Genomic DNA, 1,140,607 nt, shown 5'->3' on the forward strand with positions numbered 1-1,140,607 from the left:
CACAGTGGCCAAAGGGCAGGTTCAGGTGGCCCAGGGTTGACTAGAAGTGGAGTGTAGAACGGCCACCCCAATGTTGGTCCAGGAATGGCCCTCCCTGAGGACTGGAGAGGATGGAGGAGTCAAATGATACCGTGTAAGGTCCCCTCACTCTGTGACACCAGATAAGTGGATTTGGCCAGAAAGAAGGAAGAGAGGGATTATGAGCATGATTCTGGCACTGGGCAGAGCTAGGTCTCACTGGGTCCCTTACTAGCTGGGTCATCTAGGGCAAAATCTTTAATCTGTTTGAACCTTAGTTTTCTCTGTTAAGGGGAAGTAAGAGTGTCCATCTTCTAGGATTCCTATGAGAATTAAATGTAATAACATGGTAAAGCTTTTAGCACAGCATCTGGTATATATTGAGTGCTCAGTAAATGGTGTCTGGAAGAACATGATGAAATTATAAAATAAAAACATGAGTAAAATCAAATACTAATGTTTTCCTGATCACAGTAAATAAATTCTTATGAAAACTCAGCCTGGTAATTAAATACTTCTGAGATGGGGAGATGATAGCTCATTTCTCACCTGGAGTCAGGTCCTTCTTAGGGTATCTATCACAGTCATCAGATTGTACTCATCAGCAGGAATCTGAGGCCATATTTCTAAACAGGATCTAGTATAACGAGAAATACACCCCTGAAAGCACTGAGCTTCCTTTTTTTTCCCTTTTATCTTTATGCACACACATAAGCTGTATTTACATTTAAAAAATACATATGCAGCTTTTACAGGTCATTGCATTCTCAGGTATCCAGGACTCCTGCTCCAGGTGTGTGAATGCCCTGACAGTATTTCTGATTACAGAAATAAGTCTTTGGACCAGGTATGTTAAAGCAACGCCTCGAATCATGTGCATTTCATCACACTCACACCTAGCGCCAAAGCAGAAATTCTTTTCTGGTGTTTGCATCTTAGTTTACTTTGAAAGAAATTTCTAGCTCAATTCCAGTGGATTTTGCATCTCATTACACTCTTGATAGTTAGGTATAGCTCATTACACCCCAGCCCAGTTGGAATAGGATTAGTTGTTTTCAGGTGTAAACCTATGGTGTGCGTCTTACTACACCTCTTGAAAATTCCAGGCAGCCCTTCCACCTCAGCCAAATTAGGACAACCACTTCCAGCTGTGCACATTTCATTACCACCCCCCCCTTCCATTTCAGGGAGGGGAAAAACAACTCTGCTGTATTTCACATATGGTCATGCACTTATTAATTATGTACTTCTTATAACAACTGTGCCTAATTAGGACAAAGTTGAGATCTTTGCTGAGCCCATTCTTTATGTTTTCTTATTCTTGGTACCTCATTACCCTCCCTCCAAATTATGCTTTATAAATTATGTTTTACATCCCTGCCACATTAAGACAACTGCTCTCAGGTGTGTGTATTTCAGCACTTGCTTTGCTTTTCAAGCAAAATTTTCTTGATCAGGACTCCCCTTATTTCCATATTCGGTTGGAAGGACAGCCCCTTTGCTAGTCTTCTGATCACATTTGCCCTGAATGGAGTGATTCTAGCTTGGGCTCGCCTGGCTCAGCTTGGGCTGAATCCTGGTCGCCTCCCATTCTGTACTGTGAGTTTCTGTGCCCTGCTCCAGGGGAGGCAGCCACAGCTAAGCCTCAAAGCAAGAAACTTGAATGCAATGGCCATGGTCTGTTCACAGAGCTTGCAAGGTGGGAATCCATAGATGGTAAAGGGTGAACAGCCAGGCCAGGGCTAGCCAGTAGGGGCACAGTGAACAGCAAGATACGGTCCTGAGCCTCCAGAAGGGCAAAGCTCAGAACCGAGCAACAGAGAGTCAGGCTGAAGATTTTGGTCCTCAATCCTATGAGATGTCTTCCTAAATGAAATGGTAATCTTGGCACCTCGAGAGGGAAATATGGACTCTGGGGGTGGGGGGTGGGGCAAAATCAGAGTAGAGGTTGTATGAAACCAATGGAAATGTCAGTTCCGTATTACAAGGGACTGCCTCTCTTTTGCTTGTCATTGCATGAATCCCCACATCACGTGATCTATATAATAGGCAGTTAAATATTTCTGAATGAATGAATGAAGGCAGTAGTGACAAAAAGTTATGGCTATGACTTGACAGTAAGAACCATCAGGGTGAGGAAGAGGGGCAAGATGGTGGCAAAGAGAGGAATGGAATTTCGTTAGTCCCCTGGAGCAACTAATAAACAACCAGGAACAACTGGTAAATAATCTGGAATAACTGTGGGGGACAACCATGACTGTCCACACATCATACACCAACTTGGATTGGGTGGGATGGCTGAGATCACAGCATAAAATCTGCAAGTAAAAACTACAGAACCATGCCAAGAGCCTCTTCCCCCTACAGCAGACTGAGATACAAGACCTCAATGTAGGAGAAAGCAGCAGCCCTGGAGCAAGCAAATATAGCTCAGCCCAGCTCTAACTGGTGCTTTAATTAACAAATGTGGACTGCTGAATACAAGCTACAAACATAGACAAACTGCTAACAAGCAGAGGCTTTTAGAGATGACTGACCTTAAAGAGCCAGAAAACTCCTGTACCCCAGGGAAGGGAACCCAGAAGACCAGGTGCTCTCTCTGACCAACGGCGAAACTGGGGGGCCATGGACTGGCTCTGAAATGGGGTTTTCTTTTCCTTTTTCTCTCTCTTAACCTGAGTAGCTCAGTGGAGAGAGCCTCAGCCATTTCCAGTTCGCAGCACTCTGACCCAGAAAGGGGTGGAGATAACAGAGTCACAGAGACAAAGGAGCAATTCAAATGCAGAAGATAACTCCCTAGGGGTGTATCTTCCCTAAGAGGAAAGATGTGGGGCCCAGCTTAGTGCCGGTCTTCCCTTCAGAACTCAGACCCCAGGGCCTGGGGGAAAATAGTCAAAACAGAAACTAAAGGAGCCACACCTCCTTACACCAGTCAGGAGTGACAGGCTGACAGGTGCCACCTGCTGGGCAGGTTGGGAAAAGCATAGTGGCTAGAGACCTCACAGGAAAGTCTGTCATTCTTCTAAGATACACCCGCAGGGAAACTTGAAACTGAATATATCTCCATTCTGAGATCTGAACCCATTCTGCTCTGGGAAAATCTGACAGGGGTAAATAAGGAAACCAGATGTCTAGACAACAGAAAACTACAAAATACACTAGGAAAAATGAAGATATGGTCCAGTCAAAGAGCAAATTTACACCTCAATTAAGATACAGTTGAGATATTGTTTCACTTTAATGAAACAATCTATTAAAGATTTTCAAAGAAATATGCTAAATCAATTCAAAAACCAAATCAATGAGTTTAGGGAAGATATGGCAAAAGAGATGAAGGATATAAAGAAAAAACTGGGTAAACATAAGGTAGAAATCAAAAGTTTGAAAAAACTGGCAGAATCTATGGAAATGAAAGGCACAACACAAGAGATAAAAAATACAATGGAGACATACAACAGCAGATCTCAAGAGGCAGAAGAAAACACTCAGGAACTGGAGAACAAGACACCTGAAACCCTACACACAAAAGGACAGACAGGGAAAAGAATGGAAAAATACGAGCTACATCCCAGGGAACTGAATGACAATATTAAGTGCATGAACGTACATGTCATGGGTGTCCAAGAAGGAGAAGAGAAGGGAAAAGGGGCAGAAGCAATAATAGAGGAAATAATCAATGAAAATTTCCCATCTCTTATGAAAGACATAAAATTACAGATCCAAGAAGTACAGCATACTCAAAACAGAATAGATCAGAGTAGACCTACACCAAGACACTTAAAAATCAGATTATCAAACGTCAAAGACAAAGAGAGAATCCTGAAAGCATCAAGAGAAAAGTGATCCATCACGTACAAAGGAAGCTTGATAAGACTATGTGTGGATTTTTCAGTAGAAACCATGGAGGCAAGAAGGAAGTGGTATGATACATTTAAGATACTGAAAGAGAAAAACCTCCAACCAAGAATCCTGTATCTGGCAAAACTATCCTTCAAATATGAGGGAGAGTTTAAAATATTCTCTGACAGACAATGACAGAGTTTGTGAACAAGATACCTGCTCTACAGGAAACACTAAAGGGAGCACTACAGACAGATAGGAAAAGCCAGGAGTGAGAGGTTTGGAACACAGTTTTGGGTGATGGTAGCACAGCAATGTAAGTACACTGAACAAAGATCACTGTAAGTATGGTTGAAAGAGGAAGGTTATGAGCATGTGGGACATCAGAATGAAAGAGGACAGATAAAGACTGGGACTGTATAACTCAGTGAAACCTAGAGTGCTCAACGATTGTAATAAAATGTACAAACAAGTTTTTTACATGAGGGGGAACAAATGAATGTCAACTTTGCAAGGTGTTAAAAATTGGGTGGTATTGGGGAAAAAATACAATCGATGCAAACTAGAAACTACAGTTAACAGAAACATTATATTATGCTTCCTTTAATGTAACAAAGGCAATATACCAAAGGTAAATGCCTATAAGAGGGGGACATAAGGGTCAGGCTCTTGGCATTGGTGATACTGTCAGACTCTTTTATTGTACTTTAATTCTATCTTTCCTTTGTTGTTTTTTAGCTGTCATTTTTTTCTTTCTTTCTCTTTTGTCTCTCTACTTCTTTGACTCTTCCTCCTCCTTTGTGGAAGAAATGGAGATGTCCTTATATAGATAGTGGTGATAGTGGTGAATGCATAAATGTGTGATTATACAGGGAACCATTGATTATTTACTTAGGACGGAATGTATGGTGGGTGAACAAAATCGTCTTAAGAAGAATGGTTGAAGAAACCTTGAAGGCACTATATTGAGTGAAATAAGTCAGACACATAAGGACAAATATTGTGTAGTCTCAATGATATGAACTAATTATAATATGTTAACTCATAGACATGAAATATAAGTTACCAGGATATCAAAATGAGGCTAAAGAATGGAAAGCGGTTGCTTATAATAAACAGAATGTTTAACTAGATTGAACTTAAGTGTTTGGAAATGGACAGAGGTAAGGGTAACACGTTATTGTGAGAATAACTAACAGTGCTGAATGGGTGTGAAGGTGGTGGAAAGGGGAAGCTTAGAGTCACGTGTGTCACCAGAAGGAAAGCTGGAGGTTAAAATATGGGAATGTATAAAACAGTGAGTCTTGTGGAGGACAATGTCCGTGATTAGCTGTACAAATATTAGAAATCTCTTTCATGAACTAGAACAAATGTATGACACTATAACTAGAAGTTAGTAATAGAGGGGTATATAGGGAAAAATATACCTATTGCAAACTATGTACTACAGTTAATAGTATTTTAACATTCTTTTATCAACAGTAACAAATGTACTATACCAATATTATAAGTCAATCATGGAGGGGGGGTGGTTAGGGGTATGGAAGGATTTGAATTTTCTTTTTTGTTTTTATTTCTTTTCTGGAGTAATGAAAATGTTCTAAAAATTGAAAAAAAATTAATTGTGGTGATGGATGGACAGTTATATGATGGCACTGGGGGCAACTGATTGTGCACTTTGGATCTTTGGATGATTGTATGGTATGTGAACAATCTCAATAAAATTAAAAAAAAAAAAGGAACCATCAGGGTTCGTTTGACAATTCAACTTAGCAGTATTCTCTCCAAGCTATTTGAAACATAAAATGATGACTCTCAGACTTAGAAAACATTTAGGGAGAGTGACCTCCTAGAATGGCCCTGGGGCATCTGTGAATTTTCACTCTACAGAGATTCTAGGTGGAGGGTCTCACTGCAGAGTCTTGTGACCAACTAGCTCAACGTTATGGGCTACTACAGTATGAGTTTCTACAGAAGCTCAGGCCCATTCCTGTCACTAAATTGGAGCTGACACAGGCCTACTCAAGAATGAATTCATCTTTCAGAGCCTGGAAACAGGGTCCTCTTTGGGCAAGGGCAGCATAAGGAACATATGCTGCACCTTCTCCTTGGCAGACCCTGGCTCTCTCTAGCATTTTCCAGTCATGGCTGTAAGCAGCACAAAAAAGTCTCAAAAAATATTCCCAATGTAGGACCATAACATGTGGAAATCTTCACTGTGTCCTAAAAGAATGTAGATTTTGAGGTGGCCATTCCATCTCCATCTGCACTGTCTTCACCATCCACTGAATATGTCTTTGGCTATTCTTGACCCATTGAAAAATAAAGACTGACATATCATCTTGCAAGGAAATTTTTGCCTTTGAATGTCTTACAACAAGAAATCTAGACCCCCACTTTTTTTCTGTGCAGAATTTTTCAATTCCATCGTCACTGTAAGCAAAGTAGGGATTATACTTTCCTAAATGCTCTCCCAGAAATGGCTCACCTGCCATTTTTCTGCCTGTTCTTGTTATTGGCATTCTATTCAACCCAAACCGATGTTCCTTTCCATATCCAATAAACCTAATCTAAGCACCCCCAATTCCACTCCTGGCTCTTCTGGCATCATCACCACCACTCCAAGGTTCTGTACCTGGAGTGGATAGGATGGAAAAGAAAAGGAACAAAAGCCAAGTTGGGAGGCTATGGCCACCAATAAGGAGCTTCCAAACAAAAGTGGCTGGCTCTACTCTACCTTTGGCTCCCTCCTCCCTCTGTTGGGAGACTACTTCCAAGGATGTTGTTTAGGGGTAGTATGTTTTTCCATGGTTGTCTACTGTATAGATTCAACTTCTTTCCAATTAGGCCTCTGAAGCGACAAAGATTTAAAACATTTCTTCCTACCAGAAGCCCCTGGAAGGCCATCCTCTAGCTGCCTGCTGAGTTACCTCCCAGCCGCCCCACTGTCTGACCTGATTTCTAACAGCCCTGAATATACATCTGCTAGAATTTTGGTGGAAGTCCAGTTTCCATAATCTCTCTTAAAGGTAGAAAATAAGGGTGTCCTGCTTGTCTATGTATCTGTCCTCGTGTTTAGTGGTGGTCTGACACATGTTAGGCCCTCAGGAAATGTTTGTGGAATAAAGAATGCAAGAAAAGCAACACACAAAATTCAAGCTTCTCAACACATTTTTTAATTTTCTCTTTTTCCCACCAAGACTAAAGTTGTACAGAGGGGGATAAAATTACAGACCATAAGGGCATGAGGCATCACTGTATGCAGTTAAAGTCCTTTCTCTCTCCTTTCCATGTTTTCAAGAAGCAGCCTGGTCAGCCTATTGGTGACAAGTCAAGCATGGCAGCAAGAGCACTTGGAGATCTGGGGAGAGTGGTGAGGTACAGCATGCCGGGAGAGCAGACAGTGCCACCAACATCACTGGATAGCATTTCAGAAATGGTCCCAGATGGGGTCTGCACAGAGTGAAATGTCACAGGCCCTTCCATCACCCTTGCAGTCAGCTGAGCAAACCTGGGCTACTTTCTAAGATGAGACTCATAAGAAGAACAGGTGAGCATCTAAGAATCATTTAACTCACAGTGTTTCAAATGAGATTAAAAGTTCTTTAACAATCATTTTCTCTTGGAAAGTAGAGGGGGAAAATAAAGCAGAGGGCTGAATCACCTTTTATTTTCCTTTTTTGTTTTTTTAACTAATTTAATGGCCCTTGGTTTTGATACAGCAGAAAGAAAAGTGAAAGGCAATAAACCAACCTATTACCTATATACAAGATACAGCAGACAAAATTATCCTAGGGATTGGGATAAAAGGACTGTTTTTTCTAGCCCTGAAGAGGTCCTGTTTTCTTGGTTAGGGAAATTTGTTGAAAACTACAGCCAGCTGAGAAGGCATTTATTCAATCTTGGCAATAGAGACAAAAAGCAATGCACATACACTTATTTCATTGGACTATAAACTGATGAGGTCCAGAGAGTAAAAATCCTATTGTTTATGTAACGGAATCATATTAAGAGGTTTTAGGAAGGAATTAAAACTTGGGCAGCAGATTGGAATTTTATATATGTTAGGCAATAAACATAACATGTTAGTAATTCATTCATTCATTTTTCAGAGTCCAACAATTGGGCACAACTTTTCTTCCCATCCCACCCTAATCCCTTTGGAATTTACTGCATCAGAGTAGATGTTAAAATATTCTGTACTCCAAACTTCCCTGTAGGGTTTATATGACAAGCCAAAATGAAAAAGAAAAAAATCCTTACCCCTTCTCTATACTAAAGCACTAATGTAGAGAAAAAAACCGTCAGCTCAGAATATACCAAATAACATACCAAAGAAAGAAGCAAGTATGAATAAGGAAATGGAAATGACCATTCCCGCACACACTGCCACCGATTAAACGGTGGTTATCTTCTTGTCCTTGGTGGCTTGCTTGATGGCAGCCTGCTCGCAGATGATCTCCTTCAGCCGCTGCAGCCTCATGTTCTGGGTGGTCTGGTCTCCGACCCCCGTCTGACTGCGGTGCAGCAAGGTCAGGGCATGGATGTACTCCAGCTCCGTGTACTTCACGCCCTGGTCCACCACCAGGTTCAGGAGCTCGTCTGCTGTGTTGTACAGCATCTCGTAGTATTGCCTGAGAAAGCAAGACAGAGCACCGATCACCCTCTCCATTGTCAACACTTTAGTGTTAGTGGCAATGACGTGCTGCTCATAAATTAATTCATTTAGTCAATAAACATTTATTGATCAACAGACACTGGGCTAGGCCCTGGGAATATAATGGTGAACCAGACAGACACGGTCTTTGTTCTCTTGGAGCTCACTGGAGGTCTCTTCATGAGAAGTTTAAGTGAAGATCCAGAGAGATCTCTCATCTTTCAGGGGTTCAGTTCAATGTAGATTTTCTCCTAATTTTGCATTTACACTGGAAGATCCAAAGAAAGATAGGGAAGTAGAGGATGGAAACAGGAGGGAGAGAAATAGTCATCTGGAAGGCATTGCCATCAGTTTTTTTTTCCTTTTTTTTTTTTTTAAGAGCAGCTCAGTGATTTGGGGGTTGGTTAGTACAAAACAGAGAACCTAAGGGGGAAAGTACAAAATGGCACTTCACACCAATGACAGTATTCATTACATAAGATTACAACTAAGGATAAATTAATTTTTGTGTTACTCACTTTTCTTTAGAACATAAATCAAAGCCGTTAAGTTGCAGTTGAGGTATAGACAATCTTACGTAAAATACTTTTCATAAGTAACACTATACATTAAAATATTGGAAATTGAATATCTGTTCTGATTTCTATTTTGACTTAATAGAACAAGAAGAGAACAACATTCAACTGGGGAGGCTTATACTCATAATAAAGCTCTTAAAGTTAACAATGTCTTCCTCTCCCTTTATACTTACCACAGGCTACACAATGTCCTGAGAGGGTTCATTATGAAAAAAATGTCAGTCACAGCCTTAAGACCTTACTTTGGAAGGAACTAATGAGAAAGCAATTTGGAAGGTGACACTCCATCTTTGTTTTCAAATAAGTAGTTTTAATTTTTCTTCTTATAGAAAAAGTTTAAATCAGTTGATTACGAATATACTGAAAAGCCATTCATGTTTGCAGCTCTCAGGAAGAGTCCAGCACTTCATTTATACAAACTCTATGAGAAGAGGTCAGCAGACATCATCTAATCCTAAATTGTGACATCATCCATTCAAGTCCTTGGTACAATCCCTTGCCTGTAAGAGCATGGTATGCCTGGATATGCCACTGGTGATCTTCAAAAGAAGTTAGTCTCAAAAACTGGGAAATTTCCACTACAGTCATACATTCTTTAACATCCTGTTAATTAGCAAAAATCAGCAATCCAGCTTTTCTTAGATCCTCATGTGCTAACATTTTATACAGTTCTTCTCTAGTTACAGAAATCCTTTCTCTGTACTGGTCCACAACAACTATCACAAACTCACTGTTAGTATAATAAGTGTTCCACGAAGAACGAAGAGATTCTTGGCCACCAATATCCCACATTAGGAAATGTGTACTATTAACGACTATTTCTTCTACATTACTTTCTATTGTAGGGGATGTGTGTACAATTTCACAGAAAATTAGGAAAGGATGGTAGTTCTCCCTGCCTTATCCAGCTCAACAATGATAACTTTGTGTTCCCGGTGATTGAGTAGTCTCCATATCATGGGGGAGAGAATTCCCATTCTCGGGCAGCGGGTTCCCCCTCCAGCCACCCGGGCCCCCTGGTGTCCCCGGGCGCAGGCTGAGGGGGACGAGGAGATGAGCCAGAGCCTGCGCCTCCGCTGCTCCTGCCATTGCCGCCGCGGCACTCGCCTGGCTCGTGGACATCGCCACCGCATTGGCTGGTGCCATCAGTTTTTTTCTCATTCAATCCCTGCCTTATTCATTTATTCACCCATTCATTCACTGGAGGCTCTGTGAAATATATGGTTTTCTTCTCCATAAAATGGGATAATAATAGTACCTATCTCTTAGGGTCACTGGAAGGATTATATTAATACATATAAATAATAAACATTATTGTTAGAAATATAATAAAAATGATTAGCAGTAATAATAGTAATATACAATGATGAGCAAGACACAGTCCCCATCCTCAAATAGCTAAGTCAAGCAGGGAAGGAGAATCAAGCAATAATGACCACGTTGCTGTTGACAAAGTTCATCCCCGTGTACTGTTGTCATTTAACACCTAGTACACTCAGTGAGCTATTACTCCCTTTCCCCAGATGAGGAAACGGAAGCAGAGAGAAGTTAGAGGATTTGCCCAATGTCACAGAGATAGTGAGTGACTGTGCCAGGATGTGGACCCAGGTTTCTGACTCCAAGCTCAGTACTCTTTCTTCACTGACTCAGACAACCATTGAGAAGAATGCTCCGAGTGCCCTGAGTGAGAGATAAATGCATTTAATAAACTTTCAGAGGAAGGAGAAATCACACCATGTTGAGGGGAGGGTACGAGATTAAGGATGACTTCATATGGGATAGGATTTTGTCAGGCAGGGCTTCTAGGAAGGAAATTCTAGATTAAGAGCAGTGCATGAGCAATGACAGGGAAGGGTACTCTGGTTAGATTGGGGAAGGTAGCAGAATGGCAGGACAATTGAGGAAAAAGGCAGTTGAAATGAGAAGGTAGAGTTAGAACATCAGGCTATGACTTTAGGCCTAATTAAGTCAAAAAAGGATGCCTCCAGTACTAACCCCTAAGGGTCTGTTGAGAGCAGAGTTACTATTCAAAATTGTGCTTCTGGAAGACTAATATGACAGCGTTGTATAGAATGGTCTAGGAGGGGATCAATTATAATTGTAGCAAAAAGGAAGGTACTTGAGAGCCATCTGACTGCAAGGCCATTGTCCTGGGTGGTGGTGAGAAGTGCCTGTAACAGAAATGTGCATTACAGTGGATCTTCGGTGCAGAGAGAAGATGAAGATGGGAGTCTAGGAGTGGAGAAGGCTACTATTACCCTTTCTTAAAACCAATATTATGCCTCTGCTATCCTTCAATGAGTCCACTTGCATGGCCAGCCCAAATTACCCAGATGGGTAAAGTTCAGAACAGGCTCTGAGCCATCACAGCTTGTTAGCAAATGGGCAGAAGAGCCTTCCCAAGCACAGTTTACTTCCTTCTCTCTTCCTGACAGGAAAGGTAGCTTTTGTCAGGATTGAAGGGACAAAACAAGGCAGTGGGCCCAAGGCAACTCTTGGAGGTGAGGGGATCTTACAGATCTATCAAGATCACTTGCTCAGAAATACTGGACTACTGGATTCCAGATTTTAGATTTGTTTCTTTTTCATGAGAAACTTCTTGAAAAAAGAATATCCTATGGCAAAACTAAGCCATTCTTGGGGTAAGGAATACATTCTGGAAGCTTCATAATTTCAAGAATATTTCATAAATTGCTGCTACATTGGGAATTTGGTCAGGGAGAGTTTTCATGTGTCTTTTAGCATGGCGAGTTCCTTTTTCTATTCTAGATTTACCAAATGGAATGAGAGAGAATTTGGGGCTGATTCTTTCAAGGACAGAAGGGATGTGATAATCGTAGTTTCTAGTGTAGTGGCTCTCAAACTTTAGAGGGCCTAACTAAAAATTATCTGGGAGCTTATGAAAAGTGCAGATTCCTGGGGCCCTGTCCCCAGAATATTCTGATGGCTTAAGGTTCTGAACCAGCCAGGAGTCTGACCCAGAGGCTGTTTGGTATGGGAATAATTACAGAACCATTACCATCGTCTAGATCCCAGGCTCTAAAAGTATCACAGAAGGCTACAGGAGCCATAAGTGGTTTGTGATGCCTTTCACAGAGATTAAACGAAAAGAATTGGGTTTCTTTGTATTATGAAGTTGGTATTTTCATCATTTATCTTAAGAAGTAGCCCATCAGACCAGAGGAAATTGGATTTCTTTAGAAAAATCTGATGAATTGTTTCCAGGGACACTGGGTGGTTTTCTACAGAAACTGCTGTTCCATGCTGGGAGGAAACAACAAAACAAAGAAGTCTGGATTTCTAGCCCTGGATCTTCCAGTGTGATTAGTGATAAAGGGCATGCCACGTAAATCCTTAATCTTTCTACTTCCTCTGTGCAATGAAGACCTTTATAAATCCAAGAATGACACTCTGAAGCAGACTGAGAGACTAATAGAGTCAAGACCCTCGGAAGAACAGTGCCCCAGAATTGCAGAGCTGAGTTATTAAACAAACTTGACAGGTGTATTTTCTAATTCCCCATAACCATGATGATATATTAGATTATATAGGAACATGAATATTTAAAGAAGGAATGAAATTCATTTATTTTTTCATAATGGCACTCAGTTAGCAAAGACTATGAATTCAGCATAGCAACAGTTGTATTTGGAGGTGGGGAGAGGGTGCTGCAAGGTGCCCTAAAGAGAAAATAGGAAAATGCTCTGAACTATATATACATTAGAATGCCATGACAAATACTGACACACTGAAACGAAATCATGGAACCCGATTAGGATAAATAATTTATCAATAATTATTAAGGCCACAGGGAAACTGAAGTTTGGTCTTTATCATCAAGCAACAAAATAGCAGACACTATTGCCAGGGCACTGCATTTTACAGTAGATGGTGGTTTCCTTATAAGCTACCCCAATGAGATCATTGAACACACATTTAACTTAGACATTTTCCAGCTCATGACTTGTAGAGCAAGTCTCCTCAGAGTCCATAATATTCAGCAGCCAGTTTCTAGGATGTAGAAGCTGTGGACCAAAAATCCTGTTCTGGAGACCAAAGAGTTCCACGTCACTCAATGGACAGAACATTCTGTGGGGAGGTGTCTGCTTTCCCATGGTTCCCCCATATCCTCTACTGTTCACCCTTGGGCAGCAGTTCCCAAAGTGTCATGTGCAGAGAGGGAGATGGGGTAAAGTGAAAGAGCAACCATGGCCTGACGTCACACAGACTGGTCTCTTGTACATGGGTCTATAAAATGAAAGCTTTTTTACTTTGTTCTGGTGCAAACAGATAATTTTCTTTTATGTCCCTCACACTCTCTTTATTTAAAGACTGTTCTTCCCCATGGTTTTTTTTTCCTTCTTATTTTATTTTAATGATGTTGCACTATGACTCTTTCTCCCTCCTTGGTTTTGTCTGAAAACATTTATACCAGTAAGGATAGAAAGGCATTTGGTAGGCTGGGCATATTTTCTCTTTAAAGTTTTAAAATAAAGTTTATTTGATTGCTCTGTGACTATAAAATTAATACATGCCTTACAGAATATATGGACCATATAGAAGATTACACGGAAAGATTACCCATATAATTCTACAAAAATGACATATACATTTCGTTATCTGTCCTTACAAGTTTTTCCCTATGCATTGTTCTAGCCATTTTTTTTTTTTCCCATACAGTTTAAATATTCAGTTAGACACTTAGGCCATTTCCAATGATAAAAACCCTCTTTCCTGAGGACAGATTTCCAAAAGCGGTAGTCAAAGATAAGTATATTTTTAGGACTCTTAGCAATGCCGCCAAATAGCTTTCTAAAAAAGTATCTTCTTACCAACAGCGAATGGCACTATCTCCAAACATTCTTTTAATATGCTTTTAGGTTACATGAAATGGAACCATTTTTCATCTATTTATTGGTTTTTAACTTATGCATGTAGGTATGTATAAGTAAATTGTTTGTATCATTTTTCTTTTGAGTGTTAGTGCTTTTCTTACTTCTCTTTAAGGGCTCTTCATAAATTTTCAACTACAAGAAGGATAGCCTTAGTTTGCCATCCCTGGTTCTACCTCTGTATCTCTGAAAGTTCCTGAAAAACAGTTTCAATTCTCTTATTTGTGAATTGAGGATAGAAAGCCCCACTAAAGGCAGCTATTCCCAACTGACAACAACTTTCATTGCTGTCCCTGCAGGCATTCCATAAGGTATGTGGATGGGGTAGAATAAAGGAGCTGACCTGGGAACTCTCTTAGAGTCTCTGGGAAAATTTGGCCACCTGCCTTCCTTCATTTGGTGGAGCTCAGAGTAGAAATTCTTGAGTGGAAACTGCATTTAAAAATAAACAGCAATGTTTTGTGCTACATTTGAGAATCTGCCTTGATTGTTGCACTGTTAATGATGACTAACTTTTTAGGTGCATTGACATATTCAACCTTCATAACAACCCTCTGAAATTGGTACCACAGTTATCCACATTTTATAGATGAGCAAACTGAGCTTTAGAGAGCATGAGTGATTTGCCTCAGGTCTCAAAACTCAAGACTTTGAACCCTGTACTAACTCCAAAACCACCATAATACACAATGTCAGAAATATCTGAAACTGTAAAAAGTAAGATTACTGATTATAAAAGATACTTGTGTAAGTAATTCATTTATAGTCATGATTTAGGAAATATGAATAATTTAAAATTCACATGCTAACTCAACTGTCTGCCTTCCATTGTAATGTAACAAGCCAGTATCGCTGAAATTCTAAATTCATTTATACAAACTTTGCACTGATGTTTGAATACCACTGGTTTTGATCTGGGCATGCAGAGCTCTAAACCAAATAATGAAGTCATGTCATCAATTTAGTACTTAATTCAGGAGTTACAGGGAAAATTTTTGGCTCTTTCATTTTACCACCTCTCTTTATCCTTTTGTTTTTGCCCCTCCAAGCTGGTAATGGACAAGGTGGTCTTTCTTTCCAAAAGTTTACTGCCTTTCTCAATCATTACTTTCTTGGGGAAGAGGGATAATTAAGTACTTTCATTGCAAAGACTTTTTCTTTTAGTCCTTCCAGACACAGAGAAAGTATTAATGTCAACAACAGAATTAAGCAGCAGTCTTACTTCTAAGTTTGAAAGGAAGAAAAATTCACCTGAATATAACTTAGTATTGACAGAAGTTCCCGAATTTTCCTTTTTATCCAGTATTTGCATCATTTTGAGCACTTTAATAAAAACCCAGTGGTAGAGGGGTCATTAAATTGTCAAGTGAAACATTCAACTCCTATTTTCTCTGCCAACCCAATGCACCCAGTGGTACACATGATAATGGGCAGGGAATTGGAGAGAGAGAAAAAAAGGACCTGAATAATCCATAGACTAGATAATCATCCCATAAATAACTGAGAGGTGGTTACAGCAGAAAGACTTAGAGAAGTAAGTTCTCAAGAGATAAACTACACTCAGATTCTGGTTAAGTCTTTCATTCCCCTGTAACTAGCTGTGTGATCTTGGACAAATGATGTCAGTTCTTCGGACCTCTGTTTTCCATCTGAAAAACAAAGAGGTTGTAGCATATGCTTTTTTTTTTTTTTTCCCCTTCGGTAAAACAACTTTTTTTTTTACCATTTTTTTTTTTTCATTTTTATTGAGATTGTTCAGCTACCATACAATTATCCAAAGATCCAAAGTGTACAATCACTTGCCCCTGGGTACCCTCATACAGCTGTGCATCCATCACACTTAATTTTTGTTCAATTTTTAGAAACTTTTCATTACTCCAGACAAGAAATAAAGTGAAAGATGAAAAAAGAAAAAAAGAAAAGGAAACTCTAATCCTCCACTATCCCTAACCAACCCCCCTCAATTGTTGACTCATAGTATTGATAAAGTACATTTGTTACTGTTTATGAAAAAATGTTGAAATACTACTAACTGTAGTATATAGTTTGTAATAGGTATATAGTTCTTCCCTATATGCCCCTCTATTATTAACTTCTAATTTTATTGTCATACATTTGTTCTGGTTCATGAAGTGATTTCTAGTATTTGTACAGTTGATCATGGACATTGCCCACCACAGGATTCAGTTTTATACATTCCCATCTTTTGACCTCCAACTTTCCTTCTGGTGACATATATGACTCTGAGCTTCCCCTTTCCACCTCATTCACACACCATTCGGCGCTGTTAGTTATTCTCACATCTTGCTACCAACACCCGTGTTCATTTCCAAACATTTGAGTTCATCCTAATTCAACATTCTCCTCATATTAAGCAACCACTCCCCATTCTTAAGCCTCATCCTATATCTTGGTACCTTATATTTCATGTCTATGAGTTTACATATTATAATTAGTTCCTGTCAGTGAGACCCTGTAATAATTGTCCTAATGTGTCTGGCTTATTTCACTCAGTATTTTGCCCTCAAGGTTTTGTCATCAACCCATTTTTTTTTTTTAATATGGTTTTGTTCACTCACCATACATTCCATCCCAAGTAAATAATGGATGGTTTTCTGCATGGTCATATATTTATGTGTTCACCACCTTCACCACTATCTATATAAGAGCATCTACATTTCTTCCACAAGGCAGGAGGGAGAGTCAAAGAAGGTAGAGAGGCAAAAGAAAGAGGAAAAAAAAAACGACAGCTAGGAAGCAGCAAAAGGAAAAATAACCTTAAATCAAAGTAGAATAAAGAATCAGACAATACCACCAATGTCAAGTGTCTCACATGCCTCCCCTATCCCCCCCTCTTATCTGCATTCACCTTGGTGTATCACCTTTGTTACATTAAAGGAAGCATAATACAATGATTCTATTAGTTACAGTCTCTAGTTTATGCTGATTGCATCCCTCCCTCAATGCCTCCCCATTTTTAACACCTTGCAAGGTTGACATTTGCTTGTTCTCCCTCATAAAAGAACATATTTGTACATTTTATCACAATTGTTGAATACTCTAGATTTCACCAAGTTACACAGTCCCAGTCTTTATCTTTCCTCCTTTCTTCTGGTGTCTCACATGCTCCCCACCTTCCTCTCTCAACCGTATTCATAGTTACCTTTGTTCAGTGTACTTACATTGTTGTGCTACCATCTCCCAAAATTGTGTTCCAAACCACGCACTCCTGTCTTCTATCACCCTGTAGTGCTCCCTTTAGTATTTCCTGTAGGGCAGGTGTCTTGTTCACAAAGTCTCTCATTGTCTGTTTGTCAGAAAATATTTTGAGCTCTCCCTCATATTTGAAGGACAGCTTTGCTGGATACAGGATTCTTGGTTGGCGGTTTTTCTCTTTCAGTATCTTAAATATATCACACCACTTCCTTCTTGCCTCCATGGTTTCTGCTGAGAGATGCGCACATAGTCTTATTAAGCTTCCTTTGTATGTGATGGATCGCTTTTCTCTTGCTGCTTTCAGGATTCTCTCTTTGTCTTTGACATTTGATTATCTGATTATTAAGTGTCTTGGCGTAGGCCTATTCATATCTCTTCTGTTTGGAGTACGCTGCGCTTCTTGGATCTGTAATTTTATGTCTTTCATAAGAGATGGGAAATTTTCATTAATTATTTCCTCTATTATTGCTTCTGCCCCCTTTCCCTTCTCTTCTCCTTCTGGGACACCAATGATACGTACATTATTGTACTTTGTTTCATCCTTGAGTTCCTGGAGACGTTGCTCATATTTTTTCATTCTTTTCTCCATCTGCTCCTTGGCATGTAGGCTTTCAGGTGTTTTGTTCTCCAGTTCCTGGGTGTTTTCTTCTGCCTCTTGAGATCTGCTGTTGTATGTTTCCATCGTGTCTTTCATCTCTTGTGTTGTGCCTTTCATTTCCATAGATTCTACTAGTTGTTTTTTGAACTTTTGATTTCTGCCGTATACATGTCCAGTACTTCCTTTACAGCCTCTATCTCTTTTGCAATATCTTCTCTAAACTTTTTGAACTGATTTAGCATTAGTTGTTTAAATTCCTGTATCTCAGTTGAAGTGTACATTTGTTCCTTTGACTGGGCCATAACTGTTTTTCTTAGTGTAGGTTGTAATTTTCTGTTGTCTAGGCATGGTTTCCTTGGTTATCCAAATCAGGTTTTCCCAGACCAGAACAGGCTCAGGTCCCAGAGGGAAGAAATATTCAGTATCTGGTTTCCCTGTGGGTGTGTCTTAGAAAATTGCTCCACCCTTTGATGCCTCAGGTCACTGTGCTTTTCTGCCCAGCAGGTGATGCCTGTTAGCCTATAATTCTTGACTGGTGTGAGGAGGTATGGCTGTGTTCCCCCAGGCTCTGGGGTCTGGTTCTGAATGGAAAGGGCCCCACCCCTTTCCTCTTAGAGAAGATAGACCCCTTAGGGGGAGGTCATTAGCATTTCAATGGTCTCACTCTCTGCTTGTGCTGTCTCCGCCCTTTCCCGAGTCACAGCCCTGGAAACTGAAAATGACTGGGGCTTTCTCCACTGAGCCGAAAAAGAAACAGATAGTCCCCTTCAGACCCAGTCCAAGGTGACCCTCCGGCTCTCCCAGGTCACTCGTCACCCAAAGCCTCTGTCTGTTTTTGGGGATGCGTACCTGTAGTGAGCAGTTCACACTTGCTACTTAAAACCCCAGTTGGAGCTCAGCTGAGCTATATTCGCTTGCTGGGAGAGAGCTTCTCTCTGGCACCACGAGGCTTTGCAGCTCAGGCTATGGGGGAGGGGGTGTCATGACTTGGTTCCGCAGGTTTTACTTACAGATTTTATGCTGTGTTCTCGGGCATTCCTCCCAATTCAGGTTGGTGTATGATGAGTGGATGGTCTCGTTTGTCCCCCCGCAGTTATTCTGGATTATTTACTTGTTGTTTCTGTTTTTTTGTAGTTGTTCCAGGGGGACTACTTAGCTTCCACTCCTCTCTATGCTGCCATCTTGCCCGAGTCCTCCTAGCATATGCTTTTTAAGCACTAGCATTTTTGGACTTTAAAACCCTTACAGCACCCTTGCTTGGTCCCTTAAAATCATAGGGCCTCCATCAGAATTAGCTGATGATGGTTTCCCAAACAATGGTAGGCAAGATGCAGAAGCACTTGATTTGAAAACACCCTTAAGTAGACTCTTAGCTCAGATGTAGTTTCCAGACCAATAAAGAAATGGATGGTAATCCTTGTGTGTCAGAAAAATAAATTAGTTTATTAGAAATACAATATAATTGCTCTCATTTGTCTTACTCTTTGAAGAGCTTACAGTTTATTACAACATGCATGAAAATTCAAATTTTAAATGAGTTGAAGTTATATCCATTTCAGGAATGGGAAATCTAGGTAGAGAAAAGCTAATTTTCAGAGAATTAGTGGCAGAAGTAGATGTATATTCTATATAGGGATAGTTTCTAACACTCCTCACAACAGATTGGGCAGGGTTTGTTCTGACCAGGACGTGCTAGAAGAGTAGTAAACTATGATCTTTAGAAAAGACGTTGCCTATACATTATTCCCTCAGCTGATGGCAGCAGAAAATCATTCAAAAGGTTAAAAAAAATCACTTGGGGGTCTGTGGCTTTAGGCTAGCATAAGCTTCTTTGATCAGTGTCTACCTACATTTTCTTTACATAAAGTGACACACATGCACTACAGTCCTTCGTCAGTGGCACTTAACTATTGGCCTAGTTCTGATAACCACCATGCTTCAGCAGTACTGGGGGTGTCTCTCCCAGGGAGACTTTAGAAGTCAAACTCTGCTGTGTCCACTCCTCTCAGGAACATATCCTGACATTTTTGATAGCAGCAGCCAGAGCCTTGCTTTATTTCTCTTCAGAAAATACAACCACTCAAAACAAAAGAATTCTCCAAGACATACCCATCATTTTTGAAATAGTGACACTCTTCTAAGCTCAGTTACAATCACTGAAATGGGAAGCAAATTTCTTTTCCTCCCTTTAGCTAGCAACTCTGCACCTCGCCTTTGGAACACATTCTAAATTTATAGGGATCACGGTTGAGATTTCTTCCACACCGATTTAAGGATTCATATGTCACTTGGTGGTGGATCAGATAATTTTTAAAATTAAGTTTTCTACAACAGGACTAGAAAAAGCTCTGCATTTTGAATTCAGTACAATTAAAACTGTGTCTTTTTGGTCTGGTCTGCCTTTGGTCAAACCCCATTTGTATGAATAATTATTCAGTCCATTAAGAAGTCTGCTCAACTCCTTCTCCCATTTTGAAGGTTTTAATAAATATTGATCAGGCACATTTCTGTTTGCACTTGCCAAAGCAATTCTGATGGATTCATCTTCTGATGTTATCAAATAATGAAATATGAAAGCAAATAGAATTACTCACTTGTTCTGCGATTTTTTATTTAGATCCTTCATTTTACTTTCATAATTGTGTTTGTCTCATACTCCTGTAAATGCTCTTTTGATTATCAAAAGGTGAGTTGGGGTTAAGGAGAGGCTATGCTGTGCTGAATAGCACTTTAGAAAGTATTTTCAATTTTTAAAAATAATTTATCCAATATTACTTTAGGGAGTCTTTTCAATTAAAAAATAATTTTTCTAATACCACAGGTTGATAAAAGGACAAAGTATTATGCCCTTTGATGGTCTCAAAGTGACATATTATTTACCAGTTGGTATTAGAGCCTTATAATGTACATTATCTATATTTCCCAGTTTGGCAATCTGGGTAACAATTATTGATATATGCTGAATAAAAACAAATCAGAGGCCATATGGCTTTTTCAGTTTCAACTAACGAAATGGAAATGCTAATTTTTCCATAAATAATGCAAAAGATTTCTTCAAAGGAAAACCTAATATTATTACTAATGCTTAGGAAGCTCCGAAAATGTTGTAAATGTTAATGTAACATTAAAAAGTATAGTGTTTGTCTTCAAGAAGCTTCTTTTATTTAAAATTTTTTTATCTGATCAAGACCCAGATCAAAGGTATCCAAGGCACTAGAGAAATGTTTTAATTTAAAATAAAACCCATTTTGAGTTTGCCAGTCTGCCTACCTGCCCATTCTGTTCCCTCTCTTGGCATGAGAAAGGAGAAGAGTTGGAGGGCCCTAGACAAGGGAAAGAAACAAGAATTCTGCTCCAGGTGTCTACTCGAGTTAGTGAGGGGTTAGAGAAGTGAAGGAATGCTGGGCTCTGTTTCTTCATTTATAATATGGGGATCCTTCTCTACCAACATTTAGGGAGAAGGGTCAGTGGGGAGAGGCCTAGGCTGCATGGCCATGATGGGAAAACATGCTCATTAGAGCATTATGCCAGTGAGGCCAATGTAATGGATTGACTCCTATAGGTGCCAGTTAGTTTTGCAAAGAGAAGACATATTCTTTGGCCCTTGATCCTGCACTTAGTCAGCCACCTCACAAATCTGTTCAAAAGGGGACAAAGTGGGGTTCAATGGATAGTTCACTGCAACCCATTATCACTGCCGAGGGTCTTAAGATGCAAAGGTGGCTGAGTAACTCAAACACTGACACCAAAAGTTTTGGTCCAAGTTGGTGCCTCCAATACAGGTCTCAAAATTGCTAGGAGATTTCTCTACTTTGCTGAGACAAAGGACAATATCTTTTAGGACTGAAGGGCCAGAAAGGAAAACGGTTGTGGCAGAGGAAACAAAAATCTCACGGGATTACTGGAAAAGTGCGAGCGTATGTAAATCAGTACGTCCTAATGCCAAACACTCCAGGGTGTTTTTTAAACTCTTAGGTTATTTGCTAAAGAGAAAAACATAAATAAACCAAAGCTACAAAGTGGGCCACCTGAGAGTCAAGGACATGTGATTCAGAACGAATGTCAATTAGAAAAATAACAGACTAACTAAGAAGGAGCTAATGGAAATATGTACAATATCCAGCAGGGTTTAATTAAAGACCCAAATACTTGACAAATGTGATAGATAGCTTTGGATATCAATGTGAATTTGGTGGATGAAAGGACGACTGTGGCTGATATATATTTGGATGTCAGTAAACCATTTGATGCAGTACTTCTAAAAATATGTATAACTAGCAAAATGAATTTAATCTGAATGGCTCTCCCTGACAGGACAGGCTGAAAAACAAACAAAGGGTATTGATAAAGGCAAATCAACAAATTCAGAAGTGGGAGCCTCTAGCAAATGCTGGGGACACTGGCTTTATAACTGAACTCACTTAAGACCTTAATTAATGTGCAGGAAGGTACAAAGAGTGATGAAAAGGGCAGATGTTACTAGAGGGGATGGGCTATGAATAGCAACAAAGACAAAAATAATGTAAAGGACTCCAGAGAATTTAGAATTATGGGCAGCAAATAATGAAACGAGATTCATCTTGGAGTAATGTATATGAATTTGTCTGGAAGAAATTCTAACCTCATATATTCAGTTGTGGGAGAACCCTTAGAGCAGCATCGGTGAAATCAATAATGGGGGTGTTGGGGGTAAGGGCCATGGGACAGGAGACTTTTCTTACCGCTTGTGAAAAAAGTGATAATAATCCCTATCTTTATTGTCATTCATAGTGTTGTATTGCTTTATACCATAAGCCCATTGAAAGAAAATCAGAAAAGATCATCAAATGGGATGAAAGGGACAGAGGATTGGAGGGGAACGGAAGATTAAAAGAGATTCGCTCCAATTTTTGCCCAAATGTCAGCTTATCAGTGATTAGCTTTCACTGACCACTTTATCTAAAATAAAACCCACCCTATCCTCATCAAGCTCCATCCTCTTACTGAGCTTTAATTTTCGTTTTATCACTCATCTAATATATATACTATTTATTTTTATGTGAAATATATTTATATATTATATTATTTATATATATTATACAGAGATACAGCATAGGATAGTGGTTAAGAGCATGGAATGAGTTTGAATCCCAGTTCTGCCTCTTACTATATATATCATCTTGGACAATCTAATAATCTCTCTGTGCCTTACTTTCTTCATCTGAAAAAAAATGAAGTATAATATGGGCTTGTCACAAGGATTAAATTATTAAGAACGGGCAGCAACAGAGTAAGTGTAAAGTGTTTATTACATAAATAAATGTCTGCTTCCCTTTCTCAGAATACAGGCTCTGTGAGAGCAGTGTTGCAGTCTGTGCCATTCCTTGCTGTTACCACTGGCCTAAGAACACGGCACCTAGTGGGTGCTCAATAAATGAAAAAGAGTGAATGAATGAAAGAGACAACAATCTGGAAATTTCATTAAATGATGGTTAGAGCACAACATAAAGAGCAGTACATGATTCTCTGACACTGGAAGGGGAGGAAGTATGAACAAAATCCCTGTAAAACGTAAAGGGTTATTCTGATGTAACTCTGAGAGGGAGACGTGGGCTACCTCTGTTTGGGGCAACTGGGAGTGGTTACATCTGGACACAGAGAGGAAAGATTTATTTTTGGCTAATGATTTGCCAACCTTTTAAATGTTTCCCTCATTCTTTGGCAGAATTAAACACAAATCTCATATACTTTACCTAATGTATATGATACTGGAAGTTTCTTAGCCTATCTGAACTTCAGTTTTTTCATCTACACAATAGGATAAATAATACTGTATCACAGGTTAGGTGAGAGGATTAAATCAAATGATATTGTAGAGTACTCGCTATGTAAAAATGGTAAAAATGACAGCTTACTTATACTGAGTATCTACTATCTATTCTGTACAGTCACCATTCTGTTTCACATATACATTATCTTATTGTATCTTCAGCACAACTCTGTGAAGTCTCATATTCTCCATGGTGAAATGTTTCTTCATTAGGCCTGCCTTTTTCAATCAGAACAGAGGTTCTTCTTTTCTTTCATTTTCTAAGATTAACCCTATGCTCTTTATCCCAACCCCTTCCACCTCCTTCAGAATTTTCACCCTACTGGATTTTTTAAGAAAACTCACAACTATCCTTTTCATTGGTTCTTTCATATCTGCATTTAAACATCCTTAAGTTTCTCATATTTTGGATAAACAAAACAAAACACAACAAAACGAATAAACTTCAAACCCTTCAGGTGATCTTGTGCCCACTCCAGCTATCATCTTGTTTTTCTTCTCCCTTTCATTGTTAAATTTTTTGAACTCATGATTTGTATTCAGTGTCAGTTTTTCCAAAGCATCCATTTTATCTATGAAACTAGACTCAAAAGGTCATCCTAGTGGACAAACACAATGGTCTTTGCTTAGTTCTCTTTCCCTTTAAACTCAACTCTCTGAGCCCTATTACTATTTTCTTCTCCCAGCTCCCTCTCAGCTCCTTGTCTGATTCCTGTAATTGGCTCCTATGCTACCTGCCCATTGCCGACACTCGTCACAGTTAGGCTGTGACCCTCTGTTCTTCTCCCTCTCTCTGCCTCCAAAAGTCTTTTATCTGTGCATGTGATGCTCGATCTCTCTCTATGAAGATCTGGTCTCAATAGATCAAAGATCAAAGCTTCATTTTCAGTGGTCTCCAGATATTCTACCAGATGCCCTTATCAGTTGGCCTCCCTAACTTCCAAATTTTGCTTAACGGAACGACAGTCTGCAAAACTTCAAAACCTCAGTGTCACCTTTGACTCTTCACTCTCCTTCATTCCTTTTGCCCAGTCATCCCCAGGTCTGTCGAAGATAATTACATTTTTTTCTTTTCAACCTCATTATCACAAATCTTACTCCTTTCTCATTGAATTATTACATTTATCTCCTAACTGGCCTCTCTCACAAACACTTCTACTAGACTAATCTCCACTTCTAATTGGATCACATCACTATTCTTTGGAAAACTTTGCTTGTTCACTAGTGCTAACAGGATCAAGTACAAACTCCTAATACTGACCAATACTGATCTTTAAAGCTTTTTTAAAGATGTGGCCTCTATTCCACCTTTCCCCTAACTTCCCTCTTGTATCAATTTTCCATTCTAGCCAAACGGACCTATTCATCATCCCTTAAACATATTTAGTACTTTTTGGTTCTTGGCTTGTGTATCCAAAGCCTACTGTGATGGTTAGGTTCATGTGTCAACTTGGCCAGGTGATAGTACCCAGCTGTCTGGTCAAGCAAAGACTGGCCTAACAATTGCTGCAAGGACGTTTGTGGCTGGTGAATAAACCAACAGGCTGGTTTATTAACTCATCAGTCAGTTGACTGCATCTGTGACTGATGACTCACCAAAGGGCGTGTCTTCCACAATGAGAGAATGCAATTGGCTGGATTTAATCCAATTAATCAGTTGAAGACTTATAAGCGAGACAGTTAGAGGACCTTCACTTCTTCTTCGGCTGCCCAGCACAGTGTTTCCTGAGGAGTTCGTCGAAGTTGCCGGTTCGTTTCCTGAGGAGTTCATTGGACATCTTCTTGGAGTTGACAGTTTGCTGACTGCTCTACAGAATTTGGACTCATGCATATCCACAGTTGCGTGAGTCACTTTTACAAATTTCATAGTCAGAGACACCTCTCATTGATTCTGTTTCCCTAGAGAACCCTAATTAATACACCTACCCACCCTTCAAAGACTCTTTTCAAATTCCCTCTCCTCTTTGAAGCTATCCTGAGCAATTTCTTCCTTCTCTATCATTTACTGCATGGGTTGCCCATTTAATATGTATCATTCAGAGTAGTATCTATTTTTTAAATTATTAATATTCTTTTTGAACAGGTGAGACAATTTTTTAAAAAAGGTTACTAGGGTACTTATTTACTATCTGTGTAAATTTACTATATGTGGGAAAGTTACTTAACCTCTCCAGACCTTAGTTACCACATCTGTAAAACAGGGATATAGATTGTATGTACCTCATAGGATTTTTAGGAGTAAATGAGTTAATATTTGCAAAGTGCTTAGAATAGTGCCTAGCACATAATAATGCTATTTAAGTGTTTATTAAATAAGTAAAATAAATGGTACAAAAAAAGTATATAGTGCAAAGTTTCTTTCTCCTTTCCTGGGGACAATCACTGGTACTAGTTTCCAGGGTATCCTTTCAGATATATTTTATAGCTATACAAGCACACCTGCATGCATGTGTATATGTGTTGTGTGTGTATGCATACATATATTTAACGAGAAATGAAGGCTTTCTTCACTTAATGTATCTTGGAGATAGTTCCATTTCAATATATACTGACCCACCTCATTCTTCTTAATGACTATGGAGTATTCACTTGTATGGCTGTACCATAATATATAGTTATTATCTTCACCCAGGTTTCGGGCTCCTTGGTGACAAAGATTAAGTCTTTTGACTCTGTGTATCATCCTCAGTGCTTATGTAGTGCCTTTCAAAATTTGTGGGGCTTTTTTATTTATTCCACAGATATTTAAGCATAAGTTACACAGCGGGCAGCATATAGTAGGTACTGGGAATACAGAGATGAGTAAATCAGTCCTTGCTCTTTGGCCATGTAGAGTCTTGTGTGAGAATGGGCATGTAATTGCAGCAATGTGACAATGGCTATGAAGAGGGTATGATGAGATTCTCTAAGATAATGGATGGGAAAGGTTGTACTCTTCCTGGAGAGTTCAGGGAAGGCTTTTTGGAGAAGGAAATGAGGCAAACAAGAGGGAAAGAGAATTTCATATGCAAAGGGAGTGGAATGTGTGAACTAGGTGGGAAATGAGGAAGAAGAATATGATATTTGGGGGAACTACAAATGATTTATTCCTTACTGGAGTGCAAGGTGTGTGTGAGTATGGAGGGTGAGGAGGGAAAAGAGGTTAGCAAAGTAAGCTGGAGCCAGATCATAACAGACCTGGTGCATCATGCTTTCATGGATGGCTGGTTGGGCATGGAGGGTGAGATCAACTTACAATTGTTAATCTTTTATTTTGCCAAGAAGGATGTTAAAACAAAAACAATTACTATCTATTATTACAGAATTCAGGAAAAACAGATATTTTAATCCCTCAAATAGAAAGGAACTAATCTGAGAACAAAGAAATAAATGAAAAACTCACTACACTGTCATTATTCCAATTTTCCTATGGACCAGAGGGGAGTCCAGCTTCAGTTTACTCCCTGACATTTACACCAATGCTGTAGTGATGGGAAGGAACCTGACGGGGAGGAACTTTAGAAAGTCCACGATCACAACAACTGCATTTCAGAAAGGCCTGTCCAGGTGCAGAGTGGAAGATGGACCAATGGACAAGAGAGCTTCAGTCTGTTCAACTACCCAGCTTTCCCTCTGGTTTGCTTAAGTTCTCTTCTATCAGGCAGTATCAATCTTCTAGAAGATTTCCTCACTACTCAGCAGAGAGTAACATATAGAGACTCCCATCTCTAATCTTGTTCAGACCAATATTGGCATGGAACTATTATGACACACACAACTGGACTGAGACGAGGCAGTGAGTAGAGAGGAAACAGAAGGCTGGCAGTAAGAACATAAGCAAGACAGGTACTTCCCAACCCTACTCCTCAACTCGTCTGGTGGAAGTAAGATGGAGGGAAGATCTAAGATGCATCAAATATAAATTAGGAGTACAATCACTATCTTGTTTAATCTCCTGACAACCATATACAATAAGCTTGTTAGCCTTGATTTGGCAAATAAATAAAGAGTAGGGGGAAGAAGGTCACAAAGCCTTCAAGTGTCTGAGCTGGGATTCAAATTCTCATCCATTTGATTGAAAAACTCAAGCTCCAGGGGGAAAAAGTGGAAGTGCTGGACTTCCTCACCTGGATTGCTGCTGATGTTCTCACAAACACTGAGGACTGGCAGTTTGATGTGCTGAGCCCTCTATCTTGGGGCTTGCCCTTACGAAGCTTGTTACTGCAAAGGAGAGGCTAAACCTGCCTATAATTGTGCCTAAGAGTCTCCCCAAGTGCCTCTTTGTTGGTCAGATGTGGCCCTTTCTCTCTAGCTAAGCCAACTAAGCAGGTGAACTCACTGCCCTCCCCTCTATGTGGACTTAACTCCAAGGGGAGTAAATTTTCCTGGCAACGCAGGATATGACTCCCAGGAATGAATCTGGACCCGGCATCGTGGGATCGAGAACACCTTCTTGACCAAAAGGGGGATGCGAAATGAAATGAAGTAAAGTTTCACTGGCTGAGCAATTTCAAATGAGTCAAGAGGTCACTTGGGTAGACATTCTTATGCACTATATAGATATTTGTTTTTAGGTTTTAATGTATTGGAATAGCTAAAAGTAAATATCTGAAACTATCAAACTCCAACCCAGTAGGCTTGACTCTTGAAGATGATTGTATAACAATGTAGCTTACAAGGTGTGACAGTATGATTGTGAAAACCTTGTGGCTCACACTCCCTTTATCCAGTATATGGATGGATGAGTAGAACAATGGGGACAAAAACTAAATGAAAAATAGGGTTGGATGGGGGGGATAATTTGGATGTTCTTTTTTACTTTTTACTTTTTATTCTTATTCTTTCTGGTGTAAGGAAAATGTTCAAAAGTAGATTGGGATGATGAATGCACAACTATATGATGGTACTATTAACAGTTGACTGTATACCATGGATGATTGAATGGTATGTGAATATATCTCAACAAAAATGAATTTAATTTAAAAAAATGTTACAATTGGTGGACCTGGATATCTAGAGGTATTGGGGAACATTGGAGTGGTCTGTAAGGGGTTTGTATTATTTTTGCAACTTTCCTGTATGTTTAAACTTATTTCAAAATAAAAAGTTAAGAAAAAAAAACAAAAACAAAAAAGAAATCCTCAAGCTCCAACTCTACTACAGTTATGGGGAGTTTATGGAGGCATTTGTAACTCAGGGGGTCATTATCACATGGCAAGAAGTTGCACTAGATCCCTAGTTAAGAATCGGGAAATGAGTGGGAGAGGGTGTCTGGAGGGATATGAGATATAACAGGACAAATGAACCACAGGAAAACACATTCTGAGAGTCAGCAGAAAAATCAGTCACTGAGGGAGAGAATAGCAATTTAAAAAAACAAAAAACAAAAAACATGTTTTTTTTCCATGTACAAAGACAGTATATGAAAAGGCTCTACAATGCAACTCTCCTACGTCTATATAGAGAAAAGGGCCTTTGATGGGAAAAATATACAAAGCATTTGTGTTCTATTTTTGTAAGAAAAAGTATCTGATTTACACTGGGGCTATGAAATTGGACCCTTTTTGAAATAAGTGACTCCAAAATCATAAAAGTAGACATGGGTTTGGTCCTGGTAAGACAGTAAGCAAGCAGCTCCCTAGTTGTGAGCCCAATGGTATTGTTACATTCTCCATGGGACAAATCCAGAAGTCGAAGGTAGCTCTTCTCAAAGGGGTAAGACATAGTTATCTTAAAAGGTATCTTGAATAGCAATACTAGTGCTTTCTATTTTTTCCAGTATTTCTGCACATAGCCTCATTTGATACCGTAGCTCCACCAAAAACTCAAAATAGCTGATGATGTTCAAAGGTTCCTAATCATGTAACTGAGACATTAGGATTTAGGGGCTGATTATGATTACTGAATTAATATACAGATAATACTTTTTACTTTCTGGTATATTAGAGTAGACAGAGGGAAATACCTGAAACCTTAACTATAATCCAGCTGCTTTGATCTCTGATAATGATTGTATAGCCTTTATCTTGTGCCCTTGTGATTGTAAAAACCTTGTGACTAACCTTCACTTGTACCCATTTATCCAGTTTTTCAACTTAAAAGTCTTAGGGTCACTAAAGACAGCCCCTAATGTTTATTAATGAAGGGTCTTGGGTCAGCCCAGAACTAACCCACCCCAAGTCCAAAGTTAACCTTGATAACCGAAGCTGAATCTAACCAAAATGGGCCTGCCTGACATGTGCAGTAGCTTAGACTTTAACCTACAAGTCACCTGTACCTCATTATAATACTAAAAATCACACCCATCATATTAAGGCCGCCATTTTCTTATATACGTTCTGTGACTAAGCATGTAATCAATCTGTGCATGCTCAATAATTAGATCACTTCTAATTACATAATCTGGGGCCATTGTACTCATTATCCTAAAACCTGCCCATCTTTTGATGCTATAAAACTATCAGAATTACTGCAGTTTGGAGAGACAGATTCTGGACTGATAGGCCATCTCTTCTCCTGTTTCACGTCTAGCAATAAAACTTTCTCTTTGAAGCCTCAGTGTCTCAGGAATTGGTCATTTGGGCTCATCAGGCAAAGAATCCACTGCCTTGGTCCAGTAACAATCATATTAAGATAAACGTTCAGATACAACCTACTAACTATAAAAGTTTAGGAAAGTGCTTTAATATTTTTAAAAGATTGTCATAATTTAAAATGCATTACTCCAAAATGAGTAGTGTCATGTAGTATTCAGTTTCCCCAAAAAGCAGTTGTACCAAGCAAGCAAAGAATGAATCTGACTTAGATACATCTGTAGCTTTAAAAACTTTTTTTTTTTAATTGGAGCAGTTGTAGGTTTACAGAAAAATCATGCAGACAGTAGAGTGCCCATATACTACTTCCTCACATACACAATTTTCCCATTTATTAACATTTTGCATTAATGTAGTACCTTTGGCATACTTGAAACAATATTCTTATAACTATAGTATTAATTATAGTCCAGTTTTCATTAGGGTTCACTCTGTGTTGTGCAGTTCTACCATGGCAACTTATATGTAACCTGAGGTTGATTGTTTTGCCAACTTTCAGGTATGTGAATCAGTGGTTTTTTTTTTTTTTTTTCTAATTTAAATTAACTTTTAAAAAAGTATCTAATTTGAAAAAAAAACTCCCAAGAAGGGCTACATTATGAGAGGGGGCCTTTGTGCAAGCTTAACTCCTCTCTTTAAATGCTAATGCTCATGTATAGCTCTGGACCACACAAAAACTAAAATTTTTCAAAGACCATAAAGTGAATCTAAAATGAAACCTTAATTACTTTGAGAAAATATATATACTTTTAAGCCCCGAAGAGAAAGCTAACGTGGAATTTCCTAAAGGAATAATATTTTGATCTGGGTAAAAATGAGCTGGGACGATGCCAGCGAATGAATGGCAGAGGCCAGCCCGCGCCCAGTGAGCAGCGGTGCTTAGGGGTGCCTCAGTCACAAATGAGAGTCTCCCCTCAATAAACTTTTCCTTGGAGAGCACATTTGCTGCAAATTGTACACAATAGAGGTTGACGCTTTTTTTCTTTCCCTCTCCTGAACTGTTTCTTGTAATAATAACCTGTGCTGAGAGGGCACTGGTTGTTGGAAGGTTTAAGCTGGGGACAAAAGAAAGGAAGAAACACAAAGACCTGAGTACGCAGCCAGCATAGCGAGCAGGGCCCAGAGTGGGCTGCGAGGGGTCTCGAGTGTCACAGTGCTCCTTTATTTCCCACGGGAACCAACGTTCATGAATGCAGATAACTGAGGCCTGGAGTGCCAGGGAAAGATCTGCTCCAAATCAGAAAAAGGCAGCTGAGGCTGGGGTGACCACATTCTGCATGTGGATATACAGGGAAACAAAGTCAGAAAAACAAAAAGGAAAACAGGAAATACTGGTGGTATGGGTGATGACGAGGGAGGCTCCTGGGGGTGCTTTTAATGTTCTATATTTTTTTCTGGGGGATGGTTACATGGGTGTATTCATTTTGTACAAAGCAATCAACCTCCTTTAAGATTTGTGCTGTTTACTGTATGTATGTTATACTTCAGTAAAAACACATTTACTCCCCCTTCCACACATACACATACATACAATGTACACACAAAGAAAGAAAGAAAAGGAAAGCAGGAAATAGGCCCGGTGTTGGGGTGGGTACCTGGATATATATATACACACACATTTTTTTTTAATTCAATATTTTTATTCTTTTTAAATTCAATTTCATTGAGATATATTCATATACCATACAATCATCCATGGTGTACAATCAACTGTTCACAGTACCAATACATTTTTGAACATTTTCCTTACTCCAAAAAGAATAACAATAAGAATAAAAGTAAAAGTAGAAAAGAACACTCAAAGTATTCCATCCCCCATCCCATCCTATTTTTCATTTAGTTTTTGTCCTCATTTTTCTATTCATCTGTCCATACACTGGATAAATGGAGTGTGACCCATAAGGTTTTCACAATCACACAGTCACACCATCTAAGCTACATTGTTATGCAATTGTCTTCAGGAATCAAGGCTACTACTGGGTTGCAGTTTGCATTACCATAAAAATGAACTATTTTATTCATTGGTTTTGGAATAGTTACAGAGCTGTGCCTATATCACCACTATCTAATTTTAGAACATTTTCATCACCCCAAAAAGAAGCCCTGTATCCATTAACAGTCATTCCCCATTCTCACCTCCCTCCTGGCAGGCCACTAATCTATTTTCTGTCTCTGTGGATTTGTCTGTCTGGACCTTTCATTTCAATGGAATCGTTTTTTATTATTTCAGGTATTTTCTTCTAGCTATTCCAATACACTAAAAACTAAAAAAGGGATATCTATATAATGCATCAGATAATTCTAGGAAAACTGCCAAGATGGGCTGTGAGAAAGCAGTTTATGCCCAGAATCAAGCTAGGCGATAGACAAAAATGTTTCCTACTCATAATCAAGAGACCCCCGGCCCCCCCAAGATCACATTTGCAACAGTCCTATGTATACTGCAAATATTATTTTAGCCTGGGTATTGATTGGATGGGGGGGAAAATTAGGTAATCGAAGAAGGTGAGGTGCAGATAACTACCCTGAGTGTTAATGTTACACTAACTTATGCTCAGTTAACGTGGAAGATGAGACTTGTAATTATCTGCTCTCTAACATCTTTATTCAAGATAATGAATGAATCTTCACAATTAAGTTGAGGCTGTACTGAAGAGGAAGGTGTAGGGCAGGATGGTCTGTGATCCCAGTGGGAACAGATTTAAAAAAAAAAACCTGCTGACCCCGAGTAGGAAAAGGAGTACGTTATTCAGAAGGCAGCAAAATAGCCTGTACCCAGTTTTTCACAAATACTGCAGAGGAAAGGGTGGTAAAAAAAAAAGCAGAGAGTGCTTATTCCATTCCCTTTACATTTGTTACCTTCAGAATTAGTGTCTCATAATTTCCAGTGGTTTCAAAAACCTAGTGGCTTTCCACGTGGGCTTCACTTAATGTTCTAATGAGGATCTGATACCTACCAGGATGTGGTCTATTGACTGTGGCCCAGAGGAAATGCTGCCCCCATTACCTGCAGGTCCTTGGAGACTATGAAATGGAAGGAAGGTGGCAGGGTGGATTTCTCAAGGTAAAACATGAGTCAGAAGCAGAGTTAGAATTAAACCTACTCTGCCTTGACTTCAAATTGCTGATCTAGTCACTAGATCATGCTCCATCACTGATCAGGCTGGTGTTACTAACCAAGGTTATGCTAAATACCCTGCTCCCAAGTAGCACTACCACGGTGTTGGGGCTGCAGAGGCTATGCTGGGGAGGGTGGGAAAAATGAGGAAACAAGGAAGCTTCCAGCCTGTACTTTTCTACAATGAGACTGTTCTGGCTGGTTTCCTGCCTCCTCTCTCCACTCTTTCTTCTCAACAAAAACTCTAAATTCACAGTCTTCGGAGAGAACTCTAAACTGTAGCACTCCTCTATATCTATTATAGTTTAAAAACAATATAGAATGTCAAAGTCTAAGGTAATGCTGGAAGACATCACATGTTACTTACGGGCTAGGAAGGAACTGCTACTCCTGGAGGTCCTTGAATATCCCAAACTAGGTAGATGTGGGTGTTATACTTCTGCTGAGAATCTCCTTTACTGGCAAACATTTCTAATGTTTTCAAAGAGCAATATTTCAAGTGTGGTGGTGAAACAAACATTGGTTTGTGACCCAAATGTTTCTGCAAATGTTTTCTCAGACTGGGTGGTGGAAATGTTTACAAAGCACTTGTGCAGAAAAACTGCAGTGATGTTTCAGAAATAGTTGCTTGGGGGAAAAAAAATCCCGACATTACCAAGTGCGGCCAGGACGTCATTAAGAAAACAGCCGGGTGCCTTTAAATTCCATGTGACAGTGTAGACGTGATGTGACATCTCAGATGTATCTATACCAGTCCTTGTCTTGTTACTAGCTAGTTGCATGATCATGAGCATATCACTTAATTCCACTGTCCCTCAGTCTTCTCATCTGGAAAAATGAATGTTTGACACTAGAATAGATGACATCTAAGACCCATTCCAACCTATGAGGGAGACTGGAAGTGGGGAGAAGGGCAGCATTATTAATATTGTTTCCATTTTCCAGGAAAATAAATTTAGGCTTGGAAAGATTAGGCCCCAGGTTACACAGCTCTCAGTGGCAGAGTTTTAACTTAAGTCTCCATCCCCTGAGCCCAAAGCCAGTAACCTTTATATGATTCCCCACAGGCTCTTGACAATTTACCTGGTTCCTTTGCTTTCTCAGTGCCTTTGTACTAAACTAAGTGTACCCAGTCATAGATGGCCCATGTTTGTTACTTGTACTTTCACTTTTATTTTTTTCTATCATGCATGGTTGTCATTCAATCTGCACTGAAAAAAATGTGCTTTTGACAGGAGTGTTGAGCACACTGGCAAATGTGGTAGATGCAGCTTTATTTCAGTGCATATTCAATTGAAGGTAATAGTGGCTTCATTGTAAAAAAAAGCTTCATTGTGCTTTGTAATGAAGACACAAAGCACTTAGTTGAAATCCCAGTCTTTTAAACTTATCTGCTTTATACTCTATTGTGGAGATGCAGATACAAGGCAATTGAAAAGTGATTTCTACAAAATGATTTACTCAAAGTAGCCATACTTTGAGTTGGCAAACCTTAGCTTTGGCCAGGTACTACCTCTTGGGCTAGGGTTTCATATCTTTTCTCTTTTTCCTATTGCGTTTATAGTAAGTGTTCCCTGATCTTCCTTAATGTTTATCTCACTTGAGAGGGTTTATAGACGTCCCAGTAGCTTTCACTACATATTATATGATCTCAATCAGAGTATAAGAATCCTGTACTTACCTATACACACACACACACACACACACACACACACGCGCGTGCACGCACATACTCTTTCTCACATGTGCACGCCATTATATAAAACAGCTAGTTCAGGGGAGGAGAAGGAAACGACGATGTTAAAATCTTTAAATAAAGATTATAACTGTTGATGGACTGCACAAAGATACACAGTAATTAAAAAGCTCTTCAAAGGATGGAATAAGTCCATTAAATTCAGTTAAATATTTTTCAGAAACACTACAAGAAACACTTCTTGCTGTTTCACTCTCTCACAATGAGCTGAAGGAGGAATATCTCATTTTCCAAATGGAACTTTATGGAGTTTTAAGTAAGTCCCCACAGCACTTATCTAAATCTTTAATTAGTTCTATAATATACTGATGATATCAAGCCTAATTAAATTTATATAGATAAGGCGCAATGAAATTCTAACTAAGTGAGCTGGAAAGCATATATTAAATAATAAATTTAATGTTTCAAGCTGATAAGTTACAATTTTATTTCAAAAAATTAAATTCAATTTCCATTTTGTATTCAAATTGATTCTGAATGTCCAAATTATTGGAAAAATCTCTTAAATATATCAGTAAAATTGCTAATCCAGAAATCCAGTCTGTTTAAATATCAGTTATTAATGTCTGCATTTGCAAACAAGCGACACACATTTGCATTTTGACTGCATATAGTAAAAAATTATCTAATCCTTATGTTGTTTTATTAAGAATACTAAGTGATTTTTCTTTTGGCTTCATGCATAAATTATGGAGACAAAGAAATGACTGCTGGATTTAAAGAAGAAAGAGTCAGCAATTCAATATATAGTGAGGCAAAGATGATGTGCATATTTTGTTGACTAAAGCAGTTTACCTTACCCTTCGGGAACAGCAATTACAATGGTTAAATTCTCCCTTATTTAGAATCAACTGGAATAGAACAATACACATCTGATGCCATAATCACAGAGAAGCAGATGTATGCATAGTTGGTGGTGTTTACCATCAGTTTTGGGAGGGGAAGGGAAATGCACCGTTACATTTTATCAGAGGATAAAGACACACACCAGCAGGTCATCTTTCACAGATCAGCCAAGGAGTATGCTTGTAAACTATTAAATATTAAATATTCACGGGACTATTCAAAGAGAAGGCCCAGTCACACACATTATGGAAGTTGATCAATAATAGTACCATTCTTGGGTTTCCACAGGCCATCCCTTACAAGCATCAGCATTAAACATGCTTATATCTTTTTCTTTTTTGACATATACGAATATTGATGATATTACAAATATCATTATGTAACCTTCAGCAAACTCAGAATTAGCTATCTATTTGTAGAAATTTGTGCAGTGATTACTCTGGGCCAACCATAATTTGCTTTCCCCCAAACATATTTTTGTTGCCCTTGGATTCCTTTGGTTGGAAAATTATTTTGAAATAATCAAATATTTATTAAATATCTATCATATTATCCAGTCATGTGCTTGCATTATGGGGGATACAAGCAATATGCCAATGACCTTAGAGAACAGAAAAAAAGTGTCACATGTAGTAGTCAATCATTTCAGAGAAGGGTGGCAGTGTGATGTGTTTTGAAGAGTGGGAAGTTTTGGCCAAATCAGCAAGAGTGAAGGCAAGAAGGATGGACTGTAAGTCACACATAAGGAGGACTGTGAGGAAATCAGGGGAACAGAAGCTTCAGGAATAAATAATGAGAGAAAGGGCTAGGCATTGAAGAGAAGGAAGTTATTAGGAGAACTTGTATTCAAGCCTGAAAAGTTTGGGCTGAACACAGTACTTAAAAAGATTTATAAAGTAGTCATTCTAAAGATTGAGCAAAAAATTAATTTAAAGGAAGGAGTGTTTTTGGGCTAATTAGTGCAACCTCAACACAAAGGAGGGCTGAAGAAGAGAGTGAAGAGATGAACATTAGCTGGGGGTTTGTTGTTTTATTCCAGATACAATACAGTAGTGATGGCAGGAATAGTTAAACAGGAATTGAACTGAGAACCACTCAGAGGAAGAAAGAGTCAACAAGTCTTTGTGTTAAACCGGACATGAGGTTGATAAAATAGATGGATGAGCCACAGAGAGGTGTTAGAAATTTCTGTAATGTGAAATCTAAGATTAAGAGATGGGGACCAGAATTAAGATTCTGATTTGGCAGATCTTGAGCCTGTTTTTAGAGTGAATCCAGATCAAAGTGAATGAATCTGTTAGCCTGTTATTAATATCTGAAAATTTAGAGGAATTGCTCGGTCCAGATAAGGATGATGAAAGAGGATCAGGAGTCAATGCCTCCTCTAGAATGGCAAATACTGTCAGGGTTAAAAATGAGGACTTGCTTTGTTAAGAGAAGATGAGCTCTTTTTTAATGTAAACTCTTCAATAAAGTGAACGCCTATGCATTCTGAGACTCTACCTCCATGGCTAGCAATCTATTGGGGCAGCTAAGACCAAACAATAGGAGTAGCTGGGGAAGGATGGTCAATCCTGAATGGGGTTCTATGATGGAGGGCAGTGAAGAGGGAGACAACATTAATGGGCTTGGCAAGATTATATCATTTAAACATTAGTATGATTGCCTTTTCTGATCCTGAACTTGTTGCTTAGAATTCCAAAGAAGAAAGAGCAAATACAGAGAGCCAAAGACAATGGTTTAAGAATCTTACAACCCCTATTGAAAACGCGGTAAAGTCATGAATTCTCTTACCAGGAATATTAATTTCCACATAAACACAGATTTTGTACATAATTTTAGGGCATTTATGGACTCCCTAAAGCTCAGTCATGGAATCCAGGTTAGGATATATGGTTCAGACTCTAAACATAAGAAACTTTCTTCCACTTCACCCTAAGGCATATTTTGGCTTAAATTTTAGAATACTAATATATTGGGAGAATTAGCAATGACTTGTAGGAGATTGCCAGACTGCTTTTACTACTTAATGAATACTCTTTTTTTCCCCCCTATTCACCTCTCTTTATTCAATAAAACATTTACAGAGAGCCTGGGGTGTGTGAAACATAGAGTTGGCCACAGAGCCTGTTTGAGGGAGTCATCAGTTGGTGGATCCCTTTGTGATAGCAGCCATTGAAGCAGCATTTAAACACAGATGCAATGTGTCGAGTTCCCTGGGGGTCCTGATAAGACAGGAAACCAAACTTAAGACACTGCTGTCACCATCTTCTTGGCACTAGGATTTACATCCATTAATGAGGGTAGGCCTTCTCACTTGTAAAGTACAGAAGAAAAATTTTCTTGATCATTTTCTTCTTCCTCCTTTTCCAGTTTTACCAATGACAGAGTTCAGGAGGCTCACCACGTGGTATGTGTCTGTGTACATGCATATACCTATATACATGCATATATGTATGTACATACAGTCTCTTCTTTTCTATACAAACACACCGTATATATGTACATGCACATGTATATATTTATGTATGTATGCATGTATTTATCTATCTATGATTAAGGACTTACGTGGTCTTCTTTCATCCCCTAATATTTCTCATTAATCTGGATCTCTATTCAGACCAGAAAGAAGCAGGAGAGTAGGGCTTGAATTTTGGCAACATCAGGGTTGGTAGATCTTTCAATGTAGCCACAAAGAAAATAAAGGGAAAAACCTCAGTGTTCCAGTTTGCTAAAGCTGCCATTATGCAAAATACCAGAAATGGATGGGCTTTTGTAAAGGGAATTTATTAGATACAAATTTACAGTTCTAAGGCCATAAAAGTGTCCAAACTAAGGCATCAACAAGAGGCTACCATTGAAGAAAAGGCCGATGGTGTCCAGAACACCTGTCAGCTGGGAAGGCACGCGGCTGGCATCTGCTGGTCCTTTGCTTCCAGGTTGTGTTGCTTTCAGCTTCTCATTCCAGTGGCTTTCTCTTTAAGCATCTGTAGGTTCTCACTTAGCTTCTCCAGGGCAAACTTTGGATTTCATCTCTTAGCTTAGCATCTCCAAACATCTGTTTGCTTCTCTAAGCATCTGGGTCTGTGTTGGCTCTTAGCTCCCTTAAGGATTCCAGTAAACTAATCAAGACCCACACTGAATGGGCAGGGTCACATCTCCATGGAAATAACCTAATCAAAAGGTCCCACCCTCAATTAGGTGGGTCATACTCTCCATGGAAACAACCTAATCAAAAGATCCTACCCACAATAGGTGTGCCCCGACAAAATTGCATGAGAAGAACATGGCTTTTAATGGGGTACATAACAGATCCAAACCAGCACACCCAGTATCCCCCAAATAGGAACACAGGTTACGGGATGTACTGTATAGACTTGTATAGGTATATATTTACAAGTATACTGTTATTATGAACATTAATGATTTGAGACTGCTAGGTAAGCAAATATTCATTTATCTTGACTCCACGGTCCTTACCCAGAGCCAGTCAAGCCCTAGAAAGGTCTTGGTTCAAACTTATATCCCAGGGATCTTATAAGAGCTCCTGGGTGGTGCTAATGGTAATATATGTAGGTTGAAAGCATACTATGGTGGCATATTCTGCTTGGTACAGGTCTCATACTACTATCTAGGAAGTGAAGGTATGGGGGAATGGAGGACAGTAAGGAATATGAGGTAAGAAATAAGGAAAGAAGCAAAATAGAGATGGGAATGAGCTAGAACGCAGACATAGGGAAAGAGATGAGGAATCAGAAAGAAGTAGAGGAGAAAAAAAATTAATGTTTTACAAATGATTTCTCAAAAGAGCTAAATTAAGCTCACTGCTCTACGATAATCTAAAGGAAATGTAAGACAAACTAGAGTGGTCAGTGATCTCTGAATACCTGACAACAAGCAGTGGTTCCTGCAGTACATAAATATAAATATAGATGCCCAGAGTAGCAACACAGCAGTTGGGAAATATAGTTTTCTTTTGTAATAGTCAATATATCCTGGAGTTAATAAATGGCTAAAATCATTTTATATGCTCACTGGAGCTCCACGGGAGAAGTCTCAGGCTGCTGTATCTCAGGCTGCATGTTAAGATCCTAAATCCGATGTGTGAAAGTTCAGCAATGCCAATCCGCCTGGTGCAGACGCCTCTTAGTCAAATGAGTTCAGACAGTTCCCATCTGCCAGATATGCTAATTCTCATACAATCAATACTGCACCTCCTTAGCCCCCAGTCTCAGACCTGCTTCGGGAGATGTGTGATGTCTGTTTCACAGAACAGTCCACAGTAGGTAAATGAGGCATATGTTACAGTGGATTTTGTTCCAGTCCTTACTTTTTAAAGGTATATGGTGGAAAGACAAGTCGCCTATTTTAGTTACTTACTATTTATTGTTCTAGCATTTTGAAAAGAACTCCCTAGGCTGAGAATCAGAGAAAATCTCTGCCGGAAGTAGTAAGATGCCCAGGATTGTTATCTTACAATTAGAATACGAGAAATAAAAGTCTCTGCTTTTTCAAGAACTCCTGGGTTATAGTTGAGAAATAAGTACTTGTTAGAAGTCACAGGAAACCTTCCATTTGTTTTGCTGTGGTATTTAGTTCAATAAACTGTTTGAACCTAGAGCAAATGCTCTGAGGGTATGCAGAGAAAAGACTAGAAAGATGATGCCTCCTCAGGACCAAGAAAGCCTCTGAGAAGGGATGGGGATAATCCACTTCTAAATTGTGCCTAAAGTGTTTATGCAATGTTTTTAAAGCCACGGATGCTAAAACTACAGGGACACCATTCCTGTCTCGTTGTCTTGGTATAGGATGTCAAGAGTGGGAAGTCTAACACCAGGCCCCATTTCTAGTGAATGTCATAACTAATTGAGATAATACATTTGAACTTCTTTGAGTCTCTCCAGTAGGGAAAGATGCCAGAGAAATTCAATTACTATTGAATTAAAATCCTGTAACATATTCTACCCATCATCTCATGCTTTTTGATTATCTAAGCCTGATTTCTTTTCATAATTCAAAGTGTTTCAGTGAAGGAAAAAAGTTACCCTGGTCTCCTTCTGTGAGGAAACCATTCCGCTGAAATCCCCTTCAATCGAGCTCTGTAGGAACCAGCTCAGGGCAATGTGGAAGCAGCTTGGAGTCTTTGATTCAGAAAACTTGGTCAAAACCACTGATATCTTCTCCCTTCAGTCTTTATCCTTGTTGCTTTTCATCTTTCCTTTTTTTAGTATATTCATGTTTCAAATGAGAATTAAATACCTCTGCCTTGCCCCTTAATTTGACTTACTTTTCAATAATGTCAACCTATTATCCAAAATATGACACCTGGGCAAATAAGTGCCAGATATTCTCATACATGTTACAAGAGGAAGAAAATGATAGAATGAACAATTACAGACACCTTCCTTATATTTATATTAGACAGTTACATTTGCAATTTCATTTAGTTCTTACAACTACCCTAAAGTGCAAACAAACCATCTCCAGTTTATAACTAAGGAAACTAAAGCACTGAAAGGTTAAGAAGTTACCTGGGGTTATGCAGCTACTAATAAGTGACAGATGGGATGCCAATCCTAGTTTGTATTTTGTTTCCACTTTACCAAGGATTTGAGAAGAGAAATTGAATCCTCTCTATGTAGAATCTCCATATTATGCAAAATCTATAGATTACGTAGAGATGAAGGATCATTTAGGATCTATGAATTACCCAAAGCTGATTAATCAAGTAAGAGTCACTTAGCAGCTCTGTGGATCCTGATTTGATACATAAACCAGAAAGGAGAACCCATTTTTCTATATCTCAAAGGAGAATTACCAAACAAGGAAACTAGGAGGAAACTAGGTGGCCTCTATGGTTATCTCCCTGAAATATGACTGTAATCGAACTGAGTAAAGGGACAACACAGACATATTTTTCTCTAACAGGTCTATTGGTATGAAGAGTTATCAATTAAGGGAAACATGAGATTAACGGTTACCATGCCTAAATCTTAGGTTCATGCTTAGATACAAATTTTGGCCAATTTCCAGAGGCAGTCAACCAAACTCTGAGAAGTGGCTGCAAGTAAGCAGCTTTCCAATTCTATTGCCACTGACTGCTTTAGGGGAGGGTATGTTATAAGACATAAGAGGAAGTCTGCTGGGGGCAGCTGGAAAATGTTTCCTTGCAGACAAACATAAATCATAGGAAGAGTGTTTTTTTTCTTCCACTGGATGTTTTTGCATCTGTCTGTGACGCTTGGTGATGTAGTGGCAAGCCAACACACCCTGAGGAAGGAAGAGTAGAGAGATGGCAAGAACCTGTGTTCTGAATGATGTGAACGGGCTACTGAATTAGCCCTACCCTACCTTGGGATTTCACATGATATGAGAGAAAACATCTTTTAATCAATGTTTTAAGTCACTTAAATCAGGGTTTTCTGTTACATGCATCCAAGAGTATATTATAGATAAACTTTCTGATGTGGAAGATAAGGAGATGGCTCACCCTACAATACCTCTCTCCTCCTCCAAGTATTTTATAGGTTATATTTTATTATTTTCATGGTAAAGTGCTTTTCTTTGTGTCTTAAATAAATTCCCTAGACCACTATTTTGCTTCCACTAATCTCCTAGTTCCTACAGCTTTTTAGGATGAGCTTAATAATGACCCTTTAAAAACTTTTCTTCCTCCCTCCTCCACTGTCCACTCCCCCACCCCACCCCTGCCAATTCCATTTTCTTTCAGCAACATTTTTACTCTTATCATGTCAAGGTAAACATTCATATACTGTCCTAAAAACACAACTGAGTCTTTCCTGCTTTGTCTGCATGACGACTCATGAAAAACAATAAAAAGCATTTATGTCTTTCTGCATACTGTGTAAGGACTGTTTCCTTTTCTGTCAGTCACAACTTCTGGGCTCCTAAAGGAGGATATTTCTACAACTTTGCTTTATATTTGGACCATGGGTTTCTTGAATAGTTTTTCCTTATAATTTCCAATTGACTTTCCTTTTTCTTATATTAGTTGTCTATCATCTAAAGTTTTTTTTTTTTTTTTTTTTTTTTTTTAACTTCTCAATCATACAATTTTCTTCAGTCTTTTTTCTCCCAGAGCCCTTTTCCCAAGGGAGCTGTATCCTATTACTCTAATGTGGAGTAGCTCTTCTCTAAGACTGATTTATAGTTGTTCCTTCAGTGTTTTCTGAGTGGGACCAAGTAGTTTTTAGACATCAAATATTCTCGTGTCTTGGTTTATTCACTTGCTTTGCTGGGATACATCCTTAACTAGTTTCCTAGGAAAGAGAGCACGAGAAGAACACTTGGTGAATCTTTAAAAATCAGAAAATCTTTATCTTGTCCTCAAAATTGGCTAATGCTTTGTTTGGATTATAATTCTAGGTTTAAATCATTTTTCCTCAGAACTGAAAAGACATCATTTCATTATTCCCTAGCATTTAGTGCTATTGGTCACAAGTCTGACACCAACTGACTTTTTTTTTTCTTTCCTGGAGCCCTTAGTAACTTTACTTTTGATATCCTGAAAATTCATGAGGCTGTGTTTAGGTAAGACTATTTATGCATGCACTGCAGTGGCCACCCAATAGCCCCTCCCTCCCCCATTTTTGAGCATGCTATCTTCACCTCTTTTATTTGATGTAAAAATTTTATAATACCTTTTCATATATTCACATTTGACCTCAAAAACTCAACCTAATATTCCACTTAAAATGTTAAAATCTTTGACTATGCATTCTCCATTTATAGTAATTGATCATCTAAAAAAAGTGGGTGCTTATTGAGAACAACATTGTCTTAGTTTTTTCAAATGTTTTTTTCCATAATTCTGATAAGTATACCATTTCTTGGTTACATGTATTGTGCTGGTTTGCATATATATTATGTCTCCCAGAAAAAGCCATATTATTTAATGCAATCTTATGGGGGCAGATGTATTAGTGTTGATTAGATTGGAACCTTCTGATTAGGTTGTTTCCATGGAGATGTGACCCACCCAACTATAGGTGATGACTCTGATAAAATAATTTCCATGGAGGTGTGGCCCCACCCATTCAGCATGGGCCTTGATTAGTTCACTGGAGCCCTATAAAAGCTCAGACAGAAGGAGCTCACTGCTAGCTGCAGCTGAGAGACACATTTTGAAGATGGCTGCTGGAAGCTGACACTGACATTTGGAGAACACCATTTTGAAATGCAACCTAGGAGCAAGCAGATGCCAGCCACATGCCTTCCCAGCTAACAGAGGTTTTCGGACACCACTGACCATCCTTCAGTGAAGGTACCCTGTATTGATGCCTTTCTTTGGACACTTGATGGCCTTAAGACTGTAACTTCGTAACCAAATAAACCCCCTTTATAAAAGCCAATCCATCTCTGGTATTTCGCATTCTGGCAGCATTAGCAAACCAGAACATGTATCTTATTAACAAACACATACATAGTCTTCATTTTTATATCATTGGTTTTCCAATGCTCTTCTTTTATTTCTTCAGGGAGTCCCAACTATTCTTGGCTGTGATACTGAGTTTCTTCTCTTTTGAAATCTTTTCCTTAAACTTTAATTTTATTATCCATATATATTTTCTATTCCCCTCCAACTTCTTCTTGTACACATATACACACACATGCACAAGTGCACACACATAACATTATCACCACCATCAACAATAAAAATAAACAATGTACAGTCTGGCAATTTGGAGTTAGTAAGTGTTGGATAAAAAAAGAAAAAAAAATTGTCAGAGTTCTAATTAATCTATCACTACCCATCCAATTTAGGTTAATTAAACTTCTTACAACTCTATTTCCTTAGCTATCAAATGATAAGAATGATCATTTTTCCATTATAAATCATCATGTTGTTGTGAGGACCAAATACAATAATTAGTGAGAAAACATTTTGAAAATTGTCCAGTGTTGCATAAAACTAATTATTCTCCTTTTTCTTCTCCTCCTCCTCTGCTGCTTCCTCTTCTTCCTCCTTCTTCTTCATCTTCATCCTATCTTCTTCTCATTATTATTATTTTAGAAAAAAAATTACTTCTAGTCACTCTATGCCCATATAGACCTGTCTGGGTAGAGTTTACCTTATATTTCTTTTGAGCTCTTGGTCTTTTTGGATTTAAAAGGTAGAATGATCCATGCTTATATTTACCAAATATTACCCTTTTTTGTTGGTTTTTATTCCTTTCTCCATTTCTGTGCTTGCATTTGTGATAACTGTCCTTTCTCTTGAAAAATCCATTTTAATATTTCTTTTTATTGTTTCCTTAATGCATAACTCCTGACGCTGAATGCTCTCAAGTTATTTTGTTGGTCTAAAATGTCTTTTCTCTCCTCATTTCTACTCCAACTTTTATTTCAAAAACATACAAACAGTTTTGAGCCTGAGAAAATGTCCAAATCAAGGCAACGTCAAGGTGATGCTTTCTTCATGAAGACTGGCTGCCAGTAATCCTTGGCTCCTCTACCACACAGCAGGGCACATGGTGGTGTCTGCTGCTCTCTCCTTTCTCCTCCATGTTTGATTGATTTCTGTCTCAATAAGCCCTTTTAATATGACTACTTGTAACATTCTGAGTTTTAGAAAAGCATTTCCATTTACTTACTAATTTTCCCTCCTCTTTTGGTCTCTTTTCTTGACACTCCAATTAGTTGGATGCTGGGCTTCTATGTATAGGCCTCTCCCTTTAGTGGGAACAAGTTCTGACTGGGAGTTTTATGTGTGGTGGTACAGAAGGTACTAACAAGTAGGCTTGTCTTTACAGTGAGCAGGTGGGGTGCCAACCGTCAGGCTGGGAGCCCCTTTCTCCAACATCACAATGAGGAGGGCTTAATTCTGAGCCTTTAACATCTATAACAAAAGCCTTGGTTTTTCCTAAATATTTCCTAAGACAACTCTCCCAGGAATAAATTCTGGATGACAACATTTTGAAGAGGTGAATAAAATAGCTGATACATTTTTACATCTACAAACTTTTTATTAATCCCTCTGTTTTCAGTTTGTCTTTGCACTTCCCTATTGTTTGGAACTGATTATGAGCCTGGAATCTCGCTGAAGCTCTTGTTGCACACTCCAGACTGAGGTTTTCTCTACTGGTTTATCCATTAACTGTGCTCTGTCTTCATCCTATCTTCCAGAAATTTGTTGATATCTTTTGTTCATTGGTAAACTGTGGTAGGGGACAGTCTTAGCACAGCCTGCCACCTTTCCCTGGGACCCACAAATACATCCTTCTTGGGACCAGATGTATTGGCCTGCTGTGATAAAACACAATCCCCTAATATATCGGGGGACTGTAGGTGAATTCCTTCCCTTACTGTTTCAAGAATAAGTAAATATTCACTGGAGTCATGCCTCCTCTCATAGGGGTTACGTTTTATGGCATCTGACACATACCCCAGTGGTGTGTCTGTCCCTGGCAGGGAAGGAGCAGGGAACACAAGAGAGGGATGTTGTGCATAGCACAGTTCCCTGCCTCAGTTATGGATTGAGACCTGCTGGCTCTGGGGGAACTGACACCCACTAGTGAAGCTGACTTTGCTCTGACTCTTTTCTACATGAGTAAAACACTGTTCCATCCAGTGCTGTGTGAGTCGTGTTTCTGTTGGCAATCCTGGCAACTGTATTGGAGTGGGTTGACATCTCTTTTAAGTGTCTTTCCTTCTGACAGACACGAACCCTCTCCTATTCTTTCTCAGCTGCAATTAATCCTTTTTATTTCTCCATGAAAGTACAGTAGTAGGGTCTACCATCCCCAAATTCTACATATTACTTAAACCTCACAAACTGTGTGAAAGTAAAAATATTAGAGGTGATGCAGAACAGTTTTTAATAACTTCCAATGTTTGGCATTAATCTCCATCCAGGGGTCAGAGAAGAGCATGGATTTCCTCCTTTATGGTACCCGGGCAGGCAAATAATGAGAAGGAAACTAAGTTTCCTAACTGTTTTCATCTTCAGGCATAAATAAAGAAGAGAGATATTTGAAACTAAGACAAGAGCTGGGGCTCCACTGTGCTGACTCTGATGTGTGCAGGGTTCTTTGGGCCCACAGGCCTGTCTCACTCAGAGGCCCAGTTGATCCCACAGGTAGCGAGCTGACTGTCATGCTCCCTTCACCATGAAGCCACTCAGCTGTGAGGGTGGGATTGAGCAGTGGCAGTCAAGGGTGTCAGATGGCTCTGAGCCTGGGGTGGTGAACAGCTTCTCCACCTTCATGCAGCATGGAGAGGTGCCAAAGAGTCCCATTAGCAGCAGGAAGACAGTGGCAGGGGCAACAGCTTGTATGTGATGGCGATGACAGTAGCAGCAGTGAGAACAGGTCGGCAGCTGCCACAGAAAGCACAGAAGCAGCCACTGGACAGTGACAGCAGCTACAAATGCTGGAGAAGGTGGTGACAGACTCAGATCAACAAACTTAACACTTTAATGTAATTTACTGAAAATAGCTTTCAATATATAGAATTTTGCTTTCCAGGTGATATGGTTATAAGACTTCAGTATGTTTAAGGATGCCTATGAAAAGGGACCTGTTTTTAACACCAAGATCAGAAGATCTTTCAAAAAGCCTTTGTCACGTCTCTGATTACTGTGTCACATCACTGATTACCAGATTCAGTTTGCAAAGGGTCAATTTATTTCTAGAAAGCCTCGTATTTCCGGAAGGGCTGTATTCTTTGTTGTCAGCAGGTGGCAATAAAGAGTCATAGTTTATAATCCCAGATGAATTGGGTTACTAGGGATCAGACATTTAGTATTTTGAACAAGAATTTTATACCTAAACTCACTGTCTGCTTATTAAAACAATCATAACTGATAGATTTAGTAACAAGTGTAAACTTACCAAAGAAAAGTCTTCATAGTAAATCCAAAAGAATCCCCTTACACTTCCTAGGTTGTTCTTAATAGATCTATAATGGAGTCTTAGATTCATTTGCACAAAAGTTTCCTTCTCTTCTTTTACAGACATCCATTTTAAGTTTGAAATTGTGATTTCTTCAGCAGTTTGGTGCAGGGTGGCTCCTTTCTAGTATAGGCATGTTCTCTTCAGCTGGAAGGGGGATATGTGTCCAATTTTGCGCTAGAAATACCCCTGCCTCTTGAGTCTAAACTATACTTCTTCTTGCTGATTGTTCTTTAGTCCTAATTAGCGTCACAGTATTTATCACCAGGAGTACTAAAAGCATTCCCTTAACTCCAGAGGGAGTGTTACAAATGTTGTGTCTGTTTTTCCTTCAGCCATAGCAAGTTTCCCCCTTTTGGACAGGAAAAAAACTTGGCTGCCATTCCCTACCACTACTCTCAATTTTTGTTCTTATTAGGTTTTAACATCCTCTTTTATAATTCTTATGACACAGTGCTGCTTAATTACTGACCCCTGCCTGCTCCATTGTGTACAAGCAGGAACCATATCTTCATCTTTGCAGCTCCAGGATAGTTAGCACTTACAGATGTTCAATGACTGTTTAATATAAGAATGAATGACTGATCCCTTAGCCAATGTGTCATAACCACCTTGAGCAACTGACTTCTTTAACATATGCTCTGGATATGCAATGTTTAAACGATATGCTTTTATGCTGTTACACAGTCATAATGAAATCAGTGTAAGATGCTCCCAATGTTAGGTCCAAAGATGGTGAGAGCCTGAGAACAGGCTACTTTAAAAGGACCACCAAGGTTCAACAGGAAGGAAGAGGTTTAGTGTTCAATAATGATGGAGGCATCAAGTAACATATTTTGGACAATGAGGATATGGCATCCTTCACTATAAGAATGAGAACCAACTGGTTGAGCACTCTTAGTCTGGACGAAGTCTGCTTCCTTTATCATAGGTAGAGAAAACCATCTGGGCGAGGGGCCTATGGCTGAAAGGCCTGCTTCCCTTTGCTCCCTCAGACTGCTCAGAAAGACCACAGAAGGGATCTAACAGTCCTTCCACGGCTGCTCACCTGACAGGTCTATGTAGCTGAAGGATATTCCTTTCAGGGCCTAGATTAGATCGGATTCCTCTCAGGGAGAAAGCAAGAAGCTGAAGATTATACATAAGTGACCCCAACACCAACTCGGATCAGGGATGTACAGGTTCTCCCTCTTTAACTGGCACTGTGAGACTGCACCTCTACATCATTACATGAACTCGGGGGTTCAGGAGGAGAAACTGTATACCTCTGGAGAAACCTTCATCGGTGACAGAACACTTGTACCAGAGGCAGCACCTAACAGAGTGATGACATTCCTCTTCCAAATTTTGGCAACTGCATCGTGCCTCCTGGCAGCAACAGAGGAGTCCAGTGCTGCCCTCCACACTGAGGCTGATGTAAGAACTCGATTTTCTTCTAATGATTTGACTCTCTATAATTTAGTAGCTGGGAAAGTCTCACTCTAAAATATCTCGCTCCCACATAATCACCGTTCTTATATTTTGTTTTGACTTACGATTTAGTAGAATTTAGATAATAATTGTTATAGTTTCAACTTTAATTCCTTAAGAGAAAAAATCCAAATTGATGTGGCAGAGCAGATATTTATAACTAAGAGAGGACATGGAAATGTCAATATCAAAGGCTAATAAAGAGAACAATCACTCTGCATTTACTTAGCAACAAGGACAGGAGTATGTGTAGATAGTGAACAGAAGTCAGAATTATTATCACATAGTAATTTCTGTTTATAAAGAAGTGTCTGGCCACAGTATTATTCTAGTATAGAGAGGAAGGCAAACAATATGGGATCTGGGGTTAACATGATACCCTTAGGGTTGCATCAGAAACTGGGAGGATGAGGGAGAGTTCAAGTCACATGGCCCCCCTTCCCCAGAGGACTGTCATAACCCCTTTCTCCCAGGTTGCCTGTCACTGCCCTAAGACGTCACTCTTTCCAACAGGAATGGGAATGAGTCTGAACACCTCTGATTGAGAAGGAAAATCTCACCAGTCTGCAGGAGGCAGTTACCTCTCTAACGGGGAGTCCTGAGTGAGGAATTAGGAAATCTGAGTGCTAGGCCTATTAGGATCATTAATCTCTCTGAGATGATTTTCTACCTGTCAGAGGCACGATCCTATCTAATGAAGATTTTCTAGGTTTGGAAAAATATGATTTAAGTAATCTCAAAGCTAACCAGGACTCTTACTGAACTTCTTACTGCCCCTGACTGCTTTTTGCTTTCACCAATCCCAAGAAAACTGGAAAAGCAGTTTTGCCAGTTCAATTTTTGCTGCTTTTCTCCTCTAATTATAAGTCCTGTTTTACTGTCTTTCAGAGAAAGACAGAGACAGAGAGAGACAGAGAGATGCTTGCTTTGCTTTTCACCTTAGCACATGAAAGTGGAGCTAAATTAATTCACATTTATGGAAACCTTCAGCTCCACAGGAGGAATATAAATACAGATTACTATTATTTCTGTTAATTTCAGCATCTTTTGTTAATCAAAGTGGCAGAAGACTACAAATGAATATGTATTTTAAAAAGGATTTTCTTTTCCAATGATAGCAATCACTTTGGAAGTTTTACTTTTGTATGAGCCCTTTAAACACTTAAAACATTCACTTGTCATATCCAGGGTTAAAAAAAAAAATTCTTCTTTGGAACCAACTAAATCTGAAACTATATAGTATAACATACTATAATACCCAAGCTCTTGATTTTCTTAAAGGTCCAGTTTAAGGAGAGCAGCAGTATCCATACATACTTTGTAATCCTCTCTCTTTTTACTAGCATTTGATTCTTAAGAAGGTACATTTTCCCCTGACTCTAATGTCTGCCTCCCTTCTGAATCTCTTTCAAAGTACAGCTCAAAAACATTTCTACATTTTCTCTATTTCAACCCACTCTAAATGCCCCAGCAGCACCTTTCTTTCCATAAAAATGTCTTTCCATGAAATAACTGTTTTTAAATATCTGTTTTTGACCATAACTCAGTACCTTATTGTCTGTGTCACTCATTTATTACTTAGTTTTTATTCATTCAGCAAACTGTTACTGGTTGTAATGGTTATCTCTTGTTTTTGTTTATCCCTCTTCTTTTGGTAACAGAACTTTTCCTTTTCTCTGGAATACATTTTATAACCTTTTATAACAGGAATAGACATGTGACCTGGATTGCCCAATCAGAAGGCTCCATCATGTATCAATACTTTTTTTTTTAATTAGAGAAGTTGTGGGTTTCCTTTTTTTTTTTTTCTTTAAAAATTACTAGGATTTCTATTGATAGAAGAAAAACAAATGTCTTCTTGCTTTCCCCATCTTTTGGTATATTTTATACTCATTTGGAAAAAACAATACTAGCTTCTTAAAAACAATTTTAAGACAATTTCATCAGTCATTGTATTACCACAATGTAGAGCAGAGCTCCATGTATACTTTGGAACTGAGGTTGGTTCTTGGCAGGGACCCTGCGCTCCCTGCGCTGTGTGGCCCACCCTTCCTCCCTGACCTGGACACCTCTAAGGCTGCAGTCACTCAGGACTCTGAGGTCCTCCACCCCTTCCTGCCTCTGGCAGGCCCACCAATGGTCACGAACATTCCTAAACAGGCCTCAGATGCTCTGTCTAAAATCCTTTCTCATCATGCCTTTGCCCTCCTTTTGTTTATCCCTGCAGTCCTACAAACTAACTTTTGCTTTCAGTTTCCTTCAGGGAAGTTAAAAACTTGTCACTCTTCTTCTAAGCCCTTTCAAACAGAAACACCCTGTCACCACGGTTTAATAGAGTCAATAAAAACATTGAGGCCGTGGTAGATCTTCTTGAAATACTAATGCATAACATTGTCATAAGCAGTACAGTACAGTGGTGAAAATGCAGATAGACCTGGCTTTGGACCATGGTTCTACACTAGTTGTGTAGACCCTGGATAACTTAATCTTGCACAGACTCAATCTGCCTACCTTTAAAATGAGAATGATAATATCTAACCATACAAAGTTATTATAAGGATTAAATATATAATGTGTGTAAATTACATAGAGTGCCTTGCACAAAGTATGTACTCAATACTCAGTAGTTATTGGTAATAATATTAACAATAATAAAACAGTAATAGAAAGTAATCATTTTAAATAATTTGTTCTTACCACCTACTTTCACTTATATATGGAAAAATGAAATGCTATGACAATTATAGAGATATAAAACTCTATTATGCAGGATGAAAAGAGAATAAGGGGGTACAGTTAATCAGATATTCTGGTGTATATTGAGATATCATACTGAGTTACCAATTGTCAAAGACATAGTAAAATATATGTATATGCTATAACCATACTAAATATAGTATTATTCTTTGATGATGGACAGGATCTTCCAGAGCAATTATTGATAATCAGTTTTTACTATTCTTACATTTGGTTCTAAATATAAACAAAAGAAAGAGGTTATCCTGGAAAGGTAAAAACAAACATTCACAGAGACGTATAGCTTGATATAGGAGATTAAACAAACCTTTTAAGGCAGGACTTATAATAAATAGCTCACTGATCATGAATGGACAAGAAAGATTAGACAATAAAAAAACTTAAATATTAATACTAATTATATGAATTTTAAAAGAAATGTGCATATGTATAGTTCATATTTTTAGGGAAGAACTAACCTTAACGCAAGCAGCAGAGTACCTATGTGTGATAATGTTATACGGGTCAAAATATACTGCTCTCCATTGTGTTTGCCTGGGTGAGGATCCATTTTAAGATGGTTATGGAAAGGAAATTTCTCTCTGATTCTACAGGTGAAGTAACACAGAGGTTGTTAATCCAAGGACATTTGTACAGATTCTACTGGGAGGAAGGGATGCCAGGAAAGGAGCTGCGTGTTTTATCAGAAAACTGTTTTTTTTTTTTTTTTTTTTTAACTTTAAAAAGGGGAAATGTGCTATTGCATACTCCTGGGCTTGAGGAACCATAATTTAAACATATGCCGCTGGTGAGAAGGAGCCTCAAAATACCTGAGAGCACATTCTTCTCCTGTGCACAACAAACAATAAATATTTAAGGCTCATTAGAGGAACTAGCAAATAGCTGATAGCTAATAGCTACAAAACTTAACCAAGGCAATCAGCACCCTGGCAGACAGAGGCTTCCCTTGTTCAAATGCTAGTTATGTGTCATTATCATTTCAATACTACATCCCTAGAGAACTATGAAACCAAGAAATGAAAAGAGTAAAATTTCTGGAAACTGAAAAATAAAAATTCTCCAATGCTATGTAATTGAAGTTAACAAAAGAAACAGACAGACTGTCACATGCACGGAGCAGAGACAAGCTGACACTTCAAAGGACTGATTTACCACAGCAAGTAATTACTTCATGTTTTTCACAAACATTTGAAACCTATTATTACTTTCACAGCAGCACACATCAACAGAAGACGGTCACCTAAGGGAGAAATTGGGGAACTGGGCTGTAATTAATTTCTGGTCAAATATATCATGAGGCCTTTAATGTTGTCAATAAAATGCTCTAGCCACTAAAAATCCCCAACCTCTCCCTCCCTTCTCTGTCCCCAATACACCCCAAAGTTTAATCAGTGCCTTTGTGAAACAGATTGCCTAAAGGAGAATGAGATGCAGTGTTAATGCCTGCTGAAAAGTCGAGGCCATTGATCCACGCCTTCCCCTGACTGCCTTTATTAAGAGAGAGAAGTCAATCAAGCCAGCTTCCCCTACCCCCATTTGCTTTTTTTTTTTCTCTCTCTCATTTGACTCCATCTCCAGTTGAGAAAAATAGAAGTTTTGCACAATTCTTTGGAGGAATTTAAACATGTAGATGCTAGGTAATGGAAATCATTACAGCAGCAACAGAAGCCTATATCTTTAAAGGTTAGAACACAAAGATTAAGAGTGCCTCCAGGAAAAAGTGAAATGGCTGATTTGAATACAATCTTACCATCAATTGGAAAACCACAGCACAGCAAAGGAGATGAAGAGCTACAGCAGATGTGACATTTATGTTTTTGAGTACCTACATGTTTATTTTTTGAATTACTGTTCAGAGCCTTAGAAGACCTTTATAGGTCATGCAAAAGCAGTAGTCAGTTTCTGTCTGTCTGTCTTACTCTCTGGTATTTGTGGTGAGCAAATGCTAAAACCACTATCTTGACCATGAAAAGAAGTAGGACTATGTTACCTCCTTTCTCATTCATTGATTCATTCACATACATGTAACCAAGAAGTTAGGATTTAAGGGCTGATTATGATTACTGAATCATTATATAGATATTCCTTTTTACTTTCTGGTATGTTAGAGTAGGCAGAGGGAAATACCTGAAATCTGAACTGTAATTCAGCTGCCTTGATCTCTGATAATGATTGTACAGCCTTTATTTTGTGCCCTTGTGATTGTAAAAACCTTGTGACTAACCTCCACTTGCACCCATTTATCCAGTTTTTTGACTTTAAAGTCTTACGATCATTAAAGACAGCCCCTAATGTTTATTAATGAAGGGTCTTGGATCATCCCAGAACTAACCCACCCCAAGTCCAAAGTTATCTTGATAACTGAAACTGGATCTAACCAAAATGGGTCCACTTAACATGCACAGTAGCTTAGACTTTAACCTACGAGTCACCTATACCTGATTATAATACTAAAAATCACACCCATCTTCATACTAAGGCTGCCATTTTCTTACATACATTCTGTGACGAAGTATGTAATCAATCTCTGCATGCGCAATAATTAAATCACCACTAATTACATCATTTGGGGCCATTGTGCTTATTATCCTAAAACCTGCCCATCTTTTGATACTATAAAACTCAAAATTACTACAGTTTGGGGAGACAGATTTCAGACCAATAGGCCATTTGTTCTCCAGCTTCACACCTAGCAATAAAACTCTTTCTTTCTTTGAAACCCTGGTGTCTCAGGAATTGGTCATTTGAGTGTACCTGGCAAAGAATCCATTGCCTTGGTCCGGTAACACACATACATACATTTGTTTGTCTCTCTCGTCAACAAATATTTAAATGTCTGCTACGTACTATATATTCTCAGAAATCCTTACAGTATCTTTATGGACTTGGATTGGGGTGCATTTCCTAATTTCAAAAAACCTTTCTGTGATAAGCTCTTTTGAGAGTTAAGGGTTGAGGCAGAGCTCCAGACCTCTGAACCCCATCTCTGATTTCATATCATGGAACACTGGGTAGGTCATATCTGCAAGAGACCTGAGAGTTGATTTTCTAGTCAAACACTTTCATTTTATAGATGAGAAAACTTCAGTCAAGAGAGCTAAAGTGACTTGCTCAATTATGTAACAGTTAAGGAATGAGACTGTTTATTAGCCACCTACTAGATAAATGAAATACTACTTGGTCCACCCCCACACTTCCAAGAACACAACTTGGCTTCAATTTCTACATAGGTTAACTGGCAACAATAATAGTGACTACCCTGGAGGTAGTTTTAATGATGTATCAACCAAGTTATGTTACTTTTACTGCTTGCTGCAAGACAAAAAAAGAGTGCAAGAGGCTGGGAAAGAAATGGCCTGGATATTATATAAGTCTCAAAGAACATGAAGTTAGGCCAGTATCTCTCCCAGAATATCCAAGAACTATCAGTATCAGATCTCCTGAGTACTTGTTAAATTGCAGATAACCAGACCCCACCCTTGCCCTTCTACACCAGAATTTTTAGGAATGGGATCAAAGAGTTTCCATTTAAAACAAGGTACCCAGGTTTTTACACCCTCTAGCCTTTGAGAACTTGATTAAGTTGCTTATTTTCTCTAAAGTTCAGATGTACTTTATGTGGGATTAATGATTTTAGAATTTATCACTGATATGTGTGATTCTAGAGAATGGTCTTGGGCTTTAAGTGCTACTACTCCAGACTGTCATTTGGGAGAAGCAGAAGACCAACAGGCCAAACAGAGCTCCTGATGGCTGAGCAAAATCAGCACCACAATCATCCCAGGGTAGGAGTCTAAACAGCCTTCTACAGTGAAACTGCTAATTAAAGCTAATTAAAACTGCCAGAGATTAGAGCTCAATGGAAATCAAGGAGTAAAGCCACACAACCAGAAAAAGTAAAGGAAAAGAAAATGTTTGAGCGTCAAGAGCTTAACTGAAAAAAAAGAAATCATATTTTAATTAAACAAAGCAAAACAGAGACCCAACGTTTACCAAAACGATAGCCCTGACTTTACATGGTCAAGGGCATACATAGACTTGGAAGCTGCACTGATCTAAATTTAAATCCGGACTATTATTATGTATACTGGAAATTTACTTAGTCTCTTTAGGCTTTAGCTGTTTTTATCTATAAAATGTGGTAATAATAGCTTCATATAGAGTTTCAGGGAGGGTCCAGTGAGCCAACCTAAGTAAAGTACTTACTATAGTTCATGCCATGTAATGAGTTCAATGATATAATAATTATTATTCTCATATTATAATGGTAGTATATATCATCATCGTCCTCACTGAGAGAAAGTAACCAATTGAGGCCTTTAGAGTTATTTACACTGAAGTTATTTGTCTTCTAAGAAGTGTCCTTGTTTCTGAGATGCAGATTTGACTAAAAGATCTATAAAGCTAGGTACATGAACTACTTCTTGGTAACCTATTTGTATCTGGCTAAGGATGCTTTCTGAAACATACACAGAAATTATTATATACCAAACATGCTTTGAAACCCAAATCACATTCACAAACACTTTAGATTGCTATGTGCCTTTTACAGAGAAGGAGAAAAAACCCACAAAGAAACCAAAAACAAACAATACAACCACAGCTGCAATTATGGTTGCTAGTCATGAGAACTTATAATTAAGTGGGGAGAGATAACATATTAAATAAAATCTGTGCAATAAATTATAAACTATGGTATAGATGAAGAAGATGGCATATATAAGGTATTAATCTCAGAGTATAGAAAAATTAGGAAAAAAAAAAAGACTAAGAAAGAGAGAAATTCATATAGGCTAGACACATTAGGGAAGGCTTTAGAGAGCAAAGGGGAGTTTAGGTAGGTGGTGACCACAGAGTTCACTACGGCTATTTGGCTTCTCCTAAGCACTTGGTCCTGTTCTCTCTAGATTGGCAAAGGGTATTAAGCAAAGCAGGAGATGGGAATGGAGAGAAGGGATCTCTGTACAAGAAGGAGCAAGAAAACAGGTGAGGAAGGAACTGGGTAGAAAGTCCAGCCTTGATTTTGTCTGTAAGGAGTTGCAACTCTGCTTTAACAACTATAGCAAGTGTTCCGGTTTGCTAATGCTGCCATTTGCAAAATACCAGAAACAGATTGCCTTTTATAAAGTGGGTTTATTTCCTTACAAATTTACAGTCCTTAGGCCATGAATCTGTCCAAACTAAGGCATCAACAAGAGGATATCCTCATTGAAGGAAGGCCGATGGCATCTGGGAAGACACGTGGCTGGCATCTGCTGGCCCCTTGCTCTCGGGTTGTGTTTCAGCTCCTCTCTCTCAGCTTCTGTGCGTCCTTGCTTTTTTCTCCCACAGCGTTTCTCTCTAAGCATCTGGGGGTTCTCTCTTAGCTTCTCTGGGGCAAACTCTGGGCTTCATCTCTTGGTTTAGTATCTCCAAACATCCTTCTGTCCGCATCTCCAAGCATCTTTCAGCATCGGCTCTGGAGCTTTCTTAAGTAGCCCAGTGAACTAATCAAGACCCACCCTGAATGATGGGCAGGGTCCACACCTCAATCAGAGGTTCACCCTAATCAACAGACTAATCAGTCTGCCCACACAAGATTGCATTAAAGAATATGGCTTTTCTGGGGGACATAATATATCCAAACTGGCACAGCAAGTGTGCTGTTTTAAGTACCAAAATTTAAACACCACATCTCTATTTAGAAAATAAGAAAGGTCAGTTTTCAGCCTCAAGTTTTTCAGTAAGAATTCTAATAGAGTCAGTAAATGATCATTCTTGAGCTGTAGTCAAAGAACAAGTTTAATGTCTTTTTAGTACAACACAACCCTTCCCTGGCAGAAAAATAGCCTTACTGGATGAGTTAATTTAATTTCCTAACTATGATGACTACAGATGTAGTGCAGGATGTATAAATATCATCACAATTTGATGAGAGATTTTGGACAAGTCACTTCTCATTTCTGTTCCTTGGAATCTTTATTGGAAATAATAACACCTGCTATCTGTGCTAATCACTGAATCATTCCAATTCTAGCATATGTGCTACAAAGGGAAGACTATCACTGTCTGTCAATAAACTCGAGGAACCCTAAATTATACATTGGTTTTATACATGTACAACGTTTCATTAGTTGAGCATAATCAAAAGAAATCTTAAAGTCTTATACACGAGATATGTTTATATGTTTATGAGAAATCAGACATCAACTACTGATAGTTTTTGAAAGCCTTGTAAGTATTCATGTTCTGGGGTGCTGTAAATAGAACAGTAAAGCAAGCTCACCTGTCTTCAAGGGGTGTACATGAGATGATTAGAGATCGATTAATTGTTAAAATATATGGAATCTACCGTAAGTGCAATAAACACAGAAAAAGGAGATCAGTAGAAAGTGGTATGATCAGAACAGAGTAGCAAAGGCAAATGAAGGTTTAATTACAGAGATGTAATATTATATAAATATACTTATATAAAGATCTTTAAGAAAATTTTCTGATGGATCAGACCATAAATTTTTTTTTTTTATTATTAAATTTTATTAACTGATCTATTTCCTTCTACCAGGCAGGAAAAGCTACGTAACTTATCAATTTTCCCAATTCACCCTGTCCCCTCGGAAGGTCAGACCTAGTTTTGAATTGCTGTTAAATTCAAGAGATGATACTCACAACAGAATTTTTAGGAGCATGATTATTAAAATAATTTTTGGTATCAGCCTAATCTCTCCTATAAAATGTATCCATAAATCCACATGGTATAGTGTTCAGTCAAATATCTCAAGACCGGGGTTGTATAAAAAGAGGTTGAAAAAGGGATAGGCTATCCCAGGATAGAAGTGGTAGATAAGATCAATAGCAGCTAGGGGAAAAAGAAACAGAGAAAAGGATGTATAAAACATTGTTGTTTTCCTCAGAAACAAAACTGGATTTCTAAAAAGACAGTCAAGGAATATTTTTAGGCGGGGGCATTTCATATTTTCAGCCAAGTCACCCCCTGAAGCCTTATGTCAGGGGCAGTACCCACTTTTGATTTAGAAGAGTGCTGGGACCTTACACCTCAGCTATTCATCTGCCTGGATGTCTGTGGGTGTTTCCAGTAGATGGCAGCAAGTTATTGCTAATCCCTCCCTATCAAACTACATGCTGGTCACTCCAAAGAGGAAAGAAAACCCATAACCTTTCCTGCAGAAAACCAAAGTAATGCTCCTAGTGCAATAAGGTGGTAGGAATTAAGTGTACCTAAACAGCTCCCCTGGGAGGTATTCAATATTTTCAGTCACGTCAGTGGTCTTTCCTGACCTCAGAGTAGGTTCAGGGCCAAGGATAAAGCAGGAATCCAAATAGGTTTATTTAGTTTCTAGGCTGGTTTTGGTATTCACTCTGCCTGTCACCTCAGTTTACCTCAAAGAGGAGTTGGAGAAGGAAAAACGAAAATATGCTTTAATGTATTGGGAAGAAAGCTACTATATAAATTCAGGAGAAAAGTGCCATTTTAGTGCAGGCAGCCATGTGGCTAGGCATGCTCTTTTGCTTTCATGTGCTGTTGTCTTCTGGTTCTTGTACCTCTATGGGACCATTCCTTCTCTGACTCAGGCTCCTCTCCCTTCCCATGCCTTTTAGATGTTGGTGCTCCCCAGGGGATTGTTCTCCATCTACAGTGTTCCCCATCTACTCTATTGGTTTCAAATAACAACTATATGCTGATGATTCCCCAAACCTGTTTGTTCCATCCAGGACTCTCCCTCACCTTTCTGGTTTACATATCCTGTTGTGTGTTAGACATCTCCACTTGGAAGTCCCATACAATCTTACCGTCAACACTCCACAGATATCTTCCTTTCATCATACCTACTCCTTGCTCCTCCTGAAGGCTTATTTTACATGATGGCATTGCAACTCAGTGAGACACCTATGCTGAGTGTGGGGGGTCATCCTCTTCTTTACCCTCACTATTCAATCACTCCCCAAATCCTGCCGATTTTAGCTCCTTAATACTTTTCAAATCTGTCTCCTCTTTTCCATCCTCACCAGTACATACTTAGTTCAGGCCACCCACAGCTCTCTCCCAACAATTACTTTCCAAGTGACCTCCAAGGACTCCAAGGACTTCAATCCATTGCTTACCTAATTGCTGAAATGATCTACTTAGCATACAAATCTGACCATTTCAGTCCTCTGCTAAAACCCTTCAGTCACAGCTAAAACCCTTCAGTTACCTACAGAATGAAGTTCAAACACTTTAACTTTATTACTACATAAATATTTATTGAGTGTACTACATGCCAAGTACTGTTCTAGGCCCTGAGGCTATAGCAGAGAACAAAAAAGTCCTTGTCTCATGGAGCTTACGTTCTACTAGGGGTAAAACAGGTAAGGAGCAACTAAGCAAGTAAATACGAAATATGTCAGACGGTGATACATTCTATGAAAAAATAAATCAGGTTAAGGAGAATAGGGAATGCTGGTGGGAGAGGGAGGCAGGTAAATTTTAGGAGGCATTTATGCTGAGTTTACCATAAGCTAGCTCTGACTTTCACTCAGGTCACCTTTTACCACTCCCTTCCTTGAACCTCTCCTCTAGCCACCCTGAACTGTCCTTTCCATTTGAAATGTCTCTCTCCCCATCCTGGATAATTCCATTTCAGATTAATAGGAAGTACCACCATCTCTTTCTCTAAAAATTCTTTCTTGAACTGCTACCTCCCAGGATGAATTAGGAAAATTCAAAAAGAGTTAGACACTTCCTTTACAAAGTTCCCCCATTAATTTGAGTATAAAACCTGGGTTTCTCATTTCCTGTGACATAACATTTAGGAATTTCAAGGCTGTGAACCTCTCTCTCCTTCTCTCTCTTTTAACCTGCCTTATAATTCACACTCCATACGATTTACCTATTTAAAGTGTTCAATGTTTTTTAATATATTCATTAGTTATGCAAACATCAACAAGCACAATCTAATTTTAGAACATTTTTGGGCTCCCTGAAAGAAACTAACTGCCAATTAATTAATTAATGCGTTAGCAGTTAATTCCTATTCTCTCCCTCCTTGCCCCCAGCCCTAAGTAACTACTCATCTATTTTCTGTCCATAGAATTTGCCTATTTCAAATGAATGGACTCATATAATGGATTCATGATCTTTTGTGGCTAGCTCCTTCTATTTAACTTGTTTTCAAGGTTCATGCATGTTGTAGCATGTATTCTTTTTTTATTTCCAGATAATATCCATTGTATGGATTTACCACATTTTATTTATCCATCGGCGGATGGATATCTGAGTTATGTCCGGATTTTGGCTATTACGAATAATGCTGCTATAAATATTTCTGTACATTTTTTTGCATAGACATATGTTTCCATTTCTCTTGGGTACATACCTAGAAGTGAAATTGCTGGGGTAACTCTATATTAAACTTTTAAAGCTGTGCCAAACTGTTTAACAAAGCAGCTATACCATTTTACAATCCTACCAGCAATGTATGAGTGTTCCATTTTCTCCACATCTTCGCCAACATTTGTTTTTGTCTGGCTTTTTGATCATAGCCAGGGTGGGCATGAAGTGGTATCTTATTGTGGTTTTGATTTGCATTTCCCTAATGACCAATGATATTGAACATCATGTGTTTATTGGCCATCTGTATATCTTTTTTGGAGAAATGTCTATTAAATCCTTTGCCTATTTTCTTTTTAATAAACTTGATTTTTTTAGAAGTTTTAGATTTATTGAAAAATTAAGTAGGTAGTACAGAGAGTTCCCATATACCCTGTAGCCAGTTTCCCCTATTATTTTTTTTACATTAGTACAGTACATTTGTTATAATAAATGAACCAATATTTTTTATGGTTAACCAACATTATTATGAACTAAAATCCGTAGTTTATTCAGATTTTCTTACTTTTTTACCTCCTGTCCTTTTCCTGTTCCAGGATCCCATCTAAGATACCATTTTACAGGTAGTTGTCAGGTATCCTTAGACTCTTCTTGATTGTGACAGTTTCTTAGACTTCCCTCATTTTTGATGCCATTGACAGTTTTGAGGAGTACTGGTTAGGTGTTGGGTAGAATGTTCTTCATTATGGGTTTTTCAGTATGAGGTTTTTCTCATGATTAGACTGAGATTGTGAGTTTTGGGAGGAAGATCACAGAAGTAAAGTGCACTTTTCATCACATCTTATTAAGGGTACATACATGATTTATGTTTGTTATTGACCCTGATAACCTGGCTGAAGTACTATTTGTCAGGTTTCTCCACTGTAAAGGTACTCTTTTTCTCCCCCCTTGCCATACACTACCTCCTTGAGAGAAGAGTATCTATATAATTTATTTGAAAATCTTCTGCAAGGGAGATTTGTCTCTTCTCTCTCATTTATGAATTTATTCAATACGTATTTATTTCTGTATGGAATTTATTCAATATTTATTTATTTATGTATGGATTCATGGATATTTATATTTACACTTTGGGTTATAATCCAATGTTATCAATGTGTGCATTTATTGGGGGTGGAGGGTAGAGAGTACTTCCTTACTTTCTGGCACGACAAGATACTCATCTTGTATATTTCCTGCTCTAGTCCTAGAATTGGCCATTTCACCAAGTAGTCCTTTGATTAGAAAACTCTAGAAACCAAGATCTGGGCACTAGATGTTCTTGTTGCTACTGGGGTACCATGGCCTATTGTTAAAGCGGGTTATTTGTTTTTTTATTATTGAGTTTTAAGGGTTATTTACCTATTCTATATACAAATTCATTATTATATATAATGATTTGTAACTATTTCCTCTCATTCTATGGGTTGTCTTTTTACTTTATTATTTCAACCTCTTTTTGACTAACCAAATAAGGTGTAAACACCTAACTTGGAAGGTAATATTTCTGGCCTTGCCTGTGTCCCGAGGAGTCACTAGAAGCAAGATTTTTTATTTGGTCCCCAGGTCCCTAGATGGTTCTGTCTACCGATGGGACCTTTCTGTTGACTTCTGTGAAGCAGACATTCTTACACATGAGCACAAGAGAGACCAAAGGACTCCAATGGTTAGGTGAGTAAACATAAGATAAACAGTTCCAAAGCTAACCAAAACTTGCTGGAAGGGCTGGGGTAGGGAGGGGCAATGATCGCTTGTCATTGACAACAAAACCACCGAGTTAGACCACTCCACTGGAGTGGTCAACTCAGCTCCGCCATGGGAAACACATGATGAGGGCCTACAATTTGGCAGAGCAGGGCTTTCTTTCTCATCCAATGAGAAAAAGAGAGGCTGCCAAGTTGGTATTTTGCACATCACACTAGAAATACTCTAGTTTAACCACATTTTGGTTTGTGCTGTGTGCATCAGCCCCTACCATAGAATAGGTGTGAGAAATCTGCTCCCAAATACAAATATTTGAAGCTTGTTCCTACTATATATAACTTGTATATGGAAGATAAAGCATGCAGACCAAAGCATTTTAGGCCTCCTATCAAGCCCACCAATGGCCCATTCTTTTCCCTGAACTGATTTAACCTATCAGCAGCATTTGACATAGATGTAGACATTTTCCTCTTAAAGCATATTCTTCACTTTACTTCCAGGACATGACACTTTCCCGGTTATTTTGCTACTTTATTGACAGTTCCTACCCAGTTCCTTTGCTGGTTCTTCTTCAGCACTCCAACATCCTTGGATGCCCTAAGGCCCAATCCTTCCTTTTTCACCTTCCCTTTTTTTTCCCCCCTACTAGTACTCTTGTGGTGATCTCACCTCTAACCCCAGTTCATAGTTTTAAATGCTATTTATATGCTGAGGATTCCCGAATTCTCCAGCCCAGACGGCACTCCTAAACTTGATTTGCATACCTAGTTATCTACTCTTTATCCCTACCGGATGTCTAAAAGGCATCTCGAATTTAACATTTCCAAACCCAAACTCTTGATATCCAGTTCCCCATTCCCTACCACTTGCCTCTCCCATGGCCTGGTTAATTTTTGTTTTCAATAAAGGAAAATGCCATCTTTGGTCAGATCAAAAACCCTGGAGTGATCTTTTTTCCTTCCCCATTTAATCTCACAAACTCACTTAGAATCCCTTAACAAATCCCGTCAGATCAATTTTTAAACTATCTCCGAATCTGACCATGTCTTGTTCTGTCCACTGCTACCATCTTGGTTTGAGTCTCAACTATCTTTCACCTAGATTATTACAACAGTTTTCTAACATCACTCTGCTTCTGCTCTTGCCTGCAACCTCCCCTCCCCAGTAGTCTATTTTTAGTATAGCAGCCAGAGTGGCTCTTCTACAAAGTAAGATTATGGGCACTTCTGTTTAATACCCTCCAATAGCTTCCCACCTCACTCAAAAGCCAGTGTCATTATATGGCCCTCGAGAACTTAGCTTCTCAGATTAAACAAACCCTTGACCTCATCTCCTGTAATTCTTCCTTATTTACTCATTCTACTTTAGCCAGACTGGCCTTCTTGCTATTTTTCAAATGATAAACATACTCCTCTCTCTGTGTCTTTGCCCTCAGATTTCCTTTCCTTGAGTGATTTCACCCTAGATATCCACATGAATGGCTCTACTCTTCATTTAGGTCTTTCCTCAAGTGTTGCCATCTCGTTAAGAACATCCATAAACGTTCTAACTAAAATTGCAGATTAACACCACTATATCTTAACACACTCTATCCTTCCCATGCCTCATTTTTCTCCATAGCATATACCATCATCTGACATACTTTATATTTTACTAATTTATTAGTTTGTCTGTTTTACCCCAGAATGACGTAAGTTCCATGAGGGAAGGACCTAGAGGGAACATGTTCTCAATAAATATTTGCTGAATGAGTGAACAAAAGGGTGAGGAAGGTTTCCTCTGTGTTAGAACTTCTCTCTTTTCTACTTTCAGAATCTTGGCTTTCATTTCCTTATCATTGTCAGCTTGGAGAATGGGAGGTACTAGTTGAAAGAAAACCAAAAAGAGAAAAAAAATAAAACCAAGAAGGATGCCTGAAGGAGGAAAGCAGGAAGTAGTGTCAAGAAGAGAAATAAAGGAGAAAAGAGAGGCAACTATAACAGACAGAGATGGATATAAAAGGGAAGGGGGAAGAAAATTGTGGGATATTCTTTATGAATAATGGCTTTATCTAAACTATCAAGGTTTCCAGATAAACCCTCAGGACTTCAATGCCCATTCAGACTTCTCCCTTTATGTACCAGCTGGACTCCTAGGTTACTTCGGTGACTCACTTTTGGAAAACCACATGGCAGCTCAGGGTAAGATGATCTCTGATGCAAGAAATTAGAGAGCACATGCATGAAGCCTTTTCACTTCTAGTTAATCTGCAATGATTTTTCAGGACAAAATATCTTTTTGAGGCTAAAATCAACAGTGGGGTCTAAAGGATCAAAACCATGGCAGAGCTTAAGTGATCATTACCAAAAAGGACAGGGTCTGGTAATGTTATAGGTTGTCTTGAACCATTGTTAGCCAAAGATTTATTTTCCAGTTAGAGATTAGAGTAAAGGTGTATATAAAAAGAGATAGACAACTTAAAAATACCATGAAAAGAAGAATCAACACAAATGGAATCACTCCAGATTCCTTACTCCTTTACGTCCAGAAAGGTTGTTATAAAAGCTATGAAGGTAAAAAACTACATGAGCCCTGCAACTTCTTGTTAAATAAGCTTTCTGACACATGGCAACTAGTGATTAATTACTGTGTTAGAAGATAACATTCCTATAGAGATTTGCTGGAAATACAGATGCTGTCCATGCTTGACTAGACATTGCATAAGGAATGCTGAGGCACACTGCTGTAGTCTATTATTTCTGGCTATTTTGATATTTATTTTACATAGCTTCAAATTCAGTAGAATTGATGGAACCCATTTCACAAAACCTGTCCCCAGAAGTAAAAAAAAAAAAAAAAAAAAGGAAGAAGAATAAAACAAGGCTATATGACTGTACCTATATATGTATGAGAGAAAAAGAAAATGAGAGACTCTGAACAGTGGGGATACTTTATTCTTTTTGAAATGCTTTCTTTTCTCCCAGAACCAAGAAAGAACTGCAGTGGAGATGCTGTTTTTTACAAGCCTGTATCAAAATTGACCACATCAGCTGGTTGAAACCTTCAGGGCATTAAAGATAAACTAAACTTTGTCATTACCAAAGCCCTTCACCAATATCAAAATAACCTCGATTTGGCGCTTGTTTATTCAATCAGCACACATGCTGAGCATGTACTCTGGAGCAGGCACTCAGCTAGGCACTGAGAAACAGACCAAGTCTCGGCCTCTTGGAGCTAAAAGTCTGGTAAAGAGATATCTTCTCAACCAGGATCAGAATTACAGTGTCATCCAATACTATATGTTTATACTAACATACATCCTTTCATAATTCACTTGATATAAAGAAAGTGGCAAGGGAATGAAGGCTGCACTTTCCTCAAGTGGTCACATTTCAGCTTATACCCACTTCCTTGAACAAAATTCACAAATACAACTCCAAAAGGCACAGCTCGGATGCTATTCAATGATTTCCTGACGAAATCTGCCTTGGTACCTAGTTCACTAACGCCAGCCTCAATACTGCTCAGTCAGCATTTCATTACTCAAGTGCCAGTTCCTCTTAGTGCATGCTCAGGCTCTCTACTATCTGCCAAAAACTGTGTTAATTTGCTTATTTCTGCTAAATAAAAAAAAAAACATTTAAAAAAAGATGATTGAATTTAGGAATTACATTCCACAGAGAATTAGTAATGGTTTTCTATATCCCTCAGGCCTCCACGCTCTTAACTTCCTCTTGTCAATGCTATTATGAATAGACTAATTCAATAATGAGATCATTCCCCATAAGAGCAACCAAATAAATGCAGCATTCAGTCACACCTGGTTTCCCTAATCTGAGCAAGGAAGATTTTCTACCAAATTTAGCCTAAACCAGGGAATTTAATGAACATACATGCACTCTCACAAATAGGAAGAAAAAATAGGGAAGGAGAAAGACAGAAAAACAGGGTAGCAATGGAATAAATGGAGCAACAGATTGGGAAGAAACATTAAAAATGAAGATACATGGTTATATGATTAAAAAAAGATTCTAGCAGATATGTCTTAATAATTGTTTAAGTAATACAATATTTCATTATACACGTAAATGTCTCAAAAATTGTTTCAAATTTTCCTGAATTTCTCAAGGATTCAGAAAACCAAGTAAATAGATATGGTAGTACTGAATATTAGGCAGGAGCATTCTGGACTATTAAAAACAAATTACTTACTAGTTATAAAGGTTTTGGGAAAATGAAGGAGCTTATGGAATAAACCATCTAGGTATCAATAGCAATAGAGCACAGAAAAACCAAGATCATCGTCTGTCCTCCTCCGAATTGTCTAAGCTCTCATTAAAGCACCAAAGGTCTGATGAGCTAAGTAACGTACAGACAATGTTGAGATCACATCAAAGAACAAAATCAACTCTAAAATGTGAAAAAGTGGCTTTATAAAGAAACATTAAAATTTGAGATCAACAAACCTAGAAAGAAGATAGTAAAAGCATTATTTATAATAAGAACTTTCAATTGTATGGAGGGAAAGCTTGGAGAGTGATGAGTAACCATTTTCCTCCAGTGAAAACAAGTAAGAGGAGATAGCTTTCAGTAGCAACAAGGCAGGGGATGTGGAACTAGATTTAAGTAAAATATGCTCTACACAATGTTATTTACAATTAGGGAAAAAATTGTAAGCAATCCAAATGTTCAAATGGTTAAATAAATTATGGTTTATTTTTACCATGGAATATTTGTTCAGCTATTAAAGGTAATGTTTTCAAGGAATATTAATGGACATGGGAAAAATCATGTTTTAAAAGTATATTACTGATATGGGAAATTCAGTTAAATTTACATAAAACCATATTAATATAGTTCCAATTTTGTAAAAATAGAAATCATATGCATGTATATGTGCTAAAACTCACATATTCCCAAAGCATGTGCACAAAAGCCAGAAGAAAATATAACAAGTATCACAGTGACTAGCCTCTAGTTTAAGGGTTTATGAGTAATGTTTATAGTCTTCTTTGTATTTTATCTTACACACTTTATGTAATGAGCGCATATTACTTTTATAATTACCATTTTGTAGAAGAACTTAGATTAGACTATGGGAAAATTATTTGCCTAAGGGATATTAAACAGCCAATATAAAATTTCACAGAATTACCTTCTCTGTGACTTAAGAATAGCTATCTATTAACTAACTTTTTAAGCAAGAATTTAGATGAAATCCCTCTTGGTAAAAAGAAAGATAAATAGGCTTTTTTTTTTTTTTTTTTAAAACTAAGCCTTTAAAGTACCAAGGACCAATTTTTTAAATGACTTTACAGGCAATGAGGTTTAGACCTTGGTACAAGGAATGCAGCCCAATCTTCACTCCTACCTTGCAAAGTCCAAGTCTGCCTCCCGTGACATGGTGATGTTGGTCAAGTTCTGCTGAAGAACAAAAATGTTCCTACACATTTTCTTGATGCCAGATTCACTGATGCGCCTGAAGTATTGGGCACCATTAATGAGGATGCAGGAGATCAGGTGTCCCAGGCCTGATGGGCCAACACAAGGGCAGAGAGGAAAAAAGAGAAGATAGATTAGTTCCATCCTGCAGAAACCTGCATACAGATTTCTCTCTTCTAATCCTCCACAAACTTAAATGATCAAAGGAAACATACCTCTGATTGTGGTTGCACCAGCTGATCTCACAATAATTTCCAAGTATTTCTACATTGCCCAAGCAGTTACAAATAGGGGGACTTGACACTGACAACAAAATTTGATACCTCCACAGCTCCAGGACTGCCAAATACACCTAAAGCCATAATGCCAAGGGCTTAAAGAATCTGCTACGTTGCTAGAAATTATTGAAGTACAGAGGAATTCCTATACATATTTTGGGGGAGCAAAGAAGAATACAGGTAAATACAATGACCTGTTTGGCCTTCCACTTCCTCCCACAAGACAAATGGGGACACTCTTGGCTCAAAAGTTCATGGCAACCTAAGCAAAATAAAACAGTAAGAAATTGTGCCTTTGGTAATAATGTTAATACACCTCAACACTGGCAATGGAGTATATTTCTAAAGTAGTCATCAGAGAGAATGTAACAAGAATCCAAGGCTAAAGGAAAGATAGATTGTGCATTAACCGTTGAGGTCCCAGGAGACACCTGAGGACATTTCCTGGGTCTCATAAGTGTTTTGTTCTCAAATCCAAAGTTCTATGAAATTCAGCAAGGGGCAGTTCAGTACATCAACAAACTCACAAGTCTCATTCAGGATATCTATGTAATTAAGCTGAAGAATGCTAGTCTGAAACAATGAGGCACATGCGGGTGGACCATTTTTAAAAGTTGGATTTTTCTTGTAAATATTTGGAATTAAGGTAACTTCTCTTCCTTTTTTCCCTTTATTCTTGCAAAGTTGGACTCTAGTGGGACACTTTGCTCAGAAATGTAAAGCTAGCCTGACTAGTTCACAGGGTGTCTACTATTTTTGTTATTTTTCCTCTGCTTACATCATAGTCCCTCCATAGTGACTCCGATTCATATCAGAGCTCAGGGCACATCTTCAGGTCCCATGGCTTCCTGTCTTCAAAATGGAGTTTTCTCTTGATTCGGATGAGGGGAGAAAAAGGAGGGGAGGATGCTGTCTCTGTTGCTTCAGCTACACTCATTCAACATTGCTTCAAGACTACAAACTCATGTGCATGTTAGTAGTTGAAGGAAGAAAAGTTTTTACTCAAAGGAAAAGAAACATAGTTGGATTCTACATTTACGGCTAGACAATTTATTTTTATGAAAAATCTTGTGTCAAATTTTAGCACAATTCTTCTGGGCCCATAAATTCGGGTATAGTTTTGTTCGTTTCTTCTAATGAAATCATCAAATTTAAAGCTGATATGAAATCATGTACTTAAATACAAGAACTGAACAAGTGGTTAGATAGTGACAAGGTAGTTTTCAGAGCAAGGAGGGCAAATAAAAGAATATAGTGAATGGATTATAATCAAATCAAATTAGACTATAACACTACAAGTAACAAAGAAGAGTGGGAATCCTACAGATCATCATGAAAAATATCCATGTACATACATCTCCCCTCCCAAAAAACATTGGTGTTACATGGAGGTACAATGGGAGTGGTCTGTCCCAGGTGTAAGCAATAAAGGTGCTTCGTTTGCAGAGAATTTAAAGACAGTGATAAAACCAATTAAAAGTTGGTCTGCCTGGTGGTTTGATGGGTTGAGCCCTCTACCACAGGATTTGCCCTTGGGAAGACTGTTGTTCCAAAGGAGAGGCTAGGCCTCCCTATAATTGTGCCTAAGAGCCTCCTCCCGAGTGCCTCTTTGTTGCTCAGATGTGGCCCTCTCTCTCTAGCTAAGCCAACTTGGCAGGTGAAATCACTGCCCTCCCCTCTATGTGGGATCAGACACCTAGGGGAGTGAATCTCCCTGGCAATGTGGAATATGACTCCCGGGGAGGAATGTAAACCCCGCATCGTGGGATGGAGAACATCTTCTTGACCAAAAGAGGGATGTGAATGGAAATGAAATAGACTTCAGTGGCAGAGAGATTCCAAAAGGAGCCGAGAGGTCACTCTGGGGGGCACTCTTACGCACAATTTAGACAACCCTTTTTAGGTTCTAAAGAATTGGGGTAGCTGGTGGTGGATACCTGAAACTATCAAACTACAACCCAGAACCCATGAATCTCGAAGACAGTTGTATAAAAATGTAGCTTATGAGGGGTGACAATGGGATTGGGAAAGCCATAAGGACCACACTCCCCTTTTTCTAGTTTATGGATGGATGAGTAGAAAAATAGGGGAAGGAAACAAACAAACAAACAAACAGACAAAGGCACCCAGTGTTCTTTTTTACTTTAATTGCTCTTTTTCACTTTAATTATTATTCTTGTTATTTTTGTGTGTGTGGTAATGAAGGCATCAGGGATTGATTTAGGTGATGAATGCACAACTATGTAATGGTACTGTGAACAATCGAATGTACGATTTGTTTTGTATGACTGCGTGGTATGTGAATATATCTCAATAAAATGAAGATTAAAAAAAAAAGTCGGTCTGCATTTTATTCTTTGTATTATCACCATGCATTGGCAATTCTAAACAATCTCATTGATAAAATACTCCTTCTTGTCACCAGGGAAGACTGAGACCATGCCACTAGACTCCACTTCTCCCTAACCCCCACCCCAACTACTCCCACCCCGTCCACTGGTATGCTGCTAAGAAATCTTATTATCATGGCTTTTGAACTTAGTAAGTGATATCACAGAGAAATAATTAGTTTTTCAAAGAGGAAATCTCCAATTTACAATTTTTTAAAAATTAGAATCTATTCTATGTCAGAGGACTGTACCTATATCTCAAGATGTTGCTGCTCAGAAGGGTTAGACGTTACATGTTTGGACAAAACTAGAGGAAAACTCTGGGAACTAGGAAGTTGAAACATGGCTTGGAAGAGCCACAGTCAAAAGCAAAGAGGAACCTCTGTGTAGTAAGAAGAAAAATGAATTCTCAGATGGACACTGTAGCTCCAAGCTACAGAATACTACTGAGGTCCCAAATTCATACTGTGCCATGAGGCTTGGCTAATCTCTAATCCTTTAATCACTTAAAATTTTTTGATGAAGTCTTTTAGGGTTATCTCCCTTTGGAACACATCTCCATCTTTATGACATAATTTAAGGGAAAAACTAGGATTCTTTTTTGAGCCCAACTTTGTTGGAAAATTGTTTCATAAAGTGGGCATTGGCATTTTCCTTCCCATCTTCAGGTTGTTACAATCTTTTGGTTATGTACCTTCTTAATTCTTTTAAATAATGCTGTTTTAATTCTGTGAGAGAACACAGATACTCTTGGCACCCTAGGTCTACACACAGACAATTCAAAACAACTAAAAAGGAAGTATAATTTGAAATCTTAACAGGGATCCTATCGGCAGAATCAGCATGAAAAATTATTTGGCTGATATCTCATTTTTCAAGATCTTGAAAGTGAATGGCTTTTGACGGTGCAGTCTCTCACACCCTTGCTTCCCTGTTTGGCCCCTGAGGCCTTTGTGGGTGCAGCCCTCCTAAAATTGCTGCTAGTAAGAGGCTTCTGTTCTTTTCAGAGGATAATACATTCTCTGAGAGAAAACTTCCCCTTCCAGAGACAATTAAAGCCAATGAGGGATCTTTCAGGTTCTCTCATCATTGTGTGTGTGTGTGTGTTTTCTCCCTCTATGACCTCCTCTTGAGTTAATTCATGGCCCACTCCCCTCATTTATGCAAGTCTCACGAGTGGCATGTCAAGGAGGCAGCCAGGCTGCCATCTGCCTTATCTTGGATTAACTCTCCTTATCAACCAGAAGCAGATGGCACCTGGTTTGCTTTCTACCTAGTCATACAGAGAAAAGAAAAGAAAACAAAAAACAAAAAACAAAACACTTTTCTTTAAGTTTTGAACTTCAGTAAGACAGAAAATCAGGAAAACGTCCATCCTTCCTTCCTCCCAAACTCCCAGAGGCAGAGGGAGTGTCTGACCTTCAAAGATATACTGGAACTTGTGCTGCTGAAGGCTGGCACTCATGGCCTCTTCAATGGCACTGATGTCTTTGTTGAGTTTGACCACCAGAGGGTCATAATCCATACTTTCCACATTAGCAACAATCGCATAGTTCCCCTCCTTTGCAAGAGGGATGAGATAGTGGAAACAGTGAACTCTGTAAAAGACAGAAAGCATGGAGGGCAGTTAAATTAATAATCTTCTTGATGAAAATAATTACCCTGTGACAGAGCACCCAAATATATGAAGCAGCAGTGGCTCTGTAAGTTATTAAGTACCCTTCCACTTTATAACCAGAAAATTATCTTAGTTATTTTGTAGGACAACTGAGTGACCTTGAACAAGTCAGTTTTTGGGTTCTTTGCTTGTAGACTCCAGACAATGGGGGTGAGGAATTCATGAACTCTAAAATTCCCTTCAATGCATAATGTAAAAAGCATCATACTTTCCAACAGATATCACTGCAGGGAAAACAAAAGAGTTCACAGAGCTTAAAAGTGTAGTCTTTGGAATGAAGCTACATGGCTTTGACTTCCAGTTCCAACACTTACTTCACCAGCTGTACGACTTCAGGGAAATTCCTTTATCGCTCTATACCTCTGTTTTCTTATCTGTGAAATGGAGATGATGACACTATCTACCTCACAGGATGCTCTGAGGAGCCTCTGCATGTGGAGAGAGTTGCACAGTCCTTGGCAAGTGGCTGTCATCACCATCATCACTACATTTGATTTATTATTTTTAATTTGTTACTTAATTAAAACAATTACTGAATGTCCATGGATATGTTAGAAATTGTGCTAGGCTCTGGGAATATAAGACACAGTTTGTGCCCTTAAATAAGACTCCACAGCCTAGTGGGGCAAACCAAGAAGAACCAATCCAAAGTGGACAGTGCTCACTCAGAAGCATGCATGCATGCACAGGGTGCCTTGGAAGTTTGCTGAGGGGTGCCAGGAATGGTTTATGACAGGAGGTGATTCCTGACTTGAGTCTCATGGGGCATATAAGAATGAGCTGGAGAGAGGAGAGCATCCCTATACTGAAATGGCCCAAGTCACTCTGATCATGCACAATTCTTAGCTTCTTTTTGGCAGAGGTTGGCAAACTGCAGAAGTCTGAGGTGGGTGAGGGTTGGCTACTCCTCCTCAGCTTTTTTATTATGTTTGTAAAGAAAGCAAGTTTCAGTTCAAATTCTGCTACGCAGAGATATTTCATTAAAAACAAAACACTAACCGTTGGCAGGCACAATTCAAACAGCCAGTTTTATAAGTGCCATGAAGTACTAATTCTTTCTCCTTTTAGGTGCTATTTTCTTCCTGAAAGGTTCACTGCTGGCAGCCATGATGACATTCCAGAGGCAGGACTCTGTTACTCATATAGTTAGCATCAGGTAACAAGAAATATTTCTAATCCAAAGGCTGCAAAAGCCTTGGGCATTATCCCTAATGATGCAACTATAGGCCTCGCTATTATCTTAATTTTTTAAAATTAAGTTTATTGAATTTACATAGAGTCAAATTCACCCTTTTTAGTGTATAATTCTCTGAATTTTGCCAAATGTATACTGTCATATAATCACCACCATAATCAATTTAGAGGGCAATTCCCTAACCTTCCAAAATTCCCTCATGCCCGTTTACAGTCAATCCCTACCTGCACCCCAACCTTCTGTTAACCACTGATCTATTTCCTGTCTCTACTATCTTGCCTTTTCCAGAATGCCATGTAAATGGAATCATGCAGCATGTAGCCCTTTGAATCTAGCTTCTTTCACTTTGCTAAAGCATTTGAGATACATCCATGCTGTTGTTCATTCTTTTTTATTCCTGAGTCGTCTTCCATTGTATGAATGGATGTACCACAGTTTATTTCATCAGTCAAAATACATTGGGTTGAGCTTGGAATGGTGAAAGGGCCCAGAACACAGCACAGAATTGTAAGTAAATTCTTCCATGTTGTGGAGGCTGGTGTCCCTCCCCCACTGGCATGGCAGGCTGATTTGGAGTTTCTCCCCTATGGGAAACAGAAGCCCTCTCTACTAAAAGCAAGGGAAGGATAGCTTAATGAAGCTCCAATTGTGGATTTGATTAATAAATTCAGACTGCTGAATACAAGCTCCAAGCACAGATAAAACTACAAGGCAAACTAGAAAGAAACCAGGAGGTCTCTCTTCAGCAGCAAGGAGAGGAGGCAGGGATGACAAAACAGAGAAACAAACAAACAAAAAAACAAACAGAGGCTTTTGGAGTTGGCTGAGCTCAGGACACCGGAAAAGCTGTGCCCCCCCAAAAAGGGGTACATAGAGTCTAAAGGGCATACCTTCCCAAGAAAAGGGGTGGGGGGCAGGGCCCAGCACAAGTGATGGCTTGCATTCAGAGACTTTAGACTCCAGGGGTTGGGATATTAGCAGCAGTTTCAACCTACAAAAAGTGGAACCCAGCCTATTTCAAGCATGTTCCCAGCAGGGAGTAATGGGGGGGCTGTTGAGAGACCTATAACTTTTCTAGCCTGCAGGGAACAGGGGGATGAAGAGTGGGTCCCCCAACCCAAAAGGGGGAGGGGGCAAGGCCCAGCAGAGGTGGTGACTGCTATTTAGAGAATTCAGACCCCAGGAGCTGGAAAACAGAAACAATTTAAGCCCACCTTCAGCTTCATCCTCTGTTTCAACCATGCCTCTGGCAGGGATAGGGTCTGCTGAGAATTAAGGCACAGTATACTCTACTACAGTGGGGAGGAGCAGACTGACAAGTGCCATCTGCTGGGCCCAACAGGTAAAGCACAGAATTAAAAGGCTTCACAAGAAAGACTGGCACCCTGCTGGGTCTCATCCCCAGGAAACCTTGATACTGATTACATCCTCTTCATCCTGGGCCTGTCTTGTATGGGAATATCTGACTGGGGTCGATCGTATCTGGGGAAATCATCCTCTCAGAGCCAGATCTCCAGGTAAAAGTTCTTAGAGGTAATAAAAGGAGTGTTAAAAACATTTAGAAGCAGAAAACAAAGCAAAACAAAACAAACACTGATCAACATTCTCTGAGTGGAAAGAGGGAAGAGAGAGCTTTTTCCTGGTTGTGAAATAACTGCACATACACAAAAAGGGCAATCTCAAAAAAAAAAAAAAAAAAAAAAAAAAAAAAGTCCCATGAAGCAGGGCAAGAATCAGAAAAACAAGAGCTGAAAAATTCTGATCAGTTAAACAGAAGCTATGTTAGAGGTCTAGAATAAGTTGAACCAAATGTCAAAGAACAGAGAAAGAACAAAGCCAACCAAAAAGAAACCCTTGTAGGCAAAAGAGAGAAAACAACCTCCAGAATAAACTAATCAAGAAAACCAGATGCCAACACAAGCAAAAGATCACATGTCATACTAGGAAGCACAAAGATATGGCCCAGTCAAAGGAACAAACTAACACTTCAAATGAGATACAAGAGTTGAAACAACTAATTAAAGATGTTCAAACAAATCTTCTAAATCAATTCAAGGAACTGAAGGAAAATGTGGCAAAGAGCTGAAGAACTCACTGGGTAACCATACAGAAAAACTCGAAAACTTACAAAAACAAATGGAAGAACTTATGGGAATGAAACACACAGTAGAAGAGATGAAAAACACAATGGAGACATACAACAGCAGATTTGAAGAGGCAGAAGATAGGCTTAGTGAACTAGAGCACAGAACATCTGCACACAACACAGAATGGAAAAATATGGGCAGGGTCTCAGGGAATTTAACGATAATTTTAAGTGCACGAGTATACATGTTATGGGTGTCACAGAAGAGGAAGAGAAGGAATGGGGGCAGAAAGAATGTTGGAGGAAATAATCACTGAAAGCTTCCCACTCTTATGAAATACATAAAATTATAGGTCCATACCCCAAACAGAATATATTCAAATAGACCTACTCCAAGACACTTACTAATCAGACTGTCAAATGTCAAAGACAGAGAGAATTCTGAAAGCAGCAAGAGAAAAGTGATCCATCACATACAAAGGAAGCTCAATAAGACCAAGTGTGGATTTCTTAGCAGAAACCATGGAGGTGAGAAGGCAGTGGTATGATATATTTAAGATACCGAAAGAGAAAAACTGCCAACCAAGAATTCTATATCCATCAAAACCATCCTTCAAACATAAGAGAGCATTTAAAATATTTACAGATAAACAGACACTGAAAAAATTCATGAACAAGAGACCTGCTCTATAAGAAATACTAAAGGGGCTACAGGCAGATAGGAAAACACAGGAGAGAGGTTTGGAGAAGAGTTTAGAAATGCAGATTATCAGTACTGGTAACTAAAAGAACAAAATGAGGGAGGAAATAAAACAAGATATGACACATAAAACTAAAAGAAAAAATGGTTGAAGAAAGTACTGCCTTTACAGTAATAATATTAAATGTTAATGCATTAAACTCCCCAATAAAAAGACATAGGCTAGCTGAATGGATTAAAAAATAGGATCCATCTATATGCTATCTACAAGAGACTCACTTTAGACCTAAGAACAAAAACAGGTTGAAAGTGAAAGGGTGAAAAAAGAATACTTTTGTGCATCAAAGGACTCTTTCAGGAAAGTAAAAAGGCAGCCTATGCAATGGGAGACAATATTTGCAAACCACATGTTGGATGAACGTTTAATATCCAGAATATATAAAGAGAGCCTACAACTCAACAACAAAAACACAAACAACCCAATTATAAAATGGGTAAAAGACATGAATAGACACTTTTCCAAAGAGGAAATACAAATGGATCAAAAGCATATGAAAAGATGCTCAACTTTATGAGCTATTAGAGAAATGCAAATCAAAACCACAATGAGTTATCATCTCATACCTACTAGAAAGGCCATTATCAAAAAACCAGAAAACTACAAGAGCTGGAGAGGATATGGAAAAAGAGGTACAGTTATTCACTGCTGGTGAGAATGTAGAATGGTACAGCTGCTTTGGAAGGCAGTTTGGCAGTTCCTCAGGAAGCTAAGTATTAGAATTGGTGTATGATCCAGCAATCCCATTACTAGGTATATACTCAGAGGAACTGAAAGCAGGTACATGGATGGACATTTGTAAACTGATGTTTATAGCAACATTATTCATGATTTCCAAGAGATGGAAACAATCCATCAATGGACGAGTGGATAAACAAACTCTCCTACACAAAATAGAAGAGTATACAGCTGTAAGATGGAATAAAGTCATGAAGCATGCAACAACATGGATGAAACTTGACGACATTATGTGGAGCGAAATAAGCCAGAAACAAAAGGACAAATACAGTATGGTCTCACAAATATGAACTAACTATAATAAGCAAACTGAGAGTTAAAGTTGAGAACATAGGTTATCAGGAGATAGAAAGAGGGTGGGGATTGGGCATTTGATGCTGAAGGAGTACAGAAGGTTTGACAAGATTGACTATAAAGATTCAGAAATGAATACCACAATACTGTGTGATGGTAGCACAGTATTGTAAATATAATGAACAAAGCTGAGTGTGAGTATGGTTGAAAGCGGAGGGCTAGGGGCCTGTATAACACCAGAAGGAAAGATGGAGGGTAAAAAATGGGGCTGTATAATGTAGTGAAAACTGGAATGAACAAGGATGATGATTAAATGTACAAATATAAGAAAATTTTTACATGAGGGAAATCAAATGAATGTCACCATTGCAAGGTGTTAAAAATGGGATGGTATGTGGAAAAAATACAGCTAATGCAAACTAGGGTCTCTAGCTAACAGTAACAGTGTACTATTCTTCCATTAATTATAACAAAGGCAACCTACCAAAGCCAAATGTCAATAGGAGGGGGATATAAGGGAGAGGTATGGGATTCTTGTTGTTGTTGTTGTTTCTTCTTTTTTTATTTCCTCTTCTTTCTTTGCAGAAGAAATGGAAAGGTTTTCATATAGATTGTGGTGGTGAATTCGTATCTATGTGATTACACTAGGAGCCACTGATTGTACACTTAGGATGGATTGTATGGTGTTTGAATAAAATGGTTTAAAAAATAAACAGAGGGGGCTTGGGCAAGATGGCTTCATAGAGAGGAGTGGAAGCTAAGTAGACCCCTGGAACAACTGAAAAAAAACCAGGAACAGCTAGTAAATAATCCAGAATAACTGCGGGGGGACAAACGAGACTGTCCACTCATCATACACACACCTGAATTGGGAGGAATGCCCAAGATCACAGCATAAAATCTGAAAGTAAAACCTGCGGATCCAAGTCGCGAGACACCTCCCCCATAGCCCGAGCAGCAAAGCCTCATGGTGCCAGAGAGAAGCTCTCTCCCAGCAAGCGAATATAGCTCAGCAGAGCTCCAACTGGGGTTTTAAGTAGCAAGTGTGAACTGCTCACTACAGGTATGAATCCCCAGAAAACAGACAGAGGCTTTGGGTGATGACTGACCTTGGAGAGCCGGAGGGTTGCCTTGGACTAGGTCTGAAGGGGACTAGCTGTTTCTTTTTTTGGCTCAGTGGAGAAAGCCCCAACCATTTTCAGTTTCCAGGGCTGTGACTCAGAGAAGGGTGGAGGCAGCACAAGCAGAGAGAGAGACCACTGAAATGCTAATGACCTCCCCCTAGGGGGTCTATCTTCTCTAAGAGGAAAGGGGTGGGGCCCTTTCCATTCAGAACCAGACCCCAGAGCCTGGGGGAACACGGCCATACCTCCTCACACCAGTCAAGAATTACAGGCTAACAGGCATCACCTGCTGGGCAGAAAAGCACAGTGACCTGAGGCATTGCAGGGTGGAGAATTTTCTAAGACACACCCTCAGGGAAACCAGATACTGAATATTTCTTCCCTTTGGGACCTGAGCCTGTTCTGGTCTGGGAAAACCTGATTTGGATAACCAAGGAAACCATGCCTAGACAACAGAAAATTACAACCTACACTAAGAAAAACAAAGTTATGCCCAGTCAAAGGAACAAATGTACACTTCAACTGAGATACAGGTATTTAAACAACTAATGCTAAATCAATTCAAAAAGTTTAGAAAAGATATTGCAAAAGATATAGAGGCTGTAAAGGAAACACTGGGCATATATAAGGCAGAAATCGAAAGTTCAAAAAAAACAACTAGTAGAATCTATGGAAATGAAAGGCACAACACAAGAGATGAAAGACACAATGGAAACATACAACAGCAGATCTCAAGAGGCAGAAGAAAACACTCAGGAACTGGAGAACAAAACACCTGAAAGCCTACATGCCAAGGAGCAGATGGAGAAAAGAATGAAAAAATATGAGCAACGTCTCCAGGAACTTAAAGATGAAACAAAGTACAAGAATGTACGTATCATTGGTGTCCCAAAAGGAGAAGACAAGGGAAAAGGGGCAGAAGCAATAATAGAGGAAATAATTAATGAAAATTTCTCATCTCTTATGAAAGACATAAAATTACAGATCCAAGAAGCACAGCATACTCCAAACAGAAGAGATCTGAATAGGCTTACGCCAAGACACTTAATAATCAGATTATCAAATGTCAAAGACAAAGAGAGAATCCTGAAAGCAGCAAGAGAAAAGCGATCCATCACATACAAAGGAAGCTTAATAAGACTACGTGCGGATCTCTCAGCAGAAACCATGGAGGCAAGAAGGAAGTGGTGTGATATATTTAAGATACTGAAAGAGAAAAACCGCCAACCAAGAATCCTGTATCCAGCAAAGCTGTCCTTCAAATATGAGGGAGAGCTCAAAATATTTTCTGACAAACAGACAATAAGAGACTTTGTGAACAAGACACCCGCCCTACAGGAAACACTAAAGGGAGCACTACAGAGTGATAGAAGACAGGAGTGCGTGGTTTGGAATACAATTTTGGGAGATGGTAGCACAACAATGTAAGTACACTGAACAAAGATAACTATGAGTACGGTTGAGAGAGAAAGGTTGGGAGCATGTGAGATACCAGAAGAAAGGAGGAAAGATAAAGACTGGGACTGTGTAACTTGGTGAAATCTAGAGTGTTCAACAATTGTGATAAAATGTACAAATATGTTCTTTATGAGGGAGAACAAGCAAATGTCAACCTTGCAAGGTGTTAAAAATGGGGAGGCATTGAGGGAGGGATGCAATCAACATAAACTAGAGACTGTAACTAAAAAAAAAAAAAAGAAAAAAATAGAAAGATACAAGTGCTGGAGAAGGAAAAAAAAGATATTGGATTGTTTCCAGTTTTGGGTGCTTTTGAACAAAGCTGCTATAAACATTTAATGTAACAGGTTTTTGTGTGAATATAAGTTTTCATTATATTGTAAGTAAGTACCTAGAAATGGGATTGCTTGTTATATGGTAAATGTTTAATTTTATAAGAAACTGCCAAAATGTTTTCTGAGAAGGGCTAGACCATTTTGCTTTTCCACCAGCAGTATACAAGGGTTACAGTTGTTCTATATCCTCACCAGCACTTAATGCTATTGGTTTTTGTTTGTTTCTTAAATTTTAGCCATCCTAACAGATGTATTATACCACTGTTTCCCACTGTGGTTTTAATTTGCATTTTCCTAATGACTAATGATGTTGAGTATATTTTCATGTGCTTATCTACCATCTGTATCTCTGGTGAAATGTCTATTCACATCTTTTTTTTTTTCTGCGTTTAAATGCATTTTTATTTTTAGAGAACCTACATGACATATCTTTTTTTTTCCCTCAAAAAACAATGCCTCTGTTCCAAATAAATCAAGGTCAAAATACATGAAGAGTTCAAGATGATATTGGTCCCAATTGTCAAAGTCTTGGTGTTTTGTGGATGAAAGCAACAGGCAGTTATGACGATAGGTGATAGATCCAAACTAATTGCCAAGTTTGTTAACGTTTCTCCATTTCTAAACCATCCTTAAAGAAAAATCATATTTGAGGTTCACACTATCCTCATGGTAGTCCAGGAGAGCAACCATGCCATGTGGATTCATGTTTTCACCAATACAGAACTGGTCGTCTACCAAATTATCAAGGATGTGTTTGACTTGTTTTGTAGCCCCTGCCATAAAATATTTTACTCTTTCTGGTCTGAGTTCTTCAAGTTTGCCTTTGATTGATTTCATGTAATCTTCGATGTATTTCTTGTAGGCGTCTTTTGTGAAGCTGGTTTCCTGCAAGTGATGGTTCATGGCAATATCAACACCAGTGACGATTATTCACCCTTGGGCCTTCATGGAGGCACTTGTCCAATAAGCAAGTCAGCCATGTTACCCCCTGTCCTACTGACCATCTTCACCTCCACCTCCAGGTACTGCCAGTCCACGGTCTCCCAGATCTTGTAAATGTCAGAGAACGTATCATGGCTGATGATGCCCCGGCAGAGCATCACGATGCCAGCTGGTGGGAGATGAGCTCCGAGCAAGTGCAGGGCTGCCAGAGTGGCACTTGGGGAGAAGGAGCCAGCAGCAAAGCTGTTCGCATTGTTTGCTTAATTTTTTTTACTGAGAAGTTTGTTTTCCTATTATTGAGTTTTGAGAGGCATTTATATATTCTAGGTATTCTGAATAAAGTCCTTTATCAGATATGAGTTTTGCAAATATTTTCTCCTAGTATTTTGCTTACCTTTTCATCTTCTTAACAATGTCTTTCAAAGAATGGTTTTTAATTTTGATGAAGACCAATTAATCTTTTTCTTTTATGTGTGGTGTGCTTAGGGTTGCACTTAAGAAGTCTTTGCTAAATGAGGTCACCAAGATTTTCTCCTATATTTTCTTATAGAAGTTTTATAATTTTTAGATTTTACATTTAGTACTATGCTCCATTTTGAGCTAAGTTTTGTACAGGTGTGCTCTATTCTTATAACTTGTTCATCCAAGGTAATCAAAATATCTTGATTACTCTTTGTTTTCACTGATGGGTGCTCATCCTAACATTTATCTTGCTAAGTCACAACTAAAATCACCACTAAAAACCCATTTCTGACATTCATCTGCTAATTGGCAAAGTGTATTGTTTTGATCAAGATACCAGTAAGGCGGTAGTCTGGACTCCTGAAGACGGTTGTATGCAATGTGGCTTACAAGGAGTGACAGTGTGATTGTGAGGGCCTTGTGGATCACACTCCCTTTATCTAGTGTATGGATGGATGGGTGGAAAGATGTGGACAAGGACTGAATGAAAAGTAGGGTGGGATGGGGGGGATGATTTGGGTGTTTTTTTTTTTATTTTTGTTTTTTACTCTTATTCTGATTCTGATATGGGGAGGATGTTCAAAAATAGATTGGGGTGATGAATGCATAACTATGTGATGGTACTGTGAACAGCTGATTGTACACCATGGATGCTTGTATGCTATGTGAATATATTTCAATAAAACTGAATTTAATTAAAAAAAAAAAAAAAAGATACCAGTAAGGGAGCCCTGGTCTCATTCCCCTCTGGAATGTGACCTTCGAGATAAAATGAAAGTTGAACAACCCTGAAGTGGGGTTCACAGTCAGCACAACTGATTGCTACAGTGGTTGAAATTTAAACTAAGTAGCACACATGTAAAACCAAACCATCTGTGCTAAAGTATTTTAAAAGTAAATGATAGACATTATGACCCCAGACAATGGGAAGACCATGTGCAAAGCATGAAGGTGTGAATTGAGGATTGTTCTGACGAATTACCAGTGGTTCCTTTTGGCTGCACACAGATCACACAACAGAGGCACGAGGGGAGGCTTGGGAAATGGGCAGGGCCAGGTCACCATGGGCTTTGCAGGCCATCTAAGGAATTCGGACTTATTTTTGTAACCACTGGGGCCTTAGGAAGATTTTAAGAGGTGAAATGATATAATCAGATTTGAGTTTAGCAAGATGGCTCTGGCATAGTCTGAAGGGTAGACAGATACTAGAGAAGAGAAGCAGCTGGAAGCAGAGAGATTAGTTAGGAAATGATTAGAGATAAAGAAGAAATTACAATAGTCACCAGAGAATGTCAAATTCAAATAAAGTATTTTGGGGTTTTTTGTCTTTTATATACTAGCTTGTTGGTGCTGACCTTACGATGACTTTGGCATTAAGGTTTCCTGCAAACGTTGCTGATTACACAGCAGGATGGTTGATTTTTAGAAAGTGCACACTTAGGATCCCAACAGTGACAGGTAGTTGCTGTTGAATTCACTTAGAGCCCTCCTGATGGTGAGAGAAATCAGCAGATAAAGGTGACATTTTTGGCATCTTAGACTCAAACAACAACTTAAATTTTTTCTTCTAAAGTTCAAATAGAAAAAACAAATCCTCAACAATTTTTAATGATGCCATCATGTTGTTCATTTTGTGGGGGTGTCATCTGACTTATATGCTTCCAACTTTGTAAAGGGGCTGCTTGGTGATCAAATGTGACCTGTGGCAGTACTGGTAAAATGTCAAATGCTCTTTGGGTGGATCCTTCAATGCAGAACCTGCTGGATTTGAGAACATTTTAAAGGGAAATACGGGCTTTGGATCTCCACCGGTTCGGATGTATTATGTCCCCCACAACGCCATGTTCTTTGATGCAGTATTGTGGGGGCAGATGTATTTAGTCTTGATTAGGTTGGAACCTTTGGATTGGGTTGTATCTATGGAGATGTGACTCACCCAACTGTAGGCGATAACTCTGGATTATTTCCATGGAGTTATGGCCCCGCCCATTCAGCGTGGGTCGTACTTAAATCACTGGAGCCCTATAAGAGCTCATACAGAAGAAACTCAGTGCTGCAGCCAAGGAAGACATTTTGGAGATGGCCATTGAAAGCAGACTTTTGCTGACACTTTGCTCTGGTGAAGCTAAGCGAGGACAAAATGCCCCAAGAACAACATTTTGAAGAATGCACAGAACTGAGAGAAGAGCTGGAACACAACCTGGGATCAGCAGACACCAGCCACAGGTTTCCCAGACGCCATTAGCCTTCCTTCGATGAGGATATCCTTATGTTGATGTCTTAATTTGGACATTTTCATGGCCTTCATAGTTTGAATTTGTAACCAAATAAAACCCCCTTTATAGAAGCCAATCCATTTCTGCTGTTTTGCATAATGGCAACATTAGCAAACTGGAACAGCATCTAAAAATATTTGGAGGAGTAAGTCACATTTTCAAAATTTGAAATTGTTCTGGAGTTCTTGCTAGCGTTTTCCATTACTTTTTTGTCTGTTTAATCTGTGGTCTCTTATTACAGGGGCTTGTTGACTAAAAGTGCTGGAGACAGTGTCTTTATCAAACCAGCTTCTGGAGGGCAGAGCCTAGGTTCTAACTCTCTTTTTACACCAGGATGGGAACCAAATAAACATTAGCTGAATATGATGACAAGGATGATGTTGACCACACAGAGTCTGTAACTTTTATTCATGTGTCTATGCACTGAAAACAGACCTCCAAAGAATTCATTTTTCTTTAAAGCTCAATAGGTTTTGTTTGAGGAAATAGCATTTACTTTATCTGGGTTCAGTTTCAAACAAGCTAATACTCAAGAATCAATCAAGTTTTTAATGAGCACCTAACATGTAGCCAGACTGTTCCAGATTCTGGGGCCACAACAATGAACAAGGCACACCTGGCTCCCACCTTCCAGGTGCTAGTTTCCCACCTTCAACAATCACCCGGAGCACTTAGCAGTCTCCTCCTTTACAGCATTATTGTGCTGTATTGTAATGCATTCTGGGTGATGATATCTACTTATTCATTTATATAAGCAACTATAAACCAAAAAGCCATACTTCCCTGCTACCCCGCAATGTTTGCTAATGTGACAAAGAATAATGAGTGTCAACATTCACTATCTGAGCTACTCATGGAGTATTCTACCTAATTTTATGTACCATACATTGAAAAGAAAAAAGACAAACTAAGAGTACATTCATAAGAAAGCAACCTGAATGTTGAGGTCATATTATATAAGATGAGGAAATTTAATCTAGAAAGAATAAACATTTTTCAGTGTTTTCAGTAAAAGTCAAGGAAAGATAATACTGCATCCCAGGACTCTAAAATCCAGAGTCTTTTTTGTCATTCATCCCCCAAATTACTTTCTTCTGGTTTTAAGTGTCACTTCATCTTTCCAAAGTGATGTTGGAAGAGATATAGCAATGGGTGCTTTAGCAATGTAGAGTTTCTTGTAAAGTTAACAAATAATGACTAAAACATGTTCAGAATAATATTGCCAAGATGTACAAAAATGAAAAGTGCAGAATAGAGGTTAAGGATTTAAAAGATCGCACTCAAACGTGTTGAAAATATCCCACTTGGAATTAACTATAATACAAAAGCAGATAATTCGTGATTTAGAACACGTCTTGTTCCCACACAATCAATAGCATAAATTCTGCGATAGTAATTAACTTGGTGTTCTCTTTGTTTTTCTGTGAAAATCCAGGTAATGGGGCCTCGGAATGTTACTGGGGTTTATTTTCTTTCTTCAGTCTATTCCATTTATTTATTCATAGAAAATACCTGATCTATTTCACTGTCAGCTTGTAAATAAATAGAAAGCAAATCTAAAAATTATCGTAAAACAAATCAGAAAAAAAAACATAAAGGAAGAGCTTTTATCTGGACAGCTTAATGTAATAAATAAGAACAGAAATACTGTTAGGTAAAATAGACTCCAAATCAGCATGCTACTTCTCATGCGCCACTCACAAGGTGCTCGGAAGCAATAAATTTACTCATTGGACAAGATAATGAAGAATGAAAAAAGCAAGCAACATACAAAAGAAGTGCCATCAACAATACATTACTAATCAGGCTTTGCCTGAGTACACCTGAAAGATATCCCAGTTCTAACTGGAGGCCAAGTTCATTCCAAAAGCTTACCAATGAACCCAAGTCCTGTGAGTTTTCACATTTTGAAAATCTAAATCAAGTAAAGACCTCAAACGAAAGGAATATACACCACCAGCTTTAATAATGTCCCATGGAAGAAAATGCATTCCTATATACTTCCTGATCCTGAAGTTTCAAAGATATAACCGTCTATATGACATCACAAAACTGTAGATGGTTAATAAGCATCTCAAACTTAACACTTCCAAAACAAAACTTTTGATTACCACCCGTTCTAAAGCCAATCAGAATATTCTGCACTGCAGGAGAAGAAACAAGAGTCCAAGAATATAGCATCTCTGAAACTATTTTTTTGAATTATTATTTAACTTAATCTCTTAAATTGGATTTTAAGTTCCTTAAAGGAAGGGATCACGACTCTTGCATTGGTAGTCTTGCTTCTTGACTAGCAGAGTACCTTAAAAAAATCTATCAATCGTAATGAAGTAATCATAATTGCAAAGCTACTACATTTTGAGTACTTGCTATGTGGCCAGCATTATGCTAATTATATATTATTTCATTTATAAAAGCTCTGTAAGTTAGGAATTATTGTTTCTATTTTTAAGATGAGGAAACTTAGTGCTAGTAACATTAACTGACTTAAGATCACACAGTCAGCTTACATAGCCATTCAAATCCAAACATTTCTGATTTCATAGGCCATGTAAACTCTTATTCACCACATTTATGACATAGCATGTGCTCAAAGACTTTAAGAGTGACTGACTAACACTAAAAATTGTTTCCTGTGCAGAAAAAGGACAAGAGCAATAATAAGCAAAAAAAAATATGGTGCTACTCCTCAGAAATTAGCAAATGATTTATGAATCACAGTGCATGTAAATCACAAAATCCTGTGTGTTGCTGTGTCATACCTGACTTCCAGATGTAAGACCAGCAGGCAGCGGTCCGCCATATCCTGAAAAGATCTGGCAAGTTCACTCAGAGTCTGCATGATCTGCTCTGACACTGGTGGGAGATCCATGTTCATGTGGCTCTCTTGACCGGGAGACAGCACTGAAAAAAGGGGTGAGGACAAAACACCAATAATTTCACTAGATGCCTACAGAGTTGTTTAAAATGGCATATTATTTTGTTGCTCATCGTGTTGTTTTGCCAATTGGCTAATGCTAGTGTTGGCAGCATTAGGAGTCTAAGACATGATAAACTATTTCTGCACCTGATTAAACATGAAAGCCCAGATGACTGTCTTAAATCAATTCATAGAAGGATAGAAGCAGAACCCCAGGGTTGGACGTGACCTTAACGGTCAGGCTTGTGGCTATGCTTGTGGCTTTTTACATCTTTCAGGTGGCTGTCCAGCTTCTGGTTGCACTCTCATGCACAGGCTTGTGAAGGGAAACTCAATACCTTTTAGGGAGCCTATTCCATCTCTGAAAGGTTTTGACCATCTTACATCAAGCCAGTATCTGCCTTCCAATAACTTCTAGTTACTGGTCCTAATTCTACCTTAACTTTGCAGTCAGAGCAAAGTTAATCACTCTCATAGGTGTCAGCCCTTCAAGTATTAAAAACAGCTATTCTGTCTTCTTTGAAATCATCCCTTTGCCAGGCTAAAAGTCCTCAGTTCCTCTACCATTTTTTCAGATGATTTGACTGACTCATTTTACAGCTCTCATAATGCACTGACAAAAACATTTCTGTTTTTCTAGATCTCCCTTGAAATGTGGGAGTCAGGATCAAACATAATAAATGCTAAAGAGTGGTGTGATTTATATAGAGAGAATCGTCATCTCCCTGGTTTCAGATAGCTGTACCACTTGCCTTAAAGCATAATATCTTTGGGGGTGGAGACAGTAGAGTAGTGGGTCCTGCATTCTACTGTAACTCATATTGAGTTTACAGCCAAATAAAAGCCCCCCAAAAAGGTACTTTTGGAAAACTTGATAAATCTACCTTCCATATCTTACACAATTAAAAAGAAAATATTTAACAGTACTTGGTTTTTTTTTTAATTTTAAAACTTTTTTATTTATTGAGATTGTTCACATACCATACAATCATCCAAAGATCCAAAGTGTACAATCAATTGCTCCTGGTACTATCATACTGCTGTGCATCCATCACCACAATTATTTTTTTTTCAACTTTTAGAAGATTTTCATTACTCCAGAAAAGAAATACAGACAAAAAAAGGAAACTCAAATCCTCCCATACCCCTAACCACCCCCCTCCATTGTTGACTCATAGTATTGGTATAGTACATTTGTTACTGTTGATGAAAGAAAGTTAAAATACTGCTAACTGTAATTAGTTTGCAATAGGTATATTTTTTCCCTATATGCCCCTCTATTATTTTTTTAAAGTTTCAGAATAGTATTTAATTTTCTGATATTTATAGCCATCTTATCTGATACCACAAAATAGTGGCTGTGTTACAAATTTTACAGATGAGGATATTGTTGCACTATTCTCACCATACAAAGGTTGCAGAATAAATCTGAAAACAGATCAATACTGCCCCTTCTTCCTCCTTTGTATATTTACAAACATACCTACACATTACCCTTGCTATTCAAATTATTTTTATCTGAACCAAGGACCTAAATGCATTGAGGTAATTTTGTTTTGTTTATAGGAATTCTCACTGTAAATTATACAAGCTTAGGGATCAGAGAGTAAACAGATTTTCTTTTTTTGCCCAACCCTCTATCTAAACTCAGAAGCTAAAATGGTTCAGTATTTTCCATTAACTATGCAATAAATAGCAAATCTTGGGTCCACAATTAATGTTCTTTTGTTTCAGTATATGAAATAGAAGTTAATAACTTAAATTTAGTGGTTCAGACTACAATAACAGATGTCTCTCCATATATAAATAGACATTTTCACCAACACTGCTCCCTATATTCCTTTGCTCTATATATCTCATGCCTATCTCCAGACACTGGCATCTAATCTACACCAACCAATAAAACATAATTGAGAATACACATTTTTCAATGCTCTCAGAAAGTATAAGAGTATTCCTTTGGATTTTCAAAAGAAGTCTATATTTTCAGACATAAATTTAATAGTTTTTAATTATTCTTAGTCTAATTCCTGTTTTATCAATTAGGAAACTAAGAGTCATCTTACAAGTTAAGTGAGATGACCCCATTTACAATTAGCAAGCCAGAAAAGTAAGGTAAGTATCTTCATCTTCTGACTTCTAGTGTTTCAGGAAGAATGCCATACCACAATCCTGAGTTATTCATTTGAAATAGAGTGAAAGAAATGGTAGCATGGAATAGGATGTGGCACCAAGTTTGTTTTCTCCTTCATAATGTCGCCATACTGCAATGTCTGTTTATTCCTTTCTGAAATACGGAAATAAAAATAATTTAATATATATAGGGTTGTGTCTTATGATGACTATGATGATGATAATAAAGCCAAACTTATATTCAATGGTCCCTATATGGCTTAAAAAATGCATCTTCATCTAATATTATGGAACCTTTCTCCATCTCTCTCCTTTCTTTGTTTCTCTGTCAGTAGGGCTTCCTTTAGTATCCGAAGTAGGGCAGGTCTTTTATTAGCAAAATCTCTCAGCATTTGTTTGTCTGTGAAAAATTTAAGCTCTCCCTCAAATTTGAAGGAGAGCTTTGCTGGATAAAGAATTCTTGGTAGGCAATTTTTCTCTCAGAATTTTAAATATGTCATGCCACTGCCTTCTCGCCTCCATGGTGGCTGCTGAGTAGTCACTACTTAGTCTTATGTTGTTTCCTTTGTATGTGGTGAATTGTTTTTCTCTTGCTGCTTTCAGAACTTGCTCCTTCTCTTCAGTATCTGACAGTCTGATCAGAATATGTCTCGGAGTGGGTTTATTTGGATTTATTCTTTTTGGAGTTTGCTGGGCATTTATGCTTTGTGTATTTATGTTGTGTAGAAAGTTTGGGAAATTTTCCCCAATAATTTATTTGAATACTCTTTCTAGACCTTTACCCTTCTCTTTCCCTTCTGGGACACCAATGAGTCTTATATTTGGCCATTTTATTTTACCTATTATATCCCTGAGGTCCATTTCGATTTTTTCAATTTTTTTCCCTCTTCTTTCTTTTGTTCTTTCATTTTCCATTTTGTCGTACTCCAGGTTGCTGATTCATTGTTTAGCTTCCTCTAGTCTTGTATTATGAGTATCCAGAATCTTTTTAATTTGGTCGACAGTTTCTTTTATTTTCATAAGATCATCTTTTTTTTATTTACTCTTGCAACTTCTTCTTTATGCTCTTCTAGGCTCTTCTTCATGTCTTTTATATTCTCTGCCATGCTCTTCTTCATGTCCTTTATTTCCTGTGCCATGGTCTCACTGTTTGTCTTTAGTTCTTTGACCAATTGCTCCAAGTACTGCATCTCCTCTGATCTTTTGATTTGGGTGTTTGAGTTTGGGTTATCCATATCGTCTGGTTTTTTCATATGCTTTAAAATATTCTCTTGGCATTTGCTTAATTTGATAGGGTTCTTTTAGAATATGTATGCTAATTCAAAGACGTCTCTCTAGTTTGTCAGATCTACAGCTTGGTGGCATTCACTTTCCCTAACTAACCAGCAGGTGGCATCCGTGAGACACCTATTCCCCTCAAGCCAGTTCTACCCAACTTTGTCTTTGTGGTGTGTGGGGATCTGATTCTTGTGGGGTCCAATTGGTGCACCAAGTTTGGGTGTGTTGTTGGTGCTGTCCATCCTGAATGTGGGGTGTGTGCATAGTGGTTAGGGAGGGAGGGCAGCTTTAACAATCAAACCTCCCAGCTGTTTCTGGAGGTTTAAGGCTGTCGCAAGAGTCTAAACCTTCATTTCAGTCTCGCCACAGATTGTCTCTGCCGCTTTTGGTATTGGCGTATGGTCCCTGGGTTTCCAAGTGGGTCCCTCTTCCAAGCTGTGCCCTTCTAGGGCCTCTGCTAGGTGAAGGCTGTGCTATGTTACAAGTGCACGCCGACCCTCAAGGGAAGTTCTGGGCCACTGGGCCGTGTAGGGGCATTCACCAAGTGCTGAAAGGATGGCTGAATGGGGCATGTTAATTACCCCCTTTCCACACTGCTCTGCCTTCCTAGCTCTGGGACAATTAGTTGCGGGTGTGCAAAAGGCTATTGTCCATGCAAGATACTGTGGCATGTGTGTGCATTGCTGGAAACACTTCCCGTTGCACTGGGTTTTTTGGTGCAGCTCTGGGCTCTGGTGCTGGTGCTGGCCAGGAGTGTTCCCAGCCCGCTGGGAAGATGGCTGCAAGGGGCATGGTTTTTTTCACCTTTTGACTAACCTCTGCCTGCCTTAGTCTGAGACAGTTAGCAGCGGGTGTGCGAAAGGCTATCATCCATGCCAGATACTGACACATACTCTCAGGTTATGGAGATGCTGTTCCTGCCATACTTCCTTATGCGGTTCTCACTGCCATATCCGCAGCTGCTTTTGGGTTTTCAGAAAAGAACTAGCCTGACTCAAAATGCCAACCCACGGTTTCCGCACACTGCAGCTCGGCCATGGGACTTTCAGTCGGCTTACTCACTCATTTCAGAATGCAGACTCCTGGTTTCACCAAGTGCATGGTCCCTGTGGATTTAGCAGACCTTGTCCAGCTGGTGCATCGCTGGAACTGATGTTCTGGGTGACTTTATGGCTTTTATCTAGTATTTTTCATGGAGGTGTTTTTTGGCCCTGTCTCTCCTAACCTCCATCTTCCGGAGGTCTGGATCCACAGTTTTTACTTACAGATTTTATGCTGCAATCTTGGGCATTCCTCCCAATTCAGGGTGGTGAATGATGAGTGGATAGTCACGTTTGTCCCCCCACAGTTATTCTGGCTTATTTACTAGTTGTTTCTGTTTTTTTTTCAGTTGTTCCAGGGGGACTACTTGGCTTCCACTTCTCTCTATACCGCCATCTTAGAGCCTCCAGTACTTGGTCATTTTGTTCAAGAAAATATTAAACAGCAAAAATGTGAACTACGTGTTTATCTCTAGACTTCCATTTTATTTCCAGTTCTCCACAATTTCTCAGAGATTGTCAACAATTATTTGTCATTCTCATTAAAAAATTCTCTTCACTCTCTAGAGCCTTCAAAGCTGACTTTCAGTCTTGTCTCTACCACTTACTATCTGACCAAGAGCGGATTACTTAAATTCTCTCTGTCTTGGTTTCTTCTTCGACAAAATGAAGACATTAGTACCTACCCTCAGGGATTAGTGGGAGAATTGAATTGGTTAATGAAGGCAAAACACTTGGAACAGTAACACATAAATCTCACTCAATATTAACATAAATAATAAAAATAACCAATTATTATTATTCCTTAGATTATATTTTATCCAGGTTAAGAGTCTTAAGCTTACATATAGAAAAATGGTACTCAAAAATAATTCCATCCTTCTTGAAGTCCAAAGTCCACTTATAAGTATTTTTTGCTTTTCTGTCTGAAAATCACTCTCCCTATCAGTGTATACAGAGTTCTTTGGAAGAAGGGCTTTCTGGGCTTAGGGTACATGTGATTTGGTGAGGTACCGCTGACTAACTCAAGAGGCATCAGATGGCTGCAGCAGTGTTTACAGTTTCAGGGTTTCAGTCATCTATCTGTTCCAAGACTTTGCCAAGCCCAGAGAAGGGCCCAGATGGACAGTCCAGACTTAAACGGCATAAGTCTCCTCTGGAACCAGACTCTAATAAATTATAATAACATGACAAAAAAAAAAAAATGAATGTTGCTCAAAGGAACTGATGTATAAGGAGGCAGGGAATGTAGCTAAGTAGATTTTAAATTATACCAGCTTTGGCATCATGCAAGATGTTCACTAACTACATGCAGAAGACTGGCTTTGTGATATTGCATTCCCTCTCTAATGTTAACATTATTCATGTTGTTTGAATGCAAGGTGAGATCACTGCCTTTATAATGTTTTTGTTTGGCAGGCTGGATGAAAGCAACTATAAGTAACACTTTTATGGCATTTTGAAGGATTTTAGGGCTTCTGAGTCCTGGATTTCTCTGTTGCATGACATTAACTGGCATGGAGAGCTTTTTATGTATTAGTGAAAAGAGGTACAAGTCATATTTTGAAGCCCCTCTTGTGGTCTATGGACCAAAGCTGTACTAATCTAGGTATCCTTGACCACCAAGAAACTTGAAAATCCCCTTTTTCCATTATAGAAATAGGTAATTTTATTATGTGCAGCAATTGGCTATTGCCAAACTGCAAATTAATAAAAGAAATTCAAGTAGGGTAAGTTCAAGACTAGATTAGTTGCTGAGTTACAACCTGCAACGAGTGAGATAAAAGTAGTTTAAGATAGCAGCACATTGTACATTTCACTTGACTGTTATCTATAGCAAAATAATAACATTTTATTAAAATGACACAAAAAATTATACCCAGAGCTCTACTGAAAAGCTGGCATTTCTGAGGGCTAATGGAAATGTATGAAGTCTTCTTAACAAGGAGGAATATATTGAGCAAAGAAAGACTGAGCATGGCAAACAAAGACAACCCAAAACAATTCAATAGGTCTTAAAAGTCAAACGGAAGTCTATGAAAAAGGACTGCCAAAAAAATCTGCTTGAGAGATTACAATCAAGATATGAGGTTACTGGACTCACACATACATAGTTGTACACACCCTTTTAGGGGTTATATGGGTGTATATTTATCTCGGGAATTGCTCTTCATATTAGCAAAGCCCGCATACATCGATAACCTTTAAATGTATTAGTACTTGATCACTTTATTAAGATAAGCATTTTGAGTTGCTTTTCTAAAACTGGAGATGGGTCACATCAGACCATTCAAAAAATTTTTTTTCCTCTTGTGACCATTGAATAAAAGCATGCATCACTGAGGCTCCTAGCTTGCTGTTTGTAGCAATTCTGTAACTGTGGTTTTCTGTATTAAATTGATTGGTTAATATGAGGAACCTGAACCCCGGGGCAGACGTTGCTCATTGGGTGAACCAATGGATATTTCCAATCACCTTCTTCCTTGCTCATACCACTACAGACTAGAAACTTCAACGTTTGCATTCCCAGCCTCACTTATAGCTAGAAGGGGCTATGTGTCACAATGAACCTCTAAGCAGAGTCTTCTGTGGCTTCTGGGAAGGCTTTTGTTTTTCCTGATGAAAGGAGGGAGCCAAAGCTGTGCTACACTCTTTTCTTGATTTGAATGTGGCACATGAAGCTGCAGTGACCATCTTGCCACAGAGAGTGAAAGATTAAGATCAGAGAGATACTAGTCTAAACATGTTGACTAATACTAGCAACTGCTTGCCTTCAGACTTCTTGTTACATTAGGAGGACGAATACCTATTTTTTTTGTCACTGTAAATGTTTTTAAAATAACTTGTCATCCTGGTAGGTTTGCATAGGTTGGTGTGAAATAGCGACACACCCCAGGGTGATTTGGGCAGAGAGTGAAAATATATATGCAGGGCCTCCCTGAGGAGCTGGGGACAGGGGTGGGCTGTGGAGGTGTTGGGCTTCCTCACCTGGATTGTTGCTGATGTTCTCACAAACATTGAGGACTGATGGTTTGATGTGTGGAGCCCTCTATCACAGGACTTGCCCTTATGAAGCTTGTTGCTGTGGGGGAGAGGCTAAACCTGCTTATAATTGTACCTAAGAGTCTCCCCTTGAGTGCCTCTTTGTTACTCAGATCTGGCCCTCTCTCTCTGGCTGGGCCGGCTCGGCGGGTGGGCTCACTCCCTTCCCCCTACGTGGGATCTGACTCCCAGGGTTTAAATCTCTCTGGGATGTGACTCCCAGGGATGGGTCTGGGCCCGACATTGTGGGGTTGGGAGTGTCTTCTTGACCAAAGTGGGGAGGCGAGATGAAACGAAACAGCGGAACAGGGTTTCGGTGGCTGAGGGATTCTGGGCAGGATCGGGGGGTCACTCTGGTGGGCATTCTTAACACACTACATAGATAATCCTTCTTAGGTTTTGATGCATTGGAATGGCCAGAAATAAGTGCCTGGAACTGTTGAACTACGGCCCGGTAGCCTTGACTCTTGAAGACTATTGTATGGCAGTGCAGTTTGCAAGGGGTGACGGTGTGATTGTGAAAGCCTTGTGGATAGTAGTCCTTTTGTCTGGTGTATGGATGGGCAAGTGGAAAGATGGAGACAAAAAACTGAATGAGGAGTGGGGTGGGAGGGGGTGGGGGATGATTTGGTTGTTCTTTTTAACTTTTATATTTTGTTCTTATTTTCACTTTTTCTGGTACAACTTCTTCAGAAGATAGATTGGGGTGATGAATGTGCAGCTGTGTGATGGTGCTGTGAATAGTTGATTGTGCACTTTGTATGGTTGTATGGTATGTGAAGATATTTCAATAAAATTGAATAAAAAAACAATTTATCATGAATAATAGGGGGATCAGGGGTATGGAATGTTTTGGGTGTTCTTTTTTACTTTTAATTTTTATTCTTTCTTTTATTTTGGAGTAATGAAAATGTTCAAAAATTGATTGTGGTAATGAATGCACAACTATATGATGATAGTGAGAACAACTGATTGCACACTTTGGATGACTGTATTATGTGTGAATATATCTCAATAAAATTGCATTAAAAAATAACTTGTCATCAAATTAAAACCTAGTGTTTTTAGCCTCTGAAATTTTAAATTCTAATACCATACTCTGAGATCAAATCCTTTTCTTCTTCCAGTTCTCTCAAATACCTACTATTCAGCTTGATAATTCCTTCATTTTCTCCTGGTATATAGGTCCCTCTTGGGCCCTCAGTATGGATTGCATGCATGATCCCTGAGCTACTATTACTCTTTTCACCAAAACCCACAACTCCCTTGAATCAGGTTCTTTCACTATAACTGCCCTAAAATTTGAACTAAACCTGGGTCAATTCTACAACCCATCTTCTTTTGACAGGAAAGCAAAACAAACAAAGAAAAAAAAATCAGTGCAGATTGTGATTACTAAAAATGTCTGGATTTTTATCTCAAAAAATGCCACTTGTGAATCTTTTCACTAGTGCTTGGTTAGCTCCTTTCCCTTTCTCAGGAATGTTTCCAAATTCATTCTGCTTTCTTCAGTTCCTTTGTCCAAGCAACTTCCCCTCACTCCTCTCCTGAGGACCTCAGATTCTTATTAAGATTTAAGAAGAATTGTCAGCACTTGCTTTCTCCACAGATTCATCTTCTATTAACTCTACAATGTACCATAATCTGATTTCTGCCTTCATCTATTTACTGAAAAGTTATCCTGATAATGGTCACCGATGATGTCCTAATTGTTAAATCCACTGGTTGTTTTTTCAGTCCTAATTTAGCAAGGCTCTTGGCTACGTTTGACAGCCCTGGCCAGTTCCTTCTTGACCTTCTGTCTTCTTTTAGCTTTTATGTCATCTTTTCCTCTGGGTGTCCTTTTACCTTTCTGACCTTTCTTTCATAGTTTCCTTCACTGGATCCTTGTCCTCTGGCCCACCCATAGTCGCTGGTGTTCTCTAGGATTTCTCCTCTATGAGTCTTCTTTACTTTCCACTCTATATGTTCTCTCTGAGCAAGTGCATCCATTTTCATGGTTTTCACTATTAGCTCTGAATTGATGAATCCTAAATCCATCCACAAAGCACCATATTCATTTGACCACCTGTATGAAAAGTATCTCTACCTATATATTCAAAATTAAACTCAACTTCCTTCAGCATTTGCTCTTTATCCTGAATTCCCTTTCTATCAATGGCATATCAACCTAGGAATCTAAGCTGCAAATATGAGAGTATACTTTGAATCTTTCTTCTCCCTCACTCTTCTCTACAAAGACTAATTTCTGCCAGTTTTATTTACTCCATGTTTTCTTAATATATTTTCTCTTTTCTGTATCTACTGACATTTTCTTGGTTTATCCTTCATCTCTTCTATGGATTACTGCAATGTCTTCTAACTGATATCTTTGCCTCATGTCTGGCCCCTACCTTAATTTAGAAACTCTGAATTTATCTAATTAAATATGACTTAGATAAATCAAGTTATTTATCTAAAACACAAATTTGACCATGATAGTTTTCTGCTTAAATAACTTCAGTGTTTCCTATTGTTAAAAAGATTGAGTCCAAGCTCCTTAGCAAGGCTTTCTGTAATTTTTAGTTTCCTCCCAAGTCTCATTTCTCTCCATCTCTTGTCATTTTCTCCTTTTCCTTGCCAACTTGTCCCCTCCCCTCCCCTGGCTCTTTGAGATTTCACTCTTTTAAAGCAAATCTTCTAAATACATCATACTGTTTCATGATTCCATACCTTTGATGGCTCTTATTCCTCTTTCAAAACTATTCATGCTTTATCTGACTCAGAAAGTCTTTCCTGATCCCCCAGACAGGGTCAGGGGCTCTTCTGGCTATTCTTTTTTTTTTTTTTTTTACACAGTTCTATTATCATATTCCTTTGATATTATCTGCTTATCAATTATGTTTCCCAGCCAGATCATTAACTCCCTCAGGGCAGGGATTATACATTGTTTATCTTCCTATTTTCAAATTCAGCAGAATAACTGGTAGCATTATAGGAGTTCAATGCTTTTAGAATTAAAGTGAACAAATGATTTAATTGACTAACATACAATGAAAAAGAATTTACACAATAACAGATTGCTAAATATCAGGAAAGAGAAGAAATAACTTGCCATATACAACTATACCCTTCTCCTTGGTTTCTTAGGAATATTCTAGGGACAGAGTGGGGATGGGGAAGTAGTTCATTACAGCTGGTTTCCTGGGCTATCCAGGAACCTCGTAGAAATACAGCTGGAAGTAATTCTGGTCAATTCCTAGAGCCCAAGCACCTTTCTTGTAAGATATGGTGCCTTTAGAAGGCATTTTAATTTCATGAGAAATCAGTCCACCTTGCGGTAGCCAAGAAAGCTGGGGTCTCTCTTTCCTACTGACATAAAATCCCTGGTATATTAAATACTCAACACCTTTCAAGGAAAGCCAGCATGCTAGCTGTCATGGAGAAGCAATCAGCCTAGGACATTAGGATGTCTCAAGTGGTTCCACATCCTAATATTAACCAGACTGAAATCTGTTTAGGTCTTAAAATTAGTCAAAATTGGAGTCATTCAGAACCATAAGAGCATCTGTTTTCAAGGATGCAGCTGCTACACTTTCAATGGCAACTTACTGTGACTTCTTTAATTGATTCATATGAGGATGTCCTTGTGCATCTGCAAAATTATCTAAAATTGTGACAATATTAGCTTAGACTGGTATCAGCTGCCATGAAAGTGATAAACTGAAAACGGAAAGATGGTTCTCAAGGCAGGAAAAGGAAGGTTGACCCTGTGAATTCAAAATTTTTAGGCAATAAAAAAAAAAGACTGAAGAATGGTCCCATGAAATTTTCTCACTGGAAACATTTTAGAAGATAAAACTTTGGTACAATAGTTATTTCTGAATATTCTTCCTATCTGTACAGAGAGATGATAGACACTACATAACAATCTCTGCTCAAACCTGGGATAAAACTATTTAATATTTTCAATCTTCACTTTTCCTATCTAGAAAATTCTGCTACTAGCATCCTTCCAACTCTTAGAGCAAAGTATTATTAGGTCTTGTGAATCATTTTGAGATCCTTTGATATTGTTACCTAGTTGACACCTTTCCTAATTAAAACAGGAGTGCTGATTAGTCCTGTGACATCAAGAACTCACGAGGTTTACAAACTCAGATGGGAGCTGTGGCAGTAGCTCCTTCATCTAACTGCTTTCCTCACTTTAAATGCCTTTAGGATACTAAATTATTAAGCCTAACATTGGGATGGGATTTAAAAGAGTCACACACTATAATACCACAGTTCCAAGTTGGAACCTTAGTGCCAGCTAGCTCTAACTTCAGCTTTACTAATTTCTGTGTATCATTATCCCTATTTTTTATTCATTCCCTTGAATTATTTGCAAACATGTACACACTCACTTCCCCCAGTGCTCTGTACATAGTAGGCACGTAATAAGTGTTTGTTAAATAAATTATCTATTCATGAAGTCTAGTGGCTTCTGGAATGGATATATGATCTTCATATACTAAAGTATCTACTGGCTTATTAGGATCTAATTTGAATTTTCTTAGGATAGAGACATTCTTTCCTCTTTACCCAAGCCAATTACTCCAAACTAAAATTTCACGGTGACTTTTTGGATCACTCTTTCTTTTTCCCCAAGACATACTTTCCATTACCTAGCTATTCTTTCCAACAGCCCTCAGCTTTAGCCATTATTAACAGTTCATTTATTTAGTCACTCTTTCCCACCTATAACCTATAACCTATTTTAAGTTTTTTTGCAATGTTCCTACATAAAGATGGGCTTTATCTAAGAAAGATGTTTGGAAGGTTCTCTTCATTTTGTTTCCAGTTTGGGAAGCAACGGTTCTCCTGTTCCTAAACTCTCTCTTCCTAACCCATATTTCCCCAGAAATTTTGGGACTGAGCTAGCAAAGTCAATTGATTTTGAAAACCAAAATGCTGACTCAGATTGTTCCTTGACTAACAGGATTCTGACTGCAAGATTGGGAAATAGTACACATTATTCAGATTAGACCATGTACAGAGATACACATGTACCAGCTCTGCAAATACAGCCTCTTCTGTGAGACAAAACACCCAACCAATGAACCTGTTTATATATAAACAGCAGGACAGTAGGAATTCCAGCTTTTTCACAGCTGTCTCTGGAAGGGAGCTCTCTCTTGTCCACTCTTACAGGGGAAGTAGGGCAAATGGAAGGGAATTAAGGTGGGGAAATGTGGAAGAAATTCATTACCAGGCAGGTAAAAAGACGAAAGAATAGTGGTGGAACTGGAAGACGAAGGGGAAGGTATCTTATTTACATTTGCTTTTCTAGGGTCTAGCAGGGTACCTAACCGATAATATATGTTCAAAAATAAACAAACAAAAAACCCTTCATGAATATGGAGAGAATTTTATATGTGGGTATTGGGGGTAGAGACCTACTTTTTTTTCCGTTACTATTTGATATTTAAATGATCATGTGCTTACAACTTTGTTCACCATCAGCTGTAAGACTATGGACAACATAAAATTCTTGGTGTCCATTAGAACACCCCATACTCTTCTCTATTTTTTTCTCTCCCTCTGAAATCTCTGATATTATCTTAACTAGACAGTAACTCTTTGAGGAAGAAAAGATATACCTGCCTTATTTATTGTCCAGCCTAATGTCTCAGACGTTCAATGAAATTTGTTTGATAATGTATTATTATGAGCACCTCCCCAAAGTTTCTCTTTTTTTTATACAGTTTTATTGAGATATATTAATATACCCTACAATCATCCACAGTGTACAACTATTCACAGTACCATCATATAGTTGTGCCTTCATCACCAGAATCAACTTTTGAACATTTTCCTTACTCCAAAAAATAAAAATAAAAATAAAAAAGAACACCCAAAACATTCCATTCCCCATCCCACCTTATTTTTCATTTAGTTTTTGCCCCCATTTTTCTACTCATCTGTCCATACTCTGGACAAAAGGAGTGTGAGCCACAAGGTTTTCATAATCACACAGTCACACCATGTGAGCTACATAGTTCAGCAATCGTCTTCAAGAATCAAGGCAACTGGGTTGCGGTTCAACAGTTTCAGGTATTTCCTTCTAGCTATTCTAATACACTAAAAACTAAAAAGGGATATTTGTATAGTGCATAAGAATGCCCTCCAGAGTGACCTCTTGATTACATTTGAAATCTCTCAGCTATGGAAACTTTATTTGGTTTCATTTTGCATCCCCCTTTTGGTCAACAAGATTTTCTCAATCCCACAATGCCGGGTCCAGGCTCATCCCTGGGAGTCATGTCCCATGTTGCCAGGGAGATTTATATCCCTGCCTGGGAGATTTATACCCCTGCCCCAAGTCTCTTATAAAGAACATGAACTTAATTTAAAATATATTGCTTAAGAGTAATTTTCACCTCTATGAAACCACCCTCCTTCTCTCTGCTTTCCAGAGGAATATAATTTATTTATTTCATTTTTATTACCTCTACATTAAGCCTCATTTTTCTCATTTACACAACTTTGAGAGTTGTTGTGAGAACCAAAGGATGTCATGTGGAACTTAGCACTGTAGCTGGCACCAGGTGAACTATACTCTGAACTCTAGTGACACTTTGCAAATCTCTTACTGCCTCAGTACACTTCATCCTGCATTATACTTGCCTATAGTATCCCCTATTAGATTGTGAGATCTGTGATAATAAAAACAATAACATTCATTTTAGTATCTCTCATAGCATTTAGCTGTTCCTTATACTTAGCAAACACCCAGTAAATTTAAACTTTAAGTTAAGGAAAAATCAAAGTATTTTATTTCTATCTTCTTCATTGTATCTCTACAATGTCTTTAATGTCTTCCAAATAGTTCATTAGCCTGGAACACTATTCGACTTCAGGGTAAGAAATTAGAGCTCCAGAAAGGCTGAGTGTCTGAAACTTAAGGATTATTCTAAACATTGAGCTATATAGAAAAAACAAAGTAGATTAATGCAAGGCCCATTCTGAAGCACAGAACAAAAATAAGAACCAAGGAAAAAATGGTTGTTTTTTTACAAAAAATTGTTCCCTTAGGCTAGCATGAGATAAGAGGCCAATTCTGAGCCAGCAGAATACTCGACACACAACACAGTTCCATGGCGGGAAAATCACATACAGTTACTCACAAAATAGGGCTTGGTTTGGTGGTTTGGAGTTGTATGTACCCCAGAAAAAACTGTTCTTAACCTTAATACATTTCTGTGCATGTGAACTCATTTTAAGTAGGACTTTTTGATGAGATTATTTCAGTTAAAGTGTGGCCCACTGCAATCAGATGGGTCTTAATCCTATTACTGTAGTCCATTGTAGGCAGAATGAAATTCAGATACAGAGAGAGAAAGCCACAGAGGGAGCAGCCAGAAGCTGAACATCACAGAACCCAGAAGAGAAGGGAGAGACCAGGAGACACCACCATGAGCACTGCCTTGTGACAAGCTGAGGACCAAGGATAGCTGGAGCCAGCCCCAGAAAGCCACAGTCTTTGGGGAGAAAGCATCACCTTGATGATGCCTTGATTTGGACTTTCTATCAGCTTCAAAACTGTGAGCAAATAAATTCCTATTGTTTAAGATTACCCATTTGCATGTTATTTGCTTGAACAGCCCAGGAAACTAAAACAGATGGTAACAAGTGCTGAGCAAGCCCCGGGTTCTCCAAATCATTTAGCTTTAGGCACCTACCTACATACAGTGCAAATCAGCACAGACATATATGACTTTTACACCTGTGAGTGACAATACAGCCATCAGTATCTTTCTGTTCTGGGCAGAAATGTTAAGATTGATTTTTCCTTTATTCCAAATCATCCTCGCCAAGGCTACTACTAAAAAGATGTGTGGTGTGGCCAATTCTGCTCCTGCCCGATATGAAAGAGAAATGGAGGTGGGGGTGGGAGTGGAAGCTAATGAACAGCTTCTGTCCTTCTGTTGAAAAGCACTATTGTGAAGCTGTATTAGATTTCCATGGACTTTGTAAGCCTTTTGTATTTCTACAAAATCTGGCATCAAAGAGCGTCTTAATGTATTAACAACTACTTAATGAGATATTTCAGAGAACTAAGTGGTGCAGATTTAAATTTTAAAAGAATTTTAGATGACTATTTCATGGCAAAGAGATAACATTTATCCATGTGTTCAAATAGGATCTTTCTAGCTTTTGTATATATACATCTCCCAAACAGCTCTAAGGAATATCTTACACACTGGGTGAAATGGAAGCATTAGATCTATTTACAAATGGAGAAACTGAACCAAACAGAAACAAAGCATGTTTTTCTATACTACACAAACAAGTGCCACAAATAGGGGCAGAACTAAAGGAATTAATTTGAAAGTTCTTAATGGAGTCCCTCTTTAATTTAACTTTTTTCCAGTTGACTTTTTTTTTTTTTGAGTTACCTTTAGGGCAGCAGCATCATTCATAAATTTGGACTTGAATTGAGAAATAATCATTACCTTCTTAACTGAAAGCTGGTATAATTATGACTTTTACTTTTGTAACACCAGTCTTAGTTTTCCATTCTGCTATGACAAATACCACACAGTGGGTTTGCTTAAATAATAGGAATTTATTGGCTCATGGTTTCAGAAGCCAGAGTCCAAATTAAGGTGTTGGCTAGAAGGCTTCCTTCCTTCCTCCCAGGATCAGTAGCATTTTAGCTGGTCAGCAATCTTTGGGTTCCTTGGCTGTCCCACCACATGGCGATGTTCTCTCCTTTCTCTTCCAGGTTCCATTGACTTCTGGCTTCCAGCTCCTCCTTGCTTTCTCTAACGAAAACTGAATTTCTTCTGCTTATAAAGGGCTCTGGTAAACTGCATTAAGGCCAATGCTCACTCAGTTGGGCTGCACCTTAAAATAACATCTTTAAGAGATCCTATTTACAATGAGTTCACACTCACAGGGATATGATAGGATAAAAACATGTGCTTTTTGGGGTACATAACTCAACCTACCACATTGTGGTAGTTTGAAGCTGTATGTCCTCCAGAAAGACATGTTCTTAAATTTAATCCATTCCTGTGAGTGTAGACCCATTGTAGGTAGAATCTTTTGATGAGACTACTTCAGTTAAGGTATGACCCACCTCATTCAGGATGGGTTTTAATCCTCTTATTGGAGTCCTTTATAAATGGAATGGGGGGGGGGAGGGAGAGAGAGAGAGAGAGACAGAGAGAGACAGAGAGAGACAGAGAGAGAGAGAGAGAGAGAGAGAGAGATGCTCAAGCCCTGGAAGTAAGAAGCTGAAAGCAATGGAACACCAAAGAGAAGGGAGAGACCAGCATATACCACTGTATGCTTTGCCATGTGGCAGAGGACTGAAGGATTGCCAGCAGCTGGTCTTTGGGAAGAAAGTATCTTTGCCTTGATTTGGACATGCCCATGGCCTCAAACTGTAAGCTAATAAATTCCCATTGTTTAAAGCCAACCCATTTCTAAAACACACATCCAGTATGCAATACAGTTTCTGGAGTCAGTAGGGAAGTATCAGTAAGAAGTAGCAAATCAGAAGATGCCCTTTGGAGGAAGACAGACTGAGTTCAAATTCTGGCTTTATCATGTACTATTTGGGTGACCATGATCATGTGAATGAACTTTAAAACAGATTCCCCACCTGTAAAATGAGGATCACCATATCTACCTCACAGGGTTATTCTAAAGAGTAAATGAGAAAATTGAAGGGCTTAGAATAATGTTTGTCACACAAGTACTTAATACATGGCAATTACCATTACTAACACTACTAATACACTATTAATATTTACTCAGTAAAGATGTGTGGAATGAATAAATAACAAAAATCCAGTATCCTCTATTTACAATTTTATGTATGCATTGGAACATTTAGACAAGTTTCATGCATTCGGTGGAAACACATGATGAGCTACTGTGACTGCAGAGCCAAGCAGGCCGAATCCTAGAAGCCGTGATCACTCTGATCCTATTGCTATGCAGACAACACACAGAAAACAGATTTATCTCGAAGACAGAGATGACCCTGCTAATAAGCACACAGACAATCACTGTGACTAGCTGTGTAGTTGGCGGGGACTCCCTTTAAAGTATGATGGAAGTAAGAAATACAGAGAATTAACTTGCTAAAACATGGGGCAGGATTTATAGGTGTAAATCTTGCTAAGAGAATTTCTACTCAGTGAGGACGAGCATGGCCACTTCTCCAGTGTGTGGTAAAGATAACGGTTAAGTACCTCCCCTTTAATGTCTCGTGTCAGATATTCCCTATGCAGGCTCAATTGATGAACTGGTGCCATATACATATTGACTAATGCCTTGTGAAGGTTAATAATATATGGACATATTTCTGTCTTCATACATTAACAACACATGAATGCTGTTCTCACATCCATTCAGTCTTGTCATATAAACCCCAGAATAATTAACAGTTCATATAGATGCTTCCAGAATCCAGTTCCCCCCAAAACAAGAGATTAATAATTTGTTTTTACGCCACAAGGGTAAACTCCACAGAAAAGCAATAATTATCAGTTGATTATATAATTTCAGGATATTGTCTCAAAATGTAAATAGCTTTCTTTCCCTAATTAAAAGGATAAAATGTATTCATACTAACTATGAATCTGATTCTCCTTCCCACAGCAACATTTCTGTTGGATTGGCTACCTATGTTTAGGCCCAAAAGGGGTGGTTAAATTCTGACTTGGCCACTTACTGAATGACCTTGAGCAAATTGTTAAACCTGTGAATTGGAACAATAATAGTTGTCTCTCAGAGGGCTATTGTAAGGATTCAGTGAGTTAAAATCATAAAGTATTTAGGTCAATGCTTGGCACATAGTTATTGCTCAGTAAATCTAAGTTATTAGTGTTGGACTTCCTAGAAGGAACCCTGGATAACTGAGACTCCTAGATATATCCCCTTACTCACCTAAAACAAACAAACAAAAACTAAAACCACCACCAACCAAACAAACAAAAAAACACCTGCAAAAAATCTGAAAGCTGGGGGCTTAGTTATTCACATGACTATCTGACAGAAAGGAAATGATACATTGATATATTTAGACATTTATAATGTGTAAACTCATGACATTTTTCACTTAAAATAAGGAATCACAAAAGTATGAGAACACTACAGGATTTTGGCAATGTTCAAATCAGCAAAGACATTCAGGAGGAAAAAGGGACTAAGGGTGGCAGATTTAAATACTACCTTTTCATCTAAAAGGGAGAACCCTACTTTCTCTAGAGTTTCCAATTTAATGAAAGATGTGGCATTTCAGCTAGGCATAGGGTATGTGTATAGTTCGGTAGGAAGGCTCAGAAGCATTTTGGGAAGAGATAAAGTAGTATTTCTCACATTATTATGAAGGAAGAATCCTTCAAGGACAGGATGTCAGTGGAACATGCTTCTTTAGCAAAGTGAACTTAGGAATTATCTTAGGAATTCAAGAAAATAGTCAAACGAAGCTTTGAAATTGTTCAGGCTTGTGAGAGATCGAGTCTGCCATACTCAAACAGGGCCAGAAAGATCATGTTATATTTATATTTATATTCTAAATCAGCATTTATTTCAAGGTCACAGTTTTTTTTTTTCCCTCCTGCTAATGGCACTATGAGGAGAGAAGCGGAGGAATTTACATGGGTGTATGTTCATGTGGCATAGGAAAGGGAGTAATGCTTATGAATCTTTATAGCTATTGCTGTCACATATGAAATTTTGACTGAAAGATGATAGAAATTGTGTTATTTTCACCTGAAAAGACAGAAATTGTGTTTTACATTATTTTAATATGCACAAAAAGGCACCGACAAGTCAGGTCTTCTATTAAGGCTTAAAATAGAAAATCTGGCTTACTTTGGAAAGATGCTTTTTTATATTTACTACTGTAGGAATCTCATTATTTTATATACTTTCTTGAGAATATATTATTTTCCATATTACCCAGAATAAATTTACTGTAGAAAGTGAATGATGGGAAAATACCCTGTGCCCTTGTCTGCTTGTCAACTCAGCATCATCCCCAGCCATTTTCCCGGAAGCATGGGAACTACATTTTCTAACTCCTTGCCAACAGAATTTTGGGTTCAGATTCTGCCAGAGAGAGGCACTTCCAAAAGATGTAGAAGGGAAAAAGAAAGGGAAGGCATTATTCTCTTCTTGCAGTGGTAGAAAGATGCTTGGGCAGATGGCAAATAAGAGGTTTGTAGCAGTTTCCAAAAGACCTCCTGCAAACAGTGGCTTCCTCACTCCTGATTTCCTGAAAGCCAGCAACTAGCTTCTTTGCTCTTTGTTTCTGTCCGACTGTTTTCTGAGCCCTTCCAACAATTTTTTAAGCATCTAATTCCCTGTATTAAATTCCCTCTTGCTTGAAATACCTAAAGTGATTTCCGTTTTCCTGAGCCTTCATGAATACAATCTTCTACTCCTGAGATATTTCTGAACTACAAGTCAAATAGCAGCAAATGTTTGGAGCAGGAGTGGGATGAAGGGTTACTAAGAATTCTTGGGGTACTCTTTAATGGGATGTTATAACCCTTAAGGCAAGGGTCAAAATGTGCTCTGCCAAGTTCCTAAATATGCCCACCTCTCCCAATCTCCATTCTTTCAGCCTTGCCCTCCCCCACCTCAATGAGAGAAGCTCCACTTTTGTCATCCATTAAGTTTTGGCAGTAAAATCCTACTGGAAGAAAGGTTTCTGCTACTTAAAAAAGCTGTTTATAAACCACTGTCCTTGAAGAGGAAGGATTTGGTCATAAGCAAACTCCCACTGCCCTTCACTCTCAGTTGCTGGTTAAAATAGGACTAAAAGTCAAATATTTAAATTACAGCACAGCTCCTATAGATCAAAGATAAGCGGCAGGAAGATCTATACAAATAATTTTTACTTGGAGCCAGGTGTTACCTTCCTCTTTACTATTTTAATTACTTGAACTCTAGCATCTTCTTCGTATTTACTAAATATTGAACAAATTGTAAATTGCTCTCATTTTCAATAACACATTCCAACATTCCCTACGCTGAGCCCCAGGTTCCACCCCACTGAATACGTGACTTACCCGGAACTCACCATATTCCCTTTCACTTCATAGGCTTTTTTTCTTTTCTTTTCTTTTTTTTTGTTTCTCCTCCATAAAATGCTTTCCATTCTTTCTTTGCCTGGAAAATTACTATTTATCCTTCAAGACCCATTTTCTCAGGAGGCATTCTCTGATAGTTATATTCCCCCTAAAGATGTATACTTCATATATTCCCATAGTATGTTGTGCTTTCCCCGTAGTTGCCAAATCACATAATGGTGTAATTATTTTGAGGCCTGTCTTTTCCATGACTTATAAAACTCCTGCAGGAGGCTGGGTTTTGTTTACCTGTGTCCTGAGGGCCTAACACAGCTGGCATTATGTTATTTGTTAAACTGAATTGATCTACACTTGTTTACTGAATGAATGAATATTTTCCTGGCGGGTTTATGAGACCTTACGAAAGGTGTTCCACTGATCTAGTTTTAATTTCTACAGGATAAATTCACTAGAACAGATGATTTATGAATCCTTGTCTGTACGTGCAACCATTGCAACTATTCAGCGGATTGACTATTTATCTGTTTGTCTCCTCTGAAGGAGTGCCTACTGGGGAGGTTGGATGGAAAGCGAAACAGCTGGCAAAGCCATGGACTACAATAGGGGAGTCAGAGGTCATTTATAAGGCAAAAATAGAGGAAAGTTATATTTACTGTTCCAAGTAATACCACTTTCAGCATTTCCTCATTCTCTGCAACTTAGCTCTGCAACTCAAAGAACATTTAAAGCATAAAATTACAAAAAAAATTCTCTCAAATAGAGAGTGAAAATCCGTATGTTTTTGCATTTGCAGTTCCCCTCCACGTGGTGCTTTAAATAAAGACATGTAAGTAAGGCTCCCTCTGCATATCCTACCGCAATACATTTTTAAACATACTTTGAATTTAATGAAGCAATTCTGACATTTCAAGTTTGTTAAAAGTGTCATTACCCATGTTTTTAATAGGTAATGAAACAACATAAATGATAAGGAAGAGAATTAAAAGACTTTCTGATCCAGAAATAGAAAATATGTCCAAGAATCACCAAAACAGATTTTCTTTTTAGAACAAAACAAATCTCTGCTTTACAATTCAGATGAGGGATTGGAAAAATCTTTTTGTCACATAAGAAAACAGAAATCATAAATAGAGTGGACAGTCTAAGCATCTACAATGAGACATGCTGAAACGGAAAATACAGAATATAAAGAAAGAGGGGCGCAGGATGGAATTTTTTAAGTTTAATGAAAAGTAATGCCCCCCCACTCCACCCTACCCCAGGTTGATATCCCTGCTCTGTCACTGACTGAGCATAGTTCATAGTGTGTATGCTTCAGTTTTTCCATCTGTAAAACAGAAATAAAGATACTAGCTTTCTAATAAGCTCCTAAAATCACTGTGGGGATTAACCAATTTGTATGGTGCTAGAGAATTTTTTGCTGACGACACACCAGGAAGTCAAAAGGACAGGGAAGAAAATAAAAAAAATGGACACAATAACTTCACAGTTTCTTTGATACTTCTGGCCTGTTCATTTCAATTAAAAGAGAAGAGGAGGGATGCCCAACGAAGCTCAGAAAGTGATGTAAACTCATTTGAGATGAGTTGTGATAAGCAGGCCTGACTGCAGTCCCCATCGGCTCAGTAAACACTAATGATAAAAAGAGTGCAGACTGCCACTAGTGATAAAGAGTCAGCTAAACACTCTATTAGTTTTTCATTTTGTGAATTAATGTCCTTCATGGCGTGTGTACACTACTAACCAGTAATGAATTGTCTCCTTAGAACTGCCTGGAGTACCCCCCACTGCCTCTGTAAGAAGGCAAACATTAAAAAAGTAGAAATTAGCACTTTTAAGGGGGTAATAACTCCTTTAAAAGGGGTTGTTTTCCATTAGTTTCTGCAAACATCCTGCCGTAAGAAAAGCTGCCTCTTTTTTAAAAAAATCAATCAACTGATTTTATAAAATTAAAGAAAAAAGGAGGCAAGACAATCTCACTATGATGACCTACCTATATACAGCTGATTTGCATAAGTACCCAGATATGAGCTAGGAAAATTTAAAAACAACTCTGAAACCCTATTAGTCTTCTATAACCATAAAGAGAAATCAATCACTTACTAGTCAAGTCTTGTACATTAACCCTGATGATTAGGTTTCCTCCATTTGCCAGGGTCCTGTAAACCTTATCTACCCCTGAAGAATTAGAAAGTCAAGCCCAGGTCTCTGAAACACATAACCATATTTCAATTCTCTAGGGTTTATAACTTCCATATCCCACAAAGGACTGCATGTTACAGCTGAGGTTGTTCTCTTTTCAGTCCTTAACCAACTTCTCTGGTAAAATTTCTCCTCTGTGGGTTCTTCCATTTGGAAGACATTTCTTAAGGACCCAGAACTAATTTGGGAATCATTTTAAGGCCTGGGGAGAATTTATGATAGATAAGGAAAAGGAGGATGGGTTTGGGGAAGGCTGTTTGGAAATTGGAATCTTCTGGTGGCAGTGGTTTACTCTGTGGCTGACAATCTGGAATCAGGGAAACCATATACTGACAAGATAGAACTAAATTTAGAAGCCTGAGAGAAAAATGTGGCTGGTTCTTCAAATTAAATAGTCTTCTTTTTAAATAAAAAAGTAAATATCAGGGATCTGTATTATATTCTAACATAAAGCACTAGAGGAGGAGCCATAAGGTCTGAGCTCTTTGGTTCCTTTGCTGATTTTTCTGAGAGGGTTCTGGATTTATTTTCTTCACCAAAGATTTATATACTGCCTATTTACCTAAGAACTTGAAATGCTTTCTCATGTATTACCTCATATTAGCCTGGCAGATTTTAATTAAAAATCTTTCACAGGGACACACACATAATAAAAACATTCCAATAAAATATGACACGTCTCTCTTTCTAAGCTTAACATTTGTAACATTCATTCTTTCAAGACAAGCTACTCCTTTCTTCTTTCCTCCATAATCTTTAATATTTCCTAGGTAACTGTGTTAAAAATAAAAATTTCTGCATTAATTTAACCATGCACCTGCATTCATGCCTTAGGTAGGTAATGGCTGCAGTTACGGATCTTTTGTTCACGGTTGAATCTCCCAGGCGTAGCCCCACCCTGGGCACAGAACAGGCTGAATGACTGGAGAAACAGAAGGAACAAAGAAAAATATCTTTTCCTGCTTGGCATAAATGTCATCTTCTTCCCCGTCATGGAAGTTCTCATCTTTTCTTTTATGACACTTTAAATGATATTCAGTAGAAGATCAATCTTTTCCCCAAATCCTAGACACTGCAGTTATCCCTTTGGGGTTTGGCACCCACATTTACTATTTGTCACTTTCTTTTCATTCCTTGCCTAACTTGCCCCCAACATCCATAAGCACTGGCAATTCTTTTGCCTCTGGACAGTCTTTAGCCTAAAGAGAAGTTCCTAAGAGTTCAAAATTCCTATGTTCCACTGTGAATTTATTTTCTAATTTATTATTACATCACAATAGTACTTAAGTGAGGTTCATGGTTGGCCAATTAGCATTTATTAAACACGTAGTCTATACTCCAAAATGTATTTGAAACATAAAAACATTCAGAGATTTTAAAAAAGTTCTGAGCATTTTAAACTTCTGAGTTCTTTAAACATGGGAGCCCCCCCCCAACAAAAGAAAAAAAAAAAAAAAAAACCAAAACCAAAACCAAAAAACAAGAACAGGAGCCCCATGACAAGCTTTCCGTGATATCTGATCTAGAGGATGAGGCTGCTACATTTCTCTCCCCTTTGAATCATCTCCTTGTTTTTATAATGCCTGCCATCCTCATATCTCGAAGCCATCTCTACATGTACAGCATGCAAAGACATATTGAAATCCTCTTTGAATCACAATACATCTGTTCAAAGAGGCTGAATGAGAGATGCCAGGGGAACATTAACTCAGAATTTCCTAACTTGAGCGCAATTAAATTCTCAGCCACAGTGTGGAATTAATGTAGCCCTTTGCATTTTAAATACATATTTTAATTAAATGACACCCATCTGTAGAATATGAGACTGCATTTTTATTGAGGATTTCAAATGATATAATCTGTTCCCATGAAGTGTAAATGGCTTGGTTCATGTTTCCAGATACCTCAAAAGAATTATGTAGATCTGGCATAAGCACATGTGGTGACACCCAATTTTGCTTAAATTTAAATCTGTTTAACTTACATGATAAGTGTTGTTTGTGTGATAAGATTTAGATTGTGTATAAAGAGTGACAGAAAATAAGAGCACAGCCCTTTAAACGTCCTGGATTGTGTCTCCATAGTTTGTGAAAGAGAAGGAACAAGTCAAAGATGGCACATTTCTGCGAAGTCTAGAGCTATGCAGTCACAAGGATCATCTTTTAGCTAATTTAACCTAATGAGAATCTTTGCTTAAGGTAAATGGTATGTTAATGAGTCCAACTAATAAAATACAGACTGGACAGCTATCTGGGAGTTGCACAATTAGTTTTGACAGAAAAACTTCTGGTTAAGCATAAAATTTCTAAAGAAAAAACTATACTAATGAGAAGTAAAGAGCAAATGCTTCATTTTCTAGTTAGAGCTGTTATTTTGTTTCTCTGCTCTATGTGGTGTTTTCACATATATTTCATAATAAATATATTCTTCAAGAAGATAAAGCCCTGGACTAGGAAAGAGGTAACTTCGGTTTTAGACCTGACTGGTGCTACACTGATGTGTGACCTTGGGAAAGTAATACATTTTGAATGCTCTGTTTTCTCTTCCATAAATTGAGAGAACATAGCCAAGCATTGTTGAGATTAAGAGTGTGGGCACTGGAGGCCGACTAACAGATTTAAATTGTGCTTCTACCATGCTCTTTAGCCTCTCACAGCCTCAATTTCTTCCTCTTAGAAATGAGACTAACAATCACCTACTCTGGTAGGTTGGATTATGTACCGCAGAATAAAACATGTTCTTAATCTTAATCCCATTCCTGTGGGTGTGAATCCCTTGTAAATAGGATCTTTTGAAGATGTTATTTCTAGTTAAGGTGTGGCCAACTGAATCAAGTTGGGCTTTAATCTGGATTAATGGAGTCCTTTATAGGCAGAGTAAAAGTCAGACATAGAAAGAAAACCATGGAAAGAAGCTGGAAGTCAATGTAACTGGGGAGAGAAAGAAGAAGATGTTGCCATGTACATTGCCATGTGATGGAAAAGCCAAGGACCCAAGGACTGTCAGCAGTCAGTCCCAGAATGCCACAGTTTTCTGGGAGAAAGCATCACCGTGCTAATGCCATGATTTGGATTTCTCCTAGCCTCAAATCCATGAGGCCATATACTTCTGTTGTTTAAGTCAACCCATTGTAGGGTATTTGTTTTAGTAGCTTGGAAACTAAGACACCTACCTTATAGGGTATTAGGGCTAGATAACACATTAAATTGTTTAGACTAGACTCTACCTCATGCCTGGTTGTTGTTCAATAAATGCCAGCTATCATTGCAGTAGAAAGAAAGAGTCTAGTCTGGGAGTCACACTGTCCTAGGTTCCAATTCTGGCTTTGCCACTTACTACTTGCATGATTTTACAGAAGTTATGCAATCTTTTGAACCATATACTCATCATCTGAAAAATGGAGGCAATTACACCTACTGTATTAGTTTCCTATTGCTGCTTTTACAAATTACCACAAATGCAGTGGCTCAAAACAACACAAATTTATTACCTTACAGTTCTGTAGATCAGAAGTCTGACACTGGTCTCACTGGGCTGAAAAGGAAGTGTCAGAGGCCTTTCCAGCTTCCATAGGCCATTCACATTCCTCGGCTTGTGGCCTCCTTCCTCCATCTTCAAAGTCAGCAATGGTGGGTTGAGTATCACACATCATATCACTCTGACTCTCTGACTCACTCTTCTGCCTCACTTTAAAGATCCCTGTAGTTACACTGGGCCTACTTGGATAATCCAGAATAATCTTTCTATTTTAAGGTCAGGTGATTAGCAAAGAATTCCATCTGCAACTTTAAACCTCCTTTGCCTAACACAGTCACAGGTTCCGAGGATGAGGACATGGACATCTTGGGGGCGGGGGGGGGGGTGGTGCGGTGCATTATTCAGCTTATTACATCTACCAATCCTTCTCTCACAGGGTTTTGAATATTAGAGAAAATATTCTAAACCCCTCAATGTCTCAGTTAAGTGGCAGTGCTCATTACTGGAGCTGACTAGCGAGTGGGTAAGATCCCATCAAATTTGGAAGTTCTGTGATATTATAATCATACAGCTAAATGTTTTGTTAATACTTTTATGCTTTGGTCATAAAGAAGCAGGGTTCAAGTTCTGGCCAAATATCTGCAAATATCTGTCTATTGGTAGCTAGAGCATTACAACAATATAGTATTTGGCTTTCTGATTAATCTGTTGATAGCAACATGAGGCAAGTTAAATCACCTAATGGGATTGTTATATACTTAAAGGGATTTGTCTCAAAAATGCAATCAAATAGCATGTAGAAATATCTTAACAATGAGTTTTTATTATATCAATTATGGGAAGTATAATGTTATACCTCAAATAATAAACACTTACTTTTTTTTTTACCAATTGTGTGTATTTATTTATTTATGCACACACAAATATATACAGGTTTTAAAAATTTCATTATGCCTAATTAAAAAAAAAACGTCAAATTTTTTCAAGGTTCTCCTTTATCTCATGGAAGCATTGCTGATAAACAGAAACCAGTTCCATCTACTCTGGGCTGGGCATCACACTCTCTGGAGATTTACCCTATGGTTATAACTATCTAACAGTCTTTATGAAAGGAGAAAACATTTTGGTGAAGATAGTGGGTCTGGGAACAAAGCAGAATTTAGAAGAAGCCACCTGTGGTCTTTAAAGATACTGGATAGTAGAACTTTTATCATCTCACCCAAACATTGGACTATAAATTATTCTGGTAAGATATGGGTTTGGCCCTCAGAACAGGGAATGAGGGCAGAGTCACAATTACTCCTGTCATGAATTTCATGGGAGAGATTGTGAAAAGTCCAGATTCCAACTGACATTTGGAAGGTCCATTTTTCTCTAGTTTTTGGAGCTTAGGGAGGCCGACTGGAACTTTGTGGACAACAGGCCCTTCCTTGACTGGGTCTATGTAAGATATTTTCATATAGTTGTGCCAATTATTAAACAGAATTGGTTAAAAACTTGAAAGTAAGCACTCAGTGAGGATATCTGCTAGTTATTATTTTTAGTTTACTTTCTTTTTAATCAAACTTAGATGGGAACATAGATTAAAAAGTGAAAGAGTTTTTCACAAGCTTTCACTAGGAGCAGTAGTTTGTTCTCCTCAATCACTTTTAACTCTTTTAGTTGATTTCTTTGGTTTTTATCCCTACATAGTTGAAGAACTTGCCTATTTTGTTACTTCTTGATTTTTCAGTTTTAGGCATTTATGGGTTAATTTCCCACCATGACAGATGAAGATGTAACTTCCACATATACACACCCTCTTCCTATTAGTGTCTTGTTACTACAGTTGTCTCAAAGCTTTGGTTAGATCAGTATTTTTTGTTTATGTTATCATGACTCGATAAATGCCGCTGCCACCTCAGGTCATAGTTTATTTCCCTGCATAAAAGGTTGTTTTCTCTGGCATTAATAACAGTCTTGTTATTTGTTTGCTTAGTTTTCTATGTATTTATGGATCATTCAACCCAAGCTCTCCCTGGTTAAGCAATTCACCTCTCAATAAATTTAAACGCATTAGGTACCCTATCAACACTATCTTCCTGAACAAATCTCTCCTGAGACCTTCTGAGCTGTTCCTCTGAGTTACTCTCCAGGCCTGGTGCTGAGCTACCATCTTGGCATCTCTTGTCATTATCATTCTGCATATCTTTTTCTGTCCCCGTGTTAGAATCACTGTTTTCTGTCTTTCATGTCTTCCTCTTTAGAGATAAACTCCTTCAGTCTGGCAGGTTTCTGAAGAAGAGTGACATAAAGAAAATTTTTAGAGACCTTATATGTCTGGACATGTCTTTATTATTCTCCCCTACATGGAATTGGTAGTGTCGCTGGATATGTAATTCTAGGTTGGAAATAATTTTTCTTAAAATCTTAAAGGTATTCTTTCCATTATCCTCTCGCTTCCAGTGTCACTTGTGAGAAGTCATTGCTTTTCTTCTTCTTGGTCCTTTCTGTAAAACCTGCTTTTCTCCCTCCCTCCCTCCCTTCCTCCCTCCCCCCCCCCTTCCTTCCTTCCTTCCTTTCTTCCTTCCTTCCCTCCTCTTTCTTTTCTGGACAGTAATAGGATTTTCTTTTTATCCTGAGGATTCTGCAATTTACGATGACTGCCTTAGTGAGGATCTAGGTCTACTTTCAATCACTGTGCTGGGCTCTCTGTGCCCTTTCTATTTGAAAATTCATGTATTTTGTTCTGGGGAATTTTCTTAAATTTTTTATGTGCTGACTCTCTCCCCTCAGTTTTCTATCTTCATTCTCTCTGTGGTCCTATTATTCAGTTGTTGGATATCCTGGACTGCTCTGTAGGGCCCTTAATATCATTTCTTCTATTTTCTATTTCTTTGTCTTTTTGCTCTAAATTCTGGGATATTTCTTCAACTCTGTCTTCTAACCTTTCCTCTGAGATTTTTATTTTCACTTTCTTATTTTTAATTCCCAAGAGTTCTTTTTGGTTCTCTGAATGTTCCTTTCATATAGTATATTGTTCTTGTTTCACAGACAGACTATCTCCTTTTTTTTTCTTCTAGGGATATTAATTATAGATTCTTATTCCAAGTTTTCTTCTTTCCAGACAATCCTTCTCTCCTCTCAGTGCTTTTTCTGTTTGTTTTGGTCTCTGTATTTCATTTTATGTGGTTTCCCCAAAAGCCTGCAGTCCGTGGATGGCTGTTCATATTTAAGTTGGGCTGAATAAAGTTTTATGTTTGTAGAGATGGGGCTTTAGTGTTATTATCATTGTAAGTATTCTGACTGGTCTATTTATTTGACCACTAATGATAGTATCTTTGTCAGTATCACTGATGTCACTTACAAAGGGCAGTAGACTCAGAGGCGACAGCTTGAATAAAGGTAAGGAGGTAAGAAATAGCACAGCATTGCAGGAGACTTAAGGGCAATCCAATCAGTCAGTCAGTCCAGAGACCCAGACTGTGAAGAACCATCTATGCCATGTTAAGGATGTTGGATGCTATCTGGAGGATAATGGGAAGTAGGAATTTCCCTGATCATAGCTGCATTTAGATAGCTCACTTTGGTATGGTGATTGTGTTGTAGAAGGATAAGGAGAATGGAAGCAGGCCAATAAATTAGGAGGCTACTGAGATAATTCAAGTGAGAAACTACAAAGGTGCAAGTTAGGAAAGTGACAGGAAGGATGAAGGAAAAAGGATCAATGTAGAAATATTCATGAAGCAAAATTAGTAGAGCTTCACAGCATCTATTAGAAATAGGTATTATTAATCTCAATTTGTAGATGAGAAAATTGATAGGGAGATTAAACATCATGTTCAATGTCCCATAATCAGAAATAACAATGTTTCTATGGGGAAAATGCATTCAGAGCTTCTAGCGGCTATTTTAAAAAGAACTTCTGGAACACAACACATTCATTAGTAAGTGTGTGAGTATTTGTGCCAAAGCAGGTACTGACTGTTTAAGGAAAGGAAAGACAAGTCAAAGTAAAAGGCCAGAAAGAACATTTTCAGTAAATAAAGCCCACATATAGTAAGGGAAAAAATAGGCATATAACTAAATACATTGCTTTAAATAAAGACGTTAATGACCACAACACTGTGGGAATTCAAAGGCAATCTACTTTTTAATTCTAGGAGATATTCTTAACATAGATAAATATATGACTTGGGAAGAATCTTCCTGTGCCATAAGATAATTGTTACCCTCAGTGCTTGAAATGAGAGAGGGAAAAAAAAACGGTAATAGTAGTAACTGCAGAAATAAGTAAAAAGTGTTGGTTCATTTGTCAACACAGATTCAGCAGCCAATTCAGCAAATGGAAGCAGGGTAGCAGATTTCAGACCCTCACTGGAAGCGCTTTGCTAATTTGTTTCAACTTGCTAAAATATTTACTGAGTGCCTGTTTTGTCCATGGAACTACTCCTTGAATTGGTTTTATTAATGAAATTAACAAATGAATTTTCCTTGTCAACATTTGTATCAACATGAAGTAGTCACTAGCCCTGTGCAGCACACTCAGGGTGGCTATGATTTCTGCTCCATGCTGGTTTACTGGAACGGCCAGTATTGATGAGGGAAGGGAGACTGAATGCTAGCTGGTCTGGCAGTGGTGGCTGGGTTGTTAACTAATTCAGAGGACTAATTCAGTGTGGAAAGCAGAAAATTAACTGAATTGCAACATGAGTAATTGACGCCTAATGAATTCAAGCTAAATTACTATTTTCACTACTCTTGTTTCTCAGCCCTTCCAAGTACACTACTTGGATGCATTTCTCAACTGGTCAGATGTTTCAGATAGTTCTGCTGAAGATAATAGAAGGTCTGTGATAATGATGCCTTGTGATGCTTCACAATGTATGTGAAACCTTTAAAAATGATCCTTAGTAAAGGATTGTACACAAAGGAAATCAGGGAATAATCCATTATCCAAATAGTAAACAGAGAAAATACATTAACATTTAAAAATCCTGACTCCTTAATTTAAAGACCAGAATGGCTTGGATTCCTTAGACTCTTTATGAAGAAAATCCTAATTTAGACTAAATTATGCTCTGTCACCAGGAATTTGTTGAAGACTAAAGACTATAGTTATTCAAATTAAGTACTTTAAAGTAATGGTGAAGTTTTCGATGAATGAATATTAATTTTTATTTTTAAAATTCCACTATATATGGCATTAATGAAGTGTTAGTATTCAGTACAGCTTTTTAGGGCTATTCAGGGTCACTCAGAAATTTAAGTCTATAATTATTCTGCTCTTAAAATAAAACTATTTATAAAAGGTGTAACTAAAAAAAAATTCCCTATGAACAAGCCATTCAATAAGACATATTACAAGTTAATCTCTAAGGAAGGAAGAAAAGCTTTGACTTTGGGGAAATATGCTTGCATTGGAAGACTTAATTCAAATACTTTTAAGCCATGAACATAAAGACCCTACTTGAGTACACCATAGAGGAATATTAAAAAGAAGGCATTGTTTTAATTGTGTGTTTTAGTCTCTATACATGGTCCTCATGCTGACAAAAAAAAGTGTATTATCAATTGGAAAACACCATGTTTTTATAAGAAAATGCATAGAGAATATATTGTCTATACAGTCCAAGCTGATTAACTATGAATAAATATTATATCCTCATCTTCCCTTGTAGTCTCTTATCATCAAATCCATACCTAGAGCTTCAATTACACTCAGCAAACTGATGAGTCTCAAATTTTAACTCTGGCTCAGAGGAACCTACTCTGAACTTCGTCAATAACTCTCAGTGTGACTTTGAGGGAGTCACTGCTCTTTGGTCCTCAGTTACCTCATCTGTAAACTGTGGTACTTGAACTAAGTGATCCTTTAGGACTCCTTCAGATGGAACCAGTGACAACAGACACATTTGTGTGGGTGAAGTTGTAGGAGACCCCCTTCTGAAATGTTGATCTGGGGAGGGGGCAAGTGGGTTCATGGAATTGAGTATCTGTGCTGGCATTCTGAGCTAAACATAAGTATTACGACATTCTAGAGCCTCTAATTCCTAGATTCTTTGTTGTGGAATCCTTAGGGGTTCCCTCAGGATACCACCCACTTGACAAGTGATTGACATATGGCCCAAAGGAGGGTTCCTGTGCCATCTCTTACATTAAAGAGCAATAAAACTTAAATTGCTTTTAATTGTTTTGGTTTTAAAAAGTATGAGTACACAGTCTCGTATTTTCTTTGCTTTCCCCTCATTGAAAAGTTATCTAGAGAACAGAATAGTAAACTTGACTTCTCATTGTAAATTTTGAATTCCCTATGAGTGAAAGGGGGGCAATATCTAGGGCTCTTTTTTTCCTTTCCTGTTTCATGAGGTGGTAAATGATGCTTAATTTTAAGGCAATAGAGTGTAATGATTAAGCGCATGGATCCTGATGTCACTCAAATACGGGTTCACATACTAACTCCACAACTTACAAATGAAAAAATGAACATCATAGGTCATGAAAATTACGTGACATAATGTAAAGAGCTTGGCATATAATATTTTTATTATTATTATTATTATTATTCCATCTGAGAAAGATGCTGAACTTCTTATCAGAAGATGTCATCTGTACAAGCAATCAGGGGTTGGAAGGTGGTAAATAGAAACACATGTGAATTACCTCTGGTCTCAGCATACTAATTTCCATTCCTAGCTAACACTGTGAAAGTCCTGACAGAATTGGGACTCCCAGAACTCCCTTAAAATGTTTTATTACCCCAGAGGCAGCAGAAGGAGTAAGTAGCTAACCAGGTCATTTGTTACTTCTGTGAACTATGCCCAGCTGAAGCTTGGGTAGGTTTTAGCTACAGCTATTCCATAAACTTGGTTTAATCCTGACTGAATCCACTGGTGCAGCAGGCTGGAGAGCTCCAGAGCTACTTGGGGTTCTGGAGTTAGATGGTCTGCCATTTTCATTATAGGTTTTATTAAAGCCACAAAGCAGGAGCCTCTTAATTTTCATAACTCCTGATACACTGAAGTACAAGTATATAAACAAAGTCATTGAATGAGAATTAGAAGATTAATCTTAAATTTCACTCATTGTGGCCCTGAATAAATACTACCTTACCTTATTCATGCTTGAGTTCAAAAGCCACATGGGTTCTGGAAGGCTGTTAAACTTAAGGGCTCAAAGTCTAATTTCAAATGTAATACACTAAAGACCCCTGGACAGCGAAATTAAATTATCAGGCACAATGAATGACCCAGCTAGCAACAGGAAGAATAGGGGAAGGGGAGGGGGGTAAACAACTGGAGGAAGACTTAGACATTTCCCATTGAGTACCGCTATAGGTGAGTATCTGCAACAAAATGAGAGAGTCAGAAATAAATTATTCTCAGAATGAGGAAAAAGGTTTAAAGAGAAGGAGCAGAAGAAACAGCTACCATTTATCAAGAGAGCACAGTTTGCCAGGCCCTGTACCAGGTGTTGTGTATATATTAGTTGATTTAATCCTCAAAACAATCCCATGAAGGATTTATAATACAGAGAACACAGCTGGTAATGTTAAATACCTTGTCCAAGGTCATGCCATAATGTGGTGGGACTGGGAACTGAACTGAAGCCCATACTCCTTATTGAGTTATGCTGGTGCTGAGGAAGAGAAATAAGGCAGGGAATTGGCATTAGATGTCAGTCTTGCCCCAATGTTCCATGGGTAGAGCTGGGACAAAGGTGAGAGTGCCTGAGCACAGAGCCAAGCAAGAGCACTTGGCTTACAGGAACGGGAGGTGTGGGAGGAGTTTCCAGCCACTGGTGGCACTTGTGGCAGCCATCTGTCTGTCAATGACCCAGGCTCTGCTTCCTGGAGTGAGGCAGACACAGCAGAACGTGCAAAATTCTTTTGTGGGGGTGTTTCTTTAGCACATTTCTAAGATTTCTGTGAAAAACTTAAAGGCTCTTGGCTTGAGCAAATGCGATAATTGGGCTTGTGGTCCCTTTAAACAAATAATATGATGATGGATTTTTAATCATACTCTCTTTTAGAAGCAGACATGATAGAACTTCTGAACACCACTCTTTGGGTAAAGCTTGAGCAAATGTTTTTCTTCAGAAAGCTGATCCAAAAGGGTAGTCCTTAGCTTAGTATGTGAAGAAAGACTATGACATTATTTCTATTTTGATGCTTACAACTATTATCATTAAATCATAATATTAATTTGTGAATTTCTCAGTACACAATCTTTTTTCAGTATCCTGAAATCACTATTTTCAAACTGTCGCCATAAAAGGTCAAAATGTTGGCATCACACTTCTTGAGTGAAGTTCTATATTTCCCTAAAAATTGTTTGAGAGAGTCTCTTGGACAGGATGGACAGGTCCTTAGTAGGGCCAAGGAGAGAGTTTCCAATGAAGGAGAAGGAAATGTGACCATTTTATTCTGTATCTCTCTTCAGGCTACCTCACCCAAATCTCCAGGGATTATTCATTATATTTGAAGATAAAAGACTTGATCTTAAATAGAAAACAGCCCTACTCTATGAGAGTGCCAAGATAAAGCCTGAAACAAAGATAAACACCTACAAATATGTGTTGTAGCACAAGTCCATGCATGGATAAAGTATACAGATCTTTTTAAAATAATGCTTTCTAAACTACAGATGGTGGAATTTTTTTCAGACTTAAAATAGTTAAAATTCTCAACAATGAGCTATACGCAGAAAGAGATAATTGTTTGAACTAGCATCTCTCCCCCAAGTGTCAGGCTAATGACTTCATCATTTTCCTTTCAGGAAGCATCTCATATAAAGACAGTCTATATGTACAGAAAGACCCACTTACATAGCTTATCACCACCTTGACTGGTCTTCTATAATATAATAATTTCAATAATACTGTGACTTGTCTTCTAACTACATCAGGCTTCATAATACCTCATCTTTGCCATACACTGTGTGTTTTAGCAGAGTGGGTTTCCAAAGAGATATAGAACACATAATAAAATAATTTCCAATGAAGGAGAAGGAAATGTGACCATTTTATTCTGTATCTTTCTTCAGGCTACCTCGCCCAAATCTCCAGGGAGATTAGAGAAATAAAAAGAATGAAAAAGAAGACGAGAAAATTCCAATTGCAATTAAAATACAATAGTCTTCCACTGTATGTCCCAACACTAGTTAATACAGACATTTCCAATAACTTTAATCTTTAAGTGGTGATTGTTCAAAAAAAAGAAAGTTTGCGTTTCTTAAAAGACAAGAGGCAAGAAAATGACTTGTCATATCTGACCGGTTTGGATATATAAAATCCAATTCTGAAGAAGCAGAGATAAGAGAAGTGCTGTGGAAGTGCCATCAGCTTAGCAAACACTAAATAATGAACAATGCAGAGACTGTCCGGCATGATAAAATACTCTATTAGAGGGCCTGTTTTTAAATGAGTGATAATTGTGGCACATCCACAGTGAAAGGTTATTGAATTTTTATCTGCAGCAAGAAGCTTTTGACAGACTTGCTGAAAAGTCACCTACAAATAGTACCTTCTTTAGACGAATTTGACCAAAGGGGTTTGCCAGCACGTAACATCTTTCTGACATTTACAGGATTTTTGCTTCCTTGAAGAATCTGATCAGATATTTTCGGTTTCTATAAAGACACTTAGGTTTTTCATCAGTCTTATCAAAAAGTCCTCATTATTCTTCATTTCATAAAAATTGGATTAAGCTGTTAGTTAAGAACTCCAGGTAAATCCACTGAGGATTGAAAGACCAGAGTGCAAAGACATCAGTACACAGAATTAACTGTTCTTAATAAGCAACACTGTGCCTTGGAGACCTATATCCGATATACACTAATACCTGTACTTCACAGGAAAAAGAATGCCTTCTGGCTGTTATTGTAATTTTACTAATTGAATTTAGGATAACAAAGTGAAATAGAAACTTCCTGAACACATGACTACCAAATATGGTTCCAAAACAGATCCTTTTTTTTTAAAAAAAGGTTATTTTAAACTGTTTTATTCACATACCATACAATTCATCCTAAGTGTACAATCAATGGCTCTTGGTATAATCACATAGTTACACATCCACCATTACAGTCAATATGAGAACATTCTCATTTCTTCCAAAGAAAAAAATCCCATACCCCTTAAATCCCCCTATTTTTGACATTTAGCTTTGGTATAGCGCCTTAGTTACAATTAATGAAAGAATATTATGTTACTGTTAACTATAGACCTTAGTTTACATTAATTGTATTTTTTCCCATATAACACCCTATTATTAACACCTTGTAATAGTGATGCATGTTTGTTTTAGTTCATGTAAGAGTGCTCTTACATTTAAACAATTAGCCACCATCATTGTCCACTCTGGATTTCACTAAGTTATACAGTCCCAGTTTTTATCCTCTAGTTTTCCTTCTGGTGACATAACACGACTCTAGCCATACTCTTTCAACCAGACTCACACTCTGCTTTGTTAATTACACTTAAAGTATTGTGCTACCATCACACAGTATTGTGCTATTCATTTCCTAACCTTTATAATGAACCCTATTGAATATTCTGAACTCCTTAATCATCGGTTGCCCAATCTCTGCCCACTTTCTAGCTTCTTATAACCTGTGCTCTTGAATTTAATTCTCAGAATTTGCTCGTTATAGTTAGTTCATATTAGTGAGACCATACAACATGTGTCCTTTTGTTTCTGGCTTATTTCGCTCAGCATAATGTCCTCAAGATTTGTTCACCTCATTGTATGCCTCATGATTTCATTCCTTTCTGTAGCCACACAATATTCCATTGTATGTATACACCACAGTTCGCCCTTCCGTTCTTCAGCTGATGGACCCTTGGGCAGCCTCTATCTATTGGCAATCATGAATAATGCTGTCATAAACACCAGTGTACAAATGTCTATTCGTGTCACTGCTTTCAGTTCTTCTGAGTATATACCCCAGAGCAGGACTGCAATATGACAATCCTATACTTCGCTTCCTGGGGAACTGCCACACTGCCCTCCAGAGGGGCCGCACAAGTTTTCTTCTCTACGAACAGTGAACAGGTATATCTCTTTCTCCACATTCTCTCTAGCACTTGTAGTTTACAAAACAGATCCTTTTGAAGTCTAGAGCTTTAAAGCCTCAGCTTCTTAAAGTGGATGAAATAATGTGAAGATCATTTTCCTCCACTCCTCCTCTTAAAGCATTTTTCATCACCTTTCATATCAGGGGTGTAGCCAGGTTATATTTATCTCACTGCTGTAATTTTGTGAGGCAGTCGAAGAGAAGCATTGTCTCTATGGGGAAACGCTGGTTTGGTGTTCTGAGGCACACTAGTTAACAGATGATTATGTTGTTTTTCTGGATACTGTGGTTTGCACTCTGAGATCAGTCGGGTTTAGTTTAGATTCTGTCATTGACTGACTTTTGACCTTGAGCAAATGGCCAAAACTCCGTGCTTCATGTTCATTCTTTGTAAAACTGAGAGAATAAAGGCTGGCCTGTCAACTACAGCTTGAGGCAGGGATAAGGGATGAAGAGTTAATGATTCTGAAGGTCCTTGAAAGTATGAAATGCAATCTAAATGCTGAGTGTCATTATCATCATCATGATCCTTTGGAGTTGTTACATGCATGTGCATTCACACATACCACCTCTTCACTGTACTTTCCTTGGGCTGATGGTGTGGAAAGGCTTTAGGTACTATTGATTACTAAGGAGAAAGCATATCCAGTTGACATTTAGAACAATTTTTAAAACGCAACCCCACAAAATAATGGTGATTCTTCCAGTAAATCTAGGCCAGCCTTCCATTCTTTTCTCCTCACTAACTGCATTTTGTACCACACCTAAACTTAGTTTCAAGGATGAAGAAATTAAATGACATGCACTTTCTACAGAATGAAGTTCAGAAATGTTATGGTTTCATTCCTTTCTGTAGCCACACATTGGTTAGTACGCTTATCTCTGGTTTTAAAGCATCCAAATAGCCGAGGGCTTTCCTAGATAAGAGCTTAGATTTAATAGTACAATCAGTGCTTCAGGTACAATCTTTCACTGATTCTCATTGTAAGATGCTTTTCTGTTTGGCTGTCAAATCAGTCCCCTCGGATTTCTTGTTCAAGTCATGCTGCCAAACTGCTACTTTGGCTACTCTCCAAACTGCTGTTCAGGGTAATTCTACATTTCCACTCTGTCCTCAGTTTGGCTTTGCAAGTTCAGCGTGCCATTTTAGAGTCCTATTTTGCTTTCCAATGTCTTCTGCTCCCACCTTTACCAGAGATTTTCATTTTTTTCTTCCTGTTTCCATTTCATAGTTTTGCTTGAAGATACAATCAATTCAGCTGGAAGCTCCCAGCCACCACAATGAAGCATCCATGATATTATCATATTTTAATATAATATTTCCCTTATGGATACAAATGTTGGCATTTTCAAAGAGCAGGCCTCATAATTCTTTATGGATAGATACTTAGAAGTCCATAATTACATTGAAACACACAGCACTAGCCTTCTGTAGCTCCACAATTGATAATCACCTCCTTGTGGACAGAAGTAGGATATTGCTTTTTTAATCCCCTAGTAGTCAGCACAGGACAATGAACCTACAGATGACCAGCTGACTGACATTCGGATCTGGCATGTTTTTCAATAATAGCTGAACCCTCTTTTCAGTTTTGAAGAACAAAGAGGTGGCCCTTTTCAGATTCAACCCTGGAGTCTTAGATGGGCACTGTTAGACAGAGACAACTCTCAGATGCAAATTCATCCTTAGACATATTCCCATGCCTCGGATACATTTGGGAACTCTGGGCAAGAGCCCCACTTACTAGAAATGATTCAGGAGCATAGATATGAACACAGTTTTAAAAGCAACCACGATATTTGAGGAGATAAAAGAGAAGCCTGCCTGAAGGGCAGGAGAAAGGTGAAGACCCAGTGCTAGGGAAGCAGTGCAATGAGTGAGAATCCTGGTGATGAGATTCACTGTAGTGATTCCAGGAACCCCATAATGAGTACATACTATGTATCACCTATGGGTGAGAACTTCAATTTCATCATCTCATTTAATGGTTACAGCAATCCAATGAGTGGGTATCATTATTTTTATTTAACAGGAGAGGAGACCAAAGCTCAGAAAAGCTAAACAATTTTCCTGTGGTGATACAATAACTTGCCTGATATGTTCCCAGGTCTGCCTAACTTCAAAGTCAAACATGTGTAATATGTACCCTAGAATAAGGAAGAAGCAGGGGAAAGATTCTATCAATTAAAGGAAAAATGCAGCTGGGTGAAGAAAGGCAATGATGACCATGATTTAGGAGCCACTGGAGGGCATTCAAGGAAAGGAAATGGAGAATAGAGTAGAAATGTTTAAAAAAAGGCTATGACTCTTCTGTATCAGCATCTAAGATGTGCTCAAAGCAGAGCACATAAGAACCTGCATGGGGGTCAGCCTGAGGCTTGGATGATAGTCAACGGTAACAGTACATTAACATGGAGAAGAGACTAAAGGGATCTAGATGTTTTTCTTTATAAAATAAGAGTAACAAGCATCTCCATTGCTAATAACATGGGTTTCAAAAGAGTCCTAAAACAATCAGCTGAACGCTCTGAGAACGGATGTTCCGCACAATTCTTCCTTCATTATGATAAATTTCAATGAGTTTATAAATATCAACAGAGTACAGTTAAAGACAAAAAATTAACAAAACCAAATCATTATATATTAGCATTTCATGTTTTTATTCCTACAAAACATAAGATTAGTTGTGAAATTTGATACAGCACTGAAATATATTTGGACTTCATGAAAACTGATAAAGGCTCATATAATAGTACAAGTAGCATCGATTAAAAATTAAAACAAGTCAGAGTTGGATAGAGGGCAGGAAACTCATGAACAGAATAGAATACCAATGGTAATATAATTTTCTCAGTAAACAGAATGATCATGAAATTAAGCAATGACAATGTATTTGGAAGGTATCTTTAAAGGAAGAAGAATGATGGCTGGAACCACAGAATGAGAGTCAGCTTAAGATAATGACAATTAATAAGACCAAATATTGATTAAGATCACAGAAAGCCTAATCTAGGAAAGATGATTAGAGAAACTAAATATGTAGAACTAGGCTAAGCAATGTCTGAGGAGGAGCTGTCTGATAACAGTCTACAAATATCTGAAACTTGTAAATACCAAAGAGGGAGAGAAATTACCATGCAAGGAGTTTTAATTAAAAATAATCAGATGAAATTATGACAGGGAAAATTTGACTTAATGGTTTGACAAAAGCAACGCTGACACAGGACTGTTTCCCATGAGATCTTGGCTAGGGATATTTTAATTCTTACTTGTGTCAAGGCAGACACAGAGGGTCTGCATTTTATCTTTCATTTATCATTAAGGTACAAAGACCAGATCCGTGATAGTGAGCCCCAGCATGGAAGAATTCATAGTCACTCTTCCAGAAAATATTCAATTATAGTCAGTGCACCCCACCACCAAGTACTTGGGGAAGGGGGATGGACAGACACCTTGACTTTTTCCATTTTATTTTCAATGATATAATTGACTTGTAAACACTCCCACATTCATTCAATTGGTTTGGCATTCACAGCCCTTTGTATAAGAGATAATTGGTTCCTTGTGCCCTTCTCATTTAGCTAGCTTGAAACGAGTAAGATGAATTTTTTTATTTTTAATCAGATTTGGGGATCAATTATGCTAACAGCAACTGCTAAGCAGAAGTGGACTGCTGTCCTGCCTCTGGTGTAGACAAGAAATGCAACATCTCTGTGTCTGGCATCCTTGTCCATAAAACAGGAAATGTTAATTTCAAGCTTCTGATTAGAACTAGGAAAGTAGTTACAAAGCATCATATAAAAATACAAAACAAATATAAAGAGCTACAAAAATTAAAGAAGAAATTTTAGGGGCTCTAAATCAATGTTAACCTTTCTTAACCCTGGATGATTTTTTAAATCACCTGGCGAGATGTTAAAAAACAACAGTTGTCTGGGCATCTCCCCAGGAGTTGTGACTGAAAGCTCAACAGATAATTCTACTGTGAGCCAAGGTTGAGAACCATTCTTTAAAATAGTAGTTTTCTGTTTCTGACTTGATTTGTTTGGGGTAAGCCTGATGCCAAGACCATACCTAGGAACAATTATATCAAAATCTCTGGGGGTGGAGCCCAGCATCAGTATTTTTTACAGAGCCCCTACTGATTACAGTGTGCAGCAAAGGTTGAGAACTGCGACTCTAAAAGGACATTTCCCCAGAAGCAAGTTTTATTTGCAAACAGGTTTTAACTCAACAATCTACATTAAGGACTTAATGGAAAGGGATTTAAAATTAGAATTTATTTTTAGTAAAGAAAATTCAGATAAATTTTTAATCTCAGTATGACTTTGAAATTAATATGGTTGTGTACATTTATTAAGGATTGTTTAGCACATGTAGAACTGCAGGCCCCAATCAAGTGGCTTGGGGCAGAAAACAGCTCCTCCCACACAGAGCCTTTCAGACCCACAAGATTATAATCAATATCAATTGCATAATTGTTTAAAGAGGACAACCATTTTTTTTAAAAGCAGCTAGTCAACTTGTCCAAACATTGGGCTTATAATAGATGCATTCATCATGTTTAAAAACAGCCATTAGAAAGATAAACAGACAAAAGCAATTTGTGGTGGGTGAGTGGGAAGTCAATCTAGAATTCAGAAGGAACAGCCTAGAGAGGAAGACATGAATTGGAGGCACAAAATCAGTCCTAGGATATCATCCATGGAAAGTCATGTTGATAGCATGTACCCTTGATGTGATATGATGAAAATGACACTTCACCTCTGTGGTTTTCCTTTCCAAAACCCATAAGCCCAGTCTAATCATGAGAAAAACTTCAGACAAATTCATATTAAAATACCTGGCCAGTACTCTCAAAACTAATAGGGTCATCAAAAACAAGGAAAGTCTGAGTAACTATCAGCCAAGAGGGGCCTAAAGAGATAGCAACTAAATGTAATGTGTCGACTAAGTGTAAAGTGGGATCCTGGAACAGAGAAAAGACATTAGGTAAAAACTAAGGAAATTTGAATAAAGTATGGACTTCAGTTTATAATAATGCATCAATATTGTTTATTAGTTGTGAAAAGTATACCATACTAATGTAAGATGCTGATAACAGGGAAACTGGATGCAGGGTATATGGGTATATGGGAACTCTGTGTATTATCTTTGCAATTTTAAATCAAAAACTATTCTAAAATAGAAAAGTTTATTAAATAATCAATCCTAAAGATCCGTGATGAACACATTAGCATTCTTTGATGAATTGGGGTGTTGGATTATGAGATGAGTAGCTAGTATCTTTGAGAATTGTCAGAAAAACTCAATGACTAGAAAAGGGTTACTACAGCAGCCAAATTTGAAATGAGTAAAAAGGGAAACCACAGTCATTTGCATTGGTCTTGAACACTTCTAAAAATAAACAAATGAAATAATCAAATAACCAAATTGCAGCAGAAGTCATCTAGTGGTGTACAAATTTTCCAATAAAATGAAATTAAGTTCCTGCAATAGAATATTTGCCCTATCCTTTACCTGACTGTGATGGGAGAAATAAATATTCTAAACAAGTTATATAAATAGAGAATAGGACAGTGTTTCTCAGAAGTTTTTCATAAAAGAAAAGTCCTCTGAAATGCTCTGTGGTGGAAGATAAATAAGTTTGGGAAACAATGCACTGTTGCAGTTAACCTGTTAACATATTAAAGATTTTAGAAGTTTTATGGTATGGGATTATATTTAAACATCTTTAACTTAATATTTCCTAAGTCTTTTTGATCACTAAACTGTTTTCCCTGTAGCATCAATTAACATTGCCAGAAAAGATTTTGGATACTGCTGAGCCTTAAAGCATACTTCTCCATCAGTGCTTGGGTGGTGGTGGTGGTGGTGGTGGTGATGGTGGGGTGTTGGGGTACACCACGATTTGGAGGCTAGCCAACTAAAGGAGTTATCCATGTTTTGATATAATTAAGTGGACATTTCAACTTGCTTCACAGGCCTAAGTACATGGATTGGCATTATTTTAAACTTTTATCAGTGACCTAGGTGATGATCTAAAACTCTGTTCTACAGAACTTTCTGGGATGATGGAAATGTTCTCCTTCTGTGTTGGCCAATACAGTATTACCTATCAGGTGACATATGGTTAGCACAACTGAGAAATGGAAATTTAAATTTTATTTAATTTTAATTAATTTAAATTTAATTTAATAAACCACACCAGGCTAGAAGCTACTGTATAGGATGCTGCAGTATCTAGAGTATATTATATAATATAAGATAGGCAGAGTCTCTAACTTAGAAAATACTTGCAGAACAAAAATATAAAGTGAAAAATTAGAGAAATGGTTTATCACAACTGAGGTAAGATTCAAAATGGATGTGTATAATAACCTTATAAACTTAAGGCCTAGAAATTCTGGTTAGGCACAAGAAAACGATGATCAGCAATGATCAGAGTTAACAGTAGGCACTAAAGCGCTTCTGTTAAAAAAAAATACCACCTTCCTGGGATGGTTTCATAGGAATATGGAAAGAGAAGGACAAGCTACTGTCTCTGCAACCTTAGTACTGGGCACAATAATGATGAAGTAAAGAGCAAACTAAACTGAGAATTTGAAGACTTGCTTCCCATCCCAGTGAAGGCACAGACATGCAGTGTGACCATTCTGAGGCCTGCATATGCAAAATAATAGAGTTGGACCACAAGATCTTGAAGATCTCTAGCAATAATGCTAATTTAAGAGAGAAATAGATAACTAATTCTATAACTAATTCTGCAATTCATGAAGCCAATTCCAGGAACCAAAATCATGAGATTTATCTGCCCTGGAGGTTGGAGGGATGTTTATCCTTGTGGTTGTTCAGGCTGAGAAAGCAGAGAGCATGACTTTTTATTACTTTTTATTACATATGCATGTGGGTTCCGCAGGAATTTTAGCAATGGAAACCAAGTGGGTCAGGGGAGAATGAGCCTGGAGTCAAAGAACCTACCCCAGGGTTCACCTTCACAAAGGCTAAAAGCCAAACTCACTGTCCAAGGGAGTGTGGGCGAATTTGAGCCTGATATGGGCTCTTGAATTTGAGTGTCCCTGACTCAGATTTCAGGCCCAAAGTCTTCAGAAACCAGAGATAAGTAGGGAACCAGGGAAATATTCAGATACATGGAAGTATTTCATAGAAAAAATATTCAACATTTAATTTCTGAAGAGAATAGAACAGGAGAAAGAGGTTTAAACTGAAGCAAGGGGCTTTATTAAAAAAGATGACCTCCTAGATGGTGAGGTTGCTTAAAGAGCTGAATATATAATCAAGGGAGATGCAGAAACTCTAATCCCTGGAGAATGTTTTTTTTTTTTAATACAAAATCCAAGACAGAGAAGAAGGCCCCTGAGGAAGTAATGTAGACAAAATAAGCTTTTGAGCTCCCAGTTCTATGTAGTCTATTTTTAAAAGCAACACATCCTTAAAACAAAAGGATAAAATATATTTAAAAAATCATTAATGTTCAAATTAGAAAACATTGTAACAATTTTTATGTATGTTACATTTTGTTCTGAGAATTTGCTTAACCATAACAATTAATTTCAGAGTCTTTATTTAGGATTCTTATAAACAGCAGGTATTACCAACAGCACATAATTTTGGGCCTTTTTCACAAGGTTGGAATTATGATAAATGGGAGACAATACATATAAATTAAACCCTGACTGCCCAACACTAGATATGCTCCTGCTCAAATTCCTTACATTGAAGCATGCCTGTTAAAACAGATCCTGAACATGAAGATATTCTGGAGGTCAGGCTGGGAGACAGAGATGGAGGCAGTGATAAAGACACAAGCAAACAGAAAAAAAGAACAGAGAGACCCTTTAGAGAAGATCAAGCTAGGTCAATCTGAGTCTTCTCCGGGATTATTTCTGGAGCTCTTGGCAAAAATGCTCTTTTTATCTGGGATCAAATAATCTTCAGGCTGTTGGTGGTCAAGCTTGTTGCCATATGGAAAGCACGTACCTGAGAGTGAAAGCAATGCAGACGAAACCAAGAAAAAGGCACAGAGAGAGAGAGAGAGAGAGAGAGAGAGAGAGAGAGAGAGAGAGAGACAGACAGACAGACAGACAGACAGACAGATGGACAGAGAAATATTGTAAGCATGTCTGTGACCACCTGATGGCATCTTGTGAACCTCTGGATTCAGCCATACTTGAAGCCCTTGGACTTACCAGTTTTATGAGTCACTGCATTCTTTTTCCTTCATTGGAAAGAATCTTAACTAGAACAGGAATAGGGAAGATTGAGTGGGGAGTACCAGAAAAGACGGAGCAGGAATTATGTAGAAGGCAAAAAAGAAGAGCAGTGACTTCAGTGTTAGGATCTATACGAGGTGAGGAGAGCCCTTTAAATGTAAAGGAGATAAAGTGACATTTAGGCAAAACAGCAAAAGAGATCAAAATTACCTTTGTAAAAATGGTTAACCCTTATCTTCTGGGACAGTGTATGGTTAACCACACCCTGCACTATAATGCAATACTTTCATCAGTATGATATGAAATGTTTCTGGTGGATGAGAATCCTGCTTTGATATCTGACGAGTTTTGCTACTATGAAAATAAATTGTTTGCAAACTTTCCCCCACTCCACCACATTAATACCTTCTTAAATTTAATAAAACAGGGCCTTTACCATACCAATCAGTTAACAGGATGTGGAGTAAGCAATAAATCTAAAATTTTCTTTTCTTGATTTCTTCCCAACCTGCTATGTTCACGAGTGCCAGAAAAAAGACCATCATTTTCTTCATGCTAGCTAGTCTCCAGACTTGGAAACACTTTTGTTGAGGTAATCACTTGGTTTACTTTCAAAAGAATAATAAAGAGCGTCCCTCGTTCCCTTTCTGGAGTCACACTAACATGGATCAATCAAAGGAACCCATTATCAGAGAATCTCCTGCTTCGTTCAAATTATAAACATCATTGGGCATTTCTCTTGGCAATTCAAAGAACAGGCAAGTGTGCGTGAGCTAGGCTTGTTGTCAGCAGGGTAAACCAGATTTGCTTGATGCTTTGTTTTAGCAAAGACACCATAAGTAATGATTACAGTTCACTTGGGTTTTACACTAATCTTCAAAATGCTGACAGTCACTTAAATCACTCACTGGGTGGAATAATCACCCTGAAAGGAAGAACGGAGAGGGTATAACTTACATTATAAAATGGAATTGAGCACAGGAGACAAAATATCAACAGGCATGGTAGAAGAGATGTTTGTCAGAATAACAGAGATGATTAAAGACATGAATTAGACATCAACTGTGCTGGGTACTCTTAGTGACATGAACGCAACAAAAAAAAATTGTGCAATTACAAAGTTGAGCATAACTCAGAAAGCATCTTTCTCCTTTTGAAAACAGTTGATGCCAGCTTAGCCTGTATGAACCCTCAGTGGTTTGCTATAGAGGTTATATACTATCTTGTCCTGTGGAGCCCTTTTAGAATGAACAAAATGAAAAACTGGAATGCTGTGCCATTGTATTATTAAATATTTATTATTTAATTGTATTGTATTATTGTATTATTAAATATTAGATACTGATGGCCTACCAAACAAGAGGATACCTGCCAATCATTTCTTATAAACCTACCCAATGAATTTGCCAGAACCAAAGGAAACCAGGAAAGAAAGCATCTGGTACATTTCCAGAGCTGTTTATTTCACAATTATCAAAGGGAAAATTAGTTTCTTCTGACATTTTTTGGGGGAGTGGATATATATGGGGAGATAAAATTGACAATTTAGACTACCCTTGTGACTGAATTACAATGTTGAGGACACTTCCAAGGCTACTTACTTATGCAGAGTCTGCTTAGATGTAAAACTGTGCCCAAACTTTGCTTAACAGATGGACATTTTCTGATCTTACGGATTTTTGAGAATAAACATGGATACTTTTATCATCAGATAAAAATTAATATTATTTATAACAAAAAGTATAAAATAGAAAGTATTATTTTAAAAAGATTTCTAAAGTGGATTATTTGAGCTCCCTCAGAAGCCCCACTCCTGTGTCTCTTCTCCCCAGACCCTCATGGCCCCCAGGAGAGGAACATAATCAGCATGAGACCATGTAGAGAACGATTTCTAGATTCTGGCTATGAGGCCTGTACTTCACAGAATTATCTACCCCTGTGAATTTCACCCACAGCTCTTCCATCTCAAAGCTGGAAATCATGGTTAATCAAGTAATAACTTCTCAAAGGATGGTGATAATAAATAACTCATTCTAAAGTTCATGGTCCAAATAATGGAAGCATTTTCCTTCTAATAATTTTCTAACAGTTAACCCTAATATTATATTCAGAAGTTGTTTTGTTTCTTTCTTCCTCCCTCTGGTATTTTACTTTTTCTCTCCTGTTTTCCATCTCTCCATTCATGCATCTTAATTTGTCTTTCTTGTTTACTCCTTCATCACATCATTTTTTTCTTTGCCTCTATTTTAACTGCCTAATATATACTTCCGAACTGATGCTTTTAAAAAAGTATTTATTTTATAGTCTTGAATAAAGTTTTTGTGCCCTAAAGTTTTCAAATTACTCTTCTCTGAGTCTTTGGTCCTTGAAAGAAAAAGAGGTTATCCGTTCTTATTTAACATCCTATTCCTTAATTTCTTTGAAATCTATAATTGTTATCTCTCAGCCATCTCTTTTCCAGAATAATTGTTTCCCTCAATGGCTCTATTTTCTAGCACCTTTAATCACTTCTATTCTCTTTTCAGACACTTCTTCACTAGCTTTATATCAGTTAAAATGACAGTCTCACCATGTGCTCGGTCCTGAGCTCTCAGACAGTCCTGCCCTTGAGAGGTTGTTGTATAGGAGGACAAAAAGTTTTGCTTTCTGTTCTGAGATGCAGTACAGTAGTTGAATCTTATACAATTTATATTTCTAAGGCTTAATATCAAGCTATGTTAACACGGCCTTTCTCAGCTTCCCATGTCCCACACAGAGAGCCTGAGATTTGTTCCTTTTCCAGAATCACAGTATGACAACAGCAGCACAAGCAGAATTCTAACATGGATCTTCTGACAACTTGGACACTCTCCCATATGGTGACACATAAATGCCTCACATTTCAAATGGAAGGACTCAGTGTTGTTCCTCAGTTGTCCCCAATAGCCACTCTACTAGATACTCACTCTGGGATGTAGACAGGTTGGAGAAAGCTGACTTTGTTCGACTTGCCAACCATTCCAGGCTTTCATGCATGTTGGCCAAGGCTTTGAGGTCGCTGACATCACGTAGGATATCTTGTGGAGGGATTAATTTATCACCCAGGTTCCCAATAAGAACTTCAGACTCCTTGCCAAAGGCTGCCCTGAAAAATAAATCAGAAACATACTTTATACACAGCATAAAAAAAGGCAGGGGTGGGAAACACTTTTGAAGGCATGCCTAGCACAATGTTTGTTAAAATCACAGTTTTATAACATCCCATTTTCCCCAGGCTTAAGTGTATAAGAAAACTATTATATGCCCATTTAAAATTATTATGATAGGGAAAAAGAGTTTTTGAAGGAAGAAAGAAGTGACCCTGATGCTTGTACCCTCAACAGGAACTAGTATGGGCCTGACCTATATGGTGACAGTCCCTGGGGATGGCTTCTATGCCTGTTCTCCTAGGGGTTTTTTCCTTGCCTCTTCTGCTATGGAAGTCATTGAACAGCTTAGGGTGCTAGATATGTACATGGTTTGAAGTTTATTGTAAAAAATAAAACATACAAGTTAATCTGGTACTTAGAAAATGTTTTAAAATGTTCAAAAGAAGAAAGGGCCTAGCCTCTTAAGAGAAGAGTTTATAATTGAGACGGATGGCAGGCTTCATTCATTTATTCATTCAGTGACTTGTTCCAAAAAGGATCTGAGGCAAATAAAATATAAAGCATTAGAGCATTCATCATTTGAAAAAGGAAACCAGTAAAAACCAATGCCAGTACCATTTTACTAACTGGAAAAATATATAATCAGCAGCCAGGTTTTACACAGAACTCAGAGTCTTCATAATGTTTTGTTGGTGGCTGAAATATCAAGTTACACAGGGCTATAGAGAATGGAGTTGGAAGGGACTCTAGAGACCATATGATACAGCCAATGCACAGATAAGAAATAGAGGCTCTGAAAGGTTAACTGTTTTGCCTACATGACACATGAGTGGCAGAACTGGGATTCAAGTTGTCTAATTCCCACAGGCCTCTCCCCTTCAAAAGGAGCAGAGAGGGCTGAAATCATAAAAGATGAATGAGAGGGGGCGGGGCAAGATGGCAGATTGGTGAGCTGTATGTTTTAGTTACTCCTCCAGGAAAGTAGGTAAAAAGCCAGGAACTGCGTGGACTGGACACCACAGAGCAATCTGTCTTTGGGCATACTTCATACAACACTCATGAAAACGTGGAACTGCTGAGATCAGCGAAATCTGTAAGTTTTTGCGGCCAGGGGACCCGCGCCCCTCCCTGCCAGGCTCAGTCCCAGGGGAGGAGGGGCTGTCAGCTCCAGGAAGGAGAAGGGAGAATTGCAGTGGCTGCTCTTATCGGAAACTCATTCTACTGATTCAAACTCCAACCATAGATAGACTGAGACCAGACACCAGAGACTCTGAGAGCAGCCAGCCCAGCAGAGAGGAGACAGGCATAGAAAAAAAACAACACGAAAAACTCCAAAATAAAAGCAGAGGATTTTTGGAGTTCTGGTGAACACAGAAAGGGGAAGGGCGGAGATCAGGCCTTGAGGCGCATATGCAAATCCCCAAGCAAGGCTGATCTCTCTCCCCTGTGCACCTTTCCTTAATGGCCCTGGTTGCTTTGTCTATTAGCATTTCAATAACCCATTAGATCTCTGAGGAGGGCCGTTTTTTTTTGTTTTTTTTTTTTTTTTTTTTTTTTTTTTTTAAATCCTTTTTGCTTTTTCTAAAACAATTACTCTAAGAAGCTCAATACAGAAAGCTTCAAAGAATTGAAATTTGGGCACGTCAAGTCAAGAGCAGAACTAAGAGAGCTCTGAGACAAAAGGCAATAATCCAGTGGCTGAGAAAATTCACTAAACACCACAACTTCCCAAGAAAAGGGGGTGTCCACTCACAGCCACCATCCTGGTGGACAGGAAACACTCCTGCCCATCGCCAGCCCCATAGCCCAGAGCTGCCCCAGACAACCCAGTGTGACGGAAGTGCTTCAAATAACAGGCACACACCACAAAACTGGGCGTGGACATTAGCCTTCCCTGCAACCTCAGCTGAATGTCCCAGAGCTGGGAAGGGGGAGCAGTGTGAATTAACAGAGCCCCATTCAGCCATCATTTCAGCAGACTGGGAGCCTCCCTACACAGCCCAGCAGCCCAGAACTGCCCTGGGGGGACGGCACTCACATGTGACATAGCACAGTCATCCTTCAACAGAGGACCCGGGGTGCACAGCCTGGAAGAGGGGCCCACTTGCAAGTCTCAGGAGCCATACGCCAATACCAAAGACTTGTGGGTCAGTGGCAGAGACAAACTGTGGCAGGACTGAACTGAAGGATTAGACTATTGCAGTAGCTTTAAAACTCTAGGATCATCAGGGAGATTTGATTGTTAGGGCCACCCCCCCTCCCCGACTGCCCAGAAACACGCCCCACATACAGGGCAGGCAACACCAACTACACACGCAAGCTTGGTACACCAATTGGGCCCCACAAGACTCACTCCCCCACTCACCAAAAAGGCTAAGCAGGGGAGATCTGGCTTGTGGAGAACAGGTGGCTCGTGGACGCCACCTGCTGGTTAGTTAGAGAAAGTGTACTCCACGAAGCTGTAGATCTGATAAATTAGAGATAAGGACTTCAACTGGTCTACAAACCCTAAAAGAACCCTATCAAGTTCAGCAAATGCCACGAGGCCAAAAACAACAGAAAATTATAAAGCATATGAAAAAACCAGACGATATGGATAACCCAAGCCCAAGCACCCAAATCAAAAGACCAGAAGAGACACACCTAGAGCAGCTACTCAAAGAACTAAAGATGAACAATGAGACCCTAGTACGGGATATGAAGGAAATCAAGAAGACCCTAGAAGACCATAAAGAAGACATTGCAAGACTAAATAAAAAAATGGATGATCTTATGGAAATTAAAGAAACTGTTGACCAAATTAAAAAGATTCTGGACACTCATAGTACAAGACTAGAGGAAGTTGAACAACGAATCAGTGACCTGGAAGATGACAGAATGGAAAATGAAAGCATAAAAGAAAGAATGGGGAAAAAAAATTGAAAAACTCGAAATGGACCTCAGGGATATGATAGATAATATGAAACGTCCGAATATAAGACTCATTGGTGTCCCAGAAGGGGAAGAAAAGGGTAAAGGTCTAGGAAGAGTATTCAAAGAAATTGTTGGGGAAAACTTCCCAAATCTTCTAAACAACATAAATACACAAATCATAAATGCTCAGCGAACTCCAAATAGAATAAATCCAAAAAACCCACTCCGAGACATATACTGATCACACTGTCAAACATAGAAGAGAAGGAGCAAGTTCTGAAAGCAGCAAGAGAAAAGCAATTCACCACATACAAAGGAAACAGCAGAAGACTAAGTAGTGACTACTCAGCAGCCACCATGGAGGCGAGAAGGCAGTGGCACGATATATTTAAAATTCTGAGTGAGAGGAATTTCCAGCCAAGAATACTTTATCCAGCAAAGCTCTCCTTCAAATTTGAGGGAGAGCTTAAATTTTTCACAGACAAAGAAATGCTGAGAGAATTTGCTAACAAGAGACCTGCCCTACTGGAGATACTAAAGGGAGCCCTACAGACAGAGAAACAAAGACAGGACAGAGAGACTTGGAGAAAGGTTCAGTACTAAAGAGATTCGGTATGGGTACAATAAAGGATATTAATAGAGAGAGGGAAAAATATGGCAAACATAATCCAAAGGATAAGATGGCCGATTCAAGAAATGCCTTCACGGTTTTAACGTTGAATGTAAATGGATTAAACTCCCCAATTAAAAGATATAGATTCGCAGAATGGATCAAAAAAAATGAACCATCAATATGTTGCATACAAGAGACTCATCTTAGACACAGGGACACAAAGAAACTGAAAGTGAAAGGATGGAAAAAAATATTTCATGCAAGCTACAGCCAAAAGAAAGCAGGTGTAGCAATATTAATCTCAGATAAAATAGACTTCAAATGCAGGGATGTTTTGAGAGACAAAGAAGGCCACTACATACTAATAAAAGGGGCAATTCAGCAAGAAGAAATAACAATCGTAAATGTCTATGCACCCAATCAAGGTGCCACAAAATACATGAGAGAAACATTGGCAAAACTAAAGGAAGCAATTGATGTTTCCACAATAATTGTGGGAGACTTCAACACATCACTCTCTCCTATAGATAGATCAACCAGACAGAAGACCAATAAGGAAATTGAAAACCTAAACAATCTGATAAATGAATTAGATTTAACAGACATCTACAGGACATTACATCCCAAATCACCAGGATACACATACTTTTCTAGTGCTCACGGAACTTTCTCCAGAATAGATCATATGCTGGGACATAAAACAAGCCTCAATAAATTTAAAAAGATTGAAATTATTCAAAGCACATTCTCTGACCACAATGGAATACAATTAGAAGTCAATAACCATCAGAGACTTAGAAAATTCACAAATACCTGGAGGTTAAACAACACACTCCTAAACAATCAGTGGGTTAAAGAAGAAATAGCAAGAGAAATTGCTAAATATATAGAGACGAATGAAAATGAGAACACAACATACCAAAACCTATGGGATGCAGCAAAAGCAGTGCTAAGGGGGAAATTTATAGCACTAAACGCATATATTAAAAAGGAAGAAAGAGCCAAAATCAAAGAACTAATGGATCAACTGAAGAAGCTAGAAAATGAACAGCAAACCAATCCTAAACCAAGTAGAAGAAAAGAAATAACAAGGATTAAAGCAGAAATAAATGACATAGAGAACAAAAAAACAATAGAAAGGATAAATATCACCAAAAGTTGGTTCTTTGAGAAGATCAACAAGATTGACAAGCCCCTAGCTAGACTGACAAAATCAAAAAGAGAGAAGACCCATATAAACAAAATAATGAATGAAAAAGGTGACATAACTGCAGATCCTGAAGAAATTAAAAAAATTATAAGAGGATATTATGAACAACTGTATGGCAACAAACTGGATAATGTAGAAGAAATGGACAATTTCCTGGAAACATATGAACAACCTAGACTGACCAGAGAAGAAATAGAAGACCTCAACCAACCCATCACAAGCAAAGAGATCCAATCAGTCATCAAAAATCTTCCCACAAATAAATGCCCAGGGCCAGATGGCTTCACAGGGGAATTCTACCAAACTTTCCAGAAAGAACTGACACCAATCTTACTCAAACTCTTTCAAAACATTGAAAAAAATGGAACACTACCTAACTCATTTTATGAAGCTAACATCAATCTAATACCAAAACCAGGCAAAGATGCTACAAAAAAGGAAAACTACCGGCCAATCTCCCTAATGAATATAGATGCAAAAATCCTCAACAAAATACTTGCAAATCGAATCCAAAGACACATTAAAAAAATCATACACCATGACCAAGTGGGGTTCATTCCAGGCATGCAAGGATGGTTCAACATAAGGAAAACAATCAATGTATTACAACACATTAAAAACTCGAAAGGGAAAAATCAATTGATCATCTCAATAGATGCTGAAAAAGCATTTGACAAAATCCAACATCCCTTTTTGATAAAAACACTTCAAAAGGTAGGAATTGAAGGAAACTTCCTCAACATGATAAAGAGCATATATGAAAAACCCACAGCCAGCATAGTACTCAATGGTGAGAGACTGAAAGCCTTCCCTCTAAGATCAGGAACAAGACAAGGATGCCCGCTGTCACCGCTGTTATTCAACATTGTGCTGGAAGTGCTAGCCAGGGCAATCCGGCAAGACAAAGAAATAAAAGGCATCCAAATTGGAAAAGAAGAAGTAAAACTGTCATTGTTTGCAGATGATATGATCTTATATCTAGAAAACCCTGAGAAATCAACGATACACCTACTAGAGCTAATAAACAAATTTAGCAAAGTAGCGGGATACAAGATTAATGCACATAAGTCAGTAATGTTTCTATATGCTAGAAATGAACAAACTGAAGAGACACGCAAGAAAAAGATACCATTTTCAATAGCAACTAAAAAAATCAAGTACCTAGGAATAAACTTAACCAAAGATGTAAAAGACCTATACAAAGAAAACTACATAACTCTACTAAAAGAAATAGAAGGGGACCTTAAAAGATGGAAAAATATTCCATGTTCATGGATAGGAAGGCTAAATGTCATTAAGATGTCAATTCTACCCAAACTCATCTACAGATTCAATGCAATCCCAATCAAAATTCCAACAACCTACTTTGCAGACTTGGAAAAGCTAGTTATCAAATTTATTTGGAAAGGGAAGATGCCTCGAATTGCTAAAGACACTCTAAAAAAGAAAAACGAAGTGGGAGGACTTACACTCCCTGACTTTGAAGCTTATTATAAAGCCACAGTTGCCAAAACAGCATGGTACTGGCACAAAGATAGACATATAGATCAATGGAATCGAATTGAGAATTCAGAGATAGACCCTCAGATCTATGGCCGACTGATCTTTGATAAGGCCCCCAAAGTCACCGAATTGAGCCATAATGGTCTTTTCAACAAATGGGGCTGGGAGAGTTGGATATCCATATCCAAAAGAATGAAAGAGGACCCCTACCTCACCCCCTACACAAAAATTAACTCAAAATGGACCAAAGATCTCAATATAAAAGAAAGTACCATAAAACTCCTAGAAGATAATGTAGGAAAACATCTTCAAGACCTTGTATTAGGAGGCCACTTCCTAGACTTTACACCCAAAGCACAAGCAACAAAAGAGAAAATAGATAAATGGGAACTCCTCAAGCTTAGAAGTTTCTGCACCTCAAAGGAATTTCTCAAAAAGGTAAAGAGGCAGCCAACTCAATGGGAAAAAATTTTTGGAAACCATGTATCTGACAAAAGACTGATATCTTGCATATACAAAGAAATCCTACAACTCAATGACAATAGTACAGACAGCCCAATTATAAAATGGGCAAAAGATATGAAAAGACAGTTCTCTGAAGAGGAAATACAAATGGCCAAGAAACACATGAAAAAATGTTCAGCTTCACTAGCTATTAGAGAGATGCAAATTAAGACCACAATGAGATACCATCTAACACCGGTTAGAATGGCTGCCATTAAACAAACAGGAAACTACAAATGCTGGAGGGGATGTGGAGAAATTGGAACTCTTATTCATTGTTGGTGGGACTGTATAATGGTTCAGCCACTCTGGAAGTCAGTCTGGCAGTTCCTTAGAAAACTAGATATAGAGCTACCATTCGATCCAGCGATTGCACTTCTCGGTATATACCCGGAAGATCGGAAAGCAGTGACACGAACAGATATCTGCACGCCAATGTTCATAGCAGCATTATTCACAATTGCCAAGAGATGGAAACAACCCAAATGTCCTTCACCAGATGAGTGGATAAATAAAATGTGGTATATACACACGATGGAATACTACGCAGCAGTAAGAAGGAACGATCTGGTGAAACATATGACAACATGGATGAACCTTGAAGACATAATGCTGAGCGAAATAAGCCAGGCACAAAAAGAGAAATATTATATGCTACCACTAATGTGAACTTTGAAAAATGTAAAACAAATGGTTTATAATGTAGAATGTAGGGGAACTAGCAGTAGAGAGCAATTAAGGAAGGGGGAACAATAATCCAAGAAGAACAGATAAGCTATTTAACGTTCTGGGGATGCCCAGAAATGACTATGGTCTGTTAATTTCTGATGGATGTAGTAGGAAGAAGTTCACTGAAATGTTGCTATATTATGTAACTTTCTTGGGGTAAAGTAGGAACATGTTGGAAGTTAAGCAGTTATCTTAGGTTAGTTGTCTTTTTCTTACTCCCTTGCTATGGTCTCTTCGAAATGTTCTTTTATTGTATGTTTGTTTTCTTTTTAACTTTTTTTTTCATACAGTTGATTTGAAAAAAGAAGGGAAAGTTAAAAAAAAAAAAAAAAAAAGAAAAAAGACAAACAAGGAAAAAAAAAAAAAAAAAGATGTAATGCCCCCTTGAGGAGCCTGTGGAGAATGCAGGGGTATTCGCCTACCCCACCTCCATGGTTGCTAACATGACCACAGACATAGGGGACTGGTGGTTTGATGGGTTGAGCCCTCTACCATAAGTTTTACCCTTGGGAAGACGGTTGCTGCAAAGGAGAGGCTAGGCCTCCCTGTATTTGTGCCTAAGAGTCTCCTCCTGAATGCCTCTTTGTTGCTCAGATGTGGCCCTCTCTCTCTGGCTAAGCCAACTTGAAAGGTGAAATCACTGCCCTCCCCCCTACGTGGGATCAGACACCCAGGGAAGTGAATCTCCCTGGCAACGTGGAATATGACTCCCGGGGAGGAATGTAGACCCGGCATCGTGGGATGGAGAACATCTTCTTGACCAAAAGGGGGATGTGAAAGGAAATGAAATAAGCTTCAGTGGCAGAGAGATTCCAAAACGAGCCGAGAGATCACTCTGGTGGGCACTCTTACGCACACTTTAGACAACCTTTTTTAGGTTCTAAAGAATTGGGGTAGCTGGTGGTGGATACCTGAAACTATTAAACTACAACCCAGAACCCATGAATCTCGAAGACAGTTGTATAAAATGTAGCTTATGAGGGGTGACAGTGGGATTGGGAATGCCATAAGGACCAAACTCCACTTTGTCTAGTTTATGGATGGATGTGTAGAAAAGTAGGGGAAGCAAACAAACAGACAAAGGTACCTAGTGTTCTTTTTTACTTCAATTGCTCTTTTTCACGGTAATTATTATTCTTGTTATTTTTGTGTGTGTGCTAATGAAGGTGTCAGGGATTGATTTAGGTGATGAATGTACAACTATGTAATGGTACTGTAAACAATCGAAAGTACAATTTGTTTTGTATGACTGCGTGGTATGTGAATATATCTCAATAAAATGATGATTAAAAAAAAAAAAAAAAAAGATGAATGAGAGGGTTAGGGAGAAAAATCGTGTCCTTTCAGGAAAGTTATACACAAGTGGGTATGCAAAGCTGATGCTGAAGAAGGCTGAAACAGGCAGCTGGAGAGTTTTCTGTAAGTTCCAAGGCTTTTAAAACTCAAAACATGATAAGTGAGAAGAAGCAAGGGCTATATTTAAGAAGAAAAGACAAATTAAGTGTCAACCAGGCAGTGATTATTAACAGCTGACATACAGTCAGAACGATGCTTAAATGACACATAGGCATTTAGTGCCCAGCACCACTGAATGAAATAACTGCTGTGAATTACATGTTTCTTAAAAAAGGTTTATGCCACTTAGTAGTGGCTCATAATTATGTTTCTTATTTAAACAGAAAGTTACTTCTTAAAAAAAAAAAAGAGAAGGCACAATTGATTGGCTGATTTGGGTATGTATGGCTTACAGAGGCAATAACATGCAGTAGACTAAGTATGTTAAACTTAGGTGTGGTACAGATCTTAGCTGGGGATCTTGTAAAAGGTCTTTGCAGTAGGGCCTGGAATTATGCAGGTGATTTTTAATAGTTTCCAGGTGATATGAGTCTGCTTGTCTGAGGGCCACATTTTCTTTGAGTGGCAAGGATTAAAGCACAGCCTTCCCAGTCAGATAATCCTGGGTTTGAATTCTGAATCTGCCACTTACTCCCTATGTGAAGCTGCTTAATTTCTCTGAGCATTAGCTTGAAGTACTAGTACTGGCCCTGTACAAAGACATGAAGGATTAGATGAGGCAAGTGCTAAAATTTTGTATCGTGAAAATTGTCAATAATTACAAAAGTATACAGAAGAGTATAATAAATCTCTGTGTGTATCCCAGCTTCAACTATTAGTAACTCATGGTCTTGTTTCATCTATCTTCATCCACTCCCCCTCCTCCTTGGAATATTTTGAAGCAAATAATTCAATGATTTTTTTTAATATTCATTTTATTGAGATATATTCACATACCACGCAGTCATACAAAACAATTCGTACATTCGATTGTTCACAGTACCATTACATAGTTGTACATTCATCACCAAAATCAATCCCTGACACCTTCATTACCACACACACAAAAATAACAAGAATAATAATTAAAGTGAAAAAGAGCAATTAAAGTAAAAAAGAGCACTGGGTGCCTTTGTCTGTTTGTTTGTTTCCTTCCCTTATTTTTCTACTCATCCATCCATAAACTAGACAAAGGGGAGTGTGGTCCATATTGCTTTCCCAATCCCATTGTCACCCCTCAAAAGCTACATTATTATACAATTTCAATGATGTTTTTAAGTGCATAACACAGTACAGGCAGTTTACTAAAAGCTAACAAGTTGTAGCTGTTATTATCAGAACTGTTGAGATGGCTGGCTTACTTTGTGTGAATCCAAGGTATGAGATGATGAATTAAATTTAAATAGATAAGAATGATCTCAAGGTCTAGTATTACAAATGGAAACTTATAACACCACATTAAATATCACTATGTCTCAGAGTCCAAACTTTCATCATGATCTTCAAGAGGTAAAATGTGGTGAACAAAACTGTTAGTTGCCTAGCCAATATCCATTAGATCCCCTGCCTTTTTAGTAAAAGCACCCTAATATTGTTAGGGTCAGCAATGTGCCCAACTTCAAAACAAAACAAAAAGCACAAAATTTTTCAGTCTCCCTTGCAGATGTTGGGGCCAATGAGATGTAAACAGAAGTCACTAGATGGGGCTTCCAAGAAAGCTCTTCCTAGCAGTCTTAATTAGTTGGCAGGGACCTCTTTTTGCTTTCTCCCTTTCTGGAATGCAGCCATGTGATTGAAGCTGCAGTAACTCTTCTTCAAACATAAGGTAACCTTGCTTATGGAAACCACACTAAGAATGGTGAGTCAAAAGACAGAAGGGCACTGGCATGGTGATGACATCATGAAGCAATAAGACCCCTACAACCCCAGACATATGTTTCTGAGCTTCATCCTATATAACAGAAAATGAAACCCTATTTGCTGAAGCCACTGCTATTTCAAGTTTCTGTTCCTAGCAGCTAAATGCTATTTCTAACTGATGCAATGATCTAATTAGCATAAATGATGTCATCCTCAGAAAACTTTCTCTGAATTTAGATATTCCCAAAATCTAGTTATAGCGAAAGGCAAAATAATATCTCCTCCATGATTTGAGCCCGGCACACGGTTATAATATCTTTCCCTTGGCTGTCAGTCAAGTTGTAAACATTTAGTTTTGTTAATCTGTCCTCATATATCAATCTTTCCATCCCCTTAATCATCTTTGATAAATATAACACAAGAAGTGCCTCTGAGCCGGATGGTTAAAAAGCAACAGGGCAGGCAAACAGCTTTGAAACAGGCTCGCAGCCATTTTTATGTATGTAGCGTAACCCTGGGTGGAATGTGACAATCGAGACAAATGTATTTATGTAAAAGTCTGATCTGCTTGTGTGGGATCTTTGGGCCCTGGGCATGGCTGTGGTATGCTTCCAGTGCTATGTGCCTATCCCATTTCCCTTTGGTTTGCTGAGATGTGCTTAACTTCCTCAGACAGGAGAGCAACAGACTGAGAAAAATACAAACTGCCTCATGTTGAATACATAGTAGACATCTCATTTGACAGGAATCCATAATCACTCCCTAACAACCTGGAGAGTGCACAGGAACCACGACGTTGAGAATAACTGATTGACAGCCATAACCATGTCAGACAAAAAGCGATTCCTTTGAGGTTTTGTGTGTGTCAAAGAGCATGGTGGAGGGTTTTATGTGTTACAATATCCTTAAAGGGACTACTTCAGCTGTGTCCTACAGATTTTCTCTAAACCCTCTGGTTTATTGAGTAAATTAGGGTATATCCACACTATGGAAAAACTATGTAGTCATTAGAAATTACACAGCAGAAAATACTTCATACTATAGAAAAATGTTAAAGCTTATTTTTAACCATGATTTTTAATCAATTGTATAAAATAAGCTGTTACAAAACTGTATACATGTGATATTAAGAAAAATAATTACATGCGTAACACACACATACGTATGTGTGTGTGTGTGTTATTTATACAAATACTAAAAAAAGATTGTAACCAAAATGTTTACTGTGTGACTGGATCATGTTTTTGTTTTTCTGTACTTTACATATTTTCTTCAAACAGCGTATTTACTTTTTAATTAAAAAAAAATTGAAAACCCTAGTACAAATGAGAAAGCCTTTCAAATGGACACATCAAGAATCCCAACAAGGAAAATTGGAGGACATGGGTATTACAGTTGTTTGAGCCAAATTATGAGGTAATGGGTGGTTGGTCTAAAGGCTGATCTGGACTTGGGGCTCAAAGCTTGCTAAAGATGTGGTCCATGTCTCACTTCCAGAATGACTAGTACTCAACACCTGGACAAATATTCTTTTCTCTTTCTAGATCTGAATTTTTACTTACTCTCAATATTCTGGTTATTATTGAGGCATATTACTTAATAAAGGCAAATATTCTTGATTGAAATGGGCAGTAGAATGATCATTATCTTAAGAAGGTAAAATAACAGAATTGCAGAAGTAACAGACGCTCAGTAACTGTCTGAAGATGATCTGACATATCAGAAATCAGAATTTAAACATGTGTGTTTTAGGAACTGCACCCTAGATGAAGAGTCACCTTTATAATTGGTAGGCCTACATGCTGGTATTGTTAAATCTATTAAGTTTAATTTCACCACACAAGTATAATCTTTAAAGAGGTATATCTGGCAAGAATTCATTTAAGAAAGTTTTGCCAAAAATTCTCCAAATTGTCTCCATTTAGTCTAAACAATTCTGTTATCTACTAAAATCTTAGGAAGCTGAAAAAAAAAAAAAAATCCACATTTTTGGCAGACTAAATGCAATTGTGGAAGAAACCTCAGAAATGGTTCCAAACTGATCAATTTGCAGATCTGTGCTATACCTGATCACACATGTCCTCAGGTGCATTCCTCTCTCTCCCTGCCCAAAATCTTCCATCATTGCTTCCTATTGCTGAACCCAACTGTGACACAGCAACTCAGGACCTAGGAAACACTACCTGGGAGGCTAGTTCCCCTCTGATACAAAGCAGAGGAGGGAAAGGGCAAGGAATGACTCCAATGGCAAACCAGACTGATAGACTTCTTGCATCTTGGAGGGTCAGTGATGTATTCACACTGTAACTGACACTCAGGATATGGCATTGCCTTCCTTGTCTGAAGCGCTTCTGTCAGCACCACTATCAGGAGATTTACTCAATGTCTTATTAACAATCATGGTATCCAACATAACAATGTTTCTGACCAAGAAACTTACTTAACAGGAAAAGAAGTGAGGCAGAACCTATGCTCCTGGGATTCACCTGTCCTGCTGCACACCCATCATCCAGAAGGAGCTGGCCTGAGAGAAGGGTGAAATGGCTTATGCAGGATTTGGCTACAGTATCAGTTGGGAGGCAACACTTACAAGGCTGGCATGCCTGAGTACTTTGATTCAGAAACCAATATATGTGAAAATAAGAAAATATGAGTCTGGGAAGCAAGAATTACAACTGAGACCGGCCTCTCCTTTTATTATTAAAGTCAATCATGTTGTTTTTGCTTTTGCCCCTGCAACTTTGGACTATGTTGGTCTACAGAGACCAAAGAAGGAATGCTTCCACCGTAAGATACAATAATTACTCCATTAAAGTGGAGGGAGAGATTGCCATCTGGCTATTTTGGGCTTTTCACACTATTGAACCACCACAGAAAAAGGGATTACTTTGCTGCCTGAACTGCTAAGGGGAAAGTGAGTTGCATCTACACAATAAGGGAAGGCAGGACTACTACACAGCAGCCTAATAAAGTCAAAGAATAGGTAAAGAACCCTGACCCACTGAGGTGCTAGCTGAGAGCAAGCAACGGCAACATGAGATTGTGGTAGGAGGAGGAGGTGATAAAAATCACCTACTGCCCTGTGACCAGTTACAGATGTGAGGACTGCTGCAGCCTTGTGATTTCATGCATATATTAATCAATGGGTTCTTTTTGTTTTCCACTTCCCCTACTATTTTATTTGAGGAGCATCGGTGGTGCTTAACTTCACAATTTAGGTCAAAGGTCACCAGAAATGAGGAACGGCACCTGGACCTGAAATGGAGGACTGTGGAGATCCCAGACTTGAAATTAATACAATGACTGACAAGACTTTGAGTCTCCCTTTGTTGAGGAGATGGGGCACAAAGCCTTCATATGATGGATAGTTGCCTTGTATTAAGGGAAAGCATGAAGTTTTAAAATATGATTATAAGGCTGAGAATGGATGCAGACTAACAAAAGGGCTGGACTGTAAATGCCCTAGGCCTATTTGCCCTCAAGTCCACTCCTCTCTTGCTGCTCTGATCTGTGTGGGGCGGGGGAGTCCCCAGAAGGCCCTGTTTTCTAGGTTCCCAGCTGGGGACTGACAATGGAGGCACTGGTGGGAAACTGAAGGGGAAGGGAAAGGAGTAGCTGGCGGTATTTATCCCTCTCCCTCTTTGCCTTGGCTGGAGTCTCTTGTATCATCTACTTCTATTCTACGGATCTAGCTCTTACTGTGGCACCATCTTTTGGATGGTTTGTGCTCCAGTAACACTTTCTCCTCCCTTTGGCGCTCTAGCTAAGGGAAGTGGTTGCTTCCTGCTGTGGCTAATCTATGGGTTATTTTAAAGTTTCATTCTCAGAGCTTCATTAACCTGTGTAACCAATTCCTTGCATTAAATTCTCTCTGAAGTAAATATTTGAAGTGGTTTCTGTTTTCCATGTTAAACCTTGACTGATACAAGATGTAATAACGATGCTTGGCTATATTCAATGCTACTGGGAACTGATTAAATTCTTTGGCATGGGGATTAATTAATTCTGTTATATAGATAGTGAAACTGAGATATGCTAAGGTGACCTGTTAAAGAACACTTAGCCATTATCTGGCAGAGCTCAAACTGATGAAGGTCATAAAAAAATTAGGTCACCTAACTAGATTCCTAATAATAGTGACTGATTCTTACGAGAAGTGACAGTGACACTTCCATTTATCACTTCGGCTTTTTACAACTGCTCAATCTACAACCCTTTCAAAAACTATCTAATTTGTCCATGTCAAAAATAATGGGAGTAGTACCATTCTGGTGGGTTCTTTAATCAAGTTTTCAAAAATTATTTTTCTAAAATGATCTTAGCTAAACCCTCATAAATAGGAAGTAATAAAATAGTCCAATTATCTTGATTATGATATTTTTTCCTCTTAGACACTGCTAAAACTCATCACTAAGTCTATCCTTCAATGGTTTTCATGCGTGTGCATTTCATTACACACTATCATGTGAGTAGCTATTTTTCATATTTAATAATTGCTCCTTTCCAAAAGTTTGTCTCTTCAAAATCAAGGATTTTTCCCCCCACTCTTCTTCCACCATTTAAAAATTTGCAGTGCTCTTGTTTACTAGGGGTTGAGCAGTTCCACAACATGCACACACAGAATTGGGAGGATGGGAAGAGTCCTCAGTGTGTTCTCTGCAATTAAGGTGGATAAGTGAAAATATTAGTAACATCTCTCCTGGGTTCAGTTAGACTTGGAACAATATTCATTTATTCACTTTTTTTCCAGTTGCAGAGAAATTGAGATTTCTGGGTTTCTACTTACTCACTCAGAGATGACAGTCAGAGAAATTAACAGTGACTATCATAGAGGTATGGGGGAGTGACCACTAGCTCTTCTCTTCCTGCCTTTAAATCAGCTTGTTCACTGAGACAGGCACAAAACAGACATATGGGTTTATGGTGTTCTGGTATGGGAGGGACCTTGGCAGTTAGTTTAAACTAGTGCTTCTCACCCTTGCTATACATTCATTAAAAGCTTAATCAGGGAAGCTTAAACAAACAAAATAATGTCAAACTCCACCTGTAGAAATTCTGATTTAATTGGTCATGTAGACATTCCGATTTAACTGGTCATGGGTGGGGCTCAGTTATGGGTATTTTAAAAAAAAAGCTTTATCGAGATATAATTCACATACCTTAAAGTATACAATTAAATGGTTTTTAGTATATTCACAGAGTTGTGCAACAAAAACCATGATTAATTTTAGTACATTTTATGTCACCAAAAAAGAAACCTGTACCCATTAGACTTCCCATTTCCCCACAACCCACCAGCCCTAGGTAACCACTAATTAATTTTCTGTCTCTATAGATTTGCCTATTCTGGAACTCACATATGATTCCTATTCATATAAATGGAATCATGCAATATGTGATCTTTAGTGACTGGCTTCTTGCACAGTGTTTTCAACGTTCATCAATGTTGTAGCATATATCAGCACTTCATTTCTTTTATTGCCAAATAATATTCCTTTGTATGATATACCACATTTTATTCATTCTTCAGTTGATGGGACATTCAGGGTGCTTCCATTTCTAGGCTATTACAAAAAATACTGCTATGAACATTTGTGTGCAAGTTTTTTGTGTGGATGTACATTTCATTTTTTGGGTGGTATATACACCTAGGAGTGGAATTGCTGGGTCATAGGGTAACTACATTTAACTTTATGTTTCAGATGGCTGCACCATTTTATATTGCCACTGGTAGTGCATGAGGGTTTTGATTTCTGTACATTCTCACCAACACTTGTTATCTGTCTTTATGATTATAGCCATACTGGTGGTATGAAGTGATACCACATTGTTGTTTTGCTTTGCATTTCCCCAAAACTAATGATGTTAAGCATCTGTCCATGTGCTTATTGGCCATTTGTATATCGTCTTTGGAGAAGTGTCTATTCAGTTCCTTTGTCCATTTTTAAATTGGGCTATCTGTCTTTTTATTATTGAGTAATTTATTCTTTAACAAATACTTGCTAGGAACCCACCATTACCAGACCCTATCTTAGATCCTGTGGTGGGTTCAAAGCCCACTCAATTGATTTCATAATCCACTAATACTCCATAAACCACACTGAAAAATACTGTGTGAAAATCTGTCTGGCTCTGTGAATGGATCAACCAAAGATGGAAAATATTTATCAAGCATTTCACAGATAGAGACTGGGGCACAGAGAGAGATGATGTACTCATTTTGAACACTACAGCAAAGGCAGACACAGAGCTGGTTTCTGTTCTTAGTTTACTACACAGGGCCACAGGTTACACTGCCTCTCATCAGCTACAGTAGCTTTAGTGTTTCCCTTTGCCAGGAATTCAAATAGGCCCTCCCCAAGATATACAAAAATCACTTCTTACCATGGGATTTGGACTTTCTTGTATAATTAACTCTCAGGATGTGCCAAGGAGGGCACATATAACACAGGTCTGTCAAATTAGAATAGAGTCCCTTAATAATAACAGGCACCAGTCTACTTATAAGACCAATAAGCTTGAGTGATCATCAACTGCCCAGCAATAAAGTAAACTAACAGCTTTCAATGAGAAACACAATATTTGTTCTGGTTCCTTGATATGTTTATAATTTATATATGACACAGGGTTTATGTGGGAACAGAGGAAAGAAAGACACAAAACTCTTAAATTCCAACATGGGAGGCCTCTGAAAGAGGAATAGAAAGATGAGTGAAGGAGCAGACTCAAGGAATGGTTGGAGAGAAATGGTGAGTGAATGGATGTGTAGCTTCAGTTGGGTCACAAGCCATCCCTGAGCACTTGGTCATCTTGGGCCTGCTGATGACATTTTCCACAAGTGGCCTGATCCTGACCATTTACTTAGCTCCTTTCCAGTCTTCCTTTTAATTTAATTTTTAAAAATGGAGGGACAATGGGGATAGCTTTACTTTAAGTCTGTTCCTTTGTGGAGTCATAGGATGTGCCACATATGCTTGGCTCAGAAAAATATGCTGAGAGAGCTTTTATTAAGAGATTGGAACCATGTGAGATGTGAAAGCCCCCTAATTAAAAGGAAAAAAAAAATCACAATATCCATCCCTTCCAGTTATTCCGTTTTAAAAAATAATGTGCTAAAGTTTTTGCACAGCAGCTGAAATGTTAGTAATGTTAACAACAAATTGTTTAATACACAGTACAGAGAAAATTGAATGTGCTTAAAGCAATAACATTTTTAAAATGTTGGAATCCCTTATTGTTTCTGAGGCTTCCTAAAGAATGACAGTAGCTATTTGTTTCCCAACTCTCTCAACGGCCCTTAATGTGAACATGTAATAGAAAGGAAAGCAAGTAGATAGGCTAAAAAAGTATGTGAAATCAGTCACGATCATCTTCAAACATTTAAGATCATTTCAATGTGCCAGCAGAAGAACTGACCCACCATCAGTGTCCACATTAATATTAGAGAGCTAAGGAATAAAGTCTCCAACACAAATACTTGGCAAAACCTTTCCATTCATTTGCCACACATTCTTCCTTCTACCATAAAGCTTTCCCTTCAATTATGCTTAAGGCACTGAAGACTAAAAAGCCATCAACAGAAAGGAGGAAGTAAAATGAAGGGAAATAAGAGTATATATGTATATATACATATATATATATGTATGTGTGTGTGTGTATGTATATGTATGTGTATATGTGCATGTGTGTACATGTTTTTAATTAGGTATATATTATTGAAAAATAATACAGGAAGGATAACCTAGAAATTAGTAAACATGGTTACTCAGAGAGGTTGAGTGGGAATGAGGTGAAGGGAACAGGATGGGAGCAAGATTCTGCTGCATATACATTTTTATTTTGTATTGTGTAAATATTTCTCATAATCAAAGAATAAAATTTAATCAAATTGGATGAAAAAAAATCCCCAAATTAATTACAAACAGAAATTAACAAACCTAACTATATATGAAATTGATACTATAACCATATATAGAAAAGAATTAATTCAAATACCTTTTGAATATAAACCTCTGACTGTACATCCTTTGTCAAATATATTCTATGGATAAAACAAACTGCAAAGAAACCTTGAGCTTTATTTAGTAGGTTTGCTATTGGTAGTAGTATTGTTGGTATGATTCTGAAACAATTTTGTGTATGTTGTAGGATTGAACAAATGATTAAATACGGTGGTGTTATGGGGAACATTCCTGTAGGAAAACAGGGATACAAATATAGAAAATAGGAATGTAAGGAAGAACTCTGTTGTGTTGGATTTGAATTAGAAATACACAGATATAGATACGTAGATATAGGCATATATATACTTATATACATATATATGTAACGTGTAATATGTGTGTGTATTTATCCTGCCTCTGTCTATTAAAAGGGTATAGAAATATTGACACTTCAATAGTAAGACTAAGATATTTTCAGGGATAGAAGTATTAGATGACAGTGTATCTGTGGAGAATTAGTAAAACGGCAGTAAAACAGTAGCAGGGTTTTAGGATATCTGGGGATTTTTTTAAATAAGTAAAAATTTTTAACCAAAGCAATAGTTATCCATGGTTAAATAACCTGTAGCAATGAGCAATGACACCCTGACAGACCTCTCCCTATCCTCAGACTTGTGCCCTGGAAAGAACCACCTATAACTGTTTAAACAATTTCTCTAATTGAAGGAAAGGCAACTTGTTGATGTACTAATTTTAGGCCTTTTCTACCCACCTACTGCTTGATGGGTGAGGATTTAGGTTTCTTATGCAACCACCCTCAATTATATTCCTTTCTCAATCCCAATGTAGTCATATCAGTAGTTTTTAGTTTTTCTTCTCATCTCATTTTTTACACATATTTTTACCTTTAGCAATAGCACTTACTACACTATATATTATCTGCTTACTTGTCTTACTCTTATTTGAGCTCAGGTGAGCTCCTGACTCATCTGGGAAGCAGGGTGGAGTGTAAGGGGGAGACAGTTTGGGCAGAATGTAGTGGAGGAGTTGATATCTAAACTGACTCTTAAGACCTGAACTGGGCACACCCAGGAGGCAGAGATGGGATGAGCAGAGGACATTTCAGGAAGCGGAAACAGGCATGGTGGAGTCAAAGATCTATGAAAGAGTTTGGTGGATTGGGAATGTGCAAAAGTTCCATACGAGTAGAAAGACAGATGTGCGGAAGCAAATAGTCTTTCATCATCTGGCGGCAGAGATTAGACATCAGTCGAGACAGAACTAGTGAAAGACTACAGCAGCAGTAGCCTTCTTGGCAGGGGTTTTGTACTATCTCACTTTTTCCCTGTGTCTTAGGAACACCTCTCCCTGCTCACCCACCCAGGCTAGAAACCACCTAGGTATCCTCCCCACCAACACAACAGCACAAACGAAGGCTGCTAGCCTCACTTTCTAAAGGGCTTACTGGGACTGAAATAGGAAGACTAATTTCTTTCTTTTATTAAGAATCTAAACAAGAGGAATTAATGCATTAAATGTATACCCATGTGAAAAAAATTAATTCCATGATCTGAAATTAAACAAAAAATAAAATGTAGAAAACACTATATTAGTGACTTTTAATTATACTAACAGATAATTATAATTCTCAAATAATTGTCTAACTAGACTAACATTTATGCAATCAGTGTGTAGGGGAGATTTTAAGTTTCTCTTTATTTTTTCATTTATTGCCAATCTTATGCTAACAGGAGTCATATCATTTTGAAATAATAACAAAGTGTCTAATTCAATTGTCTTGAATAATAATGGATATGTTTGTAACTGGGTCTCCAGCTAATTACCTGTCTTTTTTGTTTAATTTTGAGATTTAAGTCTCCTCTCATCCAGTCTTGCCTGGCAGTGTCCTACATCCATCTATGACCTTCATCCCATTTAATCAAGGAAAAGAAACACATCACAATGAAGCATTTTCTTCCCTTGTACTTACTTAATATATTCATGTCTTCTGATTCATCTTTCCTCTTGTAATTATATTTTTAAAGTCATATAAAGCATCCGGAGATAGTGAAATAAATGTCTCCATTCTAATGAACATTTTGTTCAAGCTAGCTAAAGGCTTAGTTTTTCTTGCATCAGGTCTTTTACTTGCTCCTTCAAATTTATCTAAAGACTCTTCAAATGGCTGTATTTGTCTGGAACCTTTGACAGCTATTGCTTGTATTATTTGGGGACTCTTTTAAATTACCAGGTAGAACTTTACAGACTATAAATATTCTTTATTTTATTTATACTCTATTTATATCTAAATACATTTGTAGCCCCCTTAGATTTCTGCTTCTCTTGGAATTATCTAATCTGAACTAGATGAAGAAATTGAGGAGGTATAAAGACCTACCAAAGGCACAAACAAAACAGACAAGTTAATGGCAGAGCTGAGGACTAGAAGTCAGACGTTCTGAGCTCCCAAAGGGAAATGCTACTATCATTTTTGTTCAGTAACTGTTAGAGAAGCCACTGCAGGCATTTGCTTCCAATCTAAAGCATTTCATGCCCCATGTTCTATGTTTATTCTTTTCATTGAAAGAGTGGCTGACCCTTCCAATTTTAAAATTGGTTCATTCATTCAATGCATATTTATTAAGAACCTGTGATGTGCTATAAGAGTTCATCAGAGGAAGGTAAAACTTTAACCCTGCTTTCTGCTTTTATTATGACTCTTCCTTCATTAAACCTTGAATATATGCCAAATAAAAACTTAGGAAACATCATGATCAACTTTCTTGCTCTTTGGAAATAATAGCTTGTTGTGGTTCAACATGCTGACTGCATAGTTTTATAAAACAATAAAAATCTGTTTCAATAAACATATCACTAATTTGGTTATCCAGAGAAAATAAAAAAAGTTATCTTCTAAATAACTCAATAGCTACAAACTGAAAAAAATGTCCTTTAGTCTCTTACTTGTTCAGTACTGCATCACTATCTATCTAAAACTTACATTATTTGTTCTGTATCATTTTTATATTTTAATCCTCTTTGTGTTGTTTTCGCTCACTTTTCAACACAAGTTAATTTACTTTTCTTTGATTGGGCAAACATATAACTCAGAAGAAAGATAAGACAATCATATTAAAGTACTGACATTGCTGGTTTCAGTATATTCACCCCCGCCTCCCGAAATAGCTGTATAATATTTTTAACAACCTATTTTTGGAAGAGAGAAAATCCACCACAATAAAATACATGTTACATCAAAATACCAATAACAAGACAAAATGTAGAGTAAAAGCACCTATAAGATAAATGTCTGTTACATCAAAATACGATTAGACTATCAGTTAAGAGCATCATGATCAATGAAAATGAAGAAATAACTCAAATTTCCAAAAATGCATATTTGTGATCCATTCTTAGGCCTATCAATTGTAGTGTGGTGGCTCTGAAAGCCAGACTACCTGGGTTCAAATTCCAACTCTGTCACTTACTGGCTTTGTGAATGTGCAGAAGTTACTTAATTTCTCTGCACCTCAGTTTCCTCATGTGTTGCATGAAAATAATAATAGTACCTGAAATTCATAATGTTGCTCTATAGTGTTTGACACTGTCAGGAATTAATGTTGTGATTGCTGAAATAGATTGCACAGTCCATCAAGAGACTTAATTCTTTATCATTTATCTTCCTGCTTGCGAGAGTTCATGACTAATTTGTAGGTTTTATGTATTCTTTGACCTTTATCACCTGAAAACTCCAGGTACAGGTCTCACCAATCACACAACAGTTAAGGGTTTTCAAATCTGGGTCTAAAGAACTGAATAATTCTTTGAAATTCAGGGGCACTGGAAGAAATGGGGTAACTGATTTTCTTTGTACAGTTTTTCTAACACACATGGCCTTCCTAGCTCCTAGATTACTCTGTTCCCACCTGCGGTGGTTTGGTACTCTATGTACCCCAGGAAAATATGTTTTCAAATGTAATCCACTCCTATGGGTGTGAACCCATTGTAAGTACTTTTTGATGAGGCTACTTTAGTTAAGGTGTGGCCCATTTCAATCAGGAAGGGTCTTAATCCTATTACTGGAGTCCCTTATAAGCAGAATGAAACTCAGACAGATATAGAGAAAGCCACAGAGGAAGCAGCCAGAAGCTGAAATCAATGGAGCCTGGAAGAGAAGGGAGAGGCCAGGAGAGGCCCTGTGCCGGTTTGAATGTATTGTGTCCCCCAAATGCCATTATCTTTTTAGTCTTGTGTGGGGCAGAAGTTTCAGTGCTGGTTAGATTTGCTTGGAATGTGCCCCACCCAGCTGTGGGTGGTAATTCTGATGAGATGTCCCCCTGGAGGCATGGCCCCGCCCATTCGGGGTGGGCCTTGATTAGTGGAGCCATATAACTGAGCTGACTCAGAGAGAGGGAAGGGAGTGCAGCTGGGAGTGATGTTTTGAAGAGGAGCAAGCTTGCTAGAGAGGAACGTCCTGGGAGAAAGCTGTTTTGAGGCCGGAGCTTTGGAGCAGACGCCAGCTGCCTTCCTAGCTAGCAGAGGTTTTCCGGATGCCATTGGCCATCCTCCGGTGAAGGTACCCGATTGCTGGTGTGTTACCTTGGATGCTTTGTGGCCTTAAGACTGTAACTGTGTAGCGAAATAAATCCCCATTTTATAAAAGCCTATCCATCTCTGGTGTTTTGCATTCTGCAGCATTAGCAAACTAGGACAGATTTTGGTACCAGAGAAGTGGGGTGCTTTTGCTGCTGAGTTTGCAAATACCAAACATGTTGGAACGGCTTTTTAAATGGATAATGGGGAGTTTCTGGAAGAATTGTGAGGAGCTTGATAGAAAAGGCCAAAACTGCTTTAAAGATACTGTTTGTGGAAATATGGACTCTAAAGATACTTCTGATGAGGCCTTGAACAGAAATGATGAATATGTTGTTGCAAACTGGAAGAAAGGTGATCCTTGTTTTAAAGTGGCAGAGAATTTGGCAAAATTGAATCCTTGTGTCAGATGGAAGGAAGAATTTGAAAGTGACAACCTGGAATACTTAGCTGCAGAGATCTCCAGACTACATGTGGAGGAGATACCCTGGCTTCTTCTTGCAGCTTATAGTAAAATGCGAGTGGAGAGAGATAAACTTAGAACTGAACTCTTAGGTTCAAAGAAACCAGAAGCTGATGGCTTGGAAAATTATGAGCTTCCAGGGGGTGGAATCCCAGAAGCTACAGCCCAACGTGAGGATGTAACCAAACATGGAACCCAGCCACCATTTCAGTACAAGCCAGGATTGGAGATGGAATTATCGAGAAAGGATCTGTGGAAAGTCCTATTGTCTAATGGCTTTGACCCCTGTGTGCTTCATGCAAAGCCAACAGAATTTTTGCGAGATCTTTATAGACAGAGCCATTGCCGGTCTGGACTGGAGGAGACAGACAAGGAAAAAATTAAAGGAAAAATTTCTTCAAAGACAGAGCCATGGAGGTTGAGGTCTGGAGTCAAGAGGTCTCGGGCTGGGAGAGCGGAGCAGCCCACATGCATGGAAAGGGTGAGTTTGCCCTGGAGGTCGAGGGCGGGCTTTCCGCCTCGATGCTCTGGAAGAGTTTTGCCATCTGAGGTCCCAAAGAGGGCGGAGCACATTCCCAGGGAATTGGGGAGAGCCTGGTTGCCACCACACTGTTCTGAAGGGGTTGAGTGTGTGCCCCGGAGATGGAAGGGAATCCGGGAGATGCCCCGATGTTTGAGGAGGATGGGGCCGAGAAAGTGGTCTCCCCAATGTGTGGATATGTTGGAGCACTCACCCAAGCATTTGGAGAGGAAACAGCTGCCAAAAAGGCCGTTGGGAAAGGTTAGGCTCCTGCTCTCTCAAGCCCCAAGTATGCAACGTTGTTCTGTTAATGACTCTCATACTTTGAAATCTAATGGAATTTGTCCTGTGGGTTTTAGGAACTGTTTTGCTCCTGTTAACTCTGTTTTCCTTACTGTTTCTCCTTATGGCAATGGAAATGTTTATCCTATGAATGTCTCTCCTTTGTATATTGGGAGCACATAACTTGTTCTAAGTTCACAGATCCACAGCTAAAGAAAAATTATGCCTTAGGACTGGCCATGCCGGTAATTGATTTTGATGGGATTTTGTACTTAACTTTCGTTACTGAAATGATTTGAGTTTTTGTGGTATTGTGATGGAATGAATGTATTTTGTATTTGGAAAGATAATGTCATTTTGGGGTCCAGGGGGTGGAATGTGACAGTTTGAATGTATTGTGTCCCCCAAATGCCATTATCTTTGTAGTCTTGTGTGGGGCAGAAGTTTCAGTGCTGGTTAGATTTGCTTGGAATGTGCCCCACCCAGCTGTGGGTGATAATTCTGATGAGATGTTCCCCTGGAGGCATGGCCCTGCCCATTCAGGGTGGGCCTTGATTAGTGGAGCCATATAAATGAGCTGACTCAGAGAGAGGGAAGGGAGTGCAGCTGGGAGTGATGTTTTGAAGAGGAGCAAGCTTGCTAGGGAGGAACGTCCTGGGAGAAAGCCATTTTGAGGCCGGAGCTTTGGAGCAGATGCCAGCTGCCTTCCTAGCTAGCAGAGGTTTTCCGGACGCCCTTGGCCATTCTCCGGTGAAGGTACTCGATTGCTGGGGTGTTACCTTGGACGCTTTGTGGCCTTAAGACTGTAACTGTGTAGCAAAATAAACCCCCGTTTTATAAAAGCCTATCCATCTCTGGTGTTTTGCATTATGCAGCATTAGCAAACTAAGACAGGCTGCCATGTGCATTGCCATGTGACAGAAAACCTAAGGAACAAGTATCACCAGCAGCCAGCCTGAGAATGCTAGTCTTCAGGAAGAAAGCATAGCCTTGAAAATGTCTAGATTTGGACTTTCTCTTCCCTTCAAAACCGTGAGCTATTAAATTCCACTTGTTTAAACCAACCCATTGCATGGTATTTGCTTGAGCAGCCCAGGAAACTAAAACACCACCCCATTTACCCTTTAGTGTACTATTTCTGTTAATAATATCTCCAGAAAGCAGTACTGTCTTTCATCATTGGATATTCATTGATCTCAAAAGGATAAATATATACATATAAATGGCAGGTGCAAAGACAATGGCTAAAAAGCCTGCTTTCAGCCTCTTTGGGAACAAAAGGATATTGCAATTTTCTTTTTTCTATTAAAGCCCTGGCTTGACCTAATCTTTTTCACTATTCAAAGTTAAGCCTGGAAAAAATGCATTTTATTTTTTAGTTAAAAAACAAGAATAGCAAAAGGCCTCGTTTAGTAATAAGGGAACATAACCTTTATTCAACGTAAAGGGCACTGGATTCTATATTCATCTATGTGCCAAATAACCCTCTGAGCTTTGAAAATTAATTATAGGAGGAGAGTCTTGACTTTTCAATCTTTTTGGTGCATGCCATATTCTATGGTACTCTGATGTGCTAAATCAAGGCTTTCTGTCAACCCTACCACATTGGGATATCAATGAAGGGTGTTCTCTCCTAGCTACCTCTGCTTGCAACTTCAAATCAGGAGAGAGAGGTTAAGAAGACAGAATCAATCAAAAACAAAACAAAATAGACCTAAAATATTTTTCTACTGTTAAAACCAATATAATTTTATATTTATAATATATATTATAATATTTATAATAGTTCTCCACGCTATTCCTATGTGCAAAAAAATGGGTAAATCTCTCAGATGTAATTATTTTTCAGCAAGAGAAACTAGACTCTATGATTCAATTTATATGAAATTCAAGGACAGGAGAAACTAAACTATAGTAATAAAAATCAGAATTGTGGTTACCTTGGGGTAGGGCCTTTTGGGTGCTAGAAAAATTCTATATTTTTATCTGGAAAGTGGTTATATGGGTGCAATCATGCCTAATAATTCATCGGGTTGTACACCTAAGATTATATTTCTTGTATATTACATACAATTCACTAAAGAATTTTAAAAACGTGTATAATTCATTTTGCCTTCAAATTTAAGATGGGAGATGACACAACTCAGTGAGCAAAACAAGAATAAGAAATCAAGAGCTTAATTATAGCTCTTGCAAATCAGAAGTGTAAGGTGCTATACTGAGGTTCTTCTCTTTAGCTCAGCCTTCTTTTTCCTGGAATAGGTTAGAAATCCTTTGCTTTGACTCTAAGCTGTTGAGGGAAAACTAATAAAATGGATTGAATCTCTTTGAAAGCATAAAATGCAATTAAGGAGTTATATAATAATAAGCTGAGGAACTACAGGAAGACATATTCATTTAAACTAACCTTGAAAATTGAAGGAAAAAAAGGTTTATTCTTCCCAAATTGTTTCTAACATAGCTATTATAGATATGGTTAAATGAGTACACTAAAAGAAAAGAGAGGGAATATATTTACTAGACCTTTCAAAAATCTGGCAGTGGGAAAATATGATGGCAATACTCTCAAATAATACAGCCTTGTGGCCGGAATTCTGTTCTGGGTTCAGTTTGTTTATTTCTAATTGGAGCTCCCATCAATCAGTCACTCAGTCATTGTTTACCTTTCTTGAAAGAGAAAACCTCAAGTTACGCTTCACTACTATAGCCATGACAAATTCCCCATAATCTAAATTAAGGGGAAGTGTAGAGAACAGGGATAGGAAATAAAGACATAAGAACTCATAATTTATTTCAGATGCTGGGGAAAAAATATATTCAGCACAATAAAGGTTTCAGAGGAAAACATCTCTGTGACTTCAGTTCCTTTAAAGTGCTTTTTTAAACTTTTATTTTTACTATTTATACATTCACTTCGATAGGCAAAAGACAATAAACCTCATTTTAACATGACAAAATATTACCTCCGTTTTTTTTTCCTACTTTACACAGCTCTAAAATGAGAGATGTGGGAATATTTCAATGTGGCAAGACAGCCACGTGGAAATGAGTTAGCGTCATCAAATTAGGCCACATTATCCATGGCTAACTAAATAATCTAAATTGAACAAAAGGAAATGTCAAGTGATAAAATTGAAAAAGAGGCCTTACTTTGTAAAAACAAGTAGAAAATAATGAGCAATAACACAATGTACATGAGTAAACATGGAAAGCACATTTATATTTCCAGAAAATCCAACTAACGGTTCTATGAACTAAAAACAAGCCAAGAGCAATCGTAACATATTCTGTAAGGGCAGGAACCTTATCTTGTTAATAGCTGTGCTTCCAGAATAACACATATAATTGGGTGAATACAGTTTTGTTAAATGAATGAATGAATGATTTTTCTCTCTTAGGGAATGACCTGCAAATCAAATTAAAAGATATTTTAACCCAATTCAGCAATGCTCCAAATCTATTTCATATACATTCCTTCCTTGTAAAGTTCTGAGCACAAGGTATACTTGCATGGAAAATGAGGCAAGGTAGAATGAAAACAGACTTTAATACATTCACTCAATGAATTGCTTCTGGATGTTCAGAGATAGCCAAAAATCCCCATAAGAAAGAATTCTCTAAAGATATGGTTTTCCTCATTTTCATTAGAACAGTTTAGAAAATAGACCATACCTTATGAAATCTTCTTCCTCTTCTCTCTTTGGCCTCAGCTGTTTGGGTTGAGCCATATTAATCCAATTTGGTAGGGATTTCAAGAGTCTGCTGATATCATCATCCTTTGCCCAAGATGCACTGATGACAAGTTTTTCTTCTGACTGGACAATGCCCCTAAACACAATCAAGAGGAAAGAGATACATCAACACAATGCATGGAATCCAGTTAGCGGTTTTCATCTACTTTTGTTGCAGAAACAAGACACCAAATTTCTCTCTCTTACAAACATAACCATTTATCTGGGTTGGAGTTTGTAAAATCCATTATATAGGTCACAGTGCTGAAGATAATTTCTGGACTTCATTCTTAGTGTCTTAATTGTTGAGTAATTGTGAAAGCTGATAATACTAATTAGTCCCTCTTATCATAGTTAATCCTTAGGATAAATAAAAATGCATGGAAGGTTTTGGGGTAAATCTTTAAAGAAAGATGTTGAATAAATAAAAACTGGGGTAACTATATAAAAGAATGTTATTAAATGACAACATAAATGGTACCTGAAAGGTGACAGAAGTGCTATAAAAGGTTGTTCCCTGACGTCTTCGTTCAAACTACCAGTTACTTGTATGTGAAGTTATTTTTTGAACCATGGACATCCCTCTATTCAAAGCTAATCTACCATGATAAAGAAACCCTTGGCCCTGGGTATCAGGCAGAAAAACACTGATTACTGCCATCTCCAGCGGGCTTTGACTAGTGACCTAAAGTTGACAGGTTTCAGGTCCCTTAACAGGGCCCGTGGGTTAGCTATTAACATTGCTCTCACCAGAATGCACCTTAAATATTCAATTTCAACCTAATTAAAAATTATCTCTTTATATTCAACATTTCTGCCACTATAAGTAATTTCAGTGGTCTAAAAATCCTCATCAGTAATTCTAGGTGGTGGAAGTGACATTTATTTACAAAGGGAGTGCTAATTAGCTGGCTGCCCCTCTGAAACTGACCAAGACTTCCAGAGATTTCCCCCCCAACACAAGCAGGAATTTATTTTGGTATAAGGGTTATAACGGGGGGAATATGCAGAGCAGTATTTTCTCTTCTAAAGAGACAATATGTGTGTGTGCATGTGTGTGTGTGTGTTATAAAAACCTCCCTGACCCAACTGACAATGTTTGTAGACAACAGAAGTTGAAGCCAACAAAACTTGACTCATGACAGCCTAACCCAAGTAGTAGCAGGGTTTCATGTTGTAGGGATCGATATTGCTCTTGTTCCCTGGAGAAAAGCCAGAGAAAATAACAGAACTATGGTTGATTCCTGGAATTCTTCTAACTCACTTTAAGGAAAAGTTTACCAGCTGTAACTGGTCAGCAATTAAAAAAGAAGACTACAGAGCCTTCTTCCCTCCAATCTCTTGAATTACTCTCACTGGTATCTTCTGTTCCCTCTTTTCTCTCGTTATTTTCTTGCATCTTGTCTGCAATACTTAGGGATTAATCCCATGTTCTAGCTTTTACACTCTTATACCCAGGGTACTGGATGCAATCTTTACAGAATGATACCACTTCATATGATATTCCATCCTAGATGGACCCTCAATGTTCACTGGCATTCTTTTCTACCTGTCTCTGGTCAGCTATGTTGCCCATTTCTCTCGATGCCTTTTTTCCTTTTTTTTTGGAGAAGCTGTAGATTTACAGAAAAATCAAGCAGAAAATACAGAGTTCCCATATAACACCACTCACACAGTTTTCCACATTATTACCACTTTGCATTAGGGTGGCTCCTTTGTTGCAACTGATGAAACATTGTAATTATACTATTAACTATACTCCACAGTTTACATTAGGGTTCACCATTTGTGTTGTACAGTTCTATGGTATTTTAAAAAAGTTTTATTCTATTAACATATACACAACCTACAATTCCACCTTTAACGTATATAATTCAAATATATAGTTCAGTGGTATTAGTTATATTCACAATGTTGTGCTCAATTGCTATTTTTAAAACATATACCCTTTTATTTATTCCCTCATTGCTTATCCCCCACATCCTTCCAGTTTGACAGAGAAGGGAGAGGATCTAAATATACACTTTCAAACATGCCCAGCCCAAACTCCCCAAAGAAATATGTTCAAATCTGTGCCCATCCTCATTTCTTTTCCAGTAATCCCTCCACCCAGGTTCTCAGGATCCTTTCTCCCCCAATTATCCCTTCCTTTTCCTGTATTTTTAGAATTTCCCTAAAAATTATCTTCCCCAAATCTCAAACTTATTTTTTTTCAATAAATGAATGAATGAAACTCTTTATTGTTCCAGCATTCCTCTCTAGCAAAGTTCCTCTCTCTCCCTCAAAGGCACCGTCATCAAGTGAGTGGACTGCATTCAATGAATTCACTCTCTCATCTCTCATTCACTCATCCAATTCATGAACTCTCTCTCCAGGGTCTACATTATGACTTAACTCATCTAAATTGTGTGTGTTTTTTTAAAGTTTCAATAACTATACTTTTTGTTTCTAGATTTTTGATTTGGCTCTTTTATATATCTACTGGCTTTTCCCCTAAAATATCCTGCTTTCATATTATGGATCCTATTCCCTCATCTCTTTGAATGTTTTAAAAACAGCCCTTTTAAAGTTCCTTTAAATGGCTCTATATCCTATAATTCTTTGGACAGACATCCTGTTTCTTACATCTGCTTATCCCATGAGAGTAGGTTGCTGCATGTGGTCTGCTACTTTAGTCTGCAAGTTCTAACACAGTGTCCTCTTCAGGAATCCCAGATCTTTTTTTGAAATGTCACAAATGAGTGGTTTGCATTTGCCTTTTCTGGGTCCTATAGGTTTTTTTTTTTTTTTAATTCAATTTTATTGGGGTTGTTCACATACCATACAATCATCCAAAGATCCAAAGTGCACAATCAGTTGCCCATGGTACCATCATACAGCCATGCATCCATCACCACAGTAATTTTTTTTTCCAATTTTTAGGACATTTTCATTACTCCAGAAAAGAAGCAAAGACAAAAAAGAAAACTCAAATCCTCCCATACCCTTAACCATCCCCACCTCCATTATTGACTCATAGTATTTGTATAGTATATTTGTTACTGTTGATGAAAGAATGTTAAAATACTACTAACTGCAGTACATACTTTGCCACAGGTATATTTTTCCCTATATACCTCTCTTTATTAACTTCTAGTTATAGTGTCATACATTTGTTCTAGTTGATGAAAGATTTCTAATATTTGTACAGTTAATCACACTGTCCACCACAAGATTCACTGTTTTATACATTCCCATCTTTTAACCTCCAATTTACCTTCTAGTGGCACACGTGACTCTAAGTTTCCCCTTTCCACCACATTCACACATCATTCAGCACTATTAGTTATTCTCACAATAATGTGCTACCGTCACCTCTGTCCAATTCCAAATACTTAAGTTCAACCTAGTTAAACATTCTACTAATAATAAGCAACCGCTCCCCATTCTTTAGCCTCATTCTATAGCCTGGTAACTTATATTTTGTGTCTATGAGTTTACATATTATAATTAGTTCATATCAGTGAGACCATACAATATTTGTCCTTACGTGTCTGACTTATTTCACTCAATATAGTGCCCTCAAGGTTTCTTCATCAACTCGTTTTTTTTTTTAAAGACAGTTTTTTTCACCCACCATACATCCTGTCCTAAGTAAACAATCAATGGTTCCCTGTATAATCATGTATTTATGCATTCACCACCATCACCACTATCTATATAAGGACATCTCCATTTCTTCCACAAAGAAGGAGGAAGAGTCAAAGAAGGTAGAGAGGCAAAAGAAAAAGAAAGCAAAAAAATGACAGCTAAAAGGCAACAAAAGGAAAGAGAATTAAACTAAGGTAAAATAAAACAGACAACATCACCAATGCCAAGAGTCCCATACCCCTCCCTTATGTCCCCCTCTTGAAGGCATTTAGCTTTGGTATATTGACTTTGTTACATTAAAGGAGGCATAATACAATGTTTCTGTTAACTGTAGTCTCTAGTTTATATTGATTGTATTTTTCCCTGATACCACCCAATTTTTAACACCTTGCAAGGTTGACACTCATTTGTTCTCCCTCAGGTAAAAACATATTTGTACATTTTATCACAATTGTTGAGCACTCTAGGTTTCACTGAGTTATACAGTCCCAGTCTTTGTCTTTCCTCTTTCCTTCTGGTGTCCCACATGCTCCTAACCTTCCTCTTTCAACCATATTCATAGTTATCTTTGTTCGGTATACTTACATTGCTGTGCTCCCATCACCCAAAATTGTGTTCCAAACCTCTCACTCCTGTCTTTTCCTTTCTGTCTGTAGTGCTTCCTTTAGTATTTCCTGTAGAGCAGGTATCTTATTCACAAACTCTGTCATTGTCTGTTTGTCAGAGAATATTTTAAACTCTCCCTCATATTTGAAGGACAGTTTTGCTGGATATAGGATTCTTGGTTGGTGGTTTTTCTCTTTCAGTATCTTAAATATATCACATCACTTCCTTCTTGCCTCCATGGTTTCTACTGAGAAATCCACACATAGTGTTATCAAGCTTCCTTTGTATGTGATGGATCACTTTTCTCTTGCTGCTTTCAGGATTCTTTGTGTCTTTGATGTTTGATAATCTGATTATTAAGTGTCTTGGCATAGGTCTATTCTGATCTATTCTGTTTAGAGTACACTGTGCTTCTTGGATCTGTAATTTTATGTCTTTCATAAGAGACGGGAAATTTTCATTGATTATTTCCTCTATTATTGCTTCTGCCCCTTTTCCCTTCTCTTCTTCAGGGACACTCATGACACGTACATTCATGCACTTAATGTTGTCATTAAATTCCCTGAGCCATTGGTCATATTTTTCCATTCTTTTCCCTATCTGTTCTTTTGTGTGTAGGATTTCAGATGTCTTGTTCTCCAGTTCCTGAGTGTTTTCTTCTGCCTCTTTTAATCTGCTGTTGCATGTTTCCATTGTGTTTTTCATCTCTTGTGTTGTGCCTTTCATTTCCATAAATTCTGCCAGTTGTTTTTCCTAACTTAGATTTCTACTTTATGTTCACCCAGTGTTTTCTTTATATCCTTCATCTCTTTTATTGTATCTTCCATGAACTTGTTGATTTGGTTTTTGAATTGATTTAGCATGTTTTTTTGAAAATCTTTAATTGATTGTTTCATTAAACTGTCACAATATCTCAACTGTATCTTAATTGAGGTATAAGTTTGTTCCTTTGACTGGGCCATATCTTCATTTTTCCTAGTGTATTTTGTAGGTTTCTGTTGTCTAGTCATCTGGTTTCCTTGGTTACCCCAATCAGGTTTTCCCAGACCAGAACAGGTGCAGGTCTCAGAATGGGGTTATATTCAGTTTCAATTTTCCCTGAGGGCTTATCTTAAAAGACTGACAGACTTTCCTGTGAGGCCTCTAGCTGCTGTGCTTTTTCTAACCTGCCCAGCAGGTGGCACCTGTTGCTTCACATTGCTGTAAAGAGGTGTGGCCCCTTTACTTCTCTAAGTTGTTTTTGTTTTGGCTGTTTCCTCCCATGCCCTGGGTTCTGAAGGGAAGGCCAGCACTAGAGCTGGACCCTACCTCCTTCCTCTCAGGGAAGATACACCCCCTAGGGAGTTATCATCTGCATTTGAATTGCTCCTTTGTGTCTCTGACTCTGTTATCTCCACCCCTGTCTGAGTTAGAGCGCTGCAAACTGAAAATGGCTGAGGCTCTCTCCACTGAGCCACTCAAGATACGAGAGAGTAAAAGGGAGAGAAAGCCCCTTTTCAGAGCCAGTCCAGGCCCCCCAGTTTTGCCTGTGGGTCAGAGAGAGCACCTGGTCTTCTGGGCTCCCTTTCCCAGGGCACAGGTGTTTTCTGGCTCTTTAAGGTCAGTTGTCTCTAAAAGCCTCTATATTTTTCTTCTTTATTTTAATTTTTTTTTTTTCCATCAGCCCCACCTCCTCTCCACTGGGAGCAATTGTAGGGTACTTTGCTGCTTATTAGGAGTTTGTCTATGTTTGTAGCTTGTATTCAGCAGTCCACATTTGTTATTTAAAACTCCAGATGGAGCTGGGCTGAGCCATATTCGCTCACTCCAGGAATGCTGCTTTCTCCTACAGCGATGTCTTGCAGCCCAGCCTGCTGTGGTGGTGAGGGGGTTCCTGGAACAGTTCCACAGTTTTTACTTACAGATTTTATGCTGCAGTCTCAGCCATTCCACCCAACCCAGGTTGGTGTACGATGTGTGGATAGTCATGGTTGTCCCCAAGCAGTTGTTCCAGATTATTTACTAGTTGTTCCTGGTTGTTTATTAGTTGCTCCAGAGGACTAACTAAATTCCACACCTCTCTATGCCGCCATCTTGCCCCAACTCTCTGTCCTATAGGTTTTGATGGTTCCAAAAAGTTTTTAATTATACTTTTCTTTCCTGGGTTAAAGATTCCTCTCCTACACAGGCAGTGCAAACTGAGGTCTTACACATATCACAAGCATATGGTTCTGATTTCTTGTAGGGGCCACTATTTCTATTCCAGGTTTGGTGGCCCATTCCCATGGTCAAAGCTTTCTTCATTCCCCTTTATGGATGGAACAGACTCCTGCATAACTTCTGGCATTTCATTGAGTTCTGAAATAAAGGTCTCTTCCTTATAAGTGTTAAAATGTCTGCCCTATTTGGGTCCTGACTTTACAAATGACTGTGATACCTTTGTGGGCCACTCAGCTTTAACACTTGTTTGTGACAATGGCTTCTAGAACCACAATTCCAGTGAAACTGCTCCACCAATCCATGGGCATATTTTAGTTCTCACAGTTCTTTATTATTCTGAAGCATCCAATATGTTACTTGGATCAAATGTCTAGTACTCCCTTCTTGAAATATTACTCCTTTGGTTTCCACAACATCATTTTTTCAGGTTCTACTCCTGCCGTCCTGATCTGTTTCTTAGCTAAAATTGATGGCTCTTTTCTGCTGTCCATACTTTAAATGCTGGTGTTCTACAGGATTCTTCATTTCTCACTTGGGTAATCTCATCTTCATGCTGGACATGGCCCACCTATGGTACAGTGTCTCCCAAATTAATATCTCCAGGGCAGATATTTCTTCTTAGCTTCAGACCTCCATACCCATGGGAATACTGGAGAACTCTATTTGAAAGACCCACCAGCAGTTCAAATTAAAATGAGCCAAAAGGAATTCAGTGATTACCCACCTCTTTCCCCCATTAAGCACTCAGTATTTCCTATTCTGGTCAACAGTTCTACCATACCACAGCTATTCAAGTCCGATATTCAGAATCATCCCATTAATCCCACAGTCATCACATCTACCAATGCTGCCTCCTTAGTATCTAATAAAATCTCTCATTTCCTTTCCAGGTTTAATGCCATTACCCTACATTTAGACATTCATCATTTCTCACTTGGACTTTGCAGTAATCTTGTAACTGAATGTCTTACCTGGAGCCAACAAGACCATCAGTCCAACTCGCCAAGCTAGTCAGAAGAGTCATTTTTCTAAACCAAAATACAATTATGTTATTTCCCTCCTTAGAACAATTCACTGTCTCCTAATTCCATACAAGAGTAAGTTCAAATTTCTTAGCAAGGCATGAGCCTTTCAGCTTCCTCTCCTGCCACTGCATTCATCCTTTGTCTCTGTTCACTGCTCCCCATCAACCCCTGCCTGTGTTAGTTATTCATAATGAGTATCCAAAGGTTTTTTGATGGAATAGACTATGTCCTGCTTCTGTATGCTATCTCAGTCTATGAAGTTTTCCTCATCACCCATTTTTGCCTATGAAACCTCTATTTATCAACATTACTTTACTCCTACCTTAGTACAGCTGCATCTTCTTTTTGGCATTGCATCATCCTACACCAAAGGGGCTTTCAATCTTGGCTGCATGTTGGAATCATTTGGGGAGATTTATAAGGCATTAGCTGCCCAGGCAATACTCAAGATCAATTAAACAAGAATTTCTGGGGGTGGGACCAAGACATCAGTAGTTTCACAAGTTTCCCAGGTGATCTAATATGCAGTCAAAGGTGAAAACCACTTCCTGGTCCTATCATCCTTCTTTACAAGTTGGGATCCCATACTGGATGATGAATTCTTACTTCTTATTAATTTTTGTGTCCCTGGTGCCTAACAGAGTACCTGCAACTTGGAAAGTATAGATGAACTGAACTGGAAATAAGAATAAGCCCTCTTTAGTTTTAGGAGTCTGTATAACTAATTAGACGAATAGCATTTTAGTGGATTCTCTATTTTCCTTTACTTCACAAAATGACCTAGACAGTCAAGTCATTTGGCATTTGACCAATCCATGCTGATCATCTCTCTCTGAATTTAGTACAAATTAGAATTATGACTACAGATGTGTTCCCCAACATAAAAAGTCCTGACTCAACCAAATAACTAAGGAGTGATTATTGACAAGCCTTTCTCTTCTACTCCACACATTCCCAGGAGTCTGTTATTGGAAATTCCCCTCAAAATCTCACTTTCTCTGTGAAGAATTTGTTGACTATGTCAGCCTATAATAAACACTTCCTTGAATAGCAAACAAACAAGAAAACCTTCTTTTATACTTATCATCTATAACTTCACAATTAACATTGTGTCCTATACAGTGGCTACAGCAAACTAGATCTGCAGGCCAAATCTGCCCCATTGCCTGTCATTGTATGACCTGTAAGCTAAGAAAGATGTTAAAATTTTTTAAAAACTCAAAAGAAGAAGAATATCTTGTGACACGTGAAAATGATATGAAATTCAAATTTCAATGTACATATCTAGAAAGAGCTTGGTTGGCTGGTTCAGTTCCTACTAGATCCACACTATAGGTTAAATTCTGCACAGAGTAAGAAATCCAACCACAACTCAGTTTTCCAGCCACCAAATCTTTGAGTCCATCCATGCTGCCCCATATCTGCCCTTGGAGTTCAGGAAACAGTTTGAGTCTGTAGAAGTGAAATGTGTATTGTACATTTTGGGGGGGGGGAGGGGCATAATTTTTCAGTTTTGCATCAGATGAAATGAAAAAAAAAAACCCAGCTCAGTGGAATCTACATTATAGAATACTACATTAACGGTACCAACATTATTTACTTACCTATTTTTTTGAAGACTGGTTTAATTCAATAATTCAATATTATGTTACTGTCTTCACTAATATTCATAGATCCTGCCTTATCAACGAAGAGCAGTCCAAATTAACGACACACCTATATTAATTATTCTAATTTGTGTTGCATATGCTACCTACATACTATCCTTAACAATAATTATATTAATTCATATTGGAATGACCGTCAATCCCATAGCGATTCCAAATATTCTAATTTGAAATACTGGCAATGTTTAGCAACATACAATTAGCCTAAAGTGAATCTGCCATTCTAGAGGCAAAGTTTCCATTCAGACCAAATGCATTTATTAGTCGATGCTTTTGTGATAAATCAGATCATGGAGGTTACAAAATTCCAGGACATATCCAAATAGCCTCAAAAAAGAGGTAAATCTCCAACAATTATTCCACAAGAAGAGTAGAGTTAATTATCACTGCCAGAGTCATAATCTACTAATTAATTCACAGCTCAATGGGCCACAGACAGAGCCATCTGTGTAACTATTTGTACTCATTCCCAGGAGGAGGAGGAAAGAAGGGGTAACTCTTGGAACAGGTGATAAGGCTGTGATGAGAAAGGTCCACCCTCTAAACACAGCTCAGTGAATTCCATTCAGAAAACACCTGCTGGTGTTGACTGGCGCTGACATGCATTGGTTCCTCTCTGGAACAGTTGGGAAGTGGAAGTGTTGCAGGGTCCCTGGACACAGCCAGGGTACTGAGTCTTTCATTAGGTAAACAACCGGGGGCAGGTGGGGCTAATTATATTCAACTGTTTGGTGACAGCTAGGGCATGATGTTTACTTTCCCAGACTGAATCTTTCAGACACCTCAAAAACTAGGAGCCAAGCTAGACAAATGATCTCTAGACAAGGTTGGTCCAAATTAAGCTGCTGCAGTTGAATGTAGGCTCTGGAATGACTGGATCCGTAGCAGACCAAACTGCAGTGCAAAGTCCAGCAACACAAGTGATGATGATTAGGGATGCAAAAATAAGAGTATCTGTTACTGATTAAAACAAAACAAAACAACAAAAACAAAAAACAAGCACAAAAAGAATTAAAAAGTCTCTTAAGATAAAATAGAGCAGAATAAAAAGGGAAAGAGCAGATAAAAAATATCGGGTATCTTTTGTATCACACTCAGTTGGTCAGGGAGCTTTATGACGATGTGTACTTCTGCCTAGGAATCATAATTTAAGAAACATCTGAAAACTCTGAAGATGGTTTACAGGAAACAAAAAAATTAAAGAAGACACAGGGAAAGTGGATTTGGAATCTGAGAATTTACAGGAGGTAGCTCTTGGGGATAATTTAATACCAACCTTTAAATAGACATGTTCTTATATGAAGGGTCATATTATTTGGCATTTAAAAGATGAAGAAGAAAAGAATTATCTTGTAACACAAGCAGCAGACAAAAACTTAATGTAAAATTGATCTCGTCTGTCATTGTTCACATTTTCCTTATGGTATGCAAATTTAAATATATTCTGTGTTTGAATATACTTAAGATCTTTATAAAATAATATCAGACCAGGTATCTCCCTGCATAAACCCTTCATATTAATGGTCCTTAATCCTGGTCATACATTAAAATACAAGGGAAGCATTTTTAAAATATATCAATTTCACATTCTTAACTGGGGCTTACCACTGGTATTTTTAAAGCTCCTGTGTGTTTCTCATGTGCAGGCAGAAATGACCCAAATGATCCAACCCCTGATCATTTCCAACATCACTCAGTAGTCAATCACTTTGCTTATTCCATTCCAGCTAAACAAACCATAATTCAGAGTCTCAAAAGCTTTAAGCTATTTCTCTTCTTCATACCAGTTCCTTTTTCTGCCCAGAATGCTCTTTCCCTGTATCTCCACACAGCTCTTTCTCATCCTTCAGAATTTAGCACAAACATCACATACTCAGTGGGGCCTTCCTTGATGCTGTTGCTGCCCTGAATCTTTTTAAAAAACTTTTAAAATTAAATTTTAAAAAATTTAATGTTAGTCACTCTTATTATTGAGAAATTTGTTTATTTGTTACTTGATTATTATCTATCACCCTCCATTAGAGTGTAAGATCCATGAAGGCAGGGACCTTGCCTAACTAATTCAATTCTTTACCCTCAGCCCTGGAATAATGCTTTTCTTTGAAGGGTTCTATAAATATTTATTGAAAGAATAAAAAAAGGGACTAATTGAATGAATGATAATATTGAAGCAGAAAGCATCAAGGAAATAATAGATGGCATAAACACATCTTTCTTTGCCATTTTGTTAGTGAATATCAATACTTTTGCCAATGAATTAATTTAAAAATAAATAATAACAAAACATCAATATGGCTGACACTTGTACAGCATTTACCATGAACTAGACAGTCTTCCAGCACTTTATTAACTCTTACTCCTCACAATAATCCTGTGTGGGATGTGCTATTATACCTCCCGTTTTACAGGTGAAATATCAAGGCACAGAGGTCAAGGAACTTGCCCATAGTCACATGGTTGGTGAGGGTAGAGCCTGAATTGAACCCAGGACATCTCTGCAAGAACCTGTTTCTCCTACTGCTAAGTATTACAATGTCTCCAAATCATTGGTGTAATGGATTGAATCAAGTTCCCCACATGCTCAAGTCCTAAACCCAGTCTTGTGGATGTAAACTCATTTGTAATGGCATCTTTGAAGATCCTATTAAGATAATGCCAAATTGAAGCAGGGTGGGCCTTAATCCAATATGTCTGGAGTCCTTATAAGCAGAGGAAAATTTGGACAGTCAGCAGTAGGAGACAGAAAGAGAAAGACGGCCATGTGACAGAGGAGACTGAACTATGGATTGCCCGCAAGTTACCACCAGAATGCTATAGACTTTGGAGAAAGAAGGGCCTGCCGACACTTTGCCTTTGGACTTCTAGCCTCCAAATCTGAGACAATCAGTTCCTGGTATATAAGCCAGCCAGTCTGTGGTATTTGTTATAGCAGCCTTGGCAAAGTAAGACAATTTGAAACATTTTTCAGGTTTCCTATTTCCTCTTTAATTCCACTGCCTCTTCTCTGGGCTTTAGAGCCAGACTGACTTAGCTTCTAATGCACGCAGTACCACTTCCATACTCTGTGACCTAGGCCTTTCTGAACCCCTGTTTTTCTTCTGTAAAGCAGGGAGAATACAATCTAATAGAATTGTTCTGAGTGAACAGATAAGTTAATGACTATAAAGTCTTTTGCACAGTGACTATGTACTCGATTGAGTGTTTTGTTTCCATTGTAGTCCAGGTACTTATTACTTTACATCAAGGTTACTGCAATAGACTTCTACACGATCATGGCAGACTGAGTTAGGTGGGAGAAATTAAGACTGGCCGGTTGCTACAGAATTCATAGGAAACCTGGTTGTATAGGGGCAACATCTGTACTCAGCCAGGAGGGCAGCTGATGTGAGGTGGAAAAGTACAATCATTCATCTGATCAATAAACATGGGTGAAAAGCATGAAAGGCATAGAGACACCATGTTAGACACAGGAGATAATTATGTGGAAAAGGACTTGTGTAACTTGCTCCTGGAAGCTCAGAGTTCCTGTCAGTGATTTCAAACTAGTAATACACATGAGAATCCCTTTGGGACATTTTAAAACCACAATTGCCTACACCCAAATCTCAGTGGGCCTACTGTGGGGAATCCAGTGTATGCTTGGTAATCCTCCCTAAATTACTCTAATGGGAACTCGCTGTTGAAAAACAATGTGCTAGAGTATAAAAGACATGTAAATCAATAAGTGATCAAATAATATAGAATAAAATATTTAAAAATTGCAATAGGATAAATACCATAATAAAGCTATGCATAATAAATTACAGGAGCAGAGAATAAAAACTCCTTCCTGCTGAATGCCCTCTATCTGCTTCTATGAAGCAGATACTATATGTATTTGATAAATATTATCTTAATAGCTATTTGATAGTTAATGAAAACGAATACATAGCTAAGTTGACACTAGGTGAGCCAAGTGATTGGTGAAGAAAACAGTTTAAAGAGGTAGGTCAGAAGACAAGCCTGAATGGATCTTGCAGAACTTCCCGGGTGTAAGATCTTGGCTCTTCTGAGGTTCCAAGTTAGGTAGGTTGGCAAAGGCTACAAGGCAAGTCCAACTAGGCATTCATTCCTGCAGGACATGTGCCTCTGGCTACATAGGAAACCTGAAGGGCAGTATGAGCCATAACAACCCCAGGTGTCTAGTCTTTGCCATTTAGTACAATGGGGCCAGTGAGATCTTCTTAAAATACTGCTTAGATGATGTCATCTCCCCCATCTATTATAGTACTCTTTTACCTAGTATGGAAAATTTTTCAAAAATCCCTTTTATTGCCCATTCTTACCAACCAAACTGTCTACTCTAGTTATTTAGATTCTTCAACTTTTCCCCAATGCATCATGCCCATCCATGCTTCCCTACCATTTGCTCATTCTGCTCAGTCTGTCAGGAATTCACTCAGTCATTCAACAAACATACCAAGGGTCAACAAGGTGCCCAGAACTGTGTCAGACTTGGTTTCTGCCGTAAGCAGTTACAAGTTTATCCCTATCACATTGTTTCTTCATGTCCCAGCACGAGTTTTAGCTCCTCAATAAAGAAGTGGTAAAAGAAGGACTCTGAGGTTAGTTATACCTGTCCTAGAAAACAATATGATTTTGAGCTCTAATGCCTAGATGTTTTATTTGGATTTATGTTCTCTGTCAGGCTCAACACAATGCAGAGAGATGGAAAAGGTTTTTGTTTTGTTTAATGAACTGATGCTAAATTGGAGAAGACAGAAACTTCAAAAAACCGTGATTTCAAATCTTTAAATTACTATTTTGGGACACATAAGTTACTGTTTGTATCTCAGGACAAAGAGGATAAGCAAGCAGAAAGAAGCAGTAAGTTTGGATGTAGTAGACTAACAGATCAACTGCCTGATTGCTAAAGCAGTGCCGTATAGAATTAGCTGAATTTCCCTTTAATCATCAAGGTGTGTGACTAATTAAGGAAAAGTCTTCTAGTCCTCATTTCCCTTTTGGGAAAGCTCTCTTTATCCAAAGCATGAAACATGGCATCATAACACTGTTTTTCTTTCCAGAGTTGAGGTGCTTGAAGAAAGGTGAGATGTTTTGGACCTTCCCTCAGATCACTAAACTCCCAATGGATGCTAGCATTCTCACGGTAAACCTGGTAAACCTGGAAAACAAGCCGACTCTCAGCAGAGGGCATTGCAAACTTATGGATTTGATAATTTCTGTAAAGAATATTTGCTGAGAATCATGTGGGAGAATTAGATTGCAATGTTTCCCTTCTCCCTTCCTCCTTCCCCAATCTTATATCATTTTGGATCATTTGAATTGTATATAGCTTTCTATTTAAGTCAGTCATTTGCTGGCAGCAAAACTAGAACATTTCCTGTTTTTCCTCTCACTGTAATCAGGAATTGGCTGTCCAAATTAGGACTGTCCTAATTACTCCTTAGCAGGTGCCAATGGGGGAAGGGGATGGGGGAAAATAAAATGGGAAGAGAGGAAGTAAGGACACTTTGCATCTTCAGACTTATACAATAAGAAAATACTTTCTCCTTGCCTAAAAAACTTGATTAAGTAACAAGTGACATACACCATGGGGTTGTGTGTTTGTGTACATGTGTGTATGTGTTGTATAACATTCATAAAAATGATTTTCTATTTACTCCCTGTGCTGGTTTGAATTTATTATGTAATCCACAAAAGCCACGTTCTTTTAATGCAATCTTGTGGGTGCAGACTTATTATGAGATTTTTTTTATTAGGTTGTTTCCATGGAGATGTGACCCACTCAGTTGTGGGTGGGATCTTTTGATTAAATTATTTCCATGGAGATGTGACCCCACCCATTCAAGGTGATCTTAATTAGTTTACTGTAATCCTTAAGAGAACTCGGGGGGAGAGAGAGCTCAGAACAGATACAGACTGAGAAGCTTAGAGAGAAGATACCCAGGGACGTTTTGGAGGAAGCCATTTTGAAACTGGAGCCCAGGAGAGAAGGACCAGCAGGCATCACCATGTGCCTTTCCATGTGACAGAGGAATCCCAGATGCCATTGGCCTTTCTTCAGTGAAGGTATCCCCTTGTTGATGTCTTAGTTTGGATACTTTTATGGCCTTAGAACTGTAAATTTGTGAATAACCCCCCCAGTGTAAAAGCCAATCCATTTCTGGTATTTTGCATTCTGGCAGCTTTAGCAAACCACAACATTCCCTTTCAGAACTTCACAGAATTACTTTTCCCAACTGTGAGATAAATTCAAACCTAGGTTTATATTTCATCAACTGTGACAGAAGTGCTCCCAGATGTTACCTTGCGTATAGAATGATCTTATAGTGGGCACCCAATAAATGGACACCATTCCCAGAGCATGTGGCCAGGAGGGATACCAAGGCAGCCTTGTCTTTTAGGGGAAAGAATCAAGAAACTCCTGATGACCACAATATGTCAACAACCAAAAGCAATGACCATGTTCCAAGAAGAAGCAGTACATGGGAAATACAGGTTTTCTGTTTGGACAAAATGGTGAAATATAAATGACAGAGAAATAACTCAGTTCCCATGGGAATGATAGACCATGGTGAACAAAAGTATCCATGAGCTGCTGCCTACAGCCAATCACTCGATTTGTGCATAAGATCTATTCCTATTCATCTAGGCAAAAGCATAATTTCAACATTTCTTCCCCTTCTCTCCTATATCAACATACTTCCCCACTTCCAAATCATTTCCTTCAAATACTATATGCACTTCTTGCTCCATTTAAAATAATAAACAAAAAAATCTTCACGTGACCTCACTTCTCTAGCCACTGCTCTATTTCTATTGTCCACTGCAGCCAAAAAAACACACTTAAAAACGTTTTGCCTATATTTATAATTTCTTTACTCTGTTTCTTCATTAAACACACATCAGTCTGATCCACAGAAACAGCTTCACTCGTACTGATCCACAGAAACAGCTCTTGTGAAGTCTTGTGAAGGTCACCAATTACCTCCATGTTGCTAATTTATCACTGGGCTAAAGCTGACTTATAGCAACATTTGACCCATCGGATCACCCTGCTTCATTCCTTTACTTGGTTTCCAGAATAGTACATTCTCTTGGTTTCCCTCCTACTTCACTGGTTATTGTTTCTGTCTAATTTGCTGGTTTATTCTCATCTTGCAAACTTCTAGAAGTCCTTCGTCCTCTTCTCTGCTTTATCTATAAATTTCCCATGGAGCTTTCATCTAGTTCCATGGTTTTAAATACCATTTATATATAAAATTTATATGTCAATGCCTGACAAACATATATATCTCCAGTCTAGACCTCTCTCCTGGACTTTTTAAACATCTATCCAAACGCCTCCTCCATATTTCCATTTATATGTATAATATACACTCCAAATTTAAATCTTTATCTATTTGACCTGAAACATGCAATCTCCTGCATCTCAATAGCTAGTAACTCAATCTTTCCATTGCTCAAAAAATTCCTGAGTCATTTTTGACTCCTCTCTTTCTCTCACTTCCTATATCCAATCTGTCAGGGAGTACTGTTGCTGTCCCTGCGAAATATATTCAGAATTCGATCAGTTCTCACCATCTCTGCTGCTCCCAGCCAGTGTGGGTGTCTTCATTTCCTGCCTGAAATACCACAATAGCCCCTAATTGTGGCTACATCCTTGTTACTCTACAACTATTCTCAATACTTATATTTTAAAATGTAAGTAAGACCATGCCACTCCTACGCACAATTCCTGAAGTGGCTCCCTATTTCAACTCAGAGGAGAATTCAACATCCTTACATTGGCCTACAAGGCCCTACATGGTCTGGCTGTCTTTCACCTGTTGGACATCTTTCTAATACTCTCCTTGCTCACTTTACAGCAGCAACATTGGCCTCCCTGATATTCCTTGAAAAATGTCATGCATTAACAGTCCTGTCTTAAGGCCTTTGCCCTCCACCTGGGCACTCTTTTTCCCAGATATTGTTCCCATGCCTTCCACTTCTTTAAGCCTTTCCTCAAGCCTCAACTCAATAGGGCCTACCTGGAGCACCATATTTAAAATTGCAAGCTCCTTCTTCCACATTCCTGATTCTACTTATCCCATTCCATTTCTTTTTTCCACAGTATTTATTACCTTCTAACAGTTTATATATTTATTTATTATATTATTTATTGCCTATCTCCCCTTTTTCATTCCAACGGACTGTAAACCACCTGAGAGCAGATTATGTTTGATTTTCTCACTGCTATATCCATAAACCCTTGTATAGGTGGTCCATAAACATTTGTTGAATGAATTCAATTAATATCCTAGAAACCAAGTAAGTGGAATGGTCAACTACTGAATTCAATTAATGAATTCAATTAATATCCTAGAAACCAAATAAGTGGAGTGGTCAACTATGTCAACAGCTACTGAAATTTTACAATTAAAGAAATTCTGACAGCTTTAACAAATTTAGGCAAAAATCTCAGAGTACTGAAATAATTAAGGCACAAGGTCATAAGAACGACTGCTGATAACCTTGGAGGTATTCTGGCAAGCACGGAAAAATGCCTAAGAGCAAACACCCTCCTGCTGTTTATTAAAAAAAGAAAGATAAATTACAGAAATGAGGTAGGTTTGGGATTATGGGCAAAAGTCTAGAACAGATTATTCAAGGCTGTTTGTGAACAATTAGGAAGTGGCAGTCATTAGGAGACAGGAAGAACTCACAAAGAACAAGTCACATGATGTGTTTCCTTTTCTAACTGGGTAATCAGTTGAGTTAAATGAATAAATGATAAATCTGGCTCTTGGCTGTCTTAACTTGCTTTCAGGGGTAATTTGAAAACTGGCTCATATGAGAGTTCTTGCAGAAAGATTTGGCAGAGCAGGGAGAAGCGGGTCCTAAAAGTAAACGGGTGAGAAGATTTCCAAGCAAATGCCTGGTGTTGTCCATAGCTGGCTTATGTATGCCCATCTAGGGGAGATATATGGGAAGATTAACTGCATTAAAAAGCTCAGAACTGGGAGGACATGAGCAAGAAATTGGATAAAGTCTCTTACAAGGCAGATGGTGAAATGTAAGGGGGTACATCATGGGAGGTGGTATAGGTAATCATCATCATCAAAATAGGAACTAATCAATTTTGGGGGAGCTTACTGTGTGCCAAAAACAGTTCTAAATGATTGGCATGAATTTACTCATTTAATTTCCAAAACAATACTAGGAAGAAGGGTCTATTATCTCATTTTGCAGATGAGGAAAATAGGCATATAACTAGTAGGCAGACAAACTGGTATTCGAACTTGGGCTCCAGGGCCTGTACTTAAGCTAAAGCCTGGGTTCATAGAAAAACGCATGAACTCCTGAAGTACTCAGTATTACTGAGGGGTGGATGTGAAATTAAAATTAAAATAAAAAAAAAAAAAAAAAAACCACTACAAATTCAGCATAGAAAATAAGGCTTAATATCAACTAGTTTGTCTTCTTATATTTTCTTATACCCCACAGCCAACCATTGACCATTGGTCCTACAAATTTTACCTCTTTGAAGCCTCTTAAAACTGTCCTTCTCCTCCCCTAATTCAGGCACTGTCTCTCTCTGCTCCACCTCCATACTCTGGCCTTTTCAATCCATCTTACAAAAAGGTCAGATAAATCTTCCTATAGCATAGCTCTGTAACCTGGCAATCCTGCTTACACACCTTCAGTGGCCCCCTACTACCTCATTATAGAAGGTTAACTTCCTTACCCTTCCTAACTCATTCTATGAGGCTAGCATCACCCTAATATCAAAGCCATATGGAGACAGCACAAGAAAAGAAAATTATAGACCAATATCTCTTATGAATATAGATGTCAAAATCCTCAACAAATTAATAGCAAACTGATCAAACAGCACATTAAAAGGATTATACACCATAACCAAGTGGTATTTATCCCAGTAGTTAAGGGTGGTTCAACATAAGAAAGTCAATCAGTGTAATACACTACATAAATAGAATGAAAGGAAACAGTCACATGATCATCTCAATTGATGCAGAAAAGGCACTTGACAAAATCCAGCATTCTTTCTTGATAAAAACACTCAAAAACTAGGAAAAGAAGGGAACTTCCTTGACATGATAAAGAACATATATGAAAAACCTACAGCTAACACCATACTCAATGGTGAAAGACTAAAACTTTCCCCATAAGTTCAGGAACATGACAACTTTCACCACCTGCTTTCACCACTGTTAGTCAATATTGTACTGGAAGTTCTAGCCAGAAAAATTTAGGCAAGAAAAGTAAATAAAAGAAATCCAAAATGAAAATGGTGTGAAACTATCCCTATCTGCTGATGACATGATCCAGTTCCTTGAGTCTAGCATTCAAGATCTTCCAGTTTGGTCCCAATCTTCCTTTCCAAAACTCAAATGTTCATCACTCGTTTTTCCTATGCCTACTCTTTCCCAGCTCCCTGACATTACTCTGGTTCTTCCTTTCCTGACTTAAGTCTATCTGTCTAAAATCATAGTGGTTCTTCACAAGGCCTCCTTCATATCCTTCACCATGCCTTACCTGTCCCCCTTAAGTAATTTCTTCCTCCTGGAACATATCAGGTAAGGATACTCATCTTATCTTATCTTAACTTATCTTATCTTAGTGCCTATCTTACTATGTTTATTGTCATAAAATTCATGCGGTGGACACACATGTTCCAGTTTGCTAATGCTACCATTATGCAAAATATGAGAAATGGATTGGCTTTTATAAAATGGATTTATTAAGTTACAAATTTACAGTTCTAAGGCCATAAAAGTTTCCAAGCTAAGGCATCAACAAGAGGATACCTTCACTGAAGAAAGGCTGATGGCATTTGGAACTCCTCTGTCAGCTGGGAAGGCACGTGGCCAGTGTCTGCTGGTCCTTTGCTCCCAGGCTGCATTTCTCCAAAATGTCCCTGGGCTTCTGTCTCTTCTAGCTTCTCTCAGCTTTCTGCTTGGTTCTCCAGGGACATTCCTCTCTAAGCATCTGGGAGTCCTCTCTTAACTTCTCCAGGGCAAACTTTGGGCTTCCTCTCTTAGCTTAGCATCTCCAAACGTTCTTCTGTTTGTATCTCCCAGTGCATCTAAACATCTGGGTTTGTGTCGGCTCTTAGATTCTCCCAGGGGCAAACTCTGGATTACATTTCTTAGCTTCTCTCCAAAATGTCTCTCTCACCTTCTCTGAGCTCCTTGCTTCTGTGAGCTCTCTTAAAGGACTCCAATGATCTAATCAAGATCCACCCTGAATGGGTGGGGTTTACACCTCCATGGAAATGATCCAATCCAAAGGTCTCATCCACAGTTGGGTGAGACACATCTCCATGGAAACATTCAATCAAAAGGTTTCAACCAACAAGATTGGATTAAAAGATCATGGTTCTTCTGGAGTCCATAACAGTTTCAAACCAGCACACACATGTCCTATTTCTTTGTCCCATATTTCCTTTTTATTATCCAGCAAGAATGTAAGCTCCTTGAGGATAGGATCTGTGATTGGTTTCCTCCTCTATTCCCATACACTAACACAGTGTAATGAGCCAAACTACATACCTGACAAATGTAATGACAGGATGGAATAAGAAGCACTGTGCTCAGCATTGGGTTCTGCACAAGGAAAGTCATGTTTCTGCTAAAATACTCAGAGCACATAAGGAACACAGTTTAGATTGGAGTACTCCTTTTTAAAATGGTCAGTGCCAATCTAACAAGCAACAGAGAAGGCTGCCTGGGATGATCTGCAAACCCAGGGCATAAAGAAACTTGGAATGTTCAGTCTATAAGGGCAGAAAAAAAAAACACTAAATGGACCATGATGACTATTTTCACATATTTGGAGGGCTTTCATGTATAAGCAAGATTAAACTGATTAGGAATCATGTCAAAGAAAAAGAGACTATGTCCATTGGAGAGGGTAGTATCATTTCAAAATAAGAAAAAACTTTCATATGAGGACTGTTCAACAATAAATAGTCTGCTTTATGGATGTACTGAGCTTCTAATCACTGGATATGTTGAGAAGCAGGAAAGTCTCCTGTCAGAAACAATGAGGAAAAGATGGCCTACAATGACGAAGGTGTCAAGCTACATGAACGTAAAAGATTTATTTCAAAATAACAACAACAAAAAAATGTATATTTAAATGGCCATCAGGAAAGTTTAGATACTATAGTCATCTTTATCTTGGGCAGGTTACATAACAGCTCCATTATAATTAATATTCATCAGCATTATTATTTGCTAGAAGTTGCTGGGCATACATAATTAAATATAAGAAAAAAAGGGAATGCTTTGCTTTCTATAAAAACTAAAAATTCAATGCAGGTTAAACATAAGCATAAAAGGAAATTTAGAATATAATGTTATTGATTAAAATGTAATTGATATAAAATATTTTTAATTTTTAATATCTACTTTTAATATTTAAAATATGTGATTTGATTCTCATTTGGTAGATGAGACATCAGTACAACCACTTTGGAATTTGCCATTTTAAGGCTAAAAATTTAACACTGTTCTAATAATTCCACGCTTATATAACCAACCAAAACTAGTAGCTTTTAAAAAGTTTGATTTGTATGTGCCTTAAAGAAATCTTGAAAAACATTCAAAACACATTTTGAAGTTGACATTTGATTTTTTCGGCATGAGTTTAGTCTAAAAGATAGAAATTTGGCATACTATAAGTATTTATACTCACTAGTTAAATGTATTCAAAGGAATATAAATACCATAGGGATTTGATACCCACGGTTATACAATTAAAGTACAGATAAATAAGCTCTTTTTAAATAGTTACTTCTCCATTTTCTATTTGAATTATTATTTCTATTCCATTTCCTCCACAGAATTTTATATTAATAGCATATATTTTTATGCTTGAAAGTACATTATTGATCACTCTAATGTGGTTTTCTGCAACAAAAGTACTTGTATAAATTAACAATTAAAAAAAATTTTTAATTTTGCCACAATCTAAATTTTAACAATGATTTTGGTTTGAATTGCCATTATAAATCTTATTTAATACACAACTGATTATAATGTAATTATTGATTATATGTTTGATTTTAGCCTAAATATATTATAATGTTTGATGAACAATTAATGAACGAAAGTAAAATATTATTGGTAGTGCATCTCTGAATGAGATGACTAGGTTTCTTTATTAACTGGTTCATGTAACTGTCGATAAATACTATTCATTGATGGAATGAAGAAGATTAAGAATTAATCCATGTTTTATTCCTCTGCCAGATTAATCTTCCCTAAACACTGCTTCCAGGCTCACTTATAATGACTCCTTATTATCTATTATATAAAATCTAAATTTCCAGGCCTATTTTTAAGATCCTTTGTTATTTGGTCTTACTCTTCATATTCAACATTATCTTCCAGTACCTTCTACTAGGAATTCTATTCTAGTTAAACTTTCTCATTAACCTCTCTAAATATTAGGCAACTACCTTAGCGCTTCTTTTCCAACCACCCTTTGTCCTGACTCCAACCACACATTTTCACTCTGGCTCAAGTTTTACTCCTTCTGCCATTATACTCTGTAGGGTACAGGTAGCACCTGCTATATACTGTACTTTACCTATCTAGATTTAGTTACGTATCACAGGTAATTTAGTATTTTATTATACATTTTTTCTTCCCTAATTGTTTCATGTCTTGTAAATCAGACCATAATTTGTTCTTATTAGGTTTCTATAGAAGTGCTATGATCTTTTCCACAAGCCCAAAGAGATTCTGAACAAGAGAAAAGAAATCAGAGGGATAAATGAAGGTTTTCAAGTTCGTAACAATCATTTTTCATTTCTACTGACAGGTAAAACAGGAGTAACTATTCTTTCATGACAGTAAGAAGGCTATATAGATCAAACATCAGGAGTAACATTTTAAGAACTAAAAATATACCCTATTATAGATTAAGAGTTACTAAGAGTTTGCAATTGCTTTACTTTAAAGATCTTTTAGAACCACAAGATGAATCAAGATCCAGAATTTCCTTGAGGAAGACAAATGCTATGATTCTAGGCTTTCATAGAAATCAAGGCTGACACTTCATCTAAACCACCCAGTGACAGCAGTAGTGGTTCTGTCCCTTCATAAACCAGATCCCCTTTGGTCCCTCTGCCGGTTATGACTGCACGAGGGTTAGGTGACTATTTCTGTGGCACATGTTCTTGTCAGGTCCCTTACAAACTTAAGGACGGCACTTTTCTATAATGGTGAAAGTCAGGTTATGAAGGCAGTATCAACAACAACAACCATCAAGTTCTAAAGAGACTTTGCTTAGCTCCTAACAGTAGCTCTACCTGTAGGCTGCAGTGCAGGTGTCCTTGTATTCCTGGAGCTTCACACACACCATATTGAGGAACTGATCAGAATACGCACTCAAGTCGTGCATCAGGTTCATGAGGTCTTGCACTGTCTTCTCCACAATGATTGTGCTCTGGAAGAGAATAAAAAGAGAGAGCACACAGAAACTCATGAGAGTTTTTTACTCAAGTAATATGTAGGACAAGGAAGGAAGCTAAAGGGTATAATAGTTTTAAGATTTTTTGAGCTTTCCTGGAAGGACTTGGCAAATCTTCCATAATGCTGGTCTTTCAAAGACTGAGAAAGAGTTTTCTGTGGAAGGACATGGGACAGGGATTTTCAAATTGATTTCATGGAACTCTTGGCATTCACAGATAGCTCAGTGGCTTTTAAGAAAGAAAATGCATATTCACCTCTAGGACTCTACTTGGAGATTAGGGACCTATGACAGATAGCACAAAGGAAAAGTCTTCCACGATTTATTCTAGAAGTTTCAAAATCATTCATCAATGAAGAATGACAAAGACCAACATTTGTATTGTGCTTTACAGCTCATAGAATGTTTTTCACATACATATGGTATCACTCTTGAGACTCACACAATAATCATGACAATAACATTTACTGGGTTCTTACCAGTGCCAGGTACAATGCTAAACACTCTACTGTTTTATTTCATTTAATCCTCTCAACACCCCCAGCTCTGAGTAGGTCCTAGAATCATCTCCAGTTTAAAGATGAGACAACAGGCTTAGAAAGATAAAGTGACCAAAGCATGGGCTCTGGTCTTTGCTCTTTTAACTAAATCATTCTACTTCAGAGCTAGATCAGACCTCTCCTGACCACAGCCCAATCATTTTCTCATCAGATCACAAGATTTCTTATTTCTGTCACCACTGTAGACACAGGGTCTGCACAGAATCAGACACATCTTGAAACTGAATTAAATAAATATCCAAGGGAAAAAAGTTACATCTCTCTTGCAGTCAATCAATGTTATACCTGAAAAGATGCATGTTCAGTAAAATATTAATCTCTGATTAAGAAATGACTAAGTTGTTTAAACCCTTAGTTCATGCCTCTTTCCAAAGGAGCAGAATTATTCTAAAGTAAATATTAATCACATGCTTAGCAGCTTGGAACCCTTTGGTCAATAACTGGTTTGTTGATTATATATTTACAGAAAATTATGTGGGCTCTGGTAGACTAATCCATAAAAGTAAATGTTTAAAAAATATTTTCCAGTATGATAGTGATACCTGAAGGAATGAAAGGCAATTTATTACCTTAAATACAGAATAGGTTTTTTTTCTTTATACAGATAAAAGTGTACAGCTTTTCTCAACACAATGAAGGATAAGCTAGAGTTATGACTTATACTTGTGTGCTTATTAAAAATTGGTTGTAGAGGTTTCTTCCCTCTTTCTCTCTTTCCTTCCCCTATCTCCCAGTAAAATAATCAGAAGATACACAGGAAGGAGCAGTTATATTCTGTAAGGGAAACCTCATAGGAACCCAAATTACAGTCTCTACAGAACCCCGCAAATTCAGCTGCGTTTTCTGTATTGATTTTAAGATTATAGCAGTGCAGCTTCACCCTGATCCATAATCTTGTTCCTATGTATTTGTGTATGAGAGATAGGAATTGATTCTACTTGGCTACTTGTCCCCAAGCTGCTAAAAATAATCTAAAATCCTCACCTTGATTCAGAACACATGATATCCCATAACATGTGGATAAAGGACAATGGAGTTCAGCTATCCTAACAAAGCAGAGTTAAAATCTAAAACACCGCAGGAAGATGAGCATGGAGGAAATTACTCTGATTACTGGGAGAAAGGGTCTGGCCTTATGCTCAGTGATGCTATTGATAAACCATCCCTGGGTAAGGTTGGGGTAGCCCCTTCCTTTTTTTTTTTCTTTTAATTTTTAATTTTGTATTAGAGAATTTGTAGGTTTATAGAAAATCATGTAAAAAATACAGAGTAAATAAATACCACCTGTGCTGGTTTGAATGTATTATGTCCCCCAAGATTCCATTATCTTTAATGTAATCTTGTGTGGGCAGACTATCAGTGTTGATTAGATTGTAATTCTTTGAGTGTTTCTGTGGAGATGTGCCCCACCCAACTGTGGGTGATGACTCTGATTGGATAATTTCCATGGAGGTGTTACCCCACCCATTCAGGGTGGGTCTAAATTAAATCACTGGAGCCACATAAATGAGCTGACAAACAGAAGGAACTCAGTGCAGCTGAGAGTGACATTTTGAAGAGGAGCTACAGCCAAGAGGGACACTTTGAAGAATGCATAGAAGCTGCGAGAAGTAGCTGCAGATGAGAGACAGTTTGAAGATAGTCGTTGAAAGCAGACTTTTGCTCCAGAGAAGCCAAGAGAGGAAAAACGCCCCAAGAGCAACTAACAGTGACATTTTGGAGGAACTGCATGCAGCCTAGAGAGGAACGTCCTTGGAGAAAGCCATTTTGAAACCAGAACTTTGGAGCAGACACCACCCACGTGCCTTCCCAGCTAACAGAGGTTTTCCGCACACCATTGGCCATCCTCCAGTGAAGGTACCCCGTTGCTGATGTGTTACCTTGGACACTTTAGGGCCTTAAGACTGTAACTGTGTAACCAAATACACCCCCTTTTATAAAAGCCAATCCATCTCTGGTGTTTTGCGTTCTGGCAGCATTACCAAACTACAACACCATCCAATTAATACCACCTTGCATTGGTGTGGTACATTTGTTACAACTGATGAATCAACATTTTTATAATTGTGCTATTAACTGTAGTCCATGGTTTACTTTAGAATTCACTGTATGTGTTATACAGTCCTATGAATCTTTAAAAAAATTTTATTCTAATAAAATACACATAACCTAAAATTTCCCTATTTGAATACGTTCAAATATCTATTTCAGTGCTGTCAAATACGTTCAAAATGTTACGCTACCATAATGACCATCCATTACCAAATTTTTTTTCCATCGCCCTGAACAAAAATTCTGTACAAGCATTAACTTCCCTCCTATCCACAACCCAGCCCCTACTAACCCATATTCTAATTTCTAACTCTATGAATTTGCTTATTTTAATTGTTTTATATCAGTGTGATCATACAATATATATCCTTTTGTGTCTGGCTTGTTTCATTCAACGTGAGGACTTTAAGGTTCAAATATGTTGTCACATGATCAGAACTTCATTCCTTTTTAGAGATTAATAATATTCCATTGTGTTTATACACCACATTTTGTATAGCTACTCATCAGTTGATGGACACTTGGGTTGCTTCCATCTTTTCGCATTTGGGAATAATGCTTCTATGAACACAGGTATGCAAATATCTTTTCAAGGCCCTGCTTTCAATTCAGAAGTGGAACTGCTGGATCATATGGTATTTCTATACACAACTTTCTAAGGAACTGCCAAATTGTCTTCTGCAGTGGCTGCATCATTTTACATTCTGACCAACAATGAATGAGTGTTATTGCTCCTCATCCTCTCCAACACTTGTAATTTTCCATTTTCTGAAGAGTAGCCAATCTAGTGGGTGTGGAATGGTATCTCATTGTGATTCTGATTTTCATTTCCCTACTAGCTAACAATGTTGGGCATCTTTTCACGTGCTTTTTTGGTCATTTGTATATCTTCTTTGGAGAAATGTCTATTCAAGTCTTTTGTTCATTTTATAATTGGGTCTTTTGTCTTTTTGAGGTTGAGGTGGAGGATTTCTTTACATATTCTGGATCGGCAGTGTTCACAATTGCCAAGAGATGGAAACAATCCTAGTGTCCTTCAACAGATGCATAGATAAATAAAATGCGGTATATACATATGATGGAATACCATGCAGCAGTAAGAAGGAACAAAGTCCTGAAATATATGGCAATATGGATGAACCTTGAAGATATAATGTTGAGTGAAATAAGTCAGACACAAAAGGAGAGCTATTGTATCTTACCACTACTATGAACTCCCTGAACAATGTAAAATCGATGTCTTACAATGTAGAATATTGAGGACCTAGTGATAGACAGAAGCTAGTGGAGGGGAACTGATAATCTAATACATTCAGATATTTTAATGAGGGTGAATTCAAAGGTATGGGAATGGATAGGGGTGAAGATTGTTTGTTAATGGGATTATGAGTATCAGAACTCTACAGAAGGCAAATAGGATTGAAAGGGGTTATTTAAAGGTATATATCCCATTGATTAGCACTACAAATATAGATAGGTGCTTGCATGATATACTTCTAAGGTATGATACTAGTACAGAGAGTTGACAAAAGAATGGTATATGGGAAAAAGCTACCAATTACATACTAGGAACTATAATTAATAGGAATACCTTACTAGTACCACACAAATACTAGGGAGAAATAATTAAGGGCTGAAAAGAGCTTGGGGTGTTTTGGGCCTTGAGAATTGTTTAAAGTGGAGAATGATGAGGATTGTACAACTAAGTGATGATAACATGAGAAACGGATGGATTATTGAGGACAGAACATATGCTATGTGAACCTAGGAACCCCCTACTTTATAAATCAAGCCCTCGATTTTGAGTCTTGCTCTTGTGAAACTTACAGTTGTAAAACAGAGGCTAAGCCCACCTATAATTATGCCTAGGAGTCATCTCCAGAGAACCTCTTTTGTTGCTCAAATATGGACTTTTAGTCTCTAAGCCCAACTCTGCAAATAAATGCATCACCCTCCCTGTGACATGGGACAGGACCCCCCAGGTGAATGACTCTCCCTGGTGATGTGGGACATGGATTCTGGGAATGAGTCTAACCCTGGAATCCAGGGGTTGAAAATGTCTTTCTGACCAAAAGAGGGAAGAAAAGGCAACAAAATAAGGTTTTAGCAGCTAGGAGAATTCAAATACAGTCGAGAGGCTGTCATGGAGGTTACTCCTATGCAAGCTTAAGCTAGATATGCCAAATGGCCACAGTATGATAAGCCCAAGTCAATAAAACCCTAAAGAATCCCCAGATCCTTATCTGAGATTCTATAAAAGTTTCACTCACTAAGTTTATTCTCCAGAAACTTAAATCCTCCAGAGAACTCCCATGCCAGCTAAGTCCCCAAACCCGAGGCAACAGCCTCTTCAAGAACATCAACCAGATGTGTCTCCTTTACCCATAATGTCAACACCCCTTTGCAACATGAACAAGTTGGGGTGGTCACTGCCTAGACATTCCTGAAGTTTGGGAAAGTGATTAAACTAGAGGAAGGGGTAGCAACATACAAGATGGAATTTAACAAAGGACTATGAATACTGAATCTCTATATATTTTTCTTTTTCTTAGTTGTTAGGGTATTAGAATAGCTAGGAGGAAAGAACTGAAATGGTGCAACTGTAACCCATAGCATTCTTTGAAACTTGCTCTATAGCTACTTGTTAAATTGTAATTTGGACGTTATCACCTTTTTTTATATATGTTGTATTTCACAATAAGGAAATAACTGAAAATACGGTGCTGTAACCCATAACATTTTTTGGAAATTTCCTATATAACTACTTGTTAAATTGTACTTTGGAAGTTATTACCTTTTCTGCATATATGTTATATTTCACAATAAGGAAATAACTGAAACTGTGGAAGTGTAACCCATAACATTCTTTGAAATTTGCTAACTACTTGCTAAATTGTACTTGGAAAGTTATCACTTCTATGTGTATATGCTATATTCCACAACAACAAAAAAAAAACCTTATCGGATTGTGTAGGTTGTCATTTTACTTTCATGATAAAGTCTTTTGATAAACAAAAGTTTTAAATTTCGATAAGGTCCCATTTACCTATTTTTTCTTTTGTTGCTCTGTTTTGGGTACAAAGTCTAAAAACCATCAACTAACACACGGTTCTGAAGAAGGCTTCTCCTGTGTTTTCTTCTAGGAGTTTTATAGTTCTGTTTTTTATTTTTAAGTCTTTGATCCATTCTGGGTTGATTGTACACAGTGTGAGGGAAGGGTCCACCTTCCTGCTCTGCCATCTTTGCACAATCCCCCATCCTTTCTTTCTTATGACTCAGTTTAGTCGTCTAATAACCAAGAAAAACTTGATCACTCAGTTTATCAGCCTTCATCACTCATGCATTCAATTTGTACACTGGTGGTGTTACACTTGGTGAATACTGTATAACTGCTCTCAAGACATCTCAGGAGTGCTTAGTTTTCCTGATAAGATTATTAACTTCTCAAAAAGTGGTTTCTGTATTTTTCTTCGCTTTTGTCCATCTCCTATCTCCCCTCCCCCACTTTGTAATTTTTCAGGATTTTCAGAACAATACTAATAATGAAAGAAACAACACTAATAATGTGAAAATACAAAAATAAACCTCTCTGAATGTTACACATACGAGGGATATTAGACACAGATATCTTTGGGTGGATTCGGTTTGATCTTTGATCTGTATTTATTTAGTGTTTTCGTGTGACTAGAATTTTGCTGGTGGCATTTGGAGGGGAAGGGGTGACTGCAAGCACCACTGCAAATTTCCTTGAGGTAAAGATTTCAGGGGTAAACAGGGCATACTGCACGGAATAATTAGAATGTCACGGTTTAATTCCAATGATTGTGCTCAACACAGCCTGTGTGATGCAATACTATTACATACAATTTTTCAGCTATTTGGTTGGTTTACCTTGTCATGGTAGCATTCTGGATAATCAATCATTACATTCTCTTCAAGAAAACACTGTGGTTTGCCAAATGATGGGTATTTTATACAGGAAAAAATGTACTAATTTTCCAAGACTTATAACAATTTTCAAATCAGTGTCTCTGACAGATAAAAGTGGAAAATATCAAATTGCTAACAAAGACAATTATCTTTTTATTTCTTTGATCTCTTTGGCATCACAAATGACTTATAGACTCTCTGTTAATTTTAGGACTTCCAATGGCTGAATAAAGTGACTTCATAATAAGTAAAGCCCTGATTTTTATTCATTATAATTCATATTAAACACATCACTAATGATTGATATTTGCTTAGAAACAATTCACGTTTATTGCAATTTATTGCCAGGTAATGAAAATCTGGGCATGACATGAAAAATGAGAAAAATACCTAAGGAAAAAATTCCAGGACAGCAGATGCAATAAAAATTATTGCTTGAAAAATAAACAACTAAATTTCATTATGAGAATACACCAAAATCTAAAATAAGAACTGGATGTATAAGGACCAGACTTTAAAAAATTTAATGAATGAATGAATTAAGACGATTGAAAATTTGATTCCTTGTCCATTGTTTCCTAAAATGGGGCTCTGCAGCACGATATTAATATAAATGTTATAGAGACTTGGCCAAGTTAAAAAAAAATTTTGCAAAATGCTGAGTTAAAGAAAATTGAAGTGGTTTCTTAATTGGAGGACTTAAAAAACTTTTAATATGCTAATGTCATTATGAATCTCAAGGAGGTATATTCAATCTTCCCCTAAATTACTGAAGTAAAGAAAACATTTTTTTCTTAGCACATCCTTTCACATCCACTGGAACAATGTTTCCAATAGCATGGTTTGGGAGCAACTCTCTCCATTTCTCTTGTTACACAAATGAGAACACTAAGATCCAGATTAGTTAATGGCATGTTTGAGGACACATAAGGAGATTACTAGTAGGAATAGGGTGAGAATCCAGGTCTCCTAATTCTCAGTCTATGCCCTTTCCTACATGCCAAGCCTTTCAAGACCTGGCTCCTGCCTACCTCTCTAGCTTTCTCTCTAGCTCCACTGAGCTTGCCCACACTTGCTCACACCACACTAAATTCCTAGTCATTTCCTGACTGCCCCTGGAAAACTCCTGCCTCTGTGCCTTTGTGCTTTCTGTTCTCTGTGCCTGAAATGCCCTTCCTAGCCAATGCCTCTCATTCTTGAAGAATCAGTTCAAGAGTTTTCTGCCCTGATTTGTATGTCCCTCTTCTGTGTTACCAGAATACTCTATGATTTTAGCCCGAACACTATAGAGGGCATGGTAACCACTGGTTCACTTGACTGTTTCTTACATAAGACTGTAAGTTCCTTCTCATCAGTGACTATACTTTGTCTTTGTATACCTACCAACTAGCAATGTATCAGGCATGTTGCAGTTGCTCAATAAATGTTTGTTGAATGAATTAATGCACATGCATGGCAAATTCAGAACAGGGTGAAAAGACAGCATGTAATTGTAATGCAAAATAGTGACATATAAGCCTGATTTAGTATGCTGAAATCAGACAATAGTCTCTTTATTGCTATTACTTACATTATTAAATCTTAATTTACATGGTGCTAAGGACTGAATATTTATTGTGACTAAAGGTCTTAGATTTTTCTATAAAAATAATTCTATCACATTGTGCTGGTTTGGGTATATTATGTCCCCCACAAAAGTCATGAACTTTTAATCCAATCTTGTTGGGTGGAACCTCTTGATTGTTTCCATGGAGATGTGACTCACCCAACTGTGGGTGATATCTTTGATTAAATAATTTCCATGGAGGTGTGGACCCCGCCCACACATGGTGCATCTTGAATAGTTCACTGGAGTACTTAAGAGAGAAGCTAAGAGCTGACAGAGACCCAGATACTTGCTGACACTTAGAGATGCTTGGAGATGTGACCAGAAGGATATCTGGAGATGCTAAGCTAAGAGACGAAGCCCAGAGTTTGCCCTGGAGAAGGTGAGAGAGGACCCCTAGATGCTTAGAGAGAAACACCATGGGAGAAAGAAGCAAGGATGCACAGTGGCTGGGGGTGGAGCGGTGCTAAGACAGAAACCCAGAGACATTTTGGAGAAAGCCATTTTGTTTCACAACCTGGGAACAAAGGACCAGCAGATGCCAGTCACATCCTTCCCAGCTGACAGAGGTGTTCCGGGCACCATCTTCAGTGAAGGTATCCTCTTGTTGATGCCTTAGTTTGGACACTTGTATGGCCTTAGGACAGTAAATTTATAACCAAATAAATCCTCTTTATAAAAGCCAATCCATTTCTGATATTTTGCATAACGGCAGCATTAACAAACTGGAACACACATGATTGTATTATTGTCTCTAGTGGTACTTCATTATGTGTACAACTAAATGTGCTAATTTTAAGCTAAGTTTTAAGCAATATAATTAAATTTCCATTTCAGAAAAAGCAAGAACAAAACAAAATAAAACAAAAATCTTTACTTTGAAGGACATAGTCTCTGTATGTATGGTGTTTTACCCTTTGGAACAGGAATGGTTCAAAGATGCTGCAAAGAACCTAGGATTCTGGAAAACTGTTTTAGGGAGAATTAAAAGAAAAAATATAGTAAATTTGTCCTTTACCTAAGATTCACACCCTCCCCCCCAACACCCCCATCAGCAATCATGGAACAAGAGCTTCACAAATGTTTGATGATGACAATAACAGTTCAGTTCTGGGGATATATTCAACAACTCAGTAGAACTTGTCATACCATATGGTCCTTCCAATTACTATCAGATCTAAGTTGTAATTGGTGGTAAACAATGATAATAACTACAACAACAGCAATGGAAGAAGCCAAAAAGAAATCTGCTCTACATTTTAAAACCTTTGTTTTGATTTGTATGATGTTTATACTGCTCTGAATGTGTGTGTTCCTTTAATAAGCTAGCTGGTAAAAGGCCATGTACCCAGGAGTCGGTGCTTGAGGAGCTGCCAATTTATCTTCCTTCAAATCATCCTCCACCCTGCAAGCAGAGTGATCTTTTAAAAAGTTGTATCTTTCACAGAAAGGAGTGCTTATGTCTGTCAAAAGACATGAACATGAATATTCATAGTGGTTTTATTTATAATAGCCAAAAAATGAAAGCGACCCTAATGTCCATCAATATTGAATGGGTAAATAAATTGCAGTATATTCATATAATGGAACACCACAGAACAAAGAAAAAGGATGAAATGTTACATGCCCTATGGATGAACCTCACAGACATCATGCTGAGTGAAAGCAGTCAGGCACAAAGGGGTACATACTAAATGATTTCATTTACATGTAGTTCAAAAACAGGCAAAAAAAATATCTCTGGTGATGGAAGTCAGAATAGTAGTTACCCTTTGAGGGGTGGGTCCTGATGGAGGAGAGAAACTTCTGGATGCTGGAAATATCTTCATTAGGTAGCTGTTACATGAGTATATACATATGTAAAAATCCTTTGGCACTTAAGATTTATGCAGTTTACAGTTTGTAGTTATATACCAAAAGAAAAACTTTAAATAATATCAGATCATGTTTCTCCTCAGCTTAAAACTCCTTAATGGACTAGGCCTTACACACTTCAGATGACCTAAATGCCCTTCATGACATGGCTTCCATCTGCCCCTCCAGTCTTGTCTCCTGCCATTCTGCCCTCGTCTCTCTAAGACCCAGCTACAAGGGGCTTCTTTCACTTCTTCAGTCCCATTTTAGGGTGTTTGCACTTACCTACAACGCTCTGTCCCATGTCATCCTTTTCTAGTATACTTCTTTCATGTGTCTGCTGAAAAACCCTTTCTATAGGAAGACTCTTCTCAATCCCCATAACAGATTAATCTTTCCATTATAAACACTGAGACCATCTTTTATTTCTTCTTTATAACATTTAGCATACTTACAATTGCTTGTTTAGGGTCTATCTTTCCCACTAGTCTATAAGTTCCTTTATGGGAGGGACAATTATATAGGACCTAACACATAAAAGGCATTCAATAAATATTTTTTAATTGAAGGAATAAAGTATATCCTACATAAAGATCTTTTTATCATCTGTTAGAGGAAGGAGGAAAAGGACGAAAAGCTTGTCATTGAAGCTGTGTTCTGGAGTTTGGTTCTCAAACAAAACATTATGTCCCAGCCAAAAACTGAAAACAACTTAAATACCCATTTATAGTAGAAGGAATAAGTAAATTGTGATATATTCATACAGTAAAATACTACAGACCAATGAAAAATAAACAAACGAGTACATGCAAGAACATGGATGAGTACAACAGACTCATGTCTGTGTTGAATGAAATATGTCTATGTTGAATGAAAGCTGTCAGTCACAAAAGAGTATATATTGTTTGATTACATTTATGTTCAAGACCAGACAAAGTTAATCTATGGTGACAGAAGTCAGAATAGCAGCTACCTTTGTAAGGGAAGGGGCATTTGGTTGGTGGTTACAGGATGCATGCTGAACCTAAATTTAAAACAATTTAATAACAAGTCATTGCACAAGCAGACACCCCTCCAGATACTTTTCTGAGAATACCAACTATAAGTGTGTAATTACTCTATTATAATCATTTTCACTTATTACATATTTTAAAAATATAAAGATGTAGCAGGGTTTTTGTCAATTCTACAAACCATTGGGAAAAGAGCAGGAATTAATTAATTGATTGAATAGATAAATATTTATTAAGTAAATATCTTTTCTATGCCAAACATTAGGCTAAGTGTAGAAGATACAAAGACAGTAAGACAAGATTTTTGCCCTCCAAGAATCTTAAGTATGATTGGGAGATGACAGACAAGTTCACATTCACAAATGGGGACATAATATGTTAGTGGTACTATGGTGGACATCTGTATGTTATACAGTAAAGGAACAGAGGAAGAAAGAGTTAACTGGAATGGAGTAGAGAAGGGTGGTGATGAGAAAAGACTTAATAAGGGAACTTACAATTGAACTGAGACCTGAAAGGTAAAAACTGATTTGCCAGTTGAACAAAGATGGGAGGGAAAGAAAGCACTTCATGTAGATGGAGTAGCATGGAACATGAAATAGCCTGGGATTCAGGGAATTCTAAGTAGTTCTCCATGGCTGGGGTGAAGGCTGTGTATGTGTTTGGGTGTTTATGTTTGTGTTTATATGTGTACAGATCAGGATGGCAGGCTGCGGGATGCAGTCAGAAGCCAAATCATGGAGGTATTTGTATGACATATATTTGTATGCAATATGTAACTATCCCTCTCTCTGCCTTCTCCAGCAAGTAAACCTAACAAATTAATCCAATTTGATGCCACTAATTACTAAATGACCAATTAAGAGTATAGGAAGATAATTTCAAAAGAGCCTACTGTTCAGAAAAATCAAATATATTGATATAACCAATAAGGAAATACATTCTGAAGCTCTGTTTGGCAGGCTAAAGAGTCAGGCAGAATTTGCAAATTTGTTTAAAAAAAGAAAATATGAAGTCAATTTTTGGACAATAAGAAAAATAATACCCTTTTAGAATTCACATAGGTGATTAAAAATTCATTTGCCAATTAAAAAGTTGGAAACTGTATATGATGCATATTATCATCAATTATATATAGTTTTAACATTTTGGGTAGAAGATCATTTATGGTTGAATAAAATCTGTGCTTAATGTATTTCTGAAGAACAGCTGGATCTTTATGAGGTTTATTTGGGGGTTTGTAATTTCATATTCAAAACAAAACAAAAAGTATCAGGGAAAGCAACAGAAAGAAGTTAATAACCGTTATGCTTAATTAGAGTGTGAGATCCCATGGGGCATCTTTTTTTCCCTAGCTAATATTAGGCAATAAAGAAATTTTTGTTGACTTAAATACTTCAAATCAATGTAAGTCAATGGCCAAGTTATCAGTTCTCCTTGATATGTAAAGGGGCTTAGAGAGTTGGAATAGATCAGTGAATAGGTGAGCATCAACACTCGTAAGAAGTATGTATCCCCATACCCCAAATAATTGCAATGCAAAATTCCCTAGAAGGTTTCAGCAGCAGATTGGAGCTGGCAAAAGAAAGACTCAGTGAACTAGAAGACAAGACAATTGAAATGTTTCAGACTAAGGAGCTGGAAGAAAAAAGAAAGAAAAGAGTCTAAAAAACCCTTGAGATACCATCAAGTGCACCAATATACTCACTATGAGAGTCTCAGAAGAAGAAAAAGAGAGAAAGAGGTAGAAGGAATATTCAAATAAATACTGGCAGAAAACTTCCCAAGTTAAAAAAAAAAAAAAAAAAAGCATGAATATGCACATTGAGGAAACCCACCAAACCCCAAACAGGATAAACTAGAAGAGAACCATGGGCGGACACACAGAAGTCAAATTGTTGAATGCCAAAGACAAGGAGAAAGTTCTGAAAGATGCAACAGAAAAGCAATGTGGTATATACTAGGGAGTCCCAACAAGATTAAGTTAAGATTTCTCATCAGAAAGCATGGAGGTGAGAAGGAAGTGGGATGAAATAATTAAAGTGCTGAAAGAAAATAATTGCCAACTAAGAATGTTATATCCAGCAAGAGTTTCTTTAAAAAATGAAGGAGATATTAAGACACAGATAAACAAAAGCTATTTTGTTTATATTTTCCTTCCCATGTGACAGAGGAACTCCAGATGTCACTGGCCTTTCTTCAGAGAAGGTCTCGTCCTATTGATGCCTTAATTAGGACATTTTCATAGCCTTAGAACTATAAATTTGTGAACTAAAAAAAACTGTTTCAAAAGCCATTTCTGGTATTTTGCATTCCAGCAGCTTTAGTAAACTGGAACAATGTACAACGACCAAATAGAAAAATGGGTGAAGAAAGCCCTACATTATGAGTCTTTATTTGTGTGGAAATGGATTAAACTCTCTTGTCAAAAGGCAGAATTTGGTACAGTGTATAAAAAAGCATGACCCAACTATATGCTGTATACAAGAAACTTACCTTGAATCCAAAGACAAAAATATGTTGAAAGTGAGAGGATAGAAAAATTAAACCATGCAAATAGTAATCAAAAAGAGCTGGGGTAGCTATACTAATATCAGATAAAACAGACTTGAAGTCAAAAACTGTTATGAGGGATAAAGAAGTTCACTATATACTGATAAGGGATCTGTTCAACAAGAAGATAAAGTTATAAATATATATATATATACATATATATATATACATATATACACACTATGGGAAAGACCTAATATATATATGAAGCCAATATTGACGGATTTGAAGGGAGAAATAGACAGTTCTAGATTAACAGTAGGAGAATTTAATATACTACTTTCAGTAGTGGAAAGAACATCTAGATGGAAGATCAATAAAGAAACAGAAGACTTCAATGATACTCTAAACCAACTAGACCTAATACACATATATAGAAGACTTCACCCAACAGCACCGGGGTACATATTCTTCTCTAGCGCTTGTGGTCCATACTCTAGGACAGAGCATATGTTAAGTCACAAAACAAGTTTCAATAAAATAAAAAATATTGAAATTTTACAATGTATTTTCTTCAAACACAATGGAATAGAGCTGGAAATCAATAGCAGAGGGAGAACTGGAAAACTCACAAATATGTGGAAATTTAAAAATGCACTCAAAAGCAACCAATGGATCAAGAAGAAATCACAAGGAAAATTAAGAAAATATGTTGAGGCAAATAAAAATGAAAACACAACATACCAAAACTTAAAGGATGCAGCAAAGGCAGGGCTGAGAGGGAAATTTATACCTCTAAATACTTACATTAAAAAGAAGAAACATCTAACATCAAAGACCTAACTTCACAACTGGAGGATCTAGAAATAGAGGTGCGAAGGACACTCAAAGCAATCAGAAGGAAGAAAATAACAAAGACTAGAGCAGATGTCAATGTAATAGACAATAAAAAACAAACAGAGAGAATTAACAAAACTAAAACTTGGTTTTGAAAAGTTCAGTAAAATTGACAAACCATTAGCTAGGACTGACAAAGAAAAAAGAGAGAGGAGACAAATAACTAAAATCAGAAATGAAAGGGGGGACATTAGTACTGACCCCACAGTAATAAAAAGGATTATAAGAGGTTATGATGAACAACTGTATGCCAAATTAGATAACCTAGATGAAATGGAAAATTGCCTAAAAGCACACAAACTAACTACACTGACTCAAGAAGAAATAGAAATTCTCAACAGACCAGGATCAAGTAAAGAGATTGAATCAATAATTAAAAACCTCCCAACAAAGAAAAATCCAGGACCAGATGGCTTCATTGGTGAATTTTACCAAACAGTACAAGAAGAATTAATACCAACTCTGCTCAAACTCCTCCAAAAAATTGAAGAGGAGGGAACACACTCTAACTCATTCTATGAGGCCTTATAGCAAAGCCAGATAAAGATACCCCCCAAAAAGTAAATTACAAAGCAAAATCCCTTATGAATATGGTGCCAAAATCCTTAACAAAATACTAGCAAACTGAATTCAATGGCACATTAAAAGAATATATACCATGATCAGTGGGATTTTATCTGAGCTGTGCAAGCATGGTTCAACATAAGAAAATCAATTAATATAATACACCACATTAATAGAATGAAGAAAAAAACAACACATGACCATCTCAGTTGATGCAAAAAAGGGCATTTGACAAAATGCAGCACTCTTCTTGATAAAAACACTTTGACAACTAGGAACAGAAGGAAGTTTCCTCAACGTGATAAAAGGCATCTATGAAAAACCCACAGCTAATGTCATACTCAATGGTGAAAGACTGAAAACTTTCCCTCTAAGATTTGAAACAAGAGAAGGATGCCCACTGTCACCACTGTTATTCAGCATTGTACTGGATGTTCTATCAAGAGCAATTAGGCAAGAAAAAGAAATAAAAGGCATTCAAATTGTAAAGGAAGAAGTAAAACTTTCCCTATTTAGATGGCATGTTCCTATATACAGAAAATCCCCAAATACCTACAACAAAGCTACTGAAGCTAATAAATGAATTCAGCAAAATGGCACAATACAAGATCAACATGCAAACATCAGTAGCGTTCCTATACATTAGTAATGGACAAAGCAAAGAGGAGATCACGAAAACAATTCCATTTATAATAACAACTAAAATAACCACATCTCTAAGAATATATTTAACGAAGGACGTAAAGGAATTATACACAGAATGCTACAAAACTTTGCTGAAAGAAATTAAAGAAGACCTAAATATTTGGGAGGATATTCTGTGTTCATTAATTGGAATATTAAATATTGTTAAGATGTCAATGCTACTCAAAGCAATTTGCAGTTTGAATGCAATCCCAATTGAAATTCCAAAAGCCTTCTTTGCAGAAATGGAAAAACCAATCATCAAATTCACATGGGTAAGGGGCTCTGAATAGACAAAACCATCGTGAAAAGGAACTATGTTGGAGGAATCACACAGGAATCACATCTCCTGATTTTAAAGCTTATTACAAACCTACCACAATCAAAATAGTGTGTTACTGGTAAAAAAAAAACATTTATTCCAATGGAATCAAATTGAGAGTTCATAAATAAATTATTAAACCTCTGGCCAACTGATTTTTGAGAAAGGGTACAATACAAGTCCACTCAGTGGGGAAAGAATAGTCTCTTCAACAAACGGTGCTGGGAAAACTGGATATCCATATGGAAAGAATGAAAGTGGACCCCAAATTAACTCAAAATGGATCAAAGACCTAAATATAAGAACCACCAACTATAAAACTCCTTGAAGAAAACATAGAGAAGCATCTTCAGGACCTATTGTTAAGGTATGGTTTCTTAGATTTTACACCCAAAGCATGAGCCCAAAAGAAAAGATAGATCAAGGGGACTTCATTTTTGTGCTTCAAAGGACTTTATCATGAAAGTAAAAAGAATTGGAGAAAATACTTGGAAACCACATAACTGATAAGGATTTAATATAAAGAATATATGAAGAAATCCTACAACTCAATAACAAAAAGACAAACAACCTAATTCACAATGGGCAAAGACTTGAATAGATATTTCTCCAAAGAAGACATACTAATGGTCAGTAATGATTATCATGAAAAGATGATCAACATCATTAGCTGTTAGGCAACTGTATATCAAAACCAAAATGACATACCATTTCACACCCACTATAGTGGCTATTATTAAAATAAAGAAACAGAAATAAGTGTTGGAGAAGATGTGGTGATACAGAAACACTCACTCATTGTTGGTGGAAATGTAAAATGGTGCAGCCACTGCAGAAGACAGTTTGGTGGTTCCTCTGAAAGTTAAGTATAGAATGACCCAGCAATCTCACTTCTAGGCATATACCCAAAAGAATTAAAAGCAGGGACTCAAACAGATATTTGCACACTGATGTTCATAGTGGCATTAATCACAAATGCCAAAAGATGGAAGCAACCCAAGTGTCCATCAACCAATGAATGGATAAACAAAATGTGGTATATACATATAACGGACTATTATTCTGCCATTCAAAGGAATAAAGTTCTGATACATGCAACAACATGAATGAACTCTGAAGACATCAGTTGAGTGAAATAAGTCAGACACAAAAGGACAAATATTATATGATCTCACAGATATGAAATAATTAGAATAAGCAAATTCATGCAATCAGAAAGTAAAATACAGATTGTCAGGGTTTGGGGTGGGGTAGGGAAAGAAGTTAATGTTCAAATTATACAGTTTCTGATTTGGGTGACAGAAAAGTTTTGGAAATGGATGGTGGTGATGTTAGCACAGCACTGTGAATGGAATTAACACTAATGAATAATACATTTGAATGTGCTCAAAAGGGGAAATTTTAGATTGCATATATGTTACTAGCATAAAAATTATTTAAAACAAACCCACAATATAGTACGACACAAACAGGGAACCATAAAGTAAACCATAGACTATATTTAAAATTATAATAATATTCTTTCATCAATTGTAACAAATGTACCTCACCAATGCCAGATGTTAATAATAGGGTTGGAGGTATATGGGAACTATGTATTTTCTACATCATTTTTCTGCAGAAAAAAAATAAAGGAAAAAACCACCATAGGACAGTGCAACACAGTGAACCGTAAGGTAAACTATGGACTACAGATAACAGTATAATTATAAAAATATTGTTTCATCACTTGTAACAAAGGTACCACACTAACGTAAAGTGTTAATAATAGGGAAAATTGTGTGTGCGGGATGTATATTGGAACTTGTATTTTCTGGATGGTTTTTCTGCAAACCTACAACTTCTCTAATAAAAAAATTAAAAAAAAAACAAAAACCTGCAAACGAATGAAAAAAACTGACTGACATGCAACAGAGGAGGAAAATACATAAGAAAGAGGAAGACAAGTGAATAAAAACAGATGTAGAAATGACGCAGATAATGTGATTAGTGGATTAAAAGTTTAAAACAATTATTATAAATATACTCTTATATTCAAGAAGGTACAGGAAAACATTGGCATGTGAAGAAGAGAAATGGAAGGGATAGCAATAGATTCTATCCAAAAATAAGACACAGAGAGAAAAATAGATGGAAAAAATGAGACACTACATCAACAAACTCCAGGACAATTAAGGAACCTAATATATGTGTAATTGGAGTTCCCAAAGGAGATTTGCAGCAGGAGGGGTTGGCCGGGTGGGGTGGGGTGGGGAAGGTGCAGGAAAATACAAAATACAATGGCTGAAAATTTTCCAAATTTGGTGAGCACTACAAACCCACAGATCCAAGATATTCAAAAACCTCAAAGAAGATAATGAAACTACACCAAGGCTCATTATAATCAGATTAATTAGTCATCAAGAAAAAAATCTTAGAAAGATCAAGAGAAAAAAATGAGATGAAGAGATTTGAAAGGAAAAAAGAATAATAATTCAAGCCTGGATTCAGTCCTTTTACCAACTTATAATTTGCCCTTTCCAGGCGAAAATGGTGTTGGATAAAGATGAACTTGACATACACAGTGGGGGGTGGATTACAGAAATGAGAATGTGTCACAAAGAGACTAGAAGTGTCTGCAGTAGTGTAGGATGGCTTAAACAATGATGGCTGGAAGAAAATAAGAAGATACAACAAAGATAAAGAGGAGGGAAATTGATAAAACAACAGGAAAACAAATTATGATAAAAGGCAAGGGAGACGAGGGATAGTATAAAGGAATCAGACTTTCAAGAAAGAAACCAATTATTCACAAAATCCCCCAGTGGAAAGAAAAAGAATGTGGGAGGACTTACTCAACATAGTGTGCTCCCTGAAATTTTATTTCCCAGAGTAAATTTCTATTTCCTTTCTTCCTTTCCAAGGCCCAATATTATTCCATGTTCTACAGTCTAGATACACAAAAAATGCCTTTATTCTTTTCCTTAACCCAAACAACACAAGTTGTATTTTTTTTTAAAGGCAATTTTCTCAAAGAAAAAAACAAAAACAAGCAGCAACAAAAAAGTAAAAAGGCATACAAAGGAACAAACATAAATGAGTTTATAAAAAACAGATATATCTCTAAAGATAGCCAAATTCTAGCCCCAGTTGATTTTATAAATCAAGGTAAAATACCCAATACCCTTGGTATTTTATATTTTATACCCTTCTCTTATTTTGGGTATACCTATATATAAATATGAATACAATTTATATTACATAACATAAATGTGTATGTTAGAACCAGCTACGTATTAATCATTCATCTGTCAATCCACCCAGTATTTGTTGAGCACCCACTATGTGCCAGGCAGTACTGTTTCTTTAGGCTCTGGGAAGAAAACAGTTTTATTATATATATATTCCCCCACCTTGGGTTTACAGCTTAGAGGGGATGAGTAAACAAAACAGGAAATTATAATAAAGTGTTTATATACAGGTCTAAGTGATTTACATGTATTATCTCACTTAACTCCCTATAAATCTTATTTAACCACCTATAAGATGGGAACAATTATTATCCCATTTTACAGTTGAGGACACTGAAGTATCAAGAGGTCAAACAGTTGTCCAAAGTCACACAACTAGAAAGTTGTAGTGCCAGCCAGGATTTGAACCCAAGTAGCCTGAATCCTTAACCACTACTTTTTGTTGCTTATAGTAAAAACACAAAGATAGTATGTGATGAGTTATTCTCTTTAGGCAGTCTATGGCCCCAGCTGCGGCCCAGTCAAGGTGAATGAGACCTGATTATGGAAGAAGGTTACCATGACCTTTAGGCTGCGGTTTCAGGGGTGGGGTTGGTGAGACCAAAACTAGGTTTACGTGAAGCTGTGCAGGGAGTGTGTGGTGAGGGCAGCGAGGCACACTTGTGAGGCATCTGTCATTGAAAGGAAGGAGTGAAGTAGCTCCATGGAGTCAAGCCGGCAAATGAAGACTGGACCCTTTTGCAGGTCACTAGGCTGTTCCGTACGATCAATCTTCTGGAGGCATGGGCCACTCCAGTGTAAGCAGCCAAGAGACTCTTCAATGACAGTGTAAAACCAGCAAAGACTCTCCTCTCTTCCCACTTTCCTGATACTGGTCTCTTAATTCACCCAGAACTGATATCCAAGGCAAAAGGACAGAATATAAGGATTTAAGATTGCTAAACAGTCTCAAGCTAGTAGTTCAACCTGTCTTAAATCTCTTTCTGAAATTATGTTTTAGCATAATTTTCCATGGCCTGCTAAAATCACCATAGCATTTTCTAACACCCTTCTTCCTGAGAACTCAGAGTACTTGCAAATATCTCAATCAATATCCCAACAGATTGTGAGAAAGCAGAGCAGTCATTATCATCCCTATTTTATAGCATGTCTAACACTTAAAGCAGTTTCAAGGAATAAGAATAACACTTAGGAAGAAATTTTCAAAGCACTCAAGAACATCAGCTGCCACCAAAGGTGAGCTGAAATGTTTTCATTACTTTACAGTTTTCAAATTCTCAATCCACCCCAACTAGTTTCTGACATGTCACAAACCATCTGTAGCCACAGAAACCCCTCTCTTGATGTAGCAGTATTATTCAAGCATTTTATGTGATTATTTTGTTCTTTTAAAAATTACACGTCCTCAGCCAATCCTTTTGGTGCCAACAAATAAGCCTAAAAATTCACAGAATAAAATCTTTACAATTCTTTTTGCTAGTAAAGGCAGAATCTATTCAGCAGGAGGCTCCAGTGGCCTATGATGGGGAACAATTCATTAGGAAAGAACTACAAATATATAAATCGACACGCCAGAGGAGAAAGACCTGCTGGACCCAATGGGAAATGCATACTACATAAGCATTTGTTCCACTCCATGCAGGCTTACCTGTTTTTGGTGGCACATACTATATAATAATCAATTATGCTGACAAGTTTCTCTCCAAATCGTTTCAGCCTCAGTTATTCAAGCACCTCAGAGGTGAGACTGGGAGCCCTCTAAGGAGGAGAATGAGTAGGGAGTTTGGCTTCCAGTAAAACAGAACATATGGAACTGTTCAGGGGGGAGAGAGGGCAAGCAAGCGTGCAAGTGCACACAAGCAAGAGGAAATTTGTTCAAGGGTAGATACAACTCGGGTATGCCTCATACTGGGAGAGACAGTAATATTTGAAAAGAACTAATTAATTTTAAAAAGTAGTTCTTACTTTTAACAACTCCGACCGTTCCAAAACCAGCATTCTAGCTCATTCCGGGAATAAAGTGACCTACTCTATGTCGTCTTTCCATGTTGAACAAAAAGTGTGCATCATCAGGCAAAAGTCAAATGACTTGCAAACTGGAGACCTGGGCCCCAAACTTTTTTTTTTTTTTAAATACTGACTTTGGGATACTGAACAAGTAACTCTCCCTTTCTTCCTTTGCAAGGCATATGATAGTCTTCATGGCTAACGATGATGCCCCAGCATATTCATTATAAAGTAAATTGGGACTTTAGCTCATCTTCCCATTTAGAAGATGGTCATTCATGGTTATTTTTCTTAGATTTCAGTTACCACAGCACATTTGTGAAGAGAGAGGTGTATATGAGATTGGAAATAACACATTCAGATGAGCTAAACTCAACTGCATCCCAACTAAGCTTGTGTGAAAGGAAAAGTAATAGAACCACCCACATACTACCCAGGAAAACAGCTTTTCCCTGAGTCCAAGAACAGTTAAAGATTAAAAATCAGAATATTGAAGCACTGATGTTATTTCCTTCTAGGACACTCTCTTCACACAGAAAACACCTACAACACTGGAAAGTATATAGCCAATACAATTAGAATGGACAATAATTTCTAGATTTAGAATTTCACCAACCAGGAGAAAAGATTGGACCAACACAGTTCCAACTTTTTATTCTGTACAGTAAAGATGCTTAAAAACACTGAACAAAAAAGACCTTATTATCTACAATACCATTGTTTTCCTAAAAGTGTGGATATTTTAACACTAAAAAATGGGAGGAAAATATAATCAGAAAGAAAGGACAGTCCTTCCCAAAAAAGTAAAATGAAAATCTTCCCTTCCTCCCTCTCTCTTTCAATCTTTCTCCCTCTCTGTCTCTCTTACTCTGTCACACACACACACATTCACAAAGTAACACTACATTTACCTTACTTTACCCATTTTCTGTAGGCCACATCTCAGACTGGCCAGCCCAGACTGGGGGACTGCTCTTCAAGCCCTACAGCTCTAGGATGCATGTAATTGCCAGGAGGCATTAGATATCACTAACAGAGTATATGTTTTGCAGATCACTATGCCTGATGAGATATATGCCAAAGGACAATGTTCACCTATTTCACCTGTTGTGATCACTTTCAGCTTTGGGATGGGAGAGCTTTTACTTTTAATTGTCAAGTCATCATTCTACCAAACAAAAGCCTTATATTTTCTCAAGTCTTTTACTAGACTCTGGAAGACAAGACACAGGCACATAATTTTTAAAAAGTAAGAGAATTAAGTACACAAAGATTCAGCTGTCATGATTTTCTCTTTAGCTTGCTAAGTATAAAAAAATTTTTTAAATACAAAATTCAAAAGTACCAAATGAAATAATGAAATTGTCCAACAACCTCTTAGTAAGAGTAACTTGGGAGGCATTTTAAGAACATGTGGATATAATTTGGAAAGGAAATTGATTCATAAAATTACCACAGTTCCCCATAACTGGAAAACAATAGAGCCCACTGCAAAATACAGGCACAGCATTCAAATAATTTCAATGGTTTCTCAGTTTCTTTTTTCCTTAAACTCTCTGCTCCTTTTATCACTAAGATTTTTTTAAATGAAAAGTAGAATTTCTCTGTTGTCCATTTCTTCTTTTATTGTTTCTCTTTTGTTCTAAAAATGAGGGTAAAATTAAGTGCTTAGATCACTAGAGATTTCCAGATGGTCAGACAAATGAGTACTTAGGCCTCTGGGCTTGCGTTTTTTATAGATACAGGCACACATCTCTCACTGTGTCTCCATGGTTCTTGTTCAGTATAAACATGATATAGCCTAAGTACCTTAAATATGTGACAACCAAATTTCTGCCTAGAATGAGGATTATAATGGACTTAATTGCTAAAATCAAAGTGGGAATTTTCTATGAATTTATAAAAATATATCTATTTCCTGGGGTATGTCTATATATAAAATATTAATAAAATATTGAAAGTTTTTATTATATATGTTTTAGCCTTAGCAGCTCATTCTGAAATGCAACTATTGGTCTTCTTCCTTCTTCTTCCTTTAGCTTATTTCTTTGATGATTTTTTTATCACACTCCACCATCAACTCTTTGCCTAGTTCCCCAGAATGACCATTCCTTTGTTATAATTCCAGGCCATTCTTCTCTTCTTTTATTTTCATGTTTTCCTTTGCTGTTCTCCTTTCACTCTCTATCATACAAGTAAGCCTGTAGATAAGGGCTAGATAGCAACTGAAGGTATTTATTTTATTAAATAAATATGCATATACTGCTTACTATATGCCAGGCATTATTCTAAGTGCTTTTAAAAGTGTTAACTTATTTAATCCCCAAAATAAGTCTAGGAGGACATTACTATTATTATCTCCAGTTTACAAATGTTAAAACTGAGGCCCAAAAAGTTCAGTAACTAGTCCAAGGTCAAACAACTATTTAACAGTGGAGCCAGTCTGAAAGCTAGTCAGTCTGGCTCCAGAGACTTTGCTCTTAACCATTGGTTGGGGAGAAGGAGGAGAAGGAGAAAGAAGGAGAGGGAAGGGGAGGTGGAAAACAGAAGCGAGAAAGAGGGAAATAAAAGACAGATTCACTGGGGGTGAGGTGGATAGAGGGAGGGGCAGCCTAGAACTGGCCCTGGATCCATCTGATCTGGGCTTGATGTTCTCTAGGCTGTGAGGACAGAAATGTAAAGTGGAGTGCTGCACATTGGAGGAAGAGCTTTTCCATCTTGGAGATAAATGGTAATTGGTGGTGCTGAAGGACATTAGTGACTAGACTATTAGCAGGAGTAGAAGAAAAGAGTGTGACTAGTGGTGTGCTAGTGAATGCTGGACAAAGGCTCTCTGAAGGGATTGGGGAGTCTTCATTTATAGAGTTTGCTGGTTTCCATGGTGTAAATACTCCCACCAAGGCTGATTTCAAGCTATGAATGTGATGTTACTGAACATGAGTTGGGAAGTGATGTGAGTAATACATGGAATAATACAGTATTTCCAACATCAGGTACAATAGAAGCAAATAACTTCACAGGCATAGATAAAGTAAATGTAATATAATTATGAAGTGAAAAGTTTGAGCACTTTTTACCTTTATTTTTACTATTACAGAATTTAATTCATAATGATGGTTGAATTTAAATAACACACTCACAAAATTCCTGAAAATGTAACATTCAGCTCTTAAGAGCCTTTAAGAACTGCACCCACCACATCACTGAGTGTAATTACCTAAACACATCCTTCTTGAATAAATGGATGGATAATGGTTTGGGAAATCTCATTTACACAAGGTTCCCAATTCACCACAGTCCAGGAAATACATGAAGCGAGTTGCAGACAAACAAAAATAATAGCTCTTACGAAAAAGAAAATATCTACTCTAATCAGATGACTGGAAGAGGTTGGGAATGAAAAAGAGAGTATGAAAAAGAAGTTCAGAGAAGGGCTGAGCTTGTGTTCTCTAGTGTGGTATACACCAGGAGTTGCAAACACAAGAATACTGACCCTTGCCACCTGTCCTCACATTCCCCAAATAAGTCTTTCATTTTCTCTCTTAATGAATGAATATAAATTTTACATTAAGTTGGATACGGCACTGAGAAAAGTATGCATGGAAAGCTATGATACAGACAATGAAAAGTCAAATGCCAGGGAACTAGCAGTCTTTGTGGAAACTGTTTGTTTCCTTTACCAAGGATTCCCCAGAGATAAGCACAGAGTCTAGCAAAATCGGCAAATGTTTTTTAAGTTACTTGGTAAATATTTTTAAAGTTTTTTTTTAAATTTTCATTATATCTGTTCCATGAGGAAACTATCTTTGAAATAGCTGTCACTTGAGTGCAAAGGGACATGGTGGCAAAGGGAAGGGTGAGAAAAAACTATGTTTTTAAGGAAAACTTTCTCTGCCTTTATCTTAATTGCTCAAAAGTATAACAATAATTGAAAGTTCATGGATCTCAAAAAGGAAGGCATACTTAGAACTTTTTACCTCCAGCTTTTCATATAACCTCTATCAGGTATGGCACAATATGGAATTTTATGTATAAAACACCATATTAGCTTCCCAGCTCCTGAAACAAATACCATAGGTAACAATGAAAATGTATTAGCTCACTGTTTTGAGGCTAGAAGAAGTTCAAAATGAGGTAGGAGCAAGGCCTCACTTTCCCCCTGAAGACTGCAGCATTCTAGGGCTCACTTCCAGCAATCCTTGGTCCTTGGTTTTTCTGTCACATGACAAGGCACATGGCAGCATCTTCTCTCTCTTCCGATTCTGTTGACTTCCAACTTCTGGCTGCTCCCATGACTTTTCTCTTTATGTGTCCAATTTCCTTTGCTTATAAGGACTTCAGCCATATTGTGTTAAGGTCCACCCTCATTCAGTTTGAACACACCTTAAGTATAACATCTTCAAAGGTCCTACTTACAAGTGGGTTCAAACCCACAGGACCAGGGGTTGGGACCTGAACATGCCTTTTGTTGCAAAACGCCAAATAATGGCTGTTTTGCTAACTGACACCTAAACATATAATTATAACTGGCAACCCTATATAGTAAAGCACTGTAGGTAAAAATAATAATAATAATAACAATAAGCTAGCTTCCAGATCCTAAGTGGAAGGCTGTGGATTGAACTGGTATTTAACATAGTTCTCGCTTCTATAATTGGAAAGAGGAAGCAAAGCTGTTAGCTTCAGGTTGGCTTTAGTAAAGCTAATACTTAGATTGAGGCCCTTTCAGTTTTAATGAACACTGTTCCCCCCATCCCCCACTCCAGTCCCTTCTTCCTCAAGTGACAAGAAATTCTCGCCCAAAAATTCTAGTTTGGAGAAAGGATTCTACTTTTCTGATATAGTTGATGCAGCACAGTTTGGATACAGAAAAATAGAATAACTAAGTCTAATAAAGTACCCCTACTAACTTCTTTTTCTAAGTCTAATAAAGTACCCCTACTAACTTCTTTTTCAACAACAATCATTAAGTGAATATTTCTTCAACACATACTGCAAGGGATGCGCCGTGTTAAGGAGATGTGAGAATGGATGGGTCAGGAAACAAATTTTTAATAAACACCTCCTTTGTGTCAGGGATTGTGTTAAACAGGGTGTGACACTTCATCTGTTTTAGTCCTCACATACCTGCTAAGCATGGTTCAGAAATGTTAAGTTCTTTGCCAAATAACAGCTGGTAATGATGGGGCCCAGAGCTGGCCTCACACTAGTCCTACTTCAAGCCTGAACTCTTTCCATTTTACCATATTGCAACTCAAATCAAGAATTATCAAGCAAGTCTCTAGCATGAAGGAGACTTAAATCTAGTTTTAATCTTAAACCTGGAGAGGCTATAAGATATCTATATACATAAATGCAGCTAGCCATAGGAGGTAGCATATGAATGCTATTCTTTGAGGCCTGGGATGCCACAAAAACTTCTCATGAAGTTAGAATCTGAACTGGGCCTTTAGGGAGGGTAGGTAGAAAAGAAGGGGGTGGGTATTTCATAGTCCTCCAAATACCTGTAGGGAGAGGTGGAGCAGGGCCTTATGAATAAAGGGACAGTAGCAGGAATGAGAAAGATTTACCTAAGGGAGAACTTACTTTTTGATAAAGAAAGTACGTTGAACATACACATATACCCTCCCTCTCTAAACTCTACAAAATGAGTGTTAAGAGATTTTTTCCCCCTAAAGACATAATCCTAAAAGGATAAGAAGAACAAGAGGAAGACAAAAACAACAGAATTTGGGGGGTGGGGTGGGGAGATTAGTGGTAAATATCTTTATACATTCAAGAAGATGGAATCCTATGCCAGCAGTAGGGAAAGCTAAGAAACAAACCAATCTCTACTTAAAAATTCCTAACAGCCCCAGTATATATGGATGTGGGTGCAAACAGGAAGGAGAGGCTAATAACAAGGATTAATTGAAAGTCTATTTAAGAAGTAGTTAGACATCCAGATCCTTTCCCCTATTGGGCAACTGTCCCTCCACTGTTCTGGCAAAAATGGAAGGAAAAAGTAAAATAGAGGGTCTCTGGCTTGGGAGACATCATGAACAATTAAGGGTGGGAGAAAACAGGGGGATTAAGTGAGTGAATGCATATTGGATGTCAGGAATCCCCAGACTTGCACTTTCCAGACAGCAGACTGGGGAATCTTTCCCTGTGGAATTTGTCCAAGAGGAATGGCCTAAAGATACTGACATTGGAGGGTTCCCAAATAAATGACCCAGTTAAATCTTCACGGTTCTATGGCCTAAGCCCAAGGCATGAAGTATGATGAGATGACTAAATAAAGGTTAAACAACTTCTGCCCTTAACTTTTAAAAAACAGAAAGGATCTCTTTGAACCAATTCCATATAGAACCATCACTAATGTAGTTCAAAGTATATAAGAGAAAATTCTTGTTTCTTACCTTCTGTGCTCTTGGAAATTATTTGATTATCAAACTGATGAAATGGCCTCAAATTCATGCTGGTTTAAATAAGAAGGCCATAAGCACACAGGCTTTAAAGATCTCTTGGAACCATATAGTCAGATAACATGCAAGAGTGAAGGGTGAGAATTATAATCTTCCTTTAATTAAGTTAATCAATACATATTTGTTCTAGGCTCTACAGAAAAGACCTGGTCTATTTTAATATGCACACCCACCTCCAAAGCTTATAAAAATTAGGCTTGGCAGGTTTAAGCTAAGCGACTAGGATTTTCCACTGATAACCTAAAGCCATAACATGTATCACATTTAAGTGAATGTGGCAGGATTATTTTCTGAGAAACTAATTTCTGTTCTAAATGCTATAGGAACGTGGTGGCAGGGTAGGGGCAAAAATTTACTCTTATCCTTCTCTGATGCAATTGTGAAAGAACAGTAGTCTTTGGATCCCAAGGAAAGGATTAATAACTTTCTTCTGCTTCAAGAAACTATCAAAAAGAAAATATATCACACAGCTCCCTGAGAGAGGAAGCTAGGACTGTCTTAGATGGGAAAGAGAGGGAGATTTTGCATGCTTTGAAACGAATAATAATAACGGAAACAGTATTGAACATTTACTGAATGCTGACTATTGTGTTAGAACGTGTTCATATTAATATGTAAGGAGGAGAAACTAAGATGGCGGCTAGGTGAGACAGGGCAAAAAAACACCTCCGTGAAAAACACTAGATAAAAACCAGAAACTGACCCAGAATACCACTTACAGCAATGCGCCAGCTGGATGAGGTCTGCTAGTACCACAGGGGCCATATGCTTGGTGAAACCAGGAGTCTGCATTCTGAAAAAATTGAGTAAGCTGGCTGGAAGACCCACAGCCACGCGGCAGTGTGGGGAAGCAGGGGTTGGCGTTTGGAGACCGACTGATTCTTTTTAAAAAAAAAAAAAAAGGGAAAAACCCAGGAGTGGCTGCAGTTGTGACAGTGGGAACCACGCAGTGAAACACAGCAAGAGGGGGCTGGGCCGGCCTCTCGGTGTCTGGCCTGGAGGATAGTCCGCTGCAGATACCCTCAGGGCCAGGGGAACAGAAGGGAGAGCCAGAAGCTGAAAGAAACCCCGCAGCTAGCAGCTGGCTCCCCGGAGGGCTGGATAAACTCCTGCCCGGGGCCGTGCCCACAGCCCAGAGCCCCGCCAGCTGTCCCAGAGCTGGGAAGGAGGAACGGTGCAAGGAGTGGGGGTTGAGACACCCCATTTGGCCATCTTTGCATCAGGCTGAGAGTGCCCCTGCACAGCCCGGCGGCCCGGGCTTCCCTTGAGGGATGGCACGCACTGGTGACGTAGCACGGCATTCCCTCGGTAGAGCTCCTGGAGGATCGTGGCTGGGAGGGGAGGCTCGCTCGGAGAACCCAGGGATGCTACGCCAAGTCCAGTGGTTTGTGGGACAGCGAGAGAGAGGGTCTGGGGCTGAACTGAAATGAAGGCTTAGACTCTCGCGGTGGCCTTGAATCTCGGAACCAGGGGGATTTGAATATTAAAGCTGCCTTTCCTCCCTGGCCACCTGGACACATGTCCCACATTTAGGGTGAACGGCTCCAACAACACACCCAAACTGAGTTCACCAACTGAACCTCACAAGAATCAATTCCCCACACACCACAGGAACAAGGTTGAGAACTTACTTGAGGGGTATAGGTGACTCACAGACGCCATCTGCTGGTTAGTTAGAGAAAGCGTACAACACCAAACCGTGTTTCTGAAAAACTAGATTGGTATCTTTTTTTTTACAACTTGAAAGAACCCTATCAAGCAAAGCAAATGCCAAGAGGCCAAAAACAACAGAAAATCTTAATGCATATGATAAAACCAGACGATATAGAGAATCCAATTCCAAACACACAAATCAAAATATCAGAAGAGACACAGTACTTGGCACAATTAATCAACGAACTACAATCGAGGAATGAAAACATGGCAAAGGATTTAAAGGACATCAAGAAGACCATGGCCAGGATATAAGCAACATAAAGAAGACCCTAGAAGAGCATAAAGAAGACATTGCAAGAGTAAATAAAAAATAGAAGATCTTATGGAAATATAAGAAACTGTTGGCCAAATTAAAAAGACTCTGGATATTCACAATACAAGATTAGAGGAAGTTGAACAATGTCTCAGTGTCCCAGAAGTCCACAGAACAGAAAATGAAAGAACAAAAGAAAGAATGGAGAAAAAAATTGAAAAAATCGAAATGGATCTCAGGGATATGATAGATAAAATAAAACGTCCAAACTTAAGACTCATTGGTGTCCCAGAAGGGAAAGAGAAGGGTAAAGGTCTAGAAAGAGTATTGAAAGAAATTGTTGGGGAAAACTTCCCCAACCTTCTACACAATATAAATACACAAAGCATAAATGCCCAGCGAACTCCAAATAGAATAAATCCAAATAAACCCACTCCGAGACATATTCTGATCAGACTCTCAAATACTGAAGAGAAGGAGCAAGTTCTGAAAGCAGCAAGAGAAAAGCAATTCACCACATACAAAGGAAACAACATAAGACTAAGGAGTGACTACTCAGCGGAGGCGAGAAGGCAGTGGCATGACATATTTAAAATTCTGAGAGAAAAATTTCCAACCAAGAATACTTTATCCAGCAAAACTCTCCTTCAAATTTGAGGGAGAGCTTAAATTTTTCACAGACAAACAAATGCTGAGAGACTTTGCCAATAAAAGACCTGCCCTACTTCAGATTCTAAAGGGAGCCCTACCAACAGAGAAACAAGGAAAGGAGAAAGAGATATAGAGCATTTTAACAGACATATATAGAACCTTACATCCCAAATCACCAGACACTCATTTTTCTCTAGTGATCACGGATCTTTCTCCAGAAGGGACCATAAGCTGGGACATAAAACAAGCCTCAAGAAATAAAAAAAAAAAAAAAAAAAATTGACTATACTCAAAGCACATTCTCCAACCACAATGGAATACAAATAGAAGTCAATAATTTTTGAATTGTAACTCCACTATTTACTTCCTACATTATATAAAATACACAAACTCTAATGACAAATCAGTGGTTTTGAACTCAACGTAAAATACGTAATTCTAGACAACTATATAAAGGTGGGGGAATGGAGGAGTATAGGAACATAGTTGATGTGTCCTATTGAAGTGACGGTGGTATCAAAGAAAAACAAGATTGTTATGGATTTAAGAGGTTAATCTTAAGCCCCACAGTAAACACAAAGAAATTATCAGAGAATATGATCACAGAGAGGCAAAACAGAGTATGGGTTAAGAGAAATGGGGGAAGGGGCAATGGGGAGTTAAGAAATGAGTGTAGGGTTGCTGTTTGAGGTGAAGGGAAATTTCTAGTAATGGATGGTGGGAAAGAGCATTACAACATTCTAAATGTGATTAATCCCACTAATGGAAGGCTAGGAAGGGGGTGGAATTGGAAGATTTAGGCTGTATATATGTTTCCACAATTGAAAAAAAATAAAATAAAAATAAAGACAGTCTAAATAGATGACAACTGAATGCCAAGGATGAACCTGGATGGGATTGGAGGATGGAGGACAGGAGGCTCAAAGGGACATAGTTGAGACGTAAGGAAAAGGAAATATAGAATGTAAGCTTTGTATCATTATTGAATCTCTTGTACTTCTTAGCTGTGCTTAATGGGATTGCATAAAAGAATGTTCTTGTTCATGGGAATTCTATTTGTAAATTATAGTGTTTGTTCAAGGATGTGTGCAGCTAGCTCTCATATGTTCAGACGACAGAGCAATAGATGATGGATGATAGATAGGGAGGGAGGGAGGGAGGGAAAGAAATAGCGATGTGACAGCATGTTAAAGTTGGTGGATTGGGCTATCGGGGGAGGGGGTCAGGGTAGGATGGAATTCTGTGTATGGGGTTAGTATTGTTTTTGCAACTGTTCCTATAACTTTGAATTTATTTCAAAATAAAAAAAATATGTAAGGAAAATTTACAAATCAATTTACTTGTCACAACAACCCTGGAAGGAAGTTTCTATTATTATCACCATTTTACAAAGAAAATTGAAGCACAGAGAGGGTAAATAATGTGCCCAAGATCACGTAGCTATTAAGTGGCAGAGCCAGAAATTGAACCCAAGAAGTCTGGCTGCAGAGCCCACTGACTTAATTACTCAGAGTAGTAGATTCCTGGAGCCAGGAAAGTCTGAAATGAGGAGTAGTAGTTTCCACTAGTGGCAGGATCTACTGGTAGATGGTGCTCTGGTGGGTAGCAAGATCACTTATGAGATTGTGTGTGGATGTCTGGGAGCTGAACACTAAGACAAGGTCCAATGGTTGAGTTTGGTTGGCATGAATATAGAGATTGTAGGGCACGGCAGACTCAAATGTCTTCAAGTCAACCAAATAGTCTTGCAAGATGAGCCTTACAGTAAAGACTAGGATGGACAGAAGACTAGTAGAAAAATAAAGAAAGTCACATTTTTACACCCAAATGTATATTCATTACAGTGATGATTGCAGGCACATTTCTCCCTTTATTAGAGAAAGTTGCATAGACTGTCCCAAAGCTCTAAAACTCAAAGCTTCAGAGCAAACACAGGCTCTCAGATCCAGAAATGAATCAAAACGAGCTCTATGTTGGAACAGGGAAAGCAGATAATAATTAAATTGGTAGTACTTGTTGCAGTTGAGATTTAGTGAAAGAAGGAAGTAGCAATACCTGAGATTAACCAATCCACATTGCCCAGCCTGCATGACTCCATACCTCCTCACCCATAATGGTACAGCAGTCTCTTTAGTGTCCTTTCCTGGTAGCATCTCTACAGATTCCAGCTGTGCACTGAACTGCACGCCCTCACCACATCTGTGACCGAGGGCCTTCTGTTCACTGTACTTGAAATGCCTGTCTCCTTTCTTAGCTTGGTACACGGCTACTCAGCCTGCAAGATCAAATGTCAGCCTTCTCTCTGTAAAGCCTTTCCCGACTTTTTACAAATTAGTCATTCATTTCCTTTGTGCTCCTACAGTACTTTGAACAAATCAGCATTGTAGAATTATTTGTTTACCTATTTCCCCTATTCACTAGCCCCAACCATCTCATCACAACCAGACTTTGTGAATCCTGAGTGGCTGCTCAGTGTCTGGCACCTAGCAGGACAAATGCCTGAGGGAGGCAGAATGACACTGAAAAGAGGAAGAGGCTACAGAGTCAGAACAACTAGGATCTACCCAACCACCATGGACTAACTCAGTCATCTTGAGAAGCCACTTATTTCTCTCAACCACACATTTAAAGCACTTACTTTGTATGACTGCTGTAAATATTAAGTGAGATCATATCAATGAAAAGCATGTAGGTCAACAAGTAGCAGTTATTATTATTTTGCCTCCAAAAACGTTAGCTGAACAAATGCAATTTACCAGAGAAAATATTGAGAAATGAATATAATCTTTATTAAGAAAATAAGCATAGCAAAATAGATGTCTCCATGTTCACATGATTGGTCATCAGTGAGGTATCTTAACAGAGCAACTAACAACTACACAAGTATTTCTATAGAGGAATTAATAAAAATAAATATGAAAATGCAAGAGATTGGAAAATGCAAGAGACATGCAATTGTAAGTTAAGAGTATTACCATAATTTAAAAAGTGCTGTTGGCACACACTGGATTTAGGTATCATTTCTAAGTAAATTATAGGAGTGGACCACAGAAGTTTTCATCATAACTGTATGTAAGTTTTCAATGATTTGTTGCAATGTATCGTCCAAAGAATTTCTCAGTCTTCATTTCTACTGATATACGATATCCATTTTTTTAAAGGGGATGAACAGGAACTTCAGTAAAAATAAAAATCTTAGAAACCATCATAAATCTGATAAGGCAGAGGCAGGGCAAGATGGCAGACTGGTGAGCTGTATGTTTTAGTTACTCCTCCAGGAAAGTAGGTAGAAAGCCAGGAACTGCGTGGACTGGACACCACAGAGCAATCTGACTTTGGGCATATTTCATACAACACTCATGACAACGTGGAACTGCTGAGATCAGCGAAATCTGTAAGTTTTTGCGGCCAGGGGACCCGCGCCCCTCCCTGCCAGGCTCAGTCCCGGGGGAGGAGGGGCTGTCAGCTCCGGGAAGGAGAAGGGAGAACTGCAGTGGCAGCTCTTATCGGAAACTCATTCTACTGATTCAAACTCCAACCATAGATAGACTGAGACCAGACACCAGAGAATCTGAGAGCAGCCAGCCCAGCAGAGAGGAGACAGGCATAGAAAAAAAACAACACGAAAAACTCCAAAATAAAAGCGGAGGGTTTTTGGAGTTCTGGTGAGCATAGAAAGGGGAAGGGCCCTGAGGCGCATATGCAAATCCCAAAGAAAAGTTGATCTCTCTGCCCTGTGGACCTTTCCTTAATGGCCCTGGTTGCTTTGTCTCTTAGCATTTCAATAACCCATTAGATCTCTGAGGAGGGCCCGTTTTTTTTTGTTGTTGTTGTTTTTTTGTTTTTTTTTTTTTAATCCTTTTTTCTTTTTCTAAAACAATGACTCTAAGAAGCCCAATACAGAAAGCTTCAAAGACTTGCTATTTGGGCAGGTCAAGTCAAGAGCAGAACTAGGAGAGCTCTGAGACAAAACACAATAATCCAGTGGCTGAGAAAATTCACTAAACACCACAACTTCCCAAGAAAAGGGGGGTGTCCGCTCACAGCCATCATCCTGGTGGACAGGAAACACTCCTGCCCATCGCCAGCCCCATAGCCCAGAACTGCCCCAGACAACCCAGTGTGACGGAAGTGCTTCAAATAACAGGCACACACCAAAAAACTGGGCGTGGACATTAGCCTTCCCTGCAACCTCAGCTGATTGGCCCAGAGTTGGGAAGGTAGAGCAGTGTGAATTAACAAAGCGCCATTCAGCCATCATTTCAGCAGACTGGGAGCCTCCCTACACAGCCCAGCAGCCCAGAACTGCCCTGGGGGGACGGCACTCACCGGTGACATAGCACAGTCATCCCTCAACAGAGGACCCGGGGTGCACGGCCTGGAAGAGGGGCCCACTTGCAAGTCTCAGGAGCCATACGCCAATACCAAGGACTTGTGGGTCAGTGGCAGAGACAAACTGTGGCAGGACTGAACTGAAGGATTAGACTATTGCAGCAGCTTTAAAACTCTAGGATCACCAGGGAGATTTGATTGTCAGAGCCACCCCCCCCTCCCTGACTGCCCAGAAACACGCCCCATATACAGGGCAGGCAACACCAACTACACACGCAAGCTTGGTACACCAATTGGACCCCACAAGACTCACTCCCCCACTCACCAAAAAGGCTAAGCAGGGGAGAACTGGCTTGTGGAGAACAGGTGGCTCATGGATGCCACCTGCTGGTTAGTTAGAGAAAGTGTACTCCACGAAGCTGTAGATCTGATAAATTAGAGATAAGGACTTCAATTGGTCTACAAATCCTAAAAGAACCCTATCAAGTTCAGCAAATGCCACGAGGCCAAAAACAACAGAAAATTATAAAGCATATGAAAAAACCAGACGATATGGATAACCCAAGCCCAAGCACCCAAATCAAAAGACCAGAAGAGACACAGCACCTAGAGCAGCTACTCAAAGAACTAAAGATGAACAATGAGACCATAGTACGGGAGATAAAGGAAATCAAGAAGACCCTAGAAGAGCATAAAGAAGACATTGCAAGACTAAATAAAAAAATGGATGAGCTTATGGAAATTAAAGAAACTGTTGACCAAATTAAAAAGATTCTGGACACTCATAGTACAAGACTAGAGGAAGTTGAACAACGAATCAGTGACCTCGAAGATGACAGAATGGAAAATGAAAGCATAAAAGAAAGAATGGGGAAAAAAATTGAAAAAATTGAAATGGACCTCAGGGATATGATAGATAATATGAAACGTCCAAATATAAGACTCATTGGTGTCCCAGAAGGGGAAGAAAAGGGTAAAGGTCTAGGAAGAGTATTCAAAGAAATTGTTGGGGAAAACTTCCCAAATCTTCTAAACAACATAAATACACAAATCATAAATGCTCAGCAAACTCCAAATAGAATAAATCCAAATAAACCCACTCCGAGACATATACTGATCACACTGTCAAACACAGAAGAGAAGGAGCAAGTTCTGAAAGCAGCAAGAGAAAAGCAATTCACCACATACAAAGGAAACAGCAGAAGACTAAGTAGTGACTACTCAGCAGCCACCATGGAGGCGAGAAGGCAGTGGCACGATATATTTAAAATTCTGAGTGAGAAAAATTTCCAGCCAAGAATACTTTATCCAGCAAAGCTCTCCTTCAAATTTGAGGGAGAGCTTAAATTTTTCACAGACAAACAAATGCTGAGAGAATTTGCTAACAAGAGACCTGCCCTACTGGAGATACTAAAGGGAGCCCTACAGACAGAGAAACAAAGAAAGGACAGAGAGACTTGGAGAAAGGTTCAGTACTAAAGAGATTCGGTATGGGTACAATAAAGGATAATAATAGACAGAGGGGAAAAATATGACAAACATAAACCAAAGGATAAGATGGCTGATTCAAGAAATGCCTTCATGGTTATAACGTTGAATGTAAATGGATTAAACTCCCCAATTAAAAGATATAGATTCGCAGAATGGATCAAAAAAAATGAACCATCAATATGTTGCATACAAGAGACTCATCTTAGACACAGGGACACAAAGAAACTGAAAGTGAAAGGATGGAAAAAAATATTTCATGCAAGCTACAGCCAAAAGAAAGCAGGTGTAGCAATATTAATCTCAGATAAAATAGACTTCAAATGCAGGGATGTTTTGAGAGACAAACAAGGCCACTACGTACTAATAAAAGGGGCAATTCAGCAAGAAGAAATAACAATCGTAAATGTCTATGCACCCAATCAAGGTGCCACAAAATACATGAGAGAAACACTGGCAAAACTAAAGGAAGCAATTGATGTTTCCACAATAATTGTGGGAGACTTCAACACATCACTCTCTCCTATAGATAGATCAACCAGACAGAAGACCAATAAGGAAATTCAAAACCTAAACAATCTGATAAATGAATTAGATTTAACAGACATATACAGGACATTACATCCCAAATCACCAGGATACACATACTTTTCTAGTGCTCATGGAACTTTCTCCAGAATAGATCATATGCTGGGACATAAAACAAGCCTCAATAAATTTAAAAAGATTGAAATTATTCAAAGCACATTCTCTGACCACAATGGAATACAATTAGAAGTCAATAACCATCAGACACTTAGAAAATTCACAAATACCTGGAGGTTAAACAACACACTCCTAAACAATCAGTGGGTTAAAGAAGAAATAGCAAGAGAAATTGCTAAATATATAGAGACGAATGAAAATGAGAACACAACATACCAAAACCTATGGGATGCAGCAAAAGCAGTGCTAAGGGGGAAATTTATAGCACTAAACGCATATATTAAAAAGGAAGAAAGAGCCAAAATCAAAGAACTAATGGATCAACTGAAGAAGCTAGAAAATGAACAGCAAACCAATCCTAAACCAAGTACAAGAAAAGAAATAACAAGGATTAAAGCAGAAATAAATGACATAGAGAACAAAAAAAACAATAGAGAGGATAAATATCACCAAAGTTGGTTCTTTGAGAAGATCAACAAGATTGACAAGCCCCTAGCTAGTGATTTTACTGACAAAATCAAAAAGAGAGAAGACCCATATAAACAAAATAATGAATGAAAAAGGTGACATAACTGCAGATCCTGAAGAAATTAAAAAAATTATAAGAGGATACTATGAACAACTGTATGGCAACAAACTGGATAATGTAGAGGAAATGGACAATTTCCTGGAAACATATGAACAACCTAGACTGACCAGAGAAGAAATAGAAGACCTCAACCAACCCATCACAAGCAAAGAGATCCAATCAGTCATCAAAAATCTTCCCACAAATAAATGCCCAGGGCCAGATGGCTTCACAGGGGAATTCTACCAAACTTTCCAGAAAGAACTGACACCAATCTTACTCAAACTCTTTCAAAACATTGAAGAAAATGGAACACTACCTAACTCATTTTATGAAGCTAACATCAATCTAATACCAAAACCAGGCAAAGATGTTACAAAAAAGGAAAACTACCGGCCAATCTCCGTAATGAATATAGATGCAAAAATCCTCAACAAAATACTTGCAAATCGAATCCAAAGACACATTAAAAAAATCATACACCATGACCAAGTGGGGTTTATTCCAGGCATGCAAGGATGGTTCAACATAAGAAAATCAATCAATGTATTACAACACATTAACAAGTCAAAAGGGAAAAATCAATTGATCATCTCAATAGATGCTGAAAAAGCATTTGACAAAATCCAACATCCCTTTTTGATAAAAACACTTCAAAAGGTAGGAATTGAAGGAAACTTCCTCAACATGATAAAGAGCATATATGAAAAACCCATAGCCAGCATAGTACTCAATGGAGAGAGACTGAAAGCCTTCCCTCTAAGATCAGGAACAAGACAAGGATGCCCGCTGTCACCACTGTTATTCAACATTGTGCTGGAAGTGCTAGCCAGGGCAATCCGGCAAGACAAAGAAATAAAAGGCATCCAAATTGGAAAAGAAGAAGTAAAACTGTCATTGTTTGCAGATGATATGATCTTATATCTAGAAAACCCTGAGAAATCAACGATACACCTACTAGAGCTAATAAACAAATTTAGCAAAGTAGCGGGATACAAGGTTAATGCACATAAGTCAGTAACGTTTCTATATGCTAGAAATGAACAAACTGAAGAGACACTCAAGAAAAAGATACCATTTTCAATAGCAACTAAAAAAATCAAGTACCTAGGAATAAACTTAACCAAAGATGTAAAAGACCTATACAAAGAAAACTACATAACTCTACTAAAAGAAATAGAAGGGGACCTTAAAAGATGGAAAAATATTCCATGTTCATGGATAGGAAGACTAAATGTCATTAAGATGTCAATTCTACCCAAACTCATCTACAGATTCAATGCAATCCCAATCAAAATTCCAACAACCTACTTTGCAGACTTGGAAAAGCTAGTTATCAAATTTATTTGGAAAGGGAAGATGCCTCGAATTGCTAAAGACACTCTAAAAAAGAAAAACGAAGTGGGAGGACTTACACTCCCTGACTTTGAAGCTTATTATAAAGCCACAGTTGCCAAAACAGCATGGTACTGGCACAAAGATAGACATATAGATCAATGGAATCGAATTGAGAATTCGGAGATAGACCCTCAGATCTATGGCCGACTGATCTTTGATAAGGCCCCCAAAGTCACTGAACTGAGTCATAATGGTCTTTTCAACAAATGGGGCTGGGAGAGTTGGATATCCATATCCAAAAGAATGAAAGAGGACCCCTACCTCACCCCCTACACAAAAATTAACTCAAAATGGACCAAAGATCTCAATATAAAAGAAAGTACCATAAAACTCCTAGAAGATAATGTAGGAAAACATCTTCAAGACCTTGTATTAGGCGGCCACTTCCTAGACTTTACACCCAAAGCACAAGCAACAAAAGAGAAATAGATAAATGGGAACTCCTCAAGCTTAGAAGTTTCTGCACCTCAAAGGAATTTCTCAAAAAGGTAAAGAGGCAGCCAACTCAATGGGAAAAAATTTTTGGAAACCATGTATCTGACAAAAGACTGATATCTTGCATATATAAAGAAATCCTACAACTCAATGACAATAGTACAGTCGGCCCAATTATAAAATGGGCAAAAGATATGAAAAGACAGTTCTCTGAAGAGGAAATACAAATGGCCAAGAAACACATGAAAAAATGTTCAGCTTCACTAGCTATTAGAGAGATGCAAATTAAGACCACAATGAGATACCATCTAACACCGGTTAGAATGGCTGCCATTAAACAAACAGGAAACTACAAATGCTGGAGGGGATGTGGAGAAATTGGAACTCTTATTCACTGTTGGTGGGACTGTATAATGGTTCATCCACTCTGGAAGTCAATCTGGCAGTTCCTTAGAAAACTAGATATAGAGTTACCATTCGACCCAGCGATTGCACTTCTCGGTATATACCCGGAAGATCGGAAAGCAGTGACACGAACAGATATCTGCACGCCAATGTTCATAGCAGCATTATTCACAATTGCCAAGAGATGGAAACAACCCAAATGTCCTTCAACAGATGAGTGGATAAATAAAATGTGGTATATACACACGATGGAATACTATGCGGCAGTAAGAAGGAACGATCTCGTGAAACATATGACAACGTGGATGAACCTTGAAGACATAATGCTGAGCGAAATAAGCCAGGCACAAAAAGAGAAATATTATATGCTACCACTAATGTGAACTTTGAAAAATATAAAACAAATGGCTTATAATGTAGAATGTAGGGGAACTAGCAATAGAGAGCAATTAAGGAAGGGGGAACAATAATCCAAGAAGAACAGATAAGCCATTTAACGTTCTGGGGATGCCCAGGAATGACTATGGTCTGTTAATTTCTGATGGATATAGTAGGAGCAAGTTCACAGAAATGTTGCTATATTAGGTAACTTTCTTGGGGTAAAGTAGGAACATGTTGGAAGTTAAGCAGTTATCTTAGGTTAGTTGTCTTTTTCTTACTCCCTTGCTATGGTCTCTTTAAAATGTTCTTTTATTGTATGTTTGTTTTCTTTTTAACTTTTTTTTCATACAGTTGATTTAAAAAAGAAGGGAAAGTTAAAAAAAAAAAAAAAAAACAAGGAAAAAAAAAAGATGCAGTGCCCCCTTGAGGAGCCTGTGGAGAATGCAGGGGTATTCGCCTACCCCACCTCCATGGTTGCTAACATGACCACAGACATAGGGGACTGGTGGTTTGATGGGTTGAGCCCTCTACCACAGGTTTTACCCTTGGGAAGACGGTTGCTGCAAAGGAGAGGCTAGGCCTCCCTATGGTTGTGCCTAAGAGCCTCCTCCCGAATGCCTCTTTGTTGCTCAGATGTGGCCCTGTCTCTCTAGCTAAGCCAACTTGAAAGGTGAAATCACTGCCCTCCCCCCTACGTGGGATCAGACACCCAGGGGAGTGAATCTCCCTGACAACGTGGAATATGACTCCCGGGGAGGAATGTAGACCCGGCATCGTGGGACGGAGAACATCTTCTTGACCAAAAGGGGGATGTGAAAGGAAATGAAATAAGCTTCAGTGGCAGAGAGAATCCAAAAGGAGCCGAGAGGTCACTCTGGTGGGCACTCTTACGCACACTTTAGACAACCCTTTTTAGGTTCTAAAGAATTGGGGTAGCTGGTGGTGGATACCTGAAACTATCAAACTACAACCCAGAACCCATGAATCTCGAAGACAGTTGTAGAATAATGTAGCTTATGAGGGGTGACAAGGGGATTGGGAAAGCCATAAGGACCACACTCCACTTTGTCTAGTTTATGGATGGATGAGTAGAAAAATAGGGGAAGGAAACAAACAGACAAAGGTACCCAGTGTTCTTTTTTACTTCAATTGCTCTTTTTCACTCTAATTATTATTCTTGTTATTCTTGTGTGTGTGCTAATGAAGGTGTCAGGGATTTATTTGGGTGATGAATGTACAACTATGTAATGGTAGTGTGAACAATCGAAAGTACGATTTGTTTTGTATGACTGCGTGGTATATGAATATATCTCAATAAAATGAAGATTAAAAAAAAAAAAAAAGACATAATGCTGAGCAAAATAAGCCAGGCACAAAAAGAGAGATATTGTATGTTACCACTAATGTGAATTCTGTGAAAAATGTACAATGTTTTATACTGTAGAATGTAGGGGAGCTAGAGATACCAATTAGTGGAGGGGGAATGATAATCTAATAAGAACAGATAAACTATGGAGGGTAATCTCAATGTTATGGGAATGCTCAGGAATGATTATGGTTTGTAAACTTTCTTGGATATAGTAAGATCATGTTGGAAGCAATAGAGTTATTTTAGGTTTTTTTTTTCTCTTATTCCTTTGTTTTCTTAGGGGTTGTTAATTTTCTTGGGGTATGGAAGGAACATGTTGGAAGCAATGTAGTTATTTTAGATTATTTGTTTTTCTTACTCCTCTATTTGGACATGGTTTATTAATTTTCTTGGGGTATGGTAGGAACATATTGGAAGCAAAGTAGTTATTTTAGGTTATTTGTTTTCCTTAATCCATTGCTTTGTTTGAAATGTTGTGGGGTTTTTTTGGTTGTTGTTTGCCTGTTTGTTTTTAATTTTTTGATAAACAAAGTTAAAAAGTTGAAAAAAAATCAGTAGAAAAATGGGAGTAAAAACTAAATGACAAATAGGGTGGGATGGGGGGATGGTTTGGGTATTCTCTTTTCACTTTTATTTTTTATTCTTATTCTGATTCTTTCTGATGTAAGGAAAATGTTCAGAAATAGATTGTGGTGATGAACGCATAACTATATGATCATACTGTGAACAGTTGATTGTATACCATGGATGACTGTATGGTTTGTGAATATATTTCAATAAAACTGAATTTAAAAAAAAAAAAAATCTGATAGGGCCAGTGAAATTAGTCAAGATCATTACTTTGTCCTGTGAAATTTATCCAAGTAAAATTTTTAAATATTATATAATGGTAATAACCTTATAAATTAAATGCATAATAGTCCTTCTCTATTCACTTTCATTTCTTAGGAAAGAACTTCTCAAATAAACGTCCGAATCCCTAACAAGTGGTTCAACAATTTCAAAACAATATTTAATAAACCAAAATTCCCATATAACCAAATCCTATATATAATTTATACAATTTCTTATCCTATCTTTGATGATTCTTCTAAAATATGTTCATATTCCCCTGTGCAATCCATAGATCTTAACACAACCTCATGATGACTTACTATGAATTAATGCTTTGTCATTATTAACATCAACTTTTGTTCAGTAACAAAACCATGCCTTCAAAGGCTAGCGTGGCAGGTAGAGCAGTTAATACCCCACTTAAATGGCTCCAAATTGGCATGTGGTTTTATAATTTTTATATGATTTTTCTTATAGGGATTAGCAGCTATAAAACTCAATGCTTTGAATAAAAACTAGCAGTAGGCTCTTCCTATTGTCAGTTCCTTCAATGGCTAATTTGCTGTTTCTTTAAATAATGTGAACCAGAAAAATCAGATAACCAAACTTTTTTAGAATCAATAGGCTTTGATTGAGGGCCTATGGGTAAAATATATAGGCTTTGATTCCTGGGAGGTTATGTATCTTGGTTTATTTATGAAACTCAGAAGCTTTCAATTTTGTCTATACTAACTCACTTTTGGTACTTAATTTGTTAGTCAATCAAGTACTTAAAAGAAAATAAAATGCAAGAGCTATCCTCTCCAAGAATAAGAAGCCAAGCGTGCAAAAAGCACTTTGATGATTAAGATGGGATTCATGATATCGATATATTTTTCATATCCTTTGTTAAAATTTAAGTTTCTTGAGAGCAAAGCCTGGTTATGCTCATCTTTGTATATGTCAGAGCACTGCGCATTGTGCCCTGTACAAAGTAGGCAATCAATTATTATTAATTCTTGAAGTAACCACAGGAGTAAGAGAAAAAGAACCTTTGCTATTTCATCAAATATAACAACTACCTTAAGTAAAAGGATGAAAGCACTGCATCCAGACACATCTCCTTATGAGAACAAGAATGGAAAGAGGGGCATGATTAAAATGTTACTGGGTAGAGACACCAGAGAAGGAATCTGGGGGCTGACCACCCAGGAATGGAGAAAATGAGAGCTCACAGAGGACCTCTCCTTGCCACTGTCCCAGGCCATCAAGTGTTGTCATGGCTTATGGAAACTAGATGTCAGTTCATTTCATTTCTACTCTCAGGGTTCCTGCTCTGAGGAATCTGATCATATAGCCTCACTCTTTTATTTATTTTTTATCAAAATTTTTATTGTGGAATATAACATATGAAAGTAGAAGTGATAACTTTCCAAGTGCAATTTAACAGTAGTTGGAGAGCAAATTTCCAAGAATGTTATGGGTTACAGTTATTTCCTTATTGTGAAATATAACATATATGCAGAATGGTAATAACGCTCAAAGTATGATTGTTTAAAGGCATATATCCCACAGATAAGCACTACAAATATAGATAGGTGCTTGCATGATATCCTTCACTCCTTTATTTTTACTTCTCATCATGGCAGGCAGCCACAACCAGATTACCATGGTGTAAAAGTGTTTATGTTTCCATTTCTGGACATATTTACTTACAAAATCCAAAATTTTAATGACAAGAGAGCTACCTCTTGTTCCACAATTATCTTTAGTCACCATCCCTCTCTGCCTTCCCTAATTTGCATGCAGATGTCTTAAAAGACAGAAGAAAAGGATTTGACAATTTACCACTCACCAATATGGCATGGATTGATATTTGGCATGTTATTAACTCTAATATTTGTAGGAAATCTGTATTCTGTACTTATATCAGTATTTTCTTTTACAGTTGGTGCTTTTTGTGTCTTGATTAAGAAATCTTTGCCGAATTACAGGTCATGAATATATTCTCCTCATTTATCTTCCAAAAGCTTTATTATTCTTATTATTAATCATTTTGGATTTATCTGGATTTCCAATTGATCCAGCACCAATTCCATCAGAGCACTGGAATAGCCCTTAAGTCATAAGTCAGGTGTTGGTTGGTTTTTGAACTCTATACTGAACCACTGATCTCTTTTAAATATAAAAAAATTTTGCTGACCTCCCCATGATGGCATATTACTTCCAATAATCATTGTTAAAGGAAATATTTAATGACCCAAAGATTCTATGAATTCAGTAATGCATATAGATGATTTTGTAATTTGGTTATCATTATAGCATTTCCTGTGTTGACAATAGTACATTTATGTATGAGACCTAATTATTCGGATTCATGGTTCCTTTCAGTAGCTCAGAGACCCGCAGCCTTGTAACTTATGCTTTGGAAGTTAATTTATAAAGAAGCAGCTTTTACTCACACATCTTTGTACTAGTATAAGTTCTCACTATTAACATAAATCTGTCACCATCATCACATGCAAACAAACTGGAAGAAAATTAGAAATTTCCTTCCTTCCTTCCTCTGTCCCTCCCTCCCTCCCTTCCTTCCTTCCTTCCTTCCTCCCTCTCTTCCTCCCTCCTTTCCTTCTTTTCTTCATCTTTCTTTATCTTAAAGAACAGCAGAGATCTTTGGAAATCTTAGAAACAGTCATCAGCTTCACAGCTGGAAGCAATGGTGTGGCTTACCTAAAGGTCATACTTTGTACTGTTACTGGTACTTTAGTCACTCAATCACTCAATCAACCAATCAAATCAAGATACAATGCCTCAATTAATGAAGTCTTGGGAAATAAAGCTTTTTTAAAAAAATTGAAGCAGGTCAAGGTAAGAAAAAAAAGGAAAGCTGTGAACCATGTGCTGATGCATGTCTTAGGGCTTTATCAGAATGCTTCTAAAGCTGCACACACAGGTGACTGCTGATCAAGTACCTTGTTTCATGACTTTTATTTTTAATCACCAGAGGAAAATGGATTTCACCTTAGAACAGTTAAAGCATCCTTTTGACATTTCCAACCTTGATTTCTTTCACCTTCTTCACCTTGACATTCAAAGTCCCTGACCACTAAACCAGTGTTTCTCATAGTGTGGTCCAGGAACACCTTCATCAGAATCACCCCGGAGTGCTTGTTAAAAGGGTGGATTCCTAATCCCCACTTTAGACTTAGACAATCAGAGTCTGTACAGTAGGGCCTAGGAATTTCCATTTCTAAACAAGGTCCATGGGCAATTCTTGTGCACCCATATTTGAGAAGGGCTATTTCTGGTCCTATTGTTGTTTTTTCTCATTTCCTGAGAACCTTTGGGGGCAGACGGTTCTCTTCTAAGACTGAATGGCTACCCTGGCTGAGCACAGGTCTGCTTTAAAGGAATCCTCCCTTCACATGTCTCACTTTTCTTTTTGATTTGAGAACAGATGGGAAGAAATAAAGAAATTACTCCAACTAAGGAAATTATTCCAGCTCAACTGTGGCTTTGTAAAGGAGATGCCAGTTGAGCCAGTAATATTTGGCTACTTGGACATGCATGGATGGGCATTCCCAGTAGAGAGAAGGGGAGTAAAAAGATCTTAAAGGCATGAATGGTCTCAGCATGTGAGGGGAACAGGGAGCAGTTGAGTGAAGTGCCTGAATTGCTTCTAGTTAATATACAGATTAAGAAACATATACATGTTGAGATCAAACATGCTACGTATATAATGCATTTAGGTGGATCATGAGATTATGTATGTAGAGGCTTTTTTAAAAGTTTAAATGTTTTATGTAGGGTAATATTATTACTTCATAGACCAAAACTGAAAGTAAAGAGGAAAAGGAGAAATAACATCTATTAAGCACTTACTTGTGTTGGCTCTAAACTAGGAACTTTACATATTTGATCTTCAATTCACCAACATTTCTATAAAATATTATTTTCCTTAATATGAAACCAAAACTAGTAGACATTAGTATAGTAGTCTAGTATACCAGCTAAGTGGGGGAAAGACTAACTTTTAATTCATTTTGCATGGTTCCTTCTTTCTGCTCACAAACTGCCAAATAAACAGATCCCGGAAGTCACCAGAATTAAAGTTTATCATAGGAAGTGGCACTTTTTAGGAATGAGGAATTGCTGGCTCTTACTTTCTCAGAACTTTTAGTTTGATGATCATTCATGCTCTGTTAGCCTGACTGTGTAATATGTAGAAACACTGTGGAAATGAAGCTTAGAAAGGGAAAGTGAGCTGTCCAACATTAGCCAGTCTGTGTAACCAGATGTTACCCTAGCGTAGCCATTCTGACATATTTCTGACTCCACGGTTAACAGCTTCGAGTTGGGCTCCTCTCAAGGACAAATTGCTGGCCTATGGGCTTTGGAATTTTTTTCCTAAAGGAAAAACAGACTTACGCTGCTCGGTTGGCCTTCAGAATTCTATCTAAAAAGCCAGCATTGTATACATTGAATTTCATGAAATTGCTGTCGTTTGACCTTGTTTGACCTATAAAAGCAGCAATTTCAAAACCTAGCAGAAGCATTCCAGATGTGCTTTAAAGAGTTTTCTAGTTTGCCTCAGGTTTTGGTTTTGGTTTCTAGAAGAAAATACAACTATATATTACAGAACTTCCTGTACTTTAAAAAGCTTCACCATACAAAACAATGGTGGCATTGACTATTACACTTGAAAGTGCTCAGAGAAATAAATCCTCATCCATCATTTCATCTTCACAATCCTGCAAATTGAAGACACACCAAAAATTCCATTATTTCCCAATGCTAATGTCAGAGATGAACCACCTACGCTAGGCCATTTGCTCTATCTCTAGAAGAATTTTGTGAATTTGCTCTCTAAAAAAAAAACAACCAACACAAATGTCCTAACTGATTAAAGATCCATGAAAGCAGCTTCCAGTCCTTGTCTTCAATATGATTTCCATCCCGTGCTAATGACTATCAGTCATTATCCTGTGAATACACCCCTTTAGGTCTCCTAATGCCAGCCAGCTGCAAGTAGGAAATTAAAGCAAAAGGAAAGTTGGGCTTTGCAGCAGTTTCACTGTGGGTACCAGATCCAAGAGACACTCATCCATTAACCAAATAGCAGCACTTTCAAACCCAGTGGGAACCAGTGGCCCCCTGCAGAGAAACAGAAATTAGCTTTGAGAGGAGATAATTTGTCTTTAGATGGTTGTCATATTCAGAAAAGCTCTCCAGGCGAAGTGGTGGGAAGAAATGGGAGTGAAGCTTCTGACAACACAGTCACACATAAAACAAAAGCTTATCAAGGAGCCAGGTGGCACTGAAGATTGATGTTCTGTCTTGCTACCTCTGGGACATGTGCTTGAAATGTAGCAGGAGCTGTGGTGCCATTTGCCTCTAATGGCTGCTTGGAAAACTAACACTGCACAAACAATGGCTGTAGATTTAACTCAACTGAAAAGGATCAATGAGACAAATGGAATAAGGTCTTCGAAAAATAAACTGGTGCCATTGGGGGAGACTTTGCAAGGCTTGGGGGAGAAGAGTCAGTACCCAGAGGGTGCTGATGATGGAGACAAAGAAACCTACTAAAGTGGATGGCTGTCACAAAATAAATGATTGAAATTTGAAATACATCCTGGGATTGGGTAGCAAGCTGCAACAAAATGCCACTTGCTGTTCAAAGCAGAAGAAGCACAAGAAATGTTTAAGACTGTGACACTATTTTGACTAACTTGAAAATAATCTAATATTACAGAGCTCGGATTAACTGCCACTGGGTGAAAGTATAGGAAAACGCTCCGATGTCAGTGAACTGAATAGAACAACATTCATTTGCAGAACTGACATTTATTGAGCAGCAGCACAGTGCCAGGTTCCCACCTTCAAGGAGTTTCCAAGATGTGAGACTACAAAAGGCACTCAGGATGTCTTTAATTCTGGGGTATTAGAAGACAAATATCCAGGTAGATGATGTAGAGGTAGACGTATTATTTTTAAAAGTGTTTTGACAATTTTTTCATTGCATTTATGGCTTTAGGTAAGAACCTGTCAATTCATTGAGGAACTTTAATCAAGAGGAGTTAAGAAGTCGGAAGATGAAGAAAGCAAGCAACTTCATGGGTTTTATACAAGCTTTATTAACCGGCCATTGCCCTATCAATTTCAATTTATAGTTACTTTTATATATAAATTAATATCTATGAGGTACTACAGTATAAAAGCTATAGAAGATAATGAAATCATGCATTTATTCATTCAACAGGCATTTTCTGAGCACCTACTACATGTCAGACACTTCCCGAGGAGCTGGACATGCAGTGGTAAAAGAATCTCTATACTCAATGGATTCATAGACTCATGGGTGACAGATAAGTAAACAAGCAATTACAAAAAGGTAAGATCACACTGTTAGTAAATGCAAGTGCCAGGAATCAGGCCTAAGTAGTGTGCCCATCTGCTTAACCCTTAGGATACTCTCTTACAACTCTGAAGTTGATAAAGTATGTTTCTCATTTACAATTGTACCAACAACTTAAATCTGTGTAGAACTTTACAATCACAATATACAGCAGCATTCATTACTTATTTATTTCCCATAATGATAGTGGAAGAGTCAAGCTAGTACTATTTCCATTTTATAAATCAGGAAACTGAGGTTCAAGGAAGTTAGGCTTCCTGTGAAGAGCCATACAGCTAAGGAGTGGCAGGTTTGGGATCCAATCCCATATCTAGCACCAAAACCCTTGCTTTTATAACTATACAGGCCAATTTTTTTAAAATTAAAATTCAGTACGGTTTCACTTCACAAAGTGCTCTCATATGTTCCAGATCATTTAATTTTCCTGACAATACAATGAGGAAAATATCTCAGATTACAAGTCAGAGAACTGAGGCTAAGAGATAATGAGGGATATACCTAGTTTATATTGGTAAAGCTTAGTGGTGAAGCTAAGGCTTACAACCACATTGCCAGACTCTAAATCAATGTTTTTTTCCCACCACAATCTACATATGTAACAATTGTTCAACAACATTCGTGGTTGCCATTTTAAAAATGGAAACATGGGGAGGTGACTTAATGCCTACTTTCCTATCATTAATTGCTTCTACTCTCTCCCCAAAGAAAAAGGTACACACTGTGCTTTTCAGAATAAGTAGTTTATCATCATATTATTTTAAAAAGAGTACTATTACATCATTACTCAGGTATTAGGGCAGAGGAAATGAATTTGGAGATTTGAAGGTTATGGGCTAAAATATGGATCCCAGGACCCTCGAATCAGAGTCACACCTTGCCAAGTGCGGTTGTACTGGTATCTTGAGAATAAGCTAAAGAATCAATCCTGCCTGCCCAACAGGTGGAGGACATGGAAATGGGTATTCTTATGTTATTTTCATATCTTGTTAGACAGAAAAAACCTCTAAGGTCCCTGCTGTAGTGTAGAGGAGGAGTTAAAATTCACAGTTGAAACTGAGGTGATTTTCTAGTCGAGGTTATAAGAATATTCCAGGAAGCTTGGTGGTTCGGGAGGGGATTGGGAGAGGAGGAGCATAAAGTAGCAGAGATACTCTCTATTAAATGCCTGGGATAAGTCATAGGTGAGAAACAATTGTCCACTTCTCATTGCTGGTAAAAATAGTGGATTTGTCACTACCCAGGAATGGGAGGAGGACCCATTCCCAACGCCATAATCAGCCGGAGGGGAGCACTGTTATCTTCTTCAAGTAAATGCAAAAGCCATAGAGAAATTAAGGGGGTCATAATAAGAAACAGGGATTATAATACACCGTACAGTCTCTAGCTGATGGCCTAAATATAGGGCTTCTTCCTTTTAAACAATGTCGGTGGGCAAGTTTTTTTTTTTTTTTAATTGGTTTCTAGGGAGTAAAGGAAACGGATAGCGAGGAAGGACCCACCCAAACAGGAGAAATGGCTATGAGGGACTATTAGAAGGTAGGGCTCGAGTGGGAGTTACAGGAGCTCCGAAGTTTAAAGTACCACGGAGTCCCACACAGTCTCAGTTTTGCTGATGGCTGTTCTTGTATTTTAAAAATAAAATATCTGCTGAGTAGAGTAAAGGAGTGAATCAAATTCCCAAGGTTCTGATTACCTTTCTCTTTGCCAGCTTTTATCACAAAGATCAGTAAGACTGTCAGATGGGATGTAACCTTCCCTCTTGCACTCATTTTAGCTTCAGAGCATGTGAAGTACAGGATTAAAGGTTTTTTGTTTTTTTTTTTCTTTTTTAACAGGTGAGCTCAGGAGAAGAATGTTAAAGAAAAATACCTAGGTACCAGGAGACCAATAAGAAAGGGCAAGCATGTGTGAGAGAAACACCTCCCCATTGTCTGTCATTCCCAGCTCTACTGTGGCCTCACCCGGAGATATATGAAGCTGGATGACCAGATTCTGGAGGGGCAAGTGTAAAATGATGCTGTGCTCCGTCATTATGGGGCCTCTCTCTGCAGTCAAATGGTGGGGACCACACATACTCTCCCCCTCCCATTATCACAGTTTCTCACTGGAACAGCTGCATAAGGCTCCTGGTTATGGCTGTGTCCTCAGTTAAAGGTGCTACCTCAGTAAGGCAAATGTAAACACAGTAAACATCACCTGCCAGGAACTGTGAACGGCCAGAACCTGTTTTTGAGTACCATTCTGCCCAATACTACCAAAAAAACTGCCCTGGAGGCTGTGCTCTCTCCAAGGAAGGGGAGGGAGGGAGGAGCAAGGCCCTGTGTTGGAAAGAGGGAAAGAGGGAACAACATCCATGTGTGGCTGCTCAGCTAACAGGAACCAACAGGTTCTTCTGAGGTTTAACCTGACCAGAAGAGGGGGGGAAATGTTTCTAGAACAGGATCTCTGTGCTTCCAGAGATGAGTAAGAACATGAGCACATGGTGAGGCTCAATAAGCACTTGTTGAACTGTACCAAACTCAGTCAGGATGTCTGGGGAGTGGCAACACTTGTGGATGGTTTTCCGGTCCTCAGGTGTGCCTAAGGCTGATGCTGAGCAATTCAGATACTAGGGCAAGGATTTCCTTCCCCCATAAAATAGAGGTCACAGTTAGTAAAACAGTAAATAAATATTGGCAATGGCAATATTGAGAAGAGAGAAGCAGATGGCAACAGGACCCAGCTAGCTATATAAGAAGCAGGTGTTCCAGCTGGTCATCCTGAATGTCATGCTAAAGAACGGCACTGTTTCAAAGAAGCTTGATACTACCTCAATTGCCTAAAACATGGTCAAAGGCACTTTAGCTGGTATTTCTCTACCTTCTCTATCTTAGGCTGGAATCCTCTACTGGACTGTGTGTATTAGAAGAAAAAGACAGGTATTTGACTAAATCTAGCTTCCATCTCAAGTCTCCCAGCCCTTCAAGGAATACTTCAGAACAAAGGTACCTGATTATCTTTTTATTTGTTTATTTGTTGTTTTGTTTTAACAAATGTTTGGTCCCTACATTTTGTGAAGAGTGTTCAATATATATAAATTTGCTATGTGTGAATTTATGCAGGGCATAGATTTTAAGTGACAGCAGCAGATATTGTTACTCCTCTGCTCTTAGAAAGAATGCTTTTTATCAAAGAAGACTTTGTAAGAGTGTTGCTTGCTCTCAAATCTCCAGCCCAAAGATTGGAGTCCAGAAAATAGTGTGTATTTTTAAAAATGGAAAAATAATACATTTTAGGCTCTTGCTAATTAAATTTCAATAATATTTTCCATTATGAGCATTTAGAAAAGGAAATGTTATCTAAGACTCATCATGCAATGACTGAAGTTATGTTAATTTTTTTCTTTTCTTAAAGGATTAGTAGACTGATTGATCTATATATCTTGAATTATTCTGTGGGATATCCTTTTGGTAAAAATACGGGGTGGATGACAGTTCATGTGGTCAAGTATTAGCAGGTAGTTCAAAAGCTATACTGAGAAAGAGTTGCTTAATGGATTCTTTTCAACCTAAAGGGATATTCAAAACAGAATATAGTCCTTGGAAATGGCCTGTGCAACAATTTTATTGATAACTTTGGATAAAGACACACAAGATTATTTATTAAATTTAAGCAGACCAGAAAGCTGAGATTGCTGCTACTACTACTAATGACAAAGTCAGGATTCAAAATTATCCTAATTAGCAACAAACCAAAAGTATGAAATTTAAAAGCAATAAATGTCTTTCACTTAGATCCCAAATTACTAGCTTTGTCAAGTTTATTAAAAAAAAGATCTGGGGATTTTAATTGGCTAAAAATCAATATGAATTCAAAATTTCATCAGGTTCTTAGACAAATAATAACTACCACCACAAATCTTGGGCTGAATTACGAGCAAAATAATATGCTACTCACAGGAAGATCAATGCAACTGGAATTACCTTTTCAAAGTTCATGTCACTCCCCTGCTCACAATCCCCCAATGGCCACCCAATATGCTTAAAATCCATACTTCACTACCATGGCTACCAGGATGTACATAAGCTGGCTGCTGTTCTCCTTTCTGAAGTCTCATTTTACTCTCCCCTCTCTCACTTAGCCCTCCTTTGCTAGCTCTCTATCTTCTACTTCCTTTTCCTGGCCACTGCCCACAGATCTTTATGTCTTGGTTTCTTTCTATTGTTCAGGAACAGCTCAAATGTCATATTGTAAGAGGCTTTCTTTGACCATCGATCTAAAATAAGCCACCCTCCCATCCTGAAACATTTTCTATCATATTATCCTGTTTTATTTTCTTCAAAACAATTTTTGAACTGAGACCACCTTGCTTATTTATTTCTTTTATGGTTTATCTGGTCTATCCACTACAAGACTGTAAGCTCCATGAAATTTAGGACTTTGCCTGTCTCATTGCTTGCTGTTTTACCAGCATCTGGAATAGTGTTCAAAACAGAATAGGGGCCCAAAAGTATTTGTTGAATGAAAAGTTAAACCATGTGTTCATCAGACCACAGCAGACGGTGCTTAATTCTAGGTATCTCATCTTGAGAGGGATACTGGAGGTTAACCAGGGGATAGTAACCAGGATGATGAGAATCCTAGAAACCTCTTCATATGAGGAAGAATTGACTAAACAAGGACTACTCAATCTGAAGATAGATATCCTGTAGAAAAGGGAGCAAACTTGTTTTGCCAATATTCTGGATGGCAAAACTAGAAGTAATGGGTAATTTACAGAGAAACAGACTTTTGGTTCAATTTTGAAGGAAGAACTTTCTTTAAAAAAGGAAAGGAGGACAGCCATGGCATGGACTGCCTTTTGGAGTGCTAAGTGTTCCATTAATGTTTGCATTTGGCAGGGGGCTGGATGGCTATCTGTCAGGGGTGATGTTAAATAGATTCTGACATGGGGTGGGTGGTAATCTAGATGACCTTCAATCAAGGACTCTCAATTCTAAACATTATATAATAATACAAGTCTGTTTGCATACTAGTATAAGATTTCCCAAAGGATGTTCCTTGGAATATGAGGTCCTTGTGATACTCTCATGAAACAAACAAACAAAAAAAAAACAGTTGGGAAATAGTAGAGACTACACTTCCTTCTATGATGTGCCACAGTAAAGAAGAGTGAGCAAACATTTTCCCAACCCTATTTTTACCTTGGGACCAGTTCTCACACAGTACCTATTAAATCCCACAGAACTGTATCCTGTGGAACACATTTTGGGAAATGTCAGCCTACACTATGGGAACAGTATTTTTTTCTCCTTAGAATATCATAAAGTGCAAAGAGTCTAGAATTTCTACATTCTGATTTATAACAAAGATTTTGGCTTAGAACATGGAAGTTATACAGCACTCAGAGAAAATTTTAAAACTTTCTGCAATTTTATAAGGACAAGTAATCTATAGGTCACGGGAATTGGTAGTATTTTGTTGATTTAGAAGAACACAAGCAGATCAAAGAAACTGACATTCTACTGAAAAACAGTTCCTGCACATGTTTGTATTAAGAGTTTCTTTGAACACTATGCCCATGAATAACTCATATACAACTTATAGTTGCAAGATATTGAAAACATTAATATTTCATATGCTGAAGTACTTAGAGATGAACATTCATAGTGTATTTTTGAAACTGACCAAAAGCAAGAAAAATTTGATTTATAGAAAAAGAAACTCGTATCTTTTGTTTGGAGTGTATTAATTTGGTGAGAATGCAAAAGATTGGAAGGATTCAGTCAACAAATACTTAGTACTTACTATGTGCTGGGCGTTAAAGATACAGTGGTGAGCAAAACAAGATACTGTTTTCAGGATGCTCATTTCTTAGGAAGAGGCAGACAATTAAATGGGTTGTCATAATAAAGTATGATAAGAACAGTAACGAGCTGGAGCTGGCTACTATCGGCTTGTGAGAGTGGGTTGTTAAATTTTCAAATTTTTGTAAGCCAGCTGTTAAACAGGGTCATCATCAAAAACCATATTATATAAACATACAACTAAATAAATTTTATTTAAAAGTGATAATATATACTCAGAACTCATCACTTACCAATTATTTTAAATTTTACTATTACCTATGCTCTTGTGGTTATATCTATTGCATCTGCATGGTGGGAATTCTACATAATCAAGTGCTACTGTGCATCTCTTCCAAACACCACCTTTAGCACCATGTTGGTAGCTTAAAATCAGCCATGGTAGGAGTATCTGCACCATGGAAACCGGCAAATGCTACAAATGAGGGCTTGATTAATTGCTCTTTCCCTTTTCTTTCCAGAGAGCTAAACAATTACCAGCACATCTTTGGATGGGAATTCTTTTCAAGTTCCAAGGTTTCAGGTTGAAACAGATGAGACCTCCGCTAAAAGATAAAGGCTACCATAGCAGATTTTTGTATCCTGGAATTCTTGACTTCTGAAAGGCCCTCCTATATCAAATGTTTACTTTCTCTTAAATGTATTTTCACTTAATAAATACGTGTTGAACACTTACCATATGCAAACATTGCATTAGGGTCTGAGAAGTATGCAGAATTGAATTAGAAATGGTTCCTGATCTCAAAGGATGTACAATCTCATGAGAAGTTGTGCCAGTTTGAATGTATTGTGTCCCCCAGAAAAAGCCATATTCTTCGATGTAATCTTGTGTGGGCAGACCTATCAGTGTTGATTAGATTGTAATTCTTTGAGCGTTTCCATGGAGATGCACCCCATCCAGCTGTGGGTGATGACTCTGATTGGATAATTTCCATGGAGGCGTTACCCCACCCATTCAGGGTGGGTCTAAATTAAATCACTGGAGCCATATAAATGAGCTGACAAACAGAAGGAACTCAATGCAGCTGAGAGTGACATTTTGAAGAGGGGCTACAACCAAGAGGGACACTTTGAAGAATGCACAGAAGCTGAGAGAATAGCTGCAGATGAGAGACAGTTTGAAGACGGCTGTTGAAAGCAGACTCTTCCTCTGGAGAAGCTAGGAGAGGACAAACACCCCAAGAGCAACTAATCATGACATTTTGGAGGAACTGCAGCCTAGAGAGGAACATCCTGGGAGAAAGCCATTTTGAAACCAGAACTTTGGAGCAGACATCAGCCACATGCCTTCCCAGCTAACAGAAATTTTCCAGACACCATTGACCATCCTCCAGTGAAGGTATGCGATTGTTGATGTGTTACCTTGGATACTTTATGGCCTTAAGACTGCAACTTTGTAACCAAATAAACCCCCTTTATCAAAGCCAATACATTTCTGGTGTTTTATATTCTGGCAGCATTGGCAAACTAGAACAGAAGTTAAGATGTGAAAAGATAAATATTGAAGGAAAGTAAACTGTAACTTTTAAATGAGTGTTCAGATAGCCGGTTCTATTAGAATTCAGATTCCACAGAAGAGGTGAGATATATTTATGGATAAGATCTGACAGCTAAAGGAAAGTATGAAGGACATTGCAGATAGGAGGGAATAGTATGGGGAAGAGTAAGGAGTCAAGAAAAAGCCAAGGATGCTGTGATGGTTAGGTTCATGTGTCAATTGGGCCAGGTGATGGTACACAGGTGTCTGGTCAAGCAAGCACTGGCCTAACCATTACTGCAAAGACATTTGTGACTGGTTAATAAACTAAAAGCCTGGCTAATTAAATCATCAATTGGCTTTAGCTGTGACTGATTACATCAACAAAGGGCATGTCTTTCACAATGAGAAAATGCAATCAGTTGGATTTAATTCAATCAATTGAAGACTTTTAAGCGAGACTGACAGAGGACCTTCACTTCTTCTTCGGCTAAGCAGCGAAGTGTTTCCTGAGGAGTTCATTGAAGTTGCCAGTTCGTTTCCTGAAGAGTTCATCGAACACATTCATTGGAGTTGCCAGTTTGCTGCCTGTCCTACAGAATTTGGACTCATGCATACCCACAGCATGAGAGTGAGACATTTATAAAATCTTGTATTTATAGATATCTCTTGTTGATTCTGTTTCCCTAGAGAACCCTAACTAATACAGTTGTTTTTGGAAACACTGATCAGACTAATTAGAAGGTTTGGGTTATATAGAATACACCGTTAATTATCTTCCACAGTTGTCCCTTATGAGACATGCTTCCTTAGTGTTAAAGATAGGGGATCTGGTTCAACATGATGTTCCCTGAGTATATCAAATCTTTTCTGGCAAGTTTAAAATTGTCACATGAGAACACTTAAATGGAAAAGAGACCTGCCATAATACCTATCACTCCACTGACTGCCAAGGGTTGATTTAGAAGATATCGTCGACCATGAGGTCATCTTCTCTCTACTCCTATGTTTTCTTCCTGAAGCATTCAGGCAAAAAGGACCATTTCCTATTTCTTTCCTTTGCTACATGATACTTTGTTAAGGTTTCAAATTAGAATCACATGCTAAACATTCCGGGTGCCTCTCCCTTCCAGCGTGGGGCTCTCTGAGGGCCTCTAGTGGCTCTGCCCCCAATCCCATAAATTCCAAGATACTCTCATTGTATGAGAGAATATCTCTAGAATTAGAAATGAATCCTTATTGCCTAATCCTCTAAAAAAAACTGCCCTTGCTGATGCTAATAATACTTATTAGGAAAAAAGGCTATATTTACGTACCACTTCCTAGGGAATAAGTCTTATTCATCCAAATTATCCCTTTTAACTTTCTAAGGGAGGCTCCACAAATGCTTTTATATAAACTCTACAAATAAATATAAAAGTGATCAGACCCACTTAAGGTGGTATTATAATGATCTGGGTCTGAAGAACCGGCTCAAAATCCAGCAATCTTGCCACTATACCAGGGGTTGGCAAACTATGGCCTGTGGCTAAATCTGGCCTGCCACCTACTTTTGTAAGTAAAGTTTTGCTGGCAGACAGGCAGGCCCATTCATTTCCATATTATCAATGGCTACTTTCCTGCTCCAAAGGGAGAGTGGAGCAGTTGTAACAGAGACTTCATGGCCCATGAAGCCAAAAATATTTATTATCTGGCCCTTTAAAGAAAAAGTTTGCTGACCAATATACTATGTCATATTGCCTCAGTCAAGTGATCCTAAATTCCCAGGATCAAATGAATGGACTCTTTCAGTCCAACATGTGATGCAGCAATCTATATTTACTGGGTACCAGAATGGGACTCTTTAGGCCTCGAGTACCTCATGGGGATGCCTGTCATGAATACATCAACCATAACTTGGCCAAGGGTGGTAAAAGGGCTCTGGTTACAAGGTGCTCAACTACTTTCAGATTGGCCTGTGATTACTATCAACATTTTTGAGGTTTACAAGAAACCAAGGAAAAAGAACAGAATAGAAAAATAGAACTGAAAACTTAAAAGATTAAATGAAAGCCTAAGGTAATGAAGCAAGCAGCTGAGAGGAATAGAAACGGATTTTATGAAATTCCACAGTCGCAGTTTGCTTCTTGTTGTCTTTTCTCAAAATTCCTTTCACCTTATCCCCTATTTCCTTGCTTGACTAAAGACTCATATCACAGATATAAAATACAAGTGATGCTTTACTTTTTTATCACTATAAATTAAAATGTTCACCAGTGTGTATCTGTATGCGGGGGAGAGGGAGGAAGATGAAGAGTGGAGGACTAGTTCTCATAGAATTCATTGCGAAGTCTGTGGTTTACTATAGTGAACAAATGCCTGCCTTTTATGTTCTTTTAAATCCTGTAAGACTGACAAGTTTAGCCAGTCAACCAGAGACACTTCATTTCCCTCCAAAAAAGAAGAGTGCACTATCAGCACTCTGAAGCCACTGCAGCAAATAACCAGATCACTGTGACTTGTCTTCATCACAGGATTATAAACTAAACTCTTTAATCTGTTAATGTAAGCAAGGCTTCTTTTAACTTACTGCATACAACCTGAATTGTGGAGATTTATTTAAACCAAGTTCCAAACTGTTATCAAGAAAGACGCAATTCATTGGATGAGAGGCAGACAGCATGGTTGGGACATGTGGCAGGAGTTATATGCTGGAAAGTTGACGTAAGTGAAGGCTTCTCTCAGGGAAGTTTTTGATTTTCTGAGAGAACCAGATAATGGACAGTCTGGGATAAGTCTAACCGAGCCACATCTTCAGTCAACATCTTTAGTCAATTCAATGGGCAAAGGTTATACTCCTAATCTGGCTGTCTATCTGATAGTTGGCCCACACTGGGTATTGAGTACATTTTGACTGAACAGAATGTTCCCAGTGGGCCATCTGTCAACTAGGCAACAGGATGTGCAGCTCTTGCACAAGAAAAACAACACAAAGCATATGCCTACCTAGTCAGAGTAGACCTTCCACATTATCCCTCTAAACAGATAATGGTTACTTCCTCACTTTCATATAAACAGAAAACACACAAGCAATAAAAATCAAAGTTCCCATGATGGTGACTTATACATACATTTCATGTCAGGATATAGGTTTGGATGATTAGGCTTGAGTTGATAACGGCCTTTTTAAGTAAAAAATAACGATATTTGATAGAACAAAATTCTATTACAATCAAAGTAGAAAACCCAGTGTGATTTTAATGCAGACAGATATTTTCGGTTAATATTTCAGACATAGCTTAAAATGACCTCCTTTTTAGTCAGGGATTGGCTCCCAAAGGGGATTTCAAGTTTGGTTATAAAAATTGAGTCTAATATGATTAAAAGGGTGTAATAATACTATTTCACCTACAGAAGCATGGCAGGGAGGTATGGCCAAGGACATGGAGAAGCAAAGTAAAGTAAGGACTGCATATATCAAACTGTTAAGAATGGAATGCGTGGTAGTATTAAAGGATCAGAGAAATTAAATTTGTTGGATAAAAATGTAGAAAAGAATATATATATAGATCAAGGCAATCTTTGGATTTAAAAATGGGGTAAAGATAAGCAATTGAGCAGTTTCCTTGGCAGGACTGTGGTGGAAGTGGAAGTGATTTACACCTATCTGAAGAAGTAGATATGAAAAATAACCTTTGGGTAGAATAAGAATGCACCTAAAAGGAAAGAAGAGCTGCAGCAGAAAACGTCTTGCCCATCGTGGATTTTATATTCCCTATCTTAGCAAATACCATCTTTCTAGTCAACAAATTTTTAAAAACCTGAGCATTGTGGTAGATTCTGACTAGTAAATCCAGTGGCCATGTGATTCTACCTCCAAATGCATTTCATACCCATTCTTTCATCTCCTACTGTCTTATTCAGGGGATTTTTTTTTTTTTTTTAATTCTCTTCAACTGTGAAATATATACTATATGGAAATGTTCATAATATGGATATACATTTTAATGAATGATCATAAAGCAAACAACCACTGGATCCACAAACCTTGTTAAAAAAAAAAAATTCCAGTATCGTAAGTTCTCCTCCTCTATAAATCAAACCTTTTCTTTTCCTACCTGAAATAATCTTTGTAATAATCCCTTTTATTGCTATTCTTGGTGATTTTGTCATTTAGATATATATCCCTAAACTACATAGGTTAATTTTGCCTGTTATGAACATAGTCATACCTCATATATTCTTTTGTGTCTTGCTTCTTTCTTTCAACACAATGTTTGTTAGATTTATTCACACTGCTGTGTATAACATGAAGTCATTCATTTACATTGCTGTATAGTATTCTCATTACGTATTTAAGACAATTTATCCAATCTCCTAAATGTGCTATGCCATTTCATACTTCCATACCTTTGCTAATGCTTTTTTCCTTTACCTGGGACATTTTCCTACCTTGCTGGATTCAGCTTAAGTATCATCTCCTTTATGAAATCTCTCTTTAATGACCTTCAAGGTAGAATTGATCACTCCAGATATAAAAGATATAACATTGAATTGTTAATATGTCTTCCCCTGTCTACTAAACAATAAACTTGAGGGGCAAGACTCAGATCTTCATCTCAGTAGTCCCAGTGTTTTACACAGTGCTGTGTATTGTCTATGCACATGAGAAATGTTGGTTAAATAAGTTCAAGGATAGTTACACAACTTTCAAATAAGATTTTTTAAACATCAAAGAATAAAGTAACTATGATCTACATGAACAGGAGAGATTTAAAAAGGTGAGCCCAGTACATTGGCCTGAGGTTCATAGATTTGGACTTTAATCTTCCCATAAAGCATCTACCACTGTAGGATTTGGGTGTTGACACAAGTCCTCCATGGCTGATATCTCAAAGCTAAATAGCACTCTTAAATGATTGTAAACTTTAGCCTTCATTTTTTGTTGTCTACCAATTCATGTGCCCATTACCCTATTACCTGTAGGTAAATATGCAAATGCTAAACAAGCCTGCAAAGGAAAATACAATGAATGAATTTATTAAGAGCATACATTTTTCACCAGAGCACAATCTTCAAAGCAATATGCTGCACTGTCATTATCTCATTACAGTAATTTCAACACTTGCTCCTGTTAACGCATTAAAAAACATTTTAAATCATTTTCTTCATTGCAGGCACAACAAACTATCTCATTACCCAAATATGGATCAGTGCCAAATGATAAGTCAAGGGATGTTATGAAAGAAATTTATAAATGCAGGTAAGAGTCCGAGTTCAGAGAAAGGAAACCATATAACAATATATAACTGTAAACCACTGTTCGACAAAGAGGAAGTCATTTTTTAAAATTTTGTTACTGTTATGCTATAACAGAGCTCACACATTGCCTTTCACCTTATTTTGAATTTTCTAGAGGGAAAAGATGTCTTGTTATTTGACTAAACTTTTTTCTTGCATAATACCTATGTAGACATAAATTAACCTTTATACATGTACCTAACATTGTAAAACAATCCTATTTAAACATTTGGATGAAAACCTTAAATAAAAAACAAAAAACAAAAAACAAAAACCTTGTCATTTTAAACACATTGTTTAAAGTAGAGGTTGGCAAACTGTCACCCAAAACCCAAATCCAGCTGCCACATGCTTTTGTAAATAAAGTTTTATTGAAACACAGCTGCACTCATTCATTTACATATTGTCTAAGGTTGCTTTTAGGCTACAATGATGGAAATGTTGCAACGGAGAGCATATGGCCTGCATAGCTGAAAATATTTACTCTGGACCTTTCCAGAAAAAGTTTGTTGACACATTGTCTAAAGCCTTGCTACTCAATATATGAACCATGGACCAGCATCATCTGACTCCTTGTTAAAATGCAGACTCCGGCCTCAACCAGACTGCCTGAATAAAAATATGCATTTTAAAAAGATCTCCAGGGGGGATCTTCCAGAGAAGATGGTAGGGTAGGGATCACCAGAACTCAGCCCTTCTACCAAAACAACTATTTAACAGGCAGGCACTGTCTGAGAGAAGTATTTCGTAACTCCAGAGGCCAGAAGAATACTGTATAACATCCAGGAAAGAGCAAGAGGAAGAGGCTGATAAATTACTGCAAAGAACTGTAAATTGCTCTCTCTGCATGATGCCTACCAGTGCCCACCCCCAACTCTTGCTGTAGGCTGGCATGAGGTCTAGTTCCTGGCCAGCTTCTGACAGAAAGGGACATAAAAATCCTCTTCCCCAAACTGCAGCTTTTGATAAGGGTATTTGGATCTCCGGGTCCAGGTTCTAAGGGAAGCTTTTGTTTCGATTCTCCCTGAAGGTGACAGAGGTGGTAGAGATTTAAGGATGCAGTCCTTCCTTGGGGCAGTGGGGGACAGTTAGCTGAAGGGCTGCATTTACAGTGCAGGCCAGGAAAGCTCAGCTTTCAGAAGCTATCGGAGAAGCTTTTGGCACCCTTCCTGATACCCTCCCCAGGTCACTTTGGAGCTGGCCTGTAAACCCTTAGTGGGTCCTAGGCCTTATTTTGGCTGGGAAAGATTGTCCTCGCTGGGGTGATCTTCCTCCAGAATTTGCCCTCCATGCAAAAGCAGCATGAGACAATGAAAGGAGTGTAAAAAAATATAGAGGTGGACACAATCTGTGAATGTCAAGGAGAGAGTTCTGACAGCTGAAAAAGAAATGTGTTACGTACACGGGAATCCCAATTAGATTGAGTGTCATTTCTCATCAGAAAACATGGAGGCAAGAAGGGACTGGGTTGAAAAACTTAAAGTGCTGAAGAAACACAGCTGCCACCCAAGAATTTTATATCTGGTGAGACTATCTTTCAAAAATGAGGGAGAGATTAAGACATTCTCAGATAAACAAAAGCTAAGGGAATTCATCACCACTAAACCTTCCCTACAAGCAATGCTAAAGGGAATTCTTCAAACTTAAAGGAAAGAACACTAGACAGTGGTTCAAACTGACATAAAGAAATAAAGACCTCTGGTAAAGGTAGTCATTTAGGTAATAATAAATGCCAGTAGTATTGTATTGTAATGTATTCTTTGGTATGTAACTCTACTTCTTACTTCCTACAGGTGCTAAAATGCAAATGCATAAAAAGTAATGATAAATCTAGGTTTTTGGATATACAGTGTACAAAGATATAAATGGTAACAAGTACAAAAAAATGGTGGGGGGAGAGTGGAGAATAGGAAAAGTATATGTGCATGCTATTGAATTTAAGTTGGTATCAAGCCAAATAAGATTGTTATAAACTTAGTATGTTAAATTTTAACCCCATGGTAACCATAAGAAAAATAGATGACAAATATATCTAAAGAGAAATGAAAGCAACTCAATATGGCACAACACACACAAAAACAAATGAATATAAAAGTAGGCACTAACTGAAGTGAGGGACAAAAATGGCATAAGACTTACAAAGGCTAAATAGCAAAATGGCAGACAAAAATCCTGCCTTTTGTATGTAGTGACTTTAAATGTAAATGGAATAAACTCTCTAGTCAAAAGCTGGAGATTGACAGAATGGACCAAAAAAACATGACCCAACTATATGCTGTCTGCAAGAGACTCACTGTAAAGTCAGATACAGGTAGATTGAAGGTGAAAGGATGGAAAAAATATATACCATGCAAGAAGTAACTAAAAGAAAGCTGGAGTGGCTATATTAATACCAATACAATAGACTTTGGGTCAAAAACAGTTACATGGAACAAAGACGGTCATTATGTACTAACAAAGGGAACAATTCAGTAGGAAGATGTAATAATTTAAACATATATGCACCTAACAGCAGAGCCTGAAAATACATGAAGCAAATTCTGACCAATTTGAAGGGAGAAATGACAGTTCAACATTAATAGTAGAAGACTTTAACATGCCACATTCAAAAATAGATAGAAAATCTAGTCAGAAGATCAAGAAGGGAGTACAAGACTTGAATGATATACTAATCCAAAAAGACCTAAGAGACATATATAGAATACTGCACACAACAAAAACAGAATACACATACTTCTCAAGTGCACATGGATCATTCTCCAGGATAGACATGTTGGGTAATAAAACAAGTGTCAACAAATTAAAAAATACTGAAATCATACAAGGTATATTCTCTGACCACAATGGATTGAAGCTAGAAATCACTAACAGAGAGAGAAATGGAAAATTCACAAATATGTGGAAATTAAACAATATACTCTGATTAAGGAGGAAATCAGAGGTGAAATTAGGAAATATCTTGTGGCAAATGAAAATAAAATTACAAGATACCAAGACTGAGGGGATGCAGCAAGGGAAATGCTGAAAGGGAAACTTATAGCTCTAAATGCTTACATTAAAAAATAAGAAAGACTTAAAGATAGATCCCTAATCTCAAAACTGGAAGAACTAGAAAAAGAAGAGCAAACTAAACCCCAAGTGAGGAGAAGGAAGGAAATAACAAAGATTAAAGTAGAGATAAATGAAATAGAAAACAAAATAAAAAAGACCAATAGAGAAAATCAATAAAACCAAAAGTTGGTTCTTTGAAACGATCAACAAAATTGACAGTCCTTTAGCTGGACTCAAAAAGAAAAAAAGAGAGAGGATACAAAGAATGATAATCAGAAATGAAAAGGAAGACATTACTACCAACCCCACTGCCAAAAAAAGAACAAACAATCCTAAGGCAATAAATTAGATAACCTAGATGAAATGGACAAATTCCTAGAAACACATAAACTACCTACAAAGACTCAAGAAGAAATAGAAAATCTCAACAAACTAATTACTAGTAAAGAGATTGAATCAGTAACCCATAACCTACCAACAAAGAAAAGCTCAGGACCAGATGGCTTCACAGGGGTATTCTACTAAACAGTCCAAGAAGACTTAACTCCAATTTTAGTCAAACTCTTCCAAAAAATTGAAGAGGAGGGTACACTCCTTAATTTATTCCATGAGGCCAGCAATACCCTCATACCAAAGCCAGGTAAAGATACCACAAAAAAAGAGAAAACTATAGAACAATATCTCTTATGAATATAGATGCAGAAATCTTCAACAAAATACTTGCAAACCACATCTAACAGCACATTAAAATAATTATACATCATGATCAAGTAGAATTTATATGTGGTATGCAAGGTTGGTACAACATAATAAAATCAATTAATGTAAGACACGACATTAAGAGAATAAAGTATAAATACCACATGACCATCTCGATGCATAAAAGACACTTGACAAAATATAGCACACATTCCTGATAAAAATACTTAGAAACCTCCTCAACATGATAAAGGACATATATGAAAAGTCCACAGCTAACAGACTACTTAATGGTAAAAGACTGAAAGCTTTCCCTCTAAGGTCAGGAACAAGACAAGGATGATCACTTCATCACTGTTATTCAACACTGTACTGGACGTTCTTGCCAGAGCAATTTTACAGGAAAAAGAAAAAAAAAGGCATTGAAATTGGAAAGGAAGAAGTAAAACTTTCCCTATTAGCAGATGATATGATCCTATATATAGAAAACCCTGAAAAAGCCACAACAAAGCTCCTAGAGCTAATAAATGAATTCAGCAAAGTGGCACAATACAAGATCAACACCCAAAAACCAGTAGTGTTTCTACTCACAAGCAATGAACAACAGGAAGAAGAAATCAAGAAAAAAAATTCCATTCTCAATAGTAACTAAAATGATTAATTATCTAGGATAAATCTAACCAAGGATGTAAAGGACAGCAACCACAGAAAACTACAAAAAATTGTAAAAAGAAATTAAATTCTGTGTTCATAAATTGGAAGGCTGAATGTTGTCAAGATGTCAATACTACCCAAAGTAATTTTAGAATCAGTGCAAATCCAATCAAAATTCCAACAACCTTCTCTTTAGACATAGAAAAGCCAATCTCTTCAAATTTATGTGGAAAAATAAGAGGCCCCACATCTTGAAAAAGAATAATGAAGTTGAAGAACTCTTACTTCCTAATCTTATTACAAATCCACAGTAATCAAAATAGCATGGCAGTGGCACAAGGGTAGACATATAGACCAATGGAAATGATCTGAGAGCTCAAACATCAACCCTCATATTTATGGCCAACTTATTTTTGACAAGGTGGCAAAGGGGACTCAATTGGGGAAGAATAGTTTCTTCAACAAATGGTGCTGGGAAAACTGGATCCCCATCTGCAAAAAAAAAAAAAAAAAAAAGGAGGACCCATACTTCACACTATATACAAAAAATCAACTCAAAGAGGATCAAAGACCTTAGTATCTTAATATAAGAGCTAGAACCATCAAACTCCTAGAAGAAAATGTAGGGACTCATTTTCAGGAGCTAGTACTAGGCAATAGTTTCTTAGACTTTACACTCAAATCACAAGCAGTAAAAGAAAAAAAATTGATAAATGGAACCTCATCAACATTAAACACTTTTGGTCCTCGAAGAACTTCATCATGAAAGTAAAATGACAACCTAATTACACAATGGGAGAAAATATTTGGAAACCACATATCCAATAAGGGATTAATATCCAGAATATAAAAAGACATCCTTCAACTTAACAACAAAAAGACAAACAGCCCGATTAAAAAATGGTTCAAAGACTTAAACAGATACCTCTTCAAAGAAGATATACAAGTGGCGAGAAAGCACATAACAAATGCTCAACATCATTAGACATCAGGGAAATGCAAATCAAAATCACAAGGAGATACCATTTATACCCATTAGAATACTGTTATTTAAAAAATGGAAAATAAAAAGTGTAGGAGAGGATGCAGAGAAATAAGAACACTCATTCATTGCTGGTGGCAATATAAAATTGTGCAGCTGCTATGAAAGGCATTTTGGTGGTTCCTCAGAGAGCTAAGAATAGAACTATCATATAATCTGGCAATCCCACCTCTAGGTATATACCCAAAATAATTGAAAGCAAGTGCTTGAACAGATATTTGCACACTGATGTTCATAACAGTACTATTCACAACTGCCTAAAGATGGAAGAAATTCAAGTGTCAATCAACTGATGAATGGATAAATAAAATGTGATACATACATACAATGGAATATTATTCAGCCTCAGAAAGGAATGAAGTACTGATGAATGTGACAACATGGATGAACCTTGAAGACATCATGTTGAACGAAATAATCCAGAAACAAAAGGATAAATATTGTATGAGCTCACTGATTTGAAACAATCAGAATAAGCAAAGTCATAGTGTCAGAATCTAGAATACAGGTTACCAGGGGATGGAGTGGGGATAGGGAATGGGAAGTTAATGTTTAAAATGTACAGGGTTCCTATCTGGAATGACGGATTGGTAATGGATGGTGGTAACAATAGCACAGCACTGTGAATGCAATTAACAGCAGTGAGATATATATCTGAAAGGGGAAATGTTAGATTATATATATGATAACAGAATAAAAATTTTAAAAATCCATGGAAATACACTACACAAAGAGTGAATCCTAAGTTAAACTATGGATTTAATTAACAATATAATTACAAAAATGTGCTACCATCAATTGTAATAAATGTTCCATACCAATGCAAGCTGTTGGCGGTGCAGTGGTTTATGGGAATCCTGCATTTTATGCATGATTGTTCTGTAAACCCACAACTTTTCTAATAAAGAAAAAACAAACAAATAAACAAAACAAAACAGATCTCCCAGGTGATTAATATGAATATCAAATTTTAGAAAAACTGGTTCATAGAACATAATCCTAAAGATCAACAGAACTGTAAAAAAAAAAAGAAAAAAGGGGGTGGGGGGGTGGGATTATTACAAGACTCACAATAGTTTATTTCTAGAAATAGCTTACTACTAGATTATAGAGGAGAGAGCTGCTTACAAAGATTTTTTATAAAAATGAAAAAGAGAAAAAAGGGAGGTAGATTGCAAATTATGTAAAGCACTAATATTATATATGAAAGGGAAAGATTTCTAGCATCAGTTTAAATCCCTAGAGAGAATAGGGCATGTGCCAAGGTGGCTGGTTTTTTTCATAAAAGAATGACTACTGTTGAAAGCAGGTCTAGACATCATATCACTCCCTCTAGTCCAGAGACAAGTAAGAAACAAATTTGCTGATTTCAACCAAGTCCATTTGGTTGTCATGTTCATTTCCTTTTTAAATACTCCATTTTCTCTTGTGTAACAGGAAAACTGTTTTTCCAATAAGGCAAATGGGTTAAGATTTGCTCCTTGAAAACAAACATCTTAGAAAGTCCACTCTAAATCTCTATTTTTTCATGAGTTATTGCGTTCTATTTGTAACAGGCTAAATGCTGTCATTTTGGGTTTACTTTACCCAACCCTGTAAAAATCTGACAGAAATGAATACCATTTCCTCTTGAAAGCTTGATCTATCATTGTGTTTATACCTAATATCTTTAAGTTTTCTAGTTTTTGATTTGGTACATTTCAATACATCCAAATTAGACCCTCCAAAGATAATATATAATATATAAAAAGCACAAAGATCATTTTGTGATCTGCCCTTCTTATCAATGATCAGCAGAATTTAGACCTAAAAAAAAACCACATGCTAGAATTGGAATCCTCACTGGAAAAACATGTCCAGGAGCTAGCAAAAATATGTCAGGCAATAATTTGAGAGGAAAAGTTATTGCTCTTTTGCTTACAACTCAGTTGCTCAGAGATTGTTACCTTTTGCTCCCAAACTCTCTGCTTTGGGCCAGCTGGACTAGCAGGCAGAGAATCCACTCAAGGAAAAGGAATCCTTTGTTTAAGAGCTTTCAAACTGGGCTATCTTTGATTTCAGAGACGACAAACTGATTTATGTCACAGCCTATTTATACCTTTTGCCCCCTGCCTCGATTCTTACAATTAAATCTAAGGAGGAAGGTGGCTGCTATTTTATGGTCTCTTTTCAGAGCATTACTGGAACTTATAGCCAGGAAGAAATTCTGAAGATGACCAATATCCTCTGTTTAGAGATAACAAATTGAGGCCTAGAGAGGGTAAGTGTACTGCCCAAACTCACAGCACAAGTTGGTAGCAGATCACCAGGATGTGTACTTCTCAAGGACAGAGAGTTCTCATCTTTTAAATTTCTGCAATTCCTAGAGCTTTGTACAGCGTCTGGCACACAGTAGGCATTCAGTAACTGTCCAACTAATACAGATTTCTGAATTCCAGTCCAAAGTTTTTTCCATTGTACCATGCGTTTTCACATTTAACAATGGATTAATCTCTCTTTTATCTTCCAAAAGAATCAGAAGTCACATTTCAAATTATGCTTTTACACAGGTATAATTAAATCTTTAAAAGGTGGGATGGCAAAGAAATTAGTGGCTAGAGCCTAACAGAGGACGTTTTACAACCCACAGATGCCAACAGCAGGCAGTTCCACCCTACTCCACCCTCTTCCCCCACAGTATAATGGCAATTATATTCCAGGGTGAAAAATATAATTATCTAAATGAAACCAGGAAAAAAAAAAGGCATACAACACAAAAGGATTAGCTGCTCATGGACTTGAGGTTGGGGGAGGCAGAGGATGGATTCAGGCTGACAATTTTGTAAAGTAGCCATCAATTATTTAAATCATTGTGACTTTTCAGACAGCATTCTGGACAGCAAGTGAAAAAAAAAAACACTTTAAAATTTTGAAAACTGTAAATTAGGAGAGAGCTGCTTGTTATGTGGTTTTGGAGTGAAACGTGCTCTGCCTTTAGAGAAAGGAGTAGAAGGAAAGGAAAAGTCACCCTAAATGGGAGGTGGCTCTAGATGTGACTTTTCTGTAAGTTCAGCAGAACAGTATATTTTTCTTACAGTACAAGTGTTGATGCTGCTAAAATCCAATGAAAATAAATTACGCAGTACATGAAAGGTAGCAGGTTTTAGCTAAAACCACAGGTAGAAGGGAAGAGAACTAGGACAAAAGGAGAAGGGCCTGAATTCCACAACTGGATCTGCCATTTAACAAGTGGGTCACCTTAGGCAAGCCACTAAATGTGGTGACCTTGACTCTTCAGTGAGGGAGTTGGATTAATTTTTAAGGTACCATTTAGCTCTAAAATTCTTTTGAAGTCTGGTCTTTCTATGATAGATAGTACCAATACTAGCTGGGGAAAATTCACACTATAGGCTATGCATAGACAATCAGGCTTTTTATATAAAGTTATATATATAGTTATGATTTACAAAGAATATTTTTTTCCAGGTATATGAGTTTGGTTACAACATTCTATGTCTGCTATGCAATGTTTCTAATACATAAGTAAACCAGCCAGTGTCTATATGTCCAGGACCCGAAAGCAATAAAGAAGTCGAATTAAAATGAGCCTAAAATGTTTGCCATAGCTTGAAGTATTTGCATTTGGTAAGTTAGTTCTAAGGCAATTGATTATTTCTCCCTAGGCACAAGATCTGCAATTGGGTTAGCATTCAAGAATCTAGTCTATACTGTCATGAGTGAAATGCATTGGTTTTCCCCAGATATAACCAGTTAAGAAAGAATAAAAATAGCTTTAAGTCTAGTCATTTATACTTAATTCTATAAAACTACTCCATAAAAAGCAGACATTATAAATATATAACTAATGACATAAATATTCAATTAATGCATTTTAGATGAATATATGAACTATAGGAAGCTTTTTAAATTACAGTTAAATTTAATTATTAATTAAAAGCATTCACTAAACTGTAACAATATAAATAACAACTTATCTCTGATTTTTTTGTTTTTCACTTAAAGATAAACTTCCTCTTATGTCTTATGCATAAAAAAGCTTATGATTATCTGCTACTTACAAATTTCTTGTGCTTTTGTCTGTTAGTTATTTCTGCACTTATACTTTGGTCCTTCTGTTATACTCCTTCCACCCTATTAATTTCTTTCCAAAAGAGGAGGACTTGCTAATCTAATAAGCCTCTGAGTTTGTATTGCATTTTACTAATATGCACATTTGCTGTACATTCAAGGAGGTGTGCACGGTACAACTTCCTATGCTTTCCATCTCCCTGGGAGTAAACATATTTCTCTTCTCTTTCTATTCCACCTTCTTCAACTTTGACTAGGTGTGTAAATCAGGCTCCAATTAGTCCAGTTGATCCAGACATCTAACATTCAAGGGTGTGTAAGCCTTTAAGGGGACAAAGCCATTTCTTCCCGGAAGCTTAACAGAAAACCTCCTCTAGAAAGATTGCAAATTTAGCTCATAGCAAAGCAGGATTTCATTTCCCACTTGACTAGCTCCTTTGGGTTTTTAGCTCTCTTTTTAAGAAAGCCCTGGGGGAGGAATCCCAAACCCAAGAATAAATTTACTTGTTGCTAGCCCTAAATAACTTGATAAAAGAATCATAGTGGCTATTTTGTCCTATTAATTCCATATTTCCAGATACCTAAAAGTCCCTATTCTGTTTTTTCAGGTTTTTTTTTCCCCATCATGGGTAAGAGCTGTTTGTTCATCTTCACATGGATTTTTTTTTTTTTTTTCCCTACTGTTGATACTGGAAGAAGAAAAAGTCATTAAATTCTGCATAAGTCTACTGCACGTGAATTCCTATGACTGTTATTTTTCAGACAGAAGATCTTTGTGACACCTGGCTCCTGGTCTTTACCACAGCTACAACAGCATGTCTTCAGAAAAGGAATGCTAAGTATTGTTATTTATTTTGTTTTTAATATAACATAAGAGTAATTTAAGTATTTCTACATTCCCCTTTTTCTTTTTGTAGAGTCAATAGTTTATTCATGTTTCTACTTTTTATTAAAGCACTAACCACCTTGATGTACTTACTAATTTATAAGTATGTCTCACCCACTGCCATCACCCCTCCATCCCCACAACTTCTACACACAGCTAAAAACAATACCCAACTGATTTGAAAATGTATATCGACACAAAAATATACACATGAATGTTTGTAGCAGCTTCATTCATAATGGCCTGAAACTGAAAGCAACCAAGACGTCCTTCAATAGGTGAGTAGATAAACACTGTTACATCTATACAGTAGAATATTATTCAGCAATAAAAAGAAATTAACTTTCAAGCCAGAAAAAGACAAGAATGAATCTTAAATGTCTATGGCAAGTGAAAAAAAAAAATCTGAAAAGACTACATACTGTATGACTCCAACTATATGACATTCTCAAAATGTGAAACTACAGAGGTGGTGAAAAGATAAGTGATTTCCATAGGCTTAGGGAAGTGGGATTGAATAGGAGAAAGTATAGCAAATGTTTTAGGGTAGTAGAACTGGTAGATACATGACCCTATTTGTCAAAGCCGATAGAACTTTGCAGCAGGAAGAGTAAACCTTAATGTATGCAATTTTAGAAATAATCATTTAAGAGGCTGAGGGGTCCCCAGGATCAAATGAAGTATGATAAAACAATCTAACGGTATTAGAAATGTAGGAAATAACTGCCTGAAGGGGTGGGGGAAAAAGTGCTAACTCAAGTAACTTTGGAAATGAGTAGAGTAAGACTAACAGCAAAAGAAACTGTACATAATAAACATGCTACACTAGTTGATAAAGTTGTTTTTCTGGAGGGTATGGGTTACCAATTCTGGTAACCTATAATACACTTATACTTCACTACATTAAGTAAATGGATGGTAGATGGTGGGAACCAGGCTTTTCACTGTTGGAGAGAGAAGGTTACAGTTAAGCAAGAGGAGGAAGCTAGAATGATCCATGTGATAATGGATTTGTGTTGGAGACATCAGTATGAACTCAATTTTAACTTAATATAGTTACGACGGTTACACATAGAAACATTTATAATGTGAATATATAAAGTTAGTATACACACATATATTTCCTGGCTCTGTCAGCTGAGAGGGCCTAGAAGTAATGACAACCTAGTTCAATTGAGCACACCTAGTGTCTAGATCTGGGTTTCTAATACTATTCTTCAATTAAAGGAAGCAGAGCTCCTTGGAGAAACTGCTAATTCTAGGACTGGGGTGGGAATTATGCAAGATGAGCCTGGAGCATCTTGTAGTGTCAGGAAGTAAATGTGTGCTAAAAAAAATATCACAGGACAAAGGGGATACAGGAGCCAACTGAAGGAGCTTCCGATGGCCAAAGATGAAGCAATTTGAACAATAAAATAAAGTAATACTGGATTATAACACAAAATAGAAAATAAATATCCATGAGTTTATACTAATATAAAACAGGCTTGGATAAATTAATAAATGGGGGAGAATAGAATTCCATATGATTTATGTAGATACCTCATCATCAAGGAGGTACAGCCCAACTCCCAGTTTCTTCAGTGTGAAGGCTGTGCATAGTGACTTTCTTCCAAAAAGTACAAAATGGAAAGTGGGGGAGTGGGGCACAACCTTTACAGTAGAGAAACCTGACCAGCACTATCTCAGTCAACTGATCAAAGTTCACATCAACAATAAGTCATATTGACAGTATGTACCCTGGATATGATACGGTAAGAATGGAACATTACCTCTGTGGTCTTCCTCCCCAAACACATAATCCTAGTCTAGTCATGAGAAAAGGATCAAATGTACCAAACTAATGTAAGATGTTAATAACAGGGGAAACTGATTATGGGGTGTATAGGAACTGTCGCTGTATTATCTTCACATTTTTTTTTTCTGTAAATCTAAACGTGTTCCAAAATAAAATATTTATTTAAAAAAAATCCAAATATTTAATGCTGCTTTCCTTGGCAAACAACATAGGTTCACTTTTATACACCCTATCCCTAACAGTATACACCAGAGCCTATCTATAACATAACTGTTTACAATTTCCATTTTATTCGTTTAACAAATGAGTGCCTACTGTGTCAGAAATTTCTTCTGGCTCTGAAGCAAAACTCTGAAAGGATGGAAGAAAAGACCACCTCTGATCTGAGAGGCAAAAAATTAACTGACAGTCCAGCCCTCTCTCTGCTTTAACACGCTGCTCATTCTGGTCAAGTCGTGAAGCCATGAGCAGACAAGGTCACCAGAGCACTTCTGCAGGGGCCTGATAGGCAGCCGTGACCTTGGAATGACTAAGGGAACAACAAATTCAGAAAGGCTTTATGGAATAAAAAGGAAGAAGCAATTAAGTTCCTGCAGTTGAAATGGGGCAAAGAAGTAGTGTGTCGAAGAGAAGAGGTATAGAATGGCTCTCATTTAAGTGAAGTTATCTGAATTTGACTCTGTAGCTATTTGCAAGTGAATACTCAGGGTATTCTGGACTCCACAGATATGACCATCCATCATGGGAATAGCAATAAGTATGGAGGAAAAGAAAATAGATGAAAATGAGCAAACAACAGAAAGGGAAACTAGAAGCCTAGATGGGTTTTTTTCCTCCCCCCAAAACTGTATTTCTAATACGTACAATCCAAAAAGGACATAATGACATAGATAATTTGTTAATGAGTGAGCTGCATATTGCCTTTTCCCCAAAGTGTGTATCTAAAAAGGTAATAAATGAGAAATGTACAGCATAAACTTTAAATAAATATGAACATGCTACAGTCAAACAGCTGCTCCTATGGACCCAGAGGTGATGAAGAACTCCATCCAGCCATGACCTGTGAGGGCTCAGGGAGAAAAACCTAATGGAAATTTATGAGTACAATATGTATCCCAGAAAGTCAGCCTGTCTGGTTTGCCTGGTCAAATGTGACAATCACTTTTACAAAATGACTTTAAATGCTGAGCTCGGCAAAATGTTGGGGCTCACCAAACCTCAGGGAGCTGGTAATTACCCAAAGCCTCCATGTAGAGAGAAACACTCAGAGAACTTTTTGTCTTCCGATCATAAGTTCGTTAGTTTACCGGATCCCTGCCTTGGTCTATCTGACTCTAGGCTCTTTGCCCTCTAATCCTGCCTGAGAACTGCCCAAAGCCCATTCTTCCTTAAAAGCACATCCGTTTGAGTGCACTGCTCTAAAACCTTACATGACAATGTCTTTCTTTCTACTTCAAAACTACACTGTTCTGCTCAAAGTTTGAGACCTCCATGATAGAGTCACTCCCTATCTTAACCTTAATTCATTCACTCATCTAGAATAATCTGACTGTTTCAGGAACACATCACAGTCAGCTTTACCTTTTGTGTCTTTGTTTATGTTTACCCCTTGTTTGGGTTGCCGTCTCCATTTTCTATACATCCTACAATGCCACGTTCAGGACCCATCTCTTGCTTAAAGTCTTTCCTGAATCCTCTAGTGCAAATCTTCTGAAGTGTCACATTCAGTGCTCAATTACTGTCCTCTAGTCTTTTTTGACTCATAGATGTGAGGCATTCTGATTCCCTAACTAAATTAGAAGCTCCTGAGAGGTAGGAGCCATGTTTTAAATATCTTCTGTATCTCCATATCATTTTGTCCAGTGATAGAACAAAACAGGTGTTCAATAAATATGAATGATCACACTTAGTTTTAGTAGAAGTTCAACAATGGAAATTACTTGACTGTCTCATTTCACTCTTACAGCAGATTTATCAAATTTTACCAGCTCATCTTAGAGTGTCTATGCTAAGATTAAATACACCCAAGTTTTAAAGTAGGATGGGATCCTTGACAAACATGAAGAAAAACATCTGCTTTATTTGAACAGTTAATCTTAAAGGGCCATTTAACTTGCAAACTGAGAGAGTTTTGTTTCTCTCTCTTCATTTTTCTCAGTAGAACATCTCTAAGCCAGAGCTGCAACATCCAAAAATTACAGAGGAAAAAATTACTTAGGATAAGAACCTCAAAAATTCCCCCAGAACAGCAGTTCTCTGTCCACCCTCATCTGGCTCCTACTAGTAATCTTGCCAGATCAGCAATTCTGTGTTCCCAAGAATGATAACCATCATTTGCTTGAGCTGTTGAGCCAGCCTTTTCTCTCTTCCTAGTATCATTTGATGAGGTGTTCTTCCTCTTCTATAACATTTAAGGATAAAAAATATCTGAAGATGCCTTTGTCAACAAGTAAAGTCAAGTGTAGTTCAAGCAAAGGCAGCTCTCTAAAGATCTGAGTGACAGAGTGTTAATGCAGTTCAGTCCCTGTCAGCAGATCTGTCATAAGCCGTTACCTTCTCTCCTGGTTATCCACCAAAGAGTGTGCTGAGGCAGGATCAAAACAGACAGGAGCCAATCAATGTCTCAAAATGCTTAACCCAAATGAGCCCTGTTTCATAGAACAGTCTAGGCGACAAGATGGCCATAATTGGGCCTACCTTTACTCAGGATAGAAAATAGTCAGAGTCCTAGTTTAAAACTCAGGGCTTATCCCTGTATTGATGTCATTCTGAAACAGCCTAGTGTCCAGACATGTTTCTTAGCAACAAGCAAAGCTGGTAAACAAATGTCACAAACTGTAATTACTTTCTCATTCAGTAGTCCCTCATGACTCCTTACCACTGTGGATAAAGCCTTCTAGCTTTTCTTTTTAAACTGACCTCATACCCAGATATAATAGATGAATTCTTGAAAAGTTATATCTGAATGAAAATCTACTTCAAAAACAGTATGACAAATGATGGATTGTTGAAAACATTTGGAAATAGAACTGACCTCAAAGAAACAGAAATTTTGAGATTATTAATGATTCTTATAAAATGTGTAGAGCTGGTTGCAGACAATTTTCTGCAGACAAAAGGAAAAAAAGGTTTCTCCATTTCTAGTCCTTCTGGACTTTCTCAAAGGCTTAGCTGGCTATACAGTATAGAAGTCAGTTTAAATGTACATATACATTTATACATATACATACATATTACTTCTCTCCTGGTTTTGTAGAAAGCTACTTACAGTATTCTGGTTAACCATTAACCAGGAACTTCTCTAATAAACTAGCCCAGTCAGCTAAGATACTATCTCATTTTCATTCAAGACGAGACTATAAGTTCAAGATATTTGAAAAAATTCAAGTTGATCATATTATGTGCTTGTTCTACCTGTATATACAAATCATTTCTTACTGGCTCACTTCACAGACTTCTTCATCAATGCTTATGAGTACAAGTTCCCTTTTAGTATTACATCAATAAAGGCACTTTGTCTAGATTAATCACAAGCATGAACTGGTCAGGTTCCTGTTCATGACACTATTTAAAGGAAACATATGGATGAGTACTTTTAGAAATTGAACACTCTTGTAACAAAGCAACTACTCTCCCACTAAATGTCTCTCTCTCTCTGTTTGGATTTTCTAATAAGTTAGTATAAAACTAGGAACAATATCACATTAAAGTACTTAAACAATGATTGGGAATTCATGTCTGGGATGGTTAAGGATGATAAAAATTACTAGGTTGGTAATGCTATAAAACAAAGACTGAAAAATGTTAATTACAGAATTTGGGTGGGGAGTATGTAGGTGTACATTGTATTTTTTTTTTTTTTAGCTTCTTTGTATATTTAAATTTTTTTCATGATAAACTTCTGGGAAAAAATATTGCCAGGTTCTGATATTGGCTGTCTAATCAAGTATGAAATAAACTATTGGGAAAGACTAGTGACCATTAGAAACTTTTGCTAGAAAACATTTTTATTTCTGAAGGTGCTTTCCTAGCACCATTCTCTTTAACACTGATGGGATTACTATTTCTGAATGCAGTGATCATATGGGTGTGTGTGCCAATGAAACTAATTATTATGAAGCATCTCAATATGTAAAGTACTTCATAAAGCTCTGCTGAATACAGGATTCTGTTATACTTCTCACCTTAGTCTTATGAGGTAGTTTGAGCAAGTATCATTCTCATTTTACAAATGAGGGAACCGAAGCTCAAGGAAGGTAGGTGGCTTCTATGAAGGTCATAGAACTAACAAGGAGGCAAATCCAGGATTTATATGCTTTTCCTACCATGCCATGATGAAACTTACATTAATTACTTGCAAGAATTATTATAAAGAAATAAAAAAAATAAAATGTTTAAACCAGTAATAGAATTAACAATAAAAAAAAACACAACTTGATTAGACACCCTGAAGACACAGATGAATGCTGTAAGATCCTTAAAATCTCTGTTAGTAAGGAAAGACTTAATTTGCTCAGTTGTGTTGGAAGTGAACAAGTGACTGTTGAAAGCCACAGTGACGATGTAAGCAATCAAAGACAGCAGCAAATCCATCTTCTACTCCACCTGCATGGATAACGCCTGAACAAGTGGTTGGTTTCCCTACCTGTCATGAAAAGGCCATGCAGAACTACTAATGAATAAAATATTAAGAGTAAAACTCAGAGAAAATCAAAACCACTGGCAAGTGGTGTCTCTCTAGATCTAGATAAACCCAGAGGAATCAAACCCCAGTCCATCTTGGTTCTAAGACTTATTTTAGAACTGAGACCATTAGCAACACCTCTCAGAGCTCACAGGGGGAAAAAAAAAATCAATTGATTAGCTCTCTTTTCAACTTAATGATTTGCATGATGACTTCCAGCAGACTTACATGGGTCTAATCTATTTACACTAATAAAGCTAAATCTATTCTGTACCACAGAGTGGAACAACTGGCTGTGATGCAAATGCTGCTCAAATGCAACATTCTTCATATTACTATAATTTGATATGATGAAAACAATATGCTAGTGCTACTGGCACATTCCTTGGGAAACCAGCAAGAGGTTAGTGTCAGTACTTTGGCTTAGCTGGGGAGATAATAGGTTTGGGCATCAGTATAATTATCTCTAGCAAGTCATTATATTGTAAGCAGCTGTGTCCACCAACTTTCAATAAGTTTTATCTAGACTTACAGCAATCGTTCAGTCTACAGAAAACTTTCATTCTGAATCTTGTTGACATCTAGGATTTGGACCATCCTGGACCTACTGCCTTAAACAGTACTTTTACACTGCTTCCTGCCAGAGGGTCTTCAAGGAAAATATAGCAAAGTGAATATATTGCATTCCATACAGCTTGCTCCCAATTACTAGCTTTAGTGGTCATAAACAGCGCTTGCTGATTCTGTTGCTAATACATGATTAGTAGACAAATTGTAGGAAACTGAGAAAGTAGGTGAACAACATCATCTCTTTCTGTTGCACTGGGGTTAGGAAATAGAAGTTACTAGGTGGGTGCTAGAGTATGAAGAACAGGAAGTAGTGGAAAAAGCAGGTCAGCGATGAGAAGGAGCAGCAGGTTGAAAATCTAGACAAAGACATCAGGGGATGAGGTGCACAGTCAGTAGAGGTCAGAAACCCATCAAGGTAAGAGTTATGGAGCAGGCAAGTAACATGGATCAGAGCACTCAATGCTGAAATCCAAGCATATGTAACATGGGCCAGCAAGAAGAGGATATGTTTTATAATCATTATTCCATTTAATCATTGGTATTCCTATGACATAGATTTTATTATTCCTGTTTTATAGAAGAGGAAATAGGTACAAGGAGGTTAAGCAATTTGGTCATGGTCACAAAGTTATCAAATGAGATGGCTGGGATTTAAATACATTTGTATTTGAGTCCAAGACTTATGTACCTGGGTTCAAAATATCAGGTACAGCACTGTGTCATAAATTTGACTGAAATAAAGAATGCCTCAACTCTGCCTTTATATACTCCTTTTCAGGGCAATATCTGAATCTATGGAGTAGAAAGATCCAGGACAGTGGCACTAATTCCAGCTACACATTGGAATCATCTGAGGATCTAACGAAACTGATGCCCAGACCCCACCCCAGACCAATTGAACCAAATCTCTGGAGATGGGATCTGGACATCGGTATTTTTAGAAAGCTCCTGTTTGATTCTAATGGAGAGCTGGAGTTGAGAACCACTGCTCTAAGGTCACAGTTTGTAAAAGTGGAAAGTACAGCTGGGTGAAGGAGAAATGAGAGTGTGGTGATGGCAGGCAGACTGTAACCGTTTCACTTCTCAGAAGTTATTCTGACAAATAAAGGAGTAGTAAGAAAAATGAAAATTTAAACACTTAAATGTTTCAAGATTGCCTAATATTTTTACTTACACAGCTTATGTTTTTTCCTCCCTTGATAAGGGAATTTGAGCCTGAGTATTAGGAAAGCTGCCTGTCTCAAGTGCCTTACATGAGCCAGAAAATGTAAGTTTGTCTTGCATTTGAAAAGAACTTTGCAAAATTCAGCAAGGTGCTAGACTAGGGAGAGGCTTCTCCTGCTGCTGCCAATATTGCTTTTACAATTTCTGAGCCTGTGTCTAACAAAGCTAAATACAGTAATTTTTTTTTAAAGTGACTACTCTTGTTCATCACAATGCTAAGAGCCCACAACATAAAATCCCATTTCCTAACTCCCAGCTACACTTGGTGGAGTTGCAAAAGGCGATGTTTCTTAAACTTTAGTGTGCATCAAAATCACCTGGAGGAGAGGCAACAGTCTCTTCAAGGGATGCAGCGTACCGCCCCATAATGTCAACATCTCTTTACAACCTTAACAGGTTAGGGTGGTCACTGTCCAGCCATCTCTGAAGATCAAGAAGGTGATTAAAAGAGAGGAAGGGGTACCAACAGACAAGATAGAATTTAACAAAGGATTATGAATACTGAACCTTATATAAATTTTTTTTTAGATGCTAGGGTATTAGAATAGCTAGAAGGAAATAATGCAATGGTTGAACTGTAACCCATAACATTCTTTGACATTTGCTTTATAGCTACTCATTAAATTGTACTTTGAAAGTTATCACCTTTCAGCATATATGTTATATTTCACAATAAGGAAATAACTGAAACTGTGGAACTGTAATCCATAGCATTCTTTGAAAGTTGCTATATAACTACTTGTTAAATTGTACTTTGAAAGTTTTCACTTTTCCATATATATGTTATTTTTCACAATAAAAATGTTTAAAAAAAGATTAAAAAAATCACCTGGGGGGCTAGTAAAAACACAGATTCTTGGGCCCCACCCCAGAGCGGAGTAAGATTCAAGAATTTGCATTTCTCACAAGTTCCTGGGTGATACTGATGTTACCAGTCCACAGACCACACTTTGCACAGCACTGGTAGAAGGCATGTGTCTCAAGCTCTAATGTACATACAAATCACTGGAGATATTGTTCAAATGCAGATTGCGATTCAGAAATCTGATGCTCTCTTCCAGCATGGGTATGGGGCAGACTTGACTTGTGCTTTGGTTCACACAAGTAGATGTCCATTCAGCAGTTTCATAGATAAAAGGGATAAAAACCTTAAGCATATAAACCTCTCTACCCCTGTCTTAGATGGAGATACTAAAATGCAAATAAAATTATATGATATGCCATCAATGATAAACTGGAGAACTGAAGTGAATGTCTCCCCATATCTAAGCAATGTACAAGTGGAGTCTCCTGAAGACATATAAGACAGAAGATGGTATCTGCTTCTATTTGTTTCTGTGGCGCCACGTCCAGAATGCTAGAAGATCTGACTCAGGAGAAATGAGGAACTTCTCTTAGGAGAGTTCCTTAATTTGAATCAGCATGCTTTGCTTTGCATTGGCTAGAAGCCATTTTGCTGGGGAAAAAAAAATGATGGCAATAGAGGAATCTCAGATGGTAAGACTAAAGGGAGTATTCCAATCCTGCATTCATACTGATAGCATTAGAGGCATAAGAACAACATATTAATTTAAGTATTGTGGGGAATCTTAAACCAAAGACCATGAATCTTATATTCTGGATGGGAAACATGTATACACGTCTTGTATTAAGGAGGCCATCATTAATTATTTTTATTCACTGATCCATTCAGCCATTTATTATATATTTAGTGCCTCCTCTCTGCCAGGTATTTTATAAAAGTGGGGGATTTAGAAAAGAACCAACTGCAACAAATAACCAAGCTTTTCCATCTGTTGGAAAATACGTAAGGCACTGAAGCAAGAGATAGGGTTCTATGTTTTCACTTCTCTGTAAGGCACTATAAGGGAGCAAGGGATTTAAAGTAGTGTTTCTCAAACTATGGGGAGAGCTCAGTTTTTTTCCTCAATATTTTATATATTGATACTTTTCACAAAACACAAAAATGAATTACTAGAAAAAATAAATTTAAAAAATCACAAAGAGATAACAAAACACAAGTCTCGATTTTTAAATTATTAGATTCAACAACGTCAAATTGTTAAAAAAAAAAAAGTGTCTAAATGCTTACTCCCAAATTCTGCATGCTTCATAGTAGTAGATCAGTAACAAACAGCTTAGCATGTTAGACCTGGTTTAGAGCATGAACTCCAGGATTGGAGCTCTTCCTTCCTATTGACTCTCTCCCTCCCTCCCTCCCTCCCTTTCCACCTTCCTTCTTTGTCTCCTGTGACTAGAAAGTTAAATTGCTTATGTAAAAGCATGTTAGCACCCACCCACAGAAGTGTCCCTTATAACCATGTCACCATACTGCCCAGATGCCATTTTGGAGAGGGAAGGACAAAGTGTCCTCGGGTTTTCTTCAAAGGTCTCCCAAGCCAGAGCACCACTGAGACCACTGTCCTTCCAACCTTCCTGGAGAATCTGGGTTGGGCTGATGCTACACGACACTGGGTATTGTCTCAGGGAAAAGGAACAAACCTCTCTTCTAACAAACAGCAGTCTAGCAGTGGGAATAACTTTAAAGGTCATCATCACACTTCATGTATTTGAATACTTAACTCACCCGCATCTTTGACACATACATATTTCTTCAAGCTCCTACATTTGTTTTGGATTCTGAGCTAAAATTTTTGAGGACTATTTCTTACTTTTCTTTAGATTAATCACCTACAATTAGCTGTGAATAAAAATATCAAGGAATCATTGAAACCCACTTAAGAAACATTGAAACTTGTGCATAAAAAATTATGCTAGGAAATAATTTACAACCATTACTAAGCATGAGACTCTCTCAACATGGTAAAGGAAAATAACTATCACTTCATTTGCTTTTCTAGTCTCATAACTCTGAGAATATCAAACAGATTTATTGATATAGTTTAACCAACTGGCATTCTCATAAAATAAAAATTTTATGAAGAAAAATAACTAATTAACAAAGAGGTGTTTTGGCTCTGAAAACAAATTTGGAGGTTAATAGTTTGAATGGTCTTAGTTTCAAGATTTACTCACATATAATTATCAAATCTTGATGAGGTCAAAGAGAGAAGAAGTAACTTGGAGTTCTTTTAACTCCTCAGAATAGAAAAGTTGTTTTAAAGGACAAGAGACACAATAAAATGTACAAAATTGCTGGCGATGAGGTGGAATGACCGACAGGCCCAGTGGTAGACTGCTCAGAGGTGCCCTTTAGTTGGAAATGTGTGACCTGGACATAGCCAAGATTGTAGTCAACTAACTAGTTAATGAGTTTTAAGGTATCTGTTACTCAAGCTGAAAATGATCATGTTTAATAAGACACAGATTCACTCTGTAGTGCATTTTTGCCTTTTCCCCCCTTTAAATTCAGTACAACAAGCATGTTAAAGTGCCTCTATAAAGCATATAGTATGACACTTTAAGTAAATAGATATGGAAATGCTTTTTGATGGTGATGAGGCCAATAATAATGGTTACGGGAGTCCAGGTTATACAGTCCATAGGGTTGTCTCCAAGAGAACAGAAAAGCACAGAGAAGTGTAGAGACTAGATGGGGTAAGGGCAGTAAGGGAGAATCATCAGGAAAGGGGAGCTACTTAGGATAATCAGGAGAAGCTACCCTGTGGAGGGGATATTGTAACTGAGACTCAGAGAGGAGAAGGTCCCAGCTGTGCAAATATCCAGTGGAAGAGCAATCCAGCAGACGGAAGAGTGAGCACATGCTTTTGCCATTCCTCTTACTCTATATCCCATACTCAGTACAGATCCCTCATCACAAAGATATTATAAAACAGACCAAGACAATCCAATTGAACATCCTCCTAGGTGGGATGCTATGATTCAAGTTCTGGGAGAAGTGAATGCCACTCTTCTACTTTCTCAACTGTCAATAAAGAGTTTCCTCATATAAAAAGAATATTAATAAATAGGAAGCTTCACTATGAAAGGTCTGGCACTTCTGTTAATTCAAATGTACAAAGAAGGAAAAATACAAGGAGGACATACATATATAAAAGCAGGTAAGAGCAAACAAATGAAGCAAGTGCAACTCCCTTTCATTTACACAACTTCTCTTTGACGAGCTCAAGCCTTCAATATTTTAAGACATTCTCACATTGTGCAACTATGTAAAAATGTGCTATTATGTCCATCATTCTCTTAAAGAAACACTATAGATTCAATGACAGTAAATAAAAATGTATACCCATAATTTAAAGTCATGCTAATTGTCTTTTAGTTTTATATTTACCTCCAACTAACTAGACTGGAATATAGGTAAATAAGTACCTCAAATATCTCCTGTGATGTGGACTAACAAATTATTTATATCTGTTGTCCAGAAACCATTTGCTTATATAGTCAAAGTAAATATTTCAATATTAACAAGATCATCACTTGAATTAAATTATCTGACTTTTAAAACAAGGCAGTTGGCCAGTTTGCTCAAATTCACAGTGAGCTAGCTGTGTTATTTATAGTAAGTCTGCCCTCAAATGGAGCAGAGGGCTTCCTATTGGTAATTGGAGTTACGCAGAATTAACTTCCTTGCTGTTATTCCTTCCTACTGCAGGATGCATTTGAAGGACAAATTACAGGCAAATAATGAGGAACTGACTGCATGTTAATGAGAGCCACCCTCTCTCACAACCAAAGCTAACCATTATTTTCTTAAAGATCATAAGGAACTTCATTTCCCTACATTAGTCTTAAATTTCCCTAATGCCTGTTTAATTTATTTCCTCTTGTTTTGTCCCTGAAGAATATGGAAACAGATGGTAATTCTTCTTCTTCTTTTCAATTATGACTTTTCTCAAGCAAGAAAAATTGCTGATAAAAACAGTAAGTGTGAAATGTACTATTACCTGTAGGAGAGGCCGCTGCACCCCCAGCACCTTCATGGTGTCCGCATTGGCCAGGATCTTCAAAGGGTCAGATGTCTTAGTGACTCCTTCAATCTCCTTGTTGATCTCAGCCAAGACCTGATTGAGGAAGATGTTTTTGATGTACACGGTGAGAAACTCTCGAAGAGGACACTGTTTGGCTGGGCCAAGTCCTAGGGCATGCTCAATCTCCTGAATAAATCTGGAAGACAAACAGAGTAAAAAGGTTATTAAGTGCATCAGAACAATAGTTACATAAATATGACACAACACATATGGATATCTGTAGGCTTTGGCCATTTCCATGGAGATATGTGGGGAAATTCCCAGAAATCTTAACAAAAGAAGGTTATATATTTATATTCATCTAAATGGGAGCTTTTAAAAAACTACAGATTATTTCATTAATTGAAAAGAAATTGGATGTAATAGAAAACATGATGTCTAAGCAGGGGGGAAAGGAGTGAAGAAAATATTTGTATTAATCCAAAAGACATTACACTAGTAATGAACAATCTGAAGACGGAATCAAGAAAAAAATTCCATTTACAATAACAACTAAAAGAATCAAATATCTAGGAATAAATCTAACCAATGAAGTACAGGACTTATACATGGAAAACTATAAAACACTGTTGAAATAAATCAAAGAGTCAAATAAAGGGAAAGACATTGTGTGTTCACTAAATGTCAAGGTGTCAATTTTATCAAAAGTGATTTATAGATGAAATGCAATCCCAATTCAAACTCCAACAGCCTTTCTTGTAGAAATGGAAAAGCTAATCATCAAATTTACAGGGAAGGGTAAGGGCCCCAAATAGCTAAAGCCATCAGGAAAAACAAGAATGAATTTAGAGGACTTATACTTACCCATCGTAAAACTTTTTACAAAGTCACAGCAATCAAAACAGCATGGTACTGGCACAAGGACAGACATATAGACAAACTGAATAGAACTGAGAGCTCAGAAATTAGCCTTTACATTTATAGCCAACTGATTTTTGACAAGGTAGCAAAAACCATCAGTGAGAAAGAACAGCCTTTTCAACAAATGGTGCTGGGAAAACTGGATCCCCATTTGCAAAAAAAACAGAGAAGAGGGCCCATATCTCACACCATATACAAAGATCAACTCAAAATGGATCACAGACCTTAATAGAGGGGCTAAAACTATCAAACTCCTGGAAGAAAACACAGGGAAGCATCTTCAGGACCTGGTATTAGGCAACGGTTTCTTAGACTTTACATGGAAAGTACAAGCAACAAAAGAAACAGTAGATAAATGGCATCTCATCAAAATTAAAAACTTTTGTTCTTAAAAGGACTTTATCATGAAAGTAAAATGATAACCTATACAACAGGAGAAAATATTTGGAAACTACATTAAAGTATTAACATCCAGAATATATAAAGAAATCCTTCAACTTGACAAAAACAAAAAACTTAACCGAATTAAAAAATAGGCACAAGACTTGAACAGACATCTCTCTAAAGAAGACATACAAATGGCCAGAAAGTACATGAAAAACGCTCAGCATCACAGCTGTCAGGGAAATGCAAAACAACACAATGATATACCATTTCACACCAATTACAACGGCTGCTACTAAAAAAAAAGAAAAAAAGAAAATAACAAGTGTTGGAGAGGATGCGGAGAAATAAGAACACTCATTCATTGCTGATGGCAATGTAAAATGGCACAGCTGCTGTGGAAGACAGTTTGGTGGTTGCTCAGAAAGCTAAGTATAGAACTACCATATGACCTGGCAATCACACTACTAGGTATATATCCAAAAGAATTGAAAGTAGGGTCTCAAACAGATATTTGCACATTGAAGTTCACAGTGGCATTACTCATAACTGCCAAAAGATGGAAGCACCCTTCCATCAAATGATGAATGAATAAACAAAGCGTGGTATATACACACCAAGGAATATTATTCAGCTATAAAAATGGAGTCCTGATACTTTCAGAACATGGATGAACCTTGAAGTCATCATGTTGTATGAAATCTCAGACAATAAAATAAAAGGACAAATTTGTATGCTTTCACTGTTTTGAAACAATTAAAATAAGCAACCTCATAGAGTCAGAATCTGTAATACAGGTTTCTGGGAGACAGAGTGGGTATAGGGAATGGGCAGTTAAGGCTTAAAAGGTACAGCATTCCTATTTGGAATGATGGAAATGTTTTTATAACGGATGGTGGTGATGGCAGCACAACATAGTGAATGCAATTAAAGGCACTGAAATATATATCGTAATATAATTAAAAGGGAAATGTTAGATTGTATACATGGTAACAGAATAATTTTTTTTAAATCCATGGAACTATACTATACAGTGAACCCTAAGTTAAACTGTGACTTTAATTAATAGTACAAGTATAAAAATGTGCCCTCAAACTGTAACAAATTGTCCACACCAGTGTAAGGTCTTGGTGGTGGGGTGGCATGTGGGAATCCTGTATTTTATTCATGATTGTTCTGCAAACCCACAACTTCTCTAAATATATATATATATATATATATATATATATATATATATATATATATATATATATATATATATTTTAAAGACATGACTAACTGAGAAGATATATTTGCAGCTTATATCACAGATGAGGGCTAAAAATCAACTCAGTTGAAAAATGTTTAAAGGACAATAAAAGACAATTTACCGAAAAATAACAATAGCCTTTAAACATAAGAAAAAATTCTTCATTCAGAATTAGAAAAGTGCAAAGTATACTAAGCTGAGATACCATTTTTCACACCCATGTAACTGATCAAATTCCAAAAGTTTGAAAACACACTCCCTTTGTATAGGTGGGGGAGAGAGGCATTCTCAGTGAAGGAAGATGACAAATGATACAGCTCTTAGGAAGGGTGAATTGGTTCTATCATTCCAAATTACAAATGTATTTCCTTATGACCCAGAAATCCCACCTCTGGGATATGAATATGGATTAGATGATCTATATACAAAGTACACAGATCATTGCAACACTGTTTTTAAGGCTGAAGTTTGGAAACAACCCCAAAATTCATTCATTAGGGAACAGTTAAATAAACAGTGGTATAGCTACACACTGGAATATTGTGCAGGTCTCCCTTGCACCCCATAATGGAAGCTTTTGAAGCATTAATATGAAAAGATCCCCAGGACAAATTAAGTGAAAAGAGCACGGTGCAGAAAGATATATGTTTAGCAGTATTTATTACTATGTAAGAAATGCATATCCTTACATTTGCTTATTTTAGTATAAAGACACCCACGGAAAATTCACAATAAACTAATAAAAGTGAGTACCTGTGAAGGCAGAAAGAGGAGGGAGAATAAGACTTTTCAAAATCATTTAATGTTTTAAACTTGAGGATGTATTACCTACTCAAATAAAATTAAATTAGAAAATATAAAAATTACCTACACATATCAGAGATGATATTCCATAAATGCTTTCTAATTAGACCACATTTCAAGTTTGGTGTATAAAATGTTCCTTAAGTTTAGGTATTTAACCTAATAAAGAGTTTTCTTTAATTAATTAATAAATGTATTAGGTTTAATCTTACACTTCATCAGTTAAGCACTCCATTAACTTCTGGGGTGTATGTGAGTACGGGGGATACATACAAGATTATCATAATGAAAAAGTAATCCACAGTGTGTGGAAAAGAAATTGAAAATTGAGAAGCTAAGAGAAACAGAAATAAAGCTTGGAAAGGGAAATGAAAGCATTACCCCAACCAAGAAATAATAAATCTTTAAGGAGAGGTGGGTAAAAGAAGACAGAGGAAAATGAAAAAATAAAAGTAGATAGTTAACCATGGCCATAATTTTAAAACCTTCAAATCCTACACCCCACTATGTTGAGCCCTTCTGATCTCATCTAACCCACAGAGAAATCCCCATTGTCTCCTTGGTCCACCTCTGAAAGAAAAACACTTTTATTAATTTTCTAATGAGAAGATACACCAAAGGGCTTCTCATTTTATTTTTTTTAAATATCATGGGAATTTCTTGGAACATCAAGACGTTCTCCTTTCCATCTTTATTTTTCCAGCGTCTGGCTCACAATGACCCCTCATAAATGTAAGATAATGATGACAGATACCCCATGGTTTAAAACAAAGATTTCAGAATCAACAATTGTATATGGAGAGATGAGTGTATGAATATTTGTAGCTATAATATATACATACACATGTGAACATATGTGGGTATAAATCAATAAAGATATAAATTTGCATTTGTTTGATAGGAAAAAAAGTTATGGGACTCAATCACCAGAATTGGTATTTATTCTTTGCAAAGGGACTTAGAAAAAGAGTACTGTGAGCAGAAGTGCTTCTTACACTTTCAAAATAATTAGCATTTATTAGAGAGAAATTTCTACTAGTCATTCTGCTCCCAAAGAGACTGACAGAAGGCTCCCAATTATTCTCATCTGCTTTCTTTCTAGTCTCTTATTTGCCTTTGGTATCCCTAACATATGAAAGCACTCTGAGCAGCACTGATGGAGTAGCTCCCAAAACTTGCAACTGAGTGATTTCTTTCAAACACAAATCATTTCTTCCCTAAGCACACATATCAGTCTAAAATTATACATCCAGGTTGATGCTGTCATCTCTAACTCGAGGGGATCTACTCAACGTGTTTCCAAATCTGCTTTCAGAGTTGTGACGATCTCGCTGTGCAGAAAGCATGAAACATGTGAGTGAGAATGAAGGAGAAAAATTAGGGCTGCTTCACCAGCTCCGTCTTAACTCTAGTCAAAAATGAGAAGTGATGACGAAAATGGGCAAACTGCCCTTCCCTGGTAAGGAAGGACACAGAATAGGAACTTTCCTAACCATCAAGGAAGTAAACCATACTGTCACTCTGCAGAGAATGACTTAGGGAAGTAGAGGGGTCAAGAGCAGAGCATTTACAGGAGGTATTCGAGTTTGAACCTTGGATGTATTGTCTGGAGCAGCTTATTTTAACCTCTCTTAACCTTTTATATTCTGTAAAATGGATATAATACTAATACATCCCTCACAGGGTTGTTGTAATGATTAAATGGGGCAATAAAAGTTAAGCACTCAGCCCAAGGTTCGATACATGGCAACTGCTAAATAACTGGTGGCTGCTGCTATTTTTAAAAACACTTTTTAAAATTTATTTCTTATTAGAGCAGAAACATCATGCAGGAACTACGTTCCCGTATACCACCCCCCCCAAACACACAAAGTTTTCTCTGTTATTAACATTTTGCATTATGTTATACCTTTGTTATAAAATGAAACAATATTATAATTATGCTATTAACTTTAGCACACTGTTTACACTGTGCTGTACAGTTCTATGGGTTTTATGTATATGTGTGTGGGTGTGCGGCAATTTATATATAACCTAAAATTTCCTTTTTTTCCCCTTTTCAAATATACAATTTAGTGGTGTTAATTACATATGTAAAAGTTGTGCCTCCATCTCCACAATCCATTGCCAAAACTTTTCCATCACTCCAAACAGAAACTCCATAACAATTAAATAGTAACTCCCTATCCCCCTCCTACTTGGTGCCTGGTAACCTGTATTCTAGTTTCTGACTTTGTGAATATGCTTATAATGCTTATTTTATGTAAGTGAGGTCATACAGTATTTGTCCCTTTTCATCTGGTTTATTTCATTCAACATGATGTCTTCAAGGCTCATCCACATCATAGCATGCATCAGAACTTCATACCTTTTTACGGCCAAACAATAGTCCATTGTATGTATATACCATATTTTGTTTATCCATTCATCTATTGATGGACACCTGCATGGATTACTTTCATCTTTTGGCAATTGGGAATAATGCCATAATTAACATTGGTGTGTAAATGTCTGAGACCCTGCTTTCAATATTTTCGGTATATACCTAGAAGTAAGGTTGCCCGGTCAAGTGATAATTCTATACTTAGGCACAAGCGTTCCCATTTCTCCACATCCTCTCCACTTCTTTTCAGTTTTTTAAAAAATAGTCATTCTGGTGGTTGTGAGATGGTATTTCGTTGTGGTTGTGATTTGCATTTCCCTAATGGCTAATAACCCTGAGCATCTTTACATGTGCTTGCTGGCCACTTGTTTATCTTCTTTGGAGAAATGTCTAGTCACGTTGTTTGCCAATTTTTAAACTGGGTTGTTTGTCTTTTTGTTACTGAGTTGTATAAGTTCTTTATATATTCTGGATATGAAGCCCTTATCAGATATATGATTACCCAATATTTTCTCCCTTGCTGCTATTTTCATTATTACTATTATAACTATCATTATGTAAACCCTGATGAGGTTGGATATTTGAGGAAAGTATGGCATATTTTATCATTTTTTCACCTTGCACCTTTAATATCCCATTCAATCATCCATTGTCAACAAGTCAGACCAATAGATTAACACTTTGAATATTTCAGCAATGAACAGATGTAGGAAGGAACAACTTCCAACAGACAAAGCCTCATGTGGCCAGGGGTCAAGTGTATACTGCTCACTGCTATAAACTCAGTGCCCAGTACTACTGTGTGGCTGACATATATAGTAGGTTGTCAGGAAATATTTATTGAATAACTTATTAAATAAAATAATTAACAGGTCCTTTGACTTCCACTCGTATATCCTGGAACTACAGCAAGGCCACCTTGCTGACAAATAACGACAAATTCTCCCAAGAATACTAAACTAAGGTCCAAAAAGAAGATTAAAAAGAAAGAAAAAAACCCAGACCATCCCATATTTCCACTGCCCTAACATTAACAGCTACCTCTTATTAAAAGAGTGCTCGCTAATCCTTCCCCTCATTCTGTTCACATTACGTAGTATTCTGCTGTTTCACAGAGTAGCAGAACACTAGAGTCATTCCATCATGCTAGTGAACTCAACATTATTCAATCAAATACCTATTAAAGAACATTAATGCTGCCTTCAGGTTTTATTGTAGATAACCCTACAGTGTACATCTTCATTTTGCTTCCGTTGAATTATTTCCACAAGTTAAAATACTGGGAGTATCTCTTCAGCACTTTTTGTGTGATTCTATATTTTATTTCCCCCAAATACATCCCATGTAGTACACTACATGGTCCTTTCACCTAGTAAGAATTTTTAAAAATGTCTATTGAATTGGAGACAGAAGAGAGTATCAAGGGTATAGGAGAGAATCATCAAAAAGCCTAATTTTTCCAACAATGCTCCTAATTAGCTCTATGGAAGTATAAATACATTGAATTTTCAACAGTGAAAAAGAATCTCACTAGGAAAGAATATACTGCACTTCAAAGTTAAGATGGAACACAGATGGAACCCTGTGAGAAAGGTACTATCTAATCTTGCAAACTGCTTTCACACTAGGGATTTCTTATCTCTATAAGTGATGAACAGGCAAACACAAAGACCTGTGTATGTAGAAAAAGAGATAATGCAAATCAAAGAGAAAGATCTACATAATGCTATAAGTAGAGGATCTAATTACAGGATTTTGAGGTACCTTATTCAGACCAGTCTCATAAACTTAAGGTTTTAAAGTAGGATAAAACAAAAAAACAAACAACAAGAAGCAGGCAACCAATTCTCATTGCATTTGAATGTTTAAAGCATGGATCTAGTCCCTAAATTCTAATAATGCTATTTGTAAATATTTAGTCCAGAAGTTTTCTTTTCAGTTTATCACCAACCAGGTGGCCTCTAAAATCTTATACATACTCAGTACCTACATTTTTTTAATTTAATATTTCTTGCAGCAAGTATTTGTCCCTTGGAATGTACACATGAGCACCTATTACCTACATTTCACCCAGCATTTTCAAAATTTTTATCTTCATTTGATTTCTATCCAGGGAAATTATAAACTAATTAAAACTTCACTCAAGCTTCCCACACTTCTGATTTGCAAAGCTTCTTGCTTATTAACCCAGTCTCCATATCACAAATTACATTTCATTGTAAAGCTCCATTTCTTCCATTTGATCTCAAGCAATAATTGTGGCTGCTACTGGCTGGAAATATCCTTAAACACAGAGGCCCTGCATTGTATTGTAACAGTTGCAATGAGAGCAGTGATATTTATTCATTTAAATAAAAATAGTTTTCCTTACATTCACACCCTAACACATTATAAAATCCTATAGCTGGCATCGCTAGTAAAGGGAAAAATTGACATCATGTGCTTCCCGTATCTTGCAGAAAAAACATAGCATTACTTCTTTTATATTCCTGCTCAAAAGATCACAAGGAAACATCATCTTTCCATAAAGATGTACCTCTTTCAAAATGTACAAATTTCAGAAAGTTCAAATTCAGAATTCAGGCTTTTAGAGCAAAAGTAATTCATTCATGACTCTGTCAAAACAGTGTACTACTTTATTGATAGTTAAATTTTTAACTATGCACTTATATAATTTATATAGTAGTAGTATGTATTTATATAATCTATATCATACAATACACAATATTTTAATTCCTTTTGCTTTGATATTTCCTGACTTTGTTGAATATTTTCTCACATATGTTTCTGGTAGTTTAGGCTAAATAACATACAAGTAATATTTATTTGGAAGGCTTGGGGATTTTCCCCCTGCTCCCATGTATTAGAACCACAAAAACTGTGATTTATTCCTCTGACCTCTCCATTCTGCAGGTTCCCTTGGGATATCACTTGTACTAAGGTATCTTCTAATCTAGTCTTGACTCTTTGTAGAAATGTATCATGTATCCTTCCACTGAGAAGCTCTTCTACTATGTAATAGCTCTGAAGACTTTTATTTATCTGAATCATCATCTTCATTTCATTTTAGTCCGAGGTTCCTATGTGAAAAATTACATGAAATTTACAGGCCTGCAGGAGCTCTGCTTAGACAGTCAAGCACATACAAAGATATGTCCACATAGCACTTTGTCGTGCCAGTACTCTGCCATCACATTTAAAATATGTACATTTAATAATGTGTATAACAGATTATATATAAATGTATACATTAAAACTTAATTAGCAATGAAAAGTGACATGCTGTTTTTGAGAGTGACTAATTACTTGTGCTCTAAAAGCCAGAATTCTGAATTTGAATTTTCTGAAATTTGTACCTTTGATTTTGTGTTTTGATTTTATGGAAAGAATGCAAACAACAACAAGAAGAAGAACCCTGGAGCATGAATGACACATGAGTTAGACAAGGAGAAAATAAAATACAAGTTCCTTCCATCCCTAAATCAGCATGTAGATATAAGATTTGGACCCACAATGAGAATGGAACACTGTCAAATGCAGAACTTCTCTAGACAAATATGTGTCCATGTAAATGACATCAAGCAGTGCTAATAACACCGAGTCCCAGATTCTGATAACACTTTCTGTACATCACTCTAAGTGAAATAGAGGACTTTTATGAGAACATAGTATGCTAGGCAAGCTTGATTTGTGTGAAAAAAGTAACCTACCACCCATAATAAAATCCACTTCCAGACATGATCCTATTGTTGTACAAAGAACTATGACCACTTAGCTGTATCCAAGTAAATAGGCCTTTGGAATCAAACCCACATAAGGCCATGCAAAAAGCTGGAAACAACTTGGTCTGCAGAAAGAAGCCACCTCAGTAAGCTTGGCTCCTTTAAGACATATTTCCTACTTTCTCTATTGCTCTCAGATATGACATTTAATGCACAGGGAAAATTGGAAAACAACTTTGGCAAAGAAAGGAAAAAGCCTCAGAGGAATTGATTGGAGCTGTATGCAACTTACTTGGATTATCTGATTAGAAAAAAAGATCATTTAGAAATGATTTACAAGGGACACTTTCAGAAACAGCAGCAACAGGCATATTTAAGACCATAAATCAGTGGAACATGAAAAACGAGGAAAAATCCATAAAGGTTAATGCACTTTGGAGCACATTTGCCTCTTTAATTCATAGGAGTAAGTCATCAGCACATCATGAAGAGGGTTTTCCCCAACAGTCTGTAATTGTTCATGCTGAATGTAGCTGCTGTCCGTGCTTTTCGTATATAAAGATTTCCTGAGTAAAAGTGCGAAATAAGCTCATCACTACGGAGCCTGATCATGTCCACAACCTACATACCCCTAGGAGACAATTTGCAAAGAACTAATAAAATAAAAAGGGATTTGGGTGCTCTTATTTGTAGTAAGTGAAATTCATGCCTAAACTAGAGGCAAAGAGGTAAAAACCATTAAAGTAAAGGGAGAAAAGAATATTATCTACAAAGTTTGGAGTCTGCAAGCTTATAAACAAATTTAACTTTTTAAAATCTTACATTGAGTATATTGGAAGTGATTTGTGACTACACTTAAGTATTCCCTCCAGACTATAAAGCACTTTAGGTAAAATGAAGTAGCCCTCTTATAAATAACAGCTCTTTAAATTTTTTAAGCTTATAATTTGGAAATTGAAGTGACTCAAACTCTAACGCTTAATATCAAGCAATTTTTTTCTTTTAAATAAAGAAAATGCATTAAATAAATAAATAAGGGCTATTGATCTAAAACTCAGAGACAAAACAATAATCCTGCTTTTCCATTAGGTAAGGTAATCTGTTTTTATCTTTTCAATTTATCTTATTTACAGTAAAATAGCCTCTCGTTATTTTTCACAAAAGATAAAGCTGTCAGAAGATTTTCCAAGAAAAATAAAACTTACTACAAAATATTTATAATATCACCTGGAAATTTATGTGTGATGCACTAAATATACTTAATTTAAGGTCCTCCATATCAGTTTGACCTTCAGATATTCTAAAAAGAGCCACTGGGGAATGTGGCAGCCTTCTACCTGTTGCTATGTCAATAGGAGCTGTACAAGAAATAATCTTATTGATAACTGCTTACCTTTATTGAGCTCTTACCATGTCCCAATATAAGAGCTTTATATAGATTATTTTGTTTAATTCTTACAACACCTCTCTGAGGTCTGCACTTACTATCTCAATTTTACCTATGAGGAAACCGAGCAACAGAAAAAATAATAGTAACATCAATAGCACTGAGCAACAAGATAATAGAAACATTAATAGCTGACAGTTATATTGTACCTATTATACCAGCACTGTTTTAAGCAATCAGCATGTTTTCTTTCACTTATTCTTTACAATTCTATGAAGGAAAGTACTGTTATAACTATTACTTAAAGAAGAAATGAAGGCATAGAGAGGTTATGTAACTTTCCCAAGGCTATACAGCTAGTAAGGGTTGGGGCCAAAATTTGAATCCAGTGGTTTGGCCACACTAGACTTAACCACTACTCTATACTATGTACTTCTCCAATATGACCGCCTTGCAAAATTTCACCCTGAGGGTTAGGACCTTGCATATGAGCAGGTAAAAGGAGGACAATCAATAGAGGTAAGTCCACGCTTACCCTAAAGTGTATGTTGATATAGTGGAACCTTGTGTGGATTGAGATGACTATAATATTGTCAAATGCCAATATTTGAATATACTTAATTATTTGCCTTGCCCGGCCCTGACTCCTTTCCCCAAGCACCTGACCTGCATTTCCAACCGTAAGATACTTTAAAATGGATGGCATCCTGAAATTCAAACTATATCCAAAATTGAACTCTTCATTGCCTCCCTCCCACTGTTACATTGATTCTCTCCTGTGTTCTATATTCCTGTACCATCCTCATTTAGTTACCCAGGCTCAAACTTAAAAATCATCTTTAACTTCCTCCTCTTATTTGCAGCCTAGAGATGTTCTCTTCATATTATATCTTACATTCACTCCCTTGTTCATGCCTTCATTTATTTAGGCAATTGTTATGGAGTGTCTATCTCAATGCCACTCACTGTTCTAGGTGCCAGGGCATCCACAGTGAAAGAATGATGACTCAGGGACTACCACTGATATGGCATATGTTATGAATGGTACCACCTTATACGGGAAAACATTCCTGTGCCTCCATTTGTACAACCCAGCACCCTAATTCAGGTTTTTATTAAATGAGATGATGCAGATGAATGGACAGAACTCAATATATGGTAATTCCTTTACCAGGCCTCCCTAAAACAATCTCTTAACTGGTTTTTCCCATTTTAATCCCTTCTTTCTCCATTTATATAACATGCAGCCATTATATTAATCTCATTAAATGACAGAATATATAATGATTTGAAGTTTCATAAACATAGCTGACTCTCTCTTACCTCCAGGTCTTTGCACATGGTGGCTCATTTGCCTGGAATACTCTCCCTCGCCTCTTTTCCCGACTGCCACTTGCCCTTCACCCACTAGCCTAAACGGCACTTTCTCCCGAGGCCTTCTCCCTTAAGTTTGGGTGAAATGCCCTTTCACTATGCTGCCGTAGCATCCAAGGTCCACAACACACTCCTCTTGAGGTGTGTTTCCTTACTAGTTTTTAAGCATTTTGAGGAGATTGTACTTGGTGCTTAGCAGGTAATCAAGAAATAAGTCTAACATTCTTTCCACTTCTACTCATTGGCAAACTATTCTTTGCATTCTGTCCACTCCCTAAATTAAAAAAAAAAATCACGCTTTTTCTCATGATGTCCAGGTGATCTATTTCTAGTCCATCTTTGCATTTTCTAAATACTGGCACATCAGCAAGAGAAGAGGCTTGAAAAATTATCATTTTTACTGTACCCTTCCTTTAAGAACCAATTCAAAGCTAACTCACTCAAAATTTACAATGATGTCTTTAAATTATTTTGTTTATTTAGATTACTTTAAATACTTCATGACATAGCATTTGTCACTTTCTAATTATGTGTTTTCTCTTATATGAGAATTACACCATTTGACAGCAGATGTACACAACTGCTCTGTACATCTTTGAATCTGAAGTACCTAACACATTGGCTAGTAAAGTGGGAATGGTTAATAAATGTTTTAATAAATGACAACATTACATCATTACAGCTTAGCCTTGTCAATAAAGGCCAGTGCTATTTGTAGAGGTTCCAGTGCATAGATTATTTTAAGGCTAAGTTCTCGGTAATAAATATAGCTGGCTAAACAAGGTGATAAAAGTATAGAGGTGGTAAATGAAAAAAGAAGGAGACCGTAAAGTTGAATGGTGCATGCATTATGTTAAATGTATCAATATGAGGTATTTAAAGTACATTATGAACAAGTCATAACGGGGTTCTTTTCTCTAATGGGAAATGTAATGAATCTGACCTAATTTGAACACTACTGAGCATCAATGATAAAAGACAAAGATGGGAGTTACTACGTCAAATAATTGGAAGCATTTGTATTTTGTATGTTAAAAACATGACTCGTATCTGCTAGGACAAAATTACAGGAAGAATTTCTAGAAGAGACAGACTAGCCACTTGATTCCTCACTGTTCCTCATCAGGATGAATTTGATTATGCTTAATAAATGAATACTTCGTAAAACTCAGTTTGAATCATCTCTAAGGACAAGACTTTTTGGCAGCTAACCTTGTTCCTGAATTTAGCTTATGATTATTTCTTATTCCATTCTTACCTTATATTTATTATCACTTGATCAACTGCCAACCTGAATACAAAGTGCTCTAGGAAAAAGTACCTTGAAGATTCTGAGTGATCCCTAGTCAACAATTATGCTATACGTAAACCACAGACATCTCTTGTCTCCTAAACATTTCTATTCTTACCTTTCTTTACTCACGTACTTCTTTCAGTTAAGCCATAATAATCTCGTATCATCATTGGTACCTTTCTCTGCTCCAACATTCACACTTTTCCACACTAATTTATATAGTTAAATACCTTTCAACAATAGATTTACCTCCTACAGAGCCCTTTCCTACTTGGAACAAATTATCTGCTTTCTAGAGTTTCACTTTTGGCCATCTATTGTCAAATCATATTCTTAGGTTTTTATCATGACAAAATGGGTTGGAGTAACATCAACTTAATATTAAAAGGGAACTAAGCTAAACATTTTTAAGCCACTTCAGCTGAAATTCCCATATTATCATTCTACATTCTTTCCAGAGGAATCAGAAAGTAATTTCCTTCTTCATAGCTAGTTTCATTAAAAAAACTCCACTTATTACGTGGGAATTAAAGATTTTATAATTCCTACCATTCTGTTTTATTCAAGTTTTCATATCCCTTGTAAGGCTAAGTCAGAGTTAAAAATTATGCTAATACAAATCTGAGACACAGAGAAATATAGATTATTACATTCGTATATGGAATAATGCAGGAAAGTCTCCTGACTAGCTGATTACCTACAGTTGAATATCTATCAATCGTACAGCCATTAAAATGATGGAATACACATTATTTCAAAAAAAAAAAAAAAAAACTAGATTCTGTAGAACAATTTTGATTACAGTATTATCAGTTCCTACAGAACTGATATTCTTCTAGATTATGCTGATGACAAATATCTAAAGCATACAGAAGACAAAACAGCTGTCCAAGAGTCAATGTCTGCAAGCAGGTTACTCTTGCTCAGTGATTTACACTCTTGGGCCAATTGTGCTAGTAATTACAGCTGAATATGCATAAGACAGAAAAAGCCTATAAAAATCTTTTTTAAAAAAAAACCTCTTAAAAAAATCCACTGTAAACACTGGTTTCACCTGAGAAATGTTCTCTGTTTTCAAAGCAACGGAGAAAATTAAGGAATATATGGTTTATTACAGCACAGATATGAAGTTCATCTTAATAGAAAAAAAAATTATTTCTGAAAACTACTTGGTCTTCTATGGAAGTTGTGAAAAAATTTCCTTCTCATCATACTGGCAGCCAGGTTCCTCTGACAGTTTATTTTCAATATGATAGTATACGTAATTTGCCCATTTTAATGAGGTTGACAATGGAAAATTATGGTCACAGGCATGATAGGCATGAGAACTGGCTTTGCATTTAGCATTTATGAATCAGTTTGTATTACATTCATTCATAATTATTAATACCACTGTCTTTTATGTCACTTTCTACCTGCATACCTTGTTTGAGCAACTATATAATAAGCCCCTCTGGGATAGGAGGTATTCATTACATTTTCTCTCTTTTTAAAGTAGGCAGCCACATCCATTTCACTGTTTGTTTTTTGACAAATTCTTGGCAATAATCATTCATGTAAAATCCAAGTAACAATCTGAAACATGACAGTAATCCTTGCAAACATCTAACCAATTAATTAATTCAACTAACATTTACTGACCAGGTACCAGCCATGCCCTAGGAGCTAGGGATGCCAAGTCAAATAAGTCAAGTGGATACATGATGATCCCTCATATCCGTAGTGCACTGAAGACCTTACAAAGGACTTTCACATATACTTGAACTTCATTCTACTTCAGAAGATGTTATGGCAGTGATAATTATTTCCATTTTACATACGAGGAAATTGTAGTTCAGAAAGGATAAATAATTTGCTGAAGGTCACACTGCTATAAGGGTTTAAGGCTGCACCTTGAACTCAGATCCAACTCCTAATTAGTCTACCATTTTCTTCTATGCCACATTCTTAAAATGGCAAAGCTCATATGCACATAAAAGCAGAAGAATGTACCATGTAGGGTCACAGACTCAATAATTCTAGAAAATTTCCCAGTGAGCAGGAAAATGGAAAATCATATTTTTACAACCAAGCTTTAGAAATGTTGGTAGTCTTGGAACTTTTTTGCTGAACCTCTATATCCTGAACAGTTTCAAAGCATTGGCAAAGTTTGATGAATACAATCTTGTTGGAAAAGTGAGTGGGCAAAATGCATGTATAGAAAAGAGTGACATGACAGGATCTCTACTACTGGTGTGTTTTTTTTTTCTATCAGAAAGGATCCCCCAGAATGTGTTATGACATGACACCATTGTCTACACATGCCTTAGGAACTGTCGGAGAGCTGGAATTTTCTAAGACTCAATCGCAATGTTAGGCCAAGTACAAAATACGCATCTTTTGCATCTTAGTTCAATGTTCTATTCTCCAATGACAAAAGTGAAAGAGTAATTAGAATATATGGGTTTCTCCTTAACCTGGTTGGCCATTTCCCCTAACAGCACAATTACCCTGCTAATGAGATTAAATTTGGTTTAACTAGAGGATTATTTTATAGCAGAGCCCCCGCTGACTCCAGCTCCCTCCAGATCCATCATTCTGTTGATGCACCCATCTAACATTCATTTGCCTTAATGAAAGCCAGACATAAGAATCAGGCCTGCACAGTAGTGAAAAACACACGAGCTTTTGTTTATATTGAAAAAGAGCCTCATTTAGTCAATCTGAATCTTCCTAATACCCAGTGAAATATTTATTAATGAGTATCAGCACAGCAAGCAAGTCTTATTTGCATTAATTTAAACCATAAATAATTGAAAGTAGATTTCATTCCTTAAGTCTTGGTTTCAGGAAAAATTCTCAATAGCATGCTGAATAAAAGGAGACCATTAGCGAGATAAAGTGTATTAAAAGTTGAGGGTGGTAGATGTTTTGCCCACCCTTGGACTACATGGATCATTCCCCAATAATGTATCATTTATTATTCTGTTATATACACCTCAGTAGAGGTGCCAGAATGACACTCATAAGTATTGTTTCTTATTCCTGTAGGTCAGGATTATAGGGAAGATACCTGGGCTAGTCACCAGGTTGGACCAAAAATTAGTTATAAGCAGATTTCGGCATCCATTTATTCACTCACTCATCAAACATTTAGTGTGCTTACTGCATGCCAGGGACCATTAGAGGCTAAGAAAGAGAAATGGACAAAACACAGAACCTGCTCTTAAGGAGCTTAGACTAAAGCAATGCAGAATCTAAACCACACATGATGACGTACAGTGGTCATAAAATAAAATTAAAGTGTCAAAGCCAAAACTGAGTAAAAGGGATGGGGGAGGGGGGTGTGGAAGACAGAGGAAGGAGAGAAGAGGGAAAGGGAGAAAGAGGGAACTGAATAGAATAGAAAATACCAGAGTATACTACATGTCTTAATGGCAAATATTGTTCTGTGAAATTTTTATTTTATAAACATATATACACACACATGCTTATATTTACTGACACACAGGAATAGTGTGTCTACTGAAACACCAGATTCTGATATAAAACATTTGCCCACCTGTGGGTTATAGCTTAAAACAAAACAAAACAAAACAAAACAAAATCACTCATATATGAAAGTCACTGATCCAGAGATTTAAAAAAAAAAAAAATTAAGGATTATATTCTAGATAGCCTAACAGTAGCTGTGGTACAGACCACTTTCTAATTTATTTACATACCTAATTCTGCTACTAGACTAGAGGTTCTTTGAAGATGGGCTATTTTTCAGTTTTATCATTGTATTCCTCTCAGTGCCTCTAGTTTTTCTCTCTGGATCAGTATATGTCGGCAGCTGCTAAACTCAAACCTCCTGCATTAAGTGAGAAATTAAGCTCCGAGAATGGCCATAATGTAAACCAGCTAACTTAGGGCTATGCTTAGCTGAGCACACACAAATAAAATACATATTCATTTGATGTAGGCCTGTGTTTATGACTATTTTATGCTTGTATTGCCTCTATCCATGATGATTAGAGCTAACTTCATTGGTTCAAGCTCTAATTAATTCATCTTTCTGAATCTCTAGCTTTAGGAAGTATTCAGAAATGACGAACAATACTGCTGCTAACACAAATTGTGCATCCTGTTAGCTAGATATGCAGTGGTGTAGGGGGAGGGAAGCTGGCCTACTGATTATTTATAAAAAACAAATATAACCAACCAACAAGAGAACATAAACATAGGAGGATGCTAGTAAATAATGTCTAGCTTACAGCCAAAAGAATCATTTCCCAATACAGCTTTTCATGCTCCTTCTTTTACTCCTCCCCTTGGAAATCAGTATAGGAATAAAAAGCATGGTTAAGAAACCAGTAACAAGTGGAAAGAAGGCAGCCTTCAAGCTTTCTAACCACCCTAGCCCCACATACCATGCAACCATTATTTGCCCTTACCAGGTTAAAGTGTCTGGTGGGTATTTGCAATGCTGGTTGTAGCTCTTGCCTAATTGCCATGTAAAAATTCTTTTTTTTCATTTACAAAAAGATGGGCTTGACTAACTTTGACCACACTGCTGAATGACTCTATTCTCCAAGATAACTTATGTAAGTTATAACACTGGAAGGGAAGAAAAGCATAGGATGCTTTGTAACAATTTTTTATCTTGCTCTCTGACTTGAGAAGTTATGTGAGCTTGACAAACACTGTAGTACTGTCATTAGCGAACAAAGGATGTCACCCTGTTAGGTCCCCACACTACGAAAAGAATTAATAAAATTGGAGGTCAATGCCATCAGTTACTTGGGTCACCTAAGTGGTAAAAGCAATGACTAGGTGATGTCCTGTGAATAAACTTCTTTTGATGACTGTTCTTAAGATTGTTTGAACCACTGAAAAAAAAAAAAAAAATAAGAAAACCTTATGATCAGAGGACTGCACAATCAGTGCAGGAATAATTACTTTTAAAAACACAACTATTACTTAATATTGTTTTAAGAGAATAAGATGGACATTATTGAAAAAAACAAAGCAAAACTTTTATTCATAGAGTTGTGGATATTTCATTCACAGCATCATAAAGAGAAAAAAACTGATTAATTTAAGGATTTGTAAGAAGGAAGTCTCTTTTTCTTCTTTGATCAATGAATTCACTAGGTTTTGAAGATATACAAAAAAGTAGAAGGAATCAGAATAGTTTGAAACTAAATCATTTAAGGATATATTTTTTTTTCAAATTTATAGGAATAAAAAAATCTTGCTGTATAATCTAAATATGACTTTAAGAGAATCCAAAGGAATGAAGCTAGATAATAACAATAACAATGTTTCAAATTTATTTAAAAAATTTCAGTCACTTCCATATTATAGTGCTTCACTGGGACTCTTACCTGGGAAGCAATGAGTTAGAATGTAATTATAAAACATAGATAGAGAAGGAGGAAGGTGGATGGATGGATGGATGATAAAGTGCCTTCCTAGAAGCTATAGTTAGACTTAGGACTTGTGGTTGACCAAGACGGTGGCGTGAGATGTTCCACGGTGCCACCACCCAGAGAGTCTTTGAACAACAGGCAAAAACTGGCAAAGCCGTCTTCCCCAAAACATTAGAAAAAAGTTAAAGGTTTGCAGTAATTGGGCAAGTACCAGATTGAGAAAAAGCAGCCTGAAAAATGGTTGGCAAAGCTCTTTGTGCTCTTTCTAGTCTCTCCCTCCCCCATCTCCCAGGTGTGCTGTGGAGCCAGCTTGCACTCCCAGTGTGGGTCCATAGCCCTGTTCCAGACGGAGGAGAGTGACCTGTGTGCATAATGGGATGCCTGTATGTCTGCCAATCTATCCAGTGGGAGTCTGAAAGACTGAACCAGAAACTCCTCCCTGACTTACCCTCTCAAAATTTGCCCTAAATGCAGAGAAGCAGTTTGCCAACAGCTAAAAGAGAGTAAAAAACAATTAACTTGAAGCAGCTTGGGGCAAAGGACTATCTGCTTTTGTCACACATTAGAGCACCCAGGAGAGGGTGATGACCTATTTCAAGGGAGTGGAGGGGAAGATTGAATTCCTATGGATGGAGGAACTCCTAAGGCCATGAACAGGCATAGGTCCAGGAGAAGAGGTAGACTCCAGGGCTCCACAAAGGCTCAGATAAGACAGAAGACCCTGTACTTTGCACTTGCCTTGGGCTGACCTTCTTGATAGGAGCATTAAGCTCTGAAGAAAACCACCAGCCAAAGTAGAGACAATTTGCAAAGTCTGTGAAAGGTGTTTTTTGCTTTGGTTGGCTTGTTTTTGTTAACTCCCAGCACTTAAGGAAATCTCTGTCATATCACCAGCTGCATACAAACTTAAGGAACAGACAGCTCAAGGACCTAAATCCCAGAGTTAACACTATTAAAATATTAAAATGTCGAGTGTGCAACAAAAGACACAACACAAACAAACAGGACATGATAACCCATCCAAAGGAACAAGATAAAAGTCCAGAAATCATCAGTGAGAATGACCAGACTTTGAACATACCAGACAAAGACTAAAAAAAAAAAAAAAAAAAAAAAAAAAAATCCCCAGTATGCTCAAGGAGATAAAGGAAAACAAGGAGAAAGAAACTAAAGGATATGAGGAAAACAGTGAATGAACAATATGAGAATTTCAATAAAGAGATATAAATTTTATAAAGGAACAAAATGGAACTACTGGAACTGAAGACCAAATAATTGAAATGAAAAATCCCTAGAGGGTTTCAACAGAAGATTGGAGCTGGCAGAAGAAAGAATCAGTGATTTTGCAAAAACATAATTGAAATTATTCAGGCTGAGGAGCAGAAAGAAAAAATAATTTTTAAAAAGTGGACAGAGCTTAAGAGACCTGTGGAACACCAGAAAGCATACCAATACATGCATTATGGGACTACCCAAAGGAGAAGGAGGAGAGAAACAGGCAGAAGGAACATTCAAAGATAATGGCAGAAAACTTGCCATATTTAATGAATGACAAGAATATGCATATTCAAGAAGCCCAAACAGGATAAACTCAAAGAGAAACATACCCAGACACATAGCAATCAAACTGCCAAATGCCAAAGACAAGGAGAGAGTGCTGAAAGATGTAAGAGAAAAAATTGACTTATGTAAAACGGAATCCCAATAATATCAAGTGCTGATTTATCATCATAAACCATGGAGGCAAGAGGCAGTTGGACAAAATATTTAAAGTGCAGAAAGGGAACAACTAATAATTGCTAACCAAGAATTTTGTATCTGGTGAGACTTGCTTTCAAAAATGAGGGCTAGATAAAAACATTCCCAAATAAACAAAATCTGAGAGAGTTTGACACCACTATTCCTGTCCTACAAGCAATGCTAAAAGGATTTCTTCAAACTGAAAAGACAAGACATTGGACAACTGACTGAAGTGACGTAAAGACATAAAGATCACCATAAAGGTAACAATGTTTATTTATGAATGCCAGTACTATTGTATTGTATTTTTTGATATGTAACTCCACTTTTTATTTCTTATAGGTTTTAAAATGCAAAGGCATAAAAAGTAGTGATGGGAGGGAACTAAGATGGCGGCTAGCTGAGACAGGGCGAAAAAAACGCCTCCATGAAAAACACTAGCTAAAAACCAGAACGTGACCTAGAATACCGGTTACAGCGATGCACCAACTGGATGAGGGCTCCTAGCTCCAGAGGGGCCATATACTTGGTGAAACCGGGAGTTGGCATTCTGAAATGAGTGAGTAAGCTGGCTGGAAGACCTGCTGCCGTGTGGCGGGCTGGGGAAGCCAGGGTTCAGCATATGGAGACCAGCTGGCTGTTTGAAAAAAAAAAAAAGGAGCAGCTCCAGTAGCAATTGTGGGAACCACGAAGTAAAACACAGCAAGAGGGGGCTGGGCTGGCCTCTTGCTGTCTGGCCAGGAAGATAGCCTGCAGCAGATACCCTTGGGTTGGGGGAACGGAGGGGAGAGCTAGAAGCAGAAAGAAACCCCGCAGCTAGCAGCTAGCCCCCGGAGGGCTGGATAAACTCCTGCCCGGGGCCGTGCCCACAGCCCAAAGCCCCACCAGTTGTCCCGGAGCTGGGAAGGAGAAACGGTGCGAGGAGGAGGGAGCTGAGACGCCCGGCTCGGCCATTTTTGCTTCGGGCTGGAAGTGCGCCGCTGCAAGGCCCGGCAGCCCGGGGCTTCCCTTGCGGGACAGAGTGCACTGATGACGTTGCACAGCCTTCCCTTGGCTGAGCTACCGGAGGAGCGCGGCTGGGAGGGGGGATCCGCTGGGAGAACCCAGAGACGCTAAGCCAAGTCTGGTGGTTTATGGATCAGTGAGAGAGAGACGCTGGGGCTGAACTGAAATGAAGGCTTAGTCCTTTGCGGTGGCCTTGAATCTCCAGGATCCTGGGGGATTTGAACATTAGAACTGCCCTTCCTCCCTGGCTACCCGTACACACGCCCCACATTCAGGGCAGACAGCTCCAGCAACACACCCAAACTGAGTTCTCCAACCGAACCCACAAGAATCATTTCCCCACACAAAGCGGAAAAAAGGTTGAGAACTGACTCGAGGGATATAGGTGACTCACAGACGCCATCTGCTGGTTAGTTAGAGAACATGTACGTCACCAAACTGTGTTTCTGAAAAATTAGATCAATATCCCTTTTATTTTACAGCTTGAAAGAGCCCTATCAAGCAAAAAAAAATGCCAAGAGGCCAAAAACAACAGAAAATCTTAATGCATATGTTAAAACCAGAAGATATGGAGAATCCAACTCCAAACACACAAACCAAAATATCGGAAGATACAGTATACCTTGCAAACCTAATCAAAGATCTACAATCGAGGAACAAAAACATGGCAAAGGATTTAAAGGACATCAAGAAGACCATGGCCCAGGATATAAGCTACATAAAGAAGACCCTAGAAGAGCATAAAGAAGACATAGCAAGAGTAAATAAAAAAATAGAAGATCTTATGGAAATAAAAGAAACTGTTGGCCAAATTAAAAAGACTCTGGATATTCACAATACAAGACTAGAGGAAGCCGAACAACATCTCAGTGTCCTAGAAGCCCACAGACCAGAAAATGAAAGAACAAAAGAAAGAATGGAGAAAAAAAATAAAAAAAATCGAAATGGATCTCAGGGATGATAGATAAAATAAAACTTCCGAACTTAAGACTCATTGGTGTCCCAGAAGGGGAAGAGAAGGGTAAAGGTCTAGAAAGAGTATTCAAAGAAATTGTTGGGGAAAACTTCCCCAACCTTCTACACAATATAAGTACACAAAGCATAAATGCCCTGTGAACTGCAAACAGAATAAATCCAAATAAACCCACTCCAAGACATATTCTGATCAGACTGTCAAATACTGAAGAGAAGGAGCAAGTTCTGAAAGCAGCAAGAGAAAAGCAATTCACCACATACAAAGGAAACAACATAAGATTAAGTAGTGACTACTCAGAAGCAACCATGGAGGCGAGAAGGCAGTGGCATGACATATTTAAAACTCTGAGAGAGAAAAATTTCCAACCAAGAATACTTTATCCAGCAAAACTCTCCTTCAAATTTGAGGGAGAGCTTAAATTTTTCACAGACAAACAAATGCTGAGAGACTTTGCCAATGAAAGACCTGCCCTACTTCAGATTCTGAGGGGAGCCCTGCTGGAGGAGAGACAGGGAAAGGAGAAAGAGATATAGAGAATTTTAACAGACATATATAGTACCTTACATCCCAAATCACCAAGGCACTCACTTTTCTCTAGTGATCACAGATCTTTCTTGAGAAGGGACCATAAGCTGGGACATAAAACAAGCCTCAAGAAATTTAAAAAAAAAACACTGAATATACTCAAAGTACATTCTCCAACCACAATGGAATACAAATAGAAGTCAATAATTTTTGAACTGTAATTCCACTAGTTACTTCTTACATGATATAAAATACACAAACTCTAAGGACGAATCAGTGGTTTTGAACTAAATGTAAAATATGTAATTTTAGACAACTATATAAAGGTGGAGGAATGAAGGAGTATAGGAATATAGTTTATGTGTCCTATTGAAGTGAAGGTGGTATCAAAGAAAAACAAGATTGATATGGATTTAAGAGGTTAATTTTAAGCCCCACAGTAAATACAAAGAAATTATCAGAGAATATAACCATAGAGATGAAAAGTAGAGTTTGGATTAAGAGAAATGGGGGAAGGGGCAATGGGAGTTAAGAAATGAGTGTAGGGTTGCTGTTTGAGGTGAAGGGAAATTTCTAGTAATGGATGGTGGGAAAGAGCATTACAACATTCTAAACGTGATTAATCCCACTAATGAAAGGCTAGGGAGGGAGTGGAATAGAAGATTTAGGCTGTATATATGTTTCCACAAAATAAAAAAAAAAAAAAAAAAGCCAGTCTAACTAGATGACAATTGAATACTAAGGATGAACTTGGATGGGACAGGAGGATAGATGACAGGTGGCTCAAAGGGACACAGTTGAGACATAAGGAAAAGGAAATATAGAATGTAAGCTTTTTATCATTGTTGAATCTATTGTACTTCTTAGCTGCGCTTAATGGGATTGCATGAAAGAATGTTCTTGTTCATGGGAAGTGTATACGTGAATTATAGTGAATGCTCAAGGATGTGTGCAGCTAACTCTCGTATGTTCAGACGACAGAGCAATAGATGATGGATGATAGGGAGGGAGGGAGGGAAAGAAATAGCAATGTGACAGCAAGTTAAAGTTGGTGGATTGAGCTACCGGGGGAGAAAAAAAAGTAATGATATATCTATGGTTCTGAATGTACAATATATAAAAATATAATTTGTAACAAGTACAACAAAAAGTGGGGGGACAGAGGGATATAAGAACAAAGTTGAAGGATTCACACTTCCCAAACTTAAAACTCAGTACAAAGCTTCAGTAATCATGACAGTGTGGTACTGGCACGAGGCCAATGGAATCAAACTGAGAGTTAAGAAATCTATCCTCACATTTATGGCCTACTAATTTTTGACAGGAGTGCCAAGTCCACTCAATTGGCAAAGAACAGTCTCTTTAACAAATGGTGCTGGGAAAACTGAATGTCTATACGCAAAAGAATAAAGGTGGACTCTACCTCATACCTTACAAATAAATCAACTCAAAATGGATCAAAGACCTTAAATAATAGAACCAGAACTACAAAACTTCTAGAAGAAAATACAGGGGAACATCTTCAGGACCTTGTGTTAAACAATCATTTCTTAGACTTTATACCCAAAGCCCAGCAACAAAAGAAAAAAAATAGATAAATTGGACTTCATCAAAATCAAAAGCTTTTGTGTATCAAAGGACTTTATTATGAAAGTAAAAAAAAACAACCTACAGAATGGGAAAAAAAAATTTGGAAATGATAAATCTGAATAAGTGTTTAATATCCAAAATATATAAAGAAATTCTACTACTGAACAACCAAAAAGACAAACAACCCAATTAAAAAATGAGCAAAAGATTTGAATGAACATTTCTCCGAAGAAGATATACAAATGGCCAAAAACACATGAAAAGATGCTCAACATCATTAGCCATTAAGGAAATGCAAATCAAAACCACGAGATACCATTTCACAGCCACTAAAATGGCTACTATTAGAAAAATGGAAAATTACAAGTGTTGACGATTACGTGGAGAGATAGGGACACTCATTCATTGTGGGTGGAATGTAAAATGGGACAGCCACTGTGGAAGACCGTGTGGTGGTTCCTCAGAAAGTCAAATATAGAATTACCGTCTGACTCAGCAATCACAAAAGAAATGAAAGCAGGGACTCAAACAGATTTTTGCACACCAATATTCATAGCAGCACTACTCACAATTGCCAAAAGATGGAAGTAACCCAACAGATGAATGGATAAACAAAATGTGGTATATATGTACAGTGGAATATTATTCAGCTGTAAAAAGGAATGAAGTCCTGATACATGGGACAACATGTTTAAACCCTGAAGATATCATGTTCAGTGAAATAAGCCAGACACAAAAGGACAAATATTGCATGCTGTCACTGATATGAAATAATTAAGCAAATTCATAGAATCAGACACTAGATACAGGTTACCAGGATCTGGTGTGGGGATAGGGAGTGGGGAGTTAATGCTTAATTGGTACTGTTTCTGTTTGTGGTGATGGAACAGTTTTGGTAATGATGGTGGTGATGGTAGCACAACATTGCAAATGTAATTAACACCATTGAGTTAAATATTTGAATGTGCCTAGAAAGGAATTAATGTGGCTAGATTCAAAAAAAAAATTTTTTTAGATTAAAAAATTTCAAAAACCATAGAACTATACAACACAAACAGTGAACCTTAATGAAACTATAATATTGTTCATCAATTGTAACAAAGCTACCATACTAATGCAATATGTTAACAATAGAGAGCAGGTTTACGGCTATCAATGAACTAATTGGTGAACAAATGCGGTAATGTCTTTATTATTTCTTTCCCATCAGATCTATCCTATCCTCAGTTGTTCAGAGAAGAAAAAACTCCAAAGCCCAGTTCTAGTTACATACTCTCATATTTAGCCCATGCCATGTCCCCTGACCTCCAATGGTGCCAAGGAATAAAACTGGTATCTGAGAAAGAAAAACAGTGTTTATATAACACTTCTCTCATCTTTGTAACCTTACTTTAATGCCTCATTAAGACTGTTGCTTGATCATACCTGAAATGTAAGAAAAGAGGAAGAGTATTTGTTTTTTTTTTTTTTTGAATTATCACCAGTAACACTTTCTTGCATGTTCAAATCCTGCAGCTCTCAATCTGGCCCCCTGTAAAAAGTAACATATGCTCACAATAAATCTTTAAAATGACTATTAATAGAGTGGCTGTGGTGACAGGTTTATAAATGAGTCCCATCTTTATGCAAACTGTGTTTTATTAGATTGCATTATGAAGATTTGTAATAAGAATGCAGAGATGAACTCAGAGAGAAGGAACTCCAAACGTTCCTAAGCCGGTCAGGGGTTTCAAAACCCATGAATTCTGTATGGCAGACTGTGCATTCAGGGAACAGACATCATCAGATTAGTTTTGCTACAGTTCTATGCTTCTCTGACTGCTTTTTCCAATCAGATAATAAGAGTCTAATAACTAGCTTCATGTCTTTCAATCCAATAACTTCCTATTTGGGATGCGCCGATACTCCATTAAGTCAGCAGACAGATGGCAGGGTCTTTCATTACCCTCCGACTGAATAATTAGCTTCACAGCCACATAACTGAGGAAGGAGCCCATCTATGAAGTCAGGTGTCCTCTAAAAAAAAGCCAAAGACATAGATCAGTAAAAATGATCTTGTTAATCCAATGTTATGTCAATGCCATGCTTATAACAGGGAAAGCCATCCAATTTATCCTTCAGTCAACTGAGGATTCTTTCTGGGTGGCCTTGATTAGGAGATATGGCCCTCAGGCCTTATTTCCACTAGAGCCTTTCCCCTTTTATGTCTGATTGATAAACACCCAAGGAAAAATACAACCTCAGTCTGGGATCCAAAGGATGTCATCTTGGGAAAGCAAAACTGCTCTTTCATCTAACCAGATCTCATTAAAAAATTAAAGTTGAACAACACTGATTCAAATTGGCTGCCCATAGAGAAAGTTAAGTAGAATTTAAACGAAATCTTCTAAGGAAATAGGATTGGAGGCCTACAGAAAATTATAATGCAACCATAAGAATGTTAATGCAGTTATATTACAAGAGTAAATCTTCATAGGGTTCTTAAAAATAATTTAAAAGGAAGCAACATTGTATGTCTTCCATATTCTCCACCCTATTGACCACAATGATCACAGCATATTAGCAGGTGTTCTGTAAACTCTCTGTGAATCAACTGTTTTTTAAAAAGTTGTTCATAACTGTGACGACAACTTTTAAAAGGAAAACTCTGTGATATATTTGGTGAAATTAATGCTCCAAAATATAAGTAGAGTTTACTTCTAAGAAACGATATGGTTAGAGACCCTTTTCTACCCTTTGTGCCCACCTTGAGTAGCTTTGTCACAGATGTATCACCATCATGGTCAAATTCTAATGAGATATTTGACATTTCATGCCTTCTTTGTGTTAGAACATCAGGAATGAAAAAAGGGCAAATTAATACGGAGATAGCATATGTCATGGAAAGAATATGAACGGGGACTCGAGAAACCTGTACTGTGACTTGGCTGTACTATTTATAACTGTGTAACACTGGGCCCCAGTTAAAACTCCATAAACATCCTTTCAGCACCACCCCCACATTCCATGGTTCAATATGAGATATTGGCATGATGGGCCTTTTCTCTTGGCTTTCATCATTGCTAAGAGTAATTCCCTCACAGCCCTAAAAGGGACCTGGAACATCACTGCTATATTATTATGAATATTCATACCCAAAGGTCACAAAAACTAATAAACTCCCACCTACAGAGAACAGAAGGTCAACATACTAAAACAGCTCTGAAAGCAAGGAGACATAAGTGAGCTGAAGCGCTAAAGCAGACAACTTTATAGCCCTTTAATGAGGATTATATTTTCAGGGTTGTAGTTAGAGGGGAAAGCAGACCCATTAACAATTGCTCTCTCTTTTCTAAGTGTCTTCACTCCCTATTTATTGAGGGTAATAGTTACATTCAACAATAGTTAGATATGAACTTACTTAATACCTAATTTTTTTTAAAAAGTTATTTCAGTGCACCGTCTCTTCAATTTACATTCAAGAACGTGCCCATGAGTACTTGCTTTGAAAAACAGAGTGATCAGACTGGGAGATGCTCCGCAAAATGGGGCCAAAGAGTACTGCCACTGAAGGAGAAAAAGTGATCAGTGGCAGTCGGTTGTGACACATTCAGGCTATTATCAGCAGCCTGGACAGCTTCCAAGGAAACAGATATAATGATAGAAGGAACATGCAGGCTGAAAGAATTAAAACTGAATGGAGGTGAATTGAAGGTAATGCCTTTCAGGTGGTAAGAAAAGGGATAGAATAGCCTAGTAATTCAAGTTCAAAATCAGGAAAAAGCTGACTTAATTTTGAGATTTTACAAACACTGAAAATTAAGAGTTCCAAAGCAGAAGAGGTAAGCTCTGTTCTTGGGCTCATCTTAGACCAGGTAGCTTCAATGTCACTAATAGTCAACAAGGGGCTTGCACTGCCAGTAACTTTCTCAAGTAATCAGTTTAAAATGTGAGGGAGAGACTTGGACTACGACTCATCTGAACAGCAAAGATGAAAATATCACCCTAATTACTGAAGTCATCTGAATGTATATGATATGATATTTCTAAAGAGTTATTTTTCCAACTAGGAGTGAAGAACACTAGAAATCTCATGAAGGATTCTAAGTTGATTTAGATACTGGAAAGTAGGGGCGGGGGGGAACAACACAAAACACCAGTAGTGAAATAATGGACTAGATTTATGAAGAGAAAACGGCCTCCCCCTGCTCAAGGTTCTCAAATCTAACTCTTCAAGTCAGTCTCCCACTGAATCAGGAGAGTATGAGGAGGGAAAGACCCACAGAATGCATGGGAGACATTTTCATTGTTGTTAGAAGGGTAATGTGAAGCTGGAAAATCCTCTTGGAGTTGGATATTTTAGAAGTACAGTTCTAAAGTTATGTGAGGTAACAAATACAGTCAATTTTAAAAGTCCTATTGCCTTCCTAAGAGTCTCTTCAAATCACGAGAATTAAAATCACAAATGCAGATGATAAAATGAGGTGAAAAGCTGCTGCTTGAAGATTTTGAGGCCCCACTTTCATTAAAATACCTTCATTTGCTAATTAAACATATTGTGCTTGCTTTCCTAGTAATCCGTTCATTTTCACAGGTAAAGAAGAAAAATGGGTGGAGGTGGGGATAGAAGCCAAGGCGAGTGTCTATACTTTCCCTTCTCCCAAAATTAATCCCAGGAGTCATCCACAGTCCTGCTCCTTAGGAAGCTGCTGATGTTCCAAAAGCAAGGAGAACATCCTGGGAAGATGACTCCCCATTTGATTCTTGTTCATTAATGATCTTCTAAATACTCTCAGCCAACTTAAGTTGACTACTCTTTTCTATTAGAGGCACACTGCGTTTTATTGCACTTCATTTTACTGTGCTTCACATATATTACGTTTTTTTACAAATTGAAGGTATGTTGCAACCCTGCATCGAGTGTCTATTGGTGCCATTTTTCTAACAGCTTGTGTTCATTTCGTGTTTCTGTCACGTTATGGTAATTCTTGCAATAGTTCAAACTGTTTCATTATTATTACTATATCTGTTATGGTGAACTGTGATCAGTGATTACGCGAACTGCACCTGATCAAGAGAGTGAACTCAACTGATAAATATCTTATGTGTTCTGACTCCACTGACTGGCTGTTTCCTGTTCACTACTTTTCTCCCTCTCCTTGGGCCTTTTTTCCTGAGACACAATATTGAAATTAGGACAAACAATAATCCTATAATGGCCTCTAAGTGTTCAAGTAAAAGAAGGAATCAACTGATGCAGCAAATTTCATTGTTGTCTTATTTTAAGAAATTGCCACAGCCACCCCAAGCATCAGTAACCACCACCCTGATCAGTCAGCAGCCATCAACATCGAGGCAACACCCTCCATCAGCAAGATTACAACCCGCTGAAGGCTCAGATGGTGGTTAGTACTTTTAGCATAAAGTATTTTCAAATTAAGGTATGCACATTGTTTTCTGAGACTTAATGCTATTGTACACTTAACAGACTATAGTAGAGTGTAAACATAACTTTTATGTGCACCGTGAAACCAAAAAATTTGTGTGCCTCACTTTATTGTGCTATTTGCTTTATTGTTCTGGTCTGGAACTGAACCCCCAATATCTCTGAGGTATGCCTGTACTTGATAGATTCTCTTGAAGAACTATAAAGGCAAACTACTTTTATACACTTTTTTCAGAGCTTAAAATTGTCTCAGTTTTTACAGTTTCATTTCCACTTTGGGATAAAAATGCATATTCTACAATAGCTCCACTTATGGTTTCATCATAGCACAGTACTTTAGATTTTTGCTCCTTGTGAACAGTTTTCTCTTACAGGTTTTTCCCCCCATATTTTTTAAAACTGAAAATGCCTTAGTTGTAGGTAAAATAATCATGTTCTTCGGACAATGTGAAAAAGCACCTTTTGGGCATTTTTGTGGAGAAACATTATGCGCTGTTTAAGTCTAATTTGAGTGCAAGCAAATGTGAAAGCCCATCAGTTCTGAAAAGAGCATCCCAAACCCTGGGAAGGAAAAAAGGAATGGTGGCGGGTCCCTTAAAGTGGGGGTCCTTAACCTGGGGTCTGTGAATTGCTGAAACAGTATGTAAAACTGCATAGGCCTGTGCATATGAGTATTTTTCTAGGGCCCATAGCTGCCATCATGATATTGATCAAAAGTGGGGGTTCTCTGCCTGATGCCCTCAAATGCCCAATTCCTGAGACACCAGGGTTTCAAAGAGAGGAAGAGTTTATCGCTAAGTTCAAAGCAGATCAGACGGTCTATTGGCCTAAAAATCTGTCTCCCCAAACTTCAGTAACAGATAGTTTTATAGTATCAAACAATGAGTGGTTTTAGGATAATGAGTACAATGGCTCAAGATGCTGAAGTTAGAGATGATCTAATTATTGAGCATGTGCAGATTGATTACATGCTTAAAAAAATATAAGAAAATGGCAACCTTGATATGATGATGGGCATAATTTTTAGTATTATAATGAGGTTTAGGTCACTTATAGGATAAAGTTTAAGCTACCATGCAAGTCAGTTAGGCCAATTTTGGTTAGCTCTGGCTTCATCTAGCAAGATAGTTTAGAATTGGGGTGGATTTGTTCTGTGCTGACTCAGGTACCTTCACCAACAAACATTAGGGGTTGTCTTTTGTGATCATGAGACTCTGAAATTGAAAAACAGGAAACAGGGGTACAAGTGGGGCCAGTCACAAGGTTTGTACAATCACAAGATAAAGGTTATAAAGTTATACAATCATTATCAAAGATCGAGGCAGCTGAGTTATAGTTCAGCAATTTCAGGTACTTCCTTCTGGCTATTCTAATGTACTAGAAAGTAAGAAGAGCAGCTATATAATGACTCAATAACCACAATTATTTGTTACTTCTTAATTTCTCAGTTACCATCAGATTCTCAAGCCACAAAATTCCCTGAGTCTCAACTCCATGTGAAAAAGTAATGTTTGATTAAGTTTCCACACACGTGAGACAAAGGAATCAAAATAAGGTAGTAATGGTGGAGCTAATTAGAGCCATGGGTATTTCATTTCTAAATCTTAGGTAATATTTTTATTTTATTTCTTCTACCCATTTGTTCAACCATTTAACCAGCAAATATTTATGAAGTTTTTATTTAACGTGTGAGCTATGGATACAGACTCGGCCCTACTCATATGGAGCATAGAGTAAGCACAACCCTTTAGATGATAAAACTCCAGCCAAAATAGAAGTAACATATTTGTAATTTGCAACTATATCAGGTATGCATCCACACACATGAATATACTGAAAATAACTTGTGAACCGCTTCACCAGGTTCAGGTTTCAAGGAGCTGGGAAACCTGGACAAGCAGAAACTACATGAGATCAACTGTCAGATTTCTTCTAGTTCTAAAATGTTAAGATTCCACCATTCTAAGTGGAGAAGAAAGGATACATAGTTCAATACCAGTCCTGATATCCAGCTCTAATGAAAATGATACTTCAATGATTAAAACATTCCACAACCCCCCAATCTACACAAATGCCTTCTTTCACTAAAACCTAATTATATTGACAAGCAAAGTAGATATTTATGCTGATAATTCAATTGATGTAATGTACGTCTCCCTCCATGCTTCACAAAATTGAGTTTAAATGCCTTTTTCGGTTACTAATTATTTTCTAAGTGAATTTAATGTTGTGAAACCCATTGGGACCACATTCCTGAGAATGAATGTCCTCTGTTTATTTCAAAATCAGGTTGCAAAGAGCCCACAACAGCATACAGCATGAATTTCTACTTTTAAATCTCAATCTAAAAAGGCTTGTTTTGTGGAGTTTAAGAATAGTTCAGTCATGATATCTTCCCTTCAGTTACTGGCTAGTTGTAAATCTTAAACAGGAGGACAACTCAGTTCTAGTAATAGGGGATAAGGAATTTGACTAATCATTTATTTCATGTGGAATGCATGTGGCCACCACAAAATAAAAACTGCATGAAATAGGACTAACATGTTCTTGTGATAGAGGCAAATAGCTTCCACATATTTTCTAGAAATTTTCTAAGTTCTATCACTTTGGTGCAACTTGAGGTGTTACGGTAATCACTTCCACATTTCCAGGAAATCAAATCATAGTTTTGCATTGTCTGTTTCAGCCTACCCAGTGCTTAGCCATATGTAAGTTCCCCCAATGGGATAAGCAGAGACTCATTAGCAGCTTCAAGCTTCAGGACTATTAAGCAATCTCAGGTGAAGACATGTCTCAGACTTGTCCAGTGAAAATCAATTCATCAAATTCCTTTTCTGTCTACATTCTATTGCAAGCTCCACTACTCCTAAAAAAAAACAAAAAAACAACAATTTGTTTCTCTTCCAGCTGAGGTAACTGCAGTTCACTCAGCAACCACTGATTCATTGACCATATTGCAGACTGTGAAGTAGGCCAACTCTTATTTTTGCTGGGAAGATCAGGTTGTTGTGTTAGTTATGTGCTCATTATTTGCCAGGCTGGAAGCAGGTTCTGATTCCCTTCGGAGCTGCCTAACACTAATGGTGTCAGGTATGTTACATGAGAATATATATTTCATCTAATTATGTGGTCAACCAACTGAAGGTTTCACTACTCAGAAAAAGCAGCAAGTTCTTGGACACTTGAAACCAGATCAATTTGCTGACTACATCAAAGATGGAGAGTTAGAATTTAAGTCAGTATAATATGGATGTGATGGTAAAAATGCACAACTTACATCAACATATTCTTAGAATTAGAACTGAAAAGGACAAAGTCTTTTCCTATCATGCCACCCATTGAAACAAAAATAATATTTTCTCCTTGCAATGGATAGAATTACACTGATTAGAAACCCTGCAATTATTATTATAACTCTTATAACAAAATTTTATAATCTTATTTGTTATATATGAAAAACTTGAGAAGTAGGCAAGGTAAATATTGTCTTCATATTATAGAACAAAGTAACTGAGGCAGAAAATCTTGCAATTTGACCAAGTATCTACAGCTGGAGCCAGTACTAGGTCTAGAACCCAGGATTTTCAAATCTTTTCCCAGTATTCTCTCTAATACATAACACTGCTTTTGTTTTACCATCAATTGGTAACCCTAGATAATCAGTGCAATGAACTATGAGATTATATTACGAAGTCTGCTGGAAATTAAAAATGGAACAAATTAAGAGAGGGAAGAACAAAACACACCCTTTTTTGAGTTGGGGAGGAGTCAGGGAGGGAGAAGTGGCAGAGAGTTGAATAAAGGTCAGCAAAATGCAAGGTGGCACATAGTGGAGACATCTGTGTACCTTAACAATGAGGAAAAACGCTTCATTTGACTTAGTGTTCCAAAACTTTCCAGATAAGCTCCTAAAGCGTTCATCACATTTCTGAAGAGATACTAATTCAGAAAACTCTCTGAGTTCTGCTTTCTTTTCTTTGTCTTTCCCTTTCCCTCCTTCCATTCCTTAGTTCTATCAGTTGATGGATGATGCTTTTTGATGTGCTAAAATAAAAGCTTCTTGGCTCTTCATTAACTTATAGTCAGTCCACTGCTATCGCTGATTATTATTTTTCACTCATAAGCAGTAATGGAGTAGAACTTTTAATCTGGCTAAGGGCACTGAGGCAATATAAATATTAACTTAAAGCTAGATTAAAGATAACTGAAAGGTCATGAAATTGGCATGAATTATAACCAAAATAACCATAAACCATTAATGGAATAACAAAAAAAGGTAATGCAGACCTTAAGAAACCAGGAGATATGTTATCTAGGAAAGTGCTAGTGTTTAGATACAGCTATTAGAGTAAAAACCAGCAGCCAAGCAGTTAACTGCATGTGGGGAAGGAAAAAAAGAATTTTTTAAAATGCCTTCTATTTTTTAAACTTAGCCCAAGTGCAGCTGTGATTCTTGAACAGCTTGTTCTGAACCACATGGCCTTCCAGCCTCCCAATCTTCCCACTATATTCCATGCTCAACTGGCTTTCAACAGCTTTCCCGAAGCAACTCTTCAGCATACTAAACTTGGGATTCTTTATACCAAGTAACACTTTTCTCTCTTTAATGGGATAATTTGGCCTTCTGACTTTCGCAGCAGATGCATTTAAGACTCAGTGATGTCATTTAATTACAGACTCAGTGAAGAAATCTGAAAGCATCATTATAACTAGCCTGTGCTGTCAGCTCCCTGATGGGAGCCCACCAGCAATGTCACGCACAAGAAAAATGGACTCTAGGGAGCAAGACAAGCAGAAAAAAGACACAGGTCAAGACCTGTTCTCCATCTCCTGAATAATAATATCCAGCTCTATCTATCTACTGCCTAGTTAAATTGAGATAAAACTCAGAAAGTCAAAGACTGAGGGTCCAAATTAGAAGGCAAATAAATGATTAGGTCAATATACCTACTGAATAATTATTAAGGTATATTTTCTCAATGAGAGTGATCAAATTAAGATATTAAGGGTACATTATACTGTCCTCTTAATGGTCTCTTGAAGTCTTGACCACTCAAGTTCAATAACTGCTATGCACCATTACAAGCTCTTCCACTTAACCTTCTGCCTAATAAGAGGGATGAAGAAAATGAAAAAAACAAAATGGGCACAGAGAAGACTATGTCAAGCAGGAAAGCACTTTAAGAAAAAAATTAAGTGGCATAATTTAAATTTTTATTGCTTTGAATTATTAATATCATTGAAAATGGAAGGACAGACAAAACAAATGTTTTAAAATTAATGGTTACTATCCCTTAAGAGCATAAGGATGGAAGATTGAAGAATTCATCATGTTCATAAGTTGCCCAAAGAAAGCAAACCAAACCAAATAAAAACGAAATGTGTTTCATCCAGTGCACAAAACTTTCTTTTGGTGTCCATTGTCAATGACTTAAATTCTGTAAGAGTTTAGTAAAATTTTAAAGCCCCAAATTTGTGCTACCTCCTGTTAAGAACACGTATCACTGGTATATCATAAGTAAAAGCAGAGATAACTAAGCTCTCTTAATAAGTTTGTGAAAGTCTGAACCTGCCTCCCTTCCAAATCACTTAAAATTTTTTTAAAAAATTACCTATAAGCAATCTCCTATATACCAACACTTTATGCAGTTCAATGAATGTATACTTTATTACACTACTTAAATGCAACAGAGTTCAAAAGAACAAACATGGATGAGGAGTTTGGCATGGTGAGTAAGACGAACATTCTGGCTTTCTGCCACTAGGAATCATATAAAATTCATTGTTCATAAAAGCAGTTATGTCCTAGGGGAATCACAAATAGGATGATGACCAGGGCCATGGCTTGATATCACACCTAGCAGTCTAAGTATCAACATGGGCATGATGAGATTACAATCCACACTTCCAACAATCAACCACAGACAATCCCTTGTCTTTGGATATTTCCAATCAAAGCTGGTCTTGGCAAAGGGCTTGACAGCCTATGCAGGAATAAGACTTAAGGGTGCTATGAAGACATGGATACTCTAGGGAGGGGCTTAAAAAGTTGAGTTTTCCAGGGATGCAAAGGCAGGTATCCACAGTAGTGGATATGATTATAGATAGATAATTTTTAAAAATAATAATTTATTGAATGCCACTATGTGCCAGGCATTTATGAATTGCTTCATATATTTTATTACTAATCTTCACAATAATACCATGAGATAGATGTTGTCCTTATTTTAAATATGAGGAACAGTGAAGTAAAGTTGTTCAAAGTCAGTAGGCAAATAAATGGCAGAGCTGATATTCAAACTCCAGTCTGTTTTGGCACTTGGGTGTTTCTACTCTCTCACTCCGCTTTCCAGTGGTTTGGGCCAATGACCAGTGACCAACATTCAATCAAATAATCAAGCCAGAGGGTAGGTCTGTGGAGACTTATGTTGTCTTTTGTAATACTCCAAACACAATACCATCAGACTTTGTCACTCCTACTCTCCCTGTATGTACAGTATAATTGTAGTTATACACTTGGGTCCTGAGAACATTTAATATAAGGTGACAGTCATTCCTAGCATTCATTTAACCAGATTTTATCTACAAAATGAAGTGTTTCAGGGGACCCATTAAAGTGCGATTTGCCCCAGGCTCCACTTCTACTATGGATGATACTGCAAAGAAGGCTCCCATGTCCAGATCATTTCTGCCTGTATTTGAAACTTATCCTTTGACAGCTTTCAGCCTACCTGATCTGAGTCACATCTGTTCAAGCAGATTATTGCAAAACAGACTCCCTGTCTAGTGAGATCAACATGCAGGGAGCATCAGATAATTTCTAATTGAATTTTGCATCACTTTGATTAATGTTAATGCCCTCAAGGCCCCAAAGGATGTGTGCATTTGTGTGATTTGAAATAATCCAACATTTTATAAAACCAAGGAGGGATATTTGCTTATTTGTAGGCCTAGAGGCCTGGTATTTAACTAGTTTGGATCCCAGAATGATTGCATGTCCTCAGAGGTTTCATTTATTTTAGTAAACCTAGATATGTATAAATATGACATTTTCCAATGTAGCATTTTAACAAATAACCAGCAATGTCTGGATTGATGACTTCTTCTGGGCTAAGGAAACTAACATGGTCTCAACAAGAGCTTAAAAAGATACTATGAACATAGACAATATTGCAACTCAACCAGAGATTGGCAGGCTCTTGATACTGACCCAAACTTGGTTGTATTCATCCTCAAAAATTAATTAGGTAGGAAAGCTCATACAGGTTAGGATTACAAAATAATGATGAAAAAAAAGTTAGAAGTCAGAAAGTAATGATTAAAATTAGAAGAGGTTGATTCTGACAAGACAAAAAAGCTTTTTGCATTGTCACCCATTAAGCAGCATGTCTGGAAGGAAACATTATTTGTGTTTTGCAGCTGGTGAAACTAAAGATAAGTTAGACAACTTTCCCAGAGGCATAAAAGCAGTGAGTGAGCAAGAACACAACTGGGAGTTAAAATCTGCACCCCCTACCCCTCTAATAAACACAGTGAGTTTGAGTCAGGCCTGATATACTAGACTCAAAGAGGTGAAGAGGCCCAAAGCAAGGCAAATTCTCTGGAGACCTATCTAGCTTTTCCACAAGCTTCAGGTATGGGAGTGGCTAGGGTTCAAGCACAGCACTCACCTGGAATAACCCCAGGCACAGACAAAATCACTGCTATTCCAACTGTTCCATTTTAGAGATCAAGAAACAAATCCAGGAAGACCAAGTGGTATGCTCAAGATAACACAACTAGTAAATGGCAGAGCAAGATCAGATCCCAAACTAAGGTCTACCAATTGCAGGCCCATTTTTCTTTCTAATCACCATAACATAGATAAATCATCTTTAGATTTTAGAACCTACAGAAAGCCAGTGTACTTGTGTGGTGAATCCAGGAACTCCCAAGAGGTCTGGTCTGAGACTGAGTTTAATGGCCACCTTAGTGTACCAACAAATGAACCAGACAACCTAGAACAGCCTTCAAAAGTTTTCAGCAGCCAATAATCCTCTTCACAGACTATTCTGAATTCTACATTTAGAGGAATTTTCGCTTTTTGCTATTTTGTATTTCCCTCATTTGGTAGGACATATTATTTCAGAGTTGGCATTTTCTTTTAGAACCAAAGTTCTGGAGGGAACATGTGCAGTACAGATTCAGTTTTCTCTTCCACTCCTGTCAATGGTACTTCCCCATTGGTCAGTGCCTCATGCTTTCAAAGACTAAGAAAAGATCAGTTGCCTGCCCAGTTTTGTGATGTCATATATGGAGTCACCATGAAGCACAGCATATTTTAATAGGAGCAATCTTATCAGCTAATCAGTATTTCAGTAGGCAAAAATGAACCATTTTAGTTTTTAAAATACCAATATGCTAACAGGTATGGTAATCATGGAGGTGTTCCACTTAGATCCCCCTTCAAGAGAATCTGCTGTGGGGATCAGAGCTGACTGACAGCCTCCAAGGCCAACCCCTTGGATCCCCATGGTATGCACGCCAGGCCATGCTTCTGCTGGGCTGCTCCCAGCCAATGATGGAGCATGGCAGACAAACAGAATTGGGCCATTCCTGCCCAATGTGCTATTCTTTATGACCCCACTATGCTCCAAAATGAAAAGACACTGCTCCCTGAAATTAGCTGTACAAACAGTAATTCTTGTAGACTCCTGATGAATCTTGCAGAGTTGTTAAGTCCAAGCAAGAAATTGTCTCCATAATGTAAAAAAGGCAGGTTTTTTTTTTTTTATATATATACATTCAGGAAGAAGCCTGTTTAATGACTAACTCTTAAAAACAGTTTTTGTGCTTCCAAATCCAACATGTCTCTAAGGCTGCAAATATCATTAAAGCTTCCCTTTTCCAGATTTACAAAAATAAAACAAACAAAAAAAAATCTCGTATTGATTTGGTAATGTTGTCTAGTAAAATGCTGATAATGTGGCTTTTTTAGATTCTTAAAAAGCAATTAAGGGAAAAAGAAATAATCTCAAATATAAAGAAAGTGGAGGTTTTTGGAAAGTAAATTAAATATTAATGCCAAGGCATTTAGGGCACAGTTTGATGATGAGAAATAAAAATATAACAAGTTATAAAAAATTGTTAGTGATCATTATTTCTATGATAGTATCACTTGTCAGGCAAAACTCATCCCTCTAGTATCCAAATCTTGTTCTTCCGTCTTATAAGAACACATTGTCCTGCTCCCCAGTAAATCACAAGGGTAGGTCCTGTGACCTAGTTATCATGAAATCACTAACTAAAATTTCCCTGATGATCCAAAGGCCTACTGAGTTCTGAAAAGTTTCAAGGAACAGAGTTTCTAGACCTTCTAAGAAATATGAAATGTTCCATCTTTTTTTTTCCACATTTTACTTTTTATGGTACCATAAATCTACACTTTTCAACTAGCACTGCAACAAAAATATGAGTTAGTATTATTGAGAAAGTCATTTTTAAAAAATCCTCATTTTTATTGATGGTGGCATTAAATATATAGTATTTAAACCTTGCACTTACAATGAAGATGGCAAGTGGATATAAATTTCACAATATCTAAAAGCAAAACCTTGTGGCTGACCAAAACAAAATAACCTTTCTAATGCAACTTTGCAATGGAAATTTAAACTCCAAAGGTAATTGTGCTTCCAGTGTACTTACTCATGTATGAATCATATTCACAGAGAGGAATCAATAGAATTTGTTTGATGGCTTCATCATCCCTCCATTTTATCAAATCTTCTATGGTAGCAGGAGAGATCATAAAGATGTTTGAGGACTGCTTATTTGACAATACAGAGGAAGCCAAATCCTGTCATACCTATTAAGGAATGGAGCCTGACCATGAAATCTTAATTAATATTGTAACAATTTACTTAAAAGTCTCTGATGCAGCCTATATGAGGCTAAATCAGAAGGGAAATGATGTTAGCATTTTAGTAGAATTAAATTAGAAGAAAAAACTGACATGACAGAGGCCACATTATAGACTAATAAGGAATTAGGTAAAGCAATTATTGCTTGGGTATTGTTTCTACTATGTGATAGAATGAAGGGGAAAACAGCTCTGAAATTTTGGTGAGACTACAACAGCTTTCCAAATACATAATGGTGGGAAGACAGCAAGTAGCCCATAATCTTCTGACTCTATCCACACCCTAGGAATAGTGGAGAGGTCTTAAATGAGATATTATCTCAGATCATGTCCTCTTTAAAGTTGGATAAGGGAGTCATGGAGGGGGTGTTGGTTTACATTTTTTTAAACTCATGAATAACTCCTTCTAAGATCTGAATCAAGAAACAGTGTAGGACGGATGACAACATGGGTTAAAATTTTTATTCTTAGTACCTTGGAGCTTTCCTTGGTCTTAATTATGGCACAGTCCTGGTTAAAATGGAAATATCCTTGAGGAAATGCCTGCAATTCTCATCAATCAAGTATACTTCTATTAAGCCTTTCCAGCATACTTTAATTTTTTTTAAATAGTGGATAAAGTAGAGAGTGAGTATGACTAGAAATCTAGCTAGCAAAGAGCACAGAGCTGCAAGGAATCTGTAGTTCCAGGGAGGACAGAATATTGCAGGTAAGCTATGGTACCAAGACAAATTTCATAATGACTCATGATAAAAGAAGATGCTAAATATGTACCACCTATGTGCCAGAGACAGTTCTAAGAACTTTACATGTATTAGCAAGTTTAATCCTAACAACAACCCTACAAGACAGGTGCTATAATTGTCATCCCCAAATACAAGATGATAAAACTCAAAGTCACACAACTAATAAATGACTGGGCCAGGATTTCAATCTACACAGTCCAGTTTTAAAGTTTGTCCTCTCAAACCACTATGCCACTGTCTCTCATATATACCACTCATTTGCTTCCTACTACAACTCCAAATCAGGACAGCTTTGATTCCACCAACAACTGTAAGAATTGTTGAAAGCCTAAGAATCTGAAAGCACTTTTCACGTCCAGAGTAGCAACTTCTCGCATCATTCTCAGCAGGAAATATTTTTTTTACTAGCCATTGTGATCCAAAAGGGACAATCAAACAGAATCAGACCTGGATGTGGAACTCAGCAATAAGGTCTTTCTGTAATTTCTTCTGAAAATATATCTAATGAACGTAAAATCATCGAACAACAAAATATATAATCTTCCCCAACAGAACAAGCAGAGACTTAGAAAAACAATGTATACTTACTTTCAATAGAAATTCTGATACTATACTCAAAGAATTCTCCTTGATAGAGAACAAAAATTACTAAAGATCCAGGCAAAACTCACCATTTTAAAATCTATAACCTGGACAGACTAAATATGAAAAGTCAACAACAAAAGATAATTATTAAATAATGTCTGAAATATAAATTACTTTTCCTGGCCCTCTTATGGTCCTATATTTAGGAAAAAATAAAGCTCTTGTTCTTTTTTGTTGTCACTTTAGTTTCTTTCCAGAAGGTGAAAGGGGCCTTCCTGTTAAGGGACACTTTTGTTTCATATTTTTAAGTACGGTAATGAACTACAGATAAGTATTCTTAAATACAAAGCAATTAGGAAGACCTCAGTAAAGCAGGGAACAAAGTCATGGGTCTACAACCTGCAATAAAGAAACACAGAAAGTCATCCTTTAAGACACCTATGTGAAGACCCAAAGCAATAGATTTCTGAACTTAGTCCAAATTATTTGGCATATGAATAGGCTTACTCTAGGCCAAATGGTGGCTCTTTAACATTTGATAACTCTTAAAAAAATAATATGTTGATGATTTAATAGGATACAAATCAAACATGAATTGAATTTTTCCTAAATTACACACGATCTTAAAAATTGGAGAAGAGTAAATGAATCATGTCCACATTCACAATGCAGCCTAATTCATCATTCACTTTCTATAGTCCTCCAACCACAAAGAGGTCAATTAGCCTTCTTTGAAGGTCCCTTTTTCAACATAAAGGAGTTGGGCTTGGGGCAAATGTCTGGAATAAAAGATGAGATGTTCAATTAACTCCTTAAAGATGACTGAATAAATAATAAAGAACTGAAACTAATGTTCAAATCATGCCATTGCAGTTAGCAGCATCAGAAAGGGAGAGGGAAAAGAGTGGTCTTCAAGGAGGATGCTGTCTTGTGTTGCTTTATAGAGCAACAATATAAAGACAACACCATTTGTATCCTCTGCAAGGAAATTAGCAAATAGATTTATGACAATAAATAGACAGTGAAAAAAGGAATCTAAAAACTCAATTTCCTCAAGTGGCTAATCTATCCTTTAAAAACCATATACTTGGAACTTGAAGTCCCCTCTTTCTTTAGCTTTCCAGCCCAGCTAGAATTAGATCTCTACCTTATTTTGCCTTATTTCTTTGATTTAAGAGTGCTTTTTTACTTATAAAATATCTAGGAGTGTCCAAAGAACCTTAATTCCACTTAAGACTATAAGCAAAAAGACATATGTGCTTCCTTTAAGGAAAGTGATAATGTAGTTTTCTTCTAGCACTAAGCCTAACTCTGTATCTCCTAGAAATCCTTTTCTGAAGACTTAAGAACTTCAAATTTCAATTCTTTCTCCGTAGACACTAGAACATCCCGAATGATCTAAAACCAGGACTTATCTGTATTGAGTATCCTATGTCAAACCTACTATCTCCTATGTATTTGAGCACTTAAAGACACTCGAAAGAAGAGTGAATGAACAAGCTTGTGGGATTATGGATGCAATATAAGAAACATGGGCAGAGGTAAAGATCTCATATATTTTCCTAGATGTTTTGATGCCTTAACAGTATCACAGTCCCCTCTATTGTGTGAAACCCAAGGGAAAAACACAGGGAGAATATATTCAAGATAACATTAATGTAGCTACATATTCTGACAAATACACCTGCTACATGTTTGATAGATAAAATTAACTTATCCTCTGGTCCAATTGTATTAAGAATTAGAAAGTAAAGGAGAAGAGTATAAGGACAGTGCTACATTGGTACCCAGATGAAGAAAGTCATGTGGGATTGTCAAATGGTCTAGTGTACTGAATGGTTTAACAAGAGGCTGGAAGTCATTTCTCCATGATGCAAGCTAAGAATGATCAATGAACATGCTTCTAATTTATATAAAAGCCTAACACGTGGAAGCTTTGCATTTCATCTGAATTGATTTCTACTCTTTTCCCAGTGGACAGGCATGCTGCAGATTAAGGAGATTAGGAAACTTTGGCATGTGGCATACATGGTAAACAGTTTTGGGGAAAATGCAATTCCTCAACTCTGACAGGACAAACTAAGAAGAAAAATCACATAAAATATTATCTATCTTTTCAAAAACTTACCACGATTATTACTCTATAGGGAGTTAAGTCCATCGACAACCCCTAGACATGAGCCCCAGGGGTAACAGCAATGTTCCATCCTACTGCCATATGTCTAGGTCACTGCTAGAGGTAACAGATTTTAGTCAGGTTAACTATGTTTGCATCCTTCTTTATTCAGCTAAAAACAGGTGGGGGGAGGGCAAATTGAGTGGAGGATTAGAATCTTTAGGGAAAAGTAATCATAAACTTTAAATTGACACTGTGAATTATCCATAAGCCTCAGTGATTCCTGAAATTGGTCTAGGGACGATCTTCATACAGCCTGTTTAATTCACCTAAAACATGCAAATTACTAAACCCAATGGAAATATGAACTCAGAACTAATGTCCATAAGTTAAGGACCATATACTACAATAGTCACAAATAGAGTAAGAAGTTAGGCTTGAAGAAAGTGGAGTTTTAAAGTGCTTTTTTTTTTAGAAAAAAATCAAGTCAAATGGCTTCAAGTTTTCTATGCTTAACGTCCATGGTCAATATGCCTCTGATTAATAGCAATAAATTCAGTTAAACAGCAATGGCAAAGGAAAAAATAATAGTAATTATCTCAACTGGAGCTAACATTTATTGAATGCTTACTAGGTTTGAGTACTGTCTAAGCTAATTTTATATATATTATCTCGTTTCTTTGATTGCTTTCCTTTTCATCTTTATTCAATGTCATTCCACTTTCTACCGGAGCATCTTTAAACCTTTATAAACACTAAGAGCCCACACACCTGGTAAGGAGGCTGCTTTCACTTAGAAAGCAAGTGAACCATTATAGCAACACATATGGAATTGGCTATGCATACATTTTCTGCTTGTGCCTGAGAATAATTCAAGATATCAGCCTGATCTTCAGGGATGGCAATTGCCCACAATCCCAACTCTCCCGTCACTGGTTAGCACATTGGATAGAGAATCACACCATGGGATCAGGGCTGTGGCTTAATCTTCTTTCTGATAACAGTTTATTTTGCACAAAGAATTATCATGCAAAAGTCACACTATGTTCTCCATTCCAGCAATGTGTTTTTAAAATATATGTCTCTGCCATGAGGGGGCCAGATTTAAGAGAGAGCGGCTTAATACAAACTTGATTCTCTTATTGGGATGGAGTGAGTAAAGAGATTAAAACCACCACTGTAATAAAACAAAACAAAATAAATCTCAAAGGTGTTTTTTTTTTTAACTGGTTTTTGGTCAGTAGTCTTATCTTCACAGACACCCACTATCTGATGTATAGTCCATTTAGGCCAGAGGGAAGGTGGGGTGGGGTAGGGGGAAGTGGGTAGCTTTGTGCATGTAGGACTACTTAGGGCCAGGAAAGAGAGTGCCAGCACCCCCAAGGATTTATTTTATCAGCTTAATGCTGACATTTCAACCCCCAAAATGTAGTTAATTAGAACCCGCAAAAAAGTATCCAGAGATTTCAGCAGCTGTAGAAGCTAGTATATTTTAGGATATGATCTTCTCTGGCTCTGGTAAGCATCATTTTAGAACCAGACAGTAGCTCTAACATCTGGCTGCTCTCCAGAATCAACCGAGGGGCTGAAAAAGCAAAAACAAATAAAACGAAAGCTAGGAAATATATAGATTATCAGGCTCTGCTCAAAACCTACTGTATGTATTAGGTTTTTTTTCTTAAGGGGGACTGATAGCAGGGCAGAGAAGTGGAGTGGGAAGCAGGAACTCCCCAGCTAATTCTTACTCTGTCACATCTGGAATCCACAGCCCTAGAGACATCAGTTATGATAACTTGGGTTGAATAGGTTTGAATTTCAGCACGTGCCTTAAGTGGGCATGTCTCTAAAACAAGAAATAGAAAATTAGTGGGTAGCACCCTAAGAATGTTTTTTAAACAGAAAGGTACTGAGGGCTGACTTCTGCCTTTAGTGGACAATTATGAGGTCTAGGCATGCCCTGGGGAAAGATGACAGAGGGAGAAAAGCAATCCAAGGATAGCACAAAGTTGCTTGGAGTTCTACAGGAGAAGTGTTCCTACTTATCCTAATAGCAACCCTATATGGTAGGTAGTATTACTATGCCCATTTTTTACATGAGGAAACTAAATCTCAGAAAAGTTCAGTGATTTGCCGAAAGTATCCCAGATAATAAGGTAGAAAGGAGGACAGTGTTCTTAAGGGGAAAGAGTAATAACCTACAGATCAGGAGAACAGAGTTCCAGCTCAGGCTTGCCAAGTTATTAACTGCATGATCTTGGCAAATTACTTTAGCACTCTGGACCTCAAATGATCTTTTGTAAAGTAAAGAAAATGGACTAGATAATTTCTAAGGTCCCTTGTAATATTAACAGTCTATTCTATTAAGCTGTCACTAGCAGGATTTCTGCTTCATGGTTTAATTTCTTTTATATTATGCCTCATTGCAATGTTATAATGTTTAGCAAAAAAAAAGGGGGCAATAAAAATCTAGGATAGGTACTAACTTTAGTTATCCAAAGTTCAGGTTTTTATATGCATGCGAATACGTAATTTTAGTTAATGCATTGCTAGTTCTGTTTTAGTAAAGAGGGGGAGCCTAATGGTTTGAATTCAATAGTATGAAAGATTCTTTGTGTTTCAACACATATGTTCCAATAAGTGGCATCTTCCAGGAGACAAGATATTAGAGACTGCTGTGTGAGATGTTCCTAAATATTATGAGAGCTGCAGTAACGTCTCTGTCTGCAAAATACATGCCCAGAACAGCCTAGGATGCAAAGCACATACTAAGTAGGAAACTTAAATGTGCAGAATGGCTGTATAATTGTTGAACTCATGCCTCATATATTCATAGTTAATTTTGGCAACCGATTTCAGTTACGGGAAGGGGGAAGATGGGGAGGGGGTGACTTCTCCTGTCCTTCAACTTCCCAGAAATGCATTAGAAATGACAGCCTATGATTGCTGTAGACAGTACCTAATTAACTGTCATTATAAAACACATGTCAGAGCCTGGGGCCTATGAGGGATCTGATGTCTAATTTCTCTACAGAATAATAAGAGTCTCCTTTGAAACAAGCTGGTGAATGAATTTTGTTGTCTTATTAATCAACTGATTGCAGTCTGACCCCTTATTTCCCAACCATACCTCATCCTTTTCTGCTGCATCTGCTTGTCCTAACTACTTTGGAACTCATATTTTAGACAAGTGATGGATTTAAAACAACTCCTTGTCACATATCCTGCGTAGGCAATCTCAATAAATAGCTACTGCAGAAATATGATATGGAAATGGAAGCTGTTTGTAAAAACTATTAACTCAATAATGAAACAATTATTCCTAAACAACCAAGAAAATTACTTACAAGCCTTATTCTCTCTCATTTTGCCACACTCTGGATTGAGATTCTATTTTCATTCTCATTAATTAGAACAGAGAATTTAATCCTTTTCTCCTTCTATTATGCAAAAACAAGTGTCGTTATTAGGGACCTATCTAGTTTCCAATTAATTTTATTTAGGAATGAGTTGCAGAGAGGGAATCATTACTAATGTCCCCTACCTTGGGTTAAGATGAAATGGGGCCTGAATCAACATAGTAAGTAATTTCCTTTAGTTCACTTTTCCATTCACAAGATTACTCATCAGCTTCCCAAAACAGATCAAGGACATTCTGCAACTAAGCAGGGAGTAACAGCAAATGAGGCTGAATGAAATAAGAAAAAAGACTATCGGTTGTTAGGATTTGTATAGAATTCTGTACAAAATGCATACAGAGAAACTCCCACCCACCCCCAATCCAGTATTGGTACAACATACATCCATGACATGTAAGAGTTTCTGGAAGTGGAGGCCAAATTCCATACCTGCTTAATCTATGTCACTGATAATGACCAAAGCAATGTTTTTCAAACAATGGATCTTAACCAGAATTTCATGGCATGGAAAAATATCTGAGTATACTCTGTATAATAAGGGTATTGTTATAAACAAAACTTTTTTCAGTTTTATTTCATATAAATGTATATTTTCATACACACGTGTATTTCTATATGTGCATGTAAGTTTACATATAAATGTATGTATATGTATATACATGTGTACACATTATTGGTTATGATAAAAAAATTTTGAAAATCTTTGGAATAAAGCAAAGTAATTGGTCATAAATAGTCATTAAATTAATATAAGACCCCAAGGCAAATTTAATTGGCATAATGCTTGTCAATTACTTAACTTTAAAATCTTCCCTAGACTTATCTACTCCTACCCCATATTTAAGGCACAATTTCTTATCTAAGCAATCATAGCAGATAATTATGTCTATTATAAAAAATGCTATGATCTTGACTACATAGTCACTTAATTGTGTCATATTCCACAACCTATACAATCCAGTAGTCTATTTATGCAGATATTTACATCTGCCTATGAGAGTACTGATAAGTAATGACTGTACTGAATTGCTGTACTGAATGTTTTCCTACATCATATCAGCTTGAAGACCTTGTTCAGAATCTTAACGTGCTGTGTAAATGACCCAGAGGTTTAACAGGTCAAATGGATTTTGTGAACTGGATTGCAGCATACAAGGTCAGCTCCAGATATCCATCCATCTGTCCTGCCTGTATTTACTGAATGATAATTATGTATCAGGCATGGTGTTAAGTATTGGAGATTTGAAGATATGTTTCTTGTTCTCAAGAAGTTTACTATCTATTAAGAAGATACCAACCTGTAAACAAATGAATATATTAAATATTAAAGGTTCTGTGATATGAATATGCATAGGGTACAGTAGAGAAGAGAGGAAGGAACAATTCTTCTTCAGGAAAGGCTAATCAGAGGAGCACTGATATTTAAGCTGGACTAGGGCTGGAGGAGGAGAGAGGACATAAAATATTCATGTATGGTAAAGCACACAGAGGTAAAGCAAAGCAAGGCAAAAGAAGACGCTGCCAAAGTAGAGCCAGATTTGTATGCTTCATTTCAAGAGTTTAGATTAGATCCAGCAAATGGAAAACCACTGACGGGTTGTAGGAGAAGAAACAAAATAATTGGCTATGTGTTTTAGAAAGACTGCTCTGAAGAAAAAGAGCAGAGTCAAGAATTTAAATTAGAAATCATTGACTATGAACTCCCACCTCTCAATTCCAGGCTTATCTCCTCAAAATTATTCAGTCTTACCTCCAGTAGCACCTAATTGTTTCAGGCCATCATGCTGCATTACCAAAGCACTCTACCCAAGACCACTCATAAAAAAATGCCTCAAATTTTCCCATTACTTCTTTTTATCTTGGGGAAAATGAATCTAATTGTAGTATATTTATTTCAAATATTCACTTACACTTTCAGATACGCAAAGCACTGTAAAAAATATCCATAAATAAGACACCCACTTTCTAGATGAAAGAAAATTTCAATCTGGTACCTGGGTCATATTTTTCATCCTTTGACATTCAGCCTAAATGTCTTCTGTTCCTGGAAGTTTACCCTAATATCTAGGCTAGGAGTATTTCTGTCCCTTTCTGAACTGCCACAGCACTTTATCTGAACTTCGTAATGCACTTGTTACACTCCACTTTTCATTCTATATCTCTCCTACTAAGTTATCAGCTCCCTCAGGAGGCACTAATAGAAAATAGGCATTTGAGGAAGACAAACCTGAGTGGGAACCTCAGTTTTGTGCTTAGTGACTGTGTAAGTTTGGGTAAATAACTTCTCTGAGCCTCATGTTCCTCATCCATAGAAGAGACATGATTGCCAACCACCTCACAGGTTGTTTGGAGGATTAAAGTACCTAGTACAGTGCTTGGTGCATAGTCTGGGCTCAGAAACTAGCTGGATTGCTAGTTTGATTCCTTCTCTTCTCTCCTTCTCTTCCATAACAGGGGCCTAGGATCATATCTCTTAGAGTATTCAGGAAGAAGCAATACACATAAAAGACATACATAGTTGATGGCTGAATGGATAAATGAATGAATGATAAACAAATGAAAACAATACATTAACCCAATAAATCTCTAGTGGCAGAGTTCATTTCCAGTAATAGACTTATGGGAGAAAGACTTTGGACACGGAAGAGTCCTTGGAACTCCTCATATCAAATCATGAAGAATGACAATCTCTCTACTTTGTGGAGGGATAACCCTATTGTTAGGACCATGGTGTTCAAAGAGTCAATCATTTTATTTAATTTGTATAACACGTTGCTGATTAGATGGAGAGTTACTGTGAAGTATTAGTACAGCTGCCTCCTGAAGGTGATCTATGAGTTCCAGTCATAGCCCCCACCACTGTGATTCTGGAGGTTGAAAACAAGCAACTTCTATACCTTTGGCTGGCTGTGATTCTTTAGTCAGTCTGTCCCATAGGAGCCAGGCATGCTACTTTTATATGTAAAGAGATGCCTCTCTTCCAGGATTTTTAATAACTAATTAATCAACGCAAAATTTATGCACAAGAAGCTGAAGAAGATGCCTATGGATTATCTTATTTAATAGTACAGAAATGTTACAAGATATAATTTTGTATTAGAATAAAACAGAAAGTTTTTTAAAGAACTGCTTCCAATAAGTACCTTATATATAATGATACTCTATTCTACAAAAAGCAAAGTAAAAAGCTCCTGATGGAAAGAAGAACACCAACATTATTTTCAGAGATATCAAACACTGGGTCCATTTGTTATTTTTCAGTTTGGAAACTTATTCTGCAATAAGTGGAATAAAATGGTTGAAGATGCTTGGGTCATGGTTGAATACAATTCTTAAACAGAGATGTAGGTCTATAGAAGATAAAAAGCTAAATTTTATTTGATACTTCACTTACTTAACAGATTTTTGTTGGTGTTAACCCTAGTCCTAGATTAGAGTTCCCCCTTGGTAACAACCTGGATTCATTTCCTCAAATCAAATTCATCTGAAGCCCTGTCAATGGCACCAAAACTTATTTCATGCAAGCTTTAAATCAAATCCACTCAATTATTCTCAAATTGTGTTGGAAAAACATTCCTTGGCTATTCTCCTTCAAATCATGAAGACAGTATCTAAGAGGTCTTAACACCTAAGATTTTCTCTCTCCTCATAGGAAAAGAGCAGAAAGCTATAGGCTATAGTTATGTTGAGAATAGTTTAAACTGTCTCTAACATTTCCCCAGTTAGGCACTGCCTTTCCACATTATTTTTTTCAGTGCAGTCTACACTAGTAGTCTACACTAGCGGTTGGGAGTCCCTCACCTGGCAGTCTATTCTCAGCCACCTCAGTCTGATTCTCACAGCCACTACTTCCCTGAAAATTAAGTGATTTCTTGTTGGTCCTCACCCTTCTTGAAGTCTCTGCAACATCTGACATTATCACTTGAAACCCTCTCCTCATCCAGCTGGGAAGGAGACATGTTGCTGTTTTCTATTAGTTGCTATACCTCCCTTTTTATTCACCTCTAACTGTCTTTTTTTTAATCCCTTTAGCTTCTGTTTTTCCAACCAATCTTAAATATTGGCCACCTATTTTTATTTTGTTTTGTATGCCCTCTCTCTTCAAACCATCACATATACCAATGACCATTCACTATATTTACAGCTAGTGCTTCAGATGCAAAATTTCAGCTGCCTACTACACATCTCCACAAGCATGGTGTGCAGGAAACTTGAATTCAAAATGCACCCACTTTATATTTAGCTCCTTTTGGACCCAAATCCTTGTTCTTCCTACTGTATTCCAATCTTGGTTAACAGCATTCCATTTGCCCAGACATCCATACTAGAAAACCTGGAAGTCAGCTTTGAGGACTTTTCTTCATTTCTGAAACCCATTTTCTCCTCTCAGTCCTTACTACCACTTCCTTGGTTCAAACTCTCATCATTTCTGACCTTGTTTACTATTACAGCCTTCACTGTAGCCAGAGGGAATTCTCTAATGCAACTGATGTAGTGATTCCTCTGCTTCAGGCCTTCCAAGGCCTCCCCAGAGCCTAGCCACAGGAGAAAAAAGTACAAACACTCCGTGGCATGCAAAGCCCTCCATTATCTGGTACCAAGTTATTTTTTCAGTTCTGTCTTCTATTATACTCTTGCCACATTCTTTAACAGCTCTGTCTTCCTCCATGATATCAGCTCTGCCTGGACTGCCTTCTGCCTTTCCTACTCACTATATTCCATTTTCGTTGCCCGAAACCACTCCTCTGTAAATCCTTTAATCGATCAGTTGAAACATTTCTCTGGGCCTCCTCTTCTCTATTGCAGTGCAGATCTCACTGTATGTATCCACAACCCCTTCTGTCAAACCTTTAGGACCAGATGTATTTCAGAATCCAGAAGGGTTCAGAGTTCAGAACAGTTAAGTGGGCATTTACTATATATAATGTAACAATTCCAGCAGAATTTGGGCTAGCACTTCATCATCAAGCATATGTATCAAACATTCATACTAAGTGGTACAAATAAAGACCATATATAGCCTCGTATCAGTTCATGTTAGGAGTTGAAGACAAATGAGTTCCCCAAAAAACACTTTCATTTCTCTGAGCTTTGGGGGATTTGGAATTATGGATAAGGAATTACATACAATCATTTTCTACAAGTTTTTCCAACTATATGTGACCTCCTCCTGTTCAAGAGACATCTTCTTTTTAAAATTCAAATGCCTGGTATAATGTCTAGCCCATTATTAGCAAAAAACACACTTGTTGAATAAATATCTTATTAAATCTGCATTGGCTACTACTTGCTTTCAATGTTTACAAACAAAACTATAAATAAACTATCAGGCATTAAAACATGAGATCAAATTATGGTTTACATTAAGGACTGTCATGGGAAAAGACCAATTTAGAAGATCACAGAAAGATTAAGAGATGTAATAAAGCCTAGAGTTTAAGGGAATGGGCTCTGGAATCAGACAGGCTTGGGTGTATATCCTAGCTATGATGGTTGTGAGATAGTGGCTAAGGTGCCTGACTTCTTGAAGTCTTAGTTTTTTCAAAGGATAAACTGAAGATCATTCTAGCACCTATCTGATAAGACTATAGTAAAGATCAAATAGGATAACACATGCCAAGTGCTTAGCATGAGTAAGTAATAAAAACAGTTTAATAATATGATTATAAAATGATTAAAAGAACATTTATGGTGATTGTGAAAACCTTGTGGCTCACACTCCCTTTATCCAGTGTATGGACAGATGAGTAGAAAATTGGGGACAAAAAGTAAATGAATAGTAGGAGAGGATTGGGGGTAGTGGTGGTATGTTTTGGGTATTCCTTTTTATTTTTATTTTTTTTTGGAGTAATGAATGTGTTCAAGGGTTGATTGTGGTGATGAATGCACAATTATATGATGACACTGTGAACAACTGATTGTGCACTGTGGATGATTGCATGGTATGTGAATATATCTCAATAAAATTGCAGGGGAAAAAATCCAAGAAGAAAAATCATTAAAAGGAACTGAAAATAATAAAAACAATAACAATAATAATAATAATAAAGAAAAGTTATGAAAGTTTTACTGAAACAGCTACATGTCACCAAGGTGACATTCCACATATATAGAAGGCTACACATGTTGACATTACCAAGCTTATTATAGCAGTGATCTTCTCTTTCCCAATATATAATTTGATCCCTTTCTTGGCGTCTCATCTTGGCACAGGCAGACATATCTAAAATATAGCAGATGAGACTGGTGAAACAAAGGCACTTGCTATAACTACATGGAAAATGATAAGGATAAAGGTGGCAGATATCATCAGAGTGATGATTGTAATGATTGCTAATAGTCCTTTAAATCTGGAAGCTAATTCTGAACAAAAATTGGCTCTTTGGAATAATAAACATTCATGATAAAGGGAATAAGAGAAAAGTTCAAAACTGTCTCAGATTTGTTTTATCATCTAGGAAAAAGGATTGACATACTGCATTTAGAGGTTTTTTTTCCTCATTAGCAAATAGCCAAAAGTTTCTCTCAAGTTAGTCTTTTTTTTTTCCTTAAATAAATGTAACTATTCCTTTAGTTGTTAAAAAGAAATCATATGTCCTTCTGTGTGATACATGGATCAAGACACAACATGTGCAGACAGACCTTAAAATTGGAATAAAAACCAGACACAACCCTAAGATAGAAAGAGTTGATAGATCAAACATATGTCTTTTCAAAGTTTCTGAGAAAATGGTGCATTAATTGGAAATGAAACTTTCCATTTAGTAACCTAATAATTTGGTTTGGTAGTTGGCAAAATATGGCTTTCTTAGCAGCGAAGGTCAAATTTTTAATGTTCAAATAAACATTTTAAAACAACTATGTACCAGGCTTTAGTGAGGCTCTTTGCATGCATTCTCACATTTAATTCTACAATGTTTTGTGGTAAACACTAAATCCAGATGTGGAAAGTGATGTTCAGAGAGGTTCACAATTGCCCTATGGTCACACAGCCTTGCATGTGACTAGCACAGTCTGTGGTATATCAGATGTCAAAGTCTAGGTATTTTCCATTCTAACAGAAAGCACATCGAGTGCCATTCCCCATGTCTTCATCTGCCTAACTCCTCATTCTGAAAGACTCACAAAATGTCATGGCTTCTCACAAGGCATCCTCTTTATGTTTCCACAATCTAAAGCTTATATTTCTTCCAAGGCACTTACCACAATATTTTAAAATTATCCATTCATTCATCTGACTCATTCACTAAACCATGAGCTCTCTAAGAAGGGGGCCATGCCTTTTCCCTTTTGGACTCAATACAATTTTTGGTATACAGTAGTCAATCAAAAAGTGTTTATTGAATTGAACAGAATATCTGTCCTAAAGTCAGCATCAAAGTTTAGGGAATTCATTATAGTACAACCATGTAGCAAATGGATATGATTATCCTGTGAGGCAAGCACACATGTCAGGTAATAACTAGGACTGCCTACTTTCTCAAAAAACATTGCAGCACTTCTATTTTGCCAGCCAAGGTTCATTATCCAACCATGATGATCTTTTGAACTTTGAAGGGGAGTTCTGACTATTTTCAGGTTCTTAGAGGATAGGCAAATCAGACATAGTTAGCTGCTATTGTAGATACAATAGATTTATCCATAGTATTTTATATACCCTAGGGACTCTGTCCTCAACAGCTACTGATTGCCTGTTTTCAAATGGCATTAGAGAGGGAAAAATGCCCCAAGATGGCAATAATATTCATTTTGAATAGCATTTTTTCTTTTTTGGTTAAAAAAAAAAAACTATAGTAGCTCATACTGACCATGAACATCAAGTTATCAAATAGTCTGATGACTGATTCTTTATTTTTCATTCTATCTCATTTCTAACTTCTTAGTTCTGCCTTTCTTACTTAAGAGCATCAATGTTTTAAGCAATGTGTTTTTTGTTTCCTGTCCAGTGTTTTTAAGTCCTCTTCCTTAGTCCTTAACAGCCCCACACAAGTTTTTGTTTATAAAAACATTCCTTTCCACTCTTGGCAGTGAAGTCTCAATCTCTTCAAATCATTATCTTGAAGAAATCTTCCCAGATCAGTCTATGGATAAACTCACTTCTATGTCCCCGCCAGGCACTTACAGGTTCCATTTACGCCATGCATTTTACAACTACTGATACCTTTATTAGAATTACTGAATCTTAGAGTTGGAAGAGATTGTCTACTAGACTGTGAACTCTCCGAAGTGGAGGACTATATCTTAATTCAGCGTCAATTCCAGCAGTACAGTGCCTGGCATACAGTGGGCATCATTAATGTTAGTGAATTAAGTTGAAATCAAGATGATGGTTCAGTAGTTTTTAAATTATGTTCCTCAGATTGATATGATTTTGCAGAATATGACTGGAAGAGCACAAAGAAACCTTGTACTTCATGAAGAGCAGTTACATCTTTACTGTTTCACGTTAAGTTTCATATAAAATTTCAGTTGAAAAAAAGATTTCACACAGCCATAAAACATCATGCACTCATATATGCATGTGTGTACACACACACACACCCCGCTGTTTAATTGGAGCCTATTATGAACTAGATGCTTTATATGCTATGCAATTTGACCTTCCCTCTAGCCCTGTATGGCAGGTATTACTGATAGCTCCATTTTATAAATAAGAACCCCGAGGCTCAGAAAAGTTAGGATCTTACCTAAAGTCTGATTAGTGGAAGAGGCATGTTTTAAACCCATGTCTGTCTGGAACCAAAGCTCATGCTCCAATAGAAAAGAAAGTTTTTAATGGGAATTAGGCGAGTGAGAAGAATAAACTGAAATTTTTTAAATTGGAATTTTAGAGAGAGAAATTAGTTTTAAACTAAATGAAGGAAAAGATAAGGGACAAGCCCTCTAAATAGACCCAAGTGTGCATCCAAATAAAAGGGAGCAGTTAGTTAAAAAAGAGTTCACAGCTCACTACTAAGATAAGTGGAGGAAAGTTTTTTTCAAACATCTAGTGTCTTGCAAAGGATAGGTGAAAGGGGGAAACCTATAGAGGTAGAAGAATTTTGAAACTCAGAGAGGATGAAGGGAGTTAAACAGAAAAGATCCAATTCCATTAGGAATCTTGTTTTAACTGTAATGAAAGATTTTTTTGTTTGTTTGCTTGCTTTTTGTTTTTCAACCTTAAGAAAGCCTATAAATGTACTAAGTGGGTGAGTGTTCACCTGAATGATCTGGAAAACCGGACCTTAAAAAATACTTCAGAGAATATATTAGAAGGTATATTGTACTTGTTGGGTTGGGTCTTTGAGAATTACTGTCAGGTACTAATTCTCATTTTCATACACACACACACAGTGAGTAGGTGGTAAGGAAGTTTGGAAAGGCAGGAAAGGTTTTCCTTAAGGGGTAAAAATTTATCCTTCAGTAGATGAACTATGTGCAGCATCAGTTGGTAGTATGGCAAGGTAGACCCTTTTATTCTAAAATTTTATGATTATCAATTGTAATTTGATATTAAAACAACTCTTAAATTTTTGCAAGTCTAAATTCTATTGAGTTAGATAAATATTTTTCAACTACCATTCTAATGAAATATCACTACTATTACTTTAGGAAGCATATTAAATCAGAGTTTAATTTAAACAGAAAGAGAGTTGCTTTCCTTTAAAGAATTATACTGTTGCCTGTGTTAAGCAAATAATAATTAACACAAGTATATACAGTTATAATTAGCAGGGAATTTAATTAAACAAATATGCCAATATAACCAGATGCATGACAAAGTAATTGTAATATGCCTTGCCAATGTATTCTTTCCCACTTCATAGTTCTTACATAGTAATTATAAAGCTATCTCTTTTTAAAGCATAGATGTTTTAAATAGGGACTTCTAACAACCATAGTCAAGTAAAAGAAAGCAAATAAAAGAAATCTCACTGAATAGTGAGCACTGGCAAATGCAATCAATTATTTTACTCAAAATTCCTAGAAAAAGTTCAGTTGATTATGATTCCTTAGCTTCCTCTGAACTTTACCAGACATCATCCTCATTCTGTTTTATGGAGATGTATCCCTAATCTGAGCAGCAACAAAACCATATGAAACAAAAAGTCTGATTTTATATAATACACAATTAGTACTCTGTCCTGTGAAAAGAAAGCGAGTCACCTAGAAATCATATGCCACTTTGAGACACCCAGAAGTTAAGAGAATAGGGAAAAGAATTACAAAAAGGAGAGGAATTATGATTCACAGGTAAAGTTTAACATATTTGTTTTTACTTAACACTGTGGAAAGAAGAATGATAGGTTTATCTGACAGTTTTCTTATAGGAAAGATTATAATAGAGGAGAATGTGATTATTATTTTTAAAAAAAGGAAAATTTAATTAGGTCATTTCTAGAATAAGTCTAAGTACAAAATTTAGCATCACCATGCTATGCTCCTTTTTATTTTTATCCTATACATATAAAAAAAAATGATGCCTTTAGAAATCAAGAGACAAATAATCTGCCCTTGGTAATAGAGCAGGTCCAGAGGCATTGATGCCACTTCTAATTCTCAAGTCTACCATACTTAGAAGTATTCCATTAACCTTAGGTTTTCAAAGGGAGAAAACACCACTTTAAAGTTCAATTTATTCTGCATACAAAGAGTCAGCAATTCAGCCTTTAAAATTTTATCTAGCCCAGGTTACATCTTAACTCGTGATAAATTCAATCAGAAGATAGGTGGGCTAAGACCATATCTGTTAGGGATTGCTGCCATTTAAATGTTAAGTTCTGAAGACAAGGGGAAAAAATAGCCATTCTGATTAGATACAACACCTGGTTAAGTGAAAGCATAAATATTCCCTGCGCAACAGGATCACATACAGTATAACAAAAAGACAGCAGCAGTAGCCTAACAAGCCCCACCTACCTCTCTGCAGCACTTCATAGTTTATAAAACGATTTCACGCATTTTACCTTATCTGATGGTCACAACTGTAGTAATTTAATTTCTTTTTTGTATTTAGTAATGTGGTAATTGAGACCGAGTTTAAATGTCCTGCTCAAGTTCACATTGCTTATAACATGCACAACAGGGCTCAAAACAGGTCTTTGGATTTCGAATTTTGTGTCCTTTTGTCACCTTGTAGATGTCACACAAAGCACAAAGGACTGTATACATGTATAATATAATTCACCACTCTCCAGATCAGCAAATACTTGATCAATGTTAAGGAACTCCCAACTGTATTAGCTAACGGCAAAACAAGTTATCTGGAAAAGTTACCCAAGACACTTGAAACTACAAACTTTCTCATTATTTCAAATATTACCTAAGAAGAAAATTAATGGCAACTGTTTATACATATGTTAAAAAGCCTCTTTCCTAACTCTCTCACAGGAAATCAACTCCTCTGGGACTGGAAAGTTTTGTTCTCTTGAACCAAGAGTCCCAAACCAAATACTCTCCAATGACAAGGCCTCAGTAAAACACCGTACTCCTGGGGCCAAGTTCTCTCAGCTCATGGCTTGCTGGAGCTGTCTTAACAGGAGTCAACGGATTCACCCTCAGCTAAAAGATACCATAAGGAAATATCCATGAAGGTTCCTGCACTGCAAGACAGGGAGAGCATCATAAATTTGACTGGGGATTAACTTCTAGCATCATAATTTGACTGGTGGTTAACTTCTTGGAGCACATCAATTTTTCAATGGCAGGGTTATCAGATGGTTGTTAATTAAAGTCACGATTTTTTTAGGGCACTTATTGAGGAAGTTTGACAATCCTAGTGAAAAAAACTACCTTGATTTCTGTACAATATTTGAAAAATACACAGAAAGGTGGGATGTGGAAGGATGAGCAGAAGGGAGGGTGACAAGGGAAAATGAAGTGAATTAACATTCATCAAGAATCTATTTTAACAAATGTCCCACACCAATGCAAGGTGTTAATAATAGTGGTATATGGGAATCCTATATTTTGTGACTGTTCTGTAAGCCCGTAACTTCTCTAATAAAGAAAAAAAAAAAAAGAATCAATTGAAGGCCTGGCAACTTGTTAGTTAATTTGCCCATAACTCCTCATTTAATCGTCACAACCAATATCTGGAGTCCATCAGTGTTGTCATCACTGAACATAAAAGACAAGAGAAAATGTCACAAAGTTAGGAAACTCTACCGAGCCACACACAGACTTTCTATGTTTCTTTGTGGTTTATTTATTTATTTTTTTATGGCTACAGAAATAAAAAAAAAAAAAAAGAAAGAAGCTTTCAAGTCCTTTTGAGATATCCCCTAGTTGGTAAATCCTGAGACTGTGAGGGTTAATAAAAGCAGAAATATCCAGTAGGAATCTATCAAACTACTTTCAGAGAACTCTATTTTCTCTATAGTCCTTTCTTCAACTCTCTCTTTTCAATAAAAGGGTTATAAATTCCTTCTCCTGAAAGTGTTTAATATTGCAATTTTTTTGCTGGGTATTCATATAACTTTTCTTCTCTGAAAAACATTAAAATGCAAACAAACCTGTTTGATAGTAACAGATGCTAACATTTATTAAGCATTATTCTAAGACTTGTGTGTTAACTCATTTAATCCTCCCCAAACCCCATGAAGTTGGAACAATTTTTATCCCCATTTTTACAGATAGGCAAACTGGGGCAGCACAGAGATTAAGTAATCTGCTGAAAGTCACATGACTTAAAAGTTAAAGGAGCTGTGATTCTAATTCATTTTTTTTAAGATTTCAAAACTGTGCTCTTTACCATTTCATTCATTCAATAAACTAACCAAAATAAATGAACCTTTATTCTGTGCCAGGTTCTGTGCTCGGTAAAGGGGATATAGAAAGGAAAACGCACGGTCCTGGGCTCAGGCAGCAGACACATGTTATGACGGTAAACAAACTGTATTCCAAACTTCATTTGTTAGAGTCTGGTGACTTACAGAGAGATAAAAATATACACTGGTACTCAGTTCTGTTATAACTAAACTTGACCACCATTCACAACCATTTCTACACCCTGGTTCTGGAAGCTGAAGCAGAAGCTTCAGTAGGCTACTGAAGTTAAGCAGGGATAACAGCAGTGGCTACATGTCTACATGGAACTTGTTTTCAAACAGGGGATATCCTCAAAGGGTAATTCTCTGTGTCGGTAGTTTTCAAAGTGTGTCGCTACAACAGCAGCATTCAACAACACCTGGGAAGTTGTTGGAAATGCAGCTGTCATGTTTCTATGTCAACATGCTGATCTTTGGCTAGAGAGACATTCTGACTTTTTAATTTGGCATCCAACATTTACTTATTTTAAATGTCTTCTCATGTTGTAAAAGCAATACATGTTAATCACAGAACACAATGAAAAATGTAACAAAAAGAATAACCACTGTCAATGTTTTGGTATATTATCTTCTGGTCTTTTTCTGCTTTTAAATGGTTTTTACATAGCTAAGATTATATTTCATAAGCAATCCTGATACCATTTTATTCACTTCTATATTCTATACACTTTTAGGTGTCATTAAAAACACTTTGTAATTACAATTTTAATTATTATATAACAACATCATACGGATTAAGCAAGACTAACTTGCCTTTACTCTATTGCTAGATAATTAGTTTCCAATTTTCTGCTGCTATGAACAAACTATAGTGAACATACTTCTGAAAAAATATTTATTCACATAGTATACTACCTTGGCATAAATTCCAGAAATGGAAATGTTGAGTTTAAATATCTCTGCTCTTACTGGTTGTATTAAGCAATACTCCACCAACAGAGTATAAGACCACCTGATGGCTTACTCTTTGACAAAGGTAAAGAATTTATTTCTTATTTTAATTTTCACTTTTTGGTGTCTAGTAATGTTGAATTTCTTACATCTTCATCAGCCATTTATAACATTTTTTGTACATATCTGGTTCTTATTTGCTAATTTTACAATTTAGGTTAAGCTATATGAAATTGCTCTTTTGCAGGAAAAAAAATAATTAAAAACCAGCAATTTTTTATAGTTCAAACCTAATAGTTTAACTTTCATGATTCTGAAATTGCTTCACTTACACATCTATGTACTACTAATAAATACAGTGATAGAATTTTCAGTTTATTTGGAAAACAGGACATATGTACATGAAAAGAAGAAAAAAATACATGTTACTAGTTTCAGTACTATCTTGGGTCCCTCTCAGAGCTTTGCCTCCTTCTAAAACTAAGTACACAATGGGATTATAAAATTTAAAAGATACACATGGGGTTATTGAAAAAAAGATGGGGCATGAGAGAGCTGAGCTGAAAGAGGCAGTGAAGAGCATCTAATACCTCCCCTGCCTTTTTCTCACTCCTTCTTGCCAAGCCACTTCAGTGAAATCTCATGGGAGAAGAAACACTTTACTAGTAAAAGTCAACCTAAATTGTCCACTTGGTCAGTACTTCATTAAGAATGGGTAAAAATCAGCAGGCACAGGTGAAAGTCCAGTGTTTGCTTACTAATTAGCACTGCAAAGTAAGTAGGACAGGGAGGTGGTTAGAACTGAACAAAGTCAGATAGAAAATCCACTTAACTATTAGCTCAATCAACAAAGTTGATTGCACATTGAAAAGTAAATCAGATACTAACCAGATAAATGGCAGGTGGGAAGAGCAGTGAACTCCATCTTTCAGGCAACCTGAGGTCTAGCCCTAGCTCATTCACCTAAGTTAGCTGTGGGACCTCCACTGAGTCAAGAGCCAATCTACATATTGGTTCTTTCTTCTGTAAAAAGAGATAGATTAGAAGAGCTCTAAAGTATCTTCCTAGTTCTAAATTCTGTGAAGGCATTGACAACTGGATAATGCAACCTCTTTTACTAGTAACTCTGGCAATAGCATATTTTATCAAGGGAGACATAGCAAATTTTTCAAAGAAGGCTTTTAAACACCCTTCAAATCTCACATATACTAGAAAATACAAGTCTTTTTATGAGTTTCATGAGCCTGTTTCAGATGCTTTAGAAGAAACAGTGTGATCCAAGCTAATTAAATCATTTCATTTGTGTGGCTCTATGCAATTGTTGGGATTTTTCCAAAAAGGCTCCTTAGGGTATCTTTTGCTTACACTGTTTGTTCAAAATTTCAGAGGTAAACATCAACAGAAATGCTAATCTTACTTTAAGACTTCTTAATTAGGAAGGTTGAAGCCCAGTAGATTTATTATTAATACTAAATTCTCAATTTATCGGTTTGTTTGTTTTCTCACTCATCATAGGCTGAATACATGCTGATTTTTGTGTAAGGTTGTGAATTTGCTGTCTTGTTTTACCATCAAGTTGTAAAGTTGGGCATTACAGGTCAAATAATGATAAAAGAAACTCCAAGAGATGACATGTTTATTCTGTTACAATTTTGCATTGCTTGAAATAAGGAGACTATTTCCTATGCCTCGAAAATATTTTTCTTACACAGAACTTTCTGTTGGCTAGATAAAAGACTGCTTGTAAATTTGCCTGACAGGATATTAAACAATGCTGTGTGCTATATTCAAGCTTTTTTTTTTTTAGGAAAGAAGGTTTTGTAGTATGGTGGAATTGGTAGGGGAATGAAAGTCAGGAGACCTAGGTCCTGGCTTTGCTACCAATATCTTGCACAAATGAGGCCTAGAGTGGTGCAAGGTCAAACCAAATGGGTAGAAGGGAAGTGGTCACCCAAACAAGAGGTGCCAGTCATTCAAGACAGAAAGGGATAAGGATGGAGACCTGTCCTAGAAGACACAGGATCCCGAGATTTGAAATGTACAGGTTAACAGGGATTTTATGGCTCCTCCTCTTACTCTAGGAACTGACATTCTATTAAGGAAAAATACTAAGATGGTGTTTCTGCTTCCATACCCCATCCCATCACCAAGACAACATTTTGAAAAATTTTTTGTTTATTAAGAGTATTACACATTATATTCAAATGTAGTTAATGTACAAAAATAGTATCTTCAAATGCTACTATCTTCATTAAAACAATTAAATGAGGAATGGCCTTCTGAATGCCTCTGTTATACAAATTTGCTTTGACTCAATACAATTCACTGCATCCACATGAATAAGGCAGTTTTACCATGGGCTCTTTGAAGAGGGTAGCAACATTACATAGAACTGAGCATCCACAATAGTGTGTCTAAAAACAGAATTTACCTCTTGATGGTTTTACCTGTAAGGGATTTTGACTTCTATATTTTCATCATTGATGAGAATGGGCACTGACTTTGGGGAGTTAATGGTTAATTCTAACCTGTAACCTACTCCTTCTTATTTTTTTCTCCATCCTTTCTTATTTTCTCATGCGAAAGCCCAATTCTGATCCCAAAATGGAAAGCAGGTGAAGTCTGCCTTAACTGCCCTCCCATGTTACTTTTCAGGAATGGTACCCCTTCCTGAGGCTGTGACCTCAACATCTGAGAACTGAAATCCATTCTCCTTACTTCTTTACAGAATTCCCTCAACCTTCATCAGAACTCCCAACTCATCATGGCCCTTCTCAACTTGCTATTGTGGAAGAAAGGGATTAACAACTAAATGTTAGGAATCTCAAGGTATCTGATTTCAACTTTTTATACAGTACTACACAGTAGTCGTAAAGACAGGAGTGAACCCTCACTATCAGGGTTTGAAACCTTTCTCTGCCATTTACTAGTTGTGTGACCATGAAAAAGTCATGTAATCTTGTTAAGTCCAAATTTCTCCATCTGTAAAATGAGAAACCTCATAGGAGTGTTGTATTTAAATGAGATAATATATGACAAGGCAGTCAGAACTGTGTCTAGGGTACAGTAAATACTCAATAAAGTTTAGATGCTATTTTATTATGTCATTAATATGTTATCATCATCATCATCATCACATCATCATTGCATCATTTATTAACCTCTCCCAGATCCATTTGAATTTTAAAAGAAGGTTGCTCAGAAAAATAATATCTTAACCCAATAGTATATGAAAAAAGAGAATTCTGTGGTCCTATAGTAGAAAGGGCTGGGTAAAATAAATCTAAAAGAATTTTTTTCTTACTTTGGGGCTTCCTAGAATCTTTATTATCCTAAAGATTAACGAACTGCCAATACTAAGACTAGTTGCAGTATTTTCCTATCTTATTATCTTATTCACTTATGGAACTCTTCCCACTACCTAGAAAATCTTTTAACAATTCACAAAATAACAGAATTCCACAGAACACAATTTGGGGAAAATTGCCTTAGCCTAGAGTTTAATAGCACAATTTCAGGCACTACGATAAGCTGGGGGTAGAGGATTTTTCAGCATGGGGAAGAGTCCCTGGATCCTGCAAAATTTCATCATATTTAAAACCCTCTACCCTATCAATATGATACTGATCCCTCTCCTGATTCCACCCCAGCATCCAGAAATGCCTCAAAACGTCAACAGTTTATTCCTTAAGCACTTGAAACAGTCAAACACTTTAATTCTTGATTTTTCCTAGTGAACAACATGATCTTTTCACACTTTTTCTAGGTACCTCTAAACCTGTTACCCTTTTAAAGATGTTTCCTTGGGTCAATAACAACCCTCAAGTACATAGACATGAAGCAAACACCAAACATAAATTTCTAAAATTCAGGAAAGTGTGGCAAACCATTTTACCTCCTCACTTCAAGGTCATAGGCAGATGTGTTAGTTACAGAAGAGCTGGTTAAAAACCTTGCCCACTATGCTTTTAATTATTATAGGAATTGGATGAAGGAGTTAGAGTCAGCACGACAAGCTTTATTGCCATTTCAGCTATTTACGTGGAAACATTTATTTAAATATTTCACTGTGAAATATTTTATCTTTTCATTGTGAAACTGGTCTCCCAACAGAATTCTGCAAATGGTGATGCAAAATCCCTTGTGACAAATGTAAAACATTGAGTAGGGTGATGACATCTTAACTTGAGATTTGTGTATCTTTATTGTCAAACAATAAAAGGCTGAACACCAGAACTGGAGTAGCTTAATATAGAATATAGCACTCTCTATCCTCTGGGCCAAGTGGACTTTGGTATACACATCAGTCAAACAATCACAAGACACTCCCCTACCTGTGAGATCTTGAAATTGATGCTACCCCTCTAAGATCACAAACTATTGCCTGGCATTCTATTATATCATAGATACTCAACCTTTTTATTTTATTTTATTTTGGGCCCACAATGGAACCTCCCATCATCCAATCCCTTTTACTCATGTCTAGTTACATCTGACTCCCCACTCAACTCTCTTCTAGTTGACCACCTGAATGTTTTTCATGCCTTTCCTGTCCCCTACAGGCTCTCATGCCTCTGACATCCTTGACTTCCTTACCGTGAAAAGCTTACTCGGAATCATTTGGATCATTCTCATTGTCTATGCCCTAATGTTATTTTCTCCCAATCTTTGTGCAGCTCTTTTTCTAAACTCTCTGATTCTTAAACTGTAAAAAATGGGGACAATAATAATACCAAGGTTGTGGGTTTATTGTAAGTATTATGAGATGATATGTTTAAAAGTGCTCTTTAAAATCTAAAGCACTAAATAAACAACCAGCTCAAATGCCACTTCCACTATAAACATATATAACCATTCTTTCCCTTACTCATCTATCTCTTGCCTAGACATATAGGTAACTTAGAGCCTATATCATATATTTTAAAGCTAAATTGCAGTCTGTTGATATTGTTTGCAATGATTTTATTGTATTAACTTTATCTTTCCATTTAGTCATATTCCCTTAGAGCAGATAAAAAGGTGACCAAATATATCATCATGAATTAACAAAACTCAGTGAAGTCATTGACTCTATAAATCAAGTTTAAAAGCAGAGATATTAGAACTCACGGAAGATTATAGTGAGACAAAAGAAGGAAATGAAACATGATCCAGAAGATCCCAGAAAAAAAACAGAAAATAAAAATAATATTATCAGAGAAATAAAGGCCACATTGGAAGCAAGCCAAAGGGAACAGACATAGGTTATTTATTTATTGTTATAAACACACAAAGGGACATGAGGAGAAGATGTGGAAAGTGAGAAATAAAGTGAAATTACAAGTAAAACTAAAAAGAAGGTTTAGACAGAATATTATAAGTATGGAAAAGAGAAAAAATAAATACTTAGAGAAATTCTTAATTTTTTCCAACAATGAAAGAAGACTTTAATCTACAGAATGAAAAGGAATAATGTATCCCAGGAAAAAAAAAAGAGATATGTCTTGGTAAAGTTATTACATTTCAAAGATTAATAAATAATACTTGGGGAATATAGGTAAAAAAAAATTGAACTATTAGAATAAAACATATTTGTGTCTTTGTGTGCTCACACATGTGTATATATGTGCAATATACTTTTCACTGTGTAACACTGTATACCATTAGAATTGCATGCCATGTATCTGCTTTACTGATTAAAATTATGAATACATTCAAAAAATAGGAGTGAGAAAAGAAAGAACATGTATTTGACCCCAGTGCTCTCACCACATTAGCACGTATTACACTATAGCAACTCTCTCATCCTGGTATACCTGTTGGTTTGCATGTCTGCCTCTCCCAGACAGAGAACTCCTCAAGGACCAAGTACTGGCCTTTTTACTGTTTTATCCCTAGCACATGGCATGGTACTTGGGATATCACAGGCGTTCAATATAAAGTCATTCAATTCAATGAATAAACTATGCATTGATTTAATTATTTTATACTAACTTCATAACTTTCTACCTGGATCGCAGTCAGTAATTTTACCACTAAAGATGTTTCCTAAATGGTCCACCAATTCAGAACCCCCTGACTGGACATAAAATAACAGCAATCATTAAAGTAACCCTTCTTCAACCTCTCTAGATAAGAAAGCCTGAATTCAAATCCTTACTTCATCTCTTATTTGCTGTGCCAACTTAGGCAAGTTACTTAAAATTATTAAGACTTAGTTTCCTTGTCTGCTTCAAAAACAGTACCTACCTCCTACAGTTGTTGGGGGTATTAAATTTGTTAATTAATATAAAGCACATAGAACAGTGTTTGCCATATGGATAATACTCAGATTTACGAGAAGCCATTCAAAGGCAAGTGGCTTGGTATAAATGGATAAACATAAACTTACCTAGAATGCAGATGCAAGAATACCTTGTCATTATCCAGATCTGCAGTATTCTAGGAATGTTAATATAAAAGGCTCTCCTACAAATAATGAAAGACATCCTATTATGGGATTATTGTCTGTTTTTAATCACAATTTGATCTAATTTGGGATTCAATGGCATAAAAACCCCTCTTAGAAGAAGCCACCAAGTAGTTTTAACTTCAATATTCCTCAGGAAAAGAGCCATCTGATAGCCTTCTCTCCCATCTCATCCCAGGCATTTCTAAAACTGAAGCATCCTCATGACACCCCTTTAAATATGTACAGTGCAAAGCAAACATAGTCTACTCTTAAAAAATGAGACCCTTCATTTTCCCCCATCTTCTTTAACTCAGCAGAAAAATCTTGAGCTATTAAACCAGAGTCATAAGATGCAACTCATGTTCAGTGGCTTATATTCAACTTTATATCATCCCCCACTATAACAACATTTTTAAGGAGGATTTGCTATCTGCACATGTTAAGAGGGCCCTAGAAAGAGTGGCATCATCTGTTAAAGCAAATGTTAGCATTTGCTTATCTTCTTATATACAGAAAATGACATCTTCAATGACCAACTTCACAGACAGATTTTCTAATAACGCACAGTGAAGCTAGGAATCATATTTAGTCCTTCTATACACATTTTTAAAAAGCACTCAATCATGATTGCCCATTTTTCTCCTCTCATTCTAAAAGCCTGATTTGAGCTCCAAGCATAACCCTCTTTAACTACAGTCACAGTGATGCTCCTATACGAAATAATCAGATCAGCCTCAAATGTTTGAAACTCACTTTAGTCAATATTTTTAGGTAACTCTACAACATGTGTCATATGTACTTTTCAGAATTTCTTCCTATTTCCTGCTTTCTTGGTTGCATAATTTTAGAGAAAATTGAACTGCACCATTTCTTTCACTTCTTGGATATGAAATTCTTTCTGAATTCTATATCCTTTCCATAATTTTTTTTCTCTGCTTAGAGCAAAATATTTTGGTCCCTGGATGGTGTTGCTTGAAATGTTTTACGTGTTTGTGCACAGCGGTATTTTTACATAGAAAGGGTCAAAATCCTTCACCATATTCTTAATGGGGTGTATGATACAAAGAAAAGGTGGAACAATTACCAATGCCATATCTTAATAGAGTAATGCAGTCACAGACCGGTTATAGCTTAAAGGGACTTTAGTAAGATAATCAAGCTCAACACCTTTATTCTACAGGTGAGATAATGGAAATTCAGCAAGGTTAAGTGAATTTTAAAAACTTTTTTTTTTTTAAAGTGACATTATTAAAGTAAAAAAGTAAGTGGCACTTTAGGCTTCTTTAGGTGTTTAAACATTCCTACCCTCCACCTTAAATTATAACACAGGAGCTTAGGAGAAAATAAGCAATGTGTCATCAAAATGGTAATTATGGGTGATTTATTTCCTGTAATGGGGTGATGAAAATAATTATGAAAATTATATGGAAATATGAGAAAATATGATGTGTAAGAAGAAAAAGTAGAATACAAAATAGCACACATAGTATTATAAGAATGCATATGCATGAGGAAAATAACTGGAGGGTATGGAACCAAAACAAGTTTTTATGTTGGGATAAAATGATAATTTTTCTCTTCATCCAAATATTTCATTGGTATTACGCTACTTTTCCAATGATTTAATTGGGAAGGGCACTACCATGCAGACTCGGGTAACATAAGCCCAGAATGAAGGATGAAGAGGTATCTCAGAGAAGAGAGGGCAAGCTATTCCAGGCAAACATTCCACCTTGAATCAAGACATGAAGAAATTAAAAAAGGGGAAATAGTATAAGAAAGTCAGGGTGTGTGAACACACACAGTTGTGAGGAAAGAGAAAACGTGTTGTGCCTAATTGCACAGAGCCTTCCTAACACATAGTAGGCATTCAGCAAGTGGGACTTAGTATTGCTGTTATTATGATATACCTTCTTTCAAAATTTTGAACAAATGGGTTCATGATTGCTTCCTATGGCTTTTCAGTGTTGTGTCAAAACCTTTATATAGGATCATGTAGTTCTTGTGGAAATAAAACAAGTGACTGGAGATTTTAGCTCTTCTTTTCTGGTGAACATTATTTAGTGTGATTCTCAGCATCTCCCCTAAATTTTAAATAGACTAAGTTGATAGAGGAAGGTTTATGGAAGAAGTGCAGGGTCAGCTTTTATACCAACATTTTTTTTTAGTAGGAAAAAGATTATCATCAATAAACATTAACTAATCAGCAGCTATAATACTGTGTTAATAGATCTATGGAAAAATATGGACTATCCCTCCTCATTAAGAACAAGAAAAATTATGTGGAGATAAAGAAAGCAATTTGGTTTATTTGAACAGCTTTAGACCTCGATCTTAGAAACAGTGCTTAGTAGCCCTTCTAAATTCTAACAAATAAAATTATCATTAATTATTTGATGTTTACTGTATTTGGATTTGAAAATGATACCAACGTATACTTCATAGTACATCAGAGCACCTCATATAATCACTCAACACTGTTCAGTTATGATGGCTGATCATCTTATCACTGTAAAGAATTATAACAGTTTATAGTAGTAGTAGTATCTTCCCTTTTACCCCCTTTCTCTGACTATTCCTGAAATGCTGATGTTCCTTAAGGTATCACCAAGTTTCTTCTTAATTAACAGACACTCCTTAGTCCATTTCAATTAACTATCACCCAAATAACTCCCATATATATACTTGCTGCTGCTACCCTTTCCAGTTCTGGAGAGGTATTCCCAAAATACCTAACATACTCCTTCTGGATATTTCATCAGGATCTCACACACAAATTCAAGCCTAAACTTAACATCTTTCCCAGGAACCTGCTGCTGTTCTTACAGCCTCTATTTCAGAGAAAGACACTGCCATATACCCAGCTGCCCAATGCAGAACTGGGGGTTATACTGTCTACTTTCTCTCCTTCACGTCCAATAGCCTTCCCAAGACCTGTCAATTCTGCTGACATGATCTTTTACTCTAGCCTACCATGACAATTTTAAGGTCCTATCACTTCTCAACCAGAATATTATATATAATAAATGGTTCTCACTGCCTTTGGTTTTGCCCCATTCAAAATATCCTCCACACCACTGATACCATTACTGTGGCCACTGAAGGTGCAAGGATTAAATGAATTACTATAATATAAAGCTTGCAGAAGAGTGTCTAGCACATTATAAGAGAACCATATCATCTTTCCCTCCTACCTTTCCTCCTTCAAGTTTGAATAGGATCAAATCATTCTTTGGACTTAAACACCATCAATGCTGCTGAACAACATAAAGTTCAAAGTTCCACAAATGTGCAAGATTCTTTCATACTTTTATGTTTTCTTCATGTTGAATCCTGAGGCTAGAATACATTTCCTTCCTTGTTCACCTGGAGAAATCTTTGTCATCCTCTAGGACTCAACATAAAAAGTGTAACATTTATCCCAGGTAGAAGTCATTTAATTCTTCCAGTAAATGCATCAGTAATAACATTTTCTTGTATCTACTGGACATTTACATATCCCATTTCTAGAGTTCTTGCTTGTTATTTAGATGCAATTTAAGTTCAACCCTGAATTCTTTTTAATAGCTTCCTTATTTAAAAACATTTTATCAAGTATCTGCGATGTATCAGACTCTTAGGCATGCTATGGATACAAAGATGAATCAGTTCCAGTCCCTACCTCAGTGTGACCATAGTAAGGTAGTAAATTTAGAAAAGTAAACCGATAGTTATAGTGATGACTACAGAATCAATCTTGGGAGAGGACAATTATTTCATGTTTCTGGTATTCACATTCAAAAGGATGAAAGTTTCCTACGCTTATCAATTTAATTTGAAAAGACAGAACATACAAATAAAGCATATTTTAAAGAGAGCTAGTTCTTTGATCTTTGGAAGAAATGGTCAATATGGTGAAGGAAAACATCAAGAGAATCCTGCTGGGCAGGGATAAATGGAATGGTGACAGCAGCAGTGTGATAGTTAGGTTCACGTGTCAACTTCACGTGTCATGTCTTTACTTGTTTTATGTCCACTTTCCCAGCTAGATTGTGGTTTCATGTAAGCACAGACCAGGTAATCGTGTCTAGCTGTTTGTTACCGTGAGAACATTTTTTGGACTTAAATTATCAGTAAGTTGATTACATCAACGGCTGATTACATCTACAATCAACTGAGGAGATTGCCTTCAACGATGAGAAGTCTTGTCCAATCAGTTGAACGATTTAAAAGGAGAATGAGGATTTCAGCAGTCAGAAGAGAGAATTTCCATCTCTACTTCAGCCAGCCAGCTTCTCTTGGGAATTCATCGAAACCTCCATTGGAGTTTCCAGCTTGTTACCTGCACTATAGAATTTGTACGTGCCCATCCCTACAGTCGCCTGAGACAAGTTTTATAAAATCTCATAATATTTATGGATATTTCCTCTCAGTTCTGTTTGCCTAGAGAACCCTGACTAATACAGGCAGAAATGACCAAATCTAAAGGGAGGCAAACCAACTGGCTTCACCTAAGCACTATGGAAACATGGGGTCACATGTGGGCAATTTTGTAAGATAAAATCTGACAGAACCAGTTGAGAGTGCAAAGACTGAGTAGAAATGGAACACTTAGCCTCTGGTGAAAGATCTGCAAGATTTTCTAAGGGCAAGAATGCATGGCCTATTTTTCCTCATCCTCCATGAAAACATCCACTAAGTTGACACGTATTTGCTGAGCAAAGTTGCTCACAACTCCTCCCCCTTCTCCCCAAAATACTTTGATGGCTTCTCATTGCTTTTGGTGTAGTCATTCATTCCTTCAGACAATGCCTAGCCCTCTTCTTTAATGTGCTTTCATAGCATCCTGTATTCACTCTTTTTGTTTGTTTGTTTTTAAACAGTGACAGTAAATGTCATTACTTGTTTTATGTCCACTTTCCCAACTAGATTGTAGGTTTCATGAAAGCACAGACCATATCTGTCTCTACATTTCTAGCATTGGCTCAGTGCTTGACTTACATATACATAGTCTGAATGAATAAATGAATGCCCCCTAAAAAAGAAACAACAAATAAAAAACAAACAATATCCTAGAAAGATGGGCACATTAGTCCCATTTTACAAGAACATCACAGTTCTTGAAAAAATTATCTGACCTGACCAAACTCACAGAAATAGTAAACAGCAGAGCTAATTGTGAATCCAGAACTGTTAAGACTCTACCACCCATGCTCTTTCCTCTTGATCACACAACTTCCCCTATAAGGCAGTGAAATAAGAGAAAGAAACTGAAAAATGAAATACATAAGTGCTGAAGATAAATGAGTCCCCAGAAAAAGGAATACTTACTGGAAGAAGAGATTTTAGACTCTGACCTTTAATAAAATAAATTAGAAAATTCAGTAAGTATAGAGCAGAAATAGTAGGTCAGAGGGCAGTTTTGAGGGCTTTGTAACTATTTAACAGTTGTTAAAAACCCATATAATAAAAAGCACTATACATGAAGCTGCAGATTTGATGGAAACAGAAAACAAGAAAGAACTAACAAACATCCCAAACAAGATGCTGGTTGAATGGAGTTATATGCTCACATACATCATCCATCTAACTTTTGCTTCTCTGCTTTAATTCAGCCCATGAAAACCAATTATACTTGAATGAAAAGGAAACCAAACAGTTTCTTGGAAGATACATGCCCTCTTACATGCTGACATATCAAATTTGGGTGGAGGAAAAAGCAGCAAGGAAATTTCAAACTATTTTGGGCTATATATTTTCTCAGGTCTTTCCCTTGCTAACCCTTCCCACCCCAGATATTTTATTAATTGGAACTCTAGTTTTCAAGCAGAGGCTGTGAGCTGTAATTTGGTACATCTGCTTAGAAATGCGACTAGAATCTCAAATGATTTAATTGTAACATTTGGAAATGGTGAACACTAGTGCAATTACAAACAACTACCAGAGATACGCTATTAAATATCATTTTATTGGGAAAGGAGAAAGACAGGCTCCAACTTCATGCAAGCAATTTAAGGTGCCTTGCAACTAGGAAATGAACTGGCTTTCCAAATCTGTTGATGGTTTTGTCTGCAATGAAAGAAGAAACTAGAGTGAGTCAGTAAACCAGTTCTGGGGGAAAAGTACTTTCTGGGTGATGGTCCTTCTCCTTGATAAAACACAAGTGTGCTGCAAAATACAAACAACTCCTGTCCAAGCAGTCTGACTCATTCATTCCAGGAACCTTTGTGTTCTCCAAATAGGATCTTCTGAAGTCTTCCCACTGTGAAAGTTCAAAACAATCCCCTAACACATTAGCTACTCATCATCTCTCAAGTCCCACACTATCTTGAACTTTGTTTTAGAGCTCAACTCTCCACAGGATGACCACACCATAGCATTCCTGTTTTACATATATATTCATTCCAGAAGAAAACAGTGAGCTACCAAAGTTGCATTGAGTATACATTTAAGAAAGATCTTACAAAAACAAAATAGCCTAAGATCTCCTGAGAACCTGGAATTCAAAGGACACACTGGGAAAACTGTTTTAGGACAGTGATTCTTAAACATATCAGGGTCTAATATGCTTGAAATATAAAACACATTTCCATTAACCATTAATAACAATGGTCCACTATTAAGGACATGTAGAATCCAGAATCTTGGGAATAAGATGGGTACAGTGGAGAAAAACAGAGAAGCCCATGTAATTTGAATCCTCACATAATTCTAATATACAACTCCCCTTATCTACCCATAACCTGAAAATCACATTGGGCCACATAGCTTTCCTTCACGTCAGATAAATTTCCAGTAATCTCATTTTGGGCTCGGCGGCTTATATGTTTAATATTCACAGCACCAAAACCAATGGTAAAGGAAAAGCCAGCCAACCTTTAGGAAAGTCAACTGGGAAGGGCAAAAAAATGCTAAACAAGTAGCTAGGATTCTTGTCTTCAACTGCATCTCACGGTACAGTAAAAGGAGAACCAATTTAACTTGGAAAAATAATTGACCGCTGGCTTCATGTTAAAATACTGGTTCACACAAGATTCTGTTCAGTGCTTGAGCTAGGGAATAATATACCTTTGACATTTGATCAGATTAGAATTGCTCGTGAAATAAACTGAACAAGACTCAAAACAATTAAGTCACGTTTCTCTCATATTTGTTCAAAGTTAGCGGTTTGGAGTTCTTCAGTCTGAATATGCATAAAGCTTTTTAATACAGACCACCATCCAGCAGGACCCAATGATTCACGCAAAATTGTGAAGTAGGCCATCTGGGGAAATATTCCTCTTTTCCATGGCCCCTTTGGGCTCCACTGGAGAGTCTATCAATAAGGGCAGTGATTCTTAAAGAAAAGAACAGGGTACTAGACTCTTCTGAATTTAATTCCCAAGTAGTGAAGTTTCCCCAAATTATTACCATTTTGAATTGTGTTTACTGATGCTAGAGTCTCTTTCATGTAAATGAGAACAGATACATGGCCTAAAGCTCCTGAACCTATACTCTCAGGTTGACCTTCAGCTGTCTAGCAAAATCACTGAAGCTAAAGAATCCTTATGAAGACAAGAGTTAACACAGTAGGCCTGAGGCTGCTATCTTTGGAAGGGCCTGCTTGCAAGATTAGATCTTGGTTACTGTCTGGGAACTTGGATTTGCGGAGTGTGTCTCACCATTTCCTAACTGATAAGGATGGTTTACTGTGCCTAGATTTTTTTTTCCCCCAAACAACTGGGGTTTATGCTGAACATCTGCTTTCCTTCTGGGAGTCTGGAATTTTGGTACATGCAAGTCAAAGAGTATACCTACTTGACCTGGTGACCAGTCCCTGATATGGAATGCTCAGTCTCTCATATATGTTGTTGCATGTTCACTGCTTGGGGAAGAATGTACTATATGTGACCCCTTCATGGTTAGGAGAGAACACAGGAAGCCTGCACACTGATCCCTTGAGTACTCACATGTATCTTTTTCCCTTATGATCTGGCTGTGTATCCTCACCACATCACTGTAATAAATCTTTGCCAGGGGTAGAACTATATGCTGAGTTCCATGAGTCTTTCTAGTGAATCTCCAAACATGGTACTGATTTTGGGGACCCCTAAAACAATCCTGAAATGCAGTCTCATTCTGGGATTTCATGTGGTTCTTCTCATCATTGGGGCTCATTCATTAGTAGGCTTCACTTCTTCTTTCTTGAAGCTTTTCCTAGCTTTTCATGCCTTCGTAGGTTATTAATAAAGTACATTAATGAAATCAAGCCATTATAGATTTCTAGGATCTGAGGTTTTGCCTTCAAAACTTTATTGTTTTTAACAAGTAACCTTATGGAGAAAATGTCTTTTATGTTCATTATCTAATCCAAACAATTAATTCTGCTGGTGGAAACATAAAGACAGGTAGAAACTCCTTAGTTAAATAACTGATCAGTGAAAAAAGTATTTGGGGGCAATATAGGCTTTGCAGTGTCTCAGATCATACTACACCAGCAGTACTTAAATCTGCAAACAGGGCTGGCCTAGTACAAAGAATAGGGGAAGATTTAAGGCACATGTCCTTATGTAGGAAGAGAAACCCTACCGGTATCTCCTAGACTCCTTAACTACAGATTCCTCTTTCTTCAGTGTGAGAATAGGGAAGAAAAAGTTAAGAAGACATTCTAAATCTGAAAGAGCAAATTTTCAATCAGGATGTAGATATTGCAATTATGTGGTGGTGGCTGATAGGCAAAAAAATTAATTAGTATTCTCTTTGAAGTTGGTTTTTCTTGCTGAATCACATGGATTTTAAACATTGCCTCAGAACAGGAACAGTTATGTTGGGGGTAAGGAGGGATGAATAAATCAAGTCAGATGCTCAGATTGATCCCAAGAGGGCCAAAATAGTTCAAACTGCTTTTATTTTTGAGCCGGGCAATTAAATACTTAGGAGTCAAGGAGATACACCATCATCATTTTAACAACACACATTTAAATCGTGTGTGAATTTCAAAACCAATTCACGAATTATTTCATTTGACCCTCATAGCATACCAATTTCTATGAGTATTTCTGGTGTGATTTTTAAATAAATGTTATCACTATTCCTTTTAGAGTTCTTACTACCAGTTAAACATGTCAAATATTATTTCCTGTAGGAAAAAGAAAATAACAGTCACATCTACCACTACCACTATTGTCATAATAACACCACAACAAGTTACTAAAACCTCCACTCACCACCCCATTTTACACTGAAGTAGCCCTCTCCCCTACTGGTTTGAAAAAGTTTCTATTTCTTTTGTTTGAATTCCCACCTCCTTATGTTTATTCAGAAGAAGCTTGCTTTACTTTTTCCTTTGCAGTACCTGCTAAGGCTGCCTCTTGACCGGTTCTAGCCACTGAGGATGCTAAGCCTCCATTTTAAGACCAAGCGTGATTTGCAACAGAGCATGCTCCACTCAACCCCACCCTTTAGCCTGCCTCCCCACAAATGGATTAGCCCATATTATCTCACCTAGTCCTTAGCCACTCCCTTTAGCCTGCCTTCTCCAGATAGTATAAAACCTCAGGCTCCGTTTTGTTCAAGGAAACTGATCTGTGGCTTTTCTTCAGGTCTCCTTGCTGGTAGAGTATGCAATAAACCCTTTCTTTTCTCAAAATCCTGGTGACTCAGTATTGGCGTTTGTGTGCTTTAGGCAATGAGCCCCTGCTTTTGGCAGTAACATGACTATGATTTCTATTGAATACACAGCTGTCTTTATTCTGGACTATGCTACTTTTGATAGCAATTGCTTCTATGTGTGTTTACTACCATGGATTCCAATATTTTAGAAGATATTTTTAAAAAATAGGCCTTAATAGATAGCAGTAATAGTATTTCAGAAAACTCTAAATCATTAGCTACTTGGAATTACTCTGATTCAAGGGCTCAGAGAAGGGAAGTCTCAGACCTTCAAGGCAATGAAATGCTATTTGAAGATTCGCTCCACGCAGCTAATTCATGTCACTTCTATAACAGATTTAGAGACACAGATGCTTTAAAGTGCTGCTTGAAGCAGTGTATCTTTTGTCTAACCACATCTGAATCCTAACATTCTCCTTGCGTAGTTAATACTGGGACAATGCCCTTCTTCTGAATCTTTGACTCTCTCTCCTCAACTTATTTTCTTCTCTTTTTCTCTGTCTCCTTTTTTTTTTTTTTTTTTTGGCTTTCCCCAAGGTGCTTCAGTAAGACCCTCCTCAGAAAAGAGAAAAGTCTGTTCTAACTCATAAAAAACATGGTAAAATTTCCTGCTGTAGTCTGGCAACTGAATGAGGAATCATGGGAAATATGGGCTGCCTTTTAGCCATTCTAAAATTTTTTCAGCAAAAGATGAAAAGGTTTCTGAATTATATTTGAATTCTCTCTGTACAAACCTGTGTGTATAATTACAATCCTGTTTTATTGAAGTTTTGTCTGAAAAAATGAGCAATGAACTATAGCACTACCAGAGACCCTTATGAACTTCAGCACTGAATGCCAAGGTCAAGATTTACTGAAAAGCAAAAGTTCAGAAACAGAAGTGAGTGTCTCCCCTCAATGGCATATCTGCATGTAACTTGGCCTTGGGCAGCATACACTGTAGCTCAGTGAATCAAAAAAAATCGAACTAGGTAGGGACTCTGGCACTGGGAAAATTAACTCTAAGTAAATGGCTAAAGGAATCTGTGAGTTAATTATCCAGGCTAGAATTTTTTAAATTAAAAATTGGAATAATATTTCTTTATCTACAATAAGGCTTTAAGATAATACTTAAATAGTAAAATAATTTAAGCTGTTTAGGTTATTTGGAACTGGCAGTTATCCTAAATAGAAGAAAAGAATTACAGTATATTTAAAACAAAATAGTAGAAAATAAATCTATCTAGAATTTTCCTATCTTGATTAAAAGATAAAGACAAAGCAATACAAACATTAAAATAAATAATGGCTGTGAATTGGTAAGGCCATGTTGTGGTTTGAAGCTGTACGTAGCCCAGAAAACATGTTCTTAAATCTAATCCATATCTGTGTGTGTAAACCCATTGTAAGTAGGACCTTTTCATGAGAATACTTCAGTTAAGATGTGACCTACCTCATTCAGGAGGGGGCTATTCTGGTTTGCTAATGCTGCTGTTATGCAGAATACCAGAAATGGATTGGCTTTTATAAAGGGGATTTATTTGGTTACAAATTTACAATCCTAAGGCCATAAAAGTGTCCAAACTAAGGCATCAACAAGAGGATACTTTCACTAAAGAATGGCTGATGGCATCCAGAACACCTCTGTCAGCTGGGAAAGCACATGGCTGGTGTCTGCTGATCCTTTGCTCCCAGGTTGCTTTGCTTTCAGCTTCTGATTCCAGTGGCTTCCTCTCTAAGCATCTGGGAATCCTCTCTTAGCTTCTCTTGGGCAAACTCTGGGCATCATCTCTTAGCTTAGCATCTCCAAATATCCTTTTGTCCACATCTCCAAGCATCTCTAAGCGTCAGCAAGCATCTGGGTCTGTGTTGTTCTGAGCTTCTTTCTTAAGTAATCCAGTGAATTAATCAAGACCCACCCTGAATGGGCGGGGCCGCACCTCCATGGAAAAAATCGAATCAAAGTTTTCACCCTAATCAACAGACTAATCAGTCTGCCCCCACAAGACTGCATTAAAGAATATGGCTTTTCTGGGGGGTATAACATATCCAAACTGGCAGAGGGCTTAATCCTATTCCTGAAGTCCTTTATAAATGGAATGAAGAAAGAGAGAGAGAGCAAGAGAGAGAGCGCATGTGTGCACCACAGAAGTGAAAAGCTGAAATCAAAGAAACCTGGACGAGAACTGAAAGACCCAGCAGGTGTTGCCATATGCCTTGCTATGAGGCAGAAGAGCCAAGGATTGCTGGTAGCCAGTCTTTGGAAAGAAAGCATCGCCTTGATGATTCCTTGATTTGAACATTTTCTCGGCCTCAAGCTGTAAGCTAATAAATTCCCATTGTTTAAGCTAACCCAATTTATGGTATCTGCTTTAAGAGCCTAGGAAACTGAAACAGGCCATTTCTAAAAAAAAAAGAAAAGAAAAACAGGCCACTTATGAGTAAGAATGTAAGGTAAGAAAACTTTCCTACTCTTTGATTCCTTATTATGAGCTGTAAAGCAATAATATGTTATTAGAAAAACATAAATAATGTTTTAAAAATAACTTTTTTCTATTATAACAGAGATTTTTTATTAACATAATTTGGAAAACACAGAAAAGTAATTCAACAAATTTTTATTGAAGTGATACCCTATATAAGGTACTTGGCAATAGACACAGGATATACAATAGTGAAAAAGACCAACATGAGTCTTTTTATATCAAACTTTCAATCTAGAGAAGGAAGACAGAAACAAAGTTAACACACCAATAAAATAATTATGTACTGTGATAAGTACCTTGAATTTTAAAAAAAGATATAGAGTAGCAGGAGAGCATGGTCCTAAAACAAACCACAATTAATATCCTGTTCTATTTTCATCCAGTTCTTTTAAAAATATTTAAATGTTGTTTTATATAGTTGTAATCATGTCACTTTATACCCTGTTTTTCTCACACTTAATGTTCTGTTTCTTTCACTTAAAGTTGTCTCAAGAACATTTTCTATATCATTATATAGGCCTAATAAGCATAATTTTAATAATAGTTTTTAATTAGACTAATATTTATTGAATACTTCATATAAGGTATTTTGTATTTGTTAGCTCATTTAATCTTAATAACAAGCCTATAAGATAGGTACTTCTATAATCCTCATTTATAGATTGTAAATATTAAGACAGTAAGTTTAAATAACTTACTGAAGATTGTATAGTTAATAAAAGGCATAGCCAAGATTCAAACAAGGCAGCTGGACTTGAGACCAAGCTGTTATCACATGACTAAGCTATACTGTCTTGATAGTTACATAATATTTCATCACTCTGTTATTTGGGATTTGGTCCACAAACTTGTTATAAGATGATAATGGAAACAAAAAATACAAAAAGTATTGGGTGACAATGGAAGTTAAAAATTCAGGGAAAAAGGGAGAGCAGTAGAAAAAGCTTCCCTTGGAACTGACTAAATAAAAGGGGTGAAAAGAGAAAAGGGAAAAGAAAGAACTTTCAAATTATCCCCATGGCAAATTTCTAAATAAGGATAATCCAGAATTATGTATTTACTATACGTGTACATTAAGGAACAAATATTTATTATGTACTATTTTCACCTTCTGAAAGTATCAGCTAGAACCTTCCAAACACTTGGAATCATGGGCAATAAGCAGTAAAGAATTCGGCTAGCAGATTAGTCCAGGTTTAGCTGCATTTGCGATTCCTTGGCCTCAGCTTAATTTAAAGGATGCACAGAATCAGCGATCATCTGAGAGCCTTGACATAACCTTACAAAAATGACAGACTGAAATCACCAATCAGAATTGGTTTTACTTGCTCAAAGTTCTACATGTAGTAAGGATTTTTATATATAAGCACAAACCCATGTGCAATATTAAGAATAATTAACAATTCTTACCAAAGCTTTACTTCTATCTGCAGCTCCTTGTCTGACTTTCTGATAGCTATAACTCTCAGAAAGCTGTTCCTTTCATGGTGCCAAAATTGGTGGCCTAGGTTCATATAATGGCATAATCACTGCTAAACTTTTGAGAACATCTCAACTGCCTTATTAATTGTACCACAGGTAGGAATCATGCGACAAATAGAAAGCTAAAATATATCACTTCCAAGGTCCCTTCCGACTCTTTAAGATTCTCTGAATCTGAATCAGTTTCTACTCACTTGGCCCTAACATACTTTCCTTTATTTGTACTGAAACTCACTGACCCCTAAATATCTTGTAAACTTTTAAATTTATTCATGCTTTTCCTTCTCTACATTTCCCATTTAGACTGTCTCTTTATCACATTAGTATACCTGAATCCTATTCTTCTTTCAAGACCCAATTGAAATCTTACCTTTTCACAGAGATTTCCTTGATAAGCCTGGCTATTTTAACTTTTTCCTACCCTAAACTACTGTTGTATTTCACTGACACATCACATAATCTCTTGTGTCACTGGCTGGCCTTTGGGCATATATATTTTATTCCATACTCCCCCATTCCATTTACTCAAACCTAAACTGCAGTATCTACACCATCAATTACATTTTAGGTTTACTGAGTAAAGACCATGCTTCACACATCTCCTAGAAAGTCTTTTCTTTAAAAGCCTCAAGTAAAAATTATTTTGTAATACCAGGTTAAGAGCTTGTACTTTAAAACCAGACTGTCTTAAAATCAGACTCACTTCTGATGCTCAAACTTGGGTGGGAGGTAGGAGAGGTTTGGGTGGGGGGAGGGTTTACTATATATTTCTTTACCTAGGGAGTCTTCTATAATGCTTTGGACATAGCAGATGCTCAGTAAATATCTTTATATTCTATTCCCCCATATCTAAAACTTCTCTGTACATTTAACAAGATCTAATTCTTCTACATTTTTTGCCTCTAGGAAATATGTACCTGGCAGATGCTTAACAGCTACATAAAGGCAGTGAATGAAATGATGTTGGTACATAATTTGGTTGTAAAGTTTATAAAATGCTTTGAGCTGACAGAAACAGTGTAAATGAAGACTGTAAATGAATATAAAACATGAAATATCTCTCTTGCTAACCTATCCTTTCCCCTTAGATTTATCTCCCCCAAACTAGGGATTCCTCTGTTTTTTTCCTTCCCCTTAGAGGCAGATACACCAACCCAATATGCAGCAGTCGGAGACAGGGAGGCTCTGATTTACTTAGAAGGCTTCACGGCATAAGGGCACAAAAATGTCAAAGTAGCTCAAAATCAAAGATTAGGTTCATTCACCTAATGTGGATGGGTTTGCTCACCAGGGCCCAATAAATGGATAGGGATCCCTGTCAATTGTAGCCACCCAGGACAATGACCAAAGTATGGTCCACACTGGCATGTGAGTTTTGACTGATTTCATGGTTTTGTAAAGAACAGCATCTAATTTCCCAAATGATCCTGCTGTTCCTTGGAAAAATTCATCCTCTGTCTTCCTCTGGAGCTTTGATACATGACATGTCACAGTGCTTTCAAGCAGGCTTTTGCTAGTGGTGCAAAAACTGATGACATGAAACAGGTACCAACAATGGCACAGCTGCTAATGGGTACATTTAAATCAACGTCTATTCTTCCCATGCTGTCATGCAAAGCCCTTTCTACTGCTTTAAAACAAACAAGCTTAATTTTATTTCCTGCCTGGCTTTGTATAATTTTGACATGTCCTCAGTCAAACACGACCCAGTCCTTCAATCAGGCCCCATTTTTCTGGAAATGGGAAAACAAGAGGAAGCTAAAGTAATTATTGAAAACTCATAAGCACCAGCTTTAGCCTAATTACCTTGACTTTCCTTTTTAATTTTTCTATTGATTGTCTCTTGTTAATATACAAGTATTGACTGAGCTGGTAGAGCCTGGTACTACTATGATAAGAACAGATGCCGTTGGGAAGCAAAATGTAATTAGGAGACCCGATATTCTGTCCTTCCTTTTCAGCACACATGAGCAGCACAGACTTTGGTTGAAGGTCCTCTTAAGAATCACCACCAGCACCTACACACCAGGATAGGGGTAGGGAATGGAGAGTAAATGCTTGCATTATACAGGTGTATATTTGAGGTGATGGGAAAGTTTTGGTAATGGTGATGATGGTAGCACAACCTTGTGAACAAATTAACAGCAGTGAATTATATATTTAAATGTGGTTAAAAGGGTAATTTCAGGTTGTATGTATGTTACCAGAATAAAAATTAAAAATAAAACCATATAACTGTACAACATAAACAGGGAATCCTAATGTAAACAAGGAACTACAGTTAACAGGACAATTATAATATTCTTTCATCAACTGTAATAAATACCTTACTAATGCAAGGTATTAATAATAGAGAAGTGGGTATATGGGAACTCTGTGTTTTTTGCATGATTTTTCTATAAACCTGAAACTTCTCTAATTAAAAAAAAAAGAATCTTTGTTAAACGTCTTTGCTGTCTGCCGTGCCTTTGCCACTAGGGGGCAGTTGGGAAAATGAAAAAACAACCCCTTTTTCTTTGTTCCTTTTTTGATGTTAAAATAATGTTTCCCCTGTTTTCAACATATAAACTATTACAACTCCTGGGTGAACAACCCAGGAATGAATGTGACAACCTTTAGAGCTGCATGTGTTCTTTTTACAATGCTGATGTATTTTAAATTTGAACTTGAAAAAACTAAGCAATATTGGGTAAGCTGCCCCGAATATTAATGCATCACTGGCAAATGCTTTTAACAGTTCCTGATTCCTTTGTCATGGAAAAATGTAAAAATTTTTTTGCTGTAGGATATGAGACTTGTTTGAAAAATAATTATTTCTAAGCACTTGAAACTTTTCAATCCCTCATAAATCTAAGTTTTCGGGCACTCTAATAATATCTTATATGTTGAGAGTCTTAAATTACTATTGAGGAATACCTCACTGTTAACAAACACAATTTAGTAAAGTTCTCAGGAATTCAGTTGTCTGGGGTCCAAGAAAACCCTGGTAAACCAGTGTGTCATGTTGTATTTGGTTTTATTTTATCTTCTAAAGAAATTCTAAAAGGGAATACATAAAACAGGAGCAGTTGGAAATACTAAAAGTAATAAGAAATACCTAAAAGGAGGAATTCTCAAAGAATATAACTAGGTCACAAATTGTATTACTTATTCCAGAAGTAAAGAAGCATTCTCAAGTGCTCACAAAAGCCATAAAAACCAAGTGAGTGCTATAAACTCAAAGAAGCATGGGGAAAATGGAGGAGAAGGAACCCAAAGGATACAAAGGAAAAAAAATGAATTAAACAATTATTAGATTAAAAAAACAGCAGGAAGACTGGTATATAGCATAAGTGGTACACTAAATAGTAGAAGCAGAGGCAGAAGTAGTTCAGTCCCTATAAAGAGTATTTTAATAACAACAAAGGTTTATCAACTATAAAGTCACAATTCTATAGACTGTGGGGAGCATTTAGGGAAAGTGTGAACTAGTTTCTAGTAAAGTAATTTCATCAGTCCCCGAGGGCAAATTTGTTATCAGCTAGTGATAGGCTTAAAAATATCATCCGCCCAGATGAGCAAATGGCACACAATTCATTGCAAGGTACTGAGAAACAAAGTCATAGTATAATTTATACAATAGTATATAAAAGCATCAGATATCACAGTATTCATCTATAATACAGGTTTCGAATATATTTTAGTGAAATGTTGGTTCAGGTGTCATAAATAATACTTAAGGTTCAGAAATGAGAACCGAAAAACCTCTTTAGGATTTAGAATTAATGCCAACATAGACTTTGTTTCAGTAGTTCAGGAAACATTTCCTGAGTGGCTACTGTGTCCCAGACTGTGGCAAACAAAGGCAGGTATGACTTGGTCTTCCTCTCCACAAGGGTCATTTTCTTACAGAAAGAGACCCAAATAATTATGATACAATGTAATAGGAGAAATATCATGATAGGAACAAGATGTTAAGAATGCCAATGAAAGGGGGGAAATCATTATGTTAAAAAGTTACATTTGGGGAAGAGGATCTAAGATGGTGGCATAGAGAGGAGCAGAAGCTAGTTAGTCTCCCTGGAACAACTAATAGACAACCAGGAACAACTAGTAAATAATCCAGAATAACTGCAGGGGACAAATGTGACCGTCATCATACACCAACCTGAATTGGGAGGAATGCCAGAGATCACAGCATAAAATCTGTAAGTAAAAACTGCGGATCCAAGCTGGGAGAACCCTCCCCCTACAGCCTGAGCTGCAAAGCCTCGTGGTGCTAGAGAGAAGCTCTCTCCCAGCAAGCGAATGTAGCTCAGCTGAGTTCCAGCTGAGATTTTAATTAACAAATGTGGACTGCTTGCTCTGAGCTACAAATCCCCAACCAGCAGACAGAGGCTTTGGGTGACGACTGACCGTGGAAAGCTGGAGGGTGGCCACGGACTGGCCCTGAAGGGGACTTTCTGTCTCTGTTTCGGCTTAGCAGAGAAAGCCTCAGCCATTTTCAGTTCCCAGTGCTCTGACCCAGACAAGGGTGGAAATAGCACAGGCAGAGTCTATTCAAATGCTAATGACCTCTCCCTAGGGGGATTATCATACTAAGAGGAAAGGGGTGGGGCCCAGCTCTGCTACCTCCCTTCCATTCAGAACCAGACCCCAGAGCCTGGGGGAAAACAACCATGGGCCACACCTCCTTACACCAGTCTGGAATTACAGACTAACAGGTACCACCTGCTGGGCAGAAAAGCACAGTTACCTGAGGCATCACAAGGTGTACTAATTTTCTAAGAGACACCCTCAGGGATACTGGATACTGAATATTTCTTCCTTCTGGGACCTGAGCCCGTTCTGGTCTGGGAAAACCTGACTGGGGTAACCAAGGAAACCATGCCTAGACAACAGAAAACTAAAACCTACACTAAGAGAAACGAAGTTATGGCCCAGTCAAAGAAACAACTAAACTTCAACTGAGATATAGGAATTGAAACAACTAATAATAAGTCAATTCAAAAAGTTTAGGGAAGATACGGCAAAAGAGATGAACCATATAATGGAAACACTGGACGTACATAAGGTAGAAATTGAAAGTTTGAAAAACCAACTGGCAAAATCTATGGAAATGAAAGGCACAACACAAGAGATGAAGGACACAATGGAGATCTCAACAGCAGATCTCAAGAGGCAGAAGAAAACACTCAGGAACTGGAGAACAAGGCACCTGAAAGCCTACACACAAAAGAACAGATAGAGAAAAGAATGAAAAAATATGAGCAACATCTCTGGTAACTTAAGGACAAAATGAAAAGCAAGAATGTGCATGTCACTGATGTCTCAGCAGAAGAGAAGGGAAAAGGGGCAGAAGCAATAATAGAGGAAATAGTCAATGAAAATTTCCCATCTCTTAAGACATAAAATTACACATCCAAGAAGCTCAGTGTATCCCAAACAGAATAGATATGAATAGGCCTATGCCAAGACACTTAATAATCAGATTATCAAACGTCAAAGATGAAGAGAAAATCCTGAAAGCAGTAAGAGAAAAGCGATCCATCACATACAAAGTAAGTTTGGTAAGACTGCAGATTTCTCAATAGAAACCATGGAGGCAAGAAGGAAGTGGTGTGATATATTTAAGAAAAACCACCAACCAAAAATCCTATACCTGGCAAAACTATCCTTCAAATATGAGGGAGAGCTTAAAATATTCTCTGACAAACAGACAATGACAGAATTTGTGAACAAGGTACCTGCTCTACAGGAAACACTAAAGGAAACACTGCAGACAGAAAGGAAAAGACAGGAGGGGAAGATTGGGAAAACAGTTTTGGGAGATAGTAGCACAGCACAAAGATAACTGTGAGTATGATTCAAAGAGGAAGGTTGGGACCATGTGGGACATCAGAACAAAAGACAAAGGATAAAGACCGGGACTGTGTAACTCAGGGAAACCTAGGGTGCTCAACGATTGTAATGAAAGGTACAAATACATTTTTACATGAGGTAGAACAAATGAATGTCAACACTGCAAGGTGTTAAAAATAGGTGGGATTGGGGGAAAATACAATTAATGCAAACTAGAGACTATAATTTATGGAAACACTGTATTATGCTTCCTTTAATATAACAAAGGCAATATACCAAAGCTAAATGCATATGGTGGGGGGGGGGGGGACAGTGGATAGGGGAAGGGTATGGGACTCCTGGCATTGGTGATGTTGTCTGACTCTTCATTCCTCTTTAGGTTAATGCTGTCTTTCCTTTTGTTGCCATCTAGCTGTCAAGGTTTTTTTTTTTTTTTTTTTTTTTTTTTTCTCTCTCTCTTTTTCTTTTGTCTCTCTGCCTTCTTTGACTCTTCCTCTGTCACGGTGGAAGAAATGGAGATGTCCTTATATAGATAGTAGCTATGGTGCTGAATACATAAATACATGACTATACAGGGAACCAATGATTTTTTACATAGGACAGACTGTGTGTGAACAAAATCATCTTAAAGGAAATGGGTTGATGAAGAAACCCTGAGGGCACTATATTGGGTGAAATAAGACAGATACATAAAGGCAAATACTGCAGGGTCTCACTGACATGAACTAATTATAATATGTAAACTCATAGACATGAAATATAAGTTACCAGGATATAGAATGAAGCTAAAGAAAGGGGAGCGGTTGTTTAATATGAGCAGAATGTTCAACTAGGGTGAACGTAAACGTTTGGAAATGGACAGGGGTGATGGCAGCATGTTGTGAGAATAACTAACAGTGCAGAAAGGTATGTGAAGGTGGTGGAAAGGTTAAGCTCAGAGTCATGTATGTCACCAGAGGGAAAGTTGGAGGTTAAAAGATGGGAATGTATAAAACAGTGAATCTTATGGTGGACAATGTCCGTGATTAATTATATAAATATTAGAAATCTCTCTCACAAACTAGAACAAATGTATGACATTATAACTAGAAGTTAATAGAGAGGCATATAGGAAAAAAATGTATACCTATTGCAAACTATATACTACAGTTAGTAGTATTTTAAAATTCTTTCATCAACAGTAACAAATGTACTATACCAAAACTATGAATCAATAACGGAGGGGGGGAGGTTGGTTAGGGGTATGGGAGGATTTGAGTTTCCTTTTTTTGTCTTTATTTCTTTTCTGGAGTAATGAAAATGTTCTAAAAACTGAAAAAAAAAATAATTGTGTTGATGGATGCACAGCTGTATGATGGTACCATGGGCAACTGATGTGCACTTTGGATATTTGGATAGTTGTATGGTAAGTGAACAATCTCAATAAAAAATTATATATATATTATATATATATAATATATACATATATAGTTACATTTAAGCTCCATGTTAAAAACAAACTTGAAAACAAAGAAATGCGAACTATCAGAGGAGCACAGGGCTGGGGTGGGGAAGCCCTGGCATTCTCCCATCAGGTCAGCTCAGGCCTCAGGTGGGCAGGGGGCAGCCAGTATCAATAGGATCAGATTTGTGTTTGGAAAGGACAAATGAGAAAGGAAGAGGGATGGGGAAATTAGAAAGGAAGAGGGATGAGGGTTTTAGCAGGGAGGGAGGAGAGTCAGAGAAGTCTGCTGGAGGGCTGCCTTAGGAGACAAAGGGAAGGGCTGAACCAAGATGAAAGGAAGTAGAAAGCCTCATTATCCAGAAATTGAACTATATGGCTGTATTGACTTCCTAGATGTGGTGTAAGGGAAAGAGCTTTGGATTTGTTGTCAGGTAACTTCAATTTAAGTCCTAGCTCTACTATTTATTATGAATGTGACTCTTTCAACCAAGATTATTTTGACTACAAATAACAGAAAATTGACTAAAGGTGGCAATCAGTTAGGATTTTGTTGTAAGAAATACAAACCACACTAGTTATTTTCAGCAGAAAGGGATTTAATATAGGAAATTTAATGCTTTCAATATCATCAGAAAAGCTGGTGGAACTGGATTTCCAGGAATGATCCACACAATAACACTAAAGAACTGACCCACTACTATCTCTGTCACTATCAAGAAAGTGAGGATTTAGCAGGCTTCCCCGGCTACAATTACCTCTTAAAAACCATGAAGCCAGTGAGTGACTTATAACACTGTTGCAAATAAACACCAATATGCCCATGCTGCCCGCAGCAAGCCGCCAAGCAACAAAACATAGCCTTCATGCTAGTTCACTCTTCCAAATCTCACATGAGCGCATCTGAGAAACCTGCAGTCCCCTGAACTCTGCTGCAAGGAAAACTAGGAATCACAGACACAAAGACACTTGGAGGCGTCTAGAATATATTCTGAATGCCAAACCACTATATCCACAACAAATAGATTAAACAATAAGAACAATTATGAGAATTCATGAAAAGAATTTCAATGGTAGGACAGTTTTTATTATTAGTTAATTCAGTTGCTCTACACTGTCACCAAGGGATCAGGGTCTTTCCAATTTTCTATTCTTTTATCATCAGAGACTAGTCCCTTCTTGGTTGAAAACTGGCTGCCACAGCTCTAAATCACACTTGTACATTTGACATTGCTGATAGAAAACAAATGGGACTATTATTTTATATAACTTATAATCAGGGACCCCCCCACCCCCCCACTTCACTGCCAATCCTCACTGAGGTCCCTCACAAACTTGGTCACCGGAACCATTTTATTTTCTTATGCCCCAAACCATCACAGGGAAGTGAAACATTAGTAACATGACTGGCCTAGAAATCATGATGTACCCCCATGGGGGAGGAAAGAGGCCCCTTCCTTGAGCACGTCACCCTGCAGAGGGTGAAACCTGAACAAAGTTAGGATCTGACACCTAGGAAGAAAGGGGGTGGGCATGAATTTAGGTAGGCAACCAACAGATTCAGCAAGGTACTTACCTCCAACTCTCAGTGTCATATTTTCAACTTAACATGAGGATGTTAATAACAGCTTACTCAACTAACAGGGTTATCATTCATAGAGGATAAAATGAATTGATATATCTAAAACCTCTATAGACAATATGAGATATCATTATTAAAAGGTGGAGTGAGTAAGGAGAATTTTGTTTTCAAAACATACCACCCACTCTGAATAGTGTTCATTAGAAGGGGGAAATAATTGTCATAGAGAAAAGCAATTTGCCAAGATGTGCCTTCAAAGTGTTTTATGTTGTCATTGTGGAAAAGAAGGTTAGATCACATCTGATGCAAGACAACTAACAAACCATGAAACTGCACAATGTTGGAGTGTTTCCAGAAAACTTTGTTTTTAACAGAGACTCCTGAGAAGTTTTACTATATTGATGAAAGTGGACTACATTTATGAAGCATGTTATCCACTATACCTGCAAGTAATAATGGATCAAGAGCCTGAAGTTTAAGGGACAACATTTACTGTTGAAGCACGTGCTAATGCCCACGCAGGTGATATATATAAGATGTGTGGAGAACTGGAAATTTCAGGGTCCTAGAGTTTTCAGAGTCATATGATTACCTGTTGCTTACAGAGTACAAGCTAATGCATATAACTTTTTCCTGTCAAGTTCTAACTTTTTTTGTACTTTCAGTGAAATCTTATTTCTTATAGTTGTATGAGGGTAGCAAGGATTATTGACTATTAATATGCTTACAGTATCTTTCTGTTTATCAAAGTTAATTCACTGAATCAAATTATGTTATAATGTAAAATATTTTACAGAACTGACCTCATAAATTGATGATGAAACTTTTCAAACGACTTTCCCAAAATATTCCCATTTATTTACTCCCTAATTATGCTATATTAAAATCCTATTCCCTCAAATATAATGAACCATGCTACAGGACTCTCAGTTCCACAATAAGATTAATGATACAATTTTATATACCAGATACGTCTGGAATTTTTTCCATTCAGGTATTATGAAAATATTGGAAAACCCTTTGGCCTATATCATATTACCATTTTGAAATGAAAAAGAAGTTATACAAAAAGCCTAATTTGTTATTCTTGGTGGCTTTGTAATACGTCAACTTGGTCAGGGTGAACTACATTTCCCAGAATTCCCTTCCCTGTGAGCTTCTGTTCAGGGTGGGCAACCAGAAACATTTTTGCTCGAGTTTTCAAGGGCAGAAGTAATGCAGTAAGTACTGTGTTTTTTACACTCAGCAGGTTAGGCCTTAAAGTGTTGTTTAATTGTTGGCTAGACTCCTTGTATGGGGCAGCACCTGGGCCTGTAACTGCTCTACCTTCCCCTGGATCCTCCTTCAAATACAACTTTTGAACCAGGTAGGTGTGTCTTTAGTTCCATGATGAGGGTGACAGCTTCTGCAACAGGAAATTCACATCATCAAGGTTGGAAGCAGTGAAAACCGACACAAATTCCAGCCCATTCTCATGGGTTCCAGCTGTCTGACTTTACATGCATCTTTTCTTCCTGATTGCCTGTTCACAGACTTCAAGCTCCAGTATCAGTTGTGAAGACGACAGCTTTGCAGAGACTGTTTAACCAGTTTCCACAATGGCGTAAGGTCAAATACTTCAAATCCTTGTAACAACTCCCTTATTATATATGTGAATGTTTGTGTGTGTATATAAATACATACACCCAACTCCAAATGGTTCTGCTTCTATGGTTGACATAATCATGTGTCAATTACTGACAAAATTAATTTGTTGGAGTATCATCTCATGGCATACTGCCTATAAAGTTCTTTCTACTAAAGAGAAATGACCAAAGATAAGCTTTTGCTTTTTCTGAAGTTCCAGAAACTTTCATGTGGTCAGTGTTCCTGCACAAGCCTCATCAACCATCATTACAATTGCTGCTGCAATCCAAATTGCCAGATGTATGAATCATGAAAAAATGGTTATTTAAGGCTTAAAGAGGCAAGAAGAAAGATTATCACATAATTAAGAAGGATTTCCATTTGAAAAAGTTCCAAACTAAGTTTTAGTATTAAAAGCTAAACCTCCATTATCTGCTAAAATTTGCTTTAAAAAACTTCATTCTCCAACCACTTTTAGAAAACTATGGCATTGCTGTAGTCAAAGTTCTGTCTTTTCAAGACACATATATTAGAGAAAGTGATTAAAATGAGAATAGCACAAAGAGTACGTAAACCAGTATGGATTTCTACATAAAGGGAATAACAGAATCATCATTTGTCCAAAATGATTAATGATGGGAGTCTTTGAAAGAACAACTAGCATTACTATTATAGCTAATATGTGGCATATATATGTTCTGAAACAAAAATTTTATTGACAGTACAAGCCTATTTTATGAGTTTTAGAAGTAACATTTCATCACAACAACTACTTTATACAGAGAACTCTATGATTACCTCCCTTATACAGATGAGGAAACTAAGACACAGAAAGGATAAATAATTATTCCAGGATCACCTAAAAAGAAAGTGAAAGAAAGTGAAAGGACATGGACATGAACCATAGAATTTTACCAACTCCTGAACTCACACTCTCAGCCAAAATGCCATACTACAATTTTTAAAATGTACATAAAAAGCTTAGAAACACAAATACTGCTTAAAATACTCAAATGCTCACCCAACATACAATGTCTTCTTGTCTCAACCCCTTTACTCACATTCCCTGACCAAACCATCCACTCGAGATCTTTTTTCTTAAGTACCAATCAGAATGTAAGCTTCCTGAGGCCAGGTCTATAACTTTTTCAGACACTTCAAGACACGTCAAAGAAACTTTCATATATTCATGCTTTTTATGAGCAAACATTCTGTGGTATTTAAGTAGCAACTGGCATAAACCTCTTGATGGCAAAGACCTTAACTTCTACTTCCTAGCACCCTTTAAAATGTACGTGGTGCTGTATAGATAGCAGGTACTCAATAAAACCTTATTGATTTGATAGACAATTGACTTTTTAAGCCGGCAAGATAAAAGGTGAAAAACAATATAATAATCTGCAAAAATGATATACAAACCCATTCACCAAATAGCTTAACTCGAGAACAAAGGAGCCTGTCCTGAAACTCAGAGGTCATTTCAGAATAAATCCAAGGACATACTATATGCAATGGATAGAAGATATACAGACCTTGTTATTGTTTCTCAAGGAAGCAAACTAGATTCAAAATAATAAAGATTCCAGAAGGGTTTTGACAAATTAAAAGATAACACATTCATGGTCTAAAAGGCAAGGTAGGTTATATCATCAAGTTTAACAGTGTCCTTTCACAAAATATCTTTTTTTTTTTCTTTTTGCCTTGTTAGAAAAAGTACAGTGTACTCCCTACACTGTGGTAGGTATTCATAAAAGGCAACAGAGGTACGAGTATCACTTCTGAGAACACCTATGTTACACTTTTTTTTTTTTACATTTTTTATTGTGAAACATAACATATAAACAGAACAGTTATAACTTACAAGTATGATTTAACAAGTAGTTAGAGAGAAAATTTCAAAGAATGTTATAGGTTACAGCTCCACAATTTCACTTATTTCCTTTGTGAAATATAACATATATACAGAAAGGTAATAACTTTCGAAGTATGATTTAACAACTAGTTATATAGGTAATTTCAAAGTTCCACATTTTATAGTTTAGATTGTATTTTTGGATCTTAGGTTCTGTTTTGGTCTCCACTGAAGTCAGTTTCTCTCTTCCACAGACACAAAGTGCCAAAACAAGCCATCTATTTTATAAAGTATTCTATATATAAAAAGGAAGACTAGTTTAAGAATATATTTATTTCACTAACTGGGAAACAATTCACATGGAATGGAAGTAACAACACAACTTGGAGTTGGAAGGGAACAGAGCAACATGCAGGTTCACGTGGTACTCAAGTTCCTTTCTGCAGCATCCTTGGAGATACCAGTAACATTATCCTCAAACAAAAAGCTAACAGCTTAGACAACTTCTAATAATAATTAAATTTAAAATATTTTAAATCAGGTTCTCCGAAAATGGTGATCTCAAAACACCAAAAGCATGTGTCCAAAATTGTCTATGCAAAATTGGTCACAATATCAGGAAAAACTCAGTTTCTCGCCTCAGGAAAAGTCCTTGTGGCAGGAATTTCAAACAGCAAGAAGTTAGTTTGTCATTTCATTATCCAACCCCCTCATATAAAGCTCATTCTGCTGAAAGAATTCTTATCTTTTAAAATGTTGCACTAAGTACTATATTGTTTCCAAATCCCCATATATAAAGCTCATTCTGCTAAAAGAATTCTTATCTTTTAAAATGGTGCACTAAGAATTATATTGTTTCCCAGCAATGCTAACTGCAAAGGTAATGACGTACATTTAATTTTTCTAGACTTTGGTCTGCCAGCATTATAAATGAGACAGTAACAGCCTCAAATAGATTTATACTGCTGTTTGCTACTGCTGAAAAATCTAATTTCTTTTAAGATACTGTGAGGACAATTTAATTTAATAACTGAGGACTGTGGGAAGATGGCAGAGGAGGGCGTTCCATGACTCAGTCCTTCCACCAAACAACTATTAAAGAGGCAGAAACTCTCTGAAACGTTTATTTTGAAATTTTAGAGATGAGAGTAACACTGCACAGCCTCCAAGGAAGAGCAGGATGAAGAGGCTGATAAATTACAGTAAAGACAGTAAATTGGTGGTGGTTACTGGTACACTTTTCACCCTCATGGCAGGCCACCATGAAGTCAAGTCCCTGGCTAGCTCTCTGGTCATAGAAAGGGACATAAAAATCTCCTTCCTGAAGATCACAGGTTGGCACGGGTGATCATGGTCGCAGCTTTTGATTAGTGAATTTGGACCACTGGGGACCTAGATCTGAGGGCAGCTACTGTTTCAACTCTCTCCAAATGGGGTGGTTATGGTAGAAACTTGAAGAAGTGTCACTTCCTCAGCGCTGTGGGGGACAGTTAATTGAAGGGCTGCATTTGCCGAGCAACGCAGGAAAGCTCAGCATTGGGGAGCTGTTGGAGAAGTTCTTGGCACCCTTCTAGACCCTCTCCCCAAGGCACTCTGGAGATATTCTGTGCTCCCATTCATGGGTCCCTTGCCTTGTTCTGACTAGGAATGTCTGACTTAGGAAAGTACTCTCTGCTGAGCCCTGCCCCCCAGAATTTGCCCCCCAGAAAAAGAAGCTTGAGATAACCAAAGGAGTTTAAGAAACTATAGAGGTAGACAGTCTGGGACAAAGACCTGCTTGCTTCAAACACCTGGGAGAGGGAAGTTGGTTTCCTGGGAAACAAGAGGGGATAATGAAACTCCTATAAACAGGGAAACTCCCAAACACCTAAAAGCAAAAGCCCAGGAAAAAACATAGACCCCAAAAGACAGGGAAACCCTGCATGCTACAGTCACCTATGATAGACCTTCTGGATAGGAGGGCTTAAGAAGAAAATTCCTGTCATCACCAGTTGGTTATAAATACAAGAAACAGACATCTCAGGGAATAAATCCCAGGGCTAAAATATTAAAATGAATAATATGCAACAAGAGTACAAGACAAACAAAGAAACAGGAAATGATGGCTAATCGAAAGGAAGAGGATAAAAATACAGAAAACACCAACAAAAAGACAAGAACGTGGACATACAAAACAAAGCCTTGAAATGAGTGATCTTAAAAATGCTCAAGGATGTGAAGGAAAATACAGAGAAAGAATTAAAGGATATTAAGAAAACAATGAGTGAACATATAAGTGTCTAGGTAAAGAGACAGAAATTTTATAAAGGAGTCAAACAGAACTACTGGACTTGAAAACTATAATAACTGAAAAATGCCAAGGAGGATTTTGAGAGCAGTCTGGAGCTGGCAGAAGAAACAATCAGAGAACTTGAAGACAAGACATTAGAAATGAGTCAGGCTGAGGAGCAGAAAAAAGAAAAAAGAAATATTAAAAGAGAAAATAGCTTAAGACTTCTCTGGGATACAATCATATGCACTTATATAGGCAATATATAGTCCCAGAAAGAGAAAAAGAGGAAAAGGTACAGAAGGAATACTCAAGAAATAATGACAGAGAGTTTTCCAAACTTAGCAAAACACATGAATATGCATATCCAAGAAGCTCAGAGAACAACAAACTGGAAAAACATGAAGAAAAATACACCCCGTCATACACTGATCACACTCAAATGCAAAGGATGAGAGAACTCTGAAAGCTGCAAGTGAAAAGCAGAATGTTACATACAAGGGAGTCCCAGTTAGATGGAGTGCCTATTTCTCATCAGAAGCCATGGAGGCAAGAAGGCAGTGGGTTGAAATAGTTAAAGTGCTGAAAGAAAACAACTGCGAGCCAAGAATTTTATATCCAGTGAGAATTTCTTTCAAACTGAGGAAGAGTTAAGAAATTCTCAGATAAACAAAAGCTGAGGGAGTTCATCACCACCAGACCTGCACTACAAGTAATGCTAAAGGGAGTTCTTCAGACTAAAAGGAAAGGACACTGGACAGTGGGTCAAATTGCCATAAAAAAGGTAAAGACCTGTGGTAAAGGAAGCTATTCAGGTAATTATAAATGTCAGCAGTAATGCAATGTATTGTTTGGTATCTAGTTCCATTTCTTCAAAGGCAGATGTATAAAAAGTAATGATAAACCTAGGTTTTTGGACACACAATGTACAAAGATATAAGTGGTAACAAGTTAAAAAAGTGATGGGGGGACAGAAGGGTATAGGGGAAGTATATGTGCATGCTATTGAAGTGAAGTTGGTATCAAACCAAGTATGATTGTTATATACTTAATAGGTTAAATTTTAATTCCATGGTAACCACAAGGAAAATAAATGAAAAATATATCCAGATATAAATGAGAAGGCACTCAATATGGTACACCAAAAAAAAAAAGCAAATAAATATAACAGTAGGCATTAATGGAAATGAGGGACAAAAAAGGTATAAGTCTTACAAAGGCTAAATAGCAAAAGAAAGTCCTGCATTATCAGTAGTGACTTTAAATGTAAATGGAGTAAAACTCTCCAGTCAAAAGGCAGAGATTGGCAGAATGGATAAAAAGCATGACCCAACTATATGCTGTCTGCAAGAGACTTACCTTAAAGTCAAAGATACAAGTAGGCTTAGGGTAAAAGAAGGGAAGAAATATATATACCATGTAAGTAGTAACCAAAAGAAAGCTAGAATAGCTATACTAGTACTGGATAAGGTAGGCTTTAAGTCAAAATATATTGATAACAGGGAAAATTTAACAGGAAGATATAACAATTTTAAATATATATGCATTTAAAAGCAGAGCTCAAAAGTATATGAAGCAAATACTGAAAGATTCGAAGGGAGAAATTGATGGTTCTTCATTAATAGTAGGAGACATTAATACACCACTGCCAATAATGGATAGTCAGAAGATCAATAAGGAAGTACTAAACTTGAATGACACCCAAACCAACTGGACCTAACAAAAATACATAGAACACTTCACCCAAAAAAAACCAGAACGTACAGTCTTCTCAAGTACACATGGATCATTCTCTAGGATAGACCATATGTTGGGTAACAAAACAGGTCTCAATAAATCAAAAAATACTGAAATCAAACAATGTATTTTCTCCAACCATGATGGAATGAAGCTAGAAATCAATAATAGAGGGAGACATGGAAAATTCATAAATATGTGGAAATTAAACAACATGCATTTAAATAACCAATGGGTTAAAGAGGAAATCAAAAGAGAAATTAGGAAATGTCTTGAAGCAAATGGAAATGAAAATACAACATACCAAAACTTATGGGATGCAGCAAAGACAGCGCTGAGAGGAAAATTTACACCTGTAAACGTTTATATTAACAAAGAAGAAAGACTTCAAATCAGAGACCTTACCTCAAAACTAGAAGAACTAGAAATAGAAGAGCAAACTAAACTGAAAGTCATTGGAAGGAAGGAAAGAACAAAGATTATAGCGGAGATAAATGAAATAGAAAACAAAAAATACAACAGAGAATCAACAAAACCAGAAGCTGGTTCTTTGAAAAGATCAATAAAATTGATAAAACATTAGTTAGACTGACAAAGAAAAAAACAGAAAGGATACAGATAACTGAAATCATAAATGAAGGTGGGCCATTACTACCGACCCTGCTGAAATTTTACAAATGACTATAAGAGTACTATGAACGACTGCACCCCAATATAATAGATAACATAGATAAAATGGACAATTCTTAGAAACACACAAACTACCTACATTGACTCAAGAAGAAACAGACAATTTCAACAACCCAATTACTAGTAAAGAGATAGAATCAGTAACTTAAAACTTCCCAACACAGAGAAGCCCAGGACCAGATGCCTTCACAGGGGATTTCTACCAAACACTCCAAGAAGACTTAATTACAATTCTGCTCAAACTCTTCCAAAAAATTGAAGAGGATGAATACTCCCTAACTCATTCTATGAGGCCAACATCACCCTTCTCTCAAAGCCATATAAAGATACCAGAGAAGAAAACTATAGACTAATATCTCTTCTGAATATAGAAGCAAATATCCTCAATAAAATACCAGCAAATCAAATCCAACTGCACATTGAAAGACTTATATATCATGTTCAAGTAGGATTTATCCCTAGTATGTAAGATTGGTTCAACATAATAAAATCAATTAATGTAATACAACACATAACAGAATGAAGGAAAAAACCCACATGATAACCTCAATTGATGCTGAAATGGCATTTGAAAAACCCAGCACCCCTTCGTGATAACAACACTTAAAACATTAAGAACAGAAGGAAAATTCTTCAACGTGATAAAGCACGTATATGAAAAGTCTGCAGCTAATATCCTACTTAATGGTGAAAGACTGAAGACTTTCCCTTTAAGATCAGGAACAGGATAAGGATGCCCACTGTCACCACTGTTATTCAGTGTTGGACTGGATTTCTAGCCAGAGAAATTAGGCAAGAAAAAGAAATAAAAGGCACCCACATGAGAAAGGAAGAAGTTAAACTTGCCCTGTTTGCATATGATATGATACTACATACAGAAAATCCTGAAAAATCCACAAGAAAGTTCCTAGAGCTAATAAATACATTCAGCAAAGTGGCGGGGTAAAATGGTGCAGCTGCTGTGGAGGACAGTTGGGCAGTTCCTCAGAAAGCTACGTATACCCACTATTAGGTATAAACCCAAAAGAACTGAAAGCAGGGATCTGAACATTATTTGCATACTGATGTTCATAGTGGCATTATTCACAATTGCCAAAAGATGGAGCAACGCATGTCCATCAACTGATTAACGGATAGATAAAATGTCGTGTATACATACAACGGAATATTATTCAGCCGCGAAAAGGAATGAAGTCCTGATGCATGCGACAACACAGATGAATCTTGAAGATATCATTTTGAGTGAAATAAGTTAGGCACAAAAGGACAAAATCGTATGATTTCACTGATTTGAAACAATTAGAATAAGCAAACTCATAGAGTCAGAATCTAGAACATAGGTTAAGGATAGGGATTGAAGATAGAGTAGGGATAGGGAATAGGAAGTTAAGGCTTAAAATGTATATGGCTCCTTTTGGAACTATTGGAAATATTTTAATAATGGATGGTGGTGATGGTTGCACAACACTGTGACTGCAATTGCCAGCACCGAAATGTATATGTGAATATGATTAAAAGTTGAAATATTAGATTGTTTATATGGTAACAGAATAAAAATTTAAAAAAAAAATCCATCAAACTACACTATAGAAACAGCGAAACCTAAATTAAACCATAGATTTTAATTAATAGTACAATTATAAAAATGTGCCCTCATAAATTGCACCAAAGCTCCACACCAATACAAGATGCTAGTGGTGGGGTGGTGTAAGGGAATACTGTGTTTTATACAGGATTGTTCTATATGCTCACAATTTCTCTAACAAAGAAACAACAACAACAACAAAGAAAAAAATAATAATTGACAGGCACAGAATGCATGCAAAGTTAAAAGAATCTAAATATATATTGGTCCAGCTCTCTGGGATATTTATTTTGTCACTGAACTTAAAGGCATATTTCATCAAAAAGTCCAGGCTGGGAAGATAGGGCTGGCCTACGGGAAACATGGGCATTGTCTCTAACAAAAAAAAGGAAAAAGAAAAACCCCATCTTTACTTGTTTCAAAGGGAAGAACAATTTACTACACAAGTCCCAGGAGTCCACATGCGTCACAATCAGCCACAAACCACCTTCTCACATACAAACCCTGGTTAAATAATATCCAAGCACCAGAAACCTCAAGCTACTACTTCTATGTTGAATTTAGAAGTTGTCTCATCCACATGAGATGGATCCACAGAGCCTAGAAAATTGATGATAAAAATCTTCTTAGCTCAGGAAGTCAGAAAAAATTAATACCGTTCATAAAGATGAACAACAGCTATGACAGAAAAATAGAGGCTGGTAATGTTTGGGAAACAGCAATTTAGCTGAAGGATAGAATCTTTGTAGAGATGTAACAGGGATGGGTTGAAAATGTTGGCAGGAACCTATTATCAGTGCCTAGAATTTCATGCTAATTGTTTGTCAATTTTAGTCAATAAAGAGTCATAGAAGTGTTTTGAGGATAGTGAAAAGACTGAAGCTGGGCCTGAAAATCAATATGACACACAGTAAAGACCATTTAATAGATTATTGTAATTGTCCATATATAGTCAGAACTGGATTAATGGCTACGGAAATATTAAAAGGAGAGCAAATTAAACAGCAATTCCTAGGATGGAATCCATAAGCTATGGATACTAATGTAGTGGCAAAAGGAAGATAACATTGATGATAAAACTGAGGTTTATGGCATAGATGACTGAAAAAAAATGGAAGCTAGAAAGAAACAAAAAACAGTTCTATCAAGAAAAGCTCTTCTTTGGACATTATTGAATGTGGAGTGCCCATAGCATACACAGGTAAAGAGAGTAGGTGACATTACATAAATATAATAATAAAAGCAAGGAAATAACATCAGTAACAATCTAGACTATATAGATTAAAAGACCTATCCAAGTTAACAATTTGGGGAGAAGCAGTATTTTAGGAATAGGAAGAAAGAGGAGTCAAGAGGACAAAGAAAAGGAGCAGTCAGAAAGGTAGAGGAACAAATACAGTGTAGTGTCCAACTGCAAAAATTTACGTGCATAAGAAAGAGGTGCCACTTATTTTGAAAAAACTAAAAAGTCAAGGAAGATAAATACTGAGGAGAAAACCTGATGGATTTAGCAATCAGGGGTGATTATAGTGACCATTTAGCCCCGTGGCTCTCAACCTTGGCAGCACATCAGAATCTTCTGAGATTTTAAATTTATCAGTGGGGGGCGGGGGGGGGGGTCATCACAGACCAGTTAAATTAGAATTTGTTACAGTGGTGAGGACATTAGTTTACAGAAGCCACCCAAATGATTCTAACGGAATCCAGGATTGAGAACCACAGTTCTAGACAGACTGATAAGGCAAGATCTTTAAAAGAAAAAGATTAGAGTCAGTGGGTGGCAGAGAATAGGTGGCTGGAAGAATAGACTACTCTTATGATAAAATGGTGTAGTAAAGAGGGTAGTGAAATGAGGAGATATCTAGTCAGGGGAAGGTTTGTTTAAGGTAAGAAGAGAATGAGCACGTTTAGAGGTAAAGAAAAGGAAACCAACGGATAAAGAAACACCTTAAGGGCTGGGATGGAGAGAGGACTGGATTGGGTATAGGTGGGGTATATAATGGAGCACGATTCTGGGGAATTTAGGAGAGGATATAATCAAAAGCACAAATGAGGAGCTTAGCTTGAGATGGAAGAAGAAAATTTATCCCTCACATAAAGAAATAAAGGAAAGAAGTATGAGGAAGATAGACTTTTGTGGTAGAAAAGGGCATGCCAGGAGAGTGCTTTTCAGATGGTCTCACTGGTAAATCGATGAGGGAGGTTTTGAGGTTTTAAGTACAGGATTGGAACATCTCAGAAAGTAAAGAACTTAAGATCCTGTTAATTGAAACAGGTTAGTAATCTTTCAATGAAACTAATTAAGTTTCTTTATTAGAAAAGACTAAAAAGATGATTGGAGATTATAGAGAACACTCAAGATTAACTTGTTAGTCATTTGGTAGAGGTTTTATGAACAATGTCTAGATTAAAAGTCAGACATCAACTGCTTTACAAAAAAGCAAATGGACTGCTTGAACCAAAGTTTCAAATGGGATCTAGATTAAATCTGAAGAAAACTAAAATTGTGATCAAGAATTCTAAGCTAGGAATAGCTTTAAAACAAAAGTTTATCATCAGTAAACTAGACTTAACCCCTTAAGAAATACTGACAATGAAGTGTGAATTATGGTCCTTTAATCCCTAAAATTTCAAAAAGTTGCATGAAATCAATAGAGGAAGACTAAAATAGAATATCGAAGCATCAGTGGATTTTTGGAAGTCATAGAAAAACTAGGGGAAAAAAGTAAATATAATTTTTCCAATAAATAGAGCCTAAAGAAACAATTGGAGATCATCTAAAGTTTCAACCTCATACAGTTCTTGAAAAAAAAAAAAGTCAAGAATTATCATGAGATAAGTGAACTTCAAAGATTCCATTTGCATTCTGCCAGGTCCTGTTTAAATAAAATGGAAAACCAATTTATGACCCATCACCATCTCCCTGCTTAATGTGATAATGACTGCACAGCTTAAAAGGTTTAATTTTAAATTCTTTCTAGTACTTGGGATGTTCCCATCAATAATTTGAGTTTTTATGTGTCACTAACTCTCATCCTGGGCTGCTAACGGAAGCTGTCCTAGTGATACAATGAAGCTCTCCTGTGGATAAAAAACAACTTACCTGTACAAATTTGACCTGCCAAAGGCACTATTGTCTAGTGCTTGGTAAACAGTTTGTATAAAAATCCATATATTGAGTAGAGCAGAGATGAAATAAAGTCTGAGTAGTGACAGAATGTCAATTATGGAGTTGGTAAAATAGCCCTCTTAAAAAGTTAACTTCGACACTTTTTTGATGGTTAAGAATTATATTTAACTATTGTATTTCTCTGTTACAAGGCACATTTACAAAAACAGCAAAAGCTATTTGGTGGAAAGTAAGAAAATTATTCTTTTATGCAATTATCTTCTTGGGACTTCACTACAAATAAGTTAAAGTTTGCATTTTAAATTAAATACATGTCATGTTTGAAAGAGAGAGCAAATAAGTAGAAATAATTCCTTGCTTATAAAATAACAAAAGATTATGTTTTTGTCATTTGCATAGTATCATGGGGTATTAGAAGTAAAGGACAAAGAGTTTGAGTAGATCACTAAAAGTTTTCTAGAGATATGTGGTGGGGTCACAAACACCAAAAAGGAAGTTACCAAAGACACAAAAATTAAAGTTTAGGGAGAAAAATAATTAAAGAGAGTAACACCCAGATTTGTTAAGTTTAATGACAACCTGAAAGTAGGTAGTTTAGAATTGGCAAGGAGAGGCTGTAAGAGGAAAAACCCCAGGTACATGGCATAAATAACTTAGATAATTAACATTTGAAACACGAGCTCTGATTTTCAGAATACTTTGATGGAATTAACTCCTTGGATTCTCACAACATCCTGTGAAGATCCAATATAATAGTAGATTTTTATTATTACATTCTATAGCTGAGGCAAGTGAGGCTCAGAGAGGTTAAGTCACTTGCCTAGAAGCAATTATTTATTAAGTGTTGGAGCTAGGATTCAATCTTTTGTCATGCCAAATTCCATGCTTTCCCACTGTAGCATTGAGTGTTTCACCTGGCTAAAAACATAACTATTTTGTCTAACTCTAAATCCTCTCTCTACAATATTTTGCAAGTTAGGTATTCCTATAAGTCAGTATGATTTTTTTTCATCACAACACAGCAATAAACAGAGTCTCTAATTAGCATCTATTACTTTACAAAGAGTCTAAGGAGCAGAACATTCTTTTATTTATGTCCTTTGTTAAAGAAATCAAAGCAATAAAATATGTTTTAAACCTCACCAGAACTTCGATTGAAATACTGGTGTATAAAAGAGAAATTACTACAGGATGCAATCTACTGATGTTTTTTGTTATCTAAGTTAAGTATGCCGCTTTTATATTTAAATATTTTTAAAGTAAATTCTGAAGGGAAAAAAAAAACAAATGAAAAACTAAATTCCATTTTCCATTTGAGCAGCTAGATTCACTTTGTAATGAATACTAGACGAATCTTGTGAAGTGAAATGAAATGCAAGGGAGGAAAGTGGAATATTTAATCTTACTAAAGGCTTATGTCATTCCCAGCATTCACTATGAAATGACTTATACAAATCATACTAGTGTGTATCTGTTAATACGAGTTAATCAATGCAAAACTGAAAAAGAAGGATACTTAACAAATAGTTTGAGTATTGATATATTTGAAAACCGCTTTTAAAACAATAAATTTTGGATAAAAACCCATGAAAGACTTCTGGGGAAAGTGGTAGAGGAGGAAGCTTCAGGACACCCGGCAAGCACTGTATAGCATCAGGGAAGAATGGGACGAAGAGACTGAGAAAGTGCAGTAAAAACTGAGTGACTCGCTCCACAGCGGCTGCCGGCACCCACCCCCAATTCTTGAGGTAAGGCACTTCAAGTCTGGTCACTGGCTGGCTGCTGTGGATGGAGAGGCATGTGGAAGCCCTCTTCCCTTAGAACAAGGAAGGGAATGGCTGAGTACTGATCACAGCTTTTGATCAGTGAATTTAGATCACTGGGCCCAGGCTCTGAACCGCTGTTTTAGCCCACCCTGGACAGGAAGCACTGTAGGAATTATTTCAGCCCTGCCTCTGACAGGGGTGAAGGCAGTGGAGGTGTAAAGACACAGGACTTCCTTAGAGCTGAGGGGAACAGTTTGCTGAAGAGCATCATCTGATGGTCAGGCAAGGAAAGTGCAGTTTCAGGGAGCAGTCAAAAGGCTTTTTGGTGATTTTCCTGACCCTCTCACCAGGGCTCTTTGAAACTGGTCTGTGCCCCCTTCATGGGTTCCTGGCCCTCTTCTGGCTGGAAATATTGACTTGGAATGTCCTCTCTGGGGTGACTCCAGGCAAAAGCAGCTATGGGCAATAAAAGGAGAGCTTAAAAAAAAAAGAAAAAACTATATATGCAAAACAAAAACAAATGGAATAGATAAAGATTCCCAGAGAAGGAACAGAGGAAAGGAAGTTTTCTCCTTGGGGTGAAACAATTGCACAAATAGTGATATCCTAAAAATTGTACCACATACCCAGGGAAATAATCAGATGAAGAATAGCTGAATAAATCTGACCAGTTAAACACAGGCACTTCTGAAGTTCTAGAATAAGTTGAACCAAGTGTCAAAGATGAGCCTTAACACAAAGCCAATCAACAATAAAACACTAGGTAAAAGACACTGACCTTCAGAGTAACTCATCAAGATAATCAGATGCCAAGACATCAGCTAAAAAATTATAAGCCATACTAAGAAACAGGTATGTATGGCCCAGACAAAGGAACTAATTAAAACTTCGGACACAGAAATTGGAACTAGTCAATGATGTTCACACAAATCTCCTAATCAATTCAAGGAGATGAAAGAAAATATGGCTAAAGAGATAAAAGATATTAAGAAGACACTGGGTGAGCATAAAGAACAATCTAAAAGTATGAAAAAAAACATAACAGAATTTATGGAGATGAAAGGCACAACAGAAGAGAGTAAAAAACACTAGAGTCATACAATAGCAGACTTGAACAGGCAAAAGAAAGAATCAACAAACTAGAAGACAGAAAAATTGAAATCTTACAAACAGAACAGACAAAGCAAAGAATGGAAGCAATTAAGCAGGGCTCAAGGAATTGAATGACAGCACAAAGCATGTAAACGTGTGTCATGGGTGTCCAAGAAGAAAAGAGAAGGGAAAAGGGCCATATTTGAGGAAATAATGGACAAAAATTTCATAAAAATATGTCCAAGAAGTGCAACATACTCCATCAACAGAATAAGTCCTAATAGACCTACTCTGAGACACATACTAATCAGAATGTCAAATGCAAAGATAAAAAGAGAATCCTGAAAGCAGCAACAGAAAAGTGAATCATCATACACAAGGGAACCACAATAAGCTTAAGGGTCAATTTTTCATCAAAAACCATGGAGGAAAGAAGACAGTGTATGACATATTTAAAGTATTGAAAGAGAAAAACTGCCAGCCAAGAATTCTTTATCTTAGAAAAAACAAAATATAATATGACATACAAAAACCAAAGGACCAAAAATGAGAGAGAGTTTAAAATATTTGGAGATAAACAGAAAATGAGAGCAGTCCTAAAGAAGAGAAACCTGCCCTACAAGAAATACTAAAGGGAGTTCTGAAAGCTGAAAGGAAAAGACAAGAGAGAGAGACTTGGAGGAAAGTGTAGAAATGAAGATTATCATTAAGGGTAAATAAAAGGGTAACAAGAGAGACAGAAATATAATATGACATATAAAAACCAAAGGATAAAATGGTTGAAGTACTGCTTTTACAGTAATAATGTTGAATGTTAATGGACTGAACTACCCAATCAGAAAACAGATTGGCAGAATGGGTAAAAAAAAGTATGATCTATCTATATGCTATCTAGGGAAAAAACATGATCATCTCAATTGATGCAGCAAAGGCATTTGACAAAATCCAGCATCCTTTCTGATAAAAACACTTCAAAAGATAGAAATATAAGGAAAGATCCTCAACACAATAAAGGGCATATAAGAAAAGCCCATAGTTAATACTGTATTCAATGGTGAAAGACTGAAAGCTTTCCCTCTAAGATCTGGAACAAGACAAGGAGGCCCACTGTACCACTTGTATTCAACATTGTGCTAGAAGTTCTAGCTAGAGCAGTTAGGCAAAAAAAAAAAAAAAAAAAAAAAAAAGACAGAAAGAAAGAAAGACAGAAAGAAAGAAAGAAAGAAAAGGCATCCAAATTGGAAAGGAAGAAGATTTTTTTGCAGCTGGCATGATCCTATATACAGGAAGTCCCAGAAAATCTACAACAAAGTTACTAGAGTTAACAAACAAGTTCAGAAAAATGATGGCATGCAAGATCAACATGCAAAAATAAGTAGCGTTTCTATACACTAGTAATGAGCAATCTGAGGGGAAATCAAGAAAAAATTCCATTAACAATAGCTGATTAAAAAATATATTACAAAGCTACAGTGATCAAAACAGCATGATACTGGCAAAAAGATAGATATACTGACCAACGAAATCAAATCAAATCAAGAGTTCAGAAATAGGCCCTGAACATCTATCACCAATTGATAATTGACAAAGCTGTCAAGTGCAGTCAACTGGGAAAGAAGAGTCTGTTCAACAAATGGTGCTGGGTGAACTGGATATCCATATCCAAAAGAATGAAAGAAGATCCCTATTTCAAGGACCCCTATCCCACAACTTATGCAAAAATGAACTCAAAATGGATCGAAGACCTAAATATAAGAACCAGGACCAAAACTCCTAGAAGAAAATATATGGAAGCATGTTCAAGATCTTGAGGTAGGGGGTGGTTTCTTAACTTTACACACAAAACATAAGGAACAAAAGAAAAAAATAGATAAATGGGACCTGCTCAAAATTAAAAACTTGTGCTTCAAAGGACTTTGTCAAAAAAGTGAAAAGGTGGCTGTGCTGGTTTGTATATATTATGTCCCCCAGAAAAAGCCATATTCTTTAATGCATTCTTGTAGGGGCAGACATATTAGTGTGGATTGGGTTGGAACCTATTGGTTCAGTAATTCCATGGAGGTGTGGCCACGCCCATTTAGCATGGGCCTTGATTAGTTTACTAGAACCTTAAATAAGCTCAGACAGAAGGAGCTCACAGCCAGCTGTAGCTGAGATAGATATTTTGAAGATGGCTGTTGGAAGCTGATGCAGACATTTTGGAGAACACCGTTTTGAAATGCAACCTGGGAGCAAGCAGATGCCAGCCACTTGCCTTCCCAGATAACAGAGGTTTTCCGGACACCAATGGCCATCCTTCAGTGAAGGCACCCTGCTGTTGATGCCTTAGCTTTGACACTTTTATGGCCTTAAGACTGTAACTGTGTAACCAAATATACCCTTTTATAAAAAGCCACTCCATTTCTGGTGTTTTGCATTCCGGCAGCATTAGCAAACCAGAACAGTGGCTTACTCAGTGGGAGAAAATATATGGACAGTACATATATCTGGATAAGGGATTCATACCCAGAATATATAAACAATAAAATAAAAGACAAACCACCCAGACAAACCACTCAATTAAAAAATAGGCAAAAGACTTGAATAGATATTTTTCCATTAGGAAATACAATGGCTGTAAAGCACAGGAAAAGATGCTCAGCATCCTTAGCTATTAGGGAAATGCAAATCAAAACTACAAGTGTTGGAGAGGATGTGGAGAAATAGGAACACTCATTCACTGCGGGTGGAAATGTAGAATGGTACAGCCACTGTGGAAAACAGTTTGGCATTTCCTCAGAAAGCTAACTATAGAATTACCATATGATCTGGCAATTCTGCTACTAGGTATATACTCAGACGAACTGAAAGCAGGGATTCAAACAGACATTTACACATCGATGTTCACTGCAGCATTATTCACAATTGCCAAAATGTGGAAACAACCCAAGCGTCCATCAACTGATGAATGGATAAACAAAATGTGGTATATCTATATAATGGAATATTATTCAGCTGTAAAAAGGAATGAAGTCCTGAAGTGACAACATGGGTGAACTTTGAGGACATACTGAGTGAAATAAGCCAGATACAAAAGGACATATATTGTATGATCTCACTGATACGAGCTAATAATAATAAGCAAATTCATAGAGTTAGAATCTAGAATAAAGGTTACCAGGGGATAGAATAGGGAGAGAATGGAGAGATGATCCTTAATCTGGGCAGAATTTCTAATTAAGTTGATTGTAAATGTTTGGAAATGGATAGTGGTAATGGTAGCACATTATTGTGAGTGTAATTTACAGTGAATTATGTGTGTGAATGTGGTTGAATATTTTACTAGAAGGAGAGCTAGAGGATAAAACATGGGACTGTATAACAGAGTGAACCCTGTTGTGGACGACTGTTGTTAATAGTACAAATAGTGTTCTTTCATGAACTATAACAAATGTATATGACTGTTACAAGATATTAATAGTGGGTTGGCATATGGGGAAAAAACACCTAATGCAAGCTATGGACTACAGTTAACAGTAATATTTTAATATTCTATCATTACTTGTAACAAAGGTACACGCCAATTGCAGTGTCAACAATAGGAGGGTATATAGGAATGTTGTATTTTCTACATGACTTTTAAGTAAACTTACAACTTCTCTAATTTCAAAAATAACAATAAAACAGAAAATTATTCTAAGTTAAATAAATCAGACCCAAAGTACTACATATGGTATGATTCCATTTGTATAAAATGTAAATATAAATAAATCTATAGAGACTGAATTAGATTAGTGGTTATTTAGGGCTAGGGAAGGATAGAGAGATTGAGAGGTGACTGGTAAGGGGTATGGTGTTCTTCTTTTTGGTGTAATGAAAATGTTCTAAAATTGTGGCGATGAATGCACAATTCTGTGATTATACTAAAAGTCACTGATTGTACACTTTGGAGAGTGTATGGTACGTGAATAAAACTACTTTAACAACAACAAAAACAAATCCATGAGAAAAGGGACTTGTCTTCATCTGTGCTGTAGGCCCAGAATTTAGCAAATAACAGAAGGAAGAGAGGGAGGGAAGAAGAGAAGAAAGGGAAGAAGCAAGGAAACAAAGAAAACGAATAGCTTTATAAAGAATTGACATATCCAAACAGTTACCCCAAAAACAATCGGAGATCTGCCAATGCTGAAGCAACTGAATCTACCAAGTAGATTTGATTATTTCAAAACGCTTATTTTTCCAGCATCATGTTCAGCAGATATGGTGGAACCATTAATATCATCTTACTGATCTATTATCTATTTGCAAGGAACAATAGAAACATTGAATATTCAGTCAAGGGTCATCAAAGGCAATTAATCCCTAAACTCCATACTTATCTGGAAGATTTCCCCTATAAGGGCCCTGTCTAGGTGGAAAATATAGTTTCAACCCAATTTAACAAGATTCCCATTATGGCCAACAACAATTATTCTGTTTCCAATAATCTCATTTATACTACAATATAAGTTAGAAAGGTCATAAGAAACTGTTTTAGCTTCCTTTGGAAAATACAGTTTTTTGTATTTTAAAAAACTTTCCTTGCTTTGTGGTTGTTAGAAATCATAGCACTATTAGAGCAACAGAAGATCAAAGCCATGTTGTTATTTAGTCAAAAGCCTACATCTTTTATACCCTTCTCCTAAATGTAAGAAACGCAATCACAGTAGCCAATTATTATTTATGTGGCTGCAGCAACACTTAATTTCCAAAGACTAATTACTTTATATTTGTTCTAGATTAAGATTAAGATTTAATTAATCTTATTCCTTTGACCAACACACTAGGCTGTTTTAAACCTAGGAAAGGAAATTTTCTAAGTCTTTTATAGCCAGAGGAAACTCTATGTCCTGAATTCATGGGAATAATTAGAAAAGTAGAATCATAAAGGTTGACTATTTTAATTCTTTAGTAAAAATTAGAAAAAGAAGACTCAAATGAAATATGGAACAAGGATCTATAATAAAAAATAGAATGACATCAGAAAAGCTTAAGAAAAGCTTACTATCCCCCAACAACACAAGAAGATATCCTGCAGGTAAATACTCACTTCCATCAAAACCATTAAAACACCGAATCATGGGTGTGATTGTTGTTGAAAATGGAAGTTTAGGATCGTATATGTCACTAGAAGGAAAATAGAGGATGAAACATGGGCCTGGATAAGATTGTGAACCCTGTTGTGGATGGTGAAGGTGGTTAATAGTACAAATATAAGAATGAACTAGAACAAATGTATGTCACTATTACAAGGTACTAATAATAGAGTGGTACATAGGAAAATATACACCTAATGCGAACTATGGACTATAGTTAACAGTAATATTGTAATATTCTTCCATCAGTTGTAACAAAGGTACCAGACCAATGCTAAGTGTCAATAATAGGGGAGTGTAAGGGGTGTGGGCTTTCCTTTTTGGAGCACTGAAATTGTTCTAAAATTGATTATTGTGATGAAAGCACAATTCTGTGATTATACTGAGAGCCACTGATTGTACACTTTGGATAGATTGTATGGTATGTGAATAAAACTACATTAAAAAATATATATATATATATATATATATATATATTTATATATACACATAATTTCACTCATAGGAAACTTAATGAGTTCTTAATGTATATCCCTAATAGACAGTGAATAGACATTACTACCTCTTCCTGACTAAGTAAGTACACACCTGGCAGTATCTCTCATATAGTTGTCTCGTTCCCTATTCCCTAAAAGACCGGTGTGCAAGATTTGCATATTAGCTCAAAATGAGTCCAAACCTAATGATTAGTGACAAACAAGCAAACAGTAATTTCACAGTTATACAATATACTAGTGCAATTACCGTCTTCTCAAAAATGTTTTTTTTTAAAGAATAGCATAAATACATATTTACTCACTAGATAGAAAAAGTCAATTGTCAGTCATTCCCACATTTCTTCATACAGCCTCCCCCAAGCTTGTGGATTGTAATTAAGTTTTGTGCATTTATTGTTTTTAGTCTTTCTTGAAACTAATTATACAGAAAAATAAAGGGGAAAAATTCATCAATAACCATGTCTGTGAACCTACGGGGTTTATGGAACAGGACTATTTTAACATTCAAATATACAGGCTATTTTGTGGAAGATGGATTAGACTATTTCCACAAGAAATCAAAGGATACTACTGGAATGAACAGTTGAGGCTGCATGAGACAGAGCATTTTGCACGAAAGGAAGGTTTTCTAATAGGCCATTTTATTGAAAGAGGATATGGGTTTCTCCAAAAAGTGGAGAGTTTTGTATTATTAAAAGTCTAAATATGTACAAAAATCAAGATAGAGGGAATGTAACATAACACCTAGGTAGACTCAGTAACAGTGAAATCAGAGATTAGACATTTTGAAATTTAGCACAAAAATTACAAATGTAGCCCCAAAGATCATGTGTTGAAGGGTCTTTCTCAATCCTGAGTACGTAAATTTCATTCTTGCATGCTATTGTCTGCAAGGAAGAAAATGAAAAAGACCTAGATTCATGGCTCTAGAACGGATTTTGGGAATTTTACCTATTTTTTAATATGCTGAGCCCAGTGGGACGAAGAGAAGGGAAATTTAAGTATCTGAATCTGCTGGTAAAATGCTGGTTCAGTAGACACTGAATTAATGTGATTGACAGTTCACACACATACACAATCACACACTGACTCATACCCATATGTATGTGTATGACATATACATAAACATGGAGTGACAAGCTATAAAATAAAAGATCTACTTGAAATCAAAGCACATTCAAACCTCAATTTGTTCTGAAATAAAAGAGTGCTTGGGGCTACATTTGTAATTTTTGTGCTAAATTTCAAAATGTCTAATCTCTGATTTCACTGTTACTGAGTCTACCTAGGTGTTATGTTACATTCCTTGGTTTTCAATCAAGGTGTAAGTAACTCTGGGAGATAGCAAGGCTTATTATATGATGCACTCTGGCATCAGGCAGACCTCAATTCAAATTCCAGGTTTACCCTTTATTCCAGAATGGAACTGCATAAATTGTTTCTTTGCACTGAGCCTTGGTTCTCTCATATATAAAATTGAAGTAAAAATATATATTCACAATACTAATACTAGGATTAAGTAGGGTAATACATCTAAACTGCTTAGTGCATAAATGTTGAAGTCATACTTATGATCATTATTAGCTAACTAATAAAGAAAAGGGTTAAGGGCCCAAAAGGAGTTTATGGAACACAAAAATTTTGCATCATTTTTATAAGGGACTATATGAGTCAGGATTCTCTAGGGAAACAGAATCAACAGAAGATATCTGTAAATATTATGAGATTTTATAAAAAGTATCTTACACAACTAGGGAGATGGGCAAGTCCAAATTCCATAGGGCAGGCAGCAAGCTAGGAACTCCAGTGAAGGATATTGATGAATTCCCCAGGAGAAACTAGCTGGCTGAAGTAGAGATGGAAATTCTGTCTTCTGACTGCTGGAATCATCATTCTCCTTTTAACGCCTTCAACTGATTAGATGAGACTTCTCTCATTATTGAAGGCAATCTCTTCAGTTGATGGTACATGTAATCAGCCATAGATGCAATCAACTTACTAGTGATTTAAGTCCCCGAAATATCCTCGCAGGAAAAATCAGGCCAGTGTTTGTCTGACCAACAACTAGGCACCATAACTTGGGCAAGTTGACACATGAACTTAACCATCACAGTCAACCCCTTGTCAGCTTGACAGCCATACACATCTCCTTAAACCATACTGAATCTCTAAATAAAAATAGTAATAGGCATATGTTCGCCTAACAATACTCAACTATCCTGTGTACAACCATAAATGGTTGCCCCCAAATAGGATGCAAATAATTTGGTAATATGCACTCTTAAACTTGATATCTTGTAATTAAATACTACAACATGAAGCTAATGGAACTTACGTCATATGAAAAGGGAGTAAGATAGGGAAGAAAACAAAGATATTTGCTTTATGTGCATATAAAGACATACTCATATAAACAAGGAAGAAATATTAATAATTTCAATCCTCATTTCTGTAACTGGTCAAGTGGTCATCGTTCATATTTACAACTACCTTCTTCTACTACCCATTCCACATTTCCTTTTTCCTTAGCAAGCACTTCAGCGGGCTGTGGTTTTTTGCCTGGTGGGGTGACCCAAACCTTCATTTCTGAAGTTTCTGGGCCATTGGTAGTCTTGCCTGGATTGTGTTGTTGCAGATTTCCATTGACTTTAATGCCACTTGCATGCCCAACTTTATGCAAATCAAACAACACCCAGCTCATGATACATAACTCAGGTTTCATGGTAACTTGGTGGCCCATGGTTAAGTGTTCAGTCTCTACTAAGGTCCAGTAGCAGACTAAAAGCTGTTTGTCAAAAGGAGACAAGTTACCTACAGAGAATGGCAAAACTTGGCTCCAAAATCTTAAGGGTCTGCATTGTGATTCTCCTACAGGGGCCTGCCAAAGGCTCCAGATGGCATCTCTATTTGCCACTGACACTTTCAGCACCATTGCCTCTGCTGGATCATATGGCCCAAGACGAAAAGCAGCTTGCACAGCAGCCTGGACCTGCCGCAGAACCTCCTCTTATTCCAGTCTCTACTAAAACTAGGAGATTTTGGAGTCACTCAGTATATGGGTCAGAGTACCTCACCCAAATGAGGAATACGTTGTTTCCAAAATCCAGAAAGACCAACTAGGCATTGTGCCTTCTTTTTGGTTGTAGGAGGGGCCAGATGAAACAGCTTATCCTTCACTTCAGAAGGTATATCAAAGACATGCTCCACACCACTGGGCACCTAGAAATTTCACTGAAGTGGAAAGCCACTGTATGGTTATATAGTTGGATTTATCTCCCATCCTCTCACATGGAAATGCCTTACCAATAAGTCTATGGTAGTTGCTCTTTCTTGATCACTAGGTCCAATCAAAATGATATCATCAATATAATGGACCAGTGTGATGTCTTATGGGAGAGAAAGATGATCAAGTTCCTTGCAGACAACATTACGACACAGGGCTGGAGAGTTGATCTAGTCCTGAGGTAGGACAGTGAAGGTGTATTGCTGGCCTTGTCAGCTGAAAGCAAACTGTTTCTGGTGGTCCTTACTAACAGCAATTGAGAAAAAAAAAGCATTTGCCAGATCAGCAGCTGCATACCAGGTACCAGGGGATGTGTTGATTTACTCAAGGAAAAATAACACATCTGGAAAAGCAGCTGCAATTGGAGTCAACACCTGGTTAAGTTTATGATAACCCACTGTCATCCTCCAGGATCCATCTGTTTCTGCACAGGCCAAATAGGAGCGTTGTATGGGGATATGGTGGGACTCACCACCCCTGTATCCTTCAAGTCCTTGATTGCACTAGTCTCCGCAATCCTTCTGGGAACCTGGTATTGCTTTTGATTTCCCATTTTGCTAGGTAGGGGCAGTTATAGTGGCTTCCTCTTGGCCTTTCCTACCACAATAGCCCTTACTCCACAAGTCAGGGAATGAATGTGGGGATACTGCCAGTTGCTGACTATGTCTGTTCTTACTATGCATTCCAGAACTGGGAAAACAACCGCAGAATGGGTCTAGAGACCCACTGTGAGATGGACCTGAGCCAAAATAAAACTACATTGATCACCTGACCTCCACAAGCTCCTACTATGACTAGTGGACCACAGTGACATTTTAGTCTCCTGGAATTAATGTCACTTCTGAGCCAGTGTCTAATAATCCCAGAAATGTCTGATCATTTCTTTTTCTTTAGTGCACAGTTGCCCTAGTAAAAGGTCATAAGTCTCTTTGGGGATGGCTGGGAAGTAGATTAACATTACAAATTTTTGATAATATAGCAGGATCCTTCTCCAAGGGAACCCATCTTCCCTTCATTCAAAGTGTTCTGGTCTGTAAACTGACTGCAGTTCTGTGACTTCCTGTTTTTGTAGTTCAAGTTAGACTTCTGTTCACTTGACCTAGAATTGTTCTGCTGAATAGATCATGTAAGAATTTAGCATACTGCCCAACTATTTCACATTTAAATACTCCATGATCAACAAGCCAACGCCAAAGGGCTCTGCGAATCAGACACAGCATAGGTTACAAATAGTTAGACAGCAATAAATTAAGGAAAGTTTACACTAAATATAAAGGCAAATTACTATCAAATAAAAACATTTGCTAAGGGAATTATAGAAAGCTCAACTTCAATTTTACAAGAGAAGGTACTCTTTTATTAATTCATCATGATCAAAAAAAGGTTTGAGACCTTTTCTAACTCTCAATGTTATCTACAGTACGGAAATAAAAAGCTTTCTTCAGACTGGGGACATCATTAACGTGGCAACACAGACATCCCATGGAAAAGCCTCCCCTCAGGATCAATTAATAAAGGGAAAAATCTCACTTATTGGAACTCTGGAGGATGACAGAGCCTAAAGAAGAACTCTACAAATGCTAAACGGAATAAAAAGAAAAATAATCTTCAAGATCAGAGATTTCTATCCTAGACCCGCCAGTTTGGACCTCTCCCCCTCAATCAGTCTGGTACAGCTTGGAAATTAACAGAGCAGCACAGCCCAGGATCCCCCTGCTGCACCTGAAACCTATAGAGCCACTCACAGCACGAGTTAGAACCCGAATCATATCACGGCATATCGAAGACCTAAAGATAAGAACCAGGACTCTATAACTCCTGGAAGAAAATGTAGGGAATCATCTTTAGGATCTTGTGTTAGGCAATGATTTCTTAGACTATAAACCCAAAGCACAGCAACAAAAGAAAAAAGTAGATAAATGGGACCTCATCAAAATTAAAAACTTTTCAGCACCGAAGGACTTCATCACAAAAGTGAAAGGGTAACTGACTCAATGGGAGAAAATATTTGGAAAACAGATATCTGATAAGTGTTTAATATCCAGAATATATAAATAAACCCTACAAGTTAACAATGAAAAGACCAACAACCCAATTAAAAAATGGCCAATGACTTGAATAGACATTTCTCCAAAGAGGATTTAAAAAAAAAAAAAAAACAACCAAAAAGAATGTGAAAAGATGTTCAACACCATTAGCTATTAGGGAAATGCAAATCAAAACAACAAGATACTATTTCACACCCACCAGAATGACTATGATTGAAAAAAAAAAAAACCTAGAAAATCATAAGTATTGGAGAGGATGTGGAGAAACAGGAACACTCATTCACTGCTGGTGGGAATGTAAAATGGTGCAGCCACTGTAGAAGACAGTTTGGAGGTTTCTCAGAAAGCTAAGTATAGAACTACCTTATGACCTGGTAATCCCTCTATTAGGTATATATCCAAAAGAATTGAAAGCAGCAACTCAAGCAGGTATTTGCACAGTGATGTTCAGAGTAGCATTATTCACAACTGCCAAAAGAGGGAAACAATCCAAGTGTCCATCAACCAAAGAATGGATAAACAAAATGTACAATGGAATATTATTCAGCATTAAAAAGGAATGAGGCTCTGGCTGATGCGACAACATTAATGAACCTTGCGAACACTATGCTGAGTGAAATAAGTCAGATGTAAAAGGACAAATATTGTATGATATCACTGATCCAGAGTAATTAGAGTAAGCAAACAGAATCTAAAATACAGGCTACCAGGGGCTGGGATGGGGATAGGAAACGGGGAGTTAATGCTTAATTTGAACAGAATTTTCTATGTGTTGATTATGTTTTGGAAATGGATGGTGGTGATGGTAGCACAACATTATGAGAGTAATTAACAGCACTGAATTATATATTTGAATGTGATTAAGAGGGGAAACTTTCAGTCATATATAGATTACTAAAACAAAAATTAAAAGATAAAACATAGGACTGTAAACACAGTGAATGACAGACTATAATTAATAGCATGGTTATAAAAATGTATTTGATGAATTATAACAAATCTACCACAATGATGCAAGGTGTTAATAAGAGGATGGTATATGGGAAAATATATACCCTAATGTAAACTATGGACTATAGTAAATAATACAATTTTAATAATCTTTCATCAATTGTAACAAAGGTTCCATACTAATGCAAAGTGTTAATAATGGAAGAGGGGATTCAATTTGCAAGTATTTTGTTGAGGATTTTTGCATCTACATTCAGTAGAGAGATTGGTCTGTAATTTTCTTTTCCTGTAGTATCTTTGTCTGGCTTTGATATTAGGGTGATGTTAGCTATAAAGAATGAGTTAGGCAGTGTTGCTTCCTCTTGAATTTTTTGGTTGAATTTGAGCAGGATTGGTATTAATTCTTCCTGGATGAACTGGTAGAATTGGTAGAATTTACCTCTGAAGCCATCTGGTCCTGGGCTTTTCTTCTTTGGGAGGTTCTGATGATGGATTCAATCCAATAGCACTTTAAAAGAATAATATACCATGATCAAGTGGGTTTTATTCCAGGTATGCAAGTGTAGTTCAACACAAGAGAATGAATTAGTGCAATGCACCACATTAAAAAATCAGAAAACTCACATGATCATATCAATTGATCCAGAAAAAGCATTTGGCAAAATCCACCACCCTTTCTTAATTAAAAGCACTTCGAAAGATAGGAATAGAAGGAAACTTCCTCAACATGCATGATTAATAGCATATATGAAAAACCTACAGCTAAAATCATACTCAATGGTAAAAGACTGAAAGCTTTCCCTTTAAGATCAGAACCAAGACAAGTATGCCCACTGTCACCAGTCTTATTCAACATCATACCAGAAGTTTACCTAGAGCAATTAGGCAAGAAAAAGAAATAAAATGCATCCAAATATGAAAGGAAGAAGTAAAATTTTCAGTATTTGCAGATGACATGATCCTATATTTAGCAAGTCCTGAAAAATCAACAACAATGCTATTAGAGCTAATAAATGAGTTCAGCAAAGTGGAGGGATACAAGATCAACCCACAAATCTCAGTCAAGTTTCTATACATGAGTAACGAGCAAGCTCAGAAGTAAATCAAGAAAAAAAAATTCCATTAAACTAAAAGAATCAAATATCCAGGAATAAATTTAGCCAAAGATGTAAAGGACCTATAGTTAGAAAACTACAAAATACTGCCAAAAGAAATCAAAGAAGACCAAAAGATGGAAACAACCCAAGTGTCCATCAAGTGATGAATGGATCAAACAAAATTTGGTATATACATATGATGGAATATTATTCAGCAGTAAGAAGGAATTATTCAGCTGAAGCATGCAACAGCATGGATGAACCTTAAGGACATATGTTGAGCGAAAAGTCAGAAACAAAAGGACAAATATTATATGATCTCACTAATATGAACTAATTATAATAAGTAAATTTATAGAGTTAAAATCTAGAATATAGGCTACCAGGAGATAAAATGAGGGTAAGGAATGGGGAGCAGATGCTTAATGTGTGTATAACTTTTAACTAGGTTGAATTTAATGTTTGGAAATGGATAGAGGTTATAGTAGTACATTATGGTGAGTGTAGTAAGCACTGAATTATGTGTGTGTGTGACTGTGGTTAAAAGGGGAAGTTTAGACTCATGTATGTCACTAGAAGGAAAGGTAGAAGATAAAAGATGGGAATATACAACAGAGTGAACCTTATGGTGGAGAATAAATGTGATTAATAGTACAAATATAAAAAATGTACTATCATGAACTAGACCAAATGTATGTCACTATTATAAGGAGTTAATTATAGAGTGGTATATGGGGGCAAATGCACCTATTGCAAACTAGGGACTATAGTTAACAGTAATATTTTAATGTATTTCATCGATAGTAACAAATGTACAACACCACTGCTAAAGGTCAAAAATAGGGGGAGGGGTGTTGAAAGATGGGGCATAGGTATGTGATATTTTTGTTTTGTTTTGTTTTTTGGAGTAATGAAAATGTTCTAAAAATCAACTGTGATGATGAATGCCCAACTATGTGATACTGTGAACCAATGATTGAATACTTTGGATGGACTGTATGGTGTTTGAATATATCTGAATAAACTGCTTATAAAAAATAATGGGGGAAATATGGGAACACTGTATATTTTTATATGATTTTTCTGTAAACCCACAACTTCTCTAATTTAAAAAAAATTTTTTTAAGCTGTCTATAGTAAACACTATATGACATCAATGGAAAGTCTTAATAAACATTTCCAGAGTACATACTGTCTCAAAAATAAATAAATAAATAAATCCCTCCTAGACAACCGTCTAGCAATTAGTCACTTTCAGGAAAGAGTGACTATGTTTTTGCTGCTGAATGTTCACAAATCCATTAACCAGAGGTTAAAGTTTCCCATCTAAGTTTCCCTTTATCCACCTGATGCACTACCACAATTTTTTTCAAACTTTTGATAATGAATTATATTTTTATTATTATCAGTGCTTTATTTAAGTCTCAGGGGGCCATTTCTCTATGGCATCCTCTTTGGAAACATTTTTTAAATTCAGTTTTATTGAGACATATTCACATACCATACAATCATCCATGGTGTACAATCAGCTGTTCACAGTACCATCATACAGGTGTGCATCAATCACTCCAATCTATTTTTGAACACTTTCCTTACACCAGAATGAATAAAAATAGGAAAAAAAAAATAAAAGTAAAAAAGAACACCCAAATCATTCCCCCCCATCCCACCCTATTTTTCATTCAGTTTTTGTCCCCATTTTTCTACTCATTCATCCATACGCTGGATAAAAGAGAGTATGATCCACAAGGTTTTCACAATCACACTGTCACCCCTTGTAATCTACACTGTTATACAATCATCTTCAAGAGTCAAGGCTACTGGGTTGGAGTTTCATAGTTTCAGGTATTTATTTCTAGCTATTCCAATACATTAAAACCTAAAAAGAGTTATTAATATAGTGCCTAAGAAAGCCCACCAGAGGGACCTCTCGAATCCACTTGAAATCCCTCAGCCACTGAAACTTTATTTTGTTTCATTTCACATCCCACTTCTGGTTAAGAAGATGTTCTCAATCCCACGATGCCGGGTCCAGATTCATCCCTGGGAGTCATATCCTGCGTTGCCAGGGAGATTTACAACCCTGGGAGTCACATGCCACCTAGTCGGGAGGGCAGTGGGTTCACCTGCCGAGTTGGCTTAGATAGAGAGAGGCCACATCTGAGCAACAAAGAGGTACTCAGGGGGGAGACTATTAGGCACAATTACAAGCAGGTTTAGTCTCTCCTTTGCAGTAATGAGCTTCATAAGTGCAAGCCCCAAGATAGAGGGTTCAGCATACCAAACTGTTGGTCCCCAACATTTGTGAGAGCATCAGCAACAATTCAGGTGAGGAAGTCCAACATTTCTGCATTTTCCCCCAGCTCCTCAGGGGAGCCCCGCACAAATATTTTTATTCTCTGCCTAAATTATTTTGGGATATATCAGAATTTCACACTAACCTGTATCAACCTACCAGATCTCACTTCCAATTCAAAGTTCCATGTAATTATGGTGTTTGAATAAACTGACTGTACAAGTTAAATTATTTAGTGTACTACAGAAAATATAGATCCTGCACCAAATAAACATCTCTTCCAGTACTACCATAAAATTTTAACAATTTTAAAAATTATAAGAAATGACTTTAGTTGCAGCTCCTTCTCACTCAGTGATGCTCTGTTGATTAACCAGAAAATTGGCATTTGGGGGCAAAGGAAGAATCTGATATTCATGTACTGTTATCAAGTTAATAAAGTGTCAAATGTTAATGATTTAAAAGAATTTCAAAAAGGAGTGTAAAATGAAAACTGAGAAGTTCAATTATAATTAACTGAAACCTTGCAAGAGACTTTGCTTGGCCTTTTACTTGTCCAAACTTTGCACTAGAGGTTTGTCAAAACATTAGTGCAGACTTCTCTAATGCTAAGCATGTCCTTGGGCAGATCTCTGACCCCATTCTGAGCTCTTACTAAGATGAGGCAATCTGCCTATTATTTGGCAATACTGTCTATTATTATGAGGCAATACTGATAAATTATTTTTAAAAAGGCTGCACAACTGTCTGGCCCCCTTTCATAAGCCCAGTGCCAGACCCTCTGACCTTTTGCAGACCCCTCTCAGAAATTTTCCAGTCCCCGTTTTTCCTTTCTTGTTTTTTGTTTTTTATATCATGCTATCTATCCATCAACCTATCAATCCATCTGTCTATGTCTCTGCCTATATATCACTTGGGTTTAGGTTGTACATATCATGCTCCTTGAACACTTAATACTGCCTTGTACATTTCCTAAAAACAATGATATTCACTTATGTAACCACCTTAAGTACCATTACCAAGTTCAAGAAATTTAACATTGATATAAAGCTTATAGTTTATATTCTGATTTTTCTTTGTGCCAATAACATTCTTTTGAGCCTTTTATCTTCCCTGGAGTGATCCCATCCAGGATCGCATATTGTTTAATTCTGACCGTCTCTTTAGTTTCATGTTCTTTTCTTTTTCTTTTCTTTATTGCGGGAACATATATACAACTTAAACTCCCAAGCATACAATTCAGTGGGATTACTCATATTTATAATGTTGTGGTACCCTCACTACATTCTAGTACTAAAAGTTTCCCATCTTCCCAAACAGAAATCCTATACCCGTTTTGCATTAACTCCTCATTCCCCCTGCTGCATGCTCCTGGCAACCTGTACTCTAATTTCTGCCTGTATAAGCTCGCATATCCGTTGATATTTTCTTTGAGGTTACTATGGAGCTTAAGTTAAACATCCTAAAAATATAACACTTTCATTGGCTTAGATACCAACTTAACTTCAATGGTATACAAACACTATGCTCCTATATGCCCTTTAACCCCCTACCCTTATGGAGTTCTTGTCACAAATTACATGCTTTATACATTTTGAATTTGAAACCACAGATTTATCATTACATCTTATGCACTTGCCATTTAGATGTTATAGGAAGTAAAAAGTGGAGTTACAAATGAAAAATACCAAAGTACTAACATTTATATTTATTCATGTTGTTACCCTTACTGGAGACACTTATTTCTTCATGCACCTTCAATCTATTATCTATCGTCCTTTCTTTTCAACCTGCAGAACTCTCTTTAGCATCTCTTATAGGGCCCATATGCTGCTGATGAACTTCCTCAGTTTTTGGTTATCTAGGAATGTCTTAATCACTCTCTCATTTTGAAAGACAGTTTTTCCAGATATAGAATTCTTGGTTGGCATTTTTTTTTTTTTTTTTGCTTTCAGCACTTTAATTATGTCATTCCATTGTCTTCTTGCCTCCATGATTTCTTTGAGAAATTGGCATATAATCTTATCAAGGCTCCCTTGTATGTGACATGTTGCTTTTCTCTTGCAGCTTTCAGAATTCTTTCTTTACCTTTGGCATTTGATAGTTTGATTATAATATGGTATGGTGTTTATCCTTTTGGAGTTCATTAAGCATCTTGGATGTGTATATTCATATCTTTTGTTAAATTTAGCAAGTTTTCAGTCATTATTTCTTTGAATATTCTCTCTGCTCCTTTCTCTCTTTCTTCTTTTGATATTCCCACAATGTATTGATGGTGTTCCTCAAGTTCTCAGGCTCTATTCACTTTTATTCATTCTTTCTTCTTTCTGCTTCTTAGACTGGATGATCTAAATTGTCTTGTCTTCAAGTTCACTGATTCTTTCTTCTGCCAGCTCCTATCTCCTGTTAAACCTCTCAGGAATTTTTAATTTCTGTTACTGTGGTCTTTAGATCTGTTTGGTTTCTTTACATAATTTCTATCACTCTATTGATATTTTCTTTGTATTCATCGACCATTTTCCTGATTTCCTTTAGTTCTTTGTCCATGTCTTCCTTTAATTCTTTGAGCACAATTAGGATCATTTTTTAAAGTCTTTGTCTGGTACATCCCAGGTCTGGTCTTGATATTTTAACAAGTCATTGCTGGAATATGGACTCTAAGACATCTGTTATTTAAGCCTGTATCCAGCTAGTGTATGACATTATGATATAACTTTTCTTGAATGCCAAGAGCTAGCAAAAAAAAAAAAAAAAAAAAGGAAGAATCAAAAAACACTTTTCCCAGCCTTTGCAGATTTACCTGTGTGACTGCTCTTCCTCAGGGCTTATCCATACAAAGAGTTTAGAGAATAGTTCCAGACCAAAGTGTAGGAGCTTCTCTGATCCTTTCTGCGCATGCAACTTGTCTTGGGCAAGCACACGTGGCCCTAGGAATTTCCTTGCTTACATGGATATGAATGTCCACTCTTCCCTAGGAAACAGTTTCCTTACGGTCCTGGACACTGCACTGTATGTCCCGCAGCCAGCAATCCCTTGTCCCAAGCAGCCACTTGACTGTACTCAAATAGCATTCTGTGGGAGGGCTCTGTGAGCTGCTTTACCATGAAGGACAAGTTCTGGGATGGTGAGCAAGTGACCATTGTCCTGGCCACCACCAGACAAACTGGGCCAGTAACACATGCTTCCAGCATTTGTACAGAGTTACTCTGCTTCATCTGGAACTGGGACCAGGGATCCACACTGGGTGTGTGGACCAGCTGCATGCCAAGATGGTGAGGGATGGGGGAGTGAGCAGGCAGGGCACCAGGAAATCCTACCTTTTTCTTGATTTGTCATTTATCCTGTTACTGCAGTCCTCTAACAGTTTTCTGGAGCTTTGGGAATGATGTTTTTGCCAGTTTTTGTTGATTGTTCAAAGCTTCTGTGGGGCCCTGGGGCCCTGAAGTGTCTCACCCTGACATCTTGATCAGGGTAACCCCCTCCTTTCCTCTTGTTCCCTTTATAAAATCTAGCTACCTATGTGCTAATTTGAGTTGAGACCAGCTGTGCTGGCTTCTCTTCTCCCCTGCCATGGCAGTTTGAATAAAGTCTGTCCTGCCACTTTAACTGCTGTCCAGCGCTTTTCTTTGATAAAGAATCAGATATTCATGGGCTGCTATCAAGTTAATAAACTGTCAAGTGGCAATGATTTAAAAGAATTTTAACAGGGAGTATAAAATGGAAAAAGGGAAATTCAACTGTGACTAACAAAGCATAAAAGTTAATGCTTAATCTTTTCAATGTGAAAAAGCTAAAAACAAGGATGTGCAAAGGAAAGTGATAAACACTGTAAGAGATATAATAACATGGATAAAACAACAACCTTTAGTGTTAATGACTTTTCCTTACTCAATCTGGTTTTTTAAAATTATTTACAATGAAAAGATTAGGTTCTAATCTGCAAGATAGTAAATATAATAAATGAATAAACTTAATATAACTATCTCATTTAATTCTCACAAAACCTTACTTGTCTTAATTTATAGGTTAACAGAGTCTTAAGAGTTTAAGGTACTTGACAAAGTCACAAGTTAGTAAATGGCAGAGTTGGTACTTCTAAAGAGGTCTGTTTGATTCCATGGCCCATGTTCATAATTGTTCAACTAATGTATCTATTGTACCATGCTCCTGTTCATAGGGGGTTCAAATTATGATATGTGAATTAAAACAAAGAACTGGAATCAAACATACAGTGAGACCAAGTCAGCAGAGGCATGACAAGGGCAGAAGGATAGAAGAGGGATAGAGAGGTAGGAGAATTAGAGAAGTGTTCATAGGAGAGAGGGCATTTGAATTGGCCCTAATAAACTAAAATTTCAAGAGGTAAAATATGGGCAGAATGGCATTCCAAACATAAAGGAATTTGCACAGAGTGAGTACATTTAGAAACATAAAATTGTAGGGCCTTATGCTGATCTACAAATAGGATCTCTAGTTCAGCTTACAGCCATATTAACAAATAGAGTCCTGGTTAAGTAGCTGGGTTTTATTTTGTAGGCAATGGATGGCTTATGAATGGGAAGTCTGTATATTCCAACTTAACATAAGTCAATATAGAGCAGTGTATGCCCATTGATGTATTGACTCAATGAATATATATTACGTACCTACTATGTGCCAGGCAGATTTGATAAGAGTTGATCATTCCCTCCTTGACCGACTCCTAGGAAACCACTTTCTGGTTTACTTTCAACCTTCCTCACAGTCTCCTTTACTGTTTTCTTACTGTTTTACCTCTACACATTGGAGTTTGTCAGGGAACAGTCCTCAGACCTTTTCTTTTCTTTATCAAACTCTCTCTCTAGAAGATCTTATTCATATCCATGGTTTTATTATTATACTATTATTTTTGATGACTACTAAATACATAGCTGCAGTTCAGATTTCTCTCCTCAATTCCAGTCACCCATTGAATGCCTAATAGACATCTCAAACATAACAAGGCCAAATCCAACTTGGTTTTTCTTTCTAAATCTGCTGCTCATATTTAAGGTAAAATGGTAAAACTCCATTTTACTGAGTGGAGGGTCCAAATACCTTTGAGTTATATGCTTGGCTCCTCTCTTTCTTTCATATTTCACATGCAGTCTACCAATAAGTCCTGTCAATTCTACCTTTGAAGTACAGCCTGGTCCACATCATCACCATCTCTGATCTATATCCAAGTCAGCAAATAATAGCCTATGAGCCAAATCTGGCCCTCCAATAAATAAAGTTGTATTGGAACACTGTCATACTAGTTTGTTTATGTATTGTTTAGGGCTTCTTTCATACTTCAACTGCAGAGTTGAGTAGTTGCAACAGAAACCATATGACACTCAGTGCTATCTGGCCCTTTACAAAAAAAGGTTTGCTAATCCCTAGTCTAGATTATTATAATAGCCTCCTAACTCTTCTTCCTCTTCTTCTCCTTTTCTCTCTGCAGTCAGTGCTCCAAAAAGCAGCCAGGAAAATTTTAAAACTGGACTGTTCAATATGGTAGTCACTAGTCACAGGTTACCATTAAAACTAAATTTAAATAGTTCCTTAGTTGGATTAGCCCTACTTTCAGTGCTCAACGGCTACCTTATTGGACAGGGCAGATTTTACAACATTTCCATTATCACAGAAAATCTTATTATTTAGCACTGCTTTAAACGTAAGTCAGATCATTCCTCTCAACTTCTCTAAATCCTCCAATAGCTTCCCTTTTTATTCAACATCAGAATCTTTGCTATGGTCTATACACCCCTATATGATCATCTCTTACCCCCCGTCTCTGACTTTATCTCCTTGAAATATTATCCCTCACTCATTTTGTTCTAATCATATTGACCCCTTTACAGTTCCTCCAAGTGCCAAGCATGCACTTAACTTAGGCACTTTGCACTTGCTTTTCTCTCTGCCTAGAACCATTGCCCCCAAATATCTGCATGATTTACTCCTTCACTTCCTTTGACTTCTGCTCAAATCAGCATTTTACACCACATTATTTAATTTTGTGGCACTTATCACCAGCTGACCTAGCATATCTATATTTCATTATCCATTAATAAAATAGTGGATCTGATGTTATTAATATCTGTTTCCCCACTAGAATGTAAGCTCCAAAAGAGCAGGGATTTTGTGTTGTTCACTGAGGTAACCTCCAGAGTCCAGAATGCCATGTACACATTAGGTGCTTAATAAATATTTGTTGAACAAATGAGTGAATGAATGAATGGGAACACCCTGCAGAGAAGGCAAATGCCACTAAGATATAAGAGGTCCTACTTTAAAATCTGCTTCATTGACCTATCTTCCAGACATAGGTTTAAAATTATGTCTTCTACTTCCACCAAAGCTTAGTTTGACTGAGATCTCATTTCAGCTGATTTTGGAGTAACTGAAAAGATAAGTGAAAGATTCTCAGTAGCTCTAGAAGACTCTAATGCCACAAGCTATTCAACAATGAAAGGCTAAAATGTCAGTCTGGAAAAACCAGATCTGACCTTGCAGCCCAAGGACACAAACTAAACTTCAGACTAAAACCAGCCAAGGGACAAAACTTGCCATTGTCAAATCTGCCAGCCTGGATTTAATATTTAACCTTGATAATGAGATTTTCTGCTCTTGCATAATTTAGATTTGCATGAACAACAATTACATGTAAATTTTTTTGTTTGTAGAACTCAGGATTTCATTTTTCATTTTGAACAGGCATTATAGAAAAAAGCTATATCCTAGTAGGTAAAGATATTATTCCCCATCACATTCAAGAGGTATTCCATATTCTATTTCTCCACCCTAACCAATTCCATCTAAGATTTAAAGAGAGAAAAAATGTAGGCGGTGGAAGGGTAAATACACCAACTGCTCTAGGTTTAGCAGAAACATCCACAAGGCCAACTGGTGCCAGCTGCAGCACTGCAGGTCTAACACAAACCACTTCTTTTCTGCCTTTGTAACACTTTTTTTTTTTTTTTTTTGGCCAAGAACCCCAAACTAGCTACTTTAATGAGCAGCAGACGGGTAGCACAAATAATTCACTCATTTGACAGCTTTCATCTGGCAAATTTGTAATGTATGAATTCCAAGGCAGGTAAATAATTTAAAATTATTAATGTAAATTGGGGAGTACCATTTGCCTTATAAATAACACTCATAAAGAAAGAAATTTTTATTCTCTGAGGGATACAAATAAAAGCAAATCTGCAAGATGATGGTCACTGACCTAGGAAAAGGTTAAGAGCAGTTTAAATAATAAATGCAGAAGCAGAATTCAGACTGACATAAATTTATTTTCCTGCTACTGCATCCATATGGCAATAATCCTATCTGAGAAGCTGAATTTATGTGGTAAGGGCATAACTCAAAGCCTGCTTGTTTAAAAATGCACCAATTTAGGGTAGTTTGGAGTAGTGATATTATATACCACTTTGCATTTTGAACAGCAGTGAAATTTTACATTGATTTTCACAGAAGACACCTAAATGAACACTCTCATAAAAATTAATGGATTATTTTCCCTTTCCCAATGACCTTTAAAAGGCCTACAATTCAAGCTGAAGCGCTTAACAGTTATCACGTCTGCTTACTGCAGCAGTTGTATTATCCCAAAGACTTGGTTTCAACGTTTCCAAATTGCTAGAGATAGAGACATGTAATTGTGCCCAAAACAGAATTTAATAATAGCCAGTCCCTCTCCCCCTTTGGAAAGCATACATCTCCCCCTTGACATGTCTCAGTCTGTAGAATCTTGATTTCTTCTAAAGGAGAAAGAAATGAACTATCTTTCTCTATTTAAAGAAACTCTGATTTTCCCCCGAACCGTAAGCAAAATTAAAGACAACAAAAATTCAACCATGTCAAGTAGTTGAATATGTGTGGCCAGAAAAAATGGTTTTCCCCCAAAATTCCGGTCCTTAAACTCTCAAAATCAAAGTGCATTATCCATAGGTTTCCAACATTTCATTGCAATGAGAAAATGATTTTAAGACTTCCAAGTCCCAAATGGGATAAGGGTTAAGGCCTTGTTTGGCAAGAAATCATATATCCATATTTTATATCTTTAGTTGTGACTTCCCCTTTGAGTGTCAGGACTTACGTGCAGTTGCCAACTAAGTATCTCCATTTGATTTCCCTTACTTTAAAATTAATTTGTTCAAACTCAGCTCTGTCAGGAACCATGAAGGGTCTGAGATTTTACCTTATTTGCAAGCTAACAAGTTAGCCTGGCAGTTTCATGCTGGCAGAAGAAAAGAGACTCTGGGGTCTGAAACAGAGGACAGTTTATTACTTAACAATCGTAGTAGCCAGAGGATGATCATTTCCTTGCACTGGTTCCCTGGGCCACAATTCCACAGAGTCACGTGATGTGGGTTCGGACATGTCCCCACATGTAGTGGGTTGCATTACAAGAAAGGCACCCCGAGGTTAGGAAACCGTAATCTTTTATAATGGTCTGCAAGCAAACCCATCCAATCTTTGCCCCAGAGGGAGACATTATTTTTACGATACTAGACAGCAAAAACCCTGCCTTCTGCCCCAGAGGGAGACATCATCTTTTTCTTCCAAGGCTGCTCCCTATACGTCCTTCAAAAAAAGAGTACACAGACACACATACACACAAACAGGTGCCAGGCATGCAGAAACAAGACATACAGAAACATAAGAGATGCTTGGAGAGTTCTCTCCCAATAAACTCCCTCTTACCATGGAAATCTGTCAAGTGGTTACATGTAAAAGAAAAACCTGACTTACTAGAGGTTATATAAGAGACCTGGTGCTTTTGGTTGACTACAAAAGTTGGAAACTTTAATCCATCTTACATTAAGTATCATATTATATCTGTATTTTCCCTTCTTTAAAAATTACAATGGACATTAACAGTGATAAAATCTGGCTTCAACATATTTAGCAATAACATTGGGAATAGGAATGACACTTCTTGAATTCAAACATCCTGTTCTTTCTGCCAAACCACACTGCCTACCTATTAAAAGATATTCTCTTAGTAATGGCTCCAATTATTATTTTTATTCCCTGGTTTTTTCCCTAAGGATTATATATGAACCCTAAATAGGTAACACTTAAAAATGTATGCTTGATGATGTTTCAAAGTACTTTTCTTTCTAATAAGCCTCTATGAGTATGGAAAAGAGTAAACTGCCAAGTGATGCCATTGCTAAGAAATGTGCAAAATAAGAATGTTTTTCTTAATCATAATGAAAAAATGGAAATGAAGTTGCACATTTTCCCATCTTAATCCTAAACCAAGGCCAGTTCATTAATTTAGTGACAGGAAGAATGAGCTCTCTTGAATTTCAAGTTCTTCATTTCCCCTTAATTGAATACAAGTAGTAAACACAAGAGCAGCTACATCGGAAGCAAAAGGAATAGTGCAAAATACAATCTTAACATCAAATACCACAGTTAGCTACATACTTACTTGATGAAAATTGAAGGTTCTTATTTGATGCTAAGAAGTTCTATATCACCCCAAGAGAATTTCTTCTTAAAATTATCAGATAAATTTAAGTTGTGAATAACAACCGGTTGTTTTTGTCAAAATTATAAGGCTGACAGCCAGGCAGCCTGGGATGTTTAAAATGGCAGTTAGGTCACAGTCTCAAGTTATCTAGCCCCTTGCTGGAATGAAAGTTCATTTTTGACATCTCCAAGTATTCTATGTTCTGTTTATCTACCGTGGAAATACAATTGCTCTCTAAACACAATGCTGAGCTGCCATAAGTATATATCAACAAGTTAAGGAAAACATTGTCCTGAGTCCTTTAAATGTTTTTTCCTCTGATATTTTAACAAAAAATAATGGAGGTAGGAGTGCAGAATCTACCATGTTGTCAGAAATTTCTAGTTTCATAATTTGGTATACCCCTAAAAGTAACAGTTTCTTTTTCTTTAACAGGAATTAGAAAATAAAATTCCTTAAATATAAGATCCGAAGGTTGACTGTTTTGTGCATCATGGTTACTTTGTGTAAGCTGGTTGTTTCCTTACTGGCAGTCATGCCTTGCAATCTCATAGGTAAGATGCTTCACAAGCAACACTTGTGAAACAAGTCCTCCCACAGTTGTATATGTAACAGATATAATTATTATAATTGAAGTATTCTGTATTACATCTTAAACTATTATTCATTGACAAAATAGGTGTTATACACATTTTTACAGATATGGAAACTAAGACTCAGAGAACTTAAATGACTAGCCCAAGGCCTAAGGACCAGAACACAATCCTTCATGGTGCTGTACTCTCTCAAAATCCTCACCCAACTTTATTTATTTGATAAATTCACTTCTTCAAGAAATAATAAGAGACTACTCTTGGCATGAAGCTACAAACTGGGATACAGTGAGAATAACAGACACACAGCTTATTCCAAGAGGCCCAGGTCCAGTGGTGGTGCTGATGGGGACACATTAGACTACCAGATACAATCAGTCACAATGCAGTGAGATAAGGATCAGTAATTCTGGACTCCTTTCTCCATCAGTTCATTCATTTATTCACCATACATTGTTTCTTGAGGAGTGCCTAGTTTCTATCAAGCACTATGCTTGGCAGGGTTGGGAAACAGAATAAGACATTACAAACTTTTATAAAAATCTGGCTTGCTACATTAAAAACAACTACTAAGTTTCTTTAAAAGAGGAAGCATTGTTTCTAAGTTTCTGCCAAATTCAATTTAATGAGAAATCACCAAAAACTTTTAAAAATAATATTTTATATTTAAAATATCTTTATATATTATATTTTATGTTGTTTATACTTGTCACTATGCTTTGCTAAAAATAATTTGTATTACCTTTTTAACTCTGATTTTACAGTGCACACAATGAAGAATAACAACAGATGAGCAAAGCCTGCTTCGTATTACTATGAGGACTACAATCAAAAGGCTGAAGGCATGGCAGACTAAATGGAAATAGAAACTCAAACAACTCAAATCCTGAGCTTTCTGGAAAATAAATTACTTCCAGCCCCAAAGGTCTTCCTGCTTTCGTTTTCTTTACCCTTTAATCTACTTTTAATGCCCACCACCACATTACTTTTCCTAAGATACTACTACATATGGTTTGACAAGAAAATCTCCAATGCCTCCAAACTAACTAGATGATGCCCCTTTAGTCTGGCATCAAAGAACCCTCCAAAAATCAGTCCTACTCCCCGGAACAAACCATTTTCCTGATAAAACTGATCCACCCATTGCCCCCTAACCATGTCTATTCCTACACAAATGTTATCACTGCCCCCCGCAAAGATCATTATCCGTCCTTTTCAGCTAATGAACACTTACCATGTCCTAAATGCCAATTTTATTTAATTCGCACTACAACCCAATCCTGATTCTATGTTTCAGAATAGTTAGAGAGATTAAGGACCTAAGATGACAGAGCCGGTAAGTGGGAAAGTCAGGATTTGAATGGAGGTCTCTAATTCCTTAGTCCAATCTCTTAACCACTATGGCACGATAAGCAGGGTCATCTGACGGTAGCTGACCCTGAGCTCACTCAGTGTTGCCTGGACAACAAGCTAGCTGGGGTTTTATGTATTTACAGATCTGGTCTCCTGTCATGAAATATAAAAATGAAAGCGCTCCAAAAAGAATAGCTTTCTACTAGAGTGTTTCTGTAATTATATAGTCTTGTTTTAATATTAGTTTTAGAACATACTCTTTTAAAAAGTATATGTAATTCTTCAATTGGCCATATTCCATACCCAGTTCTATGTCAGAGTCCCTTAGGCTGAGACATAAAATGGTCTTGTTAGCAATAATTCTATTTGGTTTTTCCCATAGATTCATATTTGGCACTTAAAATTGAAAAAAAAGAAAAGAATTCCTGACAAAGATGAATTGTTAGAACTTCTGAAAGGCTCACTGCTCTTTCGTATTCTTTCAGATGGCTACTGCCAAAGAATGAAATAATAAAATTGTGCTTTGGTGAGTAATTCAAGGTTAATAACCAGTGGAAACATTTTTGATCATTAAGTGAGGAATTATCTCCTTTTAAACTAGTATTATTCATTTACTAACTAAAGAATTTCTCTCATTCAATTATAGAAGTCTGCTCCCTTTTAGCTTGGTTCATTCATCAAGGCCCTACTAAAATGTGACTGTTCTGCTTGGGTCCGCCCCCTGCCTGTGATCCTCCATGACCTGCCTCCCAACCAATCCACAGTTCTATGTACCTTTTATTACAATATATCATTCATATATCCATCTGACTGCTAGATTAGGAGCAATTTGTGCCAGAACAGTATCTTTGCAAACCTTAGTGCCCAACATGGAGCTTGGCATACAGCAGATGCTCATATATAGCTAATGAGTGAATAAAGTGTGGCCTTGTGAAGAGCAAAACAACAACAAAAATAGATATCAGTTGATATGTGGGGTAAGGCCTAAATGTGGTAACAGTCACTGATCACATAAATGGACTGTTAGGTTGAAAAAAGAAAAGAAATATTACATGAATGGTCATTATTATTGTTGTTGTTGTCAATTTGCTGATCTTGGTTAATGCAGACTCATTCTTAAGCACCATAAACTGCTTCAAAATGGAAAACTCTATTAACTTCATTGATTTTCATGCATTATAAACGTTCATAAGTCATGGAAATGACTAAGCATACAATGTCTCTTGGGAATCTAGGTTCTTAAAAAGGCAGACTTAGGAAGAATTAGAAGGTAGAAGACCACACAGTCTCTTCAGATCTAAGAATCAGGTACATCAAGTGTTAACTGTCGCCACAAATTCTTTTCTAAAACAACAATTATCTTGTCATTTTAAGTTAGTTTATTACTCAAAAAAGAGAATGCGTTTGCATTTACTAAGTTTGTGAACAACTGTTTACAGTTAAGGCCATGAGAAATTCGGGCAGAAAGCAAAAGGTGCTAGAAGTAAGGAGACCTCGTTATGAAAGCAATCATCTACACCAACCACAGAGATGTCTACCTGGAAAGCATCTACCTGGGACTGAAGTGTAGTATCTTACCAAATGGTACAGACCAAGTTCCCCATATTTGTGTCTCAACTCTGTTTCCTTTATAGCACCTATCATGTTTTATGACCCTTTTATGTATTTGTTTCCTTGTTTTTTCTTATTTCTCTTTCACTAGAATATAAATTGTATGAGGGGTAGATTAGGTCTATCTTATTCACAGTTACATCTCCAAAGATTCTCACAATGCCTGTAGCATAGTAGGCTTTTATTAAATATTTTTGAATGACAAAATTCATGACTATTAAGTACTTCCGTGAAAAAACAAATAATTCCCAATCCCGAGGAGGTCACAGTCTAGTTGGTAGGTACATAAACGTGACCCACATTCCTTCTGCCATAAATTAAGTTAACTTTTCTTACTAAGGCAACTCTTAAAAGTAGAAATCAGTTAGCCATAAAAGTTACCTTATTTGAGGACTTGCCTCTATCAAACCTTAACTTTTCTTTTTCTTGAATAACATCTCATCTTTCAGCTAATTTAATCTTTTTCAATGTTCTATTTTCAACACTTCCATATTCTGCTAGGCACTTCTAAATGTTCTTGAAGTTCTTCATATCCACTTTATATTATGGAGCTCAGATTTAGGCTAGGTAGTATCTTAATATTTAGCACGGAAAGCACAAATCCAAAATGAGTATAAATAATACAAAAAAACAAGAACAGGTGAGCAGGGTAAGATAGTGAGAAATACGGTCAACAGCAATTAGGAAATGACAACAACAAAAGACACCCCTATGAAACGAGCCCTCTCTCCCACTAGGAAATCTAATGATTCCTGCTAGGATAAGATTAAATTCTGGGGCATAGCTTGAAAATAATTTGGACTTTACCCTATTCTTCTCTGGCTGAGCTAAGACAACCTAAACAAGTGCTCTTTAGAAGTGTTCAAGGGCTATCATAATAGTACTTACTATAGGTAAGCACACTCCAGGCTGACAGAATCTGAGTTCCTCAAAATGTAGTGGGGGGGGGGTTCTTATCAGTACCCAACTGAGCCTATTTTCCCTAAGAACACCCATGAATTGCTTAATACCATGGACTTTCATGAGACATTCAAAAGTGATCCTGTGTATCTTATCAGTGGGTTTCAGTTAGTGCATCCTTATACAAAAATCCATGAAACTCTCCGCTTTGAGTTTCACTAAATCCATTTCTCTCTCATTGCAGCCTGAGCATTGCAATCCAGCTCTACAGGTAGCAAATTGAAATGTTTAGTGGTCCACTGAAGACAGATTGAATCTGAAAAGAATACGGCAATAAGAAAGAAGCAAGGCATCAATATCATACAGTAAAGCTCTCACCAATGACAGCGATAATGTAGGGTGAATGATTGAGCATTTGTTAAACTTCTGCCATTGTGAAACTAACCTATTATTTTCCTGGTTGTGCACTAAAATGCCTGAATCACCAACAGAACAAGTCAGTAAAAAATGATCGTCGTTCATTCTCTGTTACTGTCGTTCCATGGGGACAGCGTGTCACAATATCCCTTGAACTCTACTTTATCAACACTGTGCTTAATTTATCTCTCCTTCATTCATTTTATAAAATGTTTGGTATACTGATGATTGTGATAGCATTTCCTTCTTCTTTTTTTTGGTTGTTAAAATTATGCCTAATAACATGGTGTGGTTTTCTATGATTATTTTATTAAAAAAATAAATAAAAAGAATGCAGCAACCTTGTCAGAGCTAAACAAAAGTAAAAGAAATTAGTGGCAGCTGACCTGGAATATGCTTCTTTGTCTCTTTGTACAGTGAAAACAGTTTAGGCTGTTGGATAGGTCTCAGGCAGCAGCATTTCATACCTGCATCTATCAATTTATATCTACATTCGTTTCCATGTCCAAGTCATCTCATCACTGATGAACCATAGAAGCTGCGCTGACCCAGTGCTGTTACCAAGAGGAAAGACACAGGAAGGGGCCAGAAAGATCAGGTTCGGGGGAGATCAACATTTCCCTGCACTCCACCCCAGCCAGCCACGGGAGCTCCATCACCACCTGGGCTGTTTCTGCTGTGCTTCTTCCCAAGTATTCTGTTCCCACTGCCTGCCTACTACTGAATGCAATGTTTTATTATATTCATGAGCTCTTTTATGGCTGATATAAATTTGACAAAATTCATAGGCAAAGTACTAAAAATCTCAAAGTAAACACTCTTGTTCATCTGTTATTTGAGGCTAAGAGGATAATGGCGACATTTAAGTACAGCATAAAAACATTTGTGTGATTATAATAATAACCACAATCATAATAATAGCAGTCCAGCTAATTCATACAGCATTTACTCTATGCCAGGCACTGTTCTAAGTGCTTCACTCACAAAAACCCTATCAAGTGGTTCTATTGTTATCCCCATTTTACCGATAAGAAAACTGAGACAATGAGAGATTAAGCAATTAGTTCAAGGTTTCACAACTAAGTAAGGGATTTGAACAAAGGCAGTCTGGCTTCAGAGCCACAGGTTCTTTACCACTACACAGAAACCTCATACCACACTAAAAAAAGGACACAGAAAACAAATTATTACAGTGACAATTTAATCAGGAAATTTTAAAACAAGGCTAACCTCACTATGGGCAATAAATAGATATAATCTCCCAGTTATCTAGTACTAACTATGATTATACCCTCTCCTACTGGACAAGATCTAATCATAGCCTTAATCTGACTAAAGACAAGGAGTCTATACAACTTGGCAGGTAACAACTTTTAACCTGCTGGGGCAGAGCCTGGTGACAGGCCACTGCTGATAATCAGTTTGCAGAACATTTTCCTCTGGCTGATAGTAACATGTGGAATCGTCTTGCCCCCTTTTATCTTTTTTTTTTCCCTGATGTCATCTCCTGGATTCTATTCCTTCACAAAATCTTTATATTGCTACAGTACCTCTGTCCATACCAACCTTGACAGACACTGCTTGATCACAATTGGCTGTCCTTTGCTGGTACACAGACTCCACTCTTAAAGGGGCAACTGCTTATCAGAATAGCTTTCGTGCAGGTAGCTCTCATTAAGAGGCTTCCTGTTGTTACTAAGAGGAAGCAGCCATTTGTTTGAGTAGATTGGATTAAACATATCAGATGTAATTTCTTTTGAAGACATAACCAAGCCCAATGCTACAAAATGACTGTCTGAAAAAAGGCAACTGAACTTACATTTTCCAACACTATTAAATGCCGACTTTTAGACAGGACATAAGATAGGATTTAACAAAGGATTATGAAAACTGAATCTGTATATCAATTTTTGTTTTTTTTTAGTTTCTAGGGCACTAGAATGACTAGAAGGAAATAACCAAAATTGTGGAACTGTAACCCATAACATTCTTTGAAATTTGTTCTCTAAATACTTTTTAAATTGTACTTTGAAAGTTATCACTTTTCTGTATATACGTTATACTTCAAAATAAAATAATGTTAAAAAAAATGCTGACTTTGGTAAGGTGTACTTATAAAGAGCATGACCATGGGGAACACAGAGACAGTTATAGTACTGGTACTAAGGGGGCTATGGGGTAAACAGACCTAGGTTTGATAACCAGTCTGCTATTTACTATATATACATATTCATAAGGTTGTGTGGGACTGACATGAGAACATGTATATAAAGAGCCTGCAATGAAATAGAAAACTCTCCCCCACAAAGATTTTAAATCTTTTTTTTATTCTTATTATTGTAGCATATATAAAACACAAAATTTCCCATTTTAACTACTTTCATGTGTTCAATTCAGTGATAATGATTCTTTAACAATACTGTGCTACCATCACCATCATCTATTATCAAAACTTTTTCATCACTCAAAACAGAAACTCCATTACCCATTAAGCATTAACGCCTATGGTGTAAACACAATCACATGTTCTTAGTCATAATCCAGGTCCCTGTGGATGGGAACCCACAGCAAACAGGACCTTTTGAAGACGTTATTTTCAGTTAAGGTGTGGTGAACCTAACCAGGGTGGGCCTTTATTTGGATTACTGGAGGCCATATAAACAGTAACCAGAAGACACAGAAGTTGGAAAGGAGAGTATATCACCATGTGATGGGAAGCAGAAATACAACCCAAGAAACCCAAAGGATTACTAGCATCCATCACCAGAACACTACAGATTTTGAGGAGGACACAAGCCTTGTGAATATTTCGATTTTGAACTTCAAGCCTCAAAACCATGAGCCAATAAATGCCTGTTATAAATGCCTGTTATAAATGCCTGTTATTAAACCAAACCAATTTGTGGTATTTGTGATAGCCCTGTGGCAACCTAAGACAACTCCTCGTTTCACACCCCCTACTCTCTAAAATATATATTTATATAAATAAAAGAATAGACAGAAAAGGACATTTAGTGTGCACACACAACTGAGTTTACCGGGATAAGAGACAGTAAAAGTTCAAAGGACGAAAGCAGTCCCTCTTCATATTCTGTCTTCATATTCAAATTAATTGGGCTTTAGAGTCTACAGTTGGAGAAACTTCCCATTTGCAAACTCTTTAGGAGCAAAAAAGAACACAACTCTGGACCTTCCCTCTGAGCAGCTTTAGTCCCAACCCTCCACACTGGCAATGTTAAAGGAAAGTTTGCTGGGCTGCTGCAAGCTTTCCATCTCTGCAAGTCTCCTTGCAATTTAGAGACAAGATTTTTCTTCCCCAACTGGAGAAGAAATCAACAAAGACTGGAAATTTCAGTGGTTCTCAGATCTATTTTAAATTGGAAAAATGTTGCTGCTGTCAGCAAACTAAGAAAAATAATTTAAGCAGCTCATTTGACAGACTATTTGTGTCCACATATGTACTTAGAAAGCTATCCTTTTTTCACTTTGTGTTTCTTTTTTACTTTCTATAATAAACCACTGGTGATTACTGAATAAGCTGCCAAATTATCTATGATTTAACCCTAACCTCATTATTTCCATGATCCCTATCCTCATTGCACTTTACACTGCGTGTACAGATTTGCACACATGCATCTATTAAACATTTGAAATATGGCTAGTTCTAATTCAGATGTGCCCTAATTGTAAAATACACACAGGGCTTCTATGGCAGTATGAAAAAACAGAATGTGAAATATCTCATTAATAATTTTTCTATTGAGTAATGTTGAAATGATAATATTTTAGATATATTGAGTGAAATAAAATATATTATTAAAATTTATTTCACCTTTTTCTTTATACTTTCTAAAATATGGGTCCTAGAAAATTTAAATTTAAATTTGAGGTTTGCACTATACTTCTAGAGAGCACAGATCTGTATACTTATTAATCATCAAAAGCCAAGTGTATTGCTTACTTAGAGGTTTGTATGCATATATAAACGCAAAATAAATACAAATACGTGCGCACTTTCTTCACAATATAATTTTATAATCAGTAAACCTAGTTTATAAATTCATATCAACTAGATGGATGGTAACATGCTGGAAACCTTCAAACAAGATTTTTCATCATAATTTAATTATAATGAGGTGAATGTGACAAATAGATTATATTTGTAACAGATATACAAGTATGTAATTTTCAGACACACACAACGCACACACACATCTGCATTATACACATACGGTGATCATAAAAGTGATACTAATTTAAACTTGTTGAGAAGGAAGTCCATCCACGAACTAGCAGAAATGCCAGTTGAGTATTATACTTTTTTATAAAAACTGTTGTATCACTTCTAAAATTATAAATGCAATTGAACTTCTAGCTCTATGCTATTCAGTCAAAATTATAATTTAATAAATAATATAATGTCTAATTGGCATAGAAAAGGTCCACTAGATGCAGGAGGGCTCATTAATAGTGCCTAAAAATGGTTTGATTAATGTATGTTCCTAAAGTAAATATTTTTATGGGCAAAATTCAATTAGATGATCAAATCTGGGATGGTTACTAACAAATCAGACCTTCAAAGACTATGTCTCTAACATGTCAACTCATAAATTAGTTGTAAAGACACATGTGCTCTACTTCCTTTTATATTCCTAGCTCAGGCTCATATCAGCGTCATCATATTAGGTATGGCTCTCAATTTCCTCTTAAGCAAATGGAGAGAAATGGAGTTGTCCAAAGTCACAAAGCTAGGAAATGGTGAAGTCTGGGGTCCTGAATCACAGCCCAGTACTCTTTAGACACTAATTCATATCCAGATCTCTCCCTTCCTTTCAAATTCAGATAGGCCCAGTGTTCTCTCATTCTCAAATTTACATCTGTTTTGTGTGGATGGATTTTCCAGACTATGTTTAACCAAATAAGCCAATTCTTCCCCAGGGGAAATTATGAAAACTCAATTGTTCCTTCCACTATTACCAATTCCATGTAGTGCTCTCATTAATATTCCTTGCCTTGATTATCCTAGGGTTCATTTTTCTTACAACTAGCGTTGTTGATTTTCTAACAAAATTCATATATCTATTAGCTCTCTGAGGTTTCCTTCTTAAATTATGAAATAAGTACTTCTAACTTCCCACTTCTAATTAAGCTTAGTTCACATTTAGCCTAGGATTTGAATTTCTTTTTTAAGTTTTATTGTGGTAACATATATATTTACAACTTTGACCATTCTAAAACTGTACAATCACACTTTTAAAAGAGTATAATTAATTACGATCACAATGCTATGACACATCACTGCCATCTATTTCCAAAAATTTTTCATCATCCCAAACACTAAGATTTGAATTTAACCAAGTTAAATTTAATTACAACAGATACTATTAAGTTAATAAATAATATCAGAGAGGGTCTCTTTTTCTTTTTTCTCTGTATTAAAAATAAACACCCACAGAGAGTGTCCCTGCAATGTTGCTTAGATCACATTCACCCTGGTGTCTCCAAGTAAACAAGTTACCAAGCCAACCTACTTCAGGCAGAAAAACAAAAATTTAGCAAAACAAATGAGTATGGATTATCCTTTGTTATCTATGTTAATATGATCTGACACATATATCTTGACCAGGGCCTATTATCAAAAGAGTGACTCAAAATCACAAATCCAAAGGTTGAGCATGGGTCTCCTCAGGAATTTCCTTTACTAATGATTAAATGGAAACAATTTCTTGTGAGTTTGGAAATTTTTCAAAACTCATGTAGCAAATCAGAGACAAATCCAGGAAAAGAGGGTACAACCAATCTTTTCAACTCCTTTTGTTTTCCTACAAAGTTAAGATGACTTTGGTACAAAGACATTGAAGGAACATAATATAGAAAGTTTAGTGCAGCTTTTCAAAATTCTATCCTTTGGGGGGAAGAAAAGTCTCTGAGGAGAAGATAAGAGCACTTTTAAAGAGGGGGTTCTGTTAACAAACTTCGAAAAATACGCTATATCAATTTTTTTTGGCATAATGCAATTTAGCACATTACAGCGCAATAAATTTTACGCTTTTTTGTTTGTTTGGAATAAACAAACCTATTAAATTTTATTTTCCAAAGAGTACTTCCAAATTCTATCTCCCTGTATCAACCAGAAATGCTAGTTACATTTCATGGGGCACTAATATTCTGTGGAACATAGTTTGGCAAATGCTGTTTATAGGAAAGTATATAAGATTGAACAACAAATGAAGGCACTGCCAGACTGAATCTAAGGAATGTTCTGTATGACTTTAGCAAGCAATTTAGGTACCGCAGACCAGAGTTTTCCTAAAAATAAGGGACAGGGTTACATAATGCAAAATTAATTGACCTAATACATTCTCCATGTCAACAGCAAATAACAATCTTTATTCATTAAAACAAAACAAAATGAAACATTTAATGAATGTGAAATTTGTCAAACTCTGTTGGTGTTCCTAGGGATATTCCTGACATGAAGGAGCTCACATTTACTTGGGAAGACAAACATTTAAATAAATTATTACAGGGAATTATTAAAGGAACAAATACTGATTCTGCCTGGAAAAGTAAGGCAGAGAAGGCTACAGAGGAGCTGACCAGAGGACTGAGTATCAATTTGCCAGAGGGTATAAGGAGAAGGGTATACCAAAAGGAGAGAAGAGCATAAGAATCTTCATTTTTAAACATTTCAAATGTAAATATAGCACTCTATAAATACATTAACATCTAGCCTCTTTAATGTGTTTCTAGTTTCACTCTTGTAAATATTTGTATCTATCAGTGCAGTTCTAAAAAAGGTGAATGCTGATACTAACTCTAAATAACAGTCCTTTCTAAAGGCAACCACAGGCTAGTGCACAATCTTATAAATAATATACACATGGTATAGAACTGTAAAGCTCATGATTACTTTTATTGACTAATATAGAGTAATTTATTATCCTGGCCCAGTTCTTAATTTCTGTATTACAGATACACATCACACAAATAAATTAGCTATCAACCTTTAAACTTGAACATTCTATGAAAAACCTCAATTCATGACCTCAGAAAACAAGAGAGAGAAACAATGGTCAATATAACGTAAGAAAGAAAACAAGGCATTAGAGCCTGGTACAAAGGACTGGCTCATTAACTGAGCCAATGTTAGTTGTTATTTTTATAAGTTTAAGACATAGTTATATAGCCTGTAATACTAAAAAAATAAAGTGGTGCAATATCTCTATACATCTTTAAAACTAATAGCCTCCACTAATCTCTCAAAAGTGAAGCCACTGGAGAGGACTGTGGGATGATGGCAGAGAAGGAAGCTCCAGGAAACAGTACCTTCATCGAAACAACTATTAAACTGGCAGGAACTGTCTGAATCAACTATTTTGAAACTACAGGGTCTAGAGGAATACAACGCAACATCCAAGAAAGAGCTGGAAGAAGAGGCTGGTAAATTATAAAAAGTGAATTTCATCTTCCCTGTAGCAGATACCACTCTCTCCCCACCCACCCCCCACCTCCCCACCCCCTGGCAACCTCATGACCAGTAGCTGTGGGGACTGTGGCCTTGACTCTTGTTGCGGTTTGCTGGTGCCAGAGTGGCAAAAAAAAAAAAAAAAAGACTTAGATCTCTAAACTCTGGGTGTGTGTGATCTGAAGCTGGTCACTGCTTTTCATCAGCTACTTCTTATCACTGGGGGCCAGCTGTGAGAGTGACCATTGTTCCCACCACCTCTTCCTCAGGTAGAGGAATCTTAAAGACTTACCCTTCCTCAAAATGAGAGGAAAACCATTACAGGGCTGTTGTAATTGGGAAACTACTGAATAAAGAAAATACAGCTTCAAAAGCCATAGGCGAAGCTCCTGGTGGCAACACCTCATCCATTCAAGTTTTATCATGAGATTGAAGCAATTCAGTCACATCTTCAGGCTCCACTTCAAATTCTAGTTCTCTTGCCTGTTATTTCTACCACATCTGCACTTACTTCTGCCACTGAAGTCCTGGGGCCCTCAAAAATCATCCATGAGGGCTGGAATAAACTTCTTCCAAATTCCTGTTAACACTGATATTTTTATCGCCTCCCATGAATCACAAACGTTCTTAATGGCCTAGAACGGTCAATCCTTTTCTGAAGGTTTTCAGATGACTTTGTCCGAATCCAACAGAGGAATCACTATCCATGGCAGCTATTGCCTTATGGAACATAATTCTTAAATAATAAGACTTGAAAGTCGAAATGACTCCTTGATCCATGGGCTTCAGAATGGATGTTGTGTTAGCAGACACAAAAGCAACATTCATCTCGTAAATCTCCATCAGAGCTCTTCAGGGACCAGGTACATTTTCAATGAGCTCAAAAAGTAATATGAGCAGTCATATTTTGAAAGGAATCTTTTTTCTAAGCAGTAGGTTTCAATAGTGGGCTTAAAATATTCAGTAAACTATGTTATGAGAACCATGCTCTCATCCAGGCTTTGTTGTTCCATTTATAAAGCAAAGATTTATAAATGAGTAGAATTAACATAATTCTTAAGGATCCTAGGATTTTCAGAATGGTAAATGAGCATTGGCTTCAACTTAAAGTCAACTGCTGCATTCACCCCTAACAAGAGAGTCAGACTGTCCTTTGAAGCTCTGAAGCCAGGCATTGACTTCTCTCTAGCTGGGAAACTCCTAAATGGCATCTTCTTCCAATAAGAAGGCTGTTTCATCTACATTAAACACCTGTTGTTTAGTGTAGCCACTTTCATCAATAATCTTAATTAGATCTTCTGGATAAGTTGCCGCAGTTTCCACATCAGCACTTGCTGTTTCACCTTGCACTTCTATGTTAGAGAGATGGCTTTTGTCCTTGAACTTCATGAACCAACTTCTGCTGACTTCAAACTTTTCTTCTGCAGCCCCTTCACCTCTCTCAGGTTTCAAAGAACCGAAGAGAGTTAGGGCCTTGCACTGGATTAGATTTTGACTTAAGGGAATATTGTGGCTTGTTTGATCTTCTATCCATACCACTAAAATTTTCTCCATATGAGCCATAGGCTGTTCCACTTAAAAAATGGCTTTACCGGAGTAGCACTTTTCACTCCCTTCAACAAGATGGCTAACTGTTTGGGTCAAGAGGACTAGCTTTCAGCTTATCTTGGCTTTCAACATGCCTTCCTCATCAAGTTTAATCATTTCTAGCTTTTGATTTCAAGTGATAAATGTGATTTTTCCTTTCACTTGAACACATAAAGGCCATTGTTGGGTTATTAATTGACCTAATTTCAGTATTCCCATGTATCAGGGAATAGGAAGGCCCGAGGAGAGGAAGAGAGACTGGGGAACAGCAGAATGGTGGAGCAGTCAGAACACACACAACAGTGGTTAAGTTCACTGTCTCATATTGACATGGTTTGTGGCTCCCCAAAACAATTACAATAGTGACATCAAAGATCACTGACCACAGTTCACCATGACAGATATAATAATAATGAAAAATTTTCAAATATTGTGAGAATTAGCAAAATGTGACACAGAGACATTAAGTGAACATATACTGTTTAGAAAAATGGTGCCAATATATTTACTTGATGCAGGGTAGCCAAAAACTTCAATTTGTAAAAAAGCAGTATCTGCAAAGTGCAATGAAGTGCAGTGCAATAAAACATGGTATGCTTGTACAGAAAAACAGACCAAAATCTAAAGTGAAATAACAATTTATTTGGCATTTATAATGTCATGCTTTAAATACTCCTTTATCAGTAGCATATTTTATTTTTTAACAACTCAAGAAACAGTGTAAATAATCTCTGAAACATGGAGACTACTTGGCCTACATTTATATGTTAATCTTCATAAGAAAAATATTATTCCAAACAACCATAATACAACAACATTTCAGTATAACAAATGTGGCTTTCCCTGTAATAGGATTTGATCCATACAACATAATTGTTTGGATATGCATAGTCCAGATGTCACCAGAATTACATTTCAAATTTTTAAAATGCTGAGATAACTCAATGGATATCACTGATAACAATTACTAGAAAAGTTGCTGTCACTATCAGTGTAACAATTATTAACAAAGAGTTATTGAAGCCATTAATGGCTTGGTTTTGCTCTAGCCATTAAAGAATGATAACAACATTATTTCTAACAAGTCCCCGGGAGCTGCTGCTTGCTGCTGCTGATTCAGGGATCACCCTTTAAGAATCACTGGCATGCATTATCTCTTCAGCCTTGAACAATCCTACACAATCATGTGGCACCCTCTGAACCTTAGCTCAAGAAGAATCTCTTCTCTTAAGACTTCCCTGCAACCCTTGCAACGTTCTCCTATCTTCCTTTCTTCTTCCTCTTAATAGAAAAATCCCCTTTGTAGTGTTTCTCTATTAGGGCCTCTGAGAGTGGGTCTCCATGGCCATCTTTGTATTCTAAGTGTCTGGAAGACAGCAGGCATTTTGCACATTTTTCCTGATTTAAATGCATGTAATGATCAAGAAAATGGGCTTTGCATTTAGACAGCCTGAGTTTGAATCATGGCACCACAACTTTCTAACTGTGTTAAGTAGAGGTATGTTATTTAAACTCTGTGAACCTCAGTCTCCCCCTCTAAAAAACAGATGATATCAATGTCACAACTTGACTCTTGTGCAAATTAAATGAAATAATGCATGCAAAGTACTTAATGCGATACCTGATGTGGCAAATGCTTAATAAATGTTATCACTATTATTTTATTGACAATATTATTAGGAAACACTGATTCTAAGAAGGACAAGGATGGTAAGATGCTGCTGGTATAGTCTGGAGGAAAAAGGTACACAGATTTTCACATACAGATACTGATTTCTTCTAAAAATAAACTGATTCTGAGTTTAGAATGGACCAAAACTCTGTTGACTTTTCAAATACTTTAATTTCCAGTTTCTCACAATCAGAAATCAGAATAGGATGGGTTCTCTTTAGGTGGAGGGGGAGATCATGGAAGTAGAAGGTAATAATCTTTATTCCTTCACTACTCTGATGGTTGGATCGGGCCATGAGACTGCTCAGCTTTTTGTGTTTTACATGTACTAGAAGAGAAAAATGTCAGAGAAACTGTGTGAACACTAAAGAAAGAAGCTTAAACGGGTCAGAGAAGGCCATGAGCAATCACCTCCTATTACGAGAACCATTTACCAAAAGACTGTTGGATGTGTTAGTTATTTTACTTGGAGACCAAAACATTGCTTCAAGACTAGATTCTTTTTCCAAATGAAATGTCTGATCCACAGGGGTGAGGGTGAAAAGGGATGAGAAGGACTGGGTTGCATATGGAGGAAACTAGATAAATAGTAAGATTTAAAAAAAAATCTAAGGAAAGAGGTCATTAGCACACTTTTGTGTATATACAGAATGGCTGTAAATGCTTGACTCAAGATGAGAATACCTTTGGTTAATCCCAAAGGAAATGACATTTGATTTCTCAAGCATTCAGGGTATAATATACATGTCAAAACTTTCACACAAAAACCAATGAAGCATCTCTTGACAAAGAAAAATGGATGCAGATCATGGGGTCATGCCTTCTGAAATGTTTAAAATGAAAGACAAGCTAAATTACTTATGAAGATTTTATTTTTCTAAGGCAAACTACATTTTTTTTAACCTATACTGAAATATAATTTACTTGTTTAAAAATATATATATTCAGGCCGTGTTCTTCTAGTTCCAAATCTTCCCATACCACTTGTAACAGAAAATACAATGACTAACATAATTGGGCACCATTTCTTTTCTTATCAGTCCCAAAAGTGCAATAATCATCACTATGCTGTCACTTCTAATGTAAAATAAAACCTCTATTCCACTAGGACTCAAAGTAAAAAGCTGTAAGGTATTGTTTTACTGCTGCTGGTTGTTCACTACATATTTTCACTTCCTGGAAGATTTCATTCCATTTAATAAAACATACACATTGATCAAAGGAAAAATGCATGTACTTATGTACAAAATGCAATGCCTATACTATACAGTGTATACATACACAGTTACATTTTCAACCCGCTTCACATCCTCTTTCAGAGTTACTCATGCTATAAAACTTACTGCCTTCTCCTTTTATGCTTTGGTGAAGCTCCCTATAAAATTATACAATGACCTCAGAGCATTTCTATTTGCAATATACGGTGTCTCAATCACAATTCTAACTCTGAGTTCAATGGCATGTAAAGTGACACTAAACAGTTCTACTCTAGAACAACTATTTTAAGAGGGCTTCGAGGGAAATAAAGATGTCCTCTAAGCCTGCTTTTAAAAATAAATTTTACATATGCCTATGTGTACACATACACACACACACACACACACACATACACACAGTATGCTAGATTCACACACTAACTAGCATTTTAAGATTTAATGTAAATATTTGTGCTAAATCAATACCCCATCTAACAGGTTTTTTTTCTTTAAATGTTCTTCATTGCAACTGATGAATAACTAGTTAAGCTAAAGTAATGATCAATTGCTTGAATTATATTTTAAGGCCAGAAGGAAGAATTTAACTACTTTGGAGAAAGATTACTGCTTGTATTATTGTATAGTCAGGTGCTGAAGGGTAGGGGATGTTGGTGTAAAGAGGCCAAAGAAGGGGTGGGGGGCAAATACCAATATAGAAATTTAGAACTCAAAATATATGGAAAGGCAGGAGATAAAAATACATATGGAAAAAAATGGAGACTAGAGAAAGCTAATCACTAAACTTAATACCATTCCAAAAGATACCTACTGTTTGCTTATAGAGTTATCAAAAAGATACTAGCCCAGTCAAGTCGCAGCTTATTCTAGCTAAAGAAATGGAAATCATACTTTGCTAACTGCAATATCTGGATGAATTAGATCAAATAAATGTAGTAACTGCCTGTGGTAGGCTGAATTATGCACCCCAGGAAAAAACAAAACAAACAAAACATGTTCTTAATCTTTATTCATTCCTGTAGACATGAACCCATTGTAAATAGGAGTTTTAGAAGATGTTATTTTTAGTTAAGTGTCCCAGTTTGCTAATGCTGTCGTTATGCAAAATACCACAAATGCAAAATACCCCCTTTTATAAAGGGGGTTTATTTGGTTACAAAATTACAGTCTTAAGGCCATCAAGTGTCCAAGGTAAGGTATCAACAACAAGGTACCTTTACTGAATGATGGCCACTGGTGTCCGGAAAAACTCTGTTAGCTCGGAAGACGTGGCTGGCGTTCGCTTGCTCCCAGGTTGCGTTTCAAAATGGCGTTCTCCAAAATGTTGCCCTTGGGGCATTTTGTCCTCTCTTAGCTACAGCTCTCTCCAAAGTGTCACTCACAGCTGCTCTGAGCTCCTTCTGTTTGCCAGCTCTTTTATATGGCTCCAGTGATTTAATTCAGACCCACTCTGAATGGGCAGGGTAACACCTCCAAGGAAATTATCCAATCAAAGGTCTTGCCCACAGTTGATTGAGTCACATCTCCATGGAAACACTCAATCACTAGGTTCCAACCTAATCAACACTAATACATCTGCCCCCACAAGATTGCATCAAAGAACATGATGTTTTGGGGGACATAATATATCCAAACTGGCATATTAAGATACGGCTCAACTGAATGAGGTTGGGCCTTAATCCAGATTACTGGAGGCTTTATGAAGAGAAAGTCACTTGGAGAAAAAGAATCTGGTAGGCAACAGAACCAAGAGGAGAAAGGAGAAGACAGTGCCATGTGATAGGAAAGCCAAGGAAAGCAAGGATTGCCAAACAGTAAGAACACCACCAACCCCTGGAGGAAATGAGCTGTGTAGCCCCGGAAACTGTGAGCCAACAAGTTCCTGTTTTTAAACCAAACTATTGTGTAGTATTTGTCATAGCACCTGGAAAACTAAAACACTACCACAATCACTGAGTATACCTGCTTCACAGAGTCCCTATTGATGATTCTATCCCACGAAGCTGTAGCTGACTAGATCAAGGACAGACATCTTATCCAAAGGCAGCCAATCCAAAGTTTGGCTAAAAACTAAGATCATATTCTTACTCTTAGGAAGTGGAAACTGAAATCAGGTGGTTAACAGAAGAAAAGGCAACTAAAAGAACATGATGTAGAAAAAGTCTGCAAATGTCATGATGCATAAGTTAAACTACAAGGAACCTATACTGTAGGAAAATAAAACTATAGGGAAGAGAAAAGCAAGCATGAAAATCAGCAAAAACACTTACTGGAAGATGAATATCCTGTAGGCCAGCTATCATTCAGATTCTATTTCCTCCTGCTCCTTCTGCTACAATGTTTACTACCTTTCCTGAGTTTCTCCAGCATTTTTAATAACTTCCAAGTACATCATACTTCCCATCAAATAAATGCCGTAACAATCGCAATAATCTGAATGAGTATTTATTCTTTGCAAAGAAAAGTTCCAACTAAAAGATTGAGAAATTTGAAAGCCTTCTAGTTAAATCTCCAAATAAGCTGTCATCTCCATGACTCATTCATCTCTGTTTATCCAAATTCCCTTTGGAGAGAAGAATACAGATGGTAGTAATGGCCTCACAATCACCATTCTTAGGAATTTTATAATCAGTAATTCCATTACTTTCCATTGTCTCTTCCCAATTTCTCACACTGTACAAACCTCTCCTATCTTTCCCATTCATACTAAAAAGGAATTAATTAATTGCTGACAGTCAGTGATTTCAAGTATTTGAGAAATGAAAAGTAGTTCTTATACAGACTGTTACTATAGAATTCAGAAGATAGAAGATTTTAAGAATATAATTACAATTTTCCAATGATATTGCTAATGTTATAAAGGCCCAAATTTCACCTTGCTTATTATCAACCAACATATTCTATTCATAACAATTCCTAGAATTCAGTCATAAGGTTCTGTATCTCCTCTATCACTTCCTCTCTTGCCCCACAGCATCCACAGTCAACTGCCAATAGCAGAAAATCTCTCAATCAAAGAGAACTGATTTGAAGCCACAAATGCCTTGATTTTTTTTTTTTTTTTTTTTTTTTTTGCCTGTGGGTTAAACCATTCACTGAAACCAAAAGCTAAGTAGGATTCACTCACTAAATGCCTATATTCCACATCCTTTCAGACTAAGTATGTATTTCCTCCATGGAGATGTTACACAGTTTTTTATTAATCCTATTTGTTCATTCTTCATATTCATGCTCAAAATTTTTATTATAAAATATTCAGACATCCAAATAGGTATCAAGAATGAATACCCATGTAGCTGCTATCCAGCTTAAGAAATAAAATAGTCCTCCCTGACTCCATTTCATTTCCTTCTGTACCTCCACCCTGACATGTAACCATTATACTGACTTTAATGTTTCTCATTCTAAACTATGCCTCTATATTTTACACATGTATGGATCCCTAAAGCATCCACACAGAGTCACATACAGTTTTGTATATTTTGAAACTTTTTATAAATGCTATCACATTGCTTGGGAGATTGATTCATGTTGAAATATGTAACTCCTGTGCAATTATTTTTCACTGCTGAATAACATAGGTAGGTTTTCTTTTTTTTATTATTGTTATAATATGTCACAATATATTTATGAATTCTTCTGTTGAGGAACAATTAGGATGTTTCCCAATTTTGGCTATAACAACCAATGCCACCTTGTACTTCATTTGTAAGTTATCTCATCTTTTATCTCTGTCTGCTATGAATGTCTTATCATTGGCTTTAACTTCAGTGTTTTACAGCTTTATTTTGATGTATGAACATATGGGTTCCTTCTCTCTTTCCTGGATTCATATTGTTTATCAATTCTGAACATTTCTTAATTATTATTATCTCTTTAAATATTGTCTCTTCTCTGTTTTCTTTATCATTGGCTTTTGGAACGTCTTTTAGATGTATGTTAGAATTTCTCATTCCATCTGTTCCCATTTATCTACTGCTGTGTAACAAATCACCCCAAAACTTAGTGATGTAAAACAACAGCCATCCTGTGGGTCAACAATTCTCACAGGACACAGAGTGATAGGCTGTGTCTGTTCCATGACATTTGGGACCTCAGCTGGGGAGACTCAAACAACTGGAGTTAACCTAAATGCCTGGGACTGGAACTTTTCTTTCATATCTTCTAAATCTTTTTTCTTCATGTACTGCATTTTAGTGTCTTCAGATTTACCTCACAATTCACTCATTTGCCCTTGAGCTGCACCTAATCTGCTGTTTAACTCATTAAAATGTTAAATGTAAATATTAAAATTTTCATTTCTAGGAATCTATTTTGTTCTTTCCAAGTCTGCCTAGACTTTTTTTTTGACAGTATCTTATTCTTTTATCATGCTTATGATCTGAACTGTAATTTTTAAAAATGTGTGAAACATACTCATTTTATATTCTGTAATCATTAATTCCATTTCCGTAGTTACTAGGGACTAATTCACCTACTTACTCTTTCTGCTGACTCTAGGCATGGATACAGATTCCTTGTGTATTTTTGTAATTTGGGGTTGTGAATTCATGTTTTGGAGATTTAACCCATGGGAGACTGAAGGTCGGAATTGAGAGTATGTTCCTTTAGAGAAAAGTTACGCTTGCTTTTGCCAAGAAAAATTTCCTTGGCCTGTTCCTTTGCTGATGACAGGATTATTTTCCCATTCTACCCTTTTACTAAAGATGTGAGCCTTCAAAAATCCTATGCTTTATCTAGAAGTTTCAATTCTAATTCTTCCCTTAGGCAGGACCAAGACCTTGTCTCCAGTAGTGGCACAGCTGCTAAAACACAAACCTCTTGGTTAGAGGCTGACAAATGCCACGAAGGCAGCTGCAGTATCAGTGTCAGTCGACTCCTCAGGTGTTTAGTTTTCTCTTTATTTTCATCCCTCGGAGAACTTTTACTCTCTAAAACGGTCAGCAATGCATTTAAAATGAAGTTTATTAACATTTTATCCAGCATTTCTAACTGTTTTGTTAGAAACTGGAAGTTTTCCAGACTTTCCAGCTCTCAGTCTTGCCAGAAATCAAAGTCCCTTCATTTTCTTTTTATGTGGTCATTTCTAATATATTTTTCTTCCTCATTCTATTTGACCTAGAACCCACACATTTATCAAATATTATGAAAAAGCCCTTTACTTCATCAAACCAAATTATTAAAAATTCAAGATAATTTGATTTTTTACTGCCAATTCTTAAAATCGAAAATCAAGTAAAAAGGCAGGAATTTTGTATTAAAATTCTGTTTTTAGAAGCATATCATCACTTTTTCATCTTTTACAAAGTTACAAGAAGGTATTAAAACTCAAAGACTAAAGTTTTCTGCCATTCTATATAACTTTTTCCCCTAGTATTAAGGATGAAAAAATTATCTTTCATTTGTAAAACTATTTCACAGTTCACATGTAGTTCATTCAGTCAAAAGTCAAAAGAATGATATGACATCTGGAGACATCTTTTCTAGGTATGACCAGTCTTTACACAAGTTGCTTATAGGGTGAGCTAAGTAGCAAATGCTAGTTAAAGTTTGTTAAAGAAAGAAGTGTCTCAACTAATTGGATCAACAGTGCCTGTTATATTTGCAGAATAATAAATCTTTAAAATGTTAAATTTGATTTTGTGGCTTTCTAAAGTATCTAGGACAGATTGCTAAGCACATATAAACTAAACTTTGGTGCACATTTTGACCATTTGCTCAATGTGCTAAGTTTTAGTAAAAAGGGAAAACTTCTATTTCCTAATATTTTATTTTATGTCCTTTTTCAACATTTCTTTATATTTTAGGTATTCAGCTTTTCATATTTCAATGTTTATATTACCTTATTTTTCTCTGTCATAAAAGTGATAAATATTTTAACAGAGCTGGCAAGGTATTTTTCTTGGCTCAAGAGGGCCTAAAATCTTATGAGTGCCCCAAAAAGTGGGGAAAAAAGACAATGTGCTGCGCAAGGAATTATAAAGGCATACAACAGGGTGGGGCTTCTAAATGAGGGTTTTATTGAAAATTATTTTTACAAATTCTAGTCTTAAACAATACTTATCAACCAGTGAAAGAATAATCACAATATATTTTTAGTTAAGTCCAAAAATACAAACATTAGTAATAATGGCTCAGATGATCAAAAAATTATATATCATTCATTCTTCTATTGCCAGCCTCTTGACAATTTAATGTATATGTTGTATGCTGAGCCCTAAGATACGAACCTACAATGCATATGAAATCAGTACACTGAGTCAAATTAACAAGTCAGATGTAGAATATACTGCAAACTTGATACTGATCAATTATGCCCCAAGCAGAGCAATCTAGGAGTGCTATCTTTGAAAGTAAGCCTGCTGACCTGGAAGAATGAGAAACAACACTCACAGTGATTTTCCTCCTCCTAATCTGTCTGATAACACTAACAAAATGTGTCAGGTGGAATGAACCATGTAATAGAAACACACAGGGAAGAAGAAGCAAGTCTCCACAAAGAAAGAGAACAGTAAAAGAAGAGAAATGGCATTCGAAAGTCACAATGCTCAGAAAATCAAGGTTGGAAGGGCTGTCTTTGACAAGGATCCTCAACTTCCTGCCTCTTTCACAGAATGACAAAGTCTCTGCAAGATTAGAACACCAACTTGTATAAAGAAAAGTATTTGATGGTGTTCAGCACAGAGAGGAAACCCTCAAGTCCCTTTGCTATGTATAGCAACTCCCTTCCTTCAAAAACATGTATGTGGTGCTTGAGAAAATAACAATGTACTCCACTTCTAGAATTTAGCAGGTACAACTTTTGAGTCATGGAATGAGAGCCTCAATCCTTACATGATGGTAAAAAAAATTTCATTGTAACTACTACTTTACCCCTGGCACAAGACAAGCATACAATAAAATTATAAGGGTTTATGAGAAAGTGGCTTCCAAAAGTGCTCCTCTTCTAGAATGCCACACGTGGTTACCTGGATATTACTTTTGTAAACACTTTGCTATGAACCTGGTATGGGAATCTCAGAAATAAAGCAAAATGGTTGGTTTTGTTTTGCAAGAATTTGGGCAAATTGCTTTACCTCTCTGTGTTTCAATTTCCTCATCTGTAAAATGGGAACAATAATGGAGTCTAAGGATTAAATAAATCAATATATGTAAAATGCTTGGAACTGCTACATTTATACCATTCCATAACTGTTAGCTATTCTAATAGTCTCATTAACTTTATCCTTTTAACAAACTTATTTGTTTTCCTACTATATCACCATTTATCAAACTTGTAAATTTTTATATTTTTCACAAGCTTCCATCTCAACCATTTTGATATAACATTCCCATAGTAAATGGAAAAGTTATGTGTTAATGTACTCCTTTTAAAATGAACATCAGAATAAAGGAAACATATAATAGCAGATCATCCAGAAGAAAAACATCCAATGAAAATTTATAAAAGAACAAGTGCTCTAAAATAGCAACTAAAGATTTCAAGTTCAAATTTCACATGGAAGAAAAATTTCATATTAATCAGATTTTTAATTCTAGAGATTTATAGATTTTCTTTCTTACATATACTTAAATATAGCACATAGCATACCATTTCTTTTGAATAAAAAAACAGCATTTCTGCATACCTGTACGTTATTTAACATGCAAGAGATTTCTTTCATAACTCTTATTTTGAAATAATTGTAGATTTTTAGAAGAATTGCAAATATATTACAAAGAGTTCTTATATACCCATCACCCACTCCCCCTTATTAACCATGTTATGAATTATGCCATGTTAAAAATTAATATTGGCAAAACACTGTTAACTAGACCACAGACTTTATTCTGATTTCCCGTTTTTACTCAAATGTCCTTTTTCTGCTCCAGGATCCAATCCTGGATCCCACATTGCATTTAGCTGTCATGTCTGCTTAGTCTCCACCGATCTGTGACAGTTCCTCAACTCTCCTTGTCTCTCATGATCTGGACACTTTCAAACAGTCCTCGTCGGTTATTTTGTTTGTCTGATGTTTTCTCAGAATTAGAATGAAATTATAGATTCAGGGGAGAAATATCATAGATGTGATGAACCCTTTTCATTGTTTCACATAGGGGACATGATATCAGTACACCTTATTACTGATGGTGTAAATCATAATCACATGGCTAAGGTGGTATCTGTCATGTTTCTCCACAGTGAAGTGAGTCAAGTCCAGCTCACATGCTAAGGGAGGAGAATTCAGCTTTGCTTCCTGGAGTGAGAGTATATAAAGAATTTGTGGACTTGCATTAAAACCACCACCATAATTAATAAATGTTTTGGTAGAGATACTTTGAAGCCATATATATATTCTATTTCTCCAATTTAGATGTTTCTGAGAGCAATTTTTACATATACAATTTCATTTGACCCTCATAAAAATCCTTTATAAATAAATAAACTGAGCCTGAAAAAGATGGGAGTTGGTTCTCCACTTCAAAGGGAAAGTAAATTCCCAGTTTTCTCCTAAAATAGTAAACCTACATGGCAGTGCTACTTCAGCAAATGAGGGTAGAAATGGGTATGTCCACTCATTCCAAGTAACTCATTTTACTGCAGGCTAACTTTGAATAACATAAAACAAGGGAGAGGGCTGGGCTAGGAAATAATTAAGTGTCTGATTCTCAAGCTATGCACAAAATTGCCATTCCACTTCTAAATCAGGAGCACTGTTTACCTACTTAAGAATGTCTACTTGCCTCTCTTTTCTCATAAAATAAACTAGACTCTGGGCTACCTAATCAGTTCCCTGAGCTGTCTGAATTCCAGTGGGGAATACAGTTTAGGCTTATGCCTAAGATTCAGATCTAGATAAAGCTATTCTTTTCATAATGGTAGAATCATACTTCATTCCTTATCTGTTAAGTTTTTAGCAAATATCTTTAGTTAATACCATTCATATTTGAAAGTTCATAACATTTTAAATTCTAAAAAAAGGATATTTTTGTATATTTTTAGAGTATGTTCATAATCATTTTCACATATGTATTTTCTTTCAATCCTTTCAACCACATTATGAGATACACAGAATGAATGACTTCATTCTCACTTTACAGATGAAGTCTCTAAGAGTTTAAGACATGGTTTACCTAAGTTCAACTATCTAGTTACTGTTACTGGTAGAGGTGGGACTTGAAACTATATAGAACTATACTATGCTGTAAATCTACATATGGCCTAAACTGATGGATATTAACTCTTTTTTTTAATATCTGATTTGTCTGATTATATCTAAATGTATCATTTCACTTCTTTGGGACAAAAATGCATTCTTGAATCCTATATCAAAACTATTGGTACTTTTAAAAATCACATGTTTTTCAAATCACAAAACACATGCTTATCAGATGAAAACATGAAAAATATGGAAAAACAGACAGGAGAAAATAATAACCAGAGATAAAAAGTTTTATTGTTATATTACCTCTGAATAATATATTACACAGTTGAGGTCATATTGTGTCTATAATTTCATACTCACTTGAAACATAAGCACTTCTCTTTGCTAGTAAGAGCTCTTTTTGGATACAATTTTAATATACCGCTAATAAAAATAGTAGCAAACAGTTATATGAGGCTGACATGATAGTCATTGTTTTGTGCTTCATATACATAAATTCATTTAATCTTTACCTCAGTTCTATGAGGTAGGTACCGTGCTCGTTTGAATCTGTTATATACCCCATAAAAAGATTATGTTCTTTTAATCCATTCTTGTGGGGGCAGACATATTGTGGGTGGGATCTTTTGACTAGGTTGTTTCCATGGAGATGTGACCCATCCAATTGTTGGTGGAACCTTCTGATTAGATTATTTCCATGGAGATACGACCCCGCCCATTCAAGGTGCTCCGGATGCCATCAGTCTTTCTTCAGTGAAGGTATCCTCTTGTTGATGCCTTAAGTTTGGACACTTTCATGGCCTTAAAACTGTAAATTTGTAACCTAATAAATCGCCTTTATAAAAGTCAATCCATTTCTGGTATTTTGCATTCTGGCAACTTAACAAACTGGAACAGTACTATTATCCCCATTTTACAGATAAGAAAATTGATTACATGGCTATTTAATAGTACACTATCTGAAAACACCATGATTTACTTAGCCATTCCATTATTTCTTGGTACTTTGGTTGTTTACAATTTATAAAATCAATGTATATGGCTAATGTTAAATCTTGACTGCCTGTGTTATTAACATATGTGCATGCTGATATGGCTGGAACTGTGGATTAAGTGAACTGAGAAGTAAAACACAGTCTTTATTAGACATTGTGAATGGGTGGGACAAAATAATGGTAATAAAAAGCAAGGCTGCATTTATGTATTCAACTATCTTGGACTGCCCATAATACTGTCAGTCTCATGACCAGGAACCCACTGAACCACATTTTTGCCTGGAAAATGATCAGTATAGGTGATAACACCTTCCTGCCACGATCATAACATTTAGTGGTATGTTTAGGTAAAAGAAACCGTGACACAGAAAAAGCAAAATGACTCATTTATGGTAAGTCAATAAACAGCCAGTTTGATCAGGAAAATCATCCGAGTTAACTAAACCACTTTGGTCTAGCAGACTATGTTGCCTCTCAATTTTACATTTAAGTGAAACATTTAAAAATCCTTCAGAACTTTTTCACTAAACTACAGTGAAAAGAGTAAAGTCCACAGACCAACAACATTGAAAGTATGCTAAGGCCCAGTATGAGGAAATTTGCATTGCTACTGTCAGTTTGGAATTGATAACAAATAAGCTGCCCTATTTTCTCACAAATACAGACCTTTCCCACTATAGATACAGAGGCAACTTTCCTTGTAGATTTAAAAAAATCAAAAAGATATCTGGTACTAAAATGCCCTTTACCTGCTTAATTTACATTAAAAACACGGAGAGAAAGAGACTTGATGCTCTCCCACCATCTAATTTCTCTAAGCTACAGCCATTGATTCTTTGCAAGTTTATTTATTCAAAACAACAGCACAAACGATTCTTTTTCCTTGGGTCAGCAGCTTACTGAATTAACATCAATCATCAAAAGAGACAGGGCTGAAAGGAAGATGGAAGCTTATTTTCTCAGAAATTGATTTTTTTTTTAAGCCAAAATACACAGGCATAAGCAGGAGGCTATTTACCATCGAAAAGGTTCAACTTGAAAGTCACAGCCAAAAACTGGGCACTCACAGTCCTGGCTAGATTCTTTGAAATCTTAAATAAAGAAAATGTTTTTTAAACACCACTTAAATTTTTTTAAAATGGTCTGTGAGTTTGATTACTTCACTATATAAAGCCCACCTGAATGGCTTAAAACAAGGAGAGGGGAGGTTTCAAAGGGGCAGGAAGTAGATCAATGTTGGTGTTTATTATAATGATTTTCTAATGGCTCTCGCTACTCTCTTTACTTACTTTGATGTATTTAAAGTGAGAAAAGTTCATCAAAGATCTCTGTGATAAGGGGCCTAAATGCATTTAAATAACTACCTTTGGCATGTTTTAAAGGTGATTTGCTCTACAGGTCCCAGCAAAATTATTCTTTGAAAACCTAGATTTGCTTCTTGTAAGGAATTCAGTTCAATTATTTTTCCTTGCAAGATGGGGGTAGAGAGTTCCTGCTTGAAAATGAAATCAGAAAGGTCAGTGTTCCTGAGACTGCTCTAAGAACTGCAAAATGTAATTGGTTTATATCCATTTTACATCTTGTGTCAGGGGACTGTGTTTCCTTCCTATAGCTTTTCTGCAGATTTATGTAACATAAGGAATGCATTAGATAGAGCAGATAAATACTACTGGCCTCCTATTTCAGTAGAATGTGCTATATTCTTTATTTTAGATATTTTTAAATATTTGCCATAGTGTTAAATCAACTTTAAGAGAGAATGAGATTTTTTCACCCTGGAGTAGAAACGAATCAGGGGTAGAGGGTGGGGGGTGGTCCATATGCCTGAGTTGGTTGGCAGAGAAGACCTATTTTCTCTCAAATTAAGACAAAACTTACTTATTTTAGTTCAGAATTTGATACCAAACCCATCAATCACCCTCTTGTCTGAGAATAAAGTAGGAACATCTGTTTGTTCTCCATATGTAAGACAAAGATTTTTAGGCTCTAATTCACAGGGATTACATAGAGGAATAAAGGTCACTCCTTAGAAGTGAGCAAATATACAAATCCATTAAATAAAATCAATAAACAGCATGAAAGATTTTCAAAAACCCACTATTTAACACTGAGATATTATTATGCTTTGCTAATCAATCTAAACTTTATTTCCCCCTACACCCATACTTAATCATAGGCAAATTAACAAATTAATGTTGTTCTGCCTATATTATCATCTATGCCTAAATTTAAGGTCATCTTACAGCTTCGACAGTCTATAGAATGTTGTGAAGTGAGAAAGTACAAAATATAGGAGAAAAAAGTTGTGCCTCAAATAAGGACAGGCAATGCCAATGGATTACAAAGTGTAAGAGTTAATATAATGTCTATATCATTCTAGCTGGAGATGGTGAGAATCAGGTGGGGCTACAAAATATTCTCCAGGTCCAGCTCCAGGGCAGGTTACAGAAGCTATGGCAGGCACTCCTGGAACATCAGACCAAGGGGCTTTGCTCTCAGGGGCTCTGTGGTGGACACCCACAGCAACAACACATCTTAGCCCTCTTCAGAGCAGCCACAGCACAGGACAGGGTGGGGACAGGATTGATCACAGTCAGTCAGGAGAAGGAGAACTTAAGGGCACATTATTAGTAAACATGCTTTGGGGGAAATATAAGTTTGAAAGCAGGATTTGGAATAAAGGGGACATAGGGGGAAAACTTTGTAAAAATCTGAAAATAACACTAAAGTTTTCAAAATGGCTCAAACACTTTGAGCATGATGGTTCGTTCCCCCAAAAGAATAACATATAGGAGGAGAAGCATTTATCACAGTAAGAGTTGGTAAAAACATGTCCTGATTTTCCAAGGTTGGGAGTGTTGAGGAAAAGACAGAAGGGATCAGTCTCTATTATTAATGTGCAACGGGCGTTAAGTATTTTAATGAAACAGGAGTTATGAGATTGGGTTGAATATATAAAGGATAACCAGAAAAACATAAATAACAAATAAAATATCTAAGTGAAAGAAGTAACTGAGATCAATCAGGCAGAAACAGAGAATGTAGGAGCCATCAAGAGCTGGTTTAATGATGTAATGGTAGAAATTTAAAAGGGGAAAAAACAAAAGGAGAATGACACCAGGTATGCGGCTTAAGTTTATGACCTGCAAGAAAATAAAATAATTTCAAAATAAATATAACCTTGTGAAATCAATTATTTTCATACAGGGGTCAGTATGAGAGAAACAGTTGGGAGTAAACTGCATTAAATTATTTCTCTGTGAATGAGCCACTCGTATAAGCTATGAAGAAGGTATAATCCCGTAGTAACATTGCGTTTTGCAAGCAACATGGGAAATTCAGAATTACTGAAACTTGCTTAAGTTCTTATCCAAATGAGTGTTACAATTAGCGACTAATAGTTCCCCATGTTTTAGAACTGTAGTTAGTATGTGGATTAATGCAATCTGTGGTACTGTAGAAATGATCCAACAAATTCATTATACATGGGAATAAATCTAACCAAAGAAGGCTATTTGTGTTTATAACAAATAGCAATATTATTTAGGTAAGATCTTTTAGATTATTCTTTAAAAAAAAAAAATCAGCTTTACTGAGATACAATTTGGATACCATAAAGTTCACTTTCTTTTTTAATTGTTCCTAATCTCAACCTCAATAAATGCTGGAAGAAATGGAGACTTATGAAAAATAACCAATAAAACTTTAAGAGTATAATAATAATGGTGTATTTTAACCTCACTACATTGTTAAATATGTTACAGGGCATTCAATAAATATCTTAATTTATTAAGTAATGTAGGCTTTCTAAAATGTATCTACCAATGAAAGAAACAAACAAAATGTACAAAACCCTTCAGTTTAAACTAACAAGAAAAACACCAAGTATTTCCTTCTGATGTTATTTGGCAGAAAGGGGAAGGATTTAAGAGCAATTGCTTGCTTAAGTGGCCTTGGGGAAAGAGAAGGTAGTAATGAACTTCACTTATCTTTAGAACCCTCCAGGTGCTCAGTACAATTCTTTGCAGGTAATTTAAGAAATATGTGCTAAATTAAACTAAAGAATGAAGAGGCTGGAATATAAGAGGAAAGCAAAAGCTGAAGTAAAAAATATAGACAAAAAAAAAAGCAAAGCAAACTTAAAAAACAGGCAATGTAATTCCAAATTGCAGCCTTGGTAATTCTTTTGTTTAATGGTTTCTTGGATGGCAGTCATTCTTCTTTTAAATGCATGCAATACATTTGACATATGAGAAATTCTACTGGATATCCCTTGTGGGGAGATCAGTATGGCCTTGACAAAGATGGAAGTGTCTAAAGATGAAATCATGGAACAAATCAAGCACAGTAAATCACTGGATAGAGCACTTTGACCCGTGGATTTGGTAGGAGGCTTGTGGAATGGCAAAGACATGGGATTTGTCATTTGTCCCTAGAAACAGCAATAAATCTTAACCATAACAAAGATGTCAGAGAGAATCTTTTAATTCTTTTTTCTAGAACTTAAAAATGAGAGACAAGGGAGATACTAAGAATTACCAAACCAGTTGGTTTTATATCATGCATAGGAAATAGGGAGGTAAAATAAAACAGTTTAATACTCTGAAAGGATAAAACAGATAATTATCCATAAAAACAAGAATGAAGATTCAGAATAAAGGAGGCAAGAACTTCAAGCCTTGGAGATTCATCATGTTGTTCTCATTTCACACATACACGTTTACTGTATTTTTGTACCCCCAAATAAGTTTATATGACTTTTTAAAAAGCTTTCTATAATAAACTTAAGACACACCAAGTGTAAATAAAAAATCTTAATCATAGACAGTCTTTTTAATTATGAAAGTTATCAAGAAAATAGGAAAATAAATAGCTCAAGGGAATACATACTTGAAAACCACAGATAAACAATATCCTGTTAATTAATTTATTTACTTAATAAAAGACAGAAGAGTAAGTCTGCCTTGGGAAAAAAGGGAAACAGTAGTTAATAAAGTGCCTTAGGGGAAATTAGAGAATCAATGAAAGTATGGTGCCCCCCCCCACCAATTTGTATAGAGCAGAGTCCATCAAGAATATTGTGTTCAGTCTTTGTTTCTACACATGAACAGGGACAATAATTTACTAGAGAGGAACCACAGAAGGACAATCAAACTATTAAGAAGAAACTGTTGGAGAACCAGGGTGATTTAGCCTGGATATCAGGTTAATGTGATTAAAACACTTAATGAAGGTCATAAAGAGATTAGATCTACTCTTGCTGCTTTCCAAAATAGACATAATCAGTCTTTCACTCATTTAAAAATAAGTTTGAATATATTCTAAATTTAACTTACTGTCCTAGGTGAGGGAGAAAGTACAAAGGTGATCAGATAAAAATCCTCTTCTCATATAGCGTATAGTCTAGAAAGGGAATTAAGACATAAAAGAGTAGGACTGCCATCTAGTACCTGGAACAGTGCCTGGTACATAATAGGCACTCAATGAATATTGTTTTGAATGAATGAATGGCTGCATCTCGCACCGCACTGATCTTGAGCCCCACTGCTTGGCAGAGTTGCATGGGCTGATCTGGCTGACTCATCTTCATAGCACAAGCATAGGTAATACTCAAGATAGTCACCAACAGATGTCAGAAGACCAAAAGGTACTATGAGAATTTAGAGACAGAAGAAATTAAAAGTAAAAATAACAAAAGGCTGATTTCTCTCAACATAATAATTGAAGCTATCTAACAAAGGAGCAAGTATCGAACTCCCAACTACCCAAATCAAAATACAGCTTTTTGAAGCCTCTCTTCAGAGGGATACTTTATACTGTTCCTCCCCAACCCCCCCCAACTCGGTTATCTGGAGATGCAGTCTGGGGCTAATTCATCTCAGCAGGACCATCAGGAAGGCAGTCTGCTCAAAATTGAATAGTCTACAAAGTAGAATGATTTGTCCACACTAGATGTAGACAACTAGTAAATCAGCCCTCAAATCCCACCAGAATAAAGTCAACTCTTCTCTGCTATTAAACCATAGCCTTCAGTGTTTTCATATTACACTCCCTGGTTTCTATGAATAACCAGGAGTTTTTTAAGGGTGAGTTAATATATCCTTAAAATAGAACTATGAAAACAAAAAGTCTTCATAGATTGATATGGTCAAATATATACACATACTGTTTTAGTTGATATTAAATAAATTATATCTAGGGAAACAACACTGGGTTGTAAAGACAAATCAATATAAATTCTCCTGAATACCATACAATAAACAATAAAATCATATCTTTAGCAAATGCCTTTGAATAAAATGAGAAAATCCTTGATACTTATTAAAAAAAAAAAAAAAGAGGTAAGCTTGCATGTGAGTCCTCCATTTGGTGGTGGCTCTCCTTACCATCTGCTAGTAGCAAAACACAATCACCAAATCACTTGCCTATGACTCTACTGCCATAAAGATAAACCTCAACATGTCCCTCTGCCATCCATATTTTTCCATATAAGCATACAATAAAACAAAATTTAAGATTATTCATTTTTAAAGACAGAAAGATAAAAATGAAACAAACACTGGCTGTTTTATTATTTATATCTCTTCACAATACCTAACTTCATTCAGCCCTCTTCTTTTAAAGATGTTAAAATTTTGAGTGTAGCAATTTCAAGGAAAAGTCCTAGGAAAGTATCATGAGATAAACTGCGTGGCCAGGGAGAATTAAAGTGCAGGAACACTTACCTTTGCAGTAGTTTTCTCAAACTAACAGTTCAATAGGAGCCTTAACTATATGAACACTTCCATGAACTTATAATGTAAAACAAAAATATCAAATTGGCAACCCATGAACCAAAACCAGAGTGCTGACATATTTGATATGGGGATAGAGTATTTGATTTTTAAAAAACTAGTTGACAATTAAGTAGACCAGGATTTCACATAAAAATCAATGACAACTGACTTTGTGTGTGTTTATGTGTGCGTATGTTTAATTTAAAAGATCTGGCACTACTGGGATTATATTCTAGATGACAGGGATTTGCTGGATCTGAATAGGGGCTAGCCCTTTTAGAGGGAACATGAGTTCTCTAATTTGCATAAATCCCCATTCATGTCTAAGTCACTCATTTAGACTGTCAGCCTTCTTTAGTAATTAAAATTTGCCACCCATATTTCAAGGAACAAACATCTAATGAAGAGAAATAAAAGCAAAGATAATGCAAAAATAACGTGAATAATCTTGGAATATAATCAGGTATAAATTTATACACACAGAGTTTTGAACGCTAATAAATTGATTCCTTTTGGACTTCAACCATGCAACAGAATGGCTCTATTGACCAATAACTACAACGAGGCTCTGGTTTGCAGGTATTTCATTTATGCTTTGCTGACAGTTACGGGCATCTTGAAAACCTTCAAATGGAATTGATAATGAGGGATTTCAATGTAACGCCCCCCGAAAACCACCACCAACAAAACAAGTTGAAGGGTTTTCCATGGGTCAAGAATATGGAAAACACTAACCTAACATTTATTTAGCATAAGAAATTGTGTTATGTACTTTTAAGATCTCTTTCTTACTTGCTTTGACAATTTGGAGTTGATCTACTTTTCTAACCTGTTGCTATTATGAGTGAGTCTTTCTCTTACCCCAGTCTCATTACATTCTGATGCCAGTACTAAGCATAATATTAAGCACTATAATTCTGCCTTTATTAGATTCAGGTATATAAATGGTATCCCAGTGAGTGTGGTGAATTTTGATCATTATTTCTCCACTCAAGTTTTGTTAATCTTCCTGCTGAGAGGATGATCACTGAGTTTTACCACAAGCCCAAGGGACCTATTATTTCTTATACTACATTTTATGGTGTGGAGTAAATAAATAGCATTAAAGTGCTAAATTCATTCACAGAGATGAACTGTATTCATAAACCGGAATTCTTTAAATCAAGCCTAAGCTGCTAACAGGCTCTCCATAAAAATGCAGAAAACATTCATTGTAATATGGCAGCAATAACGGGAAGCAGCTGGGTCAACACAGAAACATTAGAAGGCAAGCATGCTAGACAAGACACATAAACAACATATAACTGAATCATGAGGTTAAATACATAAACCTCATTTAGTAATTTGTCATTTTCATGTAACCAGAGTGCAAAAATTCACACTTTAAAAATAATATAATTAGCATGGTAGGAGAATTCAAAATAAATTAAGTGTATGAATGTGTGACGAATCCAGCAACCCTGACCCCTCCCTAAAATGTGCCTTGATGCTGTACATTTTGTCTTAGTAAGCTTGTCTTATATCAAAAGTCCATTGGGGAGGGAATGTACGTGCATCTGTCTTTTATTTTATATGTAATGTACTCTTGTTTCCATCTTTTTTTAGGGTTTCATGCAATTGCTTTGGGTTTAGCTTTTGAGTACAAAAGATTTTCTAGCCACCATTCCCTCGAGAATTTCTCCCCATCCCTCATGTGACTTTTAATCATGTAAAGCAATCTATGACTCCATAATTTTCCCTTGGCAGATTAAACTCAGGAAGGCTTGCAAGCACCACCAGTTCCTTGCCTCCCTTGAACTTCTCTACATCAAGTCATTGTGGGTCTCCAAGTTCACACCCCACACTACTCTCGCCTCTGCCCCTCCGTACGACAGTGCTGCACCAACACTACCCGCACAACTGTGATTACTTGTAACAATAGGAAGGATAATGAATTCTGAGTCAATTACCATAGTCATTTAGTATTATGAGATGGTAAAATACAGATATAAAGATCAAGGAAAATGAGTATTAACAACAAAGTGTTGCTGTAATTAATTAAAATCATACTTAAAAAGATTACCATAGGAACTGTAATCAACACATAAAAGACAACAAGGAAAAAAAGCATGCCTGTTGTCTCCTTGTTTTTGAGGATTCTCTCCAAGCTAATGTATTAGCTCAGAGATTACGAGAAGCAGTCTATCAAACACAGAATGGAAGCTAAAGCAGAGTCAGATACACAGAATTAAGTCAGAGGTCTGTGTGCATGGGAGAAATTCCAAACGAGGGCTTATTATTAATGCAAGACCAAGAAAGGATTGTGTGGTTAGACCAAGTAACAATCTGAGTCAGGGCATACATTGGAACGATGAACGAAACTTATTAAAATGGCTTTCTGCTCTCTGCTACTACTTTTGCCCCCCTACAGCATATTCTCCATATGGCAGCTAAAGCAATTCTTTAAAAGAGTTCAATAAGATTAGGACACTCTAATATTTAAAACTCTCCAATAGCTTCCTATTTCATTCAGGATAAAATCCAAAGTCTTTACTCCCCATCCAAAAGGCTTTAAATAATATTGCCCCCAGCATCTCCCTGACCTCACTTTTTTTTAAATGCAATTTTATTGAGATATAGTCACACACTGTATAATCCATCCAAAGTATACAATCAATGGCTCACAGTATCATCATATAGTAGTGCATTCATCACCACAATCAATTTTAGAACATTTTTAATGCCAAAATAAAGAAAAAATAAAATAAAAATAAAAAAGAATACCCAAAACATCCCATTCCCCTTCTGCCCCTCTATTATTTATATATTTTTGTGTGTTTATTTTATTACTTATCTGCCCATACACTGGATAAAGGGTGTGTCTCTGACCTCACTTTTGACACATTCCCTTGTTCATTTAATTTCAGCCACATCTTAGAGTTTTGTGTTTACTATTTCCTCTGCTTTCTCTCCCAGATATCTGATGGATTGTTCCCTAACTTTATTCAAGTCTTTGCTTGAGCATTTTCCCAGAGCCCTCTATCTAAAACAACAGCCTATCCTCTGATTCCCTTTCACAGGGGATCTGAACCCTAGTCTGGGTGGTCCTAAAAGGAGGAAAAGTAACACTGAAGCTGATCTCACAGTGCTTTGTGGCAAGTGGGTTAGTTTCAAACAGGTTCAAACAAAGTCGAATTCTCTTTGAACTTGTTTCCCTTCCCTTTAAAATGAGGATAATTGTAGGCTTATTAAAGGGATGAGTAAATGAGTAGATGTGAAGTTCTGGGCAGCTGGTATAGCTATGGCTGTATTTGGGAGCAATCTATCTGCATGGCTTTCTTGCCTCTTGATTGAGGGTGTCTTTTTCAGATCTGTGTTACCAGTAAAGCTATCCTCACCTATGATTATGGAGCTAGAGATAGTAGAAGCACTATGGGAAGAAGCAAGTTAAAAGATACTTAGTTGATTATTAAGTGGAAACAGTCATGTAATGCTATATCCCTAGTAACTGGCATGTTGGAGAACAACAAAGGACAACAGTATGGACAATGAATGAATGAATGAATGAAACATCTTACTTCTCCATTCCTCCTCAACCTGCTTTACTTTTCTTCCCAGTGGTTAAACATCTGAGGTATTTTCTATTTGTTTACTGTCTGACTCTCCCATTAGAATGTAAACACCATGAGAGCAGGGACTTTATCTTGTTCATTGCCTGGCACATAATAGGTACTAAATATTTATTAGTTAAATAGAAACAAAAATTGTGTCAGTGTGGTAAATGCTATAACAGAGGAATGTGTAAGAAGAATGTTCTCCAGATCCAGTCAACCCATCCATCAGCTGGGATTACCTCATTCAGGTAAATACATGGACAAATATAGAAATACAGGTGCAGATTTTCAGGAGAGCATCCTACTAACAAATTACACAGTGAGGAAGAAGAGACAGAATTAAGAAATCTAGGGAGGAGAGAATGAAATTCTGCAGACTCCTGATGCTGACACAGAGCAAAAGTAGTCTTGCAGGCTGTCCTTCACAGTTGCACGGCCTGACAAACACCCTCTGGACAGACTGTGCTGCTGTTTTTTCTCTGCCTGCTTGTTAGCAACAGGCCAAGAGCACACAGTCAGATACGGAATCACACTAAAACAAACCAAACCTCCACTGGGGAGCTAGTAAGTGCCAGGCCCTTTCACATATATCATGTGACTTAACACTTAGAATAAAGCAACAAGATTACAGGTATTATTCCCCCCATCTTACAGATGAGGAAACAAATTCAGAAGATTAAAGAATGTGCCCAAGGTCACAAAGCTGACAAGGTAGACTATCCTAAGCACAACTCCAAAGACTGTAGCAACCCACTGTAAGTTAGTAGAGCTACTCAGGGCAGCATTTGATTTAGCAGACACTAAAACTAAAAGAAACACTACCCTCACCAGTTGTTTGCAACTTTAATGCTCTTCACTACAACCTATTATGAATCTATACTACCCAAAGTTGTAATAACCAATCTCCAGGAAATCTACCAAAATTTCATCAGAAACTTCAGTCTTACAAGTAAAAAGAGCTTCTTGTACCACCCCAATTCCATAACTGCAAGCCAAATTAGGTAAAGAAAACAACTATGTGAAAATAAACATTGTGATAAAAAATATAATAAGAGAAGCTACATTCTTTAGAGACATTTTAAGTATTCCTCAGAAAGGAGATTATACTCTCCCAAGGACTGTCGAGAAGCTTTAAGTGAATCAAAGGGACTCTCACAGCATTCTTCCCAGAGTACAACAGAGATTTTATTTTGTCTCAGTCCGTCTACCCTCTCTCTCTTCCCAACCATCCTGCTACTCCTACATACACTAATACATTTTATTTCAAATTTCTGTCTTTTAAAAATATAAATAAAACAAAACGTAATAAAAACAATATATAATAAAACATAATTATAAATATTTGGGAGATTCAGACTGTTAAACACAGTCAAGCATTTAAAAATATGGTTCGTCACTCTCTGTGGTGCTTGAATATTATTTAACTGGTTTCTAAAATTCAGTTTTCCATATTAAACTTTTTTAGGATTTGTCACTAAATCCTGTGCCAGTTTGGATGTATTATGTCCCCCCAAACTCCACGTTCTTTGATTCAATCTTGTGTGGGCAGACGTGTTAGTGTTGATTAGATTGGAATTCTTTGATTGAGTGTTTCCATGGAGATGTGACTCAATCAACTGTGAGTGAAACATTTGATTGGATAATTTCCATGGAGGTGTTATCCCGCCCATTCAGGGTGGGTGTTAATTGGATCACTGGAGTCCCTATAAAGGAATTCACAGACAGAAGGACCTCAGAGCAACTGAGAGTGACATTTTGAAGAGGGGCTGAAACTAAGAGAGGAGAAAACACCCCAAGAGCAACATTTTGAGGAATGCCATTTTGAAACAAAGCCTGGGAGCAAGCAGACGCCAGCCACACGCCTTCTGAGTTAAAAGAGGTTTTCTGGATGCCAATGGCCATCCTTCATTGAAGGTACCCAATTGTTGATGCCTTACCTTGGAAACTTTATGGCCTTAAGACTGTGACTCTGTAACCAAATAAATTCCCTTTATAAAAGCCAATCCATTTCTGGTATTTTACCTAATGGCAGCATTAGCAATCTGGAACAATACCAAATTCTGATTCATCAGAATAGCACTGAAAGTTTCCCTTCAACCCTCTTCCCCCATGGGCACAGAGGTACCCCAGCTCAGCCATGTGCTAACACCACCTGTTCACTTCTCTCCCACCTCCATGGTGCCTCTCCCCCCACACCGTGATGCTCATATCCAGCCCGGCACTCAGGAAGCCTCTTCATGCCCACAGCCCCGCGGTGGGATACCACAGAAACTTCTTTCTCACCCACTGCCAGAAACATTCTGTTCCTCCTCCTCTTTGACCACTGCAGACTCTGGAGCCACTAGAGACAACCCCAATTTTGTTCCTCACTCCTTCCCTCCCATCAAAGCCTACTTCAGTCGGAGGCAGAGGCAGGAGGGAGGGCTTAGTTTGGGTGGGCTGTTGGTAGCAATGGGGAAAAGAAATAAATGCCTTTTTGCCAGAAGAAAGGGAGTTAAATGCCTTAGTAACTAGGAAGGGAAAATAGATGAAGCAGGGTACAAAGGGAGAGGAATAACAGAACAATAATGTTGTACCCAAGGAGAAGGGTCCTGCATATTCCCTCCCATCCGCACACCCCCATCACTGCCTCCCTTCCCCTGCCTCACCCCAGAACTGCCATCTGACTCAGTTTATATGCTGCTCCTCACACCACTGACTCCTGGAGACTCTGTCCCTTACCACCCTGTGCTCTCAAGAAGGAACCCCTGCCCTAGGCCCTGGTAACCACAACTAGGACATGTAGAGGGTGATGTTCTTAACCTCTAAGATAAGAAGCCTGGGCTAGATCATTTCTAAGGTCCCTTCTATTTCCCATATTATAAAACCTCATGAGCTCCTGACGCCATTCCCAGAGCTCAATAAGAAGAGATGTACTCCTAGAATTTCAAGCCAAACACTAAATCCATTCCCAGGACAGATACATTTTAGTTAAATTTGAAAGAGCTACAGGAAGACGCTAGAGATATATTATGGGTGAAGCTGTTTTGAGGAGTCTTGCACCAAATAAGATTATTTCTATAAGAAAATGCATTCTGAGTTCCAAACAAATGCCTTACAACTGAACCATATGTATGGCCTATAATCTATTCATGAGTATAAAATTATATATTGTGGTGATGGTACACAGTACCCTGTTACAGAAAAGCCTCAGAATTTGGCATTTTGGCAAAGGACTGTAACATATGACATCAAGATACCCACAAAGTATTCTATAATATACATACATTTTTAATTTCATTTACAGGCTTTTCTGGAACACATTTATGAGAAAAGTAAGCTCTTCTAATAACGTATTTTCCATTTATACATTTATTGGCTTTATTCCCCTCCTATATTTATTGCACTTCCTTTGACATAAAAAATCATTTACAATATAACCTATATAGGGCCTCTGTAGTGTATCAAATTTTACCAGTGAGTCACTATATTTGTCTGTGGTGCATGGGGGATGAAGAGGCTGCCCACCAGGGCTGAAACACAACACAGCTGCTAAGGTAGAAACACTCTAAACTTTATGATGGCATAGGTAGCAGCTGAGAAAACTACAAAGGAAGAAAAGTACAGCTGGTTGATTCAGCTATTTTGTGGGAAAACAGCAAAAAGCATTTGATTGAAAAGGCTATTTGGAGTTTGCACCAAATGCACTGGTTATTGGAGTTTCAAGTATGTGAAGTGGAAAATTTCTGATCTGGTATCATCTGTGGCATAGTGTGGTGTAATGGAGGTGTCAGGAGACTTGGGTCCTTTTTCAGGCTCTGTTTCTACTAGTTCAAAGCCTCTCTCTACTAGTCTCAAGTCTCAACTCCTCTCGAGTTGAATATGGGGGCTAGACTAGGTGATTGTTAAGTTTTAAGAGTTGGTCAGTTTCAAGCATAAAAGCACCTTATACAGATAGAGCATAAGTGTGAGCAATTTGTTTCTCTTTGATAGGATGCTATTCAATTTGTGGGGAAAAGCAGTTTTAAAGAGCGACTAGATTAAATTCTCAACAGCTATTCTGGGGCAGCTGGATTGTCTGCCTATGATCACTGCCAGTGCTGTCTGGTCAGTGGATGATGAAAAATGGTCATATCATCAATTCTTCAAAGTGTGTTTGAAGAGCACTAACCCCCAGATACACTCTTAGAATAACATGCTCACTGTTCAAATAATCTTAGAAAATGTTACATATGCTAGTTGCCTCTGGAAATTTACCATGCACCTTGAATATTAAAGGCTCTGAGAAGTTCTGTAATAAAGTTGTTGGTTTTAAAAACAAAAAAGAAGTAAATCACATTTTTATGGTACTAAAAAAGGATTTGTTAGAATAGAATTCCCTTTGGAATCAGAAGAGTTTCTTAATTCCTAGCAAAGTATCTGATAAGTGAAATTGTTCAGGTTTTTTAAAAGCTGAGTGACTGAACCTGGAAAGGCCTGGAACTTGGAAATGTAGCTAATGTTCTTTTTCAGTCCTGTACAGCAAAAGTAAAAAGGTAAAATGTTCTTAGAAAATGCAAATGTAAAAAGTAAAATGTGCAACAAAATAACAACAGCTTTCCATGAGCACAAATGGTAAATTCAAGCCAGTAAATTCCAGGGAATATTTTTTCAGGCAGTGATGGGGAAAGCTAGAAACAAAATATATTGTACAGTACTTATGAAAGTATTACACTCCACAGAGACTCATTAAACATTAGCTGATGTTCCCCAGCAGTGTCCTTAACTTATTTATCTACCCACTTATGTTCTCAATGCCTCAATCTCCCTGTCCATAAAATAAACAAATATTTACTGTAATATGAAACAGCACCTTTACTCTCTGAGGAGCTGGGAGGCTTAATTTAAGTTTCAGAAGTCTTTGGGAAAAGGCAGATGATGGATAGAAGTGTCACTCATCATCCCTCATGACAGCCACTACGGTAAGCGGATTAGAAAGGCAGCATGCCAGTTTACCTGGCTCCTGTGCTCCTGTCCTGGGAGAAGTGTCCTTTTCAAAAAACCACACACTTCTCAATTTATTAGGGTATGGAGAGAGATGAGAATTGCTAAGGCAATAAAACTCGATATAGATAATTAAGTTCTGATGATTTGCATTAATGATGATTTCCTTTATTGATCTATGATGAATATTTTGTCCCCACAGAATATAATAAATTAAATTATTTCCTAGGAAGAGCCAAGATGTAATAGAAAATTTTAAAAAAAGAGAAAAGAAAAACAAAAAAAGAAAAGAAAAAGAGGCAAAATTCTGTGCTTTGAACACAGAGCTGAGGGAGAAAAAAAAAAATTTGATTAGGATCTTGACTGTATACCAGGGGTTCCTAATCCATCAGTTTGTAAATTACTTGAGAACAGGGATTGTGACAATAGTTCTAATATTCCTAGTGACTGGCATAGCATTTGGAATGCATTACACACTGAGTAAAAGGTTCAATGAATGGATGGATGGATGCCTCAGTGTTTTATCAAGAAATAATCAAAATCTAACCAGCTACACAATGGCTGACAGCAATTGTTTCCAGGTATTGTTTGTAAAATGTATCAAAGGAAAACTTAAAATGTTTCCATTATCATTAGCATAAGCCTTAAAGGTAGGAGTGAAGGGGAAAAAAACAAAACAAAACAAAACAAAAAAACAGCATCTGTATACTCTACAAAATGTCCACTAGCTTAATACATGACATGGCTATCAATCTGTACACCAGTCACCACAATCCATTCTGGAGAAAAATCATTGCTTCCAACATAATACACTAAAACAAATTTATAAATGTTAATAAAATTTTTAAAAGGTCAGGTCACTACTTCCTATAACATATGTCAGGGGAAACCTAATACATCTCAGTATCAGGTCATTGGCAGGACAGCTATGACATTAAAGGATGGAGAAAATGGAATTTTTTCTCTTTTAAAATTAGTTAACCAGCACATCCGTCAGATTCCCCCTTGGCTGCCTGGTATGGAGCAAGCATTGTAACAGGGGAAATTTATTGAAACATACCATTAAATCAATATGGCAGAGCACTCTACTTTATATGGTGCTATAAAAGTCACATGTGTGGGAAAGCTGAAGGAAACAAATTGGCCCTGAAAATAAGAGCAAAAATGCTTGTAAAAAGCAAATGGATTCCTAGAATTTGTAAATTTAGTAGATTAGGTAGAAAAACCAGGGCCTTGAAATTTGAAATTTCTAACCCCTTGTTCTTAGCCTAAAAACGGAAATAGCTCTCTTACTCAAGAACATAGCCAGAAAATGAAAAACAAAAGTGAGGATTCTTGTTGGATTATCAGAAATTACCTAGGAAGAAAGGTAATACAGCTGGATTAATAGAAAGGAGTCATACCAGGGCTTTATTTAGTTACAAATGTAGATAGTGTTTTTTGTTGATCATCCAGAGAGATTCAAAGGGCAGGGAGGAAATGTGCTGTCAAATAATTCTGCTAGAGAGTAAAATGTGTTCTGAGTATCTGAGAAGCAAACCAGTGAAATATAATATGTATAGGTTGTACTGACATTCTGAACAGATTTTTTTTTTTTTTTTTAAATCCTATGCCATTTCAGATTCTTCAGCATTTCATGGTCAACTCTTACAAACCTACACACCTCAAGCTTTATATATCTATATACACAATTTATAGAATATGCTAATATTATTGCATAACTTTGAGGTAGAGAAACATTGCTTTTGGAAATCACAGGATAATTCAGCTACACAACTGAAAGGAATCTCAGAGATCAAATGGTCTAATATCCAATGTTAGCATCATTAACTTAACTGTTTAAATAGTTTATAAAGTATATTTATATATGTGTTTGATCCTCAACAATCACATGAGATAGAGAAAGGTCAACTGATTTATGCAAGACCACACAGCTAAGCATGTGAGGGTCAAATGCGGAAGGGTAGGGCATATAAGAAAACAAGCTCCTCGCTTAAATTAAGAATGGAATAAAGTGTATATAAAATAAAATAAATCAGAATGTACCACTATGATAAAGCTATATGTGTCTTTAAGTAAAAAACACAAGCAATGAAAAAAATCAATTTAATAGTTGTTATTGCAACCAAATTTGCACTGACAATGCATATGCCACAGAAAAGGAAACTGGGAATAAGGGCAATGCATTTTTATTTAAAAAAACAGAGATTTCCCCATTACTGTTCAATGGTATATGTACCTTTTGCAGTCAAGATGCATGTACTTTCAAAAATGAAAAAGGAAAAACAGTACCACAAAAATCACTTTGAACCTGGCCCGCAGGTTGTTTCTTTTTATCTTTGGATACTTTTTTTTTTTTTCATTATCATTATCAAAAAGAAGGAAAAATCTCCACCTTGCATGACGGCTCAGCCTACAGAGACCCATTTTGTCATAGGCCATTAGTGTTCATCATTACACAGCTTAATACAGCTGTCTGTTCCCTTTAGTGAACTCGACACAGATTTACCTTCAGCTAATGCAACAGAGGCTAAGGGAAACTACAGAGGTCTCTGGATTTGTTTGCCCTTATGGGATGGCATTTTGAAGTCATTCTGGGCCAAAGGGATTCTATGGAATCGGAGTCGGTAATACGCACTTCTTCCATAACACCAGGTATAATAGGCAATGCTCATTCATAGAGTTAAAGACCTGGGTACTCAGAGGTACCTTTGTTTGGAGGTGGAAAAGTGTTATCCTGGGACTGCAGCTCAGAAATGAGAAAAATTTTATTCGCAGACACACATGCAATTGCATACCCTGATTTGACAAATATTTTAGGCTCTGAAACGACACTCAACAAATATTTATTAAGTGCCTACTATATGCCAGGCATCATTCTAAGTGGTAGGAAAATGACAATGAAAAAAAAAAAACAGAAAAAAATCCCTATTCTCATGGAACTTACATTCTAGTGGGAAGAGACAGACAATAAATCTGATCAATAAAAGATCAAGTATGTTTTTTCTATTGGAAAAAAGAAAAACAACAACAACAACAACAACGAAACCAGCAGGGCAGGCTGGAGGGTGATACTATAATGTAAAAAGGATAGTCAGAGAAGAAACAATAAGAAGGTGAAGCCCTACAGGTGTTATGTTCCTTACACATGGAAATCTCGTAGAAGAACAGAAGTGCAAATGCTTTGAAGGTTCAAGGAAGAGCAAGGAGATCAGCATGACTAGAGGGGAATGGTCTACAGAGAATGTTGTAGAAAACATACTGAGCATCAACAAAAAGGGGTCAGATTATTTAGGACTTGGTAAGCCATAGTAAAGAATCTGGTCTTCATACCACATGAATCGCTAATGGAGTTTTGAGTCCAAATTTTATATGACGTGACTTATATTTCAGCAGCATCATTCTGGCTGAAAGAGAAGGAGGCAAGAGATAAACAGGAGACCATGTAGGAACCTAGTAAAATAATCCAGGCAAGAGATGATTGTGGCTTAGAACAGGATAGGAGTTAAGATAGTGGTGAGTAATGGTTAGACTTTGGATATTTTTTAAAGAGCCTTTAGGGCATGCTGATGGATTGCATATGGAGTGTCAGAAAAGGGATAACTTCTAGGTTTTTGGTCTGAGCAACTGGAAAGATAGAGTAGGCATTTACTGAGATGGGAAAGACTGAAGTATGGCAGTTGGTAAAGGGAATGTGGCAAATATCCTGGTAAAGGGGTTGTAGGAAATATCATGGTATCAGTTTTGGAAATTTTAAATTTGAGATTCCCACATGACAAGGAAGTGGAAAGGTCAAGCCGACATTGACATAAGTCTGTAGTTCAGTGGAGAAATACAGGCTGGAGATATAAATTGGGGAGTCATCAGGTTGGGATGTGATGAGATCATAAAGAAAGTGAGTATAGATAAAAAGGGAAGAGATCCAGGAACTAAACCCTGGACCAGAAGGCTAAGAAGTCAGGTAGATGAAGGAAAAACTCAGGAGAAGCCAGCAAGGTAAGACGAAAACCAGAAGACTGCATTATCCTGGAAGCCATGTATAGACAGTCTTTTGAGGAGGAGGTAGAGATAAGCTGTGTCAAATATAACAGAAAAGTTCAGCAAAGTAACTGGTCACAATGGCAGTGATGCCCTGACCAGCAGCACGAGTGCAGACCAGGAGAGAGTACATGGAAAAGGAAAACTCGGGGTTGTATTTGTTCTATGCCATCCTTTTCTCTGTTTCAATTAATTCACAGGGAAGGGAAGGGGAGGGGAGGGATGAAAAGAAAGAAATTAGTCGTATCCCTCACACATGTCATATTTATGAAAACTGAGAAAGTCTGTAAAATATTTTGGGTATCTTAGAAAAAAAGCATAGGAAATCCCACTCTCAAGAGAGTCCACTAGCACATTTATTACATAACCTCTTGCCATTTTCTATCTAATCCTTCACAGCAAATCTTTTCCTAAGCAAGATGAAGAAAAATCTCTTTTATTACTCTTCTGTTCTCAGTAAAACAGACACTGTCAATTTTTTTCTTTGTTTTATACATGTACTTATTTATTTTTGATGAGAGGAAGCATGAAACAAATGAGGGAAGTATCACAGCATTCCATTTGCTAAAAAATGTTCACAACTATTATCCTAGACTAAATAATGCTCTTGGACTAATTTTAAGTGATATCCAAGGATAATCACTGAGTAAACTAATCCAAAGCTTCAAAGTGAATGGAATATTAAGATATGAGTAAACATCCTACTCAAAACTGCTCTCATCAAAGTCCCCAATGACACATAATCTCTACATCCAGTGATTTTTCTCTCATTCTCCTTGATGCCCCTGCAGCTTTTATTAACCCCCTCCTTCTCTAAACACTCTTTCCATGGTTTCCATAACTGGCTTTCCTTATATTTCCTTTGCTTTCTAATCACTTGCTGCCTCAACACCTCTCTCACACCTTAATATGGGCATGTTCTAAGAGTAAATTGACTTCAGCTTTCAACTATATTCACAGCTTCAAAAACCACCTCTATGCAAAATATAGAGTTTAAGATTGGATTTAAACATCAGAAAGATTTCGGTTTGAACCTCACTCTAACTTCACTAGTTAGGTGACCTAAGGCAAATTACAAAAATTACTTTTTGTTCCCGTCTCCACATTCAGAGAAGTGCATATTAATACTAATTTCTTGGTATAGTTTTTGTGAAGGTTAAACAAGCAAAGCCATGTAAAAGGCTCAACACAGAGACTGGTACATATTAAGCATACAAAAAATGTTGGTCATTATTGTGACTCTCAAATATAAATTCCTAGCCCCAGTCTCTCTATTAATTCCACATTTAATTTTTGTTGCCTACTGGAGTTAGCCACTTGATTCCCTCAAACTCTTTGGGAATGAAAGACAAAAGCATTTAGGGATGTCACAGATTAAAATAAATAGAAAATTTATTGTTGCATCATTAGTCAGTTATAGCAAATAATCCAATAAAGGTTAGCCTAGGAGACTGATGATTAAAATGGCATTTCAGTAACTGAAACCTAACTTGAAATAGCAGGAATGTCTAGAAAGGTTTTTTACAGTCTCATTAGCCCATGCCTCCTATAGCTATCTTACTCCTCCTTCTCTGCCCCACCAGCCAGTAACTGGTTGTTTCATTCCTACAGTTTTTAAAACAGTAGGTTTATTTAATTCAGTCAACCCATCCTAGTCAAGAATCGCTGGTCTAGAAAATATCATATTGTTCTTCAGAATCCATATTTTTAAGGCATTTTAAAAATATATATTTTATGATTAATATCTTTTAAATAACAAAACATTTACATTTCAAGTAGTTCAACCCATTTTTCAAAGAATTATTTTGGAAGTAATATTAACCAAAAACACTTAGTACCCATACCTGTCCCTGTAAGAATTCTGTAAAGCACGTATGGCACACCAAACTCCTGCTGCACACATAGTTCACTGCTTATTTTTAACTGCACACATTGTATTTGCCATGAAAAACTAAACCAGCCAATGATCTACTTTGATATATAGATTCTCAATGACACCAAAATTCTTTCATTTCACAAAAAATACAGCCCCTAACCATAAGCCATTAATAAAACGTATCCACAGGACCAGCAAATATGTATATGTATTTAACCATTTCTGTGGAAACATTCCATATTCCTTTTAGCTGCAGAATTCTCACTTTTGCCCAGAAGAAGGGAACACCAATATGACTACAGTTCAGGTTTTGGAGATACTTGCTAACATGCATAAAATTCCTCTCATATTACTCAGTAACCAAACACAGCAAGATGTGTACCTGGTTAATTTTGATTTTTGTGTTTCTTTCCCTCACACAGCAGCTCTTAAAAGTGTTAGTCCCCAGTGTGTCAGTCTACGTGTACACAGCTGCTATGCCAGCCTGGGGCCACAGAGACCTATGAGCAGCAGCAATGTAAGGCGGGTTCACTGTGATTACGTCTCTCTGGGATGATGTTCAACCATACTGCTATTTCAGCTACTTTAAGTGCCCCTCCTAACCTTGGAAATTCCCTGGCTGGCATGAGTGGTATGCTGGTAAGCAAATGAAACAGAATCAGACAAATGTGATTTCAAATCTCAAGTCCACCATGTGATACTTGTTCTGTGACCTGGAGCAAATGACCTTATCTCTTTCTCAGATTTCTGATTATTTAAATAAAATGATTGGAGAATTAAGATAAGGCAAGATGGGTTATTGCTGATTTTCTCACAAACATTAAGGATTGACAATTTTGTGGGCAGAGCCCTCTATCTGAGGGATTTCCCTTGTGAGGCTAGTTGCTGCAGAAGAGAGGCTCTCTCTTTAAGCCCACTCGGCAGGTGAACACACTACCATCCCCTTATGTGGGACATGACTCCCAGGGGTGTAAATCCCCCTGGAAACGTGGGACATGACTCCTGGTGATGAGCCTGGACTCACCACTTTGGGACTGAGAAAATCTTCTTGACCAAAAGGGGGAAGGGAGATGAAACAAAATAAGGTTTCAGTGGCTGAGAGATTTCAAATGGAGTCAAGAGGTCACTCTGGAGGGTATTCTTATGCACTATATAGATATCACTTTTTAGTTTTTAGTGTATTGGAATGGCTAGAGGGAACTGCCTGGAGCTGTCGAGCTGCAACCCAGTGACCTTGATTCTGGAAGATGACTGTATAACTATGTAGCTTGCACAGTGTGACTGTGTGATTATGAAAACCCTGTGGCTCGCATTTCCTTTGTATGGACAGAGGAGTGAGAAAATGGGGACAAAATTAAATGAAGAATAGGGTGGGATGGAGGGGATGGAAAGTTTTGGGTGTTCTTTTTTGCTTTTATTTTTATTTTGGAGTAAGGAAAAGGTTCAAAAATTGATTCTGGTGATGAACGCACAACTGTATGATGGTGCTGTGAATGACTGTATACTGTGGATGACTGTAGGGTGTGTGAATATATCTCAATAAAACTGCATTAAAATAAAAGACAAGGCAAGATATGGAGGTAGCACAGAGCAGGGGCTTAATAAATGAATAAATGGCAGTTCCCTCCCTCCAGGCCATGTGTGGACTTCCACAGGTGGCAGCACATCCTAACACACAAACGTTTTTCAACAAAGTCTGCAATCTGCTTTAACGGGTATTTATTGTGTATCAACAGTATAATTAGAATAAAATTGGCATTGGTCTCCCCATAAAGAGAAGAGAAAAAAATCAGGGGAGAATAAGAAAGAAAAATATAAGAAAAACCCTAAATTGATGACAAAAGTTTAATATTCTGTTAGTCAGATACTTCTAAAACTTGCAGTGTTCTGCCAGGCCCACTCAGCAGGGACTATATTCTTCTCCTTGGCTTATAGTACACTGTACAGCCTCTAATCCAGAAATCAATGCAAAACAAAACCAACAGGCATTAAAGTATTAAACATATGTTATTAAGAGGTCTTCCACATAATGTGGCAGATACAATATCTTGGACATGCAGGCATCTTTACGACATCCTTATCACTCTTACTGCTTATTCTTCTCAAAAATTATTGCAGCAAACAGACAAAGACAACTGTCAATATTTCCCTTCACCCAAGCTCACAGACAGTCTTCCTTTCCTATACTCACCTTGGCTTGGAAAATACTTAGTGCAGAACAGATTAGTCATTCTGCATTCTATTGACTAAGCCACACTACATCAGGGTCACACGGGGTGTGCTTTGTGGAAAGTGAAGCAATCCAGGACTGCAAAAAATTACTAAAAATACATGCAGAAATTTCAGTACTTTTTTATCTTGTTATTAACATTCCGGCTGTGAGTCCTGAAACATACTGCCCAAGGGCAATAACAAATCCTAGGACTGGGAAAATGAAAATGGAATATTAACTGTATTAGAATGAAGGTTGGTGGCACACAGGTGTTCTCAGTTCTAGACTTTTCAGGACGTGGATGTTAGTAAGATAAGACTGACCTAGAGAGGAAAACAATTCAGTCATATCTTACTTAACTCCAGGAAAATCCACATAAATGAAGGCTGCTAAAGAGGTAAATTGCTCAGCTTTTCCATCTTTGGCAAAGCAAATATGGTTTTTCAGGATTCAAAGTTGTGGAAAACTATATAAGAGAAGGACTAGAAAAGTGACTGCCAACCTTCCTTACTATAGCACCAATTGGGGGGGTCAATGAGACAAGTCTGTAACTTGTTTCAAACTTCAAGGTGTGTTAAGAATCACCTGGAGAGCCTTTTTAAAATGTTGATTTCCCATGCCATGTCCAGAGGTGTGATTCAGTAGGTACAAAGTAAGAGCAAGGAATCCACATTTTTAACAAGCTCCCCTGATACTGTGATACAGGTGGTTCTTGGAGCACACTTTGATAAACTTTGAAAAAGTATGAAATAGAATCAAAGTAGGCAATGATTTGCTTTGGAGGAAAAAAAAAAAAGAAGAAGAAATTTAAATAATACAAAACCAGTCATTTTTCCCTGGGAACCAGGCTAGGTGACAAAGCTCTCAGAGCATACTTAGTATACATTTGCTTAGTGAATGAATGACTGTCTTCATAGTTAGATAATAATCACGAATTATTGATTACTTATATAATCCTCAACAACTCTATGAAATAGGTACTACTGCTACTACTATCCTCATTAGAAAGACGAGGAAACTGATGCATAGAGAGATTAAGTAACCTTTTACACAGGTAAAAAATTGTGGAGCTAAGTCAGTCAATGAGTTAGTTGGGGGCTGATGATTTGTGGGCATTTTTACTAAGAGGGGACACAATAGCTGCTTCTGCCTTTGAGAAATCAGCCCTAAAAATGGCCTTTCCCTGTTTATCTTAACCACAAAAAAAGCTTTGGTGAATTCTCACCAAATCAACAACTGGCCAAGTGGAGGAGATTTCTGTTTTGTTTTTGTTATTTCTTATCCATGCAATTAATTTCCAACAATTTAACATGCACCCACTGCTCTAGCTAAACGAGTCTCTCTAGATACCAAGCACACTAGGATCATTCAAACCCCATATCTTTACTCCCACCATTTCTTCACCAGAAGAGTATGCCTTTCCCTAACCTTTATTCAAGGTCTGGTTTGACTTCCACTACCTTCATGAAACCTATTTGGATGATGATACATCTAACCCTCCTTCTCATCTCTCATCTCTGCTGCTTCTCTGCTTCTTCTGCTGTGCCCAGAATGCTTCACTGTCAAAATAAATCTACAGAAAAGGGTGTGTATAAACCTAGAGAATTAGTCCAAAGAAAGAGACAATCCCAAGATTTTTCTTAGAACAGGATATGATGGGCAGCACACTATATGCTAGGGGCAATCCAGTGGGAAAACAGTGGGGTGAGGGTACTGTGCATGTACTTGCAGGGCCTGGGCAACATGAGCCAGACAGAGGACAATCAACAGGGACAGTCACACTACCAAGGAAACTGGATCTCCTCACCCGGGAACAGGGCAGATGCAGGTCATGTTTAACTTGCTGGGATTTTGAAAAGCCCTAGAAATAAACTGGGAGGGTGGCCATGTGGCCGACCAACACCTGCTTGTACTTTCAAGCCATAGTTAAGGAATGGCAAGGGCTGAAAGCCAACCAAGTTCATACCATCACAATCTGGCCCTGGAAGGTGGCATCAATGAACTCGACAGTGGAGGTCTTACGCTCACAGATTCCTCACTTTACCGATGCATTCTCTCTCCCTCACTCCCTCTCTCCCTTCCTCCCTCTCCCACTGCCCTCTCTCCTCACTGCCTCTGTGTATGCTGTGCTCTTCCGCTGCCCCTGGTAAAGTGTTACTCAGTTTAGACATTTCCTTTTTTAGGAGGACATCCCTGACACTTGGAGGCAGAATTGGATTCCTCTCCTATATTCTCCAAAGGGATTCTTTATCACACTTAACTGCTTTCTTCAGAATTGCTTATCTCTCCTACTAGCCTGTGAGCACCATGAGGCAGGGTGGTTTACTATCTGTTTTGTTCCTATTGGCTAGCAAAGGGCCTAGCACATGGTAGAAGCTTAGTAAATGGTTGCGGAATGAGACAATGAATAAATGGATCGATGAATAAATAAACCAGAAAACTATGCCTTGGAAATGTTCATGGTCACACAGTAGGTTCATGGCAGAGCCATTCTAAAAGATTTATTTTACTTGTTGGTCTCTCTGTAGCAGTGAGAAGTGCCTAACAGGAAAGACCATTACTTGATATCTTCTGCAATCCCAGACCAATGCAGATCATTAAAAGAGGCATAAGAGAACCCATATCTCTTACTTACAAGTTTTAGCACATAGTCTCAGTAACTGACTCAATTATCTCCTAATATTGATTCCACACTCAACAAATTAGGACCACACTGATTTCTAAAATAACAATGCAACTCTAGTTAGATGAGAAGCTCAAAAATCATACCCCAAAAAATGCTATCCTCAGGAAACCAAAGATCATTTCTGCTTGTAACTACAGTTTATACTACCTTCTTTAGTGAAAATACCTTTTCCAATTTGGAACATCACTGAAATTCAATTGTTTCAGTCAAGAGGGCTGGCATAAATTAATTAATATAGAGCTTCCAATGATACTCAAAATATTCAAAATTTCAATATTCCTATGCTCAGTAACAAGAAACTCTAAGAACGTCTTAATAGTAGCTATGACATGGCAGTCTTTTTGGGGGGCTTAATGTTATTTATGCATGGAAAAAAGCTGATAACATGACTCTTTGGCTGAGCTTGGTTCATTAACATGAAGTTAAAAGAAGCAACTAGCAACCACCTCCATGCATTTCGCATGACTTTTTTTTTTTTTTTAATCATGCCTAAGTTCCTAGAAGAAATCCCATTTTACCTTATAAGAGAAAGAACAAAAAGACAAGAAATAATTATTTGCCGCTTCTAATCTCCCTATCTCCACATCTTCACAGCATGTGCTAAATTAGAAGAATGAGCTTTTCTTTTTCTCCTCTACCTGCCATCTGTTATTTGAAATGCTTTTACAAATTCTTCTCAAGACCTCAAATCAGATTTTTTGCTTCCATGACTTAATTCTTGAACCTGGCCATCAAAAGTAAAAAAGTACCTGTATTATGTAAAAATTTAAGAGAAACCACTACAAAGCTGTACTGCATCATGTCACAAGATTCTAGTTGGTGTTAGATTACTGCAACAAATCAGATTTAGAGAATGAGCCTAGATCTTAGTTCAAATAACTGCAACTCCTATTTTTGTTAATATTTTTTCCTTAAGATGGAAACATTTTCAAGCAGGTGGCTGTTTTTTGTTTTTTAATTATTATTCCTTAAGGTTTCACTATAGTCCTTGCAATTAATTTGTTTAATGTAAATGTGTCTCTAATGGATAATTTCATTGGAATTGTGCTGCTATTTTATTTGCACCATTATTTTAATTAATGAGGGTCATTCATCATTTTACTAGAGATTTTTTTTTGTCTGTATTTGAGGGGGCTACTGTTCTCTTTTCAGTACTTTCAAAATTCAAAAATAATGATGCTCACTATTCTACTTATATACTTTGGGTGCTGTACAAGATGAAAATCATTTTCTATTTTTTCCAATCTCCAATTTTGCTAATGTCTTTTCATAGGCAGAAGAGAAATGTATTATTATCAGAGTCCCCAAAATGTCTTTCTCACTAACCTTCAAATTCATCCTTTAATAATTTAAGTGAAAGCAATAGTTTTCAAAGACTTTTTATACCACAAATGCTATGGTGAAGCAATAGATCCTATTAGTTCAGTATGAATGGGCCCTGAGCAACAGGAAGGAAAGATAAGAGCAATTACTGTGACCTATTCTGATAGGAAGAAAGAGGCAGATATTCTTCCCCCACCCTTCTTCGTCTTTTTTTTTTTTTTAAATCCAGTTTTATTGAAATATATTCACATACCATACAATCATCCATGGTATACAATGAACTGTTCACAGTATGATCATATAGTTATGCATTCATCACCACAATCTATTTCTCAACATCTTCTTCACATCAGAAAGAATCGGAATAAGAATAAAAAATAAAAGTAAAAAAAGAACACCCAAACCATCCCCCCCATCCCACCCTATTTGTCATTCAGTTTCTGTTCCCCCTTTTCTACCCATCCATCCACACACTAGACAAAGGGAGCGTGATCCACAAGGCCTTCACAATCACACTGTCACCCCTTGTAATCTACATTATTATACAGTTGTCTTCAGGAGTCCAGACTGCTGGGTTGGAGTTTGGTAGTTTCAGGTATCTACTTCTAGCTATTCCAATACATTAAAACCTAAGAGGTGTTATCTATATAGTGCATAACAATGTCCACTAGAGTGACCTCTCGACTCCACTTGAAATCTCTCAGCCACTGAAATTATTTCGTCTCATTTTGCATCCCCCTTTTGGTCAAGAAGATATTCTCAATCCCACGATGCCAGGTCCAGATTCATCTCCTGGAGCCACATCCTGCCTTGCCAGGGAGATTTACACACCTGGGAGTTGGGTCCCACGTAGTGGGGAGGGCAGTGAGCTCACCTGCTGAGGTGGCTCAGTTAGAGAGAGAGAGGGCCACATCTGAGCAACAAAGAGGCACTCCAGGGGACACTCTTAGGCACAATCATACACAAGGTTGGCCTCTCCTTTGCAGCAACAAGCCCCACAAGGGCGAGTCACACGATAGAGGGCTCGGCACACAAACCGTCAGTCCCAATGTTTGTGACAACATCAACATCCAGCCAAGTGAGGAAGTCCAACACTTCCGCACCTTCCCCCAGCTCCTCAGGGAGTGGAGGAGGGGCTGTAAATATATTTTTTATTCTCTGCCCAAATTACTTTGGGTTGTGTCACTATTTCACTCTAACCCATACCAACTCACCGTATCTCACTTCCTATTCAAAGCTCCATGCAATCGTGGTGTTTGACTAAACCGACTGTAGAGTTATACTATTTAGAAAATATAGATTCTGCACCAAATAGACATCTCTTCCCTTGGTCTCACATGGAAGTTGAAGTTTTAAACTACAGTCAGTTTTGACCTTTACCCTTTGACCTGGTTTGCCCTAGTCTTAACCAGATCTGCTTCATTCATATCACTAATTGAAGTCTGGGCTCTTTTTCAGCTTTTTCTTAACAGTTGCTGTATGCACTAATACTGACATTCATATCTGCCGAGCTCTAGCTCCGAGTTTCAGGTGTCTCAGAGATATGCATTGTTCCAGAGACCAATCAGGTCATACACTAAGGGATCAGCATCTCAAAGTTTAGAGACAGGCATTACAATTCAGGGATAGAGTTGACTGCGGTAAGAGCTTACAATCTAGGGACCATTATAATAATGAAGCCCACATTAGGCTATGTTCTAAGATTCAATTTCTGAGTTTACACATTGTAGTTAGTCCATATTGGCGAGGCATTATAGTGCCTGCCTTTATTTCTGGCGTACTTCACTCAAATACTGTGTACAGGATCCATTCACCTTGTTGTGTGTCTCACAGCTTCACTCCTTCTCGTATTACTCAATATTCCATTGTATGCATACGTCACAGTTCACCATTCTGTTCCTCAGTCCATGTGCCCCTAGGTCATCTCCACCCATTGCAAATCATGATTGCTGCCTCCATGAACACCAGTCCGCAAATGTCCATTCACGTCTCCACTCTCAGATCTTCAAATGACATACCCCATAATGAGGTTGCAGGACCTTATAGTCCCCACATACTTAACTTTTTGTGGAACCACCCCAATGACCTTCAGAAAGGCTACACCATTCTACCTACTTATCAATAGTAGATAGGTACATCCCTCTCACCATGTTTTCTCCAACACTTTTACTACTACATATATTCCTTCCTACAATTTTACAGAGCTACATTCACATACCATACATTTATCCACAGTGCACAACCCACCCTTCTTCTGTTTGCTCTGCCCATAACTAACAGCTCAAAATGCTAAGGCCCCTCAGATCATCTAAAAATGTTCATCCATTTAACTATCCATTGTCAATTTCTATCACAACAACTGCTACAAATATTATTTATTGAGATCTTACTGTGTATTTCAAGTATAATTCTAAGTAATTTAGATGTATTGGTTCATAACAATCCCATATAGCTAATGGTATTATTCCTATTTTACAGATGAAGAAACTGAGGCTTAGAGAAGACAAGTGACAAGTGACTAAAATGGGAATGGAACTTAGATTTGTTTGACTCAAAAAATGTGAACTTAAATAATATTTCTGCCTTTAGGGTTAAGCAGCCTCAATCACAACTCTCAAAATACTAATGAATTTAAGGTACTTCTTTAAGTTTTTATGAAGATACTTCTTTAAGTTTCATGCAAGATTGATTTTTATAAACCCTATTCATGCATGCTTAGCACCAATACTAGAATGAGAGATCACCTAGTAATCCACTAGATTCCTTATTAAGGAAAAAACCCATATACTATAAACTCAATTTTATGAGTCTCAAAGAGGACAACTACATCATATTTATGAGGAAATCCATTTCTTTCCATGACTACCTCTACCTTTCCCGGCTAGGTTTCTTAATTGTAATTAAACTTTATCTCCTATTCACCCTGCCTGAACCGATCTTGAATTCCTACAGCCAGGATTCCCTGCTTGCCCAGGTACTCATCTGCCTTTCCCCTACCCTTTATACCTTACAAATCTAAGGACAAATAGTTATAAACAGAGAACACACCATTCCACATATTTCTATTTTGTTCACGTCACATTTTGCAGTGCAGTTCAGAAACAGGCAAGTTGTTTGGAGAGTAACAACATAGAAGAAGATTCATAAAGTCTAGCTTACTTTTCCTTATTTGTCAGAGGGGAAGAAATTGGAGCTACAAACAGAAAAGTCAGCTATACAGGGAAAAGTATTTGCTGAGCTTTAGAGAGTTACAAGAAATGAGGGGATGTTTGCAGAGATGAAAACCCAGAGAAAAAAACATTAGAAAAGCTATTTACCCTGTTAACCTGCCAGAGAGAATTGGAAGTTCTAAAAGATAAACGTATTGCTATATTTGTGTGCAAACACAAAATAGTGCAAAAAGTAGAAAAAAAAAAAAAAAAAAAGTCCCACAGACCTCTCAAAAAATTACCTTTGAGCATAGCTTTGTAAGTAAGGGATGTCTTCATTCAGTGCATATTTTCAACTGTGATAGACAAGTAAGTTGAGAATTATTTTATCATGGTGAAGTACAGAGGCTTGCCTTGGCTCTTTAATGGAAAATAAGCTTCTGAAAGCTAGGTTTAGGTTTCGGGTTCCAGACCCAATCAAAGTAATAAAAAACCTGAGAACACCTACCTATAAATACAAAGAATTGTTTTTGTTAATATTAGCAATAATCTCCTTCCTCGCTGAAAATGCATCAGAAGACATCCTCAGGCCCACCACTATCTATAGAAAATGCCACATACAACAGCTCCAGTTATAGATGAAACAAGTAAATTTATAAGGTTTCAAAATCCTTAAAGGACATGATCTCATATTTACTAATATTGCCCTTGTCCCAAAATTTACCCTAATTAAAAAAAAAATAGTAAGCATTGCCAAAGTATGTAATTAATAGCTTTAAAATCGTAAAATTTCTATGTCCTGGAGAGTTTATTTCTTGTTTTCCTTCTTTGCAATCAGGAAAAACCAGGGCTAATATTTAAATCCCAAAAGGTCTACTTTAATACAGTATCTAGTCTATGAGCTTTAGGATATTGCCAAAAGAGCATTAAAGCTATTTTCATATTTATATCTATAAGTAAAAATTAGTATTATGAAAGAAAGATTGAAGACATTGGAAAACTGGGTAACAATGAGAATTCCATATAACAGTGAAAACAGCTGATTGTTTTGAAGAGGACAGAACAACTAAGACCAAGTTAAGCCCTTTGTCCTGGTGCTGCTTCTTCCCCTCGGAAACTCCTGTCACACTCTTCTTTCTTCTTTATGTGGTTTTCCTTTGACACTCTCCACTCTTCAGTCCCCTTTGCTACATTCCCTCTGCTAAGAGGCTTAAAAGGACCTGAGTTTGTTGTTTGTTGTAAACAATTGTTGTAGTAAAAAAGCACTATAATCTCTATATTATGATAAAAGACAAATTAAGTAGCTTATCTTTTTCAAAGGAAGGAAGAAAGGAAACGAGGGAGGGAGGGAGGAAACTGTATTAATACACAGTATGTGGCCTTCAATTTATTTTTGGATAATCAAAACAGAAAATCTGTCTTCCCTCTCCCATTTATCTTCATTGAAGGATACTGATTTTCTAGGTTATGGGTGACAGTAATCACATTTTATATTTTTCACATATAAATTTCAAAAAAATACATCCTTATAGCAAGAGCGCTTATGCTGGTAGATTTCAATCTACACTGAGAAAATTTACTGTGGATGTCACAGAGAGAATGGCATTTATAAACCATGAACATCATAACCAAATTATCTGAGAAAGGAGATAAATCAGCTTTTCTGTTCACCCCCAAGCTAATAATGAAACAGTCTACCAACTCCTCCAGTCTTTTTTTTCCTTCCTTTGGGATGTACAATAATGCCCATTCCAGGAAGGAAGCTAACCAATCACAATATTGAGAATGCTTTATTTATAAGCTAAAATGAATAACTTCTCTGCTGCAGCATAAAATTACCTGGAAGATAAGACTATTTCTCCTGGTTGTTTCACCTCTTTGAATTTCTTCCACTGCAGGTATTTTACAGATTAGAGGCAATTCCCTAAGCAGTGAATAACCAGCAACTTAGGTTACTAATTATATCTTATGATAGGAATACTACTCCATATTTGGGACTCCACACTGCATGAGAAATTAGCCAGGATTATTAGTATAAAATGTCAATATAAGATTCACTTCACTGTTTCAAGGCATAACTACCGTAGTCGGGAACCTTGAAACAGCCACTCCATTAGTTTTAGGTGTACTAATTGGGATTGATCATTTAGATCCTGTAAAATACACAGACACAAATGCATACCAGGTAAACTTTTGGCTCTTTCTTTGAGAAAATACCTATTTGAATATTAAAAGTAAGACTAAATATTCTTAAAAGGTCCCAATTTTCATTCTAGAAAGGAAATAAGCAACCTTATGTTGCTACCACTGGGAGGAACAATTGAGTTTAAAGCTCTATTTCACAAATTAAATTCTGGCTGCATCTTATCATCAAGACTTTTTTTTCCCTTCGCAGCCCCAGAAATACATTTCAGAGCCAATGTTCCCAAGTGAAAACATACAGTATTTAGACAAGCTGTAATTCGCTAGTAATGTTACCATGTAATCATTTCACACATGATTGCTAATCATACCATGTGAGGGAAATCTCTAAGCTAGGGTACATATATATACATATGGCCATAAAATTGAATTGCCATACTGATAAAGGAAAAATGGTAAATAAAAGAGTGTGTTCTCAGAGGGTTCAGGGTATTAATAAAGTCTGTTTGACATAGGTTTGGATCGTTACAGAAGGGTAGGAACCTGGAAAATAACAGAATCTTAGGAATATAAATGCCTTCTTTCTCTTATTCCTGACATGCTTAGCTAAAATTATTTTTCTCCCAAAGCAATGATATAATATTCGATAGGATCCCATTCAGTCAGTTATCACAGTAATATCTAAGGACCAAGCTCTTAAAATGATTTATTGAGGTCCATTCCAATAGTTTTCCCACCACATCACACACTCCCTCCTAACACCCTCCCAAGCTTCTCACTAATGGGTAGCCACAGAGATAACAGAGTGGAACTACACCAGAACTTCTGAGTGCTTTCCCTTGCTGAGAAGCAGTGCATGTCATTCAAATTCCATTTTTTTCCTCTTGTTCAATAGGAATGACATAGAAGCTGGTGACTGAAAGCATTAGTGAGGCTTACATAGAAAAACGCCAAGGGAAACACGCTGAATAGGCACACCAATCCCTCCCTTCTTCAAAAACACAAATGAGCATGGAAGAAGTCAAAATTATAAATAATCTTTAGTGGTAAAAAAAAAAAAAAAAAGTAATAATACTTCACACATGGCAGGATATGGCAGAGCCAGCTCGTGAAATGCTTAGCTATCAAATTAATTCCAGTTGGCTGGGATATGAACCTTGTCACATATATTGAAAACTAGATGAAACATAACTAAATATAATGATAAAGAGCAATGAAAGTTGCACTGGAAAAGTAATCATGAAGCTTCAGGCATGTTTAATGATTTTGTCAATATCTGGAGAAGAGGAATTCCAGGGAACTAGAAAAACCTCAGGGACTAGTTTGAGGGATTTTGCACACATTAGGAAGAAATTATACAAAAGGCTTGCAATACCAATACTTTTTAAAAAAGGAAGGAGATTATTATTTTAAAATAATCAGCTCAAGAAAACACCAAACCAAATTTAGAAGCCTAAAATGATTTTTTCTTTATGGGTGGCATAATGAGACTTCAAACACTACAAAAGAGTCTACTGAAGAATCACTGCAGGCAGCTATGAATATCAGCATTTCCCCATACAGCAAATGTTAAGAGTCTGAAAAAGAGATCAGACTTTAAGTAGTGACATGAATGAAATGGACTTGGTTCAGACAAAGGTAAATCAGACTAAAGGTAAAGGACAATAGTGACGGTGTTTTAAAACCTCAACCTCTGTGTGAGACAAAAGGAAGAGATGTTTATTAGGTGTAACATCTGTATTTTCTGTAACACACTATATAACTTAACTTGTATGGTCAGTTTATTCAAACACCATAATTACATGAAACTTTGAATAGGAAATGAAATCTGCTTGGTTTATACAGGTTAATGTGAAGCCCTGACACATCCCAGAATAATTTGGGCAGAGAATAAAAACATATTTGCAAAGCCCCTTTGAGGGACTGGTGGAAAATGTGGAAATAGTAATCTTCCCCACCTGGGGAATTACTGATACTCTCACAAGCGTTGGGGACTACCAATTTAGAAAGGTGAGCCCTTGATCTTGGGGCTTGCCCTTATGAAGTTTGTTACTGCAAAGGAGAGGCTAAGTCTACTTAAAATTGTGCTAAGAGTCACCCCCACAGATCTTCTTTTGTTGCTCAGATGTGGCCTCTCTCTAACCAACTCAGCAGATAAACTCACAGCCCTCCCCTCTATGTGGGACATGACTCCCAGGGGTGTAAATCTCCCCGGCAATGTGGGACATGACTCGCAGGGATGAGCTTGGCCCTGGCATCATGGGATTGCGGAAGTTTTCTTGACCAAAAGACGGAAGAAAAATGAAACAAAATAAAGTTTCAGTGGCCGAGAGATTTCAAATGGAGTCGAGGGGTCATTGTGGAGGTTATTCTTATGTGTTATGTAGATATCCCTTTATAGTTTATAGTGTATTGGTATAGCTAGAAGGAAATGCCTGAAACTAATGAACTGAAATCCAGTAGCCTTTATTCTTGAAGACTATTATCTAACTATATAGCTTACACTACATGACCATGTGATTGTGAAAAACTTGTGGCTCCCACTCCCGTAATCCAGTGTATGGAAAGACGAGTAGAAAAATGAGGACAAAAAGTAAACGAATTATAGGGAGGGATGGGGGATATGGGATGTTTTGTGTGCTCTTTTTAATTTTAATTTTTATTCTTTTTTTTGTGTGGTAATGAAAATGTTCAAAAATTGATCGTGGTGATGAATGCACAACTATATAATGGCACTGTGAACAACTGACTGTACACTGTGGATGACTGTATGGTTTGTGAATATAGCTCAATAAAATTGAATTTAAAAAAAAAAGAATCATTGCAGCATAGAATTATCCACCATATAGAAAAATCATTCCTTTCATTTCTCTTTCTTCATGATATTAAAGGCACCAGATATGCTTACAGGTACATTAAAAGAAATAAATAAGAAAAATTAAATAATCCTATTGCCTTTCTTTTATAATTGTTTCTGGCATTGTTTTTCTACACCCTCAGCTTTTAACAGCTCCTCAAACAAAATACTCTATCACCTGCTTCCTATTGTTTTTAGAAAGGTATAAACACTAAATGCACAAATAAATGAAGTTTTAAAATTAATGAAGTACTGAATCAAACTTCTAATCCTTCACTAAAACTTTTCCAAATAAATATATATATGCATCATTCTTCCTCATGTAAAAACAAGGTTAGCAAGATGGCACTAACAAACAGCCCAGGTAAGCTGAAATTGTTTTCCTACTTTAAAATAAGTAGTAAGGAATATAGCATACATTGGAAGACATGTCTTTAAAGCTAATCAATACTATCATGGAGACTAATATATTTAAGAGCAATATTAAACTTACTATATCTCATGGAGGGAAATAAAGGGCCCACAAAAGAAGAAGTTTAAGAAACAACAGAAAGCTACAAAATATAGAGAAATGTATGTCTAGAAGGTAATGCTGATGGAGAATATTTATACAGACTTTCCTGCAGGGATTACTAGTGATTCTCTAAAGTTTTCATTTCATTTCCTATAAGATCCAAAGCTATTTGGAAATCACAATAGCCTCCTTTCCTACAATAGAGATGTCCCTAATGTATGTAGACAATTTTTCTTTTAAATAAATTAAATTATATTTTCAATGGAGGCTTGGAAATTTATCCTGGGCAATTCCATCTATAAATCATAAAAGTCTATAAGTTATGCAAATAATTATACACAAATGAACAATTAAATTAATAATGTTTTCTTCTAAACTGGCCCAGCTATTTTTAAATTCTTATCTTTTGTTTTGTTTTTAATTTTATTGTGGTAGAATACATACATAACAAAATTTCCCATTTTAACCATTTTTAAGTGAACAATTCAGTGGTATCAAGTACATGTATAATGTTGTGCTACCTTCACCACCACCCATTAATGAAATTTTCATCACTCTAAACAGAAATTCTGAACTTATTAAGCAATCACTCCTCATCCTTTCAGCCCCTGGTAACCTCTAATCTACTTTCTGTTTCTATGAATTTTCTTATTCTACACATTTTATATAAGTAGAATCATACAATATTTGTCCTTTTGTGTCTGGCTTATTACATTCAGCATAATGTTTTCAAGGTTCATCCATGTAGCATGTATCAGAATTTCATTCCTTTTTATGACTGAATAATATTCATGGTACAGATATACCACATTTTGTTTATCCATTCATCTGACGATGGACAGTTTTTGCTATTGTGAACAATGTTGCTATGAAGACTGGTTTGTAAGTATCTGTTTGAGTCTCTAATTCCAATTCTTTTGACTATATACATATAAGTGGAATTTCCAGGTCATATGGTAATTCTATATTAGATTTTTTGAGGAACCACCAGACTGTTTTCCACAGCAGCTGCATCATTTTACATCCTACTAACAATGTATGAGGGTTCCAATTTCTCCAGATACTCACCAACACTTGTTACTTTCTGTTTTATTAATAATACCCATCCTAGTGGTAGGGAAGTGGTATCTTACCATGGTAGATTCTTTTCTTTTAGAAGCAAAATTAAGAGAGAGTTGTAGTGATTAGATTAGAATACAAAGAGAAAGTGTTCTGTGGTTCTGCTCTTGACCAGCCTATGATGACTCTGGGATCCAGAGCTGGTCATATTATGTCTTTTCATTATCATTTTTTGAAGTGACTACTGAATACTGAGTTTTCCAACAGAATTATGTTTATGAACTGCTTCCAAACTGTCTTACTGAAACGATATTTCAGAGTTAAACAGACCAATTAGAGCCATTGTGGAAGAATCCTAGAATCTAAGAAACATTCTGTTTTAAGGGTTTGAATGGAGACAAACACTTGCAAAATGGAATAGAAAATAAGGGCTCTGGTGCTTCTGCCTAAGCTTAAATCCTAACTGCTCCATTTACAATAGCGTGTTCATGGTCAAGTTATTTCAACTCTCTATGCCTCAGTTCCCTTAGTTATAAAATGGGGATGATTATATAATGGCATCTACCTACTAAGACTGCTGTGAAGACTGAATTAAACAACACATGGAAATCATTTATAATAAGACTGGACATATCACTAGGGTTCAATAATTTTAGCTATTTTTATTACAATTTAATTAAGTTAGTGAGACCTTTACAGATACATAAGCAGATTGCAAAAGTGTGACCCAGAATGTATGCATAGACAAAAAGTTCCATTAATTAGTTCCATCTAATTGCCTCAGTATACATTCAGTTTGTATACTATTATTTACAATGTCTGTAAATAATTATGAATGCTTGTAAACTATTATTTACTTCCTATATATATTTATACCTTAATCCAAAATTCAAGGATTCAGAATGTATGCTCATTACTATTTCTAGATACAAGCAAGAAATAATATTAATATTCCAGAAATTCAATATTTGCATGGCATCACACTTTTGGTGGCAAAGTGGATATGAGCAATGCAAGCAAAATCACTAGGATTGCATTAATAATCTGGCTCTTTATGGCTTCAGTGACAGGTATTCCTGGAATTTGCTGTGATAAAGAGTACAGTCAGAGTTGATTCATTAAGGACCATGCCTGCTACCTTAATGTGATCCCTCAAGTAATTCAATCATGTTTGTTTGGGAGAGGCTTTAAGATGTCTTAGGGACATTCAAATATCAGAGTTTGTTCAGATATGCTAATATAGTTCAATTATAGAGGGGTTTCCTGATTGCATTAGAAATCCATCCATCTTTCCCTTCCTGTCTTTGCAGAGGACATACCGCTGTTATGTCACAACCAAATGCAAACATCTCCAGAGATGGGGTTGCTAATTATATATATATATATTTTTTTTATCTTCATTTTATTGAGATATATTCACATACCACGCAGTCATACAAAACAAATCATACTTTCGATTGTTCACAGTACCATTACATAGTTGTACATTCATCACCTAAATCAATCCCTGACACCTTCATTAGCACACACACAAAAATAACAAGAATAATAATTAGAGAGAAAAAGAGCAATTGAAGTAAAAAAGAACACTGGGTACCTTTGTCTGTTTGTTTCCTTCCCCTATTTTTCTACTCATCCATCCATAAACTAGACAAAGTGGAGTGTGGTACTTATGTCTTTCCCAATCCCATTGTCACCCCTCATAAGCTACATTTTTATACAACTGTCTGCGAGATTCATGGGTTCTGGGTTGTAGTTTGATAGTTTCAGGTATCCACCACCAGCTACCCCAATTCTTTAGAACCTAAAAAGGGTTGTCTAAAGTGTGCGTAAGAGTGCCCACCAGAGTGACCTCTCGGCTCCTTTTGGAATCTCTCTGCTACTGAAGCTTATTTCATTTCCTTTCACATCCCCCTTTTGCTGAAGAAGATGTTCTCCGTCCCACGATGCCGGGTCTACATTCTTCCCCAGGAGTCATATTCCACGTTGCCAGGGAGATTCACTCCCCTGGGTGTCTGATCCCACGTAGGGGGGAGGGCAGTGATTTCAACTTTCAAGTTGGCTTAGCCAGAGAGAGAGGGCCACATCTGAGCAACAAAGAGGCATTCAGGAGGAGGCTCTTAGGCACAACCATAGGGAGGCCTAGCCTCTCCTTTGCAGCAACCATCTTCCCAAGGGTAAAACCTATGGCAGAGGGCTCAACCCATCAAACCACCAGTCCCCTATGTCTGTGGTCATGTTAGCAACCATCAAGGTGGGGTAGGCGAATACCCCTACATTCTCCACAGGCTCCTCAAGGGGGCACTACATCTTTTTTTCCTTGTTTTTCTTTTTTTATTTAAACTTTCCCTTCTTTTTTAAATCAACTGTATGAAAAAAAAGTTAAAAAGAAAACAAACATACAATAAAAGAACATTTCAAAGAGACCATAACAAGGGAGTAAGAAAAAGACAACTAACCCAAGATAACTGCTTAACTTCCAACATGTTCCTACTTTACCCGAAGAAAGTTACCTAATATAGCAACATTTCTGTGAACTTGTTCCTACTATATCCATCAGAAATTAACAGACCATACTCATTCCTGGGTATCCCCAGAACGTTAAATAGCTTATCTGTTCTTCTTGGATTATTGTTCCCCCTTCCTTAATTGCTCTCTATTGCTAGTTCCCCTACATTCTACATTATAAACCATTCGTTTTACATTTTTCAAAGTTCACATTAGTGGTACCATATAATATTTCTCTTTTTGTGCCTGGCTTATTTCGCTCAGCATTATGTCTTCAAGGTTCATCCATGTTGTCATATGTTTCACCAGATCGTTCCTTCTTACTACCGCGTAGTATTCCATCGTGTGTATATACCACATTTTATTTATCCACTCATCTGTTGAAGGACATTTGGGTTGTTTCCATCTCTTGGCAATTGTGAATAATGCTGCTATGAACATTGGCGTGCAGATATCTGTTCGTGTCACTGCTTTCCGATCTTCCAGGTATATACCGAGAAGTGCAATCGCTGGATCGAATGGTAACTCTATATCTAGTTTTCTAAGGAACTGCCAGACTGACTTCCAGAATGGCTGAACCATTATACAGTCCCACCAACAATGAATAAGAGTTCCAATTTCTCCACATCCCCTCCAGCATTTGTAATTTCCTGTTTATTTAATGGCAGCCATTCTAATCGGTGTTAGATGGTATCTCATTGTGGTCTTAATTTGCATCTCTCTAATAGCTAGTGAAGCTGAACATTTTTTCATGTGTTTCTTGGCCATTTGTATTTCCTCTTCAGAGAACTGTCTTTTCATATCTTTTGCCCAGTTTATAATTGGGCTGTCTGTACTATTGTCATTGAGTCGTAGGATTCCTTTATATATGCAAGATAGCAGTCTTTTGTCAGATACATGGTTTCCAAAAATTTTTTCCCATTGAGTTGGCTGCCTCTTTACCTTTTTGAGAAATTCCTTGGAGGTGCAGAAACTTCTAAGCTTGAGGAGTTCCCATTTATCTATTTTTTCTTTTGTTGCTTGTGCTTTGGGTGTAAAGTCTAGGAAGTGGCCGCCTAATACAAGGTCTTGAAGATGTTTTCCTACATTATCTTCTAGGAGTTTTATGGTACTTTCTTTTATATTGAGATCTTTGGTCCATTTTGAGTTAATTTTTGTGTAGGGGGTGAGGTAGGGGTCCTCTTTCATTCTTTTGGATATGGATATCCAACTCTCCCAGCCCCATTTGTTGAAAAGACCATTATGACTCAGTTCAGTGACTTTGGGGGCCTTATCAAAGATCAGTCGGCCATAGATCTGACGGTCTATCTCTGAATTCTCAATTAGATTCCATTGATCTATATGTCTATCTTTGTGCCAGTACCATGCTGTTTTGGCAACTGTGGCTTTATAATAAGCTTCAAAGTCAGGGAGTGTAAGTCCTCCCACTTCGTTTTTCTTTTTTAGAGTGTCTTTAGCAATTCGAGACATCTTCCCTTTCCAAATAAATTTGATAACTAGCTTTTCTAAGTCTGCAAAGTAGGTTGTTGGAATTTTGATTGGGATTGCATTGAATCTGTAGATGAGTTTGGGTAGAATTGACATCTTAATGACATTTAGTCTTCCTATCCATGAACATGGAATATTTTTCCATCTTTTAAGGTCCCCTTCTATTTCTTTTAGTAGAGTTATGTAGTTTTCTTTGTATAGGTCTTTTACATCTTTGGTTAAGTTTATTCCTAGGTACTTGATTTTTTTAGTTGCTATTGAAAATGGTATCTTTTTCTTGAGTGTCTCTTCAGTTTGTTCATTTCTAGCATATAGAAACATTACTGACTTATGTGCATTAATCTTGTATCCCGCTACTTTGCTAAATTTGTTTATTAGCTCTAGTAGCTGTATCGTCGATTTCTCAGGGTTTTCTAGATATAAGATCATATCATCTGCAAACAATGACAGTTTTACTTCTTCTTTTCCAATTTGGATGCCTTTTATTTCTTTGTCTTGCTGGATTGCCCTGGCTAGCATTTCCAGCACAATGTTGAATAACAGTGGTGACAGCGGGCATCCTTGTCTTGTTCCTGATCTTAGAGGGAAGGCTTTCAGTCTCTCACCATTGAGTACTATGCTGGCTGTGGGTTTTTCATATATGCTCTTTATCATGTTGAGGAAGTTTCCTTCAATTCCTACCTTTTGAAGTGTTTTTATCAAAAAGGGATGTTGGATTTTGTCAAATGCTTTTTCAGCATCTATTGAGATGATCAATTGATTTTTCCCTTTTGACTTGTTAATGTGTTGTAATACATTGATTGATTTTCTTATGTTGAACCATCCTTGCATGCCTGGAATGAACCCCACTTAGTCATGGTGTATGATTTTTTTAATGTGTGTTTGGATTCGATTTGCAAGTATTTTGTTGAGGATTTTTGCATCTATATTCATTAGGGAGATTGGCCGGTACTTTTCTTTTTTTTAGCATCTTTGCCTGGTTATGGTATTAGATTGATGTTAGCTTCATAAACTGAGTTAGGTAGTGTTCCATTTTCTTCAATGTTTTGAAAGAGTTTGAGTAAGACTGGTGTCAGTTCTTTCTGGAAAGTTTGGTAGAATTCCCCTGTGAAGCCATCTGGCCCTGGGCATTTATTTGTGGGAAGATTTTTGATGACTGATTGGATCTCTTTGCTTGCGATGGGTTGGTTGAGGTCTTCTATTTCCTCTCTAGTCAGTCTAGGTTGTTCATATGTTTCTAGGAAATTATCCATTTCTTCTACATTATCCAGTTTGTTGCCATACAGTTGTTCATAATATCCTCTTATAATTTTTTTAATTTCTTCAGGATCTGCAGTTATGTCACCTTTTTCATTCATTATTTTGTTTATATGGGTCTTCTCTCTTTTTGATTTTGTCAGTCTAGCTAGGGGCTTGTCAATCTTGTTGATCTTCTCAAAGAACCAACTTTTGGTGATATTTATCCTCTCTATTGTTTTTTTCTTCTCTATGTCATTTATTTCTGCTTTAATCCTTGTTATTTCTTTTCTTCTACTTGGTTTAGGATTCGTTTGCTGTTCATTTTCTAGCTTCTTCAGTTGATCCATTAGTTCTTTGATTTTGGCTCTTTCTTCCCTTTTAATGTATGCATTTAGTGCTATAAATTTCCCCCTTAGCACTGCTTTTGCTGCATCCCATAGGTTTTGGTATGTTGTGTTCTCATTTTCATTCGTCTCTATATATTTAGCAATTTCTCTTGCTATTTCTTCTTTAACCCACTGATTGTTTAGGAGTGTGTTGTTTAACCACCAGGTATTTGTGAATTTTCTAAGTCTCTGATGGTTATTGACTTCTAATTGTATTCCATTGTGGTCAGAGAATGTGCTTTGAATAATTTCAATCTTTTTAAATTTATTGAGGCTTGTTTTATGTCCCAGCATATGATCTATTCTGGAGAAAGTTTCATGAGCACTAGAAAAGTATGTGTATCCTGGTGATTTGGGATGTAATTTCTTGTATATGTCTGTTAAATCTAATTCATTTATCAGATTGTTTAGGTTTTCAGTTTCCTTATTGGTCTTCTGTCTGGTTGATCTATCTATAGGAGAGAGTGATGTGTTGAAGTCTCCCACAATTATTGTGGAAACATCAATTGCTTCCTTTAGTTTTGCCAGTGTTTCTCTCATGTATTTTGTGGCACCTTGATTGGGTGCATAGACATTTACGATTGTTGTTTCTTCTTGTTGAATTGCCCCTTTTATTAGTATGTAGTGGCCTTCTTTGTCTCTCAAAACATCCCTGGATTTAAAGTCTATTTTATCTGAGATTAATATTGCTACACCTGCTTTCTTTTGGCTGTAGCTTGCATGAAATATTTTCTTCAATCCTTTCACTTTCAGTTTCTTTGCGTCCCTGTGTCTAAGATGAGTCTCTTGTATGCAACATATTGATGGTTCATTTTTTTTGATCTATTCTGCGAATCTATATCTTTTAATTGGGGAGTTTAATCCATTTACATTCAACGTTATAACCATGAAGGCATTTCTAGAATCAGCCATCTTATCCTTTGGTTTATGTTTTTCATATATATTTTTCCCCTCTCTCTATTAATATCCTTAATTGTACCCATACCGAATCTCTTTAGTACTGAACCTTTCTCCAAGTCTCTCTGTCCTTTCCTTGTTTCTCTGTCTGTAGGGCTCCCTTTAGTATCTACAGTAGGGCAGGTCTCTTGTTAGCAAATTCTCTCAGCATTTGTTTGTCTGTGAAAAATTTAAGCTCTCCCTCAAATTTGAAGGAGAGCTTTGCTGGATAAAGTATTCTTGGCTGGAAATTTTTCTCACTCAATTTTAAATATATCGTGCCACTGCCTTCTTGCCTCCACGGTGGCTGCTGAGTGGTCACTACTTAGTCTTATGCTGTTTCCTTTGTATGTGGTGAATTGCTTTTCTCTTGCTGCTTTCAGAACTTGCTCCTTCTCTTCTGTGTTTGACAGTGTGATCAGAATATGTCTCGGAGTGGGTTTATTTGGATTTATTCTATTTGGAGTTCGCTGAGCATTTATGATTTGTGTATTTATGTTGTTTAGAAGATTTGGGAAGTTTTCCCCAACAATTTCTTTGAATATTCTTCCTAGACCTTTACCCTTTTCTTCCCCTTCTGGAACACCAATGAGTCTTATATTCGGACGTTACATATTATCCATCATATCCCTGAGGTCCATTTCGATTTTTTCAATTTTTTTCCCCATTCTTTCTTTTATGCTTTCATTTTCCATTCTGTCATCTTCCAGGTCACTGATTCATTGTTCAGCTTGCTCTAGTCTTATACTATGAGTGTCCAGAATCTTTTTAATTTGGTCAACAGTTTCTTTAATTTCCATAAGATCATCCATTTTTTTATTTAGTCTTGCAATGTCTTCTTTATGCTCTTCTAGGGTCTTCTTGATATCCTTTGTATCCCGTACTATGGTCTCATTGTTCATCTTTAGTTCTCTGAGTAGCTGCTCTAGGTGCTGTGTCTCTTCTGATCTTTTGATTTGGGTGCTTGGGCTTGGGTTATCCATATCGTCTGGTTTTTTCATATGCTTTATAATTTTCTGTTGTTTTTAGCCTCTTGGCATTTGCTGAACTTGATAGGGTTCTTTTAGGATTTGTAGACCAATTGAAGTCCTTGTCTCTAATTTATCAGATTTACAGCTTCGTGGAGTACACTTTCTCTAACTAACCAGCAGGTGGCGTCCACGAGCCACCTGTTCTCCACAAGCCAGTTCTCCCCTGCTTAGCCTTTTTGGTGAGTGGGGGAGTGAGTCTTGTGGGGTCCAATTGGTGTACCAAGCTTGCGTGTGTAGTTGGTGTTGCCCGCCCTGTATATGGGGCGTGTTTCTGGGCAGTCAGGGAGGGGGGGTGGCTCTAACAATCAAATCTCCCTGGTGATCCTAGAGTTTTAAAGCTGCTGCAATAGTCTAATCCTTATTAGTCCTTGTTCCAGTTTGTTAATGCTGCCTTTTTGCAAAACACCAGAAATGGATCACCTTTCATAAAGGGGGTTTATTTGGTTACAAAGTTACAGTCTTAAGGCCATATAGTGTCCAAGATAAAGGCACCAACAATCGGGTACCTTCACTGGAGGATGGTCAATGGCATCTGGAGAACCTCTGTTAGCTAGGAAGGCATGTGGCAGGCATCTGCTCTAGAGTTCTGATTTCAAAATGGCTTTCTCCCAGGATGTTTGTCTCTAGGCTGAGGCTCCTCAAAAATGTCACTCTTAGTTGCCCTTGGGGCATTTGTCCTCTTGTAGCTTCTCAGGAGCAAAAGACAGCTTTCAAAGGCCATCCTCAAAATGTCTCTGTAAGCTTCAGCTCCTCTCTCAGCTCCTGTGCATTCCTCAAAGTGTCCCTCTTGGCTGTAGCAAGCTTACTCCTCTGTATGAACTTACATAGTGCTCTACTAAACTAATCAAGGCCCACGCTGAATGGGCAGGGCCACACCTCCATGGAAATTATCTAATCAGAGTTATCACCTACAGTTGGGTGGGTCGCATCTCCATGGAAACACTCAGTCAAAGTCTTACAATCTAATTAACACTAATAACGTCTGCCCCCACAAGATTACATCAAAGAACATGGCGTTTAGGGGGACATTATACATCCAAACTGGCACAGTCCTGTAGGTTTCTCAGGACTCTGTTTTCACAGGGTCATATCATCTGCAAATAGTGAAAATCATACTTCTTCCTTTCTAATTTGGATGCTTTTGTTTTTCTTTACTAATTGCTCTAGCTAGAACTTTTAGTACAATGTTAAATAACAGTGGTGACAATGGCCGTCCCTGTCTCGTTCCTGATCTCAGTGGGAAAGCTTTCAGTTTTTCACCATTGTGAACAATGTTAGCTGTGGGTTTTTCATATATGCCCTTTATCATGTTGAGAAAGTTTCCTTCTATTCCTATCTTTCGAAGTGTTTTTATCAAAAAGGAAGTTGGATTTTGTCAAATGCCTTTTCTGGATCAATCAAGATGATTGTGTGGTTCTTCTCCTTTCATCTGTTAATGCTGTGTATTACATTAATTTTTTGTGTTGAACTAGCCTTGCATACCTGGGATAAACCCACTTGATCATGGTGTATAATCCTTTTAATGTGTTGTTGCACTCTATTTGCAAGTATTTTGTTAAGGATTTTTGCATGTATATTCATTGAGAGATTGCTCTGTAATTTTCCTTTCTCAATGTGTCTTTATCTAAGCTTTTGGTATTTTGGTGATGTCAGCTTCATAGAATGAGCTAGGTATTGTTCCCTCCTCTTCAATTTTCTGGGAGAGTTTGAGCAGGATTGATATTTTTTTTTTTTTAATCATCATTTTATTGAGATATATTCACATACCACGCAGTCATACAAAACAAATTGTACTTTCGATTGTTTACAGTACCATTACATAGTTGTACATTCATCATCTAAATCAATCCCTGACACCTTCATTAGCACACACACAAAAATAACAAGAATAATAATTAGAGTGAAAAAGAGCAATTGAAGTAAAAAAGAACACTAGGTACCTTTGTCTGTTTGTTTGCTTCCCCTACTTTTCTACACATCCATCCATAAACTAGACAAAGTGGAGTTTGGTCCTTATGGCATTCCCAATCCCACTGTCACCCCTCATAAGCTACATTTTTATACAACTGTCTTCGAGATTCATGGGTTCTGGGTAGTTTCAGGTATCCACCACCAGCTACCCCAATTCTTTAGAACCTAAAAAAGGTTGTCTAAAGTGTGCGTAAGAGTGCCCACCAGAGTGATCTCTCGGCTCATTTTGGAATCTCTCTGCCACTGAAGCTTATTTCATTTCCTTTCACATCCCCCTTTTGGTCAAGAAGATGTTCTCCATCCCACGATGCCGGGTCTACATTCCTCCCCGGGAGTCATATTCCACGTTGCCAGGGAGATTCACTTCCCTGGGTGTCTGACAGGATTGATATTAATTCTTCTTGGAATGACTGGTAGAATTACCCTGTGAAGCCATCAGTTCCTGGGCTTTTCTTTGTTGGGATGATTCGATGACTGTGTCAATCTCTACTTTCAACTGGTTTACTTCGATCTTCTGTTCTTCTGGAGTCAGTGTTGGTTGTCTGCGTGTTTCTAGAAAATGGTCCATTTCATCTAAGTTGTCCAGTTTTTTGGCATACAGTTATTCATAGTATCCTCTTATTGCCTTTTTTTTTTTTCCCTGTGGAGTCAGTAGTAATGCCCTCCCTCTCATTTCAGATTTTATTTATTTGCATCTTCTCTCTCTCTTTTTTTTTTGTCAGGTTGGCTAAAGATGTTTCAATTTTACTGATCTTCTTAAAGACTCAACTTTTGGTTTTGTTGATTCTATTGTTTTTTTTATTTTTTTTTGTTCTCAATTTTATCTATTTCTGCTCTAATCTTCATTATTTCTTTCTTTCTACTTGCTTTGGGATTAGTTTGATATTCTTTTTCTAGTTCCTCCAGGTAAACTTAGGTCTTTGATTTTAATTCTTTCTCGTTTCTAATATAGGCCTATAAATTTAGGGCTACAAATTTCCCTCTCAACACTGCCTTCACTGCATCCCATAAGTTTTGATATGTTGTGTTCTTTTTTCATTTATCTCAAGATATTCACTGATTTCTCTTGCAATTTATTTTTTGACAAACTGATTGTTAAAGAGTGCATTAACTTCCATATTTTGTGAATTTTCCCATTCTCTGGCTGTTACTGAATTCCAGCTTTATTCCATTATGGTCAGAGAAATGCTTTGTTTAATTTTGTTATTTTTAAATGTACTGAGACTTTTCTGTGATGCAACTTTAGTCTATCTTGGAGAATAATCCATGAACACTTGAGAAGAATGTACAGCTTGCTGTTTGGGGGTGTACTGTTCTGTACATGTCTGTTAGGTCTGGTTCATTTATCAAATTATTCAAGTTCTCTACTTCCGTATTGATCCTGTCTAGATGTTCTATCTAATGATGTGAGTGTTGTATTGAAGTCTGCAACTATTGTTGTAGATACATCTATTTTTCCCTTCACTTTTGGTAGTGTTTGCTTCATGTATTCTGGGGCACCCTGTCTAGGTACATAAATATTTATGATCATTATTTCTTCTCAGTGGATTGCCCCTTTTATTAATGTATAGTGTCCTTCTTTGTTTCTTATAACAGCTTTGCATTTAAAGTCTATGTTCTCTGATATTAGTATAGCTATACTTGCTTTTTTTTTCTTTTTTTTTAATCCATTCTGCCAGACTGTGTCTTTCAACTGGGAAGTTTAATCCATTAACATTCAATGTTATTACTATAAAAGCAGTATTTACTTCAACCATTTTATCCTTTGGTTTTACATGTCATATATTACCTTTGTCTGTTTTTTAGCCTTTTGGTTACCCTTAGTGATAATCTTCATTTCTACACTCTCTTCCAGGTCTCTTTCTCCTGTCCTTTCCTTTCAGCCTTCAGGACTGCCTTTAGTATTTCTTGTAGAGCAGAACTCTTATTAATGAACTCTCTCAGCTTCTACTTATCTGTGAAAATCTTAAACTCTCCCTCATTTTTGAAGGACGTTTTTGCTGGACAGAGAATTCTTGGCTGGCAATTCTTCTCTGTCTTTATCTTGACTATATTATACCACTGCCTTCTCACCTCCATGGTTTCTGATGAGAAATCAGTGCTTAGTTTTATCAGGCATCCCATATATGTAATCAATCACTTTTCTTTTGCTGCATTCAGAATTCCCTCTTTACCTTTGATATTTAACACTCTGATTAGTATGTGTCTTGCAACACGTCTCTTCACATTTATTCTGTTTGGAGTACATTGCACTTCTTGGATCTGGATATCAATGCCCTTCATAAGAGCTGGGCAGTTTTCAGACATTATTTCCTCAAATATTCCTTCTGCCCCTTTCCCTTCTCTCTTCTCCTTCTTCTGGGATACCCAGGATGTGAATGTTTGTGCACTTTGTATTGTCAGTCAGTTCCCATACTGAGTTCCCTGCTCAATTTTCTCCATTTTTTTCTCTTTCTTTTCTCTAGTCTGTTCAAATTCAGATGCTGTCTCCTAGCTTGCTTGTCCTTTTTCTGCCTGTTCAAATCTGCTGCTGTGTGCCTCTAGTGTATATTTAAATTCATCTGTTGTGCCTTTCATTTTCATAAGATCTGTTATTTTTCTTTGCATGCTTTCAAGTTCTTCTTATGCTTACCCAGTGTCTTCTTAATACCGTTTATCTCCTTAGCCATCTCAGTGGATTTGTTTGAACATCTTTGATTAGTTTTCCAGATTCTGTATCTCTTCTGACCTTTCGATTACTCCTTTGACTGGCCATATCTTTCTGTTTCTTAATATGGCTTGTTATTTTTGCTGAGGTCTGGGCATCAGATTATCTTGGTGAGTTTACTATGAAGGTCAGATTCTCTCTCATTAAAGCTTTTTTTGTTCATTGGGTTTGTGTTAATGATCTTCTTTGACACTTGGTTTGTCAGTATTACCCAAGCTAGGTTGGGCCAGGAACCCATGAAGGGGGCACACACCAGTTCCACAGGGACCCAGGGAGAAGGATCAAGTAAAGATGTCAAAAAGTCTTTAATTCTGTTTCCCAAGGGTGCACTTTCCTGGCCTGCCAGGAAAATGGCCTTCTTTACCCAAAAGCCATTTAGCTTCCTGGAGGTATGCTTTCCTCACCTGCCAGCAGGTAGCTGTGTTCAGCAACCTATTCCCCTCAGCCCTGAGAAGGCAGACTATTTTTAGCTGTGGACACCAGATAGTGGTGTAGCCACACAAGATGGGGCAGGTAGAAACTGCTGGTGGTCACAGAAGTCCAAACTTGCTGGCCAAATGCTGGCACAGTGCTAGATCATATCCCACTTTGTTCTTGGGAGAGTGGACCTCTGCTGCCCTTTTAGTCTGGAGCTGTCTGACTGTTAAAGACTGGGCAACCAGACACTTTCTGCCCTGAGAGTGGTGGTCGGACACCAGGAGCAGGGCCTGAGAAGGGTTACTCACAATCTCTCACTGCAGCTTCTCCATCTCTTCATCTTGCACTTTCCTGGGTATTGTAGAGCACTCCCCCTGATCTCCAGGACCCCAGATACAAAGTTGCAGACAGTTTCTGCCTGACTGCTCCTTGTTTTTCTGGGAGAGAAGTTAGCCCAGCCTCTCCCTAATTAGCCATCTTGGATCGCCTTTTTATGCTTTTTAAAAATTCACCTCTTCCCTGATAGCACCCTGCCTTTAAAATATGCTTAGCTTCCTGGAATTGCTGTGGATTGGCTATAGCTATCACTGCTTTTGTCTGTTTACAAAGAAATCTCACACCTTTTTGGAATTGTCCCCACCTATGGTTTGGTTTGTTTTAAACAAGGAAAGAAAAATAAAAAAGATTTCTTGACTGTGAAAGGAAAAATATTTCACTTGCAGTATAACACTTTCAAAACACAAAGTAGGCAATATTAATAGTGATTAAATATTCAAATGGCAATTACTGAGTAAAAAAGTTGAAAATGACAAAGTAAGAGCACTTGGTATTATACAAGAGCCCTAGCAACAAAGTATGCAAAGCAGAAATAAGAGAAAGAAATGAATAGGAGTGTGCATGTTTGTGTCCGTGTGTGTGTGCATGTGTGTATTTGGGTTTGTCTTCTGAGGGGCAAAGGGAATGGTAAAATAATTTTCTAAATTGCACAGGGAAACAATGCTTAGCTAACACCCAAAGGAATATGTTATTAAAGGAAGAGAATAAGTTTTTTTCCTCTAGGTATGCCCATCTCATTTTTGACACCAAATTATGTTAGATGTTTACATGTCAAAATCAGATGTAAATGGGCCTGTGTGCTGGACATAAACTTATTTCATTAAATGTCAAATAAGTATATTTTGGCTACTGTAATCCAAGAGACAAATATATGCTTCAAATACATAAAAAGAAGAGCACAAATTATAAACATTTTGCACTGGAAAGAATCTTTTCTACTGTCTTTTATATGTAAGCTCTCAATAATGTTAATTGGTAACAATAAAATTTAATTTGTAATAATAAATATAAACCCGAATTTAAACACAAGCTTAAATCTAGGTCACAATTACAGCAGCAAAATCATGATGATCTCAGGTTTATTAGAAAATACAAACCAAAACCATCTTTCTTTTTTTGCCCTAAAAGCCACTGAAAAAAGTTAACTCATACTCACATGTATCAGTGACTGGCACAGAAAAAACACAGAAAAATGTAAAAACTGGAACAGAGAAGGAGAAAAGAGAGAAGACAGCAGGAACTACATTGTGTAGTTCCTGCTTTAGATGCAGCCACAGTACAGATTTCCCTCCTGCCGTTGTGTTGGATAGAAGAAAGTCAATGCTGAAATGACATGGAAGTCAATAAGCATTAATCTGAAGTATAAGAAAGTAACCCAAAGAGCAATACTGGGAGAAACCTACCCAGAGCGCTGAAGTTACACACTACATTGGAAAGACATGAAATGTGAGACTTAAAGAATGTAGACTTGACAGTTCAGCACGAAGTTAAGCATCTTGAATTCAGCTTCTGATTAAGCATCTCTAGGAATGATACCATCTTCCAAAGAAAGCTTTTCTATTTCAGGATTGCCTTATTTATTTGAAAACTCTCATTATATAGAGTCAATGCCTCTTTAACATTCAACCAACTAGTTCTATCTAGTTCCGACTTATGAAGCAGCAAAGAACAAAACTGCTTTAATCTCTTAAATAAGAGACCTTTATACCTGAAAATAGATATCAATCCTCTGTTTTTCATTAATATATACAGTTGTCCCTATGGTTTCTCATAGGGAATGGCCTATACTTTTCAGTTAACAGGCCTGGCTTATCTTACCTCCTTTGACAATGTTAGTGAAATGTGCATTGATGTGGATTGGAGTCTTGGTAGGCTGTCCATTTCATTCAGCAATATAAAACTACCAGTTAGTGGCAATTAATGTTTAGCCACATAGCATACCAAAAAAAGAGTGTAGGAAAAATATTTTAACCTCCAAACATTAGTTAATTCGAAGAGAAAAGCATTTAATATTTATAATATAAATTCAATAGTAGCAACCCAAATGTGAAGTCTGAAATCTAAATATATCACTACTCAGTGTTTCACAGGCCTCATAGGTCAGACAGTCTCAACATATGGCAATATTTTTCACAATTCTTAGGGCAGAGGGAAAAAAGGTTGTATTTCATTAAAATGCAACAGGAAAGCCATATTTCCTCCCATACATGAATAATGTATTGCCTACAATGTTATTTGCTAGACTGTCTAATCACAAGCATCTTTCAAAATGTCTATATAAGCTTTAGCTCATTAAGAACAAACATGTATCCGATAAAAATATCATATACCTGTGAGCACTGAGAATAATGTTCTGCTAAATACCAATGCACACATCACACAGTCATGCGTGGGACAAAAATAATGGGCAAAGAAATATTGAAGGATTATTTCAACTTGTAACATTCATGCTTACTCTCCAAATATTTAAACTTAAACCCCTCTTACATAGCAAACCACACACACACATATACACTCAAACACAAATATGCCCAAGCGTGTGTACACACACACATACACACACAAACACAAAATAGGCTCTCACTATATCTAATACCAAGAAATGATCTAGGGACTATTAGATATTCCCTATACTAAAAAAGAAAAAAAATCCAACAGAAATGGAACAAGGGGCTGAATAAGGAAGGTTCTTAAGCTAGGTTTTTTCTATTAGAAAAGGTTTTATAGTCTTGGGAAGGGCTTCCATGATTCATGAAAGAAGGTCAAGGCAAAGTTACTTTATTCAACCCTAGGCCCTCCTTCCTGATTAAATGAAAATAAAAAATTTTACCTTGACTACCCTGTGCACAAGGCAGCCTCCGACACACATCCCTATTCCCATTAGTCTTTTTGCTGCTCCTTGAACATATTAATTTTCTTCCGTTTTCATTTGCCATTCTCTCTAGCTAGGTTATTCTCCCCCAGATAGTCACATGGTTTCTCCCGGACTTCATTTTCAAGTCTAACAAAATGTCATGTTCTCAGAAAGTTCACCCTATCTACAGTAGTGCCCCCAACCGCACCAGCAGTCACTATCAAATTCATAACTCTTCTCTGTTGTTCTTCATAAAATTATCACTGATACTGTATTCTATACGTGTATTAGTATACTTTTTTACTGTATGACTTTTTGCTAGACTAAATTCCATGAGGGCAGAGACTTGCTAATCACCAATTAAAGAGTACCTGGCACAAAGAAATGCTCAATACATGTTATATGCATGAGAGAATGATTTTTTTCTTTCGCTAAATTACAACAGTGAATTTTATATGCCTTTGATTTGGCAGTATTGTCATCATGTGTCTAAGTACTATAATTAATAAAACAAAAATGTAAAATAAAAATGTTAATCACAATTGTCACTTACTTTGGAATATCATTTTTAGAAACATAAATTACTACGTTAACAGCATAATCATATTTGAAGACTTCATTGCTCTAGGTTTGGTTTCAGCTACTTCCTGATCTCATAACTTCAAACACCTCTCAATCAACAATCATTGACATTTCACAGCTATTTCACAACCAGGCCATGAGTATACTCTGAAAAGGTTTCTTATACTGTTGCTAACATGAAGTTTCTACATTGGACAAGAATTTGTTCTATTTGCAAAATTTAATGTATCTTCTTCCTGCAGATGTAAACACAGTTGCTTTCCATCAGTTCAGTATGTCTTCATTCTTGATTCATGTCCTAGTTCTGAAGACTTGGAATTTTTGTTTTTAAAGCAATAATGGGGCTGCATTAAATCTCACCACCCTTCTTTAATGAGTCCACCTTTGTAACTTGGAGACTACAGTTTTGAGATGGTGGGTGCAGAGTCAAATACATGATTTTGTTTACATTATCACCATGCCCCACCAATTTGCCTTATTGGCCCAGAAAGCAAGAACGCATTAGCGTTTCCTGAATACTTTAGTTTGATGTTGTAAGCATTTAGATTTTTAAAAGAATGATTTTTGTTATCTCACTCATTTTTGCTCTATAAAGGAACTGTACTGAAAAATCTAAGGTATAATTTACATTTATTTTTAGAGAGTAAAGAATAATGAGGTGAGGCGGGGCAAGATGGCAGACTGGTGAGCTGTATGTTTTAGTTACTCCTCCAGGAAAGTAGGTAAAAAGCCAGGAACTGCGTGGACTGGACACCACAGAGCAATCTGTCTTTGGGCATACTTCATACAACACTCATGAAAACGTGGAACTGCTGAGATCAGCGAAATCTGTAAGTATTTGCGGCCAGGGGACCCGCGCCCCTCCCTGCCAGGCTCAGTCCCGGGGGAGGAGGGGCTGTCAGCTCCAGGAAGGAGAAGGGAGAATTGCAGTGGCTGCTCTTACCGGAAACTCATTCTACTGATTCAAACTCCAACCATAGATAGACTGAGGCCAGACACCAGAGACTCTGAGAGCAGCCAGCCCAGCAGAGAGGAGACAGGCATAGAAAAAAAACAACACGAAAAACTCCAAAATAAAAGCAGAGGATTTTTGGAGTTCTGGTGAACACAGAAAGGGGAAGGGCGGAGATCAGGCCTTGAGGCGCATATGCAAATCCCCAAGCAAGGCTGATCTCTCTGCCCTGGGCACTTTTCCTTAATGGCCCTGGTTGCTTTGTCTATTAGCATTTCAATAACCCATTAGATCTCTGTGGCGGGCCGTTTTTTTTTTTTTTTTTTTTTTTTTTTTTTTTTTAAATCCTTTTTGCTTTTTCTAAAACAATTACTCTAAGAAGCTCAATACAGAAAGCTTCAAAGAATTGAAATTTGGGCACGTCAAGTCAAGAGCAGAACTAAGAGAGCTCTGAGACAAAAGGCAATAATCCAGTGGCTGAGAAAATTCACTAAACAACACAACTTCCCAAGAAAAGGGGGGTGTCCGCTCACAGCCACCATCCTGGTGGACAGGAAACACTCCTGCCCATCGCCAGCCCCATAGCCCAGAGCTGCCCCAGACAACCCAGTGTGACGGAAGTGCTTCAAATAACAGGCACACACCACAAAACTGGGCGTGGACATTAGCCTTCCCTGCAACCTCAGCTGAATGTCCCAGAGCTGGGAAGGGGGAGCAGTGTGAATTAACAGAGCCCCATTCAGCCATCATTTGAGCAGACTGGGAGCCTCCCAACACAGCCCAGCAGCCCAGAACTGCCCTGGGGGGACGGCACTCACCTGCGACATAGCACAGTCATCCCTCAACAGAGGACCCGGGGTGCACAGCCTGGAAGAGGGGCCCACTTGCAAGTCTCAGGAGCCATACGCCAATACCAAAGACTTGTGGGTCAGTGGCAGAGACAAACTGTGGCAGGACTGAACTGAAGGATTAGACTATTGCAGTAGCTTTAAAACTCTAGGATCATCAGGGAGATTTGATTGTTAGGGCCACCCCCCCTCCCCGACTGCCCAGAAACACGCCCCACATACAGGGCAGGCAACACCAACTACACACGCAAGCTTGGTACACCAATTGGGCCCCACAAGACTCACTCCCCCACTCACCAAAAAGGCTAAGCAGGGGAGATCTGGCTTGTGGAGAACAGGTGGCTCGTGGACGCCACCTGCTGGTTAGTTAGAGAAAGTGTACTCCACGAAGCTGTAGATCTGATAAATTAGAGATAAGGACTTCAACTGGTCTACAAACCCTAAAAGAACCCTATCAAGGTCAGCAAATGCCACGAGGCCAAAAACAACAGAAAATTATAAAGCATATGAAAAAACCAGACGATATGGATAACCCAAGCCCAAGCACCCAAATCAAAAGACCAGAAGAGACACACCTAGAGCAGCTACTCAAAGAACTAAAGATGAACAATGAGACCCTACTACGGGATATGAAGGAAATCAAGAAGACCCTAGAAGAGCATAAAGAAGACATTGCAAGACTAAATAAAAAAATGGATGATCTTATGGAAATTAAAGAAACTGTTGACCAAATTAAAAAGATTCTGGACACTCATAGTACAAGACTAGAGGAAGTTGAACAACGAATCAGTGACCTGGAAGATGACAGAATGGAAAATGAAAGCATAAAAGAAAGAATGGGGAAAAAAATTGAAAAACTCGAAATGGACCTCAGGGATATGATAGATAATATGAAACGTCCGAATATAAGACTCATTGGTGTCCCAGAAGGGGAAGAAAAGGGTAAAGGTCTAGGAAGAGTATTCAAAGAAATTGTTGGGGAAAACTTCCCAAATCTTCTAAACAACATAAATACACAAATCATAAATGCTCAGCGAACTCCAAATAGAATAAATCCAAAAAAACCCACTCCGAGACATATACTGATCACACTGTCAAACATAGAAGAGAAGGAACAAGTTCTGAAAGCAGCAAGAGAAAAGCAATTCACCACATACAAAGGAAACAGCATAAGACTAAGTAGTGACTACTCAGCAGCCACCATGGAGGCGAGAAGGCAGTGGCACGATATATTTAAAATTCTGAGTGAGAGGAATTTCCAGCCAAGAATACTTTATCCAGCAAAGCTCTCCTTCAAATTTGAGGGAGAGCTTAAATTTTTCACAGACAAAGAAATGCTGAGAGAATTTGCTAACAAGAGACCTGCCCTACTGGAGATACTAAAGGGAGCCCTACAGACAGAGAAACAAAGACAGGACAGAGAGACTTGGAGAAAGGTTCAGTACTAAAGAGATTCGGTATAGGTACAATAAAGGATATTAATAGAGAGAGGGAAAAATATGGCAAACATAATCCAAAGGATAAGATGGCCGATTCAAGAAATGCCTTCACGGTTTTAACGTTGAATGTAAATGGATTAAACTCCCCAATTAAAAGATATAGATTCGCAGAATGGATCAAAAAAAATGAACCATCAATATGTTGCATACAAGAGACTCATCTTAGACACAGGGACACAAAGAAACTGAAAGTGAAAGGATGGAAAAAAATATTTCATGCAAGCTACAGCCAAAAGAAAGCAGGTGTAGCAATATTAATCTCAGATAAAATAGACTTCAAATGCAGGGATGTTTTGAGAGACAAAGAAGGCCACTACATACTAATAAAAGGGGCAATTCAGCAAGAAGAAATAACAATCGTAAATGTCTATGCACCCAATCAAGGTGCCACAAAATACATGAGAGAAACATTGGCAAAACTAAAGGAAGCAATTGATGTTTCCACAATAATTGTGGGAGACTTCAACACATCATTCTCTCCTATAGATAGATCAACCAGACAGAAGACCAATAAGGAAATTGAAAACCTAAACAATCTGATAAATGAATTAGATTTAACAGACATCTACAGGACATTACATCCCAAATCACCAGGATACACATACTTTTCTAGTGCTCACGGAACTTTCTCCAGAATAGATCATATGCTGGGACATAAAACAAGCCTCAATAAATTTAAAAAGATTGAAATTATTCAAAGCACATTCTCTGACCACAATGGAATACAATTAGAAGTCAATAACCATCAGAGACTTAGAAAATTCACAAATACCTGGAGGTTAAACAACACACTCCTATACAATCAGTGGGTTAAAGAAGAAATAGCAAGAGAAATTGCTAAATATATAGAGACGAATGAAAATGAGAACACAACATACCAAAACCTATGGGATGCAGCAAAAGCAGTGCTAAGGGGGAAATTTATAGCACTAAACGCATATATTAAAAAGGAAGAAAGAGCCAAAATCAAAGAACTAATGGATCAACTGAAGAAGCTAGAAAATGAACAGCAAACCAATCCTAAACCAAGTACAAGAAAAGAAATAACAAGGATTAAAGCAGAAATAAATGACATAGAGAACAAAAAAACAATAGAAAGGATAAATATCACCAAAAGTTGGTTCTTTGAGAAGATCAACAAGATTGACAAGCCCCTAGCTAGACTGACAAAATCAAAAAGAGAGAAGACCCATATAAACAAAATAATGAATGAAAAAGGTGACATAACTGCAGATCCTGAAGAAATTAAAAAAATTATAAGAGGATATTATGAACAACTGTATGGCAACAAACTGGACAATGTAGAAGAAATGGACAATTTCCTGGAAACATATGAACAACCTAGACTGACCAGAGAAGAAATAGAAGACCTCAACCAACCCATCACAAGCAAAGAGATCCAATCAGTCATCAAAAATCTTCCCACAAATAAATGCCCAGGGCCAGATGGCTTCACAGGGGAATTCTACCAAACTTTCCAGAAAGAACTGACACCAATCTTACTCAAACTCTTTCAAAACATTGAAAAAAATGGAACACTACCTAATTCATTTTATGAAGCTAACATCAATCTAATACCAAAACCAGGCAAAGATGCTACAAAAAAGGAAAACTACCGGCCAATCTCCCTAATGAATATAGATGCAAAAATCCTCAACAAAATACTTGCAAATCGAATCCAAAGACACATTAAAAAATCATACACCATGACCAAGTGGGGTTCATTCCAGGCATGCAAGGATGGTTCAACATAAGAAAAACAATCAATGTATTACAACACATTAAAAACTCGAAAGGGAAAAATCAATTGATCATCTCAATAGATGCTGAAAAAGCATTTGACAAAATCCAACATCCGTTTTTGATAAAACACTTCAAAAGGTAGGAATTGAAGGAAACTTCCTCAACATGATAAAGAGCATATATGAAAAACCCACAGCCAGCATAGTACTCAATGGTGAGAGACTGAAAGCCTTCCCTCTAAGATCAGGAACAAGACAAGGATGCCCGCTGTCACCACTGTTATTCAACATTGTGCTGGAAGTGCTAGCCAGGGCAATCCGGCAAGACAAAGAAATAAAAGGCATCCAAATTGGAAAAGAAGAAGTAAAACTGTCATTGTTTGCAGATGATATGATCTTATATCTAGAAAACCCTGAGAAATCAACGATACACCTACTAGAGCTAATAAACAAATTTAGCAAAGTAGCGGGATACAAGATTAATGCACATAAGTCAGTAATGTTTCTATATGCTAGAAATGAACAAACTGAAGAGACACTCAAGAAAAAGATACCATTTTCAATAGCAACTAAAAAAATCAAGTACCTAGGAATAAACTTAACCAAAGATGTAAAAGACCTATACAAAGAAAACTACATAACTCTACTAAAAGAAATAGAAGGGGACCTTAAAAGATGGAAAAATATTCCATGTTCATGGATAGGAAGGCTAAATGTCATTAAGATGTCAATTCTACCCAAACTCATCTACAGATTCAATGCAATCCCAATCAAAATTCCAACAACCTACTTTGCAGACTTGGAAAAGCTAGTTATCAAATTTATTTGGAAAGGGAAGATGCCTCGAATTGCTAAAGACACTTTAAAAAAGAAAAACGAAGTGGGAGGACTTACACTCCCTGACTTTGAAGCTTATTATAAAGCCACAGTTGCCAAAACAGCATGGTACTGGCACAAAGATAGACATATAGATCAATGGAATCGAATTGAGAATTCAGAGATAGACCCTCAGATCTATGGCCGACTGATCTTTGATAAGGCCCCCAAAGTCACCGAACTGAGCCATAATGGTCTTTTCAACAAATGGGGCTGGGAGAGTTGGATATCCATATCCAAAAGAATGAAAGAGGACCCCTACCTCACCCCCTACACAAAAATTAACTCAAAATGGACCAAAGATCTCAATATAAAAGAAAGTACCATTAAACTCCTAGAAGATAATGTAGGAAAACATCTTCAAGACCTTGTATTAGGAGGCCACTTCCTAGACTTTACACCCAAAGCACAAGCAACAAAAGAGAAAATAGATAAATGGGAACTCCTCAAGCTTAGAAGTTTCTGCACCTCAAAGGAATTTCTCAAAAAGGTAAAGAGGCAGCCAACTCAATGGGAAAAAATTTTTGGAAACCATGTATCTGACAAAAGACTGATATCTTGCATATACAAAGAAATCCTACAACTCAATGACAATAGTACAGACAGCCCAATTATAAAATGGGCAAAAGATATGAAAAGACAGTTCTCTGAAGAGGAAATACAAATGGCCAAGAAACACATGAAAAAATGTTCAGCTTCACTAGCTATTAGAGAGATGCAAATTAAGACCACAATGAGATACCATCTAACACCGGTTAGAATGGCTGCCATTAAACAAACAGAAAACTACAAATGCTGGAGGGGATGTGGAGAAATTGGAACTCTTATTCATTGTTGGTGGGACTGTATAATGGTTCAGCCACTCTGGAAGTCAGTCTGGCAGTTCCTTAGAAAACTAGAGATAGAGCTACCATTCGATCCAGCGATTGCACTTCTCGGGATATACCCGGAAGATCGGAAAGCAGTGACACGAACAGATATCTGCACGCCAATGTTCATAGCAGCATTATTCACAATTGCCAAGAGATGGAAACAACCCAAATGTCCTTCAACAGATGAGTGGATAAATAAAATGTGGTATATACACACGATGGAATACTACGCGGCAGAAAGAAGGAACGATCTGGTGAAACATATGACAACATGGATGAACCTTGAAGACATAATGCTGAGCGAAATAAGCCAGGCACAAAAAGAGAAATATTATATGCTACCACTAATGTGAACTTTGAAAAATGTAAAACAAATGGTTTATAATGTAGAATGTAGGGGAACTAGCAGTAGAGAGCAATTAAGGAAGGGGGAACAATAATCCAAGAAGAACAGATAAGCTATTTAACGTTCTGGGGATGCCCAGAAATGACTATGGTCTGTTAATTTCTGATGGATGTAGTAGGAACAAGTTCACTGAAATGTTGCTATAGTATGTAACTTTCTTGGGGTAAAGTAGGAACATGTTGGAAGTTAAGCAGTTATCTTAGGTTAGTTGTCTTTTTCTTACTCCCTTGCTATGGTCTCTTTGAAATGTTCTTTTATTGTATGTTTGTTTTCCTTTTAACTTTTTTTTTCATACAGTTGATTTGAAAAAAGAAGGGAAAGTTAAAAAAAAAAAAAAAAAGAAAAAAGACAAACAAGGAAAAAAAAAAAAAAAAAAAAAACGATGTAGTGCCCCCTTGAGGAGCCTGTGGAGAATGCAGGGGTATTCGCCTACCCCACCTCCATGGTTGCTAACATGACCACAGACATAGGGGACTGGTGGTTTGATGGCTTGAGCCCTCTACCATAAGTTTTACCCTTGGGAAGACGGTAGCTGCAAAGGAGAGGCTAGGCCTCCCTGTATTTGTGCCTAAGAGTCTCCTCCTGAATGCCTCTTTGTTGCTCAGATGTGGCCCTCTCTCTCTGGCTAAGCCAACTTGAAAGGTGAAATCACTGCCCTCCCCCCTACGTGGGATCAGACACCCAGGGAAGTGAATCTCCCTGGCAACGTGGAATATGACTCCCGGGGAGGAATGTAGACCCGGCATCGTGGGATGGAGAACATCTTCTTGACCAAAAGGGGGATGTGAAAGGAAATGAAATAAGCTTCAGTGGCAGAGAGATTCCAAAACGAGCCGAGAGATCACTCTGGTGGGCACTCTTACGCACACTTTAGACAACCTTTTTTTAGGTTCTAAAGAATTGGGGTAGCTGGTGGTGGATACCTGAAACTATTAAACTACAACCCAGAACCCATGAATCTCGAAGACAGTTGTATAAAAATGTAGCTTATGAGGGGTGACAGTGGGATTGGGAATGCCATAAGGACCAAACTCCACTTTGTCTAGTTTATGGATCGATGTGTAGAAAAGTAGGGGAAGCAAACAAACAGACAAAGGTACCTAGTGTTCTTTTTTACTTCAATTGCTCTTTTTCACTCTAATTATTATTCTTGTTATTTTTGTGTGTGTGCTAATGAAGGTGTCAGGGATTGATTTAGTTGATGAATGTACAACTATGTAATGGTACTGTAAACAATCGAAAGTACAATTTGTTTTGTATGACTGCGTGGTATGTGAATATATCTCAATAAAATGATTATTAAAAAAAAAAAAAAAAAAAAAAAAAAAAGAATAATGAGAAAGGAATGGAAAAAATAAAGAGAAAAAATGAATTTTCACACCCTCCCCCTAAAACCCCACAAATACTAGCCACAACTTAATATTTCCTGAAATGACTACATTATATATTAAATGTAATAAAAATTGTCACTCTGTGTCAGATTGTGTGATATCACAATAAAATGTACTTCATTTGTAAAGATTTATTTACATTTACATCATGGTTAATAATTACTATGATGTAATTATTCAAAAATAACTTCTGAAATGAAGGGAACTAAATGCATGATATCAAACCTACAAAACAGAGGGGAAATATGTCATTCCAATTTCACATTAACATAACTTCCTCCTGTCCCCCAAACTCAATGTCCGTCTATTTATCTGAATAAATCACCCATTTCTCCTAAGTTTCCAGAGAAAGCTGAAAAATGGCAAAGGTCAGCAGAGAAAAAAGCCATTGGTTATATCACTTTCAGGATATATGTTTTGGGGAAACTATTTCAGAATCTACTTAGGGATTGCCAGAAGCATATGTTTGAATATGTTTTGTTCATTTAGACTCAAATGCAGAAAAATTGATTAAATGACCTCTTACCATCAAAAGCTTTCATTAAGGGCTTAAATGCACACAATTATCTTGGAAGACTAAGAATAAAGCAAGCAAGATAAAACTGTACCATATGTTTTTAGAAGTTCATTCTGTTAGAGACAAAGTTTGACCAAAAAGAGAAAATAGTAAGAAAAAATATTAAATAAATAAACAATTCAAGGGGCCAGCAGAGTTAATGTATAGTGAACAAACTGGAAGTCAGGCAGTTGTACATTTGCTTCCATCAATATCCTGTGAGATTTCTAAGTGATGACAGTACAGTAGTTACGAGAAAATCAAAAAATAAGTTTGCAAGGTTACCAAAGTTGAGGATCTTGTACAATACAAACAATTTATAGGATGACCGTATAAATGACTGCTGGAACTACATAAAACAGCATAAAGGGAATCTGTTATAAGGGTCTTAAAAGGACAGTAAAGAGTTTTCAATATAGAAGTCTTCTAGGCTACAAAGACTACACTGACAGCTGAATGAAAAGAAAATTTTAAATAAATGAAGTGTAGAAAATCTCTATGCAAAGTTGCAGAAAAGAACACCAGTAATACCAAACATAGAGGAAGAGTAGCAATGGAAAAATCAAGGACATGCATGCTTGGAAAAATTTCTACTTCCAATGATAAATGTCTGAATTCATGAAGAGATAATGTAAGGAAACAATGACACAGCATTTAAATATCTATTCACATGATAAACAGTTTAATTTCTTCTGAACTTACTTTTTTTTTTTTTAACAAGTTAAATCATCTAGTGTTACAGAAAATATAGATCTTGCACCAGACAAACATCTCTTACCATGGTCTCACACATAAGTTGTAGTTTTAAAACCCAGTCAGTAACACCTTTTACCTTTGGGCCTGATTTGCCTTAGTCCTAACCAGATACTCTTTGTTCATATCTTTAATTAAAGTCTGAATTCTTTTTCAGTTCTTTGAACAGTTGCCGTATGGGGTAATATGACATTCATAGCTGCAAAGTTCTAGCTCAGAGTCTCATGCGTCACACGGATACCCAAAGTTCCTGAGACTGACCAGGTTATACACAAGGAGCTCAGCATCTCAGGATTTAGAGACATCCACTACAACTCAGGATTAGATGTGACTGCTGTAAGAGTTACAAATCTTGGGATCAGTACAATAAGCATTTCCCTGATAAGCTGTGAGCTAAGATTCAGTTCTCAGAGTTTATACATTATAGTTAGTCTATATTAGTGAAGCATTATAGTGTTTGTCCTCTCGTTTCTGGCATGCTTCACTGAAAATGTTGTCCTCAAGATCCACTCACCTAGTTCATTTCTTCTTGTAGCTGCTCAATATTCTATTGTATGCATACACCACAGTTCACCATTCTGTTCATCAGTCTATGTACCCTTAGGCCACCTCCATCCATTGCAAAACATGAACACTGCCCCCATATATACCAGTGTGTAAATGTCCATTCATGTCCCTGCTCTCCAATCTTTCAAGTATATACCCCATACTGTTGCAGGACCTTGAAACCCTGACATACCTAGCTTCTTGTGGGACCACAGTGCTGTCCTCCAGATAGGCTGGCTACACCATTCTACTCCCCACCAACAGTGAATACACACATCTCTGTCTCCAATGAACTTACTTTTTAATATGAAGTAAATTATTAATAAAGAATATTCAATTAGAAATCCATAGAAAAAGAGTTTTGCAAATTAGGATGGAAAAATAACATGAGTCATTTGATACAAGGAATTGCTGATAATAGGATATGTGAATGCTCAATAAAGTCAAACTGGTTTCAAGAGTGGCTTACTGACTTACACACTTCCAGAATATATAAGAGATCACATTTATCCACGTCTTCTCCAATATTTGGTGTTTGGGGGCTTCTTAATTTTTGCCACCCATGCAGCTAGCAAGTGAGTGCCTTCTGGGCAAGTATTTAGTCTTATTTTGGTTTCCCCAGAACCTGGCATAGAATAAGAGTTTAATAAATAACTGGTGTCTAAAATTGAAGTGAAGGCGTCTAGATTTTAACCTAGATACCTTCTTTTGGTTTTCATTTTAAATTTTAAATCCCATGCTTTTATTTCATCTTTCTAGTCTTCTACACTGCCTCTCTCCCACTATGCTATATTGTCTTTTCAATGATAGAATGCTAAGCTTCATTCACTTGGAACTCACCTGGAATCAAAGAAATAAGCATTCCAAAGAATGGGAAACATCCACAAATATTTTATTTAAACAAATCCTTAAAAATAAGTGTGGATATTTATAAACAGAGTTCAACTTGGAAGGGGAAAAACACACGCTATAAGTATTCAATAAACATTTGCTGAATATGAGTAAATAAATGAGTACAGGAAAAATGAGAAAAATTTTAAATGATAAGAGTAAAAAATGAAATATACTAGTATGATAATGCACACTGATTCTTCTAATTAAAAAAATCTAAACATTTAACTTTAGAAGAAAAATAAAGCAAATATTCGGCAAATGTTATAATGCAGAAACCAAAATTAAAAAAAAAAAAGAAAGAAAAGAAGAATACTAAAAGATCTTAGCCATCTGAAGTCCCAAAAGCTCATTGTAAGTTTTCAACTAAGACTCAATAATGGAGTTAAGAAGCAAGGTGGTAGAAGCTAATTTAAAATCTGTATTGGTCACCTGCTTAACAAGGAATTAATTTTCTTTTCAGACCACATAATATTCTTGTAGCTTCCATTAAGAGTTACACAAAGAATGAATGAAAAACAGCTATTTATATCATGTAACAAAATTCCTTCCAGTTCTAATCAATAATAAATTAAAATTCTGAATGAAAGCAAAGACCAAACAAGTAAGTAAAACCAGGGGTAGTATTATCAAGTCTTAAAACAATTCTGTAACAAAACAGCATAAATATATTACTAAAAAACAGCTGTCAAAAACTGTAATCAATAAACCATACCAGTTGTCTTCAAGGAATGCATTCTATTAAGTGTGAAATAAGTACTGATACAGGGGAAATATCTATGTCTATGTGTTTTTGTATTTGTTTTTTTAATCCTTCAACCTTAAAAAAGTTTAAACTTTTATGCGAAAAATCCTCTGAAAAGTGGTACTTGACAACACTGCTAAAGAACTTCCAAAGGGTTTCCTCCATGCAGGGTAGTAAAGATAAGCAAAAGGATCCCATTTATCCAAGCCACAGCATAACTCAGCAATGAATTATGCCATTAAATCTAGGTTAGGAAGATACTTATAACGAGTTAGGTGTTTTTCTGTTTTCCTAATAATTAGCAACAATAAGTAGAAATCAGTTGTAATTGGCAAAGAGAGTTAGTACTAAATAATTACCAAAGTCAGTTGATATATTGTTATTTAATCTAGAAATTCTGTATGTTGTAACTTACCTAATTACATATGTTTATTATAGAGAAATAGTCTTAATTCTCTTAATTCCATGATTCTTAAATTAAATGAATTTAATTGCTGCAAGTTACAGATTATTTTTCTGAGTAAGAAAGTTTCTCTAAAAATCTTTCTTTTTTTATCATGTGAAAGTCAAGGTTTTTTGTTTTTTTTATTTATATTTTTCGTGTTTTTGCATTTAAAATCAGTTGGGGGAAGTAATCCAGTACAATTCATATAACTGGTTACCTAAATAAGAACTTTCAACTTAACTAGTTCTAATGGCATCAGTTTAAGAAGTCTAGGTTAATGAGAAGGTAGAAAAATTCCAATAACAAACTGCTGTGTTTTAGAAAAGTACATGTAGTACTATTTATGGCCAATTCAGTAGTATTTGTTTAAATGTTATTCAAGAGGCCCCAGATATTATAGAGGTCAGCTGAGGACGTTAACATGATGTTCTGATGTACCTAACTTTCAATCCGTTCAGGAATTTCTGGCCCATTATACGAAATAGAGCAAAATTATATACTCATTCATCATAGCGAAAACATACAATTAATATATTAGCTGTCTGTGCCCAAAACATACCTTTGTAAAGGTATTAAAGGCTCATAACTTTTTAAAATGGAAGCATAGTGGATTCTTACTTTTCTACAATCAGTATCACAATAAACTAAGCACAGCAATAGATTTTATTCTAGTCACCATCCAGTTACCAAGTTATTTTCAATATATTATATCATATACTTGATTGATACGATGTTTTTTGGTTTTTGTATATCATATTTATTCAGAGACCGGCCAATCCTTAAAGGGTATCTGAGTAATAAGTATAAATTAGTGAGATGGCTTAGGGTTGGCAATTTCTTTTGTAAAGGTCCAGAGAGTAAATATTTCAGGCCACATTCAGGCCACATAGGTTCTACTGCAACTATCCCACTCTGCCACTGCAGTGGGAAAGCAGCCATGTACAATATGTAAACAGACGAGCACGAGTGTGTTTCAGTGAAACTTTATTTACAAACAAAAGGCGGTAGCTGGATTTCTCCCATAGGCCTTAGTTTGCTAACCCTTGAGATAGATAATAACAAAGGAAAGGGCAAGAGTGAGGAATCAGAGGGGAAGAAGGGAAGAATCATGAAAGGGAGGGAGGAAATCCAATAAAAGTAATTAAGGACTTGTACCCCTGAGACCAAGTAGCTACTTAGTGGGGCTCATTATCCGTTCTATTGACTATTTAACTATGATTGGAAGGCCCTAGACAATGGAGCAAGTTTTCTTACGACTTGTTTCAATGCTGACTGACATACTCAGTACATCAGCATAAATAATGAAAATAATGATCTTCAGTAAATACAATCTCTGATTTGACTTACCTTAGTAATGGATGGAATATGACGGTAATGTTTCTGGCTCCAGGTTTGCAGACAAATTTTGTTCCTCCACCTTCAATTAAGTTGTCATCAGGTCCTCCTTTTAGAAAACAGAAAAAAGAGAGATTTAGCTCATTGGAACTTTTAAAAAGAAATAAACCAAGCCTATCTAGATGAACGCAATACTGTCAATAAGTAGGAGCATCTTTGAAAACAGATGCCTTCAATATTTACAAAATTACCTGAATTTCTTGATGCAGTCTACCTCACTTGAATAAACAACTTTGCCCTGAGGTGAGAACATGGAAATGCAGTAAGAACAAATGCTATATCTAAAGCAACAGCTCAAGGGTATAACTCAGTTAAGATTAAAATTTTGATCTCTAGTTATCAATGTATATTGTGGACAATAAGGCACGTGAAACTTTTTTAAGGGACGGAAGAAATGCCATTCAAAGTTGTCCAGGGATGTGAAGGTTAAAGAGACCCATATTTCATCAAATTCAAACTCCACTGATTTTAAGATACATTATTATTTTTTTGTATCATTGAGAAACAAAATTCCTACTAATTAAACTATAGTCAATGCTTTTTTATTACTTAGAATCTTTATTTTTTTCATATTGAAAAGCTCCTTTGGTTGTTAAAAAGAAAAAGATTTTTTACCATAAATCTCTCATGCAGACTTAATAAGGAAATGTAAGAAAACTAAATTGGTAGAGTATTCTTAAAATTATATAATATTCAAAGTAGAACTCTTCTGAATGATTCTGACTGAGTTGTTAATATCCTTGTTTTCTAAATAGTGCCACCCTATGTCAACAAGAATATGGGTTTCTTAAAGGAATGCTCCATATTGCATCCAGGATTTTATTCCAAGACGCTGAGACCCACTCTGCAAGGGTTAATGTCGGTACTTTCTGATGGCCCTTACCTGGTTTATTAACTCAAACATTAAAGGGTCACAGCAGCAAGAATAACCACCAAGCTCGCACATACTCAGGCAACAACTCATCATGACTATCTTCCTGTTGACAACCATTAAGAGGCCATTGATTTAAGAGGTATCTTAATTTTAGAGTTTAGATTTTTTTTTTTTTTTTTGAATGGTGGTAACAGACTTTCTTTATAAACACCTGGAAATTTACAAAGCATTTCTCACATGTCTTCTCAAGACATCCCAGGAAAGGGAGGTCCCAGGAGAGTGAGAATGTTGGGAGAAACTATTTTCTGCCAACTCCTCATGTTCTTTCCATTAGAATGAACTTCAGTTAATGTAATCCCTAGTCTTTCCACCTTTTACTAACTCCAAGACACATGAAGTAACATCTTCAATTGGTTAAATTGAGGAGAAAAAGCTGGGCACACTTGGCTCAGCAACCCCTTCCACTTTAGAAACCAGAATGCCTGTAGAAAGTAAGGGTTCTCTGCCATATGTTTAACAATAAAGTTCCTGACCTTTTCAGAGAAGGCCTGAAGTGGTCCAGCACTTTATGTAAATCAGTGAGTAAATCTGTCAAAGTTTGACTTTCAGTTAGCAAGCTCCTTTGACTCTCAAACTAGGCTATATCCTTCAATCTAGTTTTTATCAATAAAAGGTGATATTCCACCTTCCATCTACCTTATTTATATTATTTCTCAATAGTTTCAGGAGGGAAAATATGGATGCTATTTAGCAGGCTTCCTCAAAATCTTAATCTGCACTTGTAATATATTACTTTCTTCTAAATCAAACATTTTCTTTTTTATTACAGTTCTTTGCATGATACCAAACACAACTAAATCTCACCTGGATTTATTATCTATTCTAATGAACTCTGAAGCACCTTGGAAATTGATTGATAAAAACATGTAAAGCATCAGAAATCCATACCCTGGAAAATCAAGAATTCCCAGAGTCATGAGAGTCTAAACAAATACTATTTTGATCAGTTGCTTCCACCAACTAATCAGAGCATGTTTCTCCTTAAGAATAACAGAAAATATAATGGCATGTATAGTTCTTGATCCAAAATTGTTTTTTTCTCACTTGAAATAACTGTCTTGTATTACAATATTTGCATCAGAGATATTAAAGTTCTATAAGTCAGTGGTTTTGTTCAGATTAAAAGAAAGCAGAAAGAAAGCATCAAGACTAATGCCTTTAATAAAAATCCACCTCAAAGGTCACACAGTTGGTTAAAAACAGGTAAACAAACAGTATAAATATATCTTCTTTATCAACACTTCTCCTTCTTAGATCATGAAATCTAGTCAGAATTGAATCACCAAGAAAATGTGTTATATTCTGCACTCTAAGAACAATAAAAATAACTATGGATGAATAAATCTACATGAAAAATAATTCATTAATCTACTCAATATAAGACTTAAGGACATATGTGAGTGGGACTACATGTTACATAGGTTCCAAAAATTCTGATGATGTATGATTTTAGGATATCAATAATAAAGTACAGATCTGATTAGTCTACCTCTCATCAAACTAGATCTTCATCCCACTGACTGCATTGTATGCATACCTACCGCTATGCCTTTGCCTGCACTGGGCTCCCACCTGGAGGGCCCTCAACCCTCCTGCCATCTCTTTGGGCCCAAGGTCTAGCCCCAAACTGTCCAAGGAACCCTTCCCAATGTCTACAATACCACTAGAAGTGACTGTACATGTAACGGTCCATATGAACCTCAACATGGGTCACTTCTATTATCATTTGTTTCCTAATGCTTACTTAACTTTTTCCCACCTGGAATGTAAGTTCCTGGAAAGTGGTTATAAAAGCATATATTTGTTGAATGAGTGCAGGAACAAGTAGAATGTTATTAGAATTAGATGAGAAACTATATGTGAAAATCCTTTGTAAACTGCCAAGAAGCTAACAAATGTAAGCAATTCTCTCTGTGTCCCCAAAGCCTTGCAGGTAGTAGGTGTCCCTAATAAATATTTGTTGGTGACAGTTATATAAGGAACAAATATAACAAAAGATAAGCTACAATACCAAAAATAAAGCACAGGAGCCATTAGAATTGTCAGTGAGAGGAAGATTTGGCTGTAAAAATAAATGCATGATGATAAAGGCTAGAAACAAATAAGAGGTTCATTTGTTCTAAACCCCTGCTAGCTATAGAAAGACAATTACTGATTCATATAAGTAAAAAGTAAAGTCAGGGCAGAAATATGGAGGAGAAAAAGAAAAAAGACTCCCCTCCATACCCCAATCTCAACCAAAATTACACCTATAGAAACTTCATATACCCTTCTAGTCCCATTACCAAGTGTCACTTGCATTGGATTTGATGTTACTTCCTCTTTACAGACTAAAAGCCCAAATCTAGCTTATTAAAATACTAATAAACAGCACCAAACTGGTAAAAATATTCTTGAAAATAAAGGTGCCAAAACCAAAGTAACCTCATGGCAAAAAGACCACATGGCCTGTGATGGTTAAATTCATGTGTCAACTTGGCCAGGATATGGTGTCCAGTTGTTTGGACAAGCACTGTCCATGAGGACACTTAAATCATTAGTAAGTTGACTGCATTTATGGCTGATTACATCTACAATCAACTGAGGAGATTACTTTCAACACTGAGAGAAATCTCACCCAATCAGTTGAAGGCTTTCAAAGGAGGAGTGATCTCACCAGCGAGAAAAGAGAATTTCCATCTCTCCTGGGGAATTCATCAAAAACCATCTGAGTTCCCAGCTTGCAGTCTGCCCCATGGAATTTGGACTTGTGCATCCTCACAGTCAGATGACAATTTGTATAAAACCCTCACATGTATCTCCTGTCAGTTCTGTTTCCCTAGAGAACCCTAACTAATACAGTTTGTGAGCATCTACCCTCCAAGATCTATTCTAGCATTTCAGTATTCTGAGGGAGAAACAAAACTAACCTCTCCTCATGGGCCTTCCCTTAATCAAGTAACCTGGGAGCTTCTGTCATGAGAATGTGTGGACACACCTCCCTTCTCTTCATTCATTCTGTTTGCAGTATAATCTCGGCTGTCAGAGGCCAGGTGATAGGCACCAGAGAAAATGTGGAATTATGATGGATGGTTGGAATGAAAGGGAAACTGAGAATAGTATTACAAGTAGAATATATATGTGCAAAAAGGAGGACAAGAGATGCCCCCAGTGATATTTCCTGTTTTTAACAACGAGGACAATGGTTTGACAGGCTCTCTCTCAGATGAGTGGCAACAGACACCAAGCCCTCTGACACCTGCAGAGATGAGGTTGGCCTCTTCTTTTATAATTCATTTACATTTAAGTATTGAGCACCTACATTTATTTATTTATTCCTAGATTCTTTCCACCTAGAATAAGATACATTTTACAATAAACATAGCAACCTTACTAAAAAAGAAATAGAAAACCAAATCCTAAGAAAGATAAAAGAAACAAATGTTCTCAATGAGAGGACCATGGTGGGAAGATCAGAAAGACCTTATATCAGACCCCAGATCAATACTTAATTATTAGTAGAAGGGTGAATAAATTATTTAAAGTTCCTGGGCCTCAGCTTTCCCATTTATAAAATAAGGATAACAATAAACCCTTTAAAAGACTTGTGGTGATGTTTAAATAAGATAATGTATAGGAGGACATACAGCAAAGTGTTCAACACCTAGTACATCTCAAATAGTCATTTTATTCTCTGTTTAGAAGTAGCAAGCAGTTAAAGATCTAATTGACTTTACATATAAACAGACACACACAACATCACTAGAGCATAAGCCAGATAATAAAAGGACCATATTCAGAAAACATCATTCTTGTTACTTTAAAAGACACAGTAATAGCCGATATCAATGATGAGAGCAACGTTAAATAAAATGAATAAAATATGTCTGTCTTATTTTTGGGGAAATACTATTCTAGAGAAAGTTTAGGAAATCGCTGGGAATACTTATAACATGATAGAAAGAAATAAGCCTTTCTCTACTCTTAATTTTTCAAGTATTAATAATATTAAATGTGTAGTTTTAAAAATATGAACGCTTTGTGTCAAGTGCTTAAATGAAAATAGCATAACATTTGATGGTTACTTTTATTGAGCCAAAGAAAGTAGCATGCCCTATCTGATATTTTTAATGTGTCCTAGATTTATAATTGGCCTTTCCACATAGAAAAGAACTACAATGAAAGTGAATTATTTTACAGCAAATACTTTGCTTCCTAAATACTTTGTAAGGATGATAAAAATGCATATGGCACAATAAATATGGAATTCCTGATTATATCAATAAATAGGGTCTTTAATTGGCTCTAACAGCCAGCTAAATGGTCAAGAATTCCATGAATTCATAGCTGTCACCTTCCCAAATGTGTTCTTTTAGATTGAATTTTTTAGCAAATATCTATTTTTAAAGCACAACTTCTCATTATGACTTAGTGCTGTTCCTGCTGCCGCCACACCACTGCGAAAGTTGTTAGACGGACATATAATCTTGGGGTTTGGTGCTAGGTTAAGAGGAAAACAGAGGTAAAATATGTATCTTTTCCCTCAAAGAGTCTACAGTAAAGTCAAGCAAATCAGGATTCCTGATTGTATCGTACTGCTCAAGGGGGAATTGTTATTGGACCTGGTAAGAATTTTAAATCTGGGCAATAAAACCCTCTAAGGAAAGGATGATCTTCCAGACTTAACTCTTACCTAGGCTATAATTCTTATCATCAATATTCTTTGCTCAATGATGTATCCCTTGCATCTAGAATGCCTTCTGGCACATAAGTGCTCAGTAAATATTTGTTGCTTGAATAAATGTATAAACAAACAAACAAGAAGAATGATAAAGAATGTCTCTTGGCATCTACTTTTAGACACAGTGAATTCTATGTACAAACTACTTAGGAACAAACTGTAGATGTGCTTTTACATCAAGTAAGATCAGCGGTAAATCCATGCCTTAATAAAGTGCTGAAAAAAATATACTGATGAGAAGGTATTTCTCAAATAGAAAAAGAAAAGTTATTCCCACCATAACAGAAGAAAATGTGTGGCCTATATTTCACTACCAAATTATATTTTATTCCTGCGTAGCTCTAATATTGAACTCTAGGTACTCAAGCCAGGAGCCAAGTATTACTCAGGGTACAGAAGATAAAAGAGGGGATCAAGGGATTCACATTCATCAGACATCTACTAGGAAATTCAGGATACTGCACTGGGAACTTTACATAAAATATCTCATTTAATCCTTGTAATGTTATCATCTAATATAGAGATGAAGAAATATGGAGCTTGGTGGGGAGTGTCTTGCTCAAAGTCACACACCTCCTAGATTCAGTATCCAAAGTTCCCTCAGTCTTCTCCAAGAACATAAATTTTTTGACTGTATATGCTACAATGTGCTCAGTATAATTTTATGCTCCCAAGGAACTCACATGATGGATACAAAGAAGTAGATGATGATGATTCTAACATACAGAACACTAAATCCTGATTTTGTGGTGGCTTGATACATAAAATGCATCTTCTTATGGAATCAACACAAACCACACAGCAGCTGGTTATCCAACCTAATGTACAAAAGTCTCTCTGATCAAAAATCTAAGTGAAGTTTAAGATTAACTTCTCCTAATTGTTCTTAAATTAACAACATTCTATAGGACCTAACCATCATGTTGATGGTATTTCTGGGGAAAACACATTTAGTAGTCTAACTGAGGTCAGAAATAACACTTTCCTTTCTAATACATTCATGGCAGCAAGAACTAGAACTCTACCTTTCCTCATCTCTCCTGACTAGACACTAGTAGGGTAGGATGACTTCCCAACCCCAAACTACTTGTAAAGGCTCCCTGGAGGTCCAGGAACACAAAGATAGGAAGATAAGAAAATGGGTTGAGACTTGCAGGGAGGGAACTTTGGATAGTTTGCCTATCTTCTAACTAATAGAAGCCCAACTTTTCTGTTTCTCCTTTAAAAAAAAAAAAAAAAATTGAATAATCCTTCCTTGCTTCTTCTTCTACTGTTATCACAGGTCATTACCACATTTCTAAACACCTAAAACCCAGATGTATCTTACAATTTCCTCACAACACAGAAAAAGCACGGAGTCCCACAGAGAACATTTAATGGTTATTAATTTTAGCAACAAAGGAATAAGGGAAGACGGAGAAAAAATAAAGTTTTGAAGAGTCTGGAATGTTTCACAAAGAAATGAGCAGACCTAGTATACAAATGAATTCCAGTTTTTTGTTTGTTTTGATTTTTGTCTTCTACTTAAAACCTTGTCTTTATCTCTGTTATCCTATGGACATGAATCTTGGGCTAACACTCATGAATTATCCCCTGAAATATAATGAAAAACTTGGCTGGCCTTTGCCCCCAGTTCCTGGAAAAGAAATCTCTGAATCTTTGGAATTTGCTGTGATAAGAATGTTTTCTGTTCTTCATGATGGGCCCAGAACCATACCTTATAGTTTCAGCGTGAGGCCAGCCACACCTTCAGCCCTAGGGTGGGGGCAGGCCACACTTGGGGCTCTGAGCCAAGTCATAAGAACTTGTATCAGCTCCAATTAGCCCACATGAATCTACCTTCCCAGACCTCTGGGAGGGGAGGAGGGCTGGAGACTGAATCCAGCCAAGTGGCCAATGATTCCTCCAATCACATCTAGGGAATGAAACCCCACATAAATGCAGGACACTTGAAGCTCAGGTGACTTTCCCTGATTGAGAAAATATATCTCTGTGCTGGGAGGGTGATGCATTATAACTCCACATGGAGAAGATACGAAGCTTGTGTTTGAGACCCTCCCTGACTCCACCTTATGCGTCTCTTTTCTTCTTATTTGTATCCTTTTACTCTGATAAAACTATAATTGTAAGTGTAGCATTTTCAGTGAGTTCTGTGAGTCATTCTAGGGAATTACCAAACCCCAGGTTGCAGGGGGGAGTGGGGAGACGGGGGGTAGGAACACCTGAAATTGTAGCCAGTTGGCCAGAAGTGTTGTTAAGCCTGGGCTCCTGAACTTGCAACTGGTGCCTGCAGGGCCATCTTGTAGAGGATTGCCCTTAACTTGTGAAGTCTGGCCTGACTCCAGGCAGCGTTTAGACTCAGAATTGAACTGAATTGAGTTACTGCAGTCTTTGCAGTCGTGGACTGTACTTTTACACTCACATACTAGGCATCAGAAGTTGATGAAGCTGAAATCTCTTAAAAACCTTACATTTGCTATCAGTAGCTATATTGGAAGTTGCAAAGGTTCCTGAAAAACCTTACATCACCATCCCCACCCATAACATAGTGGCTTTGGTTACTGTTTCTTTGTTCATTACTCAAAGATTATTATAAAGTAGGCATGACAAATACCACTGAGGATGCCACTCTGTCATCTCATAAACATTGTCAATCATTGCCAAGTGAAGAAGAATCCTTTTATTTTGAAAGCAGTCACAACAACTGCTGTTGGGAGTTGGCATGAAAGCTGAAACTTGTCATACCTGTTGTGAGAAAAACTATGATGCCTGCTCAATAGTCTTCCTTCATCAGGATTCCAAACCAAACCAAAGCAATCAAATAAACAAAACAAAAAGGCTTTCCTGGGTATTTTGTTAGGGTACTTTTATGGCACAAAATGGGTCTCTTAGGGGTGGCAAAGAATTAGATGTTCACGAAAGCTGAATAAATTCAAGCTTAATTTGCTTATGGTAGAGGCTTAAGGTGAGCAGTGATGATCTGATCTTACCTTTGAAAGAAATGGGAGAAAAAAATTGATGAAGGACTCTTTGATAATCATTTTATACTATTGAAGGCCCAGCTGAAATGAAATATCTGGAGTTACAGCAGCACTGTACACTTATGGAATACTCTAGAGCAGGAATAAGAACAAGAAAACAGACTGAACCAGACATGGGGATTTACCAGCTGAGTGTGGTAGAAGAATGGGGACAAGGGGGAGGTGTGAGGGGATTGAAGCTGCTGGTAAGAAAGAAATTCAGTAATTAACTACAGATGGGTTAAGACTTGGAAGGAAAAGAAATGAGGTTGAAAAGGGCTTAACAACCTTTGAGAAAATAGAGAAAGCTGAGACTTGAGGGTCTCTATAAGATCAAAGAGTATTTATGGCTGAATTTAGAGTGAAAAAGATTTGAAAGGAATGGGAGGCTGTAGTTAAAGAAGGGGGTACTTAAGAATTATATCCTTTCTCAATATCCCTGTGATCACAGTCATAGGAGCACTTGTCCTAAATTAGAAATGGGGAAAGGGGAGGAAGGTAAGTTCGATGTTTGGTTGTTGAAGAAAAAGGCAGAGGCAAAGTTTGGGAGTAGAGGTAGTGGTAGGGATAAGGGTTGGGGCAGGGGTAGGGATAGGGGTAGAGATAGGGTAAGACAGAGAAAGGAAAGAATTAAAGGAAATTCCAAGGATGTCAGCCCAGAAAAAAAGGGAAGTTCCTTTGGTCCTCCCTAGAGTCACACACAGGAAAAAGGCATATTGTAAAAAAAGAAAATTTACATTAGGGACTACCTAATGGTGAGTCATTGTGAAGGATAAATACTACATATTTTGAAGTATAAGAACAGTATAGTTTATATGCATGTGTAATACCTTATATCTATTTGGAAACATCAATTTGGGCAGACCACTAGGAAGCAAGTAATTTACCTGAGCTCTGCTTCAAAGTAAGACCATCTTCCCTATATTTTTGGCTTAAAAACTGAAATAACTCTTATGCATAAAATCTGTATTTTCTGTAGTTTCAAGAATTGATTACATTCTAGCTTCTAAATAACAAATGAATTTTATTCTAATCTACCTTTTTTTTTTTTTTTTTGGAGTTTTCTTTTGATTTAAAAAACAAAAAAGAAAGAATGAAAAACAAAAAAACATTTCCTTAAATATTTTCCTAACAATAAATAAAAGAGGTTTGGGAAAACAGAACAACAAGGAAACCTAAGAGCAACAGATTTCAAGGTTAATAATAGCTCATCCTGAACCTTCAGTAAAATGTGTTCACTAGGAGCTCTTCCATGAGCGTAAGCCAAAGAATGGTCCATTAGTAGCAGTACTGAATGTTTCAATAATGGAGTCTGAAATGGCCTGTTCTGTGAAGAGCAAAATGTAAGATATGAGTCAATTACAAAGGATCTGCAGTCACTGCCTGCATATTTTTAAATGGCTGATCAATAAAGCACTAGAGAACTTAAATTTGCCATCTTTGAGCACCACTTTATCCTCCAACTCACTTTATTTTAGGGCTACATAAGTATATTGCATTGATTTCTTCTTCTCCTTCCACTCTTTAACTGATCCCCTTGTTTTAATTATCTTGGATCTATTAAATACCTTTTAGCAGCCAGTCGGGTATGTCTAGTTCAGAGAGGCTCATGTGTGTAAGGTGAGGTCTCCTATCTAACTTATTATGTCCCAAGTTAGTGCTAGCTATTACATCCCAAACCAAAATAAGCACGATCCATGCAAACTTCAGGGATGCAGCAATTCATACAAAGGTAGCAGCCATCTCTCAGCAATCACCTAGCTCCCTGCCTTTTTTTCAATTCTGTGCAGATGTTTGCATATTATTCCATTCTACGCCTGGAGGAGACTTTAGGACTAATGGATCTGCCTGACCATACCTGGAACTCAAAATAGGAACAAGCAGCCCCACAGGGTGGTACAAATTTGCTCAACACATGCTTTTTGCTCTGTGGCAGGGCCCCCACTCCCTGGGGTGTATGAATACTCAGCACTCAAACAGCACAGAGTATCTCATCTCCAGTGTGAAGCAGGGCATGTAGAGTCTTCATCCACTGATCCAGACCAGAGCAGTTGGCTAGGGGGTAGGGAGGAAGGAAGGTAATAGCGCTCTCAAAAGCTAGTAAAAACAAAGACTCCAAGAAATCGCAACCAACAACGAATGAAACAAAATGGGAAATGCTTTCATTTCTCCTTTCTCCCTTCCACATCCTCTCTTCAGGCTGAATATTGCCTCTTTAACTCTCATTTTACCACATGAAAGATTCTAATGCTCATTTTTAAAATAACACCTTTATTAAAGTATGTCACATACCATAAAATTCACCCTTTAAAGTGTGAAATTCATTGTTTTTTAGAATATTCACAGATTTGTGCAACCATTACCACCAATTCCAGAACATTTACATCACTCCAAAAAGAAACCCCATATCCATTAGCAGTCACTTCCCGATTCCCCCTTTCTCTTAGACCCTCTATTCTGGTTTGCTAATGCCGCCAGAAATGGATTGGCTTTCATAAAGGGGGTTTATCTGGTTACATAGTTACAGTCTTAAGGCCATAAAGTGTCCAAGGTAACACATCAGCAATGGGGTACCTTCACTGGAGGATGGCCAATGGTGTCCGGAAAACCTCTGTTAGCTGGGAAGGCCTGTGACTGGCGTCTGCTCCAAAGTTCTGATTTCAAAATGGCTTTCTTCCAGGATGTTCCTCTCTAGGCTGCAGTTCCTCAAAAATGTCACTCTTAATTGCTCTTGGGGACTTTGTCCTCTCTTAGCTTCTCTGGAGCAAGAGTCTGCTTTCAACGGCCGTCTTGAAACTGTCTCTCATCTGCAGCTCCTGTGCTTCCTTCAAAGTGTCCCTCTTGGCTGTAGCTCCTCTTCAAAATGTCACTCACAGCTGCACTGAGTTCCCTCTGCCCATCAGCTCATTTATATGGCTCCACTGATCAAGGCCCACCCACACCTCCATGGAAATTATCTCATCAGAGTTATCACCTACAGTTGGGTGGGGCACATTTCCATGCAAACAACCTAATCCAAATGTTCCAACTTAATCCCCACTAATATGTCTGCCCCACAAGATTGCATCAAAGAATATGGCTTTTTCTGGGGGACATAATACATTCTAACCAGCACACTCTCCAAACCACTAATCTACTTTTTGTTATTATGGATTTGCTCTTTCCTTATGAATGGAATCATACAATATGTGGTCTTTTGTTACTGACCTCTTTCCCTTAACAATGTTTAAATGTTCATCCATGTATCAGAACTTCATTCCTTTTTATTTCTAAGTACTATTACATTATATTGCTATGTCACATTCAGTTTATCCATTCAACAGTTCATTGACATTTGGGTTGTTTCCACTTTTTGACTATAATGAATAATGCTCCTATGAACTATGAATATTCATGTGCAAGTTTTTATGTGGACATATGTTTTCAGTTCTCTTTGGTATATACTTAGGAGTGGAATTGCTGGGTCATATATATAATTCTATGTATAGCATTTTGAGAAACTACCAAACTGTTTTCCAAAGTGGCTACATTCTAATGCTTATATTTTTAAAACTAGTTCTTTAAAAGAAAATACCAGAGGGTAGGCAGCACACAGGGGAAGTGTGCATAATTTGTTCTCCAAAACAGCCCCCTTCTCACCACTCCAACTCTCCCACCTACATTGGGTGGCCCTGCCTGTTTAAAAGGATCATTCAAGAAGCATTACCAAGTATATCAGATGATGGCTAGAGCAGAAGCATTGGAAACTGGTACAACTGGGAAACTACTGGTGCTTTCCGTACTGCTTAAACTAAGCGCCTGTGCTGGCCCATCACCCATGATTATAACAGACAGTAAGGTTTCTCTCCTCACTCATGTTTCAGATTTCGGAAGATTTTAAGGTTTGCTCAGTAGGTGTCGTTAAAACAAAGCAAGAATGATATGAAGGAAGGCAAAATGCAGTGAAGTTTTCTAATCAGATGAGCCCCACCTCAGCGCTGACCTAACGTGTGTTTGGCTGGTCGGGAATCATCTGCTGATGATTACCTACAGAGTGGTAGATTTATGATGTGGATGAGCATCAAGCTGAAATCAGACTGAGCCCATCAATCTTACTTTGCCTGTGAAATGGTCTACCATGGAGCCTAAGCCCCTGGAAAAGATTAGTGCATAAATACATAGTTCATGTAAAAGAAACGGTGTTGTTAAGTGATGTCATTGTCTTCACACACAGGGATATGCTTAAATGTAAGTACTCCCAAAGTCAGAAAGGAATTGTTTTGATGAAGGGATAGAGGAATTAAATATAACAACCCAAAATGACTAACAAAAGTAGGATACATAGAGGGCTCCTTAAATAGAAACTTACAGACAAAATACAGGTTACAAAACCTGGTGGCATTTAGCATTCTGAGAAAGATAATCGTGCTGGCATACAAATAGGAACAGCATAAATTCAAGGCTCATTGGAAGCATCTGGATTACTGAGGCACAGGTGGCTTTAAATAACTACCAGCAAACCTATAGCTACTACTTAGGTTTAATTAGCAGTAGTCAACTTTCCAGCACTCTAGGCTGGTAGAGGAATTGTTTTTGTTTGTTTTTGTTTTGTTTTGTTCCTGTTGCTATATAAATAGAGCATAGTATGGGACTGTGAATATCTTATGTTCAATAAATAATTCATTAAAATAGCCAGAGCTTTACAATCTATTATGTCCACCACTGCAGCTCTCCAATGTCCAGTACTTTTATATCCAATGAAGTACTATATTGATAACAAAAGGAAGCACAGTCCTCTCAGTTATTTATAACTGAAATAATAACAACCATTAAAAGAAATGTATATTTTACTTTGAAGTCTTGACCTCTGTCCTTCACTGCATTTAATAAGTTCAATGTCAGCCATCTACCAAAGCAAAAAGTAGAAATTTCTCCATTCATATTTGCTCCACATTTATCTGGCATGTTTATGATTACCCTAGAGCAGCAGTTGTCAAACTTTAGTATAGAAGAACACTGCTCAAAAATAAAATAAAACTCAAAAATTTATCCATGGTTAACTCTGGGGGAGGAGGGAAGGAAGGGGTGATAAAATCATGGTTTTAAACCAAAAAATTGATTCAAAGGACTGATGAAACTTGGGAATTTTGAATTTTTTAACAAATATCCTAGGCAAGTCTGACACATGTGTCCCATAAATATACTTTAAGAAACACTAAACCTAGAAACTAATTAAAATTCAGAATAACACAAATTTTCATAGCTGAAACCAAGTTTCTAAATCTGCAGTTCAAATTGCTAGAAGAAAACATTCTTTACATCGAATATCTTCATTCCCAAGGAATATTGCTCATGCCACAAAGAAAATATACTTGCATTTGACTCCTAGTAAATTTTAAGTGGAAAGAGTTTAGAAACAAAAAGTTATTGGTAATGAATTCATTGACTAACAACCTTTAAGTCCTTTCTAAGAATTCAACAGTGATTTATTTATACACAGGTTTAACTAGACAACATATATCAAACCCTCACACATTCACTTCCTAGAGATTTCTACTCTAATGACATTTCTATATATCTTGTACTTTATTCTCTATTTTTATTTTCCATATGAGCAGTCATGAGAGTTGTAGAGCACATATACTCAAGAGTTAACATTTTATTTACTATTTGATCCCCAAACCCCAGTTCTAGGAATTTACTCCGATCCTCAGTAAAAAATATCATGGGTGAACTTAACAACTTGGCACTAAGGATATTCATCACAGAATTGTATATTAAACTTAAAAAAAAAATTAAAATGCAGAACAATAGGGAATTGATTAAATAAATATACATATAAATATATTCACATATATACATATACAACTGGAATATTTTTCAGCCAGTAAACATATGTTGCCACTACAAAAGGCAAGAAAAAGATGTAAAGGCATACATATTGGAATCAAAGAAATAAAATGATCTCTTTTTGCAGACGATAACAATTGTTTTTGTAGAAAATCCTAAGGAATCTACAAAGGTTTCTAAAACTAATAATTGGGTTCAACCAGGTCACAGAAAAAAAAGATCAGTGTACAAAAATCAACTTCATTTCTGTATACTAACAATTAATATGCAGATACAAAAATTAAATTCATAATATCCATTATAACCACTCCAAATAAAACTAAATATTTTGGTACACACTTTAAAAATGTACAAGACTTGTATGCTAAAAATGATAGAATGTTGATCAAAGAAATCAAAGAAGTCCTAAATAAATGAAGAGATATTTCTTCATGTTCATGGACTGAAAGACTCAACAATATCAATTCTTCCTAAATTTATTCATAGGCTTAATGCAATTCCCATCAAACTCCCAGCAAGTTTTGTTTTGTTTTGTTGTAGATATAGACAAGCTTATTCTAAAATTTACATGAAAGGCACAGGCCCCAGAAGAGCTAAAACAGCCTTAACAAAGAAGAATAAAGTAGAAGGAATTACTGTATCCAACATTAAGGCTTACTACATAATTATAGTAATTAAGAAAGTATGTTATTGGCAGAGGGATAGGCACATAGATCAATGTAACAGAACAGAGGACCCAGAAATAAATCCACACAAATATGCTAAACTGATTTTTGACAAAGGTACAAAATCAATTTAATCAAAGATAGAGAGTCTTTTCAACAAATACTGCTGGAGCAATTGGACATACACAGAAAAAAAGAAAAAAAAAAAACCTCAACCTAAGTCTCATGTCTTATACAAAAATTAGCTCAAATTGGATCACAGACTTTTAACTTTTAGGGGGAAAAAAAAACAAAGGAAAAATTTGACTTCATCAGAATTAAAATCTTTTTCTCTTTGAAAGACCCTGTTAAGAGAATGAAAAGACAAGTTACAGGGTGGAAGAACATATTTGCAAACCACATGTCCAACAAAGTACTGGCATCTACCATATATAAAGAACTCTCAAAACTCAACACTTTAAAAACAACAACAGAACAACCCAATCAGAACATCGGCGAAAGATATGAAAAGACATTTTACTGAAGAGGATACACAGGTGGCAAATAAGCAAATAAAAAGTCATTCAACATCATTAGCCATTAGAGAAATGCAAACTAAAGCCAAGCTGAGATATCACTACACACCTATCAAAATGGCTCAAAAACAAAAACAGTGACAACACCAAATGATGGGAAGAAAGCAGAGAAACTGATGGGGATGTAAGATGGTATAGCCACTCTCAAAAACAGTTTGGCACCTTCTTAAAAAATTAAACATGCAACTACCATTTGACCAAGCAATTCCAGACCCAGATATTTATCCCTAAGAAATGAAAAATTATGTTCACACAAACTCCTGTATGAATGTTCACAAGCAGCTTTCTTTGTGATGGCCAAAAACTAGACTCAGCCCAGGTATCATTCAATGGGTGAATGGTTTAACAAACTATGGTAAATCCATATCATGGAATACTATTAAGCATTGAAAAGGAAGAAACTATTGATACACATAACAACCTGGATAAGTATCCAGAGAATTATGCTGAGTTTAAAAATCTAATACCAAAAGGTTACATACTATATGATTCCATTTATGTAACATTTTTGAAATGACAAAATTTTACAAATGGAAGACAGATTAGTGGCTGCCAGGAGTAGGGTCAAGGGAGGGAGGAGGCTAGCAGGAGGTAGGTGAGTGTGGTTATCAAAGAGCAACAAGAGGGATCCTGTGGCGTTGGGAACTGTTCAGTAACTTGAATGTGATGGTACATACATGAACCTACACAAGCCATAAAATTTAAAACACACACACAAATGAGTACAACTAAAATGGGGTAAATCTGTACAAGTTTAGTGGACTGTATCAATATCAATATACTGGTTGTGATATTATACTCTAGTTTTGCAAAATGTTGCCACTGGGGGAAATTGGGTGAGGCATACAAGGGATCTTTCTGTATTTCCCACAATTATAATTATCTCAATAAAAATTCCAATTACAAAAAAGAAAGGAAAAAGACATGTTGCAGAACAAGAATTATTACTAGGGAAAAGACTCTCTTGGGGAAGTATACTGTTTACAAACCAAGATACAGTCATTGTATGTGTTCACTGAGATAAGGTGTCACTGCTCCTAAGTCTTTTAAAGAGCAGAGTTAGAAAATATATGCATATAGATACTTACAAAAACAAAGAATACACAGACATCTATATCCAAATACCATAGGGTTTATTCTAATTTTCTCATGTTCCATATTTGAAATTCCTTTTTGCTAACAGTGAGAAATCTGTCTCCCATTATCTTTGAAATACTTGCTCATTTGAAAAATGAATGCCCCTGTATTTCCCTCATCACCACTCCTTATGCTGATGCACTCCTCACCCTACTCAGGCTAAAAGCTTGCATGGATGCCCTCCTCACCACTCTCAGGATCCCACACCTCAAATTAGGCTGACTCCCAGTTGGATACCTGCCTCACTCCATTTTGACTCTAATACCCTGCACCTTCTTCAATCCACTTAGACTCTGACGAGGTGCACTGGTTTGAATCTATTATGTCCCCCACAAAACCCATGTTCTTTAATGCAATTTTGTGGGGGCAGGCTTATCAGTCTTTTGATTAGGGTGGAAACTTTTAGTGTTTCCATGGAGATGTGACTGACCCAACTATGGGTAAGACTTTTGATTAAATTATTTCCATGGAGGTGTGGACCCTGCCCATTCAGGGTGAGTCTTGATTAGTTTCCTGAAGTATTTAAGAGAGCCTGAGAGCTGACACAGATGCTGATACTTGGAGATGTTTGGCAATGCTAAGCTAAGAGATGAAGCCCAGGAGTTTGGCCCAGAAAAGCTAAGAGGAGTCCCAGATGCTTAGAGAGAAATGCCTTAGGAAAAAGAAGCAAGGACACACAGGAGCTGAGAGAGAAGCGAAGACAGAAGCTGGAGACATTTTGGAGAAAGCCATTTTGAAACACAACCAGGGAGCAAAGGACCAGCAGACACCAGCCATGTGCCTTCCCAGATGACAAAGGTGTTCCAAAGGCCATCAGCTATTCTTCAGTGAAGGTATCTTCTTGTTGTATGGACACTTTCATGGACTTAGAACTGTAAATTTGTAACCTAATAAATCCCCTTTGTAAAAGACAATCCATTTCTGGTATTTTGATAATGGCAGCTCTAGCCAACTGGAACACCCAGCCACCCTCAAGTTCATTTAATCTATAGCAACTCTTTTCAACATTCATGCTGATTTTATAATTAACTAGTTTTATGCTTTAGTTATAACAACTCTAAAGAAACTGAGAATTCCTAAAGACTTAGAAAGTAACATAGTAAGTACAAACACCTGGAGAAAAAAGAAAAATTTTAATTCCCAACAACAGACTTTTCCAATAATTTCAGTAATTTCTAAAATACTGTGGAATATCTGCCTGGAAATCCCATAGATCGCAGTAAGAAAAATACATTAGATGCAGATAATTATTTTCATAGTTTGCTTTTCTCTTGTCTGGCCCTCAAACACACACACACACACACAATTTACTTATTTTTAGAAGAGAAAAATAATTTTATCACAAAAAGAGGTGAGGGAGAGAGAAGGAGGACTAAACTGTTCTCAAGCAATCCAGACATTGCCACTCTATGCAAGAAAACTACTTATTCCTTACCATTGCCCTCCACACCATCCTTCTGCTGTTTTAGTTCTTTTGAATTCCTATACAGATACTCCTCTTACAAAGACCAATTTATATACCTTTATGCCATAGCAAAATCCTATCAACTATGCCCATCCTAGGTTACTTGTATATAATTAGTTTGGGTTTGGAAAGAACTAAACTGACAAACAGCCTTTCAGAAACAACCTGTCCCTCCATTCAGGACACACTGTATAGTAAATTAGTCAACTGATATTAGAAATAATTCATCATCTGTTTCTAATTTGTAGACATTAAAACCTAATATTCCTCTTTCATGCCATTAGGGGTATCAAATCACCCTAAGAGAACAGTATTTTACTCTTTGGTCAAATTCCATTGGGTTTCCTAGAATGATAATCATATAACTATGGGAAACTAACTAGGTTTCAATAGCTAGTCTCAAAATTATAAATGAAGATTATTTTCATTGCTCAAATGTTTGCTTGGCTCGAGCTCACCCAGTCTTCCAGAGTTAAAGTAAACATTGACTTCCTTTCTAAATCTTCTAGCTAGGTTTATATATTCTCTCACATGGTGGATTGCCTTGGTAACATCCATAGGAGTCTCCTGAGAATGTATGTGATTTTATACTAATGTACTTGGACAATGATGAACACAGTTTATTTTTATTAAATAAAATCTTTAAATTATACAATACAAATAAGAATATTTCTAAAAGGCAGAAAAATGATACGACAAATATCTAGAAATCTACTGCCCAATTTCAGAGTATCATTATCCCCTCAGTGCCCCTCGCTGATCCATCTCCTTCCCACTCAACATCTTGAATTGTGTTTATCATTTCCTTTCCTTGGTTTTCATTATGGACTGACCAAATACAATGATTAGTTTTGTAGGTTGTTGAACTTTATATAAAAATAAGTAGTAAGGAGGTGGGGAAAGATGGTGGCATAGAGAGGTGTGGAATTTAGTTAGTCCTCTAGAGCAACTAGTAAATAGCCAGGAATAACTGCTGGGGGACAACCATGACTGTCCACACATCGTACACCAGCCTGGAAGAAGTGGAAATGGCTGAGATCACAGCATAAAAGCTGTAAGCAAACTGCAGACCCACGCCAGGAGCCCCCTCCCCCCAAGGCAGGCTGACCTGCAAGACTTCACTGTTGGGGGAAGCAGCAGTCCATGTTGGGAGCAAGCGAATATAGCTCAACCTAGCTCCAACTGGGGTTTTAATTAACAAATGTGGAATCCTGAATACAAGCTACAAACAAAGACAAACCCCTAGCAAGCAGCAAAGTACCCTGAGGTCACTCCCAGTGGAGAGGAGGTGAGGCTGATGGGAAAAAAAAAAAAATACAGAGGCTTTTGGAGAAGACTGTGCTTAGAATACTTGAAAAAGCATGTGCCCCAAGAAAAGGAGCACAGAAGACCGGGCACTATCTGGCCAACAGGTGAAACTGGGGGCCGGAGACTGGCTCTGAAAAGGGGATTTCTTTCCCTTTTTTCTCTCTCAATCTGAGTGGTTCAGTGAATAAAGCCTCAGGCATTTTCATCTCTCAGCATGCTGACCCAGGCAGGGATGGAGTTAACAAAGTCAGACAGACAAAGAAGTAATTCAAGTGCAGAAGGTAACTCCCTAGGGGATGTATCACCTCTAAGAGGAGGGAGGTGGGGCCCAGCTCAAGTGCCCGCCCTCCCTTCAGAACTCAGACTTCAGGGCCTGGGGGAAAGCACTCAAACTGGAAACAATTTAAAATGAGAATTAAAGGGGCCCCACCTCTTTATACCAGGGGGGAGCAAAAGGCTGACAGGTACCACCTGATGGGCAGGTTAGGAAAAGCACAGCAGTTGGAGACCTCACAGGAAAGTCTGTCAATCTTCTAAGACACACCAGGGGAACTCCATACTGAATATTGCCCCTTTGAGACCTGAGCCTGTAATGGCCTGGGAAAATCTGATTGGGGTAATCAGGGAAACTAGATGCCTAGACAACAGAAAACTACAAATCACATTAGGTAAAACGAAGACATGGCCCAGTTAAAGGAGCAAACTTACATTTCAACAGAGATACAGGAATTGAAACAACTAATTATTAATCAAACAAATCTCCTAAAACATTCCAAAATTCAAATCAGTTGAGGGAAGATATGGCAAAAGAGATGAAGGATATAAAGAAAACACTGGGTGAATACAAGGAAGAACTTAAAAGATTGAGAAAACAACTGGCAGAACCTATGGAAATGAAAGGCACAACACAAGGGATGAAAAACACAATGAAGACATACAACAGCAGATTTCAAGACACAGAAGAAAACATCCAGGAATTGGAGAACAAGACACCTGAAATCCTACACATAATGGAACAGATAGTGAAAAGAATGAAAAAATATGAGCAACTTCACAGGGAACTAAATTACAGTATGAAGCACATGAATGTATGTGTCATGGGTATCCCAGAAGGAAAACAGTAGGGAAAAGGGGCAGAAGCAATAATAGAGGAAATAATCACTGAAAATTTCCCATCTCTTATGAAAGACATAAAATTACAGATCCAAGAAGCACAGCATACCCCAAACAGCATAGATCTGAACAGACCTACGCCAAGACACTTAATAATCAGCTTATCAAACATCAAAGACAAAGAGAGAATCCCAAAAGCAGCAAGAGAAAAGCGCTCCATTACACACAAGGGAAGCTTGAAAAGATTATGTGTGGATTTCTTAGTAAAAACCATGGAGGCAGGAAGGCAGTGATGTGATATATTTTACACTGAAAGAGAAAAACCACCAACCCAGAATTTTATATCCAGCAAAATTGTCCTTCAAGGATGAGGGAGAGTTTAAAAGATTCTCTGACAAACAGACAATGAGAGAGTTTGTGAACAACATACCTGCTCCACAGGAAATTATAAAAGGAGCACTACAGACAGATAGGAAAAGACAGGAATGAGAAGTTTGGAGCACAATTTTGGGTGATGGTAGCACAAAAATGTGGGTACAATGAACAAAGATGACTGTGAATATGATTGAAAGAGGAAGGTTAGGGGAATGTGAGACACTAGAAGGAAAGAGGGAAGGTGAAAACAAGGACTGTATAGCTTAATTAAACCTAGAGTGGTCAACAATTTTGTTATAATGTACAAACATGTTTCTATATGAGGGAGAACAAATGAATGTCAGCCTTGCAAAGTGTTGAAAAGGGGGTGGCATTGGGGAAAAAATACAATCAATGCAAACTAGAGTCTATAGTTAACAGAAACATTGAATTATGCTTCTTTTAATGTAACAAAGGCAATATACCAAAGCTGAGTGCCTCTAAGAGGGGTATATAAAGGAGGGGTATGGGATTCTTGGCATTGGTGATGCTGTCTGAATCTTTTATTGTACTTTATTTTTATCTTTTCTTTTACTGCTTTTTAGCTGTCATTTTTTTTCCTTTTCTTTTTTTCTCTCTACCTTTTTTGACTATTTCTCTTTCTTTGTGGAAGAAATGGAAATGTCCTTATATAGACAGTGGGGGTGATTAAACAGGGAACCATCGATTGTTTACTTGGGATGGATGTATGGTGCATGAACAAAGCCATCTTAAAAAAAAAACAAAAAACAGGTTGATGGATGAACCTTGAGGACATTATATTGAGTGAGATAAGTCAGACGCAAAAGGACAAATATTGTATGATCTCACTGATAGGAACTAATTAAAATATATAAACTCATAGACATGAAATATAGGTTACCAGGATATAGAATGAGGCGAAAGAATGGGGAGTGGTTGCTTAATATGAGTGGAATGTTTAACTAGGTTGAACTTAAGCGTTTGGAAATGGACAGAGGTGACGGTAGCATGTTATTATGAGAACAGCTAACAGTGCTGAATGGTGTGTGTTTAAAGTCACGTATGTCACCAGAAGGAAAGTTGGAGGTTAAGACATGGGAATATATAACACAGTGAATCTTGTGGTAGACAATGTCCGTATACAAATATTAGAAATTTCTTTCATAAATTAGAACAAATGCATGACACTATAACTATAAGTTAATAATAGAGAGTTATACAGGGGAAAATATACCTATTGCAAACTATGTACTACAGTTAGTAATATTTTAACATTGTTTCATCAACAGTAACAAATGTACTATACCAATACTATGAGTCAATTATGGAGGGTGGGTGGTTAGGGATATGGGAGGATTTGAGTTTTCTTTCTTATTTTTATTTCTTTTCTGGAGGAATGAAAATGTTCTAAAATTGAAAAAAGTGGTAATGAACGCACAACTATATAATGGTACCATGAACAACTGATGGTATACTTTGGATGATTGTATGGTATGTGAATAATCTCAATAAAATTGAATTAAAAAATAAGTAGTAAAAACTAGTAAAAAAAATAGTGCCTTTATGAAACATTCTTCTGAATGCATCATCTGGTACATATGTGCAAGTGCAATTGCTGGGATATACAGTAGGTCAAGGGAGTTGTATAACTTTACATTCCCGGTAACAGTGTTTAATAGCTCCAGTTTTTCAACAACCTTGCCAATTTTTCTCAGTTTTTGAATTTTTACCATCCTGTTGGGTGTGAACTGGCATGGGATTATAGTTTCAATATCCCCTTCCCTGATTACTAGTGTGTTTGACCATCTTGTCAAATCTCAAATGGCCATTCAATGTCCTCTTCCATGAATTGCTTGATCAAATATTCTCCTTAGAAATAAATGTATGAATGTTCATAAGTTATTTTTTCTTATCCATTTAGGTGCTTTTTATATATTTTAGATGTGAATATTTGTCAATTTATATGTAACAAATATCTTTTCTTGGATTATAACCTGACTTTTACTTTTTCAAAGTGTCTTTTGATAAACAGACGTTCCAATATAAATGTTAAATTTAACAATCTTTTCACTTTCTGGTTTGCCCTTTTTGAGTATTGTTACAAGAAAACTTTCCCTTACCTGAAAACATAATTTACCACATTTTCTTCTAAACATGTTATGGTTTTGCCATTCACACTTAAAAGAGTCTTTAGTGTAACCAGAATTTATTTTTTGTGTATGATATAATGTAAGCTTCCAATTATATTATTTTCCATATGGATGCCCAATTATTTACTGAAAAATCCACCATTTCCCACTGATCTCAAATGCAAGGTTTATTATAAATCAAGTATCTACAGACGGATGATAATGTTTCTGGGCTCTTTATTTGGTTCCATGGAGCCAGTTTCTATTATCATGAAAGATGATCTTCATCTGTTTATAATAACTCCATAGGATTTATTAACTGGAAAAGCAAGTCCCTCCCTGTGTTCTTCATATATAATAGTCTTAGTTCTCTTAAGTATTTGCTCTTACTTAAAAATTTTAGAATAAGCTTGAAAAGTTTCACAAAAAATTCTAAAATTTCATTGAAATCAAAATTTGACTGAAATTTCACTGAATCTATGCGTCAGTTCAGGGAGAACTGCTTTGAGATATTAAATTGTCCAATCTATAAAAAAGGTATATCTAGCACACTTATTTAGGCCTTCTTTAATCTGTCTTTCAGGGGATTCCTGGAGGCCTGGTTTGAAGACAGTTCCATCAGAAAACACTGGCAACTGTTTCTGGAGCTTTGAGAAAGATGTTTCTGACAGTTCTTGCTGGTTGTTCAAAGGTTCTGTGGAAGGCTTCTCACTCTGCCTTCCTGATCAGGGCGAGCTCTTCATCTATGAATTTTGATGTCCTGGATGATAAAATTTGCTTTACAACATATTCTACCTATTGGTTTTGTTTACATTTTCTGATACTGCATAAAATAATGTAGTACCTTTATCAAGTAGAAACTTAATCAATTATTATAAACATTAAGGTATCATATGCAATAAGTCTAATGGGATTTTAAATGACAGCAAATTGTATTTCTGTGCTTTGGGATATCAGTTATGCTTCAGAAAAAAATAATTGGTATCATTTTGGGCTGACATTTTTATTCCATCTAATTATCATTATCTTATGCTCTCTTTCTTTTATGCGAAGCATCTTAGATCCTGCCTTGATTATCACATGAATTTCCCACTTCAGAGAAACAAATAGGCAAAACTCATGTCTGTGTAATTTTGATATATAAAATGTGTCTCTATTATTCACCCCAAAACAAGTATCTGAACTTTGAACAAATCACTAATTTCAACAATTTTCAGAAAGCAATTCTGAAGGAAATATACTTAATAGGAAAACAATTTACTTAATTGAATTTAATAATCTACATTCAGTAACTCAGAATCTTTGTGCTTGGGAATAGACTCATGGTGATATAAACTCAAGCACAAGATGTAGTTCATGACCTCAAGAAGTTCATCATATGTAAAATAAAACACACCAAAAAATTAAAGACAAAGCTATTGTAAAATATAGCAAAAGAACAAAAAGATAGCTTCTCAACAAGACAAAACTATTGCTTTAGGTTTAGAAACTAACTTAGCAAACATAACAAAATCCAGGGGAGTAATGTGAACTTACAGTTGCTTGGCAGAGAAAATATGGCATTGCTCTTCTACAAAGTAGCCTGATAATAATAATAATACAAGAAAGTAGATTGGCAAAGATAACACATAGGACAGAACTGCTAATATTGATATTCAACAAATACACCATTTGGCTGATCAAAAAGAGTGACTCAATCACATAACAAAGAAGCCATTTATGAACATTTTCTAAACACATCATATAAAATTATTGTTGTAACCTCTTCCTGGAAAAGTATTTTTCCTTTGCACTTCTTTAAAGATTTGTAAATCTGCCTTTTAAATGTTGTTTTTAAAAGTCTAAAATATAGACAAGGCTATTATTAAGATAAAATGCACAAAGGAATTACAGGTCAATTTAGCTCAGGAGGGAGCAGAGAAGGGCAGAAGCTACCAACAAAAAGGCTTTGAAGACACCAGATAAAGCATCTTAGGGTTAGATACTAATGGTCCACGGAACACAGCTTCAGATTAAACCTTTTTTTTCTCTTTTGCTTGGGTGGTACAATCAAATACCACCCCAGCAAAAGAGAACTAAGGAGAGACTATCACTAAGAAAGATGGAAGGCAGAATAAATTCAAATGCATTCAACATTTATTGAATACTAAACATGTATCAGGTATACTACAAGGTCCTGGCAATAATAAATTCAACATCATTCTTCAGTTGTTCAGCCCCCAAACCTTGGTGTCATCCTTACTCTTCTCTTTCTCTCAAGCCTCTCATCTCAACCATCAGCACATCCTGTTAGTTCAGTCTTCAAATCAAAGAATCCCAGGACTTCTCACCACCCTCACAACTAATACCTTCCAAACCACCCTCATCTCTCTCTTGGATTATAGGTCTCCCTGCTTCCATCCTTGTTCCCTATCAGTGGATTCTCAATATAGAAGCCAGGGTGGTAGTGTTAAAATTCAAGTCTAATCTGCTTAGATCTCATGGCAAAATGCTCCAAAGACTGCCCATCTCATTGAGGATAAAAGCCAAACTCTTTATGATGACCAATTAGACTCAATACTATCTGCTTCCTATCATTTTCTGAGTTCATCTCCTACAACTCCTTCCCTGTCTCACTTTGCTCCAATCACACTAGCCTTCTTGTGATTTTGTGAGCACACCACACACATGTATGTCTCAGGGTTTCTTTTCACCCTGTTTCCTTTGTCTGTTAACACTCTTCCCTAGATATGCTCTCCCCTTTATCTCCTTCAGGACTTAACTACCACCTTTTCAGTAAGGCCTTCCCTGGCTATAAAGTATAAGATATAAGTAAATTCTTTTAAATATTAGAGTTAGTCAGTAGAAAGCATTTATCCTATATTCCAGCAACTAAGGTCTGTTAAAAACTAAGCTCCAAAAATCTGACCATAATTATATAATTCTGAGAAAGATTATACAAGAATGCTCACTAAAATGACATACTCACAAGAACACACAACTAAAGCATACACATGAAAAATTTAAATAATGCCTGAGCCAGCTTTTTATTAACCATCTTGCCGGAGTGTCTTCTCATGTTCTTAAATATTCTTTAAAACTGACTAATACTGCATAGAAATGCCAAATATTCACCATTCAGCAACTGTTATTAGAAAGCCATGCCAGGCACTAAGCTAGGTGCTGGGAAAGAAACGATCCAAAAAGACATAGCCCCTGCCCTCATGGAGTTGACCATATTATAAAAGGATATGCATTAAGCAATCACACAAATAAATACATAATTACAAACTGTCTTCTATAAATGACAAGTAGAACAGAGCATCAGGAGACATGATAACATAATCATATAATCATCATCATCTCTATCACATCTGTTAGGAACTAATTTAATTCAAGGGCAGAAGAAACTTTTTGGGGAAATGACATTTATACAGTTACATGAAGGATGAGTAGGAGTTGATCTGTAAAGAGTAGAGGAAGGTGTGTTCTAAGCAGAAGTAAGAACGTAAGTGAAAGCCCAGGGCAATAAAGAACCAGGCACATCCGAAGAATTGGGGAAAAGTTCCATGAAGAAAGCTAGTGAGGAAAAGGAAGGAGAGGGTGAGATGAGAACAGAAAGTAGGCATGGCTTGGCCACACAGGGCCTTGTAGGTCACATTAAGGAAAACAAATTTTATCTTAAGTACAATGGGAAACTGTTAAAGATTTTGAAAAGATGAGTGGTATGGTTTAATTTAAATAGAAGAAGATCATGTCTTCAAAAATTCAGAGTAATGCTTTACCCATTAAGGAACAAAAAGAAACAAAAAAACTTCAGAGTAATATCTGAAATAACTCTCCTCATAATTTTTATCCTCACATAAAATCTTATTTCAAAATGTCTCTCAAGCCTATTCCAAAGCCAAGTCTCTGCAAAGCAATACGTAGAATCTGCAGCTTCTCGGTACAGCATCAGCCAATCTAAAGGTGACAAACTGGCCACTATGCCCAAAGTCCGTCACACACCTCAATTTTATTTCCTTGACCAACTTCCTTGAATAGGTAGTAGCTAACCATTACTACCCTTTCATCCTCTTTATACTACTGTGAATTTCCTTGGATTTATTCAATTCCTCCTTCTCCCCAATATACAAAAGCCCTATCTACATCCTCTGTTTTTATCCTGTGAACACCATTTCTCCACAGGTCTGTAATGTGTTGGCTATTTCTTCTCTCATAGGCAGGAGAATTTGTAGTCTAGACTGGGTGGTACACAAAGCAGTTTCCACACCACTGCAGAATTGTTGAAGAATAATAATAATAACTAAAAAAAAAAACAAAAAAACATCCTGAAGCTTCAGTGCCCACTCTATTGTTTGCAGCACCCTAGTCTCCTCTTTAGCCACCATCTAGCAACCTTGGCTCCCAAAGTTCTTCCATTACGCGGATAATGAACTCAGCATTCATGTATATGACCCATCAAACACGTGAGCCTCTAATGGCTTTAACATGATCATCTCTACAAGCCTCCTTTATTCACTGAAGCCACTATGGTCACTGCAGCCACTATGGTCAACACAGAGATGCACCACCCAGATTCTCGTTCAAGGAAGGGCTTGTGGCTCAGCTGTAGCAACTACAGTCAGCAAACAGCCTGCAGCTATCAACTTCGGGGTCCTACCTCAGCTACAGGAAGCCTCCTGGACAGAAACTGTATACCTTTCCGAGGGCAGTCAACATCTAATGACTGAGCTGTGTAGGAGTATAAAGTCCCAACTGTTTCCAGCTCAGGAAGACAATTCTGATGGACAAGATTCCACAAGATCCCTGCTATGCCAGCTGAGGTTCTAAGCAGCCTGCATCCAATATGATTTTCCTCTCTGCCAATCCTATTTCCTCCCCACTTCCTTCCATACATGGTGATTCCCAATAGATATCTTGCATCCTAGACTTTGTCACCAAGTCTGTTTCTGGAGAATCCAAATCGTGACAGACAGCCACTCACTCTGTTCCAATCCAGATCATCTTATCACCTGTTACTGCTCCAACTACAAATTTCCCACTCTTCTCACACAACCTTCCCTAAGCCATTCAAAACTTCCAATCTACTAGGTCTTTACTTTTCTCCAATTTCATCAACTTCATTATTTTTCATGTTCATCCTTATTCAGCCAAGAACCAAAAAGGCATAATGCCAAGAGCACTTTTGCCACTTGTTCCTCTGCCCTTTCCTCATAGCAGGCTGGTAAACCTCAACCCTGGGAAGCACAACTATCTGCATTCTTTGTGTTTTTGCCCAAGCACTGCTGAAGAAAGTCACCAAACACACCCATGTTGACTCACCAGAATGCTCTCTTAAAAAATGCCCAGCAAGTGAACTACATTTCTCAGGATAATTCATTCCCCAATGTCCGCAACAACTATATAAAAAGTTCTCAACCCTAATGACTGCAGCCCCATTACTTTCTCCCTCATTCTTTTTTTTTTTTAATATCAATATTTTATTATATAAATTTTATATTTTATCCACATTGAAATATATAATTCAGTGGTGTTAATTACATTCACAATATTGAGCCACCACCACCACTGTCTACCACCAAACCCTTCCTCAACAGAAACCAGAAACTCCATACCAATCCAGCAATAACTCTCATTCCCCACCCCTACCTGACACCTGGTAACTGTGTTATAGTTTCTGACTATATAAATTTGTATATTCTAATTATTTCATACGAAACCTTTTGTTTGGCTTATTTCACTTAACATGATATCTTCAAGGTTCATTCATGCTTTAGCATACATCAGAACTTCATTTTTTTTAAGGCTGAATAACACTCCATTCTATGTATATGACACATTTTTGTTTATCGATTAATCTGCTGATGGGCACTTGGATTGATTCCACCTTTTAACAATTGTGAATGATGATGCTCTGAGCATTGGTGTGCAAATATCTGTTCGAGTACCTGCTTTCAATTCTTAAGGGTATATATCAAGAAATGGGGTTATCTAGTCATATGGTAATTCTGCACTTAACTTTCTGAAGAACTACAAAACTGTTTCCACTGTAGCTGCACCACTTTACATTCACACCACAATGTATGAGGGTTCCTCTTTCCCCACATCCTCTCCAACGCTTATTTTCTGTTTTTTTGTTTTGTTTTGTTTTGTTTTTAACAGTAGCCATTCTAGTGCGTGGATCCCATTAACCATTTCTATTGAAATGATACCTAGTGATTTTGATTTGAATTTGTCTAATGGCTAATGATGAGCATCTTTCCATGTACCTATTGGCCATTTGTGTACATTCTTTGAAGAAATTTCTATTCAATTACTTTGCCCAATTTTTAACTAGATTGTTTTTCCTTTACTTACTGAGTTTTAGGAGTTCTTTAAATATTTCTTTATATAGTATAGATATTAAACCCTTATCAGATTTTAATTTTGATGAAGTCCCATTAATTTATTTTTTCCTTTAATTGTGCTTTTGGTGTAAAGACTATTGCCTCACACAAGGTCCTGAAGATGTTTTCCTATGCTTTTGTTCTGGGAGCTTTCTAGTTTGGGTTCTTATATTTATCCTCTCAGACTCTAATCTAAATGAAGTATCCTCTTGGAAAAATTTGAAGACTAAATTTCACAAATAATTCCAGGGATTACACAGATCGCCCGAAGACCTCAGGTGTAATAGAATTAATAAAAGTTTTTGGAGTCAGAAAGATTTAGACTCAAATTCCAAATCTACTACTTCCTTTCTATGTGCCCATACTTGGTCAAGTCATTTAAACTTTCCCAACCTTTATTTACTTAGCTATAAACACCTTAATAATACCTTCCTCCCCCTCAAAGATTTGTTATAAGGAAAAATAAAATTATGTATTTGAAGAGCTTTGTAAATTTTTTTGTAAAGAACCATGTAAATGTTAATTATTATAACTTGCAAACACTGTTAAGTGTTTTGTTAATTCCTGTTAGGAGGAATCTACAAGAGTCAAATCCTCAGAGAAAAGCAGGTTCAAGTCATATCATTTTATTCCAGGGTATAATAAAAATGGTAGAAGAAATGGGAAATGTGTGTTAGAGTGTGCTGTTTTGGATGTATTATGTTCCGCCATACGCCATGTTGTTTGATGTAATCCAATGGGGACAGACGTATTAAGGTTGATTAGGTAAGAACCTATTGATTATTTCCATGGAGATGTGACTCAATCAGCTGTGGGCGAGACTTTTGATTGGATAATTTCCATGGAGGTGTTACCTCAACCATTCAGGATGGGTCTGAATTAAATCACTGGTGCCATATAAAAGAGCTGACAAACAGAAGGAACTCAGAGCAGCTGCAAGCTTAGAGAGACATTTTGAAGATGGCCATTGAAAGTTTACACTGGCATTTTGGAGAATGCCATTTTGAAATGCAACCTGGGAGCAAGCAGATGCCAGCCATGTGCCTTCCCAGCTAACAGAGGTTTTCTGGATGCCAACGGCCTTTCTCCAGTGAAGGTACCCTATTGTTGATGCCTTACCTTGGACACTTCATGGCCTTAAGACTGTAACTTTGTAACCAAATAAACCGCCTTTATAAAAGCCAATTCATTTCTGGTCTTTTGCAAAATGGTAGCATTAGCAAACCGGAATATAGAGTAAAGAGGGTGTGAGGAGGACTAGCATTATCATCTCCAGATATATGAAGTTCTACATTATGGAAAAGGAGTTAAAATTTTATTCTGTGGTCCTAGCAGACACATTAGGACAAATAGGTTGGAATCTTTAGGAAGCCTAGTTTGGCTTTATAAAAGTAAAAACTTGCCAAGGATTAGAAAGGCATGGAAAAGTAATGATTATCTTAGGAAACTGTTTCTTTCCTGTAACTTAAGTTTTTGTTTCTTTGTTTTTCCTAAAAGAAGCTGAATGTCCATTTGTTATGTAATCATAAAAGAGATTTAAAGCATTGACTGGAAAGTAAAAATCAGATCCAACATGGACATTCTGGGTCTCCATAAAAATGTCCCAGGATTAAAACCATAAATATCATTAAGCAGAGATGCTCATCGAAGATTCTGCAGCAGTAGTCAAACTATGGAAAGAATTCACCATTATATTCTGAAGGAATATAAGGATCATAAAAAGGGGCTTAAAACTTACAACATGTCAATTTCATGTAGTTATGTCTAACTATAGCAATAAAAAAAAGAATACTACACACCAAAGAGTAGATAATTGTAAAGCAATCTGAACAGCATTTAACAAATGACTTAAGAGTACAGAACAACAAAGCAGCATCCAGGCCTCTCATTTTTAGATGTGAAAAAGTTTTTCATGGATTATAACCACTGGTGTGTTGGTAAATGTTTAATAATCAGCTTTCTGAGTGTTCCAGGATTCCATATTTATAGTATTTGCTGATTTCCATGGTGTAAATACAAGCTACCAGCATGATGTCACGAACAGAGAGTTAGGAAGAAACATTCACAATCAGCTCAGGTGAGCCACTGTGAGCCCACACCAATGAGGATAATAACTATTTTCATGATTCTCATTATTTAACTCCACCTGGGGTGCAAGAAGAAGAAAAAAATGTAAGGGAATGATGTCATTCTTTTAAATACCAATTTTCCTTTTTGGTTAACTCCATGTTTTATACCAATAAATTTGTATGTGTCAGTGTGAGAGTTGCAGTTTATGGGAAAACATTATTTTATTAATTTTTCTCCTCAGCTGACCACAGCATATTCCCTACGCTTATCAAACATCAGAGAAAGAGTAGGGCACTCACTACAGAGTAATTATGAAATAATAGTATCAGAAAATTATTAATAGTTACCAGCCCTCTCCAGGAGTAATGCACATGTAATTGGAATATGCTACATTCACAAAAGCCAAAAAACCAGTTGGTAGAATTATTTGAATCAAGACCTTGAATACCTGGAGAACCCAAGATGGCGGCTAGTTAAGACAGGGCCAAAAAACACCTCCATGAAAAACACTAGATAAAAGCCAGAAAGTGACCCAGGACACCAGTTCCAGCGATGCAGCAGCCAGACAAGGTCTGCTAAATCCACAAGGACCATGTATTTGGTGAAACCAGGAGTCTGCATTCGGAAACGAGTGAGTGAGGTGGCTGAAAGTCCGGTGGCCGTGCTGCAGTGTGGGGAAACCATGGGTTGGCGTTTGGAGACAGACTAGCTCTTTTGGAAAAAAAAAAAACCTGGGACGACTGCGGATACAACAGTGAGAACTGCGCAGTGAAGCACAGCAGGGGCGGGCTGTCCCAACACCTTGGTGTCTGGTGTGGAGGATAGCCCTTCCCACACATGCTGCTGATCGTTTCAGGGCCAGGAGAGCATAGGGGAGCCAAAAGGAGAAAGAAATCGCGCCCCTTGCAACCATCTCCCCAGTGGGCTCGGGACGCTCCTGCCCGGGGCTGGATCCATAGCCCAGAACCACGCCAAGGATCCCGTGTGACAGGGAATGTCTCCCGCAGCACTGCACACACGCCACAATATCGGCCACAGACGGTGGCCTTTAGGGCACCCACAGCTAATTGTCCCGGAGCTGGGAAGGCAGAGCTGTGTGAAGAGGGGGAAATTAACATGACCCATTCAACCATCTTTACAGCAGGCTAGGAACACCCCTTCACAGCCCAGTGGCCCAGGGCTTCCCTGGAGGGCTGGCACGCACTGATGACATGGCACAGCCTTCCCTCAGCAGAGGTCCTGGAAGAACATGACTGAGAAGGGGGACCCACTCAGAAATCCCAGGTACCCTAAGCCAGTGCCAGGGACTTGTGGGTCAGTGGCAGAGACGATCTGTGGTGGGACTGAGGTGAAGGCTTGGACTCTTGCAACAGCCTTAAATCTCCAGGAACACCTAGGAGGTTTGATTATTAAAGCTGCCCTGTCTCCCTAACCACTCAGACACACACCCCACATTCAGGGCAGACAGCACCAACAACACAGCCAAACTTGGTGCACCAACTGGACCCCACAAGAACCAGACCCCCACACACCACAAAGACAAAGTTGGGGAGAACTGACTTGAGGGGACTAGGCGACTCGCGGATGCCATCTGCTGGTTAGTTAGAGAAAGTGTACACCACCAAGCTGTAGAACTAACGAATCAGAGATTGGTATTTTATAGACCCTGAAAGAACCCTGTCAACTAAAGCAAATGCCAAGAGGCTAAAAACAACAGAAAATCTTAAAAGTATATGATAAAATCAGACGATATGGAGAACCCAAACCCAAACACCCAAATCAAAAGACCAGAAAAGACACAGTACTTGGCGCAATTAATCAAAGAACTAAAGTCAAACAATGAGAGCATGGCACAGGATATAAAGGACATGAAGAAGAGCATGGCACAGGATATAAAGGACATAAAGAAGACCCTAGAAGAGCATAAAGAAGAAACTGCAAGAGTAAATAAAAAAATCAAAGATCTTATGGAAATAAAAGAAACTGCTGGCCAAATTAAAAAGGCGCTGGATACTCATAATACAAGATTAGAGGAAGTTGAAGAATGACTCAGCGTCCTCAAGGACCACAGAATGAAAAAGGAAAGAACAAAAGAAAGAATGGGGAAAAAAATAGAAAAAATTGAAATGGATCTCAGGGATACAATAGATAAAATAAAACATCCAAATTTAAGACTCATTGGTGTCCCAGAAGGGGAAGAGAAGGGTAAAGGTCTAGAAAGAGTATTCAAAGAAATGGTTAGGGAAAACTTCCCAAACCCTCTACACAATATAAATACACAAAGCATAAATGCCCAGCGAATTCCAAATAGAATAAATCCAAATAAACCCACTGTAAGACATATACTGATCAGACTGTCAAATACTGAAGAGAAGGAGCAAGTTCTAAAAGCAGCAAGAGAAAAGCAATTCACCACATACAAAGGAAACAACATAAGACTAAGTAGTGACTACTCAGTGGCCACCATGGAGGTGAGAAAGCAGAGGCGTGACATATTTACAATTCTGAGAGAGAAAAATGTCCAACCAAGAAAACTTTATCCAGCAAAACTCTCCTTCAAATTTGAGGGAAAGTTTAAATTTTTCACAAACAAATGCTGAGAGATTTTGTTAATAAAAGACCTGCCCTACTTCAGATATTAAAGGCAGCCCTACCAACAGAGAAACAAAGAAAGGAGATAGAGATATAGAGAAATTTAACAGACATATAAAGAACATTACATCTCAAATCACCAGGACACACATTCTTCTCTAGTGATCACGGATCTTTCTCCAGAATAGACCATATGCTGGGACATAAAACAACCCTCAATAAATTTTTTTTAAAAATTGAATTTATTCAAAGCACATTCTCTGACCACAATGGAATACAAATAGAAGTCAATAACCATCAGAGACTTAGAAAATTCACAAACACCTGGAGGTTAAAAATGAGGGGGAGATGAAAACATTCCCAGATAATCAAAAGCTGAGGGACTTCATCACCAGTAGATCAGTCCTATAAGAAATGCTAAAGGGAGTTGAGCAGGCTGAAAGGAAGGGACACTAAACAACTGACTGAAACCACATGAAGAAATAAAGATTTCCAGTAAAGATCACATGGTAAATATAAATACCAATACTACTGTTTTTTGATTTGTAACTCCATTATTTACTTCCTACAGGATCTAAAATACATAAACTGTAATGATAAATCAGGTTTTGGACTCAATGTAAAATATGTAATTTTTGACAAGAATTACATAAAGGTGGGGGAATGGAGGAGTAAAGGCACATAGTTTATGTGTCCTATTGAAGTTAAGTTGGTATCAAAGAAAAACAAGATTGTTATAGACTTAAGAGGTTAAATTTAAGCCCCACGTAAACACAAAGAAAGTATCAGAGAATATGACCATAGAGATGAAAAGTGGAGTATGGGTTATGAGAAGTGGGGGAAGGAGCAATGTGGAATTAAGAAATGAGTGTAGGGTTTCTGTTTGGGGTGAAGGGAAATTTCTAGTAATGGATGGTGGGAAGGTGATATAGCATTGCAACATTCTAAATGTGATTAATCCCACTAATGGAATGCTAGGGAGGGGATGGAATGGGAAGATTTAGTCTGTGTATATGTTTCCACAAGTGGGAAAAAAAAAAAAAGACAGTCTAAATAGATGACAATTAAATGCCAGGGATGATCCTGGATGGGATCTGAGGATGGAGGAGAGGAGGCTCAAAGAGACATAGTTGGGACATAAGGAAAAAAAAAGGAAATATAGAATGTAAGCTTTGTATCAATGTTGAATTTCTTGAACTTCTTAGCTGCGCTTAGTGGGAATGCATAAAAGACTGTTCTTGTTCATGGGAAATGTATATGTGAATTATATTATTTGTTCAAGGATGTGTGCAGCCTGCTCTCATATGTTCAGAAGAAAGAGGAATAGATGATGGATGATAGGGAGGGAGGGAGGGAAAGAAAGAAAAATGGTGGTGTGACAGGATGTTAAAGTTGGTGGATCGGGGTATCGGGGAGGGTGGTCAGGGTATGCTGGAGTTCTGTGTATGGGGTTTGTATTGTTTTTGCAACTGTTCCTGTAAGTTTGAACTTATTTCAAAATAAAATTAAAAAAAAAAAAAAGACCTTGAACACCTGCAAGTTCAGTTTAAGTATGGATACAGTCTACTCACAAAATAATGGAGTTCTGTACTTACATATTGGATTTCTTTTAATGAAAACGTTATCTTTTCCACCACTTCGTTTTAATCAGTGAAAACTAAACGAAAGCAAAATGTATAATTTGAGTTCCTGATACCTCCATGGGGCTCAGGACAATATTTACAAATGGTAGGAATTGTTGTTATATAAGAAAGTGTCCTTATATATTAAAGATGGACATTAAGGTATGTAGGAATAAAATGACATAATGTCTGGAAATTGCTTTAAAATATTTCAGCAAAGAATGAAAAAGGAAAATAAAATGGGTTATGAAGCAAATATGGCAAAATCTTGGTAACAACTGAATATGGTTGATGGATATTTAAAATTCATTATTCTATTTCCCCCAGTTTTGGTTTGTTTGAAATTCCACCCACCACCACCACGACCACCACCACTGAAGGAAAAAAAAAAAAAAAAAACTGCCATAATAAGGTAGTTATATTTTATACAGATAGCAATCATTACTAATTTACTAATGTTCTCTGGATCAACTAGAATCTTTAGTAAGAAACCCTCCAAAATCCTGTTTGAGCTTGTCTACATGCTACATTCATATTTATCATTATTTAACATTTGAAAGGTAATAACAAAATTTAATTATTCAGGACAAAATGTGGACAGTACTCTCCGATTCAGAAATACTAACAAAAAGCTACAGGGCCTTCCTAGGGTTCTTTCGGGACCAGTCCTCCTGGGAGCCCCTGTACCTTGCACAGATATACAGCATCATACTTTTAATATTAATTGTACTCCTATTTACAGTAAGCTGCCTTTGAGTAAACACCTGCCTTTCATCATGTTGGATTCCTTTTTTTGAGTATAGGCCTGGCAAAATAGTATATACTCAGTAAACCATGGTAGCAGGGCATAAAAGCATGGCACTCAGTGAACATCGTCAGAAGCGATGGGTGTAACAAGAAAAGCTTGAGGGTGGCAGCCAATGGTCTCAGACGCACCCAACTAAAGGAATAACCTGACAACACACATTTACAGCACCTCTCCAAAGCACATGGCAGGCTGAAGGCAAAGTATCTCAACTGGTTACATGTTGGTTACAAGTTTAAAATGGCTGGAGAAAAGCTTTAAATTTTGGTTCCAGAACAAATTACTGTTTTGCCACATTAGGCTCCTGCATCTTCTCATACTTTATCATTTTATTTCATCTTCTTTGTCATTGCTTTTCACAAGAGCGGTATGTGTGGATCTCTCTCCACAGAGGTGATGGCCATCTTGAAAGCAGCGTATTTTTATCTCCAATTTCAGTACTTCAGTATTAATGTCTGAACCTTTAATATAGTGTTAAGTAGTTAATGAACAAAATAAATATACAACAATTCTGAGAAGGAAGAAAAACTTAATACAAACTCAAATGAGGTTTCTTCCTGAGGGAAATTATATTTTCTAAAGGGAAACTATATTTCCATTCCTCTTTTCCATTGACCCACTAAAAAAATAAAATGTTCCCCAACTTAAAGTGTTCTATATTAAAATAAAAATCTAGAATCTAGCTTAAAACAATATCCCAGAAAAATTCTATGAAACTTTGAATATCTTCAATTGAAGCATATTCTACTAGCAAAGCTTTTAAATCCTTATTTCAAAAAAATTTCAAAGGATATTTTTCTTATTCTGCTTATAACTGAAAAAGAAAAGTCAATAAAGGACTACTTTAAACTACTTAATGATACCAATTTTTGCTTCCTTTTCTCTCCTACATCTTCACTTGGCAAATATTAAATTCAACCTTCAGAGCTATGCTTGTTTTTTTTTTTGAAAATCTATTTTTATACTTAAGTTGTATGCAGTTTTATGCAATGGTCCACATTAGATCCCTCTGTGAAGAAAAGAGATGGCCACATGGCACCCAGTTCCAAGTATAAAGCAGGTTCACAAGTACCAATGCAAATTTGCCCATTATAATAATTCTCATTTCTAATGCTTCTTATGAGAAGTCTATAAAATGATTTCAGTCTTCTGATCCTCCTAAAGCACAATAGAGAGGAAAATAGAATAATCACAGAATGCTTGTAATAATATAATTTCATGCTGATCTCTTTCATGTACAACTCCATGGAAATCTTGAAGGCTCCTTTTGGCTTACCATAATTTTTTTATTTACTAAATTTCTCAACTTGATGCCATGAAATAGATTTAAATATTGTTATGCAGATGATGCTTAGGTACAATGTCCTTCTGATGCTGCTACACCTAATCTATTTTTATTCCCCAATATTAACTTGTCTTAGATCCAATACCATATGCATTAAAATAAGTTGTTCTTCAATATTTCAAAACCTGATTGATTAGTTGTTCACATTCCATCTGTTGCAGAAAACTGCAAAGGACCTTTACTTTCATTGGCTGTACAAAAAGTTGAGGTTCAATTTTCCTTTACTTTATCATCTGATCAGCATGTCAGACTCAGGTGTTAAGTTCTCCTTTCAACTATATAAACCACTTAAACTTCATGCATTTTTTAAGATAAGGCCAATGAAGCAGGAGCTTTATTAATGCATTTGTCATCTTCCATATTTACTAATGTCCAAAAAAAACAGACCTTAAAAGACTGTTGTTATTACTGTAAACTATGTTGAAGGCAGGCTGTAACACTGATGTATGCCAAAATACAGAACACAAATTACCTTATTATTAGCAAAAATATACTTCATGATCTAATTCTAGGAAATTTTCTTTTCAAGAAATCAGGGGGAACAATCCTGGGATCTTTAACTACAAAAAAGAGGAATAACAGGTGAAATAATCTGAGGCCATGGGAACTTTTAGAGAGAAGACAAAGAAAATTGTCTGGAAAAGGCATGGAAGCCCAAAGAAGACACTTACAACACCTCCAGGCTTAGAAGTACTATAAGACTCAAAAGAACCACCACTGAAAACAGCAATGGAGGCAGACCCTCAAGAGTGAACCAGGTTTTAGTTCTAATTATTCTAGGGAAAAGGTGAAAGGAGCCTCTAAAGAGGTTTGGGATATTTGAGATTTGGATGATGAGACAGACATGCCAGGCCTTGGAGAGAGGAGGAAAATGGAGATGGACAAAGCAGAATTGGGGATAATGGATGGATAACCAGGGATAATGATGGATAACTATGGAGCCTGGGCTCCTTAACTGACATGAATGCAATAAAGAGCATGATGATACTGAATAGATTATAGAGATAAGGATATGAGAGTTGTGAATAATTAAGGGGCAGGAGAATTGGCAGGAATATGCAGAGCTCAGGGGCCCTGTCATTTATTCTTTTTTTTTTTTAATTGGTTCCAAATTTTAAAAATTTTCTTAAATCTTTTCTTAGCATAAAATACCCAGTATCTTTATGGAGTAATACTTAATTTCTTTAGTTTTTTCCCCTTTTTTCCATCATCATCATCATTGTTGTTATTAGTATTTGTATGTGTGTGCTTTTGTGAAACCTAAAAGATGAGGGGCTTAAATCTGCCTTAGACTCTTTTTTTTCCATTATTTTTTATTGTGAATTTTAATATACATACATAAAAGTGATAACTTCCAATGTATGATTTCACAAATAGACAGAAAACTCAAAGAATGTCATGGGTCACAGTTCCACAATTTCAGCCATTTCCGTTACTGTAAAATATAACATACATCCAGAAAGTGTCATCTCTCGATGCACAAGTCAACAAGCAAGCAGTCATATAGGTAATTTCAAAAATTGTTATGGGTTACAGTTCCACAATTTCAGTTCTTTCCTTATTATGCAGTACTAGGTATACAGTTCCATCATGTTATTTACCTCCTTTTAGTCATTCTAACACCCCAGCATCCAAAAATTTATATATAATTATATAAAGTTGCAGTATTCATAGACCTTTATTAAATCTTATCTTGTTTTTTGCTACTCCTTCCTCTCACTTAATCTCATTCTCCATCTTCAGGGGTGTCAAGGCAGTGAGCACTCTTACTTGTTCCTATTAAAAGGAGGTGTCAACAGTATGGGGAAGAGGGCCGCATCTGATAGTTGATCTTAAAGAGGCTGTTGTCTCTGAATTTTAGGACATGTCTGCTAATGGAACACTCTGGTGGATTTAAGTTTCTGAAAGATAAAACTTAGTGAGTACATCTTTTGTAGAATATCAGGTAGGGACCTCAGTATTTGGGGACCACTTTTGCTAAGGGCATGGCATACTGTGGCCATCTGGGATGTCTAGCTGGAGCTTGCATAAGAGAAACCTCCAGGATAGCCTCTCAACTCTATTTGGGATCTCTCCACCACTGTGACCTCAGCTTGTTACCTTTCTTTTCTTCCCCACTTTGGTCAAGTACACATTTTCAATTCCTCACTGCCAGGGCCAGGCTCATACCTGGGAATCATGTCCCATGTCGCCAGGGAGATTTATTCCCCTGGGAGTCATGACATTCATTCTTGGCAATGGTGGTATGCAGGCTACCCGCTTGAAAGGGTCTTCTTCAATGAAAAATTCTCAATCCTTGTTTCTTCCTGGATCTAGCAGTAGCAATTGGCAATTAACCATTCTCTTTTTCAAATACTTACTTAGCTTCCAGGATTCTATACTGTTTTGATTCTCCTCCTAATCAGTTCTTCCAAGTTTTCTTGTTAATTCTTCCTCTTCTTCCTGAACTTTAATCTTTCAGCTACACCAGAGTTACCTTTTCTGTTTTTTATTTGCTTTATTAGAGAAGTTGTGGGTTTGCCAAACAATCATGCATAGAATGTGGATTCCCATACACCATCTGTTTCAGTTTGCTACAGCTGCCTGAATGCAATATACCAGAAATGGGTTGGTTATTAAAATGGGATTTATTAACTTAAAATTTACAGTTCTTAGGCTGTGAAAATGTCCAACTCAAGGCATCAACAGGATGACACCTGGACTCTGAAAACAGGCTGCTGGCATCTGGCACAACACACCACCCCACCACCAACACTTAGCATTGGTAGGGAACACTTGTTACAATTAGTGATAGCACATTATTGTAACTGTACTGTTAATTAAAGTCCATGGTTTAACTCGGGTTCACTGTTTAGGTTGTGTAGTTCTATGGATTTTTAAAAATTTTTATTCTATTACCATATATACAATCTAACATTTCCTGTTTTAATCATTTTCAGATATATATTTTACTGCTGTTAATTGAATTCACAATGTTGTGCTACCATCACCACCATCCATTACCAAAACATTTCCATCATTCCAAATAGGAACCCTGGACATTTTAATCCTTAACTTCCCATTCCCTATACCCATCCCACCCCTGGTAACCTATGTTCTATATTTTGACTCAAAGAATTTGCTTATTCTAATTGTTTCAAATCAGTGAGATCATACAATATTTGTCCTTCTGTGTCTGGCTTATATCACTCAATATGATGCCTGTGAGGGTCATCCATGTTGTTGCATGTGTCAGTACTTCATTTATTTCTATGGCTGAATAATATTCCATTCTATGTATATACCACATTTTATCTATCCATTCATCAATTGATGGACGTGGGTTGCTTCCATCTTTTGACAACTGTGAATAATGCAGCTATGAACACCACTGTGCAAATATCTGTTAAAGTACCTGCTTTCAATTCTTGTGGGTATATACCTTGTAGTGGGGTTGCCAGGTCATATGATACTTCCATATTTAGCTTTCTGAGGAACCCTAAACTGTCTCCCACAGTGGCTGCACCATTTTACATTGCCACCAGCAATGAATGCGTGTTCCTATTTCTCTGCGTCCTCTCCAACACTGTTATTTTCTGTTTATTTAATAGCAGCCATTCTGATGGGTGTGAAATGCTACCTCATTTTGGTTTTGCTTTGCATATCCCTGATGGCTAATAATATTGAGTATCTTTTCATGTGCTTTTTGGCTCTTTGTATATCTTCTTTGGAGAGATATATATGTTCAAGTCTTTTGCCCATTCTTAAATTAAGTTGTTTGACTTTTTGTTTTTAAGTTGAAGGATTTCTTCATGTATACCGGATATTAATCCTTTATCAGATATGTGGTTTCCAAATATTTTTTCCAATTGTATAAGTTGTCCTTTTATTTTCATGATAAAAATCCTTTGGGAACAAAAGTTTTTTTATTTTGATGAGGTCCCATTTATCTATTTTGTGTGTGTGTGCCTTGTGCTTTCAAAGTAAAATCTAAGAAAGCATTGCCTAGCACACAGTCCTAAAGATGTTTTCTTATGTTTTCTTCTGAGTTTGATAGTTCTAGATCTTATATTCGGGTCTTTGAAACATTTTGAGTTGATTTTTTGATACGGTGTGAGGTGAGATAGGAGATCCTTCTTTTCTCTTTTCTTTTTCTTTTTTTTTTTTTTTTAAACAAACGGAGATTCAGTTTTCCCAGCACCATTTGTTCCTCAAAGGATTTTTCTCTGTCACACTCCACATCCATCTTTCACTGAATTCACTCTACCATAAAAAACTATCCTGAACTTGGTTGTTTCTCATTACTATCCCAGTAGTGCCCTATTCATAGCCACCAGAACCTCTCACGTAAATTATTTCAGTAGCCTGCCAACTGATTTCCCTCCTTCTATTTTGCCCACCATAATCTCTTCTCAAGAAAGTGGGCAGTGTGATCATTTTAAATCACAAAACAGATTACAAAATTTATCTGCTCAGACAAACAAATGCTGAGAGATTTTGCTAATAAAAGACTTGCCCTACTTCAGATACTAAAGGGAGCCCTACCAACAGAGAAAAAAGCTGAGGGATTTCACCACCAGTAGATCAGTCTTATAAGAAATGCTAAAGGGAGTTGAGCAGGCTGAAAGGAAGGGACACTAAACAATTGACTGAAACTACATGAAGAACTAAAGGGTACTACTAAAGATCACATGGTAAATATAAATACCAATACTACTGTATTTTTGATTTGTAACTCCATTATTTACTTCCTACAGGACCTAAAATACATAAACTGTAATGATACATCAGCGGTTTTGGACTCAATGTAAAATATGTAATTTTTGACAAGAACTACATAAAAGTGGGGGAATGAGGGAGTATAGGAACAATTGACGTTAAGTTGGTATCAAAGAAAAACAAGACTGTTAAAGATTTAAGATGTCAAATTTAAGCCCCACGGTAAACACAAAGAAAGTATCAGAGAATATGACCACAGAGATGAAAAGTAGAGTCGGGGTTCCGAGAAGTGGGGGAAAGGGCAATGGGGAATTAAGAAATGAGTGTAGGGTTTCTGTTTGGGGTGAAGGGAAATTTCTAGAAATGGATGGTGGGAAGGGGATAGCATTGTAGCATCCTAAATGGGATTAATCCCACTAATGGAATGCTAGGGAGGGAATGGAATGGGAAGATTTAGGCTATATATATGTTTCCACAATTGAAAAAAAAAAGACAGTCTAAATAGATGACAATTGAATGCTAAGGATGATCCTGGATGGGATCTGAGAATGGAGGAGAGGAGGCTCAAAGGGGCACAGATGGGACATAAGGAAAAAAAAAAGGAAATATAGAATGCAAGCTTTGTATCAAGGTTGAATTTCTTGAACTTCTTAGCTGCATTTAATGGGACTGCATAAAAGAATGTTCTTGTTCATGGGAAATGTATATGTGAATCATACTGTTTTTTCAAGAATGTGTGCAGCTTGCTCTCATATGTTCAGAAGACAGAGCAATAGATGATGCATGACAGGGAGGGAGAGAGGGAGGGAGGGAGGGAGGGAGGGAGGGAAAGAAAGAAAGAAATGGTGTGACAGGATGTTAAAGGTGGTGGATCGGGGTATCAGGGGAGGGGGTTGGGGTATGCTTGAGTTCTATGTATGGGGTTTGTATTGTTTTTGCAACTGTTCCTGTAAGTTTGAATTTATTTCAAAATAAAATTTCTTAAAAACAAAACAAAACAAAACAAAACAAACAAAAAAATTTATCTGCTCAAAATCTTCCAATGGCTTTCCACCCCTCTCACAGTGAATCCAAATTTTTACAATAGTCTATATCATCATCCCTAAGTTGGCCCCTGGTTGCCTGACCTAACACCTTGTTACTTTCCCCCTTGTTTTTCCTGGCTTCCTCCCTATTTCTCAGAGAAATTAAGCATTTTTCCTGTCATAAGGCTTTTCTACTTGCTATTTGGAGGAAAATTCTTCCTCCAAATATCTACATAATTCCCTTTTGGAGAGACAATTTTCCAGGAATATTTCATTTCTTTGCATGGTCTGGGTCATCTGAGCAAACACATTTATAACCAATTAAAAAATGTTTGCATAAGAAGACGGTCCAGGATAATAAACGTTAAAGATATCTCTCTCCCCAGAGACAGTTCAGGGTAGTCAAGGTAAACACCCTTCCTTCTCCCTTCCAGAGAAGATGTGCATACATTCCAGCATCAAGATAAGGTTTTCCTCTCTCTCAGGGTCAAACTGGCAACAGCCCTATATAAGATCACAGTTTCCCAATTTTCTCATGTAATGAACCCAATTAAATGTACAGTTACCATCTGGCCCTCACTGCATTGTAAGGATGGGAGCTTGGGGAACTCCAAAGAGGTACAATCTCAGACCTTTCACAGTTTCTGACTTAACACTCCCCTCCTCATTTCCTCAGTTCCTTGATTAAATGTCAACTTACCAAAGAGGCCTTCCCTAAGCAACCAAAGTAAAGTAGCAATTCCTCTGCCAACACACTCTCCTCATATAACATAAAATATTTCATGTAATATAAAATATCTAATATTATCCATATCACTTATCACAATAAGACTATATACATGCTTGTTTGTTTATTGCCCCTCTTCCTCCACTGAAATGTATTCACCAATAAAAGAGAATAAAGCACTGATTCATGCTACAACATGAAATAACCTTAAAAATACTACAGTAAATGATAGAAATCAAGATACAAAACACTATATATTATATGGTTCTATTCACGGGTGCAGAAAATAAATTAATGGTTGCCAGGGAATGGGGAAAGATGGAATGCTGAGTAACTGCTAACAGATAAGAGTTTCTTCTGAGGGTGATGCAAATTTTCTGGAATTAGATAGTGGTGATGGGTTGCAGAGCTCTGTGAATATACAAAAAACAAAAAACAAAAACCACTCAATTGTATACTTTAAAATAGTGAATATTATAGTACATGAATTACATCTTAATAAAAAATAATAGATGAGTGCAGAAACTTTGTTTTCTTTGTTCTTATATCTCAAACACCTAGAATAATGTCTGAGAATAGTGGGTGCTTAGAAAATATTTGCTAAATAAATGACTAAACTAGTTTCTAAAGTTTATATTTATACACACACACACACACACACACACACACACACACACTACTACTACTATTTTGCTGTTCCCTTTTCTTCACATATCAATACCTAATAATGTGTGAAAGAGGGGCAGAGGCAAGATCAGAAGTCAATGTTTCTGTCTTGAAATCAGCACTAAAATTAATGTAAATATGAAAAACAGAGTTGAATAAGAAGTGCCAAGTGCATCAATTCTTGAAGTTCAGAACTCTTTCAAGTTAAGATAATTTTGATTATTTAAATATTTATTAAATAATAGCCAAACTGTGAGTTGAAAAATAGTTTTCACAAAGAGTAAATTCTAAAACAATCTGCAGATAGTTATTACAAAACTATTTTGTTTGGCACTATGAGAGAAAAAAAAAAGTCTGAGATACAGTGCCTTATCCTTAAGAAATTTATTATCTACCTAGGTAGAATCTTAAAATTTCAAGAGATAAAATAAGTAAAAAGAATAAAATTATGTAGAATTTTAATCTGGTAACAACTGAAATAAATCTCATATCTAACACTCTTTACTTAAATCTGGCATTTTTCCACATTGGAAGAACATTTCAGGTGAGTAGTAGTAGATGTTCAAGAATTGCTTTTGTTTAGAAGGCCATAACTCCAGCATACATCTTAAAATCTAGGGAAGCCTCCTCCCATCCAACACACATATTTTTTACACACGTAAGAAATTTCTCATCAGCAGGCAAAGAGAACATTACTAATAGCATGAGTTTTCCCATGTGTGCTGACATACCAAGGCACAGAATACACCTGTCAAGAAGAAAGACCCAGCTAAAGCAGAAATATCTGATTGCCTAGACTTCACCCTGCCATATCATATTCTTCAAATTGTTCATCCATAATCTCTTTTAGATAGGTTTCTACCCATTCTCATCATGGCAGCTTTGTTCAGTCTGCAATTCAATCGCAGACGAATTAGGCTTTAGGAAACATTCCCATTTTAACTCTGTAGTGATATCAGAAACCCTAGACCCTGTGTTAATTTTATTACAGCTTTTAGTTCTCACATTTCAATACAAAATCACTTACCCCTAGAGAATGCCACTGATATTGGCAAAAAAGCAGAATGGGCTACTACACAACTCAATCACTAGTAACAACCAGGGAAATTCAATCGTCAGCAGACATTAGTAAGCACGGGGAAACAGCCAGAACTTTAATCACAATGCTTTCAAAAACAGCCAGGGATTTTGAAATGCTGTTATTCTAGGATATGACCTTAATACAGTGCTTAATCAAAACCATTGCCAGTACAAGAACAACCTGCAGACTTTAATAAAAACCAATTTCATAAAAGTCAGTGTGTCAGTGTCATGCTGAACCTAATTTAGCAAACTCCAAACACATTCAGAAATATACATTCTATAGATACAAATTTGTTGTATTACACTATTTACTACCTCTATATTTGGAAGTGTATATTTAAACAAACACACACACAGGCACACACACAGCAGTTAAGCATGCAGTTGCCCAACTCAGGTATATACTCAACAAAAGTAGTGAAAATGTGAACCTGCAAAATTGGTGACCAGATGGTGGGCAGGTACAGGATCCGGATTGAATGGTCCCCATGCTCAGAGACAGTCTGGAGGCTTTCTTCAAAATAGAAATCTGGGATAGAGCATTTTTGGTGCCAAGCCTCTGCTGGCAATAGTCACAGCCCCAGATGTTCAGAAAGCCATGTGGCTTGACTTAACTCTGCCACCAACTCTATTTTCAAGCTATGTCCTGTGAAATGGCAAAGGCCATGATCACACCTGAAGAAACTACAGCTGCCACATCTGTCTACTACGGCTAGAGAGAGCAACAGTGGAGCTGTTCCCTATCAGCATGGAGAAGGAGAGAAGAAAATCTGAGTACAGTCAGCCTTTCTTATCTGCTCTACCTCCACCTCTAGGGCTTTCCTCTTCTCCCTACCAAGAGAGAATTGGGTAAAGTGCCTGGGGTAGAGAGGTACAGAGACGGAGAAAGAGTCTGTGCTGAAATGTTTTATTCATTTATAAAGATGATATACATCAGAGAATATGAATATAATGTGGAGTGGGCATGCAACAATTCAGAATGATTTATAGCCTATTATTGTAGGAATGAGCTAACATTTAAATTTTAAAAACATTGTATGTTTACATATTTACCATATATTTCCACAGTTTGCTTTGTTTCAGCAAATATTTCTACCAGACCTTTCCTCTATTAAAAGGAGAGAAATTCCTCTGAATAGAAATAACATGACTATCAGTAAATATTCCAGGTCAATAACAGCAATCAACACCAAAATCCAGCATTTCAATGAACTATAAAACTAATCTGAGATTCTTACTCCTGAAAAAAACTACCCAGATCACAAAGGGGTCTGGGAAACGGGAAAAAGAATAGACCAAATAAACTGTTTCTCACTTTGGAAAGAAAAAAATTAGTAAATAAACAAAGGAGAAGCTGGGCAGGGGAGTCTACATCTTGCTGCATTTCCATGTATTGTCACCAGGACAATCTTTAGGGGATTACTTCCAGGATAGATGATTCATAGCAAACCTACTTTCAAATGTACTTTGAGACTAATTAAGTATGTACTTTCTTGTTATAATCTGTATTTAGTTGATAATTCTATAGAAACTAATATATAAAAGACTTTTTCACAATTGTCTATTCCTATCTGACCAGACAAAAGTTTGAAATGTTAAAAGAGTCAACTATGCTTCAAGCTTTAAGCTACAACTGTAGTTAGAGATAGATATGTTTCTCCTCAAACAGTCTGTGAGAAACAAAGGGATGAGATGGCAAAGTTGTGAAGCTTCTTATATTCTTTTAATTCAGACTTAAATGTTTGGGTTTTGTTTGCTTTTGTTTGTGAAATTATGAATTCTTAGAACATCGGCAAGATACATATGTAAATGTAAGTGCTGAAATACTTTCTAAATGATTTCCTAATTATCTGCCTTTTTGGAAAATCTACAACACTAATTCTCTCCATTAGTGCAAATAATAGAGGGTACTCTGTACTAGATGATTTGGAAAATGGGCCTTGTTTCACTGAAGAAAAGAAAATCTACAGAAATTAATAATAGCTTACAATAACATAGCTACTAAATGTCCAAATTGTTTTTGCAATCACTCTCGTCTGCACCTCACAGTAGTATGAGATAAAGTAAGTGGTATTAAAGCAATTGATTGGAAAATAAAGATATCAAAAGAGGTGAAGCACAAATAAACAAAACAAATAAACAAATGAACAAAAAAAGAAATGCTGGGCAATGCAAGGAACATTCAAATGACCACAAAAGTCAAGGGATGTGCTTTATTTCTATTCCCTAGTTCTAAAATTAACTTATTACCTGGGGGTAATGGTGTCAACTTGAACTTGAATTTGCACTGTACAGATTAAGAATGATGCCAGTTGCCCCTTAACTATTTCATCATAGTTGAAAGAATAAAAGGTCTGCTTTGGACACAAAATATTCCTTACAATTTATAGAAAATGTCCAGTCTCTGCTCATCCATCTCAGAAATAACCAACATCCAGGAATTGGCTATGGTAAATATAGAAGTTAATGTCAGAAAGGCTAGTTTGGTATCATCAAAGCCACAATAACACAGAACATTCAGTGAAGTAGAGCCCAGGAAGATTACACAATATGGTCACCTTCTGGTAAAGAGCAATCAGACAGCAAGGCTTATGTGAGGCAAGGGCAGGGTTAAGGGGAAGCCTGAAGAAAGGATCATGACAATGTAGAGGAATGACAGAGGAAGTGGAGAAAGATAGGACTATAAAGAGAAGAGGATATGGTAGCATCCAACAAGGGCAATATGACAAAAAGATAAGACTTAGCTGTACTCAACTGGGAAATTTCTGCTTCTTCCCTCGTCATTTGCATATCTGAGTCATATCTTCTACTGACAGCTGATGTTTTACACCCACACCATCCAATGGAAATATAATGTAAGCCATATTATGTAATTTGAATTTTCCAGTAGCCATATTTAAAAAGTAAAAGTAAACAAGTGAAATTAATATCAGTATTTTACTTCACTTTATATATCCAAAATATTATCATTTCTATGAATAATCATATAAAAATTGAGATATTTTATATTCTTTTTTTTTTTTTTTTGGTACTAAATCTTTGAAACCCAGCATGTATTTTACACTTAGAGAACACCTCAGTTCAGGTATTAAATGTTCATCAGAAATACTTATTCTGTATTCAGATTTCATAAATTTACAGTTAAAAAAGTAGTTTCACATACCAAGTTATCCAAGCATAATTTCCAATAATTGAATCAAATATCAGTCTTTAAATTTAAATTAGTTCAAAATTAAATAAAATTTTCAGCTCAGTCCAGTCACATTAGCCACATTTCAAGCACTCACCAGCTTCACATAACTCTTGGCTACTATAATGTACAACACACCTTTAACTTTTACAATCTCCAAAACATTGGGCATCACTGACACTGGCACAGCTTTCAAAAGACTATTGGAGGTAATCAAAGTCTAAATACTAAGTAATTGGTTATCTGTTCTAAAATAATTCACATTTCTTGATGTCCACCAGTAAGTGATCAGACTGGGAGGGTGTAGCAGAAACTGTTAGTTGTGGCCAGTAATCATTTTACCATAATCACACTCCTGATTTTTAGTAGGGCATTTTGGACTTATGACTACATCTCTGACCCTCCCTTGCAGCTAAGTGTAGCTCTACAACTAAGGTTTAGCCAATGCCATTTCAGCAGAAGTTTCATGTGGTAGCTCCTTAGAACCTTCCTTAAAAGGCAGCTGGTGTAATTGCATGTGGTGCCAGCAATGTTATAAAATTCTAAGGATTCTAAATGGGATTAAGTCTTAGCTTCAAGGTTAATGTTCTATTTATAAAGGGAAAGAATTTCAAAAGAACATACACATAAAGGCAGTTCTATAAATGCCATAGAGATGGAGAATCGACTGACATTTTTTATCTGCCTAATTACTTAATTTAACTGTGAAAATAAACAATAAATTCTTCAAAAGAGAAAGAAAGAAAGAAAAAGGAAGGAAGGAAGGAAGGGAGGGAGGGAGGGAGGAAGGAAGATGAAGAAAAGAAGGAAGGAAGACAGAAAGCAAGCAAGCAAGCTGGTGTAACTTTTGTGACCCCTTTCTAGTTTGTCCCTTCCTCCATTCAGTGGCTTCAGTGGCCACAGAAAGAGGATGCAAGAGGAAACAAAACAAAAGAAAACAACACAACAAAAATAGCTTGTACTCTAAAAGGAGTTTGTAATCTAATGAAGTAAGCAAAACAGACAGGTAGGAAAAGTCTTAAGAAAAGCACATGCAATGAAAGCAACTTAATTATGGAAACTAAGGAACCTGGAACAAACGACAAACAACAGGATAAAAGTAGAGACAGACGTTTTAGGAATGGAATAATTGTAGGACCAAGAGTTTTGTCCACTATTTCCAGTGGTGTCAGCAGTATTTGGCACAGACTATTGATCATGTCCTTCTTGAAATCCTTTTTCTCTTGGCCTGCAGGACACTACCCTCTATTGGCTCTCCTGTTAACTAATGGATACTCCTTCCAGTATACTTGGTTGGATCCTCCTTATCTGCCTTTCCCTATGGGAAAAGTGGCCTCTTGGATTTCATCTACCCTCTTCCCATTACTCAACTGCTCAAGCCACGCCGGCCTCCTTGCTATTCCTCAAATACTCTTCCCCTAGGCATCTGCAAGACTCTTTGACTTCCTTCAGTTTGTGTTCCAATGTCACCTTACTAGAGAGGCCTTCCCTGTTCATTCCATCGGAAACAGCAACACACTCCTGTTCCGGCCATCACTTTGAACCCTTAACTGCTTTGTGTTTCTTTTTGGTACTTCTTATAACCAGGCCTTTTTTGTTGTTTCTTTTTTCTCTCCTCCCCTTACCCCACAAAACGTAAGTGCCACACAGAGCAGGACCTTTTTCTGTTCTGTACACTGCTTAATACCCCATGCCTAAACAGTATCTATTATGTGGATGGTGCTCAATACCATTTGCTAACAAAATAAAGGGACAGAGGAAAACAGCGAGGTCTTCAAACGGAAATCTTTTTCTGTCTTTTTCTACTTCATCTCTCATGACCAGCTTCTATTTTTTCCACTTGAGATTTTATCAGTTGTCTCTTCAATTTACAAATTCTCACAAACTCCCTTTTTAGTTGAAGGGAAGCAACAGATACTCTGCATCAAACTGGTTCTCCTTTAATGTTTCTGACAACTTTTAGATTCTAAGAATCCTCTCCCAGTTCAAGCCATTACAGTTTTGTCTCAATGACACCCACAATGGTAAATATGCCTATCTTTGGTTTGAAAATAGTTTGTTAATACTATGTCCCAATTCTACTGGTTGAAAGACTATTATATGCTTTTCTTTAACATATAGACAGGTACAAAAGGCATTTTTTTTTTTTGATAAATGCCTTTTCAAAAAATTATTAAATTCTACTATATCTTCTATATAACCACATAAAATGTGGATTCTGATAGGAAATTAGAATGCATTTATTCTTGTTTTAATAGTTAATCAGAATAAAACAGAGTAGACTTATTTTGTTTAATAAACTATTTTGTATATTGTTTTTAAGAATGTTGTGTATTTTACTATGCCCGTACGAAATATGCTTGTTCATCTATTGTGGAAACAGACTCACAAGAATTTTGGAAAAGTTAAGTGCAATGGTTATACCAACTGGATGTAATAAAGAAAGGATTATCTTTTAAAGTCTTTCAATGTATGGAAAACACAGAATTGAAGAAGAATCTAGAATCAGGAAGTATTTCTAAAATTCAAGAGCTTCCATCCATAAATAGCCCCACAAAGATGATTATTTACTACCTGAATCTGACAACTGAACTTCATCAGCTATTCTTCTCAATCCAGACTCCCAATGACAAATGATTCCCCTTTTATAATTACATACACATTAGTGATTCAGGGAGCAAGATGGCTTATGGCTAGATGATCTCAGGCTCTGAAGGTTATGCCTGCTGGGTAAGGATTACCAGAGCTAATTTCAGATAGTGAACTGGAAATACCAAGAACTAATGAAGAAATGTCAGAGTTCACAACCAGAACAATATAACAGCATCTCCAATCTTTCCTTGACAAATCTCTGCTCGCCTGTATGTGATTCATTCTCCTATTTCACTTGTAAAAACAACACTACCTCAGGGCTTATCTATAATACAGAAGTAGTGGTTGTTCATTGCACTTTTTTTCACTTCTGTGTTTCACAACAAATGAAGACTGAGAAGAACTACTGAGACCCAAATGAAAGAATTTCCAATTATGGGAGGCTTAAGCCCTTCAATCAATATTTATTAATTTAGTTGCTGGATGATCCTTTCAAGGCTTCTCCAGATAATCCCAGGGGTGAACATTCCTGCATGCACTATGGTGGCCACAATGAAATGCTTTCCAAAAGCTTCCTAGGCTACAAAGCATTAAGTCCAGATTTTACCATACTTTTCTTTGGCCAAAGAATCATCACAGTAGGTAAATTTCAAAATTCTGAATGGGAAAAATACAAAAATGGATTAGCCCCACCACACTCAATTTCTCAAAAATCACAATGCCCATTACTGTCCCATGTCTACCTGTATCCTCCTTGTTGCCACTGCACAGGGCAAATCAAAGCATATACACAGATTCTCAGATCTATATAATTCAATCCCCAAAACATGTCATGTTTCATAATTCAACGAGTTGCTTATTCTGTCCAGCAGTGTGCGGACCTAAGAGAACTAATTTTCTGCAAATAGATTACTAATGGGGTCCTTAACTAATTCATATTAGCAACTTAGTCCCAGAATATGCTTTTTTGTAAGCAAATAATATAAACTTGTTCATTTTTAAAGCAAATACATACAGGGTTAAAAATGAAGGAAAAGAGACTATGTTACTAGAAAATATAATGACTAAACACACACACAATTAGTTTAAATGGAATTATTTCAAAACAGCTGGAAAGGGGGCAAAAGAGGTCCTAGACCTTCATTTCCCTTTTATTTGGATACCTCATTCTATAAAGAACAAATAGAGAATAATGACAAAAAGGCAGTCTTTGTAATTATTTTAATAATAGCAAAGTTATTTCCCCCTACAAAGAAAACCATAAATAAGCAAATAATGAGTACTGAAAACAAATGGCCGTCTGTTTGTTTTTAGGATGTTAATATTTTAAAAGGGTGGAATGGGGAGGGGGAAAATGGAGAAAAGGAAATCATTTATTTTGCCTGTGTGGTATTTAATTTCTTTCCTGGAATGGGCTAAGGATCTGGGTCTTGTGAATCTAAATGCAGCCACATGGCCAAGTTCCTAATGATTGGTCTATTACACTATGGTTGGATTTATTTGAACAATTAAATGGCTTGTCCAAAACAGAAGGCATTCCTGCCTTCAAGTAGATAAAATACACAATTTCCCTTAGGGGATGAATATAGGGCAAGAATACAAAGAAGTGTTTCTAACAATGGTAAAAATGTCAGGAAACAGAAAATGTCAAATCCCCAAGGGAAAAACAAACTCAGACTTTGGTTAAAGCTCAGGCACCACATTTTTTTGTGATGAAATTATAGTCTACAGTTTTCCCTAAGGGGGGAAAAAAAACTGCTAGAACTAATCAAAGTGTAGTGTTGGGTGGATTTTTTTTTCCCCCAAAGTTCAAAACAAAAGCAATAGCAACAACACAGGTTTCATGTCATTGCTGGCAAAAAACTTAACTCTTCTCAGGATAATTTTTCTTTGGAAAACACTGAACCAGAAATGAGAGTTTTACATTCTGAGCTCCTCTTTCTGATTCCAATATCCTGTCTGGTATGCTAGATGCTAAAGAAATCTGGAAGACAAACTTAACTGCTAATTACATATTCAAGCCATCTGATTTTGTTGATGGGTTCAAACAATGATGCTAAAATTTGGGCATTTTACTTGATGATTTTTGTTCACTCTGATAAGCAATAAAATTGGATGCTGACTCCCCACCTTTTCAAGGCCAGCATAGTTTGGCTTCAATCTGAGCACTGGAGTTACAGTTAGCTCTGAGTTCTGTCAATTTCCCCTCAAAGGTCCAGTTTTCATTAAGAAACTCAAAGGTGCTGCCAACCCCATTCAAAACCTCCAAAGAGGAACTGCTTATGCCTTATTATAGGCAACTAGCCTTTCTCATTTTTACTTTGCAAATCATAAGTGTTTACATAAATTAAAATTATATTAAAAAGGCATCAACTATTTAACGTTCATAGACGTCTACCAACCTCCTCTTGGATATAAGGGCCTACCTTACCTTTTCCATTATTTTCAGTTATATTGATAATGTATGCTGTATTTTCACTGCACTAAAAATGGAGCAAAATTTTTCAGTTATATTGATAATGTACGCTATATTTTCACTGCACTAAAAATGGAGCAAAACTTTCATTTTGCAGTTAAGGTTAACATTTGTAGAAATAAGAATTCAGTTATAAACTACCAAAAGTTCCTTTATATTCCCAGGAATGACTTAAACCGATATTTTTTTAGTGTTCCCTCAACTCTTTCGCAAAGATGATCCCCTATCTACATAATAATAATGCTAAAATGTTTAAATTAATTAAGCATCTAAAATATGCAGATCATTACTCCAGGCCCAGGTTTACAAAAGACACAATATCCGAACTCAAGTACCTTAATCTCTAGTTTGACATAACAGATTAGGTTATCTAACTCAAAGTGTTAATAATAGGGGGTGGTATATGGGAAATCTATATTTTCTGCACAATTATTCTGTAAACCTACAATTTCTGTAATTTAAAAAAATTATTTAAAAAAAAAAAGTGAAGCCCTAGCCCTACACCAGTATTGTTTTATAAAGCTACCCAAATGAATTTAATTTGCAGCCAGGTTTGAAAACCCCTGATATACTGGATACCCCACCAAGCAGACAAAGCATAGGCCTTATCCCAGAAATTTTGCTTCAATACATACTGGATAAGGCCTTGGAATCCTTTTTTCATTTTATTTTCTAAAGAAATGCCCCAAGTGATTGAAAGTGATGTTGGGAGTCATTGGGTTACAAGTTAAGAGAACACCTGCTTGAGATTTCCTGAACACATAAATTAATTCCTAGGAGCAAGAACGTTGAATTATACGATCTCTAAGGTCCCTTCCCACTTGAAAATACTATGATACTATGGATTATAAAATAGCATATGAACAAATGTAAGAAAAATTCCACATAAGTGACAAGGTAGAATTCAGTAAACGAGTGTTCAGCAGAGTTAAGTTTTGTGCAAAATCTTTAATAAACATTGGTGAGGACTGACAGAGAGAACAAAGCAATTTATAAGTGGGGACACAGATGAAGAAATGAGTTTTTCCTGTTGAAGAACAAGCAAACCAGATTCACTGGAACAAAAGACATACTGGGATTACTGAAAGAAGAGATTGAAAAGATCAGTTCTTAAAGCTAACTGCTTTCTGAAATGAAAATGATTTTTGTATATTAGAGAGAGAGACAGACAGACAAGCAGGCAGGCAGACACTATGAATACTTGGCAAGAGGCAAGGTAAGGAATACAAAAAAATTAATAAAAATTGTCCCTAAACTCAAGAGCCTATAATGGAGCTGTGGATGAAGCTGATCAAATTCGTACATTTAAACAAAGAAGAGAGCATCAGAGATTGAGTGCTCAGAGTTCATGAAGGGATCTGGGATTTCTGAGGAGGAAACTGCTCAGAGGCCTCTCCTATCCATTCTATCTAAAATGTCAACTCCCACTTCTTAATTTTTCATATCTCCCTTTCCTGCATTATTTTTTCTCCTTAGCACTCATTATTAAAACATTATATATTTCTTACTTATCTTGTTTATTATCTTTCTCCTCTTCTAGAATATAAGCTCCATGATGGCAGTGATTTTTGTCCATTTTGTTCAGTGCTGTATCCTTATTGCCAAAATAGTACCTTAGCAAATATTGGTTAAATGAATGAATGAATGACTACACATACAGACCCAAAGGTACCTAGGTCAGAAATAGTAATTACTAGGCTACGCACATCACCTTTTAATTCTTTAAACCACACAATGGCCTATTTTTCAAATAAAGAAGCTGAAGTTCAGATAAGTAAGTTGTTCATAGTAAATAATAATAGCTGATGAAGGATTTGCACAAAACATAAGGTTATTATACTGTATCTCACTCTTCAAAGAGGAAATGGGTCTTCAATGTTGAGTTGAGCCTTTGTAAGATAGAGACGGAATGAAGAAAGTAATAGAAAGAGCATAAGAAAAGGCAGATCTGAAAATTCAGGAGGATTGAATATCATAACATAGCAGCATATAATTTATGCTGAAATTTATGTTCAAAAGGATAAAGAGATAGACTCCGAAGGGCTTTGAATGACAGGAAGTGATTTTATAAGTGAACACTTTCAAACTATTTTTCTTAAACAGAAATCTTCTGTCATCTGAAAGCTCATTTAGAACCCTGATATATTAGATAAAAGTCTGAGAGAAAAATCTGGAGATAAGGTAGGCTAGGAGAAAACTGCCACAGACTAAAAACAAAGGCCTGAAAAACAATGGTGCAAGTAGGGGTGTGGGGTGGAGGACATAAGAAAAGGCAGATGTGGAAAGTATTTTAAAAGAAAAAAGTAAAAGTACTTGCTAACAAATTAGACAAAGATAACTGTCAGAGAGGACTCCCAGTTCTACATTCCAGTTACACTGAACACAGAGCTATCTTGAGAGAACAAGGAAATTTAGTAACAAAAAGGGTTCTGAGGAGATGATGACTGTGACTTTAGATAACTATGGTCTCTTCCACCCCCACACAACCTTTACGCATTAAGGACCTGGAGGTTCTGTTCTCTTTGTTTCCTAAGTCTCTCACAGAATGACTAAGTACACACTCATGCTATCAACTACCACCTGAATATTAATGATGCCCAAACCCATGTGTGGCCCAGATCTTACTCCCAAACTCCAGATTTTACCCAAATATCTCAGATTTTTCAAATTCAACAAGTCCAAATCTGAGCTCCTCCTCTCTATATCCTGCCCTTCTTCCTCCAAAGCTAGACCTCTATCACCCATATTCCCCAGTCAGTAGTCATGTAGTCATCTCACACTCTTCCCTGTCCTTCAGATCATCTCCTTTCCCCACCCAATCCATCATTTTCCTCCAAGACACAGTTCAGGTCTTCATTAGCTCTAAATAGAGAAACTGCAATAACCTCATATTTAAGGCACCACGCCCCCTTGCCTCACCTTTCCAAACTTATCCTCAAAACTGCTATTTCAATCTAATCATACCAACCCTCTGCTTAAAATCCTTCATCAGCATTATCATATCTTCCTCTGCTTGAAACCTTCAAACGTTCCCATCACCCTCAGGATAATGGCAATATTCCTTACCATGGCATTCAAGGCCCTTCACGATTTGGCCTTTTCCATCCCTCCTTCCAGCTTCACCACTCACTTTCTCTCTCATAGACATGCTGCGGAATGAACTATTTACCTTATTCCAATGCACCATGCTCTTTTAAATCCCTGGAACTTTGTATACACTAATCCCTAGGACTGGATTAGGAGTGAAATTCTCTACCTTGAACACCTGGTTAACTCCTACCCACCCTCTTGAGATTGAGCTCAAGACCCTTTCTTCTAGGAAACTTTCCCTAAACCACTCAACTGCCCTTCCTCTCTTTTCCCATAACATCCTGTATATTATATCTGGGAAGAATGCCATTCCTTGGACTGTCATTATTAATGGGTTACATGTCTATCTTTCCAACTAGATCTGCATACTTTAATGCCCAGTGCACAGCAGGCCCTCAGTAAATGTCGAATAAATTAATGAAATAGCAGGCAGCATAAGGATTATGTGAATAAGAAAATCTTTGTAGGTAGTTGGAAGTGTAAGACTAGAGTCTGAAAAAGAGGTGAAAATGTGTTTAAATTCAGAGTTAACAGTTGAGGCCAAAAAAGGCTGGCAAGATCTGAAATAAATCAAATGTAAAGAAAGAACAACAGAGGATCAAGATAAGAATGTGAAGAACAGATGGGAAAATAAATCACTACCCAAGAAAAACACTATTCTAAAATTAGATTAGGGTGATGCTTGTACAATTCTGTGAATACACTAAAAACCACTGAATTGTTCATTTTAAATGGAAGAATTATATGGTATGTGAATTATCTCTCAATAAAATCTCTCAAAGCTGTTAAAAAACACTAAAGTGATGCTGATATTTCCTAACTTACACATATACTATTATTTTCTATAGGATGAAACATCTAAATTTTTCTGTTTACCTTGAGAAACAGGGCAGTTTTCATCTTTGTGATTTGTAAAATGCCATTTAAAATGCATTTTCCTTGCAAGCTGTTAACAATGGGAAGAAGGGGTTAAAAGGGAACTCACTATTTTCTGCATGCTTTCTCAACAAACCTACAACTTCTCTAATAAAAATATAAATAGAATGCATTTTCTTGAATTTTTAATCATTAGCTTTGTGATCATCACTGATATTCACACTAAAATGTCAAGTTAACTAGTCATTTTTCACCTATAAATCATACTAATAAAGACTTTCATTCACATTTCCTTCAAGCTTTAAAATAAAGTAGAGGCTCTCTCTAGCTAGGTCATCTCAGCTGGTGAACTCACCGCCCTCCCCACTATGTGGTACCTGACTCCCAGGGGTCTAAATCTCCCCAGCAATGCAGGATATAACTCCGGGGGATGAACCTGGACCCGGCAGCGTGGGATTGAGTGGAATGAAACAAAATAAAATTTCAATGGCTGAGAGATTTCAAATGGAGTCGAGGGGTCACTCTGGTGGACATTCTTATGCTCTATATAGATATCTCTTTCTAGGTTTTAGTGAATTGGAATAGCTGGAAGTAAACACCTGAAACTATCAAACTCCAACCCAGTGCCCTTGACTCTTGAAGATGATTGTATAACAATGTAGCTTACAAGGGTGACAGTGTGGTGGTGAAAACCTTGTTTCACACTCCCTTTATCCAGTGTACGGAGATAGATGAGTAGAAAAATGGGGACAGGGACTAAATGAAGAATGGGGTGGGATGGGGGGATGATTCGGGTGTTCTTTTTCTACTTCTGTTTATTCTTCTTATTTTTATTCTTTATGGTGTAAAGAAAATGTTCAAAAATGGATTGGGGTGATGAAGGCAAAACTATATGATGGTGCTGTGAACAGCTGATTGTACATCATGGATGACTGTATGGTATGTGAATATATCTCAATAAAACTGAATTAAAAAAAATAAAGTAGATGGATTGTGACTGCATAAGGATAGCTAAGATATAATTAGGTCAAATCTATTTAATTAAAATGTTTGAAAAATCTAGTTTATTGCACAGCCATCTATTTTACTTTGTTTTTGATATGGTAGCTTCTGAAACATTTGTGGTTCTATTATATAGGACCCCTTAACAATTAAGCTATGAGGAAAAAAAAACTATTTAAAAGTGTGGTTCTTAAACGACTGTGAAAGTCTTTGAGTGTTAGTCTCTTCTTGTAAAATAGTGTTTTCACTATTTTAGTATCATCTCTTAGCATCTGTTCAACTTCAAATTTCTGTAATTCTAAGCCAGTATTAACAACACAGAGAACATTTAGTGAATCAAAACACTTTATTTATCTTATATTAAAAACAGCATTAAATATCCAAGCAGTCTTCAAAGGCCCAGCCTCTGCCTTAGAACAGCTAGGTATGGGAATACATGCCCAAAGAACCACCTAGGAGAGAAGGCTTACAAACAATAGGGAAGGAAAGAAGGTTACTAATCCTTACAAGTTTCTCCCAAACTCTACATTTCATCTATGCATTCATTTATCACATATATTTTTTTAAAGATTTCATTAAGATTTAATCACACACCATACAATCAACCAAAGCATACAATCAATTGTTCACATTACCATCATATAGTTGTTCCTTCATCACTCTGATCTATTTTTTAAACATTATCCTTGTACCAGAAAAAGTGAAATTAAGAATAAAAAAAAATAAGAGTAAAAAAAGAACACCCAAATTGTCTCCCCTCCCACCCTATTTTTCCTTTAGTTTTTTGCCCCCATTTTTCTACTCATCCATCCATACACTGGATAAAGGGGGGTGTGATCCACAAGGCTTTCACAATCACACTGCCACCCATTGTAAACTACATTGTTATACACTTGTCTTCAAGCTTCAAGGCTACTGGGTTGTAGTTTGATAGTTTCAGGTATTTACTACTAGCTGTCCAACTCATTAAAACCTAAAAAGAATTATTTATATTGTGCATAAGAGTGCCCACCAGAGTGACCTCTTCACTCCATGTGGAATCTCTCAGCCACTGAAACTTTATTTCACTTCATTTCACATCCCCCTTCTGGTCAAGATGTTTTCTATCCCACCATGCCAGGTCTAGATTCTTTCCCGGGAGTCATATTCCGCGTTGCCAGGGAGATAGATTTACACCCCTGGGAGTCAGATCCCACATAGGGGGAGGGCAGTGATTTCACCCACCAAGGTGGCTTAGCTAGAGAGAGAGGGCCACATCTGAGCAACAAAGAGGCACTCAGGGGGAGACTCTTAGGCACACTTATAAGCAGGCCTAGCCTCTCCTTTGCAGTAACAGGCTTCTTAAGGGCAAGTCCCATATCACATCTATTTTTAATGGCTATTATTTGCTGGACACTATGACTCAGGCACTGCTGTTGCTATAAAGATGAAAACATGTGTTTAGTATAGTGCCTGCCACAAGTCAACATCCACTAGCATTCACTGAATGTAAGTGTCCTGTGACCACACTAAGAGGCAGTACCTTTAGAAGGAATTATGGGCACTCAAAAGAGGGAATAATTACCCACAACGCATGAGGGGGTGTTAAAAAAAAGTCTCCTGGAAAAGCTTTTAGAGGCCTTTGGATAACTCACTTGGGACCTGTTTTATCAGTACTAATCAATGTTTTAAGAGTCACTGGGGGAGTGATGAAGGAGTTCCAATCTTACTTCAAACATTTCTGAATTGTTTGAATCTCTAAAATAAGCATATGAAGTTTCCACAATTAAAGAATCAATATATTAAAAAGTCATTCAAAGCAACCAGATTACCAAACCCCAAACATAAGTATGAAAAGTAGTTTTTTTTTTTTTTTTAAAAAGAGTACTTAAGAAACAAAAGATATTCATACTATGTCCATGCCTTACTCATTACCAAGGAGAGTATTCTTTTCTTATCAAAAGGAATGATGCAATACAAAAATAACAAATTATTTACCCATGTCAGGCACTATACTTGCATTTCAGAGACAAAACACAAATGTATTATTCTCTATGCTAAAGTATCACTTTGTTGTTAATCGAATTTCAAAGAAATTCTTTATGGATGGCTAGAGACCTGAAACTTAAGTATCAGTATAGCATTAATATTTTAATTAAACATGAATATTCAGAGTCACTTATTTCTTTAAGGAACAAGATAACTAACTTATTCTAATATGCAAATTTCAGTCCTGACATGACATCTTACCTTAATTTACATTACAAAAACCAATAAATTTGAACCCATTGATTATTTATATAATCCTCAGGTTAACAACAGCTATTGAACACAACAGCATATTCTCAGACGGGGCAAAAAACTGTGGTGTTCCAAAGTCATTTTTTCCTACCCATCTGAGAGAGTTGTATATATATATGTTTTAAATGATTTCAAACAAATTTCAACACCACCCCTAACACCTGTTCTTCACTAAAAGCCCAAGAGAATAAGGAGAATGCAATGTCATTAAAATTTTGTTACTTTGCTTTTTCTTTAAATGCCCTAGGAAGCTCCAGCTCTCTGCAAAGAACGTTCAGAATTTGACAGCTATGCCAACTGTTTTATATAACTAACAGTGCATTACTTTGATTTTCAATCATACATAAATTTATGCTAATTGATTGACAATCCCACAAAAGTGAAGCAACTCATTTTGAAGCAGTGGTACAAATAACCTATTTAATTTAAGGAGCTATCAAAAGTACAAAATCACATATGGATCATATATATTCTAAATCATATTATTTAAAGTTAGTCATGGTGCTGGGAGATATAATGACAAAAATTCTGTGAGAAATTCTAATTCTTACGGATTTTGAGATACAAAAACATATGCTAAGTTAAAAAACTATGTTATTAGAAAACATGAGGCTGTAAAGTAGAGTCATCCAGTAAATAATTAGCAATATGGAAACTACATTGGCAATTCTGCAGCATCAAGTAAAATGAAATGATTCATTTCTAGGTAGTGAGGATGGCCAGGTAAAGCATGAAAATTCCACCAAACATATGATATGAGGTGAAACTGACTTGAAAGACAGAATTGTAGACAAAAGTGGGGTACAGAACCATGGAATTCCTTTTCTTTGATTCCCATGTGACAATCCCATTACAAAAGAGAAATACTACGCTATAGAAAGATGGTAGAGTAGGAAGCTCCAGGAATCAGTCCCTCCACCAGGATAAGTATTATACAGGCAGGAACAAAGCAGGAATAGACTGGTAAACTATTATTCAACATTAAAAAGAATGAAGTTCGGATTCATGTGACAACATGGATGACCCTTGAAGACATTATGTTGAGTGAAATAATCCAGACACAAAAGGATAAATATTGTATGATCTGACTGATTTGAAATAATTAGGATAAGCAAACTCACCGAGTCAGAATCTAGAATATAAGCTACCAGAGGGACTGCGTTTGGGGAAGGGAACGAGGAGTTACTGCTTATATGGTACAGAAATTCTATTTGGGGTGATTGTAAAGTTTTGGTAATAGATGGTTGTGATGGTAGCAAAACACAGTGAATGTAATTAACAGCACTGAATTAAATATGGGAATGGTTTAAAAGGGGAAATTTTAAGTCATATATATTACTACAATAATAACTAAAAGGAAAAGACATATAACTGTGCAAAACAAAGAATCTTGGAAAGAAGGAAGGAAGAAAGGAGGGAGGGAGGGAGGGAGGGAGGAAGGAAGGAAGTCAGCCACATCCAAGACTCAACTTCAAAACTGGAAGATCTAGGAAAAGAAGAGCAAAATAAATTCAAGTGAGAAGGAAGGAAATAAAGATTAGAGTGGAGATAAATGAAATAGAGAATAAAAAAACAACAGAGATAATCAACAAAATCAAAGGTTGGTTCTTTGAAAAAAAAATCAATAAAATTAACAAACCTTTAGTTAGAATGACAAGGAAAAACAGAGGTCACAAATCACTAAAATCAGAAATGAAAAGAGGGACATTACTATCAACCATATAAAAAGAACTAGAAGAGAATACTGTGAACAACTGTATAGCTACAAATTAGATAACTGAAATGAAATGGATAAATCTCTAGAAACACACAAACCAACACACAAACACACATGCAAACACACTGACTCCAAAAGAAATAGAAGATTTTATCAGACTAACAACTACTAAAGAGACTGAATCAATAATCAAACACTCCAAAAAAAGGTAAGTCCAGGACTAGATAGCTTCGCAAGGGAATTTTACCAAATATACCAGAAAGAATTAACACCAATCCTAATCAAACTATTCCAAAAACTGAAGAGGAGGGAACACTCCCTAACTCATTCTATGAGGTCAACATCACCCAGATACCAAAGAGAGATAAAAATACTACAAGAAAAGAAAACTATAGACCAATTCTCCTTTTGAATACAGACGCAAAAATCCGCAACAGAATACTAACAAACTGAATCCAACAGCACATTAAAAGAATTATATACCATGATCAAGTGGGGCTTACCCATGGTATGAAAGGGTTGTTCAATATAAAAACATCAATTATTGTAATGCACTACATTAACAGAATGAAGGAAAAAAACACCATATGACAATTTCAATTGATGCAGAAAATGCATTTGACAAAATCCAGGACCCCTTCTTGATAAAAAGAAGAAAGCTTAGGAATAGAAGGAAACTTCCTCAACATGATGAAGGGCATATATGAAAAACTAACAGCCTACAACACACTAATGACTAATACATGGTCAAAAGGGTAAATTTTATTTTGTATGTATTTTATTAGAATAAAAACTTTTAAAATATCTATAGGATTCTACAATACACACAATGAACTCTGGCATAAACCATGGACTAATAAATTATAAAAATGGTTCTTTCATCAATTGCAGCAAATGTACCACAATAATGCAAAGTGCTAATAATATAGTAGTATATGGGAACTCTGTACTTCATGATGATTTTTCTGTAAACCTACAACTTCTCTGATATGAAGTAAAAATGAAAATAAAAAAATAAGTACTACAATTTCAACAAAGACTAATATAAGAATAATAATTTCAAATGTATAATGAGTTGGAAAAATTTTGTATCACTCTTGCATCTGCTCCACCTATTGGGGGTTATGACAAGTAATACCTGTACTATTCAGAAAATCTATAATCTCTACCATGCTGATTTGTCTCTGATTATGTACACTTACTTGCATAATGTGATTGTGCCGGTATTTCATTATACAATAATGTCCTTCCAAATAAGCCAGATGGATCCATCTTGGTTTCTTTATTTTATTTTAACTTTTGTCTTTTTTGGAAGTCAGAAAAATTGCATATGTAAAGCAAAACTATCTGTTTCATTTACTTACTCAATAAATATGTATTGAGCATTTTTTATATACAGGGTCTGTGGAAAACAACAAATTTGAATGCTATGATTCTGTTATTAAAATATGGATGAAGACATTCAATAATTGCTACATTAAATTGAAAATAGCATACCCTTTACCTTTTACAGGTAACTCATCCAGATTGAGTATGTGATAGGAGGCAGCATGAGCTGGCCCGAGAGTACTGATCAGGAATCAGGAGGTCTTGGTTCTTCTCTGGACTCTGTGATTTAACTTGTGTAAACTTGAACAAGTCATTTCACTTCTTTGGGCCTAAGTTATCTCTTCTGTAAAGCAAACTAGATGTTACTTAAGACCTGTTCTAACTTTATAGTAATCTTTGGAATAATTTTTAGTGTCTTAGAACAGTTATTAAGAGGAAGAGAATGAAAGTTCCTAGTGAACCAGGAACTTACAAAGTGGCATTTTTATAGTTTACATTTTTTTATAAGTAAAAATATTATTAAATTGAAGACAAAAAGGATAAACACAAGTTTGTAAATTCATCATATATTTGCTAATTTCCTAAGGCCTGAGAAACACATTAAATAGAGTGAATGTTTAAAAGCAATACAATCTCTCCTCTGTCATACAGCTGCCTCTGTCTCTCTTCTCTGTCCAAATGTCCTCTCCTTATAAGGACACCAGCCATATTGGATTAGGGCCCACCCTAATTCAGTTTGGCATTGTGCCGGTTTGAATGTAGTATGTCCCCCAAAATGCCATTATCTTTGATGTAATCTTGTGTGGGCAGACGTATCAGTGTTGATTAGATTTAATTCCTTGAGTGTTTCCATGGAGATGCGACCCACCCAATAGCAGGTGATAACTCTGATTGGATAATTTCCATGGAAATGTGGCCCCACCCATCCAGCATGGGCCTTGATTAGTTTACTAGAGCACTATATAAGCTCAGAAGGAGCGAGCTTGCTATAGCCAAGAGAGACACTTTGAAGATCGCACAGGAGCTGAGAGAGGAGCTTCAGCTTACAGAGACATTTTGGAGATGGCCTTTGAAAGCAGACTTTTGCTCCAGAGAAGCTAGGAGAGGACAAATGCTCCAAGAGCAACTGACTGACATTTTGGAGGAACTGAAGCCTAGGCAGGAACATCCTGGGAGAAAACTATTTAGAAACCAGGACTCTGGAGCAGATGCCAGCCACGTGCCTTCCCAGCTAACAGAGGTTTTCTGAACACCATTGGCCATCCTCCAGTGAAGGTACCCAATTGTTGATATGTTATCTTGGACACTTTATGGCCTTACGACTGTAACCGTGTAACCAAATAAACCCCCTTTTATAAAATCCAAAAAAAAAAAAAAAAAAAAAAAGCAAGTGGAGGCAACACATATTGCTTTCCTATATTATATCCACTTTAATAAAAGTCTGTCTCAGCTCTAGCACTTATATAGTTTATTCTTTTTGATTATGATTATCATTAAGAGACTTCCAAGTGGAAACTTCTGTGACAATTAAGTATTAGTGTCTTCTTCCATTTAATAAGAAATTAAAGTATGTATCCTATCTTGATTATATTATCTCTCACTCATTCACTCACATACAGACACACAAATACAGTGAATTGGATTTAGCCAAAATAAATAAATAAGTTATTTTAACCTTAATTTTTTTTTGTAAGCAGAAATGTCCATTAACCCTCACAAGAATTAGGTGTTAAAACATGACTGTTTCACAATGCCGATAGTGTACACAAATGCTGAATTAATAATTATCACAACTATCGATATTTTAAAGGCTATCCTCTCACACTGATGTTAAATGGATGAATTGTTTTGCCCTGAATTTCTAGCTAAATAAAGATCTGCTGTGTTCTGTAGGGGCTGTCTGGGTGGAAAGGCTTCACAGCTACCTCTCCAGCAGTACACTGTACTACAGTATCCTCTGTGTCCATGTCGGGAAAGAGTCTTCATTGAGATGGTTTTGCAACACCCATTTTGCAATTCTGGTTGTTTCTTTTCTACTTAGATTGAGTAAGATCACCCTTAGTGATCTGGGTGGTGATTTGTGCCCCCCTGAGATACCGGTTCTATAGATCTGGGATTATTGGTATCCCCTCCTTTGCTCATTTCAATTTAGCTGACTGGTACTGAATTGGCCAAATTAAGAGAATGCTTTAAATAAATCAAACTCAACTAACACATGTCCCCTATAAACGGGTTAAATGAATTTTTTGTTTTTTGGTTTTTTAAGTACAGAAATATACCTCATAATGGTAAATTAGCTGTGATGGAGACAACAGATTAAATGAAAGAGACAAGCCAATTACTTTTCTTAAGGTGTGATCTGCCAATTATCTCAACCAACACAGATCCTAATATTATTATTCTAGGCCATATGTGTAATTCTCAGGCAAAAAATAAATCTCTTAACAAGTCTGTAAGAACTGTTGGCACCCATTCATACCAGCCTGCACTAACATCTTGAGAATTTTCTCTATTCCAAAATATACTTAACAAGGGGGGAGTAGAAAAGGTCCAAGAGAAGCTAGCCATAAACGTGATTTAGTTAAAGGTCCAGTAAAGATGTAAAGATCCAAGAAATTCTTTTTTAAATTTGTTAAAGAGAATAACAAAAATGCTGGCAATAGCCCACCATTCACAAGCTGAAGGATTATGTGGAGGTCCAGAACACTTTCAGTATTCACTGTGCCCATCTGTCAGCAACACAGTCACTGAACAGAACGAGCAATTACCAAAGTCCCTTTCAGATATAATCTGTCAACCACATCTAGTCCTCCTGCCAAAAGAAATCTGAACTGAGGAATGCAAAAACAGACTTGCCTTATGTGACCAGGGAGAGGTTCATTTAAGATGAACCTGGAGGTGAAGAAAGGAAAAGGGAAAATCAGGGGACTGTTATAACCACTCACCATAATATTTTTTTTAACTGTACACCACTGGGCATCCAGGAAGCATGAAAAGAGAGAGATGCACCACTATCATATAAACCCGCTTTACTCCATGTTGCTTATTAAATTTTAATTTCAAGAAATGGCCTACTCATTCCCCAAACTAATTCTGTTTGGACAATGAACATGCTGAACATACTCTCTCTACTCATTCCATTCCCATGGTCTACCACCAAAGCATTCAAATTTTTAAATCAAAGAAACATTTTCAATTTGGCAAATATTAATTAAATGTTTTCAACATGTAAAGCAGCATTATGGGTGTTACAAGTCCACAAATAATTTTTTTAATGGGAGTCCTCTTTTAAAGTTAGTGCTAAAGATTACAAACCAACACCTCTCCTGTCTACTTTGCGACCATCCCTTACAGTCTAGATCTAGGATATTATCACCACTATTGCTGCTACATTAAAGAAATGTGACTAAGGTATCCAATATGCAGAGCGGATCAGGATTAGGAGAGACAAGCTTTAGGAGTATAGTAACTCAGGGAGGAAGTGATGAAGACTTGGACAAGGTGTTAGCAGTGAGATTAGAAAGACACAAGAGGTCAATCTAAATGAAAGGGGAAATGACAAGATTTGGCAACAGGTTAGACCTAGGAGATTAAAAAAGATGGTACCTTTGAAAGGATAAACAATGAATACATACCAACACTTTCAGGGGAAAATCACTTTCAAATTTTTCTTAGATAGGAACTAAGCATATCTTTCTTTTCAACAAGTGTGTATATCATAAAAATAATCAGTTCTGCGAGCACTTCACCAATATAAATAATATACAGGCACACTGGTCCTTCATTCACTCTTCTAAGTAGTTCCATGGTTTATCTAAACTAGGTGTCTTGTCTCTGCCAATAACTAATCAATTCACCGCTCTAGAGCTAAGTTTTGGCCAACTCTGGAAAAATGGGGTTCCTGCCAGTTCTAACATTCTGTGTAAAGTTTTGAGTATCATTCTTAATTATTTTATTAAACACATAACTCCAAATTCAACATATGACCTATATTCGAAATCGAACTGTTCATGTATTATCAGAGCTATATATGATCATACACCTTTGTTTGTTTTAGAGTTCATACACCTTTGTTTGTTTTAGAGTTGGTAGAGTTTCAAATTACCTCTACATAGTGAATGATTTATCACAGGGTTCACATCCTTAAATATTATTTTAGAAACTGGCTAACACTTCCTGTAAGTGGAAGACATCTAACTCAAAAATTGAAAAATAGACTGTTTCCTCCCCATTTTCCTAGTGAGGAATCAAGTTTATTAAATTTGAAAATGTCTAGTAGCTATGAGTAGAAGGCTGAGTCACAGGCCTTTTTAAATCACTACAGATCATATCCAAATACCATTATTCTTGGATTCTTAATCAGCAATCACAATCATGCTGCTTCAGGGTAATGACATTTAGATATCCAAAAGCTTCCCCAGAATCCCAACAGCTCTTCAAATCAGTAAATCAATGGTACATCTTCCCTAATGTTTATTATTTTATTTCACTAAAATGATTTTTCTTATGCTGGAAGGAAATTCATTCTTCCTTCCTTCCTTCCTCCCTCCCTCCCTCCCACCCTTCATTTTTGTGCTTTCTTTACTCTGCCAAAATCTCACAACTGCTAGAAATCTTTCATAAATACATGCAGAAACTATCAATTCAGTTTTTTTTATGTTTTTCAAAGTAAAACGATTATCCAAGCAACTTTGTTGTTTATTATTCTTAATTTATTGCTATTTTTATAGTGAGTAAGCTTTTACAAGTTTTTTCCTAAGCTTATTGATTTTTCAGTTCCAAACTTCTTTTCCAGGTAGGTTAATGTTTTATCCTGTTCAATTATTCACTGCTATGATTCAGATCTACTATTTGCATTGCTGCAAATTTGGAGGAGTAATTTAAAGGCATTCCAAATAAGAATTCGAGTTTTTCAAGTAGACTGTAATGATGCAGAAACAAAAGAAAACAGACTGGGATGTTATATTAAAGTATCTCTAAGCACAAGCATGGCCATTCAAATAACTGCCTGGTTTCTTTAATACCTACTGACACTTAAATTCTTCATTCACAAACACAACTGCCTTCTCCATTAGAATCTCTCCATCATCCACTAATTTTATCTTCACCTGATGGCTCGTTAACAAATAAAATCTCCTGTTCTACTTTTTCAGTGAATCCTAAGGTTTTAATAACTTTTCTTCTAAAGATATTCATTGTTATTAGTAATTTCACCTTTACTCGCTCTCAGATGACATTATCTATGCACCACCAAAGGGTTTGGTGAATATCCTGACCCAGACTTGAATCTCCTCCCCTGAACCATTACAGGATCTAAAGACACAAAGTGATAACTGAAAATTCACTTTTCAATTTTACTCCCTAATTTTTTTTTTGTTTTATTATTTCCTAATTGTTTTGTATATTTAAAAAACTATAAATAACTTAAGGGCAACCTGAAACACTCCTCAGTTCTACTGTCTAGGAAAGAAAAGTAACCCAGGATGCTCAATTGGAGGAATGATAGGGAAGAACAAATATACCAATATTTATATTAGCATCCCTAATCAGTGCCAAAGTAAACCATTTTTAAAATAATGATTATCATAGTCTCTTATTTTTAAATGCCTATTTAAAGGTAGCCCATGCTGAGCAATTTTGCTTTGGTTATTAACAAGCATACATCCCCCTAAGCAGTTGCATCATGTTGATTTTAGATGCTTCCTAAATCTTATTCCAAATCTCTAGGGAGAGTTAGTGACTTCACTTTCTACAGTATGAAAACCATACATTAAAAAGATCTTGTGTGTGTGTTTTTTAATTTTTTGATAAATAAAGTTAACAACAACAACAACAAAAGATCTTGAGTAGTAGTAAACAATTTTGATTTTCCTACTTCTAAAATGTGTGATCTTGGCTCTATAACCACTATGTACCTCAATTTACATTTCTGTAATATAGGTATAATAATAATGCCTGCCTTGTAGGATCGTTCTGAGGATTAACAGTTAATAGCATGTAAAGTGCTTATAAGAGTGTGCCTGTAGGCACATGTGTGCGGGCGGGAAGATGGCGGCCGGGTTCAAAACAGTGGAACCTCTGGAATATTACAGGAGATTTTTGAAAGAGAACTGCCATCCTGATGGAAGAGAACTTGGTGAATTCAGAACCACCACTGTCAACATAGTTCAATTAGTACTGTAGATGGTTCTGCTTTAGTGAAGCTGGGAAATACTACAGTAACACGTGGAATTAAAGCTGAATTTGCAGTACCTCCAACAGATGCCCCTGATAAAGGATATGTTGTTCCCAGTGTGGATCTCCCACCCCTGTGTTCTTTAAGATTTCGCTCTGGACCTCCTGGGGAAGAGGCCCAAGTAGCTAGCCAGTTCATTGCAGATGTCACTGAAAATTCACAGATAATTCAGAAAGAGGACTTAAGTATTACTCAAGGAAAGATGGAATTCAGTAAAAATATCACTCTTACTCTGATTATCAAAATGAACTATGCAGCTCATAAAAAATTTCAGCTAACATTGTTTGAGGCAATACCTTTTAAACTGAGCTTGCATGGGTTCTATACTGTGATCTCATTTGCCTCAACTATGATGATAACATTTTGGATGCCTGTATGTTTGCTTTATTAGCTGCTTTAAAAGATGTACAGTTGCCTGAAGTTACTGTAAATGAAGAAACTGCCTTAGCAGAAGTTAATTTTAAAGAAGAGTCATTTGAATATTAGAACGCATCCAGTCGCAACCTCCTTTGCCACATTTGATGACACTTTACTCATAGTTGACCCTACTGGTGAAGAGGAGCACCTGGCCACTGGAAACTTAACAGTAGTAATGGATGAAGAGGGCAAGCTGCACTGTCTTTACAAACCAGGTGGAAGTGGGCTGACAGGAGCTAAACTTCAGGACTGTATGAGCCGAGCAGTTACAAGACATAGAGAAGCTAAAAAACTGATGGATGAAGTAATTCAGAGTATGAAACCCAAATAAACCACATTTTCCAAAAAAAAAGAGTGTGCCTGTAGCATAAGTGCTAACTATAATAATAATAACAATATTTTTTGAACATTAGCTATTAATAAACTTCATAATCATTATCAATCTATATAACCTGGAGAACGCAATAAGCCGTCAACACAGCCCAAGACTTGCAGTATCCCAGGGAATTAAGAAAATGCATGGCATGAACCACACAATGTTTCTCAAAGGGTGGCCCAAGTACCATCTGTACCTAACTGGGCACTTATTTGAACTTGTAGTTAACTTGGGCTCAGATCCAAGACCACTGAATCAGAATCTCCGAAGGATGGCGCACAGGAATCTTCATTTTTCCTTATAATCAATTGGGGTGCACTGAAAACTGAAAACCACCATTTCAGTTTCTAGGCTGCTCAAGCAAATACCATGAAATGGTTTGGGTTAAACAACGGGAATTTATTTGCTCACGGTTTTAAGGCCGGGAAAACGTCCAAATTAAGGCAATGCTTTCTCTCTGGAGAATATGGCGTTTTGGGGTTGGCTGCCAGTGATCCTTGGTTCCTCTGTAACATGGCAATGCACGTGGTGGTGTCTCTTCTTTCTCTCCTGGGTTGTTTCAGCTTCTTGCTTCCTGTGGCTTTCTCTTTCCTGGTCTGAATTTTATTCTCTTATAAAGGACTCTAGTAAAAGGATTAAGACCCTTCCTGAATGAGGCACCAAGGTCCTACTTACAGTGGGTTTACACCCACATGAATGGATTAAATTTAAGAACATGTTTATCTGGGGTACAAACAGCTTCAACCACCACAACCACTATGGAGACGGAGCAACATATGCTGGAAAAAAAAATGATAAAGCAAGCCAGAAAATCTTATTGTTAAGCTCAGTTCTGCCACAAAATTTGCCTTGTAAACTCAGAAAAGTAACAACTTCTTTAAGTTTTAGTCTCTTCGGCTAAAAATAATATTAACGAACTAGATGATCATTAACCTCTTAAACTCTAAGAACTTAAATTCCCAATTCCTAGGCTAGAGAGACCTGATGGCCCCTATTCCCCACTATATTAGAAGTCTGCAGAAGTTCTAAATACAGGAAGTCCTCAACACTCATCATGTCGTCTACTACACATTATGTATTGACTCTACTAATTTAACTAGTATACACCATGGAGGCCTCTAAAGCAACTATTTGAAATTTTACTGCATTTTGCTATTGTCTTATAAAAATTAGAGGTGAAGAGGAAAACAAAAGTGTGTACACTGCTGATAAGCATAGATCTCATAATATAATCCAGTTGAGACACAGATGTAAAACATTAGATGCACAAAAGTACAGACTCTCTAGCAGTAGCCATGCATTCACTGGAAGAAGCACGGAAACACAAACATATACATATACATACACACAAACACATACATACACACATGTAGAGTTGAAATATAATCCACACATATTTATTTTTTCCCAATATTAGGTTTTCGGCATTCTTTATTCTCTTAATAAAATTGGGTTAGTTCATGCTTAGCTACATATTTACATATCTATACTCTGCATTGAAAACAATTTGATATCTTTCCACTTGAAAACAGCTCTCTTCTAGCACCTGACATATGTGGTAAAATCACTTTCCTAAAACTTATGTCCACTTATACATTTCATCTTCCTTCCAAAATTTAAATTTTTCTATCAATTTCTGCCCTTTGAACATATTAACATCTTTGTTGTCCCTTCACTCAAGTCCCATAGGGTGACTGAAAACTCTCTTCTTACTTCAATCAGTTACACCCACTGTTATACTTTTCCCCACATGATTAAACTTCTTTTTTATCAGCTCGCAATTTATTCTGCCACCTTTCTCATCATCTGGTTGTTTTGTTGTGGGTTTTTTTCTTTAATACATTGGTTTTCAAATGTTATCAATTATCTTTTGTTCTTTCTCAAAGGGAATTCCAAATCATAGTTGGTAAATTAGTGTTCTTATATCTCTACCTTCTCCTTCATCTTAAAACTGGCTGTCTCAAATTAGCTTTCTTAGTTCTCTTTTTTTTTTCCCCTAGCCAAAAAATATTGGTTTACAATATTTGGATGCAGGGCTTAAAAAATGTGGACCACACCATCAGTTAATCTATTCACACCATAACTTCAATATTCTTATAATTCAGATTATAGCTGTTTTTCTAAATAATCTTTCAATTGGCACTTTATAAAACAACATTGTTTTAAGACATTCGTCACTACAAAAATGAGTATGGTCCGAGTATTTCCTTCTCATGAGTTTCGTTCTTTCCTACATACAAAAAAAATATTCACTCTTTTCTTGGCATCCTCAGAGATCTACCATAGCACTTATCATACTTTTTCATGTAATACTTGTTTTTGGAAATTCTGTGTATCCTGTTAGCTATAAGATGCCCTATAAGGGGGCATATAGAAAAGTTCCTTGCACATAAATGGTGCTCAATAAAAGACTGAATAGTGAGGTCATAAATAAAGCAAAGCCAAAAAATGGAAGTGAAATGGTTCCTTCACACTCCATACCTAAATAATTTCCAAATGGACAAATTATTTAAATGTAAAGAAATGAAACTGTAAAAGTACTAGAAGAAATTATGAATGAATTTTTTATATTATAGCGTAAGCCAGTGGAAGTCTTTTATAACTATGTAGCAACAAAACAGCCATAAAAGAAAGCTTGTTAAATTTATCAAAATAAAAATCAAACATTTCTGCATGGCAAAAACCACTGTAATACAAGTCAAAAGATAAATGGGAAAAATTTTTGAAACTCATATCTCCAACTACTAAATTCCCTGATAAATAAACCTACAAATCAGTAAGAAGGAGAAAAAATGAGCCAATTAAAAACCATTCAAAACAATACAAACAGAGAGGTCACAAAATAGGAAAAATAAATAGTTCTTAAGCACATGAAAAAAATGTGCAATCTCACAATTGAGAGAAATGCAAAAATTGAAATAAACTAAGACATGTTTTAAGTGTCAGAATGGGAATCACTCAAGAGTTTGAGAACACAATGTGCTTATAAAAATGTGAATTAACAGACTCAAACACTGCTTGGTGAAACTATAAATTGACATAACCACTCTATTGGGCGACTTGGCAGCATCTTTCAAAATTCCAAATGCCCATACACTCTGACCCAGAAATTCTACTTCCAGGAATTTTTCTTACAGATACAATCACACACGTGTGAAAGAATATTTATATAGCAGCTCTGCTTGTTTTAGAAAAGGATTGGAAACAACCTGAATGTCTATTAATAGAGGATTGGTTATATAAATTATGGTATATCAATATAACAAAATACTCTCATTAAAAAGAATGAAAAAAAAACCCCACCATTATATATTTATATATAGTCCTTGAGTGCTCGCTCTATTCTATTCATAAAAAATGATAGGTCTGTGTTCCAGACAACTATGACATCTGAATGTACCTCTTAACTTGTTTCTGATTTCCCTTATTTTCAGTATCACAGTCCAATATATCCACCATCCTTGGGCTTCCAATCCAGGGCACAAAAACATTTAAATCAAAATATTCTGTTCTTTGTACTTTAAAAAGGAGAAAAAGGGGAATGAAAACAAAAATGGTAATGTAACCTTAAAGAGTGGTGAGTACTGCAACTATCAGTTTTTTACACTTCACGTTTGAATTTTTCTGCTCAGATTTTAAAAGGACTAGAGGGGCTTGAGTTTCCTCAGACTTTACAGTACATGGACATATTTAATGACACCTCCATCCACTGGCTCCCTGTACAAAAGCTAAAACAACTCTCCACGGATACATGGGTGTTTCAGGAAGCACCAGATTATCAGGACTGTGAGGACCTTGAAACCATCAGTAACAAGACAAAGGATCCTTCAGCTACTGACTTGCACTCATAATAACGTATTTGTTGTTGGCTGACGTAGAAGACTGCCACCAGAGACGAACAGGGAGGTGGCCAGGAAGGGACTGCAGAGAGCACCTTTCTTCAACAGTTTAAATTTCAGAGAAGAGAACAGGCAATTTTTCAACTTGGCTGTCATGTTTAAAGGATGATATGTGTGCATGAGGACTTGGTATAAAGATTTATGCACTTCTGGAATAAAAAAGCATAATTATGTTGTACATCCTTCCTTGGTGACTTTCCCTGGTACGGAGTAAGTCCTGAATAGAGAAATCACCCTTTAAAAGATAACTTAAAATAACGTTTACTTGTAAGAAGTATTTTGAATGCCCATCTTAGGTGCAAGTCTCTGGCCTGCCTTGGCCCACAGCCATCTACTTGGCCATGTCAGTTAGATTCTGCAGTAAGGTGGGCACCCACATCTTCTCCCCCTGGGTGCTGTCAATGTAGATCACAATGCGGCCAAAGGTGTAGAGCTGCTTCCCTTCGTGTCACTTCCCGATGACAGGCATGAAGAAAATGATGTGTTCCCCAGCATTGGTCTGAATGAGGTCCTTAAAGTTCATGGGCACTGAGCTGGCAGCCACACCGATGCCCCTCTGGGCTATGTTCTCGGCCTCCCGTTGCTCCTGCATGGCTTCATACTGGAAGTCCTTCCTCCATTCAATGTGGGTAAGACAGGCAATGTTCTCCCGTGTTCCAGGCTGCATGTAGGAACCAATATTGGAGGACACAGCCCTGTTCATGACACCAAGTGCTTCGTTAAATTTGTTCTTGATCGACGGGTGTGCCAGCACTTGGTCTGAGAACATGGATTTCCAACCCACGTACCATTTGGTGATATCCTCATAATTTGGGCTGTTACTGAACCAGGAGCACAGCACCTGAAGCCACTTGAGGAAGAAGTGCTTCTTAAAGAGCCATACCAGGCTAGAGACAGAGATCATCCCCTCCCAGTTGATCACCCAATAAAAAGTGTCCACATGCTGCTGGTAGGGGTTAATGACTAACTCACCAAGACACATTCCCAACTCGGGCACAATGTTTTTGACCATAAATGCTTCCCAGGAACCAGGGATGAAGGCATCTTTCCAGGGCTGGAGGATGAGCTTGGCAGAGGAGTCGCTGGGATGCCACTTCCGCAGGGCACTGGACAGCTTGCTGCTGATAGAGGAATACAGCAGCTCCAGCCGTGACTGCATGAGGGGAAGCCACGGGTGGATCCAAGAGTGGATGGGAACAGTATCCGTCAAGGGGTTCCAGCTCTCCACCTCCTTCTGCAGCTTGGGGAAGATGAGCTGTCCAGTATGTTATCCAAGATCCACATGGGAATAATGTGCGCCCAGCTATCCAAAAAGTCCACCATTGGGTCACAATTACTTGCTTGCCACTGGTTGACAACATTTCACACAAAAGGCATCCAAGACTTCTCATATCAGCCTGTGAAAGGCATCTGCTGAAAGGTACTATACACTGTGGGGCAAGAGCTAGTCCTTCTCCACGAGACTTTTCCACTTGGAGATGATTTCAGTGCCATAAGTGCAGTCTTTTAGGGGATCACACTCCTTGAAGTGATCCTTCATGAGTGGATAGACAATGGCCACAGCGAGGTCCACAGATCTGACATCCTGTACTCCTCATAGTACTTGTCCTGGAGGGTTTTGAAGTTGCAGGCATACTTACATCCAGGGTGGGGGAGTTGCTGCAGTTGGGCTGCATCCACCACTCGGGCTGCATCCACCCCTTGCACTCCTCTACCATCTCCAGGACCTTGCTGAGGTTGGAGATAACCCTCTCCTCATGGTCCAAGACCTCAGACATCTTTTCCAGCTTGTGGGAGAGGTTGACCACCACGTTCCACTCATACTGCAGCTGCCGGTCATGCTGGGTGACCTCCTGCTACATTAGGTCAATGATCAGCTGCAGGTTATGCACCAGCTCTGGTAGCGCAAAGCCTCAGGCTTTGGCCTCTTTGCCAGGCTGTAGCAGCTGTTGCGACTGCAGTGGCAGCTCATTATCAGGGATGTTGTGCTTGTGGCTGATCTGGCTATAGCTGTAGTAGACCTGCTCCCATCCTGTCATGACCTTGACTTTTGAAAGCTTCTTCTGGGGAGCGGAGAGCTTCTTGCTAATCCTGCGCTTGGTCTTCAATTCTTCCACTGACTTGTACAAATATCTGGGCTGCTTCTTGCTTCCACTGTGCCCTTTCCTCCACTGACTCAGCTTCTTCTGAAACTCCTTTTTGGCTTCCTCTTCTGAGTCAAGCACAGGGAAGTCTTACAGGGACTGAGTGGTTCGCTTTAAGACATAAGCACCCACAGCTCCTTTTCCCTTCCTCTGTTTGGCTTCAACTGGGTTAATTATACCTTGTGCATTCTTCCCAAGGACCCTGTCAGGGATGTAGCCCATCCTCTGAAGAAGCTTTTGTCTAATTCTTTTCATGTGTCTTTCCCAGCTGCCAATGTCCATGAAAGACTTGGTTCCTCCTGCAAAACCTTTCTGGCTGGGTTTAAAATTGCCACCCATTTTTAACTTCTGTGGTCCAAAATCTTTAGGAAAGTCATCCTGCTTAACAGGTCCCTCCTCATCATCAGAATCTTCCAACTCTGCCTCCTCTGCCGCCCCTTTCTTGAGCCCCGCACTGATGAAGTTGACTGGCACAGAATAGTCTCGGGCCTGTTTGCCTTCAAAGCTGGGCCTCTCCTCATCCGAGTCATGTTCTGCCCTAATCCCATAGGTGGCCTCTTCCTTGGTCTGCCAGTGGCGCTGCTGGTTGGGGTTGAACTCATTCTGGAGATCCCAGTCAGTGATCTCAAAGTTCTCCCACTCATCCTCATCATCATCTATGCAGCCTTCCCCATTCTGGCACAAATGGGACAGCAACATGGCCAGCCACTCTCGGATGGGTCCCAGATACAAAAGATGGCTTCCCACTTGGTGCGATAACTGTGCCCCACCATTATATATTACATGGAAAAAAAAAAAAAAAATCATTGTAATGTGTTCAACATACTATCATTTGTGTAAAATTTGAGAAAAAAAACATACACACATATTTGCTTACGTACCTCTGAAAATATATTACAAGAAACTAATGGTATAATTGCCTGTGGGAAAGACAACAGGGTAGCTGGCAGACAGGGTGTGTAGGGAAATGTTTACCATAAACTCTTTTATACTTTTGAATTCATAAGTATGTGTATGAATTACCAATTTAAATTGTATTTAAAAATAATAAAATAGATTTCTTTTTTGTAAAGCAGCCGTGTATATCATAAGGAGAAAGAGGGAGAGAGAAGTCCCATGACTTAACTCTTACATCAGTATTCTGTTAATGATTGCACAAACATGTAAAAACCATTTCATTTTTCTAGACATTCTATGTGTTTCTGTATACATGCCCAGGTCTGTTGTTTGAGATATTCTAAACCTTTAGTCTATATTTATATCTACAGGAACATAACTAATAAAACATAACTAATAATTTTATAATTATGCCTGTACATAATTATAAAATATTTTAAACATAGTTTATTAAAAGCATTTATCAAAGGCAGTCTTCCTGCCTTTTTCTATTATTGAGCATCTATTACGTGACAGGCACTGGGTAAAACAGACAACAAAACAAGCATGGTCCCTCACTGTGTGGAGGTAATATTCTAGTGGGTAGTAGTAGATCAAGTAACTAAGTTTAAATATGTATCTTTCTGCACACCACAAATCAATGATATTTCTTGATCAAAAATTTATTAACTAGAGTCAGAGGATTTGTTAACAATGCCTTAAGAATTTATCCATTAAATTGAGGATTTGAGTTTTACTAATCCTACCTTAGTCAACATGAGTGCTTGCTACATGCTAAACCGTGCTTTATGTGCACTCTTATGTGCCATGCTCAAAGCAACCCTAAGAACTAGGTACTATTATTAGTTCTATTTTACAGAAAACTGAGGTTTAGACAGGTTAATAACCATCTGCCTCTAAAACCTATGAAATAACCACTCTCTGCACTGTCTGCCATGCAGCTCTAATTTCTTGCCTCTGACTTAAAAAGAGATTATAGATAAGCACAGATATTGTTTAGGGTTTTTTCCCAGGTCTTCTCATCCAAAACCCAAAACATAATTCCTGGCATTAAAAAGCTACAAACCTGAAATTCTTGAAGATGTGACTAAATAAAAATTGTGCTAAAAAGATGGAATCTATATCTTCACTTTATTTAGGTCAATGCATTTACAGACCTGTAAAATGATATCAAATTCAAGTCCCTTATTTTTAAAAATTATATCACGTAACTATAACTCCTATTGAATTGTCATTGTGTAGACACTAACATTATTTCCTCACATCTTGGGCATCCTTTGAACTCCCAGGGAACTTTATCTACACCTTGTACTACAATTATTTATAAACAATTGTTATCACAGTCCTCAGTTCTGTACAGTTGCAGGTATTGAGAGGTTCTCACTGTGGTCCTGATCCAGCAGCATCAGCATCACCTGAGAACTTGTTTGGCATGCAAATTCTGGGCCCCTGAAACAAATTAGTATTGCCAGATAAAGCAAAAGCAGAACAAACAAAATAAAAATAGGATGTCCAGCTAAATTTTAGTTTTGAATAACAATGAATTTTTTTAGCATAAATACGTTCCAAATATTGCACAGGACATACTTAAAAAATTAGTCACTGTTTATCTGAAATTCAGATTTAACAGGGTCTCCTGTTTTATCTGGCAACCTTTCCCCAAGCCAGTGAATAAAAAACCTGAAGGTGGATCCCAGCAGCAATCTGTGTTTTAACAAATCCTCAAGGTGATTCTGATGCACACTAAAGTTTGAAAACCATTAGCTTTGACCTAGCTCCTTCCTGAGCCATTTCTAACTGAGTCTGGGCCTAAGTTAAAAACCCCTTTCCTTTGAGTAGGTAGCCAACATATTTATTGAATATTCACTATGTCCCAGGCACCATTTTCAGTGGTCTCTATAAATTATCTCTTTTAATGCCCATAAACAGTGAGGTAACTATCATTATTAATTACTCTTATTTCACAGATAAGAAAACTAAGAATAAAAGAGTTTAAGCGTACAATCCAGCATTCTTGGGAAAACCCATCAAGCTTATGATCTTCCCTATCAACCCCATCATGCATGTCCAATGAAAATTAGCTCCTCCCTTGGTTCCTAATTAAGTCATGGTTCCCCGAATCCTGCTTCATTTTGCTATGATTCTGAAAATGGGAAAAGTCTTTCCTAAGACCCCTAATTGCAATTCTAATTCAAATAAAAATGATACAAATGGGCACCCCCAGACTACTGGTCAACAAATTTGAGATTTCTATTGCAATACCTCACCCACCAGATTAGATCCTTCGGTTAGCTATACTAGGCTGGGTGATGCTTGAACTCACAGAACTCCTTGAACACTATGATTCAGATTTCTGGAACTGGCCTTGGCAACTTTAGCACACAAACTTCAAGTTGTAATCCCAGAATATCTTGAAGCTAAGCTTCACATTAATATCTGTTTCCTGTATGCTTCTCACACTCCATGTCAGATTGCCATAAACATTCCAAACTTTTAAAAATTATTAAATAGAATAACGAAAACCCTATCTTGTCTCCTGATGGTCAGTCACCTAAACTCAGCAATTTGGGCCTTAGCTTCAGTATTCATCACTAGAAGTTGATTTCATTTTCATTACTTTTTATAATTAAAAGTAAGTTATAAAGTGAATAAAACATCCTTATTATAGCTAATGTAATTTCTTATTTAAAATAAGCAGAGAAAGAGGACAAAAAGGTGGAACTTGACTTTGACCTATAACTGAGTACGCAACATTAAAACATTTCTGTGAAGCAGATGTTTCCATAAAGCTGTATTTGAGTCATATCCATATATCAACATAAATTAAAAAAAAAAAATTCTCAGCACCCTCATCTTTTCTCTAGAGTAATCCATTTTACAGTCATGCCCAAAAGAGCAGTTCACCAAGAAAATTAAGATGGACAAAGTGGCCAAAGTCAAAAGACAATACTCACAATGTATAGCTTAATTCCAGGCAATTTGGCAGAAACAGATTTGTAACATCATCCAAATTTTCATTTACATAGCAAATGTGAGCAAGTATATTTGACCACTATGTTTTAACGTTCTATCTTGCAAGGTTTTCATCTAGTCTGGGATTCTTCTAAATTTTCCCAACTATTATCCCAACTTCAAAATATTATGCCACCTAATTTTATCAAATCCAATTCAATGAAAATAGGGACAGAAAAGACATTACCAGACACCTCCACCCAAGCCTTGCATTACTAGGTTACAGCTGATAGAGATTAAATTCAACTCTTAACAGGTGCTTGGAGAAAAGACTTTAAAGGATAAGTGCACTTGTCTTTAAGTTCTTAAAAATAACTAGAGCATCTTAATTTTTATACACAGCAAACTCATCTGGCCCAGGAAGCAGAAAGAAAGAGGAAATAAACTGACATGTAAAGATGGAGGAGAAATGGAGGAATAAAACTAGAAAGCTCACAGTCAACAGAAGCTGCAGGGAAAACAAACTCAGTGTTTTACACCTGTCCATGACAGAGCTAATTTTGATTCATTTTTTAAAAACATACAACTCGGACTCGGGCAAGATGGCAGCATAGAGAGGAGTGGAAGCTAAGTAGTCCCCCTGGAACAACTACAAAAAACCAGAAACAACTAGTAAATAATCCAGAATAACTGCGGGGGGACAAATGAGACCATCCACTCATCATACACCAACCTGAATTGGGAGGAATGCCCGAGAACACAGCATAAAATCTGTAAGTAAAACCTGCGGAACCAAGTCGTGAGACCCCCTCCCCCATAGCCCGAGCTGCAAAGCCTTGTGATGCCAGAGAGAAGCTCTCTCCCAGCAAGCAAATATAGCTCAGCTGAGCTCCAACTGGGGTTTTAAGTGGCGAGTGTGAACTGCTCACTACAGGTATACATCCCCAAAAAAACAGACAGAGGCTTTGGGTGACAACTGACCTGGGAGAGCCGGAGGGTCGCCTTGGACTGGGTCTGAAGGGGACTATCTGTTTCTTTCTTGGCTCAGTGGAGAAAGCCCCAGTCATTTTCAGTTTCCAGGGCTGTGACTCAGGGAAAGGTGGAGACAACACAAGCAGAGAGCGAGACCATTGAAATGCTAATGACCTCCACCTGAGGGGTCTGCCTTCTCTAGGAGGAAAGGGGTGGGGCCCTTTCCATTCAGAATCAGACCCCAGAGCCTGGGGGAACACGGCCATACCTCCTCACACCAGTCAAGAATTACAGGCATAGTACTCAATGGTGAGAGACTGAAAGCCTTCCCTCTAAGATCAGGAACAAGACAAGGATGCCCGCTGTCACCACTGTTATTCAACATTGTGCTGGAAGTGCTAGCCAGGGCAATCCGGCAAGACAAAGAAATAAAAGGCATCCAAATTGGAAAAGAAGAAGTAAAACTGTCATTGTTTGCAGATGATATGATCTTATATCTAGAAAACCCTGAGAAATCGACGATACAGCTACTAGAGCTAATAAACAAATTTAGCAAAGTAGAGGGATACAAGATTAATGCACATAAGTCAGTAATGTTTCTATATGCTAGAAATGAACAAACTGAAGAGACACTCAAGAAAAAGACACCATTTTCAATAGCAACCAAAAAAATCAAGTACCTAGGAATAAACTTAACCAAAGATGTAAAAGACCTATACAAAGAAAACTACATAACTCTACTAAAAGAAATAGAAGGGGAACTTAAAAGATGGAAAAATATTCCATGTTCATGGATAGGAAGGCTAAATGTCATTAAGATGTCAATTCTACCCAAAGTCATCTACAGATTCAATGCAATCCCAATCAAAATTCCAACAACCTACTTTGCAGACTTGGAGAAGCTAGTTATCAAATTTATTTGGAAAGGGAAGATGCCTCGAATTGCTAAAGACACTCTAAAAAAGAAAAACAAAGTGGGAGGACTTACACTCCCTGACTTTGAAGCTTATTATAAAGCCACAGTTGCCAAAACAGCATGGTACTGGCACAAAGATAGACATATACATCAACGGAATCGAATTGAGAATTCAGAGATAGATCCTCAGATCTATGGCCGACTGATCTTTGATAAGGCCCCCAAAGTCACTGAACTGAGTCATAATGGTCTATTCAACAAATGGGGCTGGGAGAGTTGGATATCCATATCCGAAAGAATGAAAGAGGACCCCTACCTCACACCCTACACAAAAATTAACTCAAAATGGACCAAAGATCTCAATATAAAAGAAAGTACCATAAAACTCCTAGAAGATAATGTAGGAAAACATCTTCAAGACCTTGTATTAGGCGGCCATTTCCTAGACTTTACACCCAAAGCAGAAGCAACAAAAGAAAAAATAGATAAACGGGAACTCCTCAAGCTTAGAAGTTTCTGCACCTCAAAGGAATTTCTCAAAAAGGTAAAGAGGCAGCCAACTCAATGGGAAAAAATTTTTGGAAACCATGTATCTGACAAAAGACTGATATCTTGCATATATAAAGAAATCCTACAACTCAATGACAATAGTACAGACAGCCCAATTATAAAATGGGCAAAAGATATGAAAAGACAGTTCTCTGAAGAAGAAATACAAATGGCCAAGAAACACATGAAAAAATGTTCAGCTTCACTAGCTATTAGAGAGATGCAAATTAAGACCACAATGAGATACCATCTAACACCGATTAGAATGGCTGCCATTAAACAAACAGGAAACTACAAATGTTGGAGGGGATGTGGAGAAATTGGAACTCTTATTCATTGTTGGTGGGACTGTATAATGGTTCAGCCACTCTGGAAGTCAGTCTGGCAGTTCCTTAGAAAACTAGATACAGAGTTACCATTCGATCCAGCGATTGCACTTCTCGGTATATACCCGGAAGATCGGAAAGCAGTGACACGAACAGATATCTGAACGCCAATGTTCTTAGCAGCATTATTCACAATTGCCAAGAGATGGAAACAACCCAAATGTCCATCAACAGATGAGTGGATAAAGAAAATGTGGTATATACACACGATGGAATACTACACGGCAGTAAGAAGGAATGACCTCGTGAAACATATGACAACATAGATGAACCTTGAAGACATAATGCTGAGCGAAATAAGCCAGGCACAGAAAGAGAAATATTATATGCTACCACTAATGTGAACTTTGAAAAATGTAAAACAATTGGTTTATAATGTAGAATGTAGGGGAACTAGAAATAGAGAGCAATTAAGGAAGGGGGAACAGTAATCCAAGAAGAACAGATATGCTATTTAACATTCTGGGGATGCCCAGGAATTACTATGGTCTGTTAATTTCTGATGGATATAGTAGGAACAAGTTCACAGAAATGTTGCTATATTATGTAATTTTCTTGGGGTAAAGTAGGAACAGGTTGGAAGTAAAGCAGTTATCTTAGGTTAGTTGTCTTTTTCTTACTCTCTTGTTATGGTCTCTTTGAAATGTTCTTTTATTATATGTTTTTCTTTTTTGTTTTTTTGTTTTTTTAATTTTTTTTTCCATACAGTTGATTTAAAAAGGAAAAAAGGGTAAAAAAAAAAAAAAAAAAAAAGGAAAAAAATATGTAGTGCCCCCTTGAGGAGCCTGTGGACAATGCAGGGGTATTGGCCTACCCCACCTCAATGGTTGCTAACATGACCACAGACATAGGGGACTGGTGGTTTGATGGGTTGAGCCCTCTACCATAGGTTTTTCCCTTGGGAAGATGGTTGCTGCAAAGGAGAGGCTAGGCCTCCCTATAATTGTGCCTAAGAGCCTCCTCATGAATGCCTCTTTGTTGCTCAGATGTGGCCCTCTCTCTCTAGCTAGGCCAACTTGAAAGCTGAAATCACTGCCCTCCCCTCTACGTGGGATCAGACACCCAGGGTAGTGAATCTCCCTGGCAACGTGGAATATGACTCCCGGGGAGGAATGTAGACCTGGCATCGTGGGATGGAGAACATCTTCTTCACCAAAAGGGGGATGTGAAAGGAAATGAAATAAGCTTCAGTAGCAGAGAGATTCCAAAAGGAGCCAAGAGGTCACTCTGGTGGGCACTCTTACGCACAATTTAGACAACCCTTTTTAGGTTCTAAAGAATTGGGGTAGCTGGTGGTGGATACCTGAAACTATCAAACTACAACCCAGAACCCATGAATCTCGCAGACAATTGTATAAAAATGTAGCTTATGAGGGGTGACAATGGGATTGGGAAAGCCATAAGGACCACACTCCACTTTGCCTAGTTTATGGATGGATGAGTAGAAAAATAGGGGAAAGAAACAAACAAACAAACAGACAAAGGTACCCACTGTTCTTTTTCACTTCAATTGCTCTTTTTCACTTTAATTATTATTCTTATTATTTTTGTGTGTGTGCTAATGAAGGTGTCAGGGATTGATTTAGGTGATGAATGTACAACTATGTAATGGTACTGTGAACAATCGAATGTACGATTTGTTTTGTACGACTGCATGGTATGTGAATATATCTCAATAAAATGAAGATAAAAAAGAAAAAAAGAATTATAGGCTAACAGGCATCACCTCTGGGCAGAAAAGCACAGTGACCCAAGGCATCAAAGGCTGGAGCAATTTTCTAAGACACACCTGCAGGGAAACCAGATACTGAATATTTCTTCCCTCTGGGACCTGAGCCTGTTCTGGTCTGGGAAAACCTGATTTGGATAACCAAGGAAACCATGCCTAGACAACAGAAAATTACAACCTACACTAAGAAAAACAAAGTTATGGCCCAGTCCAAGGAACAAACGTACACTTCAACTGAGATACAGGAATTTAAACAACTAATGCTAAATCAATTCAAAAGTTTAGAGAAGATATTGCAAAAGAGATAGAGGCTGTAAAGGAAACACTGGGCATGTATACGGCAGAAATCAAAAGTTCAAAAAAACAACTAGTAGAATCTACGGAAATGAAAGGCACAACACAAGAGATGAAAGACACAATGGAAACATACAACAGCAGATCTCAAGAGGCAGAAGAAAACACTCAAGAACTGGAGAACAAAACACCTGAAAGCCTACACGCAAAGGAGCAGATGGAGAAAAGAATGAAAAAATATGAGCAACGTCTCCGGAAACTCAAGGATGAAACAAAGTACAATAATGTATGTATCATTGGTGTCCCAGAAGGAGAAGAGAAGGGAAAGGGGGTAGAAGCAATAATAGAGGAAATAATTAATGAAAATTTCCCATCTCTTATGAAAGACATAAAATTACAGATCCAAGAAGCGCAGAGTACTCCAAACAGAAGAGATATGAATAGGCCTACGCCAAGACACTTAATAATCAGATTATCAAATGTCAAAGACAAAGAGAGAATCCTGAAAGCAGCAAGAGAAAAGCGATCCATTACATACAAAGGAAGCTTAATAAGACTATGTGCGGATCTCTCAGCAGAAACCATGGAGGCAAGAGGAAGTGATGTGATATATTTAAGATACTAAAAGAGAAAAACTGCCAACCAAAAATCCTGTATCCAGCAAAGCTGTCCTTCAAATATGAGGGAGAGCTCAAAATATTTTCTGACAAACAGACAATGAGAGACTTTGTGAACAAGACACCTGTCCTACAGGAAATACTAAAGGGAACACTACAGGGTGATAGAAGACAGGAGTGCATGGTTTGGAACACAATTTTGGGAGATGGTAGCACAACAATGTAAGTACACTGAACAAAGGCAACTATGAATACAGTTGAGAGAGGAAGGTGGGGAGCATGTGAGACACCACAAGAAAGGAGGAAAGATAAAGACTGGGACTGTGTAACTTGGCAAAATCTAGAGTATTCAACAATTGTGATAAAATGTACAAATATGTTCTTTTACGAGGGAGAACAAGCAAATGTCAACCTTGCAAGGTGTTAAAAATGGGGAGGCATTGGAGGAGGGACGCAATCAGCATAAACTAGAGACTGTAACTAACAGAATCATTGTATTATGCTTCCTTTAATGTAACAAAGGTGATATACCAAGGTGAATGCAGATAAGAGGGGGGGATAGGGGAGGCATGTTAGACACTTGACATTGGTGGTATTGTCTGATTCTTTATTCTACTTTGATTTAAGGTTATTTTTCCTTTTGCTGCTTCCTAGCTGTCATTTTTTGTTTCCTCTTTCTTTTGCCTCTCTACCTTCTTTGACTCTCCCTCCTGCCTTGTTGAAGAAATGCAGATGCTCTTATATAGATAGTGGTGAAGGTGGTGAACACATAAATGTATGACCATGCAGAAAACCATCCATTATTTACTTGGGATGGAATGTATGGTGAGTGAACAAAACCATATTAAAAAAAAATGGGTTGATAACAAAACCTCGAGGGCAATATACTGAGTGAAATAAGCCAGACACATTAGGACAATTATTGCAGGGTCTCACTGATAGGAACTAATTATAATATGTAAACTCATAGACATGAAATATAAAGTACCAAGATATAGGACGAGGCTTAAGAATGGGGAGTGGTTGCTTAGTATGAGCAGAATGTTCAATTAGGATGAACTCAAATGTTTAGAAATGAACAGGGGTGTTGGTAGCAAGATGTGAGAATAACTAACAGTGCCGAATGGTGTATGAATGAGGTGGAAAGGGGAAGCTCATAGTCATATGTCACCAGAAGGAAAGTTGGAGGTCAAAAGATGGGAATGTATAAAACTGAATCCTATGGTGGGCAATGTCCATGATCAACTGTACAAATACTAGAAATCACTTCCATGAACCAGAACAAATATATGACAATACAATTAGAAGTTAATAATAGAGGGGCATATAGGGAAGAACTATATACCTATTACAAACTATATACTACAGTTAGTAGTATTTCAACATTTTTTCATAAACAGTAACAAATTACTATATCAATACTAGGAGTCAACAATTGAGGGGGGTTGGTTAGGGATAGGGGAGGATTAGAGTTTCCTTTTCTTTTTTTCTTTTTTCATCTTTCACTTTATTTCTTGTCTGGAGTAATGAAAAGTTTCTAAAAATTGAACAAAAATTAAGTGTGATGGATGCACAGCTGTATGAGGGTACCCTGGGGCAAGTGATTGTACACTTTGGATCTTTGGATAATTGTATGCTATCTGAACAATCTCAATAAAAATGAAAAAAAAATGAAAAAAAAAAAAAAAACAACTCATGAGACTTATAAAAAGCCCATTTTAATTCAGGATACTTTAATAATTTTTAAAAATCGCTGTTTTCATTGCTTCCAATACTTCAGCCTCTTTCAATTTCAAATGCCATTAAAAAATGACCATTTCCTAATGCTATAGTGTGACAACCCAATTAGTACAAATCAAAGAAATGAAATGTAACACCCAACCTCCTGAATACTGACCATAAATAGTCCTCCTTGACCTGAAATAGCCATTTTAAATAAAAAAAAAACTAGCAATGAAATGCTCAAAATGATTTCATCCTCTTTTCATGACTTCATGTATCATCACCACAGTCTATCCCAGCAGACCAGTGCATTCATAATGAGTCTTTCTATTATTAAAATTAATTAGGAGAGTATTCAGTTTGGCCACAGGGGGGCTAACAATACAAAAATGTGATGACTAAGGGACTAAAAATTAAAAACTCTTATTAAGAGTCATGAGGATTACTAAGGGCACATTAAAAACCTTTCATTTTAGATTTCTTAAGTAACAAGGCTCCAGTATGATACATGAACCCCATAATGCATTAGTTGTGTTGTTAGAAACTATGACTCAATGTCCTCCTCCTTTCAATCTGTTGCCTTAGTACAAAATGAGAATATTTCCACTGTGCTTATCTGAAACTAATTGCAATTTTCCAGCTCTTCGCACACTTGTGAAAGCAGCTATGGTTAAAATGAAGCTAATAGTTTTCCTAGGTACAAATAACTCTATTTGTTAGGGGTTTGCCATAACTGCTGAAGCACTGAGACCTATTGCAAATGGCAAGTCTGGAAGTGCCAGATGAACAGGATTCAGAGAACCACATTAATCAGAAGCAAAGGCAGCAATGTCAGGGAGGCAGACGAATCCTAGTAATGCTGAACCCAGGAATAAGAGCAGCAGCATTGGAGTTTAACTCAGACTATGGCCATATGTATGATATGGCCCAGTGAGACTTCTCAGTTGCATTCTTATAATGGGAGATGTTACGGTTTGCTAATGCTACTGTTTTTCAAAACACCAGAAACAGATTGGCTTTTATAAAGGGGGTTTATTTGGTTACAAAGTTACGGTCTTAAGGCCATAAAGTGTCAAGGTAAGGCAGCAACAACAGGGTACCTTCACTGGAGAAAGGCCATTGGCATCCGGAAGAACCTCTGTTAGCTCCGAAGGCACGTGGCTGGCATCTGCTTGCTCCCAGGTTGCATTTCAAATGGGGTTCTCCAAAATGTCAGCGTCAGCTTTCAACGGCCATTTTAAAATAGCTCTCTAAGCTGCAGTCAACATCAGGGGTCTTTGCTCCAGGCATCTCTGAGCTAAGTCAGCCAGAATCTGGGTCTGTGCCAGTATTTTTTTTTTTAATTTAAATTCCATTTTATTGAGATATATTCAGATACCATACAATCATCCATGGTATACAATCAACTGTTCTCAGTACCGTCATATAGTTGTGCATCATCGCTCCAATCTATTTTTTTTAACATTTTCCTTATACCAGAAAGAATAAAAACAAGAATAAAAAATAAAAGTAAAAAAGAACATCCAAATCATCCCCCACAATCCATCCTATTCTTCATCTAGTTTTTGCCCCCATTTTTCCACTCATCCATCCACACACTGGATAAGGCCTTCACAATCACACCATCACCCTCTGCAGGCTACAGTGTTATACAATCGTCTCCAAGAGTAAAGGCTACTGGGCTGCAGTTTGATAGTTTCAGGCATTTACCTCCAGCCACTCCAATATTCCAAAACCTAAAAAGGGTCATCTATACAGTGTAAGAATGCCCACGAGAGTGACCCCGACTCCATCCGAAATCCCCCAGCCACCGAAACCTTATTTTGTTTCATTTCACATCCCCTTTTTGGCCAAGAAGATGTTCTCAATCCCACGATGCCAGGTCCAGATTCATCCCCAGGAGTCATCTCCCGTGTCGCCAAGGAGACTCACACCCAACATGGGGTAGGGCAGTGATTTCACCCGCCGAGTTGGCTCAGCTAGAGAGAGAGGGTCACATCTGAGCAACAAAAAGGCACCCAGGGGGAGACTCCTAGGCACAACTACAAGCAGATCAAGGCTGTCCTTTGCAGCAACGAGCCCCACAAGGGCAAGCCCCAAGATAGAGGACTCAGCACACCAAACAGTCAGTCTTCAATGTTTGTGAGAACATAAGCAACAATCAGGTGAGTCCAACACTTCCACGCCTTCCCCCAGCTCCTCAGGGGGGCCCTGCATATATATTTTTATTCTCTGCCCAAATTACTCCGGGATGTGCTGCTATTTCACACTAACCTATACAAACCCACAAGACCCCACCTCCTATTCAAAACTCGAAGCAATTATGGTGTTTGAACAAACAGTACAAGTTAAAATTGCTTAGAAAATATAGATCCTGCACCAAATAAAAATCTCTTCCCTTGGTCTCACACGGAAGCTGAAGCTCTAAAAGACAGTCAGCATCGTCCTTTACCCTTTGTGTGTCAGCATTTTTAAAGGACCCCAGTAAACTAATGAAGACCCATGCTGAATGGGTGGTGCCATGCCTCCATGGGAATAATCTAATCAAAGATATTACCCACAGTTGGGTGGGTCACATCTCCATGGAAACAACCTAATCCAAAGATTCCAACCTGATCAACACTAATACGTCTGCCCCCACAAGATTGCATTAAAGAACATGGCATTTTGGAGCACATAATACATCCAAACCAGCACAGGGGCAGAAACCAACCTCCAAGGCACAGGCAGCCAGGAGGAAGATACCCTTCATGGGAATACAACCATTTTTTCACAGTAAAAAGCAAACAAATAGAAATAGATACTGTTTCAACTCAATGCCTAGAGTAATCCAGTCTTAAGCAGTCAAGGCATGGCATTTAAAATCTATGGGAACAAAGTATAAATGATTTTTAGGGTTTCCAGGACTCTGTTCTGCACTGTTGAGGTGGCAGGCAAGTTAGTAATGACGGCTGCTTAGAAATCCTGGAGGGAAATACACTGAAGAATTCATTCAGGGCACAGGAAACACTGGTTAAAGAAGACCTAGAGGAAATTCATCCACAGTACAAAACTCTGTACAATTTAAAGGGTAATTTTGACTATCCAGGATCTTTGCCTTATTTGTAAAGGCAAACAGTGTTCACTGGCTGCATAACCCTGCCACCCACAATGCAGACTAAAAAGGCAAACACTAGCTTTTGTCAACCTTACCTGTGAAAAGGAGTGGTCATGTGACCCAGATATAGGCAGAAGGGACCTGAAAAAGTTTTTGTTTTACGGACAAAAAGGGGACAAACTGACACACTCCTTCCTTTATCTTCTTACCTCAAACATAATGACTGGCCTTGCAAAGGCCATCTTATCACCACAAGAGAGGCCAAAATTTTGCAGGATTAGCTCTGATTTCATTGTGTCACTGAACCAACTGCCTATCTTCAGACTTCTTTTTATGTGAATAATAAGAATAAACTGCTGCTGTTTTCAGGTTTCTATTACTTACAAGTGAATGCATTCTTAACTGATACAAATACCAATTTGTTATACACTAAAAACTTAACTCCTGTGGAAAATGCAACACCATCATGTGCCTATTTGTAGTTATCCCTGAGTGATGGGATTATGAGATACATTTATTTTTTTCTTCTACTCATCTGTGTATTCTAAATTTTTATTACTCCATGAAGCTTTATTTGATTAAGCAGAAATTAGGAATGAAGATTCATTTAACAATAAAATAGCAAGATAAGCAAACTTTAACACAAAAGAATGATAGAAAAAAATGGAGAAGCAAACGGTGGTTCTAGAAAGTATCAAAATAATAAGTCACTTATCCACTTGACATCTATAAATTCAATATATTCCCATTAAAAAATAATGGGATGTATAAATGGAACTTGACATGCTAATTCTATATTTCATCTGCAAGAATACATAATAATCAATAATATTTTTATAAGGAAAAAATACATGACAGGTTACTTATCCTATAGTTTTCCAAGCACAACAGAAAATGACGGTAATTAACACAGGACTGTCTTAGAAGAGGCAGGGGTAAACAGGTCAGTTATGATTTCTAGAGAACCCAGAACCAGACCCATGGACCTAAGGTATAGTGGGCACCTAAGAAAGTATTAGCCTAATTTTTTTCTAGTTACTCAACCTCCATCCATGTAGTTCTCGTAGGGGTTGGCCATGTTCTTACATGACTTCACTTGCAGGACACAGTGAAGGGCAGCTGACCCAAATCTGAGATTTTTGAACTGGAGACCAAAAGATCCAGTCTCCTTCTGGGTATACAAAAAGCCCAGGAACCGTTTAGAAAAATGCAGTCCACAGTGAAAAACAAGAATGAAGTCAACATGCAGAGACTAGAGGAGATGAGAAATGGAGAGGTCATAGTTGTTCCCAAGACCCAGCCACATTCCTGTTCTGTGACTCTGATGGAAAGCCCACACTTTTTAATAATTACCACCCTCCCTTTTTAAAGCTAACCAAGCTGTGTCTTTTTTCACCTGAAATCAAGAAACCCAAATTATGCCAATGAGAAATAGCCTATATTTCAGATTACTAGAGAAAAGGCAGAACTGATCAATAAAAGGTGCTGGGACATTATTTTACATCCGAAAAAAAAATAACTTGAAGTTCCATCTCATATCTTACACAAAAATAAATTCCATATGATTAATGGTCTAAATGTAACAACAACAACAAAAAAAAACCAAATTATTGAATTATAAGAGTCTAGGGGGAAAAAACTACTTTTCGTTGTTTTTTAACATTGGGGTAAGGAAGGCCTATCTAAACAAAATTAAAAACAAAGAAGCTGTAAAGAAAAAAAAGGTAGATTTAATGACAAAAAATATTAAACATCTGCATAGTGATAGACACTTTAAATAAAACTTAAGCAAGCAAGAAACTGATAGTAAACAATTTTACTATATTTAACAAGAAAGGATATTCACAATATCGACAAATATATACAAATCAATACTTAAGAAAAATTGTCAAAGGATAGAAACAGACAATTTAAAAACAAAAAAAACAGCAACAGAAACATATAGCAAATGCAAACCAAAGTGGAAGTCCACAGTTTAGGGTAAATGTTTTAACTGCTTAAAATCATAAATCCAATAAGTATTTTATAAAGTTACATATCATCGCATATGTCTCCTTTCCTGCACTTTAGTAAGAAACCTTAAAGTGGTCAGTCACATGGTACCTCTGAAGGTACTATAGGCACAGAATTTCCTTCTGCCCCTCACGCTTCTCTTAGAGAGAACCATCAATAGCACACCCAACTCTGGGCAACTGAAAGTTGATTACATGATTTGAAGAAGTTTCATCAGTGTCAACTGCCAGCTACCTTAGATGATCAGCATTCAATGAAACACAATCTGTCTCATATTTATTCAATAACCCTAACCACAGTCTACCAGGATAAACTATTGGAGAAAAAAAAACTATTTTTATTCCTTAAAATTTAAGAAGAATAAAAGAAATAGGAAAGGAATATAAACAATATATATATAACATTTGTAATTTCAGAAATTTTTATTCTAACATTAAAGAGGAGAAGGAGGAGGTTTAGTTTAACCCATTTTATCCATTAAGTTAGTCAATGTTAGCTCCCCAGATACCCCAGGTATTTCATGAAGTGTTATTTGTACATCTAATTGAAAAAAATTGATTATTATGATGTTATAAAATGAATATATAACAAAGTAAACAGTAACTCTTTTAACTCTTTTAACGTCAAGTTATATCTGAACTCTAAGAAAACCACAACTCTAATACTGTCATTTTCCCTTTTACACATTTCCTGGGATTTACATTTACAACAGACTTCCTGGGATTTACATTTCTAACAGACTCCAGGGCAAAAAGGAAAGAAGAGAATTAAAATGCCTTCTAACATTTCAGAAAGCATTTCGCCGTGGGTATTTTAACAGGCATATTTCTGTTTTGATGAAGGAATAAAAAGAAATGAATTAACAAACATATGACATGGGTCAGAAATAACACATGAGGAGAAAACACTTATACTAATTTCCCCATGCTTGTGCTGTTTTAAGTACAATGGAGAATGAACTGTTGGTTTGGGGCAGTATCATCCTGATAGGTCCTAAGACTATGAATCTAATAACTATATTTATTCAAAATAAAATCCTAATTTTTTAAAGTTCATGAAAAATACAAAACCTGGATTTCAAAACAAATCACTAATGCTGGGCCCATGCAATCCCTAAGTCAGAATGCATGTGATATGTACCATTTAACTGGTAGACAATCAGTACGCAATTTAAGTGTTTTGTGTTTGTTTTACTTGGGGAGTGGGGGGATGGGGGCAAGTTATGACTAAAAAATGTGGTGACTACAACATTCTAAGAAAGTCAGATTGAATAAATGCTAAGTTGAAGGGGTGGGTGCCTGTCTCCTTGGTCAAACATTTCAGTTGACTGTTTAAGATTACCTGTTCCTTTCTGAAGAGCTCAGTGACCAACATGATGGGCAAGTGAGAGGCACTTAGAGAAACTCCAAAGGCGGCCCATTGTCTACGTATCTACAAACATTCTCTTCCTTTCTTTCTCTGACTTAATTCTATTCCCTCACTCAATGCTGAAACAGAAGAGAGCAGAAAATCTCTAAGAAATGATTTCTTGGCAGGAAACCTAACCCAGTCCTTGGATATTAAGAAAATTTTCTTGCTGACATGACTCCTTGTCTTATCACTCTTATTTAAGTATGGATTCCCCTAAAACCAAGTCTTTAGTCCTCTGCTCTAGAAACCATCCACTCCTTTGGTGTCTCATCCATCATTTCTATCAATACCAAAAAAATACTCTATTAAGGCTTTACCCCTTTCATGTCAAGCCCCATAATCTTCCGGAAGAGATTACTTCCTATCATAATACTTCCTTTGTAGGTCTACAGCTTCTAAGCAGAAAGTTTACCTTACTATGAAATTACATCTCTTCGTACCTTTTTTATTTCTTTAAAAATCTGATATGGTTTACTTTATTAAATATACAGTTAGAGCTTGATTTTTTCTTTCTGGACAGTATGGGAGTTGTAAGTTTGGCCAGTGAAGTAGGGCTTGCAGATGGAGGTGAACAATAAGGAAAAGGACACTAAAATCAAGCTAATCTTAACAAAATGGGATGGAAAAATTAGGGCAAGAAATCTCCTTTCAAAATAAGAGGAATTTACTCTACATATGTATAGAAATTCCATTTAGGATAAGAATCCAGGAAGGAAACAGCCAGAAGGGACTATTTGTAGTGAAATACAAGCCATTAACTTGAGCCAAGCTAACAGCAAATGACTGCAGTGGCAACTGCTAGCTGCAGATAATTAGTTTAGAACCTATTTTAACATGAATATTTTATCATGCAGCGTAAAACTCGTTATGGAGAAGAATTAGTGGGCCAGGACGACTGAAGGCTCTGGAGAGGTGATCTGTCAGGTTCCAATAAAGAGCCTTCTAGGAGAAAGCAGGTTTAGTGATTCAGCAAAAACGGATTCCATTAAAGCTACAGTAATCCATTAAGAGCATATCTGGTGACGGTTAAAGAGTACAGGTACCAAGCAGTACTGCAACAACTTAACTATGGGCAACAACTGAAAGGAAAAATGAAGTTAGTGAAAAATCACCTCAAGCGATTATCATCTCAGTGAGGCAGACATCCCATTTCTATTTTAAAACCTTAATATGTCTGGTCAATTATCTCACAAAAAATGTAAATTCTTGTGTACTTACATATAAAAGGCAAAATTTTCAAAATTTCGACAATCAAACATTGGATTATGTATGCTATGTAGGAGTATATCAAACTGAAATTCTTATTTGAACAATAGTTGCAGGTTGAGTATATGTTATAATAGCTAAAAATCATGGTTAAAGTCTTAATGTGAATTATCTCATTTAATCCTCAGAATCACCCTATCAGGTGGATACCACTATTGTCCTCATTTTGTATATGACAAAACAGACAATGCAGTGCTAAAATAAACATGTCTAAAAGCATACAGCTAAAATAGCAAAGCCAAAATTCAAACTGAGACAGTCTGACTCTAAAGTCCAGGCTCTTTCTCTCTCCATATATATCAAATGACCCTAGGGCTTCTGAGAACAAATCTAAGTTCTTGGAGGGAAAAGGGTAATTAATGTGTTTGAACTTTGTTTAAAAAATAAAAAACAAGAGACACATAGAAATTACTCAAAAATTTAATATTGTGAAGAAAAAAAGACAGCTTAAAAATTAAAGAACAAAGTTACAGGCTATCTTTGAGGGTGTGACATGAAATAGTTCACCTGGGAGAACACTTAACACACAGCTAATGTACTACCATCTTCTTAATAACTACACACTCAGTGACCAGACAAGAGAAAAAGCATTTTCACTACTGTTCATCTCTCAATCTATTTAGATGCCTCAGTCTATACAAAGAATAGCCAAGTCTAGCAAATTCCTTAGGCTGATGCAGACTCAATAAATATGGTTATTAGATAAATACTTGCCCAAGCCATTCTGTGTTTACAGGAATTGGTCCATACTCTAGGGGCATTACAGGGTAGATTCAATTTTTCCAGTAGCTTCTAATCTACTGCTTTCCCAAATGTTTTCTTTCTATAGTAGTTGTGGAGGTTTCTCTATATTTCATGACATACTACTATAACTAAGAGGAGCTAGAAGATGAGGAAATTATGATCATTAATTGATCACTTGATTCCAAAAACATGGACTGCATGTAATGTGCAAGGCACAGGGTTATAAAAAATTGGTAAGACATGACTGCTGCACGTAAGAGGCTCACAGTCTAACCAAGGAGACAATGATATAATTAAAAACATATAACACAGCATGATCATCATTAATGTCTAAGGAGCTCCTGGGAGAGGTCAGACGGGGCGCTATTGACGAACCTGACATGCAGGCTGCTGGCCTGTGGTTACATAGGGCAGGAGTCGGAAAAGAAAAGGTTCAGGAACAGTCCTGAGGAGGAAATGACTATGGTCGTTCAGGGGCATGAAACAGGGAAATAATCCAAACAGGCTCAGGACCTAAAACCTGGTGATTGGGATTCTGATCCATGGTGATTTCATAAAATAAAAGAAATCAATTATTTGCACTTCAAAGCATAGATCAGGCAGGCTGGACTGGATGAAGGTGGGAGGGCAGAAGTAATGAACATCTCTCCAGAGATCAATTTATTTTACAACTGACAAAAATTCCAACAATTCTATTTTTGGTGTACAAAGTTTAGGAACTTGGAATTTAAACATATAAGTCCATTGTCACATTTTCAAGATTCTTGTTACTCAAACCTTATTACCAATGAAAGACTTTTAGAGAACACTATTAAATTATAAAGAGGTAAAACTTAAAATTTGACCAAGCTATGGTAGTGTAATCTATCAGGGTTTAACTCCTTTCAGGAGTAGGTCAGTGATGCAAGATTACCATTTTCCTATAGATAGTTCCACCTAAAATGGGATAAAGCAAGACTTAAGATAACAAATGCTGCTATATATAAATCTAAATTTATATAACAAATAGACCAAAGTGTTTCAAAATAGGAACCAAATTCTTCACTTTCAAGATAGCTCATCTCTACATTCCTCTAATCAGCATATTCTCTAAAGAATTTACATTATTATACAATTTATATAAAACTCCTTACGATCTATATTATATAAAATAGGACTATTTATAGATCATTATAAAATCCACTTACAGGGTAAACAACAAATTTAAGCACAACAGAATAAACATAGATGGGGGCAGGGGAGACACGCTACATGAATGATTAAAAACCTACCACAACTTTTAATTCTCCAACAGAAAGATAAAATCTAGGATCACCTCTCACTGGTGCTGGAGACATCAGAAAATCAAATTGGGTAATATGTCCTCTCCCCTGGCTGCCATCCCCCATGCCTATGTTCCCATTATCTACTACATTTCTATAAAAAGAAAAATTGGGTCTGGCAAAGGGGGAAAAATGATAAAGGCATATTTGAGATGGGCTTTGAAGGACAGATCAGATTTTATTGTAGAGATAAAATGAGCTTAGAAGGAAGAAAGGATTCCAAGTAGAAATAAAGCATATGCAAACACCTGTAGGTGGCAAGGGTAAAGAGTTTGAGGAAGAGCAAGTAGTTTAGGAAATGGGAGAAAGCAGTATAATAAGATAATGGCCGGAAGAGTAGACAGGTGGCATAGTAAAGTCATCCTGAAAACGAAAGTAATGTATTTGGAACATTATTACAGGATTACACAATACATTATATAACAGCCAGAGATAGGGAATTTATTTAGTAAAAGGCAGGCATAATTCTAGCATAAGGTAGCAAAAGGACTTGAATTAGTTGGAGCACTAAGAAGAACAAAAGACGTAAATTACAGAGACATTGCAGTATGGTACCTTTTACATGTATATCACACTTCATAAAACACTTTCATATCCCATATCACATTTGATTCTCATAATAATCCTGTAAGGGAAACAGGGTATACAATACTGCCCCAATTTTATAAAAACTGATTCTTTATTGCAATTTGCCCAATAACTTGCCCAGTGTTCCCTACCCACTAGTCAGTGGCAAGGGTAGTACTACAGATTAGCACATTTTAGTTCAGCGATCCCTCAACTATGCAAAAAGCAAACAGATCAGATGTGCGGAAGAGTAGGACGCACTTCTTCACTTATTTATTAATTCATCAAATACATATTGTTCAAAGGCTTAACAAAATTTTTGGAAGAGAAGAAGAGCAAAAACAACAGTAAATATAAACATTAATGGTAAGAAGCATTTGGATTTCAGAAACATTTAAATGTAAAAATTTGCAAATTTCTATTATCAAGAAAATATGGCATTTACCAGGTGCCTGCTTTGCCAGGTGCTGTGAATACAGTGGTGAATACATGCATGCAGGCTGACTGTGCTGATTACATGTGTACGATCAGTTGAGGGGACTATCCCTCCTCCACATCCCTATTCTAAGCCACCATTGAGTCTTAGCAAAAGAGACCTGCAGTAACTGTCCAATATGCCATATGTTGCTGGGGAGTGCTGTGATTGAAAGGAGATAATGCCTAACGTAACTGGCTTTCAAAGTAATTGCAACTATCAGTAAGTATGCCTTAATTTCCCTAACACAAAGGCATCAAGAAAATACCTTCACTTAAAGAGTCTTGGATATTTGATAGAGTGTAAACAAGAAATACCTTTTTGTTTTTACATGACAGCAGTAACACAAAGACATCTTCAATGATTTCTGCCCAGTCTATTAAAACAGCTGTTTTGAAGAGAGGTTAAAATATTTAAGAAGCAATGTAAAACAATACTAGCTGACACATAAACCAATAGCTCTGTCTCCAGCTTAGAAAGCATTTTTATGAGGTCTGAAAATCACGGTTCAATGGACCCATGTTTTTTTCCTTCTATTTCTGAAATAAAATAACTGCAATATCATAGTCAGAATACAACCAGTTTTATTACTTTTTATATTCAATCAAAATGCCAAATGTCATCCACAATACCATTATTTCTGAACCATGAAAACATATTTAAATCCATTATTATTACTTTTAAAGATGTCCAAAATGATCTAACTCCATCTTCTCATGAAGTCATGATAAAATAAAAAAATTAATTTCCCTCTTTACTCCACCAGGCAGAAATGAATACACTGCTCCCCGCTGTTAATGAGGTAATAGAAACACTATTTCTATATCACTAATGTACTCATTTAATGAATTATTTTTTTCTTGGTAATTACTATAATAGCAGTAACTCATCTCAAACTTTAGCATTTTAACACTGGCATCTTATTTTCATTTCCGTATTTAGTTTGCTTACCCCTTGGACAAATTTAAATGAATGAAAATTAGCTAGATTACAGGTGGTATAAACCCCAAAAGAACCACCATATGGAGATCCATATGCTTTGGCACTTTGTCAGCATGTGACAGAATCCTGGAATATAACTTCAGAGCAACCGAATCTCCCTTGTATCAATTCTCTGTACTGGTGCCTTAGAAAATTCACATTTTAAACTTCATGCTAACATATTCTATGCCTAACTATGGAATATAGTAAATAAAAATGTACATCAGCCACTTTTCTCCATCTAAAAACATAAAGAGAGCAATTTCACACAACTAAAATTACAAAACATTATCTCCTGTAGAATAGGAAATCGAAAGGTGAAATTTTCTTTAGAAAGAAAAAAGCTGGAAATTAAAAAAAAAAAATCAAATGGCAAATCAGTGAGGAGTTACAACAGTACAATGCATGGTAACTGTGCAACTGAAAAATAAGTGAAGTACAGGTACTTATGCAGCAAAGTCTTTCATAGCATCTCACTTTTCATTATAAAATTATCAGGAACCACCTCTCTGATAAGGTAATGTATCACTCAGGGTTCAACCAGAGAAGCAAAACCAGAAGGAGATATATATTAAGAGATCCAATGCAAGGAATTGGCTTACAGGATTGTGGTAGTTGGGTAGATAAGACTGAAATCCATAGGGGCAGGCTGTCAGGGGCAGCCTTTAACTTTGGCACAGGCTGCAGCTGCTGTCCACAGAAGAATTTCTTCTTCTTAAGGGAAGCCTCAGCTCTCCCGCCTTTAAAATCTTTCACTGATTGAATCAGTCCCACCCCAATTATCTAAAATAATCTCCCTTATTTAAGGTTAACTGATTATGGACTTTAGTCACATTTACAGAATTCCTCCACAGTAACAACCAGAATAGTATTTTACTGAGTAACTAGGGACTGTAGCCTAGCCAAATGGACACATCAAAAAGACCATAATAGGAAATAATATGGAAGCTGGTGCCAAGCACTCCTGCAGTTGCATCTCAGCTCAGTTTGCAGGCTTAGGCATTTCTTTCCTTTTTTTAAAAAATTCATAAAAATGGGTAAAATCTGAATTTAGATAGTATAAAATGCCTTATGCTAATGATACTGCTGTTGGTAACTAAAATAGTAAGGCCTTTACTCTTGAGCAAAAGCTAGATGTCATGAAATGCTAAATTTACTCACAGATAGGTTTTCTAGCCTCAAACTTAGAGTTAAATTTTCTTAAAAACATTTTTTATTGTTTAAAATTCCTGTCGGAAAAACTTTGTTATTGTGACTTGCAGCCATAAATGTATAATAAGATAAGCCTAAACAAGGGCTGGTATTTAATACAACCAGAATACAGTATGTTCTGCTATGAAAGGTAGGTGTTAGAGTTAGCGCTTCTTATTAGAAGTACCTACTATGTGCCCGGCATTTGGCTTGATGCTGGGGACACAACAACACACCACGGAGACATAGTCCCTGCTCTCAGAGAGTTTATTTGGTAAATATAAATGAGGAGCATGGCACCTCTCCTTCACTAATATAGGGTTATCTAATACCTAACAAAGTGACAAGCGTTTCATCACAAAATCATGGCTTCAATTCAAATACAAAAACATCTTATACCATACTTCATAGAAATTTTGATTCAAAAGAAACAGTCAATTGAGAAAAAAAAATTCATTGGTTTTTTACCATTTATGATTAATGTAATGTAATACATATAAATTTCAAAATTAAAAACGTTAGGAAATAAATTACAAAAAGAATTGTGAATTTTAAACAAACAGTGCCTGATACGATAGTATTAAAGTCAAGTTACTAGTCACAAAAGGTTACTAGACTGTTATGTAATGGAAATCTAAGTCAAAAACTGTGTTCCAGACTTCCATAAGTTATCTGCCAAGATTTCTCAGGCTGTTCTTGGTTAAAATGTATGCATAAATATACTCAGAACAATAAAATAGTTCTATGGATTATTTGAAGTACAACACCCAAAGAAACTGATTAATGATAAACGTCAACTTGGAGAATGTTCTCTAGTGTCAAACAGGCTGCTGCTCTTATCTTGGTCAGCCTTTTCTTTCAATAACATGAAAGAAGAATACAGTCAAAATGCATATCAAATTATGCATGTCACAAAACCAGGAAGACAATGAAAACAGAATTAGGATCCAAAAAGATCATGGCACTCCAGAGCTACTTCCTATGTTAAAACGAAGAAAATTGAAAAGAATAAAGATTAAGTTCTATACAATAGCTACAAATCAGTCATGTAAGAAATAGAATAGTACCTAGGAAAGGCAAAATTACAGGGTAAAAATCAGGATGCCAGAGGCTGGATGTGGAGAAAGGGATTGACTATAAGGAGAACTAAAGAACTTTTGGGAATGAGGGAAATATTCTACTGTATATCTCTACTGTGGTGATGGTTTCATGGCTGTATACAAATTCTCAAAACTCATCAAATTTTCCAACTAAAAAGAGTAAATTTTACTGTATATAAATTATATCTCACTCTGACTTTTAGAAAAAGAATAAAATGGACAGATGTAGCTTAAAAACAATATCAGTGAAGAATCCTGAAAAGTCAGTATGAATCAATAGACAACTAGTTCCCAGATTAATATTAGCCTACATTAATAGAAGTACAGTATCTAGAACAAGAGAAATAACCATCCAACTCTCCTCTGTTCTTCGCACATCACCTCTGGAATAGAGTATCCATTTTTTATTAAGACTGATTTAAACTAACTAAAATAGTCAAGAGCATCACTCAGAATGCTAAGGACCCTGGAAACCCAGACATATAAAATTGGGAACTGGGGTTTTTCGTCTGAAAAGGAACAGGTTCAGTAGGAACGTACTGATCATCCTCATGAGTCAGAAGGGCTGCTATGTGAGACTGAAATTAGATATTCTCTGTGGCTATGTGGGGTCAAACTAGGACCAGTACCTTTAAGCAATATATATCGACTTTAAACCCACTCAAAGAAATAAAATGCAGAAAGAATTCAAGTTTTGGGAAGGTACTCACACTAGAAGGCTTTTAAGACTCTTTAATAGTTAAAATAGTTCAAATGAGAGGTGAAAAGTATCTGATCTGGGAAACCTGTAGTAAATATGGAAAGAATGAAAGCAAAAATATTTGAATAAAAAATCTAGATAGTTTTCTGACTATGAGGATGTGGACAAATAAGAGAAAAAGAAGTTAATCAAGTTCTGATATTTAATGGAGAAAAGAATCTAATATCTATTAAATGGCTATGAGGTACCAAGTGCTATATTGACATTTTATATACATTTAATCATCAGAACAAACCAACGATGCAGGTTTTCCTTCAGAAAAGAGGAAATTAAGGCTTAAAGAAGTTCAATAATTTGCTCACACGTGGAGGAGCCAGGTGTGATGGTTTGAAGCTATATGTACCCCAGAAAGGATCATGTTCTTAAAGCTAACCCATTCCTGTAGTGTGGACCCACTGTAAGTAAGATCTTCTGGTTAGGAAGATCTTAAGTTGAGATGTGACCCACCTCATTCAGGGTGGGTCTAAATCTACTTGCTAGAGTCCTTTATAAGAGGATAAAAGACAAGAGAGAAGACACAGAAAAAAGCCCCAGAGAAGCACAGAGAGAAACAGCCAGAAGCTGGAAGAAACAAAACCAGGGAGAGAAGGAAAACACCAGCAGATGTCACCATGTGCCTGTCCACATGACAGAGGAGCTAAGGATAGCCAGTAGCTGGTCTTCCAGGAAGCATCACCTGTTGATGCCTTGAGTTGGACATTTTCATGGCCTAAGAACTGCAAACTTGCAAGTTAATAAATCTCCATTGGTATAAATAAATCCCATATCTGGTATATTGCATTTTGTCAGCTTTAGAAAACTAAAACACCAGGATTCTTAGATTTGACTCTAAAGCCCACACATTTTCACTACTCACCAGTGATTCCCAGAGACAGAATTTAGTTATCTGGAAAATTAACTTTTTGAGAGACCCTTCGTTTCTTAATGGTACCAACAAATGAGGCATTACTAGACTTTTTTCCTCATAAAGCAAGTCTTGAACCTAAAGTGGGGGAGGACGGAATATCTCATATATGAATATTCAGCAGATAAATAACTATCACAAAGGCAATAGAATTATTTAAGGAACCTCTTGCACATTTTCAAATACTGACTCACAAATATTCAAATCCCAAGCATATATAAAGGTCCCTTGACTATTAAAGGCCTAAACTGAATGGAATTAAAAAACAAAATGATCAGAACAAAAGGTGAAGAATTACCCTCCAACTCATTCAAACCTTATCTCCACATAATTTCATGTACTGGAAACAAAGCCCTGAAGCATACTGACCAGGAAAAAGCAGCAAGGAAAATCTACAAATGGAAGATAAGGGTTTTTCCACAGCTAATCAACCCAGCACATCAATATCCTGTTGCTGTAGAAAACAGAACATAAAAGGGTATTGCTTTAATTATCCTAATTTGGTTAAACCTCACATTTGACAAAATACCATCTAACAAACTTATGGGTCCAGGAGAGCAAGAACAAAGGAGAGAGAAAAAAAAACAGTGTTGGGGTTCTGAAATTTCAGTTGAAAAGAAGAAGAAAGCATCAGACACTGTGAGGTGACCTAATTTAATTTGTTATAGGAGTTGACACAAATGGGTCCTGAAGTCCTTGATCCTGACTGAAAAAGAAAAGACAATTCCAAAACAAAGATATCAGAATCACATGGAGAAGTATGGTAAATCAGTTTCCTACTGGGAAAACGAATGAATGGTGGAAATCACTATAAAAGTCACTTTACCAGCAGGAATTGTACCAGATTTCAATTTAACTTGATCTTTAAATGAATAGGAGGCTAGAAGGAAGACAGATAAAACAATGAAAACATTAGTCCTAGACATGCTGTGATTATCAAGATTTGTAAAATGTATTTTAGATCTAAAAAAGAAAATCAAAGCTGGAATTGTTATAGTCATTCAGTTCAGCACAAATACCTGGTAAAATTTACTTTTAACATGTATTTTTCAGTCTACTTGGGAATAATTTTTAAGTTAGGTTATAAGTATAAATGATAAGGAATCTTTTGTTCTCTTCAGAAAATATATGCAGAGTTCTTAACATTGGCTTTCTCAAAGCACCATTATTTGCTGCTTAAGCCAGGCAAAAAAAAAAAAAAAAAAAAAAATGTATATAATCGCCATCAAAATGTAGCTCCTAGCCTTTGCTATTTAACTTCGTTCAGAAAGATACAATTCAAAATTTTCCAAGTAATGCTATTTCTTGGAGAAATAAGATAAACCTAATTCCATTTACAGCCTAACTAAAGATGGAGGATCCATTTATCATTTTTAAAATGCTAGCCAGCAGATAAAATTAGTTTCTGTCACTCACAGCACTGTCAAGATGACTCAATATGATTGCAAAGTCAATTTTTATGGCCATATTTCAACAAAGAATAAATGTTCCCATGGAGGTAGGTTTGTGGATCTCAAAGAATTTGATATGGAGGATAAATGACAAGGACACTTCTAACAGTAGGTTTATTTTATAACTTCATAGTACCCTTTTCTAAAGAAGATCTAGAAGGAACCATCAAAATTATTACAGTCTGGATAAAAGTGGTATAGAAATAAAGCTTAAAGGAACTGGAATTATTGTGGCAGCATAAAGATAACCTAATAGTAGTTATTAAATATATGAAAGCTTTTTATATGAAGGATGGGTGGAAGCTGTTCAAGCGAGCAACTCAAGCACAAATGGAATTAAGGAATCAAGTAAAATGAGGAAAGGAACTAGCCCGCAGTATAGCCATCAGACATTGAAAGTACAGAAATACACCTCTGAAGCTCAACACTAGGGAATACCAAGTGAATAACAACTTGGATGAAATCAACAGGATTAATTAAATTATATCTGGATATTCCAGGTAATTATCTGAAATTCCAAAGAAAAAATTAAATAGAAACACAAAAATTTCCCTTAGGGGAAAACCTTAGACTACAGAGCTTAAACCAGGATATTTAATTTACATACATATGAATTTTAGCAGAGTTATCAAAAATCTCTCTGATTGTCTTCTGAAATCAATACCAAAGGGAACTAAATCCTTTACTACAACATTAGGAAAAACAAACTGCAAACCCAAACAAGAGTTCAAGGGCAAATCTGAAAGTCTCATTTTCCAATACATTTAAGCTGTTATGTTTCCAGTATAACTGAAAATAAGCAAAAAAAAATATTTTAATAACTGTTACAGCTCTCAATTAGCATATTTCTAGTGTAAACATTTAATATTATTAATATTTAAAACCTCTAACTTTCATTCTGAATCTACCAATGATTTTGAAAAAACATTAAGATTTTCTGAAAATACAGAAGAAAAATAAAACTGTTACTGATACTCAAATATAGAATTTAATGCCATCCCATTAAATTAATTTCAGAACACTTCAAGCCATTTTGCAAATACTTTTAAATGGGCACTGTCTAAGTGACGTATTATTTCAAGTAGTTTTTAAAATACACTTACACTGTATACTAAAAAGAGACAAATTGATAGGAGAGTTCAGGAACCTCAGAGTCTACTAGGAACCAAAAGTATATGACCACACCTAGGGAGACTTGATCCTCTCTGCCTTCCTCAGTGGGAAGCCCTCATTCACATTGTAATGGCTCAAGAAAACAATTTCCCCCCAAATTATTCCCATCACTACCCAGAATTCTTTACACCATCATATTGGTTAAACAGCTACCAAATAGAGGCCTAAGTAGACAGAAAATTTTTCTTTAAAATGTGAATGTACCATGGTGGATGTTCACACCTAGAAGGAACTACTTGAAGGGCAACTATTTATGGGACACAGAGCATCATTATTCCCAACTGCCTACGGCCAACAGCTTTCAAAGGTATCAGGAAAATGCTAACTAGGAGTGCTAAAGAATGGAGTAGGTAAAGTGACCAGCCTTCAAGCATGGAAGACTAAGCCAAGTGCCATTTGGGCATAGTTTCTCAGAGATGACATACCTAATATATGCTTCATTTGTAATGCACAAATTCTCAAACTTTTTGAAAAACTGGGGAGAACAGTTTCCAATCAGAAAAAGATAAAAGAAATAAAGACTATAATTTACTTAATTAAACCTAAATACACCTAGATTTCAAATGTGAATGACTCAAAACCACATTCTCTCTCAGAAATTATTTCATGTAGATATAAATATCCGGGGTGGGGGGAAGCATGATTTTCTTTATTGTTACCCACTTCATCATGAAACCTTTCATGTTCCAAGAATTTAAAAATAAAACTGTTAGTAATGTCAGAAAAAGGGAAATAGCTAGTGAAAAGTGCTTAGCTTCATTATATAAAAAGACCTCGCATATCAAGGGATTCCAAATTTCAAAAACAAAATATTTTTTAAAATTGTTTTTTGATGAGATAGTAAAAAGAAAATAAATAAATGTTTCTGTGTAATAAAGTCTGTGTTTTATAATGAAATGCTATTAGCCTTGCAAGTGAAACTGGCAAGGTCTATCTGTTCAACATATTGTTGTATAACATGCAAACTGATAACTGCTGTGGGAATCTTTCAGAATAAGAGACCCAAAGCTTTTGAATAAGGAAGGATGACAATTTACCAGAAAAATACACACACATACATATATATATACATGAACAGCTATGCATTAGTAAATGAAAGCACAGATTTGGAAATTATGTTTGTAAATTTGAAAGTGAATAAAAAGGCAACTTAGCAATTTAGCAATGGGTTATAAAAATGAAGTCATGCATGGAAAACTTATTAATGTTATTTTAATAGTTTTCTGAGGTAATAAGAACTATGATGGTTTTTAATGTTTTCTTTTTCTGAGCACCTATTACGATATGTTCCTAAGAAATTTCCATTAGTGGCTCCTTGACAAATGGTAAAGAACGTCTTTTAGGGATGGAGTTTGAAGAAAAAAGAAATCCTGTGGCAAAATGTAAATGGATGTGGTTTAACCACCGATTACATAATGACAAAAAGTAGCCATCAGGAGAAAATTGCAGCTCCCATAAACAACTGCATTAGAGAAGCAGGTGCTACATAAATGATAACAAGTAATGGCAACAGTAATGACAAAAAGTGACTTATGTTTATCCAATGCCTTCCTTCTATAGTGTTCCACTTCTCCCAAGTTTTGGAGGTTGTTGGTGGTGTGTTTTTTACACATCTGAATTATAAAATGGTTTATTGAAGAATCATAAAGCAAGAAGGGATCCTGCAAGACTACCTACAATGGACCCATTCCTCTAAGGCGGATTTGCCCTAAAGTATGCCATGTTCGAATTTTCTGGAACAGAGTCCACAAATTTCCTTAGTAAGACAATGATACAAATTCTCTGGTCTAGGGATTTATAAACTTCATACAGCAATGAACTTATTCCAGAAGGCCAACTAAAACTCCAGGTTATATCTATGATGGAATCTGAGGACAGTTTTTATGCTTATCAAACCATATTAAAATTTCCTTTCCTTTACTTGAAAACTGTAAGTCATGCAAAAAAGAAAACTCCAAATTATTAAATCATCACAACCTATACTGATATTTTGATTAACTTTTAGAGAGATCCTATGTCTATGGCAAATGCCTTTTCCTTTTCTTGATTAACAAGTACTAAGTTTCCTGTCTTCAGTTAAATCAGAAAAGAATTGAAATGCAATGGTGGTGATCCAGAACTCTATTGAGACAGTCTTGCCAAAGAAAGCTGGCTCCTGGATTCATAATTTGAGTTCACTTTAAATTTCAGACATTGGCAATTATACAAAATAGAAAAATACAGTCCAGGAGGTTAAGGGGAAAATGAGATACAACAGAGGTAACCATTTGCTTCAGAAATAAAAGAAAGAAAAAAAAAAAAAACCTTACTTAAAGCATCACAGTGCTTGAAGTAAGACAGAATGAAATGTCCTATTTCTATGCAGGGGCATGACACACTTCCACTTTGCCTTCTGTCCCACTCTTTTTAATCATAACATGGTGTGTGTGTGTGTTAAAATATTGAATTGTTCTTTCTAGAAGAAATGATGTAGAGTTTTAAGCATACTACAGGTACAAGGTACATAGGTGAAAGATAGAGGATGACAGATCAGGATGAGTTTATATCAAAATTGTACTGGATAAAGGAAATGAAATGAAAAAAGCATACACAGCAATTTTACTGAAACAGGTGTGGTACTGTGACCCATTGCTAACATATATATTCTGTATTCCTAAGGATATTTCAAGAAGCTTGAGAACATGGACTCATTACATATAAAAAGTAATTCCAATCATAGAAAAAAGGGGAAAAGTCTCAGGGTAAAACATTTTAAGAAAGGGAAAAGAAATTTTTGTTAAGTATAGATGATGAAAAATTGTTTAACAGCAAATAAAACAATTATATACTAGCACAACAATATGGCAGAAATGAGGGTTCTCCACAAAGAATGATCCATCCATTCTGAAAAAGCAACAACAGGGAATTCTGAGAATTCACAATTTATGGTAAGTGAAAGAATGTGCTTATTTGCCAGCTGTTGTACCATAGAAGAAAGGAGCTGAATTTGGTTTAGGAAGATCTGGCTCTGAGTCTTGGATCTGCCACTTAGAATCTCTGTGACTTTGGACAAGTGTGCCAGTTTGAATGTATTTTGTCCCCCCAAACGCCATTATCTGTGATGTAATCTTGTGTGGGTGGACCTATCAGTGTTAATTAGACTGTAATTCTTTGAGTGTTTCCATGGAGATGAGCCCCACCCAACTGTGGGTGATGACTCTAATTGGATAATTTCCATGGAGGTGTTGGCCCGCCCATTCGGTGGGTCTGAATTAAACTATTGGAGCATTACATAAGCTCAGACAGGAGCAAGTTGCTACAGCCAAGAGGAACACTTTGAAGAAAGCACAGGAGCTGTAGATAAGGGACATTTTGAAGACGGCTATTGAAAGCAGACTCGTGCTCTGGAGAAGCTAAGAAAGGACAAATACCCCAAGTGCAACTAAGAGCGACATTTTTGAGGAACTGCAGCCTAGAGAGGAACATCCCAGGAGAAAGCCATTTTGAAACCTGAATTGTGGAGTAGATGCCAGCCATGTGCCTTCCCAGCTAACAGAGGTTTTCTGGACACCATTGGCCATCCTCCAGTGAAGGTACCCAATTGCTGATGTGTTACCTTGGACACTTTATGGCCTTTAGACTTAACTGTGTAACCAAATAAACCCCCTTTTATAAAAGCCAATCCATCTCTGGTGTTTTGCATTCTGGCAGCATCAGCAAACTAGAACAACAAGTTACCCAACCTCTGAACCAGTTACCTCATCGGTTAAAATGAAAATGCCTCACATATCTTTCAATCACAATAATGTATATGAAACAGCAAGAAATGTTGTTGTTGTCATTAATACTTAAGAAAAGAAATGTATTTATAGAAGAAAACAAAATGAACCAAAATTATGGGCTATTGTGACTGATATGTAAAACTTTTTACAATTATGCCTTCAATCCCATAGAGAGTATCAATATATCTTAAGCATGGAATATTTCCACATAATTTGACTAGTAGACACTTTTCTCTTGAAAAGAAAATGAACAAAATAGAGTATAGGTGATAATACCCTGCTTCATTAGATAATGTAGACTAAAAAAGAGAAAGGTATAAGAAGTATAAGAAATAACAGGTGGCTACAAAAATGGTGTAAAAGAAAAGGATTTGATTTCCTGTTACCTTAGCTAAGGATACAACACATCCCATGTAAACCAACAAGGCAAACACTATTAATTTTCCTCAAATACACATTTTCTCTTCCTTACAATCTCATAAACGCCTGAAGAGTCTACATTTCTGAGTCTTCCTAGCTGGTAGATATGGTCATGTAACTCAGTTCTGGCCAATGAAATATAAGAGGAAGTCAGGGTGCAGTGTGATTGTGAAGACCTTGTGGACCACACCCCCTTTATCTAGTGTATGGATGAGTAGAGGACTGGGGATAAAAACTAAAGGACGAATGGGGTGGGATGGGGGGATGATTTGGGTGTTTTTTTTTCACTTTTATTTTTTATTCTTGTTCTGGTTCTTTCTGATGTAAGGAGAATGTTCAGAGATAGACTGTGGTGATGAACGCGTAACTATGTTGTCATACTGTGGACAGTGGATTGTATATCATGGATGATTGTATGGTGTGTGAATGTATTTCAATAAAACTGAATTTAATAAAAAAAAAAAAAAAAAAAAAAGAGGAAGTCAGGGTGTTCCAGTTTGTTAATGCTGCCCTTTTGCAAAATACCAGAAATGGATTGGCCTTTTTAAAGGGGGTTTATTTGGTTACAAAGCTACAGTCTTAAGGCCATAAAGGGTCCAAGGTAAAGCATCAACAAAGGGAGAAAGGCCATTGGCATCCAGAAAACCTCTGTTAGCTGGGAAGCACATGGCTGGTGTCTGCTTGCTCACAGGTTGTGTTTCAAAATGGCATTCTCCAAAGTGTTGCTCTTGGGGCATTTTGTCCTCTCTTAGCTGCTGCTCTTCAAAACGTCACTCTCAGTTGCTCTTGTGGCATTGTCCTCTCTTAGCTTCTCCAGAGCAAAAGTCTGCTTTCATCGACCATCTTCAAACTGTCTCTCATCTGCAGCAAGCATCTGGGCCTATGTGTCTCTTTTTAAAGTACTCCAGTGATCCAATTAAGACCCACCCTGAATGGGTGAGGCAACACCTCCATGGAAATAATCCAATGAAAGTTCTCACCCACAGTTGATTGAGTCATGTCTCCATGGAAACACTCAATCAAAGAATTCCAATCTAATCAACACTAATATATTTGCCCACACAAGATTGCATTAAAGAATATAGCTTTTTCTGGGGGACATAATATATACAAACCAGCACACAGGGTAAGCAACTTCCAGGAAGAGAGACATGACCTACTTTGCCCCACCCCACTTCCTGCTGGTAAAAATGCAGATATGATGGCAAGAGTTCAAGTACCCATCTTGGAAAAAGAGAAGGAGATGATGCTAGGAATGAATAACACACATCATGGAACAGTAAGATAGAAGGAGCATGGATCCTTGAGACATCATGGATCAAAGCTACATGCCAGTACTTGACTGCCAGGCTTTTATGAGAGAAAGAAAATTCCACCTTGTTTACACCACTGTTCTGTTGAATCTCTGTTATTCACAACCAAATCTACTTCTACAGCCAGTATAAAGATATTTGGTAGGAAGCTTGTCAACTTGATAAGTAGAGATTTAAAATGGATTGACAGGAAGAAAGTAAAAAGCCCAGATAAAATAGGTAACATGGGAGAAAACAGGTATGACTAGAAAAAGTAGTGTGATGGAGATGGTACCCAGGAATATTTTGCTGAAAAAAAGAAGGCTGGCTGGAAACAATGCCAATGACCTTATTCATCTAATACTAATGACTGAAGCATAATCAAAGCAAACATCAAAGTGCCTAACTGAGTTCATAAGAATCACTAAGACTTTGGGGTTGGAGAGAGAGAGAGAGAGACTGACAGAGAAAAAGAGAATGATCAATCTAAAGGAAAAAGATGGTAGCAACATTGCATATAAAGGAGAATTATGATATATCGGACACTTATTCTGAGTAAGAAAACACACATTTCCCTTAGGTTGCCCTATTTAATCCTCATAATAACTTAACTAATCCCTATTATTATGGATCAAGATAGTATGGCTGGAAGAGGCTTAGTAACTCAAAAAAGCTAGTAAGGGGAAGAGCAGGAATTCAAATTCAGGTCTAACTCAAAAAACCAGACTGTTTCTATTGCATGATGCTGCTGCCTAAAAATCCTATTTCTGAATAAAACTCAACAGACTCAGGATAGAAGCAAAATAAAAAACCCAGTTAAGTGTAAAAGACAGGAGAGACAAATGTGGTACCACTACGTTAATCTATCTGAGTCATTAGAAAAGAGATAGTAACAGAAATCTTGGAAGAAAATGAATATATATATTCAGAGTTTATAGCAGCAACAAAATGGATACTGGAAATATTTGAATATGTAAATGTTAGCCATGGAAAAAAGAAAATGATAATAAGTTTAGAGGTAGATATATTATGATTCCAGAACTGGAATCTATAAAAGAAAGAAAATCTACAAAGTATAAAGAATTTTTAATTATATAAAAGAATCATATTACTTTACACATTAAATTTGTTTCAATAAAGCAATAACATGCTGTCCTTGGTTTGAATAAAAATCCTACAATCCTTTGAAAATGTTGGTCCAAACTCTGGCGTCATTCATACTTTCTACATTTCCAATATTAGTGCTTACTGTGAGAGAAGTTTATACACAATGGCTATTGTCATTCAGATATGGTTATGTAGATATGAGTAATTTTTTAAATGAAATTTTTGTCATAATTATCTACCATCATGTTAACCACATAAAGGAGGCAGCTGCTCTGTGGTTAAAAAACAAAATTACTGAAACTGGAGTCAGAAAGACTCGCATTCAACGTCCAGCTTTTATTTATAGGCAGTGTGTCTAGGCAAGTCATTTACCCACTCAGAACTTCAGTAAAGGCAGGATAATAACACCTACCTCAAATGCCATGTCAAATGTCAAGGGCCATAAAGACATTAGGGTTTATAATGGACACTCAATAAATAGTATCTGACACACAAAAAGGTATCTATCTATGTATCTAGCTATGTATCTATGTATGTATGTATGTATCTATCGATCTATCATTATTTCATACGCTCAGAGTTACTGCATAATGTGTGACTCCACCCCAACTCCAAATAATGACCCTTAAGCTTTTTTAATATTCTGCCTCATAAGCACAAGAATCCAAATATGTGTTGACAAAAGTACCACTGAGAAGTCAGCAACTAACAACGCTTTGGATAGTGTCAACTCTATCTAGTAATGTAGTAAGATTCTGCCCAGTCTGCATCTTACTTTTTCAGTCTATGTCCCCAAAGATAATAGATTATCAATTAGCAGTTCTTTGGTTGGATATGAGTGGCTCAGTGAAACCAAAGGTAAACATGCTGTTTATGTTTGCTGACTTGACATCACAAAAGAAGCCATCTTTGTAGTCTCTTTCTTCCCTACCTTTGTTTGATTCAGCCTGATTGACTGTGAACACTGATGTAATGCTAGTTTGCTGTGTGTTTGTGTAAGCGAGTTTATATAATGCTAACATAACACAATACTACTAGGTTAAACTGCAGAGAAAACATTTCTCAGCCCTTGGTTAAGGCCTGCATTAAACTATCAGACCCCATCACAAGCCTCGCTGATGAGTAGCTATTTGGACACACACAGAGCTGTGATTTCCATCCACTTTACTAATCAGCAAGTTCGGATGTGCTGCTAATGTGACACTGATGAACAAGAATGATGCTAATGTGACAGTGATGAACAGGAATGACAACTCAGGGTTGATTAAAATTAGCTAAGGTTTTTCAGCCTAGGACAAGATGGCAGGGGAGGCAAGGGCTTTGAAAACAACTGCAGCCAAACATGCATCTTTGAAATAGAAACACCAAAAACATATGTTTACTGATTATACATAAATTTGAGTAAATACACTTTGCAAGGTGACATCGTATAAAATGTATGCAGTCATTAATCAAATCCTACACTAAATAAAAAATGGCAATAAAAACACGAATACATAGAACCAAAGTGCTGAGCAAAGCAAAACGCTAAAACATAGAGGCAATAGTTTGATTATGAAAATAGAGGGCACTGTAGAAACACAAACCAAGTACTTATCAGAGCGAAAATAAAATTCTCTGATTATCCGATCTAAGCTGAGTAATTTAGGATTACCATGTGAATTTTTTCCATTTTGTCATTCTCAAAGACTAAGAGTCAGATATTTTATCCACAGCCTTGAAGACAGTTATCTTATCTCCTTTGTCTTTCCATTTCTCACCAACTACTCACATGCCATCAAACTCAAAATCAGTATTTTAACACATGGGGGGAACAAAAGAATCACTGGACTGGGTTTGTAAAAGTCAAAATGTACTCCTGGCAAAACTTAAGAACCTGGTAACAAATTTCTATTTTCCAATATGGTTTTCCTAATCCATCCACCAATGTTGCTGGCAGCACAGTACAGTTTCAAAAAATAAACAAAGTCCACACACAGATGGCACAAATCATCATGACAACACAGAAAACCTTTGGCCAGGAGCTGACTATAAATAATCCAAAACTGTATGGGCTACTCCTAAGCTAAAGTAGAAAAGCTTATAGATATCTTCTTTCTTGTTCTCTAAACCACAGTCCATTAATACATTCTGTATCTGTTAAATTCTAAATAGAATAATCTGATTCTCATATTGACACTACTGAATTTAATTCCTAAAGATAGATTTACTCAAAATATTAACCTGCACCAGTGCATCATTCTAAAATCCACAAGCCACAGTATCCTGGCATAGGCCCTCATTCTAGCACCCAAATATTCAAAAAGTATTTCAACACAAAAATTCATATAGACAAGGTACCACAGAGAATAAATAAGAAAAATCTATTATACACCAAAAATATTAGTCTCAGGAATCTAGTGAATTTTAAGCCAGGTTTTCTATAATGTTAATATTAATACTGACTGAAATATTCTACTGCTAAACACTACTAGAATTGGAAAAATGACCTTGTAAGACTCTAAAAATCTATACATAAACCAGACACATTTTACAAGTATTTTTGAAAAGAGGTAACAAAGGAGATAAAAGAACAAGATACACCGCTCAGAGGTTCTGTAATCAGATACTGAAAGTCAATCAACACAGGCAAATCTTCAATTACTGTATTCCCAGTAGCAATCATTGACAGGGCTGTTTCTGGGTCATGCTCCAGCCATGTAATTTTCACCCTGAAATCTCAGAGAACAGATTATATTCAGAGAGAATGCCTAAATTTCAGACGCGAACCTCTATAGTAAGGTTATTCCCTTTTTAGTAAATAGTCTTTTCTCATGTATGATATAATTGTCTAAATTATCTTTTGTTAGAATTCCTTCTCTAAAGTAAATTTTCTGAAATTATCTGAATTATCCTTATTGCTTCTAAATAAGGTAATTATTGATGTCTCCGAACAAATTTATTATATTGGAGTAAATAACTCTTCCTTTCTTTTATTTTTTCTTTTCTGCTGTTAAAAATCAGACATGGCTTCCAAACTTAAGACCAGATGTGGCCAATTTATGGCTTGGCCACAACCAAAATCTCATTCACTTCCAGAAGAAAGGGATATTAAAAGCAGACTTACCACTAGACCAATGTTTTGTTTTAGCTTTGCTTTGCTTTCTGTCATTTAGGTACAGCCATAGGACCATGTATAAAAAATACTTAGCACTCTGGAAAATAAATCACCTAAGAAATGAAGTACCATGCTTTGATCAGTGTGTTTGCTCTGCTCCTGTCCACATGCAGTGGGAGAATTTAGTTGATAATCATTTCTTAAGAGTTTTCTACTGAACTAATTTATCCTAAATGGTGTCATTCTGAGCCCATCCTTCCTTTTATTTTTCTAAAATGCTGAATTATGATGATTTCACATGCTATTAAATGACAGTTGAAGAGCCAAGTTCAGGTTGATGGGGTGAGTTTAAAAAGTTTAGAGAATTTTGGGAAGGTACTGGGTTCCCCAAAATTGGAATAATAAATGCTGAGTACTTGTAGGTCTAGTATTCCCCAAAATTAATTTCTAAAAAAGAAAAAAGAAAAAAAACTATTCAATAGGAAGTTGTGTCTTGGTTTTCTTTTTTAAGAGAGAAACTATCATATTATTAAAAGTCAGGTTTCACTGAAAACAAACAATACAATTAAATTCTTAACCACAATACCAAGAACAAGTTGTGTCCCTAAGGACTGCAACATTTTTCACAAAAGAAGAACCTTTTTCCAAGCCTTTTTCTTATTGGCCTTGTATCCCAAGGTTGGTAGATCCCCTCCCAGCCTTTCCTAGGTCTCAAAGAAGTGATATTAGCCTAGGTTATAATTACAGGTGAGTCTTTCCTGGTTTTATTAGAATATTCCTTTCTGTCCTTTCCAGTCTTATTTCCAGTCTTCACCTACTTGTCAAAACTTAAAAATAGAATATAAATTCAGTTAATTAATCTAGAGGCCAAATAGACTTGTTTTGTTATATCAAGTAGTTTAACAAAACAAATTCAAGAAGAATAGATACTTGCCAACATTGATGGTTAGATTCCATAAAATACTGATGGAAAATCTGTGATACATGAGATAAATTAGCAAAGACTTTATAAATACATTTACAGTCAATAAGTAAAATAAAGATACTACCTCGTGGTAAAGATAATATTAGCTATATTTTAAGGGAAATAAATAATAATGGGTACCATTCCATTATATTTAAATCCTTTTCCTCACTTGGAGCTTTCTATTTTGTCCTTTTCCTACAGTTTTGCTTCCTAAAGAAAATATATATACTAATAGGTATTTTTCCCAGTGTCTGTTACCCCAGCCTAACATTCAATGATTTTGGTGTCTACTAGGTCCTGCCTCCTATGTCCTGCCATAATGTCAGAATGTCAAATAACACCTTACAGATGCTTTAGCTGGAAAAAAATGATTAGGGCGAGCCCCTCCGCTACATTCAAGGTTATACAGTTTAAACAACAAAGCACCTGACATCATTCCCTCTATCATCACATATGCCTTTATATGCAAAGTGAACCGTATTTATTTTCCTTTATCTCCCTTTATCTTTTAACAATGCTGTGTGTGTGTGAAAACTCTAGCCTTTTTTTGCCATTTTTGTAAACTACCTTTTTTATTCTCAACACCCTCAGTCCCTTCCTTCTATTCATCCCCAATTATAGTTCCACAGTAATCACATAACCAACTTTCTTGGATTAATATGAAGTATACCAAGTAAGTTTAAACGTACTTTAATTTCTTGTTAGAGGAATAGCATTTGAGGAGGGAAAAATGTACATTCATTGTCTTAATATTTCTATTTTGCCAGTGGAAAAAAAATGCCAGGTCCTCAAACATTTTACCTCTCTTTGTCTAGGTTACTATATCACAGCACTCCCACCTTTAAACTGCCATTTCTTAACAGTGTAGCCTAGTGACTAAGTACATGGCTTTGGAATAGGATGACAGCTCTAGTCCCAGGTATATATTTGCAGCTATATGACCTTGGGTATGTTATTAAAGTGCTCCGGGCTTCATTTTCCACATATATTCCTATATCTCCTAGAGGATTAAATGAAATAATGCATGTATGTGTCTGGCACATTGTAAACTCCCAATATATATTTGTGAAGAGGCTGGTATTTTCCTCTATCTCTAGATTGCTATTCCTGATCATCCCTGCCTTTTTCATTTGCAAAGACTGAAATTCTCCAAATAGAAAAATGATGACCTAGATATGATTCTGAATCTTCAGATAAAAGTAATATTTTAACATCACTTTTCTAGTTGTTTTTTTTTGTTCTGAATAACCATGTCACATAAGCAATGATCTCACATGAAAAACAAACAGATATCTGAATATATATATATATAATGTATATATAAAACATCTGTGCGTCCTGATGCAACAAAAGGTTGTACAAATAGTAGAGAGAGAGAGAGATTTCAAAGTCAGAAAGACAGGTTTGAATTCCTCCTCCACAAGTTAGTAAATGGGTTATTTGATCTTTTTGATGCTCAGTGTCCCATCTATAAAATGAGACTAATAAAATTTATAGATTTATTGCTACAGTCAAATGAAGTAATATGAATAAAGTGCCAGGCACAAATGTTAGCTCCCTATCCTGACAAGTTGAAGAACTCCAACTGCAACCCTTCCCCAGCAAAACTGTATTTTACCCCAAGGGAGAAGAGAAATCTCTATGGGAAGGATTTATTTACGAAAATCTGTTCTTAATACTCTTTCACTGACATAAACAAGTGATGTGTAATAATTACACAAGGTTTTATTTTTAAAAAATAAAAGGGACAGTGAACACATAAATATAATAAAAAGTCAAAGAAAAGAAAGAAGAGAATAAAATGGTAACAGCTGGTATAAACTGTGCACATTATTCAAAGAGGCAACAGGGCCAATAGAGTTGTTCAATAAAAGCAAGTGAACACTAGGTGGTAATGAAACGGATACTTTAGATCTGGGGAAGCAAAACATATTCACTGCTCTTCTGGATGCCAAGGGAGGCCTGGATAACATCTCTTGTCTTAATGAGCTATACTCCATTCCCAGCTGTTCAGAACAATGACAGAGTTCACTGCGGCAGAGAATTCATATACAAAATTCCATAGTCCCTGGAGCCAGAGGTGCAGGGCAAATGCTAAATCATACATCTGTTGATGTTTGGATGTATAAATGAACAGGGCTTTAAAAAAAAGAGAAAAGAAAAAGCCTTGCACATCCTGGATGTTTCTTCTCCAGTAAGTCACTGTCAACCTTATATTTTCTAATCCCTTCTCTTTTTGTTCACACAATGGGTGTTGGATTGAGGACTTTTTTCCCCTTGATTAGCAGACTTTTTTAGAGCACTTTTAAGTTTACAGAAAATTGAGCTTATAGCAAAGAGTTCCATTTAACACCTCTCTCTGAGCACTGTTAAGGGCGCTGGCTGAATTAAATACTTAAACGGTCATCCAGAATTTGAATGGACCAGTAGATAAAATGACCAGAAAAGAGTATTTTGAGTTTCTATTCCCTGTTTACATAAACCAACTGGTGGAGACAACTATCCGCAATATACTGATCAGTCACTGGAAAATAAAATTACAGCTGTAGACTTTTAGAGTAGCTATCAAGGGGCCTCACTATAAGCCAAAGTCAAAATCATAATCACTGATTTAACACTTAGGTTTATTTGTTACAATCAGAATCTTCACAGCCAATTAAAAACATTAACATCTCATTAACCAACTTATTTGCTAAGACTAAAAGGAAACAACATTTCATGATGGACCCATCTCCAATCTAAGACTGAAGGTTCCTGAGATCAAGGCTCAGAGTCCTCTTTACATTTATTAGTTTCTTTCAACTATTAAGGGGCTCCTGCTTGTTTTTAATAAAATAAGGTGTTCTATTGGGTCACAGAGACACCATTTGTCATTAAGCAAAAGATCATCAAGTGAGTCATCACTACTGCTAGGAAACAATTAAATGGATAAAATAGTGCAATGGTTCTCAGAATGTGGTACCTGACTTGTTAGAAATGCAAATTATTGGGCCCTACTCCTGACCTACTGAATCTGAAATCTGGGATTGATGCCCAGGAGTCTGGGTTTTAACAAGCCTTCCAGGTAATTCTGATGCACAATAATTTGAAAATGACTGGTATATTCAAGGTTGGCTAACCAAAGGGAAAAGGAAGTAAAGTTGAAGAGTAGGCATATCCTTTCTCCTCACCCCTAAAAACAGGAAAGAATTTTGATCATTTTTAGAACAATGCTGCATTTCATTCATTAATTTTCATGATGGTTTTGTAGGGCTTCCTACAGTGTCCTGCTGAATAGGACACTGTCAACTACTGCCATTTTTCTTAATTGAATGCAGTTCAAATATCCATACATCACAAACTGAAGTGAAATCTGTTGCTTTAACATAAAAATTTTCCCTTCTACTTAGTTTGAAATTTATTTTAATTAGAGTTTTCCCTAAAAGATCGTTTTAATTTTATAGTGGCTTTCAAGCCTTCTCAAGTTACACTCCACCATACAGCCTAAATTCTGATGCCTTTATCTATAGCTCAGAGTATAACAACAACAGACATATCCCAGGAAGATCCCAGTTCATATAAGTCACATAAAGTTCTCCAGCCCCATGATCTAGCCATAAAAAGCCAACCTATTCCATGATTTCAACATGTATTAATTTAAATGCAACTACAGCTAAATGCAAGAAAAATCCCATTAATGGGATGAAATTTAGTGCCCCCTCTAAATTTCCTTCCTTTTCTATCATCATCTAAATCTATTTCTGATTAGGATTCTACAGTAAAATCATAGAGTGTATTCTCACTGTTGATCCTCACTAATGCGCCTAGAAAAGTGAAATGCCTTTGTGAATCTATGTGCTAAACTAGGTAGTGACAATATATTTGTTGGCTGCAGGAAGCTATATCCTGGTAAGCTTTTCTCTTGAGAAACAACAGCATGCAGGATCACTGGGAAAAGTTTTATAGAATTTTAGATCATGTATTAAAAAAAAATTCTCTGTAAATCAGTTTGACCTTTCTTCTTAGTCCAGTGAATAACAGGTTTATGTCAAATTAGTGATCTTATGACACAACAAATTCCTAACCCAATATCAACTTGGATAGAGAAGGTCCAAACAGAAAACAAGAAGAGATTGGGGATTTCTGTCAAGCTGAATTGTGCCTTGGTCTACACCATCCCAAAGAAATGAGAATTTCTCAACAGCTAACAATACTGCATTGGTCTCTCAAGTGAAGAAAGAGCCAATTATCAGGGCAAAGGAAAAAAATGTACCAACCATAGGTCTCTTCTGGTAGAAGAAGCTTAAAGATGTTTATGCCTCAGCAGCATTGTAGGCCTCATGTGCTAATGTTTAAGGAAGTCAGCCCTTCAGGAACAAAAGGTAAATTTGGAATACTGGCTCAAGAAAAATATTGATCAGACAAACAAGAATCCCTTTAAAATAGGGCTTCCTTATCTGAGGTCCAGGATATAATCCAAGGCATGCATAAATTTAAAGGGGAAAAATACATCATTATTTACTAACCTCTAATTGAAATTTAGCATTTACTTCAATTATGATTACAGGCAATAGCAAAATACTATTAACATATCTGTAACTTTGTCACCAATAGAAATAAAAAATATTTTCATATCACATTGCAGTTTGTTGCCAGTCTCTCAAAATAACACTTATGTTCATACTTATTCTGAAATTATAATTTTATTAGACTTGCTACTAGATCTCTTTATCATGCCAATAACTATATTTCAACAAAGTTGGTTCCCTTTGTACCCCTATGTATTTTTTTTAAATCTGTTTAACAACATTATTCCTAGGAGTCCAAACAGGTCCATAACAATGAATGAATGAATGAATGAATGAATAAATAAATAAGGCTAAGAAACCTGCCTTAGAAAGAAGGAAGTGGTGTGGGGAAGAGATAATATTCCCAAGCAGTCCCAGAACATCCAGCGTAAGCCCCATCATGAGGAAGAATTTTCCAAGAAACACATATGCATGTTGTTCTCTTCTAAAATCCACAAACAAGTTGCGAAGCAACATTGGCTTATCAGGCTCACTTAGAGACTACAATAAAACCTGAAAAAAGTTAAGATCACCTATTTAGTCTCAACAGGGATAATTTCCAGCAATCAGTTTGATCTTGGAAACATTAACCTAACAGTAGTTGCTGTTCCAGAAAAGGAAAGGGCAGCTCAGTGATAACTCAGCTACCTTCTACTTGGTCCAAAACACCATCTAAGGTACAACTGAAGGGACACTATTAGGCACGCCAAAAAAACATAACCCTTACCATATGAAAATAGTAACCAGTAACCTGTTGTGGAAAACTCAAGTAGGCTAAATGTCACATTTGCAAAACAGAATAGGTCAAAAGCTGTTTATTTTTATGGAAACCAGGTCAAATTCCCTGATGATAGAGTAACTTTGTGAAAGACTACACAGCAGATTAAAACAATCACAAGGCACATTTCATAATTATCAGATATGGTTTGATAATCCAATTCTCTATATAAGAGGTATTCCTGAAACAGTAGCTTATAAGTATTTTTAATGTGCTGAGAATGAACTCATTACTGAATGTGCTGAGAATGAATTCATTATTAACAGTAAGATTTGAAAGGTAGATATACTCTAATTTTCATGTCTCTATCCCAGATGTCTGGGACCATGCTTTGGAAAAACATGGCAATAAACTATTATCTCAACATTATATGGATCTCCCCAAACTAGCTTATAGGGAGCTATTACCCATGAATATATTTAAATCCTTATTGAATTTAATATATAGAGTCTGCTTTAACAGAGGTATGCACTAACTGATTAATCATTTGTCATTTATTCTATCAGATTCTAAATTTTAAACTTATTTTCTTTCTGGCCCGACCTTTTCTTCCAAAATATCCCAAGAATGCATAATTTCAAGCAATGAGTATTAAGCTGTGGCATACTACAGTCATTAGCTGGGACTTTAACTAAGGGTAAATAATTATTATCCCTACAGTGGAGCTTTAGATATATGTCTTGCTGGTATCAGGCAAAGGCAAACACAAAGTTGGTAGGTTAAATACCACATTATACTTGACTTGACTCAGAAATGAAATATCCTGAATGCCCAACAAATGAGTTAGTTTCTGAAAAGGGCTAAGAACAAACCAGTTAGCCATGACTTTCACGTGGCCGGATCAGAGATCCTTGGAAATACAGGCTTCCATTTCATTCTAGTCACCCATAAAATGAAACCATTTAAAATCATGTGCGTGGAAGGATCTTACAAAGGGATATTTATGAGACAAATTTTGTGCTTTTAAAATGTTCTGCAGATGAAAAGGAACACCTTTTCCCTCTTTGAACAAAGAACTTCCTAATTTCTATACCACTCTGTACTATATGTGACCTCAATTTTTAAAAATCTGAACACAATTATGATTCAGTTGAAAACAAAGAATAGTGCCACTATAATTGTGCTCAAAGAGCCCAAATATTAATCTTTCATTTTCAAGTATGACTTTCATAGCTCTCTCCTCTAGTGTAGTATATATGATAATATATTATTTGTTATTCAGAAGAGGAAAAGTTCCATACAAAATGAATGACTTCAATTGCTGTAGAAATACAACATGGATAAATGTCTTGGTAAAATAAATTAAAGGAGCATTTGTATTTGATCACTCCATCATATTACTGTCTTTATCTACAAGCAGAAGATTCTGTTGTTGTGTATTTCCTGAAATTCATTATGTGCGAAGTCCATAATGAAGAAAAATCACTAAGTTATGGCTGAAACCCAAACAAATCACAAATATTATGCATCTCAGAGACTCAAAACACATTAAAGGCACAACATTCAGGAAAGATAATGATTACAGGCCCACACCTGTAATTTGTTTTCTTTTTATTTTGTTTTGTTTTGTTTTGTTTGTGTGTTTGGGAAGAGATTTTGCTAGCTTGATTATTTTCACATTTAAGCTGTAAGACAATATTGTGGTTCAGTATTAAACTCCACTTTCATATATTAAAATTTACCAAAATGGCTGAAGAGGACAAATACTATTCTGATGAAATAAATTCAGCTGATTTTGATTTAATGAACAAGAGTCATGAGATAAACTACATAAATCCATTTTAAGGAACACTATACCTGTACCATTATCATAACATTGTTAAAATTAAAGAAACATATAAAACAGAACTGGAATGAATCATGAATAAACATAATATATTTTGTTCTGAGGGTTTAATGCTAGGCTATCTTTCATTTTTCTCATTACCCTTCAAAAATATAGAAATAAATGTTAATAAGTATTTTCATATTTCATAAAGTAGCAGTCTTCTGAATGATAGAACACTTCTATTGTTTAAGAGAAAGCATTTTTAAAATAACTATCAGAAAAATTATTTAAAATGAAAAAATCATAAAAGAAAAAAGCATTTTTCTCACTCACATTTATACACACAAAATCATAATTACAACTGACACAAAAGAACAGGTAAAGCAAAAATCATCCAATTTCTAAGGATTTCAAATTTTCAGCAAGTGTTTTCCATAGCATAAAACAGCTTTAGAAGGATGATATTAAAATATCGTTAGTAAACACATTCAATGCAATAAAAGTTAAAACCCAATTCGTATAAATGTCACTGTGAAAATTTATAAACATTGTCATTTCCACTGGCCAATATCAAAATGGCTCAGTTTACCATCCAAACCATGTAATGTGAACTTATTAGCCCTGGAGGATCAACATCCTGCAAACATTCTTCTCTTTATTTTATACACCATCGCCAACGCCTTTACAGCTTATTTCCCATCATACTGGTGTTATCTGAAACACATACTTGGTTGATTTTTATGGCTAAATAGGGAAAGGCATTAAGAAACTCAAAAACTTCACTCTTTCTGAGCTTTGGGCAGGGGGTAGAGAGAGAGGGAAAGAGGAATGTGGGGTAGAAGAGAGAAAAAGAGTGTGTGTGTCTGCAAAAAAAGAAGACGGGAGGAGTGAAGGCAGAGGTTCAGGGACTGGATCAGAGAAGAGTGAGCAATGACAGCATGAAAATTTGTAATCAATTATAATTAATATAATTAGTTGATATAAACTAATAATTTGGGTTACTGGCAATTCAGAATGTGACTCCAATTGCTACTGAGTTTTCAACTGAAATATATATTTTTATCTTTTGAAATATTTTTAGCCAAAAACTTGATGGATGCTACAATTATAAAGTAATTTAACAGAGCACTTTTCTCCTCTTTTCCCAAATCTGCTTCATCAATTGACAAATGTCAACATTTTACACATCAGTAAAATAAGGGCCATTAAACCCAATCCCTTCATACTCAGACATTTACTGAGTACCTTCTACGGGCTAGAACTTGTGCTTGTCCATACCAAAATGAATAAGGTATAACCCCTGAGTGAGACAGATGCCAAAACAGTAATTATAAAACTGTGTGGTAAGTTCAGTGGTAACAGACATGCAGAAGTCTTACAACACACCCAAAAAAGGCAAGTTATCTGGTAAGAACTTTATCCTTTCTGTTATGTTTGTAAGCAACACTATTCAATTTATTGCTTTGTATTACCAAAAGTTCTACATCTGTATGTAGAGATGTAGTTATCCTTTCTTTCGCTAGTTATTTCATTACTTTTAAGCAGAAAGATTTTACATATCCCAACATTTAATAAGTATTTATCTGTAACTTCTAATTTTATATTTTGATTTGTTAAATTTTAGTCCACTAACCATCTGCCATTAATTTTCTCATACAACATGAGGTGAACTAAACAGGCTTTTCCATATTGTTCTAGCTCCATTTATCGTCTACTTCTATTTTATACTTAATGATCATATACAGTAAATTCTGATAGAAACAGAGGTCTATTCATTCCCATTTACTGGTCTGCTTTCTACTGAGAACCACGTCTGAAAACTGCTTCATGACACAACTGACAGACTAGATTTCCTATAAGTGCACAATTTCTTTAAACTATTTACAATTCTCATTTGGAGGGTAGTTGACCTCTGTCAAACTTTCTTGTTTACTTTCTATTTAGAAATCTACATGAGTTCCTCTGTGGCTTGGCTTATTTTACTCTACTCAGTGATTATTTCAAAATAATTTTCTCATGACTGAGAGGTAATATGTATCTTTTAATATGTATTTTATTTATATGTTTGAGGTTGTAGTGTATACATAATTTTTGGCTTGATTTTCATTTATGATAACATAAGAATCTCCTCTTATTAAATACTTTTCATAAACAGGTAAATTAATATCTAATACATTAGATGGAATATTTACTTACATATAATTTCTCTATGGTTAAACATTTCAGTAGTTTCCAATTTTTCATTGCTGCAGTGAACATATTTTTAAGTTAAGCTTTTTTCAACATTTCATATTATTTTCTTGGGATAGAAGCCTAAAACTATCATAGGAGAATGGAAAAACTAGGAGAGGTCATGAATAATTTTAATTCTTTTGTTATACTGTAGAATGTTGTAAAACAAAAGAGCCAAACATTATTCCTATCCCAGCATACACACCACTTTGCAGCACCTCTCACCGAGAACTGAGTCTATTTCTCTACCCTTGAATCTGGTGCGGCTATGGTATCTGAGCAAACATGATGTCAGCCTAAACTTGACAAGCGCTTGAGGAGAGGGGGGCCTGACACCTGAATAATTGATTAAAAGAACATTCAAAACATGCTTTCTCCACCTTCTAATCTGCTGCCATTTTCTCCTCAATCCAATTCAACTTGTTCTTGCTAAAATCTCCAGTGATTTCCATATTCCCACATCAATGGGACACTCTCCAAGATTCATTGTACTCAAGTCTCATTAGCATTGAAGACAGTATAACATTCCTTCCTTTTTTCAATCACTTTCAAGGCACTCCCAGTTTTTTCTAACCCTTCTAAATGCTCCTCAGTAATCTCTGTTAAGGGCTCTCTTCTACTTAAGACTTCAAATGACAGAGATCTTTGGGGACAGGTCATAGTCACTATTCTCTTCTAACTCTTCAATCTCTCCATAACTGAGAAGTTAGGATTTTGGGGATGATTATGATTACGGAATCATTATATAAATATCCATTTTACTTTCTGATATATTAGAATAAATAGAGGGAAATAATTGAAATCTCTAAACTGTAATTCAGCTGCCTTGATCCATGATAATGACTGTATAGCCTTTACCTTTTTTTTTCCCTAGAGTATTAGAATAGCTAGAAGGAAATACCTGAAATGGTGGAACTGCAATCCATACTATACCCAGAAATTTGTTCCACAACCACCTGCCAAGACACACTTTGAAATTTATCACCTTTCTGCATATAAACCATATTTCACAACAAAAAATGTTTAAAAAAAGATATACAGAAAATCAATAGCAAAATGACAGACATAAATCCTACACCTTATCAGAAATTACATTAAATGTATATGGATTAAACACTATAATCAAAAGGCAGAGATTGGCAGACAATTTCTGATCCATGCTACAATACATATGAACCTTGAAAACATTATGCTAGGTGAAAGAAGCCAGTCACAAAAGACCACATACTGTATGCTTTCATTTACATGAAATATCCAGAGTAGTCAAATCCATGGAGGCAGAAAGTAGATTAGTGGTTGCCTGGGACTGGGGGGAGGGGGGAATGGGAGTGACCACTGATAGGTATGGGGTTTCTTTTGGGGGTGATGAAAATGTTCAGGAATTAGATAATGATAATGGTTGCACAACCTTGTAAATATACTAAAAACCACTTGAATCATACACTTAAAAATAAGAGTGGATTTTATGGTATATAAATAAACATGTTATTTAAAAAAATGTATTGTACCAAAGGAAGACAGCAGTGGGGGGGGGGGGGGAGGCGGGTTAAAACATCAGGGTGGAGTTGAAAGAGAGAAAGAGTCTACCCTGATGTCATCATGAACATCATGAAACCACCAGCATCTGCCCACCTCCAGGCCAAAGTCATGTGAGACAGATAACTGCCTATGTATTTAAGATACTACTGTCTTCTCTGGTGATTCACCCCCTTCCCAGACCCCAGCTTCCAACAACACTAAGCTGCCAGTTTTTAAACTTCTTTGCCCTTTAGGTATCCTCACCTTTCTGTAAGGCTTTTCCCAACAGCTCAGTCAGGTAAAGGCTGTGCCTTGGAGGCACTGAAGGATGGGCCTTGGCACCTGGCAGAGTACCATCCCACCATCAGAATGGATCTGTTGGACATGGAAGCATTCCCTGGGGCTCTACTGAAATTACCAGGGAAAGGGGGATGGATGGAAGAATGGGCTTCCTGCAGTCCGCAGGGTGCGAGGTGTGTCCTCCACTGTAGCCTACAACTGCCAGACAAACATCCAGGAGCAAAATCAGTGCCGCATGGTGTACAGTGTATCAGGGCTCTGGGCAGGGTTCAGAGAATTCCCCCAAGGTCAAGCTCTTGCTGCCACTGAGCCAGTAACCTGGGCCCCTCTGGATATGGCCAGCTTCCAGGGCCATACTCGCCTGAGGATGAGTGCTTACCACCATCATTCCCCCACCCCCACCCCACCTCCCAGATGTTAGGGGGTGGAAGGGCATTCCCTGTTCCTGAAATAGATTATTCTTACTGTGAAGAAGAGTCTGGCTGGCAGGTGCCCACCTTGGTGTGAGGACAGTCATGGCTACCATTTTCTAAGCACTGACCAGGTGCCAGGTTCTGTACCTCACAAAGAGGACAGGTGCCCGAAGCTCCAGCCTCTGCCAACGACATGCCCCTGGACTCTGGAATTCTGCTTCCTTCCACCTGGAAAGCTGGAAGCTTCTTGATGTTGCTAATGCCTGGGTGCCTCAGCTCTGCTGTCACCTGCAGTACAGTCCCTCTGCCTTGAATACTCAAGTGATTTTCTGTTTTCTGCTGAGACGCCGTAAAAAATTACACATACTTAAAACAATAGAAATTTAGCCTCTCACAGTTCTGGAGGCCACAAGTCTGGAATCAAGATGTTGGTGAGGCCCTGCTCCTTCCAGAGACCCTAGTGGAGAATCTTTCTTTGCCTCTTCCAGCTCCTGGAGGTGGCCAGCAGTCCTCGGCTTGTGGTGCCTCCTTCCCATCTCTGTCTCCATCTTCACATGGCTTCTCCTCTGAGTGAGTGGGTGGGTTGAATGCCCCTCCCCTTCTGCCTCTTGTAATGACATGTGATGGCTTTTAGGGCCAATCCAGATAATCCAGGATTATCTCCTCCTCAGGAGCTCCTCAATCGGATTTTCGAAGACCCCTTGTCTAAATAAGGTCACATTCACAGGGCCTTTGTCTAAATAAGGTCACATTATTAGGACCTGATATCTTTGGGTGGCCATTATTCAGCTCACTACAGGTGCCAAATGAAATAGTGGTCAAGCCAAGAGTCCAACCCCGGTCTCCTTAACTCTGAACTCTGTGGCCCTTTGCCCCTGGCAGGGGTGGGGTGGCTCACCAAAGCTTCCAGCTCCTCAAGGTCAGGCAGGACCCAGTGGCCCACTCTGGAGAAGGGCTGTGGATGGAAGCATGTGAATTCCAAGATGAAACACAGAAGAGCTGGCATGTGTTCCTACAGACATCTCTTCCCCAGCTGTGGTGTCCTGGAGCTCATGTGATCCAGAAGGTTCAACTGTAAGTTGGTGGAGCCTCTGTCCGCCTGGGTCCCTGAGTGACTGTGTGGAGCAGACTCCACCCTCACCCCTGGCCATCCACCTGGATAAGTGAGACAGGAGCCTTTGCTGTCTTAAGCCCCCGAAATCTGGGAGTAAGTTGGTTACTTCCATATCACCTGCTGTGCCCTGATTTATCCCATCACACTCACTATATGCTACGCCTCTGGCTGGCTGAAAGCTAATCCCATGTGGCAGTTTCCCAAAGTCTGCCTTTGGAATACCAGCCCTTTAATTGTTCCAAGCTCAAGTCAGTTTGAGCAAGGCTGCATTCTATCGACCCTTCTTTTAGAGATTAACAACATCCATTAGTACATCGAAAGATCATGTACAATCTCAAGCCTGTGTGCTGAGACAGCTGTTGCAGGGTAACTCCCCATCAAGGTCTGTGAACTAGTATCTCTCTCTGCTTATCCCCATTCCTGTCCTCCTCCCAGAGACTCTAGCAACCCATTCTACTGCACCTCTCTTTTCAATTTTTGCCCATCAATGCCCAAAGCACAAGCCCCCTCCACTGCTCTATTGTTCCCATAAATCTGCGAGTATTCCTTTGCTCTTGAAACCATGTCCACAAATTTTTCCCCTCCCATCTATTTTTCTACCTCTGAAGTCTACATTTATCTTATGCCTTATCTTTGGCCAACATCATATAAGCATAAACTTAGGAAACACTTGCATATTGGCACTTGTTCTCTCTTACTGTACTTGGAACCCTAAGACTACCATGTAAATGAGCCTGAGCTGGCCTACTGGAGGGTGAGAGGCTACCTGGGGACAACTGAGACATCCTGGCCAACAGTCATCAAACACGTGAAACTATTCAAGATCATCCAACTACCCTTGACCCCCACCTTGCTACAGATGCATGAGGGAGCCTCGCAAAGACCAGAGAAGATAGCCCAGACCACCCTCACATTTGTAAGCTAAAAAAGAAAAAAAAAAAAAAAAAAAAACATTCTAGCCTTTATCTTGTGCCCTTATGATCGCAAAAACCTTGTGACTAACCTTAACTTGTACCCATATGATCTGGTTTTTAGACTTTAGAGTCTTATGATCACTAAAGATAGCCCCTAGTGTCTATTAATGAAGGGTCTTGGTTCAGCCCAGAACTAACCCACCCCAAGTCCAAAGTTATCTTGATAAACAAAGCTAGATCTAACCAAAATGGGCCCACCTGACATGTGCAGCAGTTTAGACTTTAAACTATAAGTCACCTGTATCTCATTATAATACTAAAAATCACACCCACCATCATAAAAGGTCACCATTTTCTTATACATTCTGTGATTAAGTATGTAATAAATCTGCTCATGCTCAATAATTAAATCACCTCTTATTACATCATCTGGAGCCATTGTGCTCGTTATCCTTATACCTGCCCCACCCCACCCCCCTTTTTTTTTTTGGCTTCTTGCTGCCCATCTTTTAATACTATAAAACTATCAGAATTACTATAGTTTGAGGAGCTAGATTTTTGGGGCCCATAGGCCATTTGCTCTTCTGCTCCAAACCTAGCAATAAACTCTTTCTCTCTCTGAAACTCCACTGTCTCAGGAATCGGTATTTGAGCACATCAGGCAAATATAGTCCACTGCCTTGGTCCAGTAACATCTCCACAGATGATTATACTCTGAAGACTTCAAAAAGCATCTATATGCTATTAACTGACAAATTTCTATCTCTGAAGCCAGGCCAAGTACCAAACCAACATCTCCACCTGAGTGACTCACAAGCACTTAAAAATAAACCTGTTCAAAATGGAACTCATGATCATTCCCCCAAACTTGCTGTTCCTCTACAATGTGCCATTCAGCGAATGGTACCTTCTTTTCATAGTAGTTATCACAACTTACAATCATTTATGTAATATTTATTTGATGTATGTTTCCCCTCCTAAATTGTAATCACCATGAAAGCAGGGTTCATTCTGTCTCATTCATGTCTGAATCCCCAAAGCCTAGCAGGAGGGAGGAAGGGAACAACACTGCTATTTGAAGTTGAGGGTGGGGATAGGGAAACTTAGGGCAGGAAACTAACTTTTCCTCGATACTTATCATACCACAAATACTGTGTTTGCACTTTCTCTACAATCATTATACACTAGAAAATTATGCAACCAGGTGTCTGAAACCTAAATATTCTGGAATAACAATATATCCAAAATTTTGTTATCTTAACCACAAAAACGAAAAAAAGTAAAAGAAAAAAATTTTTGAGGCAGCCACAATATCTTCTGGATATGTTTTTCTGGTTTTTCCTTCCTTATAAGGATTAAAAATGGAATAATTAAAATATGCATCGCACACTGCAATTTAGAACTTTAAGATGGGTCTTATCTGCCAAACCATATAAATAACTGAAAAGTCACAACTTCTGCATTACCACGAGGATTACAATACAGTCACTGTGACTTCTGCTGTGGCCAGTATCACCCTGTCCACAATGAACAGAATAATCATGACAACTCTGATTAGCTGTTTGCAGCCCTGTTGGACCCTCTATCACACCCACAGTAAATTAATGAAAATCATCACAAGGGTGTGATTTGGTTTAATATATGCTTTTAAAACAATTCTACTGCTTGTATGCCGACAATGTCTAGATTTCTGAAAAAGAAAATGATCCCTTATGGTATTTCATTTAATCCTCACAACAACTTCATGAGGAAGGATGTATCACCATCTTTTAGAGATGAAGAAATCTCAAGTTTAGAGCAGTTAGGTAACTCATTTGAGGTCACCAGATCATTAACCGGAGGAACTAAGGTTCAAAATCAAGTGTGTCAAAGACTTGCACATAAATGTTCATTGCAATGCTATTCAAAATAGCCAAAAAATGAAAACAACTCGAATGTCCATCAATTGATGGATGGAAAAACAAAACGTTGTATATCCATACAACAGAATACTATTCAACAATAAAGTGTAATGAATTACTGATACATGAACAACATCATGACCACAAAAAAGTATATTACCTGAAAGAAATCAGATACAAAAGACCACTTATTGTATGACTCCAATAAATGAAATGTTCAGAAAAGGAAAATCTATAGGGACAGAAAGTAGATTAGTGATTATCTAGGAGTGGGGGTGTGCCAGTTTGAATATACATTGTGTCCCCCAAACGCCATTATCTTTGATGTAATCTTGTGTGGGCAGATGTTATCAGTTTTGATTAGATTTCTTTGAGTGTTTCTTTGGAATGCACCCCACCCAGCTGTGGGTGATGACTCCGATTGGATATTTCCATGGAGGCATGGCCCACCCATTTGCAGTGGGCCTTGATCAGTGGAGCCATACAAATGAGCTGACAAGCAGAAGGAACTCAGTGCAGTTGTGAGTGATGTTTTGAAGAGGAGCTACAGCCAAGAGGGACACTTTGAAGAACGCACAGGAGCTGCAGATGAGAGACAGTTTGAAGACAGCTGTTGAAAGCAGACTCTTGCTCCGGAGAAGCTAAGAAAGGACAAAAACCCCAAGTGCAACTAAGAGTAACATTTTTGAGGAACTGAAGCCTGAGAGGAACGTCCTGGGAGAAAGCCATTTTGAAACCAGAACTTTGGAGCAGATGCCAGCCACGTGCATTCCCAGCTAACAGAGGTTTTCCAGATGCCATTGGCCATCCTCCAGTGAAGGTGCCCGATTGCTGATGTGTTACCTTGGACACTTTATGGCCTTAGGACTGTAACTGTGTAACCAAATAAACCCCCTTTATGAAAGCCAATCCATTTCTGGTGTTTTGCATTCCAGCAGCATTAGCAAACTAGAACAGGGGGTAAGAATAGGGATTTGCTGTAAATTGGCACAAAGGATGTTATTGAGGGAATAAATATGGTCTAAAACTGGATTATGGTAATAGTTGTACAATTCAGTAAACTTACTTAAAAATCACTGAATTGTACACTTAAAATGGGTGGATTTTATATTAATTACTCCTCAATAAAGTTGTTTTAAAAAAATAAAACAGGTGTGTCTGGCTCCACAAAAATGTTAGGTCACTAAGTAGTAGTGCATATAGTGACCATATGAAATAACATGCGATGGATCCAGTCATGCATGTGGAATAACTTAAAATAAAATTACAGTGTTGGCAATGAAAGCACCTCATAGATTTTAAAGATAAAACCTTGTTTAAAAAGAGAAAATGCCATCTTTAATATTAACGGCAGGTTTTCTTGAAATTAACAGAAAATGCAAATGAAATACTTAAACAAGACAGAGGTTTATTTCTTTCTTCAATCTGTAGGCACAGAATCCAGGGCTGGTATGCTGACTCTAGTTATCAGGGCCCTTGGCTCCTTTCTGCTCTAGCAACATTATTGCTTGGCTTCCAGTCTCAAGGTGGTCTCATAGTCCAGCATGGCTGTGGAAACTTCAGCCATCACATCCAAATTCCAGGCAGAGAGAAGGAAGAGTTACACAGAGGTACCTCTAGCTGAGCCAGCCCCTCTTAAGGAGTTTTCTCCAAAGCCCTGTCCAACTTCTACTTATATTTCATGGGTCACATCCAACTGCAAAAAAACCACTGGGAAATGTAGTTTTTTAAGTTGGGAACATTACCACCTAGAACACAATTAGAGAGAGAAAAAAAAAGGAGGAACAGTGTAATGGTTAGGTTCAAGTGTCAACGTGGCCAGATGATGATGCTCAGTTGTCTGGTCAAGCAAGCACCAGCCTATCCTGCCGCAAGGACATTTCATGGACTTAAATCATCAGTACGCTGATTCCATCTATGGCTGATTACATCTGTAGCCGGCTAAGAGGAGTGCCTTCCGCAATGAGAGACATTTAATCTAATTAGTTGAAGGCTTTTAAGGGGGAGGTGATAGCTTCAGCAGAAAGAAGAGAGTTCTCTCATCTCCACTTCAGCCAACCAGCCTCTCTTGGGGAATTCATTGAAGACCTTCAACAGAGTGCCAGCAGGCAACCTGCCCTATGGAATGTGGACATGAGCATTCCCATAGTTGCAAGAGACTTATACTATTTACAGATACTCCAGTTGATTCAGTTTCCCTAGAGAACCCTGACTAATACAAGGAGGAAGCCAATAAATGGATAGGGGTAAGCAATCAGCAGTCTCTGCCAGATTCCTGTGCTCAGGACCAAAAATAATCAAAAGAAAGTCTGGAATGAAAACTCAAAGAACACTAATGTACCACTGAACACCCAGCACAAAGGTAATCTTTTTCTTTTTCCTGTAGTATTTGATTCTTTTTAAGAATTTATAGGCCTTACAAGCTTCTAAATGGATGACTCATTTTCAATTCAAAATTACTGCCTGAAATTTCTACTGGAATAACAGAGTCTGGAAGCTAGTACTTCATCCTTTTCCTAAATACTGTCTTATCTCCAGTTTTGTAATTTATGCAGAAATTCCAAATGAAGGGGACTTGTGCAAACACCCAATTATAGAGTCTGGTAATTGTTGATATGTTACTACAGCTACAAGTTTTATGTCATTTGATGAGAATGTTTCTTTTCAAATTGCTCTAGGCCCAGAGGAAAAGGTGTAAGGTTGATCTCTTAATGCACATGCATAATTCTAAATGGTTGGATCTTCTCCAGGGGAAATACAGAAATTCCTAAGTGCTATAATGCAGAAGACTCAACAAACTTAGCTGGTCAGCAGCAACAGGGCTATCCTGATCAGCAACACCTTCCCTCATTTTATTACAAGACTGAGCACAGAGGCTCATGTAGTGTGGTCCCTGCACCAGCAGCATCTGCATCACCTGAGAACTTATTCGAAATGCAAATTGTCAGACCTCACCCAAGCCTACTGAATCAGAAACTCAGGGAACAGAGTTCAGTAATCTGTGTTTTACCAAGCACTCCAGGTATTCTGATACACCCCAAAGTTGGGGAATACTGTCTTAGAGTACATTCCATGTTTCACTTCTTTTGTTCAGATGACAAAAGTTTTCTAGGACAAATGAGATGAGAGATGCAATTATATATTCAATTAAGTACCTTTGTGACCATGGATAAAAATAACTGAGTATTTATTGTTGATTTTTTATTGTAAAAGGAGAATTATAATGTTCCAGTTTAGATCTTGGTTTAAATCTCACCACTGGCTGCTAATGATGGGAAAAAAAGATGAACTAGCTATGTTAGAATTTGTCCAGCCTCGCCCGGCTATGGTCATCAGCCACGTGGAAACTCTTCATGAAGCACTCTCGAACAGAACACAGGAGTCACCCCCGTGCATCCTCCAGAAAACACCACACGTTGGGCTACATATCGGGCCATGAATTAACACTCAAAATAGCCATGCCCTGTTTACAAGCATATATACTTAATGTTGAGAGCACACTGCAACAGACTGAGATTCTAATTTCTGGTTCTGCTGTGGTATGACCTTCAACAAGTTACTGAACATCTGTTCTTCCCTTCTGAAAAGTACTATGATGCCCACTCATGATCTATCCTGAAGAGATGTGATGATGATCACAGTCTATAAAAAAAGATTGTGTTAATCTAATTTTAAGAAGATAAATGGAGACTAGTTGTTACTTAGTAACTAAAGATTTTAAAGATTAATTAAAAGAATAAAATCTTACAAATTTTATATTAGTTGGAAATTATTTTTAGACTGCTAAGTGAGCTAGATAGGTATTCAGACTAAATCAGTATGCTACTTTGTACTTATTACTTCCTTTATTTTTTTTGAGAGGCCTAAAGTTTCTAAGGATTATAAGACACTAACAGATAATCCAAGGAAAACTACAATATCAAGTTACTTCAGAATTTTTTTAAAGTATCTATTACATCATCTGAAAGGAATTATACCATCAAAAATATTATTAGTTTCCAGGAAGACAGTGGAATAGGAGGCAGTGCTAACTTCCTTACTGTAGAACAACTAGAGAAAAAGCAGAAAACGAGAGTGGCAGCAGTTCCAGGGGTATGAGTGGCCAGGGAAGGACTTCTACATTACATAGGGAGGACATGGATGAAAAAGTGGAGAAACTACGACTGAAAGGACGGGGTGAGTTCACTTAATCGTGACTGTGACCACCTCCAGGGCTGGCCGCTAGGTGCTGGCGAGGAGCAGGTGAGGTAGGAGCTGAGCACTCAAATATCCTATCACTGCAACCAGTTTGGGAGACATCTCTCAGCCCCACAGCCAGGAGCTCCTGTATGGGAATTCAGGAATAAACAGACTTATTTTAGCCACACACAGAGAACTTGCTGTGGTACACAGTGCCTACCCCCAACCCTGAGGCAAGGTGTGGCAGGTAGCTGGTTTGTGGGAAGACTGGGGACTCTCCTCTTAGGAAGAGAAGGGAAGTAGAGCAGAGCAGAGCCAATGTGACGTTTAGCAAGTGAGAGAGACATTCTGTGTTCCACTGCCTGTATCCTTTCTCCATGGAGGCCTGCAGTGCTCACAGGGTACATGGGAAGAGATGGGGAACAAGGGAGAGAACCACACGGAAGCACCACAACAGTGGCCCACTGGTACATGGCAGGCAGGGATCTTGCGGGTCACCTATTAGCAGGGCACTTCTGAGATGGCTGAGGGCTGTGGAAAGTTAAACTCTCAAACCCATATCCCAAGATTTTCCTATTCAGAAGGCTGGGAATCACCAACAGTGCACTCAAGCAGATTCTCCACCAAAGTGCCCAGCACCGTCCCTCACCCCTGGGGCTGGTGGTATCCAGCAAACACAGAGTCCTGCTGCATTGTCTGGAATTCCACCAGGTTTGGGCCCTGCCTAGCCAGCTGCTGCAATCAGGGAAAAGCAGGATTGAGAGAGAAGAGGTAGCCCAAGAGTGCCATCTGCTGGGAAAACAGGGAAAGAGCAACCTGGCAAATTGCTGTTCTGCCAAATCTCCTATAAATGTCCAAATAAACTTGTATCTGCCACAGGAGGCCTTGGCCTTGCTCAGAAAGGGAATCACTGATAAACCAAGTACCAAAGGAGACCTTCAATGCAACCCCAAGCAACTATAAAAATCTTAGGTGAGTGACGGAAACTAACTTTCAAATAACAGTACCAAGATAATCAAGTGCCAAAAAAATCAATAGAAAAATATTAAAGAAGAAGATACAATAAGATATGGACAAGACAGGTGAACAAATTAAAAAGCCAGAGGATACACAGGACACTATTCAAAGAAGTACATACAAACCTCCAAAATAACTTCAATGGGTTGGCTAATGAGATAAAGGATACCAAGAAGACACTAGAAAGCATAAAGAAGAATCAGAAAGAGTAAATACAAAAATAGCAGATCTTATGAAAATGAAAGATACTGCATATCAAATTTAAAAATATATTAGAGACATAACAGCAGATTTGAAGTAGAAGAAAGAATAAGTGAACTAGAGAACAGACAATTGAATACAAACACACAAAAGAACAAATGGTGAAAAAGATGGGAAAATCTGAACTGGATCTCAGGGAAATGATGGACAACAAGAAGCATGCAATATAAGAATCATTAGAGCTCCAGAATGAGAAGAGAAAAGGAAAGGGTTGGGAAGAGTATTTGAAGAGATAATTGCAGAAAACTTCCCAACTGTAATAAAAGGCATAAACATGCAAATCAAAGATGCCCAATGACCCCCAAATAGAATAAATCCAAATAGACCCACTACAAAACACATACCAATCGGACTGACAAATGCTGAAGAGAAAGAGAAAATCCTCAGAGCAGCAAAAGAAAAACAATTCATCACATACAGGGAAAATCACATATGAATAAATACTGACTATTCAACAGGCACCCTGGAGGCAAAAAGGCAGTGGTATGACATATTTAAGACTCTGAAAAAAAAAACTGTCAGCCAAGAATTCTTTATCCAGCAAAGCTAGCCTTCAAAAGGGTGAGAGTTAAAAATCTTCACAGACAAACAACTGCTGAGAAAATACGTTAACAAGAGATCTGCCCTGCAAGAAATACTAAAGTCAGTTCTGTTGGCTGGAAAAACAGAGAGGGGGGTGAGAAGGGTCTGGAGAAGGGCACAGAATTGAAAAGTATTAGTAAGGGTAATGTAAAGGAAAAAGAGAGAAAGGGAAAAAATAGATCTGACAAATAAAAATCCAAAGGGTAAGATGAATGGTTCAAGTACCGCCTTTACAGTAATAACTTTAAATGTGAATGGATTAAACTCCCCAATCAAAAGATAAAGATTGTGAGAATAGATTAAAAACTATGATCCATCTATATGTTGTTTAAAAGAGACTCATCTTAGACCCAAAGATACAAATAGATTGAAAGTGAAAGGATGGGAAAAAATATTTCACACAAGTTGTAAACAAAAGAAAGCAGGGGAAGAAATATTATTATCAGACAAAATAGACTTTAAATGCAAAAATGTCATAAAAGACAAGGAAAGACACTATATATCAATAAAAGGGACAATTCACCAGGAAAAAATAACAATCATTAAAGTTTATGCACCCAATCAAGGAGCTCTAAAGTACATGAAGCAAACATCAGCAAAACTAAAGAGAGCAATAGACATTTCTAAAATAATAATGGGAGACTTCAGTACACCTCTCTCTTCTATAAATAGAACAACCAGAAAGAGGACCAATAAGGAAATAAAGAACTTAAACAATGTGATAAATGAATTAGAACAGACATGTATAGATCACTGTATCCCAAAACACCAGGATATACAGTCTTCTCTAGCATTCATGGAACATTCTCCAGGATGGATCATAAACTGGGGTACAAAACAAGTCTCAATAAATTTAAAAAGATTGAAATTATGCAAAGCACTTACTCTGACCATAAATGGATTGCAGCTGTAAATCAACAATCACCAAACAACCACAACTTTCACAAATATATGGAGGTTAAACAACACACTCTTAAAAATTAGTGGGTCAAAGAACAAATCGCAAGAGAATTCAGAAAATATTTGGAGAGGAAGGAAAATGAGAATACAACATATCAAAACCTATGGGATACAGTGAAGGCAGTGCTGAGAGGGAAATTTATAGCTCTATATGCCTACATTAAAAAGGAAGAAAGAGTTAAAACCAAAGACCTACCTGAACAACTGAAGAAACAAGAGAAAGAACAAAAAACTAACCCTAAAGTAAGTAGAAGAAAAGAACAAAGATTACAGCAGAAATAAATGAACTGGAGAACAAAAAATATAACAGACAGAAACAATAAAACCAAAAGTTGGTCCTTTGAGAAGTTCGACCAGATTGACAAACCATTAGCTAGACTGACAAAGTCAAAAAGAGAGAAGATGCAAATAAATAAAATCAGAAATGAGATCCTGAAGAAATTCAAAAAAAAAAAAAATAAGAGGATACTATGAACAACTGTATGCCAATAAACTAGACAACTTAGAGCAAATGGACACTTTCCTAGAAACACATGAATAACCCATACTGACTCGTGAAGAAAGAGAAGACCTCAGCCAACCAATCCACAAGTAAAGACATTCAATCAGTCATCAAAAACTTTCCTATAAGGAAAAGCCCAGGATCAGATGGCTTCACAGGGGAATTTAACCAAATGTCTCAAAAAGAACTAACACCATTCCTGCTCAAATTCTTCCAAAAAACTGAAGAAGAGGGAACACAATCTGACTCATTTTATGAAGCTAAAATCGCCCTAACACCAAAGGCAGATTAAGATAGTACAAGAAAGGAAAACTACAGGCCCATTTCCCTAATAAATACAGGCGCAAACATTCTCAGCAAAATACTTGCAAATCAAATCCAAAGGTACAATAAAAGAATTATACACCATAACCAAGTGGGGTTTCATTCCAGGCATGCAAGGGTGTTTCCACAGAAGAAAATCAATCAATGTTCTACAACACATTAACAAATTGAAAGGGAAAAATCAAATGATCATCTCAATAGTGAAAAGCATTTGACAAAATTCAGCATCCTTTTTTGATACAATCATTTCAAAAGGTAGGAATTTTATAAGGAAACTTCCTCAATATGATAAAGGGCATTTATGAAAAACCTACAGTCAGCATAGTACTCAATGGGGAGAGACTGAAAACCTTCCTCCTAAGATCAGAAACAAGACAAGGATGCCAAAGCTCACCATTATTATTGAGCACTGTGCTAGAATTTCTAGCCAGAGCAATCTGGCAAGACAAAGAAATGAAAGGCATCCAAATAGGAAAGGAAGAAGTAAAACTGTATTATACATAGATGATATGATTTTATATTTGGAAAATCTCAAGAAATCGATGACAAAACTACTTGAGCTAATAAAGAAATTCAGAAAAGTGGCAGGATTCAAGATTAATGAGTAGAATTCAGTAATGTTTCTATACACTAGAAATGACCTAACTGAAGAGACATTCAAGAAAAAAGTTCCATTCACAATCACAACTAAAAAAATCAGCTTTAGTTAGGAATAAACTTAACCAAGGATGTAAAAGTCTTCTCAGAAAATTACAAAACTTTACTAAAAGAAATCAAATAGGACTTAAATAGGTGGAAAGATATTCCATGTTCATGGATAGGAAGGCTAAACATCATTAAGATATCAATTCTACCCAAATTGATCTACAGATTCAACACAATTCCAATCAAAATTCCACCAACCTACTTTGCAGAGTCAGAAAGCTTGTTATCAAATTTATTTGGAAGGGAAAGGGGCCTGAAATTGTCAAAAAACTTTCTAAAAAAAGAAGAACTGGGAGGGCTTATATTTGCTGACTTTGAAGCCTACTATAAAGCCACAGTAGTCAAAACAGCATGGCACTGGCACAAAGATAGACATATTGATCAATGGAATTGAATCGGGAGTTTGGAAATAGATCCCCAGATCTACGGTCGACTGATTTTTGATAAGCCCCCAAATCCACCGAACTGGGACAGAACAGTCTCTTCAACTAATAGGGCTGGGAGAACTGGACATCCATATCCAAAAGAATGAAAGAGGACCCCTACCTCACACCCTACACAAAAATTAACTCAAAAATGGACCAAAGATCTCAATATAAAAGAAAGTACCATAAAACTCCTAGAAGATAATGTAGGAAAACATCTTCAAGACCTTGTATTAGGCGGCCACTTCCTAGACTTTACACCCAAAGCACAAGGAACAAAAGAAAAAATAGATAAATGGGAACTCCTCAAAATCAAATGCTTCTGTGCGTCAAAGGATTTTGTCAAAAAGCTGAAGAGGCAGCCAACTCAATGGGAGAAATTATTTGGAAACCATATTTCTGAGAAGGGTTTGTTAACCAGTATATGTACAGAAATCCTACAACTCAACAACAAAAGAACAAACAACTCAATTATAAAATGGGCAAAGGACATGAATAGACAATTTCCAAAGAGGAAATACAGATGGCTAGAAAGCACAAGAAAAGATGTTCATCTTCATTAGCTATTAGGGAAATGCAAATCAAAACCACAATCACACCTATAAGAATGGCTGCCAAACTGAATCTCTATATAATTTTCTTTTTCTTCATTGCTAGGATATTAGAATAGCTAGAAGGAAAGAATTGAAATGGTAGAACTGTAACTCACAGCATCCTTTGAAATTTGTTCTATAGCTACTTGTCAAATTGAAATTTGAAAGATATCACCTTTTTGCATATGTTTTCTTTCACAATAAGGAAATAACTGAAACTATGGTGCTATAACTCATTACATTTTTTGAAACTTCCTATATAATTACTTGTTAAATCATACTTTGACAGATATTACCTTTTTGTATGTATATTTCACAATAAGGAAATAACTGAAACTGTGGAAATGTAACCCAAAACATTCTTTGAAATTTGCTCTCTAACTACTTGTTAAATTGCACTTGGAAAATTATCACCTCTATACATATATATTATACTCTACAATTAAAAATATGATTTTTTTGAAAAAAGAATGGCTGCCATTAAACAAACAGGGAATTACAATATTGGAGAGGATGTGGAGAAACAGGAACATTTATCCACTGCTGGTAGGAAAGTAGAATGGTATAGCCACTGTGGAAGACAGTTTGGCAGTTCCTCAGAAAACTATGTATCAAGTTGCCCTATGACCTGGCAGTTCTACTATTTGGAATATACCCAGAAAAATCTGAAAGCAGTGACACAGACATTTGCACACCGATGTTCAAAGCAGCATTATTCAAAATTGTCAAAAAATGTAAACAATCCAAGTATCCATCAACAGAAGAGTGGATAACCAAAATGTGGTATATATCTATGATGGAATATTATGCAGCAGTAAGAAGGAATGCGGTCCTGAAGTATGTGACAACATGGATGAACCTTGAAAACATAATGCTGAGTGAAACAAGCCACATACAAAAGGATAGATATTGTATGATTTCACTAATATGAACCCCTGAAAAATGTAAATTTAGAGCCCTAAAGTGTAGAATATAGGGGACCTAGAGAAAGACAGAACTTAGAGAAGGAGGAGTGGTTATCTAATGTGTACAGACTTATTAACAAGGTTGAACTTAAATGTATGGGAATAGATAGAGGTGATAGTTTGTTAGTGGGATTATAAGTAATAATGGCATATTGAAAGTGAATGTGACTGAGGGGGGTTGTTTAAAGTCATGTATCTCACTGATTATCACTACAAATATAACTGACCTCTTGCACGAACTATTTCAAAGGTATGATACTTGTACAAAGAGTTAATAATAGAGTGGTATATGGGAAAAGCTATCTAATGCATGCAATGGAGTATGTTTAACAGGAATACCCCACTAATACAACACCAATACTGGGGGTAAATAATTGGGGGGGGGATAAAAGTTATGGGGTGTTTTTGTTTTCTCTTCAGTGTGGCTGTGTCTATCTGTTATTTTTCTCTTTGAAGCAATGAAAATTGTCTAAAATTGAGAGTGATGATTGTACAAGTAAGTGAGGATACTGTGAGACAGTCATTACTCCAATGTTTATGGCAGCATTATTCGTGATAGACAATGGATGGAGGTGGCCAAAGAGTACACGGACTGAGGAGTAGAGGGCAAACCGCGGTGTATAGATATGACGGAATATTGTGCAGCTACAGAAAGGAATAAAGTCATGAGGCATGCAACAAGATGAATGAACTGTGAGGACATTATGCTGAGAAAAATAAGCCAGAAACAAAAGGACAGATATTCTATGGTCTCATTTAGAAAATACTTATGAGAAAATTAGGGCCTAGATTGTAAACCCTTACAGCACTCCACATTTATTCCTGAGTTTTAATTCTTACTTGTAACTTCTGAGATGCTATTCTCTATGTGTATGATCTGGCATTTCCCTGGAACTTTGGGTATCGATGTGACCTAAGACTCAGAGTTAGAGTTCTGCAGCAGCTCTGAAAGTCAGCATTACTCCATACAGCAACTTTTAAAGAAGCCAAAAAAGAGACCAATCTTCAATTAGAGATATGAATGAAGCTGAGTGGGTTGGGACTAAGGTAAATAAGAATAGAAATAAAGGATGAAAATGTCTACATTTTTAAACTTCACTTTTTGTTTGAGACTAAAGGAGGAGATGTTTATTTTGTACAAAATTTAAATTTTCTGCAGCACGCAATCTAACTTAACTTGTCTGGTCAGTACATTTCTAAACACATGGAGCCTAGAATAGGGAATGAGATCTTGTACTTCTGTATAACTTAATGTAATACCCTAATTTATATCAGAGTATGTTGGGCAAATAATAAAAAAAGTATTTGCAAAGCCCCTTGAGGAACTGGAGGAAAAATATGGACTATTAAACTTTCCCACCTGGGAAATTCCTGATACGCTCTCAAATATCCCAATTTAATAAGCCAAGCCCTCAATATTGAGGCCTGCTCTCATGAAACTTGTTTCTGTAAGGGGAAGATAAGCCTACCTATAATTATGCCTGAGAGTCACTTCCAGAGAACCTCTTTTGTTGCTCCTATGTGGCCTCTCTCTCTCTAATCCCAACTCTGCAAATAAACTCATTACCCTGCCCCCTATATGGGACACAACTTCCAGGGGTATAATTCTCCCTGGCAATGTGGGACATGACTCCCAGGGATGAGAATGGCCCTGGCATTAAGGGATTGATAACGCCTTCCTGACCAAAAGGGGGAAAAGAAATGTAACAAAATATGGTTTCAGTGACTAAGAGATTTCAAATAGAGTCGAGAGGCTATTCTGGAAGTTACCACTATACAAGCTTCAGCTAGATATTGAAAACTGCCATGGTATACCAAGCCCCAACCATCAATATTCGTGAAAACCCTAAAGAATAACCAGGGCTCTAACTGGGACTCTATAAAATTTCACTCAATAAATGCATTTTTCAGAAACTTAAAACTTCCAGATTGTTCATATACCAGATAGGCCCAGAAACCCAGAGATACCAGTCTCTCCAAGAACATCAACCAGTTGCATCCCCCTACTCCAAAATGTTGACACCCCATTTCAACATGAAGAAGTTAGAATGTTCATTGCCCAAATACCCCTTAAGATTGAGAGAATGATCAAATGACAGGGAGGATTCTTCTGTAACAGAGAAGACAGGATTTAACAATTGATTATGACTATTGAATCATTATAGAGATATTTCTTTTTAGTCTCTAAATTATTGGAACAGCTAGAAGGAAACACCTGATATTGTGGAAATGTAACCCATACCAGACTTTGAAATTTCCTCTATAACTACTTGCTAAACTGTGCCTTGAAATTTATCACGTTTCTGCATATATGTTATATTTTACAAAAAAATGTTATAAAATGGCTTTCAATTCATTTTTAGAAAAATAATTTTTCCCCAAATTAACTCTTAGGTAGGTGTCAAATTAAGAAAAAGAAATATTTATAATCCATTTGCATCTAGAATACATAAAGGATATTTAAAAAAAAAATCACTGAAAAGAAAAGAAAACCCAGCAAAAAGTAGAAAAGGAGTTAAGGAGTAAGCAGTTTTAGACTTAATAATAATTCAATGATGAAAATGACAAATGTCAAAAAAATGTAGGAAAAGATGCCAAATCTGGCTACTAATAAGGCACATAAACCATCAAGTTGGTAATATTTTTAAAATTGACAACATCAAATGATGTCAAGGATGAAAAGAAATGGATGTTCTCACAGACTTTTAGAGGGACTATAAACTGGTAAAAATTTTTAGAAAGTAATTTGGCAGTCTGTGAGATTTTAAATAGGCTTACCTAACAATTCCTCTTCTAGACACCTATTTTTTAAAATATTCACAAATATTCACTAAAATGTACACTGTGACATTTTTGAAATAGCAAAATTTGGAAAATGTATATATTTGGAATCATGTAACATATATGTAAATGTATAAAACAGAAAATAGAAAGATGCACATGGTTCTTTACCATGCATAACCCAGGTATAGAAAAAAAAGTGAGAGGTTGAAAGATTTTACTAAACTTTAAAGAATCACACAAGTAAAACATGAGTAATTTCATCTATAAAAGTTTACAAATACAGAAGGGACACTTGAAAGAAAAAAAAACGTTACACTGAATATCAATATTTTAAAAACAAAACAAAATAAAACTTGTACTTCCCTGGTTGAAGTTTTCAGAGACGACTAAGAATTCTTGACCAATTTCGTGGACTTTTACAGTCCTCTAAACATTCCTGAGAACACACACAGTTTTAAAACCACTGGACTAGATTAACTCAGAAAATGCCTCCTAGTCCCACAATAGAATATAACAATTTTGAGTGATATATCACTGATGACGTCCCTCTAAACTTTAGACACATATATCAGTACATTAAGATTATTAGACCACTACTATGGAGTTTTACCTTCTATTTAAATGACTCTTATGTCAACATCAATAAATGTATCTTCCTAATCCATTTAGATATTCTAAAACATAACCAGTCATCTGATTGCAAAATATATTACAAATAGCAAATAAGCCAAGTACTATGGGAAAAAATTTTTGTCTTAAAATATTTTTTTAACATGTCTCCCATTCAAACACACTCTAGAACTAGGCCATTTGCAAGTATTTATGTGTTTATTGACCATACAAAGAAGGGATTGTGTGTTCACTCCATACTAAAAGGCAGTTTACAGGCAATGACTACACAGTGTATAAGCAGAGAACTTCAGCAACAGCAAATGGGCAATTAAGTTGAATACAACCTCAAAATCGTAGCAATTAAAACTCCCAGAGAGGAATGTGGGAAGTTATCCAAGCTACTAATCATTTATAACTTTTTTTACATTATTTAAGGGAATCCAGGTACAGAACATCAAGTTTATGTTATACTATCAAGCATTTATTATATTATCAAGCTTTTGTTATTATACTTTCAAGCAATTAGAAAGAAAACTGAAAATGCTAAAGCAATCTGCAATAGTACTAAATTCTTAGAAGAATCAGAATTAGTGTAGGATCCTCTCAGTAACTTAGGAGGTCCTTCTGAGCCTCAGAGAAGGTTCCTATATTAAGAAACAGAGAGAAATTTTTGGTGTTATATTAGAATAATGTTCACGACTCTGGTTCATTTCACATCATCAGAACAAAATAATTCTATTAAAGAGATGATGCCACAGTTGAGCTTTCAGCCAAGAGCCGACTATCAAAGCAATAAAATAAACCCATAACATTAGCTGTACCAGGCTCAGAGACAAAGGTATAGTGATCAAAACTGACAGAAGGGCATTTGAAACAAAAAATCATTAAGACCTCATTTAGGTGAGTTTTTAAAGAGCTGATTGTGGAAGACTTTAACAGGACAATAAACTTTAGGTGTTCATACATCTTCCCCCTCTTCAAGTCTCATCAGCTACTCTTTTTCAATCAAGTATTAGCCTTATCCTTAAGTTTCATCCTGAACTTTACTTCCCATTTATCTTTACTTTAAAAGCTCAAAACCTCCAGTGTTTCTAACTACCATATAGATGATTAATATATTTCAATCCTTGACATAAATCTCTCCCAATCCATTGACTGAACTACAAAGTTTCAACCTTTCGTTTCACTGGCCTACATTCACCTCCATGCTTACATTCAATTTCTTGAATTCGATTGATCACAGATCCTAAAAAAAAATGGACTTCCTTGTTCCTATACCATCCATGTCTCAATTCTGCTAGAGTGGGATATCCTTATCAAATCAATTATTTCGACTGGAATTGGGATTAGAGTCTAGAGAGTTTCTAACACACAGTAACAATGTTGTTTTCCCAGTAAAAATTTCAATAATAATTACATACCTATATATTTCATAATTATATATCTATATCTGTGATGGTTAAGTTCATGTGTCAACTTGGCTAAATTATGGTGTCCAGCTGTTTCGTCAGGCAGGCACTGGCCTGATAGTTACTGTGAGGGTATTTCATGGATTTAAATCTTTAGTCAGTTGATTGTATCTATGGCTGATTCTATCTACAATCAACACAGGAGATTTCCTTTAGCAGTGAGAAAAGTTTCATCCAATCAGTTGAAGGCCTTAAAGGGAGAACTGAGGATTTCAGCAATCAGAAAGAATAATTTCTATCTCTACTTCAGCCAGCTAACTTCTCCTGGAGAATTCACTGAAACTTTCATCAGAGTCCCCAATTTTGGGCCTTCCCTATGCAATTAGGACTTGCCAATCCCTTTGGTCCTGTGAGCCAATTCCTATAATAAATCTCATTTTATGCGTATATGTCTCCTGTTGGTTCTATTTCCATGGAAAACCATGACTAATAAAATATCTATACAGAAAGATATACACAATCATATAAACATACATGATTATCTATCACTATTAGCATCTGAGTAACTCATACTTAAAATCAAAAGCTTTATTTTCCAATCACTAGCAAAGATTTTTAAACAGCCTTCTTCTACCTCCACCATCCAGTGCTACATATACTGAGCACAAAGCAAATCAAACAAAGCAGACATGTTGCCAGTGGAACAGCTGACACTTTCACCCAACCACTGGGAACTCCAGATCATAATATGATTATTACCAATTGTGAGTATCTTAAAGCAAATCAACTTTAATTAATTAGTTAATTGAGTTCTATCAACCTGTAGTTATACACACACTTATTTACAGTATACAAAAAAAAACTAAAATAACCTTACTTTTCCTCTCCACTAAAGTAGAATCTTTGCTTTCTTTAAAATGATTTATATTTGATCACTATATCTTTCGTGATTAATTTTTTCCAATGCTTATCAATTCAATTATTTCTATCTACCTTTGATCCTTACATAAATATTTGAATATGGGTATCTGTGTATTTGGTGCATACTACTGCAAAAGGATATCATTTTATGTACTTTTACTAAAGTTATTCTATTGGATAAAATAAGCTAAATAGATAATGTACGTAATAGGGCTCTATGCTGGGAAATGTATTTGTATATATATCTGTAAATGTGTGTTTACATATACACATGTAATGATAGCATTTTGCAAATCTTCTTCCCTTCCTCTCTCCACAAAGCTGCATACCATTACGAATTTCATAGACTCCCTAAAGGCTATCCATTACCCACCTCCTCAACACAAACACACATGGGTTACAAATCCCTAATTCATCTGCTTAGGCTCCCTATGTTACGGACCTGGAAATGTAGAAACATTTTCTATCAAAGAAAATATCTATGAACATAACACAATAAATTCTTTCAGCAAATATTTATTGAACACCAAAAAGCACCTATCATCAACATCCACAAACATGAAGATCAACATTAATGCTGACAGCAACAAATCTGAGAAGATCAACTCTTCAGTCTCTGAGTGGCAGTTTTTCCTCCTCCTTTCCCAAGATTAAACTGCAGGCAATTTTCATCTGGCCAGTGACAGATACTCTTCATCAACAAAGGAAGGAGGATTAAGCAAGACTGACATATAAAGCTGAGAATCCATACTGGGATTGCAAGAATGACAGACTAGGTCAACGAATCATGTTCCTATATCAGAGATGCTATAGGGAGAAAAATACAACAAAAATCACTGATTGTATGGAAGCCACATGGTCTCTTCTATTCAGGGTTAGCAGTCTGGAAATTACTTATAAGCTATTTTTTAAAAAATAACCCCAAGGGTCTAACAAAAGCCCCTACCCTTTTTGCAAATAGGAAAGGGAGGGAGGAAGATGAGGGAAGCTGGATTCACACAGGCCTACTAACCAATCTTCAACCCCACCTCCACCCCAAGCCAATGAAGGGTTCTTCATCTGTGTGCCACCTGACAACCTGATGGCAACATTTTCCCTGCAATGAATATGCAGAAGTCCATAATACATACTGGCAGCCTAAAGTATGCAGAACACCATCGTAAGTGCAAATACGAGAACAGGGCAGTGAAGAGAAGGTTGAGTGAAATGAAAATACTGACAGGGTCCCTTTACTTAAGAACGTTAGAATATAATGGACAAAAAAAAAAAAAAAGAGAGACAGATATGAGTTTTAACTTGGCAGAGTGAGCTAACACAAAAGACACATCGTTCCTCTATTTCTCAACTGAAATTAGATGTCTAAATTAAGAGAAGAGAAGGGGAAAATATTTCCAGAAAAAAATGAATTTTCATTATGCTGTATCTCCTTGGGAAGCACCAATTATGCTGATGACAGAACACAACCCTTTATTTTACAGCAGATCTAGTTTGGCTTATTTCTTATCTTAAGAAACTAAGTTGACAAAAGTCACTTATCAATAGTAGTAATCTATGTCCTGAGATAATTCACTACCTAAATGATGTTTCAAGTGATTTAAAATAATTAAAAACACCAATGAGAACAAAGAGACTCCAAAAATAGCAAACCACCATTTAGAAAACCTTACTTTGCTAATAAAATTTTGGCCTCTCCCCAAAGCATATAAACATTTTAATTATTTGTTCAACCACTCAATATGGAAAGAAACTTATTAGAGAAAAACTGAATAGTAATAAAACAGAAACAAAAAATATCACTGTGCTTCCAAAACATATTCCAAGCAAACATATACAACAAATACTTTGCATAGCAAAGAGGACAAGAATGAAACAGGCATTCCTGGTTCTTGCATTTTCAGGGTTTTTGTTCTTCCCCACCTCTGAATTTTCCATTGCCTTAATATGAATCTCAGAATCAAAATCAAAAGACAACTTTTTTTAACATATAATTTCATGCTCCCCACCCCCACCCTCGCTTAGCTGTCAAGTATCTGACCTCGTTGATAATTTCACTTCCTGAGAATCAAAAAGCTGGGAATTTAAGCTTCCTAGAGTGCTAATTGCGGCCCTGCTCCACTGCTAATCAAAAAATTGGATGCTTTGCATGAAAATGCTTCTCTAATTAATTCTCAGTCATAAATCGCCGTGGTTTTAATAACCCCTCCTTGATTGGATAGCCTTTGATGAGACAGTACAGCTAATCTGCTAAACTAGAAAAAATACACGCCGAAGAAATGATAAGCGGGTTTATGAGGTATGAACTAGATGATTGAATTAATACTGTCAAACCAAAAAAGAGGGTCTCCTATTCAGGCCTTTGAGGCCTCAGCCTGCACCCCAGTAAAATAAACCATGAAACAAGGAATCATGAACAAAGACAATGTCAAAGAGGTCATACATCAAAAGTCAAATCTTTTCACCGTCGTTCCATAAAACAGCCATTCCTATCATTTTTTTTTAAAGAGGATTCCCTTGACTTTTTTTTCTTGAAACTGGTGAACAGCAATGTCCACTTGTCACATTGTCTATTTGAATAAGACAAGGTTTTTGCTTTCCCCTCTTCCCTCTGCTTCTGACTGGCAATATATTATCATACATATCTCCAAGAGGTGCTGAACTGAATTTTCATTATCCAAAACGTCAAGATTCGTTTTTGTCATCACAGAACACAGCTGGTCTACACCACCAGCCCTTGATTAATTCAAATGGAACAAGGCACCTACACATAACTTCATTGTCTCCAGACTAGGCTTTGTATTCTGCAACTTTTAATTTACAGCTTATCAGTTTAAGATACCATTTGCTGCCTTGGAGGTACTCAGAAAAATATACAGAGTCTTAATTAGCAGTCTAAGGTTACTAATAAAGCAACAATAGGGAAAGTTTAACTTTAGACCAGGATTTATTCAGGACTAGCCCACTGCTATTTAATAATAATATACAAACTTTCAGAAGATGCTGGAATTAGATAGATACAAAATAATAAGTATTTTTAGTAAGCACTATTTTTAACATACAAATGAATTTAATGTCACTTTCCAGTTGACTTATAAAATAGCAAAGTCAAATTTTCTCTACACTTAAAAACTTCATGGCGGTGGGTAAAAAAAAAAAAAAAAAAAAATTATTCCAAAAGAAATCACGTAGAGTAACAGGTCTGGAGTAATAATTACAACAAGAAAATAAGGATTTGAGGTTGGTTCTAATCTGGATATAGAACTGCCAAATCTGCATCCATATGATTTAAAATGTACAAACCGAGCGAGCGAGAGGCGGGGCAAGATGGCAGACTGGTGAGCTGTAAGTTTTAGTTACTCCTCCAGGAAAGTAGGCAGAAAGCCAGAAACTGCGTGGACTGGACACCACAGAGCAATCTGTCTTTGGGCATACTTCATACAACACTCATGAAAACGTCGAACTGCTGAGATCAGCGAAATCTGTAAGGTTTTGCGGCCAGGGGACCCGCGCCCCTCCCTGCCAGACTCGGTCCCATGGGAGGAGGGGCTGCCGGCTCCGGGAAGGAGAAGGGAGAACTGCAGTGGCAGCCCTTATCGGAAACTCATTCTACTGATCCATACTCCAACCATAGATAGACTGAGACCAGACACCAGAGAATCTGAGAGCTGCCAGCCCAGCAGAGAGGAGACAGGCATAGAAAAAAAAAAACAACACGAAAAACTCCAAAATAAAAGCAGAGGATTTTTGGAGTTCTGGTGAACACAGAAAGGGGAAGGGCGGAGCTCCGGCCTTGAGGACCATATGCAAATCCCGAAGAAAAGCTGATCTCTCTGCCCTGTGGACCTTTCCTTAATGGCCCTGGTTGCTTGGTCTATTAGCATTTCAATAACCCATTAGATCTCTGAGGAGGGCCTTTTTTTTTTTTTTTTTTTTTTTAATCCTTTTTTCTTTTTCTAAAACAATTACTCTAAGAAGCCCAATACAGAAAGCTTCAAAGAATTGCAATTTGGGCACGTCAAGTCAAGAGCAGAACTAAGAGAGCTCTGAGACAAAAGGCAATAATCCAGTGGCTGAGAAAATTCACTAAACACCACAACTTCCCAAGAAAAGGGGGGTGTCCTCTCACAGCCACCATCCTGGTGGACAGGAAACACTCCTGCCCATCGCCAGCCCCATAGCCCAGAGCTGCCCCAGACAACCCAGTGTGACGGAAGTGCTTCAAATAACAGGCACACACCACAAAACTGGGCGTGGACATTAGCCTTCCCTGCAACCTCAGCTGATTGTCCCAGAGTTGGGAAGGTGGAGCAGTGTGAATTAACAAAGCCCCATTCAGCCATCATTTCAGCAGACTGGGAGCCTCCCTACACAGCCCAGCAGCCCAGAACTGCCCTGGGGGGATGGCACTCACCTGTGACATAGCACAGTCATCCCTCAACAGAGGACCAGAGGGTGCACGGCCTGGAAGAGGGACCCACTTGCAAGTCTCAGGAGCCATACGCCATTACCAAGGACTTGTGGGTCAGTGGTAGAGACAAACTGTGGCAGGACTGAAATGAAGGATTAGACTATTGCAGCGGCTTTAAAACTCCAGGATCACTAGGGAAATTTTATTGTTACAGCCACCACCCCTCCCTGACTGCCCAGAAACACGCCCCATATACAGGGCGGGCAACACCAACTACACACGCAAGCTTGGTACACCAATTGGGCCCCACAAGACTCACTCCTCCACTCAACAAAAAGGCTAAGCAGGGGAGAACTGGCTTGTGGAGAACAGGTGGCTCATGGACGCCACCTGCTGGTTAGTTAGAGAAAGTGTACTCCACGAAGCTGTAGATCTGATAAATTAGAGATAAGGACTTCAATTGGTCTACAAACCCTAAAAGAACCCTATCAAGTTCAGCAAATGCCACGAGGCCAAAAACAACAGAAAATTATGAAGCATATGAAAAAACCAGACGATATGCATAACCCAAGCACAAGCACCCAAATCAAAAGACCAGAAGAGACACAGCACTTAGAGCAGCTACTCAAAGAACTAAAGATGAACAATGAGACCATAGTACGGGATATAAAGGAAATCAAGAAGACTCTAGAAGAGCATAAAGAAGACATTGCAAGACTAAATAAAAAAATGGATGATCTTATGGAAATTAAAGAAACTGTTGACCAAATTAAAAAGATTCTGGACACTCATAGTACAAGACTAGAGGAAGTTGAACAACGAATCAGTGACCTGGAAGATGACAGAATGGAAAATGAAAGCATAAAAGAAAGAATGGGGAAAAAAATTGAAAAAATCAAAATGGACCTCAGGGATATGATAGATAATATGAAACGTCCGAATATAAGACTCATTGGTGTCCCAGAAGGGGAAGAAAAGGGTAAAGGTCTAGGAAGAGTATTCAAAGAAATTGTTGGGGAAAACTTCCCAAATCTTCTAAACAACATAAATACACAAATCATAAATGCTCAGCGAACTCCAAATAGAATAAATCCAAATAAACCCACTCCGAGACATATACTGATCACACTGTCAAACACAGAAGAGAAGGAGCAAGTTCTGAAAGCAGCAAGAGAAAAGCAATTCACCACATACAAAGGAAACAGCATAAGACTAAGTAGTGACTACTCAGCAGCCACCATGGAGGCGAGAAGGCAGTAGCACGATACATTTAAAATTCTGAGTGAGAAAAATTTCCAGCCAAGAATACTTTACCCAGCAAAGCTCTCCTTCAAATTTGAGGGAGAGCTTAAATTTTTCACAGACAAACAAATGCTGAGAGAATCTGCTAACAAGAGACCTGCCCTACTGGAGATACTAAAGGGAGCCCTACAGACAGAGAAACAAAGACAGGACAGAGAGACTTGGAGAAAGGTTCAGTACTAAAGAGATTCGGTATGGGTACAATAAAGGATATTAATAGAGAGAGGGAAAAATATGGCAAACATAAACCAAGGATAAGATGGCCGATTCAAGAAATGCCTTCACGGTTATAACGTTGAATGTAAATGGATTAAACTCCCCAATTAAAAGATATAGATTCGCAGAATGGATCAAAAAAAATGAACCATCAATATGTTGCATACAAGAGACTCATCTTAGACACAGGGACACAAAGAAACTGAAAGTGAAAGGATGGAAAAAAATATTTCATGCAAGCTACAGCCAAAAGAAAGCAGGTGTAGCAATATTAATCTCAGATAAAATAGACTTCAAATGCAGGGATGTTTTGAGAGACAAAGAAGGCCACTACATACTAATAAAAGGGGCAATTCAACAAGAAGAAATAACAATCGTAAATGTCTATGCACCCAATCAAGGTGCCACAAAATACATGAGAGAAACACTGGCAAAACTAAAGGAAGCAATTGATGTTTCCACAATAATTGTGGGAGACTTCAACACATCACTCTCTCCTATAGATAGATCAACCAGACAGAAGACCAATAAGGAAATTGAAAACCTAAACAATCTGATAAATGAATTAGATTTAACAGACATATACAGGACATTACATCCCAAATCACCAGGATACACATACTTTTCTAGTGCTCACGGAACTTTCTCCAGAATAGATCATATGCTGGGACATAAAACAAGCCGCAATAAATTTAAAAAGATTGAAATTATTCAAAGCACATTCTCTGACCACAATGGAATACAATTAGAAGTCAATAACCATCAGAGACTTAGAAAATTCACAAATACCTGGAGGTTAAACAACACACTCCTAAACAATCAGTGGGTTAAAGAAGAAATAGCAAGAGAAATTGCTAAATATATAGAGACGAATGAAAATGAGAACACAACATACCAAAACCTATGGGATGCAGCAAAAGCAGTGCTAAGGGGGAAATTTATAGCACTAAACGCATATATTAAAAAGGAAGAAAGAGCCAAAATCAAAGAACTAATGGATCAACTGAAGAAGCTAGAAAATGGACAGCAAACCAATCCTAAACCAAGTACAAGAAAAGAAATAACAAGGATTAAAGCAGAAATAAATGACATAGAGAACAAAAAAACAATAGAGAGGATAAATATCACCAAAAGTTGGTTCTTTGAGAAGATCAACAAGATTGACAAGCCCCTAGCTAGACTGACAAAATCAAAAAGACAGAAGACCCATATAAACAAAATAATGAATGAAAAAGGTGACATAACTGCACATCCTGAAGAAATTAAAAAAATTATAAGAGGATATTATGAACAACTGTATGGCAACAAACTGGATAATGTAGAAGAAATGGACAATTTCCTGGAAACATATGAACAACCTAGACTGACCGGAGAAGAAATAGAAGACCTCAACCAACCCATCACAAGCAAAGAGATCCAATCAGTCATCAAAAATCTTCCCACAAATAAATGCCCAGGGCCAGATGGCTTCACAGGGGAATTCTACCAAACTTTCCAGAAAGAACTGACACCAATCTTACTCAAACTCTTTCAAAACATTGAAAAAAATGGAACACTACCTAACTCATTTTATGAAGCTAACATCAATCTAATACCAAAACCAGGCAAAGATGCTACAAAAAAGGAAAACTACCGGCCAATCTCCCTAATGAATATAGATGCAAAAATCCTCAACAAAATACTTGCAAATCGAATCCAAAGACACATTAAAAAAATCATACACCATGACCAAGTGGGGTTCATTCCAGGCATGCAAGGATGGTTCAACATAAGAAAAACAATCAATGTATTACAACACATTAAAAACTCGAAAGGGAAAAATCAATTGATCATCTCAATAGATGCTGAAAAAGCATTTGACAAATTCCAACATCCCTTTTTGATAAAAACACTTCAAAAGGTAGGAATTGAAGGAAACTTCCTCAACATGATAAAGAGCATATATGAAAAACCCACAGCCAGCATAGCACTCAATGGTGAGAGACTGAAAGCCTTCCCTCTAAGATCAGGAACAAGACAAGGATGCCCGCTGTCACCACTGTTATTCAACATTGTGCTGGAAGTGCTAGCCAGGGCAATCCGGCAAGACAAAGAAATAAAAGGCATCCAAATTGGAAAAGAAGAAATAAAACTGTCATTGTTTGCAGGTGATATGATCTTATATCTAGAAAACCCTGAGAAATCAACGATACAGCTACTAGAGTTAATAAACAAATTTAGCAAAGTAGCGGGATACAAGATTAATGCACATAAGTCAGTAATGTTTCTATATGCTAGAAATGAACAAACTGAAGAGACACTCAAGAAAAAGATACCATTTTCAATAGCAACTAAAAAAATCAAGTACCTAGGAATAAACTTAACCAAAGATGTAAAAGACCTATACAAAGAAAACTACATAACTCTACTAAAAGAAATAGAAGGGGACCTTAAAAGATGGAAAAATATTCCATGTTCATGGATAGGAAGGCTAAATGTCATTAAGATGTCAATTCTATCCAAACTCATCTACAGATTCAATGCAATCCCAATCAAAATTCCAACAACCTGCTTTGCAGACTTGGAAAAGCTAGTTATCAAATTTATTTGGAAAGGGAAGATGCCTCGAATTGCTAAAGACACTCTAAAAAAGAAAAACGAAGTGGGAGGACTTATACTCCCTGACTTTGAAGCTTATTATAAAGCCACAGTTGCCAAAACAGCATGGTACTGGCACAAAGATAGACATATAGATCTATGGAATCGAATTGAGAATTCACAGATAGACCCTCAGATCTATGGCCGACTGATCTTTGATAAGGCCCCCAAAGTCACTGAACTGAGCCATAATGGTCTTTTCAACAAATGGGGCTGGGAGAGTTGGATATCCATATCCAAAAGAATGAAAGAGGACCCCTACCTCACCCCGTACACAAAAATTAACTCAAAATGGACCAAAGATCTCAATATAAAAGAAAGTACCATAAAACTCCTAGAAGATAATGTAGGAAAACATCTTCAAGACCTTGTATTAGGCGGCCACTTCCTAGACTTTACACCCAAAGCACAAGCAACAAAAGAGAAAATAGATAAATGGGAACTCCTCAAGCTTAGAAGTTTCTGCACCTCAAAGGAATTTCTCAAAAAGGTAAAGAGGCAGCCAACTCAATGGGAAAAAATTTTTGGAAACCATGTATCTGACAAAAGACTGATATCTTGCATATACAAAGAAATCCTACAACTCAATGACAATAGTACAGACAGCCCAATTATAAAATGGGCAAAAGATATGAAAAGACAGTTCTCTGAAGAGGAAATACAAATGGCCAAGATACACATGAAAAAATGTTCAGCTTCACTAGCTATTAGAGAGATGCAAATTAAGACCACAATGAGATACCATCTAACACCGGTTAGAATGGCTGCCATCAAACAAACAGGAAACTACAAATGCTGGAGGGGATGTGGAGAAATTGGAACTCTTATTCATTGTTGGTGGGACTGTATAATGGTTCAGCCACTCTGGAAGTCAGTCTGGCAGTACCTTAGAAAACTAGATATAGAGTTACCATTCGATCCAGCGATTGCACTTCTCGGTATATACCCGGAAGATCGGAAAGCAGTGACACGAACAGATATCTGCACGCCAATGTTCATAGCAGCATTATTCACAATTGCCAAGAGATGGAAACAACCCAAATGTCCTTCAACAGATGAGTGGATAAATAAAATGTGGTATATACACACGATGGAATACTACGCGGCAGTAAGAAGGAACGATCTCGTCAAACATATGACAACATGGATGAACCTTGAGGACATAATGCTGAGCGAAATAAGCCAGGCACAGAAAGAGAAATATTATATGCTACCACTAATGTGAACTTTGAAAAATGTAAAACAAATGGTTTATAATGTAGAATGTAGGGGAACTAGCAGTAGAGAGCAATTAAGGAAGGGGGAACAATAATCCAAGAAGAACAGATAAGCTATTTAACGTTCTGGGGATGCCCAGAAATGACTATGGTCTGTTAATTTCTGATGGATATAGTAGGAACAAGTTCACAGAAATGTTGCTATATTATGTAACTTTCTTGGGGTAAAGTAGGAACATGTTGGAAGTTAAGCAGTTATCTTAGGTTAGTTGTCTTTTTCTTACTCCCTTGTTATGGTCTCTTTGAAATGTTCTTTTATTGTATGTTTGTTTTCTTTTTAACTTTTTTTTTCATACAGTTGATTTAAAAAAGAAGGGAAAGTTAAAAAAAAAAAAAAAAAAAGATGTAGTGCCCCCTTGAGGAGCCTGTGGAGAATGCAGGGGTATTCGCCTACCCCACCTCCATGGTTGCTAACATGACCACAGACATAGGGGACTGGTTGTTTGATGGGTTGAGCCCTCTACCATAAGTTTTACCCTTGGGAAGACGGTTGCTGCAAAGGAGAGGCTAGGCCTCCCTATATTTGTGCCTAAGAGTCTCCTCCTGAATGCCTCTTTGTTGCTCAGATGTGGCCCTCTCTCTCTGGCTAAGCCAACTTGAAAGGTGAAATCACTGCCCTCCCCCCTACGTGGGATCAGACACTCAGGGGAGTGAATCTCCCTGGCAACGTGGAATATGACTCCCGGGGAGGAATGTAGACCCGGCATCGTGGGACGGAGAACATCTTCTTGACCAAAAGGGGGATGTGAAAGGAAATGAAATAAGCTTCAGTGGCAGAGAAATTCCAAAACGAGCCGAGAGGTCACTCTGGTGGGCACTCTTACACACAATTTAGACAACCCTTTTTAGGTTCTAAAGAATTGGGGTACCTGGTGGTGGATACCTGAAACTATCAAACCACAACCCAGAACCCATGAATCTCGAAGACAGTTGTATAAAAATGTAGCTTATGAGGGGTGACAATGGGATTGGGAAAGCCATAAGGACCACACTCCACTTTGTCTAGTTTATGGATGGATGAGTAGAAAAATAGGGGAAGGAAACAAACAGACAAAGGTACCCAGTGTTCTTTTTTACTTCAATTGCTCTTTTTCACTCTAATTATTATTCTTGTTATTTTTGTGTGTGTGCTAATGAAGGTGTCAGGGATTGATTTAGGTGATGAATGTACAACTATCTAATGGTACTGTAAACAATCGAAAGTACGATTTGTTTTGTATGACTGCGTGGTATGTGAATATATCTCAATAAAATGATGATTAAAAAAAATAAATATAAAAATAAAATGTACAAGCCGTCACAATGAGACACCACTACATACCCATTAGAATATCGGAAATTTGAAAGACTGATAACACCAAGTGTTGGCATACACTGCTGGTGGGAATATAAAATGATACACTCACTTTAGAAAGCTATTTGGCAGTTTCTTAAAAGTTAAACATATAGCTACTATATAACCAGGTCATTCCACTCCTTCATGGTCCTAAGTGAAGTGAAAATATGTCTCATGCAGACTAGCACACAAATGTTCATAGCACCATTATTACAAAAACCAAAAGCTAGAAACAACCTAAATGTCCATTAACAGCCGGCACTGTAATAAAACACAGTATATCCATACAATGGACTACTACTCAGCAATACAAAGCAAAAAACTACTGATAGATGCAATACTCTGGATAAATGCAAAAATTATTAGGTCAAATGAAAGAAACCAGTCACAAAATTATATATTGCATGATTCCATTTATATAAAAATCTAGAAATGATAAACTAATCCATTATGATAGAAAGCATTTCAGTGGTTACCTGGGGCTATGGGTAAAAGGAGAAACAGACTACAAGAAAACGTTTGGGAAATGAAATGTTTTGTATTTTGATTGTGACATTGTTTTCACAGGTTTATACAGTTATCAAAATTCATCAAACTGTTTACTTTAAATGTATGTGGTTTATTGTATATAAATTATATCTAAGTGGGATAGAAAAATGCAGAAGCCATTTCTAATGCAAGTTATTTTGCAAACCCTATACGAAAATACTCTATTATAAAACAACTCTGTCAGTTATGAGTTGTGTGACTTTGGTCAAGTTACCTAACCTTTATGAGCACTAGTTTTCTCAGCCATAAAAAGAAGATGATAATAAGGCCTACTTGACAGAATAATTATGAGCCTTAAATGATAATTATGTAAGTACTCAAAAAAATGCCATCTCAATAACCTCACCCTATTCTCTCAAATATTATTAGTTTGCCTTACTTTTCTTCTTGATATAATTTAATCTGTGATATATTTGTCTATCTCCCCAAGCATTAGTAACCTATTGGAAAAGCTCTAAACTTGGAGAAAAAAGACATGAGCCTCTGGCTAATGTTTAATAATAAACATTTTTTTTTCAACTTCCTTTTCATTTGTAAAAAAACTGAATCTTTATTGACTTCTTACTATATATGCCAGATACTGTACTAGGTGTAAGGTAAACTCAACTGACATGGTCCATGCCTGAATGAAACTTAAAATTAATGATAAACAAACTTGTGGACTGAATCACCTCTTAATCTTAGTCCATGTTCCTGTCTGTGAGTGTGAACCAATTGTAAACAGTATCTTTGATATGTTAAGGAGAGGCAGGGTGTGGACCAATTTGTGAATAGGATCTTTGAAAGTCCTATTTAGGTATGGTTAACTGAATCAAGGTGGGCCTTAATCCTATTACTGGAGGCTTATGAAGAGAACCTGAAAGTCACAAAAGTCAGAAAGGAGAGGATATTGCTATGTGACAGGAGGCAGAGATACAGGCCAAGGAACCCCAAAGATTGCTAACAGCACCAAAACACTACAGACTCCAGGAGAAAGCAAGCCTTGCTGAAATCATCTTGATTTTGCACTTTTTCTAGTCACAAAACCATAAGCCAGTTAATTCCTGTCATTAAGCCAACCCATTCTATGGTATTTGTCATAGCAGCCTGAAAAACTAAGACACATTTTATAACGAACAACAAAAACTGAATAATTAATTGCAGAGAAGAAAGATAACCTAGTCTGACAGATAAAAAAATCTGTCCCCAAGGAAGTATTGGTTAAGGGGATAAAAGAGGATACCACATGTAAAAATTTTTTATAATAGTGATTGATGCATGGTAAGTAACTTAATAGTTAATATATAGAATTCTTAGAAAGCAAAGAACTACCTTAAAGATAACTAGTTATTAAGGAGAAGACAGGGCCAGCCAATTCCAGATACAGAGAGAAGCATTTAAGGAGACTTCAAGACCGGAATAAGCATGGCATGTTCTGAGAAGTCCAGTATGACTCAGGTGAGAAAAGAGGCGAAGAAAAGGCTATGGGTGAGAGGTGGCCAAATCATGCAGACATTTTTTAGGCCTTAGAACCTTATCAGAATCTTATAAGGATGTGGGGTTTAGTACAGAAGGACAAAAAAATCACTAAATACTTTTAAATAACATTGGTTCCAGTATAAATAATGGTTTGGAGAAACTAGAGAATAGAGGCAGGAACAGCCAAGCATGATGGCAACCAGAACCAGGGTGGAGGCAAGGGTCACTTAAAAAAAGACAAAGTGGACAGGTTTGTAAGATTAGGAGGCAGCTTTAGCAGGATCTCAGAATAGCTTAAATGTGTTAAATGAGGAAGGAATGGCTTCTAGGTTTAGCATCTGGCTAATCAACACAGCCATTTAATGAAATCAGCTACGCTGAAAGAAGAACAGGTTTAGGGGTAGTGAGACAAGGGAAGATGGTGAGTTTGTTTTGGAAATGTTCAGTGTCAGATGTCTATAAGAAAATAACAGAATGGATTCTGCTTCCCTCAGAAGGGTTATCACGCCAATGATGCTTTCTGCTGTACATATAAATCATAAAGATTTAAAAATATATTTCATACTATCAAAGTCCACAGTAACACAGAAAACTTTTCAGACCCCCATTCTTTCTCCTAGCCCCCTCAGCTTCCAAATTAAACAAGTCATGGAGAATGAGAGGGGCAGGAAGTAACTGTAAGACTGACGGTAGAGAAAATTTGGGGTAGGAGACCAGAATAAAAGAAAAGAAAAAAGTTGTTCTTTTCCTCCCTTACAGTAAGAAAAGTAGTCTAACAACTTACATCCATTAGTCTGAGGGAATACACGGGAGTCCCAAAGGAAGAATCACAAAATATCAACGTAGCTGCTTAGAACAACACAAATCTATTATCTCACAGTTTCCATGGGTCAACAGTCTAGGCACAGGTTAGCTTGGTAATCTGCTAAGGGTGTCAGCAGGCTGAAACCAAAGTGTCAACTTGGGGTTCCAACCTTATCTAAGACTTGGGTCCTCTTCCTTACTCATTCAGGTTTTTGGCAGAATTCAGTTCCTTGTGATTATAGGACTGAAGTCCTGATTTCTTGCTGGCTGTTGGCCAGGGGTCACTTTAGCTCCTGTACACCACCTTCAGGTCTTTTTCACATGCCCTCCCTCTCCTTTTACAAGGCTTACTTACTTCAAGGCTAGCCGGAGAGCATCTGCTGCTGCTTTTTGTCTCTTATAAGGGCTCACCTGATTAGGTCAGGCACACTCAGGATAATCTCCCATTTGATTACCTCAAAGTCAAAAGATTGAGAACTTTAATCACATCTGCAAAATCCCTTCACTTTTGCCATGTGATATAATTATCGTAGTGACACTCCATCATATATACAGGTTCTGCCCACACACAAGGGTGGGGAATTATGCAAGGGCATGGGTTGCTGGGGAGTCATCCTAGAATTCTATATACCACAAGTGTGAACATTATTGAGATAAATGTAATAAAGCTATGAATTCAAAATAGAAATGATCAAAAAATGGCAAAATAAAAAAAGGAGATATCTTTATCTTCTACCTCAAAAGCTCTGACAAATTAGCAGGTGATTTCTGGCAAGAAAGGCCATCCAAGATTCCTACATAGAAAATGTATATACAAAATCAGGACTTCCTTTCGGAAGAATACAAGATCACTTGACTATGACAAGGTGTACTGTAAATCAATGAATTGGGATAGAATCTGTAAAGTACATGACCACATCCAGAAACTCCCACCAGACTGGGGAACAGGGAGGAAAACGGAAGAAGTAGGGAGAGCATAGGGGTTCTTTTAAAAAAAATAAACAAGGTAGACTAAACACCCACGATAATGGTTAAAATTTAACCAGTCCGACCAAAAAAAAAAAAAAAAATCACATGTTGGCAAGGATGTGGAGCAACTGAAACTCTCATAAATCTCTCAATTTCTGTATTTAAAAAATGATATTAGTATCTTCTAAAGCTAAATATATGCCTATCTCATGATCCAATAATTCCACTCCTAGGTATAAGCCCAAGATAAATCTGGTGTGTGGGTGTGGTTCTGGGTGGGTGTGGGTGTGGGTGTGTGTATGATTCTATTTATATAGAATTAAAGAACAGGCAAAACTAAGTGATAGCATTAGAAATCAGAATAGTGGTTACCTTAGGAGATGGTAATGACTGAGAAAGGACACGAGGAAACTTTCTGGGTGGTGTTTATATGGATGGATATATATGTAAAAATTAATTTAGCTATACATTTAAGTACAGTTTACACATTTTACTGTAGGTATACTCTACCTCAATAAAAAGCAAAATACAATAAAATGTAAAAATAACAATAAAGAAAATAAAGTAGAAAAAGAAGGAACGGAAAGGATTCAGTCCACATGGAGCTAAAAGTTATATCAGAGATGCAATTTTTCTTTATATAATGCATATTATTACTTTTAAAGGTATTTGAAGTGGCTACAAATTTTCAAAGTGTAAAATGCAACCATTATGGTTAAAAACTAAAAAGAAACCATCTAAAATGGACAAAAGGAGAAGTTTTCTAAAATGAGCTAATTAATTCCCTTGAGCCTATTTGCCTAAAAATGTTCTGAAAGTGAAGGTAAGAAGAGGGCCATATTGATTATGATTTGGGAATAACAAAGGATTTCAATATCTTAGGATAAATTAGGCCAAATTCTGCATCCATTCTGAGCAAACTGACAGTTACAGAGTTAATTAGAGTAAATAGTTTAGCACTGATTGGAGTCAACTGCTCAATTTAGATGCTAAAGTTTCCTGTGGCAAAAGATCAACTCTTTAAAAAGTTTAAGAAATGATTCATGAGATATTTAAGAGGAGATAGAATTACCAGTTCCTAATAAGAAAGAGATCCCTAGAATCTAGAAGGGGTAGACCACTGTAAATGAGCGAAGTGATTTTTCCCATCAACAGTCCTGCTTCTATTAGGCCTCTTTCAGCAACTAGGCTGTAAGGAATGATGTCCATAAACAACCCATAATTACCTCTCGAGCCAAGTCATACCTTCCCATTTGGATTTGTTGTAATTTTTGTCTTTTCAACTTTTTTTCAGTCATTACATCTTGATTTTTGTTTTTGAAAATGTATATTGTTTTCAAAAGATAATTTCAACTTATTTCCATTTATGATACTAATTTCATATTTCTGCTATATCTAGGATGTTTTAGGCTGAGAGTTGTTAGCAAACCAAGAATTGGACTATAACTTTTTTATTTTTTGTTTTCATAAGTAAATTCAGGTACAACTGAAAACAAGAGGAAAACAGAACATCAGTGTACATAAATATCAGCAAATGCTCAGACCTAAAGGAGTTAATTTAAAAATAGAAGGAATCACCCTTTCCATTTTAACCTCTTTTTTTTTTTTTTGCCATATTCTGATCATTCTAAGTAATTTATGTGATAAAATCGAGTTAGTGACACTGAAGATCAACAGAATCTGAAGTAAAATGGCCAACTTGCCATACTGCCACGGAAGAGCAGATCACTAAAGAGTCACTACATGCTGCCCCCTTGATTAAAGATATATGTGAATCCCATGTAGACTATTACAGTGGACACTACTTCAAGTTCACTGTAAGTAGACTTGGGATGATCACTGAATTGAACAAATTTTCTCAACACTCTAAAAGGACTTTTATCAAAGAAGAAAACAGAGAAAAAGGAAAAAGGAAAAAAATAAACTGACACACAGAGGAGTTAGTAATTTGCTTAAAGTCACACAGCTAGCAATTATGATTCCAGAAAGCACACTCTTAACTGCTACACAGTCCTCACTCTGCTCTCTAGGAACACAGAGAGAGCAAGTGGCTGAATTACAGAACACAGAACTTGAAATATGAATGTGGTTCTTAGAAATCATTTCACTTCCTCCTTTTACAGTTGAGGAAACTGGTCAAGTTACTTGCACAAAATCACAGACCAAGTTATTAAGAACAATAGATATCAGCTCAATTTTAATAATAACTGTGATGGTTAATTCCATGCGGCAACTTGTCTAGGTTATGGTGCCGGGTTTTCTGATCTAGCAAGCACTGACCTGATTGTTACTGTGAGGGAATTTCATAGATGGAATTAAATCATTAGTCAGTTGATTGAATCTATGGCTGATTACACCTATAATCAACAAAGGAAACTGCCTTCAGCAATGAGAGAAATCTCCTCATCCAATCAGTTGGAGGCCTAAAGCAAGAAATGAGGATTTCAGCTGTCAGAAAGAAGAATTTCTATCTCTACTTCAGTTGGCCTGCTTCTCCTGGGGAATTCATTGTCACCTTCATTGGCGCTTCCAACTGCAGCTTCTCCTGAGGAATTCAACTTCACCTTCAGCGAGTTTCCAACTTGTATCCTGCCCTACAGAATTTGGACTTGCCAATCCCCAAGGTGATATGAGCCAAATCCTATAATAAATGTATGTATCTAGCCACCCCCCCTCTATGTATGGGTATACATCTTTATATCTTTATGGTTCTTTGTTTTTTTTTCTGAAGAACCCTGACTAATACAATCATAAAAAAATGCAGGGTACCTCTAAGAATAAAAATTAAAGAATTCTTAACCTTCAGAGACCAAAGTGGGTACTAAAATTAATAAATCAAACAAAGTCTAAAAAGGAGAAGGTAGTATATTCGCTTTAAAAATAAAAAGAGGAGGGAGGGGAAAAACCCCAACTCCAAAATCTAGACTTAGGAAAGGGAATGTGATGAGTTATCAAAAACTGCCAAATGTCTTAAACATGAGGGTGGAGATAATAGAATGCATGGAGGGATGGGTGGGTCAGCACAGAACTAAAAATGAAACATGCAAATACATGTTAAAAATAAGCTGTCTTCACCCCTATTTAATCCTCCATAAAAACTACTCCTTTTCTTATATTCTTATCTTAAAAACCCACATCATCATTCTCCCAAGTATCAAAGACTGTAGAACTAGGAATCAGCCTAAATGCCTATCTCTTGCTCAAATCCCACACAGAATGAGTCATCATGTCCAACTGATTCTACCTTGAAGTTAGCTTTTGGACTGGTTTCTACCTCTTGATCACCACTGTTTTAACCCTTCTTAAAAGCTGGCATAAACTTCTATGACCTCTTACCTGAAATTACAACACAATTGGCCTCCTTGTCTCCAATTTCAATTTATCCACACAGCCTCCAGAATGCTTTTTCAAATGCAGAACTGATTATGACATTCTTTTCCTTTAAACCCTTAGAGGGTTCCATATCACCCCTAGGACAAAACCCAAACCTTCTTGCCATGGTATGTCATGTCTTTTGATATCCACCTACTGTATCCTCTGTCAAGGTCCAATCTTCCCCACGCACTCTATGCTTCAACCACAACAAAATACCTATAATTCCATGAAGCTTTAACACGTGTGTGTGTGCGCGCGCGCACGTGTGTGTGTTACCTCTTCTTCCTACTTTGAGTGAATGCCAACCCTGGTCAGGTTGGTTAACTCATCTTTCCATTTCAGTGTAAGGAGGAACCTTTCTACATCCTCTTTGACTCCTGGAAATGTTAAGTATTTTCTCCTCCATGGTCCACAAAGTACTTGTAACATTTATTAAAATTGTACCTGTTGGCCTGTCTTCTCTTGCATGGTACCTAGAACTCCTCCATATGTGGGAGATATTTCAGGAGCAAGGTCTAGAATACAGTAGGTCAAGAAATGTTGACTATAAATTGCCACCTCCAAGGTGTCAATTGATACTTATAACAAACCCAAGAAACAGCAGGCTAAGTTTGCTAACTTCATTATACAGATGAGTTATCTAGGGCTAAGAAAGGTAAAGTGACTTACCTGGTAAAAGCAAGATGAGTAGTAGGTGTTCCTTCCACTAAACCATGATGTTCTCTAAACTACTCAAAACAAAACAGAGCTGCAACAATGTTCTACATATGAACATCACTAACCAACTGAACAGAGATATGTAAATTAGTTAACTGGTACTGAAATCAGACATTAATATGCAAACAAACAGGGACTTATTGGAGCTAAGTGGGCATGAATATGCAAATGAACTGGCTGCAATTCAGTAGATGTCATCACAATTCTAGGGATGAACATCCTATATTATGACTATTACAATATTCATGTAGCATTCATACATACTATCATATATTACTATAATATGGGCTTTTCAAGTTTAAAATTGTGGTGAAGCCAAAAGTAACTTGCTGCATATTTTTATCCATACTACAATTATAAGCTAGAAATCAGATGTGGCACAAAGAATTCTGCACTCTTCCAGATATAACCAAGCTGCCATCACCACTTGCAGTCCAAGCTGAACATTCTATTTCTAACCCAAGGCACTTTAGAAATAGGTTAGACTGGTCATTTTTTGATCTGGACCCTGCCAAACTCTCCAGTCTCATCTACCATGAGTCTGATATGACATAATGCAAAAGATGCATGTAAAACAAAGTTATTTTTCCTATAGGAATTTCAGTAATAAAGTTGCATAGCACGAACACATGAACAACATTCAGAAAATCCAGTATATGATTACATTTAGCTTTTGATCAAGTATAATAATGACCTTTGTTTCCCTATCATCACTAGTAAATTATTGGCTTCTTACTAATTTTTAATCCTTTACTTTTTTACAATGACCAATGGCCAAAGCCATTCACAATAGCTTTGATGTCCCTTCTATCACCTCTGGTTCCAGAAAGTAAGAAATTGTTATCAGTAGAGGTCTGTATATATAAATTGTGTTGCTTATTTAATTGAAAAAGTTATATCCAATTCATGTTATAATAATGCATATATGATAAAAGCCTATATCACACTTTCATACATTTATCCACACTGAGCCCATTATTTGATATCTCACTCCTTAATCTGGAAAGCTTCTCTTCATCCTTTTTAACCTAGATTGAACCTCAAATACTTACGGAGGTCTCCCTGGATATATACATATATACATATATCTCCATATATACAACTGCAACATAGCACACACTATGATCACTTGTTTGCATGCTCAGTTAATTAGTTAGGATATAAGTAGGAATGGAAGTAGCAGAGAATCAATCTGTTAGTGACTTAAGCCAGAGTTTATTCCTCTCTCATACAGAAGTCTGGGATGTTATTATGGCTCTGATCCAGGAAGTCAACAGAGATGTGGCACTCCACAGTATCAGAAACCCAATCTCGTTCTATGTTGTTGATCTACCACCCCTATGATGCTGCCTCACCTATATGATCTAAAATGCCTTACGACCATATTTCATTCATATTGTGTGTATGTGCATGTGTTTGCATGCATTTTCTGGGCTGAAGAGAAAGAGAGCATCCTTCTTCCCTTTAAAAGCATGACTGAAGTTATACATGTTACTTCTACTCACATTTTACTGGCCAGAATTTAATTACATATTCATGGATGGCTGCAATGAAGGCTTGGAAATGTTTACATTTTGAGTGGCCATGTGCTCCACAAAAAATCAGGGGCTCTATTAATATAGAAGAAAAGGGGAACAATGTTGGGGGACAAATGCCAGTCTCTGTGATACAGTTATGGTCCCTATCTTTTCCTTTGCATTTCAAAGGCAAAACTTGGTTCTCTTCATTATTGTATCCTGAGGGCCGACTGAAGTGCCCAGCATAATAAGTAAACATATAATAAATCTTTACAGAATCAATAACAAACAGAAAGTACTACAAAATACACTATGTGATAGAAGTGTATACTGTTACTACAGTTTCCTACTTCTGGTGCTTTCTAAAGTTTCTAATTGAATTATAATGTACAAAGAGAAAAATGCACAGATATTAAATATGAAGGCCTTAATGCATTTTTAAAAGATGAAAATATCCATGTAACCTGCAATATTTTGTATTTTTAAAACACAGATACATTATGTTTAATTTAATAGCATTCCCTCTTCTCATATCTATGAGAATGAACGAATAAGTGAAAAGAGCAGATATTTTAAAAATAAGGTCACACATCATCATCTGGTCCTGAGTGGTGGCCAAGGATCTTTTCTCAAGAGTGGGGTTCTTGGGCTTTATCTAATGTGTTTTGTGATTGCTGTGTGGTACTCTCAAGATCCAGTTTCAGGTGACTTCCAGGCTCTTTTCCTTACCATTCAAATACCAATAGTTTGTCCACTGGGTAAATAGGATATTCCATGACTTAGAGTCCTTCATACAATAACCCTATTTTATATAAATTAAATCCACAGAGAACATTTTAAAATAAAGTAAATTTCCATTTGACATAGATGAAGGCTAAGAGATGGTACACTCAATAACAATCTTGGCATAAGAATATTTTTAGTTCCTAAATGATTTGAAATAACAATGCATTAGTGTATTCATCACCTGAAGAAAGTATATTTATTACCTAGTACTTCTTAGGAACAAATAAATAAGAACTTTTTAAAATCTCTATTATAATTTATTTTCAAAATAAATTTTACATAAAGAAGCTAAGATTGTTCTTTTAAAAAAGCAATAATATAAATACACAGAAAAAAGAGGAATCAATTTTTGTACACTATTTTAGTGCGTAAAACAGAAGAGATAACATCAAAGGTTAAGGTGATTTTGAAATAATTACATGCAAATTTTAGGGAAAAATGTACTTTTTTCATGTTCCCTGCACATTGTTACACAGTTATTAACTAAGTCATTCAGTAAAATTTAAAAGGACACAAAGAATTTTTTAATCAAATTTCAAGGTATAAAGCTTTACAAGCACTTCTTATATTTAAGATTGTGGAACATACATGTGGTAGGACTGAAAAATTGCTGTACTAAACAATGTGCCTCACTTCTGCCAAAAAGCCCCTGAAAATGTGCACATAAATCAAATCCTGCTTTAAATGTTCTATTATAGAACAGCTTGCTGTTTAAGAGACTCCTATTATAAATCCTTTGTAAAAAGGATAATCAACTCCTGGTTAATCTATTTCAAATATTGCTTACCTTAAGGCAAGCCACTTCCAAACAGATTAATTACATATGATGTTGTTAAGTGTTCATAACCCCAGTCACCGACAACCCATTAGAGAGAGAAAAACTCAGAAAATTCAGGTCAGGTCAGTAGTAAGAGACAGTTTTCTCTGATGCTATTACTTCTGTATTTGCTATATAAAGCAAGTCAGTTTCTCTTAGAGAATTCAATTCTCAAGTGATTGGTGCTTTACAGAATAGTTTAATGTCAGGACTATAGAAATGCCACTCATTAAACTAATGAGAATGGAAATAGCACTCTAAAGGTAATATTACTGAGTACAAACAGAAGTACTTAGTTGCCCCAAGATAGTAAATAAACTTTAATAAAAACAGAGTATCTATTTGTACTTGAACCTATGAAAATTAATGTATTCTACCCATTCTTGAGTTTTATTATCCTTAAAAATAAGTGAAGTCAATTCCTAAGGACTAAACAGTAAGTTCTGCTTATTAAAACTTCCACTAGAGTAAGCCAAGCATTAGCTAGGCACTGGAAGAGACCAATGAGTAAGGTCTGCATTTTGGGTGGAGAGAAGGGTAGAAAATAAATAAGTTAACAAATAAACAATATAGGTACATATTATGAAAAGCATTATGTGAAAACATGCTGTGATAAAGAACTATAGGATGAGGTGGGGAAGAGACCAGGAAACAATATGGTATTTGGGCAGAAGATACAGATATGGGTGTCATCTACACTAGGTAAAGGTTGGTCTGCTGAGATCATCCATGGAGAGCCTATAGAGTGAGCACAGAAGGGAGCCCAGGACCAAGCCATGAGACACCAGTGGGTGCTTAAGAACACTCAGAAGGAACATGAGAAGGAGAAAACGAAAAGAGGTTGCTAAAAGATCAAGAGGGATGAATGCAAAGAGTGAACATCGAATAAGGCAAGATGGAGGCCATTGGTGATCTTGACAAGAACCAATTCAGTGGAACACTAACACTAGAATGAATTGAAGAGAAAATGGAAGATAAAGAAGTGGAGGCAGTGATAAAATTTTAAAAGGACAAGTTTAATTTAAATCAATTATAGCTGTTTTAATTTTTCAAGTTTTAATATCTACCTTTACAGTCACAATATTCCCACTAAGGTAGTCGGGGCTGATAACAGCTCTATCTTTCATATAAGAAAAATTGATTAATCTAACAACTTATTTTGGTCATGGGTGGCCGTATTCTGTTTTTTCTTCTTTTTATTAACTCTCTTGAGATAATGTGCTCATCAATTACAATTACACATTAAACGTGAGAAGCTATATTCAAGCTAAATGTTCATTTAAACTAGTATCTTTTTTTCCTACTACACTACAGTCTAAGCAGTACAGTGAAGCAGTAGAGAGGTTCAAAATAACAGGAAGTCTATGATTAACATAGATACATACACAAGTTGGATTTCCACCTGTTTTCTTACATATTTGGAAATGGTACCCCCACCTCCTCAACCCAATTGCCAACTGAGGACCACATAATGAACCATCTGTTGATAATACCAAAGAAATTTCATTTTTTAATTCTTTCTTTTCCCTTGTGTTGTTAGGTTGGGTAACATTTTTAATTGCATGATAAATTGAAAACGTTGGCAGGAACACAGCATTTGTAAAATTTGAGCTTTTTCTGTGTCACGGTAATGGTTCTTCTAGTAAATTTCTTTGCTGCTTCCCTGCAACAGAAGGAAAAGTTGACCCTATGAACCAAACCACTGGGAAGTGATGCCTGTAGCTATGTGGCATTAACAAAAGAGACAAAAATCTTCTACTAGTCTCCCATGATTTGACTAATCTCTCACTGTACTACTCAATGGGACCTTTTCAAGGCTAAACCTGAAATGCAGATCATACTGTGATCCTTGGACCAAATTAATAGAATAACTGAAGTGGACAGTCATTTATAATGCAAAATAGGTGTGATTTCCCCCTTTCTTCCTACTGAAATGTTAAAGGCATTCATCAGAAAAATTTCTGCTCCTGAATGAAACACCATCAAACTTTTACAAAAACTGGTCAGCTGATCAATCTAATCTCTCACCAAGCATGTCATGTGTCAACTTAGTTAAATTACTTTTTAATAATTATAAACATGGTGTCTACTAACTAATTTTTTTTCCTTGTAACCAGAGATAATCCTTCTATTTTGTGAACACTGGTAAATGCAACAGAATGTTGCTTGAAAGGTCCATATTTCAACTAACGTTCTGAAAGTTGGGAAAGTTTCCACTTAGATCACAGTGATCCCTCAATTAACCAACCTCAGAGAATAAAATTCCTTTGTAACTCCATTGAATTTTAAAATGTTTTTTCAATTACATACAGTAGTGTTATCCTGAGCCAGACAGCTCATGGGCAACATTTCTATTTAATAAACTTAGGTATAACAGCAGAGAACAAAAATACATCTACGCTTCACCTTAAATTTGAAAACTAATATAAAACTATGAAGCTGATGATGTCTGTCAGTGGCCCCACCATCTTCTTTGGGAGTCCTCCTTACCTCTCAAAAGTGATTTATTGTACTTTAGACCACAACTGTCCTTATTCATTCTGTCACTGAGTCAACCAATATTTAGTGAACAGTGACTGCACTAAGCACAAGAAATACAAACAGTATTTCCCTCATGGAGATTACAGTTGGCAGACTCAAACAAGTCAGCACTGATTCACAATATAACGAAAGTGCTCAAAAAGTCAACAATAAAGATGTGGCAAGAGCACACACAGCAGGGGCCACAACCCCAGAGTGTGTATGTTTGTGCTAGGTTGGGGGAGAGGAGTGGATAGCAGGGAAGACTCATCAAAATAAGTGACAACTAAATTTATCTTTGTGGAGAAGGAGAAATGCCCTACCATTTACTGTGTTAAGCACTTTCTAAATGCTATTCATATACAACAACCTCACGGGGTAGATACTGTTATCTTTATACCTGTTTAGACATAAGGAAACAGAGACATGGAGGTTGTATAACATGCCCAAGGTTACAAAGCTAGTAAATGGGGAGCCTGATTTTAAATGCAGGCATTCTGGCCCCAGAACCCTCTACAGTTCATTGCTATGCTGTACTGTTTTCTCAAGAGATCATGGACCACTGTGGGCAAATGAAAATCGTTCTGCATAGCTTGAGCACAGAATGTTCACTATCCTTACTTATTCTTCAACAAAAAGAAGATAGAATCTAGTATTAATCATTTACCCTCGCTGACTAATTATGATTGACATTTGAGTAAATGACAGGTTACACTGCTGTCCCAGTAATTACTTGGTCTACATTTTCATCTCTAAGTGCTAAATGAAAGGCTTTGTCCCCATTAAAGGAATTTCATATATTTGAATCCAGGTGGAGAGAAAGTATGAGGTAAATTAAAACTATTCGTTAAGCCAACCCTGAAGAGAAATTAGAATTAGGACACTAAGAGTTTCAAAGATACCTCTACCTGTAGATAAGTTTCTACTCCCCTAAGTGTCTGCTCAAGTATGATCCCAAGTCCTACAAGAATGTGTGTTCTGTTACCACTCTTTCCTTCCAAGTATTACAGCTCATTGTTCTCTCCTGAAAGGCAGCTGCCTGCTAAAGCTTGAGTCGCCCTCTCCTCTTCCACTCCTTGCCTAAACATAGACTGGGTCACTCTTTCATTTGTTCCAATTCTAATAACTCTCTATACTTCAAGACTACAAAATGCGTATTTCGTGTTTTCTAGAACACTTCACTATTGAAGAAAATGTTGGTACCTCTGTGGCAGCTTGTATATATTATGACTCCAGGAAAAGCCATATTCTTTAATCCAATTTTGTGGATTAGGTTGTTTCCATGGAGATGTGACTCACCCAACTGTAGGTGATAATTTTGATTAGATTATTTCCATGGAAGTGTGGCCCTGCTCATTCAGCGTGGGTCTTGATTAGTTTACTGGAGTAGTTTGAAAAGAGCCACACAGACCCAGACACTTATTGACCTTGACACTTAGAAGTGCTTGGAGATGCAGCAGAAGGACATTTAGCTAAGAGATGAAGCCCAGAGTTTGCCCTGGGATATGTTAAGACAGGACCCCCAAGTGCTTAAAGAGAAACATCCTAGGAGAAAGAACCAAGAATGCGCTGCAGCTGAGAGAGACATTCTGGAGACGGCCATTGAAAGCATACTTCTGCTGACACATTGGAGATGCTAGCACACAGTTTGCTCTGGAGAATCTAGGAGAGGACAAAACACCCCAAGAGCAACATTTTGGAGATCGCCATTTTGGAAACACAACCTGGAAGCAAAGGAAGAAGACACCAACCATGTGCCTTCCCAGCCAACAGAGGTGTTCCAGATGCCATTGGCCATTCTTCAGTGAAGTTACCTGTGCTGGTTTGGATGTATTATGTCCCCCGAAATGCCATTATCTTTGATGTAGTCTTGTATGGGCAGGAAGTGTATTGGTGTTGATTGGGTTGGAGACTTTTAATTGGATGTTTCCATGGAGATGTGATCACTCAACTGTGGGTGAGATCTTTCATTGAATAATTTCCATGGAGGTATGGATCCGCTCATTCAGCGTGGGCCTTGATTCGTTTACTGGAGCTCAATATAAGCTCAGACAGAAGAAGCGAGCTTGCTACAGCCAAGAGGGACACTTTGCAGAAGGCACAGGAGCTGAGATGGGAGATGCAGATGAGAGACAATTTGAAGATGGCTGTTGATAGCAGACTCTTGCTCCAGAGAAGCTAAGAGAGGACAAAAGCCCCAAGAGCAAGAGAGTGACACTTTGAGGGGGAGCTGCGGCTAAAGAGGAATGTCCTGGGAGAAAGCCATTTTGAAACCAGAACTTTGGAGCAGACGCCAGCCACATGCCTTCCCAGCTAACAGAGGTTTTCCAGACACCACTGGCCATTCTCCAGTGAGGGTACCCAATTGTTGATGTGTTACCTTGGACACTTTATGGCCTTAAGACGGTAACTTTGCAACCAAATAAACCCCCTTTATAAAAGCCAATCCATTTCTGGTGTTTAGCATCCTGGCAGCATTAGCAAACTAGAACAGTACCCTATTGCTGATGCCTTAGTTTGGACACTTTTATGGCCTTAGGACTGTAAATTTGTGACTTAATAAATCCTCTTTCTACAAGTCAATCCCTTTCTGGTATTTTTCATAACAGAAGCATTAACAAACCAGAACAACCTTAAACCCCCTTTTTCCTAATATCCTAGAACACATTCCTGTGCTTTTACTTCCAGTAACTACATATATGAGTTATGGAACTACTACTGTGATATAAATATGAGAGATCATAGCAGGATTGTTGGAAAAATCTATGGGCATTTAGATTAATAATGAAGGTGAAGGTAGGAATGACAAGGCAATGATCTTTAAACCCAGAAAAGATGACTGGTTACTTCACAGTGTTTTGATATACAACTATGGTGAGTCTTAAAAAATAAATATTTACTTGTGTAGGCTGATCACTGTAAAACATACTAAGTGTCCCCACAACATCAAAGACATTAAACTGTTCTACCCATCCTTCATGGAAAAAACCCAGAGTTCTAAAATAATTTAAACCATCACTTGCTTCTCTCAACAACTCCAGCAACTAACCATTTACTTAGTTGTTACCCTTTCCTGGTATTGCTACTAATGTTCTCATATATGTATGCATTACTTTTATAACTGGACATTAAGGCTATATCTTATATTTCTATGCATCCCAATTTTGCCCCTTCCAATGTGTAGGATAATGTCTTGCACTTAGCAGACCCTCAACAAATCTTTCCTAATGGATTACATTTACCATGATTAGCATTCTTTCTGTCAGAAAAGAAAATGTTATTGCTCTGATTTTCTTTTTTATAAGAGCACATAATTTATTTCCTATGTATTTTCTTTTGCAGATTATAACTCTTTAGTAACCACATCTGTGTATCAAATATTTTGTATATCAAAGTTATATTGATTAGACCATACCATTTACAGGCATCCTCATCCATTTAAATAATGACAAAAGCTGCATTTGCTCTCTTCTAAATCTCAGGTACCTCTACCATATTTCAGAAGGCATAAAAAATAATAATTCAAAGTAACAATGACAGTCACAGAAGACTGGTGTTCTTCTAGACTGAGACTGGACTCATGGCTGCTATCATTTACCGAGAACAGTCTGACTCCATCTGTTTTTGCTTTGAGCTCCCACTTGAGTGGTGGCAGGTCTACAAATCCTGAGGCCATAATAAAGGTTTTAGCTACTTGGCCAAAGAAGCTGAAAAATTTATAGAAGAAGCCAATTATCAAGTCCTTAAATTTTTATTATCTTGAAAGGATCCTGTGAATACAGAACACAAACTCATATGCTATAAAATCTTAGATCTTCCTCCAGAAAACTAATTTTTCCTGAGAAGTTCAATCACCCACCTTGAAGTTCTCCGCTCCGACTATAGAGCTCCCTTCTCTGTTCTCGCAAATATGCACTCATACTGATGGCATGTGAGGACGATTCGAACCTGTAATGAAACACCAGGTAAAAGAAATGGTTAGGCAGCAACCAAAGAGGTGGTGTCCAGCTATGTATTCCAAAAGTATTCCACTCTAGTCTCTGTGACACTTCCTGATGTTCCACAGCCAAGACAGCCTGGCTATCGTACAGCAGGGCCAGAGTTAGCTGCCACTGGCCTTAATTTATGAACAATATCCCTGATTAATGCTCCTCTACAACTGTACTTGGAACTTTTGCCTATTCTCCATTTCAACTGGTACAACTCTGACCTGTCCCAACTTTCTTTTGTCTCCAGACTACCATTATTTTTTGCCAAGATCCCTATACACACAGCAGCAGGACCATCCTATAAAGTCATTCTAATTATGTTACTATCTAGCTGAAAAGTCATCAGTGACTGTCAGCTGCCACCACAGAAATACTGGCTCCTCAGAGAAGAACTTACGTCTTTGCCCTAAAAACAAACTATATATATAGTTTCTAAACGACTAGTAGTATTTTGAATTGCCACTCATCACATAAAATACTCAAAAATATTTGAGTACTCTAAAAAATACTCAGCTACAAAATATTTGTTCACACCAACCCAGGAACTGTTTTGGAGGTCAGAAACATGGAGGAATAGGCTCATGATGAAGAACAGGTTACTAAAAGCTGAAAAAGTCAATACAAAAAGGGAAAAACAAAAAGTTGCAAGTGAAAAAAAAATAGGTAAAATTATGACTACATCAAACAGTAAATCCTTTGATGTGCTAAGAAATTCCATTTCAAATCTGAGATTTTCAAAGGCAGGGTATCAGGCTGACAGAAAGAGCAATCTTTCTAAGAATTACTGCCACTAAGGGTAAACAGCAATATAATAAAAGAACAGTGATAATGGGATAGGTTTCTGGCAACAAAGAATGAGCACCATCGTTTTCTTAATTATGGTCTCTTTATCTATTCCTCGATGAGGAAGATGAATACTATGACAAATGTCAGACTGAGGGAAATACTTGGGTTACTTGGTCTTCTCTCTGCACCCTGTCAAGAACTAAGCCAGAAGAAAGGCAAAGTGTGCAGTACTTCAAAAGTGCCACCTATCAGTCAAGTCAGACAAGAAACCACAAACCTCCAAAATACATGCTGACAGCTACTGACCAGAGATGGCAAGGGGAAAGAAAATAAACCCTTGAGCAAAGAATAGCGGCACACATTGTACAATAACTGAGAACTTAAATACATTTAACCCGAGCTAGGGGCAATTAAAGAAGGGTAATAAAGTCCTTCACAGACATGATAGAAACAGATTACAGTTTACCCAAATCTTAGTACTTTAGGACCTAATATATTTTTGTTATTCAGGAATCCTGTTCATGTTGGCAATAAATCATAGACTGATATAATTTTACAGTAAAAGAGGCATTAGAGATTATTCCGTCTCACTTCCTTGTTTCATAGACAAAGGTACTGAGGCCCATCAAGACAAGAGACTTGCCTTGGTTTACATGGCTCAGTAATGGTCAAACCCAGACTAGAAGCAGGCAAATCAGTAATAATGGCTTAATTCTGTATAGATATTATTAATATATGTAGGTGACAGTAATATTTATTATCACCCAAAAATGATAAATGTATGACAATTATCTAACTTAGTTCATTTCCAACAATTTATACCTTTCCAATACAATTTCAGAATAGATTGGCCAAATGTCAGAAAATGTATATGAGGTATGATGGTTGTAAGTTAGGGGCAATGCTTGAGGGCATGAAATCTAAAATCCCTTAAACTTACTTTCTGCAATATACTTAGATTTAGAACATCAGGTTGAAGAAGAAAAGCAAAGGCCAGGTTTTTAGGCAGCATCTGAAGCAGCCTTAGTGGCCTCCACCAGTCATCTCTTCTTTCCACTATCTTTCACCCTTGCTGGCTGTGCTGGTTTGAATCTGTTATATACCCCAGAAAAGACTATATTCTTTTAATCCATTCTTGTGGGGATAGAACTATTGTGGGTGGACCTTTTGGTTAGGCTATTTCAAGTGAGATGTGACCTAGCCCATTCCAGGTCTTAATCCCCTCCTGGAATCCTTTATGAAAGGATAAAAGACAGATGAAACTGAGAGCTCAGAGAAGCTGAAAGAGAAAGAAATGCCCCAGGAGAAGTAAGAAGGACCCACAGAAACTGAGAGAGCCATTTTGAAACCAGGGCCCAGAGACAGGGGCCAGCAGATGTTGCCATGTGCCTTCCCATGTAACAGAGGAACCCCGGATGCCAGCAGCCTTTCCTCACAGAAGGTATCCTCTTATTGAGCCTTAATTTGGATATTTTCATGGCTTTAGAATTGTTATTTGTAACCTAATAAATCCCCATTGAAAAAGCCAACCCATTTTTTGTACATTGCATTCTAGCAGCTTTAGCAAACCAAAACACTAGCATAGCCTCAATTTTGTCTGGGCTTTTTGCTTCCTTCCTCCCTCTTCGACTCAGCCACATGCTCAGGAAAAATGGCTCCCTCTCTAGCACCAGAGCTGACCCCTGACTATTTTAAAACAAATCACCATGGTCTGCTTCCCCTTGTCAGTGATTATGTTAAGAATAGGCATAAGACCCAATCCTAATACGTGAGGGGAACTTGCAGAGGGGTTGTGTGACTGGGAGAAAAATTTTTTTCATTAATAAAAAAAGATTTACAGGAAGACACATGCCCTATTTCCTTGGCTTCACCATCTTTATTGTACTAGAACTGATGCAAAAACCTTGTGTTCACATGGGGAAACATCATCAATATGTTGAGGATGCAAAGGCAGAGAGACAGCAAAAGGGTGAGTGCTTAATGCTACAGGATTGTTGAATTAAAAGGAAACTTCCACATGCATCCTTATTGTGTGAGATAACTTTTCTATGGCTTAATCTATTTATATGGGGTTTTATGTTACTTGCAGCCTAAAGCATTTAACCATATTGCATCTAACCTCTGGATAAAACCTTAAAAAAAGGAATACAGTCAATATACAGAATGGATTTCATTCTAGGGCAAGACAAATGAACTGTTGAACCTTTACTTAATGATTAAACACACCATGAATTCAAGATAAAAACAAATCTCAAAAATGAATCAGTACAGGACCACTCCACGCCTCCCTCAAACCCAGTCCCCATGCCAGGCCTGGCTGCTTGAAGCATAGCCAGACTTTCCGAGAGTTCAGTCCTTGCCTCTGTTGTAGCCCAGACAGCAACTGAGATACAGTTGCCTTCAGCCACTAGTCTGTGCTTTCAGTGAATAGGATGCATGGATCTTCAAAGATGTAGCTCCAGCACTGAGCTCAGTGCCTGACACACGGGGAAACAAATGGGAAATCATTGTAGGGGAGACTGCTGAAAGCAAAGTGACAATAAATGGTGTGATCTTGCTGGGTTTCCAGCTCTTTAGTCCTCTTCCTTCCTCCAGTTTTTTCAACCTAATAGCCATCCAACAAATTGTTTCTCCTTCTGTTAGCCAAAGTCAGTTTCCACCATCTGCAACCCGGACTGACAAAAATCTAAATGTCTAGTTGGAGGGGAAGACTTAAATAACATCAGTAACCCGGACTATTATACAGCCATTAAAAAGAATAATGCAGCTCTGTGTGTATTGACAAGGAAAAATCTCCAAGACACAGTTATAAGGACAATAGGTGCAATATATATATATATATATATATATATATATATATATATATATATCACCATTTATCTAAAAATTAAAACAAAATTATGTATTTCTCTTTCAAAAGTGAATCAATAAAAGGTACTGGAGCTTCAGATATTCAAAATGAAAAAATTCAAAATACTGAGATGATACTTCTGTAACCACTTTACATGTGTAGATTTACAGATATAACTTTTTAAAAATCTATTAATCCTTCAAAAGAATACATATGTCTGGAGTTAGACAGCCAAGACTTAAATCTTCCTTCTACCACTTGCTAGCCAGGTGACCTAACATAAACTACTTAACTTCTCTTCTCTCTCACCTTTCTTTTATGTGTTAAAGACGATTAATAATGGGACCCATGCATGTAAGGTTCTTATAATTAGTCAATGAAACAATCCATGAAAAGGGCTTAACACCTTGGCTAGCACTTAGTAAAGTCTCAGTAATTAAATAGCTGTTACTGCTGCTGCTGAAATTTGGTACAATCTAAATCAAATTGTGTTTAAATGAGATTATTTTGAGACACTCATCAAGTGCAATGCCTGGAACATAGTAAGCACTGAATCAATGGTAGCTGTTATCATTATTATTAATATTATTAACTGTTAGCTGTTACCAAAAGACGTACACTTTGGGCACATGGCCTGGTGGTGTTAACTAAAACAGTAATTAGAAAAGAATTTCCAGATTGTTCCTTTGTTAAATATCTAACCACATATAACCCCATACTACTTAGCTAGGAAAATTTGTATAACTTCATTAACAAGTACTGTTTCTTAGCACTTGGGGAGTTTTCAATGGCTGAAATACTTCATTTCCCTTCATTTCTTATAAAAAAAAAACAGAAACAAATTCTAGAAATTTTACTGAAGTTTTAGACAGTTCAGTACCATAATCCAAAATAGATACTTCTCCTTACAGAAAGCAATAGTATATAGAACTCAATATACACACTTCCTATAAATTATTTCAAGTCAACTTTATCTGAAAGTAATTGCTCTCAATACTTTCTCAATCACTACCTGGGATCTGAAAGTTCCTGACACTCGTCATCATATCAGTAGAGAGATACTTACTTGAAAAGAGAGTTTTTTGGTCTCTGAGGTTTCTTCTTGGCAAAAAAAGCTGCAAACTCTCGTCCAGTGCTGGCATAACTTAGTTGAGCTGATGGTTCAGAAGCCGTACGGGTATTTTTCATATCCAAGTACTCCGTCAAAAGCATCTATACAATAAGATAAGCAGTTTAACAAACACATTTATAATATGCTATTAAGAAAAACAATTTTAAAACAATGAAAATCTGATTCTAAACTTCATCCTTAACATTCAGGAGCATATTAACCTGGCTATTCATTTTGTTAGTTGAAGATCTGAGGAGACATTCATTACAGTTGGGGAGTCATCTACTTGCTACTACTCCTAAAACTGGGAATAAGGTGTGTGGGCATTTGGACATGGGTGCAAAGGGAACTATTTTATTGGGTGTCTACTATGTGCCAGGTACTGTTGAGTGAGTTATCAATATTCTCATTTAATCATAATTAAATCCTCACTATTACAGCAGCATCAGCAGCAATAGGATAATATTTACTGAGTGTTTACTATGCTCCAGGCAAGGTGTTATATCACTGAGATGTATTGTCTAAATGAATTTAAAGCACAAAATTTTATCAGGTAGATTCCCAGCTTATAGATAAGGAACTGGTAGTTTAAAGAGGAGTTACATTGTGAACCTTGGTGTACTAGTTCCAGAGCCCATGCTCTTATCCCTCATTCTAACTTAGCACAGTGGACAAGCACTCTAACAAACCAGCCATAGAGAGGTATCATAGGCCATGGTAAGCTAAGCAGTCCTGAGCTAGATAGAATTTCTAGGAGCACTACTCCTCCTGAGAGTTTCAATCCAAGAAAAGCAACTGCTTTCTTTTTGTTCAACTCCTGCCAGCAAGTCCCGCTTATAAAATCAATCAATTTGAAAACCACAGGAGTTGGGACTAGGGCTAGAATCAGCTGTTCCACTATTTCAAAGAACAATATTCTAAAAAGTGCCCACCATTGTGAAGGCAAATAGCAGATTCAAAAAAGAAATAACCATCACTCCTAAGAATATCTAACCTGAGGTTAAAGTATATCAATTCATTTACATAATCACTTACCACCTTTAAAATTTTAAGATACCCAAGTGGCATAAGTACATGTAGGCAAGCAATTCTACCCATGATGGAAGTAAAATTTTTTCAAAGACTCAGGATCCCATGTAACTATCCATTCTTGCATGTATGTATATATTCATTTATTCATTCAATGAGAGTTTAAGTATCATATTAAGTTATTATCATCAAAAAATCCTATGACACACCCTCTGTACATGTTGCTACACCATTTTAAACCAATTATGACTCGATTATACACACAGACACATTACTGAGTATTTATCAAACACCAACAATTTTAGAAACATGATCTTATTTGATCTCAAATCAAATATATGAAGTTATAATCAGCATTTGAGATTTAAAAAAAAAAAAAAAAAAAAAAAAACCTTGAGAATTAGTGGTTTAAGAAACAAGCCTAAGGTCTTGTAATTACAAAATAACAGATCAGGATTTTAACCCATTTTTAGTTGACTCCAAAGCTTATCTATCCTCTTAGCCATGACACTCTACTGCCAATAAGAGTATACAAACTGCCAATATGAATGGGCCTATAGTTGGCAGTAAACTGATTTTATTTCATTTTTATACAATAAAGACAGTACTGTGGAAGAACAAAACATGTTAACAGATTGGTCAATGTTTTTGTATTTATTTATGAGGCCACTGGAGTACAATTGGGCATGTTGATGGAATAATACAATGGCAAATACTTTCTCTGTAAATACATCACCAAATTGTCCAACAGTCAGGGAGAGTATTGAGTTGGGTCTCTAATTCAATAATAAACAACTCAACTGAGGGACTCAATTATATTGTAGATTTGGCATGGCTGCTAAAAAAAACAGATTTCCAGCATTCTGTAACGAAAAGACCTCCCTAATGGCCTCCAAATTTCAATCACAGGGTCACTGCTATGGAACAACCCAGTTCATGTGACAGTTATCTGTATTCCAGTGCTCATTCAGTTCCGTGGCAGAATGCACAGATCTTATCCTAACACTTATAGGCCCATGGTTAAGACACATACTGATTTCACAAACTCAGTTATATTTCATATATTAAGACTATGTAAATATTGCTTCATCTATTCTAATAATTCCCACTGAAAAGAATCCTAACAGGATCTTAATTAATGACTGTATTTCCTGTACCTCCCTTTCAAATAAATCAGCTCCTTAACACATAAACATACATTTACATTTTATGAGTCCCACAGTCCATCATCTTGATTCCTGAACAGTGAGACTGAAACAACCTAACACTATTTTAAAAATTAGGAACACCATTTAAAATTACTCAGAACTATCAAGTTTTCTCCGTAAGTTTACATGTGAATGAAATGTTCCTAATAAAAAATAGAAAAAGAGTTATTTTTTCAAAATAGCAGTCTAATTTCCCCATTGTATAAGGACTAAAATATTCTGAAGTAAGGAAACAAAAAGAAAAATAAGCATGGTTATTTTGAAAACGGAATGTCTGCCTACTTAATTACACTCATTATCAATGGCAATTGTACTATTAAAACCACCATTAGGATGAGCTTGTGAATAATTCCTTACTCTAGCTTTCAGAATAAAACAAACCCGAAACTTACAAGAGTGTACATGCATTTTCTGGTCCTCTATCAAAGAACTGATGAGCAAAGCCTGCTTCATTTGCCCTTTTTTTCTTTTTTTTTTTTTTTTGTTGAGTCAACAAAGAAACCCCAGTTTTAACAGCTTCTCAAAAGACATTTTATTTATTTTAAATTAAACATATATTTATTTAACACATGAAATACGCAATGTATTGTGCTGGGTATGAAAACAGGACTCAAAAATAAATCCTACCCACCATATGTTTATCTAGTAATGGAGACACACATGAATGACAGGGAGAAAGTGGTAAGCATCAAACAAAGAAACGAGCATTTTAAGAGGACAAGATTGTTCATAACTAGGAAAATAAAAAAAGGTTTCAAGATAATGTCAATGTAGAAGGACATAAATAGAATCTAAAATGTGGGAAAGGTAAAAAAAAAATGGCTGAAGGAACAAAATAAGCAAAGAAATAACACTGAGAAAATTCAGGGTATGTTTAGGAAACAGCAAATAGTTCAGGTGACATAAAAATAAAGAATGAGAGGTAAACCTGCAAGGGTTGCTCATGGATGAACTTCTAAGGACCTTTAATACAAGGCTCAGGAATTGAAATAAAATATAAATGAGGAGGCAATAAAGAGCTCTGAATAGATAAATCAAATGGTGATAAACACACTTTAAATAAATTAATCTGGCAGTGTATAAAATTATAGATTGGAAGGTAACAGGATTGGAAGACAAAACAAATGATTAAGGAAATACTATAAAGAAGAGGCAGTGGGGAGGGAATACTTACCAGACAGTCCAAGAAAAAAATAAAGAGATTTTAAACTAAAGTAGTGATGAGATTTTACAACTAAGGATAAACTTGTGAGTCAATGCAGAGAAAATGAACAAAATTTAACCACTTATTCTGTGAAGGAAAGAAGAGGAGAAATAAAAAGTGATTAAAAGATTTCACTTCTGAAGGACTGAAAAAACTGTGGTTCCATGAACAATAATCAGAATTCAGGAATAACAGGTTTAAAAGGGACAATATATATAGTTTGGAATGTACTCATGAAACATAGGGATATTCATGTACACCCTCAATACTTAATGTGAAAGAGGAAATTTCCGTAATTTAGAAATTAATTAACTTGAATTAGGACTGCTAAGTGAATGTCTATAAGCTCATTAAAAATTATCAGTATTCTCAAGGACATATATTTGTAGTACGACTCTATCCCATGGTATTTTTTTCAACAGCTTTTTGAGGTATGATTTACCTACTGTAAAATTCATCCATTGTGGTGTACTACACGATTTTTATTAAATGTATGCAATTGTGTAACCATCACTGCAATCATTTTGGAACACTTCTGTCACTTCTAAACATTTCCTTATATTAGCTGCAGGTTTTTCAGATACCATTTATCACGTTGAGAAAGTACACTTCTAATCCTAGTTTGCTAAGAGGTTTTTGTGTGGTTTTGTTTTAATCATGAATGGATCTTAGACTTTGTCAAAAAATTTTTTGTGTCTACTGAGATCATTACATGGATTTTATCCTTCATTCTATTACTATGGTATATAATATTGATTGACATTTGATAAATTACACTTGATCATGGTGTATAATACAGTTTATATTTGGTGGGTTCACTTAGCTAATTTTTGTTAAAGATTTCTGCATCTATGTTCATGAGGGTTATCACTCTGTAGTTCTCCTCTGGTATCTTTGGCTTTGGTATCAAGGTAATATTTACCTCAAAAGATGCACTGGAAGGTGTTGCCTCATTCTCTATTTTCTGAAAGAATTTGTAAAGAACTGGGATTATTTCTTTCTTAAATGTTTACTAAAGCATTTGGATGGCTTGTGTATATGTATAGGAAGGCCTTTCATTGTTAATGTCTTTATTTGTTATAGGACAACTCAGATTCTTCTATTTCTTCCTCTGTCAGTTTTGGCATTTTGTGTCTTTCTAAGAATGCATCCATTTCAATTAAGTGGTCTGGATTTTTGGCATAAAGCTATTCATAATATTCCTTTATAATTTTTTTTTAAATTTCCATAGGCTCTGTAGTGATGCCTCCTCTTTCATTTGATTTTAATACTTTTTACATCTTCTCTCTTACTAAATTGGTCACTCTAGCTAAAGATATGTCATTTTTTTATCCTTCCAATGAACCAACTTTTGTTTTCATTGATTTCTTTCTGTTGTTCTTTGGTTTCTATTTCTTTGATTTTTTTTTTTTTTTCCACTCTAATCTTTTAATTTCCTGCCTTCTGCTTGCTTTGGGCTTGATTTTTCCTTCTTTTACTAGTTCTTGAAGTGGGAACTTAAATTGTTGATTTTAAAGCTTTCTCCTTTTGCCTATAGCACATTTAGAAGTTTGTTGTTTTGTTTCCAAATATTTGGGGAGCTCCAAAATTTCTTTCTGTTGTTTGTTTAATTCTGTTGGGATTAAAAAACATGCTTTGTGTGATTTCAATCCTTTTAAATTTATTGACATTTACTTTATGATCTAGCAAGTGAGACTATTCTATGTGCACTTAAAAAGAATGTGTATTCTGATGGCATTGGGTAAAGTGTACTATATACGTCAGTTAAGTCAAGGTGGTTGATACTGTTATTCAAATCTTCTGTTTTCTGTCTAGTTCTATTAATCATTGAAAGAGGATTTTTGAAATCCCCAACTATAACTGTTGAATTTTCTACTTCTTCAACTGTCAGTTTTCCCTTCATGAATGGTCCTCTCTGACCACAATTTTTAATCTCCTTCCTCCTCCCAACAATCATATACCTCTTCTTAGTTTTTACTAAAATTCTGGACAGATTGATCTGCATATAAGAACCACTTGAGGAGCTACCTTAAAATAGAAATTCATGTGCCCCACATTAGAACTAAAGAATATGGGTAATGTAAAAATGTAGTTAAGGGTAAATGCCTTGAAATTAGAAAGACTGTGTTTGAATTCAGTGATAAAATTTACTGGTTATGTGACCTTGGCCAAATTATATAATCTCTCTAAGCTGCATTTCTTGCATCTGTGAAGTAAAGAAATTAATAGAACCTACCTCATAGAATTAATACAAGAATTAATATACATATATGGGGTTCAAAAATCAGTATTTTTTAATGCATCTCAAGAACCACAAATCTATAATATTACCTCTCTGTGCCTCAGTACTTCAGTTTTCTCATCTTAAAACAGGAATAATTACATTACCTCCCTCATAGAACTGCCATTAGGATTAAATGAGTTACTACTGTAAAGCACTCACAACACTTCCTAGAACATAATAAGCACTTTATAAATGTTTCTTAAACAAATAAAAATATATCTATATTTTCATCACCTTCTCGTTTCTCCTCTGCTTTTCTTCTTCCCCTTCTCTCTACAGGAAAGGCCTCAAACACTAAATTCAGGCTTCAACTAATATATTCTCCACAGATTCTCTAAAGCTTTTGGAATGGCTTTCTTCACCATATTTTCCATCCAAGTACTCCATTACTTAATATCCTTACTCTTGATCTTGCTCTCTTCCATTTCAGTTATTTCTATGTTTCATAAGATTCTCAAATTTCTAACATATTTTCTCCCAAGCTTCAGAGATGCACTGTCATCACCTGTAAGCATGGAACAAACATTTAAGAAGTGCTGAAACATGAGGCCAACAAACTCAGCTTGACCAAGCAAAACTTCCTAATACCACCTCTCCCCATAGTTAGGAAGGAAAGATGCAAGGGAGGAAAGAAAGATGCAAGGGAGGAAGGAAAGGAAGGCACCCTCCTTAGTTAACCTCCTCCTACCATTATCATTTTTCTGATCATCCAGGATCAAAATTTCTCACCTTGCCCGCCAAATCACCTGCCAAGTCCTATAGATTTTACACTACACACTTCATGTCCATTCCCTTTTCTAAATATTTTCTTTCTCACTGTCATCTCTCTAGATCACATCCTCACTATATTCCAATAATTATTACAACCATCTGCCAACTGGCTATCCTGCCTCACATTGCTCATGGCACTCTATCCCACAACCTGTTACCAGATTAAGCTCACTAAAGTAGAGTTCAATGACATTATTCCTCTGCTCATATCCTTCATAGTTCCCTCCTTGCCTGCAAAATAAACCTCTATCCCTCCCATTTGTATTCAGCACCTTCCAAAGCACAGCCCCAATCTATCTCTGCAGTCTTACTTCCTAACAGTTGTTTTTACCTAATTACCATTTGTTAAACTAGATTATCTCCTGTTCCATAAATAACCAAGGTTTTTTGTATGTCTGAGTTTGCTATTAACTACATCTTCCATCTATCATTCAAGGTGGACTGAGATCAAGAAGTGAATCTAAATAGAATTAATGATTTTAACTACATGTGCTCCATTCAGATATTACTGATCAGAGTCCACACACACGGAGGAGATATCAACCCCATGCATGAGGACAGAGGTAGATTCTATAGCTTTAAGGTTTTATCTTCTCATGAAGGTATTATCTCTACCTTTTTCTTCTGAAAAGGTTTTTTACAGTGGTGGTCTTTTTTACCTTTAGTCTTAGAATGACAACATCCTTATCAGAGTCATTTTAGATGAATGCCAAGCATAAATAATTTGTATTCTCACAGGGAAAAATGGCATATATATATAAATTATGTAAAAAAATGCTTCTGATTGATCAAGTTAATACATTATCATTGTATAGACATGTATTTGTTCATACTTGTACATGTACATACGTATGTATACAGAGAGAATGAACATGAATAAGCCTACCATGTGAACAAGCCATGAGGTTCTTGCCTTCTGAGAGGTTATCTTCTGTATTAACCATGATATCTTACTCTCATTAAAATCCACCCAGCAACACAGCAGTTTGTATCTCTCAAGAATTTTATCTTGTAGTTATTTGCCTTAACTCCTGTCTCTTAGCTCAGGCCATGCCTGTCAGCATCTGCTACAGTGTCTTGGACAAAGTAGGTGTTCCCTTGTAGGTTACCTAAATTGAAAGTAAGATGTTCTAAAGGGCAGCTACTTATCAATATTTCACATTTGCAGATGAGCTCCTCTGAGTATAACTACAACATCCATGGTGAAACTTCAGACTATTTGCGGTACATTAATTTACTCACATTGCAGGAATGCTATTTATTAAATTTCTGCTGCAGTGAGATAAGTACTACTCTAATGACCTGAAAGAGTTAATGCATCTTGGAAAAGACCCAAATTACTCTCTGGAGGTAGCTTATTCAATTAAGTGTCTGTGACCCAGCATTTTCAATTAGCAGTTCAGTTACTAATGGCTCCTTAATATCGGTTATCTGTAATATGTGAACATCGACACACCTATAAAAAACAATGCTTGCTTATAGTTCATTCAAAATGAGATCTTTAGGTGTAACAGATGTAGATCCAGATTCAATTAACACTGACTACTGAGTGCCAAGAACTGTGGTAAGTACCTTCCCATTTGAGGGGAACATTGTGAAGACTGGAAGAGTTTGGACAGGCTTGTCTATTTAACAAGAAATGAGCAACTACTTTTTGGCAGACACTGAGAATATGAAAATAGGGTGGTTTCTTTCTTTAAAGAGACCAAAAAAAAGATCTCAACTGAATTCACCGAAGGTTCTTCATGATTTGATTTCAGGCTCTCTAATCACATCTTACACTCTTAAGTATGAATTATCTATATGGTAAATTCAGTAAGTGTACTCACTGTTCTGCTTATATGCATTATCCTAACCTAGAATGACCTTCCCATCTGCCTAAACCCTAGCCATTGTTTTAAAAACCATCAGCTCCTATCAAATGCACAAAGCTTCTCTGACCAAGGTATCTAAAGTCATCCTTTAAATGCCTACAGGACCTACAGATTTAGCAATTAATCATACATTGCTGTATATTATTTCACTTTTCCTGTATTTATCTCTTAACTTCCTAGCATGACTTGATGAAGACACTGTGTCTAATAAATACTTCCTTGTATCACCATAAATATAACCCAGTTCAGATCATGCTGAACTATCTTACTGAACTTCTTCATGAATGAAGGAGGAATTTAATATCACTCACTTCTAGACTTCGTCAACTTTTGCATCAACGACAAGATTCTGTCTATAAAGTAAGCAAAATTCTTCTAATCCAAAGATGAAGAAACACATATATACCTTAAGCAAGACACTAAACTGATGAAAAACACCTAGCAACAGTTTGGTTAAAGAAAGGTAATCCTATTTTACCAGTTTTCTTGCCAGGAAAAAAAAAAAAAATCCAGATCTACAATGGGTCTGTGACTATTATACACTATTTCTACTCAAATGCTATATGTTAATTCAAAGCATGATATTAAACTTTTCATTTTTCTACTATACTTCAGGTTAGCCTATAATTTAAAAGACTAATCAAAGTAACTGCATTGTTGTTTTAAGGTGTAAGTATAAACACTTTAGGGTCCAAAATGGAGAACTACTTCATTGATATTTCTGGCATCAAACTTAATTCTTTCAGATCAGATTTCCTATTTAAATTTCTCCTGCAAATACTTCTTTGTTTTGTTATCGCTCTTTTATTTAAATGTAATACATGCTCATAAAAATTTCAAACAGTATAGAATTGTGTAAAGATTCAGGTACTCTTTAATAGTACTCCTATACACAATATAGTTTATGGAGTTGCCTAAGTTGACACTTTATTTCATAATTTTTCTCATCATCCCTCTAAAAGCTAATAAGCACAATATTCTGCACATATAAAATATCTAAGAAATCAATTATATCCATCAGAGTCAAATTTATCAGCAAATGAAAAAAAACTGCCTAATTGGCAGCAATAAGATCCTCTTTGTATTCAATTATTGACCTCCAATTTTCTTACACATCACAAGCACATTTCAATTTGTAAATTATACTACACATGTCTGCTCCAATAAATTTAAGTCCCCTTCCCTCCACCCCCCAAGACCCAAGGGGCAATGGCTGAACAGCTAAAATGCCTGAGTTGAGAAAATAGTTGTTTATCTGATTCATTTCTCTCCACATTTTCTACATCTTTTAATTTTAACTCTCAAAAGGACTATCACACTCAACAGAAAGATGCAATAAAATGACTCAACATGGCATTGAGGGTGAATGTTTATAAATACGACATTAGAATTACAGAGAAAACAAAAACAATGAGCCGAATTCTTACAGTTAAGAAAACTGCCACAGCTCCACCTAATTATCGTTGGCCCTAGTCTACCCTCAATAACACACATACCCTACAGCAAACCACAAGGGAAAAAAAAAAAAAAGCATGCTATTTAAATACCAACCATGTTAACTCAGAAGCAATACAGTACAATTCATGTACCTCATGTTCTCTGCTAATTGCTTAAGACATCCTGCTATGGAGAAGACAGCAACAGTAGCCAGGCCTTAGTCTTCTTTAAATGCCAGCTCTTAATAACAAACTCCAAAAAGGTCTTAATTGCATTTACCATGAGCTCATGAACTTTAAAAGTTGTTAATCAGATTTCCACGTAAATGGAATGACAATTAAAGGTTAAGTACAGGTTTCTGAAATTTCAGAAGTTGAGAATATATTGCCCTTCATGGGGGAAAAAAAAAACCATCAGCCTTGACAGGAACTAAACATCTTAATTAGACATGCAGAAGTACCATGCTTATTTTTACGTGAAGTTCCATTTTCAAATGTCAAAGTTAATCATGCACTTAACTAAAACTGTGCAATATTCACTCTGCCAGAGAGGAAAATCCTTAGTATTCTTTTCTGAGAAGACATCTGCTGGTCTCCAAAAATTTATCTGATGTACCCTCAGAACTTGATCACTGCCTATGCTTCACGAAAACCTGAGAATCACAGTGAAATGCCTTCCACAGACAGATCTTAATTGGTCTCCATCTGAGGAGTGATCTAAATCCACATGTTTCCAATCAATTCTGCTTCATATTTATGTGGCTCAGGAGACAAGGGGTGCTTCCTCCATAAATTCGCTGCACCTGTGTCCCTGGAGTGACATGTTGACAAACGAACATGACATCTCTTCAAACTCCAATAAGAATTTATGATTCTTTGAAAGAATATATCAGATCAGTTATAGTGTCATCACAGTTGAAAGCAAAACCATGTCTTTGGAGTGCACTTCACAAAATTTGTGCGAGTTTGTATTCTGCAACAGAATAAATGACAGATCCCAAACCCAAGAGTCAGGTCTTCATTCCTGCTCTTAATACCCAATCTCAGATTCTCCATCTTAAGAGGAGCTATGTGTAACAACCGTTGAGAGCAATAATGAATAAGATGAATGGTTATACAGTGCTCTAGACAAAATAACTGCAGAACTCAAAATCAGAAAATATTCGTACATGTAATATCCAGCCAGTAAAAATAAATTATTATTGTTTAAGCTAGGCATGCATTTAAGAAAAAAAAATTTCCCTTTCTGCAACCCTACTGCTTTCTTTCAGCTCTGACTGTAATTCTAATTCTCCCTTCTGTTATTCCTTCAAAAATTCTGAAAGTCAGTTTTAGAGAAGTCCATAAACGAAAAAGTAATACAATATGATGGTTATGAAATTTAAAGTGGAAAAAAAAGAAAGGGTACGAGAATTTTTTAACGGTTCTTTTTGGAAAATGCCTCGGCTATATTTTGAGGTCCTTTTAGCATACTCTGTGGTTGACTCTCAAGGATGAGTACAGCAATGGCATATACAACTTTAAATGAGAAAGAGTTCCTTATCCTGATCCATATAAGTAAAGTGATTCTAGTATTCAGTTACAGTAACTTATAAGCAAAATTTGGAGTTGTTAATGACAATGTAGAGCCTGAGATACAGTTGCTTTCATTTGCTTTGCATTTCCTTTCAACTGATAAATATGTACTTCTCTTTAAATAGTAGATTCCATGGATAATGACAGAATACTCCTAGATTGATTACAAAATGTAGCCTAGTAACCAAAGACATACTGGTTTAGCCCAAGGTGGAAGGAAATAGACTGCTCACATAATTTATTTTTATAATGTATATTCTCAAAGGATGAACCTAATATAATCAATACATCTCAGATTAATAAATAATATAGGTTAATAATTTGGGACATGATAGACAGGGGATAGAGATGCACTGCTTTTGTTTCATGGAATTCTATTTTAGCTTCTGAAAACATCACTGGGGTCATAAAGAGATCATTCAACTATTAAGTCAAAATAGTAGTAACAAACATATAAAGCTATGGACTGCCAGTTATGCATATTCTACACGCAGTTCTAAAGTTTCAGTCAGCACTTATCCCTTTAGAAAACCACTAGCTCTGAATTTATCCATCAATACTGGTTCATACATATCTACCACTTGAATTTTCAGATTTGCAACCCTGGAAATGCTTTCAAAGATGACTAGAACTCTCTACAACAAAAAGATTCTACAGGTGACAACTTTAGAAAATAAAGATTATTATTTTTTCTCATCTTTTAGCCATGATGCCTCAATTGAAAATTACTGATGGGACACTAGATGATGATATTCCTGGGCTTTGTCATGGGTGAGTAGAAAGTTGATAAGATAATAATACTATTAAATAATCACACATTCCCACTAAGGAAGGAGTTTTATGTTTCAAAAACTTCAGCCTTACAACAAACCAAAGCATCTCCTCGTAAGGAGTGAAGAAGGTATTGGAGAAATCATTTAAAATTTAAAATACAAAAACAAAAGTTTCTTTTAGTATGGATGAAATTTCATTTTAGAAATGAATTAAGAAAAACATTTCCTAGTCTTTTGGAAACTGAATATTTATAATGTTTTCAGCCCTGCTACAAGTGAATAGGGGTAACTCTTAATTGTGTAAGAGTTACTTATTATAAATAAAACTTTCTTCAGTAAAGAATACCCTGTTTGCTAAACAGAACTGATTAGTCAAGAGACTATCCTAAAAGGCTACTAACTTATATTATATAATTAATTCTCCTTAGAAAACTTTTGTTAAAATAGATACAACAGAGAAGAAAAACAATTAATTAAGGAGATTCTCTGGATGCCTTATACATAAGTAGCCCAAAGGTTAATTACTAATCTCAGGCAAATGACTTTTTAATTAGGTGAAAATATAATATTTGAAATTTGCAATACAGATTTTCCTTTAAAAAGGATTAAAAATCTGTAAAAATAAATTACTGAGAAAATGTAAAGATATCTTTTGGTGATACCTTGATAGCAATATAAAGCAAGTGCCATCTCCAATAGCCAAGTGAGCATCAGTGTTCTGTGGTATCAATTACCACCCAGAAATTTTACTATGGATCTTCCTAGCATATTCCACTTAGAATCTGGTCAACCAATGATATTAAAATCGCTGAGCCTTATTGTAGGAAATAGAAATATATTTCTGCTTTCATATAAAATTATGTTGAAAACCCTGCTGTGTTATTTATAATTCATAGCAATTTTTATATTCTCACAGTCTACTACAGATTTTTCTTAGTGATTTATGTTAGGCTCTTTTAAAGCCTAGTTCATACTTATGGTTTATTCTCCTTCCAGAAAAGGTAACAATCCATTTCATGTATATATGTCACGATAAACTTATAGACTGACAGAGGGTGGACACGTGGACTTTACATAATGTAAAGGAGATTGATGAACCGGCACTGCACATGAAAAGATATACACAAAATGGACTGTAGAATTGAACAACTAAGCTCGTGTGACAGAATTTTTAAAAGACACATATTTCAAATATCCATATATTACTCATTTGCTCAGAGGAAACACAAAGGTTAGTAGTTCACATGTAACATTTTGTTGGCTATTCTATCATTATTACTAAGAACGTGTTTCCACAAGATACATTTGTTAGACTGTCAGGTGCTTCAACAATTTAAAATGGTGGAGAATGAAAACAACATAGTAAAAATAATGTTTATATATAGAAAAAACTGTTATCTACAATTGATCAGCATTAGCTATTCTGGACCTAGGAGATGACTGGAGAGCTGAGAGCTGGGTGGGATATGGAGACGGCAGTGGCTGTTGAGGGTAAGTGATTCTGGGCCCTTCTCTACGCCTGTGCTCTGGCACTGTTCTCCCTTTTGGTCATCAGCTTTCTCCACTCACAACATTTACTGCTTCTCATCAACCTACATGACAGTTCCCTGTGTCTCTTTGATTCTAAGATACACATTTTCTCACATTTTAACATCCCCCAAATCAATAGGTATCCTACAAGAGATGTACACATTTAAGGGAGTTTTTCTTTGTTTTCCTAATCATGCACTTGCTAGTGCTTTAGAGTCAAGGAAATAAGACATTTACTGCTACTGCTGCTGTAGGGACCATCTCTAATTAATTTTTATCCCTCATCCCTCCTCTACACTTTTCTTTCTCTCTTGTCTCTTTTGTCTTCAGATATTCCTCCTATACTTTTTCATGGGAAAAACTGGACTGTTCAACAAATCACTGTGCATCAGGCTAATTATCAAGGCCTCATCTCTTCCCAGTGATTAGGACAAAAAAAGGTTTAAAAATGTAAAAGCAAGACACCAGGTCTATCTGGAATCATCCTGGTTTACAGCTGTGTCCTCTCCACACAACAATATTACTGACCTCTTCCCTTCCTATCAATTAGCTATGGAGCATATCCTACCAACACACTGAAAACTAGCAAAATACTAGAGACCTTACTGAAGAAACATCAGAACTGAGAGTCCATTTCACTCTTCCAAACATCAGGACTTGCATAAAACTACAGCCAGCAACTTTAAAGAATTTCCAATAAATACAAGCTGCACCACTGGAAGGAGAAAGAATCTACTCACTCAAACGTAGTACTTTCCATTGGCTTACTCCGGGAACCATACAAAACTGGTCAGCCTTGCACTGTTGCATAGATGCTGATTTAGGGGGAAGCTGCCCTACCACCACTACACCATATGAGTATTTCTTGTCCTACAACCATCAGAAACAGTACTTAAAATTAAACAATTTGCTAGAAAGTAGGAGAGGACTGGCAATGGTATACTGACAAATAGAAGTCTCCTTTGTAAATACTGTAGATAAAGACAAAATAATCATGGAAGCTATATTCTTTTTTTGATAAAATACTTCATCTATTATTCTGTGCATCAGGGAGCCAGCTAGTGATGAAGGTTAAAGATCCCATCTGAAGGAAGGTGATTTGCATTACATGAAAACTTATAAATACTAGGAGCTGAGCTATTAGATATACACATGAAATTGATTTCTAGCAGTAAAACTGAAAAAAAAAAAATAATTTCATGAGCACCCAAGTGTTCAAATAATAGAGGAAAAGGCAGTTCTCACATTGCAGTAATCAGAAAACATTGGATCTGGGTGGATTTCATTTAATTTCAGAATGAATGAACTGAGGAAAAAAAGTGAGGAAAAGAAAAATTTTCTATTTTTGTAGAGGAACAAAAAAATTTCAGTAAATTTTGGCATCCTTAGTAGCATACAAGAAAAACACATGCCCTCTTGCAATAGTAACCGAAAAATCTCACAAGAAAACAGGCTGAAAGGAAAAAACAGTGGTATAAGACAAAAAGGACATGGAGAGAATAGGAAAAATTGCAAGGAAAACAAAAATGCTACAACAGAAGAGAAACCTACAATAAAGACACTAGGGTAGTAATGGATATGACATAAAATAAAATCAGAGGTGTAAAGAACAAATTTGAGAACTACTACCAATAATAGATGGAAAAAAGAACACCACCAAAAATGAATACGCTGAGAACAGATGATAGATATGAAGCCTCAAGAACAGGGATTCAATCCAAGAATTGTAAGTGTTGCTGAAAAAGGAAGAGTTTTAAAAAGATATGTGTACCCACAGAGAGAGAAGCTAAGTATGTTTTCTTGCTTTGGGAGAAAAATATCATGAGTAAAACCACATTTTGAAAGGAAAAAAAAAAAAAAACAATGAAATGACCTTCATCTAGATAGATCTTATTTGTGAGGTAAATAGGAAAAAAAAAAAAAGAATAGAGAACCTCTAAAAAGAACAGATACCAGGACAGCATAGTCTTTCTACAACACTAAATCAAAAGAAGACCATGACAAAAAAGGTTAGTGTGAAATAGCAATACATCCCAAAGTAATTTGGGCAGAGAATAAAAATATATTTGCAGGGCCCCTCTGAGGAGCTGCGGAAAAATGCAGAAATGTTGGATGTACCCACGTGGGTAACTGCTGATACTTATCTTATACATGAATGGATGCTTAGAGGAAGTGATAAATGCCTATTCAAGATAATGTTAGAAACCCTTGTTCCATAATATAAAACTGAAAATCCTTAGCTGGGATTTCCAGGCTCTCCCTGACCCAGTGCCAACCTTCCTGGTCAGGACCTTCTTTCTCACATGTTTATATGTATGTTCTTTGTTCTAGTCCAGTAATATCCCATCACCACCCCCTGCCCCATCCCTCTGTCCTTTCCTGCCTCTACCTGTTTTCTGGTACTGCTTCTCCTGTCTTAATCTTTTACTCATTTGTAAATACCACTTCCATCTTGAAGCATTCTCCAACAACTCAGTGATCTCTCCTTCCCTTTAACTTCCGTGGTATTTATAGTCCATATCACTTATTTGGTATTTATCACTAGCTGCTGAAGTTCTGTTTGAAATAGAGAGATTTCAGCCAAAATCTCCCGGTAGTACCAAAACACTTCCAGTCATATCACTAACACTGATGATCAAGTACAGCATGAGAAGTTAATTCTAAGGCTAACCATGCTTGAAAGGAAGAGGGAATTGAGTGGGCAGCCAGGGATGGAGATAAAAATGGGAAAAATGACAAACTGAGAGCTTTCACAAAAGTGCAGAGTTGATTCTCTCTAGAACTTTCTTCTATCCCTTAATATGTCATCTTCCCTCCCAGGAAAAGTCAGACTTAGTGAAAATGAAGAGAAATAAGAAAGCCCTTACAGTTTTCAGGAACTAAGATAACTTTTTGAAAAGTTCTAAAAGGTAGTTGATGTTACCAATGCCAGGTCCTGGCTTGGGAAGAGTGTGTGTCTGTACAGGGGTAGGAGAAGGTTGCCAGTCAATGATTATTGAATTTGATCACTAAACTTGTTTTTAAAAATGCTTTTAAATAAACATATTTAACTAAAAGAAAAATTAAATAAAATGGCTGTAACTCATGAGAAGCACTGTGCTAACCAGAGTTTGGTTTCTTTGAACTTATGAGCTGGGTGATAGTTGGAAGAGTTACCCATTGAGGTATAGTCAATCTGATTACTTTGGTGTTAGAAATCTTTACACACTCCACATTTCAATGGTGAGGCAGATCCAGGGAAAACACAGGAAGGGTCATCTGAGCTGAGAGACTGATACTCTCCCACTGCATCTCTGTTTCTTTGCTGTTACAGATTTATGTCTCATAATAAATCTGACTTTTTCTTGAGTGCCAGACCAGTGATACATTATTTTTTGGTCCTAGTTAATCACGTGATAGTAGTGAGAAGGTAGCTTTGTGTAGTATAATTAGTTATCAATACAAACACACTCCAAAAATACATATATACCCTATATTCAATTGATAATAAGACGCATGTGATTTCACATTTTAACATCTCTGAGATTGGAATGGGTCTTCTAAGTGATGACATATTAGAGCTAATGAAATACAATGCAATTCCCCTAAACTTAACAATAAGACCTTGAAGGCAGAGACCACATCTGAGATTCATACACTGACTGAAAGAAACATTAGTGATCTAATCCAATCCCTTTCATTTTGCAAGCGAACCACACACACATATACAAACATACAGACACAAGGTCAAAAGCAAAAGCAAACCTCAAAACCAAATCTTCTGATTTCCAGTCATTGATCTTATATTCTATAAGCCTTACAGCAAAAATACTAATAAACTGACTCACACCTGTAAACACTAGAAATCACAGTTTTTAAAGGGAGGAAGACATCAAGAAAACAATTCAATATACTTCAAATATTGCAAGATCAAACACAATGTATATTTTGTTCATTGAGATATTCTGAGTGCACAGCACAGTGTCTTCCATCTTTTTGGTACTTCATAAGTTAAGTTATGAACGAATGGTCTAAGAAGAGTAATCTGGATGCTGTACTTAAGATAAAGGCTGGCAATAAGGAAAACAGAAGTGGTGGCAGTAATGTACAGCAGTGTGGTCAGCAGACCATCTCACCAAATCTCTTGAGAAGCCTACTGAAACAGAAGATCAAAAGATATCTAGGCTTCTCATGACCAACTGAATTAGAATTTCTGGGGTTGGGACCCAGGAATCTGGATTTTAAACAGCATCCTAGGTGATTCTCATGGCCATCAAAGTTTCAGTAACAGCATATATGAGATAATAAGGCTTGCACTGGAGGCAATGGAAAGAAAGAAGCAAATACCACAGAAATGAAAATTCAAATCTAAAGAACATAGGGGCATTGGAGAAGAAAGAGAAAAAATCTGGGTGACTGGGTAAAAAAAGTAAGGGAAAGTTAGTTAAAACTAATGTAAAAACTTCTGAAATATAAATATACAAACATTAAAGAATTAGGAACTCTGAAAAGCCCTGGGATGAAGAAATAATTCCATCAGTGTGTAAGAGGACAGGAGTACCATGCGAGACATCATTAGGATAATTAAATAATTAATTCACATAGGATCAAAATTCCTCTTGGGAAAAAATCATAATGAACAAGAAACACCTAATGTATTTTCACAAATGACTCTTCAAATATCTACAGACAGAAACAGATCTGAACTAAATATGAAGAAGAGTGAAGAAGTATTTTGTTACAGTAGCTAAAACTTATGGAAAAGAGTTCAAGGTAGCAAATTAATTCATGCCACTCAAATAAGTCAGACACGAGAAGATGAGCTTTTAAAATTATCAAGAGGGAAAAAGACTAGGAAACGAAAAAAGCTGCTAAAAATGGAGTTGGGTATGGAATTAATGAAGACTAAACTAGCTCAGAAACTGAACTAATTCTTTTTAATTTGTCTTTGACAAGGAAAATGAAGAAGATAGATTTGTATAATTAGAGAGAATGAAGACTTTGGAAAAATAGCAACTGACATAAAGCAGATGGGGAGCACTTGACAAACTGAACTCATACCAATCAGTAGGACTGGATGACGGGAATCTGAGTCTCTTAAGGGAATTCGTTCACAGACACATGGAGTCATTTACAATCATTATGGAAATGACAGAAAAATGGGGAAACAGAATATCTGAAGCGGAGAAAAAAATTAGATAATGAAATAGCCTATCAATCTTAAAATGGTTACAAAGAGAGATTATGGAAAATTTTAATGATGAAACCAGTGAAACTTTCTCCCATCCAGACTGTGAGCTCCCTGAGGCCAGAGACAATCTGCTTCACTCTCAGACAATAGTACCTAGGTTAGAGCAAACAGAAAGTGATCACCAAATAGTTGAATCTATATAAAAACAGTGAGAAAGTGAATCCTACCAAACTTTTCCATTTCTTCTGACAGAAAATTTACCACAAAGGAGGTTATAATCCATTTTTTCTCTCACATATGAAATAATATCATAGCAAAAGGCAAAATACTTGAACATCTGGTGGATAATTAAATCATAAACCATAATCAGAATAAAACCCTAAAAACTCTAGTAACACAAATATAGTAAGAATTGAGAAATTATAAAATAAAAGCAAAAAAGGTATAACATACACTATAAATTTGGGCAAATATTCTTAGCAATTTCTTTAAAAAGCAATCCTCTAATGAATTTGGAGAATATGTTAAGTTTAAAGAGAAAATAAAAACAAATGAAATCCTAAAAAGCACCGTTATATAATCATCATATAGTACAATGAACCATGGAAGTTCCTCACATACATGCACACTCCAGCATAACCCCTATCTACACACAAACACTCAAATATATTTTTATTAGTTGGCCTACAATTTTCCACAGGGCAAAAAGGCATATACTTCTAGGTCGTTGAAACTAAGCTAGTAGGGAAAAATCATAAGCAAATCAAAGAATCATAAATATAAGGAAAAAAGACTAAATGCTGTATTTCCTACAAGCTAAATTAAAAGCAGGGTTGAGGATGAGGAAGGAGAAGCCTTTATTTTTCAATACCTTTTTGTACAAAGCATGGTGAATTCCATGAGGCATGTATTAATAACTACACACTGATTAAACAGAATTGAAAGCCACTTAACTCATACAGGAAAGGTGTATGACACTATGGAGGCTCTTTTGTTTTGATCATGTCCCCAAAAGTGAACTCAGTGGCATTAGTGAAAAAAGATTATGCCGCTGTACTACACCATAAGAAATGACATTCGGCTTTTGTTTGCCACACTGCCTTCTCTAAAGAAAAGGGACAAAAAGAAAAAAGAAAAAGAAAAAGGAAATTGGTCCTGATTATTGGGAAAAGGAGTTTCATCATTTATGAGTCTTAATGCCAAATGAAGAGGCAAAGAGAAAGCAGACTCAGAATATAATACATGATAATACTATGTACATGAGTGGCAATGGGTCTGGCCAAAAAGGATAGCTAAGGGGCAAATTCAAGATCTTCTCATTTAGAGGACAAAATTCAGGATAGACAGATAAATTAAGTACAGACACACCCAACTGAGACAGTTAAAAGGGTAAGGAAGGCCTACACCACTCTGGGTTTGACCCCACTCATATCCAGTCTGTTTTTCTGGATGCCAAGGAAAAATCTTTCAAAACCAACCAAGATAAAACAAGAGCACTAATCTTATAAAACAACTGGCAATGGCTTTGGTACTCCCAGCAAGTTACTGAAACTTTCTTTGAGTTTCCTCTTTTATAAATCTGTGATAATATTTACTGAATTACCATGACCAAATGAGGTGATACAAAGAATTTAGATTAGTGCCTGAAACACTCCACAAGTATAGTTAATATTATTAATGTCTGTGCTTCAGTTTTAAAGTACAGATTTATAATCTTTAAATAGTTAATGGTACTATTCTCCAAACACAGTTTATCTGCCATTCCAGCTATGTTAGACTGTATTTTCCAAAAATAGACACAAAAATATCTTCCATACCATTTGTTCTTCCACAGTGCAATCTTTGATACCTTCAGATTAAGAGGGGGTACCTAATTATCCTCCCATTGAACCTGGGCTGGTCTTAGTGGCTTGCTTGACCATTAGAATACAACAGAAGTAACATTCTGAGATTTCACAGGGACATAAAAAGTCTTCAAACTTTCATCTGTAGCCCTTGGAACATTCATTGGGGATGCTCTCTTTTGGAATCCAGTCACCATGCTCATAGAAGCCCAAGCAACAAGGAGAGGCTATATGTAAGCTCTAGTTGAATTCCCAGCCAATGGCCAACATCAACTGCCAGCCATGTGATTGAGGCATCTTGGATGTCCAGCCTAGGTGAGCCTTTAAATGGCAATGGCATCAGCTCCTACCTGCATTAGAGATCCCAAGAAAGAACTTCCCAGCTGAACATAGTCAACCCACAGAATCATGACCCATGAAAGATAATAATTGGTTGTTATGTTAAATGTATTTTTTATTATTTTTTATTTTTTATAAAATGGCAAGAGTGAAAAACAGAGAAGAAAGTAAAAAGGGACCTCTCCATAGTCAAAATTTATTTGCTACAAAATCCATAGTTAAAACAAGTACTTGAAGCCTGGGAGTGCTTGTCTGGTCCCTTATTCTACACACAACTCCAACCACCTGGGTTTTCTACCTTTGCAGCTTATGCCACAGTAGTAGAGCACCTTAGAAGGTACGATGAGGCTTGTTTGAGACAGACATGATAAACAGCTAGATATGATAACCGACAACCAAGCATTCAGAAAAGAAGACAGATGGTTTGAAAAGCAGACAAGTGAGGTGGAAAGAAACGGAAGTCTGGGGCTGGTAAAAGGTAATGGTAACAGTGCACACGACTCTGATAAGGTGAATACATTCAATAAAAGATAGAGCTGAATAGTTCAAATGAAGCATCATTTAACCAGGTTAAAATGATGTGCTCAGTACATTATGACAAAAGGACCAAACTTGAGAAATCTGTTTTAGAAAGATTTCCATTAAAATATGTTGAAATATGACTTTTTATTTGTATTAAAGGAGTGAGCTTTTGTTTTCTGGAAAACTAAATGACACTGAAAACCAGATTCCTAGATGGTGCTGAATACATTGGGTATTACTAATACTCCTTTTTTCCAAAAGAAAACATGATAGAAAAGTTTACTTAGAATAAAGTAATCAGTCTCCACTGCACCAGAACAAAGATAGCTATTTAAGACAAAAGGAATAAGGATAAAGCTTTAATTACGAACACAGGAAGATATACAGATTTGTCTATTATGTCAGCACAATCTTGAGGTCTAGGAAAAGGCAACTCATGTTATCCTGACACATCAGCCTTAAAAAAAAAAATAAAGGTTAAACAAGCTCAAAGCACATCTGAAGCAACATCAATGATGTGTTGCGTTTCCGATTTTTTTCTGCATTGAATTTAAAGTTAATAAATGTCGTAGTCAGTTCCTCCGCATTCCTCAAGCCACCCTCCTCTGCAAACCCTAGAAAATAAAAGCAGTTCCTACTGCTTGTTCCAGAAGGCTTTGTAAGATGACATGGTGGGGGAGCTTTGAAGTGTGTAAGATTAGAAAGAGAAATATCTCAAGAATACCAGAGGGGGGAGCTCAGAGCAAAGGGAAAGATCACATTTCTAATGGGAAAGAAAAGGAAATTCTGAAAACATGAGCTTTTACTCAATATCCTTTTCTTCTCTTTTTTCATGCTCTCTTTTGAAGGATGGATTCCAAACCCTTTGAAATAAACAATCTTTTTCTCCCCATTTTTTTCCCTGGGTAAAGTAAAAATAAATAAAAATATTGCTGATGTTAACAGGTTTAAACGATGGACAGATGTCTAAAACCTCCCCTCCAGGGAAGTCTCAGGCACACAGCCTCCCTTCTCAAATCAGTTTTGTTTGCAAATGAACCTACACAGTAGGATCCGCATCTAATGATGCTGGAGGCACAGTGAAAGAATTAGCCTAAAACAATCATTATTTTAAAGAGGTGTTTGGCCTCCTCCAGACTCCTTTATACGTTTACTTCTAAATACAAAATGGAATTTTAGTAGGTTCCTTCTATAATCAAGGAGACTATCTTTGTGTATTGACTGCCCTTTTCACCACTGTGGAAATACAACTACTTTATCCAACAAGGGAGGAGCCACTGCCATTATCACCTCCTAGAAACAACTTGCACATGCAGGCAGGTTTACAGGAGTGCCCGGGGTCAACTGGCAAGCCACAGGTCCAAGCCGATGGCAATAGGGCGAGAAGCATATTGCTCCCATGGAGGTCCGGGCGAGGGGGTGAGTTATGGAATGACCATTTGCTAACCAGTAACTCAATCTACCACATCCTTAGATGCAGGCTGTTAGAGGTTTTCTGTTTGCCTATATCTGGTACCCTGCTGTTAATGGAATACAAAAGTCTGATCACTATACGATCTAGATAAAAGAGACTGAGTTCTATAGGCTTGCAATTTATAGGACCACTAGAAAATAAGACTTAAATAGGAAAAGAGAAAATATGAAAGAATTGGGATCATATTGTATTCCTGAGTATAAATGGACACTATTAGGAGCTTTATTAGCTCCTCCATAATCTCTCAACTAAAAAAGGATAATAAATTACAGCTACAGAGTGATGCTTAGAGTACCCTAGTGTTTCGAGTCTGTGTACTTCCTAAATTTTCTACCTTACATCAGCATCAACAATCTTTTATGCAGTATTGGCTTTGCATAGAAATAGCCTGTTAAGCAGCAGGCTGACAGAGAAGAGAGGGTAGAAAAGCTCATGCCAAGGTTTCCAACTTGAATAATGTGTGCAATAGTGGTAGCACTGGCAGAAACTGGAAAAGAGTGGAAAGCACTTAAACATTTATAGCATCTATTAACAAATCTTGACAGTAACTGTAAAGGATAATCTCATAAGTTCTGACTATCCACATAAATTTAAGAGTTAATTTATCAACCATAAAACCAGTTAAATCCTCCTGGAAACAAGATGAGGGGGGGCAGGGGGGAAGAGAGGGGGGGTAGGGAGGGGAGGGGGGAGAGAAAGAGGGAGGGAGAGGAGATAGAGAGAGAGAGTCCCCAGGTTCAAATTCCACTAACAGCTATACCGAAGGCCTACTATGAGTTCTATACATTACCCCACCAGATATAAAAGCTATGACTATGAGGTAGGAATTATTACTATCCATGTTTTATAGGTGAGTAAAGTGAGACTTGGTTAAATTTTGTGATTTAAACAAGATTATACAAGTTAGTCATAGACTCAGAATTCTAAATAGAAGCCTGGGTACTTATTCCTACTATCACATACTGACTTTCTAAAAACGACTTTTTAAAAAATTTTTACTGTGGTAGATAACACATATACGATATGAAGTTTCCCATCGTTAACTACTATCAAGTATATAATTCAGTAGCATTAATTATATTCGCAATGTTATGCTACCATCAACATCATCCATTACCAAATTTTCCATTGCCCATAATAGAAACTCTGTACGTATTAGCATTAAGTCCCCATTCCCCATCTGGGGGTCCCCGGTAACCTCTAATCTACTTTCTGTCTCTATGAATTTCCATATTCTAGTTATTTCATATACGTGAAATCACAGAATATTTTGTCCTGGTTTATTTTACTTTTAAACATGATGTCTTCAAGATTCATCGATGTAGCATGCACCAGCATGTCATTCCTTTTAAGGCTCACTTGATTCATTCTTTGTTTTTCTTTTAACTTCTCATTTTGAAATAATTTCAAACTTACAGAATAGTTGCAAGTATAATACAAAATCCATACAGAGGACTCCAACACACACCACCCCATATCCACTAATTTTAAGGTTTTGCCTCCTTTGCTTTATCTACCCACTCTCAAACCTCTGTCTACATATCTATTTTCTGAACATCTGAGAGTAGGTTGTATACATCATACCTCTTGAATACATAATACTTCTATGTACATTTCCAAAGGACAAGGATATTCACTTATGTAACCACCTGAAGTACAGTTATCAAGCTCAAGAAAATTAACATTGCCACAAAACAGACTCTTTATCTCCTACTTTAAAGAAAAGGAGGATGCTTTTATACTTTGCCACTCTTGACTTCCACACCACAGGGATGAAGCGGACCAGAAAACAGAAACATGATCGTAATAGACTTATGATCTTCCCTAGGATACATCTCACAGATCTGAGCAAATATGATCAGAATTTAGGAATTTGACTACATTATCAGGAAAATGAGCAATCTGTTAAACATTTTACTTTAAATACCAGGTATTAATCAGCTGTTCAAGAAGGGGAAAAAAAATCTCAATACCTTCAAGGAATGTTTTAATATTCTGCTTCCCAGAATGAGTTTTAACGAAAACAATTGAACCTACTGTTTCCCATAAAGCCTTATAAAATAAAAGCTTTGTTAAAAGGAAGTGAAATGTATGCTATTTGCATTCAAAGCCTCTAGATTCCTACCTACAGTCCATAGCTTTTGCACAGCAATTCTCAACTTCATTACAGGTCCAGTCTATAAACCTATCCTTCACGGCACACAACTCCACTTAACATGCAAATGTGGCTCCAGGAACACTGCCTCAGATCCAGGGTAATCTATGGTTACTTATGCTATGCTACATTTAATTTATATATATATTACTCTAGAAGAGCAGAGTAGGGAGGAAAGACTGATAAAATGGATTCCTCCGTGTACAAGAGTGATTAGGAAAGAAGAGAATACTAGTAATAGCAAACTTGCACTAACTCATCTCACTTTCAGATGATTAGTTGTAAATTTTTTAAGGCAAGAGACTCACAAGGGAGGGTACAAATTTATTGTCTTCCACAATCTAATAATTTTGGCAGCTATGAAAGTTATCAATTTATTGATAGGCAACTGTAATTTATCTTCTCTAAGTACAATGCAGTTATTTAAATGTTTTCCTCCTTTTATGAATGCTAGCTTCAGCAGCAACATGTAACAACGTCACAAGAACAAAAACACTCACTAAATGTCAGTAAGTCCCCAAAGCACACTATAAAACTGTCAGAAAATCCTGTTCTCCAGCAAAAACAGTGAATTCAGTGAATTCAAGATGACTGTGATGGTAAGAGCTTGTCAAGGAAACCAGGACCAGGATTTGCCATTAAGTCTCTGTATGACCTTTAGGAAGTCACCTAACTTTTCTGGGCATCATCTTCTCATCTATAAAACAGAGGGTTTGATTCAATTCATTCATTGAGAAATATCTGTTGAGTAGCTACTATTTACAGCACTAATCTAGGAGCTATGGATACAGCAGGGAATCAAATGGAAAAGATGCCTGACCGCAAGGACTTTCCATTCCAGGGGGTAGAGGGATCCATTAGAACCTCTCCAGTTCTAAAATTCTATGACCTTTGAGGCAATAACTCATTCCAGAATACATGGTGTACAAAAGGCAGGAAGAAAAGGATAAACTTATTTTCTATCAGTATATCATTTATATTTTTAAATTATATGCCCAGTATGCTTTTCTTTCATCTATATTTAAAGCAATGGGTACAATTGTTAATCAGAACAAAAGTACAATAAACATGCTATTTTCCCTCTGTTTCTCACTTTTTGGACACCCTGTGTAATGACCTCTACAACTAAAATGAGTTCTATTTGTCATTACTAAATCTGTTCTTTCTGCCTGTAAATTAGTTACATCGCATTTTATAGAAAAGTTAATTCCTGAAATGGATATGCTTATCAGATCCTGTTTGCACCCTATTTTCTCCCATTCTTCTATTAAAAATGTAAGATAAAAATTTAAGGGAAAAAAAACAGACAATAAACAAGGCTGGTGAGGACGTGAAGAAATTGGAAGTCTCGTACATTGTTGGTGGGGATGTAAAATGGTACAGCCAACTGGGAAAACAGTCTGGCAGTTCAGTTACTATATTACCCAGCAATTCCATTCCTTGATTATTGAAATTTTAAACATGAGTTCACACAAAAACTTGTAATAGAATGTGCATAGCAGCATTACTTATAATAGCCAAAATGTGGAAATAACCCAAATGTCTATCAACTAATGAACTGATGAACAAAATGTTATAGGAATATCCATAGACTGGAATATTATTCAATCATAAAAAAGAATGACGTACTTATACATACTACAACATAGATGAACCCTGACAACTTAATGCTAAGTCAAAGAAGCAGGTCAAAAGATCATAGATTATTCCATTTATATGAAATGTACAAAACAGACAAATCCATGGAGACAGAAAGTGGACTCATTTCTGCCAGGGTCAGTGGGTAGGGAGTGGGGTGCAGGTGGGTTGGGAGAACGGGGAGTGACTGCTAATGGAGAATGGCTGCTAATGACTGGGTTCCTTTTTGGAGTGATGAAAACGTTCTGGATTAGAGAGTAATGATGGTTGCACAACCTTGTAAATATAATAAAAGCCACTGAATCACACATTTTAAAATGGTGAATTTTAAAAGTACATGAATCACATCTCAATTGTAAAATTTTTAATAAAAAATTATGGATAAAAACATGAGCGTCAATGTATAATAAAACCACTTCATTTAGTAAAACTTAATGGCATATTGAAATGGAAAGATGATTTTCTAGTGAAATATTTAAAATAAATTTCAGATTATGATTTCAAAGTAGTTTTAACACTTGGCTCAATATTTTTCATCTAAGGCAAATATCATTAAAGTTGATCAAAACAGAATATGAAAGTCATGTTCCCATCAATTATTTCTTTAATATTCAATTATAAGATTTCATTGTGCCAGTTCTCTTGCACCTATAAATTAATATATTCCCTGCTTTTCCTTCATCATCATTCTTAAAATCCATATTGTCAATCATTTGCTGCCTTTTCTCAAGTCATGTTTCTGCTGGTTAATACTCTCCCTGCCCCTTCAGCCTTTCTCATGCATCAATATTTTGAAAATTCCTGTTCAATCAACTTTTGATTCACTACAAATTAGGATTTTCAGATATACACATCTGCATAAAATTCATAAGATAACTTTTGATTGGTGATGATAAAAGAAAAACTTTTCATGCAGTTTAGGACCTCACAGCTTTACTGAGTGATTCACGAAATCAGGCAGAATCGCATTCAGAAAGTAGAATGGAGCTCCACTGAGGATGTGGTAAGGGGAAGCTCATACAGGGTGAAGGCAGAAGCAGTGAGGAAATATTTTTATTGGCTGACGTTTAGTTTCCATTTTACATAAGGGATCTTACAAAGTGGGAGCAGATATACACTGTATGGACAAGTATGGTATCCTTGTCCAATCTTATAAGCTATCTCGACTAGACCAAAACTAGTTTTATCACCAGGTGTTGTTTATCAACAACACTGTAAGGTGTGTTCCACTTTCTAGGGAAACCCCTGTAGGTCTATTGTTTTTGTCTTCTGGAATAGCCCTCTTGGAATGGGGTCCTCTCCCAGCAATTCCCAATGCAGGAGGCCATTTTATTTGACTTAATGAAAAAAAGGGAAGAGACACAAAAAATTAAGAAGAGTGATGACACACACTGTAAGCACTTTTACCAAAAATTGACTTTTAAGTCCTGGTATAAACTAGTACAGAACTAAATATGCACAATAAGCCCCAAGAAATGCTTGTGGAATAAATAGCTAGTAGTATAAAAAGGGAAGACACTGACATAGAATATAAATGACAGAACTTGAAAATTATACTAAAGAAGGCTTCAAGTCACAACTACTGAATCAGCTTCCTGATTTATATAAATCCTACAACACCAAATTTTTGAACATTAAATTTGTGTGTAACTAGCCAAACCTGTATAAGCTCCAAGGATTTTTAGAAGAACTGTATGAGGTCTCCTATAATAAATAAATAAAATATTAACACATAGTGATTACCATTAGGTTCTGAAGATTGCTTCTTCCTGATCACTCTAAGGCATGTGGTAGTTTGTGGCACATGCTTATGGCTACTGAAATAACAAATGGTATCTAGATGCCAACAGAAAACAAAATCAAGAGTGAAGGAAAAATTAGTAATTCTCTGATTAAGAAGTCCAAGGGGAAAGAACTACTTAAAGTCCAGTTTGGTTGACCCTGACCAGAAACTTAAATGCAGCTAAGAAATTTACATTCTACTACATAAGACAACAGAAAGAATAGCTGCTCCTTGCATCAATCCAAGCGAATAAAATTGGAAAATTTTAAATCAGGACATTCTCTATGTTGAGGCTTAGTAATCCACAGACATACAAATCACTGTCAAATATGATCCAGCAATTCTGAGAGCTGCATTTTAAGCTTCCATTAGGCTGGAGCACTTTTACCATGATCCCATCAGTCATAAGTTGAGAAATTAAATGCCTTATTTCTCAAACTCTTAAAAGCATCACAGATTGACAGCAAATAATCTGCAAACACAAGGTAAGTAGTTACCTCTCTCATCCTTTTCTATAATAAGGAAATTGATTCTCTTCCCCAAAATCTATCTATTGATTGTTCTCCTTCTTTTAATCAGGATTATAAAAAAGTAGCATAACTTCTTGAACTGAGACCTCAATCTGAAAAGAGGAATAGAGGATCCCAATGGAGTGTCTGTGTGGGAAGGGGGACATAGTAAAAAAAATATTTGGCCACAAGAACTTTAATCTCTACCATGGCATTCAATGGGGAGAACTGGCAAAGAAAGTCCCCAAAAGCAAGATATTAATTTACAGGGTTCAGTGGTTCAACCTTCCTATGCCACCCCACATTTTCCCACACCACCCCCCGCATGCAAATGTAACCACTAGATGACAAGATGAGTTTGGAGACTAACTGATACAAAATGTTCTGTTTCCCTTTTTGACTACATGTTTCCCTTTTTGACTAGAGTATCTGCTCTACTGGAAAATAAAGCAAAAGTCCATTCTACTTAATATTTTGAGAACAAATGACTAATCAAGGTTATTGGCACTGTATATTAGTTTCTAAATTGTCAGGTCAAAATGTCAGGGTTGTTTTTGATGAAAATGAAGAGAAATGAGTGAAATGCTTGAGACTTCACATACAGAGAGGAAACAAATAAAATAATAACGTAGTGGAGGTGCACTATCTAGGGAGGCATGGGTAAATCCCAGCCTGGACAGGTGGATACAAAACAATTTACTCCTCATCCCAACTAAAATGTTCTCTAGCATATGAGGCATCTGACATACAATCCCTATTAATGATCTGCAAGAGCTGATTATCTTGAAAAAATTAAAAAAAAAAAAAAAAAATCTAATCACCTCTGTTATACCTAAAGGAACATCCACATGTAGGAACATCAAGAGAGCCACAGCAGGGTGCTAAGGTTTCTTTAGAGTGTGTGAGCACTCCTCACAGTTTAGAGACATCTCTTCAAAATATGCCCAATCACTCATTAGTGGAAAAGGCAGAGACCCACACCATGGATCACACTGACAATAAACAGCTCAATTCCTTCTTTTCCCTTAAGAGAGGAGATGTATGAAGGTCACGAGAAGCTGACATCCAAAGATGTTCATGAAAAAGATCAGCAGCAAGTCAATCTCGACTGAACTACCAGTATGCTAATCTTCAATAATAAGAACCTCTGTATTATATAATGACGTTGGCAATGGCTACCATTTAAGGCAGAAAAAAACCAACATACAATTAACAGTTCTTTCTTCACCATGCATGTATACACAAATACTGTTTTTAAAACTGCCCATGGCAAGGCAATGATAGCAAGGCAAGATAACTGTTTGCACAACTTCAAAAAAATGCTTCTTAAAGAAAGACAAAAGAAACCAATATTTATAATTTTCCACAGGAAAATTAGCAGAAAATTGAGTCATGTAAATAAACTTGCCATAAACATCCAAACAGATACTATTATTATCCCACACTTCATGAGCAACAGTTATTTGCATGTAATTAATTTGCTTATTTCTGGTGCCTCAGACAATGTAATATGCTTATCAACTTGGTTTCTAAACAATAAGTGTTTAACCATTCCTTTTATATTTATAAGAAAATATTTATCTCATACTTTCCTTGACAGATTCAGAGCCATCTGCAGGCATAATACACAGATCAGTTTCTGTCGTGACTACAAACATAACCCCCAACTGGGGCATGATGGCACCAACTAAAAAGCGAGCACTGAACTAGTCAAGGTTGAATTCAGTAACACCTCTGTTAACTGGCAGGCATGTTTACCAATGATACCCCCTGTGCCAAAAGCATCATTACCAGAGAGAGAAAAAACACCTAAGGGAAATGGGGTGCTGATCCCACCCACTCCCAACTTCTAAATGCTGTCTGCCCTTAAAAGGGCAACTTCCTACCAGCTTCCCTGGATCCCCCGCAGCATGCATGGCTGCTCTGCCCTCTATCTGAGAGCTCTCCTTCAAACTGTGATCTCCGAAACACATCTCCCCCCACAAAGGGCACCATGACAGTCTCTCCACTCTTCTGAGCTCCAGCCTTCTGAAAATACCACTGCTTCCTCCACCAGAGTTGCTGCCACCAGTGACTTAGTATTGGAGCTCTGAGAACTCCCCTTCACCTTTTCTGTGCACTGGGCAACCGAGTTACTAGAAGCATTGACCCCAGCGAATTTCTGTATGGATTTGATCGTTCATGGGTTAAAGATTATATATGTCCAACCTATTGATCCCTCTCTTCTTTTCTTTGTCAAGGTTAGTTAGCATCTCTCTAAGAGAATATAAGAAATAAGAGTCAAACAGATCACATTCCTTATGAATTATTTATTGACCATATTCAAAGTGCTAAATCTCGCATCATATACACAATATTCTAAGAGCCTAAAAATTATGATATCTATAAATATTTCTGGCATCTCTTCATATGAGTAATGCTTGTAGAGTACAGGGTTACATGAATAAATAATAAACATTCATTCAGTTCATTAATTCAATAATTACTAGGTGCCTACAATGTTCAAGGACAACTCTAGGTACTGGGAACATAGTGATGAGGTAATCGCGTGGGTCTCATTTTCAATGAGCTTAAAATCTTGCAGAGAAGAAACTGACATGCATGTTCACACATGTGTGTACACACACACACACAATTACCAACTAAGCAAAATGATGGGAAAGTAAGATAAAGAACACTATGAGAAAACTACATTTTGCTTATCTAAGGTGAAAAAAAGGTGGTATAGAATAAACAACTGTGGTATCACTCCTCTAAATCAAGTCTTTAAAATAATTTAAGAATTAATCCCCAGAAGAATTCTCACTTACAAGGAAAATAATTTAGCTCATCTTTGGTTACTCCATTAATTCTATTACTTTCCCTAATGATGTTTTCAAAATGAGATGAGACGATCCCTTTCCTTCTTTTAAAAAATATACAAACACTACCCAAAATTTTGTAAGTAAGATAAAGCTTTCACATACTTCTCCAAAATTCTGTCTTACAACAGATTTTTCTATCATTAAAAATAAAAATGAATTTCCAAGTTTTTATAATTGCTCCATAAATCCCAAGGGATTTTCCACCATGCCCATTTCAATCAGCTCTAAGTTGAATGTTATCCTGAACTGGGTCACTTTGAAAAGCTGCATAAGCCAGTAAAACATGTAACCTATATAACCTCCATGTTAAGAAAACGTAGTCCTAAAATAAGATCTATGTAGTTTGACTATCATTTCATTGGTTTCCATCTAATTTAAGTAACCTTTTTATCACGTAATGCAAGCTATAGGGAACACAGACCCCCTGAGATCAATCTTAAAAATGGACATGTTGCAATCACCCAGAGGTAAGAGTGACTTAGTTAACTTAAGGGATCAAAAAACTTGGTTGGATAACTAAAGAAAAAGCAAAAATCTCAGATCTCAGCTTTTCTTTTGTTTTCAGTTTTGCCCATTACATCAGTGTAATTGCCTCCACCTACTTTGATATAGAAAGGTAAACAGACTACCTGGCTTAACATAGGCTAGGACTGCTGAACATAGAACATAGGCTTAACAGGGCTTTAGCATCAGTTAGGGACAAAAGGGTTTGATTCTTTGTAAAAAATGACATTTTAAAATGACCTTGAGTAAGGCTATGAGCACACACACAAGAAAAGATCACCAAATATGAGTTACACAGTACTTACTATTTCTTTCTGCCTAAAATTATAGGTAATTACTTACATGCCCATCTCCTTCAGTAAATTAAAACTGCTTGAGAACAAGGATTATATTTCTTCATCTCTGCATTCCTATAGTACTTTGAAAAAATTTTTCAATGACTGTTTAATAAATGAAGGAATATAATTGGCCTATAAAAAGAAATTATGTAGACATTAGAGGAAAAAAGGAATGAATAGTTAGGGGATAAAAACAACTTTTTTAAGGACCATATGTAATGGACTTCATTTCAGAACTCTATTTAAAACTAACAGAAAACAACTCAGAATAGCTTAAACAAAAAAAGGGGGGGAATTTATTGAGGACTTAGAGATATCTCAGTACTCAAAAGCAAAAATGCAGCCAGTCCCAGAACAGTGTGCAGGAGATGGAAAGCAGACAGGACCTCCAGAAACAAGTCCCCTCTAGTCAGGATTCTGCTTCTCTCAGCAGGTCTGGTTTCCCTCTTCCCTCTGCAGACTGGCCTTCTCTGTTACTCATTCCCCAGATTAGAAGACAGCTGCACTACAGCTTCCTTGATTTTCTACATATCTCCTTACATTAGATCAGCAAGACTGAACTGTCACCTTTTGGCCCCAAATTCAAATTTCTTAGATGGAAAATTTGCATGGCATGGCCTGGGTCAAGTGTCCTTCTGATCAACTGTGGTCAGGTAAACATGAAACAATTACGGCTTTTATGTGCCCACTTTTATGGGTGGGAAGGGGGCAGTATTGTGAATTAGGCTTACACAAAAAAAGGAATCCACTATAGGATTATATAATGCTTTTCAGTTTACCAAGAACTTTCACATTTTTTAACTCATTCAACTCATGCAATAACCATGTAAGAGAGAATGATTTAATTTATTTACAGGAATACTGACTTCCCCCAGGCTGCACAGCTAGAAGGGCAGGGAAGAAAACCCAAGTCCATTACTTTCATTCAGCCCTCATGGATCAGGAATTCACAGACTCTCAAAAAGAAGTGTCCAACAGCATCCCCAAAATGGAGAGTACTATACTTAATTGGAAGTGGTAGGCAGTGGTAGGAAATACAGTAAGTTACCCAATGTGCATAATCCTTTACACAAAAAATTATTTTGCTGGTCATAAAACAGCTCACCTCCTACCCATCTCTATCAAACTCCTTTGGCACCTACATACCATCTATTACATTGTTTCTTAAAATGTAATCACCTGGGGAATACTGTTAGAATGCAGATTCTGATTTGGTATGACAGATTTTAAGGTGGCCCCAATGATGCCCACCTAGTGGTAGCCACACTTGTATGTAATTCCCCATCCTTGAGGGTGTGTATGTTGCAGGCGCGGGGTAGGGAGAGTTGTCCTGTGACTTGCTTCTAACCAAGAGTATAACAAAGATGATGGGATGTCAAATAACATAAGACACTGCACTGCTGGTGGACTGGCTTGCACTCTGTTGCTGGCTTCGAAGAAGCAACCTGCCATGAATCCTAGACCTGAATTCTGCCAACTCCAGCACTTGCTGACAACTTGCATGAAGAAGCCTGGTGAAACCTTGAAGCAGAGAAATGAGATAAGCTGCCCTGACCCCTGACCAAAAGAAACTATGAAATAATAAATGTGTGCTGTTTTAAGCCACTAAGTTGTTTGGAAATTTGTTAAGGAGCCATAGAAAACGAATACAGTAGGTCTAGGCTGGGGCCTGAGATCTGAGCCTTACACTTTAAATAACTGCACTACTTATTTGACACCAGTATTTCCTGCCTTCTCTTTTGGTTTACCTTTCATCTTGCTCTAGTCCCAATCAGACTGCCATCTCCTTAAACACAAACCATATACTCCATGGTTTCCAGGACAATATGATTATCCCATTGCTACCTTGCTGAACTCCAGATTTTGGTTTATCTCATCAAATCTGCCTCACATCAAAATATCATCCACTTAGGTGGCAAGCTCTTTACACTGCTTCTTAAAATGTTACTGTCTGGGAAATATTGTCAAAATGCTGATTTTGAACATGCTGAACATGTTGGTTCTCCAAATTTGCTTCTTAATTCTCTCATTTTTGAAGGGCATTTTTGCCAGAAAAGAATTCTTGGTTGGCAGATTTATTCTTTTAGTACCTTGACTATACATACTGTTCTAGTTTGCTAATGCTGCTGAAATGCAAAACACCAGAAATGGATTCGCTTTTATAAAAGGGCGTTTATTTGGTTACACAGTTACAGTCTTAAGGTCATGAAGTGTACAATGTAATGCATCAACAATCAGGTACCTTCACTGGAAAATGGCCAATGGTGTCCAGAAAACCTCTGTTAGCTGGGAAGGCACGAGGCCAGTGTCTGCTCCAAGTTCTGGTTTCAAAATGGCTTTCTCCCACGATGTTCCTCTCTAGGCTTCAGTTCCTCAAAAATGTCACTCTTAGTTGCTCTTGGGACGTTTGTTCTCTATTAGCTTCTGCTTTCAAACACTGTCTCCAAAATGTCTCTGTAAGCTGAAGCTCCTCTCTCAGCCCCAGCATGTTCTTCAAAGTGCCCCTTTTGGCTGTAGCTCCTCTTCAAAATGTCACCCTCAGTTGCTCTTCAAAATGTCACTCTCAGCTGCACTGAGTTCCTTCTGTTTGTCAGCTTATTTATATGGCTCCAGTGATTTAATTTAGACCCACCCTGAACGGGTGGGGTAACACCTCCATGGAAATTATCCAGTTAGAGTCATCACCCACAGTTGGGTGGGGCATATTTCCATGCAAACAACCTCATCCAAACATTCCAACTTAATCCCCACTAATATGTCTGCCCCACAAGATTGCATCCAAGAATATGGCTTTTTCTGGGGAACATAATACATTCAAACCAGCACACATACAAATGCCTTCTCACCTCCATGGTTTCTGATGAGAAAATTGCACTTAGCTTTACTGGGTATCCCTTGTATATGACAAACTGCTTTTCTCTTGCTGCTTTCAGAATTCTCTCTTTATCTGTGGCAGTTGAGAATCTGATTAGTATGTGTCTCAGGATAGTCTATTAGGATTTATTCTGTTTGGAGTACACTGTGCTTCTTGGACACATACACTTATGTCTTTCTTAAGAGTTGAGAAATTTTCAGCCATTATTTCCTCAAATATTCTTTCTGCCTTTTTCCCTTCTCTTCTCTTTCTGGGATATCCATGACACATATGTTTGTACACTTCATGCTGTCATTCAGATCCCTGAGATCCTGCCTAAATTTTTCCATTCTTTTCTATATCTGTTCTTTTGTCTGTAAGATTTTGATTGCCCTGTATTCTAGTTTGCTGATCCTTTCTTACGCCTGTTCAACTCTGCTGCTGTATGCTTCTAGTATATTTTTATTCTCTTCCATTGTGCCTTTTATCCATAATTTCTTTTATGTTCCTCTTTATACTTTCAAATTCTTCTTTGTGCTCACACAGTATCTTCTTAATATCTTTTATCTCTTTAGTCATATTTACCTTCATCTCCTTGAACTGATTTAGGGGAGTTGTTTGAAATCTTCAATTGTTCCAAATTTTGCCTCCTCTGAAGTTTTCATTGGTTCCTTTGACTATGCCATATCTTCCTCTTTCTTAGTATGGCTTGTAATATTTGCTGATGTCTAGGCATCTGATTATCCTATAAATTTACTCTGAAGGTCATTTTCTCTCTCTTGTCTAGGGTCTTATTTTTGGTTGGCTATGTGTTAAAGCTCTTCTTTGATCAGATTTTTTTCAGCTCTTCCTCATCTGCTTCTTGCCCTGAATATGCAGTACTATACTGAAGATTGCACTCTTTGTGCAACTGTTCCACCTCCAGGAGAGAGCTTCCTTTTCTCTGCTCCTTCTCCAGGAATCTTGATTTGTTCTGTTTTTGTTCTTCCTCTGTGTTTGTTTGTTTGTTTGTTTGTTTTTACACTCCTTTTGTGGTCTCTAGCCACTTTTACCTGTAAGGGCAAATTCTAAGAGGAGGGTCACCCCAGACAGAACCCTCCCAAGTCAGAATCTCCCAGGCAAAGCAGGGCCAGGGACCCACAAAAGGGGTGCAGACTGGCTCCAAAGATCCCAGGGGAGGAGATCAGGAAGGATGCCAATAGCCTCTTTGACAGCAACCTGAAGCTGCACTTTCCCAACCTGCCCAGAAGATGCCACCCTTTAGCAAACTGTTCCCTGCAGCCCTAATGAGGCTGCACCACCTCTGCTCGTCAGGGGTAGGGTTAAAACAATGGCTGCCACCACCTTTGTCCAGGACAGGTTAAACCAGCAGCTCAGAGCCAAGTTACAGTGATCCAAATTCACTAATCAAAAGCTGTGATCAGTGATCATCCAAGCCCACCACTTTACTTGGGAAAGAGGACTTTTATGTCCCTTTCTGAGAGCAGCAGCCAGCAGGGGACTAGATCCCAAGGTAGCCTGCCACAAGAGTGCAGGATGGGTGCTAGAAGCTGCTGTGCAGACAAAGCTACTCATTGTTCTTTACCATATAGTTCACTAGCTTTTTCTTCCCACTCCTTCCTGAATGCTGTGCAGTATTCTGGCATTTGGAGTACCCAGAACAGTTTTTTCAGACAGACACTGCCTGTTGTATAGGTACTTTGATGGCAGGACTTAATCCTAGAGCTTCCTACTCCACCATCTTCCCTAGAAATCCCTGTCCCTGACCTATTTTTTCTCTCCAGCACTTCACCAACCTGTGTATATTTTAAATATTCTTCTCAGTAATTTCTGACACATTATTTTCCATGAGTGCTGTGGCTCCCAATTCAATGGCTTAGCAACAGAATACAAAGGTAATTTTGAGACTAATTACTCAGTGTCCTCCAGAAACCAACATGCAGCCTTAATAAGTGAAAGAACTAACCTGCCAACCTTGTGATCCAAGCTACTTTTCCATTCCTTTCATATTCAAATGAGGCAAAAGAAACTACAGCAGTCAATACTACATTGCTTGTCACTGATACACCAGAACAAAAAAAAATATTGAGCAATGAGTTCTAGAAGATCCCAACCTATAGTTTAATATGTTAAGCACAAGTCAAGAAAGAAAGCAATACACAAATTCTATATTAATTAAGTGGCTATTTCCTTAGACTTCATGATATGTTTGATGACGTTCTCTTCATGAGATAAGTGAAACTGATAAAGCTGTCATGTTGCTTCTATTATTAAGAGGAAATAAAAGGGGAAGGAACTAGAAAATAAGAACTATTTAGAAATTATTTTTTAGTTCTAAATGGAACTAAGCGGAAAAAAGCATTTAGTTATTAATATTATGGTTGTGTATTGAAATGATATTACTGATTGTGAATCCCAAAAACATTGTACGTATTTTGTAAACAATGTAAACAAGTTGAGAAAAACATGTTTTTGTAAGAACTGATAACCAGCCATTCATGTGAGGATATGATATGGACTGGCTTGATGCCAGTCAAGAAGGGTACTCCCTTGATAAAATATTGACAAGACCTCCGAGGCATAAAAACCCAGATAAGACACCACTTTGTTGAGTGTCTGGTAGAGGCAGGCTGATACCTGGGCAATCTGACCACAGGCTCCAATGCCTGTGCTGTGCTACGAGGCTCACTCTTGCTCTTGCTGCTGCACTGTGACCAGCACCGCCTGCCATCAGATTTGGACCCTCCACTAATGCCACATTGGACCTGGCTCCTGAGACCTCTTGTTAAAGGTACCCACCAGCTTTGTGTCAGTCCTCAAGCCGACGGACTTGGAGACTCTGGTATCCTCTACCTTTAATTGTGTTGTGTTCCCCTTGACCTGGTTGTTTTGGCAGCTTGCAATTAAGCAAGCAAAGAAATTGCACTGAGCATTCAAACTATTGTCAAGTTGAATCTGCTTTCAAGTACTGAACTTACTTTCAATTTAATCTGCTTTCAGCTTACTACAATTACATTTACACGGCAATTAGGGTCTTTATTCAAAATCAAGAATTCATCTATTGATTGATGCCAAAGAAAAGAAATCATGTAAACTCTGGAAATGTATGAAGAATTCTAATGTTTCACATGCACAATTCACAAATAAATTTAAAATGCCTCATTTTTCATTTCAATGAAGTTATCATAATTATTCTTTCTAAAATGAAATGTTAAATTGTGATATTAGGGGGAAAAACACAAGAAGTCTAAAGATGCTGCTGAGGTAATCTAGTTGAGGATCACAGCAAATAAAGGGAGATATTACTAATGAGATCCTGTTGTTAATGTCAACAATATAAAGAAAGAAAAGGAATCAAATTATGACAAAGATATTTCCCAAGCTTCATAGATCCTTTGGCTCTTTTCTAGCTACAACTGACATACAATTTAACCGGAATCTGAGAGTCACTGTATTTATTCTGCTCTTAACTATAAACCTGATTTTCTTACTTCATAAACCTACTGATCATAAAACCTTTTAACACTCAATTGTTAGAAAGGTTTTTAATTTGTCATGCAGCCAGACTTTCAATCTAAGATCCCACCCTCTCTTTGAATCCTTCCAGGGGCAGGAAACCCCCTATCAAAACACTTTATTCCCATATTAGACAGCTCTAATTATTGGTAAGTTAGTTTTTTTAAAAAGAACTGAGGAGGAACTTGTCTTACTTCAGCTCTTTAGCCTGATTTCTGCCCTCTGATAAAACAGAATTAGAATTATTTAATTGTTTGAACATTTAAAGAAAATTACCATATCTCCACCAAAACTTTTGATGGCAGTCCTGTGAATTTCTTCCATTATATTACACACCCTGTATGCTTTTCTTCAATCCCAGCTTCCAAAGCATAAAAATCCCATATTCACACAGACCTCATCTGCTAAAGCTTCATCCTATCTAAAGTCAAGCGAATCCTCAATGTTGCTATACAATGCATTTAGTCATCTGTCCTTTATTTCTTTAGTCATACAAAAAAGATATTCCAAATGCTCTTCATTCTCTTTAATATCCCACACTGCCCACATTGCTACCTCCACCACTGCTAGGACCTCATCTTCACTGCAAGAATCATCACTCCTTCTATATGAATCTTCTGGAACTGTTTTCCTCAATTATTTCCTCTCAAATATCTCATAGGGAAGGAGATATGAAAGAAGGCTAATATTTCTTGATCATGAGTTAGGATTTTGCTGGCACTCTGTACATATTTCACTTTTTTTGGCTTTCCAACATACAAGATCTCTCCATGTTGAAAAAAGTTTCTTTTAACAAAGTACCACAGTTAGCAGTGGTACAAATATGAATAAATAAGCCATTAGTCCTTCATTCAAAGGATCTGAAGAGCTGGAAAGAGAAAAGGCCATATATACAAACAATATAATGCTTTTAACCAAAGGGAAGAAGGAGAGAAGATACGAATAAAAATGTAGTTAGTCACCCTCAAGGTCCCAAAACAGAATAGTATTGCTGTGGTGCCGCTTTGGAATACCTATCTATCCAAGTGGACAACGGTCAAGTAACATACCAGGTTTGATGAACAAGGTTTAATAAAGTTCTTTGATCCATCTCACCTTTTACACTACTGCCCTAATTCTCCATCATATGCAGGGGTAAAAAGCATAATTCATTTATCATTTCTTCTGCTTTTTTTTCCATTTGAAATAATGCTAAAATGAACATCCTTGTATATGTCTCATTCTTTTGTATGTGACAATTTTCTAGGCTAACATCTAAGAATAGAATGGCTGAGTTGCAGAACATGCATCTTTAATTTTACTACATATTTCCAGATTGCTACCTCAAAAAAATTGTACCAATTTATCCCCTTTAGTAAAATACAAGAGTTCTTGTTTCTTCTCATCCTTGCCAACACTTGCTGTTATCATGCTTAGTAGTTTCTGACAATCAATAGGCGCAAAATGGAATCTCACTGGGGTTTTACTTTTCATTTCCCTGATTATTATTGACTTTCAGCATCTTTCATAACTGTCTATTCAATCTTTTTCCTCTGTAAATTGCCTACTCAAATCCTTTGATGATTTTCTATTGAGTATTTGTAGTCTTCTTACTGACTTGTACAATTAAATTCTTTGTAATTTAAATTCTAGATATTTATCTTTGGTCATTTAGAAGAGGTACAAATATGTACTCCCAGTTAATTGTCTTTTTGTTTTGTTTTAAATTTTTTTTTTTAAATACTGAAGACTTTAATACTGATGTATTCAAAAAAAAAAAAGTCTTTTATTTTAGAGCTTGTGATGCTTATATTTTGTTGAAATAATTCTTCCCATCACAATTCCACAAAAACATACAACTTGTATTTTCCTATAAAAGTTTTAGAATTTTGTCACTTACATTTAGGTCTATAACCCATCTGGAATTTATTTTTGCATATGGTGAATCTGAATTAGAATTAGAATTTAGTTCCAATTTTACCATATAGATAGCCAACAGCTCTAAGACTGTTTGTTATTTATTATTTATCAAGCCCATCCTTACACTCACTAATCAGTAACTGATACATTAATTTCAAATCTACATTGTCTAACCATTTTATAATCACTAATTATTGACTCAGGCAATGATCAACACTAGATACAAGAACCATCTGGTGAAAGGTTGTCGAGGAAGAGGATAAACACATAGTCTTTAAAGCTAGCTCCATGGATTGTTAATTGTAAAGTTGACCTGCCCCTTTAAAATGCAGTTGGGGACACACCTTAATAAAGGAATCAAACTTAGCATCAACAATAATGGAACAAACTGACATGGGCCTCCTTCTGTGACTTAATGGAAAGTACATAATACCTCCTTGTAGTTGTAGTGGTTTGAAGCTGCATGCACCCCAGAAAACCATGTTCTTAAATTTAATCCATTCCTGTGGGTATGAACCCATTGTCAATAGACCTTTTGATGAGGCTACTTCAGTTAAGGTGTGTCCCACCTCAATCAGGATGGGTCTTAATCCTATTATTGGAGTCGATTATAAGAGAATGAAAATCAGAGAGAGAGAAAAAGCCACAGGAGGCAAGGAACTGAACCTGGAAGAGAAGGGAGAGACCAGGAGACTCACATGTGCCTTGTTATGTAACAAGCTAAGGACACCAGGGTCTCCAGCAGCCAGTCTTAGAACGCCACAGTCCTCAGGGAGAAAGAATCACCTTGACAATGCCTTGATTTGGACATTCTACAACACAGCTGGCCTAGATGCTTCAAAAAATATCAATAAAACAAAAAGGGGGAAGGGACTATTCTAAATTAGAGGAAACTAAAATAGACAGAAGAAACAAAATGCAATACAAGATCCCTGTTTTGATAATAGATTATTATTAAAAACTCATTACACAGCACTAAATTATATATGAGAATGTGGTTAATAGGAGAAATAAAAATTTTTTAAATAAAAATTAAGAAATTAACATAAAACTGTAAAGTGAACCCTACTGTAAAGGATAGACTATAGTTAACAGTACAATTATAAAAATGTCCTTTCACATATTGCAACAAATGTACCTCACTAATGTAAGGTGTTAATAGTAGGGTGGTATATGGATCATTTTTTCTGTAAGATTACAACTTCTCTAATAAAAATAAATAATTTTTTTAAAAAAATCAGTTACAAAAGATCTTTTTGGAATAACTGAGGAAGCTTGAATATGGACTATAAGATAAAATTGTTGTATCAATATTAAATTTCTTGCATGAGATAATGGTACTAAAGCTATGTAAAAGAATGTCCTTGTAAGAAGATACAAGCTGAAGTATTTAAGGATAATGTGTCATGACATGCACAACCTACTTTCAAATATATGTACACACACATATACATATGTACATAGTTCTGTAAGGAGACAGAGATTTTTAAAATGTTAACAACAGGCAAATCTAGATGAAGGGTATATCAGTGTTCATTGTATTATTCTTGCAACATTTCTCAAACATTTCAAAAGAAAAAACTGGAGGTAAAATTTATATTGCCTCTCCTGACTTCCCTCTTGAGCTACAAATGCCCTTCAGATATTTAATCTTGGGCATCCATTGTCATTTCATTTTCAACACTTCTAAAATAAATACAGTTTTCCCCAATATAGTCTCCCTTTCTGATGTTCCTATTTCTATCAGGTTAATTCAGCATCACTCTCCATATTATTCAGAATCAAAATCCTGTAATCAACTTGTAGGATACCATGAGGTTGCCAATAATTATAAAACTAATAACTATTGAGAACAATTTTTTTGATTTATCTAATTATGGTTTAAAAATTATTTCATGCAAGCAGACCAATAAGGAGTGAAAGGATATGTAAATCTGTGAGAAAATAAGCCCGTAAATCTGTCAGAGACAAGGTAACTCAAAGAAGGATTTCTAAAGAAAACTGATCCAAGAACATGTGTCATGAGGGAGATTATATATAGAGTTCTTAGAACATCAGCCCTCTTAGAACAAGAAGTCATCAACTGACAAGATGTATTGGAGCCATAGGGTACCAGCTGATTAGACATCAGGACCTTCTATCAAGACCCAGGATTCTGGATGGCTAGTCATCAATATGCAAAGCAGACATTCAAACCAGCCAAAGAAAGTGCTGATCCAATAAAGAGAGAACATCTATACACACTTCCCCGAATTTGTGCAATGTTCCCAAATTCTATGACTCTGTCAGGGCTATAACCAAGTTGCCTCTACTTCCTTGAGAATTTGACCTCAGCCAGCCCAACCAAGAATCTTTAATTCACCTATTAACATTCAATGAAAATTTATTTTTTACCAATGTGCTATAAACATCATCCTGCATACTGAGAAACAAAAAAAGAATAAAACATGGGCCCTGGTCCCAACAAGGTCACAATAAAAATGTTTAAGTAAACACAAAATTACCACAGTGAGCTAAGTATAAGAAACAGAAATGCAAATAAAATACTGATCAGAAAGTGAATAATTATTTTTGAGGAACAGAGTATCTGAACTGGAATTCTGAAGGTTGAATAGAAGTTTACCAGATGGACAAGAAAGACAAGGCCTTCTAGCATGTAAACAGGGAAAAAGGCATGAAGAGCATGCAATATTCAGGCCTGCTGCACGCAATGTAGGAGTATAAGGAGTGGGAGATGAGAGGGAAAGCCACAAAAGGAAAAAGGTCCTTGCATTCCACATTAATAAGTTTGGATTTTCTCTCACAAGCAAAGCTTACAGGTTTTTAATCAAAGACACAGCTATGTGTGCTGAAGGTGTGTGAGAATATGTGTATGTGTGTGCACATGCATGTGTCAGTAGTGATGGCTGTGATTAATAAATCTATATTATAAGGGACTCACATTTACTAAACACCAAACATGAGTCTGACATTATCACATTTAATTCTCTTAACAGCCTTATGAAACCTCTATTAATGCCTTCATTTTACAGACCAAAAACATAAGGATTAAAGAGGCTAAGGAATTTCCCAAGGCCACACAGCTGCTGGGTGGCAAAACTCCATTTCCTTCCCCCCATTTCATTAGTACCCATCAACTCATGGTTCATTCACTTTCTCACAATGATTACTCTAAACTCTCCCCTATATGATCCACACAGATGCCAGCTCAAAATTCATATTACACGGTTTTGGGCATGTTATTTATGTGTTCAAATAATCTCAATGGTCCCTTATTACGTATAGGAAAACTTCCTAATTCCATAATTTAATTTCCATCCTCCCAACTTGCAATGTATCTCAAATGGGAGCCCCAGAAAAGCAAACTCTGAGACAGAGTTAGCATATAGGATATTTTTTTAAGGAGTGCCCTTGGGATCAACAAACATGGCTTCCTTTCAGGGAAGGAAAGGATGTAGGAGCAGAGGGTGAAGTAAAGCCCCACTGCAGGCCCAACAATGACATCGACTAATAGTATCAGGACTGTGGAGCTAGAATTAGCAGAGAAGGCCAAACACTCATTTATCAGTCAGTGGATGTGGCCACTCCAACAAGGGGCATGATCTTAGCAATGCTGCTCTCTGCAGCTGTGACAGTCTTTGAAAGGGTTTACAGCTCAAGTCCTGGGTGTCACTATCATGGGTAGCCTTCAAAGACTCCACTGCCCTGCCAACAAAATCCAAACGCATTAAGCATGGTTCACAAGTCCCCCAAAAGAAAACTGAGGTTTTTAAAAAATTAAGTGGGAGGCAGAGCAATATGGTGGCACAGAAAGGTGTGGAATTTAGTTAGTCCTCTAGAACAACTAGTAAATAGCCAGAAACAAATAACATATAGAGTGAACAACCGTCAGGAAACACTCGTGACTGGACACGCATCATACACCAGCCTGGAATGGATGGAACAGCTGAGATCACAGCATAAACTGTAAGTAAAGCTCCCCAAACCACGGAGCCAGTGCCACTCCCCAACTGGCATGGCAGGCTGAGTTGAAATACTGCCCTCTGAAAAAAAGAAGCTGGTTACTTGGAGTGAGGGTAAGTAAATCAACCAAGCTTCACTTGCAAATTTATTAACAAATTTGGACTATTGAATACAAGCTGCAAGCACAGATAAACTCAAAACAAACAGGAAAGTAATTTGAGGTTCCTCCTGGCATAGAGGAGGCAGGGATGATGTAAAAGAGAATATATAAATAAATAAAAACAGAGGCATTTGGAGACAGCTGAGCTCAGAATACTGGAAAATGGCTGTGTCCCAAGAACAGGAGCAGAGAGAACCAGGTATTAACACTGGACAATATGAGAAACTGGGGGGCTAAGAACTGCCTCTGAAGAGGGGCTTTCATTCTTTTTTCCTTTTATTTTTTTCTCTCATTCTAAGCAGCTCATTAGAGAAAGCCTCAGGCATTTTCAATTGTCAGCCTTGACCCAGGCAAGGGTGGAGTTAACAGAGTCAGAGAGAGAAAGGAGGAATTCAAGTGTATAAGATAACTCCCTAATGGGTGTATCTTCCCTAAGAAAAGGGATGTGGGGACCAGCTCAAGTGGCTACCCTCCCTCAGAGAATTCAGACCCCAGGGTTTGGGATGGTGGGTGGGGAACCTAGAAGCAACTTGAGCTTGGCTTCTGACACCCGGCCAAGACAAGGTCCACTGAGAACTAAAGGGGGGGACTGTACCTCTTTAGACCACTGGGGAGCTGCAGGCTTACAAGGTCTACCTGCTGGACAGGAAAGAAAAACACCAAGTCTAGAGCCCCCACAGAAAAGTCTGACAACCTGCTCCTAAGGGAAACTTGATACTGATTACACCTTCCTCCTGAGACCTGGGATGTCTGCTCTGGAAAAATCTGATAGCGGTAATCAAAGAAACTAGATGCATAGACAACAAAATATTATGAGTCACATTAGGAAAAACAAACATATGGCCCAGTCAAAGGAACAAACCTACACTTCACCTGAGATACACGAGTTGAAACAACTAATTAAAGATCTTCAAACAAACATGCTAAATCAATTAAAAAAAATCAAATCAACAGGTTGAGGGAAGATATGGCAAAAGAGATGAAGGATATACAGAAGACACTGGGTAAACATAAGGAAGAACTTATGGGAATGAAAGGCACAATAGAAAAGATGAAAAACACAATGGAGACATACAACAGCAGACTTGAAGAGGCAGAAGAAAAGATTTATGAACTGGAGGACAGGACATCTGAAATCTTACACACAAAAGAACAGATTGGGAAAAGAATGGAAAAATATAAGCAGCATCTCAGGGAACTGAATGACAACATGAAGCGCATGAAGGTACATGTCGCAGGTGTCCCAGAAGGAGAAGAGAAGGGAAAAGGGGTAGAAAGAATAATGGAGGAAATAATTACTGAAAATTTCCCATCTCTTACGAAAGACATAAAATTATGGATCCAAGAAGCACAGTGTACCCCAAACAGAATGTATCCAAACAGACTTATGCCAAGACACTTAATAATCAGATTACCAAATGTCAAAGACAAAGAGAGAATTCTGAAAGCAGCAAGAGAAAAGCAATCCATGACATACAAGGGAAACTCTATAAGACTATATGTGGATTTCTCAGTAGAAACTACGGAGGCAAGAAGGCAATGGTATGATATATTTAAGATACTACAGGAGAAAAACTGCCAACCAAGAATTCTATATACGGCAAAACTGTCCTTCAAAAATGAGAGAGTTTAAAATATTCTCAAACTGAGAGAGTTTGTAAACAAGATACCTGCCCTACAGGAAATACTAAAGGGAACACTACAGACAGATAGGAAAAGACATGAGAGAGAGGTTTGGAGCACAATATTCGGTGATGTTAGCACAATAATGCAAGTACACTGGACAAAGTGTACTTTGTCCAGTGTACTTACATTACAGTGTACTTACATTACATGTATGTCCAGTGTATTTACAGTACATGACTGTGATGTACAGTGTACTTACATTTCATGACTGTGAGTATGGTTAAAGAGGAAGGTTAGGGGCATGTAGGACACCAGAAGGAAAGATAAAAGATAAAGACTGGGACTGTATAACTTACTGAAACATAGAGTGGTCAAAGTGTGTGATTAAATGTACAAATATGTTTTTACATGAGGGAAAACAAATGAATGTCAACTTTGCAAGGTGTTAAAAGTGGGGTGATATTGGAGAAAAAAATACAATCAATGCAAACTAGAGTCTACAGTTAACAGTAACATTGTAATATGCTTCCATTAATTATAATAAAGGCAATATACTAAAGCTAAATGTTCATAAGAGGGGGATATAAGATGTTGGTGTTATTGTCTGACTTTTTATTTGTATTTTATTTTAATTTTATTTCTGTCATTTTTCTCTTTTTTTCCTCTTTCTTTTTCTTTTTTCTTTTTACTTTTCTCACCTCTTTCTTTTTTCTTTGTGGAAGAAACGAAAATGTCCTTACATAGATAGTGTTGGTGAATAAATAACAGTGATGGAATGTATGGTGTGTAAATAAAACTGTTTAAAAATAAACAGAGGGATGCAAGTGCTGGAAAAAGTCTGGAGAAAGAGATGTACCTAATCACTGTTGGTGGGGAAGTAGAATGGTGCAGCCCATCTGGAGGGCAGTGTGGTGGTTCCACAGAAAGCTAAGCATGGGATTGCCATATGGTCCTACAACCCTGCTAATGAGTACATAATTGGGAGAACTGAAAAGAGGGACATGAGTGGACATTTGCATAGTAGTGTTTATGGTGTCAGTAGTCACGATTTCAAGTAGATGGAGGTGGCCTAAGGTTACATCATCTAATGAATAGAATGGCAAACTGTGGTGTATATGTACAATGCAATATTGAGCTGCTACAAGAAGGAGTGAAGTTGTGAGGTGCATGAACATTGAGGACAGTATGTTGAGTGAAATAAACCAAAAATGAAAAGAAAAACAGTATAATGCCTCATGAATTTGGACTATCTATAGTGCACAAGCTCTGAGAATTGAGTCTGAGAGTGTAGGTTATCAGAGGAAAGTATATTGTAAAGGTTTCTAGATTGTGAGCTTTTATAGCAGTTACATCTATTTCTGAGTTGTAATGGTTATTTCTAAATTCTGAGAAACTGAGCACTTTGTGTATAACCTGGTTGGTCCCTGGAACTTTGGTATCTGTGTGACACCTGAGATTCAGAGCCAGAGTCCAGCAGCTATGGATGTCAGCATTACCCCATACGGCAAATGTTATGGAGTCTGTAAAAAAGAGATCACACTTCAATTAAGGATATGAATGAAATGGACTTGGTTAGGACTAAGGTAAATTAAACTAAAGGATAAAGGACATTATGGATGGTTTTGTTAAAACTTCAACTTCTGTGTGAGAACAAAGGAAGAGAGGTTTATTAGGTGCAAAACCTACATTTTTTTGTAACACACTAATAGTTAAACTTGTAAGGTCAGTTTATTCAAACAACATAATTACATGGAATGTCGAATAGGGAGTGAAATCTGGTTGGTTTGTACAGGTTAGTGTGAAGCCCCAACATATCCCATAGTAATTTGGACAGAGAATAAAGATGTATTTGAAAAGTCCCCTTCAGGGACTGGGGAAAATATGGAAATATTAAATTTCCCCTCCTGGGGAATTAATGATATTCTCACAAGCATCATGGGCTTCCAATTTAGAAAGCTGGGACCTCAATCTTGGGGCTTACCTTTATGAAGTTTGTTACTGCAGTGGAGAGTCTAAGCCTACTTAAAATTGTGCCTAAGAGTCACCCCCACAGAACCTCTTTTGTTGCTCAGATGTGGCATCTCTCTAAAAGCCAACTCTGCAGGTAAATTTACTGTCTTCCCCACTATGTGGGACATGACTCCCAGGGGTGTAAATCTCCCAGACATGTGGGACATGTTGGGGATGAGCTTGGCCCTGGCATCATGAGATTGAGAAAGCCTCCTTGGACCAAAAGGGGGAAGAGGAAGGAAACAAAATGAAGTTTCAGTGGCTCAGAGATGTCAAGTAGAGTTGAGGTCATTCTGGAGGTTATTCTTATGCATTATATAGATACTCCTTTTTAGTTTTTAGTGTATTGGAAAAGCTAGAAGGAAATATCTGAAACTGTTGAGCTGCAACCCAGTAGCCTTTATTCTTGAAGATGATTGAATAACTATATAGCTTACACTGTGTGACAGTATCATTGTGAAAACCTTGTGACTCTCACTTGCTTTACCCAGTGTATGGATAGATGAATAGAAAAATGAAGACAAAAAGTAAACGAATAGTAGGGAGCTGTGCCGGTTTGAATGTATTATGTCCCCCAGAAAAAGCCATAATCCTTGATGCAGTCTTGTGGGGCAGACGTTTTGGTACTGATTAGATTTGCATGGAAATGCGCCCCATCCAACTGTAGGTGATAACTTTGATGAGATATTTCCATGGAGGCATGGCCCCACACATTCATTGTGGGCCTTGACTAGTGGAGCCACATAAATGAGTTGATGGGCAGAGGGAATTCAGTGCAGCTGTGAGTGACATTTTGAAGAGGAGCTACAGCCAAGAGAGACACTTTGAAGAAAGCACAGGAGCTGCAGATGAGAGAGTTTGAAGACAGCCGTTGAAAGCAGACTCTTGCTCCAGACAAGCTAAGAGAGGACAAACACCCCAAAAGCAACTAAGAGTGACATTTTTGAGGAACTGCAGCCTAGAGAGGATCATCCTGGGAGAAAGCGGTTTTGAAACCAGAACTTTGGAGCAGACGCCAGCCATGTGCCTTCCCAGCTAACAGAGGCTTTCCGGACACCCTTGGCCATCCTCCAGTGAAGGTACCCGATTGTTGATGCATTACCTTGGACACTTTATGGCCTTAAGACTGTAACTTTGTAACCAAATAAACCCCCTTTTATAAAAGCCAATCCGTCTCTGGTGTTTTGCATTCCAGCAGCACTAGCAAACTAGAACAGGAGCGATGAGGGGTATGGGATGTTTCGGGTGTTGTTTTTTTACTTTAACTTTTATTCTTATTCTTTTTCATGTGTGGTACTGAAAATGTTCAAAAATTTATTGTGGTTATGAATACATAACAACATAATGGTACGGTGAACAACTGATAAAACACCATGGATGACTTATGGTATGTGAATATATATCAATAACATTGAATTAAAAAAAATTTAAGTGACTTGCAAAATGTCCCAGAACCAGTGAAAGTGTCAGAACTCAAAGTCAAGCCTCAATTTACCTGACACAAAGTCACTGTAGTTTCTATGGCATCACCAATACAGTACCCATTTGAGGGTATGGAATCAGATGTTTAAAGGAGGAACCTGACAGAAACATTTTCTTAAGGGCAGTCTGGCCATCTATGTAGGACCAAATAAAACATGACTATTAAACAGACTGAAATAATAATGCTCCCTAGTAACTCCTTAGTAGTTAAACGCTAAGCAAAATGACAAGAAATTTGGTTCCGAAATGAAATTAAAACCAAAATGAAATTAAAATGAAACCAAATTACCAGTTTAAGCATAACCTTCATTGGAGCTTGTAAATCAGAAGAAAATTCAATCAGTTGTACAAAAGTAAAATCACTGAACTCAGTAGAAGGAATCATTCTGAAACGGGCCTTCAATAGATGGAGCTCTCCCCTCTGAATTGGTGCTGAAACACAGAGCAGGAAAATCTGAGGAGCTGGAAACACAGTCATTCAGACAAAGGTGCTGAGCATTTGTACTGATTAAAATGCCATTCACTCTTCTCATAAGAGCACTGGAACCGACCCTGGTCTACTGGCCACATTTCAACCCTGAATAATGATATTATTAAACATCAACTGAGCATGAACATTGCCTTCAACACTTCTAGGGACAGACCGAGACCTTGCCTTGTAGTTTGCCATTAAGATGACTACTGAGAGGAGGGGCAAGATGGCAGACTGGTAAGCTGTATGTTTTAGTTACTCCTCCAGGAAAGTAGGTAGAAAGCCAGGAACTGCGTGGACTGGACACCACAAAGCAATCTGACTTTGGGCATACTTCATACAACACTCATGAAAATGTCGAACTGCTGAGATCAGCGAAATCTGTAAGTTTTTGCGGCCAGGGGACGCACGACACTCCCTGCCAGGCTCAGTCCAGTGGGAGGAGGGGCTGTCAGCTCCGGGAAGAAGGGAGAACTGCAGTGGCAGCCCTTATCGGAAACTCATTCTACTGATCCAAACTCCAACCATAGATAGACTGAGACCAGACACCAGAATATGTGAGAGCAGCCAGTCCAGCAGAGAGGAGACAGGCATAGAAAAAAAACAACACGAAAAACTCCAAAATAAAAGCGGAGGATTTTTGCAGTTCTGGTGAACATAGAAAGGGGAAGAGCCCTGAGGCGCATATGCAAATCCCGAAGAAAAGCTGATCTCTCTGCCCTGTGGACCTTTCCTTAATGGCCCTGGTTGCTTTGTCTCTTAGCATTTCAATAACCCATTAGATCTCTGACGAGAGCCCTTTTTTTTTTTAATCCTTTTTTCTTTTTCTAAAACAATTACTCTAAGAAGCCCAATACAGAAAGCTTCAAAGACTTGCAATTTGGGCAGGTCAAGTCAAGAGCAGAACTAGGAGAGCTCTGAGACAAAACGCAATAATTCAGTGGCTCAGAAAATTCACTAAACACCACAACTTCCCAAGAAAAGGGGGGTGTCCGCTCACAGCCATCATCTTGGTGGACAGGAAACACTCCTGCCCATCGCCAGCCCCATAGCCCAGAACTGCCCCAGACAACCCAGTGTGACGGAAGTGCTTCAAATAACAGGCACACACCACAAAACTGAGCGTGGACATTAGCCTTCCCTGCAACCTCAGCTGATTGTCCCAGAGTTGGGAAGGTAGAGCAGTGTGAATTAACAAAGCCCCATTCAGCCATCATTTCAGCAGACTGGGAGCCTCCCTACACAGCCCAGCAGTCCAGAACTGCCCTGGGGGGACGGCACTCACCTGTGACATAGCACAGTCATCCCTCAACAGAGGACCCGGGGTGCACGCCTGGAAGAGGGGCCCACTTGCAAGTCTCAGGAGCCATACGCCAATACCAAAGACTTGTGGGTCACTGGCAGAGACAAACTGTGGCAGGACTGAACTGAAGGATTAGACTATTGCAGCAGCTTTAAAACTCTAGGATCACCAGGGAGTTTTGATTGTTAGAGCCACCTCCTCCTCCCTGACCGCCCAGAAACACGCCCCATATACAGGGCAGGCAACACCAACTACACACGCAAGCTTGGTACACCAATTGGACCCCACAAGACTCACTCCCCCACTCACCAAAAAGGCTAAGCAGGGCAGAACTGGCTTGTGGAGAACAGGAGGCTCGTGGACGCCACCCGCTGGTTAGTTAGAGAAAGTGTACTCCACGAAGCTGTAGATCTGATAAATTAGAGATAAGGACTTCAATTGGTCTACAAATCCTAAAAGAACCCTATCAAGTTCAGCAAATGCCACGAGGCCAAAAACAACAGAAAATTATAAAGCATATGAAAAAACCAGATGATATGGATAACCCAAGCCCAAGCACCCAAATCAAAAGATCAGAAGAGACACAGCACCTAGAGCAGCTACTCAAAGAACTAAAGATGAACAATGAGACCATAGTACAGGATACAAAGGAAATCAAGAAGACCCTAGAAGAGCATAAAGAAGACATTGCAAGACTAAATAAAAAAATGGATGATCTTATGGAAATTAAAGAAACTGTTGACCAAATTAAAAAGATTCTGGACACTCATAGTACAAGACTAGAGGAAGTTGAACAATGAATCAGTGACCTGGAAAATGACAGAATGGAAAATGAAAGCATAAAAGAAAGAATGGGGAAAAAAATTGAAAAAATCGAAATGGACCTCAGGGATATGATAGATAATATGAAACGTCCAAATATAAGACTCATTGGTGTCCCAGAAGGGGAAGAAAAGGGTAAAGGTCTAGGAAGAGTATTCAAAGAAATTGTTGGGGAAAACTTCCCAAATCTTCTAAACAACATAAATACACAAATCATAAATGCTCAGCAAACCCCAAACAGAATAAATCCAAATAAACCCACTCCGAGACATATACTGATCACACTGTCAAACACAGAAGAGAAGGAGCAAGTTCTGAAAGCAGCAAGAGAAAAGCAATTCACCACAGACAAAGGAAACAGCATAAGACTAAGTAGTGACTACTCAGCAGCCACCATGGAGGCGAGAAGGCAGTGGAACGATATATTTAAAATTCTGAGTGAGAAAAATTTCCAGCCAAGAATACTTTATCCAGCAAAGCTCTCCTTCAAATTTGAGGGAGAGCTTAAATTTTTCACAGACAAACAAATGCTGAGAGAATCTGCTAACAAGAGACCTGCCCTACTGGAGATACTAAAGGGAGCCCTACAGACAGAGAAACAAAGACAGGACAGAGAGACTTGGAGAAAGGTTCAGTACCAAAGAGATTCGGTATGGGTACAATAAAGGATATTAATAGACAGAGGGGAAAAATATGACAAACATAAACCAAAGGATAAGATGGCTGATTCAAGAAATGCCTTCACGGTTATAACGTTGAATGTAAATGGATTAAACTCCCCAATTAAAAGATATAGATTCGCAGAATGGATCAAAAAAAATGAACCATCAATATGTTGCATACAAGAGACTCATCTTAGACACAGGGACACAAAGAAACTGAAAGTGAAAGGATGGAAAAAAATATTTCATGCAAGCTACAGCCAAAAGAAAGCAGGTGTAGCAATATTAATCTCAGATAAAATAGACTTCAAATGCAGGGATGTTTTGAGAGACAAAGACGGCCACTACATACTAATAAAAGGGGCAATTCAACAAGAAGAAATAAGAATCGTAAATGTCTATGCACCCAATCAAGGTGCCACAAAATACATGAGAGAAACATGGCAAAACTAAAGGAAGCAATTGATGTTTCCACAATAATTGTGGGAGACTTCAACACATCACTCTCTCCTATAGATAGATCAACCAGACAGAAGACCAATAAGGAAATTGAAAACCTAAACAATCTGATAAATGAATTAGATTTAACAGACATATACAGGACATTACATCCCAAATCACCAGGATACACATACTTTTCTAGTGCTCATGGAACTTTCTCCAAAATAGATCATATGCTGGGACATAAAACAAGCCTCAATAAATTTAAAAAGATTGAAATTATTCAAAGCACATTCTCTGACCACAATGGAATACAATTAGAAGTCAATAACCATCAGACACTTAGAAAATTCACAAATACCTGGAGGTTAAACAACACACTCCTAAACAATCAGTGGGTTAAAGAAGAAATAGCAAGAGAAATTGCTAAATATATAGAGACGAATGAAAATGAGAACACAACATACCAAAACCTATGGGATGCAGCAAAAGCAGTGCTAAGGGGGAAATTTATAGCACTAAACGCATATATTAAAAAGGAAGAAAGAGCCAAAATCAAAGAACTAATGGATCAACTGAAGAAGCTAGAAAATGAACAGCAAACCAATCCTAAACCAAGTACAAGAAAAGAAATAACAAGGATTAAAGTAGAAATAAATGACATAGAGAACAAAAAAACAATAGAGAGGATAAATATCACCAAAAGTTGGTTCTTTGAGAAGATCAACAAGATCGACAAGCCCTCAGCTAGACTGACAAAATCAAAAACAGAGAAGACCCATATAAACAAAATGATGAATGAAAAAGGTGACATAACTGCAGATCCAGAAGAAATTAAAAAAATTATAAGAGGATACTATGAACAACTGTATGGCAACAAACTGGATAATGTAGAGGAAATGGACAATTTCCTGGAAACATATGAACAACCTAGACTGACCAGAGAAGAAATAGAAGACCTCAACCAACCCATCACAAGCAAAGAGATCCAATCAGTCATCAAAAATCTTCCCACAAATAAATGCCCAGGGCCAGATGGCTTCACAGGGGAATTCTACCAAACTTTCCAGAAAGAACTGACACCAATCTTACTCAAACTCTTTCAAAACATTGAAGAAAATGGAACACTATCTAACTCATTTTATGAAGCTAACATCAATCTAATACCAAAACCAGGCAAAGATGCTACAAAAAAGGAAAACTACCGGCCAATCTCCCTAATGAATATAGATGCAAAAATCCTCAACAAAATACTTGCAAATCGAATCCAAAGACACATTAAAAAAATCATACACCATGACCAAGTGGGGTTCATTCCAGGCATGCAAGGATGGTTCAACATAAGAAAAACAATCGATGTATTACAACACATTAACAAGTCAAAAGGGAAAAATCAATTGATCATCTCAATAGATGCTGAAAAAGCATTTGACAAAATCCAACATCCCTTTTTGATAAAAACACTTCAAAAGGTAGGAATTGAAGGAAACTTCCTCAACATGATAAAGAGCATATATGAAAAACCCACAGCCAGCATAGTACTCAATGGTGAGAGACTGAAAGCCTTCCCTCTAAGATCAGGAACAAGACAAGGATGCCCGCTGTCACCACTGTTATTCAACATTGTGCTGGAAGTGCTAGTCAGGGCAATCCGGCAAGACAAAGAAATAAAAGGCATCCAAATTGGAAAAGAAGAAGTAAAACTGTCATTGTTTGCAGATGATAAGATCTTATATCTAGAAAACCCTGAGAAATCGACGATACAGCTACTAGAGCTAATAAACAAATTTAGCAAAGTAGCGGGATACAAGGTTAATGCACATAAGTCAGTAATGTTTCTATATGCTAGAAATGAACAAACTGAAGAGACACTCAAGAAAAAGATACCATTTTCAATAGCAACTAAAAAAATCAAGTACCTAGGAATAAACTTAACCAAAGATGTAAAAGACCTATACAAAGAAAACTACATAACTCTACTAAAAGAAATAGAAGGGGACCTTAAAAGATGGAAAAATATTCCATGTTCATGGATAGGAAGGCTAAATGTCATTAAGATGTCAATTCTACCCAAACTCATCTACAGATTCAATGCAATCCCAATCAAAATTCCAACAACCTACTTTGCAGACGTGGAAAAGCTAGTTATCAAATTTATTTGGAAAGGGAAGATGCCTCGAATTGCTAAAGACACTCTAAAAAAGAAAAATGAAGTGGGAGGACTTATACTCCCTGACTTTGAAGCTTATTATAAAGCCACAGTTGCCAAAACACCATGGTACTGGCACAAAGATAGACATATAGATCAATGGAATCGAATTGAGAATTCAGAGATAGACCCTCAGATCTATGGCCGACTGATCTTTGATAAGGCCCCCAAAGTCACTGAACTGAGTCATAATAGTCTTTTCAACAAATAGGGCTGGGAGAGTTGGATATCCATATCCAAAAGAATGAAAGAGGACCCCTACCTCACCCCCTACACAAAAATTAACTCAAAATGGACCAAAGATCTCAATATAAAAGAAAGTACCATAAAACTCCTAGAAGATAATGTAGGAAAACATCTTCAAGACCTTGTATTAGGCGGCCACTTCCTAGACTTTACACCCAAAGCACAAGCAACAAGAGAAAATAGATAAATGGGAACTCCTCAAGCTTAGAAGTTTCTGCACCTCAAAGGAATTTCTCAAAAAGGTAAAGAGGCAGCCAACTCAATGGGAAAAAATTTTTGGAAACCATGTATCTGACAAAAGACTGATATCTTGCATATATAAAGAAATCCTACAACTCAATGCCAATAGTACAGTCGGCCCAATTATAAAATGGGCAAAAGATATGAAAAGACAGTTCTCTGAAGAGGAAATACAAATGGCCAAGAAACACATGAAAAAATGTTCAGCTTCACTAGCTATTAGAGAGATGCAAATTAAGACCACAATGAGATACCATCTAACACCGGTTAGAATGGCTGCCATTAAACAAACAGGAAACTACAAATGCTGGAGGGGATGTGGAGAAATTGGAACTCTTATTCACTGTTGGTGGGACTGTATAATGGTTCAGCCACTCTGGAAGTCAGTCTGGCAGTTCCTTAGAAAACTAGATATAGAGTTACCATTCGATCCAGCGATTGCACTTCTCGGTATATACCCGGAAGATCAGACAGCAGTGACACGAACAGATATCTGCACGCCAATGTTCATAGCAGCATTATTCACAATTGCCAAGAGATGGAAACAACCCAAATGTCCTTCAACAGATGAGTGGATAAATAAAATGTGGTATATACACACAATGGAATACTACGCGGCAGTAAGAAGGAACGATCTCGTGAAACATATGACAACATGGATGAACCTTGAAGACATAATGCTGAGTGAAATAAGCCAGGCACAAAAAGAGAAATATTATATGCTACCACTAATGTGAACTTTGAAAAATGTAAAACAAATGATTTATAATGTAGAATGTAGGGGAACTAGCAATAGATAGCAATTAAGGAAGGGGGAACAATAATCCAAGAAGAACAGATAAGCTATTTAACGTTCTGGGGATGCCCAGGAATGACTATGGTCTGTTAATTTCTGATGGATATAGTAGGAGCAAGTTCACAGAAATGTTGCTATATTAGGTAACTTTCTTGGGGTAAAGTAGGAACATGTTGGAAGTTAAGCAGTTATCTTAGGTTAGTTGTCTTTTTCTTACTCCCTTGTTATGGTCTCTTTGAAATGTTCTTTTATTGTATGTTTGTTTTCTTTTTAACTTTTTTTTCATACAGTTGATTTAAAAAAGAAGGGAAAGTTAAAAAAAAAAAAAAAAGAAAAGAAAAACAAGGAAAAAAAAAGATGTAGTGCCCCTTGAGGAGCCTGTGGAGAATACAGGGGTATTCGACTACCTCACCTCCATGGTTGCTAACATGACCACAGACATAGGGGACTGGTGGTTTGATGGGTTGAGCCCTCTACCACAGGTTTTACCCTTGGGAAGACGGTTGCTGCAAAGGAGAGGCTAGGCCTCCCTATGGTTGTGCCTAAGAGCCTCCTCCCGAATGCCTCTTTGTTGCTCAGATGTTGCCCTCTCTCTCTAGCTAAGCCAACTTGATAGGTGAAATCACTGCCCTCCCCCCTATGTGGGATCAGACACCCAGGGGAGTGAATCTCCCTGGCAACATGGAATATGACTCCCGGGGAGGAATGTAGACCCGGCATCGTGGGACGGAGAACATCTTCTTGACCAAAATGGGGATGTGAAAGGAAATGAAATAAGCTTCAGTGGCAGAGAGATTCCAAAAGGAGCCGAGAGGTCACTCTGGTGGGCACTCTTATGCACACTTTAGACAACCCTTTTTAGGTTCTAAAGAATTGGGGTAGCTGGTGGTGGATACCTGAAACTATCAAACTACAACCCAGAACCCATGAATCTCAAAGACAGTTGTATAAAAATGTAGCTTATGAAGGGTGACAATGGGATTGGGAAAGCCATAAGGACCACACTCCACTTTGTCTAGTTTATGGATGGATGAGTAGAAAAATAGGGGAAGGAAACAAACAGACAAAGATACCCAGTGTTCTTTTTTACTTCAATTGCTCTTTTTCACTCTAATTATTATTCTTGTTATTTTTGTGTGTGTGCTAATGAAGGTGTCAGAGATTGATTTGGGTGATGAATGTACCACTATGTAATGGTACTGTAAACAATCGAAAGTACGATTTGTTTTGTATGACTGCGTGGTATGTGAATATATCTCAATAAAACGAAGATTAAAAAAAAAATGCAGTGGAAATTAAGGGTGAGAAATAAAGTATGAGATGGTGAGGAAACAGCTCATCTGTGTGAAGTCACTTAGATGGCTTTTGAAGAAATGTATGAAAAAGGAGGAAATTGATGGAATTTCTACTAAGCAGTTGACAGCACGTAATAAATATGTATGAATGAGCTGCCCCAGATATAACCCCACCTCTTGGATTGTTGCAGCAAAATCGCTCTGTCTCTTCTGTTAAAATCTATGAGAATTGTGATTCAGAACAAAAATATATAAATAAAAAGATGAATGTATGCTTTTAAAAAAAAAAAAAAAAAAAAAACAGGCATGGACTCTGCCCAACTGAAGCCCACAATTTAGGGTTGGTAAACATTAAAACAAGAAAAGAGACAAATCAATTTATATACTAGTGCCTGCTCTGGTACTTGGCAAATAATAGGTATATGATAAAGACTTAAAGAACTGGAAACATACATCCTGTGATTGATGATTTGACTCCGACAGTCTAGCAGGGTGAAGGATCTACTTCTAATATGTATGCATATAATAACTGATTGAAATATCTGTAATCAGGTTCCTAATATCTTTTACTTATAAACATCTTTACTCTATGAAACTCAAACTCAGTATAACTGAGAGAGAATAAGAAAGTCAAAAGACACAATGTCAACAATACTAAAACGTGCATCCTTGTAAAGAAGGTATGGAAGTTTCAGAGGATTAAGTCTGGTATCAAACAGATCTAGACTCAATCAAATTCTAGTTTTGCTGCTTGTTAGCTGTGCAACCTTGGGCAAGCTTCCCGGGCTACGTTCCACCTCTGTGAAGTGAAGACAATGATACTCGAGATTCACGGGGACCCCGTGAGATCAGCAAGATTACGCCTCTTTACTCTGGGTACAGTGCTCTACAGTTTACAGGCATGTTTAGGATTCTCAACCATTGGCCACTGTTAATGCAATGGTAAGCTTCAGCCCTGTTCCCCTCGGAAATCAGTAAGTACATAAATAAATGGGTGAATTGTAAAAAAAAAAAAAAAAAAAAAAAAAAAGATGACTACTGCTTTGAGTGAAGACAGCTGCAATAACTACAACCACTTTTGAATTTCATTTTTCTGGGAAAAAAGAAAAGCTCAAAGTCAATTTTGCCCCTTAAATTTTAATATGACTCACAAGTTTATTCAGGAAAAAGGTGTTCTTCATGGTTGCTACTTTTCTCTGATGTTTGTTGTTATATGAATGAAGCTAATGATCGGGCCCTGTTTTAAGCCACTTCTTATTGGCTAGCTAATTCCAATCCACCTAATATTCACCAAAATAACCAGTGACACTCAACAGGTTCAAATGAAAAAGTCTGCACAATCTTTTCAGAAGCCCGAACAAGGCTTAAGGCTGGATTTCCCACTGCAGAGCAAAATTAACTTTGGCCCAGAAGTCAGATAACAGCACCTCAACAACAACACACCCTATAAACAAGCTCACTGATAGACAAGTGATTATATTCCTTAAGAATCGACTTCAAGGTTTAGCATCCTACATCTTCCTTTCAAAGTCTACAATTAGAAATATAAATTGCATTATTAGAGAGGAACAAAAAACTTGCAACTCAAAATAGAGAAAGAAATTGCTTTGTTACGATTTACTCCATGACTTTTAAAAGGCAGATGAAAACCAGCAGGTAAGCACATACATTCAAGCATTTCAGGATAAACAACGCTGCTTGAGTTCCACACAAACTGGCATGTTCAACTTGACACTGCAACACAGCTTTCCCCAAAGCCAGCATACTTTTGTGACCTTGAAGATAGGTTTCTCATAATCTGATCATGATTTGCACCTTGAGGTACCTTCACTGGAGAATTTGAAAGTTGAGATTTTTGTTCAAATGACTTTCTTGAGAATGTCAATATGTGTTCAGATGGAATGTAAAGAACAAGAAATTATTCTACTTTTGCTGAGCTTGAGTCTTGAAACCAATAAATCTGAAGATACACAATCTGTGATAAGATCTAGTTAGGATTCTGCAAATATAATGATTTGCTAAATGCAGGAAAAGCACAGGAAATGGGAAATGTCTTTACAATGCATAAATGACTACAAATCTTTCTATTTAATAAGAATTCTTAAGTTTATTCCTAACGACATTACAAACTATTAAAGACTACACTACAGTAAGTGAAGTGATTCAATGAGGATCTATGATCTAGAGATGGTAGAAAGATGTTTCAACTTCTTCATATCTGGTCAATAATTTTAATAAACTATTTAAAACTTCATATCCAAAAATGACTCTACAGATGCAAATGCAAAACATGAAGTTTGATTTTACATAAGTGATTAAGTGTTCACACTAATCTGTAAATATTCTTTTATCAAGTTTGTTCTGGATGTCTTTAAGATGGTTGGTCATAATTTTTAGAATACTCCATGGCCAAAAGAAAAAAAAAAGCATCTATACTTCAGCTTCTTAAGATCACAGTTCAATCTATTGTAGTGACCATCCTAAACTTTAATAAAATAAGGATCAGAGATGGTAACCTGGTACAATTTAAATGGCATCTATTTATTGATGCTGATGTAGATTTCAAACTATATATTTTATTGCCATCTTTTAGTAGTCTTGTATGCATTTATCTAAGTAGCTGGAATACAAAATAAGACAGTAAATAGACACCCATGTGTGCACAATGTGAATGCACGCACAGCCGTACACACGGGTACAATCACACAAATTCAGACATACATTCCTCAATCTTAAAGTGCTTTTGATAACCCCACACAAAACTCTAACTGCCCTAATATAATGCTTTTTCTCTAATATAATGCTTTCTTTCCTCCCTCCTTTGATATCCTGTAAGATTTATGTCCTGATAAGAAGACTATGAGCTACCTTGAAACATATGCCCAGCATATTATTATGATTCCCACAGGTTGTGTGGTGTTATGGACATAAAACCATTTCAAAAGTACACTCACTGGGTAGTGGCTCAGCAGGATGGGCTGTCTTGTGATAGGGAAAAAATAAAAAGGTGATAAGCAGGCAGACCCAAGTAAACTAAAATTTCATTTCTTAGCCCTGAAAAAAGAGAATCCCTGCAAATCCATATGCTCAGTCTCTCTTTCTTCATTTGTAGAACAAAGCTAATATTCTGAACACTCTCTTAAGAACATCATACATATATGCTAATTAACAATAATAAAGAACCAGGAATATTTAAAATCTTTTAAAATATTAACTGCAAAAATATTTCCCCTGCAAGTAAGTTCTAATAATTTCCAGTTCTTTAATTCAAACCCTCAAGTCAGCCTAACTAACCCAGAGCTATGAAGAGGAAAGTATTTCCAACAATTATCAAGATGGCCAAAAGTAACATTCTTCAGAATACCAGATCCCTGGGGAAATTAAAATATATAGAAAAGAAAGAGGGAATTAATTGAACAACCACAGCCTGCCAAATGTCAGAATAAGGGCCGTTGTTAACAGGTTCCACACTATGAAAAGTTGGGTAGGGTCAGAATGAGGATAGCAGAAAGTCACACCCTCTGCTCTGAGTTAGTGATCTCAAAAGGTAATAATGAAAATACTCAGAAAACAAAAGCAAATCAACTCCTCTGGCCATTTCTGGAAACATTTTGAAAATAAACAAAAGAAATTCAGCCGCCAGCACATTCTGCCTCTCATAGCTGGTATTACTCCACATGATAGCTTTGAGAGATGAAAAGAAAAAAAAAAAAAAAAAAAAAAATCACTGTTTAGCTGCAGCATGTAGCGTAGGCAACACATGGATCTCTTCTCTCACTCCTGCGGCACGCAGGCTCTGTAGAGGAACCATGCCGTTGTGAATTAAGTGAAAGAGTAAACCTAATGCAGCTGAATTCTGCTATTTTTAGTAGACCATCAAAATGGTAGGTTTTAGTAGGAAAACAAAGCCTCAATAAAGTGGCAATAAAGCTTGATCATTCTTCTATTGTATTTTAGCTAAACATTTATAAATTTGCTAGTTTATTGTACAATCCCTCATGAGCAATGCAGAGGCAAAGCCTGTAAGTAAGAACAAGGATGATTTATCTGTATACTAACCTACTGGGAGGTTTATCTGATTTTTTATTACACTTCTCTTTTTATGCTGTCATTCCAGATAGCTACAGAATGAGAAAACTGTTTATACAAGACAGTCCTAACACAGGATACCTAAGGTGGTTCAGAAAGGTCTTTGGTGCCATAAATAAAATGATGGGTACTGAAACATGTAGAGTTAATGAAAATAATCACTGATATTTGTTCAACCATCTACTAGACCTAAAAACTCAGAATCTACAGCCAGTGCCACTATACTGTAAAAATATACAGAATACACATATGGTGGAGTGAAAAGAATGTGGGAAGCATTACAGCATCTCAATGGAGTATGCGGACTTTGGTGTCAGACTGACCTGGGTTCAAATCCAAACTCTGCCACTTAGTAGCCATGTAGCAAGACATGGAAAGAACCTTGACACATGACTGAAATATCATCAGAAAGCTTAGAACAAAAGAAATCCCGAGGAAAGTGTAGCTGCCATGACCATCATCATCACCACTGCCACCAACATCACTTCCATCAGCAGCAGCATTTCCACAACCACCACCTCCACCATTATCACCTTCATCAACACCACCACCATCTTCATCATCATCATCACCATCATCATCACTTTATTGGCTTTGGCATCAGATTTGGGTTTAAGTTCTAGCTTCCTCAAATAAATTATTTTGATTATTTTTAGTATCAGTTCTGTCCTCCAAAAAAGTGAGAATGAATAATGGTTCTGGTTTCACATAATAATTAAGGGGACCAAAAAAATATTTAAATGAGACCAAGTATGCACCTGGAAATCTAGATAATACAGGCCCCTTCTTACCTGAATTCCTCCCTTTGTGCTTTTCCCAGTTTGATTTTAGAATTCTTTGTATGATCCATCAAGGAAAAATGTTTCACAATTTGATAATTCTGATATCTATCATCATTTTGTTTAAATTAATTTTCCTCCTATAATTTATAGCCACCATTTCCAGTTTGCTGGGGACTTTACCTTACATACATGTTATCTTACTTCAGGTAGTGACTCCTTCATAGCTAAATTTTCAAATGTTACATATTTTAACATAGCTGATAGCCCTTCTTTTAACATTAAGCCACAGGGACTTTAACCTTTCTACCCAATCATAGACTTGTTTACATGAATTGCTTTTGCTGCTGGGAACTCAAGTAAGCAAACTTTGAGTAAGGAACCAGAGTGTCCCTCCTAGTAAAGAGTATGACGCTCATTGCACACGGTTTGGGACACTGACACTAGCAACAATGGAATTTTCCCTCTCACTGTCTGGCCAAGTTGAATATTGTAACCTTAGGTCATATAGCATATTACATTTAAAAAATGGTTACATTAATTTTTATCAATTGAACTTACCAATATAAATGATTATTTTCTAGACAAAGACTTTCTATACTAGCAGATATAAAATATTTTAAACTAAGGTACTGTATTTATGCTCCTTCTTGCAAAAGAACTTACTGCTTATATTTTATCAAGAGGGCAAAAAATTGCAAAAGTCAAACAAAGAATCAAAAGAAATTTCAAAAATATATATATTTTTAATCCCTAAATTAAAAATATGTTCCAAGAAGCAATAAGGGTAAAAAATCGTGTGTGTGTGTGTGTGTGTGTGTTTATATTTTAAAGCAACAATGAACCAACAGGTATTAAAATAGACAAAAAGTAGGTTGTATTAATCATCAATGCTCAAAAATTACTTGAAGTATCTGAATGTATGCCATAGATACAAAAAAAAAAAAAGCATTCAAACAGGCTTTTGAAAACTTGATAGGATTTCCTGAGGCATTCCATAGTATCCTATGGAGGCAGTACAGTGTAGTGCAAGAAAATATCATAGAATTCGGAACAAGAGTCTACCCTGGGTTCCAGTTTACTTTCTCCACTAGAGAGCCATGTGACTTTCTGCAAATTACTCTTGGCCTCAGTGTCTTCATCTCTGATGCAGGAATAAAAGAAGATAAGGCACATGAAAGAGCTTTGTAAACAGTAAATCACTACACGTGTGTTAATTATCTCTATAACACCAAAGTAGACTCACACTTGTACCTGCTTTGCACAAATGTTTTGTATATTTTGGACATATTTTATCTTTAAGATTGTGCATGTCTTGCTTGTAACCCCAGCACCTAACACAAGTGCCCTGCTCATAGCAGGCACTCAAATATTTGCTGTGTAAGGTAGACAGATGTGTGAATAGACGGATGGATGCAATGTCTTTCTCTTTTGCTAGGTCTAAATTATAATCCAATCACCACCTCAGGGTAGCAAATCTGCTCCAAAAGGCAAACAAAAATCATTCAGAAAACAAAAATTATAATATCAATATTTGTTGGTACTACTTAAAGCATTTTAACATACTCTGAACAGAGAAATCACAAAAGGGAGAAAGAATTTTATTAGTTTTTTATTATTATTTTTACAATTTCCACAACCTCTCTATCCTCTACTCAGATATTGAGTACTGGTTTTAGGATTATTTCAGATCTTTCCCCTCCTCTTTCATATTTATAGGGATTATAGTCTACATACTAACACAAAATTACAAATTTTGTTTTATTAACATTAGCTCTACATTCATCATTACAACTTTACTACTAAATCAATGTCATATGTTTTTTAATATGAAGTTTCCATGGACTCAAATACATTGTAAATCTCACCTTACACAAAGTAAAGACACAGTCTTATTCAATAAATAGTTCAATGAGCCAGGCACAAAGCTAGGCACTAAGGATATAGCTGCACAGGGGCCCGGTCATTGCCCTGAGAAAACCCCCAGTCTAGCAGAGACTAGGCAATGACAATATAGGATGAAAACGGCTAGGGCAAAAGAAAGTGCACAGGGCTTTAGGGATGTCTGCTACTGAGTTCCCTAATCCTCCCCAAGGGGTTCAGAAACAACTTATCAGAAAACTTGACATCAAGACTGAGGCATAAAAGATAAATGAGAGTTACCCAGGGATGGAGGAGTCAGAAAAGGTATCCTAGACAAAGAGTACAGTATGTGGAAAGGCTTGGAGGCAAGAAAAAACAGGATCCAGTCATGGACCTAAAGTGAGACATAAAGCTGCAGAGGCCAGACTCTAAGAAGGCTTTGTATGTCATTTTAAGTTTAGACTTAACCTTCAGAGTTTGGATGTTAAGGAGGGATTCATCATTTAGAATGACCATCCTGGCTATAATGGGAAGAGCAAATTAATAGAGGGCTAGAAGAGCAGTGCAATGACCTGAAGAGGGGAGGGGGGCAAGTATTAAAAACATGAAAATAATTCCCTGAACTAAATCTGTGGCCTTGGAAAGAGACTTGAAGGGATAGAATCGTTAGATCTTCCTAACATAGGATGTTTTTAACTCAGAGCATCTGGAATGTAACATTCAGAAGACACTAAGATGGAGAACACAGCTGGCTTAGTACCCAGCACTGAGTTGAACAAAAAGGTAGAACTCAATAAATAATGCTGGCATCACTCTAATGCCCAATGGGCCACATTCATTTCTACTAATATTCAGCAACCCCACAGAGAAGTACAGAACTTGTGTTCAGTTCAAGTGCTCTGCCCAGCCAGTAGTCTTTCCATAAAACAGTATGGATCACAGTAATTAGGTAGAAAGAGAAAAGGATACTGAAGAGGCAGGAGTAGTGACCACAGCCACTTAGGAGACCCGAACAGTCCTCTAATCTCTCAAAATGAGAAATTCTAAAGAAAGGCATGAGAGTGTGAGCATGCATGTGTTTCCTATGAGTAAAACGATTTCTACCCTTGTTCCAAGAAATATTAATTCGGGCCTTGCTATTCAAAGTATGGTCCACGCAGCACTGGCATCATCTGAGAGCTTGTTAGAAATGTAGATTCTCCCACCCCACCCCAGAACTACTGAATAAAAGCCTGCATTTTAAGAAGATCCCCTGATGACTTACATGTATATCAAAGCTTTAGAAGTACTAACACAACTTAATATTAGTATTAGAAGTACTATTCACAACTTAATTCCCTATAGATAAAATGAAATGTCAGCACTGCTGATCTCAAACGTATTTTAAGGAATAATTCAATCACAGCCTTCAAATTACACAACTTATAAAGTGGTACACATGGGTACTTAATGGCTATTAGCACTAATCAAAAAGGAACTTTAGGATTTCATTTATTCAGGATTTCATTTGCTTAAGCCAGAATACTTAAACAAAATTAATATAATTATGACTTGTTCTTGCTTTAAATGCTTTTTAGAGAAAAAAATGCATTTTCACTACATATTTATTGAGTATGGCAATAGATAACTTACATACTTATAACTCATTTCCAGTTTTCTAGTTTCCCAAAAGGCTTTACAAAGCCCTTATTTATATACTAGTCTGGAATAACTATTTTATTAGCTAATTTTCTGCCTACCTCCTTTTCTCAGGTGAATGGGTCTTACCACAGTACTTAGTGAAGGCACAGATAATGTGTTTTGGATAGTGATTTGCCTTAAAAAGGGTAATTAACATTCTAGTTTCAAAATAAACACAGCATCTGTTAAAAATAATGCATTCAGAAATAGATTCAAGGGTTGAAGAAGCTGAACTTATGTCAAAATTTGGACACCCTCCCCCCCACAAAAGGAAGTCCTACAAAACTCACTGTACAAACTATTAAATATCTTTAGTTATTAAAGGAATCATCAATAAAAAACTTCAAGCTGATAATATGTTCTCAACTGAAGAACATAAAACACACCGTCAATGTTAAGAAAAAACAAACTTTACAACAACTAAAGCCACTGAGAGGTTTTAACCATAGACTGAATAGGAGAGAGGAGAAAACAGACACTTCCCTAATTTGGATCAATACTGGTACTAAAGCCACTACAGACAGGCTCAGTCTCTTCAGACTGCCATATGAAAACACATGTAGACTCGGGAATCAAGGAAAATTATTGTATACAAATGGTGATGGTCATCAGAATTCTTAGGCACATCCCAGAGCGGTGTTAAAAATCACTGCAATTCTTCCAGTTGGTTAAAATTTGAAAGACATCTTTATTACTTTTACTGCTTTCTGTACAAAACGGTGAAGAGTTTAGGAACCTGCCTACAACTAGAAACCTATAACTACAAACCATTCCTTATGCTACTGCCCCGAGATCTCACACCTTTTCGTTTTCTCTGTTCTTTTGTTTTCAACCTCAGTATATGTTTTACTCCCTGCTGCTTCTCTTCCTTTCCTCTTTCATTTCCTTATTTCTCTGTCTCCTCTGACACAATCCATTTTCCAGCATACCCACTCATCTACTGATACTTACACCCCACCTATCTCTATATTCATCTCTCATTATCTGGCTTATTAGCCCACCAGATAACATAACAATGGGAAATGACCTCTCAGCGGGGTGATGAAAAAGGAAGGGTCCTAGCAAACCTTAAACTGGTGGAAAGAGGCAAAAAATGGTTCCTGAAAGAGACTGGGCTTTTGTTCCTAAAATGATGGAGTGCAGATAAAAAATGAGGAACTATAAACTAGAGTCAGTGATCTAACATTAGCTCTCTGCTATAAAAAAGAAAAGCAAAACTTCCTAAAGAAAAAAAATGGAGGAAAGAGCATTGTAAAACCACAATCTTCAATCAAAGGGGTGACTCTCAAACAACCAGTCACATATAAACATTTAATAAAGAAGTCACTTATTAAAAAGTTGTCCCCAAATGAACTAATGTCAAGTGGGCAGAGGAGCAAGCTTACCCGTTGAAACTAGTGTAGGGACGTGTATCCAGTAAATGATTAATAAGTATCTGCCAACTAAATATTGATTATATTATTGTGAACTCCTAATACACTAAAGTATATGCAAAATAACCAAGAAAACACAAAGACCCTATTCTCTAAGGTAAAGTCTTCAAGTACCTGGATTTATAAATTTTAGGATCAATGTTAATGCAAGGTCTCATCAGCTCATGTATGACTGGCCATAAACGTCTTCTAACTGCTTTTCCAGCCCTTCATTTTACTCCATGCTTCTCATATGTCTTCAGTGCCACTAACTTCTGCTCCCACAGTCCTAAGTGTCTAGAGTATAAACTCAAAATTCATATAAAACCACTGAGCATTGAACATATAAAGCTGGACATTTATGATGTGTGAACTTCCCTGTATATGTAAAAAATACAAAATGAACGGAGAAGACTGGAAAAGGAGGTGAAAGAGAGGAGAAAAGAAAAAAACTAAGATATATAATCTGTACAAAGGAAATAAGTTAATTCTCAAATATTGGCCTGATAGCCATCTTAGTAGTGCCATCTTAGTAGTTATCTACAAGGGTATTTGAGAATGTTTACCTTTAGTGGTTTTAAAGCTATTAATCACTTTCACCCTTTTAACAAGGTATAGTATGGCTGAAATAAAAATAATAACTATGAACTGGAAATGGCAACATTTCAGAGGCTAATGCTGAAATAATTTATAGGAATGCCAAGAGAACCATCTAATTTACATGAATGAAGCCCTTTGGAATGTAAATGGGATAAAAATTGTAAATAATGATGATAATGATAGCTGAGTTATCTATATTTTAACCTTTATAAATGTATTTAAAAAATAATAAGCACTTAAATACTGCTTTACATTCTCTAACCAGTTTAGAGGTACTAATTAAGTCACAGGGCATCCCCTGAAACATATGCAAATAATTTCATTTAGAGAAATGTAAGTCTAATTACTTACTTAATGAAAGGAACTAAAGGTAATCCAGCTCTCTTTGGTCCTTAGAAAGTTCAACTGAAAATGTGGAACACATTGAAACAAACAAACAAGGACAATAAAAACTCAACTTTCTTGTCCTGCTTTAGGTCCCTCTGTAAACCTACTTGAAGAAAGAAAGAATTACAAGGGAGTGTCTAGAAAGGGAATCTTATTAAAATGAAGATCTGATCCCACTATGTACTCCAGTCCACACCAAAATTTCAAAGCAAATGAATAAAGTAAATGCAGAGAGTGTGCTTCAAATAAAGAAAAATGTTTGGAATGCAAGTGTACAAAATCACTGAGCTCATGGATTGAAAGGACCTGTAAGTACTACTAGAAGGGCATAACTAAACCAGGAAGATGCTGGAACAACCCTATTTCATTATAGGACCATGTACATATCCTTGTCCTTATCCCCATGCTTGAATCTATTAAAAATTGGGTACCTGTGGGGCAAGACAGCAGAGTGGTGAGATGTAGGTTTTAGTTAGTCCTCCAGGGCAGTTGGTAGAAAGCCAGGAACTGCGTGGAACGGACACCACAGAGAAAACTGAGGTTGGACATACTTCATATAACACTCATGAACACGTGGAACAGCTGAGATCAATGAAATCTGTAAGTTCTCCAGGCCAGGGGGCCCAGGCCCCTTCCTGTCAGGCACAATCCCTTGAGAGGAGGGGCCATTCGGGCTGGGATCCTGATTAACAAACTCAGACACCAAAACAAAAACAATAACCATAGATAAACTGAGACCAGACACCAGAGAATCTGGGAGCAGTCAGCCCAGCAGAGAGGAGATAGGGTTAGCAAAAACAGCAAAAATAAAAACAAAATGAAAATGGAGACCTTCTGAAGTTCCAGTGAGCATAATACTGAGAAGGGCCAGGTTCAAACAGAACCAGGAACATATGCAAATCCAGGGGGCAAGGGCCCTTGCCTGAAAAACCGGTTTCTCTGCTTTCTTGATTGTTCCTTAATCATCCTCAACTCCTTGCCTTTTAGCATTTCAATAGCCCATTAGACCTGCAAGGAGTGTAAATAGTCCATACTGGGCCCTTCTTTATCCTTTTCTTTTAATCTTTTTCTAAATCAATTATTCTAAGAAGCCCATTACAGAAAGCTTCAAAGACTTGTAATTTGGGCCCAGGCAAGAGAAGAGCTAACATAGCCCTGAGAAACAAAGCAATAAGTGGCAGAAAAAATTCACAAAACACCATAAGTTCCCAAGACAAGGGGTGTGTGGTCAGCTCTAGTGGTAGCCCTCCTTTTGGGAACTCAGACACCAGGGGCTGGAATTAAGAAATTAGCTTCAGTCAGCCCTGTCCCGGGGACAATGTCACTGGGAGAATAAAGGCTCCACACCTCCTTACACTGGTGGGGGAACCGTGGGCTGGCAAGCATGACTTGCTGGACACCATAGGAGAGGCCTCACAGAAGGGTATCATTCTCGAGGAAACTCCATACCCTCCTCCTGAGACCCGGGCCTCTGTGGACTGGGAAAACGTGACTGGGGTTGACCATATCTGAACAGACCATCACACAAAAAGGCTACATAGAGGAAGGGCAAGAAACAGAAAAACAAGAGGTGCAAAACTCAAGTCAATTAAACAGAATCTAAGTTAGAGGTCTAGAATAAGCTGAACTGAACACCAAAGATTAGAGAACAAAGCCAACTGACAAGAAAACCCTAGGTAAAAGAGTGAAAACAAGCTCCAGAAGAAACTAATAAAAAAAGTCAGATGCCTAGACAGCATAAGATAATGAAGCATACTAGGAAACAGGAAAATATGGACCAGCCAAAGGAACAAACCAATACTTCAACCAAGATACAGGAGTTGAAGCAATTATTGTTAAATAAATTCAATGAACTGAAGGAAGAACTAATTGGAGATGTTCAAACAAATTTAAATCAATTCGAAAATCAAATCAATAAACTGAGGGGAGACATAGCAAAAGAGATGAAGGATATAAGGAGGACACTGGATGACAATAAAGAAGAATTCATAAACTTGAAAAAGCAAATGGCAGAACTTATGAGGATAAAGGGCATAATGGAGGAGATGAAAAAGAAAATGGAGGGATAAAACAGATTTGAACAGGCAGAAGAAAGGATCACTGAATTAGAAGAAAAGACATCTGAATTCACACACACGAAAGAACACATGGTGCAAAGAATGGAAAAAGATGAACAGGGTTTTAGGAAGCTGAGTGACAACATGAAACACACAAATGTATGTATTATGGCTGTCCCAGAGGAAGAAGAGAGGGGAAAGGGGACAGAAAGAATAATAGAAGAAATAATCACTGAAAATTTCCCAAATCTTATGAAAGACAGAAAATTAGACATTCAAGAAGTACACTGTACCCCAAACAGAATAGACCCCAAAAGACCTACTCTAAGACATTATTGATCAGAGTGTCCAATGTCAAAGACAAAGAGAGAATTCTGAGAGCAGCAAGAGAAAAAACAATCCATCACATACAAGGGAAGCTCGATAAGATTATGTACAGATTTCTCCACAAAATCGATGGAGGCGAGAAGACAGTAGTATGATATATTTAAGATACTGAAAGAAAAATATTCTATATCCAGCAAAACCATCCTTCAAAAATGAAGGAGAGATTAAAATATTTTCAGATGAACAGACATTGAGAGTTTGTGAATACGAGACTGGTGCTACAAGAAACACTAAAGGGTGTTCTACAGGCTGATAGGAAAAGACAGAAGAAAGAGGATGGAGAAGAGTGAAGAAATGAACATTATCAGGAAGGGAAAAAAAGAAAGAGAGGAAAAAATAAGACGTGACATATAAAATCCAAAAGACAAAATGAGAGAAGAAAGTGCTGTCCTTACAATAATAACACTAAAAGTTAAGGGATTAAACTCCTCAATAAAAAGACACAGACTGGCAGAATAGATTAAAAAACAGGACCCATCTAGATGCTGTCTACAAAAAACTCACCTTAAGCACAAAGACAAAAATGGCCTGAAAGTGAAAGATTTGATAAGGTATTTCAGGCAAACAGGAACGAGAAAAAAAGCAAGAGGAGCTATATTAATACCAGACAAAGTAGACTTCAAAAGTAAAACAATTAAAAGAGACAAAGAAGGACACTATATATTAATAAAAGGGTCAGTTCATCAAGAAAACACAACAATCATAAATATTTATGCACCAAGCCAGAGTGCCCCAAAATTCATGAGGCAAACACTGAGAACACTGAAAGGAGAAGTAGAAAACTCTACAATAATAGTTGGAGACTTCAATACACCACTCTCATCAATGGATAGAACGTCTAGACAGAGGATCAACAAGGAAACAGAGATGCTGAATTGCTGATAAATGAATTAGACTTGGCAGACTTTTATAGAACATGACACCTCACAACAACAGGATACATAGTTTTCTCAAGTGTTCATGGAATTTTCTCTAGGATAGACCACATGCTGGGTCACAAAGCAACTCTCAACAAATTTAAAAATATTGATATTATAAAAAACACTACCTCAGATCATAAAGGAAAGAAGTTGGAAATAAATAACATACAGGAAATTGTAAAATTCACAAATATATGGAGACTAAACAACACACTCTCAGAAAAAAAAAAGTGGGTAAAGGAAGAAATTACAAAAGAGATTAGTAAATATATCGAGGCAAATGACAATGAAAACACAACATATCATTTATGGGATGCAGCAAAGGTGATGCTGAAAGGGAAATTTATTGCCCTAAATGCCTATATTAAGAGAAGAGAGAGCAAAAATTGAGGAATTAACTGTTCACCTGGAGGAACTAGAGAAAGAACAGCAAACTAACTCCAAAGAAAACAGAAGGAAAGAAATAACAAAGATTAGAGCAGAAATAAGTGAAACTGAGAAAAGGAAAACAACAGAGAGAATCAACATAACCAAAAGCTGGTTCTTTGAGAAAATCAACAAAATTGATGGACCCCTAGCTAGGCTAACAAAAAAAAAAAAAAGAGAGAGAGAGAGAGCAGATGCAAATAAATGCAATCAGAAACAGGAAAGGAGACATAACTACTGACACTGCAGAAATAAAGGAAATAATGAGAAGATACTATGAGCAGCTATAAGGTAACAAACTGGACAACTTACAAGAAATGGACAACTTCCTAGAAAAGCATAAACAACCAACATTGACCCAAGAAGAAACAGACGACTTCAACAAACCAATTGCAAGCAAAGAGACTGAATCAGTCATCAAAAAGCTCCCAAAAAAGAAAGCCCCAGTACCAGATGGCTTCACATGTGAATTCTACCAAGCATTCAAGAAAGAATTAATGCCAATCCTGCTTAAACTCTTCAAAAAAATTGAAAAGGAGGGAAAGCTACCCAACTCATTCTATGAAGGCAACATCAACCTAATACCAAAATCAGACAAAGATACTACAAAAAAGAAAATTATAGACCAATCTCTTTAATGAATATAGATGCAAAAATCCTCAACAAAATACTTGCAAATCAAATCCAGCAGCACATTAAAAGAATTATACACCAGGACCAAGTGGGGTTTATTCCAGGTATGTAAGGCTGGTTCAACACAAGAAAATCAATTAATGTAATAAACCACATCAATCAATCAAAGTAAAAGAACCACATGATCATCTTGATCGATGTAGAAAAGGCATTTCACAAAATTCAACATCCTTTCTTGATGAAAACACTTCAATGGATACGAATACAAAGGAATTTTCTCAATATGACAAAGGCAATATATGAAAAACCCACAGCTAACAACGTACTCAATGGGAAGAGACTGAAACCTTTCCCTCCAAGATCAGGAACAAGACAAGGATGCCCACTGTCACCATTGTTATTCAACACTGTGCTGGAAGTTCTAGCTAGTGCAATTAGAAAAGAAAAAGAAATAAAAGGCATCCAAATTGGAGAGGAAGAAGTAAAATTTTCACAGTTTGCAGATGACATGATTCTATATGTAGAAAATGCAGAAAAATATACAGCAAAGCTATTAGAGCTAATCAATGAACACAGCAAAGTGGCAGGCTACAAGATCAACAAGCATAAATCTGTAGTGTTCATATACATAAGTAATGTGCAACAAGAGGAAAAAATCAAAAAAAAAATTCCATTTACAATAGCAACCAAAAGAATCAAGTATTTAGAAATAAACTTAATGAAGTCCACGAAAGACCTATACAAAGAAAACCAGAAGAAACTCCTAAAAGAAGTCGAACAGGACCTAAAAAAGTGGAAAAACATACCATGTTTATGGATTGGAAGACTAAATATAATTAAGATGTCAACTCCACCTAAACTGATTTATAGATTCAATGCAATACCAATTAAAATCCCAACAACTTACTTTACAGAAATAGAAAAATCAATAACCAAATTTATTTGGAAGGGCAAGGTGTCCCAAATAGCCAAAAATATCTTGAGAACGAGGAACGAAGTGGGAGGTCTCACACTACCTGACTTTGAAGCATATTACAAAGCTACAGTGCTCAAAACAGCATGGTACTGGAATAAGGACAAAGACACCAACCAATGAAATCAAATTGAGTGTTCAGAAATAGACTCTTGCATCTATGGACAACTGATCTTTGATAAGGCAGTCAAGCCAAAGCAACTGGGACAAAGCAGCCTCTCAATAAATGGTGTTTGGAGAACTGGATATACATTTCCAAAAGAATGAAAGAGGGACTCCTACCTCACACCTTGTACAAAAATTAACTCCAATTGGATCAAAGACCTAAACGTAAGAGCTAAGACCATAAGACTCTTAGAAGAAAATGTAGGGCAATATCTTAAAGATCTTATAATAGGAGGTAGTTTCCAAGACCTTACACCCAAAGTGCAAGCAACCAAAGAACAAACAAACAAATAGGATCTCCTCAAAATCAAACATTTCTGTACATCAAAGGACTTTGTTATAAAAGTAAAAAGGCAGCCTACACAATGGGAAACAATATTTGGAAACCACATATCAGAAAAGGGTTTACTATCCCGAATATATAAAGCGATCCTACAACTCAACAACAGAAAGACAAACAATCCAATTAAAAAATGGGCAAAAGACATGGACAGACACTTTCTGAGGAGGAAATATAAATGGCTCAAAAACATATTAAAAAATGCTTCAACTTCACTGGCTATTAGGGAAATGCAAATGAAAACCACAATGAGATATCATCTCATCTCACACCTATCAGAATGGCCATTATCCAAAAAACAGAAAATTTCAAGTGCTGGAGAGGATGTGGAGAAAGACGCACACTTATTCATTGTTGGTGGGAATGCAGAATGGTGCAACCACTCTGGAAGACAGTGTGGAGACTCCTCAGGAAGGTAAGTATAGATTTGCTATATGACCCAGCTATTCCATTGCTAGGTATGTACTCAAAGGAACTGAAAGTTAAGACATGACGGACATTTGTAAACCAATGTTTATTGCGGCTTTATTCACGATTGCCAAGAGATGGAAGCAGCCCAAATGTCCATCAACAGACAAGTGGATAAACAAATTGTGGCACATACACATGGTGGAATATTATGTAGCTATAAGACAGAAAAAAGACATGGAACATATAATAAGGTAGATGAACCTTGAGGACATTATGTAGAGTGAAGTTAGCCAGAAGCAAAGAAGAAATACTGTATGGTATCACTAATATGAACTAACATTAAGGAGCAAACTTTGAGAGTTAAAAGCTGATCACACAGGCTACCAGGATATAATAGGGTGGAGATCAGGCATATGATGTGAAAGCACTACAGAAATTTCAGCAGGATTGATTGTAAAGATCCAGAAATAGATAGCATAACATTGTGTGAAGGTAGCACAATATTGTAAGTACACTGAACAAAGATGTCTGTGAGTAAAGCTGAAAGAGGTAGGAGAGGGGAATGTATGACACAAGAGGTAAAGATAGACAATGAAGACTGGGACTGTATAACTTGGCAAAAACTGGAGTGGCCAATGACTGTTGCTAAATGTACAAATATAAAAATGTTTTTACATGTGGGAGAACAAACGAAGGTCAACAATGCAGAGTGTTGCTAAGGGACGGTATATGGGAAAAAACATAATCAAAGCAAATGAGCCTATGGTCAACAGTAACACTGCAATGTGCTTCCATTAAATGTAACAAAGGCAATACACCAAAGTTAAATGTGTATGAGAGGGGGATTTAAGGGAGAGATATTGGATTCTTGATAGTGGTGGTGTTTTCTGTCCTGACTATTATATTGTATTGTATGACATTTTATTTTTCTTTTTATTATTCACCAAAAAAAAAAAAACCAAAAACTTTTCACAGTAATCAATATGTTCAAGTGCTGACTGTGGTGATAAATGTACAACTATATGATGATACTGTAAACTGATTGTACACTGAGGATAATTGTATGCTAAGTGAACATATCTCTATAAAATTGTAGGAAAAAATATAAATAGGGATAAAAGTGCTGAAGAAAACATGGAGAGAGGATATACCTATTTACTGTTGATGAGGAGGCAGAAAGGTGTAGCCTTTCTGGAGGTAACTGTGGTGGTTCCACCAGAATCTAAGTATGTGGAGGACATAAGATCCTGCAACTTCATTATGGAGTATGTACTTGGAAGAGCTGAGAGCAGAGACATGAATGGTCATTTGCACATTGGTGTTTATGGAGGCAGTATTCATGATTTGCAGTGAGTGGAGGTGGCCTAAGGGTACACTGACTGAGGAACATAATGGTGAACTGTGGTGTATGCATACAATGGAATACAGAGCAACTAGGAGAAGAAGTGAAGTTGTGAGACACCAAATGAGTGAGTGGATCCCGTAGATAGCATTTTGAATGAAGTACACAAGACACAAAGGCAAACACTATAATGCCTCACCAATATGGACTAACTACAATGTGTAAACTCAGAACTGAATCTTAGAGCACAGCCTAACAGGGAAACGATTATTGTAATGGTCCCTAGATTGTAAGCTCCTCCAGCAGTCAAATCTATTCCTGAATTGTAATGGCTATCTCCAAACTCTTGAGATGTTGATCCCTTTGTGTATAACCTGACTGGTCTCTGGAACACTGGTTATCTGTTTGACACCTGAATCTCAGAGGTAGAGCTCAGCAGATAAGAATGTCAGTATTAACGTATACAGCAACTGCTAAAACAAAAACAAAAACAAAAAAAAAAAAAAAAAAAAAAACACTGAAAAAGAGCTAAGACTTCAATTAGAGATATGAATGAAGCAGATCTGGTTAAGACTTGGGCAAATCATGCCAAAGGGTAAAGGTTGAAACTGACTGTGTGTTAAAACTTCAATTTCCATGGGAGACCAAGGGAAGAGATGTTTACTTGGTGTAGGAGCTATATTTTCTAAACAGTCAGTTTGTTCTAACAACACAATTACATGGAACTTTGAATAGGAAGTGAGATATGGTAGGTTTATATAGGTTAGAGTGAAATAGCAACACATCCCAAAATAATTTAGGTGGAGAATAAAAATATATATGCAAGGCCCCCCTGAGGAGCTGAAGGAAAATGCAGAAGTGTTGGACTTACTCACCTGGATTGTTGCTGATGTTCTCACAAACATCGATGACTGACAACTTGGTATATTCCAAGCCGTCTATCTTCGGGCCTGCCCCTATGAAGCACAGTGCTGCAAAGGAGAGGCTAAACCTGTTTATAATTGTGCCTGAGAGTCTCCCCCTGAGTGCCTCTTTTTTGCTCAGATGTGGCCTCTCTCTCTAACTAAGCCACCTTGACAGTTGATCTCACTGCCCTCCTCCCTACGTGGGACCTGACTCCCAGGGGTGTAACTCCCTGGCAACACAGGATATGACTCCCAGGGATAAATCTGGACCTGGCCTCATGAGATTGAGAACATCATCTTGACCAAAAGGGGGATGCGAAATGAAACGAAATAAAGCTTCAGTGGCTGAGAGATTTCAAATGGAGTCAAGAGCTCACTCTTGTGGACATTCTTACACACTATATAAATAAAACTTTTTACGTTTTAATGTATTGGAATAGCTAGAAGTAAATACCTGAAACTACCAACTCCAACCCAGTATCCTTGACTCTTGAAGATGAATGTATAACAGTTTTGATTACAACGGGTGACAGTGTGATTGTGAAAACCTTGTGGATCACACTCCCTTTATCCAGTGTATGGATGGATGAGTAGAAAAATGGGGACAAAAACTAAATGAAAAATAGGGTGGGATGGAGGGGGATGATTTGGGTGTTCTTTTTTACTTTTATTTCTTATTCTGATTCTTTCTGGTGGAAGGAAAATGTTCAAAAATATATCGGGAGAAGCGATGTCATCAATATGGCAACATGAGAGAGCTACTGAAAACTTCTCCACAGAGATTCAGCAAAAAAAGGACAATCTCACTTGTTCAGAACTCTAGAGGAAGGTAAAGAATGGAGAAGGATCCCACAAATGCTGAATGGAAGAAAGAGAAGAATATCAGATTTCAAAGCCTGAGAAATATCCTTAGAAGATCTAATTACTAAAGCCAATACTGAAAAGCACGCTCTGTGTCTGCGCTCGCTTCTCAACCTGATGAACCACAGAGACTGACCCTAAAGCAGCTCTTCACAGAGGATTTTCAGGGGCATGAAAGCAGAGGCAAAAACTGGCAGCCTTTGGCAGATCCAGCTTGCAGGTTTCATTTCATACACACAGTGATATCTTGAATTGCATTTAAATGTTTTAAAATTTTTTGTTAACATTAAAAATCTACTTACCATAAAACCCTTCATTTCCCACTTCTCTTTCAAAATTGCAAAATACAGCCACACTGAGCCTACATTTTTACATTTTTGCCTGGAGTGTGTAGCAGCTCCCCTTTAAATACAGTATACGCTTCTAAATTGTTCACATTCCTTACCCTTCCCTTTTGTCTCCCTTATCCTGACACAACACCAGCTTCCATTTATCATCACACCTGTGCTGTAATTTTAATTAAAGAAGAATTAAAAGGAAAAAAAAAAAAATATATATCGGGGTGATGAATGCACAAATACATGATGGTAAGGTCTACAGTTGATTGCGATGGATGATTGCATGGTATGTGAATATATCTCAATAAAACTGAATTCAAAAAAAAATTGAGTACCCAAGCTCAAGTACGAACATATGCACTAACTCTGCCATTGCTAGAGTGAGGAGATAGCTTGAGCCATGTGGAAAATAATCTTAACCTGGAAGGCTGTTGACGATTATGGCCTCTGATGACATTCAAGTTCCTCTGTAAAAGATTCCCATAATTTTAGGTATCAGACTTCTGGCCTGGAGGGCCTATTAGTCTCTACTCGTGTCTTTTTAAGATTATGACAACCAAGTTAAATTTAATACACAAGTAAAATAGCATAATAAATAGAAGCAGATAAAGCAATAAAGGCTCATATAAATTTTGAAAGCAATAGAGACAATATGCCATAGTGGTAAAAGTAAAGCTCTGAGTCAGACAAAGCCAGTTTGAATGTTGGCTGCACCACTTAATAGGTTTGGCAAGACACATAACCTCTTTAAATCTCACTTCTATCACCTATACAATAAAAATTATAATGGCATTATCAATATGGGTGTGTGTAACGTGCTAAACATGGTGGGTGGTATGTGGCAAATGACCAATAAATGTTAGCTATAACCTTTTTTAAACTTTTTTTGTTAATGGAGAGAATAAGTTTACAGAAAAGAAGAGAATGGTATATCTGCACTAGAGGAACAGTAGGTAAAAATGCTCAGAGGTAACTGAGAAAATCACGAGTATTGAAGGATAACTGGCATAATAAACAGAAGACAGGCTTGAAAATAATAGGAAAAGATAGCAAGATAAGGGAGGACTAAAATAGTAATTCTTTATAAAATTATTGAGCACCTTCTATGAGATGACAGTATAAGTTTATAGAAAAAAAGCAAAGGTGTGGTTTTCATGAAGAGCTAATGATTCAGCTGAGGAGACTGACTTTCAGTGACAGGGAGAAGAAGGGAGGAAGGGAAGAAGGGAGGAAGGGAGAAAAGAAAACAACACTGCCAGACCTAGATGGGATGGCTAGATCAGCTATGTTTGTGATAAATTCAGGTTGGTTCAAAGGCTGTTATAAATCAAAGTTTGAGATGGCTAGAACTAGGATTGTTCTGACAAACAGCAAATTTGCAAGTCAAACAAGTACTTTAGGTTGGCAAACAGATCCCTAAACAAACACAGGTAAGATTCACCCTCAGCTTCTTGGCTGGTTCGTATTTTTTTGCTCATTGAAACAGGATGGTAGCAAACTTTCAGTCTTACAACACCCACATGAATAGAAGCAAACTACATACCCTCTGTTAAAAGGGGGTTCTGACCTTAAAAATGTCACTCCACTCTGCTAATTTTTTCCAATTTGAATCGGAAAGCCTCAATGTAAAATATTTCTTCACAGGGCATACTGCACTGGGAAGTCATAATCATCTGAGGAATCAAGACTACTAGGAGGAAAGCTGTTTAGTGAGTAAGATGAGGCTGACTAAAAAAATACCAGAATAAAGGCAGCTGGTGATAGAACTGAGCTCTAGTTTTATAATCTGGTTTGCTCTTAGGCGTAAAAAGTCAAAAGAATAGTCAATGAAAATCATTTTTTTTTTTAAATCTTCCTGTTCTATAGAAGTTAAGAGAATGTCAAGAAAAGTTAAAAGGATGAAGTTAAGAGAATGAATTTGAAATCAGAACCAGGATTCAAATACTTGAGTTTTTGGACTCACTGTCATCACTCAACATGGGAATAAAAAAACCAAGTTTTCAGAAGTGTGACAGTTGAAAGAAATAGTGTATTTAAGGTTTGGTCCAGATCATATTCATTGGCATAAGTGAATATGGCTGTTGAAGTTTCTTGAATTAACACCAGCGTTTATAATTTCATGGTTCTCCCATACAACAGAATAATCTGAAGAGCTTGTTAAACACAGGTTGCTGAGCCCCACCTCAGAATTTCCCATTTAGTAGGTCTGCATAGGGCCCTAGAATTTGCATTTCTAACTAGTTTCCAAGGGATGCTGATGCTGCTGGTCTGAGGACCACGTTTTGAAAACCGCTAGTTTATCTAAGATCATTCCTGATGTCACTTCTACCCTGAGAAAGTTTCCTGATTAAATAACTGAATGAAACTCTTGTGGGCAGAAAAGGCTAACATTCATATTCAGCAAAAACAAAAATAGCATCTTCTGAGTTGGGAGCTAAACAATCCCTGAAGAGAATGTTTGTTTGTCCCACTACCCTTTTCCCATAAAATGTTAGCACAGGTTTTTTTTGGTACAAATCCCAAGTGATTCCATTAGATTACATCCCCCCAGAAATGTAGACAGCATGAACAGATGGCCTTTTCCTTTCTAAACATTGTGTGTGTGTATGCACATGGGTGTGAATATTTTTTTCTTTGAGAAATAAAACTCACTGCCAGAGCCACATAGGGCTTAAATGTGATTTCTCTCAATGCGTTCATGATAAGCACAGTTCTGGGGTCTTATTCACTTGCCCCTTTAATATTGTGACCTGCTCATACTCTCTCAGATCCCAGCTGACCATAGGGGAAGGGAGATACAGTAGATATAAAATGAAGACCATAACAGATATAAAATATGAGGGGTTCTCCAAGCTGTTCTGGCTGCCTCGAGGTTTTTATTTTAAAGAAAAGAGCATTGCTCTTTATTGCATACTCTTTCTCATCTCTCTAGTCCTCTGATTAATGATCCCAGAAGATGAACAACAGCTCTTCATCCATGTATTGGCACTAGGGGAATGTAAGTACAAACGCTCGGAGATAACAGTAAGGAAAATTATATGACTATATTAAAAATGCAAACTTTCCTTAATGTGAGCACTTTGTGCTTATTTCACTTGAGGAACTTTGTGTTTACTGTTTCACAAGTAAATGGATCTTTTACCATCTTCAACAGCTAGTAGGTAAGAAAACAGGCAAAAGTACTGCAGTTTGACCAGCCATAATAATATAAAGACTCGGTGACCATGGCAAAATTATACTAATTACCACAGACGAGCAAGGCAACTTCAAATTGAGCCTCTCAGAAGTAATTTACTACTATAAACTGACACAATTACAGACACTTAAATTTCATATCCTTGTAGCTTCTTTTTTCCATTCCTCCCCCCACCCCACCCCCAGCCTTTTAACTTTGCTGGTCTTTAAAAAGGATACTTTCAGGCACTTGTTGGTTGCGTCTTTTTTATACTAGATTATTTTTAACATTCTCTTGAAGCTTGAAATTAACTTCTTTCTCCTAACAATTTAGTCTCTTCCCATTTGGCATACATCTTTTTGATTCCTGCATCTCTAATGGAGCTGAAAATTAATATGAATTTTTTAATTCTTTGATTATGCAAAAGAACCATCAATGATGTTAGCACGGTTCTTCATAGTAGCCCAGAAGTTGTGAGAAAAGCCTTACATTTCTATAGCACCTCATCACACTGAGGACCACAAAACACTTCACGAACTGTATACTCAGAGCAAACACCTCCACACCACTCCCTGGTAGCTGCCCTCAGGTAAATGCATGTTCTGATTAAATACCATTTACTCAAAAGAATTACATAATAGAAGCTCTGATGATTCTAAAGAAAGACTCAACACTTGAAGGTAATTACACATAAAATATATTACTGAAAGAAGAGGATTAAATTTACAACTAGTAAAGTTTCACTTACAGCAAGATGTGGAGGAAAAGTTTTTAAATAAGGATACATAAATCAAAATGAAAAATCATAATGTAAAATCTCCTTTTTTCCCAAGAATTAAGGGTAATTTTAGATAATTTTCTCTGAACCCTCTATCAAATTTTTTACCATTGTTCCAAATCTATTATTGTCATACCAATGATGAAAATGATGCCCATGAGTAAGCATCAGTTATATATTAACAATGCTATTATATAGTCTCAGTTATTAAGGTTTCTTTTGCCAACATTATTTCATGTCCCTTATCTGGAAACCTAAGCTAATTGCCTAGCCAACAGAAATCCTTCAAAGGGGGATAATTTATCTACAGTCCAGTCTAAGAGAAAACAGGATGAGCTGGTCTCCTGGGAGCTTAGTAAACCTTTACTGTTTTATGATTCCTCAGCTACACGATTTTAAAATTTACAAAAGGTCATCACAAGGCATTTAAAATTTAACCTTAAATTAACCAATCAACAGATATATATTGAGTATCTACCACTCATTTGTTCAAAAAAATATTTCTTAGGTGCACATTATTAAGATGATGCGCCAAACTCTGTGGGGAGAAAACCATAGCCCCATTTAATCAAAAGGCTTAAAGACTACTGGAAAATAAATGTTAAAATGAAAATGCAAAAACACTGTGTGAGAAATTTAAAGTAGTATAAGAAAAGGTCCTCATGAGGACCTTTTTATCTTATTATAAAAGAAAGATGTCGATTCAGTAGTGGAAGAAAAATTTAACTATGAGATATGTCAAATGGGTAGTAAAAACAAAAAGTGCAATGAGTTCTTGAAAGAAAATGATCAATGAATGAAATACCTCAGAGGAGATGAGATACAGAGATAGGTTTGGAGCATACCAGAGAAGGTATCCAGGGATTGGTGAAAACATGTACAATATAAACAAAAATACTGAGGTAAAAATAGATGGAGTTATATTTTTTTTAATTCATTTTACTGAGACATAGTCACATGCCATGCAGTCATACAAAACAAATCGTACATTCGATTGTTCACAGTACCATTACATAGTTGTGCATTCATCACCTAAATCAGTCCCTGACACCTTCATTACCACCCACACAAAAATAACAATAATAATTAAAGTGAAAAAGAGCAATTAAAGTAAAAAGGAACACTGGGTGCCTTTGTTTGTTTGTTTGTTTCCCCCATTTTTCTAATCATCCATCCATAAATTAGACAAAGGGGAGTGTGGTCCATATGGCTTTCACAATCACATTGTCTCCCCTCATAAATTACATTTTTATACAATCGTCTTCAAGATTCAAGGGTTCTGGGTTGTAGTTTGATAGTTTCAGGTATCTACCACCAGCTACCCCAATTCATTAGAACCTAAAAATGGTTGTCTATTGTGTGTAAGAATGCCCACCAGAGTGACCTCTCAACTCCTTTTGGAATCTCATGGCCACTGTAGCTTAATTCATTTCCTTTCACTTCCCTCTTTCGGTCAAGAAGATGTTCTCCATCCCATGATGCCGGGTCTACATTCCTCCCCAGGAGTCATATTCCACGTTGCCAGGGAGATTTACTCTCCTGGGTGGCAGATCCCACATAGAGGGGAAGGCAGTGATTTCACCTGCCAAGTTGGCTTAGCTAGAGAGAGAGGGCCACATCTGAGCAACAAAGAGGCATTCGGGAGGAGGCTCTTAGGCACAATCATAGGGAGGCCTAGCCTCTCCTTTGCAGCAACAGTCTTCCCAAGGGCAAGTCCTGTGGTAGAGGGCTCAACCCATCAAACCACCAGTCCCCTATGTCTGTGAGCACATTAGCAACCATTGAGGTGGGGAAGCCCAATACCCCTGCATTCAGATGGAGTTATATTTAGAGGGCAGAGAGAAAGACTAATTTAATTACAACACAGGTTTATATGGGGAGTGAAACTAAGGTTGGAAATGTAGCCTTTGTCTAAATTAGGAGGTGCCTTAATGCCAAAAATAATTTTATCCCACAGACTATCTAGTACAAGGAAACCCAGAGCATTTGTAATGAAGTTAAAATTTGGTTTGTATTTTCATTTTACTTCTTGAATTTACTTCTTTGTACTACAAAGATTAGCACATATATCATCACCACACTAGAAGTTGTTAAGCTTTTCTTCAGTAGCCCTTTCCCATCCAGGAATCTGAAACTATTATATTTCTACAAAACATAGTAAGCATCTATGGCCACCTAGTCTGCTAAATATCCTTTCCCCTTAAAGCAACACCTGGAGGTGTGACTAGCCTGTCATTCACTCTGACAGCTATTCAGTTCCCAAAGCACCCCACGGAGGTCAGCCTGCAATCCTGTTGGGTTATTAGATATTTTTGAAGAAGACAATGGCCCCATACACACCAACTTATTCTATCAAGTTTATTTACTTCCAGTAAAGGTACCTAAATGCTGCATCCCAAACAGAGAGAAATAACTACAAAATCAAGAGGAATGGTGCCAGATCAATCTCAGGGCAACAAAGCTCTACTCATAGCCTATGTCAATCTGTGGAGCAACTAAAATGTGCCTGGGTTTAGAAAAACAAGAAATGATATTCCTTTCTGATAACAGCAGGTGATCAGATCATCAACAGGACCCAGAATCAGAGAAGAGAGAAATGAAAAATGCCCACAGGGACATTCAGTCTATTTCCCTACTGAAACACATTCATTTTTGTTAGGATCAAATGCCCAATGAAATCTGACTCCATTTTCCTAGAGAAATATCCTATAGTTTAATAGTTCTTACTGCAGAAATATTTCCTGACATTCAGTTTACATTCTCCATTTCTTGGTTTTTTTCTACCATGTTCACCTATACTCTCATGGAAAATCAATAATTCCTTTTTTTCATATCAGAAAATTTTTTAAATAGGGTAAATTCTGACCCCCATTGTTCCCAAGTTTAATATACAATCAAAAGGACTTGACCTACATTATGAATTATTATTTTGTATTCCTTTTCCAATTATAAAACACACTGTCAACTTTGGTCCCTTGATAAAAACACAGTTGACAATAAACAAGTACTTGCTTAACTTTGCTTCGGAGCCCCTTTTGGATGATCAGCTATCTGCGAAAAAGCTTGAGTAACCCCTCTAAGATTCACTACTTGAAACCAGTGCCAAATACTGAGGAGTCATAACTTTCTTCTGAGTGACTAACTTTAAAATGGCTATATTTCTTCAGCATCATACTATCTCAGAAAAGGTTAACAACTCTTTGCTTCCGCACTCATTCCTAAATATGCCATTTCCTCTAAAAAGCACTGAAACTTGCCTCATCTGAATTTCTTAATCACTGCAGATGCCCTGCCTGGGACTCCCACCCATTTGTCTATCTTCTGGATATGTGTTCAACACTCATGGCAGCATGCAGATGTCACTTCCCCAGAACTGGGAAGAAAGGGATGATCAGCCCCAGCTCTGTCATGAGATGCTGTTTTGTGTAGCACAGCCAAAAATAGTGCTGTCCTTTTTCATTGCCATATCACGTTGCTAACACATATCTAATGTGCTGTTGTTTATCACCCCTGTGAGACTAGCTATTTCGTGCTGAGCTTTCGTTGGTTGCTGCAGTTCAGTTGGTGGCAGCACTCAACTTCCTTAGATGGAATGATAGCCAAAGCAGTGATTTTGTTGTTGTTCACTTTGTATTTTCAAATCCCTTCAAGATTTTTATGCAGCGAATCAAAAAAGGTTCATACCACTCGGGTGACAGACTCTTTGGCAACACCCACAGCTACTTCTGGGGAGCCCAAAATTCTTTTTTTTTTTAAATCATCTGTTCCCTTGAGTGTTATAAAATTTGCTGTATAACTTACTGAGGATTTAAAAAAAAAATGATTTTGAAGAGAATTCCCCTGTGAAGAAGCGCATATCAACTTTTTTCAATACCTCATTATATTATAGGTGTAGACTAGACTACAAAAATTTTGTCCATCCTTCTAAAGTAGGCAGAAGTATGCAAAAATGTGATGCTGCTACACAGTTGGAGAAAGAGAGAGATGTCTCTGAATAACATATTTTCTTAAAATCTGTTAAGTTAGGAAGAACTTGGTTATGATTATATATAATTTTTGAAGCTTCCCATTAAGCACATTCTCTGTAGTTCTGCTGGATATAAGATAGAAGAAATAGGAGACGGTGTCAGGAAACTCCTTGACTCCATCCTCATTAACCTGTTCTTAGTCATTGTGCTGGTTTGGATACATTATGTACTCCCAAAAGCCATATTCTTTAATGCAATCTTGTACGGGTAGACTTATTAATCTTTTTGATTAGGGTGTGACCTCTTGAATGTTTCCCTGGAGATCTGACCCCGCCCATCCAGGGTAACTCTTGATTAGTTTACTGGAGTCCTTTGAAGGGAGCTCACACACAGAGCAACAGAGAGTGACTTCTGGAGAGGTGTTTGCTGATACTTTGTGGTGCCAGCCCAGAGTTTGCTCCAGGGAAGCTAAGAGAGGACAGCCCCAAGAGCAGCTTGAGAGAGACTTCTGGAGAGACGCTTGGGAGCTGACACGTGGAGATGCTTGAAGACATTTGAAGATGCTAGCCCAGAGTTTGCTAAGGAAAAGGTAAGAGAGACAAGCCCAGAGACATTTGGAGAAAGCTATTTTGAAACCAAAACCCAGGAGCAAAGGCTCAGCAGACACTAGCCATGTGCCTTTCCAGCTAACACAGGTTTTCTGGATGCCACTGGCCAATCTTCAGTGAAGGTATCCTCTTGTTGATGCCTTAGTTTGGACACTTTCATGGCCTCAGAACTGTAATACTGTGATCTAATAAATTCCCTTTAAAAAAGGCAATCCATTTCTGGTATTTTGCATTCCAGCAGCAACAGCAAACCATAACAGCCATGGTGTAGGTCAGTGTGGTAGAATGAACTGTGAACACCAGTTTGCTTGCACATGTTCTTTGTCTTGGTCTGCATTCTAGTGAGTGTAGACCGATTGTAAATAAGATGCCTTCAAGATGTTACTTCAGTTAAGGTATGGCCCAACTGAATCAGGTTGGGTTTTAATCTGAATTACTAGAGTCCTTTATAAGCAGAGTGAAAGCCAGATGGAGAAGGAAACCACAGGGAGCAGCCAAAAGTTGAAAGTCAACAGAAATCAGAAGGAAAAAAGAGAAGACACTGCCACATGCCTTGAATGTGATGGAAAAGACAAGGACGAAGGATCACTGGCAGCCAGCCCCAGAACCCACAGACTTCAGGAAGAAAGCATCACATGCTGATGCCTTGATTTTAGACTTCTAGTTCCAAAACCATAAGCCAATAAATTCCTGTTGTTTAAGCCAGACCACTGTATGGTATTTGTTTTAACAGCTAGGAAACTATAACAGTCAGGCTGGTGAATTCAGGGTTGAAGAGGGAAATAAAGGACATAAAGCTGGTATATCAAGATAACTCCAATTTAATGTCCCTGGGGCTGCCCCAACATACTTTTGGCCCTGCTTTGTTCTGCTCCTTCACTTTCTTCCAGGCTTACTGACGGCTTTTATTTCCTTTGCAAGGGGTCTGTCCACATCCCCTAAGGCAATGCCAGTTTCTGAAAGATCACACCCTGACCTGAAACATCAATTGGATCCTGTTCAAACACCTGCTACCACATCACTCACATACAATGAAAAACAAGTGTGACGTCACCACCAGGAACTCCAATCTCTAAAGGCTGTATGATATGCTGCTTGTGGCAACTAGAGAGCTCACTGAACTGATGAAATACTTGAGGAAAGTATCCCTCACTTCACCTTTACACTCATAAATTTATAACTTAGTCCATTTACACAGCTTCATCTATTATCCCCAGGCAGATGATCCCCAAACTACTATCTTCTTCCCTACTCTCTCCCCCAGCCTCCTGTTCTTAATCTCCACCTGACTGTATTCTTCCAATATTTCAAATTTAACAGGCACAAAGTACTATCTCCCTCATCCTAATACCCAATTATCCAGGCTCAAAACTTCACCCTCACTTATATATCTCCTTCATTTCTTAAAGTCAAGGTTAAAAGGTTTTGAGAACTCATTCTTCTTTCAAAAATACTGTCTAATTTCTGTCCCCTTTCCTTTCACTGCTACTGCCTGTGCTGGTTTGGATGTATTATGTCCCCCAAAACGCCATTATCTTTGATGCAATCTTGTGTGGGCAGATGTATTTATTAGTGTTGATTAGATTGTAATTCTTTGATTGAGTGTTTCCATGGAGATGTTACCCACCCAACTGTGGGTGGTGACTCTAGTTAGATAGTTTTCATGGAGGCATGGCCCTGCCCATTCAGCGTGGGCCTTGATTGGTTCACTGGAGCCCTGTAAAAGCTCAGGCAGAAGGAGCAAGCTTGCTACAGCCAAGAGGGACACTTTGAACAATGCACAGGAGCTGAGAGAGGAACTGCAGTTTACAGAGACATTTTGGAGATGGCCTTTGAAAGCAGACTTTTGCTCCAGAGAAGCTAAGAGAGGACAAATGCCCCAAGAGCAACTGAGAGTGACATTTTGGAGACAAGCTGAAGCCTAGAGAAGAACGTCCTGGGTGAAAGCCATTCTGAAACCAGAACTCTGGAGCAGACGCCAGCCACATGACTTCCCAGCTAAAAGAGGTTTTCCAGACACCACTGGCCATCCTCTAGTGAAGGTACACGATTGCTGATGCATTACCTTGGACACTTTATGGCCTTAAGACTGTAACTGTGTAACCAAATAAACCCCCTTTTATAAAAGCCAATCCATTTCCAGTATTTTGCATTCCGGCATCATTAGCAAACTAAAACACTGCCCTAGTCCAGTTGTTACCTTTTCCCTCCTGTATTGACTGCACTTCTAATTGGTGTTTCTCCATCCATTTCCTGTCTTCACCAGTTCATTTTACACATTGCTGCCAGATAAATCACCCTAGAAACATTATTTTCACCATTTCAGTCTTCTCTCAAAAAAGGCATAATATTTATCATACCCATAAAGTAATCATGCCCCCCAAATCAACCTTAAGTCTGATCAAACTTCTAGACCCAAGCAGCAAGTTAAGGACAAAAATAAATAGTAAATGGCACCATGGGGAAACAGACAACATTTTTCACACTGTGGGAAATTCTACAGAATAAATGATGTGGTTTCTTCAATAAAAACATTTCAAGGCATAAAAAAAGAGAGAGTGTGTGTGTAAATTTGTAGATTAAAAGAGTATTAAGAAACCTATCAAACTGCATTATTTAAACCTTACTTGGATCCTAATTCAAACAAACTGTTATAAATATAAAATTGTGATGTTTGAGACAACTGGAAATTTGAACACTGTATATTTGATGATATCAAGAAAATTATGTTTGTAGGTGTGGTTATGTTTTTGAACAGAGTCCTTATCTTTTAGAGATACATTTTGAAGTATTTATGGATGAAACAGTATGATCTCTAGGATTTTTTCAAAATAATAAGGGAGAGGGAAAGTGTAGGGTTAAAGATGACACAATATTAGCTATAAATTGATAACTGGTGAAACCAGATTATGGGTACGTGGGGGTTCATTATACGAGTCTATTTCTGAGCATATTTGAAATTTTCCATAATGAAAATTAAACAAAAACCATAACGTCAGCCCAGTGCCTACAAGGCCAAGTTCAAACTGCACAATCTGTTATTCAAAGATCTCTCTCAAATACAAAATTATTCAATCTCATTTTGATATGACACTTTCCAAAAAGTCAAGCAAACAAAAATTCCATTCCCCCCCCCAGTTCTCTGTAATACCATTCACATGATAAAATGTGCCAAGTACCAACTTGTCCATGAACTCAACTGCTTCAGCCCATTCTGTCCCCGTTACAGAATGGCCTTTTCTAATACTTGTGTTCTCACTGAACATTTTCCCATGGGACCATAAGCTGTTCTGTATTGTTCTCTAATTGTTTTATGTTTTGGTCTTAACTCCCTGAAAAATTACAATAATTTCTTAAATTTATTAAATTTTATGTTAACATGTAAGAAAAAAAAAGGAATATCTTTTTCCCAATAAAAAAAAATTTCCATTAACAGTAAATTCAGAAATTTCATACAAGTTAAAAATAGGGTGGGGGAGAGAACAACCTAGAAAACCTCCTTCCTTAATAACAATAATTAACATTCTGAAATAATTGTTTCCATTATGAAAAAAATTCTTGGATGAAATTATTTGTATTTTTCAACATTCTCAACTTTACATGTCAGAAATAGAAATTATCTATGTTTGTTGTCTTTGAGCTGTGACTCTAAATAAAGTTAACCAAATTCTGCAAAGGAGATCAGGTACATTATAGTTGTTCAGTTTTGTTTTCCCTTTAAAGTGTGTGTGTTAAAGCACTTTCCTGTCCTTAGGGAGTTTCAACATTCTATCATCATATGCTGTATTTCGTGGAACACAAACACTCTCCTAAATACACCAGTGTGACCTATCCTTCATAAAAATCTAAATTCATTTTTTGAAAACTTCTCCTACCACTTAATACAGTTTAAGAGTCTTGATTTTAATATGACCAAACCTATAACATTTGCTAACCCTAGATCTTAACCATGAGTGTGCATTAGAACTGGTTAGACTCCACCTGGAACAGGCTGTCCAGATGTGGGGTCCACAGGTAATTCTGAGTGTGCACTCCTGACAAAGAATCATTGTTTCAAGATAATGGAGGCAACAAAACTAAGATTGACCATGACTAGTATAACAGAATCCCAAAGACTTCATTGACTAAATTACTCCTGTGTTTAAAACAGACTAAATAATGGGATTCGATAGGTCACAGTGCACTGTCTCTGACTTCTGCATCTGTGCTTCTTGCCACCTCTTAATCATGGCAACTGGGTCCTGCACAGCACAGCAGAGCTTCAGAGAGAGATTCTTTCAGTGTGTCTTTCATTAGCAGAACTCACACAACAAACAGAGATGTTATATGCTAAGATTGGAAGTATGGTAACAACAGGTTCTATATCACCTTTCACCTCAAAAGGTTTAAGGTTAAGGACATAAAATATTAATAGCCTGCTATTTAACCTCCACTCCATTTTGAAATTAAGCTTTGCATACTCATATAAGGACACATATCAGTAATACCCTTCCTTTCTATATGCCAATCTTTACCCCAGAACAAGAATATAAGTAGTGCAAACTAATGTGGATGAGGACTGCTCCTTCTACCACTAGAATATAGTCCTTACTGGAGTGACAACAGGCACAGGATACACACCCTCAAAGGAACAGCAACTGTCAAACGCTCTTTGTGCTCCCTGCCAAACAACCATTCATAAAAACAAGATACGTAAGAGAAAACAAAACAAAACAGACGGAAGGATGGAGGACCAACTAACTATTTTAATAGCTATAATGACCAAAATATCCTGGACATTCAGATATTCTAATCTGAGGCCACTGTTAACAACATAAATGAAATAATCTTAATTGCCTTGACCCTAGGGTAATACAAAGGCTTAAATCAATCTTAGTGCATTTACCAAAATCTTTGGGATTTTTAAAGGAAAGGCAAATGTCTGCTTTCTTGAGATTTTAAAAGAATTGCTGTTCTTTTGAACTTGAAATCCTAAGTAATCACAACTTGAAAACACACATGTATAGGTGTAAATACACTTCTATGTATATACACATTCAGTAAATGCCTGGTGAGATATATTCTTCAACACAAAACCTTCATTTAAAAATATGTGAATTAAAATCATTTCACCTAAATATATCAACTAAAAGAATATCACAGAATCTCTTAAGTTAAATGTCCCGGTGACAAAGTATAACCTAAACTAGACTTGTAAATCACTAACTTTAAAAATTCAAAAAGAAAGCTAGAGCAAACTGAGTTCTACACTTGACTCTTTGGTGTCTACAAACATGATTTAATACTAATATCTGTTTCTCCTCTAAAATGAGGACAATATGACAAATGGTAGCAACAGAAAGACCAAAGGAATTAATAAAGATGTGTGAACTCATTACAGTGCCCAAGTCTAAACTGACAGATAAACACTGAAGGTACTCTAAGAATTTTCATAAACTCACTTGAACAAGCAGTTCTCTGAAGGACTTGTATTTTCCTAACTACATCTTAAATGGTCATTTGCTGAGCCTGGTAATCATTTACATATTCTCTAACCAATTCAGAGCAGCAGGCAAGGGTAAAATGTTGACCTTTCCTTTCTAAAAAAGACCCACTAACCAAAACCTCATCCAAGTGCTTGACTCTGGTGTACCTATAAAAGCAAATTTATAATCCCCCAAAAATTGTGGTGGAGTAAAGACACCAACAAATTCTTTGCCACTCTTCTCAATGAATAGATTATTTTCCCTGCACTGGAATCTAGGCTGGCCCTTTTTAACCAACAGAATACAGCAGATGTGTCACCAGGTAATGTCAAAAGGCTGGACCTTTAGGGAGCTCCAGCCTCCACTGTGCCTCTTAGAATGCTCCCTCCTGGAAGCCAGCTACCATGTAAGAAGTTCAACTACTCTGAGACCACCATGCTCCAAGGTCATATGGAGAGAGAGAGAGAGAAGCCATGCAGAGAAGCACTAAGGTGCCAGACAAGAGTGAAGTCTTCCTGGACCTTCTAACCCAGCCCAGCTGATGCACCTCAGTGTAGGATCCCAGCTGATGTTATGTAAGGCACTGCCCAGCTGAGCTCTACCTGAATTCCTGACTCAAAACTGTGAACAAAAGAGTTTCTGAATAATTTAGAATGTAGCAATAGATAACCAAACCAAAACAACTATCACTACACATATATTCAAGAATTCACACAGTCGTGCATTGCTTCCACAATCACAACAGGTCTAAGGGGAAAAAAATTTTTTAAACCAAAATATGACCAACTTAGGAAAATAAAATTATTGTTGCTATAAAATCATCTCAGGTAGACAAGAGCTTGGCAGTGAAGGTCATGTCAATTGCTTTAATTTTACTCACAGCATATAATGATGCTTTCTACTTTGTACTATTTTACCTCCTACCTTAATCCCCACTACTCATTATGGCCTCTTGGATCCCAGCAACTCCCTGGCTTTGGCCTGGATGCACCAAACTTTGATAAATACACAGCTTTCATAAGATCACTTAAAAAAAAAAAAATAGTAGCCAAAATCTGATAGCACTTGGTTTTTAACAGTTCATCCTCTCAAATCTCAGCCAGAACAGGACGTAGTGCATTGGAGGAAGCCCTGGCATTTCTACCTTTGGGTCCTCAATTCTCAATAACTAGAAATTTAAGGAGAACAGACTTTCCACTAGAGCTGTCTATTCTGGGGGTAACTCCTCCAAGCTATCATTTGCTAAAGTTTAGCACAGTATATTAAGATGTCCATGGACAGTCACATCAAGCTGCTGGGCATTAAACACCCTAGCACTTTGACTTGCGCATTTGCTTTTATCTGGAGGGCACTTGGAGCCAGAGAGATCTTGGCTGCCCATCAGTTCCTGCTTTAAGTACTGGTAGTGAACATGAAACAAGACATGGAGGGTCCTAGTGCTACAGAAACTGACTCCAATTTAAAGGTAGACTTTTTTTTTTTTTGGATGTTATTATTTTTTTTTTCATTTTTATTGAGATTGTTCAATTATCCAAAGATCCAAAGTGTACAATCACTTGCCCCTGGGTACCCTTATACAGCTGTGCATCCATCATACTTAATTTTTGTTCAATTTTTAGAAACTTTTCATTACTCCAGACAAGAAATAAAGTGAAAGATGAAAAAAGAAAAAAAGAAAAGGAAACTCTAATCCTCCCCTATTCCTAACCAACCCCCCTCAATTGTTGACTCGTAGTATTGATATAGTACATTTGTTACTGTTTATGAAAAAATGTTGAAATACTACTAACTGTAGTATATAGTTTGCAATAGGTATATAGTTCTTCCCTATATGCCCCTCTATTATTAACTTCCAATTGTATTGTCATACATTTGTTCTGGTTCATGGAAGAGATTTCTAGTATTTGTACAGTTGATCATGGACATTGCCCACCATAGGATTCAGTTTTATACATTCCCATCTTTTGACCTCCAACTTTCCTTCTGGTGACATATATGACTCTGAGCTTCCCCTTTCCACCTCATTCACATACCATTCGCACTGTTAGTTACACTCACATCTTGCTACCAACACCCCTGTTCATTTCCAAACATTTAAGTTCATCCTAATTGAACATTCTGCTCACACTAAGCAACCACTCCCCATTCTTAAGCCTCGTCCTATATCTTCGTACCTTATATTTCATGTCTATGAGTTTATATATTATAATTAATTCCTATCAGTGAGACCCTGCAATAATTGTCCTTATGTGTCTGGCTTATTTCACACAGTATATTGCCCTCGAGGTTTTGTCATCAACCCATTTTTTTTTAATATGGTTTTGTTCACTCACCATACATTCCATCCCAAGTAAATAATTGATGGTTCTCTGCATGGTCATACATTTATGTATTCACCACCTTCACCACTATCTATATAAGGGCATCTACATTTCTTCCACAAGGCAGGAGGGAGAGTCAAAGAAGGTAGAGAGGCAAAAGAAAGAGGGAAAAAAGAACAACAGCTAGGAAGCAGCAAAAAGAAAAATAACCTTAAATCAAAGTAGAATAAAGAATCAGACAATACCACCAATGTCAAGTGTCTAACATGCCTCCCCTATCCCCGCCTCGTATCTGCATTTACCTTGGTATATTACCTTTGTTACATTAAAGGAAGCATAATACAATGATTCTGTTAGTTACAGTCTCTAGTTTACGCTGATTGCATCCCTCCCCCAATGCCTCCCCATTTTTAACACCTTGCAAGGTTGACATTTGCTTGTTCTCCCTCGTAAAAGAACATATTTGTACATTTTATCACAATTGTTGAATACTCTAGATTTCACTAAGTTATACAGTCCCAGTCTTTATCTTTCCTCCTTTCTTGTGGTGTCTCACATGCTCCCCACCTTCCTCTCTCAACCGTATTCATATTTACCTTTGTTCAGTGTACTTACATTGTTGTGCTACCATCTCCCAAAATTGTGTTCCAAACCACGCACTGCTGTCTTCTATCACCCTGTAGTGCTCCCTTAACCGTATTCATATTTACCTTTGTTCAGTGTACTTACATTGTTGTGCTACCATCTCCCAAAATTGTGTTCCAAACCACGCACTCCTGTCTTCTATCACCCTGTAGTGCTCCCTTTAGTATTTCCTGTAGGGCGGGTGTCTTGTTCACAAAGTCTCTCATTGTCTGTTTGTCAGAAAATATTTTGAGCTCTCCCTCATATTTGAAGGACAGCTTTGCTGGATATAGGATTCCTGGTTGGTGGTTTTTCTCTTTCAGTATCTTAAACATATCACACCACTTCCTTCTTGCCTCCATGGTTTCTGCTGAGAGATCCGCACATAGTCTTATTAAGTTTCCTTTGTATGTAATGGATCGCTTTTCTCTTGCTGCTTTCAGGATTCTCTCTTTGTCTTTGACATTTGATAATCTGATTATTAAGTGTCTTGGCGTAGGCCTATTCATATCTCTTCTGTTTGGAGTACGCTGCGCTTCTTGGATCTGTAATTTTATGTCTTTCATAAGAGATGGGAAATTTTCATTAATTATTTCCTCTATTATTGCTTCTGCCCCCTTTCCCTTCTCTTCTCCTTCTGGGACACCAATGATACGTACATTATTGTACTTTGTTTCATCCTTGAGTTCCCAGAGAAGTTGCTCATATTTTTTCCTTCTTTTCTCCATCTGCTTCTTTGCGTGTAGGCTTTCAGGTATTTTGTTCTCCAGTTACTGAGTGTTTTCTTCTGCCTCTTGAGATCTGCTGTTGTATGTTTCCATTGTGTCTTTCATCTCTTGTGTTGTGCCTTTCATTTCCATAGATTCTACTAGCTGTTTTTTTGAACTTTTGATTTCTGCCGTATATATGCCCAGTGTTTCCTTTACAGCCTCTATCTCTTTTGCAATATCTTCTCTAAACTTTTTGAATTGATTTAGCATTAGTTGTTTAAACTCCTGTATCTCAGTTGAAGTGTACGTTTGTTCCTTTCACTGGGCCATAACTTTGTTTTTCTTAGTGTAGGTTGCAATTTTCTGTTGTCTAGGCATGGTTTCCTTGGTTATCCAAATCAGGTTTTCCCAGACCAGAACAGGCTCAGGTCCCAGAGGGAAGAAATATTCAGTATCTGGTTTCCCTGTGGGTGTGTCTTAGAAAATTGCTCCACCCTTTGATGCCTCAGGTCACTGTGCTTTTCTGCCCAGCAGGTGATGCCTGTTAGCCTATAATTCTTGACTGGTATGAGGAGGTATGGCTGTGTTCCCCCAGACTCTGGGGTCTGGTTCTGAATGGAAAGGGCCCCACTCCTTTCCTCCTAGAGAAGACAGACCCCCCAGGTGGAGGTCATTAGCATTTCAATGGTCTCACTCTCTGCTTGTGCTGTCTCCACCCTTCCCTGAGTCACAGCCCTGGAAACTGAATATGACTGGGGCTTTCTCCACTGAGCCGAAAAAGAAACAGATAGTCCCCTTCAGACTCAGTCCAAGGCGACCCTCTCGCTCTCCCAGGTCAGTCATCACCCAAATTTTTTGGGGATTTGTACCTGTAGTGAGCAGTTCACACTCACTACTTAAAACCCCAGTTGGAGCTCAGCTGAGCTATATTTGCTTGCTGGGAGAGAGCTTCTCTCTGGCACCAAGAGGCTTTGCAGCTCAGGCTATGGGGGAGGGTGTCTCCCAACTTGGATCCGCAGGTTTTACTTACAGATTTTATGCTGTGTTCTCGGGCATTCCTCCCAATTCAGGTTGGTGTATGATGAGTGGATGGTCTTGTTTGTCCCCCCGCAGTTATTCTGGATTATTTACTAGTTGTTTCTGGTTTTTTGTAGTTGTTCCAGGGGGACTACTTAGCTTCCACGCCTCTCTATGCCGCCATCTTGCCCCCTAAAGGAAGATTTTTAATGTAACTCTAGAATGTTAATTCTGTTCATTGGGGAGCAAGCTATCCATTGATAAGACAGAACAAAAGTTCTAGGAGCAAGCAACTTTACAGAGACTCTGTAGCCTAGCTGAAACATGACTTTAGAATGGTGCCCAAAATAGACGCCATAAAAAAGTTTTAAAGATGGAAAAATGAAGAAAAACTATTTTTGCAAGAATATTCTCAAAAGTTATCTTGCCTGGAATACTGACTGAAAAAAAAAAAACCTAGTTTTACTTTAAAGGTATGGAATCCTCAGCTACGCAAAATATCAAATGCAACAAAACCTAAGAATAACCTAATTTCAGCCCTGCATTCAAAATAGAAATTGCATCTGTCTCCTTGAAAATCCCCTCCAAGTCATGGATCAGTACCAATAATATCTATGAATTTTCTTACCTGACAGAAAACTTCAAGTTCTTTTTCTGCATGAGGTTAATTTTATCACTATTTAAACATTGATGTAGCAGTTAAAAGTAAAATGACTTTACAGTCTATCTCTGTTAATCTGAAGAAAAGAAATCAAGGCACAAAAAAGTGAAGTGACTTTTTCAGGGTTTTACTGTCAGTAGCAGACAGTGTAATTAGAACCCACTGCCTCCATCTGTAGAACACTGCTTAGCACACTGAAAGATTACACATTTAAGTCAACAATGATTAAATGGACATTTTATTTTTAAACAAGATATGAAAAAATGAGATTTTTTCAGAATCATAATACCTGGAGGATGAGCTAGTCAATGTGATCCTATGTCCTCTGTAATGCAGAATTCAATGAGAAATGGAATATTTTGTGTTTCTAGTGTACTTCAGTCTTCTACATTTGAAAATGCACAGCCAAACAGTATGACAGGCATGTCACCAAGTAGGTGACATTTTGGAAGGTGCTGCTGTTCAGATGGGCAAAAACATGTATTTCTATTATCACAGCTTCAAAAAGAATGTAAAACTGAAAAAGCAGTGCAATAGTGTGTGGGCACAGGGCTGACACCAACAGAAAGCTATGACACCCTGTTACTGTGATAGCTATAGCACTGTCTCCTCACTGTCTGTCCCCAGACACAAACATGCTGAGACAAACGAGCCTTCTAACTAAACGATGGTTTCTGCCTGCCAGGGAAAGCCCAGGTTCCAGGGGAGAAAAATCGCCAAAGTCTTCAAAAGATCAAAAAATATTCTCTTTTCTAAGATATAGTGTGCAAAAGGATATTTCAGTGTTTCAGCAAGAAACATTTTCCATTCAAAGGATATTTCAGTGTTCCAGCAAGAAACATTTTCCATTCAAAGAAACATTGAAAGTTGAACTCGAAGCACCATGTAACCATTCATCAGGTTATCCCATCTCCCTCATTCATGCTGTTACATGCTTATGCACAGGCATCTATTGTTCTCAATTATTTTGTACTTCAAAAGTGATTTTAACCTGAAGAACATTCCTCCAACAAGTAGGTGAAAACTAATTGGTCCTACGCATAAACCACTGCATGTAAAACCAAAATCTTCTTTCCTAAGTCTTCCATGTAAGCAAACATGAAATATTTCCTAGCCAGGGCTCTCATGTATTACCACCTGCCCCAGATTACTAACAGAGAATTTAATAGAAAAGCATACACTAATGCCAGCCCTCCCTTACCGTACCAGAGAGAGCTCTCCGACACTATCTTCTGTTCATCTTCATTCCTTAGTACCTAGTACACAGATGGCCCCAATAAAACACTAAACCACTGTTAGAAACACTAAATAGATCAACTATATCACTGTACAGATTATCTAAAAGGATCCCAAAAGATTTGTAAACCCTTTTCTCTCTTCTTTGTACTCCTTTACCATTGCTTATTTCACTCTTACATAATACCTCAAGTAATAGAAAATACAAAATAGTTTCCCTGCCTTAGTCATGACCCTCCCCATTCAGTCCTTTACACTGTTACCGTATTAATCCACCCTTACATCATTGCATTCCTAATCAAAATCCCTAATGGCCCAATATTACCTAAAGCAAAATCCTCAAACTTTGATATGCCTAAGAACCACCAGAAGAGTGGTTAAAACACAGAATCTAGGGTCCCACCCCCAGTTCCAAATTCAGTTGATCTGAACTTGCATTTTAATAGGTTCCCAGGTAAAGCTAATGCTGTTGGTCCAGAAAACTCTTGAAAACCAATGGACCAAAGCAATGACTCTAAAATATAGGATCATAAACCTATATATAAGAATCACCTTAGAAACCTAAAAACACAGAATCCACACCTTATCCACAGTAATTCTGATTCAAGTAGGCTGGGATAGGGCTAGGAAGGAAAAACATTAGTCTAAGGTTCCAGGAGAAACCCATTAGATATTATTAAAGGCCTTCCACTACCTGAACCAAATCTATCTATCCAAGCTTATGTTCTAGACTACAAAATAAACCCTCAATTATAGGTGTGGCATTCTCTTTATTGTTTATTCCTGAATATCCTGTCCATTTATTCATTTTGTGCAACCTACCAATATTACCTCATTTGTCACTGTACCTTTTTGAAGTACATTCTCCATTTCCCTACCTCTAATTTCTCCAAGGTTCAGCTCATCATCAACCTTGAAATCTTTTCTTGGTCCATTCACCATGTCTCTGAATGAATAAAGGACACATTATGCCAAATACCATTCTCACATTTAGCAGCATTCATGAATTAGTATGTCTCTTTCATCACATATGTACATATATACACTAATATTATTCACTAATATGTAGCCTGAAAGAAACTTGAGGGAACTGAAAGAGATTGAAACCAAAAAACAATCTTTAAATATTTAGGTGGACCTCTTATTATGAAATGCTTTATTCTCAAGTCTATGGATTAATACTAAAGATGAGTAGAATAGGTAGATAAAAAACAATCCAACATAGACATTCTTACAAATTCAAGTCCTTATTAAAGTAATTCTTCCAAAACATGTATTTAAAAAAAAAAAAAAAAAAAGATGTGGGCAGAAAAGTGGTGTAGCCATTTGAAACTGTTATGGACCCCAGAAGAGCCATGATCTTTTAATCCAACTTTAGGGTAGAAACTTTTGATTGTTTACATGGAGATGTGACTCACCCAACTGCAATTGATAACTCTGAGTGAATTATTTCCATGGAGGTGTAGACCCCACCCATTCAGGGTGGGTCTTGATTGATTCACTAGAGTATTTAAGAGAAGTTAAGAGCCAACACAGACTCAGACGCATTCTGATGCTTAGATACGTGAGAGATGCAGACAGAAGGACGTTTGGAGATGCTAAGCTAAGATATGAAGCCCCGAGTTTGCCCTGAAGAAGCAAAGAGAGAACCCCTAGATACTTAAAGAGAAACACCCTGGGAGAAAGCAATTATGCACAGGAGCTAAAACACAATCCAGAACCAAAAGATGCCAGCCACATGCCTTCCCAGCTGACAGAGGTTTCCAGGATGTTATTGGCCTTTCTTCAGTGAAGGTATCCTCTTGTTGATGTCTTTGTTTGGACACTTTTATGGCCTTAGAACTGTAAATTTGTAACCTAATAAAAAAAACCCTTTATAAAAGCCAGTCCATGATATAAAAAGACATTTCTCCAAAGAGGAAATACAAATGGTTAAAAAAAAACACGAAAAAATGTTCAACTTCACTAGCTATTAGGGAGATGCAAATCAATACCACAATGAGATATCATCTCACACCAATAAGAATGGCTGCCATCAAACAAATAGGAAACTACAAATGCTGGAGAGGATGTGGAGAAACTGGAACTCTTATTCATTGCTGGTGGACTGTATAATGGTACAGCAACTCTGGAAGACAGACTGGCAGTTTCTCAGAAAACTAGATACTGAATTAACCTATGATCTGGCGATTCCACTCCTCAGTATATACCCAGATGATTTGAAAGCAGTGACACAAACAGATATTTGTTCACCAATGTTCATAGCAGCATTGTTCACAACTGCCAAAAGATGGAATTAATCCAAGTGTCCTTCAACAAACAAGCAGATAAACAAAATGTGGTATATACATACGATGGAATACTATGCAGCAGTAAGAAACAACAAGGTCTTGAAACATATGTCAACACTGATGAATCTTAAAGATATAATTCTGAGTGAAATAGCTCAGACACAAAAGGAGAGCATATGTTACCACTTCTATGAACTATCTGAACAATGTAAAATCAGTGTCTTATAAGAATATTGGGGACCTAGTGATAGACAGTAGCTAGTAAGGAAGAATGATAAGCTAATATGTTCAGATGTGTTGATGGTGAATTCAAAGGTATGGTAATGGATAGAGGTGACGATTGTTTGTTAATGGGATTACAAGTATCAGAGCTGTACTGAAGGTGAATAGGAATGAAAGGGGTTGTTTAAAGGCATGTTTCCCACAGATCAGCACCAAAATATAGATAGCTTCTTGCATGATATACTTCTAAGGTATGACATTAGCACAGAGAGTTGACAACAAAAGGGTACATAGGAAAAATCTACACATTGCATACTAGGGACCATAATTAATAAGAATACCATACTAGTATTACACAAATACTAGGGACAAATAAAATTAAGGGCTGATAAGAGCTACGAGATGTTTTGGGTCATGAGAATTGTATAAAATGGAGAGTGATGAGGATTGCACAATTAAGTGATGATAACATGAGATATGGATGGATTATCGTGGATATTACATATACTATGTGCACTTAGAAACCCCCTACTTTAAGTCAAGCCCTCGATATTGAGGCTTGCTCTGGTGAAACTTATGGCTGTAAAGAGGAGGCTAAGCCCACATGAATTATGCCTAACGGTCACCTCCAGAAAGCCTCTTTTGTTGCTCAAATGTGGACTTTCTCTCTCTACACCAAACTCTGCAAATAAATTCATCACCCTCCCCCTGATGTGGGACAGGACCCCCAAGATGAATGAGCGTTCCTGGCGATGTGGGACATGGGTTCCAGGAATGAGCCTGACCCTGGCATCGAGGGATTGAGACTGTCTTTTTGACCAAAAGAGTGGAAAAAAAAGGCAACAAAATAAGGTTTTAGTGGCTAAGAGAATTCAAAAAGAGTCAAGAGGTAGTCCTGGAGGTTACTCCTATGCAAGCTTTGCCTAGATATGCCAAACAACCACATGATAAGCCCAAGTCAACAGTAGTCCCCCAAACCTTAAAGAATACCCTATCCAAGACTCTGTAAAAGTTTCACTCACTAAGTTTACTTGTCAGAAACTTAAATCCCTCAGAGTGCTCCTATGCCAGCTAAGTCCCAAAACCCAGAGGCAATAGCCTGTTCAAGAACATTAACTTGATGTGTTTCTTTTGCTTATAAAATTGACACTCCTTTTTAACATGAAAAGGTTAGAGTGGTCACTGCCTAAACAACCCTGAAGAACAGGAAAGTGATTAAACTAGAGGAAGGGGTAGCAACAGACAAGATGGAATTTAAGAAATGATTAGGAATACTGAATCTTTACATAATTTTCTTTTTCTTAGTTGCTAGGGTATTAGAATAGTTGGAAGGAGAGAACTGAAATGGTGGAAATGTAACCCATGGCATCCTTTGAAATTTTTTCTATAGCTATTTGTTAAACTGTAATTTGAAAGCCATATCTTTTTGTATATATGTTATATTTCACATGAAGGAAATAACTGAAACTATGGTACTATAATGCATAATAACTTTGAGAATTTCCTATATATCTACTTGCTAAATCATACTTTGAAAGATATTATCTTTTTGTATATGTTATATTTCATAATAAAGAACTGAAACTGTGGAATTGTAATCTGTGATATTCTTAGATTTGTTCTCTAACTACTTGTTAAATTGCTCATGGGAAGTTGTCACTTTTATGTACATATGTTTTATTCTACAACAAAAAAATATGACAAAAAAGCCAATCCATTTCTGGTATTTTGCATAATGGCAGCATTAGTAAACTAGAACAAGCAGATAAGCAAGGGGAGGGGGGAATAAATAGAGAGGAAAAGGGGAAAGGTATCATACCTTGACACAATCCAATTAAACACAATACATAAAATTGAACATTTTTCTATGTTAGACCTCTCACCTTATATTATTAGATGAGTTTTATGTCCTTTATTGTAAAATAATTTACGGCAATGATGTATGTCTGCATTAATATGAAATAGCAACAGTACTGTCAAGTGTATGATTTGGGAAAAAGTAACAGAAAGATACTGACATGAAATTTATACCCTTTTAGTGTCTTAACTACATCTTGACTACTTTCTCTTAAACTGTAAAATTTTGAGGGATCAATATTGTAGAAAACTAATGGAATGAAAACAATGGATCCATGATAAAAATAAGTCATTTAGAAAGATTAGTGGTGGCCTAGACCTTGGGGTGGAGCGGTGGATGGGGGGATGACTGCTAATGGGCAAGAGGTTTCTTTTTGGAGTGATGAAATGTTATAAAATTCGTTATGCTGATGGTTGCACAACTATATATATATATGTATATATATATATGTGTAAATATATATATATATATATACACATAAACACTAAACATCAAATCCTATACTTTAAAAGGATGAACTATATTGTATAACAGTAAATTATATTTCTGTAAAGCTGTTTAAAAAGTCATTCCATAACATGAAGATAGGATCCTCAAATCACTCATTTGAAACCACATGTGTGAAAGGTATAACTCATTTAAAAAGGGCAGAAACTCATTTTAAATCCTTTTTACATTTCCACTGTTAAATGTCTGATAGAACGTATAGCTTACAATCATTCATAATATGAGATAATGAGCTTTGTTTTCCAAACTGTAGACACTACATGGATTTCACAAATCAAGATAAGAAGAGTCTCAATAAATACTTATAAGAAAGGTATAATATCTTTGTTCATAACCAAAAGTAATTCATGATAGTATAATAAACCGGATGCTGATAGATTTAAAATTGTTAAGAATTTAGAACATTAATCCAAATTAGGCAAATATCAGCAATCATAAAAACTTACTCGTAAAGTATTGTTTAATTTTGCCAAGGTAGGATTATATAGTCCATAATATACTTTCTAGGGCTTTTTATATGTAAAAAGTACTATGATACAAATAATTCCATTTGATAATATTATAAATTCTAATAATGTCCACTATGTGTAATACTGGTTATTTTTATTAGTATTTCACAGTTCATCTCTTTCCACCCTTATACTTTTTTTAATAACTCAAATTTATTGAGATATATTCACATACCATGCAGTCATACAAAGTGTACAATTGTTCACAGTACCACCATATAGTTGTGCGTCCATCACCAAAATTAATTTTTGAACATTTTCATTACTACACACACAAAAGTAGTAAGAATAAAAATCAAAGTGAAAAAGAACAATTAAAATAAAAAGAACACTGGTGGTTTTTGTTTTTTTTTTTTGTGCCCCCGTTTTTCTACTCATCCATCCATACACTGGACAAAGGGGACTGTGATCCATATGGCTTTCCCAGTCACACTGTTACCCCTCATATGCTACATTGTTATATGATCACCTTCAAGATTCAAGGGTTCTGGGTTGTAGTCTGATAGTTTCAGGTATTTACTGCTAGCTATTCCAATTCATTAGAACCTAAAAAGGGTTATCTATATTGTACATAAGAGTGCCCACCAGAGTGATCTCTCAGCTCCTTTTGGAATCTCTCAGACACTGACGCTTATTTCATTTCATTTCACTTCCCCCTTTTGGTCAAGAAGATGTTCTACATCACGATGCTGGATCACAGTCCACGTTGCAAAGTGTATTTACACCCCTGGGTGTCAAATCCCATGGTGGGGGGCAGTGATTTCATCTGCCAAGGTGGCTTAGTGAGAGAGAGAGGGCCACATGTGAGCAACAAAAACACATTCAGGAGGAGACACTTAGACACAATTATAAGCAGACCTAGCTTCTTCTTTGCCGTAACAGTCTTCCCAAGGGCAAGTCCCGTGATTAAGGGCTCAGCCCATTCAAACCACCAGTCCCCAATGTCTGTAAGCACATCAGCAACCATCAAGGTGGGAAAGCCCAACACCCCTGCATTCTCCCCCAGCAATGTTCACATTAGTGGTAGCATATATTTCTCTTTTTGTGCCTGGCTTATTTCGCTCAGCATTATGTCTTCAAGGTTCATCCAAGTTGTCATATGTTTCACAACATTGTTCCTTTTTACTGCTGCATAGTATTCCATTGTGTGTATATACCACATTTTATTTATCCACTCATCTGTTGAAGGACATTTGGGTTGTTTCCATCTCTTGGCAATTGTGAATAATGCTGCTATGAACATTGGCGTGCAGGTATCTGTTCGCATCACTGCTTTCAGATCTTCCGGGTACATACCGAGAAGTGCAATCGCCGGATCGAAGGGTAACTCTATATCTAGTTTTCTAAGGAACTGCCGGACTGTCTTCCAGAGTGGTTGAACCATTATATAGTCCCACCAACAATGAATAAGAGTTCCAATTTCTCCACATCCTCTCCAGCATTTGTAGTTTCCTGTTTGTTTAATGGCAGCCATTCTAAATGGTGTGAGATGGTATCTCGTTGTAGTCTTAATTTGCATCCCTTTAATAGCTAGTGAAGCTGAACATTTTTTCATGTGTTAATTGGCCATTTGTATTTCCCCCTCAGAGAACTATCTCTTCATATCTTCTGCCCATTTTATAATTGGGCTGTCTGTACTATTGTCAATGAGTTGTAGGATTTCTTTACATATGCAAGATATCAGTCTTTTGTTAGACACACAGTTTCCAAAAATTTCTTCCCATTCAGTTGGCTACCTCTTCACCTTTTTGACAAATTCCTTTGAGGTACAGAAACTTCTAAGCTTGAGGAGTTCCCATTTATCTATTTTTTCCTTTGTTGCTTGTGCTTTGAGTGTAAGGTCTAGGAAGTAACCTTCTAATACAAGATCTTGAAGATGTTTCCCTACATTATCTTCAAGGAGTTTTATGGTACTGTCTTTTATATTGAGGTCTTTGATCCACTTTGAGTTAATTATTGTGTAGAGTGTGAGGTAGGGGTCCTCTTTCATTCTTTTGGATATGGATATCCAACTCTCCCAGCCCCATTTGTTGAAAAGACCATTATGACTCAGTTCAGTGACTTTGGGGGCCTTATCAAAGATCAGTCGGCCATAGATCTGAGGGTCTATCTCTGAATTCTCAATTCAATTCCATTGATCTATGTGTCTATCTTTGTGCCGGTACCATGCTGTTTTGGCAACTGTGGCTTTATAATAAGCTTCAAAGTCAGGGAGTGTAAGTCCTCCCACTTCGTTTTTCTTTTTTAGAGTGTCTTTAGCAATTCGAGGCATCTTCCCTTTCCAAATAAATTTGATAACTAGCTTTTCCAAGTCTGCAAAGTAGGTTGTTGGAATTTTGATTGGGATTGCATTGAATCTGTAGATGAGTTTCGGTAGAATTGACATCTTGATGACATTTAGTCTTCCTATCCATGAACATGGAATATTTTTCCATCTTTTAAGGTCCCCTTCTATTTCTTTTAGTAGAGTTATGTAGTTTTCTTTGTATAGGTCTTTTACATCGTTGGTTAAGTTTATTTCCTAGGTACCTGATTTTTTTAGTTGCCATTGAAAATGTTATCTTTTCCTTGAGTGTCTCTTCACTTCTTTCCTTTCTAGCATATAGAAACATTACTGACTTATGTGCATTAATCTTGTATCCCACTATTTGCTAAATTTGTTTATTAGCTCCAGTAGCTATATAATCGATTTCTCAGGATTTTCCACATATAAGATCATATCATCTGCAAATAATGACAGTTTTACTTCTTCCTTCCCAATATGGATGCCTTTTATTTCTTTGTCTTGCCAGATTGCCCTGGCTAGCACTTCTAGCACAATGTTGAATAACAATGGTGACAACGGGCATCCTTGTCTTGTTCCTGATCTTAGAGGGAAGGCTTTCAGTCTCTCACCATTGAGTACTATGCTGGCTGTGGGTTTTTCATATATGCTCTTTATCATATTGAGGAAGTTTCCTTCAATCCCTACCTTTTGAAGTGTTTTTATCAAAAAGGGATGTTGGATTTTGTCAAATGCTTTTTCAGCATCTATTGAGATGATCATTTCATTTTTCTCTTTTGATTTGTTAATGTGTTGTATTACAGTGATTGATTTTCTTGTGTTGAACCATCCTTGCATGCTTGGAATGAACCCCACTTGGTCATGGTGTATGATTTTTTTAATTTGTGTTTGGATTCGATTTGCAAGTATTTTGTTGAGAATTTTTGCATCTATATTCATTAGAGAGACTGGCCTGTAGTTTTCCTTTTTTGTGACGAGATTGGCCTCTGGTTTCCTTTTTTGTGGCATCTTTGCCTGGTTTTGGTATTAGATTGATGTTAGCTTCATAAAATGTGTTAGGTAGTATTCCATTTTCTTCAATGTTTTGAAAGAGTTTAAGTAAGATTGGTGTCAGTTCTTTTTGGAAAGTTTGGTAGAATTCTCCTGTGAAGCCATCTGGCTCTGGGCATTTATTTGTGGGAAGTTTTTTGATGACTGATTGGATGTCTGCTTGTGATTGGTTTGTTGAGGTCTATTTCTTCTCTGGTCAGTCTAGGTTGTTCATTTGTTTCCAGGAAACTGTCCATTTCCTCTACATTATCCGGTTTGTTGGCCCACAGTTGTCCATAGTATCCTCTTATAATTTTTTTAATTTCTTCGGGATCTGCAATATTGTCACCTTTCTCACTCATTATTTTGTTTATATGGATCTTCTCTCTTTTTCATTTTGTCAGTCTAGATAGGGGCTTGTCAATCTTGTTGATCTTCTCAGAGAACCAACTCTTGGTGTTATTTATTCTCTGTATTGTTTTTTTGTTCTCTATGTCATTTATTTCTGCTTTAATCCTTATTATTTATTTTCTTCTACTTGGTTAAGGATTAATTTGCTGTTCATTTTCTAGCTTCTTCAGTTGCTCCATTAGTTCTGTGATTTTAGCTCTTTCTTCCTTTTTGATGTATGCGTTTAGTGCTATAAAATTCCCCCTCAGTACCACTTTCACTGCATGCCATAGGTTTTGATATGTTGCGTTCTCATTTTCATTTGCAATTTCTCTTGCTATTTCTTCTTTAATCCACTGATTGTTTAGGAGTGTGTTGTTTAACCTCTATGTATTTGTGAATTTTCTAAGTCTCTCGTGGTTATTGACTTCTAATTGTATTCCACCCTTATACTTTTAACCATTATCTTCATATTTAGAGTGTGTGTTTTAAACTCCAAGTGAGAAACTTGTATTAAAAAGGGAGGGTGCATGCTTAAAAATTGCCACTGTCATAAAAGGAAAAGAAATGTGGTGTAAATAGTCAGGCTTAAAAGAATCTAAAAAGACATGAAAAATAAATGCAATACCTGAACCTAGACTGGATTCTCTTCTGGAGGTAAAAAAGCTGTTATATAGAATATTATTTGCTCAACTGAAAAAATAACTGTAAAAAAATAACAGAATACAGAAAGCAGACTAGAAAATTTACTCTCAAATTGTTCAGAAAAAAAAATTGTGCATGGATAAATAAGTAAGTAGAGAGAGAGAGAGAAAACAGATGATAAAGTGGTATAATGTTAACAGCAGATGAATTTAGATAAAGAGGTTTATGGATGCTTTTTGTACTATTCGTATTCTTAAAACTACAGAAAGTTTGAAATTACTTCAAAATAAAAAATATTAATAAAATACAACTTTTGTAAATAGCATGGTCGTGTCTTGCATTTTTAAAAACCAATCTGACAATCTCTGCTTTTTAACTGAAGCTTTTAGTTCATTTACATTTAATGTATGTAATGATCTACCTACATTATTTATACATGGTATAAATAAAACATTTTGCTATTTGTTTTCTATTTGCCCTATCTTTTATTTGTTCCTCTAATTCCTTTCTTGCTTTCTTTTGGAGTAATCAAATATTTATTCAATTTCATCCCCTCTTCTAGGTTTTTAGCTATCATCTGTTACATAATTTTATTGGTTGCTCTAGGGATTAAAATATACATTCCTATCTCATCACAGTCTACCTGGAAAATTTTATCACTTCATGTACAACATAAAAACCTGATACCACTACAGTTTCATTTTCCCTGTTCACATCCTTTCTGCTATTATCATCACAGATTTTAATTCCAAATATATTATAAAGCCCAGATATATTATTATTGTTTCTGCTTTAAACAATTACATTTTAAAGAAATTAAGAAATGAGAAAGAAATATTTTATTTTCACCCAGATATTTGCCTTTTCTGGCCCTCTTTATTTTTCCTGTAGGTCTGAGTTACCAACTGGTTTGATTTTTCCTTCAGCTTGAAAATTTCCCATAACATTTCTTGAAGTGCAGATCTAGTAGTTACAAATTCTTAGAGGTTTTGTTCATCTGGAAATGTCTCTACTGTCATTTCAAAGGATACTTTTGGTTAATATAAAATTCTAGATTAACTAGTTTATAGTTTTTTCTAGCACTTTAAAGAAGGCATATATTTTCCTAGCTTGCATTGTTCCTGGCGAGAAGTCAGTGATAATTCTTAGCACTGTTCCCCTCTAGGCAATGCATCTTTTTAAATATTTTTCTTTATTTTTGGCTTTTAGGGACCTGAAAAAAGACATCCTTAGGTGTGGTTTTCTTTGTGTTGATCTTTCTACGGATTTTTTGAGTTTCTTGGATCTGTGGTTTATGTTTTTCATTAACTTAGGAAATTTTTGGTCATTCTTTCTTCCAATATTTTCTTTCTGCTTAATTTCTCTCTACCTTTCCCTTCATGACCTGCAGCTACCCAAATGTTAGACTGCATATTTTCCCACAGGACAATGATGCTCTGTTCAGTTTTCTTTTCAGTCTATTTTCTTCTCCCAGGGCTTTTGTTTAAATGGTTTATATTGATCTGTCTTCAAATTCAGTGATCCTTTCTTCTGAAATATGGAATCTGCTGGTATATCCATCTAGAGAAATTTTCATTTCACACAATAATTTCTATCAATTATTTTCTTCTGCTTACAAGTCACATTTTCCTGACTTTTCACAAGTAGACTAATTGTATGCTGGACATTGTGGATGATTATCTGGATTATATTATCTGTCTTTATAGTGGAGTTTTGTTAATTTGCAGTCTCAGGATTCCTGATACCACAGAGACTTGGTTTACAGCTTTGTTATGAGGAATCTAGAGTAACCTTTCCTCCTCTAGTACTAACAGCCCTAGGACATTATTCCTAGGCATGATCTCTCTGAGGTTACAACTGAGAGCACAGGACATTCAGTGATTTCTCTCCACATTGGCTGGTCTGAACTCCAACATTTCCCAGCATCATGCAACTTCTGGAATCTCCATTTACCTCATGGTTCCCAGCAGCTGTTTTCTACCAGGTTTTATAGCATGCACAGTTTAGTATTTGACCAAAGGCATAATGGGACTCTCTGCAGATTTCTGGGGCTCTTTCTGTATGCAAGTCCATCTCTCTAATATCCTTCCCACAAATTCTAGCTACCTCCCCAGCCCCAGACTCTGATCTCTGCTTCTTTGCCCATGCTTCTCTTCCTATGCCTTTTGAACGTGTCCCCAACAGTTAAGCTAGAATGAATGTGGAGCTCACTTCATGTGCTTCCCTTCTCTCAAGATCACAGACAGCCCTGTGCTGTCTGAAAATAGCTGCTTCATATATCCAATCCAGTTTTACATTTGCTTATAGCAGTAGGTAACTTCATTAAGGCAAGAACCAAAAGCAGCTAATAATATTTTTGAAATAACTTAAAAATCCATTATCTCATTTCACACTTAAAATAAGCACATAATGTGAGAGGCACATAATATTTCCATTTGACAGATTAGCAAACCAAGATACAAAGAAGTTAAATAACCAGCTTCCAAGCAACAAAGATATTTTATTCATAACACAAATATCCATCAGGCACTACTATAGACACACGGTTGACATAACCATTTTAAAAAGAGCTCAGGACTTCAAAAGGAATTTCTATTGAATCTCAACAACAAAGCACACAGACTGCACCAAAAAAAAGAAAGAAAAAAAAAAAAAGCCTAATGAATAGTCAAAAATCATTCAATCCATAAGAGTAAGTAAGCATATTCTCTGAGAAACAGCTATAATTTACATTCATTATATATTTTCTCTTGTAAAGACTTCTGTTTCCCATGCAACTAATTTCATTTCTACATAGTGATATTTTTCCATGTCCCACATACACTTAATTTTTTTTTCATTTTAGTCAGATACTTGCTAACCACCTCACTTCTATTTAGCTATGTTAAACTTGCTTAAGCTAACTCTTAATTGTATTCCAAATTTTCACTGGCCAAATCAAATATATTTTCCCAGAACATGTGGAGAAATAAAATACAATTTGTAAATACTATCAAAGAAGCATCATATCAAACAATATCATTTCTCCAATCTCTGACAAACCAATCAGTGATATATTTATAGCTTACAGATCTATTCTTAATCCTCAAAATAAGCTCTTGACCTGTTATTTAATCAATATATGCAAAAGTTGACTATAGGAAAATGGTCAATAAAAGTAAGGTAAATATATGTTTATAAAATGGTGTTTAAGAACATTTTAATATTTATTATCTTAATATATGACTAATTCCACTGGTTTAACGTTCATTATAACGTGCAAACCAGATACTGCACATCATTGGTAACTACATATTGAGAATCTTTTTCCTATTTTTAATATTTACAAAACAGTTTGCTTAAAGGTTTTTTGAAGGTGATAGAAGTTCACATCAGCCTTTCCATGGAAAAATTACTTTCTCAACTTGTTTATCATTTTTAACGTAAATTTTAGGTGACTGATTATTTTTCTAAATTGTTATTCAGAATCAAGATGACACCCTTTATAAAAGGGTCTTACCTGCAGGACATCTTGGATCTTCACCCATACATCTGCCATATCATACAATTTAATATCTTCCTGTTGAGTCAATGCAGGCACAACAGTCTGCTGCAGATATCCCAGGACCACAGAGTGTGCAGTGGCTACAGCGTTAAACTTGTCAAACAGCAACTCCAGCAGTTCTAGAAGTAACCTATTAATAAAAACAAAAATAAAGAGAGAAGATTTACACACAGAGAGATGGTTTACACTGACCTCCAGGAAAAGGATAAAATTAAATCTAAGTAGCATACTATAATGTAAACTGCACAAAAGTTAGATTTCAAAAGATTTTATTTCAAACAATTGTATAATATAAGCAACTTTTCTTATCTGAGTCTTACTTTCCTCTGTCATAAAATGGAAATGATGTAAGAATTTAAAAGCCAACTGTAAAGTCCCAAGACCAGCAGTACCAGTTCTAGAAACACATTTGTTTCCTTTTAAACATATTTCAGTGAAATACAATACTACTACTCCATATTCACATAGGCAATTTCTCCCAGACACTGAAGCAGTCTTTCAGACAACAGTTCAGATGTTACACAGAATGTGCTACTCCCTGGCAATAAATTGAACACTTTGGTAAGGATATTAATCCTTTTAGTCATGGAAAGCTGTGCTTACTTTGATTGAAATGTATGGCCGAAGTTTTGCCTGGGGTAAAAAAAATACGCACCTGCCAAGCAGTCTGACTGTCACCACAGGGAGCGGCTTAGACATCCAAGTTATCTCATTTATCACAGTAAGATACGCTGGGAACATATTATTACATTGATTTTATATACTCAAGGACACAAAATGAGGTTGCAAGGGAGTGGGGCCTAGAACAAACTTGATTTCCATATCAGTGTATTTAGCCCCCAACCTCTTACTACAGTTCTGGAATTTAGATGTATATTTACAGAAAGCGTAGAGCTTTATTTCGCAGATATAAAGTAATCCCTCTACCACCAAGCCTAAAGTATTACTGAGCACCCAGGCCTGGAATCTTCTGTTCTTCCTCTCAACTTATATAGTATTTTATCCCAATTTTAAGAAAATTAGCATATGTGGCTTTGAATTAGGGTAATATTTATTTATATGTATTCTATATATTTTACCCCTCTTCTCCAGAGTTACTCTTTCAGCGTAGGCACTGCTTTACACAACTGTGTATACTTCAGAGCACTTAAAAACAGTGATCAGCAAATATTTGTTGAATGAATTTAATGTGCCTACCATGAACATATAGAAAACATATGAAAGTATGAAAATTTGGAATGTGAACTTTATTGTGGCTCTTGGTTCATAATTCCTAAAAAGATTTCAGAACCAACCTGGATAGAAACACGAAAGCAAAAGAGCTTGTCAGCAGGGTTAATTAACGAGATTATATTACCATAAATAAAAGGTTATAACTATAATCTCATTAAAATGCACAGCACATTATCTATTCCTATGGCTTCTTTACTGCCCAATTATTAAAGTTAATGTGCCAACGTGACAGCCCATTTTATCTTATGCTAAAACCTTAATGTCTATTTGACATTGTAATTTAGATGACACAGAATCAATAGAAATTTATGTAGCGCTTATAGTCTAGGTTGTACATAAATAATCTAGAAATACAAATTGTATTTGTAAATAGGAGCCATTCTACCCTTTTGAATGACAAGTTGTCCTTTATCTTTTAAAGGTCAGTTCATATTTATATTCACATGTACCTAAAACAATTCTGCATTCTCATCTGTGTTACTAGAGAACTACTCAAATATCAGCAGAGAGGTACAAAGTACTGGAAGATGTGTCTAAACATAACAGCTCAAACAGTTAATTCAGTAGAGAGAAATAATCTGTATAAAATTTGTATCTAACATCACACAGAGTAAACAACTGATTAAGTGAAGATTTTGTCTTTCAAATAATAATTTACATTGCATATGATGCTTATGGCTCCCAAATATCAATCCACAGACTGCATGTACTTTTCAGTGGCATGTAGAAAAATAAGAACCATATGCTGATTTTCACAAGGTAAATTTACTTAATTTTATATTTTTGTATTCTCTTAGTAGGAAAATCTCAGTTATTTTCCATCCTAATGGCAGCTCTGTTTCCAAATGTCCTTACTTGGCAAAATTAAAACTTAATAACCTTATGTTATAACCCAACATTTTTTTAGTTCATATTGATCCATGATGTGCATTAGTAGCTATAATACTGCATGACCAGCAATAACGCAGAAAACTCTAGAAGGACAAGATGCTCCTCTGAACTGAGGGGTGCTGCTATCTGGCCATCTCTGGGGCCACTGAGTTCCATGACTACACACTTTGTCAGTAAAAGACAGGTTTGTAATTCAAGAGCAGCTCTGCAATCAGGGGCAGTGCTCCATTTAAAAAAGAGGCCAATGGGGAATTGAGATGGAAGATAGGATCCATGGTATCAGCTAACACCATGAAATAGTACTCCCTTGAAATGCCAACACAGTGTCAGCCTCTGCCAGTCCTGGAGACGCAAGGCCAAGATAGGCATGTTCCTACAGAGTGGCAATCATAACCACAAGACAGGCTACGTGGGGGAAGAAAAGAGGAGAGGTGTAATAGTAGCTAGCAAGAGACAAGCCAAAAATGAGAGGACTCTACTTGCAGCACTGCCTAGTTTGAGCTATACATCCATTTTAAGCAGAGGAAAGTTCTTCTCTATTCTACCATAGCACAATCTCGGCAATATTAATAAAACCTACAGCTGCAACATCAAAATTAAAACTTTCGTGCTGCAAATGATACCATCAAGAAAGTATAGACATCCCACAAATGGGAGAAAATATTTGCAAATCATTTATCTGATAAAGGACTAGTATCCAGAACATATATAATGTTTTTATAACTCAGCAATAAAAACACAAATAAACAAATTTTAAAATGGGCAATGGTTTTGAACACATATTTTCCCAAGGAAGATATATGAATGACCAAAGAGCACATGAAAAGATGCTCAATAGCAGTAGCCATCAGAGAAATGCAAATCAAAACCACAGTGAGATATCACTTCACACACACTAGAATGGCTATAATAAAAAAATACAGACAATAACAAGTGTTGGCTATGATACAGAAAAACCGGAACCCTCATACGTAGTCACTGCTAGTGGGAATGTAAATGGCGCAGCCACTTTGGGAAACAGTATGGCAGTTCCTCAAAAAGTTAAAACACAGAGTTACAATACAAAATAAAAACATAAATTCATCCAAAGACTTGTAAACAAACAACCCAAATGTCCATCAACTAATCAAAATGCAGTATATCTATACAATGGAATATTATTAAGCAATAAAAAGGAATGACGTTCTGATACTGTTATGACATAGATGAACCTTGAAAACACTGCAAAAGTAAAAGAAGGTAATCACAAAAGACTACATATTATATGATTCAATTGATATGAAATGATCAGAAAAGGCAAATTTATAGAGACAGGAAATAGATTTGTGGTTACTTAGAGGTGGGTGTTGACTGCTAACATATACAGGATTTCTTTTAGAGGAGACACAATGTTCTGGAATTAGTTGTGATAACTGCACACTCTGTGAAGACACTAAGAACCACTAAAGTGTACACTTTAAATGGTTGAATTTTATGATACTGTGATTTATATCTCAATAAAGCTGTTCAAAAATAAAAAAAAAAACACAGCAGCTGTGGCTCTCAGTGAGGATAGTGAAGGTCCAACACCTCCTCCAAGGTGAAGAGGGAATATACAGAGCAGTGAACAAAGGACCTCAGCGTCTCCAAACCTGAAGCATCATGCAAGATGATTCCTTTGAATTGTTTCCACCAGGAGGATGATAACTTTTCTCTTTTGGTTCCTTTGCTTTTTCTGTCTTACATAACTAATGGGTAAGAAACAAAAGATGTACATTTTTTCGCAGCATTGACATTCCCTAATGGTTCAATTATGGAAAAAATCTCTCAACTTCTCTAAGTGTCCTAATTTGTAAAAACAAAGTAATAATACAAGTTCTGGGAGTTTCACAGAGCTGCTGCAAGAATCAAATTATGAAATGGACAGAATTAGCTGAAGTGAAGGGTCAGTATTAAAATAGGGAGGAGTCTGAGATTCCTTTGTCTGGTTTCTGGCTTGAGCAACTCTGAAGAAAATGATTCCCTTTCCTGATAGAGAATTAAAGATGAAATAAACTTTGGGAGGATAGATGGTGGGTTTAGATCTGGAAGTGTTAAGTTTAAAAGGAGTTATGTCCTTACATATTTGGCTATTCAAGTCTGGAGCTCAAGAGACAGACTGACATTGAAAATTTTTAAAATGATAAATATCTGAGAGAATGAGATCACTCAGGAAGAATACACAGAAAAAGAAAAGCAAGGTCCAGAACTAACACTCAAAGAAACTGCAGCATTTAAAGGATGGTTACGAAGTGGCTAGAGAAAAAGAAGGAAGCCATGAGGGTAAGTTTTAGAAGGGAAGGGAGAAGAGAACATCAACAGAGTCAAAGGCTAGCTACACGGAGGTCATGTAAGGTAAAGGCAAGGAAATTTACAACAAAGAGCTTCCCAGTGACCTTGGCAAGAACAATTTCAGTGGCATATTGGAAGATGAACTTGGCATTGGGATGAGGAGTGAAATGCTAATAATAAAGAAGGAAGAGGGGAAACAAACAAAGTCAAGCATACATTTTTCAAAGGTACACCATTCCTCACCAACATATACAATTCCCTTAAAAAAAAAAAAAAAAGATGATGATGACAAATACTATCCTCTGACGAATCAAAGAATAAAAGAAATTAGGAATCATTCACATAACGAGACATAAACCTGTACCAGTCTAGCACAATTTAAAGCTACTAGAAATAAACTGAAATGTGTTCATATTCATACAGAATCTTCTACTGCCCACACAACACTAGATTAAGAAAACAAGTATTTGCCTTTAGTAGCAGACATACTAAAGGACGACCTAAAAACACAAACTAAAATCATTCCGCACCTTACTCCCATCCAAAATTATTAAATAAATAAAAAAGAAATTAAAACATTACATTGCAGTTAACTCAGTTGCCTGGATTCTGTTAGGCTGAAGATTTTCATGACTCATCTAAAAGACAAAAGATCTTTTAGATTAAAATTAAATTACTACATGATTCCTTAAATTGACTTGAATTAGAAACGGTCTCTTAGGGGAAGAAACCTGCTAACCTTAGAGATTATAATTTCTCTTTATTATGATTTCTATCCTTCAGAAAAAATAACACACCCTTATACACATATACTACAAGTGATTTCTGGAGTCACAAAAATGTAGCATAGTAATAAAACACCGGTATTAGAAACCTAGATTTGAATATCAGCTCCCTGTAATACTGCCACAGGACCTTCAATATGTGGTGACTTCTGTGATTCTCAGGTTTCTCAATCACAAATTTCTTCAATCACAATTTCCTACTCACAAATTGATTGTGAGGATTAGATGCAAAAATACATGAGAAAGCACTCCACAAACTAAAGTAACGGTAGGCTGTTTTCTGTACCTTTAACCATACTGTCTAGAGGAACATAAAGAGAGATGGCAGATATTTCAGATGTTCCCAAGGCCCAGCTGCATCTCTATCCTTCCCACAGCTGAGTTAGTAAGGTCCTGCTTGTATTCTGTAAGATACACCAGTATCATTCCAATAAAGTCCCCTCGTTGATTATATTAGTGGAATTTGGGTTTCTGTCACTTATAACCAAAAAAGGCCTAATTCACAGAATAAGTGAGGACACAGGCCCCATTTTATGCTTCTTTGTAACCACGCACACCCCCCAACACATGGCGCGTGTACAGCATGGAGAAGACATGCAGTCAAATTCTGTGGGTGACTGTGATAGCTTGAATCTCTTATGTACCCCAGAAAAGGCCATGTTCTCTTAATTCCGTCTTGTGGGTGTAGACCTATTGTGGATAGGACTTTTTGATTAGATTATTTCAATTGAGATGTGATCCACTCCATTCAAGTGGGTCTTAATCATCCTACCAGGGTCCTTTTTAAGAGGATAAAACACATACAGAAGCAAAGAGATGAAATTAAGAGAAGCTCAAAGAGAAGAGCACCGGAGAAACTGAGAAAGGGAGCCATTGAAGCCAAAAACTGAAAGCAATGAAACCCAGGAAAGAAAGAGCAGCAGATGTCTCCATATGCCTTCCCATGTGACAGAGAAACCCCAGATGCTTGCAACCTGTCTTTAGAGTCCAGGTATCGTCCTGTTGATGCCTTGAGACATTTTCACAGCCTAACAACTGTAAATTTTAAGTTAATAAATCCCCACTGTTAAAAGCCAACCCATTTCTGGTATACTGAATTCCAGCAGCTTAGTTCATGGAGAACTGCAGTATTAGCAGAAGTCCAGTATTAGAAACACAGATCTAGGTTCTTCTACATGTGGCTGACAGCTAAAGCTGTCATAATAGAGACAACCGCTACAAAAGTAAGCCAAAAGTAAGATGATGATGATGAAGATGATGACAATGATGACGACAATAATGACAACTACACCACTAACAGTCACTCTCTACTAATTACTGATAATATGCCAGGCACCATGATAAGTGCTTCACTTGGATTATCTAACTTAATCCTCAGGAAAACCCTATGAAGAAGACACTACTATTATCCCCTATTTTATAGACAAGGAAACTAAAGCTCAGAGATAAGAGAATGAAAGACTCACTTTGTGGAAATGTCTCTATTCAGGATTTTAGAAAAAAAAAAAGAAACTAAGAAAAGACGCCAAAGAGAGAGATCAGTGTCGTACAATGCTAAGGAAACCAAGGCTAGAGTGAGTGTCAATAGAACTGCTATACCACCTCTACTTTCTCAGTTGAAGCTGGTCTTTGTCCCCAATACTCTACTAAAACAGCTCTTCCAAAAGTCTCAAATAATAATTTTACTCATTCAGTAGGCATTCTTCAGTCTGTATTCAAATAACTGCAACACTTGATTCTATTAGTTACTCCCTTCTTGAAACATATTCTACTGGCTCCACAATCCTACAATCTCCTGCTTTCCTTCTACCTTTCTGGTTGCTCCTTCTCAGGCACCTCTTCCTCAGACTGTTCCTCAACCAGTGGCCTCGTCTCAATCCTCAGACTCTCTCTAAGTGAACTCATTTACCACCATGTCTTCAACTATCCACCTGCCAATGATTCCCACACACATCTTCTGGCCAGATGGCTCTCCTGCATTGTAGACCTCAGCCATAGCATGTTTTAAACGGAATTCATTGTACTCCTCTCCAAACGCACTTGCTCCAGCAAACCTTCCTCCCTCATATCCAATCAGTCACCAAGTCCTTTTACGTCTATCTCTACTAGTGCTCAAATGGGTCTACTTCACTCCATTGCCACTTTTACTCTGCTATTCAAGCCATATTGTCTCTTCCCTGGCTGAAAACAGCCTCCAAATTAGTCTCCTTTTCTCCAGGCCCTGCCTCTCCCTGTCTAGACTATAAACTCATTGAGGATAAGAACATCACTGTAAAAGAACATGATCAATGTATTCTGGTATTTATCATTACACCCAGACTGTGATAGGCAATAAATAAGTATCTGTGGAATGAAAGAATGAAAAAAGACCTCCAGCAGAATGGGAGAGATAGAAACCCAATTACAGAAAATAAGTGGTAAGGAAATAAGTGTTATAGATTATAATCCCCTAGTCTTAGAAACCCACACACAGAAAAGTCACACAAAACTATCCTCTCAAAAAGGTAACCTTATCAACCTAAGGATGAGAACCTAAAAAAGGATACAAGCTGAAAAATACATGCATTCAGAGCTAACTTTAATGATACTGCAATAAAATCTATTTTCTATAAGAAATAGAAATGTATTTATTTCTTTATTCTTTAAACACACATCCAATTACCTAGCAGGTTCTTAAAAAAGCCTTTTTATAGTTCTAAATAAAATGTTACTTTTCTTCCAGATCTTCTACTAAATTCATACCCACTGCTCTCCCTACATAACTCATCTTCAAGTGCCACCAGGGGGAAAAAGGCAGAGAATAAGAAAACATTAAGGATAGTCATAGTTGCACAAGGTAAGAAGTGTCTATTCTGTAATGCTGTGTAATCAAGCTGTGAAAAATATTCCATATTTAAGGTAAGATAAGACTATCTGAATCTAAATTTAATATCCAGGAAGCTTGAATTAGTCATTTGGCTGGAAAACCCTTATGTGCAGCCAAAAAGCTGCCTTACGTGGTCATGAAGCAAAGGCACACACAAGGTGGAAAATCAGTTCTGTTCTACTACTTATCTGTTGAAACCTTACTATCATAGTTCTTCATTTTCCCACTGACAGACAAAGGCAGATAACACAGAGTATTTTCCTACTACTATGCTCTAAACAGTAAGAAAATAATGAACTCTAAGCTTAGGTTTTGCATGACCAAATTAAAAGAAAACGATCATCAATTATTTCATATCAAAATGGTCTTATTAGTTTTATCTGCCTGTATCTCACATATACATTTTCCTAAGTTCAGGCTGAGCTGGTATTTTTCCTTTCAAACAGGACATAGATCCCATTTAATCTTCAAGGTTATTGAGTATCTACTTTTAAAGAAGTAGTGATAAGTTTCATCACTTATTAATGGTCTCCATGTAAAAGAAAGTTACTATTTGAAGAGTGCTGACTAATTCTCCATCTGCACGATGAAAAGAACAGGAAAAAAAAATATTAACAATATAGAATGAAACAGTAAAAATAAAAAGAACACTGAACTGGATCCTGGCTCTAGTTACTTCCTCGTCAAGTCAGCCATTCGTGCTCAGTTTCTGAATTCTAGATAGATGACTTCTGATGAAATTCCAGTTCTGAAGTTGTATCAAATTAGTGACTAAAATTAGAAAAAAAAACCCAGGATTTCTTTCTTTGAATTACAGTATTAGTATGCTTCATTCAAAGGTCTGTCTCCCATTACAAAAAAAAAAAGGATATAATCACAGTGGGACTTCAGAAAAATTATCCATAAATCCATTTCCCAGAGATAACCAAAGTTAACATTTCAGGCATATGCTCTTAGCACTTAGTGGTATATTACATGAATGCATAAGATCTCTAGATGAATTGTTTTGATAACCAAGTCATCAGTTTTGATTCTCAAGTGAGCTCATTAGGATCCATTTATTCTTTGGCTGTTGACCACACTTCTTAACCTGACCAGCTATCTCTGAGAGGCCTGCCATTGACACAGTGGGGTTTGGGTAGGAGAACGGGTATGCCAGAGCAAATACTGCCCTTCTCCTGAGAAAAAACAAAATCAGGGTCAGGAAATGACTAGGAACATTATCTTCATTTAAGCCAAAAAGCAAACTTACCTGATGGAAAGGGACTACTTCCAATGTTAATTCTATTGCCAACAAGCTTTATAAACTGTCAAATTATGTCACATTTCCCTGGGTAAATCTGGGATTAATAGTAATGCCCCTACCTGTGATGAGGCCAGTGTTGAAGCTCACTCAGGTGAGATACCAGATGGCAGACTGCTTTGCAAAGCATAAACACTACAAAATTGCAAAATCTCTTGAGATGTTTGTGATGCTAGATAGAGTATTCTCAAACTTTAGCATACATAGGAATCATGTGGAAAGGGTGTTAAGGTATAGAGTCCTGTGGGTTCTGCCCTCAAAGATTCCAATTTAATCCCCCCATAGTGCTAGTAATTTGCATTTATAACTTTAAGTGAAATTGGTGCTGCTGATCCTTAGACCCTACTGTAAACAGTGCTAAGATCTTTCTTTTAATCAGTTCCTCTTATTAGAATATTACCTTTTTTGCATCTTTTTCTTATTTAGTTATTTGACAAACTTCTTGGGCATTTAATATGCGCCCAGCCCTTAATCAGACTGCAAATGTAAAGTTAACCTTCCTCCTGCAAACTCATGGTACAATCTGATTAGGGATTAAAACAAGAGGATGGGCCAAGAGCTAGAGGAACGCAGATGATATGAAATTTGTGAAAAATATGAAGGTTCTTCAATCATACCTGACACCACCTCTAAATATCACCAAGGGAAGAATTTCATTTGTCACAATTATTTTTGTTTGTTTGTTTTACAATGAAAAGAGTTTCAGTGTCAGTTTGAGCCTAGCATGCCTTTTGTAATACCAGAAAGTATACAGAAAGTTACAAGACCTGAGGCAGCTTCCACTATCTGCCAAAGGAAGATATGGCCTTGACACAGCACTAAGGCTGACACTTAAATAAGGTTATCAACAATCCATGAAATAGATTTTATCTAGTATCCCCTTAACTGGTCTTACCTCTAATTTGAACCTGCTCTGGTAATATAAAACAAGAAAAATCAGAAGCAGATTTATTTTTAGTGCTGCTACACATAAAAATTGAAGAAATCTAACCTTGAGTAAGACTTCTGACTCCTATTAAGTCAAGCACCGTTTCTCTACAGACTATATTAAAAGGATAATATACTTTCAGAAAGACAGCTGTCCAACTTCATGTATACAGATAAACAATGGGCATTACTGACATTATCAATTGGCCTTATATATCATGGAGCTATCACAAGTTTATTCATTTAAATCTTTCTAGAAAGTACATAAATTTGGGGCCAGTACTATCTTCCATGGTTATAAACTGTTTATTTTAGTTGACAATTAGAGTAATAAGTTCCATACGCAAATAATTAATTCCTTTTATTTGTTCTAAAAATATTTCAGTAAAGCTGCAGGGGATATATCCTAGTTGAAGAATATGGAATTTCTTCTATATGTCCCTGTTCATCCTATTCATATCCTTCAGTACTTAATAGTTGGGTGTATTTAAAGTATGTTCTCACTGATACATCTAATCAAAAGTAGAGATTTAATCAAATGGAATCATAATCACTGAAGTTAAATTTACTTGCTTCCTGCTTGCTTTGATTCGAATTAACTCCTCATCTAAATTACATCGAGGCCCTTCCTGATTCCAAGCATGTCCAGGTGCTACATGCAGAGCTTGGGAATGGCTACCAGAAGCCACAAGGACAAATGCTTGACCTTGCTTCAAAGCTGATCTTAAATGACTTTTCTGTAAAATAAAATGACCAATTCCACCAAGTCCTGCCTTGCAGATACTTAGAAGAGTAACTAATATAGGAAAAGAGACGAAAGAAAATGTTACTTATTTGAAAAAGAAATACATGCCTGACTCTAGCCACAGATCTAAAAGAAATCATGAGAACTATTTCATTTATTTCTCTTTTCATAAACACTGACTTGCACTAAAAACTAACCTTGGGCCTGAGCCTTTAGATTTGATCACAGATAAAACTACTCTATAAGAATGGTCTATTACATCAGCATGCTCTCACACTGAGTTCTGTTCTCCCAATTGAAAATACATTTGAAAAGTGTATTTTTTCAACTTCTAGAGCAATAGTGTGTTTCAGCAAATATAAAGGCTCCATAGACTAAGAAAGAAGGAAAAAAAAAATTTAGGAAATGAGGCAAACACCAACCTTGAAAAGAACCATGACTATAAAGTAAATAATTCACGGTTAGAATTATTCAGCAAACATGCAGCTAACACTGCCAGAAACATAGGAGCCAGAAATGAAAGGGGCGGACAGTCCATTACAATACAGTTCAATAAGTGTTACATCTGATAAAAGTAGAATAGCCACTCCTTCAGATTCCAGATGTATTAAAGATCTACTATTAAGGCTGAAAGTATGAAAGTGCTAAAGAAAGTTTGGGAAAACTTATTTATCATCTCAGAGTGCTAAAGACCTAAGTCTTACACAAACCCCAGAAGCTGTAAAAGAAAACATTGATAAATATGACTTCATAAAAATAAAAACAAAGATTCTCGTGGTTAGAAACATTATAAACAGTCAAAAGACAAACAGAAGGGGGGGGCAATACTGCAATACATATCCCAATAAAAGAATTAATTCCTTAATACATAAAGAGCTCCTCCAAATCAATAAAAAGACAAACAACAAACTAGAAAAATAGATATTTCACTGAAAAGGACATACACATTATTTGAACATTGTATTATCGAAAATTTCAAACCTAAGAAAAGGAAAATAAACAGTATCACGAACCCTTCTGCACCCATCACTCTGCTTCAGTATTTATAACTTCATGACTAATCTTGTTTTATCTTTATCTCTAATCACTCTCACCCCAGGTCATTTTGAAGAAAATCCCAGATATGAAATTAAACCTCACTCATCAAAAGAAAAATATAACTCAAAACCATCTCAGAAATACAACTTTTCACTTATTAGATTGTGAAAGCTAAAAAAGTTCAATAATACAATCTGTTGGCAAGGAATATAGGAACATTCAAACATTATTGATGACATTAAAAATCAGTATTATCCCAAAGAAAAGCACACTTGGCAATAATCATCAAAAAACACAGAGGTCAGCAAAACTTTGAAACTGGCATATCAAGAATCCAGCTGCTTTCCTTCTTGCATCTTACTTGTCGACATCATGCTAACTGCACAACTTGTAAAACACTGGTAGGTGATATCAAATGAAAGGAGCTTGACAATCACAAGCAGTATAAAATAACAGTAAAGTTGTCTTATTTTATTATTAAAAAAAAAATTAAAGACACCTCCTAACACTCATTTTCCCAAACTAGATCAGGTCCATCTGGTTCATATGCTCTCATGGCACACTGTTTATCCTCTATAGTACTTACTACAGCTGATAATAACATACTTGCCTGGGGGGTTCTCTCTGATTAATGTCTTTTTTCTCCTCTATACCTTAAACTCCATGATGACAGGAACCGTGTCTGTTTTACTTCGGATTTTTGCACAGTGCATAGTCCATGGCAGATATCCAATAAATGCGATTTTAATTCACTCTTTCATTCAACAAATATTTTATTATAAATCAGGTGGGCTCTGTCCTAGATTCTGTGATATGGGGTCAAACAATGCAAAATAGCTCAATCCCTTCTAGAAGCTTCCATTCAAGGGCAGTCACAAACTAACCAAATGCACACACATATATCAAAAACAGAAACTCAATGAACATGAAATGTCTCACATTCTTTCAAATATTGAAATTCAGTTTTCTGGAAGTTTATACCCCAATAGGCATTTGTTTTAATAATTTCTTATGATTAAAATAACTTGAGTAATATTTTAAATTAATTTGAAAATAATGAATTTACTTTTCACTATAAGTTAATATAGCAGTTGCAAAATAGAGAAAAAAAAAAAAAACTACAGCCTTTACTGCCTGTGGTAGTTTGAAGTTCTATGTACCCCACAAAAGGTCATGTTCTTTTAATCCATTCCTGTGGGTGTAGACTTATTATGGGTAGGACCTTTGGATTAGGTTATTTCAACTGAAATGTGTCCCAACTCATTCTAGGTGGGTCTTAATCTAACTCTTGCTAGAGTCCTTTACAAGAAGATAAAATACATAAAGAAACTAAGGGATGAAATTCAAGAGAGGTTTAGAGAAAAAGCCCCTTGAGGAGCTGAGAGAGAATACACTGGAAACAGAGACAAGGCTGAAAGCAATGAAATCCAGGAGAGAAGGACCAGCAGATGTTCCCATGTGCCTGGCCAGGTGACAGAGGAGTCCGAGATCACCAGCCAGCAGCCTTTCTTCAGGGAAGTTATCATCCTATTGATGCCTTAATTTGGACACATTCTTGGCTTTAGAACTGTAAATTTGTGAACTAATAAATTCCCATTATTAAAAGCCAATCCATGTCTGGTATACTGCATTTCATCAGCTTTAGCAAACAAAAACAGTACCTAAAAAAACTATTAGCATTAAACTATATTTCTTCACAGTGTTTTCCATGTATCTTTCTTCAATATCACAATAAGCACAGAACATGTTAAGGTTCACCTTTGCCTCTGATCTCAGAAACTTAATCTTCATTCATAACAAAGGTCAAGGAACATCCTGAAATGGTCTCCTTCCAAAAGGAAAAAGGGTCCCTGGCAGCTGAGGATCCAACTTCTTCAACCTTTTCTATCTTCTTCATGACTAATGGTTTTACCAAAGTCAAACAAGGCCTCCAGCATCTTCCGTTGTAATGAATTTTCTGCCTTCATATTTAAACAGGGCCATTTTCACACTGACGGAGTAATTGCTTCCCACATGCCATTCATTCTCTTTTTCCATTTTCTTCTCTCTCCCACAGTTTTGACAAGATATTGCACCTTCGATTTTGCCTAAGAGTCATCCCCAGAGAACCTCTTTTGATGTCAGATGAGGCCTCTCTAAGCCAACTCTGCAGATGGACTCACTGCCCTCCTCCCTATGTGGGACATGACTCCCAGGGATGTAAATCTCCCTGGCAATGTGGGACATGACTTATGAGGATGAGCTTGGCCGTGGCATCGTGGGATTGAGAAAGCCTTCTTGACCAAAAGGGAGAAGAGAAATTAAACAAAATAAAGTTTTAGTGTCTGAGAGATTTCAAAAGGAGTCTAGAGGTCATTCTGTAGGTTACTCTTATGCATTATATAGATATCCCTTTTTAGTTTTTAGTATGTTAGAATAGCTAGAAGGAAATACCTGAAACTGTTGGACTGCAACCACCAGTGGCCTTGATTCTTGAAGATAATTGTATAACTATATAGTTTATATGGTGTGACTGTGTGATTGTGTAAACCTTGTGGCTCACACTCCCATTTTCTAGTGTATAGACAGATGAGTAGAAAAATGGGGACAAAAAGTAAATGAATAATAGGGGTAGGGTGGGGGAATGGGATATTTTGAGTATTCTTTTTTACTTTTATTTTTATTCCTATCTTAATTTTGGAGTAATGAAAAAGTTCAAAAATTGTGGTGATGAATGCACAACTATATGATGATAATGTGAACAACTGATTGTACCCTTTGGATGATTGTATGGCATGTGACAATATCTTAATAAAATTGCATTAAAAAAAGATACTGCACCTTTGGGAAGATTTTTTTCTTCTATCTATTCCTCATGCTTTGCTTCCTTGTTAAATATTGAGATTTTTTTCTTCCACCTATTCCTCATGCTTTGCTTCCTTGTTAAATTGGAGAACTTACTTCAGTTCAAAAATGAAACAAAAATGATATAAAAATGCTCATAAGTTAGATTTTGGAAAAGAATCAACAATTAGGCAGCAGGAGCTGAAGAAATGTTGTAAGTTGTAAAGGCTGCAGGCCTTCAACATCTGAAGTTGAAGATGCTGCCTGCCTTTCTGGGGAAATTATGGGTAGCAGGTGGTTCTCGTAGATTAACAAGACACATGTTACCCTAATGTTTATCAAACTGACAACAAAAGTAGTTGAATATTTTCCTTTAATAGTAACTGGAGGCTTATAGACACTAGATAGATTACAAATGAAAAGAAAAGACAAAATATTTCTTCTACTATCCCAGCAGATAATAAAATAAATTAAAAAGTGGGGCACCAAAACAAATTCTAAAAAGTGGCTGAAAAAGTATTCCGACTCTTTAGCAATGGAAAGCAAGACAAGAATTCACTAACTTGGTTGCTTCTACAATGCTAGCACACAACATTAATTCTCTTTACATAAAGACAAATGAAAACAGGCTTGATGCATCTCAACCAAAATATACTTAATAAGATGATAAACAATGAAACTTATAGGGAAAGTTACTGTACTGGAATCTTGCCTTAGAGCAGCATCTATAGGCTAATGTTTCAGAACAGGCTGTTTCATTGGTGGATAGGGGAAGAAAATATATATTGAAGAGGGAGGATTCATGGTTCGTTTTACCTGTGCTCCAATTTTATTTAAGAAAAACAGATTGTGCCAGTGTGAAACTGTTATGGACCCAGAAGAGCCATGATCTTTAATCCAATCTTGTTAGGCGGAACTTTTTGATCGAGTGTTTCCATGAAGATGTGACTCACCCAACCATGGGTTAGACCCCACCCATCCAGTGATTAGTTCTTTGGAGTACTTTAAGAGAGCTCATGGAGAGGAGAAGCTCAGAGAAGCTATGAGAGACATTTTGAAGAGAAGCTAAGATATGTAATCCAGAATTTGACCCCAGGAGAAGGTAAGAGCTGACACAGACCCAGATGTTTGGAGAGGCTGGGAGATGCAGCAGAAGGATGTTTGGAGATGCTAAGCTAAGAGATGAAGCCCAGAGTTTGCTCCAGAGAAATTAAGAGAGGACCCCCAGATGAAATGCTCTGGGAGAAAGAAGCAAGGATGCATAGAAGCTGAGAGAGAGAAGCTAAAAGAGAGAGAAGCCCAGAGACATTTTGGAGAAAGTCATTTTGAAACCAGAACCCAGGAGCAAAGGACCAGCAGATACCAGTCATGTGCCTTCCCAGCTGACAGAGGTGTTCCAGACACTACTGGCCTTTCTTCAGTGAAGGTATCCTTGTATTGATGCCATAGTTTGGACACTTTTATGCCTTTGAACTATAAATTTATAACCTAATAAATCCCCTTTATAAAAGCAGCCCATTTCTGGTATTTTGAATAGTGGCAGCTTTAGCAAACCAGAACACAGATTCTTATACCTTTACTCAAGAGATTCCCTGAATGGTAAATAATAATAAAAATAATAATAATGCCAAGTATTGTAATTTTACTCCTCTCTAAAGTAAATGCCACTAACACCCTCTCAAATAAAATTTGATGCACACAAAGCACCACGCAAGCTTCAAGGGTTAACTGACAATATCTTTCCAAAATTCCAAACCTCCGGAAGCAAAATGTCAATCATTTTTAAATGCAATTTTATTGAGATATATTCACACCCCATATAATCCATCCAAAGTAGACAGTCTCACAGTATCATCATACAGTTGTGCATTCATCGCTACAATCAATTTCAGAACACTTTCATTACTCCAAAATAAAGGGAAAAAAATAAAAATAAAAATAAAAAAGAACACCCAAAACATCCCATACCCCTTATATCCCCCCCATTATTCATATATTTTTTGGTCTTTATTTTATTACTCATCTGCCCATACACTGGGGTAAAGGGAGTGTCAGTCACAAGGTTTTCACAATCAAACAGTCATGCAATAAAAGCTATATGGTTATCCACTCATCATCAAGAATCAAGTCTAATGGATTACAGCTCAACAGATTCAGGTATTTCCTTCTATCTGTTCTGATACAATAGAAACTACAAAGGAACTTCTATATAATGCATAAGAATAACCTCCAAAATGACGTCTTAACTCTATTTGAAATCTCTTAGCCATTGAAACTTTATTTCATTTCATTTCTTTACCTCTTTATTCAAAAAGGCATTCTTAATCCCACGATGCCAGGCCAGTCTCATCCCTTGGAGTCATGTCCCACGTTGCTAGGGAGATTTACATCCCTGGGAGTCATGTCCCACATAGGGAGGAGGGTTGTGAGTTTATCTGCATATTAGCTGAGAGAGAGGCCACATTTGAGCAACAAAAGAGGGTCTCTGGGGGTAACACTTAGGCACATTATAAGTAGGCTTAGCCTCTCTTTTGCAGGAATGAGTTTCATAAGGGCAAGCCACAAGACCTAGGGCTTGACTTATTAAATTGGGAGTCCCTAAAGCTTGCAAGAATATCAGGAATTTCCCAGGTGGGGAAGCTTAATATTTCTGCATTTGTCCCCATTCCCTCAAGGACACTTTGAAAATACTTTTTTAAATTTTTTTCCCAAAATATTCTGAGATGTATCAGAGTATTACATTAATCTGTGCAGAATAAGATCTCATTCCCCATTCTAGGTTCCATGTAATTATGTTGTTTAAATAAACTGACCATTCAGGTTAAATTAGATAGTGTGCTACAGAGAATATAAATTTTTTACCAAATAAACATCCCTTAAATAACAGTTAAAATCAGGAATAGATGTGATTGCTGTAAGAGCTTACAATCTAGGAACCTTTACAATAAGCCTTATTGAATATTCTACTCCTGCATCCTCGATTGCCCAATCTCTGCCTATGTTCTATCCCGATATCCTATGCTCTCGAATTCAATTCTCAACATTTGCTCATTAATAGTTAGTTTATATTAGTGAGGTCTTACAATATTTTTCCTTTTGTTTCTGGCTTATTTCACTCAACATAAGTCCTCAAGGTTAATTCACCTAGTTGCATGCCTCACAAGTTCATTCTTCTTGCAGCCCCTCAATATTCCATTGTATGTATACACCACAATTCACCCTTCCATTCACCCATCGATGTACCCTTAAGCCATCTCTATCCATCACAAATCATGAATACTGCCACAATAAACACCAGTGAGCAAATGCCTATTCGTGTCCCTGCTTTCAGTTCTTCCAAGTATATACCAAATAACAAGGTTGCAGGATCATATGGCAACCCTATACTTAGCCTCCTGTAGAACCACTACACTGCCCTCCAGAGGGGCCACACCATTCTACTTCCCCACTAACAGTGAATAGTTATATCTCTCTCGCCACATCTTCTCCAGCACTTATATCTTTCTGTTTATTTTTTAAACGGTTTTATTCACACACCATACAATCCATCCTAAGTGAATAATCAATAGCTCCTGGTATAATCACATGGTTATGCATTCACCACCACAATCTATGAGAACTATTCCATTTCTTCAACAAAGAAAGGAGAAAAAAATAAAAGAATAAGAATAAAAATAATTAAAAAGGAGAAACAACAAGAATCCCCATACCCCTCTCTTATATCCCTCTCTATTGACATTTAACTTTGATGTATTGCCTTTGTTACAATTAATGGAAAAATATTACACTGTTACTGTTAAGTATAGACCCTAGTTTGCATTGACCGTATTTTTTTCCTATATACCACCCCATTTTCAACACCTTGTAATGCTGACATTCACTTGTTCTCCTTCATGTAGGAACTTTCTTTTACTTCTATATTTAATCATCACTGCTCACTCTAGGTTTTGCTAAGTTATACAGTTCCTGTTTTTATCCTCCACCTTTCCTTCTGGTGTCATACATGCCCCTAGCCTTCCTCTTTCAACCATACTCACACTCAGCTTTCTTCGTTATACTTACAATATTGTGCTACCAAAAGACAGTACTCTGCTTTCCATTTCTAGATGTTCACAATCAATCCTGTTGAACATTCTGTTTTTCGTCAGCATCAAATGCCCAATCTCTACCCTCTTTCCACCTCTTGATAATGCATTATTAACTTAAAATTCTCAGAGTTTGCTTACAATAGTTAGTTCATATTAGTGAGACTGACCATCAAGTATTTGTCCTTTTGCTCCTGGCTAATTTCGCTAAACATAATGACCTCAAGGTTCATCCACATTGTTGCATGCATCATGACTTCATTCTGTCTTACAGCTGTGTAATATTCCATTACACACACACACACACACAGTCACAGAAACACATCCCCCACAATATGTTTATCCACTCATCTGTTGATGGACATTTGAGCTGCTCCCATCTCCCGGCAATCATGAATAACGCCTCTATAAACATCAGTGTACAAATGTCCATTCGTGTCCTAGCCTTCAGTTCCTCTGAGTATATACCTAGTAATGGGACTGCTGGAGGAACTGCCTGAGGAACTTCCTGAGGAACTGCCAAACAGCCTTCCAAGTGGTTGCACCATTCCACATCCCCTCCAACAGTGAATAATTGTACCTCTTTCTCCACATCTTCTCCAGCACTGTAGTTGTCTGTTTTCTGGTTTTTTTTCCCTCTATAATGGCCATTCTAGTAGGTATCAGATGATATCTCATTATGGTTTTGATTTGCATCTCCCTAATAGCCAGTGAAGTTGAACATCTTTTCATATCCCTCCAAGTCATTTGTATTTCCTTTCTGGAAAAGTGTCTGTTCAGTTCCTTTGCCCACGTTTTAACTGGGTTGCCTCTCTCTTTGAAGTTGAATTGTAGGATCTCCCCATATATTCTGGATATTAAACTCTTATCTGATATGTAGTTTCCAAATACTGTCTCCCATTGTGTAGGCTGCCTTTTTACTTTCCTGACAAAGTACTTTGATGTGCAAAAGTATTCAATTTTGAGGAGATCCCATTTATCTTTCTTCTTTCATTGCTCGCACTTTGGGTGTAAGGTCTAGGAAACCACCTCCTATCATAAGATCTTTATTTCCCTACACTTTCTTCTAAAAGTTTTATGGTCTTAGCTCTAATGTTTAGGCTTTTGATCCATTTTGAGTTAATTTTGCATAAAGTGTGAGACAGGAGTCTTCTTTCATTCTTCTGGATGTGGATATCCAGTTCTCCAAGCACTATTTGTTGAAAAGGCTGCTCTGACCTAGTTGACTCAACTTGACCACCTTATCAAAGACCAACTGTCCACAGATGAGAGGGTCTGAATACTTAATTCCATTCCATTTGTCAGTATACCTATCTTTATGCCAGCACAATGTTGTTCTGACCACTGTAGCTTTGTAATATACTTTTAGGTCAGGTAGCATGAGACTTCCCACTTCATTTTTCTTTCTCAAGATATTTTTGGCTATTTGGGCACTTTGCCCTTTTAAATAAATTTGATCATTGGTTTTTCTATTTCTGCAAAGTAAGTTGTTGGGATTTTAATTGTTAATTCATTGAATCTATAAATCAATGAGGGTAGAAATGACATCTATATTTAGTCTTCTAATCTATTAACACAGTATGCCCTGCCATTTATTTAGGTCTTCCTGGATTTCTTTTAGCAATTTTGTGTAGTTGTCTGTGTAGAGGTCTTTTATGTCCTTGGTTCAGTTTATCTCTAAACATTTTATTCTTTTGGTTGCTATTGTAAATGGAATTTTTTTCTTGGTTTCCTCCTCAGCCGGCTCCTTACTAGTGTATAGAAACACTAATGATTTTTGCAAAATGCCAATCACTTTTGCATGACAGTGGTCCAGTTTGCTCAAGCTGCCACTATTTAAAATACCAAAAATGGGCTGGCTTTTATAAAGGGGACTTATTAGGTTACAAATTTACAGTTCTAAGGCCATAAAAGTGACCAAACTAAGGCATCAACAAGAGAATACCTTCACTGAAGAAAGGCCAATGGCATCCTGAAGATTCTGTCAGCTGGGAAGGCACATGGCTGGTGTCTGATGGTCCTTTGTTCCTGGGTTCTGGTTTCAAAATGGCTTTCTCCAAAATGTCTCTGGACTTCTGTCTTTTAGCTTCTGTCTCTTAGCTCCTGTGCATCATTGCTTGTTCTTTCAGGGCGTATCTCTGTGAGCATCTGGGAGTCCTCTCTTAGCTTCCCCAGAGCAAACTCTGGGCTTCATCTCTTAGCTTAGCATCTCCAAACACCTTTCTGTCTGCGTCTCCAAGCGTATGGGTCTGTGTCAGTTCTTAGCTTTTCCCAGGGGGAAATTCTGGATTACATATCTTAGCTTCTCCTTCTCTCCATGAGCTCTCTTAAAGGCCTCCAGTGAGCTAATTAAGGCCTACCCAGAATGGATGGGGTCACACCTCCATGGAAATGATCTAATCAAAAGGTCCCACACACAATTGGGTGGGTCACATCTCCATGGAAACAAACTAATCAAAAGGTCCCATCCTAATCAAAAAACTAGGAAGTCTACTCCGTAAGATTGCACTAAAGAATATGGCTTTTGGGGGAGGAACCTAAGATGGCGACTAGGTGAGACAGAGGAAAAAACACCTCCGTGGGAAATACTAGATAAAAACCCAGAAAAGACCCAGAACACCACTTCCAAAGTAGCACCAGCTGGACAAGTTCTGCTAAAGCCATAGGGAACGTGCGTTTGGTGAAACCAGGAGTCTGCATTCTGAAACGAGTGAGTGAGTAGGCTGAATCCCTCGGCCACGCTGCACTGGGGGGAAATGGTGGGTTGGAGTTTTTAAAAAAATAAAAGAAGCCTGGGAACAGCTGCAGATAAGATGGGAGCGGTCTGGACTAACGCCTCAGTGTCTGGGGTGGAGGATACCCTTCCCACACCCACTGCTGATTGTCTCGGGTCCACGGAAACTGCACAACTTGCAGCAGTCTCCCCAGCGGGTGGGGCGACTCCTGCCCGGGGCTGAACACACAGCACAGAGCCGAGCTGAGAAACCCAGCCTCGCAGCCGTCTCCCCAGCAGGCAGGGCTGTCCTGCCTGGGGCCGAACACACAGCACAGAGCCCAGCCGAGAAACCCAGCCTCCCAGCCATCTTCCCAGTGGGCGGGGCTGCTCCTGCCCAGCTGAACACACAGCACAGAGCCGAAACAAGAAACCCAGCCCGACAGGGAGTCTTTCCCACAGCACCGCTCACACGACACAATATCGGCCGTGGACAGCGGCCGTGAATACACGCACGGCTGATTGTCCCGGAGCTGGGAGAGCGGAGCTGTGAGGAAAGGGGGAAGTTAACGCGTCCCATTCAACCATCTTTGAAGCGGGCTGGGAACACCCCTATACAGCCCGGCGGCCCAGGGCTTCCCTGGAGGCCGGTGATCACTTGTGACGTGGCACGGCCCTCCCCCCTAAACAGAGGTCCTGGGAAAGTGTCCCGGCCCGCGGGACATTCAACGGAGGCTCCGAGTCCTGTGAGGGAGGAATGGTATGGGACAAGAGACACGAGGAATGACAGCAAGACAGGTTTCTGATCAAGCTGCAAAATTTTATTGAAGAGGCAGGGTATATATACTCTAAGGGTGGAGGGAGTGGCTAGTAAGGACGGATGGCGATCTAGGATTGGCTGCTGCTGTTGCTAGGGTGGAAGGCAAACGTAGGGGAATTGGCGGTTGCTGTTGCTGGGGGTCTGGGATTGGTGGTAGCTGTTGCTGGGGTGGATGGCCAATGGGCGGCTACTGTTTAGGCGTGAACTAGCTACTGCTTAGGCGGGAACTACTGTTACTTCCTAGAAGAAGGCTAATTATAGCTTAGGCTGTTCTTGCATCAGCCCTGGCGGCCATGTTGCATGTTACCGGTATCACTGAAGGTGAATATTATATATGCTACCTTAATTGTCCCCAACAGGAAAGCACAACAGGGAGAGGGGAACTGCTCAGAAATCCCAGGGAACCTACGCCAATACCAAGGACTTTTGTGTTAGCAGCAGAGAACAGCCTTAAATCTCCAGGAACACCTGGGAGGTTTGACTGTTAAACCTGCCCTTCCTCCCTAACCACTCAGGCACACACCCCTCATTGAGGGCAGACAGCACCGACAACACACCCAAATTAAGTGCACCAATTGGACCCCAAAAGAATCAGATCCCCACATACCACAAAGTTGGGGAGAACTGACTTGAGGGGAATAAGTGACTCACGGACGCCATCTGCTGGTTAGTTAGAGAAAGTGTATGTCACCAAGCTGCAATTCTAACAAATTAAAGATCAAGTAAAGCAAATGCCAAGAGGCCAAAAACAACAGAAAATCTTAAAGCATATGATAAAACCAGACGACATGGAGAACCCAAACCCAAACACTCAAATCAAAAGATCCGAAGACACACAGTTCCTGGCAGAATTAATCAAAGAACTACAGACAGGCAATGAGAGCATGGCATGGAATATAAAAGACTTAAAGAAGAGCATGGCACAGAATATAAAAGACATAAAAAAAGACCCTAGAAGAGCATAAAGAAGATATTGCAAGAGTAAATAAAAAAATAGAAGATCTTATGGAAATTAAAGAAACTGTAGGCCAAATTAAAAAGACTCTGGATACTCATAATACAAGATTAGAGGAAGCTGAACAACAACTCAGCCTCCTCGGGGACCACAGAACAGAAAATGAAAGAACAAAAGAAAGAATGGGGAAAAAATTGAAAAAATCGAAATGGATCTCAGGGATATGACAGATAAAATAAAACATCCAAATTTAAGACTCATTGGTGTCCCAGAAGGGGAAGAGAAGGGTAAAGGTCTAGAGAGAGCATTCAAAGAAATTGTTGGGGAAAATTTCCCAAACCTTCTACACAATATAAATACACAAAGCATAAATGCCCAGCGAACTCCAAATAGAATAAATCCAAATAAACCCACTTCGAGACATATTCTGATCAGACTCTCAAATACTGAAGAGAAGGAGCAAGTTCTGAAAGCAGCAAGAGAAAAGCAATTCACCACATACAAAGGAAACAACATAAGACTAAGTAATGACTACTCAGCAGCTACCATGGAGGCGAGAAGGCAGTGGCATGACATATTTAAAATTCTGAGAGAGGAAAATTTCCAACCAAGAGTACTTTATCCAGCAAAACTCTCCTTCAAATTTAAGGGAGAGCTTAAATTTTTCACAGACAAACAAATGCTGAGAGATTTTGCTAATAAAAGACCTGCACTACTTCAGATACTAAAGCGAGCCCTACCGACAGAGAAACAAAGAAAGGAAAGAGAGATATAGAGACTTTTAACAGACATATATAGAATATTGCATCCCAGGTCACTGGGACACACGTTCTTCACTAGTGATCACAGATCTTTCTCCAGAATGGACTGCATGCGGGGACATAAAAACAAGCTTCAATAAAATAAAAAATAAAAAAAATGAGTTTGCTCAAAGCACATTCTCTGACCACAATGGAATACAAATAGAAGTCAATAACCATCAGAGACTTGGAGAATTCACAAACACCTGAAAGATAAAAATGAGGGGGAGATGAAAACATTCCCAGACAATCAAAAGCTGAGGAACTTCATCACCAGTAGATCAGTCCTAAGTAGGCTCAAAGGAAGGGACACTAAACAATTGACTGAAACCACATGAAGAAATAAAGATTTCCAGTAAAGATCACATGGTAAATATAAAGACCATTACTACTGTATTGTTGATTTATAACTCCACTATTTACTTTCTACAGGATCTAAAATACATAAACTGTAATGATAAATCGGTGGTTTTGGACTCAATGTAAAATATGTAATTCTTGACAAGAACTACATAAAGATGGGGAATGGAGGAGTATAGGAACACAGTTTACGTGTCCTATTGAAGTTAAGTTGGTTTCAAAGAAAAACAAGATTGTTATAGATTTAAGAGGTTAATTTTAAGCCCCATGGTAAACACAAAGAAAGTATCAAAGAATATGACCAAAGAGATGAAAAGTAGAATAGGGGTTCTAAGAAGTGGGGGAAGAGGCAATGGGGAGTTAAGAAATGAGAGTAGGGGTTTTGGTTTGGGGTGAAGGGAAACTTCTAGAAATGGATGGTCAGAAGGTGATAGCATTGCAACATTCTAAATGTGATTAATCCCACTAAGGGAATGCTAGGGAGGGTTGGAATAGGAAGATTTAGGCTATATATATCTTTCCACAATTGAAAAAAAAAAATTAGACCGTCTAAATAGACGAAAATTAAATGCCAAGGATGATCCTGGAAGGGATCTGAAGTCGGAGGAGAGGAGGCTCAAAGGAACACAGATGGGACACAAGAAAAAAAAGGAAATACAGAATGTAAGCTTTGTATCAATGCTGAATTTCCTGAACTTCTTAGCTGCGTTTAATGATATTGCATAAAATAATGTTCTTGTTCATAGGAAAGGTATGTATGAATTATATTGTTTGTTCAAAGATAAAAAAAAAAAAAAAAAAAAGAATATGGCTTTTGTGAGGGACATAATAGATTCAAACCAGCACAGTTCACATGGAATTAATCATTGAAAAGTTTTAAAGCATTTGATGGCACACAACCATCAGACTGACTCAAAATTATCAGCCATTTGGAATCCTAACCCAAGAATTTAATCTTTGCTCTTCAAAAGAAAATGGCTGACCCCAAATATTCGCTTTCTTTATACAATTTTATTTAATAATAATAAAGCGTTTAGGTTCAAATTTTCAGAGTGGTATAATTTATAAAATGGGTTCATGCCATAGACACTAAACCAACACAAATACCTATTCACTCGTTAGTGCCCAAAATATTCTGTCCACAAAAGCCTTTTAAAATATTGACAAAAATAATTCAAAAATTTAAAGAAAGTCTGAAGGATTCCACGCTAAATAAGTTATTATTATTTTATTCTTTAAATGTGTTTATTTTCTTTAAAAAAAAAAAGGCCCTAGGTACAACAGTAGGATTTCCTTAATAACTTGCCTAAAAGATGTCATAGGGAACAATGATCCTCTTCTACACACTATTACCTCCCAGGAACTCATACCACTTGAACAAATGAGAAGACCCTATGCTCTGATATTAAACTATAGTTTCCATTGGCCTTTTTCCCATGCCAAACAAATTCTTCCCTTGTACAGTCTGGTGTGTGTGTGTGGGGGGGGTGTTTGGGGGTGGGGAAAGGCAGGGGAATGAAAGAGGGAATGGAGATTCCTTTACAGTGAATCTCGGGTTTTCCAGGAAAGCCCCAATTTCAAATATTTGTGCCATTGTCAGTCTCAACATTAGTCTACAATGTCCTAAAATCTGGTTGGCCAAACATGAACTCCATGATATGATTACAATTTTAGTTTTCCCCTTATAAAACAGGAATTGTGAAATCCAAATCCTATTAGTTATTATAAATAAATATAGCAATTCCTGACACTGATTTGACTCTTGGCTAATATTACTACTCATTAAAGAAGAAAGCATGGGACAGAAAAGAGTCCAGGGACTCTGAAATTAAATAGACACGTGTTCAACTTTAGGACTAGCTACTTGCTCTGTGACCTTGAGCTACTTAATGTCTGGCCGCTGTTTCTCTCACTACAAAAAGGAGGTACAAATGGCTAGCTCATAAATTTGTAGTAAAAATTAAATGAGATAATAAACATAAATTGTCTTGAAAACAGCTTAGTACTTAGTGCATATGTTCTTTCATTCATTTATTTGAGTATGGACAATATGCTTAAAACTTCTCAAGTACATCCAAAATCAGACAGCTGGCTTATGCCTAGTCAATCTGTTTTCAAATATCAGGGTTTATATTAAGTACAGTGTCCCACATTCAAGAAAAAAGCATCTACTTACCCCCATCCAAGAAAATGAATAATAAATAGTTACCAAAAAAACAAGAACTGTACCCCCAACTACCTTGGCTGGTTCTCTGCAGTGAGGTTCTCTCCCCTCTGATAGCCACTGTCTGCCACCTGAGTTGTAGACCTCTTCACAATTTGCTTTAGCTCCTGCTCCAAGCGCTCTTTGATTGCCTTAACTGTCTCTGGGATCTTCTTCAGCTTGGCCAGTCCCTTGATAAGGATGCCCATAAAAAGGTTACTGTTCTCCTCTGGATCCAATTCCAAATCCTCCTTGATCTCCTGCAGGTTTATCTCCCTCACTGTAAAATAAACAAAATAACATACACACAATCCATTACAAAATTTGAAAACAGAGAGGGTCTCATAAACGGGGTCACTGCTTTCGTTACTCCCTGAAAGGAGTCAGAGAATAATTCTTAATTAAACATATTTAGATAGCAGCTATCCAAGAATCACAAAATAACAGTCATATGCCTCAAATCATTACATAAGTTAGTAATAAGAGGCACAAGCAATGAAAACATAGTAAGCAAATCTTCAAGGAAAGTTTTCCATAGACTACCACTCCTACAATGCATCAGTCAATGACATTTATTAAGCACTCACTGTTTACGAAACATCATACTAGGTGGGTGTTGCAGGGGAATGCTTTGAGGAAAAGAACAATGAAGAGACATTTTTTTTAAAAATAACCTTCTATTTTTCTTTAAACATATGTCTACTACAGCATCATTATCTACCAGTGATAGGCAGGTCTTGCTATTGCATGGAAGTTTTTTTGCAACATAATCAAAAGCCTCTGTAAGATCTTTAGACTACAGCTGTCTTCCAAACCATCTGGTATGAGAGGAAGAAACACCCCAGAAGTATTAGAAGTGGGTGGGGGTGGACTGGTGAACTGAGGCCTCTATTATCTACTGAAAGTCATAAACCATCCCCACAAAATAATGCACATACATGAAAAACTTTTTATTAAGCGTTATTTCAGGGGTTTCACAACCACCAAAATGACCACAGATTAAACAGCTGGATTAAGATAGGCAAAGCAAAAGTGAGTAAATGCCTGAAGACGGACCCAAAAAACTAAATGTTTCCCACCATCGCCCTCTCTCCTCCACCACTCAGACCAACAAATGGAAGGTTTTTTAAACATCTGATATCCTGAAAGAATGAATGCTTTCCTCTTCAGTAGATTCAAGCTCAACTGTAATACACGCCCACTCTGAAGTTTTCACCAGCACTAGAAAGGTATTGAAATCTGTTTATTTACGGAAGAATGTTACTATATCAGTATACAGAGTAAGTCCTCAGAGAATCATTGCATAAAGTCTCAAAAACATATACATTAGATGACACAGAATCTGTAAAGGCTATTCTCCTCAGTCCCCACCTCATCCCCCTTTTCTTTTTTGGCTCCCAACTCAAAAAATGAACTCATGAATTAAAGACATTTAATGACATCCATTTATTCTTATGTGAATAAGTCCTCTACCTATATATCCATGTTGATGATGTTTTATTTAGACTTTGGATCCCTCAAAACCACAGGGAGAAAGAGAGAAGCATGTTAAAAAATGACCAAATTCACGTGGTTTTCTTTGCAGTTGGTGATATGGTATCCAAAAAATATTTTTTCAATCATAATAGTAAAACTGGGAGTAAAACAAAGAAGAATTAAGCCTCTAAAGATGACATGACAATTTTAAAAGCAAATCAAATAGAATCACTGATATTTCAAAAAATGGCATTCCAAGAATAGACATTTCAGTTACTGGTTTTGTTTTATACATGAAGGAGCTAGATACTTCAGGGAACACAATTACTAAAGCCAGCAAAACCAATCCAAACAGCAAGGGGGGAAGGTATATAGCAGCCATGGAACCATCTAAATTCAGCACATTGGAGGGGGAAAAATAAAGGAAAATTGTAAGTGCAGAACTTCAGGCAGGAAAACAGTAATAGGAATTTCAGTGAGACAGAATGTTCTTCACAAGAGAGCACAGATGATCACAAACAGGATACATGCAAAGGGTCAGGTGAAGATCACAGTTCCCTGTTATAAGAGAGAGGTAACTGTAGCTTAAATCTATAACTCCACACATTACATGGTATATAGCTACTTACATGTAAACCAATATGATTGTCTATTAAAAATATAACAAATAAGCAAGGTATGAATAATAAAATGCCACAACTCCAAATCGTACATTTGTTTTGAACCTTATATTTTTGTTTGTCTCTTGAAATCTCCTAGAGCATAAACACTGAGCAAATCCAATTTTAATTAATTTACATTATCTATTTCACTTACATCAGCTGAAAATTAAAAGGTAATTTAAAATGATAATATAATCAACCATGAAGACTAGCCTAATAATCACAAAAACCCTGTGAGGTCAGATAGAATTATTGGAACTTTATGGAAAAAGCCTCGTACAAAAATTATTTAATTGAAATTCAGCAAGACCTCACACTACTATTAGAACCAAGTGTACATATTTCCAAACTGCTATACCCTAAAACCATTGCCTAGTATCTGCATTGCTATAATACGTACTCAATGTGCAGGACTTAGAACTTTGAAATTAGAAATGTCTTACTTGCTTTCCCAATTATCTTAAATCTGATTTTTCTGCTCTTGGAATCTCACCAAATGAGGATTTCTTGAATCTGGTTGGAAGACTATCACTGACTGATAGGATAGTGCTAACTATTAAAAGATTTTTATGCCTTTTCACCAATTATTTCAACTACTGAACCCAACTGTTTCTTATTACATACACACGCGCACACACACATGCATGCATAGCTATATGCATTTATAAATATAGATATATATGTAAAAAAAGCCTAAGTGGATAGAAATCATGCCTATGGTTGGGGTTCAGTGTACTATTACAGGAAGAAGATTTAACTAAAACTCTCGTGGACTCATGACTAACTAGATGATATGTCATGTCCTTTCAAGCTCCACAATTCCACGAATCTATTAACTACAGTCTACAACTTTGCATGTGTGGATACAAGGCCTATACCTACTTACATGTATACTTATATTATCAATAGCTCATCTAAAAAAAATAAGAGATAAGCAGAGTGAATAATTCATTCATGCAGCTAAATATTTTATTAAAATACACGTTTTTTGTTCCCTAGAGAGTACATAAAGCACTTTAGACCAGTCCACGGCTTCATTCTTTTTTTCAGCAACTTGGTAAGATAAAGAAAGTAATACATGGCATAGCTATATACAAATGTCAACCAACTGTAAAAGATGAGGTCACTGGTAATACACCTTAACTTTTTATTGAATAAACTATATTATTTCATATATCATTTATAATTATACATGTGAATTAAAGTATGAGAGACAATGACAGTGTTTACTACAGAAACTCCTAGTAGATGTCACTCCTTGTACTATTCACAGTATGTAAAATACATAAAGTTCATATGTAAAATGTCAAGCTACATACAACTTGTGTGTGTTGGAGTTAAGAACATTACTGATACATGAGAACTATCTGCCACTATTGAACAGAATTCAATATAAAAAGGAACCATCAAAAGATTATCAAGCATGATTAGAACTAAACTATCAAAAGATTTACATATCCACCATGCTGTCCCACACATGGGAAACTGGCCTCAGAACACTGAAAATATTCTGAAGAAGAAAATTATCAGAAAGTTCCCACCTAAAAATAAATTATAGGAGATTTCCGTGAAGATAGCTAAATAGGGAGTGGCAGTGCTCACTCCTCTCACAAAATCAGTTAGTGGACAGGCAGAAACTGTCTGAAACAACTGTTCTGGGGCTCCAGAGAGCAGGGGAGTATTGCACAGGATCCAAGGAGGAGCAGAGCTAAAAGCCTAAGAAACTGTGGTGAAAAACTGTGAATAACTCACCTGGCCCGGGCACCTGGTGCCCATCCCCACCCTGAAGGCAAGGAGCTTCCAATCACCCCAGTCCCTGAGTAGTGGGCTGCTGCAGACTGGGAAGTCTACAGAAGCTCTCTTTCCTACAAACAGAGGAAGACACAGCCCAGTACTGAGACAGCTATTAACCAGTGAATTTAGACCATTGGGTCCAGCTGCTTTAGCCCAGCTTCAACAGGTGCCAACCAGAACATAGCAACCACCCATATCAGAGGTGAAATGGGCGGAGAGCAAAAAGAAACTCTTGTTCTTAGAACTGAAGGAAATAGGTTGCCAAAGAGCACCATCTGTTAGGCAGGCCAGGGAAGAGTACCTTCATCAAAAAGTCGTCTTGGCAAAGACTGCAGTCTGCTGGGCAAGCCAAAAAAGAACACCCTTGGGGAATAGAAATAAAGACCTTTTGTCTTCTGTCTTGACCCTGCCCCCAGTGCCATTCAGAACTGGTCAGTATCCCAGCATGTGTCCCTGGCTCTGTTTTAACTGGAAAATACTGATTAACCAAGGGTCAAAGAAGAGGATTAACCCAAACCCAATCGACAAAAAATCCTAGAAAGGAGAAACGACCTTTGGGATAATCTGAAGATAATCAGATATCCAGACATCAGCAAAAAAAAAATTACAGGCCATACTAAGAAACAGGAAGATACGGCCCTGTCAATGAAACAATTTAAAAAGAGAAAGGAGATACAGAATTTGGAACAACTAATCAAACATGTTCAAACAAATCTCCTAAACCAATACAAGGACATGGAGGAAAATATGGCTAAAGAGATAAAGGATATTAAGATGACACTGGAGGGTTAGCATAAAGAAGAATTTGAAAGCACGCAAACAAAACTAACAGAACTAAGAGAATAAAAGTAACAATAGATTAGGTTAAAAATATGCTAGAGGCATGCAATAGAAGATCTGGAAAGTAAGAAGAAAGGATCAGTGACCTAGAAGAGAGGGCATCTGAAATTGAAAAGACAAAAGAACAGATATAGAAAAGACTGGAGAAAGTGAACAGTATCTCAGGGAATTGAATGACAGAATGAAGCACACAAGCAGAGGTTCAATGGGTTTCCGAGGAGAAGAAAAGGGAAAAGGGACAGAAAGAATATTTGAGGAAATGATGGCCAAAAACTTCCCAACTCTTATGAAAGGCATAAATATACATATCCAAGAACTGCAACGTACTCTAAGCCCAGAACAAATCCAAATAGACCTACTGAAACACACATACTAATCAGACTGTCAATTGCCAAAGATAAAGTGAGAATTCTGAAAGCAGCAAGAGAAAAGCAATCTATCACATACAAGGGATGTTTAATAAGACTAAATGCAAATTTCTCATCAGAATTCATGGAGGCAAAAAGGGAGTGGTATGATATAGTTAAGATCCTGAAAGAGAAAAACTTCCAACCAAGAATTCTTTATCCAGCAAAATTTTCTTCAAAAATGAGTGAGAATTTAAAACACACACACATAAAACAAAAGCTGAGAGAGTTCATTAACAAGATACCTGCCTTACCAGAAATACTAAAGGGAGTTCTACAGACTGAAAATAAAAGACAGGAGAGGCTTAGAGGACATGTAGAAATGAAAATTATCACTACAGGCAACTAAAAGGATAAAAAGAGACACAAAACTGTGATATGACACAAAGGATGCAATGGGTGAAGTGCTGCCTTGACAATAATAATATTTAATGTTAATGGATTAAACTTCTCAATCAAAAGAGGCAGATTGGCAGAGTGGATTAAAAAAAATATGATCCACCTATTTACTGTCTACAAGAGACTCACTTAGAACCAAAGATACAAATAAGCTGACAGTGAAAATCTGGAAAAAAATATTCCACACAAACAGTAACCAAAAAAAAAAAGAGCTGGGGCAGCTATACTTATATTGGACAAAATGGACTTTAAATGCAAAACTCTCATAAGAGATAAAGAAGGATACAATATATCAATAAAAGGGGTAATACACCAAGATAAAATAACAGCCATAATAAATATCTATGCACCTAACCAGGGTGCCCCCAAATACATGAGGCAAACACTGGCAAAACTGAAGGGAGAAACAGATGTTTCTACAGTAGTTGGAGACTTCAATACACCACTTTTATCAATAAATAGAACATCTAAACAGAGGATCAATAAGGAAACAGAAAACTTGAATAGTATGATAAATGAGCTACACCTAACAGACATATATAGAACTCAGTACCACAAAACAGCAGGATACACACACTTCTCAAGTGCACACTGATCATTCTCGAGGACAGACCACATGTCGGATCACAAAAATAGGTTTCCATAAATTTTAAAAGATTGAAAGTATATAAAGCACTTCCTCTGATCATAATAGAATGTAGCTGAAAATCAGTAACAGGCAAAGAAGTGGAAAACTGACAAATATACAGAGGTTAAACAACAGACTCTTAAACAATGAGTGGGTCAAAGAAGAAATTGCAAGACAAATTAGTAAATTTCTCAATGCAGATGAAAACAAGAACACAACATGTCAAAACTTATAGGATGCAGTGAAGGCTGTGCTGAGAAGGAAATTTATATCCTGAAATGCTTACATTAAAAAAAAAGAAGAAAGAACTGAAATCAAAGATCTAACTACCCACCTGGAGGAACTAGAAAAAAGAACAGCAATCTAATCCAAAAGCAAAAAGAGGGAAAGAAATAAAAAGATTAGAGCAGACATACATACATACATACATGCATACATACATATGGCAAGCCCTTAGCTACACTGACAAAGAAAAAAAAGAGAAGCAAGTTAATCAAATCAGAAATAAAAGGGGGGTTATTACTACTGACCCCACAGAAATCTTTTAAAAAAATCATAAGAGGATACCATGAATACTGTATGCCAGCAAATTAGACAACTCAGATGAAATGGAGAATTTCCCAGAAACACACAAACTATACTGACTCTAGGAGAAATAGATCTCAACAAACCAATCTCAAGTGAAGAGACTGAAATGGTCATCAAAAACCTCCCAAAAAAGAAAAGTCCAGGACCAGATGGATTCACAGGCAAATTCTACCAATCATTCCAAAAAGAATTAATACCAATCCAGCTCAAAATCTTGCAAAAAATTGAAGAGGAGGAAACACTACCTAATTCATTCTATGAAGCCAACATCACCCTAATACCAAAGGCAGCTAAAGATACTACAAGAAAATTACAGACCAATTTCTCTAATGAATATAGATGCAAAAATCCTCAACAAAATACTTGCAAATAAAATCCAACAGCACATTAAAATAATTATACACCATAATCAAGTGGCTTTTATCCCAGTTAGGCAAGCGTGGTTCAACACAAGAAAATCAATTAATGTAATACACAACATTAACAAATCAAAGGGGAAAACCCAGATGATCATCTGGATTGATGTAGAAAAGACAACTGACAAAAATCCAGGGTCCTTTTTTTTTTAAAAAAAAAAAAAAAAAAAAAAAACTTCAAAAGGTAGGCATAGAAGGAAACATCCTCAACCTGATAAAGGCATATATGGAAAACCAACAGCTAACATAGTAGTCAATGGTGATAGACTGAAAGCTTTCCCTCTAAGATCTGGAACAAGACAAGGATGCCCACTGTCACCAATGTTATTCAACATTGTTTGTGCAAAAATTTCTTGCTGGAGCAATCAGGCAGGAAAAAGAAATAAAAGGCATACAAATTGGAAAGGAAGAAGTAAAACTCTCTCCTTTTACAGAAAGTCCTGAACAATCTACAACAAAGCCACTAGAGCTAATGAATGAGTTCAGCAAGGTGGCAGGATACAAGATGAACACAAAAAATCAGTAGTGTTCCTATATACTAGTAACAAGCAACCTGAGAAGGAAATCGAGAAAATAATTCTATTTACAATAGCAACTAAAAGAATCAAATATCTAGGAATAAATTTAACCATGCATGTAAAGGACCTGTATTCAGAAAACTACAAAGAATCAGTAATCAGAAAACTACAATACATTGCTAAAAGAAATCAAAGATGACCTAAATAAATAGAAGGACTTGCTGTACTCATGGATTGGAAGACTAAATATCATTAAGATGTCAATTCCAACCAAACTGATTTACAGAATCAACACAATCCCAAACAAAAGTCTAATAGCCTACTTTGAAGAAATGGAAAAGCCAGTTCTCAAATTTAAGGTAAGGGGCCCTGAATAGCCAAAAACAGCTTGGAAAAGAAAAACAAAGTTGGAGGACTCACACTTCCTGACTTTAAAACATATTAAAAACTACAGGATGGTACTGGCAAAAAGACAGACATATTGATCAATGAGACCTAACTGAGAATTCAGAAACAGACCTGGACATTTATGGCCACTATTAAACAAACAGAAAACTACAAGTGTTGAAGAGGATATAGAGAAATAGGAACAGTTATTTACTGCTGGTGGGAATGTAGAATAGTTCAGCCACTGTGGAAGGTAGTGTGGTGGTTACTCAAAAAGCAAAGTATAGAATTACATATGATCCAGCAATCCTGCTACTAGGTATATACCCAGAAGAGCTGAAAACAGCAACATGAACAAACATATGCATACCGATGTTTATACTAGCATTATTCACAGTTGCCAAAAGAAGGAAACTACCCACATGTCCATCAACTGGTGAATAAACAAAATGTGGTATATACATATGATGGAATATTATTCAGCTGTAAGACAAAACTAAGTCCTAATGCATGCAACAGCACTGATGAAACACTGAGGATATTATATTGAGTGAAATAAGCCAGAAACAAAAGGACAAATATTATATGAGCTCACTAAGATGAAGTAAATATATAAAGCAAACTCATGGAGTTAATATCTAGAATATAGGTTACCAGAAAATAGAATGAGGGCAGAGAATGTGTAGCTGATGTTTAATTTGTGTAGTATTTTTAATGACTGTAACTGTTTGGAAATGGATAGAGGTATGGTAGCACATTATTGCAAGTGTAATTAATAGTGCCAAATCGTGCATGTGATTGTAGTTGAAAGAGGAAGTTTAGGGTCACTGTAACTAGAAGGAAAGCTAGAGGATGAAACATGGGACTGTATAACAGTGAACCCTGCATAACAGTAATATTATAATATTCTTCCACCAACTGTAACAAAGGTACCAGACCAATGCTAAGGGTCAATAAGGGGTATGTGACTTTTCTTTCTGAAGCAATGAAAATGTTCTAAAATTGACTGCGATGATGAAAACACAACTCTGATTATACTGAGAGCCACTGATTATACACATTGGATGGAATGTATGTGAATTTTAAAAAATAAAAAAATAAAGTGCTACTGATCAAAATGGCACTATAACTTCATATTCTTAAGGTACCATATGTGCTCCAGATACAATTATAGATAAAATATAATTTGAAAAATTTAAAAGAAAGACTCTGGTCAAAATTAAGACTAACATCTCTATAGACAAGAAATACACTGAGTGGAGCCAAAAGGCTCTGGGTGGAGAAGCCACAGAGGCACGCAGGATTTGGCTTCCATGAGGTAATACAGACTGAAAGTGCTCCACTGGTCAGGTGAGCCAACTCAATCCTCCAACAAGGGCTGCAAGCACAGGAATAAATGGAGCTCTAGACCAGTGTTAGGCTGCTGGCCCCACCAAATCCTTATCCTCCATTCATGTCCAGTGGAGGTACTAGATCAACCATGTATCTTAAATACCATTCATTTCACCAATGAAAAAGTACTAACATCTTTTATTATAATCAATGCACCCACTGGTGGAGACTGAGAGAGTGATATCTGACGTAATGGTTGTCTCTTGAGTATAGAATCTTGATTAGGGTCTTTCAAATGTTAACAACCCCTGGAGTGTGAATTCCTGATTAAGGTACTTCAAAAAATGTTAACTAAGCTCCCCTAAGGTGTACATTACATTACATTAAAGAAAACTGTGCACAATATTACACTTCATTCCTGAAAGGATGCTGAAAAAGCTGTTGCCAACCACTACTTGGGCTATCATTTAAATGAACCTACAAGTTAACACAGCCTCGTGGTAAGACTATGCCTTGGTCTGCAATACAGAGGTAGTTCCGGTTCAGAGGTAGAGAGAAAAACCGCAGTGCCATGTGTTACAAAGTACAATAAATATGCACTATTCCTTTCACATGTTAAAGAGGACCAAGGGGGAATGATGGTATGTCTCCTTACAGGTTGAGGTAGAATCAAAAGCTTACTGGACAAAAATTTTTTAACAAACAAAAAACTAACAACCTTCTGCTCTATAATGTTCACATGGGAGAGCACTTGATATGCATGGTCTTGTTTAGAGAAAGGGAGATTTACCTTTGAAGGTCAAAGAAAAGCAGGCAGTGCAGAAGAGGCTATTAAAATTATAAGGAGGAAGGATAACAGCAGAGACAACAGCAGACAAATAAACTGATAGATTTATACTGATATTCACTAAAAGTACTAGGTTTCAGTCCTTTGTTAATGTATTTTTTTAAGTCCAATTGCCCAGAGAGACAGCATGATGTAGTGGAAAGAACCAGAGTTCGGTGTCATACAATTTTCGATTTAATTATCATCTCTAGCACTTGCTAATTGTGTGATCTCCCTCAAGTCACTTAATTTTGCTGGACCTCATTTTCTTCATCTGCAAAGTGGAGATAATATTATCTACCTCACAGAATAGTGGATAGCACATGAGGCAAAATGGCATCAAAACTTAAAAAGAAGAAAAATAGTTTTTTTTTTTTTTAAAAAAAAAGACTTTTAAAATTTCCAGCTTTGGAAACTTACAGCTTGCTGCAGACAACGGTGTCTGCCCAGGTCCCCATCTCCCAGTACTTCCTCCAAAAACAATACAGGACAAGAAAAAGGTGAAAAAAAGCTACATAAAAACCAAGAACTCAGCATAAAAAGATGACAGAAATTACCAAAAATTCCAAATAATGGTAAATAAAAATAAGAAATAAACCTAATCCCAGCAAGTGTTCTCTCATGCTCCCACCCCAGTCTAGCTTGGCCACAAGGCTTTTAACAGGAGCAAAAGTAGATGACAAAAAATGATGAGTAGAGAAGAGGGGAGTTAGTGACTAAACTAAGGTTGATCTTGGGCCAACACCAAAGTCAGCTCTAAATTTCAGAATACTAAAAGAGTATTCTGAATACCTAGCTCATCAGAGCATGTACTATAGAGAACGGTCTTAAAATTAGAAACAATTTAGGTTTTGAGACATACTATTTCTGAAGAAAAATAAGACAAAAAGGAAGAGAGAAATGCCCTTTGGCCATTTGGAGTTTAAGGAAGAAAAAAGCAAAAAGGGAAAATTCAGAGTCCTACAAGATTGAGAGAACCCAACCCAAAATTGAAGAACACAACCTTTCTCACACCACCACCAAAAACAAAACAAAACACACACACACACACATCTCTCTATAGCTCTATAGTATCTGGACTCTGGACTTTGCTAAACTGACAGAAGAGGGAGCCAACGAACTAGGAGTTCTGTAAAACACCCCAGTATCACAAAAATGAACAGCATCATACAAAGCTATTACATACAAAGAATCATACAAAGTTATTACAAAAATCAGAAAATCCAACACACATCAACAGAATAAAATTCTCTCCAGCAAAACAACCATGAAGCATAAGAAAACAAGAAGACAACACTCTAAATGGAAATAAATATAATCAAACAAGAATGTGGAGATATGAAAAGCTACCTTGAATCAGAAATTCAGAAAGAGACCTGGGGAAAAAAAAAAAAACAGGAAGGTATGAAAAGAGAATTGATTAAATTCAGAAAAGAAATGGAAGAAAAAGGCAAAATTATCTGATTTATGAAGAATGAATTATAAAATGTTGAAGGGAGAACAGATTCAAAGATAATCTTATAAGGGGTATTGAGGAAACTCAAGGATTCACAATACAGAATAAAAAGGAGATAAGAAAGAAGTAAAAAGATAAAGAGAAACTAGTGGAAATGGAAGACAGGAAAAGAAAATACAATACCAGAGTGATACAGAAGAAAAACAAACAATGGAATAAAATACTTAAAATTATAAGCCAAGAAAACTTGCCCAAATTTAAAAAATCTTGAATCTATAACATAAAGAGCTCTTTGAGTGTGCTGGTTTGTATATAGTATGTTCCCCAGAAAAAGCCATATTCTTTAATGCAATCTCATGGGGGCAGATGTATTAGTGTGGATTAGGTTGGAACCTATTGGTTCAGTATTTCCATGGAGATGTGGCCCCGCTCATTCAGCATGGGCCTTGATTAGTTTACTGGAGCTCTAAAAAAGCTCAGACAGAAGGAGCTCACAGCTAACTGTAGCTGAGACAGACATTTTGAAGACAGCCATTGGAAGCCGATGCAGACATTTTGGAGAATGCCATTTTGAAACGCAACCTGGGAGCAAGGAGACACCAGCCATGTGCCTTCCCAGCTAACAGAGGTTTTCCGGATGCCAATGGCCTTTCTCCAGTGAAGGTACCCTTTGTTGATGGACACTTTATGGCCTTAAGACTATAACTGTGTAACCAAATAAACACCCTTTATAAAAGCCAGTCCATTTCTGGTGTTTCACATTCCAGCAGCATTAGCAAACCAGAACAATGAGTATCTGGGAAAATTAATCTAAAATGATCAAACACCTACTGGCAAAAATATCTAATAACTTACAAAAGCAAAAATAAATAGACTTGCATCAGAACTTTCAAAAACAACATAAAAAGGAAGGCAACAATGGGGCAGCATTTTTTAAAAAAAAACTTGAAAGATGAAAGTGTGAACAAAGGAATTTCTTTCAAGTACCAAAGTTATAGGGGGAAAAAAAAAAGTTTTCAACTGAGGGAATTCTGCACCCACGAACCCTTTTTAAGGAATCTACTGGATGATGAGCTTCAGCAAACCAAGAGATGAATGGGAAAACTTCAGCAAAAAAAAAAAAAAGAATGATGATGGGCATTTTAAATATTTAAATGTAGATTTAAGGCTAAAACAAATGTAAGAATGAGGATAGAAAACAAATATACAAAAGTAGTATGATGTAAAAAAGTAAAAATAATGCAACTAAAAATGGGAGAAGGAAAGAAAAAGACAGACAAAAGAATAAGTTTATTGAGTAACACACAATAAACAGGAATTAAAGGATACCAATAAACACTGATAAACCAAGCAATAAAGGATTAAATAAGAAAACAAGGAACTAGAGCATTATTAAGGGGTATATACATAAAGACAACCATTAGAATAAAAATACAAACCTTTCCTACAATAAAAACATTTTGGATAACTTAAAGAGCAAAGAATATCTTGTATAGAGAGAAACACAGCAAATGTAATTGTTGGGGATTGAGTAATGTACCCCACAAAAGACATATTCAGATCTTAATCCTATTTCCTGTGGGTGTGAAACTATTTGTAAATAAGATCTTCTGAAGATGTTATTATTAGTTAAGGTATGGCCAAACACAATCAATGTAGATCTTAATCCTCATTACTGGAGGATTTATGAAAAGAGGAAAGTCAGAAGCAGTCAAAAGAAGCCAGAAGGCATAAGACAAGGAGTTTTTACTTTTCTTCTTTCATTTTTCTTCTTCCCAGACTGAATGATTTCAATTCTCTTATCTTCAAGTTCACTGATTTTTTCTTCAGCCAGTTCCAATCTGCCCTTGAACCACTCAAGGGAATTTTTAATTTCTGTTTGCTTATAATAGCAAAATATTGAAAACAACCTGAATCCTCACACATAGGAGAGTGTTTTAATATACTATGGTGAATCCACACAATGGAGTACCATGCAGGTGTAAAGAAAGAATGAGAGCTACCAACCTGTCCAACTACTCAGCTAAACTAGTGACAGCCTGGGTGTCTCAGTGGGTCTGTGAGTCACTATGGTGAGGATGTGGCTATTCAGGTGGCTGCTAAATACCTGGTGCCCAAGCAGAAAAAGTGCTTCTTGCGTTTCTAGCACCTTCCACTCTCTATCAGCAGTGCCTGAACTTCAACAGAGAGAATTCATGCAAGAAAACATCAAATATGTTTTGACAGAAAGAGTTTCTGGCTAACACAAGAGACTGGCTAACACAATGAGAGAAGTCACTCTTCTGTCAGTAACTTGCTTCAAGGGCCTTTGGTGGGATTGGTTCTAAGTTGGTACTTGCAGAGCCTTCTTAAACTTTTAGAATATGAAAATAAGGGCCTGGAGGATCAACAGTTCTTGGATAACTTTCTACAAGTACTAATTAAAGTCAGAAACAGACACAATGATGTAGTTCCTATAACAGCCCAAGGAGTGATTTAATACAGTAAGTATGGGTTTGATCCTTTCATTAGCAATAACATCCAATATTTTCCAGTTGGTTTTATATCAACCACATGTCTTTCCTCATGCTTATTAACCAGCAAACAAATCTATTTAGCAGTGACCCTAATACTGCTCATCCTAAACACAGGAAAATGCTGACCCAACCTCTAATGTGGGCAATGCTGTGAAAGGTGCACACAAACCAGGCTAAGGATAGAACTACCATATGACTCGGCAATCCCACCACCAGGTATATAATGAAAATAATTGAAAGCAGGGACTCAAACAGATACTTGCACACTAATGTTCACAGCAGCATTTTTCACAATTGTCAAAAGATAGAAGCAACCCAAGTGTTCATCAACCACTGGATAAAGAAAATGTGATATATACATACAATGGATTATAATTCTTCCGTAAAAAGGAATGAAGTCCTGATACATGCAACAAAATGGATGAACCCTGAAGACATCATGTTGAGTGAAATAAGCCAGACACAAAAGGACAAATATTATATGATCTCACTGATTTGAAACAATTAGAATAAGCAAACTCATAGCGTCAGAATCTACAATATAGGTTACCAGGGGATGGGGTGGGGATGTGGAATGGAAAGTTACACTTAAAATATACAGGATTCCTATTTGGAATGATGGTAATCTTTTGGTAATGGATGGTGGTGACAGTAGTACAACATTGTGAGTACAATTAACAGCACTGAAATACATATATCTAAATATGATTTAAAGGGGAAATGTTAGATTGTATATATTGTAACAGAAAATAACAAACCAAAAAATCCATGGAAGTATACTACACAAACAGTGAACCCTAAGCTAAACCATGGACTTTAACAGTACACTTATAAAAATGTGTCATCAATTGTAAACAAATGTTCCACATCAATGCAAGGTGTTGGTGGTGGGGCAGTAGATAGGAATCCAGTATTTTATGCATGATTTTTCTATAAACCCACAACTTCTCCAATAAAGGAGAGAAGAAAAAAAAAGATAAGTAACCAAAGTCATGGCATCCCACTTCAAAAAACAGACCATTTTAACTTTATGTATTCAATCTAAATCCAGCCTGGAGCTTCTAAGAGATCCCTTTAGCTGGATTTAGTAATGGCTTAACAATTTATTGTGTATGCTAGATATTTTCAAGGAGAACTCAAACTCTATTGCATAGAAGGAGCAAGTACTGATACCTTCATTTACATGAAGGCCCTTTCAAGTGAACCATTTGAGAGACTTCCAGTTTTTAATAAATTGGCATTGGCCACTACAAGCCCACAACTGAAACTGAAGATTGGAGCAATCCTCACAGTGAACCCAGAGATAATTCAAGATGCGGGGCTAAACAGGACAAAATCAGGACTAACAGAACTTTCTAGAGAACTGAATGCCCTGGTCCTCTCTGTGAAGAAAGACTGTCTTCTTCTGCAAATCAACCAGATAGAACTCCATTCCTTCACCGATTCTAAGTGTGGCACGATAGTTATTCCAGTGCTTGCTTGGTGCAAAAAGAAATAGAGGACGTATAAGCCAAAAACTACTGAGATTGATTGGGGAATAGATGGAAACCCAGTAGAAACAGTAGAGAAATGGGAATGGGAATGGGACAGAAGAGATGGAGTGGGGGAAGTGACACTTCTCTGAGTATTATTTTATATAGTTCTGACACTTAGAACATGACTATTTCACATGTTCCCCCAAATTAATAAATAAGTAAAATCAACCAGGATGTGGGGGTAACCACGAATAAAATGCAAACAAGAACAAATGAATTTAACTGTATTGCAAATAAAAAACATAATCATCCTGAGTGGGTTGGGGAAAATAACTAGTCTAAGTAACTTTGGACATTGACTATTTTGACTATATACTAACATGTTTTAAAAAAAAAAAAAAGAAAAAGAAAAAGAATGGTTTGCAAATATTGTCCTCAAGTAAATAAATTTGGTTCTCACAGGGTCATGGATAAGCATGTCTGAAATTATTGTATGTGTATAGTAGGACTGCACAATTAAATATACTGTAGATAATGAGAACTAGGCTTTGCACTGTTGGAGGAAAGGAGAAAGGCTATAATGGCTGTAGATTGATTTGGAATTGGAGATAAACATATGAACTCATGTTTTAAATATAAGTACAGATGGACAGTAATAAATACCCATCTGTGTCTATGTGTGTCTGTGCATACACATGTATGAGTGTATGAGTGTGTATGTGTGTTTGTGTGTGTGCATTTCCTGGCTCTGTCAACTAAAAAGACCTACAGCAATGACATAACAGTAGCAATGAGTACAATCAGGTCCTGTGAACTCAGTTTTTAAATATCATTATCCAATAAAAGGAAACAGAGGTCCTTAAAGAAACACTAATTCCAAGGCTGGGACTGGGAAAGTATAAGGTAAGCCAGTTTTGTGGTGCCAGAAAGTAAGGAAATGTTCAAAAAATGATGGAGGCATGTTAGAAGGACACATGAGCCAACAGGAAGGACATCCTAATCCCCAAATTTGGGTCAATTTGAGCAACAAAATAAATAATAATAGTAACATTATAATTCAGAACAAAATGAATATCCATGAATTCTTAATGATATAAATAAATAATTGAATAAAGAAAGAAAAAGAGAAGAGAGAGCTTTTCCTCACAATAGAATTCTAATTAGTAAATGTAGAAGGCAAACACAGTTTGGCAAACACCTCGTAACTGCTGCAGGGAAGAATCGATTGAGGCATGTGCTGCATTTAAAATGAGAAAGAAAAATAAATTGTTGGTAATTTAAAAATACAGAGCCTGGTATAGAGTTAGTACTAAAAAATTAAGGTTAAAAACCAAAAGGACAAAAATACAATCTATAGCTTTCCATCTAGCAGAGGGGTAAATAAGCAGAAAAAATTAGAACAAATGTCACACTTAATGTTGTTATTTCAGAGGCATTCCCTTTACAGCCACACTATCAACTCTGCCCTTCAATGTTATACTTCAGGTTGCAGCTCTACAAAAATAAACAAAAAGAAAGGAGAGAAGGGGAGTGAATAACTTTTAAATTTTAAAGAAAGGCAAAACTATTTTTAACTGCAGACACTGTTTACATACAAAATTCAAGAAAATACACAATGAAAATTTTTTAATACCTTGGCAAAATTCCTAGATACAAAATCAACTCAAAAGAAACTTTTCAGTATTATAAGCAAACAGAAAATGTAATGAAAATACCATTCACAGTAACAAGGAAAAATATAAAATACTCAGAAAAGCATCTAGTAAAAAATAAGCAGGACATTCATGGATCAAAAAATTAAATGAAGATGTATCTTCAATTCATAGATGGGAAGCCCCAATAAAAGATGGAAATTCTTTCTATTCTGTAAATTAAAAGAAATTCCAATCAAAATCTCAGCAGTGTTATTAAAGGAACTTGATACCCCGATTCTAAAATGTATCTGAAAGAACAAAGGACCAAGAATAACATACATAACTTTGCAGATGACCAAGTTGGGAATACTTCCCTTGCCAGGCGTCAAAATAAATGATAAAGCTATAGATATTTAAAAGTGCAGTATTGACACATAGATAGGTAAATAGTCCACTGGAACAAAAACCTATAAAAACCTGAATATATGGAAACATGATAAAAAGGACATTAAAAATCAGTGGGAACTCGCTGCTGGCTTTGCATCTTTTCTGTAAATCATAAACTACTCAAAAATAAAGTCCATTTAAGAATAAAAATTCAGTGGGAAAAGGACATACTATCAATAAATGCTAGAGCAATTGGTTTTGCACCCGAAAACAAAATTCAGACCCTAATTATAAGAATAAATAAAAACATAAATTCCAAGTACAATAAGAGAACTAAGTTTAAAAAGTAAACCTGTAAAATATTAAGAAAATGGAGTCAAATATTTCTTATGAAATCACAGTAGGAAATTATTTATTTAAAAAGAAGTACAAATGATAAAGGAAAATACTGGTAAACCTAACTTCATTAAAATAAAATGTAGAGGACTGTGGGAAGATAGTGGAATAGGAAGTTCCAGGAATCCGTTCCTCTACCCAGGACAACTATCAAACAGACAGAAAATGTCTGAAACAACTATTTTGAAACTCCAAAGTCCAGTAGAGCACTGTGCAGCCCCCAGTGAAGAAGAGAGGAGTAATTGGTAAACTGCAGTGAATACCAGTGAACTTCACTCTCCATGCAGAGGCTGCCATCACCCAGCCTTGCAGCAGACAGCCATGAAATAGTCAACCCTGACTCCTCATGCAGCTTGCTCATACCAGAGGGGGATATAAAGACGCAGTTCCCCAGTATCCAGGGATGTGCAGTCCAGTTGCTAACTGCTGCTTTTCATCAGCGACTTCAGATTCCAGAGGGCTCTGAGGGAGCCCACTGTTCCTCCTCATGTAGGGCAAGAGTGGCAGAAGAATCTTAAAGACAGTACCTGTACTGGTTTGTATATATTATGTTCCCCAGAAAAAGACATATTCTTTGATGCAATCTTGTGGGTGCAGGCGTATGAGTGTTGATTAGGTTGGAACCTATTGGTTCAGTGTTTCCATGGAGATGTGACTCAATCAACTGTGGGGGAGACCTTCCATTGGATTATTTCTATGGAGGTGCTGACCCACCCATTCAGGGTGGTCTTTATTGGATCACTGGAGTACTTTAAAAAGAGCCTCGGGAGGCGGGGCAAGATGGCAGACTGGTGAGCTGTATGTTTTAGTTACTCCTCCAGGAAAGTAGGTAAAAAGCCAGGAACTGCGTGGACTGGACACCACAGAGCAATCTGTCTTTGGGCATACTTCATACAACACTCATGAAAATGTGGAACTGCTGAGATCAGCGAAATCTGTAAGTTTTTGCGGCCAGGGGACCCGCGCCCCTCCCTGCCAGGCTCAGTCCCGGGGGAGGAGGGGCTGTCAGCTCCAGGAAGGAGAAGGGAGAATTGCAGTGGCTGCTCTCATCGGAAACTCATTCTACTGATTCAAACTCCAACCATAGATAGACTGAGGCCAGACACCAGAGACTCTGAGAGCAGCCAGCCCAGCAGAGAGGAGACGGGCATAGAAGGAAAACAACACGAGAAGCTCCAAAGTAAAAGCAGAGGATTTTTGGAGTTCTGGTGAACACAGAAAGGGGAAGGGCGGAGATCAGGCCTTGAGGCGCATATGCAAATCCCGAAGCAAGGCTGATCTCTCTGCCCAGGGCACCTTTCCTTAATGGCCCTGGTTGCTTTGTCTATTAGCATTTCAATAACCCATTAGATCTCTGAGGAGGGCCGTTTTTTTTTTTTTTTTTTTAAATCCTTTTTGCTTTTTCTAAAACAATTACTCTAAGAAGCTCAATACAGAAAGCTTCAAAGAATTGAAATTTGGGCACGTCAAGTCAAGAGCAGAACTAAGAGAGCTCTGAGACAAAAGGCAATAATCCAGTGGCTGAGAAAATTCACTAAACAACACAACTTCCCAAGAAAAGGGGGGTGTCCGCTCACAGCCACCATCCTGGTGGACAGGAAACACTCCTGCCCATCGCCAGCCCCATAGCCCAGAGCTGCCCCAGACAACCCAGTGTGACGGAAGTGCTTCAAATAACAGGCACACACCACAAAACTGGGCGTGGACATTAGCCTTCCCTGCAACCTCAGCTGAATGTCCCAGAGCTGGGAAGGGGGAGCAGTGTGAATTAACAGAGCCCCATTCAGCCATCATTTGAGCAGACTGGGAGCCTCCCAACACAGCCCAGCAGCCCAGAACTGCCCTGGGGGGACGACACTCACCTGTGACATAGCACAGTCATCCCTCAACAGAGGACCCGGGGTGCACAGCCTGGAAGAGGGGCCCACTTGCAAGTCTCAGGAGCCATACGCCAATACCAAAGACTTGTGGGTCAGTGGCAGAGACAAACTGTGGCAGGACTGAACTGAAGGATTAGACTATTGCAGTAGCTTTAAAACTCTAGGATCATCAGGGAGATTTGATTGTTAGGGCCACCCCCCCTCCCTGACTGCCCAGAAACACGCCCCACATACAGGGCAGGCAACACCAACTACACACGCAAGCTTGGGACACCAATTGGGCCCCACAAGACTCACTCCCCCACTCACCAAAAAGGCTAAGCAGGGGAGATCTGGCTTGTGGAGAACAGGTGGCTCGTGGACGCCACCTGCTGGTTAGTTAGAGAAAGTGTACTCCACGAAGCTGTAGATCTGATAAATTAGAGATAAGGACTTCAACTGGTCTACAAACCCTAAAAGACCCCTATCAAGGACAGCAAATGCCACGAGACCAAAAACAACAGAAAATTATAAAGCATATGAAAAAACCAGACGATATGGATAACCCAAGCCCAAGCACCCAAATCAAAAGACCAGAAGAGACACACCTAGAGCAGCTACTCAAAGAACTAAAGATGAACAATGAGACCCTAGTACGGGATATGAAGGAAATCAAGAAGACCCTAGAAGAGCATAAAGAAGACATTGCAAGACTAAATAAAAAAATGGATGATCTTATGGAAATTAAAGAAACTGTTGACCAAATTAAAAAGATTCTGGACACTCATAGTACAAGACTAGAGGAAGTTGAACAACGAATCAGTGACCTGGAAGATGACAGAATGGAAAATGAAAGCATAAAAGAAAGAATGGGGAAAAAAATTGAAAAACTCGAAATGGACCTCAGGGATATGATAGATGATATGAAACGTCCGAATATAAGACTCATTGGTGTCCCAGAAGGGGAAGAAAAGGGTAAAGGTCTAGGAAGAGTATTCAAAGAAATTGTTGGGGAAAACTTCCCAAATCTTCTAAACAACATAAATACACAAATCATAAATGCTCAGCGAACTCCAAATAGAATAAATCCAAAAAAACCCACTCCGAGACATATACTGATCACACTGTCAAACATAGAAGAGAAGGAGCAAGTTCTGAAAGCAGCAAGAGAAAAGCAATTCACCACATACAAAGGAAACAGCATAAGACTAAGTAGTGACTACTCAGCAGCCACCATGGAGGCGAGAAGGCAATGGCACGATATATTTAAAATTCTGAGAGAGAGGAATTTCCAGCCAAGAATACTTTATCCAGCAAAGCTCTCCTTCAAATTTGAGGGAGAGCTTAAATTTTTCACAGACAAAGAAATGCTGAGAGAATTTGCTAACAAGAGACCTGCCCTACTGGAGATACTAAAGGGAGCCCTACAGACAGAGAAACAAAGACAGGACAGAGAGACTTGGAGAAAGGTTCAGTACTAAAGAGATTCGGTATGGGTACAATAAAGGATATTAATAGAGAGAGGGAAAAATATGGCAAACATAATCCAAAGGATAAGATGGCCGATTCAAGAAATGCCTTCACGGTTTTAACGTTGAATGTAAATGGATTAAACTCCCCAATTAAAAGATATAGATTCGCAGAATGGATCAAAAAAAATGAACCATCAATATGTTGCATACAAGAGACTCATCTTAGACACAGGGACACAAAGAAATTGAAAGTGAAAGGATGGAAAAAAATATTTCATGCAAGCTACAGCCAAAAGAAAGCAGGTGTAGCAATATTAATCTCAGATAAAATAGACTTCAAATGCAGGGATGTTTTGAGAGACAAAGAAGGCCACTACATACTAATAAAAGGGGCAATTCAGCAAGAAGAAATAACAATCGTAAATGTCTATGCACCCAATCAAGGTGCCACAAAATACATGAGAGAAACATTGGCAAAACTAAAGGAAGCAATTGATGTTTCCACAATAATTGTGGGAGACTTCAACACATCACTCTCTCCTATAGATAGATCAACCAGACAGAAGACCAATAAGGAAATTGAAAACCTAAACAATCTGATAAATGAATTAGATTTAACAGACATCTACAGGACATTACATCCCAAATCACCAGGATACACATACTTTTCTAGTGCTCACGGAACTTTCTCCAGAATAGATCATATGCTGGGACATAAAACAAGCCTCAATAAATTTAAAAAGATTGAAATTATTCAAAGCACATTCTCTGACCACAATGGAATACAATTAGAAGTCAATAACCATCAGAGACTTAGAAAATTCACAAATACCTGGAGGTTAAACAACACACTCCTAAACAATCAGTGGGTTAAAGAAGAAATAGCAAGAGAAATTGCTAAATATATAGAGACGAATGAAAATGAGAACACCACATACCAAAACCTATGGGATGCAGCAAAAGCAGTGCTAAGGGGGAAATTTATAGCACTAAACGCATATATTAAAAAGGAAGAAAGAGCCAAAATCAAAGAACTAATGGATCAACTGAAGAAGCTAGAAAATGAACAGCAAACCAATCCTAAACCAAGTAGAAGAAAAGAAATAACAAGGATTAAAGCAGAAATAAATGACATAGAGAACAAAAAAACAATAGAAAGGATAAATATCACCAAAAGTTGGTTCTTTGAGAAGATCAACAAGATTGACAAGCCCCTAGCTAGACTGACAAAATCAAAAAGAGAGAAGACCCATATAAACAAAATAATGAATGAAAAAGGTGACATAACTGCAGATCCTGAAGAAATTAAAAAAATTATAAGAGGATATTATGAACAACTGTATGGCAACAAACTGGATAATGGAGAAGAAATGGACAATTTCCTGGAAACATATGAACAACCTAGACTGACCAGAGAAGAAATAGAAGACCTCAACCAACCCATCACAAGCAAAGAGATCCAATCAGTCATCAAAAATCTTCCCACAAATAAATGCCCAGGGCCAGATGGCTTCACAGGGGAATTCTACCAAACTTTCCAGAAAGAACTGACACCAATCTTACTCAAACTCTTTCAAAACATTGAAAAAAATGGAACACTACCTAACTCATTTTATGAAGCTAACATCAATCTAATACCAAAACCAGGCAAAGATGCTACAAAAAGGAAAACTACCGGCCAATCTCCCTAATGAATATAGATGCAAAAATCCTCAACAAAATACTTGCAAATCGAATCCAAAGACACATTAAAAAAATCATACACCATGACCAAGTGGGGTTCATTCCAGGCATGCAAGGATGGTTCAACATAAGAAAAACAATCAATGTATTACAACACATTAAAAACTCGAAAGGGAAAAATCAATTGATCATCTCAATAGATGCTGAAAAGCATTTGACAAAATCCAACATCCCTTTTTGATAAAAACACTTCAAAAGGTAGGAATTGAAGGAAACTTCCTCAACATGATAAAGAGCATATATGAAAAACCCACAGCCAGCATAGTACTCAATGGTGAGAGACTGAAAGCCTTCCCTCTAAGATCAGGAACAAGACAAGGATGCCCGCTGTCACCACTGTTATTCAACATTGTGCTGGAAGTGCTAGCCAGGGCAATCCGGCAAGACAAAGAAATAAAAGGCATCCAAATTGGAAAAGAAGAAGTAAAACGGTCATTGTTTGCAGATGATATGATCTTATATCTAGAAAACCCTGAGAAATCAACGATACACCTACTAGAGCTAATAAACAAATTTAGCAAAGTAGCGGGATACAAGATTAATGCACATAAGTCAGTAATGTTTCTATATGCTAGAAATGAACAAACTGAAGAGACACTCAAGAAAAAGATACCATTTTCAATAGCAACTAAAAAAATCAAGTACCTAGGAATCAACTTAACCAAAGATGTAAAAGACCTATACAAAGAAAACTACATAACTCTACTAAAAGAAATAGAAGGGGACCTTAAAAGATGGAAAAATATTCCATGTTCATGGATAGGAAGGCTAAATGTCATTAAGATGTCAATTCTACCCAAACTCATCTACAGATTCAATGCAATCCCAATCAAAATTCCAACAACCTACTTTGCAGACTTGGAAAAGCTAGTTATCAAATTTATTTGGAAAGGGAAGATGCCTCGAATTGCTAAAGACACTCTAAAAAAGAAAAACGAAGTGGGAGGACTTACACTCCCTGACTTTGAAGCTTATTATAAAGCCACAGTTGCCAAGACAGCATGGTACTGGCACAAGATAGACATATAGATCAATGGAATCGAATTGAGAATTCAGAGATAGACCCTCAGATCTATGGCCGACTGATCTTTGATAAGGCCCCCAAAGTCACCGAACTGAGCCATAATGGTCTTTTCAACAAATGGGGCTGGGAGAGTTGGATATCCATATCCAAAAGAATGAAAGAGGACCCCTACCTCACCCCCTACACAAAAATTAACTCAAAATGGACCAAAGATCTCAATATAAAAGAAAGTACCATAAAACTCCTAGAAGATAATGTAGGAAAACATCTTCAAGACCTTGTATTAGGAGGCCACTTCCTAGACTTTACACCCAAAGCACAAGCAACAAAAGAGAAAATAGATAAATGGGAACTCCTCAAGCTTAGAAGTTTCTGCACCTCAAAGGAATTTCTCAAAAAGGTAAAGAGGCAGCCAACTCAATGGGAAAAAATTTTTGGAAACCATGTATCTGACAAAAGACTGATATCTTGCATATACAAAGAAATCCTACAACTCAATGACAATAGTACAGACAGCCCAATTATAAAATGGGCAAAAGATATGAAAAGACAGTTCTCTGAAGAGGAAATACAAATGACCAAGAAACACATGAAAAAATGTTCAGCTTCACTAGCTATTAGAGAGATGCAAATTAAGACCACAATGAGATACCATCTAACACCGGTTAGAATGGCTGCCATTAAACAAACAGGAAACTACAAATGCTGGAGGGGATGTGGAGAAATTGGAACTCTTATTCATTGTTGGTGGGACTGTATAATGGTTCAGCCACTCTGGAAGTCAGTCTGGCAGTTCCTTAGAAAACTAGATATAGAGCTACCATTCGATCCAGCGATTGCACTCCTCGGTATATACCCGGAAGATCGGAAAGCAGTGACACGAACAGATATCTGCACGCCAATGTTCATAGCAGCATTATTCACAATTGCCAAGAGATGGAAACAACCCAAATGTCCTTCAACAGATGAGTGGATAAATAAATGTGGTATATACACACGATGGAATACTAAGCGGCAGTAAGAAGGAACGATCTGGTGAAACATATGACAACATGGATGAACCTTGAAGACATAATGCTGAGCGAAATAAGCCAGGCACAAAAGAGAAATATTATATGCTACCACTAATGTGAACTTTGAAAAATGTAAAACAAATGGTTTATAATGTAGAATGTAGGGGAACTAGCAGTAGAGAGCAATTAAGGAAGGGGGAACAATAATCCAGGAAGAACAGATAGGCTATTTAACGTTCTGGGGATGCCCAGAAATGACTATGGTCTGTTAATTTCTGATGGTTGTAGTAGGAACAAGTTCACTGAAATGTTGCTATATTATGTAACTTTCTTGGGGTAAAGTAGGAACATGTTGGAAGTTAAGCAGTTATCTTAGGTTAGTTGTCTTTTTCTTACTCCCTTGCTATGGTCTCTTTGAAAGGCTCTTTTATTGTATGTTTGTTTTCTTTTTAACTTTTTTTTTCATACAGGTGATTTGAAAAAAGAAGGGAAAGTTAAAAAAAAAAAAAAAAAAAAAAAAAGATGTAGTGCCCCCTTGAGGAGCCTGTGGAGAATGCAGGGGAATTCACCTACCCCACCTCCATGGTTGCTAACATGACCACAGACATAGGGGACTGGTGGTTTGATGGGTTGAGCCCTCTACCATAAGTTTTACCCTTGGGAAGACGGTTGCTGCAAAGGAGAGGCTAGGCCTCCCTATATTTGTGCCTAAGAGTCTCCTCCTGAATGCCTCTTTGTTGCTCAGATGTGGCCCTCTCTCTCTGGCTAAGCCAACTTGAAAGGTGAAATCACTGCCCTCCCCCCTACGTGGGATCAGACACCCAGGGAAGTGAATCTCCCTGGCAACGTGGAATATGACTCCCAGGGAGGAATGTAGACCTGGCACCGTGGGACGGAGAACATCTTCTCGACCAAAAGGGGGATGTGAAAGGAAATGAAATAAGCTTCAGTGGCAGAGAGATTCCAAAAGGAGCCGAGAGGTCACTCTGGTGGGCACTCTTATGCACACTTTAGACAACCCTTTTTAGGTTCTAAAGAATTGGGGTAGCTGGTGGTGGATACCTGAAACTATCAAACTACAACCCAGAACCCATGAATCTCGAAGACAGTTGTATAAAAATGTAGCTTATGAGGGGGAGACAATGGGATTGGGAAAGCCATAAGGACCAAACACCACTTTGTCTAGTTTATGGATGGATGTGTAGAAAAGTAGGGGAAGGAAACAAACAGACAAAGGTACCCAGTGTTCTTTTTTACTTCAATTGCTCTTTTTCACTCTAATTATTATTCTTGTTATTTTTGTGTGTGTGCTAATGAAGGTGTCAGGGATTGATTTAGGTGATGAATGTACAACTATGTAATGGTACTGTAAACAATCGAAAGTACAATTTGTTTTGTATGACTGCGTGGTATGTGAATATATCTCAATAAAATGATGATAAAAAAAAAAAAAAAATAAAAAAAATAAAGGATATTAATAGAGACAGGGAAAAATATGGCAAACATAATCCAAAGGATAAGATGGCCGATTCAAGAAATGTCTTCACGGTTTTAACGTTGAATGTAAATGGATTAAACTCCCCAATTAAAAGATATAGATTCGCAGAATGGATCAAAAAAAATGAACCATCAATATGTTGCATACAAGAGACTCATCTTAGACACAGGGACACAAAGAAATTGAAAGTGAAAGGATGGAAAAAAATATTTCATGCAAGCTACAGCCAAAAGAAAGCAGGTGTAGCAATATTAATCTCAGATAAAATAGACTTCAAATGCAGGGATGTTTTGAGAGACAAAGAAGGCCACTACATACTAATAAAAGGGGCAATTCAGCAAGAAGAAATAACAATCGTAAATGTCTATGCACCCAATCAAGGTGCCACAAAATACATGAGAGAAACATTGGCAAAACTAAAGGAAGCAATTGATGTTTCCACAATAATTGTGGGAGACTTCAACACATCACTCTCTCCTATAGATAGATCAACCAGACAGAAGACCAATAAGGAAATTGAAAACCTAAACAATCTGATAAATGAATTAGATTTAACAGACATCTACAGGACATTACATCCCAAATCACCAGGATACACATACTTTTCTAGTGCTCACGGAACTTTCTCCAGAATAGATCATATGCTGGGACATAAAACAAGCCTCAATAAATTTAAAAAGATTGAAATTATTCAAAGCACATTCTCTGACCACAATGGAATACAATTAGAAGTCAATAACCATCAGAGACTTAGAAAATTCACAAATACCTGGAGGTTAAACAACACACTCCTAAACAATCAGTGGGTTAAAGAAGAAATAGCAAGAGAAATTGCTAAATATATAGAGACGAATGACAATGAGAACACCACATACCAAAACCTATGGGATGCAGCAAAAGCAGTGCTAAGGGGGAAATTTATAGCACTAAACGCATATATTAAAAAGGAAGAAAGAGCCAAAATCAAAGAACTAATGGATCAACTGAAGAAGCTAGAAAATGAACAGCAAACCAATCCTAAACCAAGTAGAAGAAAAGAAATAACAAGGATTAAAGCAGAAATAAATGACATAGAGAACAAAAAAACAATAGAAAGGATAAATATCACCAAAAGTTGGTTCTTTGAGAAGATCAACAAGATTGACAAGCCCCTAGCTAGACTGACAAAATCAAAAAGAGAGAAGACCCATATAAACAAAATAATGAATGAAAAAGGTGACATAACTGCAGATCCTGAAGAAATTAAAAAAATTATAAGAGGATATTATGAACAACTGTATGGCAACAAACTGGATAATGGAGAAGAAATGGACAATTTCCTGGAAACATATGAACAACCTAGACTGACCAGAGAAGAAATAGAAGACCTCAACCAACCCATCACAAGCAAAGAGATCCAATCAGTCATCAAAAATCTTCCCACAAATAAATGCCCAGGGCCAGATGGCTTCACAGGGGAATTCTACCAAACTTTCCAGAAAGAACTGACACCAATCTTACTCAAACTCTTTCAAAACATTGAAAAAAATGGAACACTACCTAACTCATTTTATGAAGCTAACATCAATCTAATACCAAAACCAGGCAAAGATGCTACAAAAAAGGAAAACTACCGGCCAATCTCCCTAATGAATATAGATGCAAAAATCCTCAACAAAATACTTGCAAATCGAATCCAAAGACACATTAAAAAAATCATACACCATGACCAAGTGGGGTTCATTCCAGGCATGCAAGGATGGTTCAACATCAGAAAAACAATCAATGTATTACAACACATTAAAAACTCGAAAGGGAAAAATCAATTGATCATCTCAATAGATGCTGAAAAAGCATTTGACAAAATCCAACATCCCTTTTTGATAAAAACACTTCAAAAGGTAGGAATTGAAGGAAACTTCCTCAACATGATAAAGAGCATATATGAAAAACCCACAGCCAGCATAGTACTCAATGGTGAGAGACTGAAAGCCTTCCCTCTAAGATCAGGAACAAGACAAGGATGCCCGCTGTCACCACTGTTATTCAACATTGTGCTGGAAGTGCTAGCCAGGGCAATCCGGCAAGACAAAGAAATAAAAGGCATCCAAATTGGAAAAGAAGAAGTAAAACTGTCATTGTTTGCAGATGATATGATCTTATACCTAGAAAACCCTGAGAAATCAACGATACACCTACTAGAGCTAATAAACAAATTTAGCAAAGTAGCGGGATACAAGATTAATGCACATAAGTCAGTAATGTTTCTATATGCTAGAAATGAACAAACTGAAGAGACACTCAAGAAAAAGATACCATTTTCAATAGCAACTAAAAAAATCAAGTACCTAGGAATCAACTTAACCAAAGATGTAAAAGACCTATACAAAGAAAACTACATAACTCTACTAAAAGAAATAGAAGGGGACCTTAAAAGATGGAAAAATATTCCATGTTCATGGATAGGAAGGCTAAATGTCATTAAGATGTCAATTCTACCCAAACTTATCTACAGATTCAATGCAATCCCAATCAAAATTCCAACAACCTACTTTGCAGACTTGGAAAAGCTAGTTATCAAATTTATTTGGAAAGGGAAGATGCCTCGAATTGCTAAAGACACTCTAAAAAAGAAAAACGAAGTGGGAGGACTTACACTCCCTGACTTTGAAGCTTATTATAAAGCCACAGTTGCCAAGACAGCATGGTACTGGCACAAAGATAGACATATAGATCAATGGAATCGAATTGAGAATTCAGAGATAGACCCTCAGATCTATGGCCGACTGATCTTTGATAAGGCCCCCAAAGTCACCGAACTGAGCCATAATGGTCTTTTCAACAAATGGGGCTGGGAGAGTTGGATATCCATATCCAAAAGAATGAAAGAGGACCCCTACCTCACCCCCTACACAAAAATTAACTCAAAATGGACCAAAGATCTCAATATAAAAGAAAGTACCATAAAACTCCTAGAAGATAATGTAGGAAAACATCTTCAAGACCTTGTATTAGGAGGCCACTTCCTAGACTTTACACCCAAAGCACAAGCAACAAAAGAGAAAATAGATAAATGGGAACTCCTCAAGCTTAGAAGTTTCTGCACCTCAAAGGAATTTCTCAAAAAGGTAAAGAGGCAGCCAACTCAATGGGAAAAAATTTTTGGAAACCATGTATCTGACAAAAGACTGATATCTTGCATATACAAAGAAATCCTACAACTCAATGACAATAGTACAGACAGCCCAATTATAAAATGGGCAAAAGATATGAAAAGACAGTTCTCTGAAGAGGAAATACAAATGACCAAGAAACACATGAAAAAATGTTCAGCTTCACTAGCTATTAGAGAGATGCAAATTAAGACCACAATGAGATACCATCTAACACCGGTTAGAATGGCTGCCATTAAACAAACAGGAAACTACAAATGCTGGAGGGGATGTGGAGAAATTGGAACTCTTATTCATTGTTGGTGGGACTGTATAATGGTTCAGCCACTCTGGAAGTCAGTCTGGCAGTTCCTTAGAAAACTAGATATAGAGCTACCATTCGATCCAGCGATTGCACTCCTCGGTATATACCCGGAAGATCGGAAAGCAGTGACACGAACAGATATCTGCACGCCAATGTTCATAGCAGCATTATTCACAATTGCCAAGAGATGGAAACAACCCAAATGTCCTTCAACAGATGAGTGGATAAATAAAATGTGGTATATACACACGATGGAATACTACGCGGCAGTAAGAAGGAACGATCTGGTGAAACATATGACAACATGGATGAACCTTGAAGACATAATGCTGAGCGAAATAAGCCAGGCACAAAAAGAGAAATATTATATGCTACCACTAATGTGAACTTTGAACAATGTAAAACAAATGGTTTATAATGTAGAATGTAGGGGAACTAGCAGTAGAGAGCAATTAAGGAAGGGGGAACAATAATCCAGGAAGAACAGATAAGCTATTTAACGTTCTGGGGATGCCCAGAAATGACTATGGTCTGTTAATTTCTGATGGTTGTAGTAGGAACAAGTTCACTGAAATGTTGCTATATTATGTAACTTTCTTGGGGTAAAGTAGGAACATGTTGGAAGTTAAGCAGTTATCTTAGGTTAGTTGTCTTTTTCTTACTCCCTTGCTATGGTCTCTTTGAAATGCTCTTTTATTGTATGTTTGTTTTCTTTTTAACTTTTTTTTTCATACAGGTGATTTGAAAAAAGAAGGGAAAGTTAAAAAAAAAAAAAAAAAGAAAAAAGACAAACAAGGGGAAAAAAAAAAAAAAAAAAAAGATGTAGTGCCCCCTTGAGGAGCCTGTGGAGAATGCAGGGGTATTCGCCTACCCCACCTCCATGGTTGCTAACATGACCACAGACATAGGGGACTGGTGGTTTGATGGGTTGAGCCCTCTACCATAAGTTTTACCCTTGGGAAGACGGTTGCTGCAAAGGAGAGGCTAGGCCTCCCTGTATTTGTGCCTAAGAGTCTCCTCCTGAATGCCTCTTTGTTGCTCAGATGTGGCCCTCTCTCTCTGGCTAAGCCAACTTGAAAGGTGAAATCACTGCCCTCCCCCCTACGTGGGATCAGACACCCAGGGAAGTGAATCTCCCTGGCAACGTGGAATATGACTCCCAGGGAGGAATGTAGACCTGGCACCGTGGGACGGAGAACATCTTCTTGACCAAAAGGGGGATGTGAAAGGAAATGAAATAAGCTTCAGTGGCAGAGAGATTCCAAAAGGAGCCGAGAGGTCACTCTGGTGGGCACTCTTATGCACACTTTAGACAACCCTTTTTAGGTTCTAAAGAATTGGGGTAGCTGGTGGTGGATACCTGAAACTATCAAACTACAACCCAGAACCCATGAATCTCGAAGACAGTTGTATAAAAATGTAGCTTATGAGGGGTGACAATGGGATTGGGAAAGCCATAAGGACCAAACACCACTTTGTCTAGTTTATGGATGGATGTGTAGAAAAGTAGGGGAAGGAAACAAACAGACAAAGGTACCCAGTGTTCTTTTTTACTTCAATTGCTCTTTTTCACTCTAATTATTATTCTTGTTATTTTTGTGTGTGTGCTAATGAAGGTGTCAGGGATTGATTTAGGTGATGAATGTACAACTATGTAATGGTACTGTAAACAATCGAAAGTACAATTTGTTTTGTATGACTGCGTGGTATGTGAATATATCTCAATAAAATGATGATTTAAAAAAAAAAAAAAAAAAAAAAAAAAGAGCCTCACAGGCCCAGACAGAGCAGCTAAGTGTGACATTTTGGAAAGCAACTGAGAATGACATTTTGAAGAGGAGCTACAGCCAAGAGGGCCATTTTGAAGGAGGCACAGGAGCTGAGAGAGGAGCTGTTGCAACCTGGGAGCAAGTGGATACCAGCTATGTGCCTTCTGAGGTAACAGAGGTTTTCCAGACGCCAGTGGCTTTTCTCCAGTGAAGGTACCTTATTGTAGATGCCTTACCTTGGACACTTTATGGCCTTAAGACTGTAACTGTTTAATCAAATAAACCCCCTTTATAAAAGCCAATCCAATTCTGGTATTTTGCATAATGGCAGCATTAGCAAACCAGAACAGTACCCTTCCTAAAAACAAAGGAAAACAGTCAAAAGGCTGCATTTATGGGGTCAAAATCAAAACAAGAATATGTAGCTTCAAAGAGCCACAGGAGAAGCCACTGTTGCCCTTGCTGGCCCCTCTCTGCCTCATCCCCCAGGGCAGTGAGTCATGCTGAGGAACAGAAAGAAAACAAAATTTGAAAAAGCAAAAGTAACCTCACAGGCCTTGGGAACACAGGCCCTGGGACACCATCAAGCAAACAATTATCCCCACTAAGGGAACTCCAAAGGGAGAAAAAGGAGAGAATGGAGCACAAGGAATATTCAAAGAAATGATGACAGAAAATTTTTGAAACTTGCAAGAAAAGGTGAATATGCACATCCAAGAAGAACAACAAACAGCAAACAGGATAAACTTGAAGAAAATTGAACCCAGGCACACAGTGGTCAAACTGTAAAATGCAAAGGACAAAGAGACAGTTCTGAAAGCTGCAAGAGAAAAGCAATGTGTGATGTACAAGGGAGTCCCAGTTTCTCATCAGAAACCATAGAGGCAAGAAGGCAGTAGGAGGAAATACTTACAGTGCTAAGTGAAAACAATTGCCAACAAAGAATTTTATATCTGGCAAGACTTGCTTTCAAAAATAAGGAAGAGATTAAGACAATTCCAGACAAACAAAAGCTAAGGGAGTTCGTTACCACTAGACCAGCCCTACAAGCAATGCTAAAAGGAATTCTTCAGACTGAAAGGAAAGAACAATACACAGTGGATAGAGGCATCATAAAGAAATAAAAACCTTTAAAGGTAAACATATGAGGCAAAAGTGCAAATGCTATTGTATTTTTTGGTATGTAACTCCACTTCTTACTTCTTAAAGGTACTAAAATCCCAATGCATAAAAATAATGATAAATCTATGGTTTTGGGCATATAATGCACAAAGATATAATTTGGAATAAGCACAAAAAAGGTAGAGGACAGAGGAATATAGGAACAGTGTATATATGCTATTGAAGTTAAGTTGTTATCAAATCAAAAATGATTGTTATATTTTAGGATGTTAAATTTTAACCCCATGGTAACAATAAAGTAAACATATGAAAAATATATCCAAAAAGAAATGAAAAGGGACTCATAAAGGTACAATACAAAAAAATCAAAAAAATATGAAAGTAGGCATTAACAGAAGACTTGAGGATCAGAAAAGGTATAAAACTTACAAAGACTAAACAGGAAAATGGGAGAAGTAAGTCCTGTGTTGTCAGTAGTTACTGTAAATGTAAATAGATTACTGTCCAGTCAAAAGGCAGAGATTTACAAAATGGATAAAAAAGCATGAGCCAACTATATGCTATTTACAAGAGACTCACTTTAAATTCAAAGACATAAACAGGTTGAAAGAAAGGGTGGAAAAAAATATTCTGTGCAACTAATAACCAAACATCACATAAAATAGACTTTAAGCCAAAAACTGTTATGAGGCACCATAATTACATGAAACTTAGAATACGAAGTGCGATCTGGTAGGTTTGTACAGGTTGGTGTGAAGCCCCGATACATCCCAGGAAATAAAAAATGTATTTGCAGGGCCCCCCTGAGGAACTGGGAAAAATTGAAGAAATATTAAACTTCCCTACCTGGGGAATTACTGATATTCTCACAAGCATTGAGGACTACCAATCTAGTAGGCCAAGCCCTCCATCTTTGGGCTAACCCTTATGAAGCCTATTACTGAAAAGGAGAGGCTAGGCCTACTTATACTTGCACCTAAAAGTCTCCACCAGAGGACCTCTTTTGTAGCTCAGATGTGGACCTCTCTCTCTCTAAGCCAACTCGGCAGGTAAACTCACTGCCCTACCCTCTACCTGGGACATGACTCCCGGGGTGTAAATCTCCCTGGCAATGTGGGACATTACTCCTGGGGATGAGTCTGGGCCTGGAATCATGGGATTGAGAAAGTCTTCTTGACCAAAAGGAGGAAGAGAAATGAAACAAAATAAAGTTTCAGTGGCTGGGAGACTTCAAATGGAGTCGAGAGGTCATTTTGGAGTGTATTCTTATGTGCTATATAGATATCCCTTTGTAGTTTTTAATGTATTGGAATACTAGAAGGAAATACCTGATACTGTCAAAATGCAACCCAGTAGCCTTGATACTTGAAGGCAATTATATAACTATGGATATTACATGGTGTGGCTATATGATTGTGAAAACCTTGTGGCTCACACTCCCTCCCTTTATCCAGTGTATGGATAGATAAGTTTGAAAAATGGGGACAAAAATTAACTGAAAAATAGGGTGGGAAAGGGGGAATGGGATGGTTTAGGTGCTCTTTTTTTACTTTTATTTTTATTCTGGTTTTCTTTTTTTCTGAGTAATGAAAATGTTCAAAAATTGATTGTGGTGATGAAGCACAACTACACAATGGTACTCTCAATAACTCATTGTACACTGTGGATGACTGTATGGTATGTGACTATATCTCAATAAAACTGAATTTAAAAAAAAAAACTGCTATGAGGGACAAACAAGTCATCATATACTGATAAAGGAGCCAATTCAACAAGAAGAGATATCAATTATAAACATATATGCACCTAACAGCACAACTCCAAAATAAATGAAGCAAACAATCACATATTTGAAGGTAGAAACAGACAGTTCTATATTAATAGTAGCAGACTTAAACACACCACTTTCAATAATGGCAGAATATCTAAACCGAAGACCAGTAAAGAACTACAAGACTGAACGATACTCTAAACTAGCTGGACCTAACAGATACATACAGAAAACTTCACCCAACATCAGCATAATACACATTCTTCTCCATTTCACAAGGACCATACTCCAGGATAGAACATATGTTAGGTCACAAAACAAGTCTCAACAAATTCAAAAATATTGAAATCATAACTTCTCCAACCAAAATGGAGTAAAACCAGAAATCACTAACAGAGGGAGAAATGGGAAATTTGCAAATATGTGGAAATTAAACAATGTATTCTTAAATGACCAAAGGTTCAAAGACAGTATCACGAGGGAAATTATGAAATACCCTGAGTTGAATGAAAATGAAAACACAACATACCAAAACTTGTGGGATACAGCAAAGGTATTGCTGAGAGGGAAATTTATAGCTATAAATGCTTTAAAAAGAAGAAAGCTCTCAAACCAGAGACCTAACTTCAAAACTGGAGGATCTAGAAAAAAGAAGAGCAAACTAAACACAAAGTGAGCAGAAGGAAGGAAAGACTAGAACAGAGATAAATGTAATAGAGAATAAAAAAATAATAACGAAAATCAACAAAACCAAAAGTTGGTTCTATGATAATATCAATAAAATTGATAAAATCTTTAGCTGCTCTGACAAAGAAAAAAAGAGATGAAACAAAAAAACGAAAATCAGAAATGTAAAGGGGGACATTACTACTGATCCTACAGAAATAAACAGGACTATAAGAGGATACTATGAAAAACAGTATCAACAAATTAGGTAACCTAGATGAAATGGACAAATTACCAGAAACACACAATTACCTACAATAACTCAATTAGAAGATCTCAACAGACCAATATTTTGAATGTGGTTAAAATGGGAAATATTAGATTATATTTATCTTACTAAAATAAAATTTTTTAAAAAAATCCATAGGATTGTACAATACAACAGTGAACACTGCAGTAAACCATGGACTATATAATTGTACTATTAACTATAGTCTATCCTTTACATTAGAGAGTTCACTGTTTGTACAGTCCTTTTTTTTTTTTAGTAAAAATGTTCAGCAGTTGTAACAAATGTATCACACTAATGCAAGGCGTTAATAATAGGATGGTACATGGGAACTCTATTTTATGCATGATTTTTCTGTAAATCTTCAATTTCTCTGATAAAAAATTAAATGAAATCTAAAAATTTATAGAATAAAAGAATTCAAAGTAAAAGACAAGCTATAATAGGAGATATTTTCAAGGAACCACTTGATTGATAAAATCAAGACAAAATTATTAGCATCCACTTAATTTTCCTATATCTTATAAGAGAAACGCAAATGGTCCCTCCATGTGGAAAGATGTTCAGCAAACCAGAAACCAGAGAAATGTAACTCAAAACACAAACCCTGTTAGTCTTGCAAAAACTGAAGTCTAAAAAACTAATTTTGAAGGCAAGGAAATGCAAAAACAAAACTCACATATTGCTGAGAGGCATCTACATTGGCACAATCTCTTTAAAAAGCAATTTAGAAAGTGAAATTTAAAATGAATAACATTCCTACACACACATATGTACCGTAAGAGTAGGGCTTCCCAACATTTTGTCCATCATGGCACGTAATACTTGTACAGCACAACTAGGGTAAATGGAAGTGTCTGCTATAACTAGAGAAGAACTGCCTAGGGATTCTGACTGCCCCAAGACCCAATGGACTGCCCAAGTGCAGAAGGTACAGAATCTCAGGTGTATGTATAACTCATGCACAAGAGATAAGTGGCTGGAAAAATGTCCTCAGGAAATGCGTACAAGAATATTCATTGCTGTAAGATTCATTGTAATGAAAAACCAGAAACAATTTATACCTTCTGTATCTATAGAGGAATGGATAAATTGTGATCTATCCACATAATAAATTACATAGAAGTTAAAATTAATAAACCGGAATCATAGCACACAATTCAAAAAAATATGTAACATTGACTGAAAAAACCCAAGTAGCATAATGATACATATTATATTATAAATTTATTTCATACTTAAAATACTTTAAAAAATATGTTGTCTATTTACGTAAATATGTGTTTATATAAATTCATAAACAATATATATTGTTTATATATTTACAAATACACCCACATATATACACTTAGGAAAAGTATGAAAACATGCAGGAAAAAGATATAGAACAATTTCAGAAAAGTAGCTATCTCTGGGGTAAAAGAGAGAGAAAAAGTATTGAGGAAGAATTCATGCACTTAGAAGGGGAATTCCTTATATTTTCACAAGCACTGGGGAATACTATTGTAGTAGGCCAAGTTCTCGATCTTGGGGCTCACCCCATGAAGATTTTACTGCAACAGAGAGGCCAAGCCTACTTATAATGGTGCCTAAGAGTCACCCTCGAAGAACCTCTTTTTGTTGCTTATGTGTGGCCGGTCTCTCTCGAAGCCACTTCGGCAGGTAAACTCACTGCCCACCCCGCTACATGGGACATGACTCCCAGGGGTGTAAATCTCCCTGGCAACATGGGACATCATTCCCAGGGATGAGCCTGGACCCAGCATCATGGGATTGAGAAAGCCTTCCTAACCAAAATGGGGAAGAGAAATGAAACAAAATAAAGTTTCAATGGCTGAGAGAACTCAAATGGAGTCAAGAGGTCATACTGGGGGTTATTCTTATGCATTATATAGATATCCCTTTTTAGATTTTAGTGTATCAGAATAGCTAGAAGGAGATACCTGAAACTGTTGTGCTGAAATACAGTATCCTTGATTCTTGAAGACAATCGTATTAACTACATGGCTTATATGGTGTGACTGTATGATTGTGAAAACCTTGTAGCTAACATACCCTTTATCCAGTGAATAGACAAATGAGAAGAAAAAAGGGGGACAAAAAGTAAATGAATAACAGAGGGTAAAAGGAGTATGAGATGTTTTGGGTGTTCTTTTTTACTTCTATTTTTATTTTTATGCTTGTTCTTACTTTTTGGAGTAACAAAAATGTTCAAGAAATTGATTATGGTGACAAACGCACAACTATGTGATGATACTGTGAACAACTGTTTGTACACTTTTTATGACTGTATGGTATGTGAATAGATCTCAATAAAATTGCAGTTAAAGAAAAAAAACTGTAAGCAAGCTGGAAATTGTAAAGTAACCTTAAAATGTAAACTTCAAAGCTGGAAAAATAAAAAGAAAACTAAACTGTGGCCTTGATTTATCTCTATATTTAGAAATATTTGAACTATTAATTCTATTATTCTACTTTGCCTTCCTTGTTTATATTCCTCAGTTCCACTTATGCTCAATCATAGAAATCAAGAGAGATATCTATTAAGAGCTAATGCAAATACACTTTAGAAACAGTTGGTTTAAAATGCCAAGGGAGTCCTGGAGTGAGGATAGGAGTAATTCAAAAGATGTCATATTATTTCTAAGAATCAGATCTTCACTATTGTAGACACATGAGTGTCAAGAAGAGAAATTTCATGTCCTCTTACAGTAGGATGTAGCTCCTACCCAATGTACAAAGAATTTTTAAAATACCAGACCTCAAATTCTTGAGATAAATATCAACTCTCCAAACAAGACTTTATGAAATAAAATGCACATCAAGAAAACAGCAGCAAAAGAAAAAAGTCACTTGATTTCTCTTTAAGTTTTATTGCTTAACCTATGCTGATACCAAAATAATAGAAGCAACAAGTCCAGCTACATTACAGTCATATATATATATATATATATATATATACATACACACACACACACACACACACACACACACACAGCAATCTCAGTAGGAGCTTGAATAAAATTCATAACGAAGTCAGAAATGAAATGGTTTTTACCCTGGGAATAATTGCTCAGTCAAAACTTTCCAAAGGCAGTTTTCGAATGAACGGATATAGTGGGAATCTGAAAGTTTAAACCAACATTTTACTGTAATAATTGGCTTTTCTCCATACTTCTCAGATCCTTCTACCTATGTTGTAGCTAAACTACTATATCTAAATTAGACATTAGTTTTTGTGTGTGCATTACAATGCAGTACAAATACTGAAACTGATGAGAACAAGAAAAGGCTTGCTAAATGCCTCCTCTACCTATTTAGAATGGGATCAGCCTGAGGCCAAACCCCAACAATTAGCATCTTGGTTGAATTTGGACCACTCAACCTCCCAGGATTCAGTTTCCACATTTGTAAAATGAGTTTTAAAGTAATACCTGATTAACTAGTAAATATAAGCAGTTTTTCATATATTTACTAGCATGGGTTTCCCCTTATGCAAAGTGCCCATTCATATTTTTGCCTATTTTTCTATTAGCTTGTACTACTGCTTTTATATATTCTGGATAATTAACTTCTGTCAGATAAATGCCAATCTTTCCATGTATATGTATCACTTGGATCTCTTATGTGAATTACCTATTGTTTCTCCAGATTTTTACTATGTCAATTGTTTTCATTAATATGTAGGAAAATTAAATGGACACGAAACATTTTTCTGTTAATAGGTTGCTTGCTTCTGTCAATCTGTGGCTTAACTTTGGATTTAAAAATTATTATATTTTATTTTAAGAAAATGTATAATTATGTATACACATATATAAATCAGTACCACTTTTGTGATACCTTAAATAGTTGATAAAACAAATATAAAGAACACAAATGTAGCAGTAATAAAGATAAGGACAGTATTAGCTGCTGTAATTACCTCACAGGACAGTTCCATCATTTGAATGATAAAACATATTTCATAAACTATGACATATAAAATATGACAGAAATCTCTCACTAGAAAAGTCACTCAAAACTCTAGCTCCAAACAAGGTATATAAGAAAACAATTCATTCACAAGCAATCAAAATCCTCATTTAATTAACAATAACCTAAAAGTTCTCGAGAATCACCTCTAACATTAATTTATGGCACCCTCATGGGAGATCCATTGAACCCAAGAATTCCCTATTGGAACTTCCCCTATAAAAAGGTCAATTCTAATAGATTAAACATTCAATTCTACAGCTTCACAAGATGATTGGGAAGCATTAAAAGCCTATGTTGGAAGTGGTGAGGTCTGGGTTTTAGTTACTCCCTGGGGCAGCTGACAGAAAGCCAGGAACTGTGTAGAACAGGCACCTCAGAGAAATCTGTGTTCAGTCACACATCATACAACAGATTTGAACATGTGGAACAGCTGAGATCAGCGAAACCTGTAAGTTCTTGTGGCCAGGGGCCCCATGCCCCTCCCTGGCAAGAAGGGAGGACTGTTTTGTGGCTGATTTCCCGAGGGAAGAGGGGCAGTCAGTGCTGGGAACCAAGAGGGAGGCTCACGCCGGCCCCAGCTACAGAACCGATTAACAAACTCAGACTGCTGAACAAAAACTCCAACCACAGATAAACAGAGACCAGACAATGGAGAATCTGGAAGCAGTCAGCCTACCTAGCAAAAACAGCAAAAAAAAAAAAAAAAGAATGGGGGTAAACATAATACTGAGAAGAGCTGGGCTCAAACAGAATGAGGCACATATGTAAACCCTGGAAGCCAGGGCCCTTCTCTGAAAAACTGGTTTCTATGGTTTCTTGTTTACTCCTCAATTGCTCTCCAACTCCTTATCTTTTTGCATTTCAATAGCCCATCAGAACTCCTGTATCAACCAGGGCCCCCTGCAAGAGCAGAATTAAAGTTGTTGAGTAACTGTCAGGTAGGAAGAAATAACAAGACTAAAGTGCTTTTCTTTAAATAGTCTATATTGGGCCTTTCTTTTTCTTTTTTCTTTTTTTATTTTTTATCTTTTTTTTTTTAAATAACTATTCTAAGTAGCCCATTACAGAAAGCCTAAAAGACTTGCAATTGGCCCTTAGGCCTGGGCAAGAGCAGAGCTAAGAGCTCTGAGAGACAAAGCAATAAGCCTAGTGGTGGAGACAATTCCCTAAGGGCCATAACTCCTCCATGAAAAGGGGGTGTGGTCCAGCTTGAGGACAACCCTCCTCTGGGGAACTCAGACCCCAGGGGCTGGAATTCAGAAACCAACTTCAGTCAGCCACTATCCTGAAAGGGTCAGGGTCACCTGGAGAACTAAAGGCTCCACAGCTCCTTACACGGGTGAGGGAACTGCAGGCTGGCAAGCACCTCCTGATGAACAGGATCGGAAAAGCAGAGGAAAAACAGATCAGGGTGATGAATGTACAACTATATAATGGTACTGTGAGCAGCTGATTGTACACCACGGATGACTGTATGATATGTGAATATATCTCAATAAAACCGAATTTAAAAATAAAAGCCTATATTATATTCCCACCTGAAAATGGCTATTACTTTCTAGGCTGACTTGCAAAGTACTCACAAAGAGATAATCAGGACTTACTGTTCATTATTAAAATAAAATCAACTTTCTGCTCTTTATTATCGTGTATTTCATCAGTCTCATACTTTTATATGTACTTAGTAACAATTTATGCAGGTCTCTACATAATTCATATCTTCCCCATTTATACAATCCTCTTCGGTAATACAATCTAGATTAATCTAATCCTAAAGACTAGAATTGCAATGACTTAAAAAGACTTTCCTATATAATTTCAAGAAAGTCAAATGTTTATATAGTGCCTCTTAAAGCTAATTTAAGTCAGAAAATGGGCAATGCAGAGTACAGTAATACACCCCCAAAAATTTCCATATCCTAATTCCAAGAATCTGTGAATATGTCACCTTACATGGTAAAGGAGACTCTGTAGATAGATGTAATTAAGGTTAAGGACCTTGAGATGGAAAGAGGTTCCTGGATTATCCCAGGTGGGACCAATCTAATCAAATGAGTCCTCTAGAAGCTGGAAAAGACAAGGAAGCAGATTCCCCACCCCACCCCACCCTCCAGAACCTCCAGAGGAATGCTACCCATCAATTACTTGATTTTAGTCCAGTAAGACTAAATGGTGTCGGACTTTTGACCTCCAGAACTGTAAGATAATAATGTATGCTGTTTAAGCCCCTAAATCTGTGGTAATTTGTTATGCCAGCAATACAAAACAAATATATAGAGCATTACTAGCTTATTTTCAGCAAAAAAAAACCTGCTTAGAAGTGTATTCTCTGGAACCCAGCTTCTGACTTGAAATCATGCCTCTGCTACTTGTCAGGTGAGTAAATTTAAACCAATTATTACCCTCCCTATGCCTCGATTGTCTCATCTGTAAAATAGGGCTAATTATAGTTCCTATTTCACAGGATTATTTAAAAGATTAAATAGCTTAACTCACGTAAAACACTGTTTAACCTATAGGAAGCACTAAACATATCTTAATTACTGCTATTACCGATTTTAATCAATAATCTTTTAACTACCTTCTTTTTTCAGTTACCCACAGAAAAATCACAAGCTCAATAATCCACAAAATAGCCAAGGAAATCAACCCTTCTTAAAAGAAAGGCTTGTACCCATCATTACAGGCATCTTCATAATGGTCCCAGCTAAATTAAACTATAATACAGTTCTTCAAGTCTTTCCTGATAATGAAGGAACACATGCCAAAGTCAAAATGTCACCATGAACTCCACCAAGTGAATAAACGCTAAATACAGGGCCTGACAGCAAAAGTGTCCTTCAAAAAGTAAGAGCTGCCTTATTAAAAATAAAAGATATAGCTAAATTAGTTTGTACTAAAATTTGCTACAATTCGCATTTTTTCAACTTGGTGTTTATACAGCACTTCTCATTTGCAAAAAGCCTTCCCTATCATTTTTTCATAAAAAATTAAAAATTTTATTTCACTTGGCCATTGACTCAGCAACATTTACATAAACTGATACAACCAGGCTAAGCAGTGATGATTCACGTTATAAAAAGCAAAGATGTAACAATCAGGAATTTCGACAAAAGGCAGAGATCAAATACAAAAGTATTAACATATTTTCTGCTCTGCAATGCCACAGGTATATAACAGTCCAAAGTAGTGTCCACACTCAAAGAATACACTACATAAGGAACAGGGAGAAAACAAAACATTTTCTAACCCCAGGAAAAGGCTAGAGTGCAAATTTTTGGAGAGTATCATGACTGCTGGTTTATTTTAAAGTGAGTAGCTAGTTCACTGATAAAAGAAAAAATCTATTATAAAATGATTTCCATACTTTCCTATAGCAAAAGTAATAAACTTCAAGATTCTAACCCTAAATAACTCTAAAATAATTTAATTTAAAAGACATTTTAAAATATAATTATATATACCCTAGCAATAACAATATATTGTTAAGCTCTCCAAAGAAATACTTTCAATTACTTACACAGAATGTATTGATTAAAAGTCCAAATTACATTTCTACCTTTTCATTATTTCAAGCTCAAGAAATGTATTCTTAAATTTTCATCTGAAAAACCAATGATATTTCTTTACTATTTCTGTAGTATTTCCTTACTGTTTCTTTAAACAGGCATTAAGAAATTTTGTTGTACACAAAAAAATATCCAGTCCCCTTCTCACCAGTCCAAAGGTGCAATGGCAGAGTAACTCTTTGCAGAGGCCCGTAAGCAACCTGAGCCCAGCTAGCTGAATCATCTGAAGGAGCAGGTCCGAGCCACACCAGGAGAATTTCCCTGAATCTTTGCATTCAGACTCCCTATCCCAACCTAAAATTAAGCCTAAAATGGTTCTCTTGTGTTTTATTCAACAGGACACTAGTTGGCCCCTAAGAAGAAATGCTATTGGGTTATAAATATTTCCTCAAAGTGAGAGTATGTTTGTGCGTCAAGGATGGCAGGCAGGTGGGAATGGGGTAGTGGCACGTCACAGGGCATCACCAGAGGATTCAAAGGAGTCAGGATACACACTCAAAAGGAGCCCTCAAGGACCAAACATGGAATTTAATACATGAAGCTACAGCAAAAAGGAAAGCAGACACTATCAAAATGGATTCAAATTCAACTTTTAAAAACAAATCATACTGATCAAATAAAACACATCTACCGCTGGATTCAGCAGGCAGACAAGATCAGCAGCCCATTTTCAACCCTGATAATGTACTTTAGCCCCTCTGAAGGTCCCACCCTTGGAAAAGACTCGTAAGTTTCCAAGGCAATTACCTCAGGACTTTCCCACTACCACCCTCACAGGCTTCCCTGCGTCTTTGCCTAGAAACTGCAGCACACCAAAAAGAAATTTAGTACCTGAAGAATGAAATTCTTACCACTTGAGCTTCCAGGAGCAGCATACTGAGAGGTATCAAGAAATTTGCGAGGAGTAGGAAGGTTTGTAACATCTATCAGAGGAACAGGTGAAGCATCTTTCACAAGGGAGCTGAAGGGAAAAAGGAGCAGTAGTTACCACTTTCTCCAATACCAACTGAAATTCCACTACATCTTATCACTTTCCATTGTGATAAGCCCTCTTTACACTGTGTTTTCAAACATCTCTCAAGTATGTCTCCAATAGACTGGTGATTGTCACAGCCGCAGGTTGTAAAGATATATTCTAATGGCTCCAAGTATTTAAATTTTCATTTTGTCTTTTCATTTCAATGCTACATTTTTAAAAATTAGTGTATTGTGGATCATCTGGATGACCACCTTATAACCAAACTATGCCAAGAAATTTCAGTGCCCTCCTTTGTTCCTGTATTAAAGACTAATTTATCAGCAAAGATCAAAGGACAGCATGTCATAATAGCTAAATAAGTAAAATAGTTAAACCTTATTTAATTTGTGTTTTTCATTCTGAAGTTTTTGGCATATTTGGGAATTCACTACAAGTATTCTTCTTCAGAAGAGGTTCATAAATTTCATCAAGTTGAGACCTAATCAATAAAGAATGATTCAAGGAATCTCACACAGGTTAATTCATTATTTCATTGCCCCATTTCACCTTTTCCAAAAAGACCTAGCCTTTCATCTTAATGATTAACTTTAGATTCTCCAAAATAAGCATATTAATTTTAAATCACATAAACACTATTAAAGCATTTACATTTTCAAGTTAATTGCCATTTACAAGCCCCTGTTAAGCAAAAGAATGAAGGTAATACAAAGTGAAGTAATATCCTCCCCCTACCCTCAAGGAGAGAATCATGTAGTCACATTGCATCCACAACAGAAGACCTCCAAGTCAAGTCTCCAAGGGTAGACAGGCCAAAGCTACACTTCTCATTTCTTTTCAGTCCTGAAAAACAGCAGTAGCTACCTATGGAAGGGATTCTCAAAGTGGGCTGTAAAGAGAGGATAGGCAAAGGCAAACACAAAGAAAGGCCAATGTAAGAAGACTTTATTCAAAATGGGAGGGAGGGATGTGTACAATTTGGAACATCATCCCCCAGATAAAAGTGATGCATGCCATCTCACTCCCACACTGCCATGGTGTGTGCCACATAAGTGTTTATTTTTCAACTAATTAAAAAAACAAACAAATAAAAAAACATGTTCTTCAAGAAAGCTTTGAAGAAAACAAACTTTATGTTAAAGGGCAAAACTATCATGAAGGGTATTATTTTTATTGAGTGCTGATAATGTGGAAGGCATTCTCCCAGGCCTTGAGGATCAGGCTTCATTTGTTACAAGTGTTACCTTTACTCAATTCTTGAGTACTTATGTGCTTGAGTACTTATATGCTTAGCACTGTGTTCAGTGCTGTGGATGCAAGTATAACTGAGACGAACTAAACCAAACTTAGCACATTTCCAATTTTTAGAATCATTTGCAACTAATTCGAAACCTCAAGTATAAGATATGAAAGTAACAATAGCATTTACCAGAAATTGAACTGCCACGGTTAATTCCAATAACTCTTTGCCACGAATATAAAGCTGTAGCTTCATACTTGCCTAAACTATGTTAAGAAAATTCAACAGAAACATTCTGAAAAAATAAAAATTGTTCTATCTTAGTAGTTTGGCCACTTCCAGGAAAATGAAACTACAGTGCTGCGCCTTCACACCAACAACTTGTCACAATAGTTTTTCTATTTATAAAATCAATTAGATCATAGATTTCTCCATTCTTTCATCTCCTATACATTGACTCCTTTTGTCTTCTCATTTTTTCCTCTCTCCTACCTCATCCTCCTTTACATGCATTTTACTCACAATTGGAAAACCAGCTCTAGGCACCTCCAAAGCCCAGGATGCACAGGACCAAAGAAACAGCACATAATCACAGATAATGATTAATCGCTGGTGCTACTAAGTAATTAAGAAAACGTCCATTTCAATTTTAAATGCTGTGAAAGTATGTAATATGTTTTATAGCTCTTTTCATAAGGAAGTAGAAGAATTCTTTTGAAAGCATTGATAAAGATACCAATTAGCAGCAAATTCAGATATACAAATAAATTCTGCCTGCCAACCCTATAAACCCTATAAACCCTATAAATCAAGCAGGATTTGGTGTGTGTGAACACCAATATATGTACATTTGTGAGTATTTATAATAATATACACTACTATAAACACAGATGTGCACCCTTTAGCTTAAAACATACAATTAGACTTTCTGAGTTTTAACCTAAAAATAAATTTCAGTTAAATATAGGGTAAGAAATTGCTTGCCATTTCAACTTTGGAAAACATAACCTGCTGACTTTATTACCAGAGCCAGAAGGGCTCTGGAAGTCTATCAATAAACTTTTCGAAAGTCAATTTACTGCAAAACTATTTTCATAGACTCATCGCTCTCTCTCTCTGAATTTTCCCCTTGGGCTTCAATTTTCTCCTTTGTGAACACTAACCCAAAGGCAAGTAACTCTGGAAATGACTTTTGAGTGTTTTTGTATGGTTTTTTTTATGGATGGATTTATTCCTAAGAGTTCAAGAAAAAAAGGGGCACACCCAGTCATTTGGTTACTAGAAACATTAAACTCAACAGAAAGGTATGTGCCACTATACAAGATTGCACTTAAATAATGTGTACTTCAGTTTCCATTTCAGACAAGAGAAAAGGCCTGTTCTCACCAAGCATAAGAGATAAAACTGAGAAAGTATTAATACCATCAAAGGTTTTGAATCTCTGAGAAAAAGTATTTTTCAAAACAAGATCAAAAAAAAAAAAAAAAAAAACAAGAAATCAAAATTTAATTGTTCAAGTTTCTAATTAACTGGAATGCTCTGAACTTCTTGATTTTGAAAGAAATACTGATAGGAGCTATTTTTCTTTTTAAATGCATACATTACAAATTCTTGTTTTAAATACATTCAAAAATCATTCATAACTAAGAATTATAAAACATAGCTGATGCACATTAACCAAATCCTTCCTAATAAAAGACAGTCCCCCCAAATTTACTAAGTGTAGACTGTGACTATTTGGTCTGCTATTTAATAACCCCAAGGCAGAGGACAGGAAAAGTATAAAGTAAATTAAACTATACCAAAAACAAATGAGCAACAACTAATCACCATAAACCCAAGGACTTTCTGGCCGTTAACCATCCTTCCAACTACCAAGAAACTACTTCTAAATGTATTTGATTTCAATATTTCAAGCCACGAAGACAGTTGCTTCATTTGTTTTAAGAAAAGGGGTTCGAGGTGTTAAGAGCTTATTAGACTTTTGCTTTTTAATTAGAACTTATTTCTATTCTTTCATTTAGTAATAACTGGGTCCAACTATGTCAAAAATGTACAGCTACAGCTCTTAGAGTTAATTTTATTCATTTGCAAATGGAAAACCAACAGAGACGAGTTGAACTTTACATTGAACACCTAGTAAATAATATATTCATCTCTATAACCCAAACAACTGGCACAGTACCTGCCAAGGAGCAATTGCTCATAAATTCTGTTAAATCAAAGGACTTCTGGGGAAGGCAGTAGATTAAAGAGCTCCACAACTCAATCCTTCTACCAAAACAGCTATTAAACAGGCAGGAATTGCCTGAAACAACTGTTCTGGGGCCCCAGAGGCCAGAAGAACACGGTACAGCATCCAGGAAAGAGCAGGAGGGAAAGGCTGATATACCATGGTAATGCTGGAGGACTCACACTTCCTGACTTTAAAGCATATTACAAAGCTACAGTGGTCAAAACAGCATGGTACTGGTATAATGATAGATATACTGAGCACTGGAATTGAATCAGAGTCATCTCCATGGAAACATTGAACCAATAGGTTCCAACCTAATCAACACTAATATATCTGCCCCCACCAGATTACATCAAAGAACATGGCATTTTGGGGGACATAACACATCCAAACTGGCACGGGGGTATATGCAAACACTGTATTTTTTACAGGACTTTTTTATAAACCTAAAACTTCTCTAATTTAAAAAATAGTAATTTTTTTTTAAAAATCATTATCTGGTGTTATCTAGTCTAGTGAAATAAACCAGACACAAAATACTATATATTGTATGATCCCATTTATATAAAATGTAAATATAAATAAATTTATACAGACAAATATATTAGTGGTTATGTAGGGCTGGAGAAAGATAGAGGGATTGAGAGATGACTGCTAAGGGGCATGAGGTTTTTCTTTTTAGAGTAATGAAAATGTTCTAAAATTGACTGTGGTGATGAATGCACAACTCTGTGAATATAGTAAAAGCTATTGTACACTTCGAATGGATTATAGGGTACATGAATAAAACTGCTTTAAAAACCTGTTAAATCAAATTGAACTAAGAAATAACTGTTAAAGATAATATGTCTTTAGTAAGAAAATTTTAACTGAATAATGAAATAGAAATAGCTGGCATAATAGTAATTCTCTACAGTTCTAAGATCTGGTTGAACATGCAGAAAAAATGATGAATGACTTAGAGAGTACTAACATTAAAAAACATATAGTCTACAACCCAGAACCCATGAATCTCGAAGACAATTGTATAAAAATGTAGCTTATGAGGGGTGACAATGGGATTGGGAAAGCCATAAGGACCACACTCCACTTTGTCTAGTTTATGGATGGATGAGTAGAAAAATAGGGGAAGGAAACAAACAAACAAAGGTACCCAGTGTTCTTTTTTACTTCAATTGCTCTTGTTCACTTTAATTATTATTCTTGTTATTTTTGTGTGTGTGCTAATGAAGGTGTCAGGGATTGATTTAGGTGATGAATGTACAACTATGTAATGGTACTGTGAACAATCGAATGTACGATTTGTTTTGTATGACTGCGTGGTATGTGAATATATCTCAATAAAATGAAGATAAAAAAAGAATGGATAGGAGTATATTGTGCAGATAAACTTACAAAAAAAAAAAAACATATAGTCATGCTTGGAATGACAAACCAAGGGCAAAGACAATAATAAAAAATCAAGTGAAGCTAAAAATTTAAGCAAAGAGAAAAAACAAGTAAGAACTAAAAGACAACAAAAAGAGAACAGACACATGTAAAAGAAACATTTAAAGAAAACTAAGGGGTAAATAATACAATGGGATTAAGGAGACTCTACACACCCAGAGATAAATATGGACATCAAAGACCATGGTTTGAAATTTTCTCCTCCACTGGGCTAGAGGAAGTCCAAGGAAATAAGGTATTAACCCAGGATGCATGGAATAAGTAAAAGGATTCACTGGTTTTTTAAATAACCTTTTATTATAGGTTCATTTTTTTGAAAATATAAAGAAAATTAAAAGAAATTCACTAACATCATTTTTATTTAATTTTTATTCTAGTAAGATATATACAATCTAAAATTCCCCACTTTAACTGTTTTTAAATATATAATTCAGTGGTAGTAATTACATTCACAGTGTGGTGCTAATATCACCACTATACATTACCAAACTGTTCCATTACCTTAACGAAAACTCAATACCAATTAAGCATTAATTCCTCAATCCCTACTCCCATCCCATCCCCTGGCCACCTGTATGCTAGTTTTTGACTATAAATTGGCTTACTCTAATTATTTTATCCCCAGTAGATCATACAATATAGGTCCTTTTGTGCCTGGCTTATTTAACTCAACAAGATGTCTTCAAGTTTCATCCATGTTGTTGCATGTATCAGGACTTCATTCCTTTTTTACGGCCGAATAATATTCCATTGTATGTATATACCACATTCTTTAATCCATTCATCGGCTAATGGACATTTGAGTTGCTTCCACTTTTGGCAACTGTGAATAATGTCTCTATGAACATCAGAGTGAAAATATCTTTTCCAGTCCCTGCTTTCAATTCTTTTGGGTGTATACCTAAAAGTGGGACTATTGGGTCCATAGTAATTCTATACTTCACTTTCTGAGGAATCCCCAAACTATCTTCCACAGTGGCTGTGCCATTTTACATTCCTACTAACAATGAATGAGCATTCCTATTTCTCTATATCCTCACCAACACTTGTTATTTTCTGATTTTTAAAATACAAGCCATTCAAATGTGTGGGAAGTGGTATTTCACTGGGTTTTTGATTAGTATTTTCCCTAATGGCTAAAGACGTTGAGGCCACTAACACCATTTTGATGTAATGCTTTGCAAAGCTTTTTATAGATAGGAGACTCCTTCTGTTCATATTCCCTCCTCCTCTCTCACACACATGAACCTCAAAAATGCAGACATGCTTTATCAACATTCTTTGGTTCATCCTGTACAGAATTTTAAATTCTCAGCTTTTGCTTCAACAATATAACCTAAACATTTTCCCATTTCATTAAAAAAAAATCTTCAAAGGCATCATCAATAACTGTATTATTATTATTAAAATAATACCTGCTCACACTTAATAAGTTCACAGTGCACTCGGTATAAAATAAGTTCTTCTTTTCTATTCTTCTTGCTGCATTTCCATTTCCCATTTTATGTGGGTTTTTTGTTTGTTTGTTTGTTTTGCATTATCCTTCCAGGAAATTTTCTATGCACATGCAAGTGTTTATATCTACATATTTGGATATATATCCTATATAATTCACAATGAGTTCATACTATACATGCTGTTTTCCAATCTGCTTTTATACTCCAACAACACACCTTAGAAATCTTTCCATATGAGCATATGGAAAAAAAATTTTTTGTTTTAAGATCTAATATCGTATGGTATGAATATACAACAATTCATTTAACCATACTCCACCTGATAAACAGTTAAATTGTGGCTTTTTTTTCCCTCTTACCAACAATGTTGCAACAAACATCATAATGCATATAATTTTATGAATTGGTGCTATATTCTATCAGATGTGGACCTAGAAATGGAATCTCATGATCAAAGAATACATGAATTTTTGTTTTCCAAAAAGACATTGGTTATTCCACCACCAAGAGAAAGTTACAAATTTCCTCCAACACTTGCCAGCATGGTATACTATCAATGTCTCTAATTTTGATAATCCTGTGACCAAATATTGTACTTTATTTTCCAAATTTGTATTTCTGACTATTCATGATATTGAATAATCTTCATTTGTTTATTAGACATTTGCATTTTCTAATCTATGAATTATCTATCTATATCATCTGTCCATTTTTCTTTTGGGTCATTTGTCATTTTATTATTAATCTGAATAATAGTTTCGTATTTAAACATACTAAAGCTTTATATGCCCTGCCACAGAGGGTCAGACACTCCTCCCCTCAGTCCAAGTCAAAGTTCCTTCACCTAAGCATTGTGAACTGAAATAAAAATGACTTGAAACTCCACTATTAAGAGAAAACACTGTTAACTTTTTGGTGTTTTCCAGTCTTCTTTTCACCACTATTACAAATAACTGTCGCGGTCGGTTACATTTTACAACAAAATATCTTCTTTTTCTTTACATAGTATTCCATCATTAACATTTCCCTTTTATCAGCATCGTTCTTTGTAAACATTGGTTTTAATGGATACATAAGATTTTATCATATAATTATCCTATAAAAAATTTGTTTCCTTTATAGCTGAACTTGGTGTTTCTCTTATTATGAGCTGTTGAAGGTTCTTAGATATATATTTAAACACAAATATTTGTACCTTTAATAATTTTCTTAAGATAGAGTCCTAAAGGAGAATTCTTGAGCAGCATGCCCTATTACTTTTAGAACTCGTGCTATTTTTTTCCAAATTCCTTCAGAAAAGCAATGTATGAAAATAGAAAGCTCTTCCCTTGCCAGTATTGACTAATGCTGAATTTTAGATGTTACCCAATGATATCTCCTTGTTCATTAAATTTTGCATTCTCATTATCATAATAAATTTTATTGTATATTAAGTACCAAGCACACATGAGAGGTCATTTATGTGAGTTGTAAAACAAGAACTCAAACACTATATTCCATTTTTTTTGACATTAAACTTTTCTCTCAGAAAAAAAAAAAAAGCTTTATATAATTTATATATTATAAATATATCTCAGAGTCTATACTTTATCATTTGATTCTATTTCACTATATGGAAGTTTTTAACTTTTAACTAGTCAAATCACTTAATATTTTCCTTTATGTCTTCAGATAGGCTTATGGAAGCCTCCTCCACACATATTCTCCTATATTTTTTCTAATATTAATAAAGTTCTGTTTTTCACATGATTTTTAAACTAGCTAGGATATTTTTTACACAGTAATAGGTAGGCATCTAAATTTATTTTTTTCAAATCAACAGCCAATTATCCCAACACCATTTACTAAATAGCCATAATTTCCTCCACTGACCTGAATTGTTGTTAGAAAATAATGAAGTCCTCAATTAAGGATATGAATGAAGCAGACCTGGTTAAGACTACAGCAAATAGGGCCAAAGGGTAAAGGTTAAAACTGACTGTATGTTAAAACTTCAACTTCCATATGAGACCAAGAGAAGAGATGTTTATTTGGAACAGGATCTGTATTTTCTAAACAACATAACTTCTACACTCAGTTTGTTCAAACACCACAATTACATGGAACTTTGAATAGGAAATGAGATACGGTAGGTTTGTGTAGGTTAGGGTGAAATAGCAACACATCCCAGGGTGGTTTGGTTAGAGAATAAAAATGTATATGCAGGGCCCCCCTGAGGAGCTGGTGGAAAATGCAGAGTTGTCAGACTTCCTCATCTGGATTGTTGCTGATGTCCAGACACTGAGGACTGAGGGCTTGGTATGCTGAGCCCTCTATCTTGGGGCCTGCCCTTATGGGGCTCATTGCTGCAAAGAAGAAGCTAAGCCGGCTTATAATTGTGCCTCGAGTCTCCCCCTGGGTGCCTCTTTGTTGCTCAGATGTGGCCTTTCTAGCTAGGCCACCTCAGCAGGTGGACTCACTGCCCTCCTCCCTGCGTGGAGCCTGACTCCCAGGGTGGGAATCTCCCTGGCAACATGGGATGTGACCCGCGGGATGAGTATGGACCCAGCATCGTGGGATTGAGAACACCTTCTTGACCAAGGCAGGAATGTGAGATGAAGCGAAGTGAAGCTTCAATGGCTGAGAGATTTCAAATGGAGTCGAGGGATCCCTCCAGTGGACATTCTTACGCACTATATAGATAACCCTCTTCAGGTTTTACTGTGTTGGAATAGCTAGAAGTAAATACCTGAAACTATCAAACTCCAACCCAGTGGCCTTGACTTTTGAAGACAAGTGTATAGCAATGTAGCTTACAGGGAGTGACAGTGTGATTGTAAGGACCTTGTGGGTTGCACTCCCTTTATCCAGTGTATGGATGGATGAGTGGAAAAATGGGGACAAAAACTAAATGAAAAATAGGATGGGATGGGGGGGGATGGTATGTGTGTTCTTTTTTACTTTTATTTTTTATTCTTATTCTGATTCTTCCTGGTGTAAAGAAAATGTTTGGGAATGGATTGAGGTGATGAATGCATAACTATGTGATGATACTGTGAACAGCTGATTGCACACCATGGATGATTATGCAATACGTGAATGCATCTCAATAAAACTGAATTTAATATATATATTAAAAAAAAAAGGAAGTCCTATATACAATGGGGTCTGTTTCTGAAATCTATTTGGTCTGACTGATCTGATTTTCTATCTGAATGCCAGTATAGTTTTGATTAAAGTAGCTTTATAATATACTTTCATAACAGATAAGAAAAGCACCTACCCCCATAATCTCCTTTCTCACACATTTATTCTTCCATGTGAATTTCAGATTTACTTGAGAGTTTCAAAACAACTCTACTGGTATTTAATTGAGACTGACATCTTTGAGAGCTTAAGAAGTCTTATATAAGAGCACTTAAGGTCTCACCATTTATTTACTCTTGTTTCATAGCCCCCAAATAAAATTTTTATTATTTTTATTATAAAATTTAAAAATTATTATTAGGCATCTATCTTTCTTTTATTTGTCAAGTCTACTGGTTTTCTATTTTCTACTTCAAAAATGTCTGTTACCTTCGTGTGTATGTGTCTTCGGGTGATTTCCTTTGTTTTCTCTTGCAGCAGAAATTCATTCTTGGGTTTTTTTGTTTGATTGTTTTTTGTATAATTGGAAGGAATTACCATCATCTGGAGCAAAGCAAAAGAGAGGGTCCTACTTCTTACTTTGAAAGCTGAATGAGGCCATACCTGACCCACCTTAGCAAACTGGATGCTTCTACCCAGGACTTTAAATCTGAAGAAGATAAAGAAGAGATGCAGGGACATTTAGAGATCATTTATAGTAAAGTTAAAAATCCAGTAATTGTAGGCATGGTGCCACCAGGGACAGCACCCCAGTCAAACCCTGTCCATGGCTTATCTAAGATTGTATCCTCAGATGTTTAATCATCTTTGTTCCTGCAAGTTTTCAGAGCCTGATTATATAGACTTCTCATAGATTCTGGGAACAACCTGATAATTTTCCAATACATCCCTGTCCTGTTTTAGTTATCAGGACTTATTTCTGCTATTTGCAATAAAGAACGGTGACTGGTACATCACCTTTCGTAAAAGAGAATATGTTTTATTTGCTTCTATGTTCTCTAGTGATTTTTTAAACATGGAAACCTTCAAGAATGTGTATCTAAGCTAATAAATACAAAGTCCAAAATGATTAAAGATAAGTGTTTATAAGATTAAAATCCAAAACAAAACAGTAACTTCTGACTTCTCTTCAGCAAGAAAGCATTCCTATTCCTTTCTATTTCCTGACCATCCAAACATCCCAGTCTCTACTAACTTAATGTGGGGATATAAATCCAGTTTATTATTACAGATTATTATTTGGCAACATAGACCTTCTTTCTCAATATCAGAGTTCAGCCAATATTTTCAATCTTGTAACAATATATTTGTCACCTATTTATACACACATTCACATAGTTAATGATTTGTAGTTCCCTCAGTGTTTTCAAACTACCTCCAACTTTATTGTTCTCAAGTTGTTGATTTTGATCTATATCTTGAAGTTCATCTTTGAGCATTTTTCTCAAGAAAAGAACAAAAGTGATTTTGTTCTTGTTGATTTATAGCTAAGAAAATCAATGTCCACTTAGCTAGGAAATCTTCGATTGCAACACTTCCCCATTCAACACTCTGAAGACTTTGCTCCACTATCGTCTGGCATCTGATGTTTAGGAAATTATGGAGAGCCTGATTTTTGCTACTTTCTGTGCATCAAGATTAGATTTAACCTTATAAAACAGAAAACCAAAATAATAGTGGTTGTGCCAGTTTCAATATATTATGTCCCCCCAAACGCCATTATCTTTGATGTAATCTTGTGTGGGCAGACCTATCAGTGTTAATTAGATTGTAATTCTTTGCGTGTTTCTATGAAGATGTGCCCCACCCAACTGTGGGTGATGACTCTGATGAGATAATTTCCATGGAGACGTGGCTCCGCCCATTCAGTGTGGGCCTTGATTATTGGAGCAATACATAAGCTTAGACAGAAGGAGCGAACTTGCTACAGCCAAGAGGGACACTTTGAAGAATGCACAGGAGCCGAGAAGAGAGGAGTTGGAGATGAGAGACAGTGTGAAGATGGCCGTTGAAAGCAGACTTTTGCTCTGGAGAAGCTAAGAGAGGAAAAACACCCCAAGAGCAACTAAGAGTGACATTTTGGAGGAACTGCAGCCTAGAGAGGAACGTCCTGGGAGAAAGCCATTTTGAAACCAGAACTCAGCAGCAGACACCAGCCACATGTCTTCCCAGCTAAAAGAGGTTTTCCGGATGCCATTGGCCATCCTCCAGTGAAGGTACCCGATTGTTGATGCATTACCTTGGACACTTTATGACCTTCAGACTGTAACTGTGTAACCAAATAAACGCCCTTTATAAAAGCCAATCCACCTCTGGTGTTTTGCATTCCGGCAGCTTTAGAATACTATCGTCTGGCATTTGATGTTCAGGAAATTATGGAGAGACTGATTTTTGCTACTTTTTGTGTATCAAGATTAGGTTTAACCTTATAAAACAGAAAACCAAAATAATAGTGGTCTTAATAAAACAAGGATTTTCTTTCGTCTCATTTAAAAGAAGTAGCCCATGCAGGGTTAGTATGGAAGCTCCAAATAATCAAGTTTAGTGTGTGTGTAGCTTCCATTCTGAAGGTCACCTCATGGTCAAGGATGGCCTGATAACAACCAATCCATGTTACAGATACGAAGGAAAGGAAAACAGGTGAAGGTAAACAAAAGAGTAAGCCTAGTAGTATAGTCATCCCCTTTGAAGAGTTTTCTTACAAGCCTTTGCTCAACAGTTTGTAAACAGAAGTCTCACTAATCACTCCTAGCTGTGAAGGAGGCTGGAAAATGCAGTCTTTTAGCTGAGCATATGACTACCAGGAACAAAATAAGGATTGTCATTAAAAATGAAGAAGGAGAGAATGAATATTGGTGGGCAGCTACTAAGTCTGTCATAGCAGATAACAAAATTTTTTTCTTGAGTGCCTGTAGGATGTTTCTTTACTCATGAAATTCATAAAAATGTCCAGATCATATCTAAGAGTGAGTGTTTTCATTAATTTTACCTTTACATTTTTTAGATCTGCAGGCTAAGGTCTTGTTTTTCTTTTCCTGTTTAATAGGTGTCTTTATTTACACTATCATTACTGCTTCCATTCCTATCATTTTATTTTCATTCTTTGAAATACCTAAAATCATTGGATTTGTCAGTGTTCTCCGTCTTTCATACAGTATATCCTTCTTTCATTACCTTGTGTTTTTCTCTTCATATGGAGAAAGTTTCCCTCTATAACACTGATTTAATTCCTCTCTCTAATGCTTTAAACAAAGACTTAAATTTCTCTACTTCATTTTGTTTTTCTTTACATTTGTTCATGTTTTAGTCACTTCTGTTAGTATCTCTCCCAATTCTACTCTTACGGTGCCAACATTAGCATTCCACAGAAGCTATATGCTTGCTGCATACAACTGCAAAATCTCAGTGACATGCAACAATAGCGCATATTTTGGTGGTCAGCTGACCCAGGCTAGGCAGCAAAGCTGATCTTGGCTCGGTTCCCAATGTCCCTCATCCTTCTCCTGGGACCAAAACCGTCATGGTAGTGGCAGAGGCAGGAGAGAGCACACCCAAAAGCACATGCACATTTCAAGCCCCTCCTTGTGTCACATCCTCCTATCAGATGGCAAAAGCGAGTGATATGTCCGAGCCCAAAACTCAAACAGCAGGAAATATACTTCTCCCACTGAAATGGGAGGAGAAAGGAGTATTATTTTGATCAATGATTTAATCTACCACATTGTGCTTCTAGCATCTTTTGAGAAACGTTGACCTCAAGTCTTTTAAATTTGTCTTGTTTTATTTGTAAAAATTGTTTTCAAATATATGCTCTTCCTCTGAGACCTCAAGGTGATGCTCATTTTCCCTATGCTACAGAATATTTTCACAGGATGCATAGTGATGTTTTTTATTATCTATCATTGCTGGGAAGAAATCTACTCAGATTTGCTATTTACACCAGACACTAACTTAAAAAACAGGTACTAACACTTAGCCTATTCAGATACAGTCTTAAAGTTAAGCCACGCACAATTTGTGTTCCTGGCAGACCTTTGTCTAGTGCCCATCTGCTAAAGAGAGGTAGAAACTTCTCTTTCTCAGTAAGGGTCTCTGACTAAACTGAAGCATCATACAGAAATTTGGCCATTTATTCTTTGAACAGTATAGGACATGAAGACCTAATTCCCAGCATGCACTGTTTCCAGTGCTCTTCTGTCCTCAGATGGATGAAAATGTATGAGCATGCACACTTCAGTGGACTGTGCTAAAATGCCCTCTGAGAAGCATTTTAAAGGAATGCTGGAAAGACACATATCATGTACAGCTATCTGATATATGTTAATAACTCCCCTATTACACAATCTTAAGAGCTAATCGTATTCCCTACTGGGTCTATACTAACCTAATGAATTTGAGCCCACTCAGGGCCTTAAATATAGGGCTATGCTTCAACTAGCCCAAGGATAAAAGAAAACGGGTTCACTCTGAATGTCTCAAACTATTCCAGAAAGAGGACTGCCTAAAATTGAACACAACCCTAAGTAACAAAGACTCTTCAGCTCTTAAATCTATATTTCTTAATTAGGGTGACTTTGCTGACCAATTTAAGGATTTTTCACTTCCTTCTAAGATACACCAGACTATCGCTGACCTAGTATGTAAGAGGTCCACAGTAAATGTTATGTACATAATCTTACATAAGAAAATAATAAATGTCCAATGAATGAATGAACAAACTTTGAATGTCAGTCCTTCAGAACATGGAGTATTTGCTATTATAAAACCATCTTCTATTTTTGGAGACAATATGTTAAAAGGAAAAGTAAAATAAACTACAATGATATTCTGGAAATCAAAGAATATTCCTTACAACACTACACTGCTGCAAACACTGTCGCAAAGAGCCTCTTTAACTAACCTCATCCTCCCTTTTTCCTTGTTCCGCTGCACCACGCGGCTAGTGGACTTTATGTACAAGTGCCGGTGCAGTTCATCTATCAAAACCAGGTGGAGGTTCATCTTCTTGCTGTGAAGCTCCAGCCTAAGGTCACTCAGTCCTTCCACCTGAAGCAGAGGGCCCTCCAATGACTCAACTGCTGACACCTGAAAAGGGAAAACGATCACAATTAAATACCACAACTAAATAACCTAGCAACATTGTAAATAAGAAAGAATATTTTCAAATTGTACTATCAAAAAGGAGTTCAGGAAAAGCTTATCAGCATGCATCAGCCTTTGTAGAGTATAATGTGGCTAGGCCTAGTCTAGCACTTGAAGGGGTTTTCATTGAAGATAGATAATGCTGAAGAAGACAACCTTGGCAAAGGTAAAGATGAAGGCATAAAAGCACCCCAACAAATCTGTACATACTATGTATTTCCACATTTACTTCCTATAAACAGACCCATGCAAAAAGAGCTCTCCAATTAAATGATTATATTATTCATATTCTCACAAGCATTCCACATTCTAATAGTTTAAATAAACTTTTTTATGCAATTTTATTGAGATATAGTCACATACCATACAGTCACCCGAAGTGTGCAGTTGTTCACATTATCATCATAAACTTGTGTATTCATCACCACAATCAATTTTTGAACATTTTCATTACTCCAAAAAAGCATTAAAATAAGAATAAAAATAAAAGTAAAAAAGAACACCCAAAACATCCTATCCCCTCCATCCCTCTCCTATTGTTCATTTGCTTTTTTGTACTCCTCTGTCCATATATTAGATAAAGGGAGTGTGAACCACAAGGTTTTCACAATCACACCTTCAATCTCTTTGTGTTGCTGGGTCTAAGATGAGTCTCTTCTAAACAGCATATTGATGGTTAGTATTTTTCTAACCATTCTGCCAATCTGCATCTTTTAATTGGGGAGTTTAATCCATTCACATTCAATATTATTACTGGGAAGGCAGTTCTTGAAAAAGCCATCTTATCCCTTGGTTTTTATTTGTCAGATCTATTTTTTCCCTCTGTCTCTTTATTTCCTTTAAGGTACCCTTACGAGTACTCTTCAGTTCTGTGCCCTTCTCCAGGCCTCCCTCTATTTTTTTCTCAGCCAGTAGAACTCCCTTTAGTACTTCTTTTTGGGCAGATCTCTTGTTCACAAATTCTCTCAGCATTTGTTTGTCTGTGAAAATTCTAAGCTCTCCCTCAATTTTGAAGAAGAGCTTTGCTGGATAAAGAATTCTTGGATGGCATTTTTTTTCTTTCAACATTTTAAAGGTCATACCACTGCCTTATCACCTCCATGGTGCCTGCTGAGTAGTCAGTACTTGGTCTTATGTTGTTTCCCTTGTATGTGGTGAATCACTTCTCCCTTGCTGCTTTCAGAACTTTCTCTCCTTTTCTTCAACATTTGACAATCTGATTAGAATATGTCTCGGAGTGGGTTTATTTGGATTCTATTTGGAGTTCGTTGGGCATCTTTGCTTTGCATATCTATGTCATTTCTTGGCCCACAGCCCTTTTCCAGTGTTCTGAGCTCAACAGACTCCACAAGTCTCTGTTTTTATTTTTTATTCATTTATTTTTTCCATCAGCCCTGCTTCCTCTCTGCCAGGAGAGACCTCAGGGCTGCTTTCCTGCTTACTCCAGGTTTATCTGTACCTGTAGCTTGTATTCAGCAGTCCATATTTGTTAATTAAAACTGCAAGTGGAAGTTGGTTGAACTACCTGCCCTTGTTCCTTGTAAAGACTGCTTTTTTTCCCCACAGGAAAGTGTTCCAACTCAGCCTACCATGACAGTGGTGAAGGGTCACCAGCTCCACAGTTTGGGGGCTTTACTTACAGCACAATGCTGTGATATTGGCCCTTTCACCCATTCCAGACTGGTACATTATGTGTGTCCAGTCAAGGATGCCCCCCAAACAGCTTTTCCAGACTATTTACTAGCTGTTCCTGGCTGTTTACTAGCTGCTCTAGAGGACTAACTAAATTCCACACCTCTCAAAGCCGCCATCTTGCCCCACCTCCTTAAATAAACTTTTAATCAAAATTAGCCTTCTAAGACTAAGACTAAATAGAAGTGCACTATACATTTTTTAATAATAATTTATTCTCACAGTGATTTTGAGTCAGAGTTGGCTAGCCACATCTACATGTGTGTCTACAAATAGTCCCTCTCTACCTCTTTCTAATATACACATACACACAAAGGTAAATGCATTTTTTTTCCCAAAAATGTTACAAGCAGACAATAGCAGTCATCAACTCTGCTAGGCATGATCCAATTCGTTAGAAGAAATGGGATTTAAATGGTGAATATCAGATAAACTACAGAGACAGAGATGCTTCTGGTAAAAAATGACGTTTGGGAGATTTTGAAGACAAAACGGATTGGATGAATGATATTGGTATAAGAATGTCTACAATAAATTGAGAAAATGAGGGGATTCAGAGAACCTGAAAGAAATCACTTGGAAATACCAAGTGATTACTGCAAACAGGAAAAAAAAGCCAACATCTATATATGTATGATATGAGCCCATTTACTCATGTACATAAAATTATATACATGAGTAAATATACACTTGTTTTATGTTTGCTTGTTTAGAAGAAAAAAAACTTTAAATGAAGAATATACTCTAAATAGTATACCTTAGGAGGAAAAAAAAAAGGAAGGAAGAGGGAAACAAGAAAAAAAAAAATAGATTAGTGATGACTACAAGCTGAACTCAGAGGGAGAAGAGCACTACCAAGCTCCCTATAGAGATTAATGTGCTATGACTATTCCCTGCTTAGATTATACTTCTAAATATCCCTAGGATGTACAGATAAAGGCAATAACTACTGATACTTACTTCAGGGTAAAACCATTAAATGTAATTATGGATATAAACATGCTCATAAAAAATAAAGCATTTATACAAAAGCAATCAATAATGAAAGTCATGAAACATACTATTGATCAAAAATGTTCATCACAGTTCAACAGCAGTATATGCAGTAATCTACAAGCTTGTGAACAGTGAATACAGAAAGCTTTGTAGCTGCCAAAAACAAAACAGCCTGAGATGGTGAGGAAAATGCAGTAACTCACCCACAAACACATTACGTGTTTTGTGATATGCTATAATCAAATGTCAGTAGCAAATAAGTTTCCTTAAGTTAACCAAGAAAGAATCAAGGAATGGAAGAGTGACAAGCCGTGGGCCAGCTCTGCCCTCTGAAGCCTGCCAGTTCATTTTCACACTGACTTGCAAGTGCCCCTGCAACCATAGCCGCTGAGCCTTGTGCAAGCTGCCAGCAATTCCAAATGGAAAGGCAGCCTCACAAAATGACCAAAGTGTCCCCAAGGAAGGAAAACAACAACAAATTCATTTACATTTATGCCCTAAAATGGATTTTAACTCTGGTCTCTAGCAGAGAAAAGAGGATGCATTAACCTTCAGTGACATCAAGATCCAGAAAATGAAAAAATAATTTGGTAAACCCCTGGTCCATCATGTAGCCTTATCCCTTAAGGTAATTAAATCCAGCTGAGATATTTAAGCTTAAAAACCACCCACTGCACATCCACACTTCATTTGTTTGTAGGAATTTGTATGAAGATTTTTTAACCCAAAAAGCTTCTGTTCCAAACACAAAATTATATGACAATGAGACTTTCAAGACACCCCCCTACCAATTAAATAAGGAAAAGATGGAGGTAAAGCAACTTAGCATGGTGCCTGGCACATACTGAGTGTTCATTAAAATTATTTTTAACAGTACCTATTTATTACATGGGCAAAGAAACTCCAGAAATTGTTTTCAATGTTTTAGTGCAGCATTTTCAGGAAAGTGATGTTTCCATTATAGAACTATTGTAATCAATCAGATGACAAACTTCCTGAACATGCCCTCGACTCAAAATACCACCCAGTTAACTTATCAAGGGTAGTCATAGAAATAAAAGATTTGAAAACCTCACCACACAGAGACTAGTCTCTCATTTCCATAAGAAAACACAGTGCTTTGTTTTCTGACTGTGGAAAGTCTATTTATAAAGCTATAATAACTGAAGGCAGGCAGTAATTGTTTTCCTCTACCCTAACCTTACTAAAGTTGTACTCAAACCATTTTGAAAAAAATAGTTATCAATGCAACTTTTCATCTCTAGAACAACAGTTAAGAAACCTGACATTTATCTTATCTCATTTTAAGTAGCTTGTATCATAAAATTCACACATAAGACGCGGGGCAAGATGGCAGACTGGTGAGCTGTATGTTTTAGTTACTCCTCCAGGAAAGTAGGTAGAAAGCCAGGAACTGCGTGGACTGGACACCACAGAGCAATCTCACTTTGGGCATACTTCATACAACACTCATAAAAACGTGGAACTGCTGAGATCAGCGAAATCTGTAAGTTTTTGCGACCAGGGGACCCGTGCCCCTCCCTGCCAGGCTCAGTCCCCTGGGAGGAGGGGCTGTCAGCTCCGGGAAGGAGAAGGGAGAACTGCAGTGGCAGCCCTTATCGGAAACTCATTCTACTAATCCAAACTCCAACCATAGACAGACTGAGACCAGACACCAGAGAATCTGAGAGCAGCCAGCCCAGCAGAGAGGAGACAGGCATAGAAAAAAAACAACACGAAAAACTCCAAAATAAAAGCGGAGGATTTTTGGAGTTCTGGTGAACATAGAAAGGGGAAGGGCAGAGCTCAGGCCCTGAGGCGCATATGCAAATCCCAAAGAAAAGCTGATCTCTCTGGCCTGTGGACCTTTCCTTAATGGCCCTGGTTGCTTTGTCTCTTAGCATTTCAATAACCCATTAGATCTCTGGGGAGGGCCCTTTTTTTTTTTTTTTTAATCCTTTTTTCTTTTTCTAAAACAATTAGTCTAAGACGCCCAATACAGAAAGCTTCAAAGACTTGCAATTTGGGCAGGTCAAGACAAGAGCAGAACTAAGAGAGCTCTGAGACAAAAGGCAATAATCCAGTGGCTGAGAAAATTCACTAAACACCACAACTTCCCAAGAAAAGGGGGGTGTCAGCTCACAGCCATCATCCTGGTGGACAGGAAACACTCCTGCCCATCACCAGCCCCATAGCCCAGAGCTGCCCCAGACAACCCAGTGTGATGGAAGTGCTTCAAATAACAGGCACACACCACAAAACTGGGCATGGACATTAGCCTTCCCTGCAACCTCAGCTGATTGTCCCAGAGTTGGGAAGGTGGAGCAGTGTGAATCAACAAAGCCCCATTCAGCCATCATTTCAGCAGACTGGGAGCCTCCCTACACAGCCCAGCAGCCCAGAACTGCCCTGGGGGGACGGCACTCACCTGTGACATAGCACAGTCATCCCTCAACAGAGGACCTGGGGTGCACGGCCTGGAAGAGGGGCCCACTTGCACGTCTCAGGAGCCATACGCCAATACCAAGGACTTGTGGGTCAGCAGCAGAGACAAACTGTGGCAGGACTGAACTGAAGGATAAGACTATTGCAGCAGCTTTAAAACTCTAGGATCAACAGGGAGATTTGATTGTTAGGGCCACCACCCCTCACTGACTGCCCAGAAACACGCCCCATATACAGGGCAAGCAACACCAACTACACATGCAAGCTTGGTACACCATTTGGACCCCATAAGACTCACTCCCCCACTCACCAAAAAGGCTAAGCAGGGGAGAACTGGCTTGTGGAGAACAGGTGGCTCGTGGACGCCACCTGCTGGTTAGTTAGAGAAAGTGTACTCCATGAAGCTGTAGATCTGATAAATTAGAGACAAGGACTTCAATTGGTCTACAAAATCTAAAAGAACCCTATCAAGTTCAGCAAATGCCAAGAGGCCAAAAACAACAGAAAATTATAAAGCATATGAAAAAACCATACGATATGGATAACCCAAGCCCAAGCACCCAAATCAAAAGATCAGAAGAGACACAGCACCTAGAGCAGCTACTCAAAGAACTAAAGATGAACAATGAGACCATAGTACGGGAGACAAAGGAAATCAAGAAGACCCTAGAAGAGCATAAAGAAGACACTGCAAGACTAAATAAAAAAATGGATGATCTTATGGAAATTAAAGAAACTGTTGACCAAATTAAAAAGATTCTGGACACTCATAGTACAAGACTAGAGGAAATTGAACAACGAATCAGTGACCTGGAAGATGACAGAATGGAAAATGAAAGCATAAAAGAAAGAATGGGGAAAAAAAAATTGAAAAAATCGAAATGGACCTCAGGGATATGATAGATAATATGAAACGTCCAAATATAAGACTCATTGGTGTCCCAGAAGGGGAAGAAAAGGGTAAAGGTCTAGGAAGAGTATTCAAAGAAATTGTTGGGGAAAACTTCCCAAATCTTCTAAACAACATAAATACACAAATCATAAATGCCCAGCAAACTCCAAATACAATAAATCCAAATAAACCCACTCCGAGACATATACTGATCACACTGTCAAACACAGAAGAGAAGGAGCAAGTTCTGAAAGCAGCAAGAGAAAAGCAATTCACCACATACAAAGGAAACAGCATAAGACTAAGTAGTGACTACTCAGCAGCCACCATGGAGGCGAGAAGGCAGTGGCACGATATATTTAAAATTCTGAGTGAGAAAAATTTCCAGCCAAGAATACTTTATCCAGCAAAGCTCTCCTTCAAATTTGAGGGAGGGCTTAAATTTTTCACAGACAAACAAATGCTGAGAGAATTTCCTAACAAGAGACCTGCCCTACTGGAGATACTAAAGGGGGCCCTACAGACAGAGAAACAAAGACAGGACAGAGAGACTTGGAGAAAGGTTCAGTACTAAAGAGATTCAGTATGGGTACAATAAAGGATATTAATAGACAGAGGGGAAAAATATGACAAACATAAACCAAAGGATAAGATGGCTGATTCAAGAAATGCCTTCACGGTTATAACGTTGAATGTAAATGGATTAAACTCCCCAATTAAAAGATATAGATTCGCAGAATGGATCAAAAAAAATGAACCATCAATATGTTGCATACAAGAGACTCATCTTAGACACAGGGACACAAAGAAACTGAAAGTGAAAGGATGGAAAAAAATATTTCATGCAAGCTACAGCCAAAAGAAAGCAGGTGTAGCAATATTAATCTCAGATAAAATAGACTTCAAATGCAGGGATGTTTTGAGAGACAAAGAAGGCCACTACATACTAATAAAAGGGGCAATTCAGCAAGAAGAAATAACAATCGTAAATGTCTATGCACCCAATCAAGGTGCCACAAAATACATGAGAGAAACATTGGCAAAACTAAAGGAAGCAATTGATGTTTCCACAATAATTGTGGGAGACTTCAACACATCACTCTCTCCTATAGATAGATCAACCAGACAGAAGACCAATAAGGAAATTGAAAACCTAAACAATCTGATAAATGAATTAGATTTAACAGACATATACAGGACATTACATCCCAAATCACCAGGATACACATACCTTTCTAGTGCTCACGGAACTTTATCCAGAATAGATCATATGCTGGGACATAAAACAAGCCTCAATAAATTTAAAAAGATTGAAATTATTCAAAGCACATTCTCTGACCACAATGGAATACAATTAGAAGTCAATAACCATCAGAGACTTAGAAAATTCACAAATACCTGGAGGTTAAACAACACACTCCTAAACAATCAGTGGGTTAAAGAAGAAATAGCAAGAGAAATTGCTAAATATATAGAGACGAATGAAAATGAGAACACAACATACCCAAACCTATGGAATGCAGCAAAAGCAGTGCTAAGGGGGAAATTTATAGCACTAAACGCATATATTAAAAAGGAAGAAAGAGCCAAAATCAAAGAACTAATGGATCAACTGAAGAAGCTAGAAAATGAACAGCAAACCAATCCTAAACCAAGTACAAGAAAAGAAATAACAAGGATTAAAGCAGAAATAAATGACATAGAGAACAAAAAAACAATAGAGAGGATAAATATCACCAAAAGTTGGTTCTTTGAGAAGATCAACAAGATTGACAAGCCCCTAGCTACACTGACAAAATCAAAAAGAGAGAAGACCCATATAAACAAAATAATGAATGAAAAAGGTGACATAACCGCAGATCCTGAAGAAATTAAAAAAATTATAAGAGGATATTATGAACAACTGTATGGCAACAAATTGGATAATGTAGAGGAAATGGACAATTTCCTGGAAACATATGAACAACCTAGACTGCCAGAGAAGAAATAAAAGACCTCAACCAACCCATCACAAGCAAAGAGATCCAATCAGTCATCAAAAATCTTCCCACAAATAAATGCCCAGGGCCAGATGGCTTCACAGGCGAATTCTACCAAACTTTCCAGAAAGAACTGACACCAATCTTACTCAAACTCTTTCAAAACATTGAAGAAAATGGAACACTACCTAACTCATTTTATGAAGCTAACATCAATCTAATACCAAAACCAGGCAAAGATCCTACAAAAAAGGAAAACTACCGGCCAATCTCCCTAATGAATCTAGATGCAAAAATCCTCAACAAAATACTTGCAAATCGAATCCAAAGACACATTAAAAAAATCATACACCATGACCAAGTGGGGTTTATTCCAGGCATGCAAGGATGGTTCAACATAAGAAAATCAATCAATGTATCACAACACATTAACAAGTCAAAAGGGAAAAATCAATTGATCATCTCAATAGATGCTGAAAAAGCATTTGACAAAATCCAACATCCGTTTTTTATAAAAACACTTCAAAAGGTAGGAATTGAAGGAAACTTCCTCAACATGATAAAGAGCATATATGAAAAACCCACAGCCAGCATAGTACTCAATGGTGAGAGAATGAAAGCCTTCCCTCTAAGATCAGGAACAAGACAAGGATGCCCGCTGTCACCACTGTTATTCAACATTGTGCTGGAAGTGCTAGCCAGGGCAATCCGGCAAGACAAAGAAATAAAAGGCATCCAAATTGGAAAAGAAGAAGTAAAACTCTCATTGTTTGCAGATGATATGATCTTCTATCTAGAAAACCCTGAGAAATCGACGATACAGCTACTAGAGCTAATAAATAAATTTAGCAAAGTAGCGGGATACAAGATTAATGCACATAAGTCAGTAATGTTTCTATATGCTAGAAATGAACAAACTGAAGAGACACTCAAGAAAAAGATACCATTTTCAATAGCAACTAAAAAAATCAAGTACCTAGGAATAAACTTAACCAAAGATGTAAAAGACCTATACAAAGAAAATTACATAACTCTACTAAAAGAAATAGAAGGGGACCTTAAAAGATGGAAAAATATTCCATGTTCATGGATACGAAGACTAAATGTCATTAAGATGTCAATTCTACCGAAACTCATCTACAGATTCAATGCAATCCCAATCAAAATTCCAACAACCTACTTTGCAGACTTGGAAAAGCTAGTTATCAAATTTATTTGGAAAGGGAAGATGCCTCGAATTGCTAAAGACACTCTACAAAAGAAAAACGAAGTGGGAGGACTTACACTCCCTGACTTTGAAGCTTATTATAAAGCCACAGTTGCCAAAACAGCATGGTACTGGCACAAAGACAGACATATAGATCAATGGAATCGAATTGAGAATTCAGAGATAGACCCTCAGATCTATGGCCGACTGATCTTTGATAAGGCCCCCAAAGTCACCGAACTGAGCCATAATGGTCTTTTCAACAAATGGGGCTGGGAGAGTTGGATATCCATATCCAAAAGAATGAAAGAGGACCCCTACCTCACCCCCTACACAAAAATTAACTCAAAATGGACCAAAGATCTCAATATAAAAGAAAGTACCATAAAACTCCTAGAAGATAATGTAGGAAAACATCTTCAAGACCTTGTATTAGGCGGCCACTTCCTAGACTTTACACCCAAAGCACAAGCAACAAAAGAGAAAATAGATAAATGGGAACTCCTCAAGCTTAGAAGTTTCTGCACCTCAAAGGAATTTCTCAAAAAGGTAAAGAGGCAGCCAACTCAATGGGAAAAAATTTTTGGCAACCATGTATCTGACAAAAGACTGATATCTTGCATATATAAAGAAATCCTACAACTCAATGACAATAGTACAGTCGGCCCAATTAAAAAATGGGCAAAAGATTTGAAAAGACAGTTCTCTGAAGAGGAAATACAAATGGCCAAGAAACACATGAAAAAATGTTCAGCTTCACTAGCTATTAGAGAGATGCAAATTAAGACCACAATGAGATACCATCTAACACTGGTTAGAATGGCTGCCATTAAATAAACAGGAAACTACAAATGCTGGAGGGGATGTGGAGAAATTGGAACTCTTATTCATTGTTGGTGGGACTGTATAATGGTTCAGCCACTCTGGAAGTCAGTCTGGCAGTTCCTTAGAAAACTAGATATAGAGTTACCATTCGATCCAGCGATTGCACTTCTCGGTATATACCCGGAAGATCGGAAAGCAGTGACACGAACAGATATCTGCACGCCAATGTTCATAGCAGCATTATTCACAATTGCCAAGAGATGGAAACAACCCAAATGTCCTTCAACAGATGAGTGGATAAATAAAATGTGGTATATACACACGATGGAATACTACGTGGCAGTAAGAAGGAACGATCTCGTGAAACATATGACAACATGGATGAACCTTAAAGACATAATGCTGAGCAAAATAAGCCAGGCACAAAAAGAGAAATATTATATGCTACCACTAATGTGAACTTTGAAAAATGTAAAACAAATGGTTTATAATGTAGAATGTAGGGGAACTAGCAATAGAGAGCAATTAAGGAAGGGGGAACAATAATCCAAGAAGAACAGATAAGCTATTTAACGTTCTGGGGATGCCCAGGAATGACTATGGTCTGTTAATTTCTGATGGATATAGTAGGAACAAGTTCACAGAAATGTTGCTATATTATGTAATTTTCTTGGGGTAAAGTAGGAACATGTTGGAAGTTAAGCAGTTATCTTAGGTTAGTTGTCTTTTTCTTACTCCCTTGTTATGGTCTCTTTGAAATGTTCTTTTATTGTATGTTTGTTTTCTTTTTAACTTTTTTTTCATACAGTTCATTTAAAAAAGAAGGGAAAGTTAAAAAAAAAAAAAAAAAAGAAAAACAAGGGGAAAAAAAAAAAGATGTAGTGCCCCCTTGAGGAGCCTGTGGAGAATGCAGGGGTATTGGCCTACCCCACCTCGATGGTTGCTAACATGACCACAGACATAGGGGACTGGTGGTTTGATGGGTTGAGCCCTCTACCATAGGTTTTACCCTTGGGAAGACGGTTGCTGCAAAGGAGAGGCTAGGCCTCCCTATGGTTGTTCCTAAGAGCCTCCTCCCGAATGCCTCTTTGTTGCTCGGATGTGGCCCTCTCTCTCTGCCTAAGCCAACTTGAAAGGTGAAATCACTGCCCTCCCCACTACGTGGGATCAGACACCCAGGGGAGTGAATCTCCCTGGCAACGTGGAATATGACTCCCGGGGAGGAATGCAGACCCAGCATCGTGGGACGGAGAACATCTTCTTGACCAAAAGGGGGATGTGAAAGGAAATGAAATAAGCTTCAGTGGCAGAGAGATTCCAAAAGGAGCCGAGAGGTCACTCTGGTGGGCACTGTTACGCACACTTTAGACAACCCTTTTTAGGTTCCAAAGAATTGGGGTAGCTGGTGGTGGATACCTGAAACTATCAAACTACAACCCAGAACCCATGAATCTCGAAGACAGTTGTATAAAAATGTAGCTTATGAGGGGTGACAATGGGATTGGGAAAGCCATAAGGACCACACTCCACTTTGTCTAGTTTATGCATGGATGAGTAGAAAAATAGGGGAAGGAAACAAACAGACAAAGGTACCCAGTGTTCTTTTTTACTTCAATTGCTCTTTTTCACTCTAATTATTATTCTTGTTATTTTTGTGTGTGTGCTAATGAAGGTGTCAGGGATTGATTTAGGTGATGAATGTACAACTATGTAATGGTACTGTAAACAATCGAAAGTACGATTTGTTTTGTATGACTGCGTGGTATGTGAATATATCTCAATAAAATGAAGATAAAAAAAAAACTTTTGGGCATCAAAGGGTATGAGAAAGAATGTAAAAAGACAACCTATAGAATGGAGAAAATATTTAGAAAATAAGTACCTGATAAGGGAAAATATAAAGCAAATACATTTATTTATATTATATTCAGAAAATATAAAGAACTCCTACAACTACACAACAAGACAAACAAACCAATTAAAAAGTGGGTAAAGCATTTGAATAGGTTTTTTTCCAAAGATGTTATTCAAATGGACAAGTATAGGAAAAGATGCTCAACATCATTAACCATTAGAGAAATACAAACTAAAACTACAATGGGATATATTTCACATACACTAACATTGCTATTATTAAAAACAAACAAAACAAAACCAAAACTGAAAATAACCAGAGTTGGTGGGGATGCAGAGAAGCAGCAACCCATATATTGTTGGTGGAATGTAAGATGGTGCAACCACTGTGGAAAACAGTGGGGGTGGTTCCTCAGAAAACTAAACATAGAATTTCTATATGACCCAGCAATTCCACTCCTTGGCATATACCCAAAAGTAATGAAAACAGGGACTCAGACGAGTACTTGTATCCCAGTTTTGATCACAGCATTAGTCACAACAGTCAAAAATCCACTGAGGTATGTCCATACAAGGGAATATTATTCAGCTGTAAAAATACATGAAGTGCCAGTACATGCCACACATGGATGAACCCTGAAGACATCATGTTCAGTGAAATAAACCAGGTAAAAATGGAAAAATATTATATAATTTCTCTTATATGAAATACTTACAATAATGAAGTTCCTAGAGACAGAAAGTAGAATAATGATGTGACAGGAGAGGGGAGTGGACAGTTCTTCCTTAATAAGTATGAACTGTAGCTTATGAGGGGTGACAATGTGATCGGAAAAGCCATGTGGATCACACTCCCCTATGTCCAGTGTATGGATGGATGAGTAGAAAAAATGAGGGCAAAAAAAAAAAAAGCACCCAGTGTTCTTTTTTACTTTAATTGCTCTTTTTCACTTTAATTTTTATCCTTATTACTTTTGTGTGTGTGGTAATGAAAATGTTCAAAAATTAATTTTGGTGATGGATGCACAACTATATGGTGGTACTGTGAACAACTGATTGTACACTTTGTATGACTGCATGGTATGTGAATATATCTCAATAAAATTGAATTATTAAAAAATAAAAAGGAAAAAAAATTCACACATAAAGGAAAACTTGGTGAGGCAGCATACAGTCAACCTAACAGACTATCACTGATGGTCAACTCTGTTGAACTGTGGAGTTTGGTTTCCAGGCATTTTCTAACATCTGGCTTCACTAGAAGAGAAATTATTCAGTATTCATCTATATTTAGCACTGTTTATAACTATTGACAACTAAAGGAAATTTTTTAAATGTATGAGAAGTGGTCATTTTATAAATTATTTCACTGTTTTCCAAATTTCATGACTCCAAAGCACCTTTTACATAACAAACTGAAGCAACATCAATACGATTCATGAGATGTAGTTGTATTCAAGTAGACAGCAACAAAATGGTTTCACAGCTCAGTTCATAAGTGTACCAAGCTACACTGAATAATGTCACAAATATACATTAAAATTATAGGATAACACATAAGAGATGTAAGACAACATACAATAGTACAGTTGGTTATGCTGTCTGTTTGCCTATTCACAGATCAAATACCATATATTCATGCCCCAAATGATCTCTAATATGTCCTCAAGTATGCCACACCATTTCTTAAAAGTAGTTAACTGCATAATGATAAGAACTAATTAAATTCATTTGGAATTTTTCTTACATTATTTAAAAAATAACTGGGTGGAAAAAAGATACTATTAGCAAGAATTTTTGCTTTCACAGTAGACCTATTACCATGTAACAAAAAGTTAGTGTTCTATTCACAAACCACTGATATAGATCATAGAACTCTGTTATTGAGATTTAAACATTTCCTTTAGAATTATGAAGATAAGCAAACATTTTCAAAATGTTTAACACCTGATATTGAACAGGACAGCATGTTCTGCCATTACAAACCTAACCACATAAGAAAACAAAAATTTTGAAAAGTGTTTCTGTGAATCAAAAAACAGATTTAAAAAATACAGTTAAAATGTACATAATTAAGAACTGTCTGGTACTTCAAGAAATTTTGCCTTGAATTGAAAGATAAGCCTACAACAAAGGATCATCTTTCTAAATAAGGAAGCACAGCACACAAACTTTCTTGCCCAAAGTTCTATTTCTCAATTTTAGTATAAACCACAGGAAAATATTCTTCAATAGTTAAGTGTTTGTCTCCTTCCAGTCTGACTCAAGCTTATTAGGTAAAAAGACTTGATTTTGTGCTTTGACACAATGGAACAAACCCATGGAACAGTTTTGAAGGAATCCATCATTGAAGAAATGATGGAAAAGAAACTGCTGATCTTTTTTTAAGTTGGGGAATGTGAGACACACAAAGGTAGATGACATTAGTTAAAAACAACAACAACAACAAAAAAAAAAAAAAAAAAAAAAAAAAAACCTAAGGCTCAAGCCAAAAGAAAAGAATTTATGACCAAAAAAAAAAAACCTAATAACTAAACCATCTGCTAGCTAATGAAAATACTTACTTTGGCAACAGTGTTCCCTAAAGAAAGCAAATGTGTTGCTACTGTGAGTCCAAAACAAACATTTCCTGCAGGACTTTGAAGATAATTACAGGGTTCCAAAATGTTGTAGCACTTTTCAATAGGTCAATATGTCTCCCTTCAGTAAGTATTTTTCTAGTAAGACAACAGAAGCTTTCTGAAAATGTTTCCTTGGTCCAATTTAGAGATACAGGAAAAAGATACAAAAGAAACTATTTCAGAGAATTGATACCTTCTCCCTTCCTACATGTATATAAGAAGACACAAGTTAAACTAACTCGTTGAATACTCTCAAATAAATGAGAACACCAAAAATCGCTGGCTATGGAGCAACAAAAGAAACATGCCTTGAAACACAGGATCTACTCAGCGCCCAGGTCACTGGTCTACTAGTAGACACCCAGCCGCCAGCCTGGACTGCTAGAATGCGACCTCCGTGGCTTCAGGCCCTGCTCTTCGGGACTCCCCTCCACCCCCGGGTCTCCAACTTCAGGCTCAGGGAGTCCCAGATGCAGAATGTGAAAGGAGAAAGACTCAAATGCACAGGGAAGATATTTATTACACATGTCCCAAGAATCCCAGATCATTCACTCTCCAAACGATTTCCATTTTCTTACACCATATTTCGCAAAGAAAAATTTAGATCTTGATCAGAAGAAAATAATACAAGATAAATACAGAATGCAGCTTAAGAAAAAAAAAACAGCATCATCCATGTGTTGGTTTGAACCATAAGAAACTACTTTTTTACAGTCAAAAAATGGTTAAATACTGGCTATTTCATATTGTTCAACCACACAGTTTTAACAGCAGATCTGAAAGCTTTGGTGCATCTAGGACACCAAAGTGCTCTATGTAGAACATTGTGGCCTTTATAGAACCCTTTTTAACTGCACCAGATATATCGGAAACAATTTTAATAGTAAAATACAATGCTATATTATGTGTATGTGACATAAAACTACAACCATGTCAAACTATGTTCATGAAAATCCCAATTGATAATATCATCCACTCAACCTATATACAGCATGACACTAGTCACTACAGGGAGCATAGGTTTTCAGGATGACTTTGTTCGGTCTTCATGCAGAAAGACTGCAGAGTGTAGGATTTGCAAAGAATAAATGGAATCCATACAAGGCTTGGGCTATAGTGAAGGTTTGGGGAAGTCTTAGGGGATCCATAGGAAAAACAGAATCTCTGATCCCAGCTTCACTGGAGAAGACTAAGAAAATGTTTTTAGCTTCCTATGGCTCAGCTTTGCCACAGCCTGAAGCCCTCAGGGCTATTGACAGTTTGGTATTTAACAAAGACTTCCCAAGATAGCTGCTTCACAGGGCAAGGCCAAGTGCCTGGAGCAAGAACATCCCCCCACTCCTCCCAACTCCTCATCCTATAAGCTAATCAAATCAGGCAATCAAAAATGCTCATTCTGAAATCAGTTTGATAACATAATATTGATCATACCCATTCAGGTGCCCCTTCTCCCTCAGGAAACCCAATACCTATAATGCATATTCAGCATGTCCTCACCATTAAAAACAGATGCTGTCTACCTCCATTCTCCCTTCATTACTGCCAGGGTTATTGCATGTTTTTATTTAATAAACTTTCATCAACTCAAATGAAGGGTTGTTATTAGTTGCACTAAAAGCCAAATGATAATGCTCTAGAGAGATATCAGTGTTTGCTGATGCATTAACAAAGAGAGAACAGGGCTGAGGTCAAGTAAGTGGCAATGTAAATGAGGCCGTATTAGGTACTAAGGGCTTAATGCAATAGACTGCCTGGGAGATAATGGAATTTATAGAATAAAGCAAATGGGATGAAGTTACTGATAAGTGAATGAAAGGAAGGGGCCTGTAAGAAAAAGTGCTGTCAAAGAAAAGGCCTTTTACTTGTGAATTTCTTCTTTAAAGTATCTTAAAATCCATCTTAGAAAACAAAACTCTAAAGAGATCAAATGTGACTTCTAGTTCCAAGAAGGTTCTCACCCCATTAGTGCCCTGAAACACAGTCTTGTTCTAAAAGCATACCATTTTATTAAGTCATTCTTAAGCATTCTTTGGGGTTTTTTTGCTGTTGTTGTTTTTACCTTATTTATTTTGAGTTAAACATCAGGGAACTCTCCCACAAATAATTCCCAGATTTTATTAAAGCAAAACATCACCTGTTCTCTTTTTTTTCTCCCTCCTGAAAAGCAGCAGCAGCCAGGTCTCCTAAAGTATTCCACCAGCCCATGCCCCACAAAATCACAGTACCTCAGAGATGAAATCTAAGAATTTTCTATTATAAAGGATCTCAAAGGTTGTGAAGTTTGGGGCCCTACCCAAGTGTCACGGATGAAAAAAGTGAGGCCCAGAAATGTATTGTTTTCTTAACCTTTATTTTTCTTTTGAATTACAAAAGTAATTATTTAAAATGTTTAATCAAGAAAACTTGGAGACCACAGAAAATTACAAAGGAAAAAGATTGTCCATATTCTCTCTCACTAATCAGATATAATAATATAGTATACTAATCTGACCCCTTCCAATCATTTTTTCCATGCAAAATTTTTACAAAAAATAGTATTATTTTTAAACGTTTTTTTTCAGTTGTCAATACATTGAGAAGAGTTACCCAACACTAAATATCATGTGATTTTTAATACCACACGTGACTTAAAACCAATTCTCTACACTTAGCTGTTGCTTATTTATTTATTTTAATAAATCTCACTGTGGCAAACATCCTTATACATACATACTATTGAACACATAAATTCTTAATTCTTTCCTTAACATGAAATTCTAGAAGTAGAATTTCAAGTCCAAAGTTATGCACATATTTAGCGCTTCTGATGCATAATGCCAAATTAAGACCCTTATTTATTCTAAATGTCCTTATAATAGATCTGTTGACAATTACTTCCTTGATGAAATTAAACTAAACCTAAAACCTTATGAGACAGATAAGCTTATGGTAAAGCTCAGAAAAAATACTTCTTTGTTCCTTAACCTTATGATCCTTTCAATTTCCAGTTTCCATCAGTGTTTCTAAAGAAAGCAATAAAATCTAGGTTTATTTTCCAAAATGCGAGAGAAGAGACCACTAGGAAACACATTCTCCTTTAAAAACTGTCCCAAAGTCTGTCATCTTACTTGTTATCCTGGGATAAGAAAAAGTTACAGAACAACTCTCCTCTTCACAAGTTCTTGAAGGAGGTCCTTAAGACTCACTTCAGGCTCATACTTAAATAAAGACAATTTCACCCACACACTGCAAGAACCCCAAATCCATTAGAAATGCTCTGTACTTATACAGCTCTTTACTAACACGAACTATTAAAATCTCACAAAGGAATATGAGAGGAATATGGCTGTTTTCATTTTAAGAGCTTGGCAAATACAAGTAATTAGTACTGGGATGAATCTCAGAGAAAACAGACTTCTTTAACAAACTCCTCTTACCTTGTCAAGGCAAGCAAATGCTACTCACAAGTATTCTCAGACTATCATCAAACTGAGATAAAGGGCTCCCATCAACAACACTGGGTTATCATCAGCTACAATTTACACTTACATGTGGTTCCCATTTGGTGACACAGCTATACTGACTGACCAATCAGCAACCTGTTCAGGGAGGACTCAAACAGGTATCTGTACACTGATGTTGAAAACAGCATTATTCACAATAGCCAACAGATGGAAACAATCCAAATATCCTGCAACAGATGAATGGATAAACAAAATGTGGTATATACATACAATGGAATACTATTCTGTCATAAAAGGGAATGCAATTCTGATACATGCTACAATACAGACGAATCTTGAAAACACTATGCTAAGAGAAGGCATCCAGAAACAAAAGGACAAATGTTATATAATTCCACTTATATAAGACATCTAAAATAAGCAAATTTATAGAGAGAGAAAGCAGATTAGAGGCTACCAGGAACTGGAGGAAAGAGAGAACAGGGAGTTACAGCTTAATGGGTACAGAGTTTCTGTTTGCAGTGATGAAAAAGTTTTGGTAATGGATGGTGATGGTCATACAACATTGTGAATGTAATGAATGCCCCTGAACTGAACACTTAAAAAATGGTTAAAATAGTAAATTTTATGTTGTATGTATGTTACCACATTAAATATGTTTAAACTAAAAAAATTGTTTTAAAAATGTTAAGCCTGTTCCAGAAGTCCATACATAATGATAAAACCAGAAATAAATGGAGGAAGTCAGCAAAGGACTTGCATATTATTCTTGATTTAGATCATTTCTCCTACAGACTCAAGTGCATACACACACTTGTTTTATGTGATTAAAACATGTTTCATCAGTGATGGTAGCACCAAAACAGAAATACTGCTCAATGTAAAAACATTAGCCCCAGATGACTGCCTTTTCTTTTTAACTGGTATTGGGTGATGGGGATGGGGATGATGATACCTATAGCACTTTAAGTTTGTATATTCCTTTATATTTTAACAAAGTACTGCTTCTGTACAAGACCTCATTTTTATTCTCACAACCATTCTATAACATAGACAGAATAAGTACTTGTATATCCACCTGACAGATAAGGACGCCAAAAAACAACTCACTAGTTTTGTGATCTTAGACAAATCAAATAAATAACCAGGGAAGGAAAGTGATTATTTGTCTAAGGTCACAAAACTGGTGAGCTGTTGAGTCAGAACTAGAATTAAGACCTTCCAGCTTTTAAATCATTTTGTTTCCACTACACCAAACTGAACCTAGCCAACCACTTGTCAATTAACAGAATTGTGCCCCATTTTCATTCTATTAAATCCCTGCAATAAATCAGTAAGAATCCACAGCAAAGATGCAGGAATCAGAGCATCAAGATACAAAAGGTGACTACACAGAAGGGTACTGAGTTAGCTGGAACCTGGAGAAACATCTAAGTCACCCATTGAAGTAAACTCATTTTGACCAAATTATCAGGCAATAAAATCAGAAGAAAATCCAAATACTCATCAGTTGTATCCCAAAATTGCAACAGAAGATGGCAACAAAGTAACTTCAAACATTTCTACATAAAAAGTGAATACCAACATGTGATGTCTGTCTTTTACAAATACTGAAGGCTGATAGAAAATGAAGTAAAAAGCAATTAGTTTCGCTCAATTCCAGAGCATAGGCCATACCATACACCAATGGCTCCAAATTGTCTTCACACCAGAATCACCTGGGAAGCTTCAAAAACTACTGAAGCCAATGTCATATTCCCAGAGATTTTGATTTAATTGGTCTGAGAAGTAGCCTGAGCTTTGGAATTCTCGAAAGACCCTCTAGTATGAAGACAAGTTTGAGAATCACTGCCCTACAGCCAAGCCAGTCGGTTGAAAATTACTGAACCATATAAGGTTTAGTGCAACAAAATAGAATTTCTATTTGCTTTAAAATAAAAGTGGCAAATGAATACCAGATAAAAGAGCAAAATGAAAGGGGAAGGAAAGTTAATACAATAACCAGGTGCCTATCAAACAGTTTGGCTTTTAGAAACACGAGTCTTTGAAAGCAAATGTAAATAAAATGGGCTTTGAGCAGCAAAAAAAGTAGTTGCTACAGTCTTCAACTCTTAATATATTGAAGAAAAATGTGCTTCACTAAGCCGACTGAATTCTGGACATTAAAAACTAAGGTAAATCAGGGTGGGGCAAGATGGCAGAGTGATAAGGTGTGGGTTTTAGTTACTCCTTGGGGGCAGCTGATAGACAGCCAGGAACTGTATGGAATGGACACCACAGAGGAATCTGAGTTTGGACACACAACATACAACACTCATGAGCATATGGAGAAGCTGAGATCAGAGAAATCTGTAAGTTCTCACAGCCAGAGGGCCCACAACCATCCCTGCCAGGCACAATCCTGAGGGAGGAGTGGCCGTCAGTGCTGGGAATCAGGAGAGAGAACTGCAGTTGCATAATTGATTAACAAGCTCACACTGCTGAACAAAAACTCCAACCATAGATAAACTGAGACCAGACACCAAAGAATCTGGGAGTAGTCAGCCCAGTGGAGAGGAGACAGGGCTAACATAAGCAGAAAATAAACAAACAAACAAGTAAATAAATAAATAAAAACAGAGTCTTTTGGAGTTTGGGGTGAACATAATAAGGAGAAGGGTGGGGCTCAAACAGAATCAGGCACATATGCAAACCCAGAGGGCAAGGAAGGGCCCTTCTCTGAAAAGCTGGCTTTTCTGGTTTCTTGATTGCTCCTCAATTGCTCTTCAACACCTTGTCTTTTTGCATTTCAATAGCCCATCAGAGCTGCAAGGACTGAATTAAAGGGATTTTCTTTAAATAGTCTATACTGGGCCCTTCTTTTCCCTTTTTCTTTTTTTTCTTTTTTTTTTTTTTTTTTAATCTTTTTCTCTCTTTTTTTGTAAATAACTATTGTAAGCAGCCCATTACAGAAAGCCTGAAAGACTTGCAATTTGGGTCCAGGTAAGAACAGAGCTAAGAAGGCTCTGAGAGACAAAGCAATAATCCTAGGGGGAGAGAAATAAAAACTTTCTCAAGAAAAGGGGGATGTGCTCCAGCTCAAGTGGCAGCCCTCCTTTGGGGAACTCAGACACCAGGGGCTGGAATTCAGAAACTAGCTTCAGTCAGCCAGGTCCCCAACAGGGTTGGGGTCACCAGGAGAACTAAAGACTCCATAACTCCTTACATTGGTGGGATAGCTGCGGGATGGCAAGCGCCATCTGCTGGACAGCATAGGAAAAGCAAAGAATCTAAAAGCCTCACAGGAGGGTGTCATTCTCAAGGAAACTCCATACCTTCCTCCTGAGACCTGGGCCTCTCTGTACTGGGAAAACCTGACTGGGGTTGACCATATCTGAGGAGACCCTCACAAAAAAAGGCTACATAGAGACAGGACAAGAAATAGAAAAACAAGAGGTGAAAAACTCCAATCAACTAAATAGAACCTAAGTTAAAGGCCTAGAATAAGCTAAACTGAACATGAAAGGTTAGAGAACAAAGCCAACCAACAAGAAAACCCTAGGTAAAAGAGTAAAAGCGAGCTCGAGAGTAAACTAATCAAGAAATATGGACCAGTCAAAATAACAAACTAATGTTCAACTGAGACACAGGAGTTGAGGCAACTAAAGCTAAATCAATTCAACGAACTGAAGGAAGAACTAATTAAAGATATTCAAACAAATCTCCTAAATCAATTCACAAATCAAGTCACTGCACTGAGGGGAAGATACAGCAAAACAGATGAAAGATATAAGGAAGACACTGGATGACCATAAAGAAGAATTCATAAACTTGAAAAGACAAATGGCAGAACTTAAGGGAAGGAGTGGAATAACGGAGGAGATGAAAAAGACAATGGAAGGATACAACAGTAGATGTGAAGAAAGGATCAGTGAATTGGAAGACCAGACATTTGAATTCACACACACAAAAGAACAGATGTTGAAAAGAATGGAAAAATATGAGCAGGGTCTTAGGGAGCCGAGTGACAATATGAAGCACACAAATATACATGTTATGGATGTCCCAGAGGGAGAAGAGAGGGGAAAAAGGGCAGAAGGAATAATATAAGAAATACTCACTGAAAATTTCCCAACTCTTAAGAAAGACAGAAAATTACAGATTCAAGAAGTACAGCATGCTCCAAATAGAATGGATCCCAATAGGCCTACTCCAAGACACTTACTGATAAGACTGTCCAATGTCAAAGACAAAGAGAGAATTCTGAAAGCCGTGAGAAAAAACCAATACATCACATACAAGGGAAGCTCAATAAGACTATGTACAGATTTCTCCGCAGAAGCCACGGAGGCGACAAGACAGTGGTATGAGACATGTAAGATACTAAAAGAGAAGAACTGTCAACCAAGAATTCTATATCTGGCAAAACTGTCCTTCAGAAATGAGGGAGAAATTAAAATATTTTCAGACAAACAGACACTGAATTTGTGAGTAAGAGACAAGCACTACAAGAAATATTAAAGGGAATGTTACAGACTGATAGGAAAAGACAGGAGAGAGAGGTTTGGAGTGTAGAAATGATTATCAGGAAGGAAAAGGAGAGAGAGGGAAAAAATGACATGACATATAAAATCCAAAACAAAATGGCAGAAGAAAGTATTACCCTTACAATAATAACACTAAATGTTAATGGATTAAACTCCCCAATAAACAGACACAGACTAGCAGAATGGATTAAAAAACAGGACCCATCTATATGCTGTCTCCAAGAAACTCACTTTAGACACAAAGACAAATATATGTTGAAAGTGAAAGGATGGAAAAAGATATTTCTTGCAAACAACGAGAAAAAAGCGGGAGTAGCTATATTAATATCAGACTAATTAGATTTCAAAAGTAAAACAATTAAAAGAGACAAAGAAGGATACTATATATTAATAAAAGGGTCAATTCATCAAGAAAACATAACAATCATAAATATTTATGCACTAAGCCAGAGTGCCCCAAAATTCATGAGGCAAACACTGAGACCACTGAAAGGAGAAGTCAATAACTCTACAATAATAGTTGGAGACTTCAACAGACTGCTGTCATCAATGGATAGAACATCTAGACAGAGGATCAATAAAGAAACGGAGATGTTGAATTGTATGATAAGTGAAATAGATTTGACAAACATTTATAGAACACTACATCCCACAACAGAGGATGTACATTTTTCTCAAGTGCTCAGAGAACATTCTCTAGGATAGACCACAAGTTGGGTCACAAACCAAGTCTCAACAAATTTAAAAATACTCATATGATAAAAAATACTTTCTCGGGTCATAATGGAACGAAGTAGGAAATAAATAACAGGCCGAATATTGTAAAATTCACAAATATATTGAAACTAAACAACACACTCATAGAAAACCAGGGGATAAAGGAAGAAATTACAAGAGAAATTGGTAAATATCTTGAGGCAAATGACAATGAAAACACAACATATCAAAACTTATGAGATGAAGCAAAGGCAGTGCTGAGAGGAAAATTTATTGCCCTAAATGCCTACATTAAAAGAGAAGAGAGAGCAAAAATTGAGGAATTAACTGTCCACCTGGAGGAACTAGAGAAAGAACAGCAAATTAACCCCAAAGCTAACAAAGATTAGAGCAGAAATAAATGAAACTGAGAACAGGAAAACAATAGAGAGGATCAACAAAACCAGAAGTTGGTTCTTCAAGAAAATCAACAAAATTGATGGAACCCTAGCTAGGCTAACAAAAAAAAAAGAAAAAGAAAAAGGAGGAGGAGGAGGGGGGGGAGGAGAAGAAGAAGAGGAGGAGGAAAGAAAAGAGAGAGAATGCAAGTAAATGCAGTCAGAAATGGGAAAGAAAACATAAATACTGACATGTTGAAATAAAGGAGATGAGAAGATACTATGAGTAACTACATGCTAATAAACTAGACAACTTACACGAAATGGACAACTTCCTAGAAAAGCACAAACAACCAACACTGACCCAAGAAGAAATAGATGACTTCAACAAACCAATCACAAGTAAAGAGATTGAGTCAGTCATCAAAAAGCTCCCAAAAAAGAAAAGCCCAGGAACAGATGGCTTCACACACAAATTCTACCAAGCATTCAAGAAAGAATTAATACCAATCCTACTCAAACTCTTCAAGAAAATTGAAGAGGAGGGAAAGCTACCCAACTTATTGTATAAAGCCAACACCACCCTAATACCAAAAATCAGACAAAGATACTACAAAAAAGAAAATTATAGACCAATCTCTTTAATGAATATAGATGCAAAAATCCTCAACAAAATACTTGCAAATCAAATCCAGCAGCACATGGAAAGAATTATACACCATGACCAAGTGGGGTTTATTCCAGGTATGCAAGGCTGGTTCAACATAAGAAAATCAATTAATGTAATACAACACATCAATCAATCAAAGCAGAAGAACCACTTGATCATCTGGATTGATTCAGAAAAGGCATTTGACAAAATTCAACATCCTTTCTTCAGGAAAAACTTCAAAGCATAGTAATAGAAGGGAATTTTCTCAATATGATAAAGGCAATATATGAAAAACCCACAGCTAACATCGTACTCAATGGGGAGAGACTGAAAGCTTTCCCTCTAATATCAGGAACAAGACAGGGATGCCCACTGTCACCACTGTTATTCAACATTGTGCTGGAAGTTCTAGCTAGAGCAATTAGGCAAGAAAAAGAAATAAAAGGCATCCAAATTGGAGAAGAAGAAGTAAAACATTCACTCTGCAAAAACATGATTCTCTATGTAGGCAATCCAGAAAACAAACAGGAAATCTATTAGAACTAATCAATGAATACAGCAAAGTGGCAGGCTACAAGATCAACAAGCAAAAATCTGTAGTGTTCTTATACATAAGTAATGTGCAACAAGAGGAAGAAAGCAAGACAAAAATTCCATTTATAATAGCAACCAAAAGAATCAAGTATTTAGGAACAAATTTAATGAAGGCCACAAAAGACCTATTCAAAGAAAACTACAAGAAACTGCTAAAAGAAGTCAAACAGGACCTAAAAAAAAAAAAAAAAAAAAAATGGAAGAACATACCACGTTCATGGATTGGAAGACTAAATATAATTAAGATGTCAATTCTACCTAAACTGATTCATAGATTCAATGCAATACCAATTAAAATACCAACAATTTACTTTGCAGAAATAGAAAAACCAATAACCAAATTTACTTGGAAGGGCAAGGTGCCCCAAATAGCCAAAAATATCTTGAGAAAGAGGAATGAAGTGGGAGGTCTCACACTACCTGACTTGGAAGCATATTACAAAGCTACAGTGCTCAAAACAGCATGGTACTAAGGATAGGTGTAACAACCAATGAAATCAAATTGAGTGTTCAGAAACAGACTTCCGAATCCTTGGACAATCAATCTTTGATAAGGCAGTCAAGCCAAAGCAACTGAGACAGAGCAGCCTCTTCAGTAAAAGGTGCTTGGAGAATTGGATATCCATTTCCAAAAGAATGAAAGAGGACCCCTATCTCACATCTCATACAAAAATTAACTCGAAATGGATCAAAGTCCTAAACATTAGCACTAAAATCATAAGACTCTTAGAAGAAAATGTAGGGCAATTTCTTAAAGATCCTGTGAAAGGAGGTGGTTTCCTAGACCTTACACCCAAAGTGCAAGCAACCAAACAACAAACAGACAGATAGGATATCCTCAAAATTAAACACTTTTCTCTGGAACAATGCGTATCTCTGAGACACCTGAAACTCAGAGCTAGAGCTTGGCAGATATGAATGCCAGTATTAGTGCATACAGCCACTGTCAAACAAAAAAAAAAAAAAAAAAAAGCTGAAAAAGAGCCCAGACTTCAATTAGTGATATGAATGAAGCAGGTCTGGTTAAGACCAGGGAAAGCCAGGCCAAAGGGTAAAGGTTGAAGCTGACTGTGTTTTAAAACTTCAACTTCCATATGAGACCAAGGGAATAGACATCTATTTGGTACACGATCTAAATTTTCTAAACAGTACAACTCTACAGTCGATTTGTTCAAACACCACAATTGCATGGAACTTTGAATAGGAAGTGAGATACAATAGGTTAGTATAGGCTGGAGTGAAATAGTGACACATCCCAGAGTAATTTGGGCAGATAATAAAAAATATATTTACAGCCTCCCCCTCCCCAACCCCAAGGATCTGGGGGAAGGTGCGGATGTGTTGGACATCCTCACCTGAACTGGTGTTGATGTTGTCACAAACATTGGGCTGAAGGTTTGATGTGCTGAGTCCTCGAGCATGGGACTTGCCCTTATGAAGCTCATTACCACAAAGGAGAGTCTAAACTTGCATGTAATGGTGCCTAAGAGTCTCCACCTGAGTACCTCTTTGTTGCTCAGATGTGGCCCTCTCTCTCTCTAACTGAGCCATCTCAACAGGTGAACTCGCTGCTCTCCCCCCTACATGGGACCTGACTCTCAGGGGTGTAAATCTCCCTGGCAATGCAGAATATGACTCCCGGGGATGAATGTGGACCCGGCATAGTGGGACTGAGAGTATCTTCTTGACCAAAAGGGGGATGCAAAATGAGACGAAATAGTTTCAGTGGCTGAGAGATTCCAAATGGAGTCGAGAGGTCACTCTGGTGGGCATTCTTATGCACTATATAGATAACACCTCTTAGGCTAAATTTAATGTATTGGAATAGCTAGAAGTAAATACCTCAAGCTACCAAACTCCAACCCAGCAGTCTGGTCTCCTGAAGACAATTATATAATAATGTAGATTACAAGGGGTGACAGTGTGATTGTGAAGACCTTGTGGATCACACCCCCTTTATCTAGTGTATGGATGAGTAGAAAAGGGGATAAAACCTAAAGGACAAATGGGGTGGGATGGGGGGATGATTTGGGTGTTCTTTTTTCACTTTTATTTTTTATTCTTGTTCTGGTTCTTTCTGATGAAAGAAAAATGTTCAGAGATAGATTGTGGTGATGAACACATAACTATGTTATCATACTGTGGACAGTGGATTGTATACCATGGATGATTGTATGGTGTGTGAATGTATTTCAATAAAACTGAATTTAATAAAATATATATATATATGTATATGTATATATAAAAAAATTAAACATTTTTGTACATCAAAGGACTTTCTCAGGAAAGTAAAAAGGCAGCCTACACAGTGGGAGACAATATTTGGAAACCACATATCTGATAAGGGCTTAATATCCTGAATATATAAAGTGATCCTACAATTCAACAACAGAAAGACAAACAACCCAATCAAAAAATGGACAGAAGACATGGACAGACACTTTCTGAAGAGGAAATACAAATGGCTCAAAAACATATGAAAAACTGCTCAACTTCACTGGCTATTAGGGAAATGCAAATGAAAACCACAATGGGATATTATCTCATCTCACACCTACCAGAATGGCCATTATCCAAAAAACAAAATTACAAGTGCTGGAGAGGATGTGGAAAAAAAGGCATACTTATTCACTGTCCGTGGGAATGTAGAATGGTGCAACCACTCTGGAAGACAGTGTGGCAGTTCCTCAGGAAGCTAAGTATAGATTTGCCATATGACCCAGCTATTCTGTTACCAGGCATATACTCAGAAGAACTGAAAGTTAAGACATGAACAGACATTTGTAAACCGAAGTTTATCATGGCATTATTCACAATAGCCAAGAGATGGAAATAGCCCAAATGTCCATCAATAGACAAGTGGATAAACAAACTATGGTACATAAACATGATGGAATAGTATGCAGCTGTAAGACAGAACAAAGACATGAAACATATAATAACATGGATGAACTTTGAGGACATTATGTTGAGTGAAGTTAGCCAGAAACAAAAGGACAAATACTGTATGGTTTCACTAATATGAACTAACATTAATGAGCAAACTTTGAGAGTTAAAAGCTGATAACACAGGCTACCAGGAGATAGAAAGAGGGTAAATATTGGGCATTTGATGCTGAAGGACTACAGAATGTTCAGCAGGCTTGATTGTATAGAACCAGAAATAGATAGCATAATACTGTGTGATGGTAGCACAATAGTATAACTACACTGAACAAAGATGTCCATCAGTAAAGCTGAAAGAAGTGGGCTAGAAGTATGTATGCAACCTGAGGTAAAGACAGAAGATAAAGACTGGGACTGTTTAACTTAGCAAAAAATGGAGTGGTCAATAATTGTGACTAAATGTACAAATATAAAACTGTTCTCACATGTGGGAGAACAAATGAATGTCAACCATGCAGAGTGTTGAAAAAGGGATGGTATTTGGGAAAAAACACAATCAAAGCAAACTGGAGTCTATGGTCAACAGCAACATTGTAATATGCTTCCATTAAATGTAACAAAGGCAATATACCAAAGCTAAATGAGAATGAGAGGGGGACATAAGGAAGGGACACAGGATTCTTGGTAGTGGTGCTGTTGTCTGACCCTACTATTATATTGTATTCATGGTATTTTCTTTTTCTTTTTATTATCTTTTTTATTATTTGTTACAAAAAAAAAACCACTTTTTTTTCTATAGTAATCGCTATGTTCAAGTGCTGATCGTGGTGATAAATGCACAACTGTATGATGATACCATGAACAACTGATTGTATACTGTGGATAATTATATGGTATGTAAATATAGCTCTATAAAATTGTATGGAAAAATATAAACAGGGATCAAAGTGCTGGAGAAAACATGGAGAGAGGGATGTACGTATTTACTGTTGGTTAGGAGGCAGAATGGTATGGCCTTTCTGGAGGACAGTGGGGTGGCTCCACACGAAGCTAAGTATGTGGGTGCCATAAGGTCCTACAACCTCATTAGCGGACATTTACTTGGAGGATCTAAGAGCGGGGACATGAATGAACATTTGCACACTGTGTTTATGGATGTAGTATGCATGATTTGAAATGGGTGAGGTGGCCTAAGGTTACATCAACTGAGGAACAGAATGGTAACTGTTGTGTGTACATACAAAGAAATATTGAGCTACTGTGAGAGAGTGAAGCCGTGAGACACACAACGAGGGGAATGGAACCTGCAGACAGTGTTTTGAATGAACTACGCCAGAAACAAAGGCAAAGACTATAATGCCTCATCAATATGGACTAACTACAATGTGTAAACTCAGAATTGAATCTTAGAGCACAGCTTATCAGGGGAACGCTTACTGTAATGGTCCCTGTATTGTAAGCTCTTGCAGCAGTCACATCTATCCCTGAGTTGTAATGGCTATCTCCAGATTCCAAGATGCTGATCCCTTTGTGTATAACCTGATCGATCCCCGGAACTTTGGGTATTTGTGTGACACCTGAAACTCAGACCTAGAACTCGGCAGACGTGAATGTCAGTATTAGCACATACAGCAACTGTTAAAAAAAGCTAAAAAAGAGTCCAGACTTCAACTAGAGATATGAAAGAAGCAGATGTGGTTAGGACTAGGGCAAATCGGGCCAAAGGGTAAAGGACAATACTGACTGTGTTTTAAAACTTCAAATTCCATGTGAGAACAAGGGAAGAGATGTTTACTTGGTGCAAGATCTATATTTCCTAAACAATTTAACTAGCACAGTTCATTCAAATACCATAATTACATGAAACTTTTAATAGGAAGTGAGACCTGGTAGGTTTGCATAGGTTAGTGAGAATTAGAGACATATCCCAAAGTAACATGGACATAGAATAAAAATACATATGCAGGGCCTCCCTGAAGAGCTGGGGAAAAATGCAGAGGTGTTGGGCTTCCTCACCTGGATTGTTGCTGATGTTCTCACAAACATTGAGGACTGGTGATTTGATGTGCCGAGCCCTCTATCATGGGACTTGTCCTTGTGAAGCTCATCACTGCAAAGGAGAGGCTAAACCTGATTATAATTGTGCCTATGAGTCTCCCCCTGAGTACCTCTTTGTTCCTCAGATGTGGCCCTCTCTCTCTAGCTAAGCCAACTTGGCAGGTGAACTCACTGCCCTCCTCCCTACATGGGATGTAACACCCAGGGGTGTAAATCTCCCTGGCAACTCAGGATATGACTCCTGGGGATGAATCTGGACCCAGCATCGTGGGATTGAGAACATCTTCTTGACCAAAAGAGGGGGATGCGAAATGAAATGAAATAAAGTTTCAGTGGCTGAGAGATTTCAAAAGGAGTTGAGAGGTCACTCTGGTGGGCATTCTTATGCACTATATAGATAACCCTTTTTAGGTTTTAATGCATTGGAATAGCTAGAAGTAAATACCTGAAACTATCAAACTGCAAACCAGTAGCCTTGACTCTTGAAGATGATTGTATCACAATGTAGCTTACAAGAGGTGACAATGTAACTGTGAAAGCCTCATGGATCACACTCCCTTTATCCAGTGTATGGATGGATGAGTAGAAAAATGAGGACAAAAAACTAAATGAAAAATAGGGTTGAGGGGGGTGTTTTGGGTCTTCTTTACTTTTCTTTATTATTTTCACTTTTTCTGGTACAAGGAAAATGTTCAAAAAATAGATTGGGGTGATGAATCCACAAGTATATGATGGTACTGTGAACAACTGATTGTACACTTTGGATGATTATACAGTATGTGAATATATCTCAATAAAATTGAATAAAAAAAACTAAGGTAAATCATTTAACAATTTTATTTTCAGCTTTTCCTTGATCTTTCTGAAGAGAAGAGCAGATGTTCATAAATAAGCCCAAATGCAGCTAGCTACATCAGGACACCCCAGTATTTCTGGTCCCCCTTTCCTGTATTTTTTCTCCATCATTTTTTCTCATATCATGATATGAGACACCATTTATTTGTTCATCACCTGTCTCTCCCTACTAGGCATGTAAGCTCCTACAAGGCCACCTTCACAAATACACATAACAACAAAACAGATCAACGATGACACTGCCACATATTAGAGATCCATTAATTTGTTCATCTATCAGAATTTCTGCCAGATTTTTTCCAAATTAATTATTGGTATAGAATATTGGCCTCATTCTTTTCAACCAATATTCTACACTAAGAATAGGTAGGTTTTAACTATGGTTATTCTATTATTTATCATTTTGTGATGAAATCTACAAGGAATAATGAAACATGTTTATAGTCACTGAACAAATTTCAGATTAAGTCCAATAAGCTCTAGTCTAGAATTTTGTAGCTCCTGACATTTTCTGAGCTTTCATCACAGTATTACTCCTAGAGTCACAACAAGAAAAAACAGTCCTGTGAGTTATCAGAAACTTTTAAGCCTGATAAAAGGGATATGCGTTTTGGGCCCCTTGTTTCTTACTTGTATCTTAACCACTTTTAATCACCCTGCCCATATGAAAGAGAAAATAAAACTAGTCTCTTTGCTGACAGTTTTACTAGCACAAATAGAAGCAATCCATTGGTCAAGTGGTTCTTCTATCTATTCACTGGCAAGAGAGAATAACTTAATATCAACTACTCTAACACTAAAATCAACTTTTTTATAAGCACCCTCCAAAACTGAGCTGGCTTATATCTTTTTACACTGCCCAATCAATCAATGTATTTAGTTACCTAGGAATAGATTTTGCAACAAGATGATCCTGGATAGTGTACCAACAAGTTACATTGCTTATAATTAGACACTCAAAGAACATATACCTGATATAGGCTATATTAGTGACTGATGCCCAGAATCTGAAATTTGTCCCCGCCAAATACCAAGAACTGTGGCATAGAACTTTGGGGTCTTCAGGACCCACCTGAAATGAACATGTGTTACAGCAGAATAGAACTATTTTTAGCAAAAAAAAAAAAAAAATCCTATCTTTGACTATTTTTGACTTATAAAAGTTGGGCTACTCTTTCATTCAGGTACATGTCCAGGTTGGGTCAAGAAGAAAGGGTAACCTAGCCTTCTTTTCCTTTTTTACTAGCTCAAAATAAGTCCAACTCCAGAACAGTTTTTCAGATTATAACATGAGAGCAATTACCATACCCTTTCCTATAGTACCAGTTAAAATAATCAATTAATTATAAAAAATAACACTAACAAGCACTTATTATGTATACCGTGCATACTTTACAAACATGTTTTAATATCTCATTTAATCCTTTCAACAGCCATTGGAGATATATATTATTATTAACTTCAACCTTCAGGAAGCCAAGTTAAATAATTAGCCCAAGTCATCCAGCTAGTGCAAGACATAGCTGAAATTCAAGCACTGGTCCATCTGATCTGAATTAAGACCTATAGTCAACATTCACAATCCTAAATGTTGCACAGTTGCAAAGGATTTTATAAACTGAAAATATTACAATATACTTATTTTTAATTGCAGGAATTTAGAAACTGATGCAATTAATAGCTGTCTTACTCTTTTTATCCCAGATGTGGCCACAGTTTCACAGTATAAGTGAAATAATTCCACCATATCATTCTCACGCAAAGCACTCTGGGATCATCTGGGAAGAAAGCTGCTACATAAATATAAGTTATTATTATAATTATCATAATAATCCTTATCTGACTATACAGCTATAAATTCCTTTTTAAAGGCATATAAATAAAAAGACATAATGATTAAGAGACACTCAAAATCTCTACAATCTAAGGAAGCCACAGAAATGAAAAAATTATTTTAGTCACAAGCCTTGTGACTGTCAGCTAAAGTGCTTCAAAACTACTCGCAATGGTTTGGTTTCTACTGTTGAATGCAATTATGAGTTGACTTCTATGGGTTGATAAGTCAGAGCTTGTGTAAGTGGTTTTCAAAGCTCATCTGTGTAATTTTAGTTTAATGCAGACTCCCACACAAATTTTTCCTTTTAAAAAAAACTAGTTCATAAAAACATTAACAAATATCACAAACTATCTTCCTGGTTAGCTCATGCCACTGGGAAGATGCTGCTATTCTTATATTAATAATTCTTTCCAGAATTAATCAGTTATTGTACATTAGAACCAGCAGCTGGAGTGTTCTGAGTGATAATGAAACCTGTAACAAGGCATCTTCAGCCGTCTTTTCAAGACAATAAGGGAATTAAAATTTCAATTTAAATGCAGAGGTTTGAAACACGCTTCACTGGCAAAATTACTTCAATTAATGTGAGTGGAATACAAAGGACAGACTGCAGAAATGCGATGCAGCAACTAGAAATTATGTCATTAATGTGCTTGCATCAACCTAGCACAATGACTGCAAAGGTCTAATTTAAACCATACACATCACAAAGCTACAGGCTACAATATTAATCAAGTCTCCGATTTCAATGTGATGGATACAGGCTTCTTGTTGGATCACTTTTAGCTTTTCATAAGCCAACAGCAGCTGTTTACCTCAAAGAAGGGACAAAAGGCCAGACCTATTTGCAGACATTCACTGTCATGACAATTTAATTATTTTATGCAATACTCAGGTTATCATATAAAAAGAAGAAATAAATATTCTACCTAGAAACCAAGCCTATAGCTAACCAGAGCAGTCTGATGGTGAGGTAGGGGTAACATGAGCTGGCAAGAGCCATGGATTGCCACTGATTTATTTATCCAGGATTTATTAGCATAAACTGAGTAGGGATTAAATTTGCTGGGCATCTGCACCTGCCTTAAAATGGAAATGCAAAATCTTGTAATAAACAGATCCAAGTAAGTCAGAGGGTTTTTGAAAGACTGGATTGTTTTGTCTTCCCTTTCCTCTGATGTCTCTTAACAAAGATTTCCATTTGGACCCTTGAGATGCCTTAAGTAGATTTTACTTCTAATGACACAAAACCACAGGGAAAGGAAATGTGATTATTTTTTCATATGAAGTCTACTGAAAGAGCAATTATAGACCTTGCTATTCACTTCATACACACAAGACCAAATCAAAGAATATTTCCAACCTTTTAAGTGCATCCAAAATCCTACTTCAGTGAAATCTTCATTGTGTATTGGAATATGCCAACTACTCCCCAAATCATGGAAAGCAACTACCTCATATGTAAAATTAGGATCATATCAGAAACCCATCCATGGTTGTTATAAAAATTAACTTAACAAATGTAACATAGTTATTAAAATAATACCAAGTCATAGTAAATGCTCAATAAATATTAACCATTATTCTTGTTGTTCATTAAGTATTAAGTATTACATAATAGAAAGGTTAGGAACTAGAGAACCTGGTCATTAAAAACCAACCAGATGAGGAAACACAGACCAGAGCTCCAAGGGAAGAAACACCTTTATCTCTATTTAGTTGCATTAAACTCTTTCATGTATTCATCTATTTGACTAATATTTTGTGAACTCTAACTTTATGAGCTGCACTATGCTAGGTTACAAGGTAGACAAAAATAGACAAGACACAGCCCCCGTGTTCAATGACTTACCATACAAACAAAAGCAATTATATTACAGTGATACAAAAGCAATCCATGGAAACATAGAAAAGCATCTAACTACTTGGGACACCCAGAGAGTGCCCGGATTTGAGCCAAATCTTAAAGAATAAGTCATCATTTTCCAGGCAGTCATGATTTGGAATAGGTTCAGGGAAATATGTGGTCAATTAAAAAGGAAAATTAACCATATCCCTACATACCAGCAACAAATAATTAGAAACTATTATTAATAAAGAGCTGTTTAAAAGAGCAGCAAAAATTATATGATATCCAAAAATAAATCTAACAAAAGAATGCATTATTAAAGGACATAATTGAAGACTTCAATAAATGAGACACACATCCTATTCACTCACAGAAAGTGTCAATATTGTAAAGACAAAATTCTCTTAAATTCAGTGCAATTCTGACCAAAATCCCGTCACACTTTTTGTGGAATTTGAAAAACTGATTCTAAAATCCATATGGAAGAGTAAACAGCCAAAAACAGCAGAATTTTGAACAGCAAGGAATCTCTTTACCAGCTATGGAGACATAAAGTTACAGTAATTACAACAGCATGATTTTGCCTTCAAAACATTATCTATGTGAAATAAGTCAAACACAAAAGGACAAATATTGTGTAATTCCACTTATACAAAACTTCTAGAAGTTACCAAGAGTTGTGGGGAGAAGGAATGAGGAATTGATTGCTTAACGGGTACAGAGTTTCTGTTTGGGATGATGAAAAAGTTTTGGTAATGGATGATGGTGATGGTAGTACAATATTGTAAATGTAATTAATACCACTGAATTATCTATTTTTAAATGGTTAAAATGCAAATTTTAGTTTATACATATATTACCACAATTTAAAAATAAATTAAAAAAAACAAAATATCTTTAAAAAATGGTTTTGGTTCAGGAACAGATGAAACCAACTGAACAAAATAAACAGCTCAGAAACAGAAACATGCATATGTGAAAACTTGATATGGGACCAAGAAAGCATTATAAACCATTAGGAAAGGATTCAATAAATGGTCTGAGCCAACTGGCTCTTTATGTGGAAGGAAGATAAAATTAGATCCTTAGATCACACCATGTATAAAAAGAGATTCTAGACGGATTAAAGAAGAAAACATAGGAGATGCCTTTTATGGCATCAAGATAGGAAAAGATTTCTTAAACTCACATCCCACTACGAAAAAAAGCACAAAAAGTTTTATGGCATTAAAATTTAAAACTTTTTTATGACAAAAGACACCATAAACAAAGTATAAAGATAAACCAACTGGAAGAAGAAATTCGCAATCCACCTAACAGACAAAGGATTAGTATCCAGAATACATAAAGAATTCCTACAAATAAAAAAATGAATGAAGATCAACAAAGAAAGAGAAAGAAAGAGTGAAGGATATGAATAGGCAATTCACAAAGAAATAAAATTAAATGGCCAACATGAAAAGATGCTCAACTTTACTTATCAAGGAAACACAACTTTAAACAAAATAAGACATTATTTCACAACAGTCAAAATAGCAACAATAATAAGTCTGATAAAATACTATGGGTTAAAAAGGATGTAAAGAAACAAATTCTTAAACACTGCTTTGGAGAACATAATTGATATTACCACTTTGGAGAGCAATTTGACAACATCTGGTAAAGTTAAAAATACGCATACTCTATAATACAGCAATTCCATTTTTAGGTATCTATCCTGTGAAGAGTCTCCCACCTGTCCCTAAAGAAACAAACATGTACAAGGATATTCATTATGGAATGGTTGAAACAGTAAAAAATGTGGGAAAAACCTATCTGTATGTCAGTAACTTAATTTATTCTGTACTAGAATTTGAATGAACTATATGAATCAACAAGGATCCATCTCAAAAACACAATGCTAAGTGAATAAAAATAAGTTTGAAAAAGGATACGTAAAGAATGATTCTATTTAATTTTAAACACTCAAATCAATGTGTTTGGAGGCATAAACATACAGGAAAAGTACAAAAATATGCATGGGATTACTTCATACCAACTTCTGAAGAAAAGGAAAATGGATGGACTAACATTTTAAGAAATCTGAAGACATGACAAGACAAAATAAAAACATTTTGGTAGTGGGCTCATAGGTGGTCGGTTACGTTATTTTTTGCACTTTTCTGTATATCTGAAATTTTCATAATTAAGACTTTAAAAAATTTAAAAAACATGAACAAAGACAGACACTTGAAGGAAGTGCTATATTCAAGAAACAGCAAATATCTATCAAAAAGTACACATTTTTTTTAATGATTTGCCTTTCAACCATTCCTTAGGTCTGCTAGAAGAGGATATATAGGGAGTATTAAAGGCAAAGTGAAATCAACCTGTATCAACATGCATTCACACAAGTAATTCAATTGACCTGCATTAATGGTAGCTTTAAATAAATACAAAAGTAAGTCAACTATGCAATGCTTTACAATTCGAAATAAGTTTTCACATCTATTCCCTGAACCAATGCTCATAATAATCATGTATGAGGAAATTGAGACTCAGGCATGTTGGATAACTTACGTATCTTTATTCAGTTAGTTTGGTGGAACTGGGACTCATATAAATGTGAATTATATTCCCAGTTTGTGGGAAAATAGCCTGAGCTGGGAGTGTGTCCTTGACGTGCTCAGGGGTGCAGAATATCCAATCCTGCCCGGACGGAACACTGTCCAAGGCAGCACCCGCACTGTTGCTACAAGAAGTGCAGCCTGTCCCTGACTTCCCTATCTTACTAACTTCTTTATCCTGCCTTCTCCGGCCTGTTACTAACTCCCCTATTTTCTGTGATAAGATGAAGCTAATAAATATGATGTGAAGCAAGTGGAGGTACTCTTTGTCTTCAAGGCTCTGAGTCCCATGCTCCCAGAACTTTGTATTTTGTGTCCGTGTTTCATTCCTGCGCCGCCCTGTCAGCAGTACCAGTTTATAAACCTACATATTGAAGTGTATATTTGTTCTAGTATGAGTATTTTACTCTCCTTAAGAATTCACAAAAAAAAAAGTCACAATACTTTCACTTGCATCTGTTCAAAATATACAGTTTAAAATAGGAGGGATAGAGATTAAGTGATAAAGTCCTTTCCTCACTGAGGCAATCAGGAAAACTCCACTGTTTCTCACCTTCACAGCCACTGCCAATACTTACCTATAAAAAATAACCTCTCTCTTTGTCACAAAACTTGAAACATGTTTGATACTCTGAGTCCTTTACCACCTCTCCAATAATCAAACCTTCTCTTTTCATGAAACATCAACCATTCTGATACAAAGCACTTAAAAGGAGGAAAAAATTTAATCAAACACTCTTAAGACTGTACTGAAAACTCTTTGTGGGCTGAAATTATGCCTCATGTTTCAAAAGTGTCTTTAAATTTGTTATCTCCACCTTGTGTCTTCTTAATTCATGATAGCTATGAAACTGCCTCTGACTTATGTACAACTTCCCCTCTTGCCATGTTCCACCAAAAAGCAAGTTAAGTAAGGTACAGAGTAGGCAGGAGTTGTTTCCTCAATGCATCACTATTTCCCACTTCTGAGAAATGTACCTCATACACTCACCCTTTTTGGGGGTAACTGCTCTTCCTCCCCAGTCCATGCCCCACCACCTCAGCCGCATGGCTTCAGTTAGAATTAATGATCACAGTACCCAAGCTGGCCCAATCTAGGTTCTACCCCAGGCTCTTTAAATTAGGAAAAAAATAACTTTCCTTTGAAAAGCTGTAAAGATGTAGACTACATCCTACACCTTTTCATCTCCCCCAACATCAAAGCCCACCCCATAGGTGGATGAAACCAGTCTACAGTAGAGCAATGAAGACGACATTCAGAGTGAACATACAGGTGGCATTCTACATACACTCCCATTCCCTTCACAGATTGCTTCCATGAGTCAAGCAGTTATTTTTTTAACTAAGCTTGAATTTCTGTAACTTGCAACCAAGAATTTAAACAAGTATTTAATGAAGTCCTTAAGAAAAATAAGTAAAAAAATAAATAAAGGACAGCGAATTCATTAGTGATTAGCCCTTAAGTAAACTGGCCCTTAAGTAATAAGACCACAAAAACAAAAATCTGAAATCCTAAAATGAACAAAACTAACAAAATAAATTCTAATAACCTATTTTTAATATGTGGCCCTAGCTTAAAAGCAGGCCCACTCCAAAAAAACCATAATTCAAATGGATGTATATATACTATGTACAGGAATATACATATATTCCTAACGCATAAACCAACAGCAAAGCTGAAAGGTGACTAATTTTCTTTTGTTGGGTTACCCTACAGTCATTATAAAGGATGATGTCACTTTGAACAAGATACTGACAATAACCAATTCCTTGCCCCTCCCAAGGCAGACCATTATTACTCTCCTTCCACAGTGAAAACTGACCATCTGTTCCTATCACATAGCCAGGTTTTACTACGTGATAAAATATCAAGGCACCTTTCACCCCCTGACTGACTTAAAAGCTTCTTATGAAGAAGACTTTTATCAAAATGCTTCTTAAAAGTCTGAATGAATTAAAACAACTTAGATCATTTAACCTATTTCCCTCAGCAATTCCCCTCAGTGTTTTTCCAGCGTTACATCCGATCTGATTTGCTGAGACAAAGATAAGGAGCTTTCACATACTGAGGCAAAGGTAACAATCCACAGTAGAGGGCCATGGCTCCATCCACTATTAAAAGCCTCTGTAGTCCTCACCCGACTTTAAATGGTACAGAAATGGGTGGGGGTGGTGGGGGTGGGGAGACAGAGCAGACTCCTGCAAGAGCCACAGGTCCCGGGAAAGTTAGGATTATTAGGGAGAAAAATCTGTGTTTTCATTTTTATTCATCTTCTTCAGGCTCAGTAACATGCAACACCAACTCTAATCTGTGAATTTTCATTTCTAATTCAAAATGTAGCAGAACATCATGGGCTAAGATAGAGACTGAAGCCTAGGTTGTAGATCACTCTTGTTTGATAAAGTTATTTGCCAGTATTACTCACCTAAAAGTACTCTCCTTCTTATCAATTTAAAGGAAAACCCAAATATAAAAATCCTTCAAAGAACTTGTAGAACACCAAGTTTGTAAATCTCCAAAAGTTCTCACTCACGACATTTCATTCTTTAAAATGGGAGTCATTAACTATCTTCCTCTTAGGCTTAAAAAACACCTTGTTATCATTCCTTTATGTACTGCTTTCTTACCACGATACTACTTGCCATTGTTCCAAAGGCAGACAATATATAAATAATAAACACCTACCATTTCAAATACTGGAATTATAAAGGGAACAGCCAGGGAATCCCAAGGGGGCAGTTTGTAATAGGCTACATGCATTACAGGATTCAGAGAACAAAAGGGAGTGGGTTTACATCTTAGCAGAAATGACCATTAGCATAAGCTATTCTCTCACCAGCATGTCGGTGGCACTGAGATAATGCTTGCTGGCCATGCACTGTTCCAACTTTTGAGGCACTTGCTTGATATTCTCAATTTCATCCAGCAGGTTCAGAACATGCTTATGTTCAATTCCTTCAATCCACAGTTTCCGAAGCTCATCCCTTTTGCAGTGCAACAGCATCTTACATGAAAGCAGATTTTCTTTTACCTATGAGAGGACAGATTCAGACTTGGGTCAATTCAAAGTCTTGCCAGCCTAAACCCACAATCTGGTTAGTAGTCCTCATTGGTACTACTGTATCTAACAGTTACTAATTCCCACTCACACTTGATCCCCTTGACTGGTCCCCTTGCAAAATTCTAACCCTGATTCTGACACTGACTCAACTGGGTGCATCTCCACCTCTCTGTGTCTGTATTTTCTCTCCCGTGAAATGAGAAAACTACTCCTGCTCTATCTGTGAGTGAACCTAGAAAAAATGATTAAGGATATAAAGCACACTATTAATATGAAGTACCACATAAACGTTAATATATCTAAAAGGGAAATGACTAATGTGAGAGTCTATGCCATTCTATTATTCTTCCTTCAATCTAGCAGATAGGTTACTTGGTCCCTCCTTCTCATTCCAGAACTTCAACTAAAGTTTCCAACTACAGACATGGGCATTCATCTCAAATGACTTAAAGCAAAAATAAGCCAGTTTCTAGAAAAGAGTAGACACATAAGAGATAAACCTGAAATAAAAGGAATTAGGATAAGTCTAAGATTAAATTATTTTTTTGCAATGTAGTCTGAATTTTAGATAAGAAATAAAACAATCTCCAGCATGTAGATCTGCACAGTACAGTGACTATCACAGGCACAACATGACAAAATAAAAGAGGGAAACTTCTTCAATTTTACAACATGAAAACATAAAAAGAACATGACCTTTCACAATTCACAGGACTGCTTTCACATACTTTTGAATTCCTAACAGGCATTTTCATTTAAAGTAAAGTACAATATGTGTTTACAGTTTTGCTTTTGTTTTTTGTTTGAGGAAAATTTTATCCATGAATACATCTCAAGTGTACCACTTGATGAGTTTTAGCAAATGCATACAAACCTTCATCCATTACCCCAGAAAGTCTATCATGTTTTTGACAAAAAAAAGAAAAAAGAAAAATCTGTGTTATTCCTTTACGAGATTTGGAGTAGTATACACATACTAACACTATACTACAAGTGATTACAGAACTAAACTAAATTTCAACATTTTCTCAACAAGCATGGAAAATATAAAGATAGAATGCTAAGATTAGAAAGCTTCTTGAAACACAGTCTAATCCATTCCTCCAGCTTTAAGACTATACCTAATTCTTACTTCTATGAAACACTCTGATGTAAAGGGGAGTGAATAAGGGGATTCTATAATCTCTCCTGATAACTACAGTGGAATGGTTATTAACTTTCTGGAGGTTATAGATCCCTTTGATTTACTATCCCCGAAGTGATAGTAATTGAATTAAATAATAATAAAACAGCAAGAAAAAAAGAAAACAGAAGAGGAGGGAAGAGTGAAAAAAAGACGGCAACAAAATTTTAGAAGATGATAAGAGGGTGGATGGTAGACACTAAATTAGGAAACCAGAGAAATTTGAAAATCTTAGCTTGGAGCAGAGTTTGTGAACACTGAAAAGGAGGAACCAAGTAAACTGAGGGCAGGGATGCAGGGTTAAAACTTTCTACAAGGTACATTTTGAGCCCTAGATCCCCATCAAACCACACAGACAAGTAATTTCCCTCCCCCCAACATTGGCCAAAATAGGATGTTTACAATCTAGAGAAAATGAATCAGAAAGAGTCTGGACCAGGAAATGCCACACATGGCTGATGGGAGGGCATGAGGCACTGGGCAGAAAATGGGAGGATGAAGACAAAGTTGGTCTATTGATCTAAGGTCTCAGCCCCCTCTGGACCATCAACTTCCTTCATGAGTAGGCTACAATAACACTGGCAGCTTGACTTTCCTCCCTAACACAGGAGACTTCCAGCTTTCCCCTGGAGAAAGTGACCTGATCCAAGGAAAAAGACTTATAGATAGTGATACCTGAGATTTCACCAGGGAAACTGCCAGGTCCCTGCCTAATCATCACTAGACAAGCCCCAGAACATGCACCGAGCTTCCAACAGTTTTGTAGTGCCTCTCCCTTACATGCAAATGGTTGGCTAAGGATCACCAAACTTTCAAGGAAAGTTTGTATATGGAAAGACAGGCATCAGAACGAAAAAAAAAAGAACAAAAGTACTGCAGAGAGGATGGTGAGGGAACAAAAACTACATAGGAAACAGGAAAAAAACAACTAAAAAAAACTATAATTAATATACTTAGAGAAAAAAGAGAAGATATTACATCAATGAAACAAGAAAACAATGTATAAAATATTCAGATAATGAAAAACAGCTCTTAGAAATTAAAACTATGACAGCAGAAATTTTTTTAAATCCAATACAAAGGTTGGAGGAAAACTCACCAAGAGTAGAACACCTGGGATGGGAATTAGGAGATAAAATTAGAGAATCAATCCAATAAAATAATAAAAGAAGATTTCCCATATCAAAGAACATTAGTTTCCAGATGGAAAGGGCACACAAAGAGCTCAAGACAATGAGTGAAAAGTCCCAAGCCAGGACATTATCCTGACAGTAAGAACACAAGGGATAAAGTGACCATCTTAAAGCCTTCCCAAGAGGGGGTAAAAAACAGAACCACACTAAGGACTGTGAATCAGAATAGCAGTGGACTTCTCTCAATAGCAACACCAAAAGCTACAAGACACAACAAAGGAATAATATCTTCAAACTTCTATGAGAGAATTATTTCCCAGAAAAACTATCAATCAAGTATGAGGAAAGAATAAAAACATTCTCAAACACATAATCTCTCAAAAAAATAAACTTCATATGCACCATATCTCAGCAAGCTACTGAAGAATGCATTCCATGAAAACAAGAGAAAAAAGGAAGAAACATGTGAACCATGAAAAAGAGAATCCAACACAGAAGAAAGGTAACAGGAAGATTCAATCACTAATTCTAGGGACACCACCAACAACAACAAATTGCACAAGGGAAAATGTACGACCAATGAATAGATAAATAAAATGTGATATATCCATACAATAGAATATTACTCAGTCATAAAAAGGAATGAAGTTCTGATACATGTGACAACATGGATTAATCTTGAAGATATCCTGTTGAGTGAAATCAGCCAGATACAAAAGGACAAATATTGTAGACTTCACTGATATGAAATAATTAGAATAAGGAAACTCATAGAGTTAGAATCTAGTATATAGGTTACCAATGGATAGGGTTTGGGTAGGGAATGGGGTGTTAATGCTTAAATTGTACAGAGTTTCTATTTGGGTTGATCATAAAATTCTGGTAGTGGACAGTACTGACGATAGCATAACATTCTGAACGTAATTACCAGCACTGATTATATATTTGAATGTGGTTTAAAGGGGAAATTTTAAGTTGTATATATGTTACTAGAATAAAAATTAAGAAAAGCGTAAGACTACACAAAACAGTGAAACATATTGTAAATAATAGACCATCGTTAACAATACAATTATAATACTGTTCTTTCATGAATTGTAACAAATGTACCACACTAATGCAAGGTATTAATAATAGGATGGTATATGGGAACCCTGTATTTTATGCATAATTTTTCTGTAAATCTACAACTTCTCTCATAATAAAGAAGAGAGAAGGAGAAAGAAAAAATATAATCATGATATCCTGCATGGCACAGCTACAAAAATTTATGTAGTTATAATAAGGTAAGCACCAACTATCAATTTAACCAAAAACTTGGGCACATCTATATAGAGAGAATGAGGAAAGAAGAAGTGGTGGGGCAGGGAAAAGAGTGGAAAGGGACTAAATCCTCTTCCATAGCAGAAAGTCATTATACAATGTACATTGTAGCTTCTTGGGCTGCTCAAGCAAATACCATGCAATGGTTGGCTTAAACAATGAGATTTTGTTGGCTCACAGTTTAAGGCCAGGAGAATTCCAAAACTCAGGCATCAGTAAGGCAATGCTTTCTTCCCAAAACCAGCATTCTGTGCTGGCTGCCAGTGATTCTTGGTCCTGGGCTCCTCTGTCACATGGCAATGCATACGGCAGCCTCTCCTGCCCTCTCCCTTCCTTTCTGGGTTCCACTGATGTTCAGCTTCTGGCTGATGCCTTTGTGGCTATCTGTCCAAATTTCATTCTGCTTATAAATGACTACAGTAATTGGACTAAGACTCATCCTGACTGAATTGAGCCACATCTTAACTGAAGTAACCTCATCAAAAGGTCTCACTTACAATGAGTTCACACCCACAGGAATGGATTAAGTTTAAGAACATGTTTTTCTGGGTTACATAGCTCCAAACCACCACAACGTCTAAAACAGAAAACACAGAGAAAAATACTATAAGCATTAAATCAGAAATATAGAAATAGAAATATCTGAGAAAACAACTAAAAAAGTAATGTCAGTGCCTCTGAAATGTTGGAATTGGGGATGAGGTAGGGTGAGGTTGAGATCTAGAAAAGTGCTGGTTTTTATCAGCTTTCTTATTTTCATTTGACTCTGAAACCCATCTCCAAAGGTTATTCCTAGATCTCCTTAGAGTTCCTGGTCCCTGGGTTAAGAATTCCAGCTATTGAATCCATTCTATTTTAAATCTTAGTTAAAATCTGTTAGAATTCAATTTCTGATATTCTACTGAAATCGGCTTGGTTCTATAATTCTTAGCTTTATCCTGTGTGTAATGGTTCCTATAGAAACACTTAAAGATAAATTTTATGTCATACAACACCTAACCAGGCTCATGATCAAGAGAATGGGGGATAAATGTAGTGTCAGTAAAACTTGGCAAACTCGTTTCTGATTGGAAAAAGATGATTATGGCATTTCACACTAGAGATACACATAATGCAATCAGCTCACTTCTCACTTTTGCTTACTATGGGGAAGGAAAATGAAAAGAAAGGTAGAATTTGTGAGGAAAAACTTTGGCATCAAGCTGTGCAGAAAATGAGCATCACCAAAATGATTCCCTAAACTGAGGTAACCAACACTGCAGACATAAGAAGTTATGAAAACTTTAATGCTAAATTGCCCTGAAGCTTCCATTTTTTTATTGGAGAGTCACAGTAATGAAGAAACATTATTTTTAAATCTTGGGTAAGGGGTGGGAATACTACTCAGTAATCAAAGGAAGAAACATGAAGAAACTCAAAAACATTATACTGAGCAAATGAAGCCAGTCACAAAATAGAATGGTATCTACTGTATGACTCCTTTTATATACGAAGTTCTGGAACAGGCAAAACTAATCTGAAGTGATAGAATTCAAGTGCAGTTGCTTAGTGCAGAGTGTGGGGGAGAAATAACTATAAACAGGAGTGACAGAATTCTCTGGAGTAATGGTAACACTTTCAAGGGTATATACATCTGACAAAACTCATTGAACTGTACTCTCAAAATATGACCCTTTTATTCTATGTCAATTCTACCTCAGTAAATATGATTTTTTAAATGGGGAGGGGGGAAAACAGGGCTTTCTTCATCAATAAACAACATTTAAATGTGAGAAAGTTACCAAATTATACCTAACCAGGTATAATTTGTTATGTATTCTACTTTTACAAATGTGGTGAGAATATTTTACTTCCATTCTATTTAATTTATAAGGATAATTTAGATTACGGTACTCTTTCTTCTTTAAACAAATCCATGAAAATCAAGCTGTTTAAATCATAACATCAAAACCAAAGTATGAAAATCCTTCTTCAAACACGTTTCCTTTCCTTCCTCAGAATTCTAGTAAATTCATAGTTGCTCCTAATCACCTCCTGTTCAGAAATAGCCAAATTTCCAGTTGCAATATAAAAGAACTAAAAGTCACTCTAATTAGAGACTATCAGAAAAATAGAAAATAAGGAAGACAGGGCCCAAAAGGCTATTGGAATAGAAATACGAGGTAATACAAACAGCAAAGAAGAGAGATCTGCAATTCTACCTTGAGAAAGATAAAAAGATGAAAACTAACTGGGGCCTTCAAATAGCACTGTGGTAGCATTTGCAAGAGAAAGAGCAGAGAGATATGTAAGAGAGTTTGATGGATAAAGACCCTGGGGTGTAAGGCCATAACATGAAATAAAATAAATAATAAAATAAGAAAGGCACTGAATTTGGATAAAGGACAAGAAAGGCAGAAAATTCTCTGAGTATGAATATTATCTGTAATAAACACAACAAATGTGCAAGCACCTCATTGAAACTTACACAATAAATATCCTGACAAGTTTCCCATGAACAAGGGATGATAAAAAAAATTAATATAATAGTTAACATTATTCTTCATTTTAACAGTGCAAAATATAAGTGGTATTATCTCTCCTGTTTTGTAATAAGAGTAGTAAACCTAATCTACACAAGCACTTTCATGAGTATTCTCCTGACCCAAGTGTCCAGCCCAATCTTTTCCATAGAGTATTAAAGAAAGCACAAACACTGCTCACTGTTCTATTTAAGGCCCTTTTGTACTATAAACCATTTTCAAATTACCCCTAAAACTTATTTCCCACACTTCTTTTCCCTTACTCATTTTAGCTGCCCGTCTAAGGTCTTAAATTCTCTTAGAGGCTCTCTGCATCACCCTTTCTGAGGGCAATTCCTTCCTTTTGAGTTACAGCATCTGAATATAGTACATAAATAATAATCTGAATGTTGTTGAGCTTATTGGAAAAATTAGTACCTCATAGATCTGGTGACTGCATTAATGTACTCCAGAGAACTGCCCAGATTTTAAATCATGATACCTCATTATTGCCCACTGTTTAGCGTGCCCATTTCTAGAAACCCAAAGGCTTTTTTCCCTTACAGCATTTTCCATCTTATATTTGGACTACCGATAGCTTCCTACCAAAACCAGGTTGTACTACTATGACCATTTTTTACATTACTTAAGTTTATTCTTTGTTTTAATCCTACCTTTCAAGGTATTTTTTCATGTAAAAGGCAAAAAAATATATTTAAATGGTAATGAATGTTACATTACTCAATGATTAAGTCCTAACAAATTCACTTGCATACTCCTATATATGAGTTCCATTTACAGGCAAGAAAAATGAGTTAAAAACTTGATCCAGCACCAACAGGGCAGCCAAAGCAGGGGTGAAATGTAAAGTGTGCACACATTACAACAGAGACAAGTACTGTATTCTCCCTTCAGCCTACCCTAATCTCGTCTCATCCACCTATTACATCATGGACAAAGACATAAATTCATATACCTAAAAGCATGACCTGGATGGTACAAGTTTACAACTTGTATCAATTCATATTTATCCATTATAGTCCTGCTGCTCTAGTAGTCATTATTATGACAGGCACTGGCACAGCCTTTGGATTCTGAAATGTTCTAATGCAATAACATTTTGTTTTTACCAGTTTTACACTCTAATAGGACTGTTTGGGTAATATGCGTAGATCCATATTACTTGACTTGAACCATCACACATGGTTTTTTATTTCCACATATTTTATTGAATCTAGAACTTGACTGGTATAAAAAAGTTTGGAGAGAGAGTGAACTAAATCCATCTGTCAGCTCATATTATCCTCTAGGACATAAGATTCTACCAATACAACATAAAGCCATATACAAAACTAATGTCATAAAATGGGAAGTGTAAACGGTTCTGTGGTCTTAAGCTTTAGAAGGTAGCAAAGCATGAACATGCACATCTTATCCTCATCTGCCTTGGTCCCCACTAAAATCTGTTTTCAGCCCAGCAGCTAGAGTGGTTCTTTCAAAATATTGGTCACATCATATCACAACTCTCCTCAAAACTTTACAATGGTTTCTTATCACACGCAGAATAAAAAGCAAGGTTCTTACAGTGATCTACAGACCCTATAGGACCTGAACATCACACCTCTATCACACCTCATACACCAGTTCTCTCATCTCATCTCCTGCTACTCTCCCCACTTCTCGCTTGGCTTGGCCCCACTGACCTCCTCATTGCTTCTCCAGAATTCCCATCATGCTCCTGCCTGACTGGATGCACCTGTTAAATTCCATCTTCCTGGAATGCTCTTTGGGACTCTCTCCCTCAACCCCTAGAAATATTGGCTTCAAAGGTAATCTCATGAAGGTTTCCCTGACTACCCCATTTAAAACAGTAACTCTCTATATCCCCTTCCTCGTTTATTTTAGTAGCATTTCTTACCATAAGTTATTTCATATTTTACTCCTTTGTTAATTTATAATCTGCCTCCTGTGACTAGAATGTAAGCTCCATGAGAGCAGGAATTTTTTTCTGTACTATTCACTGCTATACCCTAGAGCCCAAACCAATGCTCACCACAAAGTAGACACTCAGTATATAGGAGCTGAATAAATGTTGCTAAATCATTATATACGTATTTGTTTTTCTGTTTCTTGCCATTAGCATGTAAGCCCCATGACATCAGAGAGTGGTGTTTTATGTTGTTATAGCCCCAGAACCTAAAACAGAAACTGGCATGTAGCTGGTACTCAACAGATATTTGTTGAATAAATCCTCCTTATATTCTTTTGTTAAGAGAGCAGAAAGAAAATTTCACCTTAGATCTATATGCCCTCATCATTTTTGTGACTCTGAAATTATACAGCCCAACAATTACCGAATCATTCACGTATTTACTTTAAAAAAAAAAAACCCTACATTTTATACATAATCGAAAGTGCCATTAAAAAACAAAAATGTCAGGAAAAGATTAATAAAGAAATATCAGTGATTTTCTTGGTGATAAAAAATGGATTTTCATGGTAAAAAAAAATATATTAAACCATAGAATGAAAAAAATTCACTTTTATTTTTTCCTCAACATTTTCTTTTTCCATTCACCAATTGTTAAAGGCTTTTTAGAAAACAGTTTTAGCCCTTTATTTCTCTTTCTGATATTGAAGCTAATTCGTTACACTGAATTAAGTGACGTTTACTTTCTTAACAAGTGTCTCATATAATAAACGCAAAATTCTCTTTTTTGTTTTGTTTTCTTCAAAACCCCAGTATCCTTAAAAGCAAGGATAGTGAAAATATTGTGGCTACTAAAACAAATGTGAAATCATCAAGAGGAGGCTCTCCTTTTTAATACCAGGTGAACGCTCTTTGTTAGCAGCAAAAATTCTATTGACTTAGAGCCACAGGGAGTCAAGGCAGCAATTCCTCTAAGCACTTCCCTTGAGATTAGGACATAGTCCCTTTAGTCAACCAAACTAATCAGAAAACACAAACACCAAAAGGTCTTTCACCCTTGCTGTGATTACTTGAGGCAAAGCCAGAAGGTCAGAATCTCTATACATTCATTTGCTGACCCCTCTTGAGCTTACTATATTGGGTCAGAATGGACTACAGCTGACTTTAAATCTAGAGCTACTGATCTATAGCTTTACCTAGTTTCACCGATAAATCCATAGGATGAACTCACCTCTTGTAATCGCTAGGAATGACAGTATTCCTTCTGAAAATGCCCAGATAACTTTAAAATGTAAACAAGGCAGCACATTGCTTTGAAAAAGGCTAAATGCTTACTGATTCTGGAACTGCACTCTTAGAGGCTGAAAATCATATGTCGCAAAATGGCAGACTGGTGAGCTGTATGTTTTAGTTACTCCTCCAGGAAAGTAGGTAAAAAGCCAGGAACTGCGTGGACTGGACACCACAGAGCAACCTGTCTTTGGGCATACTTCATACAACACTCATGAAAACGTGGAACTGCTGAGATCAGCGAAATCTGTAAGTTTTTGCGGCCAGGGGACCCGCGCCCCTCCCTGCCAGGCTCAGTCCCGGGGGAGGAGGGGCTGTCAGCTCCAGGAAGGAGAAGGGAGAATTGCAGTGGCTGCTCTCATCGGAAACTCATTCTACTGATTCAAACTCCAACCATAGATAGACTGAGGCCAGACACCAGAGACTCTGAGAGCAGCCAGCCCAGCAGAGAGGAGACGGGCATAGAAGGAAAACAACACGAGAAGCTCCAAAGTAAAAGCAGAGGATTTTTGGAGTTCTGGTGAACACAGAAAGGGGAAGGGCGGAGATCAGGCCTTGAGGCGCATATGCAAATCCCGAAGCAAGGCTGATCTCTCTGCCCAGGGCACCTTTCCTTAATGGCCCTGGTTGCTTTGTCTATTAGCATTTCAATAACCCATTAGATCTCTGAGGAGGGCCGTTTTTTTTTTTTTTTTTTTTTTTTTTAAATCCTTTTTGCTTTTTCTAAAACAAGTACTCTAAGAAGCTCAATACAGAAAGCTTCAAAGAATTGAAATTTGGGCACGTCAAGTCAAGAGCAGAAATAAGAGAGCTCTGAGACAAAAGGCAATAATCCAGTGGCTGAGAAAATTCACTAAACAACACAACTTCCCAAGAAAAGGGGGGTGTCCGCTCACAGCCACCATCCTGGTGGACAGGAAACACTCCTGCCCATCGCCAGCCCCATAGCCCAGAGCTGCCCCAGACAACCCAGTGTGACGGAAGTGCTTCAAATAACAGGCACACACCACAAAACTGGGCGTGGACATTAGCCTTCCCTGCAACCTCAGCTGAATGTCCCAGAGCTGGGAAGGGGGAGCAGTGTGAATTAACAGAGCCCCATTCAGCCATCATCTGAGCAGACTGGGAGCCTCCCAACACAGCCCAGCAGCCCAGAACTGCCCTGGGGGGACGGCACTCACCTGTGACATAGCACAGTCATCCCTCAACAGAGGACCCGGGGTGCACAGCCTGGAAGAGGGGCCCACTTGCAAGTCTCAGGAGCCATACGCCAATACCAAAGACTTGTGGGTCAGTGGCAGAGACAAACTGTGGCAGGACTGAACTGAAGGATTAGACTATTGCAGTAGCTTTAAAACTCTAGGATCATCAGGGAGATTTGATTGTTAGGGCCACCCCCCCTCCCCGACTGCCCAGAAACACGCCCCACATACAGGGCAGGCAACACCAACTACACACGCAAGCTTGGGACACCAATTGGGCCCCACAAGACTCACTCCCCCACTCACCAAAAAGGCTAAGCAGGGGAGATCTGGCTTGTGGAGAACAGGTGGCTCGTGGACGCCACCTGCTGGTTAGTTAGAGAAAGTGTACTCCACGAAGCTGTAGATCTGATAAATTAGAGATAAGGACTTCAACTGGTCTACAAACCCTAAAAGAACCCTATCAAGGACAGCAAATGCCACGAGGCCAAAAACAACAGAAAATTATAAAGCATATGAAAAAACCAGACGATATGGATAACCCAAGCCCAAGCACCCAAATCAAAAGACCAGAAGAGACACACCTAGAGCAGCTACTCAAAGAACTAAAGATGAACAATGAGACCCTAGTACGGGATATGAAGGAAATCAAGAAGACCCTAGAAGAGCATAAAGAAGACATTGCAAGACTAAATAAAAAAATGGATGATCTTATGGAAATTAAAGAAACTGTTGACCAAATTAAAAAGATTCTGGACACTCATAGTACAAGACTAGAGGAAGTTGAACAACGAATCAGTGACCTGGAAGATGACAGAATGGAAAATGAAAGCATAAAAGAAAGAATGGGGAAAAAAATTGAAAAACTCGAAATGGACCTCAGGGATATGATAGATAATATGAAGCGTCCGAATATAAGACTCATTGGTGTCCCAGAAGGGGAAGAAAAGGGTAAAGGTCTAGGAAGAGTATTCAAAGAAATTGTTGGGGAAAACTTCCCAAATCTTCTAAACAACATAAATACACAAATCATAAATGCTCAGCGAACTCCAAATAGAATAAATCCAAAAAAAAACCACTCCGAGACATATACTGATCACACTGTCAAACATAGAAGAGAAGGAGCAAGTTCTGAAAGCAGCAAGAGAAAAGCAATTCACCACATACAAAGGAAACAGCATAAGACTAAGTAGTGACTACTCAGCAGCCACCATGGAGGCGAGAAGGCAATGGCACGATATATTTAAAATTCTGAGAGAGAGGAATTTCCAGCCAAGAATACTTTATCCAGCAAAGCTCTCCTTCAAATTTGAGGGAGAGCTTAAATTTTTCACAGACAAAGAAATGCTGAGAGAATTTGCTAACAAGAGACCTGCCCTACTGGAGATACTAAAGGGAGCCCTACAGACAGAGAAACAAAGACAGGACAGAGAGACTTGGAGAAAGGTTCAGTACTAAAGAGATTCGGTATGGGTACAATAAAGGATATTAATAGAGAGAGGGAAAAATATGGCAAACATAATCCAAAGGATAAGATGGCCGATTCAAGAAATGCCTTCACGGTTTTAACGTTGAATGTAAATGGATTAAACTCCCCAATTAAAAGATATAGATTCGCAGAATGGATCAAAAAAAATGAACCATCAATATGTTGCATACAAGAGACTCATCTTAGACACAGGGACACAAAGAAATTGAAAGTGAAAGGATGGAAAAAAATATTTCATGCAAGCTACAGCCAAAAGAAAGCAGGTGTAGCAATATTAATCTCAGATAAAATAGACTTCAAATGCAGGGATGTTTTGAGAGACAAAGAAGGCCACTACATACTAATAAAAGGGGCAATTCAGCAAGAAGAAATAACAATCGTAAATGTCTATGCACCCAATCAAGGTGCCACAAAATACATGAGAGAAACATTGGCAAAACTAAAGGAAGCAATTGATGTTTCCACAATAATTGTGGGAGACTTCAACACATCACTCTCTCCTATAGATAGATCAACCAGACAGAAGACCAATAAGGAAATTGAAAACCTAAACAATCTGATAAATGAATTAGATTTGACAGACATCTACAGGACATTACATCCCAAATCACCAGGATACACATACTTTTCTAGTGCTCACGGAACTTTCTCCAGAATAGATCATATGCTGGGACATAAAACAAGCCTCAATAAATTTAAAAAGATTGAAATCATTCAAAGCACATTCTCTGACCACAATGGAATACAATTAGAAGTCAATAACCATCAGAGACTTAGAAAATTCACAAATACCTGGAGGTTAAACAACACACTCCTAAACAATCAGTGGGTTAAAGAAGAAATAGCAAGAGAAATTGCTAAATATATAGAGACGAATGAAAATGAGAACACAACATACCAAAACCTATGGGATGCAGCAAAAGCAGTGCTAAGGGGGAAATTTATAGCACTAAACGCATATATTAAAAAGGAAGAAAGAGCCAAAATCAAAGAACTAATGGATCAACTGAAGAAGCTAGAAAATGAACAGCAAACCAATCCTAAACCAAGTAGAAGAAAAGAAATAACAAGGATTAAAGCAGAAATAAATGACATAGAGAACAAAAAAACAATAGAAAGGATAAATATCACCAAAAGTTGGTTCTTTGAGAAGATCAACAAGATTGACAAGCCCCTAGCTAGACTGACAAAATCAAAAAGAGAGAAGACCCATATAAACAAAATAATGAATGAAAAAGGTGACATAACTGCAGATCCTGAAGAAATTAAAAAAATTATAAGAGGATATTATGAACAACTGTATGGCAACAAACTGGATAATGTAGAAGAAATGGACAATTTCCTGGAAACATATGAACAACCTAGACTGACCAGAGAAGAAATAGAAGACCTCAACCAACCCATCACAAGCAAAGAGATCCAATCAGTCATCAAAAATCTTCCCACAAATAAATGCCCAGGGCCAGATGGCTTCACAGGGGAATTCTACCAAACTTTCCAGAAAGAACTGACACCAATCTTACTCAAACTCTTTCAAAACATTGAAAAAAATGGAACACTACCTAACTCATTTTATGAAGCTAACATCAATCTAATACCAAAACCAGGCAAAGATGCTACCAAAAAGGAAAACTACCGGCCAATCTCCCTAATGAATATAGATGCAAAAATCCTCAACAAAATACTTGCAAATCGAATCCAAAGACACATTAAAAAAATCATACACCATGACCAAGTGGGGTTCATTCCAGGCATGCAAGGATGGTTCAACATCAGAAAAACAATCAATGTATTACAACACATTAAAAACTCGAAAGGGAAAAATCAATTGATCATCTCAATAGATGCTGAAAAAGCATTTGACAAAATCCAACATCCCTTTTTGATAAAAACACTTCAAAAGGTAGGAATTGAAGGAAACTTCCTCAACATGATAAAGAGCATATATGAAAAACCCACAGCCAGCATAGTACTCAATGGTGAGAGACTGAAAGCCTTCCCTCTAAGATCAGGAACAAGACAAGGATGCCCGCTGTCACCACTGTTATTCAACATTGTGCTGGAAGTGCTAGCCAGGGCAATCCGGCAAGACAAAGAAATAAAAGGCATCCAAATTGGAAAAGAAGAAGTAAAACTGTCATTGTTTGCAGATGATATGATCTTATATCTAGAAAACCCTGAGAAATCAACGATACACCTACTAGAGCTAATAAACAAATTTAGCAAAGTAGCGGGATACAAGATTAATGCTCATAAGTCAGTAATGTTTCTATATGCTAGAAATGAACAAACTGAAGAGACACTCAAGAAAAAGATACCATTTTCAATAGCAACTAAAAAAATCAAATACCTAGGAATCAACTTAACCAAAGATGTAAAAGACCTATACAAAGAAAACTACATAACTCTACTAAAAGAAATAGAAGGGGACCTTAAAAGATGGAAAAATATTCCATGTTCATGGATAGGAAGGCTAAATGTCATTAAGATGTCAATTCTACCCAAACTCATCTACAGATTCAATGCAATCCCAATCAAAATTCCAACAACCTACTTTGCAGACTTGGAAAAGCTAGTTATCAAATTTATTTGGAAAGGGAAGATGCCTCGAATTGCTAAAGACACTCTAAAAAAGAAAAACGAAGTGGGAGGACTTACACTCCCTGACTTTGAAGCTTATTATAAAGCCACAGTTGCCAAAACAGCATGGTACTGGCACAAAGATAGACATATAGATCAATGAAATCGAATTGAGAATTCAGAGATAGACCCTCAGATCTATGGCCGACTGATCTTTGATAAGGCCCCCAAAGTCACCGAACTGAGCCATAATGGTCTTTTCAACAAATGGGGCTGGGAGAGTTGGATATCCATATCCAAAAGAATGAAAGAGGACCCCTACCTCACCCCCTACACAAAAATTAACTCAAAATGGACCAAAGATCTCAATATAAAAGAAAGTACCATAAAACTCCTAGAAGATAATGTAGGAAAACATCTTCAAGACCTTGTATTAGGAGGCCACTTCCTAGACTTTACACCCAAAGCACAAGCAACAAAAGAGAAAATAGATAAATGGGAACTCCTCAAGCTTAGAAGTTTCTGCACCTCAAAGGAATTTCTCAAAAAGGTAAAGAGGCAGCCAACTCAATGGGAAAAAATTTTTGGAAACCATGTATCTGACAAAAGACTGATATCTTGCATATACAAAGAAATCCTACAACTCAATGACAATAGTACAGACAGCCCAATTATAAAATGGGCAAAAGATATGAAAAGACAGTTCTCTGAAGAGGAAATACAAATGACCAAGAAACACATGAAAAAATGTTCATCTTCACTAGCTATTAGAGAGATGCAAATTAAGACCACAATGAGATACCATCTAACACCGGTTAGAATGGCTGCCATTAAACAAACAGGAAACTACAAATGCTGGAGGGGATGTGGAGAAATTGGAACTCTTATTCATTGTTGGTGGGACTGTATAATGGTTCAGCCACTCTGGAAGTCAGTCTGGCAGTTCCTTAGAAAACTAGATATAGAGCTACCATTCGATCCAGCGATTGCACTCCTCGGTATATACCCGGAAGATCGGAAAGCAGTGACACGAACAGATATCTGCACGCCAATGTTCATAGCAGCATTATTCACAATTGCCAAGAGATGGAAACAACCCAAATGTCCTTCAACAGATGAGTGGATAAATAAAATGTGGTATATACACACGATGGAATACTACGCGGCAGTAAGAAGGAATGATCTGGTGAAACATATGACAACATGGATGAACCTTGAAGACATAATGCTGAGCGAAATAAGCCAGGCACAAAAAGAGAAATATTATATGCTACCACTAATGTGAACTTTGAAAAATGTAAAACAAATGGTTTATAATGTAGAATGTAGGGGAACTAGCAGTAGAGAGCAATTAAGGAAGGGGGAACAATAATCCAGGAAGAACAGATAAGCTATTTAACGTTCTGGGGATGCCCAGAAATGACTATGGTCTGTTAATTTCTGATGGTTGTAGTAGGAACAAGTTCACTGAAATGTTGCTATATTATGTAACTTTCTTGGGGTAAAGTAGGAACATGTTGGAAGTTAAGCAGTTATCTTAGGTTAGTTGTCTTTTTCTTACTCCCTTGCTATGGTCTCTTTGAAATGCTCTTTTATTGTATGTTTGTTTTCCTTTTAACTTTTTTTTTCATACAGGTGATTTGAAAAAAGAAGGGAAAGTTAAAAAAAAAAAAAAAAAAAAAAAAAAAAGAAAAAAGACAAACAAGGGGGAAAAAAAAAAAAAAAAAAAGATGTAGTGCCCCCTTGAGGAGCCTGTGGAGAATGCAGGGGTATTCGCCTACCCCACCTCCATGGTTGCTAACATGACCACAGACATAGGGGACTGGTGGTTTGATGGGTTGAGCCCTCTACCATAAGTTTTACCCTTGGGAAGACGGTTGCTGCAAAGGAGAGGCTAGGCCTCCCTGTATCTGTGCCTAAGAGTCTCCTCCTGAATGCCTCTTTGTTGCTCAGATGTGGCCCTCTCTCTCTGGCTAAGCCAACTTGAAAGGTGAAATCACTGCCCTCCCCCCTACGTGGGATCAGACACCCAGGGAAGTGAATCTCCCTGGCAACGTGGAATATGACTCCCAGGGAGGAATGTAGACCTGGCACCGTGGGACGGAGAACATCTTCTTGACCAAAAGGGGGATGTGAAAGGAAATGAAATAAGCTTCAGTGGCAGAGAGATTCCAAAAGGAGCCGAGAGGTCACTCTGGTGGGCACTCTTATGCACACTTTAGACAACCCTTTTTAGGTTCTAAAGAATTGGGGTAGCTGGTGGTGGATACCTGAAACTATCAAACTACAACCCAGAACCCATGAATCTCGAAGACAGTTGTATAAAAATGTAGCTTATGAGGGGTGACAATGGGATTGGGAAAGCCATAAGGACCAAACACCACTTTGACTAGTTTATGGATGGACGTGTAGAAAAGTAGGGGAGGGAAACAGACAGACAAAGGTACCCAGTGTTCTTTTTTACTTCAATTGCTCTTTTTCACTCTAATTATTATTCTTGTTATTTTTGTGTGTGTGCTAATGAAGGTGTCAGGGATTGATTTAGGTGATGAATGTACAACTATGTAATGGTACTGTAAACAATCGAAAGTACAATTTGTTTTGTATGACTGCGTGGTATGTGAATATATCTCAATAAAATGATGATTTAAAAAAAAAAAAAAAAAAAAAAAAGAATACATATCAAATATAAATCAAACTTAAAAAAAAAAAAAAAAAAAAAAAAATCATATGTCAACAGCATTCTTGGAAGGAGAATTTAGGTATCTGCTTACCAAATCTTAACATAAGGTCAAGGGGACAGGAAATAAAGCATGTGAAAAAGCAGTAAGTACAGCTACTACTGGACAGATACAGTCCGAGTCCCCTAACCAATTTAACAATACAGGTAGTAGATATCAACTATAATCTGTGCAGCCCTCAATCTCCATGGAGGTGCTTCAGGGGCAGCCACGGGGGCAAAGAAGGGAACCAAGCATGAGGCTTGGGACCTCTCACCCCAATACCAAACAAGTAGAGAGCACCGCCTTTCTTATTGTTTGGTATGTGGAGGTTCTGCAAAAATCTCATTTAAAAAATGTGTGTGTACAGATGTGTGAATGTGTGTATATTTCTGCTGCTTAAAAAAAAAGTCTGAAAATCAGCAGCAATGCTGTCGAGTCAGGGAGAACAAGGCTAAAATTTTAAATTTGTTGAGTGAGGAACTGACATAATCTTGCCTCGTAAACAATCAATGCTCAGTTAAGTGGTAGCAATTATTGCTACTTATCAAAGAGTAGTCCTAAAAGGTATTAAGAGTGGCCCTCAAAATACACAGCCAAGAGCCATATAAACTATGATGTGACAATACATAACCCTTATTTGATGAGTTCATCCCATGACCATATGTACATACTCCTTAAAAATCCATTTTATCCTTTAGGCACTAAAGGAATGGTATCTAGGAACTACGAGCTTTTAAGAACCTATTACGCAGTGGCAGAGAGATTCCAAAAGGAGCCGAGAGGTCACTCTGGTGGGCACTCTTATGCACACTTTAGACAACCCTTTTTAGGTTCTAAAGAATTGGGGTAGCTGGTGGTGGATACCTGAAACTATCAAACTACAACCCAGAACCCATGAATCTCGAAGACAGTTGTATAAAAATGAAGCTTATGAGGGGTGATAATGGGATTGGGAAAGCCATAAGGACCAAACACCACTTTGTCTAGTTTATGGATGGATGTGTAGAAAAGTAGGGGAAGGAAACAAACAGACAAAGGTACCCAGTGTTCTTTTTTACTTCAATTGCTCTTTTTCACTCTAATTATTATTCTTGTTATTTTTGTGTGTGTGCTAATGAAGGTGTCAGGGATTGATTTAGGTGATGAATGTACAACTATGTAATGGTACTGTAAACAATCGAAAGTACAATTTGTTTTGTATGACTGCGTGGTATGTGAATATATCTCAATAAAATTATTTTTTAAAAAAAAAAAAAAAAAAAAAAAAAAAAGAACCTATTACGAACACCAGAAATAAAGGCAAACACTTTAATGCCTCACCAATATGGACTAACTACAATGTGTAAACTCAGAATTGAATCTTAGAACATAGCCTAACATGGACATAATTATTGTAATAGTCCCTAGATTGTAAGCTCTTACAGCAGTTAACTCTATCTCTGAATTGTAAGGCCTATCTCTAAGCTTTGAGATGTTGATCCCCTAGCGTATAACCTGATTGGTCTCCGGAACAATGCATATCTCTGAGACACCTGAAACTCAGAGCTAGAGCTCGGTAGATATGAATGTCAGTATTAGTGCATACAGCCACTGTCAAAAAAAAAAAAAAAAAAAAAAAAAAAGCTGAAGAAGAGCCCAGACTTCAATTAGTGATACGAATGAAGCAGGTCTGCTTAAGACCAGGGCAAGCCAGGCCAAAGGGTAAAGGTTGAAACTGACTGTGTTTTAAAATTTCAACTTCCGTATGAGACCAAGCGAAGAGATATCTATTTGGTACAGGATCTAAATTTTCTAAACGGTACAACTCTACGGTCAATTTGTTCAAACACCACAATTGCATGGAAATTTGAATAGGAAGTGAGATACAATAGGTTAGTACAGGCTGGAGTGAAATAGTGACACATCCCAGAGTAATTCGGGCAGATAATAAAAAATATATTTACAGCCTTCCCCTCCCCAGCCCCGAGGATCTGGGGGAAAGTGTGGATGTGTTGGACATCCTCACCTGGACTGGTGTTGATGTTGTCACAAACACTGGGACTGGTGGTTTGATGTGCTGAGCCCTCGATCATGGGACTTGCCCTCATGAAGCTCGTTACTGCAAAGGAAAGGCTAAACTTGCATATAATTGTGCCTAAGAGTCTCCCCTGAGTACCTCTTTGTTGCTCAGATGTGGCCCTCTCTCTCCCTAACTGAGCCATCTCAACAGGTGAACTTGCTGCCCTCCCCACTACGTGGGACCCGACTCCCAGGGTTGTAAATCTCCCTGGCAATGCAGAATATGACTCCTGGGGATGAATGTGGACCCAGCATCGTGGGACTGAGAGTATCTTCTTGACCAAAAGGGGGATGCAAAATGAGACGAAATAGTTTCAGTGGCTGAGAGATTTCAAATGGAGTCGAGAGGTCGCTCTGGTGGACATTCTTATGCACTATATAGATAACATGTCTTAGTTTTAATGCATTGGAATAGCTAGAAGTAAATACCTGAAACTACCAAACTCCAACCCAGCAGTCTGGACTCCTGAAGACAATTACATAATAATGTAGATTATAAGGGGTGACAGTGTGATTGTGAAGACCTTGTGGATCACACCCCCTTTATCTAGTGTATGGATGAGTAGAAAAATGGGGATAAAAACTAAAGGACAAATGGGATGGGATGGGGGGATGATTTGGGTGTTCTTTTTTCACTTTTATTTTTTATTCTGGTTCTGGTTCTTTCTGATGTAAGGAAAATGTTCAGAGATAGATTGTGGTGATGAACGCATAACTATGTTATCATACTGTGGACAGTGGATTGTATACCATGGATGATTGTATGGTGTGCGAATGTATTTCAATAAAACTGAATTTAATGAAAAAAAAAAGAACCTATTACGAGAAGAAGAGAGTGAAAGAAAATAAAGAGAGAGGGAAAAAGAGAAGTATGAGAATGAAAAAGAACGAAAGATAAAGGAAATAGCTCCAAAATATGACAAGAAAACTACAAAATAAAAATTAATATGCCAGTACTAAAGCATGATATTCAAGATTTTGGGGATTCAAAACCATTTCATTATACTTGAAAATCATTTGTAGGTTAAATTTTCTTCACTTCACAAAAATTACCAAAAATGTACAATGATTGCAGAGAAATCACAACTAACATAATTAGGTGAGCTACATAAACACATACAAATATGCACATATATACCCACATACACATGAAATGTGTGATATGAGCACATGGAATACATTTTATATAATGTTTTAGGACCCTCTAATAGTAAGAGGGCCTAGAATCTCAAGCTCTCTTCTTTGGTTTAGATTCCTCTCAGCATTCCTCAAGTGGAAGCCAACTTCCAAGCGTCATTTTCACACTGCAGTGAGAAGTAAAGGTAGAAACCGAAGGACAAGACATAGGGGAGGGAAGAAGCTACCCCAGAAAGCCATATGTGATCCTCTTCAGCCATGCTTTCCACACAGCTGAAAACCCTGGAAAAGGTGATTATAAACTGCTCATCAGGGACCATTAGCCACTACCACAGTGCCTTTCCAAGACACAACACCTGCACTAAAGGAAGGCACTTCGATCGCCATACAAGAAGGGATGCTTACCTGCTTTATTTTATTTCGTGAGTTGGTAATGCGCTCTGTGATGCTCTGGTATGTGCGAATCGCTGTTGTCAATTCTGTATAGTGCTGCACAATCAATTCATCCAAGTCACGGTCACACTTCTCATAGGCTTCTTCAAGGCGACCCTTCTCATTTTCTCTGTCTTCAACGTCATCACTGGTAGACAGAGTCCTGGTAAAGACAGAGAATATATCAACCTGAGTAAAACTTAAAAGAAAAAGCAAAAGAATGATGAGTTAGTCAGTATCTTAGCACATTTATCTTACAACAGAAAAATGTGGACATTTATCTTACTAACAGAAAACGTGGACCACCTTCCAGTTGGTGTCCTATCCAAGGAGTCTCTCCTCCTCACTTTTTTCCTTGTCACTGGAACTGCTTTTAATCAGATGGCAGGCAGCCATGAACTTTGTGAGAGGCTGGGCACCTGATTTGTCTAAGTGAATCCTCATCATTCCTAGTAATTCCAATCCCCTTACCAGTGGCTTTCCCAATCTCAACGGGAAAACTCAATGAGACCTGAATTTTCTTGCAAGGATAGTAACAGGAAACAGATCCCCTGTCCTTGTAACAGATATTATTATATTGTCATCCAAAGCTGAGATACTCAAACACTTCAGCCATCTGACAACCATGGAAGGGAAAACCCAGAGAAATGCCAAGCTCCAGCTTTATATCATTGTGCCACCAAAGCAGCCAACCCTGCAGCTGTCTTACCTCAGGGTTTCTTGTTAGGGAAGATAATAAATATCCATTGTTTAAGCCACTTTCTCTTATATGTAGCTGAAAGAGTACTAACTGAAAACATCATGCACTGAGGAAGCACCTTTCAAAGAGCTCATTTGAATGACCTGAATTTGGTACAGAGCACCCAACAACCTGGAAATAAGGTCACGTAAACTCTAAAATCGATTACAACAGCAATAATCTAAGCTATACTACAAGACAGTCCTGGCATTTGCTAGTCTTTCAACAGACTAGATTCAACTAACAAGATTGATATGAATCAACAATAAGCAGGGAATGAGGTAGATACACTTAGTAAAAATCTTTCAGTAACTTAGTTTGATACATGGGCTGCAGATCCTTGTTTCCTCTATTATCTTTCTTGGATTTTTTTTTTTTTTAATTTCATGTTATAATCAGTAACAAAGAAACTTTTTCCTCTTATCTGTAGGCTGTGGTAATTTAGTTTCATTAAATTCCCTTAGATTTGTCAGTTTATACATTCAGCCTACTTTATTTTATTTATCTTTTCTAATTTGGGGAGGGGGTATTTTAGGCTCTCAATGATAGATGTAATCAATCATAAGTTCACCATTAGAACTGCTTTCAGAGATGGTCTGTCAGCAAATCAATCACATATTCACCTCTACATATTTGCAAGCAAAATACTGTACAACAGTCTCCTCCAAACTGTCACTTAGAGCAAAGGATCTTAATTCATGAGCCACATAATAAGTAAAACTTCTTTTTCAATCTAGGGAGAAATCCAGCAGACTAGTCTTGAACTGCAATCTATCCTCCAAAAAAGAATTTTGCAAATGGGTTATGGAGGTCAAGAAACCAGGTATAGAGTGAAATGTGGGGATAGGGGTGGAGAAAGAAATGTAAGAAGAAAAGGCAAAAACCCTCTAAGGACAGCATGGTAAACTGCAGAAAACAACAGACTGGGAACCACAGGACTTCAGTTAAGGCCTTTACCATACCAGACCTTCTGTTTACTCATCAGTAAACTGGTGATCCTAAACTAGATTATCTCCAAGATTACTTTCAGATAGAGAATGTCATACAAATGTCTGACTATTAAAATTAAGTCAGAGTGAAGAACTTTGGGGAAATTTGGTTTCAAAGATAAAGATACCAAGATTACTTGCAAAATTTGGGTAATTGTTTCTATGATGCATAACTTTGCTCTTTAAATCTGAAATCTTGCAGGCTTCTCATCTAAAGTAAAGCAAAATCAGAAAATGCCTTCCATTTATCAACAGTCCCAAAGGGAATACTTCTTGGATATTTAACTCTATTATTTCTCCTTGTAACAATAGACATACAAAGAACTTTCAAAGCCTTACTGAATCAGTTTGCCCATCTTTACAATGCTTTGCATGACTTCCTTTCCACCATCACTTGTGGAAACATGCCACACATCTCATGTTGTTTGTTAACCACTGGAATTGCCATTAAGAAAAATGTCAGGCCCGGAGAGAACACCTCCAGCATCAGCTGTCACTGTAACACATCACTGGAGTACTTATTATAAGTTAAGTTATTTAGGAAATCAAAAGGATTACTAAAATGAAGGTTAGAGAGTAAATTGGGTCTCTAAGGGTTTTTAGCTCACATTTTCATTTTTAGAAAAAATATTTATATAAGGAAATGTCCTGTGCTAGGTTTGCCCATTTGAAATTCATTCTCTTGATGTAAATTGGACTGAATGACATTTTACCTTTAGTCAAAACCACTTTCATTCTAAAACTCTGAGAGTACAAAAGCATTAAAGGTTTTTCTTTAATTAAAGAAAGGAAAGCAACATGGAAAATGATAATTACAGTCACTAACATTTAAGGAACCACAAATATTTACTGGATGCTGCACACTTTATAGAGTATATGTTTAATCCTCGTAACAAACCTTTTGGAGGGGGGTCTATTATTATTCTCCTCCCTCCCCCACTTAACAGTTGATTGCAGCTGAGATTTGAAGAGGTTATATTAATTTGCCCCACCTCACTCAATGTGGGTAAATGATAGTACAGTGATTCAAGACCCAGGTCTAACTGTTTTCAGATTATGTTCTTAATTGCTCCAGTTATGGGATCTGCAGTTAAAATCCTGGCTCCATCATTTACTGCTTATATGACCTTGGTAACTGCACCCCATTTTGCTCATCTATAGGTTGAAGATCATAAGTATACCTACTTAATAGGATTGTTAGTGAGAATTAAATGAAATAAAACAAGCCCAACACTCAACAAATATTGTCAGCTATCCCCGTTGTAGTGGTTGTAATAATAGTAATAGTAGCAGCAGCAGCAGTTAGAGGCAGTAATATTTTTCCACAACATAATGGAAAGGAAATCCTCGGCAGACAAAGGTTCAAATTCCAACGCCTCCACTTACTAGATCATTTGGCCTTGGGCATGAGATCTAACCTCTCTGATTCTCATTTTATTCCTTCTTAATGTCAAGAATTGTGAAGGGTCTGAGATTTTATCCTACTTGCAAGCTAACAAGTTAGCTTGCCACAATTTCCTAGATGCTGGTAGAAGACACAAGACTCCTGGGCCAGAGAGAAAGGACTTTGGTGCTCACAACACAGGAAGCAGCATGAGCATGAGGATATTTACACTCGTCTCCTTTGCCCCGATGGGCCCGAATGGGTGGCTACTGGAGAGGAACCTTGAGCTTAAAACCTGAATTTTTTATACTGGGCAATAAGCATGCCTGCTCTTTGCTCCAAAGAGACAGACTATTTCTATCTTCCCAGGCTGTGGGCTAAATAACCAACCTTGAAAAGATAGTCTGTAACAAAAGGCAGTCAGTGCTCCACACACAAGAACTTCAGATACACAAGAGACCCAGGAAAATTGTCTCCCAACCTAATTCATTGGATTCCTTCAAGGACTGACTGATAGCATTTGTGCCAAGCAATAAAAGGCAGTAAAGATTCATTTCCAGCCTCTGCTTTGTTTTTTAGCAAAATGAGACCAGAAATACAGTGCATCACACAATAAATATTTGCAATATGAATGAATGATAGACCATAAAGCATAAAACAACACACTAATTCTAAGCAGAAAGTTCCCACTCATACTACCAAAAACCAGAAGAGTCAGCAGATTTCCATTTAGGATTATTCTACTTTAAGCTTGTCAGCTGACCAGAACTGACAGCAATGTAGAAAAGAATACCTGTCATCTAGCTCACCCCACCACCCAGGTCAGGAACCTCTCCTAAGCCTCTGTGTGATGCAAAGCTCACTAGCTCACAAAGCAATTCACTGCAATGCTGAGCAGCCCTACTTGTTACAAAGCCTTTCAACAAAATAAAATAAATTCAGCCTCTTTATAATTTCTACCCATTGATCTTAGTTCCACCTTTTTCAGCAACACAAAATAAATCTATTCTCTCTTCCATAAAATTACCCTTTAAATGGTAAAACACTCTCAATACTTTCTTTCTCAGGTTAGCCACCCCCAATTTTTTCAACTGTTTCTTCCACAACATGGTTTCTGAGCAGCCCACCATCCTTGTTGCTATCCTCTGAAGCCCTCTCAAAACTAGATTACACTTACTTAGAATTTACTATGTGCCAGGCATTAATCTAAAAGAGTTAAGCTTAATAATTCATTTATTCCTGATAACAACCCTGTGAGGTAGGTGCCGTTATTATCCATCTTTTTACAGATAAGAAACTGAGCTGTATGCTCAAGGCACACTGTTCTTAAGTAGAGCCAGGCCTCAAACATGAACCGTCTGGCTCCAGGTTCTGGCTCTTGACTGCTTCCGCATCCTGCCTCTCCAGATGTGGTGCTCAGAACTGAACACAATATATTCCTAATAAGGTGTGACCTGTCCAAACAGAGGGAGGCTTTTATACCCCATAATCTAGCCTTAGTTGGATTTTTTTAAATATTGAGTCCAAAAATTATCCAAGATCCCTTTGATAGTATGCTGAACACCCAGCTCTCATCCATCCTCACCTTGAGAAATTTTAAAACTAAATGCAGAGATTCACACACATCCTCGTGTCCTACATTTTGGGCAGGGGAGGTGGAAGTGAGGCAAAGAATATAAATTACTGAGTGCCAGTAATATGCCCTAAAATGCAGTCATTATTTTATATACATATTCTAAGACAATCCTGGCAAGAATCTAGTGAGGTAAGTAGTATCTTTATTTTTTAAAAAAATAAGTAAACAGAAACTCAGAGAGGTAAAGTAACTTGCACACACATACACACACACAGAGCTAAGAAGTATCAGAAATGCAATTAAAACCAAGTATACTTGACTCCAAAGCTCATGCTCTTTCTACGATACATGTTGGGAAATTCTACCCCTCCTGCTTTCAACTCTTGAGCTGCAGGACTGCCACCCTAAACAAGCTACAACTCATAAGTAAGGAGAACAGTAGACAGCTAGAGATGTAAACAGAGCACTAAGCAGCATTTTTGGTAGTAACATTCTTGAATCTGGCCAAAACATGAGCAGAGGATAAACAACTGAAGTTGCTACCCCGAAACATATTTAAATTACTAAATCACTCTTTTGCTTTTTTTCCATTCCCATCCCCAAACCACCATGATTTACAAACTATGGTCAAGATCATGGAGGAACATAAAAAAGTAAACTACATTCTAGTAAACTAGAGTAAACACAGAGACATTTCTGGGTCACTAAGAATTTTTCAGTAAGACATCCCTGGTATTTTACATGATGAATTACATCTCTAACCATGAGTAATTAATCCCCACGGAGGAATTAATATATCTAATGGGCTCCAAGACCCATGGTACACATATTAAGTTACTGTTAATAGCACCTGAAAGGAACAGGTATGTTATAAGTTTCTAGTGAATTCATAGTCATCAACTCTAAGCCCTATATGCAAGCATAAAAACCCAGGGTAAATAACTGGAGAAATAAAACTGAATATGACAGTTTCCTGTCTGTATACCAACTTCTGAATTTCAGTGTACCCAGTCAATTATTTTGACAGGAAAATAACTAGTCACTGCCATTGGTCCTTCTATACAGCAATTCTGCTTTCACTTTGGACTTAATAGAGTAATGGAGCCCAAACAGGAGAAAATACATCAAGTTGATATTATTCTTTAAAAAGACAAAAGGAAGATTAAATAAAAGAAAAAAGGCACCTATGAAAATAAAGTTAGTCACCAAAAGCTGACCTCAAGAGAATACAAAAAGAAAAAAGAATAACACCATTAAGAATACACCAGAAAAATTTCTTGGCTATCCTAATGAAATCAAGAGTCATCCCTGTAAACAGTAAAGGAGCACAGGCTCTGAAATCTTAAAAACCCAGATTCAAATGATGGCTCTGCAACTTTTGAGCTATTTGACCTTGAACCATTCACTTAACCTCTCTGGGTCTATTTCTTTCCTTGTAAAACAGGGAAGATAGTAAAAGTACCTGCCTCACCAGGTTCTTGTGAGGGTTCAAGAGGTATGTAAATGTGCTTTGTAAAACAGGAAGTGCAATAGAAGTGTTGGTTGATATATTAATAAGAACAAAATAAATAATCTGTGAATCACATTATTAGCCCAAATCCCCTAAAACTTCCCCAATTCTAAAGTTCCTGAGAATATTTATGATCTGGGATCAGACCTACTTTATATTCCTACAGTGCCTGGTACCTTAAAAATTTAGTAAATGCTAAATAATGAGCAGTGGCAATGTGCAGGCCTGAAGATGTCAAGGACAGCTCCCTGCCTTGAGAACAAATTGTAACTAAATTATCTCACACAAAGAAATGCCTTGTTCAAAAAGCTCTATGAAAGGACAAACAATGGCTACGATGACCCTATTTAATTCATTTATTCATTCAACAAATATTTATTAAGCACCTATTACATACCAGGCAAAGCTCTAAGTGACTGGAGATACAGCAGTGAACAAAACCAATTCCTCCCTCAAGAAGCTTACATTATGGTGGGGAACAGGCAATAAAACAAATAATTAAGCATATCGCATATGTACCTTGAGGAAGGGATGAGTAATAACTACAGAAAAAATAAGGCAGGGTAGGGGGATGAGGACTATTTTCCATACAGAGGCAGGGAGGCCAGGGAAGGCCTCTCTGATAAAGAAGACATTTGAATAGAGTTTTATAGGAAGTGGGGGAGAGAGACAGGCCATAATCTGGGGGAAGATGATTCCAGATAGAACAGAAGACACAGAGGCCCTGAGACAGGAGCATGTTTGGCCTGTTCAAGGAACAAGGAATCACAAGGAGGCCAATGTGGTTTTAGAGAAGAGAACAAGGGCGACAGTGATAGGAGACAGGTCAGAGAAGCAGGGAACCAGATTACAAACAGCTTTTAGGGCTTGTTTTGCGACACCACTGAAGAAGAGAATGAATGGTCAATGAATGGTTAAAGAAGAAAGAGAGCTCTGTTGCTGCTTTAAAAGGATCAGTGTGGCTACTAACAAACTCTAGTGCTTCCCAGAAGGTCTTCCATGATTCCTAAACCTCAGCAATTTTTTTTATTCAATTTTACTGAGATATATTCACATACCATGCAGTCACGCAAAGTGTACAATCAGTTGTTCACAGTACCATTATATAGTTGTGCATTCATCACAAAAAACTAATTTTTGCACTGGACAAAAGGAAGTGTGATCCACATGGCTTTCCCAATCACATTGTCACCCCTTCATAAGCTACATTGTTATACAATCATCTTCAAGATTCAAGGGTTCTCGGTTGTAGTTTGATAGTTTCAGGTATTTACTGCTAGCTATTCCAATTCATTAGAACCTAAAAAGGATAACCCGCAGCAATTTTAAATCTATTTCTTCTCAACCCAGTATTTAATGGTGGGAGCAAAAATAAAATTCTCTGATTAACAATATTTACATTCAAGTTTCATTTTAATTATACCTTACCTCTTACCAAAAAGATCTGAGATGTAGATATAAGAATGTAGATAACAAAAAGTAAAATACAAATGAAAAGTTAGGGCTTAAGAGATCCAGGTCAAAACAATGCTACATAAAAGTAAAACACAAAAATGCAGATCACAGGGGAAAAGAGGAAGCATAGGTGATATGAAATAAGCCCCAAATTTAACTGAGATTCCTGGCAGCCAAGGCAAAAAGGGAAACATAGCCAGTTATATAACTGTCTTATAAAAAAGATAAGATTCTAGTTCCTCTGAGGAAATAAACTTGAAAGAGCCCTAAATTCTAAAATAAATTGTTCACTTAATACAGTGAACAATGTCCCAAACTATCTTCTCATAGCAGATAAAGTAATGAATTTTACCTGGCCATTTCTTACAGCATCTTCAAGCACATAACATTAAAATACAACTCAGGCATGGAGATTTTGAAAGACTGCATACAGTGCAAGTATGAAACTTTCCAACAATCCAGTTTAATCCAAGAGTAGAACGTAGGAAAGTGATAGGACTAAACGGATCAAATGATGTTTCATAAATCCCCTCCTCTAAGCAAGACCTTTAACAGCTCAATCAGACCAGCCAACAGTTCTCTGAAGAAAGTCTATAGGATCAGTATTCGGTATTAGAAAGTGAGAACAGATTATTAAATAGCATAAGCCAGAAAAGCATGTAGTAAGGTTGTCAACCAAATGTGAAAAATTAAGACCCTGACCAGGGCTCTCATCTGAACCTCAAGACTACTTATAGCTGATACCAGACTATCTTTCTGGACACAAGTTTAGGGTATTTTAACAAAGGAATGAGTCTCCAGAATGTCATTCTATAAAGCCAAGCAGTATTATTTTGGCTGGGTCAATTCTCAAAGCAGATGTTATCAGCAACATTCCTTAGCCGTAAGCAACAGAGAATCTTGGCAAATCCACAAGTATTAGCTGCCTAATATACCCCAGATAACTAAACTAACAAACCTGCTATAAGAAACATTTAAATTAATACACCTGAATTTTGGGAACATCTGCAGAACAATTAGCATTATCATGCTTTCTGAAAACAGTTAATAGGCTTAATTGTCTACTAAGGGTGTTCCTGGTTGGCAACCAGTGACCTCTCCTCCAGGAATAATAAAGATTAACAAAATAATTAATGGAAATCCCTTCAAGCAACTCAGAAAAACTAATTACAGTAAGGCTGCACATTTCCAAAAATCATTTACCAGAAAGCTACAGCTTTATGAAGCACAATCTACAATAAGACTCAAATCCCCTCAGTGACTCCGAATCTGAAAAGTACTCAAACGGGATGTCACAAAGTCCCTTCCCATTTTACTCATCAAGGACCTAGACCTCTCAATCAGTCTTCTCTTCTCTTTTATTACAACAATTCCAACAAATTTTAAAAATGGCATAATGGAAAGAGCACTAGACAGAGAGTCTTCTTTATATGTTCATAAAACATTCTAGCCCATATGAGCATAAAGAAAAACTAAGCATTTTGAAACTCAACAAATGCTTAAGAGTTAACTGGTTTCAAAACCTAACCTCACCATAAGAAAAAAATAATACCTCACTGATCTCTCAAGAACATAATAGTCCTTCTTTTTATTACATCGTTCCTAACACAAAGAGAAAGCATCTAGAGCTGACATGAATCTTCAAAACAAGACTCCTATTTTCTTTCCCAAAATGCTTTTAACCAGAAGATATTAGGCTATATTATTAGACCTATTTAGCCCATATTTCAAAGTGTGAGTCAAATTTTCTTTTCCTTTAAAATACCTAACAACCAATCTCAGAAACACCTGTCAGCAACATAGCCCTATCATGTCTACAGGGGAACAAAAGACAGTTTTAAGTTTAAGTTGAGTAAAAGCACAAACTGAAGAGAAAGAAAATAGATGGCTAACAATATAAGCACTAACTAAACAAGGTGAGAAGTAGGTCTTCCAAGCCTATTATACTAAGCAGAGTACCTTGTATATGAATAGTCTACAAATGTCTCCAGTGAATTACAAAATGAGACCCTCATCATAATTCTAACTTTGAGTAAAGAATTGCACATTAAAGAAATGTTCGAGAAGCGTATCACAACGTAATCGCACAAGATATGGTTGCACTCAAAGCATAACCAAATCGTCACTACACTTTTAAATCAGATTTTATTATATTCAATTATACTTTGTGATTGCTTGTTTCTTAATGCTGTCTTACTAGATCCCACAAAACACAAGATAATCCCATCCCAAATGATAGCAATTCCTCTGAAAAAGTATTTCAATGCATTAAAACAGCATCTCAATTTAGTACAGAGTGATTCATTTAATATCAAGTGACAGTAAACAATGTGCTTTAATGTCAATTGAAAAATCCTTGGTGTCTTGCTTCGGACAGCACTTAGAGCCAATTACTACAACCAACACATGCAGTTTTTCAATATTACAGTTAACTCATTAATACAGAACACTTCTGGGGATCAAAAGTTATAAATTTTTTTCTTTATTTGAAGTTGTGGATTTACAGAACACTCATGCATAAAACACAAGATTCCCATATACCACCCCAACAGTAACACCTTGTACTGGTGTGGAACATTTGTTACAATTGATGACAGCACATTTTTATAATTGTACTATTAACTATAATCCATGCTTTAACTTAAGGTTCACAAGATATACATTTTTAGCCAAGAAAGAAGGCCATTATCTAAAATTAAATATGTCCCAATGAGGCATAAGACTGAGTCCCAGAGTTGACAAACTCAAATTAAAATCTCCCTCCTACTCTTACCAGACTCTACCTCTTTTCCTATTTCCAATTTAAGCCCCACGTTCTCCTTAAAGCATTGTCCAGTGATCTCATTTTTCAACTCCAGTCATGTATTTTTTGATTCTACAACACATTATAGCATTTAATAATTTCAAAGGTGCATACTATATTCTAATTCAGTTTCTGGCAAGTTCCTGAGAAATGATACTTTACAAGATATTAATAGTTGTTATGTGGTCAAATAAACTGTGGAGACTCTGGGTTACACAAACTAGAGCAGGTTTCTTAACTTCAGGACATCCTAAGACTTTAATATGCTAATGTACAAAGCGCCTGGGGCAGGAAGGGTATCAGGGTGGGAACACAGACAGGACATGAATAATATATTATGAAGCATTTCGGAAAGGTATTAACCTACAGGTTAATATATTGTGTCCCCCCCCCCAACATACATACATATTCCAATCTTGTTTCATTTGTATCACCACTGACTCCAACCCCTTCCCCATCATTGTGAAGCAAATCCCAGATATTATATCATTTTGTTGGTATACATTTCAATCCATATCTCTTTAAGATTCTCTTTTATTTCAACACAGCCATAAAAACATTACCTTAGCTCAAAATAATTTAACAATTCTGATTGGTTCATGTTTTATTTCTCAACTAAATTATGTTCTAAGGGTTACTCAACTTTAAGGTGCATTAGAATAATTTGGGAATCTTGCTAAAATACAGATTCAGGTCAGGTGGTGCCAGAGATTCTGCACTTCTAATAAAGCTCTTGAGTGATACGTTGAGTAGCAAAATAATGTCTCCCAAATTGCCAGCACAATGATAGGCACCAAGTTTTAGGTGGAAAAATACCTTTTGAATCATATCCCACTTTCTTTTTTGCAAGGGCTTTATAAATATTTTTAAAGAATAAATAAAAGTCAGAAAAAGTTCTCATAAAAACCTTGAGATATTTAATTTTCTTTTCATATCAGCCATGTCAAATATAACCCATGAATTTGTCCCTTATTACTTCCTGTTAAATTATGAGTTCCCATGTCATTCCATGTTAAATCCAAGCAGCACATAAAGGACTGGCTACTATAGGGACCAAGGTCATAACTTATTTCATGGCTTCAGAGCAAATGACAAAAATGTGATAAACAGCACAGTATAAAACAACAGGGTGCAGAGTTTGCTACTGGAACTGAAAAACGCAAGCACAGATTGACTACAGGCCAACAATTAACAATACTCCCACAAGCATTAAATAAATAAAAAGAGAAAAAAATTTTAAATCCATATTGAAAAAAGTAAAGAAATATATAAACAGATGTGCAATAGTTTTAAGGCATTTCTAATGAAAAGTTCCTGACAAAGTACTACAGGAAGTAAGGCATGTGTATGTGCATTAAGTCTATATAAATTCTTAAAAAAATTACATATTAATAATTAAACATATATTCTTTTATTTAAAGAATAAACACACAGATACATACTCTTTCCCATCCAAATATAGTTTTTCTTCTGTTTTCCGCAAGGAAGCACAGAACATTTAACAACATTTTGTGTCAGGAGGGAGATAGCCAGGGAGAAAGATAATGACTTTTTTAAAAAATTTTGTACCTTTCAAACTGTTTGAATTTTCTAAATTCAGTATTTTAAAATATTTTGTTTACAATTTTAGAAAATCACATGTACACATTTTTTTCAATGATAACAAGGATTATCCAGATAAAGAGATGGGCAGAGAGAAAAATATTCACCTTTAAAAAAAAAAAAAAATTAGAGCTTTTGTTTCAATTTTCTAAATATATATTTAAGTTTAGAAATTTAGAATTCAGAAGCCCTGTGGTTTGCTTTTGTAGTCTTCTTTTTTCAGTCTAATAAAAATTTTTATATTTTATGTGTTTATATTTTCTATTTTACGTCAACACATATATAAGCACACACACATTTAAATCTAGGTTCTTTAGCTATGACTCTCCGATTATTATTTAATTGCCATCTTAAATCAGCTGCACAAGATTTCCTGTTTATAAAGAGAACAGTCTGAATCAATCATTCATATCAACCTGGCAAGGATATTTCTGGTGAAAATTGATATTATATCCTCATTGCTATCTGGTTCAGTGATTAAAATTAAGTTTGCATACCATGAATACATGCAACTTTGAATAGGAGGTGAGATATGGAAGGTTTGTACAGGTTAGAGTGAAATACCAACACATCCCAAAGTAATTTGGGCAGAGAATAAAAATATACATGCAGGGCCCCCCTGAGGGGTTGGGGGAAGATGCGTAAGTGTTGGACTCCCTCACCTGGATTGTTGCTGATGTTCTCACAAACATTGAGCACTGGCGGTTTGATGTGCTGAGCCCTCTATCATGGGACCTGCCCTTATGAAGCTTGTTATTGCAGAGAGGCTAAACTTGCTTATAATTGTGCCTAAGAGTCTCCGAGTCTCCCCTTGAGTGCATCTTTGTTGCTCAGATGTGACCCTCTCTCTCTAACTAAGCCACCTTGGCAGGTGATCTCACTGCCCTGCCCCTTACGTGGGACCTGACTCCCAGGGGTGAAAATTTCCCTGGCAATGCAGGATATGACTCCCGGGGATGAATCTGGATCCAGCAGCGTGGGATTGAGAACATCCTCTTGACCAAAAGGGAGATGTGAAATGAAACAAAATAAAGCTTCAGTGGCTGAGAGACTTCAAATGGAGTCGAGAGGTCACTCTGGTGTACATCCTTATGCACTATATAGATAACACTTTTTAGGTTTTCATGTATTGGAATAGCGAAAAGTAAATAACTGAAACTATCAAATTCCAACCCAGTAGCCTTGACTCTTAAAGACGATTGTATAACAATGTAGCTTACAAGGGGTGATAGTGTGATTGTGAAAGCCTTGTGGATCGCACTCCCTTTATCCAGTGTATGGATGGACGAGTAGAAAAATGGGGACAAAAACTAAATGAAAAATAGGGTGGGATGGGGGGGTGATTTGGGTGTTCTTTTTTACTTTTATTTTTTATTCTTATTCTGATTCTTTCTGGTGTAAGGAAAATGTTCAAAAATAGATTGGGGCAATGAATGCATAACTATATGCTGGTACTGTGAACCGTTGATTGTACACCATAGACGACTGTATGGTAATTTAAAAAAAATGAAGTTTGTAACCAGAGAAGCTATAGATTCGGAAAGGGAGGAAATGAACACTTGAGTGCCTTCCACGTGCCAAGGGTTGTATTATTATCCAATTTTACATACGAGAAACCTAGTTTTAAGAAACTTGCCCAAAGTCACATAGCTGATACAGTTAAGTTTCTATTAACTATACCATACCACAAACTGCACCTCCCCACCAAATGTTTATCTACATCCACCCATAAGTAATGGCCTGAAAAAAACCTGACCTTACCATCCAATATTCAAACTACATGCCTCAAAGTCTTTAAGAAATTCCAAAATAAAAAATTACACATGAAGTTAGAAACCAAGACATAAGTTCACAGGAAATTCTATGTGTTCAGCCAGAAAATGGAAATTTTTTTGCCCTCTAAGTCAACATATACTGCTAGATATCCCTGGTTGTCCAGAAAGTTCATAAAGTGTTTAGTTTCCAGGTATTCTACCAGTAACATTCAAACAGCATGGTATCACTAATGCCATCACTACCCGGACAAAAAGAGAGCTGGAAAAACTAAAAATCATATGAGACAGGCTCAAACGAAAAGAGGAGGTGGTGCTAGAAAGAGCCTTAACACCTAAGGCAACTTCTAAGACTGCTCTGAACACAGTGAACACATTCCTTCCCTTCCACAACTCGTGTCACGGACCTCAAAGCTGTTTGTTCAAAGACTGGATCAAAGCCTGGAGCCCTTCAACAAAGTTTACTTTGAATTAAATACTGGGCTGACCAAAACAGACTCTGAGGAGGAAGAGAATTTAACAGGTGTCTACTTTAAAGGATTTTCTAAGTTTTTGAAATTCCAAATTCTAGGAAGACATAAAAGTTGATCATTAAAACACACACACACACACACACACACACACACACACACACAAAACCATGAGCCTTCAAACTACCTTGACATCTGTAACCAAAGTCTGTCTACAAAAGCTCTGTTACAAGGTTTCAATAAGGTCTCCTCTTGTCACAACCAAAGTTTGTCTTCCCAATTAAACAAGCTATTAAAGGCCAACTTAACAAGAAAAGAGAGACAACATTTAATCGGAAAGTGCATCACCTAAGAGTAAGCAGTAGACACATTTCCCAATTAAAATTGTGACAAGAGCTCACAAAAATAAAACAGTATCTCCAAAATGCCACCTTGCTTGTTTCTCACATAGAAAGACTGCCTCCACCAACTTCAGACCAAACAAAAGGTTAGAAGGGAAAAAACGAGAAAATTAAGAAAATTTTGTGGTCGTATACGTGTGTGTGTATGTCTGTTTAAAAAACCGTCCACCCAGTTAATTCCATTTTAAGGGACCACTGGCAAGACTTAAAACCAAAAGATCTACTAGCAGCACCCTCTGCCAGCCTAAGGGTTCTCTGGCATCAGACTAAATCCCAGGTATTGTCTGTTACTTCCCTCCACTGCTCCTCATCAAAGCTGCCTCACAGCCCAAGGATGGATCTCTTCTGAAAGAAGAGGGATTAACCCTTGAAATATTCAAATGTCCTAAAATAATTTAATTCAGTATTTTTCTAAGATTAAAAAATGTCTTTAATAAATCTCAAGGTCCTTAAAAAATATCCAGCTACCAAAATAGAGTACTTTCATTGCAACTACATTATACTTTGATTTTATATTATTTTGGATTTTAAATGCTTTTGAGGGATGTAAGACCACCAGCAAAACATAGTCATTATTTAACTATTTGGTACCATAGCTGGAAAGAGGGAAGAGATTTGTATATTCTCTATTTCTAAATCTACTCTGTCCTTAAGTCAAACCCTAATCCAACCTCCAGTATTCAAAAGTGACTGTAATAATAAATGTTCTTCCAACTATTAGGAACAGCATTAAAAAACAATAAAGACAGTTCCACTGCTAGGAAAATATCCCCAAAAGACTTGAAAACAGGAACTCAAACAGTTATTTCTAGACCATTGTTCTTAGCAGTATTGTTCTCAATAACCAAAAAGTGAAAGCAACCCAAGGGTCCATTAACAGATGAATGGATAAATAAAATGTGGTATATACATACAATGGAATATTACTCAACCATAAAAAAGAACAAAGTTTTCATGTGTGATATGATGGGGAGGAAGCCTGAAGACATCACATTGAGTGAAATAAGCTAGACACACAAGGACAAATGTTTGTGATTTCACTTATAAGAAATACTTAGACAGCCAACTCAATGGGAAAAAAAATTTGGAAACCATGTATCTGACAAAAGACTGATATCTTGCATATATAAAGAAATCTTACAACTCAACAATAGTACAGACAGCCCATTTATAAAATGGTCAAAAGACATGAAAAGACAGTTCTCTGAAGAGGAAATACAAATGGCCAATAAACACATGAAAAAATGTTCAGCTTCACTAGCTATTAGAGAGATGCAAATTACAACCACAATGAGATACCATCTCACACCAACTAGATTGGCTGCCATTAAACAAACAGGTAACTACAAATGCTGGAGAGGATGTAGAGAAACTGGAACTCTTATTCATTGTTGGTGGGACTGTATAATGGTACAGCCACTCTGGAAGACAGTCTGGTGGTTCCTTAGAAATCTACATAAAGAGTTACCCTTCAATCCAGCAATTGCACTTCTCAGTATATACCCAGAAGATCTGAAAGCAGTGACACGAACAGATATCTGCACACCAATGTTCACAGCAGCATTATTCACAATTGCCAAGAGATGGAAACAACTCTAATGTCCTTCAACAGATGAGTGGATAAACAAAACGTATATACACACGATGGAATACTATGCAGCAGTAAGAAGGAACAATGTCGTGAAACATATGACAACATGGATGAACCCTGAAGACATAATGCTGAGCAGAAGAAGCCAGGTACAAAGAGAAATATTGTATGTTACCACTAATGTGAACACAGAAAAATGTAAAATATATGGTTTATAGTATAGAATGTGGGGGACCTAGCAATAGACAGCAAATAGTGAAGGGGGAACAATAATCTAAAAGAACAAATAAGTTATTGTGGGCAAACTTAACCTTCTGGGAATGCTCAGGAATGACTATGGTTTGTTAATTTCTGAGGGGTTTGGTAGGAACAAGTTCGCAGAAATGTAGTTATTTTAGGTTATTTGTTTTTCTAATTCCTTTGCTTGGTTATAGTCTGTTTATTTTCTTGGGGTAGAATAGGAACATGTTGGAAGTAATGTAGTTATTTTAGGTTATTTGTTTTTTATTATTCCTTTGTTTTGATTTCGTTTGAAATGTTTTTTATTGTCTATTTTTTTTTTTATTTTTTGACAAAGTTAATTAAAAAAAACAAAACAACAAAAAGAAATACTTAGAATAAATAAATTCATAGAGACAGAAAGTAAATTAGATACTACCAGGGGCTATGGAAAAGGGAGAAGTGCAGAGTTACCGCATAATAAGTACAAAGTTTCTGTTTTGGGTAATGAAAACATTTTGGTAATAGGAGGTGTTGATGGTGGCACAATATTATGAATGTAACTCATATCACTGAATTCTACACATTTAAGTGGTTAAAATGGGAAATTCTGTCTTGTATAATAATTACCACAATACATTTTTAAAATATATCTGTTAAATGTTATTGTAGCATAGAAATGACATGTACTTTTTACATATCTGAGCAAAGATTTGAAGGAGAATTTCTAACATTCACTATTCAAAAAGAAAAATACAATGGTTCAGTGATATTAAAAAAAAAAAAAAGCAAGCTAAACTGTTCAAGCCTTTCAAAGAACAATGGACTTGATCAAGAAACACATTTTTTGACAAAATCATAGGTCCATGGAAACATTAAAGACAACTGGCACAAACCAGGTATATCTTCTGGAATGCTGAGATTTTATAAGCATGAGCCTAAAATGAGGTTTTCATTTTTAAGGCTTGTTGCCAAAGCAACAAGGAAAGCTACAGTCTTTTAGAGAGAATTCAAAGAAGGTTAATGATAGGAGGAGGTAAGTAAAGTTTCATGTGAGGCATTAAGAATGATAATACAATGTCGCAAGGATATCACAAAGAGAACAAACTGCAAAGCAGCAACTTCACAATGATAGCACAATTTACCAACAAGAAATACACATTGCCCATTCTATTCTTCCCTGCAGGACCACCCACCCCCAACACTAAAGTAATCCTGTCATCCTCCTCTCAGTATCTATCACTGCCTGTGAAATTTAAACCACTGGATAGGGTCAAAAGCATATCAAGAACTTAAGAACAAGGATGAGAGAGTTAGCAACACCTTCATTCCAATCCCTAATTTTCGTGTGTCTCAAAGCAATGTTAGAATACAAATGCCAACCCTCCATTACAAACAACATCCAGTTTGAAATAAGGTCATGTGTAACCATGAACCCCAATCCTTACTAAACTTGCCCAGGATATTAGGACTGGGTACTCCCTTTTACCGTACTCTTATAACAAATATAATAAAAGATGTATTGTTCAAGTGGTTGATGGTGGTAAAGGATAAGGAAGAAAAATGAAAAGCAATAATATACAACAGAAGTCAAAGTAAAAAATGTTTAGGCCTAAATCATGGTGATAAAGTGAAGGTAATACAGATGGTCAAAAGACAAGGATAATCACAAAATCATAGTCCACATCATTCCAGCAATAGGAGATTACCCCTGGAAAACACAAAGGATCCATCAACCACGACCAAGGCAATGCATGTCTCTGAATTAGTAGCAGTAAAAAAGTTTTAGTTCATGTTTTTCTGAATATAGAACATTTACCATAAATTTAACTAGCATTGAAGACAACCAGTATATAGTTAAAAAATAAATGGGTGAAGCCTAAAAATCAAAAATACATAGCTGAGGTGGTACATTTGTATAAAGCTACTACCATTCCTAATCCCCACTTCACTTCTATTGGAAGAAACCAGTCCTCCCAGATTCCTGTCACATATATTCTCTCTCTCTTTTCTACCCTTATGGCATAGTTTTTAATAACATATTTTATCCTCCAAGTAGACCATACTTTTCTTAAGGGCAGCATCCACGTCAGATTCATCTTTGCAAAACTCATCTTTGCAAAATTCTTTCATTCAACAAATATTTACCAAGTACGTATGTGCCAGACTTCATACTACAAGGTGGCACTAAATACAAATTGATTAAATGAATACTGACTGAAAGGCAAATAAACAAAAAAACAAGTTTACAAAGGATCCAAATAGATTCATGTATTATTAACCCCACAGGGAATTAAGATGAGAGGCTACAAATATTCTAGGGGGAGTTTTAGTATCATAGACACACCTGCACTACTCGTGTACTGTCACAAGAATGTTGACCTATAGGTGTCTGATCCAAAAGAGCATTTTTTCTGTATGGCCTAAGTATAGTATTTCCATAGAGAATTATTCATTTAACCCTAAAGAGAAAAGTGATAGTAATGATTTACTATGCCACAATCATAAACTGGAATCCCCTGAATAAGACCCATGAGATCAGTCTTTATCAATCCATGAGACGGTAGGCTGTTTTAAAAGTTTGATTTGTTCACTCATTCGACACATTTATCAAGTGCTTATTGCCTACCCAAGTACTGCTGGGCCCTGGGTTTTAAAAGATCATCACTAATCTCCAGCAATGAGTCAAGAACTCAGCCAAAAGTTTAACATTAGGTGACAGGAAAAAAAGGAATAGGGGTGTTTTATTTAATGAAAAATACCTGTGTTGAAATTCAAATACCAACAATTAAAAACGTGTCATAATAATTTTATTCAAGTTGCTTTTGCAATCACTCCCTGTGTCAACTTTAGCGGTGCTTGAAAGCCACACCTCCACCACTCAAATTATTGAGGTATTTCAATTAAAAAAAAAAAAATAGCCCACCACTCCCACTCCCACCATATATATTCTGGGAAAATAAAATGCATAGGGGATAATTTGAAATTCAGTTTGTTTTCTTTTCTTTTTTAAGGAATAGACCCATTTAGAAGGGCAGGAAAAGGCAGTACAAAAACTGAAAACCGATGTGTGCCTTCAAACCCAGAGCCTGGTAGAAACCAGCGGATGCAGGATCTTGTATTTGCCGATGTCACCACTTAAAAGGGGTTGAAGGTGTCCAAAGGGTAGGTGAGAACACTACCTGCAACTCGGACAGGTCTCTCCGGGCTCTGAGTCTTTTACCCAGAAGTCCAGGAGCTACGGCGCCTTCATCAGTGAGAGCTGCTACAGGTAATCAATAAATAAGCGTTAGCAGAATCAATTAACCCATCTTCACCTGGCTTTCTCTTGCAAGTCTCATACAGCGTGCTTTTAGGGCCCAGAGATCCGACCAAGGCTCTATCCTACAGAAAAAACTAACAGGAGGGACTTCTCCCTCTAACCCAGTCCCAGAGTAAAAGGCGGGAACTGCTGGAGCCCTTGGGAGGGGCCGGGGGGAGGCAAGGAGGAAAGGGGAGGGTCGGCAGGGTGGAACCCAAATAACTCTTCTCCCTTCCAAAGCCGAAGTCGAGCCCCTGCCCCCGTCCCCTGCCCCTGCCTCCTGCCTCCCTCACCTGATCACAGAGATGAGCAGCCCGGAAGGGTCTTTGCTTTTGCTGACAGTGCCTCTGTATTTCCCACCAGCTGCTTCTGCCGCCATCTTGGTGCCGGGAGGGAGAGCCGGTGGACTGGAACGGACCAAAGAATCGGTAAACTCTGTATTTGACCTCCCGGGAGTACCCACCAATCGGATAAGAGAACTCTCGAGGCCCGGAACTGGAGAACCAAATCGCTGGACGGAGGAGGCAGGACTGAGGCCGCAAACTTCGAAGCCGCGACACGCGTGGCCTCTCTAAGCACTCTGGGAATTGTAGTTTTTCTGCCACGGTTCCTGGAGCGCAGGAAAATTAAACCAGTGGCAACTTTGTAAAGTCTCGTGAATGTGTCTTCATTTATATTTATTCCGACCTCATTTGGTTTCTTTTTTTTTTCCAGTTTACCTGTTTTTAGGCTTTAATTAATCAAATTTATCTGGCCATTCCAAAATTTGGACGTGGCTGTGCGAATGGGGTGAGGGGGTAGGGGGGAGGAGGTATTTAAATGAAAAGGGGGGAGGATATGGTTGATGCCTATATGCAGTTTGTTTCAGTGACAATTACTTTAAACACAAGTGGTTTTAAAAAAGTCCAACAAATCACGAAATTGAAGAGACCATTCTCTAAAACTAAATGTTCCGTTCTACATTTTTTTATGAGTTCAAATTTTTTCCAGTGTCACAAGTTTCAGATAAAAGAACGTAGAGGCAGGATCACGCAAGTAAATATCAATGAAAAAAGACAGTGTAACTCAAAAACAAAACTGTCTAGATTGCAGATTCCTTTTCTTCCTAAGCTAAATAAAATGCAGGTAGTAAAAACACTGTTCTTTATTAATATTTTTACTTGTAAGTTTTCATATTTCCTGCATACACATTGACTCTAGGGGCTTAGTCATAGCTCAGAAGGCAAAATGAATGAAAAACTAAGAAGTAAATATATATAGAAAGTGGGTAGACAAGGAACAATAAGAAGAAATATTGAGTAGGGATCAAGGGAGGTGATCTGCTTAGTAACAATAAGAATAAAGAACTTCGGAGATGAATAAAAAGCAAGTTGGCTCTGGGGCCCTGGAGTTGTGGAACAAGCTCAGAAGACATCAACTACCTTCGTTAAGTGGAAGTAGGCTGGTAGAAGTTCACATTGATTTTTAAAAATCAGTTGGAAAGTTTGCATATGTATCAAGTAGCTTAAAAGTGTTCACTGTCTTTGACCCAAAACTTTCAATTCCAGGGACTTTTTTCCTAAAGAAATAGAGATAAAATATTAGAAATTTTGGAACCACATAGAAGGATTAAATAAATTATGGAATGTTATATGATGAAATAACGTATAGAATTGGAGATCATAATTTTAATGGACTCTTAAAGAAATTTTTCAGACTATGACTTTAACTAATTAAAATATAGAGATAGTTAAGCCTAGTACTTAAAAATGCAGGCTGAAAAGATGGACACAAACTATATGCCCATCAACAAATGAATGAATAAACAAAATGTATAGACATACAATGGAATATTATTCAGCCATAAAAAGAACTGAAGTAAGGAGACAAAGAAGAGTCTGTAAGAGAAAAGAAAACCCTGAGCCAGGAGTCATGGCAGCCAAACCCAAGCTCGACTACTTTTGTGACAGGGACAGAATGGAGTTGATTCAGTGGCTGCTGGCTGCAGCTGAAATGGAGTTTGAAGAATAATTTCTGGAAACAAAAGAAGAACGTAAAAAAATAGTATAAGGTTGGACACCTGCTTTTCAGCCAAGTGCCTTTGGTTGAAATTGATAGAATGGGGCTAACACAGACTAGAGACATCCTTAGCTCCCTTGCTCCAGGTACAGCTTGCATGGGAAGGACCTGAAGGAGAAGGCCAGGATCGATATGTACATTGAGGGCACACTAGACCCAATGATGATGACCATGGGGGCTCGGTTCAAACCACCTGAGGAAAAAGAGGAGAACCTTGCTTTAATTGTGAAGAAAGCTAAATCCTGTTGTTTTCCCATCTTTGAAAAGATTTTGAAGACTATGCAGAGGATTTTCCTGCCAGCCAGAAATTCAGCTGGGTGGACATATGGATGGAATCTATTTTAATGGTGGAAGAACTCAGGGCTGCTGTTCTTCCTGACTTCCCCCTGTGGAAGGCATTTAACTCAAGAATCAGCTGCAGGCCTACAATTAAGAAGTTCTTGCAGCCTGGGAGTCAGAGCAGGGCTCCCCAATAGCCACTATGTTGAAGTTGCCAGGCACATTTTGTTCGAATGACCAATAGATCTTATGATGCCATCTGAAGTGGATAACCAAAGCAAACAGTAGATTCTAGGAGTAAAGCCTTTTAAAACTCACACACACACACAGATGCCATCAATGACAAATGCTAATTAAATGCAGTTTTTTAAAAAAAGGAATCTAATACTTGCTACAACATGGATGAACTCTGAAGACGTCATGTTGAGTGAAATAAGCCAGACACAAAGGACAAATATTGTAATAATCCCACTTAGATGATATAACTAGAATATGCAAAATCATAGAGACAGAAAGTAGATTACCAAGAGTGGAAATGGGGGAAAAGAAAATGGAGTTATTGCTTAATGGGTTCAGAGTTTCTGTTTGGGGTGATGGAAAAGTTTTTTTAATAAATGGTGGTTATGGTTATACAACATTGTGAATGTAATGAATATGACTGAATTCTATATTTGAAAGTGGTTAAAACAGGAAATTTTATGTTGTATATATGTTACCACAATAAAAATGTTTTGTAAAAATAATGCAGACTATAGGGGAAAAAAACAAATGATCATCTCAAATGACGCAAAAAAAAAAACCAAAAAACCAAAAAAAATTTGACTTAGTATGACACCCTTTTATGATAAAACACTCAACACATTAGGAATAGAAGGGAACTTCCTCTATATGATAAAGGGCATTTATGAAAAACCCACAGCTAACATAATATTCAGTAATAAAACATTGAAAACTTTCCTCCTAAGATCAGAAACAAGACTAAGATGCCATTTTCACCATGTATACTCAACATTATACTGGAAGTTCTTGCCAGAGCACTTAGACAAGAAAAAGAAATAAAAGTCATCCAAATATGAAAGTGAGAAACCGTCTTTGTTCACAGACATGATAATATATATATATCCCAAAAAATCCCCCAAAAAAAGAATTTAGAACTAATAAACATTATTCAGCAAAGTTTCATGACACAAGACCAACAAAGAAAAATTAGTTGTATTTCTATAAACTAGCAATGAACCACGCAAAAAGGAAATTAAGAAAACAGTTCCACTTGCAATAGCATCCAAAATAATAAAAACCTAGGAATAAATTTAACCAAGGAGCTGCAGGGCATACTCTGATAATTACAAAAGATTACTGAAAATAAATAAATAAAATAATAATAATAACAAAGAAGCTCTAATTATTGGAAGAAGTTGATCATGTTCATGGATTGGAAGACTTAATATGGTTAAGATGACAATACTCACCTACAGATTCAGAGCAATCCCTATCAAAGTCCGAACGGCCTTTTTTGCAAAAATAGCAAAGCCAATCCTAAAACTCATGCAGAATTGCAAGGGACCCTTACAGCCAAAATAATCTTGAAAAAGAACAAAATTGGAGGACTCACACTTCCCAACTTCAAAACTTATTATAAAGTGACAGCAACTGAAACTGTATGGTACTTTCATAGAGTTAAACAGCTCAATGAAGTAGAATTGAAAGTCCAGAATAGACCCATACATCTATGATCAATTGACTTCTAACAAGTGAGCCAAACACATTTAATGGAGAAAGAATAGTATCTTCCACAAATTAGGCTAGGAAAACTGGATATCCACATGCAAAAGAACTACCTGACACCATATACAAAAAATTAACTCAAAATGAATCAAAGACCTAAATGTAAGCTCTAAAACTATAAATCTCTTAGAATAAAACATAGGGGTAAGTCTTCATGACCTTGGCTTTGGCAATGATTTCTTAGATATGAGGCCAATAGCACAAGCAACAAAAGAAAAAAATAGATAAATTGGAATTCATTATCCCACAAAAAGGGGGAAAATATTTGAAAATCATGTATTTGATAAAAGCCTAGTATCCAGAATATATAAAGAACTCTTACAACTCAACAACAAAAGACAAACAACCCAATTTAAAAATGGGCAAAGGACTTGAATAGGCATTTCTCCAAAGAAGATGTACAAATGACCAACAAGCACATGAAAAGATGCCCAACATCATTATTCATCAGGGAAATGCAATCAACCCCCACAATGAAGTACCCACTGGGATGGCTAAAATTAAAAAAAAAAAAAATGGAAAATAGCAAGTATTGGCAATTATGTAGAAAAATAGGAACACTTGTACATTGCCAGGGGAATGTAAAATGGTGCAGCCCCTGTGGAAAACAGTTTGGTGGTTCCTTAATTAAGTTAAGCATAGAATTGCCGTTTGACCCAACAATTTCACTCATAGGTTTATACCCAAAATAATTAAAAACAGGTGTTCACACAAAAACTTGTACACAATATTCATAGCAGCATTATTCACACAACCTAAATGTCCATCAATGGGTGGATGAATAAACAAAGTGTACTTAAGATGGACTATTTATTATTCAGCCATAAAAAGGAATGAAGTTCTGATACATGCTACAACATAGATAAACCTTGAAAACATGATGCTAAGTGGAAGAAGCCAGACACAAAAGGCCACACATTATATGATTCCATGTATAGGAAACATCCAGAATAGGCAGACCCATAGAGACAGAAAGCAGATTAGTGGTTGCCAGGGGCTGAGAGAGAAGGGGGAGATTGGGAATGACTGCTTATTAGAAATTTCATTACCTTTTAGGGTGATGATGAAAAATTTTCTGGAACTAGATAAAGTGATGGTTGTGCAACTTTGTGAAAGTACTAAATACCATTTAATTGTACACTTCAAAATGGTTAAAATGAGAAATTTTATGTTATGTGTATTTTACCACAAAAAAAAAAAAAAAAAAAAAAAAGAATGCAGGCTATACAGTAGGATTGCTTAGATTCAATCCAGCTCTCCACTTAGAGGGTGGGTTATCTTAGGCATGTTTTCACTTTTCTGTGTCTCAGTTTCCTTACCTGTAAAGCAGCTGACAATAGTACTTACCAAGGGTTGTTATCAAAATAAGTGAGCTATGCATATCAGCATGTGGTAATTATCAGCTATTATTACTAGAGAACTGGTATTAATTTTGTATAAAACACATCTATAAAGTTATTTTTGAGCAGCAATAAAAGGGGTAGTTTTTCGTTTTCTCTTTAAACTTTTCTGAGTTTTCCAAATTTTCTATGAAAAGGTGTTGCTTTTATAAACAGAAATAAAAGTGCTTTTCTTAAAAGGAAGAATTGGACAAGAGTCAAAAATGATGACCTACTTTTTTTTTAAATTCAATTTTATTGAGATTGTTCACATATCATATAGTCATCCAAAGATCCAAAGTGCACAATCAATTGATGACCTACTTTTACCACAAACTGGAAATGCAGCTTTGTGATAATTAAATCAACACACCCAAATTAAATCTTTGTTAATAGATTTGTTGTTTTTCTTCTCTATTTCACTTTTTATCCACCGCTCCAGGATATTCCTTCCCATTGTACCTATCATTTTCAGGTGACAGACATACCTTTTAATGTTGATTCTAATCTAGGTGACCTTCTAATCTAACTCCAACCTTTCACTGGACTGGGCAACAGAAAAATAAAATCAAGGGAAGGCTTAGTAGGTCTGCCCATTTTTGACCTTCAGCCTTGAACACAGACTCCTCAACTCCCCAAATTACTTGTAACCAACTAAAGTTTATGAACACCTAAGGAATTAATTAATTATAGTGCTCTCTATAGAGGGGCTGACATGCTATTCAGAGAATCAAAAGAAAATTGGAAACAACCATAAGCCACAGCACCTATTTAATGCCCAAAGAATAAGAGCATAAATACTCCGCATGTTTCAATGGGAAATTATCAGTAAAGGCTAGGATGACTACAGAAGTCTTTATCAAATAGGTGGGATTTAATTAAGCTGGAGAAGGAAGGAAGAAAGGGAGGAAGGAAGGAAGAAGGAAGGAAGGGAGAGAGAGAGTGAAAACATTGGAAGAGGAATGGAATGACCTTCTAGACAAAATAAGGTGCAGAGTGAAAGCATGTGTCCACCTCCTGTGTTCAAGGGAATAATTTGGCTAGAACAAAGAGTTTATGGAGAAAAAATGGTGTCATAAGGTGAAGATAAACGTAGAGAATAGCTCAGAAGAAACCTTGAACTCCATGACCAAGCATTCGATGCATTTGTGCAGTGATGGCGGGAAGCAGTGTACATGCAGGTCTTGTTTTATATTGTCTATTATATTGTAAACCAGGGCACACTGTTTCCTATTATTACATTTGTGAATATACCCAGAGGCTCTTAAAGCCACGGGAACATCCAATTAAATTAAAATGCTTTGACCTCTTTGGATGAGAGGCTCTATATAAATCCAAGATATTGGTATTCTTATTATTATGGATAAATGAAATGTGTGAGCCTAATTCAGCAGAATGTCTTCCCAGGGATTCATAAACAATGCCCAGGACTAGATGCAGGACACCCAACATGGATGCAGGGGATTTCAAAAAGAGCATCTCATAATATCAACTGTGTTGGCAATACTGTCTGGGAAAGGGGCTAAATCATGTTTCATCAACATTGCCTGCTTAAAAGAGTCAGCTCCATCAAGATATTAAAATGCTTTTAGGCTATAAGCTATAAACCAAAGGAAAAAGTCAATGATACTTTCTTCATGGGGGGCGGAAAAAAGCTGTTGATATTCGGGCTTCAAATTTTATAACAGTTTTATAATTACTTCAGTTAAGATAAATTTTACATTAATGTAAGATTAATTTAAGATATGAAGACAGTCTATTCTATTTGGGAGTGAAGTTTTCTAAGTAGATCACAATAGGCTGTACCTCTCAACAGTTAATTTTGTTGCCCATATTCTCAGAACCTGGCTCAGATTGTTTTGTCTCATCAGGGAATTGTGGTTTCATCTTAGCATTCCATTTGAGTTTCTTAGTGTTTTAGGATGGGGGTGACCAAAAATAATCTTTTCAATAATAAAGGGCAACCACCTTAATGGTGGCATACCCTTTGTCTGTGTGAGACACAGACTGACTGCAGGTGAGCTAAGGTAGCTACTGTCCCCCAGCTTCTCTCCCAGATCCACCATAAAACAAACACCAAATGTATAAAATGTTCCAGGTACTTTTTGTAACTAAATATCTCTTTGGGCCTCCCCACCCAGATTTCCAGCCAATATTTCAATCTGGTCCCACTTTTTCCCACTCCATTCCATCCCCACCAGCTTCTTGCTGTGTTACCTGTTTCTGTAAATGGCTCAAAAAGTTATTGAGACACCCAGGTTAGACCCCTTTAAATCATCTTTCAATTGGTCACCAAGTTCTATCAATCTGACTTGTACAATGTTCCTTAAATCCATCCCCTTCTTTGCATTCCCACTCCCTTTGTCTCCACTGGGTCCTCATCACCTCTCCTCCCAGCTGCTGTAGCTTCCCAGTCGCTACCCCATTCTCTTATGTCATCCTCATTCCAATCAACCGTTCCTTCTTCCTGAATTATTCTTAAGCATGAATCTGGTCCTTTCACCCTTACTTAAAAACCTCCAAGGATTACATCACCCATAGCACTATTTTTCAAACTATTTACTAGAGAACCAGCTCCAAACTCTCTTTCCAGCTTCCTCATTGTTTACTCCCACATTGTACTGCATTCCCTAGCTCCACCCCAAATACCGCTGGAGCTTTTATATTTCTCTTTTTTCCTACATGCTTTGCTCAGTCTGAAATGTCCCCGAGCCTCAGGTTCCACATCTGTAAAATATAGCTACCTGTCCTCAGAGTTGTTGTGAGTCTTGGAAAGAATATAATATGAACATAAGACTCTCAGCATAGGGTTATTTTATTTTTATTTCAAACTTCAAGATTCCTATTGTGGAGTAAAAAGAGTCTTTGCCATTTACAAGTTTATTTCTCAGTTGCAAAAATTATCTCCCCCTGCTCATGTTTTAAGCACATCCTGTATTACCCTGTTCAATCTTGGCTGCCACAATCAGACAGACAGAAAACGCAAGGATCTTTTTCCTTGCATCTGTACTGGAAACCTTAGAAGCAGACATTAACTGCTCCACGTCTGCCAAATAAATGCATTAGCATAGGGTTCTTTTTTTTTTTTTTTTTTTTTTCAGATAAATGGTGTTTACATATTTTATTTTATTTATTTATTATTACTTTTATAGGTTTGTAGAAAAATCATGCATAAAGTACAGAGTCCCTATATACTACCCTATTATTAACACTTTACACTAGTGTAGTAAATTTGTTACAATTCATGAAAGAACATTTCTATAATGTAGTCCATTCTTTACAACAGGGTTCACTGTTTGTGTTATACAGGACTTTGTTTTTTTTTTTTAATTTTCATTCTAGTAACATATATACAAACTAAAATTTCCCCTTTTCACCACATTCACAGTGCTGTATTTGCATCTTGCATGGAGCCTATTATTTAAGATGGTCATCAGTGTTTAAAATGGTCCTCATTAAGACAAAAGAGAGAAGAAGAAAAAAAAAAAACAAACCAGATTTTGATTATTATGTCTGGGAAAGTCCTTTGGGTGTGATTACCAACACATGGAACTAATTGGAGTAAATAGATCATAAACTTTGGATGGAACTGTATTGCAAAAGAATTATAAGCCTATATTTTAAATAGTCAAAGATTTATTTTGAGATTTAATACTAAAAACTTAAATAAGCAGGTTGTGAAATCTATACAACTTCCAAGTAGGGCTATTTTCCATTTCCCTCTTCAGGTATGACCATGAAGAACAATGATCACGGAAGAAGTTTCCAGAAGGAGGAGCTCAGGGATCAAAGAAAACAATACACAAAGGAATTCCTCCTGTAAAAAAGAAAAGTACCTAATCAAGGAACTTCCACTCTCTTCCACCCCCACCTCAGTGTATAGAACCAGTGAAATCTTGGTGTCTCTCATTCCTCCCTTTGTAAGCAGACTCAGTACAAGGAGGAGTAGGAGACAGAAGGAGACAGAGGACCATGTGATGGAGGCAGAGATTGAGTTTTGGGTTGCTGGCAAGCTAGCATAGGGTTTCTTTTAATTCATCTGGTTAAAACTGCTTACTCTCCAAGACCAAAAACCAGCATCTCACCGAAGCACTCACATACATATGTGCACCACACACACCCCACAGCTTCTTTTTTTTTTTTAATTTTATTTTGAAATAAATTCAAAGTTATAGGAACAGTGGCAAAAACAATACAAATCCCATACACAGAACTCCAGCATTCCCTGATCCCCCTCCCCTGATACCCCAATCCACTAACTTTAACATGTTGTCACACTGCTATTTTTTTCCCTCCCTCCCTCTCTTTCCATATATCATCCATCATCTATTGCTCTGTCTTCTGAACATATGAGAGCAAGCTGCACACATTCTTGAACAAAATAATTCACATATACAATTCCCATGAACAAGAACATTCTTTTATGCAATCCTATTAAGCGCAGCTAAGAGGTACAAGAGATTCAACAATGATACAGAGCTCACATTCTATATTTCCTTTTCCTTATGTCTCAACTGTGTCCCTTTGAGCCTCCTGTCCTCCATCCTCAGATTCCATCCAGGGTGATTCTTGGCATTCAATTGTCATCTATTTAGACTGTCTTTTTTTTTTTTTTCCTCAATTGTGGAAACATATATACAGCCTAAATCTTCCCATTCTACCCCCTCCCTAGCCTTCCATTAGTGGGATTAATCACATTTAGAATGTTGTAATGCTATCACCTTCCCACCATCCATTACTAGAAATTTCCCTTCACCTCAAACAGCAACCCTACACTCATTTCTTAACTCCCCATTGCCCCTTCCCTCATTTCTCTTAACTCATACTCTACTTTTCATCTCTATGGTCATATTCTCTGATAGTTTCTTTGTGTTTACTGTGGGGCTTAAAATTAAACTTTTAAACCCATAACAATCTGGTTTTTCTTTGATACCAACTTAATTTCAATAGGACACATAAACTATGTACCTATACTCCTCCATTCCCCCACCTTTATATAGTTCTTTTCAAAAATTACATATTTTACATTGAGTTCAAAACCATTGATTTGTCATTAGAGTTTGTGTATTTTGTATCATGTAGAAAGTAAATAGTGGAGTTACAATTCAGAAATTTTGACTTCTATTTGTATTCCATTGTGGTCAGAGATTGTGCTTTGAATATGTTCAATTGTTGTTTTTTTTTTTGTTTTTTTGTGTTTTTTTTTTTAATTTATTGAGGCTTGTTTTATGTCCCAGCATATGGTCCATTCTGGAGAAAGATCCATGATCACTAGAGAAAAATGGGTGTTCTGGTGATTTGGGATGCAAGGTTCTATATATGTCTGTTAAAATTCTCTATATGTCTTTCTCCTTTCTTTGTTTCTCTGTCAGTAGGGCTCCTTTAGTATCTGAAGTACGGCAGGTCTTTTATTGGCAAACTCTCTCAGCATTTGTTTGTGAAAAATTTAAGCTGTCCCTCCAGTTTGAAGGAGAGTTTTGCTGGATAAAGTATTCTTGTTGGAAATTTTTCTCTCTCAGAATTTTAAATATGTCATGCCACTGCCTTCTCGCCTTCATGGTGGCCGCTGAGTAGTCACTACTTAGTCTTACATTGTTTCCTTTGTATGTGGTGAATTGCTTTTCTCTTGCTGCTTTCAGAACTTGCTCCTTCTCTTCAGTATTTGTCAGTCTGATCAGAATATGTCTCGGAGTGGGTTTATTTGGATTTATTCTATTTGGAGTTTGCTGGGCATTTATGCTTTTTGTATTTATATTATGTAGAAGGTTTGGGACGTTTTCCCCAACAAGTTCTTTGAATACTCTTTCTAGACCTTTACCCTTCTCTTCCCCTTCTGGGACACCAATGAGTCTTAAATTTGGAGGTTTTATTTTATCTATCGTATCCCTGAGATCCATTTTGATTTTTTCAATTTTTTTCTCCATTCTTTCTTTTGTTCTTTCATTTTCTGTTCTGTGGACCTCTAGGACACTGAGTCATTGTTCAGCTTCCTCTAATCTTGTATTATGAGTATCCAGAGTCTTTTTAATTTGGCCAACAATTTCTTTTATTTCCATAAGATCTTCTATTTTTTTATTTACTCTTGCAATTTCTTCTTTATTCTCTTCTAGGGTCTTCTTTATGTCCTTTATATCCTGTGCCATGGTCTTCTTCATGTCTTTTATATCCTGTGCCATGTTTTCATTCCTCGATTGTGATTGTTTGATTAATTGTGCCAAGTACTGTGTCTCTTCTGATATTTCGATTTGGGTAGTTGGGATCGGGTTGTCCATATCATCTGGTTTTATCATATGCATTAAGATTTTCTGTTGTTTTTGGCCTCTTGGCATTTGTTTTGCTTGATAGGGTTCTTTCAAGTTGTAAAAAATATATACCAATCTAATTTTTCAGAAATACAAGTTGGTGGCATACACTTTCTCCAACTAACCAGCAGATGGCATCTGCGAGTCACCTATACTCCTCAAGTCAGTTCTCCCCAACTCTGTCTCTGTGGTGTGTGGGGGAATGATTTTTGTGGGATTCAGTTGGTGAACTCAGTTTGGGTTTGTTGTTGGAGCCGTCCGCCCTGAACATGGTGTGTGTGTCTGGGTGGTCAGGGAGGCAGGGCCACTTTAATATTCAAACCTCCCAGGTGTTCCTGGTTCAAGGCTGTTGCAAGAATATAAGCCTTCATTTCAGTTTTGCCCCAGAATTTCTCTGTCGCTGACCCACAAACAACTGGCATTGATGTAGCGTCCCTGGGTTTTCCAAGCGGGCCCCCATTCTCAGCTGTGATCTTCCAGGACCTCTGCTGAGGGAAGGCAGTGCTATGTCACTAGTACACGTCGTCCCTCAAGGGAAGCTCTGGGCCGCCAGGTCATGCAGGGGTGCTCTCTGCCTGATGCAAAGATTAGCCTATAATTCTTGACTGGTGTAAGTTTTGAATGAAAGGCAGGTAGTAGAGCTGGGCCCCACCCCTTTCCTCTTAGAGAAGATAGATGCGTTAGGGGGAGGTCATTAGCATTTCAATGGTCTCTCTCTGCCTGTGCCACACCCCTGTCTGGGTCACAGAACTGGGAACTGAAAATGGCCAAGGCTTTCTCCACTGAGTCGAAAAAGGAACAGAGCTAGTCTGAGGCTACCCTCTGGCTTTCCAAGGTTAATCATCACCCAAAGCCTCTGTCTACTTGTTGGGGATTCACACCTCGTAGTGAGCAGTTCACACTCGCTAATTAAAACCCCAGATGGAGCTCAGCTGAGTATACTCACTTGCTGGGAGAAAGCTTCTCTCTGGCACCACAAGGCTTTGTAGCTTGGGCTGTGGGGGAGGGGTCTCCCAATTTGGATCCGCAGTTTTTGCTTACAGATTTTATGCTGTGATTGAGGGCATTCCTCCCAATGCAGGTTGGTGTATGATGAGTGGACGGTCACGTCTGTCCCCCTGCAGTTGTTCCAGATTATTTACTAGCTGTTTCTGGTTTTTTTTTAGTTGTTCCAGGGGGACTACTTAGCTTCCACTCCTCTCTATGCCGCCATCTTAGATCCTCCCCCCACAGCTTCTTAATGTTCGATTAGTAGCTCTTAGCACAGACAATATGGTTGGCATTAGAGGAGTGTGTGTTCATTTTCTTGTTCAGTTGTAAACTTGAATGCAAAAACATTGTTATACTCATTTTCATACCTTCTGTGCCTTCTATGAAGCACAATTCTCAGTAAAAGTTTGTTGATATTAATTTAAAATATGGATCTGGAGATATTAATTTAAAATATGATGGAGCTAAGACTGAACTTTGCAAAAAAAATTTGATTTTTAAGGAAAATTATATTATGGTGACTGGTAAAATTCACTATAGTCATCAAACTAATGTTAAGTGATTTAAACACAGAATTCCCTTCAGCAATTTTAAAAGGAGCTCATGACTTAGATGAATTAATTCAAACTTAAGTTGCATTTTGGGAACAATAACCAAAAAATAGAAACCATTTTTGATTGGTTTATCGATTATAAACTCATCTTAAAGCATAAAATTAGAAGGAACATTAAAACAGAACCAGCAACATAATTTCATATCTGCAAAATCTCATGCTGTCTGGAGTAAAATCCCCTAACATGTTTTATTTAAAATTTCTGCGTATATAAGTAAAACTCTAAATAATACAAATATCCATGTGCTGTCCTATAAAAACTGATAGATATTTCTTGTGGAGTGAAACAAATATCCAACATAAAAAAAGCTTTTGAATTTTTATTTGAATTCTTATTTGATGCCTATTTTTAGTTCACTTAACTGACTTAATTGATTTATCAGTGATTTAAAAAAAAAAAAAATCCTTGTACCAGACAGTGAACTACTATAGTTGGTGACTCTAAGCCTCAAAACATGGAGTTGCATGAGGTTCAATCACCCTGATATGCACTTCCCATTTCAATCAGCACCAGCTACAGCAGTATGACCACCATTTATCTTCAACTCTTCTGGGATAATCCACAGAGATCATTTTATTTTTTATGATGATACCCTATGGATATCGAGACATTGGGAAGGCATCATAGGGGACCTATTTCACTGATGGGATCAATTATTCTGTATAGGTTGGTGGATTAGGGCCAGACTTTTGATTCTCAAGACCCTTCCTTGAGCATGAGGGTCTCTTCTGTTTCCTTTAGCACCGAGGATAGACATTGAAAAAGAGAGAGAAAAGGAAAGAGAAAGGACATGAAAGAAAAATCAGGTGAGATTCCAGGAAGGAGTCAGAGAGACTCAGACAGAAAGGATTGAAGGTAATTACAGCAGGAGGAGGTAGAGCACCACTGATTCGCCAGGTTGTCAATCACTGCTCAAGTCAGTGGACCATGGAGCCTCCATTCACATTTTTTTTAATATTATGGAAGTAATTTTTATTATAGAAAATTTAAATATAGAACAAAAAATGAATAAAATAATCACCCCCTAATCCTACTTAACCACTACTAACATTGTGTTATATATATTTTTCTAAGATTTCATTTATTTATATGCAATACATAGTAGCTTGTTATTTGCTTTATTTTAAACAGTGACAATAAACATATGTCTCTATCATTACATAATCTAGAAATACTCATGTTTTTAATGGCTCAACAGTATAGCATTGAATAGATGTATGATTATTCAACCAATCTTCTATTGTTGGACATTTGAGTATTTTGTGTTTTTTTGATGGTATAAACAGTACTACAATGAACATCCATTGAACAGAGATTATCGCATTGAATCATTTAGAGACTGAACCATGTCCCCCATAAAAAGCATGTTCAGGTCCCAAACCTGGGTCATGTGTGTATGAACCCATTTTTAAAGAGGATCTTTGAAGATGTTACTAGTTAAGGTGTGCCCAAACTGAATGAGAGCAGGCCTTAATCCAAGGTGGCTGCAGTCCTTACAGGCAAAGGAAATTGGACATGGAAGAAGAAGCCATGGGAAGAGCCACAAGCCTGAAGTCAACAGAGCCCAGAAGAGAAAGGGGAAGATACCACCATGTGCATTGCCATGTAATAGAAAAGCCAAGGACCAAAGATGGACTGCAGCTAGCCCCAGAATGCCATAGTCTTGTAGGAGAAAGCATTGCCCTGCTGAAGCCTGATTTTGGATTCCTCCTAGCCTCAAAACTGTGTGCCAATAAATCCCCCTTTGTTTAAGCCAAACCATTGTGTTGTATTTGTTTAGCAGATAGGAAAGGAAGACAAATGGATTTGGCTGATAGGTGAAAAACAGCTATCTGTGGGGTAAATTCCATTAACTCCCAAAGACCAACTTGCCTCTATTAGTCCTGCTTCATGGAAATACTTGTGAAAATAGCCTTTGTGTGTGCAGGAGTGATAGCACATTAAGACTTAATTAGATTTTATATATTTTTTTCAGCAGAAATATGGTCACAAGTATACCAAGAGACATGTATAAAAATATTCATAGCAGTAGTATTCATAATATTCCCAAATTGAACATTGAAACAGAAAATGCCCAACAGTAGAATGCATAAACAGTGCCACAGTCATACAATGGTGTGCCTAAGAGCAATGGAAAAGAAACCAACTTCAGCTACACACAAAAACATAAATTAATCTCAAAAATATAGCATGGAGTGAACCAAGACAGACACAGAAGAATGCAGGCTATATAATCCCATTAATAGAAAGTTCAAAAACAAGGAAAATAAACTGTTAGATGTCAAGATAGTGATTACCTTCCAGGTAAGAAGGAGTGGGTAGCAATTGGGGAGGCATAAGGGGTTTTCTGAGATACTAGTAACATTCTCTTTCTTGATTTGGGTGATAGTTATATAGATACTAACTTTGTTTTGTGTTTTGTTCTCTTTACTGAAGGTAAACATATGCACACACATATATACTGAATATATATATATATATTCTGAAATAGGTACTTACATGCATTATATAACCCTGTAAAAGATACAAGAAGCTGATAATATGATAATATTAGTTGCCTCCTGGTAGGGAACTGGGTGGCTGAGGAATAGGGGTGCATTTTTAAAATGTTGAACCATGCAAATATATATGTTCAAAATAATAATTTAAAGAAATTATTACAACAAGCTATACCTAGCATAACATACATTGCTCTTACTAGTTATATTATTCTTGCTTTTACTTAACTGCGTTCTAGCTTTGTGACGTATCTTGCATTTCACAGTGCTCACATTTATGTTCTACTAAGGGGATGACAGCATGGTGATTATTAGCATCTATTTGAGAAATTCCATGGCATTGCATTCTTTTCATTTTCAATTGTTCTCCTCTTTCTTTAGTATTCCTTGTCTATTTTTCACTTTGGGCCACAAAAGTATTTGCTTTCTGTTCTAATACTTCATTGGCACTACTGACACAGCTTCTCAGAGTTCCTGCACACAGTATAGTCACTTTCACACATTCTAAAACTTTTAAATTTTTAATTAAATTATTGTTCAAATCTCATAAAATTATTTTAAAATATTTGCTCAGAAGCACTTGTATGCACTGAATTAAACACAAAATAGATGACATATGTTTAACTTTATAGGTTTCTAAAATTTCAACACTTTTAATTTAAAAAGTATTAAGTAAATAAATGCTCAGCTATGCACGCAAGTCTTAAGAAACAGTCACTAGCACCTGTTAACTGTTCAGTGCCAACATTTATAAATTAATAAATATGGTTCTCATCTAAGGCCTGGATGCTGGGTTCTTTGACTGGAATGCTTGTGTGGAAATATCCTCTGCTGAACTTAGGAAAAAATCAATAAGATTTTTATATCTGATAGAATAGTATGAAAAGCAGAATGTGGAGAATATGAAAGTGAGAAACAGAGAGACCTAAAGCCTTGAATACTAAAAACTTTAATCCCACACCTATTAGGTGACTTGATAAAATATAAAATAAAAATTATAAAATAAAAAGTCTTAAAATCTATTTTTTAAACAATAATTCCAGTTAACAGGTGGGAAAATTAAACAGACACAGATTACTTTGGAATGTGTCTATTTAAGATCTTCATTCTTTTAATCCAGGGATGATGTTTTAAAAGGTTAAGAATAGTATGAATTTTCTTAGTAAGAATAGAATAGTAAGACACAGGTTCTGCCAAACCGATGTCTCAATTTTGGAGGTGGAAGTCATCTGTGGTGGAAGAAATTAAGCCTACAGGAGTTGCAGGGTGAATGTGGAAAGTGTGAGAAAGGGAGAATACTATGGGAGACTTCAGGGATGAGTTACTTACCAGCAGCAAATAGCACTTCAATATTAACTGTATTGCAATTATAATTCAATTGCAATATACAGGTGCATATCAGCAGAATATTAGCCCTGTTTTAATCCTAGTTCTTTCCCTAAATAAGTGCCTCTTATATACTAGGCCATGCTCTAGGTGTCCTCACCATGTTTTCTCTAGTCCCTCTATAAACTTTCCAGGTAGATATAATTACAGTATTCTAAATTCTACCCAAGAAGAACTATGGGACAGAAGCAGTAAATGAATGATTTTCAATTTCCACATCCATTCAAATGCCTCATTAGACATAAGAACAAAATGCAATCTATGAATCTTCATGGAATTTTTAAAAATGTTTAAAAAGCAACAACTATAAGACATTTTTAGAGGCAATTAGGAAATTTTAAATAAATTGTATATTATTTTTTCTAAGGTGTCATAATTTTACTGTAATTATATAGGAAAATGTCCTTATCTTTAGGAAATGTGTGCTAAAATATTTATGAGTGAAATACCGGGGTTTCTATAGCTTATTTTCAAACAGTTAAGAAAAAAATAACCACATGTATAAATAGATAAAGTAAGCATGACCAAACATTAGCAATTGGCAAATGTAGGTGAAGGTATACAGGTTTACATTGTTTGGTTCTTTTAACTTTTCTGTAGCTTTGAAGATTTTGAAACTAAGATGCTGTGGGAGAAAAAAATATATAAAAGGTGTGTAAGTATACTTATTGGGGCTTTAATACATTCACAGCAATGAGTCAGATGTGGGGGAAAACAGAGGAAAGTAAAAGTAGTTCCTGCCCTATGGAAACACACCAGCATGTTGGAAAGTAATGCAATCGTGGTACCAGATCAAAATTTGATATTCCTACATGGTTTTAGAAATGAAGTCCGTTAACAGTCACATCTGAGCCACTGGCACAGAGGGAAGGAAGATGTTTAATGGTGTTACCCAGAAAGCGCCAGGGTGTGGCTGGGAGCAGGATCTTCCAGTGCAGCTGACAAGCAGGAAGCCATTCTTTCCACCGCTGGGGGGAACTGAGCAGTTCTGGGACTGCCAGTCACCACGCAGAGAACACAAACTGTGCCGAAGCAAAAACAGCGGCTGAAGATACCAAAGAAAAACAGCGGCGGAAGAGACCCAAGACACAATATACCCCGAGGAAAATGAGAGAGGAGCTGTAGGACCAGGAAGGCCTTTTTGTTAACAAATAGAGCAGGCAGCTAGCAAGAAATGTGCAGCATACATGCAGACAGGCAAATCTGTACAAAATACATAATAAAGATTCGGTACTTAAAAGTGGTTCTTCAACAGGCAAATATATCTGCATTTGTAGCAAGAAGAAAATGAAACACATAAGAGAGGGCACCAACTAGACCAGATCCAGTCTCTTCAATATCCTGGTGAAGGGTTTTTACCACAGCCTTAGCAGATACACTATATAGAGAGTATGCTTATAGAAGTGCCTAGAGTAAGATACGCTATTTTCCTAATAGTGCACTCATCTTTCCCAACAAATCTGTGTTGTCATTTTCATAAAGTCCTGGATAAGGACATTTTTCTGAGTATTATTACATTTTGATACTTGGACCTGAAAGACTCCATATCAATGCCAAGTCGACATTCTACCTGAGGAGGCAAACAAAAGAGAAGCGGCCCCTTTGTGGGAGCTGACCTCAATAGCTTATTTCTGTCTCATGTGCATATTACAATGAGGGTTACCAGTAGTAATTGCTAAAGGAAATATTTTTTCTTTTTAAGTCCTTAAAAATTTTTCCTCTTTCAAATCCAGAAATTTTTTAAGATTGGAAGCTGAGATTGGGGGTACTGTGGGGAAAAGAAAGACACAAAGATGGGGAAAGACGAGAGAGAAAAAACATGTGGGAAACCAGTAAGATGATTTGAGGTTACATGGGAAGGAAGGATTTCCTGACTGTAGGATTATGAGTCATGCAGGAATGAGTGACTGTGGGAAATTACACACACACACACACACACACACACACACACACACACACAAAGATAAACTTAAGTTTTCACAAAAATCTTAGGCCATGAGAATTCTATTCTCCCCTCAAAATTGGAGTTGCTCTTCCCACAATGCAAAGAGCCCCCTGGCTGACCTCTCCTTCGCAGTCATTAACCTCACCTTCCATATCCTTGCATATCACTAAAGTAAGAAAACATAAGCATCAGTCGGCAGCAAATTCTAAAAGGCCTTTGGCATATCACATTGGCTTTGCATCAAATTTATTGCTGTATTTCACTGGCATCTCCTGATCTGGTTTATTGCTGATTTTAATCTTGTTTGTTTTAGGCTTCAGAGCCCCACTGCAAAATACCTAATATACTCCTTGTAGCTAGAGACTGCATAAATAAAATGTATCATATTCCCATTATAACCACGCTATATCATCCACATTATGTAGCACCCATAGGTGACCTATATTTTAAATTATTTTTGCCCCAGACTCTAAATTAGTACAATGAATTTAGAAACTCCCCCACCTCTCATCAGAGCAAGTAATTGAATACTCTATTATGATAATAAACCATTTTTCTTTGTAAGTGCTCATTCCCAGAGGGCTTTGCTCAGTGCAGTGAGTCTGCAGGCGATAGTTCTGAAAGAGTGTTGTGTACTGTGTACTCAGCTAATAACACTTTGTTATTTTGTCTTAGATCTTAAACCACTTTTACCACTTTTGTGGCAAAAGGTATCAAGGGAGCTCCATTTTCTGGATGGAAAGCAGATACAAGAAGGCAGTGGCTTTTCCCCAGCAGCCCAATGATTCAGGGGTAGAATAAGAGATAACACTTATAATCAAACAGTGTTGGAGATGAGTATTACTGTTAACATTCTCCTGTCCAGCTCCATCCTCTTCTCCCCTAAATGCCCTTGAATCCAAGGAGCTATAAGAACCTCTATGCAAGGATTATGACTTGCGCATCCTACATCTTTCCCAGTGCTTTGCCTGTGATGGGCACTCAGTGAGTGTCGAACAACCGGGCCAGAAATGACACAGGCTCCCCTGCCTGGTGCAGGCTTCACCTGAAGCACAGGTGAGGAGCAGCAGAAAACAGCCCCACCTCTGAGCAATTGCCCAGGACCCAGCAGATAAGGGGTAGGCAAAAAGCATCATCTCAGGTTTGCAGTATCAGCATACAAATCTGCAGGCGTGTGCAAAAAAGATCGGGCATAAAGTGCAACTTTAATGTAAATAAACTACTTAAATATACTATTTATATACAATAACGAGCAGATTATCTTCAGCATAAATCCAGCTACAACCTATATATGGTGCTGTTCTCTTGCACTTCCAATCCCTTCATACTAAAGGGCAATGTGTACTCAGCTCTAGCAGAAGAATCAGTTTCCTGGGATGGAGAAGAAGAGGAAGAGGATGCCGAGGACACTAGAAACCACCGGACAAAAATGGAACTTCTTTCTGAAGCTTATCCTCTGCAACAACTAGCAAATAGTTTATGGTAGATAAGCATATCTTCCACAAAAATAATACAGCTTCAGAACCTAAGACAATTCTCTCACAGGAAAATGCAAATGGAGAGGAGGGAGCTTGTTGATGCTCATCATTTCTATTCCTTGATCTGGGTGGCGGTTACAAAAAAGTGTTCACTTTGTGAAAGCTCAAGTAGCTGTATACTTGTGAGTTATGTACGTTTCTATGTGTGTGTTATACTTCAATTAAAAAGTTCATTAAAGTTTTAAAGAAAATTGAACGTGATACATTTATATATATTTGTGTTAGGGTTCTCCAGAGAAACAGACCTGATAGGAGTTCTGTCAGTTTACATACATATATGTAAATATTAAGAGATTTATTATAGGAATTGGCTCATGTGACCATGGGGATCAGCACATCTGAATTCCATGGGATGAGCCACAAGTTGGAAACTCCAATAAAGGTGACACTGAGTTCCCCAGGAGAAGCTGGCTGACAAGTAGAGATAGAAATTTTTCTTTCTGACCCCTGAAATCCTCAGTTCTCCCTTGAAGGCCTTTCATTAATCAGATCCAGAGACTTCTCATTGGTAAGGGCAATCTCCTTTGTTGATTGTAGATGCAACTAGCCATGGATGCAATTAGCTGACTGATGATGTAAATCCATTTACAAAATACCATCACAGTAACAATCAGGCCAGTGCTTGCTTGACCAAACAACTGGACACCATAACCTAGCTAAGTTGACAAAGGAACTTGTCTGTTCATTTTACCCTAAGAATCTATGAAACACTGAAATTGTAGGCTGAAAGATCTGGGGCTTTCTTGATTCTTGTGACTTTTCTGATCCTCCTATACTGCTTCTATCTTTCCTGCTTTATAGCCAAACAAATTTGTAGTTAACCTCTTGTCTCTCTTTTCCCAGAACATCCCTATACTCTCATTTGGCCTCATGGTCTTTGTCTGCTAATGAACCTGTCTCCTCCCTGTTTGCTTATCCTGCCCTGGAGATTTGATTTTGTTCAAGGATTCTCCTCAAAACAAAAGGAAAGTAAATGAGGACTGTCAGTTTAGCTCAACCTGGACCAGGTGTGGGTAGGGAGGTAGGAAAAACATGAAGCAAAAGAGAAGAAAAATCTGTTTCATTAGTCTCTTTTTGCCTTCTGTGACAGAACACAGAACCTGCTGTGTCTATTTACCTTAGAAATAAGCTTTTGTGTAATTTGGTAAGCCACTTGACCTCAGTTCTCTCAACTCTAAATAAAAATAATCTTGACCCAAGACAGCAGGTAGGCTCCAATGAGAAAAGGATATGAAAGTACTTTATAAAATGTTAAGGGCTATGGTTATAGGAGTTATTTTATTCTGTTTTTTTGTTTGTTTGTTTTCTGTTTTCCCTTTTGGAATACCACAACTAATACAGGCTTTGAACATTTTTTGTAAAGCATTGTCAATATGTTCTCTTCACCTTTACCCTACCCCCAGCAACTAGTCAAAATATTATAGACAGTGATAAAGAGGCTCAACCAAGGTGAGCAGAATGCCACCTCCAGCATAAATTACCAGAACCTTCCAATTTCCCTGAGTTAGGCAGCAAGTGATGGTCGGGAAAGAAGTGGAGTGATGCTCTCTTTTTAAAGCCTCACTGGAATCTCTAGGAAATGACAATGTTTCAGATGCATACAAGGAAATGTTCTGGAGCTAAACACCAGGAAACATCCATCAAACTACAAAAGAAGTGACAAATTACTTTACAATATGCAGAAAAATATGCATTTGAATGATCATCTTTAAAGACATTTTAAAAAATAACATATTTATAGATGGATTCAGGATGGGTGAATACTTTATTCTTCTGTTAAATCTTCCCTGAAAAGGAAACTTTAGGGATGACAAAGATGTTTGCAAATCACACCTTGTGTTTCTGTCTTACTTGTTTGTTTTTGTTTTTGACCCTTGCTCTCAACAGAATACCACAACTCTGATTGTTATATCTATCACCTATGTTGGGCCTCTGCTGCTATTTTTTGTTTGTTTTGTTTATAAAGCATGCTTCCTTGGTCTCTTCTTTTCAGCCCCACAGAGACATTTAAGAGTTTTCTACCTGTTTTGTGTTCTTATAGCCTCTACATTCATTCCAGTTTTGTAAATCCAAGTTTTGGTAATTCCCTACTTCCTTACAAAAGAGGATGTGCCGCTCAGCATCCTTGTCTTGGGCTGTACATGGCCATTTGACATCATTTGTCAGCATTAGTTGACAGCCACCAAATAGACCATAGATTTCCAAATAGGGATGGGGAGAAGACACATGTCCCAGGGGTTGGGTAAAGTGAGCCATTGGTGTATGAGGGCAAATGATAAAATATTTATTTATTTCTCTTGAAAAACAAAATTACATTGAACATTGTGAATGTAATTAACAGCACTGAAATATATATATGAATGTGGTTTAAAGGGGAAATGTTAGATTGTATACAGAGTAACAGAATAAAAACAAAAAATCCATAAAACTACATGACACAAACAATGAATCTTAAGTTAAACCATGGGCTATAGTTAATAATACAATTATCAAAATGTGCTATCACCAATTGCAATAAATGTTCCACATTAACTCATAATGTTAATAATAGGGTTGTACATGGGAATTTTGTATTTTATGCATGATTGTTTTGTAAACCTACAACTTCTCTAATTAAATATATATATATATATATATCACATCAAAAAAATTGTGAAGCTGAAATGTGTTGTTTTGATTAAAATATATTTGGCAACCACTGGAGGAGATTTCAGTGAGTGGTGTACTGGAATTGGCTCATTCAGGCTCATGAGAGCCCACTGTTAAATTTTCAGGAATTTTGCCGGCAATCTGTTAAACACAACTGTTTTAGTTTCCTAGGCTGTTCAAAGCAGATACCATGAATTGGGTTGTCTTAAACAACAGGAATTTATTAGCTTACAGTTTGGGGAGAAAATGTTCAAATCAAGGCATCATCAAAGTGATGCTTTCTTCCTGAGGACTGGCTGCTGGTGATCCTTGGCTCCTCGTCACTTGGCAAGGCACATCGCGGTGTCGGTTTGTCTCTCCATTCTCTTCTGGGTTTTGTTGCTTTCAGCTGCTTGCTTCTGTGGCTTTCTCTCTGTATTCATTCCTTTTATAAAGGACTTCAGTAATAGGATGATGAACCCTACCGAATGATGTGGGTCTACACCTTAATTGAAGTAGCCTCATCAAAATGTCCTACTTACAATGGGCTTACATCCACAGGAATGGATTAACTTTAAGAACATGTTTTTTTCTGGGGTACATGCAGCTTCAAACTACCACCACAGCTATTATTAAAATTGTAATAATATAAACTTACAATTATATAAGTTACATTTTCATAATACTTCTAATTACTTAAATTAAAAACAAAGGTAATATCACTTCTTGGGCTTTTAGCTAAAATCAAGTGTTAAAAACAGTAAAAACAAAGGCAATAAATATTCAAAACTCATCATTTCTTAATTATTTTAGTACTCTTGGTTTACTGTTGCCTATGCTCTTTAGGTTATTTACATCTATTTTATCTATATTGTAGTATATTAGTTATCTATTGCTGCATAGCAAATTACCCCCAAACTTAGCAGCTTATAATGCAAACATGTATTAACTCACATAGTTTCTGAGTTGGGAATCTGAGAGCAGCTTAGCTGGTGGTTCTGGCTCAGGAGCTCTTATGAGTTTGCAGTCAAGATGTCAGTAAGGGCAGCAGTCATCTCGAGGCTTGAATGGGGCCAGAGGACTCACTTCCAAGACTGCCCCATCATGTGGCTGTTGGCTGGAGGCCTCAGCTCCATGATAGATAGGCTTCTGCACTGAGCTGCACACAGCATGACAGCTAACTCCCCCCAAGAGCAAGGCATCCAAGAGAAAAAGAAGACCAGGACAGAAACTACAGTGTCTTTTATGGCTTCATCTTGGCAGTGTCATCCTATCATTACAGCCATATTCTACTGATCACACAGATCAACCCTGGTACAATGTGGGAGGAGAATAAACATTGGGTGTGAATACCAGCGGGCCACCTTAGAAGCTGGATGCCACAGATGAAAATACTATTTAATTATGCCTTACTGTATATCTCTTCCCAATTCCACATTTGGTCACATCACATTAATTGCCTGAAATTAGCCTTAGTGGAAGTATTTATACCACAGAAATCAAAAAATGCCACAAATCAGGGGTTTTTATTTTTGTTTCTCTGTTTGCTGTTTTGTATTTTTATTTTGCCTTGAGAGTCAGCTGTTACACACTTGCCAGAACATTGCTGATTAGAGTCTACCACCAGACTGAGCTGTCCATGCTGCATTTGGCAAAGTGATAGGGGGTGGAAGGCATGGGGGTTAAAGAATCAAGGCAGTGGCAGCAAATCAGGATTGAGGTGTGAGGGGCGGACTGTGTGAAGGGCTGGTCCCTCAGGGGCTCTGAAGGAAGGCACTGGCAGCCTGCAGATAGCTACATGCTCATTATGAATGTTTGGGATAAGGTCATACTGGACACACTGAGCAAGTATGACATGGTGTAGACCCAAAGCTCACAATGCCACAGGAGGTTGACAGACCTTATCTGAGTTTTGAGCTTGAGCTAATATCAGTGACCTAGTCTGACACTTACAGGAGTAGTTTAAGAGTGGAAAAGCAAGAACTTGATGCTGTGGCTGCAGAAACAAGGGGAGAAGCTTAAAAGAGGAAGAAGAGAGAAGGAAATGGTGTTCTGGGTAATGAGAGGCTCTTACAGTAGGAAGTGAGCAGAAAAATAACAATAATGACCAGAACTGAGTACATTCTATGAGGTAAGATCCTGATCCAATTTCTATTCACTATTAGATAATGAGTTTGTAGGTTTGTTTCATCATCAATATAAACATATAAAATCTATTTAAACTACAACCCAGAACCCATGAATCTCGAAGACAATTGTATAAAAATGCAGCTTATGAGGAGTGACAATGGGATTGGGAAAACCATAAGGACCACACTCCACTTTGTCTAGTTTATGGATGGATGAGTAGAAAAATAGGGGAAGGAAACAAACAAACAAACAGACAAAGGTACCCAGTGTTCTTTTTCACTTCAATTGCTCTTTTTCACTTTAATTATTATTCTTGTTATTTTTGTGTGTGTGCTAATGAAGGTGTCAGGGATTGATTTAGGTGATGAATGTACAACTATGTAATGGTACTGTGAACAATCGAATGTATGATTTGTTTTGTATGACTGTGTGGTATGTGAATATATTTCAATAAAATGAAGATAAAAAAAATTCTATTTAATAAGTGTATTATTTTAGGCTTCCTATGTGCCACACACTGGGCTTCTGGGAGTGAAGAATTGGGTGGCAGGGGTGGGGGGTGGGAAGGAGATGTTAAGAGAACTATATAAAACTGTCTCTATTCAACATTATCAACTTTTGGGTATAGTTCACAACAATTTAAGGAACCTCCAATTTTTTTTTTTTTTTAAACAAATAAAGATGTTGGAACTTTTCGTATTTTGGATTACTTTCTAAAAATTTCTTTGTCCCTCCAAAGGCTAGACATTAAGCATTAAATATGGATTCATCAAAGCATTAGTCAGTATTAGTGAGCCCAACATGGATTTAAATATTTTAAATCCAAATGAAGCAAGCCTTTATCTATATTATATTACTGGCTATAAACCAAAATCCAGAATTTAAAGATCAGTGAAAGAATAGGTTGATCAATTTAATTGTCAGAATTCAGAAACAACTGAAGGTAATCGGCCCAGTGACAAACACCAATTAGTTCAAATATATACCAACCAAGAAATTAGGTGAGCTGAAATAAAGTATGAGCCACAACAGTAGCTTTCAGATTTGACCATCAAACTCCTATGGAACCCAGTTGCTCTATTCTGACTTAAATATCTGTCACCAGGTAATATTACTTTTTTTTACAGAAATATTCTGGAGAGTCTAGTGGTCTGATTCCCCCACACACCCAACCCCAGTGCAGCTCTGGGAAATGGTATAAAGCACACAGCTGAGTTATTCTGGGCAAGGGTTGAGGGAGCTGGGGTATTTATACCCCAATTTCAATAATCATTGTTTGAGAGCTGTTCCCAAGGGCAGATGAAAAAAAGCATAAAATGTAAGCCTGCACTTGAATTCATATGAGAAGAAGTTGGAGGGACAGATGCAGAACATGCGGGCACTTGGAGACATGATGAACAGTTAGAATTTTATTTTTGAAATATTGGAAAACCACTGAAAGGATTTTCGGCATGAGAATGTTCCCTTGCTTATGTTTTTAGATTTTAAAGATTGCTCTGGCTGCTGTGCGGAAAATAGATAGTAGGGGAATGAGAGTTGAGACAGATAAATCAATTAGAAACTATTTAAGTTAGTTGAGACAAGAGATGATGTGGGTGGAGCTTAGCCTTGCATGATAGGAAAGGACAGAAGTAGAGTGGTTCAAGATATATTTTGAAGGTAGAATCAACAGGATTGTAAGGAATGAGTGAAAGAAAGACAAAAATCAATGGTGACTCAGGTTTTTGACTCAAACAGTTGGGTGACTGGCAGTGCTATTGTTAATTCTGGAAAGGCTGGGAGGCACGCTTTTGGGAATAAAAATCAAGAGTTCTGTTTTGAACATGTTATGTTTGAAATGTCAGTTAGACATCCAAGTGAAGCTATTAAGTAGGCAGTTGGAGATTTCTAGATTTCAAAGGAGAAGTCTGGGTTTGAGATATAAATTTAGGCCTTAATAACATCAATTTAGGTGTCAAATGCAGAGATAACATTTAAAGATGTGAGCTCAAACTTCCAGTTTTAAAATAGTTGCGGAAGATATTTCCATCCCATTGGTGGATACTTTCTTTCTTTTGGCCTCAAAGTGATTGATGTTAATGGACTGTTACATCAGAGGACTCCCCAGCCTCCAGCTCTTGGTTGGGTACCACTGGTTGGGACACCTTACAGGTGACAATAGGGAGGAAGGATGTGGGGTCAGGGTTTATTTCCTGGGCTCTCTCCTATGGGTCACAGGAGCGATGGATCACTGCTACTCTCTAAAGGTAGCTTCCTCTACTTGCCTCTCTCTTCCAGATCCAAGTTACCTCTCCCTTGGCAGTTCCTTCAGGACAGCATTGGGGTTGAGGTATCCGTTTGGCTGTATTTAGTCCCTTGCACTGTAGTATCCCTCATGGTTCCCCTACATCCAGCTCATTCCTTTGTAAATAGTTCATTTTTAAAACGTTCCTCAAATTATCCTGTTTAGTGTGCCATGCGTTTCCTCTTGGGACCTCGAATCATGTCCTCCCTTTTTCCTCTTGAAAAGCACCCCCAAACAATGAGAATAATGAACAGAAGTTCATACTCCATCTTGTCATGTATAACCCCAAATTGCACTATATGAAGATAGAAAAGTGGGTGAGGAATGATAAATGACCTGTGAAGGCTTAGTGAAGTTAAGAATTGGAAGCAACAGATACTTTGGAAGGCAGAGGTGAGGCAAAACAGCTAAAAACAGGAAGATTGTTTGGAAACATTGTATAACAACATCCATGTCCCCAATCTCTACCTTCAAATCCAGGACACTTACCCTCACTCACTCCTGCAGAAGAAGAGAGATTTATTTTCTGGAAAAAATGAACCAGAAAGGATCAACATTGGAGCGGGAAAGGGGGAGGGGAGCTTTCCAAGAAGAATACATCCAGGAAATAAAAATTAGAACTGACAGATTTTCTGGCAAGTTTTAATATATGGAAAATTCCTTGTAGTGGCATTTTACATTTCTCTTTAATAGTATGGGAAAGCTTAACTATAGGTTCAAAGAATATTAAACAAATGAAAACATGAGTTTATTTTAAACTCCAGGTGAACCAAAAGTTGGTGCAAGAAAATAGATATAATAATGGCAAATCAGTTAGCTTAGCAGTGAAAAATATTTATGTAGTCATAATACTTCAAACAAATTCAACATATTACTCTGGTGCAGGATTGAGAGTATCTATCAAAATTTTAAAAGCACATACTCTATGCCCCAGTAATTTGAATTAAGTTATTCTGTATATTTGCACATATGTGAGGATCTTCATAACATGTTTGAAACAGAAAAAAATTGAAAAGAACCTAAATGACAAAAATAGAATTAACCAGAGAATAGTACATCCAAAGAAAAGAATAGAATACTATTCAACCATCAGGAAGAATGAGGTAAACACTGAAAAAATCTCCATGATATACTGAGTGAAAAAAGCGAAGTTCAGAGTATTATGTATGGTATGCAAATTTTTGTGTAAAAAGTATGTTTGTGCTTATAATGTCCAGAATATCTCTGGAAGGAGCTATAAGAAACTAGTAACACATTGCTTCTGAGAAAGGGAACCAGGTGGCCGAGGGATGGTGTAGGAGGGAGACTTACATTCTACTGTATATTCCTTTGGACTCAGTATTTTCTACCATGTGCATCTATTTCACTTTAAAAAAAAAAGTCATCATTAAATAACTTCTTAAAAAGAAGAAACAGGTTGTCCCTGAGGGTTGAGATGGGCAAGACACTCAAGTGTTTTTGTTTTAAAAGCTTCTGACACTATATGATTTTTTTAAAAAGTATATGCTTACATTACTTTGATAAAAATATGAATTTAAAGTGATTAACCAGGGAAGGAAAAAAACAAGGGAAATATAGGATGAAGCATAACAGAGGACATCTCTGGGAGTAGGGGATTTGGGAGACGTTTGCTTCCTGCTTTATATGTTCTGTAATTAAAGTTTTTACTATATACATGCATTATTTTTCTGAGCAGAAAACAGCAACACAAATAATAAAGCCATGAGGTCACATGCGATCCCTCAAGGAGAGAGTGTAACTAGAACAAAGACAGCCTAGCTCAGAGTCTGAGGTTACAGGTTAAAGGTTAAAGGAGATGGGCAAGCCACTGAGGCAGGAGGAAAATCAGAGAGAGGATGGAACCAGAGGCCATGGTGAGAAACTGTTTCAGGATGGATGGAAGGGTCAACTGGGTTAGATGCAAAGAGGAGAGATTAAATTTACCAAACTAAAGCAGTCAAATGTTAACAAACTTTTATAATAATTCCATTTTAAAAAAGGTGGTTAGATAAACTTTTTATCTTTAACCCTTCACAGGTGGTCAGAATCTTTACTAATCATCCACATATGTGTGTGTGTGTTTATGCCTTAATCTTCAAATGAAAGTTTTCTTACAAATCTAAGTTTTACTTGTTTTACTTGAAGTTTTATTGAGAAAAAAACTATAGAAGTAACAGAAATTCATTCTTAGTGTAAGAAATTAAACAATACAGGAATATTCAGAATAAAACAGAACCTCCCCTTCAACCATGAATTTTCAACCTCATACTCCTACTAACAGTAATAATCATTGACAATTTGGAATTATCTTTCCATTACTTTTCAATGTTCTCTATCCATAAATATGTACATATAGAGAGAGATACACTATATTGATCAGATTTTTTTACATAAATGAGATTACGATGTAATGATATTAAGCTTTTTCAATTATATATATATATATATATACCTATCACATTTTTAAAGTGGCTGATTAGGACTTCATTGTATGGAAAAATGCCACGATTTATTTATCTAATTCCCTAATGAGGACATTTAAGTTTCTCCAATTTTTAACTATTAAAAGCAAATTTTGAATGAAAATCCTTGTTTATACATGTTTTGCACATGTGTAATTATTTCTACAGAATGGATTTCCATAGAAGTGGCATTGCTAAGTCAAAGGAAATGAAAAGTTAAAAATTTGAAAGGTACTTCCAATTTTTTTTTACCAAAATTTATTTTCCCCAATCTTCATGTATGAAAGGATTGATTACTCTTTACCCTTACCAATATTGGAAATTATCATTCTTTAGAATTCAATGGATAAAGAATGCTAGCTCACTTTTTAAAACTTTAAAATTGAAGTGTAGTATTTATACATAACACAGCACATATATGTACCTACCGGTCAATAAACTTTCAAAAATCTAAGGCAAACAGTTTGAGAGACAGAATATTACCAGAACCCTCATGCCCTCTTCCAGTCATTATCTCCACCTTAAGGTCGTGTGTTCTAAGATCAGATTCATTTTGTTTGTTTTTGAACATTATATGAATTGAATCCTACAATATGCACTCTTTTGTGACGGGCTTCTCTGACTCAGCATAAACCTTGTTAGATTCCTCCACATTCTTGCAAGCAGTTGTGGATCATTTATTCTCATTGTTATAGCTCATTGTTTTTTAAATTTGCATTTTGTTTAATTTTAGTTAGAATAGCATTTATTTTATAGTCAGAAAATATGCGTCTTTATAATGTTATATCTCATTTAGAAACATGGCAATTCTCTCAACTTATTCTTTTATAGTGTCAATTAATATTTTATTTTCTTCTTATTGGTATTGCCCATTTGTTTTTAGATGTGTTTCTAGGTACTTTATAATTTTCACTGCTATTGTGAATGGAATATTTTTATTTCTGTTATATATTATTATTGGGTTTTGGGGAGCCAATAGAAAATATGCTTTTTATATGCTGATTTCAAATCTGGTCAAATTTCTAAACTATTTTTTTTATCAGCCTTCATAGTTTTAGTTAGTTATCTTGAACTTTCTACTTGAATGGTCATATCCTTCACAAATAATAACTGTTTTGTTGCTTTTATTCAATATTTGTGACATTACTTCATTGTCTGTAGTAATGGCTTGAAGCTCCAGCACAAAGTGGAGTAGCTGAGTTAATGCAGGTATTTTTCCTCATTTTGATTGCTGTGGGAATATTTCTAATGTTCCACTTGAAGTTCAATTGTTTGCTCTGAATTTATGGCAAATATCCTTTATCAAGTTAAGTCGATGTTCTTCCTCTCTTATTTTAATATGAAATTTTTATGTTAAGCAGAAATAGTTGATTTTTTTTCAGATTTTAAAGCATATATAGATTTTCCCATTTGTTAATATAGAAAATTAATATATTATTTAGGAATTTATTTGTATTTATAGATTTGAAATTTTTCAATCTATCTATGTCTGTATAGGAAATTGAGATGCTTTCCATCTTTTTCTATGCCTGGAATAATTTATATAACATAAAATATAATTTATCTGTTTTTTAAAAATTTGGTAGAACCTGCCTATAAAATTGTTTGGGGCTGAGCCTTTTAAGAGATGGTTCTCGGTCATTACCCTCGGTTTTTGACTTGTGGGACCAGGTGGTCACTTGTTTCTAAATAATTTGCAATTTCAGTATTGATTCCTTTTTAAGCCAAGAATTCTTTAGAAGTGTGTTTTAAATATTGAGGTAAATATATTTTAGGATGACTTGAATTTCCTTTTTAACACAAGAATTAATTTTGAAAATGTTTTAATTGAACAGATGTTGAGGGGCATACTAATTCTAATGAACATTTGTCAGCAATAGTTAATTAAGCATCTAAAGTTCACAGGAGATACAGCATTAATAATAGCCACTTTGAGATAAGAGTAATCCAAGGCCTAGTGAAACACATGGCCTGGTATATAAGTCATATACTTTTACCGTAAGACACTCAAAGCCACTTGTCTCTTGCTGTCCTTTTGCACAACCATAGAGCAGATATCACTGTTTAGATTTTTCAATGAGAAAACAGGGTCAGATGGATGTTAAGCACCTAGACCTCAGTGGTGGGCGAGGGGTAGAACCTTCTAGATCAGGGCTATTTCCATCCGGCCTAAAGGAACTCTCGCCAGAATCTACTCGCACACAGCCAGGGTCAGAATACTAAGCCCCTGGCATCTAGGCCGGGTGAGTCCACAGAGTCAGGGCTTGGGAAATAATGAACTGAAACACTATCCAAACTTCCGTTTGCCACTGTTTAGAATGGCAGCTCAAGAGCAAGCCAAAGGGAATTTCATTCCTGGAAATTTGTACAGAGCCTTTGGCCCTGTGTCCCAGATGTATTTCACCTGCTTAGCTTGTGAACTTTAGATTGCATTATACGAGCTAACATTTGCTTGCTTGGAAGGAGGCTGAGCCTCTTCTCAACCCTTCTTCCTGGCCATTTGAGAAAGGTCTGGAAAGGAGAGTGATTCCTTTCAATAAATGGAGACAGAGCCTTATCTTGCCAAAAATATTTTTCTTCAACTGTTCAATTTTACTATTTTTTAAAATAGAACTCAGAGTGATTTTAGGATTTAGTGTGATTCCTCTCACCGTGATTCTAAGTCCACAGGTTAATGAAGGACAGCATGATCCATAACGTAGGAAAACAGCAGGGAGAGCAGATGTGATTTCTCAGAGTTGGAAGAAGGGGAGTTTGAAAATCCGTGATGGCATAATGAGTTGATGAGACACTCAGCCAGAGGGTTTCCAGTTTTATTTCCTTTTTACCCCTCAATGCTTCCTCAGCATCTTAGAGTAATTATCCCCTAGGCTTCATCTGTAGCTCTTTTGCTCCAAAACAGAAAATGAAAGTGAAATGGACTCCCATGTTAAAAGCTGAAGCAACACTTTCTCTCCTGCCCCCACCTCAAACTGTCTAAATAATTACTGCAGTCCTGGGATTCTGAAAAAACTTAAAATCTCCTTTAAATGGTTTAAGTTTTTGGTTTTAAAATGCTATTCTAAATGTGGATTCTGCCAGCAAAAACATTATATGCACACAATAATTCCCAGTAGAAATCTTTTACAACTTATAATCTTTTCAAATGACTTTCTTACATAATCTTCCTCAGAAATCAGTTTATTTAAGAAAGCAGTTTATAAAAGTTGTAAGTTATTAAGAGGTTACTGAGGAAAATCATTTACATGCAAAATAAAATATTGATTAAATGGTTATCATTTGAAGTGAGCACTCACATAAAAGAAAATAAAAGGAAAGGATGTAAATGCATTCAAGTGAAGAGAGACCTATAAACAGAATTAATTACTAAGAGGTTTCTTCTGGAGGACTGAAATGCCTTCCCTGGTCATAATCTACCCCCCTTTCTTGTTGCATGGAAAGAACTGATGAAAGAGTTGAAATTTAGAAGAAATTACTTCAGCAGAACCTGTGAAAAAGGGGAGTCAATGAAATGATTCTCTAAGTTAAGACAATAGCCTAACCTTAAGCCTAAACTCAAAGTAACATTATATTTATTTACAAAATATACAGTTTCACAACTGATGGAAGCTTTGAAAACAACTTTTCACCCTAAGGCAGCCTGTAGAACTAAGAACATGAACCATCCAATCTGTTATCTTACTTTAAAATCAGGATTAAAGAGAAGTTACAAAGATATTTTAAAATCAAGTCTTATGTAATACATTATACTATGAATGATATGTTTAGAATTTGTAAGAAATGAATCAAATTTTGTCATACACCAAACTTTCTCCAACTATCGTTCTTAGATTAATGCATCTGAAGAAAAGAACAGTAGAGCTAAGGAATATGAATGCTTACCAGTATCCAAGTCTTTTCTGTTCTACCTGAACATACGGTGAGACTCCGTTTCACTCCCATTTTACAGTTTAGGTGTGGCCTCTTGATTGATTGCTGCCCTCAGGGTATTATGGGCCAGTGCCGTGATAGCCTGTAAAATCTCTCAAGCCTCTCACATACATCACAGTCTTAATTTTCCTTTATTTCTTGGCTTTTGAGGGGTTTTCGATGGAGGACTCCAAGGCCATAGAAGATGACAGAGACATAAAATGTAAGGAGTCTCTGTCCCTGAATCTTTGCTTGGAAAGCTGCCCATTGAATTGGACTGGAATGTGAGCAAGAAGTGAAAATGTTATTGTGTTAAGCATCTGACATTTGGGGATTATTTGTGATGGCAGTTAACCTACCTGGATTAATACAATGCTTATTAAAATTGCAGATTCCTTGTCCCATTCCCAGATATATTGAATCAGAAACTCTCAGAACCCCAGTCCAGGGATCTAGAATCCTAACAAGTTCCCCAGGTGATTCTATGCACACTGAAGTTAGAGAAGCAGTGACTTAGACTTTGATTTCTTTAAAAGTTACTCTATGTATATAAAAATGAAACCTTTCTTTAAAATATTGAGTTGTGTTGTTCAAGAGTTTTGAACTTACTAATATAGAACAATGAATTTGAAACAATGCTAATCTTGCTTCCTATACCACATTCATAGTTTAATTATGAAGGTCAGAGTACATAACATTTATTCAACAAATACTTTTTAAGCACCTACTATGAGCCAGGAACTATCCTAGATTAGTGCATCTAGGTGACATAGAGCCTGCAAAGTTGCTGCTCAGAAGTGAGTCCTTGCTCTATGCTCACTAGAGTCAAAGAAGTGACACTGGGATTTTGAGAAAAGAAGTTTATTTAGCAAAGGTTAGCCTTGCTAAAATAGGAGGACAGTTGCTCAAATCTGTCTCCCAAACTGGAGAAACTTTCAGCATTTTATAGAATTCAAATGAACGCTGGTAGGTTTAGATAACAAGGTTAGAGATGGTCTATTTCTGAGTATGCGCAGATTGAGTACACTCTTAGCTCACTTGAAGTTCAAGATTTAGGCTATTGCACATGTCAGGCGTACACCAACTGATTAGAACTGGCTTGGTCAGTTCTGGGCTGACCCATGTGACTTCATTAATAAACACTGAGGGGCTACGTGCAGGAGTATTAGACTTCAGGGTTGCAAAACAAGATAAGGGGATACATGCTGGGCCAATCATGAGTTATCTCATTACTGTCCAATTACAAGAGAAAGATTATTCAGTTATAAAACACAGCATTATTGTCAAAGAAATAAGTCATCCGGGTTACAGTTCAGTGAGTTACAACAGTTACAGATATTTGCTTCTGGCTACATCACAATATATCAGAAAGTTAGAAAGCAGTAACTTTGTTTGTTAGTGCTTGGCTACAGGAACACAATGTGAAGGCTGGAAGTGATGAGGTTGGGGCTAGAGAACGTGGTTAAAAAGAGCAGTGTGTGCTCTCCCCTACGTGGGGTCTGACACCCAGGGGAGTGAATCTCCCTGGCAACGTGAAATGTGACTCCCAGGGAGGAATCTACATCCCGCATCATGGGATGGAGAACATCTTCTTGACCAAAAGGGGGAAGTGAAAGGAAATGAAATAAACTTCAGTGGCAGAGAGATTCCAAAAGGAGCCGAGAGGTCACTCTGGTGGGCACTCTTACTCACAATATAGACAACCCTTTTTAGGTTCTAATGAATTAGAATAGCTAGCAGTAAATACCAGAAACTATCAAACTACAACCCAGGACCCATGAATCTTGAAGACAATTGTATAAAAATGTAGCTTATGAGGGGTGACAATGTGATTGGGAAAGCCATAAGGACCACACTCCCCTCTGTCTAGTTTATGGATGGATGAGAAGAAAAATGGGGGAAGAGAAAAAAAAAAGCACCCGGTGTTCTTTTTTACTTTAAATGTTCTTTTTCACTTTAACTTTTATTCTTATTATTTTTGTGTGTGTGGTAATGAAAATGTCAAAAATTAATTTTGATGATGAATGCACAACTATATAATGGTACTGTAAATAATTGAATGTACGATTTGTTTTGTATGACCGCATGGTATGTGAATGTATCTCAATAAAAATGAATTATAAAAAAAAAAGGGCAGTGTACATCAGTTTAAGGAATTTGGGGTTATCCTGAAGATAATGAGAAAACATTGAAGGAGTTGAAAAAGGAAATTCACTTTATCAGATTTGCTTAGAAAAATTACTCCAACTGCATGTGGAGTGGAGGAAACCAGTTAAAAGGTATTTGTTGCAGAAAGCCAGAAGAAAAATTAATTATTTAATTTGTTAATTCAGCTAACACCTATTGAGCCCCAAGCAAGGGGCTTTGGATACAATGGTGAAAGACACACATATCTCTGCCCTTGTGAACTTTAAAAACCAGAAAGAGAAAGTGGGTGGGGGAAGGAAAGAGAAAAAGGAAAGCAGGGGTGGGGGGTGTGGGAGATTGAATAAATAATACAAAGGTGATGATGGCCCAGAGTAGATATAGTAAGGGTGGAGAGAAGTACTGTTAATTGATGAAATATAGGAATTGAGGAAGAATTCCAAGACTATGCTCTGGCTTCTGGCGAGAATGAATGGCACCACCATTCAAGGAAATAAAGAAGGCAATAATAGGTTGAAAGAGAATTTTGGATATATGCTATCTTATTTCAAGACTTATTATAAAGATACAGTAATCAAAGCAGGTTGGCACTGGCATAAAAATAGACAAATAGATCAACGAAGCAGTCTTGAGGGTCTGGAAATAGACCCACACATATACATTTAATTGTTTTTTGATGAAGGGACAAAAGCAATTTAATGGAGCAAAGGTGGTCCTTTCAACAAATGATTCTGAAACAACTGGATAACTATATGTTAAAAAAAACAAAAAACACTTTGATCTATACTTTACACCATATGAAAACTAACTCAAAGTGGATTTTAGATCTACATGTAACACTTATATAACTTCTAGAAGGAAATATAGAAGAAAATCCCTGAACTTAAGCAAAAATTCCTTATATACAATACCAAAACCACAATCCATAAATGAAGAAAAGGTTAAATTGTATTTCCTCAAAATTAAGAACTTAGGCTCCTTGAAAGACATTGTTAAGAGTATAAGACGAGATACAGAATGGGAGAAAATATTTGAAAATCACAAATCTGGCAAAGAACATATATCCAGAATATATAAAGAACTCTCAACACTCAATAATAAAACAAGCAATTCTATTAAAAATAGACAAAAGATTTGGGCAGTCACTTCACCAAAGAAAAGATATAAATGGCAAATAAGCACATGAAAAAAATGATCAACATCATTAGTCATTAAAGAAATGCAAATTGAAAAGCACAATGAGATACCACTGCACATTTTTAGAGTGGCTAAAATTAAAACAAATGATTATACCAAGTGTTGACAAGGATGTGGAACAACTGTAAGTCTCATAAACTGTCGATGGGAATATAAAATGGTACACCTGCTTTGGAAAACAGTTTGGAAAAAAGTTAAACATACACCTATCATTTGACCCAGCCATCAACTCCTAGGTATTTACTGAAGAAAAATGAAAACATATGTCCATATAAATAATTGTACACAAATATATGTAACACATTTACTTACAAAGGTCCCAAATTGAAAGCAACCCAAATGTTCATCAACAGGTGAATGAATAAACAAATTCTAGTATACCTATACCATGGAATACCACGCAGCAACAAAAAGGGATGAAATGTTGGTGCATGCAATGACATGGAGCAATCTCAAAATACTTACGCTGAGTGAAAAAAGTCAGTAAAAAAGGAATATATGCTATATGACATATCTTGATTGTGGTGGTGGGTACATGGGGTATACATACGAAAAGACTTGTCAAATTGTGTGCTTTATATATGTATAGTTTACTATATTCAATTATACTGCAATAAAGCTGTTAAAAATTTGAAATTTAAACTATAATGCCTCTGTTCAGAAAAACATGAATCTTCAGAGAATAGCAGACCATAAAAAAACCAACAGATCAGATTTGAAAGAAACAAGTAGATTTTCTAGAAGTGAAAAAATACATAATAACAGAAGGTTAAAATTCACTGGGCAAGTTTAGCATTAAATTGGACACAGTTGAGTGGTTTAATGAACTGGAGGATGCATTAAAGGTTTTCATCCATCGGGCTTAGTAACAAGGTGGTTATAGTTGACCTCAGTGAGAGCAATTTCAGAGGTGTAGAGGAGAAAGAAGCCAGACTGTATTGGAACAAAAAGTAAATGAGAGATGAGGAAGAAAAGACAAATGCATTCAAACAATCTTTCAGAAACTTTGGCTGGGAAGGGAAAATGAAAAATAAACTACAATGGGGGGAGGCAGTGAGTTTCCTTTTTCTTTTGAAAAAAATTCAAATCCACAGAAATGCTGAAATTACATACAATGAGCATCTATATGCCCCTTCACTCAGATGCACTGATTGACTGATATTTCCTCACTCAATTCATATCACTTTCTAAATAATACTTAATTTTTCCCAGAGCATCTGTGATGGTTAGGTTCACGTGTCAACTTGGCCAGGTGATGGTGTCCAGGTGTCTGGTCAAGCAAGCACTGGCCTAACCGTTACTGCAAGGACATTTGTGGCTGGTTAATAAACCAGAAGGGTGATTTATTAAATCATCAGTCAACTGGCTGCAGCTGTGACTGATTACATCAACGAAGGGCATGTCTTCCACAATGAGAGAATGCAATCAGCTGGATTTAATCCAATCCGTTGAAGACTTTTAAGCGAGGCAGACAGAGGATCTTTACTTCTTCTTCAGCTAACCAGTGAAGCATTTCCTGAGGAGTTCATTGAAGTTGCCAGTTAGTTTCATGAGTAGTTCATCGAACACATTCTTTGAAGTTGCCGGTTCGCTGCCTGAGTTCATTGAACATCTTCATTGGAGTTGCCAGTTTGCTGCCTACCCTACAGAATTTGGACTCATGCATACCCAGTTATGTGAGACACTTTTATAAAATCTTATATTTATAGATAGCTCTTGTTGATTCTGTTTCCCTAGAGAACTCTAACTAATACAGCATCCTTTGCAGACATTTTAGCACTTCAGTCCTAAACACTTCAGCAAAATCTCCTAAGAACAGAAATATTTGGTTCCTAATCTCAGACAATCAAAATGAATGCAATATCTTCATCCAGCATACAGTTCATACTCATATTTTACCAATTATCTTGAAATTATCTTCAAATATTCTTTTTTTCTTAGATCTAGAAGCTGATCAAGGTTCATACATTGCACTTAACAGTTATAACTCTTTAGTTTTTCACCAATGTACAGCAGTCCCATTGTTCCCCTCTATTTTTCATGTCATTGAATCCTTTGAAGAACAAAGGCTAGTTGTCCAGTGGAACATTCCACATTCTGGATTCATCAAACTGTGTCCTTGTCATAGTTTCAGGTCAAATTTTTCTTACAAGAACATGACAAAGGTAAGTAGGAACACATAATGTCATGCTGTTCCACTTTTGGGGGTGCCAAACTTGACCATTTGGTTACAGTGATGACTGCCAGACCTGAGGTAGAGGGTTTTTAAGGATGGAAAAAATGTGCTACATAGTGAGTAGAGTAGGAGAGACTGATAATGCTGAAAGGGAGAGGCTAATCAATGGAATGAGGCCCCCAGGGAGGGAGGACGGATTGGAGTGCAGAATTTTACCCTTAAACAGAAAGAGACACATCTCTTCCACTGGGTCTGAAGGCAAGAGGGATAATCCAGTGTAGATGGATTAAGTATATATGTGTAATGTAAGAAGTTGATAAATTTCCAGGCTGCCAGCCCTCATTTCTTTGAGGTAAGAGCATCTGCTGATTGTGAGAGCAAGTGGTAGGGTTGAAGAGTTGGAGACTTGAGGACATGGAGAAGGTCTGCCAGGCAATTATTGATGACTTAGTGGAAGTTGGAGGCATCTGTGACCCAGGCATAGAGGCAGAGAACATAGGTAATTATATGGGTCAAGGAATGCTATCTGGCAAGGTTGTAGATTAGATAGATGGTGAGCAAGGGAGTTGAGGAAAGGGAAGGCAATGAAAACAGGATAATGGGGCTGCTAGATATAGAGAAAATAGAAAGAACAGGGAAGTAGAGGTGTCAAAGTGGTCAAAGAACAGATGCAGAGGGAAAAATGGGTAAACAAAAGTTATTGTCAGGGGAGGTGGAACAAGATGGAGGCATAAAGAGGTGTGGAATTTAGTTAGGCCTCCAGAGCAGCTAGTAAATAGCCAAGAACAACTAGTAAATAGTCTGGAACAACTACTGAGGGACATCTGTGACTGAAAATACATCATACACCTGCTTGGAATGGGTGGAATGGCTGAGATCACAGCAAGAACTATATGTAAAGCTCCCCAAACTGTGGAACTGGCATCCCTCCTCCACTGGCATGGCAAGCTGAGTTGGAAAACTTAGCTGTGGGAAAAATAAGCAGGCTTTTAGGAGCGAGGGCACGGAACTCAATCAAGCTCCAATTTACTTTTAATTAACAAATTTGGACTACTGAATACAAGCTACAAGAACAGATAAACCCAGAACAAGCAGGAAAGGAACCCTAAGGTCTCTCCCTCAGAGAGGAGAGGAGACTGACAGAAAAATAATAAATAGAAAACAGAGGCTTTTGGAGATGACTGAGCTCAGAATACTGGAAAATGGCTGTGTCCCAAGAAAAGGGGCACAGAGAACCAGATACCAACTCTGGTTGACTGGTGAAACTGGGAGGCTGGGGACTGGCTCTGAAAAGGGGCTTTCTTTTTTTCCATTTTTTCTCTCATTCTAAGCAGCTCATTAGAGAAAGCCTTAGGCATTTTCAATTGTCAGCCTTGACCCAGGCAAGAGTGGAGTTAAAAGAGTAAGAGAGACAAAGGAGGAATCAAGTGTAGGAGATAATTCCCTAAAGGGTGTGTCTTCCCTAAGAAAAGGGGAGCTCAAGTGGCTGCCCTCCCTCAGGGGATTCAGACCCCAGGGACGGGGGGGGGGGGGCAGAAAACAGAAACAACTTAAGCTTGGCTTCTGACAACCTCGGCCCTAGGCTGGGACATGGGCCCTTTACAAAAGCAGGGAGCTGTGGACTGCAAAGCACCACCTGCTGGAAATAATAGGAAAAGCACAGAGTCTAGAGGCCTCACAGGAAAGTCTGACAACCTTCTGAGTCTCATACTCAGGGAAACTTGATACTGATTACAGCTTCCTCCTGAGACTTGGGTCCATCCAGTCTGGGAAAATCTGATTTGGGTAATCAAGGAAACCAGATGTCTAGTCAACAAAAAAGAAGCATTAGGAAAAACAAAGATATGTCCCAAGTCAAAGGAACAAACTTACACTTCAAATGAGAACCAGAGCTGAAATAGCTAATAAAATATATTCAAGCAAATCTTCTAAATCAATCAATGAGCTGAAGGAAAAGGTGTCAAAAGAGATGAAGGATATAAAGAAGACACTGGGTCTTCATAAGAATTCATAAGCTTGAAAAAACAAGTGGCAGAACTTATGGGAATAAAATGCATAACAGAAGAGATGAAAAACACAATGGAGACATACAGAAGCAGATTTGAAGAGACAGAAGAAAGTATTCATGAACTGCAGGACAGGAAATCTGAAATCCTGTACATAAAAAAACAGATAGGGAAAAGAATGGAAAAAATATGAGCAGCATCTCAGGGAATTGAATGACAACAAGAAGTGCATTAATATATGTGTTCCTGAAGGAGAAGAGAAGGGGAAGGGGGCAGAAACAATAATGGAGGGAATAATCACTAAAAATTTCCCATCTCTTATGAAAGACATAAAATTGCAGATCCAAGAAGTGCAGCATATCCCAAATAGAACAGATACAAATACACTTATGCCAAGGCACTTAATAATGAGATTGTCAAATGTCAAAGACAAAGAGAGAATTCTGAAAACAGCAAGAGAAAAACGATCCATCATATACAAGGGAAGTTCAATAAGACTATGCATGGATTTCTCAGTAGAGACCATGAAGGCAAAAAGTCAGTGGTATGATATATTTAAGATACTGAAAGAAAAAAGCTACCAGCCTAGAATTCTATATCTGGCAAAACTCTCCTTCAAAAATGAGAGAGACCCTGAGTACCTCTTTGTTGCTCCAATGTGGCCGTCTCTCTCTCTCTAACTAAGCCAAGTCAGCAGGTGAACTCACTTCCCTGCCCCCTACATGGCACATGATTCCCAGGGGTGTAAATCTCCCTGGCAAAGCAGGATATGACTCCTGACGATGAATCTGGAGCTGACATCATGGGATTGAGAATATCTTCTTGACCAAAAAGGGGATACAAAATGAAATGAAGTTTCAGTGGCTGAGAGATTTCAAATGGAGTTGAGAGGTCACTCTGTGGACACTCTTATGCACTACACAGATAACAGTTTCTAGCTTTTAATATATTGGAATAGCTAGAAGTAAATACCTGAAACTATCTAACTCCAACCCAGTAGCTTTGACTCTTTAAGATGATTGTGTAACAATGTAGCTTACAAGGGGCGACAGTGTGATTGCAAAAACTTTGTGGATCACACTCCTTTTATCCAGTGTGTGGATGGATGAGTAGAAAAATGGGGACAAAAACTGAATGAAAAATAGGGTGGAATGGGTAGGATGATTTGGGTGTTCTTTTTTACTTTTATTTTTTATTCTTATTCTGATTCTTTCTGATGTAAGGAAAATGTTCAAAAATAGATTGGGTTGATGAATGCATGACTATATGTTGGTACTGTGAACAGTTGATTGTACACCATGTATGACTGTATGGTATGTAAATATATTTCAATAAAACTGAATTTAATTTAAAAAAAAGTGAGGGAGAGGAGCAGAAGACCATGGTGGCATAGAGAGGAGTGAAAGCTAATTAGTCCCCCTGGAACAACAAATAAACAATTAGGAACAACTAGTAAATAATGGGGAATAACTGCAGGAGGACAAACGTGACTGTCCACTCATCATACACCAACCTGAATTGGGAGGGATGCCCGAGACTGCAGTATAATCTGCTATAAAAACTGTGGATCCAAGCTGGTATTCCCCTCCCCCTGGGGCCTGAACTGCAAAGCCTTGTGGTACTAGAGAGCAATACTCTCAGAGCAAGCAAATATAGCTCAGCTGAGCTCCAACTGGGGTTTTAATTAACAAACATGGACTGCTCAATACAAGCTATGAATCCCTAACAAGCAGACAGAGGCTTTTGGTGATGACTGACCTTGGAGAGTGTGGTGGTTTGAATGTATTATGTCCCCCAAAACACCATTATCTTTGATGTAATCTTGTGTGGGCAGATGTATCAGCGTTGATTAGATTGTAATTCTTTGAGTATTTCCATGGAAATGTGCCCCACCCAACTGTGGGTGATGACTCTGGATAGTTTCCGTGGAAGTGTGGTACTGCCAATTCAGCATGGGCCTTGATGAGTTTACTGGAGCACTATATAAGATCAGACAGAAGGAGCAAGCTTGCAACAGCCAAGAGGGACACGTTAAAGAATGCACAGGAGCTGAGAGAGTAGCTGTAGATGAGATACAGTTTGAAGACAGCCATTGAAAGCAGACTTTTGCTCCAGAGAAGCTAAGAGAGGACAAACTCCCCAAGAGCAACTGAGAGTGACATTTTTGAGGAACTGCAGCTTAGAGAGGAATGTCCTGGGAGAAAGCCATTTTGAAACCAGAACTTTGGAGCAGATGCCAGTCATAGGCCTTCCCAGCTAACAGAGGTTTTCTGGACACCATTGGCCATACTCCAGTGAAGGTAACTGATTGTTGATGACTTACCTTGGACACTTTATGGCCTTAAGACTGTAACGGTGTAACCAAATAAACCCCCTTTATAAAAGTCAATCCATTTCTGGTGTTTTGCATTCTGGCAGCATTAGCAAACTAGAACAGAGAGCCAGAGGACCTCTCTGGGAGGGAGGGGGAGCCCAGAGGACTGGGTGCTAACTCTGGCTGATGGGTGAAACTGAGGGTGGCTGCAGACTGGCCCTTAAGGGGGAATTTCTGTCCCTTTTTTCACTCAGTGGAGAAAGCCTCAGCCATTTTCAATTCCCAGTGCTCTGACCCAGACAAGGGTGGAGATAGTAGAGTCAGAGAGACTATTCAAATGCAAATGACCTCTCCCCAGGGGGTGTATCTTCCCTAAGAGGAAAGAGGTGGGGTCCAGCTCTACTGCCTGCCTTCCATTCAGAACCAGACCCCAAGCCTTGGGGAAAACAGCCATGGGCACACCTCTTTATACCAGTCAGGAGCTACAAACTGACAGGCACCACCTGCTGGGCAGGTTAGGAAAAGACGCGGCTTGGGGCTCCACAAGCTGTGTCAATCTTCTAAGATACACCCTTAGAGAAACTGGATACTGAATATTTCCTCCTTCTGGGACCTGAGCCTGTTCTGGTCTGGTAAAACCTGATTGGAGTCATCAAGGAAACCAGATGCCTACACAACAGAAAACTACAACCTACACTAAGAAAAACAAAGTTATGTCCCAGTCAAATGAACAAACTCACACTTCAACTGAGACCCAGCAACTGAAACAACTAATGCTAAATCAATTAAAAAAGTTTAGGTAAGATATGGCAAAAGAGATGAAGGCTATAAAGAAAACACTGGGCATACATAGGGTAGAAACTGAAAGTTCAAAAAAACAACTGGAAGAATCTATGGAAATGAAAAGCACAACACAAGAAATGAAAGACACAATGGAAACATACAACAGCAGATCTCAAGAGGAAGAAGAAAACACTCAGGAACTGGAGAACAAGGCATCTAAAAACCTACACACAAAAGAAAAGATAGAGAAAAGATATGAGCAACACCTCCAGGAATTGAATGACCACACAAAATGCAGGAATGTATGTGTCATATGTGTCCCAGAAAGAGAAGAGAAGGGAAAAGGGGCAGAAACAATAAAAGAGGAAATAATCAATGAAAATTTCCCATCTCTTATGAAAGACATAAAATTAAAGATCCAAGAAGCACAGCATACCCCAAACAGAATAGATCTGAATAGGCCTACCCCAAGACACTTAATAATCACATTATCAAATATCAAAAACAAAGAGAGAATTCTGAAAGCAGCAAAAGAAAAATGATCCATCACATACAAAGGAAGCTTGATAAGAATAATATGTGTGGATTTCTCAGTAGAAATCATGGAGGCAGGAAGGAAGTGGGGTGATACATTTAAGATACTGAAAGAGAAAAACCACCAACCAAGAATCCTATAGCCAACAAAACTGTCCTTCAAATATGAGGTAGAGCTTAAAATATTCTCTGTCAGACAATGAGAGAGTTTGTAAACAAGAAACCTGCTCTACAGGAAACACTAAAGGGAGCACTACAGATGGAAAGGAAAAGACAGGGGAGAGAGGTTTGGAGAAGAGCATAGTTATGAGGACTATCAGTAAGGATAAAAAGAGAGAGAGAAGGAGAAAATAAAAATAAAATAAGATATGACATAAAATCCCAAAGATAAACTGATAGATAGTAGACATTACATTGAGTGAAGTTAGTCAGAAACAAAAGGACAAAAACTCTATGTTCTCACTAATATGAATTAACATTAATGAGTGAACCTTGGAAGTTTAGGTTGAGAATACAGGTTATCAAGATACCAAAAGAGGGTAGAGATCAGGCATCTGACACTGAAGGAGTACAGAATGTTCAATAGGATTGATTGTATAAATTCAGAAATAGTTAGCACAATACTGTGTACTTACAATATTGTAAGTACTCTGAACAGAGATGAGTGTCAGTATGGGTGAAATAGGAAGGCTAGGGGTATGTGTAACACTAGAAAGAAAGACAGAAGATAAAGACTGGAACTGTATAATTTAGTGAAACCTAGAGTGGTCAATGATGTTGATTAAGTGCACTAATATAAGATGTTTTGACATGGGGGAGAACAAATGAATGTTAACATTGCGCATTGCAAGGTATTGAAAACTGGATGGTATAAGGGAAACAACAGAATCAGTGCAAACCAGAGTCATAGTTAACAGTAACAGTTCCATCAATTGTAACAAAGACACTATGCCAAAGTTAAATGTCTATAAGAAGGGGGATATAAGGGAGCAGTAGGAGATTCTTGGTGTTCTTGTTGTATGACTTTTCATTGTATTTTTATTTTTTCTTCTATGTTTTTCTATTCTTCATTTTTTTTCTCCTCTTCCTCTTTCATTGCAGAAGAAATGGAAATATCCTAATGTAGATTGTGATGGTAAATGCATAACTATGTGATCATACCCACATGCTGGTTTGGATGTATTATGTCCCCCAAAACACCATGTTCTTTGATGCAGTCTTGTGGGGAAAAATGTACTAGTGTTGATTAGATTGGCATTCTTTGATTGAGTTTTTCCATGGAGATGTGACTCAATCAACTGTGAGTGAAACATTTGATTGGATAATTTCCATGGAGGAGTTACCCTGCCCATTCAGGATACCTGGATCACTGGAGTCGTATAAAGGAGTTATAAAGTCGTATAAAGGAGACAGAGCAATTCAGAGCAACTGAGAGTGACATTTTGAAGGGGAGTTGCAGCTAAGGGAGGACAAACCTCCCCAATAACAACATTTTGGAGAACGCCAAATGTTTTGAAACACAACCGGGGAGCAAGCAGATGCTAGCCACGTGGCTTTCCAGCTAACAGAAGTTTTCTGGACACTGTTGGCCTTTCTTTGGTAAAGCATTAGCAAACTAGAACAACCAGGAATCACTGATTGTTTACTTAAGATGGATTGTATGGTGTGTGAATAAGACTGTTTAAAAAACAAACAGAGGGATACAAGTGCTAGAGAAAATGTGGAGAGAGGGATGTACCTATTCACTGTTGGTGGGGAATTAGAATGGTGCAGTCCATCTGGAGGGCAGTGTGGTTGTTCTACAGGAAACTAAGTATGGGGTTGGCATATGGTCCTGCAACGCTGTTACTGGTTGTATACTGGGAGGAACTGAGAGTGGGACACGAGTGGACATTTGCACGCTGATGTTTGTGGCAGCAGTATTCATGATTTACAGTAGATGGAAGTGGCCTAAGAGTACATCCACTGATAAACCAAATGGTGAACTGTGGTGTATATATACAATGGAATATTGAGCGGCAGCAAGAAGGAATGAAGTTGCAAGGTATGCAACTAGGTGAATGGACCTTGAGGACAGTAGGTTGAGTGAAATAAACCAGAAACGAAAAGACAAACTTTATAACATCTCACTATTATGGACTAACAATAATGTGCAAACTCTGAGAATTGAATCTGAGTGCATAGGTTATCAGGGGAAGGCTTACGTAAATGTTCCTAGATTGTAAGCTCTTACAGCAGTCACATCTATTCATGGGTTGTAACAGTTATTTCTAAATTCTGAGATGCTGAGCTGTTTATATGTGACCTGGTTGGTTCCTGGAGCTTCAGGTGTCTGTGTGGCACCTGGGCCTCGAAGCCAGAGTTCGGCAGTTGGGAGTGTTGGCACTGCCCCATGTAGCAATTGTTAAAGAGGCTGAAAAGGAGATCAGACTTCAATTGGAGGTATGAACAAAATGGACTTGGTTGATATTAGGGTATATCAGACTAAAGGGTAGAGGATGATATTAACTGTGTTTTAAAATTTCAGCTTCTGTGTGAGACCAAAGGAAGAGACGTTTATTTAGTGCAAAATCTATATTTTCTGTGGCACTTTATATAATTTAACTTGTATAGTCAGTTTATTCAAACACCATAATTACATGAAACCTTGAATAGGAAATGAGATCGGTTAGTTTGTACAGGTTAACATGAAACCTCAATCCATCATAGAGTAATCTGGGCAGAGAATAAAAAGTATTTGCAAAGCTCCCTTGAGGGACTGGGGGAAAATGTGGAAATATTAAACTTCCTCAGCTGGGGAATTCCTGAAATCCTAGTAAGCATTAGAGACTAAGGGTTTAGTAGGCCAGGCCTTCGATCTTGGGGCTTGCCCTAATGAAGCTTGTTACTGCAAAAGAGAGGCTAAGCCTACTTATAATTGTGCCTAAGAGTCACTCCCAGAGAACCTCTTTTGTTGCTCAGATGTGGCCTCTCTCCTTAGCCAACTTGGCAGGTACACTCACTGCCCTCCCTTCTATATGGGACATGACTCCCAGGAGTATAAATCTCCCTGACAATGTGGAACATGACTCCCAAGAGTGAGTCTGACCCTGGCATCATGGGATCCAGAAGTCTTCTTGATCAAAAGGGGGAAGAGAAATGAAACAAAGTAAAGTTTCAGTGGCTGAGAGATTTCAAATGGAGTCGAGAGATCATTCTGGAGGTAACTCATGCATTCCATAGATAACGTTTTTTAGTTTTTAGTTTATTAGAATAGCTAGAAGGAAATATCTGAAACTGTTGAACTGCAACCCAATATCCTTGATTCTTGAAGATGATCATTAAATTATATAGCTTATATGGTGTGAATGTATGATTGTGAAAACCTAATGGCCCACATTCCCTTTACCCAGTGTATGGACAAATGAGTAGAAAGATGAGTAGAAAGAGGGACAAATGAGTAGAAAGATTCATTACAAAAAGTAAATGAATAAGGGGGGTAGGTGGGGTATGGGATATTTTGGGTGTTCTTTTATTGTTATTTTTATTTTTATTTTTTGGAGTAATGAAAATGTTCAAAAATTGTGGTGATGAATGCACAACTATATGTTGATACTGTAAACAACTGTACACTTTGGATGACTGTATGGTATGTGAATATATTTCAATAAAATTGCATTTAAAAAAGTTATTTTCTGGGGATGAGAAATTTGAACAAAAGCTTTCAGAAATGGAGAAGTTTGAGATGATGCCAAGGTCTAGGAGTGTAGCCTTGGAAGTAGATAGCCGAGAAGGATTGGAGGTGGTACTTTTTGGCCTTGAGGACAGGACATCAAGCCATTCATGGGGATATTGAAAGTACCCATGATAATGGAGTGAGACAAAAATTAAAAGGAATCTAGGCACCATCATCCCCTACTTACAAGTTCAGCTATTGTAGATGGCATAGGATCCCTTGAAAATGATACTCTTAGGCATATAAAATTTCATACCTGGAATTCTTATTAGAGAAACTGTGCATCTGGTATTCAGTCCTTTTTTGACCTTTTATGGTGTTTTTAGCCTTGCAAGCTATATGACTTTAAAAAAATCCTATTAAAGTTGCCTTCCTGTGCTTGAGCTTTCTTAATCCCTCTCCTGGCAGACCTGCTTTAGCACAGTCATCTGAGTTAGTTATGTTTGTATGTCTCTTACAAATATGGCACTGGATTAGACCAGTGAGAAGCTCTTGACCTTTTTAAAATTATTGACCTCCTAGAAAATTTGATGAAAATATGATTCCTTCCCTAAGGAAAAGTATTTGTAGTTACCTACACAATTTTGCAAACCTAAATTTGATTGCTGCAGCTATTTTTTCAGTTCTTCAACATTATGAATGCAATTATACTATAACAGTCAAGATAGTCTGTTAGCGAAAAGAAGTAAAAAAGATTCCCATTACAATCTTTTTTTCTAAACTGGTCCCTGAGATCATTTTCTATAGTTAATGAGGTCTAGAGCTGCAATATAAATCCCCCCTAGTGATCTGATTTTTCTCTTCTAGTATGACCCTTCCCTATCAGAACACCTAAGTGTCTTATGCTATTCACCCCAACACATTTTATTTAAAAAGGATCAATCTCTTCAGCCAAAACAGCTGAGCCTGACATCCTGTTTGTTGACTGGCAATAGCCCAACTTTGCAGCTGTAGACAGAAGTGGTGGAAGGGACATCAGAGACACTTACCATCCAGCTAATTCACTCTGACCTGGGAATCACAAGTCAGGGAGAGGGCTTTTGGCAGAGAAGACAGAGCAGAGAGCTGATGGGCTGATAACAGGGTCTCTGCAGAATGCACCTGTGCTCTTCGTGGTCTTAAGAGTACTTAGAAATGACACCCCTAGAAAGAAACCATAAGGCAAAATGAGGAAAATAACAAAAATAAAAATGGAAAAAAAAAAACCAAACACCAAAAAACGTCCCCCCCAAGTAAGCAAGCAAGCAACAAACACACAACATTTTCAAAGAGAAATCTTGCTTGGATGAAGTCTTAATTTTGTACTCTCCTTACTAAAATCATTCATCAAGATGGTACCTCTCCTCTCTGTTAGAAGGTCATACTGTTTCTGCAAAGCAGCAGTAGGAGATTTGCTCAGTATCCTAACTCAGGTTTCAGACTGGGTGCAAATCCTAGTCTGTTTTAAAAAACAAATGGGTGCCTTCAGTCAAATTATTTCTTCCCAAGAAGAAAAGTTATCTTTTCTCTGTCTCTTTCTGTTTCTTCTTTTCGTTTTCTATGGCAGTTCAATCTCTATCCCTTTCTACACACTCTATCAAATTCTTAGAATGGGGATATAAAAATTATGTACAGTTTATGTACTTACTATTTTGATTTTATCTACTGCTCAAAAGGAGTTAAAATGCTGTACAATAAAGACTAAATTATTACAGAATCACTGAGAAATAGCAAAAGAACAAAAGCCAAGTAATAGGTGATAAAGCTGTGTCATAAAAACTTTGACTAAGGAAACCTCTGTATTTGGTCCCAACACTTAGCACTGAGCTCCCTGGAAGCTAAGGTAAAAAAGAGAAATATAATTACTTATGTAGTCTTTGTTACCTGTTAAATTAAATATACTGGGTGTTCTAGTTTGCTAACTCTGCCAGAATGCAAAACACCAGAGATGGATTGGCTTTTATAAAGGGGGTTTATTTGGTTACACAATTACAGTCTTAAGGCCATAAGGTGTCCAAGGTAATGCATCAACATTCGGGTACCTTCACTGAAGGATGCCAATGGTATCCAGAAAACCTCTGTTAGCTGGGAAGGCACGTGGCTAGCATCTGCTCCAAAGTTCTGGTTTCAAAATGGCTTTCTCCCAGGACGTTCCTCTCTAGGCTTCAGTTTCTCTCCAAAATGTCACTCTTAGTTGCTCTTGGGGCGTTTGTCCTCCCTTTGCTTCTCCGGAGCAAAAGTCTGCTTTCAAAGGCTGTCTCCAAAATGTCTTTGTAAACTGCAGTTCCTCTCTCAGCTCCTGTGCATTCTTCAAAGTGTCCCTCTTGGCTGTGGCAAGCTCGCTCCTTCTGTCTGAACTTATGTAGTGCTCCAGTAAACTAATCAAGGCCCATGCTGAATGAGCGGGGACACACTTCCATGGAAATTATCCAGTGAAAGATCTTGCCCACAGTTGGGTGATCACATTTCCGCGGAAACATCCAATCAAAAGTGTCCAACCCCCCCCCCCCCCCCCCACCGCTAGCTAAGCCAACTTGGCAGGTGAAATCACTGCCCTCCCCTCTACATGGGATCAGACACCCAGGGGAGTGAATCTCCCTGGCAACGTGGAATATGACTCCTGGGGAGGAATGTAGACCTGGCATCATGGGATGGAGAACATCTTCTTGGCCAAAAGGGGGATGTGAAAGGAAATAAAATAAGCTACAGTGGCAGAGAGATTCCAAAAGGAGCCGAGAGGTCACTCTGGTGGGCACTCTTACGCACAATATAGACAACCCTTTTTAGGTTCTAATGAATTAGAATAGCTACCAGTAAATACCTGAAACTATCAAACTGCAACCCAGGACCCATGAATCTTGAAGACAATTGTATAAAAATGTGGCTTATGAGGGGGTGACAATGTGATTGGGAAAGCCATATGGACCACACTCCCCTTTGTCTAGTTTATGGATGGATCAGTAGAAAAATGGGGGAAGGAAACAAACAAACGAACAAACAAACAAACAAAGGCACCCAGTGTTCTTGTTTACTCTAATTGCTCTTTTTCACTTTAATTATTATTCTTGTTATTTTTGTGCATGTGCTAATGAAGTTGTCAGGTGAAGTTGTCAAGGACTGATTTTGGTGATGAATGCACAACTATGTAATGGTACTGCGAACAACTGAATGTACGTTTTGTTTTGTATGACTACATGGTATGTGAATATATCTCAATAAAATGAATTAAAAAAAAAAAGTCTCCAACCCAATCAACACCAACATGTCTCCTGCTCACACAAGACTACATCAAAGATAACGGCGTTTTGGGGGACATAATACATCCCAACCAGCACACCAGGTTTAAAAAATTTTCCTAATATTAAATTCTGAACTTCATTTATCAGTCTTGGAAATATTTTTATATAAGAAATATTCAACCAATACAATGATTTTAAATTTCTTCAGTTTTATTTGAATATAGGAACACTTTTATATGGAAATTTCTCAAATATATTCTTGATAAATGTCCAGGGCAGTATGTTAAGTCATAAATTGGTTAAAATTTTCTCATAGGTGGCTTAAAGAAGTCTATCAGAGATGTGTCATTTAGTTTTTTGACTTGACATGAGAGTAGAACTTAGGTTAGAGGAATAAATCTTTGGCAATATTGTTTAGAAATATTGTTTTCAGTTATCAGTTGTTTCTGGTGGATAATTAAGAGATGTTGAATGGCACATAATTTGAGATCTCTAGCTTAAGTTTTCCACATTGTTGATAGAAGATTCCTGTGCTCTCGGTATCTGGTGTGCTGATAGCAAAGTTGAGGTTTTATCATGAAAATTAAAAAGCCTGATTTATATTTTTGCCTAGAAGGAGGGTCTTCCATTTGTACCCTGGGCAGGTTTCAGGTGCATATGCAAACCATGGCAAATTTTATCTTAGAAAGCAGCTCTGGGTAACTTAAATGTCTCTTGTTAGCTAAATGAGATAACTAAGAAACAAAATTGTTTAGTCTGGAAGCTGGAACAATGCCTATGGCAACTATTTTGAATTTGGCACAATTGACTTCAGGCTTTTTTGAAGCTATCAGTCAGTGGGATTATTTGCTTTTTAGGATGATTGCTAGAGTGTAAGACTATATCAACACCCTAGAAAAGGACGCTTATCTTCCTGATTGCTATAGGAAGAGAGAATGCACCCAACTCATTTAAAAGTTTTACCAAATTATTTGGTATGAGTTCTAGGGAATGGGATTGGGGTTATAAAGTTGCTACGGAGAAGGCACAGGATCTCTCATTTCTGCTCCTCAGGACTCAGTTAAGTGTGCTGACAAAGTTAGACAGCAGAGCATCAGATTTACGCTATTCGTCTCAGCAAGGGCAAAGTGGGGCATGGTGCAGCCGTGCAAAGCAAAAGGTTCATAACGTCAGCCTGGTTGATAAATCAAGAGGAGATCTGCATTATGGTTTTTTGTGTTATTAAAAACAAATGATTCCCTTTTGATTCAGTACCTCATCCTGTGAGTTAGCCTTTGAAAAGAATTCCTTTGCTCTGTATCCAGTCATTTTCCCTCCGGAAATTTGACTATGTTGTAAAGCAATCAATAGCTAGGCAGAATGGAGGTCTGAAGAAGAAGAATAAAATAGTTAAAGATTGTTTTTCGAGTTTCAGGATTTGAAAAACAAATCTACCCAAATGTTGACAGTGTGCCATGGATGAAGGAGTATAATCAATAGAAATTTCTGAAAATGAGGTCCGAATAAACAGCAAAATAGTGTCTAAGTCTTGACTTGAGAAATGATTGAGAGAGAGAGAGAGAGAGAGAGAGAGAGAGAGAGAGAGAGAGAGAGAGAAATAGATAAACAGAGCGTTTCCAAGAATATGAATTCCATACCAGTTTCATAGCAGTTTTATGTGCAGCCAAAAAAAAAATGTGTTCCTTAGGTAAATAGCTTTGGGAATCTGTATACTAGGTCCTGGTCACAATGTACATTATGCACAATGTGGCATAGACACAGCAGCACATTTTGTTCACCCCAAGGTTTTCTGAATTTATTTCACCAGACCACTGTTTTTTATGTGACACATTAATATCCTACTAAACACACTTTACTGAATACAGTAATAAATGAATTGCCCTTTCTAAGTCCCTAGAAATTTAAGAAATGTTGACTGTGGTCCTAATTATTGTGTAATGCTTCTGTTCTTATGTTACAAGTGCAGAACCCACTGGGCAGAAGTCTTTATCTTCGTGGTTTTGCCATACTTTAATCAAGGCAAACTTCTGACAAATTAAGATAAGTATCAATCTATTAGATTCTAACTGTCCCAGAAGAGTCTGGCTTTTTTCTTGGTATCCATTCTGCATCCAGAGACGAAACCACTCTGCTTGTGGAGATTCAGATATTGGAGACCTATAGGTGCCTGGAGTCAAAATTGTAAAACTCTGTTATAAAAATTATAGATTATCTTGGTTTACTGTAAATTAAAAAAAGTTTTATATGTGTGAAATTTTCCTGTAATCGATTACCTTTGCTTACTTGCTTATAGTGGCTGTTTTGTGGAGAAAAGGCAAGATGGTGAAGGAAACAAGCATTAGTTTGTCACCTACTATATTCCAGCTTCTATGCTGGTTCATTTACACACGTTGTCCCATTTAATCTTCACAACAGTTCTATAATGTGGATCATCTTATCCTCTTTTCCTGATTTGAAAATTGAGGCTCTGAGACAATAAACATTTTTCGTTAATGGGAAGAGTTAGAATTTGAATCCAGGCCCATTATACTCCAAAGCTCTCAGTTGTTCTACCATATCATGGGACATAAAACACAGGATGCTAGAGAAAAGTTTAGAAGACAGCTTGGTTATTTACTAAATGTTTAACCTCATCCCAGCTCTGTCTAATAGAAATATAATATAGATCATATATGTAATTTTAAATGTTCTAGTACTGAATTTTAAAAAGTTAAAATAAACAGGTAAATTTGATATAATTTTATTTAGTTTACTTGAATATATCCAAAAATCCTTTTAACATATAATTAATATTTTTAAAATTATCAGTGAAGTATTTCACATTCTTCTCTTTGTGCTAAGTCATGGAAATCCAGCATGAATTTTTACACTTTTAGTGCATTTCAGTTTGGATTAACCAATTAGCAAGTGGTTAGGAGTCACATGTGACTAGTGGCTACCATATTGGACAGAGCAGCCTAAGCCTATATAATTTCCTCTTCTGTAAAATAGAAATGATAGTAAATTGTCTCTTGGGGTTGTCTTAAGCATTACATGGGATAATTTATCTGAAAGTGTTCTTAAAAAACATCGTGACTGGATTGGCTGAGTAATGGCTCCCCAAAGATGTCCGTGTCCTAATCCCTGAATCTATGAATGTCACTTTATATGGGAAAAGGTATTTGCAGATGTGCTTAAATTACAGATCTTGAGATGGGGAGATTATCTTGGATTATCTGGGCGGGTCTGATGTAATCACAAGTGTCCTCGCAGGCATACCTCGGCGATATCACAGGTTTGGTTCCAGATCACTGCAAAAGCAAATATCGCAATAAAGCAAGTCACATGAATTTTTATAAAAGTTATGTTTACACTATACTGTAGTTTATTAACTGTGAGATAGCATTATGTCTAAAAAAACAATGTACATAGCTTAATTTAAAAATATGTATTACTAAAAATGCTAACCAAACTCTGAGCCTTCAGCAGGTCAGAATTGTTTCTGCTAGGGAGGGCCTTGCCTTGATGTTGATGGCTTCCAACTGGTCAGGGTGGGAGCTGATGAAGATTGGAGTGGCTGTGGCAACTTCTTAAAATAGACAACAATGAAATTTGCTACTTTGATTAACTCTTCCTTTCACGAAAGATTTCTCTATAGCATGTGATGTTGTTTGATAGCATTTTATCCACAGTAGAACTTCTTTCAAAATTGGAGTCAATCCTCTCAAACCCATCACTATTATATCAATTAAGTTTATGTAATATTCTAAATCCTTTGTTGTCATTTCAATAATGTTCACAGCATCTTCACCAGGAGTAGATTCCCTCTCGAGAAACCACTTTCCTTGCTCATCCATAAGAAGCAACCCTCACCTGTTCAAGTTTTATCATGAAGCAGCAGCAATTCAGTCACATCGTTAGGCTCTACTTTGAATTATAGTTCTCCTGCTATTTCTACCACATCTGCAGTTACCTCCTCCACTGAAGTCTTGAACCCCTCAAAGTCATCCATGAGGGTTGGAATTAACTTCTTCCAAACTCTTGTGAATGTTGATATTTTAATCTCCTCACATGAATCATGAATGTTCTTAAAGGCATCTAGAATAGCAATCCTTTCCAGAAGGTTTTCAGTTGACTTTGCCCAGATCCATCAGAGGAATCACTATGTATGGCAACTATAGCCTTACAAAATGTAATTATTAAATAATAAGACTTGAAAGTCAAAATGACTCCTTGATCCATGGGCTACAGAATGGATGTTATCATGAAAACAACATTCATCTTGTTATACATCTCCCTCTGAGCTCTTGGGTGATTAGGAGCATTGTCAATGAGCAGTCATATTCTGAAAGGAATCTTTTTTCTTCTGAGCAGTAGGTCTTAAAATATTCATTAAATCATGTTTAAAACAGATATGTTGTTATCCAGGTTTTGTTGTTCTATTTATAGGGCATAGGCAGAGTAGACCTAGCATAATTCTTAAGGGTCCTAGGATTTTCAGAATGGTAAATGAGCATTAGCTTCAACTTAAAGTCACCAGCTGCATTAGCCCTAATAAGAGACTTAGTCTGTCCTGTGAAGCTTTGAAGCCAGGCACTGAGTTCTCCTCCCTAGCTAGGAAAATCCTAGATGCCATTTTCTTCTAATAGAAGGTTGTTTTGTCTACATTCAAAAATCTGTGTAACCGCCTTCATCAATGACCTTAGCCAGATCTTCTGGATAGCTTGCTGCAGATTCAACATCAATCAGTGCTTGCTGCTTCACCTTGTACTTTTATGTTATGAAGATGGCTTCTTTCTTTAAACCTCATGAACCAACCTCTGCTAGCTTCAAACTTTTCTTCTGCATCTTCCTCACCTCTCTCAGCCTTCATAGAATTGAAGAGAGTTAGGGTCTTGCTCTGGATTAGGCTTTGTCTTAAGGGAATGTTATGACTGGTCTGATCTTCTATCCAGATCACTAAAACTTTAACCGTATAAAGCAATGTTTGTTTTGCTTTCTCATCATTCATGTGTTCATTGAAGTTGCACTTTTAATTTCCTCCAAGAACTTTTTCTTTGCATTCACAACTTGGCTAACTGTTTGGTACAAGAGACTGGCTTTTGGCCTGTCTGTCTCTGCTTTTGACATGCCTTCCTCATTAAGCCTAATCATTCTTAGCTTTTGATTTCAAGTGGGAGATTTGCGACTCTCTTTCATTTGAACAGTTAAAGGCCTTGTAGAGTTATTATTGGCCCAATTTCAATATTGTTGTGGCTTAGGGAGTAGGGGGGCCTGTGGAGAGAGGGAGAGAGTTGGGGGAACAGCTAATCAGTGGAGCAGTCAGAACACACACAACATACACCGATTAAGTTTGCCATCTTTTATGGGGTGGTTCATGGTGCCCCAAAACAATTACAAAATAATCACAAAGGTCATTGATCACAGATCACCATAACAGATAAAAGAGTAATGAAAAATCTGAAATCCTGCAAGAATTACCAAAATGTGACCCAGAGACATGAAGTGAGCACACGCTATTGGAAAAATGGTACCCACAGACTTGCTCGACACAGGGTTGCCACAAACCTCCAATTTGTAAAAAATGCAATATCTCCAAAGAGCAATTAAGTAAAGGGCAATAAAATGAGGTACACCCGAATAGAAGGGAGGCAGGAGATCAGAGTAAGTGATAGCAACTACGATGATGGAAACAAGAGGTTGCAGTGGTGTGAGTTAGGGGTCATGAGCCGAAGAATGTGGGCAGCCTCTAGAAGCTGCAAAGGGCCAGAAAACGATTCTCCTCTCAGAGCCTCCAGAAGGACCAGCCCTACCAACATCTTGAATTTAGTCCAGCAAGACTGATTTTGGACTTCTAAACTCCAAAAATATAAGATAATAAACTGGTGCTATTTTAAGCCACCAAGTCTCTGGTAACTTATTGCAGCAGCAATGGGAAATTTATACATTGGGCAATGTAAATGAAACATATTATTGTTCTCATTTAGGCTTGGTGAGAATCTGGGCTTAATTGTGGAGCTGGGAGTTCAGTGTGGGTCTTGATTAGTGTCAGGTAGAGAGGTAATTCCCCACACCCACCAGTTATCTATTTGCATTTACAAATAAGAGGCAGGAGGGTCATTTGGGAGAGAATATATTGGACCCTGGCCCCTTTCCTCTGAGTTTGAAAGATATAAAAGCATGCAGGTGAGTCCTCCAGCCAGATTGCAGAAAAGGACATTAGGTCCCTGGGAGAAGACACACCACAAAAGGGGGAAATAGAGGTTGATGGCCTGGACTTAGTATGAGCAGCTTGAATGTCAGAAGCTAAAACTTCTAAGACTAAACAAACTAAAACTTCTCCTCATGCAGCTTTCCCAGTACCATGAGGAAAACGGCTGCACCCTTTTCTCACCAGGCTGTGTGGCTGCTGCTTCTGCTCTCCATTTGATCTGGCCTGAAGGGATGGCAACTCCAGGGCCAGCAGGAGGCCCAGCAGGTCCCACTGGTGCTGGCTGGCAGGCTGGTCTCAAGGGCCTCTGAGTTCTCCCTCTTCTGGCTGCTGACAGGAGAAAGCATGGGGTCCTGCAGCAGGTCTGGCAGGTGGGGTTCAGTGGTGCAGTGACCTGGGGATTACAGAAAATGTGAGTGTCTTATTGTTTCTTATAAGCTTGTGGGCTTTGGACATTTGGGTTATTATAGATAGCTTTTTTTTTAAATTCATTTTGTTGTGATATATTCACATACCATGCAGTCATAAGAAACAAATCATACATTCGATTGTTCACAGTACCATTACATAGTTGTACATTTATCCCCAAAATCAATTCCTGACACCTTCATTACCACACACACAAAAGTAACAAGAATAATAATTAAAGTGAAAAAGGGCAATTAAAGTTAAAAAGAACATTGGGTGCCTTTGTTTGTCTGTTTGTTTGTTTCCTTCCCCCATTTTTCTACTCATCCATCCATAAACTAGACAAAGGGGAGTGTGGTCCATATGGCTTTCCCAATCACATTGTCACCCCTCATAAGCTACATTTTTATACAATCATCTTCAAGATTCATGGGTCCTGGGTTGTAGCTTGATAGTATCAGGTATCTACCGCCAGCTACCCCAATTCATTAGAACCTAAAAAGGGTTGTCTATATTGTGCGTAAGAGTGCCCACCAGAGTGACCTCTCAGCTCCTTTTGGAATCTCTCTGCCACTGAAGCTTATTTCATTTCCTTTCACTTCCCCCTTTTGGTCAAGAAGATGTTCTCTATCCCACGATGCCAGGTATAGGTGGTCTTTTAATTCCACCTTTGCATCAGGAACTAAGAAATGACCCCTCACATAGGTGATGTGGTAGGAAGTGTGAGTCTAGCAAAGCAGAGATTATAGAGAATGTCCATCAACAGTGGTGCTGAGAATGACAGCCTTTACTGGGGAGACTGCTCTCACTTGGCCAGGGGAGAGACTCACTTGAGCAAACCACTTGTACATTTGTTCTAGTTTGCTAATGCTGCCAGAATGCAAAACACCAGAGATGGATTGGCTTTTATAAAAGGGGATTTATTCGGTTACACAGTTACAGTCTTAAGGCCATAAAGTGTCCAAGATAACACATCAACAATCGGGTACCTCCACTGGAGGCTGGCCAATGGCGTCCGGGAAACCTCTGTTAGCTGGGAAGGCACGTGGCTGGCGTATGTTCCAAGTTCTGGTTTCAAAATGGCTTTCTCCCAGGATGTTCCTCTCTAGGCTTCAGCTTCTCTCCAAAATGTCACTCTCAGTTGCTCTTGGGATATTTGTCCTCTCTTAGCTTCTCCAGAGCAAAAGTCTGCTTTCAAAGCCCGTCTCCAAAATGTCTCTGTAAGCTGAAGCTCCTCTCTCAGTTCCAGTGCATTCTTCAAAGTGTCCCTCTTGGTTTTAGTAAGCTTGCTCCTTCTGTCTGAGCTTATATAGTGCCCCAGCAAACTAACCAAGGCCCAGGCTGAATGGGTGGGGCCAGTTGGGTGGATCACATCTCCATGGAAACAACGCAATCCTAATGTTCCAACTTAATCCCCACAAACATCTCTGTCCCCACAAGATTTCATCAAAGAACATGGCCTTTTCTGGGGGACACAATACACATAAACTGGCACAATATTTAAGAGAGGGACCACCTTCCACAATATTATGAGGAAGGTGGTGAGGCTGCCACAGACAATACTTTCTAGTGTAAGGGCTGGTCTCTGAGGAAAGAGCAGACAAATTGGCAGAGATGAGACATCCCTAACAGGGAAACTCATCCCTGAAAGGGGAAGGGGATGGGGGATGGACTCGAGGACTGTAGAGAACAGGTTGACTCTGATACAACTAAACACTGTGGAAGACCTTCAGACCCAGTTTCCAGGCAGTGGTATACTGGGAAGCAGCTATCTGGGAGGAAGTGGGGTGACCTGGCTTGCAGCATTTGTAGATTTCTCTGGTGCAAATACTCCCACCATGGCTGAAAGGCTGCCCATGTGCTATCACTGAGCTAAGATTTGGGAAAAGGGTGCGATTTGCCTCCAGCACCTCGCTGCTCCCACAGCACTGTGGTTGAGCATGTGAGTAAAACCAAAAGAATTGAAATCCTGGTAGCTCACACAGGGAGCCTGTGGAGAATTCCAGAACTGAACCAACCAGGGCATCTCAGCAGCCATAGACAAGTGTCTGGGACACACAGGATGAGTCACCCATAGGCCTCCATGTCAGAAGCAGTGGCTCCAGTTTCCTCCATGGCTAGTGTTGGAGGGGGACTGTCTCCAGGGATTAAGCCCCCAGCATCCTGTGATTGTCCGACGTACCAGGGTAGATCTCAAGAGAGAGAGCCTGGACTTTCTGCCAATCAGGCACATGGGAAAATTTTGCTGCAGGGCAAATAATAATGGGAAAAGAAAAAGAATGGGGACAATATTTGCCCCTGAGCTTGTGGAGCAAACAATTCATACAGTTTATGTAAGTAATGCTCTACTTCCTTAAGTGTTGAATCTCTTGTTTTTCACTCCTGATCAGACATGGTATGGCCTTGCTCTCTAAAATCTCAAATAGGGTAGTCTTAGGAGAAGAGGGTGGGAAATTCCCACATAACCCTTTCACTGTCATCCTTTGCAAACAGGACTCCAGGCAAGCATCACCAGGTTTGTCTGATATTTGCCAAATTCCTACATGAATAGCCATTATCTGAATCTCTAGTAGCTAGGAAATAAATAAGATTTAGTAGGTTCAGACTGACAAGGTGGTGCAATCCGGCTGACTTTGTTTTGAAACAAGATCAGATACCCTTATAGGAGCTGTGAGAGTGTAAATATGTGCTAAACGTGGCTCTGAAAGCCTGATAGACACAGCTCTGGGCTTCACAAAGGTGTAAGCGGGAAGAAATTTCCTCGGTGCAGAAGTGTAGAAGATTTTAACACCCTCTGTCTCTGTGGATGAAATACTGTCATCCTGTTCTGTCTAAAGAGTCTGTATGTTCTTAAATATTCAGTTTTATTCAGAGAAAATGATGCAAAGTAATTTTAAGAGGGAGCTATCTCTGGAAGAGGTCAGGTTAGAAAAATTAACTGCTCAAGGCTGCTGAAGTTCTTATTAAGGAGACAAAATGTATGCAGATGAGGACAAAGACACACTTCAAGATGGAGGGGAATGCTTAGGGCAGGTTGGTAAAGGGTCTCTAAAAATCTTTTCTGATTGGAAAATGGCCGTTGTGGGGCTTTCATGGTGTTGACCAGCAGGCATGGTGTGGTTATAAATCTCTCTTACCAGCAGCACTGATTTCATTCCAGGACACCTAGTGCAATTAAGGAAGCTCTGGATACACTCACTTACCTGAAATGAAAAAATAAAAGGAAAAAAAAGTAACAGGAGAAAGAGGTAGAGGCAAGAAAGAAAGGAGTAGGTGATTGAGAAAGCCTAAGGAGAGTGGGTTTTCCATCTTCTTCCTCTAAAACATCTTCAGACTGTTTCCTGATAGTCAGGTTTAACAATTCAAAGCAGCCCCACGTCTCAATTTCAAGCTGGGGTGGGGCTGAAGATGCATTACCTGTTCCCAGTTACCTGGCTAGGTGGGTTACTTTCCAACTGCAGGAGAGTGACTTGGCTTGCAGGACAGCAGGACTCCAGGTTTTGGGCAAGCTTCCCCATACCCTGCAGTTCTTTGGGGTCCCAATATTTGCAGGAAAATGGCCGGGCTCACACCCAATCAATCACAGCCACTCACAACTCAGAGAGTTGGGTCACAAGTTTCAGGAATAAAGTCAAAGGTGTCTGTCAGCATCGAACAGTCAGAATAGACATAGAACGTCAAAAGAGACCGTATAGAGTATGTGAGCAGGTTTGTCCTGGTGATGGTGACAGTTGTGGGAGGCACAGAGGGGATATGGAAATAATTCTTTCTTTGAGTGTGACATGGTACAACCAACCCCAGAGCCTTTGGGTTTTAGCTTATTTAAAACACCAGATCCCAGCCTTCAGCAAGAGCTAGATGCTATATTTGGTTGGTTGATGGGCTGAGACCCATCGATTTCAATATCACTAGATTATGGCAAAATCGTTTAGAGGCTCCTCTGACTGATGGGCTATTCTTTTTCTCTTCCATCATCACAGCATGTCGACTATGTGCTTGCCATAATTAATTAACTTAATCTTAATAGCAAACTTCAGTGATGTATATCAGCTCTCCAATTCACTAAGATGGAGGGGGAAAAAGACAATTTTTTTTTCTTGCTTAACAGAATCCCCTGGGGAAATCAGAAGCTAAGGAAATTTCTAACAATAAAATTAAAATACTGTTCCCTCAGTGGATTAAATCAAATAATAGGGAATAATATGGAAGGAAGGAAGGAAGAGGGAGGGAGGGAGGAAAAGTGGCATGCAAAGTAAGGCTAACTCAAGTTTAGCTCTGATTTTTGAGGAAGCCAATGAAAAGCCAGACTAAAAATTAGATAAATATGTGTGTTAGAAAATGTATTTAATTGCTTCTAAATACTTTTGACATGTCAATAGCTACACTGTGAAGAAGAAGAGATAACGATCAGGGGTGTGCCAGTTTGGATGTATTGTGTTACCCAGAACACCATGTTCTTTAATGCAATCTTGTGGGGCAGACATATTACATTTTGTACCAGAGAAGTGGGGGTGCTGCTGCATTTGCAAATACCAAACATATTGGAACGGCTTTTGAAATGGATAGGGGGAAGATTCTGGAAGGATTGTGAGATGCTTGATAGACATAGCTTACAATGTTTCGAAGAGACTGTTGCTGGAAATATGGACTCTAAAGATAGCTTTGATGAGGCCTTGAACAGAAATGTTGAATGTGTCGTTGCAAACTGGAAGGAAAGCGATCCTTGTCTTAAAGTGGCAGAGAATTTGGCAAAATTGAATCCTGATGTTGGATGGAAGGCAGAATTTGAAAGCAACGAGCTGGGATACTTAGCTGAGGAGATCTCCAGACTATGTGTGGAGGGTGTAGCCTGGCTTCTCCTTGCAGCTTATAGTAAAATGTGACAGGATAGAGATAAGCTGAGAACTGAACTCTTGGATACAACGAAACTAGAAACTGATGGTCTGAAAAACTCTGGGTTTCCAGAAAGTGAGAGCCCAGAGGCTACAGCCCCACATGAAGATTTAACCAAACATGGAACCCCACTGCCATTTCAGTACAAGCCAGGATTGGAGATGGAGTTATCCAGAAAGGATTTGTGGGAAGTCCTATTGTCTGACAGTTTTGACCCCTGTATGCTTCATGCCAAGCCAACAGATTTTTTTGCAAGATCTGTACAGACGGAACCACTGCTAGACTGGACTGGAGGGGATGGAGAGGGACAAATTGAAGGAAATACTTCCTCAAAGACAGAGCCATGGAGGTTGAGGTCTGGAGTCGAGAGGTCTTGGGCAGGGAGAGCAGAAGGGCCGAGGGATGTGGAAAGGGTGAGTTTGCCCCAGAGGCAGAGGGTGGGCCTTCCGCCTGGATGCTCAGGAAGTGTTCTGCCACCCAAGGTCCCAAAGAGGGTGGAGCACATTCCCAGAGGATTGGGGAGAGCCTGGCCACCACCCCAATCTCCTGAAGGGGTTGAGCATGTGCCCTGGAGATGGAAGAGTTCAGGTGCCACCCCGATGTTTGAGGAGGATGGGGCCGAGAAGAAGGTGGTCTCCCCAACATGTGGATATGTTGAAGCACTCATCCCAGCATTTGGAAAGAAAAGGGCTGCCACAAAGGCCTTAGAAAGAGTTGGACTCCTGTTCTCTCAAGCCCCAAGGATAAAACGTCATTCAATAAATGACTCTCAGACTTTGAAATCTAATGAAGTATGCCCTGTGGGTTTTAGGAATTGTTTTGGTCCTGTGAACCCTGTTTTCCTTTCAATTTCTCCCTATGGCAATGGGAATGTTTATCCTATGACTGTCCCTCCCTTTGTATATTGGCAGCAGATAACTTGTTCTAAGTTTCACAGGTCCATGGCTAAAGGGGAAGTTCACCTTAGGACAGACCACGCCTTAACTGATTTTGATGGGATCTTGTACTTACCTATTGTTACTGAAATGATTTAAGCTTTTTCAATATTGTGTGTGGATGAATGTATTTTGTATGTGGAAAGATCATGTCATTTTGGAGTCCAGGGGGTGGAATGTGCCAGTTTGGATGTATCATGTCCCCCAAAACGCCACATTCTCTAATGCAATCTTGTGGGGACAGATGTATTAGTGTTGATTAGGTTGGAATCTTTGGATTAGGTTTTTTCCATAGAGATGCAACCTACCCAACTGTGGGTAATACCTTTGATTAGATTATTTTCATGGAGCTGTGCCCCCCCCCCATTAAGCTTGGGTCTTGATTAGTTTACTAGAGCCCTATAAGAGCGCAAACAGAAGGAGCTCAGTGCTTGCTACAGCTTAGAGAGACATCTTGGAGATGGCTATTGAAAGCAGACTTTTGCTGACACTTTGGAGATACTAGCCCAGAGTTTGCCCTGAGAAGATGACCCAGAGACATTTTGGAGAATGCCATTTTGAAACACAACCTGGGAGCAAGCAGACATCAGCCATGTGCCTTCCCAGTTAACAGAGGTTTTCTGGCTGCCAATGGCCCTTTTCCAGTGAAGGTATACGCATGTTTATTTCTTGGCTTGGACACTTTTATGACTGTAGAACTGTAGCTTTGTAACCAAATAAATCCCCTTTATAAAAGCCAATACATTGCTGGTATTTTGCATAATGACAGCATTAGCAAACTGGAATAAGGGGGATCCTGTAAAGATATGTTCTTATGGTGGAAAGAGTCTCCCAATAATGCCTTGTTATGATAATGAGAACCATCTGGAATTGGAATAAATAAAACTCATCTGAGTTAGGTAAAAATAAACTTACTAGGAAAAATGATCTCCTGAAACTCTTGAATTGAAACAAGAAAAAAAAATAGTAACCCTTATTCTTGACCTCTTAGAAAATGAACACACACACACATTTGAATTAAAACACTCAGTGGTAGAAATCAGTGCTGATCTGAAGACCCAGCTTAGTGATTAAATAAAACCAGTCTATAAAATTTGGGAGCTGATTATTAGCATAATGTTGACAGGTGATTTTTCCTGGTCCATAGTATTTTACTTTGGGACTTAGGTTTAGAATTATATACACCTTTATCATTCTGCCAGAAATCCTAAGTGAAGAATGTACTTTAACCCATAGATATTAATAAAAAGTTAATTAAATGCCAAATGATTAATGATGACAATCTGAAATTCCTCTTTTGAATTTACTTATGGAAGACTGAAAAAATGAAAAGATGGAATATAAAGAAATCAGATGAAAGGAAGAAGGCAAGAAAAAGGAAATAATGAGAAAGGTCTTGAGAGGCAATCAAAAGTAAAAGAAATCCCCAGAAAAGTCATTGATCAGCTGAGCCAGAACACCCAAACCCAGAAGACTGCTGACCTGACATCACCAGAACCATGACACCACCCACCAGAGATGCAAGGCTCTTGCTTCTGAAGCGTGAGGTTTTATGTCTAGAGATATTTGTATTTACTCCCTCTGGTACTCACTCAGTCATATCTTCCACATAATACAGACTCCACCCTCCAGATTATAAAGAGCTGAGCCAAACGCCAGTGCTCATTCAGCCTGACTTGCTTCAACACACTGATAAGGTATCGACAAGAGGTTCCGGTTTTCTTTCCCATCTCTACATTTCTCTTGCCAATTCAAGGGTATAAATAATTACACATGCTCTCCTTCTTTAATTCTGTATGAGTCAAGTGTCTTTTGCTTTTCCTCTTTCTCTTTTATTTTTTAAAGGTTTTATATTCAAGCATGCCTTAACCTATTAGTTGGGAATTATAATTTGAGTATAAATTAACAGATTAAGACTTTTTTGTTGCAAGTGACAGAATCCTAATTCAAACTGAATTTAGCACAAAGGGGAACTTACTGGTTCTCATGATGGAAAAGTCCAGAGCTACAGGTCTGATTGAGTCCATAGGCTTGAAGCATGTCAAATCATTAGAACTTATTTTTCTTCTTCTTTCACTTCTGTATTAGCATCATTTTCAAGAAGATATTCTCCCCCTACCTGACACCATATACAAAAACTAACTCAAAATGAATCAACAACATAAAGAATTAAAACTACAAAACTCTTAGAAAAAAACATAGGGGAATATCCTTAGGACCTTGTATTAGACAATGAATTCTTAGACTTTACAGCAAAAACAAGAATAACAAAATAAAAAAAATAGATAAATTGGACTTTATTATATTGAAAAAGTTTTGTGCATCAAAGGGTATTATCCAGAAAGGGAAAAGACAGCCTACAGAATTGGAGAAAATATTTGGAAACCATATACTGTATCCAATAAGGGCTTAATATCTAGAATATAAAAGAACTCTTACAACTCAAAACAAAAAAACAAATTATCCAATTTAAAAATGGGCAAAAACTTGAATAGCCATTTCTCCAAAGAAGATTTTCAAATGACCAAAAGCACATAAAAAAATATTAACATTAGCCATTAGGGAAATGCAAATGAAAACCATGAGATACTATTTCATACCCACTAGAATGGCTATTACTAAAAAAACCCAGAAGATCACAAGTGCTGATGAGGATGCAGAGAAACAGAGATCCTCATACATTTTTGGTGGGTATGTAAAATGGTGCAGCCACTGTGGAAAACAATTTGGTGGTTCTTCAGAAAGTATAGAATTACCATGTAATCCAGCAAATCCACTTCTAGGTATGTACCCAAAAGAATTGCAACAGATATTTGTACCCCAGTGTTATAGCTGTATTATTCACAATAGTCAAAACATGGAAGAAACCCATGTGCTTCTCCATGGGGGAAGAAACCCATAGATGAATGAATTTTTTAAAATGTGTTTTATATATACAATGGAATATTCTTCAGTCATATAAAGGAATGGAGTTTTGATGTATGATACAACATGGATGAACCTTGAAGACATCATGTTGAGTGAAGTAAGCAAGACACAAAGGGAAAAATATTGTTTGATTTCACTTATATGAAGTAACTAGGATAAGCAAAACCATAGAGGCAGAAAGTAGGTTACAGGTTACTTGGGGTGGGAGCTGGGGTAGGGACTGGGGAGCTAATGCTTAATAGGTATAACTCCTATTCTGTTTGGAGTATGGTAAAGTTTTGGTAATGGATGGTGGTGATGGTAGCAGAACATTGTGAATGCAGTTAGTACCAAAGAATTTTATATTTGAAAGTAGTTAAAATGGGAAATTTTATGTGGTATACTATTACTACAATAAAATTATAAATAACAAGATAAATAGATAAATAAAGCAAAAAAAAGAAAAGAAAAAAGAAGGAAGGAAGAATGGAAGAAAGAAGAAAGAAAGAAAGAAAGAGAAAGAAAGAAAGAAAGAAAGAAAGAAAAGAAAGAAAGAAAAAGAAAAAGATATTCTTCATATGGAAGCTCCCAACAATTTTAAGCATCCATCATCTTATTTTAATAGCTAGAAATATGTGCAAGATCTTAATTTTTCCCAATAATTCCAGTGAAACTCACAAAATTGAGTTGTATTGCCCGAGTTGGATCTCATACCTATCACTGAACCAATCAGTGTAACCAGCAGCATGGAATATGCTGGTTGGTTGTGCTTGGGCCACCTACCAATTTCTGGAGCTATGGGGTAGGGTCAATTCCACCAGAACCACTTGGACAAGAAGGGGTGATATGACCAGAAGTGGGTATGAGCTCTGGGTAAACAAAAACTATCAGCATCCACTGCATACACTTTCTCCTCTTTTTCTCTTTCTCTGTGTCCCTAAAATCTTAACAAGGCCCTTCCTTTGGTTTTCAGGAACAATTTCTCCTACCTCTAGTTCTAATTGGAAAATGAATTTTTCAGTTACTTGTCAACCTAAGTGACGTGCTCCTCATTTCCTGATGTTCTTCCTCTGTTCTCAAAGCTTTCTGACTAACTGAAAATATTTTCCTCAATATTTACTCACTGCTTTCAAGGCTCTTCTCAATGACTTTCCTCTGATCAGTTAATTTTCTCTGTTCTGTTTACTTCCACTTTACTCCAAATTGTCTCACACTATTCTGCAACATTCTGCTTTCATGTCTCTTAATGCTTCCCTTTCCCCTATTCTACCAGCATCCTTGAGCTACTATGTGGAAGGGGCCTTTAATCTGTCAAACAATGCTTACCTTAACATATGAAAACATAAATTACTTGTTAAACTATTGTCCAGAAAGAAATAGATTTTTTTTAACCCACAGGAAATGGGGGTGGGGATGGAGTGGGAAATTTACTATAATGAGGGATGGTAAGGATTAAAAAAATAATGTGCATGGGTAAATATATGGAATTATTTTGTTTTGAGTTCCAGAGTTTATCAATTCAGTGGTGTTTCAGTTTGCTAAGGCTGCTGGAATGCAATATAGTGGAAATGAGTAGTTTCTACAATGGGGATTTATTAGTTTACTAATTTACAGTTCTAAGGCCATGAAACTGTCCAAATTAAGACATCAACAGAATGATACCTTCTCTGAAGAAAAGCCACTGGTATCCGGGGTTCCTCTGTCAGATAGCAAGGTACATGGCTGGTGTCTGCTGGTCCTTCTCTCCTGGGTATCGTTGCTTTCAGTTCCTGGCTTTGGTGGATCTCTCAGCTCCTCTGGGGGCTTTCCTCTAAGATTCTCTGAGTGTTTCTCTCTTTGAGCTCTCTGGGTTTTCTGTCCTTTATTCTCTCATAAAGGACTCCAGTAAAGGATTAAGACTCATATTAAATTGGGTGGGTCACATCTCAAATTGAAACAACCTAATCAAAAGTTCTCACCCACAATAGATCTGCACCTGTAAGAATGGATTAAAAGAACATGGCCTTTCCTGGGGTACACAACAGCTTCAAACCAGCACAGGTGGTATGGGAGTTATCCTGGGAGGTTATGGCAAAAATTCTGAATTTGTAGGCTGGACTTTCTTCCCCTACCAAAATATGTATACTGAGATTGCAAATTTGAATGTCTTCAGAAGCCAGGTGGATAACATAAATGAGAACAAAACTGGGTATCAGACATAGGGAAGGATGGTGACTGTGATGAACTGAAGTGTACATGACTCTTCTAAAGATGGTGTATAGTGGTTAAGGGCACAAGATTCTGGAAACACACAATCTGAATTCAAATCCTGGTTCTGCTGTTTCTTACTGGTGCAATCTTGGTCTAGATATTTGACTTCTGCACCAGTCTGTGCCTCAGTTTCCTGTGTGTAAAATGGGAGTATCATTAGTACCTGACTTGTAGGATTGTTGTGAGTACTAAATGAGTTAATATATGTAAAGTGCTTAGGATGGTTTCTGGCACAAAATATGCACCATATAAATGTTGGCAATTATTAGTTTTAAATAGAGCCAATTGTTTCCATCCAAGAATGCATTCTATCTTGTGAGATCTAATATTTCAAGACAAGCTGGAGACTCCATTTTTTCATGTGACGCTTCCTGTCTATGTGTGTTTTAACTAATTGAAAAAATATTTTAAGTCACCATGAAGGCCATATTGGTTAGGAATGCATTCAGCTCCAAGTTACCAAATACTGGTTTATTTTTTTCCCATAAAAACAAGTCTGTAGAAAATTGCTTGGCAGTACCTATCGTACTCAATTCTATTCTTAGGTATATACCCAAAAGAAATGTGTACATGTGTTTATTATCAGACCATCCGCCTGTTTAAGAATGTTCACGGAAAATAATCCAAAACTGGAGAATACAGAAATGCTCATCAAAAACAGAATGGGTAAATAGATTGTGGTATGGTCATACAGTAATGAAAATGGATGAACTACAACTACATGCACCAATATGGAAGAATCTTACAAACGTAGTATTGAGTGAATAAAGTCAGATACAAAACAATAAATACTGAACGATTACATTTATAAAATGCATAAAAAGTCCAATCTAATCAATAGCGTTGGATGCAGGAAGGAGGATATCCTTGTGGCAGTAATGACTGGGTTCTGCTTATATGGCTATGTACAGTTTTTGAGACTTTGTTGATCTGTACATTTATGATGTGTCTTTTCTGTATGGGTAGTATACTTCAATAAAAATATTTACAAAGAAGAGGAAGAGATCCAGAAGTTAGTGGCTGCTAGTCTTGATTCAGGATTGCAGCCCTTTATACATTTCAGCTCTCTGTGCTTAACTTGTTGTCTTTCATCCTCAAGCCTGTCACCATGTGTGACAGTTGCCACTTGGAGTTCTGTTCATGTGCATGGCACGAGGAAGGGGCAAGGGAGCTTCATCTACCCCTTTAAAAAAAAAGGGGTCTTTTTTCTTTTGCTTTTTGAATGTCCAATACAGAGTTATACATCCAGTAGCTGCTCAATAAATACGTGGTTATTGAATGGTTGATCAACTGGCTGGATAGATAAATGAAAAAATGAATGCATTTTACATGCTTTTGGAAGTTTGTGTTCTGGGAGGTGAGGATAGCATGAATGGACCCTTACAGAGTCTACACAGCCCGACATTTGTTTTCCGATGGTGTATCCCAGCTCTTATACCATGGAGCTGTGGGGCTTTAGGCAAGTTACTTAATTTATTAAAGCCTGAAACCTTCACATTACTAGTTCAGCCACAAAACCAAGTCTAGCGAGCTTAAATGCCAAAAGGAAATTCATACTGAATCACTTCAGTTGAACAACACAGGAAGGCAGCCCCAGTGATACAGTAGAAGGAAGTGTCCTTTTCCTGGATTTCTGCCATTAGTGGACACAGTTCCACATCTGCGTGGCCTCCACTTCACATCTCACGTTTCGGGGAGAGAGAATGTAATGGGCCCAGCTTGAGTTGGGTCAAGGGTCTGCCCCTGTATCAGTTAACTATCAAGGGAGAGGGAGTCCGGATCACACGATAGAGATGTGGTTGCTTGGCGGAGGGGTTATGTGAGCTGAGCAATCAGCACAGGAGGTTTGCACAGTATTTAGTTCCTTCATTTCTGGGGGATAATGACAATCTAATACACCGTACCTGTGGGGATGAAATAGGATAATGTACGGAAAGCCCGTGGTAAATGCCTGGCACTGAATAAGTGAAGGATAAAAGTCATAGTCGCCATCGTAGTAGTAATAACGTTTCCCAGAGTGGCAAAGAGGCTGCTTGGTGGGCAAGTATAGATATTCTCAGCCAAGCATCACGCATACCTAGCTTTTCTGTTACAAGGAGATCTTTGTTGTAGATTTATAAGTCTTGAATTTATCAATTGCAGTTTTTGAACCTATTTCTATTTTCAGTGTATATTGCCTTCAGGGGCAACATGTTTCATTTTTTTTACTACCCGCTTTGTCAAGTAGTAATTTGATGTATTTGTCCTAAAGCCACCCCTTTCAAGCTCCTAAGAAAGCTTCTTGATTCTATCACAGTAGCCCCTGAGACCTTCCGCATAAGGACCCCTTCAAATTTCTGGATTTGAGTGAAAGGGAATATTTGTACAGGCTCTGGGCTTTCTCCTGAGTTGCTTTCCAAATCAAGTATGTTCTTCGCATATCGTCACAGACAGGTTTATAGCCTTTTATGCTTTATTGAAGTGTCGTTACAGCGATGTGTGCATGTTGCTGCCTATGAGAAGGACACAGCTGCGTTGCTGGGTGGCTGCTTGGTGGCTGGCTTGGTGCCATTCAGCATCTAGAGGACTCATTCCCACTTACTTCATTTGTCACCCAGCACAGGTGATTCAAACTCACACCTCAATAAAACGACAGAATACAATACTGCTTTTGGAGTCACTCTGAGCACAAATCAAAATTTATGAATGCAAGAATCTACTTATTCAGAATTTAGTGAACACACACATTTTTTTAACCCTCTTTATTTCTTTTTTGATCAGGGGTGCAATTAGGGACATCTGAAAGAGATTTTTGTCTATAAAACTGCAGAGATCTGACCTCAGGCTCTTCTTTGGGCTCCAACAACTGAGTTAATCACATTAACCCAAACTCTGAGAGAGCCTATTGTGATGTGATCCATATGTGACAACTGTGTATCTTGCCCACATACAGTCACTTCCCAATTATCTACACAAGTGCAGGGGTGCGGTGGTGCAGATAATTCAAAACAGCAAACAATCCAAATGCCATTTCTGCTTGGCTTGAGAATACATTATGCAAATTTGGGGCAGCAAATTTACCTTCATTATTACATTTTGCTTGGATTCATATTAAAAAGTTGTTTGCATTCTCTCTGAGTGTGTGTGTATGGGGGCGAGGTGGGGAGCGGTAAGAAGGCTATCCGTGGAGTTCAAGAGAATCATAAAACCCTGACACTTGAAGCGGCCTTAGAAACCATAATGGAACTTCCTCCATCATTTTTTTAGAAGAGACAACCAAGGCTCAGAAAGGTTATGTGCCTTTTATGAGATCCCAGAGCAAACTGGTGGCATAGCTGGGATAAGGCCCAGGCCTCTGACTTCCTCATTGCAAGGGGAAAAACATACACTATTAATCAGGAGCCTGACTGAGTCATTCCAGCCTTGTCAGGGCAATTGGTGTGCCAGGACCCAAGCACTATAAACAATTATGTCCCATTAGTGCTTCCAAATGGGTGACACCATCTGCCTGCTAACTTCTGGAGGCACAAAACTTCCTAACAAGGCTGTTATCAGGAGGCTCCACCTCCAGGTGGACTAGACAACACCTGTTTCCCCAAGGCCAGCCTAATGGCCCTGTTGGGCTCTGAGCTTTTTTACCACCTGCTGTTGGGATTTGCATTGCTTGGCATCAGTCGTGAGCTCTCAAGGAGGTTCACCTGTGTTCCATGTGAGTTGGAAATGGGAATTTGCTGGAAGGTCACAAGCACTGGTTTAGTGGATCTGTACCTTGGGAAGTGTGGAAAAGAGGAGGGAGAGTGCGCATAAGCACTGTGCTTTGCATCAGGACACTGGCAGCATATGCCAACGTGATGGGTAACCTGGGGCCTGACTGCCTGAGAATCGAGTTGACCTTGAAATAACAGCTAAAGAGCAAACCCGAAGCAGATAGGCAGGCCTCCACCTCTGGCTAACCTCCCCAAGAAGTACAGCAGTTAGGTCAGAGAAAAGACATTCACAGGATCAGCCAGCCAGCAAACATCAGCTCAGGGGCCTCTGGGGAGCCAGACAGCTGGAGGGAACAGTAATGAGCTGTGCTGGGGTGTCACGCTCTGCATCAGCTTCCAATCCGGCTGGCGGCTGTGGCCAAGGGTCATTAGCAGCTAATGGTTTTTTGTCGCTTAGAGCCGACTGGCAGTGGTTCTTGGAGCTTTCCTGAGTGGGCAGGTGTTCTCAGTGCCTTGGGTCCTCCTGGAGGAATTCAACAGAAGGTGCTGGAGCACCTGGAGGTGTTCAGAGGCTAGCTCAACACTGCAGGCTAACGTCAAGTGGGAATGGGACTCAATGACGGCATTGCCCAGAGCAGATTCCATGGGCAGGAATAACGGAAGGGTTTGCTTTTAGCTTCCAGATCTGACAGCTTAGACCTATCATTCCCATTCACCTGTCCTAGCAACGCTTATTATCTGCCAAGAATGGAAACAAATATTTACCTTTGAATGCAGAATAATGTCTGAACCTACCTAATGAGCCAAAGATCTTCCTTGAATCAGAGACTAATTTTATTGATGTTTTATTAATTTTCTTTGGGCAAAGCCTTTCTCTGCTTATAGCAACATCCACTTAGAGCTGCTGCGATTATTAATAATGGCAATGTTAAAACAATATAATAGGTTACTAACAACAATACATTATAACAAGAGCTTTATTTTGTAAAATGTGAAAATTGGGACTGCATTAAAGAATATGGCTGGAGGCGGGGCAAGATGGCAGACTGGTGAGCTGTATGTTTTAGTTACTCCTCCAGGAAAGTAGGTAAAAAGCCAGGAACTGCGTGGACTGGACACCACAGAGCAATCTGTCTTTGGGCATACTTCATACAACACTCATGAAAACGTGGAACTGCTGAGATCAGCGAAATCTGTAAGTTTTTGCGGCCAGGGGACCCGCGCCCCTCCCTGCCAGGCTCAGTCCCGGGGGAGGAGGGGCTGTCAGCTCCAGGAAGGAGAAGGGAGAATTGCAGTGGCTGCTCTTATAGGAAACTCATTCTACTGATTCAAACTCCAACCATAGATAGACTGAGGCCAGACACCAGAGACTCTGAGAGCAGCCAGCCCAGCAGAGAGGAGACGGGCATAGAAGGAAAACAACACGAGAAGCTCCAAAGTAAAAGCAGAGGATTTTTGGAGTTCTGGTGAACACAGAAAGGGGAAGGGCGGAGATCAGGCCTTGAGGCGCATATGCAAATCCCGAAGCAAGGCTGATCTCTCTGCCCTGGGCACCTTTCCTTAATGGCCCTGGTTGCTTTGTCTATTAGCATTTCAATAACCCATTAGATCTCTGAGGAGGGCCTTTTTTTTTTATCCTTTTTTTTTTTTTTTTTTTTTAAATCCTTTTTGCTTTTTTTAAAACAATTACTCTAAGAAGCTCAATACAGAAAGCTTCAAAGAAGTGAAATTTGGGCACGTCAAGTCAAGAGCAGAACTAAGAGAGCTCTGAGACAAAAGGCAATAATCCAGTGGCTGAGAAAATTCACTAAACAACACAACTTCCCAAGAAAAGGGGGGTGTCCGCTCACAGCCACCATCCTGGTGGACAGGAAACACTCCTGCCCATCGCCAGCCCCATAGCCCAGAGCTGCCCCAGACAACCCAGTGTGACGGAAGTGCTTCAAATAACAGGCACACACCACAAAACTGGGCGTGGTCATTAGCCTTCCCTGCAACCTCAGCTGAATGTCCCAGAGCTGGGAAGGGGGAGCAGTGTGAATTAACAGAGCCCCATTCAGCCATCATTTGAGCAGACTGGGAGCCTCCCAACACAGCCCAGCAGCCCAGAACTGCCCTGGGGGGACGGCACTCACCTGTGACATAGCACAGTCATCCCTCAACAGAGGACCCGGGGTGCACAGCCTGGAAGAGGGGCCCACTTGCAAGTCTCAGGAGCCATACGCCAATACCAAAGACTTGTGGGTCAGTGGCAGAGACAAACTGTGGCAGGACTGAACTGAAGGATTAGACTATTGCAGTAGCTTTAAAACTCTAGGATCATCAGGGAGATTTGATTGTTAGGGCCACCCCCCCTCCCCGACTGCCCAGAAACACGCCCCACATACAGGGCAGGCAACACCAACTACACACGCAAGCTTGGGACACCAATTGGGCCCCACAAGACTCACTCCCCCACTCACCAAAAAGGCTAAGCAGGGGAGATCTGGCTTGTGGAGAACAGGTGGCTCGTGGACGCCACCTGCTGGTTAGTTAGAGAAAGTGTACTCCACGAAGCTGTAGATCTGATAAATTAGAGATAAGGACTTCAACTGGTCTACAAACCCTAAAAGAACCCTATCAAGGTCAGCAAATGCCACGAGGCCAAAAACAACAGAAAATTATAAAGCATATGAAAAAACCAGACGATATGGATAACCCAAGCCCAAGCACCCAAATCAAAAGACCAGAAGAGACACACCTAGAGCAGCTACTCAAAGAACTAAAGATGAACAATGAGACCCTAGTACGGGATATGAAGGAAATCAAGAAGACCCTAGAAGAGCATAAAGAAGACATTGCAAGACTAAATAAAAAAATGGATGATCTTATGGAAATTAAAGAAACTGTCGACCAAATTAAAAAGATTCTGGACACTCATAGTACAAGACTAGAGGAAGTTGAACAACGAATCAGTGACCTGGAAGATGACAGAATGGAAAATGAAAGCATAAAAGAAAGAATGGGGAAAAAAATTGAAAAACTCGAAATGGACCTCAGGGATATGATAGATAATATGAAACGTCCAAATATAAGACTCATTGGTGTCCCAGAAGGGGAAGAAAAGGGTAAAGGTCTAGGAAGAGTATTCAAAGAAATTGTTGGGGAAAACTTCCCAAATCTTCTAAACAACATAAATACACAAATCATAAATGCTCAGCGAACTCCAAATAGAATAAATCCAAAAAAACCCACTCCGAGACATATACTGATCACACTGTCAAACATAGAAGAGAAGGAGCAAGTTCTGAAAGCAGCAAGAGAAAAGCAATTCACCACATACAAAGGAAACAGCATAAGACTAAGTAGTGACTACTCAGCAGCCACCATGGAGGCGAGAAGGCAGTGGCACGATATATTTAAAATTCTGAGAGAGAGGAATTTCCAGCCAAGAATACTTTATCCAGCAAAGCTCTCCTTCAAATTTGAGGGAGAGCTTAAATTTTTCACAGACAAAGAAATGCTGAGAGAATTTGCTAACAAGAGACCTGCCCTACTGGAGATACTAAAGGGAGCCCTACAGACAGAGAAACAAAGACAGGACAGAGAGACTTGGAGAAAGGTTCAGTACTAAAGAGATTCGGTATGGGTACAATAAAGGATATTAATAGAGAGAGGGAAAAATATGGCAAACATAATCCAAAGGATAAGATGGCCGATTCAAGAAATGCCTTCACGGTTTTAACGTTGAATGTAAATGGATTAAACTCCCCAATTAAAAGATATAGATTCGCAGAATGGATCAAAAAAAATGAACCATCAATATGTTGCATACAAGAGACTCATCTTAGACACAGGGACACAAAGAAATTGAAAGTGAATGGATGGAAAAAAATATTTCATGCAAGCTACAGCCAAAAGAAAGCAGGTGTAGCAATATTAATCTCAGGTAAAATAGACTTCAAATGCAGGGATGTTTTGAGAGACAAAGAAGGCCACTACATACTAATAAAAGGGGCAATTCAGCAAGAAGAAATAACAATCGTAAATGTCTATGCACCCAATCAAGGTGCCACAAAATACATGAGAGAAACATTGGCAAAACTAAAGGAAGCAATTGATGTTTCCACAATAATTGTGGGAGACTTCAACACATCACTCTCTCCTATAGATAGATCAAGCAGACAGAAGACCAATAAGGAAATTGAAAACCTAAACAATCTGATAAATGAATTAGATTTAACAGACATATACAGGACATTACATCCCAAATCACCAGGATACACATACTTTTCTAGTGCTCACGGAACTTTCTCCAGAATAGATCATATGCTGGGACATAAAACAAGCCTCAATAAATTTAAAAAGATTGAAATTATTCAAAGCACATTCTCTGACCACAATGGAATACAATTAGAAGTCAATAACCATCAGAGACTTAGAAAATTCACAAATACCTGGAGGTTAAACAACACACTCCTAAACAATCAGTGGGTTAAAGAAGAAATAGCAAGAGAAATTGCTAAATATATAGAGACGAATGAAAATGAGAATACAACATACCAAAACCTATGGGATGCAGCAAAAGCAGTGCTAAGGGGGAAATTTATAGCACTAAACGCATATATTAAAAAGGAAGAAAGAGCCAAAATCAAAGAACTAATGGATCAACTGAAGAAGCTAGAAAATGAACAGCAAACCAATCCTAAACCAAGTAGAAGAAAAGAAATAACAAGGATTAAAGCAGAAATAAATGACATAGAGAACAAAAAAACAATAGAAAGGATAAATATCACCAAAAGTTGGTTCTTTGAGAAGATCAACAAGATTGACAAGCCCCTAGCTAGACTGACAAAATCAAAAAGAGAGAAGACCCATATAAACAAAATAATGAATGAAAAAGGTGACATAACTGCAGATCCTGAAGAAATTAAAAAAATTATAAGAGGATATTATGAACAACTGTATGGCAACAAACTGGATAATGTAGAAGAAATGGACAATTTCCTGGAAAAATATGAACAACCTAGACTGACCAGAGAAGAAATAGAAGACCTCAACCAACCCATCACAAGCAAAGAGATCCAATCAGTCATCAAAAATCTTCCCACAAATAAATGCCCAGGGCCAGATGGCTTCACAGGGGAATTCTACCAAACTTTCCAGAAAGAACTGACACCAATCTTACTCAAACTCTTTCAAAACATTGAAAAAAATGGAACACTACCTAACTCATTTTATGAAGCTAACATCAATCTAATACCAAAACCAGGCAAAGATGCTACAAAAAAGGAAAACTACCGGCCAATCTCCCTAATGAATATAGATGCAAAAATCCTCAACAAAATACTTGCAAATCGAATCCAAAGACACATTAAAAAAATCATACACCATGACCAAGTGGGGTTCATTCCAGGCATGCAAGGATGGTTCAACATCAGAAAAACAATCAATGTATTACAACACATTAAAAACTCGAAAGGGAAAAATCAATTGATCATCTCAATAGATGCTGAAAAAGCATTTGACAAAATCCAACATCCCTTTTTGATAAAAACACTTCAAAAGGTAGGAATTGAAGGAAACTTCCTCAACATGATAAAGAGCATATATGAAAAACCCACAGCCAGCATAGTACTCAATGGTGAGAGACTGAAAGCCTTCCCTCTAAGATCAGGAACAAGACAAGGATGCCCGCTGTCACCACTGTTATTCAACATTGTGCTGGAAGTGCTAGCCAGGGCAATCCGGCAAGACAAAGAAATAAAAGGCATCCAAATTGGAAAAGAAGAAGTAAAACTGTCATTGTTTGCAGATGATATGATCTTATATCTAGAAAACCCTGAGAAATCAACGATACACCTACTAGAGCTAATAAACAAATTTAGCAAAGTAGCGGGATACAAGATTAATGCACATAAGTCAAAAATGTTTCTATATGCTAGAAATGAACAAACTGAAGAGACACTCAAGAAAAAGATACCATTTTCAATAGCAACTAAAAAAATCAAGTACCTAGGAATAAACTTAACCAAAGATGTAAAAGACCTATACAAAGAAAACTACATAACTCTACTAAAAGAAATAGAAGGGGACCTTAAAAGATGGAAAAATATTCCATGTTCATGGATAGGAAGGCTAAATGTCATTAAGATGTCAATTCTACCCAAACTCATCTACAGATTCAATGCAATCCCAATCAAAATTCCAACAACCTACTTTGCAGACTTGGAAAAGCTAGTTATCAAATTTATTTGGAAAGGGAAGATGCCTCGAATTGCTAAAGACACTCTAAAAAAGAAAAACGAAGTGGGAGGACTTACACTCCCTGACTTTGAAGCTTATTATAAAGCCACAGTTGCCAAAACAGCATGGTACTGGCACAAAGATAGACATATAGATCAATGGAATCGAATTGAGAATTCAGAGATAGACCCTCAGATCTATGGCCGACTGATCTTTGATAAGGCCCCCAAAGTCACCGAACTGAGCCATAATGGTCTTTTCAACAAATGGGGCTGGGAGAGTTGGATATCCATATCCAAAAGAATGAAAGAGGACCCCTACCTCACCCCCTACACAAAAATTAACTCAAAATGGACCAAAGATCTCAATATAAAAGAAAGTACCATAAAACTCCTAGAAGATAATGTAGGAAAACATCTTCAAGACCTTGTATTAGGAGGCCACTTCCTAGACTTTACACCCAAAGCTCAAGCAACAAAAGAGAAAATAGATAAATGGGAACTCCTCAAGCTTAGAAGTTTCTGCACCTCAAAGGAATTTCTCAAAAAGGTAAAGAGGCAGCCAACTCAATGGGAAAAAATTTTTGGAAACCATGTATCTGACAAAAGACTGATATCTTGCATATACAAAGAAATCCTACAACTCAATGACAATAGTACAGACAGCCCAATTATAAAATGGGCAAAAGATATGAAAAGACAGTTCTCTGAAGAGGAAATACAAATGGCCAAGAAACACATGAAAAAATGTTCAGCTTCACTAGCTATTAGAGAGATGCAAATTAAGACCACAATGAGATACCATCTAACACCGGTTAGAATGGCTGCCATTAAACAAACAGGAAACTACAAATGCTGGAGGGGATGTGGAGAAATTGGAACTCTTATTCATTGTTGGTGGGACTGTATAATGGTTCAGCCACTCTGGAAGTCAGTCTGGCGGTTCCTTAGAAAACTAGATATAGAGCTACCATTCGATCCAGCGATTGCACTCCTCGGTATATACCCGGAAGATCGGAAAGCAGTGACACGAACAGATATCTGCACGCCAATGTTCATAGCAGCATTATTCACAATTGCCAAGAGATGGAAACAACCCAAATGTCCTTCAACAGATGAGTGGATAAATAAAATGTGGTATATACACACGATGGAATACTACGCGGCAGTAAGAAGGAACGATCTGGTGAAACATATGACAACATGGATGAACCTTGAAGACATAATGCTGAGCGAAATAAGCCAGGCACAAAAAGAGAAATATTATATGCTACCACTAATGTGAACTTTGAAAAATGTAAAACAAATGGTTTATAATGTAGAATGTAGGGGAACTAGCAGTAGAGAGCAATTAAGGAAGGGGGAACAATAATCCAAGAAGAACAGATAAGCTATTTAACGTTCTGGGGATGCCCAGAAATGACTATGGTCTGTTAATTTCTGATGGTTGTAGTAGGAACAAGTTCACTGAAATGTTGCTATATTATGTAACTTTCTTGGGGTAAAGTAGGAACATGTTGGAAGTTAAGCAGTTATCTTAGGTTAGTTGTCTTTTTCTTACTCCCTTGCTATGGTCTCTTTGAAATGCTCTTTTATTGTATGTTTGTTTTCTTTTTAACTTTTTTTTTCATACAGGTGATTTGAAAAAGAAGGGAAAGTTAAAAAAAAAAAAAGAAAAGAAAAGAAAAAAGACAAACAAGGGAAAAAAAAAAAAAAGTGGTTTGGCCCCCTTGAGGAGCCTGTGGAGAATGCAGGGGTATTCGCCTACCCCACCTCCATGGTTGCTAACATGACCACAGACATAGGGGACTGGTGGTTTGATGGGTTGAGCCCTCTACCATAAGTTTTACCCTTGGGAAGACGGTTGCTGCAAAGGAGAGGCTAGGCCTCCCTGTATTTGTGCCTAAGAGTCTCCTCCTGAATGCCTCTTTGTTGCTCAGATGTGGCCCTCTCTCTCTGGCTAAGCCAACTTGAAAGGTGAAATCACTGCCCTCCCCCCTACGTGGGATCAGACACCCAGGGAAGTGAATCTCCCTGGCAACGTGGAATATGACTCCCAGGGAGGAACGTAGACCTGGCACCGTGGGACGGAGAACATCTTCTTGACCAAAAGGGGGGTGTGAAAGGAAATGAAATAAGCTTCAGTGGCAGAGAGATTCCAAAAGGAGCCGAGAGGTCACTCTGGTGGGCACTCTTATGCACACTTTAGACAACCCTTTTTAGGTTCTAAAGAATTGGGGTAGCTGGTGGTGGATACCTGAAACTATCAAACTACAACCCAGAACCCATGAATCTCGAAGACAGTTGTATAAAAATGTAGCTTATGAGGGGTGACAATGGGATTGGGAAAGCCATAAGGACCAAACACCACTTTGTCTAGTTTATGGATGGATGTGTAGAAAAGTAGGGGAAGGAAACAAACAGACAAAGGTACCCAGTGTTCTTTTTTACTTCAATTGCTCTTTTTCACTTTAATTATTATTCTTGTTATTTTTGTGTGTGTGCTAATGAAGGTGTCAGGGATTGATTTAGGTGATGAATGTACAACTATGTAATGGTACTGTAAACAATCGAAAGTACAATTTGTTTTGTATGACTGCGTGGTATGTGAATATATCTCAATAAAATTATTAAAAAAAAAAAAAAAAAAACTAAAGGACAAATGGGGTGGGATGGAGGGATGATTTGGGTGGTTTTTTTTTTTCACTTTTATTTTTTATTCTTGTTCTGGTTCTTTCTGACGTAAGGAAAATGTTCAGAGATAGATTGTGGTGATAAACGCATAACCATGTTATCATACTGTGGACAGTGGATTGTATATCATGGATGATTGTATGGTGTGTGAATGTATTTCAATAAAACTGAATTTAATTAAAAAAAAAAATGTGAAAATTGATGAAACAGTTTGCTCATGTATCTGTGGTCAGCCAGTGGATCAGCTGGAGGCTTGCTGGTGTAGGATGGCACAAACATGTCTGGAGGTTGGCAGGCTATTCGCCAGGGTGATGATGGTGACTGGGCCACGTTTCTCCCATAGGAGCACACCTGGGCTTGTTCACATGGTAGCTGGGCAGGGCTCTACAAGAATCCGTGAAAGCCTACAATGCTCTTGAGGCTTAGGCTCTAGGCTCAGAACTGGTACCAAATCACGTCCACCATATTCTGCTGGTAATGCAATTCACAAAGCACCCCAGATTCAAGGGGTAGAGGACTAAATACCTCCTCTTGATGAAAAGAGCTGCAAAGGTATATTGCAAAGTAATGTGGATTCTGGCAGAGGGATAATTGCAGCCATTTTTGCAAACCGTCTACTATAGAGATATTTTTAGATTTTGGATTTGGCTTTTAGAAAGTTCTGAGAAAAACGGCTTTGATTATAAGGCTAATATAGACTCCTGCATGACACCATGAGTTTCTTTATCCCAGCTGGTATATCTGGGAGAGAATTATGCTGAACTTCAGGTCTGATGGGACCTTAACTGGACCTACTCGATGCAGTGGGGAGAGGCTCAAGGAGTTGGGGGTTTTTGGTACCATTTGACTATCTGTGAAGCGAAAACTAATTTGGAGCCATTGTCCATATCCTTTCCCTCTCATTCTCTCTTTTTTTTAACTGAAGTATAAAAATTTACAGACAATAAAATTCACCCTCTTTAGTGCACAGATCTATGAGTTTTGACACATGCATGCAGCTGTTCAAATTCCACCAAAATCAAGATATTGACCCATCCCATCACCTCAGAATATTCCTCCCCCATTCCCCTTTATTCTATTCTATCCCCTATATTCTAACTCCAACTCCTGGCTACCACTGTCCTGTTATCTGCCCCTTTAGTTTTGCCTTTTCTAGAATGTCATATAAACAGAATAGTACATTATATACCTTTGTGGGTCCACCTTCTTTCCCCTAGCATTTAAGATTCATCCAGGTTGTGGGATATGTTAGAAATTTGTTCATTTTTGTTACTGAATGTTTCCATCTGTGTTCTTTTAAATTATTCGTCAGAAATAAACTTAGGCCAAGTTCAGAGGGAGGTTCTAATTACACAGACATTTTCTTCTCTAGTCTAAAGTTCACAGAATTAGCTTAAAAGCAGAATAAAAAAGCCCTGTCAAAAAAAGAAAAAAGTCTTTATTTAGTCCTTTAACATGCTAGTTACTTCTTACACTTTTCACTTCTAGTGATTTCTTTTTTTTGAGAATTCAATAAGTACCTTTTATCAGGAGTAATTTTAAAGATTACCTAAATATAACTCCCTTTTGATTTTTAAGTAAATTTTTAGTTTTTATTAATATATCACAGGCAGGTAATTTTAAAAAATCTAATAGTGCTAAAAGACTTGTAACCCAAAATCACAGTTCTCTGTCCCAGCACTCCTGACTCTCCAAACCCCCACTTCTCCAGAGAGAAATACTTCAACTTTTTTATTTGTTTCTTCTGTTTTTTTCCTCCATATTTCTAAAATACATGCTTATTCTAATATTATTTTATTTATCCATTTTGATGTTTTTCTATTGACTTTATACATATTTTAAACTTTATCAAAAAATTAAAAAAAATTCAAAACAAAGCAAAGGAAAACAAATATTCTAAAAGAACTACATTGCTTCCAATATGCTCCTACCATATCCCAAGAAAATTAACCAACCATAGTCATTCCTGAGCATTCCCATGTCATTAAGACATTTTGACTTTATATTATGTTAGATGAAGATTTAGGTCTCTTACATACCTCCTTTTCCTTCCCTCTGGCTTCCTAATGTAGTTACATCACAAATTTTGGTTAAATCAACTTTTGTATTTAAATATCAGTGCAAATTTTGTTCGCTGTTGTATCAAGGAGGGTGCTATGATTGCTTCTTTCTTGAACATTTTCTTTTCTTGGTGTTCATGATTGAGCATCTTTTTCATTTCCTGTTTGTTTGTTTGTTTTTTTAATAAATCTAATTTTTCCTCTGACAACCTCTCAGTACAGTTTTCCATGCTGCCACATTCATCAGATGATTAGTCAGTTCCTTCTTTTCCCTGGAAGCTTCCGTGCTCTTGCTCCAAACTTGAGTGGCTGCTCTCTGGGCTTATTGCACAGCTAAGCTTTCACCCTGAAACACCCCTTTACCCCATTCTAAGAATTCTCTTTATCTTTTTCTTGTGTTGGATCCCCCATTGCCTGTTCCTGAAACTCCCTTGTTCTTGTTCCTGGTTTAATCCTTTTGTGGAATTCATTCTTTAGTAGCTTCCTGAGAATGATTTATGAGAGGCAAAACTTTTTAGGTCCGTTTATGCCTGAAGCTGTCTTTACTTTACCTTCATAGTTAATCATTTGGCTGAATCTAGGTTGAATATAATTTTCCTTCAGAACTTTGAAGAACTTTCCCCATTATCCTCTAATTTCCAACAATGCTATTGAGAAGTCCAGTGTCATTCTGATTCCTGGTCTTTTGTATGTGACTTAAAAAAAAAAATCTCTGCAAGGCTGTAAGTTCTTTATTCCTGATGTATTGACATTTTGCAATGATGTCATTCTGTGTGGGCCTTTTTCATACTTTGTAATGATATTTTTTGGACTCTTTCAATCTGGAGGCTTATCTCCTACACTTTTCTTGTACTATTTCTTTGATAATTTCTTTGTTCTCTCTTTCTGGAACATCTATTAATCAGATGTTGGATCTCTTGGTTCCATCCCCTAACTTTCTAATCTTGTCTCCTGTTGATTATCTCCTTGTCTTTTGTTACACTTTCTGGGAGATTTCCTAAACTCTTCTACTTCTACTACTGAAAAAACATTTAAATTTTTTCTTTATTATCTTAAATATTTTACAAGCTCCTTTTCTCTGATTATTTTTTGTATATTTCCTATTCTATTACCCTTTTCTCTAGTTCTTCCCAGTTCCTTTTTTTTAAAAACATTAGTGTGGTGTGTGTGTTTTAGTGTAATTCATATTGGAGGATTTCCTCAAATATCAAGAGATTCTCAGTTGTCAGTTCATATTTTAAAAGGAAGCTACTAAAGAACCAATTGGAAATTCCATTTGTAGGCTTGGGCTTGTTGGCTTCTGTTATAGATTCTTAGGGAAGCAAGCTGCTTGATTTTCACTTGGGGAGTTCACAATCATGTATCTCTAGGTCTTTTCTCTGAGATAGTCAGTTATTCTAAAGAAAAATTCTATAATTTACTTACTTTCTTTGGGTAGAGGCTGGTAGGGAAAGGAGGGGACCATAGTAATAAAGCTGTTTCCCAATGTTCTAGCAGCTGAGCATGGGGTGGAGGCACGGGGTCTCATTCTTCATTTTACACATCATCTTCCCCTTTTCAGTTTAGGGTCTATTTCCTGCCTGACATTAGGCTAATGTTCCTGAGTCTGGAGCTATTCTGGTTTCATTTCTCCTTTGGTGCAGGTTATGTGAGGGGTAATTATTTGGCTACTCAGGATGGGGTGAGGCTCTAAGGGGTTATCTTTGCTCCCTATATAGACTTTTAATCAATCTCCCATTTGCAGACCCTTACCTCACTCCACCTTCTGTGGAATTTAATAGCTTAAACTCCCTATCATTAACCGTCTCTTCCACTCTGCGATATCATTTGAACTCCTTCATTCTTTTAGTATGAGGTTATAGATATTTCATAATTTTGTGTATTATGGAATTTGTGTTTTGTTTCTCATTATCCTTATTGATTTGGGGTGATTTCCGAGGAGAGAAACAGGACAGAAAAACCTTTTCATTGCTGTCTTAAATTTGGAAATCTCTGACAGCATATTTTTGTTTTGACAAATACTATCAAATTGCCTTTCATTGAGTTTGTACCAATTTATATATAACAATATAAAAAGTGTTCATTCCTCCTATTTTCACCATCTTAATATATTAGTTTTTTACTCTCATCAATCTTAGTGAAAATGAAGATGGCACAATTTAAACTATATCTCTTATAAAGGACACTATGACTACATTAATCCTAAACCTAAGCATTCAGTAAATAATGCCCTTAATTATGAACATTTGTGGATAAATTACTGTAAGCCCCTCTTTGGGATGGAGGGCAAGATGGCAGCATAGGTAGGTGTAGAATTTAGTTAGTTCTCTGGAACAAGTAGCATATAGGCAGGAACAGCTAGTGAATAGTCTGGAACAACTGTTGGGGGACATCTGTGACCAGACACACATCGTACACCAGTCTGGAATGGGTGGAACAGCAAAGACCACAGCATAAGAACTGTGAGTAAAGCTTCCCAAAATGCAGAGATGGTGCCCCTCACCCACCAGCATGGCAGACTGAACTGAAACACTTACCTGTGGGAAAAAGAAGCAGTCTACTAGGAGGAAGGGAAGATAGCTCAATCAAGCTCCAACTGTGGCTTAAGTTAATGCATTTGGACTACTGAATACAATCTATGAGCACAGATAAGCCTGGAGCAAGCAGGAAAGAAACTTGAAGTTTCTCCTGGCAGAGAGGAGGCAGGACTATGAAAGAAAAATACATAAATAAATAAAAACAGAGGCTTTTGGAGTCAGCTGAGCTCAGAATACTGAAAAAGGCTGTGTGCCAAGAAAATGGGCACATGGAACCTGACACCAACTCTGGTTCTTGAATGGTAACTTGGGGGCTGGGAACTGGCTCTAGAAAGGGAATTTCTTTCTTTTATCCTGTTTTTCTCTCATTACAAGTAGCTCATTAGAGAAAGCCTCAGGCATTTTCAATTGTTATCACTGACCCAGGCAAGGGTTGAGTTAAGTTGTCAGAGAGTCAAAGGAAAAGCTCAAGTCTAGGAAATAACTCCGTAAAGGCCTCATCTTCCCTAAGAAAATAGGGAGGTGGAGCTCACCTAAAGTGACTGCTCTCCCTCAGAGAATTCAGACCCCAGGCCATAGGGGGCAAAAAACACAGAAATAGCTTAAGTTTGGCTTCTGATACCCTTGGCCCCTGGCCAGGACAGTGTCCACTGAGAATTAAAGACACCAAACCTCTTTACACCAGTGGGGAGCTGAGGGCTGACAAGTATCACCTGCTGGGCAGGATAGGAAAAGCACAGTCTAGAGGCCTCACAAGAAAGTCTGACAACCTGCTGGGTCTCATCCTGAAGGAAACTTGATATTGATTACTTGGGCCTCTTCCTGAGACCTGGGCCCATCTATTCTGGGAAGATATTGTTGGGATAATCAAGGAAACCAGCTGCCTAGACCACAAAAAATTATGAATCACAGTAGAAAAAATGAAGGTATGGCCCAGTCAAAGGAACAAACTTACACTTCAAATGAGATACAGGAGTTGAAACAACTAATTAAAGATCTTCAAACAAATAAGCTAAATCAATTAAAAAATCAAATTAACAAGTTGAGGGAAGATATGGCAATAGAGATGAAAGACATAAAGAAGACATTGGGCAAACATAAGGAAGAACTTGAAAGTTTGAAAAAACAATTGGCAGAACTTAACAGAATGAAAGTCACAACAGATGAGATGAAAAACAAAAGGAGACAAACAACAGCCGATTTTAAGAAGCAGAAGAAAGGATTCATGAACTGCAGGACAGAACATCTGAAATCTTAAACAAAAAAGAATAGCTAGGGAAAAGAATGGAAAAATATGAGCAGGGTCTCAGGGAATTGAATGACAACACGAAGCACATGAATATATGTGTCATGGGTGTCCCAGAAGGAGAAGAGAAGAGAAAAGGGCAGAAAAAATAATGAAGGAAACAATCAATGAAAATTTCCCATCTCTTATGAAAGACATAAAATTACAGATCCAAGAAGTGCAGCATATCCCAAACAAAATAGATCCAAATAGACCTACTCCAAGACACTTAATAATCAGATTATCAAATGTGAACAACAAAGAGAGAATCCTGAAAGCAGCAAGAGAAAAGTGATCCATCATATACAAAGGAAGCTTGATAAGATTATGTGCAGATTTCTCAGTAGAAACCATGGAGGCAAGAAGGCAGTGGCATGATATATTTAAGATACTGAAAGAGAAAAACTGCCAACCAAGAATTCTATATTTGGCAAAACTGTCCTTCAAAAATGAGGGAGAGTTTAAAATATTTTCAGAAAAGACACTGAGAGAGTTTGCAAACAGGAGACCTGCTCTAAAAGAAATAGTAAGGGGAGCACTACAGGTAGATAGAAAAAGACAGAGAAGTTTGGAGAAGAGAGTAGAAATGAAGACCATCAGTGCAAGTAAAGAGAGGGAGAGAGGGAAAATTAAAATAAAATAAAATAAAATAAAGTAAAATAAAATAAAATAAAATAAATAAAATAAAATAAAATAAAATAAAATAAAATATAAATTCCAAAAGTCAAAATGGTAGACAGTCAGAAATGGTTGAGTGAAATTAGCCAGAAACAAAAGAACGGATACTCTATGGACTCTAAATATCAACTAAGATTGTTGAGTGAAATTTGAGAGTTCAAGTTGAGAACACAGGTTATCAGGAGAGAGAATGAGGTTAGAAATTGGGCATTTGATGCTGAAGGAGTACATAAGGGTAAACAGGATTGATTGTTTAGATCCAGAAATGGATAGCATAATACTGTGTGATGGTAGCATAATATTGTAAGTACTCTGAACAAGGATGAATGGGAATATGGTTGAAAGAGGAAGGCTAGGGGTGTGTATGACACCAGAAGAAAAGATAGAAGGTAAAGACTGGGATTGTATAACTTAGTGAAACCTAAAGTGGTCAGTGATGGTGACTAAATGTACAAATATAAGAATATTTTTTAAAAAGGGAGAATAAATGAATGTCAGCATTGCAAGGTTTTGATAATGGGATGGTACAAGGGAAAAAATACAATCAATGCAAACTAGAGTCTATAGTTAATGGTAACATTGTAACATGCTTCCATTAATTATAGCAAAGGCAATATACCAAAGCTAAATGTCTGTAAGAGTGGTATTAAGGGAGTAATATAGGATTCTTGGTTGTGGTGGTGCTGTTTGACCTTTTCATTGTATTTTACTTTATTTTTATTTTTTCATCTATTTTTATATTTTTATTCTCCATTTTTTTTCCTCCTTTTCCTCTTTCTTTGTAGAAGAAATGGAAATGTCCTCATATAGGTTGTGGAGGTAAATGCATAACTATGTGATTATACTGGGAATCATTGATTGTTTACTTAGAATGGATTGTATGGTGTGTGAGTAAAACTGTTTAAAAAATAAACAGAGGGACAGAAGTGCTAGAGAAAATGTGGAGAGAGGGATGCACCTATTCACTGTTGGTGGGGAAGTAGAATGGGGCAGCCCATCTGGAGGGCAGTGTGGTGGTTCCACAAGAAGCTAACTATGGGGTTGCCATATGGTTCTTCAACCCTGTTATTGGGTATATACTTTGAAGAACTGAAAAGAGGGACACAAATGGACATTTGCACAGTGGTTTTATGGCGACACTATTCACTATTTGCAGTGGTTGGAGGTGACCTAATAGTATATCGACTGATAAATGGAATGGTGAACTGTGGTGTATACATTCAATGAAATATTGAGCAGTGGCAAGAAGAAATGAAGTTGTGAGGTATGCAACTAGGTGAATAGACCTTGGAGACAGTAGGTTGAGTAAAATAAGCCAGAATCGAAAATATAAACATTATAGCAACTTTTCAATATGGACTAACCACAATGTGCAAACTCTGAGAATTGAATCTGAGAGCATAGGTTATCACGGGAAGAATTATAGTAAATGTTCCTAGATTGTAAGCTCTTACAGCAGCCTCATCTATTCATGAGTTGCAATGGTTATTTCTAAATTCTGAGATGACAATCTGTTTTTGTATATCCTGGTCAGTCCCTGGAACTTTGGATATCTGTGTGACACCTGAGACTCGGAGCCAGAGTTCAGCAACTATGAATGTCAGCATTACCCCATACAGCAAATGTTAAAGAAGCTGAAAAAGAGATCAGACTTTAATTAAGTATATGAACAAAATGGACTTGGATAGGACTAAGGTAAATGAGATTAAAGGGAAAAGGATGATATTGATTGTGTTTTAAAACTTTAACTTCTATGTGAGACCAAAGGAAGAGATATTTATTTGGTGGAAATCTATATTTTCTGTAGCACACTATATAATTTAACTTGTATGGTCAGTTTATTTAAACACCATAAATACATGGAATCTTGAATAGGGAGTGAGATCTGATTCGTTTTTACAGGTTAGTCTGAAATCCCAATATATCCCAGAGTAATTTGGGCAGAGAATAAAAATGTACTTGCAAAGCTCCCTTTAGGGACTGAAGACAAATTCAAAATATTAAACTTCCCCAGCTGGGGAATTCCTGATATTCTCACAAACACTGGGAACCACCGTCATAGTCTGTCAAGCCCTTGATCTTGGGGCTTGGCCTTATGAAGCTTTTTACTGCAAAGGAGAGGCTAAGTCTACTTATAATTGTGCCTAAGAGTCACCCCCCAGAGAACCTCTTTTGTTGCTCAGATGTGGCCTCTTTATCTAAGCCAACACAGCAGGTAAACTCACTTCCCCTACCCCTATGTGGGACATGACTCCCAGGGTTGTAAATCTCCCTGGCAACATGGGACATGACTCCTGGGGATGAGCCTGTACCTGCATAGTGAGATTGAGAAAGCCTTCTTGACCAAAAGGGGGAAGTGAAATGAAACAAAGTTTCAGTGGCTGAGAGATTTCAAATGGAGTCGAGAGGTCATTCTGGAGGTTATTCTTATGCATTATATAGATACTCCTTTTTAGGTATTAGTGAATTAGAATAGCTAGAAGGAAATAACTGAAACTGTTGAACTGCAATCCAGTATCCTTGATTCTTTAAATAATAATTTTTATTGTTGAACATATCATATACACATAGAAGTGATTACTTTCCAAGTACAATTTAACAAGTAGATAGCAAATTTCAAAGAATATTATATGTTACAGTTCCACAGTTGCAGTTATTTCCTTATTATGAAATATAACATATATTCAAATGGCCTATCTTTCAACATATGATTTAACAAGTACAGGAAATTTCCAAAGGTGTTATGAATTATAGTACCATAGTTCAGTTTTTTCCTTATTGTGAAATATAACACATATACAAAAATGTATAGCTTTTATATTACAATTTAACAAGTAGCTATAGCACAAATTTCAAAGGATGCTATGTGTTACAGTTCCACCATTTCAATTCTTGGATATCCTGATTCTTGAGGACAGTTGTATCAATATATAGCCTATACATTGTGGCTCACACTCCCTTTATTCAGTGTATGGACAGATGAGTAGAAAAAAGGAGGATGAAAAGTAAATGAAAAATAGAGGGGGAAAGGAGTAGGAGATGTTTTGGGTGTTTTTTTTCATACTTTTATTTTTATTCATATTTTCATTTTTATTTCTTGGAGTAATGAAAATGTTCAAAAAATTGATTGTGGTGATGAATTCATGACTATATGATGATACTATGAACAATTAATTGTATGCTTTGGATGATTGTATGGTATGTGGATATATCTCAATAAAATTGCATTAAGAAAAAAAAAAAAAACCCTCTTTGGAAAATATCTCAAAGGGCTTAGATTTCTGACAGTGTCAGTAGAGTTATATTCATATCTGAGAAATTGTACATGCATGCTCTTGTATATATACAATGAAGTGCCTGGGAAAATGGAATCTTAAGAACCTGTGTCACTGTTCCCCAGTTTGCCCTCTTAGAAGTCCTCCAGAGAGGCAAGTAGAGGCAGTGGAAAGAGGTTGGAAGACTTATCTTGCATTATGCTTTCTTCTCAGGTTCCTGGCTTCTTAGCTCTTAGATTTACACAGTATGTGTCCTCTAAGCTGTTGAAGGTACTGTATAATCTCTTTGACAGTGAACATTTCATAAAAATCAGAACAGCCTAGTTACCAGGCACTGTACTAAAGAGAAATATTAGGCACAGAAGCTAATCCACATCTCTGGGTTGCAGTCACAAAAGATTATGGAAAGAGATATTTAGAAGAGAAAGATCTGATTTGAAAGTTATCCATCTTCAGGTTTGGGAAATATGAGGGGGTTGGGTTTTCTATTTCACAAGCAATTCTCCTCCATTGAGGGTCTTTGTCCATCCGGAAATACAGAGCCGAAGTACCAAAGGCACAAATGGAATGTATGGAAGGGATTTGCCACGTTAGCAAACGGAGTACACCAAACTATGAAAGTACATTGCTAATATGTGGGAGACCTACTGTCTTCCCCTTTACTGACAGTTTATGGAACTTTTGTACCTCATTCTCAATCCCCAGCTCAAAACTATGGGCAAGTTTGGGAAAGTAATCTCAGCAGAGAGGAGAAGATAAGGGAGCAGATAAAGAAGGTTCCTGTTTAGTGTGTGCCGGATTAGCTACGTGAACATCAATGCACTCTCTTAAATTTTTTTGAGATTTAATAACATCCCATTTTCTAAGGGTTACTCTTCTCAATGATGTAAAGGATTGTTAATGTTCTGAACAATTAAAAAACAAAAAAATCTATAAAGCTGATTTCATTTAAAATTTATTTATGGCTCTGTATCTACTTCGCTTCATTTTATCAACCTCATAAAAGGTAAAAAGGATATAAAGAAACCTTTTTCCTCCTTGATATTAGATGACAACACCACAACCACACAGACTTTTCTAGTTGGTTGCAGAGACAGGGATATATAGCTGTCTTGCATTTCAGTGAAGTTTTAAGAATGATTTTTAGTTTCCCTAATGAATGCCTAATACCCGTGGGTCTCCAATGCCACACCATAATTCTACCTTATTTAAGAGGCACCTAGCAATTTCATCAATAAGATTTTTTGTTGTCACTTGACAAGGGAACAATATGCTGACAGACTAAGCCTACAATAGCTTCTATCAATCAAGCACTTTGGGAAATGACAATGAAACCCACTGCATTAAGTAACCCATGGTGCTAGGAATTAATCAGAAATCTGGTGTTGTTGAAAATAAATGAGTTTTAACAAATTAGATTTGAGAATTTACATAGAAGCTGTGGATTATGGGTCTGTGAGGAGGCAGTTTCTGATTCCTTGGGAAATCCACGGGGGCACCTGCTGCTAAAGTAGACAGGAAAATATGCTTGTTCCTCTGGAAAGAAAGGAGAGGAGGTTGCTTAAATATGTGCCAACTTTTTCCATTCTTGCCCATTCCCACTTTGGCCAGGCCAGTTCTGTGCCTGAGGACCCTATTTACAATGTGTTGACTTGATAGTCAACTACGGAAAATTTATCTTACTTGGGCTCTTACACTCTCCATCTTTTTGTCTTAGATTTAAGTTACCTGAAGGTTTAGAGTAAACTGTTTAATATATGATGACACTCAATTTCATAATTAAATTAATCTATTTATGTTTTCTTGGAAAACATTCAATTAATGATCACCAACAGGCAGCAAGACTTGGTCCACAGACCCTAACAATAAAATAGATTTTATTCAGGGCAATTATTTATGGATTATCTACCATATGTGAGATACAATTCTAGGCATCAGGAATACAAAATTTCCAAAGGTCTCTCCAACTTCCTGTGAAGAAGCTGGATTTGAATGTAAAGCAAGGTGACCTAAGTGTTCAGAATAAGTTTCATACAGTTATAGAATGACAGCGGAAGAGCAGCAAATTCTAGTTTGAGGAATCTGGGTAGACTTCTTAGAGGAGGGGGCTGTTGGAGGGGATGCTGGAAGTCAAATAGAATTTCAGTAGGTATAAGAAGGGTTAATGGCATTCCAGGTTGATGGGACAGTATGAACAAGTTATAATGGAGTCTTGAAAGTGCAGAACATGTTCATTCATTCATGCAGGTAGTTCATTCATTCATCCAACAAACATTGAGTGCCTACTGTATGATGTGGTTGAAGGGTAAGAGTGAGGCAGGAATATAGTAGGAGATGAGGCAAAGGAAAAGTTTGGGACTAGAGTTTGAATGATGATGCCATATGGGAGTTCATATGAAATGTATTGTTTTATTTTGCTTAATGTCGTTTTCTTAAATGGGTTATACTGAGCCTGTTTCTCTGTAGCTTGATTTTCTTCACTTAATATATATTGGAAATATTTCTGTATCTATACCTGTAGGAATATTTTATTCTTTTTTTTTTTATTTCTGTAGCATGTATAGAGATGGACTATAATTTATTTAACCATTTTCCTATTGATAAATATTTAGGTTGAGGAAAACTATCTTAAGACTTTCTTTCACTAAAAGAGATAAACCCCAAACCATTATTATGTTGTAGAATTTTTTGAAGGAAGACATATTAGCGCCAAGACTGAATAATATCTATCAGTCAATCAATACTCATAGGGGACTCTGTCAGAAAAAAGATAATACATTCAAACTGGGTAATTGAGAGGAGTTCAATAAAGATACTATTTATAAATGAATGGCACGGTTTAGCAAAACCAACAAGGGATGATGTAGTACCCCATGGGTTAGCAATAGCAGGAAGGTGTCATCACCTCTAGGCCAGACTGGGAAGGAGAGGGAGTAGTCATGGAACCTAAAGTAGCTGTACACAGAGAGGCAGCCAACTTGCCATGACAGGCAAAGAATGATCCATGTCCAGTAAACACCCTGACTTCCCTTTCCTCCTGACTTTTTATCTCTTGCCTGGGCCCCCTATTGGCCAAAGCATTTAGCAGCAGAGGCCGCGAACCTCGTTGATGTGGTCCACAGGGGTCAGCTTTTTGGAGCACAAATCAGGATGGCAAAGGATGTGAGTGAATCTGGAAGTGCACTTAGAAAATCTCTAATACAAGAACAAATTAGGAGTTATCAAAATTTTATGTTAAAAAATTATACTGAAGTGGGAATGTAAAATGCAGCTGCTTTAGAAATCAACCTGGCAGTTCCTCAAAATGCTAAACAGAGTTAACTTATGACTCAGCAATTCCACTTCTTGGTATATACCCCAAAGAATAGAAAACAAGTATTCAAACAAAAACTTGTACACAAATGTTCATAGTAGCATTATTCACAATAGCTGAAAAGCAGAAACAACCCAAGTGTCCATTAACTGATAAATGGATAAATTGGGGTATATCTATATGATGGAATATTATTCAGCCATAAAAAGGAATAAAATACTGATACACATTTTCATCATAGATGAACCTTGAAAACTATGCCTGGGGAAAGAAGCTAGGCACAAAATACCATAGAGTATATGATTCCATTCATATGAAATGTCTTACAGAGGGAAATCTCTGGAGACAGAAAGTAGATTAGTGGTTGTCTAGGTCTGGGGAGAGATGGAGTGGATAGGAGAGTCATAGCTAAAGGATACAGAGTTTCTTTTTGACGTGATGAAAATATTCTAAAATTGATTGTTGTGATGGTTACACATATCCACAAATACATTAAAACCCATTGAATTGTGTGGTATGTGAGTTATACCTCAATAAAACTGTTTTAAAAAGTAATATGTATGTACTGAAAGATGTGGAGTTTCCATTGAGAATTTCAGGATAGGTACCTGTCAGGAAAGAAAAGGAATATTTTTGAGGGTCAAAAACAGGACTTCTAGGACATTCTACAAAATACCTGACCAGTATTCCACAGAAACAGGACTTCTAAATCTATAACTTTATTCTTGCCCTTTCTCCTGAGTAACAGACTCAGGTTTCAATTGGTTGCTGGGCATCTTCTCTTCAAACTGCCTACCCCAAACTGTCTCCAACCCCAGACCCCAAATACTGTCTCCTTCCCTTGCCCCTGAACTTTTCTATTTCTCTCACCTTATTATATCAGCCTCACTTTAAGTTTCTTCCACAATTAAATTGTTAGATCCTTGAAATCAAGACAAGGGTGGGGTCCTTTGTGCACTCTGCAATGTCCTGTACAGAGCCGGTCTACTGCCATTTGAGGGGAAATAAGAACTTCTTCTCCAAGAGCAGATCTATTCCACGGGAATCACCATAGTTTGTATCACCTTTTTAATTCCCAAACTTATTAATTCCCCAAATTTTAACCATTTCCTCACTACATGGTAAGTTATTTGAGGGCAGGGACCATGACTATTTGTCTTGATGCATCTCCTGGTATCCCGTTTTCTCAGGAAAGGATTTAACACTCAGCAGGGGTCCAGTGGCTACTGTTTATGTTGTTGCTCTAATTGTTAATTGTGTCTGGAGTAAACTACAGCTCAGCTTGGGCACCATCTAAGCTTACTTGACAAACCTCAATGTAAGAACTAAGTTTGGAACCATTATATTAAAGATGGATTCCTGCGGCGCCAGGATTCCCAACTGGGAAAATTGTTTTCAGTTCAGCCAGCATTTAACTGCTTTTTCAGCTGACATGAATATGCAAAGGGAAAAAGGCCACCGACAGATCCTTTCGCAGCTTAGTGATTAGGCATTAACAGATAATCAAAGTTAGGACAGACTGAACGTTCAAGTGCTGCAGGTTTCAAGAAAAGGAACTAAATTGTCCTGATTTCATTGAAATGGCTGTTAGACAAGACTGAAAAACACTTGTTTATAACTATCCCTTTGTGATCTTTTCCACATTCATTTGAAAGAGGTATAGCAGCTCATAAAGAACAGCAACTTCTTTGAAAGCCAAAGGAATTAATAAAGACTTAAGGATATTGCAACCTTATAGTTGAAATAATAGAAAGAAAATTGAATTATTCTTCCTTTATTAAATGCATATATTCCTGAGTATTCCTGCCAAAATGACTTCCCTAACCCATGGAGTAAAATACACTTTGTTTTCACTGGGGTGCATTAAAAAAATGCTGTGGATTCCACTAAACTGGTTTGAAGGGATCAAAAAATGTGAATGAAAAAACACTTTTGATATATGGTTATATCAGTCCTAAATTGTATCACAGCTTCTTCTGGCAACATTAGATGAAACATTGGGTAATTTCTAGAAAAATTTTTTTTTAACAATTTGATTGTTGGTATATATCTGCTGAATTGATTGGTTGCAGAGACAAATATTTATTTTTATAATAGCAATAACATCCTTTGCAGATTACGGCTCAATTTATTATGGGTGCCAATGTTACCAACCATCATCTACCAATTTATATTGGAAAAATATGTTCATATTTCTTTAATTATCTGTTTAATTATAGGGAGACTAGAATCCTATGATGCCCTGGAGTTGCCAGTACTGGGGAGTCTGCCAGAGTCACTGCAAGTCTCGCTGTTTGGCTCCTAGAGGGCTCTGTGCGACCTCACGATATTAACCACATTTATCCTTGTGTCTAAGAAGGTATTTGCTCCCTGATGCATGGCTGGCAGCAGAGCCTGCTCTCTTGCACCCCAGCAGACATTTCCTCAAGCCTGCAAATGGCTTCTCCATTGACCTACTTTCCTGCTGATCTAACCTTGCCAGCTCTAGTCATCAGGAATCCTGGTGATGACACCCTCCATCAGGCCTCCCTTGTGCAAGATAGGGCTTTCTGGAGAGTGACAGGAGGGAAGACAAGACTACCCAATTTTTGTGGCAGCTCCCTGAAATAAATTGCAGGCCCCATTTCTGGCCAATGGGTTCAGATGGCAGAAATGAAGTTTAACCAGTTAGGCATTTAGCCAGTTACCTCTTCACTCCACCCCTAGCACTAATTATAAACATAAATCCATGTAATAGACGTGCATTAGAAGACAGCTGCTGTAATTGATTCATAGCACGCAAATTTGCCCACTCCTTGGAAGTACTGCTCCTCTCCTTCACCAGGAGAGCCCATCCCGATTTCATCTCCCTGTGTTCCTGCCAATGCCTCTCATTGTCCTGCCCTGGATTCTACCTCTTCTCACTACCTGCCCTGCCCTCCCTGGGTCCCCTTCTTCAGCTCCCAGTTTCTGGTTTATCTCCCAAGCCTCGTTTTCACCATTTGCCTGCCAGGGCAGAAGCAGCAGCCCAGGGGCTGGACTCCTGGGGGAGGAAATACTATCATTTCTCATGGATGCCCATAATCCTATTTGGGACCCATTCCTAAACCTCTCAAAAGCAAAAAGGAATGATCCCCGATTTCTACCCGGCCACTCACTTAAATGCACGAGGGTCAATCCTGACTTTGAGACTTTGGCAAAAAAAAAAAGGCTGAGCATGAGCCCAGGAGTCAAACCAGAACTAGAACCATGAGGAAGCCCTGAGTGCTCAGTTGCTTTCAACATCCTCAGCACTGTGGAAGGAAGAGGAGGCTGTTGTCTCAAGTAGAAGTCACAGTAAAGAAAGCCCTCCCTCCAGGAGGGAGAATAGTTTGATTGAGCCAGCAGCCCCCTTAGGGGTTGTAAACACACCTTTTCTCAATCACCTTATTTTGTGATTGTTGTTTTCATCATAATCATGATCATTATTATATTGTTACCTTCTGTTGCATTCTTACTATATGCAGGCCCCCGGATAAGAAATTTACTGGGATTTTCTCTTTTTGTAGTTTTAGCAAATCTTACTGTTAATAGGAAAGCAGAATAGTCCTTGGAGCCAGATTGCCCAGGTTACCACTTACTAACAGCTTGAACTTGAGGAAGTTACTTAACCTCTCTATCCCTCAGTTTCCTTAGGCAATAATGGTAAGTACCTTAAACAGTTGTGAAGATTGAATGAGATAATCTGTGGAAAGCATTTTGAATCATACCAGACAGGTAGTTGGTGCTTGACAAAAGTTAGCTCTTATTATTATTTTCCCATTTTACAGATCAGGAAACTTAGGCAGAGCAGGTTAAGAAACTTGCCCACAGCCACACATGCTAGGTTTGTTGACTCTAAGGTGCATATTCATAATATTTTTAGCTGCTTACTCTGTTGTACATGGAGGAGGAAATGGGACAGGCTGCATTATTTCAGCCTTTTATAGAAATGACAAATACATACCCACCCCAAGCTATATTTTGCTTTAACTGGCCTATCTCTACTTCAAGTTGCAAAGAATAGATAACACAGAGTTAAATAAAATTTCTGCCTCTAATTTTTACTGTCCAAAGGCAAGTGGATATCTGAAAGGCTGATATATTGATAATATCCTCCATGTTCAAGCAACACATAAAGCATGGAGATTCCTTATCTCACCCTCTGCTAAATATCTATTCTCAACATTCCCAGTCACTGCAAAGCAGACTATTAATCCTTTCTCCTATCTTGCCACCCTCATCACTCTCCACAAATTAGTACATGAGAGACAGTGAAAGAGATGACAGTTCACAGAGCTGGAAATGATGTCTACAGGTATTCCTTATGCAGAAAGCTGCCCATTCCTCAAGAGAAAGGACCGGATGAGTAATGCTCAAGTACATTTCAAGGTCACCACGGCAAAACTCTTTTAAAATCTGGATCATTTAAAAATTACCCTCCATAGACTTATCATTTAATTTTTTGGCTCTGCTGAAATCAGAAGCAATTTCACTTTTTTCCCCCCTATCATTCCACTTCTGAAGTGCACAGTCATGTTGTGCTCCATATTGATTGGTTATTTGCAATTAGGCATGGGCCATCTGACCATGTGAAGGTAACACGGTAAGTTTATGAATATAGCTAATTTTAAATTGAAACATAATTCTGCCTTAGCTAGATGGGTCTCTGGACATAGATCTGAGCTACTATTTGAAAGATAATAACATGTAATATGAATTATGTGATGTAGGCAAACTCTTCTTTGGATGTTGTTAAGGAAAGGTTGGTATATCTAGATTTTGCGAAACTATTCTTGCAAGAAACAAGATGTTACACTAGAAAATGAGATGTAAAGACCCTTTTGGTGGCCAGCGTTTTTGATTCTATGGAAGAGAGTGAGGATGTGTGCTGGGGAATAGACAAAGTCTAGGTCAGGGGTAAGTAAACATAGTCTGTAAAAGGCTAGGTAGTAAATATTTTAGACTTTGTGGGCCAAATGGTCTCTGTCATAAATGCTCAACTCTGACATTGTAGCATGAAAGCAGCTCAGACAATATGTAAATGAATGGACTTGGCTGTATTCCAATAAAACTGTATTTGCAAAAGCAGGTTGTGGGCTGGATTTGGTCTGCAAGTCATAGTTTGCTGACCCTTGTAGTAGATTCTCTCCTGGGAGCTTTATAGACATTATCTCAATTGCTCAGAACACCAACCATCAAAATTTAGTCTAATTAAGCTATAGAACTATGTAAAGGTAGTTAACAATGATGAACACAAAGATAATTTTTTAAGGCATCTAGTAAAAAACAGTGAAGAAGCTAGCCTCACTAAAGAATGGGGAGCAGTTGCTTAATATGTGCAGAATGTTTAACTAGGTTGAACTTAATCAGTTGGAAATTGATAGAGGTGACAGTAGCATGTTACTGTGAGAATAATTAATAGTACTGAATGGTGTGTGAATGTGGTGGAAAGGGGAAGTTTAGAGTCATGTATATCATTAGAAGGAAAGGTAGAGGTTAAAACATGGGAATCTTGTGGTGGACTATGACTATGATCAAATGCACAAATATAAAAAGATATTAAAAAGTTCTTCATTGAAATAGAACAAATATGCAACATTATTAGAAGTTGTGCTGTTTTGGATGTATTATGTAACCCAAAATGCCATTTTCTTTAATGTAATCTTGTGGAGGCAGACTTATTAGTGTTGATTAGGTTGGAATCCTTTCATTGAGTGTTTCCGTGGAGATGTGACTCAATCAACTGTGGGCGAGACCTTTGATTAGTTAATTTTCATGGAGGTGTAAACCCACCCATTCAGGGTGGGTCTTAATTAAATCACTGGAGTCCCATAAAGGAGTTCACAGACAGAAGGAGCTCAGAACAGCTGAGAGACACATTTTGGAGACTGTTGAAAGCACACATTTGCTGACGCTTGAGAGATGATAGCCCAGATTTTGCTCCAGAGAAGCTAAGAGAGGACAAAACATCCCAACAGCAACATTTTGAAGAATGCACAGGAGCTGAGAGAGGAGCTGGAACACAACCTGGTATCAGCAGACACTAGCCACATGACTTCCCAGCTATCAGAGGTTTTCTGGATGCCATTGGCCTTCCTTCGGTGAAGATATACTTGTGTTGATATCTTAATTCAGACATTTTCAGAGACTTCAGACTGTAAATTTGTAACCAAATAAATCCCTTTTATAAAAGCCAATCCAAAAGGTTGAAACTGACTGTGTTTTAAAACTTCAACTTCCATGTGAGACCAAGGGAAGAGATGTTTATTTGGTACAGGATCTATATTTTCTAAACAATTTAACTTGTACAGTGTGTTCAAATACCATAATTACATAGAACTTTGACTAGGAAGTGAAACCTGTTAGGTTTGTATAGGTTAATGTGAAATAGTGACACATCCCAGAGTAATTTGGGCAGATAATAAAAAATATATTTACAGCCCCCCCCTCCCCAACCCCTAGGATCTGGGGGAAGGTGCAGATGTGTTGGACATCCTCACCTGGACTGGTGTTGATGTTGTCACAAACATTGGGACTGGCGGTTTGATGTGCTGAGCCCTCGAGCACGGGACTTGCCCTTATGAAGCTCATTACCACAAAGGAGAGTCTAAAGTTGTATGTAATGGTGCCTAAGAGTCTCCCCCTGAGTACCTCTTTGTTGCTCAGATGTGGCCCTCTCTCTCTCTAACTGAGCCATCTCGACAGGTGAACTTGCTGCCCTCCCCTCTACGTGGGACCCGACTCCCAGGGGTGTAAATCTCCCTGGCAACGTGGAGTATGACTCCCGGGGATGAATGTGGACCCGGCATCGTGGGACTGAGAGTATCTTCTTGACCAAAAGGGGGATGCAAAATGAGACAAAATAGTTTCAGTGGCTGAGAGATTCCAAATGGAGTCGAGAGGTCACTCTGGTGGACATTCTTATGCACTATATAGATAACACCTCTTAGGTTTTAATGTATTGGAATAGCTAGAAGTAAATACCTGAAACTACCAAACTCCAACCCAGCAGTCTGGACTCCTGAAGACAATTGTATAATAATGTAGATTACAAGGGGTGACAGTGTGATTGTGAAGACCTTGTGGATCACACCCCCTTTATCTAGTGTATGGATGAGTGGAGGAATGGGGATAAAAACTAAAGGACAAATGGGGTGGGATGGGGAGATGATTTGGGTGTTTATTTTTCACTTTTATTTTTTATTCTTGTTCTGGTTCTTTCTGGTGTAAGGAAAATGTTCAGAGATAGATTGTGGTGATGAACGCATAACTATGTTATCATACTGTGGACAGTGGATTGTATATCATGGATGATTGTATGGTGTATGAATGTATTTCAATAAAACTGAATTTAATAAAAAAAAAAAAGCCAATCCGTTTCTGGTATTTTGCATAATTGCAGCATCAGCAAACTGGATTACAAGGAGTTAATAATAGAGAGGTATATGGGGAAAAATGTACCTATTGCAAACTATGAACTAGGGTTAACAGCAATATTTTACTGTTCTTCCATCAACAGTAACTAATGTACCACACCAATACTATAGGTCAACAATAGGGGGGTATAAGGGTGTGGGAGGATTCGGGTTTTATTTTTTTATTCTTGTTTCTTTTCTGGAGTAATTAAAATGTTCTAAAATTGATCATGGGAATGTATGCACAACTATGTGATGATACTGTGAGCCATTGATTTTATACTTTGGATGGTTTGTATGTGTGAATATATCTCAATAAAATTGCAAAAAAAAAAATAAGCTATCCTTACACTTTTGCACAAGAGCATTTAATGCTATAAGAAGGCAAAGGAAGGACATCAGGAAAGAAAGTATGATCCATAAGCACAAGAAACCTTCAAGAAAAAGCAACAGGCAGGCCCTTTTACACATGAATAAACTCAAAGAATGAAGATCCATAAGCATTTTTGAAAAAATGCAGAAAACAAGAGATAGCATTGAAATAAATAAAAATAAAAAACTCTGTGATGGACATTCTGTGATGAAAGGGTTGCTAGTGAGCATTATGTACATTTGAATATAGAGCCACATGTAGAACCAAAAACGAACTGCCAAATTACTATGGGAATTATGGATACAGAAATTAAAGGAAAGTTATAAATATGGACAATATAAAAGCAATCATACAACTAACACAAATCCAGAGGTGGGGGGAAGGATATGGGAGGAATTATGAGAGTGTCAATGTCTAAAATAGAAACATAATGCCAGTAGCTTCCTAATATTTTTCATAATGTCTTTGTAGCCGTAGAGTGATCTTTTAGAAAATTGCTCCTATTGTAGTGAAGAGACATTTATCTGAAGTTCAACATTTCCTTCCGTTTCACTCCTATTAAAATAAATTTAAGTTTACTACTTTTAATTCATAATAGAATGTATGGTATGAACTCATTTTTGTGAAAATATTTCTATTTTTTTAGTTCCCTATTTGCATAAAAGACAAAGATGTTATCCAAGAGGATAACAAGGATTTTTTGTTGTTGTTGTTATATTATCCTAAATAAAGAATGGAATTTTAGGATGGAAGGATTTGGGCTGTTTTTAAATTTTAATTTTTTTTAACACTTCCATATTAAGTGAATTTCATCATGAATGAGTAAAAATTTTTTAAAAATGGTAGAGTGAGTTTCATAAAAAAATAATAAAGAAAAAAGGAATAAAACATGTTAGCAGTAGTTTACTCTTGATGACGATACAAATGATTGACTATTTTTTCTTCACCCCATCTCCTCCCTTCCACGTTTTTCTTTGCATTGTGATGATCTTGTGGGTACATCTGTCCACAGGACAAATGCCTCCTCTGACTTATGGTAACCTCTCAATAGTAGTGTATGATGAAAACTGTCAACTTTTTAAAGTAAAATATGTAGATACCTTGAAAAAACACAATTTTCATGTATTGAAACGGTTTGATTTATTAACACAATTTTAAAGAAAACAACATAGATTTGGAAAAACACCCAATATATTTTCATAGAAGCCATAGAAAGAGCATGTTCATCAAGGAGGGAGTATCACTGCTGCTATGTGTTGTAAGGCTCCTTCTCTGTCTCTCTCTCTCTGTATATAGGGGTGAGGAAAGGGCGAGTGACACAAGAGGCGTATGAAGGAAAAGTTGATTAGTACTCACTGGTCCTAGAACAGAAGGGAGCATCAGTCTTTAAAGGGTCACACCGGGAAACATGCCAAGAGTGTGGGGCTCAATCCAGTTGCTGGGGAGCAAAAGGTTACAGTGGACCAGTGGACATGCCTTTATAATGTTATATGGGTGGAGCTGTAGCAGTTGGTCAAGCAAGGGTGAGGACTGGGGAGTTTGTATTTGACTCTGGTGAGGGTGGGAACCCATGTAGGAAGCATGGAGGAGAGGGAAAAGCGGTTTTTCGTTTATAAGCAGGTGTCAGGCGTGTTCATGGAGGGACCTAATGACAGGGTCTAAGATGCTGAGGCTCTATGACAAGGAAAAGCCCCTTATGTTTCTGCTGGCTTGTATCTTGGAGACACTCAGGCATCATGAAGGTGTGAAAAGCTCTTATCTTATTTTAATTCACTACATGCTAACTCTAAAAAGAGGAAACATAAGATTAGGATAAAGATCAGCAATAGGGAAGATATAGTTGACCTTAGTGCAAACAATTTCAAGGGAATAGTGGAAGCAGAAGTCAGAAACAAGTGTGCAGAATGAATGGAGAGTAAAGAAGTAGAGATTCTGAGTTTAGGCAACTCTTTCCAAAATGAGTCGTTATTCATTAAAAAGAAAAAAAACAACCCTCTTGGGATAGATATTATTTCCACTATTCTTATGGAGAAATTGAGTTTTATGCACCTTACCCACAGTTATGCAGCTGGTTATTACAGAGCCAGTATGTGAACCCAAATCTGCCTGAGTTTCAACCCTGTACTCTCTCAGTGCATTATGATTTGCTTGAAGTTTCAATTGTAAGACAAGATGGAGGATATTATTAGACTGGAGAGAAAATAGAGATAAGGATGCTTTCTGAAGTGCATGCCCAGCCCACAGTCCCCTTTTTTGAGAACTTCCTACTGTCACAGGAATGGATAGTGGCAGCTATGTGTGGATTGTATGTCCCCGCCATGCGGGCCATACCAACAGGACTGGGATGGACGATCAGTGGACAATACCGATTGGACTGGAGTAGACCCAAACCAAGCCAACATCTGGTTATTTATATTGGAGTTATATTCTATGAGGAGAATTAAAATGGATTGGGCTGGCCCTAATGTCCACATGCACAAGGAGAGGCAGAGCAAGTTAGTTCAGAGAGACATAGACTAAAAGAGATGGAGATAGAAAGAGAGAGGGGTCACACAGGGAGGGAAAGGGACCGAGAGAGGTAGAGGAGAAGACGCTTTGACTCCGTTGGTGCTCCAATTCTGGTCCTGAACGTGTTTGGTTAAGCTACTTGAACTGGGTTTCTCTTACTGCCAACCAAAATAGTCTTAACCAAAGCAGGAAGATAATAATTTAGTCACATGACGGGAAACTGATGGGGGTAGGACATCTTACCTGATGTCAGGATTGCCTGATATCACCATGGCACTGGGTCTGTGACTCATTATCAAGTCATGGCATAGGACTCCTGTCCACCAAGGGACCCCACTTCTACCTTCAAAAATGTTTCTTGAGAAATAGTGCCCTGACCCTTCTTCCCAGGTGCTTTTCTCACTCCCTGACTGGCCTCTTAACTCTACCCAGTGCATGGAATTATAAAGAAGATAGGGAAAGCACCTGTAATCAGAGGGGGAGTTTATAAGTTCTTGAAACCCTCCTGGAATTACAATGAATCTCCCATTCTTAAGAGGAATCTTTGAGGATTTCCAGCCACTGCAAGCCTGAAAGCTTGAGCCAAGCCCCAGTGCTTCTTAGCCTTGGAAGGCTGTGTGTACCCAAGTTCATTTACTGCTCCATAAGTTGGGTTTGTTGAACTTCAGGTTTCCCATGGCTACCAGTTCCCAGTGCTTGAGACAGCAAGCAGAGGAGACAGTAGAACTCTGGTATCAGACTTTTATTTATAGGGAAGGGTTGGCTTTAGAATCTCAGGTCGCTCATTCATTCACTGATCGTTCATCATTATATCTCTTCTAAAAAATGTCATGTATATAAATCAATTGGAAAATTGATATTATTAGAATAATAATAATAATAGTATGATCACAAGTTTAAACTCTAAGTAAATCATTTAGAATTATTCTCATTGGAGGTGACTGTTGTTAATCTAGTCATATGATGTTAAATTGCTTGCTGTTTATATTTACCACCATCAATATTTGAAGAAAATCCCCATACAGGGCATGAGTCATCCCACTGTGGATTGGAAGTGCCATTCTCTTACCAAAAGTTTAGTATATTTTTATTTGTCACATGCCCTCTTATAAAGATCCAGTGGTTGCAGAGTTTTCCAGAGAAGAAGTGATGATTCAGTGCAGTGCACAAACTTCAGGTCTCAGATGGAATGTGACACAGATTCTTTTCCTAGAAGCATTTGTACCCTCAGGCAGCAGTTCCTGCACATTAGATCACACTCTCTAGCACCTAGTGTACAAGCCAATGTGTGCAACTTGGCTGATGTAGATTTAAATGCTGTGATGCATTACAAAGTGCTACATGTCACCATAGGTTGTGTTTGTCTCCATCATGGCTTAAGCGGACAAGATGCAACATAACAGGATGTGGCAAGCCGAGAGATGTATACAACGTTATGTGTCCTGCCTGCAAAGCAGCATGTTCTCCGTATAGGAGCAACACATCACAACAGAAAGCCCTGCTCTCAACCAATCCTGTGTCTTTGGTGTTCCGGGGGGAGCGGCTGGCTTAGGTCATGGGTGCTCTCAACACTGTGGAAACCACTGCTCAGTTCTAAGTTGCATTTTAGCCAATTCTATCAGCAAATGCTTTCAGAAAGCAAAGCCTATCAGCCTCAACCTAAAGCCACCTCAGGGAAGAGATGAGCGTGGAATTGCATGTCTGTGTTTAAGAAATTAGGTATGCTTGTGAACTTGGCATTTGCCTCTGACTTCTGAAGTCTCTTGGGAGGGCAACTTTCATATAGTCCTTGCATATGTTTGCCAGGTTTGCATTTCACTCTGAATATGATCTAGTCATTAATACCAAAGTTCCTACACAAGAACTACTGTTAGCCTAGAAGTTGCCATTGTGTGAATTAGAAAAAGGCATCATCTTTTCTACTGAATGCCCTAGTAAAGGGCACAGACTGCACAGTCTGACAATAGCCACTTGCTATCCATTCCAATCATTATCCCAGGTCACTTTTGAAGGGACCTTTATACCAGTCTCTTCCCAGAAGCCTTCCTGGGTCAGGCTATCCCTTGTTCCTTGCCCTTTGGCATCGTCTCTTGAACAGGCCTATCTCCATCCAGGGTCCACTTCAGAAAAAAACTCACACAGAAGTGAAGGGGCATTTTAGAATTCCATGCTGCTCTAGAGACTTACTCGCCAGGCACAGTAACAAAGAACACCCAGGACACATCTGGGGCATGCAGGACAGCTAAGAGAATGTTGTGAATCCTTGGTGAATCATTATTAATAAATGAGGTGTTGACATTTATAAATAATTTGCTTTTCCAATTATAAAAATAAAGTTTGTTAGAGAAAAGTAGAAAAGTACAGAAAGTATAAAGTAGAAAACTAAAATCACCTATAATCCTACCACTCAGAGATTAATGTTTTAGTATACTTTCTTCCAATTTTTGGTATAAACATACATACATTAAAAACCTCCTGAGATTTTATGTGTGTGTGTGTGTGTGTGTGTGTGTGTGTGTGTGTGTAAAATTTTGTGCCTTTCTTTTTTTCCCCACTTAATATAACATTGTTAACATCTCTCCATGATTTGCTTTGGGTAAATTACTAACACAGGAATTACTAGGTTAGAGGAGCATGTGTAAATCATGTCACATGAATGGTCAAGGAACAAGGATGTTGTCTTGATTTGAAATCTTTGCAACCTCTCAGGTCAGGGAAGAACAATCCATCATCTTCCTCTGAAGAGGACACAGATTCATCACAGGAACTAGGTGCTGGTGGCTGAATGCTGAGCGCTCCTCTTGCTTCATTCTCTGAGTCACTGGTGCAAGGAACATTTGTGCCCTCCAGTCTCAGCATCCACCTCTATAAAAGGAACCTTAACAATGTTCACCTCCAAGATTCCTAAGAGCTTGTTGAGATCTTGCAAAACACCCAGGATGGGTTCCCAGGCTTCTTCACAGCCCCCTTTCATCATTCTTGGCTTTCCAAGAAGCAGGTCTTTATTTTTTCTCCACTTGAGTTTGTTAGAGCAGTTGTAGGTTTGCAGAAACATCACACAGAAAGTACAGAGTTTCTATATACCCGGCCCCCCTGCCACGCACACAGTTTTCCCTGTTATTAACGTTTTGCGTTAGTGTGGTAGCTTTGTTTCAATTCATGAAACAATATTCTTATAATTATAGAAACGGGTCTTTTGATATACTCAATCATTCTGCAGATTGGAAAAGGGGTTCTCAGGTGAGTGGAGGGTCAGGAGCAGAGGTGACGGATGACTGACAGAGGGGAACTGTCACAGAAGCTGCATGCTCTGCTCTATTTCCTAAATTGTTCCTTAATTCCTGAAGATTTATCTCAGGAGAAGTTGGGAGTAAAGCATAAACTTTTCCTTTAAATTCGCACTACACAGAAGCAACTAAGCACGTGTGGCTATTCAAATTTATTAAATTAATTAAAATGGAATACAATTAAAAGTCCTGTTCTTCCATCTCACTAGCCACCTTTCAAGAGCTGAAATATGTCTGTATAGAGCATTTCCATCACTGCAACAAATTCTGCAGACAGGACTGCTCTAAACTATTCCTAGAGAGAGGAGAGAAAATGCATACTTTTGGGATTCTGGGGTCTCTGCCAAAACTGTATAAGGAGAGAAATTTCTTTGAAGTCTTTTGTTTTCTCTTAAAGATTCATGTGAATTTTTCACTCTATAAAATAAATGAGTTTGTTTTAATCTTAAAAAAAACAACCCACACTGAATAAAATTGACAAGCCACAAGGAAGTTAGATTTATCCTGTGGTTTTTCGCATCGCAGTTGGAGAAAAGGGCCCTTACAGCATCGAGGATATTGCTCTCCTCTGTCTGTTGTCACCAGTGAAACTTCCTGCCTCTCCAAACCACTGCAGATGGGAAGGGCCGTTTGAATGAAGCAATTCATAACTAGGCCCTCATAGTGATATACGTGCCAATCTTCACGGAAACTTTCCACATACCCAGTGAAGCACTTCACATGCACTGTGAAGCAGGCAAATGTTTAGGGTCATTTCGGAACATCTTTCCTATTTTTTAACTATGCTGTGACATGTCTGGCTGGCTGAGTAGATAGAGATTAACTTGTTAACCAGATTCCCTGCTGTATTTCTGAGATCTTAGCATTCTCCCCGAGGATGCTATTCCCAGGGAGATTACTTCAAGCCCAGCGCTGAGGTTTGCTTGTCCTAGGCCAGGGGTTCTCAAAATCACCTGGAGAGGTTATTAAAAATGTAAATTCCCTGCGATGCTGATTTAATCTGCATTTTAATCATATTAAACTGAGTAATTATATTAAATATGGCCCTGATAACCACATTTCCTGAGCACCTACTTTGTGTTGGACACAGCTGGGGGCACTGAAGATACAAGGTAAAATAATCATTAGTTTCTAGGATCCTAGGGTTGGAAGCAACCTGCAGAAGACATGTAATCCACAGTAGGCCTTCAGCGGACTCAGTTAGAGTCTACAAATTGACCCCAGTTCCAGTGTCTGAGACTGGGTCCTTTGTTAGTGAGTTGGCTTATATTTTTTTCAAAGCAATGCTTTTATCTCTCAAAAGCTGCTTACTGAGTCCCTACAAGGAAGATGTCCAGAATAACATAAAGAAAAATTAAAATTTATGCAGAGAAAGGAGGGGACTGTGTTGGGACTTATGACCTCTCTGCCAGTCTAAAGACTTCAAGAAAATTAGATCAAATATCTGTGTAGTCACCTGTTTTTTTTTTGTTTTTTTTTTTTAATCATCATTTTATTGAGATATATTCACATACCACGCAGTCATACAAAACAAATTGTACTTTCGATTGTTTACAGTACCATTACATAGTTGTACATTCATCACCTAAATCAATCCCTGACACCTTCATTAGCACACACACAAAAATAACAAGAATAATAATTAGAGTGAAAAAGAGCAATTGAAGTAAAAAAGAACACTGGGTATCTTTGTCTGTTTGTTTCCTTCCCCTATTTTTCTACACATCCATCCATAAACTAGACAAAGTGGAGTTTGGTCCTTATGGCTTTCCCAATCCCATTGTCACTCCTCATAAGCTACATTTTTATACAACTGTCTTCGAGATTCATGGGTTCTGGGTTGTAGTTTCATAGTTTCAGGTATCCACCACCAGCTACCCCAATTCTTTAGAACCTAAAAAAGGTTGTCTAAAGTGTGCGTAAGAATGCCCACCAGAGTGATCTCTCGGCTTGTTTTGGAATCTCTCTGCCACTGAAGCTTATTTCATTTCCTTTCACATCCCCCTTTTGGTCAAGAAGATGTTCTCCGTCCCACGATGCCAGGTCTACATTCCTCCCCGGTAGTCATATTCCATGTTGCCAGGGAGATTCACTCCCCTGGGTGTCTGATCCCACATAGGGGGGAGGGCAGTGATTTCACCTTTCAAGTTGGCTTAGCCAGAGAGAGAGGGCCACATCTGAGCAACAAAGAGGCATTCAGGAGGAGACTCTTAGGCACAAATACAGGGAGGCCTAGCCTCTCCTTTGCAGCAACCGTCTTCCCAAGGGTAAAACTTATGGTAGAGGGCTCAACCCATCAAACCACCAGTCCCCTATGTCTGTGGTCATGTTAGCAACCATGGAGGTGGGGTAGGCGAATACCCCTGCATTCTCCACAGGCTCCTTAAGGGGGCACTACATCTTTTTTTTTTTCCTTGTTTTTCTTTTTTTTTTTTTTAACTTTCCCTTCTTTTTTAAATCAACTGTATGAAAAAAAAAAAGTTAAAAAGAAAACAAACATACAATAAAAGAACATTTCAAAGAGACCATATCAAGGGGGTAAGAAAAAGACAACTAACCTAAGATAACTGCTTAACTTCCAACATGTTCCTACTTTACTCCAAGAAAGTTACATAATATAGCAACATTTCTGTGAACTTGTTCCTACTATATCCATCAGAAATTAACAGACCATAGTCATTTCTGGGCATCCCCAGAACGTTAAATAGCTTATCTGTTCTTCTTGGATTATTGTTCCCCCTTCCTTAATTGCTCTCTACTGCTAGTTCCCCTACATTCTACATTATAAACCATTTGTTTTACATTTTTCAAAGTTCACATTAGTGGTAGCATATAATATTTCTCTTTTTGTGCCTGGCTTATTTCGCTCAGCATTATGTCCTCAAGGTTCATCCATGTTGTCATATGTTTCACGAGATCGTTCCTTCTTACTGCCGCGTAGTATTCCATCGTGTGTATATACCACATTTTATTTATCCACTCATCTGTTGAAGGACATTTGGGTTGTTTCCAACTCTTGGCAATTGTGAATAATGCTGCTATGAACATTGGCGTGCAGATATCTGTTCGTGTCACTGCTTTCTGATCTTCCGGGTATATACCGAGAAGTGCAATCGCTGGATCGAATGGTAGCTGTATATCTAGTTTTCTAAGGAACTGCCAGACTGACTTCCAGAGTGGCTGAACCATTATACAGTCCCACCAACAATGAATAAGAGTTCCAATTTCTCCACATCCCCTCCAGCATTTGTAGTTTCCTGTTTGTTTAATGGCAGCCATTCTAACCGGTGTTAGATGGTATCTCATTGTGGTCTTAATTTGCATCTCTCTAATAGCTAGTGAAGCTGAACATTTTTTCATGTGTTTCTTGGCCATTTGTATTTCCTCTTCAGAGAACTGTCTTTTCATATCTTTTGCCCATTTTATAATTGGGCTGTCTGTACTATTGTCATTGAGTTGTAGGATTTCTTTGTATATGCAAGATATCAGTCTTTTGTCAGATACATGGTTTCCAAAAATTTTTTCCCATTGAGTTGGCTGCCTCTTTACCTTTTTGAGAAATTCCTTTGAGGTGCAGAAACTTCTAAGCTTGAGGAGTTCCCATTTATCTATTTTCTCTTTTGTTGCTTGTGCTTTGGGTGTAAAGTCTAGGAAGTGGCCGCCTAATACAAGGTCTTGAAGATGTTTTCCTACATTATCTTCTAGGAGTTTTATGGTACTTTCTTTTATATTGAGATCTTTGGTCCATTTTGAGTTAATTTTTGTGTAGGGGGTGAGGTAGGGGTCCTCTTTCATTCTTTTGGATATGGATATCCAACTCTCCCAGCCCCATTTGTTGAAAAGACCATTATGGCTCAGTTCAGTGACTTTGGGGGCCTTATCAAAGATCAGTCGGCCATAGATCTGAGGGTCTATCTCTGAATTCTCAATTCGATTCCATTGATCTATATGTCTATCTTTGTGCCAGTACCATGCTGTTTTGGCAACTGTGGCTTTATAATAAGCTTCAAAGTCAGGGAGTGTAAGTCCTCCCACTTCATTTTTCTTTTTTAGAGTGTCTTTAGCAATTCGAGGCATCTTCCCTTTCCAAATAAATTTGATAACTAGCTTTTCCAAGTCTGCAAAGTAGGTTGTTGGAATTTTGATTGGGATTGCATTGAATCTGTAGATGAGTTTGGGTAGAATTGACATCTTAATGACATTTAGCCTTCCTATCCATGAACATGGAATATTTTTCCATCTTTTAAGGTCCCCTTCTATTTCTTTTAGTAGAGTTATGTAGTTTTCTTTGTATAGGTCTTTTATATCTTTGTTTAAGTTTATTCCTAGGTACTTGATTTTTTTAGTTGCTATTGAAAATGGTATCTTTTTCTTGAGTGTCTCTTCAGTTTGTTCATTTCTAGCATATAGAAACATTACTGACTTATGTGCATTAATCTTGTATCCCGCTACTTTGCTAAATTTGTTTATTAGCTCTAGTAGGTGTATCGTTGATTTCTCAGGGTTTTCTAGATATAAGATCATATCATCTGCAAACAATGACAGTTTTACTTCTTCTTTTCCAATTTGGATGCCTTTTATTTCTTTGTCTTGCCGGATTGCCCTGGCTAGCACTTCCAGCACAATGTTGAATAACAGTGGTGACAGCGGGCATCCTTGTCTTGTTCCTGATCCTAGAGGGAAGGCTTTCAGTCTCTCACCATTGAGTACTATGCTGGCTGTGGGTTTTTCATATATGCTCTTTATCATGTTGAGGAAGTTTCCTTCAATTCCTACCTTTTGAAGTGTTTTTATCAAAAAGGGATGTTGGATTTTGTCAAATGCTTTTTCAGCATCTATTGAGATGATCAATTGATTTTTCCCTTTTGACTTGTTAATGTGTTGTAATACATTGATTGTTTTTCTTATGTTGAACCATCCTTGCATGCCTGGAATGAACCCCACTTGGTCTTGGTGTATGATTTTTTTAATGTGTCTTTGGATTTGATTTGCAAGTATTTTGTTGAGGATTTTTGCATCTATATTCATTAGGGAGATTGGCCGGTAGTTTTCCTTTTTTGTAGCATCTTTGCCTGGTTTTGGTATTAGATTGATGTTAGCTTCATAAAATGAGTTAGGTAGTGTTCCATTTTCTTCAATGTTTTGAAAGAGTTTGAGTAAGATTGGTGTCAGTTCTTTCTGGAAAGTTTGGTAGAATTCCCCTGTGAAGCCATCTGGCCCTGGGCATTTATTTGTGGGAAGATTTTTGATGACTGATTGGATCTCTTTGCTTGTGATGGGTTGGTTGAGGTCTTCTATTTCTTCTCTGGTCAGTCTAGGTTTTTCATATGTTTCCAGGAAATTGTCCATTTCTTCTACATTATCCAGTTTGTTGCCATACAGTTGTTCATAATATCCTCTTATAATTTTTTTTAATTTCTTCAGGATCTGCAGTTATGTCACCTTTTTCATTCATTATTTTGTTTATATGGGTCTTCTCTCTTTTTGATTTTGTCAGTCTAGCTAGGGGCTTGTCAATCTTGTTGATCTTCTCAAAGAACCAACTTTTGGGGATATTTATCCTCTCTGTTGTTTTTTTGTTCTCTATGTCATTTATTTCTGCTTTAATCCTTGTTATTTCGTTTCTTGTACTTGGTTTAGGATTGGTTTGCTGTTCATTTTCTAGCTTCTTCAGTTGATCCATTAGTTCTTTGATTTTGGCTCTTTCTTCCTTTTTAATATATGCGTTTAGTGCTATAAATTTCCCCCTCAGCACTGCTTTTGCTGCATCCCATAGGTTTTGGTATGTTGTGTTCTCATTTTCATTCGTCTCTATATATTTAGCAATTTCTCTTGCTATTTCTTCTGTAACCCACTGATTATTTAGGAGTGTGTTGTTTAACCTCCAGGTATTTGTGAATTTTCTAAGTCTCTGATGGTTATTGACTTCTAATTGTATTCCATTGTGGTCAGAGAATGTGCTTTGAATAATTTCAATCTTTTTAAATTTATTGAGGCTTGTTTTATGTCCCAGCATATGATCTATTCTGGAGAAAGTTCCGTGAGCACTAGAAAAGTATGTGTATCCTGGTGATTTGGGATGTAATGTCCTGTATATGTCTGTTAAATCTAATTCATTTATCAGATTGTTTAGGTTTTCAGTTTCCTTATTGGTCTTCTGTCTGGTTGATCTATCTATAGGAGAGAGTGATGTGTTGAAGTCTCCCACAATTATTGTGGAAACATCAATTGCTTCCTTTAGTTTTGCCAGTGTTTCTCTCATGTATTTTGTGGCACCTTGATTGGGTGCATAGACATTTACGATTGTTATTTCTTCTTGCTGAATTGCCCCTTTTATTAGTATGTAGTGGCCTTCTTTGTCTCTCAAAACATCCCTGCATTTGAAGTCTATTTTATCTGAGATTAATATTGCTACACCTGCTTTCTTTTGGCTGTAGCTTGCATGAAATATTTTTTTCCATCCTTTCACTTTCAGTTTCTTTGTGTCCCTGTGTCTAAGATGAGTCTCTTGTATGCAACATATTGATGGTTCATTTTTTTCGATCCATTCTGCGAATCTATATCTTTTAATTGGGGAGTTTAATCCATTTGCATTCAACGTTAAAACCGTGAACATTTCTTGAATTGGCCATCTTATCCTTTGGTTTATGTTTGCCATATTTTTCCCTCTCTCTATTAATATCCTTTATTGTACCCATACCGAATCTCTTTAGTACTGAACCTTTCTCCAAGTCTCTCTGTCCTGTCTTTGTTTCTCTGTCTGTAGGGCTCCCTTGAGTATCTCCAGTAGGGCAGGTCTCTTGTTAGCAAACTCTCTCAGCATTTGTTTGTCTGTGAAAAAATTAAGCTCTCCCTCAAATTTGAAGGAGAGCTTTGCTGGATAAAGTATTCTTGGCTGGAAATTTTTCTCACTCAGAATTTTAAATATATCGTGCCACTGCCTTCTTGCCTCCATGGTGGCTGCTGAGTAGTCACTACTTAGTCTTATGCTGTTTCCTTTGTATGTGGTGAATTGCTTTTCTCTTGCTGCTTTCAGAACTTGCTCCTTCTCTTCTGTGTTTGACAGTGTGATCAGTATATGTCTCGGAGTGGGTTTATTTGGATTTATTCTATTTGGAGTTCGCTGAGCATTTATGATTTGTGTATTTATGTTGTTTAGAAGATTTGGGAAGTTTTCCCCAACAATTTCTTTGAATACTCTTCCTAGACCTTTACCCTTTTCTTCCCCTTCTGGGACACCAATGAGTCTTATATTTGGACGTTTCATATTATCTATCATATCCCTGGGGTGCATTTCGATTTTTTCAATTTTTTTCCCCATTCTTTCTTTTATGCTTTCATTTTCCATTCTGTCATCTTCCAGGTCACTGATTCGTTGTTCAACTTCCTCTAGTCTTGTACTATGAGTGTCCAGAATCTTTTTAATTTGGTCAACAGTTTCTTTAATTTCCATAAGATCATCCATTTTTTTATTTAGTCTTGCAATGTCTTCTTTATGCTCTTCTAGAGTCTTCTTGATTTCCTTCATATCCCGTACTATTGTCTCATTGTTCATCTTTAGTTGTTTGAGTAGCTGCTCTAGGTGCTGTGTCTCTTCTGGTCTTTTGATTTGGGTGCTTGGGCTTGGGTTATCCATATCGTCTGGTTTTTTCATATGCTTTATAATTTTCTGTTGTTTTTGGCGTCGTGGCATTTGCTGAACTTGATAGGGTTCTTTTAGGGTTTGTAGACCTATTGAAGTCCTTATCTCTAATTTATCAGATCTACAGCTTCGTGGAGTACACTTTCTCTAACTAACCAGCAGGTGGCGTCCACGAGCCACCTGTTCTCCACGAGCCAGTTCTCCCCTGCTTAGCCTTTTTGGTGAGTGGGGGAGTGAGTCTTGTGGGGCCCAATTGGTGTACCAAGCTTGCGTGTGTAGTTGGTGTTGCCTGCCCTGTATGTGGGGAGTGTTTCTGGGCAGTCGGGGGGGGGGGGGGTGGCCCTAACAATCAAATCTCCCTGATGATCCTAGAGTTTTAAAGCTGCTGCAATAGTCTAATACTTCAGTTCAGTCCTGCCACAGTTTGTCTCTGCCACTGACCCACAAGTCTTTGGTATTGGCGTATGGCTCCTGAGACTTGCAAGTGGGCCCCTCTTCCAGGCTGTGCACCCCGGGTCCTCTGTTGAGGGATGACTGTGCTATGTCACAGGTGAGTGCCGTCCCCCCAGGGCAGTTCTGGGCTGCTGGGCTGTGTAGGGAGGCTCCCAGTCTGCTCAAATGATGGCTGAATGGGGCTTTGTTAATTCACACTGCTCCACCTTCCCAGCTCTGGGACAATCAGGGGAGGTTGCAGGGAAGGCTAATGTCCACGCCCAGTTTTGTGGTGTGTGCCTGTTATTTGAAGCACTTCCGTCACACTGGGTTGTCTGGGGCAGCTCTGGGCTATGGGGCTGGCGATGGGCAGGAGTGTTTCCTGTCCACCAGGATGGTGGCTGTGAGCGGACACCCCCCTTTTCTTCGGAAGTTGTGGTGTTTAGTGAATTTTCTCAGCCACTGGATTATTGCCTTTTGTCTCAGAGCTCTCTTAGTTCTGCTCTTGACTTGATGTGCCCAAATTGCAATTCTTTGAAGCTTTCTGTATTGGGCTTCTTAGAGTAATTGTTTTAGAAAAGGAAAAAAGGATTAAAAAAAAAAAAAAAAAAAAAGGGCCCTCCTCAGAGATCTAATGGGTTATTGAAATGCTAATAGACAAAGCAACCAGGGCCATTAAGGAAAGGTCCACAGGGCAGAGAGATCAGCTTTTCTTCGGGATTTGCATATGCGCCTCAAGGCCTGAGCTCCGCCCTTCCCCTTTCTGTGTTCACCAGAACTCCAAAAATCCTCTGCTTTTATTTTGGAGTTTTTTGTGTTATTTTTTTTTTTTTTTTTCTATGCCTGTCTCCTCTCTGCTGGGCTGGCAGCTCTCAGATTCTCTGGTGTCTGGTCTCAGTCTATCTATGGTTGGAGTCTGGATCAGTAGAATGAGTTTCAGAGAAGGGCTACCACTGCAGTTCTCCCTTCTCCTTCCCGGAGCTGGCAGCCCCTCCTCCCACGGGACTGAGCCTGGCAGGGAGGGGCGCGGGTCCCCTGGCCGCAAAAACTTACAGATCTCGCTGATCTCAGCAGTTCGACATTTTCATGAGTGTTGTATGAAGTATGCCCAAAGACAGATTGCTCTGTGGTGTCCAGTCCACGCAGTTCCTGGCTTTTTACCAACTTTCCTGGAGGAGTAACTAAAACTTACAGCTCACCAGTCTGCCATCTTGCCCCGCCTCCTCAGTCACCTGTTTTTAATATCTAAATCATCAAAATTGTGCTTAGTTCAAATTCCTCAATCAGCAGTTGAGGTTTATTTCATCTTTATCTGTGCTCAGAAGAAATGAAAATAGCTGATTTCTTTTCTTTCAACAATAACAACAACAACAACAACCTTCTCCTAACTTTGAAAGTCTTTATGCCGACTTTTAGCCCAGACGAAATCATCTCTTTTTACCTCGCCTTTCCCATAAGTGCTATTTTCCAACTGGAATCACTGTCGATTGTATATGGAACTTCTCCAAGTTATCCATGCCCATTGTAGGGTAAATATGCTGGACAAAATAAGGTCCTAACTGGAGCTAGAGAGTTGGATTCAATCAAAATTACACCAAGGCTATCGAATTTCAAATGGCCTATTGGTTTTTCTCTAACCTGGGGCCTAGCACCTGTTTTTTTATTATTTTTCTCCCTGACCAGACCCCTCTATTAAGATTCTCTTAGCATTTGAGTGTTGCAAATATATCATATATAGGAATTGCAGTTGCAAATACTTGTTTCAATTGATTATCAAAGCCCCTATGATGAAGCCTGACTACATTTTTCTATTGTAACCATGTGGTAGCACTAGCCCCAGGGTGATGCACAGCACAGCCACATTCCTTAACGGTCCTCTTAATTACACAGTTGGGGTAACCATTCTGTCTAAAAAATCTGCTTCGTAATTACAAAATCACCAGCCCAACCAACCGTGCTGACCCATCAATCACTTGCATTCCACTGTGTCCTTAAAATGTGCACTGTCTTCTCTCCAAATGATGGGGAAGTTCTGGAAACTGGTGAGTGGGGGTGCAGCTGCTCCCGTAATAAACATCTCTGCCTCTCTCTGCCCAGGGCTTTACCTCCTGCCATCTTTTCCTCCACAATAGCCTCAAAACACAAGGAAATTCATCCCCTCTTTCAAATCCTTCTACATAAAACTAGTTGCAGGAATTCAGCAAAAGGCTGAAAAAGTAATTATGGCTCCTCAAGTGACTGACCTGCTGCCTTCTTTTTCACTAACCAGAATTGTGTCATCAGCCCCCAAATCAATATGTGTCCCTTGTTATTGTGGGTATTGAATTGTATGGTGATGATCTGCAGACACGTAGGTCTCCTCCATTGTATTGTGAGTTCTGGGATGCTGGCAACAAGCACAGCACTAGTCCATAGTATAGTTTCAATGGATCATTGTGGTTACATGTTGGCAAATGAAAAAGCAGTCAAGTTTCAAATTCTCTGCTACCTCACATCTTTATACTTTGAAGGCTTAGTTTAATTTCTCCTGACTGCAGTGTACATGAGGAAATCTTATGACCCAGCAAACATATGCACACCTTGAGTGTCTGGTTAGTAAAGCTCCTTTTTGGTATCACACAGCTACTTCTTGACTATGTGATGAGAATTTCAAGTATCCTGGGTGACCTCTACATGTTCTTTCCTCATTTCATCCAGGGAATCATTGTCTCCCTCCTACTGCAAAAAGATTGCAGCTCCAGGGGAACTTTGAGAGCTGGTAGCCCCTACAGCCATGGGCATGGAGGGTCCTGAAGACTTGTGCCCACCACCTCTTCTTATGGAAATCCTGTCTGCTTGAGCAGAGGAGATGGACTAGGAGCTTTCTTCATGTTGTGAGATACGTGATTTGAATGAAAAGGGAAGGCTCGAGCCACAGGAACCCTCATTCATTGTGGTAGGAATGCAAAATGGCATAGTCACCTTGGTTCTTACAAAGCTTAGCATAGTCTTATTATATAATGCAGCAGTCATGTTCCTAGGTATTTACCCAACTGATTTGAAAACTTAACATTCACACAAAAATCCGCATGAGAATGTCTGTACTAGTTGTATTCATAGCTGCTACAAAGTAGAAGCCACCAGGATGTCCTTCAATTCACCTGAATGGATAAACAAGCCATGGTATATCCAAACAGTGGAATATTATATAGGATAAAAATAAATGAGCTATCTAACCACAAAAAGACATGAAGGAACATTAAATGCATTTTGCTAAGTGGAAGAAGCCAGTCTGAATAGGCAACATATAGTATGATTCCAATTGTATAACATTCTGGAATAGGCAAAACTAAACAGTCAGTAAAATGATCAGTATTTTCCAGGAGTTCAGTGGGAGGGAAGGAGTTTTAAAGAGGTAAAGCACAGGAGATTTTTAGGGAAGTAAAATTATTCTGTATAATACTGTAACAAATATATTACATTATGTATTTGTCAAAACCCATAGAACTTTCTAGCACAAAGATTGAACCTTAATGGGTGCAAATTAAAAAAAGAACAAGTCATTTAGGAGGTCAGGGGACCCCAGGAGGAAATGCAAGAGAATTTATCTGTTTTATGAATGTATGAAACAACCTCACTAAAAGGGATAGGGGAAAAGAAGATGTGCTGGTTTGAAGTTGTATGTACTCCAGAAAAACATGTTCTTAAACGTAATCCATTCCTGTGGGTGTGAACCCATTGTAAGCAGAATCTTTTGATGAGGCTACTTCAGTTAAGGTGTGACCCACCTCATGCAGGATGGGACTTAATCCTATTACTGGAGTCTTTATAAATGGAATGAATGCAGAGAGAAAGCCACAGAAGCAAGAAGCTAAAAGCAACACCACCAAGAAGAGTAGGGAGAGATCAGCAGACACTGCCACGTGCCTTACCATGTGACAGAGGAACCAAAGATTGCTAGCAGCCAGTCTTCAGGAGGAAAGAACTGCCTTGATGATGTCTTGATATGGACATTTTCTTGGCCTCAATACTGTGAGCTAATAAATTCCCATTGCTCAAGCCAAACCATTTCATGGTATTTTCTTTAAGCAGCCTAGGAAACTAAAACAGAAGCTGGCCTAAGTAACTTTGGAAATGAGTGGAGTTGGTCAGACTAAAGCACTGTAGTCTAGTTGATAAGAGTTGATTCCCGAAAGGGTATGGGTTAACAGTTCTAATACTGCTATACCTGTTACTAAAACTGAACAATTAAGTAAAGCAATGGTGAATGATGAGAGCTAAGTTTCTCATTGTTGGAGTGGGAATTTACAGATAAGCAAAGTGAGGAGGCTAGAATGATCCATGTGGTAATGGTTAGGGTTGGAGACATCAGTATGAACTCATGTTTAACTTAACATAGATACCAAAAGTTAAATTGGGAAATACATATATATATATGGGTTAGTTTATATATATATATATATATATATGGGTTAGTTTATACACATATATTTTTTGCACTGACTGACAAGCCTAAGAGAAATGACACCCCAGTAGCAATGAGCACAACTAGCACTCAGTTCTTGGTTTCTAATATCCTTCTTCAGTAAGGGGAACCATGGCTCCTTGGGGACCTGACTGATTCTAGGACTGGGACAAGAAATATACAAGATGAGCCTGGAGCATCTTATAGTGCTGAAAATAAGAAAGTGCTAAAAATAAGAAAAAAAAACAAACAAAAAACATTGATGGGATATGTCAAAAAAGCACAGGAGCCAACTGAAAAAGCTCCCAATGGCCCAAACTGTAACAATTTGAGCAACAAAATAAATACAATAATAATGGGCTATGATCAAAAAGTATAAAATAACTATCTATGAACCCAACTTATGTAAATAAATGATTGAATAAATGAATAACTGGGGGAGAAGAGACAAATCTCCTGTGCAAAAGAACTCCAAATAACTTATGCAGATACTTGATCACCCAGAAGAGAGAGCATAATTCTCCACTCCTGTGAGTGGTATAGTGACTTCTTTCTAAAAGGTACAGTATTGAAAGGGGTGAACAAAAGAGCAATTTTGCAGTGGAGAAACTTGATAAACACTACCTCAGCAGGTGATCAAGGTAAACATCGGTAGGCATAATCCCATGTTCACAGTGTAAATGATAGTATGATAGGATGTGATGAAAATGGCAGTTTACCTTCATGAGCTGCCTCTCAGTAACCCATAACCTCAGTCTTATCCTGAGGAAAACATTATTCCAATAGTGGGGCATTATTCCAATATTCCAAAAATATTATTCCAATATCCTGAGGAAAACATTATTCCAATAGTGGGGCATCCTACAAAATACCTGACCAGTACTCTTCAAAAGCTGTCATCAAAAACAAGGAAAGCCTGAGAAACCCTCAAGGCCAAGAGACATGAGGCTAAATGTAGCACAGTTTCCTGGATGGGATCTTGGAACAGAAAAAGGACATCAGGCAAAAACTAAGGAAATCTGAGTAAACTATGGACTTGAATAATAATGCATCAATATTGATTAAATACTTGCAATAATTGGACCATACTAATAAGTCAATAATATGGAAAATTGGGTGCAGGGCATATAGGATACTCTTTGTATCTTTTCAATTTGGGGGTAAAGCTAGAACTATTCTAAAAGATAAAGTCTATTAAAAAATAAACAAAACAGAGAGAAGGCTCTGGAGTCATTGGGGCTCCATCCTGATCTCTTTCCCTCATGCCCCCACATTTGGGTACCTCATCGTTCTTCTTTTTCACCCTTCTTTGCCCTGGCTGGGCTAGCAGAGTGATGCTGGGTATCCTCTGTTTGCCCTCCCAGTTTCACTCATCACTCTGGCAGTTAACCACCATGCACTGCATCACCAGGCGCCCTTGCCCTCTGGCTTCTGGTTGGGCTCCGTTGGGGGAAGGCACTGGCAGGAGAAGGAGGGAGGAGAGAGAGGCTGGGATATTTATTCCTCCGTTGCCCCCAGTGCCTGGCTGCAGGGTGGCAGTGACTGTCCTGCATTAAGGCCAGCGCTCTGTCTGGGTCGCCCTCTCTACAGCTCCTTCTCAAGGTTTTCCTAACCACGTCCTCCACTTGCCCCTTCAGCCTGGTTGGTAACTGTTGTTAGTGCCACCCTGGGGTATTTTACCATCAGTTACTGGTTTCTTTTAACCTTGCCCATTCCTTTGTAAGTAGCTGCTTCCTTAACTTCATCTGGATCTCCCCACTTGAGTGAGCCACCTCTGTCCTCCAATTATCCCACTGATGGTCAGGGTCCTGAACACCACAAATGTCCCCTTATGTCCTTGACCTACTCCGAACCCCTGCCCTCCACCAGACACAATTCTCCAAGAAAATCAAAAGAAACCTGCTTCCCACTTGCACTCTTGGAGCCCACCCTGACTGCCCCAGTGTCTTCAGAATGAGTAGAAGGAGAAGAATGAGAGATTTACCTAATTTACCTCTCAACATCAACTATTGGTGAATAGCACTCTCATGACTTATCGGGCCTTCATTGGAAAAATGGGGGTATTGCTACAGGCATACCCCATTTCTTTCTGTAACAGTTTTTACTGATAATAAGAGTTAAGTCACTAGTAAAGGTAAAGAAACAAGCAATAACATCATTTTTATAATCGCTTCTCCTCATTATAAAAGTAATATAGTTTCTACAGTGTTAAATTTTTAATAATCAGCATATATTCCCATATTATTTTATAAATAAAAGACTATAAAAAGAGTAAAATAAAAATATATGCTCATTATTGAAAATTTGAAAAATATGAAAAAATTAAAAGAAGAAACTAAAAATGACCCATAGTCTTAGGACAAAACAGCAGCATGGTATGGTTGAAAGAAGGTGAAAGTTCTTAGTTCAAGTACTGGCTTCATCACTTTTTTTCTGTTTTCTTTTTTTTTTATTAGAGAAATAATAGGCTTACAGAAAAATCATGCATAAAATACATAGTTCATATATACCACCCTATTAATATTATTTTTACTAGAGAAGTTGTAGGTTTATAGAAAAATCTTGCAATAGAATACAGAATTCCCAAATACCACCCTATTATTAACATCTTGCACTAGTGTGGAACATTACAATTCATGAAAGAACATTCTTATAACTCTACTATTGATTATAGTCCATCATTTACAATAGGGTTCACCATTTGTGTTGTACAATCCTGTACCAGTTTGTATATATTATGTCCCCCAGAAAAAGCCATGTTCTTTGATGCAATCTTGTGGAGGCAGACATATTAATGTTGATTAAGTTGGAATGTTTGGATTAGGTTGCACCCCACCCAACTGTGGGTGATAACTTTGATTGGATAATTTCCATGGAGATGTGGACCTGCCCATTCAGCATGGGCCTTGATTAGTTTACTAGAGCACTATATAAGCTCAGACAGAAGGAACAAGCTTGCTACAGCCAAGAGGGACACTTTGAAGAACACACAGTTGCTGAGAGAGGAGCTACGGATGAGAGACATTTTGAAGACGGATGTTGGAAACTCATGCAGACATTTTGGAGAATACTGTTTTGAAATGTAACATGGGAGTGAGCAGATAGCAGCCACATGCCTTCCCAGCTAACAGAGGTTTTCTGGATGCCATTGGCTATCCTCCAGTGAAGGTATCTGTTTCAGTTTGCTATTGCTGCTGGAATGCAAAACACCAGAGATGGATCAGCTTTTTTTAAAGGGGGTTTATTTGCTTACACAGTTACAGTTTTAAGGCCATAAAGTGTCTAAGGTAATCCATCAACAGTTGGGTACCTTCACTGGAGGATGGCCAAAGGTGTCTGGAAAACCTCTGTTAGCTGGGAAGGCACATGGCTGGCATCTGCTCCAAGTTCTGGTTTCAAAATGGCTTTCTCCCAGGATGTTCCTTTCTAGGCTGCAGCTCTTCCTCAAACTGTCACTCTCAGTTGTTCTTGGGGTGTTTGTCCTCTCTTAGCTTCTCCAGAGCAAGAGTCTGTTTCAACTGCCATCTTCAACTATCTCTCATCTGCAGCTCCTCTCTCAGCTCCTGTGCATTCTTCAAAGTGTCTCTCTTGGCTGTAGCAAGTTCACACCTTCTGTCTGAGCTTATATAATGCTCCAGTAAACTAATAAAGGCCCATGCTGAATGGGCAGGTCCACACCTCCATGGAAATTATCTAATGAAAGATCTCACCCACAGTTGAGTGATCATATCTCCACGGAAACATCCAATCAAAAGTCTCCAACCCAATCAACACCAATACATTTCCTGCCCACACAAGACTGCATCAAAGATAATGGCATTTTGGGGGACATAATACATCCAAACCAGCACAGTACCCAATTGTCAATGCATTACCTTGAACACTTTATGGCCTTAAAGACTGTAACTGTGTAACAAAATAAACCCCCTTTTATAAAAGCCAATCCATTTCTGGTGTTTTGCATTCCAGCAGCATTAGCAAACAGGAACAAGTCCTATGTTGTTTTTTTTTAATTTTCATTCTAGTAATATATATACAAAATTTCCCCTTTTACCCACATTTATATATATAATTCAGTGCTGTTAATTATGTTAACAATGTTGTGTTACCATCACCACCATTCATTATCAAAACTGTATGATCAACCCAAATAGAAACTCTGGGCAATTTACCTCCACCCCATCCCCTGGTAAACCGTGTTCTAGATTCTGACTCTATGAGTTTGCTAATTTTACTTATTTCATATCAGCAAGGTCATACAATACATGTTTTTTGTGTCTGGCTTATTTCACACAGCATAATATCTTCGTGTTTCATTCATGCTGTGTTGTATGTATCAGAATTTCAGTAATATTCCATTGTATGTATATACCACATTTTATTTATCCATTCATTGGTTGATGGACACTTTCCATCTCTTTTTATCTGTAAACTTTCATAAGTCACTTAGGTCTTCTGAGCCTCATTTGTCACATCTATAAAAGAAGGGATACCCATACCTCCCTGGTGGTATTGAGGCAAGAATTAGAGATGCTGTAAGAATGCCCTTTGGCCCTTTGTATATTCTGCACATGAATAAGGAAAGACCTGGGTTTGAATCTCTGCCTTGCCAGTTACTGGATATTTGAACTTGGGCACTTAGATACCTCTTTAAGTCTGTGGAATTGGGATAAGAATGACAACTACTTCCTAGTGTTAAACAGGCTGTTCCAGTTTGCTAATGCTGCCGTTATACAAAATACTAGAAATGGATTGGCTTTTATAAAGGGGGATTATTTGGTTACAAAGTTACTATCTTAAAGCCATAAAAGTTTCCAAGCTTAGGTGTTAACAACAGGGTAACTTCACAGAAGAATGGCCAATGGCATCTCAAACACCTCTGTTGTCTGGAAAAGCATGTGACTGGTATCTTCTTCCTTTGCTCCCAGGTTGTGTTTCAAAATGGCTTTCAGCTAGGACATTTCTCTCAAGGCATCTGGGGGTATTCTCTTAGTTTCTCCCAGGCAAACTCTGGAGTAGCAAAAGTCTATTTTCAATGGCCATCTTCAAAATGTCTATCTTGGCTGCAGCAGCACTGAGCTTCTTGTCTGAGCTTTTATAGGGCTCCGGTAAACTAATCCAGACCCAAGCTGAATGGACGGGGTCATACCTCCATGAAAATAATCTAATCAAAGGTATTACCCACAGCTGGGTGGGTCATATCTCCATGGAAACAACCTAATCCAAAGATTCCAACCTAATCAACACTAATATGTCTGCCCCCACAAGATCGCATTAAAGAACATGGTGTTTGGGGGAACATAACACATCCAAACTAGCACACAGGGTAATCTATAAAAAACAGAGAGAGCGAGCATAGTACAGTGACAAGCACACAGTAAGAATATTGCATTGAACCTGCTGTCTTCATCTCCTGCATCATCATCATCTTCATATCTTCATCAGCACCAATCATCTTAGGAAGATAAGCAATTTGAAATGACCCACCAGTTGTGGTCTTACAAATAGGATATTTACACATACAAAGAGATCTGAGAGCCAAACTGAGCCCTGTGCTGGTTTGTATATATTATGTCCCCCAGAAAAAGCCATATTCTTTAACGCAATCTTGTGGGGGCAGACGTATTAGTGTTGATTATGTTGGAACATTTTTATTGTTTCCATGGAGATGTAACTAGTAACACCTTCGATTAGGGTGTGACCTGTTGACGGGATTGTTTCCATGGAGGTGTGGCCCCGTCCATTCGGCTTGGGCCTTGATTTAATTATTGGAATTGTATGAAAGAGTTCACAAACAGAAGCACCAGAGAGCAACTGAGAGTGACATTTTGGAGAGGAGCTGCAGCTGGGAGACTCATTTTGAAGACAGCCGTTGGAAGCTGACACTGACATGTTGAAATGCAACCTGGGAGCAAGCGGACACCAGCCACGTGCCTTCTGAGCTAACAGAGGTTTTCCATACGCCAGTGGCCATCCTCCAGTGAAGGTGCCCTGTTGTTGATGCCTTAGCTTGGACACTTTATGGCCTTAAGACTGTAACTTTGTAACCAAATAAACTGCCTTTATAAAAGCCAGTCCTTTACTGGAATTTTGCATAACAGCATTAGCAAACCGGAACAAGTCCCTTCTCCCCGGTCATCGCCCAAAGTTACACCTTCAGAGATGTGTTTCTTGTATTCAATGCTGCTGAAATGCAACAGGGGTAACGCAGGCACTCACCCATCACTTCTTGTAAAGGAGTGCTCCCTAAAGGTATGGCGCCAGGGCCGTGCCCCACCCCAGCATTCCCAGACCAATAAATCCTGGTAAGAATAAATATCAGCAATAGCCTAAAGTTGGGAAAAAAGCAAAATGTAATTTGGTGGGGCTTAGGGGAAGGAGCAAATGGGGTTGGAAGGTGAAAAAGAGGGTGATAAAGGGAGAACGTTAGGAGAGGCTGTTCTTCCTAATTTGTCTCCGCAATGGGCAGCATTTTATTTATTTTATTCATATTTGCTTCCTTGCTTAAAAAACTCATATATCATTTCCCATGAGCCAGGAACTGTTCTAAGCACTTTACAAATATTATATCTGATGCAAATATACAAATTTACAAACATAATCATTTGATTATTTGTAGGCATAGGTGTTACAGGCCATTTTTTATAGCAGCAGGTGTATATGTTCTCCCTTCTTACTTCCCCTTCCCTTTTCTGGGAGTCAGTGAAACAGCATTTGCTCACCCAACTGCATACCAGTCATTCATGCATTCTTTCAAGAAAGATTTATTGAGCTCCGGTTAAGTCAAGGAACAGGCATATTGCAGACCTCCTGGAGCTTGTATTCCAGAATAAAGAGACAAACAATGAATAATTAATGATGCATAATTATTCTAAGGAATCCAGCATTTCAGTGTTAATAGCTTTATCAAATCTCTCTGAAAACAGGTTTTGATAAAAGAGAGGGTGGCAAAAAACCTGAGGACCTGGTTTGGGGGAATGGGATTATAGGGGGACATAGGCAATTATAGGAAAACTCAGATGGGGTGATCAGGGACCTGGACTGTTTCTACATCACACATTTGCCTGGGATCAGCCCAGGGTCCCTGTCTGAAACTTGCAGGACTTTGGGGGCTCTGGGTAAACAGTGTCTTTCCACCTGCACCACCTTTCTCCCAGAACTCTGAGATACGGTGTGTGCCTGATCCAAGACTCAGGCTATTGCTGAGCCCAGAGGCTGTGCTGCTTCAGAACTTCCTTATCTCTTTATCTCCTGTGGGGACTGATTCAACAAGCCAGAGGGGGACCATGATGATATTTTATTAGGAAAATCATATTAAAGTTCAATTTGTTAAATCAGCCTCCTGATCTTATCTACAGTGGGCAGTTGTTTTTAGCAGCGGAACCAGGAGGTGATAAATCCTTTAGGCTGAGTCTGCAGATGGTTATCTAACAGTGTGGATGAAATCAATGAGGAAGTCATCTAAGGAATGTTCTCCGGGCTTATATAATGCCAGGCTGTAATATGGCTGGATCAGATTGTAATCATTCCTTTTCTCCTGGTGTGTGTGTCATTTCAATAACAATGGCTTCAACATGGTTGAAATTTTCCTCTTCTGGTGGGAGCAGCAGAAATATCTGTTACCCATGTCCTTTTTTTTAGGCCCAAATAAAGAAGCCTACCCATTTACGTATTGTCCATAGATATTTTCTCGCTACAAGAGCAGAGTTGAGTAGTTGTGACAGAACATGTATGGCCCACAAAGCCTAAAATATTTACTATCTGGCCCTATACAGAAAAGTTGGCTGATACCCCCTTCTCATTCCTTCACTCTCTTCCACAGAAGGTTTTTGGAGTGTTAATCACCCATCCTCATCTTGTTAAGAGCCCCAATCTGTGTACCGTTAGCACTTCTCTGCAGAGAAAGCTTGCCTCTGTGGATTAGTTGGGTTTGCTTGTGGCAAGGATATGTCTTGTTACCCATTGGATACCTTGGCATTTTCCCACCGCTTTACTGATTAGTCCAGCCTCCAGCCACTAAGGAACTGCAAACTTCCATAAAAAACTATAGGCAGGTTGCCTTAAAAACAGATTAATCTTTAACTAGGATTTTTCTTTGAAATAAAAAAGAATTTAATTAAAAAATTAAATTAAATTAAAAAAAAAAAAGAGGATGCTGTGGAACCTTACTGTGCTCCAGCATCCTAAAATAAGAGAATACGTTTGGGTGGCCGAGAGTAAACCTCTTCATTTTATTGGCATCTTGCTTTCCTGGGATCTTTGAAAAGGCACTTTTCATATTTCCAAGCAGTTGACCTTTGATTGTGTTTGCTATTTTTGCCATATCTGGGAAGAAAATAATATGTTCCTTTTAAATATGTGCAAAATATCTCACCCGGATAGAAGACCTTTCTCATCAAAGGAAGACAACAAAAGAAAAAAAAAAAAAAAAAAAAAAAAAACAAGAAAACAGGAACAGGGAGAGAAGAAGGGAGATGGAGAAAAGGAGGGAGGTGGGAGAGACAGAGAGCGTAATCTCAGATGCCAGCCATACACCAGGCTGTCAAAAAAGATGCAAGCACAGAGAGAAATGATGGTAATAGGGGATCATCAACATCTGGAATTTGCCACTCATCACTTAGGTTCAGACTAGGTGGAAATATTATGAAAAGATCTATTTTTCTTAAACCCATTCAGTTTCATAACAGCTGAGGGGGCACCGGGTATAACCAATTCCATTTTAGAGCTATAGAAAGTGAGTGCCTTATGCTCTATGACAGTGGAGCAGGGGATCTGCCCCCAGACCAGCTTGGGATTGAAACAGTCTGTTTCCCTGGGTTCCCTTTCTTTGTCAGTTCACCCTCCATCTCCATGGGCATTTGCCTCTTCAGGTTAATTACAGATAGTAGTGCTAAGGCTTTGTCATTAGGAGAAAGAAAATTTTTTAAAAATGGAAAACTTTGAACTCTGGAATCGATCCTTTAAAGTGCTTTCTTGTTTTAAACAAGGAACAGCAGAAACACTCACTATTCTTAAAGAAAAGTACATATCAAAGGCAATAGTTAAACCCACAGTTACAGATTAGCCCTTTTAAAATATTTTCCCACCATTGGGTATTTGGAATTTGCAGTAAGCAACATGTCTCATAGCAACTACTTTGCATTTCTTTCAAACTCCGTATTCCTGAGAATTGGACAATGTAACAAATATGTTCCCCACAATCACAGAAGTCATCTTAATATTCTTATTGTCCCTTAAGGGATAAAAGCCCTAATAAAGAGAAATGGCTTTTCTTGTGGTCTTAGCAAAGTCAATAGAAGAGTCAGCATTTGAATATATAACTCGGGAGTTTTCCTCTTCTGTTTCAGCTTGTTAACTAATATATGCTATTCAGTCCTGGATTGAGGTATAAAGATGCAAAAAGGAATAGTAAACTAGGAAAACACATTCATTGTACATAAGCACATTCATTGTACATTTATATATATGTATATATTTCACAAATATACACATACATTATGCATACGCATAAATAAAAAATATTTTGAACACTTTCACTGCCACCCTCTAGAAAGAATCTTGTTTTCCTTTTCTTGAACTTTCACTAATTTTTTTTTCAGACCTAAGAAATATGGGATATAGCTAAGCTCCAGCCTGTTCAAGATTTTTAACCATACCAGGAAACTGAAAGGTAGAGAAGCCTTTAATATGGTCATAAACACAATGAAGTTGCTGTCTGTCTGCCCTGTCTCCTTGAGGATATCATTTGCTATATCTGCTTCAATTTGAGTGCTAGATACCAAACTGATTTTACTCTACTTAGAAACAAACAGAAGAAAATAACACTTATTTTTCTGATTACAGTTGAAACCATACTAAATGCAACGTAGAAGAGTAAGAAAACAAAAAGAGAAGCTTTAATCAATGCCCGAGAGAAGCATTGCCTCAGTTTTCTTAGCTCAGTGAGTTTCTGGCCTCCTCAAGGATGGCTCTCAGATGACTCTGGAATTGGGGTAGGTACCAATTTACCTGATGCAAGAAGAGAGGAGAATAAAGAGTTGGACTGGAAAAGCTCTGAGATCCGAGGTAGGTGTGGGGATCTCTTCCACCACTCCTGGACTCTTTGGAGCCCACCCTAACTGTGACCCAACAACAGCCAGGTCATCCAGGCCAGGCTTACAGGTCCTGCCTCCCAGTCTCACACCCTGAAATTCTAATACCTTCTCACACGTTGGACTCGCCAGATAGCAGGTGGGTTCTTCAGGAAGCAGGGATCTTATTAGGGAGTACTCTAGGGATTGATACCTGTGAAAGACAAGGGAAGAAAGGATTGGGTAAAGGGAGAAATTGGGTAGTGATGCAGTCCCAACAACAGTTTTTTGGCCAACCCTACTGGTAGCTGTGAAGATGGGATGACCTTCAGAGCTGTCCCATTTGGGGAAAGAGGGCCTGGTTTTTGAACTCCATGTTGATCTATCTTTGGATGCAGGCCAAGCGAGTGTGACCATGGGTAGGTGGCCCTCTTTGGCGATCTCCTAAGGCTTCTGACCGCTGCTTGCAGCTCCCGGCACCTGGGGCAACAAGTCCTTCCTTCCTAAAGGGGTTCTGGGTGGTGCATCACAGCATCCGTCACAAGCATCTTAAGACAGGCACTGATAATTCCAGCAAAAATAGAAATCAGGTAAGGAAGACCCAACTGTCCCAGAATCCCTAATGCCTCCAACTCCTCCTTTGACAGAAAGCTAGTTACACTCATCCAGCAGATTCTGGAAGATGCAAGGTAAGATGAAAGATGGAAAATCAAATCTTTTTTGCTGCTGCTGGCTGTGTAACTCCTGAGTCAGATAACAAACTGAAGTCCATTAGCAAGAGGGAGCCCAGACATATCTTTTTTTTCTCATATATTTTTTTATTGTAGAATATAACATATATACATAAAAGTGATAACTTTCCAAGTCAATTTAACAAGTAGTTAGAGAGCAAATTTCAGAGAATATTATAGGCTACAATTCTGTAGTTTCAGTTATTTCCTTATTATGAAATATAACATATACACAAAAAGGTAATATCTTTCAAAGTATGATTTAACAAGTAGCTGTATAGGAAATTTCCAAAGTTATTATGAGTTACAGTACCATAGTTTCAGTTATTTCCTTATCGTGAAATATATGTACAAAAAGGTAATAACTTTCAAAGTACAATTTAACAAGTAGCTATATAGGAAATTTCCAAAAATGTTATGTTAACAGTCCCAGAGTTTCAGTTATTTCCTTATTGTGAGGTATACCACATATACAAAAATATGATAACTTTCAAATTACAATTTAACAAGTAGCTATAAAGGAAATTTCAAAGGATGTTATGGGGTACAGTTCCACCATTTCAATTCTTTCCTTCTATCTATTCTAATATCCTAGCAACTAAGAAAAAGCAAATTATATAAAGATTCAGTATTCATAATTCTTTGTTAAATTCCATCTTGTCTGGTGCTACCCCTTCCCCTAGTTTAATCCCTTTCCCCATCTTCAGGAGTGCCTAGGCAGTGACACAGATATATCTTTAACTGTTGATTCTACAAGGGAAGAACCTGATTTAGAGTAAAACGTTGTCACTAAAGTCTCGTCACTGTCTCAGAGGATTATGCTTGCAGAGTTCATATAGGTTTAACTCCAAGCTACTGCGAGAGTATGGTAAGCAGCAAAAAGAGTATGGTAAGCAGCAAAAAGCAAATTCACCAAGATTTCAATGAGACCTGAGGAATGATGGGGCACTGCTCCCCTAGTGGTTCTATCAAGGAAAGGCCAACTCAAATTTCTTGTGCTAGCTGCTATTGCACACTTAATAGACTAGAGTATAGTGTAAATATAAATTTTATGTGTACTGGGAAGCCAAAAAATTCATGTGACTCACTTTATTGCAATATTTACTTTATTGTGGTGGTCTGAAACCAAACCCGCAAATATGCTCTTCCATCCTCTGCTACTGGAACCTGGATCCCCAGTAGCAATGCCATCGATGCTCAAGAAATGGGGCTGCACCTAGAAATGAGAATCAGGTGCACAGGGAGAACATCCAAGTTTGTGGATATCCTTTCCCAGATCTTCACTCCAGCATTTGAAGCTTGATCTACACAAGGAGACCCAGGGTCTGGAATGAAGCTCTTGCCTCACAAAGCTCCAAGTAGGATGGTCATGGTTGTAGAAGGTACAAATTAAATCAAGTGTGGAGGACTAACCTGTTATTTTCAGTGATGAGCAACTAGAGAGTTGGATGCACAGTTGAAACTCAGCATAGCAATGGGCTTGATCTATTTGGATTATCTTGACTTCAGAATGCAAGTTCCTATTTCATATCCTTGTATGGAACTTCCCCATTCATTCTTTAAACAGGTATTTTTATGGATCCACTGTAGACGAGGCATTGCATTAGAAAATGCAGATACAAATAAGCTAATATATGGGCTTTTCCCTTGAGGAAATCAAAGTGGGCTTCACTGTGGTATGTTCTAGAATCTTGTGTCAACTATGGTATTAGGTGGGGCAGGGTTCCTGTAGAATAGAAAGGATAATCAGGTGCCACACTGAAGCCCAAATGACCTGGACTACTTGATGTGAACTCTAGGGTTTCTTCTGGGGCAACAGCCCTGCCCTGAACCTCAGACTTTTTGACTGGGGCCTTGTTATCCTATCTGGCACTTGTGAAAATCCTCTTACCTGACAAGGATGGATTTCTTTGAACCTCGGTACTGACATCTCTCCACCCTCAAGCATCTCAGCATCATAGGAACTTCTGTAGTCATGTCTTACCCAGTGGTCCAGGTCCCACACACTTATGTTATCCCAGACTAAGCCTGAATTTGCCATAGCCCTTTGGACCTAGTGACTGCATGCCTGCCTGCCCTCCCTCCCTTCTTCCCTCCCTCCTTCTTTCCCTCCCTCTCTCTTTCTTTCTTTCTTTTCTAGGCTTAGACCATTGGCAACCCTCCCTTGAGGACCACCCAGACAGCCAAATTAATACCTCAGTCCCAGCTCTACTATTTGTGACTTCTTCTCTTTCATTTCGTTCTGCAGCTGAGAACCCAGCATGCCTTCAGGACATGCCTCAGTTCTCATGACCCTCTCCAGATTAAGCTTTTACCAAGAAAAACCTCATCCTCGATGTCATCTGAATCAGGCCCTACCCCATACTCCCATCCCTGTTACCACGGTTCACCCAGATTCCCATATGTATGTATTAGGGTGGATGGCAGTCTTTTGGACATTGGATCTGACAATGATTTCAAATCTAAGTGTGAAGTAGAGTTGAGCTCTGAGTCAAGTCAAAGGGCCTCCTTTGACTCACTCCTCTGGGTTACAGGTTAGATCAACTTTAACACAGGAGTTAAGCAAAGGCTTTGGAGGGCAACAGACCTGGGTCCTAAGACCAATTCTTCCTTCCTGGCTTGGTGACCTTGGACATGTTACTTATGTCCTCTAAGCCTCAGTTTCTCTATCTGTAAAATAGTGATAACACCTTCCCTCAGAAGATTGTCAGAATACGTAAATCAAATAATGAAATGATGTACTAAAGCATAGGCTTGGTGCTAAGTGCTCAAAACATGACAAATAATATTTTTAATTGTGATAGTTATTATTCCTATGCCTTCTCCCTAACTGAAATCATAAAAGAAATCCAGTCCTAGATTTGCAACGATGGTGCTGAAATGTGACTCAGAAAGTTCTGGAAGAAGAGCACAGGGAACAATGCAGGTGGAACAGAACATCAGCCTGAGAGGGAAGCTCAGAGTCACATCTCTCATTTGAGCAAAATATGCTCCCCCATCTTTACATTTTTAGATGTTCCTTTCTAGGGTCTCTCCTCTTTCCCATTTTTATTATGGTTAGAGGCATACCTCATCTTATTGTGCTTCATTTCATTGCACTTCACTTTATTGTGCTTCATAGATATTGCATTTTTTACAAATTGAAGTTTTGTGGCAACTGAGTGGAGCAAGTCTGTCAGTGCCATTTTTCCAACAGCATGTGCTCACTTCGCGTCTCTGTGTCACATTTTAATTAATGTATGTACATTGTTCTTTTAGATAAAATGCTATTGCACACTTAATAGACTACAGTATAGTGTAAATATAACTTTTATATGCACTGGGGAGCCAAAAAATTCTTGTGACTTGCTTTATTGCAATATTTACTTTATTGTGGTGGTCTGAAACCAAACCCACAAATGTCTCCAAGGTATGCCTGTTTTCAAACACACACAAAAGCAGAAAAAAATCAACCTCCCATGTATTTATCAGCCAGTTTCAATGATAATCAACATTTTGCCAACCATGTGAAACTTGCACTTGGTGCCTTAGGTTTTACCATACATGGAAAGGAATTGCCAGTGTATGTTTTCTCCTCCTCTCTAACAGGAATGGACAGCGATGGCAGTGAAGACCTTGCAGTTCCCTCCTGCCACCCCCCAAAATATGTTCCCTAAAAGCCTCGAAACGCATCACTTCAAGTACAAGTGAGCTCTGAAAATGTTGAAGTTTTACATTCTGGCATCCCATCCCCCAACTTGTCCACAAATTCAAGGCATAGCCTTATCATACTTTTTTTTTCCCCACAACTCCTGTCATATAGTGCAGTATGAAACAATTCAAGATTAAAGTGACAAATTAACTGCTAACTGCTAAATATTTAATGTTACAAAAAAGCCATTTAAAACCCATAAAGATTCAGGCAATAAATCTAAATAGTATAGTGGGAAAAATGTTACATTAACTTAGATTTTGCAGTACCTTAATATTGTCTTATATCAGACACTTGCTGATTGGAGAATACAGCACATTTACTGCATAAATTTATGACCATGTTCCAGTAAGCCCATCCATTTTCTCTGTATTGTTTACTCTTGACATTTATAGCAACTTCAGTTTGTCACTGCACAAGGATAAGCGATTTAAAAATTTTTCCTCCCAGCTTTGGCCCTTTTTAGTGGAGTGCACACATGGTCAGATCATTTTTCTCCCATCACCCTTGAAAAATCAGGTTAATTTTTTAAAACTTGAACAATGGCATCCACTGCAGGACTGGAGAGGAGTTAGAGCCCAGGCATGCGAAGCGCTCACTTCCCACCTCTGCCAATAATTCACTCTGAGAATCCAGGTTGCTCCTTTTAATGTATTCTACTGAGGTTGCTGTAAGCGTCTTAATACTTGCCACAAACCAGTTCCCCAGAGATACAGGGGGGCGGTTAATGAAGTAAAAATGAGGTCAAATGTCTGTGAGTTATAGAACGTTGCTTGGATTAAAGTAGCAATAAATTGATGTGGTTCAGATAAGAGCTTCTAGGTCTTGGCGCCTGTTGTCTACACTTCCTAGGATGCTTCATCCATTTGCCTATGCACAGGGCTGCCCTGTACTACCAGGTAGGTTGTGCACTGCACAGCTCCAGGGACCCTGTTCAGATAGATCACAATGTGACTGGCTATTCAGAACCTCACACTCCACCTCTAGGCAGCTCTTCCTGATTCTCTTGGTCCTCAGGGCGTTCTCCCTCCAATAGACACTGAAAGATGCTACCACAGATGCCTCAGGCAGGTGCTTCTGACCCTAATCTCATGAGAGGAACATGACTCTAAGCAGAAGGATCCTCACTAGAACCCTGAAGACCCTAGAAGAGCTATCAAGGCTGAACCAAGAAAGGGGTTTTAATTCCACAAGAAAAAACCCATTCCCCTCGGTGATGTTGAGCTATCCACAGAAATCACGGTGAGGAGGACTCAGCCATCACCACAGGGAAACTAAAATGGGTGTGGAGGTGCAGCCAGCCCTTTCTTATAGGAAACAGGAGGCCTGGGTTCACTCTCACATCAGATGATGGTTCAGCCTGAGACTCAGGGGACTGCTGCAGGAATTCCCTAGGTAGGGAACCTGGGGCCAATGGAGCCATCGCCATTTGTTCCAGCCTTGGGCATCCTTGGGAGCCACCAATGTCTGGGTTTCATTAAGCTATAACTAAATCTCACCATGCTTCAAACAAGAGACTGGAACCTTTCCGTTAACATCATCCAGGCCCCCAGCACAAGTTCTGCTACTTGACTTTGTCCTCTAAGCCTTGCTTGTATACCTCCCCATCACTGCTTCAGGCCCATTAGGCAGCCCAAGACAAAGCAGCTGTATTAATAACTTGAGACATCATATGTTACCTGTGTACGTGCTGTATATAGCACTGTACCACCTCAGTCTGGAGGATACGTGCCGGGTTGCACTGATCTTTTTATCCCTAGAACCCAGAACAGTGATGAGCATACAACAGCTATTAAAAAGGCATTTGTTAATAGAGTTGTGTGCGCAAAATGAACAGTCTAAAATTTCCTAAAGTAATAAAAGGAGCATAGCTTCAGAATCATCTATTTGTTATTACTTTATGTTTATATATCTCTGGTCAGTAACCCAAAACTGTTTCCTTGGTGAATGTAGCAGGACTCATGTGATTATAGGTCTGCAACTTTCTCTTCCTTTTGACAAAGCTATGTGATTACCAGAACTATAACTTTATTTTCCTTTGTAAATTATTTTTAAATATTATCTTATAGCTAACCTGTCCCTGCCCAAAGCCTCCTAAAATTGGGTTCTCCTGCCATGCTGTTGACTATTTTGTAGAAAGTTCTTTTAATTGTTTATGAAAACTAGGAATAAGTTCTAATAAGGAAAAGACAAATAACATTTTTTGTGGGGCTACTTTATGCCTGGATATATATAACCCCATTTAACCCTCACAACCCTGTTTTACAGATGAGAAAACTAAGGCTCACAGAGGTAAGTAACTACATAAGGTAGAACAGGTCGTCAAAAGTTGTGATATATCTGACTCCCAAATCCATGTTTCTTTCACTACATGCCTCAAAAGAAGTTAGGTCAGTAAGATAAATCAATAATCAGAACATTGAAGGTCAAGGAAGAAAGTGAGAAGAATATCTAACACAGATGAGTTGTCTGGTGATGAAGGAAGAAAAAGGAAGATAATACTCCTGTAATACCTGGCCTTGATTTTATCCAGTGGCAGAATCAAATCTGTCCCATTTACTATTTTCTCCCCAGTGCTTAGCACAATGCCTTGCTCATAATTTGTGCTTACTTTGTCAAATAAATTTCTTTTATGCAATTAGATCTCAGTAAAGATAATCAAATGCACCTTTTCTCAATTTTAGCTGCCATTCACAAATTGTTTTATGAACACGTAATCAGTAGCACCTCAGAATTTACCCCAAATTTCTCCTACAAGGCAATTGAACAAAGTGGTTTTGAACTGTGCTGTCCAGTATGATAGCCACTAGCCACATATGGCTATTTAAATGTTAATAAACAGAAATTAAATAAAATTTAAAAATTCAGTTACAGTAGCCACATTTCAAGTACTCAATAGTCACATGCGTTAATGACTGCAACATTGGACAATGCAGATATATAGAATATTTCCATTGTCACAGAATGTTCAAATAGTTTAGATCATCCACTTTGGTGTCAAACAGACTGGGGCTAAATCCTAGTTCTACCACTTAATAGTTGTGTAACTATGGACAAGTAATTAACTTTTCTATCCCATCTGTAAAGTGGATATAACAATAGTACCTTTCTTAGCCTAGGTTCCCCAAAAGGCAGACTATGAGACAAGGGCTTATGTGCATGTATTTATTGTGGAATGTCATCCCAGAGAATAGAAATAAAAGGGTGGAGCAAACGAAGTACAGAAGGAGGGAGAGCCCACATATGAGTGCATATTTAAACTGGCTCAGCTGTAGACAATTGGCTGCTTGAATCTGTAAGACTATCTGAAAAACTGTGTGAAATGCACTTCAGAACCAGCCATCTGGGGAGTGGAGTGGGGAGAGAAGCATTTATCTATTGATTTCTGTCCCCATTGCTTGCCTGTTATGCAGTGATTGTGAGCAGTCCAAGCTTTAGTTGCCATGCCCTTGTCAGGGATGGTCGCTGTAATTTCCCATTCACCATTCACCAAGAGATGCTCCATTGAATCCTCCAAGTTCCAGACATACTCCTCTCTATTTTAGTCATGCAGCATGAACATGGCACTGAGGGTCAACTGCCCCTGCTAGTATAATAATTCATTTCTTAGCCTCCTTGTCCTTCAGCATGAGGATTCCAGAATGACCTTGTGGAAGTGGCAGCTTCAGGTTAAATGACTAAGAACCTGGCACCCTGTGCCAGATTTGAATTATGTGCCCTAACAAAAAACATGTTCTTAATATTAATCTGCATTCCTGTGGGTTTGAACCCATTATAAACAGGACCTGTTGAAGACGTTATCTTTAGTTATGGTGTGGCCCAATTGAATCAGGATGGGGATTCAGTGACGCAGCTCATGCAAGCCTCCATTCCTGCTACCATGGCCACTCTGTTTAAAGACTCCGTGTGCCACCACTGGAGTGGCTGAGGAGAGAGGCTGGCTGCCATCCAAAGGATGAGTCATCCTGTCCACTCGCCTGTTTGCTGAGAGTCTCCTCTGCAAGGGCTGTTCTTCATTGGGCATCAGTGTGAGACACAAAGGTCTGTGTGCTTTCCACCCATTCCCAGAGATCTGTCCCCATGACATTTCCCCAGACTTCCTTGTCCCGTATCTTACAGACGTCTTACTCTCGAGCCCCTGACCAACCAGTCAAGGCTTTCACCACTGCCTAGGAATCCACATTTATCCATACTTCCAATCACTTTTTCTTCCATAGAAAATGGAACAACTAGATGTTCCACTGTTCGCTACTCTGCCTACTAGGAAAATTTCCCTTTACCACTGTGCTTTATAAAATCCATTTTTGGCCAACACCAACATATCATGCCAACTCACCTATAACTCAGTTTCAAATTCTTTCTTTCTCTATTAGTTGCTTGGAGGGCCACCATAAAGCCCATGGTGTGAGTTCAGGGAGAGATGTTGGTGCAACAGAGGTAAGGGAGTTGGGGTCTGGACCAACTGATCATATAATTTACTCATGCATTCTGGACCTTCTCTGGCATAATCACATAAATAATTTTTGCAATGTATGGTGGATTTCTGCTGTGCCCACATGAATCTATGACTTGCTCGTTCAGTGAGCTCAGAATGGTCAGTTCAGCTCTCATAATTACTTGGTATCTTAGTTTGCCAGGGCTGCTATAACAAAGTACCACAGACTGATTGGCTTAAACAACAGGAATTTATTGTCTCACAGGGTTGGAGGCTAAAAGTACAAAATCAAGGTGTTAGCAGGATCTCACTTTCTCTGAAGTCTGTAGCATTCTGGTGATGGCTTGCCAGCAATCCAGAACTCAATCTCTGCCTATGGCCACCACATGGCCATCTGTCTCCTTGTCTCCTACTGTGTCAAATTTCCTCTGCTTATTAGGATGCCAGTCATATTGGATCAGGGCCCACTGTGATTCAGATTGGCCTCACCTTAACTGATAACATCTTTGAAGATCCTATTTACAGATGAGTTGACAGCCACAGGACCAGACTTAGGACTTGAACATGTCTTTGTGGGAGATATGATTCAATCTACAATGCTTAGTGTCCCAGATCTTAGATCTCTTGTAGGACCCAGGAGCATACCAGGAACTATTTCTCCAAAGGAGATTAATTCACTGCTTCAGGGGGTATATCCTTGTTCTAGAAACTTGCTATAATCCTCCTGTTGGGGCTTGCCAGGAATGTCACACACATTCTTATCCACCAGACATCTCCCCAGCTCAACTGGGTCTGCTGGGTCATGTGGCCCAAGTGACTGGGCAGTTTGCCCCACAGCCTGGACCTGCTGCTAAGTTCTTTTTTCTGGGCTGTGCTTGAAAATGGAAGCCTTTCTGGGCACCTGATACCCTGGTCAGAATAGCATTTTCAAGTTTTGCTTCCAAAATCCAAAAAGGCTCTTGAAACATTGTCTCCTTTTTTTTTAAGTTGTAGGTTTATAGAAAAACCAAGCTGAAAATACAGAGTTCCCATGTACTCCTCTATTTTTAACACCTTGAATTAGCATAGTACCTTTGATACAATTGATGAAAGAATATTATTATAATTGCACTATTAACTATCATCCATAGTTTACCTCGGGGCTTCCTGTTTGTGTTGTACAGTCCTATGTTGTTGTTTTATTTTTATTCTAGTAACATATATACAAGCTAAAATTACCCCTTTTAACCGCATTCAAATACATAATTCTGTTTAATAATGCTGTTACTTATGTTCACAATGTTGTCACATTTTTAATGATAAGAGGTAGAATGTACAAAAATTGTCCTCTACCTTAGAGCAGATATCCCAGGCCATTCCAGACTCTATGGGCCACTAAAAATTTCACCACTGACTACCTAATTATAAGAACATAGAGGAACATGTCAAAAGACACCAGAAGGATGCAATTAGCAAAATCCAACTGGTAGGAAAAAATGACCCAGTTTCTTTGACAAATAAATAAATTGCAAGGAAAAAACAGAGAGATGGAAGGATACTTATAAATTAAAAGAGATTTTTTAAAACCTACCAACCAATTCCAATGCTTAGGTTTTATTTGTGTCTTTATTTAAGTAGCAAACAAAAAAATTTATGACATTTATGAAACAATCGGAAATTGCTATGACTGAATATTTGGAATTCTGAATATTTGGAATATATGACTGATATTAAGGAATTATTGTTAATCACTTTTAGATATGATAATGATATAATTATCTTAATATGAAGGCTTATCTTTTAGAGGTACATATGGAATATTTGTGAATGAAGAATATAATGTCTGGGACTTGTTTCAAAATAATGTGGGAAGTAGGTAAAGTGATAGATGAAACAAATTGACTCTGAGTTGATAATTGTTGAAGCTAAGTGAGGGGTATATGGTGATTTATTATATTTTTCTGCCTAATTTTGTATATGTTTGAAATTTTCTATAATAAAAGTTAAATAATATTTTTAACTTAAAAATTTGAAAATTCACTAATATGCTTGCTGAGTCTTTGTATGTTTATCTTCATACACTGGCACACTTACAAGAGCATCTTGGATACTTGCCACTCCATTCTCACCAGAGCCCATCAGTGCGATGTCATTAATGTTCTGGTGGAATGTCAAGACATCAAGTCCAAGCAGACTCTATTGGAGCAGAGAACCAGAAAGTTAACATAACCCTAGGGCAAGACAGTGAATGTACTTTTGTCTCTCTCATGTAAAATAAAATTGATTCTGATCTTCCCCATATGGATCAGAAAAGGGAAGAAGGCATTTGCCAGATCAATAACTACATACCAAGAGCTAGAGGCTGTGTGGATCTGCTTTAGTAGAGATACTACACCTGGCATGACAGCTGCTATTGGGGCTTGCCTCATTAAGTTTATGGTTGTCATCCACCATGATTTGTCTTATATTTTGTTGTTGCTGTTTTTGTTTTTGCAGCATCCAGACATGTTAACTGAATGGAAATATTATACAGTCAAATACCCCTGCATCTTTTGAGCCTTCGATGGTAGTACTAATCTCTGCAATTTCTTCTGGGATGCATGATTGCTTTACTATTTTGTCGAGAAGGGGTGGAAGAAGGAGAAAAGTGACAAGAGTGTCCACAGTCCTTTCTATCATTGTGGCTGCTGTTCTATAGGTCAGAGAGCTACAGGAAGGATTTCTTCCAATGTCTTAGTATACCTCTCCCAGGTATATATTGGGGGGCTTTCTCATAGCATCCCATGCGGCAGCAGCAACAGAGAAGCTCCAGGGCAGGAAGTGAGAAGCATGTGGCATGGGACTGAAGCCGGGCATCACCAGGTTGCATCTGCATGAAGTTGGCTGGAATCTGTGTAAGACCAGTCACAGCAGCACTGGCTAGATTAACTGGTGAGGTTGAAAGGATTTGAATTTGGGTATGAGAGGTGTCTTATACAGTACCACTGACAAAGGATTGTTGGAAGGATTAAACAAGATAATCATGTAAAAGTTCGTTGCACATTGCATACTTAAGTATTCAAATAATGACAGCTATTTTCATTAGTATTACTACTGTCATTTCTATTGTTGTTATTATTTCTCAGAGGAATAGACTTCATTTAGGGAAAAAATGAAGTTCAGAAAACTTAGGTTATTCTTCTTCCACTTGCTGTCATCTCTGGGATCTTCTTCTTTAGGAATTCATTTGCTTTCTTACGTCAAGCAAGAATCATTAAAAACACAGCAACAAGTAATTGCCTTTTACCTCTTCTACCAGGCTCTTCACTCATAATCACAAGTTATTCTTTTACAGCTATCTTCCTTCCCATTATTAATTAATTTTTTACTCAGTAGCCATGCTGGATACTTTTTATTCCTTAATTCTCCTTTGGGGAACCTGTTATTTCATTATGGAACCCGGATTCTGAGCTAGTCCTAATTCTAAATTTTGCTGACTTGATTATTATCGGGTTCACAAAACTTGCTTTCTTGAAATATCCCAATAATTTTCAAACTAGTCCAAGGGGAAAAAATTGAAAAAATAAAAAGTAATCAATTTAAAGGAAGGCAAAAAGGGTAATGAGGGAAAAAAAAACAGAAATACACAGAACAGAGAGAACGAATATAAAGATGAGTTGGTAGATATAAATCTAAATGTATCATTAATTGCTTAATAAAAAATAGACTAATACTTCAGCTAATAACAGATTTTCAGACAAGATTTTTAAAAACAAAATACATGCTATTTACAAAAGACACATTAAAAACATGAGACTCTATAAAGGTTAAAAATAAAAGGATGGAATGTCTGCATCCAGCCAAGATGGAATAAGAAGAACCAGATTTATCCTCCCACCTGAAACAAACAAACAAAAAAACAGATGATACTTGCAACAATGGTTTTTAAGACATTGGACATTAGGCAATGAAGAACAGTGATCCCTGAAAGATGGGAAACAAATGATGAGAGCCTCGCCATTCCCCAGCCTACTCTCTTGAGAGTTTCCGGGTTGCTAGGCAGGGAAAGAGGACAAAAGCAGAGGTTGGTGGGCTCCCTGAGTTGAGGAGACAGAGCTAAGAGTCAGAGAGGAAAGGTGACTCAAGTTTTCAGGAGAGAGCAGTGGAAAGAAAAGAGTTGAAGCGATAGCTTGGAGATCTGCAAAGGATCCTTTTCAGGTATTCAATGGAATACTTATCATGTGAAGAAACTAAGGAGTGGCGATAGAACCGTCGGAAAAGATGAGAGGGAATAGGACTCCTACACAGGGCTGGGAACAGTACCTGCTCCCATCAGTCAGACTAGAAACCCAATCCATGGATAATCGGATAGAGTACTTAGAAGGGTCTCAATAGTGAGGAAAAATTAACCCTAGACTAAATACTGCTCTGGTCCTACCTAGCAAAACTTAAAGACCCAAAAGGACCAAATGGTCTCCAAGTAACCTAATGTGCCAGTTTGAATGTATTATGTCCCCAAAACCCCATTATCTGTGATGCAATCTTATAGGGCAGATGTATTTAGTGTTGATTAGATTGGAATCCTCTGATTGAGTGTTTCCATGGAGATGTGACTCAATCAACTATGAGTGAAACATTTGATTAGATAATTTCCATGAAGGAAATTCAGGGTGGGTGTTAATTTGCTCACTGGAGTACTTTAAAAAGAGTCACACAGGCCCAGACTCTGGCTACAGCCAAGAGGGACACCTTGAAAAATGCACAGGAGCTGAGAGAGGAGCTGCAGATGAGATATAGTTTAAAGATGTTGGCTGAAAGCAGATGCTTGCTCTGGAAAAGCTAAGGGAGGACAAAATGCCCCTAGAGCAACATTTGGAGAATGCCATTTTGAAATGCAACCTGGGAGCAAGCAGATGCCATTCACATGCCTTCCCAGCTAACAGAGGTTTTCCGGATGCCAGTGGCCTTTCTCTGGTGGAGGTAACTGTTGTTATGGCCTTAAGACTGTAACTTTGCAACCAAATAAATCCCCTTTATTAAAGCCAATCCATTTCTCGTATTTTGTCTAACAGCAGCATTAACAAACTGGAACACCTAACTACATCTCAAAACAAAGCCCAAACATTTTTATAGGAATGCAAAAAATATCCAGTACCTGTTGGGGACAATTAAGATAGCATATATAATATTCACCTTCAGCGATACCGGTAACATGCAACATGGCCACCAGGGCTGATGCAAGAACAGCCTAAGCTATAATTAGCCTTCTTCTAGGAAGTAACAGTAGTTCCCGCCTAAGCAGTAGCTAGTTCGCGCCTAAACAGTAGCCGCCCATTGGCCATCCACCCCAGCAACAGCTACCACCAATCCCAGACCCCCAGCAACAGCAACTGCCAATCCCCCTACGTTTGCCTTCCACCCTAGCAACAGCAGCAGCCAATCCTAGATCGCCACCCGTCCTTACTAGCCACTCCCTCCACCCTTAGAGTATATATACCCTGCCTCTTCAATAAAATTTTGCAGCTTGATCAGAAACCTGTCTTGCTGTCATTCCTCGTGTCTCTTGTCCCATACCATTCCTCCCTCACAGGACTCAGAGCCTCCGTTGAACGTCCCGCAGGCCGGGACAAGTACCCAGCAAGGTTAAAAGCCACATTGTCTAGCTTCCAATTAAAAATCATGAAGGATAAAAAGAAGCAGGAAATTATGACCCAGAATGAAGAGAAAAATCTATAAATTAAAACTGATCAAGAACAGAGATATTAGAATTAGCAGATAAGGCTGTTAAAACAGCTATTATCATAATCCATATGTTAAATAAGTTAAGATATGGGCAATATTAAAAGGATACAGTTGAACTTTTAGATATGTAAACTACAATGTGTGAGATGAAAAACACACTGGATGGGTTAAGAGCAAATTAGATATTGCAGAAGAAATGATTAGTGAACTTAAAGACTAATAGCAATGGAAATATTCAAAATGCAACAGATAAAGAATTTTAAAAAAATGAAAACAGTGATTTGTGAGACAACTTCAAGTTGCCTAATACATGTGTAAATGGAGTCCCTGAAGGAGGAGGCAGATAAAAATTATTTGAAGAAATAAGAGGGAATGATCTATGGATACACACAACATTGAAACATTTTTAAATAATTAAGCTGAGTAAAAGAAGTCAGGCCCCCCCAAAATAGAGCACAGAATGTATGATTCAATTTATCTAAAATTCTGGAAAAAAGCAATCTAATCTATAGTTACAGAAAGAAAGATAAGTGTTTTCTGGGAACTTATGGAGGAGAGTGTAGGAAGGATCAGGAAGGGAAGAAATAGAGAACGAGGAAAGTTTTGGGGTTATGTACATGTTCATTATATCTTGATTGTGGTGGTACTTTCATGGGTACATTAATATGTCAATATGTATTAAATTATATACTGTAAGTATGTACAGTTTATGTCAATTATACCTCAGTAAAATTGTTTTTAGAAAATAAAAGGATATAAAAAGGTATAGCAGGCAAATACTAACCAAAAAAGTTGTTTTGGCTATACTAATGTCAGACGAATTAGAGTTTTAGTAAAAAAAAAAAAAACAGTATTACCAATCAATAGTAAAGATGATCACTTTTTAACAATAAAAGTTTTTTTTATTATTCACCAAAAAAAAAAAAAACAGAACTTTTTTCATAGTAAGCAGTATGTTCAAGTGCTGACTGTGATAATAAATGTACAACTATATGATGATACCATGAACAACTGACCGTACACTGTGGAAAATTGTATGGTATGTGAATGTATCTCTATAAAATTGTAGAAAAAATATAAATATGGGTGTGCTGGTTTGGATGTATTATATTCCCCAAAACACCATTATCTTTGATGCAGTCTTGTGTGGGCAGTAAATGTACTTAGTGTTGATTAGATTGGAATCCTTTGATTGAGTGTTTCTATGGAGATGTGACTCAATCAACTGTGAGTGAAATGTTTGATTGGATAATTTCCATGGAGGTGTTACCCACCCATTCGGGGTGGGTGTTAGTTTGCTCACTGGAGTACTTTAAAAAGAGCCACACAGGCCCAGACTCTTGCTACAGCCAAGAGGGACACTGAAGAATGCACAGGAGCTAAGAGAGAAGCTGCAGCTTACAGAGGCATTTTGAAGATGGCTATTGAAAGTAGATTCTTGCTCCAGAGAAGCTAAGAGAGGACAAAACCCCAAGAGCAACTGAGAGTGACATTTTGAGGAGGAGCTGCGGCCTACAGAGGAACATCCTGGGAGAAAGCCATTTTGAAACCAGAACTCCAGAGCAGATGCCAGCCACGTGCCTTCCCATCTAACAGAGGTTTTCCGGACACCACTGGCCATCCTCCAGTGAAGTACGTGATTCTTGATGCATAACCTTGGATACTTTATGGCCTTAAGACTGTAACTTTGTAAACAAATAAACCCCCTTTATAAAAGCCAATCCATTTCTGGTATTTTGCTTAATGGCAGCATTAGCAAACTAGAACAATGGGCAAAAGTGCTGGAGAAAACATGGAGAGAGGGATGTACTCATTTACCGTTGATGAGGAGGCAGAATGGTGTAGCATTTCTGGAGGTCAGTGTGGTGGTTCCACAAGAATCTAAGTACGTGGGGGCCATAAGGTCCTGCAACCTCATTATGGGGTGTGTACTTGGAAGAACTGAGAGCAGGGACATGAATGGACATTTGCACACTGGTGTTCACGGATGCAGTGTTCATGATTTGCAGTGGGTGGAGGTGGCCTAAGGGTACATTGACTGAGGAACAGAATGGTGAACTGTGGTGTATGCATACAATGGGATTTTGAGCAACTACAAGAAGGAATGAAGCTGTGAGACACAACTGGAGGTGAGGGGATCCTGTAGACACCATTTTCAGTGAAGTACACCAGAAACCAAGGCAAACACTATAATGCCTCACCAATATGGACGAACTACAATGTGTAAACTCAGAATTGAATCTTAGAGCACAGACTAACAGGGAAATGCTTATAATTGTGCCTAAGAGTCTCCTACTGAGTGCCTCTTTGTTGCCCAGATGTGGCCCTATCTCTCTAGGTTGGCCACCTCAGCAGGTGATCTTGCTGCATTCCCCCAAGTGGGACCTGACTCCCAGAGGTGTAAATCTCCTGGCAATGTGGGATATGACTCCTGGGGATGAGTCTGGACACAGCACCTTGGGATTGAGAACATCTTCTTGATCAAAAGGAGGATGCAAAATGAAACAAAATAAAGCTTCAGTGGCTCAGAGATTTCAAATGGAGTTGAGAGGTCACTCTGGTGGACACTCTTATGCACTATATAGATAACGCTTTTTAGGTTTTAATGTATTGGAATGGCAAGAAGTAAATACCTGAAATTGTCAAGCTCCAGCCCAGTAGCCTTGACTCTTGAAGATGATTGTGTGGCAGTGTAGCTTACATGGTATGACGGTGTGATTGTGAAGACCTTGTGGATCGCACTCCCTTTATCCAGCGTATGGATGGATGAGTAGAAAAATGGGGACAAAGACTGAATGAAAAATAGGGTGGGATGGGGGGAATGATTTGGGTGTTCTTTTTTACTTTTATTTCTTCTTACTCTGATTCTTTCTGGTGTAAGGAAAGAAGTCAAAAATAGATTGGGAGGAGGATGTAAGATGGTGGCATAGAAAGGAGTGGAAGCTAGTTAGTCCCCCTGGAACAACTAACAAAAAAACAGGAACAACTAGTAAATAATCTGTAATAACTGCAGGGGGACAAACATGGCAGTCCACTCATCATACACCAACCTGAATTGGGAGGAATGCCCAAGATCACAGCACAAAATCTGCAAGTAAAAACTGTGGATCCAAGCTGGGAGACCTGTCCCCCACAGCCTGAGCTGCAAAGCCTTGTGGTGCTAGAGAGAAGCTCTCTCCCAGCAAGCAAATATAGCTCAGCTGAGCTCCAACTGGTGTTTTAATTAGTGAGTGTGAACTGCTCACTATGAGCTACAAATCCCCGACAAGCAGACAGAGGCTTTGGGTGACGACTGACCTTGGAGAGCCGGAGGGTTACCTTGGACTAGCCCTGAAAGGGACTTTCTGTCCCTGTTTCAGCTCAGTGGAGAAGGCCTCAGTGTAGAAGGCCTCAGCCATTTTCAGTTCCAAGAGCTCTGACCCAAATAAGGGTGGACACAGCACAGGCAGAGAGTGAAATGCTAATGACCTCTCCCTAGGGGTCTATTTTCTGTAAGAGGAAAGGGGTGGGGCCCAGCTCTACTACCTGCCTTCCATTAAGAACCAGATCCCAGAGCCTGGGGGAAAACAGCCACAGGCCACACCTCCTTATACCAATCTGGAATTACAGGCTGACAGGCACCACCTGCTGGACAGAAAAGCACAGTGACCTGAGGCATCACGGGGTATACCAATTTTCTAAGACACACCCTCAGGGAAACTGAATACTGAATATTTCTTCCTTCTGGGACCTGAGCGTGTTCTGGTCTGGGAAAACCTGATTGGGGTAACCAATTAAACCATGCCTAGACCACAGAAAACTACAGCCTACACTAAGAAAAACAAAGTTATGGCCCAGTCGAAGGAACAAACTTACATTTCAACTGAGATACAGGAATTGAAACAACTAATAATAAGTCAATTCAACAAGTTTATGGAAGATATGGCGAAAGAGATGAACCGTATAATGAAAACACTGGGTGTACATAAGGTAGAAATGGAAAGTTCTAAAAACCAACTGGCAGAATCTATGGAAATGAAAGGCACAACACAAGAGATGAAAGACACAGTGGAAACATACAACAGCAGGTTTCAAGAGGCAGAAGGAAACACTCAGGAAGTGGAGAGCAAGGCACCTGAAAGCCTACACACAAAAGAACAGATAGAGAAAAGAATGGGAAAATATGAGAACGTCTCTGGGAACTTAAGGAAAAAACAAAAAGCAAGAATGTATGTGTCATTGGTGTCCCAGAAGAAGAAGAGAAGGGAAAAGGGGCAGAAGCAACAATAGAGGAAATAATCAATGAAAATTTCCCATCTCTTATGAAAGACATAAAATTACAGATCCAAGAAGCGCAGCGTACCCCAAACAGAATAGATCTGAATAGGCCTATGCCAAGACACTTAATAATCAGATTATCAAATATCAGAGATAAAGAGAGAACTCTGAAAGCAGCAAGAGAAAAGTGAGCCATTACGTACAAAGGAAGCTTGATAAGGCTATGTGAGGATTTGTCAATAGAAACCATGGAGGCAAGAAGGAAGTGGGGTGATATATTTAAGATACTGAAAGAGAAAAACCACCAACCAAGAATCCTATATCTGGCAAAACTATCCTTCAAACATGAGGGAGCGCTTAAAATATTCTCTGACAAACAGATAATGACAGAGTTTGTGAACAAGATACCTGCTCTACAGGAAACACTAAAGGAAGCACTGCAGACAGAAAGGAAAAGACAGGAGTGAGAGGTTTGGAAAACAATTTTGGGAGATAGTAGCAGAGCAATGTAAGTACACTGAACAAAGATGACTGTGAAAATGGTTGAAAGAGGAAGGCTGGGACCATGTGGGACACCAGAACAAAAGACGAACAATAAAGACTGGGATTGTGTAACTCAGGGAAACCTACAGTGCTCAATGATTGCAATAAAAAGTACAAATATGTTTTTACATGAGGTAGAACAAATGAATGTCAACATTGCAAGGTATTTTAAATAGGGTGGGATTGAGGGGAAAATACAATCAATGTTAACTAGAGACTATAAATAACAGAAACATTGTATTATGCTTCCTTTAGTATAAAAAGGAAATATACCAAAGCTGAAAGCATATGGGTAGGTGGGGAACAGGGGAAGGGTATGGTACTCCTGGCATTGGTGATGTTGTCTGACTCTTTATTCTACTTTAGGTTAATGCTATCTTTACTTTTGTCACTTTCTAGCTATCAAGTTTTTTTTGTTTGTTTGTTTTTCTCTCTTTCTCTTTTCTTTTCTTTTCTTTTTTTTTTTTTTTTTTTTTTTGTCTCTCTGCCTTCTTTGACTCTTCCTCCGTCTTTGGGGAAGAAATGGAGATGTCTTTATATAGATAGTGGCGATGGTGCTGAATACATAAATACGTGACTATGCAGGGAACCAACGATTGTTTACTTAGGACAGAATGTATGGCATGTGAACAAAACCATCTTAAAAGAAATAGGTTGATGAAGAAACCTTGAGGGCACTATATTGAGTGAAATAAGACAGACACATAAGGACAAATATTGCAGGGTCTCACTGATATAAACTAATTATAATATGTAAACTCATAGACATGAAGTATAAGTTACCAGGATATAGAATGAGGCTAAAGAATGGGGAGCAGTTGCTTATCATGAGCACAATGTTCAAATAGGGTGAACTTAAAAGTTTGTTAATAGCCCCGGTGGGACCCGATTAGCGGATCTCAGAGAAGGAGCCCAGAAGTGACAAGACGGTGTTTCAGCTAAATGAATAGACCAAAATGTTTCATGGAACATCATCTTGCTTTCTGGACATTTGAGACAAAAAACTGAATACTAGTATGCAATCATGGTTTCTAGCTTATCTACTCCCATTAGCTTTTGCTGTCTCGCTGCAGGTAACAGCAAGAAAACAACAGAATTATGTTGTTTTCAAGTGGGCCTCCATAACAACAAGTGGTGTTTTAACTCTGGGAACCTATCAGATAGATGGAGAAGTGGATATGTGGCTATGGCCTTGGTTAAAGGTTTGGCCCCACCCCCAGCAAATCAAAATGAAGATTCTCAGATCCCCCCAGACCAGCTGAATCAGAAACTCAGGGGGGTGGTTTCCAGTAATCTGTGTTTTAACAAGCCCTCAAGGGATTCTGATACTCGCTAAAGGTAGGTGATCTCTACACAAGTACGTTCCCCCTGATGGTTTGTATTAACTCTGTGGTTTCTTGTGTTTGCCTAAATGCCTTATTCCTTATGCCAAGATAACTAAGGTTCTTGATATTGATTAAACTTCTAACAGTACCTAGTTTTAGCAGCTAGACTAGAGCTACCTTCCTAAACTTAGACAAAAGCACCAGGAGTGTTCTTCTTAGCATTTTCGTCATGAGGGGACAGAGGGCACTTGTCAAAAATGTCTGGTGAGAACAGGGGAAGCAGCGCATTTTTAAGTGCTTTGAGATCTTAGAAGTAAAAACATCTGATGTGCTTCAGGCAAAGGCCTCTTGGTACTCAGTTGGTAAAAAAAAAAAAAAAAAAAAGTATAGGTGAGGGGAGAAAGGCAGGAATGCAGGATGGCTCTTAAAACCATTTGTTTAGTAGAGACAGAGAGGAGATTAGAGATTGCCTGGGGCTGGGCAAAGGGGAAATTGGGAGTGTGTGCTTAATGGGTTTCATGTTTCTTTTTAGGATGATAAAAATGTTCTGGAATTAGATGATGGTAATGATTGAACATTGTGGATACATTAAATATGTTTTTTAATCACTGAATTGTATACTTTAAAAGGGTTAAAATGTGAATTTTATGTTGTGCGAATTGTATTTCGATAAAAAAGTTTGTTAAAAACTGGAAAAAAGAAAAGTTTCAATTACCAAAAAAACATGATAAATTTAAATCAATATACACTTAATAACACCATCTCAAAATATATAAAGCAGAAATAGGCAGAATAAAAGGAGAAATAGATAATCAAGAATCTTAAAATCTCTCTTAAAAATTGTTAGAAAAGGCAGGCAAAAATCAGTAAGTGTAGAAGACTGGAGCAATTAACAATTCAAGCAGTTAACAAACTTTGCCTAATGGCACCCAACAGCATAGCACGCAGCATCTTTAGCATGATGATGCTCTTCATGAATTTTCATGGAAAATTTAGAAAAATTGACCATATGCTAGGCCACAAAAGACATCTCCACACATTTCAAAGTACTGAAGTTATATAGAATGGTGCTTAAGTTGGGTTCTCCAGAGGTACACTTTGAGATGGAATTTTGGGGCAAGATATTTATTAGGAATCAACACCTGTGACAGGAAGGAAAAAGAAGCAGGATTGGGTAGGAAGCAGGAATAAGGAATCAAATAGCAATGCAGGGCCAACAAAGCCTCAGCCCATCTGGCAGGGAGCTCTGCTCTATTACCCATCCAGCTGAAATGGCTGGGGCTCTATGCCCTCAGCATTGCTCAGTCACCCCATGCAGCTTGCCCCGTGATGTCAGGTGAGGTGGCTCTCTGCAGCTGAAGCAGACCCTGCAGGAGCCAAGAGAGTCTGGCCACTGACCACCCCTGGTACAGCTGAGCAGCAAGTCCTTCACAAAGGGGAATCTAGGAGCCACACCTCCAGGTCTCCCGCAAGCAAGTTCTCACACCACGAGGCAATTAAGTTATAAATGAACTAGAAATGTATAATGGTAAATCCCCATAGGTTTGGCAATTAAAAAACATGCTTCTAAATAACATGCTTCTAAAGAAACTATGGGTCAGAGAAGGTACCAGAATAGAGATTAGAAGATATTTTGAAATGAATAATTTGGACCATGGGATGCAATTCAAGCACAACCTAGGGGAAATTTAGTCTTAAAAGATTAGATTAGAATATTATGAACTAGGAAGTTAAAGTAACTCAAAGTTATAACAAGATTAGCAAAATAAATGCAAATAAATTAGAAGGAAGATAATTATAAAGACAAGAACAGAAAGTAATGAGAAAACAACAGGCAATGAAATAAAGGGTCAACAAAGTCAAAAGTTGATGTTTAAAAGACTAATAAAATCAACAAACCTTAGTAAAATAGATCAAGAAAAAGAAAGCACATAACTATAGCTGCTGCAGGAACAGATTAGAAGAAGAAATCACAAACAATACTATACCAATATATTTGAAAATGTAGATGAAGTGGACAAATTCTAACAAAAATATAATTCTAAAAATCTTACTGAGCTGCTTTGGAAAGTGTTTGCAGTCCCTCAAAAGTTAAACATAATATTGCCATATAATCTAGCAATTCCATTTCTAGGTATATACCCAAGAGAACTGAAAGCAGATGTTCATGCAAAAACATGTACAGGAATGTTCATAGCAGCATTTTCATAATAGCCAAAAAGTGGAAATAACCCAATGCCCATCAACTAACAAAGAGATAAACAAAATGTGGCATATTCATACAATAGAATATTATGCTGCTGTAAAAAGGAATAAAATAGTGATATATGCTACAACATGAATGAATCTTAAAAACATTATGCTAAGCCAGACACAAAGGCCACATATTATATGATTTCATTTGTATTGAATGTCCAGAATAGGCAAATCCAAAGAGACAAAAAAATAGATTAATACTAAGTCTGATATTATTACATTTCTTTGTGAGTTTTGAAGGAGAAGTTTTGGTTATTATGTTCTAAAAGTGGACAGTGGTGATGGTTGAACAACCTTGTGACCAAACTAAAGACTGCTAAATAGTACACTTTAAAAGGGTGATGTAAATTATACTCAATAAAAAAGAAGGAAAGAAAAGATAGCAGTTACAAAGTAATTTTTTAAAAAGCTAACTGAAAAAGAGCTAGAAACCCAAAATAGTCTAGAACCATTCAAGAAACTGAGTCAGGGATAAAAAAATTTCCATTATAGAAAATTCCAGGCCCAGGTGGCTCCTCCAGCAAGTTTTTACTAAACATTTCTGGTATAAGAAAATCTTTTCAGACTTTCAGACTTTCAGAGAATGGAAAAAGAAAGAATGCTTACCCCTTAAATAGTGAGGCTTGCATACCAACCTTAAAAAGAACAGTAGAAGAAAGGAAAATTGATAGGCCAATCTCACTCATATATACACACACACACACACACACACACACACACACACACACACACACACACACACACACATATATATAAATTTTTTTTTAAACAAAACCATTGATCATCCAATCTGGAAAATATATCAAAAGGACATTAAAAAATAAATAAATGAAGTTTATCCCAGAAAGTACTGGCCATTCCCAATACTTCCCTGTATTTCTGCTTTGTCACCACGCAAGTGTCTCCAGCCAGTTTCATCAGTCTGATGGTTCTGTCAGATACCAGGCCCTGCATCCCCTAAATTTCAGGAAATACATGAAAGTCTTTCTCCGTATCTCAGTTTGGGTTCCCCTGGAAGCAGACCCTTCGCAAGGATTAGAGTGCAAGTAATTTGTTTGGTTCAGGATCCCAGGTACACTGGTAGGGGAGTAGGAGAATGAGATGAGAAAGGGAGGGAAGCCTATAATGAGCTGTTATGAAGAAAGTAGCTATAATGATACTGGATCTCAATCTAGCAGTAGACCTGTGGGAGCTAGTAGAAAACACTTGCTTTGAGTTTATCCAAACACAGGGCAAGGGAGCTGGGGTATTTATATACCAGTTCCTATCAGTCACTGGCTGAGGACTGCCCTCTGGGTTAGCAGGGGAGGGGCATTAATTTCCAGGACTTCCTGCCTGCCACACAAGTGGCAAAGTGAGCTCCCGGAGCCAGAGAAAGCCCACGGGCAAAGCAATGCAGGGCTGGCATTCGTGGGTTGGGGCAGTGTGCACTGAAGTGATAAGGGCCAAGGGGTCCTGGCAGAGCCACCCTTGTATGCCACTCCATGGAGGAGGAGTGGGTTGGGAAGCTTGGTGCTGACCAACACACTGACAGTCCTTTCCCAAGAAATCCCAACTCTTGGCCTCTACCTCTCCTTATAAATTAGTCTTCTCTTATATTGTCTGGAGAAGGGCTATGGGCCAACACTGGCCAAAATGTTCTTTGCCATCCCTTTGCATGTCTTGCATGGATGGCTAGCTCTGCGCCTGAGAGTGTAGGGCATTTCACTTCTATCCTCACTCAGAGAGCCTGAGCTGAAACTCTGAGACAGGAAGAGTCCCACTTTTACATCCTATTAAAAATCCGTATAATTCTTCATCTTTCTCTGTTTCCATTTGAGACAACTTGGGCACATCTCTATACTTTGAAACCCAGAATCCAATTAAAACATATGCATGTTTTACTTATATAAATATATATTACTTAATCATAGGACTGAGAGTGAATAGTAGTTTAAATGTCTTTGGAAAAAGTACTAGAGCATCAGTGATATTTGAGGCATATGGCACAAGTTCTTTTGTTATTTTCACAGGGTAGAACAAATTTTAGTGAGAAAGGAAATCTTCTAAATGCTGGAGTTGATTGTATTCTGTATTCCGTAATATCTCCATCTGTGCAGCAGCTCTGTTGCCCCCAGAAGCTGAAGTCCTACGCATAGTCCTCCCACCTACAAAAATAACTAGTTGAGATAAACTTTCCATCTCAAGTCCAAAACCAAAAGCTAGGGAGATCCTTTGCACAATCTGTTCAAGCATCTACAGACCAGAGCAACTCAATCCTCCAGAAATGTTGGGCAAAAACAATGCTGCCACCTCCAGCTGAGATCTCACACAATTTATATCCAAAGGCCTCCCAGTCCTAGTTCTTGGGGTTGGGTAGTTGATTCTTTCTTTGCAACGTCTGTTAGATACACCTCTCCGTTTCCAAGTCCTGCCTTCTCAGATAAGGCTTCCATATGATTTATCTGAACTACAGTTTTCTGGAAGGTTTTCTTGCCTCCTGCATCTCTCCACCGCTCTCTACCCTGTATTCCGTAGCCAGGGTAAGCCATTTAAAATCTCACTGTCATTACTTCATTCTCTTCCTCAAAACCTACTCGGGCTCCAGTTTTTTATCCGAAGTCCCATCCTGGCTTTCAAAAGTCTTAAGCAGTCTGACTCTTCCCTGTCTGCCTGGAATTCTCTCTCTGCTTCCTAGTGTGTACACTGCGTCCTCACTTATCTGCTTTGCTTTCTCACTGTTGCCCAAACTTGCAACGCATTTCCTTCTTTTCACATTGTACTTCTTCTGTTTCCTTCCCATTCCACTCCTAACATATCCAAATATTTCTAATTGAGATTACCTGTTGTCTTAGTTTGCTAATGCTGGAGAATGCAAAACACCAGAGATGGATAGGCTTTTATAAAACGGGGGTTTATTTCACTAAACAATTACAGTCTTAAGGCCACAAAGCATCCAAGGTAACACCTCAGCAATCGGGTACCTTCACCGGAGGAAGGCCAGTGGTGTCCGGAAAACCTCTGTTAGCTAGGAAGGCAGCTGGCGTCTGCTCCAAAGCTCCGGCCTCAAAACGGCTTTCTCCCAGGACGTTCCTTTCCAGCAAGCTTGCTTCTCTTCAAAACATCACTCCCAGCTGCACTCTCTTTTGTTTCCTCTCTCTGAGTCAGCTCATTTATATAGCTCCAGTGATCAAGGCCCACCCTGAATGGGTGGGGCCATGCCTCCATGGGAACATCCCATCAGAATCATTGCCCACAGCTGGGTGGAGCACATTCCAAGCAAATCCAACCATCACCAAAACGCCTGCCCCACACAAGACCACAAAGATAATGGCATTTGGGGGACACAATATACTCAAACCGGCACACCTGTGCAGAAAAATCTAGCACTCTGCCTGACATAGTCAATTGTCACATATTACTCTCATCCCCACAGACCCCACTGACTGTCATTTGGTGTCCACCAGTCATAATACACCCTCCACCTTGGAAGTAGAAAGGGAAACTGATTTCAAACTTCAGCCAGCGTTGTCTTCCAAACCAATCAGTCTAAAAGCCCTCACCCTCATTGCTCTGTATCCTATCCCATTTACACTCCTTTTCATAGCATTGATCATAATTTGAAATTAAACTTATTCATGTACTTATTAACTACCTATCCCTCCTTACTAGAATGTGAACCCCCATGTAACAGTGCTCTGCCTATCTTGTTTACCACTTTATCTCCAAGTGCCTAGTACTGTACCTGGCATGTAGCAGATCCTCAAGAAATAGTAGTTGAAAGAATGAATGATGGGGTCAAGAATGCACAACTCTATGATGGTACTATGAACAGTTGATTGTACACCATGGATGATTGTATGGTATGTGAATACATCTCAATAAAACTGAATTTAAAAAAAAAAGAATGAATGAATCTATTTCATGAAGTCTTCTCTTAATAGGTCATCTAGGATGATTTGCCACTTTCCTGACTGTTAAGAACATTAACTCAGTCCCATAGATTTGACCCTTGGTTATCTCTAGTGTAGCAACTTCCAGAAATTATTTGTCTGAACTTATTTTATACATGTATCTCTTATTTCCCCATCTAGATACACTTCTTGACGGTAAAAATTTAAACTTGGTGATTGAGATCACTCATTTTGGAATAAGGCAGAGTTAGATTTTGATTCCACTTAGCTGGATGCTTTTGAATAAATTATTTAACCTTTCTGAACTGCAGAGAAACAAGGTAAAAACAGTACTTTCCTTATAGGATCAATGTGAAGATTCAATGAGATATTGCTGTAAAGTACTTGTTAGAGTGCCTTCGGCTTAGTCTACACCCATTAAATGTCAGATATTTTTAATTTAAAAAAATTACATACAGAAAATATAATGTATATATATATTTTTAAAAAGAAAATAATATAGCAAACAACTGTGTACCCACCACCCAGAATTAACAACTGTTAGCATTTCATCATGTTGATCAGATACTTTAAATAAAAACAAAACTTTAAAGATAAACATAGAAAAGTCCCTTTCGCTAAATGTTATGATTCTGTTTACTATTCCACCCAGAAATGCTCCCTGAGGGTAATAATCATGTCATCTATTTCTCCATTCCTGTCTTTTTCCATTCCAGCCCTTTTAGAACAAATGCACTAGGAATACTTGCTGAATTAAATGGAAATGATAGTTTATTCACACTGTAGAAATCTGATTTAAAGAGGATAAGAGGCTACCTGATTGTCAGAGCCAGGGAAAATATGCAATGTTTCTAGATCATGTATAAAAGATTTTATGAGGTTTATCAACCCTGAGACAAAGCTGAAAATAATTTTTTTCCCTGCAAGATCTCTGAGAAACAATACAATTAAAAAAGGAACCAAAATAGGGGGATGGGATTCACCCCACTCCCCACCACCACCACCACCACTCCGTCTAGAAAGCCTCAGAAAGCAGCATCAAGCCAGCTAATAGGAGTAAAAAGGCTTCCAGCAGGGAAGAGATGATTAAAAAGATGCTGGTCTGTTCAAGACAATTTTTGTGTGTATGAACCAAATCAGAGGCAGTAGGATCCCAATGCACAGGCACAGCCCAAAATGGGCACTGGGGTTGCCAGCCTGAGTGACTGCACTGGAAAACAGAACCAGCACCAAAGCAGGAGCCAGACCATCCAGGGCATAAACCTACCTGTTGCTAACTAGTATATAACACGTCACTTGGCCTTCTTTGTGCTCAGCCTCCTCTCCTGTCAAATAAATGGTTTGGAACAGGTGGTCTTTCAGGTCCCTGTAAACTCTAAAGTCCACTCTGTTTCTGAATTGAGTCTGGTTCCTCCACAGCTTAAAGTTGTGTTAGTTATCTATGTCCCTGGAATAAATCACCCTGAAACTTAGTAGCTTAGATTATTTATTGGCACAGTTTTACTGGGGGCAGGAATCTGGGAAACACTGGAGTCTCTCAGGAGGCTGCAATCAAAGTGTGAGCAGGGACTGCTGTCGTCTCTAGGCTGCACAGAGGGAGGCTCTGCTTCCAAGCTCACTTACATGGTCATTGGCAGACCTCAGGCTCTTGCTGGCTGTTGGCCAGAGACATCAATTCCTTATCAGCTGGGCTTTTCTGTAGGACACTCACAATGTGGCATTGCATACTCTTAGAGGGAAGGATGGAAGAGGGAGGGAGGGAGGAAGGGAAGGAAAGAAAGAGAAGAAGGAGGAGAAGGAGGAGGAGAAGGAGGAGGAGGAGAAGGAGAAGGAGAGGAAGAGGAGGGAGAGGAAGAGGAGGAGGAGGAGGAGGAGGAGGAAGAGGAGCAGGGTACTCAAGATGGAAGCCACAGTCTTTTTTAAAAAATAATCTCCAGGGTAACAGCCCTTCAATTCTGCTATATTCTCATTAGAAGTGAGTCAGCCAGTAAGTCCAGTCCACACTCAAGGGGAGGGGATCACTCAAGGGCATGGATACGAGGAGATGGGCATCCCTAAAGGTCATCTTAGAGGGTGCCTACCATAAATGAGGAAATGGAAGCAAGATTGGGTGGAGGCAGAGGACAAAGTGGCATTTGCCTGGTGATGCTTGTAATGGGGACGCATGTAAGGTGACCATTTCTTCCCAGTTTGCCTGAGGCTTTCCTGTTTTTAGCACTGAAACTCATACATCCCAGGAAACCCCTCCCCCGGCTCAGTGGAATGGCTGTTCACCTTATGGATGTTCTGAAGATTGAGATTCTCCTTCTAGGCTGTTCTCTGTTGGCATGGTGGGGCTGTCTCTGGAGAAGGAGCTGCTCTCTATCTTAGTAGCTCTACACAGACAGAGCCAATATTACCCATGGGACGGGGTCTATGCTGAAATGGGTGACGCGTGACTTGCTGTAATGAGCAACGTGTTTGTAATTTGGCAGCTCGTGTCTTCCCTGGGAAGACCTTCTTGCTTTATCGGTACACAGTTTATTGTGTCATGCAGGGCATTGTTGCTAATGCCACTTTGGCTGGCACAGGGGCTGGTGGATATTGGCATGCTGTCCTGCAGAAAGGGCATCATGCCATCGTGACAGATGGATTTGTGTACTGGCATGTTGCGGAATCAGCAGGTCTATCATGTATGAAAGTGAATGGCCAGAAAGGGATTTCAGAGAGTCAGAAGTCATGCCTAAGTCCTAGGCAACTTAAGGATGTGCTAAGAACTTGTAAATTTTTTGAGATGAATTTTCTGTAAACAGAATGAAGTCGATCAACATCCTTTAGAAAAGTTTTGCAAAATAATTTGGCATCAAAGAAAAGTTCTGCTCCCCCTTGTTTTTTTGTTTTTCCTCTTAATGGCAACAAATGTCCAGACAAAATATCATCTCCTTCCCACCATCACCACAATGAACCACAGCAGAACTGAGAAAGAGAGGGCAAGAAACAGGATCTTCTAAATCTAATTTGGCTTTCAATTCTCCCTCCCTTTTGCCTTTGTATATATGTATGTGACTAAATTGGGTGTCAAGTTAATAAGAAAAAAAAAAAAAAACCTTTGGTGAATTCTACTTTAAGAAACACTTTTGCTAATAATAATAAACAGGTATCTCATACACTTATAATTTTTTACTTGAGAGTCATCCTCATTCCACTAGAATATAATTCAGCTTACCACTGTGTTTTTTTTTACCCTGGCTTTTCCTTAGAAACCCTGAGAAATGCATTCTTGGTGATGAGACATTATACCAGGCATAGAGAAGGGGTGACTTTCAGATTCATTGCAGTGCGGTTCTTAGAAATAAGAACTACCTGGGGAAAAGGGCTACCAAGGCAAACCCTGCACTAAACTGACCGGGATGTGCTAATAGCTCCAGAGGCTCAGTAGTCTGGAGGTTTTATCCAGCTTTCCTCAGCCACTTGGGGGAAAGGAGACAGAAAGAATGATTACAGACAGAAACCATTAGAAGTTGCAACCCTGGGAAGAGAATCACAAAATCTTTAGCTAGGACGATACAATTTCTCTGGGTCTTTTAACTTTTCTCTCCAATGCTTTCTCATCTATAATCCCATTCTACAGATGGAGTGGGGAAGGTATTATTAACCCCACTCTTCCTATGACAAAATGAAGGGATGACACGACTTTCTGAATTTATCTGAACTCTCTGGCCAGTCTTATCCCTGAACCCAGAATCCCTTACCAGAGCATTGCCATTATCAGAGTTGAACCACATAACATTCATTGCTTAAGTACCAAATGTCTCAGCATTTAACATCCATTAAACAACCTCCTTTATTTAGTGTGACCAAAGAAAAGATATTTGTCATTTCCAATGCTTCTCTCTTCTAAGGAAGACAGATGCCAAGCAGTTCTTGGTGAGGATCCAAACTGAAGAAGTTGAAAGAAGCTCTAACTTGTTTTTTTTGGTTTGTTTTTGTTTTTGTTTTTTAAATCTTCATTTTATTGAGATATATTCACATACCACGCAGTCATGCAAAACAAATCATACATTCAATTGCTCACAGTACCATTGCATAGTTGTACATTCATCACCTAAATAAATCCCTGACACCTTCATTAGCACACACACAAAAATAACAAGAATTAAAGTGAAAAAGAGCAATTAAAGTAAAAAAGAACACTGGGTACCTTTGTCTTTTTGTTTGTTTGTTTGTTTCCTTCCCCTATTTTTCTACTCATCCATCCATAAACTAGACAAAGTGGAGTGTGGTCCTTATGGCTTTCCCAATCCCATTGTCACCCCTCATAAGATACATTTTTGTGCAATTGTCTTCGAGATTCATGGGTTCTGGGTTGTAGTTTGATAGTTTCAGGTATCCACCACCAGCTACCCCAATTCTTTAGAACCTAAAAAGGATTGTCTAAATTGTGTGTAAGAGTGCCCACCAGAGTGACCTCTCAACTCCTTTTGGAATCTCTCTGCCACTGAAGCTTATTTCATTTCCTTTCACATCCCCCTTTTGGTCAAGAAGATGTTCTCCATCCTACGATGCCAGGTCTACATTCCTCCCCGGGAGTCATATTCCACGTCTAACTTGTTTTGCAGAACAAAGGAAGTTGGGGAGATGATGCTAGACTCCAAATAGCTGGAGATATGCTCAGAGAGGAGGGCAGGCCACCGTGTCCTAAGAGGGAATTGGAATAAATTACAGGGGATCTTAGTAAATTTTTACTGACTGAAGTGGCTCATCACAAAAACTGTAGAATCAATGGAACTTGCCAGTGCTTTTGGAGTTTGGCTCGTTTCAGATGGGTTTATTTGTTTATATTTGAGTGGTGGGGTGGAGACAGTGCAGAAAAATGCTGAGGTGACCTCAAGGGGGAGCACTGATAGTGAGAGCAGAGGCTGTCCGCCAACAGAAAATCGACCTCCTCCACACGGGCAAGAACCTAAAGCAGCTCGGTGGCTTGAGACTTCAGACACAGTCAGAAATGATGCCACAGAATTGCAGAAGTGCTCAAGAAATAAGGGCATTCATTTCTTTCAGAGTCGTTTAAGGTTGAGAAGACTTTGGGCTATCCTAGCTCCAGAGTGGGAATAAATAGGAATGCATTTTGAATGTCTGTCATTGGGAAGTCTCTACCCTGGCTGACTTCCGATGTTGCAAAGCAAAACAGTGTGTCACGATCCGATCCAACCCAGAGGGGCAGCATAAGTGTCCCTATGTGAGAAGTTAGATGATGTCATGGCTCATTTTTCCTATTTTTTCTATTTCTTTTCCTAATGATATGATAGTTGCAAGAAGGGAAATGATGACACCCTACTTCTACCCATTCAATTATTTGTTTGGCCACCTCTCGGCCGATTTTGCTGGACCAACTGCTATGATCACCAAATAGCATATTAACCTGCAGTTTTAAACCAAGTGAGACAAACATATTAGCAACAGAACTTGAAGCAAGAGTCTTTGTACCGATCTCTTACTGAGAAAATAACCTGTTGTAGTTACTGGCAATTAATCAATTTGTTATCTTCCGTGGGATTCAGAGAGTCTTATGCTTTCCATAGGCCGGTAGCACATTATATTTGTTCTGGATCGATAATCAGCTCTCTACCAATTCTCTACCATAGCTAATGTAGGTCTGAAGGGACAATGCCCGGAAAAGAGGAATGAAAACAAAATAAAGTTTCAGTGGCTGAGAGATTTCAAATGGAGTCAAGAGGTCACTCTGGAGGGCATTCTTATGCACTATATAGATAATGCTTTTTAGTTTTTAGAGTATTGGAATAGCTAGAAGGAAATACCTGAAACTGTCAAACTGCAACTGAGTAGCCTTGACTCTTGAAGACGATTGTATAACAATGTAGTTTACAAGGGTTGACAGCGTGATTGTAAAACCCTTGTGGCTCACACTCCCTCTATCCAGTGTATGAACAGATGAGTAGAAAAATGGGGACAAAAATTAAATGAAAAATAGGATGGGATGGGGGATGGAATGCTTTGGATGTTCTTTTTACTTTTATTTTTAATCTTATTTCTATTTTTTGTAGTAAGGAAAATGTCCAAACATTGATTGTGGTGATGAATGCACAACTATATGATGGTAATGTGAACAGTTGATTGTACACTGTGGATGATTGTATGCTGTGTGACTATATCTCAATAAAACTGAGTTTTAAAAAAAGAAACCAAATTAATATTTTTTCTAGACTATAGTTTGTTTTTCTAGACATTTAATATATATACACATAATCTCAAGACTTTTATTTTGTTGAATTGAGTAAAGCACTTTTATTTCCTAATTCTAATTCTTTTTATGTCTGTGATGATCAAGATGGTCAAGTATTCTAAAATTTATTTACAAAAACCAACAACTTTCAGTCCAAATCTACCAATATTAGATTAGTTATTCCTCAGAACTTTTAGAGAGGTTGGTGGGTTGTAAGTGCTAAATCTTATTATGTAACACATGTAAATGCTTATTGCATCGTTATTCCAAAGTAATCCTCTTGGGATTCTTGATAAACCATAAGAGATTTGTAGTTTTCCTGGTAAAAAGGAACAAATACATGGAAATATATATTACTGTTACTGCTATATTATTAGTTGGAAAGAGAGGTGACAAGAGAACATGTTTATGTTGATCCATTTTTGTAGAAAAATATGTTTTTGTTTAGATCTCTAAGATAAACGCTGTTTCCGTTTCTGTTCCAGTTGCTAATGCTGCGTTTTGCAAAATACCAGAAATGGATTGGCTTTTAAAAAGGGGGTTTATTAGGTTACAAATTTACAGTTCTAAGGCCATAAAAGTGTCCAAACTAAGGTATCAATAAGAGGATACCTTCACTGAAGAACAGTCAATGGCATCTGGAACACCTCTGTCAGCTGGGAAGTCATGCAGCTGGGGTCTGCTGTTCCTTTGCTCCTGGGTTGTGTTTCAAAATGGCTTTCTCCAAAATGTCTCTGGGCTTCATCTGTTAGCTTAGCAACTCCAAACGTCCTTCTGTCCACAACTCCAAGCATCTCCAAGCATCAGCAAGCATCTCGGTCTGTGTCAGCTCTTAGCTACTCTCTTAAATACTCAATGAACCAATCAAGGCCCATGCTGAATGGGCAGGACCACACCTCCATGGAAATAACCTAATCAACAGTATCACCCTCAGTTGAGGGAGTCACATCTCCATGGAAACACTCAATCAAAAGTTTCCATTCTAATCAAAAGACTAATAAATCTGGCCCCACAAGATTGCATTAAAGAACATGGCTTTTTGCTGGGAACATAATATATTCAAACTAGCACAAATTCCTAGCTGCTAAACAAATATAATACAGTGGGTTATCTTAAACAACAGAAATTTTTTGGCTCACACTTTTGAGGCTAGGAGAAATCCAAAATTGGGATATTAGCAAGGTGGTGTTTTCTCCCTGAAGACTATGAACTTCTGGGGCTGGCTGCAGACAACCCTTGGTCCTTGGCTTTTCCATCAGATTGCAACACACATGGCAGCATCTTCTCTTTCTTTTCCAGGTGCTATTGTCAGCTTTTTCCTGCTTCCCATGGCTTCTTCTCTGTGGCCTTCTCTACAGGACATCCAGTAATAGGATTAAGACCCATCCTGCTTGAGGTGGGCCACAACTTAACTGAAGTAACCTCATCAAAATCCTCTTTTTACAATGGGTGCACACCCACAGGAATGGATGAAGATTAAAAACATGTTTTCCTAGAGTGCATAACTCCAATCCAACACACACACAGACACACCAAGATATGATTTTCACTTTCTCCTTTATATTTTTTTGAACTGTTTAAATATTTTACAGTGACCATGTATTGCTTTTTCCTTGTGAAAGTATAAATCACCCTTGGGTGATTGAAATCCTTTTGTGACCCAGAGCTCAGTTGGAGCCTACTCAATTCCTGAGACCTAACCAATACTGCTCTGAGTTGTCAATTCCATCACCTTAGGAAGCCCCAGCCTCCTACTGCTATTTTTTGAAGGTCTGCACTGACCTCTGCATCAGCTCTGGCTCTCCCAGTGACGACTTTATTTGCCTCTAATCAACACTGACATAAGCCCCAGCTCCCTTGTGATTTTCCATAGCCCCTGTGCTTACAGCAGGCTCTTAATAAGCTTCAGTGGACTTTTCTGAAGCTCCATGGGGAAGTGTCCCATGCAGGACACATGCCTTCTTTTTTCTCTCTGATTCTAGTTTTTCCCCAACTCTTCCCTGTCCCATCTCTCTGCCCTTTCACTTTCTCCTCCCCTCCTCATATGATAGCAAAAACAAATTTCTATACTTATCTTACACAAAGTATGTTTTCAGCCCTCTCCGAAGCCCCAATGCCTGTGGGAACTTGTCTATATCAAGTGATGGAATTTTCCCAACAAAGATGGTGTCTCTGGGAATGTTTGTGATTAGCAGCTAAGAGAATATATTTGTATTCATTTTTGTTAAATACAGGTAATCCCCCAAATCCTACTTTGGAATTGAAAGCTTAGGTAATAATTTCAAACTTCTGATCCTCCAAGAATTTATAATTGGTTTTGATCAGAACTCCTAGTGTAACTCCAAGTTGTTTTCCCCTCTCTGCCCCTGAGTCATCCTCTAGGAGCATACCTGTGGTTATTCAAGGGTGATCTACTGGAGACAACCTGGGTTTGGACATAAGGACTCCCTGGGGACCTGGCAGGAGAATGTCCCATGACTAGGAAAACTGACCCAGCTGCAAAGCTCACTCTTGAGGTATCACCACCTGGCAAGAAACATTCTTGGGTGTGGCATGTCCTGTCCTAGCTAAGGCACCAATTATGGCCAGGGCAGGCTTTCCAGGGTCAGTCAGCAAACAGATGCCAGGGCCACTGTCACATACAATGTGATGGGATGGATGTGTTGGGGTGACAGGGACTAGACTACTTAGAGGCAGGGCTCTATCCCAGAGCAGTGATTTGTCAGAACAAAGCAGGGAAGACCAGTTCCTGGGCAACAGGTAGAGTTCAGGGCCAAACTCCAATCTTGAGAGAGGCTGACTTATTTGACAGGGTAAATGGTTACAACTGAGGAGGATAGGAAGGAGTGGGAATGAGCTAGCCTTTCAAACACCAGCATGGGGAGACATTAACAATTATAGGAGGGCATCTTAGGGTAAGTAAGTCTTGAGATTGGCCTGGAGGCAGCTTAGACCCAAGCAGCAAGTTAGGAGTCTACTAGTCCTCTCCAGTCTCCTAAGTTCCAGATCTAGAGGAGTAATTGTTCCAGTTACTATGGTTGTTATAGTAACTGGCTGTACAGTAAAACCACTCTACAACTTTGGGGATGGAAACAAAGACAACATTAATTTTACTCACAAATCTGCAATTTGGGTATGGCTCAGCAGTGATAACTCACCTCTGCTCCATTCAGCAAGAGCTGGGTGGTCAAAGGCTGGAATCATCGAAAGTCTCACTCACTCACACGTCTGGAGGATGATGCTGCCTGTCAGCTGGGATCTGTCAGCTGAAACAATGACACATGGCCTCTCCATGTGGTCTGGGCTTCCTCACAATATGGTCCCTGGGTTACAAAGGTTGGCATCTCAAGAAAGAAACAACCAGACAGAATTGATTCTGCATTTTATGATCTAGCCTCAGAAGTCATAGAGCATCTCTTCTGCCGCCTTCAATTCACTGAGGCTGTCAGAAAGTCCTGGCCAGGTTCAAGGGGAGGGGAAATAGACTCCAACTCTTATGATGGAGTGGCAAAGTTCTGGAAAAGCATGTGGGACTAGAAATATTGGAAATATTGCTGTGGGCATATTTGGAAAATATAATCTGTCATAGTCATAATATAAAATCAGGGTTGTGACAATTGATATACTTCCTCTCTCTTGAACCTGTGAGGAAAGGGTGACACTGGGTAGAATAGGGTAAGGATTGGGTATCATCTCCCTACACTAGCTCTGAAAGGAAGGGAAAGAAATTAAGTGAAGGAGGAGGAGGGAATTGACAAGAGTTTATCCCCCTGCTGTTCACAGCTACTTTAAGCATTTACCAGAAGGTTGGCATTTGTTGCTGGAATTTTGATTATAATTGAATCCCTCTCTCTGAACACACAGGCTGCACACTCATGAAGATGGTACCAGTTTCAAGATGGATAAGGTTCATCACAGCTGGAATTAACTATAAATTGCTAATGTGTTCAGGTAAGAGACATCTCTGCCTCACAGCAGCCAGAAAGGCACACACAATGATCCATGAAAGAAAGAAACAGAAGTTTCTGCCCAAGTGAAATGAGCCTTTGTATGTCACTTTCCTCACCTTGTGTTTTTGTAGCTCTACCTTCAGACTTCCAGATCGCTGTGTGAGGTTTACTGATGGTTTCTTTCAGGGATCATTAAAAATGATTTATTGGCAGGAAAGGCTTATATTTTCCATGCTCAGGATACAGTTTACAGCATGCAACTTGGGAAGGGGTGTCTGGAGGACTGCTTCCCTAGCCAGGAAATCTTCTACTACGGGAAGTCAAAGAGGGCTTCAACAGTTCATTGGTTGATTGATGACGTGAGGCCCGAGTGGAAGGAAATGGTTCTCTGGGAATCTGGGTGGGGATGGGATGGAGGGAAGTGGCACAGGAGGTTACTGCCTGTCTTCCATTCTGTCAGGCTGCCCCTGTGAAGATGGCCTTGGGGGCGTGCGGCTTTGAGCAGCCTGCATGCTGGGCCCTAGAGATTGGGACTAATGCTGCATCTAGGAAAGTTCTGCACAGATAACCAGGGCTGCACAAGAAGAGTTTTACACATTTTCTTTTTCCCCATTGCTTGAATAAACTTGGTTCTGTGTGTCCCTCCTGACCACTTCCTTTTAGGAGGCGTTTCTACCTACAAATGAATAGTGCACTTGTACTTTGCAGATTCACAGACTAATTACTATGGATAAAAATATCCATGCCAAGCATCAAGGTTCTCTCTCTCTAAAGATACCACCCCTCCCTTTGGAGCAGCTCTTCATTTTGGGACATATGCATTCAGCTTGCCCACCAACAGAAAAGGCCCTTATTCCTAGAATCTTTGAAGAAGAGACCTAGAATGCCCACCTGCCCAATTGCTTTCTCATTCTCTTCTTGCCTCACAACTTCAATCGTCAAAAAAATGCTCTGTGCAGCACTCCCTTAATCCATGTTTGCATGTATGAGGCTTTATACTGTTCAACATGAATAAATCCCATTACACTGTGTGGTTTGTCTTGGGTGAGGGTCTTACTCAAGGAAATACAGGCCAGCAACAAAAATATAAAGCAGTTCCATCTATCCCGGCATTTCCTGAAAGACAATAAAGTGGAGCTAAGTCATAATTCATGGAAACATTCATTGAATTTCCCCATCTCCCTTGTCATTTCATTCTCTAATCCCTGAAACTCCCATACCCTATGGCCAGCCTCTGACACTCTGGCCACAGTCTGTGTGTACATTTGTATTTCCACAGTCTCCGGTCTTCCTCTGTAACATACTTTTGCCAGTTTGTATATATTATGTCCCCCAGAAAAAGCCATATTCTTTAATGCAACCTTGTAGGGGCAGATACATTAGTGTTGATTAAGTTGGAACCTTTGGATTAGGTTGTTTCCATGGAGATGCAACCTATGCAACTGTAGCTGCTAACTCTGATTAGAACATTTCCATGGAGTCACAGCCCCACCCATTCAGCATGGGCCTTGATTAGTTCACTGGAGCCCTGTAAAAGCTCAGACAGAAGGAGCTCACTGCTAGTTGCAGCTGAGAGACACATTTTGAAGATGGCCATTGGAAGCTGACACTGACATTTTGGAGAACTCCATTTTGAAACGCAACCTGGGAGCAAGTAGACTCCAGCCGCGTGCTTTCTGAGCTAACAGAGGTTTTCCAGATGCCAACAACCTTTCTCCAGTGAAGGTACCCAGTTGTTGATGTCTTACCTTGGACGTTTTGTGGCCTGAAGACTGTAACTGTATAACCAAATAACTCCCGTTTATAAAAGCCAATCCATTTCTGGTGCTTTGCTTAATGGCAGCATTAGCAAACCACAACACCTCACTCCCCCGGCCATGAGGACTCTCCCCCTCTCTTCTCTTCCCTTCTTCCCCATCTGCTGGTCTCTCCTGAATCAACTCAGACCCTTTCCACAGAGATACACATTCTTGTGCCTCTGTCTCCTCCACTGAGTAGCTTTATCTGTCTAAGTGTGGGGTGGAGAAAAAGGAAAGGGGAGACAGCTGAGCTGAGAAGTCACACCTGTATCTTCTTATCAGGCAAGGATGAGGAAAAGAGGACCTGTATACTTGCATCTTAGTCATTGTTATTCTATTAAGTTTTTCCAAACTCTTTTTCAATTTAAATAATTGAAATTTTTTCTGCAATCTTCATAACAACTTATAAGATTACCTTATACTATTCTTATAAGGGAGATTAGGTGGATATTATCCCTTTTCTAGATATGAGAAAACCCAAGAATTAGGAAAATTAAAAGATATATCCAAGGTCCCACTTTGATCACATTTTACTAATAACAAAGTTCGGACTACAACCTGTTCTCTGACTCCTCTTCAGCATGTTGGTTCTTTCTAAAAAAGAACATGCTTGGTTTATATTAATTAAGTCATTTAACAAATATGCATCAAAGACTAGGGTCCCCAGCATGAGCAGAATATATAGTTGAATAAGAAAAGTCCGTGCCTTCAAGGAGCCTATGGTACAAGGAAGGAGAGTGGGACTGTTATAGGGGTACAACAGCCCCTGGCTTCTCACCACAATCAGGAAAAAGACAATTTGTGGAGGGCCCTTCCTTGGGCATTCCCTCTCGCCTACCTTCCCCTCCTTCCTCATGGGACCTTGTTGGCACATCTTGCCCCAAATCCAGTGGCTCTATATATCAAGGACCTCATATATTAACTCATAGCTCTTCATGAAAGATCTAGATGCAGTGTTCAAAAGTAATGCCTGACGCATATGAACACAGCAGAAAAAGGACTGCTCTGTGAGCCTCCCCGGTGGTAGGGGTCCAGCCTTGGAAAGAAGGAAAGTCTAGTAGAGGAGCAACCTCAGGGGCATCTGGGGAAAGAAGGCTCCCAGATTCCCTTGAACATTACGGTCTCTTCCCCCTCCCACTCCTTATTATTGGTGTTTTCACTTTTCCTCCTCTTAGTTTTGACATCATTAAAAAGATCATTAAAAGCAGAGAAAATTATTTTCAAGAGAAATAAGGAAGGGATAAAAAGAAGGATTATATAAGGCGATGAAATGGTTAGATAACACCAATTATACAAAATTGAGAACAAATTTGAGAGATTAACAAAGATAGATACATGTGGTGTAAAGTAAAAATAAATTAATAATATACAACAAATTTATAATTAATTTTATAAAGTAAAATTATAATTAATTATAATTTTTAAAAATTGATAATTAAAAGTAGAGACAAGTAGTATAAAGTAGTATAAAGTGGTATAAAGTATAAAATTACAATTACTTAGAGTAATATTTTGAAAAAGAAAGAAAAGATGAAAATACCAATAGAAAAATGGACAAAGAACCATGAATTCACACAGCAAGAGATCCAAATAGTAATACGTATATGGAAAAAATGTTCAACCTCACTGGTAATAACAGAAATGCAAATTAAAACTAAAGGCTATTGCTTTACCTGTCAAGTTGGCAATGGAATGAAAATGATGATATTCAGTGTAGTCAAGGACACAGGAAACAATTATCTCACGTCCCACAGGTGGAATCACAAATTGTTTCGGCATATGGAGGTTGGCAACACACACAAGGACTTTGACAATATGCACGCCCTGCTGCCCAGCAATTTCACTGCTAGGCCTTTATCCTACGGAGATAATCACAACTATGCACAATGAGCTACCCACAAAAATTTTCATCAAAGCATTGCTGATAATAATTTAAAAATTGGCAAAAAATCTCTAAATGCCTGTGACGGTTTGGAGCTGTATATATCCCAGAAAAACATGTTCTTAAACAATCCATTCCTGTGGGTGTGAACCCATGGTAAGCAGGACCTTTTGAGGAGGTTACTTCAGGTAAGGTGGGGTCCACCTCAGTCAGGATGGGTCTTAATCCTATTTCTGGAGGCCTTTATAAGCAGAATGAATTCAGATTCTGACAGAGAAAAAGCCACAGGGAGCAGCCAGAGGCTGAAATTCAACAGAACCTGGAAGAGAAGGGAGAGGCCCAGAGAGGCCGCCATGTGCATCGCCATGTGACAGAGAGCCAAGGACCAAGGATCAACGGCTGCCAGCCCTAGAACACCGGTCTTTGCAAAGAAAGTCTTGATTTGGACTTCCTTTAAATCTCAAAACCATGAGTTAATAAATTCCCATTGTTTAAGTTGACCCATTGCATGGTATTTTCTTGAGCAGCCATGGAAACTAAAACAATGCCTAATAGTAGGAAATTTGATAAATCAACAAAGATTATTATATGAGGAATACTATGCAATCATTAAAAATACTGTTGCAAAAGAATATTTAATAGCATGGAAAAGAGATTCACAATACATCAATCAAGCCTAAAAAAGCAGGTTAAAGAATACCATAATTGATATCATCCCATTTATTTTGGGAAAAAAGGAATATGTGAGTGTATATTCTTAAAATATTAGCAATAGTTATGTGTGGGTGTTGGTATGATGGATGATTTTACATTTCATACTTTTGTTTATGTTTTTCTACAATAAACACGGGTTATTATTTTTAATGAAATTTTATTGAGATATATTCACATACCATACTGTCATCCATAGTATACAATCAGTTGTTCACAGTACCATCATATAGTTGTGCATTCATAACCACAATCAATTTTTGAACATTTTCATTACTCCAGAAAAACTAAAAATAAGAATAAAAATACAAGAGTGCTCTAGTTTGCTAATGCTGCCAGAATGCAAAACACCAAAAATGGATTGGCTTTTATAAAAAGGGGTTTATTTGGTTACACAGTTACAGTCTTAAGGCCATAAAGTGTCCAAGGTAACATATCAACAATCAGGTACCTTCACTGGAGGATGGCCAATGGTGTCCAGAAAACCTCTGTTAGCTGGGAAGGCATGTGGCTGGCATCTGCTCCGGAGTTCTGGTTTCAAAATGGCTTTCTCCCAGGACGTTTCTCCCTAGGCTTCAGCTCCTCAAAAATGTCACTCTTAGTTGCTCTTGGGGTATTTGTCCTCTCTTAGCTTCTCCAGAGCAAAAGTCTACTTTCAAAGGCTGTCTCCAAAATGTCTCTGCAAATTGAAGCTCCTCTCTCAGCTCCTGTGTGTTCTTCAAAGTGTCCCTCTTGGCTGTAGCAAGCCGGCTTCTTCTGTCTGAGCTTATATAGTGCTCTAGTGAACTAATCAAGGCCCATGCTGAACGGGAGGGGCCACATCTCCTTGGAAATTATACAACAAAAGATCATGCTGACAGTTGAGTGATCACATCTCCACGGAAACATCCAATCAGAAGTCTCCAACCCAATCAACACCAATACGTTTCCTGCCCACACAAGACTGCATCAAAGATAATGGCATTTTGGGGAACATAACACATCCAAACCAGCACAAAGAAGAACACCCCAAACATCCCATCCTCCTTATTATTCCTTAATTTTATTCTCATTTTTATACTCATCTGCACATACACTGGATAAAGGGAACACAGCTTATTTTTAATAAGCAAAAGTTTATTCAAGAAATATTAAGGAAAATAGGATAATGTTTAAAAATAAGAATTCAGAATTTAAAAATAGAATTGATTTAAAGTAATTTAAATATTTAAAAGATACGGAAAAAACACAAATGAAGTGATTGGAAATATTATTAATAAGATATTTTAAATCAAGCAGAATAAAATGAATACCACCAGAACGACACATAATCACCATTTATTGAGCATCTAGTGAATGCTTGATGCTGTGATAAGTGCTTTAAATCTGTTAACAAAAATCAGTTTAGTAGGTGTTCCTTTATTTCGATGAATCAATGGATGAAAGGGGGGGAAGGCAGAAATATCTGAGAAGGGCAAGCTTGAATTCTTATTACAACCTCTAGATTGAACATTCAATCCCTCTTTGAGGAGACCTTCCTCACAGTAAAGTAATGGGGTAAATGACTCCTTCTGTCATTCTCCTGGCATCAAGGGGCAATAAATTCAATGGCTCCTCAGGCTTCAACCCACCCCTATATTGTTTCTGTCCCTGGTTAGTAGCCAAGGGACCGAGTACAGATACATTTCATTTCGATGTACTTAGTCTTGGCTATCTGGCCATAGAATTCTGGATGCAGTGCCCCAACCCATGTGGTTTGTCCTTTAATCCAGTTTAACAACAAGCTGTTTACCAGCCAGTTTGAGTTAAAAATAAAAGAGCCCTGATTTGTAGTGTTGGTCTTCCATTGTGGTGGAACTGTTCCCACACTGATCAATTTCAAGCCACCTGTGTGCTATCACTGACTATGGGCTGGTTCTTAATGAGTCACTGGGAGCTGGCTCTGGTACAACACTGCTTTAAACTCCACTGTGACATTTTCTTCAATTTGGAACTGTCTTGGACATGTATGTTCCACTACTTTCTCTTTGTATTCTTTTGTGTGTGACTTCTTTTGCTCAACATTAAGCCTATTAAAGATATTCAGCAATGTAGTTGAGTGTAACAATATTTTATTATTTTTCATTGTACTATAGCATTCCAATGTGTAAATATATCATGATTTATGTATCCATTCTAAAGTTGACGAACATTTGGATTATGTCCTGTTTCGGGCTATTGTGAATAAATCTGCAGGAAACATTCCTGTATGTCTCTTTTTGCTGATATAAACACTCATTTCTGTTGGATATATTCTCAGGAGTGGAATTGCTAATAGCTAATAGCATGATTAATTAATACATTTGAATGAAGCCTCCAATATTCCCATGGGAAAGTTACAGATTCATGCCACATCCGAGCCACTCTGTTCCTGATGCCTGCATCACCACCTCAGTGCATTGCCCTTTCTGATCTCTGCACCATCAGCATGTTTGCCAAGGTACCAGCTGCCACTACAGTGTCTTGCATCCAGCATCGGAGCCCTGGCGCGTGTGACCTGTGGTAGGGCCTGTGAGGGCAGTTTTCCATGAGAGAGGTGCGTCAGGTTGTGGCAAAGGTACAGGAATGAATGGCATAGGATCTGGGTTCTTGCCAGGCTCACTGTAACCAGGCTGTGTGTCCTTGGGCAAGCCATTCAACTTCTGTAGATCCCAGCTCCTGCACCTGTGAAATAAAGATTAGACAGTTGTTAAGTTTGCTTCTCCTGGAAGGTCCTATGCTTCTTAATAAAAGAATTGCATTGTCCAGACTCTTTTTTCAGGCTGAGGGTTGGAATGCATTTTGTTTCAGAATGTGTGAGAAAACAGAATCTCTCTGGACTTGAGACACTCACAAAGTACACACTTTGGGTGTCTCTCTGAGCTTGGGCAAAAATGGAACCAAACAGGGCAGCACAGTCAGGTGAGGACCAGTTGTATGGAATGTTTATTTATGGACATTTCTACACTATTAGCATCAATAAACAGGCATTTCTCTGCCTGTCCAACATCTCAGCAGAAGTGCTCATGCAACCTTGATGCATTTCAAATACTCGTTATTTGGAACAAAGAGGCTAACAGCCTGCATTTCAGAAATCTCTCAAGCTCTCATGACAGGTAGATATTGTTAAGGGTTAGCAGAATGTCCCTGTGCTTGCAAATAAAAATAGGTTGAAAATTCATCAAGGCCAGACTTGCCATTCAAAGGAGATGACAGATGGAATGTTTGTGCCTGTTTAAGGAATTGGGATGAGAAATGATCCTCTTCTGACTTGGGCTTGTTTTTTGGAGAGGATCACTCCAAAACCAACACAAAGGAAACCACAGGACTTTTGGACTCTCCATGGCTTGAGTTTGGAAAAGGAAGGGGCTAGAGTAGGTTTGCCTTTTACTCTCTGTGTACACCTTTCCCTTCTCAATGCCATTCCTCCTCCCATGCCTGTATACCCACACCCAGTCTATCCACCACTGTATTTTGATGAGGAGAAAAGAAATGAGGTGTCAGGGTAAGAAAATAAAAATGAAGAAAGCCCCAAAGAAGAATGTCCTGGAAATGGCAGAGAGTGGCCTTCTTGGAAACCTACTATAAATTTGGTGAGGTTTTACTCTAGAATGATCTTTATGCCAAAGGTACCAGGAAATCTTGGTGCATTTCCAAGTTATGAGCAATGTGTAAAATTTACTTTAGCTTTACAGTGTTAACTGATGTCTGTAAAGCAGAATGGTCACCAGAGCCCATCCTATGACATGGTATGGCACAGCATATATAATTTACCATGAGCAAATGATCCATGGCAGAGAGTACCATTAAGCAGAAGCCACAGATAGATCGAGAGTTTCCTGAAACATCAGAGAACTTTGCCTCATGATTTTATTTGATGGTCAGTTCTTCCAGAAAAGCGATGGGTGCTGACGGGGGACCATGAGATTTGTACCATCAATGCTTTCAAAGACCCAGAGATACATTGTTATACTTTACTTGTGTGTGCCTTGTAATTATTGCTGACTTGTTTCATGATACTTTGAGTCTCTTAATCTGTTGAAGTGTGCTTCCCCCAATGTTTCCATCCAAAATATGTCGCAAAACACACATGTACACACAAACACATATGCACACACGTGAATTGAGAAACACTGCTTCAGGGCTGCATTGTTTTTACATAATTCTATGTACAATAATTGGTGCACAGTTTTGAGACTGATGTTCTGTTACAGTTTTTGGAATAAGTCTTGGACCATATTTTCAGAATGTCTTTGTATTGATAGTACTATACATGAAACACTTTTCAGTGATTTTAATTGGTTTGCTATAACTATGGCAATTAGATTTTCTAAGAAGATCCTGATTTCAAGGATCAATTTGTCTTTATAAGCACACAAATAATTGTCAAAGCATGCGTCTCAATTTTTAGTTCAGAAAACATGAACATTATATCTAGTTTATACTTCAGCTATTCAGAAGAGCTGGGGAGAGGGCTACGATTAGCATTTCTAGCTGTGGACCGGGAATAGGTCTCTCTCCTCCTGACTCCTCGTCATCCGAGCTATGTTCTTTCTGATTTTACCTTCCCTCTTATTGATGTCTTCCTCCGCTCTCACCTGCATATTAGGGACAGCCACGGGTTGTGTGAAGAATAGTTGCAGAGGAGGGGTTAGTTACCAGGATTTTGCCTTTTACATTTTTGTTTAAATTTACAATTGAAAAATCAGCGTATATGGTGCAAACCTTCTTTCCACCTTAAGATTTCTGGAATTTTGCTTGAGTGATTTGGAAGTGTAGGTAGATTTAGGGGTGGGGTTATGGGGAGGGCTAGGGATGATTGGAATTTTGATAGCAACAACATCAATTAATTAGTTTGTTTGCAGTCTGAATTCCAAAGGTTTGGTGTGAGGGAAATGTAAGAAACCGAGTTGGATGAAGGAGTTGGAGGGTACTTCCTGCTTGATGGCCAAGTTAAGATTTGCAAAGAACAAAAGTGCTGCTTGGTTCTCCGCTCTGCATCAAAGTAAACTGTCCACTTCCAATATTTTTGCTTAGAATGCAGATTTATCAGGTAGAGAGTGAAGAAAATATTACATTGCATTATTGTTATAGATATTTGGGTAGGCCTAATTCAATTAGGAAGAGTCTTTGGTAAGGATATGTGTGTCCCAGAGCCTGGGAAAAGGGGAACAGCTGGACCTCAGGAAAACCAGGCAGGAAACTTGGTAGAGCCAGAGGTTACAGAGACTGCAGTAGGAAAGACCTTCTGAATCCTGGGTAACTCTAGGAGCTTCTGGAATCAATGGACTTCATTCCAGCGCTCTGTTATTTGTGTGACTAAGCTAATTCATGGGGGCCTGCTTTATTCTGGTCTCCCTTTTGGCTTATCTTTCACTACCTCAAAGTTTCTCACAGTTTCTTTTCTCTTCTTCCTTTCCCCCCTTTCCTTTCCTTAATAAAAAAACTATTTTGGATTTTTTTGAATGATAAATAAATTTCTATGTTGTTTTGTCTATACATTCTTTAACAGTTTTATTTGCATATAATTTATAAACCATAACATTCACTGATTTAAATTGTACAACTCAATGTGTTTTGAGTATGTTTACAGAATTGTGCAACCATCACCATAATCTAACATTTTAGAACATTTTCATCTCCCAAAAAAGAAGACTTATACCCACAGTAACTGCCCATCCCCCTCCCTCCAAACCCCTGGCAGCCATAATCTATTTTTGTTTATTATAGATTTGCCTATTCTAGTTATTTCATGTAAATAGAATCATACCTGATGTGTTATTTTGTGGCTGGCTTCTTTCACTTAGCATAATCCTCTTGAGATTTATCCATATTGTGGAATATGTCACCACTTCATTTTTATTGCTGATAATATTCCATGTATGGATACACCAAATTTTCTTTATTCATTCATCATTTGATGGTCATTTGTGTTGTTTTGATGCTATTATAAATGGAATTTTTTCCCTTAATTTCATTTTTGGCTTATTAATTGCTAGTGTGCAGAAATCTTATTGATTTTTGTATGTTGATCTTGTTTCTTGCAACCTTGTTAAACTTTTTTTATTTTTACTAATTCTAATAGTCTTTTGGTGGATTTCTGGGGATGTTGTATATACAAGATCATGTCATTGTGAATAGAGATAGGTGGATGCCCTTTATTCTTCTCACAATTTCTTCCATCTATCTATTGGTATGCTGTGATGCCTCATTGTTCTGCCTCAGTATCATACCTTGTCTCATTGCTATTGTGCAGGTTTGAATGTATTATGGCCCCCAGAAAAAGCCATATTCTTTGATGCAGTCTTGTGGGGCAGACGTTTTGGTGCTGATTAGATTTGCATGAAAACGCTCCCCACCCAACTGTAGGTGATAATTCTGGTGAGATATTTCCATAGAGGCATGGCCCCACCCATTCAGGGTGGGCCTTGATCAGTGGAGCCATATAAGTGAGCTGCTCACAGGCAGAGAGAATTCAGTGCAGCTGTGAGTGATGTTTTGAAGAGGAGCTACATACAGCCAAGAGGAACACTTTGAAGAAAGCACAGGTGCTGCAAGATGAGAGACATTTTGAAGATGGCCATTGAAAGCAGACTCTTGCTCCAGAGAAACTAAGAGAGGACAAATACCCCAAGTGCAACTAAGAGTGACATTTTTGAGGAACTGCAGCCTAAAGAGGAACATCCTGGGAGAAAACCATTTTGACACCAGAGCTTTGGAGCAGATGCCAGCCGTATGCCTTTGCAGCTAACAGAGGTTTTCTGGACACAATTGGCCATTCTCCAGTGAAGTTATGCCTTGGACACTTTATGGTCTTAAGACTGTAACTGTGTAACTAAATAACCCCCCTTTTATAAAAGCCAATACATCTCTGGTGTTTTGCATTTCAGCAGCATTAGCAAACTAGGACAGCTATCTTTTTGTATGCTCTGAATTTTTGAGTTGAAATTTGATAAAGTGATACAGAGATAGAGAAAAGGGAGAAAGTGAGAGGGAATTTCTGCTATGTATTGGGACAATAAGTGGGAGTGTGTTTGTGGAGGGGGAGGGCCCAGAGAAATGAAAGACATAATTCCTGCAATGTTAGTTACCTGTAGAAGAAAAGTTGAAACATATTAGACAACATGAGAACAAGTACATAGTAACATGTAGTCTCAAAACTTC

At 37.4% G+C, this 1,140,607-nt stretch overlaps 1 protein-coding gene, 2 non-coding genes and 4 pseudogenes across 8 annotated transcripts; 3 read left to right on the forward strand and 4 right to left on the reverse strand.

Moving 5' to 3' along the window:
• Nucleotides 1-7,011: 7,011 nt before the first annotated feature.
• Nucleotides 7,012-960,715, reverse strand: EXOC4 (exocyst complex component 4). Of its 6 annotated transcripts, XM_037836132.1 has the most exons (18): nt 960,563-960,715; nt 940,431-940,620; nt 919,252-919,446; nt 879,262-879,446; nt 864,729-864,838; nt 820,548-820,791; nt 793,610-793,784; nt 680,380-680,525; nt 675,547-675,635; nt 497,205-497,301; nt 272,684-272,903; nt 187,768-187,904; nt 164,256-164,411; nt 135,933-136,111; nt 87,290-87,431; nt 72,601-72,779; nt 68,443-68,602; nt 7,012-8,492 (listed from the first exon to the last, which is right to left on the reverse strand). In XM_037836132.1, the coding sequence occupies exons 1-18, from the start codon at nt 960,646-960,648 to the stop codon at nt 8,255-8,257; spliced, it is 2,928 nt and encodes a 975-aa protein (XP_037692060.1). In that variant the 5' UTR covers nt 960,649-960,715; the 3' UTR covers nt 7,012-8,254. The 6 variants fall into 6 exon arrangements, with proteins under 6 accessions (XP_037692060.1, XP_037692061.1, XP_037692063.1 ...); XM_037836133.1 differs by lacking the exons at nt 879,262-879,446; nt 960,563-960,715 and having other exon boundaries at nt 8,255-8,492; nt 940,431-940,562; XM_037836135.1 differs by lacking the exons at nt 7,012-8,492; nt 68,443-68,602; nt 72,601-72,779; ... (3 more) ...; nt 187,768-187,904; nt 272,684-272,903 and adding an exon at nt 299,440-299,473.
• Nucleotides 9,499-10,070, reverse strand: LOC119534093 (annotated as a pseudogene).
• On the forward strand, nt 439,507-439,628 carry LOC119535613. Its single transcript, XR_005217229.1, has one exon. It is a non-coding gene; the product is annotated as a small nucleolar RNA SNORA61 (small nucleolar RNA).
• LOC119534094 lies at nt 568,124-569,067 on the forward strand (annotated as a pseudogene).
• LOC119534092 lies at nt 573,334-575,884 on the reverse strand (annotated as a pseudogene).
• Nucleotides 960,716-962,180: 1,465 nt separating the features above from the next.
• LOC119535307 lies at nt 962,181-962,843 on the forward strand (annotated as a pseudogene).
• A 5,857-nt stretch (nt 962,844-968,700) lies between these two features.
• LOC119535608 lies at nt 968,701-968,832 on the reverse strand. Its single transcript, XR_005217224.1, has one exon. It is a non-coding gene; the product is annotated as a small nucleolar RNA SNORA31 (small nucleolar RNA).
• Between the last annotated feature and the right edge of the window lie 171,775 nt (nt 968,833-1,140,607).

Source organism: Choloepus didactylus, chromosome 5, assembly GCF_015220235.1.
Source record: "Choloepus didactylus isolate mChoDid1 chromosome 5, mChoDid1.pri, whole genome shotgun sequence".
NCBI classification, from domain to species: Eukaryota; Metazoa; Chordata; class Mammalia; order Pilosa; family Megalonychidae; genus Choloepus; species Choloepus didactylus.

What these genes read in the sequence shown, in the direction of transcription:
- EXOC4 (XM_037836132.1), bottom strand. Translation starts at nt 960,648, where the DNA reads ATGGCGGCAGAAGCAGCTGGTGGGAAATACAGAGGCACTGTCAGCAAA. An exon ending in AAGGAAAAAGGGAGGATGAG is followed by an intron (nt 864,839 to 879,261) that starts GTTAGTTAAAGA and finishes TTTTCCCTTCAG; the next exon opens with CTCCCTTGTGAAAGATGCTT. An exon ending in GCAGACTTGGACTTTGCAAG is followed by an intron (nt 8,493 to 68,442) that starts GTAGGAGTGAAG and finishes TTGCTTTCTCAG; the next exon opens with GCAATACTACGAGATGCTGT.